Source organism: Schistocerca americana, chromosome 2 (assembly GCF_021461395.2).
Source record: "Schistocerca americana isolate TAMUIC-IGC-003095 chromosome 2, iqSchAmer2.1, whole genome shotgun sequence".
Lineage (NCBI taxonomy): Eukaryota > Metazoa > Arthropoda > Insecta > Orthoptera > Acrididae > Schistocerca > Schistocerca americana.
The window spans coordinates 765048177-766201609 of NC_060120.1; the positions used below are offsets into that span (position 1 = coordinate 765048177).

Below are 1153433 nucleotides of genomic sequence, written 5' to 3' on the forward strand. Positions count from 1 at the left end.
AGGGCGTGATCTGCTCGCTCTCCAGGTTTTAATTCCATGGAGCATGTACGGGATGCACTAAGGTTGCATCTCCTCAGTATCCACCAACCATTCTCCAATATTTGCGATGGGCTGTGCAAGAAGAATGGGTGTTTTTGCCTCAACATGAAATTGATGACATCGTTCACAACATGCTCAGTCGCAGTGATGCCTGATTGTTGCCAGAAGTGGTCACACGCCATATTGAGCACAATAACCAACGGAATGTGTGCTCAAATCCTCTAAGTCGGAAAAAACGAAGAACACTTTTATCTACGGTTACGCATGTTACTATTGCTTACGGCCTGTATTCTTTACACTCTTTCTACTTTGCTATTACTTTTTTATACTGCTTTGTGGCAAAATAAAGGCAACCTTGCAAAATTTCCGTTCGTTGTTTTAATTTTGGACACCCGTGTAACTGAGGATATAGGTTTCAAGTGCTACTCTGAGCTGAAAAGGTTGGCACAGGAGCGAAATTCATCGCTGGACGCCTCAGACCAGTGAGAAGAGTGATGTCTCAAAAAGAAAAAAAACTGAATTAATATCTCATCGTGAACAAGGGACATGAATTTATAAGTATCTAACACAATTTAACAAGAATGCTAATTATTCTTCAGATTATGATACGTACAGGTCAAGGGCTAGAGAGCAGACAGATAGCTGAAGAAAAATTTCTTACTATATATAAAAAGAAAAAAGCTACGTGCACTTACGAGACAAAGTGTTTAATGTTATTAACATAAACGTTGACTGCAACTCCGCAGTACTGAGTCTTTGTCACACAGTGGGTTATTGTTACTAGGCTTTATCTTCATACACAGCTTTACACATATTTGTCTTCGAGGGACGTAAACACAAAAGGAAAATATGTAACGCAACAGCATTTTTTCAGTTAGAAACTGGAGAAATTACGCTTCCTATAAACCGCAAATACACACATCAAAAAAACTTTTGCATCACCCCGGTTCCCAGGACACCTGAGGATAGAAGTTGACTGTTGATACTGTATCACAGACACAGTCCCTTTAACTGACACTAAAACCGCCCAAAGATGTAAACAAGCATTCATTAACAGCGCCTGTTAGACAGAGGGGGTCCGACAGCAGATCAGTTCCAGTCATTCCACCAGGAAGGAGGTAGACGGCTCGTGATGTCTGTAGTTCAAGCATGCGTAGACGGTCAATACCGTGGTTCGGTCGCGTCCGCATTGTTACTTTGTGCCAGGAAGGGCTCTCAACAACGGAAGTGCCCGGGAATCTTGGACTGAACCAAAGCAATGTTGTTCGGACATGGAGGAGATACACAGAGACAGGAACTGTCGATGACATGCCTCGCTCAGGCCGCCCAAGGGATACTACTGCAATGGATGACCGCTACCTACGGATTATGGCTCGGAGGAACCCTGAAGCAACACCACCATGTAGAATAATGATTTTCGTGCAGCCACAGGACGTCGTGTGATGGCTAAAACTGTGCGCAATAGGCTGCATGATGCACAACTTCACTCCCGACGTCAATGGCAAGGACCATCTTTGCAACACCGACACCATGCAGCACGGTTCAGATGGGTCCAACAACATGCCGAATGGACCGCTCAGGGTTGGCATCCCGTTCTCTTCACCGATGAGTGTCTCATATGCCTTCAACCAACCGCCGGAAATGTATTTGGAGGCAACCCGGTCAGGCTGAACGCCTTAGATGCACTGTCCAGCGAGTGCAGAGAGGTGGAGGTTCCCTGTTGTTTTGGGGTGGCATTATGTGGGGCCGACGTACGCCGCTGGTGGTAATGAAAGGCGCCGTAACGGCTGTACGATAGGTGATTGACATCCTCCGACCGATAGTGCAACCGTATAGGCAGCATATTGGCGAAGCATTCGTCTTCATGAACGACAATTCGCGCACCCATCGTGCACATCTTGTGAAAGACTTCCTTCAGGATAACGACATCGCTCGACTAGAGTGGCCAGCATGTTCTCCAGACATAACCGCATCGAACATGTCTGAGGTAGGTTGAAAAGGGCTGTTTATGCACGACGTGACCCACCAACCACTCTGAGGGATCTATGCCGAATCGCGCTTGAGGAGTGGGACAATCTGCAGCAACAGTGCCTTGGTGAACTTGTGGATGGTATGCCACGACGAATACAGGCGTGCATCAATGCACAAAAATGTTTAAATGTGTGTGAAATCTTATGGGACTCAACTGCTAAGGTCGTCAATCCCTAAGCTTACACGCTACTTAACCTAAATTATCCTAAGGACAAACACACACATCCATGCTCGAGGCAGGATTCGAACCTCCGCCGGGATCAGCCGCACAGTCCATGACTGCAGCGCCCCAGACCGCTCGGCTAATCGCGCGTGGCATCAAAGTAAGAGGACAGGCTACTGGGTATTAGAGGTAACGGTGTGTACATAAATCTGGACCACCACCTCTGAACGTCTCACTGTTTGGCGGTACAACGTGCAATGTGTGGTTTTCAAGAGCAATAAAAAGGGTGGAATTATCTGTACAGGTTCCGGAACTTTCGGAACCGAGGTGATGGAAATTTTTTTTTTTATGTGTGTGCTCAAAAAATAAGACGAAGAAGTCAAAACTATTCTTCCAAAAGCGTACAATGTAAAAGTAATCGTGGCCCAAGTCGCACTACTCCTTTATCGATGGGGTTACCGGTTACCAACAATAGATCTCTTCTAACTACTCTACTAGTTTAATGCAGCCACTCAAGTTCATAAATACCGCTGGAAATATATGACGTATACCTATATTCGTCGACATCCATATATCCGTGTATCACATTACGAAGTGGGGTACTTCTGGTAACCCTATCTTGTTGCCCTCGTTCCTTGTTCCATTCAGGAATGAAGCACCAAAGAGCCGTAAGTTAAGTGCGGTGCTCGCATAGTGTTTGATGCTACATGCTACACTTTGTACATTCGAGGGCGTGCTGAAAAGTAAAGGACCCGAATTTTTCATGTAAATCTTTTAAAGACATTTAAATAAAGCAAATTAACATTCTTCATATTTATTCTTCTCGTCTACATATTTATTCCTCAAAATAGTCAACCCGGCGACGAACACATTTCTCCCAACGAGGACCACTTTATTGATCCTGCCGCTGTAAAATGTTGGGCTTTGTTGACGGAACTACAACCTCCTCTCTCCTTGCACTACTTCATCGCTATCAAAGTGAAGTCCTCGAAGTCTTCTTTAAGTTTAGGAAACAGATGAAGATCGAATGGGGTCAAGTTGGGACTGAGTGGAGAATAACAGATGACAGTAAACCCAAAGCGTCAGGGTGTTGTGAACGGCGCAGCGCTGAAGGAGAGGGTGCTCCGTGTGTTGGATTAGAGTAAACGTGATATCATTTTGACATCACACATTGTTTCGATTACGTAAAGAGCTGTCTGTCGATTTCCGTGAGCGTGCGGTTGACAACACGTGAGAAGGACGTGACGTCCGAAACAATGATATTCGCCTCAGCTGGAAAGAAGTGGGCCTTACGCGTTTCCTTTACTGCAGGGAAGCTGATCTCGAAGATAATTTGTTTATAAATATGTAAAGTTCTGCATTCATATGGATTCGGGTGTGGATAAGTGAGACATTAAAGTATTGCAAGAATTAATTCCAAAAATTATTTAAAAAGCTGTACTAACTATTTTCTTCATTAACCCCGAATATGAAACGAGTTGTTAATTTACGAGCAATAAACAAGTTAAAACCAGTCAACACTGAATCCATTTAGCGTATACAGGGTGGTCCATTGATGGTGACCGGTCCAAATATCTCACGAAATAAGCGTCAAACGAAAAAACTACAAACAACGAAACTTGTCTAGCTTGAAGGGGGAAACCAGATGGCGCTATGGTTAGCCCGCTAGATGGCGCTACCATAGGTCAAACGGATATAAACTGCGTTTTTTTTAAATAGGAACCCCCATTTTTTATTACATATTCGTGTAGTACGTAAATAAATATGAATGTTTTAGTTGGACCACTTTTTTCGCTCTGTGATAGATGGCGCTGTAAATGTCACAAACATATGGTTCACAATTTTAGACGAACAGTTAGTAACAGATAGGTTTTTTAAATTAAAATACGGAACGTAGGTACGTTTGAAGATTTTATTTCGGTTGTTCCAATGTGATACATGTACCTTTGTGAACTTATCATTTCTGAGAACGCATGCTGTTAAAGCGTGATTACCTGTAAATACCACGTTAATGCAATAAATGCTCAAAATGATGTCCGTCAACCTCAATGCATTTGGCAATATGTGTAACGACATTCGTCTCAACAGCGAGTAGTTCGCCTTCCGTAATGTTCGCACATGCATTGCCAATGCGTTGACGCATGTTGTCAGGCGTTGTCGGTGGATCATGATAGCAAATAGTCTTCAACTTTTCCCACAGAAAGAATCCAGGGACGTCAGATCCGGTGAACGCGCTTCGTCGACCAATCCACCCGTCATGAAATATGCTATTCAATAGCGCTTCAACCGCACGCGAGCTATGTGCCGGACATCCATCATGTTGAAAGTACATCGCTATTCTGTCAGGCAGTGAAACATCTTGTAATAACATCGGTAGAACATTGCGTAGGAAATCAGCATACATTGCACCGTTTAGATTGCCATCGATAAAATGGGGGCCAATTATCCTTCCTCCCATAATGCCGCACCATACATTAACCCGCCAAAGTCGCTGATGTTCCACTTGCCTCAGCCATCATGGATTTTCCGTTGCCCAATAGTGCATATTATGCCGGTTTACGTTACCGCCGTTGGTGAATGACGCTTCGTCCCTAAATAGAACGCGTGCAAAAAATCTGTCATCGTGCCGTAATTTCTCTTTTGCCCAGTGGCAGGACTGTACACGACGTTCAAAGTCGTCACCATGCAATTCCTGGTGCATAGAAATATGGTACGGGTGCAATCGATGTTGATGTAGCACTCTCAACACCGACGTTTTTGAGATTCCCAATTCTTGCGCAGTTTCACTTGTTGCAGGTTGGAAGACGTTTCACATGTGGCTGAACACTTCCTGTTTCCTTAAATAACGTAACTATCCGGCGAACGGTCCGGACACTTGGATGAGGTCGTCCAGGATACAGAGCAGCATACATAGCACATGCCCGTTGGGCTTTTCTACAACAATAGTCATACATCAACACGATATCGACCTTTTCCGCAATTGGTAAATGGTCCTTTTTAACACGGGTAATGTATCACGAAGCAAATACCGTCCGCACTGACGGAATGTTACGTGATACCACGTACTTACACGTTTGTGACTAGTACAGCGCCATCTATCACAAAGCGAAAAAAGTGGTCCAACTAACACATTCATATTTCTTTATGTACTACACGAATATGTAATAAAAAATGGGGGTTCCTATTTAAAAAAACACAGTTGATATCCGTTTGACCTATGTCAGCGCCATCTAGCGGGGCAACCATACCGCCATCTGGCTTCCTCCTTCAAGCTAGACGAGTTTCGTTGTTTGTACTTTTTTCGTTTGATGCTTATTTCGTGAGATATTTTGCCCGGTCACTATAAATGGACCACTCTGTATATTCAACACAGCCCATTAAGGTGCCTCAACATTGTAAGTTTACTTTTTAGGAACTCATGGATAGCCTCTAATTAAAAACGGTGGTAAGCCATTCCAGAAGACTAATTTAAGCTGCAGCTCATTTAATTTGTCTTCTATGAAAAAATGCTGTACAGAAAACTAACACATGGAGGATTTCTCGGATACGCGTCAGTATTGGTACAATTTGTTACAATAAAATGATGAAAACCGTAACATTCGTGATTACGTCTACATCTCTACTCCGCGAGTCACATTACGCAGTATGACGGAGGGTACTTAGCGTAGCCCTATCTTTCCACAACTCCCCCCCCCCTCCCCCCACCCCACGTTTCCTTTTCCCGTTAGCGAATAAAAGGGAAAGGCGTCATAGATAATGGACGGCGCTCGCATAGCTTCTGAAGCCACATCTTACCCTGGCCGCAAGAATGCCACTGGCATTTCTCTTACAAGAGTATTCTTCTTAACGTTGATGACAACTGTATGACACGAACTTCGCAAAGAAATGCGAACATTACTCCCTGAACTTTGAAGCTCCATCTATATACCAGTAATTTTTTCAGTTGATTAATATCGAAATATTTTTGCGCCGCGGCGTGACACCATTTACGTAGAAAGTCATAATGCCAACTGTTAGAAATATTCAATCGAAATATTTAATCCTATATGAAGTGCCCAGAAGAATGGATCAGTATTCAGAGATATGACGAGAACGTTCAACTGAAGCAAACAACTTCATATGGAAATGTGCCCTATTCCAAATGGTTTCTGAGATGTTACACATTTTATATTCATTTGTTTCTGGGCTAGAGGCGCTCACGTTACTTTCGAAGAGCGAATACCGGGATGGAATTACTTGTACTTTCTGGAGAAGTCGTTCTTTCAACACCGTGACGTCGTTCCTTTGACCAGGCAGACTGCAACATACTTCCAGCACGACGGACCATCTTCACACTTCACCACATGTAAGAGGGAACGTTTCAGCAGCACTTACCCCAATCGCGTGATTAATCGTGGGAATACCATTAACGGCGCACGAAGATCGGCATTAGATTGTTGTTTATAGTGTTTGATGACCTCTGAGATATACAAACGACAGGTGAATAAGCGAGATGAACTATTTGGTCGCATTATGGAAGGTGCTGCCCGCGTTAGGGAACGTGCAGAGGCACTCAGACAAGCAACACAACATGTTATACCAAAACTGCACGAAGACAATACAATTAACCGTGGGATATTGAACATACGTTGTCAACTGTCCAACAGCTGTAATGTGACGTATACAACAGTGCTTGGGGTTTAAATCTAGTATCTTTCAAATGATACTTTGTAAAATGTATATTATAATGTTTGCTAACTGTTGCACATGTGTAAACGTGACAATGTACTGAATAATACAGAAAGTAAATAACAGCAGATATTAAATGTGTTCTGTCTCGGAAACCATTCTGAATAGGACATATGCTCCTTTGAAGATTTTTTTCTTCAGACGATCGTTCCTGCCATTTCCCTCAGTATCGACCGCTGATATGAGGCATGTTGGAACGAAATCAGTTGAGATATTGGGTCAGGACAGGAGGTGTGCTTGGACATAGTACTAGGTGACTGCTCGCGAAAGGCGCCAAATTTAGGTTCGACACCTGGACTTGGCATAAATCGTCGGTCGTCACTGCAAAAGCGCAGAGAAATTCAACGACATCTTATTGGCTGTGTTACCGGCTATAGTTGGGACTGTGCAATAAGGCCCTTGAAGATATTGATAACGACGTTGTGCAAAGCAAAACTAATTGCAGGTGGAAGGTGCCTCTTCATGGATGAAATACATTTATTTAAGATTATCCGAGTGAATTTCTACCTGGAATCTGCTTTCCCTGCAGTTATATTTATATAGTCATTTCACTTTAGGTCACACCAAATGATTGGTCCGAGGTATCTTTCAGTGGCTACTGTTTCCAATGATTTGTTGCCATTAGTGGAACCAAACTGTAGTTAATCTCTTCTCCTATGTATGCGCTGTACGCTACATCCAACAATATTATAATGAAATAGAAACTACAACGCTATTCTAGTACGTGACCAAGCTATTCTGGCGGCAACTCTGTAACTCGAGTGCGACGCTGCCACTTAAACCATGTAATCGATAGGTTTCTGTTTGATGATTATTGTTTCAGTACAGTATACTTGGACGGTGGCCTTAGTCAATTGGTCACTATTATAAATGAGTATTTTTAAAGTATCAGGCCAAAGAAAAGATTTATCTCTGGCAGAAATTCAAGAAGATAACTTTAGGGTTGAAGTGCGGTCCTCTCCCTCAAAAACGCTGCGTTAGCTGTTCCGTTTGCTCTAATCATTCTGTTAATGGACAAGTTTTATTGTATTCAAATAAGCAAGACAGATTTGAAAATGAAGAGGATTCATCACAAAGCAGTGGAAGGGACAGACGAAGCGAAACATCTTAAATATAAGTTATTTGGATTTTGTCTTAACATAAAGAAACGACAATGGTGACGATAGACCACAGTGTATATTACGTCTGAGAGTTTTATGAGGGAGGTGTATACTTCCAAGTAAATTTAAATGCTAGTGATAAGTGAAGCATTCAAATTTGTTGGTAAATCTCTCAGCAACTTTATTAGAAAGCCAGCTGAATTAATATGACAAAAGGCATATTTTCTGAGCATCTGTAAACAACACATAGAACTAGGATTGCGTCTTACAGGGTTTCAACATGTAAAAAGCCTCATGTCATCGATAAACAGCTAAACCTACAGGCTGCTGTAGATGTGTATGTTATGATCGGCTAGTCAGCAGGTAAACTGCTTTCAAGTGCGGATTGTCTAACAGTACCATCAGTCGCAGAATTCGGGAAATGGTACAGGATCTCGATAAATAATTAGTTTTATACAACAATATTCTGCACGTAATGCGGAACCAAAAATCGCAAATTGCTTGTTCATTCTTCATCAAATGCAGATATTGACGGTCAACGCAGTGTCTCACGCGCTGTACTGTAGTATTTCATGCCGTAACAATACGGTGACGAGAGAAAACAGAGTCTCACCCTGTGCAGGAATCACGGTAACACAGTGCGAGCGCAAGGGACGGTAGAAACCAGGCAGTTCCGCTTGGGTGGCGACAGCGATCGGACGTGTGTACTCCTTAGCTCCTCTGCAGTGCTTGGAGCGTAGCAGTTAGCTCTTGCTGTGGCGTGCGTTAGTTTGTGAGCTTACTTGAGTCAAAGAGTCGTCCTTGCCTATCCTTTTGTGAATTTTTGTTTGTTGGCAGATTTTTCCCCTTATTTCGCTTCCATGGCGTCCACGATGATTCCGCGTAAAGGTACAGTCAGTTTTGAGGTTTGATAAGTCTACCCTTGAAATTCATGATTGGTTAGTGGAAACTTTTGGTATTATAGGTTCACACTGCATGTTTTGACACTGAGATTCATGATTGGTTAGTGGAAATGTTTGGTATTACAGGTTCGTACCACATGTTTTGACACTGAACTTACGTGATACGTCTTCTTTATAAAATTCACGAACCCACTATGAGTGGACAGGTTTTTTAGGCAATTGGTATGGGTCAGTTAGTGTTGTCCTTCTTGCCAAAGTTGATGTTGAACATACCATTGTGTGGGATTTCAGCTTAGTTCCGGAAATAGATGATCATTATCTTAAGGATGTCTTGCCTAAATTTTGTTGTGTTAAGGACATTCGCTGGGAATTCTAGTCGAGTCAATACCGCCTTCAGTGTTGTAGTGGAATATGTTCTGCCAAGATTTACAATAAATAGAACATCCCTTCAGTCTGCAGATTTGTGGTTATTGGTCCACGTTACTTCCAATGTTCAGATGGGGACGTGCGTTTTACGTAATGAGAGCGATCTCCAACGTCTCAGTTGTCCGAAGCGAATTTTCCTCTCAGAAATTCTCTTGAACAGCGACACAAAATGTACAGTAGCAGATCCCGTTGCACCTGGTGCTAATACTAGTGGCACTCGACAGCCTGATTTGAGTTTGTCCGTCTACAGCTTTCTCTCTTACAACCGAAGACGGATTCCGTGCCTATGCTGAAGGGCTGCAACGTTAACGACGTCGTACCCAGGATGCAGATGCTTTGGGTGCTGAATCCATCTTGTTACCCTCTCGTAGGTCAAGTACCTGTACTGGTAATAAAAAATTTTTGCAGTGGCCTCGCGTTTTCGTTCGGCCTTTGGCGCGGATATTATGGAATCGCGTCAGAGATCGGGTGTGTCTGATCCGTCCCCTTCACCGCTCCCACAGATACACAGTCTGACGATTAACGACCCTTCCCTGTCTTCATACCGGGCGCCATCAACGGCGCTTCGTTACTTGACCTTCGGAGATTCCGCCGTTGCCTCTTGTACTGCAAAGAGCCGCCTCATGTTGTTTCAGTCTTGTCTCCTGTTGGGCCTGTTGTTCTGTCCTTGTCAGTCATGCTGGATGATCCCCCATGCAGAACAGGTTACTTTTCCTGATCCAGTGCAGGCAGATTCAGATATTGGGCTGATCACCCTACTCCTCAGGCTTCCGAGACGACTTTGCCTTGCGGCTGGCGTAAAAAGCGTGTCCAGTCGGATCTGTCGCCAGAGGGTTTTGCAGGACGTGGGACTCGTACCCCTCAATGGGACTCGTCTGTGGAATCGGCAACGGATTAATGGTTGGAATGTCGCATTGATGGGATTTACTTTTGTCCCACTTTGAGGGATGGCCCACACAAACACCGTTGGTATTTTGAATCTGAGTTACGTCTCGATGCTCTCTGGCAGTTAATTTATGATTCTAGTACAGATATTATATTCATGCCGGAAGTATTGTCTACCACCTATTCTCTCAGCGGGTTTTATATCTTTTCTAACGTAGCGTCTGAAAATTTGCCGGGTACTGCTCTATTTTATCGTGGAGGTATTCCCCTCACTGACACTAAATTTCTCGATTCTAGTCGCAGGAGTGGTTGTTGTCTCTTTGACCTTACCCTGGTTGCGCTTTACGCACTGTCTGATAAGTTTAAAACGATGGCGCACGCGAAATTTTACAGAGAGGAAGCTTTTTCGTAAGAATGCTCGAAACCTTCTGCTGCGTGGTGACTTCAACTGCTTGTTGCGTCCCGTTGACCAATCCCGTCATTTTAATTTTAGTCGTGATCTCCATTAATTGGTTCGTACGAAGCATTTGAGGAATATTTGGGAACATAAATTTCGCGACTTCGGTCGCGTTTTTTCACGTTTTTTACTGCGACATTATAAGCGGGCTTGACATGTTTTATTTGACCGATGTCTTATGTCATCAGATAGTAGCAGTCGACGTAATTTCTGCGCCTTTCACTGATCACTGTGCTGCTACAGCGACTATCAACGTCGCCAGATAACCTACGAAATACTGTCGTGTTCCGTGGATACTCAACGTTTACCATCTTGCTGATGGGTCGTTTGATGATTGGTGCTGAGTGCAAGTTATGCCTCCACTTGCTCGAGCGTTACCAATCCCTTCTGTCATGGCGGTCTGAGTATGCAAAGCCGTTAATACGTAAAACGCTGATATGTTATTGTGCTGCAAGGGTGACAGTCTTACGGAACACATGTGAGATTTATTACACCTTTCTTCATGAAGTATATGTGCGAGCAGGTGTTGCCCATCCGAGGATCGCTGACATTTGGCAGATCAAGACTGAGTTGCTGCTGATTAAGAAGTAGCATACGAAAGGGTTGAGAGTGAAGTCCAAGTCACGATTTCTCGTTACAAAGAACTGACATCCATGTACCATCTGCTTCGCCATTGCACTCGTCGTCGTCGCTCTCTTCCTTCCTCCTACATCGCATACGATGGCAGTCTGTTGACTACTCATCGTGAGGTGCTGAAGCTTCACTTCAGTACCATGCACAGTTATTTGCAACGGATGGTATCCAAGGCCTCCCTTCCGGTGCCACACTATTGGCCATTAAAATTGCTACACCAAGAAGCAGATGATAAACAGGTATTCATTGGACAAATATATTATACTAGAACTGACATGTGACTACATTTTCACGCGATTTGGGTGCATAGATCCTGAGAAATCAGTACCCGGAACAACCACCTCTGGCCGTAATAGCGGCCTTGATACGCCTGGGCATTGAGTCAAACAGAGCTTGGATGGCGTGTACAGGTACAGCTGCCCATGCAGCTTCAACGTATTGTGACAAGCCAGTTACTCGGCCATCACTGACCAGACGTTTTCAATTGGTGAGAGATCTGGAGAATGTACTGGCCAGGGCAGCAGTCGAACATTTTCTGTATCCAGAAAGGGCCGTACAGAACCTGCAACATGTTGTCGTGCATTATCCTCCTGAAATGTAGGATTTCGCAGGGATCGTATGAAGGGTAGAGCCACGGATCGTAACACACCTGAAATGTAACGTCCACCGTTCAAAGTGCCGTCAATGCGGACAAGATGTTACCAAGACGTGAAACCAATGGCACCCCATACCATCACGCTGGGTGGTACGCCAGTATGGCGATGACGAATACACGCTTCCTATGTGCGTTCACCTCGATGTCGCCAAAACACGGATGCGACCATCATGATGCTGTAAACAGAACCTGGAACCCAGGTTCGTCGTTCAGTACACCATCGCAGGCGCTCCTGTCTGTGATGCAGCGTCAAGGGTAACCGCAGCCATGGACTCCGAGCTGATAGTCCATGCTGCTGCAAACGTCGTCGAACTGTTCGTGCAGATGGTAGTTTCTTGGAAACGTCCACATCTGTTGACTCAGGGATGGAGACGTGGCTGCACGATGCGTTACAGCCATGCGGATAAAATGCCTGTCATCTCGACTGCTAGTGATATGAGGCCGTTGGGATCCAGCACGGCGTTCCGTATTACCCTCCTGAACCCACCGATTCCTTATTCTGCTAACAGTCATTGGATCTCGACCAACGCGAGCAGCAATGTCGCGATACGATAAACGGCAATCGCGATAGGCTACAATCCGAGCTTTATCGAAGTCGGAAACGTGATGGTACGCATTTCTCCTCCTTACACGAGGCATCACAACAACGTTTCACCAGGCAACGCCGGTCAACTGCTGTTTGTGAATGAGAAATCGGTTGGAAACTTTCCCCATGTCAGCACGTTGAAGGTGTCGCCACCGGCGCCAACCTTGTGTGAATGCTCTGAAGAGCTTATCATTTGCATATCACAGCATCTTCTTCGTGTCGGTTAAATTTCGCTTCTGTAGCACGTCATCTTCTTGGCGTAGCAATTTTAATGGCCAGTAGTGTAGTTTTACGGCCGTCGATGAGATGACTGCGCGTGATCAGAATGTCGTGTTTCTAGCGAATTTTCAGGAGGATGTAGTGCTTGATTTTATTGTTGATTCTCCCTCCCATAAATCGACTGGTCCGGACGGCCTTCGATTAAATTTTATTTACATTTTTGGCTTCGCTTCGGTTACACTTTATTTTCCATTTTGATCGAAATTTTACAGGGGAGAACTGTACCTGCGCGCTCGAAGGTGGTGAAAATTTGTTCTCATTCCGAAGCATCAAGGACGTTTAACAGTCGCTGATTTTTGTCGCCCGGCTCAACTCTGTTCTGACTACAGAACTGTTGCACATACTTTGAACGGCTTGATTGTGTGATTGGTGAACATCGGTGTTGCCTTCCTATCCGTGTAATTCTGACTCCGGTAGCAGAATAGAGGGAAGTGGTATCGTGGCGGCTGTTATACCTATTCATTGTGCTTTTGTCTTCTTAGATTTTTCTAAGGCATTTGATCGAGTTCGTCATGTGTATCTCGATCGCCTGTTGGAGATTGTTGGCTTTACTGCCCCTATATGTGTCGTTCTTTCTAACTTGTGCAGAAGCGTCGCAGTGTAAATGGCGGCCAATGGAGAGGTGCCTCAGGGCAGTTCCCTCTTTGTTTGTGCTGTACCTTGAGCCGCTGTTGCAGCAAGTTACTGATTGGCAATCAGGTTTAAAAATCTCATGGAGGAACCTCACAGTTAGGGCGTATGCCGATGACGTGGTGATTCTCCTTCGTCGAGCTGAGAATTGACAGTTTTTATCTTAATTCAAAAGCGTTTAAACGAAGACAAATGCAAATTCTTCAACCTCTATGACCTCGAGGACGCTGTCCTCTTATGGGCACATTTTGTGGATCAGCAAATACGGTTATTGGGTACCTGTAATTTTTTTAAGGCATATTATATCGCGCAGATCTCTCCCCATCCCAAAATGGCAGCGCAAAAATTGCAGCAATAGTTTGGCCGATTTGTATGGAAAGGCCATAAGGCCTTGTATTTAAACTACAGTACGAGATTATAACAAAACCACGTGCGGAAGGAGGCTTCTCTCAGATAGCACACCCAAGGCCTCTCTGCATTGTATGTCCAACGCATGATACTGGTTGTTACTCGTGTACTGCATACTACGACGTCACGACTGTTCCCTTACATACAGGCAGTGGGCATTGCTTCCGGAACCGGCCGGTGTGGCCGAGTGGTTCTAGCGCTTCAGTCTGGAACCGCGCGAGCGCTACGGACGCAGGTTCGAATCCTGCCTCGGGGATGGATGTGTGTGATGTCCTTAGTTAGGTTTACGTAGTTCTAAGTTCTAGGGGACTGATGACCTCAGAAGTTAAGTCCAATAGTGCTCAGAGCCGTTTTTGAACCATTGCTTCCGCTGATGACTTAAGTCGCACTCATTTCAGACTGTGTCACCTTCGTGAATTTTATACGCGGTGAGCTGTTTGGAGGACGACATCTTGAGGCGGCAAGTGGTCACGACATAGTTCCTGCTTGTTCGCGGAAACGTCGTGGTCTGCTCCAATCCCGTTGAACTGTTATCGCTACGTGTTTGTTGGAAGGTTGTATAGACCAACGTGAGTCTCCCAGTTCACACGATGGAAGTAGCTTCCTTTTGGTACAGAATCATTGAAACTTATTATCTACTAATGAACGGCTATAGCGAACTGGATTTAATGACACGGCTCCATGTTGTCGATGTGGTTCTTTGGACACATTTCCAGATAGATTTACCTGCCTTATACATATGGCGAACTGGGTCTGGCGCTTGCTCATTTTGTTCAATTTGTTCTTCCTCGTGTGTGTGTGTGTGTGTGTGTGTGTTTGTGTGTGTGTGTGTGTGTGTGTGTGTGTGTGTGTGTGTGTGTGTGACAGAGAGTGGGGTGGGGTGGGGGAATGGCTTTTTGACGTTTCAGCAATGCATGATTACTGCATACAGAGACGCTTCTAAGTTGCCCCGTTATCAGGACAGTTTTGCTAATACGTTAACCCAATGTTTACCTCCTTGACCCAGTCTGTGGGTCAAGGCGGCCACTGCGTGTATCCCTCATTTCACTGAGATGTAGAGGAACCCAATCAGGGTATATGCCCCTTACCATTTCTCGTTTCTTTTCAAACTGTTTCTCTGATTGCGTCCTCTTACATATAAGGAGGAATAAGTGCCTAAGGCAACTGATCGTGACAAGCGGAAAATCCGAGTTCGAGTCATAGTCCGACACAAATTTTCATTTGTTCCGAAATATTCTAGAGCTGACGCGGAACGATAATCGCAAATCGCGAATTCACTCAAAACAAGTAGAAACATTAAAAAGAATCTTATTTGTGCTGTAGCTATATGATGCCACAGACACTAGCGATTCGCCTTTTACTTGATACACATGATTCTTAGGCGTTAATTCCACTGGGGAGGACATTCTCTTTGGTAGAAGTATCACTGCAAGTGTGTAGATTCACAACTTGTTCAAGATTTTGTACACATTTATGTCTGGAAATAATTTGAGGAGAACCAATTGTGCTGATGTACGTGATAGTCGCAGTCGCTCAATGTCCGGCTGTTATGGAAGTTTGCAGGGCCTCACTATAAATTAAAGCTTTGAATTTAGAGCCGGTTCATCGCATCGTTCAGTGTGGGCTCGTTGCAATTGTATCAAAGTACTGCAGTACTCCGCTGAATCCATACCTAGATAGACGTCTGGTGAAAATATAAACTATATAAAAATTTCGCAAGTGAAGCCAAAGTTATTTTTAAAAAAATTTATGAATATATATTTGAACCAAATAAACGTTTTGGCTGAAGTACAGCCACTCACATTTGCTTCCTTGTGGCAATGTATGGTCTCGTGCAGCAATAATGGTTACAATTTCTTGAAGAAGTAAACTTAAGACGCCAAAAACTTTGTAGTACGAGATTCTTGCGTTAAGAAGCATGTCGTTGTAAAGTTAAATGTATTGAATCTATACTAGCAAGAACACAACAGGCACATTATAAAATTAAAAAAGAAAAGAAAAATTACGTACAGGAAAAAAAGGTTTGCATCATCTCGGTTCCGAGAGTGCCGAAACCTGAACTTTTAGAGCAACATAAACATCATTTTCGCCCTTTTTGTTAATGATGAAAACCACACATTGCATGTTGTACCACCATGCAGCGAGACCTTCAGAGATGGTGGTCCAGATTGCTGCACACATCGGTACCTCTAATACCCGGTAGCACGTCCTCTTCCATTGATGCATGCCTGTATTCATCGTGGCATACTATCCACAAGTTCATCAAAGCACTGTTGGTCCAGATTGTCTCTCTCCTCAACGGCGATTCAGCGTAGATCCCTCAGAGTGGTTGGTGGGTCACGTCGTCCATAAACAGCCCTTTTCAATCTATCCCAGGCATGTGCGATAGGGTTCATGTCTGGAGAACATGCTGGCCACTCTAGTCGAGCGATGTCGTTATCCTGAAGGAAGTCTTTCACAAGATGTGCACGATGGGGGCGCTAATTGTCGTCCATGAAGACGAATGCCTCGTCAATATGCTGCCGATATGGCTGCACTATCGGTCGGAAGATGTCATTCACGTATCGTACAGCCATTACAGTGTCTTCCATGACCACCAGCGACCTACATCGGCCCCATATAATTCCACCCCAAAACAGCAGGGAACGTCTACATGGTGCACACACAGGGCAGTGTGTCTAAGGCGTTCAGCCTGACCGGGTTGCTTCCGTACACGTCTCCGACGATCGTCTCGTTGAAGGCATATGCGACACTCATCGGTGAAGAGAACTAGATGCCAATCCTGAGCGGTCCATTAGTCATGCTGTTGGGCTCATCTGTACCGCACTGCTTGGTATCGTGGTTGCAAAGATGGACCTCGCCATTGACGTCGGGAGTGAAGATGCGCATCATGCAGCCTACTGCGCACAGTTTGAGTCGTAACACGACGTCCTGTGGCTGCACTAAAAGCATTATTCAACATGGTGGCGTTTCTGTTAGGGTTCCTCCGAGCCATAATCTGTAGGTAGTGGTCATCCATTGCAGTAGTATCCCTTGGGCGGAGTGAGTGAGGCATGCCATCGATAGTCCCTGTCTCTGTGTATCTCCTCCATGTCCGAACAACATCGCTTTGGTTCAGTCCGAGATGCCTGGTCACTTCCCTTGTTGAGAGCCCTTCCTGGCACAGAGTAACAATGCGGATGCGTTTGAACTGCGGTATTGTCCGTCTAGGTATGGCTGAACTACAGGCAACACGAGCCGTGTACCTCCTTTCTGTTGTAATGACTGGAACTGATCGGCGGTCGGACCCCCTCTGTCTAACAGACGCTGCTCATGTGTGGTTGTTTACATCTTTCTGGTTTAGTGACATCTCTGAACAGTTAAAGGGTCTGTGTTTGTGGTACAACATCCACAGTCAACGTCTGTCTTCAGGAGTTCTGGGAACCGGGGTGATGCAAAACTTTTTTTGATGTGTGTATAGCTATGGAAAATAAAGTAAATAAAGTTAATATTGGTGATGATTGGCAAAGAATTCCAGATTAGTGCCATATTCGGATCTCCGGAAGGACATTGCCTACGGGGACGTGATCGTCAGTAAAAGACGGTATAAGCACAGAACAGTTAACATTCTGTGAGCTTAAGCATGGAATGTCGGAAGTCTGAACGTAGTAGGGAAGCTATAATATCTGAAAAAGGGAGATAGAAAGGCTCAATCTGGATGTAGTGAAGGTAGTAAAACGAAATGGAAGGAAGGCAAAGGTTTCTGGTCAGACGAATATAGGGTAATACGAACAGCAGCAGAAAATGGCATAACGGTTTTCGTTATGGAGAGGAATGTGGGACAGAGAGTGAGTTACTGCGAACATTGAACAGTCGTTCTCCATAGATTCCACAGCAAACCAACGCCGGAAACGATTGTTGAGGTATACATGTTGACGTCATTAGAAGATGATAAGTGGGTAGAAAAGGTATATAAGAATAATGAACAGATGATTCAGTATGTAAAAGGAGATGAAAATTTAATAATCATGGGGAATTTGAAGGCAGTTGTAGTAAGAGGAATATAAAAAATGGTTATAGGAAATATGGGATAGACAATAAGAATGAGAAAATAGGAAGACTAATTGAGTTCTGTAATAAATTTCAGATGGTAAGAATATCCATGAATCACAAGAGGAGGAGGTATACTTGGAAAAGACCCGGAGACAAGGCAAGATTTCAAGTGGATAACATCATTATCAGACAGAGATTCCTAAATCAGATATTGGATTGTAAGGCTTACCCAGATGCAGATATAGTCTCATATCACAATTTAGTACTGATGAAGAGTAAATTGAAGTTTAAAAGAATCTTACGGATGATTCACTGTGGTAGGAAGTGGGACAAAGAAGTACTGAAGGACGATGAGACGTGTTTGAAATTCATTAAGGAAATGGATGCTGCCCGAAGGAAACCAGAGTAGGATGTTCAGTGGAAAAGAACGGCCATTCTAAAAAGACCAGTCACATACATTCGGCAGTCAGACATAGGTTCAATGAAGGTAATTCCGAAGCAACCTTGGTAACAGATGAAGTACTTCAGCTGATTTACGAAAGATAGAAGCATAAAAACATTCAGGGAAAGACAGGAATGCAGCAATATCAATCCCTTAGGAAAGAAACAAATAGCAAAATGCAGGGAAACCGAGGCAACGGTAACATTAACAGTGCAATGAAAATTCCACCGTTAAGGGCAGAGAAGATTACAGATAGGACGAAAGAGTACATTACAGGCCTCTACAACTTGTCTTGACAGGACTTGTCTGACGACTTAATAGAAAAAGAAATACGAGTCTATACAGAAGATCCAGTGTTAGAGTAAGAATTTGAAAGAGGTCTGGAAGAGTTGAAATCAAGTACAGCAAAATGGAGAGCTAACATTCCATCAGAATCTCTAAAATCATTGGATGAAATAGCAACCCAAACGATTATTCGAGGTGATGTGAAGAATCTAAGAGACTGGTGACGTACCATCAGCCTTTCAGAGAAATATCATCCGCACGAATCTGAAGATAAGAAGGATAGATATGTGCAAAAACAGTCGCAAAATCTGCGTAACATCTCATGCATCCAAGCTTCTAACAATTATAATACGTGACAGTAGAAAAGAAAATTCAGGATCTGTTAGATGATGATTAGTTTAGTTTTAGGGAAGGTAAAGGCATCAGAGAGACAGTTCGGACCTTGCACCTGAAGGAAGCAATACTGAGAAAAAAAAAAATCGAGATACCCTCATAACATATGTCTCCCCGCAAAAAGTATTCGACGTGTGAAGTGGTTCAAGTTCCTCGAAATTCTGAGAAAAACTGGAGTAATTATAACGAATGTGGCGAGATATACAATATGTACAAGAACCAAGAGGGAACAAAAAGACCAGAAGACCAAGAACCAAGTGCTCAGACTAGAAAGCACGTTAGACAGGAATGCGTTCTCTCACCTCTGATGTTCACTCTTTGCATCGAAGTGGCAATGACGGAAATAAAACAAAGTTTAAAGGGTGGGACTATAATTCAGGGTGAAAGGATATTAATGATAAGATTCACTGATGAATTAGTACCCTCAGTGAAAGTGATGAATGGAATGAACAGTCGAAGGAATACAGAATACGGATTGAGAATAAAGATAAAAGTAATGAGAAATAGCTGACATGAGAACAGGGAGTATCTTAACATAAAAATTAATGGCCACGATGTAGAAAAAGTTTAAGGTATTCTGTTACCTTGGAAGCAAAATAACCTATGACGGACGGAGCTGGGAGGACACGGAAAGCAGGCTTGCGCTGGCGAAGAGGGTACTTCTGGCCAAGAGAAGTCTACTGGTGTCAAACGTACGCCTTAGTTTGGGGAAGAAATTTATGAGACTAGTCGTTTGGAGTGCAAAATTGCACGGTAGTGAATAATGGGCGGTGTGAAACCCGGAGCAGAAGAGAAACGGAGTATTTGGGATGTGGTGCTGCAGAAGAGTGTTGAAAATTAGGTGGACTGATTAGATGAGGATTGAGGTGATTCTCCGTAGAATTTGCGAGGAAAGGAATGTATGGAAAACGCCGACAAGAAGAAGGGGCAAGATGAGAGGACGGGTGTTAAGACATCAAGAAATAACTTCTTTGGTACTGGGAGGAGCTGTAGAGGGTAAAAGCTGTAGGGGAAACAGAGATCGGAATACACCCAGCAGGTGCAGTTCAGATAAAACTAAACTAAACGCCTGCCGCACAGGCCATGAAGGCCCAACGGTACCGACAGGCCGCCGTGTCATCCTCAGCCCACAGGCGTCACTGGATGCGGATATGTAGGCGCATTTGGTCAGCTCACCGCTCTCCCGGCCGTATTTCAGTTTCCGAGACCGAAGCCACTACTTCTCAATCGAGTAGCTCCTCCGTTTGCCTCACAAGGGTTGAGTGCTTCCCGCTTGCCAACAGCGCTCGGCAGACCGGATGGGCACCTATCCGAGTGCTAGCCCAGTCCGATAGCGCTTAACTTCGGTGATCTAACGGGAACCGGTGTTACCACTGCGGCAAGGCCGATGACATAGGGTTCAGATGCTACTCTGAAATGAAGAGGTTGGTACAGTAGATGAATTCGTGTGAAGCCAGTCAGAAGACTGACCACTCAAAAAATAGTATGTACTTTGCCATGAAAATTATTTGCTTTGGACTATAAAATTTGGTTTTGGAATTCACATATCACATCTATCAAGCGATTCGAATAACACTTTCAATCAGATAATTGTCAGTGATCTCTAAAGTATTTGCAACCCTTAAAAAAATGTTCAAATGTGTGTGAAATCTTACGGGACTTAACTGCTAAGGTCATCAGTCCCTAAGCTTACACACTACTTAACCTAAATTATCCTAAGGGCAAACACACACACCCATGCCCGAGGGAGGACTCGAACCTCCGCCAGGATCAGCCGCCCCTTTTAAAACCTAAACTCCATATAAATTATTTGGTTGGAAGAAGAAAACTTGACTGTCTTGCCACGGTACATTGAAAGGGAAAAATGTATGGCAGCATGTAGCTTTATAGGATACCAGCAAAAGATGTATATTCGTTGTTCAGTGGTTAGCAAAGATCCTGTCTGTTTGAGGATGGGTAAATAGCAATCGCTATAATAAAGAGAAAATATCGTACGTAAATTAACGTCGAGCAGCAATTCAGTGTAGTTGTTTCTGTTATTTTATAACCTGAGTAGTGATTTTAAATTTAGCTAACTACGTGAACTGTGCACTTTAACTGACGAAATACGTTAATGTTTTGACTTACGTCCCCAAGGAAAATTTCAGGTATGTTACAGTCGACGAAAAAAAAGTCTTGTTATCTGATGAGCAGAGCTGGTTATTTCTTATTGAAATCGCATCTGACTGTGCTTTAAAGTAATTTATTTCTGTCACAAGTGCGCCAGTGTATCGTTACTCTAAACACTGCGGGTAGCGCTGGATATATTCGAAGTTACGCCTTTTGGTTAGCGAATTACATTTAATTATCAAGTGCTTCTTTTGTTACTGTTACAGGCAGGCAGTAGCTGTTACCTAATAATAATGTGAACGGCAAACTTTTAACCGTTATTACTTAATATTGCCACTAGTCCACTGACAACTTCAGATTTTTTTGGTCGCTTGAAGTTGCACATTTTCATGTAATATATGCCATATGCAATATGGCACTGGGGAGGGTGGTTGCCTCTCCCCTAGGAGAAAAAAAAACAAGCTTTGTCCGCATTAGATCCGACTAAAAATAGAGATATAGCAACTCAGTACGTAATTGAATGATGCCAAAATTTGTAATGGGAAGTGTCTTCAGAGCCATTATGAGTGAAATCTAAAAATTACTGTGTCATTAAAAGGTAATCTGAAACGGGATGGCCTCCTCCCCCGGCCTGTAACTCATAACCTGGGAACAAACTCATCAGTACGTGTAGTCGAATTGCGGCGTGTAGTTCAACAAAACTTATTATTGAAGTCTGGTAAGTTTCACGTGTCCGTGGAGTGAAAAAAAATTGCTTTAAAATAAATGATTTTATGTAATGATTGTGGTGCACTCATTCGGTAAGACTATCACTCTCCACCCTCCCACCCCCCCCCCCCCCCCCTCCCATAACCCTCCCTCAGGGTTGATGCAACTATGTGACACGGTGCTTCCAGGCAGCTCTGCGGTAGTTGCTAGCCAAAGGTCCCGTTCATCATCGAGAACATAAGGAAACTTCCTGGCAGATTAAAACTGTGTGCCCGACCGAGACTCGAACTCGGGACCTTTGCCTTTCTGGAAACACCCCCCAGGCTTTGGCTAAGCCATGTCTCCGCAATATCCTTTCTTTCAGGAGTGCTAGTTCTGCAAGGTTCGCAGGAGAGCTTCTGTAAAGTTTGGAAGGTAGGAGATGAGGTACTGGCAGAAGTAAAGCTGTGAGTACCGGGTGTGAGTCGTGCTTCGGTAGCTCAGATGGTAGAGTACTTGCCCGCGAAAGTCAAAGGTTCCGAGTTCGAGTGTCGGTCGGGCACCCAGTTTTAATCTGCCAGGAAGTTTCATATCAGCGCACACTCCGCTGCAGAGTGAAAATCTCATTCTAAGAACATACGGGCTATCATGGAGCGGCATCTCAAGTGGTCTGTGTTACTGGCATCTACATATGACCAGTTATTTCAATAGTCAAGGTGCTATAGGAGACCTCTACGACTATCTCATACATAAATGAGAAACTGCGTTATAGATGAGGTTATAGAAGACATTAAAATAAAATCCAAGGTAATGTGCTTGTAGTTGTGTGACACATTCAGCAAGCTACGTAAATAGCAATTTGGTCATGTAGAACCACTTTTTCAGTGTGTTCGCTCCTTATTTTCCAGAAGTAAACATACCATTTCCATTTGCAGATTCATCTGCTGTTTCTTACTTTTCTTCCCTACAAGAGCTCTTGCCACGGTCTGCACCAACAATCATATCATACTACTACGTTAAACTACTGTTTAGACCAAAAACTAAATACAAAAATTGGCTCATCCCTCATATGTTATTTTGCCGTAGGTACTTCGTCGTAAGTTTTTTCTTGTGGAATTAATTTTTCGAGTATCATACCAAGTTACAGTGAACATATGACGCAGTAATTAATTATTATTGGCTGGCAATGGAATGAAGACGAGAAATTTCCTATCAGCAAATAATTATTAACATAAAACGCGATATTAGGTTTGGTGCTGGAGAAGAGACTTCAGTGTACCCACCCTATCGAACGTAATCTCCTTACAAAGGCAAGTTAATTAACTACGACCAAAACATGCAACTTTGCTATATTATTTGTTCATCCTAGGGACTTTATTTTTGTCCATCGTCTTTTGGTTGGTTCGATGCAGCCCAACAGGATTTCCTCTCCTGGGCAAAGCTCTTCTTCCGTTAGTAACACAAATCTCCCAACGTCCTTGACTATTTGTGATGTATATTCCAGTATTTATCTTTCGCTACAATATTTGCCCTCTATCGATTCCTCTAGTACCATGACAGCTATTTCTTGGTGTGTTAACACGTGTGCTATAGTTCTTTATCATCTTGGACTTAGTATTTATCGCATATTCCTTTCCTAGAAAATTTGGCAGAGAACCTCATTTCTCACGTTACCAGTTCATTTAATTGTTAGCATCCCGCTGTAGCATTACATCTCTAACAGCTCTATTTCTCCCCATTTTCTCAGTTCATGACATTCTTTCAAACAGTGCTGTTCTCCAGACGTTGTTGTTGTTGTTGTGGTATTCAGTCCAGAGAATGGATTGATGCAACTCTCCATGCTACTCTATCCTGTGCAAGCTTCTTCATCTTCCAGTACCTACTGCAACCTACATTCTTCCGAATCTGCTTAGTGCATTCATCTCTTGGTCTCCCTCTACCATTTTTACCCTCCACGCTGCCCTCCAGTACTAAATTGGTGATCCCTTGATGTCTCAGAACATGTCCTACCAACCGATACCTTCTTCTAGTCAAGTTGTGCCACAAATTTCTCTTCTCCCCAATTCTGTTCAATACCTCCTCATTAGTTATGTGAGGTATCCATCTAATCTTCAGCATTCTTCTGCAGCACCACATTTCGAAAGCTTCTATTCTCTTCTTGTCCAAACTATTTATCGTCCAGGTTTCAATTCCAGACATGGCTAAATTTCACACAAATACTTTCAGAAACGACTTCCTGGATTATTAAACTGATAGTTCGGTAATTTTCACATCTGTCAACATCTGCTTTCTTTGGGATTGGAATTATTATATTCTTCATGAAGTCTGGGGATATTTCGCCTGTCTCATATATCTTGCTCACCAGATGGTAGAGTTTTGTTAGGGTTGGCTCTCCCAAGGCTGTCAGTAGTTCTAATGGAATGTTGTCTACTCCCGGGGCCTTGCTTCGACCTAGGACTTTCAGTACTCTGTCAAACTCTTCACGCAGTATCTTATCTCCCATTTCATCTTCGTCTACATCCTCTACCATTTCCATAATATTGTCCTCAAGTACATCTCCAGACGTACATTCTAAGTAATCTCTTTCTCAATTTAAGGTATGTGTTTGATGCCAATAATTGTCTTTCCATGAGGAATGCTATCTTTGCCTCTGCTGGTCGTTTTATGTTCTGATCGATAGCTTTCCAAGAAAAGAGAATACCCTCAAAGCATTGTTTCAGTTCACAATTTAAGTATCTAAATTATTTTTGTTTTGTTTCGCATAAATTAAAACTTGAAAACCGATAAACAGGATAAACAGTTTACATAGTGCTTCGAAACGACCGCCAATGAGCAGTTGATGCAGGCAGTTGATACGGGAAGCATCTAAGTAATCAGCAGAACAAATAATGGAGTAATTCTGTTAATTTTCTCTAAGTGATCCTCTCACTATTGTATAGTCTTCCTAAGTCTCAGAAAACATCAGAAACCACCGCCTGTATTTAAATTTAAGTCGCTATCATTGATGCTGTTTTTACAATCTCCCTTGCAGTGTTAGCAACACTATAAATGCACTTAAGAGAGCCGTATTTGCACACTGAATCTCATGCCGTTCCGTCAGACTATTTTCTACTGCAGATTTCGAAAAATTTCTGAGCTTATTCATCTGCAAGTTGTACTTTATTATTCATAATATTATTTGTTTTGGAGGAGGTCGAAACACTCGCATATTACAGTGCCCGGCAAGAAGGCAAATCCCCTTGTTAGGTGTTGTATTCCGTATAGTCAGAGACACTCATCCTCAGCAGTTGTTCTGGCCTGTGGCAGGTCCAGGCATGGTACTCAGCCCCTCTCCTTGCGTTGCGCTTTCCTCTTCAGTTCCACGCACTTATTGCTCCCCTTCCTGACACGCCTCTCCTTCCGTTAGTTAGTACAAACTTCATCTTCTCCCACACTTTCCCTTTACCATCCCCCCAGTTAGTTGCTGGAGTAACTAATGACATCTCAGAATAACGCCTCGTCATTTTTTTTTCTGTTCCTAAAGATGTCTAAAACGTTTCTGTTCTCTCTGGCTCATGTCAACACCTACGCGTTGCTTCCGACACAAACATATCCGTGCACTTTGGTAGATGTTAATCAGCGTAAATTGAAGGAAGCATCGTTGTCTGACGTTCTTCCAACTGCTATTCCATTCATTAATTTTCCACCAACTTCTACTTTGGTTTTCTGTTTAATCTGTTACGTTTCTTTCTTTTTCTTTTGAAAGCGTAACAAGGCAAATTCGAAGGAGTCGCTAATCTACTGTATCTTCGAGGATTTTCCTGCAGATTCGCAATAGCATTCACTTTCATTTTCTGTTTATAGTTCTTAGTATTTCTGTTGCAGTTACCAATCCCTGTAGGCTTTCCATGTTTCATCTCTGTATGAGCTGCCTAGAATTAACTCTTTAGAATTTTGAAGCCACCAACTTTTTCATACAGTATACTTCCTATGGCCTGTTCATGTTATTCTGTCTCCCCACTCCTTCCTCCTAGATGTAAACACTCAACCTCTCCTTTAGCCCGCATCTCGTGATCGTGCGGTAGCGTTCTCGCTTCCCACGCCGGGTTCCCGGGTTCGATTCCCGGCGGGGTCAGGGATTTTCTGTGCCTCGTGATGGCTGGGTGTTGTGTGATGTCCTTAGGTTAGTTAGGTTTAAGTAGTTCTAAGTTCTAGGGGACTGATGACCATAGATGTTAAGTCCCATAGTGCTCAGAGCCATTTGAACCTCTCCTTTATTTTGTGCAGATCATTTGCCTTCCTTTCGTCCTCTGTCTGTCACCATGACGACACTCTTTCGTCCTCCCTCCCTCTCACACATCAACGCCATCGCTTCTTTATACATGAAATTATGCCTGCCATCTCTTTGCCAAAGGCCTACTTGTGTTTAAGCTGAGGTACAATCTATTTCCCTTTCCTGTGTTTAAATTTTTGCACTTCCAACGGTTCTCCATTTTATTTATCACCTCATCCACTGTATAGTCACTTTCCTTATTCTCTGTGTAGACGTTGTCTCTAGCACTTATTTCGCTGTCTCTTTAAAATTATGCACAAAGTTTTTCCACCTTTCACTGATGTTAGCTGGGCGGAATTTGTTACAAAACATTATTGAACTTCCTTAGTATTCCCTCTTAAATTTTTCTACAGTATTTCCCTTTTCGTTCCATTGCAGACCTTCTTTAGCGTAATACACGGCTCTCGAATAAACTGAGCGGATATATCCTCCTGGGTAAAGTTTAACATTTCTCAAGAAATGGTTATTCTCAGCTTGGAGAAAGCCGCTCTCACTTCACGATCAACATATAGCCGTTTAAAGTGATATAGTGATTAAAACCGGAATGTTTGTACACAGATTGAATTCTGCCTCTCTTCTTTTTTCTCTTAACTGGTATTTTATGCGCATTTGTTACCGGCAACTGTTGTGACATCCCCCACGGAATGTTCCGAACTTAAAGAGCGCGGCCACTTGGTGTTTTAATCTTCTATTCACACAGCAGGATATAGATTAGGAACGGCGCAGCACGTAACGCCGACCAGTCTCGCCGCTCGGGAAGCCCGTGTGGTCCGCGTTAACCGCCAGAATGTGGCCGTTTCCCAGCCAGCACCGGCTCGCTGCCGCGGCGTTCGGCGGCGCGCCGAGAAAAATATTCCCACTTTTGAATTACGAGATCATGATTAATCACGCGCTTTCCCGGCTAATAAAAACACGCATTTAGTATGACAAACCACGTCGCCTACAATCTGTTATTCCACATTAAAAAATTATAAAGGCGGGTCGCCACGGCACGCCACGCGTGTGTTAAACGGGCGCTCCGCGGAAGGAGCAAACACGGTGCCATCGCAGCGCCACCGGGAGTTAAACCCGGATTTATTGCGGCCGCGGGGGAGGCCGGCGGCGCGGGGCTCGTGACAGGGGGCAGAATACCCGCCGTGATGGATGCCGCCGGATAAAGGCGCCCATTAGGAGGCGGCCGGCCGTCTCCAGGGGCGCGCATTCCTCGCCGCCGTCGTCTGCTCCCGCAGGCGCCGCGGCCGCAGCACCTGCCGTGGGCCGCCACGCTGACCGTCGCGCCTGCCAACTACCTGCTCCTGCCCTGGAAATGCGGCGCGCGACCGACGTCCGCAGTTGCACTCGAAGGCAAAAAAACGACAAACCGCGAAGGAATTATCCGAATGGAACAGAAATCAGTAGATGTGATACACTTGTCTGGGGAGTAAAAATAAAAATAAATGTTTTGCTTAAGGCGGACCCTCCCCAAAAACAAAGTTTCCTTTTCTCTTCTCCCACGCGATCCGTCAGTACTGTATAAAGCTTTGGTATTCTGGTTAAAGTAACAGTACTTCGTTTGATCACCCTTCCCAAACGGTACTGAATAGTTAATGTGCTTGCGGTTTCGTTTTCTGATGTGACATCCAGGAGATAAATTTTAGGTACAGCGCGACGAGAGGAAATCATGTCTCTAACAGTTATAAACGTTATCTATCCGACATATGGAAAAACAGTGAAAAAAAGATGATAAATATTAATTATTTATATAATTAGGTTGTTCGCAGATGATGCTGTAATTTACCGTCTAGTAAGGTCATCCGAAGACCAGTATCAGTTGCAAAGCGATTTATAAAAGATTGCTGTATGGTGTGGCAGGTGGCAGTTGACGCTAAATAACTAAGAGTGTGAGGTGATCCACAAGAGTTCCAAAAGAAATCCGTTGGAATTCGATTACTCGATAAATAGTACAATTCTCAAGGCTGTCAATTCAAATAAGTACCTGGGTGTTAAAATTACGAACAACTTCAGTTGGAAAGATCACATAGATAATATTGTGAGGGAGGCGAGCCCCGCAAGACCGCTACGGTCGCAGGTTCGAATCCTGCCTCGGGCATGGATGTTTGTGATGTCCTTAGGTTAGTTAGGTTTAACTAGTTCTAAGTTCTAGGGGACTAATGACCTCAGCAGTTGAGTCCCATAGTGCTCAGAGCCATTTGAACCATTCTTTTGGAGGCGAGCCAAAGGTTGCGTTTCATTGGCAGGACACTTAGAAGATGCAACAAGTCCACTGAAGAGACAGCTTACACTACACTCGTTCGTCCTCTGTTAGAATATTGCTGCGCGGTGTGGGATCCTTACCAGGTGAGATTGATGGAGGACATCGAAAGGGTGCAAAAAAGGGCAGCTCGTTTTGTATTATCACGTAACAGGGGAGAGAGTGTGGCAGATACGATACGCGAGTTGGGATGGAAATCATTAAAGCAAAGACGTTTTTTCGTCGAGGCGAGATCTATTTACGAAATTTCAGTCACCAACTTTCTCTTCCGAATGCGAAAATATTTTGTTGAGCCCAACCTATATAGGTAGGAATGATCATCAAAATAAAATAAGACAAATCAGAGCTCGAACAGAAAGGTTTAGGTGTTCGTTTTTCCCGCGCGCTGTTCGCGAGTGGAATGGTAGAGAGATAGTATGATTGTGGTTCGGTGAATCCTCTGCCAAGCACTTAAATGTGAATTGCAGAGTAATCATGTAGATGTAGATGTAGATGTAGATGTAGATGGACATATCGATGTGTATCATACAAAGACAATGATAATTGTAAATTCCTTTTATGATCTACGTTTGTCTTCCTTTGTTTTTACCTTTTGTTGGTTGGCTTTTGTAGGTTGCGGACGCAAGACGTATATCAGACTGAGGTCTGTTAAGAAATTGTAATTCTTTGTTAATTATTACTTGAGAATAGAGTACATTATTATTATAAATATGAGTGAATAATTATTTGTAACTTTAATTCCTCTCTCAATACTGCGCGACCGCTACGGTCGCAGGTTCGAATCCTGCCTCGGGTATGGATGTGTGTGATGTCCTTAGGTTAGTTAGGTTTAATTAGTACTAAGTTCTAGACGAATGATGACCTCAGAACTTAAGTCGCATAGTGGTCAGAGCCATTTTTTTCCCCTCTCTCAATAAGCATTATCTGTGTTAATTATTTCTTTCCGCTGCAAGGGGCGCAGCCATTGATGATAGCGATTTGTATCGCGTTTTTATCTGTGTTTCTTACGAAAGTGTCAAAGGTGTGCTTGATGAAAATTAGTCTAAGTAGTGCACAATATAAAAGCAAAATTTAACAAGCATTTCAAATATTTATCCTGTTAAAAGGAAATTTGCTCTAACAATAGAAAGTCTCTATCAATTGTCTGCCGCCATCTTAACAATTATCTCAGCGGCAAATTCAAATTACGCAACTCTGCAGACATAAATGCCGAAGGTAATAAAAATGTGTAAAAATAAATGTGCACCGGTGGTCCCGAACTCATTTTAATTAAAATAATTCGAATCAGATTGGTTCTTTAAAAAAAAAGTGCTCATAGCACGATCCTTATAACAAACTTTTCTTGCTGATGTATGGAGCCGAAATTAATTACTCGCGAGTTGCGAAGAATATTGTTTCAGGTAACATACGTCAGTGTTGTGCGCGGCTGATATTCGGTGGTTTTAATGATCATTTTGCTGAAGATAACTGTTTCCATCATAATCAATAGTTGTATGGAATCTGTTGTATGAACTGTGATTTAGTGACACATACACAATTTACAGACAACACTTTAACACAACATTAATTTGGAGTTCTTTAGCAACTTGACCAAATCTTTAGCCGGGAGAAAAATTATTTAGTAATTCAGATGCTCAGATGTGTGAGAAATCTTGTGGGACTTAACTGCTAATGTCATCAGTCCCTAAGCTTACACACTACTTAGCCTAAATTACCCTAAGGACAAACACACACACACCCATGCCCGAGGGAGGACTGGAACCTCCGCCGGGACTAGCCGCATAGTCCATGATTGCAGCGCCCTAGACCGCTCGGCTAATATTTAGTAATTACTCACTGTAATAAAATAAGATTATCATTTTCATTTAAAAATTAGTTAAATACCAAACCACTGAATAACGCAGCGAACGCCACACTGGGAAAACAAAAGTGCGTAACATATGTTAGTTTTGCGCTCCTACCGACGCAGAGCATCATGTCCTGCTCGCGCGGCGCCAAATTCCTGCTCCTAGGAAGATCCGGCCTTAGCCTCATGTATGTGGAGAATGTAGTTCAACATGGAGGTGACTCCCTGATTAGTTTTAGAGGTGAGATCGTACCGTGACTAAGGCACACTCGTTCAGGTTGCCATGAACGTGAGCCAGGATGTTTATTTCGACATTCCCGACTGTCTTCTACATCTTCACTATAATTGTGCTGCGGACACTCCCGTCTTCCAAGACGACCACAACTATCTTTACAGGACTGCACACGTATGCTCCTGCTGTGACGAACAGTGAGGCACTCTATCGTACTTTGACTGGCCTGTAAAATACTTAATGTTAACCTGAAAAAAAAGGCACGGACTATTTCAAAGAGAGACGTAGCAAAGAGCACTGCCGTAACTTGACAGCTCTTCGGGATCTGATCATAAATCAGTGACTTTAGTCCTGATTATCGGCCACTTAAACTTTTCCATTTCTTACAACGCCGGTCATTTTTATGCGTTTCCAAAATTTTTCATAAAGAAGACTAGCAAAAAATTGCTTGTTGACTTCTGTCTCGTGTTCTTCGACCAACGTTTCTTTGGTAATTTTTCTGACCTTTCGGCTGTGCGAGTGGTTGGCATTGTTGAAGCTTCCATTGTTGATGGACTGGAGCTGGGCTCACGGCCGCATATTACATATACCTGACGTACCAACATCCAAATGCTTTTCCGTGGTCATTACCACTGCTGCTTTTCTTTTCTTTTTGCTATCTGTAACGGTCGTTCGCTGCAGCACGGGAATCTAGGTTCCTTTCAACTTTTCTGAAAAAGCGGATGTCATAGCAAGATCTTCCGTGTCGGCGAATTTTACTGTGTTGCCTGTATCAAACAGCGCGTGCTCTGCCACGGCTGATTTATCCACCTGCCCCAATTTGCAGTGCCACTTATGTTTGTTGATCCTACTGTTGACTGATCGTACAGTCATTCCTACATAGACTATAAGCATGTACATGGTATGCGATACATTTCCGACAGTGCAAGTGGGTCCTTTTTCTCCATATCTGAGACGCTCTTTGATTTTCTTTGTCGATTAATAAATAATCTTTACGCTGTGTTTGCAAAGTATACGGCCTAATCTGTCCGTCACTCTTGAAGTCTTGCCTCTTCTCTGCCTCGGGTGGTGATTTGGCAGTTTGTGCAAGTATCGATCTGCTTACGATACACACTGTGTTCTAGGCTTCCCATGTCCCATGTGACCAGCGCATCTAGAAAGAGTACTTGTTGGTTCTTTTCAACCTCCATGGTAAATTTTATGTTGGCATAGTGACTGTTCAGCTGTCTTGTGAAGTTACTGAGCTATTCCTCACCATGGCTCCACACAACGAAGTTATTGTCGACGTTTCTGTACCACCTTAGGTTTACAAGGTGCCAATCCAGCGCCTGCGCTGCGAAACGTTCCATGAAGAAGTTGACCACAACTGGACTAAACGGACTACCCACGGCGATGCCTTCTAGTTGATCATAGAAGTTGCCAAGCCACGTGAAATAGTTCGTGGTGAGACATGCATGAAAGACCATGGTGATATCTTGCGGGAAACTGGAACCAGTATACTCCAGAGAATCACTGAGTGGCGCTTCGATAAACAAAGAAACAACCTCAAAGCAGATAAGGATGTTGTTTGGACGAAGTTTTAGTTTCTTCAGCTTCTCAGTGAAATGTCCTAAGCCCTTTATGTATGTGTCAGTTTTTCCCATGTGCGGCTGGACTAGAGAGGCCAAGTGTTTCGCCAGTTTATACCATGGAGGTAAAAATAATAGGACAAAGCGCTACAGACAGGCAATATGTCGTTTTGAAACCGGCACCGTCGTGTCAGACGTCCCGAAACATTAGCAGACCGGTATTTATACGGAGATGATTTTTTTTCATAATTTCTGTCGTGTGGACGCGAGAGTTGCTTTAAATAAGAAATATTACGCCAATTATTCCAGTGTCAGGAAGGTACTTAAAAGGTTTTTCTGCTCTCACATTCGTAACAAACACCTTAAAACGATGCATTTATCTTCGCAAATGCCCCTTTATTTCCTTTTTTTTTTTTTTTTTTTTTTTTGTGCGCTTCGGATATCTAAGAAGAGAAGAATGTGATGGGAAAAGGGTGCTTTCGTAATCTGTTGAAATCCTCTTTTACTGTATTCGCGTCGATAGCTTATGAATCTAGAACTCCGAAGAGAATGTTTGTTTGCTTACTGGTATTAATTCTTATTCATTAGATTTTCAACTTTCAAATCCCATGCACAACGTGTTTTACGTTCACGTTTGCAAAGAACTTAACTACTTTTTCTTTGCTAGCCCATAAGTATCAAAGGAACAGAATTGCACAGAGTTCTATGTGAGTTGATTTATTAAAGTGTCAGTGCGTCAGTGTCATTGCAGCTTACATATCTTCTAGTTTAGAAATCTTATCTACGAAGTGTCATTCAAGTGTGGCCAGTAATAGTACAAAACGATGAAATCTGTTTCGAAAGCACGTTCCAGAATATTTTCAATTCAAAAAATGGCACCAGTAGGCAATTCGGATGGTATTAACGAGTACTTCGCTTTATAAATAAAAGAATAGCCTTGACCTTATAAAATGGATATTTTGCTTCAATATGTATGTAACTCATTTTTAATAATGACACCCCAACTTCCGCAACATGAACGTGTTACTAAAACAGGTGTTTCAAATTGATTTTAACAAAGATTCAATTAATAGCATAACAGTTTCCGACTTTGTTTTCCTACTAATTTATTGTATCTTTTCGGCAATGGCCTAACTTATGTATTTCCCAGAATACTTTTTGCCATGAAATCCGTCTCAGTTTTTCAGGAATAAACCTACTTGATTTTATTGTTGAATTTCATTTTGAGGTTTTAAGTGCACGTAAGTAAGCCTACGTCAAACTCCGTGAGAAACCAGAAAATAGTGCTAGAGTTCCATGCATTTATTCATTCATCCATCATGCACGAAATCAAATTTGGTACGGTTTACTTGTGAGATATAATCATGAACGAAATGTGCATAATAAGAAACTTAATATCTATATGACAGGTATACGGAAATAATGATCAAGGTCCACCAATCCACCAAACTTTAAATGTAGTTTATAATGACATCTTATAGAGGAATGGAAATAATATAATGTGTTTTGGAAAAAACAATCAACATACTCAATAATCCGTGCTAAAGATTTGACGTACTTAAGAAAGACTGAAACGTCCCCTTAGAAAAATTAATGAATGACTGTGCTGATGAACCTCTACGTTATTTGATTTTCAAACAGCTGAGCAAAACTGAACGTACTCAGACATTCACTAAACTGACAGACAATATTTTTAGCGCAATGCCATCTATAATAATGTATTACTGTCTGGAATCAGTTCCTCTATGCATTTCGGCAGTGCATTTGCACCGGCAACGTTCACAGTTTGACAAGCAGAAAATGTGTCTTGACTTATTTGAGAAAACGGTGAGGACCCAAAACCTGAATCTACAGTATTTGCAAGATTGTGTCCTGTCATTTCGGATTCCTGAGGCGAGCTGTTGCCGACCGATCGATCGATAATACTTCCCTGTTCACTAATTGTTTCAGTGTCTACACCATTATTTGCCGCCCGCTCCATTTCCCTATGCACAATTGCCAAATTACTACGTTGAATGTCTGTTAATTCATTACACGGTTGTGCTGAAAACTACAATAGTCGTCACTATCATTTCTCAATTTACTTTGGAGCCTAGTGTTAGGTTTTTCACACGCCATAATTATCACGTATTTCACACGATAACAAGAAAAACACAATTTGAAGAGCAAAAACAAGAAAACACATTAGCATAGCACTGAAAATAGTATCTCGTTCATTGCGAGCGCAGCTGCGAAATACTTGGTGCAAATCTACATGCATGCCACAACTGTTTTACTGTACAACAATGAAAAACTACAACTACAATGGAAATTCTCTCTATAATTACGCGCTAGCAATAAACAATAGCTACAATAATTACACAAACTACAAGAAAAAAATCAGAAGATTCCAGTGAGGTATCCTCGGCTAAGGGTCGCCATATGAAACGTCCCCTTAGAAAAATTTATAATTGACTGTGCTGGAAAACATCTACGTTATTTGGTTTTCAAACACTGAGCAAAACTGAACGTACTCAGACATTCGCTAAACTGACAGACAATGTTTTTAGCGCAATGCAATCTGACTTTCAATAATCCCTACAAAAGAATGGCCCGGACTAACAATAACCTATACCTTTCATGAATCACTTACCTCACAAAAATCTTCGTTACTCGAACTACTGCAATACAGCGAGCGCCAATACTGCCAGCTAAATAAAAGATTCTAACTACCGAAGGCAGTAACTGCATAGACATACTTAGCAAATGAAAGATTTTGATAGAGACCAAACAATGTATTTACCTTAATAGTGTTCTGTTCATGACATCCAGTCTTACAAATTTACTCTTTCTGATGGATACACGTCCAGATCATCCGCTCTCAAAACTCCGCCGTCCCTCTCCCCAGATCCAACACTGCTGGCGGCTCACCTCCAACTGCGCAACGCTATGCGCTGTTCACATCCAACTGCCCAACTCTACAACAGCGAATATTTCAACAATGACAACCAGCCACAGACTGCACACAGCACAGTCAGTGATTTTCATACAGATCGCTGCGTGGTGTTACCAACATAAAAACCTAAACAGCTTACTTACAAGATGACAAAACTCCACTCAGTGCTGAGGAAGAACAATCAATATCCATTTTTTACTTTCAGTTTCTTTCTTCTCCTCTAAGGTATCTTATATTGTTACTTGCTGTGCACCTATATTTGTCAGCCAATCAAACGTTGTAAACGAAGTTCGAACTGTTACATTGTTTAGTTATGAGGCAATGAACAATACAAAATTGTCCCAGATTGTGCTTCCGAAGCAGGCTGAAAAAGGAGCTTTTCTCGGTAAATTGACCAAAAACACTCATGGGTTCCTGCTACCGAGATTGTATATAACGTTATTTTGTAGGTGAAATGAAGCCAGCAGAAATGTCGGAGAATGAAGCTGAACTTTCCAGGAAAAGCGAAGTGTCTCGGCTTACTTATTATTCTTCACAAAGATTATGGGCGTCAGTGACACTCCGATATGTCTGTTGGTCAACTTCAGAAGTACACCCATATATACCCTAGCCAGAGAAATACATATGCTTACTGAAACATTTTGTCACAAACAACAGCAGTACTCAGAACACTGAAAAGGTGATACAAAAAATCAAAGACATCAACATACCCACAACAGCCGTGCTCACATCGTTCGATGTGACATCCATGAACACGAATAAGCCCACCATTGAAACAATCAATAATTAGAGCAACTCAACGTCATTCTCAAATCGCACATGAAAGAAATAGCTTGCATTCTAAAACTAATCAAAGAGCAAAATTATTTCTCATTTGACAACCAGTCCTACTCACAACAGGATAGGGTCATCAGTCAGTGGACTCCTAGGCAATATCTTCCTCAGTCACATTGAAAACAAAATGTTTGAAACAATAGTAAGACCCAAACAATACAGGATACTCTGTTGGTACTGCCATGTAGATGATATCATACGTCTTCTAGATGAAAGACCCAGTCTCATCAAACAACTCCACAATGATACAAAAACAGTTTATCCCAAATAAAATTCACCACAGAAACAGAAAATGACAAAATTTTAAATTTTTTTGATCTCAAAGTACACAGAGACAACAACCAACAACAATGAAACTTCCTGGCAGATTAAAACTGTGTGCCGGACCGAGACTCGAACTCGGGACCTTTGCTTTTCGTGGGCAAGTGCTCTACCAACTGAGCTACCCAAGCACGATTCACGCCCCGTCCTCACAGCTTTAATTTCGCCAGTACCTCGTCTCCTACCTTCCAAAGTTCACAGAAGCTCTCCTGCGAACCTTGCAGAACTAGCATTCCTGGAAGAAAGGATATTGCGGAGACATGGCTTAGCCACAGCCTGGGGGTGTTTCATTCTAACCAACAACAATTCTTCATGCTGATGAAAAGTCACCACCACCACCAGCACAGCCATACACAAATTTTCTAATCATCTGATGGCGCACAAACTAGCCAGTTTCCAGTATATGCTGCACAGACTGAACAAAACTCCATTCAGTGAAGACAGCTACAAGAATGACTTACAGACAACAAACATTATAGAGAAACAGGATCACGAAATAAAAATAAAAATAAAGGGGACGTCTAGCACACTAAAACAAACGATTTGTCACGAACTTACAAACACAGACACACAGATCGTAAACATACGTAACACAAACACTTAAAACACACACATAAGAACACATGAGCAAGAGACACCCATAACAACAAGCAAATGGTACACCCCCAACACATAAAAACCCCAAACCCTCCTTCCAAACACACACGCACACACACACAAAATAAATAAAAAAATTAATAATTAAATAAGTAAAACTCTCTCTTTCTCACTCTCTCTCTCTCTCTCTCTCTCTCTCACACACACACACACACACACACACACACAAATACATTGTTGTATACGAATATGCCATAGCATTCACTGACTGCACGAGCGACTATTTTTCGCTTGAAATGGTAAAGTGCGGTTTGCACACACTTCTTGCATGAAAGCTGCCTGATTAGCTCTAATAGCATTAGTGATTAATGACATCTTCTGCACACGTTTACTTAAGGTAAACTTTGTAACTTTGCGACATGGTTTTTGTATATTCCTAAACCTGTTTAACCAGGTCAAATAAGGCAGAAAATCAGTCATGTTCATATCTCTTGGAATTCAGGGCGTCCAGTCTCTTAGATCTCCCTCGGTAACAGCGCACAGACTCTCACGAGCAGTTGTAAATCTTTTGAACAGATTTTCTCTCACACTTTTGCAAGTTTCATTTTGTCACATTTTTGTATGTTGTGTAAATCTTTCTTCCATGTATGCAATTCACGTTCAGATTTTACGAAACAAAACCTGCTTTAAGTTTAAGTGTTTTTTCACCTTTCACATAACCAAAACATTTTCAGCTTTTTCTTTCTCACTGAAAGTTAAAAATGCCCGTAGTTTTCTTGCATAACAGTTCACAGAATAGGCTGACCTATTTTCTGTTCCTTCTAGTACTCATATTTCCACAATTTCTAACGAAATGTCGTCGACATTCTAATGAATGTCCAAGAAATTAACTAGTAAATAACACATATAAGTCTTCAGGAGAAGAGTGTGATTTCGACTGCACACCACATTCTTCATACTTCATCCCCATGGGTTGAAAAAAACTTCTTGGATTCCACACTGCAGTGAAACTTTGGGTCCTGTACAAAGACGGGTGCTGTTAGGAACCACTTCTAATTACTATGGATATTAAATGTGTTGGAAATGCGAGCGAATAGCTACTGTCATTAATTGTGACAGGCAAACTATAAATAAAAATTGAAATTCGCTTAACAAATTATGTGCAGTCAACCAAGGGTATGCGCCCACAATGTCGCACATGCATTGCCTGCCAGCAGTAGCAAGGATCTACGCCACCTGGCGAGCTACAAATGTAGCAATTTTTAACATTAAAAAATAAAACACTTTTAGTGCCTCTTAGCAGCCAAAATTTGTATATTGAGTTTCTTTCAGTATATTCTTCCTTGGCCGGCCGGTATGGCCGAGCAGTTCTAAGCCCTTCAGTCTGGTACCACGCGACCGCTGCCGTCGCAGGCTCGAATCCTGCCTCAGGCATGGATGTGTGTGATGTCCTTGGGTTATTTAGGTTTAAGTAGTTCTAAGTTTTGAGGGACTGATGACCTCAGATGTTAAGTCCCATAGTGCTCAGAGCTATTTCAACCATTTGTATTCTTCCTGCCCAAAATTTTTGGATAGGTTTCGACATATTGGATTAGACTGTTCCATTGTGAGAAACTGGTGAGAGAGGGAAATTTTTGGTGAACATCTGTTGCAAGCTCATATGACCATGTCGAACCTTCCGGCAACTGTAAATCACAGTATGGAAGGAAATAGACATTTCATCTTGTCATTCTCAGTGTACGTCTTGAAAAGCCATACAAATCTTCCGAATGTGTCTACAGGTGGTTTTCTCCTTTATTATCACATACATAAAGTAATGATAGCCTTTGTCATCACACAACACTTATCCAAGTGCAGCTTTCTGTTTTTAACATGTGGAAATAGTATCAGCTTGCCTTATTGATCTGCTTTACAAGGCAGTCTACGTGTCAGGGACAAATAACAGTTTTCCAGTTACCCACATTTAGCCTGTCCTGCACAGCAATCATGTTGAGTTAGAGTGGTACTGAGCTGCCTTATGGAGATGTTTTGCGGGACAGTCTACATGTCAGCAGCAAATAACGGTTCTGAATCGACTTACATGGAGGCTGCCTGCACAACAGACGTTTCATGGGAGTAATGTTGGAATGATTCGTCAGTCTGTCTTCTGCATAACATAACAGAATGTCTCCAACTAAAGAAAATATTTTCACTAGTACCAACAACAGACAATAAAGGAAAATTGTCTGTTTCTTGATCAAATATTGTTTGCCAATCCACAATGAATCTAAAACTTAATACACAACATTGGACAACTCTCATTTATTCCCTCTAGTTAGAGGCATTAGCATAGTCTTTCACTGCATGCCTAATCTAAAATGGATTTAGAATGTGGACTATTCATATTATAATACTAGCTGATTAACAATATTAAACAATGTGGAATCCTACATCTCATAGCATACACAACTCATTTTCTAAAAAAAGTGTCCTACACTCTTCAACTGTCCTATTTCCTACCATTACCAACACGTCGAGTTAGTAAAATTGAAGTACTCTAGCTTCAGAAGTTGACTCTACAATGAACAAGATCGACAGCTGTTCATCTACATCAGTATCTACCTCTACATGACTCCTCTGCAATTCACACTTAAATGCATGGCGCAGAGTTCTTCGAACCACCTTCACACTGTTTCTCTACCGTTCTACTTCATAACTGTGCATATAAGAAATGAACACTTAAAAATTTCTGTACAAACTCTCCGTTATTTTATTACGATGACCATTGGAGACAATAAAATATTTTCACACTCAGAGGAGAAAGATTGTGGTTGAAGTTCCACGAAAAGACCTATCCTCAACGAAAAACGCCTTTCTTTTTAATGATTACTATCCCGAATCGATTATCATATCCATGACACTCTATCCCCTATTACGCGATAATACAAAACGAGTTGCCCTCATTGGACTTTTTCGTTGGCCTCTGTTAATCCTATCTGGTAAGCACACCATACAACAAAGCAGTACTATAGGAGAGGATGAGCAATCGTAGTGGAGGCAGTCTCTTTAGTAGACCTGTTGCATCTTCTAAGTGTTCTGTCATTAAAATGCAGTTTGCATTCACCATAATGTTATCTATGTTACTGTTGCTGTTTAAGTTGTTCGTCATTGTAATTTCTAGGTATCTGGTCGAACTGACAGTCTTTATATTTGTCTGATTTATTCTGCAAACGAAATTTAAAGGACTTTTTTTCCGTACTCGTGTGGATGACCTCACGCTTTTCCTTATCCAAAGATAATTGCCACGGTTTGCACCACACAGATGTCGTATCTACGACATTTTGCAATTGGTTTTGATCTTCTGATGAGTTTACCAGACGGTAAATGACAGTATCATCTGGAATCAATCTAAGAGGGCTGCTCAGATCGTCCTAAAATCGCTTATGTAGATTGGGAGCAGCAGGGGGTCTACAACACTTCCTTGGGGAACACTGGATATCACTTTTGTTTTACCCGATGATTTTCCGTCGATTACTACTTACTGTGGCCTTTCTGAGAGGAAATCAAGAAGCAAATTGCACAACTGAAGCGATACCTCATAGGTATGGAATTTGACAAGAACTCTCTTGCGAGGAACTCAATTATATCTGCTGCCAGAGAGGATCACAGAGTCCAAGTACGACGTTCATGCTGTACAGGTGCTGATACAGATGAAGTGTCTTGGTGAGGCTTAGGCTCACTAGCTAGTGTGCTGTTGGTCGCCGGTTCAAACTCAACCTACAATCATTTATTATCCCGTATTTATCATTTCACAAAGGTTCTGGAAATGTATGTGTAATGTTAGTATATATGGAATATTCGATGGTTGATAAGTACTGCCATTCTGGAATCTTCGATGTATGTATAAATAACTGCACTCACCAACCAGAAGATCACTTACGTTCAGGCTGTACATTGGTGTCAGTAATACTCTGAGGTGCCAAAAGTCTTGGGGCAGCGGTATGTACATATACAGATGGCGGTAGGGAATTCAGTAGGACAGTGTGGCGAAATATGGTGTTAATAGTCTATGGCAGAAGACGCCAGACGTGAGTGCCTTGTTAACAGCACGGCATCGCCTACAACGGCTCTCCTGAGCTAGTGAACGTATCGATTGCACAATTGACGACTGGAAAACCGTTGACGGGCGGATGAGTCCAGATTCCAGTTTGTAAGAGCTGATGGTAGGGTTCGAGTGCGGCACAGACCTCACGAAGCCATGGATCCAAGTTGTCAACAAGGCACTGTGCAAACTGGTGGTGGCTCCGTAAAGTTGTGGGATGTGTTTACATGTAATCAGTTAGGTCCTCTGGTTCAATTCTCTGGTGCAACTGAATCGATAATTCACCGGAATTGCTTATGTTCGGCTACTTGGAGACGATTTCCAGCCATTTGTGGACTTAATGTTCCCAAACAACGAAGTCATATCACCGTGCAACAGCTGTTCGCTACTGGTTTGAAGAATATTCTGGTGAATTCCAACAAATGATTTGGTCACTCAGATTGCCCGACATGAATACTATCAAACATTTATAGGATGTAATCGAGAGGTCAGCTCGTGCACAACATCCTGTATCGGCAACTATGTCGCAGCTACGGAAGGCTATAGAGGCGGCAAGGCGCAGTATTTCTGCCGGGGACTTTCAGCGCCTTTTTGAGTCCATCCACGTCCACTTGCTGCACCACGCGGGGTAGAAGAGAGTCCGACACGATATTTGAAAGTAGCCTATGACTTTTTGTCACTGCAATGTAAACTTCCTTCTAGTTCCTTTATACTTCATTAACGACCCTGCTTTCGGATTTGGACTTGATTTTGGTTTCGACGTGACGATATGTCGATAATTATACTCAGGCTGTGAATAGACGCTGGCAAACACAAAGGTTTCAAGACAACTACATACATTCTGTTATGTTGGAATACCGATAATATCCTTTATAACTGAGCAGGAAATAATAACATAAATGAAATCATGTGAGCTTAGTTTGATGATAACTTAAATTTTACTATCGAGATTAACAATTTTCGAAGCAGATTTTATTTCCTAATAATCAGGCATGAAACAATTTCATGATTTTTTTACTGATATCTGCATATACAGAAGTAAGCACCGTACGAAAATTTCTGACGAATTGGAACAGCACAAAAACTGAAGAATAACCTCATCAAAGCAGGCCAGAACGCTTTACGCCATCATCTAAAACGTAGGTCAAATAATTGCCAACATAGACAATAGCCATTCAACATATACACTATGTGATCAAAAGCACCTGGACACCTGGCTGGAAATAACTTACAAATTCGTGGCGCCCTCCATCAGTAATGCTGGAACTCAGTGTGGTGTTGACCCACCCCTAGCCTTGATGACAGCTACTACTCTCGCTGGCATACGTTCAGTCAGGTGCTTGAAGGTTTTTTGTGGAACGGCAGCCCATTCTTCATGGAGTGCTGCACTGAGAGAGGTGTCGATCTCGGTCGATGAGGCCTGGCATGGAATCGGCGTTCCAAAACATCCCAAAGGTGCTCTGTAGGATTCAGGTCGGGACTCTGGGTGGGCAGGCCAATCCATTACAGGGATGTTACTGTCGTGTAACCACTCCGCCACAGGCAGTGCATTATGAAAAGGTGCTCGATCATTTTGAAAGATGCAATTCTCATCCCCGAACTGCTCTTCAACAGTGGGAAGCGAGAAGGTGCTTAAAACATCAATGTGGGTCTGTGCTGTGTTAGTGCCATGCCAAACAACAAGGGGTGCAAGCCTCCTCCTTGAAAAACACGACCACACCACAACACCATCGCCTCCGAATTTTACTGTTGGCACTACACACGCTGGCAGATGACGTTCATCAGGCATTCGCTGTTCCCACACCCTGCCATCGGATCACCACATTGTGTACCGTGATACGTCACTCCACACGACGTTATTCCACTGTTCAGTCGTCCAATGTTTACGCTCCCTACACCGAGTGAGGCGTCGTTTGGCATTTACCGGCGCGATGTGTGGCTTACGAGCAGACGTTCTACCATGCAATGCAAGTTTTCTCACCTCCCGCCTGTCATAGTACTTGCAGTGGATCCTGATGCTGTTTGGAATTCCCGTGTGATGGTCTGGATAGATGTCTGCCTGTTGCACATTATGACCCTCTTCAACTGTCAGAGGCGTCCGTCAGTCAACAAACGAGGTCGGCCTGTACGCTTTTGTGTTGTACGTGTCCCTTCACGTTTCCACTTCACTATAACATCGTTAACAGTGGACCTAGGGATGTTTACGAGTGTGGAAATCTCGCTTACAGACGTATGACACAAGTGACACCCAATCACCGGACCATGTTCGAAGTCCGTGAGCTCCGCGGAGCGCCCCATTCTGCTTTCTCACGATGCCTAGTGACTACTGAGGTCGCTGATATGGAGCACATGGCAGTAGGTGGTAACACAACGCACCTAATATGGGAAACATGTATTTTCTAGGTGTACGGATACTTTTGGTAACATAGTGTATTTTTATAGCCTTGCAAAAAATTTTATCATCATTAATATTGCGTCACTTAGAAATGGCACAATAACAGGAACTCGATTCATACTCAGAAGTAGTAGGAAACATAAACTGTCCCCTTACATGGTTCGTGACGACGGGGAGGACGTATGCTTAGGAGTGTAAAATTGTTCCGTTCTTATTGGTTGCCATGGTACAACTAGTGGAGACTCAAGAACTGGTGCGGCACTTACAGTAAATTCAAAGACAGTCACTTCTTGGGTTCTTCTCTGTTATTTCTTACTTTAATGTCTTGTTCAAAGAAGTCAAGTTAACACTATTGTATTTTGCAGCACGTTTAGATGGATTGGAGTAAGTGTCTAGATTTTGCATGAACTTACATGCCATCATATAAAATCTGAGGTAGGTGTTCGTCTAATATGGAATTTTTTACCTGTGGACATCAGCCTGTAAATAACGCCAGCTTAATTAAGACTATGGAACAACGCTGCTGTGGCCAACCCAGTAACCAAGATAGATTTCTTTCAGATATGTGCAAAGCTTCAGTTATATTTCATGTGCATGTAGTTTCTCATTGCCAAAATAACAATCTTTAAATACTGCGGCACAGACTCTGCAGAGCTTACTGTCTTTAAAAGTCGGACGATTTTCTTCTGTTTACAAATCATGTTAACATTAGAGTGACCGACACAGCAAACGCCGTTAGTTAAGAATAGATGCGTATGGAAAACTTTTGAGAACATAATTAATGTTTATGTGTGTTATCCGTCAATACAGTCAAATCTTATTTGTGTCTGTTCCTTGCTGAAAAACCCAGCAGCTGCAGAAAAATTATGTTTCCGAGTCACATCAACTCTCTCGACCAGTTCGCGCCCAGAAATACCGTTTGTCCCTCAAGTAACAGTATACGACAGCTTGAAAGGAGTGTCTGCGAAGAGAGTTCCGACAGTTAACTTAGCAGCCAGCGTCGGCACGTTCTGAGGCGCGCGCCCGCCCCCGTCGTTTCACTTGTGAAAGAGACAGTAACAGGTGGAATGCGAGGAAAGTCAAGTGGCCGCCTTTCTTCAGCTGACAACTCGTCCGGCCGGGCTGACGCGGGACTTGTCATTTCTGCGAGTGGTTTCCTGCCGACATTTCCCCGGGGAGACGCGGCCGCCCTGCTGTCGCTTCAACAGCGGGGGCGTCTCGTGTCACGTGCAGGCGAGCCCGTTGTTCGAGGGAAGGCGTTCCGTTCCTCGCAGCAGGGGGTGGGCCCCAAAGCTCGTCATTAGCTAACGGACCTATCCACAGCGTCGAAAGATACTCAGCTTTGTCCGCTATTGTTGCATACTAGCAGCAACGAATGGTAAATGTTCACAGCGGAGGATGTTGTAGTTGTTACACATGCTCTGTACAAGCCCACGTCTGTAGCATTTGAAGATGTGGAAAAAATGATCGACAACGTTGCATACACATTCTGGTAAGCTGAAAGTTATCAGGGATCAGGTGGAGACAAGCAACAGATTGCACAGAAACCGCACAGAGATTAAAAAACTCGAAAGATGTGAAAAGGAGACAGTACTTGAGGAGGCGAGACAGATCTGTAGTCAATTCCCTTGTTATTCTGCCTGTACACTGAGAAAGCTGTAAATGAAACCGAGGAGAAATTTGGCAAGTGCCAAGGGTGGCACTATGGTCGGTTACCTACCAAGGTTGCCACCACTTTAGGTCTCACTGGCCAGAGGCAATGCATGCTCCCTCCGGGGACAGGATGCTATATCGTGGACTCGACCACTGTAGAAGAGGTTCCCTTCGAGCCGAGTTTGGGGTTCTTACTGTGGGGAGCGCAAAGCGATGGACATCAGCAGTGGTAGCAGTCCGTTGACCTATCGGACAGAATACTCGGCTTTTTGTAACGTGTGGCTCGCTGGTGTGAAGAGTAAGCTAGGGTTGTGATTTATGAAATTTTGGAAACGTTGCTTTATGGCATGGCCCTCAAGTAAATATGATTGGCTCGTGCACAGAAAAATCGGGCTTCGTTCGGATACTGCAAGCAGATTTTTACTAATTCTGCCCTCAGTTAGCCTCTGTTATTGTACTCCTTCAGTTCGCTGGAAACTTTTGCAACCTGTTTGTGAGATGAACTGGTCGATATCAATCAGATTACATTCCGCAGTGTATGAAGTTTTCCTTACTTACTAATGGGTACAACTTTCCAGAAGCAGTTTCTGTTTCACTTCATTTAAGCTGAAGATATTGTTAACATTTTGTTGTTTCTTATTGCTAATACTCAACTATTTCAGGTGAACATTTGAGTAGTGGTTAATTATGACGTAAGCTACATGTGCAGATCAGGATTGATGGTTTACCCACAATTGTGGTGTAGCGAGTCCTTGTGTAGAGAAGAGATGTTAACAGCATGGAAGTTTGAGCAAGACTGTATAAAATTCAAAGCACGAACCATCAAAATTCATTCTGAAAACGAAGCTTTCTTTCTTAAATATTTGATTTACAGGGCTATGTTATACATTTGTCAGATCCCTTTATCATTTTGAAGCTATGTTTCCATATTAGCTTTACTACCATTAAGCCGTATTTTTAGAAATGCTCTGGCTGTTAAACACGGTGTTTCAACAATCATTGTTTCTAAATTCTTGAGAGACTGAATTATATGGCTTGTGAGCCTTGCTTTTGGACGTGTTGGTGCATTTGGGCTTGTCTCTGTTTAAGTTGTTATTTACTTGAACTCAAATTATATTTCACGACTCTCACTGTACTTTGTTATGTTGCAGAATTTCTCATTTAAATAAATGTACTAACTGTTGCAATTTATAACTCAACTCGCAAGGGAACGTTCCCAAAGGTCAATAAACGATTTTGACTAAACCTGACGGGTGTGTAGAGGGGGCAAAATAGTGCAATGGGGCAAAAGAGATGAATGTGTATTTTTTTATATGTGTCTAGTTTCACTTTGAAGGGGTAAAACACACCCCAAAAGCTAATTTGACATTTTAGGTTTAGACGGAATATCTTCGAACCGATGATATATAAAAAATGTTTTCATTATTATAGTTGATTTGTAACTAACGTTCTTGAAAACTGTAATACCAACTTTTGTAATAATTTGAAATTTTGCAAATTACCCCACCATCGGCTGATTTTGAAAACTGAAAACTTTTGTTACAACATAAATTAAAGAATCTTTCAAGCCACATACATCCCTGTGTGATAAGGCTCGTTTCTGAAATACCATCTTTGGAAAATAAGCCGTCGGCGTTTTCTCAGCATACTTAATTAAAATTTTAAAATATACATATCTATTTTAATTATTTATTCCACTTATATTTGTTTAATTTCTTAAATTGTTGTTTCATGTTTTACATTCGTGTTTGTTTTCTGCCTTTTTGATTACCGTTTCACATACATGTATTTTGTTACTTGTAAATAAAAAGTAGCCCATTATTATGATAAAAGGTAATTACGATGATGATAATCTGTAAGGAAATGCTTAAAACGCAACTTTTTTTTCTTTTTTACACCATGCACGTAAAATGAAGGAAATTTCTTCCTGTAATATACACAACTGAGAAGCCAAAATAGCATAAAATTTAGTAGGATTTCAGATAATCACGGGTGATCCACTTAACATACCGATTTGTATCAGGCGTACTTCAGTGCGTTGGTAAGCCTTGGTGAAGAGAGTTGATCATGTTCTAGTGACTGCAGCTTGATGGCATCGTATCTCAAGTGGAGATTGACGTCATAATCATGCAGCAGAATTAGACCCGCAAATCTTCTCTTATTAGTCAGTCGATCCCTGACTTCCTTCCTATTATCCACACCGCCACACAATAATGATAATAAACGAAAGAAAATAACTTCTGAGAATGACTTTTTAATTCTGTGAGAGACGACAATGAAGTTGGAAGATATGTCGAACGGAATGTGCAGTGTCTTTTAAGGAGATTATAAGATGAAAATGAGCGAAATTAAATCTAGAATACTGAAATGTAATGGAACTAAATCAGGCGATGTTGAGAGAATTAGTTTACGAAATGAAGCACTAAACGTATTACTGGGAAACAGATTTTGCTATTTCAGTAGCAAAATAAACGACGTTGGACAAGGGAAAAAGAAATAAAATGCCAACCGACAACAGTAAGAAAAGCTGAAAAAGAAAAAAAAGTTTTTAACATCGAATATACATGAAATTGTAAGGAAGTCTTTTATTAAAAAAATATTTGCTTGCCGTGCGGAGCTACATCCAAAAGAAAGGTGATTGGTAAACTGTACGAAACAGAAGGGAATAGGCACTTTTGAAATGTTGTGTTACAGAAGAAATCTGAACATTGTATGGGTGTAACTGATAACAACTGAAAAGAGAATGAAGTGGTCAGGAGAGAAAATAAATTTATTGAGCGGATTTAATAAAATATATTATTACAAAATGTTTTTTTTTAAATAATGCTGCCTTCACTACACAGCAGGCTGCCGAAATCCTTTTCAAACCAAATACGTAGCCAGACCTTCTAACACACACTCCACACTGCTACTCTCTGACTTACTCTAATATCTTTTTTCTCAAAACAGAGACTAGCAAAGAAATAATTATACCAACACTACAGACGTTGAGTACATTTATCAGATTCGCAATTTCGTTCACAATTATGGCCAAAACTCCTTGAAAATCGACATGTTAAATAGGAAACATCCCTTTCAAATTGAAATACCAGACTGATCAACTGATTTCCACCATTAGGTGCCTTTTAAAAGAAATCTTACGCTATCGTCATTGGAGCGTACTTTCTCGTCATCATCTTTAAGTTACGTGAAGCTTCGTATTCTTCACAATGCTATATAATGTCGCTTATCGAGAAAATTTCATTGGAACATCTCAATACACGAGAAAGAGGAAGTTACAGCACATGTTGCGCAATAAAGTGTCAATTTAATCGGCAAAATAGTTTAGTTTGTGTACCAGATAGTCATTTTGTGACTTTTTTCATTCGAATGAATAACATTGGATTAGCGTACCATCACGCAGTTATGTCTTTGGCAGCTTACCAACGGAAATGCAGACAATTGGCGGCCGTTTGTTAGAGCCAGCCCTCGCATTTTCAACAGCGAAGACACGAGTGGTGGATTTTAGAGCACAACACTTCTCTTGAAGCTGATCCAAGTCAAACACGTATCAGAATTTACTGAGGGAAAAACTGTCTCTGCTGTGGAATTGTTTTGACACGAACAACAGTCACGAATGGAGTGAAAGTTGCAGATGGGATATCCTTTCGGCCACCAGACTCACAAGCAGAGGCAATAATTTCAGAGAAACCACCATTCCATAGTGCGTATGTTTGCAATACATGTAAAAACAGCTGCAGATTGTACTCATCACGAAACTGGTTACAAAAATTACCGCTACGTTAGTGACAGGTAACAGAAAAGTTTCTGTGGAACATTAAAACTTGGAAAATTACGTAGAAAATACGGTTCGGCACCCCTCCCATGATGAAAATATACACTATGTGATCAAAAGTATCCGGACACCTGGCTGAAAATGACTTACAAGTTCGTGGCGTTCTCCATCGGTGATTCTGGAATTCAATATGGTGTTGCCCCACCCTTAGCCTTGATGACAGCTTCCACTCTCGCAGGCTTACGTTCAATCAGGTGCTGGAAGATTTCCTGGGGAATGGCAGCCCATTCTTCACGTAGTGCTGCACTGAGGAGAGATATCTATGTCGGTCGGTGAGGCCTGGCATGAAGTCGGCGTTCCAAAACATCCCAAAGGTGTTCTATAGGATTCCGTTAAGGACTCTGTGCAGGCCAGTCCATTACAGGTATGTTATTGTCGTATAACCACTCCGCCATAGGCCGTACTTTATTAAAAGGTGCTCGACCGGGTTGAAAGATGCAATCGCCTTTTCCGAATTGCTCTTCAACAGTGGGAAGCCAGAAGGTGCTTAAAACATCAATGTAGGCCTGTGCTGTGACAGCGCCAAGCAAAACAGAAAGGAGTGCAAGTCTCCCCCATGAAAAACACGACCACACCATAAAAACACCGCCACAGAATTTTACTGTTGGCACTACATACGTTGGCAGATGTTCATCGGGCATTCGAAATTCCCATACCCTGCCACCGGATCGTCACGTTGTGTACCGTAATTCGTCACTACACTCAACGTTTTTCCACTCTTCGATCGTCCAATGTTTATTCTCCTTACACCAAGCGAGGCGTCGTTTAGCATTTACCGCCGTGATGTGTGGCTTATGAGCAGCGCTCTACCATGAAATCCAAGTTTTCTCACCTCCCGTGTAACTGTCATAGTACTTGCAGTGGATCCTGATGCGGTCTGGAATTCCTGTGTGATGGTCTGGATAGATGTCTTCCTATTGCACATTCAACTGTCAGCGGTCTTCGTCAGTCAACAGACGAGGTCGGTCTTTACGCTTTTGTGCTGTACATGTCCCTTCACGTTTCCACTTCACTATCACATTGTAAACAGTGGACCTAGGGATGTTTAGGAGCGTGGAAGTCTCGCGTACAGATGTACGAGACAAGTGACACCCAATCACCCGACCACGTTCGAAGTCCGTAAGTTCCGCGGAGCGCCCCATTCTGTTATCTCATGATGTCTAATGTCTACTGAGGTAACTGATATGGAATACCTGGCAGTAGGTGTCAGAACAATGCACTTAATATGAAAAACGTATGTTTTTGGGGGTGTCCGGATACTTTTGATCACGTAGTGTAGTTATTGGTATTTTTGTCGACAGGGAGACTCGACGACTCGAAGTACGTCCACATAAAAATTGGGATCAGAGGTCTCATGAGCACCCAGGTTCAAAGGGCTCGAAAAGTAAACGGAAATGTCTACACATTCAATAAAGTTGATAAGGAGGATGTTACAACATTTCTCACACAGATCTAGAATCACCATATCAGGTAGTGAACATGGAAAGGAACTTTCGTTCAAATTAAAATGTACAGTCAACCAAACCAAAGTGTGTACCTAACAGTGTAATTACAGATGGCAGGCAGCTTCGTTGTTATAGAGACACCACTGGGAAACATCTCAAGAAACAGCACCAGTGTACAATAGATTCAAAACAAAGGCTAAATCTGCAGATAGTGAACTTTTAATTGAAACGAGCTTGAGTACCAGAAAGGAACAATGCAAGGGGCCCTATATAAACACCATAGCACAAATATCTCAAAGGACTTGTCTCAAAACACAATTAAATTTTGGTCTCGCATTTCGGCTATCAGTTACACAGAAATCGTCCTCCAGACGACTTACTGTCTTCGTAATACGTTGCTTTATAAAGGAACATGAAGTACCGTCACTTAATGAGCACGCCACTATTAATGCGAATGCTGTGGAAAACCGTTGCTAAAACTCCCACATACGGATGGAGACCGTTTCAGGCTCTTCACAGAACTTTTGAGGGCGGCATCCCCTTCGTGGTCACTATTTGCAGCAGAGTTCTTGAGCAGAATTACGTACCTCTTGATTGTAGAAGAGCACCACAGGTCAAACCTACTTTCAAAAAAGAAGTAGAAGTGGTCCATAGAACTGTGTTCTATATTACTCACTGCTGTTTGTAGGAGAACAGCAGAACATATTTGGGTTCAAACACTATGATCTACATTGAACAATGTAACCTCATACAAGGAAATAATCATGGGTTCTGCAAACATCTTTCATGCAAAACTCTCTTCACACATCATGCTGTCGTCGTTACTATGAAAAAACAATATATTTGACAAAAACTGCAGTTGACGGAACTTCATAATGCCTAAAATTCGACATCGGCTTCATAGTACCATCTTTTAATCATGTATCCAGACATATACTGTTCCTCAAGTGGCACACTGTAAGTATCGTTGTGTCATACGAACAATTTTTGAAACTTGCAGGCCTACAAACGATTGCTTGTAAAATACGTCTTAAAATGTTTCACGTGGCGTAACGACACTTGCTGTGCCGCTAAGGCTAGGCAAATGCCACGATATGGGATTACTATAATAAAATTTTGAGAATAAATCATATGCAGCCGATGTCGTCTTTTAGTCATCAATAGACGCATGAGATTCGTGTAAGCTGAGTGGTACCGTGTGTCTTAGACAACATCCAGTTAGATGTCGACACAATATTGTGCTGGTGTAACTGACAACTGGCTCTTAATGCAGAGAAATTAATTTTGTGCATTTCAAAACACTTTAAAACGAGGTATGCTTTGACCACAGGATTAATGAGTCACAACTACAGCCAACTATGAAATGCAAATATTTGGAAATAACAATGTACAGAGATGTGTTGTGGATCGACCACGTAATGTCAGTTACAGGTGAAGCAAATCCTTATCTACGATTCACTGATAGGATACTGGGAAACTGCTGTAGGTGTACAAAGAACACGGAATACAAAACGTTTGCGTATCCCATACTTCAAAACTGCTTAAATATATGCGACCCATTCAGGTCGTTGTCAACAGGGGACGTCGAGTGCGCACGAAGAAGGATGGAGCGGATGGTAGCACGCTTATTTAAATGGCGACGGACTTTGAAAGAAATGTTGGTAATTCTTGACTTTCTCAGTCCTGGTCTCAGATCATATGAATGAGAAGTATGTATTAGTGATTAATGCTTTGTTCTGGAGCAAAATAAGATTCTAACAATACATTTAAAAAAATGATGTGATTCACTAAAACATTAGACCATGCAGCACTTACATGCAACATCAGGACCCAAACTTTGTTTTTTAAAATCACAATATTAAAATATTTTCAGGGATTAGTTTTATTGACTTCATTTATCACCTGACAACTGCAACACAAAAATATTTTAATGTGAGTATTGTATGTGAAAATACAATCAGAAACAGAGAAAAATTTTGGATCCTCTGCACTGCACAAACGTGAAACTCTTACGTCCTGGTTATCTACATCTGACAGGTCTTGCTTTTTGTTGTTATTACTTATCCAAAGTAGATGAATGATACAGAACTGCTTTGCTCTTTGTGATGGCACAAGCTTTGGTGTACTGGGGTGTTCTCTCGTTGGAATTGTGTCATCTTCGTCATTATAATCCTCCTCCTCTTCTTCGTCACTGTCTTCTCCCTCTTGCATTCCCTCTGTGAAAGTACGAGAGGTTGCTGACGAATGTAAACCGAGTGCTACATGGAAAGAAATCTTTCATCGTATCATTATGATGAAATAAACAATTGTTCATTCGCTTGAGTAAGGTATATTAAAATGTTCAGAGTATTGCAAACACATATAAAATTAATGAAAATAAACACAAATTACTTTATTTTGCGAACTCATGCTGACGCTGGAAGCTGATACTGAACCTACAGGAAGCTTGCACGAGCCGAAAAATGTGACGCACAGAAAGCACACGTTGTAAAGTATGTCCTACAGTCAGACACAGCACCTTTATTTAATTTTATAAGCTAGAAAAAAGTAAAAGTTAGATGTAGGGTACTTCTACATCAGGTCTGAACAACGTAACTGGCAGACAGTCACAGACAGTCGATATACATTTCGCGGGAGCCTGCTTCGAAAATGTTAACAGCCGTTGCTCACAGGAGAAACTAACATTATTCATCCGCTAGCTGCGGAAGTAAACCAGACAAAAATTCAGCCAACCTCCAAAAAAATCACAGCGTTCCTAATCACCAGTTCATCGAGAAAGGAAGTCCACAAGTTCATTCAGGTATATTATTTCTAGCTGGAACCACTCATTGGCAATTAGGTCTCCTAGAGCTTTGGAGGACTTAAGATCAAAAACGGCAGAAGAGATAAACAATACTGCTTCGGAATTTCTAATATACCTGTGGAAAATGGCAACAAAACGACAATTCACGTTGTTGTGTAGAATGTATGGGACTGGTCATATAAATTTTTGGAAATCATCCACACGATTCCGAAGTTTGCATGGATCGCAGCTTAAAAACTCAGTAATACTGAGAGGCATCCACATGCCTTGCTCATACTGTGGCATCAAGCAGTCAGGCCTGCAAGATGAGTGCTTTGCCAAGCGAGTGGATTCATTCTTATTTGTCGAGTAACATGAACTCTAGTACTCGCAATTAAGTTACAAATTCTATAACCTGCAACAATAATACACGAGAAATTCCGCCCAGTGGGCATGGCTTTACATTGGTGATTCTCTATCTTATGGTCTCGTAATTATTTAACGCTACACTGATCTTTCTGGATAGGATGGTGGATCTTTTATTATATCTCACACTTCGACTCTCACAACCATCATCACGAAACTTTCCTCCAGACCGAGCGGTACAGAAGGAACAAGCATAACCCACTACCTCTGAAACTACCTTGCTACTCTCCCATGCAAACCATACATACTTAAATTACATGACATACACCACACTGCAACATGGAATACAACACAAGGAATAGTCACAACATTATAATCACATCACTTTGAGCTTTCCCACTTCAACTAGTATTCATCCCAGTTTCACACGACACTGCCCCACTTCGTAACTTTTCTATCCTACTACGAACTCTGGACGATATATGGACGTCTTCCTGTGCAATGCAAGAGAAGGGGCGTTGCTGGATAGACGGCTGACTCACCTTGCTTCTCTCTCAGAGTATTATAGTTTGAATCAAGCGTCACACGGAAACATAACACGCAAAGTAATATTAAGAACATATTCATCACACACGCGAGTCCTCAACTGATACCATGGACGAGTACTTCTCTTTATCCTTTGTCACATACACAGATTGAGACTCACACAGTACTCACCACGTGGAAGTACTCGTTTCTAATTTCAAGTCCTGCACACGCCATTTCTTTAATATTTCCAACTTATACTACACACACTAGTAATTCAGCTTAACTTAAGCACTCGGTAGTATTTCAACTTATTGCTACACGTGGTTTCATTGTGGCCGTTGGTTACTTCCGAAGATTACTACGATCCCCTTAATATTACCTGCCTGACATTTAATTCTCCCCGCAAAAGTTCCTGAAATAGAGAAATTATTATTCTAAACTACTCTTCAGTATTTCACATGCATACCATGTCTCCACTCTTTTGTCATTACGGAGCACGCCTAAGACAGGTCTTACCAACACTAGATCCAGCGGTAGAGTGCTGAAACATGGCCGTTCTTCAGGTTCTCTCGCACCTCTGCCGAAGTGGGGGAGTACATTGCTACCGTATTGGTCAGCCACATTTCAGGACCTCAAAGCTCAGGTAAATTTCATCTCTTTGGTCCCACAAAAGGTGACCCAAGTACCGTTCAAAGAGGATTATATATTCACATTCACTATCTGCAGTTAGCAGATGACCATACATTCATTCATTTCACAGATCTCACCAAACTGGATGTAGGGATTTATTTTGTGGGAGTGCACATGTGATCAATTAAATAAATAAATTGTCATTCTTTCCCACACTGGTATCCGGCTTCGCTGTATTAATTGAAATTGAGTTATTATTAGAAAAAATATGTTGTTCTGACAAGAATAACGAAGAATGTTGTACCTATTTTCAATGTCAGGCGGTACTGTACCCTTTCAATACAATATGCTGAGAAGAATGATATACAGAAGAACGGTAAGGAAAACTGACGATATGCCACAGGACGATCATTCTGGCTTTAGGAAAGGTTAACACATTTTGATAGGCAGTTCTGAAGTTGCGGTTGATAATCGAAGCAAGACCGAAGGTAACTCAAGATATCCTTACAGGATTTGTCGATCTGAGAAAAGTGTTAGACGGTGTGAAAAGGGCAAGATGTTCAAAATTCTGAGAAGAATAGGAGTAAGCTTTAGAGAAAGATGAGTGATGTACAATAGGTTCAAGGACCAAGAGGGCACAATAACAGGGGAAGGCGAAGAACAACGTACTCGAATTAAAAAGGATATCAGAGAAGAATGCAGTCTTTCGCCCTTACTGTTCAAGCTATACACTGAAGACGCAATGATGGAGATAAAAGAAAGGTTCAAGAGCGGGAGTAAAATTCAAAGTGAAAGCATATCAGTGTTAAGATTCGCTGATGACATTGCTATCCTCAGTGAAAGTGAATAAGAATTACAGGATCCGTTGAATGGAATGTTATAAGGAGCATAGATGTAGATTAAAAGTAAATCGAAAAACATGAAAGTAATGAGAAGTAGCAGAGAACACTGAGAAACTTAACATCAGAATTGGTGGTCACGAAGTAGGTGCAGTAAAGGAATTCTTCTACCTAGACTGCAAAATAACTCTGACGGTCGGAGTAAGGAGTGCATTAAAAGCAGACTAACACTGACAAGAAAGGGATTCCTGGGCAAGCGAAGTCTACTTGTATCAAACATAGGCCTTAATTTGAGGAAAAAATTTCTGAGAATGTTGTTCAGTTGGATCACAGTACTGTATGGTAGTGAGACATGGTGTGTGGGAAAACCGGAACAGAAGAAAATGGAAGCATTTAAGATGTGGTACTACAGAAGAATGTTGAAAATTCGATGGACTGATAAGGTAAGGAACGAGAGGGTTCTTTGCAGAATCGGCAAGGAAAGGAATTTATGAAAAACACTGGTAAGTTACAGTATGGCAGGATATCTGTTAAGACATCAGGGTACTAGAGGAAGCTGTAGAGGGTAAAAACTGTTGAGCAGGGTTCCCCACATTGTGTTCCTTGGAGCAATGGTGTTCCGTGACAAGTGAACAAGTGCTCCGTGAAAAGCTATTGATGACATGCAGATTCTTTTTTCTCGACATTTTGGCGATACAAATCCATTTTTAAAAAATTATTTTGGTTTACGTGTTATTACTTATAATTTAAAGGAATGTAATCAGTGAACAAACCAGCTTTTCTCACTTTTTAAAAAAATTTAACCATTCTTCTAAATAAACAAGGTGTTCCATCAAAGTACCGGGATTCTCAAGTTTTCCATCAGTGGAAGACCTTCCTGTAGGGGAAGACAGAAGTTCGAATACATCCATTAAGAGAAATTCGTGATGGGGCGCATCAGACCAGTCAGAAGGAAATGGTTCAAATGGCTCTGAGTGGTACGGAACTTAACATCTGAGGACATCAGTACCCTAGAACTTAGAACTACATAAACCTAACTATCCTAAGGACATCACACACATCCATGCCCGAGGCAGGATTCGAACCTGCGACCGTAGCGCCTAGAACCGCTCTGCCCTGGTCAGAAGGCTGATGACTAGAAAAAGGGGGAGGGGGGGGCTACCAAACTGCCGCGATGTTCACTGCCACCTTTTGTTCCAAATAGCTCCACAAATTTTCAATGGGCTTAACCTCGGGACAGTCAGCGGACCACACATGGTGCGATAGGGTGCCTGAGCATTTGTCAAACCAGGAACATATGCATGCAGGCTCATGAACACGGCTGTCGTCCACTTGGCAGACGGGATTGTCCACGGTATACTCATCATGAAGCTGTACAAGAAAAGGGGTTGGGAAAATTAAAGTAATTATCCTGAATCACGTTCACTTTAACCTGAATCAGTGCGTCCAGGTCATGGTAGGAAAAATTCATAAAACAACACAGAATTATCTCCGACCTGAGTCACATCCTTTATACACGGCGGTCGGCTTGCATCTGTTGAAAAGAGCAACATCGTGACACGTCGGACCAACTTTTATTTTTGTCACTGTCAACAGTGGCCTCTTGTGTGGGACTCGACTCCAAATATCCACGGCGTGTGGTTCCCTTCGCAATGTTCACGCAGGTGATTACTGAGATGGATCTACGTTCACCGACAGCAGCAGATTTTGTCGGTGTTGACATCGTTTGAATTGAGAAGGCGTGACACACGACTTCGACCGTTGTCAGTTGGGACCTTACCCTGTTCTTACACCATGTTACAAGGCTGCGAGAGATACACCATTCCTTGTTGACCTATTGGACACTACCAGCTGACACACCAACAAATCGGACAACATCATCCTCACTGTGGTCATGCCTGAGCCAGTCCGCTTTCGATATTCAAAGACACCGAGCACGTGTCTCTTGACAACGCCTTCCGCGGCATCCCGCTAGGTTGCAAAAGGGTCGATCGATGAGGCTTTGAAGCGCTGCATGTGGATCCGCTCATGGTGTCACCTACAGTGAATGGAAAAGCTAGTGGATCTTGTGGTACAATGAGGGAGCTGTTCGCATTAGGTGTTGCTGCAGGTTTGGCACAGTGCTACCTCGGACAGAAGTTTGGTGGAAGCATTTAAGCAGATGTTCACAGGATAACACTAGAAGGACCGCACCCGTCATTTTGACGGGTATTCTACTTCTGTAGACTTATTTCTCCTAAACGGATTCATCTACTGACCCCATTTTCTATGACTTATCATAAATATTTGTTAGGTAGATGTCTGTAAAGAATTTACCCAGTAGGACCATTCTGAAAAATGTCCCAAACAACTCCTACTACAAGGACCGAAATCCGTCATTTTGACGGGTACCGAAATGTGAACAATAGCTTTCGGACATGTCCAAAGCTATTGTTGTTTACCACACTAACTTGATTAGTCTTCTGCAGACCCATTGTCGATGAGCAACGAAGCTTTGCTGCTCAAGTGGCACAGTTTGCGTTGTCCACATTTCAGTTGTTTCTGAATGGCAGTTCAAAGAAGCGGTTTGTCTGATGAATGAATTTTAAAATATTTGATGTCAATGTCAGATGGTGAATCCGAAGGAGAAGATCCTCGTGATGTTTGTGAATCTGATGAATTACGAGAAGATGACGCTGCAGGCGCTATTTATGATGAAGAATAAATCCCATCAATGAAATCAATGACTTTTCAGACAGCGATTTCGCAACTACTGGACAAGAGAAGGCCGAGAAGTTGCAGACCAATCTTGCTTCGCCTATAGCAGATATGTTTCTATAGCCATTGTATTACTATTTTCTACTTTATCGCAACTGGTATTTCAGCAAGCATTATAAACGTTTTCCATTTTGCTGTATTATAATTTGAAATTCATAGTTTTTGCTGTATCTGAACAGTGTGCGTGTACCTCCAGCTAACAGCACTAGAGGCATTCGTGCCAGAGGGAAAGGAAAAATTCAGATGGAAGGAAACCCACAGGCTATGCGAAGAAGTTTCCATGAAAGTTATATATTCTAGTGCATGGAGATTGCTAATTGATGACAGCATGCTACAAAATATAAAGAAGTGAACAGAAAATAGAGCACGCCAAGTGCTACATGATGATGATTGGACCATTAGCGTCGATGCAATACAAGCCGCAATATCACTTATGCATTTACGAGGCGTATATGTAGCAAAAAACTTTCCGTTGAGGCTGTTATGGTCGAATACAAAGCGAGCAGAAATAAATTCACTGAAATTTCGCTAATTTTGCGATTTGTCGAAAAGAGCGCACGTTCACATAGAGTAAAGACAAATCGTTTTGCACCTGCTACTACAGTGGAAACCTTTCATTGCCAATTCCTTGCTGTGTTATATTCCAGGTAAAAATATCACTGTGGATGAGCAACTGTTACCATGCAAGGCTAGATGCTCTTTCATTCAATACATGAGCAATAAACCAGACAAATATGGAAGAAAATATTAGCTTGCAGTTGATACTGTTGAGTGGTACTTAAGATAGGTAAATAAATTAGTGAAATCAATGTGAAGTGAAGTAGAAATTAGAAAATAAATGAAAAATTTAGTTTAGTTTAGAAGAATTACACACTGGCAAACAGCAGGCAGAGCAGCAGTGACAACCGCCGGTGCTTGGAAGTCAACACGTTCAGGAGAAGCCATCGCCCTTGAAAGGGTACAGTACCGCCCGACATTGAAAATAGGTACAACGTACTTCATTATTTTTGTCAGAACAACACATTTTTTTTTTTGTAAAATAACTCAATTTCAATTAATACAGCGAAGCCGGATACCAGTGTGGGAAAGAATGACAATTTATTTATTTAATTGATCACATGTGCACTCCCACAAAGTAAATCCCTACATCCAGTTTGGTGAGATCTGTGAAATGAATGAATGTATGGTCGTCTGCTAACCGCAGATAGTGAATGTGAATACATGATCATCTTTGGTAGGACCAAAGAGATGAATTTTACCTGAGCTTTGAGCGCCTGAAATGTGGTTGACCAATACGGTAGCAAGGTGCTCCCCCACTTCGACAAAGGTGCGAGAGGACCTGGAGAACGGCCATGTTTCAGCACTCTGCCGCTGGATCTTGTGCTGTTAAGACCTGTTGTAGTTGTGCTCCGTAATGACGAAAGAGTGGAGACATGCATGTGGAATATTTAAGAGTAGTTTGAAATAATAATTTCTCTATTTCAGGAACTTTTGTGGGGAGAATTAAGTGTCAGGCAGGTAACATTAAGGGGATCGTAGTAATCTTCGGAAGTAACCAACGGTCACAATGAAACCACGTGTAGCAATAAGTTGAAATACTTCCGTGTGCTTAAGTTAAGCTGAATTACTAGCGTGTGTACAATAAGTTGAAATATTTAAGGAATGGCGTGTGCAGGACTTGAAATTAGAGACGAGTACTTCCACTTGTTGAGTACTGTGTGAGTCTCAATCTGTGTATGAGGCAAAGGATAAAGAGAAGTACTCGTCCATGGTATCAGTTGAGGACTCGCGTGTGTGATGAATACGTTCTTAATATTACTTTGCGTGATATGATTCCGCGTGACGCTAGATTCAAACTCTGAGAGAGAAACAAGGTGAGTAAGCCGTCTATCCAGCAACGCCACTTGGCTTCCATTGCACAGGAAGACGTGCATATATCTCCAGAGTTCATAGTAGGAAAGTAGAACTACGAAGTGGGCAGTGTCGCGTGAAACTGGGATAAATATTAATTGAAGTGGGAAAGCTGAAAGTGATAGTGTTGTGACTATTTAGTGTTTTGTATTTCATATTGTAGTGTGATGTATGTCATGTAATTTTGGGTATGTGTGGTTTGCATGGGAGAGTAGCAAGGTAGTTTCAAAAGATTAGTGGGTTATGTCTGTTCCTTCTGTACCGCTCGGTCTGGAGGATAGTTTCGTGATGATGATTGTGAGAGTCGAAGTGTGAGGTATAATAAAAGATCCACCATCCTATCCAGAAAGTGCACTGTAGCGTTAAAATAATTACGAGACCATAATATAGAGATTCACCATTGTAAAGCCATGCCCACTGGGCGGAATTTCTCATGTGTTATTGTTGTAGGTTGTAGAATTTGTGTGTTTAGGTTATAGAATTTATCGGAATAAATAAGATAGTGAAAAGAAAAAGATTGGTGGACTTTTCCTTCGAATTGTATGTTGTCATAATGTCCCGAATTTATAATGTGTGCGCCATTCATATTCAGTGCGGTGGCCACGTGTTGACAAAAACCGTTAAATAAAAGTCAAAAAGAAAATGTGGTATTGCCAGTGCGTAGTGTACAGTCAGAGTTCTGTAAATTACTGATAGTCAGATGCGTGTTTCCGTTGCATATTAATCATATAGGAGGATAACTTGTAACTTAAGTGTGAGTACTAGAGTTCATGTTACTCGATAAATAAGAATGAACCCACTCGCTTGGCAGACCACTCATCTTGCAGGCCTGACTGCTTGATGCCACAGTATGAGCAAGGCATGTGGGTGCCTCTCACCCTTTTCACATAAGCGGAAGCTGTCGATTCAGCCGTCAGGGCATCGCCCGACCAGCTCACGTGTTTCTCAATTGTCACATGTGATCCTTAGGCCCTCGCCTACATTCGAAGAGCCAATGACCGACGTTAAGAAGATTCTTCGAGAAGCTTTTCAACGTGACAGAAGAGGCAATGACTGTGAAGTCGTTCACCTCCAGTGAACTGAAGTAAACAAATACGCGAGACACAGTGGGCCCGACAGTAGTTTTCAGTTCAGTTCCGGAGCTGAAGATCGTCATGCAGGAAGAGACTACATCCTACACAGAAGCATCAAGTCCGCCGCTGTAATGAAATAGCAAGCAGCAGCCTCGCCACCAGAAGACAGAAGTTAGAAGGTATTTGAAGACTGATTTTTACGTACCCGGGTGACTCGTGAGGACAGGAAGGAGACGGCCTCACATCAGCAGTCACCTGTGAGCTGGGATGAAGATCTGTCAGCCGAAGACTGGCAAGCTGGAGTCCGTTGTTCGAGTCTGGGACACTGGCCTTCCCCCGCCGCGCCGCTCCGCTGGCCAACGCACAACACACGCGGCTACATAGAGAAGAGAAACACTGTGACGCCACATCCAAGGTATCACCATCCGATTCACGACTTCGTTCTCAATAATTAAACAGGCCACAGCACGATGCGCGTCTCCAGTCAACTGGGCGAAACAGCGACACGAGATACACACCGCCAGGCGTAATCAGATGCTGCCACTCACGCAGCAGAGGCTTCGCAAACGGCACAACTGCCGCTCTCCCAGCCAGAACAATCCAGTAAGGAAACCATTGTACAAATCTTTCAATAAAAGCTGTCTTATGTAAGAATGCTGTTTCATTCTACCTCATACCCGAGCCAAGGAAGAACCCACCCTGCCCACATGATGTTGTTAAGAGAGAAATAGTAATTTATTTAGTGTTTTTCATCGTGTCATAATGCTTTAGAAACAAATGCCCTTTGCAGTAATGCTCGTGCTGACAATTGACTAGCATCAAAAGAGGTTACCCAGTTACAATACGAATTCTAAGTATCTGGTGAATGGGTTTCTTTACCTGAGCAAAGATGAGCAGTGTCCCACAGGTGCTCCCCTTACAGAGCATGTTGCAAAGTGTCTTATGCATAACCTGCGACAGTTTTTTTTTCACAACGAAATGCCTTGCAGAAAATTTGAAACGTAAGAGTGTAAGCATTGCAGGCACAGTGAAAAAATCTAGAAGGGAAATACCTGGATCAGGAAAATCTGCTGTAGCACCTTTGCACACAACTAGTCTTTATGTCAGGTATCGTGACTCTGCCATGCTATTAGGGGAAAAACAACAAAAATGTGCTTATTTTGAGTTCAGTGCATGACACAGTAACTATCGATGAACGACATCCTAAAAAGCTACTAGAGTCAGTGCCCCACTACAATATCACAAAGTATGGCGTTGACGTAATCGATCAAATAGTTCGGCTTTACACTGTAAAGTATGGATGCCGCAGATGGCCCATGCACGTTTTTTTCAACGTCTTGGACTTAGCAGCTTAAATGCTTGAGTACTTTATAAGGAAGTAACAGGAGAAAAATTAAGCAGGTATCTGTTTATATACATATTGGCAGAAGAGTTCGCTTCTGCATATAAGGCCACAAGGGTCACGGTATTCTTCCTAATACAGTATCACAACATTGCAACATTGGAAACACTTGTCAAACTAGAGAGTGTAGAGGAAAGAATAGAAGAAAGCATTTACGTATAAATTGTGGCAAGTATGTTTGCGGACCATGTTTAGGCAATCTCAATACAACTGTGTGAGGTGTCACGATGCAGCAGGTGGTTTTGAATAAGTAAAAGCAGGATTACTAATGTTTTTTCTGGAATGTATAGTGCTTTTCAGATATTTATGTTAAAACACGTGGTTTTCTTTTCTACGGAAAGTTATCCATTCCACATTTAGTTACATGATGTTTTGATTCATTTTTAGGTATGAAATGTTCATTGTACCATGTAATTCTCCCGAAAATAACAAAACTGTATCCTAGTAAACTTGTCTGAAATAAATTGATGTATGTTAGAATGTGTTTACTTTTTTAAAAACAACAAATGAAACTGTGCCCGTCAAAATGACGGGTTCTAGGCAGATCGAAATCCCCGGTCCTTCTAGTGATAACCTGCAAGTGAAATGGGAATTGCAGTAATGTTTCCAGTTTACACTGAGCATTGGCATGAAGGTCAGCAGGCGCAACAAATAAGCTTGTGTCATTTGGTAATTTGGCTGTATTTGTCTGTACTGCTTGCGGATCTTCATGGTAGAAAAAGAAGAAATAATGTAAACGAATAGACGGTGAGCTTACACTGTGATATACAAACACAGTCAGCTTTCAGTGTTAATGTACGCCATGAATTGATCTTGTTTAATGGACTGATGGCGTTTGAGAGCAATTTGTTCAAGTCTTTATTGTGAGTCGTACACGGTGCGGCCAGATGGTTTCCGGATCTTTCACTATTTTGTTTTGATCTCAGTGACGTTAACTTTTGTATTATCATGTTGAGGCTAATTGGTGCATTTTTAAAAATTATGTAAGAGCTGTGTAATGGAGGCCTATCCCGCAAAGATAATTAATGGATAAAGTGAAACTGTTGATGTTAATTGTTCGAGAGGTAGGTCATACCACAACGACGACCGTAGGAGTATAATAATGACGTATTACCATAGATTTCTTGTCTTAATGTTAAAACTGAAATCCAAATTACCTGATATTCTAGAAAAAGTTAGGCACAGAAGTTATCGCTGGAGAGAGGAAAGCTTGGTGAAATATTAAAGTGAAAGGCAAGAGATGATTTGCATGACACTAGCTGTGATAATAATCGGACTTTGCAAAAAGAAAATTGGACTGCAAGATCGACTCCGATGGCGCGATATTATCACGTAACCAAACCATCCCTTTCCTACCGTTTACTTAGCTGCAACAGATAAATGCTTCATTTTTTAGTAGAGCAGAATCATAGTGACAGTGTCGTGCTGAGGGGAGAAAAAATGGTTCAAATGGCTCTGAGCACTATGGGACTTAACTTCTGAGGTCATCAGTCCCCTAGAACTTAAAACTACTTAAACCTAACTAACCTAAGGACATCACACACACATCCATGCCCGAGGCAGGATTCGAACCTGCGACCGTAGCGGCCGCGCAGTTCCAGACTGAAGTGCCTAGAACCACTCGGCCACTCCGGTCGGCTGAGGGGAGACCCTAATAAAGGAAATTTCAAAAGGCTACCCTTAAGCGGCTTCTGGATCTAGTACTCGACGTGGTGTAACGAAAGGTAAAGGATAATAAAGAGGTCGAAGGAGTAGTGGCATATATCGATGACCCGATGATCGTTGCGAAGGGAAACTCCAGATGCAACCTGTGAGATGAATGTAACATAGTACTTCAACAATTACACCGGTGGCGCCAAGGAATCAAATTGACTGTTGCGCCTAAAGAGACCACATACATGTTGATAAAAGTGAATCTTTTAAGAGACTCTATCATGAAATTAAGCGACAGGTTCATAAAGGATGAGTCCATCACCAGATACATGGGCCTTTTCTTAGACGAACGGCAAAATTATGGTACGCACATTGCAGAAATGAACAAGAGAGCCAGGAACACGACGAACTAAATTAATAGCCTCGCCATTTACGATTATAAGCTACCAACGCAAACAATAAGAACGTGTCATAACGCTATCTTAACTGCGATCATGGGATCCTGTGCAGGGGCTTAGACCCACAGACTATTGCTCTTAACACCAGGATGGATAGTTAACAGGTTGCAACGTCGAATACTCCTTTGGTTGACGGGAGCTTTTGACACTGTTCCAGTTGAGATGGTGCAAGTAATACTTTGAATGTGCCCAGTCGATCTCCAGATACAGAAAAAAGCAGCATCGTACTGGCTGGAGAGAGAACAGTATGATGTAGTGCTGAATTTAATAGGAATACGGGCCACAAGTAAATAGAAAATTCAAAATCAGATCCTCCAACTAAGGCAGAAACGATAGTATGATGCCCAAATGCAGACCTACGGTTTTTTGAAAATATAAAACAAAACTGGGAATGAAGCACCTAAATCCATCAAAAAGCCTGAAACACTTCCTGAATGGTTATTTCTTTGAATACAAATGTGACTGACGCCCGAACTACAGGGACATACATGCATCAAGAATGGAAAATAGTGCACTGAGAATGGCTAGCTATCCGAAATCTGGATTTGCGTAATAAAATCTAAAAAAGGACGACTGATTGCTGCACTCTATAATTTATAAGCTTTATATTTTGTCCAAGTATTGGTAACACTTTGTTTATTCACGTCATAATCAAGAATAGAATTTCATTCAGTGGGGCTCCTGATTTAATATTTATTTTAGCGCAGTTATTAATATTTAGTGTTGCGCAGTTACTTGATTTTCAGATCACATTTACCAAGAAAGGTTTCCTCGTTTTTCAGAGTGTACACTACGTAGTCGCTTATTTCATTTTAAGGCATTTGTTATAACTGCTTCTTAGGGGTGTTTTAGATCACTGAAAAGTGTGACGTCCTCTTTATCACAATTAAACTGTTTCAGAAGGAAACGATTTGGAAGGTCGGACCCAGTGGTTATTTTTGAAGCTGTTGTGTGATGTTACTCCACAAAGGAATTGTGTCTATACGACCCAGTCACATTAATGTGACCTCCTACCAAAAGCCTGAATAATCACCTTCTGCAAAGCGAGCGTGCAGGAAGAGGGTCACTAAGTCTCTGGAACATACCGACAAGGATGTGGAGCCAATCGGACACCAGCGCCGTGGCCAGCTGCATTAGGTTTCTCGGTTGAGGGTCCGTGGCACGACCAACCCGATCGAGATGGTACCGTAGCTTCTCGATTGGGTTTAAATTCAGAGAACTTGGTGGCCAGGAGAGCGCGGTAAACTCATCTTGGTGCTCTTCGACCCACGTATGTACACTATGTTACATTGTCCTGGTGGTAGATGCTATCGTGCAGAACAAATTACAAGTAGGGTGAACATTGTCCCAAAGGATAGATGCGTAGTCATGATGATAAACCGTGCCTTCCAGAATGACGAGATCACCCAGGGAATGCAAGGAAAACATTCCGCCGACCTCAGGGCCGTACACGTCAGTGGCGTCCTGTCCGATGGACCATAAAACGTGATTCATCTGAAAAGGTCACCTGCAGCTGCAACATTGGCGTGGAACTTCCAGCATTTGTCACCGATGAAGAGCAGGCGACGTGGGTGCATGAACCAGGCTCCCGCTACAGAGACCCATACACAGCAACGTTCGGTGAACGATCGTTTGAGGAGTCACTGTTTGTATCTCCTTGGTTGATCCGGGCGGTTAGTTGCTCAAGAGTTGCATGTCTAATCGCCCGCAAACATCTCCGTAGCCATGGTTTATCCCTAATATCTATAGCTCTTGGTGCAGCATTGTTGTCTCGGGGCCGGTTTTGGGTAGCACCATTTTTCCAGGCACGTTGTAATTTAACCACGACGGTACGCGTACTGTTTACAAATTTGGCCGTTTCGGAAATTCCTCCTCCCTTGGCCCAAAAGCCAGTGATAACGACCCTTTTGACGTCAGAAATCGCTCCATTTCCCCATTACGAAAATGACTGCCCTTTTTTCCACGTCTCCCGGCACGCATTGTATACGCTCCACTGCTAGTGCTCTCACGTGCCGTCTGTGAGTGTTTATTGGACGTTGACGTCGAACATAGGTGGTGGTCACGCAAATGTGATTGGACCATGCACTAATGATTTACTCTTCTGATATAGTATTCATGTCTTACGCTAATTATTTACACTAAAACAATTAGGATACAAATCGTTGCTGCATAGGGAAAAGTAGTGTCAATGGTTCCAGGTAACAGATTCACAAATTATCAAGGGCGTCCATACCTGGGGGCGAGTGGGGACGTGCACCCCTGTCCTAGCTTCCAGAAAAGGGAAAAAAAATAGTGTAATCAGGTGTTCTTCGTTTAAAAAAAAATTATTTAAATGTCGCTATTATGCAGGTTTATAACAGGGTCAAAACTGGAACTTTTTCATAGGTATTTAAAATCTCCATTTGCCTTCGAAAATATATAAAATCCGCCATGCCCCCAGGTCTTGCCCCTCCCCCATATCTTGCCCCTCCCTCCCCTCCCCCAGTGGTATGGTTGTATTGGGACTCTGTGACTCTTGCATCAAACCTTCACTGTTGCTCTCCGCTATAATAAAACCTATCCACCAGCTCACGAGTGACGATGACGAGGTCTTACACTTTTACAGTCTGGGACGAAATGTATTTTGCGGGTGGTATCATCTCCAGACTGGCTCACACAACGGGCGTTTGTGCCAGCCAGTCACGGACCGACACCTCCCTCCATGATGATCTAGCTTTTAATGTCATTTTATAGCAACTGCGGCTCTGATCAAGTAATTAATCTTCCAGATTACTTGTTGGGAGAAGGCTCCTTTGCCTATACGTCTTGAATTTAAGAATTACTTTTTACAATATACAGGATATACACAATTTTAATGGAGGGCTCTTATTCGCTAAGCCTATTCTTTTGCGGGTTTCAGTATTTTCGGGCCTGCAAGGCTGGGTGGGTCGTTGACACCCCCTCCCCCCCCCCCGCCCCCCCCCCGCCCCCCCCCCCCCTCCCCAGCAGTAAACAGTTTAACCTGGCGCCGTCCCTTCGGCGAAATCCGACATGTAATCGTATCCCACCTTCCCATTCACAAGGAGCTGTTGTTGTTCTCCAAACCCCGGACAAACGAGGCTTGGTGCTCTCCACTCCGGCGTCCGCCCTCAAGCCATTTTTCAGCATAACCGCTGCACTTCACACTAAACTGGCTGTCTCTTGTTTTATGTTCCATTACATGGAACACACTTCCCCACATGACGTACACTTTTAAATTTACTGTCGAAAAAAAAGAATCTCAACTCCAATAAATAATCAATATAGAGTAATGAAATTTCGGGAATACGTTTGTCTAGATAGCATATTTACGTGATTAAAGTTGCAAGATCACACGTTAATGTAAGCGCGAGATGAATCATTGCAAATGTTAATTGCTGGTCATTATAAAGCTGTGTGACCACCACAATGTTGAATGCAAGCATGCAAAAGAGCATGCATTCATTCGTCTAGGTGTCGGAAGTCGGTCTGTGGGGTGGTGTTCCATAGCGGTTGCACTTAGTCGGTCAATACATCGATAGTTAATGCTGGTTGTTGATGACGCTGCAGTTGTCGTGCGATGATGTCCCATACCTGCTCGATTGGAGACAGATCTGGTGGTCGAGCAAAACAATGCAACAAGTTGATACTCCGTAGAGCACCTTGGGTTACAACAGAGGTATGTGGGCGAGCGTTATCCCGTTGGAAGACGCCCCATGGTATGCTGTTCATGATTGGCAGCACAACAGGTCGAATCACAGACTGACGCACAGATTTATAGTCAGAGTGCATGGGATAGCCATGTGGCGTTTAACAGACTAAATAAAGATAAATTTTGGAAGATTAATAGAAACGTTATGAAGAAGAAATGCGGAATAATGACTATTGTTTAATGTCTACATCTACAAACATACGCTAGGAGCCACGATACGGTGCGTGATTTGTTGCGTTTGTACCATGTTGGTCATTCCCGTTCCACCCGTGAATGAGGCGACGGAAAAACGACTGTCTATATGTTTCCGTATCACCCCTGATGCCTCTTATCTTGTTTTTGCTCCCCTAACTGGAGATCTATTGGTGGTAGAGGTTCGCTCTATAGAAGATCGTAAATATATCGGTTCTCTAAGCTATCTCAATAACGTTTCACGAAAAGAACGTCTTCTTTCTTCCACAGTTTCCTGTTAATATGACGGGGCATATCCATAACACTCTCGTGTAAAAAATCTAACAGCACTCCTCCAAATTGCTTGGAACTCTTTGTTTAATCCGACATGGTGGGCATCCCAGGCACTTGAGCAGTACCCAAGAGAGGGGGGCACAAGTGTTCCGTACGCTGTTTCCTTTACGGATGAGCTACACTTGCCTACAGTTCTCTTATTAAATCGATGTCAACCACCTTACGTGCTCGTTCCATTTGATGTTGCATTGCGCTGTTACGGCTATATATCAAACTGACATGACCATGTCAAGTAACACACCACTAATACCATAAGTCGGTCATTACGGGATGATTTTCCCCACTCATCTTAATTAACATACATTTTCTCACATTTAGAGCAAGCTGCCATTCATCACCCCAAGCATAAATTCTATCCATATCACGCTGTATTTGCCGGCACGGTAGCTCAGCGTTTTCGGTCAGAGGGCTGCGTGCTCTCTGTAATAAAAAAAACTGAATCAAGGAATCAACTATCATCTTGAACGGATGTCTTGTGACGTCCGCCCAGAGCAAACGCAACGAAATCTACCGAACAAAACTGAAAAAAAGAAAGTGGTCAGCGCTACAGAATGTTAATCCTAAGGGCCCGGGTTCGATTCCCAGCTGGGTCGGAGATTTTCTTCGGTGAGGGATTGGTGTTGTGTTGTCCTAATCATCATCATTTCATCCCCATTGACGAGCAAGCAGCCGGCGAACGGTCTACCCGACGGGAGGCCCTAGTCAAACGTCATTTACATTTTTTTCCTACCAGGTGGCGGCGAGTACTGTTGAGCGAGTCGCTCCTTTCATGATGACGTTTTGTGGGTGGATGATAAAATTAAAGAAATGTCCCGCAACTAGATGTTTTGAGTCATAAATTGTAATTGTTCAATTTGCTTTGTTAGCGCCAACTGTTAATATACAAATACAGCGCCAACGCAATTAAGTGTTTAATCTTTTTTATATATTTATCTTCTACAGGTAACAGTCTCGTGTTATTTCCATCCCGTCAGACATTTTGTTGGGCATTGACATCACTTCTGTACTTACTTCACTATTTTGTTTATTATACTTGCGTCTTTCTTACACTCTCGCCATTCTATTCCAAATGTTAATTTTATCATTACTTTGCACGCAGTCTCACGTCATACGTCGTCCCCTTCACTGCCACTGTCGTCTCGTACTGACTTAGCGGCCCATTCCGCCTCGTGCGACTACTTACGTCACATGTTGTAATCAAGTGAGCAGCACGCAGTGACTGACAGCGACAGAACGTCCGCTTTTCAAGAAATCGTCAGAGAAGTGCAGTACTTTTCAGCATAGTCCACTTTCTTCACGATGCTTTTACAATCAAAGAGGTACATCAAAGGGTCACTGAGGTCAGGTGCCAATTTACGTTTCCACTTGTAAATAAGAATTTGAATCATCTGTGCATTAACAAAAATGTGAGGCGACATCTGAGTTCTGCGAGGATATGGTCACCTTACAACTCTCCTGTGCGGTGCTGCATCGTCAGCATACACTTTGCAGATTACTGCTCAGTCTATCCTTCAGATACTCAGATTGCTTATGTGTAGGGTAACCAAAAGTCCGTTAACACTTGAAAATGCACAAATTCGCAGGATAATGTAGGCAGGGAGGTAGAAATTGACACACGTGCCTGAAATGACATGGAGCTTTGTTGAAAACGAAAAGAACTGCGAACTCGCCAACAGATGACGTTGGACAGGAACATGCTGAGCTGACACATGAGAACTGTGTATAACTGTAGTGATAGTGGGAGTCATGTAGTCTCTAACTTGAATGATAAGCATCTGTTGGAAGGTTAGACTTTTATGCAGGATGGCGCTCCATCCTTTATTGGTAGCCTGCGGAAGATCTCTTGCACACATCGTCCGGCAAGGATCGCGTGCCGGCCGCTGTGGCCCTGCGGTTCTAGGCGCTTCAAAAAATGGCTCAAATGGCTATGAGCACTATGGGACTTAACAGCTACGCTCATCAGTCCCCTAGAACTTACAACTACTTAAACCTAACTAACCTAAGGACATCACACAACACCCAGTCATCACGAGGCAGAGAAAATCCCAGACCCTGCCGGGAATCGAACCCGGGAACCCGGGCGCGGGAAGCGAGAACGCTACCGCACGACCACGGGCTGCGGACTTAGGCGCTTCAGCCCGGAATCGCGCTCCTGCTGCGGTCGCAGGTTTGAATCCTGCCTCGGGCATAGCTGTGTGTGATGTCCTTAGGTTAGTTGGCTATAAGTAGTTCTAAGTCTAGGGGACTGATGACCCCAGATGTTAAGTCCCATTAAGTCCCATAGTGCTTGGAGCCAAAAAAAAAAAAAAAAGGTCGCATGCAGTGTGATTGTTGGTTGTGAGGTTACGTGAAGTCCACCGTGATTGCCCGAATTCATTAGGAATGCTAAAAGAAAACATCCGATGGCAATTTCATACCACGCCGACTGATGTGCTGTTCATAACATCGTCTCTCGATTACAACTATTGTTCATGAATGGTGGCTGAAATTTCAGCATTGGTCATACAGAACATCGTCTTTGCTAAAAATCAATTGTTACGCTATTATTTCTTTTGTATTATATATAGCGTCTGCTAGTAGTCACTTTGAGCACCTTTTTTGTGTATCAATGAAACCCCACGTCATTCAAAGCACATGTTAATTTTTATATCTATACTTACATTATTTCCTGAAGTACTGAATTTTCAAATGCTAACGGATTTTTGGTCCACTCTATACGTAGAGAACAAGAGTGATCGTATCACACTTCCCTGGGACACTCCTGACGATACCTTTGTCTCTCAAGGACACTCGCCGTTTGGTGTTATGAGCTCTCAAACAGCAGAGTCATAACTCATACGAGTAAAATAGAACAAGCAAATATGTACTGTGTCTGTGAGTGTAAGATTATCCATCACAGAATACAAGAGGCTATCAAAAAGTTTCCGTTGGAAGGCCATATAGTCTAGAATCAGCATAACAATCCAGTAAATCCGCCGTGAGCATTGAGGTAATGATCCCACCGACGCACCAAAAAACACTGGGACCTACTATATGAAGGAGTCCGTAACTGCCAACTGCACAGGGCCCTCCGACAGGAATCGTCAACGCTGTAAGGACTTTTAGAAGGGACCGAAGGTATTATAACCGGATGGGTGCTCGAGTGTCTCCCGCATGAGTTGGCGTAATTTCAGCGTTACGAGATTTGCGATATGGAGACGTGCGTTATCATGTAGCAGCAGCACCCCTTGTCGTACAGAACTTGGCGCACTCTTTCACAAAGGCGGTTTTCGACAGACACGCTGCCCCATACACACTCTTGATTCCCAGATGAATGTCTATCCGCGTTTGTCCTCCTGTTTGGGAGAATTTGGTAATAACATCGCCATGGTTTCCGTATTTGCTGCATTCTGTCTGAAGGATACGATTGCTTCACTAATCCTTTGCCTACATGTGGTTATAAAGGGTGAACATTAATAAAACTGACAAACTGCAGGGACGGATTCCTGAGTGGAAATGGAGGAAAAAAGGTCCTGTGAACATGTATCCGGAAATGAATCGCTGCCACGGTAGATGGCGCTGACGAACCAAAGTTCCTCCGCCCACGTGCCGTGTATTCCTCGATTGCACGCTATGTTATTGATGCAGCTTACCCTAAGCAGCAGAATGATCCCCTATTCATGTCGGGAACAAGTCGAGATGGTATTTGTGTAAGGCCAAACATTTGAAAACAGTCGAGAGGCAGCAAGGCTATACCAAAACAAGTACCCTCACAGACACCAACCACAGCACACACGCCGGCCGGAGTGGCCTAGCGGTTCTAGGCGCTACAGTTGTAAGTAGACTGTTTAGGTCTCTATGTTGGTAATGCCACGTAGCGCTCCGTATGAAAATCACTGACTGTGCTGTGTGCAGTCTGTGGCTGGTTGGCTTTGTTGGAATATTCTCTATTGTAGTGTTGGGCAGTTGGACGTGAACAGCGCGTAGCGTTGCGCAGTTGGAGGTGAACCGCCAGCAGTGGTGGATGTGGGGAGACAGATGGCAGAGTTTTGAGAGCGGACGATGTAGACGTGTGTCCGTCAGAAAAACGAAATTTGTAAAACCGGATGTCATGAACTGATATACATCTATGATGACTTTTGAACACTATTAAGATAAATACATTGTTTGTTCTCTATCAAAATCTTTCATTTGCTAGCTATGCTTATCAGTAGTTAGTGCCTTCAGTAGTTAGAATCTTTCATTTAGCTGGAAGTATTGGCGCACGCTGTATTGCAGTAGTTTGAGTAAGGAAGATTTTTGTGAAGTAAGTGATTCATCAAAGGTATAGGTTACTGCTGGTCAGGGCCATTCTTTTGTAGGGATTATTGAAGGTCAGACTTCGTTGCGCTAAAAATATTGTGTGTCAGTTTAGTGTTAATCAGAATAAGTAAAGAGAGAAATGTCTGAGTACGTTCAGCTTTGCTCAGCTGTTTGAAAATCAACTAACGTAGAGGTTTTCCAGCACAGTCATTTATAAAAAATTTTCTGAGGGGATGTTTCACAGTCTGGAACCACGCGACCGCTACGGTCGCAGGTTCGAATCCAGCCTCGGGCATGGATGTGTGTGATGCCCTTAGGTTAGGTAGGCTTAAGTAGTTCTAAGTTGTAGGAGACTGATGGCCTCAGAAGTTAACTCCCATGGTGCTCAGAGCCATTTGAACCATTCGAACAGTACACAACTTTTTAGCCCTTTTTGAGCGTTTGTGTCATCATGGACCGTTTCAGACAGATCAACGTGCAGGAGGTGGCAGACTGTGCGCACATCAGATTTGTAGGTCTGGTTCTACAGGATATTGAGATGGACCCTAGTGCAAGCTCCAAGCCAGTGGCCCGCCAACATGCTGTAAGACTAAGTACGATTATGTATATCCTGCGTGACACCCGTTACTATCCCTATCACATGCAGCGAGTGCAACGATTATCAGCAGTGGGTTTTCCTCTGTGGGAAGGATTTTGTCTGGTTTTCGCACCAGACCATCACAATAATGAGATTTCTGTCATGTCGACATAGCACCCTTTACCAGCACTGGCATCACCAATCTGCATAATCGTCTACTGTGGGCAACAGACACGATACGTGGTCAGAGGAACTTCCATTCGTCGGCGCCATCTGCTGTGGCAACGATGCGTTTCCAGACACTTATTCGTAGGACCTTTTTCCCTCCATTTCCAGTCAGGAATTCGTCCCTGGAGTTTGTCGGTCTTATTAATGTTCATCCTGTATAGCTGCATTCGAGTCGGACTACGTTTCACATGTACTGTAGAAACGCCTTCAAACGGAAACTTTTTGATCGCTCCTTATGATATGCGTCTTGGTAACCTTATAGATTTCATCTTAAAATCGCATATCAATTAGCAAATCTAGTGTTGAATATTGGATTTCTTTCAGGCTTAGGAAACTGACTAATACAATGAAGTCTATAAGTGGAATTTAATTTGATTTTTATCGCTTTTACTCCGAGAATCGTCTAGTGTAAGTCTTTCGTTTTACTTTTGTTGTTATAGCTTACAGTTCTCACAGCCCTGATATTATCTCATCGGTAAAGACCAAGTGACCATTTGTTCTGTATGTTGCCGTTCTCACAACTGTCACTGTGCGAGGCCTGTCAGAAACGACAACCGACAACAGCAAACGTTTTTCGTTTTACTTTTGTTGTTATAACTTACAGTTCTCACAGCCCTGATATTATCTCATCGGTAAAGACCAAGTGACCACTTGTTCTGTTTGTTGCCGTTTTCACAATTGTCACTGTGCGAGGCCTGTCAGAAACGACAACAACAAACGAGGATGTTCCCATGAACAACGAAACGCCCGTTAGAGGGCGGCCTCCACACGACGCCAGCAGGCCGCACTTTCGGTGCGACGGTCAGACGCTGGTAGCCGTCGTCCGTCGTGGCAGTGCGGCGAGCGCATTTTCCGACGCCGAGGTATCGCAGGGGTGGTCGCGGCCGCTATTGGCCCGCCAGGCCGGGTGCGCGCGCCGTGCGCCCACAATGGCCGTGGGACGCGCCTTTCACCGGCCCGGCGACGCGATTAATCACGCTCTAATAAATGGGACCCTAATGTAAACAAGTCTTTATCACGTCATCGTCACCGGACGTGAAATATAGTGTTATGTGTGTGCGGTAGGTAGGCGAGTAGGTGGGCATCTGCTGAGCCGCGGGTCTTAACCGGGGATCGGGTACAGTCGCCGCCCGCGTCCGGGCTCAGATGCGACCGCAGAGGCGCCCTGGACTCCCAGAATGGTCACGAAGGAACCTGCGATGCTGCTTTCCACTAGACTTTCTCACTACTGAAAATCATTTCACTTTCTTTCGCCTATAGCTTCTTTTCAAACACACCGACACCCAGTAAGGCAATAAGAACTTTCCACGTTAATGCCTTCTAAATGTACTACCAAGCTGGCATGACACATTTCGGTAGCGCGCTAGCTTCCTCTGCTGTCTACATGAAGAACTTGCTACCGCAGCCGTTTTATTTTAGTAGCCATTAAACTTAGCCATTCTCCTGTATGACTGGTTTGGTGCTACGAATAGAACTCCCGTGCCAACCACCTCGACTCAGAGGAACACCTAAGACCAACGTCCTGTATTACTTCTTGAGCTTACTGTGATCTCTGTCGTCCTCTACGGTTTATACGCTGTACAATGCCCTAAAGTACTAGGCGTGTTATTCCTTGATATATAAGCACATGTCCTACCATCCTGTTCCTCCCTCTTGTGAATGTTTCCCACATGCACCCATTCTCTCCGATTCTCCAGAGAATCTCCATGTTTATCATCTTGTAAGTACACTTAGTTTTCGGCATCGTTCTATGGCATCACATCTCAGACGCCTAGATTCTCTTCTTTACTGTTTTTTCTAAAGTTCTTGTTTCAGTTCCATACAATCATAGATGATAGATAACATAGACTGCGCATGACGTCATTTTACTGAAACCAACATCTAAGCCACGTGACTCGGGGTACAAAGTCGAGTACGTCATTATGCATTTATAGTGCACAATTTATGAAACTTTTTTTACAGATCCAATGTTATGCTGTTGTGCTTTTTACTAGATGCAGAAGTAAAGAAGTTGGCATATGCTCAGATAAGTCGTTTTCTGTATCCTACAGATTAGGTAAAGTGACAAAAATCTCAGTTGTGTGAGTAAATTTCCATAAGTTGAAAGTTAGGATGGTTGTTGGTCCTTGGATGTAAGACTTGGTCATTGAATAAGCTTTTGAACCGACGTATCATTAATATCTAGCTCACTACACCAGTATAATCACTGTTTTGTAATATATTACGCTTCCTATCTTGATATCGTTTCGGTATCTGTACTGGATTAAGCAAAAGTCAGAAAATATATGAGCTTATTTTATGTAAATGCCTAATATTATGCACGTAAATGAATTTCCTTTCTTACAAAACATACTAAAACATTTCCACATATTCTTGTGGAATCGTTTGAAAATTAAAGCTGTTTGCGAAATTGTTATTTTGTATTCCACACCTGTGGAAGCGGTGAACTATGAGAATTCACAAAAAAACAAAAAAAGTAAGTATTCGCTAAGGAACAGTGAATCTGTCCTTGTTGAAAAGAACTGTCAACACACTTCAATTCGACCATATGTATAAACTATAACCACTGCTTTATTATCAGGAATTTTGGAGAAACTGCGACTACTACATGTGTAAGAGTTGTACTACAGTTCGCTGAATTGTTAGAATCAATACTTGATTTCAGATATAAATGAGACAAACTGTAACCATCCACTCCACTTCAAAAAACGGATAATGACAGCTCAGCTTTCTGTCCAGAGTCACGTGACTTAGATCTTGGTTTCAAGCGTTTCACGGCAGAGATAGGGACATGCGCTGTCTATGTTATTATGGTCTATGGATACAATGCTGTGTTCTGAGCGTACATTCTCAGAAATTTCTTTCTCAGCTTACCGACTATGTTTGATACTACGTACGGCGAGAGGAAAGCTTTAGTAGCTGTCAGCGCAGTTGCCAGTATTCGACAGGGAAATGCCGTGACAGATCTTAGTCCTTGCAACAGTCTTGTTCTGGTACCGCGCGCCGCGGAATTTGAATCCCCGCCAGACGTCATGGACGTCGAAGACCCCTAGAGGTCTCTGCACCATCGCGCCGTTTGCTGTGGCGGCGCGCGCCTTCTGGCCCGCATTTAGAGTGAGGGCGCCACAGTGGAACATGTGGTTGCAGCGGCCAATAGCGGCCTGCCTCTTGCTCAGCCAGCCCGGTGTGCCCTAAGGCTCCGTCCTCTCTCCTCTTCTGCACTTTTTGCATACGGCGGAAATGCCGCCGCCTTCACCCCCCATCCACCTTCTCCAGTACGCCGATGACACCGCCTTCCTTGCCGTCGCCACCACCCTGCAGCGCTCCCAATGCCTTCTCCAATCCTATCTTGACCGGTTCACCACTTGGTGCAACCAGTGGTTGCTCAAGGTCAATCCTTCCAAGACCCAGGCGATCATTGTAGGCAAAACCACCCCTTCCTTCCGTCTCCCCGACTTCTATGTCACCATCTATGGCCGCCCTATCGCCCTCACCCCCACCCTTAAGTACCTTGGCGTTACCCTTGACTGTCGCCTCTCCTAGGCCTCCCATCTCCAGACAATCCAAGCCAAGGCACACTCCCGACTCTGTCTCCTCAAACTCCTTTCTGGCTGCACATGGCATCTGGACTCCTCCACCATCCTCCACACCTATAAATCCCTCATCCGCCCTATCCTCTGCTACGCCCACCCTGCCTGGATCTCCGCCTCTCCTACCTTTTACAAATCCCTTCAAATCCTCGAACGCCATGCTCTCCGCCTCACCTATCGCATCCGCGTCCCCTCCCCCATGCGGATCCTGTACGACCTTCTTTCGTTCCCCCGCCTCCTCCTTTGCCTCGAATGGATACAGATCCTCTACACCTCCTGTAAACTTGATCCCCCTCACCCGCTTGTCTCTCCCATCCTCTCCCACCCCCGTCCACTGCCGCACCTGTCTTACCATGTCCCACCAGTCTCCATCTCTCCACTCTCCTTACCCTCTCCCAAGGTGGGTTCCACCAGCTCCCCCTCCCTGATGATGCCCGCCTCCCCTCCATCTACCCCTCCTATCAACTTTGATACTCCTCTTCCACGTCCTGTGTTTTTTCCTCAGGGCACCCTCCCTTCCAGGGCACCCTCCCTCCCTTCTCTCACTCCTCCCTTCCCCCCCCCTCCCCGGGCTACCACTACCCCCCAATACCTTCTTTCCTCCCCCCATCTCCTCTGCCCCTGGCAGCTAAACTCTCCCTTCTCCCTTTTCCCCCACCCTCTTCTCCTCTTTTGGCAGGTCCCCGTACTCACACACGCCTCGTGAACATTAGCGCGCCGGAGATCGTCGCCATCAGTTTTGAGTGTGTGCCGCCGTGTTTGTGCTTTAGTGTTTTTCGCCGCCCACGCTCCATCGTTCACGTAATCGTCACCATCATCAGTGTTCGTGCACAGTGCAGACAGTCTTTCGTTTTCTTCGCGTGTGAACGGCTTCGTGTTTTCTTTTTCTTTTTTTTTTTTTAATTTCTGTGTCTACTGTTATTTTGACCAACATTATGTTCTGTTACTGATGTGTCTTCTTTGTTTATCTCTATTTGTACTGACTGCGGCTGAAGAGTGGTGTAAAATTGCCGCTGCCAGCCCACCTTGTATAAGGTGCCAAATTACAATAAAGTAAAAAAAAAAAACCCTCAGCCAGCCAGTCTAACCTTGCGTACGTCTCATGACATATCGCCTCGACTTAGACAGCGTATTTACTTTCGTGTTTTGTTTACGAGTGGACGTGGTTGTCTAGTTAGGTTTTCTTGACTCTGCTGTTTCGTCCTTGTTGTTGTCGTAAGGTCCTTCGTTGGTCGTGTCCGTCCTCTCCCGTTGTGTTGTTGTTCGCGGGCCGCTCCGCTAGTCCCACCGCGTTTTTCGTCAGTTCAACCCTGCGACTGTTCCGGTCGCGGTTACAACACTTGTTGACAGCATTGTACTGACCAATGTGTTCCCTGATCAAATGCTTTTTCACATCGCTAGCAGTGTTTGTCTCCTTACACGAACACACAAAGCCGGCCGAAGTGGCCGTGCGGTTAAAGGCGCTGCAGTCTGGAACCGCAAGACCGCTACGGTCGCAGGTTCGAATCCTGCCTCGGGCATGGATGTTTGTGATGTTCTTAGGTTAGTTAGGTTTAACTAGTTCTAAGTTCTAGGGGACTAATGACCTCAGCAGTTGAGTCCCATAGTGCTCAGGGCCACGAACACACAAACAAATAATGTTACGACCACACAGGTTTCGGTACCTTCGCTGCTACTGACATCATCCTCTGTTTAATAAATTACAATATTTTGTATGGATTCTATTCTTACGCCTCCTTGTACGTTCGACGTTGTAATCTCTTTCCACATGTGGTTCTCGACGTTGTTCCAATTTTCTGGCGTTGTTCGTGTGACAGCTCCTTTTACCGGTCTGCCTGTGTCTCGCAACGTAGAAGTTTTGTTTCGCTCCTCGACATCTGCTTTTACTTGAGCGGAGACAAGTTCGATGGCGTTGTAATGGCAGTGGTGAGATGGATGATGTGTATCTTTTGTGGTCTTGGTTCTCTGCTAACGTATAAATTACATACTGCGTCTTCCGTGGCTTTTAACGTTTCACTAATTCCAGAATTTCCCATTTTCGCATGTTCTGTTGAAAGTAAATTATATTATCTTTCAACCAGCAGACCATTTCATCTCTCCTTGCTGTACCCGTTGGTGCCTTATTTAATTACACGAATGGTACGGCATGTCGTCCATTACAAAATCATACCAGAACTGATATTTGATACCAAACGAGTGACGAACAAGCTTTAAATGTATCAGCATTCATTTCCTCGTTGTGACTGAAAGTCATTTCTTTTTTAAGTACTTAAATGCTGAAAATATTGAAACTTGATCGTAGCACCGGGAACAAACCCGTTCACAGAATAAATTTCATTTACTTCACGTCTATGGTCACAAATTTTTTTGTCATCAGACTACCGGTTTCGGTCTATAATGACCATCTTAAGATCACTGTAGACCGAAACCGGTAGTCTGATGACAAAAAAAAAATTTTGACCATATACGTGAAGTAAAGGAAAATTATTCTGTATTCTAGTCACTGTCCAATTCGCGACCATGTCGCAGCCTGTGAAGCCGTTCACAGAGCCAGCATGAAAAATAATTAGTCGCCCTCCCTTACCAGTTGGCACCTCATAGTTCCGTGGCAGGTATCGTCTATCCACGCGACGCATCTTGGATGAGGCACGTTGACCCATGTTTTCGGTTTCGACAATCCATATTATATTCTCAGGATTCACTGCAAGTAACTCACACAGGAAACATCTCCATGCTACAATATCTCCAAGTTCCACCAGTACCTTTTCTACTGAAAACTTGTTCTACCGGAAGGCATTTTTTTTAAAACAATGGAAAGACTTGTCCTTCTGCTCGACAGTGATGCCATCAACTTTTTAACTGTCGGGTACTCCTTCCTGCTGTAGTACGCTTATATATGTCGGCTGACAGCACTTTCGTCAAAGTTGTCTACTTCAGTCATACAACGCACTCTCCTCCTTGACTTCCCAGGCGTCACAATAAAAGCGCTACCAGATGAACTGGCAGCCTCTTTTATCATTTGTGACTCTCTTCACTGTCGCTGCAGACATGTTCGATGCTGTCAGACATTTTACTCAGTGGTATCAAAGACCCACCAATGTCCCTTTCCCTTTCAAACCAAACTCGCAATCTGTATATAAATTCGCGTGCTTGAGATTTCAGCGGAGCTGCATTTCCAAAAGTCCTATTATCTGCGCTACAGGACACCATATTCAACACATACGCAAGAAACTTATTGGACTTCACATACACACACAAACTTCCATTTGGAGGTTGGAGGGGGAATACGGAAAGCCTACTAGCTGGGTCGCCATGAGAATATCTTCCTGGATAATAGTCTTCGCCTAAAGAGTGTAAACGGTGCATATATTGTGGGGCATTTCTGGGAAGCCGGGAGGCAGGCTTACCTAAGTAAAAACGCCTGAGGAATGTCAAACACAACAAAGTTAACTACACTACTGGCCATTAAAATTGCTACACCACGAATATGACGTGCTACAGACGCGAAATTTAACCGACAGGAAGAAGATGCTGTGATATGCAAATGATTAGCTTTTCAGAGCATTCACACAAGGTTGGCGCCGGTGGCGACACCTACTACGTGCTGACATGAGGAAAGTTTCCAACCGATTTCTCATACACAAGCAGCAGTTGACCTGTGTTGCCTGGTGAAACGTTGTTGTGATGCCTCGTGTAAGGAGGAGAAATGCGTACCATCACGTTTCCGACTTTGATAAATGTCGGATTGTACCGTATCGCGATTGCGGTTTATCGTATCGCGACATTGATGCTCGCGTTGGTCGAGATCCAATGACTGTTAGCAGAATACGGAATCCGTGGGTTCAGGAGGGTAATATGGAACGCCGTGCTGGATCCCAACAGCCTCGTATCACTAGCAATCGAAATGACAGGCATCTTATCCGCATGGTTGCAACGGATCGTGCAGCCACATCTCGATCCCTGAGTCAAGAGATGGGGACTTTTGCAAGACAACAACCATCTGCACGAACAGTTCGACGACGTTTGCAGCAGCATGGACTATCAGCTCGGAGACCATGGCTGTGGTTACCCTTGACGCTGCATCACAGACAGGAGCGCCTGCGATGGTGTACTCAACGACCAACCTGGGTGCACGAATGGCAAAACGTCATTTTTTCGGATGAATCCAGTTTCTGTTTACAGCATCATGATGGTTGCATCCGTGTTTGGCGACATCGCGGTGAACGCACATTGGAAGAGTGTATTCGTCATCTCCATACTGGCATATCACCGGGCGTGATGGTATGGGGTACCATTGGTTACACCTCTCGGTCACCTCTTGTTAGCATTGACGGCACTTTGAACAGTGGACGTTACATTTCAGATGTGTTACGACCCGTGGCTCTACCCTTCATTCGATCCCTGCGAACCCCTACATTTCAGCAGGATAGTGCACGACCGCATGTTGCAGATCCTGTACGGGCTTTTATGGATATAGAAAATGTTCGACTGCTGACCTGGCCTGCACATTCTCCAGACCTTTCACCAGTTGAAAACGTCTGGTCGATGGTGGCCGAGCAACTGGCTCGTCACAATACGCCAGTCACTACTCTTGATGAACTGTGGTATCGTGTTGAAGCTTCATGGGCAGCTGTACCTGTACACATCATCCAAGCTCTTTTTGACTCAATGCCCAGGTATATCAAGGCTGTTATTATGGCTAGAAGTGGTTTTTCTGGGTACTGATTTCTCAGGATCTACGCACCCAAATAGCGTGAAAATGTAATCTCCTGTCAGTTCTAGTATAATATATTTGTCCAATGAATACCCCTTTATCATCTGCATGACTTCATGGTGTAGAAATTTTAATGGCCAGTAGTGTAGTTCACGGAGATGTTTGCTGTAAAGCCTATGCGACGCCTGGAGTCGTTATGGAACCGCAGCCTCTCTGGGACCACCGAGGCCACTTGCAAACATCGAACGGATGTGAACCAACAGCTGCAAAGTGTTCTTAAAGGTAATATTTGTAATTTCTAAGCGAGAGCCAAACCAGGTAACTGTCCTGAAAGGAACAAGAAAGGCAACTAGATAAAAGTGAGGCAAGTGACCAATGTTAGCATGTCTCTGTGGACGTTTATGAGACAACCAATCAAAAGAGTGAAGAGGCCAAGAGTATGTATCAGGGAATGGGAACTGGAAGGGAGAGGAGTCAATGGGTAGTCAACCACTGTCGTCCTCCAAAGGTTGGGTCTCGAGTGCGCTGTGCGGCGATAGATATTAACACAGCAGTGGGCAGGCTGCACGAAGGAAGAACCTGACAATTCTGCTTGCAATGGCGGAAACAAAGTGTACAGAGCTGAATAGAATTTGTTGTAGTTAGTCTATGGCTGGCCAACGGCCTTGCCGTAGAGGTAACACCGACTCCTGTCAAATCACCGAAGTCAAGTGCTGTCCAGCTGGCTAGCACTTGGATAGGTGACCACCTGCTGTCGAGCGCTGTTGGCAAGCGGGGTGCACTCAGTCCTTGTGAGGCAAACTGAGGAGCTACTTGATTGAGAAGTAGCGGCTCCGGTTGTAATGTTCATGCTTTAATTTGTTCTGAAAGCGGTGGTGATATTCAAGGCAATAAAACGGGTTAAAAGCTGTGAGCTATCTTGGGAAGTTAACCTTCCATTATTGGACAACTGTTTCACCAAGTATCCAGTCTAGCTTACCAAATTCCCAACCAGACTAACATTAATTATAATCCTTTAATAGTCATCTTACGACAACTGGTGATTATATATATATATATATATATATATATATATATATATATATATATATATATATATATAAAGAGAATTTAAATAGAAATAACTAAATCAGTTTATATTTGGACATTTATTTTAACATTGATCATTGTTCCGCTAAAAGTTCAGCATATTAAACCTGATTCATAACTAAACTGGTGCCTTATTTAGGATTGTGAAAATGTGAGTTTGTAGTCTTACGGAACACACCAAATATGGAGCCACGATTGGGAGACTGCATACAACACTGCATTCATAAAATAACACACAAAGAACGTTGAAACATATGCAAGAGGAAATCAACCACACCCAACCGATTCAATTTTCACCCACAGAAGTTATGGTCGTAGCGCAATGATGTCTGTCATGAAATTACCACACACTGGTATACTAAATTCATACTAACTCTCTGTGAAATCTTCCCGAAAAGAATAGCTGAGGGCTACTTTGGTGATTACACTACATGCTTCACGTGGTCAACTTGGTTTGCACAAAGAGTGTAACTCCACAATAAGTTTGATAATTAAAATAAATTACATAGAAAAGCAATTAACAAAAGAAAAACCTTGAACTGGTTACTATCGTCTTACTATTAACCTGATGGGTCAAACAATGGTATAAGCCCGTAGTACTGGTCTCACAAAGTACACCCCAAGTGGGTTAAACATAAAGAAAAGTTGCTATATTGAAAAATATTGTCAAGACGAGACGTTATAATCTCATGCACATTCGCATTTAAGATTGATGATCTTAGTTAGAGTTGTGGATCTTCAACACGTGGTTCCACTTTACTCACAAAGTAGTGACAAAGCGAATACTGGAAGATATTCTGAACTTCACACTCGGCTTACATTGCGTTGCAATTTAAGATAACATATTTTAGATCTAAACCTGAAATAAAGGTGATTAAATTTTCAGTTAGGCTGAACTTAAGAAATCCATTGTCCTACGGACTTAGCAGAGACGCGCTTAGCCAGAGATCTTACCACTTCAGACGCTCGCCGCAGACAAACTGGCCTTGGCCCCTACCGAGGGTGCTTCACAGATACAAACGGAAGTGACCAGAGAGGCAGCTTCCTATACCAACATGACAAGGGACAGACAGGACCATACTAAGAATAGAAACCTCTTTGCCTTTAGAAAGCGTAGCTACCTGTTCCGACGTTGGTCCTACTGTTCTCTAGCAGACAGGCTTGTTTGCTACCATCAAGCATGCAACTAGAAATAAATTTGCTCATTCATCCTTTCACACAAAAGGGAAGAGGGATGACAGTATCTTATCATATACAGTACATAAAAGAGAGCGGATGTAGGTTCCGTATGAGACTGTGTGACATGAATTACATATAAACTGTGTTTTAAAGTGTAGCAGTGTGACAGATCGTTCTTGATTATGTGTAAAAGTAACACGTTCCACTGCTCAGTCTCCTCCCAGATAGTCAGAAACACCACAGTAAACTTAGAAGTGGAATGTATGCCGTAAATGACAACAGATTTAAGAAACTAACATGAAAGGAATCCAACAGAGACCTTTCACTGTCTAATAAACTGACATACGGCCGGGAGAGCGATGTGCTGACCACGTGCCCCTACATATCCCTGTGACGCTTGTGAGCTGAGGATGACACGGCGGCCGAACGGTGCCGTTGGGCCTTCCAAAGCCTGTTCGGAGGAGAGTTTTAAGTTTACATTACGACCGGGAGGAAGGAACTCTTTTCGGTACAGGACTGGAAGACCGTAGTTCTCTGACGAGTTTCCCGGAGAAACTTTCGCTTACTAAGCGCGATACTTAGAATTGGAAAATTTGTAGCAACTACTTTTGGGCATAGTGTAACTCTCAGTTTAAACATAATGAAAGATATTAATATTTATATTGATGTATCCTTATTAATATACTGAAGCGCCAAAGAAACTGGTATAAGCATGCGTATTCAAATACAGAGATGTGTAAATAGGCAGAATACGGCGCTGCAGCCGGCAATGCCTATTTAAGACAACAAGTGTCTGATGCAGTTGTTAGATCGGTTACTGCTGCTACAATGGCAGGTTAATCACAATTTAAGTGAGTTTGAACGTGGTGTTATAGTCGGCGCACGAGCGATGGGACATAGCATCTCCGAGGTAGCGACGAAGTGGGGAAGTTCCCGTACGACCATTCCACAAGTGAACCGTGAATATCAGGAATCCTGTAAAATATCAATTCTCCGACATTGCTGCGGCCGGGAAAAGATCCTACAAGAACGGGGCCAACGAGGACTGAAGAGAATCGTTCAATGTGACGGAAGTGCAACCCTTCATGAAATTGCTGCAAATTTCAGTGCTGAGGCATCAACAAGTGACAGCGTGCGAACCATTCAACGAAACGTCATCGATATGGGCTTTCGGAGATGAATGCCAACTCGTGTACTTTTGATGACCGCACGACACAAAGCTTTACGCCTCACCTGGAGCCGTCAACATCAACACTGGACTGTTGATGATTGGAAACAAGTTGCCTGGTCGGACGAGTCTTGTTTCAGATTTTATCAAGTGCATGGACTTGTACGGGTATGGAGACAACCTCACGAATCCATGGACCCTGCAGGTCGGCAGGGGACTGTTTAGTTGGTGAAGGCTCTGTAATGGTGTGGGGAGTGTGTAGTTGGAGTGATACGGGACCCCTGATATGTCTGCATACGACTCTGACAGGTGACACGTGCGTGAGCATCCTGTCTGGTCACCTGCATCCGCTCATGCCGATTGTACATTACGACGGACTTGGACAATTGCAGCAGCAATTCCCAAACGTCGAGATTTGGTACAGAGTGGCTCCAGGAACACATTACTGAGTTGAAACACTTCCGTTGGCCACGAAACTCCCCAGATATGAACATTATTGAGCATACCTGGGATTCCTTGCAACGTGCTGTTCAGAATAGATCTCTATCCCCTCGTACACTTACGGATTTAAGGACAGCCCAGCAGGATCATGATGTTAGTTCATCTAGCACCACTTCAGACATTAGTCGAGTCCATGCCACGTCGTGTTGCGGCATTTCTGCGTACTCGCGAAGGCCCTACACGACAATAGGCAGGTGTACCAGTTTCTTTGGCTCTTCAGTGAAGTTATTTTTTCCTTTCTTAGGAGCCTGCAGGTATTTTGTGTTGTTTCTGCATTCCAGTGTATTCTACTATACACACATAAAAAAAAATAGCTTTGCATCACCACGGTTCCCAGAACTATTGAAGACCGACATTGCTGTGGATATTGTATTACAGACATAGTCCCTTTGACTGTTCAGAGTTGTCACTAAACCCGCCCAAAGATGCAAACAACCATGCATGAACAGCGCCTATTAGACCGAGGGGGTCCGACAGACGATCAGTTCAATTCATTCCACAAGGAAGGAAGTAAGCGACTCTTGTTCTCTGTAGTTAAACCATGTCTAGACGGTCAATACCGCAGTTCGGTCGCGTCCGCATTGTTACTTTGTGTCAGGAAGGGCTCTCTACAATGTAAGTGTCCAGGCACCTCACAGTGAACCAAACCGATGTTGTTTGGACACGGAGGAGATACAGAGAGACAGTTACTGTCGATGACATGCCTCGCTCAGGCCACCCAGGGGTTACTAATGCAGTGGATGACTGCTGCCTACGGATTATGGCTCGGAGGAACTCTGACAGCAACGCCACCATGTTGAATAATGCTTTTCGTGCTACCACAAGATGTCGTGTTAACGACTCAAACTGTGCACAATAGTCTGCATGATGCGCAGATTCACTCCTGACGTCCATGGTGAGGTCCATCTTTCCAACGACGACACCATGCAGCGCGGTACAGAAGGGCCCAAAAACATTCCGAATGGACCGCTCAGGATTGGCATCATGCTCTCTTCAACGCTGAGTGTCGCACATGCCTTCAACCACACAATCGTCGGAGACTTGTTGGAAGGCAACCCGGTCAGGCTAAACGCCTTAGCTACATCGTCCAGCGAGTGCAGCAAAGTGGAGGTTCCCTGCTGTTTTGGGGGTGGCATTATGTGGGGCCAACATATGCCATTGGTGGTCGTGGAAGGCGCCATAACGGCTGCACGACACATCCTCCGACCAATAGAGCAGCCATATCGGCAGCATATTGACGAGGCATTTGTGTTCATGCATGACAATTCGCGCTCCCATCCAGGGATGAATCCTGTTGATTATGCCTGGGATTGATTGAAAAGGGCTGTTTATGGACAGGGTGACCCACCAACCACTCTGATGGATCGCCGCTGAATCGCCGTTAAGGAATGGGAAAATCTGGATCAACAGTGCCTTGATGAACTTGTGGATAGTATGCCACAACAAATGCAAGCATGTATCAGGAGGACATGCTACTGGGTATTAGAGGTACAGGTGTGTACAGCAATCTCGCTGTATGTCGGTACAACATGCAATTTGTGGTTTTCATGAGCAATAAAAAGAGCGGAAATGATGTTTACGTTGATCTCTATTAAAATTTTCTGTACAGATTCCGGAACTCTCGGAACTGAAGTGATGCAAAACTTTTTTTTGATGTGTGTACTTGTGTGTGGGAAATGTAAGTCAATGAAACGTTGCTCACGTAATTCGATTTATTTTGAATTTTGTGACATTGATTTTCTATTGTTCACTGATCCTTTGTATAGATACAGGATTTTCTGGTAATAAAGTGTCTGAAGGGCCTCATGAGTCACAGTTAATGAATTGCATTTGGGTCATTGGTTCAACATTTTATAGTGAGACGTGCGATCAAACTATCGACAGTTTTCGGTTTTGGGAGAGATAGTCTCAAAGGCAGCTGAAAGCAATCAACTTTGCTTAGGTAACTAAGTAAAGCGGTAATATTTCACATATAAAGAATTGCTGTTAGTTGAACACATCGTTCCCGGAAAGACCAAGTTCTAGAGATACACACTATCACTATTGAAATGCAATGTAATTTGAACACAAACATGAAGCTGTAGTGAACCCCACCATCACAAAGAGTTTGTGCAGTATGAGTGAAATACCCTTTCGCAAAGAAACCAATGTGTAGCTTAAGTGGTACGTAACCATAGTTGGAAAATGGCCACCAGAGAGGGTGAACTTGTAACTGCTTTATAATACTGACTATAGAATGTTGGTGTGGAACATTTAAAAAGACCGCCATACACGTAAGGTAGGTTCCTCATTTGTATGGCCACACTGTCTGTAATTGCAGTACTATTATTGCATGCATTTTCATTCCTTCATTGGAACTGTAAGAAAATTCTTGTTTTTGTCACCAAACGCATTTCGTTTTATTGAAGTAGAACTTAGCAAAGTATACTTTCAAAATGACAAAACAGTGAATTACAAAAGATGTTGAATTTACTTAACTATATTTTATGCCTGGTTTTCTCTTTCATCAAGAAATGTCTTTCAAATGGGTATAAGCACTATGGGACTTACCATCTGAGGTCACCAGTCGCCTAGACTTAGAACTACTTTAACCTAACTAACCTAAGGACATCAGACACATCCATGGCCGAGGCAGTATTCGAACCTGCGACCATAGCAGCAGCGCGGTTCCGGACTGAAGCGCCCAGAACCACTCGGAGACAGCGGCCGTCTGAAATGTCGTCTGCTTGCGCATTTAGAGTAATTTCTTCATATGGCACCACCGATTCTGGTGCAAGCCCACATTGCTTTGCAGAACAGTGGATTTCTTGACGTGAAACACACCGCAAATATAACACCGCTACCGTTTCTGTTTATCTTTCTGGCTACACATGTCACATATGCTTTGTGCAGTGTTAATAATTACATCATTAGCTTTTTCTTTGATTTAAATTTTTTTCTGATTCGTGATGTTTGTGTTATGTTGTTTAATTATGTTAGTATGTACTTATTTAATTTGTAAGAGAAACGAAGGTTTATTGGTGCACTTGAATATTTACATTTCAGTGGATGGGGGGTGGGGATGACATTGAGTGGTTGGGAGGGGGGGGGGGGGGAGCAGATGAGTGAACAGTGAATGCAAAGGTGTGAAGTGGTGACTGCGCTAGCGGAAAAGTGTGGAGGAGCCAGACATAGAATGAAAGGGTGTGATGTAGAATGAAAGAAACTGAGAGATGTGAAAGCAAAGGTTTTCCTTGTTTTTCCCTTCCTTATAAGATTTCTTCAGTTGTTTTATGTAGTGTCTAGTTTCCAATATTGATCTGCTTACTGAGTAACTCTTTACTTTGCGTCAATACTCTGTGTATATGATAATCTGCTTGAATAGGGAGGAGGTGTCTGTCTTTTATTTTTCTTGTGTTGTAATGTTCTTTTAAAAAACTACTTCTATATAATTCTTTTAGACTAAATCGAATGAATGTCTGAATTGTAGAATGGATACACAACTCAAGTAATCGTCTAGCGTGTTGTAACAGCAAGTAGTGTGCTTACTCTGTGTTGTTGTTAGCAAAACTTTATACGAACTGATTGGGCAATGCAATTCCCAGTACCTAAAAAGAAATACAGTCACTGCAAAATCCATTCATCCCCTTAGGCACTGAATCCTCCAGCTGTCTTCAAAACTGATAACTTTTCTCCTTGTTCACATAACAATAAATTAAATTGTCTTACCCTTAAAGCAGCAGCATAAGAAAAAATATGAATGCTATCTAGAGGCTTAGCAGAGTGCGATGCTGGCCATAATACATGAAATATACATGAAATTCTTTTGGCTGATAACCTTGAACATTTAAGAAAATCCAACGGCTTTGAAAAATATATTACCTGGAAGGGGAGGAGGTACTGATTGTGGTGAATTACTAACACCGATTTTTTTTGTGAAATTATACTGCAAGTTAAATTTGGCTTTTCAAAAACATTTGACAACTGAAGTTGAATTGACCCACAAACAATGAGATTTTCACAGCAAATGTTATCTAACCTCACTAATACAGCATAAAAGCAAATCATCAAATTACATATAGCTCTGTTAACAAATCTTAGAAGCATTATAAAAGTGAAATATCTAACTAGCCTTTTTATCAATCGGTTTACATACATTCTGGGGCTACTCAACAATTACAAATTATCAGCTAACACATCTACACTGATGCGCTGGCAAAACGAAAATCATAATTATTTAACATCATTACCTTGCTTGCATGAAGGTTTCTGCTTACATTTTCTCGTAATTCATACATTAATCTAGCATTTAGTAGCTTCAAAAACTGCCTATGCCACCTTCTTTCACTCACAGATAGCTACCTACATCTGTGCCCAGCGTTACCTTACTCCAACACTAAGTTTCAGACCAGAAGCAATATCTTTGGCTCTGCAGTCGTGCACAGAAAGCGATCCGCCTTGTAAAACCTGTCAGAGACATATACAGTTTATAAAATCATAGTTCCATTTTGGTTGACATTAATATTATTATCATACTCGGGTGCCACACGCAAGTGTGTCCCAGTAGAGTCCTTTCAATGTTCATATGTTTTTCAGATGTGCTTGGCCTATAATATTCTTGTTTGCGGTGGACTGCAGATGTTAAGAGACTTGTAGTGATTCCGTGCCCAGATGTGCTCTTTATGTCTTGTGTAAAATGTCCTGCATGTCATCCCAAAGTAGATTTTTTCAGAATCCCTGCAATTGAAGTGGTAAATACCAGAATGTTTGTATCTTCCTGGTTTTGGTTTTAGTTTAGGCGTGTGTTTCTTTATTGAGTTATTTGTTTAGTGGACATTGTTGTCCTAATTTTGAATATATCAACTATTTTGTACAAGAATTTATTGTGACAGTTTATTGTATACCATTTTACTGTGTTGTGGTGCTTGTATTATTTAACGTAATTTGATTTATTTCAATATTTGGGTCTTGATGTTTTGTGTTAAGTTTTTCTGCAAATATTTCTTTGTTGCCATTTTTAATGCTGTCTGTGCTCTAGTGGATTGTTCCTTTATGCAATTGTAAATGTTGAGGAATCTTATTGAGTTTGTTTAGCATGCTATCTGATTCGAATCTGTTTATGATTCTGTGGGTGATTTGGTGCTGCCTCTATTGTTGTGTGTTTACTATGTATATTTCAAAGGTGATTGTCGGTTCTTATGGTAAGGTGAAGACTGCTGAGCGTGGTTTTTTTCCTTGTCGATTGTCGAAGTTATGTTATTGCGCAAAGTATTTATGTCTATGTGTATCACTGCATTTTGTTCTATGGTTCACCTGCCATACATGTTATGTCATCCATATACCTGTAGCAGCAGATGACATCGTAGATTCACTTTGTTGTTACATCTCCAAATATTATTTTATCTGTATGGTTTACGAAAACGTTGGCTAGTGTTCCTGAAAGAGTGAACCCATTGGTTTACATTGTTCCTGTATGTCGTATTCCTGGCTGAATTTAAAATATTTTTTGTTGAGTTATTAACTGTAAAAAATGTTATTGTTTCATTTGTATGTACATGGAGTAACTGGTTTTGTGTGGTTTTAGGTTTACTTCAATTAATTTAATGGTTTCATCAACAGGGATGCAAAACATGTACGCCTTGTGCATCAGTGGAGAACAGTGTTACTGCATATTCGATTTTTATGGATTAAAATATAGTTAAAATCAGTCACAACAAATAGAATCAAACATATGGGAAAACTCAATCAGAAACAATGTGTGTGTGTGTGATTGGAGTTCAAGTTCATGGCTGCTCAACGGTACACTCGGAAACATATACCATACATTTTCAGACAGGAAGAAATGGAGATATGTACAAAAAAAAAAAGAAAAAATGGAAGGGAAAAGTCAGACACCCAACATCAGATGCCAGGCAAAAAGCTCTAAGACAGCCGTTCCTCTCTGTCTGATAGTAAATTTCAGAGCAGCTCCCATATAGCTACTAGCTAAAACAATGCAGCCACAGCTCATGCAGTCTTATAAACTCGGAAATGATAGGTCAATAAACAGTAGCACTTAGCTAACAGAACACGGGACAGACATGAAAATCGGTTATGCAGCAGCGCTGCTCTCAACTGACATAGAAAACTTGTGCTCTTTGCATTCCTGTTAATAAAACCATTACAGAAAAACTAAAAACACACATCCAGCTGCTCCATGAATGTACAAATGAAACAATAACATATTTTAAAGTTAGTAACACAGCAGAAATATTTTGAATTAAATCACACAAGAAGAATGTTTATCCATGGGTTTACCTCTTTCAGGAACACTAGCCAAAGTTTTCATAAACCATACAGATAAAATAATATCCCCTCTTTTCCTCTAGCACAGTTACCATTCACTGTTCAGTCATCTCCCTGCCCCCCTTTTCCCCCACCCAACGTCTCTCTCTCTCACCTCCAACCCCTCATTAACCATGTAAATCTTCAAGTTCATCAAGAAATCTTCATTTCTCTTACACATTAAATAAATATATAATCACATAATTAAACAACATAACACACAAATGATGGTGTTATGTTGTTTTATTGCTAAATCAAAGAGAAAGACAACATTTTTAAATCAAAGGAAAATCTAATGATACAATTGGTAACATTACACAAAACATACAAGACATTTGTAGCCAGAAAAATACACAGAAACAGTAGTTGTGCTATACTGTGATGTACTTCACGTCAAGAAATCCATAGTTCTGAAAAGCAATGTGGGATTACGCCAGACTCAGGAGTGCCAAATGAAAGAACAACTCTAAATGTTTAAGCAGACAACATTTCATAGTGAGAGAGAAAATCAGGCATAAAATATCGTTAAGTAAATTCAATATCTTTTGTAATTCTCCGTTTTTCGATTCGGAAAGCAAGCCGGTTTATAAATATCTTTCATTACAGGTTATTGATGTTTTATTCGAATAAAACTAAATGTATTTGGCGACAAAAACACGCATTTCTTGTAGTTTCAAAGATGGAATTTAAATATCTTCATTAAACATAGAATAGAACTTAACCTACATCATTGCCAGGATAACAGGAGGTGAAGGTCAACAACAGCAGGTTATAATTGTAGAATATCGGCTTATTGATTTTTAGTTGCCTTTTGCACATGATGTTCCTAAAGCGTAAGTGTGTGGCATACTTAAGACCTCTTGTGATGTAATTAGTATAGAGATAATAAGCTTCTTTTTCTAATTTCGTGGTTATTGTATAAAAATGTTCTGGCGAAGACGCATATTACCTTACTATATTATTGAATAAATAGCCATCGAAAATTACAGCCATACTTACACTTTTATACCTTAATATGCAGTTTCAAATTTTTAAAAATAGGGTAGCACGAAAGAATTATTAGAAACTCAGTCACTCTCGAGTCATAATGGTTGTTAAAGTGAATAGAGTGATTCTTTTGTTATATAAAAATGTTATTACAAATGTGCACTGGAAATTAGGCGAATTTTCTCCTTAAGAAGAGGTAGTACTTCTGTTTGCATGATACAACAAAAAAATTTGAGAACATTGACGAGATCGTTGCTGAAAAAACATCGTATATGCTTCCAAATGACCGAAAAACTATACAGCATATACGTGTGCACTCTTGAAGATAAAATCGTCTAGGTTGTTAAGTCGCGCCATGATCCTCTTCAGATTTCTTCTCCACAAAACGACGTTTCGACCTCTCCGATGGAATCAAGCTCTTCGGATATCCCCGGTTAGCTGAAAACTGTCGAAGAACATTGTCGGGTTCAGTTAACAAAGGGAGCATTTGAGATCTCTACCAATGAATTTCATTTCAGTAGGGATGACGCTTATAGGTTTCCAGCTTCGTAGCTTCCTGCCATCAGAAAAGTAAACACCCAACTACGGTGCGCGAGGCTTAGAAACAGCTACCAAGAATACGTCTGTACTGCACGAGAATAATATTTTGCTAAACATACCCTTTCTCTCTCTTTCTATGCATACTTTGCTATCCATCCAATAACGATGGCCTGTCAAGAAAAGCCTGAAAAGCTATATCCAACAACTTCGCTTCTTCAGAACAAGCGCAGGAAAAGCTCCACCTTATCAGTGAACACGACATTAGTCTGCGACAGCCTTCACTAAACTGTGTGCAACAGAAGATCCTGAAGAGCACGTAGCAGAGAGGTAGAAACATCGTTTTGTGAAGGAGAAACGTGAAGATGAACATGAAGTGGTCTAACAATCTGGTCTATTTTACCTTCAGAATATAAATGATGATTTCCTACAAATCATCTTTGAAAACGATGGTAGCTAAATAATGAAGACATCGCAGCTGCGTTAACAGTGATTTGTGGTGTGAATGACAAAAAAATGGATAAATAATTGTGTTTCACGACGATGGATATCCCCTAATGTATTTCGTCACATGTTCAAATGCTTCTTCCGTAGTAGAAAAACAAATAAATTTTGTATAAGACGCGTAAATAACGTAAACGAAACTGAAACTGAATGACCGATTGAACAACGCAGTGCTTTACAGGTTGCGAATATGTTGGATTCTGCCTTGCTGCGGCCTGATACCCAGGTTACGAAATTTCTTTCCGTGAGATGTACGACTGCACAACCTCAGTGTACCTGACAATAAGATTATACAAAGCACTGCCACTCAATAACGTCGCTTTAACTCTAAATAAATGTCGGTCCTGAACAAAACAGGTGAGACTAGGGAGATTTGGAACGCCATTTAATATTCAGCAAACACGCAACATGTTTTTGTATGCGTTCAGAAGAGCGTTGGTGCCAAATTCTCCTTGTAGCAGGGAGCTCAACATTGCCGTTAGTTCGTTTACCATCGCCGCTAAGACAGCAACTTTTAAAAAGTAATGAGAAGTTATCACATAATGAAATGTTAAATTCCACTGAAAATTATTGTGCATTTCAATCCCACGTACAAAATATATCTCAAGCGGAGAGCATATTAATGAACTGTAAGGCTTCTTCTGAGTTTGCTTTGCGGATATTTTCTTAGCAATAACATGTTCCTTGAATAAATGTGTTGTACAATACACAAACTTCCCTGTAAATTAATAAGCGTTTTTAAATCAAACCGATGTTTATTGTATTCGACAGTTAGCTCATCTCACAAAATGTTCTTTCGTTAAAGACACTAACATGTTTTAAATGTACATGAAAGATAGTTAGTCTGTTTCTGATTCTCCTTAGTTGTAATAGAAGTATTAATTTAATTTATGGGAACTTAGACCGTATGTATATTGGCTACTTATGTTTATACAGGGTGTTATAAAAAGTACTCCGTATTCTGTGAGGTAATAGCATGGACCAAAAAAGAAAAAAAGGTCCATTGAACATGGGCTCTAAAATACGTACCTTAAGAGCTATGAGCACTTGTTTATCTTCACTACTGTGAAACTCATCTCTTCTATTGCCAGCACTTTGCTATTACCAACGACTTAAAGAATGCAGTAAATAAATGAGTACATAAGTGAAAACACGTTAATCCTTTTTGTGTGAAACAACTCAGCTTGTAATGTCATCTGCTTGTTATTACATGCGACTTGCACTTACACTTGTGAGCAGTTCAATGTGGAGTCCACTCATAGTAGGGCACGCGTTTGTCTGACGTCTTAGGGCCATACACACACCCCGAAAACCTTCACATTGGTCACGGTTACGTTGTCAGCCATTGACGAAGCGTTCCTGTGGAGTTTGTACATACATCAAGGATTTCAGGTATCACCACAAGCAAAAATTCGAGGGATTAAGATCACGGAGAACGAAATGGTACCAAAGTACTGGACCTCCCCAGCAACACATCGCCCATGAAATGTTTGCGTGAGCTGTTCTCTGACATTTCGGAGAAAATGATCTGGTGCTCCATCACGCAAGAGCCACATCTTCAGCCGTTGTTGGAATGGTACCTCCACTAGCAGGACAGACAAGTAATTTCATAGGAATTGACCGTATCTTGCACCAACCGACCTGTTTGCCTCGGCTGTAGTCCTAAGTGAGTTTTCGCCACATCTTTGAAACATCCATTGCCGTAACTAGATTTTGGCAAACGGACCTTGTGGCCGAAGGGCTTGGACACACTATGTATGCAAGATCGCCTAGTTTAGAGGATGGCTAACCCCGATAGATGATAAACGTCTATGTACACCAGTTCAAGGACACTCTTCCATTGGAATGCTCACTCCTCCACAACAGGAGTATAATGGTACTGGGTCTGCCACTATCTGCCGTTGTTGAAGCTACGAATACAGAATCTGCTAGTCATCAAAAAAGCCAGTGATACAGTTGCGTAGATGTTACATTGTGTTCTGTATATTTTTTGGCATCTAGAACACAGCCTCGATGATTTGCCAGTCAATTACAGAAGATTATGCCTGCCATACTTGACTGAAATAATAGGCTTTCATTATGCTGGTAAGTGGAAAGATAAAGTAAAGCAAGCAAAGTAAAGCAAACACTTACCAAGAAAAGTGAATTTTGTGTATAGTAAAAAGACTAACAGATGTTCAGTGCATGGAAAATAGCAGAGAAATGTATCCTCATTTGTTACTACATTCTGTAGGTTGTTCCTAATAGCAGAGCATGCAGTAAATGAGATACGTTTCGCCGTAGCGGAGATAAGAGTGTCTTAGCTCTTAAGGTACACATTTTAGAGCCCATGTTTGCTGAACATTTGTATCTTGTTTTGATCCACACTACCACCTCTCAAAACATGGAAGTTTTTTAAGAAATGGCTCTGAGCACTATGTGACTTAACATCTTAGGTCATCAGTCCCCTAGAACTCAGAACTACTTAAACCTAACTAACCTAAGGACATCACACACATCCATGCCCGAGGCAGGTTTCGAACCTGCGACCGTAGCAGTCCCGCGGTTCCGGGCTGCAGCGCCTAGAACCGCACGGCCACCGCGGCCGGCTGGAAGTTTTTAACATCTGTATATCACAGAACATACTGGAAGGTCTCCAGTGTGCTCCAGCAATTAATTCAGTTTCATTTGAACGATTTTTATCATACCTCCATAAAAATAATTCTACACGGAACTATCTCTTCTGCCTCTAAGAGTACTAAAATATACTTGAGACATATAACTCATGCCCAGATCAGTGAATGCATCTTCTGACCAAAATATGTCTTTAATTTTATGTTCGTAAGTCAAAATGCGCCCGTACGACAACACTCGAAATATGAAACTCACATGTGCTGTTATCTTTTTGTTGTCAGGGCATAAAAGTGTAGTATGTACATTCGGGAAGTTAAACGCAAAATGTTAAGGTCACTGCAAACGGCCTCAAAGAAGGAATAACTTAGCTTTCATATGCGCAGAACATAATTTTTGACGCTTGCATTCATTGCCTCGAAGTTCACGTGAATATGGTACCACATAATTTTTGTGTATAAAACCTCAGCAGATTTTTAACTTCTTGCATTATTAGTAAAGACAAACTTATTTAAGAACTTGTACACGTATTTCTTGGGTATCGTAATAATCTGCTTTCTATATCTGGAAAGAATTTATCTTAATGCTCTGAAGAGACAAATATAGGGGTATTTCTGGCAAAGCTCAGAAGTCGCTAATTTCTATGTTATGGGGAGCGAAGCGATAGACAACGCTGCTTTTATATCTTATGCTGCAGTTAATCAGATTGGTGAGATACTGTTTTCTTAAATTATGCTCTGGCGGCATTTCGAATGGCCTTCCTAGTACGCCAAAATTAAAGTCTCCCGAAAATGAAAAAATATGGACCTACGTCATACTACAAATTAGTGATTTATCATACTATTAAATATTTTTAGGAACAAAATTCTCTCGTCTTTACTTTTTTAAGGCAATGACTTAGACGGTAGTAATAACTCTTCTAGGCAGACAAAAACTACTCGACATTTGTATCAGTTCAGCCGATTGACTGGCAACAGACTTTCAAGCTACCGAATTTATATAGCACTTGTTTCGTACAGATGTGGCCGTAGAGTCTCATAAGTTAGCCTTGAAGTGTTAACTCTTTATTAAACAGTGTCTAAATAATTTGTAAGTAAATAGAGCTACTCTTACCCTAATGATAATTATAATTTGGCCATTGAGGTAATATACCTATCAAAAGTAAATTTTCCTCCTAAGACGTATTTCGATTTGCAGTAGTAGCAGCGGTGTTATTGCTAATAAATAAATGTGTACAACAGGGCAAATAAACGTAATATTAAAGTTCTGGTCTTAGCGTAAATATAAAAAAAATGCCTTGCACTGAAGTAACGTGACAATTTCGGTTTGATGTTGGCGTCATGCGCAGTACGCTGTACTCACTCCATAGATACTGCTACTCCATGGAATCTCCACACTGAGCAAAACAGAGACGCTACGCACCCATAAAACAATATCGATTCGACAGCATTCAGTTGTTCGGATTAGTTAGCGCATTATCGATATAAGTTCCTGTAATCAAACGAAAAACAGTCTGTTGCAGTAGTTTTCGAAGTCGACAAGGGGAAAAAGAGAAGGTAATCTTCTTCAAAAGATTAATTGTAGTAAACAGTCAGTGGATACGTTCTGGTATGCATAAACTAGTGATGCTGCTACCATATTCTGTTACGTAATGAGAAAAGCACCATTTCGAAGCAGAGCCTGCAAGGTAATCGCTTGAGAAATTTCTCGGCACCAGAACGGTTTATTTTCTTCTTTTAAATATTCGTAGTCATTGTAGTCAGTGATGGTGACGACAGTCAAGTAGATAGAAGATAATTTGTTGAGTGCAATGTCACCTCACGTCTGACGGAACTAATATTTCTCTTGCCCAGCCTTCCCCGAAATCTGACGCCAGCGAGCGCGCGACCAACCTGTACAAAGTGAAATGACTGTTCGGAATGTGAGAAACGATTTTTGCAAGCTGCGTCCGGCATTTACTCAGCGCGAAACGTCAGTCGACGAAGCAGTGAGCCACATGCTTCTTCGGCAATGATACATCGAACTTCCTCACAGAACAAGTAAGTGAACAAAATTTTCTTAGTTATTTTAAGAATTACAATAAAAAATAGCAATAACAGCTAAATTGGTGGCGTCCCAGAACGTTAAGATCAATCCGCAGATATCTGTTGCATATAATAGAGTCTTCATTCATAGGAAAATGGTTGTGTTCACATAAGTTGCTCACTTTACCGAAAGGGGTATAGGTAATGTGCTCAATTTTTTTTAATATCACGCTGAGTAATAAATCGACTTTGAAGCAAATAGAAGTGTAAGAGCAGACAAATCATTTTTTTTCTAGTTAACGCTATTGTGGAGGCGTGTCAGCTGGGAAGGGAGAGAGGTGCATACATTAAAATTAACCAATTAACTTTCACTACAATATAAGATTTTAAGCAGATTTAACACTAAATACTATATGAAAAACTAATTTTTAAGGAAAGCAGACGTATACGACAACACTGTGACTTGTTCTAGTTGTCCTTTACTTGTACTTTTATTAATAATATTATAAATTTATTTATTTTGGAATTACTTGATTTATATTTACAGTAGTTTGTAGAGGTACTACCGAAGGATAAATATACGGAAGGGTTTCTTTTGAATGAATATGGCATCGATGTAAATTGAATAAGCTAACAATTATTTTCTTGTTTGTAAAAGTGATACGAAGGGATACATACACGTTTGTTTTCCATTACAGAGACATGGGTTCGGGGAAGACTGAAAAATCTTAAAAAGCTGTATGACTGACATTTGACAGGTGGCACCCACGTAAAACTAAATTGAAGGGTGATTTACGCTACTACAAAGCTATTTTTATACAGTTTCTGTAACACAAACAGTAGATCTAGTCCCTTAATTTTTACCACAGTTCATATTTTGTATAGACCGAAACGACTTAAATCGATATTCTTTCTTCAGGACTGAAGTAAATGCATCTAGATCGAAAATGCTCTTGCAAATAAACCTGGCTTTATTACGCATTAAAAAGTGTGAGAATATTCAGTAAATATGTCACAAATATCTAGCAGTGACTAAACAACTGCCAGTAGCCTATTGAACATAATATAACCATTTATTTGTGTCTATGGCCGATGCACACTGAACACATTTTGCGTATCGTTTGCGAAAAAGTTGTAATCCTGTCTAAATATCTGCACTCGAGAAAAATTGCCGTTTTTGAATAAGCGATATTGTCGTTTACTCGATGTGAAATAGTACTTAATTATTAACGTATTACCTACGATATAAAGAGTTTACAAAAAGGCGTTAAGAGCCCGTTTATGAATAAATCGTTACTTCTGAGTTTAAGAAAATATTCATCGCTTCCATATATTTACCCCACGCATATTGTAAGCAGATATATGCGTTAACGGTGTCTCCAAAATGATGTGGCTGGTAACTTTCAACGTGAATAACAGTTAGGTCATCTTTGTGGGTGCATTTTTCACATTTCGTATTTTCTTTGAGTTTTCCCATTCTCTGCTAGTCCTAACGACTTCTGCGTATTTTCTTTGAGTTTTCCCATTCTCTGCTAGTCCTAACGACCTCTGCAATAGCATCGGACAGCCCTTTGAATATTATTCAGTGTCAAATTTACGTATGGATGGAAATGAAGAATACGTACATTGAACTTTTCATGCGTCTGAACATTTATATAAGAAAAAAGTGGGCAGGAGAGATAGAGACTTTCATAAACATTAGCAATGGCTACGGCGTTTTCCTCTCCCTAATATTATTTCAAAACTCACTACCGCTTAATGTGACATTCCACTGCAACATAGCTAACAACTCAAAATAAAGTACGTTATGTGGTGGATTAAATAAGTGAATTATATATTTGATGCTGTTTCCACTTCTATTCAGCGAATCTCACAGAAGTGGACAACTAATAGGTTGCCAGACTTAGTTGTTGAAATCTGTTAGCTTATGTACGTATTCAGTTTCACAAGGATACTTCAAGCTGAGTCTAAGTGACTGTGTGGCAGTTAAGACGTCCCAGATGGTCGTAGAATTTCTCACTCATTCCATTCCCCAAGTTCAAAACCTATCATTTTGTTGTTGGTATTCCACCATACGCTGAGCTGAGAGCTTCGACAGGTGTTACGTGAATCTCGATTCTTTCACTTTCTTCCACTCGGCCACTGTTTTCAGTTTATTTATAATAACCTGCAAACGGTAACAAGACATCGGTTTTAGTCCGCTTCTGATTCGCGGCATTGAAACAGAGGATGACCGCGCAAAGCTGAAATACTAAACACCTGTTTTCCAAAGCTGTTTCACAGAGGAAGACCGCACTGCAGTTCCTTCTCTAAATCCTCGCACAAACGAAAAAATGGCTGACATCGAAATAAGTGTCCAAAGAATAGAAAAGCAACTGGAATCACTCAACAAAGGAAAGTCCACTGGACCTGACGGGATACCAATTCGATTCTACACAGAGTACGCGAAAGAACTTGCCTCCCTTCTAACAGCCGTGTACCGCAAGTCTCTAGAGGAACGGAAGGTTCCAAATGATTGGAAAAGAGCACAGGTAGTCCCAGTCTTCAAGAAGGGTCGTCGAGCAGATGCGCAAAACTATAGACCTATATCTCTGACGTCGATCTGTTGTAGAATTTTAGAACATGTTTTTTGCTCGAGTATCATGTCGTTTTTGGAAACCCAGAATCTACTCTGTAGAAATCAACATGGATTCCGGAAACAGCGATCGTGTGAGACCCAACTCGCTTTATTTGTTCATGAGACCCAGAAAAAATTAGATACAGGCTCCCAGGTAGATGCTACTTTTCTTGACTTCCGGAAGGCGTTCGATACAGTTCCGCACTGTCGCCTGATAAACAAAGTAAGAACCTACGGAATATCAGACCAGCTGAGTGGCTGGATTGAAGAATTTTTAGCAAACAGAACACAGCATGTTGTTCTCAATGGAGAGACGTCTACAGACGTTAAAGTAACTTCTGGCGTGCCACAGGGGAGTGTTATGGGACCATTGCTTTTCACAATATATATAAATGACCTAGTAGATAGTGTCGGAAGTTCCATGCGGCTTGTCCGCAGCTCGTGGTCGTGCGGTAGCGTTCTCGCTTCCCACGCCCGGGTTCCCGGGTTCGATTCCCGGCGGGGTCAGGGATTTTCTCTGCCTCGTGATGACTAGGTGTTGTGTGATGTCCTTAGGTTAGTTAGGTTTAAGTAGTTCTAAGTTCTAGGGGACTGATGACCATAGATGTTAAGTCCCATAGTGCTCAGAGCCATTTGAACCATGCGGCTTTTCGCGGATGATGCTGTAGTATACAGAGAAGTTGCAGCATTAGAAAATTGTAGCGAAATGCAGGAAGATCTGCAGCGGATAGGCACTTGGTGTAGGGAGTGGCAACTGACCCTTAACATAGACAAATGTAATGTATTGCGAATACATAGAAAAAAGGATCTTTTATTGTATGATTATACGATAGCAGAACAACCACTGGTAGCAGTTACTTCTGTAAAATATCTGGGAGTATGCGTGCGCAACGATTTGAAGTGGAATGATCATATAAAATTAATTGTTGGTAAGGCGGGTACCAGGTTTAGATTCATTGGGAGAGTCCTTAGAACATGTAGTCCATCAACAAAGGAGGTGGCTTACAAAACACTCGTTCGACCTATACTTGAGTATTGCTCATCAGTGTGGGATCCGTACCAGATCGGGTTGACGGAGGAGATAGAGAAGATCCAAAGCAGAGCGGCGCGTTTCGTCACAGGGTTATTTGGTAACCGCGATAGCGTTACGGAGATGTTTAACAAACTCAAGTGGCAGACTCTGCAAGAGATGTGCTCTGCATCGCGGTGTAGCTTGCTCTCCAGGTTTCGAGAGGGTGCGTTTCTGGATGAGGTATCGAATATATTGCTTCCCCCTACTTATACCTCCCGAGGAGATCACGAATGTAAAATTAGAGAGATTAGAGCGCTCACGGAGGCTTTCAGACAGTCGTTCTTCCCGCGAACCATACGCGACTGGAACAGGAAAGGGAGGTAATGACAGTGGCACGTAAAGTGCCCTCCGCCACACACCGTTGGGTGGCTTGCGGAGTATAAATGTAGATGTAGATGTAGATGTAGGAGTGTAATCCTGCATTTGTACTTTCGGATCCCCGATAAAATAGCTTCATTAAATCTTTGTTTCGAATAGGTAACATATCGGCTCCGGGGATTCCAAGACTTTCGAGAATGTTAAGTTTTAAGTTTAAAGTTTTTATATAATTTCTCATTTGATACCGCAAATTTTCATTTACTTCATAAATTCTGAAGTTATATTAACTTGCTGTGCAAATTAACTACACAAATTATATAAACTTTTTTTTTTAAATTCCTTACTGAGTAATGTTTGGGTAAGCTTAATCGAAACTTAAAGATCAGTGATCATAATATTTTGCGGCCCTATGCACTCAGGCATCATTTAAGTTTCTAAATTACAATAAATTATGTAATGTAATTATGATAGTAATTAAGTAATAGATGGTCATGTTTGATACTTCACATCAAATGACTGGGAACTTAAATTTAGCCCAGGGACTTAAATTCCCGGCGAAACTAAAAGTATATGTTTCACTAACAAATATTTCCCAAAATGACAGTCCCCGAAACGTATAACTATAACTCTGAAGTCTTGAAGGCGAAAGTAATTAGGTATTAGCAAACCCGGGGCGTTATCCTCACTCACGAGCAGATGAGATTGCAGTAAAATGCGGGTTTAGTAGTTCGTATGAAAATCATAAACTGATGTAAAATAATCAATTAAGTATTAAATTTGAAACAAATTTTTAAATAATGACTGAGAAAGGAATGAATAATACCGCATTGTATACCAAACTTGGAAAAAAATGTTGTGATGATTGTGTTTACTCTTGTAGTGCCTTGGTTACATGTCTTTGGACGAGAAATATCGCTAAATTCCATTTTAAAGTCTATGTTGACTTCTACAACAATATTCAAAAGAGAAATATAATCGTTGCATTTGTTACCGTATACCGCGTTGTCTTTGCATTCTATAGCAACATTGGTTAGACATTGTGGTGACCTATAAAGAGCAATCAACTGGGCCTAGAACATTTCAAAATGTACAATCTCACAATAGCTGTTGGCGGCGCTCAGGCTAGTGAAGCAATGCCTTTTATACGAGCCATGAGACTCAGCTCCTCTTAGATGGTGATGTGCATCGCAGCAGATCCCCAACCGTGATTTGCATTAGCTACTGCCGGACCGTCTATTCTGCTTAACTCATCAAAACCATTAAGTTAAAAGTGTCGATACGACATTCTCAGAATTCAACAAACAGGGAAGAACAAACATGGGAAGAAAGAATTATAGCATCTGTGATGACGGCCGGTAAAGTGACCGTTGAACTTTGTATATGACACAAATTTCAACTTGATATGTCTACCCGTCCCGGTGAAAAAAAGGTCTTAACAGAGGGACAGGCAGACAGCTCTATAACAAATGACAAAAAAATATTATTTCGTGTGATATAAACGTAAAATTAACAATTTTCGGAATTTTTCCTTACCTGTAGAGTGAAAACTTGCTTCTTGCTAAATTTCATGATTCTAGTACCCTATAGTTTTGATGAGTAAGTTTGCGAGTATCAAAATACGTTACATAAATGGCTGTATCTTTTGGTTGCATTAACTTAGAAGCTTAAATTTCTTACACCGCCAAGGGACATTAGAACTTATTATGTGACTTAAATTTCAACTTGATGCGTCCAACCGTTCTTGAGAAAAAGAAGTCTTAACAGACGGAGAGACAGACAAGCGGAAAACAAAATGATCGTGTAAGGGTTCCGTTTTCACCAACTGCGCTACGGAACCCTAAAAAGAATTATGCGCTAAGCCACTATGCTTTCATGCATAAATGGAATCCAGACCAATATGTCGATTTTTAATTCTTTCTGTTACTTTTTGATCACACAGTACTTACAAATGCATTCTTTTCGACGATTATGGCCTATAAAATACGTAAGTATGTCAGATATGACTCATCTTCCGTGAACGTAGCGAGTGTTAAAATAAGCATATTTTAGCCAACCTAAATCAGCAGCGTCACAAAGAAATATGTCAGTATCTCCATCAGTTAGAAATACTAGACACTCTATGAGAGGTACCGATAACTGTGCTGCAGCCGATAAGATTCGTCAAACGAACGAAAGACTTCCGTTTTTATATTGTCAGGATTACAATTAAAATATTAAGTGCCGTTATTTCTTTATGTAGAAGAAGCACTTGGACTGATCCTTCTGGGGTATATAATTCCTAGTCCAAATGAGCTCTGCAATCAAATTGTGAGAGTGAAGTTCGTATAAGCTGGACCACTTTGTAATGAGATTGCATCTATATTTTAAATGGCTAGCCCGGTGTACGATACATGGTGTACACTTTCAGTTATAGTTTGCCTATCTAATGGTTTCCAGGGGCAACAAAAATTTTACTATCAACATTTAATGTAGTTACTGACCGAAATGAAAAATTTTAAAAACTGTCATAATCTACTCATTACGAGATATGATCTGATATTGAAGATTTACCACAGTAAGGTAAGTATTACAGTTCAAAACTGTGTATATGTCCTGAGGGACCGTAACTCATGGAGCGCCAGTTACTCAGATTATATTCATCTGTTATTTGAGAATAAGAGCGCTTAGCTGTATGGACGGGTTGTCAGAATCACTTGGATAACTCAGCTGGTAGGGCAGTTGACGAGAAAGTCCCGAGTTAGAAGCGTGGTCCGGTACATAGTATTAATCTGCTAGTAAGTTCCAAACATTACACGACAATTCAAACCTGTTTAACACTTTTTCTCGCCAACAACCCCACAAAATAATGAAAAGAAAAACATTTAACCGCTTACTGTAGTTTCGTTTTTCAGGGAGTAAAATTTCAGCATCTGGCATCAAATTTTAATTTGTTAACTCTTTACTATCGACTCTTCTTGCAAACATATTTTGCAGACATTATGCACACATATCACTGTATGTACCTGCAAAATTATGTTATTGTATGACACATAGCTCATGATATATGACGCCAGAAAGTTTGAGAAGCGTGAAAATCAAGATTTTCTTAAAACTGAGTTGTTAAAACAGTTTTACACATGGGAGTGCGATTCAATAAGGAATCTGGAGTGGGGGAGGGTAACAGGTATTTTCTGATGAGTGAGAGTTTTTCACTTTACTAAAGTTAATTTACATGAGATTGATGCATAAGTTCGTAGCGGTTTTGTTTTGCATGTTGATAATCTGGATGCTATGGGTTCCTTTATCTATTGTCATTTTTATTTGTATTTCATTGTTGCTATTTGAGTTTACATACCCTCACTTTGTCATTAGGAGATAATGAGTGGAGCTGTGGACGGCAAACAATGGAGTGCCAAGTGACTATTCCGACGTAGTCTTCTGTTGACGTTTAACAGAGGGGTGACTTCCTAGGAGGCAGTCGAAACATTTTCTGTGTGTATGGGGATGGTACCATTGGACGCAGCTCTGGAGAAACTGGTTTTCTCGTTTTAAGGAGGATCGTTTTGACATTAGTGACTATCCACGTTTAGGAAGACCTTGGGGGTTTGATGAAGATCGTTTAGGTGCATTAATCAAAATTGAACCATTCCAGTGTACTCGAGAACTGTCAGATGAGGTTACCGATTATCATTCCTCTATGGTGCGACATTTGCATACCATGACAAAGATTCAAAAGCCGGATGTACGGGTACTGCATGCTTTAAGCCAAAATCACGAAAAATAGCGGGTGGCCATATGTGAATCACTGCTTCCTCATCATCAGTTGTCTCGTGAACAACACCGACCATTCCTATCCTGTATCGTTACTGGCGACGAGAAATTGTGTCTTTTCACTAACATAAGGAAAAGAAAGGAGTGGTCGATACCAAACAAAGTAGCAATTCCCCGTGCAAAGAACTGCACTCGTACACAAAAGATAATCAGTTGCAACCTGTGGCTGTACAGGCACGAGCAGCGCATAGTGGCTCGTTTCACGCTTTCCTTTTTTATATATTTCGTGACTAAAGCCCTTCTGACCTGTTAATTATTCTGTATGTGACATGTATGTTTTTTATTGGTAGTAAGTACTTACACTTTTTACATAAAAAATGTCTCTCAATATAAATTTGTAACTGTGTTATAGGCCATTTTAATTGTTTAATTCTGATGTAGGCACTCTTAGAAGTGTTGTAACCTTGTCAATAAGGCTTAAATAATTGTGACCCAGTGCTCATTTTTTTAAATTCTAATCTACAAACGGTCACTGAACCAAGCAGCCATGTTTAAAACTCTGTTATGCATCTGGTGGAACAAAGGCGATGTGATGTAGGTCTACTACGAATTGCTCCCTTGAGGTGCAACCATCACTGCTGACATATTTTATTGTTAACAACTGAGACGTCTTGCAGACACAGTCCAAGAACAACGACCAGGAAGACTGCGTGAATTGATGCTACACCACGGTAACGCCCGCCCGCAATCTGCTTGACTGACAAACAAAACTATACAGGAGTTGGGTAGGAAATTCGTTCCACAACCACTTTATTCAGCTGCTCTTGCGCCCTCAGATTTTCACCTCCTCTGCTCGTCATCGAACAGCCTTCAAGGAACTTCCTTTCCGGGTGAAAATGCACTCCGAACATGGCTCGACGAGTTATTCACCTCATAGCCATGTGATTTCCACAGCTGCGGAATCTTAAAGTTACCCTAGCGTTGACAAACTGTTGTAATTTGTGAAGAAGAATATATTATTAATTACTAATGTCTTTGTTATACGTATCTGCCGCACGTGAGAGTTCATGTTCTTAAGGAATCCGCGGTAGGCGGTTAGTGGTATTTATGCGAGGGTGACACACATTGGATTAAACTTGAAGTAGAAGATTTCTCGGATCAGAGAAGAATGCCTATGTGCATACCGACAGACGAATCCGGTTACCTTTGCCAGCTGCAGCACCGGCCGCCCCACCGCTTACTGCAGAGCGAGGCCCCTCGCAGCAGAGGCGGACTGTACCGCTTCAGCTACAGGCCAATATTTCCCGCAGTGACAACAAAGGGCGCGGGCTGGCCAGCCAGTTGCATGGTCGCGCAACAATCGCGGCTAATTAGCGCCTCTGTGCCCGGCGCGTCAAGAGTAACTCGAGCCGAGTTGCCGAGCCTGTGAGGGCCGGGGTGCTGCGCTGCGCGGTGGTCCGTGCTGAGGGATCGCTGTCAGTGGCCGACCGCCACGTGAGCGGGCCGTTTCTCACCGTGTAGCTCCGTGCTTTGACAGGGCGCTGGTCACTGTGGTAGAGCGACCTTCCGACGCCACAGTGTGACCACCAGCTAATTGAAAGAATGAGTGTACGCCATAAATCTCTTAAATTCGTTAACTATCTCGTATACACGTTCATGCTGAACTACGAGGGGCGTTTAGCAAGTACTGCAACATTTTTTTCTGAAAGTGGAATGATTTTATCCAGAATCCTAACGCAACGTATTATTCCTTGCACTTTTGACTGCAAAAGATAACTTTACAACATAATCTCCGTTCGATGCTACGGCCGTACGCCACCTTACTGGGAGGCCCCGTATGCCTCACATCTTTGGATGTCCTACTGGTGAACAAGTGTGTCAGCACTACCAACAGAGGCGTCCAGTTGTGCAGCGAGATGTTTGATTGTGATCAGTCGATCACCTCGAATGAGTGTCTCCTCGCGCCCAACGACTCACCGTGCTTTTGTTCACTGCCAGATCTCCGTAGACATTGTGCAAACGCCTAAAAATATCTCCGATGCTCTTGTTTTCGGCCAAAAAAGCTCAATATCAGCTCTCTGCTTGCAACTAACCTGCTCTTTTGAAGGCTACGTATAGCACCACTACGTATCGAAAATTCATGAAACTATAGGGGTTGAAGCGGGAATATGCCACGACGTCCCACAACAAATTCAGCAGAAATCGGCTGAGAATAATATATGTCGAATTACCTATTAAACGCCCCTCTTATTTCTACACTTTATTTCTAAGTCGATCATTAAAAAATGAAACAAAAAGTAAAACAAAAGATAGGTTAACAGTGTAACGATTTTAAGAAATAAGAAAACGCCTAGCAAGAAATAATATCAAAGAATCCAAAATGAAACATTTTAAGAATAAAACACTAATATCAGGACGCTTTCAAAATACAAAAAAATAAGAAACTAGGAACAACGCGCGCAGAAGAAAGGAAAATGTGAAACACTACTGGCAAAATAGCAAAAATTACAGAAAGAAAACGGACTATAACCATTGTGTGACCCCAGTTGATCAGTACAAGGTAAGGGAATACCACTATTAGTGTAAATCGTATGGAGGAACAAAGTAAATAATATGTCTATGCAGGTGAGAGTACAGATGCGCTAAACAAACATTTTGAGTTGCCAGTTATAACAGACTGCTGTTTTTCGATATCAATTATCTTTGGCAGTTATGTGTAGCCGTCAGTGATGTGATTAGCTTACAGCAAACAGCTCTCGCAAACGACATATATGTTTTCATATTTCTGAATGTAATTTGCCGTATTTGTTGGTTTTTGTGTCATAATTTGAGTGTGACAGTACAGTACTTTTTCTAATTACCGACGAATAGATATATAGACAAAATGTCGCGTAAAGACTACGACAAGAGAAATTAATTACAGACGCTGGAACGAGAATAAATTTTACAGCACGAATATTTTAACGAGTTCCTATTAGATACAGAAGATGAAAGTAGGCAGTCACGCCAATTAAAAAATTAAGACATCGTTTCGCCCCACGCCTTACATTTGAAGAACTCTACTCAGATAGCGAAAAGGTCAGGAGATGGACAGTATTCAAGTTCTTAATTTTGGCAGCAACTGCGTAATCAATCTAAATTAGAACTGATTAATTTTCTAACTAGTAGACCTAAAAGTCCAACCATCAGAAAAAGTATCCAGTGTTTTCGTCTTTATAGAAATAGTGGTTACCTCCATACACATTATATTTAACCATCAACCGTACTTTCTATTGCTGTTACCTCCATGTACAGAAGTACGTGGAATAGTACCTTGGTAATATCGACAGATGCAGTCCACAAATAAAAGAGCTCCGTCCGTATAAGCCTTGAAGACCGAACCGTTCCTGCCGATCGTGGTGTCACCCTCGGCTCATAGGCGTCACTCGATGCGAATATGGAGTGGTATGCGGTCGGCACACCGTTATCAAGGCCACTTTTAGTTTAAGAGACCGGAGCCGCTATCTCCAAACCAAGTAGCTGCTCAGTTTGCCTCACAAGAGCTCAGTGCACTCCGTTCGCGAACAGTGTTCGGCAGATCCGGACGGTCACGTACTAAACAAGCCTGAAAGTGCTTAAATTCTGCGATCTGACGGAGACCAGTGTTACCACTGTGGCAAGGCCGTTTCTGATCCAGCTTCATGATACATGAAATATAACGTCACGATCCTCCTTCGTTACAATTGTTTTGGTCACATCTTAATCTTTTGTGTCCTGTCGTCTTCAGTTTCGTAATACCGGTATTACGGCATGTTGATACTTTTTCCTTTTAGACCGTCTATTTGAAACCGAATTAAACACAATTTCTGTGTCATTCGCTTTTCGCCTTTGGTCTATGCAGAACATCTTCAGTTTCAGGTTTTGTGGGTGTTGTTCTACAAGTTGTGTTTTTGTTCCATTTTCTGTGATATTCTTGTTCTTATAACTATTGTTTAAAATTTTATTTATCAGACTTTACAACACTAGGAATTGCGGTTCACAAATGGAACAAAAACACTACGTGTAGAAAAACAACCACGAAACTCTTTACTGAAGATACCTTGCAAAGAATAAAGACGAAATGCGTAAGGCACAAAAACTAGATTCAGTTGTTATTAAATGGTCCAAAAGTAAAAACGATCAACATATCGTAAAAGTTACTTGATGTTCGTTGGCAATGGATTGACACAAAACGTGATGAATTTGGCTGAAATCTCACAACTGTGTTTTTGTAGACATATGAACAAATTCAGTTTCAGGGCGGCGTGGCTTAGATCAACAATTTCCTTTTATAAAATACGTCATTCAGAATGGGGATTCGTGGGGCCAAGCCAGTTTTGGCCGTATACGTCCACCGTGTCTCATCTGAAAATCTTGCAGCCATACATTTGGCACAACGGAGTTCTTCTCCCGTCGTGCAACTAATAAGAATAAATTTCCCTGGACTCCAACCCTTCTGCTCCTCATAGCTCGCTAGCAGCTTTTCCGTGCTATTCCCCTTTTCACCACCTCGTCGTACGCCTCCTTTATATTTTACCTAGTGCTAAGTTAAATATTAAGTATGCCACTCGATGGCTAGGCTGTTTCCAAATGAGAAGTCAATATATATACCACACAGATAATTCTTAACCTATAGCTGCATCGAAATACGAGAGTTTTTCGATCGCGCTAGGGTCCTTTACACTGTAACGTGGGAAAAGTGAACAATTTTGTTCCGGTTTTGGTGAAGCCAGCAGAAGCATTAAGCCTTTGTTAGTAGTTGTTCGGCAATACGGTAGCTTGCAGTTCGACACGACTACAGAAGATTCACTGTTTTGACGCTGCAAGCCTTAAAACCCAGTCCACGTTTTCTATAGCCACATCAGGTACACGGATTAGAGAAGAAGGACGAACCGCTTTTGTGAAAGGCGGCGACCACAATTGTCCGCAGATGTTCTATCCCCACCACGTCGAACAGTTGACCAACCGTGTATCTTCGGCACAGTGAGCGCAATCTCGGTGAGTGGCGCGACTATAGCAGCGCACGCGCGCCGCTATTCACTCGTTGACGCTCACGTCGCTCGCACACAGCGGCCACCACCCACGCCTGCCCGCATGCGACGGCTGTCTTATAACCGCAGCCTTAGGATCACCTCTGCTTCTACGGCTGCCACCGCGTCGCGGGCGCAACGCCTAATTCTGCGGGCCCAACCTGGCTCACGCGCCCCCAGTGCGGCCGCATTGTATTTAAATGCGTGGCTGTTTGTCCTCGGAGGGCAGGCCCACTAAGAGCCGTGTATATGCTAATAAATCTCTCTCAGAGTAAACATTCTTGCAGCCACGCAAGAGACTCTGTGTGTGTGTGTGTGTGTGTGTGTGTGTGTGTGTGTGTGTGTGTGTACGAGAAGGGGAGAACAGAGAGAGGGGAGAGAGAGAGAGAGAGAGAGAGAGAGAGAGAGAGAGAGAAAATAACCGAAACAGTTTAAGTTACAATTTATACGTCTCCTCGCCTTCCCTCGCCGTGAGCCATTCTTCAAGAACGGGGCCGGGAGGGTCCCGCCTGCCGCCATTGTGCGAGGGGCGGGCGCTGTTTGGAGTGTTTTGTATTACACGGTGGCGTTCCGCGACAAAAGTGCTCGCCCGGCAGGGGAAGGGCTACGCGGGCCCGCCCAGGTGGCTGCGGACCCAGCGGCCCGCATTTCACACGCTATTCACGGCGTCCGCGCCGCATCAAACATTCATTACGCACGCCCGCTGACGACTCGTGGCCACGAATTACTCGCACCTCACCGCCACTCTGCCGACACTCCGTGAACGGCTCGAGCTGACGCGGGACTGTTCTCGGTAAATGGCGTCCGAACTGCTGGAGAATCCACACCGGGTTCTACTATACACTGAAGTGACAGAAGTCATTGGATAGCGATATGCACATATACAGATGGCGATAGTATCGCCTACATAAAATATTTAAGGGCGGGCAGTGCATTGGCAGAGCTGTCATTTGTACCCAAGTTGATCACGTGGAAAGCTCTGCGACGTGACCATGGCAGTAGGACGAGATTTAACAGACTTTGAACATTGAACGCATATGACATTCCATTTCGGAAATCGTTTGGGAATTCAAGAGAGTGCCGAGATATCACATTTTAGGCATTTCTTCTCACCACAGACAACGCAGCAGCCGGCAGCCTTCACTTAACGACCGAGGGCAGCGGTGTTTACGTAGTGCGTTCAGTGCTAACAGATAAACAACACTGCGTGATGTTGTTGTTGTTGTTGTCTTCAGTCCTGAGACTGGTTTGATGCAGCTCTCCATGCTACTCTATCCTGTGCAAGCTTCTTCATCTCCCAGTACTTACTGCAACCTACATCCTTCTGAATCTGCTTAGTGTATTCATCTCTTGGTCTCCCTCTACGATTTTTACCCTCCACGCTGCCCTCCAATGCTAAATTTGTGGTCCTTGATGCCTCAGAACATGTCCTACCAACCGGTCCATTCTTCTTGTCAAGTTGTGGCACAAACTCCTCTTCTCCCCAATTCTGTTTAATACCTCCTTATTAGTTATGTGATCTACCCATCTAATCTTCAGCATTCTTCTGTAGCACCACATTTCGAAAGCTTCTATTCTCTTCTTGTCCAGACTATTCATCGTCCATGTTTCACTTCCATACATGGCTACACTCCATACAAATACTTTCAGAAACGACTTCCTGAACTTAAATCCGTACTCGATGTTAACAAATTTTTCTTCTTCAGAAACGCTTTCCTTGGCATTGCCAGTCTACATTTTATATCCTCTCTACTTCGAGCATCATCAGTTATTTTGCTCCCCAAATAGCAAAACTCCTTTACTACTTTAAGTGTCTCATTTCCTAATCTAATTCGCTCGGCATCACCCGACTTAATTCGACTACATTCCATTATCCTCGTTTTGCTTTTGTTGATGTTCATCTTATATCCTCCTTTCAAGACTCTGTCCATTCCGTTCAACTGCTCTTCCAAGTCCTTTGCTATCTCTGACAGAATTACAATGTCATCGGCGAACCTCAACGTTTTTATTTCTTTTCTATGGACTTTAATACCTACACCGAATTTTCTTTTGTTTCCTTTACTGCTTGCTGAATATACAGATTAAATAACATCGGGGACAGGCTACAACCCTGTCTGACTCCCTTCCCAACCGCTGCTTCCCTTTCATACCCCTCGACTCTTATAACTGCCATCTGATTTCTGTACAAATTGTAAATAACCTTTCGCTCCCGGTATTTTACCCCTGCCACATTTAGAATTTGAAAGAGAGTATTCCAGGCAACATTGTCAAAAGTTTTCTCTAAGTTTACAAATGCTAGAAATGTAGGTTTACCTTTCCTTAATCTATTTTCTAAAAAAAATGATTCAAATGGCTCTGAGCACTACGCGACTTAACTTCTGAGGTCATCAGCCGCCTAGAACTTAGAACTAATTAAACCGAACTAACCTAAGGACATCACACACATCCATGCCCGAGGCAGGATTCGAACCTGCGACCGTAGCGGTCGCTCGGTTCCAGACTGTAGCGCCTAGAACCCCACGGCCACACCGGCTGGCTCTATTTTCTAAGATAAGTCGTAGGCTCAGTATTGCCTCACGTGTTCCAACATTTCTGCGGAATCCAAACTGATCTTCGCCGAGGTCGGCTTCTACCAGTTTTTCCATTCGTCTGTAAAGAATTCGCGTTAGTATTTTGCAGCCGTGACTTATTAAACTGATAGTTCGGTAATTTTCACACCTGTCAACCCTTGATTTCTTTGGGATCGGAATTATTATATTCTTCTTGAAGTCTGAGGGTATTTCGCCTGTTTCATACATCTTGCTCACCAGATGGTAGAGTTTTGTTAGGACTGTCTCTCCCAAGGCCGTCAGTAGTTCCAATGGAATGTTGTCTACTCCCGGGGCCTTGTTTCGACTCAGGTCTTTCAGCGCTCTGTCAAACTCTTCACGCAGTATCGTATCTCCCATTTCATCTTCATCTACATCCTCTTCCATTTCCATAATATTTTCCTCAAGTACATCGCCCTTGTATAGACCCTCTATATACTCCTTCCACCTTTCTGCTTTCCCTTCTTTGCTTAGAACTGGGTTTCCATCTAAGCTCTTGATATTCATACAAGTGGCTCTCTTTTCTCCAAAGGTCTCTTTAATTTTCCTGTAGGCCGTATCTACCTTACCCCTAGTGAGATAAGCCTCTACATCCTTACATTTGTCCTCTAGCCATCCCTGCCTAGCCATTTTGCACTTCCTGTCGATCTCATTTTTGAGACGTTTGTATTCCTTTTTGCCTGCTTCATTTACTGCGTATTTATATTTTCTCCATTCATCAATTAAATTCAATATTTCTTCTGTTACCCATGGATTTCTACTAGCCCTCGTCTTTTTACCTACTTGATCCTCTGCTGCCTTCACTACTTCATCCATCAGAGCTACCCATTCTTCTTCTACTGTATTTCTTTCCCCCATTCCTGTCAATTGTTTTCTTATGCTCTCCCTGAAACTCTGTACAACCTCTGGTTTAGTCAGTTTATCCAGGTCCCATCTCCTTAAATTCCCACCTTTTTGCGGTTTCTTCAGTTTTAATCTACAGGTCATAACCAATAGATTGTGGGCAGAGTCCACATCTGCCCCTGGAAATGTCTTACAATTTAAAACCTGGTTCCTAAAGCTCTGTCTTACCATTATATAATCTATCTGATACCTTTTAATATCTCCAGGATTCTTCCATGTATACAACCTTCTTTTATGATTCTTGAACCAAGTGTTAGCTATGATTAAGTTATCCTCTGAACAAAATTCTACCAGACGGCTTCCTCTTTCATTTCTCTCCCCCAATCCGTATTCACCCACTATGTTTCTTTCTCTCCCTTTTCCTACTCTCGAATTCCAGTCACCCATGACTATTAAATTTTCGTCTCCCTTCACTACCTGAATAATTTCTTTTATCTCTTCATACATTTCATCAATTTCTTCATCATCTGCAGAGCTAGTTGGCATATAAACTTGTACTACTGTAGTAGGCATGGGCTTCGTGTCTATCTTGGCCACAATAATGCGTTCACTATGCTGTTGGTAGTAGCTTACCCGCACTCCTACTTTTTTATTCATTATTAAACCTACTCCTGCATTTCCCCTATTTGATTTTGTATTTATAACCTCGTATTCACCTGACCAAAAGTCTTGTTCCTCCTGCCACCGAACTTCACTAATTCCCACTATATCTAACTTCAACCTATCCATTTCCCTTTTTAAATTTTCTAACCTACCCAAGAGAACGCCATCATAATTTAACCATACAGTAAAGCTGCATGCCCTCGGGAAAAATTACGGCTGTAGTTTCCCCTTGCTTTCAGCCGTTCGCAGTACCAGCACAGCAAGGCCGTTTTGGTTAGTGTTGCAAGGCCAGATCAGTCAATCATCCAGACTGTTGCCCCTGCAACTACTGAAAAGGCTGCCGCCCCTCTTCAGGAACCACACGTTTGTCTGGCCTCTCAACAGATACCCCTCCGTTGTGGTTGCACCTACGGTTCGGCCATCTGTATCGCTGAGGTACGGAAGCCTCCCCACCACCGGCAAGGTCCATGGTTCACGGGGGTAGGACTGCGTGATATAACCACAGAAATCCATGTGAGGCGTACGACGAATGTATCCCTTAGGATAGCGCGGCGAAATTTGGCTTTAACTGACTATTGCAGCCAACGACCGACGCTAGTGCCTCTGCCAACAGTACAACATCGCCTGCAGCGCTTCTCCTGGGCTCACGACCATATCGGTTGGACCCTAGACGACTGGAAAACCTTGGCCTGGTCGGATGAGTCCCGATTTCACTTGGTAAGAGATGATGGTATGGTTCGAGCGTGGCGCAGACCTTACGAAGCCATGGACCCAAGTTATCAACAAGGCAGTGTGCAAGCTGGTGATGTCTCCGTAATGGTGTGGGGTGTGTTTACACGGAATGGACTGGATCCTATTGACGTTCAACTACTTGGAGGTCAGTTGCACCCATCCGTGGACGTCGTATTCCCAAATAACGATGGAATTTTTATGGATGACAATCAGCCATGTCATCGGGCCACAGTTGTTCGCTGAGTTCAAATGACTCTGAGGACTATGGGACTTAACATCTGAGATCATCAGTCCCCTAGGACTTAGAACTGCTTAAACCTAACTAACCTAAGAACATCACACGCATCCAAGCCCGAGGCAGGATTCGAACCTGCAACCGTAGCGGTCGCGCATTTCCAGGCTGAAGCGCCTAGAACCGCTCGGCCACAGTGGCCGGCACAGTTGTTCGCTATTTGCTTGGAAAACGTTCTGGACAATTCGAGTCAACTGGTTGACCACCCAGATCTCCCAACATGAAGCCCATCGAACATTTATGGGACATAATCGAGAGGCCACTTTGTGCACAAAATCCAACACCGGGAGCACTTTCGCAATTATGGACGTCAATAGAGGCAGCATAGCTCAATATTTCTGCAGGAGACTTCCATCGACTTGTAGAGACCATGTCACATCGAGTTGCTGCACTATGCCGAGCAAAAGAAGGTCCGATATGATATTAGGAGGTATCCCACGACCTTTGTCACCTCAGTCAAATGCTCACGGTTCTCTCGACGGGATATCCATAACTGCTGATATTCATCACCAATGATAATATGCTATACATTTGCACAACTAATTTGTTTCTAAAAGGAAAGCACTACTCACGGTGCAGATTAGTGAACGTTTGAATTAACTTTAGTAAAAAATGCGCCTGAAAATGGGATACAAGTCCTGATACATGGTTGTGCTTTCCCTTTTAGAAATGATATTTCTTACAGCTATAAAGAATTTTATCATTGATGTTGAAGATCAACATTTGTGGATGTTCCATCAAGAGAAACGTGTGTCAAATGACACCTAGAAAGGACGTGGGGGCATCGTTACTGATTATTGAACCATCCTGCTGGTATTAATTTTGATAAAAGTGCATCTGAAGGTGGGATAAAGGTCCTGATACCTGGTTGTGCTTTCCCATTTAGAATTAAATATTTTTTTACAACTGCACTTGCTTTTATCACTTTTTAAAATTTTATTTTTGTGGGGTCCACAGCCTCTACGTATTTTGAGAATGAAAACATGGTTCAAGTAGGTTGTATTCTGTTTATCACTCATGCAGTTGGCCAATTGGGGTCATTTTCAAGCATATATTTTAAGCGCAGTGAAGTGTGATGCTTAAAATATGTGCCTAAAATAGACCCACGGATGAGTTGGCCAACTGCACGGATAATAAACAGAATACAGCCTACCTAGAGCATGTTTTCATTCTCAAAAGATTTTATCATTGGTACACTATTGTAATGACTGGTTCAGAACATGCTGATGGAGAATATTATATCCTGGCTAAATTTCGTGGAGGAAGGAGGAATTCCATACAGCTACAGACGCGTCTGCACCGTACTAAAACTACCGGAAAAAAGCCTATAAGTTATGGCTTGACTAGAACAAAATAAGTTTCAAATTACATGGAAAATACGTTTCTCTTATAAATGAGAGTGATGTGGCAGGAAAATTGTCAGTTCCTCATATTGCTACTCGAGTGGAAAATATCAAACGAGGACTCTCTCTCTCTCTCTCTCTCTCCTGCTCACGCTCATAAAAAAGTTAAGAGAGTGGTACCATTTCGTATATCTCTTATTTTTGTATTAGTGTCAATTAATAAATATAGCTGTAAACAATTCCTACCCATTTCTGGCGGGCCTTACGGTCTTAAAACAGCAAAAACAAATAAAGAAATTTTTGCAGCTGATTCTTACTGACATTTCATGACACAAAAGTCCTAGAAATGTCTCTCGCAGAAAAATCCCATTTACACATACGTATCGTTTCGAGTGTTATCCATTTCATTTTTCAGACCTCAGCCTTCTATCTTCAGTGTACATAAACGTATCACATGTGTATTATATCATATTTTGGGCTAACCGTATCGTATTTAGGAACTTAAGTCCAAGAAATTGTACACTGTTTTTATTGTTTCTAGTCTACATTTGTAACTTTGAAGGATGACATACAGTGCCATTCTAAAGAACCTTACACTCTCTACCGTTTCCATTTTTTTCCTAACAGTTACTTTTTCTTTCAAAAACAAGGACAAATTTTGTGGTTTTGTATCATATTTAGATCATCTTACCCTATTTGTGATAACCTTTTCGAGGTTACGATAAATGAACATTCTTTCTCCTACTTTGTTTTTGACTGCAGTTTCTTTGAGTCCATACTTCTGTCATTCTTTGATAATTTTGTTCAATCTCTTCCTGAGCCCACTTTCTCCAGTTTCTTGATTTTTTCCTGTCCTGAAAGCCTGAATTTCCTATTGCGTCTTCAGAAAATGTTCTATTTCTTTTTATGTCCATGAGCACTCCCACACTTTCGATATCTCCTCCTACTTCTCTCAGCCTTCTGATTTTGGGCTGTAATTATTTAGCAAGTCAAAGATTTGTTCAGTTGTTGTGTCACTATTAATCCTGCATGTGTGTTCATAGGATTCTTTATCTCCTTTGTCTCATTATAACTATTAACTTCTCAATTTTCAGACACCGTTCTGTATTAGGTCTTAATCTGTATTCTGCTGATGTTGGGTCCAAGTATTTTTCATACGTTTCTTATTTCAGTTTGTTTCGAATTTTTCGTGCTCCCCCTATGTAGTCAGATTCAGAGTTTCCACTGCATTGAGGAGTTCTCGTCTGAACACTGCAACTTAGTGTTTCGGTTTTGTGTTCTAGAACAAATACTTTTGGTGTATATTTCCTGTCATTTGAAAGGCCATCTCCATTATGCAGGGTGAACATAAATAAAACCGACAAACAGATTCCGGTCCTCCGCCTCCCTGCACGTTCGTTTGTCTGAAAGGATCCACGATCACACTAACGTCCGAAAAGGGTTTGAAATTTTGTGCGACGTAGTTGGTGTCTGTGAAGGTAATTGTTTTGGTATAACCGTGCTACCTCTCTACCGTTTCCATCTGCATTTTCGTACGCAAACACCATCTCGGCTTGTTCCCGATGTGAACACCGGACCACTCTGCTGCTTACAGTACCCTGCGTCCATCACACAGCATGCAACACACATGAAACACACGGCTTGTTGTCAGAGGAACAGTCATTAGTCAGCGCCATCTACCGTGCCAACGATGCATTTCCGAATAAATGTTCGTAGGACGTTTTTCCTTCATTTCCAGTCAGGCGTCTGTCCCTGTAGTCTGTCCCTTTTGTGAACTTTCACCCAGTATGTATTCTAGCCTCTGGTGCTGTCTTTTCCGTCATGTTGTTTGACATTCATTTTCCCAGACATTTAAAGCGGTCTACGTTAGATAATGTGTTGTTATTTATATTAAGCTTTAGAAGTGCGTAACTGATGTTTGTCATGAACTGTGTTTTTTTTTTTCAGATGAGATTCGTAATCCTATTTTTGCTGCTTGATTCGGTAATTCTGTGATATGTTTGTGTGCGTTTTCAAGTGAGTCTGTAATAAGTACCACGTCTTCTGTAAATGCTACGCAGTCTGTAGGTACCTTGTTTGCCTTCTTCCTAGTTGTATACCCTTAGTATTTATGACCTTCCTTCATTTTCTAATCACATTCTCCAAGGCACAGTCTCCTTCTCTTACTGCTCATTTTATTTAAAAAATTTCTGACAGCTGTATCACAAATTTTGCTTTTAATATTGCGTTGGCTAAAATCGCTTTAATTATTTCTGTTGTTTTGTTAACTAGCCCAAACTCTTTTAAAATGTTGAGTAATGTTTTTCCATCAATAGAATCGCATGCCTTTTTAAAATCTACAATGTTACTACGTATTTCAAGCTTCTGATTTTCCTAAATTACAATATACGCTTCAAATGTATGACTTGTTCTACACATGATCGCGTCTTCCTAAACCCTCCCTGATGCTCTCCTGACTGTTGATCAACCAATAGTTCAGCTCAGCTTATCAGAGATTTTATAAGTAAGTGGAGAGAGAGAGACCCCTCTGTAATATTTTGAGGATCTGCTTTCTCTCCATTTTTATGCACGGCGTAGGAAGACTAGGTTTAGCGTCCAGTAGACATCGAGGTCATTAGAGACGGAGCAAAACCGAGGATTGTGTCAAGGATGGGGAAAGAAGACGGCCGTGCCCTTTCAAAGGAACCATCCAGCATTAGTCTGATGCGATTTAGGGAAATCATGGGAAACCTAAATCTGGATGGCCGGACTCAGTTTGAACCGTCGTCCTCCAGAATGCGAGTTCCAGTGTGCTAATCACTGCGCCAACTCCCTCGGTTTATGCATGGGGTACATTAATGCAGATGCCCACCAACTGACAGGGTGTTTGTTTCCCAGATTTGGTGAAATATTTTTATAAGGCATACTGTCATATTGCCACTAGAGTGGTTGCATTGGTTCTGCAAACACATTGTCTTCCCCATATACTTTGTTAGTATTGTTTCATAATTTCCTTAATTCTTCGAATGTTGGTGGCTTCAATATTGGTTCACAGTTATTGTTATTAACGTTACACAATAATACATTAGAAAAATTGTTTCTTTCTTTTATAATTGCTTGTACTGCTCCAAAAAGTTGCGACTCAACACACTGAATAGTTGAAAAGAAGAAAATGATGTCGACGGGAAGGTAAACCCTGGAAAAGAAGAAACAGAATAAATGAAAGGAAACTGATGTGTAAAGGACGAAAGATGAGTAAAGTTATGATACTGCAAATAACATGTTACTGGAAATTGGAAATTTGTGGTAAGTTCTTATGGGACCAAACTGCTGAGGTCATCGGTCCATAGGCTTACACACTACTTAATCTAACTTAAGCTAAGGACCACACACACACACCCATGCCCGAGGGAGGACTTGAACCTCCGACGAGGGGAGCCGCGCGAATTGTGTCAAGGCGCCTGAGACCGCGGGGCTACCCCGCGCGGCTAACAAGTTACTCTCTAACTACAAACAAGCGTTAACAATAATGAAAAATGAAAAGCAGTAATGGTAAGAAAAACATAAGGAAGTTAGTAATATTGCTCATAATGTTCACAATGCTGTTATTGTTTCATCGGCACTTATTGAAGAGCAATCCACCGATCGATTTCGTGTCTCTGTATCCGGACTACTGCAGCATCCCAAGCATTTGACGTCGGACTTGAAAACCATTGTCTCCTTCATTCTGGCTAATGTGCTCACTGGTATTCTGGCTCCTGACGCGTGGAATGTCATCTGTTGGATGCGACTGGAATCCATTCTTGTGTCCGGCACTGCAGACATTATTGACGAGAGGTGCCGTCTACCATTCCTCTGCTGGGGTTTTGCATCAAGCTGGAACCACTGGCACTCGTCAGGAACACAGGAGCCGATATTCCTCGCACATTGTGTAACGTCATGCGCTCCGTGCCAAATGCTGAAGTCAGCCATCTGTACCACCCCCTCTGTCGCTGGGCCTATAGTGAAGCAATGCTGTTATAATTTACCAAGTTCCATGTGCTCTTCCTCTTTAAGATCAAGATACTGTGCTGGGGTAATGTCAGTTCAGAACAGGAGATACTTCTTTGTCATACAAACTACGACCTCTTAAACTGTCTGCCTCTGCTTCACCTGACGACCTTTAACCGAGGCACTCTATCGTCATATGTTCAGATCTCGCCATTTCTGCACAATCGCATCTTTGTTTGCGTCTTACATAAAATCAATGGAGATAATTAGGATAAGACCCGCGTCCGTAGGTGTCTGTTGAAATTCATCCAGAGGGTTTAGCGATAGACTCTAAAATGATCGTTTTTGACATAAATGAGTTTTTTAAGCTTCGAGACGTCTCATATCACGGAAAAAAACTTATTATATTACGGAGAATTGATGGCCGTACATTCACTTCCACTAGTGTATGAGAATTCTCGATGGAAAGAGGGGGGAGGCACAAGTTTCTCCTCTTGCCCATCCAGCTTCCCCCCCCCCCCCCCCCCACCTCACCCCACCTCTTGCCGAAAATCTGCTTACGTGTCCCGACAACAACTGGATCGAAGGAATTAAGTGACTCATTTTCGCAAGTTCCCTAACGCCTGGTAGAATTCTCTCGGGCACTAGTCGCGTCGGGCCGTTGAGATCCTGCAGGACGTCGAATATGGTCCTTCTAAACTCATCTGTTTCATATTAAAATGATTGTACTGTATTCAAGACTTCCTTGCAGACAGAACTCAACATGTAACCCTTAACGGAACAAAATCTACACATGTAAAGGTAATATCCGGAGGGCCCAAAGAGGTGTAATAAGACCGTTACTGTTTACAATGTATGTAAATGATATACTAGAAAGCGTCAGAAGCTCGTTAACACTTCTCGCAGATGACGCTGTTGACTGTAGGAAAGTTCAAAAATGGTTCAAATGGCTCTGAGCACTATGGGGCTTAACATCTACGGTCATCAGTCCCCTAGAACTTAGAACTACTTAAACCTTACTAACCTAAGGACAGCACACAACACCCAGTCATCACGAGGCAGAGAAAATCCCTAACCCCGCCGGGAATCGAACCCGGGAACCCGGGCACGGGAAGCGAGAACGCTACCGCACGACCACGAGCTGCGGACTGTAGGAAAGTGGCAACGCCGGAAGATAGCATCAATTAACTGAATAATCTACAGAGGACTGATGAATGGTAGAGGTTGGTTGGTTGGTTGTTTTTGGGGAAGACCAGACAGCGAGGTCATCGGTCTCATCGGATTAGGGAAGGACAGGTACGGAATTCAGCCGTGCCCTTTGAAAGGAACCATCCCGGCATTTGCCTGGAGCGACTTAGGGAAATCACGGAAAACCTAAATCAGGATGGCCGGACGTGGGATTGAACCGTCGTCCTCCCGAATGCGAGTCCAGTGTCGAACCACTGCGCCACCTCGCTCGGTAATGGCAGAGGTTCTGGCAGTTGACCCTGAACGGAAATAAATGTAACATATTGCGCATACAAAGGAAAACAGATAAACTGCTGTACAACTACACTAATTATGACAAGTTGGTGAAACAGAATCTACCATAAAATATTCAGTAGTAACCATCCTGAGCGACTTTAAGTGAAATGCCGGCCGGGGTGGCCGAGCGGTTCTAAGCGCTACAGTCTGGAACCGCGCGACCGTTATGGTCGCAGGCTCGAATCCTGCTCGGGCATGGCTGTGTGTGATGTCCTTAGGTTAGATAGGTTTAAGTAGTTCTAAGTTCTAGGGGACTGATGGCCTCAGAAGTTAAGTCCCATTGTGCTCAGAGCCGTTTGAACCATTTTAAGTGAAATACCTCATAAAATAAGAAGTAGGTAAAACATATGGCATGCTAAGATTAATAGGAAGAATCCTAACGAAATGTAACTGATCCCCTTAAGAAGTGGCGTAAAAGGTGCCTGTTCGACCGATTTCTGAGTGCTGTTTAACAATCTGGGAATCTTACGAGGTAGGACTGATAGAACAGGTAGAGAAGATCCAACGAAGAGCAGCACATTTCGTCAAGAGATCGTTTAGCGGGCGTGAGGGCGTTATATATACCCAGTGAAAAACTATGGAAGAGAGGCGTTTTGCGCACGGAGGGTTCTAGTATTGAAATATAGGGAGTGTATTTTTGAGGGAGAGTCGGACGTATTACTTCCTTCCACATATACTTCGCGAAATGAGCACGTCTAGAAAATTCAAGTAATTAGAGCTGGAAATTAGAGCTGACACAGAGAGGCTTAGCGACAGTCAATCTTCCCACGCGCCATTCACGAGTGGAACAGGTGAAAGGGTCTTCAGTTAATGGTACCCATCAAACCAACCATTAACAAATGCGATTTCTAAATGAGAAAACCACTGTGTAATGTTTCCTATATGGAAAATTTGGAGGGCTTTACTCTCACGTAATTTGGACATTTTTTTTCAGATGTTCGTTATTTGCATACCCAAGTATGTATCACACTTCACTCAGTTTGTTGTGTGCTGTCTTCTTTATTTTGGGTTCGCTTATACATTTTTGCATTACTCTTGATTTAATTTCTATTTTTTTTTTTTTTAGATTTTTTTATGAGAGTCATAGTGTTCTTCTATTTTATGACTACTATTTTTAAATTAAATTTACTGGTAGGGACATTTTATTTAATTGTGTCTCTTTGACAACAAGTTGCGCATATCATCACAAACCACAAGAAAAACGCAATCACATTTACTGCTTTTCGAGTACGACTTTAATAGTCGATGATAGCTTACTTATTTCGGTAGGGAGTGCAAATGTTATACTTTTATAGCTTCCCGCCCCTGCGGCACTCCTCGGCAAGTGGAGGACAGCAGTTCCGGATCAACAGAAAGTGGTAATAGTGGAAAAGACGGATGCTTTCATAGGGCGAGTGCTCTTTTCAGGAAATTCGCGAGCGGCCGCCCCTTCGTATTAGGTAGAGTGTGGCTGTGGCTGCGGCAGGTAGGCGGCGCTAATCAATGTCGCGGCTGATATCGTAAAGTGCGAGCGCGGGCGCCGAAGGCGGTCGGCATCGGTGACGTCATTGTGGGGGAGATTTACGGCCGGGCCGGCGCGGCGCGGCGCTTTAGTACCGTACTGCCATCCCATCAGCCAGGGGCGCGCCCGTATCCGAGCGACACCGGCCTCCGGATGCGACGCAGGGCACTTAGCGGCGATCAGGCCTCACTTGGCCTGCCACAGTGGTCTGCGTCCACGCTGCCCTGTGCAGCTTCAGTTCCAGATACTCTGCTCCACTTGGAACGGTAACATCAAGAACGAATTAGCACAAAAGTATTATTTTAAAACCGTTTTATGTGCACTGATAGAAACGGACAGTGTTACACCACGAGCACCTAACTTGGGCAGTATGCAGCCAGACTAATGCTGAAGTATTTCCATGCCTTTGAGCTATGTTGATTAAACTTTCATCCTTATTCTAGCTTGTTTTCAGTAATGAAAGAAAAAGTTCTGCTGAATAACGGTGGTGAGAGTATATGATGGGTACTGGTTGCATTAAGATGGAACTTTTCGGATGGAGATCTCGACACAGCAGGTCCAGGTGAGGTGCACGGGCAGCTGATCACCATACTACGGCCTTTGAGAACTGTACAACAAATGACATGTAGGACATGGGAGCAGCATACCGGCATATCGCACAGACCGTTAGCTGTTGCGTGATGACGCAGAGCTCCAGGACTACACCGCGAGAAGACCGTAGAATTGTTCTACTGGCTATGACGAATAGAAAGACGACAACGGTTGAGAATCCAGTAATGGGTTGCAGGAAGAGTGCCACCACGAACCGTCGGAAATAGATCATTGGGGCTGGGCTTAGACCTCATGTTGCCATGTATCGTTTATCACTGACACCACAACACAGGCAACAGACTCTGTGGCGTAGAGTCAGAGTCAGCTTCGACGTGGAGGGGTGTCCGGCAATGAGCCTAGTTTTTGATGATAAAATATTTCTAGTGGTTAGGCTACATCATATTCCTCTTCAGACTTCTCCAATGCTCGACATGTTGACCCTTGCGCAGGCATCTTTTGGGGGTGACACTGTTGTCCACGTATGGCTGAAAACTAAACACCATAACGGTCCCAAAAGCCTGCAGGCTTATGAGTTACAGTCTAGCTTCTCTCTGTGGTGTTCAGATCGACACCAATGTGTCTGTAGACTAGCAGTTTTTCTGTATCAGTCCTGGAATATACTGCACTGTTACCAATGCCCTACGCACAAAATACTAGAAATTCAAAACTTGGCGGAAAATTCATAAAATAGCGGGAAATTGAAAAATAGCCCAATTGTTGTAGTGGGTTTGTCACCAGCTCCCATGACATCACTGAGGAAGTGGGGCTGTCATTCGAGCATAAATTGGCAGGAAGTCCAAACTGATGCTTCGTCATGGTGGAGTGAAATTCAAATATTCAAGGTGCCAATCCAAGGTGGCGACCTTTACGAATGGGTAAAGGCTCTATGCGCCTAGAACCGCTCGGCCACCCCGGCCGGCTACGGTAACGACAGTAATGCTGTTAAAATGATATGCAGTTAACAACACCAAAAATTAATTATCGAATACACTATATTATGAAGCAGTTGAGGTCCTCTCCTGCAAAAATAAGACTACCATCATGCCTTGGGTGAAGGCACACTAAGGAATAAGGGGAAACGAAGAGGTAGACAGACTGCTCACCAAGGAAGCTGTGCACACTGTTTCGGTGAAATATGATAGAGTGCCACGGACTCCTACAGACCATAAGGACTAGAATCAGGCCCCGAGGACGAAAAACCTTCTACAGTCTTATGAAATTAAATGGAGACACTGCGCCACAGTGATCCTAATCTCCTATCACGTCCTTGGTATCAAAATTCCAGATATTCCAAAAAAAACTGTAGTGACAATGCCACGACATCGATTCAATCACGGAAGATTCAGGGAACATGTCAGTTTCTTGAACACGATCACATTTTCTTCATGTGAACACGGTAGTGAGAAAGATGTTAACTGCTTTTGCTTCGGCTATGACAAGACATTATCAAGAAACCACGAAAGTTAAAAGGCGTCTAACATCCACTGGCAGCTATTTACCGACAAACAATCAAACTCTTCTAGCGACAGAAGACATTAAAATGTATCAACTCCTACACGATTTTAGAGCAGGAAGACAAATAAGAATATTATTGAAAAACCGATTTTGAAACTTTTTAAAATTATAGTACAGAAAATGAATGTGTATGATAAGTTCTATCATCCCTAATTCCAGATTAATGAATGTATTTTAATGTTCTTAGCTTACCAACTTAATTTCAAGTTAAATATGTGTAACGTATAAGAGTTACTTTCAGACTGTTACACATTTAAATGTTAAAAAATCATTCTGATCTGAATGAATGATTACTGCATGGGTGATGTCCAAAGACGATTGTTGTTGTTGTGGTCTTCAGTCCTGAGACTGGTTTGATGCAGCTCTTCATGCTACTCTATCCTGTGCAAGCTTCTTCATCTCCCAGTACCTACTGCAGCCTACATCCTTCTGAATCTGTTTAGTGTATTCATCTCTTGGTCTCCCTCTACGATTTTTACCCTCCACGCTGCCCTCCAATACTAAATTGGTGATCCCTCGATGTCTCAGAACATGTACTACCAACCGATCCCATCATCTAGTCAAGTTGTGCCACAAGCTCCTCTTCCCCCCAATTCTATTCAATACCTCCTCATTAGTTATGTGATCTACCCATCTAATCTTCAGCATTCTTCTGTAGCACCACATTTCCAAAGCTTCTATTCTCTTCTTGTCCAAACTATTCATCGTCCATGTTTCACTTCCATACATGGCTACACTCCATACAAATACTTTCAGAAACGACTTCCTGACACTTAAATCCATACTCGATGTTAACAAATTTCTCTTCTTCAGAAACGCTTTCCTTGCCATTGCTAGTCTACATTTTATATCCTCTCTACTTCGACCATCATCAGTTATTTTGCTCCCCAAATAGCAAAACTCCTTTACTACTTTAAGTGTCTCATTTCCTAATCTAATTCCCTCAGCATCACCCGACTTAATTCGACTACATTCCATTATCCTCGTTTTGCTTCTGTTGATGTTCATCTTACATCCTCCTTTCAAGACTCTGTCCATTCCGTTCAACTGCTCTTCCAAGTCCTTTGCTGTCTCTGACAGAATTACAATGTCATCGGCGAACCTCAACGTTTTTATTTCTTTTCCATGGACTTTAATACCTACACCGAATTTTTCTTTTGTTTCCTTTACTGCTTGCTCAATATACAGATTAAATAACATCGGGGACAGGCTACAACCCTGTCTGACTCCCTTCCCAACCGCTGCTTCCCTTTCATGCCCCTCGACTCTTATAACTGCCATCTGATTTCTGTACAAATTGTAAATAGCATTTCGCTCCCGGTATTTTACCCCTGCCACCTTTAGAATTTGAAAGAGAGTATTCCAATCAACATTGTCAAAAGCTTTCTCTAAGTCTACAAATGCTAGAAACGTAGGTTTGCGTTTCCTTAATCTTTCTTCTAAGATAAGTCGTAGGGTCAGTATTGCCTCACGTGTCCCATATTTCTACGGAATCCAAATTGATCTTCGCGGCAACGGGCTTGCCACAGTGGATACACCGGTTCCCGTGATATCACCGAAGTTAAGCGCTGTCGGGCGTGGCCGGCACTTGGATGGGTGACCATCCAGCTGCCATGCGCTGTTGCCGTTTTTCGGGGTGCACTCAGCCTCGTGATGCAAATTGAGGAGCTACTCGACCGAATAGTAGCGGCTCCAGTCAAAGAAAACCATCCTAACGACCGGGAGAGCGGTGTGCTGACCACACGCCCCTCCTATCCGCATCCTCAACTTGAGGATGACACGGCGGTCGGATGGTCCCGATGGGCCACCTGTGGCCTGAAGACGGAGTGAAAATTGATCTTCCCTGAGGTCGGCTTCTATCAGTTTTTCCATTCGTCTGTAAAGAATCTGCGATTAATAAATTTTAAAAAATGTCTCGCGACGCCGTCTTCCCTCTTGATGCCCTAGGCTCCGGCTTACTTGGCTCATGCGTAAATCCATCCTGACTGGAGCACAGTCCTGTCATCAGGAACTAGTGTCTACATTCCTTCCATTTCTTGTATCGACTTAAGACTAGCGATAAAAATTTTAACTGTCATCAATATTCGAACTAATCACTATCGGAAAGGAAATGAAAGGAAGATCAGGTTTTAACGTTCTTTCGACATCGAGGTCATTAGATGCGGAAGGGAATGGGGATGAAAATCAGTCATTCCCTTTCCAAGGAACCCTTCCGGCATTTTCCAGGAGCGATTTAGGGGAATCACGGAAAACCTAAATATTTAAGACCGAACGTGTATTTGAAACATCTTCCTTCTAATGACAGTCGTGTGTGCCAACCACTGCTCACCCCCAACGGTGTTTACTTTCGGTTTGCGTTAGGAGAGTCATCGTTATTATACCACGGTTTGGAGGTCAGATTAATGGAAGATGATATGCGCACAAGGAGTTAACATTAAGTGAAGAGGTAAGTTAATCTGATACTTCAGCTTTTCAAGTTAACGGTTGCAGATAGCGTAGTAATAATCCTCGTGTTGAGAAGTGCTAGAAGTTGAGCAGGGAACGAGGAAAGCAGATAGGTCCCGGTGCCTGCCTGCCTTCCTGTGGTGGAGCACCGAATAACTAGATAATTGTGTGTTACCGAGAGTTCCGCGGCTCTCTTAAGTCAAGTTTATCGGCGGCGGGAACAGAAGCGCTGGGCACGGAGGGTGCGGGGCCGGGCGTGTCCCCAGATAGGCGGTCGTTAAATCAACATTAACGTCGAGAGGCTTAATGCGCGGCGCGAGAGGGACCACCGCGAGGCTGAGCCCCCACCCACGCGCAGCCGCCTGGCGAGCTGGTCCCGGTCAAGTGCGCGCCTGTCACTGCTACGTCTACATCCACTGCACCAGCCCTCCCACAGCCAAACACTGCTTCTCAACAACCAGCGTTCTCAGAAGGGCGGCATTTGTTACAGGACAATATGTGTCTTATTCAAGGATAAAATCACTGTAATGGCATAAAAAAAGGATTTTCGTGACAGTTTTATTTTGGGAGGAAGGAAAGGTGTCAGAGAACTAATACTTCGGGTTGTTATTGAAAGCATATTTACGTACATTCTAAAAAAAATTTCTTGAAAAATATCACAAAATGGCAACACTGCAGAAATTATTCCGATGCATGTTGAATTTGAGGCAATCTGTGGCACTGTAACTGATGTCAATTTGAATCTGGAAAAAAGAAAAAACATGTTTGTAATCTACGTGAGTGTAGCTAGTGAATCATGCAAGGAACTATAAACTGAAGAAACAGAGAAACTGATACACCTGCCACGCAGAAGTACCGCAACACGATGTGGCGTGGGCTCGACTGATGTCTGAAATAGTGCTGGAGGTAACTGACACCATGAATCCTGTAGGGCTGTCCATAAATTCGAAAGACTACGATGGGGTTGAGATCTCTTCTGTACAGCACCTTGCAAGACATCCCAGATATGCTCAATATTTTCATGTCTAGGGAGATTGGCGGCCAGCTGAAGTGTTTAAACTCAGAAGAGTGTTCGCGGAGCCGCACTGTAGCAATTCTCGACTGTGGGGTGCCGCATTGACCTGCTGGAATTGTCCAAGTCCGTCGGAATGCTCAATGGATATGACTGGATGCAGGAGATCAGACAGGATGCTTAAGTACGTGTCACCCGTTAGGGTTGTAGAGTATCTAGACATATCAGGGGTCCACGATTACTCCAACTGCACACTATTACAAAGTCCCCACCAGCTTGAAAAGTCCCCTGCTGACATGCAGGTCCGTGGACTCATTAGCTTGTCTCCACACCCGCACACGCCCATCCGCTCGACACAATTTGAAACGAGACTAGTCCGACCAGGCAGCATGTTTCGAGTCGTCAACAGTCCAATGTCGGGCCCACGCGAGGCGTAAACCTTTGTATCGTACAGTCATCAAGGGTACACGATTGGGCCTTCGGTTCCGAAAACCCACATCGGTGATGTTTCGTTGAATGGCTCGCACGCTGACACTTGATGGCCCAGCATTGAAATCTGCAGCAATTTTCGGAAGGATTGCACTTCTGTCACGCTGAACGATTCTCTTCGGTTGTCGTTGATCCTGTTCTTGCAGGATCTTTTTCCGGCCACAACGATATCCGAGATTTGATATTTTACCGGATTCCTGATATTCACGGCACACTCGTGAAATGGTCGTACGGGAAAATCGCGAATTCACTGCAGTCTCCGAGATACTTTGTCCCATCGCTCGTGCGCTGACTACAACACCATTTTCAAACTCACTTAAATCTTGGTAACACGCCAACAGCAGTAACAGATCTAACAACTGCACCAGACACGTATTCTGCCTGTTTACATACCTCTTTATTTGAAGACGCATGCCTATACTAGTTTGTTTAGCGCTTCATTGTAGAAATATTGATTTTTGTGTAATTGGCGAATCTTCATTTTGGTATGTTATTTCAAAGACGTAATAAAATTTCCAAATAAAAAGCTTTAACAGTTTTGAAGTTATGCTGCAAGCCGCTTCGAAAAATCATATTCCCCGAAAAACGCGTTTGAAGTTTTAAAATGTGTGACAAAATGGAAAATGCTACATGTAGGAAAATCTTATCATTAATCTGCTATCCCAGGTCTGGTCTGCGATCGAGATGGTATCCACTAGTTTAGCACAGAACAATTGAGATATCGGTCGCGGCAGTTCCATGTAGGTACAAAGTTTTACAATTTCTTTTAGCCGTACTCCAAGCAGGCACATAGCTAGAATGATTTCATATGCGTTTCGTATAAATTTTCTGGGCAGTTTGGAAAAGCTGTATTTATTATGAAGACTACTCGACGGCTTCGTTCTTGCTAAGTGATGTGGCATTGCGCGTTTTACGTGTCACATGTTGATAAATAACAGAGTAAACTGCAATTTCACATCAAGATTCTGGTCATTGTCTTTCCATTTCGTAGAGGAGGCTCTGACTCCTTCCGAACTACTCTTAGCCTGGTATCTATTATTTGGACGCTTTGAAGACATTGGACGCCGTGTTGCATAGGATATTTTCGTATCGTTTCTGTATGAGTACCGTTTCTTACCACTCATTCTTGGTTGAGAGACAATCCTGTATGGCATAATATCACAGATACGCTATTAAAAGTCAATACCGCACACAAAAATCACTGCTTGAATGTCTGATTGGGGCACACAGCTCGAGATTAGTCAGCCAGTTTTTACTAAGTTTTTACCTTCCTTTCTTTTGGTTTTTTCATTGTTTTGTCAAACAATGACGGATAAAACTCCCAAGACTGACATGGGGTTGAAACAGACAGCTCTGTATCCATAGATCCATAGCCCGCCACTATAGTTTTTTAAGGGCTTCCATTGTCCCCAACACCCCTTTCTTACCTTCTTACGCTCACCTGTTTTGCAATAATATTTCTTCGAGCTATTACAGATGTTACAGGGAAGATACAATGAGGAACAGAGACATAAACAGAGAACAGGCACAATTTAATATATACCTTGAGCACAGACTGTTATTCTTACACGAACGTCGTTGAGAAACCCGAGAATACGAAGGGAAAAGTGGACACAGAACCGGCTACTTTGCTTAACCCTTGGTTTAAGAAGAGTGCAAGAGAATGTCAGAATGATTCCACAACTTAACGCCGGGAAGAACGAACTAGTATGCCTCATGGAATATATCGGGTCATGCACACCTTCAAAGCACTAGAAATGAATTGAAATCGTACAATACCGTAGTAGTCCTGTAGTTGATTAAGTTTGCTACTCATAATTATACTTTTCGTCCCATGTCTAATAAACTACATCACCAATGTCCCAGGAGGATACCCCAGGCATTTCCGACCGACAGCTGGTTCATTTTCTGCCGAAGGCGTCGTTGGCCGGCGGTACACTGGACAGAACAGTGCACTCCAGTCTGTTGTTGTCGGCCTTCGAAACCAGAAACTTAATTATCCTCTCCGTATCTCCTCAGGTGTCCTCACAAGGACAAATGAATGACGTCCCAGTTTTCTTGTCACGACAGAATATGGCAGTAGTGGACTTAGAAACAGTGTCTTCCGTAAGGTAATCAGGCACACTGAGTGCTCAGTAAAGCTTCGTAAATTTTTTTCTTTTCAACTTGTCGTTACCGGAAAAGATTGGTATTCACACAGGACTAGTTAGGTGGCTGTATAGATACGGCTCATTATTTCTCAAGTGCAGTCAAAAGTAATTTTCGTATTTACTTCCTTAGATTTTGCAAGTTCGTAATACATGATTTTGACGTAAGTACTGACACTGCGCGTAAAATACGTAAAGCTGTCCGTAACACGAATGTAGGTTTGAGCGCCGCAATGGTTTATTAGGCATGGCCCTGTTGGAGGTAGTATGCAATGATTTTTCTTCCCACCTTACAAAACAGCTAATCAGTGGTTACTGGATGAGATACAGTTTCACGTGGACAAGTTTCAGGTTAGTAAATCATTGCCAGATGTGACAGAACTGACAAATGACAGAAAAAATCTCTGAACCGACTGGTAACCGCTATTAAACGAAGAACATAGACAAATGTCGAAAAGAAAAAAAAAAGAAGTAGCAATTCTCATAAAAACGTTTACACTCTTATACGCCCTGTTTACAAAACGTTTTAAAAATGATCTAGATACCAAAATGCCACTCAACGTGTTCACTATACAAGGTGTTCCACAGTTCCTACAACTGACCTCTCGGGGTTGTAGAGGGAATTTAGTAGATAAAGTTTTAACAAGGAACCCTTGTCCGGATGTGTACAGTCTGGCTATAAAATAAGTTTGAAGATCGGATCGTTTTCAAATATACCGTTCCAAGGTACGGTATATAGTGATAGAGCTGCAATATGCATGTCCCGAGAACATTTTCCGGATAGTCTCGGGCCATCACATACTGTTTTCGTCCGATCAAATGGGAAGTTCGCAACTAGGAGGGTTGACTGTAGTGCTCCGCGAACGTGCATCGGCATTTTTAGACAGTGTGTACGAAAGCATGCGTCTGATGTAGACCTAGTGGAGTAACTCATGTAGAGCACACATTACAGAACTCTTTTTGTGTCCGCTATGTGCGTACCGTAAAGCGGGAGACTGAAAGTGATCCGATGTTGAAAATAATTTTACATCCAAACGGTGCATCTCCGGAGATGGGTTCCCGATCAGTACTTCATCTGCATAGTCTCGTGTGCAAATCCTAGCAGCCTGAAATACCTTACATTAGAAAAAAAAAATTACGATACGCTCGAAATTTGTAGACGTCATATTGGCGGTGAAAGAGTAAGTACGTGTTTATGAACAGAGACAAGGAGCTACAAAGCGGCCATGTGCCCGGTATATGAAGTGCTACGTTGTCAGGAGTTCAACTTCGTATGCCGCTAACGCGGTATCCAGAAACCATTATTAGCGGGAGGCATTCGGTCCATACAGGTCTGCGAGTGTAGGAGAATTTCTATCCGTATTTACAAGCCCATTATTCATATCTTGCAACTCGTTTAGCCGCATGTTCTCTGAATTATTATGGGTGGAGGTTACACTCAACAACCGAGCTAGGTTAATAATTGGCTCCTTTTACCGTCCTCCCGATTCAGCAATATTAGTGGCAGAGCAACTGAGAGAAAATTTGGAATACATTTCACATAAATTTTCTCAGCATGTTATAGTCTTAGGTGGAGATTTCAATTTACCAGATATAGACTGGGACACTCAGATGTTTAGGACGGGTGGTAGGGACAGAGCATCGAGTGACATTATACTGAGTGCACTATCCGAAAATTACCTCAAGCAATTAAACAGAGAACAGACTCGGGGAGATAGCATCTTGGACCTACTGATAACAAACAGACCCGAACTTTTCGACTCTGTAAGTGCAGAACAGGGAATCAGCGATCATAAGGCCGTTGCAGCATCCCTGAATATGGAAGTTAATATGAATATAAAAAAAGGGAGGAAGGTTTATCTGTTTAGCAAGAGTAATAGAAGGCAGATTTCAGACTACCTAACAGATCAAAACGAAAATTTCTGTTCCGACACTCACAATGTTGAGTGTTTATGGAAAAAGTTCAAGGCAATCGTAAAATGCGTTTTAGACAGCTACGTGCCGAGTAAAACTGTGAGGGACGGGAAAAACCCACCGTGGTTCAACAACAAAGTTAGGAAACTACTGCGAAAGCAAAGAGAGCTTCACTCCAAGTTTAAACGCAGCCAAAACCTCTCAGACAAACAGAAGCTAAACGATTTCAAAGTTAGCGTAAGGAGGGCCATGCGTGAAGCGTTCAGTGAATTCGAAAGTAAAATTCTATGTACCGACTTGACAGAAAATCCTAGGAAGTTCTGGTCTTACGTTAAATCAGTAAGTGGCTCGAAACAGCATATCCAGACACTCCGGTATGATGATGGCATTGAAACAGAGGATGACACGCGCAAAGCTGAAATACTAAACACCTATTTTCCAAAGCTGTTTCACAGAGGAAGACCGCACTGCAGTTCCTTCTCTAAATCCTCGCACAAACGAAAAAATGGCTGACATCGAAATAAGTGTCCAAGGAATAGAAAAGCAACGGGAATCACTCAACAGAGGAAAGTCCACTAGACCGGACGGGATACCAACTCGATTCTACACAGAGTACGCGAAAGAACTTGCCCCCCCCTTCTAACAGCCGTGTCCCGCAAGTCTCTAGAGGAACGGAAGGTCCCAAATGATTGGAAAAGGGCACAGGTAGTCCCAGTCTTCAAGAAGGGTCTTCGAGCAGAAGCGCAAAACTATAGACCTATATATCTGACGTCGATCTGTTGTAGAATTTTAGAACATGTTTTTTGCTCGAGTATCATGTCGTTTTTGGAAACCCAGAATCTACTCTGTAGGAATCAACATGGATTCCGGAAACAGCGATCGTGTGAGACACAACTCGCTTTATTTGTTCATGAGACCCAGAAAATATTAGATACAGGCTCCCAGGTAGATGCTATTTTCCTTGACTTCCGGGAGGCGTTCGATACAGTTCCGCACTGTCGCCTGATAGACAAAGTAAGAGCTTACGGAATATCAGACCAGCTGTGTGGCTGGATTGAAGAGTTTTTAGCAAACAGAACACAGCATGTTGTTATCAATGGAGAGACGTCTACAGACGTTAAAGTAACCTCTGGCGTGCCACAGGGGAGTGTTATGGGACCATTGCTTTTCACAATATATATAAATGACCTAGTAGATAGTGTCGGAAGTTCCATGCGGCTTTTCGCGGATGATGCTGTAGTATATAGAGAAGTTGCAGCATTAGAAAATTGTAGCGAAACGCAGGAAGATCTGCAGCGGATAGGCACTTGGTGCAGGGAGTGGCAACTGACCCTTAACATAGACAAATGTAATGTATTGCGAATACATAGAAAGAAGGATCCTTTATTGTATGATTATATGATAGCGGAACAAACACTGGTAGCAGTTACTTCTGTAAAATATCTGGGAGTATGCGTGCGGAACGATTTGAAGTGGAACAATCATATAAAATTAATTGTTGGTAAGGCGGGTACCAGGTTGAGATTCATTGGGAGAGTCCTTAGAAAATGTAGTCCATCAACAAAGGAGGTGGCTTACAAAACACTCGTTCGACCTATACTTGAGTATTGCTCATCAGTGTGGGATCCGTACCATATCGGGTTGACGGAGGTGATAGAGAAGATCCAAAGAAGAGCGGCGCGTTTCGTCACAGGGTTATTTGGTAACCGTGATAGCGTTACGGAGATGTTTAGCAAACTCAAGTGGCAGACTCTGCAAGAGAGGCGCTCTGTATCGCGGTGCAGCTTGCTCGCCAGGTTTCGAGAGGGTGCGTTTCTGGATGAGATATCGAATACAATACTTCCCCCTACTTATACCTCCCGAGGAGATCACGAATGTAAAATTAGAGAGATTAGAGCGCGCACGGAGGCTTTCAGACAGTCGTTCTTCCCGCGAACCATACGCGACTGGAACAGAAAAGGGAGGTAATGACAGTGGCACGTAAAGTGCCCTCCGCCACAGACTGTTGGGTGGCTTGCGGAGTATAAATGTAGATGTAGATGTTCATTCTTGGATAATTAAATTTTGCAGATCGCAGCAAAATATGGTGAACTACTTCCATCCAACGTATACGCCGGTGCTTTGTCGAGGGGCTGGCCTTAGCACGAATATTTTTATACTGAAGCCTGACCCCGTAATCTACTTTTCATTGACTAAGAATGTAGATGCACATCAGGACCACATTTTAATTCAGCGCAGCCTGTTATGTTCTCGAAACGTTCTGTAAGTTACAACTTGTAAGTAGGCTGTTTAGGTTTTTTTTATTGGTAACGCCACGTAGCGCTATATATGAAAATCACTCACTGTGCTGTGTGCAGTCTGAGGCTGATCGGCATTGTTGCAATAATCGCTATTGTCGTGTTGGGCAGTTGGCTGTTAACAGCGCGTAGCATTGCGCAGTGGGAGGTGAGCCGCCAGCAGTGGTGGATGTGGGGAGTGAGATTGCGGAGTTTTGAGAGCGGATGATCTGGACAGAGACAGTAAATTTGTAAGACTGGATGTCATGAACTGATATATATAATATGACGTTTGAACAATATTAAGGTAAATACATTGTTTTTTCTCTGTCAAAATCTTTCATTTGCTAACTATGCCTATCAGTAGTTAGTGCCTTCAGTAGTTTGAATCTTTTATTTAGCTGGCAATAGTGGCGCTCGCTGTATTGCAGTAGCTTGAGTAACGAAGATTTTTGTGAGGTAAGTGATTTGTGAAACGTATAGCTTAATGTTAGTCAGGGCCATTCTTTTGTAGGGATTACTGAAAGTCAGATTGCGTTGCGCTAAAAATATTGTGTGTCATTTTAGTGTTGATCAGAATAGGTAAAGAGCGAAATGCGAAATGTCTGAGTACGTTCAGTTCTGCTCAGCTGTTTGAAAATCAAATAACGTAGGGGCTTACCAGCACAGTAATTCATTATTTTTTCTGTTGTAATTACTGAAACGGGATTTGTAAGATGTACTGTGGATCATTTCCGCCGCATTAAGAGGTAAAATGAAGTTGTCTTACAAGATGTCACCAACCGCATCTCTTTCAATGTTAGTCACATAGTTCATTATTCAACCGTACGTTAATCTGTCAAGTTGTCACAATATGTTAACGTGCTACACTTCTCAGTGTAATAAGCGTTCCGTTGTGTAGTTGTAAATATATTTGATTTTACACTCAATATTATTTATGTGTATGTGACATGAAAATACAGTGACGAAAAAAAATCGCAAGACTAAAAAATAATTAATATAGATCCAAGATGCTACTCCAGGCGGGTGTAAAATGAATGTGCTCAACGGAAAATAATAAACGTCCAAATGAAGACTTGGCCCTTTCTGACTACCCCCTGAAGCAGATCTTAGGATCTCTTAATTCTATAAATTACAATCTAAACGTAAATGAATGATGAAGGCACTAATCCTACTAAACGATAAACGTTGTTCCTGCTTATATGTTTATTGTAGATTTTACAAAAAAACCTTTGTATTACAAAGTTTACATTTCCTAAGTAAATTACTGATCAATTGCCCAACTCGCCCACGTTGTTCCTGCTTATATATTTACTGTAGATTAAAAAACAAACCCTTTATATTACAACGTTTACTAATAAATTGCCCAACTCCGCCCCTTATTAAGAGTGCGCAGACTAATATCAGTAACGCGAAATGACTGACATCAACTACGTACCAAACGCTAGAAGACACTACTTTCAAAGACGATCTACGATGGTGTGGAGCCTCAGTAGAAATAAACTAACGTGATCACAGCTTTGTAGCCCTAATAAGCCGAAGCAATTTGCGATATCACCGTATGTACTGCGTCCGGTGGATCGAAGTGATGGTTCTCGTACTCGTCTTCGACGATGGAAGAATTGCAGCCACAAATAAACTCTTTCAAACACTGCGACAACAGAAGGCGGTCCTCTGACTAATATACTGTAGTACTGTCTTCTCCTCTCTGTGCTCTACAGACGAGAAACGCGAATTCCCAGCCACAAGGACGGAGTTCAGATAACGTCTCAACGTAAGTATAGGCAGAGGAAGAGCTCTCAATTACTGAACGCTGCGTACTCATCGACGACTTCCAACCCGGAGGTGAAGCCCAGAATCGTATAGGTTCGCAACAGTACAGTGCCTAACTGTTCTAACAATAAACTCTCCTAAGAGCAAAGACAGTAAGTCCGTTTGTACCGACAAAGCTGATACCGAGCGACCGTCACACACGGGCGCTCACAACGCAAGACCTCGTCTCTCCACCGCTGGCTTCCTGTCAAGGCTCGGCTCCCCACCATCGTAATTCCGAAAACGAATCATATTCCCGAAACTACGGAATATTTTCCCTCTCTACAGATTCTTCCGAACGCCAGCAAACCATATTTTAGTCTATTGTCGTCCAGTGCGGAAAGTTTGCGAGGAAAAACATATACTCGTACAGTGGTACGCTTCTGAGTAAAAATCCTTGGAAATAACCCAGCCTGCGTGGTTTCCAAGGTGCCGCTTCTTCGTTCCTCTCACCTGCGTCCAAGATTTTCAGCGTTCGGAAGTATTATCCGGTTCTCCTTCCGGCCACTACTACAACAGCGGCCACCCGTCACCCTACTGTGCACCAGACCTCAGGTGTCACGACGTCCGTCAAGCTATTACCCGTGTTTAAGCAGGACCAACACCTGTGCGGGCCTTCCACCCGCAGCTTGAGTTGTGTCTGCCGTTTCATCTCCACTGGCGTTCCAACCTCTACTAGTGTAGGCAATCATTCACTACGCGATTTTTATAATAGAAACACTCCGTCACCTTTCATGCAATAAGCGTTAACAGTTATTTTCAAGACATACGTGACAGTGTCAGTCTCCTTTATATATTCATATATACGATGTACAACCTATCACATGATACCTAACTGTGTTTGTAGATCACAGCAAAGTATGTGGATGAGTTCTTGTAAGGTGCGAAATTACAGCCAACTTACGTATAGTAACGATATTTCGGGAACACATTTGTCTGTGATGTTTCATAGGTTAATAAGCGAAATATAAGACATTGCAAATGGGAAATGCTGGTGTAACCGCCAAAACATCGAACTCAAGCATGCAAACGTGCATGTGTTGCGTAGTACAGGTGCCGAATAGTTTGTGGTATGGCGTTCCAAGTCTGTTGCATGTGGTCGGTCAATACAGGAAGGGTTAATGTTGTTTGTGGATTAAGCTGAAGTTGTCCTCAGATGATGTCCCACATGTGCACGACTGGAGAAAGATCTGGTGATCGAGCAGGCCAAGGCAACATGTCGACATTCTGTAGGTGACGTTGAGTAGCAACAGCGGTGTGTGAGGGAGCGTTATGTTGGAAAACATCCCCTGGAATGCTGTTCATCAGTGGCAGATTAACGTACAGATTTGCAACCAGGGCGAATGGGATAAAAACGAGAGCGCTCCTGCTGTCATACAAAATCGCACACCAGACCACAACTCCAGTTGTAGATGCAGGGTGCGTAGCAAGCAATAGGGTTGTTATAGGCCCTCAACTGGCATTCTGCTAACCAACACACAGTAATCACTGGTGCCGAGGCAGAGCCAGTTTTCACCATAATACACAACAGTCCTCCAGCCTGCCTTCCAATGAGCTTTCGCTCGACACTACTGAAGTCGCAAATGACATAGTTTGTGGTTAGTGGAATGCATGCTACAGGGGGTCTGGTTCGGAGCGGTCGTTGAAGTAATCGATTTGTAACAGATCGTTGTGTCGCTGTCGTGCCAGTTGCTACTCAGAAGGCTGCTGTAGGTGCAGCACAATGCGCCAGAGCCACACGCCGAACACGAAGGTCTTCTCTCTCGGTGTCACGTGGTCGTCCGGAGCCCACTCGTCTTACGACCATACATTTCCGTGACTACCGCGACCAGCACTTATGTACAGTGACTACACTCCTGCCAAGCTTTTCTGTAGTATCGCAGAAGGAACATACAGCTTCTCGTAGCCGTATTACACGATATCGTTCAAACTCAGTGAGGTGATGAGTCACTTTTAAGTCTCACCGGCAACTAACGCTCACGACCGTTAAAGCGCGAATTTAAGGCAAACCTGATTTGCATCCTCATAGTGGCGCTACTAACGCCACCCTTATGTGACTGGCGTGAAATTTGAATAGACATCATCTTTAAGGCGAGAAACATTCCTACCAACGTTCGTTTGTGTCGCACAACCCCTTCTTTGTGCTGCGATTTTTTTTCCGTCAGTATAATAGCCAGATCGTGGAGGATTACAATGAATGGAGTGCCCTAAAACAATCTGCATGGAATTTGGGCAGTTTCCTGCAATTCAGTAAGCGACTGTTATTACGAATGAAACAGCGTTGTCTCAGACATAAGTCAGCCGCGGATGTTACGGATAAAGCGCATGTCGCCATATTTAGCGCAGACAGGTGTGAAGAACGCATCTACCCTCTGCAGAACACTATGCATTCAAGACAATATGGGCACACTCCGACCTGAATGGATAACAATAGTTATTTAAAACAATGATATTACTTAATATTATCGATCACATGTAAAACAAACTGACGGATATCGTAATACCGGCACTATCTTTTAACTTGTAAACACAAAGCATTCATTACTATGGATATCGGTGATTATGCCCATGAGCCTGAGCTTTCAGCCACAGATTACAGCGGAACCCCGTTTATAGCTCCTAGACGTACCCTTAGGTTATCCTGATTATAAAAAATCGGATAATCCAAAAATTCAGAAAAAAATTAGAATGGCTTAGGCTATGCACCATCAAAATTTACGTTACATTTACTTTCACATAAACGTATAAATTATAATATTAACAGGGAAACGCATTCTAATGTTCTGTGAAAGCACATTTATTCCGTGACGAACCGGTTTTGGGCGTCATAGGTCGTCTTCCGCTGAAACACGGATACAATGACGTGATACTTACACAGTTATTATTTACACAGAAGATACAAAAGATACAGGAAAGATGACCTGTAGGTTCTTTACATAGTTTCAATTTTTTATTTGAAACTAAAACTTAGTTTAAAAGAGGGGAAAAAGGAAACTGAGTTTGATCATTTAAAACTAAGCATTCTGTGTCCTATGTTTGTTGATTTCCAGTATTTCGAGCAGGATTTACTTTTCTTTATAGAATGTAATACTTCACACTCTATACCACACGAGTGGTTTTCTGTAATTAGATGATCGGTGAAGGCTGACTTTTTCTTTCTTGATCTCCAGCTCCTCCCTTGTTCAGATAACCTAAATGCCACAGTTCTGCCTGGCTGACCAATAATAGTCTTTTTTCCCACAGTGCTTGTAGGTAATTTTATGTACCCCACCCTTTGCGAAGAGTGTCACTTTGTTTTTACTGTTTAATAAGAATTTTGGTATTCTGTTGGTATTATAAAATGTACAACTGTAGTTCCGAGACTTCATCTTTTTACCGAGGCTATCTGAAATTTTGCTATTATATGGTTTGATGCACCACTTTTTGTAAACTACCGACTGTTCCTGTTGGCCAGTACACAGGACTACCGTAATTTAACGCATTTCGTTTTTTGTAGTATATTGTCTATCAGGGCAGAGCTGTAGCCATGATAGCGAGACAGATATGAGGCGATGCATCATTGAATGGAAAAACGCATGTTTGTGACTGCGTGAATTCTGGGAGTTTTCTGGGATTATTGCACGTGTAGCTATGGTTTTTCTGTATGTGTTAAATAAATGCGTCTTTGTACAAATATCTGTATTGAGATTCGAGAAATTGATAGAAGAGCCTCCCAGCTCCATTGCGAACTGAATTTTCTTACATTGTTAGTGTAACTGATGTAATTTCTGTAACTGCTTATTGGTACCAGTCCATGAACACAGCATATCATCAAAATATCTCAACCAATACTTAATTTTCCAGTTCAGTGGCTCTTTCAGTAGAAAATTTTGATCGAAATTGTCAATGAAAATTTTTATATAATGTAGATCTGAGAGGGCAACCTGTTGCTAGGCTATCGGGCTGACTTATTTATTTACTTATTTACTGGTGCGGCATTTAAAAAGGTACTCATCACATGATGTTTGAACTAAAATATTGTGATCACTCTGTACTGATTTAAAATATTTTTTACATCTGTTTTGAAAATCATGTACAATATTACAAATAATCTTGGGCCACTCTATGGCTGTGTCAGCGAGCCCGTGTATGACCTTCAGTTCAGCCTCATAGCATGCAATTCACAGTCAAATGGTCCACTGACTGGATTTCCTCGCATTCACGTTCAGGACTGTCCGATGGGCTCTGTGTTTGCAAGGACGGGAAGCCAGGCAGATGGAGTGACCCAGAGTGTTCCAGAGACTGTCCACATTTTCTCCTTCAGCCGAACGTCCACTTCAGGTACGTGTGCACTTCTCAATCAGACTGACGAAGAGTATTCAGCCACGCTGCAGAGAAGAGCTAGTGTTGAAGTCCTCGGTGTGCTTCCATCACAACTCCACGTCTTTGCACATAGTTTGGCAGCACAGCATTACGGGATTTTAGCTTCTATTTTGTATCTTCCAGATGTGAGCTATACGTTAGAGTGCGATCTGATTTCATTCCGAAGTATTCAGGCTTCTCCTTACGCCTGATGCGCTGTTCATTCCTAGAGAGTAATGGATTATTTTAAGATCCGTTTCTGGAGTAGTAAGTGTTTAGTACATCCAGGTTCGCATTCAATATTTTGTCGAGGTCGTTAAAATTGAGAGGCACCCACATGCCTTGCTCATAGTGTGGAATCAAGCAGTCAGGCCTGCAACATGAGTGCTCTGCCAAGCGAGTTGATTCATTTTTTATTTATCAAGTAACATGAGCTCTAGTACTCACAATTAAGTTACAAATTATTCTCCTGTTTGAATATTAACCAACGGAAACGGATAACGCACATCTGACTATTAAAAATTTACAAAACTCTGATTGTTCACTACGCACTGGCAATATCACATTTTCTTTCTTATTCAACGGCTATGATCAACACGTGGCCATCGCACTGAATATGAATGGCGCACACATTGTAAATTCTGGGTATCATGACAACATACTATTCGAAGGAAAAGGCCACCAATCTTTTCCTTTTCACTATCTTATTTATTCCGATAAATTCTATAACCTAAACACACAAATTCTATAACCTACGACAATAGCAACATGAGAAATTCCGCCCAGTGGGCATGGCTTTGCATTGGTGATTCTCCATCTTATGTTCTCGTAATTACGTAACGCTACAGAGCACTTTCTGGATAGGATGGTGGATCTTTTGCTATATCTCACACTTCGACTCTCACACCCATCATCACGAAAATAACCCACTGCCTCTGAAACTATCTTATTACTCTCCAATGTCAACCACACATACTTAAATTTCATGAAATACATCACACTGGCAACATACAATACAAAGAATAGCCACAACGTTATAATCACATCACTTTCAACTTTCCCACATCAATTAGTATTTATCCCAGTTTCACACGACACTGCCCCACTTCGTAACTTTTCTTCCCTACTACGAACTCTGGAGGATATATGCACGTCTTCCTGTGCAATGCAAGCCAAGTGGCGTTGCTGGGTAGACGTCTGACTCACCTTGCTTCTCTCTCGGAGTATTATAGTTTGAACCAAGCGTCACACGGAAACATAACACGCAAAGTAATATTAAGAACATATTCATCACACACGCGAGTCCTCAACTGATACCATGGACGAGTACTTCTCTTTATCCTTTGTCTCATACACAGATTGAGACTCACACAGTACTCACCACGTGGAAGTACTCGTCTCTAATTTCAAGTCCTGCACACGCCATTTCTTAAATAGTTCCGACTTATAGTACACACACTAGTAATTCAGCTTAACTTAAGCACTCGGAAGTATTTCAACTTATTGCTACACGTGGTTTCATTGTGACCGTTGGTCACTTCCGAAGATTACTGTCATCCCCTTAATATTACCTGCCTGACATTTAATTCTCCCCACAAAAGTTCCTGAAATAGAGAAATTATTATTCCAAACTACTCTTAAGTATTTCACATGCATACCATGTCTCCACTCTTTTGTCTTTACGGAGCACACTTAAGACAGGTCTTACCAAAACTAGGTCCAGCGGCAGAGTGCTGAAAACATGTCCGTTCTTCAGGTCAGCTCGAACCTCCGTCGAGGTGGGGGCGCACCTTGTTACCGTATTGGTCAGCCACATTTCAGGCGCTCAAAGCTCAGATAAGTTTCATCTCTTTGGTTCCACCAAAAGTGACCAAAACATCGTCTCAAAGATGATCATACATTGCACATTCTCTATCTGCGGTTAGCAGACGACCATATATTCATTCATTTCACAGATCTTACCAAAGTGGATGTAGGGATTTATTTTGTGGGAGTGCACATGTGATCAATTAAATAAATAAATTGTCATTCTTTCCCACACTGGTATCCCGCTTCGCTGTATTAATTGAAATTGAGTTATTATTAGAAAAAATATGTTGTACTGACAAGAATAACGAAGAATTTTGTACGTATTTTCAACGTCGGGCGGTACTGTACCCTTTCAAAATTTTTACTTTGGCACGCGGTGGTCAGATTGTCTGCGTACGTGAATTTATGTAATTTTGTGTCTGGCATGTCCGCAATACATAGATTAAAAAAATGGATGCTAGTGCCGAACCCTGCGGCAGACCATTATTCAGAACCATGTCTTGCAGTGAAACAGTGATTTTTCCTGTCTGTTAAAATATTTTTGAGTAAGGTGCAAGTCCGTTTGAATTTGATGATTCTAGTTAAAGATGCAGACTGACTGTCGTATGAGTTCTGAAACTGGAAGTAACTTTGTCTTACACACATGTTAGTAGTATAGATTATGTTATGCAAATCTCCATGACTGAAATTTAGTGTAACAGACTGAGAGGACTGGGCCAGCTGTCAAAAAGGCTTACACAGGAAATCCATGTGGCAAAAGGAGCAAAGGGAGACCCCGGAAAGGATGGCTGGAGGATGTGGAAAATGATTTGAGAAAGATTGGAGTCAGGAGAGGAAGGGAACGAGCAGAAAATCGTCGAGATTGGGCTGTGATCATCAGAGAGGCCAAGGCCCTACATGGGCTATAGCACCAAGAAGTAAGTAACCAATTCTCCAGGATTTACTTTGAGTGACATCAAAAGATGTCACTACCTCGTTAAAAAGTTGAAGGTGCCACTACCTCGTTAAAAAATTTTCGCAACTACAAGAATGCATTTTATAAAATCAACAGAATATCTAGCATTTTATTCAGCAGTAAACGAAAACTGAGACTGTAGACACAGGGTGCGGTATATAAAAGCACATACAAGTACTGTGCGAAAATGGACTATATATTTGTCATTCAGGCAGAGCTGTGAAAGTTAGCTTATCTGACTAGAACAGAAACGGTAGATTAAGAGAGAAAGAGTCAACCTTCGTCGATCGTCTGATAACAGATAACCACTCATATGATATAGAATGTGAAGTATTACGCTCTGTAAAAAAAATCAAAAGATGATCCTGGTGGAAATACTGGAAGCCAACAAAAATGTGACACAGACTGTTAGCTTAGTAGCTGATCAAATAGTAGCTGATCATTAGTTGTTAAACATGTTTCCATACGAAAAACTTATTTTTTCAGTGAATGAAATTATTTCAATGTGAAAAAATGTAACACTTTCCTATGTAAACACCCTATATGACATAATTTTTGTATATTCTCTGTATATAATGTAAGGGTAAGTTGCACATCATTTTATCTGTGTTTGCGACATTTGGTTGTTATCTGAAAATGGGCTATGCTCGTTAGTGACCGAATAAACGCAATTTCGCAGAGCATTAAGAAGTGCTTCCTTTTTAGTATTGAAATCATGTTCTGACAAGTGCGGAAACAAAACTCAGTTAATTACACAAATTGTACACTATTTTTACTTAAAGTTTAACCAGTTGTTTAAAAAAAGACAGTGTGTTCTGTAACCCGAAATAATCAGTGAGTTTCTTTTGAGCCTGATTCGTGAGTCGATTATGTGCAGCACTATCACGCAGGAATTACATCTGTATTCATTCAAGGTTGGTTCCTGTTTTGTCTAGCTGCGTTGCGTCCTCTGTTTGTGTCACAAGGCCTTAAGAGTGAGCCATAACTTGGTTACCTAGTATATCATCGCTATCGTCGGTGTATCAAAACTAATAAACGAAAAAATAATCGTTTCTCCCTCTATGACTGATTGTGAAGTTAGGATCACCATCAGAAAACTTCTCGTTTAAACTTATCGTTTTTCCATATAATATGGGTCCTGAAATTGGGAAACTGGCCTTTGCAGTAAACTCGATGAAAAGTGCGTCATCTACAGATTTATTCTTTGGTTCTTTGACTCTCTGCCTACTCTCTAAACTGTTTTTGTCATCATTTTGGAACAAAATTCTTCCATTTCTTCTCGTTTATTCTTCCGATTTGACACCGCTGAACTTCCAACACAAAATTATGGGAAAATGATAGCCCAACACTCTCTTTTATGTATCCTAACTTTTTTTTGGAGAAAATTTAATAGCCAAGATTGCATTCAGTACTATTTATTCCTGGTTACCGGTTTCAACAGTTAAGACGGTCATCTTCTAATCTTTAAAAAAAATTGTTGTTATGTGTCCCGTTCCATTACGACTGTATACACCTACCATGCTGACATTCTAGTGGGTACGGCGAAGCACATACCACACAGGTTTGTTAAAAATAAAAATTAAAAAACCCTTTTGATTCATGTAAAAACAATGCAGTTAAATGGAGTTGAACTGCGACCTTCAAGGAATGGGGATCCATGCTGTATTAGCACTGAGGTGACAAAAGTTATGGGGTAACGATTGCACAAATACAGATGGCGGCAGTATTGCGCACGTAAGTTATAAAAGGTCGGTACATTGGCGGAGCTGTCATTTATACTCAGGAAATTTGTATGAAAAGATTTCCGCCGTGATTATGGCCGCACGACGGAAATTAACAGACTTTGAACTCGGGACGGTAGTTGTATGTAGACTCATGGAACATTCCACTTCGGAAATCGTTAGCGAATTCAATGGTCTGTGCGATACATGGTGTCAAGAGCGTGCAGAGAATACCGAATTTCAGGCGTTACCTCTCACCACGGACAACGAAGTGGCCGACGGCCTTCACTCTACGACCGAGAGCAGCGGCGTTTGCCCAGAGTTATCAGTGCTAACAGACATGCAACAATGCGTGAAATAAGCGCAGAAATCCATGTGCGACGTGCGGCAAAATAGAGCGTTAATGGGCTACGGCAGCAGACGACCGACGCGTGAGCATTTACTAACAGTACGACATCACCTTCAGCGCCTCTCCTGGGCGCGTGACCAAATCAGTTAGGCCCTAGACGATTGGAAAACCGTGGCCTGGCCAGCTGAGTACGGATTTCAATTGGTAAGAACAGATGGTAAGGTTCGAATGTGTGTCAGACCCCTCGAAGCGATGGACCGAAGCTATCAACAAGTCAATTGCAAGCTGGTTGTTCTTCATAATGGTGTAAACTCTGTTTGAATGGAATGAACTGAACCGGTCCTTCACTGTAAATGATTATGTTCGGCTACTTAGGTGTCATTTGCATCCAAACAAAGATGGACTTTTTGTGTATGACAATGCGCCATGTCACCGGATCACAACTGTTCGCAGTTGGTTTGAAGAATATTCTGGACAACTTGAACGAATGATTTGGTCACCCGTATCACCCCAAATGAATCCGATCGAACATTTATGGGACCTAACCAAGAGGTCAATTCGTGCACAAAACCCAGAACCGGCAACACTTTCGCAACAACAATACCAATGTATTATTTCACTCCAGGAAACAGACCAGAGACACATAAACACAAACTCTCTGCTAAGCCTGATAAAAGAAATGAAATATTAAAAAACGGTACTCATATATACACTTAACTACACTGAGACGTATACTAATTTACACACAAAGAACACAGTAGCACAAACACTCACACGCATACCATAGATGTGACAAACGCATATATGACAGGTGGTCGTAATATTCAGTATGTGATAACAACATTCAAAATGTAGCGTGAAGAAAAAGCGTGTTTTTTTTAATGCTGCGCTAATGGAAATTCGAATGACAGAAAGCAGAGAGCAGCTTTAAAATAAGAACAAAAACACTTGTGGAGCAGTATCTATAAATGTACGCAGATATTGCCAGTTACAGAGACCCAGGAAGCGCCAGAACTGTTTCTAGCCTCAGTATACAATATTTAATGTGTAAAACAAAAGATGTACACATAAATATGCATATATTTCAGGCCACTCATGAAATATTTCAGGGAACAAAGGCGAAATACATATGGCATGAGAAAAGTCTTTTTGTTCAGTTGTATGTAGTGTGGTCAGAAACAATCCGAAAAACTTACAGTTGTGTTGCAAAGTAGATTAGGTTGAGAAATAAATTCAAAGAAAATATTCGATACGTTGCACCAACTTCGAGTTAATTAGCTTTGAAGTTAGCCAGTCACGGCGTTGCGTGCGCAAATTCAAGCGGCCCACCAGAAACAGTGGCGCGAAACGTATTGTTCGTTTGCTTTCCTAACATTGAACAAGAGAGCGAAACAAAAATTGGACGTGGGCCGATGGTAGACAAGGGAGTGAACAACCTCGTGCGCTATCATCTACTCTGTGAGAACAACTGAACTAACTGTATCTGTCGGACAGCTTGAATATCCGCACGCAAGGGCCTGATTGGCTAACTCCAATGTTAATTAATTCAGAAGCACGGCATCGTATCGAATTTTTTTCTTAACAATTATTTCTAAGCACAACCAAACTTACAACATCATTATAGGCTTTTCAGTAGCTTTCTGATCGTCCTGTGTAGGAAAACCTAACATGAAAATTATCAACATAATATCGCCTTTAGTAGTTTCATTGTATCCATTGCAGCTGTCCTTGACGGCACCGAGATAGTCAAATAAAAGGTAAACTGACTCGCACACCGACTCTGCTACACTTTTCTTTTGTGTACGTGTACTTTTCGAAAAGTTGTAGTTTCAACACTAGGATTTCAATTTTTATGAAAGGCCATCCACTGCAACGTCAACACGCCATAAACACTTATCTGAGAAGTTTGTTTGTTTGTTTTTATATGACATCACAGTAGGGCAATCCAACATTTAACCATGCTTTGAAGGAGATGACCAGCATGTGACCATGGTTCTATTGGAGGTTTAAGGAATATTTAGTCATAACTGAACAACTACGTCGAATTTTCGTGGAATAACCGATAGTGAAGACACAAATATATAAACAAAAAACTGGTATATTTTGCTTACTTTTGCTCTTTTATGTCGTGTGGTAACATATTTTGAAGTATCTCCACAAACAAAGAGAGAGGTTTTGCAAAAGTCTGTAAATTCAGAAATACCGAGCGAGGTGGTGCAGTGGTTAGCACGCTGGACTCGCATTCGGGAGGACGACGGTTCAAACCAGAGTCCGACCATTCTGATTTAGGTTTTCCATGATTTCCCTAAATCTCTTCAGGCAAATGCCGGGATGGTTCCTTTGAAACGGCACGGCCGTCTTTCTTCCCCATCCTTCTCTCTAGTCCAGTAGGACCGATGACCTCGCTGTTTGGTCCCCTCCCTCGAATCAACCAACCAACCAATTCAGTAATGCATGTTACACTGGAATGTTTGTTTTGTTTCCTTACACGTTTCACAGCTACGAGTACTTCCTCAATTTTCGGTCTATATAATGAAAGACGAATCTAAGTAATCTAAACGAAACAATTTATTTCTCCAACACACGTAATACGCAAATACAATCACATAAAATTTAACAAATTTGCACATGTATATTATGTGTGCCTTGGGACAATTACTTGTTTACAGAAACTACAGAACTCTGCAATCTTTTGTCTTGCTGTGCAAATTTAATACATTCTTTGCAGTTATAGTCGACATTTATTTCTATCATAAGTTCTATTTTAATGATTGTACTGCTGTTTCTCTGAACAGTTCACTTATTGTATGTAAGAGAAAGAACTCTTTCGAAGCGTAGTGAAATGTTCTTGCAGAGCGTGAGTAATTGAGAAATAAAAAACGTAATGAGCTTATTGCAACATGAACATCTTTATAATCCTCTTTTACGATTCTGTTACTTCCGTGAGTTATTTGTATCACAGCTGATGATCGGTACGACACGAGGGCATCCATGCGTTGCCAGCGCAGTACCGATCGAGTAACAAGTGAACGTGCCCCCTTTCATGAACTCTCTAGACGCGTAGGGTATGTCATTCTTTCTCCGCTCCTCGTATTCCCTTGGACGATACCGTCTTATTTTTCTAGAAGCATGAACCGAAAATAAATATATATCATCAATAGCATCGATTATTATACGAAAACTTCTCGAGATCTGTCCGTCAGGTGTCTCGAACCACCGATAGTACTTCGCGAGAAACATATTTAAAACAGTGATCACTGACGAAATATACGAGAGAAACAGTCGGTCAATAAGTAAACCGGGAGGACTAAGAAAATATTGCCATAATACAAGAGATCCCGGGAAATACGGGACATTTGGTCACCCTACATCACAATGAAGTCTCTCACAGTTGTTGATAAAATTGTGTAAGCAACATGTAGAAGAGATTTTATTGTGATGTCATAACAAAAGAAATCAACAAAATTCGCAGATACGCTTTTCTGGCTTTTTTCATCTCAGAGATCCTTATATAAGAACTAAAGCCCTGATGATGACACTATGACAAAAAAAAAAAAAGTGGTTCAAATGGCTCTGAGCACTAAGGGACTTAACATCTGAGGTCATCAGTCCCCTAGAACTTAGAACTACTTAAAGCTAACCAACGTAAGAACATCACACACATCCACGCCCGAGGCAGGGATCGAACCTGCGACCGTAGCGGTCGCGCGGTTCCACACTGTAGCGGCTAGAACCGCTGGGCCACCTGGCCGGCGATATAGAGAAAACTCTGTAATTAAGTCAGTAGGCGGGTTTAGTATTAAATGCTCCTTTCGACTTGAATAACTGTAGATTTTGTTATCTGATCTGGACAGACAACGCCTATCCTTAAGGAAGTACTCCTGACAACATGATCTGAAATTTATGGTCCTGGGGAGCGTCAGTCTAAATAACGTCCAACCTGGTCTCCCAGGGAGCTCCGGATAGCTGCTCCGCTGGGGGCGTCGCATGGCCTGAGTACAGCTGGGCCCGGGAAAAGTCCCACAGCTGTAGCCACGTATTTAATCGCTGCGGCGACAGAGAGCCACAGACTGGGGGGCAGCCCAGCACTTATCGATGGCGTGCGGCCGGCGCCGGCGCGACCCCATTAATTGAGACGGCCAGAGCCCTAATGGAAACGCGCGCCACTGCTCGCTGTCCGCTGCCGGGGAAGCCAGTGCGTCTCGTCGTCCGGAGCAACTGAACAGGGTATGGCAAACTGGGACTCTTCCTAGCTTGCGCCTTGCTTGAATGAACCGCCTGTAAATACACGTAAATGTAAACATGTGGGGCCAAAATTACATAACAAGCGGAGACAACGGTAACATTTAAAAGAAATCAAGACACTTCTATAGGATTTGCCAACCCACAAACTATTCCACCGTGAAAAATAGTCCAAGACGTTTGAAATTCTCAGATAAATGCAGCGATGAGTCGAAACATAATGACCACTACCAATCGTGAGACTGAATGCCGCCTTGTGGCGTCTCGGGCACTCTACGCGGTAAGGAAAGTACACTGACGGAGAGAAAAAAAAAATCGCGACCCCAAGAAGAAGTTGTGCCACATAAACGAAAGTTGGGAGGCGTGATTATACATCTTAGCCCATATTTCACGCCAGTCACATTAGAGTGGCGCTAGTACCGCCACTATTAGATGCAGATCAAGTCTTCTTTTAATACACGCTACAACGGTCATGAGCCTCAGTTACCTTTGAGATTGGACGTGGTGTGCTGTTATTGGGCAAGATTGCCTTTAAGGCGACAAGGACGCCATTGTCAGCACTTCACTGAGTTTGAAGGAGACCGTACAATAGAGCTACGAGAAGCTGGATGTTCCTTCTGTAAGTCTGCAGAAAGACTTGGCAGGAATGAAGCCACTGTACATTACTGCTGGTAACGGTGATCTCGAGAACGCACGGTCGCAATACAAACAGGCTCCGGACGGTCACGTGGCATTACTGAGAGGGAAGACCATCGTACTCGGCACACCGTATTGCGACTGCAGCAACAATCTGAGCAGCACTTGGCACCAAAGCGACACGAAGAACCGGTACATATCGGTTACTTCAATGACAGCTCCGTGCCAGACGCACTGTCGCGTACATTCCACTGAGCACAAACCACCACCATTTGCGGCTTCAGCGGTGCCAAGCGGGAGCTCATTGGAGGACAGGATTGGGGTCTGTTGTGTTTCCTGATGAAAGCTGGTTCTGCCTTGGTGCCCGTGATGCTGTGTGTTGGTTAGATGGAGGCTACTTGAGGACCTGCCACCAACCTGTCTGCGTGCCAGACACACTGGACCTACACATGGAGTTGTGGTCTGGGATGCGATTTCGTGTGACAGCAGGAGCACTCTCGTGGTAAATTTGTGCGTCAAACTGGTGATACTACCTGCTATCCTGCCATTCATGAACATCATTCCAGTCGGTGGTTTCCAACAGATAACGCTCGCCTGCATACCGCTGTTGTAAGCCAAGACGGTCAACAGAGTTTAGACACGTTGCCTTGCCTTGCCCTGCTCGCTCACCAGATATTTCTCCAATCGAACACATATGGGACATCATCGGACACAACTCCAGTATCATCCACAAACAACATTGACCGTCCCTTTATAGACCGACGAAGGGCAAGTGGCATGGAACTCCACCCCAAAAACTGGTACTCGGCACATGTACAACACAATGCATACACGTCTGCTTGCTTAGAATCAACAATCTTGCGATTAAACTGGTTATTAAAGTACCAGGATTTCACATTAGCAATGGCGTACCTTAACGTTACATTAACCTATGATCTTGCAGTCTGAAACATGTTATCTAGACAAATGTGTTCCCGAATTTTCATTATTCTACATTAATTAGTATTTGGTGTGGCGATTTTTTCCGTCAGCGTATATATTTAAATCCTATAATTAATCGTTTAACATCCTCAGCAATAAAATAAAATGAATACAAAGGCTATGGTAACTGTCGGAATTGAATCCGAGCCAACGAGTCGCCAGTCGGTGCGCTTGACCACTTCTCTTTATTAACTTTGTATATATAAACGGAGCTGTTTAAATATATTTAAATTATATAATTAATCGTTTAATATAGGAGCAGCTCATTTCGAACCTGAGCCGGCCGGCAAACGTACCAGACAGCGTGCAAGACCAATTTTTTTCGTTATTACATCTTTTTTTTACAGTAATATAAAGAAATTTTGCACTTAGAGAACATCGATCTGACGATTTTCGCATTAAAAATCCAGCACTCTAAATATCTATATTGAACAAATCAGCCATCAAAGTGACTGAAATAAATATTAAAAAATAATACGCCTGACAGAAGTGGAACGCACGACCATCTGCTCTTAAAGGCCCTATCCTAACCGTTGTTTTTGTCAAATTTACTACAAGCAAGATAAAAGGAATGAAACATTCAACGGAACAGGGAATTCTACACATCATCTAATCACTGCCTATTAATTGCGAGATACAGTATATTCACAAAACACGCACGATGGCATGGCATCCTTTGCCATGTCCAATGGTCCGTAACCATACACTGGTAAAAGGTATAAGGGTCTGGGTCGTACACGCTCCCCACGACGTAATGAACAAAATGCCGACAAGTCGCATAGTTGTATTGTTCTTCCTTCCGGATAAGAAGGTTGAATCGGACGCAGAAGAATCGTTTCGGAGATTTCTGCTCCCGTCCTCTTGGCAAGAAAGGCCAGCTGTCGGTGGAGCCAACTCCAATGTCTGTGGCCGCAGGAGACCAACCGATGACGTAAGGTATTCGTGTCGTGGCAACGACGGCATCGGTCTGTCTCACTAAAACCAATGCAAAAAAGTCGAACGTTGTTCGGAATAAGATTATGAACGCTTTGGTTCTTTGAAGATGTCACTTCCATTGGAGAAACAGGTAGGCTGGGCTGACTTTGGACAGAGCGACCTTCCAGTCTGTCTCTGGCGACAGGAAATCTGACAGCAATAAAACATTCCTGAATATGCCTTCATTTATTATTTATCGTACCAACATCTGCTGGTGGGGTTAAGGTCGATTTTCGAAGACAGGCCAAAAGGATAGCTGTAAGAGATTGGAGGACGCGAAGACATGTTAAATAGTGTGTCGAAGAAATAAAGTCGAAGTCTTGGCCCGAAAATCGGGGAGGCTCAAACCTCCCTTCAGCCGGTGATTCGCCATAACCTCATAGCGCACCCGAAAAATAAGAGTTTCACCACATAAACTTACTCGATAATCGCTGAAACTTCCGGGACATCATCACAGGAAGGGGAAAAATTTGTGCAACGAAAGAGGCCTTAGTCAACACGTAATTTTCCAAGGTCCGAACCGTATCAGATAACGAGAGGGAACCACAATCGTGTTCAAGGATCGATCGATGACTCCTATCCGTGGCGGACTTCCAGTTTAATGTAGCAATCTTCATCGGGCAACGATCAATAATAATACCAAACGGTCGATGATGGTCGACTGCCACAGCCCATGGAATCTCATCCTGAGCATCGGTATGTCGCCCTGAGTACGAAGAAGTACCGTAACGTCATCAACATACGTGAAGACGATAAATACTTCTCCCAATAACGACCAGCCGCCCGATCGATCCGCTATGGACCGCAATGAGGGTTCCAGAAAAAGCACGAATAATGATATAGATAGGGGAATCCCTTGAAGGACACCTCCACACATCCTATGGGGGGAGGGGGGGAGGGTAAGATGACCATTCACGTCAATAGACTATTGAATACCAGTAATTAGACAGATGAACAGTTGTCGCGTAGTGTCATTAAAATAACACCCGTCAACACTTGCAACAGAAAATCAAACGCATGATTTAAATCAATAAAAATTAAGGCTTTCTACACAGGAACAGTGGAAGCAATCGCTATGAGATCACGACATTCAGCAACGGGAATTAGGACAGTACGACCCGTGAGACAACTTTGATGACGCGCGAAAATGTCAGCAAGCAAAACCGAGAAACGTCTGTTTATCACCCACGCTTCGATTTTATAATCAGAACTGAGTCGGACCTGATCCACTTTCAGAGACCCCTCTTTTTGGGAATTAAAATAATTTTTCTAAGCTTAAAGGAGGGAGGGATATGCCCCCTTGGACCACTGGACCACTTCACTCGCAATAGATGTCATCGTATCCCCCATCAGACGTCAAGACGGACCACAAAATTCCTTGGAAAGACCATCCAAACCCGGCGATTTGCGGGACGGGGAGCGAACTACTTCAAATGCCTCATCACTGTGAAAAGCTGCAAAAACTCCTCTTAGAGAGCTGGTATAACAACACTAACAAGGAGGAAAGTAAAATCAGCAGATGGTGTACCGTCTGATTGCACTCCACTGTAAAGATCGGAAAAATACCGAGAAAGTTCAGTCATTAATTAGGTTGTGATGACTATTCACGTCCATCTATGGAACCAATGGTAGTGAGGCACGTCCTATGGCGTTCGAAGCCGAATTAGATGATATAGAGCCGGCAACTTACACTGGAGAATCAGACATGGCTGGAAACGCAAACCATCCAGTTGCAGTATTTTGAGTTGCGGAAGTTCCGCTTTGACGTTGTGAACATCCATAAATCTCTCAGGGACGTCTCAAGTACTATCGTACAGAACACGAAGGACAGCTTAATAAAATTCCCTAGTCCTACTCATTTCAACCGCTTTACCAGTGGTAAAACGGAAGAGTGCAGTGCGAAGACGAGGTTTGGTAATGGCATCTCACCATTCCATAAATGAGGGATGATTCACTTTGGAGCTGCTTGCCCACCACCAAATGGCAGCGATGATAACATCCAGAGAGGGGTCCGTCCGGTGTAAAATATCTAGATTCCAAGTAGGGCGAGAAAGATGTACCCGTGATTAAGAGCCATTGAAACTGCTCGCTTATCAGTGAAGCTATCAGTAATAACATCAATTGACAAAATCTGGATACATAGTGCATGGGAGCGTATGGTATCTTTGTCCAGGAGGCCCATACGGTGAAGTTCGGTCACCAAGTGCTAGTCTTATTTCAGTCGACGCCACATTGGGCGACTTGCGCGCCGGTGATGAGGATGAGGACAACGTAACACCCTGTCCCCGAGCGGAGAAAATCTTCAACCCAGCCGGGAATCGAACCCGGGTCCGCTTGCATGGGAGGCGAGCACGTTACCGCCCAGTTAAGCATGCGGACAGCTGGATACATAGGGAAGCAGACATCACTGAGCCATGACACCGTTACATCACCTGATCCTTAAGAATCCCTCACATTCTATGCTTGCACAGTATGTTAAGCGTGCTTTGAAAGAAAAATACTGGTCCGGTGCTGTGAACAACGTAGCACTCATAGTGCCACAAGGGATGACGTCACATCAGAGCATGCGCACTAGAAACCAGGCAGCTGCGTTCCTTCTCTGAGATGATAGTAGCGCGGCTGACCGTCGTTTCAGCACTCGACAATGGTTTCTAGTTATAGTCTAGCGCTGCAAAAAATGTTTTTGTCAGTTTTATTTGCATACCAGTATGTATTTGAAGAGAAGTGGCGTAAATTAATTGCAATTTCTGGCTTACATTCGAAGAGAAAAGGCGTGATTTCAGTGTGATATTTACAGTGTGCTGTAGCATATTAGCACATGATAACCGGTCGCCACTGATACAAGGGGAGAAGAGACAAATGGGGAATAATCTTAGCGATAGTACAGGCCGAAAATGGGGAAATTCACGGACATAAACGATTTTGAGAAAGGGCTGGTAGTTGTAGCTCTGCGTTTGGGAACGAGCATGTCGGAAACTTGCTTCAGTCGTAAGCATCCATGAAAAAGTGGTTGAAGAACGTGAAACCACGAGTGGGCGGCAAGATGTTGGACATCCACGTCTCATCACTGAACGCTAAAGTCGGTGACTTGCCTGGTGTGTAAAGCCAGATAGGCGGCACTCGGTGGCAGATCTGATGACAGAATACAGTGCTGGTGCAGACGCAAGGGTTTCGTAACACAACGTTCAGCGCACATTGTTGAACAAGTGGTAACATGTCACCTGTGCAAAACTCCGCGTGTGTTCCAAATGGTTATCCAGACCGAGAACATTAATTAAGAGCCTGGCATACTTTTAAGACCCAAGATGAATTACTGTGCACAGAGTTGTTTACACCTGCAAAGAACTTATGGACCTAGCTGTGAATGCTAAAGTGGAGAATCGCATGATTTTATAAATGAGGTTAATTGAAGGTGTTAAGAGAAACAAGTTTTAAATGCATACATTAATTTATTCAGTTAAACTGTAAACATGAATCTCATCAGACTATCTAACAACCTCGGTTAACACAACAAAGTTGCACTGCATGGATTACTCCAAGTGAACCCTGTGGTTCTCAAAGTTGCTTGCAAGTCTTGAGAACATGCCCTTTAGATGCAACTTATGTTCTAAAAACGAACCGCGTGTTTCCAACTAAACGAACATAGTGACTGTTGACATGGCCATTGGACTGAGAAATGCATGCTGGGCAGATATCTGCAAAGATCTGACTAAATTCCGACCAAGAGTTGTCATAAGGTGTTGGTGCTGCTATTAATTATCACCAAAAATTATCAGCATGAGGCGTACAGGGTGAGTCCGTCATGATTGTCTCTCTGAAGTACAGGCCAATCGTAGTGCTTGTGTCGGTATAAACTCTGGACCCCCTGTCAGCTTCTCCATTGGAGATGGCAGCTCACAGGCATCTATTACACGTCAAGGACCCCATAAAACTCCTAGATGCACTCTGTTTTCCATCCAAACACAAACTCCTCCATGTCCACTGGTCTCCATCCCTGAACGAAGCCTAAACTTTCCAACTGAGTCGTACAAGCTGTTCTTTCCTTCATGGTAAACAAGACATCACTACCAATCGCTGAACAAGAACGCTCAGCCCTTCACTGGAGTGACTGCTTCTTTTACAAAAATCTCGCTATGAAAACGCATGTTCTTAAGTTTCCGATGACTTTACAATCCGATACTCTTTTCCATAAAACTTTTCCCTGTCATCTGCCTTCTGACGTCGCAAGCTTTCTTACCAATTGCAGGTTTTCATGTCCAGTGCCTAACCTCATGTCAGAGGTCCTCAGAAAGTAAAAACCTGCACTTGAGGCTAGGCTCTTACTCTATGGTATGCCGTGTTTATTCAGGAAAGCGCTAGACTCTTATCTCCAAAAGGCACTCTTCAGCACACAACAGAGCGCCGGCCTACTACTGATAAAAGTTTCTCCCCTCAACAATGACTGGCCGCAAGGCTAGAGACGAATCATATGCAAACAATAACAATGCTCCCCTGGGGCTTGCCCGGCGATGTAACTTTCACAGAGACAACACCTACCTGCTCTGTGTGAAAACCAGAGTCCCTGCTGGCTACTCAGGTTCCCTTTTTCATTACGTCGTATACTGCCCTGCCTGACCCATATCCAACATGCGCCTTCTTCCGAAGTACTTTCAGTGTTGTGTCTAGACAAGACAGCCTAGACACAATGAGAGGAAGCCGAAAGGCACGCGCTAAGCTAAAGCAGGATGGCGTGAGGTCTGAAACAGGATACGTAATGAATGCTATAAAGAAAAGTACGTAGCTGCTGGAATACTTAACTTTAATCCATCCTTGTGGTACATCTGGAGATTGTGGCGATACAAGTGAGACTCTTTAGATACATGCAATGTTACTAATGGCGCCTTGCTAGGTCGTAGCCATGGACTTAGCTGAAGGCTATTCTAACTATCTGCTCGGCAAAGGAGCGAGGCTTCGTCAGTGTGCATCGCTAGCTACGTCGTCCGTACAACTGGGGCGAGTGCTAGTCCGTATCTCGAGACCTGCCTGTGGTGGCGCTCGGTCTGCGATCACACAGCGGCGACACGCGGGTACGACATATACTAATGGACCGCGGCCGATTTAAAACTACCACCTAGCAAGTGTGGTGTCTGGCGGTGACACCACACTCAGAAATCAAAGAAAAACAAGACTTCCACAATGTAGATATAATTAAGATGTGACATTAGTTAAGAGGTCAGTATATACAGTCACTGCAGTCCAGTTTGCATTTATAAGCCATTATCGAAATATTCCGCCCCCTCATTATCCTCTTAGTCGAGTGTAATTCTCGTAGTAAATGAAAAGGGACATGCCATTTGGCCTACCACTTTCCACCTGCTTGTGTGAATCCTTTCTTGTTACACCAGATTGATGGTTGCATTGGGATATGCCATCATCCAGGCGAACGACTGGTTGAAATGTACTCCGTGTCATAATCACAGGTCAGCCGGGCCGTTTTATATTATAGGAGACATTCATCTGCGCTTTCATGGGGCCATTGGTGGTAACTGTAGGCAAAATGACATCTATGGACTATGTGAACACTATTGCGCACTATCTGCATCCTTTCATGCTTGATGTGTTCCCCAACGACCATAGCATATTCCAGCGGGATAGACGTCCATGACGCAAGGCCAGAACTACAAGTGGTTCGATGAGAATAATAGTGAACACACATTTAGGTCTTGGACAACAAATTTGCCTGGTCTGAAACCAACGGAAAACATTGGGTTGCTTTCGGATGCCAACTCTGTGCCCAAAAACTTCTGGCCACTAATGTATGAGAACTGCATGATCTGTGCATAGACATGAGGTGCGCCATATCTCCACAGACCTACCAAGGATTTTCCGAATTGATGCCACGCAAATTAGATACTTTGTTGAGTTCCAAACGGGGACCAACATGCTTTAATCAAGGGATTATAATGTTTTGGCTCATCACTGTGAATATAAGCGATAGGAATTGAAAGGGTACAGTACCGCCCGACATTGAAAATACGTACAACATTCTTCGTTATTCTTGTCAGAACAACATATTTTTTGTAATAATAACTCAATTTCACTTAATACACCGAAGCCTGATACCAGTGTAGGAAGGAATGACAATTTATCTATTTAATTGATCACATGTGCACTCCCACAAAATAAATCCCTACATCCAATTTGGTAAGATCTGCGAAATGAATGAATGTATGGTCGTCTGCTAACCACAGATAGTGAATGTGCAATACATGATCATCTTTGAGACAGTCCTTTGGTCACCTTTGGTGGAACCAAAGAGATGAAACTTATCTGAGCTTTGAACGCCTGAAATGTGGCTGACCAATACGGTAACATGGTGCGCCCCCTCCTCGACAGAGGTGTGAGATGACCTGAAGAACGGCCATCTTTTCAGCACTCTGAAGCTGGACCTAGTGTTGGTAAGACCTGTCTTAAGTGTGCTCCGTAAAGACAAAAGAGTGGACACATGGTATGCATGTGAAATACTTAAGAGTAGTTTGGAATAATAATTTCTCTATTTCAGGAACTTTTGTGGAGAGAATTCAATGTCAGGCAGGTAATATTAACGGGATCGTAGTAATCTTCGGAAGTGACCAACGGTCACAGTGAAACCACGTGTAGCAATAAGTTGAAATACTTCCGAGTGCTTAAGTTAAGCTGAATTACTAGCGTGTGTACTATAAGTTGGAAATATTTAAGAAATGGCATGTGCAGGACTTGAAATTAGAGACGAGTACTTCCACGTGGTGAGTACTGTGTGAGTCTCAATCTGCGTATGAGACAAAGGATAAAGAGAAGTACTCGTTCATGGTATCAATTGAGGACTCACGTGTGTGATGAATATGTTCTTAATATTACTTTGCTTGTTATGTTTCCGTGTGACGCTTGATTCAAACTATAATAATCTGAGAGAGAAGCAAGGTGAGTCAGCCGTCTATCCAGCAACGCCACTTGGCTTGCATTGCACAGGAAGACGTGCATATATCCTCCAGAGTTCGTAGTAGGAAAGAAAAGTTACGAAGTGGGGCAGTGTCGTGTGAAACTGGGATAAATACTAATTGAAGTGAAAAAGCTGAAAGTGATGTGATTATAACGTTGTGACTATTCTTTGTATTGTATGTTGCCAGTGTGATGTATTTCATGAAATTTAAGTATGTGTGGTTGACATTGGAGAGTAATAAGATAGTTTCAGAGGCAGTGGGTTATGCATGTTCCTTTTTGTACCACTCGGTCTGGAGGAAATTTTCGTGGTGATGGGTGTGAGAGTCGAAGTGTGAGATACAGCAAAAGATCCACCATCCTATCCAGAAAGTGCACTGTAGCGTTAAATAATTACGAGACCATAAGATAGAGAATCACCCATGTAAAGCCATGCCCACTGGGCGGAATTTCTCATGAACTATTGTCGTAGGTTATAGAATTTGTGTGTTTAGGTTATAGAATTTATCGGAATAAATAAGATAGTGAAAAGGAAAAGATTGGTGGCCTTTTCCTTCGAATAGTATGTTGTCATGATACCCAGAATTTATAATGTGTGCGCCATTCATATTCAGTGCGATGGCCACGTGTTGATCAAAGCCGTTAAATAAGAAAAAAAATGTGGTATTGGCAGTGCGTAGTTGTGTAAATTACTAATAGTCAGAAGGCGTTTCCGTTTCCGTTGCGTAATATTCAAACAGGAGAATAATTTATAACTTAATTGTGAGTACTAGAGCTCATGTTACTTGATAAATAAGAATGAATCCACTCGCTTGGCAGACCACTCATCTTGGAGGCCTGACTGCTTGATGCCACAGTATGAGCAAGGCATGTGGGTGCCTCTCAGAATAAATGCGTAATATACAGCGTGGTCAGGAACAGCATGAGAAGCTTGTAAGGATTTTGCATTATGTTGTACTGAGAAATAACTTTTAGTAAAAAAATTCGATACGCTGCTCCGTTTTAGAGTTGACTGGCATTGAATTAATCAACCAGAACGCTGTGCACGCAGATTCAAACAGCCCGCCAGAGATGGTGTTACCAAACATGTTCTTCATTTCGCTTCCTAAATCCGAACAAGAGGGCAATACAGAAATTGGGCATGGGGCGGCAGTAAGTATCGAACCCGAGCCAAAATCCGAAAAGTCTCGTGCGCTATCATCTACCCCCATACGAACAACTGACCCTAATTATGTGTGTGTTGGGGTGGGGGGGCGCTTACATTTCCGCTCACAAGAGCCTGATTGGCTAACTTTAGGGCTACTTAATCCGGAAACGACGAAACGTATGGCATTTTTTCTTAACAATTATTTCTCAGCAGATCTTACCCTGCAACAGCCTTACAAGCTTATTAGACTCTTTATGATCGCTCCCTATATTATGGACAAGAAAAAGAAAGGAACTGCAAGAATGGCAGACGAAGAGAGAAGTGATCGGATGAAAGGCGGCAATCATTTTCTCCTGCTATTGAATCTGTATTCGGAAATAAGATAACCAAAATGAAGGAAAGGAATTCAGTTTCAGAGTGAAAAGATATGAAAGATGATATCTGCTAAGGACATTGCTTTCCTCGGTGAATGTGATGAAGATTTACGTGATATGATGAATAGAATGAACAGTCTAATGGGCACATAATATGGATGGAAGGTACATAAAAGAAAAATAAAGGAACAGTACCAGAAATGACATTAGTGATAAACCGGACATCTAAGTTGAGAACGTTATAATAGATGGAATGACGAAATTGTGCTACCTTAGAAATAAAATAACACATGACAGAGTAAGCAAGGAGTATATAACAAGATGGCTAACATAGGCAAAAAGGACATTCATAACTGAATGAAATCTACTAGCATCAAACTTTGGCCAAAGAGATTGGGAGAGAAAATGAGCTGACTCCTCGGTTTTAACACAGGTAGCATAGGACAGGCGGTGTACCCGCGAACGTCCAGCAGCACTGTCGCTTGAGACTCAACCTTGACAGAGTTTGATTTACCGGACGGTGCTTGCACCCTTTTTTTTGTCATCTATCAACTGACTGGTTTTATGCGGCCCGCCACGAATTCCTCTCCTGTGCCAACTACTTCATCTCAAAGTGTCACTCACAACCTACGTCCTCAACTATTTGCTGGATGTATTCCAATCTCTGTCTTCCTCTACAGTTTCTGCCCTCTACAGCTCCCTCTAACACCATGGGAATCCTTCACTGATGTCTTAACAGATGTCATGCCATCCTGGTCCTTCTCCTTGTCAGTGTTTTCCACATTTCCTTTCCTCTCTGTTTCTGCGCAGAACCTCCTCATTCCTTACCTTATCTTCCGCCTAACTTTCACCATTCGTCTGTAGCACCGCATCTCACATGCTTCCATTCTCTTCTATTCCGGTTTTCCCACAGTCCATGTTTTACTACCATGCAATGCCTAACTTATATTCTCAGAAAATTCTTCCTCAGATTAAGGTGTATGATTTATACTAGCATATTTCTCTCGGTCAGGTATACTCCTTTTGCCAGTGCTAGACCACTTTTTATGCTCTCCATGCTCCGTCCATCATGTGTTATTTTGCTGCATAGGTAGCAGAATTCCTTAACTTCATCTACTTCGTGACCATCAGTCCTGGTGTTAAATTACTCGCGGTTCTCATTTCTGCTACATCTCTTTACTTTCGTCCTTCTTCGATTTACTCTCAGTCCATATTCTGTACTCATTAGACAGTTCATTCCATTCAGCAGATCATGTAATTCTTCTTCACTTTCACCCAGGATAGCAACGTCATCAGCGAATCGTATCATTGTTATCATTTCACCTTGAATTTTAATTCCTCTCCTGAACCTTTCTTTTATTTCCATCATTGCTTCTTCGATGTAAAGATTGAACAGTAAGTGCGAAAGACTGCATCCCTGTCTTCACCCTTTTTAATCCGAGCACTTCGTTCTTGGTCGTCCACTCTTATGATTCCCACTAGGCTGTTGCACATATTGTATATCACCCGCATCTCCCTATAGTTTACCCCTATTTTTCTCAGAATTTCGAACGTCTTGCACCATTTTACAATGTCGAACGCTTTCTCCAGGTCGACAAATCCTATGAAAGTGTCTTGATTTTTCTTTAGCCTTGCTTCCATTATTAATCGTAACGCCCAAGTAGCCTCTCTGATGCCTTTACCTTTCCTAAAGCCAGACTGATCGTCATCTAACACATCTCAATTTTTTTTTTCCATTCTTCTGTATATTATTCTTGTCAACAACTTGCATGCATGAGCTCTTAAGCTGATTGTGCCATAATTCCCGCACTTGCCAGCTGTTGCAGTCTTCGGAACTGTGTAGATGAAATTTTTCCGGAAGTCAAATGGTACGTCGCTAAACTCATCCATTCTACATGCCAATGTCAATAGTCATTTGTTGGTACTTCCACCAGTGATTTTAAAAATTCTGATGGAATGTTATCCATTCTTCCTGCTTTATTTGATCTTACGTCTTCCAAAGCTCTTTTAAATTCTGATTCTAATACTGGATCCCCTACCTCTTCACTATCGACTCCTCTTTGTTCTCTATCACATTAGACAACTCCCTCATAGAGGTCTTGAGCATACAGTTTCCACCTCTCCGCTGTCTTCTCTACATTTAACAGTGGAATTCGTTTTTTTTTTTTTTATCATCAGTCTACTGACTGGTTTGATGTGGCACGCCACGAATTCCTTTCCTGTGCTAACCTCTTCATCTCAGAGTAGCACTTGCAACCTACGTCCTCAATTATTTGCTTGACGTATTCCAATCTCTGTCTTCCTCTACAGTTTTTGCCCTCTACAGCTCCCTCCAGTACCATGGAAGTCATTCCCTCATGTCTTAGCAGATGTCCTATCATCCTGTCCCTTCTCCTTATCAGTGTTTTCCACATATTCCTTTCCTCTCCGATTCTGCGTAGAACCTCCTCATTCCTTACCTTATCAGTCCACCTAATTTTCAACATTCGTCTATAGACCACATCTCAAATGCTTCGATTCTCTTCTGTTCCGGTTTTCCCACAGTCCATGTTTCACTACCATACAATGCTGTACTCCAGACGTACATCCTCAGAAATTTCTTCCTCAAATTAAGGCCGGTATTTGATATTAGTAGACTTCTTTTGGCCAGAAATGCCTTTTTTGCCATAGTGAGTCTGCTTTTGATGTCCTCCTTGCTCCGTCCGTCATTGGTTATTTTACTGCCTAGGTAGCAGAATTCCTTAACTTCATTGGCTTCGTGACCATCAATCCTGATGTTAAGTTTCTCGCTGTTCTCATTTCTACTACTTCTCATTACCTTCGTCTTTACTCTCAAACCATACTGTGTACTCATTAGACTGTTCATTCCGTTCAGCAGATCATTTAATTCTTCTTCACTTTCACTCAGGATAGCAATGTCACCAGCGAATCGTATCATTGATATCCTTTCACCTTGTATTTTAATTCCAATCCTGAACCTTTCTTTTATTTCCATCATTGCTTCCTCGATGTTCAGATTGAAGAGTAGGGGCGAAAGGTTACAGCCTTGTCTTGCACCCTTCTTAATACGAGCACTTCGTTCTTGATCGTCCACTCTTATTATTCCCTCTTGGTTATTGTACGAGGGGCGTTCAGAAAGTAAGCTCCGATCGGTCGCGAAATGGAAACGACTATGAAAATCCGATAAAGCTTTGCACAGATGTGTTGGGTAGTGTCTCTAGTATAACCCCAGTTAGCATCACGTCGCTCTTCTCATTTCTGAGCTCGCAGTGAGTGCGTAAAGATGTCTAGAAAATAGTGTCTGCCGCCAAGTACGAGGGCCTGGTGAGAAATTTCGCCTGAAGCTATGCAGCTAACATTACATAACTGTCATGCTGTTTCTTCTTCGAGACAATTCTCAGCCGCATTCTGCAGGGGCAATGAAGATGCTCCTGCATCGTTTTCAAATGGAAATGTGAGATTACCCACAATACAGTCCGCAATTGTCTCCCCCTGAGTTTCATCTCTGGTCACATGAACCGCTGTCTTTGAAGACAACATTTTGACACAGACAACGAGGTGTAGGCCAGCGTGGAGAATTGGCGGAAAGCACTGGCGGCTGCCTTCTATGATGAGGCTATTGAAAAGTTGGTACAACGCTATGACAAAAGTCTAAGTCAGAACGGCGACTACGTAGAGAAGTAGCTGAAAGGTGTAGCTAATTGTTACAAGTAAAACATTTCTGATGTTCACTGTGGTTTCAATTTGGCAATCAATCGGAGCTTACTTTCTGAACAGGCCTCGTACATATTGTATATGACCCGTCTCTCCCTATAGCTTACCCCTACTTTTTTCAGAATCTCGAACAGCTTGCACCATTTTATATTGTCGAACGCTTTTTCCAGGTCGACAAATCCTATGAAAATGTCTTGATTTTTCTTTAGCCTTGCTTCCATTATTAGCCGTAACGTCAGAATTGCCTCTCTCGTCCCTTTACTTTTCCTAAAGCCAAACTGATCGTCACCTAGCGCATTCTCAGTTTTCTTTTCCATTCTTCTGTATATTATTCTTGTAAGCAGCTTCGATGCATGAGCTGTTAAGCTGATTGTGCGATAATTCTCGCACTTGTCAGCTCTTGCCGTCTTCGAAATTGTGTGGATGATGCTTTTCCGAAAGTCAGATGGTATGTCGCCAGACTCATATATTCTACACACCAACGTGAATAGTCGTTTTGTTGCCACTTCCCCCAATGATTTTAGAAATTCTGATGGAATGTTATCTATCTCTTCTGCCTTATTTGATCGTAAGTCCTCCAAAGCTCTTTTAAATTCCGATTCTAATACTGGATCCCCTATCTCTTCTAAATCGACTCCTGTTTCTTCTTCTATCACATCAGACAAATCTTCACCCTCATAGAGGCTTTCAATGTATTCTTTCCACCTACCTGCTCTCTCCTCTGCATTTAACAGTGGAATTTCCGTTGCACTCTTAATGTTACCACCGTTGCTTTTAATGTCCCCAAAGGTTGTTTTGACTGTCCTTTATGCTGAGTCTGTCCTTCCGACAATCATATCTTTTTCGATGTCTTCACATTTTTCTTGCAGCCATTTCGTCTTAGCTTCCCTGCACTTCCTATTTATTTCATTCCTCAGCGACTTGTATTTCTGTATTCCTGATTTTCCCGGATCATGTTTGTACTTCCTCCTTTCATCAATCAACCGAAGTATTTCTTCTGTTACCCATGGTTTCTTCGCAGCTACCTTCCTTGTACCTATATTTTCCTTCCCAACTTCTGTGATGGCTCTTTTTAGAGATGTCCATTCCTCTTCAACTGTACTGCCTACTGCGCTATTCCTTATTGCTGTATCTATAGCGTTAGAGAACTTCAAACGTATCTCGCCATTCCTTAGTACTTCCGTATCCCAGTTCTTCTCATTGCACTTTTAATGTTACCACCCTTGCGTTTAATTTCACCGAAGGTTGCTTTGACTTTCCTATGTGATGAGTCAGTCCTCCCTACTATCAGTTCTTTTTCGATTTCTTCACATCCTTCATGCAGCCATTTCTTCTTAGCTTCCCTGCACCTCCTATTTATTTCATTCCTCAGCGACTTGTATTTCTGAATTCCTGAATTTTTCTGAACATTTTTATACTTCCTTGTTTCATCGATCTCCTGAAGTAATTCTTCTATTACCCATGAGTTCTTCGTAGTTACCTTCTTTGTACCTATTTTTTCTTTCCATCTTCTTGATTGCCCTTTTCAGAGATGGCCATTCATCTTCCTCATACTGCCTACTGAGTCATTCCTCATTGCTGTATCTACAGCCTTAGAGAACTACAACCGTATGTCTTCACTCCTTGGTACTTCCGTATCCCACTTCTTTGCATATTGATTCTTTATGACTAATGTCTTAAACTTCAGCCTACTCTTCATCACTACTATATTGTGATCCGAGTCTATATCTGCTCCTGGGTACGCCTTACAATGCAGTATCTGATTTCGGAACCTCTGTCTGACCATGATGTAATGTAACTGAAATCTTCCCGTTATCACCCGGCCTTTTCCAAGTATACCTTCTCCTGTTGTGATTCTTAAACAGTATATTCGCTATTACGAGCTAGAATTTTCAACAGAAGTCAGTCTTTATCCTCTCTCGTTTTTTGTCCCAAGTCTATGTCCTCCTGCAAGGTTTTCTTCTACTCCTTCCCGTACAACTCCGTTCCAGTCTCCCATGACTATTAGATTTTCATCTCCGTTTAAGTAATGTACTACCCTTTCAGTTTCCTCATAAACTTTCTGTGTCTCTTCATCTTCAACTTGTAACGTCGGCATGTATACCTGAACTATCGTTGTCGATGTTGGTTTGCTGTCGATTCTGATAAGAACAACCCTATCACTGAATGTTCACAGTAACATACTCTCTGCTCTATCTTCTTATCCCGTTATACCATTTTCTGCTGCTGTTGATATTACCGTACACTCATCTGACTAGAAATCCATGTCTTCTCTCCATTTCATTTTACTGGCCCTACTGTACCTGGATTGAGCCTTTGGATTTCCCTTTTCGGATTTTCTACCTTCGCTACCACGTTAAAACTTCTGACATTCCACGCCTCGCCTTGTAGAGCGTTATCCTTTCGTTTACGATTCAGTGTTTTATTCGTAGTCACCTCGCCCTTAGCAATCCCCTCGCGGAGATCCGGAAGGGGGGACTACTCCGGAATCTTTTGCCAATGGTGAGATCATCATTACACTTTTTCTGTTTGTTACAGGCTACACGTACTGTGGATGCACATTATTTATCTGCAGCGCAGTGGTTTCCATTGCCTTTTGTATCCTCATGCGGTTGATTACTGCTGATCTTTCCGCCTTTTGGGACAGTTTCCCACCGCAATGGAAAGAGAGTTAACCTGAACCTCTGTCCGCTCCTCCGTCCTCTTGGCAGATTGACTGTGACTTCTTATGCCGGAAGCCTTCAATTATCAAATATGATGATTTTTATTCGAAATTTAAGCGTTGCCGGACCTGAACCCTGGACCGAGGACGTGGCAACTTCTAATCAAAGACGCTACTCCGAAACCACAGGCGCCTTAATACTGACTACATACAGTATAAAAACCGTTATGTAAGATTACGCCTGGTTTAGAAACCTTTTGTTTACCACTAGCGTATTTAAATATTATTTTGGATTGAATTACTCTGACGGCCAGCTATATTTTTGGACACCACAGCAAGGAGAGTTAGCACCAGCAAATACCCAGAAACTCACTACAAAGCAGTACAACAGTGGAAGGGATTGATGTTGATATTCAGATACTTAATAGTTTCATAAGATCTTTATTGTACTGTGAAACTGGCATGCTGAAGCAGTCCAGGCGAGTAGGGCCACTTCTGTGCAGGGCTGGGTCGTGGTGGTGTGTCGAGGTCACGGGAGGGCAGCTTAGTTAAACATCACCAAAAGGCAAAACATTTTATTGCCATTCATTTGACTACAATGGCAGCGTCGCAGTGAAGGCAGGAGCTAAGCCCCCTCGGAGAACATAGTGAGGGCTGCGCGTGGCGGCGACGAGCTGACGGCAGCTGTGTCGTGACGTTAGCACTCAGCACTGCTGACTCCAGTAGCTTACGCTTAGCGGCCGAACGCAGCCGAAGCTAGCGGCGCTATAGACTGTCACGTTATTTGCAGGGGAAGTCAGTCTCTAGTGGTGGAACTGCCGCAGCGGGTGACGGAGCGTGATACCCTCACCAGAACGGGTGGGTGTTTGTACCACTCAAGTCTCAAACCATTGCCCCCAGAACAGAGGTTTGGCAGCGGTTATAGTGAGCCAGGAGGCAGTCCGCCGGCAGATTTGTGAAAAGTCTATTGAGGAGGACTTGGTACTACCAGAAGGTGTAACTGTGAGACCGGTACTCGTAGCAGCTGCGCGCTGTTCCACGTAGCTCGATCGTCCGGCTTGGCCCTCTCGTCCCAGTACTGGCAGGTGGACTGTTGATCCCGTGCTCAGATGAACTTGTATTTATACCCATTCGTAGCCCACTTGTGCTGATGGGATGTTTCCAGCCACTTGTGATACAACAAAATGGTTCAAATGCTCTGAGCACTATGGGACTTAACTTCTGAGGTCATCAGTCCCCTAGAACTTAGAACTACTTAAACCTAACTAACCTAAGGACATCACACACATCCATGCCCGAGGCAGGATTCGAACCTGCGACCGTAGCGGTCGCGCGGTTCCAGACTGTAGCGCCTAGAACCGCTCGGCGCGGTACAACAAATCTGTGGGTTTGGAGACTGGTAATGGCTTGCCTCACCCAGCACGAGCTCCATTTCCCCGCTTTGTTGCAGCATTGTGTTGCTTAGTCTCGCCCGTCTTGCGTTGTATCAACAGCCCCAGTGCTGCAATTGGCGTGCCTGCATGTTAGCTTCCGTTGGCAGCCTTCTACTGCTATGTAGTTTATGAGGTAACGCCCTGAAAATCATGGCGGCATTACAATACCTATCACTTAGAGATAAGACTGATTTGTAGTAGTACTGTACTATTAATATACGAGGGCATCATGAAAAGTATTGCCTCAGATTTTTTTGTTTGAAAACTCTTAAAGGCTTTCAAATTAAACATGCGCAGTGAACATTGCACATCCTTATTCTTCATGCCCACATATTTGCATCCCTCTGCCGCTACAAGGCTCCGGTTTGTAGCATGGTGATGAAGCGGTGCAAGCAGAGGTGGGGTTGTGGTGCCGTCAACCATGTCAAACATTCAACGGTGATATTGTCAACCAACTGGTCTCTCATTCGGAGAAATGTGTTCGTCGCCAGGGTGCTTATGTTGAGAAATAAATATGTAGAAATGAAGAATAAAGATGTAGAATGGTAATAACGTTTTTTTTGTTTAAAAATCCTTAAGAGTACTCACATAAGAAATTCGCAGAAGCTACCTTTCAGCACGCCCTCGTGCATACAATAAATATTGCGTGACATCATATCAGACGTACTGAAATTCTCTCGGGTAAATTACTATAAAGGATGTACGGAAATACGCACGTGACTTTCCATTTCGGGCGGTAACGGAACATTTATGGATAACAAAAAGAACCAAATAAATTAATTACTCCTCCCACGAATTATAAAGTAATCAGTTCCCCACCATCTGACTGCGAGTATTAAAATATCCTTTAACGTCTGCAGTGCTCCTGTACGCATCAGACAACTTACCTCGTCCTGTCGCTGCAACTGCGCGATCAGCAATATGATAAAGTATTTCAAAAAGCAATACTGTGATCCATGCAGAGTACAATGCGTGGACAAATTGCAACAATTACTGCCACACTTTTGTACATAGAAATTGAATGATCAGGAGGGGTTTGGTCAACTAGCCTTAAACGATGTAGAGAAAAATTAGAGAAACCTATAAAAATTTTTAATTGACTATACTCAGAAAATAAGTCACGGCTGCAAAATACTAACGCGAATTCTTTACAGACGAATGGAAAAACTAGTAGAAGCCGACCTCGGGGAAGATCAGTTTGGATTCCGCAGAAATATTGGAACACGTGAGGCAATACTGACCCTACGACTTATCTTAGAAGCTAGATTAAGGAAAGACAAACCTACGTTTCTAGCATTTGTAGACTTAGAGAAAGCTTCTGACAATGTCGACTGGAATACTCTCTTTCAAATTCTGAAGGTGGCAGGGGTAAAATACAGGGAGCCAAAGGCTATTTACAATTTGTACAGAAACCAGATGGCAGTTATAAGAGTCGAGGGACACGAAAGGGAAGCAGTGGTTGGGAAGGGAGTGAGACAGGGTTGTAGCCTCTCCCTGATGTTGTTCAATCTGTATATTGAGCAAGCAGTGAAGAAAACAAAAGAAAAATTCGGAGTAAATGTTAAAATCCATGGAGAAGAAATAAAAACTTTGAGGTTTGCCGACGGCCGTGGTGGCCGAGCGGTTCTAGGCGCTACAGTCTGGAACCGAGCGACCGCTACGGTCGCAGGTTCGAATCCTGCCTCGGATATGGATGTGTGTGATGTCCTTAGGTTAGCTAGGTTTAAGTAGTTCTAAGTTGATTTAAATGCTGACAAACGTTACACAGACTTTTAATTAATGCACAGTGTCAGTACTCAATAAACATGTTTCTGGTCAAAGCAAAGATACGAGTATTACTCTGAGTGTGTGCATACATAAATCTGACAAAATCCCTCCAGTGCGCAAGCGACCAACAACTACGTGTAGCGAAAAGGCAAATTACCAAAATATCCTCAGTTAATATCAGACTCTCCTCCGGCGCTACTATCACGATCACGACCGGCTGCGATCTCTCATGTCGCGCGGCTTCTCTCCACCGCACTCTGCGAACGACCACTTCCGACCCGCTACTACCCGCGATAATAATATCTCAGACTCAGAGTTTGTGTATGCACACAGCAGAATCATAACGTCCAACTTTCAGTATTGTTTTATTGAGTTCGCCTATGAGCTTTACATTCTGTAAGATAGTTGCCAACGGGATAACTGCTCATAGAACGTGATCTTACTTTTCAAAAAATAAATAAATAAATAAAATAAAAAAAGTCTCTGAGCACTATGGGACTTAATATCTGTGGTCATCAGTCCCCTAGAACTTAGAACTACTTAAACCTAACTGATCTAAGGACAGCACACACATCCATGCCTGAGGCAGGATTCGAACCTGCGACCGTAGCGGTCACGCGGTTCCAGACTGGAGCGCCTACAACCGCACGACCACACCGGCCGGCCCCTTACTTTTCAGTAAAGACGCTATAAACTTGATAAACGCATAAATTCCACCGTTTTCTATAGCCCTGGTTTGAAATGTGCCTTGAGTTGATTACGATCTGACTGCGCTTTTGATAAATAATTGATCACTGTAAGTTCCAGTGAGCAATGACCAAAGGTGGGAGGTCGTCACTGTAAATGCTTGCTAGCGGGTTTCCTTGTTTAATGCTGTAAGACTAAGCAATGTCCTTTAGTGGCGTGATGTATCGGAAATCATCACCACAACCAGGATTCTCATATTTACAACAATGAGTCATGCCTTAGAATTTTACATTAGCATAAATTCGACACGCAAGTCGCCGAAGCGTCAACTCGGAAGACTTGCCCCAGGCGAGCGGTGTACCCGACGGGAGGCCTAGCCACACGGTATTTCCATACAATACTAGAATTCATAACTCTACAGCAAAACCCAGAAAAAGTGAGAAGCAAATGGCTTTTAGGGTAAATCTGCTAACAACCAAGTACATTACCCTCTCATTAACGACACATAAAACAGCATCCCTGAAAACAAACTAACTTCATTCTCGAAGCTGATAACCAATATCATCGCTTATTGTGGCTACGTTTACTTTTATTATTCGCTTCTCCGTTGTCCAGAGACTGTGAGGCATACTGTTCATTCGCTCTTCGGCTGCTAGATGGCCTTGCTGTTACTCAGTGCCTACAGGCTCCTACTCCAAAGGACTGTTAGAGGACCAAGGCTAACTTTTTTAACAGAAACATGAAACAGTTTAAAAGGGGAGTTTAATTTTTAAATTCATTGTAGATAACCTACAACAATTGTTGTTGTTGTTGTGGTCTTCAGTCCTGAGACTGGTTTGATGCAGCTCTCCATGCTACTCTATCCTGTGCAAGCTTCTTCATCTCCCAGTACCTACTGCAACCTACATCCTTCTGAATCTGCTTAGTGTATTGATCTCTTGGTCTCCCTCTACGATTTTTACCCTCCACGCTGCCCTCCAATGCTAAATTTGGGATCCCTTGATACCTCAGAACATGTCCTACCAACTGATCCCTTCCTCTAGTCAAGTTGTGCCACAAATTTCTCTTCTCCCCAATCCTATTCAATACCTCCTCATTAGTTACGTGATCTACCCACCTTATCTTCAGCATTCTTCTGTAGCACCACATTTCGAAAGCTTCTATTCTCTTCTTGTCCAAACTGGTTATCGTCCATGTTTCACTTCCATACATGGCTACACTCCATACAAATACTTTCAGAAACGACTTCCTGACACTTAAATCTATACTCGATGTTAACAAATTTCTCTTATTCAGAAACGATTTCCTTGCCATTGCCAGTCTACATTTTATATCCTCTCTACTTCGACCATCATCAGTTATTTTACTCCCTAAATAGCAAAACTCCTTTACTACTTTAAGTGTCTCATTTCCTAATCTAATCCCCTCAGCATCACCCGATTTAATTTGACTACATTCCATTATCCTCGTTTTGCTTTTGTTGATGTTCATCTTTTATCCTCCTTTCAAGACACTGTCCATTCCGTTCAACTGCTCTTCCAAGTCCTTTGCTGTCTCTGACAGAATTACAATGTCATCGGCGATCCTCAAAGTTTTTACTTCTTCTCCATGAATTTTAATACCTACTCCGAATTTTTCCTTTGTTTCCTTTACTGCTTGCACAATATACAGATTGAATAACATCGGGGAGAGGCTACAACCCTGTCTCACTCCTTTCCCAACCACTGCTTCCCTTTCATGCCCCTCGACTTTTATAACTGCCATCTGGTTTCTGTGCAAATTGTAAATAGCCTTTCGCTCCCTGTATTTTACCCCTGCCACCTTCAGAATTTGAAAGAGAGTATTCCAGTTAACGTTGTCAAAAGCTTTCTCTAAGTCTACAAATGCTAGAAACGTAGTTTTGCCTTTTCTTAATCTTTCTTCTAAGATAAGTCGTAAGGTTAGTGTTGCCTCACGTGTTCCAACATTTCTACGGAATCCAAACTGATCTTCCCCGAGGTCGGCTTCTACCAGTTTTTCCATTCGTCTGTAAAGAATTCGCGTTAGTATTTTGCAGCTGTGACTTATTAAACTGATAGTTCGGTAATTTTCACATCTGTCAACACCTGCTTTCTTTGGAATTGGAATTATTATATTCTTCTTGAAGTCTGAGGGTATTTCGCCTGTCTCATACATCTTGCTCACCAGATGGTAGAGTTTTGTCATGACTGGCTCTCCCAAGGCCATCAGTAGTTCTGATGGAATTTTGTCTACTCCCGGGGCCTTGTTTCGACTCAGGTCTTTCAGTGCTTTGTCAAACTCTTCACGCAGTATCTTATCTCCCATTTCATCTTCATCTACATCCTCTTCCATTTCCATAATATTGTCCTCAAGGACATCGCCCTTGTATAAACCCTCTATATACTCCTTCCACCTTTCTGCCTTCCCTTCTTTGCTTAGAACTGGGTTGCCATCTGAGCTCTTGATATTCATACAAGTGGTTCTCTTGTCTCCAAAGGTCTCTTTAATTTTCCTGTAGGCAGTATCTGTCTTACCCCTAGTGAGATAAGCCTCTACATCCTTACATTTGTCCTCTAGCCATCCCTGCCTAGCCATTTTGCACTTCCTGTCGATCTCATTTTTGAGTTGTTTGTATTCCTTTTTGCCTGCTTCATTTACTGCATTTATATATTTTCTCCTTTCATCAATTAAATTCAATATTTCTTCTGTTACCCAAGGATTTCTATTAGCCCTCGTCTTTTTACCTACTTGATCCTCTGCTGCCTTCACTACTTCATCCCTCAAAGCTACCCATTCTTCTTCTACTGTATTTCTTTCCCCCATTCCTGTCAATTGTTCCCTTATGCTCTCCCTGAAACTCTGTACAACCTCTGGTTCTTTCAGTTTATCCAGGTCCCATCTCCTTAAATTCCCGCCTTTTTGCAGTTTCTTCAGTTTCAATCTGCAGTTCATAACCAATAGATTGTGGTCAGAATCCACATCTGCGCCTGGAAATGTCTTACAATTTAAAACCTGGTTCCTAAATCTCTGTCTTACCATTATGTAATCTATCTGATACCTTTTAGTATCTCTAGAATTCTTCCAAGTATACAACCTTCTTTCATGATTCTTGAACCAAGTGTTAGCTATGATTAAGTTATGCTCTGTGCAAAATTCTACAAGGCGGCTTCCTCTTTCATTTCTTCACCCCAATCCATATTCACCTACTATGTTTCCTTCTTTCCCTTTTCCTACTGACGAATTCCAGTCACCCATGACTATTAAATTTTCGTCTCCCTTCACTATCTGAATAATTTCTTTTATCTCGTCATACATTTCATCAATTTCTTCATCATCTGCAGAGCTAGTTGGCATATAAACTTGTACTACTGTAGTAGACATGGGCTTTGTGTCTATCTTGGCCACAATAATGTGTTCACTATGCTGTCTGTAGTAGCTAACCCGCACTCCTATTTTTTTATTCATTATTAAACCTGCTCCTGCATTACCCCTATTTGATTTTGTATTTATAACCCTGTAATCACCTGACCAAAAGTCTTGTTCCTCCTGCCACCGAACTTCACTAATTCCCACTATATCTAACTTTAACCTATCCATTTCCCTTTTTAAATTTTCTAATCTACCTGCCCGATTAAGGGATCTGACATTCCACGCTCCGATCCGTAGAATGCCAGTTTTCTTTCTCCTGTTAACGACGTCCTCTTGAGTAGTCCCCGCCCGGAGATCCGAATGGGGGACTATTTTACCTCCGGAATATTTTACCCGAGAGGACGTCATCATCATTTAATCATACAGTAAAGCTGCATTTTATGTATAAGAAATTATAATAGTACACTTACTGTTCGACGGTTCTGTGAATGGAGCACATGCATGATTTTGACTAGGAGAAAAGGGTTCTGACATTATACTTTCAGTCACAATTGCGCTGTTGCTGAAGCGTAGCAAATTTAGAAACACGTGTACCCATCTTGTAGCTCTAATTTCAATCACTGTTCGCTAATACTTCGGTTCTTCTACTCTTGTTATTATAACTTTATGGTGTTTGTTTTATCAATTTCAAACGTACTTAAAATTACACTCTAAATAAAAAAATAAAAAAATAAGAAAACCTAAAATGAAAAAAAGACAAGCATCTCGAAAGAATTATCCGGATGGGGCGAAATAGGTACAAGTGCCGTAGGTTACATGCACAAAGAAATGATAACAATTTCCGAAAAATTGGTTGATTTATTCAGGAGAAAGAGCTTCACCAACAGCAAGTCAATACAGCGTTGTTGCACCTCTGTCCCTTACGCACACAGTTACTCGGCTTCATTTATTCACAGAATTGTTGGATGTCCACTTGAAGTAAGTCCTACCAAATACTGCCCAATTGGCGCGGTAGGTCGTCAAAATTGCGAGTTGCTTGGAGGGACCTGACCTTAATACTCCAAACGTTCTCAGATAGGGAGAGATCCGGTGACTTTGCTGGCCAAGGCAGGGTTTGGTAAGCACGAAGATGAGCAGCAGAAACTCTCGTCTGTGCGGAAGGGCAATATTTTACAGAAATGCACATCGAGGATGGTGTGCCATAAAGGGCAGCGAAACAGGGCATAAAATATCGGTGACGTGCAGCTGTGCTTTAAGGGTGCCATGGATGACGACCAAAGCGGTCCTGCTATGAAATAAAGCAGCACCCCACACCATCACAGTCGGACAGTATACAGGTGACAGTCAGACCTGTCTGGGGCGTCTCCAGACAGGTCTTTGCTAGTCATAGATGCTCAGTTCGAAGCGGGACAATTCTACTCCAGTCAATGAGATTTCATACCACGATGACCTGCGAAGACGTGTCTGCAGACGCCCTGGACTCTGGACTGTGGTGGGATACCAGTCTGACTGTCACCCGCCAAATGGCCCGACAACTAGGAATAATTTTCTGGGGTGCCATTTTGATTCGCAGCAGGATTCCTTTGGTTGTCATCCGTGCACCCATACAGCACAGTGGTACGTCGACGATGCTCTACACCCTTTGTTGCCCTTCATAGCAAGCCATCTCTGGCTTACATTTCAGCAAGATAATCTCCGTCCGCACACGACGAGAGTTTCAACTCCTTGTCTTCGTTGTTGCCAAACTCTACCTTGACCAGCAAGGTCGCTGAATCACTCCCCAATTGAGAATGTTGGATTATTATGGGCAGAACCCTTCAAGCAGCTAGGGATTTAGGCGATCTAAAGCGCCAGTTTTACAGAATTTTTCACGATATTCTTTAGGAGGATATTCAACAAATGTACCAGTCAATACCAAGCCGAATAACTGCTTGCTAATGCCAAATATGAGAAGGTACGTGTCACCATTGTGGATTTACTGATTAGTTTAAGATATGCATTTATGACTTGCGCGTGTGAATGCGCGATGAGTATTGTAAAGGTTACGAAACACCACTGATGCTATGGCAAAGGTCTGCTCAGAAATTTCTCTCCATGTAACTTATGTACGATATTTACATTTTCTTCAGTCTCTGACGCAACTAACTGAATCGAACATTTCACACCAGTGAAGGATGTTAAAAACTATGTATGGTAATTGTCAGTAAGCCATTTGTCGTGTCAGTTACTTTTGAGAAAGTGCTTCTCGGAAAATTAAACAGGAATTTTTTTGAAACACGCGCTTTAGTTTTCCAAGACTGCTAATGCTGCCGCTGATATAAATTATCTGTTATATAAACCGCTGTAGCCACAACACAAGGACGGTATTTATTTACCATAACCGGATGATAAACGACTTCATATCTGCAGTCTTGCATTCAACGTAATTAACGTTAATGACCCTTGTGTATTGTTTGAAATGTGAGGCGGAGCTGCAGAAACATGCACCGTTTTAGTTAAATAATGCCCAGCGACGAAGCTAAAAGGTTTCGTTAAGCTCAGATATTGTGGTACGTACACAGGTGCAGCACATTGCAGTGATGGTATACTCGTAAATAACTTTCACAGCTTACGAAATTAAGCACCAAACTTCTGTAAAGCATAAACAGAGGCTGAAGATTATTGTTAGAGATTCTGTACATCAACAAACGATGCACGTTCACGTTTGGCGTAACCACTTTGGTAACAATGTTAACTGCATGTAAGTGGCACAATAAAAGGTGTCCGATGGGTCGGTCGTTCAGTTTCCTCACATATCGGATTTGTCTGGAACACTTCATGTCGACTTCCTCGTTTTTTTTTTTTTTTAATTTTATTCCTGCAAACACCAGTGACCTCACAGTTGTAGTGTCAAAATTGCGTCATGATGTTGAATACTGCAGTGTCTGCTGGTAGCACCGAGCGCTGATTGCGTGAGGACTTCCCCTTCTCCACCCTTCGCAAAGAACAATCCCGTCATTTAGATTTTTTTATCATTTTCAGCAGCTGTTTCAGAATAATGTGAGAAATAGCACACTGGTTGCGTATTTTTTTTTTACGCAAGTGGTGTGCAGTTTCTTCACATTTCTTTTTATTCCATTCACCCCCCCCCCCACCCCCCCACTGCACAGTGCAGTCGGACTTCTTCTTTATGCCACTTGTACTTGCTTCACAGACTGGACGTGACGAAAGCTCAAAAAGTAGTCGTACTCCTGCACACGGTGAAAATATAATTATGGTCTCCTACAAATTTAAAAGAACAATTTCAAATACTCACCGAAAATTGAGAAGAAAATAAAAATAAAAATAAACTCACTCGATATTACCATTTCGATATCGATATATCGACATACCTGTGAAGATATGCCACCGGTGTACATCAATATCTCTTGGGAGAGACGTCCATATATCGATCTTTTATCAACAGCTTTAGTTGAGGCAGTCGAATTAGGCAGTAAGACACTAAAAATAAAAATAGCTTAAAAAATAACAGAAATTTAAGTGCTAAGTTGAGGACTCTTCTGAAATTATTTGTGTTGAGTGTAATCTCTTGTGGCAGTGAAACGCTGACGATAAACATTGCAGACCAAAAGAGAAGGAGGGAAGGGAGGAATTAAAGAAAGAAGAGTGAGTTTAACGTCCCATCGACATCGACATCATTAGAGACGGAGCACAAGCCTGGATTGTGCCAATGGGAAAGGAGGACGTCTGTGCCCTTTCAAGACAACCATCCCGTCATTTGGCTTGAACGATTTAGGGAAACCACGGAAAACCTAAATCTGGATGGCCATACTCAGGCTTGAACCGTCGTCCTCCCGAGTCCGAGAGCCAGAAGAGAGTTAAAGCTTTTGATATGTGGTGCTACAGGTGAATGCTGGAAATTATATGCTGTTAAGTGACAATGAAGAGGTACTGTATCGAATCGGGGAGAAGAAAAAAACTTGACGAAAAGAGAGAATCGGTTGATAGAACACATCCTGAGAAATTAAGCAGTAGTAGTTATTTAGGTACTGGGAGGAGGTGTGTGGGGTAAAAGTCGTTAAGGAAGACATAGATCTGAAAACAGTAAGCACTTTCCAGTGTATATAGGTTGAGAGAGACGTTGAGCTGAAGAGACTTGCTCAGGATAGACTAGTGAGCAGAGCAGCATGAAACCAGTCTTCCTTATGGTATCAGACACAGACCGTGTTGCCGCATCATAGTTGGCAATGCGAATCGATACCACAGACATTAGCGAGGGAAGGCCCTTCTGAAGACCGCCCTCCTCCCCTAACCCACTCCTTTCAGCATAGCAGCGCCCTCACGCTGAGGTCAATATAGTGTCGAACTATCAAGGACTTTGCCCCTGTTCGAAACCTCAGCAACAGCAGTCAACACCATCGTCTAGGACCAACGAGTAGTTAAAGATTCTGATGAAATGCACTTCGTAATTCTGACCATTGTACTGCAAAATCAGCGCATCAAGAAATGCTTTTCTAGTTCATGACAGTTGTAAATTATCCAGTACTCATATGGCAAATAATTGTGACAAAGTTAAATATATTTTTTCTTCATTAATGTAATAAAGTGCTCTAATATTTCATGTCGTCTAGTTTAATGTGCCACCTCACTAAACAATCGAAGAAACCACAGTTGTGGCCGGATGATTCTGGTTTCGAATGGTCACAACTTTCCCAACTATAACAACAACTATCCTTCCCCTGAACTCTGAAGCAACAACTCTCAGTGGAGTAACTTCGGCCACCTGAATGAACTGCTTTACCGAACGACACACGTGCGGCACAGGTTTTAGATTTGCATTCTACAACGTAACCCGTCAGCTGTCCTATTAAGGCAGTACCTCCTTCCACACCTGCAACATATCTTCACACCATGGCCTACAGTTGTTCTGCAGTGTGTCCCACACTGCGGCATAAATCTAGTATTTCCGTAGGCCCATACGTAGATGAAGTATCTGATAGACGGTAGGTTGCAAGTGTGAAAGTAATTTTCCATGTACCCGATACATGTAATACATTTCACTTGGTAGATAACTTGAACCAAATATGGAAGCTTTGAACGGCGCATGCCTCTTAGTGAACTGCTTCTTCAACTTCTCTGAGGGTGGATTACAACTTAGTAATTCTAGTCAACATTTTCTACGTAACATTTCACAGAATGTCTCAGCCATCGCGCGGTAGGTGTGTCGGCGGAGGCAGCTGCGCCGCCCGCATGGAACGGGTTTACTTCCTCGTGTTAATGAGCATGTGAAATAAAAGCCGCTCACCTCTTGAGACTTTGTCGTAAGCGTGCGATAGCGTGCCATTATTTACGGCGGTGTCAGAGCCCCGTTACGGTCGGATACTGTCTGGTGATGTCAGCGACCCAGCCATCTCATCATTGCACCTGTGGCGCGGCACGTATGACTGCGAAACGAATATTAGTTGCACTCTCTCACCTACTTGGACGCTGGTCTCTTTGTCTCGTAACCGCATACTAAAAGCTTGATATGCACGCTTTACATTAGAGTCCGATAGCACTAAACTCTTCATTAACAGGGTGTTTGACAATCCCTATTACAGGCTTATAGAGTTTGTAGAGGGGTCAAAGTGACTAAGGAATCCATATCCGGAAATCTACCATTTGAATGTAAAACAAGTTTGAACACACACAAAGGCACATGCTGATACAAATGAAATTATTCTCTTACGTCATAAAAAACGGCTCTGAGCGCTATGGGACTCAACTGCTGAGGTCATTAGTCCCCTAGAACTTAGAACTAGTTAAACCTAACTAACCTAAGGACATCACAAACATCCATGCCCGAGGCAGGATTCGAACCTGCGACCGTAGTGGTCTTGCGGTTCCAGACTGCAGCGCCTTTAACCGCACGGCCACTTCGGCCGGCCTTACGTCATAATTGAAACATGCAGATGTTCTTTTATTAGAATCTAAATTTGAAAACTGACTAATTACTGGGTTGGAAGTCTGATTTAGTATCAAAGATTGTTACGATTGTGAACTTTTTGTTTTTTAGACTCTAGTTTACCATAATCCGTACTTGCGCAACTGGATTGTATTATTTGTGACGCATAAGTTTAAAAAATATTTTAAATCGCATTAGTCTCTCACTCAGTGAATATTTGTATCAGAGCTACCTTAATTTAATTTCGTATTATTTGCTACAAATAAGTAAACATGTGAACATGGACGACTCTGAAAAAAATCTGCTTCCACGAAATCATTTTATTCCTGTGTAACATTTCTACCACACACAGTAGTTGATTGGCACGACTCAAAAGCCAAATGTGTGTTGAACACTGAATATATTTTCAACTGCCAAGATTCCTAAAATCATTTATTGATGTAGATTATCGGTTTCGAAAATTCTATGTTGCCTTCATCGGATTTGTGTTCAAAGACCCTTTGTCGAAGATGATATATAGCCGTAACTTACTTATCTCCTTAACAAGGACTGAAAGTCCACAACCACCTGGCTAGGCAAATCCATATACATCGCCAGCGTGGGGCGATCTCTAGTATTATGAACAATGAGTGTTTAAAAATAGATCGGAAGATGGCAACGGATAATCGCCGAAATCGGTAATTTATATGAATAAATAAATTTGGCGACCTTGGTAACTGAAGATTTATGCTGAGTTCGTAACGCTACAGTTCACCCCCAAGCTGACGATGTCATAAGTGTATAGGCGTGTGTATGTTGTCAGCGCGACGTGTCTTAAGTTTTGCCCCCATACCGTTCCGCACACCTGCACCGGACATCGCTCAACCTTCCACACACGTCGTCTCCCCCCACACAGGGTTCGTTAAAAAGTGAACAAGCTATAGTGGTACGCCAAGATTACTAACAATGTGAAGTCAGACAAAAAGTCTGGGAATCCCTGCCTTAGACCATGACACACAATTTTCGTTCACGTGAAACAACCGGTACATTCGCAACAAGGAGGGTTAACTTATTTATGGAAGCACGCGCCGCAAGTACACCATGTGCAACGAATAATAGGACCGCCGCCGTGGAGCAGCTGCTGTAAAGCATAGAGGTGGAAGCTCATTCTCCGTTGCGAGCGTAGCGGGAAGCGGGAGATTTGAAAGTGATCCCATCTTCAGACTTATTTTACATCCAAACGGCAAATTTCTGGCCATGGTTTCCTTATCGGTAGTTTAGCTACTGAGTCCCTTCTGCAATTCAAAGAGCCCTGTAATAAGAATTGCGAATGTACTGTATGTTGCTTAGTTATTACTTGTCGTGGCAACACGTACTTGGAGCAACAATAATCTATAGTATGTTAATATAATTCCGTGTACAATAACAAACGAAAAGCAAACTTTAAAGTCTGATGACGAACTTCCAGTACGAAAACTGGTTAACGCAATAAATAAATTATGTAGAACCTGAGCAATACAGCACTTTTAATTTATTATAACGTTGTTCTAGCAAGAACCGACGGAAGAATCAGTTAGCATGCCAAGTACAATACAATTTTTTTTCCAGTAATGCTGACGTTTGTAGGGGAGAGTTGCTTAAAACCGGATGTGTGGTCAAACCAGATACCTCCAGACCTTTCTGACTAGTGCTGATACTGTTCTGATAACGATCGGGACTACTAGCAGCCGCTCTTTCAGTGGGTTTTAGACAATCGCCAGTAGCGGGTGCATGTTCCTTTTGCTTCCAAACTTTTTTTTAATGTTTCTGCTGAAATTTTCTCTGATGTTGGTGTTTCTTGGAGGAATGTTTCGAAGAGAAGCATTACATGATAAGAAACAGGTCAGTAATTAATTTGATTAAAAAGCAGGGAAGAGAAATAACAAATGAAAAACTCAAAACGAGAAAATTGTGTGGGGAAGAACCGAAAGGATCTAGTCTTAAGGAAGGCGAAAAAGCAGAAAAAGACAGTTGCCAAAACTAGACCAGCTCAAAAAAATTTGAAAAAAAAAACAATGTTCTCTGACCCATCCGGCGAAGAACACCGAGACGAAGCATGCATATTTTCTAATAGGCTATGTTCAAACTCATTATTGAAGGAGGGGTATACGTTATCCATCTTGTCATGGTTGGACTAATGAACAATGTTCCGATGCTGAGTAAGAAGACAAATAAGTACTTTATGTCAAATAAAAACAACTTTCAGCCGTCTAAACTTACCTGTAGTTATTTTATTGATGTCCGCCCCGGTAGCTGAGTGGTCAGCGTGACAGACTGTCAATCCTAAGGGCCCGGGTTCGATTCCCGGATGGGTCGGAGATTTTCTCCGCTCAGGGACTGGGTGTTGTGTTGTCCTAACCATCATCATTTCATCCCCTTCGACGCGCAGGTCGCCGAAGTGGCGTCAAATCGAAAGACCTGCACCAGGCGAACGGTCTACCCGACGGGAGACCCTAGCCACACGACATTTCCATTTTTATTTTATTGATATATTACGCCATCTTCAGACCCCCTGACCGACGAGTAGAAAGATTCTCACCTATGGTCCAGTCAAAATAGGGGCCAGCATTTTTGAGATGACTGAAATGATCGCCGTCTCAAAAATCTATGAATACTAGTCGTTGAATGCTGGCCCGATTTTTGACTGGATCAGAGGTGGGAATCTTCCTGCACGTTGGTCATGGCTCTTGAAGATGGCGTAACATATCGCCGAAACTGGTTGCTCAATAAATTTGGAATTTAAGCAGAGTGAAAAGGTTTTTTTTGTCATTCTGTACTGAACAGTCAAGGTACCGAACCACCTATATAAAGATGGACATACAGAAATACGCACTTCGTCTCCGATTTCTGTTCCTAGTAACGAGGTTTCTTTTTTTTGTTTTCCATTAGGGCCAATTACTGAGAACTTTGCCTCAACTGTAATATGTCGGAAAAAATGAAGTTCTGTGTCAAAAATCAGTTACAGTGCTTAAAACAGACTTATGATTTCCCTTGCTACTATTTTTAAGAATTTTTATACGTTTTCATATATTTTAGCAGAAGAATAAAACTTCTTTCTTGTTTTCAAGATTTTTACTTACATTTGAGTGAGTACATGTGTGGCAAGACCAGATATTTTGCACCTATCGAGGTTACTACTTTTTTATGTTGAGATGTTTTATTTTAAACTGATACAGGATTAGTATCATGTTGTTGAATATATAAGAAATCTCAACAACCTTCATTTGGAAACTTATTAATCACTGCAAGTAATTTACATGTATGAATTAAAAGTTAAGGTACGCGGTTTTGTTCTACTGTCCCCTATATCTCTTTATTCTGTAGTACATCAGTCAGGTTTATTTAGAATCAGGATAGGATGTTTTTCAGAAATTAATTGATATAGTGTAGGATATTTTTGGACATAGCAGTTGTAACCATATAAAAGTGCTATAAATTTAGAGCTATCATTAACGCAAAGGTTATTTTGAACAACAAAGTGCTTTACTAGGCATGGTCCTGTTTGAGGTGGCATGTCCGAGTCTTCTTTCGATCTGCGAACTTCCTTGCCCATCGGTACTTAACAGTTTAATGTGGACTGCGAATCACACTACAAATGGGCATTTTCATATTAACAAACATTGCCAGGTGTGAGGGAAGTGGTAAGTGACAGATAAAAATCCTAGACTGACCGGAGACAAAACCATAGACTTTGGATCGGTAGTGTGGCCGGAGCCACCAAGACACGTTAGTACATTAACGACAATTGATTAGCCAATGATGATCTGCTACAGATAGAGTGTGATACTGGTTCCCTTTGAAATATAGGTTGTAGTGTCTGATCTACTATAGCGTTGCCCGATGTCTGGTTTGGTCGAAAGGTGGTAATTTTGTTGAGAATTGTTGGATCCAACCAATGTGAGTGCCAGATAAAGATTTTGGTAGGAAAGAACATAGCCTAATGTTTACAGTCACGCCATACCTACGAGAAACAATATGCCATATTTAACGCACTTTTCGTCATGAAAACTAAAACTGCAGGATAAATTCATAAAATCTGTTTGAGATAACTGGCAAGGCTCTGTCAAGCATTTTGACGCATATTGTGTACATACATAGTACATAAACTGCGAAAATAGCGAGAGTGGTCCACAACGTAACTTCTACCTCTGCTGCGATTAAAACTACTTTCATCAATAAAGTAATTCATCGTATGAAGTAAGTAATTTAAGTGTCTTAGTTACACTTGTGAGCAAAGCAAAAACTGAAACGCATTATTTGGGCAGTGTACAACAATTTACTTAAGAAGAAATATGGCAGCAAATGAAAGAAGTTAATATGAAATTTCTGGTAGAATACCTACAAAAAGTAAAACTAGCTTTCAAAAAAAAAAAATTTTTTTCTTTGTTATACAGACTATTAAGACAGACATATTAATGAATTCCTCCGCTGCATAAAGATGTATGGAGTAGAAACATGGTCAACAGAACCAGTAGATAAACCAAATTCAGATTTTTCGGGATATGCCTTTATCCAATAATGTTGCCAATACTGCAGGTGGACAGAATTAACAGAATTACAAACAAGTACTAATGAAAGTGAAACCTAACCTATGGTATAGCTAGACTATTAGGAGACACGTATTGATTGGACACGTAGTAAGATGCGGACTTTTGTTGAAGACGTGTTTAGAGGAGACATCGCAACGAAAGAGCATTAGAGGATGACTTCGACTGGGGTACATAGACCAGCTGTTAGTGAAAAATACTGCAGCCTTTATACTCCACTCAGGCCAGAGTACATGACGGAATGACTATTGCAATCCACCGGCTGGCTTATTACAAAAAGAAAACCAGTTCATCCCTTAATATATCCATCGAGGCCTGAGACCAGTATTAACACTGAAAACGAGCGAGAACTGCTGCATTAATCTTTTGAAATTACGCGTCAGTATACACCACTTAGCAATCAAAATCCATTTGCTTATTTTCACTCATTTTGGAAATAACGGACGTTACATACTGTTCAGTAAAGGTAGCTGTCAAGAAATTCCCGAAAAATGTTCTTATTTGATACAGCTGTATTTTAAAATCTTATCAACAGATTTTTGCATGTCAGCCAAAATGTGTAGACTCAGCAATTCATGGACCTCACGTAACGGAGCAACATATGTTAATTAATTCTCAGGTAAAATATGCTTTCTTTAGCTATCCAAAACAGCCTGTGTAACCAATTTTCATCAGATATGAGGCACGTGTTTCACACTATAGTGACAAACTGGTCTGTTTATTCCACTTATTCCAGGGGCACGTATCCACTTAAGTTGACCGCTTTTCTCTAGTTATGAGTCGATTTGCCTCAAATTCCCAAAGTGCCTATGAACAGTTACTCTACTACCGAATACAGTTAAGCATTTCATTTATTCACGAGCCACTGTCAAGTCTGCTTAAGCTTCACTGTTTTAGAATATCAACAATAAATAAATAAATAAATCTGGATGGATGCAATAGCACTACACTTCAAGTTACGAGTATTCATCGGATCAGATTGTCGATGTCCCCGACAACTTCACTCTGACGCTTATAACTAATATCTATGTACTGAGCACAGGTTTGCTAGTTATGTAAGTAGAAATGAATGCCTCATCACAGCAAAGTATAGACAACAGGTATGTGCCCGAGACGAATTAGGGCTTTGAGAGAAGAAAAAAGTTAAAATTTAAAAAAATAAAAAATATTGATTTTGCGGTTGCAGCCGACGTGCCCACGGTAACGATGGCGAAGGCTTCATCAGTGCTACATTTTAGGAACATCGAATGTTTTCAGTCAATAAAAATACAAGACTTATCAGTGTAAATGCCAGGGGACAGTGAAATCACAATAGCTAAACAGATAGAAGTCCTCGAAGAATACTTGAAAAAACTAGCCTGGAAATCACCTTTGAAAAATGCGCTAAATTTAACGTTCAGAAATTAAACACGACATACGGACAAATCAAAGGGTTCAGACACTTCAAGGACCTCGATGAGATCATAGAAGCAACGGGGCTAGAAAAGTGCAATTTCAGGAACTCAAGAGAGCGTACGGGTGGACGCATGACTTCTGTATACAAATAAAAAAAACTCGTGCCCACCTGTGCATAGCTTAGACAATACATTAAAATCCTAAAAATAAGGCTTTCACACAAGATTACGACATTATGACACACAGGCCGACAGGAAAATTAAAGAGTCCGCCTCGGAATCAACAAGTTAGAAAGGACATAAATGCAGAAAACTGCAACCAGCAACTTTTTTGATGTATTTGTTTATTCCATAAACCGGTTTTCGAACTTCTCCAGGCTCTTCTTGAGATGGTGCACAGGAGGTTACACGACTATTTCATAGCGTAATGCTGGGCGCTGGCTTGCGATAGTATGGGCGGCTTTGTTATAAGCACCCAGCTGTCAGTTTCCATTGTGATTGTCAGTAACACATCAATCACTCTTCACGTGGTGTGTATGTACATACCGTTAGTCACGAAAAAATAAGTTTCAGTGAAATTTGAGGAATATGTGACTCATTATTTGTATAAAAATACTGCAGGTGTAAGAAACTCTTACATCCCCTATGGGTGGGGTGACACATAAAAATATTGGAAAGTGATCTGTGGGTTTTTCACGAACACAACGACTTATTTGGTTTTGAGTACGGTATTCTTTGTAAGATGAAAAAATATTTTGCTTTATAAACCCTTCCGCTTTTCATTTAAGCTCAGATTCATGCGATAAACAAAATAAAAACAGAAACAAATGATTAGAGTGAATGTGAATAAGTGAAACTAAGTGCTTACTTAACGTAAAAATTGTTTTTTTTCTTTTTCACGTCTGATAAATTCAACTATTGTCCACAGTGTTTTGCTTAACTCCTCTCCTGGCAGACTTACAAGTTTCCTCAGGATTCAGATGGAACTTCAGGGCAAAAATCGTTACAGAAACCAATTAAATGTGTGTGAAATATGTAAAATATATATGAAAGATACAAACGTGCGAAAGATACATACGAAGCTGCTGGGGAAAAGGTAGTTCTTATATAAATGTATCGCTGAAGTTTCAACATCTTGTCAAAATTCCTTAAAATTTGCTTTTTTCCGTGAATCGCCATCAGCATCAGTGTAATAACCACAGGTAATCTATTGTCGTTTGTCTTTTGTAATTTAGTTTCTTATCACAGTCACAGACAGTAAATAAAAACAAATAATTCGTAGACTAAACGACATTATAAATAACAGACACCCAAATATTTTATAAGTGATTCGAGATGTCGAAACGAAATTGGTGGACAGCATATTACACGAATGAGAATAAAATTTTCAGTTGTTCATAGCGTATAAAATTGTGGCAGTGTAGAGGAAAAACTATTTCTGACTGATCTATTCACTTATTTATGAGGTACTTAAAAGAGAGGTATACCGCCACAACGCTTTTAAAGTATAGACGGCGGCAGTTGTGAAGGCCAAAGTGCGTTTCCCTTATACGATGTCCACGCGGCAACAGATGTGAGACTGCACTATGTCGGCGGTGTTGACTTTCATGTTTAGTATTTCCCAGGCCAGTCCCTGCGGCAATCCTCGTTGTGAGGCTATTCAGCATCATAACACTATAATCCAACAGCTTCCTTTTAAGTAATGCGACGTTGCTCTAGTGAGTGGATAGATAAAACAGTTACAGACATAAAACGTAGCGCAGATTCTTCCAGCTTTCACGCACTATCACTTGCCGAAAACTTTATCATAATACACTGAACTTTAAAAACTTGTAGCCTATGAAATGCGAGGAACAAAGCTAAAGACATTCAGAATTCAAAAAATGTCAAAGAGATGCGATATAACTCGGAGCTCACGGACGAAGACGGTCTCAAAAGCAATGCTGTAATTTAGCACAAACTTTTCACGGTCAATTGAAAAACCAGTTAAAATTCGTGTGTGGCAATTTGGAAACTTCAGCTACGACATCGGTCTGCTGTGTCGCTGTGACCTTTATTACCCAATGAACAGATTTATCTTCGAAATTCGGACATTCATTGTGACGTAAGTGTGATGAAAAAGTGAAACGTTATTGTGAACTTCGAATTAAGAAAGTCCAAAATGACGTTCTCTATCTAAAATTGTCCTCCGCAAATAGACATTGACATAGGAGTTAATATCATTCTTTAGTCAGCTGAAGCCTTGAAAATGAAGCAATGCTTCGAAATGTAGTCTCCACTGGTTATTAAAATCAGGTGTCGTAAGACGGGAGACAAATTTTATCATTTAATTTGTCTTTCATTTCACTGTCTCCTGATGCCTACTAAAGCGACTACCCTTACCAAAGGCAAAAGAATGGTACCAACTTTGTTACTCATTAATGAACGATATCTGAAAGGTGTTTTTTCATTGTTTGTCTTTCTTTTTATAAAAAAAACAATACATATATGCAACAGAGATTCGTTGTTTTTGCTGCCAGGACATGTTTTGCTTGGTGATGCCGGATTATACACGAAATCGATTCTTACCTAATCAGAAAAAATGGCTGACCAAGCCTGAAAGAAACATGATCTGGTTATGAAAACTACTATTTTAGTGGTAAAAGATGGTTAATTATTTTTTATTCCAGGTCCGTATAATGGGTAGAATCACACATCGCAACTGAGGGAATTGTGACTGGAGAAACTGATCTCGGAATTCCGTCTTATCCAGAAATTACTAATAATTTCTCTCCCAACCATAATTTTTTCAGCAAGGTATATGCTACCTTCAGTGGTTCGCGGACGTCCACATGTTCCTGAAAATTTGCTCGATGGAAATCAGATTAGCTGCAATATCTAAAAGACGAATAAGGGAAGAAATCCGAGAGATTGTGAAAACTTTTGTGCATAAAAGTAATGATTCCGTTAGGTACATGTAATCTCACTGTTCTGCGTACAAGTAGCTTTACGAAAATATCTATAAAATATATTCTTAACAACACTGGACGTTAGGGAAACGTTAACATGCTGCTCCGTTTCCGTATACTATTAAACATCTAGCATCACCCAACAATTTCGAAACCTACAATCACTGTTCTTAAAAAGCTATAATCTTCGCTTTTACGCTACCCAAGACTATATATGTATTCACTACTGATTTAGTTAAATATCTTTAATTTATCTAGTAAGAGACCTCTGGACTTTGGTACTTCCAAAATTATTATCAAAAATTATGGGACTACGTGTATGGACACTTAGGTGCATGTAGGTTATGAAACCCTTTTTGGGCTACCTACAACGGTCTGCTTCTGCTTGACGTTAATTTGTTCTGCATAGGCTACATATAGCAAATTCAACGAAGAGTGCAAGTTAACGATCCCACAACCCCCAATTATACAAGCAGAACGATTGTTAATTGAGGTATCGAAACTGAAAATGTGGCAGTTAGGATCATGGGCCACATAACCAATTCATCCTCTGACATGGATACTCAGATACATGAATCTAATGTTAATACCACGACGATTCGGGATTGACGTGCACAAAATGCTGAATATTTCATAGCCATATTTATTTTTATGTATCTGGGTTCAAAAAGATGTATTGTATTGCTTTTTGTAGATACCCGTTCTGTATGTTATTATACAAAATTAATTCTATTTGGGCTTGTTATTTGTAAATGTGTAGACTTCTTCAGACAAAATTATTTAACTATATTTTTCTGCGAGTGTGCTCTGATACGAGAGTATAATATTATTTCACGGTAGTATTTTAATAGTACTTCATAATGCAAAAAACTGCCCTACGTATAACTTGGTCAGATTCTGATTCATGTGAAAACGTATTTGAAAGAAAAAATGGAGGAAACCTATATATAAATATTACGTGAAATCTATCTATAAAATTAATTCCCTTTCGTCTTGATATTTATGAATTTGTAGAATTCTCCAGATAAATTATTTTACTATATTTGGCTACGACGAGCGTGCTCTGATGCAAGTGTTTAATACCGTTTCACAACAATATTTTAATAGAATTTCATAATGCAAAACAGTCTTACGAGTAACTTGGCCAGATTCTGCTTCGTATTAAAACATATTTGAAAAGAAAAAAAAAAAACGAAAAAGAAAGAAACCGCTAGACAAATATTACGTGAAACATGGCGTCGTGCATTTACTGTCATAGTTGTCTAAACAAGATGGTAATATTATTCGAATTACTTGAAAAATTAAAACTCACTAGCTCCAGTTGAAAAAAAGTCAACGTTTTGTAAAGAGGAGAAAAGAGTAATTATTGATTTTTGTAGGATGAAATTAGTTTTCATGCATCTCAGATATTTCAGTCAACGCGCAATTTGCGTTTCAGTGTATAGGATGCAGAAACGCCAGTGACGCTCTGTTAGAGATATTTGGCGCACGAATACAGTTTTCGACGACGATGCGTGACATCCTGTTCGGCCAACCACACATAGTACGTACAGTAAATGGCACTTTTGGGCGTTGACAGCGCTATACGACAGCAGTTGATTCGTTTGACAGAACATGGGACGTTGTTTCAAACGTCCCTCCCCTCGTAGCAGTCAGGCCGGACGACGTCACGCCCGCTAGCAACCAATCCCGTCGCGGGACACGCCTCTTACCGACAGAACGTCTCCACGTAAATTAGATCCCCTTCTGGTTGCGGAGCTCGCTCTCCCCCCACCCCGGAAGCAGGCGCTCTCCCCCACCACGTCGCGCCGAGCTGTCGACGGCGCCGGCGCGCGCCCGCAGGCCACGCCCCTCCACCGGCGCGCCGGTGCTGCCACCTGGCGGCCGAGGCCCGCAGCTGCGCCCGCCCGGCGGCCCGTCAGTCGGTCAGCGCAGCGGACGGCGCCGGACGTTCTGGAGTCGGCGGACCGCTGGACGATGGTGTCGACGGGCGCGGCAGGCAGCTGGCCCTCCTGCTAGTGATCCACCGACTGTTTACGAGCGCGCGATGTTACTGGGCACGGTGCACGAGGACGGCCCGGTGCTAGCCAAGACGCGAGCCACGGACTTCAGCATCGCAGCCATCATGGCGCCCCGGCGCCTGCCGCCGCCGCTGCCCGCGGCCGCCACGACGCTGCCCGACGTCGGAGCGTCGTCGCCACCGCGTCTCCCGGCCGTGGCTGCAGCGGCGTCGCTGGCCGCTCCGACGCGCCACGCCGCGTCGCCGGCGCCTACACCCGCCGCTATGGGTGAGTCACGCCACGGTTCCGTCACTACGCAGGAAACCACTGCCTCCCCCCAAACGTCAGCCAGCGACCATCACTACCAACGTCAGCGGAGGATACGGTGGTTCACGAAAACAGCCCTGTTATTTTCTATCTATGCGATACCAGCTATATTCTTGGCCATTCAAGGTCTAACAACATGGTTAGGAATAGATTCATTGACGATACTTCGTCTCCAGTCTCAGTATATTCGCTTTTCTATTTTTGTTGCTTCACCATCTTCATTTGGCCGCGATTTGTTCGTCTTCTGGTCTACAGAGGGGAAAAACTTCCACATCTTCTCTTACACTTCAAGTTGTTTATTCACTTATCGTATGGTTTTTAAGCACAGAATTAAGTATAATACAACAGTGACACATGTAATTTACAAACCGACATCTAAATTTTTAATATAATCAATTGCGACGTTCGTTGCCTCAGGAACTTGTCGAAAATTCCACGACCAGTCCTGTTGGGACATTCTGTAACTACATGAAGAACAGCTTCCCTGGCTGCTGCACAATAACATTTTAGTGTTGGAGCCTTACCCCACCTATGATGACCGTCCATGCTTCTGTCATGATTGCTGTGTATGTTGTTAAAAGTTGCCAATGTTCTGCGAGACTGGTCAAAGGCATCGGGTTTCTTTCTTATGCAGGGCAAGCTCTGAGGATGAGGAGGGCAAATCTCTGTCCAGTCTCGTCCCATGAGTCTTTGAACTTGAACTGAAACATGCGCAGTTCCATGGCTGTTGTCATGGACGGTTTTCTGGATCGAGCCTCATTTTTTTCTAGGATTCCATGGCTGTTGTCATGGACGGTTTTCTTGATCGAGCCTCATTTTTTTCTAGGATTACTGCGTCTTGATGCGGGTTGCCTCGTATGCGTTAAAAGTCATGGAGGAGAGCTACTTTTCGTCGGAGTTCAAGGATGAGAATTGTGCCCAATAGAGACAGCCACTCGACGGGACTTGATCTTAAGTGTACCACCGATAATTCTCGTTGTGCTGTTCAGCTGTGCGTAGAGAGGTTATGAGTGTGCAGTGTTGAGCCACAGATTATGCTGTCCGACCATAAGCATGTCAGCCTGCATTGTTTGGAGTCAGAATGGAAATATGAACGTTTTTCATCGATATAAAAGACGAACTCATCGTGGTTGAATAGTGGTAAATTGAAGCAAATTTAACGCCCGAATAATATGTAACTGCGAAACGAGTCGGACTAAGGTAGGACAATAAAATATTGTGTCTGAATACGATTTATTATAAACGAAAATATTGCTAACCTGTGAGTAACAGCCTCTAACGAAATTAAAAATACAATGACATGATTGGCGGCCAGATAGTAGCAACGTGCTGAGTTGGCAGTCGCAGGAAATTCAACGCACCGTTGAATTAAACTCTGGAAATAATATTGTCTGCACAGTACTTCACGTCGTTTTATATTGTGTTACTAGGAAACAGGCTATTACTACGAGAGAGGGCTTTGGAATTCATCTGAATCAATCAGCGATTGCTGTCGTTGTGTACTGTCAGTGTAGTACTATTAACTTGGAAAGCCCTCTACCGAATTGCTGATGGGGATATATAAATTAACCCAGGAAACCGTATAATAAAATTTCGAAATACGTTGACGTAAACAGTAAATTTTCCAAGCTTCATAGGCGCGGGCTACAACCTATAGCCTACTCAGATGAAAATGAATATCAAATTCCGCTAAATTCCTGGCACCGACGTTTGTACTTGTCTGTCATGACTTGTTCGAGAGACATCCCTCCGTCTCTTGATGAGTTTTGGCTCTTTAGCGTAACTCAAACGATCCCAATGCTGCCAGTAAACTTTTAACCGCCTTGTATCGATTCTAGCGTGCTCTTTAACTGAACTATTCGCTGTTTCAAACTTATTTCTCTTTTACTTTAAAATCCTAGGATAGAGCCGTCATTAATACTGTTTGTGCAGTATGAAAATGTAGGTAATGAGAAGATAATTGCATACATGGTGAGTCTTTTACGGAAGAAACCCGGAGAATGTGTTAGCCAGTCCAAATGCTTCTGTACTGACCGTAAAGGAGGCCTACATTTTCATCGTCTGGCTGCACCTGGGTGTCACTAATTTCCATCAGTGCTGCTTTGTGTTTCGATTGTTCTGAAGAGAGCACTGTAGACCTGTTCGATTGCCCTGTCGTCCCACCCGCCCACTTGCTCGACACCCAAACAGCACTTTTTCCTGCGTCCCCCTGTTTGTATTCTTTAGAATGTTTTACATGGCGCCAGTTGTAGGGAGAGTGGTTAGGGGTGAGCAAGGGTGCCGAAAGAAAGCGGTAACGGTAAAACTTCACATTACAAGCAAAGTTCCGAGACCCTTCTCTACCAATCCACACATTATTTTCTGAATGTGATTTCTCATTATTTTGGTTTTGAAAATGGTAATACTACCAACTGACAACTGAGAAAATGTAAGGTAATGAGACGTTGTCTGAACTCGAAAAAGTCTTTACTGAACAAAATTTTCAAAGTTATTAAATACCTGAAATATATTGACGTCACTAGTACAGATTACATAGGTACTCCCTATACAGAACTTTCTGTTGAGTTCTCTTCGACAATGTATGTTGGTAGATGCGCAAAAAGGACCAACAAAACAGTTTTTGTGACACTTAAATTAACCGTTTTTGTTTCAACTCTTTTACTCGTACTCTGTGTTGGATTAATCACATGCGTGATTCAACCAAATACTCTGCAACGTAAGCTAATGCCTGAGGGAGAGAGACGAAACTCTTACTAATTTGAATATAATACTATTCCGACCGGAAAATACCTAAATTGCTTCGTTTTCCATTAAAATGAGGTGACTCATGATGCAGTGCCCCCTCAATCATAATTAATGACTATATTGACACCTCATTTGCGCGATTATCTGGTTTCCTTAACTCTCGTTCGTGTACGCACCTTTCTTACCATTTAAATGGCTTTGCGATATCTCCCGTGACGTCTGTTTTAGGCCTACTCGGTGTTAATCGTTGCGTTGCCAGCCAAATTATGCGAATACTAAGGTACTGAGAATTTACCTCTACAGAATGACAAACGATAATTATTTTTAAACTTGAATCACTTCCACACTGTTACGAGTAATTTATTGTGACACTTAGGGCCTATTCTGTTTTCTAGCAAGGTGCTCGGTAATGACACATCGAGTTTTGCTTAATAACACGGTGAACGCTGTTATGTTCATTTCCCTCGCTTTCGATTACAACTGTTAAAATCTAGACGATGGGGCACTAATATTCCGCGTAGTTTCACGATGTGTCGTTTTAAAATAATGCACCGCAAGGAATCGCCAGATATCTCCGGCTTCTTTTCCGTCAACTGTTCATGTTAGACAAAATGTTGCTGTGTGCTCATTACCTGCCTTGTCGTTGAAACTAGTGAATTGTTTAGTTCCAAATTCAAATTTATTGTCTTCTTGTTTCCACTTCGCTATAATTAGATCATCACCGACGTAAATGTAACTTCTACTCACAAATTTAGAAGCGCTTCGCTAGGTTATACATGCTTTTCATGAATTGTGATCCTTCTTTTGTCGACAGTTCGAGGTTTTCAAGAGTGATAGTCATCTAAATATCCGAAAAGGAAGGAGCTGATCTGTAGATCAGATGTCCCCGATGTAAACTTAATGAAACTTGTCTGAGTTTTCCTCCGTTATAACTGAGTGTTCTCCTGGAAAGAATTCTGTTTAAAAATGCCTATTATTGTTTTCTTTACTATTAGATTTCACGTGTAGGGGAAGCTTCAACTCTGGTTGAATGATGATAATCTTGTGTGGAATGTTAGAATGTTGAGAATATCAGTGTTGGGAAAAATTTTCTACAACATTGTATAGGAACTAGACATGTTTGTTCAAAATAGCATTACGAGAACGTCTAGTGCTGGCGATACGTAATTGTGGTTTGTTATGCTAAACAGTTCATAAATGTTTGTCTGTTGGAATGAATTATGTAAACAATTTTTACACCCAAGAAACACTGTAAATAGTCAACTGTTGATGTTTCAGCCTCTTAACAACGACTTTCTGTTCATAGCCACCATGCTCACAATATATAAAGTACTCACCTAAAATTCCCGTATTTTTAATTTTTTGTGTGTAAGTTTGGGGCGTGGGAGGTAGGAAACGGAGGGAGGGGGCCGGGGGAGAGGCAGAAATCGTAAGTCTAACTGCCACAGTGAAGAAATGAAGCAGATAACTTTTTACTGCTGGATTTGTACCAGACTGCTTTGAAATCGAGCACTACATACGAAGTCGTTCCGCGTGTCACGAAAATGACAATCAATCTACGAAACGTACCGAGTTAGAATATTGATTTGGTGAATATACTTTTCGCCTATAAAGCACAATTACAACCGTTGATCCGTTGGAAATAGGCAAGTTACTTGTGAGAGCTCTTAGCGGACAAGCTGCTCTCAGGGTTAGCTGAATGAAGGGCCAGAAAAACATTTCTGACGACGTAATTACAGGTCGGCGCCGAGTTCACGAAAGCAATATGCGGGCGGGTGGTAAGCAACCAGCAGAGCAAGTTCGTTTGCACTTGCGGCATCGGTCATTCACTCATACGTCGTAGAAGGTTAATCTGCGCCTGTGTCTTTAACAGTAATAATAATAACAATAATAATAGTATAACAGTGTATAGACCGTGCGCAGCTGACGATTCTTAGAAATAACGATTTCTGCCCCCGCATAAATGTGTAACTTAACATACAGTGACAGAATTTTCATTTAATAATTTTAATTTAATTATTCCACAATGACATGCTGCACTAACTAAAGACATGCATATGGGACAGAAGAGTCAAATCGCTCTTGCAATAAAATTGTGTAGAGTGATGCCTTCCACCGCGCTACTTTCTCATTACATCGCGATTTTTGTCACATTTTTAAGAGCATTTCTTTACATTCTCATTATATGACTGAAGCCACAGACGTCACGGTGTCAATTAAATCTCTATTCACACTTGTGACTAGCTGTTGCAACTGTAAAGAAAGTTTTACTGTCACGGACTGTTAACTGATGTTTGCGTTGTTTAAATTCTACTCAGTTTTCGCAATTACACGATAACGTGTGTTAATGCTGTAAAATAACTCATTCCTGCAACACTGAAATATAATGAAAAAAGGATTTAAATTCGTGTTTTTTTTTCCTCGTTTCAGTGCACATTCTCGACAAAGCTTTTCCTTGATTACAAGTAACAGAGGTAATGTTTGGTGAAAAGTAGCAGCGGCATTCCAGACGAGATTACTTACTTTATCCCTCTTCACAACTTCAGTCTGAACACTAGTTCCATGCTGTTTTTCGCTTAGTCCATCCCGTCCAAGCCTCTTCATCTCTGGATTAACAACTGCATCACACTCATTTGAACCTATTTACTCACAGAGGTCCAATGTGAACTGTAATTATCGTATGGCAGCGAAACTTAGTACATATGCTGATGCGTTAATGCAGAACCGATTTACGTTACAAAACATTAGTTCCATTTTTGGCCACCAGGTGCACATCTGGCGCTGTACAGCATCTCGCCGACGTCTCCGGTGGTCATAGTGAACAAACTTGTGTAAGCGGCGGTTAAAAGTAACATCGATATTATACATTTCACACTCGTTAAACCTTTTCTCCACTCTTCAGTTAATAATCCATCACAATGGAAACATTTCTATACGTCATTGCCGGCCGGAGTGGTCGAGCGGTTCTAGGCGCTACAGTCTTGAACCGCGCGACCGCTACGGTCGCAGGTTCGAATCCTGCCTCCGGCATGGATGTGTGTGATGTCCTTAAGTTAGTTAGGTTTAAGTAGTTCTAAGTTCTAGGGGACTGATAACCTCAGTAGTTAAGTCCCATAGTGCTCAGAGCCATTTTTATACGTCATTGTTACATTCACAGCACCAGATTTGCACCTGGTGGTCAAAATTGGAAGTAATTTTTTTGCAGTGTAAATCAGTTCCGCATTAACGCATTAGAATGTCTACCAAGTTTCGCTGTCATACGATAATTACAACCCACACTGGAACTAATTTAAATAAATTTCACTCTGTCACTTTTATTAATGTTCATCTTATGATTTATTTTCAAGAGTACACATTCCGTTCAAAAGATCCTTCAAGTGCTTTGCTGCCTCTGCCAGAGCTACAAAATCATCAGCAAAACTCAAAGGTTTTATTTCTTCTCGACTACAAATCCTTTTCGAAATTTCTGGTTAGTTTGTTTTACCGCTGGCTCGATACACAGATTGAATAACATCGAGGATAGGCTACAACTATGCAGCATTCCGGTTTCAACTAAAGCTTCCCTTTCATGCCATTCGACTGTAGTAACTGCTGCCTTGTTTCTGTACAATTTGTAGATAACATTTCACTTAAGCAGTAAAAAGAAAAAAAAAAGAAAAAAAAGATTGTGCTCAGATTTACTGTAGACTAATCGGTATGAGACTGCATGTAATTCTGTTGTCGAACTACACGCAATCTCCCGGATGTTTTCTTTAAGTGTCCACTGCAGTTTCTTGTGAAAATCTAATTTTGTAACATTTTAAGCTGCATGTGTACGGTTTCACTGTAGTGTCTCATCAGCACCATCCTGTCTTCTGCTATCCATGCGGCTGCTGTAATTTCTCTGCTCACCTTCTTTCACATAATCTTCTCGGCGTTTTCTTATCTCTTGAAATCCAAGAAAGAATGTCCCCAGTCCATCCTCCATCTGCCCCACATGCTCTTCCCATCCCTTTACATCTTCATTACAGTCATAATTATAATAATTACGTCTTCCACTCCAGTCTCAGAATTCGTCTCCATATACCGCTAAGCTGCTCTCGGGTTCTTTTATTTTATGGTATTTCTTGGGGTTCTATTTATGCTCCGTATCAAGCTTTCGAATTAGTTAATTGTACGTCTTAATTAGAATTAAACAACATAGAATAACAAAGAAGCGGGAAAGCAGCAAAATCATAAAGATATGCCACACCGGAAGTTTCAGCCGAATAACTGACTTAGAAAAAAAAGCACAACTGACGCTTTACGGAATATATTCTTACGTTCTTCATGTAAGTTTTATATTGTATGGTAGAAGCTGTGATAAAAAAGTAAAAAACAGTTCCTATTCGCGTAATAGGACCAATACACGGACGGCGTTCCCAATAAACGTTCGTGCTTCTTGGTGTGTTTTATGGCGCAATTATTTACTGCAACATTTGCTGCCTGGAATACCTCTAATTGACCACGTGTAGGCAAACGATGCGAAGTTCTTTGAAAAGGAAACTGTAACTTACTGCTTTTAAGAGAGCAACTTTCTATTAATATATTCTGGTGCTACGTTGTAAGCTTTAGATGCAAAGGATAAGCACAACAAAATTAGCACTCTTTCCTGAATATTATTCGCAGAAGACTTCACACTCAAAGCTACTCTCAGCGCTTTCGCACGCGAGAATGTGATCTGCACAGTACCAAAGAAATTCATGAGAAAATAAAAGCAATAGTGTTTTATTGGGAGGATTTTTTTGCTAGCCCATATAACTAAGGACAGCGGTAAAGTAGCGAATGGTTCGCGGAGTGGTTTTGCACGTTGTTCGCGTTTTGCACTGGACTCCGAAAACGCAGGCAGCAGACAAAATGCAAGTCAGGCATCCGTAGCTGCCTTCAGAACTAACATGAGACATTCTGCCAATGGCCAACAGTGCGTGTTCTGCTCCACCTAGACCTGCTGTCGCTACACACTGCCCACATGAACAACTGTACGATGGGACAATTTCTTTTCGTAAGTCTTTAGTAAGGCTGCTAGATTTTAACGCTTGTTAATCTGTCGGATAATTTACGAGAGCTAAGTTGTACAAAGTTCGCTATAACTTCAGGAAGAGTAAGGAAACAAGAGAACAAGCTCTGAAAACGCGTTTAGTGATGCAAGAGAAAACCCGATGTTGAAGAAGACTTTCTTAACACATTTTATACAGAAGACAAGACACTTCGTGTATTATTTCTATACTATTTAAAATTGGTTTAATCCTTTTAAGATGCTGGAATACGAGAGACTGAAGTGCAGAGATAGCAAAGCTACTTAGGGTAAAATATTGGTAATTTTTATTGAATATTGGTCCGTCCACCGCTACCAGCTGCCATTATGGTGCTTACGGCCTGAAGACGATCTAAATTACAGACCGAAACCGGTTGACAACTAAAATAAATATCTGCTGCGATCGAGATTGTTCTACTGAATTTTAACATTTTATACCGATCGTTGTTTACGCTCCATTGATAGAATGCTTTCAAAAATTTTAAGTAAAAATGTTAGACGGGGATGCTCAACAGTATCTGAAAAGAGTACATACAGTAAGTCTTACACTATTTTTTACACTGTGCTAAAGCAAAAGATTATCTACAATTTGTACAGAAAGTGGACAGCATTTACTAGAGCTGAATGACATGAAAGGGAAGCAGTAACTGAAAACGGAATGCTACACAGTTGTAGCCTATCCTAGATGCGATTTTAATCAATCCATGAATTGAGCCAGCAGTAAAACAAATAACGAGAAATTTGGAAAGGGATTTGAAGTTCATCGAGAAGAAATGAAACCTTTGAGTTTTTCTGATGATCTTGTAACTGTGGCCTGTAACAGGCCTTGTAAAGCTCTCGGGTTACCAGTTGTGTGAGTACTTTAAAAAGTACGATTTGTTAGTGACACTAATACTCATCATCTTTTACTAAAGTTTCTGGGTAGGATCTGCCTCGTTCTGTAGTAGGTCGACACTTCATCGAAATACGACAGTGGTGAATTTGATGTCGTAATTGTAAACCCGAGAGCTTTCTATTAACATAACACCGATATACACCGATATATGCTCCGCGGATACTCTGCTATAAGTAAGGGAAACATGGAAAGATCTCAAAACGGGCATTGTATAAGGCGCAATGTTGTGGAAGGTTGTTAAAAATCCAGCGGGCATATCTTCTGGCAGGCAGGAATAAGCAATTCCGTAACAGCAGAAACAATGCATTACGTTAAGGAAGAAGAATACTATTACGTACTGTGTAGGTTGCAACGAATATTGGAGTACAGCGTGCTCAGAGAAGAAAGGCGTAGAGTCGAAGCGAAAGAAGTAACCGATCAGACAAAGCACTTATGGCTTGGCAACAAATGCTACTGAGTTCTATATTCGTTCTCGCGCACTAGCCCGTTTCGTGTATAATAAAGGATAGAACTAATTCTCCTTTTTTGTCAGCCTTTCATGCTGGAACCATTTAACTCGACGTGAAACAGAAGAACAGCAATTAATTATTAATGGACAATCGGTGTCATGTTGCTTCTTTTAGATTCAGAACGCGTTCCGCTGTTAGTGGCCAAGTTTTTATCGAATTAAGTCATTTTAGTATTGCCTGCTTCAATTTTTGACTTAATATTTAGTGGGTGTAGGTAGAAAACTGACTGCTCAGCAAGAAAGTAAGTTAGGAGAAAAAACATGAACTCACTTGAAAAGTTCGCTGCAAGGAATCTGCAAACTTACGTAACTCTTATTAATAGGATTAGGTAACCTTTCCTTTATTCGTAATAAAATAACATATTACTGTCCTTGGAAGCTGACAGAATGTAGTTGCCAAAACTGATACAAACAAACAAGACTGCGCTGCTAACTTCTGTAAACAGAGAAGACTCCAGTACGCGTTATTCATAAAACGGCAATCCGTCGGTAAGTGGTTGCATTGCAGTTGTCTGCCAGTAACTACTGGTTATGTGTACGCAGGTCAACAATTTAAAGAAAAAGGTTTCTACAGAACAACTGCCTCAGACGAGAAACCTCAGCTGAATCATTTCTGAATGTACATTTAGATGAATTATCAGTGGGGGAGTTACATCAGAGCTGAATAGCCGCGTGTTAAAGCGTCAAAAAAATTGTTCTCGGAGCAGTGGTCGACAAGGGTCAATAATGCATGAACCGGCTGGTAATAAGGCGCAACCCGTCCCTCAGTCACGCTAAACTTGGTGATGGACGTTACAGCCATACATTTCTAATGGCGCACTTCCGTCTCCCTTTCCGTGATGTCTGCAAAGTAATATTTTTCCTCTGAAGCCGCATGTCTCTGTTCGTGTCAGCTGTTACCTCTTTTCTGTATCTATTAAAAATAAGCTAATCTCGAAACAATGATAAGCCACCGGTAATGGAACAAAGCATCAGAAAGGAAGAACGTTTTATCAAAACATCGGGAGAGATATACAAAGCGTTTAGAGTTGTAAATGTTTCGTATTAAAAACATTATGAACAAATTTTGTCACTTGATTGACTTGCAATGCCCTGCTCATGCCATTCTCCGATAGAAATGGCGTGCCACTTTGTCTTTTCACCCGTGTACCTTACCAGTCCCGAAACTATATTCTGGATAGGACTTACCACGGTGTTAATTGCGAGGTAAATTACAAGTGAGAAAGGGTGCCATTCGTCTGTGTACTACAGCATCCATAAAAGAGTTGGTTTTGTAACCTCGAAAAATATTACCTTGGAGGAAAGATGTGTGCCTATTTTTACCACCGTCTTCAATTAAATTTTCTTTGCTTTGAATTATTCCTTAAACTCACTCAGACGTGACACGTGAGGATGTAGGATTCACAATTTAAAAAATCCTATCATTTGATTTTCAGGTTCCTATTTTCATCAAATGCCCAGCGTTTCATTTTTACGTTAGGGGATTTTTGTAGCTGTCTCAGTACTAAAATACTTTCGGTTTAGTTCCATAATAGCCCCTGCTCTACGTACTGGCGCCTTAAAACGGCTGCATCATCTGTAAGCCTGTGGAGCTTTAATGATAACACTAAAGAAGAGTGGTAGTGTGACCTGTCAGTTAGCACGCAGCAGGTTCTGACACTGACATTCAATGGGAAAGCTATTTTACCAAGAAAACTGTCAAAATCAAGTAGATTACATGTACGAGTCCCAGATCATTCCCTTTATTTCACCCAGCCGCCTCACGTGCACCATTAAGTTTATGTAGGAATTTCAGGTTGGCTTTATACACACGGCAGTAGGAGGGAGTGAAAGGTGAACCACATAATGACCGCTATTATTTGGACATGTTACTGCAGACTGTTCAGTGTATGTGTATTGTGTATGTCTAGGTGGATGAATTTGTGTTCAGGTTAGGAAAGAACGTCATAAATTTGTTTGTCCCAGCCTGCGACATTAGAATATGGTATTAAAAAGATCCTAGTTTATTGAACTGTAAAACGCAAATGCGCCACAGATATACATTCACCAGTATCTTAGGAAAATTCGCTCTGAATAAATTCCACCGTCCATTTGGCACGCACTGCACGTGTTGGTGTCTGAATTTCATCTCTCGATGATTATTTCGATAGTAAAAAAAATGGCTCTGAGCACTATGGGACTTAACTACTGTGGTCATCAGTCCCCTAGAACTTAGAACTACTTAAACATAACTAACCTAAGGACATCACACACATTCAAGCCCGAGGCAGGATTCGAACCTGCGACCGTAGCAGTCGCGCGGTTCCGGACTGCGCGCCTAGAACCGCTAGACCACCGCGGCCGGCTATTTCGATAGTAAACTCTTCATAATAGACCACTTGCGGTTTATATTGATAAACTGCAGCAAGGCAATAACAATAGGGATAGTAAACAGCAATCGAATATTAAATTGAATAATACCTACGTATTAGAAATCTAAACGGCAAAAACATGCCTAAATAGACCCCACCCTTCACCGTCAAATAATGTTTGAAAATGTTGTTATTGTTAATGCACCTGCAACATTCGATAGTTGGAAAACGGAAACTGAGATCAGTTATGAATATAGTCAATCTACAACAAAATAAAACACAGAACAGATGAGTCTACGAATTTATGAATAAAATAACTAAATAAGAGGCTTAAGTTGAAAATACCCGCTTCAATTGTGTGTTTATTTAATTATTCGCAAAACGGGCTCCCAGAAAATTACATTCCCATCTTCAGGCGTACAAATTTGATAGTCAGCTGCGACATGGTCGCATGCCGTGAACTACAGACTGCACTTCATAATAGACGGGCGTGACGGTGTAGTGAAGATGGGAATACAATTTTCCCGAAACCAGCCGTGTGAATAATAAAATAAACTTAGGACTGAAGAGGGTATTTTCAATCTGACCATGCAGCTCAGTTGCGCGTGTTCGGTAAACAAAATCCAACATTAATAAGACAGAAATTTAAGAAAAAAAATGTTCAAGTGTGTGTGAGATCTTACGGGACTTAACTGCTAAGGTCATCAGTCCCTAAGCTTACGCACTACTTAAGCTAAATTATCCTACGGGCAAACACACACACACCTATGCCCGAGGGAGGACTCGAACCTCCGCCGGGACCAGCCGCACAGTCCATGACTGCAGCGCCCTAGACCGGTCGGCTAATCCCGCGCGGCAAAATTTACGACTGTTCGCAGTTATTGTCAGGTTGAATGAAACAACGGAAAGGGCCAACAAGAGTGACAAGAGATTACATCGAAAATTGTAGAAGAGACACAACTTTGGTGGCAAGCATTGCAGTACAAACCAAATGAACGAAAACTCAGGGCAGACTTTGAAGTACAAACCGATTATGGGAGTAAATTGTTTCAACATTGATAACGACTGTAGAAAGTAAGAAAGACAGTGAGCAGGAAATGACACTAGCAGATAATAGCAGCAAAAGCAAGTCGAGAGAAACAAGAAATGTGTCCAAGATGAAGGAAAAGATGAGATGATGGAAGATGAGAAGATGCAAGGTGAGAAGATGGAATTTGCAATCAGAAGCGAAAGGAGCAAAGGAAACTGAGTGAGAGGATTACGGGGAAAAGGTGACTGAGATTGATGTTTGCAGACAAATATTGATGAATTTCTGATTCGGGTTGAGGAAGGCACAAGAGCTTTGGTAACTAAAGAAACGCCGTGAAGTGTCTTTGAGAATGTATGAAAATTCAAAATCGACATGAAGATGTGTCCAATATGTTAGGTTTGGCAGTTCATGCTATAACTGTACCTTCCAGTCTGAATGGGTGGGAATAGAGTGAAGACTTAAATATTTTTATCGGATGAGGTGGAAGTGGGGCTATATCATTAGCGTCCTGATGTTCCGTCACTTAATCGTAGGAGTACTTAGTGGGAGAACAAGCGCCCTTCCTGGCCACGGCTAACAGTGGTGCAGCGGAATATAAGTAATAACTCTCTCATTAATTCGCAGCGGTAGCAAGATTTCACGAGCTTCCAACCTCGTCCATCTTCTGGCACTTATCTGCGCTCAGATATAATTAACCTGGATTTCAATTATCGTTCCACCTAACCAAATAAAGCATCATTATGTTTAGATTAAAACTTTAAAAAATAGAGAGTTGAAAGCATTATGCTGAGGCAACAGCTGATTGAAGTAGTCAATAACTAACTTGAGGGTAGTCGCACCTGAAGTGCTGCCTCCAATTCGAGTTGATGATGAGATCAATGAAGTACGATTTTTTCGATTTTGTGTAATATTTGATTGGTCCTTGAAATTTTAAAACAGAAAATGTAAGTGCAGTGTTGCACTTCTGTGAAATCCATCTTTCTTTGTTAAACGCAAGCAAGCACATGTACGTCATATACTGAGTTACGTTAGCATTGCGTGATCTATATTATATTCCAGTACTACGGGCTACTGACACACACACACACACACACACACACACACACACACACACACACACACACACAAAAACACATAGTTACGCCGGTTTTAATTTTTTCGCAGTTTGTTGGTGAATTCCAGTTTCCAGTGAAAGTATCTATGTTTTCGACACGATAATTTATTTTTACATGTTCCTATTTGAGAGTGAAATAATTAACTTTGAATGTTATGTCACTATTTTCTTGACTGACGAAACGAGCATCTACTTACAGAGCTTGCCTAAGGTAGTAAAAGACTACGTTAGAGAGCTCGGGCGGTGCAGAGGACAACATGTGAATCACAATGGGTAACAGTGAGTGGAAGGAAATCAAACCAGAAGATCAACGGTCTACACATGAACGCAATATTAACTACACTTCTGAGTCGTACGATGGAGAAACTTAACAAATCTACCGGAATTATTACGAAATTTGTACTATGAAATTGTACGGGCGGAACAGCTTTAATCTGTGTGAAGAAGGAGGGGAACAAATTATCATAATGGGGAAGAATCCATGTTGGGGAACATCAGGGACGTTGCCTTTCAACATTCTTGTTATTATTTATATCAATAAAATCAAAATCATCCAAGAGTGGATATAAGCCCCATACTGTTCCATTCAAATCAACAGAAAAACAAAGCTATATGTTTAAATTTTTGCAGATGTTTAGATCTTGTAGCTTCTTCGGAGGATGGTCTGCAGCGTTCTGTACACAATTTACAGATCACATACGAGGAATACAGCATGGACATCAGTACCGAAAAAGCAAAGACTGTGGCCTTGTGCAGAAAATACCCAGTACAAAGTGAGAACTGTTTTCAGATTGAAATTCTGGAAGAAGTGAACACATTCACATATTTAGGCTATAAAAAACCGTGGAGAAAAACAGTTCTAGCTAAAAAGCCATCAGGTACATCGAAACAATTGAAGGAATTAATAATGCAACGAAACCTTCCCTAGTACATAATACCAAGATAAGTCTACAAGATCTTGGCAAGGCTTCTGATGAGCTAAGCCAGTGAAGCCTGGGCAATAAAGGCAAAATACGCGAAAAGACTAACAGCCTGTAAGACGAAATTCTTGAGACGAACACCTGGTTACGAAAAACTGGGATCGCAAGAGAAATGAAGATGTGTTAAAGGAACTTACAATGAAACCCATCACACGCTATATACAGAACCATCAAAACAACTGGAGAAAATATCTACAACGAATGAACTTCTAGAGGATCCCAAAATCCATGCTATACTACCGCGCCCGTGGTGAAATTCGCTAGGTCGACCGATGAGAAGGCAGAACTTCTCGACAAGAACGTAACAGGTCAAGATGCCTAATAATTGGAAGGAAGAAGAAAGAGAAATTGTAAGTATCAAAAAGTATCAAAGAAAAAATTAAAAACGTAGCTGTATGAATACAAATTTTTTTTAATTAATAACCAACACAGTTCAGCAGATCCTCCATCTTCTAGCATTTTTTTACTACTTTTCCAACAACAGTATTTATCTCCGGGACGCATAATTTCTTTACAGCTTTCAGCATGCTAGCATCTGCTAGCAGCAATGGCCACATGAGGTGCCTCTCATGCTAGCAGACTCGTTCATTATCATTCCATTCATAGTCTTTCCCTACACGCTTGCTCCACATGTATTTACCATTCGGCGATGACAATGACCCTCATTTCTCTTGCTTCTTCACGGTACTGCATTACAGCTCTCCGTGGATCACTGCGAGAGCATGTCAAATTCCATGAGAGACAACCCATCTGGAGCTCTGAAATGATATGTGATATGCACATCAGTATCTACAGTGCAGCGAACCTATAACACTAACTGTCTGTAGCTTTTAGTTGATTTTAGAGTCAAAGCACTGTGATTAGGTTAGTAAAGACTGGTCTCTACGAAAATAATTTTTAATAACTTGGCTGATCAGAAAGGAAACGGATCAACAATCAATTTACGTGGATAAGAGAGGACAGATGAAGCAATAAACATTTTCTTTCCGTATGTAGCAGTGTGAAAATTCCTGTAATAAGACAATCTGATGTGAGATACACGTGAAAAAATTTCTGTCAGAAAGAATGATTGTTTGATACATATCTCACATGAATCATGTTCGAGGATGTAGATGTTAATATGTAGTGATTGAGCTATCTCCTGCTTCTCTTATTTCTCTCGGATAAACAGTCTCTGGATAACATTATTCGATTTTTTCATTGTATACTGGTTGATACTTTCCACCTTGGGATATTCTGCTACTCTTCCAAGTTAATTACTTGTAAATGGTCGTCATTTTTACAAAATTACTATTTCTTGATCAGCTGTCTCATAGAATCCCTGGAAGGTTGGTAATGGCTTCCTTTAACTGAGAGAACTACATATTCAGTATTATAGAGATTAGACAGCTCCCGGTGGGAATTGAGCTATTATTTTCTACAGCTACGTCTACATAATTACTCTGCAATTCACAATTAAGTGGCTGGAATTCCAGTCACGAACAGGGTGCGGGTAAAACGAGTACTTACACCTTTCCGTGGATCGCTGGTCTCTCTAATTTTATTATGATGATCATTTTTCTCTATGTAAGTAGGCGGTAACAAAATATTTTCACACTCTGAGAGAAAGTTGGCGACCAAACTTCCTTATAAAGGTCCTTTGTTTTAATAGCTTCCACGCCACTTTGTGTATCATATCCGTGGCACACCCTCCCTTCTTTCGCAAATGACATATTGTGCCATTTTCCCGCTAAAATTAAATGTAAAGTGTGGTAAGATTTCAGAAAGTACTTCGTTACTACGTATTTCGAGTATCCCTTTTCAAACTTCTACAAATCAAGGAAAGCTTCCGGGTTGATTCCGAAAGTGTCCAATAGAGGCAAGCACGGTTACCACTGAAAATTATAAAACAGTGCCTATAGGATTCAATATACGCTCAACAAGAGATAACTATGAACTTCAGTGCCTGACGGTGTCGGTTGGTCATTTCGTTGTGATTCGCATTTTTACGGCGACCGGTCTAGTATCTTTAAAAGCGAGTTTTGTAAATAAAAAAAAAATCGTTGCATTGATAAATGTCCCAAAAGATATAGCTGTTTCTTGTAGCAAGTAATGTGGAAATTTTTTTTGTCCAAAGGTTCTCATTATTCCACTACAGACCACCCGAGGAAACTTGTCCATTATCTTCGGAGCAAGTCATTCCAGTCTACTGCGGAAAATGAGTGCTGTTTGCGTTTTTTTGGACTTTTGTCTGGCTTAGACTTATTAGATAGGTTTTTTTTTTACACATCGTAGCTTGAAGGTTGACTTACGAGTAATACATGCGATAAGTTAATAGATGAAACGCATAAATGCAGAAGAAAATTTTTACGATTCCTGCTTTAGATTTAACTGTCGATGCTGCAACGAAGGAATTAGTATGCCTTTTTTGCACATCGTTCTTGAAGGTTTACTAACGCGTTACACATACGACACGTAAATTATACACAGGATATGTAAACAGATGAAACAAAGAAACGCAGAAGAAAAATTTTGCGACTCCTACTTTAGATTTAAATGTCGATGCTGTAACGAGGGAAGCACTCATCTACAAAAATGTGATATCGGTAGCTGGAAAGTGTTCCTCACTTTCGGATCTTGAGGATATCCGAACAGCTGGAGGTAGTCGAAAGAAATAACATCAACAGAATCTGCCGTCGTGCGTTGAACTTGGCATATCCATTGCATGTGTGTGTGTGTGTGTGTGTGTGTGTGTGTGTGTGTGTGTGTGTGTGTGCGCGCGCGCTTTGATGTAACAATACCGGCCATGCGCATGACACCGTTGTTTAACATCTTGGCATGTCCTTTTCCATTCCCTATAGTTTGGGCTCTCAGTTATAGTCCCTTTCAATCAACACTCTAATTTTCTCTTTCATTTTCTAAATAGTGTTTCTACTTGAACAGATGTTTTTCTGAACAAGAAACACAACACATACCGTATACATTTGCTGATATGGACAGATATTTACAGTGCAATACAGATACAAAGATAACAATGGGTAAGAAATATTACTAAATTCATTTACCGAGTAACGACGCATCGGTCTGTTAGAGCAAATACTCAGACAATATGCCTGGACAGCGTCCGATATTTTTTCGGTGGGTTCAGGATCACCATTTAAACGCCATAACTAGTACAGACGACTAGAAAATAAACTGGAGGAGAACCTATTGTAAAAGCAGACTAAATGAGGAAATGATTTATAGAGTTTGTTTTTAACCTACACTTCTTCTAAAGTACGCACTCCTAGCATGTCGATACACTTCCGAGCAGGACAACTGTATCAAACGACGAAAGGGAAAAAGAAAACCTTTATCTGTGTTTTACAAAGAGGTGACAAGAGTCATGGGATACCACCTCGTATCGTGTTGGATCTGTTTTTACCTGGCGTAGTGCAGCAACTCGACGTGACATGGACTCAAGAAGTCGCTGGAAATCAGCTACAGAAAGATACTGCCTCTATCGCCGTCCATCACTGTGTTGTCGGTGCAGGATTTTGTGCACGAACTGACCTCTCGATTACGTCCCATAAATGTTCGGTGGGATTCATTTCGAGCTATCTGGGTGGCAAAATCATTCACTCGAACTCTCCAGAATTTTCTACAAATCAATCGGGCAAAACTGTGGCCTGCTGACACGGTGCATTGCCATCCATAAAAATTCCATCGTCGTTTGGGAACATGAAGTACATGAATGGCTGCAAATGGTCTCCAAGATGCCAGAGATAACAAATTCCTGTTAATGATCGCTTCAGGAGGATCGGAGGACCCAGTCCATTCCACGTAAACACAATTCACATAATTACGGAACCACCACTAGCTTGCACAGTGCCTCGTTGACAACTTGGGTGTAAGGCTTCGTGCGGGTCTGCGCTGCACTCCAATGAAACCGTTACCAACAGAAATCGGGACCCATCTGACCAGGCTACGGTTTTCCAGTCGTGTGGGATCCAATCTATATGGTCACGAGACCAACAGAGGCGCTGCAGACGATGTAGTGCTGTTAACATTGCCTCTCGCTTCGGTTGACTGCTGCTATAGCCCATTAACGCCCAAAAAAAAAAAAAAAAATAAATAAATAAAATAAAATAAAATAAAAAAGTTGAAAATGGCTCTGAGCACTATGGGACTTAACATCTGAGGTCATCAGTCCCCTAGAACTTAGAACTACTTAAACCTAACTAACCTAAGGACATCACACACATCCATGCTCGAGGCAGGATTCGAACCTGCGACCGTAGCGGTCGCGCGGTTCCAGACTGTAGCGCCTAGAACCGATCGGCCACTCTGGCCGGCTTAACACCACATTTCGCCGCCATATCCTAAGGGATACGTTCGTCGTACTTACCACTTTGGTTTCGGTCGTTATTTCACAAAGTGTTGCTTGTCTGTTAGCACTAACAATTCTACGCAAACGTCGCTGCTCTCGGTCGTTAAGTGAAGGACGTAGGCCACTGCGTTGTCTGTGGTGAGAGGTAATGCCTGAAATTCGGTACTCTCGGCAGTCTCTTGACACTGTGGACCTCAGAATAATGAATTCCCTAACGATTTCCGAAACTGAATGTCCCTTGTGTCTAGCTAGCTCCAACTACCATTCCGTATCTTGCAGCGATAATCATGTCGGAAACCTTTTTCGCATGAATCACCTGAATACAAATGACAGCTCCGCCAGTGCACTGCCCTTTTATACTTTGTGTACGCAATACTACCGCTGACTGTGTAAGTGCATATCGCTATTCCATGACTTTTTTCAACTCAGTGTACGTCAACAGCTGTTGCCGTTTCTAGTAGAACAGCTGGGATGGGAGCTGTGTTCAGCGCGACACGCTACTCGCGTAGTGTGAGGACCTATTTCATAAACCCATAAACAACACTGCAATAGGGCTGAGAGACGTTCCGCGCCTGGCCGGCAAGGCTGTGGTGAGGCTCCCCAAATTTGCGGTCTGGCGTTTACTTTGCGGCGGGCGCTCCTCCACGCCCCATCCCGTGCTGCGCCGTGGAGGGGCCACACAGACGACTCCCGAGCCCGCGGCGCCATCACACCGCTCTACGGACGCCGCCTCGCTTAATCTCTTCGCGCACGCGCTCGAAATCGTTTTGTTTCGCTTCCAATCTCACCACGTCTGCTACTTGAGCGTTGTCGAACTGGAATTCGCCGAAAGCGTGGCATATCTACAGATTTCATCCGCAGCTGGAACCCCTTAAACAGAAACGGACAACTTCGTCATGATCAGAGCTGTTCCTCTTTTCTAGACGTTTCTAGACGTTTTTAGACGAACTGCCTCTTGTGTAACGTAACCGTCGCATCCTAGCGTCTTTCGTGTCCAGTACTTTTGGAAGTAGACAGGAAGTGTGATAAAAAAGCTATATTTAAAGAATGGCATCTTTAAGCCACCAAAAACTGTTGTTTATTACTGGCAATTCACAAGTAGCCCCTTACTAGTTGCGGTCAAACGACCATCTTCAAGTGATGGGTTAGCACTACATAAATTTTAAGGAAGGTTTTAGGTTCTGTGGCGTCCATTTTTTAACTGTTTTAAGTTGTAACATCTTTCACGTACAGGTACATCTATTAACAAATACAGTTTTCACCAGTCACCAAGAGCAAATGTCGACCGTCAGTTGCCTTGTTCAGCATATTGTAAGCCCAAAGACGTACCATTTTCTCTGAAATAGTGCGGCACTGTATAAAGAAGAAACCGGAAGTGGCTAAGAATATTTTACAAAATTATCGTTTTTGACAACATTACACTTGACTCCATGAGGTTTTCATCATTTCATCAGTGTTGCAAGTATCGCTCTATTCTGAATTTTTTTAAATAAATATATTCTTACGAAAGAAATAACTTCCTCGGTTCACGCAAACTTCTTCCCGTCAAGCCAGTTCTCAAAGCTGCAAAATATGAAGAAATCCCTTAAAGTAAAATGAGAAAAATAAATTCGATGAACTGATTCAAATTCCAGGGGATACACTTTCTACGTTATGACTAGTACTATGATGAGTGCTTTCCTTTTGAAAAAGCACGTTCTCGAGTGCCGACCTTAATAGTCTTTCAGTTGACTCTTAATTCAAACGATTCATTAATGAAGAACATTAGGCAGTTACAACTTGTTCGAATAATTTACTTGAATCACAGCCTATGAATCCATAAATTGTCCATGACAAAACCTTCTTGATACCTATTAGCAGGCCGGCCGTTGTGACCAAGCGCTTCTAGGCGCTTCAGTACGGAACTGCGCTGCTGCTACGGTCGCAGGTTCGAATCCGGCCTCGGGCATGGATTTGTGTGCTGTCCTTATGTTCGTTAGGTTTAAGTAGGGACTGACGACCTCATATGTTAAGTGCCACAGTGCTCAGAGCCATTTGCACCTATTAGCAGACTATCATGAACGTTTCTACGAAATAATGATTGCTCCGTAGACTCAGTAATCTGATGATTGATTCAGACCGTTCCCCATGGCCACTGGATTTACTTGAAAAGTTTTGTAGCTTAAGCCTACGTGTTCCCAGCTGTTTGTTTACATGCTCTTTCGCGAAATCAAAAGCCACCGCGCCGACGTGCAACTCCCAGCGCACCGGTGACTCCTACATGTCCACTTTTTTGTGAGAATTCCCACTGGTTTGGATACTGTCACGTGAAAATTCATTTTGCTGTCATCCTTTGCTATACTATGCGTTTTTCCAATGTTTACTCTATAATTGTGATGGAGACATTTCAACAGCTTTTTGTTTCCAAAACTAACGTATATGACGTGGCCCGCCCGGTTGGCCGTGCGGTCTGACGCTCGGCTTTCCGGGCGGGAAGGAGCGCCTGGTCCCCGGCACGAATCCGCCCGGCGGATTTGTGTCGAGGTCCGGTGAACCGCCCAGTTTGTGGATGGTTTTTAGGCGGTTTTCCATGTTCCTCGGCGAATGCGGGCTGGTTCCCCTTATTCCGCCTCAGTTACACTATGTCGGCTATTGCTGCGCAAACAAGTTCTCCACGTACGCGTACACCACCATTACTCCACGACGTAAACATAGGGGTTCCACTCGTCTGGTGTGAGACGTTCCCTGGGGGGTCCACCGGGGGCTGAACCGCACCATAACCCTGGGTTCGGTGTGGGACGGCGGAGGGGTGAAGTGGACTGCGGTAGTCGTCGTGGGGTTGTGAACCACTGCGGCTGCGGCGAGGACGGAGCCTCTCCGTCGTTTCTAGGTCCCCAGTTAACATACAATACAATACATACAATATATACGATGTCCTTCTTGAGAGACGTCGGGCATCTTTTTGCTGTTATTTATGAAGGTCGTTCCACTCACCGTCCACGATGCATAAGAGCTGCAATGCAGTAGCCTATAAAATGCTAATGCAAATTCAAATTTGTCTGGTAAGATATTCAGTTAAACTATTTCACTGTCTGGGGCATGAGAACACCAAGTGGTCAGTATCTCCGGCAGGACTGTGTTGGTTGGGGAGGGAACCAAACAGAGAGGTCATTGGTTCCATCGGCTTACGGTAGGATGGGGAAGGAAAGCGGCCGTGCCCTTTCAAAGATACCATCCCGGCATTTACCTGAAGCGATTTAGGGAAATCATGGAAAACTTAAATCAGGATGGCTGGACGCGAGTTTGAACCGTCGTCCTTCCGAACGCGAGTCCAATGCACTGACCGCTGCACCACTTCACTCGGTCCGGCAGGACTAATTAAGGCTGTAGTGGTGCGCCTTGCGGCCTTCATTGTCGCTACACTTCGCGGTAGGAGGAGACTGTGAAGGTAATCTTAATTAGTCTGTGCGGAAAACTCGGATTGATCTTCCTACTTAGCTGCCACAGACATTGTTTAGTGTTTTCGTTTGACAATGTTTGAAATAAAGGAGGGTGTGTTTTTGTTCGGGCTGACATCACCAACGAACAACAAAAACAACTTTGGTAATAAACTGCAAAACCACTGGATAAATATTACCAGTAGGCACTTAGCAGAGATACATAATATATTTTTGCAAATCATGTACTTTGTTTGGTTCCGGGTTAGTGGTACGTCATAGTACAGAGAATGTATGACAGAGCAAATTAAGTGCATCAGGAAGGAAATCATAACAATATACGGTGATTTAATTACACCTACATCTGCAAATACATTGATATTCCACAAGCCAATTTATGGCGCGTGGCGAAGGGTATTTTGTGTGCCCTTACCATAATCTCTTCTTTTCATTTTCAGATGCGAATGGAGCGAGGTGGGAATGATTGTTGGTAGGCCTCCGACAGAGCTTGCTTTCATCTTCGTCGTAGTTTCGTGGGATATCCATTGGAAGAAGAAATACACTGGTTCTGTTTTCTACGAACGTTCGGTGTCGGTATTCGCACAGTAACCCACACCGCCTCTCACGTGGCATCTGCCACTGCAGTTGATGTACATCTCCGTGACGTTTTCGGCCTGTGTGAACGAACATGTGTCGAAATGCATTGGCCTTGTTAGGATCTTCTCTTTTTCCTCCATCAATTATATGTGCTAAGGGTCCCAGAAGTACTCAAGTAATGGTCGAACGAGCGCTTTGTAAGTTACACAGGCGGGTTAAGCTATGCGTCCTGAAAAATCGTCCAGTGAATCTCAGCCTGGCATGAGTCATTACTTTGGTTATATGTTGTCATTCCACTTAAAACTGTTCCGTTCTCATAGTCGCAGAAACACTGTTAGCCCAAAAATTTCCGAGTCTGATTTTATTCGTAACGTAGAAGCGATATCAGCGCAGTAACTACTGTGGTGGCTTGAACTGACAATTATAAACCACAGATATGCATTCGACCAGTCATTTGTGGGCCGACAGTGCTAGGTAGTGGATGTGCGGCCGCAATGTGTAAACGTTCCTGTGTGACAAATCGCATTAAAGCAACATCTCTAAATCAAGTGCTCAAGACATTCTTGAAAATTAGTTGAGGAAGAGAAAGGTGTGTACAAAGTTTGTCGCGCACACCTTGACTCCCGAACAGAACTGACGATGCATGGATGTCTGCCGCGACTCGACTGAAACGCGAAACGTGGACAGTTCTATTCTGGAAAATGTCATTAAGTGTGACGAGATCTGGTGTTATAAATACGCACCTACTACAAAGTGACAAAAGCACATGGAACGTCAACGCTCTGATGACATAACCGACATTCAAACACAATGTGATCCGCGAGTGTTAAATAACATCCCAAAGAAGGTCTCTTAAGTTTCACGTGGTTGTATGAACGTTGTGTGCATTTTGTTCAAGTGAGGGTAGACTATGTAAGACGCCTAAAGTATTAAAACCACCTTCTTAACTTATCGTAATTTTTTATTATTCGAGTCTCGAAACTTTTTGCTTGACGGTTATTTAATAGATGTGACTACTCGAGTGCTTGTTCGGAAGTCATGATCATAAGGGGACGTGCAGAGAAGTAATGCCTCCGTTCTTTTATGTAAAAACTCTCAAAGCTTTTAAAATAAAAGAAACTTTATTAACATTCTACATATTTGCCTCTCGTACCTACATATTTATTTCTCGTGATAGCCAGTCAGATGACGAACGCATTTCACCTAACGTGTGACAAATTCATTAATACCGTCACTGTAGAATGTTTGACTTTGTTGACGGAGTTCACCTCTGCTTGCACCTCTTCATTTCTGCCAAAGTGAAGTCCCCGAAGATGTTCTTCAGTTTTTGGAAAGAAATGAAGATCACATTGGGCCAAGTCGGAACTATGAACGATCATCGATAACAGAGAACCCAAGGCTTCGGATTGTTACAGACGTCGTAGCATCCGTGTGCTGATCTGGCACGGTCATGCTGGAGAGAAAGGTGTTCCATATGTAGACGTTCCAGACTCGAAATTCGAATACAGCATGCTGTTTGTCACGCACCGAAATAGTTAAGTTACACGCCGCCATGTTGCTCGCATCAGTTCGTGGTCGTCAGACGGCAAAGGGCTCAAATACATAGGCATGAAGAGTAAAGATGTACAAATTCGGTAACGTTTGTTTCTATTAAAGAGAGTCTTTACATTAACAATTTGGAGGCTTTAGTTTTCTTCACGCTCTGATACAATAACGAGTATCTCCTCCTTCTTATGCGTAATACGTTACATTTCTTTGTATTCAGGGGCAGCAGCCAATCCCTCCACCAAATATCGATCCTCTGTGGATTTCCAGAATTTCTCTGTAATTTTCTAGTATTGCAGAATCATCTGCGAAGACGGCTAGGATTTAAATGGGAATATTGAAAACCTCCACATGTCCATTTTTCACGTCATTCAGATGCCTATAACTTTGTACTTTTAACATATAGGCCGATAATGGCATAGAGAAACCTCATATATCTGATATTTTCTGAGTTGTTAAGCAGCCATTGTGTCACCTAAACCGAAGAGAGACCCCCAAATGTACAAAAGATATGGATTTTTTCTTGCTTTTTTTTTTAGAATTTTTTGTTGTCAGCACCGTTGTAAACAGAGAGAATAATTGATATGTGGCTACAAATGACAGCAAAATGCATGACCAGCGATTTCTACCATTCCTTCGAAAAGAAGTAATCATCCGGAACTTCTACACTGACATTTACATGTGGGCAACATGTCTTAAAGGATGAACCACGTTTATGAAAATTAGGCATAATTTGTTTGATTTTTGTCCATATTAGCAACAAAATATGAGTTAAGTAATGATTTAAGCTTATTTGTAAAAAAATATTGAGGAAGCTTATTTGTTCACTAAATAATTTTAACCTAATGTCGAGAAACATTTCTCGGTTTTCTCAGTCCATACGTTTCTATTCTGCACATTCATTTTAACGAAAAATGAAAAGAAAACCGAAATTTCGGCATGATTTTAACACCTGGAATGTTATAAGAACGTAGGCTTCCGCGGTCGGAGTCACAGTGGTTGAAATTCTTCTGGGTATTATGCCGCGTCATTGCTAAAAACTAACAACAATAATAAACTAAAACAGACGAAATGTCTGTTTTAGATTATTATTGTTGTTAGTTTTTAGCAATGACGCGGCATAATACCCAGAAGAATTTCAGTCACCTGGAATGTTTTTTGTGTCTCCTGAAAAGTTTAATTTTTTGGACATGGAGTGTTTTTAAATATTCCCATTTATTTAGTCTGTAACGTATGGCGAACAGCAGTCGTCCTATTACACTCCGCTGGGGTGTGATGACTGCACGGTAGAACCGCCGATCGGAATTTGCAAGACGCTGGTCAGCGAGTTCACTGACTGAAATTGCGCGCTAAAACAATTTCATCTCGCGCCATGGACACAGAAATGTTTTTCATCGCGTACATTCGAGGCACAAAAACCTGCCGCGGCCCCGCGCAGTGCAGCAGTGATTCGGTGACGTGAGTGGAGGCGTGCGCAGGCCGAGTGGCGGGCGTAACTCGGCGGTGCTTTGCGAGGGCCGCCGCCGCTGCTGCTGCGATTCCAAATGGCGAGCGGCGCGACGCGGCGCGGACGCACAAATAAACAGCGCGGGGCGCGGACAGAGCGCGGCTTTACGGCGCCAAATAAACCCGCCCCCACTCCGCCCCACCCCGGCTCACCACTGCTACCGCATCTGCCGCCGCCGCCGCCGCCACCATCGCCGCTGCCGCTGCCCCACATTCCCATTGCCGAAATCCAGCACCCAAGTGTGCCTCAGAGCCATCCGATGTAATGTGCCAGAATATCACTTTCACCTTTCTTCTGCGGAAAACGTATATGTTTAGAAACGATCCTGGCAACTGCAGGTTTTCAACAAAATTCAGGCAGAGCGCAAAAGAATCTAACACTTTCAAAACTTCATACAAACGATACGATTCAATCAATTCGCTTCAAACCTTATCCCGTCGATAGGGTATCTCTGGAATTTTTTATTGAGTTTAGGGAGTCATTTGTGCTCCTCGAGTGACACTGCTAACGTCGAAACGACATTCATACCCTTCCCAACACCCTGCGACATGCCGATGGTGATGGACTCTGTCGCATCTGCGGGTTCGCTGCCGTAGCTACTACAAGGATTGTGACGAGGGTGGGACAATATGTTTTTCACAGGAACCCACAAAAGAGCTGCGAGGGGTTATTTGTGGTGGCAGTGGTATCCGTCTGCACCACACCTCATCATCAGTATTTTAAAATTTTATTTCTGCGGGGGTCAAAAGCTTGAACTGTTTTGAGAATGAAAATTGGTGCATGTAGGCTGCATTCTTTTTATTGTCCGTCAAAGTGAGCAATTTTAACCGTGGATCGTTTTCAGGCACACATCTTAAGCTCCCAGTTTAATTTCACGTTTTAATACAGTTTTAATACGCTGCTAGTAGTGTGCCGCAGAGGTATACATCGTATTTCCGCGCCTATGTCGCACAAAAAAAAAATAAATAAATAAAATACAATAGTATATATGATTACGTCCATTCAATAGAGGTAATCATGTGTACTTCTGTATTGTTTTTGTGCCACATATGCACAGAAATACAATCTATACCTGTCCACATATACTAGCAATGCATTAGAATTTGAAAGCCGGCCGGTGTGGTCGAGCGGCTCTAGGCGCTACAGTCTGGAACCGCGCGACCGTTACGGTCGCAGGTTCGAATCCTGCCTCGGGCATGGATGTGTGTGATGTCCTTAGGTTAGTTAGGTAAGTATTTCTATGTTCTAGGGAACTGATGACCTCAGATGTTAAGCTCCGTAGTGCTCAGAGCCATTTGAACCATTAGAATTTGAAATTAAGCTGAAAGTTCAAAATAAGGAAGGTTAAAACATGTGCTTGAGAATGACCCACGGTTGAAATTGACCTACTTCAAGGACAATAAAAAGAATACCGCATACCTGGACCATGTTTTCATTCTCATCATCAGGAGTAGCAAGGGCGAACCATCGTCCAGGCTGCGTTCCCGCACAGTCATGTGGAAGTATGGAGGTGCACACCATGTTGTTGCGAGATGAACTTGTTGGACTCTTCTTGCACTTGAGACAGAAGCCTCGAAGAAAGCAAATTAACTGTGCCGGTTTTCTACACGAAACATTAGGGGCTGTAAATCTTCTCCCTCGACACTGTGCAGAACACATTGACATTTGGCAAATCTCTTTCATGTTCGATGGGGATGTATGTGTTTTTCGTTCCCCAGAAACGAACATTGTGCCGATTAACTTTACCATTCGTGTGCAACGTTGCTTCGTCACTAAAAAATTAACCTCTCTGACGTGATCGTTATCATTATCCATCCTTGTCAACATCTCGGAATAGAAGTCACATCCTGCAGCATAGAGCTAATTTCCTGGGCTGAGTACCTAGACCAACTGTAATTTGTGCGGTTCCAAGCGCAATCGTGCACGCAGGATTTCGCTACCGGCTCTATGTGCTCCACGTGTTGGTCTCTGTCGGCTTCGCTGAAATGCTGCTCGAACGCGATCAATATTTTGCTCCGACAGAGGAGACCGACGAGGACGATTGCCTTTGCAGATACAACCCTTCTTTTCACACTGTTTGCATCTGGCATATATAGAAGCTCTGGTGCCTAGCTCCTCCTGAAATTATATGCAAAATGCTCGCTGAATAGGACTTACCGACTCCATTTTTGCCAACTGAAGGACACACCAGCTCTCCTGTTGTGGCGTAGTTGCCATTTTCTGCATTAACAGTACCTGGTGGCGACGTGATACAAGAAAAAAATAGCGGCCGTACGGGAGAAAATTTCTAGAGATACTCTATTAACAGTTTATCGTCTGATGCGAATAGGTTGCACCATTTCGTTTTTATGGATTTTTGAGCGTAAAGTTCTTCTGTGCTCACCCTGTACCTCATTCTGCAGACCTTCCTGTAACACACCGATGTTGTATGTTTTCTCTTGTACTATTATTGTTTTGGTCTTCAGTCCGAAGACTGGTTTTCTGCAGTCCTCCACGCTAGTCTAACCCTTCATCTCTGCATGACTATTCCAACCTACATCCATCACCTACATCCCCACACTTTCCTCTTGTACCACCCTGACTACTCCTTGCTGCCTTAGGACGTGTACTACCAACCAATTCCATCTCTTAGTCAAGTTGTGCCATACATTTTTCTCCTCATTTCGATCCAGTACTTCATTATTACTCACCTGATCTACTCCATCTAATACTCAACATTTTCCTATGGCACCAAATTTCGAAAGCTCCTATTTTCTTCTTCTCTGTACTGTTTATCGTCCACGTTTTAACGTTGCAGTCAACAAAAAGTACACTAAATTCGTATGGCATGATTGGCTGGGAATCCCTCAAGAGGGATGTTCAGCCACGAGTTTGCAAGTTCTTTCAACTGTATGCCACTTCAGCGACTTTCACACCCTTAGTTTGCTACGGTAACTATACCGGGAAAAGCCGATTTACTATAAAGATTTATTGTAAACGTGAAATCCGAAACCTATGTGGTTTCGGACACCTCTTCACGTTAGTGAGAGGTTAAAGTTAGTGCAAAGGCAGATTGAAAAATTCCAGTCTCTGACCGAGATTCTACCGCACGATCTTTCGCTTTCCAGGCTTCCACTTTACCACTTTTTTTTTCATTCGATTTGTTTTTCCGTCAGGGTAACTATGCGAATGTAGCATGACGTCGATGAGAATTTTTGAAAGGCAGTTAAGTTCTATGATAAGAAATGAAACACTTTTAACATTTACCGATCCGATTACACTGTAATTCTCAGGGAGTGGGTGGGGGGAGGGGGGGGGGGGGGGCAGTCCCCGGACTGAATACGCTGATCTACTGTACCATACCGCCGAAGTCATTTCCGACAACTAGACGACCAAGCCCTGATTAACACTTCATAACATTTAAACCTTTATCCAATACTACCAAATTTCTTTTCTTCAGAAATGATTTTCTCACTGTTGGCAGTTTGTTTTTTATATCCTCCCTCTTCGGCTATCACCGCATACTTTCTTAAATAACAAAATGCATATAGGAGTCCTACTTTTAGAGCATAATTACTTGATATAATTGTCTCAGCATCACCTGATTTAATTCACTACATTCCATTGCTATTGCTTTACTTTTTTGAACAGTCATCGGATAGTCTCTTTTCAAGACACCATCCCTCCCGTTCAGTTGCTCGTCTGTGCCGTTGACCGTCTCTAACAGAATTACAGTGTCATCGGCAAATGTTAAAAGTATTTTATTTCCTCTCGTTGTATTTAATTGTCTTTCCAAAATTTCTGCTTTGTTTGCTTCACAGCTTGCTTGTGAAATAAACGTCTCTGGAACGTATGCTATTCTGCTCTCCAGTAAGCCGCAATACATACATGACTAGCTGCCACATTCTTGTCGCGCAGATTCTTTTCTGTGGCTGTCAGTACTTCGCTGCTGGTTGTCGTTTAATGATCTAACGTCTTGTCGGACCTTAGAGGTTTGCAGAGATGTCAAACTGTCATTGCCTTTTTAGTTGTTCGCTCATAACAACAGCTGTAAATCTATTATAGCTGTGCAGAATTAATTCTTCTTCTACTAAGGGAGCAAAGCTCAATCTCATAAATACAATAGATGGAGAAAAACTGAAGTTCCTGTTAGAGGCAGTAGTGCATTAAGAACAGTCGTTACCTCTAAGGAGAAAACAAGGTCACAACTGTAATTTATGGTGACTCTTACTGTTTATGTGTGTATCGAGAATGCAGTCTGAACGATACTAATGAAATATTAACGGTTGATATGTTATTGTGAAATTGTTATTTCAAATTTGAGGCTGTTTGGAACGAACAGCACACGACCTGCAATTCGTCCAGCTGGAAGATGTAATTTGAGCCGACACATACATTTTTTACGTGTAGAATGTATCTGGAAGAGTGTGCATTGCGATCTGTTCTTATTAGATTCAAAGTTTTCTATGAGCGGAGGAGTAACTGGTAACTTATATGAAAGTATTTTACGTGACGATCTCTATATGACCTATCTGGTTAAACGGCTAAGTGTCACCGCACAAGTCTAAAGGCTTTCAGTCTCCAGTCGGAGTTAGAATTATTTATGTATACTGTCGCGTCTTCCACAATTGGCAATCATTTGCGTGTTTTTGAAAATGTTATTAGCTTAATTGTAAGTACAAGTGACTGGAGGCTCAGAGACATTCGGAAAGAACGCCGACCCGTTCAAAAAGAAATAAATAAATAAAATAAAATAAATCTACAAAGGCAGTTAAGAAACTCGAATTTTCAACATATCAATGTGCTGCCGTCTTTCATGGCTCCTACCTGAGAGGCCTTACGAATATCAGGTTCTGTTAACCCAGAAATAGTGAAAATCAATATGAGTTTTGGGTAGCAATTCCATCAAAAATGGAATATAAAGGTACCTCCAGGAGGGTAGTGATTACGCAGGAAACAATAATTCATCTAGCAGACATGATTGATCGACATAATGTACCAATGGAATGAAAAATACATAACTCAAAGCGGATGTATTCCGTCATGGATTCCAGCAAATTATATGGACCAATTCTGCCTTCTGAAGCAAACAAGTCAACAGAACTCACAAATGATTAGTTTATATCTCCTACTACAGTGTGAATACTTTATATTTTTGTAAGTAATTTAAATATTTTTCACAACAACATTTTTAAAAAATGTTCTTTACTGTAGAAACAGTCTATAAATTGCCAGGAAATGAGTCAGTGTTCTTAACGGATACTTTCCAAAAATTTGCAATATGATTCTACCTTTTTAAAAACGCTTCTATCAACTGGGCACCGACGCTAAACAAAATACTTTCATACAGGACGCTGGTCTACAGATTGATTCTGGAAAATCGCAGCAAGTTAATCACGAAACGGTGAATTCCCTGTTCAGAAATTATTGCTCCAATGTGTGTGAATTCCTAAGGGACCAAACTGTTGAGGTCATCGGTCCCTAGACTTACACACTATTTAAACTACCTTAAACTAACTTATGCTAAGAACAACACACACACACTCCCATGCCCGAGGGAGGACTCGAACCTCCGGCGGGAGGGACCGTTCAGACTTAAGGGAGGAATGTGGTGTCTGCGAGCTTTCTGGGGCACACTGAGGACAGAGAATATTACCGTACATCGTGATGTAGAGGTAGCGGGATTGAGTCTTGCATCGGATATGATTCTTGTGTTTAAATGGCCGTAGATGTGTGTGTTACGTATAGACTAATAATTAAACCACAGAAAAGTATATACATGGGCAGTGGGCGCATGCTAATGAAATACATACATATTCCACAAATACTGTAGAATCTAGACTTTGAAATGCGTTAGAACACTACCATATGATCTTTACTATGGCTAAATTAAAAATAACTTCCAAAAATCACTCATTGCGCAGCGTGTTCTGAAACGAAACACCTTGAGATCGCCGCACGGAGTGGCCGCGCGGTTTGAGGCGCCATGTCACGTATTGCGCGGCCCCTCCCGCCGGAGGTTCAGGTCCTCCCTCGGGCATGGGTTGTGTATTGTTCTTAGCATAAGTTAGTTGAAGCATAAAAAACAGTTTGGCCGTTTTGCGCACGCTAATGGTACAAAACTACGTTTGCTGACATTAAAATGTTAAAATTGTACTTCCTAAATTTGTCGGTAAGTTTTTCAGGAAGTTTCATATCAGCGTACACTCCGCTGCAGAGTGAAAATCTCATTCTGGAAGTTTTTCAGTATTTGTCCTCATATTTTCCGTCACTTGACTCGCGAACTTCGAAACCTAACATCTAATCTTCTCACAATGGGAACGTACATTTCACGTCACTTTACTCAAGAACAGATGTGAATAATGCCGTACAACAATTTGCACGAGATAGTTGACCCACACGATCAAAGATCCATCGTGTGATTCAATAAAACACAAAAAATATGGCTGAAGGAGCTACTATTCGTGCTTCCTCTGTAAGATTACGTATATTTTTGTCCGTAAGTTTCATGGCTCCGATTCATTGTTTAATGTGAAGTTGTTAGCAGAAATTTACAGAGAACATTAATAAGAACGGTTTACGTTTTACGACGCTTAATAGCTTCTTTCCTGTTTCTCTATTATGTAACACACTTGATCGCAGGATAAAGTCATTTGTAACTGTCATGAATTCCCGCAGGAAGGGAAAATGTGAAACGTTCGAACAGCGGAAGCTGCGGAAGAAATGTTTATCGCATTCCACGCAGAGAACCCCTTCAGCCGTTTTCCCTGGAGCAATCCGCGGCGAAAAGGGACCACAAACTCGGTTGTTGTGAAAGACATGATTAATAGAGAGTTGCCGCAGTAGCAACGCCGCTAGAATGGGCAGGCGTGCGAGCTAAATGAGCCTTTACGGCACACAATTGGGCGGCGTTAAGGATTCGGGGAAGGAAGGCTGGCGTCGGCGGCGCACGCAGGGATACCTCCCCAAGGGGGAGCGCGCCTTCAAGGGAAACTAAACACTACGCTCCGATGCTGACAGCTAAGCAGTGCTGTTCGGCTCGGCATTAACTAGACCACAGTCCAGTCCAACTAAACAGTGAGTTTCACTTCGCAATTTAACACTCGACTTTTTATTTATTTCTTTATTTATTTATTTGGTGGGGGTGTGTGAGAGTGTGGGAATCATCAGACTTTAGGCTTGTTTCACGCAGGGCTCACCGTGACTTCCTCTCCTGCGTCAATCTTTTCATCTCATCTTGTCAGAGAAGCACTTGAACGCAACGTGGAAATATTCCACTATTTCGACCTCTGTCTACTCCTACAGTTTTGTCAAAGCTCTCTCTAATCCCATGGCAGTTATTCTTTAATGTGTTAACACGTTTCCTGTCATCATGTCCCTTCTTCCACTCACCAGGAAATTGTCCAATCCGACATGTTAAAAAATTCCCTCACTTTTTCACACAGGAAGAATACACTGAAAGAAATGCACTGGCAAACTTTTAGCTGCTAAGGTGCACTGCAAGTATTTAAAAAATTTTTAAAGTCACTCAGTTTTACTACACGAACAAGAGCTTGTAAATAGCAGTCCATAGCCCTACCTGCCTAGCGCTCAGTCCGGTGAATAAGCAGACACAACTGTGACAAGACAACTTGTAACTCAACGCGAAGTCCAAAAAAAGTGAACACACCCGGAGTTTCAGCACTAAAACCATACCAGAAACGTCTCAAATCATTAATTTTTTCAATGAGTTGCAGTTCATATTGACCACTAAATTGTTGTTACACAAGTGGCTAGCAGAGGGAAGAAAATCGAGGCAGTGTATGACGTTACATTACAAACGACTTCCATCAATTTGGACTTTACTTTGTTGACATTAAATACTTTATGAGAATTCCTGTGTCACAGTTCTTATGATAATTTTTTAATATTGTATATTTTTCTAATAATGAAACAGTTGAAACTTCCTGGCAGATTAAAACTGTGGGTGGGACCGAGACTCGAACTCGGAACCTTTGCCTTTCGCGGGCAAGTGCTCTATCATCTGAGCTTCCTCGTCTTCCACTGGCGGAAGTAAAGCTGTGAGGAGGAGCCGTGAGTCGTGCTTGGGTAGCTCAGATGGTAGAACACTTGCCCGCGAAAAGCAAAGGTCCCGAGCTCGAGTCTCGGTAGGCACACAGTTTTAATCTGTCAGGAAGTTTCATATCAGCGTACACTCCGCTGCAGACTGAAAATCTCATTCTGGAATGAAACAATTCCTTGTTCATTCCTTGTAATCATCGCAAAAATGCGAAGTGTACATCAGATGACAAAAGTAAACATTTTCCTTACACGAGGCACATCTGACGAACACTTAATGCGTTCAGGTACTTCGTAGTAATTACTGGTTTTATTTATACACAACTGGAGTGGAATAAGGAATGGCGGTGGCCATTGTTCTGCATATTATGCTGCGTAACAGGCATACTTGATCAAATTCATAAAATGTGATGGTGCACACTGAAAACGAAGAAATGCCTGAAGTTCTACGATACTGTTCCACTGATAAATCTGAAATAACTAGGAGCTATAGGAAATTATACTGTCCGACAATTTTCTGGAAAATGCCTTACATGATCAACGAAGTATATGTGCCCGTTGTGTTGACACGCGCTGTTTTCTACACCTGTAGCCTCCTGGCGAGCTACGAATTTGGAAATGTTCAACACTTTAAAAGAAAAGTACTTGTAGTGTGTCTTAGCAGCTAAACTTAGTGTTTCTTTCAGTGCATTCCTCCTGTTTAAAAAGTATCGGGGCAGGTTGCGACATGTCGGATTGGGCCGTTCCCTTCTCAGTTTTCAGTAAATCCTTTCTTCGCCGATTCTGCGGAGAATCTCATTTCTTATCCTGTCAGTCCACCAAATTTTCAACATCCTTCTGTAGCTCCTCTTCTCAAACGCTTCGAAGAGGTTGAAAAAAACCAGCCAGCCTGTTACTAAAAAAGGATTATTAGTCCTTTGTTTTGCAACTGGTTAGCTGATTTTTTTCAACCTCTTCAGATTTATACAGTTGCTGATTCACAGCTATGTTTAAGATTTTCAAAATCTTCGATTGTCTTCTTTTCCAAATTCCCACTTCGTAGTTCGCTAGTGTATAGTGCCAAGCTGCATACGCAAATTCTCAGAAAGTTCATTGTTTCACACTATCGACACTGAACACAAATGAGATGTCTGTATCGGACGCGGATCCAAGGACGGGGAAGGGGGCGGACGGGGTCATGATGTCCTCCCCCCCTACTACCGAAGAACATTTTAGTTATAATGTTTACATTATTGTACATTATTGTATTTGACACATCCCAGATTACTCAGCTAACATTCGGAGATTAAGTTCTGTGTCGTTCTGGCCGCAGACGGGCCCATCAGGCTGACCGACAGCCGTCTCATACTGAGTCAGTGGTGTCATACGGAGGGGCATATGTTGTCGGCTTTGCAGACCTTTGAACCGCTGATTCCTGTCCAAGAACAGGCGTTGGGTGAAAATATGGAAACACCGCGAGAAAAGCACTGTTGTACATAAAGTAGATGGTAGCCAAGCCTGCAGGTTGCACTGTTGTATTTGACTACGGACGACGCGCGTGGGATATCCTCACTGTGTTGCAAGTGTCATCATAGTCAGAAAAGTGTTCTGTGTAGTTTGAGTGCATTACGCCAGATCTAAGCCAATGCGAAAGTGCGCAAAGTGTTGGTGCTCATACGGTGGGTGCATCTGTAACCAGGGTACCATAAAGATTCGCTGTTTCAGGAGCCACCGTATCGAAAATTTGTGCGGCGTACAGCGACAGCGTTGAGTGATCGTGACAGACGGAGGAAGAGGAGGAGTTTAGTGTTTAACGTCCCGTCGACAACGAGGTCATTAGAGACGGTGCACAAGCTCGGGTTAGGGGAGGATGGGGAAGAAAATCGATCGTGCCCTTTCAAAGGAACCATCCCGGCATTGCCTGACGTGATCTAGGGAAAGATAGCCGGATGCGGGACTGTACCGTCGTCCTCCCGAATGCGAGTCCAGTGTGCTAACCACTGCGCCACCTCACTCGGTCGTGTCAGACCGTCATCGAAAATGAGAACACCTGCAAAAGTCACTGCAGCACTAAATGTCGCTCTTGCGAACCCTGTCACCGCCGAAATAACACGAAGAAAGCTCAAAACGCAGGGCGAGCTGGAATTCCAAAACCACACATCAGTGATGAAAATGCCCGTAGTAGGAAAACGTGGTGCCGAATGTCTCCAACTTCTGACCGAGATAAGGACCGAAGAGTGAAACATGGCGGTGGTTCGAAAATGATTTGGGCAGACGTATCGTGGGATTCGCTCGAAGCGTCCAGGACTGTTTTTGTGTGAGCCGCGCGGGGTAGCCGTGGAGTCAGAGGCGCATTGTCACATTTCGCGCGGCTTCCCCCCGTCGGAGGTCGAGTCCTCCCTTAGGCATGGGTGTGTGTGTTGCCTTTAGCGTAAGTTAGTTTAAGTTAGATTAAGTAGGGACCGATGAACTCAGCAGTTTGGTACCATAGAACTTATCACAGATTTCCAATTTGTTTTTGTGATGGTTCAAATGGTTCAAATGGCTCTGAGCACTATGCGACTTAACTTCTGAGGTCATCAGTCGCCTAGAACTTAGAACTAATTAAACCTACCTAACCTAAGGACATCACACATATCCATGCCCGAGGCAGGATTCGAACCTGCGACCGTAGCGGTCACGAGGTTCCAGACTGAAGCGCCTAGAACCGCACGGCCACACCGGCCGGCCTGTTTTTGTGAGCACGAGGAAGAATTTTCGCATCTTCGCTGACTACCGTAGTCACCAAATTTCGACACCTTTAAGCCTTTATGGTCCACTTAGGCGAGAACGGAGGATAATGACTATCCACTACTACCATCGTTATCTGAACTTTATTTTGCAATAATGGTGGTATTAGATTCCCCTGAAAATCATACAGGACCTGCATTTATCAATTACGAGACGACTGGATGCTGTTTTTAAGCCCAACGGGTTTCCTCCGTCATGTTAGGTATAGTGATGTATTTTTGGTTCTTCCAAATTTTTGTCACGCCCTACAACTCCTCTGTTGCCATCAGGAGCCTAAGTGGACCCTCGTTCCAAACTTTTCACCGAGGAGAAATCCCTGACAGCACCGGCAGTTGAGTCAGACGCTCTCACCGCAGCGGAGGCGGACTTCCGAAAATCAATATGACAATTCAGAAACTCAAAAATGGCAATAATTCTAGAAAATTACAAGTTACGTTTGACACAGGATTTCCCTTGCCTGAGGCGTTTCCTAAGTGTGTAGACGGACTCTCGCCATAGCCTACGTAGGCCTCGGCCTGGCACAACGCAGAAAACATTCCAGCCAGATGATTGCGTCCAGTCACAGGCAGACAGTATGTGCAGACAACAACAAATTCGACACGGTTAGTGAGTCCACAAACAGAGCCTACAAACCACAGGAAGTTGGGGATGGCAAGACAGAAACGGAAAGACCGTCCACTAGGAAAAAAATAACAGGAAATCTAACTGTCCCGAATAAATACGGAAACGACCGAAAGAAACAGCGCTCCCACCGTCTTCAACCTCACAGAGAGATAGCCAGCAGTCACGTGTTCAAAGATGTAGTGCTATACACAAATGGGGATCGCATCCTTGGAGTTTCATCATGTCAGTTACGAGGTTGTCAAAGTAGTTTGAGGCCGGCCGAAATGGTCGCGAAGTTCTGGCGCTGCCGTCTGGAACCGCGAGACCGCTACGGTCGCAGGTTCGAATCCTGCCTCGGGCATGGATGTGTGTGATGTCCTTAGGTTAGTTAGGTTCAACTAGTTCTAAGTTCTAGGGGACTAATGACCTCAGCAGTTGAGTCCCATAGTGCTCAGAGCCATTTGAACCATTTGAAAGTAGTTTGACTTTGTTCCCACTATGCTACATCAATTGAAAGACACATGTCAGTCTCAGATTTTCGGACAAATGCTTTTCAGTTAAGTGTATTTATCTTAATTTAATTTCTGGGAAGGTGTGTTGAGTGTTAATTTAAACAAATTATTGTTATGATATTGAAACATATGTGTTATAGGGGGAGGGTGGGGGTTGGGGGGAGGGGGAGATTACGATGAAGGGAGTGGCTTACATCGTCCAAGGAGTTCCAGTTACACTGCTTTATACTCAGTACCCTAGGATCGACTTTCTGTGACGCAAATAATATTTTCATCACAAGTATATATATTGTACCAAGGACAAGAAGCTCGATGCTGGCGGCAAGCAGTCCGTGTTTTCGTACGCTTACGGAAAACTTTACCCGTTAAAGTAGCTTCAAATGATTCAAATGGCTCTGAGCACTATGCTACTTAACTTCTGAGGTCATCAGTCGCCTAGAACTTAGAACTACTTAAACCTAACTAACCTAAGGACATCACACACACCCATGCCCGAGGCAGGATTCGAACCTGCGACCGTCTCGGTCGCTCGGCTCCAGACTGTAGCGCCTAGAACCGCACGGCCACTGCGGCCGGCGTTAAAGTAGCATTCTCGGTACAACAATAGCAGTAAAGTTTGAACCTAGATGTCTAAGTGTAGTATCTCATGCTGTTTAATACAGGGACAGCTCCTACTTACATTCTGTCGCTCTGGAGATGGCTTGTCAACAGGCTCTCGCGCAAATTTTACGCTACATTAACGGATATTCCACTTGCTTGTTTTTACTGTAGCTGTTGAAAGCCTCAGCTGTTGGCAATAACGAAAAAAAGTCGCCACTCTGAGGACAGTGCAAAAGAGAAAATACACAGCCACTCATAAGACATAACAAAAACCGGTAATGTTCACTCTGCACACAGCGCTGGCTCCTTAATAACTGTTCCAGTGCTGTATCATGTTCCACGAGCCGCAGTTCGTGACAGGAAAAAATATCATTCACTTTTTTCTTCGGGGTTCTAGTTCGAGAAACGATGCTTTTCCTTTCAGTGGCCCTGACACGATTACTTGCATCTGCGATGCGTCTAAGCTTTTTTTCTTATGAAGCAACAATGCGTGCACACACACACACACACACACACACACACACACACACACACAAAATGCTCAAGTGAGCATTTTACGTATGCACTCGACCGCACTTTTACGGCCACTCAGTCGAGGTTCTCGTGTATTACTGGATGGTTTCCATCAAACAGCCACTTCTTACACATCCTTAAGTATTTTCCAGAAACTAAAATGTTCTAATATTTTTTTAAATTTTTTACTTTCCAGTTGGTGATGCGATATAAATTAAAGAACCACTAACTTCTGCTGAAAATTCATAATGTGTAACAAGTGTCCAAACGATGTACTTTGCGTGCACTTTGTCAGTGAGTTCGTAAATATTTAAAGGAAGACATTTTTGTGGAACACTTTGAGCTACTGATAAGACTTTATTTGTTACCAGTTTCAGTCTCTCTCGTCGTCATCAGGCAACAAAAATGTTACTGTTATAGCCTATATGGCACCATTACTGATGTGGCGTAAATAATAGAAATAAAATTATAAGAAGACTAAATGAAATGAAGGAAGACTTCAAAAGAAATAACATGAAAAATTTATACAGAATATTCAGGGAAAAGATAAAGATGTAGCAGGCATAAAATATCTGCTTCCAAAGAGTAGGCGGTTGGTTGGGTTGGGGAAGGAGACCAGACAGCGTGGTCATCGGTCTCATCGGATTAGGGAAGGATGGGGAAGGAAGTCGGCCGTGCCCTTTCAGAGGAACCATCCCGGCATTTGCCTAAAGAGTAGGCGGATCTATAGAAACTGATACTACAGAAAAGTGCAGAAATCTTTTGAAAAAGTTTCATAAACTCTTCTACAGCGAGTAGACTAAAGATAAATTGAACTTCACGGGAACGATGCCAAATCCGCATTTGAAATCGCCCACAATCACTGAAGTAAATGAGATTATGAAACAACTAAGACGGACAAACAAGCTATTAAGCAGGTGGGCATGATGTTTTGGCTCATGACTGTGCGGGGTCTTACAAAGAGCTGTGCTCTCACCGCTTTTATTCAACATGATCGTATACAAAATTATCAAACAATGGGAAGAAAACGTGAAAAGGATTCAGTTCGGAAGTAAACGTGCAAACAAAACAGTCATAAAATGCCTGGCATTTTCAGATGATCTGGCAGTACTCGGCCACAATAGACAAGAAGCACAAGAAACACTGGAACGCTTACTTGAGTTCTTTGCAGTACAGATTTATTGATATGAGAAAACGTGATACATGAAAAGAAAGAATAACAACACACAAGATATGCACACAAGTTAGGTAAAGGTTGAAAGAGAGGAGCAACACTTACAGAAATGTAGAGAGTTGGTGAGATAAACCAGAGAATTATGCGACCACGCACACCGAATCACAGACACGATGAGAAATGACACACGACCTAAAACAAGCAACAATCAATAGGGAAATGGTAAATGAGAGAGAAAAATCCTGAACCAAAATTATGAACACGAAGTTTGATGTGAAGGAAATTAAGAAAAGAGGGAAAGTATGGAAAGAGCAAAGACAACGTGAGCACATCAAAGAAAGACGAGATTTTGGGACGAGAAAAAGAAGAAAGAAACGCGAAAAAATTGAATAATTATGTATTATTCAAGTTCAGGCATTGAAGTATACCTAAGGGTAAAATGTAATAATAATATTAATAATAATAATAATAACACATTGTGAGTCACCGTCCTCTCTCTACAGAACGCCAGCGAGTATGAATCAGGACATCGTAGTAAGAGTATACAAGACTATGAATGCATTTCAGTCTTATTGACTCCACAGCAGTAATGATGCGATGTAAGCTAAAATAGCAATTTCATGTGTCTGATGATCAACTAAACTGAAGCTTGCAGCAGATAAAAAGTTTTCACTTTAAGGTTAAAACTCACTTTCTGTGTCCGTTTTTGCTTTCAAATGAATATATTAAGGGAAAGTATTCTACGTTGAGAAAATTTGTTCTTGTTCATCCATATCTATTTCGATGAAGTTCCGCCATCAAATTCAATTCACTTTATTTTTCTTAATGCCACTTACTGTGGTGGCTCGTGTAGTTGTCTCTCGTCTGTAGTACAGCTCAAATTTTGGTACAATTCGCCATGCGCAGCTGTGGTTTCCACGTTATGATGACTCTCTGAAATTGTTGAATATTTCGTAGTGGCACTGTGTTTACAGTCTCGTAGAGTCGTGACAAAGTGGAAACCACAAAATTTTGCAGATGGGAAACTAAATTAGCAGCTATACTGCAGACGATAGTTTTTCAATTGAACAACAATATTTGCATTTGATAAAATAAAATAAACTCATTGAGGGTGGTGAAACATTAACAGAAACAGTTACGGGTTACAAAGGAGAAAAAAAAAACCTTGTTTTCTCAAGTCAGCATTATTTTCCAAAATATATTTCAATAAAGGTTTGTGTCTTAATAGCTCATTTTGCCGTCTAAAAAAGGCTTTCTTTCAAAATATGGGTCTCTTCGCTGTTTTAATATGCATTATGAGAACAAATACATTTATCCTTTGATTTGATTCTGGAACAGAAACGTAAAAATTTTGTGATTAAGTGCCGTCTTTATGCTTTCATTTGTCTGCGAACACTAACTAAAGTTTTCAACGTCCTTCTGCAATTTCAAACAAGCACGTAGTCATAAGCATGAAAAATGTATGCTGTGACTTACTAATAATTCATCCGTTAATAGCGGATGATGTCCGCGGACGAGTCGAGTACCTGAGCTTCTGGGTGAAATATGGCGGGATCCATTGCAGACATTAATTTCCTCCACGACGCGGTTGGTGCGCCAGGTACCTTAAGTCTGAGGCCGGTTCGTTCTTTTTCACCTCCCATGTTGAGCTACAATACTGTTCTACAGGAAGCACAACGTAGATTTATTTGTGTATCGGCGGGTCATTCACTGTCATTCTGTTATTACGACTAAAGTGATGATTTTCCTATCCTTCTGAAAACTACCGACTCACGAGTAGCACAATTTGATGGCCCATGCAGCCTTCCAAAACAGATAAGTTTCTGATTTATGATACTTAGAGCGTAAGGTTTTCCAGATGAGATTAGTAAAATGGCGTGAAATATTTCAAATAGTAATTTCTGCACTGCGGCATTTCCGCCGCCGACTGTGATTATTGTGTATTTCTCTCTACTGGCCAAATTCGACTGTTATGCTGGTTCAGAGCGGTAGTTGACATGGGTAAGAACAAGCCGCTAATCAGTCAAGCCACCAGAATACAACTTGCAACTTGCGACGTGTAGTTATGCGTACAATTGGTAGTGTTTTCGTTTCTACTTCTACTTTTAACTGTTTTTGTACCAACTGTACACATAAACGGTCTCCGCATGCTGGTGGTTTGAGATATTTTGTGGCTTCTTCTTTGGCATGTCAAATATTGCTTCAAAGTGACCTACTAGTCGAAACTGGCCGAGATTGGAAAATAAACAATAATTACTGTGGGTTGTGGAAATGTTGTTGTTACAGAAATGCTGTATCACTGTGGTACCTGCAAGGAGGAAAGCTACCAGTCTACTAAAAGGACGTTATTGAAGCATATTATACGAGAGAACGTTAAAATAGATAAATAGAACGAGTTTGTAAGTTTAAATATCTTGGAGAAGCCATACAGCACAAAGGAATAGAAAAATTTGATTAGACGTAAGAGTTAATTAAATGGAAATTTGCTGCTGTGTTCCTTGACTTTCTGAAAGCTTTTGATACAGTTCCGCACTGCAGCTTTGTAAACGAAATTAGAGTATTCGGAATATCAGATCAGCTTCGTGAATATGTCGAACAGATCCTAGCGAATAGAACACAACATGAATTTCTTAAGGAGAGAAATACTGGAAATCTTCAGACTTAGAAGTAACTTCGGGTACGCCCAAAGAGGATATTAGAGGATTCTGACGCGTCCACATTATGTGCGTGAATAACTTTCGGAAGTTCCATGAGGCTCTTCGCCGATGATGCTGTTGTAACTTATATGGACAAGTCACAACGCTAGATAACTGTAGCGAAATCCAGGAACACCTGAAGAGGATGGACGTTTGGTGTAGGGATTTATAACTGACTCCCAACAGAAAAAAATGTAGCCCGTTATTTTGCTATTACACAATTGCACAACCGTCGCCTGAAGCGATCACATCTACTAAATATCTGGGAGTATCCGTATGGACCCATTTAAGATGGCACAATCACATGAAACAAACCGTAGGAAAGACACATGTTAGACACACTGATTGGAAGAATATGTACAAGGTGGCAGCCAGTCAAGGAGTATTTTAGGGAACTTGTTTAAAAAAATTGTTTCAAAGGCCCCAGTCAGGTCTTTACAAACTTTCTCCTAGAGCGGCTGTTCCTACATGACACAAGCCGCCTGCCTTTCCAAATCGAGGCAGTTCTGTCCGGTTAAGCTACGAACAAGAGACGCCTTCAGCCCTCTGCTGAAGCTGCTAGCGAATGCACGCCATCGGCACGTCACCTGTGTGTGCACTGGAGGGTTCTGGAGAGCAGAACACAGCCAGTTCTGTCTCTCAGGCCTTAACTAGGACAGAAGTCTCTCCTCGAAGGCTGAGCTTTGGTTCTGCACCCCGTGACCGGCCACCAACATATCTTAACATGAACCGCCTTCCCCCACGTTTCCCATTTTATTCAGTTTGCACGGCCTTCTACACTGGTCTACACCTGGTATCTTCCTACATCAGGCACACCCTCCCTATCCAGTACAATGAAGTATGTTTTCATTATTTGACCTAATTTCCTACTCCGCCATTAAGTTTCAGCCCTGGAAGCTCACTAACACGTCCTAACCGTTAAACTACCCGTAAAAAACGTCGAACAGTGCAGTGCGCCCACGATGGGAGTGACTTACAGAACACTAGTTAGACCGATACTTTAGTATTACACTGAAGAGTCAAAGAAACTAGTACAGCTGCCTAATATCGTGTAGGGCCCCCGCGAGCACGCAGAAGTGCCGCAACACGACGTACATGGACTCGACTAATGTCAGAAGTAGTGCTGGAGGGAAATGACACTATGAATCCCGCACAGCTGTAAGAGTCCGACGGGTGGAGATCTCTTCTGAACAGCACGTTGCAAGGCTCCCCAGACATGCTCATTAATGTTCATGCCTGCGGAGTTTTTAAACTCAGAACAGCGTTCGTGGAGCCACTCTGTAGCAATTCTGGACGTGTGGCGTGTCGCATTGTCCTGCTGGAATTGCCCAAGTCCATCAGAATGCATAATGGACTTGAATGGACGCAGGTGAGCAGACAGGATGCTTACATACGTGTCACCTGTCAGAGTCGTATTTACACGTATCAGTGGTCCCATATCACTCGAACTGCACACTCCCCACACCATTACGGAGCCTCCACCAGCTTGAAGATTCCCCTGCTGACATGCAGGTCCATGGATTCATGAGGTTGTCTCCGTACCCGTACACGTACATCCGCTCGGTACAATTTGAAACGAGACTCGTCCGACCAGTCATGTTTCCAGTCATCAACAGTCAAATGTCGGTGTTGACGGGCCTAAGGGAGGTGTAAACTTTCATGTCGTGCAGTCATCAAGGGTACACGAGTGGTCCTTCTGTTCCGAAAGCCCATATTGAATATGTTTCGTTGAATGTTTCGCACGCTGACACTTGTTGATGGCCCAGCATTTAAATCTGCTGCAGTTTGCGGAAGGGTTGCATTTCCGTCACGCTGAACGATTCTCTTCAGTCGTCTTTGGTCCCGTTCTTGCGGGATTTTTTTCCGGCCGCAGTGTTTTCGTAGATTTGATGTTTTACCGGATTCCTCATATTCGCAGTACACTCGTGAAATGGTAGCACGGGAAAATCCCCACTTCATCGCTACCTCGGAGAAGCTGTGTCCTAACGCTCGTGCGCAATCTACTACACCACGTTCAAACTCACTTAAGTCTTGATAACCTGCCATTGTGCCAGAAGTAACCGATCTAACAACTGCGCCAGACACGTGTCGTCTTATATAGGCGTTCTCGGTCTCAGCGCCGTATTCTGCCTGTATTTTAATACGCATACTTGTACCAGTTTCTTTGGCCCTTCACCGTACTTGTCAGTGTGGATCACTTATGGTACTAAATAGGAATGACAGAGGAAATAGAGAAGATGGAAGGAAGGGAAGAGCGATCCGTCACAGGTTCGCGGGGCTTTATCACTGACATGGGCATTCAACACCAGTGGCAGATACTACAAAAGAGGAGCTGTGGATCACGGTGTGGTTTACATCTATAATTACAAGAGTATGCGTTCCTAGAACAGTCAACGAAAATATTATTTCCTTCCAAACGTAACTCGCGAAAAAAACATCAAGGTAAAGTCAGATAAATTTGACCTCATACCAAGACCCCCTAGCAGTCGTTCTTCTCTCGTGCCATTTGTACTGAAACAAGAAGGAAGGAAGTGTCAGTGGTGCACCAAGAACCGTCTGCTAGGCTCCATAATGTGGTGTGGATACGTGGAAACAGTAGATTTGTATGTTCTACCATACGATAAACTAGACTTGCAGGTGACGTGTAACAAGCCGATCTGTTGTTACGCAGCGGCGCCACAGAACTGTGTGTTTGCTGGCGACAGTTGCAGAGGTAGGTCCCTGTGTGGCTGCCTGCGGGCCACCGGCTGCTGCAGCTATCTACCTGCCCCACCCGCTGTTACGGGCCATTACGGCGCTGCCGCGGCGGGGAGTCGCGGAACCAGACTCGTACTCCCGCTAGACGCCGAGCCACTCCTTCCAACCGCAACGAGCGCTCGCCGCCTCCTCTGCCGCAGGAAAGCGACACTCACCACTCCACAACACAGTGACTGCACGTAGTACCGAGTCGAAGTCCTCACCACGTCCTCCAACACTTCACGGTTTCAATAAAGGGTGTACACACTGATGAGCCCAAAACACTCCCACCACTGACCACCACGAGACTGAACGCTGCCTCATGGCGTTGCCGGCACTGGACGCGGTAGCGAAAGTACTGTGTCTACACCGAAAGCCCTATTTTCTTCCAACACAAAATTACGTGAAATAAATTTATTCCAATCTCAAAAATAGGTTGTACGTCAAATTAAGTTTTGAAAAAACATCGAATCAAAAGACTTCCAAGTGAGCCACCGCGGTGACGCGAATAATGTCTAGTCTTTATTTAGTTTCCATCCAGGTACACCACAACAAGTCCGGAGGGGGGTTACCGATGAGTTCCACAATCCCAGTACGGAGGTCTTGAAGGTCCTGCACTGCAATGGCCAACACTCTGTCTTTCACGTAGCCTCAGAGAAAAACAGTCCAATGGCTTGATGTCATAGAGCCGTAGAGGCCAATACACGGGTTCATCGCGTCCAATCTGCGTCCTGGAAATGTTCAATTCAGACTTGTCCGAACATCCGACGACCAGTGATGTCTTGTTGAAACCACAGGTTTCGTTGTAAGTCTTCAGTCTGGTTCAAATGGCTCTGAGCACTATGGGACTTAACTTCTGAGGTCATCGGTCCCCTAGAACTTAGAACTACTTAAACCTAACTAACCTAAGGACATCACACACATCCATGCCCGAGGCAGGATTCGAACCTGCGACCGGAGCGGTCGCGTGGTTCCAGACTGTAGCGCCTAGAACCGCTCGGTCACTTTGGCCGGCTCTTCAGCCTGGGAAAAAGTAAATATCTCCAACATGTATAGGAACCTCTGCTCAGCGTATAGAGGCGGTCCAGATACCTTGCCGCACGTAAGGCAACACCAAACGTTAACTCTGGGGCTCGCACCTTATTTCTGACGCTGTGTGGATTCTGTGATCCCCAAAAGCGAAGTTCTGCTTATTAACAGATCCAGAGACATGCAATGTGGCCTCACATGAAAACATTAGCCTTGAGAAAAGAGCAGGAATTCGATTGGTTAAGCATTTCAAATGCAAATCCATATCGCCGTTGCTTTTCGTCAGACTTTACGGCCTGGAGTATCTGCACTTGCTCTGACTGCTGACGCAACCGCATTATGGATTAGTTGCACGTGCCATCTGAAGTTCCTGTGAAGCCTCACGAAATGATTTGCGTGGACTTCGGTGGAACGCTTGGGGCACGTTTTCGACTTGAACTTCAGAGATACGCCGATCCACTGCACGCTGCTTCAGAATGCTGGCACTGTCCAGAAACTGCCTGAGCCATGATTTTATTCCCTTGGCTTCTGATGCTGCTGTCTCCTAAAGAGACCGAAGTTGCTAACGAACCATAACAATGGATTTAAACTCTGCGTACCAAAGCACGGTTTAGTCCTTCTTCTCAAATGACGCCTTTTTCGCTTGGACGCACAACAGCGAAATAGTGAAAATGCGCCAAACGTCGACATAAATTCGGCAGCAACTTTTGCTCCTTCTGCACCCAACGGACAAGTCTGAGCTGAAACGGAGTAAGAAGTACAGTAATATTCTTACATCACGTCAAAGAAAGCATATTTTGCTGTAGACGCCCTGTGTATAATACATTGTTGTATATGGGGCTCTGCAGCAGACGACTGCTACGTATTTCCATACTGACTCAATGACATAGTCAGTTACGATATCAGTGAGCACGAAATCATTGAAAGTGGACCGTGGATTATTTTAATCATGTCACCTGCTCATATTTATTATGTTTCTTGTTCCATCCAGGAGAATCATCTGCTCGAAACATATGCCGCGACAAGGACGCAGGCCGGTGAGGATAGTATTATGCTGTTGGGGGACAGGCACATGTGCTCCCGTGGGACCTGCGGTAATAATCGAAGGCACATGACAGATGTGGACGACGTGAACATTTTTGCGAAACATCTGCATCCCTTCATATTTGATGACATCCCTGAAGGCGACGGCATCTTCCAACAGGATAACTGTCCGTGTCACAAAACCAGGAACGTGCTGCAATAGTTCGAGAAGAGTAACAGCGAATACACTTCTATGTCTTGGCAATCAAATTCAAAAAATGGAAATGAATGGAAAAGATGTGGAACTCTATCCAGTGGAAGTTCCATATAGACAAACCACCGGCCCATACTGTCCTTTACGGGAACTGAATGACCCGTGGTTAGATATCTGCGGCCATGTACTTCCTGAATCTACCAAGAATTGCCAGATCCATGCAACGCAGAAACGCTGCCGTTTGTTGCAATGCTGTACCAACATCCTATTAAGCAGCTGGTGATAATATTTTGGCTCTCATCAGTATAAACTGAGAGTTGCAGAAGTTTCTGTAGCTAGTGCAATATATTTTGCCTATTTTCAATTCTGAAGTATGTGAGTTATGGTATTTTCTTTATGGTTGCCCTGCCGTCCAGCGAGAATGAGACGTGCCTGCGTTTGTGCGATGAGATGTAATTTCCACGGCCACTACTTGCTCAAACGGTGACACAAGCAAAAGTGTTATGGTAAGAATATATAATGGGCAGAGAAAAATCATTACTACAGGAAATAAATATTGACGGTTTGGCATAGGATCAACAGATCGTGACCGTTTATGATGAGTCACCCGGCCGATGTTCGGGACACTTCATGTGTTGACGGAGTACTATTACATATGTTGTGTTCGCGTTATTACTAGTGTCACGCACGCCCATATTAGTGTCTCCGGCTCTAGATTTGAGGCGTTTTCGCACTCCTATTGCTCTTGACGGAACTCTGCATTTTATAGTGCCCAGAACGACACTAAAGTGTTCTCACAGTCCACTGCACTACAGTATAAAATTTAAGCATAAACAGTAAATCCGTATTACCTGAAGAGGATATCAAAAACATTACAGAATAAGGTAATACTTGAGAACAAGACGATTGACCTAAAAAAAGGGTCTACAAAAAATGTAATACGAAGTTCTGCAACCGAAAGAGTCAACAGGATCTGAGAACTCGCTGCAACATGAGTTCTTGGTAGCAGCTAACGAGGTACCTCTCCCCAGTACACTCGAGTTTGCAGGAGCAAGATTTTGATAATTCACTGACCACTTGTGATAAATTACTTCACCAGGAAAGGTCGATTCGGATGTGCACTTACGAAGAGGACGCGTAGACGAACTTCTCTTTTGAGATATGTCGCATGTGGTAATCATCTCTGTACTCTTGGGGACTGGCGTTATTCCTCCGACAAGCAACGAAACTTTGAAGCTCTGTACGAGTACGTATATCAAACTATCAAATGCGATACCTCTCCATGCCAGGACCACACCAAACTTCTCTAAAAGTGTGGTGGCTTTCATCTGCGAGAGAAGGTCTTATACCGTCGTGGCTCAATACGATGTAGCTGACCCCGAAAGAAACGGCTCCATCTCCTCTTGCTCTGAGTGGGACTCAAATTTCATTTGCCTGATATACAGAGCAAGTCCTCTGAGCGTACGGTGCACCGTCTGTCAGCGAACTGTGCCACGTTAGAGAATTCGAATCTAGATATCGTATAGCGTCTACACGTGGGCACTACACGTTCTGTTCACTGCTGTGGACTCAGTTTCCAACAGAACTGTGTTGAGATGTCCGTCCAGCCAACATGAAAAAGTCCTTCGCGGTTTTCATAACTAACTTAAGGCAGGTGCCAGGTTATTTTTATTTGTGGAGACCACGCCCGAATCGCTTCCATATCTTGTGCCGCTGCGCGAATATACAGTAGAATACGTGTTAACAATGCTACTAAGAACGACAATATATATATATATGAGACAACGACATAATGTAAGGTGGAAAGAAGATATTAGATGACCTGTGTGTGTGTGTGTGTGTGTGTGTGTGTGTGTGTGTGTGTGTGCAGCTTCATGCCGCAATACATGCAAAAATGTAGAGGTGACACAGTCGCTGAAGAGCTGTTAATATAATGATGAGATCCCAATTCGTTTGTCTAATGGATGAAGAGATGATCCTCGTTTTTCTACGGCACAGGAACAAACAGCTTTGATAATGTATCTGGAATCTTGAACAGAAAACGGTACGAACTGTTGGAATGCTCCAAATTTTACGTGTCTTTGAAGCTTATGGGTTTACAGATGTACGCACGGTTTTTCGTTTAAACGAAAAGCGAGACTCGCTTAAACCTGCCTTGTTTGCGTACTGTATAATTTCTGTGTTTAGCTCCGTAGCGTACCTTACTCAGATTTATATGCAAAGCTGGAAAGCGATAAAGAAGACAGCATACGGAAATGGCGAGAATCAGTCTCCTGAGTCTTCACAGAGTGTGGGCGCCTAGGGCAGAACGAGATGGGGTGGTTACAAGAATAGAAAGGAGATGGGTGAGCACTGAGAAGCGGAAGACAGAGGCGGAAAATTGCCGAGTGGTCGCGCCGCAAGTTCTGCTGATGAGGGCGGCGCTCCAACAGCGGACGGCCTCTGCGCGAATTGCGTGCAGTGTACAAATAGACGCCGCGCCAGGAAATCGCCTGCCTCACTGTCGCACTCAGTCGCCGTAATCCGAGCCGCGCGACGAGAAAAGCGGCGTTTCCAAACACTGGAATACCGTCCAAAGGCGTCTTCCAAATGTGTGACGTTAGAGCTACTCCCGCGCATTATACGTAGCGCTCTACCTCTCCCGTCGTCGTGTGCATCTGGTTATAGTACAGGCCTGTAAGTGAGAGAACGTGTAGCCCTAAACAAAAGTCATGAGATGCTAATTAGTTGTCCTTTTCTTTATCATATAAAGGGTGTAATGGGCATAAGTTCAGAAATTTCTATGGTGACCCGAATGTTGTGCTGAACAACATCAAGTCAGAATTTGAGTCATTTGCGAACTAATTACTGCAGTTATTACAAGTGGTATGTTTTTATATTGGGTAGTACCTTCAAATGGCCCAAGGAAGCCATTAATGTCCATTTTCCCCACGGCAGCAGGTTCGATATTGAAGTTGTACGCGTGGATGCAAAACGGGTAATCTATGCTGTGAGGCGTCGTTCCCTTCGCACACCAGATGCGGCCATGTAGAAAATATCGGCTCTTAAATGTTGTGTTGTGTTTGTGGAAAGATTTCCGACACGAGAAAAAACAGCCAACTCGCTGATGTACGTACATATTAAGGTAACATATACAAAAATACCTGCACTTATAGCCGTTGCTCCCTGTGTAACGAAATAAGAAGAAGATATCATAAAAATAATGAAGAGAGGATAGGCACCAGGAATAGATGGTATACTTCCAGTGACGCTAAAAGAGGTATTGTACAAGAGAAAGTAACCAACTAATGTATTTAATTTGTAGGAGTGAAAGGATACTAGCAGAATAGCAGCAGTCTGGCATCTGCATGATACTTAAGAAAGGAGACCCAATGACATGAACAATGAGATGGTCTTTTTGTTGCTGAAGCGGCTAAGCGACACGTCGACGAAATACTTGGATTCCAATAAGCAGTATCTAGAAAGGGAAAACCAACTACAGACTAATTACATGTGAATAGGCAAGTGCTACGAATGAACTGGGAATTTCACAGAGATGTTCATTATCTCTCTATGGGTTTCCAAAAAGCGTACGACAGCGTGAATAGAAAAGCGATCTGGCAAGAACTTTGAAAGTGTGCAGGTTCCCAGAAAACTATTAAAACTAACACAAGCACATATACAAGTGACAACACGCTTGGTGAAAGTGAATGGAAAGATGTCAGAGAAGTTCAAGGTGAGGATTGGAGTGCCTGCCTGTCCCGCCTTCTATTTACTCTGGTTCTAGAAAGAGCGTGAGGAAGGTGACAACCCTAGAGATAGGAATTCGGCTAGGTAGAAGCATCAACACCCTTGCGTATGTCGATGACGTAGTTTTAAGAGTACAAAATGAGCAAGATCTGGTTCGGATGGCAAGAATTTTAATGGAAAAGGTAATGAGAAGAGGCGTGAAGATGGATACCGATAAGGCCTCGTAGCTGGCACACACAACGATGACAGACCTTTAGATGTGGGTGGTAAAATCTTTGAAGGAATAAAACAGTTCCAATATATTGGGGCGGTGCTCAGTGAAAGGAATAAGTTACACCAGGAAATAATGACAAGAATTCAAGCAGAAGACAGATCAAGGTGTGCACTTGAAAAGCTGCCCCAATTCAGTTTTCTATCGAAATCCACAAAAATTAGCATCTACAGGACTATAATATAACCTGTAGTCCTGTGTGGAGCAGAGAACAAGACTCTGATCCAAAGTTCTGAAAGAAAGCTCCAGACATTTGAGAATGCTATTCTAAGATATGTTTTTGGACCAGTGAGGGATGGAGGCGACTGGAGAAAAAAGAAAAAGCGAAACTGCAGAAGTTGTCCAACATGCTGGACGTTGTGGCGTCGAGAAGGCGAGATCGTCAGGCAGGTGGAGGAAGAAATCAGAAGTGATAGATCAGGGGAAAGACGACGGCTGCGATGGAATGATAGGATCAGATGCAATATGAGAATGGTGAAACGAAGGAGATGGAGGGGGCTGACTGGCGAGGCCAAGGACAGACTGCGGCTTGTGTGTTCAACCTAGTAAATGAGTAAGTAATCATAAGGGCCTTAAGCTGTAGAAATTTTCATTTGTCAGATGAATATTCATCAGAACGGTCGTCGGGTCATAACTATGCGCAACATTTTTCGTTGCTACATTGTCTTTAACGTCGAGACCCCCAACATTTTATAAACGGATCCAAACGTCGAGACAAAGTTTTAAAATAGTGATAGAATACAAACGGTCAGTTAAATACTTTGCAATATCGCCCTTGTTCGTAGCTTTTTATCTGCCGGGATACTGAAATAATTACCTTGAGTTACGCCACCTATTCCGCATCACATGTCGAGCAAGATTTTGAGTTTATTCTGTTATACTCACTACAGATACGCATACACCGTCAGTCGAAAAAGTACCTAAACTGAATTAATAAAAACAGGGAAACGTTAAGATGGCGATTTTAATGTTTCAGGTGTTCCTCATAGCCTCCAACCACTTTTAGCGTAAGGAGGGCTATGCGTGAAGCGTTCAGTGAATTCGAAAGTAAAATTCTATGTACCGACTTGACAGAAAATCCTAGGAAGTTCTGGTCTTACGTTAAATCAGTAAGTGGCTCGAAACAGCATATCCAGACACTACGGGATGATGATGGCATTGAAACAGAGGATGACACGCGTAAAGCTGAAATACTAAACACCTTTTTCCAAAGCTGTTTCACAGAGGAAGACCGCACTGCAGTTCCTTCTCTAAATCCTCGCACAAACGAAAAAATGGCTGACATCGAAATAAGTGTCCAAGGAATAGAAAAGCAACTGGAATCACTCAATAGAGGAAAGTCCACTGGACCCGACGGGATACCAATTCGATTCTACACAGAGTACGCGAAAGAACTTGCCCCCCTTCTAACAGCCGTGTACCGCAAGTCTCTAGAGGAACGGAGGGTTCCAAATGATTGGAAAAGAGCACAGAGAGTCCCAGTCTTCAAGAAGGGTCGTCGAGCAGATGCGCAAAACTATAGACCTATATCTCTGACGTCGATCTGTTGTAGAATTTTAGAACATGTTTTTTGCTCTAGTATCATGTCGTTTTTGTAAAACCCAGAATCTACTATGTAGGAATCAAAATGGATTCCGGAAACAGCGATCGTGTGAGACCCAAATCGCTTTATTTGTTCATGAGACCCAGAAAATATTAGATACAGGCTCCCAGGTAGATGCTATTTTTCTTGACTTCCGGAAGGCGTTCGATACAGTTCCGCACTGTCGCCTGATAAACAAAGTAAGAGCCTACGGAATATCAGACCAACTGTGTGGCTGGATTGAAGAGTTTCTAGCAAACAGAACACAGCATGTTGTTATCAATGGAGAGACGTCTACAGACGTTAAAGTAACAAAAAAAAATGCTCAAATGTGTGTGAAATCTTATGGGACTTAACTGCTAAGGTCATCAGTCCCTAAGCTTACACACTACTTAACCTAAATTATCCTAAGAACAAACACACACACCCATGCCCGAGGGAGGATTCGAACCTCCGCCGGGACGAGCCGCACTGTCTACAACTGCAGCGCCTAGACCGCTCGGCTAATCCCATGCGGCGTTAAAGTAACCTCTGGCGTGCCACAGGGGAGTGTTATGGGACCATTGCTTTTCACAATATATATAAATGACCTAGTAGATAGTGTCGGAAGTTCCATGCGGCTTTTCGCGGATGATGCTATAGTATACAGAGAAGTTGCAACATTAGAAAATTGTAGCGAAATGCAGGAAGATCTGCAGCAGATAGGCACTTGGTGCAGGGAATGGCAACTGACCCTTAACATAGACAAATGTAATGTATTGCGAATACATAGAAAGAAGGATCCTTTATTGTATGAGTATATGATAGCGGAACAAACACTGGTAGCAGTTGCTTCTGTAAAATATCTGGGAGTATGCGTGCGGAACGATTTGAAGTGGAATGATCATATAAAATTAATTGTTGGTAAGGCGGGTACCAGGTTGAGATTCATTGGGAGAGTGCTTAGAAAATGTAGTCCATCAACAAAGGAGGTGGCTTACAAAACACTCGTTCGACCTATACTTGAGTATTGCTCATCAGTGTGGGATCCGTACCAGATCGGTTTGACGGAGGAGATAGAGAAGATCCAAAGAAGAGCGGCGCGTTTCGTCACAGGGTTATTTGGTAACCGTGATAGCGTTATGGAGATGTTTAACAAACTCAAGTGGCAGACTCTGCAAGAGAGGTGCTCTGCATCGCGGTGTAGCTTGCTGTCCAGGTTTCGAGAGGGTGCGTTTCTGGATGAGGTATCGAATATATTGCTTCCCCCTACTTATACCTCCCGAGGAGATCACGAATGTAAAATTAGAGAGATTAGAGCGCCCACGGAGGCTTTCAGACAGTCGTTCTTCCCGCGAACCATACGCGACTGGAACAGGAAAGGGAGGTAATGACAGTGGCACGTAAAGTGCCCTCCGCCACACACCGTTGGGTGGCTTGCGGAGTATAAATGTAGATGTAGATGTAGAATACAACGCACAGAACGTCCATAAAACCACGTGAAACTGTCAGAAAAGTCATTCTCTGAGATTTAGTCAACCTGCACGTCACAATGGCTTGAATGTTGGTTATGTCGTCAAACCGTTGACCCTTCATGTGAATCTGTGATTAAAGGACCACGTGGGTTGATAGGACATCTGTTAGGACATCACCAGGCTGGCAGGACATCTGTTAACATATCAAAAAATGATTTCCGTGGTACTGTAAAATACATTCAAAAAGAAACGAGCGGGGGCTGTAAAATGAGTACCGGTGAAGGGATCGTACTGCCCTTGACTACGGAAGGAGATGTAGTCGGCACAAGAATGTTAACACCCCAAAGTAGACGCTATAGGGAGATGGGTGCCCATCCACGTGACGGCAGACCGAGCACGTGCACGCGTCTACAGTCCACTGCACTCAGTTTTGTTGCAAACAGATAGATGGAGGCTTCAAAAGAAGAGCAAAGATGTTGGTGCCCTTCCTTACTGCGGAAAGCGTACCGGAAAGGGAATATCATCAGAGTTCATGGAGAGCTCAACTTGTCCGTTGCAGTTCCGACACTCAATCCGACCTGTAGGGCAACGACAGCCACCGTAACTGAGGGACGTCCAATAACGATGGCATCCACCTGCTGGACAAAGTTATCGGCAATGCGTTGTGACGCTCCAGATCGTGCATCATCGATCAATTACATTCGTACTTCCTCGAATCGTTTGTAGCACGCCTTGACCCTTGCAACGGGTACGCAGTGCTCCTCTCACACGTGTATCATACTTCAACGAATTTCCTTCCCCGCACTCCTTCCTCTGTAAGGGAACATTACTCCATTTACCTTCATTTGTCTGGTTTCCGGACTTCATAGTGATAGTGCGGGCACGTGTTCGCTCTTTTGTCTCTTGGATGTGAGCCGGCGCCCGTGAGAAATAAAGGCGCTGCAACCAACTTGTGACATCACACTAGTTGGCTGTCCGTCATACTTCGCGAACGTTCGGCTCCGTGGAGGGTATGCAGGAAATAAATGTGTAATTGAAAAGATGCCGACTAAGGCTCTTAACTTTGTCGTGTGCTATTGAGTGATTTCATGCATTTAAACACGCAGTCAAGAATTATTAAACTCGTCTCAAATAGCTACTCGCTCCCCCAACGGAGACAGCTGTTGGCATTTGTAAGACCTGTAGTATCATATGCTGTGACGTACGTGCAACGGCGTGTCTGGCGTGTCTTCCTTGCGGGTCTCGGTGTGCACTCATGTCTCTCTTGTGGTCTAGGAGATCCCTTAGGGATCCCACTCTCTTCTGTAAACAAAGGCATTGCGTTCCCTTCAACGGTTTTCATTTCACAAAATCCGGCTCGTTTCTTTTTGAACGTACCTGATAAAGAGAGCTGTAAACGATACAAAGTGCAGTGCAAGACACAGAATGGAATATATCTAGAGCACATATGAAGGCATCGGAGATGAATAAATGGTACAGGACAGGAAGTCGTAGCGGCTGACATCAGATTAACCAAAGGCGACAGAAAAGGTCACATTTTCCAAATATTTCTAAGTAAGTTAATGTGAATACCGAATGCACTAATCTGTATAATTAATTTATTCCTAGGAAGTAAAGGCAAACTATAGGCTTTTGACACCGTATACCACAAGCGACTTCTATTCAAATTGTTTGCGTGTGGACTATTGTCTCAGTTGTGGGACTAGATTCGTGCTTTCCTGTCACACAGTTCGTAGTAACTAATTGAAAGTCACCGGGTAAAACAGAAGTAATATCTGGTGTTCCCGAAGGATGTGTTATAGGCCGTTTGCTGTTCCTGATGCACATAAACGATTTAGGAGAGAATCTGAGTATCAATCTTAGATTGCTTGCAAATGATACTGTCATTCAATGTCTGTATGGTGCGAAAAGTGGCAATTGACTCTAAATAACGAGAAGTGTGAAGTCATCCACATGAAACTACAGCTCGTGGTCTAGTGGCTAGCGTTGCTGCCTCTGGATCACGGGGCTCCGGGTTCGATTCCCGGTCGAGTTGGAGATTTTCTCTGACCGGGGACTGGGTGTTTGTGTTGTCCTCATCATTTCGTTATCATCATCATGACTCGTGACAGTGGTTCGATTGAACTATGGAAAAAAACTGAACTGTGTAAAAATTGGGAATTTGTACGGGCATGATGGCCACGCAGTTGAGCACCCCACAAACCAAACATGATCACCATCCACATGAGTAAAAAAAAAACCGCTAAATTTCGGTTACATGTTAAGTCACATAAATCTAAAGGCTTAAACTCAAATAAATACTTAGAGACTACAATTACGAATAACTTAAGTTGGAGCGATCACATAGATAACGTTGTGGATAAAGCAAACCAAAGACTACGGTTTATTGGCAGAACACTGAGAAACGCAATCGGTCTACCGAAGAGATTGCCTACACTACGGTTGTACGTCCTCTTCTGGAGTATTTCTGTGTGGTGTGGGATCCGCATCAGATAAGGTCGAAGGAGGACACCAAAAACGTTCACAGAAGAGCGGCCCGTTTTATACTCTCGCAAAATAGGGAAGAGAACGCCACTGACATGATACGTGAATTGGGGCAGCTTTTATTTATAGCAGGACCTTCTCACGACATTTCAATCACTAATTTTCTCATATGAGAGCGATTTTTTTTTTCACTCACCTACATAGGGAGGAATGATCATCGTAACAAAATAAGAGAAATCAGAGCTCGCACAGGAAGATTTATATATTCGTTTTTCCCGCGCGCTGCTCTGGAGTGGGCGGTAGAGAAATAGCTCGAATGTAGTTCGATGAACTCTCTGCCAAGCACTTAATTGTGAATGGCAGGGTAATCATGTAGAATGCAGAAGTGGATGTGCGTGTACATAGCTCTTAAATGCGTTTGAAACTAGATTGAAGAGATTGTAATGTGGATTTGCTGATTAGTGGGTGTTTGTTGTCTGTGCGGACTGACCAGCTGGTCCCTCGTCCCACTACGGCTGCAATGGCTGAGACGCCTGGCGCCTGCGCACGCGTGCAGCGGCCTTCTCAAACCAGAGGACACGCCCCGCCCTGAGCTGCGGGCACGCCTTGCCGCCGCAATATGGCCCACGGCGCTCACCCGTCACACACAATCTCGACGCGGCTGATTTATTTTCCTATGTGGTATGCCACTTTGACGATTATTTTCTGAGTAAACCTAAGGGTACGATCAGTAGGAAGGTGGAAAGAATATCACTCTTATAATTGTTCGAACTTGTCTCCCTGCATTCCACTTTCCAGTCTTGAATCTGTAAACTCGAACGTGCACTGTACGAAATGGCTAAGAATCACTTTTCTCTCCTTCAGCACTGTGCAGCGCGCAGTAATTTACGGAGATTTTGCCCATGTACGCTTGTGGTAACTTCTATGGGTCAAATTGCTAAGCTCATCAGTCCCTAGGTTTGCACACTACTTAATATAACTTAAACTAACTTACACTAAGAACAACACACACACCCATGCCCAAGGGACAACTCGTACCTCGGACCGGAGAAGCCGCGCGAACCGTGGCAAGGCGCCCTAGACAGCACCGCTAGCGCGCGTGGCATATACACATCCTCCATTAGTTATGGACCTGAACACAGGATCGGAGCTGATTTTGTGTGTGTGTGTGTGTGTGTGTGTGTGTGTGTGTGTGTGTGTGTGTTTATTTTATGGGCTCTTAACTGTAATGTTATTAGCGCCCCTTACGAAATCTGGTAGAAACGAATGTTTACGAAACATCTAAAATGTTATAAAACAAGTAAGACCCAATCTTTCGTAAAATTGCACTCGCTCTCTCTCTTTCTGTCTCACGCATGGTCACCCGCACAGTCAGACTATCTGAGCTTGAACACAGGATAGTCGGCCGCGGTGGCCGAGCGGTTCTAGGCGCTTCAGTCCGGAACCGCGCGACTGCTACGGTCGCAGGTTCGAATTCTGAATCGGGCATGGATGTGTGTGACATCCTTAGGTTGGTTAGGTTTAAGTAGTTCTAGGTTCTAGGGGACTGATGACCTCCGATGTTAAGTCCCATAGTGCTCTAGCGATATGAACCATTTTTTGAACACAGGGTAAACGTGGTCAAATGTTCTAAGAGCGTCAACTAAAACACAAGTAACAGTGCAGGAAAGGAGATGTGGTTAGCTGATCACTTACAAAAAACAAGTATGAGCGAGCAACACTGACAATATATTTAAAACTTCTCCTTAAAATTTTAAGCAACAAGTTGGATGTTGCTCAAACCTTTAAATTGATCTAGATTTGTGTCATTATTGGCTAAAATGGAAGGTAAAATATGTTAGCTACTGCTCTCTTGTCTGAATACAAAACACAGCCGGCTAAAATGTGGCCCTCTGTAATCTGTACTTCACAAGCACCGCACCCTGGAGGGTTCTTTTGCTACAGCAAGAAGCCGTACGACATAGTGCTCTGTCATATGCGAAGGTGAGTGAGAATTCATCTCGTCTGCTTGGCTGCAGGGAGGTATGCCATGCTCGAGTCGTTGACTTTACAGTCACTTGTAGATAAACAGTATTTGGTTCATACAATTTTTTATTTTGTTTCTGGACAAAAAAATATTTGCGGTAGTCAACATGAAGGGGACGCCCTATATATCGGTATGGATTCCGTTCCTGGGTAACTTAAAAACTAGTAGCCTGTAAAAATAAAATACAAAAGTGTAGTTTCATGAGTAGAACTAAAAGTAACAATGTGTTCATTAGTATTAACATTTCTCACGTATACATATCCTGTAAACCGACTCGTTCCACGTCATTTTGATAAAAGAATCGTTCAAATGATCTATGGAACATGTAACTACCTAACTGACTAGAAGGTATTGAAATCATGACCAGAAAGACAGGACAGGGCATATAGATAACTGGGACTATCAATGTGTGTAATGGTACTGCAGCGTGAATTGCTGATGAGAGAGAAAGATCTTGAGAGGTTGGTTGGTTGATTTGGTGGAGGGGACAAAACAGTCATGTCATCGGTCCCCATATTGAGTGATGAGAACGAATTGTGCAGTAAAGGAAGTGTGGTCTAAGGTGTTGGAGGAGAGGAAGAGCGCTAGGAAGTTGCGTTGGTATGAGATGTTGCTTGGTAATGCCGGATGTTTGCGAAAAAAAAACATGCCATTCTGTGGCTGGCTTATTGAAATTTGGGAGTAGCGATGGTACATGCGGACTGACTGGAGTCCACGCACTGAATATGCATAACAACACATTTAGTGGTGTATAAAGAGAATGACGGGGTAGACCGTCGTTCTATTGTGCAAAGAAATGAAATGCGCAACTAGGCTGAGAATACAATTAATCAGCCACACCGAGAAAACCTGCGGGATCACAAAAGAGTATCTCACTTTTCCAAGATCATCAACTGCAGTACGGAACCAGTTTCTGAATTCCATCACATCTCTTACTCCAGAAATGATTGGTCCGTTAGAAAAAGGAAAAATATTTGGCCAGATGCGAGTAGGTATCGCGCTCTGAGGATTTCTTACAAACTTAATTGCGAGGGTCGTTTCAAAAGTTAAGCACACTGTAAGAATTGAAAAAAGTTAATTTAATTTACAAAATACATTTACAGGCCTTGCAATACAGTCTCCATTCTTGCTTATGACATCTTCCCAACGTTTTCACAGCTTCTGTGTTCCGGATATGGCACCTTCGTTTTTGAAATGTCTGATTACGCTGGTTACCTTACTGGAAACTTCATCAGTTCTATCAAAACGTTTTCCGCGGAGTTGTTCCTTCAATTTGGGAAACAAACCAAGCCTGGTGGACTTATATCAGGACTGTATGGTGGACGAGGAAGTATTTCCCATCTGTATTTTCGAGCATTTTTCTCAGTGGTAGGGCAGTTGGCAGGCTTGTATTATCTTGCAGAATTAGGACACCACCTCCAAGCATGTCAGGCCTTCTTTGACGAATTTTCGTGCGCAAAATATTTTGCAGAAATAGCTTGTCCTACGCGCCTGTTGCTGACGACCCCTAGGGAAGTCTGTTTGTAACTATGACCCATTCATGTCATACGCAAGGATGATTATCAATTTCACCTTTGATTGTTGTCGGTGGAACTTTGTCGGGATTGGAGAGTCGAAACTTTTCCATTATGACGACTTAGACTCTAGTTCTCGTTCAAAATCTCGAATCCTTGTTTCATCAAGTGCAACAGTACTTTTAACCTTTCGATAGCGTTGAAGCAATTCTTGTGCATTCTTTTGTGACCTGCTTTCTGCTTTTCTTTCAGATCATGCTAAACCCATATGGCAGCAACATCTCTTATCTTTAACTTTTCAGTTATGATTCTGTAAACAGAATGCTGGCCTCAGTGCAGTTTCCTCGCATGTTTTTCGTCGATCTTCTCTCATCATACCGCTAACAATAACCTGAGAGATGTAGTCCGCTGCAGTTGATGGCATTCCATTACTTGGGATGTCCGTAGTGCTTCCCCGACCTTACCAAACCTTCGCGATACTGTGCTACGATCCACTATCTATTCCTACCCTCCTCACTCAAAGCGCTGTAAATTTCTGTTGGGTTCTTTCCACGTACTAATTCGATTTTGGTGTAGGAACGCTGGTCACTATGTGTAATCCGACCTAAACCGGTTTCAACTTCCACTTTAGAACTGAATTACTCACAGCACAGCCACGTGAACCAACAAACACACATACTAACGTCACGCCTAAAGTGTCTCTCACAAATGAGACGAATTTCAGCTTGATCACGCCATCGCAACCGTCGCGCATGCGCAATGTGCAGAACTTTAGAAATGATCCTCGTATGTGTATAGACAGATCATCCAATCCGGGAATCAAGAATCACGAAAGGTTTCTGTCTCTCATCGACATCGATACTGGCAAGATATCGGTCCTGGGAATTCCAAGACCTTCAAGAATATTTTAGTTCTAAGTTTGAAGATAGATAACAAATGTGCAAAACAAATATTTTGTGTGATATAATTAAAATTAATAATTTTATGATTTTCCTTGTTTGTAAAACATTGATTCTTGCCATGTTTAATGATTTTAGGGCAATGGGAAGTACCCTATGGGTTTTAATGAACGCATTTGCGATTATCAAAATGTGTGACATAAATGGCAGTATCTTTTGATTGCACAGACTTAGAAGCTTTCATTTAGCACACCGATAAGGGACTATAGTCTTTAGTATGTGACATAAATTTTCAACTCGATACGCCAAACGGTTCCTGAGGAAAAGAGGTTTCAACATACTGATGGACTGACAAACAGTCGGAAAACAAATGACCAAAAAATTATTTCCGTGTGATATAACTGCAAACTAACAAATTTAGGATAGTTTCTTTACTTTTATTGCGAAACATCGCTTCTTGCCAAATTTCATGGTTTCAGGTCAACGGGAATAACTTTATGGGTTTTGATGAGTAAGTCTGCGAGTATCAAAATATATGATAGATTGCATTGACTTAGAAGCTTACATTTATTACACTGCCAAGAGACCTTTGACCAGGAGTGTCCAACGCGTTTAAGTAAAGAAGTTGTGATAAAGCGAATGTTGTCAATATGAAACTCACCCCACACGATGCTATTCTCTCGTTGGAGCATCTCGGTCCTTTTTTTCCCTAGTTTTGAGTATATTATGTGAACCCAAAAATACTCGTCTTCTTCTAGTGTGACCCAGAATGGCAAATGTGTGGACACCCCTATCTTTGTCGTTAGCATGTGGCGTACGAGGGTTGCCCAGAAAGTAATGCACCACTTTTTTTCTTTAGCAATTCTTTATTGAACATAATGAGAATTACATACACGAAAGAATGGTGTTTTATCCACACACCCTATTTTTCCTAGTAATCTCCCTCCCATTCTATGGCCTTCCTCCAGCGCGAAACAACGGCGTGTAAGCCCTTTCGTTATACACAGTTTTGAATATCCAACAGTGCGGATAATTGCATCCACACATCCTTTGCTGATTGACAGATGCAGTACCAAATGCCGAGTCGTAATGTGTCTGTCCTCACGAATGACAACATCAGCTTGCTGCAACATGGCAGTTGTGGACAGCCGTGGATGGTCTCCCCGACCGCTGCAAATCGCGCCGCCTCCTAATGATCTCACCCTCCGTGATCAGTGACGAGCTGTACTTCTGTCGACACCAGATGCTCCATAGACTTTGCACAAGCGTTTGTGAATATTCCCCACAATCTCTTTCTCTGCAGTGAGAAATTCAGTGACGGCACTTAGCTTGTAACGTACATCACCTATACACGCCATTTTGAAACTGTCCTGCAGCTACGCTACCTGTCGTAAGTCACAGAAGGTAGGCGCGCTCACTCAGGAGACTTCACGTAATAACACGTACGTAACGTTTCGCAATCGTAGCCTTGTTTTCGGCTGAGAAAAAGAAATCCGTGCGTTACTTTCTGAGCAAATCTCGTACATCTCAATTTGATACGTCTGCCCGTTCCTGTGAAAGAGGGTTTTTAACAGTCGGACAGACAGACAGACGAACAGCAAAGTGATACTGTAACGGATCCGTTTTTATCGACTGAGGTACGGAGCCCAAACCCCCCCATCTGCCCTTGGCTAGGGAGTGTCATCATTGTGCCGACATTTTCGTGCCGTGTTTACAGTGAGTGTTCAGTGTTGTGTGTTTTCTCGGAAGTGTTGCGAACGGACATCATACTGCCGCTGGGTGTGATTGTTTATCTCTTGCGAACAGAAACCAGACTGTCGCCATGTTTTTTAATTGTGTGTCTACTATGTTACTTGTCTGATTCCTGTGTATTTTATTAGCATTGCCAACCCTTTGCTTTATGTTTTAACTTTCTCCAATTTTCCGTCGTTTTACAATTTAAGTCACCGTTTTGTCGCCTGCTTTTATTGTTTCTTCTCTTCTTCTTACGTTTTCAAAAGTCTGTAGGCTGTAGAGCAGCTTACTAAGCTGCTGCCAGCCCGCCCCCTTCTGGGGGAATCGAAATTCAATAAAGGAAAAAAAGAGCCTTAAAAAGTGTAACTTGTTTTGCTGGCAAATGCTTCCCACAGCTTTACCTCCTCTTGTTACAGTACAGTAACTTGGTTTGGAACAATTTTGATGAACACAGTGTGGCAATGGTAGACGTTCGCCAGCGCCTTGCCCAGTTCTGGGGTGAGTCAGGCCTCTCAGCGGCCAGGTGACCGCAGACAGCGAGCCGAGGCCCGGCCAAGCCGCGTCCTCCTCCCCCGCACTGGCGTCTGGGCGGACCACAACGGTGTCATGACAGACACCATGCGTGATTTACGAGCCGCGCTCGCTATAATTTTGGCAATTTGATTTATTGTGAAGGCACTTCGCACATGCCGTTGCCGACGGTTATCCGTAAGCAGATATTTACCCCGTCGCTAATAGACGCGCCATAATTGATACCGCGCAGCGCGGGAAACGCCGATCCGGCAGACACCGACGCGCGCCGGCCACACTTAAGCGCCCCGGCCTGCTCTGCCGGAACAAAAAGCACTGGCCGCCCTCTCCGTGGCTCTCTCTCCTCCGCTGGCAGCTTTCGCCGTTTCGTTGCTCTTACACCTCGGCCCGTAATTCAATTATCCCGGTGGTGATTTATTCGAGCTTCATTCCGGCCGCTGAAGCCGTATAACGAGATTATGTTTTCCCTTTGCTTCTCGCCCCCTGATGCATTTTCAACGCGTACTGCTTTAATGCCGGTTTGTATTAAACCGCAGATGAGATTAAGAATTGCATTGTGGTTTTGTCTGGGACAGTTTCGTCGCGTCTTCTCACAGGCCGGATAAGGACTCCTTTTGCTGCTTTTAATCTCTCCGATAACGGAAGCGCCGTTTCTCGTAAATCGGATTTTATTCCCATTGATAAAGTGGTGAATGGCACATCAAAATTCGCCGGGGCGACAGCGATGCTTAAAGCAAGCTGCGATGAAACTTCCATTATCACTAACCAATATGTCGTTAAAGATGTTTGAATGCTGTGACCTATTCTGGAACGCGTCAGAAGTACAACTCGACTGCATACAATTTTTGGAGGCAACGCAGCAGTGTTGGGTAACACGTTCCGTTGGCTACAATGGATATTTAAAAAAATCAGAAACATTAAGCTGAGCATAATGAACATTTCCAGATCGAATGGTTTCCAGAACATAAAAAGAGGCTTAAGAGTCTCTCCCTAGGCGTCTACATTTGTTGCATGCTGTGTCAAAGCAGTAAGTTTCATTAGGCGTTACATCATGAAGATGTCTGACATGTAATAGAGGACACACGATATCGTGAACAGGAGCTGTAGCCGTCTTTCTCACCTTGCATATAATTTTATCAGCAGATACCAGATGGGTAGATCACGTAACTAATGAGGAGGTATTGAATAGAATTGGGGAGAAGAGGAGTTTGTGGCACAACTTGACAAGAAGAAGGGACCGGTTGGTAGGACATGTTCTGAGGCATCAGGGGATCACAAATTTAGCATTGGAGGGCAGCATGGAGGGTAAAAATCGTAGAGGAATGTAACACTGCGCTAATGCGGACGATACTCTTTAAAGCCTGTACTATGGTAAGTTGACGGGCTTCACCTTAAGAGAAAGGATTTTTGTATAGATTTTGACCGCGTGTACCTGAATGGAGGCGAATCAGACGTACACCCACTCAGTAATAACAATGATACGTCAAGCAGTTCCGGAGTGCAACCACACGTTAGGACGGACAAGAAACAACACAGCAGATGCTACCAAATTGTTAATAATACGGTCGCCAGCCTAATTAGGCATTAACGGAGTTTCTTCCCTGTACAAGTTGATGTACGTTCATACAAAACAACACGTAATAACACTGCATAATATGGTAAATTTTAGAACCAGAAAATCTACTGAACTAATAATTTCACTTTCTGTACTAATATGGACAAGCCATAAATACACAACAATACACTATAATGTTTACTGCAAACTTCGTACTGTCTATTGATCTCATTAAAATCGGGCATAGGTTACCCTAGAAATAGCACTTTCGAAACACACATACAATGTCAATTTTGAAAAGGGTAAAACACTGATAAATTTTGGTTTTATATTGACTTTAACTTTGCTGATCAAATAAGTTCAGTACACTTCAGAATTCAAATGAATAGAAAAGAAAAGGGGGGGGGACCCTGAAACTGTTATGATCACTGTATTGAAAATTTTGATTATTGAAATCATTAAGCACTCAAGATTTCCAATATATGAATTACTACTCTTTTTAGCTTATTTCCTGCTCATTTAATTACCATTATTTCTGCCTCAAAATAATTAAACTTCATTACTAAACCAATTTCAACATTATCTTCCAACTTTGTCAGACCTTTCATATTTACTTATATATTCATTAACAACAAAGTTCTTTAAACATCATTCTAACATAGATAGGTCTGCAGGTAATTATTATTAATATAAACTTTAAATCTTCATTTCGGGACACTCGGATTGCACAACATGTGGAAAGGACCCTGTCTAGGTTAGTTGTGAGGATAATTAACACATAGGACAGTTCTGGTAAAATTTAAGTTGTTATTGAACAGTATGGAACAAAAATAACACTGGTCCACACGAATACAGTACTAAAAGTTTCAACCTGTTCGTATCGAAGCGGCGGTCGGCAGGCGGCGAGATGGCGAGGCACAGAGCACACATACAATCACAGCAATGGCTTTTGATGTATCGGCACTTTGCTTCTTCTTAGCGTCGCAACACTTTTCCGTTTAGTGCCTATGGAATATTGCCATGCTGTATAGGCGTCGGAAACGGCACATCCGAGGCTCAACGAAATCACGTTTTCCAGGAGAGCCTCCTCGGTCCAGAACGTGTTTCTCAGACCAATGCCCAACTCCGACTACTACTACTGCTGAGCCCGCTATGCCGTGCAGCGCCCTTGTGCATTTTCCCGCGCTCGCCTGCCATCCACATTTTACCGCTCCCCTACAGACAGGGTATTCACCAGAGGTTTTGCATTCTGCATATCCTAATACATTGCCTACGTGTGGACCAGACGCACAATTACAACTTCGATATCTTACAATAGTTTCAACGTTTCTTACATTTCAGTTCTGTTATAACATTGCTTGAAATTTGACATAAATATTAATATTCACATCGAAATTTGTTTACAGTTTTATTAACACAATGACACGAAAAAAAAAGAAATGAAATCAGAACATCGATTACACTAATTTATCGAAAATCAGAAGAAAAAATTATTATATGTACAATAGTATAGCGTTGTTGTTGTTACAGGGAGACCAAGAGATGAATACACTAAGCAGATTCACAAGGATGTAGGTTGCAGTAAGTACTGGGAGATGAAGAAGCTTGCACAGGATAGAGTAGCATGGAGTGCTGCATCAAACCAATCTCAGGACTGAAGACCACAACAACAACAACCACATTCTCATAAAAAGCGCTTTTCAGTTTCCTCGAAGGTTTGACAATACATTCTTTCTGGAATGTGGGCGCCTATAACGTTGCGCTCTACCAGTTACTGAAGCGTTAGTGAAATGAACATGGTGTTCAAGACATTCCGCACATTATTTATCTGCTTCACGTACTCGTGTAGCAGAGATATTAATCACAAGATGGTCGGGAAAGTACTTTCACTAGCTGCGCTGTTTGAGTCGCCTTGTCACTGTTCGCGCCGCTCCCCCCGTTGGAGTTTCGAGTCCTCCCTCGGGAGGATAAAGTTAGATTAAGTAGTGTGAAAGCCTAGGGGCCGATGACCTCAGCAGTTGCGTCCCATAGGGACTTACTACAAATTTCCATCCGGAACCGCACGACTGTTACGGTCGCAGGTTCGAATCCTGCCTCGGGCATGGATGTGTGTGATGTCATTAAGTTAGTTAGGTTTAAGTAGTTTTAAGTTCTAGGTGACTGATGACCTCAAATGTTAAGTCCCATAGTGCTCAGAGCCATTTGAACCATTTTTGAACAAATATCCAATAATTACTTTCACATGTTAATCGAAAATAAATAACTACGTAAGTAAGTTCCAGTTTCGTTCACTTGCGTCTAATGAGAAAATTCTCAAATAAATTTTAGTGTTCAGTAGTTTATGATATCACAACAAACAGAACAGAAACACTTCCCAGATGCACACATTAGGAGTCGAACCTAGGCCTCTACGTGTCCCATGTGACGTTCTCTCCATTGAGCCAGTCCACAAATGGTCTAAAAATTCAACCAATAACTGGCGTCTTCCGTTCCTTCCTTCCTAAAAGGTTAATCTGTTGTTGAGTGAGATTCCTGTCAGTACTGATACAAATAGTTCGGATCACTCCGTGACACGTCTTCATGTTGCTTTATCGTAGGAATGTTGGCAAAGAAGTTTTATATCTCCGGTTTCAAATATTGCTGTGGTAAACAATTTAAACTTGACACACACAATCAACGCCAAGCGAATTTTGCCATTCGAAATATTTCGAGGACACGCTGAAAAGTAATGTCTCCGAATTTCTTATGTGAAAACTCTTAAAGCTCTTTTAAATAACAAAACTTATTAACATTCTACATCTTTATTCTTCGTGTCAACGTATTTGCTACTCCGAATTGTAGCGTGTAACATGGTGGTGTGTAACGTAACTATGTCAGTGCGCGAGAAACAGCTAACCGTAATCGAGTTTCGAATTCGAAGAGTTCGTCCACCCATGGAGTACTCTCTACTTCAGCATGAAAATTTGGTTCAAATGGCTCTGAGCACTATGGGACTTTACTTCTGAGGTCATCAGTCCCCTAGAACTTAGAACTACTTAAACCTAACTAACCTAAGGACGTCACACACATCCATGCCCGAGGCAGGATTCGAACCTGCGACCGTAGCGGTCGCGCGGTTCCAGACTGTAGCGCCTAGAACCGCTCGGTCACTACGGCCGGCAGCATGACAATGCCAGACCGTTCATGATCGCTACTAAATCTGCAACAGAGTGACGCCTTGGATTCACGGTCGTCGGTCATCCTCCATACATTTCTGACTTGGCCCCTTCCGATTTTCATTTCTTTCCAAAACTTAGAGAACGCCTTCGGAGATTTCCCTTTCATAGTGATGAAGCGGTTGTGGCTCCGTCAACGAAGTCAAACATTGCACAATGACGATGTTAACAAACTGGTCTCTCATTGGGAGAAATGTGTTCATCACCAAGATGACAGTGCTGAGAAATAAATAAATAAATATTAAGAATAAGCATGTAGAATATTAAATAATGTTAGATTTATTGTAAAAACTTTTACTTTTCACATACAAAATTCGGAGGAATTACTTTTCAGCACGCCCTCATGTTTCATCCTTTTGTCTATAAACATTGTTGATTAATTGTTGCAATGACTTCCAGACTTCTGAAAGGTTAATACAGTACTAAAAGTCTATAAATAAGCGATTAAAAATTTAAAAAAGTCGTAGAACATTGCATGCAGTGGAGCTGCGTGAGTACAAACCGGCTTAACGCAGGTTTGTGGTATGTGCTGTCCGGTATATAGACTGATATAAAACCTGGGTCGATACATAACGAGGTTTATGCCTTCGTTGGTACCTCGTTGGCACGTAAGCCACTTAGCCCGAAGCCTTCGAGGGAAACACCTTCTTACTCACGGATGGCTTATTCTGTCACTAATCACTAACCACAGAGTCGTATCTACCACCAGCTTACTCTTTCATTTTCCAGCATCTCTGACAGTCGCAACAAAAATGATTTATGTTCACAACTATAGTACTTATATTCTGAAAGAGAAAACGTTTAGTTGAGGGTGATCTAAACGCTACATAGTTCGCTATGTCATAAGAAAAGAATTAGCTGCTGGTATGCGTTATCTCCTTATACTTTACTTGAGTTGGAGATTGTCGCATTCGACATCGTATCACATGAGGGTGCTGATAGGACAGGGCTAGCAAAACAGAAGTTTGGGTCCCATTACAGAAGAAAAGACATTACCGATTGCGCCATAAATGTGGCATGTCACATGTGATTATAATATCCTCGACAATGCCTTATCACAAAGACGTCCGTTACACGTAATACCCGCATAGAATTATTGAAATCGGTTGCCCAACGAAGAAAGATGTAGAGAAAATTTTTCGGAAGGGGTGGTGCGAAGGTTAGAGTTTAACGTCCCATCGGCAACGAGATCACTAGAGAGGGAGCACAAGCCCTAAGCAGGAAAGGAAGAGGAAGGACACCAGCCGTGTCCTTTTCAAACAAACCATACTGGCTTTTAGCGCTTAAGGAAAATCACGAAAAACCTAAATCCGGACGCTCGGAGGGGGATCTGAAACGTCGCCCTCCCGAATGTGAGTTCGTTGTGCTAACCGATGCATCACCTGGGTCGGAAACTTCTTTGGCTCTTAAGCTGCAGTTTTGGACGATCTTGGAGACCGTTAACAGTAAAAGATCAATCTGGAGACTCTATGCGAAAGACATGAAGTCATATTGCCTTTCCATTTCGAAAAAATGTTGCCATGGATGTTCAAATTCTCTGTCGCATTTCTCGTATCCAGAGAAAATAATGTGGTGAGAACACAATCTATAACAGTATCCTGTGGTTCCAAATGCAGTGCGTGGATCAGAAGTAAGGATTGAGGAACATTTGGAAGTTAGGTCTACACTGTTAAGATGATTCCATGATGATCTCTTCTGTGTACAATGCAGAGAATTTCGTATGAACTCGAAATGAATGTAGATGGTTAAACTATACTGAGGTCGTCATACTCAGAGCACAAGCTCAGATGGACAAGTATGATGATGCAAACCGCACTTGGTCGTTTAATGCAAACGCAATGAGATGAAACACCGAGACATCTAACTATTTGAAGGTCTTTCACAGGTCTGAACACTGCTAGCTCCGAATAAGAGTACAGTGCCGTAAGTAATACGCAGCCACCCTCGATCTGTAGAAGCGTCCTGATTTTGCCACAGTGTACATCGTAGAAATGTCCCGCCCGTTGTAAGCATCCTAGTTGAACGTCGAAACAAGGAATAGCACGGACATGTTTCTGGAATTAAACTGTAAAAAGTATCAGAGTGTTACTCAACAGTAAGAGTGCGTAAGAACTCCTCTTCAGCTTCTGACGCTGAGTAATGATTTGCTGGATGGATGAGACTTCGTTTTAGATCGGACAAGCTGAAAATATTTATTATTATATTTTAATTTATTTTAACACTAAGACAACGCTGTTAAAATGTTTTTCTATAAGTAAAGAAGAAGATTACTAAAGAATCAGTTTAAATATTTTTGTTACTCTAAGAGAAAGTGGTTGCGGCGTTTCTGTCTCGCTCGCTTTTATCAGTATAATGAAGATGTCGTCATAGTTAATGAAACTTGCATTGGAACGGCAGAGAAACGGTATTTATTTTTTCGAACTGAGTATTGTTAACATCGCTGCTCTAGAGATATAGGCGCCCTTCGGAAATAATCGTCCGGTATCGTAATAGGAAAAGACTGTGCAGCTGGACAGTAATCACGTTATTGCAGCCATGACTGCCTTCATCGCTTGACTTGTACCTACACAGGACAATAAATTGCATACGTAACAACTTTTCGCAAGCAGAGTGGAGAGGTTGGGAGCGGCTATCTGCGAGCAAGTGCCTTTCAGAGATCGTATCTGAATGACTCGTGAACACTAGCGTGTTTAAGGTGTGTACGTGCAGAGTAATCTGCAGTGCGATCCGCTTTTATAAGATAATATATTGGAAAAATGCGGAAGAAACGTCTATAAGTAAGGTTATTAAAATAAAATATGTTGAGCCCTTCGCCAGGGCTGACACTTTTCATCTAGCGTGCTCTTTCTGCAGGACAGAACTAATATTCTTAATTCTCAGTATTGTTTTGTTTGCGTGACGAAACGTTTCAGCAATAACGGAATCGCCACGCTTTGAATGGCCGATACGTCGCAGTATCGCCGCACTTAACTCACGACCTTACTTGGCTGACGTCAATGTAAATTCTGGTAACTCAACTGGTTGTTTAAAACATGCGTAAATTATAGCTTCCCTGCAACTAAATAACTGACTTTAGAAGAATTAGGACTTTTATCGTCAGATGGGACAAGACAGGTTAATTTAAATTATCTTTGCAAGTCCAAGGACGAAATTAACTTCTTCATGGTGTTTCGCTGTCACGTAACATAGCTCGATGGATCTTGGACCATACATATAAAGAACTGCGACAGTATAGCACGGAAAGTAACTGAAACATTTTCATGCATAAGAATAAAGTAAGGGGTAAATGCACCCCTGAAAAGACGCGCATGCTGGAGGAGTGTAGAGTCACTATTACATTGACCGTTGAGAGTGCCTCGTTTAAGGATCTGAAGGGTAGTACGCCTATGCAACATTATGCTGCCCCACACTACGAAACCTGGCCCGTCAAAGCGATCACGTTCGACAGTTCTGGACGCACCCTCACAAGGCGAGAGACGTGAACACTTAATGTGCCCGGGAACATTGTCGAACATGATATTTTAGGTGTTCCAGGCGTTATGGTATGAGGAAACATGTTGCATGGGCGTATTGCCCACCAAATTGTTGAATATGGAACACTCACCGGTCACCGTAACTGTGACACGGTACTCCTACCCATGTGCGTCTTTTCGGGGCTGCATTCAGCCCGACTTCGTTTTTGTGGATGAGAAAGCACGACTGCCTCGAACAGCGCAGGTAGAGAAGCTGTTGGAACGGGAGTGTACTTTGTGAATGGACTGGCCTGCCCGTTTATGTGGCTTAAATTCCATATAGCATGTGTAAGAGGCATTGGGAAGATGAACTGCAGTATGTCCACGTGCAGTAACGACCATCGAGCAATTACCAAACGCGCAGATGGAGGAATAGGGCGCCCAACCACAAGAACTCCTTACAAATCTTTCGGTCAGCATGGAGCATATTGCAGAACACCCCGTTAAGAACCATGTCCCGCCCTCTGTAATGACCAGGGGACTGTTATGAATCGCAGTGACCTAAGTGCAATTATTATCTCTGACTGAAAGTATGTAGCAGTTCTTTCTGCGTATGGTCCCAGTTGCATCGAGCTATGTTGTTTCGCAGTGACGCTCCACGAGTAAGTTACTTTCGTACTTACATTTTGCACGCCAGTGTATATTTTCTGAAGTTTAACCGGCGGTCGTTCCGTCATCATTCGCATTATATTGCTTCATTATCTAGTTTTCCACTGTACATCAGACGATGTTTAACTTGATGATTGTGTATTAAACCGGGGACCTGGAGAGGCTTCGTCGCGCCGTAGCCCTCGGTGGTTCAGTGGTTCATAACTCCACAACAGGCCAAGCAGTCCTCCCACCCCACCGCCGCCCCACAGCGAACCCAGGGTTATTGTATGGTTCGGCCCAAGTGCCCCCCCCCCCCCCTCCCCCGGGAACGTCTCATACCAGACGAGTGTAACCCCAAAACCCCAATGTTTGCATAATAGAGTAATCATGGTGTATGCGTACGTGGAGAGTGTTTGCACAGCTATCGCCGACATAGTGTAACTGAGGCGGAATAAGGGGAACCAGCCCGCATTCGCCGAGGTAGATGGAACCGCCTTAAAAACCATCCGCAGGGTGGCCGGCACACCGGACCTCGGCACTAATCCGCCGGGCGGATTCGTGCCGGGGAACAGCACGCCTTCCCGCTCGGGAAGCAGCGTGTTAGACCGCGCGGCTAGCCGAGCGGGCAATTTGGTGATACAGAAATATCGTTTCTCAAAGTTTTCTCCACGCTACACATGTTTAATACTCAACTGTTTATGGAGTTAAGATCATGTGACCATACTGAAGGCATTTCCCTTACGCGATCGTCCTGAGGCGACCAGTGAAGCGTGCCTGCGTCATTGTAACAAGCTGTTTTATGAACTATAAACATTAAAAATTAACTTTTTTAGATTGCAGAAATATGTATTACGTCACACAGTACCTTTTCCAAGCATTAAAGATATCCACTAACAAAAGGCGATCATCAAACGTATTGATATTGGACTTCGTTTGATTTGTACTGTAGCCAGACTGTGAAGTTTACTGTACGTAGAAAGGCATGTTCGTCACGTCGAGATCATTAAATGGGAAACGAATTTCAAGGCTACGTTCAGGAAGCAGCCATAGCGTTTTTTAAAGGAGCACCGCTGTTATCGCCTCTTATGATTTGTAGAGAAACCTTGGGAAACCGATATCAAATGATGACTCTGAGTGCATGGCCTCGTTACGCGCCAGCTCTCAAGATAAGTCGCTAATCTGTTACGCGAACCAGAGAATATAGTGCATTATATTAGTATCCATTGAATATACCTTTATCGTTCTCGTTTTTGTGAATATTTGCCATTATAGCTGGACACAGCGTTCGCTGCAATCGATTCGGCATCGCTTCGGAAACAAGGGGTAGAAGACAACTTCATATGAGTCCACAGTTCTTTGGGGGGATTTGTGGCACTACTTGGTCGACTGCTGTGTTCACCTGCTTTACAAGCACTTTCCTCACGTCTGAAAGCACTTTCCACACGTGTACAGTGAGCCCATACAGCCCAACGTGCCGGCCGTTGATGGCCGAGCGGTTCTAGGCGCTTCAGTCTGGAACCGCGTGACCGCTACGGTCGCAGGTTCGAATCCTGCCTTTGGCATGGATGTGTGTGATGTCCTCAGGTTAGTTAGGTTTAAGTAGTTCTAAGTTCTAGGGGACTGATGACCTGAGATGTTAAGTCCCATAGTGCTCAGAGCCATTTGAGCCAGCCAAACGAAGGAATGATGCTAGTGTTGCCGGAGGAGCTCTTAGATGTCTTCGGTGAATTATTAAACGGCGTCAAATCCACACATGCCTATCGGGCTGCATTGCTTTGTGGTTCCTAAGGGTGACCCCTGCATCTCTACGACGTTACAAAATGTATCTCTCCACATATAGTCCCGTGTTCTGTTAGGATTGTGCTGCTCCCTAAGCTCGTACGTTTTTACATGTTTGCTGCGATTCATAAATAGAAAGGTATTTCTATTTCGCTCGATTATGACACTTTTATTGTGCAAGTTAAGCGTCTCTTGTATTTTGTAGGCTCATAGACTAATTTATACTCTTGCTTCTTCCGTTTGTTATTTTCTTCCTTCAAACCTTTTTCTTCTTAATGCGCTCGGCAGAAACTTCTTTTGATAGACCTTAAGAAACCAGTCACGGTTACTAAGTTTCCTGCAATAAACAGCGTATAATATACATATAATTATTATCTTCAAGATAATGAAGAACGATGAAATAAATGGACGCCTGCTACTTATAGTGGACATTATTTCACAGTCTTTGTATCTGTTCACAGCTGTGCACAGAGGGTAAACACAGGTTGTACCTTCCGCAAACATAAATTTAAAGAAATTTTTACGCCGTAATGAATGAGAAACTTTGCAAAAAACTTGCACGAACTCGAAATGCTTCTTGGCTCTTGCTTTTTATTTCCTTGCTCATTTCCGCAAGTCCTTACTTACGAGAAAACTACTGATTTCAATATTTTTTATGTCTCCTGCGTTTAATTGTAGACTTCGGTGCCTACCCTACCCACCCTCATCCCCTACGCACCTTTTATCTTGTGTCACTTGCCTCACTACGTATGGCAGAGTCGATGAGGTACTTATCGAGGGCTTGTTTACACTTGCGTCACAAGGTAACGATTCTGTCACACAGATTTGCTTTGGCCGGTACATGCGTCATTTGCTTTGCGATTGCTGTCACTTATGTGGAAGGTGACCTTCGTGGTCAGTATCACCTCATGTCTCGCAGTCCAAAGTTGTTTCCACATTCGGACCTGTTCAAAAATACTCTCGTTCTGAATGCAGTCCTTTCCAATACCTTAAAAGTGGCCAAATGTTGACAAGACGACACATAATGTGTCATTTATCAATTTAGATCAAGCGTACTGGGTAAGTAAAATGAGAGTCGCCTTTCATTTCTCACTCTCTCTCTCTCTCTCTCTCTCTCTCTCTCTCTCTCTCTCTCTCTCTCTCTCTCTCCTCCCTCTCCTCCGCTCCCCCCCATCTCGTTTTATTACAAGTCACACTCTTCACACTGTTACACGTGGAACAGTGTTCTTTCCAGCTATGACTAGAAAAACTTCCTGAGTTGATACGAGCCTATCAAACAAACTATCACTTTCACACAGTAGAACGAACAAGCAAGAAAAGTGCAGAAATATGCTTTTGAAGTCCTGCTGCTAAGATTACGTAGAGCTGCACGTTTATTCATTTTATACACAAATATCGTAATGTTTTAGGATCTATTTGGATCACAGAGACGCAACCGCCTTTCAGTGCCCCGAAGATACCTCCTTTGAAAACATCTGACATGCCCGGTATCTAGACTAATTGTTTAGAGTTTCTAACCTGCACGTGCTGAACAGTAATGTCTCCGAATATTTTGGGTGGAAACTCTTGAACATTTATAGATAAAACAAAGACTGTTCATATTCTACATTTTATGCTTCATGTCTGCATATTTACCTCGCAACATTACCATCCAGGCGACGAACACATTTCTCCCAACGAGAGATCAGTTTGTTGAAGCTATCACTGTAGGATGACTGACTTTGTTGAGCGAGCCTCAACGTACCTATGCTCACACCGCTTCATCAGCATCGGAAGTCCTAGACGCTGCATTTTAAGTTCCGAAAACAAACGAAAAACAGATAGAGACAAGTCGGAACCGTATGGAGGATGACCGATGGCAGTGAACCAAAGGCGTCGGATTGTCGCGGATGTCAGCGCTCATGATCGGTCTGGCATTGTCATGCTGAAGTAGAAGGTGTTTCATGTGTGAACGAAGTCTTCAAATCCGAAACTCGATTACAACACTATGTTTCTTAGGCACTGACATTACACACCGCCTTGTTACACGCTTCAGTTTTCTTCAAATGTGTAGACATGGAGAACAAAGATGTAGAATGTTAATAACAATTGTTTTATTTTAAAATCCTTCAGATTTTCCACGCAAGAAAATCGGAGACATTACTTTTTATCACTCCCTCGTATTTCATTTGGCCGCAATTGGCATCGTTCAGTCTTTAGTAGTCACAATAACTTATTTTTCTGCATAGCATGTTAATATAAAAATAATCGCTTGCAGTACTTTTGTTTCGAATAACTTGCAGAAGAAGAATGTACTTGTGTTTCATTCAATGCAGGAACACTCTTCCACAAATCGAAGTTTGTGTAAGTCGATTCCAAGCACAATGTATACGGAAGAAAGGTATAGTTGCGGCTGTGAGACCAAGATATGATTTGCAATCCCAAATACGGACATCTTTACTGCGAGATAGTTAAAGTGTTTGAAGCACTAGCTGTGGCGACTATCTGTATGCAGAGACTGAAGCGTAATCCGCTGAGTCTTCGAATTAGCTCCTCTGAGAATGTACGTTTACGTCTGAGCAGCTAGTGCAGTTATTCACGAAGCAGAGACATAATTTTGCCGCAAATATCTAACCACGTTTAACTCTAATGCTTGAACAGAACAGACAAAGGCCTCTAGCATAGTGAGTCGTATTTCAGTTGTTATGGCCAGGTTTCTGCGGCCGGGTATGAAAGACTACATAAGCGCCGTTTCTTCTCATGCTAATGGTTATTAAATGTCAGACGGAGACGCAGTGCGGCTATATAAATTCCGTAATTTAAACGCGTAGTTTCAAGTGTTTATAATTTCAGAAATGACCTGCGATTACTATCGTTTGGGCTACACCGTTGCAGCTAGCGAATACTGGCTGGCAGAGCGAACCTTACTAATCACGTTCCAGTGTCACGTGTCGTCTAGACGCAACCATTAAAAACAAGAGACTCGTTTCCTATCGCGACGCTAGTTGGATAACTACACGCTTTTGCTGTTCTGATGTCAGAAGTCGAACCAGTAACTTTTCTTTATCTACGAGACAAGAGTTGTCCACACCGCCCGCAGGTGGTCGTGGCATTGTACGCGAAACACGCACCGTATCCTGTTCTGATATGTCATGTACGATCTAGACGTGCATTAATATTTCCGACCAGATGAGCACATTTTAGCAAACCACCGGTTGTACTTTACTTTGCTTGCCTGGTGAACTGCTTTTAATGTAGATGATAAAGTCGCAGAGTTATTGCTAGCCGCCGTACTGTCATGCGATAAGAAGATTGGAATTTGGCATTTCTTCATTTTCTTAAGTACCTCTATACGTTTCGCTCTAATTAAGTAGGTGAAATTGATAGCGCCGGTACCACTTGTTGGCTGATTTCCGCAGTAAAGCTTTAAAGTCGATTACCATATTCTGTGAAGACTCCTATCAACGCCTTGTTTTTCTAGCATGAAGACAACTGAAGAGAGGAAACAAGGTTCCAGTTTAATGCCTCGTCAATGTCGAGTTTTTTAAAGACGGCCAGGAACTCCGGTAATACAATAGGTATGTAGGAAATCATCAGTGGCGTGCTTTAAGGCGTTTGCTTCAAATGATTCAGTGAAACTACGAAAAAATCTTAACCAGTACAGTCGAACTGAGTTATCAGCCCCTGTCCTGCAGAATACGACTCCAATATCTTGACATTCTCATTATCAAAAATTGAAGAGGTGCATGCACTTTTGTTGTTGTGATCTTCAGTCCGAAGAATGGTTTGACACAGCTCTCCCACTACGTAAGACTGCAGGTTCTCACGACGGTAAGACTGAATAAAAAGTTCTCAGGTTTCCAGCCGCGGTAAACTGATTAAAGTTACACGAGCTTTTGCAGCCAAACACTCCTTGGTCATTATCAAGTGGTATGACATTGACAATAGCCAAAGAGTGCTTGGCCGAAAGCTAATGTGTTTAGAACGGTGTTTAGTAAGGATAGATTGCATGCAACCGGTGGTGGCGTGATTGTCGCTGCCAGTAGTAGTTTATCCTGCAGTGAAATAGAAGTGGTTAGTTCCTGTGAATTATTATGGGTGGAGGTTACACTCAACAACCGAGCTAGGTTAATAATTGGCTCCTTTTACCGACCTCCCGACTCAGCAGCATTAGTGGCAGAACAACTGAGAGAAAATCTGGAATAAATTTCACATCAATTTCCTCAGCATGTTATAGTCTTAGGTGGAGATTTCAATTTACCAGATATAGACTGGTACACTCAGATGTTTAGGACGGGTGGTAGGGACAGAGCATCGAGTGACATTATACTGAGTGCACTATCCGAAAATTACCTCGATCAATTAAACAGAGAACAGACTCGTGGAGATAACATCTTGGACCTACTGATAACAAACAGACCCGAACTTTTCGACTCTGTAAGAGCAGAACAGGGAATCAGTGATCATAAGGCCGTTGCAGCATCCCTGAATATGGAAGTAAATAGGAATATAAAAAAAGGGAGGAAGATTTATCTGTTTAGCAAGAGTAATAGAAGGCAGATTTCAGACTACCTAACAGATCAAAACGAAAATTTCTGTTCCGACACTGACAATGTTGAGTGTTTATGGAAAAAGTTCAAGGCAATCGTAAAATGGGTTTTAGACAGATACGTGCCGAATGAAACTGTGAGGGACGGGAAAAACCCACCGTGGTTCAACAACAAAGTTAGGAAACTACCACGAAAGCAAAGAGAGCATCACTGCAAGTTTAAACGCAGCCAAAACCTCTCAGACAAACAGAAGCTAAACGATGTCAAAGTTAGCGTAAGGAGGGCCATGCGTGAAGCGTTCAGTGAATTCGAAAGTAAAATTCTATGTACCGACTTGACAGAAAATCCTAGGAAGTTCCGGTCTTACGTTAAATCAGTATGTGGATCGAAACAGCATATCCAGACACTCCGGGATGATGATGGCATTGAAACAGAGGATGACAAGCGCAAAACTGAAATACTAAGCACCTTCTTCCAAAGCTGTTTCGCAGAGGAAGAACGCACTGCAGTTCCTTCTCTAAATCCTCGCACAAACGAAAAAATGGCTGACATCGAAATAAGTGTCCAAGGAATAGAAAATCAACTGGAATCACTCAACAGAGGAAAGTCCACTAGACCGGACGGGATACCAATTCGATTCTACACAGAGTACGCGAAAGAACTTGCCCCCCTTCTAACAGCCGTGTCCCGCAAGTCTCTAGAGGAACGGAAGGTCCCAAATGATTGGAAAAGAGCACAGGTAGTCCCAGTCTTCAAGAAGGGTCGTCGAGCAGAAGCGCAAAACTATAGACCTGTATCTCTGACGTCGATCTGTTGTAGAATTTTAGAGCATGGTTTTTGCTCTCGTATCATGTCGTTTCTGGAAACCCAGAATCTACTCTGTAGGAATCAACATGGATTCCGGAAACACCGATCGTGTGAGACCCAACTCGCTTTATTTGTTCATGAGACCCAGAAAATATTAGATACAGGCTCCCAGGTAGATGCTATTTTCCTTGACTTCCGGAAGGCGTTCGATACAGTTCCGCACTGTCGCCTGATAAACAAAGTAAGAGCCTACGGAATATCAGACCAGCTGTGTGGCTGGATAGAAGAGTTTCTAGCAAACAGAACACAGCATGTTGTTCTCAATGGAGAGACGTCTACAGACGTTAAGGTAACCTCTGGCGTGCCACAGGGGAGTGTTATGGGACCATTGCTTTTCACAATAAATATAAATGACCTAGTAGATAGTGTCGGAAGTTCCACGCGGCTTTTCGCGGATGATGCTGTAGTATACAGAGAAGTTGCAGCATTACAAAACTACAGCGAAATGTAGGAAGATCTGCAGCTAATAGGCACTTGCTGCATGGAGTGGCAACTGACCCTTAACATAGACAAATGTAATGTATTGCGAATGCATAGAAAGAAGGATCCTTTATTGTATGATAATATGATAGCGGGACAAACACTGGTAGCAGTTGCTTCTGTAAAATATCTGGGAGTATGCGTCTGGAACGATTTGATGTGGAATGATCATATAAAATTAATTGTTGGTAAGGCGGGTAACAGGTTGAGATTCATTGGGAGAGTCCTTAGAAAATGTTGTCCATCAACAAAGTAGGTGGCCCACAAAACACTTGTTCGACCTATACTTGAGTATTGCTCATCATTGTGGGATCCGTACCAGGTCGGGTTGACGGAGGAGATAGAGAAGATCCAAAGAAGAGCGGCGCGTTTCGTCACAGGGTTATTTGGCAAGCGTGGTAGCGTTACGGAAATGTTTAGCAAATTCGAGTGGCAGACTCTACAAGAAAGGCGCTCTGCATCGCGGTATAGTTTGCTGTCCAGGTTTCGACAGGGTGCGTTTCTGGATGAGGTATCGAATATATTGCTTCCCCTACTTATACCTCGCGAGGAGATCACAAATGTAAAATTAGAGATATTCAAGCGCGCACGGAGGCTTTCCGGCAGTCGTTCTTCACGCGAACCATACGTGACTGGATTAGAAAAGGGAGGTAATGACAGTGGCAAGTAAAGTGCCCTCCGCCACACACCGTTGGGTGGCTTGCGGAGTATAAATGTAGATGTAGATGTAATGTAATGTTAATCACTGGGAGTGGCTATAAGCCCAGCTCTCTCGCTACTCCATCTAGTGCAAGCCTCTACATTTCTGCTTAACTACTGCAGCCTACATCCATTTGAACCTGCTTACTGTATTCAAGCTTTGTCTAGTTTTTACTCGTCTCCGCCCACCCCCCCCATCGACACCCCCCTCCCCTCCCCCTCCCCCCTACCACCAAACTTCATTACCAAATGGACGATTCCTTGATGCCTCAGGATACCCACTATGAAAGTGTTGATTGTGGTCCGTCGATCACCTCCAATGGGAGTGTCGGCATATTTCAACATTGCTGGAGTCAAACTATGTGCGACCGACCGGCACGCTGGAGATCGGACAGGATTGAGCGACCGTGTTGTGATAGTGATAATAGACTCCTCGCCCAACGACTCATCGTGCCTTTGTTCATTGCCTGGTCTCCGTAGACACTCTACAAGCGCCTGTGAATATCTGCATGCTCGTTTCTTACCAAAAGAAACTCAATGATAGCTCGCTGCTTGAAACGCCCCACCGTTACAGACGAATTTGGAAGGCTACGCCGGCCGCGGTGGCCGAGCAGTTCTAGGCACTTCAGTCCGGAACCGCGCGACTGCTACGGTCGCAGGTTCGAATCCTGCCTCGGGCATCGATGTGTGTGATGTCCTTAGGTTAGTTAGGTTTAAGTAGTTCTAAGTTCTAGGGGACTGATGACCTCAGCTGTTAAGTCCCATAGTGCTCAGAGCCATTTTTGTTAAGGGTACTTACAGAGCTGCCACCTTTGGAACTTCATCAAACTCTAGGGGCTGAAGCGGAATATCCCAGGAATATCCCAGAACAAATCCCGCATCTTTTCAATAGAAATTGGCGGAGAAATAAATGTGTTGCGTCACTTATTAAACGCCCCTCGTTCATTTGGATATTTCTTACCCTATTCGTCTCTTGTTAATATAGTCGTCCAGATGTGTCACTTCCTACAAGCGTGTCAGTATGTGACTGCTGTGGTCGTACCTTAGAACTCCGTTGAAGTAATATTTACGCGTATGAGTTCCTCAGATCCAGCGGCATTATTACGGAAACGAATGAGTGGCCGACAGCTGCATCAACAACAGCGGTTGTGTTAACAGGAGCACGGCGACTGTCGGACTACAAATGCGGGCCTCGCGTGCGGCTATCGCCTCTCGCTGCGCCGGAAGTCTTTAGCGGCTGTGATTGCAGAAAAACGCTTCTATTGGCCGGGTGCCGATCTGAGCTGCTACTTGTCGGCTCGCTGATAGGCGGCTCCCCGTCGATTTATGAAGCGGTCGAGGGAGCGACGTCGTCGCCGCAGCCGGAACAAAGGCCCGCGCCGAGCGGACGTGGATGCATGGCCGCGATAGCGCCGGCTCGCCGCCACACGACAGGACACGGCACGCACTCATGGCAGCGCTACCCAGCCGCGTCCCACATACTCGCCGTCGCGTTACCGTGGCGACACCGGAACAGCGCCGGCGTCTCTTACAGACACCACCGTTACTTCACAAAGCAATTGCATTTCGCATACACTGAGGTGACAAGAATCTTGGGATACCTCTTAATACCGTGTCGGACCTCGATTTGCCCAGCGTAGTGCAGCAATTTGGCATGGCATGGACTACACAAGTCTTTTGAAGTCCCCGGCAGAAATACTGAGTCATACTCCCTCTACAGCTGTCCACAATTGCGAAAGTGTTGCCGGTGTATGATTTTGTGCAAGAACTAACCTCTCGATTATGTCCCTTCTCAGGCGATCCGGGTGGCAAAATTTTCCGCTCGAGCTATCCTAACCGATCCCCAACAATTTTGGGCCAGTAACATGGCGCGTAGTCTTCCATAAAAATTCCGTTGTTGTTTGGGAACATGAAGTCCATGAATGGTGGCAAATGGTCTCCAAGTAGTCGAACATAACCGTTTTCAGTCAATGATAGGTTCAGTTGGACCATATAAAAACAGCCCACGCCGCTACGGATCCACCACCAGCTTGCACAGAGCCTTGTTGACAACCTGGGTCCATGACTTCATAAGGTCTGCACCACATTCAAACCCTACCATCAGCTCTTACCAACTGAGATCGCGACTGATCTTACCAGGCCACTGTTTTCCAGTCTTTTATGGTCCAACGATATGGTCACGAGCCCAGATGAGACGCGCGAAGTCGTTAGTAAAGACACTCGCGTCGGTCGTCTGCTATCATTGACCGTTAATGACAAACTTCCCCGCATTGTCCTAAAGGATACTTTCATTGTACGTCCGATATGGGGGGGGGGGGGGGGGAGGACTGATGGCCGCCATCTCATCAGAGACGGAGATCAAGCTGTGTCGTTTTCAAGGGAACCATCCCGACATCTGTGCTGCGAGATTTAGCGGAAAAGCAAAGAACTGTACACCCTCTGCTCTATTAAGACAGTTGAGCTGCAAGTTTTCGGAAATGAGATGGAGGGGAGTGTTGACATTTAGCTCTTTATCTTCACGCTTTTCGCCATGTCTCAAGTCACTCCAAACTCCAAATTTCTGTGCAATGTCTCCGGAGGTATGGTCGAGGAAACACTTCCATTACTTACAAATGAACACGTTCGATGAACCTGGTGATCTCTCACAAAGGTACGTCTGAATGATGCGCAGGTGTGTGATGGTGTTTGGAAAACCGATGGTGCGTCTCCTTCTATCTTCGTTCCAGCTGCGGGTCAAAACTGTGTGTCATATAAATGTGTGGCAGGTTATGGCGTATTCGTGGTGATGATAGGTGAGCACGTATCGGTAAGACTGACCGTATACTGTTTGCCATTAACCTCGACAGCTCATCTCAGGTTCTCGTAATTGCCCGTTATTATATACCGTCGTGTGTCTCAGTCGTATCTTACGCGTGCTGTCTGTCTAGGAATATTAAACTGTGGTTAACTAGCGCGTTACATATTTCACAGAGAGGAAAAAAATTACCTTCATATTCACGTAACAAATAATTTAATCCATACTAAATGTAAACTATAAATCAGATGAAGCTGTTCCACTGGATCAAATAAGCTTTACGACTAATTTCGTCGTCTGCTTGTCCTAAATTTAGACTCCTCATTCTCATTGCCTGTAAGTAGGCAATTCAGTTGTTTAATATACGCTGTACGTTAACAGTATCGTTAGCGTAAAATAAAATATTTATGTATTGGTCACGGTTCTAGAATATGTCGTTAATAGATATGTTCCAAACAATACATTATATTGGATAACACTGCAGGTTGTTAAAATATCATCGTCTTTAGGTTTTCTTGCATATTATTTGATTTTTATATAATTTTTTAATAACTTTTACAAAATACCACACAGCCAAAATGAATCGCGTTAAAGGACGCGTGTAGATGACAAAACCGAGGCCCCTGAGGGTACTCACAGGACTTAAAATAAAATTATAAGAGATTAAGGGTGGAATTCGTATGAGCATTTTTAAAATTAGTTAATAGACAGTTTTGATATGATGAAGTGTCAATAGCCTCATCGTACGTGGACCCATTCCTCGAAATGTCAAACATTTGAAATAATACAAATAAATCATATGCAGAAAATTTTTAAACGTTGGCAACGTGAAGCGTTTCTCTTTTTGTCCGTCTCTTCCTTTTATGTCAAAATGAAAAAAAAAGAGAATTATGGGAGCCAACAATTATTCACATAGCATGTGAGGTCTCCCAAATTATGCTTCATGCAGTTTGTTCAGTATTCACTTTTATTCTGTAAAGGATTGTTTAGAGTCTGGGGGGTGACTTTCTCGAACAGCGTCATTCCTGTTGATTGTCGGCGTGGAGGTCTCGCCTCTCTATCTGTCTCTCTCTGTCTCTCTAGACTCTAGAGACTGAGGGTTGACTTTCTCGAATAACGTAGTTCCTGTTGATTGCCAGCGTGGAGGTCTCGCCTCTCTCTCTCTCTCTCTCTCTCTCTCTCTCTCTCTCTCCTCCCTCTCTCCCTCCCTGCTTCCTTCCCCTCCTCTTCCTCTCTCTCTAGCACACGCACGCACACACATACACACACACACACAGAGAGAGAGAGAGAGAGAGACAGAGGTTTTGACAAACAGCCGGGTTGCGTTGGACGCATCCATCACCGCCCGCAAGGATGCGTACTTAATTCAATTTCTCGGACTGCTCTCCGCCCCCTGCTAGCTGCTTGGCTGCGGTGGATGGATGGGGAGGTGGGATGCGGGAGGAGCAAGCGGCTTCCTTCATTAGGAACGGGCTCTCGCAACAGCTGCCACCCCCACCATTGCCGCTCCTTCATTTGCTATGCAGCGTGAGTAGTGCCGGTAGCGGCCGCACCGAGCGCCACTGTCGCCGACTCGATAGCAAATTTGCTGGCACGTCTTTGGCATTCTCCTCAGCTCGTAGTCTGACAAGGAGAGTCGCTGAAGTACACCTCACGCCAGTGTTTCAGTGGAGAGATACCGCTGATAATCCAGTGCCAAACAAGTGATCCCATGCCATAAAACCTAGAACAGTGAATATGCCCCCCCTCCCCCTCCCCCCCAATAGCAATCAGAGAAAGGAAAAAATATAGTATACTTGGGTGTCTTTCTATCAAGGAAATGATTTAAAAGTCGGTGTTACGCTGTTTTTTTTCCAGGGTCGGACTGAAACTTTTTTATGGCCATTTACGGGTCGCTATTCGTCTTCCAAAATTCTAAAAATACTTCATAACCCAAAGTCTGCTCCCCTCCCCCCACCCAAAAAATTATCGTGAGGGCGCCCTTGCTGTGAAATTATCAATCACTGAAGCGCTGAAAGCATCTTGTGTCGAGCGGTTCTAGGCGCTACAGTCTGGAACCGCGCGACCGCTATGGTCGCAGGTTCGAATCCTGCCTCGGGCATGGATGTGTGTGATGTCCTTAGGTTACTTAGGTTTAAGTAGTTCTAAGTTCTAGGGGACTGCTGACCTTAGAAGGATTTCTGTAGTCTTTGCAATGTGCGAGTCGTATTATGAGCCTTTCTGAGCAACGAGACCCTGCAGTTTTTAAAAGTTTCTCAGATAATATATTCAGCATATAGCTGCTATCTGACGTTAACGAAAAAGCTGTTGCACTGGAGACTGCACATTTTCTTTAGTTACATATCGCATTATCTCACCACGTTTCCGCATTATATCTTAATTGTGCGTTGGTACCTTGTGTCATAGTATCTTTGTTTAGTACAAGGAAAATGTTATCAGGAACGATGACTTCTTAATGATACAGAGTAAGGCACTCGCTCGCTCTGTACAAGGCCACTAGCGATTCCTTCCATTGTCCTTATACAGACCGAGCAAGTCATGTGGCAGCTTTTCCGTCGACTTGACACGAAGTGACAAGAAATACAGCTCTCTAAAGGAGTGACGTTGTTCTGCGGAGTGGATGAGAATTACAAGCCTTGTTTGATTTCCGTTCCTGGTCTACTACTTACAATCTACGGAGAATGTATATTCAGTGCCCTGTTGGACTTGTAGCTCCATTAATACAGTTTCTCAAAAATGTAGAAATCTGTAGACATCAGTATTAAATAAGAGCTACAGGGATGGTTTAAAGAAATAATAAACAAATAAATAAAAACAGTTTACTTACAGTCACGTTGCCGAGCCGAATTGGAGTAACTTTCCTTTATGTTATTTGTTACACTATAATTACTGTCGATTCACGGTATTTACATCAGAATTGTTCACAGCGTGGGTGGACTAGAAATTTTATTTAAACTTGCAATTCAAAATCCTCGATCACCTTCAGTGTTTCGCGGTGTAAACGAACGATGCAGTTGCAATGAGCTGTACAGTGTACAAGTGACTCAGAAAAGGTTTCACATTTAGATGATACATTCCTAATTCGTCGACTGGAACAAAAAGGGGAAAATTGTAAAAAGCACTGGAATAAGTTCGTGAGTCATTTCACGTCGTATACGATGTCGCTATAGTGTCAGACGTGAAATACTCGAGACCTGAAAAGCTGTCATCGAAACAAGTGAATTAAACCAAGATTACTTTACATAGTCACTTCGCATGGCAAATGAAGGAACGATATAATTAATCTTTCGGAAGGGTTATGCACTGAGGAGCAGATCGACTACAAATTAAAAGATGTTAATGCTGCTGCGTCTTCCACGAATATCATATCGATTAGCTGCATTGCCCGGCGTTGCTCGGGTATTTAATATCTGTCACATAAAGTGACATAAAGTGACTCATAGCGAATGCAAGCTGTATGGGAAACTGCAATCGCTTTAAATCGAAGGGCATATATGCAGTAAATCGAACGTATCTAAAGTACTTGACCGATTTACTAATTATTCATCTAAGTGTTCATTAGGGATCTCGTAGAAATTTGAAATTTAAATTGGCCTAGAACTTTTAGAGATTTTTGTAACAAACCTTCACTTCATGTGTGCAGATAGATTAGTAGGATGTTGCTATAGTCATAGACACAAGTCAATTAAACCTAGTATACTTTACACGGGTGCTTCGCATGGCAAATGATAGAATTATGTATGATTCTTTCGGAGGGGTTATGTACTAAGAAGTATAGCAGCTACATATTAAAAGATGTTGCTGCTACTACGTGTCCCACTGATTTAGTTCTGTTAATGGGATGTTACGATAGTTGTCGAGAAATGGATAAAAAATAATCTCCGTACTCACTATCTCGTTCCTAATAAAAGCAGATAAATTCTGAGATAAATCAGCATTGGAATTTCTAAACATTACTACTTATAAAAACGTAAAAAAGGAAAGAATTAAAGCTATTACATCCTTGGTGGTTTTTGTTACATTTGCACAAGGCGTTGGTCTAAGCAATTTTTTTTTTTTTCCCAGCGTTCCGTCTTCTAATGTTGGAGACATCATCAGAGGCTGTAAAGATGTTGTTAGTCGATTTTAGTTTACAAAGTTCAGCAAACATAAATGTTTGTACGGAACTTCTCAACGGTCGTATCACGACCTTATTCAAATGCTGTGAAAGAGCGCAGAGTCGCAACGGTGTTTATGAGCTTGTAATGCAGAGGTGGTGTTTGATTTATTCATCATTAAGACCCAAAACTTATTGATTTCATTCCTCCTCCTTTTCTGTTAATGTTGTTTTTGAATTTCTGTGACCTCTATGACACGGCTTTGGCAATTGAATCTGGTGGTTGGCTAGTCCCAGTGCATTATCTACTGATGCCGTCGCCGATTTATCCGCGTTTCCTAGACGACAACTGTTTTTGTGTTCTTTAACACGTTGATTGCCACGAGGCTGCCGGTGAACATGCGGTAGTCAGCATATTGAGCTTGTTTTAGCAGTTCTTTGTATACCTGCAGGCATACATAAGGAATTTTGTATGCTCCATCGTAGCAACAGGTGGACATATGTCCTTGACAGTATTTAAATATTCACTGACCTCTCTTGTCGAATTAAATACTGTGTCAACATGCATGCTCATACGCTCTGTGGCTGTTTTTTTAGAATGGGATGAAGACTTTCATTAACGCTGGTTCTCTTTCGGCGTAAGCTATAGACCATTTAGGACACAGTGCCCTGTTCATCTCCTTGTCAAAATATCGAGTTCTTCTGAAAGTAAACCTTAAATAAACGAGTACTTTTCCGAGTCCTTTCTCTTAGCCCGGTCCACCAATGTCTTAATTACCTCTCTTTTCTGCCTAGGATGGCGGCTGGAATTTTTGTGAAGAGACCTTTAGTGTGTGTAGGCGTTCTGTAGACTTTGTGTCCCAAAGTTCCGTCAGTTTTTAAACTACTTGTACAATCAAAAATTAAATTTGACCTTTTATCTCTTCTTCCATTATGAAATTTATACTGTTATTCCTGACATTTTTAGCCCGGGGCTGTGTACAAAATATAGGTTGACTCTTGCATAGAAGATAACAACAGTCACATTTTACAGTGTTATTTATTTATTTAAATATCACCGTTACCGGTTTCTAATCGGCAGGTTCATCTTCAGCCGGCTAGTTCACGTTTCACATTAACTTTCGCCTTTTGTTTTCACAACTGCTGAAAATTCCTAGGGATGGTGGCACCACCACCCTAAGGACGTGTCAGCGCTCGTGAAAACAAAAGGCGAGAGGTAATGCAAACGTGAAGTAGCCGTCTGAAGATGAACCTTCCGGTTCTAAATCGGTAACGGCATTGTAAATAAATAAATAGCATTGTAAAATGTGGCTGGTTGCTGTTATCTTCCATGTAAGAGTCAGCCTATAATTTATACTGTATTAGAACCGATATGATTCAGAAAATTTAAGAATTCTGAGAGTTCATTTTCTCGATGAGGTTATACAGCAAGTGTTTTCAATGTTCAGAAATCAACCACTGGATTTCTTCTTGACTGTCAGAAGGGTTGCTTCGTTAAGATTTTCCACATAGAAACCATATGATTAAAAGCAACAACCGTTTTATCTTCTCTAGGGGACTCCGAAAAAATTCCAGAGGGAAAATTCAAGTAAGACATTGATCTCCCCGCCCGTTGTTCTCGTGTCCTGAGGCGGTTAACATCTAAGTAACCGAGAACAGCGGTGATAAAAGTGTAGTGAGTTTTGTACAGAACGGCGCGCACCACGCTATTCTGCAATAGGGCGACATGAGAGTTCCCCTCGTGGGCGGCTGACCGCTTATCAAACAGCGACCGCAGGGTCCCAGTCGGCACCGTGGATTATCCTCGCCAGAGCCCCTTATCCAGACTTCATCGTCCTCACGTTACGTCACCACCGTACATACTGTGCGTGCAGTTTTGTGCACTGCCTAGGAATCACATTCTCCCGCTTCGGGCAGATGCCGGGATGGTCCCTTTGAAAGGTCACGGCCGACTTCCTTCCTGATCCTTCCCTAACCCGATGGGACCGATGACTTCGTCCTCCCCCAAATGAACGAATCACCCAACAAACCGATCACGGTTTCGCCGATTAATTGAGATCGAAACGTGTGGACTTATTTTTGGGAAGATTTTGGAATTCCGTACCGATAATAGGTGAGCGATCCTCACACATGACGTGTTTCCGATCGTGAAGCCCGCCAAGCGTTCTTCTAAACGTGGTTGGTACATACTCAGTAGCGAGGTGGTATGTCACACCGAACGTGATCATTACCGTTATTCCTAACCGCAGCATTCTGGGCTCACGTGTGGAGCGCAGACTACAAAGTTTATTTTTAAAAAAATGAGTGCGTGTGAAGTAGGCACTTTGACTGCGTTACCAACAGTTGAAGATATGCTGATTGCGAGCATGCCGATGGATTTGACAAAGAACACGTACATCCATCTTGAAGAAATAACTCGAGCTCAATGTAAAATGTAATATAAACAGACACAACAGCAATAAACTTTTTTTAAATTTTCTTTATACATAAGGTTACCGGCTTCGGTCTGTTTTAGATCATCTTCAGACACACGCTATGGTGTCTGTGAACTGGCAGGCGCTGCACCTCCACGAACGCTAACTGCTCAATACAGCATCACAGCCACCATCTATATCATGGTGTGGATCTAAAGATGGTCTAAAACTGATTGAAACCGGTAATCCTATACATAAAAAATAAAAAAAGAAAACAAAAGCTGAATGCGGTTGTGACTACTGATATTCAATTTTAAGTAATACATAAACCGTTGTACTCCAGAGAGACATGTTCTCAAAAATCACTCCAGCATAATGCATTACAGTTTCTCAAATGCTCAGGAAAACGCCTTAGCTAGGCATGTTTAGTGTGATTTTTGTTACTTTCAACACCTTCCACTTTTACTGCGTCAAGTAAATCGCACGCTTGCCCCCTTGCCCACATACCGTCCTGTCTGTAGTACACGTTATACTGAATTCTGAGGGATCAGCCAGTAAGGTAGACAGCGTTGTTGCAGTTCATTGGCCCATATTCCACGACACCTGCACAAAATCGAGCACAGTCACACCTGAACGGAGAGCGCTCTTATTCATAAGAGTGGACTTCTAAAATTAAGTTGCACGTTATTGTGGCAGGCTGAATGACTGTCACTGAATGTTCCACTGCACTTAAATGCGACGCAGATACATGTGACACTATGTTTCAAAGATGTCTCTAAGTCTTTGTGAAGAATGGTCGGATCGTTCTACAAACGGCTTAGTGCTCCGACAGTAGAAATCCTCTCCTTGGTCACAGACACATTCGAGAACGGCCGCGTGGACATTCTCATCGTCGGGAAATCTTTGATTGCTGTGAATCGCTTCCTCGAGTGCCCGGTTATAGCCGTATGTGGCGAATGTCGACAGGCTTCCTTCCCGATGAGCATCACCCACTTCCATGCGGCCTTGGTCAAATAGTTGGTACCATTCTACTATGATTGGACGCTACATTGCATTTGGGGACTGATGACCATAGATGTTAAGTCCCATAGTGCTCAGAGCCATTTGAGCTACATTGCATTTGGTCCACATACAGCCAGAATTTCACGGTGAATCTGTGTGTAATTTAGACATTTTGCGCACAAGAGCAGTACTGTCCGGCGTACTTCATCTTCCAGTTTCCGTTTGCCATATTATCTCATCATACATTGTGACGCACCTGTTGGTATCCGTACCGCGGCAGAACTATCCCTCCCGAAAACCCAAAACTTGTAGCCTACTCTCTTGCGACAAAGTGCCATCCTTGTTGTACAGTGGTCTTAGCGTGAAACGACATGTATAATGCAGTTTTTAAAGTCCTTTTGTATATAGCATGGAATACTCCAGAATATAAAAAACTAAACTAAATTCCGCCCGAACAGGCTATGAAGACCCAACGGTACTGACAGGCCGCCGTGTCGTGCTCAGCCCAAAGGTGTACCTCGATGTGGATATGGAGGGGCATATGGTGAGCACACCGTTCTCCGGGCCGTATGGCAGTTCTTGAGACCGACTCCAGAATATGCATTTATTAAATTAATGAGAAAATCCCAGAATCTCCAGAAAACAGAAGAATAAACGAAAACAGTATTCGTAGGAAGCAAGACTCGCCCCAGCAACCTTTCAGTTCACAGTTCGTGCCTCTGTCCGTTACATCACACTAACCGATTTTGTTGATATCTGTGTTTTCGACATTACGATGTCTTGAGGGCTTTAACTGATATCTGATTATAACAAATCGTACCAATAGCTTTCAAGAGATCCTCAGTGTGGCGATGCTTTGAAACAACACATTACCTACTAATAGCACGTAAGGTACAACATAAAGACCACCAAATACGTTCTTTAACTGAAAACGACATATTCCAATATGGTGTCTCCTAAGCTCTGCTTATGACGTAGAAAGTGATTTCATATCTGAATGACATTGTTCCTCTCCATGAAGCAAAGATCTGATGTGTCTGATTCTTCGTTCACTCTTGGGAATGCTCGCACGTTAAACGTCTTTCTGGCCTCAGGAAACTCGTCCAGCTCCACGTCCAGGTTCGCTTTCACGTACCGTGTGAGGTCGGTTTTACGACTCCGTAACCGGCCTGTGTATCAAGTAGTGTACTGCTAGCAGGTGCTCTGTAAGACTGTTTACCATTAACGTGTGGCAGTAAAAACCCCGAATCTTCCCTGTAATCAACTCGTGAACATTGTACCGTGTTCCAGTACCTGATCAATTATGTTGTTACACGGTGATTAACCTTCTCGCCAAAAGCGATGGAGACGCACTAGGCAGGAGAAATGTTTATATTGGTCAGTGACTGAAACGCTGCATCTTCCAGCATGTACTGCTTTCTTTCTCTGGTCTTGATGTCTCCGCCATCCTTTTTGCGTTTCTGCTTTTCCTTGTGTGCCTGTTTTTTAAGGGGTTCCATTTGATCGCCTTAGAAACGTTTTCAATGTGCAATTTCACGTCCTTTTACCTCCCCCTATTTTTTATCTCATAAACTTGAGTTGTTCACATTAAAATTTTTGAATTATTCAGAAAAAGGTATTGGGTCTTTAAAACGATACGAAGCTAGAGGGTCAATTGTACACAGTTCTCTGAGATGTCTTATGGTTACTCGTATCTTATCTATCTTTTCTGTATCGTCTGTATCTGTATTCCGCAAGCCACAGTGAAGTTCATGGAATATGGTCCTTACCATTGTATCATTTATTATAGCTTCTTCACATTCCATTCGCTTACTGAGAGCGGGAAGAATGTTTCCTTAAACTCCTCGGTAGGCGCTGTATTTAGTGTTTTCTTCTCAGTTCCAATGGGAGCGATACGCAGGGGTTATATTCCTAGCTTTCTCACTTAGACCTGCTTCCTGAAACTTTGCACGTTGGCTTCCGCAGAATTGTTTGCGTCTGTCTTCAAGCGGCTGACAGTTCAAGGTTTTAAGCATATCTTCGTGGTGCTCTGTCATGGTTGACACAAACCTGTGAACATTTGTGCTGCACTTATTTGTAGAAAATTAGTGACCCCTTTTAGTCCTGTTTCGTACTGGTCCCACACACTTCAGAAATATTCTAGAAGTGATTACACGACTATTCTTCAAGTTATGTTCTTTGTAGACTGTCTGCATTTTTCCAGGGTGCTACGAGTGAACCGAAACCTACTACCTGTTTTATGTTCACGTACTTGTACTAGGTCGGCAGAGACTACGTTTTCTCATTTTGTGATGTGAGCAATTTCGCATTTCTAAAATTTAAAGCAAGTTGTTAATCCGTACATCATTTTGAAATCTTATCAAGATCTCAATGTATATCTGTCAACTTTTTCAGATAGTATTACATTATAGATAAATGCATCATTTGCTAAAAGCCTGAGGTTACGATTAACGTTGTCTGCCATGTCATTAAGATACAATATGAACAGTAAAGGTCCCAACGCATTTCCCTGAGGGCACATCTGTAGTTACTTCTACGAATGACTCTTCATTCGAGATAACATCCTGCGGTCCTCCTAATCCCCACCACGAAATCCTCGAACTAATCACAAATTTCGCTTAATACCCCTCTCTAAGGATGTTGAATAAGGTGTTGGTGTTAAGCTGATGTTTAGCAGCATCCCTGGTGAACGTAAGTGCGTCAACTGTACACCGTGGGCAGCTAGTTCGCACAACCTATTTTCGTCTCAGTAGATAAATACTGGTTAAAACCCATGAGCCGCTACCGCAAGTAACTGCGGTGACACCATTAATTTGTAGACTCTCACATAAGTTGAAACACAAGTACAGAAAGTGATAGGTGAAATGCAAATATCCCCGTCACTGGTTAAGATCTAGGATCATTCCCATTTAACCAGAGTACGCTGTTTAATTAACTTTCTCTATTTTTCTAATGTCACCACTATCACTTCGTCTTCAGTGCTGATATTTTAAGTCAAATTCAGCCAGTTCCTCATTTTCTTGGTTTAGCTTGCCTCCTAAGGTTAAATTTATTTGAACCGTTAAACGTTTTCTTCATATCATACCAAGTAAACTGCGAATATTCTGTGTAAAAAAATTTCCTGTTTTTAACGAAACAACATATTATTTTGTGGTTCTAAAATCTGCTGTATTCGCTACGACTCCAAGGGTGAAGAAGAGCAAATAAGAAGTACAAAACGTACTACTCTGCTGTTTCCATGTTATTGAAAGCCAGTTGGATAAATACGCAGGTGGCTGCAATTACGGTGACGTGCATCTCATGGTGGTTGTCAAGAAGAAACGAAAAATGTGCGGGTAGCTCAAATGTGTCAACTTTATTAATCGATCTCCGAATCAGTCTTAAATGAACCCTGTCAGAAACTTGTTCGTGTGGCAACCTTCAGCACGCAAATACCCAAGGAACGGTATACTTTTTAACACGTTTTATAATTTTTGTCGCGTGACCGTTCGGCATATAAATCATACGCCGCACACTCTGGTACGAAATTCGTGGCGTAGCATTAAGGCAGAGCAGTCGGACGGAGGGCGCTGTTTTTGGATTGGCTCCGGCAGTTGGCAGCCTGCAAAAATTCTCCAGTAACTGTTATGACATAAGTACAGCGAACTGTATTAATGATGTCGAAATGCTCTGAAATGGCTATCGCCGGTCGTTATCTGTTCTGTGTATAATATGGCGGTCACTAGAATTTAATTATGACTACTTAACAATTTACTTACTTGCTTATTCATTTAAGTGCTTGTCATGTCATATTGGTTTACTAAAATTTGAATAATATAATGAACAACCTAATGGTGTTAAATACTTTATGTTAGCTATTATACACTGACTGTGTGAAAGTGTTCAAAACATCGTAAAACGGAGTACGAGATAGATACACTCTCGTTAGAGTGGTTATGATAATCAATCTTCTTTCGCATTCTCGGTGATTCAGCTGCCCCTACTGCTGGTTTTTATGCAGCCCGAAAGGCCTCGAAAGACCACGCGCAGGACTTTCGTAGTCTCTCGTTCAGTACGTGCAAAGTGTTATTGCTAAGAAATGAGCAGGACCTTTCTGTAGGAAACTAAAAGTACTTAAATTTTGTACTAGGATACGTTTTTGATAGAGGCCACGGTATACGAGTTATTCAAGGAAAACGCATTTGAAGGTCACTTTTGTGCGTTTTTTTCTTAAATAATTCGAAAACTACTGGCACTAGCGAAAACCCATGATAGTACAAAGTTTAACAACATCACATTTTCTAAAAAAAGATCCTGTTCAGCTTTTTCTGTACGACTAATAATTTGCTCATATCGAGAGAGAGAATATGAAAATCTTGCACGTGTTATTTGAAGGCTTTGCGGATTGCATAAAATCCAGAGGTAGGGGTAATTGAATAACGCTGGATATTGGTCCACAAAGGCTGTGAAATTCTTCAGGGCGGGTATTTTCCTGGATAGGGTGCTTACTCTAAAATAAACACATTACTCATGATTTAGAGATTAACTAATTTCGTCACTTTGGGCGTTGTCAAGCTACATTAGAATAAAAAACTGTAATTAATAAAAATATAGTACGACATATTACCCACATTTGTGCAGAGGAAAAAATGAAATTTCTATATGGCATTATTGGCCGGGAGACGCCGTGTGATGTAGTTCGCCCGACTGGAACAACTCTGCCTCTTTGAAGCCACTTTGGTGACTCGCACGACGATGAAGACAAAATAAAATTATGAGAACAACGCAGTCCCTAGCGAAAAAAATCTCCACCCCGTCCGGTAATCGAACCTGGGTCTTTCAGGTTCTAGAGGCGCGACACTAACAACTTTTTTCCTTGCTTTCTATCTTTTCCTTCCTCAGTTTTCTTCATGAGTTCTGTGCGGGATGTTGCATTACATCTTCTTACGTTCTACTGATGTAAACTTGACTCAGTTTTACTATTACGGAGGGCGTCTAGTCCCCTGACCGAAGTGAATACGCTGAACCACAGTGCTGAACATACGCTCAAAGCACTCCACTGGATCTGCACTGTACTGTAGCACCAACTGTTGGCATAACGCCACAAGCTTCTGTTTCTGCGCAGTGGGGGACCCATTGCGCACACACCTTCTTCATCTTTAAATTCTCATTGATGACGGTGTAGATAGTTTTCCGTTATACACCTGTTGTCTTCTCTAGTTCATCGAACATGAACTACCTGTGCTCCATTATCAAGTCATTTACACGCTGGGCATTGTTTCGTTTGCGTGCAGTGACTGGAAGCCCAGCGCTTTTGCGTTTTTCAGCACAGTCCCTGCCGACTCTGAACTTTGATATCCAACGAAAACGGGTCTCCGACTTGATGCTGTTTCCCCACATATGGGTACTAACTTCTCGTGGATGTCTCAAGCTGTCACTTCTTCCCTCCAGAGAAATCACGCTGTTCACCGTGGCCCAAGCTTGTCTGTTTCCATGTTGTCTTTTAGATATCCATCAGCGTACTCGCAAGTCGGAACAAGTGATACTGCATTGCGCCACGTGTCGGAAGCAGCAACAACATATGGGGGTGGGAGGCAGTACTGCAGTCTGTCTTCATGCATACATCGAAACACATCCCAGACTGCTACTTTGTAGGATGTATAGGGAGGCGTGCCAATCAGTATTGAAGGAACTAAATATCATGTCATTATTCATGTTAGGACCCCACTAGACAACAGGATCCTTTCATAGTTTTGTTTTAGCTTTTCCTTGACCACACATAACTTTCTTTTTCTCCGAATTCACACTTTTCCGCTCGCAGAGCTAGTTGTTGCGGTGTTTTTGGGTTTTTCTGTGGGGAGCAATTGTACAGCTGTGAATTTTCTGCCTAAGATTTTTTCAGTCTGATATATCAGATTGTATTATCTGTGCTTCCTTAACGTCTTCTTACACTGCACCGACATGGAAAGGAGAGAGACTACAGTTTGAAATTTTTTGAAGGATGATTACGTATTTCATCATAGACAGTTGAAGGTCTTTTGTTAGACTAAAACTCCATTGAAAACGTACGGATAACTTTTCTAGACCTGTCCTCCAGAGGCCGGTACTTGTGAGCTGCAGAGACGGGAGATAGTTAAAGAGAGGCGGAATTATTTGAACGGAGATAAAGGCAAACTGGCAAAGAGAAATGGATAGAGATAGAGCGACAAGTCATTAGAATTCTTCCACACAGTGTGTTCGTAGTTGCTACAATATGGCAACGACGTTCTTCAGAAGCAACGCTTGTGCAGCGGGGGAAAAACAGTCCTGCACATTATTTAGCCGACTGCGATTTTTTTCCGAGTATTTGAGGACACGCAGTGCGATGGCACCATTGACATGACTGTGTAAACGAGGTTTTGGTCGAGACCTATGTTTTTCTTTTTTTTTAATAATTTGAATCCCTGAAACATAGGTATATTACGCCTCAGAAGGATTTTCCGATTACGAAAGTATTTTATAAGTTACAGCTTGTTGAATGGAGCTGTGTACCGGCCGAAATAGCCTATAGGCACTCAATAACTTATTTCAAGCAGCGGTTCAACCAGTATACGAAGTTCTGTCGAATGAAGATTTGCTTAAAAAATGCACCTGTGTCAATACACAAAACGACAATGAGAGCTTCAACACGTGGTTTTGGAAACTAGTACCAAAACATCTTCATTGTGGGGCAAAAACTTTGAAATAGGAGCATTTATAGCTGAAGGTACATTCAACAAAGTCTGCTTATCTATTCCGAAGACCATGAGCGTGTTACGGAATCGTCGTAGGGACGAACTGGAGAAACTTCGCTGAGTTATCTGGAAGGAAACGAGTGGCCACTCGAAGCAAGGAATGTATCTCTTTGTTGGTAGAGCCCATAATAAAAAGAATACAGCAGTCAGTTCAGATCCGGAGGAAGAAAAAATATGCCTCTATAGTCCTGGGATCTCGTATTAACAGTAAGTTTTGAAACAAAGCTGTTTTTATTACTCCAGACTTTAGACGCATTTTTCTTTAAGCAGTATTTTTCAGAAGCATTGATTTTTTGAGTTATTTTTCAAACCCACATCGTGAGGGCTCCCCATATTCATAATAATTTAATAACTTTTTTTTTATTGGTTTCAAAGGAGCCTCCAGTCTGTGCAAAGCTTTGCGCAAACCAGCGCATGTCGCAAGGTGCATATTCTGACAAGAGCTGCAGCCGTCAATTTTAATTTGCCATGCGATAATTTGTTTTTCATACTCGAATGTGTGTGTAATGAAGTGGTAAAGCCCTCATATGAATAAAAACAATTCTTGTATGAAAAAGAGATTGTGAACTTCACATATTTTTCATGCCTATTGATCGGAACCGCTCTTTAAGATCCGGTCCCTTATCTCATAATTGCCAGCGCAGTGACAGAAATAAGGAAATGAATGCTGTCTGAACATCGTGGACGCAGGCACTCTCGATTGCCATCGCAGATACCGTGCTTCTGACGCCACTGGGACACAATCGAAATTTCACTCGCGGCGCCGTTAAAACTTCATACGCTGTAAACGACGCCCCGCTAGGTGTACGATACGCCCGCGGATGCGGGAGGAGTTACTGTACGCCTGCTGGTGCATACAGCCGGCGGAATAGCGCAGCGGTGAGCGCTCATCGCGTATTCATAAGGCAACGCAGATAAATACTTGGCCAGCGCGCGCGGCTGACGCCAATGTGGTCGCGAATGGACTGCGTCGCGCGCTGCGCTGCTAATTGTGACGGGCATATTATTTCCACGCGCCAAATGAGACCGCCTGGCTTGGCTTCACCAGCTGAACTCGGTCGCGTGCCACTGCTTGCGTTCCTCTTGCTAACTGGACACTACAAGCTTATGCACGTAGAAGCTTAAACAGCGTGCGTTTTAACGTTAGCTTTTGCCCAACATTGGCATTTAAATTAAAGCAGTTAGGCCACATCGTGCATTGATGATCCAAAACATTACGAAGACTGCCCGCCGCGAGACTGAATGCCACCTGATATCGCTGCGGGTCCCTGACGTGACAAGGAAGGTATACACAGTCATGACAAAGTCGTGGGATTGCGATACGCACATATAGAGATAGCTTTAGTATCGCGCTACACGAGGTATAAAAGGGTCGTGCGTTGACCAAGCGTCGTTTGTAATCCGATGATTCATCTGAAAAGGTTTCCGACTTGATTACGGCCGCACGACAGGTACTAACAGACTTTGAGCGCGTAGTGGTAGTTGGAGCTAGACGTATGGGACGTTTCATTTTAAAACTGTTAGGGAATTCGATATTCGGAGATCCACAGTGTCAAGAGTGTGCCGAAGTACGAAATTTACAGACATTATCCCTAACCATGGACAACTCCATGGCCGACGGCCTTCACTTATCGACCAAGAGCAGCCGCGATTGCGTAGAGTTGCCAGTGCTAACGCACAAGCAGCACTGCGTGAAATAACTACAGAAATCAATATGAGTCGTACGACTGATTTATCCGTTAGCACAATGGGGCGAAATTTGGCGTTAATGTGCTATGGCAGCAGACGGCCGGCGCGAGTGCCTTTGCTAATAGCACATCACCTGCTACGCCTCTCCTGGCTCGTGGCGATGTCGGTTGAGCGCTAGACGACTGGAAAACAGTGGCCTGGCCAGATGAGCCTCTCTTTCAGTTCGGAAGAGCTAATGGTAGAGTTAGAATGTGGCGCAGGCCCTACGAAGCGGCGGTTCCATGTTGTCAACAAGGCGCTGTACAAGCTGGTGGTGGTTCTTTAATGGTGTGGTCTGTTTTTACATGGAACGTGCTGGGTTCTCTGGTCCAGCTGAACCGACCATTGACTAGAAACATTTATGTTCGGTTACATGGAGACTATTTGCAGCCATTCGTGGACTTCATACTCCTAAACAACTATGGGATTTTTATGAGTGTCATGCGCTATATCACCGGTCCATAGTTGTTCACGACTGGTTTGAAGAACATTCTGGACAGTTGTTGCGAATGGTTTGGCCATCCAGGTCGCAAGACATGAGTCCCGTCGAATATTTATGGGACATAATCGGGAGGTCAGTTCGTGCACAAAATCTTGAACGCAAAGCTTCTCAGTTATGGACGGCTATAGAGGTAGCGTGGCCCAACATTTCTGCTGCGGACTTCCAACAACTTTTTGAGTCCATGTCACGTGGAATTGCTGCACTACTCCGCGCAAAAGGAGATCCGACACGATATTAGGAGGTATCCCTTAGCCCTTATCTCCTCCCTTTACAAAGCCGACCCAAGGGCCGCACGCTGGGTAATTTACTGTCGTAAGGAACTTTGACAAAGGGTGGATTGTTACGGTTGTGCCTGCGAATGAGCACGTCGGGAGCGGCGAATCAGGTCAGCTGATAGCGTACTACTGTCGCGAACATATAAGGCAAGTCATTGAGGGACGTCGAAACCACAGGAGTTGGACGAGGCGTTGGGCCTGCATGTCTCATCACATAACTTAAAGGTCGGAGGCTCGCCTGCTCTGTAGAGCAAGATAGGCAGTCCTCCTTCAAACGATACGACAAATTCCTGGCCGTGCTCTCTCGAATGGCAGCATCCCCGTATACAAGGCGTAAATATTTCTGTCTCCCTCCGCTGCTGTCGTCGATCTATTGAACTCAAACGGAGCAATATGTCAGAAATATACTGCTTTCTCCACTCGGCACTCCATTTTCTACCGTCCACAGCTCTACATACTAACTCCAAATGACAACATGCAAATTGAATTAATAACAGTGATCTGCAAATAAAACATGATGATCGATCAATAAACCCATAGCAACGGGAAAGCAACATGCAAAACAAAAACGCCACGAACTTATGCTCCAACCTAATAACTGGCGTCAAACTGAAAAACGTCAGAATTTTTGATGAAATGGCTCTAAGCACTATGGGACTTGATATCTGAGGTCATCAGTCCCCTAGACTTAGAACTACGTAAACCTAACTAACCTAAGGACATCACACACATCCATGCCCCAGGCAGGATTCGAACCGGCGACCGTAGCAGTCGCGCGGTTCCGGACTGATGCGCCTAGAACCGTTCAGCCACCGAGGCCGGCTCAGAATTTTTGAGGGAAAGTTTGTCGAATATGCACTGCTTCATGCTGTGTAGTGACCTCAGTATCGACGGCGGCCTCTGTGGTTTATGCCGCAGGTGGCGACAGCGAGGAAGACGAGGACGTGGAGGTGGACGTGGAGCAATGCTCGGACAGCGAGGCCGGCTGCGGGGGCGGTGGCGACGCGGCGGCCTGCCGGCCCCCGGGGGCGCCGGCGGCTGGCGGCGGGCGGCGGTCGCCCAGCTCTGCCGTGGGGTCGCGCTCCGGCTCCGAGGAGCGCGAGACGCCGCCCCCGCCCGCCCCCTCCAGGGTGAAGGTGCGCTGCAACTGCGACGAGCTGCTGGCCGCCGAGTGCCACCTCGAGACCAAGGAGCTGTGGGACAAGTTCCACGACCTGGGCACCGAGATGATCATCACCAAGACCGGCAGGTATGTCTGCCGCGCTGCGCTGCACACTCCGTGTCTTCTCTTGACTGGTCCGTATATGCAGAAGAAATGTTGGATGTGTAGGTCCATGCTCACGAAAAACAATTTATATCTGTTACTCAGACTAAACCCTACGTAGTAGCTCCGTCATGTGTGTACTGTATGTAGTGCACACAGAAAATACAGAAAGGTGTAGATATCGATTTACAGCGAATTCACTTTCGTAGGTTAAGTACGGGAGAGTTAGATCAATCGTTTTTCTTTTTCTTTCTTTTTTTTTCTTTCTTCCTTTTTTTCTTTTTTTGCTGCTATTAGCATTTTCGTACAGAGTGTCATTCAAAGATAAGTAAAAAGCATTGTTGACATTATTGCGGTATTGCCACTAGAAGTACAAGAGATATCATAAACTGTAAACATACGTGAGTGGTCCATCTCACCCATACACCTATGGGTGAGATGGACCAGTGTACTGGGTGAGACGAACCATATAAAAATGACTACACGTGAAGAATAGAGTCAATTACAATTACATATTTCTATATGGAATATGTTGTAATGAGTACAAAATTGCACTATTAAATGTTTCAGCCTAAAACCGTTTTATCACTTTATTATAACGCTTGACCGAACATTCACTTTTCTAATGAATCGTTAGTTTTGCTCAAGCATTAGCGTGTCTCTCTCTTACCATAGCACTCACGTTTATTACTAAAGGTTGAACAACGGTAATGAACTACCGTCAACAAGAAACACACTGTATCCAATCGCCTTTTTTATTAGTTTCGTAATAGGTTTTGCCAAACCCAGTATATTCATTTTTCACCCTATTCTTCAAAACTGCTTTCGTAATCTTCTACAATGTCCGCAGTATTCTGCGTATGATGGTCACTGTGGGTTATTAGCAGTATTTTCGTTTTTTAGTTTCTTCGGTCTCGCTTTTTCTTCACCCATAATTTACTTTGGTGATCGTTTTCCTTTCTGATTTCTGTTTTCCTTCTTTTCTCATCCCTCTTCTTTTTTGCAGTTCAAGAGTTTAGCACTTTGGATACTGTTGTTGCTCTCATCCTAAAACCTGTGATTATATCAATAGAAGGAACACGTGATATTTCTTCCAAACGTTTTGACTGTGTTGCCGTATGTGTAGTCAGTTTTGAGGCATTAATATTGGATCTTAAGTTTAGTAGGAGTTGACTTCGAAGTTGTCTCAGTGTGAAAGAATTTGACTTGTGCAGATAACTGCGCTCTTTTGACGTGGTTGGAATCATCAGTCCTTTTGATGAGCTTTGAAGGGGGTTGTTGGCCTGTGTGTGAGATTCAGCTTTTTCCATTTCTTGGCACATAAGCGTCTTCCGACAAATAAGCATGGTTAGGACTGCGACCATATTCAGTGGTGTTAGTCCACTTGTCTTGAAGCCAAGTGTACCATTTTCACCGTCGGACGATGTAGCCCACGCTGAGTTGACCAGTTTTCAAATTGAAGACGGCTAATTTTCCTGCTTGGATTACTCATCGTGAAAGTGCTGCAGAAGTTGTAAAGACAGCTTTTCAATTTGAAAAATGGGCGGTCCAGGGGCTGCAAACGCTGCGATGTATGTCGAGGTTGTCTCACTAAAATAATCCCTTCTTCCCCTGCAAGCTCTATGTTTCCTAACAGCTTGTGTGAGACCTGCGTCCATCAAGTACAAGCGATACTTTGCCAGCTGGTTTCCTGAGCTTCAAATAGATTTTTAACTAATACAAATACCAAGTATGAAAAACCACATGTTATTCAATCCTTTTTCAAAATATAAATTAATCTTCTATTATCACCTGAGCTAAATTGAATTGTGGTCCACCTCTCCCAATTGTCCAGTAGAGATGGACCATCCTGACTCTGACTGCATATAGCGAACTCGGTAGTCGTTTTACGTTAGTTTCATGCCTATATATTTATCAAGCTCGCAGTAAAAAAACTGCATAGATGTTCTGCGAACTAACCGTTAAAATAAAAATTGCATAACTAGGCAATGAAACATTTCGGGTTACAAGAAGAAAGAATGCGATTTGTCTACAGAACTAACACGAAAATAACAGCAGCACTTTTACACCACGTTCGTTCACACAAGAGCTTCCTCACAATTACAGGGAGCCAATCAGTAGCGGTGCATTTGTGAAATGCGCCACTGGTCCGTCTCACCTAGTGGTCCAACTCTCCCGGAATTGTCCTATTGTTTGGTACAAATTGTGTTCTGAAGTATTCCAGTAACTTTCTTATACCTCGCCAGAACCTAAGACGACGTGTCTGGTAATACAGTACGAGATGTCTTACATAAGTAATTATTGTGAAAGAAGTCCGATATATCGATATACAGGTGGCCAATAAAGAGCCAGATGCTTACAAAAAAGATTACATATTAATAAGTTTATTTGCTCTACGTGCACTTAATAAGTGAAATACACGAAATTTTGCAGTGCTATGAGGTCCTTTTGTTGTGATTATTTATATAGCGGGTGATTAAAATCAAACTTTCGCTACTTGAGAGAACCACCATGGAAAACGAGTGGCATAGGACAATGAAAGTTTGTGGAAACATTTGTAAGAACACGCCGAAGAGAAATAATGAGGAAACCATTGGAATAAACACATTTTAATTTCCACGTGAGATGGTAACATTTATTTACTGAGTATAGTGTTTACGTTCCAAGTTAAAAAAATTTGTTCAATGTGACTACCATTTCCATCCACGACAACCTGATACCGCAGTAGGATTGTTCACAGCACTTTTCAAACGGTGGACCATGGACTGTTCAGCTGTCGTGACACAGCTCGTGCACAGTAACTCCTTCAACAGTTTGTGGTGCAATTGGCCGTCGGCCACTTCGAGGAGCAATTCCCAAATCACCAGTTAATTCGAACTTATGAATCATGTTTTTCAACCCCTGTGCGCAAAGAGGACGTTACTAAATAGCTTTATTGTGTCGATACTCGGGAAGAGCAGCAGCACTATTCCTACGAATAAAGCCCTGTTCACTTTGTCCAGGTCTGTACAGAGCAAAAAATTAATAAAACAGACAAAGAGCAGCGATGGATTCCTGACTGGAAATGGAGGCAAAATGTCCAATGAACACGTGTCCTAAAATGCATCGTTGCCACAGTAGATGGCCTTGACGAACGAAAGGTCCTCTGACCACGTGTTGTGTTCTCCTAGGGTGTTTCAGGTTTTATAATTGACGCAACATACTGTAAGGTGAAGGATGTTCTGGAAATTAATCGAGAACAAGCCGAAGTGGTGTCTGTAAACTGCAAAGCAGAAGGAAACGGTTGAGAGGCAGAACCTGGTGTTCCGAATATGGTATACGCACGCTCCTCCGCCTCCCTTCATTTTCGTCTGTCTGACAGCACCCACGATCACACAAACGCTCAAAAAGGGTTTGAAATGTTGTGTGATGTGGTAGATGTCTGTGAAGGCACTGGTTTTGGTATAGCCGTGTTGCCTCTCGACCGTTTCCATCCGCTTGACCGTCCACAAACACCGAGTGTCTCATTTCTAATTTCCTGTTCAACTAATGCCTCGAGGACTCAGTACCGATGCCAAGATTCTGTTCTGGTGCTACCTACTTCCCAAATGAGACGTAAGACATGAGTTGCTTTAACTTCTCATGAATTTTTGTGTACGTGAGTTTGATCATTTCTACAGTTTGAACTCCTAGTGCAGTGTCTGGATGCACCTGTACTGTGAAGCCCAAAGTATCCACCGAAGGACTTTATTTTGTAATACCTGCATATGCAATATTTGGATCTTCTTATCGAGGCCCCTTGATATCCTCCGATAAAGGATTTTTGATTGTAAAGTTGCGTTGTAGAGTCTAACTTTCGTTGAGCTGTTGAGCTCCCTACTGCGGAATGGTGGCAACAGTTCGCTCGCCATGCCGGAGGCTTTAAGCTTTAGATCTTGCACGTGTCTATGAAAAAGAAAGTCGATCCAATGTGACTCCCAGATGCTTCAAATGGTTCAAATGGCTCTGAGCACTATGGGACTCAACTGCTGAGGTCATTAGTCCCCTAGAACTTAGAACTAGTTAAACCTAACTAACCTAAGGACATCACACACATCCATGCCCGAGGCAGAATTCGAACCTGCGACCGTACCGGTCTCGCGGTTCCAGACTGCAGCGCCAAAACCGCGCGGCCACTTCGGCCGGCCCCAGATGCTTGGGTAGTAATGTTTCTGTCTACCTGCGTATGGTTTTCGCTGAAGTATACTGCATTTGTTTTCGCCTACTTAATTTTAATCTTGGTCTTCACCACACTGTGGTAAAGTTCAGCTTTTTCTGTAGTCTCCTGATGCTGGCGTTACATTGGTGTCCACTCGTAAAGTACGCCGTGTCATCAGCGAAATGTACCAGTTGAACATTTGCAATCATCGGCATGTCGTTGATGTAGATTGTGACGGCGTTGGCCGGAGATCCAAATGTGCCGTCTACCGCATAGCTGTGAGCGTTGAGCCGGTTGTGGTCGACCCCTTGGAATTCCTGAAATTGGCATATCAAAAAAGGTTAGGATCACCTAAAGCTATTAATAAAAAATTTTGAACTATAAATTTGCAGATCTCTGTTATTGGCTATGCCAATAACGCGCGGGATAGCCGCACAGTCTAGGGCGCCTTGTCACGGTCTAAGGCAACTTGTCACGGTCCGCGCGGCTCCCCCCGTCGGAGGTTCGAGTCCCCCCTCGGAGGTGTGTGTGTGTGTGTGTTTCTTGTCCTTAGCGTAAGTTAGTTTAAGTTAGGTTAAGTAGTGTTTACGCTTAGGGTCCGATGACCTCAACAGTTTGGCCCCATAAGGCCTTACCACGAATTTCCAAATTTCTGTGCCAATCAGAGTTGATCCCATCGGCACCTCATACCGCCACACCAAGTACTGGACAATTATGAAAATGACGTAGGCAATCTGGTATCGTTCTTTCTCATCGGAGCCTCCACACACGGAAACATACAAAGTGATACCGCACGAAACACCTTATTTTTTAGAGTTATCAGTCTTCTGACTGGCTTATAGGGGCTCGCCACGAATTCCTCTGCCGTGCCCACCTTTTCATCTGACAGTCGCACTTGCATCCACTTATGTCCTCAGTTATTTGTTGGACGTATTGCAGTTCTGTCGTCCTCCACAGTTTTTACCTGCTACAGCTCGCTAAAGTACCATGGAAGTTTTCCTTTGATGTCTTAACAGATGCCCTATCACCCTTTCCCTTTTTGTTAACAGTGTTTTCCATATATTCCTTTCCTCGCAGATTCTACGGAGAACCTCCTCATTGTTTACCTTATCAGTACATTCAATTTTCAACAATTTACGTCACAAATTCTTCTATTCTCTTCTGTACTGATCTTCTCACAGACCATGTTCTACTACTGCGCTCCCAACTTACATTTTCGGAAACTTCTTCCTCGAATTAAGGTCTGTGCTTGATACTGGTAGACTTCTCTTGGCCAGAAATATACTTTTCACCAATGCTAGTCTGCTTTTCATGTTCTCCTTGCTCAGTCCATCATGGGTTTTTCTGCTGGCTAGGTAGCAGAATTCCTTAACTTCGACTGCTTCATCATTCAGAATTCTGATATTAACGTTTCTCGCTGTTCTCTTTCTGCTACCGAGCGAGGTGGCGCAGTGGCTAGCACACTGGACTCGCATTCGGGAGGACGACGGTTCAATCCCGCGTCCGACCGTGATTTCCCTAAATCGCTCCAGGCAAATGCCGTGATGGTTCCTTTGAAAGGGCACGGCCGAGTTCCTTCCCCGTCATTCCCTAATCCGTTGAGACCGATGACCTCGCTGTCTGGTCTCCTCCCCCAAACAATCCAATCCAAATCTTTCTGCTACTCCTCATTACTTTCGTCTTTTGTTGATTTACTCTCACTCCATATTATGTACTCGGTGGATTGTTCATTACATTCGCCAGATCCTGCAAATCTTCTACATTTTCACTCAGGATAACAATATCATCAGCGAATCTCATCATTGATATCCTTTCACCTTGAATTTTAATCCTACTCTTGAACCTTTCTTTTATTTCCCTCACTTCTTAGATATATACATGGAAAAATAGGGGCGTAAGACTACATCCCTATCTTACATCCGTTTTAATCCAAGCACTTCGTTCTTGGTCTTGCAGTCTTCTTGTTCTCTCTTGGTTCTTGTACTTATTGTATATTACCCGTCTTTTCCTATAGTTTACCCATATTTTTCTCAGAATTTCGAACATCTTGCACCATTTCACACTGTCGAACGCTTTTTCCAGGTCGGCAAACCATATGAAAATGTCTTGACTTTTATTCACTCTTGATTCCATTAGTAAACGCGACGTCATAATTGCCTCTCTGGTGCCTTTACCTTTTCTAAAGCCAAACTGTGCGTCATCTAACAGATTCTCAGTTTTCTTCTCTATTCTTCGGTACATCATTTTGGTCAGAAACTTGGATGCACGATCCGTTAATCTGATTATGTACGCATCACAAAGCCGACATGGTGCCACTGCTTACGTCCAGCATTGTCGCTGGGAGCGCCACTGTTGTGCCTTTCAATCTGAATTTGAACGTGAAATAATTATCGACAGAAGACGCATGGGCCGTGAAGTAGATAATACAAGAATTCGTGTTTCGGAAATCACACTGTGTAGCGTGCATCTTCAGTGTCGGAATTCAGCAGTGGCAGGAACGTGGCCAGTCGAGACTGCGATATTGCTGTTCGCGTTGGTTGGGATCCCACGACAGCCACGCGAGTACTGCGTTAATGGGCGCAGGAGGGCACACTCAACGCTGTGTGTCACGTCAGCGGCGCCCTTGACTAGCGCCCGAGGAAACAGACGTATTGGCTCTGCCGTGCAGGATGTAAGCCATGCCACGTACCTTGAGTCAGGAAAGGGGTTTGCATGCAGCATGATAAGTGTCCACACGGGCAGTGCAAACACTTTCCGTTTTTAAAGAACTCATAATTTTTCTGCTTCCTTTACATTGTTTTTATCTTAAACAGATATTGATTAAAATGGTTTTCCACTTGAACATTGACTCGCTCAAACAGAGGCAGGTCCGCGATATTCAGTGCTAAGATAGAAACAGAAAACTCATTGAAAGGTTGTCATTTTCTCCGTCGCGTTTCCTTATTTGACATCGCGTGCTTTTTCTACTCTCTACGTATATTTAACAGCCCTGTAGCATGTTCCACGTCGGAAGTCTGTTCTCGATACCAACTCTTTTTAAATACTGAAATACAGGGAACCGTGTCGCTGCCATCTGCTCGTGTAACACTTCGCGTGTTTCCTTTCTGTCACCAATAATGAACAGTATGATAAAAAAAAATAGTTTGCATCAAACGTGCAGCAAAATGAAAATCGTCGATAAATTTTTAACGCACCCTTCTAAAAGCACGGCAAAGACCGAAGCGGCAGAATAACATACCTGACTGATAGCCTGCGTGGTAAATTTTCCTTCTTAGCGACTTCTTCCCTGCTATCGTACGTACTCAGTACAGTAGTTGATGTCTTTTTGGTGTATTAACTCATTTTACACAGATGGATATTGCCGTTTGTGAACTTAATGACAAGTTTGACTCCCGATTTGTGCTAGCCTTCACATGTTGACTAGTAGTATCATACCCGCGCTCCAGACCTTGTGGCTTTATTATGATTCTGCCCTAGGTGTTCCTCATCACCTCCTATCTAAGTATCTATGGAGAATTTTTTCAGATGTATCTTTAATGACTCATTCTGCGCTGTGACTATGTTACTTAGTATGCACTACTGTTGTTGTTGTGGTCTTCAGTCCTGAGACTGGTTTGATGCAGCTCTCCATGTTACTCTATCTTGTGTAAGCTTCTTCATCTCCCAGTACTTACTGCAATCTGCTTAGTGTATTCATCTCTTGGTCTCCCTCTACGATTTTTGCCCTCCACGCTGCCCTCCAATTGCCCTCCAATGCTAAATTTGTGATCCCCTGATGCCTCAGAACATGTTCTACCAACCGGTCCCTTCTTCTCGTCAAGTTGTGCCACAAACTCCTCTTCTCCCCAATTCTATTCAGCACCTCCTCATTAGTTATGTGATCTACCCATCTAATCTTCAGCATTCTTCTGTAGCACCACATTTCGAAAGCGTCTATTCTCTTCTTGTCTAAACTATTTATCGTCCATGTTTCACTTCCATACGTGGCTACACACCATACAAATACTTTCAGAAACGACTTCCTGACACTTAAATCTATACTCGATGTTAACAAATTTCTCTTCTTCAGAAACGCTTTCCTTGCCATTGCGCCGGCCGAAGTGGCCGTGCGGTTAAAGGCGCTGCAGTCTGGAACCGCAAGACCGCTACGGTCGCAGGTTCGAATCCTGCCTCGGGCATGGATGTTTGTGATGTCCTTAGGTTAGTTAGGTTTAACTAGTTCTAAGTTCTAGGGGACTAATGACCTCAGCAGTTGAGTCCCATAGTGCTCAAAGCCATTTGAGCCATTTTGCCATTGCCAGTCTACATTTTATATCCTCTCTACTTCGACCATCATCAGTTATTTTGCTCCCGAAATAGCAAAACTCATTTACTGCTTTAAGTGTCTCATTTCCTAATCTAATTCCCTCAGCATCACCCGACTTAATTCGACTACATTCCATTATCCTCGTTTTACTTTTGTTGATGTTCATCTTATTAGTCAATGTATATTACATCCATGTAATGTCCAGAAAAGAAATGCCTTGTTATGAACTTGGTTGTTGTATCATAAACAGCACTACAACGGTCTGCAGAACTTTCCATTAACACTTATTAGTTTGGTTTCCGGCTATAGTATAGTTATTTGCTGATTATGATCTGGACGTCATTATAACGGGCAAACTGAGACTAGATACGCATACCAATGAATGTAATAGTATACTGACATGAGCAACCCTGGTGTACAATGTCTGTCCTGTAGTAGACTGTTGTGTATGTTCACAAGTTAAAGTACTAAAGTCGATCAGCCCTAGACAAATGGAGTTGCACACCTGTTGGAAGTTGCAGACGTGACTTTCTTTTAAGGGCAAACAAATGGAAGCAGCAAAGAAGCGGGAATGTTCTTCAAGTCCAAATGTTCGCGTAAAACATATCCGAATCACACAGTGTACCCAAGACTGTTCCAACGATTTAGTGAAACAGGACAATTGGTACCACAGTACAACGATCGAGGAGGGACCTACTTGGGTTGGTTCAAATGGCTCTGAGCACTATGGGACTCAACTGCTGAGGTCATTAGTCCCCTAGAACTTAGAACTACTTAAACCTAACTAACCTAAGGACATCACAAACATCCATGCCCGAGGCAGGATTCGAACCTGCGACCGTAGCAGTCTTGTGGTTCCAGATTGCAGCGCCTTTGACCGGGACCTACTTGGGATCTTTGCTTGGAAGATGAGAGGCTTGCTAGAGTGGATAAGGCCCATGAAAGTAGCACTCGGTTAGTACTACGTGAAATGACCAAATCACATAGTAGGCCTACTATGTGGCGAGTATAAGTGGAAATGTAGCTACACCGTTAGTATTTGCAGAAGGTACATACTTTGACTCCTGCTGACATCGAATTTCGTGTCGTCTTCGGCTAATGGTTCTTGCAGCGCACTCTCCAGCGTATGTACTTTTTACGGATGAAACTTGTTTCACCAGAGACGCATGGCTAAACAACCTCAGTACTCATGCTTGAGCCTATCGGAGCCTCCACGTGTAGGTTGTGAAGGGCCATCAACGCAAATTACCAGTCAACATGTGGGCAAGCATAGTCAATGATTAGCTACTAGGCCAGTTCCTCCTTCCTCCCTCCTTTAAAGCACCAGTACACCCAGTCTTCATGAAAGACACACTATCCAGATGCCTCGAACATATCTCACTTGTTATTCGCCAACGGATGTAGTTCCAACGTGGTGGTGCCGGACCTCACATTGGACTGAGGATTCGTGAACACCTGTATCAGGCATTCCCTGAAAAGTGGATCGGCAGTCGAGATTCTGTTTCGTGGCTAGCATGTTCATCTGATCTCACACCACTTTATTTCTTCTTGCGGACCCATGTGTCAGCTGACTAGTCTGAAGACGTTCTCTTGGTAACAGTTCTCGCTGCCTGCTATATTGCTAAAACGATATCAAAAACGGCACGACAGAACTTTGTGCGAGGACGCTATGCGTGCGTCGTTACTGGCAGACGCCGTTTTGAGCAACTGTTGTATATGTAGCAGCTTGAGAACTTGGGCAGGCATATGGAATGCGTTATTAGAGTACCGTAGACTTAGGATTTCCGTTCTGTCAAAAATGGTTCAATGGCTCTGAGCACTATGGGACTTAACAACTGAGGTCATCAGTTCCTAGAACTTAGAACTACTTAAGCCTGACTAACCTAAGGACATCACACACATCCACGCCCGAGGCAGGATTCGAACCTGCGACTATAGCGGTCGCGCGGTTCCATACTGAAGCGCCTACAACCGCTCGGCCACACCGGCCGGCTTCCGGTCTCTCTGACATCAAGTTGTGTACACCCTTACCTCAAAAGGATACATTTACTCTTCTCCAGCAACCTTGAAAGCTTGTCACGTTATTGCGGAATCACGCTGTATATATATTTTTTGCGAGGAACATCGGTGTTATAAAGCAAAACTTCCTTTGCCCATGCAGTCTGTTGTCTAATGTAATGGCACATGTGTTTAGATACGTAAACGAACGTTTCTGATGTCAAAGGCCTTCTCATGGACTGTGCAAATGTACAACTTCGTTTCTTCATTACGAAAACCCATACGAACGGTCAAAGGTGAAACACGTTAAGGCTGTACATCAGGCGTGTCCAACCCGAGGCTCGCGGGCCACATACGGCCCAAAGCAAGTGTCACTACGGCCCAAAAACCGAGCGTCTATAACATGATCACTTAAGAAAATTAAATAAAAAATAAAAAAATCCATAAATTTCTGTGTATGTAAAGGTTTGATAAATGTAATATTTCAGTTTGAAACCCCTGCCACACAATACTGTTCTCTCATTGGTCCATCCCGTTCATAACTACGTCGCCCGTGCTATACTTGAAGCCCTAGTGTCTCGCTCCGATAACCGGCAAATCATCAGATGCGCTGGTCTGTTATCTAACGGCTACTTCAATTACAACCGCGAAACTAAAGATTTAGAGACATAAACTCAGATACAGAATGAAATATCTACATTTGCATCATCTACACCAGACTCCGCACGCCACCTAACGGTGTGTGGTGGCGGGTACTTTCGGTGCCCCTATCTGATCCCCCCAACCCTGTTCCACTCGCGAATAGTACGTGGGAAGAATGATTGTCGCTGTTGGCTATAATTTCTCGAATTTTCTCCTCGAGGCCAATATGCGAGATGTATGTGTGGGGAAGTAATACGTTGTCTGAATCCTTCTGAAAAGTGCTCTCCCGAAATTTCAATAGTAAATCTCTCCGTGAAGAACAACGCCTCTCTTGTAACGTCTGCCAGTGGAGTTTGATTAGCATCTCCGTAACGCTCTCTCGCCAGCTAAACGATCCCGTGACGAAACGCGCCGCTCTTCGATGGATCTTCTCTGTCTCCTCTATCAGTCCTACCTGACGGGGACCCCAGACAGATGAACAATACCCACGAATCTGGTGAACAAGCGCCTTATAAGCCACTTCTTTCGTGGATGAGTTACATTTCCTTAAGATTCTTCCGGTGAATCTGAGTCTGGTGTCTGCTTTTCCCACTATTTGTTTTATTTGGTCATTCCACTTACGGTCGCTCTGGGCATTTACGCTTAGATTTTTTTTCGGCAGAAAAGTAGTGTCGTTGTAGAGTAGTGGATTTCTTTTCCTATGTATGTGCAATATGTTACAATACGCAGCCACATTTTTCGATTTGATGCAAAATTTGAAAATCTATTTCAGGATTTTCGAAAAAATTAATCAAAATCTTAGCATCTATACGACGGCTGTTGTAAACAACCAATACAGATATGTTTCCAGAAGATTTTCAGACGAAGTGCATAGAGTTTCAGTCTGACGTTCGACTAAAACAAAATATTATTCAAGTATCTTATACTCGTCTTCTTCCGATGCTGCCCAGATAAGCCACAAGGTTGGACACCCCTGCTTTACGCTACCCACATCGTAAAAATATGCAGAATATTGAGTGGTTCTAAAGTAGATTTTCTTCTCGTTCTGTGTCGCGCTTGAAATGTGATAAATATAGGTATTCAGTGATTAGCTGCTGAGATTACTTCGGCGAAAAGTTTTACGTAGGAGGCTGACGCTGATAATACGCTGAGTGCACAGAAGTCATGGGAAAACTCTGAAGGATGTGACGGCAGTCCCCGCAAGCCTTTGCCTATGCCGTACCGTACCGTTCGTAGTGGTCCCCGCATTCAGATCGGTGGCCATCTCACTCACAGTAGCTCGTCGATCGCTCTTAGGTTTTGTGGTGACAACGTGTCGTCATTTCATCACTTGTGGTTGCCCTGTGCGGTAGTTTACGCATGTGGAAACCTTGTATCTGCGAGATTGAAGATTGACTGTCGACAGTGTTGACCTTAAGGTGCGTTTACATGGGCCATATTTTACGGTAATATATGGCCGCGGTAGTGTTACCGTCAAGATTGCTGCAATAGAAAGCAGTTTTTCTGTATGGCTCGGCGACATTGCTGATGTTGCAGGTAGTTGCCGCATAATGCTGAGGGATTGTCCGTATTGTCCAGGGCTTAATTTCGGCCGGAATTCACCCAAGCGGTGTTCCGGCACTTCCTAGGGAACAAGTGGACACTGGAAATTTAAAATAGTACACGTGTATTAAATCGCAACCTAACCATAATTTGCCGGCACCAGTGAACGTGTCGACGGAACACCAACGAGACGCAGTGGGCAGGGGGGTGGGGGTGGGGGATGTAAGTGTGTGTATGTGTGCACAGTATACCGAAGATAAGTTGAACTTCATTGTAAAGTTGTGATCGGCACACAGTAACCGTTCGAACGTTGTGGTTGGCAGCGGATGAGAACATGGTGCCACAGTGATGAAGACTACCGACTTGTGCCGATGGCCGGCCGTTGTGGCCGAGTGGTTCTAGGCGCTTCAGTCCGGAACCGCGCTGCTGCTACGGTCGCAGGTTCGAATCCTGCCTCGGGAATGGATGTGTGTGATGTCCCTAGCTTAGTTAGGTTTAAGTAGTTCTAAGTCTAGGGGATTGATAACCTCAGATGTTAAGTCCCATAGTGCTCAGAGGCATTTGAACCATTTTTTTGTGCCGATGCATTTGGAGCAGAACACGGGGGCTCGGGGGCAGACTGACACTGCTACGAGGACAGACTCTGGCTCCTGCCGAGCGAGGTAGCGCAGTGATTACCACACTGGACTCGCATTTGGGAGGACGACGGTTGAAACCCTCGTCTGGCCATCAAAATAAAGGTTTTCCATGATTTTCTGAAACAACTGCAGGCAAATACTGGGATGGTTCCTTTGAAAGAGCTCGGCGTTTTCCATCCTTGACTCAATCCGAGCTCGTGCTCCGTCTCTAATGACCTCGATATCGACGGGACGTTAAACCTAAACTTCCTTCCTTCCGACTGTAACACCTTTTGTGTGTATTAAATCTTGTGATTTTACTGTTTTGATGGAATTATGTTTTAAAAGCCTCAGTTTCAGTATAATACCTTGTAAAAAATAAGTTTTAGCGCAGTTTTTTCAAAACTGAAACTTGATTTTTTATGGGGTGGGGCGGGGTTAGGGAGTGGATGGGAGGGGAGGGGGAGAGAGGAATAGCTTGATTTAAGAGGTGCGTTCCGGCACCTAAAATTTTAGAAATGAAGCAATAGTATTTTTTACCAAGGCTGGAGAGTATTTGGTATTACAAAGAAGTATGTATCTCTTTCCTTGTCTTCAAAGTCTTCCCTCTCACTCTCGCCTTTATTTCTTGCTTCTCTCATGGACAGTGCTGCAGTCACGTGTCTGAGCGAGAACAAAGTCGTTTTGCTTTTGTTCGAAACTTGGAGAACGTACATTTAGTCACATGTTCTGTGGTTGTCTGTTATCGTGAATTTAGAGTGTGCAGCACTTGAGAAGTGAACATACAAGAAAATTCTGAATTTTAGAAAAGCGATTCCTCTACGACCATTATTGTAGAATGTCAAAATTAATGTCTACATAGGCCGCAGTCTGAAAAAACAGGTGCCAAGATGTTACCGATGAACTCGAAACCACACTTGATGAAGCGCACAACAATACGGATGTTTTTCCTTTACTTTTATTCTGTAAACATGCTTCTTGCAAATTTCACGTTTCTAGGTCAATGGAAAGTAGCCAGTAGGTTTTAATGAGTTTGAGAGTGTCAAATAATGTGACGCAAGTGGCCGTATCATTTTATTGCTTTGGCTTAGAAGCTTAAGTTTTTCACATCCTGAAATGAACCAATAACTTTCAACAGGATACATCAACCAGTTCCTGAGAAAAAGACGTCTTAACAGACGGACAGGCAGTCGTATAAAAATGGCAAAAATAATTTTTTGGGTGATATACATATTAATAATTTCCGAATTTTTTCCTTTACTTGTACTGTGAAACCTTGCTTCTTGCCTAATTTCTTGATTCTAGGTCAATGGAAAGTGCTCTGTAGTTTTCGATGAGTGAATTTGTTGGAATCAAAATATATGAGACATAAATTACGGTACCTTTTGATTCCATTACCTTAGAACCTTACATTTACTACACTGTCGAGGAAATATAGACCTTAGTATGTGACATAAATTTCAGTTTGACATATCTACCTGTTCCTGACGGTTTTTAGCAGTCGGACGGACGGACAACAAAGTGATCCCAGAAGGGTTCGGTTTCTACTGATTGAGGTACGAAAACCTAAAAAGAAGGCATCCAAGGAGCCCACTTTTCTTCTTCTTACTAAGCTAATATCTTGTGTAACATAAAGGTAGTAGAATCTCACGGATTTCTACTAGGCAGCGTTCGTCCATTTTGTGGGAATAGCGTGGCCCCTTGTAAACACTTCTGGCTCTGAAATTTAGTGCCGCGAACATTGCCGGGCAACAGTGGCCGGCAGTGTTGTAGTGCATAGGGCTACAATGTGTGTGTGACCGCAGTGTTGCCGGACAACATTTTCAGGGTATATTGTCGGCGATATGAACATTTTTATGGCCCTTGTAAACGTAGTTTTAGAAAGCAGACAAGCTATGACCCGTGTGTCTTGTGCAGATTATCCTCCCACGTAAAAAGTCGTTTACCTAGCGACTTGTTGCCATGTTCTTTACATAAGTATGTGTAGCGGACTGCTCAGATACAGCGTCCACAATCGCGCCACATACGCGTTCAGTCTCGACAGTCAGGCTTGATAAACGAACTTCTTCGATCACGATAGCCCTTCCCTTCAGTATATGAATGTTAATGTTTCAAGAAATATCTGCTGCTGTTCGGGAGAGGAACATCGATCGTAATCGGGGGTAGGGGCAGGCGGCAGGTGCGGCCACCAGAGAGGAAAGTTTGCACTGTGTTGCGGAGGAGGCGAACCGCGCAACGCGGGCCGTGTCTACCTGATTTACGCCGGCTGCGGCGATGAATGTCGACATCAATCAAGGCGCTGCCTGCCGGCTCCCGCCGGGCCTGCCCAATCTCGTGTGCGTGTGTGTGTGTGTGTGTGTGTGTGTGTGTGTATGTGTGTGCAGCATCCGACAAACCACCTCATGTGCCCACGCCATGGAGTTTCACATTAACTCAGCGTTGTGTATTGTTCCCTCACGTCTTTTTCTACTTTGGTGGTACTTGTTGTTTCGCGTAACGACAGTCATTGACCTAAACTTCACGGTGCAGTATCCGGGTCAAGTCTAAATTAAAACTGTTGTTTTCCAGTGGTAATTTTTTTTTCAGTTTTCATCTACTCCGACAAGGTGAGCTCTTCAAAAGACTTGATACACAGTGGCTTATATTCGAGGAACTGCGCAACAGATTTCTGTTCCTTCAGTTTTTAGCGCGGAACAATTACTGTCGTACTATCACACCATTCTTGCAGTATCCTGAAGGAAATGCGAGGGATCACGTTCCAGTGTTAAAAAATATTTGTAGGCATATGGAAGGCCGCCTTGAACATTCGCCCTGAAGGATGAAAAGACTTTCGGTGATTTTTCTCTCTGCTTTATCATCATCATCATCATCAACAACAACAACAACAACAACAATAGCAGCAGCAATCATTTCACACTCCTTTCAGCATAAAGGCTCCATTTAGACTTTTCTAAGCGTTACAGCTTTCGAGTGTACACTGCCAGCCCAAAAAGTCTCGGGACTTGATTAATGAAAATTAGAGAAACGTTCAGGTGGATCTTTTAATGTTTCACGTGTTCAACATAGTGTTCCTCGACGTGAGTACAGGGCACAGAACGTCCGTACCCTGTTAAACTCTCAAAAAAACGTCCTTCCCATGCATGTTGTTCAATTAGGGCATAAAATTGGCTTGAATATTGGTTACGTAGTCAAACCATCGACCCTGAATGGAAATTTCTGCATTTTGTCATTTTGTGATAGCTTCGCACTGATAACACCAAGTTTAGTCACGCGTGATGATTTTTTCCAAAAATGAACTGTCCGCGTTTTGCATTTAAGTCTACTCGTGGCAGGCGTCCATGCTTGGTTGTTTTTGTTCGGGAGTCAAAGTGATCGGGATTAACCTTGCACACTCTTTTCTCTTCTTCAAAACATTATGGAGAATGTCTTGAACATTTGATTTAGAGATATCGCTCCATTGCAACTTACGACGTGACAATGTTGACACACTACGGCCGGGCGTCATCTGCTTAACACTACCTTCTCAGAACTTACTAGTCGAATGCACGTCTGTTGTTTACAGTTGTCAGTTCAAGCTAAAATCATATCTCGCAACTTTTTGGATGGGTGATATAAACATCTATGTTGCTCTTGATTGTTTTCTAATGTGATCTGTCAATAGCTTTGAGTTTTGTATTGTGAGAAGCTGTTTTTCCTTTTTATTATGATCGGACGAAACTACTTTCGTCTGGTCATAGCTGTGGGTTATTTGATTCCTCTGGAACAATGCTCACACACATGAATATTAGTTCACTTTATTACATAACTGAATAAAAGATTTACGTCACTTTGACACACTCCTGTGTCCCAGGAGCACTGGGTAATTTACAGCTGTCATTGATAAGCAAAGCATCACGTGATGCTCTTATTAACAAACATTCCTCTTGAAGTACAATGTTCAGCATTTACTGAGGAACAATCTGATGACAAACTGTAACAACTCGTTTGTCCTACATTATAATGTTGACTCCTTCAGGTGAAGTTACACACTGGGCTAAGGTCATACATTCTCGACACTGTTGACCTCAGTGTGAGGGTGCTGCTATGCTGAAAAGGAGACGTGGTCTTCTGTAGTGTCTGCCATTAGTTTTCTCAGATTGCAGTGAGCCCTCGTAAATGTCTCTGGTATCGATTCGCGTTGCCGACTTTGATGAGGCATCTGGACGATACTGCAGTTTCATCTGCCCCCCCTTCCCACCCCTCCATCCCCCACCGCCACCCCTTCTGCCCTCTTAGCGCATACCCTGGCTATACTCGCGATTCGCGCTTTTTGCTGGTGCTAGATGCCCTGCGATAAACTGAACCTCTTGTTAGCACATATACTTGAGCAGTCGGTGCTCATGAAACTGTGCCTGCAATTCTCTTTACATACAATAGCCTCTGAGATCCTTCTACGTGATATTCCCCACGCACTGTGACTCCACTTGTGCCATATTAATCTCGCAGTCAGAGGCTATACTGGTGTGTACGTAAGAAGGCGGGTAGTCGTGCGATGCGCAGTGGAAAGGGGAAGTCTACCTCGTGACTACTAAGGTGACTGCCTGCACTATGTTCGTGCGTCCTCTTATAGAATACTTCTGCGAGGTGTGGAATCTTTACCTGATAGGACGCCGGCCGGAGTGGCCGTGCGGTTCTAGGCGCTACAGTCTGGAACCGGGCGACCGCTACGGTCGTAGGTTCGAATCCTACCTCAGGCAAGGATGTGTGTGATGTCCTTAGGTTAGTTAGGTTTAAGTAGTTCTAGGCGACTGATGACCTCAGAAGTTGTCGCATAGTGCTCAGAGCCATTTGAACCAGATAGGACTGACAGAGTGCATCGAAAAAGTTCAAAGAAGGGCAGCACGTTTTTATTATCGCGAATAGGCCAGAGAGTGTAACTGAAATGATACAGGATTTGGGCTGAACATCATTAAAACGAAGGCGTTTTTCGTTGCGGGGGAATCTATTCACGAAATTCTAATCACCAACTTTCTCCACCGAATGAGAAAATATTTTGTTGGCGCCGACCTACGTAGGGCGAAACGATCACCATTATAAAGTAAGGGAAATCAGAGCTCGTACTGAAAGATATAGGTATTCGTTCTTTCCGCGTGCTATACGAGATTGGAATAATAGAGAATTTTGAAGGTGGTTCGATGAACCCTCTGCCAGGCACTTAAACGTGATTTGCAGAGTATCCATGTAGATGTAGGTGTAGAAGCTCCAGACAGTATCGCCATTTTGCGACGTCTGTCTGTTCGAAGTGTGCACAGAACATTTAGCGTGTAGTTTTATGTTAGGTTAGGTCGAGTATAGTGAAGGTACTTAACCACACTAATGTTCATTACGAGTGGTATAAAACAAAACGACAAGTGCACTTCAAGGCACAATAAACGACTTACCACGGAAGATTTATGCAAACTGGACACAAATCGATATTCAACAGGTATAGACGGAAAATGCAAAATTGTAAAGTTTGGTGGCCGGTCGATGAGTGAGTGACGCTGCAGCGCTGTTTCACGGTGCAACTAGGAAAAATAGTAAATGGGTAACATGTCGATACCACGGTATAAAGCCTTTCCCAATTTCATTCATTGTACTCAGTTGGACAGTAACAATGCCTCGCAAGCAGGCGCTTAAACAATGTATACAGATATCAGTATTTGAAAGAGTACGTGCACTTGGGCTCAAAGAAGCCGGTTGCAGTAATAAGGGAATAGCTCGACGTTCGATAGAAGCGATGTTGGCAGGAATAGGAGAACCGTGGCCGTGGCGTCAGGAAGGAAGAGGTCGACCTCGAGGGACGACAGAACATAAGGACTCAGTAATCGTCAGAGAGGCATTCAGAGCCCCGGATTCATAACTGACATCGATCTGATGTGCAACTGATGCTTCAGAGGCCATGAGCACCATTATTAGGCGTCTCGCAGAAAGGTACCTTGACCTATGTACACCAACAAGCCCATTTACAGCCTGAAATCTCTTTGACTGCATTACAACTTCAGTGACGAGTCCCTCTTCGAACAGAGCCCCATGACCAACGAAGGTATGTCTGGAGACGCCCCACACATTGGTTAGATAGCAACCTGACTGTCGCCCGCCATACGGCTCGCCAACCAGAAATAATGGTCTTGGGTGCCATATCATTTCACAGCAAAACCCGTTTGGTTGTCATCGGCGGTGCTCTTACAGCACATCGGTGCGTCGACGACATCTTACGCCCCGTTTTGTTGCCCTTCATGGCAAGCTATTCTGGGCTTACATTTCAGCAAGATAACGCCCGCCCGCACGCAGCGAGAGTGTCTACTGCTTTGCCAAATCCTGTCTTGGCGATCAAGGTCGCAGGATCTCTGCCCAACTGAGAAAGGTTGGAGCACTATGGGCAGGGCTCTCAAACCAACTCGAGATTTTGAGGAAATAAAGCGCACGCTATCGCCCAGGAAGACACTGAACAACTCAATCAATCAATGCCAGGCCGAATAACTGCTTACATAAGGGCGAGAAGTGGCCCAAGGCGTTATTGACTTGCTTAGTTTGTGAAGCTGCTTGTCGTCAATAAATCATCCAATTTTTCATTTGTTTTTCTGTATATGTACATCACATCTACCGATTTCCGTCTCATCGGATGATTCCTTTGTGGTGCGACATTCTTTTTGTCTTTTTTTTCTTAGAGTGTCTTATGTTAAGAAGCGTCAGCGATAGTGTTCCGAGCAAATGTATGTTTTTTTAGGGAGATTCAGAAGCAGAAACAGTGCCCTGTGTAGTGCTTACTCCAGCAATGACTGTTGTGAAATTAGGCAACAGCTGGGGTGTATGGCTTGGGGAACAGGCAGACACAGTCATCACACGGCCGACGCCACTAAGTATTTTCCTTCTCTGTCTCCGCAGAACCGATCACGCACCCAACTTCTTTTGCACATTGCACTTTGACAGACAGCGTCATTTATCCTGTGGGACATGTTGGAGACACTATTTTTTCCGCATTTTCTGAGCGGCTCCTTGTACTGTTTGATTCTTAAGTTCCATGTACTTCTCTGAACACGGGCTGCCGGTGTTCACGGACCTGCTATGCCAACTGTGCGGCCGCCTCGGACGCAGTTTTAGTGCCGCGTCACGCCAAGGACAGACATGGCCACTTGCGCACCAATGGCAGTGCGTGCGCGACTGGCGGCTGCGTAAAACCCGCTTTCTTTTGCCGGTGGCCATGTTGCGGGGACACGGCCAGCAGCCATGCGCGCGTAGCTGCGAGGCAGCCCGCGCCCCGTCTTGCGCCGGACACCAGAGTGTGCGCCCGACGCTTGCAGGGACGTGCCCAACACCAGTGGCGAAGCTACTACCTTGATATAGTGAACAGCTTAAGAAATGTTGCAAGTGTCAAATTACGACTAAAACAGTGAGTAGTGGGTCCAGTGTTGATCTCTGAAACTAATCAAGAAGACTGGAGGCGAGCACTGTGCGCTCAGTAGCTTGAACGTCATTTATCTTTTTTCTACCCTGTCAACGATAACGTCACTTTATAAGAACAAGATAAAAAGTCTCTCGTCTGGCCTATAAACGTCATTGATAGAATGAAAATTGGGGTTTTGTTGTGGCCATGCAACTTGCGCATTACTATAGATCAAGTTAACTTGATGTGATAAACGCTTTTGGGTTTTAAGAACATTGGGTGTATTACATTGAAAATTGGTGGAAAAAATCCTTTCTTGTGGTTATTTTATCGCAACGGGACATTGATGCACGGATGGGGAAGACTGAGCCTGTCATTTCATTTCCAAAGTTTAAGAAATAGATAGCATCATTCAAATGAGGTCGTAATCCTCCCGAAGAGAACATACGTTATACAGCCGCCACCCAAAAAGAAAGTCGGAATTCCTAGGTCGTTAATCCTTTGCACCAGTTTTAGCATCCTCTAACTTCCACCAGTTCAGAGTGGTAAAGAAATTTGTAGTTGCAAACTGTTTTGAGTTCAGTGGAGACGTTACAGACCTTTGTATGCTTCTCAGACTTCCCAGATTCGCACCTTAGTTAAATGACATACTCACTGGAAAAATTACAAATACCAAGAAGAGGTCTACGTGAAAAAATGTAAATTTTAACAGCAAAACAAAAAGAAACACGAAGTAAGTTTCTCATTATAACAAGAAGGTTTCATTAGGAGCTGCAAAAAGTGTAAATGAAAGTATTCATAATTTTGGAGACAGTTGGGTGGAAGCTGAAAAGCTGGGCGCTATGTGAGCGTCGGAACTTTATTCTACATAAAATCTGAAGGTAAATTCTGGGACTGCTTCTTCTTCTACTGTCAACTTTCTCATTTCATAATTTTTAAGTCAGAGTTTCTGATCCGATTCTAATGCCCCATTGATGACGAGACGATAAACGCTAATCTTCTACCCCATTTTAAAAAAATCATTGTTGTCCCACACAAACATTTTCAAGATGAATTGTAAATTGTACTGTTTCGCATGTATTACACTGGTGTCCACAATTAAAGCAACAAACGGCTATTTCCCCGTCCTGTAACTATTTCACGATATAATCATATAACCATACAAACTGTCAACCAGATGCTGCCCGTACGACCGTGCACTGCACGGAAGGTGACAATCTGGTCATGCTAACAATGACGTCAGGGCAGCTATGAAACGAGGCAATGTTTACCGCGTAGCCCCCCCCCCCCCCCCCCCCCACACACACACACACACATCCACGATCGCTGTGTACACAGTCACAGGCGGTGCAATATGGCACTGAGAAGATGCTAACCAGACTCCATGCGGTGGAGTGCCATGGGAAGAAAGTAAGCTGGACAATCGCAAACTGATGTGGTACGATGCCTTAATTTGAATCGTTCTGCTGTTTCTCGGACGTGGCGACAGTTTATGGAGACCGAAACTGTATCCCGAAGACCAGTGCGGTGCCACCACGTGTGACTTCAAAAGGGCATACCATTATTTGGCTGTAAGGACACGACGGCACTGCCTTATTACTGCACGGCAACTGGCATCCGACCTCGTAACATCCAATGGATGTGTTGTATCGAGGCAAACGGTGTGCAGAAAGCTTCGGCGGAGTGGCCTCTATTGTCGCAGACCTGCGTATGTTTACCTCTGATACGTCTTCAGGGAAGGGAACGTGTAGACTGGAGTCATCAACATGTCGCCTGAACGCTCGAACAGTGGGCCAATGATATTTTCACAGATGATTCCCGATTTAGTCTGGAGAGTGTCTCGATGTACTCGCATCTGGAGGGATCGTGGAAAACAATTTCGGGAATTGTGAAAAGAGACCGATATCGAGAAGGTTCCGTAATGGTGTGGGCAGGGATTATGTTTATCACTCGAACCACTCTTAATGAAATTGTATGTGTGAATTGGCAAGGTTCAACTGCTGTCAGGTATCGTGACGAGATTTTGGGACCTCAAAAATGTTCAAATGTGTGTGAAATCTTATGGGACTTAACTGCTAAGGTCATCAGTTCCTAAGCGTACACACTACTTAACCAAAATTATCCCAAGGACAAACACACACACCCATACTCGAGAGAGGACTCAAATCTCCGCCGGGACCAGCCGCACAGTCGATGACTGCAGCGTCTGAGACCGCTCGGCTAATCCCGCGCGGCTTGGGACCTCATTTCCGATTGTTGCGAGGTGTTGCGGGCTCAGACTTCGTATTGATGGACGATAATGCTCGACCTCATAGAGCACGAGTGGCTTACGTTTTCTTAGAAACAGAAGGTATCGCACGCAAGGGGGCCTGCTCGCTCTCCCGGTTTCAGTCCCAATGAGCATGTCTGGAATCCACTAGGGAGACGGCTTGCATCGCTCTGCAGGAAGAATGGGCGTTATTGCCTCAACATGAGACTGATGGCATCATTCACAGCACGCCCCGTCGTTGTCACCCCTGTATTGATGCCAGAGGTGGTCGCACCCCGTACTCAGTGCATTAACCAGTTGCTGGAATGTGTGTGCGAATCCGTTAGGCTGGAAAAAACGAAGAAAATTTTTGTATACCGTTATGGATGTTGCGGTTGTTTACGTTCCGTATCCTATACACTGTGTCTGCTTTACTATTATCTGTTTATACTGCTTTGTGGCAAAATAAACGCAACCTTGCTAAATTTCAGTTTGTTACTTTAATTTTGGACACCAGTGTATATGACAGTGTTTTTTTTAAATGCAAGCTGCTGGCGAATGCTGCAAAAAGACAAGACACATTTTGTACATAATATACTGAAATGCGGACAGTTGCAGCCAGATATCCACATTTTTATATAAAGGCAACAAACACCTCTGTGGCTTTAAAAACTTTATTAAAATCGCGACCGGTTTCACGCCAATTTAGGTGCATCCTCAGGTGATGTAACTGTGTCTAAAACATTATTTAACGCTTTTCTTGAAGCGTTTGCCCGTCCTCCACGTCATTGTTCAACGCTTTCTAGATGCCTCTCCCCGTTCTTCACGCCACTGATAAAATTAAAACCCTCACTTTTTCCTGTATTAGATAAAGGACCAAAACTTGCTCGTACCTCATTACATTAACGGGTTAACGGAGACAGTATCAAACATTCCTACTCCAAGTAGAATAGAATTTTTTAAATTATTTTATTATACACGTTACTTTCACATTAGCAAATTCTGAGTATATTGATATTCACATAGATTCCTAGATGAATGGATAATAATGACAATTGACACCGGTCCAAATTCTATTCGAAATAAATTCCCTGACTGCGAATGTCTGTGTTAGGTATAGATACACTATCTACACTGACGAAAAAAATCGCAGCACTCAAAAAGATAGAGTAATGAAATTTCGGGAATACGTTTGTCTAGGTGGCATATTTTATTGATTAATATTACAAGATCACAGTTTAACGTAAGCGCGGGATAATCCATTGCAAATGTGAACTGCTGGTACATCAATAACCGGTGTAACCACCAGAATGTTGAATGCAAGCATGGAAACCTGCATGCATTGAATTGTACTCTTGCCGGCGGAAGTCAGTTTGTGTGAAGGACTTCCTTGTCTGTTGCACATGGTACTTCAGTATAGGGTCGTAACGTTGTTTGTGGATGAAGTGGACTTGTTGTCCAGTGATGTCTCGTATGTGTTCGATGGAAGGCAGATCTGGTGATCGAGCACACCTAGACAATATGTTGACTCTCTGTAGATCATTTTGAGTTACAACAGCGGTATCTGGATGGACGTTATTCTGCTGGGAAACAGCCCCTGGAATGCTGTTCATGAATGCCACCACAACAGATTGACGTAGAAATTCGCAGTCCTTACGTGTGGGAGAATGCTCCAGCTGTCATATCAAATCACACCCCAGACCATAACTCCAGCTGCAGGTCGAGTGTGTCTAGCGCGCAGACAGGTTTGTTCTAGGTACTCAACTGGCCTCCTCTAAGCAACACACGGTCATCATTGGCAACAAGGCAGAACCAGCTTTCATCAGAAAATACAACAGACCTCCACCGTGCCCTACAACGAGCTTTCGCTTGATACCACTAAAGTAGCAAATGACGATGGTGTGGGGTCAGTGAAATGCACGCTAAAGTACGACTGGCTCGGAGCTGTCCTTGAAGTAAGCGATTTGTAACAGTCCCCTGCAATTTTTACCTTCTACAAATACACCTAGTACCACGTAAGTTATTCCCTGTTGTCTTAACACACTTTCTATCATCCTGTACCTTTTTCTGATCAGTATTTCCCACACTCCGATTTTGGAGCCTCTTCATTTCCTACCTTATCTATCCATCTAACTTTCAACATCTTTCTATAGCACCCCATCTCAAATGCTTCTGTACTCTTTCTTGACGGTTTTCCCACAGTTCGTGATTCACTACCATACAGTGCGGTGTTCCGTACATACACTCCTGGAAATGGAAAAAAGAACACATTGACACCGGTGTGTCAGACCCACCATACTTGCTCCGGACACTGCGAGAGGGCTGTACAAGCAATGATCACACGCACGGCACAGCGGACACACCAGGAACCGCGGTGTTGGCCGTCGAATGGCGCTAGCTGCGCAGCATTTGTGCACCGCCGCCGTCAGTGTCAGCCAGTTTGCCGTGGCATACGGAGCTCCATCGCAGTCTTTAACACTGGTAGCATGCCGCGACAGCGTGGACGTGAACCGTATGTGCAGTTGACGGACTTTGAGCGAGGGCGTATAGTGGGCATGCGGGAGGCCGGGTGGACGTACCGCCGAATTGCTCAACACGTGGGGCGTGAGGTCTCCACAGTACATCGATGTTGTCGCCAGTGGTCGGCGGAAGGTGCACGTGCCCGTCGACCTGGGACCGGACCGCAGCGACGCACGGATGCACGCCAAGACCGTAGGATCCTACGCAGTGCCGTAGGGGACCGCACCGCCACTTCCCAGCAAATTAGGGACACTGTTGCTCCTGGGGTATCGGCGAGGACCATTCGCAACCGTCTCCATGAAGCTGGGCTACGGTCCCGCACACCGTTAGGCCGTCTTCCGCTCACGCCCCAACATCGTGCAGCCCGCCTCCAGTGGTGTCGCGACAGGCGTGAATGGAGGGACGAATGGAGACGTGTCGTCTTCAGCGATGAGAGTCGCTTCTGCCTTGGTGCCAATGATGGTCGTATGCGTGTTTGGCGCCGTGCAGGTGAGCGCCACAATCAGGACTGCATACGACCGAGGCACACAGGGCCAACACCCGGCATCATGGTGTGGGGAGCGATCTCCTACACTGGCCGTACACCACTGGTGATCGTCGAGGGGACACTGAATAGTGCACGGTACATCCAAACCGTCATCGAACCCATCGTTCTACCATTCCTAGACCGGCAAGGGAACTTGCTGTTCCAACAGGACAATGCACGTCCGCATGTATCCCGTGCCACCCAACGTGCTCTAGAAGGTGTAAGTCAACTACCCTGGCCAGCAAGATCTCTGGATCTGTCCCCCATTGAGCATGTTTGGGACTGGATGAAGCGTCGTCTCACGCGGTCTGCACGTCCAGCACGAACGCTGGTCCAACTGAGGCGCCAGGTGGAAATGGCATGGCAAGCCGTTCCACAGACTACATCCAGCATCTCTACGATCGTCTCCATGGGAGAATAGCAGCCTGCATTGCTGCGAAAGGTGGATATACACTGTACTAGTGCCGACATTGTGCATGCTCTGTTGCCTGTGTCTATGTGCCTGTGGTTCTGTCAGTGTGATCATGTGATGTATCTGACCCCAGGAATGTGTCAATAAAGTTTCCCCTTCCTGGGACAATGAATTCACGGTGTTCTTATTTCAATTTCCAGGAGTGTATATTCTCAGAAGCAGATATTTTTTGTCCAGGAATTCGCTGTTTGATTCCGCTAGACAACTTTTCATGTCCTCCTTGTTTCTTTCATAATATGTTATTTTACTTCCAATGCAGCAGAATTCTTTCACTTCGTCTTCTGCGAATTGGGTGTTTAATTTACAGCTAGTCTCATTTCTGATACTGCTCATCAGTTATGTCTTTCTTTCATTTGCTTTCTATGGACTGACAATATTTTTTATACCTTTTTTTTGTCATCAGTCTACTGACTGGTTTGATGCGGCCCGCCACGAATTCCTTTCCTGTGCTAACCTCTTCATCTCAGAGTGGCACTTGCAACCTACGTCCTCAATTATTTGCTTGACGTATTCCAATTTCTGTCTTCCTCTACAGTTTTTGCCTTCTGCAGCTCCCTCTAGGACCATGGAAGTCATTCCCTCATGTCTTAGCAGATGTCCTATCATCCTGTCCCTTCTCCTTATCAGTGTTTTCCACATATTCCTTTCCTCTCCGATTCTGCGCAGAACCTCCTCATTCCTTACCTTATCAGTCCACCTAATTTTCAACATTCGTCTATAGCACCACATCTCAAATGCTTCGATTCTCTTCTGTTCCGGTTTTCCCACAGTCCATGTTTCACTACCATACAATGCTGTACTCCAGACGTACATCCTCAGAAATTTCTTCCTCAAATTAAGGCCGGTATTTGATATTAGTAGACTTCTCTTGGCCAGAAATGCCTTTTTTGCCATAGCGAGTCTGCTTTTGATGTCCTCCTCGCTCCGTCCGCCATTGGTTATTTTACTGCCTAGATAGCAGAATTCCTTAACTTCATTGACTTTGTGACCATCAAGTTAAGTTTCTCGCTGTTCTCATTTCTACTACTTCTCATTACCTTCGTCTTTCTCCGATTTACTCTCAAACCATACTGTGTACTCATTAGACTGTTCATTCCGTTCAGCGGATCATTTAATTCTTCTTCACTTTCACTCAGGATAGCAATGTCATCAGCGAATCGTATCATTGATATCCTTTCACCTTGTATTTTAATTCCACTCCTGAACCTTCTTTTATTTCCATCATTGCTTCCTCGATGTACAGAGTGAAGAGTAGGGGCGAAAGGCTACAGCCTTGTCTTACACCCTTCTTAATACGAGCAATTTGTCTTGATCGTCCACTCTTATTATTCCCTCTTGGTTGTTGTACATATTGTATATGACCCGTCTCTCCCTGTAGCTTACCCCTACTTTTTTCAGAATCTCGAACAGCTTGCACCATTTTATATTGTCGAACGCTTTTTCCAGGTCGACAAATCCTATGAAAATGTCTTGATTTTTCTTTAGCCTTGCTTCCATTATTAGTCGTAACGTCAGAATTGCCTCTCTCGTCCCTTTACTTTTCCTAAAGCCAAACTGATCGTCACCTAGCGCATTCTCAAATTTCTTTTCCATTCTTCTGTATATTATTCTTGTAAGCAGCTTCGATGCATGAGCTGTTAAGCTGATTGCGCGATAATTCTCGCACTTGTCAGGTCTTGCCGTCTTCGGAATTGTGTGGATGATGCTTTTCCGAAAGTCAGATGGTATATCGCCAGACTCATATATTCTACACACCAACGTGAATAGTCGTTTTGTTGCCACTTCCCCCAATGATTTTAGAAATTCTGATGGAATGTTATCTATCCCTTCTGCCTTATTTGACCGTAAGCCCTCCAAAGCTCTTTTAAATTCCGATTCTAATACTGGATCCCCTATCTCTTCTAAATCGACTCATGTTTCTTCTTCTATCACATCAGCCAAATCTTCACCCTCATAGAGGCTTTCAATGTATTCTTTCCACCTATCTGCTCTCTCCTCTGCATTTAACAGTGGAATTCCCGTTGCACTCTTAATGTTACCACCATTGCTTTTAATGTCACCAAAGGTTGTTTTGGCTTTCCTGTATGATGAGTCTGTCCTTCCGACAATCATATCTTTTTCGATGTCTTCACATTTTTCCTGCAGCCATTTCGTCTTAGCTTCCCTGCACTTCCTATTTATTTCATTACTCAGCGACTTGTATTTCTGTATTCCTGATTTTCCCGGAACATGTTTGTACTTCCTCCTTTCATCAATCAACTGAAGAATTTCTTCTGTTACCCATGGTTTCTTCGCAGCTACCTTCTTTGTACCTATGTTTTCCTTCCCAACTTCTGTGATGGCCCTTTTTAGAGATGTCCATTCCTCTTCAACTGTACTGCCTACTGCGCTATTCCCTATTGCTGTATCTATAGCGTTAGAGAACTTCAAACGTATCTCGTCATTCCTTAGTACTTCCGTATCCCACTTCTTTGCATATTGATTCTTCCTGACTAATGTCTTGAACTTCAGCCTACTGTTCATCACTACTATATTGTGATCTGAGTCTATATCTGCTCCTGGGTACGTCTTACAACCCAGTATCTGATTTCGGAATCTCTGTCTGACCATGATGTAATCTAATTGAAATCTTCCCGTATCTCCAGGCCTTTTCCAAGTATACCTCCTCCTCTTGTGATTCTTGAACAGGGTATTCGCTATTACTAGCTGAAACTTGTTGCAGAACTCGAGAATATGAGAATTCTTCTACCCCTTCCCCTACAACTGCATTCCAGTCGCCCATGACTATTAGATTTTCGTCCCCCTTTACATACTGCTTTACCCTTTCAATATCCTCATACACTTTCTCTATCTGTTCATCTTCAGCTTGAGACGTCGGCATGTATACCTGAACTATCGTTGTCGGTGTTGGTCTGCTGTCGATTCTGATTGAAACAACTCGGTCACAGAACTGTTCACAGTAACACACCTTCTACCCTACCTTCCTATTCATAACGAATCCTACACCTGTTATACCATTTTCTGCTGCTGTTGATGTTACCCGATACTCATCTGACCAGAAATCCTTGTCTTCCTTCCAATTCACTTCACTGAGCCCTACTATATCTAGATTGAGCCTTTGCATTTCCCTTTTCAGATTTTCTAGTTTCCCTACCACGTTCAAGCTTCTGACATTCCACGCCCCGACTCGTAGAACGTTATCCTTTCGCTGATTATTCAATCTTTTTCTCATGGTAACCTCCCCCTTGGCAGTCCCCTCCCGGAGATCCGAATGGGGGACTATTTTAGACCAGGGATCTCAAACTTTTCTCTGATGGAACGCTTTGAGAATACTGGTACTTTGATCGAACCCCGTGTTTATTATTTTTTTAATGAGAAAACTGTTTTTATCCATTGATTGCTTCAATTTTAAGTCATAATAAAACTTTTAAAATTTTTATAGTCAAAGTGCAAAAAAAAAAAAAACGGCGTGTTATTGATATTTCAATTCACGCAGAACACCGTTTGGGAAACTCTGCATTAGACTGTTCATCCTGCTCAACAGGCTCTGTAGTTTTTCTTCCCGTTCACAACTTCATCTGCAAATTTTATCACTGATATTCTTTCAACCTGAGTTTTAATCCCACTCTTGAACTTTAGTTTTATTTTTGCTTTTGTTTCTTCGATGCATAGATTGAACAGTAGTGACGAAGGACCGCATTCCTGTCTCACACCCTTTTTAATCTGAGAACTTCCTTCTCGCAACTTACACATATTGTGTGTTTACCACTTTTACCTGTAACTCACACCTATTTGCTGCAGTATGTATGAAAATGCTGTGAGATGTCGCGGCCATTTGGATGCACTTTTAATAACTTTCCTTACATCTTGACCACACTTTTATTTTTCAGAAACCTTACGAGTTTCGACTTTCCGTCATTTTCAAAGGCAGAGCTATGTTAGTCATATAAAATCATTAGATATGTTGTATCACGTCAGCATTCTCGATACGAGACAGTATCTAATGATTTTATATGACTGACATGACAATGATGAAAATGACGGGAAGTCGAAACGCGTAAGGTCGTTGTGGTAAAGACATAAGGAAAGTTATTAAAATTACCCCTATTATCCTCAGAATTTCAAAAATCTTACGCCATTTTACATTGTCGAACGCTTTTACATTTGGTAGTGAGATAATTATTATTTTAATTATTTCAGTGTCAGTTTATTAAAATACCGAGTTTGGGGAAAAGTTTCTGAGCGTCATGAAGTCTTATATAATGTGTCAATGAATTAACAGTACACCGTTATATATTAAAAATACTTTTTAGTATGTGAGGATTTGATGTTATTTCATTGACATATTTAATAAGACTTCATGACATACAGATTGCTCAACTGGAATTGCTATATATTTTTACCAAGCTGTTAGCGGATTAATCACATCTGAAGATGGCAGTAGAGTTCCAAAACCGGTTGTATGAACATCGAAATTTTGGGGTTATTGTATCTAAGTACCAAATTGTATGTCCATTTCTCTTTAACTGAACTGCCTACAGTGGTATTCATTTTCGCAGTATCTAAAGATTTAGAGAATTTTAACCGCATCTCATCATTCCTCAGTATTTCGGTATTCCACTTCTTTCCACATTTATTCTTCCGGATGATTCTCTTCAACTTCAACCTACTCTTCATTGTTACTTAATTGCCTTCCGAGTCTACATATGCTACTGGGTACATCTTACAACCCAGTGCCTGAGTTTTTGGATCCCTCTCCTACCGTGATGTTATCCAGCTACAATCTTCCCGTGTCTCTGGACCTTTTCCAAGTATACCTCCTTCTGTTGCGATTTTTATACAGTGTGTTCGTAAGATGACATTTATTGCAGAACTCAGTCTTTCTACTGTGTCATTCCTACTACCAAGCCCATATTGTCCCGTATCTCTGGCTTTTTTTCCCTTCCCTTGCTGCTACTTTCTAATAATGCAGTCCCCCCATGATATTAGATTTGCACCTCCGTTTACATGCAGAATTACCCGCACAACGTCCTCTGTACTTTATTCAAATCTTCATTTTCTTTCTGTGACTTCGGCATGTTTGCCTGCTGGTGATCGTTTGCTCTCGATTCTAAAGAGAATAATCTTATCACTGAACTTTTTACCGTCACTCACTATTTGTTCTACCTTCCCGTTCACAACAGATTATACTCTCATTATACCATTTTCTTCTGCTGTTGATATTACCCTATATTATTTTGTCCAAAAATCCTTTCCCTCTTTGCATTTCACTTCACTAACCATCAAAATCTAGACTGAGCCTTTTAGTTCCCTTTTCAGATTTTCTAGTTTTCCTACTAAATTCAAACTTCTGACATTTCATGCTCCGACTGGTGGAATGTTGTCCTGCCGTTGGTTCTTTCATCTTTCCCTCAGGTCTCTCCAGTTGGCAGTTCCCTCCCGGACATCCCAATGAGGGACTAATCCGGAAACAAAATCATGACAGTTTTTCGACTAAAGGCCATACGGCCTGTGGATACACCTTCTGTGCCCTTAATGCAGTGGTTTCCATTCCCTTCTTCACCCTCAAGCCTTTGTCATTGGTGATTCTTCAGCCTGTTAGGGACAAGAGGTTGCCCTGAAACTGTGTCCGCTACTTCGCCATTTTTGAGAAGTTATTCGGCAATACGACAGTGACTCCTTATAACGGAAGTCTTTGTCCGCCGTCGCTGGTGATTTTTATTCAAATACTAGAAGGAATAAATAAAAGAAAAATTACAGTTGCAACACTGATAAAAGGTAAGTGGAAAATGACAAAACGCGAGAAGTTTTATCAGTATGTAATGAGAAGTAGCAGAAATGAGAATACCGAGAAACTTAGCTTAATGGCAGAATTTGGGACCACGGGGTAGATGATGTTAAGTAATCCTGCTACCTAGGCAGTAAAATAGCCCATGATGGACGAAACAAGGTCATAAAATGCAGACTAGCACGGCGGAAAACGGCGTTTATAGCCAAGAGAAGTCTACGAGTATCAAACATAGGTCTTAACTTGAGGAAGCAGTGAGATACGGACTGTGGGAAAACAGCAACATAGGAGAATAGAAGCATCTGAGATGTGCTGCTACAGACTAATATTGAAAATCAGGTTGACTGATGAGGTATGGAATGAGGAAGTTCTCCACAGAATCGACGAGAAAAGAAATATATGGAAAACGCTGACAACGAGAAGGGACAGGATGATAGGGCACCTGTTAAGACGTGAGGGATTAAATTCCATAGAACTAGAGGGAGCTGCAGAGGGTAAAAAGTGTGAAGGAAGACAGAGAGATTGGGATACATGAAGCAATTAATTGAGGCTGTAGTTTGCAAGTACTACTTTGAGATGAAGACGTAGCACGCGAGAGGAATTCTGGGAAAACTAGATATGGGGTAATACCAAGGCGAATAGTAATCTTTATACAACAAGTGATTGTGTATGAACTAAAAAGATATTTCATTGCTCTTTGTAAAAGAAATCTACAGCAGCATGGAACTTGGAAAAAAGGTCTGCAAAGAAACGATATTCAAAAATCGTAAATAACGGAGAGAAAAATATGTCAGCCAGCTGCGAGGCTCACGCAGTCTCGAAGTCCAACCAGACAAGTGGAGAAGTAAATGGTAGCACGTCACGTGTAATTAGTCTCCCACGTTCGTTTCTTTCCTCTAAACGGCGTCGCGAAGTCGCCGTGTGCGTCTGAACGCTCCGGTATCGGAAAGAGGCGGAGACTGTCAGTAGATACGTCAGAAGCGAGGAGCTAACGAGATGTCTTAATAGCGGCGGCCGGTATCTGCACGCCTGTAACGCCGCCTTCGCGTGCCGCCCCGCCACTGTCCGGCGCGGTTACGTAACGTGATATTACGGCGAGCACCATCGCCTGCGTTGGCGCGGTCTCCGGCACCGCGGCAGGTGGGTTTTTTGTGGCTCGGAGGCCCACGCGCTCCTGCCGTGTCGATCCCCTGCAGCCGTGTTCCACAGCCCGGCCCTCCCCTGCGTCATCAGCCGCTGTTTGTGTGCTTGTCGTCGGCACGACGGGACGATGGCGGCCGATGACGACTCCGACACACGGGCCCTTTGTTCTGCTGTGTGCGAGTGTTTCCCAAGATGTTACAGTGCTTGTTAACGCTGTCTAAGGGGTGGCTGAGGGCAGGGAGCGGATAAAGAATGCGAGGCGCAGCTGCCACCAGAAACGAAATTTGTGACTGGATTGAAGATTTTTTGGTAGGGAGGGCGCAACGTGTTATCTTCGATGGAGCGTCGTAGACAGATGTGGAAGTAGCTTCAGGTGTGCCCTAGTGAAATCCTCTGGGACCCTCGTTCTTCACACTGTATGTTAATAATTTTGCAGACAGAATAAATAGTAATCGCAGACATTTCACAAATGGTGCACTTACCTGTAATGAACTCTCTGGAAAAAGCTGCACGAATATTCGGTCGGATCTCGGTAATATTTCATAGCGGCGCAAAGTCTGGCAACTTGATTTAAACGTTCATAAATGAAAATCTGTTCACAAAACGAAAAACATAGTACGAGGCGTGTATCTAGGGTTCCATACCTGAACAGACAAAAACGGATCTCTTACACGATCACTCTGTTGTCCGTCCGTCGGCCTTTCTGTCTGGCTTCTGAAAACCCCTTTCCTTATAAATGGGCTGACGCGTCGAGTTAAAATTTATATCACATACTGAGGTTGACAGTCCCTTGGTGGTGTGAAAATCCTAAGCTTCTAAGCCAATGCAGTCGCAAGATATGGCCATTTCGTAAGGTCTATAACGAAAAGTTACGATCCTAACAGAGCGTGTCTCTCTCCAGAGACGTCAACTGACAAGTAACTTCCCAGCAAGTACATCTCAACAAATAGTTCTTAATGGGATGAAGTTATCTGGTGTAAAAGTAACTCCGGAAGTACCCTAAAGGAGTGTTTCAGGCTCGCAACTTTTCACGATGTCTACAGGGTGCCTCAAAGTCTTTGCATCAAGCATCCAAGTGTGATTTAGGACATCATGCTGAGCAACTTTTGCTAGAGACAACATTGGTGATTTCCGGCGACGCTAATTTCCTTTTAGTACTCGCCATCCCAAAGACGAAAAAATTTCACTGATCTAACACGGTATACTACCCAAGTGTGCTGCGTACTACTTACACCAAGTACACTGATTGACGTTCGCCTAGAAGAAACCATAAGAACTGGTGTCACAAAGCGGAGAAAGATATTTTAGAAGAGAATCAGGAACTTCAATTTCGTTGGACCCTTTCGTACGGAGCAGACGATCAGCTTCACGTCACAGGTGCCCAAGGATACAAAGGACGCCTAGCGTCACCAAACATCTTGTCTCTAACAAAAGTGTTTCCCATGATGACATCTGTCACACTTGGACGTTTGATGTGAAGACTTCGAAACATCTTCTATACATCATGAATAGTTACTGTCCCATAACATTCCTTCAGCGTATTTCCAAAACTGTCTTGTACCTGACGGTTTAATCCCGTTACAAACGACGTGTTGAGTTGTATTTGCTGAGAAGTCGTGGCTCCAATTGCAATGATAGTCTCACATTTGGGTACAAGCTCCCATTTTGTTCGCTGGATGACAGTGTGGGGCTGAGTCATATGCCTTCAGAAAGCCAATGAACACCGCAACATCTGAGTACTGTCATCTACTGTCGTTTGGATCTCAGTTACCTGATTTCAGAAGACATCTGTTTGTGGGTTCCTTGTTGATTCCAAGCGGAGATTTTAGCTCTCCTTTCTGCGAACAGTGTGAAGTACATTGTCAAGTCACATTAATGTGGCCAACTCTTAAAAGCCTCAATAAGCGTCTTTTGTTGTGCGGACGGCTGCGAGACGTGCAGGGAGAGTCGATGAGGTTCTGGAAGACACCGACAGAGATACGAACTCCAGCACCGTGGCCAGCAACACTAGATTTCTCGGTTGAGAATCCATGGCTCCAACACCCCGGTGGGGTTTAAATGCGGGGAGTTAGTTCGTCAGGGGACTACGGTAAACTCATTCTGGTTCTTTTCAAACTTTGCTAATACTGTTTGATACGTTGCATTATCCTGCTGATAGATGCAGTCATGCCGAGGAAAAAGCAAACCGCATGGAGGCATGGACATGGTCTCCAAAGATAGAGGCGCACCTTTTTTGATCCACTGTGACTTCCAGAATGGCGAGATCACCCAGGGAATGCCTCGAAAACATTTCGCAGGCCATAACGTTGTTGCAGAGTGTTTGCTGTCAGAAGTTTCACGCCGTACATGCCAATGGCCATCCGTCCGATGCAGCATAAACGTGGTTGATCTGATAACGCCACCTGTCACCGCTCAGTGGACGTCAAGTTGAGATATTGGCGTCCAGATTCCAGTCTTCGTTGCCGATGAACAACACTCAGTGTGGCGGGGTAGCCGCGTGGTCTGAGGCACCTTCTTGTCATGGTTCTCGCGGCTCCCCCCGTCGGAGATTCGAGTCCTCGCTTCCGCATGGGTGTGTGTGTTATCCTTGGCGTAAGTTATTTTATGTTAGATTAAGTAGTGTGCAAGTCCCGTAGGAGCTTACCACAAATTTACTAATTTCCAGTCAACGTGACTGCATGAACCAGGCTTCTGCTGTAGAGTCCCACAAGCAGCGACGTTCGCTGAACGGTACGTTCGCTGAACCGTCTTTGAGGAGACGTTGTAGGTTGCCCCTTGGCTCATCTGGGCTGTCAGTTGCTCAAAAGTTGCACGTCTATTCGCCCGTACACATGTCCGCACCCGTCTTTCACCGTTGTCAACCATGGCCAGTGGTGCGCCGCAGTTGCCTCGGCGCCGGTTTTGGTTTGCGTCATTTTACCATGCACACTATACTCTAACTACGGTGGGGAGCGAATAGTTTACAAATATAACTGGTTGGCAATGCTTCCACCCTTGGCCCGAACCCCAATTATCATTCCCTTTTGGACGTCAAACAAATCACTCCGTTGCGGCATTACTTTTTAGACAGCACTGTTTTCCGCTTCCCCCCTCCGCCGACACGCTTTATATACCCTCTACTGCTAGTGCTGCCATCTGCCGTCTGTGTGTGATTATTGCAAGCTGATGTCCATCACAGGCGGTGATCACATCAGTGTGTCTGCATCGTGTATAAGCAACTGAAATGGGACGTAGTGAAAAAACAATGTGTCCATTGGAACACTAGCGTTCTCGTACGTCTCCTGCGACGGCCGCGGCGAAATGATTTCGAGGCGGGAGAGAATTATCTGCGCGGGACATAAATCAGCTGAGTAAACAAGGCGCAACGAGTGCTCAGATTAGCAGAGTGATGTAATGATAAGGTGCACGTCTATACAATTTGAAGGGCGGAAGACCTACATCTTAATGCTCGTTGGCGACGGAAGCCTGTGGGCTAAGTGGCTGCCGTGCTGACCCGCATTAAGGCAGGCCAGGCGCAACAGATCGCGGCCCGGTTGGCAGGCAGCTGCTGTGCCGACAGTCAACGACCGCTATTAGTGGCTGACTCCACACAATGTCTTGTTGTGTCGGGGCGCGCCGCGATGGACCGGGGTACGCTGTCGGGGAAGCCGCAGGAGCAGGCGGCAGCGGCGGCGGCAGCGGCAGCGGCCAGATTGACAGATACGCAGGTAGACGGCCGGCAGAGCCGTTCGTCAGGCGGACATTCCTCGGTTGGGCCGACAAGGACCAGATGACGCAGATAAGCTAATGCCCCGGCTGTGACCCGGCCTGAGTAAGCTTTTAGGTAACTTTATAGGCCGCACCTGGACGCACAATGCGCGCCTACGTGGGGAGCCGCCGGCGACAGCGCCAGCCGCGTCTCGCCCGGTTTCGCTTTCGTCACTGCCTACCTGCGTACCCGTACACCACTCCGTAGGCTCAGCCGATCTAGTAAGAGTTGTCACCAGTAAATAAACTTTATTACACTACTGATCATTAAAATTGCTACACCTCGAAGATGACGTGCTACAGACGCGAAATTTAACTGACAGGAAGAAGATGCTGTGATATGCAAATGATTAGCTTTTCATAGCATACACACAAGGTTGGCGCCGGTGGCGACACCTACAACTCGCTGACACGAGGAAAGTTTCCAACCGATTTCTCATACACAAACAGCAGTTGACCGGCGTTGCCTGGTTCAAAAATGGTTCAAATGGCTCTGAGCACTATGGGACTTAACTTCTAAGGTCATCAATCCCCTAGAACTTAGAACTACTTAAACCTAACCAACTTAAGGACATCACACACATCCATGCCCGAGGCAGGATTCGAACCTGCGACCGTAGCGGTCACGCGGTTCCAGGCTGTAGCGCCTTTAACCGCTTGGCCACACCGACCGGCCGTTGCCTGGTGAAACGGTGTTGTGATGACTCGTGTAAGGAGCAGAAATGCGTACCATCACGTTACCGACTTTGATAAAGGTCGGATTGTAGCCTATCGCGATTGCGGTTTATCGGATCGCGACATTGCTGCTCGCGTTGGTCGAGATCCATTGACTGTTAGCAGAACATGGAATCGGTGGGATCAGGAGGGTAATACGGAACGCCGTGCTGGATCCCATCGGCCTCGTAGTCTAACACTAGCAGTCGAGATGACAGGCGTCTTATCCACATGGCTGTAACGGATCGTGCAGCCACGTCTCGATCCCTGAGTCAACAGATGGGGACGTTTACAAGACAACAACCATTTGCACGAAGAGTTAGACGAACGTTTGCGGCAGCGTGGACTATCAGCTCGGGGACCATGGCTACGGTTACCCTTGACGCTGCATCACAGACAGGAGCGCCTGCGATGGTGTACTCAACGACGAACCTCGATGCATGAAAGGCAAAACGTCATTTTTTCGGATGAATCCACGTTCTGTTTACAGCATCATGATGGCGGCACCGTGTTTGGCGACATCGCTGTGAACGCACACTGGAAGCGTGTATTCGTCATCGTCATACTGGCGTATCACCCGGCGTGATGGTATGGGGTGCCATTGGTTACACGTCTCGGTCACCCCTTGTTCGCGTTGACGGTACTTTGAACAGAGGACGTTACATTTCAGATGTGTTACGAAAAACCTTACATTTCAACAGGATAATGCACGACCGCATGTTGCAGGTCCTGTACGGGCCTTTCTGGATACAGAAAATGTTCGACTGCTGCCCTGGCCAGCACATTCTTCAGATCTCTCACCAACTGAAAACGTCTGGTCAATGGTGGCCGAGCAACTGGCTCGTCGCAATACGCCAGTCACTACTCTTGATGAACTGTGGTATCGTGTTGAAGCTGCATGGGCAGCAGTACATGTACACGCCATCCAATCTCTGTTTGACTCAATGCCCAGGCGTATCAAGGCCGTTATTACGGCCAGAGTTGGTTGTTCTGGGTACTGATTTCTGAGGATCTATGCACCCAAATTGCGTGAAAATGTTATCAGATGTCAGTTCAAGTATAATATATTTGTCCAATGAATACCCGTTTATCATCTACATTTCTTCTCCGTGTAGCAATTTTAATGGCCAGTAGTGTATTATCATCCATGTTTGAGCCCTACTGCACCACGCGATCTGCAACAACAGGCTGTTTCACAGTTTTGTTTCAGCTTTTCTTTGTGCCCCGTCCCCCTTTTTTCGGGCCAGTTGTCGAGTCGTGAGTTCACTGCTTACAAATTTTTCTTCTTTCTCTCTCTGGAGTACGAGTTGTGTTGTGTTATTCATGTTACCTACCTGCAGCTCTTCTTTTACATCATCGATAAAAGTTTTATTCTTCAAATTTTTGCTTTACTACGAGCTTGGTAGAATTCCACAACCTGTCTCGTTAATCTACTTTGGCTCAATTCTTTTAACACGCTCACTGAAGTTTAGCCTGCATTTTTTCGTAATTCAGGGATTTTTAAGCCGTTCGCGCGACCCCAGATGGCGTCGCAATGGTTTCATGAAAATAGTAATTTGCTTTATTCGCTTTCTGAGTAAAGGAGCAACATGCGCGCCAATAGTGATATCTAGTTCGCCGGCAAGTAAGTGTTGCTGCGGCTGCGTGGTAGGGGGCAGTAGAGCTGGACTACGTGACTCAATGTACTTCTTCAGTAACAGTCACTTTGACGTTTATTTTTGTCGAATGCTGCATTCTTAATTGTTGTTTGCATCTGCGATTTGTGCTCCTCTGTCATCACGGGCAAATTTTTAAATGTAAGCACTGAACGTGATGTGTCAGTTGTATCATGTAAATCTAAAGACATGAATAAACGAAAATGCAGCAAGTATGAAGAGAGTTACTTGAATTTCTGTTTTGTCTTAATAAATCAAGAAAACTAATGTTATGACATAACTATATAACTCCCTTGCTTTTAAAGAGAAAGTTTACGAACAGAAATAAGGTTTGGGCACTGGCAGTAGTGTACCAAGATTCGTGGCAGATACACACTATGTGAGCCGGGCATTGTGGCCGAGCGGTTCTATGCGCTTCAGTCCGGAACCGCGCTGCTGCTACGGTCGCAGGATCGAATCCTGCCTCGGGCATGGATGTGTGTGATGTCCTTGGGTAAGTTAGGTTTAAGTAGTTCTAAGTCTAGGGGACTGATGACCTCAGATGTTAAGTCCCATAGTGCTCAGAGCCATATGAACCATACACACTACGTGATCAAAAGTATCCGGACACCTAGCTGAAAATGATTTACAAGTTCGTGGCACCCTCCATCGGTAATACTGGAATTCAGCATGGTCTTGGCCCACCGTTAGTGTTGATGACAGCTTCCACTCTCGCAGGCATACTTTCAATCACGTGCTGGGAGGTTTCTTTGGGAATGGCAGCCCATTTCGAGTGCTGTACTGATGAGACGTATCCATGTCGGTCGGTGAGGCCTGGCACGAAGTCGGCGGTCTAAAACATCCCAAAGGTGTTCTATAGGATTCAGGTCAGGACTCTGTGTAGGCCAGTCCATTACAGGGATGTTACTGTCGTGTAACTTCTCCGCCACAGGCCGTGCATTATGAACAGGTGCTCGATCCTGTTGAAAGATGCAATCGCCATCCCCGAATTCCTCTTCAACAGTGAGAAGTAAGAAGGTGCTTAAAACATCAATGTAGGCCTGTGCTGTGATAGTGTCACGCAAAACAACAACGGGTGCAAGCCCATTCCATGAAAAACACGACCACATCACAACACCATCGCCTCTGAATTTTACTGTTGGCAGTAAACACGCTGACAGATCTGACAGATGACGTTCATCGGGCATTCGCCATCTCCACACCCTGCCATCGGATCGCCACATAGTGTGCCGTGATTCGTAACTCCGCGCAACGTTTATCCACTGTTGAATCGTCCAATGTTTACGCTCCTTATACCAAGCGAGGCGTTTTTTGGCATTTACCGGCGTGATGTGTGGCTTACGAGCAGTCGCTCTACCATGAAATCTAAGTTTTCTCACCTCCTGCCTAACTGTCATAGTACTTGCAGTGCATCCTGATGCAGTTTGGAATTCCTGTGTGATGGTCTGGATAGACGTCTGCCTATTACACATTACGACCCTCTTCAACTGTCGGCTGTCTCACCAGTCAACAGACAAGGTCGGCCTGTACGCTTTTGTGCTGTAGGTATGCCTTCACGTTTCCATTTCACTATCACATCGGAATCAGTGGACTTAGGGATGTTTAGGAGTGTAGAAACCTCGCGTACAGACGTATGACACAAGTGACACCCGGTCACCTGACCGTGTTCGAAGTCCGTGAGTTCCGCGGAGCGCCCCATTCTACTCTCTCATGACGTCTAATGACAATCGAGGTCGCTGATATGGAGAACCTGGCAGTAGGTGACAGCACAATGCACATAATATGAAAAACGTTTGTTTTTGGGGGATGTCCAGATAATTTTGATCATATAGTGTATTTCTCAGTAGTTTGGAAAATAATTTCTTTAAAGAAAACAATAGGCTCGAACGCAAAGTAGTATACTGCTGGAGGTATGTTGCTGAAACATTGCTACAAAAAAAGGACAACAAAAGCATAAATTACCTGGGTTTTAGAATCACCAACTTCAAACAAAAACACTAGTACAGTATAGGTAGGAAACACACATACACAGCCATAACAACAGACATCTCACCTTGACGTTTTACCATAAACAAACAAGCTGCATTTAGGCTTATAATAGACAGAGCACACTCGCTTCAGTTAGAATAAAACAGCCTCAAGACGGAATTGCACAAACAGTGACTACACAACCAAAACAACTGATAATTTAGATACACAAACACACAAATATAAGACACAAAATCGTTACACTAAGAAGAAAGATACAGTATTTTGTAGCATCACACTCCTAGGCACCATCTGACAAAAAGTTGCTAACCTATTAAAAGAATAATGTAAAAATGGCGATCCCCACCAATACTCTCAAGTTAGGACTCTTACTAGTCCACAACACAGAAGCAGATACACAAAAATTCAACAGCAGTATAGTGTAAAAAGTATAATACCTCATTTGTCCTGTATAATACGCAGGGAAATAGGCAGAAAATTCAAAACCCATTTCCAAGAATCCGTAAATGATTTCAGACTCAACCACTTTGAAAAATCAGTAGTTCAAAGAATCGGCAGGAAACGAAAGGCATTATCAACACGACAGAAAACAGTTTGGCAGTACTACACTGTGAAGCCAATGGTGAGCTTAAATCTCTTAGAACAACTGAAATATGCTTCCATAAAATAAAAAAATCTGAATCTATGTTTAATTAGCAGACAGATTTCGTCTGCCGTAGTTATTTTAGATATTTTAAAAGCTTATTTTTAATTATTCCTTGCATATGTTAATTTAGTTCAAGACACAGATCTCTGACACTACGTGGTAAACCCATTCTTTGATCATATCACATTAAGCTATATTTGCGAAGTGTTTTTAAAATGTATAAACAAATGTGCATCTTGAGTGACGAAATGAACAATGACAGAAAGTATAAACCTTCGATGCTGGCGATGAAAGGCTCAAAATGTTCTTCCTTTTTTGTTCAGTAAGCTTTTCTCTGTTTTTCCCACTGTTTCTCAACATATTTTCAGCAGTTGATTCATGAAATACAAAACCTAACATGTAACCTTCACATAACGGGAACACACACTTCATCTCATTCAAAGGCAGAAGTAAATTATGTAATAAAATGATATGCATCTGACGATGAACTCACAGGGTTCGAAATGCATTCAGTAAAACACGAAAAAATTTTGACTAGAAGTGTTTTTACTTACATTTTCTGCGTATGAGTACAGGCACGGTCATAGCCGCAGAATATGAATAAAATGAATCTTAAAGACATGACTGAAGTGAAATAAAGAGGAAGATAGTCCCGGAGAAGAAAGAACGTTTACATCAGAACAGTAAAGTGTTACTGTCAGAAACTGTATAAAGCAGATCTCTACACTGAACAAGAGAATCTTTATTACCAACCATATCACCGAGACAAAAATGACACATCAAGAAGGTGTGCAGTGATTTACAAAAGACAGTGTTGCACTTGCTTGTCAGCAACATGTCTGTGGTTACCGCTAACTCCTCATATATTTTTATGCAGTACAGGAGCGGATGACACGCTGCTGACGAATCTAATACTGTAGTAAAACAAGTATATTCACTCGGAAATGGGCGTGATAGCTCGAAACCAGTCATGGCAGTAAAATAAAACTTTGCAAAAGTAACTATGTCTGGTTGTGTTCGCCCTCAAGAGGCCCGATATAAATAATCTGACTAGCGATAACTCATATTTATCATCTAAAGATGGAACCAGGGGCAGGAAAATCGGTGGAAATAAAAAACATTGACGAACCAATCAAATTAGAAAGAACCGACATTAGGATAGGCTGTTGAGCTCTTACGGCTGACCTGGCGATTCTATGTTAGGCTGTTCGAACTGCACGAAAAAAAGCAGATGATTCGCAAACACAGACGTCAGTTCTTCACTCAACTGGAAGTCATGGTCTTTTAAATTTGCGCGAAGAGCAAATGAAATTTTTTTTCACGATCGCTATTTGTTCCTGAAGACTGAAATATTGTTTGACAGACACAGGACGTCGATTTCGATACCTTGAAGAGATACATTCAATGAACTGAGTTTTTCAGTGATGTGACAACGATACGTCATCTTGAAAACACAAAGGCACTGTCTAAGATCTGCTCGGAACTCATGTTTCTGTTGAACAAAATAAGAGTAAAGCTCTTTCTTGAATTTGTACATACTCTTCAGAACATTCAGACGTCAAAGCCAGCTTAGAGTTATTGCAATAAAATAGGGAAATGTGCTCAGCTCCCATATCAAGGCATATTTGTTGCAAACATGTCGAGCTAAGTGGCCTACTGTTAATGAAGCTTACCACTTCGTCCAGTGATTAAAGAACCTCTAGAAAGGACAGGGCATATGCTTTTTGATACCAATGATTTTCATTGAATAAAAGTGTGCAGAAATATTATGAGGAGCATTTTATGGATCAGAGCTTGCAATCTGCCTTAACTGCTAACCCTACTAAGACCTCGAACTGTACGTAGCCCTACACCGTTTTCAAAATTAACGTAGTTTTCTTCTATAAAAGAATGTAGTATTTTAGAGGAGTTTGTTGCTTTTATTCCAGAAGTTCTTTTACTTCAGAAAAGAAGATCAACATGAAATTTGTTACACCATTGTGCTAATGTATAGCTTCATCCAGTCAAACAGCGATATCACCTTTGCCTTTGGGTTTTTCTACAAATGTTCACTAATGTCGTCTGCCATAACGAATATACAGCGACCAATAGCTTTGTTTGAGGAAGGTCTCCGCTATGACGTGAGATTTCTTACTCTTTGCTACACAATAGTCGACTCCGTAAGATTAAACACTAGCCTTTGTAGGGATCGTAAGTTGTTTAGAAAAAAATTTCTTTTGTTCTGTAATTTCTTTTAACTTGTGGGAAACATATTCTCGTGGTTTGTTTACCAAACTACAGTGCTTTGAGTCCAAGCATCGTCTCATATTACTAGGAAGCATACTTTCAGGAGCTAGGACTCTAAAACACTACGACCCGTTTCGCGAAATAAATAGTTGTCAAGTTCATTTATATTACATTACAACGTCTTAAATGCAGACTTTGTGTGAGCGTCTGAATTTTTTCATAGTCACTGGAGTTTTCAGTTTCCAGTTGTACCAAAGCTCATACATATTCAACACAGCCTGTCGAGTTTCTTTCTTTCGCACTTGAACTCTGTGAACCCAAAAGCAGACGCTAAGAAGTAGAAAATATTTCATTTAACAGTCTGTAATCTAAAAAAAATAATCTAATTATGAGCATTATTTTTTACAATGTGTCACTGATAGATTAAATGAAATAAACAAAGTCATATATTTTATGACAAAGAAACCATAATTGTTAGTTAAAGTCACTTTTTTTCAAGTAGGATAACATAAAAATGTATAAATATGTTTACCTTCGTTTTGAAGGTAACCTATAGAGCAATACCTAGTACTGTTGTCGTTGATCAAGTCTTCCTACACTATTTTATTTATCTTTCCGTGAATAAATTTCTTCCATACGTTTTTGCGAGAGCTAAGCTCTTTCTCCTGAATGTAAGCAAAGATTGATGCGCAATATACAGTTGATTTAGAAGATTAGCTATCTGCATTTAATATATATATATATATATATATATATATATATATATATATATATATATATATATATATTCAAATTTCTAAAATATGCTTCATTGTTGGAAGAGAATCAAAATTCCTGATGAGCAAACTTAATTCTGAATCGAATCGTTAGGGAAATCTATACATATATAGGCGGTAGATTAATGGGGCATTCAGCTGACTTCAGTACACGGCCAATTGTCTTGTCTGTTTCTGTTGACACCTGAAGGATGAGGTTACTGTATTACGGCACATAAGCTACATATTATTTCCACCAAGTAAAACAAGCAATATTACAACTGTAACTTGGAAACAGCTGGCGCGGGGAGTATCTCTCGACACGGTCCGTGCATCAGAATTCCAGTTGCTGAGATGTGAAAAAAAGGAAAGAGGCAAACGTATGTTTAGGTGTAACAACCATGAATCCTGTACTCAGCGCCTCATAAAAAAGGATAAAAAAACAGAGAAAAAGGTTTCTTTAAGTGCGCTTGTTGAATGAGGAAGCTGCTCGTTACCAGCCTCTCGTCACAACTGCAACAAATTCTAGGATGCGTCAGCGTGCTGGTTGTATACGTTGACACGAGGTGACAGCAATGGAAGTCGCATTAACAGCAGCACACATTACCGGGACTCGTTCCGGTAGCAATGAAGATAATTCTGTGATGTAAGAAAGGAAAAACGATGCTTTAGTGGTGGATGTGTTTTTCTGCCTCACCAGGAATTTCAGACACAAAACAATAGGAATAGCTGAATGAATATGATTAACATTCCATTGAGACACCTCTATTGTGTGGTGTAGCCATGTCGCATTGTGTGCATACCATTCTCCGTTAGTTTTCAAAGGAATTTCGCACTCTTCGCTGCACAGCACTACTTGGCTCATTTTTAAGACAATCCTGTTCGAAGTTCAGCAGTTCTTATCAATAACAGAGAACATTTTATCTTCGCACTTTTAGAAGTACGAGTAGTCAATGCTGAGGTTACATTCGTCTTTCAGCAGTCTACCTTTAGACAGAAATAAGATTTACTGTCATAATGTTTGAAAAATTAAGATAATTTTATTTTAATAATTCGACACACTAATGTTTCCTGTTTGGTAGTTAACCAGGCAATTCAGTTGATAATGTATAAAAACGATGTGATTTATGCGGGTCATGCGAAGATCAGAAAGAGCCAGTTTCGTGGTGTGTGAAAAGCATTTAGGTGTAAGATGCAGAGGTCGTATTATTTCCGGCACCTTACAGTAGCGGCATTAGAAATTAGAATGAAAACGATGTTGGAATTTATACCCAAGCGCTGGAATGTGTAGTATGTTTTGAGATGTGTTGTGTTGGGGCAGTTAAGTATTTTTGGCTCATGATGGTACACAGATACTGCCAACAAAACAGAATACATGGTACTCACTAATTTGAAGGAAGTGATAGAACGCCGGAGTGCGTCACAATATCGGCACAATACATTGTTACGGAACACTGGTGTTTCCTCGGCTTTAATAAATATCTGCATCTGGCTCATTCAGCATATTGAATGTTGGGCAGTGACGCCTTATAACGATAACACGAAATTTTAGATCAACGCTATATCATAATGTAAGGCACAATAGATCGGCAGCTAATGAACTGCACTTGTAGAACAGGAAATACAGTTATGTATACTCATCGTTCCTTGATTCTAAATAAGCTAATAAGTTAATGTTGCTTTGTTAGATGGCAAAAGGAATTCGACAGTGCGTAGGGGAGTCTTATCTTCATCAAGTCATTGTTTTGTCACCCTGAAGATACCCACTCAAAATTGGTTGAATCATCAGATCCTACTTTTTTTTAAATGTATACCTCAAAGATTTTTAATCTAGATGCACCCGGCTACGGAAATTTCTTTTATTTAAATAGTCGTCATCGCTTATTATTTCAACTCTGCTACATTACCATCCACTGGTTTCATTGAGAAGCCTGAAGAGCATCCACTAAATTACACAGACCAGCAATGTGACCGGAGCTTATAAGAATGTAGACTTTGTCTGCGAATTTAATCTCAAATCACCAGCTGACTAATAACGTCTACTTGAAGCTACATTTCGACAAGTTCCCCATTCTTCATCTTCAGGCAAAATCTTTTTAACAGTAATCCCTGCCACCCGTTCTTCTTGGAAGGTTTAATGATTTGAGTTGTATCTTCAGACGTTCTTGATGTTCTAGCGTCATTTCCTATCGTTGCGTGTCCGGTGTCGATCTGGAACATACACTGAAAAACAACTGGAACTGCATACTGGTAGGAACAGTTTAATCTGCTGGCAGGTGTGATCACCTAGTGTTGCTACAGAAGTGCAACTTGGTGACAGGGTGCCACATCTGTTGATTCTGTGGCATTCTAGGTTTCTCATACAAATAACTGTTCGATCACCTGAACCTTTCCCAGGTGAAACGTGTTCCGGCTTCCGGCTGTTAGATTTTTGTAGAAAGTAATGTTTCACAGATTTCGGACCGCACTCCAAGTTTCCCGAAAGAACATTGGGAAGGGTGTGTCCTGGCCGCTGATTGAAGATGGGTACCGTCCGGGCGTTGAATCTTGATGCAGGGAGTAGTCTCGTAAGTTGCAAGCGATTCGAAAGAAGTTCTCATTATCTTACATTTGACGCTCATGACTATGTTCGTTATCCTATCGCTAAGACTTAACTCCTCAGTAATAGGCAATGAAGGCCTAACGGTTCCGACCGGCCGCCGTGTCACCCACAGCCCATAGGCGTCACTGGATGCGGATATGGAGGGGCATGTGGTCAGCACACCGCTCTCCCGGCCATATGTCAGTTTCCGAGACCGGAGCCGCTACTTCTCAGTCAAGTAGCTTCTCAGTTGGCCTCACAAGGGCTGAGCGCACCCCGCATGCCAACTGCGTTCGGCAGACCGGATGGTCACCCATCCAAGTGTGAGCCTAGCCCGACAGCGCTTAACTTAGATGATCTGACGGGAACCGGCGCTACCACTGCGGCTAGGCCGTTAGCATCCTATTACTGAAGTGCAACATATTAACTGCAACAAAACGAATATTTTTCACAGTGCTCTGTGAGGATTTAGCCCTAAAACGCATTTCCTTAGGAAAGAACACGTGCGTTGTATAACATTCAAGGATGCAAATTAGCTGCACAACTCGGGGCTGACTCTGTCACAGAGTAAGTACACATGGGTCAAAGGTGAACGACTAATAGCTGTGAAGCGTGAAGCCGTCTCAGTCGAATGTAGCATCTCTGGTATCCGTAGACAAATCGGTATGGCCGTGTCCTTCGTTTGTGTAAGAGCTGTTATTTTGTAAACGTAGGATTCCGCGGCCGTTGTCACAGTCAATAAAATTCTTCTGGGTTTGAGGCCGCAATGTCAATTATAAAATTCCGACGTTTAGTTAGCAATACACTCTGAGGAAGCCGTCTTGCAATAGTCGCCGAAACGTTGGAATTTTATAATTGACAATGTGGCCTCAAACCCAGAAGAATTTTATTGAGCTGTTATTTTGTTTCGCTGGAAACAACAGAGCAGCGAGTTGTCATGAAGTTTCACATGCAACTTGGAAAAACTGTTACAGGAACCTATTTTTCAATAAAAGAAGTGTATGGCAAAGACGGTTTATCACGCACACGAGTTTTTGAGTGGTCGAAGCTTATCCAACATGGCCGAGAAGACGCTGAAGATGCCTCACACTCGATACGCCTTCCAACACCAAAAAGGGATGAAATATCGAAAAGGTAGATAATCTGATTCGATCTACCGGCCGTTGAGTCTTCGAACGATTCCTGAAACAATAGGAATCGAGAAAGAATACCTAAGGCAAATTTTACATAACCAGTTTAATATGAGGAATGCGTGCTCGGAACTTGTGCCAAAAATTCTAAAGATCGAACAAAAAGAAGCATGTGAAAATATTTGTACTGACATATTGAATACCACTGGAAATGATCCTCATTCCTGGGAAAGAGTAATAACATGTGACGAAACTTGGTTTTTCACATATTATCCAGAAAGTAAGCACCAATCCATGCATTCCCACCTTTACCGACAGCGAATAAATTTCGCATGAGCAAAACAAGTTTCAAAGCGATGGTGATAGTTCTTTTCTCGATATTCATGGAACTGTGTCTTATCTGGGTTCCTGAAGTTCAAACTATTAATTAACATTACTACCTTGAGGTTCTTGTTCAACTCCGTGAGAATACGAGAAAGAAATGACCCAACTCTGGCCGGCCGAGTGGCCGAGCGGTTCTAGGCGCTACAGTCTGGAGCCGCGCGACCGCTACGGTCGCAGATTCGAATCCTGCCTCGGGCAGGTTAGTTAGGTTTAAATGGTTCTAAGTTCTAGGGGACTAATGACCTCAGAAGTTAAGTCCCATAGTGCTCAGAGCCAACCCAACTGTGGAAGAACAACGAAGACAACGAACAAGCTCATACCGTATTGTCTGTTAAGAGATTTGTAGCGAAGTTCTGCATCCCAGTGGTAGACCGCCTACCTTAGTCGCATGTGAATTTTATCTATTCCTCAAGGTCATATGTACGTTAAAAGGAACGAGATTCCAGTCCGCTGAAGCAGTGAAAAGAAAAAAACCGGTAGCGTCATCAAGGAATTCACGGAGGGACACTTCCAGCATTGTTTCCATCAATGGAAACTTCGCATGGAAAATTGTACGGATAGAGGAGGGGTATATATTGAGGGTGAAAATAACTAAATATGTTGGTTCATGAAATAAATGTTTAATGGCTATAGTCCTGTTATTTTATAGCCACACTTCATATGACATCTGTACGTTATGACAATTACGGAACTCACGATATTCGATTAAATATGATAAGAAGTAATGGGCCACTGTTAGAAATGTTGTATGAAGTACTACGGGCCCGTAAAATACATGTGGATTGCTTCCTGGTGAATTTAAACCATCAGTCATTCTGTTTACAAATAAATGCCTCAGAATTTTGAGACTACAGTTGTTGTGCTTAAGAAGGTTGGTTGCGTCAGCTCACTTGAGTCGATACAGCCGCGATTGTGGTGCTAAAACGTTTTGAGAGGCAGACGGTTTTCAGAGATGTGCATCTGACAAAAAGAAGCATATAAACGTGACAGCGCGACAAGAATTCAGAGGGAAGGAACTCGTGGGGTGTGCAGCCGGGTAGGTGCCAGCGGCGGAACAGATTTAAGCAGCAGTTATTTACGCCGGTGCGTTTATGGCAGGGGGGAGGGTGCGCCCGCCGGGGAGGACTTAATCTGGCTGTTCACCAGCGGCCGATTCGACTCGCCAGCCGACGCGAGGGGTTCTGGAGACACAACCCTCCTAATTGGACGTTTCGCGGCAAAGCGGCAGTGACGAAGCGGCGTGTGGGAGAGCGGTTCTTGACAGGGGGTGGCGAGGGGCAATCCTCTTACAACTGATTCCGCTGGGGAGGTCACTGTATTAAAAGGAAAGCGCTCATTCGTTGCTTCCGGGGGATGGAATGAGCCTCTACTCTCGAATTGAGGGTATCTAGTGTCAGTAGTTTCTAGCCACGTGTCTGATGGAACTCTGGAACAGGTTTAACTCATTTCGATGAAAAGTACAAGTCTGGATCGTCTAGAACTTCTACTGTACGTTTTAAATATCGTTGCAATGTTGAATGGTAAGACTGTGAGGGAGCTAAAACCAGCAATTCAGTGTTCCCACAGACAAAGTTCATTATCCCGATGATATGAGAATTTTTTTTCATTTGCAATCCAGAGAACTAACTCCCCCGTATTTTTTCACTCTTTTGGTCCGAAAGACTGATTTGCTATTCAGCAGTTACTACTGTTATATCCTTTGGAAGATAACCAGTAAGAGAAATCCCTCTTGTACCCCACAAACCACTGGCAGATGAAATCACTTTGCCTTCTTGGTAAAGAGTCAGCAACTTCCAGCGTCTGCTTAGTTAGCTGTTCGGTTTCTGGTGTGAAGTGGCGAATCTGCATCTCAACCGCATTAGCACATCTAGTCACAAAATCAATAGGTTTCATTTTTTGAAAACTTGCTACTCGTAAAGGATGCCAAGACGGATTACCTCGTTATGACTCTTCGACAAGGTCAAGATACTGGACAACCACAGTCACAGTAGGTGAAAGACCGGTCCTGCAAGAGAGGCCAAGAATTCAAGTACCTGGACGCGCGAAGTAGAATAAACGCCAGGAAACAGGGTACGTAAAACCCTGATCCAATCCGTGCTGCTATATGGCTTTGAGACGCGAAGTATACGAAAGAACGACTTTAATAAACTTCTTGTATTTCAAAGAAAATATAAGTGGGAGTTCTTTGGTCCGATTTTCGACCAAAATACAGGTGAAATCAGTTTGATGACCTCCACCGAGATTCCAATAGCAATCGATTACAGGGGGTTGGACATGGGGCTCGGATGGAAGACGACATTCGCCTCGGAAGATCCTGGATTTTATATCCACCGGGAGGAAACACCCGGGAAGACCAAGGAAGAGTTGGAAGGATGACCTCCATGGAGACCTGCAACAGACAGCGACAGATGGATGTACAGAAGACGATGGAGAAGAAAGCTTGTATCAGCGCGCATTCCGTTAGACCTGATCGCTTAAAAATAAAAATAAAGTAAGCTAAGTAATGCTGAGAAAATAAATTTCGCATTAAGTAACGGTTTCCATCAACAAATATGCGACAGGCATATGAAGAAATTCCTCTCATCGTTAATTCTTTAACTGTCTATGTACGAATGCTGTTAGTGAATCCATACACCACTGTCCGATACTACATTAAACACTTCTTAGATGTTTTCATATATAACAGTCTAGATCACGATGTTTAACTGTCATGATCGGGTTCGAGTAAATTAGTCCACCTTCACATTTGAAACTAGCGCCGGCCGGTGTGGCCGATCGGTTCTAGGCGCTTCAGTCTGGAACCGCGCGACCGCTACGGTCGCAGGTTCGAATCCTGCCTCGGGCATGGATGTGTATGATGTCCTTATGTTAGTTAGGTTTAAGTAGTTCTACGTTCTAGGGGACTGATGACCTCAGCTGTTAAGTCCCATAGTGCTCAGAGCCATTTGTAACTAGGGTACAGAACTATTGCTACCGCCCATGTCAGGTAGTATGTGTCGTTAAGACTAATGTTTCTATTTCGGAACATACTTCAAATAGATCATCTTCAGATGAAGTACTATGATGTTCGATCCAAAGCACCTGTTTTTTAACAGCTGAATACGTAAAGACACATTTCGGTAATTTACCGTTGTATAACAAATTGATACTTGACGTACGATACCTGTACCAACATATAAAAAATGTCATTGACATTAACGTCATCGTTGTGCCACGTCACCTAATTTGTTTTACCAATGTTATACGAAATAACTAATGTTCGGGTAGGGCCATCTACTTCCCTCAAAGAAAAGTGAATTCATACCATAACATTAAGGACTATTAACTTGAAGTTAGTTTGCACTTTCTTGCATCTGCATTTCATTCATATTAACGTTGTCTGTGTTCCAGGACCACTAATTTATTTTACCAGTATCATCCAAAATAACTAATGTTCGAGTATGAGTATCGATTCGCTCAAAGAAAAGTTAATTCATACCAAAACCTTTAGAAATTCTATTTGTCGCTACATTGTAATGTAACAACCGAAGAGAGTACAGGATATCGACTTTACGACAAACATACATACAACCAAGGAATCTTCTTCGCTACTTGCACAGTATTGGTTTCTCACTTTTGGCTCGGGAAACAAGGCTTGCGAAATCGGTAAATGCCACAATAAAAATGCTAGATCTGTCTGCTATGCGTTATCCACTCGATACACAAAGAAATTCAAACGCACAGCGCGGCAAAATCCACTTTGCAGCAATCTCGACGAATCTCAGTTGCAAGAGAGATTAATTAAGAAGGCACTGACGACCATCTAGATATAGCCAATTTGCGGACTGGTAATTACAGAAAACAGCACTTGGGAATGGGACGAAGTGAGTGAGTACAACAAAGGTGCTGTCCTTAATTGTGTGGAGGCTCTCCGCTTTGTGATTCTGTCTGCAAATCTGTCTTGCTAAGAGGCGCACGAGAACGCTTTGTTAGGCATTTGCAAAGTGTCCTGTTGTATAGCTCCGTCACGTTTGCCATATATTTTGTATTTACTTCATACGGACAACGGTAACGCTACAACGTCCGGGTCCTTCCGCCTGCCGCTATCCAGTCGTCATTGTCCTGTAGGCAAAATGGTTGTTTCTATATGTGTACCTACATCTACATAGATACTCTGCAACCCACCGTACGGTGCGTAGCGGAAGGTACCATGTACCAGTGCTAGTCATAGAACGAGGGAAAAACGACTGTCTGTGTGCCTCCGTATGACCCCTAATTTCTCGTATCTTCTCTTCGTGGTCCTTACGCCCTGTGTATGTTGCTACCACAGAATCATTCAACAGTCAACTTCGGATGACGGCTGTCTAAATTTTCTCATAGTGTTCTTTGAAAAGAACTTCATCTTCCCTCCAGAGTTTCAAATTTCAGTCCACGAAGCATCTTCATATTACTTGTGTTTTACTCGAAGCTACCGGTAACAAATCTAGTAACTCGCCTCTGGATTCCTTCGATCTCCTTCTTCAATCCGACCTGGTACGAATCCCAAACACCTGAGCAGTATTCAAGAATAGGTCGTGCCAGCCTCCTAATTACGGTTTCCTTTACAGATGAACCACACTTTCCTAAAATTATCCCAATAAACCGAAGTCGACCATTCGCCTTCCCTACCACATTCCTCACATACTCGATCCATTTCACAACATTACGCCCAGATATTTAAACGACGTGACTGTGTCAAGCAGTACACTACTAATGCTGTATCCCAACATTACAGGTTTGCTCTTCCTATTCATCCGCATCATCTTACATTTTCCACATTTGGAGCTAGCTACCATTCATCACACCAACTGGAAAGTTTGTCCAAGTCATCTTGTATCTTACCACAGTGACTTAACTTCGACACCTTACCGTACACCACAGCATCATCAGCAAACAGTCGGAGATTGCTGTCCACCCCGTTCGCCAAATCATTTATATATAAAGAGAATAAAAGCGGTCCTATAACACTTCCCTGGGTCACACCTGACGATACCCATGTCTCTGATGAACGCTCGAATTCGAGGATAACATATTGGGTTCTATTAGTTAAGAAGTCTTCGAGCCATTCACACATCTGTGAAGTTATTCCATATGCTAGTATGCTCGTACAGCCTCCAATGGAATATCGTGTCAAATGCTCACCGGAAATCTAGAATATTGGCTCTTCCTGTTACCCTTCATCCATAGTTCGCAGTATGTCATCTGAGAAAAGTACAAGCATGCTTTTTAAAACCATGCTGGTTCGTGGACATAAGCTTCTCAGTTTCAAGAAATTTTATTATATTCGAACTGAGAATATATTCAAGGATTCTGTAGCCAACCGAAATTAGTGATATTGGTCTGTAATTTTGCAGGTCCCTTCTATTACCCTTTTTATACCAGACGGCAAATATTATTGTTACTTCCTCATAGAGTAATATTTTTTTACAGTATGAATGCTTAAACAACGATTTTTTACCCTACAAACGTAGTTCCTTATTGTTTCTTTTGGACTGATAGTTTCATCTTTGAACCACTAAACCCGATGTGGTGTCCGATCGGAGAAAGTGGTCAGTGTGCTTACACCAACAAGAGTTACTTCCTTGTATCATGCATATGCATCTACATCTACATCTACATCTACATGATTGCTCTGCAATTCACATTTAAGAGCTTGGCAGAGAGTTCATCGAACCACAATCATACTATCTCTCTACCATTCCACTCCCGAACAGCGCGCGGGAAAAACGAACATCTAAACCTTTCTGTTCGAGCTCTGATTTGTCTTATTTTATTTTGATGATCATTCCTACCTATGTAGGTTGGGCTCAACAAAATACTTTCACATTCAGAAGAGAAAGTTGGTGACTGAAATTTCGTAAATAGATTTCGCCGCGACGAAAAACGTCTTTGCTTTAATGATGGTTCAAAATGGTTCAAATGGCTCTGAGCACTATGGGACTTAACATCTATGGTCATCAGTCCCCTAGAACTTAGAACTACTTAAACCTAACTAACCTAAGGACATCACACAACACCCAGTCATCACGAGGCAGAGATAATCCCTGACCCCGCCGGGAATCGGACCCGGGAACCCGGGCGCGGGAAGCGAGAACGCTACCGCACGACCACGAGCTGCGGACTGCTTTAATGAATTCCATCCCAACTCGCGTGTCATATCTGCCACACTCTCTCACCTATTACGTGATAATACAACACGAGCTGCCCTTTTTTGCACCCTTTCGATGTCCTCCGTCAATCCCTCCTGGTAAGGATCCCACACCGCGCAGCAATATTCTAACAGAGGACGAACGAGTGTAGTGTAAGCTGTTTCTTTAGTGGACTTGTTGCATCTTCTAAGTGTCCTGCCAATGCCGGCCATGGTGGCCGAGTGGTTCTAGGCGCTTCAGTCCGGAACCGAGCGACTGCTACGGTCGCAGGTTCGAATCCTGCCTCGGGCATGGATATGTGTGATGTCCTTAGGTTAGTTAGGTGTTCCAGGGAACAGATGACCTCAGATGTTGAGTCCCATAGTGCTCAGAGCCATTTTTTTTTGTCCTGCTAATGAAGCGCAACCTTCGGCTCGCCTTCCCCACAATATTATCTATGTGGTTTTTCCAACTGAAGTTGTTCGTAATTTTAACACCCAGGTACTTAGTTGAATTGACAGCCTTGAGAATTGTACTATTTATCGAGTAATCGAATTCCAACGGATTTTTTTTTTGAACTCATGTGGATCACCTCACACTTTTCGTTATTTAGCGTCAACTGCCACCTGCCACACCATACAGCAATCTTTTCTAAATCGCTTTGCAACTCTCACTGGTCTTCGGATGACCTTACTAGACGGTAAATTACAGCATCATCTGCGAACAACCTAAGAGAACTGCTCAGATGCTGTGCAAATCAGACGGACTTCTAAAACAATATATATATATATATATATATATATATATATATATATATATATATATATGTGTGTGTGTGTCTGTGTGTGTGTGTGTGTGTGTGTGTGTGTGTGTGTGTGTAATCATCCATCATTACATTAACTGATTTATAATACCTAAAACCGTATTTTTTGTATTTGGCATAATACAAAAATCCGATTCGAAACGGTCTGCTGCAGCCCTTTGATTTGTTTCAAATAAAAGGGCATCAAGAGGCCCAGAAAGTATTTCCGGAAATCAGAACAAAGAACATGGGATCCTGTTGCTGTAGCACTAGCCATATTACCTTCTTAGGTTGGGAATAGTCGTCACTATGTATGCCTTCAGAAAAATATATATGGGTCCTACATATTACTTTCTTTTTCGTTTTCAAATAATCAGTGTGATATAATATATGGATTTAAAATGTGTAAAAGATAAGCTATCATGGTTTGGTAAAAATTCAATTTCCCTTAGAGTGCCCACGTTTCCCACATTCCAACACATGAAATCGGAAGAATTTTCATTATAAAAAATCGAGTTAGCAACAATGAAATCGTTAAAGAATAGTTACTGTATCTCAGGGATCAAAAACTTAGGAAAGAGGATATGCAAAGCTCATTTTCATGGGCAAATTTGAGTAGGACAATTAAGCTAGAATTTAAACCCTTGTTATCGCAGTAATGAATAGTAAATTTTGTAGTCTTTAAGAATTGCTTATAATGATTAAAGCACAAAAAGCATAGGAAGACAGGTAGGTGCAATACTTAGTACGGCAGTTCTTAAAAAATGGGTTTACATCAGAATAAATGACAGTATAACGATGATGCCACAGACCGTTACCACTACCAGGGGTAATGTTTCTGACGTGGAGTTGTTCCCATATAGTACTTGATTCTCAATTGTCAAAGAACTGGACGAATTTTTATATACATCTTAATGGCTCTTTTAGTTTCGTACCCGCTTTTAACGAGCCTGGTGATGCTATGGTTAAGACACGATTTGATTTCGGAAAGACTGCAGTTCCAGTCCCCTTTCGGCCATTCGCATGTAGGTTTCCCGTGATTTCCTAAACGCTAACGACCTTGGTTTCTTTCAAACAGCCGATTTCCTTCCCTACCTTTCCCAGTTCGGCCATAACTCCAACGATCTGATCGCCGACTGGACTTTAGAACAAGATCTTCGTTCCTTTCCCTATTCCAGTGGCAGTCTTAACGAGCTGTGCTAGTTCTGCGACCTTTACCTGGAAAGCCCGCTTACTTCAGACACCTCCGCCTACTTCCGCTGCGCTGTTGTTAGTCGACTACCGTCGACTCGATCGCGAGAATGCTTATTTTTGAGTACATGTACCAGATGTTCCAACTTAGCGACAGTACATCCAAAGACGATAACTAGCGAGACCTTTATTCTATAACGTGATGTGATACGGTACATATTATTGACACTTGCAAGTTAAGGACTGAACGAACTATGCTAAAATTTATTTTTGCGAGGTGCATCATTTCTGAGAGCGTCAGCAAGCATAAACTGTCGTCGGTTTAGCATTTATTGGTTTAACAACGTAAGAGTCAAGGCATATCCAACGAAATGGATATGTTCAAATGGAAATTTCGATTCGACAATTAGGAAACGACCAGGTCAGTTTTTTACTTGCAAAATAAAAAATATAAACGTTTGTTATGTAGATCTGTTTAGAATATCACGGCAGAACCGGTATTAAGATAACCCCGACGAAGGTTTTACCAATTTCGACCACTGTATTATTTTGAGGCAACCTTCTGACTAGAATATTTCCTAGTAAATAATACACTGTGTACATGTTACATAATACACTATAGTCATATCCGTCACTGAACTAACATGATTCCCACTCCACAGTTTACTTAGATGTCTTTGTATTCTTGACTGGTGTTTACTCAATAATGCGCTGACCTGACAATAAGGGATTGAAGTAGGAGGTGTACCACTAAACCATTCGTTTTAGAATGCTTACTTGACTACATACAACAAAATTTGTACAGAAAAGAATCATGGAAAACATTCAGTCGCGTTCTTTCTATCGTAAAGCTTTCTCTGGTGTGAAACTGAGGCATCATGTTAATTCTTTCTTGCGCCCGGCTAGAAGTGTTGTTGCCTGCGGACCTTAGGTTTGGTATCAGTTCTCCTGTCACTTTTATAACGTTTTCGAAACTTTATTTTAATTTTATCATTGCTTGTTCACCGTACAAGTTAAACAACGACAGTGACTATCTGCAATCTTGCTTTATACTCTTCATAACATGAACTGGTTGTTCTTGACATTTCACTTTCAGTACTTCAACTTGGGTTTTCTAGATGTTGTGAATTATTCGCTTGCCCCTGTACTTGAGCCCTAATCTTCAAGGATTGTAGATGTTCTAGTCAACCTTAAATTTCTGAAGGCTTTCTCTAGACCTACCAATGTCAGGAAGGTATCCTGATAGGCATAAAATGGAATTGTTGACCATGTACCTATTCCCTTTCTGGAATAAAAATTATCTTCATCCAAATTATGCATTCTAGCAGTACCTATTTCTTCTTCCTTTCGTTTTAGTCATACGAGAATCACGCTAATTTGTATCAACTTTTTTTCGTTTGATCTATACCCATCTCCAGTACTTTTTCATTCTCACACTTTCCAACCTTCTTCGTTCTGTTTTGTTCTCGGTCTAATTGTGTCCGGGAAACTTACGACAGTGGAATTTTCGATTTCAAAGTCGCCCATCTACAAATCCGTTTTCTGAATTCTTGCCGAATACCTTTGCATCTTTTTGGAACGCGCATATTGTGGTACTACATTATCTGGCCGGCCGAAGTGGCCGAGCGGTTCTAGGCGCTACAGTCTGGAACAGCGCGACCGCTACGGTCGCAGGTTCGAATCCTGCCTCGGGCATGGATGTGTGTGATGTCCTTAGGTTCGTTAGGTTTAAGTAGTTCTAAGTTCTAGGGGACTGATGACCCCAGAAGTTAAGTCCCATAGTGCTCAGAGCCATTTGAACCATTTTTTTACATTATCTGATGCATCCTCTAGTTCATTCTAAGGATATACCCACAGAATACAGGATCTTCTTTTCCTTAAAGTATCTGTATGTTCGTATGCAGCTCTTAGCTCGCAAATGTTCTATATTGACTGTCTCCTGTTTTTCGTTTCGTACGTTGTAGCCTCCTAAGTAAACCCGTTCTTACAAAGTTCTGAGTTTCTGCTGTGCATAAGGCTTAATGGCAGATCACTCTCTCGTAATGCCTCAACTCTGTAATGACCGTAAAATTGTTCTTATTGCAGATGTTTATAGGGAATTTTATGCAAAATTCATTTTCTCCGTTCTTACGTCAGACTAGTGTGTAAGAAGAATTTAAATTATCCGCCGCAAACATATTTATTTCTAACTAAATAACCAATTTCGGGCTGCACGAGCCATGCTCAAATCATAAAATGCAAGCTATAGTTCTGCCTCACCACTGTGCAAACCAGATCGTCGCTCGTACCTATTTCTGTCCCTTCTCCTAGGTATAAGTTATACATGTTGCTGAGAGCGACTGATATTTGGTAAATAATATATTTGTAAGCCAAGATCGTGTGTTGTAATACATCTGTTTTTATTTTATTGCTCCAGTAACCGGTTTCGAAAAAGTCTAACTGTCATCTTCGCATCTTCCGCAAAGAATATTACTGATATTACTGTGCAAGAATCACACAAACATAACGCGAGAACATCCCACTTCTAAAACAAAAGTGCCACATTGGCTTGTCATTTACGTAAAACATAGTAAATAAAAATTCCATAGCACTAACAGTGTTTCCCGGAGTGGAGGCGAGTTCGTCAGTGGAACCGGCTACCACTCATAAGCAATAAGCCTCTCCTGCCTTTCCTGTCTCTCTTGGGCACGCTGTTAGTGATGTGGACTTTCTATTTACTCTGTTTATTATATTTGGTCGGCCAATGTGGCCGAGCGGTTCTAGGGGCTTCAGTCCGGAATCGCGCTGCTGCTACGGTCGCAGGTTCGAATCCTGCCTCGGGCATGGCTGTTTGTGATGTCCTTACATTAGTTAGGTTTAAGTAGTTCTAAGTCTAGGGGACTGATGATCTCAGATGTTAAGTCCTATAGTGGTTAGAGCAATTTGAACCATTTTTTGTATTTGACAAACAAAGTGGCGCCTTTGTCTTGTAAGTCGAGAGTGCTCTCGTTATTTTTGTGCGATTCATGTGCTGTAACATAATTTCCACAAAAAAGAAAGGTTCAAATGGCTCTGAGCACTAGGGGTCTTAACTTCCGAGGTCATCAGTCCCCTAGAACTTAGAACTATATAAACCTAACTAACCTAAGGACATCACACACACCCATGCCCGAGGCAGGTTCCAGACTGTAGCGCCTAGAACCGCTCGGCCACCCCGGCCGGCTAATTTTCACAAGATCCAAAGATGGCAGTTAGACTCTGTCCAAACCGGTCATTGGAAAAACAAACTAAAAATAAAAATATTACAACACTCGATCTTGGCTGCATGATAGACTTGTTTACCTTCTCCTAGCTATATAAATCTCTGCCTTCTGACATCCATAAGGAGCTGTCTTGGTGTTCGTCATATACTGTTTCTTCTCGATAGAGATCGGTAAACCTGCTGTACCCACTTGTCTCTGGAGCTGGATGGCTTGATTAATCGCATCCTCTAAAGATCCTGAAAATACTGCAGCATCGTCTGTGAGCTGCAGTCCATATATATTCCTTTTTTTCTTGCAGCGCAGTAATATTCCAGAAACTACTTACCTCTCCCGACAACATTCCGTAATCACCTCATCAGACAGACATGTAATTACTGTTCTGGCAGAAAAATTACAAATGCTCGAAGCACTGATTATTTGATTCTCAGCTATAAAATGTCACATGGTGTGAACTGTGTGCACTGTTTAAAAATAAAAATAGACAGGGTATATATTTGATTGAAGTTGAGGGGTATTTACAGACAAGCGTTCCCAAGTGATCTATTCATGAAGCTGTGCTCCTCGATGGAGACTTTAATAGCTCCTAGCTGGCGACCACTCAGCAGCCTGCTTGGTCGCGGGTGTCGCGCCAGCTAAGTGCGCCTCCCCGGAGAGCAGCAGGTTGGCCCAGCTGGCAGTGAGCGCGCCATGTGTGCAGGCACTGGACCGTGTCCGGACTCCCTCGCCCGCCCTGACTGCGCGCCGCCCCCAGGTCGACAATCGCTCGTCAGCACGCGCGCCCCCGGCGCTCAACAACAGCTGCAGCCAGCCAAGTCCTCCCTGCGCTGGCGCCGCTGGAGATGTTATCCCTGCAGCAGCGGGCCTCTTCGGGATCGCAGAGCCTGCCACGAAGGACGCTAAAGCCGTCATCACGTCTGCTAACGTTGACGTGGAGCTGTACGAGTTTTGTGACGCCACTTACTGTTATTTCATGTCGAGGAGCCATTGCCTCGCTATATTTCGGTAAGGTGCTATAAAAATTTGAACTTATAAGAGGCAAGAACGCTCCCTACATCACAAGCAGAACGTACGAGACGCCGTATTGAATTTATCGTTTTCAATAGAAACCCATATTTGGTTAGCTTTCAATTATAACTTACACCCTATGAATATATGCGAAAAAAAGTTCGCTGACCGAGAATAACTGTGTTAAATTGAATAATGTTTCACAACATGCAGATGCCTCAAACAGGATTATTAAGAAAAGCAAGCTAATGGGGATTTATAACTGGTAATATTCTTTCCGTAAGTACCAATCTTAGACATTTAAAGGATATGGTCATAACACTATGAGATTAAATCTCGTTCGGTTCATGCGAACCGGCAACGCTTCACGCTATTTCTGTTTCTTGATAAACTTCGAAATAAAATGTCAGTGTTATGGAGTAATAATAATTGCAAATTCGGGAACTGCATACCCTGAATCAGTTTTGTTAGCTACTTTATTAATGAGAAAGTAATTAGAAGTAGCAGAAATGAGAACAACGAGAAACTTAAAAACAGAATTAGCGATGACGAAGTAGGCGAAGTTAAGGAATTCTGCAACCTAGACAGCAAAATAATCCATGACGGATGGAGCGAGGAGGATATAACAAGCAGATTACGACTAGGAGAAAAGGCGTTCCTGGGCAAGTGAAGCATCAAATACTGACCTTAATTTGAAGAACAAATGTCTGAGAATGTATGTCTGGAGGTCAGCATTTTATAGTAGCGAAACACGTGCTGTGTGAAAACCAGATCCGAAGCGAGTCAAAGCATTTCAGGTATGGTGCTGCAGAAGACTGTTGAAAATGAAATGGATGGATATGGTAAGGAATGAGGAAGTTCTCCACAGAATCAGCAAGAAAAGGAATATGTGGAAAATACTGACAAGAAGAAGGGATGTGATGATAGGACTCCGGTTAAGACATGTGGGGTTATAACTTCAATAGTAATAAGGAGCTGTAGAGGGTAAATACCCTAGAGGAAGAGAGAGATGGGAATACGTCCAGTAAGCAAATAATTGTGGACGTAGGTTACAATTGCTACTCTGAGGTGAAAATGTTGCCACAGGAGAGGAATTCATGGGGGACGACATCAAACCAGACACAAGAGTGACTACTCGAAAAACACTTATTTATCGTCACGATCGCTACTTTTGCTTCGTTAAACGATTCAAAGTTGCGCCTCTATTGTCAATTCCAATACCTCTGTGAATAAAGTCTTTGCTGGCGTAGTAGACTTTAAGTCTGAAGAAGTGAAGAAGCAAAACTAGAGCTTAGTGTTCCGTCGATGACGAGGTCATTAGAGATGAAGACCATTCTTGGATAGGACAAGAATGGAGTAGAAAATCGGCCGGGCCTTTATCAGAGTCATCTGGACCCGACATATTCGTTAAGTGATCTGCGGAAACAACAGAGACCCTTAATGTAGATGAAGGGACGGGGATTACAGCCCTCTTCATCCCAGAAGCTCGTTCCGTCAATCTGGAGACCATTGCTGTGACTACCACTTGAGGTAATCAGAACACCCCACATCGCAGCAGCCTGAGCGCCAGCACGCTACAGATGTTCCTTAAACCTACAGCTGGTGTTTCGGGAAGAGTGGTCGGAGCAAACAGCTAGCGGCTGTATCACGTCGATCGTATTTCATTTGTTCCAGGAACATCTCAAAGAGCGGGAAGGCCTTAATTTCCGGTCTACGTCTCTAGTACGTGACACGGGGAACCGGTCGGCGGGGCGAGTACTCATCGCGGTAATAACGCGATAAAACGATTAACACGCGCTCCCACGTGTAATGGGCGGCGGGCGGCCGCGGCCGGTGGCCGGTGCGATGCTATCTGCCGAGCCGGCCAGCCCGACCGGTCGGACTCATACGGGGACGCCGGCGACTCCTACTGCCCAAAAGCTTCTGGCAGCTGCTGCCGCGCCACGACCTTCCACCCTTGTCTTCAATCACCCGACAAACGACCGTCATATCTGCCGTCCACTCCATTTCCTCTTCGACTTGCTCTCAGCTCGCACTTCATCGTAATACACTCACGTGACAGAAGTCTAAAGATTGCGATAACCACATATGCAGATGGCGGTAGCATCGCGTACGCAATGTATAAAAAGCATTGCATTGACGGAGCTGTCATTTTTACTCAGGTAATTCACATGAAAAGGCTTCCGACGAAATTATGGTCGCACGACGAGAATTAACAGACTTTGAATTCGAAATGGTAGTTAGAGCTAGACGCATGGGACATTCCATCCCAGAAATCGTTGGGGAATTCAATATTTCGGTATCCACAGTGTCAAGAGTGTGACGAGAATACCAGATTGCAGGCTTTACCTCTCACCAAGAAGCAGGCGGTGGCCGACGGCCCTCACTTAACGACCGAGGGCAGCGGCGTTTGTGTAGAGTTATCAGTGCTAATCGACTAGCAGCACTGGGTGAATAACGCCAGGATTCAATATGGACGTAAGACTAACCTATCCGTGACGACACTGCGGCGAAATTTGGCGTTAACGGGCTATGAAGCAGACGACCTACGTGAATGCCTTTGCTAACAGCACTGCGTCCGCTGCAGCGCATCTCATAGGATCATGTCTATATCCGTTGTACCTCAGACGACTGGAAAGCGTGGCCTGGCCAGAAGAGTTCCGATTTCAGTTAGTAAGAGCTGATGGTGGGGTTCAAGTGTGGCGCATACCCCATGAAACCATGGAGAAAATTGACATCAAGGCGCTGTACAAGTTGATTGTGGATCCATGATGGTATGGGCTTGTTTACATGGTATGGTCTGTGTCTTCTGTACCGCAGAACCCATAATTGACTGGGAATGTACATGTACGTCTACTTGGTGACCACTTGCAGCCATTTCATGCAACCAAAGAACATTGAAATTTTTATGGCTGGCACTGCATCCCATGACCAGGCCACAGTTGTCGGCAATTGGTATGAAGAACCTGGACAGTTAGAGTCAATAATTTGACCACCCAAGATGTACAAAATTTGTGGGACATAATCGAGAGGTCACTTTGTGCACAAAATTTCTGCAGCAGTAACGCCATCGCAGTTAGGACGGCTATGGAGGCAGCATGATTCATTATTTCTACAGGGACTCCCAACAACTATTTGAGTCCATCCCAAACCGAGTTTCTGTTCTGATCCGGGGAATAGGACGTCAGACACGATATTAGGAGGTATCCCATGATTTTTGTCACCTCAGTGTAGATTCGGCAATACGAGTAGCACCACAGTCTTGCTTCTCTTGTGTTGGGGTTAGTTTTCTACGAATTCACAAAAATATTATGCTTAGTAGAAAACATTGCCCCTGCGGGCTCTCAAAATAATTAATGGTGGCCCTCAACTACGTACCCTCAGACTCAGAGTTAAACTATCAAAAATTTTGGCTGGCTTCGTTGTCTAGGGGCTGGGATACGCAGTTCCGCATTACAAGCCAAATACTGCTGAGTCTATAGTATGCAATATGAATATACACATGAATCGAATGGTCGAAGGTTCCTATTACTCGGTTATTGCGAATTTTGAATGTAACATAGAAATTCGTAAATGAAAGATTGTAATTAAATAAAGTCTGCAGGAACTATTTTTAACGACTTTAAATGATGAGTACGATAGCAGAAGTACCTTTAAGAATGCCGTTTATTGCTGCAAAACACTTATTGGTGTCGATGGTCCAGCAATTAAATAAAAGTTGAATAACAGGGAAACAATAGATTCCTACTTCATGTAATTAGTTATGATTAACAACATAGATCGCGAGATATTAACTTTAAACGAATACTACGTCTTCGCTGCAAAAGCCACGGAAATCTCACAAGTGCACTAGTCGGCACTACGAAATATTTCTATCTCCCGCGGCCACACGCAAACTGCCCAACATTCTGCAAGTATTTTCCTGTGACCGTCCATCGCGTCTCCCCATCCAGCACTCCCCCGTGTCCTGTGCGTCCCGATGCTCCTCCCCCGCTTCCATACCGTCTCTCCATTGACTTTGGTAGTCGCCTACTGTGGTAACGAGCGCTGTGATTGGCTAGAGCGCTCCCGCCATGTCTCCAAGCCAACGCACTCACAGACACATTTTTAACACATATGAAATACTGGACTTACATTTAAATAACTTGAAATTAAATAAATATTCCTACGGCTGGACCATAAACACGTTCTAACACACATTATTAAATGCATAAGCAAATCAAATAAACATACATCAAAGGTATAGAAACAAAAGTAGGCCAGTAGCCTAATGTCTCTGTGCTTTCTAAAAGACAGTAAATATTTGACCAATTTCATCATGAATAGTATACATCGGATATAAACAAAGACATAGACGAATAAATATATTTATAAGCATGTTGCTACCGTTTTTTCGTGTAACTGTGGATTACTTATGGCCTGACGCGATCAACAGTAATTGGCCACTTTGACCTCGAATAACTCAAGTACTATTCAAGTTACATGCCTGTAATTCATACCAATTTAGGTTCACACTAATAGCTTTCTAAAACATTGGTCGACAAAATCGGATGAACCGTTTAGATTTTGGAAATTCGTTGCTGGGTGTTACTTGCGTACTTTACAATCAGATACTAAACTTTAAACAAATAAAGATATTGCAAATCTGATCACACCATCAGAATCGTCGTGTTTTAAGGTATATGATTCCTCTGGCTATCATCAATTTCTACATGAACTGTGAAATATGTGCCATTATGGTTTCACAAAGTCCGCCATCTTTGGCACTCCCAGCATACAAATCTCCTTCATCGACACAAAGCACAGTCCTCGATACAGCGTCAACATGGAATTCCCAGCCACGCGGTTGGCCTGGACCATGCGCTGGGGCTAACCCTCTTGCTCCTGCTAATGTTCGGCACCACGCGGTTGCTGACGAGCCTCGGCTTGCCGAGGGGCCGGTGCGGTCACGCCAACTACGAACTTAGAGTATTTTCAGGGCACCACAACTCACCCGTTACCTCAAAACCCTATGATCTATCATAGAAGACAGCTTAACGAAAAAAAAGCTGTGTTTATAGCATTTGTAGTCATAGAGACAGCTTTTGACGATATTGACTGGCATGCACTCTTTAAAATTATGAAGGTAGCAGGGGTAAAATATAGGGAGCAAAAGAGTAGTTACAACTTGTACAGGAACCAAACGGCAGTTCTAAGAGTCAAGGAGCATGAAAGGGAAGCAGTGACCGAGAAATGAGTGAGACGGGGTTGTAGCCTATATCTGATGTTACTCAATCTGTGTTGTGAGCAAGCAGTAAAGGAAACATGAGAAAAATTTGGAGTGGGAATTGAAGTTCAGTATGAAGAAACAAAAACTTTGCAGATTATATTGTAATTCTGTCAGAGACAGCAAAGTACTTGGAAGAACAGTTGAATGGAATGGGCAATATTTGAAAGGAGGATATAAGATGAGCGTCAACAAAAGCAAAATAAAGATAATGGAATGTAGTCAGATTTAATCACGTGATGCTGAGAAAATCCGATTAGAACCCTAACACTTGAAGTAGTAGATGATTGTTGTTATTTGGGCGGAAAAATGACTGACGATGGCCGAATAGAGAGGATAAAAAAGTAGACTGGCAACTGCAAGAAAGGTGTCCCTGATGAAGAGAAATTTGTTAACTCGTTTATAAATTTAAATTTAAGGAAATCTTTTCTGGCGTATTTGTGCTGAGTGTAGCCATTTATGGAAGTGAAACGTGGATGATTAAACAGTTTAGACAAGAACAAAATTGAAACTTTTAAAATGTGCTGTTACAGAAGGAAGCTGAAGATTAGGTGGATAGATCAAGTAACTGATGAGGAGTTCCTGAATAGAAATGGGGAGACAAGAAATTTATTGCACAAGCTGGCTGCTAAGGAAGTCTTTTAGACTGGAGTAATATGCAAGGGTGATTTGATAAGTCTGGTAAGGAGACAGGAAAAAATCTATTTGGTTCGTAAACAACTCACCTTACTTTTCGACAAAGTCTCCTTTGAGGGTACGCATTTAGTCCAGTGATCTTCCAACTGTTTCATCACATCGGAAAAATAGGTTATGTCAAACTCGATGACTGCAGCTGCTAGTTCCTCACTGGATGAAAATTGCTTCCTAGTAAGTCAAATTCTAATGTTAGGGAATACGAAAAAGTCAATTAGAGCTAAGTCTGATGATTAGAGTGGATGAAATATAAATTTAAAGTCCACTTCATGCACTCTCGCCGTTGTTGTCTCTGATGTGTGGGACGGTGCATAACCCTGGTGAAAGAGCACTTTTTGCTTGTCAGCCTTGGTCTTTTTTCTCAGCCAAAGCACGGCAAAGCAAGTTTCAAAAGATCCAACAAAGCATAAATGGCTCCATTTACGGTTCTGCTTTATTCCAAGTATTCTATGAGCGCTATTCCTCGCGAATCCCAAAAACCAGTGACCATCACCTTACCAGCTTACGAAATGGTCTTCGCTCTCATCGGTGCCCTTCCAACAGCCTTTACCCTTTGTCTTGATTGGCGTTTTGACTCTGGTATTTAATGACGGATCTATGTCTGGTCAACAGTCACTAATCGGCGCAAAATGTCTTGCGGATTGCGATAAACATCGCCAGACATTGTGTTGGCATAATGTGCCGGGTATACTTTTGGTCGACTGCGAGCAATTGTGGCATCCGCTTCTTCGTAGCCAATTCCACGTGCAGGATATTATACACCTACCCAGCTGAGACGCCCACAATCTCAGAAAGCTCACTTTTTTTTCTTATCCATCCTGTTTACCAGACTCAGTTAATTCTTTCTGTTCGCTTCCATGCAACTTTCACTTTTTCACTTTCTGTGACGAAATTTTCATCAACTGAGAAAGTGATAGTTGCAGTCAACGAGTGTTTTTCAAAGTTTTACAGAACATATTTTTCCAATGGGATGAAAAACCTGGAGGATCACTGGTCCAAGTGTGTACCCCCTCAAAGGAGACGTTCTCGGGGAGTAAAGTGAGTTGTTTACGAAACAAAATTTTTTTCTTGCTTCTTTACCTGACTTCTGAAACCATCCTCGTATCCATACTAATATTATAATCGTGAAACTAACTCTGTCTGTTATGCTTTCACGACTAAACCGCCTAACCGATTGTCATGATATCTGGTATGGAAGTAGCTTGAACGTCGAAGAAGGACGTAGGCTACTTCAGGAAGTGTGTAGGGCAAGATATTTATTGATCTGAAGAATATAACGCGAAATATGGAATAATATCTAGTCCTTGAAAAATCTCTTTACTCTTTCACTTTTGAACTTAATCATATTTGTGAATATGTTTTTATTGTTTGATTAGTTCTATGTCATATGATTCAATGTAATGAATACAGTACTTATAAAATTCTCAGCATGTTGAATCCATACTCCCTTCAGTCACAACCACGTCTCATTTTAGCCTCTGAGCGTCAAGAGCCTCTTACAGGTTCTGAGGCGCTTGAAGACTCTGAACGACGCCGACATTTAAACGCTGTGCGACAAACAGAGACGTTGTTCCTTTACATGTAGATCGTGGTAGGCCTTTATTGAGGCTGCATTTGATAATTATATGCAAGCGCAGGTGCGGGTAATAGGCACGTGCGAATGTTATAAAATTTGCACTGCACCCAGCTACAAATTATTTACTTTCTTTCTTCGTCAATTTAAAGCTATGTCGTAATTTTAGGAAGCCCACATTTTATTTTAGAATCATCACAGGCATTCATCGTAACAAAACTAGTGATACGCATCAATAGTTCGTCATCTTTTGGTTAGCGTGCTGACCTGACCCTTGATCACTGGGTCTCTGTTCGATGCCCAGGCGGTTCGGTTCGGATTTATTCCGCTCGGGACTGTGTGCGTGTGTTGTCCTTATCATCATCAACGCACAAAATTGTCATCAAATCAGTACCTGCAACAAGCGGCCGAAAATCCCGAACGCTATCTCCTGACCAATAAAGCCATACGCACATTTCATTTAATTTTACTGATCTGTGAGAGCAACTGCGGGTAAGAGTTAGTTTTATAAATAGCGACAAATGAGCTGAGCCCAGTGCATTCAGTTAGCAGCGTGCGCTTTGGTAGCATCGTGCAGGCAGGGGACGGCAGCCGGCGGGTGTTCGTCTCTGGCCGTGATAAGCGGGCGATGCTATCTGCGCAGTATCTCCCAGCCCGCAGTCCACACTCTCTTCCCCGCTGGGCCGTTGTCCCTACGTCGGCTGCGGCCCTCAGACACCCGTGAATCATGCCAACGAGCCTCCGGACTGGCCGGGCTATATGACATTCCTTGTTAATTATGTACATGTGGTTATAACGCTGGCGGAGATGGAGAGTTCACAGCTTCCTACTGCGATACTGACTGCTTTCATAGGACTTGGATCGTTGTTAGCAGTCGACGACGGCTCTATCTGCAAACTGCCTTATACTTCAAGTTAATAACAATGAAAAAGAAAATAAAAACAGGTTTGTGTAGCCCACCAGTGTCGCAAGACACATTTCAAGAAAATTTCTCTTTTAGTTTAGGGAATTCCAGGAGGTCCGCACTCCCATCCCCTTCCCATGAATATTAAATAAAGTTAATGGCTAAATATTTCTTCATTTAGATCTCAGCACTTCATAGCGTAGCTGCGATATTTCCTACAAGAAAGGAAAGAAAGATTTCTCTCCCCCTCCTTCCCCGTCATCAATAACTGTTCATGGTTAACGAACTCTGTAGCAAGCTCGACGTAAAACTCTGATTTTCCTTTTTTTTTTTTTTTTATTGCTTGTTTCGCAAATAGTAGTGACAACATACAGTCGCCATGAAGTTACTTCATTGCAATTGCTAAAGTAGCTCATACTCCCGTGTGAACAATTAGTGGCATATACTCTGAAGAGCCAAAGAAACTGGTACACCTGCCTAATATCGTGTTGGGCCCCCGCGAGCACGCAGAAGTGCCACAGCAAGACATGGCATGGACTCGACTGATGTCTGAAATACTGCTGGAGGGAACTGACTCCTTGAATCCTGTAGGAATGTCCATAAATCCGTAAGAGTAAGAGGGAGTGGAGGTCTCTTCTGAACAGCACGTTGCAAGGCACCCCAGATATGCTCAATGATGTTCATGTCTAGAGAGTTTGGTAGGCAGCGGAAGTGTTTACACCGAGAAAAGTGTTCCTGGAGCCACTCTGTAGCAATTCTGGACGTGTGTAATTCTGCATTGTCCTGCTGGAACTGCCCAGGTCCGTTGGAATGCACAGTGGACGTGAATGGAAGCAGGTGATCAGACAGGAGGCTTACGTACGTGTCACCTCTCAGAGTCGTATCTAGACGTATCTGAGGTCCCATATCACTTGAACTGCACACGCCTCACACCATTGCAGACCCTCCACCAGCTTGAACAATCCCCTGCTGACATGCAGGGTCCATGGATTCATGAGTTTGTCCCCACACCCGTACACGTCCATCCGCTCCATACAATTTGAAACGGGAGTTGTCCGACCAGGCAACATGTTTCCAGTCATCAACAGCTCAATGTCGGTGTTGAGGGGCCCAGGCGAGGCGTAAAGCTTTGTGTCGTGCAATCATCAAGGGTATATGAGTGGGTCATCGGTAATGAAAACCTCTACCGGTGATGTTCCGTTGAATGGTTCGCACACTGACACTTGCTGATGGATCAGCATTGAAATCTGCAGCAATTTGGGGAAGGTTTGCACTTCTGTCACGATGAATGATTCTCTTCAGTCGTCGTCGGTCCCTTTCTTGCAGTTCTTTTTCCGGCCGCAGCGATATCGGAGATTTGAAGTTTTACCGGTTTCCTGATATTCACGGTACCCTCGTGAAATGGTCTTATGGAAAAATCCCCTCTTCATCGCTACCTCGGAGGTGCTGTCTATCATCGGTCGTGCGCCGACTACAACACCACGTTCAAACTCACTTAAATCTAGATAACCTGCCATTGTAGCAGCAGTAACCGATCAGACAACTGCGCCAATTTATATATCTCTGTATTTGAATACGCATGCCTATACCAGTTTCTTTGGCGCTTCAGTGTATTTTCTAAAGCAGGGTTTCCGTACGTGTGAACCGGGTCAGATCTGTCAACATTGTCATACAGAACAGGTGCGCAAAACTGTGATGAAAGTGATTCTTCATTCAGAATGTCATGTTAAAATCTGTAAAATTAAAAGGTTGTATACACTGCACTCTACTTTCACTCTTTTTACCTTAGTGTATCGTCATATTAGCTACCCAAGAATTGCTGATTACTTCACAGGCAGACACTGCAGCTATCTGTTACGAGCAAATGCACTTAAAATACAGTCTTTGAATACAAGATGTTGGGAAATGCCAGTCGGTCAATGACCTATACTTCCTATCGGAAGTCACGCAGGAACTTTCTTTGATGACTGACAAGTCCAATGCGAGAGCTCACGTGGCGCCCAGAGGTGGAGCAAATGTATATCGTAGAAAAAGAGTGGTTCGACGTAGGCGCTTGTCTAACCGCTCGTTGTGCGGGTATGTTATTAAGCCAGGGGCCGTCGTGGAACTCACTGCCATCCTTGATGAGTTTGCTCCCTCTACTGCAGTCTTCAGCGAGCTCCTCCTGCTGCCTCATGTTAAATGGGTTCTCGTGGCGCTTATGGATAGGATGACAAGAAATATGTTAGATACACACAGAATAATTTCCATGGTACTAGGAGGAGCTGTAGGGGATAAAATTTGTAATGGAAGACAGAGAATGCACCTAGAAAATGATTGAGGACACAGGTTGCAAGTGATACTCTGAGATGGAAAGTTTGGCAAAAGAGAGAAATTCGTGGCGGGTCGCATCAAACCATTAAAGCGTAAAGAAGGTCTTCCAGGGGATCTCTAGTCACGTGCTGTCTTACTAAGTAGTGCGTCGGGGAAGACGTGAGTGGTCTGTACGATATAAGTGTCCTAGCCACCGCAGGCGACTCTCTTGAGAGTGGCGGTGATACTCGGTAGATTCGCAGTATTCAGGACCATCTCATCTATCACATGATCTCTCCATGCTATGCCCAGAATGTTTCTTAAGCACCACAGATGAAAAGTGTTGATCTTACGCTCTTGTTTGGAGCACGATGTCGAGATGTCAGCACTATATAAGAGGATGCTCGGCATGTATGCTTGATAGACGAGCAGTTTTGTGGTCACTATAAGATGCTTGTTGTCCCATACGACTGTGCGGAACTTCCCAACTGTATTCACCGCTTTGACAATTTTTGCGTTTATTTCGTCGTCTAGTGTAAGATCTTCTGACACTAGCGAAATGCGGGAACACAATTCATCGACTATGCACGGGAACAGAAAAATTTCTAGTTCAGCAGCTGAAATATTCGTTGACATATTAGTTACTAGTAGCTCGCGAATTTTGTCTTGCACTTTAAATGTTCTAGAGAAAAATGTGAAACGCGTGTCGGCGACAAAGGTGGTAGGTATCGGACTACAAATCCTAAGGTCTTCGTTTTAAGCCTCCGTTGGTGGAGGATTCTAGGATTCCTTCTGTCAATTATCGCTTCTTTCACCTGCAGCGGTGATCTGTTAATGATGTGTGAACTGTACCGTGGTTTGAGTCCGTCGTAGACGTGGATCTCCCCATAAATTGCTGCATATGACAGTACAGAGGGAGGGGGAAGGCGACGTCATATCACCTGTAACAGGACAACGCCTAGAAAAGCAATGTGCTACCCAAATCAACCTTCAGGCTGAGGACAACTTTACCTTTTAGGCAGTAAAAATGTGTCAGGGCCTATGTGAACTTACCGGCTGTAACGCTTAGTAGCCTCACTACGATTTCCTGGTCTCCCAATCCATTTAAATGCAAACTGGGAAGATCCTCATTCCACACCTGAAATCTCGTGAAACAGTTAGTAACGATTTTCATGTTAGTTCAAGTGTGGTGACAGATTCCTCACTATTGTCTTTTCTTCTTCTTCTTCTTTCTTTTCTTCTTCAGCACTTGTGCCTTTTCTGTCTTTATTGTTCACTGCCAGTTCATTTTGGCTCTTCAGACCCTAATTTCTTTTATGATCTTTCCTCACTTTTCTTATTTTTTACTTGTGTCAGACATCTGTTTCCTTTCCTATCCGCCTCTCGTAACCAGCTCTTGATTTCTCGCCCCCGACTGTATTTGATTGCGAGCCTGCGGCAGTCATTCATTATCATTTTGTAGTCAAGAGGAAGTCAACGGCTGAGATGTCTGAAGAGAATGTTACGGGGGTTGTCTAGAAAGTATGTTCCGACCGGTCGCGAAATGGAAATCACAGTGAAAATGGAAATATTTTATTTGCGACAGTTAGCTACACCATCCAGCTACTTCTATACACAGACGCCGCTCCGACTTAGCCATTTGGCTCAGCGTTGTACTAACTTTCCAATACCCTCGGCATAGAGGCCAGCATCCTGTGCTTTCGCCAGTTCTCTACACTGGTATGCAGCTCGTTGTCTGAGCCAAAATCTTGTCTTCACAGCCAGCAGTTCATGTGAGCAGAGATGAAAATCAGAGGGAGCCACATCCGGGCTGTATAATAGGTGATCAAACACTTCTCATCGAAAACACTGCAGGAGAGTCTTCATTTCCCCTGCAGTGAGAATAAGTATGAAGAGGGTAATGATGACAGTTACGTTATGTGCGGTTGCATGAAATCAGACACCCGTACTTGGTGGGAGACACTATTTTCTAGGCATCTTTAGCGCTCACTGTGCGCTGAGAACTGCAAAGAGCGACATGACGGGGTCGACAGGCATATTAGAGATACTGCTCAACACATCTGTGCAGAGATTCTTCGGATTTTCGCCGAGGTTTCTATTTCGTGACCGATGGGAATTTGCTTTCTGGACAGTCCTCGTATATATCAACCAGTGGTAGAAGAGGCGGAAGAGATCTCATCAAGGCAGTTAGAGCTCGAAGTCTGGTAATGGTGGTCTGCCAGGAATGGTAATCCGAAATATTACTCATCTGTAATGGAAGGTGTGAGATGCTAAACCTACCACCAGATTTAACCAGTGCAGTGCTTGTGACACGGCCAGAGCATTTTATACATACTGGCTATCGCCACAGTACACAGTCTCCTTATTATTTTACTGATTATGGGTAAAAAATTAAATCCGCTGGAGCGACAGTAGTCCATATAAATAATTCTTTACAAGGGAGAATGGAGAATCAGCAAAATAAAGTGGGGTTCCGTGTAAAAAGGTGGGAGGTGGGAGGGGTGTCGTAAGGGTGCCTTGTGTGTCCGTTTGCTATAGCAAACAGCTTACGAATGTGGTGAATTAGCGAAAAATAGAGGAACAAGGCGAACTATCAAATGAAACTTTATGGTTGTAGAGACCTTTTCAAGTCTGCAGCACCTGTGACACACACAAACACACACGCACGCGCACACACGAAGCAATGAATGGAAATTTGTAACAAGGCCGGTATTTGAATCCAGGTCTCCTGCTCACTAGGCAGGTGCGCTAACCACTACACCACCCTGGGACAGTGGCTTTGATAACTGAGGTGTGAATAGCAATTTGGACTGAGGAGGGAGGCATGCCACGGTAGTCTGTGCAGTTGTGCAGAGCCACTGTGGCGTGGTGGTCAACGCATCTGCCTAGCGAGCCGGAGACCAGAATCCCGACCTTGATACAAATTTTCATTATTCGCTGCAGTCTGCATATATACATCACAGGGAAGTACTGACGTTCTCTCTCTCCATCCCTCCCTCCCTCCCTCCCTCCCTCCCTCCCCTCCCCTCCCCTCCCCTCCCCTCCCTCTAACTCTCTCAGATATTTTGTTTTCTAGAGTTTAACTATTCACGTGGTAAATAAATCCACATCTCTGGCAAGTTCACCACGAGATGAAAAGCCATGAGGCATCAGGAAACACTTCGTGTGAGTACAAGTGAACGACTTTATAGTTTCTTAAGCAAATAAGCAGTGGCGATAATTTACCGACTAGCCAGTGTGCTTCTAAGGAAGTAGAAAAACAGTCTGAAGCAACATTTCGGTACTAATCACTGGACTTACACATACAAAGTAGAGGAGCTGTCTCGTTCCACAGTAAACGAAGCGACAGAGCAGCCGTTTCGGCTACAGAAAGCTAGTTTATGACCTCTGTAGAACATGCGTAACATTATCTCATAAAGGAGCGCCGGCCTCGGCTACAGGAACGCAGTCAGTATACAACACTTTTACAATCGGGCACCGGCGATGTGTCCGTCGAGCTGAGAGTAATTTTACGACCGCCCCCGCCGCAGAGCAGCCTTCATAGAGCCGGGAGGTCATCCGGATCGGTGCCAGTCTAGACGCCGCCAGCCACGCTTCGTATGTGCCGTGACGGGCCGGGCTACCGGGCGGCAAGCAGCAAGCGGGACGGCTCTTTGTTTCGCCGCCGGCGTGGGCCACGTCACGCGCTTTAGTGCCGGATCCTTACAGGGAGGGCGCACCGTAACTCGCCAGGAACCAACAGCGCCGCCTGGTCACCCACCTCTACTCTCACCCAACGCCCTTGTCCGAAGCGCGACCCCGTGAGAAGGTACACAGATTCCACATCGTCCGTCTCCTGACATCAAACTCTTACGCTCCAGGCAAATGCCGGGATGGTTCCTCTGAAAGGGCACGGCCGACTTCCTTCCCCATCCTTCCCTAAGCCGATGAGACCGATGACCACGCTGTCTGATCTCCTTCCCGAAACCAACCAACCAACCAAACTCTTACGGTCCAGGAGCGCTTGGGAGTTCCGCATAATGAGTGGGAATACTTGGTTATAACTTAGTTATTACGTGATGATATTTTTATGATTAGGAGTCAGAGAAATGAAAATTGTGTAAACCGTAACGCAAGGATCCATTTCTAAATTTTTTTAAACCTTATTCTTCAAAAGCAGGTGTTCTGCTGTCAATGTACAGGGTGGCACAAAAGAATGGCAAATTTTGGAATGTAGATTAATAGACGAGCGTAGCTACTTTATTCATATTTACTTATGTCAGAGTATGATACATAGTATGCTATTACTATATGTTACAAGTATTTTTATTTCTCGGATATCAGATCCGATAGAAGAGCTCGCCCTCGGCATACACATTTCTGCAGCCTGATAGGTTCGACCTAATGATTCAATAGGAATCCTGTCTATTTCGTGCCTTTGCTTCCGTGGTACAAGGTCTAGTACGGTAAACCGCGATCTTAAGGTGGCCGCACAAGGAAAAAATCACACATCGTCAGGTCAGACGATCTTGAGGGCTTCGCAGTATCACCGTGCCATTTCAAAAATGACATGCTTACCAAACAATCGTAGCACTGCTCCTGTCGATACCCGTGTTGTACGTGTCGTTGCTCCTTCATGTCGAAACCACTGTTGGCAGGAAAATGGGGCAGTTCTTGCGTAACAAAACTTTTCATCATCGCATCATGCCCAGCAGAATCTACAGTGGTTGCACACCTATCATCGTATTCAAAAAACTAAGGTCCAGTAATGCCACTCGATGACAAGGTGCACCATACAGTAACTTTTCTCCTGTGCAATGGACGCTCGTGCAGCTGATGTGGATTTTGCTGAGACCAGCAGCGAAAGTTCTGTCTATTGACAAAGCCCTTGAGGTGGAAGTGAGTTTCGTCCGACATCCACGTGTTTTTAATGAAATTCTCATTTTCGTGCACTTTTGTTAACGTGCGTTCAGCATATTGTCTGTGCATTACCATATCGTTAGGCTGAAGTTGATGAACGATGTGAAGCTTGTTCGAATGGATCTTTCAATCCTCTTTTAGTATTGTTGAACAATCGGACGATACAGCCGTAGAGACTCGGCGTGACGTCGAAAAGAGCGCGGTGGGCTTCTTGCGAAAGTAGTTCGTACAGACTTTATATTGTTTCCTGTACGAGCGGTGTGAGGGAGGGGGGGGGGGGGGGAGAGTCTCCCTACAGATTGCTTCTTCCATGCAGTACCCGTTGCTTCAAAATTGGTAGACCCAAGTGTTGATCGCTTACGCTCAGAGAACAAGACCACGCCGTCCGATGTTGAAATGACGCCGCTGTTCTCAACGCACGCCCTTCACGCTTCCATTCTTCTAATAGGCTTTTGGCGCAAGGTACACTGCACATCGTTCCATTGCTCCATGTTTACTAAACGGCAACACAGTGCGAGTAGCATTTTATATTTCATTCTACGCCACCTACCCCGCAGCGTTACCACAACACGTCCCACAATTTCACAATTTCCCATTCTTTTCAGTCATCCTGCATAAAGCTGATTCTGAAATTTGAAACTTATTTTCAGTTTGCTCAGCCGCGTCATGATTTTTTCCAAAACACACTGAGAGAAAAATATTGCAACACCAAGCAGACGCTGTGCGACATTAACTGAAGTTGGTAGTCATTTTTCTATGTCTGGAAGACGATAACTACTCAGATTTCATGCTAGTCGAATAAGAGAGGCGCAAGTAGCGCCACTATGAGGATGCAAATTAGGTTTGCTTGAAATACAGTCTGCAACGGTCGTGAGCAATGGTTACCTTTGAGACTGGACGTGGTGAGTTGATGTTAGCCAAGAATGCATCGAAGGTGAGAAAATTGCCATTATCATCACCCCATTGAGTTTGAACGAGGTCGTGTAATAGGGCTGCGAGAAGCTAGATGTTACTTCTGCGATATAGGAGAAAGACTTGGCATGAATGTATCCTTTGTAGATCACTGCTGGCACTGGTGGTCACCAAAATGTACGGTCACAAGAAGACCGGGATCCTGGTAGCCACTTGGCCCGAGAAGGAAATCCATCGCCTACGGCTTATGGCTGTGGTGCATCGTACTGCATCTGTAGCAGCAATCTGAGCACCAGCTGGAACCACATTGACACAAGAAACTGTTACAAGTTGCTTACTTCAAGGATAGCTCTGAGACAGAAGCCCTTAACGTGTCATTTCAGTGACTCCAAACCATCGCCGTTTGCGACTTCAGTGGTGTTACGCGAGAGCTCATTAGATGGCAGGGTGGAGGTCTGTTTCCTTTTTTTATTATTATTATTATTTTTTTTATCAAAGATAGTTCTTCCTCGGTGTCAGTGGAGGGCTTGAGTTGGTTAGCAGGAGACCAGTTGAGGACCTGCAACTAATCAGTCTGCGTGCTAGACACACTGCACCTACACTTGGAGTTATGGTCTAGGAAGCGATTTCGAATGACAGCAACAGCTCTCTCTTGGTTATCCCACACAACATGACTGAAAAACTGTACGTCAATCTCGTGATTCTGGTGATTCGACCTGTTGTACTGCCATTCATGAGCATCATTCCAGGAGGTGTTTCCCAATAGGATAACGCTCGCCCACATACTGCTCCTGTAACCCAACATGCTCTTCACAGTGTCGACATGTTGCTTAGCCTGCTCAATCACCAGCCTTGTCAGACTTGTCTCCAATTGAGAACATATGGGACACTATCGGACGAAAACTCCATTATTATTCATAAACATCATTAACCATCCCTGTATTAACCGACGAAGTGCAACAGGCATGGAATTCCATCCCACAAACTGACACCGATACAGCACAATGCACGCCGACTACATACTTGCATTTAACATTCTGGCGGTTACACCGATAATTAATGTACCAGGATTTGCATTGACTTATCTCGCGCTTACATTAACCGTGATCTTGTAATGTCAATCACTTGAATATATTACCCAGACAAATGCATCCCCAAAATGTCATTAGCCTACATTAACTACTTTTTGGAGTTGCGATTTTTTCCGTCGTTGTAATATCTCATATTTTGAAGATTTAAGCAACTGAAGCACAAACATTCAATTAAAATTTCAACAAAGGACAAAAAATTTTGCAGTCAAACCCTGAAGACCGCGGGATATCAACAGGCCGCCGTGTCATCCTCTACTGTGTGACGTCACGAGCATGCGGTATGAGGGGCATGGGGTCAGCACATCGCTCTCCCGGTCGTTGTTGAATTCAGAGACGATGGAATCGCTACTCCACATTCACGTAATTCGAGTGTACCCTCACCCGGCATCACCAGCCTTAGTGCAGCCCGTTCCAGTCCTCTGATTGCGGAAAAATCCCTGGCAGTACCGGGAACTGGGCCGACATCCACTGCATGGGATTCAGACACACTGACCACTCGGCTACGGAGGCAGACTACCAAGCTCCATAGTGTTGTAATCATTGTTTTATTTTTTCTAGGCGGATACTAAAAATACTACAGACATCTTAGCAACGTTATGAGTACTCTGTTACATTTTCGAATTTTCTCATTTTTTATTTTCTCGCAGAACGATTCGTCTTTACTGTCTCCCTCCACTATACAACAATAGCCAGCCACCGTACTTTGATTCTGTCTTCCCTCCGTAGTCTCCTCTCATCAGAAATGGCTTTCACCTAGTCTTTATTTCGTTTAAATTTCTTTTTTGATTACCGTTATTGGATTTCTGAGATATCAGAGGCGATGTCTCGCAGTTATTCAGTACCAAATTACGTTGTAACGTCCATGGTAATAAAAAATATCTGTTCGAAATTATACACTTGCGAATCGAGAGCATAAATATTAATTTGCCAACGGGACGTATAGAAACCGCCGAAGCGAACTGTGTGCCTGGTAGAACAGTCGTGTATTTTTGAAATATTTGAGCGCAGTATCCCCAGAATGTTCATCTTTTTTCGTGACCTCTCACTGTAGAGGAGAGTAAAACAATTGTAACAGACTATATATAAAGAAATTTTTGCTGAGGATATCATTAATAGTTCCGTATGTATCCCTCTGAAGCACACTTCGAATCAGGCACTCACTTTCGTTCTTCAGTTTGTAGCTTCTAGCGCTGCATTTCAAGTTTACACTTTCTCCATTACACAGAAAATAACAACAAAGATACATCAGCAGACCTCCTAGACTTTCAGAAGTATCCATCTGCACCGTAGGTAACTTTGGAGAAAACACTGTTAGTGCTATCAAGTCATACATAAGTGTGCAAGTTACAGTTCCTAAAACAGGTGCAACGTCTAGCGATACTGAAATCAGAGCTACGAGCATATAACGAACGACGCGACACAGTGATCTGTGAATCAGGGTACCCAAAAAGGCGTATACACAATTTGACACAATATATAATTTTGCCGTAACTGTGACAGATGTTTGTATATAATAATACGTACGAAAATTCTTGACTGTAAGCCCCGAATCTGATCTTGAGACTTCTCACTAAAGACCGTGTCCCTACTCCCCCCTGCTGCGGTGCACGGTTGCGCCCTTCGCGGTAGCTCAGTAACAGACCTTACAATCGTGAACTTGTCGTAAGTTGAAATCCTGGTCGTCACTCGAAATGTCCGGATACGTGGTCTGAAAATTTCTCCGCTCTGTTACTGGTGATAGAGTCTCGTGATATTAGAGTACACATTACAGTTTGTACGGTTTTATGCGTATCTCTTGTTCGATGAACACTATAAACGTTACGCTACAACCATATAGTGAAACTTGCAGCAGAAAATAAATTAAAAAGAAAACCTTTTTCCTCTTGTTCTTTCATCGTTTCCTACAACCAGAGACCACATGAACTCAACTCTCCCTTTCTTCGATGTCGTTATTTTCTCTCTTGGATCCATGTCTTCCCTATCTTCAGGTGGGAACCTATGTATGTCCGTAGTTCTTCCTTATGCGGATGACGCTCCTAGGTATTTCAGGAGAAATTTTTAGTTCTCTTAGATCTTTTTGAGCTTCTGTGCACTAGGCCCCTTTGTGTTTCTTACCTTGAAAGCAGGTTGATGTTATTTTAGATATTCACCCTGGGCTCATTTGTGCCATGTCTGCATAAAAGGCAATGCCAAAAGTATCACTTGCTTTCTCCAGGTGCCAACAAAGTTGATGGTTTTGACGCCTTCTGTATACCGTGTTTTCTTCGACGGAATCCGGGGTTTTGTGCAAAATGCTTCTTTGGCCTCAGGTTTCTCCAGTACACATTACTTTTCATTGGAAGAATCTCTGCCGCATATAGAACCTCCGAGCGACTAGCAGTGCAGTGGAAAACTATTGTTATTTTCAACACATTGTCAGAAATTGTAGGTATTTAAAATACAGCAAATAAAAATGTTTTCATTTAACATTAGACTTTTCGTACATACAACATAGCGTTTCTTTTTTCGTGTATGAGCTATTCTCTAAATTGTCCAGTGGTTATTTGTGCTGATATCGCCCAATTAGACAGTGAAAGTAACCTAATACAGTAATGACGTTGCTAGCAGGGAAAGGCCGTAGTTGATTGCACTGATACTGTAAGCGGACGTAAAGACTGCGGCATGAAGGTCCATGTAATTGACTAGCCTCCCCAGCAGCCACAAAAGCGGCGGCAGTCGACTTCTCGGCCGGCCTGTTGCTCGTGAGAACACATAAGTTTCTCGTCGGGACGGAACGACTGTGCCCCTTTATTCCAGCTCCTTCCGTTGTTCCTAATGCTCTCTCATTAAGTACAATTTCACACCTCACAGTGGAAGCACCGCAAGGCTGAGACGGTAAAAAGAGGCTATAAAAATGACAGAATCCGACTCGGGAGGAAATGAAAAATGATGGCGCATCGCAGCTGACCGCTTACCGTCGCAAGCTGGTGACCGCGGCGCGGAAGACAAAAGAAGGCGAGTGTTCTTAGGGAATGGGGAGGGAACAAGCGGTTCGGCTCGCGGGTGGAGGGAATATTCGTGGCGCCGGACGCGAAGACACTGTGGCCTAGCCGAGGAAAGCCGGCGGAGATGTGAGGGACGCGAAGGCAGAGGTTAGCTGTCCGCGAGGCGGAAGCGGCGAGCACGCGATCCCTCCATCAGCTCCGGCCCAGCTCAGCGCCTGCTACCTGCGTCTGCTGCCTGTTCGCCGGCTGTTGCCTCGGGCTGCCACACCAGCCTGGGTTCCTTTCACCACACAGCTCCGTATTAGAGACACAGACGTACATACAGTGGGTTGGGAAGTTTGCGTTACAAACTTCTTCAACTTGTAGAGGGGAGTGAGTACATAAAAATCTAAAACAGAGACCTATGTCCAGGTAGGTTTGTAGTCATGGTAAGGGTGCTTACGTCGGATTGGCTGATGTCATTTGACATTTGTCCTATCACTCTCACCTGGTTCGAGCCTCATTCGTGTACCTGTGAGTGCTAGAGCAACATGGTTGAGTACATATTTGCAGAATGCACCGACGTAATCCCTCTGTATGGTGAAGCTCACGGTAACCGTAGAACTACCCGTCGCCTTTGTCAAGTTCCTTGTCCACAATGGCTGACCCCATAGCATATCCGTTTCGTTACAATCGTACAACGGCTTCGAGAAAGGGTAACTTCACCATCAGCAGGCGTGACTGTGGTGCTCCGAGACACCGCACACCCGAATTGGAAGATAACTCGTCACCCCTCAACGAGTAGACGAGCAATTGCGCCTGTAGTGGATATTGGTTCCAGCACCGTCTGGTCTGTTGTGGATGACCAACAACTACATCCATATCACCTCCATTACTCCATACGACCTCTGACATTCACAGACACTTGAATGAGGCTCGAACCAGGTGAGAGAAGTATGATGGACGTCAAATGACATCAGCCAATCCGACATAAACACCCCCACCATAACTACCCTGTTGCAAATTTACCTAACACACATGTTTTCAAACGGCTTTGTACGTTTCCGGACATGGGTTCCTATTTAAAATATTATACTACCCTCTCCAAGTCTGAAAAGTTTGTACAGGTAAATTCGGAACATCCTGTATAGACCGATTTATTGTGATCGTTCTTTGAACTGAGTTAGTCTATAACTAAAACGTGTGCGTAGATAATACTACAAGATAGACTCCCCTGTTTTTACAGAAACATCTCTCTCATGCTATTTCCCAGACTTTTTTGCGGAGTAAGACATATTTTTATTGTCTCTAGACGACTGTTATTTGCTAAAATAGTTAACCTGTTTTTTTTCTCTTTTTACTTTTATTTTTCGATACAGTCACAATTACCTGCACAGATGAAATGAAATAAAATGTGCGTGTGGCTGGATCCTCCCATTGGGTATGCCGGTCGCATGGTGCAAGTCTTTTTACGAGTAATTGACGCCACTTCGCCGGGTTGCGTGTGGATGAGCATGATATGATGATGAAGACAACGTAAGACGCTCCGCAGAAACTCTGCGACTCGGCTGGGAATCAAACCCGGGTCCTTCACATGGCATTCTGCCGCGCTCACCACTCAGCTATAGAAGCAGATATCTTTACATCGGTTTCGATCTTCAAATCCAATCAGTACACAGGAGGGCTATGCCGTGCCACTCAAATGTTTGAGACTGTCGAAAACGATTTCTGTCAAGATAATTGTGATTGCGTCAGAATCCTTGTTTGTTTTGCCCTATGCGTGTTATCATCTACGTATAGGTACAGAGTATTTTTTGGGCTATTGAACTCTTATTCAGATCACAAACGACAAGTCAGAAAGAGATTAACTAATCACGCGTAAAATAATCACATAACAAAGATTCCATGGTGCTATTTCATCCTAACGAAGCACGTTGATCGCAAAATGCACGAAAATTTTCAGTCGTGAAGCAAGTGAAAGGTCTTAGCACCTCTGGAAACACGGAACTCCCTGTAGGCAACGTTATTTGGCGAATGACGTCGAGCGAATGGGACATTCCGACGTCGTATTTGTATGTGAGCTTCGCGCGTTCCCTCTTTAGTCTTCTGAGCGAGGCCCCTAGGTCGCGCGGTTCCAGACTCTAGCACCTAGAACCGCTCGGCCACTCCGGCCGGCGATGATGCTGTAATTTACCGTCTCGAAAAGGCAGGAGATGACCAAAACTAATTACAAAATTATTTATTTAAGACATCTGTATAGTGTGAGAAGTGGCAATTGACCCTGAATAAAGAAAAGTGTGAAGTTATTCACATGAGTACTAAAACATATACGCTAAATTTCGATTACACGATAAGTCGCACAAATCTGAAGGCTGCAAATACAACTAAATACTCAGGGATTACAATTACAAATAACCTAAATTGGAACGACCACATAGGTAATGTTGTGGGTAGATCAAACCAAAGACTGCGATTCATTGGCAGAAAACTTAGAAGGTGCAGCAGGTCTGCTAGAGAGACTGCTTACACTACATTTGTCCGCCGTATTCTAGAGTATTGCTGTGCGGTGTGGGATCCGCATCAGGTGGGACTGACGGATGACATCGAAAAAGTTCAAAGATGGGCAGCTCGTTTTGTATTATCGCGAAATAGGGGAGACAGTGCCACAGACAAGATACGTGAATTGGAGTGGCTATCACTCCAGTTTTCTCCCCGATTGCGAAAACATTCTGTTGGTATCCACCTACATAGGGAGAAACGATAATCACGATAAAATAAGAGAAATTAGGGCTCGCGCAGAAAAATTTAAGTGCTCGTTTTCCCGCGCTCCGTTCGAGATTCGAGAGTGGAACTGTAGAGAAACAGCTTGAAGGTGGTTCATTAAACCCTCAGCCAAGCACTAAATTGTGAATAGCAGAGTAATCACGTAGACGTAGACGTAGACGTAGATCGCGCAGCTCCAATAAAACTTTTGTAGGGTGACGCAGGGGATTCCCCGTTCGAATCCCGGTCCGGCACACACTTCCACTCGTGACCGCTGAGTCCGGATAAAATCTCGATGCAGCTAACATCATGAATTCCTTCCCTTTCCTTTCAGTTGCTGCCTTCCCCACCTCCCCGTCATTCCACCTTCCGTTTACACAGTATATAGTATTTGCACATGCGAAGTCCCACAAGGTACATTTTAGCTGTGTGTATTTTTACTTGTGATAAGTTTTTTTACAAACTTGTGTGGGATGTGAAATATACCCTCCATTAAACTCTTGGTATGGAGTAATGAACGTACAATAGAACGTGACCTACAAGCAAAAAAAAGTTTTTGAAGATCTGGAGATGACAGTTGTACCTGTCGAAACGGGTCAATAAAAACGGTTTCGAAAGCGATCTTGTGTATAAAAAAAATTATTTAAAATACCTCTATAATGCCTCTCTCGCAGTGCCATCGGACATCAGTTGTATGGGAAACAACGTAAAAATCTTTCCCGATTACAAAGACTTGGACAAAAAAGATGTACTGAATATTAACAATAATGAATGATATAGCTTTCACTAAAATTAAGTAAACGAAGGATTAGTTTTTGCCTTAGATACAGGCCCTTTTCCATATCTTGGATAGCTGTGGAAAATATGTAACAAAAGATCATGTAGTCGGCAGTCCAACTGTATATAAATAACACATTAATGTATTCGATTACGTGAGCAGCCGAAATTGTCACCAGCGATTTAACATCACCTTTTATAAGAATTACATTTTTTTCCAACAGAGATCAATTAATGAAGCTAAAATTTTACACATTTAGTTCGAAATAGTGATGGCTACTACGTGTGGCGGTCATGTTTTATTCAGTTGCTTCAACTAACATCGACTATGTCATGAGCAATTAATTGACCTCGATCAGAGATCGATAGAGCGATACTACCACATTCTGCCTTACGCGAGATGTAAGTTGGAACACTCCTGTCAGATGAGTGATTCTGTTACTGCTGATGATGCGGGACGGTCCGTACTCTCAACGTGTGTCGATATTCGCCTGTATTTGCTCATCGCTAATAAATCTAGGCATCTTGAGGAGCGCAATTACCCAACTCCAAATAGTTTCTTCGGGGAGCCGGATGCCGGCGATAAGCCGGGGAAGCGAGCAAGCGGTGCTCACCTGCGCTCTCGATGGCCGCCGCGATACGCCGCAGCGGGAGCCTCGCGGCGCCTGGAGCCCGCTCAGGCCCCACCTGCTGCCGCGGCCGCCGCCGCCGCCGCCAACGGCCCGCATGCGGTGACGTCGGCGCGCCGGCTCCATGGGGGCTGCCCAGCTCTTAATAGCCGCTTCGTTTCTGCGAGGACGGGTTCTCCGCCGCGACTCGTCACCGCCCGGCGACGCGGACCGCAATTACCGGCGTAATGTATTCAGCACCCGCATGACGGAAGCCTGCGCCGCTATTTGCTCGCCTCCGTGTAATAACACGCTCGGTTATCGGACGCCGCCGTCCGCCATTTCGCGGCCCACCTGTTTCGGCGAGGCGATTGTGAGTGCTGTCTGTCGTGTCTCGGCCCGGGTGCTTCTTGTAAGACAGCGGCGCTAAGTGCAGCTCTCTCCTAATCTGCAACGGCCCGTTCTCGATCGCGCTCTTGGTGCAATGGAGCCGCTAGTTATTAAGCCACATTGCGTCTGTTAATGCATCATTACACAATTTCTTTCCTGGCCAGTAACTGTATTTCTGGCGTTCGGGTATCTATCCTGCGATGAAGTGGTTATTGTTTGGGCCAACCGATAGAGTTGGAAATGCCGCTCGACGAATTCATTAATGTATTGTTAATCGTGAACTCCTGACAGCCTGGGAGAGCCAGGCCAGGCCTAACAAAACTCTGGAATCTAGTGAGCAAGATGTATGAGACAGGCGAAATACCCTCAGACTCCAAGAAGAACATAATAATTCCAATCCCAAAGAAAGCAGGTGTTGACAGGTGTGAAAATTATCGAACTGCAAAATACTAACACGAATTCTTTACAGACGAATCGAAAAACTGGCAGAAGCCGACCTCGGGGAAGATCAGTTTGGATTCCGTAGAAATACTGGAGCACGTGAGGCAATACTGACCCCACGACTTATATTAGAAAATAGATTAATGAAAGGCAAACCTACGTTTATAGCATTTGTGGACTTAAAAATGGTTCAAATGGCTCTGAGCACTATGGGACTTAACTTCTGAGGTAATCAGTCCCCTAGAACTTAGAACTACTTAAACCTAACTAACCTAAGCACATCACACACATCCATGCCCAAGGCAGGATTCAAACCTGCGACGTAGCGGTCGCGTGGTTCCAGACTGTAGCGCCTATAACCGCTCGGCCACCCCGGCCGGCTTGTAGACTTAGAGAAAAGCTTTTGACAACGTTGACTGGAATACTCTCTTTCAAATTCTGAAGGTGGCAGGGATAAAATGCAGGGAGCGAAAGACTATTAACAATTTGTACAGGAGCCAGATGGCGGTTATAAGAGTCGAGGGGCATGAAAGGGAAGCAGTGATTGGGAAGGGAGTGAGACAGGGTTGCAGCCAATCCCCGACGTTATTCAATCTGTATATTGAGCAAGCAGTAAAGGAAACAAAAGAAGAATTCGGAGTAGGAATTAAAATCCATGGAGAAGAAATAAAAACTTTGAGGTTTGCCGATGACAATGTAATACTGTCAGAGACAGCAAAGGATTGGAAGAGCAGATGAACGGAATGGACAGTGTCTTGAAAGGAGGATAAAAGATAAACATCAACAAAAGCAAAACGAGGATAATGGAATGTAGTCGATTTAATCGGCTGATGCTGCGGGAATTAGATTAGGAAATGAGACGCTTAAAGTAGTAAATGAGGTTTGCTATTTGCGGAGCAAAATAACTGATGATGGTCGAATTAGAGAGGATAAAAAGTGTAGACAGGCTATGGCAAGGAAAGCGTTTCTGAAGAAGAGAAATTTGTTAACATCGAGCATAGATTTAAGTGTCAGGAAGTCGTTTCTGAAAGTATTTGTATGGAGATAGCCATGTATGGAAGTGAAACGTGGACGATAAATAGTTTGGACAAGAAGAGGATAAAAGCTTTCGAAATGTGGTGCTACAGAAGAATGCTGAAGATTAGATGGGTAGATCACATAACTAATGAGGAGGTATTGAATAGAATTGGAGATAAAAGAAATTTGTGGTACAACTTGACTAGAAGAAGGGATCGGTTGGTAGGGCATATTTTGAGGCATCAATGGATGACCAATTTAGTACTGGAGGGCAGCGCGGAGGGTAAAACTCGTAGAGGGAGACCAAGAGATGAATACACTAAACAGAATCAGAAGGATGTAGGTTGCAGTAGGTACTGGGAGATGAAGAAGCTTGCACAGGATAGAATAGCATGGAGAGCTGCATCAAACCAGTCTCTGGACTGAAGACAACAACGAACATTGTTAATCGTGCCCGGAACGTCTCCAAAGAAACAATTTTAATATATGATGACTACGTCGCTAGGATTTAGCGACGTCAGTGCCGTTTGTAATATACGCGTACTTTGCAGTACCTGTGTTGTCCTCGTGTACGATGCAGAGTTCCTTGGGACAGGCACTGAAGGAACTTTGCATCTCACTTCGGAACAACAGAGGCACTGCATATCGTATTTATTTGCCGACTTCGGGGAAGTGACTTTCAATTAAAATTCGCCCTTATACCAGAATGTGCGTAATGGACGTGCAAGTACTGGCTGTAGATACGTGGGTGGCGACAAGTGGAAGTTTTAGTCTGTCTGTGAGTTGTGCAGTCGTGCTCTGAGAGCCTATTGTAAGGCGCTCGCTCGCGATAAGAGTACATTCCGTACATGTGTATTTTACCATCTCAATAGCAAAGTATTGATCTTAGTGTAAGATCGGTTTGAAAGCCTTTTGCACCGTCATCAGCTATTGCAAACATTTTGGAGTGGTGAATTCGCTTTCTTGATGACGCCCAGGTTTCTTGAAGATGATAAAGACATCTTGCATTCGAGATGAAGTAAAAAGTAATAAATAATGACAAGCTAAGCCATTAGAAAAATGGTTCAGATGGCTCTGAGCACTATGGGACTTAACTTCTGAGGTCATCAGTCTCCTAGAAAATAGACGTACTTAAACCTACCTAACCTAATGACATCAAACACATCCATGCCCGAGGCAGGATTCGAACCTGCGACCGTAGCGGTAGCGTGGCTCCAGACTTTAGCGCCTAGAACCGCTCGGCCACTCCGGCCGGCTAAAGCCATTAGACAATTTTGAATTAAAATGGTCCACGTCCACACACATGAGATGCATACTGGTGGTTAGATGTAAGACCTGACTTCCTCTGGTGAAAAGGACACGGCGATCTGTATTTGATTGCAATGAAATATAAGAGTTGATCGAAAAGTTTCTATTCGAAGATTGTACAGTCGAGAACCAGTAGTCCAAACAATCAAAATCGCCGTGAACAATGAGGCAATCATCCCACCGACGCACCAAGTTGAAGATACCTGTTTGGTAGAACACTGTGTCCTGCAGGATGCAAAAGTTCGTAGCTCCTGCTGCTGCACACCCTCGTCCGACAGGATTCGTTGATCCTTCTAGGCCGTTTCTTAGAGACCGAAAGCGCGACAGTCACACGGTTACTGTTCCCCAGTGATGGAAAAAACACCAGGTTCCTTGAAATCTATAGGCAATGGGCCTCGGTAATCAAAGAACAGCACGAGCATCACCTTTCCAGCAAATCGCTGGCTCTTGAACTTCTTGGTACGAGGCGACGATGGTTGATGCTACTGCCCCATCCACATTATTCATTCTCCGATGGATGTCTACCGGTGTTTGTCCTCCGGCAACCAAGAAAATAATAACAACACGTTGATCCTCTTTGGGCGCATTTGTTAACAACGTCGCAGTATTCCACGCCGGAAAGACACGACTGCCACACTGAGCCCTTGCCTACATGTCGGTGCTTACATACCGGTATGGGAGTGGCGCTTACATCGCATATACGCTGTAGCAAAACCCTCAAACGGAAACTTTTTTACTGGCCCTTATATAATAGCAACTTGGTGATTGCCGGTTTTGCCTGACAAGGCGTCACCCTCAGATCAACTTACTAAAGAACTATGTTGTTCACAACAGGGAAAATCACTCATTTATAAATACTGTCGACGAGTACAATGCATAGGTAGGCTATTTTAAATTTTGGATTTTCCTATAACCACAAACACACGAAATTTTATCAGTCCAGAGTTGTCCCATTTCAAACCGATTCACTATGGAATTTATGTTTTTCATCGTCGACCCCGTAAGCTTAATGTTTCCAATACTATATATTACTGCCATGACCTGCTCACTAGCACACTGAAGAAAGGAAAATTAGGGCTTAGTGTTTCTTGAAGTAGCACAAACTCTGCTTGGAGACGGATGGGGCAGTAAACTGACCGTCGTCTTATTTAAGGTATCATACCGCAATTTACCTCAACTGACTGAAATTGTAAACCAAGAACGCTGGATACGAATTTAGATTCCCGTTCCTTCTGGGTACCACAGAGTGTCTTACCAATTACGTTAATGTCGCTCGGCATTTCTGTGATGGGGTTAAGTAACAAATAACTCATGCCAGCTTTGTTAGAATACTGCCTGGTGTCTTTTCTCCATCTTCATTATCAGCCTGTTGTCATTTGTCCAAACTATGCATTGTATTAACTATCTAGTAACACACGTAATTTACTTTTATGTCTTTTCATTTAAAGCTACAGTTGCAATACCTGTTTGTTTCAGGTTTTTTTTCTCGTTATTTTCTTTGTTGCTGTTCATTTGTTATAATTCTTTACTACGAGGGTAATCCCAAAAGTAAGGTCTCCTATTTTTTATAAGTACATAGACCTATTTATTTCTACAATGGTTTACATCAGTTAACAACTTGAATGTTTAGCTATTTTTCGACATTGTCACCATTTCTGTCGATGCATTTTTGTAGACGCTGTGGCAGTTTTTGTATGCCCATGTCATACCAGCTCGCCCCCATGCTGTTCAGAAAGTTATGAACCTCTTCTTTCACCCCGTCATCTGAGCTGAATCACTTTCCGGCCAAATGTTCTTTTAACCTAGGGAACAGGTGATAGTCACTGGGCGCCAAGTCAGGACTGTAAGGGGGTGGGGGGAGGAGGGGTGATTGTGATCCATTGAAACTGTTGCAGGAGAGCAAAGGTTTGCCGAGCGATGTGTGGGCGAACGTTGTCATGGAGAATGTGTACGCCCTTGCTCAACATTGCTCTTCTCCGGTTCTGAATCGCCCGTTTGAGTTTTTTCAGAGTCTCACAGTACCTGTCAGTGGTAATTGTGGTCCCAGAGATTCAGCTCCGACGACGAGGTGAAAGAAGAGGTTCATAACTTTCTGAACAGCATGGCGGCGAGCTGGTATGACATGGGCATACAGAAACTGCCACAGCGTCTACAAAAATGCATCGACATAAATGGGTATTATGTCGAAAAATAGCTAAATGTTCAAGCTGTAAACTGATGTAAACCATTATAGAAATAAACAGGTCTATGTACTTATAAAAAAATGAGAGACCTTACTTTTGGAATTACCCTCGTATATTCCAGAATGTTATCGGAATGACATCTTCACTTTTGGAGCAATACAAGAACTTAGCCAAGTGCTGTGAGTGAAAGAAAGAAGGATGTAATGCGTTTGCTGAACGTGACTTTATGGTCACTCATGGCTCGCACCTTTAATGCATGAATTTCGATACTTCTCAGCTTCGAGAAATGAAAGGTTCTGTGATGGCTTTTCCGTGTCGGTGTTTCGCGCCCGAGCGATGTGATGGCGTCGGCTGTCACCGCTCTTCCTGCAGATTCTGTCGAGGTCCGGACAAGACGCTGTGCAGGCCCTCGCGGCCAGCGGCGTTGGGTTTCCTATGCTGATAGAGGAGGTCCCGCACTGGCGCCGATCGCAGACGCTGCGATACTCAGTTTACCAGACAACTGCATCACTTGGTTGCTGGAATTGGAAACACGATTTTGTCAGTTCAGTACAACAAATTCAACAATTTATTAATCATAAAGTGTTGTCCAGGCTAAAACTGTGTGTTGTACGCCATTTCGGGGTCAATGCTCCTATTGACAAAGCTGAAACGAAATGGTCGTATGGCGTTATTGGCCGGATGACCCCATCTCGGGTTGTTCGATCACACTTTAGCGACTTGCACGACGATGATGATGACGAGGTTGGGGACAGTCCCCGAGCGGATAAAATCGGTGAACCGGCGTGGAATCGAACCTGGACCCCCCGGGGAATCGAAACAACAGAAATTTCACAGATGATCTGCAGTATATTTAGTCATACCGCTGTCATACGCTAATGGTACTAATAAACAGTGGATGGCATGGCTGGTTGATAGCAAAACTGATCCATAAGCTATCCACCCAAAAACACAAAAAATCCTTAGTTCAGTTAAATTGGTCAGGAGTCATGACGCCACACAAAACGTCAACAATTTTCTTGTTATTGTCCTGTCGTCGCCCAAAATTAAGGGTAAGTCCCTGGGTAGACCAAAAGCTTCGCTCCCGTCAGCATACAAAATACAGAGTAATGTAGTCTTCCAAGCGGGATATATGAGGGTGATCCGATATTCTAACTTATTTTACAGCCAAGCGGTACGTTTTTAAACATAAGTTCCGAGTCAAAACCTTATTTACAAAGTTTCCTCTGCAGCCCCTGGAAGCCTGGAGTACACACACATACGGCGTTGGAGTGTCCTTGAAAATAAGCGTATAGCTTTAAGACGCCTGTTGAAGTTCGTAATGAACTTTGTTTCTTTGTTTCCAAAAATAGGCGATGAATACCATGATATACTTTCGAACTACAATTCAGTAGACAAAGTGTAAGTCCCATTCTGTTGCCCTAAGTTTAATTGACAACGCAGCGGCAACAGCGTATATTCGCAGTCTTGGACGTGAAATTCGGGCAATACATGCGAAGTTTCGCGGGCCGGTGTGGCCGAGCGGTTCTAGGCGCTTCAGTCTGGAACCGCGCAACCGCTACAGTCGCAGGTTCGAATCCTGCCTCGGGCATGGATGTGTGTGATGTCCTTAGGTTAGTTAGGTTTAAGTAGTTCTAAGTTCTAGGGGACTGATGACCTCAGATGTTGAGTCCCATAGTGCTCAGAGCCATTTGAGCCATGCGAAGTTTCCTACGACCGAGCGAGGCAGTGAAGAGGTCAAAACAATAGACTTAGGTGGAGTGTGCTTTAAAACCGCAAATTATCTTCCCGCCCTCCAGATATAGGGTGTCTGCAGTTTTCCTAAACCACTTTTCGAATGTTTGTTTGGAAAGGACACGGTCGATTCCATTCCCTGTTCCATTAGAGATTCAACTCTGGCTTCCCTTCATTTCTTACTGTGAAATTTTCCACCTGAAAGAAAAAAAATCGCCGTGTCCTTATATTCCTGTTTTCAAAGTCCTTTGAATGCTGTTAAAAAGTACATGTTTGCGTTTAGAAAATGTAGGTATTTCAGTGCCGCAGAAGATAAAAAAGTTGCGAGCATTGCCCACACAGCAAAGCACTTGCCCCGCTGCTTAGTACCACTTGTCGAAAAGCCTGTTTTGTTATCTTCAAGAGTTCCAGGAAAATTGGTGTAAACAGAACTAGCGGCTCACAATGTTGGTTGCAAACGGCCACTTAACAGCTGTTCAGCAGTCGAAATATTATTCTGGTGAACACAACTGAAATGACGTGACTGCTCTACAGTCGCAACGAGGTTTTGATAAGCCTCTCTCATTGCGGTTCCATAAGTGCAAGTAACTGCAAGTAGTGATGACAAGAGAACACTGCGGCTCTTAAACAGTACAAACTGAGTGCTCGGCGTTGGTCGCTATGTATTTATTCTAGTCATCTATTAGTCCATCTCTTCGTTACCTCTCTATCTGTGACCATCTACTCCAGCCCTCTGCCTAGTCATCTCGTCCTTCTTCCCTGCTCTATTCATGTCCTGCCCTGCCCTCTTTCTGTTCATCTCCTCCTCTTTCCATTCTCTGTCCTCTTCTTTCCTGTCTCTCCCCCCTATCTGTGCTCATCTCCTCCCTTCTCCTCGTTGTCTGTCCATCTCTTCCTCCCCCCTTCTTTCTCCAAGTTATCACGCTCACCGCAATTGGAGGCTGGTGGTTCTTATCCCCACAGTATTTGTTTGCCGATTGTAGCTGATATATGTAACAAATTGATTGAAATCGTTCCAGTAGTTTAGGACGAGCTTTCTGCCAGTGGCTTTTCCCGTGCACGCAAATTCCAAATACTTTTCACATGGGCCGGGCGTGGTGGCCGAGCGGTTCTAGGCGCTACAGTCCGGAACCGTGCGACTGCTACGGTCGCAGGTTCGAATCCTGCCTCGGGCATGGATGTGTGTGATGTCCTGAGGTTAGTTAGGTTTAAGTAGTTCTAAGTTCTAGGGGACTGATGACCTCAGATGTTAAGTCCCATAGTGCTCAGAGCCACTTTTCACGTGTATTCAACATGAAATGAAATGAAATGATCGTATCGCATTGTTGGCCGGGAGGAAGTTCGGCCGCCGTATTGCAAGTTCTTTTTAGGTGACGCCACATCAGCGACTTGCGTGCGTCAATGATGATGAAGAACACACAACAGCCAGTCATCACGAGGAAGAGAAAATCCCCGACCCCGCCCGGAATCGAACCCGGGACCCCGTGCACGGGAAGCGAGAACACTACCGCGAGACCACGAGCAGCGGACTTACGTAACATGTTTCACACGTATATGTGCGCATACTTCTCCCGTATCCCTAGCAAATTTCGCCCAGCAGCTTCATTTTTGTAAATCCTGAACTATATGCTGTACTGTAGTATAACTTTGCAGGTATATCCAGTTATATATGTGGCTACTGTCTGCGAAATGTGTTGTGAATAGCGTTAGAAGTAAAGAAGTAGTAAATTAAACTGTTATGAATCATGAGATAGTCTTTCAGGTATCTCAGTGTTTATCTCGTCATATCTCCTGAACCGTGTGTCGTACAGTGATATTTTTGTGGTACATTCAGTGGTATATGTGAGTACGGTCTGCAAAATTACCTGCGAACAGAGTTAGTGGTAAAGACGTAATAAATTAAAACGCCATGCTTCAAGCACCAGTATTATTGCATGAACAGCGAAAATCAAGTAAGCTATAAACTTTTTTCCTTCATCATTTAGTGGAGGTTTGTCAGCGAGAAAAAGTTTCGAAAATGTTTGAAATTATGTGTGAAGTTTGTTGCAAGTTCTCAAATACTGGATGACTAAAGTATGGGTATTCGCATCGTGGGCTACACTGCTTTTCTCACACTCAGATCCACCCCATCCCTTCGATGGGTGGGTGGTTCTTATCCCCACGGTGATGATTACCAGACAATAAACGATTTGTGTACCAAGTTTGGTTGAAATCGGTCCAGTGGTTTAGGAAGCGGTATGGAACAAACATACATATATACATACATATGTACGTACAATAATTTTTATGATATGTATGGATAATGGTCTGTGCGATGTGAATTTCATGTTTTTAACGACCGTTGCCATTTGCAAAGGAGTGGTTGAAAAACACAATGTATCTAGAATCTGCAGTGGAGTGTGAGCTGACATGAAACTTCCTGACAGATTGAAACTGTGTGCCGGACCGAGACTAACTCGGAACCTTTGCCTTTTGCGGGCAAGTGCTCTACCAACTGAGCTACCCAAGCACGACTCACGATCCGTCCTCACAGCCCGCGAAGTGCAAATGTCTCGAGTTCGAGTCTCGGTCCGGTACACAGTTTTAATCTGTCAGGAAGTTACAATGTATCTATATCTACCTCTACTTCGTAGTTAGCGCAATCGGTCCCAGCCGCCGTTAGCATGTGCGAGATCTGCCGCATCGGCCTGTGTGGCGGCGGGCTCTCCTTTGAAACAGTAGACACAGCTGGGTTAGCTGGATCGTTGGCGGTGGGCCGTGAAGGGCTTCACGCTAGGGCAGTCCGGGTGATGAAAGGCGGCATCTCTTGCCCCTTTACACCAGTGCGAAAGCAGCGGCGGCATCCTTTTGTTTCGAATAGTCGTACACTCTTGGCGGAAACGTCTAGTGTTATCTGGTCTGTAGCGAAGCGGTAACTTCACTCATCACCTCCACAAGGGACTTGTCAACGGGACACGGAAGGACGGAATAAGACACCGACCGAGCTGAATCACGCTTAAGGCCATGGACTAATATTCGGGACAAGCAGGAATGCGCGACGTGCAGTCATGTATTTTTATTACAATTATTTTCAGTCAGTTTTCGCATATGTACTTGACTCGTGGGTGTAGTAAAACTGCCACCTCTAACACGGGCTGTCTGTATGCCGTTATGTCCCACTTTGAAAGAAAGTGTCTTTCCCCTATTTCCTCGGATGAAGAAACCACTGTCTGGCAGGCTTTCCACAATGATGACGACGAGATTTTCGAGGTTTCCTGAACAAATGCACTCTTCTACAAGGTCACCACTAAGTCGTCCATCGATGGGAAAAAGGTATCGCATTGAATGGTGAATTATAGAGGGGGCCTGACAGAGGATTACGGTTCCAGCTTGATTTTCTTTCGAGACGATCATTAAAAGATTATGCCCAGTCCATGCTACTATACAGCGATGGCGCTGCTGGCAAGTTGAGCGACATATCATACTCGAAACAGCAAGGCTGTTACCGCGTGATCTACAGGGGTCAAGAAACTTGATGAAAGCAGCCACTGCTTTGTATCTTGAGTTGTTAAGAAAGCAGTTCATTTCAGTACTTAAGCTCATACGTATTCGTATTTGGAAAGGTGGACAACGAGGAGCAGGGAGTGGAAACTGCCAGTGAAAACACATTTCAAACCACTTTGCGGTTGAGGCATCCACAGCAGAAGTAATATATATTTTGTAACAGGAACGCTTAAAATGGCTATATTTTGAACCATTTTTAAACGTGGGTGGTGTACTAGCCTGTTGGCGAGTCCTTGTTACGCGGGAATGGATGTTTACTGTCGCCCTGCGTTTTATATTTTGAATATCCGCCCCACGGACATCATGATTATAGCTATAAAGGATGGGTCCTCTGAAGTCTCCATCATATTGTTTAATATGCTTTAATGTTTATAAGCACCTGATGCTGTGGCTACAAGTCACAAAACCGGTAGTGCCTTAATAAAATTGACACAACTGCAATTTGTGTGCCGGCCGAAGTGGCCGTGCGGTTAAAGGCGCTGCAGTCTGGAACCGCCAGACCGCTACGGTCGCAGGTTCGAATCCTGCCTCGGGCATGGATGTTTGTGGTGTCCTTAGGTTAGTTAGGTTTAACTAGTTCTAAGTTCTAGGGGACTAATGACCTCAGCAGTTGAGTCCCAGAGTGCTCAGAGCCATTTGAACCATTTTTTGCAATTTGTGTCAAATATGAATGATCGCATACCTCTACTATGGGACAATTCGTGGATCAAGTAATTTTAATAAAACTCGTTCAAAATACAGTTGTTTGCGGAATTCTTGCTACAAATGAAAATCCATTTACCCAAAAAACGCAGCTATTTTATTTGACCCAACGTCAGAGCTGCTGTTTATAGAAAACAATAAAATTTATGCTATTTTATTGCCGTCAGCCTCAATACACTTGCATAGGAATTCGAATCACATGTTCCGCAGGCACAGAAAGAATTTATAAAACGTTCATTATTGCACGTTAAAATGTGCACACCCCCTGCTTAGATGACGCATTTTACAATTTTTCCGTGGCAGCAAGCTGTTCAAGCGTGACATCGAAAACATTCGTAAAATACGGAAAAAGAAAACGAAAGAAAAAAATATTAAAACAGACTGTTGCAGACTGACACATAGAGCATGCTTAATAGAACTTAAACGTAAGGAAAAAAACCAAATAAATAAATAAAAATAAACTTTCAAAATTCTGAAAAGAAATTTGTAAATCCATAAAAGCCGATAATATTAAATGAAAGAACTATTAACATTATAAAAAAAAATGGTTCAAATGGCTCTGAGCACTATGGGACTTAACTGCTGTGGTCATCAGTCCCCTAGAACTTAGAACTAGTTAAACCTAACTAACGTAAGGACATCACAAACATCCATGCCCGAGGCAGGATTCGAACCTGCGACCGTAGCGGTCTTGCGGTTCCAGACTGCAGCGCCTTTAACCGCACGGCCACTTCGGCCGGCTATTAACATTATAGAAAACTGTAGTCATCGAAGGGACTACCTTTAGATTCAGTACAGTAAAGTCGCAAGTCACTAATTGTAGTAAATTCCAAGAAGGGGGGCGGTGAGCTCTAACGCCACGTTCAATCACAACCCAGATGTGTTGGTTCGGGTTCAGATCTGGCGAGTTGGGGGCCAGCACATTAACTAGAACTCGCCACTGTGTCCCTCGAACCACTCCATCACACTCCTGGCCTTGTGACACGGCTCACTATCTTATTGAAAAATTCCACTGCTCTCAGAAAATATGATCATCATGAAGGGGTGTACGTGGTCTGCAACCGGTGTACCATACTCCTTGGCCGTCATGTTGCCTTGCTCCAATTGACCCATGGATGCCTATGTGAATGTTTCCCAGGGCATAATGAACGCACTACCGGCTTGTCTCCATCCCGCAGTACAGGTGTCAGGGAGTCGTTCCTCTGGAAGACGAGGGATTCTCGCGCTCCCATCGGCACGATGAGATAAATATCGGGATTCATCAGATCATGCACCGCTCTGCCTCCGCACCAACATCCAGTGCCGACAGTCAAGTGCTCATTTTAGTCGTAGATGCTGATGTCAACATTGGCACATGCGTTGGTCATCGCCTGCGGAGGCGCGTAGTTAGGAGTGTGTCGGTGGACAGTGTGCTAAGACACACTTGTACGCTGCCCAACACTGAAGACTGATGTTAGTAACGGCACAGTTCGCCGCCTCTCCTGTTTAAACAGTTTGCCCAGCATACGACGACCGATAGGGGTAATGAGGGGTGGCCGCCCAAGCCCACGACGTGTAGACGCAGTTTCACCTCGGTTTCGCCGAGTGTTGAAGACACTCACCACCGCATTCCTCGAACACTCGACAAGTGGTGCAGGTCTCTAAATGCTCGTGCCGAACCTCCGGGCCGTTACAGTCTTCCCTCGGTCAAACTCAGATAGATCGCGCGCCTTCCCTAGTCTACACGTGAGCAGCAGGCTCACTGATGCTACATGCACATTGTGTGTGTCTGACTAGAAGTAATTCCTCTCCAGGTGACGCTACTAGCGCCTGGACGGGTTTATATCGACAGTAGGTCGGTGGTCATAATGTTCTGGTTGATCAGTGTATGTGGGCCTACATCCTTACACATGTTGACCCGAGAGGAATGGTCAGTATTCGGAGAAATAACAGGAACGATCATTCGAAGGCATTTATGGTAGTCAGCCTGCTTAGCTGTGTGGTAACATGCTCGCCTCCCATGCAAGCGGGCCCGTGTTCAATTTCCGGCCGGGTTGGAGATTTTCTCCGCTCGGTGACTGGGTGTTGTGTTGTCGTCATCATAATTTCAGCCTCATCACCGGCGCGCAAGTCGCCCAGTGTGGCGTCGACTGAAATTAGACTTGCACTTGGCAGCCGAACTTCCCCGGATGGAGCCTCCCGGCCAACGATGCCATACGCCCATTTCATTTATGGTGTCACAAGTAGGGCACTGGTACTTAAGAAAAATAATATACGAGGTGCATTCAAGTTCTAAGGCCTCCGATTTTTTTTTTCTACTTAACTACTCACCCGAAATCGATGAAACTGGCGTTACTTCTCGACGTAATCGCCCTGCAGACGTACACATTTTTCACAACGCTGACGTCATGATTTCATGGCAGCGGCGAAGGTTTCTTTAGGAGTCTGTTTTGACCACTGGAAAATCGCTGAGGCAATAGCAGCACGGCTGGTGAATGTGCGGCCACGGAGAGTGTCTTTCATTGTTGGAAAAAGCCAAAAGTCACTAGGAGCCAGGTCAGGTGAGTAGGGAGCATGAGGAATCACTTCAAAGTTGTTATCACGAAGAAACTGTTGCGTAACGTTAGTTCGATGTGCGGGTGCGTTGCCTTGGTGAAACAGCACACACGCAGCCTTTCCCGGACGTTTTTGTTGCAGTGCAGGAAGGAATTTGTTCTTCAAAACATTTTCGTAGGATGCACCTGTTACCGTAGTGCCCTTTGGAACGCAATGGGTAAGGATTACGCCCTCGCTGTCCCAGAACATGGACACCATCATTTTTTCAGCACTGGCGGTTACCCGAAATTTTTTTGGTGGCGGTGAATCTATGTGCTTCCACTGAGCTGACTGGCGTCTTGTTTCTGGATTGAAAAATGGCATCCACGTCTCATCCATTGTCACAACCGACGAAAAGAAAGTCCCATTCATGCTGTCGTTGTGCGTCAACATTGCTTGGCAACATGCCACACGGGCAGCCATGTGGTCGTCCGTCAGCATTCGTGGCACCCACCTGGATGACACTTTTCGCATTTTCAGGTCGTCATGCAGGATTGTGTGCACAGGACATACAGAAATGCCAACTCTGGAGGCGATCTGTTCAACAGTCATTCGGAGATCCCCCAAAACAATTCTCTCCACTTTCTCGATCATGTCATCAGAGTGGCTTGTGCGAGCCCGAGGTTGTTTCGGTTTGTTGTCACACGATGTTCTGCCTTCATTAAACTGTCGCACACATGAACGCACTTTCGACACATCCATAACTCCATCACCACATGTCTCCTTCAACTGTTGATGAATTTCAATTGGTTTCACACCATGCAAATTCAGAAAACGAATGATTGCACGCTGTTCAAGTAAGAAAAACGTCGCCATTTTAAGTATTTAAAACAGTTCTCATTCTTGCCGCTGGCGGTAAAATTCCATCTACCGTACAGTGCTGCCATCTCTGGGACGTATTGACAATGAACGCGGCCTCATTTTAAAACAATGCGCTTGTTTCTATCTCTTTCCAGTCCGAAGAAAAAAAATCGGAGGCCTTAGAACTTGAATGCACCTCGTAAAATGGTGGTTTGATGCAGAAACCACTGGGACTCAAAGGGTTAAAGCCGTTAAACGAGAAATACGCACTGAGAACGAGACTGGCCACGCAATGCTCCTAAATCGGACAGCCGAGGCGATAGCTCTCGTTGCTGCGTTACAACGATGTGCGATACGCTGGTGCGAAGACTTTTATTGATAGGAGGTTCAGGAGTCCAATAAACGCTTGTTTTCGAAATTACAATGTCTAGTACAGTGTTCGCAAAGTGTTCTCGACGGTCAGCGATAGCCTTATTCAGCGATCGATCAATTCGAGCAATTTGCAACAAGGTGTTCGACTCTTTTTTGCGAGGTTTCTTCCGCATGCGGGTGTACGGATGCAGTTAATCGACACTTCGGATCAGAGGCACTTGAGAGCACTGTTAATGGGCTGTCATGCCGCGCGGCTCGTGCACATGGTGAAAGTGAGCTATCGACGGGCCGAGGTGCTGTCAGTCAGACGCGCGAGGCAAACACCTTGCCCGCAGCAGCCGCGCGCGTTTTTGTTGACAAGTAGCGGCCCGGCGGCCCGGCAGGTGCTACCGTCGCGGCAACAGGCTGTGAGCAAGCAAAAAGCGGCGGGAATTAGGCGTTTTCACCGCGGCGTACATCGCTGTTACGGCCGCTCGAGCAAGCCTTTATTATTTACGATCGCCGGTACACGCGGGCCTGCGGGAAGGGAAGGGGTAGCAGACGGCTCCACCGGTCGGTAAAAACGAGATATCCCAGTTTTACCACAAACTTGGCCGGGAAGCACCTGCTCGTCAGTCCGGGAGCTCGTAAAAGGTCAGCTTTCGGCTTGTTTGTTTACGACGGCGCTGCGCTACTGATAGGAACTGGCCACGTGGAGCACGACTTGCAAAGTCAGTGTCTTTGACGTCACGTCTAGCGCTGGCTGATTTAGAGAATGAACCGAGTCCTGAAACGATAACTCACGAAAGAAATGGACTGCATTGGAAACTTAACAAAATACCCGTAGACAAAGATCATTTTATCAATAAACGCTGTATGAAACAGAGAGTATGGGGAGGAAGGAGGTGGGTCGAACCGTCGCCTTGCCCCAACGCTTCGGCCACCTCCTTCCGTTGGCATAACAAAGCTAGGAAATTTAAGAGATCTAATACGTGAATAAGCACCAAAAACCGATTTTTTAAGTTTTTGTTTAAAAAATTCTCTGTAGTTTTCTGAACAAGAAAAAGTTTACTTCGAGACACTGCAACGAAGGAAGCCCCAAAATTAGAAGAATTTAAATGTATCTACACTCATCACGACGTCCCCATGTTCCGCAGACGCCTCTGTTAAAAACAGAATCTTGTTCTCACTTGTCATTGTGACTTTTTAGTCTCCAATGTCTTAGTGACACAATATTATTAGAGAAGTAACTACGTAGTAGGACTGAAAACTAAATGAAAGTTTTGACAACTGCAGATGAGAACGGATACCAAAAGCTGTTCTGGTAGGACTTATATTTTGAAAATAGCTGCGCTGGACAGTTTGCTGTGTTTCAGTGATGGTGCAGTGTCAAAGTTTAAGGTTATGCAATTGATGGGAGTATCTGGTGAACTCAGTATGCAAAGAACTTTAACTGCCATTGACTTCAATTGCAACTGTTGTAGGAGACTCTTCATAGCTGAGAAATCAGTGTTGAAGACATCTAAGATGCAAGAACAAGAATAAGAAGTCTGAAAAAGAAAAGGGAGGGAGAACAACAACAGAATCAAGATGAATATGGACTTGGGATACACTGGTGTTATTAAGGGTAGGTAGAGAAATAAGATTTAACTTAAATTTCCCGGAAGTTTACTTTTCGAGGTTCTGGTAGGCACTGGTTAAAAACTCTTAAAGATAGAGGGCTGCAATTTTGAATACTGTCTTAAATCATAATTTACTAAAAAGTAGATTATTCTCATGACTTAAATACGAAAACTAAAACTTTTTAAAGAAAAACTATGACATAATTACTGAAGGTTTGATAGTAATTATTAAAATATTGTCCAATAGTTTATGATAGCATCAACATTTTAAAAGTTTACTTCAAAAATAGTAGCATAAGGGATGTCTAGAAAAAAATCAAGGGTCTACTTTGTTTTTATTTCATGATTTGTGTACCTATGCTGTATACAAATAATTAACCAACTGTATTTCACTTGCAATACAAAATAAAGTTCAGAAAAATGTGTGAGACCAAAAATTGTAGTTCCTGCATCAAATTGTTCCCAAAAGGGCCTGTTAGAAAAAGATTACATGGCCTTGCAACTCTTATTCGTTGAGCTTCACTATTTAGAAAACCGACAAATTTTTCAAGATTTCTCCTTGCATTCACGAACCATTTCTGTAAACAAACCTGATTCATGTAGACCTCAGTACTATTGCGCTTCACCCACGCACCCGGTAGAGCTTCACAAGTTCGGCGAAGTATTTCACCGTTGAGGGGGGCATAATCTCCAATTGGTACTTCTTCAAACCCACTGCAAGAGCAGCTTAGTCATGGAGAAAATTTCTTCAGACCTTTTTTACATCTCTAATTTGATACTGTAATTGGAGTTTCCGCATCACCAAATAAAAATGAGAGAAAATTATATTTAGTTTCAAATATAGTTTTTATGCATCATCTAAACTTAACTGAACCTCGGACGGGTGGTCGTGGAGGTTAAATTTTCAGAGCGAAAAAATAGATAACGTAGAAGCACTGCTATTGGAGAGAAAACGAAATGGTTCAACTTAGCAATGAGCTGTGCCTTCCTGTTTTGGGTGCTCTAGTTGCATCCTGCCATTTTGTGGTGCAGGGATGGTAGTGCGTACAAGGACTCTACAAGCAAACACAACATTAACTATTTACCTTCAATTCTTCGAGGTTATAGTTGAAACTATATTACTACCCTTTTGTAACCTAATCTCAATGACAATTTTTACTTTCAGCAGCATTATTTGTTGTTTTCATCTATTACCTGGATAAGTATTTCGAATAGAACAGAAATTTGAGTTTTTACTGTAAACCGCACGTTGTAAAATGTAGTACTTGCCAAATCATTACCAAATATCGAGCAGTATATCTATTTTTTGCTATTGGGTCCAGCAATATCTTGTTGCCTACACACTTCATGCCGACAGAACAGAAGGCATCAGTTACTTTTTATAGAGAGCCACTGATATTTCTGCCACTGATATTTCTCGTTATTTCCTGGTACTTCTGTGCTCCATCCAGTTATTTTATTACGAAAACTGCACTAAAAATGTGTTGTTTGTAAACAAATATAGAGTGTAACAAAAATGTACGGCACGAATTGCAGGACACATTCCTCACAAGTAGACGAAGAAATCATGTTATATTAAGATGTCCATGGAAACGCTCTGTACATTTTTGTTACACCCTGTATTTATGTAGCTGCGGTGTGTCATGGTCACATTAATAAACTTACTAAAAATCTATACTTCATACTAAGAGGGTTTTAATTTAATTTAAGAAGACTGAATTAAACTTGTGAAAGTGTGGACTTGGAATCCGTTATTTCATTCTGAATTCCATTCTTCCATTTAATGCTTTGAGTTCCAATAATACAAAAAAATTAAGTTTTTCACAAAATTGATCATCATCATCGTCATAGTAAGCAAAGAATTTAAGAAGAAGAAAATGGCGGAAAGTTAACAATCAGTTGTTTTAAGGAGGTGGTTTCGCTTTGAAACATAATTTTAAATTCTTTGTTTTGCCAAATTAAGCGTTATTAACATAGTAAGCAACGTGAACAAGAAGAAATTGGCAAAAAAGTATACAATTAATTGTTTTAAGGAGGTGGCTTCTCTTCGCGACCACTTGCACATACAGTTTTCACCACTCGTCATTTCACAAGATTTATTTAAAAGCAGTTTCGCATCTTCCTAGACAAGATATCACATCTCGAAATTTCCGTTAATTCATGATGCCTAAAATATATAGTAGTCCTAAATAACAATCAAAAATGGACATACAATTCTATAAATTTATATCAAAATTACGTACTGCGTCAGTGCTTTCATTTCGAAATTACTCATGAAAGCAGTAGTTGTTTGTTGTTGTGGTCTTCAGTCCTGAGACTGGTTTGATGCAGCTCTCCATGCTACTCTATCCTGTGCAAGCTTCTTCATCTCCCAGTACCCACTGCGACCTACATCCTTCTGAATCTGCTTAGTGTATTCATCTCTTGGTCTCCCTCTACGATTTTTACCCTCCACGGTGCCCTCCAATGCTAAATTTGTGATCCCTTGATGCCTCAAAACATGTCCTACCAACCGATCCCTTCTTCTAGTCAAGTTGTGCCACAAACTTCTCTTCTCCCCAATCCTATTCAATACCTCCTCATTAGTTATGTGATCTACCCACCTTATTTTCAGCATTCTTCTGTAGCACCACATTTCGAAAGCTTCTATTCTCTTCTTGTCCAAACTAGTTATCGTCCATGTTTCACTTCCATACATGGCTACACTCCATACAAAAACTTTCAGAAACGACTTCCTGACACTTAAATCTATACTAGATGTTAACAAATTTCTCTTCTTGAGAAACGCTTTCCTTGCCATTGCCAGTCTACATTTTCTATCCTCTCTACTTCGACCATCATCAGTTATTTTACTCCCTAAATAGCAAAACTCCTTTACTACTTTAAGTGTCTCAGCCGGCCGAAGTGGCCGTGCGGTTAAAGGCGCTGCAGTCTGGAACCGCAAGACCGCTACGGTCGCAGGTTCGAATCCTGCCTCGGGCTTGGATGTTTGTGATGTCCTTAGGTTAGTTAGGTTTAACTAGTTCTAAGTTCTAGGGGACTAATGACCTCAGCAGTTGAGTCCCATAGTGCTCAGAGCCATTTGAACCATTTTTTTTTAAGTGTCTCATTTCCTAATCTAATTCCCTCAGCATCACCCGACTTAATTTGACTACATTCCATTATCCTCGTTTTGCTTTTGTTGATGTTCATCTTATATCCTCCTTTCAAGACACTGTCCATTCCATTCAACTGCTCTTCCAAGTCCTTTGCTGTCTCTGACAGAATTACAATGTCATCGGCGAACCTCAAAGTTTTTACTTCTTCTCCATGAATTTTAATACCTACTCCGAAGTTTTCTCTTGTTTCCTTTACTGCTTGCTCAATATACAGATTGAATAACATCGGGGAGAGGCTACAACCCTGTCTCACTCCTTTCCCAACCACTGCTTCCCTTTCATGCCCCTCGACTCTTATAACTGCCATCTGGTTTCGTTACAAATTGTAAATAGCCTTTCGCTCCCTGTATTTTAGCCCTGCCACCTTCAGAATTTGAAAGAGAGTATTCCAGTTAACATTGTCAAAAGCTTTCTCTAAGTCTACAAATGCTAGAAACGTAGGTTTGCCTTTTCTTAATCTTTCATCTAAGATAAGTCGTAAGGTTAGTATTGCCTCACGTGTTCCAACATTTCTACGGAATCCAAACTGATCTTCCCCGAGGTCCGTTTCTACCAGTTTTTCCATTCGTCTGTAAAGAATTCGCGTTAGTATTTTGCAGCTGTGACTTATTAAACTGATAGTTCGGTAATTTTCACATCTGTCAACACCTGCTTTCTTTGGGATTGGAATTATTATATTCTTCTTGATGTCTGAGGGTATTTCGGCTGTCTCATACATCTCGCTCACCAGATGGTAGAGTTTTGTCATGACTGGCTCTCCCAATGCCATCAGTAGTTCTAATGGAATGTTGTCTACTTCCGGGGCCTTGTTTCGACTCAGGTCTTTCAGTGCTCTGTCAAACTCTTCACGCAGTATCTTATCACCCATTTCGTCTTCATCTACATCCTCTTCCATTTCCATAATATTGTCCTCAAGTACATCGCCCTAGTATAAACCCTCTATATACTCCTTCCACCTTTCTGCCTTCCCTTCTTTGCTTAGAACTGGGTTGCCATCTGAGCGCTTGATATTCATACAAGTGGTTCTCTTCTCTCCAAAGGTCTCTTTAATTTTCCTGTAGGCAGTATCTATCTTACCCCTAGTGAGACAAGCCTCTACATCCTTACATTTGTCCTCTACCCATCCCTGCTTAGCCATTTTGCACTTCCTGTCGATATCATTTTTGAGACGTTTGTATTCCTTTTTGCCTGCTTCGTTTACTGCATTTTTATATTAAATCGGTTGTGGATATACATCATTTCAAATTTCTTTAAGATGTCGGTGGATATACATCATTTCAAATTTCTTTAAGATATCCACTTCCTGCTCTCTTCTAAAATGTTTGGGTGCTCGTATGTAGTCTTTTGTTGTGATACTGTGAACTCTTTCGCGGCTATGTTTGTCCGCGGCTGATGAATTGAGAGCCTAGAATACAGTTATTAACGTAAAAAAGTCGTAGTCCAAAAACAATCAAACATTTGCAGGATACTTTGAGTCCTGTCCGATGACACAGCTGCCGACTGCGCATCGTGTTTATCAGTGAAGTTGCGGGTGGAAATTTGAAAACTGAGCGCATCAGCGACAATGGAAACAGGTTGCGTGGAGAGGCGAGAAAGCTATCAACGGTGAGCCCAGGGGTGCCGTAGCAGCGACCACGCCCAGCTGCGTCTAGAGCGCGCCCCCGGTCGGCAGTTCGGAGGCAACGTGCGGCTCGTTACACGCGTATTGTGTCCGCATTATGCAGCTGTCAGCGGAGGTCTGCTGCCGGCGGCCATCTGGCAAGCATTCTTCACCAGTCGCAGGTGTCGCGGAGCGCACATGTTGCAGTGATCCCGACGATCACTCCGACGCAAAGACGTGTGATTGGACCGTTACGGTTTACAATGTTTATAAATGATGCAGCGGGTAACGTCGGAAGCTCTATACAAGAAGAATTGCAGAAAACCTGCGGATGATCGATGTTTGGTGCAGTTACTGGCGCTTGACTGTGGACGTAAATGAATTTAATCGATTGCATATAAATGCGCGAAGGAATTCACTAGTGTGGTATCACAGATCGATACCACCTTCACCAGGATATCACAGTTAGCACTAGAAACGCACGTTTCCGACAGATGCCGACAGCGGTCGCGCGGAGACCTGGCGGATCCAGCGATGCGCTACCACTGAGCCACACCTTCAGCGCCTCGGGCTACGAGCGCCCTGCCTCCACGATATGGGATGACCGGCGGCAGCTACACGCCCAGCCTCAGTGGCACCCTTCGACAGCCTTCAGTCTTAGTGAGCCTTCAACAGTTAGCTCGTGCATTACCAGATGGAGCCTCACATTGCACAAGGATCTTCATTTTGTAATAGCTGGACTTTATTGCTGTTTGTTCTTTTGCAAAGTTTCTTCGCAACGCTTGGAGGAAGCTATGAGTTAATTAAAACTTCTGTTTACTATATTTGCTTGTTCGCTAATCATTCCTGCTCTTGTCTTGCTTCCCCTACGACGTCAGCTGCTGCACCGCTCTGCAGGCCATCTCCTTACCATTGTGTACGAAGTGTACCCCATACAACTGATGTTGGATTACATTATTGCCGATAAATTACTGGAAACGTGAACTACCTTAACATACCTAGGAACCAGAAGTGGAATGATCACATAAATCAAATGGTAGGAAAAGCAGTTGCGAGGCTGAGATTTATTGGAAGGATATTAAGAAAAGGTAATTAATCCACAAAAGAAATGGCTTACAAAACACTTGTATGATTAGTTCTTGAATATTGCTCATCAGTGTGGGACTCTTAGCAGGTCTGATTAATGGATGAGATACAGAAATTCCAAAGAAGAAAAGTGACAACGAGGAGAACATCAGTGAGATAGAGTTAATACAGAGGTTTACTGATAACCATTCACTTCAATTTTCTTTGGCGAATGGAAGAGGGAAGGGAAGGAAGGACGGAGGGAGAGAGAGAGAGAGAGAGAGAGAGAGAGAGAGAGAGAGTGATACCATAAGTACACTCCACCACACACCATAAGATGGCTTGCGGAGTGTACAGGTTGTAACGATAAGTGTCTACAGCGTACCACAGTGGCGTAGCGGAGGTAGATGCGAACAGTTTGACAAAGGACACTTGCGGTCTACCAAGCCGGGAAAACAACCTCACATTGGGCTACAAAAAAGACATAAGCAAGAACGCAATTTCCAGTATCTTCTCTCGCTTTTACGCCACCGACGTAGTCGGTTTTTTCGCTGACATCATTAATTTCAACTTTCCCGTGAGGGTAATGAAAGAAAAAAGACTTCTGAAAAGTTATGAAGAAAAAAACTATGTTTACAGTTCGGTTTATATTTAACACTTACAAGTACAGAAGTTTTGTAGTACGAAGGCTAGACAAACAAAATGATTTTACTGTTAATTTTATACCGTAAAATTCATAATGTTTTGAGGTAAAATTTACACGACAGTCAATTTTACGTTTTGTAAGTACAGAGTGGGGTAAATGAAAGTGGGCCAGAGAACAGAGTTCGAGGACACAAAGAAACACAGCACAGGAAATCCATTACTAACCCGACTAAGGCAGAGCTTCAAAGTGACCACTATTCATCTCTTGGCACTTCTGGGCGCTGGTCAGCAAGTAGCTGAAGGCGGATTGAAGCTGGACTGCTGTAATTGCTGCAATCGCATCCGAAATCCTCAGCTACAGTTCTTGAAGAACTATGAGCGTTCTTGCGATACACCTTAGACAAGAGGGCCCCCCATACAAAGTTATCGCACACAGACAGATCAGGTGACCTGAATGGTCAGCAAGGGCCTTGCTAACAACTCTGTCAGGCGTGATGATTCCATAAATGTGCTCCAAGCCTATCACGTTGAGGATGACTGCTGGCCGGTGTGGCCGAGCGGTTCTAGGCGCTGCAGTCGGGAACCGCGGGACCGCTACGGTCGCAGGTTCGAATCCCGCCTGGGGCATGGATGTGCGTGATGTCCTTAGGTTAGTTAGGTTTAAGTAGTTCTAAGTTCTAGGGGACTGATGACCTCAGATGTTAAGTCCTGTAGTGCTCAGAGCCATTTGAACCATTTTTTTTTTTTTTTTTTTTGAGGATGACTATTCTGATTTCCAGGCAGCCGTAGACTTGAAGTCGGTGATTACCAGGCTCAGATTAGCAAGTTTGCGTTCGTATTACAGACCCTTGTTGAATGATAACGTATATGAAAAGCGGCCGATTCTTTACCGTCTTCTAGGGTGATGTGGAATCATGTTGTTTAGCACGGGGAGACACTGGACAGGCGAAGACAGAGCGTACCAGATATACTGCGTGCGGTCTGTCGAAGCTGAACATCACAAGATGGTGTGAGGGACTGTAATAAGCCATTCAGTTAAACTGATGAACAAAGGCAGTACTTATGTTCTCTGATTCTTTGTGTCGGCTTACTAAAAAATTGTAAAGTATCCAGTATGTATCCAAAGTTTAGATTTCGGTCATCGTTCGGTCCTGTGATACGAGGCAAGGGCAAACCACCTCCATTAGCGCTATTCCTAGTAGAGCTCTGTGGCGTTCAGACCAGTATTCGGGTTGATGACGGTTTTACGCACATACTGGATTCCTCACTGAGTTTAAAGCCTGTTAATACATATGCCGTAGTTAGGATACTAGTAAAGTATGAAGAATGGCTAGCTGGATGTAACAGAAAGCCTTACGGCCTTAAGCTGGGCGAGATAAATAAATCTTCCATTAAATACATTACACTACTGAGAAACCAATTATACAGACGGATCAAGAGAACTCAAAATGGGTTCGTTGACAAAGGTTAAGCTCCGCATCGGTTGTAGCTAGATCCGTCCTCATCTCCATTACACATTGCACAGAACGTCCGCCTCCCTTGGCTGAGGGATCAACGCGTGTCACTGACCTGTAGCGTGCCCGGGTTCGATTCCCGGCCGTGTCAGAGATTTTCTCCACTGGGTGTAGCGGGTCCGCAGCTCGTGGTCTCGCGGTAGCGTTCTCGCTTCCCGAGCATGGGGTCCCAGGTTCGATTCCCGACGGAGTCAGGGATTTTCACCTGCCCCGAGATGACTGGGTGTTGTTGTGTCGTCTTCATCATCATCATTCATCCCTATTACGGTCGGAGGAAGGCAACGGCAAACAACCTCCATTAGGACCTTGCCTAGTATGGAGATGCGGGTCTCCCACATCGTTCCCCTACGCTCTGTCAAGAATCATGGGACTTTATTCCCATTTCAGGTGTAGCGGGCCCGGGTTTGATGCCCGGCCAGGTCGGAGATTTTCTCAACTCGGGGACTTGATCTCATGTTGTCCTTATCATCATTTTGTTATTATCGACACGCAAGTCGCCCAATGTGGCGTCAACTGATGGGGTTTCCTCTTAATCAGTTTAATCAGGTTATTTCACTGCAAAGACCACAAACATTTTATATAAATATTTGCACTGGGACTCATTATGTTTGATTACATAATTTATGCGTATTGCAGTTTTTCTTCATTCACTACGTAGCTGTAACATATTCGACACGTAACAGAACTGATGAGAACTCGGATTGACATTTCCTGCCTGATGACATGCCCAAAGAGTCTCTTTTGGCTATATCTGCAGTTTTCAAGGATTGGTTTCTTGCAGACTATCATCTTTTATTGACACTAGGAAAGACGTACCCAGCGTGGGGCAAGAGAGAGCAGACCCTCCCTACCACGCTGTCTTCACAAGCTGAACTCATGCCCTTTGCTGCCACATATACGAAAAAATCAGTAAAGTACCAGTATGAAGAAAATGACGACGTGTAGTACGTATTGACTGATAGAAAATGTATGTAGGAGCATTTGTGGTGAAATCTCAAAACTATTTCGTTGTTCGTTGCTATTCTCCTTATAACTGAAAAGATTGGAAAATTTTCAATACAATCTACTCCTCTACCTTTCGTATAAAAAATATTTACTATCTGAAAATAGGCATAATTCGTAATGTTATTTTTCAAACACTTGCGACAGTAAGTACTTCTTTTATAACAAACGCTGTCGCCCTATTGCCACAGAGCAAGGTAGATTTAAGCTATTCAGTGCTTTTCTGATTTATGGCACATGCAAGTAAAATATACTCTAGAGTGGTGTGAATTAACAAAAGAGAAATGAAAAGCGTAAATATAAGGAAGATAATCTCTAGTTAGTTGAACACAATGAGATAACCGTTGAAGAAAGCTCGAAAGTTGCTAGTATGAGAAAAGTGTGTGTGTGTCGTTAAATGTTTAGTTTATTGTGTAACCTCAATTAACAGCATACTTTATTCCCTAATGCTGTCACGAAATGTAATAGTGGGAGGGCCGGCTGCGGATGGAGCGTGAAATTTAAGTGAGTGAGAAATACAGCGGTGTCATTAAATGAAAAGCGCCTGGACACTTTAAATCCGGATGCGAGTAACTGGAAGACAGAGATGTTTTTGGCGCAACAGGTATAGGAACCAGTTCTATAGACAGCTTCATAAACGAGACTTAAACGTTCAAATAACTGTCTGAGCAATTATACAGAAATACGTTCCAAAGAGAACTTAATGTACTCTGCTTGATAGAAGTGACACAAACTGCTTTCGCGCGCGCGCTTGTGTGTGTGTGTGTGTGTGTGTGTGTGTGTGTGTGTGTGTTTGTGTTTGTGTTTGTGTGTGTGTGTGTGTGTGTGTGTGTGTGTGCGTGTGTATGTGTTTGCGCTTGCATATTATAACATCATATGAAATCATATTACAAAAGCTCCGTCTTTGGCTAGATAAAGACTCCACCTCTGTGTAAATACAATGAAAACTAGGGTATCAACTTTTCCTGTAGTCTAGAGAAGTATTTTGGATATATATTATTATGAGTAATTTGTTGTTCATACTAACACCCAAGATTTCCTATATTTATGTAAGGCCGAGCGGTTCTAGGCGCCACAGTCTAGAACCGCGCGACCGCTACGGTCGCAGTTTTGAATCCTGCCTCGGGCATGGTTGTGTGTGATGTCCTTAGGTTAGTTAGGTTTAAGTAGTTCTAAGTTCTAGGGGACTGATGAACTCAGAAGTTAAGTCCCATAGTGCTCAGAGCCATTTATGTAAGAGATTTGTCTCTCCAAACATTAAGTTACTTTTTCTGAATCCTAACACATCTGATTTCGGTTGATGGTCCTCAAAGAGAACGAAGTGCAGAATGTGAGTGTAGACATACTGGGAACGGCGAGTGTCGGTGTCAAGCAATGCGTACATCATACTTAATAGAGTCACACCAGGGATTTACCTCACTCCTTATATAAGATCATTGTTATGGGTATTGTACGGCCTGTAGGCACCATTTCTGGAGGGAACCTGCCCGTGTAAAGCAGGTTTGTGCTGTCGAGCTCGACTTTGAATGAACGTGTTCGAGTTCTGATCACTAGACTTTGTGGCGAAGCCCTGCGTCGAATCCCAAATTTCTCCGGTGAGTTATCAGCTTAACAAACTTAATACCAACCTCCAGACACACACACCAACACTCATGCACACACACACACACACACACACACACAGAAACACATACCATAGCCCACATTGGACCAATATACTTACAACACAGCATTCACACTTAGCGCTTGTGCAGAAGAAAGAAAGACTTTTCGAAGTTGTCGGTTGAGTACCCCCTCTGAGGCTCCGCAGTCAACAATGGCAAACTTCAGAGGCAGAAAGGAGACTCGCCGGACTTTATGACATGTTTCCATTCTTCTTATGTCTAGCATCACATAAGTGCCTACTTACACACTATTCCATAAGCTCAGAGTGCATTCTGAAATCACTACATGGAGTCCTCAATAATTAGCAGCACTTTCTATAGAAATATAACGCAAGTGCTGATAAGCACAAACTGAACTTCGGTGATGCCTGTCCTTAGGACATTTCGACCTCAGTATCTACGCTGATTTGTTGTGGAATACGTCTGCCCCAAATTTGGATAGAGGTCTCTCATAAAACTGCACAATACATCAGTGAATTCAGCAAGATCAGTATATTTTCAAATGTCTTTTGAACTCCTTGTTTTGGCAGACCCTGGATTTTTTTTCTCGGGATGTGTTATTGGGAAAGTCTTCGAATGACCAATACATTCCTCTGTAAACCGAAGAGCAAGCAACGCTTGCGATGGAAGAAGTGGCCTCTCCCTGAAGAACGCTGCAATTGCCCTGTACTGTGACTACGAATGTACTTGAAGAGATTGAAAAAAAATCAGCCAATCAGTTGCAAACCAAACGTTTATTTAGCCCTTGAGCAAGGTTTCGATATTTATGAAAATATATATGGACATCAGTTTTAAAATTTTTAAAAAGGGCTCACTCCTCCTGAAGAAGATGTTTTTATAAATATCGAAACCTAGGTCCAGAGCTAAATAAACCTTTGGTTTGCAACTGGTGGGCTGATTTTTTCAACCTCTTCAAATTTATTCAGTTGCTGAATCGCAGTCATGTTTAAGACATTAAGTATCTACAGTATTTACCGTCGAGCTCTGCAGTGCACGGTGCGGTTATATATATTTCATAAATTTTGTTCGTTTGTGTCCCTACGTTAGTTCTGTTAGTTACTATTTCCTTTATTCCGTGCAGTGTTGACCCATTTTGTGGAAAATACCTTTTTCCGGACATGTCGATCCTCTCAGTAGCAGTGGATTAGAAGGTGCGCTACGATACGTCAGATACAATGTTGTGAAATAACCTGTTGTTGCTTCTAATGACGTGGTTTCGTAGAGTGGGGAGATCTTCGGGTTACAGGCAGGCTATATAGTTGTAAATAGGGAAAATATTAAACTTAAATTCGCTTAAGTTTGACAGTGCGTCACAGGGTGCTGCCAGTCTCCGGAAAAGTGCCTTATCAAGAAGACCGAAAGGTCTGATCAGAAGAATCTGGCAAGAATGAGGTAGTAGTAAAACTCCAGAACCGTTAACGTCCATAATTTTGTATCTCTTTTGGCACTACGTTTACAAGGATCAGTCGAAAAATATATATATATTTTTTTTTTCAAAAGCGCAACTTCTTTTCTGTATCTTTACTGTTCACAGAGGTCATAGAAACATTCTTCCCGCTTGTATTCAAATATAATACGACCTAGTTTCCTCAAGTTACGCAGTCGTAGAACTCCATCAAGATGGCTGCTGTACTTGATGTTCGTTTGAAGTAAGGTGCTGTCAAAGAATTCCTGTGTTGTGAGAACAAGACAGTAACAAACATTAACAAGTGATTGAAGAAGACGTGTGGGTTCAAAAATGGCTTTGAGCACTATGAGACTTAACATCTGAGGTCATCAGTCCCCTAGAACTTAGAACTACTTAAACCTAACTAACCTAAGGACATCACACTCTTCCATGACCGAGGCAGGATTCGAAACTGCGACCGTAGCAGTCGCGCGGTTCCAGACTGTGGCGCCTAGAACCGCTCGGCCACCGCGGCCGGCAAGACGTGTGAGGATAACGCTGTTGATTACAATACAGCCTGTCGCTGTGCAAGCAGTTTATCTCGTCAGTTAGAAAACCCATACTCGGGACCTCCCTTGCAGCGACACACCGAGCACTCCTGACAAGGTACAACGTATTCACGAACTGCGAGTAATTTTGGCTGACAAACGCAAAACAGAGAACGAATTATCAATCCGAGGGGGAACTGGGGAAACGAGAGAAAGCGGAATATTATGATGCCCACAAAGAAACACTGAAGACAGTGTGCAGAGAACTTTTGGAACAGTTCTAGAATTCTGGAGACGAGAATTGTGGTGGAAGATGTAACCTGGTTCCTCCATTTTGAATCGGAGATCAAAAGACAAGTCGAATTAAGTCGGGTGATGCTGAGGGTATCAGATTAGGAAATGAGACACTTAAAGTAGTAAAGGAGTTTTGCTATTTCGGGAGCAAAATAACTGATGATGGTCGAAGTAGAGTGAATATAAAATGTAGACTGGCAATGGCAAGGAAAGCGTTTCTCAAGAAGAGAAATTTATTAACATCGAGTACAGATTTAAGTGTCAGGAAGTCGTTTCTGAAAGTATGTGTATGGAGTGTAGCCATGTACGGAAGTGAGACATGGACGATAAATACTTTAGACAAGAAGAGAATAGAGGCTTTCGAAATGTGGTGCTACAGAAGAATGCTGAAGATTAGATGGGTAGATCACATAACTAATGTGGATGTATTGAATAGGATTGAGGAGAAGAGCAGTTCGTGGCACAACGTGACTAGAAGAAGGGATCGATTGGTAGGACATGTTCTGAGGCATCAAGGGATCACCAATTTAGTATTGGAGGGCAGCGTGGAGGGTAAAAATCGTAGAGGGAGACCAAGAGATGAATACACCAAGCAGGTTCAGAAGGATGTAGGTTGCAGTAGGTACTGGGAGATGAAGAAGCTTGCACAGGATCGAGTAGCATGGAGAGGTGCATCAAACCAGTCTCAGGACTGAAGACCACAACAACAACAACAACAACAACAACAAAAGACAATTGATGGAATGACATCATTCAAACTCACCGAAGAAGAAAAATTCAAATCAGCGCCTTCAGCAGGAAAAGTGGCAGCTACTGTTTTTTTTTTCCTTTTTCTTTTTAATGTGAAAAATTATTGCTTGTGGACAACGTTGTCAAATGGAACCACCATCAGTTCTGAAGCGCGTTTGGCAACTATATGCAAAGAAAGCTGTTATTATTGCTTGATAATGCCCGACTAAATGTCAGTGAGAAAATCAGCAGAAAGTTTCGGTGGACAACACTGAAACACCCACCATATAGCCTGATCTGGCACCTGTGATAACAATCTTTTCAGTAAGCTGAAGCATTTCATTCGCGCAATAAAATTTGAAGATGATGACTCCCTTCTGAAGCAAACTGTGGCTTCCACACAAGCTCCTTCTGGCTGCTACCGCGGCCATCTGCGTGCCTTAGTTCTGAGGTGCCGTACCAGCAGTTGAGAAGGGTCGAGATTATGTGGAGAAAAGACATTTTGTTTATCAAGAATATATAAACATTATGTAAAAATATTACAGAAATGGATAATAAATTGGATTTTTTATAGATAACATTGTGCACTTCTTTTGGAGTGATCCTCGTATTATTGGACTGGGAGTTAGCTGCATGGCCCAACGAAATTCCTCAACGTCCATCCATCACGATGGTGAGAGCGCGGAAAGAGAAGCGTTGGCTGTAGTGTCCAGAATGGGTGCTCACTGACAGAGCGTCACAGGTGGTGGTCGCCCCAGCGGGCGGGCGCGGCGGTTCCCACGGGATGGCTGCTGGAGGCCCGGCCCACTTCGTCACCCACCGCGGCAGTGCGCCGGTGCATTCCTGCTCTGGACTCCCGCTGGTCGCGGCCGCGTAACACCGTCTCGCCCGTCACTTCTCACTCCTCTTGTAAATCAGCTGCGAGCACGGCGCTGACGCCTCCATACCTATTCGTCTGTCTCCCTGTTATCTAAATGCTTCAGATGACTCTAAGCACTATGGGACTTAACATCTGAGGTCATCAGTCCCCTAGACTTAGAATTACACTACTGGCCATTAAAACTGCTACACCAAGAAGAAATACAGATGATAAACAGATATTCATTGGACAAATATATTATACTAGAACTGACATGTGATTACATTTTCACGCAATTTGGGTGCATAGATCCTGAGAAATCAGTACCCAGAACAACCACCTCTCGCCGTAATACCGGCCTCGATACGCCTGGACATTGTGTCAAACAGAGCTTGGATGTTGTGTACAGGTACAGCTGCCCATGCAGCTTCAACACGATACCACAGTTCAAGAAGAGTAGCGACTGGCGTATTGTGACGAGCCGGTTGCTCGGCCACCATTGACCAGACTTTTCAGTTGGTGAGAGATCTGGAGAATGTGCTAGCCAGGGCAGCAGTCGAACGTTTTCTATATCCAGAAATGCTCGTACAGGACCTGCAACATGCGGTCGTGCATTATCCTGCTGAAACGTAGGATTTCGCAGGGATCGAAGGAGGGTACAGCCACGGGTCGTACAACATCTGAAATGTTCCGTCCACTGTTCAAAGTGCCGTCAATGCGGACAAGAGTGACCGAGACGTATAACCAATGGCATCCCATTCAATCACGCCGGGTGATACGCCAGTACGGCGATGACGAGTACACGCTTCCAATGTGCGTTCACCGTGATGTCACCAAACACGGATGCGACCATCATGCTGATGTAAACAGAACCTGGATTCATCCGAAAAAATGACGTTTTGCCATTCGTGCACCCAGGTTCGTCGTTGAGTACACCATCGCAGGCGCTCCTGTCTGTGATGCAGCGTCAAGGGTAACCGCAGCCATGGTCTCCGAGCTGATAGTCAATGCTGCTGCAAACGCCGTCGAACTGTTCATGCAGATGGTTGTTGTCTTGCAAACGTCCCCATCTGCTGACTCAGGGATCGAGACGTTGCTCCACGATCCGTTACAGCCATGCTGATAAGATGCCTGTCATGTCGACTGCTAGTGATAGGAGGCCGTTGGGATCCAGCACGGCGTTCCGTATTACCCTCCTGAACTCACCGATTCCATATTCTGCTAACAGTCATTGGATGTCGACCAACGCGAGCAGCAATGTCGCGATACGATAAACTGCAATCGCGATAGGGTAGAATTCGCCCTTTATCAAAGTCGGAAACGTGATGGTACGCATTTCTGCTCCTTACACGAGGCATCACAACAACGTTTCACCAGGCAACGCCGGTCAACAGCTGTTTGTGTATGAGAAATCGGTTGGAAACTTTCCTCACGTCAGCACGTTGTAGGTGTCGCCACCGGCGCCAACCTTGTGTGAATGCTCTGAAAAGCTAATCATTTGCATATCACAGCATCTTCTTCCTGTCGGTTAAATTTCGCGTCTGTAGCACGTCATCTTCTTGGTGTAGCAATTTTAATGGCCAGTACTGCAAGTAAACCTAACTAACTTAAGGATGTCACACATCCATGCCCTACGCAGGATTCGAACCTGCGACCGTAGCAGCCACGTGGTTCCGGACTGAGGCGCCTAGAACCACTTGGCCAACTCTATTATCTGCAGCTCGCGCATTTCACTGCTTGCACTGTTAATTCAACCACTGTCTGCAGTCCTAAAATCTGTTTGGTTAAAAAATTGTATGTTGTAGACTAACGGCTGAAGTGAACTGATTTTCAGTACAGTAACCTAAGAAGAGAAAGTGCAAAGTCAGTTAAAGATTCATGCTCATTGCTGCAGTGGTTTCTGAACTACAGGGATGCCAACTAGTAAAATTTAACGTTGTCGATATAGAGCATTCCGACTCCCCTTATAGAACCGTGAGCTGTCTCCCGAGCAGCTAGTCTCCCTTTACGCACGAGGGTTGCTGTGCTCGCTTCACACGGTAGCGTCGGCGGCGAGGGAGCCGGTAGCCAATACGACGCTCGGGTTTCGGCGCGCCGACCCGCCTAAGAGGATTACACGCACCGCCGCCGCGCCTCTGCTGTTGCTGCCAACATTCGATACCAATTTCATCGAACAGTCTGTCTCCTAAACTGGTTATAAGCCCCCCAGATCGACTTCCCCTCGCGCTACACGGGGTTATCCTGGCGTAGCCGTCACACCAGCAACCAATTAGCCTCCTCAGCTTCTAGCTCCGGCGCTCGCCAGCGGTTCACGCAGCTAGTGCGTCATCGACCACCACGTTCATTAGGCACAAACACAAATATCTTGTTCACTGAAACCATTTAGTTGTTCCCCTTGCCTTCAACTATTGTCGAATAACCATTTCGGAGCAGATAATCTGTAGGGGAGAGTGATGGAGCTTGAATATAGTGTACCTAGGAATAGATAATTTTCCTGCGAGGTGTTTCGATATACTGACTGACATTAGAATCATGTGAAGGAATACGTCCTAGAGACCGCCTTAATCAGTTTCCGAATTTTCTACTTCTTTTCTGAGACATGACGAAACGTGATGAAATCCGCGTGAGTTTTAAAACAAACCCGCTAAATTCGGTTACATGTTAAATCACACGTATCTAAAAACTATAAATTCATCTAGATACTTACAGATCACAGTGACGAATAATATGAATTACGACGGTCACATAGAGAATGTTGTGAGTAAAGCAAACCAAAGACAGAGTCATTGGCAGGATACTTAAAGATCGCAACAATTTTAGTAAAGAGACTGAACACAGTACGCTTGTCCGCCCTCTTCTGGAATATTGTCATGCAGTGTGCACTCAGCATCAGATGGGACTGACGGAAGGCGTCCATCTCGCTTTGTATTATCACAAAATAGGATAGAAAATGCCATGGACATAATACGTGAACGGGGGTGGCATACAACAATGGCGTTTTGCGTTACGGCAGGACCTTCTCTTGGAATTTCATGCACCAACTTTCTCCTCTGATTGCGAAAATATTCTGCTGGAACCCGCCTACGTAGGGAGAAATGATCGTCATGATACAATAAGAGAAATCGGCGCTCGCACAGAAACATTTATATGCTCGTTACTCCCTCGCGTTCGATTGTGGAATCGTAGAGAAATAGCTTGAAGGTGGTTCGAAGAATCTTCTGTCAGGCACTAATTGTGATTTGCATAGTAATCATGTAGATTGTGTTTTGAGCAGAATTTGTAAATATTTTGAGTTATAACTATTTAAGTATTGTATAATATATTAAATCTGTTTGTAAGATATTGTTAATTCTTGAGTTGCAGAATTTTATAACACGTAAAATTTTATATATTTGTAAATCTTTTTGAAACTAGTTACATAACATTGGACGGTTAGGCCATACTCCGTCGGTCGTGCACCATCTTGTACCTTGAAACAGAAGAAGTTCTTTACTATGTAACACATATTATTTGCAAATGAACTGAGTTTCTTTAAAGTCTTAACAATTTTACCCGTCTTCAAAGTGAAAATTTGTGTCAATTTCCAACTGCTTTTATTTCAAAATGTTGGCAACTTGTAACTGGTTTATTATAATACTTCTGCTTAATTTGAGTTTGCTTACTGATTATTGGTGTTTATCAGAGTAATAATGTAACAGATAATTAAATACACAATTGACTGCATTTTCTCGATTGCAAAGCTTCTAACTTTCAGTACAATATTTGTTCCTAGGTACAGGACAACCTTGTATCTTGCGACATTTTTTTCACATTTGGAAACCTTTTCTTTTCCGCAATAATTTCTGTAACTTAAGAAAAAGACTGCAGCATAGAAAAAGCGTATGGCATCATTTAAAACGGAATAAGAACATTTATTACTTCTATTGCATGGCTAGCTAGAAGCGAAAGTTTAAAGAGTGTTCCGGGATACAGCACTCTCCCTTATTATAACAACGCATGTCTACATATCCTGTTACAAACTCACTGTGTGGTCTATTCTCAGATATGCTCATACTGAACGTTACACATCGATTAAGCTGGTGTTCTCAGTAGTTCCAGTGGTAACAGTCGGGATTATAATCAGATACAGTAGGTATAAAACTGAAACCTTACCTTACGCCTCTTTTAGCTTTCTATTCTTATTGTTCTCTCTTCTTATATAGTTATACATATTGTTTATTATCCGTCTTTTCTTATATCGCATACAAATTTAGCTGATAACGTGTGTTTATAACTAAACTGACAGTGTCATGAGTGCTACAAGCGAGCTGTATCCGTCCCAGGACGCTGAAACATCGCAGGTATTCGTATATTCATTAACAGGTGCAATCGCGAAGTACCTGCAAAAAATAGAATCTCCCACTTTCTGCCACCAGTTGCAAATGCGGCGCTCTGATCAGTCAAAATGTGGTGTGGGCATAGGAAAAGGGGAGGGACGATCAAACACATGCTAACAGTGTTCTAGCACTTCCCTTAGGAATATAGTCACAAGTATGTGTTCAGTATTGTCTCCCCACTCAGAAATATACTGTATCCATAACAAGGCATGGTTGACAGTTGCTTGCAGCATGTCTGGCGTAATCAGAGCGGCATGTCTTTGTATGCTGTCCTTCAGATGAGGAATAGTTCGGATACATCCCTAGTAGACACTACCTTTCAGATATCCCCACAACTAAACGTCACACAGATTTAAGTCCGAAAGACCATCCATCTTGAAATCGCCTAGTTATGATGCAGTCGTTATTGATGGATTCTCGAAGCAGATTGGTCACCTGACAAGCAACATGTGATGTGGACACAGTTGTTTTGTTGCAAAGCTGAAACCACGTGTTGCACAAGGAGGTCCTTATAACGTGCAGATGTCACCTTACACCTAACCGGCCCGCGAGGTCTCACCTCCTTCGAGAAAGACGGACCGAGAATGAAGCAGCTTGTGAAACCACACCACAGGGTCAGAAAAGCTTTGCAGTGGATATTCCTGCACAACATGTGGCGGAGTAGAAACCCGTATGCGACAGTTCTCTGCGTTCACCACCCCATGCAGAATAAAATTTGCTCGTCCGTCCAAAGAATATTCCCCAGCCACATGTCTTCTATTTCCACGCCTGCCAGGAAACGAAGAGCAAAGTCCCGGCGTCCTAACCTATCGTGAGGGATTCTGAATCTTGGTGATATATCAGTATAAAATTCGTCACGAAATTTTTTGAACTGTTTCCAGGGTAGAGACAATTCCCGTGACACAGCACGAGCACTGGCTGCAGCATTTGAGGCACGTGCAGCACAGTCAGCTGTAGATACAGCAACTTCATCAACAACTGCCATGGGAATGGGCTGCCTCCCTCACTCTGCTTCACCACCTCATTCACCTGTTTCTGCTAATTTATTGATCGTATTCTTTAGCTCGTTTATTGACTTGTGGTCTCCTTGCAGCTGTTTCTGTCGCGATATTCTTGCAATACATCGCTGCTATTGCTGCCGTTCTGATTAAACATTACCGGCTGTGTACGACCCTTATTCTGAATATCTGTTACGTTTTAACGGAAAACTTCAAGCTTCTTAACCCTTTACACCAACAGTCACTTCACAAAGGAAATCAACATGATTCGGCAAGCTTCAAACAGCACCCCGATGTCAAAAAGGGAAGTTTTCACATTCAGACTGCTTAGAAGGCCATATTTTCACCTGATAGCAGAAAAGGGAATTATTATTTTTTTCAGCATTCTCCACGAGCTCCCTGATTAGTGAACATACCTATGAAGTTTCAGCGTGCTGCAATTTATACAGCTTGAACTACAGCACTCAGAACACTATCAGTTTAATTCTAACCATACAGTACTTTCAAAAATCGTGCACAATTTCATAGCAGATGTAACGTTTATAGCTCTTAAACCATAAGACCACTTTCAGATGGAACTAAGTTGACGCTGAACCAGTGGGAACGCGCCAAACTGAAGATCCAAGGGACTTAGGTTTGATTCCCGGTCATTTCTAGGATTTTATCAGTAGCTTTTCACATCTGACAATGTTTGTTAATGCAAAATATACCAAGTTCAAGCGTTCTTTGGAATCACCACAGTGCTATACGTCCGTCTATAACTGGTTGTGTAAATCAGTTCAAATGCCGGTGCAGGCTAACAGTGTACCACCCCAAATAATACTCTGGCTTGTAAAGCGTTGTAGAGTTCAAACAAACCTTCAAGTTGATGACAGTTTTACCTTAAAGTTCGTTTACCATGGTCATTGCAAAGACAGTAATTAATTCACTTACGTTACATTAACTATTATGTGTAGCAAATAAAATAAAAATTAATCAAAACTATATTAATTTAATTCCTGGATAAGATGCTGCATAACTATCGAATTATCTAATATCAAGAGGAGCACTTTTAGATATGATTCATGGTACGAGCGATGCTAAAACAGGCTATACCAGCGTTGGAATTGGATTACTGCTGCGGGTCGCCGCAGTGCAGCCGTTAGAGCGCGAGCAAGTTGTAGTAGGGCAGGTTGCCGTCTCTTAATGCTGCTTCGTACTTCCTTCCGGCTTTAGACCTCCCGCTTGCCGAATTGACATTTACGAGCGCGTTCTCTTAAATTAGGCAAGGAAATAAAAATTATGGGGGTACACGGTAATCAGATGACGTTTATAGCCGCACTATTAATTATTTCGTCTCTCCGAAGAAGAGTGCCCGGTCTGCCATAATGAAGCCGTCCATCACGGACCCAACGGGAGGCAACCGCGTGACGGGGCGTGTTTGCGCCGCTCGTCTCCCTGGCAGTTCCCGAAAAATCACCTTGTGTACATACGGTACATGTTTCAGTGGTGCCTTGTTCTTTGCGAGTTCCCGCTTCATTCCGTGACGGACGTCTGGGACTGTTTGTTGAAGGCGCAGTATGGCAGAAGGAGGACGCAGAGGACAGAATTTTTGATTGATCTGATGAATAGGAGGTCTCTCTAAATGTAGAAAAACTGTGCTGATCCAGGTGAGTAGGAAAACCAATCCTGGCATGTTCGAATACAGCATTAGCGATGTGCTGCCCGACTCGGTCACGTCGATCAAATGTCTAGGAGTAACGCTGCAATGCGAATGGTCCACTTCCATTTTCTGCAAGAGCTCTTTATCAAATTAATATAGTTTTGATTAATCTTTAATTTTATTTGCTACACATGACAGTTAATGTAACGTAAGTGAATTAATTGCTGTCTTCGCAATGACCATGATAAACGAACCTTAAGGTAAAGCTGTCATCAACTCGACGGTTTGTTTGAACTCTACAGCACCTTTCTAGACAGGGTATCATTTGGAGTGGTACACTGTTGGCTTACCTCGGCGTTTGACCTGATTTACACAATCAGTTATAGAGGGACATGTAGCGTAGTGTGGATTCCAAAGAAGTTTGAACTTGGTATATTTTGGATTAACAAATATTTCCAGATATGAAAAGTTACTGACATAGTCCTAGGAATGACCAGGGATCAAATCTAAGACCCTCGTATCTTTAGTTTGGCATGTTCCCACTAATTCAACGTCAACTTGGTTCCATCTGATAGTTGTCTTATGGTTTAAGAGTTATAAACGTTACATTTGCTATGAAATGGTGCACTATGTTTGGAAGTACTGGATGGTTATAATTAAGCTGATAGTGTTCCGAGTGCTGTAGTGCAAGCTGTATACATCACAGGACGCTGAAACATCGTAGGTATGTTCACTAATCGGGGAGCTCGTGGAGAGTGCTGAAAAAAATAATAATTCCCTTTTCTACCATCAGGTGAGAATATGGTCTTGTAAGAAGTCTGAATGTGAAAACGTCCCGTTTTGACGTCGGTGTGCTGTTTGAGGCTTGGCGAAGCGTGTTGATTTCCTTTGTGAAGTGACTGTTGGTATAACGCATTAAGAAGCTTGAATTTTTTAGCGTAAAAGACGCAATGTAGCTCATCAGTAAAGGAGACTGCGTATATAAAACTAGTGTATTCCATTCTTGAATCTCTTTGGCTATTCGGGAGCTCAACCAGATCGGATTAAAGGAAGACACCGAAGCAATTCAGTGCCGAGCTGCTAGTTTTGTTACCGGTAGGTTCGACCAACACACGAATATTGTGGAGATACCTCGTGAACTCAAATGGGAATACCTGGATGGGAGAAAAGGTTTTTTTGCGAAACACTATTGAGAAAATTTTGAGAATCAGCAGTTGCGGCTGACTGCAGAACGATTCTACATCCAGCGTAAGGACCATAAAGAGAAGTTGAGAGACATTAGGGCCATTACGGAGGCATTTAGACTGTTTTGTCCCTCGTCCCATCTGTAGGTGGAAGAGGAAATGGAATGACAAGTAGTGGTACAAAGTACCCTCAGTTATGAACCGTATGGTGGCTTGGGCAATTGTATCTAGAGGTAGAGTTCCCTTAACCATAATCTGCTGCATTTTCCCTTTTTTCCTACTCCATTTGCGTTAAGAAGATGGTCAGCCACAATTATCGAAATCTGAGCTTACTGTTCTCTTCTGTAAAACGGAAAGAGAAATCGTGCATTTTTCAGTCTTAAACGAACTGCAAACTTTTTTTTCACCATGAGCATTTATATTTACTCGCAAAGATTCCTCAGTGCTGATACTGTGAACGTTTTAAGAAACATTAATTTTTGTTTATTAGTTATTTTGGGGAAGGAGACCAGACAGCGAGGTCATCGGTCTCATCGGATTAGGGAAGGACGGGGAAGGAAGTCGGCCGTGCCCTTTCAAAGGAACCATCCCGGCATTTGCCTGGAGTGATTTAGGGAAATCACGGAAAACCTAAATCAGGATGGCCGGACGCGGGATTGAACCGTCGTCCTCCCGTTAATTTTTGTATAATTAAGTTACTGTAAAATTAACAAATTGGCCAAATGTTCAAATGTCTGTGAAATCTTATGGGACTTTACTGCTAAGGTCATCAGTCCCTAAGCTTACACACTACTTAACCTAAATTAACCTAAGGACAAACACACACACACACACCCATGCCCGAGGGAGGACTCGAACCTCCGTCAGGACCAGCCGCACAGTCCATGACTACAGCGCCTGAGACCGCTCGGCTAATCCCGCGCGGCTGTAAAATTAACAATAGTTTTATTTCGAACTGCAGTTATTATGCCCTTAGCGACTGTATACTTTTTAAAGGTAGTTGTTTTTCTGTGTAGACTGTTATTTTGAAGCAAATACTTTTTTCCTTATTCAGAAATTAATTAATTTCTCTCCCCAGAGCATTAGCTTGCTACACCACAATAAAAATTGTTACATTTACAGCCTGCTGTGTTTCACACTCTAGTGTGGGGAAAAGCGACTTCATCACACGTTACTGTTCCAAAATTTATGTGTGCATGCTGTAAGCATATCAATTTTTATTATGATTTAGTTTGACAATGCCCAAGGAGCAAAATTAGCTAATGGCTAAACTGTAAAACAAAATGTCTATTTCAAAATGAAAGAGCAGCATACGCATGGTTTAAGTCTTTAAAAGTTACTTACAGAGATTATTGCTTCTTTTAACATCTTATAATTTCCGTTTAAAAATGAGATTGACAGAAAGTGCATGGCTAAGCAGGAGTGGCTAGAGGGCAAATGCAAGGATTTAGAAAGAGAAGGAGCTGTATGAATATCAAGAGCCCAGATGGAAAACCAGTCCTAAGTAAAGAAGGGAAAGCTTAAAGGTGGAAATAGTGTATAGAGGGTCTGTACAAATGAGATGAGCTTGAAGCCAAGATTACAGAAATGGAAGAGGCCGTAAATGAAGATGGGATGGGAGATATGATACTACGAGAAGAATTTGACAATGTACAGAAAGCCCTAAGTCGAAACAAGGCTCCGAGAGTAGATGACATTCCGAAAGAACTACTGATAGCCTTTGGAGAGCCAGTCAGACAAATTTCTTCCATCTGGTGTGCAAGATGTGTGAGACGGGAGAAATACCCTCAAACTACAAGAGGAGTATAATAATTTGAATCAATTCCAAAGAAAACAGGTACCAACAGGTGTGAATATTACCGAAATATTAGTTTAATAAATCATGATTGCAAAATATTAAAACGAATTCCTTACAAAGGAATGGAAAAGCTGTTCGAAGCTGACCATGGGTAAGATCAGTCTCAGCTCCGGAGAAATTTAGGTAACAAGCGAGGCAATACTGACCCTACGGCTTACCTTAGAAGATACGTTAAGGAAAGGCAAAACCACTTTTGTAGCATTTGTAGACCTAGAGACAGTTTTTAACAATGTTGACTGCAGCAGTCTCTTTGGAGTTCTGAAGGTAGCAGGGGTAAAATAAAGGGAGCGAAAGGCTGTTCACGACTTCTACAGAAACCAGATGGCAGTTACAAGAGTCGAGGGACGTGAAAGGGAAACAGTAGTTGAGAAGGGGTAGTAGCTTATCCCTGATGTTATTCAGTACATTGAGCAAGCAGTAAGGGAAACCAAAGAAAAATTTGGAGCAGGAATTATAATTCAGGAAGAAGAAACAAAAACTTTGAGCTTTGCCGACGACATTGTAATTCTGTGAGAGATAGCAAAAGACTTGGAAGAGCACTTGAAAGAATGGACAGTGTCTTGAAAGGAGGATATAAGATGAACATCAACAAAAACAAAACAATTATAATGGAATGTAGTTGAATTAAATCAGGTGATACTGAAGAAATTAGATAAGGAAATGAGACCATTAAAGTAGTAGAAGTATTTTGCTATTTGAGCACCAAAATAGCTGATAATAGTCGAAGTAGAGAGGATATAAAATGTAGACTGTCAATGGCGAGAAATGTGTTTCTGGAAAAGAGAAATTTCTGGCAATGGCAAGAAAAGCGTTTCTGAAGAAGAGAAATTTGTTATCATCGAATATAGACTTAAGTACTAGGAAGTCTTTTCTGTAGGTATCCTTCTGGAGTGTAACCATGTGTGGAAATGGGTTTCGACCAGCTACACTGACACACAGACCACAAAAGTAGCGTCGGATCGAAAGAATGAGCCACCGCAACATTTACTCTCTTCGTTCCATCTTTTGGTTTGACACACTTCTTTCCATGTTTGGCGTTGGTAACGCCATTTCGTTTCGTAATTTTCTTGTCCAGCACATTTGTTACATCCTTGTGTAACACTATATGCCCAACGTTCCCAGTTCATTCTACTTCGCTTTTCTCATACTCCATATTTAACTTCCAAACGACACTTAGTCCAGACGTTCAGTTTCAAAAGCGTATTTCTCGAATTTTTTTTAGAAATATCCTTTACCAGTAGAACCCTTTTGTTGCAGAAGAGTTTTCCTCTTTGCCGTAACTCCATATTCATTGAATTTCTGCAAGCGAATATCGTATGTAACTTCAGATTCAAGTTAACAGTATTATTTTAATCTTCCTCCTGTTTCAGTCTCGCGTTTAGGAGGATATGAGATCAAATCGCTGTTCGGGCATCCTTATTTAGGTTTCCTTCTGATTTCTAGAAATTCTTATTCCGAATTCTGTGACGGTTCTATTGAGGAAAAAAAGGCAAAGAAACCAGCTTTCCTTCTCCATACCTGTCCAATACAGGCTTGCCCTACTAGGTCACAGTACATTTCATACATCATGACTTTTATTCCATGTTTAATGTGAATTTACGTAAAGTATCGTGTAAGATACTACACCGAAGGTACGAACACGGAAACCACCGGTAAGACAAATTCTTTACTACTTTTTTTAGTTACTGCTATATATTCAGTCCATAATTTATGAGATCGTCGCCAAGGTTTTCTCTTTTTGTTTAATAGTTGAATGAAGTCCCTTCTAGGAACTGTGTGGAACTAGAGGGCTCTTTTAATTTCTCAGAAGCGGCTCTGAAACACCGAACATAAAGAGGGAATGTGAATTTTAGCTGCCTCGGAAACCTAAACGCAAAACTTTTTAGGGAACACGAAAAAATCTTAAAAAGAAGTCCTTTTCCGACGTATCCCTTGGCACATTCAACGGAACCTTGATAGTCGAAATTTTATTCATTGTCCACAACGCTGGTGAATGACGACAGACCGTCACGCTCTAATTTGGCTTTCTTATGTATGATTTCCTCTTGTATGCAGTAGGACCCTGCTACGAGCTGATTAAGTATGCATTCAGATGCTTATCTTATTAGGGTAAGTTTGTTAAGGAGAAGTGTCGTCAACGGATTGCATTCCATATGGAGCATATTTTTCAAATGCGGAAGAAATTAGTCCTCTGTCTGCATTACTAAAATGGACACGCGCCGAAGTCCTGTGTTTAATTATATTTACAGCTATTATGCGGAATATTTTATGCAAACTGATAGAGTAAGCGTACCCCAATTTTCCAGAGGCACGATAGCTGGGCCGAGTTCTTGTTTAACATCACCTGCTAGTATACTTCAGACACAGCAGTTCTGAGCGCATAATACTACTTTCGTCGAGACGTTTGTCAGCGTTTCGACATTTCAGTACCACTTGATGCAAACGGCATAGTTTACAAAAAAAACCTACTCATCGGTCCCACCATGCAAATAACAATAACGAAACAATTGCATGAAAATATTGCTTCTTAGTACGTGAGCATCTGTTTCCATTATTATTCTGTGTTGAAAGATAACCGACTTGGCTGACAGTCAATTCTGTATGACGTTGGCTAGTTACACAATACTTTCTTTGTTACATTCATTCGTTTTTAAAGACTTATACTCTTTATTATCCTCCTGGCTCCTTTAAAGTGCATTAAAACACACTAAAAGTACTTTCTTTACAAAAACTTGTAAACGATTCGAAGGCAGTCACTGGCTTTTAATTCAGGTATAGAATGCGCAGACGTTTTTCTCTTATACGTTTTGCTATAACGTTACAAACTGCAACAAAAAGAAATGACATACGATTCATTTTTGCCTTTCGTTTTGTTCCGATGGATGCAACACTGTCGCATTAGAACACTGCATACAAGTAGTGTTGAACATGTTGCGGAATCGCACAGCGACTTTTGGTTTTAGTAATGAGTGCTGTAATTTGATGGACGATACCGGCCCGGAACAGTAACGGTATCAAATTATATGAAGTAAGATAACAGTAAAGTGCTTGTGTCGGCATGTTCAAGTAATGTTTTACGTTTAATTTTAATTCTTTTGACGATGACGGACGAATATTCTTCTCTTCGTCTTATTTATTTTCATCGTCCATTGTTAAAACCTGAAAGTATATAATCTCATTGCGTTGCTACTGTTTTGTGATGCACATTACCGTATAAAATTATCTTAGTGTATAGTTTTATAAACGCGGAACTGAGTGTATTCGATATTATTCGATGCACCGCTCGTCTACAACGCTTCTGTGATGTTGGTTTGACAGTAGTGCTAGTACCTTAAAATAAATTAGCTGTCACTTAGCATACGGAATATACTAATTTATAAGCAGACAATGTTAAGATTATTTATTTCATTTTTGTGGATTTGCCACTTTTTTTGTTTTCTATCTACATTGGCATCTTAACTAGATAACAAGAACTGCAATTTCTCATGATATTTTCAGAGTTCAAATCACTTTTGTTGCAACTGTGCCCAATTAAGTTCGTCTTGAAGCTAAAAGTGAGGTTAACGACACTTAATTTTCAAAAGTGTGGTAGTGTAGCAAGCTGATGCTAGACGGCCTATAAAATGTTTCCTTCGTAGATAGTCATACAATAACGTCGCGCAGCAAAGTGGCATGTTAGAATTACCCCAGTAAACCCACAGTACCTTAAAGAATATAGTTCCTCCGTATGAAACGAATTCAAATGTCTGATTACATTACAAATGAATTAGTGGATTACGCATGTATTTAACGCTAAGCATGTAAGTGAAAAGAAGTTCGGTAAAGGTTTGTAATTATACTTAAAGTTTGCTGGAAGTCGCTCAGTGCTCTCGTTATAGACACTAGATGATAGAGTGTGGATTGCGTTCCGTTTTCAGCAAAAGCTAGTTTTTCATGTAGCTTAATGTTCATGACGTCATAGCTCCCGAATTATATGTCCTACAGTGGTATAATTTTGCGGGTACATTCGGTCGTATGTGTGGATACTGTATGCAAGGTATGTTGCGAGTAGAGCAAGTAATTAAGATGTCATAAATTAAAACGTCATGCCTTATGCTAACAGCGAAAATGTAGTAACCAATTTCCTTTTTTGCTTGCGTTATCTGGTGGGAGTTGTCAGCGCGAAAAAGTTTCATAAATGTCTGAAGTTTATCGAGACGTCGCTAACTGCTCTCACTCTCAAATGGTGGGCCACTATAGTCGGGGTAATTCGTGTATAGTGAGCTTACGCTGTATCTAGACGTGTACACAGTTTCTAATGCTGTAATACATCGCTCGCTGTGTAAAATCTTTAACATAACATTGTACCTCTTAACAGGTAGATTATGACAGCTTTTTAAATTTTTAATTTCGCTCAGTAATTGTATGAAATACTGAACATCAAAATTTTCTTGGCGGTTGAAACGGTTAGATAGGCAAGCTAAGGCTAGGATACAGAACCATGAACCATAAAACGGATTAGTCGGTTTGTAATATTGATTAATGAAAGGTGGGGATGCATTACAAAGTAAGGATAATCATTATAAATTAGAATTTTATCAGACAGGCTGTGGTCAAATACAAAAAGAACGGTCGAAAAGTTCAGGTATATAGAATAGGTAATTCAAGAAACTCTTCTTGCTGTGCATATATCGTGTCTTCACACAGTCGACATGTCAATCTGGATCTGGCAATGTTAATGGTAGAGGGTGGCCACAAACCCGCCCTCTACTCACGCCTCATCCCCCCCCCCTTAACGGAATTTGTATACGCCATCCACCTGCACCTGGTACGGAATTTGTTTACACCATTTGCTTGTATCTTGTGTTCAACCATGAGAAAATGTGAGAACGACTTCGAAATGTTTGCGAATTTTATAACTGAGGTGGGGCTTGATTACCAGCCAGGTATTCAGCTAGTCGGATGTGAGAAACCGCTTAAAAACCACATTCACGCTGGCTGGCACACCGGCCATCGTCGTTAACGATCCGGGGCCGGCGCCTCTCCCCGAATCCCTGAAGCGGCGCGCTAACGCGCGCGGGTATCCGGGTGAATCAGATAAATTAAGAAAATAAAAGTCTATCCTAAGTAGAGGGAAACACTAAATATAATGGCAAATGGAGTAACAAAAAAAATATTTACTTGTGAAGAGTACATATAAAAAAAGCAAAAAGAATGCATTGAAAAACGTTAGCGAAGCCAGAACACCTCTCCGCATCTGAATGGGTGACTCATTAGTTAGACAAAGCAGAGAGGAGAATCACGAGGAAAACTTTATGGCCAAATAAGACGCACAGAAGCCTCGAAATTAATAAGTAAATTATGAAGTACATAGAAAACAATAACAAAAAGTAATAAAAAGAAGACAACCGTTTTGGAGATTTAGACGTGATGAACGGCAATAGGCCGACAAGATAGATCAGATATCTCAGGGAAAATAAATTAATAACAAATTGGATCAGCGAAGAGAGAAATAGAATGCGTAACTTAAAAGCACAAGAAGCAGCAGAACGCAATATTTTAAGAAGGAAAATCTTATTTTTAGAAAGAGGCCAGGTGTGAAGAGATTTGAAGAAAGAAGAAAAGGAGAGTGTTGTGAAAACTGGAGGAAAGAAAACAACAGATGAGAAATAACTGAAATTTTCGCGTTCTCCCTAGTAGGCCAAAACGGAAAGGGAAAAATGGTTCAAATGGCTCTGAGCACTATGGGACTTAACTTCTGAGGTCATCAGTCCCCTAGAACTTAGAACTACTTAAACGTAACTAACCTAAGGACGTCACACACAGCCATGTCCGAGGCAGGATTCGAACCTGCGACCGTAGCGGCCACGTGGTTCTAGATTGTGGCGCCTAGAAGCGCTCGACCACTTCGGCCGGCAAAACGGAAAGGGAAAAAACCAGAAATTTTTCTTTGTGGATCGTTGTAGTACAGCTATCACGACGCGTAGATGACATTACGTTCTTGCTTTTAGCCGACCTTTGAAATAGCTTACCGAAAAAGGATGCTATGCCCTACAGTGTAGCGTAGTTTTCTTTTTGATATTCTTCAGCCACACGACAGTTAGGCAGAGATGGAAGTAATGTTAATTCGAAGAGTAAAACAACGTACGACGCACAGCCATTCGAATTAGGTCGTATTGATGCAGCGTGAATAAACAGAAACAGTAATTCTGTGTGTGTCAGGGGGCGTTTGACTGCACGAAACGCCCGTGTGCGAACTAGGCGCGTTCGTTTTAGCGTGTCAGACGGCGCCACCTGTACGAGGCGGATGTGTTTGAAGACTCGGCTTGGTCCTAAGCCTTTAGCACATACACGAGCACACGCGAGGCGTGCACAGCCCCTGTGATTATCGCCAATTACGTGGCGAGCGGGCCGCGTACACGCACGTAGACAGGTAGGCGCCCGCACGCACCACGCAGCCAGTGCGTGGCAGTGCGCGCCCGCTACTGCATAAAACATGGCCCCGCACGGAATGCGTTGTATCATGCGCCACGCAGCGACGGGTCGCCGGGTAATCGATGCGCCTAATGGGTGTAAACGTCTCACCCCGTGAATATAAACACGCGCCCGATCCGTTCGCCGCCGGTTCACACCGTCCGTCACTTCTGTCACACGCCCATATGTACCGTTCACTTCCCTCCACGGTAAAACGCCGTCTCCAAGTCGTGGTATAGTGGTTATAACAGGCTTATGGCTGCCTGAAACATGAACATTTAATTACCTAAAAGTTATACCTGACCTAAACGCGACAGTGGTTGGGGGAAAATTTCAAATTCGTGACAAGTATGATACGGGAAATAAAACGAATGACAAACAGATAAGTGAACGCGAAATGGTTCTAATCGCTCTCAGCCCTTTGGGACTTAACATCTGAGGTCATTAGTCCCCTAGACTTAGAACTACCTAAACCTAACTAACCTAAGGACATCATACACATCCATGCCCGAGGCAGGATTCGAACCTGCGACCGCAGCAGCAGGTCGGTTCCGGAATGAAGCGCCTAGAACCATTCGGCCACAACGAGCGGCTAAGTGAACGCGAAACGCAAGCTGATAATTTCAATGGACGCTTGAGAGGAATGTAATGGAACGAGTACGTTCCCCAGAATCTTGGAGAAATAGGTCAGTGATGATGTCTTCAGTATAAAAAGCGAAACGCGTATGGGACGTAAATAAATATTAAATTGCAGCAACAGTGAGGTGTCTGAGTTTATGAAAAGAATTTCTGTCCCGTTGGAATGTTTCTTTTCATACGATCTACCTTTCAGAGTGCTCACCCATTTTCTAGTATAATAACATTACAAAAATACGGGTAAATAACATGAAACCAACAACTTACTAAATTACTGTTTATGTGGAAGTCAAACTAGACAAAAGTAGTTCTGGACTTGAATGTTCGAATTTGACAAGCAAATTCCTGTCCAGTCAACGAGATTCGATATACGGTGCATTTGGTGATTTCCGAGCGTGATACTCTGTACAAGACTGAGCTTAAACCAGTCTTGCCTTCAATTTGGGGTTTCCTACACCAATCAGTAATAACGGAACCCTTAAACGCTCGCTTTGTTGTCTGTCCTACTCTTAAGAACCCTTTCTCGCAGGAACGGGGAGATGTATCGAGATGAAATTTATCACATACTAAGGTCCGCCTTACTTCGGCGCTATGATAGATTAAAGTTCGAAGTCAGAGCAATCAAAAGGTACGGCCATGTACGTCATATATTTGTATACTCGCAAACTCACTCATCAAAACCTACAGGGTACTTTCGATCCACCTAGAATCGTAACATTTGGCAACACAACGCTTCCCCGTACGAGTAAAGGCAAAATATTGTTAAATTGTAATTTCATAACGTAAAAAGTATTTCTTTCCGTCAGAAATTACATTGCATTCGTCATCCGTCAAACGCATAACAAAAAAGTACACACATCAGAACAAGTTTTGCATCACCCCGCTTCCCAGAACCCGTGAAGATAATCGTTGGCAGTGGATATTGTATCACAAACACAGTCCCTTTGACTGTTCAGAGATGTCACTAAACCGCCCAAAGATGTAAACAACCGTGCATGAACAGCGCCTATTAGACGGAGGGGGTCTGACAGCCGGTCAGTTCCAGTCATTCCACCAGGAAAAGGGTACACGCCTCGTGTTGTCTGTAGTACAACCATGCCTACACGGTCAATACTTTGTGCCAGGAAGGGCTCTCAACAAGGGAAGCGTCCAGGCGTTTCGAAGTGAACCAAACCGATGTTGTTCGGACATGGAGGAGATACAGGGACACAGGAACTGTCGATGACATGCCTCGCTCAGGCCGTGCAGCTACAGGGCGTCGTGTTACGACTCAAACTGTGCTCAGTAGGCTGCATGATGCGCAACTTCACTCCCGACGTCCATCGCGAGATCCATCTTTGCAACCACGACACCATGCAGCGCGGTACAGATGGGTCCAACAACATGCCTAATGGACCGCTCAGGTTTGGCATCACGTTCTCTTCACCGATGAGTGTCGCATATGCCATCAACCACACACTCGTGGGAGACGTGTCTGGAGGCAAACCGGTGATGCTGAACGCCTTAGACATACTGTCCAGCGTGTGGAGCAAGGTGGAGGTACCCTGAAGTTTTGGGGTGGCACTATGTGGGGCGGACGTACGCCGCTGGTGGTCATGGAAGGCGGCGTAACGGCTATACGATACGAGCATGTCACCCTCCGACCGATAGTGCAACCATATCGGCAGCATACTGGCGAGGCATCCGTCTTCATGGACGACAATTTGCGCCCCCATCGTGCACATCTTGCGAATGACTTCCTTCAGGATAACGGCATTGCCAGCATGTTCTCCAGACATGAACCCTATCGAATATGCCTGGGATGGATTGAAAATGGCTGTTTATGCATGACATGACCCACCAACCGCTCTGAGGGAGATATGCCGAGATGCCGTCGAGGAGTGGGACAATCTGGACCAACAGTGCCTTGATGAACTTGTGGATAGTATGCCACGGTAAATACAGGTATGCATCAATGCCAGAGGACGTGATACTGGGTATCACAGGAACCGGTGTGTACAGGAATCTGGACGACCACCTCTGGAGGTCTCGCTGTATGGAGGTACAAAATGCAATGTGTGGTTTTCATGAGCAATAAAAATGCGGAAGTTATGTTTATGTTGATCTCTATTCCAATTTTCTGTACAGGTTCCAGAGCTCTCGGAACAGAGGTGATGCCTTTTATGTCTCTATATGCAAACATAACATGTAAGCCCTAGTCATGTTTTAGTAAGCAAACAGAAAATATTTTATTACATCTTCTCTATATACGTAGTGAAACTGAAGTCCGTTGCTCGCTTATTTTTTATGTCCAATCTAATCTCGGAAACTATTGCAGAAACTTTTATACGGTCTTTGAATTCCCTGGACAGATATACTGCCATATCGACATCGATAGCAGGCATTCAGCTTTGTTTTCTTCTAATATATTGGCTTCGCCAACTCACACCCATATTGTCACATTCAGCCTATCCTACACCTCGTCTAAAGATGGAAAAACTAGCATGAAGCGTTAAAGACAAAATAAAAAGTGACTGATCCTGTTTTTTTAACCTTTAAACTTATATTGGAACTAATCCCTAGTAACACGTATCGTAGTCTATAATACGCTGTGGTACGGTGCTAGATTGCAAACAAATTCTTACAAGGGAAGTATGCTAGCTAGAACGGCTAAAACCGAGTACAAATGTGTTTGCAATACGAAGCTGTGCTTGCACTACCACCCATGAGGTTTATTTATCTGTAAAACTCCACAGTTGTGTACAATCGATGTTTGAAGGAGAACGAATGTATATACTAGAGAAGCACAGGTCCCTGATGAAATAATATCATGTAATATATAGCTGCGACCAGCAGATCCACAAAAGACATAAATGACGTATTATCCGGCAAAAAGTTGCACAACTTTTGCTGTAAACAGTATTATATTTTAACAGATGCAGTACGTACCTGACCGAATTTTCAAAACTAATAGATACTGTGTTGTGGAATGTTCTTCCTTTAGTCGTCATCAAAGTGCAAACGTGGAGCTTCACTGAAGTAATTAAAACACAACGGAATGGAACAGTATGGGCACCTGACAAGGGCAACATGTGGGCATGCTACATTTTCTTCAGTGTATCCGCACCGCAATAGTCCAGTATGAAAAACCACACTATCAAATGATGTGACAGGAACAACAATATCGTATCCTGATTTTTGCCACACATATGTTAGAGTAGGTCTATACCGCGGCGCGAGAAGTTGGTTGCAAAAAGCAGAGTGAACGTGGATGATGAAGTTTCAATCATATAGTGTACCTGTGGTTTGTCAGTCTGCAAGGGTACAAAATCAACAAGATGTCTGCAATAGAGTTTTTACTGTCTAAAGACATATACATGCAAAGATTAGGAGTATTTTGAAGTTTTTGGGGGTAGTACCAGTAACAATTATTTGTCGAGAAGTCGGTGCTGATTAAAAACAGCTGAATGATGAGAATGTTGAAGCTGAGTCACCGCTCTACCACCAACAGTCTCACCCTCCGCTGAAATCAAGAACAAGTTGCTTAGAGACATCGAAACCTTTGTAAGCACCTCCAAGCAACGCAAGACATCTAGCGTGGAAAGTACCAAGACAGGACGGAGCAGTCTGAATGTCTTCCGGATTGCTACAACAGGGACTGGTTTGTCAAGAAGTTTCTTAATCAAATAACGACTGGTGTCGGCAGGGCTGAGTCACCACCTAAGATAACAGCCAAATTCCTTATGTCCTCTCTGTCCATTTCTGTGCTCACAATAAGATTTATTGCTTGCTCATGACAGATCCCTAGGCGTGACTCAGTTTTGGAGAAATGTTTTATGAACGTAGGTTTGGTCACTTCCTTTGTCTTGTCCACTTATTTGTATTTTGTAATTTATGCGTATCCTGGGTGGCTACAAACAGACTGCAAATATTGTAAGCGTGTTGCACGGTAGGTTACACTGAGAAAATAATTATGAAGAAAAAAAAATCGACACGTTGGGCTGTATTCGAATTAACTAATATTTAAGTTAGCCAATCACTTCGTTTCGCGCACAAATACAAGCAGCCTGCTAAAAGCGGAGTCTCCAAACGAGGTCTTCTTCGTTTGATCAGCTGAAACAGAGGGGGAAAAAAACCATGGGAAACCATTGGACCGTTTGATTCTTGCTACCGTCCCGTGTCCAGTTTTTGTATCCCTATCTTATTCAGGTTGAAGAAACCAAATGAATAACACGTTTGGTAACACTGACTCCAGTAGACAGTGCACAAGGACCTGATTTGCTAACTTTAACATGAGATTACAGCTCTTAATGAGTAAATTACGACAGCCTTTGAAATTTTTAAATATGGTCAGTAAGTGAATGAAGTATTTAAAATCAAAGTTTTGTTGCCGCGGAAGGCACTGGATGGGCTACCTGAACTGGGACTTTACCCTAGGCTAGCTGTTTAGAAATACAGATTAAACATATTGTACTTATCATTCTAGTCATTTGTGTTACGATTGAAAAAGTAAGTGACAGAAAGTTGTACAGTGTGTAATGGGCACAAGTACAGATATTTTTATAAGTGGTACCATAATATGTACGGAAAATCAGTGTGTTGGTTGAAATTTCCTGGTAGATTAAAACTGTGTGCCGGACCGAGACTCGAACTCGGGACCTTTGCTTTTCGCTGGCAAGTGCTCTAATGTCTGAGCTAGGCAAGCACGACTCACGACCCGTCCTCACATCTTCAGTTCCACCAGTACCTCGTCACCTCCGTTCCAAACTTCACAGAAGCTCTCCTGCAGTCCTTGCAGGAATAGCACTCGTAGAAGAAGAGACATGGCTTAGGCACAACCTGGAAGATTTTTCCAGAATGAAATTTTCACTCTGCAGCGGAGTGAAAATTTCATTCCTGTGTGTTGGATGTTTTCTCTCTTCGTCGAACAGTCTTCTCACAAACACGTCACAAACTTTACATCCTGATGTCTTTTGCATGGCCGTAATGCACCATTAACTGGACCTCGTCTGTCAGTAAAGACCACCCGTTTTGCGTCCAGGCATCCACACTGCAACACCTGACCTGCTGCCAAGGCAAAATGGGCATTAATGGCTTGTTCTTGCCACATGTACTTGTAAACGCGTGCGACTTGTAATTGCTATAAATCTGTCTAGGAATGAAATAAATACTGACGTGTCGTTGACTATACCGTCGTCAGTCACCGACAGAAATATACCTGTTTCACTCTGTATTTTGTAAAGAGAAGAGTGACACGAAACGTGCTGTGCTGTGCGATCCTCCCCCGCCGCGCGGGATAGCCGAGCGGCCTCAGACGCTGCAGTCATGGACTGTGCGGCTGGTCCCGGCGGAGGTTCGAGTGCTCCCTCGGGCATGGGTGTGTGTGTTTGTCCTTAGGATAATTTAGGTTAAGTAGTGTGTAAACTTAGTGACTGATGACCTTAGCATGTAAGTCCCATAAGATTTCACACACATTTGACCATTTTTTTTATCCTCCCCCCCCCCCCCCCACCCCCCACCCCAGTGCAGCCTTTGCTCCCTCCAGAGAACCGAACATACCATCCAAACTTGCTGTTGCCGAGGGTGCAGGTTAAAAATTCCCGGTTTTTCTGAACTAACATAAATACCGCCTCGCTGCTGTTCCTTGTTAACTGAGCTACGTGTAGAGCTTCAAGCTGATGGCGCGTTTAAGCCGTGGAGAAGAGCGCGACGGGCTGGAAGCGGACAGTTACTAATAAGCCGGTGGCGGTGCGTGCCGCGTCCGTCATCCACCGACGAGAGGCGTTTCAGCGTGGCGCCTGCACGCGCTCGTGATGGCTTGTCACTGAATGATTCACGCCGGTAATTCGACAAACAAAGTCTCGACTGGCAGGGGAGAGGCGGTGCGTGCATTCTTCATGACGAGCGGCAGGCCGAGCGGGCTGACAGCCGCGGTGTGGCGCGGCCGGAGCCGACCCGCCCCCGCGCGTATTAATATTCTGGAACGCAGGTGGCGGCCGACTCGTGGAGTGGAGCGCGGCCGCCACCCCCGCACCTGGGGGCGGCGCGCCTCGCCTCGCCGCGGGGGACTCCTGCTGGATACATCACTCCTTGTTAGCACGGCCTCTGCCTCCCCTCCCCGTCGCTGCTGTCACGGCGGAGTACCACGGCCGGGCCCGTGTCCGTCTCCCGACACATTTAGCGAGTTTAGCCCGAGGTGTTGGGCTGTGAATTCCGATCATTTCCCCGGAACGGGCTCCTCGACGTTTTCTTTAAGAACCCGGTGTCACCGTGCACTGTGGCAGCAGTGACAATCAGATTAGCTGCAGGGGGCTCACAAGTCTGAAAGCAGCTTGATACGCTGACGTGGCACAAGTAAAAACACCCAACAATGAAAGCTGTATTAAGACCAGGAAGTGGTATTAGTTATGCAGAAAACAGTCGTAACAACTTTGCACCACACGGTATTTTTCTTTATTTCTTTATACTCCTTGTAAAAAAGCAAACCTTTTTTTCTTATCCTCCTTAGGGACGCCGCCGCTGCAGATCCGTCTGGCACATAGTGCCATCAGGACAAGCAAGTTATTTTATTCCACTCGAGGGTGTCACTTGATGGCGGGAACAGACTACTTTATTTAACCAAACTGTATATTGCTTTTTGAAAGAGTTTAGTGTTTCTCTTTGTCCATTGAAGCTATATTTAGAGCGCCCCGCTTGGGTTAGGACTGTGGCTATGAAGTATAAAAGTCGTCGATTATGTTCATAAAATCACTTTCTTTATTCGAAATAGACTCCTCATGAATTAAAACACAGCTAAAATCGTTTTAGAAGTGTTTTGAAAAAGTCACTGTATTTTTTGGAGTTGTGTTTAATACTGCAGTGCAGTTTTCTTGCATCATAACATGTCCTTTCATTGCCAACTTCAATCTGGAAATTTTTTTTGGAAATCTGTGGTAAGGTCTTATGGGACCAAACTGCTGAGTTCATCGGTCCCTAAGCTTACGCACTACTTAATCTAACTTAAACTAACTTAAGCTAAGGACAACAGACACACCCATGGCCGAGGGAGGACTCGAACCACCGGTGAGGGCAGCCGCGCGGTCCGTGACAAGGCGCCCCAGACCGCTCTGCTACCCCGCGTGGCTCTCAATTTGGGGAAACTAGAAGTCGTCTGGAGGGTGAGCCAGACCAATTATCCATTTGCTGACCGCCGGCCTGAATGGCCGAACGGTTCTAGGCGCTACAGTCTGGAACCACACGACCGCTACGGTCGCAGGTTCGAATCCTGCCTTGCGCATGGATATGTGTGATGTCCTTAGGTTAGTTAGGTTTAAGTAGTTCTAAGTTCTAGGGGACTGATGACCTCAGAAGTTAAGTCCCATAGTGCTCAGATCCACTTGGGCCATTTGCTGACCAAAAACTCGTGCACAGTATTAATTTAGTTTGGATGTTGGCTGTGTTCATGAAACAGGAACCAGGAACGTGCCTGTCGGTATTCGGGTCGAATTCGACGAATTCTCGACCCCGATTCCTGAAGGACGCAAAAAAAGTCAGCTTTATGTTGTCTCGCTGCTCCACTCTCACTTTCTGTCAGACACCTTCTTACGTTCGCGCCCAGTATACCTGTTACACCAGTGCTAGTTCTTTCACTTTCTGCACAGTGTTTTTGAAACTTCAAGGATCGTAATACCGCAACTCTCCACGAGAAGATAGGTTTGCAGTTTGGAATCTCATACAAGCAGTCCTACCGGAACTGGGACATACTGTGTACACATCCTATCTTTGAGAGGCATCAGTGTTTTGTATGACAAATAACCTCACCAGACAAAGCATTAGTTACCCACTTAAAAGAGCACTCTAGTCGCTTTGGAGCGCTGTAGATGGCGGTTATGTGACCCTCCACATCCGACCTAACTGACAACGGTGAATTGATGTGTATGTATTAGTCGGTTATATGGAATCAGCGCAATAGCATGAGTCTACGCTGGGACGTGACCGAATTTCACAAGGAGCTTTAGTGTTTCGATGTGCCTGTGTCGACACTATGACTCAAGTTACCGATTTATTTGGTGTATCAACGCGCACTGTCCAACACATCTGCACGCAGTGGTGTATCACCGGCAGCCAGGTAACATGCGAAAGACCAATGGTAGTTAAAAGATCCTAAACGAAGCACATCAGAGACTAATGCCACGCCCTGTCTTCTTTTCGTTGGCCCTGTCCCTTGTCTTGTTATCCTGGGTTTGCTGCAACTACATACACACTCCGCAAGCCACCCTACGGTGCGTGGCGAACGGTAACCTTTAGTCATTTTCTTTCCAGTGCAACTCGATAATAGAACGAACTAAAAGACTGTCTATATTCCTCCGTACGAGCCGCAATCTCTCTTATCTTTCTGATAGTTACGCGAAGTGCGTTCGCGCCAGTAGTATCGTTCTGCAGTCAGCTTCAAATGCCCTTTCTCTAAATCTTCTCAATAGTGGTCCTGGGAAAGAAAGTCGCCTTTCCTCTAGGATTTCCTATTTGAGTTCCTGAAGCATCTCCGTAATGTCTGCGTGTTATTTGTACCTATCGGTAACAAGTGTAACAGCCCGTCTCTGAATTGCTTCGAGTGCAGTGGTTATTGCGCAGACACCGTCTGGATGCGTTTCCTACACACCTATTTCACTTCTGGAAGAGTTAGATAACATGAAAAACTCCTAGTTGCACTTCGGTTGGGAGGTCATGTTATACTTCAGGTCCCCCAAACATTGGAAGCGTGAAAGGCTGGAGGAAGGAAGAGCACATCACCACCAACAGGAGCTTGCCGGGTAAAGTGTTGGCGACAGCTTCACCTTTTTACAGTAGTAAAAGACGAAATTATACATTTTTTCTGGAAATAGGAGTGCCACAGAAGCTACACTTTATTTTTTTAATTTTATGTATGCACGTTTTTATCTTAGCGACTCGGTTCGTGATGACAGATCCTTTCCCAAGTGCTCGTTCTTGTAAGCAGCCTAGATCTCAACTGGACCCTTGAATCATCACTGCTCACAGTTAGGCTGAAATTTGTTCTATGTGACATTCCTTTCTAATTTTAGTCTAAGTGTAGCTAGTGATTATGATGCGGATAGGTGGCGCTCGATGGAAGAGTGGATCGGCCGTGAGGTCAGCCGAGATATTCCGTGCAGTTGCGATAAAACTGTGTCCCGGATGGCGGTGTGGTTACTCCACCTGCCTAGTATGCAAGGAGATCCCGGGTTCAAATCCCGGACCGGTACACATTTCCACTCGTTGTCACCGATTCTGCGTGATGTCCCAATGCAGCTGACAGCACTGATCCCTCCCTTTGTTTTCGTTTCTTCCCCTCTCGACCTTCAGCTTACAGATTATGATGACGTTACAGCGAAGTCTAGGTTGACTTCAAGAATTGACGCTTGAGATTTGAGCCAGATTCCGAACCCGCCAAGATAGCCGAGCGCACTAACGCGCTGCTTCCTGGACTCGGGTAGCCGCGCTGGCCCCGGATCGAATCCGCCCGGCGGATTACCGACGAGGGCGAGTGTGTTGGCCAGCCTGGATGTGGTTTTTAGGCGGTTTTCCACATCCCGCTATGTGAATACCGGGCTGGTCCCCACGTTCGTTCTCAGTTACACGCGTCGCAGACATTTGCAACACGTCCGCACTATTTCACGATTTACACTAGTCGCAGACAGTTGGGGTACACTGATTCCGTACTGGGGGGTACGGGGTGGCGGCAGGAGGGGCATCCGGCCATCCCTAACCACTAACACTGCCAAATCCGTTGTAATCACGCCAACCCTGCGTTCGTTGCGGGACTAAAGCGCAAGAGAAAGAAAGAAAGAAAGAATTTGAGCCGGTTTCCGAAACTGGTCGCAGAGTTAGAAATGTAAACAATTATAAAAATAAGAACGAAGTGCAGAAGCGCCACTGCTATTTTCAGAAAAACTATCAGCTGCTGACCTACACAGAAAATTGCTCATCTAAAATGACAGAGAAAATCGTGACTGGTACATAAGGTGTTTCAAAGTATTTGCATCAAAAGTGTGTGGGTGGTAGTTCACGTCATAGGAGACAAAACGTTGACTGACGCTTCCTGGTGATGCTAGAAGTCGTTTAGTATTCACCGGCACTAGGACGACGAGATATCACCAAACTAACAAGGCTTCCTAGTACCTAGCTCACTAAATTGATAGAGGGACTTTCAACAGGCAACCGTAAGAATGAGTATCTGTATGTGGTGGAGATTATTTAAGAAACAAATCGGGAACTGCGCTGACCCCCTTATATAGATAGCAGTGTTTGCAACACACAAAGCCTACGCATGCCTCAGAAAGCCTACGCACTGCCGTCTCTCGGAGGCATAACCAATTCAAAAGGATGCCTTGCGTTGCCGGGAGGCATCAGCGAATATCTTTTCTCGAACAAAAGTTGTTCCCCATGACGTGACCTATCATCCCTACACGTTAGATGGAAAGATTTTCAAACACCCTGTGCAACTGGTGACGATTACCAGAGCTATGACGCAAACCTCTTGTGTTTGGTAGCATAAGTGCTTTTGGCTTTTGTGTTATTGTTTGATCGACTGTCGAAGATAATTTATACACTTTTGACTTTTCCTTCAAATTTCGCGTGTATCTTGTCCTAAAATAGTTCTCAATAGTTAACAGTGTTAAGTTTTGGTTATCCTAGTATGATCTCGGAACAGGAAAACCTCGTGCTAGAATGATAGACATCGTGAAAAGATAACAGTGTTTGCATTTCCTGATGAGACTGAGACCCACGGACTGCAGCAGTGCCGTGTAGCGCCACGTGGAGTTTAGCAGCAGCAGCGGCAGCCGCCCAGTCGGTGACGCGCAGACGCTGAATTATCCGCGCCGTCTCCTCCCCCGCGAGCGCTCCATTAGCCGTCGATTCCTGTAGGGTCACCAATCGGGGACCGCTGTGCGAAGAAATGGCGTGCCGTGAACCCGCTCACTCTTCTTGAGGCCTCAGATGGATTGCGGCCATGTGGGTCGTACCTCCGCAAATAGCGGTGCAACTAGCCTCCGGCAACCCCTTACCCCCACCTTCTTTCCCGCAAATTCCTACCCTTTTACCAACATCGCCCTATTTTTATGTTTCACTGCCATGGCTGCTTAGGTTGTTTATTCGCTTACTGATGTTACCTGTACTTTACAATATGTTTGCTGGTCTGATTAGAATTCAAAACATGGAAAACACAATGTCCAACGTCGCATTGCTTGCACCACTGACGCCGTTCTTTTTTCATTGTTCCATTGCCGATCAATGAAAAACCGTAAAAAAATGAAGCCCCTTTTACACAGCGATCCAGGAGAGTATTTTTATATATTCCAGTTACCGATCACAAAGCTTTTACGATATAAAACTGGTATAGTCAAAGCGTATGTGGAGGGTGTACAAAAAATGGTGCCGAATACTTTGAGAGGTGTTGGTACTCATCGAAACAAGAAAAATAAGTACAGTAATAATGAGTCCGCCGGCCGCTGTGGCCGAGCGGTTCTAGGCGCTTCAGTCTGGAACCGCGCTGCTGCTACGGTCGCAGGTTCGAATCCTGCCTCGGGCATGGATGTGTGTGATGTCCTTAGGTTATTTAGGTTTCAGTCGTTCTAAGTCTAGGGGACTGATGACCTCAGATGTTAAGTCCCATAGTGCTCAGAGCCATTTGAACCATTTTGAACCTGAATAGAAACCCGTAATATTATACACGTCAAGCCGTTGTAAGTGGTGTTGCAGTCAGAATCACTAACCATTACGACTTCGTTAAAGAAATAAAATTGTGATTGCAAAGTGCGCCATTGAACCGTAGATACTACACATGAAGAGAGACACAGTTATACTGCCGCGCAGAGGTAAGAAACGTGCCTTTATCCAAGCCTGCTACATATCACCGCTGCTCATCAGTTTACGTGATTTTCAGAACCTGCGTTCCGTATACACAGTTACACAAAAACTTACTTCACATTTCATAAAAGGAAATGTGGAAGATAAAACGTAAATGGTTTTGGTTACATATCATATAATAAAATTTAATGGGAAAGAATGTCTTATTGAAACAAACACCTCTGTTAAAAGATTACATAGTCTATTTATACAATGAAAACATTATCATTTATGGCCAATGCTCTCAGGTAGCAAGCTCGTTAGACGGTAGCTCGCAATAAACTACAGCCACAACAGTAAAATAGAGTAAAAGTATCATTGGCCGTCACAGCTCAGTTCTTACCACAATTTTGTTTGTTTGACGAAGCCAAAATGGCTAATGATTTTGACTGCACCATCACATGTAATGGCGTGGTATGTACAATGCAACACATTTCTACTCGGGTATGGATATGTAGTAGAGTTGTTTGTAGAATTTTCTACTTTACATACCTATAGATAGAAGTGCATTTCTAAATTAGGCTACCTCTACGTGTTTATATTTTTCTAGGTCCGAAGCTGTCATTACCAACTGCAATTGATTACGTGATTACTAATAGACATTGCGATCCGAGACTGGAATAAAGCAAATATTTGCCTGGATCACTGAAAACTTTTTTATGACTCGTTATGTATTTTAGAGTTGTAGCAAATAAAAAAGAGATACTACCTGGGTTGTGTTTTTTTCTACTTGTTGCAGAACATGACTTCCGTCCGGAAACGCGAGATGCTATCCGAAAGACAGATTTTAGGGACCGATATTCTCGAGGCCGCGTATAGCAGGCTCTCGGTCCGTGTACTTCCGCTTGTTTGCGTTACGGCTGTTTAAAAAAATCGCCATGCAGCATACTTATTTCAATGAAAGTATGACTTCCGTCGCTGCGCGTAAGGTAAACACAACCTCTTGGCCTTGTAGGCCCATTATCAAACGGTCTTTAATTACCTGCAGACGTGCTTGTGCAGCGGTATGTCGTAACGGCAGGTGACGGGCCGCGAAAAGAAACCGAGGAGGAAACAAAAAGAAAGATACACTGCGAATAAAGGCGTCGGTGTGTACCGGGTACTGCGGCGGGCATTGCAGGCGCCCATGCGATAGCGGCGATAGCTCGTTCACGCCGGGCGGACGGCTCGCGTCGGCGGCGGAAGCGGCGGCGGGCCGCATGCTAAGCAGCATCGCAGCTGGCGCCGGCCGGCCAGGGAAAGTTTGTGAAGCGGCGAATTTCCAGCGAGCCAACCTGTTCCTTCGGCACAGGCGCGGTAATTAAACCGTTTTCCCCCTCCACTGCTAATCTTAACGTACCCAGCCTAACACCTCGTTCTTGATAAATTCGTCCGCACGAACGTGTGTGTGTGTGTGTGTGTGTGCGTGTGTGTGCGGTGGCGGCGGCGAAGGCCGGGCGGATAAGTGGTTTCCCGAATAAACCCGCTTCTTTATGTGAGCCCGCCCGTCCGGTTTCTTTGTACGCGAGTTCGTCGCGGATCGGAATTCGAGCAGGCGAGGAAGCGGCCGGTTGATAGCCGCCGCCAGCTGTTCGCACTTGGCGACACTAACAAATGTACCAGTTTCTGCAGCCGAGGCTGGCCACTTTGTCTCGCAAAACTGCGCTCGATTAATTTGACTTCCTCTGCGCTGCACTTAGCTCTCTGTCCGATTAATGACTGACGAACGCCATTAAGCGATATGTATCGAGGCAAGAAGCTAGGCATTCCCTTCAGCCATCAATTATAACTTGCTTTGCTATCATATTAGTCATCTGCTCTGGCCGTAGTGGCTAAATGGCTGTTATCTGATGGTTGCCCTAACCTTGTGGCAGCCAGTACGATTCCCGACAGAGGTAGTTACCACAAAAAGGGAAATACGCTCGTGTTGAGCAGTTCCTAATTTTCGTAGTGCTATGGTTCAAATGGCTCTGAGCACTATGGGACTTAACATCTGTGGTCAGCAGTCCCCTAGAACTTAGAACTACTTAAACCTAACTAACCTAAGGACATCACACACATCTATGCCCGAGGCAGGATTCGAACCTGCGACCGTAGCAGTCCCGCGGTTCCGGACTGAGTGCCTAGAACCGCTAGACCACCGCGGCCGGCCAGTGCTATGGTATAATAGTCACGATGGCCAGCTCTTCGGGTTTCAATTTCTGATCTGGCTTACAACAGCTCTCTTCCTTTGGCAGCTATCTGAAGCCACTCTTTTCAGCTGATTGTAACTCCTGCGGCATTTATCAGTCATAGGTCTTCCTCTATTCTTACGCTGTACTAAACATTTCAGTACGATTTCCACCATAAAGACTGTCGGAAAAAGATCGCAACACTAAGGAGGAGTTGTGCGTAGTTGGTAACCGTGTTTCTGCATTTGAAAGGTGTCGTCTATTTGCCAGTCGCATAAGAGTGGCGCTAGTAGTGCCACAATGAGGATGCAAATCAGGTTTGCTTCAGATACATACTGGAACGTTCGTGAGCGTCAGTCAGGTCGACTACGCGTTGGCCTGACCTGCTGCGAGACTAAACACCTCCAGTAGCACACAGAGGATGACACATACGCCAATCATACCAGAGGGAAATCCATGCAGAGAGACACGCCATCGCCATCAAAGAGAAGTACTGCAGGAATAGCGCATCAAGCGTTCCACCCGCGCCTGAGTCAAGCCCAGGAAAGGCTTCTTATGTATGCGACTACAACTGCATAAGTGTTAGTTACCTTTGAGATTGTAAGTGGTAGCCTGATGTTAATGAAGAATGCCTTTATCAGTACCTCACTGAGTCTGAGCGAGCTCGTGTAACACCGCTACGAGAACCTGGATGTTCCTTTCGCATTACTCCAGAAAGTCATGACAGGAATGTATCTGCTGCACATGATTGCTGTGATCCGTTATCACGAGAATGTGCAGTCGCAAGAAAACCGGGTTCTGGATGGGCGTATGGCTCTACGAGAAGGAAGACCGGCGTTTTGTTCTGTCGGGTCGTAGCTGCATCAGCAGCAGCAATTTGAGCATCAGTTGGCACCACAGTGACAGAACGAAGTGTTACAATTGGTTACTTCAAGGATAACTCAGAGACAGACGCCCTGTAGCGAGCGTTCCACTGACTCCAAACCACCGCCGATTGCGATTTCAGCGGCGTTAAGCGAGAGTTCATTGGAGGGCAGAGTGGAAGTCTATTGCCCTTTCTGGTGAACGTTGGTTCTGCCCCGGTACCAGTGATAACCGTGTGTTGGTTAAGAGGAGGCCAGTTGAGGAATTGCAACCAATCTGCCTGCGTGCTAGACACACTGGACATGGAGTTATGTTTGGGGACGATTTCGTATGACAGCAGGAGCACTCTCTCATATATGCGGACCGCGAAAGTCTGCGTTAATGTGGTTATTTGATTTGTTGTGCTGGAATTCATGAACAGCATTCCAAGGGGTGTTCCCAACGGGATAATTCTCACCAAAATACTGCGCTCTAGAGAGTGTCGACATATTGCCTTGATCTTTTCGATCACTAGATATGTCTCTAATGGAGCACATATGGGACATCATCGGACAACTCCAGCATCATCCCAAATTAGCAAAAAAAAAAAAAAAAAAAAAAAAAAAAATGGCTCTGAGCACTATGGGACTCAACATCTGAGGCCATCAGTCCCCTGGAACTACTTAAACCTAACTAACCTAAGGACATCATACACATCCATGCTCGAGGCAGGATTCGAACCTGCGACCGTAGCGGTCGCGCGGTTCCGGACTGAAGCGCCTAGAACCGCTCGGTCACACCAGCCGGCCCCCAATTAGCATTAACTGTCTCTGTATTGACTGACCAAGTGCAACAGGCATGGAACTCCATCCCACAAACTGACATCCGACACCTGTACAACGCAATGCAAGCATGCTCATTTGCGAACTTGCACTCGACATTCTGGCGGTTACACCTGTTATTAATGTAGCAGCATTTCACATCTGCTGTAGCTTATCTTGCACATACATTAACATATGATCCTGCTTTGTTAACTAAATATGTTATCCATACACACCCATTCTCGAAATTTCACTACTCTAATTATTTTTTGGTGTTGCAATTTTTTTCCCGTACATTAGTTTTGTGTCTTAAAACGTGACACATCCAGGTCTGCCGCCTCCTTATTACTTTACAAAATGTAGACCCCTTCCCATTATTGTCAGCATTTCTTAATTTGTTTAGCCTTTGTCTCAAGTTATCGTTGACACTCGGCTGCACCGCTACGCCCCGAAGAGTTCAGCTCTTCCCTAGCACTCACGTGCTCCCACTGCTCAGATCATATTCCTATATAAAGTGAGTCCGAAATTCAGCCACAAAATGTTGAAGGCTGTTCACAGTTATTTTGGTATAAATGAGGTGAGAACGCCGTGGATCCCTACAGAGTAAACATGTAATTGTGATTTCATCGGTTTGTTACCTCAGTTAGCTTTGTTTCTGTGAAAATACTTTCACAACAGTGGTAGATCTAGTAATATGCATACAACGAAACGTGGAACACAGAAGACAGAGTAATGCAACAATATCCCAGTGTATTCCTGTGTAGGTTTTACCACTGTACAACTAACATGATCTTGTTGAAGGTAGTACGCCCTTGCCTTTCTCCGGCCTTCGAGGTGACTTACACAGCTAATTACAAGGGGACCAGCAGTTAGAGGTGAATTCCGAACCATAGTGTAGTTGTGCATTTTTCATATAAAGAAATCATTGCCAGAGATGAAAAAAGCGATAAATAATCCCTGACCTTTGAATTTTCAGTCTGACACCCTCTGAGCTACCGAATAACAGTTATATGTGAGTGGAGGATGTAATGGCCTTGGTGGTTTGTGAGCATACAAAACGGGTTGATGAATCTGAGAGCCTTGTGATTATTGGTATTGGTTTTGATCTCTCATTATTAAAAACATACGGTGCTTAACTTATCAGAAGATAATTAAGCTACCTCTACCTGTAAATTAGAGCCGCACTTATGTGACAAAGGACTTGCGTAGAACACATTTCACAAAAGCTTTAATCCAAAAGGGGCACGAAGAATTATTGAAACCCTTTACAAGCGGATGACCTATTTGCAATCATGCAACAAATCAGGGGCTATAAAACTTCGATAATCGCCCCTGCAGTTAATGAGCCCTGCCGCACTAGCTCGGTAGACGGTTTGAAAGACTACTGAAGAACGCATAAACAAAGGTTAAACATGTATAAACTTGCTCCTGCGCTGACATTATTCCCTGAACGTTTGTCGCTACAGATAAGGAGAGCAAAGCGCCGCACCGGATCCAGACAGGGATGCCAGTCTTCGAAGAACTCGCGGGAAACTCAATTTGCTCGCCTTTGTTACTTTTATTTCTTTTTTATTGTATCGGCAACTGGACAATTCCTCCATTAGTACGACCAGCGGTCATTACGATATCGGCAGCGGATCAGGCGCTGAAATTAAAGGACATCAAGAGCTGGTAGTCGTGCACAGTGGGGAATACATTAGTTTTTTCCCGCGACACGAGAGCTGGCCGCGCGGCAGCTAAGGACCTCTCGGCGAGGCGGTGCAACAATAAGCGACGTGCCCTGGGCCGGCTGCTGACTTACGGGGACGTTTACTGCCCCGCGGCTGCTCACGCTTCCTCCAATTAACGCTCGGGGCAGCCGCCGCGTCCAACCGGCAGCGGCAACCTGTCGTGATCATCACCAAGGGGGACGGCCTCTTCTCAGAAGGCGCGTTTTGCGTGCATCTGCCTGTTCCTCACAAAAAAGTACACAAACCTCCGTAAAAATTGCAACACCACGAAGTGTACATTTGCCTGAAATGAAACTTGTATCGCAGACTGGACTAGACACAACTTCTTAAGATTACGCAACTGTACCTGTTTTCTGACTCAGAGTGTGAAGTCCACACATGCTGCAGTCTCCAAACGTTATGCCACGTGCGGCGGCACGGTTCTTTCCGTCCCTTTACGACGAACCTGCACCTACCTGTCTCAGCAGATCATCAGTAGGAAGGCCGAGTGAAACCTACTGTACTTCGACGTGAACCAGGCTGCAATTAAAGTCACTAATCTACGTTTCGGGAGAAACACGAAATGAAAGGTTGGAAATTTTGTCCTCAATTAATATATTCTGAAACTTAGATGAACAAGTATCACTGCCAAGCCCGTGCAAGTCTTAACACAGTCACTCATAGTACCTTTCACTCACGTTAGCAAGTTTATGGTCTTGCATTTCCCGAAAACGTAATAGCTACAAAAACACTGATTGTTTTTGATTGAGAATGCTCGCCAAATATTAAGTCTGTCGGTACCAAATGCAGTCACAGTTTTTAGACACCGACCTGCCCAATACGCCACACTGAATTTATGTCTTTTCTTCTCACAAAATTCACTTAAAAATTCCGAAATTTCTACACACACAACGGTATAATTATGCCGTCACTTTCCAACACTTTTGATGTATGAAACACTGCTAGATCCGGCAACTTATCATTTCCATCGGATATACTACTGCACACGTCCGATCTCTTTCATGGCTAGGCTTCAACTCATTTCTAGAATACTCTATAAGTCTTCTCTACCAGCAGAGAAAGGCGCGCGAAGAATATTGCTTTACCATTGGTCAGTTTACTCAACAGCCAATAGTAAAACAACACTCTCCCACGTCAGTCTGCGCTTTTCATCCATAACCAATCGCAAAATAGTAAACCTTACGACTGCACTTTTTACCAGCGTAATTATCTAATATGCTGCAGTTTTGCTTATGCATAAAGTTATTTACTATTTTTGTTTATACCTGAATTAACTTTCCCTTTACCATAAACTTACTTTACAAATCTATTCCACAAAAATCCCCTTTGTCCGTATCCATACTTCTTCGAAATGTTCCCACACTAAATCCTACTACATCACTCGTTAAACGATTATCTTCATATCAACATTAACCCACAATGACGCATCGTTCATACTGCTAGAACACATTTATAACATTTTACATACATAAAAAGAAATAATAACACTTTATGAAAATACTAGAACAGTTTATGAAAAACATTCTACTACTTTAGTGCACTCTAGTGGGCACAATCGAAACTAAAATCACAGTCCCCCTATCCAATATTGTCCTCTATCGGCTGATACATAAACTACGTGCGCATCCAGTCTCGCGTCACCATCTGTCACTATCCAGCTCTGAGACACATCTCCCACTTAACCGCCTCCAAGGCAGGATCGGTAAACGGCGCTACGCCTCACACGGAAGAAAAAGAACCTGAAGATGTTCGTCACTTGACATGTTTTACATTCAAAATCCACAAAGCATCAACAGTGATTGCTGGAGGACCGTCACGGAAAACTTGCTGGGAAACAGATGTGTTCCCTGTAGGTCAAGAATCGGTGGTATACACGAATCGTCTATACACGAATCGACCTTAGACGAAATCTTCCACATCACATGTGGCCAGACTTTGCCTCACTGCTGTATCTGCATAAATAATGAGGTATCAGAACACTATGACCACCAGCGTGTTGGTTCACCTTTGAAGCGCAGTGAAGCAGTAGTTCTGGGTAGCACGAATTAGGCAAGTCCTTTATCTGTTTCCGGATCTGACATCTGCAGCGGAGTGCGCGCTAATATGAAACTTCTTGGTTGCCGGACCTAGATTCAAACTCGGGACCTTTGCGTTTCGCAGGTAAGTGCTCTACTGACTGACCTACCAAAGGACGACTCACGAACCATTCTCACAGCCTTAAAGCTGCAGAGTATAGGGCTGTGAGGACGGGTCGTGAGTCGTCCTTTGGTAGGTCAGTCAGTAGAGCACTTACACGCAAAAGCAAAGGTGCCGAATTCGAGCCTCGGTCCGGAAGACTCAGAAAGTTTCAGTTATAATGTTTTGGTTGATATGTGCACACACTGCCAGCTACCACATAATGCAAGGCAAATGGTACTTGATACCAATATAAGCGACTTTCTGTCAGATTAGACTGCATTCACTGTGGCACCGACAACGGTTGTCAGACGCCGTCGTCAGGGGTCGCCTGACAACATCGGCCGACAGCTTGGCCACAGTTCATCCTGTCTCCTTCGTCAGATTCTCACGGGGTCAAAGAGGTTAAGTTAGGTCAGATTCTGTTCTATGTATGACCCTCCTAGGGTGGTATGGATACTAAGACGTCTCTTTGCTTGGAGGTGGACGCTACATTTCAGCTTTTGCTAATAAAAAGATGGCAAAAGCACTTGAGTGAGATACTGTATTTCTATCTCGAAAAGAACATGGCGAGTATTGTACACGCTATCCTCAGTTAGAAATTACCGACAAGTTTTACGAAAATACGAGATGAAGGGGGAGGCGTTCTCTTACATATTCGGTATGATTCGTGGGGACTCTGAAAATCAAGATTACAAACACTCTGTTTTACTGAATTTATTTTAAGTTGTGCGGCCATACCCTAATTAACTTTCAATGTATTTCATTCCACACATGTCTGAAAGACAAACCTAAGGTTTAGAATAATGCTGAACGTATGAAGCACAGGAAAGTGGAAACACATACAGCAAGTTTCCAAACCACTTCATGTATCATAATCAGCACCCTACAGACATAAAACCCACTGGTAAGCCGGCCGGGGTGGCCGAGCGGTTCTAGGCGCTACAGTCTGGAACCGCGCGACCACTACGATCGCAGGTTCGAGTCCTGCCTCGGGCATGGATGTGTGTGATGTCCTTAGGTTAGTTAGGTTTAAGTAGTTCTAAGTCCTAGGGGACTGATGACCTCAGAAGTTAAGTCCCATAGTGCTCAGAGCCATTTGAACCATTTTGAACCCACTGGTAAGCAGTAATAACACGAGTAATTCATGCATAGCTAATGACCGCCTACCACATCCCAAAAAGATTCACTACATTAACTTTAAGCATAAGATACACAACCTTTCCGGTAGTAAAAATTACTTTTTGAGGTTGTAATTTACGCCTAAAACTTGCGACTCGTTGTTTCCAATAAAGCTGTGATTTGAATTCACTGATTCCGAACTGTAATCCAGTTGAGATGCCAAAAAGTTCTTGTTTGTGTATACTTATCATTTCCTGACACTCCGTATTTCGTATTGCGCCGACCGAAGAAAGCAAATTCATTTGAATTACACGAATTGTCGTCCAAAGCCTGTACGTCCGTGACTTAGGAGTGAAATAAATAGGAAATACAGGGAAGCTAAGGCGAAATGGCTGCTTAAAAATGTGAAGAAATCGAAAAAGAAGTGATTGTCGAAAGGACTGACTTACTGAGTAGAAAAGTCAAAACAACTTTCTTTGAAATTAAAAGCAAGGACGATAACACTAAAATTGTAATTGGAATTCCCCTATTACATGCAGAGGAGGGAGCGAATAGGTGGAAAAGAACACATTGAAGGCCTTCATGACATGGAGGACTTGTCTAATGTCATTACAAAAGAAGAAGAAATCGGTAGGGAAGGGGTATGGAATCCAGTATTAGAAATTTAAAATTTGGAATAGTTCAGATGTAATAAGGGAGGAGGAATAGACAATATTCCATCGGAATTTCCAATGGCAACAAATCAACTATTCACGTTGGTGTGTAGGAAGTATGAGACTGGCAATATATCATCAACTTTCGGAGAAACATTATCCACACAATTCCTAAGATAGCAAGAGGCGGCAAGTTCGACAATCATCGCAAAATCAGCTTACCAGTCCAAGCGTCCAAGCTGCTGACCAGAATAATATACAGAAGAATGGAAAATAAAATTGATGATCTGTTAGATGACAATGAGATTGGGTCTACAAAAAGTGAAGGCACCAGAGAGGCAGCTCTGACCTTGCTGTCGATGATGAAAGCAAAACTGAAGAAAAATCAAGAAACGTTCATAGGACTTGAGGACCTGGAAAAAGCGTTCGGCAATGTCAAATGGTGAAAGATGTTCGAAATTCTGAGAAAAATAGGGCTAGGCTTTAGGGAACGACGGGTAAAATACAATTTTTCGGCTATACTGTTCAATCTCCACACTGAAGAAGCAATGACGAAGATAAAAGAAGGTTCAAAAGTGAGAGTAAAACTCAAGGTGAAGTTACTAATGGTAAGATTCGCTGATGACATTGTTGTGGTCTGTGAAAGTGACGAAGAATCACAGGATCTATTGAGCGGAATGAACAGCCCAAAGAGTATAGAACATGGATTGAGAGTAAACCGAAGAAAGGCGGAAATAGTGACAAGAAGAAGAAATGAGAACAGCGAGTAACTTAACATCAGGACTGGTGATAGAGAAGTAGAGAAGTTAAGGCATTCTGCTACGTAAAAAGCAAAATAATCCATGATGGACAGAGCAAAGAGGACATCAAAAACAGACTAGCATTGGAAAAAAGGGCATTCATGGTTAAGAGGAATCTATTATTATCAAACATAGCCTTTAATTTGAGGAATAAATTTCTGAGAATGTACGTTTAGAGCGCAGAATTGTGTGGTATGAAGCATAATCTGCGGGAAAACCGGAACAGAAGAGAATCTAAGCATTTGAGATGTGGTGCTACGGAAGATTGTTGAAAATTAGGTAGACTGATAAGGTAAGGAATGAGGAGATTCGGAGAATCGCCGAGAAAAGGAATGTGTGAAAACACTGTGAAGAAGAAAGAACAGGATGAGATGGTTCAAATGGCTCTGTGTACTATGGGACTTAACCTCTATGGTCATCAGTTCCCTAGAACTACCTAAACCTAACTAACCTAAGGACATCACACAACACCCAGTCATCACGAGGCAAAGAAAATCCCTGACCCCGCCGGGAATCGAACCCGGGAACCCGAGCGCGGGAAGCGAGAACGCTACCGCACGACCACGAGCTGCGGGCTAAGACCATGGTACTAGAGGGAGCTGTAGAGGGCAAAAACTATTGCGGAAGACATAGACTGGAATACATCCAGCAAGTAATTGAGGTCGTAAACTGCCAGAGCTCCTCTGAGATGATGCCCTCTGGGCACCTCTGACTGCTCGACTTTTATTCTTATCCCGATTCCAAACAATCGGACAATAGAACTAGTGGCTCTGGCGTATTGAACGAAAAGTATCGTAGAACCCTTCCAAAAAATGTTCAATTCGCCTTCCCCAACACTGATTTTACATGCTCGTCGCATTTCATATCGGTTTTTAGCATTATCTCTAAATGCTTAAGGGGGGTAGGACGTCAAACTGGCCGACTTGGAGCAGGAGAGGCACCACAGGACATCTTAATTTCCACTGTCTATACTTTTGCAATTAAATTCATAAAACTTTGTCAGCATGACCAGGACGGGGTCAGGATTCAAGCTCATAGCAGTGGAAGTTCAAAAATGTAACAAAATATATATTTTTTTACATGTGAAATGTCATCATTTTTTCACTTACTATTGGCTGCGTTCGTTGCAATAGCTACACTTTTCTTCATAAGTAAGGGAAATTGTTCGATGAATGTTGCACAGTATACAAACCATACTTACAGGTGTATGAAACTCTAGAATTTTCCAGATCTATTAAAAATTGTGCTAAAAATTGAGATAATTAACCATAAAATTTGAGTTTTTTCTAAACATGAAGTTTTAAATGTAACAGCTCATTCATTTTCTCATTATTTAAATAAATTCTAGAGTTTCATACACCTGTAAGTATGGTTTGTATGCTGTGCAAAATTCATCGAAGGACCTCTCTTACTTGTGAAGAACAATGTACTTATAGCAACAAATGCAGCCAGTAGTAAGTGAAAAAATGATGAAATTTCACACGTAAAAAAAAATTATTTTGTTATACTTTTGAACTTACATTGCTATGAGTTTGAATCTTGAATTCTTCCTGGTCGTGTTGACAATGTTTTATGAATTTATTTGTGAAAGTATAGACAGTGGAAATTAAAATGTCGTGTGGTGGTGCCTCTCCTGCTCCAAGTCGGCCCGTTTGACGTCCTACCCCCCTTAAACAATCTGACGCGTGAAAATGTTAGTGAACTTGACGCATTCGATCATGATCCGAAAATGGTAGGAAGACAAGCTTTACATGCCGTGGAACAGTTTTGCCCGGCTGGTACGCAAGATTAAATGTGTAAGAATAACATTTCGCTGTGAGTGTAATGTGCCGCGACGGACATGGAGAGTTGTTCCTGTTGTGTACGGTTGTGGCTCGGGGTGTCGGGGCCACATCGATCGGCAACGCCCGCCTGCTTCCCCTCAGCGCGCCGGCGCCGAACTGCCGCCTCCCCCAAGACTTCTCTCCCGTGGCACAGACTCCGCCGGCATCCTGCCCTCTGACACACGACCAATCGCGGAGCGCCACAGCTCTGCGCAGGAAAGTGAGGCGTGTGGCTGTTTCTTCGAGCTACGTGTATGTTCTCCGTTTTCTGACGATTAGGACTTACCAAGGTGATGGGTTGTAACAATAACGGACTTCCGTTTTTTGCACAACTTGAGTGTGTGTAAGCTCTCCAGTGCTAGCTTAAGGTGGGCATGTAAAGATACGTACAGTACGAATTCCAGAACAGCAGGGTCGTGGTAGCTTATATCCAAATCTCGTATAAGAACTTCCCAAAGAAGTCCAGGTCCGTGTAGCGTAAGGTTCTTTTGTAGCTTCTGAGGGTACAAACATAATAAATATGTGTTACGTTAAATATTCCAGAATGAGATTTTCACTCTGCAGCGGAGTGTGCGCTGATATGTAACTTCCTGGGAGATTAAAACTGTGTGCCGGACCGAAACTCGAACTCAGGAACTTTGCTTTTCACGGGCAAGTGCTCTCCCATCTGAGTTACCCAAGCACGACTCAAGCCTCGTCCTCACAGCTTTACTTCCGCCAGTACCTCGTCTCCTACTTTCCAAACTTCACAGAAGCTCTCCTGCGAATCTTGCAGAACTAGCACTCCTGGAAGAAAGGATACCGCGGAGACATGCCTTAGCCACAGCCTGGGGGATGTTTCCAGAATGAGATTTTCACTCTGCAGCGGAGTGTGCGCTGTTATGAAACTTCCTGGCAGATTAAAACTGTGCGCCGGACCGAGACTCGAACTTGGGATCTTTGCCTTTCGCGGGCAAGTGCTCTACCAATTTGCCCGCGAAAGGCAAAGGTCCCGAGTTCGAGTCTCAGTCCGGCACACAGTTTTAATCTGCCAGGAAGTTACATTAAATATTATTTATGTATTAAAATGCACTGGTTTTTGTTTAATATCCACCTTAATTTGTGGTGTGTCTTGCAAGTGCAAGTCTGTTAGTATAATGAAGAAGTATAACATCCTGTAATCATTCTACGTATACTCCGATAACAGTGTTTGTGTTCAGGTTGGGAACAAGTACTGCAGTTTCACCAAGTCTCTTAGCAAAGCACTAATAAAGGTGAAACAATTTTAGCTGCTAGAGAAGAGGTAGCTGATATCCTCTTCAACTCTTCTCATATATAGGAAAGAATTAGGTAGGCAAATACACTACTGGCCATTAAAATTGATACACCACGAAGATCACGTGCCACAGACGCGAAATTTAACCGACAGGAAGAAGATGCTATGATATGCAAATGATTAGCTTATCAGAGCATTCACACAAGGTTGGCGCCGGTGGCGACACCTACAACGTGCTTACACGAGGAAAGTTTCCAACCGATTTCAAATTCAAATGGTTCAAATGGCTCTGAGCACTATGCGACTCAACTTCTGCGGTCATCAGTCGCCTAGAACTTAGAACTAATTAAACCTAACTAACCTAAGGACATCACACACATCCATGCCCGAGGCAGGATTCGAACCTGCGACCGGAACGGTCGCTCGGTTCCAGACTGTAGCGCCTAGAACCGCACGGCCACTGCGGCCGGCCAACCGATTTCTCAAACACAAACAGCAGTTGACCGGCGTTGCCTCATGAAACATTGTTGTGATGCCTCGTGTAAGGAGGAGAAATGCGTATCATCACGTTTCCGACATCGATAAAGGTCGGATTGTAGCCTATCGCGATTACGGTTTATCGTATCGCGACATAGCTGCTCGCGTTGTTCGAGATCCAATGACTGTTAGCAGAATATGGAATCGGTGGGTTCAGCAGTGTAATATGGACCGCCGTGCTGGATCCCAACGGCCTCGTATCACTAGCAGTCGAGATGACAGGCATCTTATCCGCATGACTGTAACGGATCGTGCAGCCACGTCTCGAACCCTGAGCCAACACATGGAGACGCTTGCAAGACAACATCTATCTTCACGAACAGATCGACGACGTTTGCAGCAGCATGGACTATCAGCTCGGAGACCATGGCTGCGATTACCCTTGACGCTGCATCACAGACAGGAGCGCCTGTGATGGTGCACTCATCGACGAACCTGGGTGCGCGAATGCCACAACGTCATTTTTTCGAATGAATCCAGGTTCTGTTTACAACATCATGATGGTCGCATCCGTGTTTGGGGACATCGCGGTGAACGCACATTTGAAGCGTGTATTCATCATTGCCATACTGGTGTGTCACCCGGCGTGATGATATGGGGTGCCATTGGTTACACTTCTCGGTCACCTCTTGTTCGCATTGATGGCACTTTGAACGGTGGACGTTACATTTCAGATGTGTTCCGACCTGTGGCTCTACCCTTCATTCGATCTCTGCGAAACCCTACATTTCAGCAGTGTAATGCAGGACCGCATGTTGCAGGTCCTGTACGGGCCTTTCTAGATGCAGAAAATGTTCGACTGCTGCCCTGGCCAGCACATTATCCAGATCTCTCGCCAACTGAAAAGTCTGGTCAATGGTGGCCGAGCAACTGGGTCGTCACAATACGCCAGTCACTACTCTTGATGAACTGTGGTATCATGTTGAAGCTGCATTGGCAACTGTACCTGTACACGCCATCCAAGCTCTGTTTGACTCAATGGCCAGGCGTATCAAGGACGTTATTACGGCTACAGGTGGTTGTTCTGGGTACTGATTTCTCGGGAGCTATGCACCCAAATTGCGTAAAAATGTAATGACATGTCAGTTCTAGTATAATATATTTGTCCAATGAATACCCGTTTATCATCTGCATTTCTTCTTGATGTAGCAATTTTAATGGCCAGTAGTGTACAAATGAAATGCTACTGTAAGTGAAACATATTTGTGATGGTCATCCCAAAATATTGTGATCATTGTTTGTCGTCATACCGACGTCGAGGTTGCGACCGTGCCGTATGTTGTTGCGTAACCTTAGGTGTCCGCAAGTCTCCGCCTTACGGCGACTTGCAGAATTTTGCGACGGTGGCGCTCTCAGCTGGGAGTCGGTCGCTACCATCTCCTCCCTCTTGCGGCCCGGCAAGAATATTAAATGCACGACTTAGATCATAGATGCGCAAGCTACTAATAACTATAGACAAGAAAATGTCTTCCGAAGAAAGTGTATACAATCACTAAGGGTCGTAAGTTCTACGCTATAGACGAGGTCGTCTTGTCCTAACAGAAACGTATTTTCAGCTGAAAGCTTGACGACGGTTTTGAACGGAACTACAGATGACCGGAACAAAGACTAACGCTGCGATCTACTGACAGCGGGAGAAGTAAAAAGGGTATTGGGGATCGACATTCTGATCCCCAGTCGCATATAGGTCTGCGGGTTTACCATGATTCGCGGTAATGGCAACGATTTTCCTTGATGGAAAGACGAAAACAATGAACTTTCCTAACCTCTGGGAAGGGGGTGGGGGGACTAAAGGGGTGGGGAGCAGTTGATCGAGAAAGAGAGTCTCCAGCTCGAGAATGTAAACAATGAAGGCTGGTAAGCTGTCCTCTAACGATATGCCCCTACCCACTGATTGCCAAACATGGCCACAGTACAGGAAATTTCAGGAGTTAGTCGGCATAGCTTTGTCCACGAGGTCTCATAACGAAGTTATCAGTATTATTAAATGTAATTAGAAAGCTTATTTTAAAGTACTGCACCGATTAGAAACTCATGCGGCTCGGTATTCTGTCTGATTACAGATACCATCTTCATGTAGTTAAGGCTAACCGGCCATTGACCATCTTCTTCTGTGCTGGATGCACAAGCATAGTCTGAACTCTTACGGGGCTCGGTAAGATTGTCTGCCGCGAGTAATGAGTGTAATGGGCAGGGGCACTACGAATGCAGTGTGTGGATATTAATTTGGGAATGTGGGTCTCTCGGAGAGCGTACAGTGGATAAATCCATGCAGTCGCACTATCCTCTGTGCCCTCGGTGGGTCCGATAGATAGACCATCTGCCCTGTAAGCAGGAGATCACGTGTTCCAGTCCCGATCGGGGCACACATTTTCAACTGTCACAGTCGATTTATATTAACGCCTGTCGACAGCTTAGGGTCTTGATTTAATTATCATTTCATTCTAAGAGAGCTGCGTCGACATGTCAGAAAGAACAGATACCATCTTCATATAACAAAGAAAATAGCTCAGGCACTCCGATATATAAACAATAAATACCCTCCTCTGTCAGCATGTGGCGTACAAAAATTTCCGTGTAAGTATGTAAAGCCTATATAGTGGAACAAACAGGAGAAGAGGATAAAGTAACACGAAAGTTCTTGTCGAATAGGGAAAACAGCCAAATCGGCTGTAGCAGAACGTACCTTTTTGGCAGGAAGTCACGAAGTGAGGTTTTCTGAAACAAAAATGCTACCTACGACGAAGAACTATTATCAACGGCAATGGAAAGAAGCCACTGAAAGATATAAACATAGGGATGATTTTAATAGGAAGGAAGAGACCATAAATCTTATCGACATACGGACAGTAGCTCTGCAGAACCGGTAAACAGTCTTTTATGTTTGACGAGACGACAATTTATAATTTTACCTTTGGTAAGTATCACCTCTGCTTATCACGTGTAACTCCGGCCACGCCCCTTTCCTACAATACATATGTTGCTCTGAAACGTCCGACCCGTCAGTCGGCAAGTCTCAATGGAGGAGCAATGCGCCTGATGATATCCAGCGCAGTTCTGCGCGAACGTTAGAAACTGAAAATTTTCTTGGTCTACGATCTTATACCCCGAAAGGCTTACCAGGAGTAAAATTGGAATTAATTTTTTTCCAAAGCAAATCGGTTTCGCATTAACGAATTAGAGTACCAAGTTTCGCAGCCATACGAAAATTACACCCCACACTGTACCTCTTTGAGTAGCTGCACTTTAATTATAACCACCCGGTGGCAATGCCCTTCGGTTACGGTACCTACTTTCGATCATATAGCATATCTTCAGTTGTCATTTTGAAACGAAGTATTCCTGCAATGTTCCTGCAGTGTCCCTGCCCTAAGCCGTGTCGCCATATTTGCGTCAACGAAAAGAAATGTGTTCACTGAGTAGTTGGCAGATGGTTTACAGTCCGTGAAGGTTTGATTGTCAAAGGAGAGATGTAGCAAGCTGGAGTGTGCATGCGGGGCGTTTCGCGTTAGTAGCTGAAGCGTGCTCGAGGGACGCAGGCAGCGGGCGATCAGGACGAGCCATTACGGAGAGCGGCCACCAGGTGCGCGCGGAACGAGCGGAATCAATCTCCATCGGGAATAATGCAGGCTTATCACCGCCCCGTGATTTATCCGCGTTCCTTTTGTGGGTTTTACGGCCGGGCTTTTACGATATCGTCGCCGTGATTCATGAGTGACGCGCGCCCGCCCGCGGGGAGCCGCTTGCCCATTGTTCGGCGACCGGAAACAATGCCCGCAGCGCCGTAACAGGTGTCCGCCGCCTATCAGCCTCCTAGTGTCTCCGCCCGCGGCGAGAAATCAAAACCGGCCCGCGATTGACGTCGCACTCCATCTCCTCCTGGCAGGTTTATCACCTTTCCGCAGGAAAGGCTCGACTTCGACGTTCCACAAAAAGAAAACTTCCACATTACTGTCGTCGGAAGTGCATAAGAGTGATGCAGTAATGGTTGCGTGAGTGGGTTTGAAAGTTGTGCCTCATGCGTGAGAAACAACTTACCCGTTATATTAAAATCTGTACACATCTGCAATTAAACGCCGCAAGCTACGTTGCCTGCCTCATCCTTTCATGTATTGAGAGAAGGAAAAAACTACACGGTGTATCAAAAAGAATCATAACTATTATGTTATTTGAGATATGTGCGTGAACAACGGTCTGTTAGAAAGGGCAAATTCTCGAGTTTTATATAGTTTCCGCTATGTAGCAACAGTGTACACCCACTTCAGTTCTAGTAAAAATGGTGTCGGGACAATAGAAATCGTTATGTGGTCTACGTTTTGCGCATTGCGGAACAGTAATAACTGCTCAGCGTGACTTTCGTAGTAGGTATGGCGTGGATCCTCCTATAACACACAGCATTAGACGATGGCACGAACAATCCTGAGAAACAGGTTATTCCTGGAAAGGCAAATCGCCGGGCCATACCCGAGTGTCTGACACAGACGTCGAAGGCATCCGCCATAGTTTTTCAAGGAGTCCGCAGAAATCCGTTCGCAGGGCATTTCGACAGCTCGACATGTCCCCGATGTCCGTCTGGTGCGTGTTGCGTCGACGCTTACACATGAAACCATATAAAATTCAGCTACTGGAAGCTCTTCGCGAAGGCGACAAACAACAACGTGTGGAGTTCTGTAATTTCATTCTTGGCAAGATAGAGGATGACAGTTTTCTTCCACGCTTGGTTTTTAATGACGAGTCAACATTACATTTAAGTGGAAAGGTGAACCGTCATAATGTGGTTCAAATGGTTCAAATAGCTCTGAGCATTCTGGGACTTTACATCTGAGGTCATCAGTCCCGTAGAACTTAGAACTACTTAAACCTAACTAACCTAAGGACATCACACACATCCATGCCCGAGGCAGGATTCGAACCTGCATGGAGTCGTACAACATGAGAGGGACTCTCCAAAATTTAATGTGTTTTGTGCAGATTCACGGGAAAAGGTGTATGGTTAATTTTACTTTGCCGAGATCACTGTTATAGTAAGCTCATATCTCGATATGCTTGAGAACTTTCTTTTCCCACAGTTGGAGACTGATTCGAACAACTTCATTTACCAACAGGGTGGGGTACCGCTACATTGGCGTCTGGAAGGACCGGAATTTTTAAATCAAAGGATTACTGAACGATGGATCGGTCGCACTGGACCAAATGAGTTAGCCTTACATTACTGGCCTCCAAGGTCACCAGACCTGACTGCATGTTATTATTTCTTGTGGGGCCTTATAACATATTCTATTTATGTGCCTCCTCTACCAACAACAATGAATGAACTGGGACATCGCATAACAGCAGCTGTGGAAGCTGTAACTCAAGAAATGTTCACTGCAGTACGGGAACAATTTGAATACAGCATTGGCCGTGCATCTCAAGGGGGGCATATTGAACACCTATGAAAAAGTTATAGAAAAAAAACCTTTGGGTTTCCCGTTGATCAAAAAACAAAATTCGTTGTATATGTTTATTGGTTTCAGAAATATAGACGTGCCAAATCGGATGCTTCTTTTTGACACACCCTGTACTTCATACTTCGGTACGCGACATTATCTATATCATCTTACGCTGGCGACCTTCATATAAGAAATACTGTGGAGATTGCAAAATTCATGCACAGTCTTCTACGAAAACCGATTCTCTAAATTTGGTTATTACAGCCAATCTTACAAAGATTTCCATTTTACTTTCCTGAGAATCTCCCTTATACATGCGTAGACCTATATAGATCTGCTGCGATTATTGGTAGTTCTTTTCTGCTTCCTCGGGACACTATCTATCTTAATTTAGTTTCCTTTTGAACCTTCGACGTCCAGTATAACGAGTTAGGATTGGTTCGTCAAATGAGTTACAGGTCTACACGTTTGTGATGTGCTCCTCGGAAGCTAGGCAGGAATACCTTTATTCGCAATGTTGAAATGTGACCTGTCAATCTGTCGTGCACGACATTGAGAGTATTTACTGATGACAGAGACGTATACAGGAAAATTAAACCCTTCGAGAACAATAGAGTATTGCAGGAGGATTAAAGCAAAGTAGCTTGTAGATGCAATGATCAACAACTTACCTTAAATGAGGATAAATGCAAGATGCTGCGTTTGGGTAGGAGGAAAACTACTGACTTTTGAGTACATTAACGTACTCAGTCGCATCGATTAAATAGTTGGGCAACATTACAAGAGACATAAAGGAGAACGATTAAGTTGAAGGAACGACAAACAGATTTAACAGGAACAGTCTAGGACATAGTAAGGCAACCAAGAAGGTGTATAACTCCTCTGTAACCCGCTTCTGAATATAACTAGGATTCCCACCAGTGATCGTTAAAGGAGTTCGAAGTAATTTAAAGGTTGGCCGTTTGATATGTATCCCAGTAGTTCAGTCCGAACAAGTGCCTTACAGAATTCTTAGGGACCTTACAACAATCTTTCGAGGAAAGACAAGATCTAATGTACTAGATAAACTATACATTTTTTGACTCCATCCTACATGTCACGACAATACCACAAGATAAAAGAAATTGACCCTTAGAAAAACTCATACAGTTATGCAATAGCTTGAATAGCTTGCGCAATTATTAAGTAGCTGTAGACAGACAACAAATGCCAAAAATACGGACGTGAATTCTCGATTGAGTTCCAGTTACGCAGTTCAGCACCGCACCGAGGAAATGAACTGACTACACTTCCCACTCCAGGTTTAAGTCACGCTTCCAGAAAACGCTGTGCTCTCGCGATAATTCTTTGGCTTACTACCGCTAAAACGATCCCAGCTACATGAATTCCTAGCGTTATTTCTGCCTTCAAAGGATCCCGCGTCTTGAGCAGCGTAGTTTGGGCATTTAGTGTTGTGGTGGGAACGCCATTTGTTATCTTAATGAAACTCGAACGGCGCCAGTGGACTGCCAACTGCATAATCTCTCGTCTGCATTCCAGTGTGCTTCCGCAGTTTAACTTTTTCTGTATGTGCGTGTGAGACATAAGTGTCAAATTTGTCCAAACCAGTAAAGAAATCAGTGTATGTGCCACAACAAGGCTGCCGGGTGCAGCAAATTAGCAGTCATTCTGCGCGCTATTTGTACGCTGTTCTGCTTCATTTTAAGTCTTATCACAATTTTTTATAATCCTGCTCTGCTGGTTATAGTGAAACTTTTGGTTTTAAGATATTTGTCGACGTTTTAATGAAAAGATGTAGGACACATCCTGACAAATTTCAGCGACTACTCAAATTTTACGTTATTCTGCGCCGTCATTTCCTAACTACACTCTCTGCAAATCTTCTTCGCACTGTGGTTTGTCTGTACCACAGTCCGGATTATGATCCATATGAAATGACTGGGACAGTGACAAAAGCTATACCAGCGAGGAAGATTATGGATAGCTCTACTACAGTTATGGAAAGTGCTGGTAAATAAGTTAATATTATAGTGTGGAATGGACCAATTCATGAATGCAGTATTGCGGCATGGCGGGAAGCACTACTTTCGTAATGAGAAATTGTTCTCGATTAATAAAACTCAGGAACTCGCTCAGCATGTACTCGCTTCACCACTCAGGTAATCACTGCTCAGTGACTAATTTTACAATTGGACTGTGTGTTTATGAAACACTTTAGTTCTGTATGACTTGCCAGGTTCCACCACAGGTAGACGATCATATAGACCATAAAAATTTTTGCAGGTAAAAAATTGAAGTGTTTTTATAGCATAGTCTGCCTCTGTAGCTGAAAAGTCAGTGTGGAAGGTAGCCATGTGGGATACCCGGGTTCGATTCCAATGACTGCAAGGGTTTTTCCTTCGTGGGAGACCAGGTATAGGGGGCACTCAGCCTCGTTATATCAATTGAGGAGCTACCTGAATAATAAATAGCGGCTCCACAGTCTGGAATGTCCGCGTAACGGCGCCTCCATATCGCATGATGCCTCAAGGCAGAGGATGACAAGGCAGTCGGTCGACGTTCCTTGGACTTTCAAGGTCTCGGCGTGGAGCTCGTACAGCAAAACGCATAGAGCGCTAGTTTTTTTAACAGGCAGCTCTGGTATGGTACAAAATCACGAAGACGACAGAAGTAAAATCTCTGCTAATCCACGATGGCAGATTACACTTGCGTTCTGGAGTCGAAACTGGTAGCATGTTTTCAATAAATGACGTTGGACTGCGTTCCAGTTGTTGGTTTCACTTATTACTAGAGGAGTAAAATGTCCAAAGCCTTATGCTTTCAGATTTGGTAGCCAACCAGTGTGTTCGGTAACCGGGGACACCAGAATATTCTGAAGATGATCCCATCAGAGGGCTCGAAACATCGATTGTCAAGAAGAAATTTGACGAGAAACATGATGTTGTCTAACAACCTAGAAGATTTTATCTCCAGTGATAACGACGACGGAAGCATACAAACCAGATGTTTCATTACTTTCTTCAGCTTCCAGCAGAGTGCGCTGTATCCCGTTTCCTCAAGAACATATGGGTCTATAGCTCCTGTGCAGGCTCTGTCGCCATAGTTAGTTTGCTCCCTGCTGGAGACATCTAGTAACAATCGTACTAGCATCTGAAGGTGTCTTGCTGATGCTCGCTCGAAATACTGCGGTTTCAGTAACACCTTGAGACGCGGCGCTTTAAATAATCTAGGACGTCGGGTAAAGCCTGCAACAGCGAACGTAGCCAGCAGCGGTCCTGTGCTGTCTTGAGTCCAAGACTGAAAGAGGTGTAACCATAACAATGGTTGTCGGGCTCTTTCTAGCGACGGTCATTTACGGGGTGTAACTGAAGGGAGACTGCGGCGGGCTCGTGATGATCTCGGTGAAAGATGGACGGTCGAAGCGCCTGCGGGTCCAGGTCATTATCCGGATCTGCGCGCTTTTGTCACGTGGGCAAACACGGCAGGGCGCGGGCGCGTGCGTACCACCCACGCCGGCGGCCGCGGCCTCCTGCTGTCAGATTTATGACCGCCAGCGCTTTGTCGCAGCGCGACGCCTCTGGTGTGCAGGTGCTGCGCTGCCCGCGGACCACCCGGCTGTGAACCGCGGAAGTACTGTCTGTACCTGCAATGCCCTAGATCTGGTGTTCGTGGTAAATACTCTAGCAGGAAGATCGTCTAGTTTCCTCTTCAATAAGCTCACCAGAAAAAAGTATAATAAACAGAAAACACGTCGGCGTCATTCCGTGCACTCAGCTGCACAGTAACTATGCCTCGCAGACAGGCGCGTGAAAAATATATGCAAATATCACCACTTGGCAGAGGACGCGTAGTTGGGCTAAAGAAGCCGGTTGGAGTAATCGGCGTATCTCTCGACATTTGAATAAGAGCGATATCGCTATGTTGGCAGGAATGGATGAGCCACGGCCATGGCAATCCATCCTGGGCTTGCGTTTCAGCAAGATAACATCCGGCCGCACACTGTATGTCTTCGTGCATGCCAGATCCAAGCAGGGAACGGTCGACCTAGAGAGACGATAGAACGTGAGAATCGAGCAATCGTCGCAGAGGCACTCAGAGCCACGAATTCATCTTTATCTTCGATACGACATGCAACTGGTGCTTCAGTTACCGCAAGGGCCATTAATAGGCGGTTGGCAGAAAGGGGACTGAGCTCAAGGCACCCCTTTAAACGACTACCGTTGACATCTGTACACAGATAAGTCCGTTTGCAGTGGTGTCGGGCACATTTCACATTGACTAGAGGAGAATTGACTTCAGTGATGTCTCCCGTTTCGAACTGAGCCCCAATGACCAGGAAAGACGCCCCGGGGCAGCGGTGGGATACTAAACTAATCGTCGCCCACCATATGGCACGACAACTGGAGTGATGGTTTGGGATGCCATTTCATTTCACAGCAGGATCTCTCCCATTGTCATCCACGGCATCCTTACAGCGCAGCGGTCGGTACGTCGACGATATTTTACGCCCCATTCTGTTGTCCTTCATGGCAATCCAACCTGGGCTTGTGTTTCAGTAAGATAATGTCCGTCTGCACACTGTATGTCTTCATGCATGCTAGATCCTACCTTGGCAATCAAGTTCGCCGGATCTACTCAGTTTAGAATGTTTGAAGCTTTACGGGCAGGGCCATCCTACCAGCTAGGGGTTTTGAGGATTTAACGCGTCAATTGGACAGAATTTGACTTGATTTTCCTCAGGAGAATATCTTACAAATTTATCAAGCAATGCCAAGCGGAATAACTGCTTGAAAAGGGCCAGAGGTGGACAAATTTGTGAAGCTCTTTCTCTTGAATAAATCATCCAACTTTTATGAATTTTTAATTATCTGTTTGTCTGTACATGTACATCTACCGATTTCCGTCTTGTTTCGATAATTTCATCGTGGTGCTCCGTTTTTTGTCTTAGAGTGTATTATTAGGCACTCTCTTAGAAGGCACAATGGTGGCTTTGGCCCGCTATATATGGTGTGCAACTGGTCCCATGCAGTCGTATGATCTCTACACCTCTGACATGGTAGTGAAGTAACGTGTATGTGCCAATTGATTGTAGGCAATCACCAAATCAAGATGGCTTGACATGGAGACAGAACGTCAGAAAAGAGCTTCCGTGGTTGGAGGTGCCTGTGACCACACCGTAAATGAAGTTGGTCGATTTCTTGATGGATCAACACGGACTGTCCGCCGTGTCTGCAAGAAATGGTGTACAACTCGCAAACGTGTAACACGACGTAAGGGCAGTGGCTGCAAAAGGGTCCCAACCAGGAGGACTGGAGACGAGTACCGTGTTTTTTTGTTGTTGTGAAAATCGGTTTCAAACCGAAGAGATAGTGTTGATGTTGGTGAATGCAAGTACATTGTTGCCAGTCTCCGAGGAGACAATGCGAAGGGAGTTTCGTGCTGTGACATCCGGAGACGGGTACTTCAAAAAAGATCATTACGTACAGCGGCATATAAAGCTACACATCTTAAACGATATAAAGCTACACGTCTTGAATGAGCCAAATAAGACAGAAAATGGACAGTAGCTGACGGGGCGTGTAGCGTAGTCCGACGAGTCGCGATTTTGCCTCTTTTCGTAGCATGCAAGCCGTCGAACGTAGCGACAGGCCAACGAGGCATGTGACCCCCAGTTCATGTCAGAGCTAGTTCTCTATAGTCCTTGCGATGATGTGAGCTCACTCATTCAGTTTACCGTGAACATGTACCTCGATGTTTCTTTCCGTATTGGGTATTGTTTGTGCCCAATTGCTGCCATTTCTTCTACGTCTTCATGATGAGAGTGCTGTAGACACTCGCATCTTCCAGGGTGACCACAGCCGCGTTCACAGCGCAGCACGCATTGCGTTTCTGATATGACTATCCGTCAGGTACCCTGTCGCACCTCGAGTGGTTCGCTACATCACCGGATCTTAATTCCACAAAAAAATGTCAGAGGCTATTTGGAACAGCAGTTAAACGTAGCTGTCAACATCCCCGCAATTTGATAGCTGTACGCCGTCAAATTATCATTGTGAGGGCTCATCTGGATACGGCATACATGAAGAAGCTTGTGGACACTCTTTATCGTCAAATGGAGTCCATTATCGGTGCTAAACGCGGTGTTACACGCCGTTAGCGTTATGTCTTGTGTTGAGTTTTTTTGTCGGGGGTGTATATATGCTTGTCCAGTACATCCAGTACACACCGCGAGCCATTGAAGCAAGAAGTGTCGAGCTGTATAGTTTGGATTTTCTCTGCTGAATATACTATAGAGGACAGTGCTGCTGACAAGATGACTCTTGCATATTCTGTTATGTGACGATGCTGTTGCTGAATTTGTGTTTAACATTTGACGATGCAACTATGGCTGCATTACATTAGGACATGCTTTTGTAAAACAGATCTGAAGATGCCCGATATAGACCGAAACCGGTAGTCTGATGACGAAAATTTGTGACCATAGATGTAAAGTAAACGAAATAGTTGAGCATATTACGGCGCTTCGTGAAAGGTTGCACCTCAATTGCAGTTCTTGTCATATGTAGCACCACCATGACATGTTTTCTAGTAAACAATTAAAGGACAGGTTGTTTGCAAGCAAATCTCCGTGCCCACACCCCAGCCCCTAGGACCCTCCTAGTAATTCACGGCATCTTCAATGCGTGAAGCTTAGGATGTGTAAGAAAACGTTAGGGGGATTTCACTCACATACGCACCAAATACTGAACATAATTTATTCAGCAGTATATGTAAGGCGTAGCCGCTTATTGTGCTAGGCCGTTAAAGGGGAATGGAGAGTTTCTGCGCCCAAACCGTCAACAGGAAGCTCATCAGTGAAAGGACTGTTCTTAATAGGTGACCATCCTTTTATCAAATCGACCTTATACTGTGCATATAACAGCCTATTTGTCCTTCTGGCGAATAGCGCAATACCCTAGTGCAATAAATAAAGATAACAAACCGATAAATATAAAAACGTCTGACCACTACCGTAAGCATTTTCATATTGCCTTCCTACGCATTACAAGAGGAAGTAAATCAACACTGTTAACTAATGAAAGTAGCAGTTTAGTCCGTAATAATGGATCTTTTCATACAGTGAGACAGCGGAGAAGCTTAGGTGCTATTCATCTGTGCTAGGGATTGGCGTGCGGACAGCGACAGTGACCATATACTGTCCTCGCATTGCTGTATATTTATGGTTGATTCGAACCTGATACCTACGGGTTTAGTGTCACCAAATTAGTCTGCCTCTCGAAGCGCATCTGTATAACAACTAAAAACTAACGAGGAATAGGTTTCTCTGTAAACTGCAAGTTACATATTAGAAAATAGGATTTTATCAGGTGACAAAGGCATGTTCTAAGGACGCAGTAACGTATCTGTGTTAATTCGCGCCTGGACTAGAACTTCCTTCTCACTAATTTAATGCGGATAAGTCACGACTTCCTTCCCTGTTCTACCCTCTTCATCACAGAGTTGCAAATACCACATTCTAAATTGTTTTTTTGGATACGTTTTAATTTTTGTCATTTCCTAAAGATCCTTCTAGGACGAAAGTTATTCCTTCCTTCGCTGATGCTATGCAGCAACTTCTTGTTTCTTATCATATTAACGCACCAAAATTTCAGTATCATTCTACAGCATCACAGAGCAACCGCTTCGATTCTCCTGTTGTCTGGTTTTTCCCACGGTCCATGATTTACATTCATACAACGCTGTGATCAAACCGCGTATTCTCAAACGACCCTCCTCAATAAATGTCCAATGTCAATTACTAGCAGACTTATCGTAGTCAGGAATACCCTCTATGTCTGTGTTAGTCTGCCTTATATATCTTCCTTTCGTCGTCTGTCGTATGCTATTTTGCTTTCAAGGTAGCAGAATTTTTTCATTTCGCCTACTTTTTGGGTCCCGCATTTGATTTTATGTTTGTTACTAGTCTCGTACCTGCTCTTTCGTCTTTCATTAATCTGCTACGAACCCATATTCTGAGCCCATTAGAGTGTTCATCCCATTCAACAGGTCCTATCATTTCTCCTCATTTTCACTAAGGATAGAATGTCGTCGGCGAATCTTATCAGTGTCTGTCACTATGAATGTTAACACCACTCCTGAAACTGTGTGTCCATCCACGATTTATAACGTCCATAAGCAAGTAGATGAAGAGTGCCGGAACCTTCTGGGAGTCGTCTTCAGTCCCTAGGTAACGGGTTGCAGACCCTCCTGCTGCCCCCGCCCGCCGCCGTCGTCCCCCCCCCCCCCCCCTCAGCAGGTCATCCATCACTTGGATGCTCCTTGGCTGTCAGCTGGTGCGCGGCCGCCGGCATTACGGTAATTGAAACCCGGCCGGCCTCTGAGCGGGGCCAGGCCAGCCGCCTAATGTCCAACAGCACCAACCCTCCTTCCTCATAGCTGTGGGCTCCAAGCCGGGCCGCGCTGCGACCAGCTGGTGTGTGGCAGCTGGCGCTGCCTGATGTGCATGTGGGTACTTAGGCACGTCGGACCACGTGGGACACGAGCGTCTCTGGGCACAACATGCTGCCATTATGTGACAGTGGCAACGTACATCTGCTCGAAACATGAGCACTGCTCCACTATCCTTCTTTTCCTTTACAACTAAGCACACTATTGCACCGGCTCAGTCGCATTAGGCAACTTTTACCTGCTCAACTCGTGACCTCCACAACTTTTACCTGCTCAGTCCACGAGCTCCCTAATTTACCCCAGCCGTCATTACCACCAGTGCACGAACTCCAAACCTAGTAGCAAACTTAAGATTTTCTCTTGACCAGTTTCCACAACATATCATTGAGCTATACACGGTGACTCAGGAGAACCTATGGGTTTTATGAACCCACAACACTTTCAAAACCACAAATGAGTTTTTTATATCCTTTCGCTCGCTATGTGCAAAGTATTAGTCCTATAGAAAAAAATGAGCAGTAACTTGCTAAAGTAAATCTAATGTAGTTACATTTTGCGCTAGTATACATTTTCGTTGGAGGCCACAGTTTTCGAGTTATTCAACAAAAACGCTTTTGAAGGTCACTTCTGTAAGTTTTTCATGAATAATAAATCGTGACTTCTAGCGAAAACGTATCCCAGTATAAAACTTAACAACATTTAATTTCCTACAAAAACGTCCTATTTATTCTTTGTATAGGACTAATAGTGGGTGCAGAGTGAGGGAGAGAAAATGAATATCTTGATGGTGTTGAGACAGCAACCAGCCACAAATTTATTTTAAGTTCCGTCATTCAAAGGGTACCATTACCGGTCTCGAATCATTACAGTTCATCGTCAGACTTCTTCCATGGTTTCATGAGAACATGTGATACATTTTTTATTGATTAGTTGTCCTAAAATATAAATAATACATAATTATATGCGCGCCACACAGATAGTTGCGTTACAGATTTGCATTGGGATGTGACTTATGTGAAATATCGGGCTGGAGTATTTGTTTTCATAGTTTTTGTCCAACAAATAATATTCCGTCCGCCGCTCGTGGTCTCGCGGTAGCGTTCTCACTTCCCTAGCACGGGGTCTCTGGTTCGATTCCCGGGGGGGTCAGTGATTTTAACCTCCCCCGAGACTACTGGGTGTTGTTGTTGTCGTCTTCATCATCATCATTCATCCCCATTACGGTCGGAGGAAGGCAACGTCAAACCACCACCGTTAGGACCTTGCCTAGAACGGCGGTGCGGGTCTCCTGCATCGTTACCCTATGCTTTGTCAAGAAGCATGGGAATTTATTTCAATTTTCCAAATGGCACTCCAGACCGACATTTCACGTAAGTCACATCCCAGTGCAAATCTGTAACGCAACCATCTGTGTAGCGCGCTTGTAATTAGTATTATTTCTATTTTAGGACGACTAATCAATAAAAAGCGCACCACATGTTCTAATGAAAGCATGAAAGCCGTATGACGATGAATTGTAATGATTCGAAACCGGTAATGGTACCTTTCGAATAAAGGAACTTATAACTTAAATTTGTGGCTGGTTGCTGTCTCAACACCATCAACATTTGTTTTCAAATATTAGCCATGGTCTCCAACCATGTCGTCATATCACAAAATTGCATGAATGAATATCTTGCTCGTGGTATTAGAAGGTATTGGAAGTTGCAAGAAACCCACAGGTGAGAACTGCAGAATAACTCTGTACAGTAAAAGTGCAGCAATGTGAATTTCTCTGATGTACCCTAACTGAAAGATGAAAGTGAAAAAGAGTTTACAGGAAAGTACTTAAATAATAACGACCTTCCACTGAAAGTACTATTATTCAGCAGACATTTTCACGTTAACACTTTTCAGTTACAAGCCATATGTCCTGTGGATACACATTATGTGTCTTCAGTGCAGTGGTTTACATTGCCTTCTGCATCTCCATGCCGTTGATCACTGCTGATTCTTCCACCTTTACAGGCAGTTTCCCACCCCAAGGACAAGAGAGTATCCTGAACTCTGTCCGTTCCTCCACCCTCTTTGACAAGGCCGTTGGCAGAATGAGGGCGATTTCTTCTAACGAAGCCTTCGACCGCCAATGTTGATCATTTTTATTTAAAATCTAAACGCTAGTGGGGTTCGAACCGGGATTAAGTGCGTTTTGGTTACTAATCAAAGACACTACTGCTAGACCATGCAGATGGACAGGAAGATACATTTTTTCCCTCAGTATAGTTTTGTGTGAGAGAAAGTGAACTACTACTTCATATTTGAAGTGAGTTAGAGATGAACAGTAATGAAACCACTTCTCTTTTTCGTAGTTAGTTTTCTTTCTATTTTTATTGCGTTTGATGCCACTTCTCACTGTAAAAATTTTGGCGTTATAATACTTCTTGTTCTAACATCTACAACCCAGTTGGTCAGTAGATTTCACTTTCCTTCAATGTCTGTATGTAATTTACTTATAAAGTAGGGACCTTGTTTGTGCGTTACTTTGACACTATTCTCCATCTCCCATACATGTCTAGTAGCATTCTGCAGTAACTTACTTCGTCGGCATTAGATTCAACACTATTATACTTCTCTCAGGAAATCGCTTCAGGCAAATGCCGGGATGGTTCATCTGAATGGCACAAGTAGCTTCCTTCCTTATCCTTCCCTATTCCGATGGGACAGGTGACCTCGCTGTTTGTTCTACTCCCCTCAAAATCAATCAACCAGCCTTCTCTCCACCACAAACTGCAAGCTGCCTGGCTGCAACGTTATGTTGCCTGACGCAGCTGTTAGGCACTTTCCTGAGGGGCATGTCGCGGAATTCGGAAAGTGGGATTAGTGGATCCGTCCTGTGGGTTGCACAAGCAGAAGTCGTATGAGAGTCGTAATAGTCAAAGCTAGTCAATTTACTGTTTCTTTAACGATGATTTGTGAACAGAAATGATCTGAGAATTTGTGGCATCATTCACCGTCACAGTGCTTGTAGGAGCCCACATCAGCGCATAGCGAGCGTCAGTATTGTGGCTTCATATTCATGCTAGTTGCTTACTTTGCCCGCCAGTGATAGGATGTTTACTTACTCTCTTATTATCATTTCGGGGAAAGTTTGATTATCTTTCTTCATAGCGCCATCACCACTATCGTCATCATCTGTCATTTGACAGCCTCTTTACAGTAGAAGCATTCTCTGAGCTACTATGCCTAAAAGTCTTCAGCTATATGCATCCTGTTGTCCCTGCCTGGTTTCTAGTGGCATCTACGCACCCCCCGTTTGATAGTTGGTTCGATTTTTCTCCTTTCTCTTATTTTTTTATGACAATTGTCAAGGGCACTGGCTGAGCAGACAAGGTAGCAGAGCGCGTTGACGTGTCGCTTCCTGGATGCAGGGACAATAGCCTGAGTCGGATCGAAACCGCCTCGCTGATTAACCATGAGGACTGGTGTGCTGGCCAGCATGGATGTGATATTTAGGCGGTTTTCCACAGCTGACTAGATGAACAGCGGCCTGTTACCCACGTTCTACCTCAGATACATACTACTCAAACATTCAGAACAGGTCTGTACGCTTGAACACAAGAGAACGAAGAGAACGTCTGGAGGAATTAGGGGGGGGGGGGGGGGGCGGCACGAGACGATGGAGAGGAGAAGCTTCAGGAAGGACATCCGACACAAACTGCCACAAACGTTGCAGACTGCATAGAGAATCGGGAAAAGGCAAAGAACTAGAAGTCTGTCGCACTGATTGCTATAATTTCGATTAATATATCGTTTTATTATGTCTTTTTTTCTACCAAACAGGTTTGGGTCCGTAGCCATTTTCGAGTGTCTGGTATGAACCGTCAAACGGACGTGGTTGGGTTCCATAGAAATCTTATCCTGGTCATACATTGTTAAATTGCAGTGAGGTGGCCAAACTTTAATGCATTCTAAGACAAATCGATCATCGGGGTTCAGTTGTAGGCAGAACTCACAACTGAACTGTACTCCAGTCAATGAGTTTCCAGTCCGAGGACGTGTATGCAATTGCCCTGGGCAACTGTGGGATACCAACGTGACTGTTGCCCACCATAGGGCCGGAAAATTATGAGTAGTAGTCTGGAGTGTCATTTATTTTTATAGTAGGAGACCTTTGGTTGTCATCTGTGGCATCCTTACAGGAAGGCGATACGTCCTGATATTCTACGGCCGTTTTATTGGCCTTCACGGCAGGCCAACCTCCGCTTACATTTCAGCAAGATAATGCCAGCCAGCACGCGGCGAGAGTTCCTGCCGCTTGCCTTCGTGCTTGCCAAAAGGCCAACAAGGCCGCTGGATATCTCTATAGATGAGAACGTTTGGAGCATTATGGGCAGGGCCTTCCAACCGTCTCGGGATTTTGGCGACCTAACGCGCCAGTTGGACAGAATTTCACATGATATCCCTCAGGAAGACATACAACAATGTTAATCAATGCCAAGCCGAATAACTGCTTGCATAAGAGCCGGAAATGGACCAACATGTTATTGACTTTGCTCAATTTGTGAAGTTCTTTCTCTTGAATAAATCATCCATTTTTTTGAAATTGTAATCATTTATTTGTCTGTATACGTACATCACATCAGTCGATTTCCGTCCTGCTGGGATAATTCCTTCAAGGTGAATCTTTTCGTTTTTAGAGTGTATAAACAATATGACACTGTGACTTAGGTACTACTTGCAAGCATATCAGTATACTAGCATTGACAGGAATTTAAAGTTTACCTAGTTCTAACTGTTCAGTTCAAATAATTATTTTCAACCAATGTAATTAGTAACTACGGTCGTTTCTTACTTCTCGACATGTAGCAAAGATTCTCCTTGTGTTAAATATTCGTGGTCCACATGTCGCATTAATTCTCTGAAAGAATCGCAGTTTACGGAAATGTCCACCATAGTTAAGTCTGAGCACAACTGAGGTGGAAAGTCATATTTCGGGAGCCTAAGAAAACCAGACATGTTGTGTGCTGTGAGGATCGTAGTGGTCTCAGAGTCGTGTTTACACTACAGGGTTGTGAAAAAAATAATCTAATAATGAGATAAGAGCAGGGTAGGGACGAGATAATCGGAAATGGGAAATGCGCCGCTGTAGAGCCACAGCCCTAAAAGGACAGCCAGTAAGTGTCAGGCACTCACAATTTTGGGCCTATGCAAACGACTTTAGGTGTGTCTTAAAGCACAGTTTTATCCAACTAAGCAACTGCTATGGTTATTACTCGTGCCTTGCCAAATAAATAGCGTTACATTACTTTTAGAGTAGTTGATTTAGTAGTCAAGCTTTACCCATTAAGATCGCAGAAATTTCTCGTTGTAACATAAACAGCCATTGAAAGGAACTACGAGTATTCCTAGCTTTGATCATTCTTCTAAAATAATTATCATTAGCTACTTCAATTAGTAATGACGCTATTTAGAATAACAAATACTTCCTGGGGCCAATTATTTGGCCAGTTGGTTTAATCACACCCTTCTGTGTGCTCTTCGCTCATTGACTGTAGTTTTATGGCGATACTTCCCCCTACGGTGCTTTCCACTCTGTGATTATCTGGTAAATTTTTCTCGACACTATGCCCTCTGCTCTGCTGTCCTCTGAGCTATTGTCAGATTGTTTTCTTGTATTGGCCGTTGTTGCTACCTATTGAATGAAAAAGAGACGACAGTGTTTTTCTGCAAAATTAGTTTCCAGACTGTTCCGCCATCGAGCCTTGACATTCATGACTTTCATCGAGAAAACTGAGGATATTTACGACGATCTTGTGTGTACGCTTAGTATCAAAGAAAATAGCATTTAAATCATAATTTTTTTGTCTAACAAGACCAATTTACGAGAAAATGACGACCGCAGGAATGTGTGATTTCATAAGCAAATGCAGCGGATAATTTTCCAGACAAGTTTCATTCTATGACCTGGTGGAGAGTATGTGACATTGAGCAAGAATGACATACGTACGACGTAAGGGACCATTACTCGTTTTCTGCCTCGCAATTACTTACTAATGACAGTCTGGTCGTAAATATATCACAGAGACAATATATGATATTCTAGATGCTTGCAGAATAAGTTCGCAAAGTATCGGATAGAAGTAGCGGCAGTAGTGTACTGTAGATCTCTGGAGGCTGGAAGCATTCCTAATGATTGCAAAGAAGCACACGCCATTCACGTTGTCGAAAAGGGTCGTCAATCAGACGTACGGAACTGTAGCCTTACGTCTCTAAAGTCGGTCTGTTGTAGAATTTTGGAACATGTTTTATGCACGTATATTACAACTTTTCTGGAGATTGAAAATCTCCTCTATAGGAATCAACATGCTTCCGAAAACAATGAACGTGTGGGTAGCAGATCGTTCTGTTCGTCTGCGAGGAACACAGAACAGTATATGCAGGCGCACAGCTAGATGCCGTGTTCCTAGGCTTCCGGAAGGCTTTATATATATTTTGCACTACCGCCTAATGAACAAAATGCGAACGTATTGTGTGACTGGACTGAAGAGTCCCCAGCAAACAGAGCACATCATGTCATTCTGAAAGGAGAGAAGTCTTCAGAAGTTAAAGTAGCTTCGGGTGTTCCTCAAGGGAGTTTTATAGGACCATTACTTTCCACAGTATACATAAATAAAGTAGTGGATAACTTCGGAAGTTTCATGAAATTTTTCGCGAACGATGTTGTTGGTGCAGAGAAATTGCCGCGAAATGCAGGAAGACTGGCAGAGGATCGAAGCTTGGTTCAGGGAGTGATGATTGTTGTCAACATAAATGTATCATACTGCGTGTACAAAAACAGAAATACCCCTGATGATTACACAATTGCTGAACAATCACTGGAAACAGTTAGTTCCATAAAATACCTAGGCGTATGCGTAGTTGAGTACGGAGAAATTTGAAGTGGAACGACCACATAAGGCCGACCGCTGTGGACGAGCGGTTCTAGGCGCTTCAGTCTGGAACCGCGCGTCCGCTACGCTACGGTCGCAGGTTCGAATCCTGCCTCGGGCAGGGATGTGTGTGATGTCCTTAGGTTAGTTAGGTTTAAGTAGTTCTAAGTCTAGGGGACTGATGGCCTCAAATGTTAAGTCCCATTGTGCTTAGAGCCATATCGACCACATAAAATTGATTTCGGGTATGGTATGTACCAGCTGAGATTCATTGGAAGAATCCTCAGGAAATGTAGTCCATCAACAAAGGAGGTCGTTTACAAAACAGTCTTTCGACATGTTGTTGAATATTGCTCGTCAGTGTGGGATCCTTAGCAGGTAAGACTGACAGAGGAAATAGAAAGATCCAAAGAAGAGCAGCACGTTTCCTAACAAGTTCATTTAGTGAGCGCGAAAGCGTCACAGACATCCCTAACCGCGTCCAGTGGCAGATGCTGCAAGAGGGACGTTCCGCATCATTGTGTGGTTTACCATTAAAATTACGAGGGCAGACATTCCTCGAAGAGTCAATCGACATATTGTTTCCTCCTAAATGTATCTCGCGAAAAGGGCACGGATATAAAATCGGAGAGATCCAAGCCCACGCAGGGGCTTAACAGCAATCGTTCATTCCGCGAATCACTCGCGACCGGAACAGGAAAAGGGAGAAATCACACTGATTCACAAATTACCCTCTGCCATACACTGCGAAGCGCTTGCGCAATATGTAGGTGGATGTAGATATAAATATTACCCTCTGCAGCGGTAACTTATAAAGCATTTCCACGCATTGTAAATTCAGATCACACCGAGCATCTGGACTCGCATTCGAGAGAAGGACGGTTCAAACCCTCGTCCGTCCATCTCTATATTTAGGTTTTCCGTGATCATGGATGTCACGGCCGATTTGTTTCCCATCCTTGAAACAATCTGAGCTTTTGCTCCGTCGCTAACGACCGAGGTGCAAGTCCTAATCTTCCACCCTTCCTTCTAAATGCAGATCGCGCCTGCAGCATTGTTATAGGGGACCTTTCCTCTGCCGTCAATCACCTGCAAAACGTGCGGAGAGGAGCAACTCAAGATCGGATTCCCGTCGTGAGAGGAACCGCGCTTCGTGACTTTCGCACGTCCTGGGTGGCCAGGTAGCGGCTGTTCCGCATAGCCCCATTGTGCGGACCTCAAACTCCCACTTGTCGGAGTGGTCTAACGGCTGCTGACAGTTGGGATAAAGGAAAATCCTTTGAGCCGCACACTTCCGTTCACAGTTCTCTGTTTCATACTTCCTGGGGATTTTCTGCGCAGCCGTTACAGGTATACCTAATTGACTACGCATCAGACATCTCGCTCCAGACGACAGTTCGAGCACACATAGTCGACGCAGCATAATATGTCCAGTAATTAAAACTAACGATGCATGTGTTACGACCGAATTGCCTAAACAAACACCATCAAACAACATTCTGCTCAAATAAATCTTCTTACACACAATTACTTTGCCTGGAGAGCCTTTTTACACGTACGAAAGATCATATATGGATGTGAATCAGATTTAATGGTAGTTGTATTGCATCCCAGGTGTAGTTTGATGTCGTTTCCAGGTAGAAAGAAAACAAGAACACACCGCTTTTTTATGGGATCATGTGTAGCAGAGCTCAGTAACATACCGCGGCAATACTTCAGTTGATGTCGGTTTTACGTACATCGCACAGTAATTCACTCCCAATCGAACTGTGTCCTACAGAAAACCAGATCATAATGTAGCATCAGCCAGCTTATGTTATCTACACAAGAATTCGGGCCGTTTGGCCCTGATATATTTTGCCGAAACCAAAAAACATGCCCACATTCCTTGAAATGAAAAGATAACTTTCTGTCGAAAGCTGCTTCTTGCCAATAAACGGTAGTCAGGTTCCAATCCTGTTTATCGAATCCATAAATTTTCAATGCAAGCTCGCTAAGATGAGAACGGACGCCACCCATCTTCTTTGCAGGACAGCGTTTGGCGAATAGTTCTGAGAGACACAACTTGATGTTTTCTTTACCAGAAGCTTAACATTTCAGATGATGATTGTTTAGGCTCAGCTTGTTTTATGTTTCGAAGATCGATGTAGAGACTCAAAGAAACAGGAAAATTTACAGCACGAGCACTCAAAAGGAAACGGGCTTACCGTTAACCTCTACGAAGCATAATTTTCACCGTCTGGCATAAACACCAAAACTCGTTTCTGCAAACACTTTCGTTAAGACTAAGCCGAAACGACCTTCTCGAGGAAATTGCACTGTCCGACTCCGTTGAGTAGACGCACAAAGTACATGGAAAGGTAGGAAATGTCAGAGTCGAGCTTTTCGTCGACGACGAGATATGAGTGACAGAACACCAATTTGGATTGACGTATTGATCCGATAGAACTCCAAAAAAATTATCTAGACGTTCACCAGTGAATATTCCACGGGAACCGTTAAACTGTTTCAGGATGACTGGATGGCGATTGGAGCTGCACTTTTTCAGAGCACGACAGCAATGTCTTAAGCAGTGCATCTCGTCACTAAGCAGTACCTGTGGAGTTTGCGCCTTTAGTGATTAGTAGCAGAGGGTTCAGGCAGCATACACTACATTTAGGTCCCAGAATGTGCAGCTTGGTACAGAAGCGAGGAATCTCAGGGCCAGGGAAAATCTTAGAATTTATGTATGTTGGCAGGTGGGGATATTTAGCCGCCAAATAATTATTTAAATTCGTGGTGAAACTTTCAGCTGTCATTTATTTTGCGCATTTCGCCACTAGTTTCGGTCAGTGACCATACCAAGCTTAGCTGACGTTTATGCCAGCTAAGCTTGATAATGGGCATTGACAGAAACTAGTAGCGAATTGTGGAAAATTAATGATAGCTGAAGATTTCACCGTGAATGTTAACAAATAAAATCCATAGAAGACGGGATAGTTCTCTTTCACCAAAGCCGTGCAGCAATGCGCATTGTCTTGCTTAAAGAATCCATATTCCTCAGTGAAGGCAAACATCCTGTAGGAACGACTACGATCTGAAAAAATGACGTCGTAACTAAGAAATGCATTTCCAGTGTATAAACTGTCCTACAGAAAACCAGATCAAAATGTAGCATCAGCCAGTTTATATAATCTACACAAGAATTCGGGCCGTTTGGCCCTGACATATTTTGCTGAAACGAAAAAACATGCCCACATTCCTTGAAATGAAAAGATAACTTTCTGTCGAAAGCTGCTTCTTGCCAATAAACGGTAGTCAGGTTCCAATCCTGTTTATCGAATCCATAAATTTTCAATGCAAGCTCGCTAAGATGAGCACAGACACCACCCATCTTCTTTGCAGGACAGCGTTTGGTGAATAGTTCTGAGAGACACAACTTGATGCCCCTAAGCTTAGTTGGTCATTAAGGTGGACCTTGAGCCACTACAGCTCACCACTTAACTTTCACGCGTCTCTGTAATCGAAATTCACTCCACCTAATAATGCCCGCCCCCTTCCTTGCCCCCCCCCCCCCCCCCTTCGTCTTGAGGTGCTCAAATAGCTCAGAAATTTTCCGCTGCAGAAATTGATATTGTTGGTTGAGGAAACTGTTTAATTGTTTGAGCCGTGTAGTTAGAAATGTTTTCTGTCCACGCAAAGTGCGAGTTTTTCTCCTAGGTGCCTCTGCGTAGTTTAGTTGACTGTAGTCAGTGAGTGTGGTGCTTAAGTGCTGTTGGGAACAGCTGCAAGGGTGTTACGGTGCTTAACGTCCTGATAACGACGGGCTGATCACCATATACAATGCCACAAGTCTTCACTCTGCGAGACGCTACGGAACAGTCTGTGGACAAGGAAATATATGCCATCACCCCGTTTCCGAGCAAATAATGGTGATGGAAATTTCTTACCATCACCAAGATTCGAAGCGGCAATCTCCCATTCTGCCAGTCGGTAGACATCACACAAGTGTGCATTAATGACTACCGCTAAGACGGCAGATATAAGGAGCAGTGATAGATCGCGTAAATTCTCTTATGTACCGACTTTGCCAGTATCTATCACACCGAGTGAGGTGGCCCAGTGGTTAGAACACTATAATCGCATTCGGGAGGACGACTGTACAAACCCGCGTCCGGCCGTCCTCATTTTGGTTTCCCATGACTGCCCTAAGTCGCTTGAGGCAAATGCCGGGACGGTTTCTTTGAAAGGGCACAGCCGATTTCCTTCCCCATGTCTGACACCATCCGAAGTTGTGCTCCGTCTCTAACGACCTCGTTGTCGACGGGACGTTCAGCGCAAAGAATTAACCCGGGTGCACCAATAAATGTTCCCAATTAAGTCGTGGAGCAGTACTTCGCATAATTTGCCTCGCGCGTTGGACATCGCCGAGATTGCTTGTATTCTATTCACGACAACGAGTGTGACTTTGCGTGACGCCACGGAATCTCCGAGGAGTGGTGGAAAGCAACGTTTTCGGACATATGGGGCCGTGAAGCCTATAGCTGTGGCAAATGCAGGGACGACGTTACAGCTACTCGACCAGAAACTCGGCGTTGGCTCCACCACTCTTCACTGCGGCGACCAGATACGGCGTTCGATGAGACACGGTCGGGCCAGCCCCCTTATTCGGAGCCGCTTCTGCTTTTGCCCGCTTTTTACGCTACTATTAATGCGCTAATAATTGTCTCGCGTGCCGCCACCTGTTCTCTGCTCATTTCCCTGCGGTCGCTTTTTCCGGAAAACGCGACGGCGCGCCGTCTGTGCGGAATCGATGCGACCCAGCGCCGTGGCTCGCGGCGGCTCCTGTGAGTCAACACAACACGGTGTACAGTGAACAGTACACGGTTGGAGTCTTTTTGCGTGGCCCATGGGGAATGGCCGCCGGTGGTGGCGTCCCCTAATTACTGTCGCAGCCCACCCGCGATAATAACGAAAACAGTCGCCCCGCTTCCTGTCCAACAAATGTAGGCGCAGTCGCGTGAAACCTGCTAAGCAATAGGAACAATTTACACGGGAAGAGTGGCTTCCCAGTAAATGCTCTTCGCTCATGACATGTAGATGGAGACCACTAATTATCACTAGCTTATGTTCTTTCGAGGCTGTTCTTAACTTACTTTTTGTATTAGGCTGAGCTGACAAAAAGTTATGCGACAGTGACATGCACGTGTACAGATGGCGGTAGTATCGCGTACACACGATATAAAAGGGCATCGCACTGGCGGAGCTGCCATTTGTACTCACGTGATTAATGTAAAATGGTGTCCGACGTGAATATGGCCACACGACGGGGATTACCAGACATTCCATTTCGAAAATCGTTAGGGAATTCAATATTCTGAGATCCACAGTGTCAAGAGTGTGCTGGCGAGAGTACCAAATTTCAGGCATTACCTGTTACCACGGAGAACACCGTGGCCGACGACCTTCACTTAACGACCGGGAGCAGCGGCGTTTTCGTAGAGTTGTCAGTGCTAACAAACAAGCAATACTGCATAAAATAACAGCAGATATCAATGAGGGACGTACGATGAACGTATCCGTTGGGACAGTGCGGTGAAATTTAGCATTAATGGGCTATACCGGCAGATGACCGACGCGGGTACCTTCCTAACAAGCCGGCCGGTGTGGCCGTGCGGTTCTAGGCGCTTCAGTCTGGAACCGTGTGACCGCTACGGTCGCAGGTTCGAATCCTGCCTCGGGCATGGATGTGTGTGATGTCCTTAGGTTAGTTAGGTTTAAGTAGTTCTAAGTTCTAGGGGACTGATGACCACAGATGTTAGGTCCCGTAGTGCTCAGAGCCATTTGAATTTGAACCTTCCTAACAGCACGACGTTGGCTGCAGAGCTTCTCCTGGGCTCGCGACCGTAAGAGTTGGACCGCAGACGAGTGGAAAACCGTGCTCTGCTCCTTTGCTCATCTGCCATCACAAGCGATACACATAGATGATCAAGATGACGTACTGATACTTGGACAGAAATGCTACAAAGACAGAGAATTAATTTTGAAATAAACTTTTACGTATGGTATTAGCAAATGTTGCATGTCCCAGAAGGTGCAAGGAAGTAACGATGATGTATTTGTTGGCAGTGACCATAATCTTTCACAACACGAGAAGACACTAGAATCCTAGAGAGATTTCAAGAAAGTGGACAGCAGTTGTGAAAGGCTGTGCTCGAATGACCGTGCAGCACCACTGCTACAAATGGTGAAGAAATTGTGATCATTCGGTACACAATAATGGGACCCACTGACTGTTCTTTGTTAGTGCAAGAGTTACTACAGAACGGAAGGCTTTTACCTTGAAATCTGCTTTACGCAATGTAGTACTGAAAGAGATATCAGTAATGTCTAGAGGCTACTGTTTGTCATCCTCATCCTTATGATCTTCATCGTAATCATCACCATATTATTGCACGGAGCTATTCGTATCTTTTCTGTCATTACCATCCGTTTCCTAAAATCCAGTTTTCATCTTCTTTTCCGTACGTATTAATGTACAGTTTTTACTAGCATGTTTCAAAATTGTAAATATCCTCAAACACAACAGGCGGACGCTTAGAACTAATTTTATGATATTTTTTTCCGTTATTCCACATCTGATATGTGACTGTATACCACGGTGCGTGATACGCTAATAGACGATGCTGATCCAGAGAAGTGGTTACAGGTGCAGAATACTGTTGTTACCAGCAGTTTAGGCAAGGTAGTAGTGTAGTGAAACTGGCGGCCGGCCTGTGTGGCCGAGCGGTTCTAGGCGCTACAGTCTGGAACCGCGCGACCGCTACGGTCGCAGGTTCGAATCCTGCATCGGACATGGATGTATGTGATGTCCTTAGGTTAGTTAGGTTTTAGGTAGTTCTAAGTTCTAGGGGACTGATGACCTCAGAAGTTAAGTCCCATAGTGCTCAGAGCCATGTGTTCTGAAACTGGCGTTATTCCATTGCTATTTTCGTGTATTTCTTTAAAAATCGTACACCAAGTGCCTAATGAGAAATTTACAGTTTGGGCAACTAGTCAGCGACTGACCTATCTAACTGAAGTTGTAAATTCGATTAGCTTCTGCCACGAGCCGGGCTCGACCACTCTGAAAGCGTTCCGCGACCGGGCGACCCACTGAGAGCCCGTTATCCGAGCCTCCAAAAATCTCCGCCCACTCCGGACAACGCGTAGCGGTTTCTTTGAACAGACCCTTCCAGACACAAAGAAAGCTACGATTTCTCCAAAAGCCGTCTTGCAGCCCCCTCTCCACTCGGTCCTCTGTCAGCTTTCTGCCCACAGGCTAAAGCGGAAACGTCGAGTGGCACGCGCCTAGAATTCTCGTAAACAACGGCCGGCAAGCAGCTGTCTGCGGTTCGTGCCATCTCTCTTCTCTTAGGAGCAACTTCGTTTTCTACAAGGTTTTTACACTGTTTATTTGGCACTTTTTGCGAGTTTCTTTTCTTGCAATAAATTAAATCGGCTCAGTGTCTCAAGGAACTTATGAAGCTGATGAGACAAGCTCTGATTCGAAATCCAGCGACAAACAATACATTCAAAAATCTCTTGATGCCATCTACTTAAGTAACAGTGAGGACTTAACTCGTGACAATCTGAAAACACAGACAGGGAACCGTGTTATTCTGTCTTTTATACGTAATTTGCTCAGTGGAACGATTAACTAGAAACTTCCAGATTATGAGAACGCTGATGACAGTGTGTAAAATTAGAAATAAAATAATACGTGAATACTGAGAAGAAGTAAATCATTTAAAATATGCTAGTGATTCTCGATTTCATATACAGGTAGCCTGTGGCTACCCTGTCGACTGCTAAGATGATGACGCTTAAAAAAATAAAAATTAAAAATCTTCCGAAAGGGTTCTTCACAATCAGAGATGAGTGAATGGTTTCTGGGACACGATATAAATGTGCAGATTATGCAAATATCAGCTAAAAAGCGTATTCTGAAACTGTGTCCCTCATAATAACAGACACAAGCAGTCGCTAATTAACACTGTTCACACTCACAACAGCATCACCTGGATAAGCTCCTTGTCTTTTCGACAACAGAGCAGTCAGCAGCGACGGTTCCACAAATGAGTGTTGCCGAACGAAATAGTATTTTTCTATTTGATTCCTAAACCGCGGGACTGCTACGGTCGCAGGTTCGAATCCTGCCTCGGGCATGATTGTGTGTGATGTCCTTAGGTTAGTTAGGTTTAAGTAGTTCTAAGTTCTAGGGGACTGATGACCACAGATGTTAAGTCCCATAGTGCTCAGAGCCATTTGAACCATTTGATTCCTAGAGGCTCGTGACTCCGCAAAATTGTTCCTGACAAATTTGAGTGAACATTATAACAGATAGAAAAGCATACACCTTGATTTAAACAAGTGAACCCAGCAAAAGATGTCTAGACCTGTCCATCTTTTATGTTACTATACCTTCTTTCGAATAATCAGTTTGTCATTTGGCACGACTTTACTTGCCATTTCTTTCTATACTGTGCAAATTAATTCACGTAATCATCGCTCTGCATACTTATAACAGGTCGGCCGCTCTTTATTATTTACAGATCGTCTGGGTGCTCCCTTTTTTACACCTTTGCCCAAAGTCCAGGTGGCAGCTTCAATAAAGTCCTGACCGATTTCTTCGCCATACTTACCCTCTAAAGTCAGTGTTCCTTGTTGTGGACAGAACGCTGAACTATTTGCTAAGCAGATGATGTGGAATTAGGTGATATGAACTCCACATTCTGCTTTGACAGAAGAACCCATGTAAACGCTGCTGAACTTATTTACATTCAAAACATCGAACCGACCGCATTTGATATGATTGTTAGTCAATTCATCTCCGTTAGCGAGGTGTAGGACATTTAGGAACGCGCTACAATGATTTGTTGGTTTTCAGTACAATAAGATTTCTAAGGGACACGGGCATTTTTATTTCACCTCATCTTGTGCGGTAGTAGTCTATCTTTTTTCCTACCGTCCACTCTTCCGTCTCTGTTAGTACGAAATTTTTCTGACTACCACCGGTTCCGAAGAAATGGTGATTTATGAAGTAGGGAAGTTACTACACCTTATAAAATTTATGAAGTCCAGCTACAGCAAGTTAAAGCATATTATAACAATTACTTACCAAATACTTTATATCAAAATTTTATGGAAAACTAACGAAAATATTTTTAAAATAACTATCTCCTACAACCTAGCATAAGAGCTGGAACGCCCACTAGTGGGCTGTAGGGAGCAAGTTGGTGACCGCTGATCTAGTGCAAACAGAACGTAACATCAAGTGTCACGACTTCAAGAGGTACAGAGCTCTGTCTTCGTTACCGACGGCAAATTGAATTCTGAGATGATAAACTAGCACAATAATGAAGTGTCTATTCTAAACACAATCGGTGTCCGCCTTCTTCTTCTTCTATTTTTATTTCAGAATACTTTTTTGTGTGGCATCTGGTCGAAAATACTACACGTAAGTCAGAGTGAAATGATTTACACAGATTCATCCATCTACAGTCAGCATGTATCTTACTAAATTGTGATTTAAGCTCCTCCTGTTAAAATAAAGACAAACACAAACTACTCATGTATGGTTGAAAAAACAGTCTCTGATAAGACGTACAGTAGGCAAGCGATTTTCACGTAGTAAATCGTTTGCCTACAAAATATTACCTGGAGCTGTCAATCCCAATAGTCCTACTGAACTAAGAAGATCGCATGTGACTTATATACCATCCCATGTCTTGTCATATATATGTGGGTCTGTGGGTATGGGTGTGGGTGTGTCTGTGGCGCAAGAAGAATTGATTGCTATATGGAAAACGCATTGTTGATCGAAGGTTGGTAAGATTTCCAGACAGAGATGATTGTGGAATTGATGCCTTCATTTAAATGAGGAGAGTGAGGTAGGTTACAGTTTATCAAATGGTTCAAAATGGCTCTGAGCACTATGGGACTTAACATCTGAAGTCATCAGTCCCCTAGACTTAGTACTACTTAAACCCAACTAACCTATGGACATCACACACATCCATGCCCGAGGCAGGATTCGAAACTGCGGCCGTAGCAGCAGCGCCGTTCCGGACTGAAGCGCCTAGAACTGCTCGGTCACAGTGGCCGGCTACAGTTTATCAACTGAGCAAATAGTCTGAAAGGGTGAGTCGATTCTAAGTACCATGGGAAAGGTTGCAGATATAGGGTAGGTTACTATACGTCGGGGGGATGCAGTTTTGCAGTATAGCGTTCGGTCTCAAATTCACTGGCCATACAGGACGGGTCTAGCTAATCTAGTTACCTGCGCGATGGTATCTTTTCGAGCTGGCGCATTAAACGTGGGGCAATCGGATACTCCGTTTTGAAAGGACTGGTAAAATTTGGGAGTATTAGAGATCTATGCTACTTTATCATAGATCAGGAAAGGTCCACTGATTGTCTTTGTGCAGATAGTGGGATTTAATCCCCATATTCGGACGGGTACTCCTTTCAGCAGTTTTAATTTATTTGCGTTTTTCTGTCTTTATGGTTAGTAGATTCCGGATCAACTTTTGGTCAGTTTTACTCTTATAGATTTTAGTGTTTTAAATACAGTAGAGCGTCGATTATCCGAACGACCGCTTAACCGAACTGTGTACTCGCTCGCATGTACTCGCTCGCACCTGTTACTCTCCCACCCTACCGTCTATCACCCCCCTCACTCCCAAACCAAGTTTCCCGCCGTAGTCGCCGCACTGGGCCACCGCTGGTGGAACATTGCTTCTAATGGGGCCTTCACGAGGCGCTGCTGACCGGCCCAGCCGCCAGTCGCTGTGTTTCAACAATCAGCACACTTCTCTCGGGTTGACACTGGCAGTAGAAGTAGCGGCAGTATCAAAGCTGTTCACAGCAACAGCTGCGCCAGCTTAAAGTTGAGGCGTGCCGCTCCGCGTAGTTTGAAGGATTGTAAACGTCGTCACTGATAAAAATGACGCCGCCAGCATCTCATCAATCAGTGCTCCAGAAAGTGAAGATGAAAGTATACCAACGGCTTCTGAGGCGTTCACTTGTTTAGATACTGCCTTGCGATGGTTTGAAGCCCAAGATGAAAGTGACCAGTTTCAGATATCTGTAATGAAAAAAGTACGTGACTTAGCTGCTCGTAAGCGTGTAGGCTTGCTTAGACAGACCAAAATAAAGGATATTTTTAAACGTTAATTTTGTATACTGTGTGTATTGTTCATGCAAAAAGCGTATGTAATATGTATATATTTTTGTTTAATAAACTGTGCCACATTCTATACATTCCTACTGAAGTTGGCTTTGTATGTTACTTTGTAGTACTAAAAGAGATGCCTGTTTTTATGAATAAATTTACTGTACAGTACTTCTTTTTGGCAAATAAACCTGTACAGTTCGATTATCCGAACAATCCAGTTGTCCGAACACCCATGCCCCCCAATTACTTCGGATAATCGACGCTCTACTGTAGTTTAATTGGATTGTCTAGTGTGAAATTCAGATACCGTGCGCGCAAATAGCTCAAGTAGTTTTCCCTATTTTTGTTGTCTGAGTATTTTACAGAACTGTCGGAGAAGTACCACTGCTTACTCTAATACGTCTTTCACAAAGTACAGATGCGAAGAGCTGTACCCAATTCTTACTACAAGAAATTCGTGATCGCGTCAGGTGGTTTTCTGTCCCCCAACACGAGAGGGGCTGGCCGCGACTGATGTAGATTTTCCAGTGGTTTGGCCGGCCGAGGATAAGCCGGTCCGAGGAAGGCGGTGGCGCTGATTAATGCCGGGCTTGCGTGCAGGTTATTGGCACCTGACGATCGCGCCAGCTGCCGCGGGCACGCGAGCAACAGCTGGCGCTGCCCGCCGGCCCGGCCGCGCAAGTAGCGCCGGCACCAGCCCAGCTCAGCACCAACCCCTGTAATCACACCCCTCCACTCCCTCTGCTGCCTCTCGCACCAATTTAGCAGTCAACCCGCGCTTCCTGCTCTCCGACAAAGGCGCGCCACTGGCCGTAATTAATCGACGTCTCTTCCTAATCGACCGGAGAAGCGGCCATCGCGACCGAGTGGTCTCGCGTCAGAAGCGCCGGAGGGGTCGATCGCATCTACAGCTCGATGGGATCGGTAGTAATAATATAATCGGATGCACCTCCTCGTCCGGGAAGCGGCCTTTAAGGGTGCACGCTACTGCTCAGGGTAATACGCAGTTGTGAGCTGGCGCCCCCTCTCAGTCGATAAGCCCGCTTCCGGCTCCCGTGTATTATTGTGCAGCGTTTATCCCTCTTGTAGCAGCGGCTAATTTGGTGCCGGGGACGGTGATTACGACTGCCGACAAGTGCAGTACCACCTGAAAACGTCCTCGAAGTGTCGCCTTGTAATTTGTAGCTCTGCCGACAGTGGCGCATACCTATTATTTCTGTATCTCATTTGTCGTGTCAATCGCGGCGCGTGCTTCTTCTTAATTCTTTTGGAAGTGGCGCAGTGGGTAATGCGTTGGACTCACGTTCAAAACGAGCACGGTTCAAATCCCCACATCTCCATCGAAATTATCTTCCACAGTGTCCTCACACTGAGGTGACAAAGAGTCATGGGTTAGCGATTTGCTCGTATATAGATGACAGTAGTATCGCGTACACAAGACATAAAAGAACAGTGTATTGGTGGAGCTGCCATTTGTCCTCAGGTAATTCATTTGAATAGGTTTCCAACATGATTATGGCTGCACGACGTGAATTAACAGACTTTGAATGCGGATTGGCAGTTGCAATTGGAAGCATAGGGCATTCAATTTCGAAAATCGTTAGGGAAGTCAATTTCCGAGATCCACAGTGTCAAGAGTGTGCCGAGAATACCACATTTCAGGTGTTACCTCTCACCACGGACAACACAGAAGCCGACGGCCAACACTTACCGACCAAGAACAGCAACGTTTTCGTAGACTTGTTAGTGTTAACATTCCCATCCAACAACTGTTGGCATAATCGAAAGGTCATTTCATGAAGAAAACCCTGCACCGCCAACACTTTCGCAGTTGTGGACGGCTATAGAATAAGTACAGCTCAATATTATGCACGGGACTTCCAACAACTTGGCGAATCCATGCCACGTTGGGTTACTGAACTACGCCGGGCGAAAGGAGATCCGACAGGATTTTAGGAGATGTCCCATGTCTTTTGTCCCCCTAGTGTGACGCTTTTAAGGCATCTGCCGAAACTGTTCGGTAGGAAGAGGCCGCAGACAATTTCGTGCTCATTTATCACTCCAAATCTTCATCATCTATTTGGGAATTTAGGGTTGAGTAGTGCGTCAGTGAACGAGTTTTAGAATGAAATTAAGGAGCTTGGGATTCGGTCAACACACGATCGTTGGCTGTATTCTTTAATTAACACTTTCTCCTCTTTCACTACTTTACAAAAATTTATTCTCAGAGAGAAATGATAACACCCAAATATCAACTATTTTCAAAGGAAAGTCTGGCTCTTAGATCACAGTGCCTACAATTGAAACATACGTCGTCCAAAGATCGCGTGCTGGCTACTGGAAGTACTATAACATTGTCCGAACAAATGGTTATGCTTAAAAATCCTGGGATATAATCGGCTTGAGCGAGAGGCACGTCTTCTATCTTTAATTCAACGCATTTTTTTCGGTACTATTGTACCCTCATCAACAAGTTATTTTTTCAGTTCCACGTTTTGCTGTGAATGTTGTAGTTTAACTACTCTGCGACTGACACAGGAATTCTGCTGTTTGTCATCTGCAGACCTTTTTCTTTCAAAATGGATCCAAAATTACCTTGTTATTTTTTTTCAGACTTAAGCACCTACGTCTAAGGTGTTGCTGTTCAAAATCACTTACGTGGTTGATCTTTTGGCCGACGTGTATGTTGCGTTGTAGTAACAAGCCATTAAATTGTTTTCATTAGTAAATCATCGTCATTCGCCAGTTAGTACAATTGGAGGCAATTTACACCATCAATCCTGCAGGGCTGTCTATAAATCCGTAAGAGTACAACGGGGTGGATATGTCTTCTGAACAGCACGTTTCAAGGCATCCCAGATATACTCAATAATGTTCATGTCGGGGGAGCTTGGTGGCCAAAGGAGGTGTTTAAACTCAGAAGAGTGTTCCTGCAGCCACTGGTAGCAATTATGGAAGTTTGGGATGTCTCATTGTCCTGCAGGAATTTCTCAAGTCCGTCGGAATGCACAATGGACATGAATAGATGCAGGTGATCAGACAGGATGCTTACGTACGTGTCACCTGTCAGAGTCGTATCTAGACGTATCAGGGGTCTCATATCACTCCAACTGCATACGCTCCACACCATTACAGAGCCTTCACCAGCTTGAACAGTCCCCTGCTGACATGCAGGGTCGATGGATTCATGAGGTTGTCTCCATACCCGTACACGTCCCACTGCTCGATACAATTTGGAACGAGTCGACATAGAAATTGCAGCAATTTACGGAAGGGTTGCACTTCTGTCAGGTTGAACGATTTTATTCAGTCGTCTTTGGTCCCTTTCTAGCAAGATCTTTCTCCAGCCGCAGCGATGTCGGAGATTTGATGCTTTGCCGGATTCCTGATGTTCACGATACTCTCATGAAATGGTCGTAGGGGAAAATCCCCAGTTCATCTCTACCTCTGAGATGCTATGTCCCATTGCTCGTGCGCTGACATAGCACCACGTTCAAACTCACTTAAATCTTGATAACCTGCCACTGTAGCAGCAGTAACCGATCTAACAACTGCGACATACACTTGTTGTCTTGTATAGACGTAGCCGACCGCAGCGCCGTATTCTGCCTGTTTAGATACCTCTGTATTTGAATACACATGCCTATACCAGTTTCTTTGGCGCTTCAGTCTATGTAGATGAAGATGAAAATATTCACAGTAGTTCACAAGAGCCAGCATTAGGCTCTGCCTAAAACGTTCATCTTCAAAGCTATGCCCTCCCATGTCTTCGTCACGCACAACAAAGCGGAGAACGGCGCGTCGTTGAGCACGCGTCGCGGAGACAGGGGTGATACAGGCGCCAACGAAACAATTAATTACTCGGCTGAAGGGGTTGCGCGGCGCGGCGCGGCGTGGCGCGGGGTGGTGTCACGGCAGCGTGGCGGCCGCCTTGCCTCCAGGGGCGGGTCAGCACGAGACCATTAACACGCCGTAATCTCGTGATGGATTACGAGGCGCGCTCGGCCGCACGCTGCTGCCGCTGCCAGCCGCCCGATGTTCGCCGCCTGACCGCCGCGTCGCCATCTCGTATGGGCTAACGGAACGCCACCTGAGGCGTCCATATAGCAGGATACGGGTTCGGTAGCGGTGACTGATATCGTTAGGAGAAACGTTTCGCCCAGAGAGATTGCGTAAGAGAGTAGCAGCTGTGGTTGCTACAGCAGTCTGTAGCGTATCGCGTACAGTAAGAGCCCTAGTCCAATTGCAGTGATGAGCCAAAACAATCTGACCGCTTCCCACCGCGAGGCTGAATGCCAGTCTGGTGGAGATTCTGACACGTGACGCGATAAGGCAAATATACACCGAAGGAAAAAAATCGCAACACCAAGAGGAAGTTGTGCGACATAAACGAAAGATGATAGACATTTTTCAGCATCCGAAAGATGATGCCTCATCACACTTCGCTGCAGTCACATTTTTCGGGCGGTAGTAGCGCCGCTATGAGGAGGCAAATCAGGTTTGCTTTCAATACGAGCTCTAACGGTCGTGAGCGTTAGTTACCTTTCAGATTGGATGTGGTGAGTTAATTTTAGTCAAGAATTCCTTTAAGGCGACAAAGACACCATTATCAGCACTGAGTTTGAACGAGGTCGTGGTCCTGGTTAGATATTGGCCGAAGTGTAGCCACTGCACATTACTGCTAATAGCGATGGTCATGAGAATGTACGGTCGCAAGGAGAACGAGCTCCAGACAACAACGTGGCACTGCCGAGAGGGAAGACCACTGTGTACATCATTGTATGGGCCTGACGTATCCTACTGCATCTACAAGAGCACCCCTACCACTTTGTGCTCATTGCCCTCAACCTTTGACGGTTCGCCATTTCTTGACGGAATGCCTTTTTTTTTAACCACTTACCAATTAATGTTTACCGTCAGAGTTATCGGCAGTTTTAGCGAACGACGCGAGGGTTGTCGATCGCGTTTTACTTTTCATCCATCATAGTAATATGGCGAAGGACAGTTAATCTTTAGTTCAGGACCTCTGTTTCTCTAAGGCGCCTTTTATGGACCTTTCTCCAAGTACCTGGCTTAAGCTGTTTTTCCTTCCGTCGACTGGGCTTAGCGTGTAGTCGCTTTTAATTCCTTTTTTGCGTTCTTTTTTTTTCGTGTTCTCCGGTTCTCTCATGGGCGCGTATAACCCTCATTGTTTCACCACAGTGAGAGGACCAACTCTTACAAATTTGTTACTTCAAGAATAGCTCCAGGACAAGCATCCTGCATAGTGTATTCCACTGACCCCAAACGACCGCCATTTGCGACTTCAGTGGTGTCAAGCGAAAGCTCATTGGAGGTTAGAGTGGTCTGTTGTGTTTTATGATGAAAGCTGGTTCTTCCTTGCTGCCAGTAATAGCCCTCTGTTGATTAGAAGAAGGCAGGTTGAGGGTCTAAATCAACCATCTAGGTACTGGACATACTGACCTACACCTAGTATTATGGCCTGGGGTGCGATTTCGTAGGACAGCAGGAGCACTCTCGTGGTTATTCCGCGCACCCTGACTGCAAAACTGTACGTCACTCTGGTGATTAGACTTGTTACGCTGTAATTCATGAACAGCTTTGCAGGGGTTACTTCCAATAGGATAACGCCCGCCCATATACCGATATTGTAACCCAACATGTTTTGCACAATGTCGATATATTATCTTCATGTGATCGATCGGCAGATCTAATTGAGTACTGTGAGACATCATCGGACGGCAATTCCCGCATCATCCGCAAACAGCGTTAACCTCCCCTGTGCTGACCGACCTAGTGCAATGGCCATAGAACTCTGTTTCGTAAACTGGGATCCGGCACCTGTACAACACAATAAATCCACGTTTGCATGCCTGCATTTAACATTCTGGCGGCTACATCGGTTATTAATGTACGAGTATTTCACATTTGAAATGGCTTATCTCGCGCGTACATTAACCTCTGGTCTTACAAAATTAATCATTTAAAAATTTTACCTAAATAAACGTGTTCCCGAAATTTCATTACTCTACATTAACTATTTCTTGATGATGTGATTTTTTCCGTCCGTGTACAAGCGGATCAGAGACGAATGGGGATCATACCACGAGTGACGCGAGAAACCTACGCTGATGACAGTCGCTGGTGGCCGGAAGCGTTACGCCGAAGACTTAAAAACTCCTGTCAAGCGCTAGAAGCCGGACATCACAATGGCGCACTGACTTTAGCAACACCAAGAGTCAGGTCGTTGTCATCATGACACGTCACAGAGCAGCCATCCCAGAAGTCCTACGTCTGCGAGAAATGTTCCATTGGCTGACACAGTGAAATGTCTTTGAGTAGCCGTAGAGAGACAATTTGCGTGGCAGTAACAGTACAATAATTTAGAAACAGGGCATCCCATCAGCTTACCCTTGATGCGAAGTCTGAGCTTTCTATCAGCTGCGTACTCGCTGTATATACAGGACGTTCCTTCTGTCCGTTATGGACTACGCCAGCGTTGTTAGGGGCAACGCCGGTATGACCCACATACAGAGGTTCCTGACGCAACAAATTAAGGCGCAGCGTGCCAGCCAGTTTACCAATACGCTACTTATACAAAGTCACCAAAATGCTGGAAGTATAGAAAGAGTGAAGCGGACAACTGAAAAACTCTACAAGGAGGCGAGCGACAACAAACACAGTTGCTCGGCATATAGGAAGGCTGGTTAACAATAAGGAGAGCTATAAGCGGTCAGTGGCAGATAGCAGAGCCAAGGTTAAAACAAAATACCAGATAATAGTTCCCGTTAATAACGTACAATCATCACTTAACACTTCCGGGCTATTAGGCCGTGGTCGATTTATAAAACTATGCATCGCCGACGGCCTAATAGGCTTCAGTAGCAGCCGTGAAAGCTTACATTGTATGATCAAACCCACTTTCAGATAAAGAGATGTTTCCGAAATGTGTACCCAGCCTACCCTTGCAGTGACTTTACTCCTTTTAACGAAGAAAGACAATGAGCGTAGGAATCATTGTAGTGACGATGCGGGCTGCGAAACGGGAAAATCCGCTGGCATAAACGAATATGATTAAAGGCAGATTTTTAAGCCCGAGGCCTGATAACGACAGCGGAGCTGGTCGGCTATTCACATGCTGTTGTCTTCAGTACATAGGAAAAGTAGGTGAAAAGCAGTGAAACTACGAGTGGGCGACAAGGTGTTGGACGTCCAAGCCTCATTACACAACATGGAGCCCGGAGGCTTACCTACTCTGTAATGCGGAATAGGCGGTGATCTGTGGCAGATCGAGAGACAGAGTACAGTGCTAACGCAGGCACATGTGATTCGGAGGACACCGTCCAGCGCGTGTTATTTAACATGGGGTTCCTCAGAAGACGGCTGTTACATGTTTCCATGTTGACCCAAGGACATCACCATTTACGATTGCAGTGTGCACTAGGTCATCGAGACTGGACAGTGGATCAAAGGAACCGAGTGTCGCGTGATCAGATGACCAGCGTTTCTTGTTACACCAGACTGATGGTCATGCTTGAATAGGCCGTCATCCAGGCAATTGCCTGCTCGAAACAATCACAGCAACACTGACGATGCAGGAACCACGTGAACATTTCTGCGGACCATCTGCATCCCTTCAAGCTTGAGATCTCCCCTGACGCCAATGGCATCTTCCACCAGTATAACTGTACTGTAGAAAGGCCAGAACTATGCTGCAGTCGTTTGAGGTTCAAATGGTTCAAATGGCTCTGAGCACTATGGGACTTAACATCTGTGGTCATTAGTCCCCTAGAACTTAGAACTACTTAAACCTAACTAACCTAAGGACATCACACACATCCATGCCCGAGGCAGGATTCGAACCTGCGACCGTAGCAGTCGCGCGGTTCCGGACTGAGCGCCTAGAACCCCTAGACCACCGCGGCCGGCAGTCGTTTGAGAAGCATGGTGGTGAATTCATGTTAATATCTTTGCTACCAAATTCACCAGATGTCTTTTCAATAAACACATCTGAGGTGCTATTGGGCTCTAGCAATACATCCATAAACCACAGACGCGTAACTTGGCGGAAATGAGTGCGCCATGTGTAGACATCTGATGTGACATACATTCAGAAACTCACCAGATTTGTCGAATCAGTGAACTATGACCTGCTCGTAATGCCCAACGGGCAGCCCGCTATATTACGAGCTTGGAATATGCGCCAGACCACGGTGGATTGATGACCGTGTACTGGCCATCCTGGGTGAGATTTTCAGGTGATTTTCCAAGAGTGTTGTGCTAAATGCTGCGCTGGTCCACTTTCTTTCCGTCTCAGACAATGCGATGCACAAACACCTCAGAGCAAAATGTTCACAATTCACAGACAGGTGGTGAACACGACTTTCCACAGTTGGAGACAGATGGCGATAAGACCCATAAAACAGTGTTTAAGCTCTGTGGTAAATCTTTCATAAAAGCTAGGACCAAAATTAAATTTTACAAAAGCTATTTTACAAATTGTCAAAGATGTTATAGAACGTCAGTTACAAAAGATATTTGACAAAGAATTGTTTCAGTGTATTACGGGTCTCTGGCTGGTATTACTATCAATTTTTTTTGACAAAGATCTTTTACTCGCCGCAGAAACGGGTGTTAGATTAACATCAAATATTTCGTCCTAGTTTCTTCAGAATAGGGGGGCATATAGTAAAAGAAGAACAACATGGTATCAACTGAGAAACTGCTGTTTTTGTTACTGTCAGTTCCATATCTGGAAAATACTGAAAATAAGTAGAGACAGGATGGTAGGACCTCTTTTGAGACATCGGGGAATAACTTACATGGTACAGAGGGAGCTGCAGAGGGTAAAACTGTAGAGGAATACAGAAACTGCGCCATAATCCAGCAAATAATTCAGGATGTCGGTTGCATGTGTCACTGTGAGATAAAAAGGACGGCACAGGGGAGGAATTCGTGGCGGGCCGCATCAAACAAGAGTGAAGACTGATGACTCAAAACAGGTTTCATAGTTCCCAGCCACTAAACATGGTATCGATTTTTCCAAGATGAATACGAAATGTATTTAATCTAGTATCCTTCCTCTTGTTAATCTTACATAATAATTGAATCTGAGTGCATTGTAGTGCATACAGTTCACGGCAGCCGAGTCATAGTCGTATCATCTAACGTGAGAAATGAATTGTGACCTGATTTTTTGAAGTTCTAAAAGAACAGATTATGAGTATTTCGTGTGCTTGCCATGTACTTTCTGATGCCTTACGCCGATTGTAGTTCGTTTCGTGAATTTCTTTATGGATTTCAGACACTGTAATAGGCTAAAAATTAGGCACGATTTTTATATTCTTTGACATTAGCTGCTGTTTGTTCCTATACAATGCTCCTTGCCCTTGGCCTTGCTTCTGTGCCCTGCTTGTACGTATATAATTTCTCTTTCGTAGTTGCAACATTTAGTTCCTTAGGATGTCCGCCTACGACTTTTTCTTCTTTATGTACATACTTTAACGTACAGCCAACACATGTGCCGTTGTACTTAGCACCAAACTTAATTTTCATTTACTCTCAGCTACTACTGCTGCAACATCAATGAACTGAGTTTATCTAATTTTCTGTCCTTGACAAACAACAACATTTTTTTTAATTACCTTTTCAGTTACCAAATAAACATACGTGGCGACCATGAAGTTGGCTTCCATCTTTCCTGGATTTGACTTCTTATACAAATCTCTCAGTGTAGAGTAATCTAATGTGCTTTGAAGAATTAGATTGGATTTGTAGCATAAAAAAGTAAAAACATTTTCTTCAGATTGGATTTGTAGCATAAAAAAGTAAAAACATTTTTTTTCATCCCAGATTATAAAACGACTTTCCATATTTTTAGCGCCACAATAAGCTCCGTATTACGACCTTTGCGTTTTGAATATCCTTCTCCACTCCATATATACAATACACAATGGTTTCAGATTATGTTTAAACACTCCAGCCTCTTGTCAGTAAACAGAGGACGCTCTTCATCTTTCATCAAATCTAAGTCGATGCGCTAAACCTGATCATATAAATTTGACGAAAGGCAACATTTGATAAAAGTTCGCTGGGTCAAATACGAGAGCTGTTCAATAAAGAATGATCATAATTTCTTTTTTTTTTTTTTTTTTTTTTGACCACATGCCTTTTCTCATCCTCATAATTTTGATGGTCCTTCTCAAAGTAGTTTCCCATTAATGCGATGCACTTGTCCAAGAGTTTCTGCCAGTCTTCAAATACATGCTGGAAATCATTTCTTGATAGGTCCTTCAAAATCGCCTCCGCAGCCTTCACCACTGCTTCTGATGATTGATAATGCCTACCACGAAGGCGTTTCTTCATGTTAGGTAATTTAAAAAAGTCACGTGGGACCAAATTCGGACTATAGGGAGGTTGAGGGATGCACTTCATGTTGATTTTTGCAAGATATCCAGCAACAACATTGACAATATGAGGCCGTGCATTATCGTGGTGCAGCATCCAGCCTGCTTCACGGAAATGTGGTCTTTTGCACCTGATATGGACTTGCAATGATTTCAGGACACCGCTGTAGTATTGTCCAGTTATTGATGTTTGTGCAGGTACAACATGCTGATAAACCATTCCATGAATATCAAAGAATAAGATGACCATAACTTTCCCAGCAGAAGTAACCACTTTTTGGGGGGGTGGGGGGTTGATGATGAAGCAGATTTCCACACTGAGCTTTACTGTTTGCTCTTAGGATCAAAATGATGTAACCTAGTTTCACCAGCAGAGATTACGTTTGAAAGAAACTCCGGATCTTCCTCTAACATCATTTTAATGTCCTTTTGTTTGGGAATCAACAGTCTTGGAACCCATCGCTCACAAACACATGTCATGTGTAATTTTTCTGTCACCAACGTGTGACTGGCACCCAATGAAATGTTCAGTATTTCAGAAAGTGATCTTAAGGTAACTTGTCGATCCTCTCTCACAATGACGGCAGCAGTGCTGATGTTTTCTTCCGTAAGAGCAATAACTGGTGCACCGGGTTCAACATCCTTTGAAATTGATTGTCTACCCTCTTTAAACATTTTAAACCACCTTCGAGCTGTATTGTAGGGAAGAACAGACTCTCCATAGGGCTCCTGTAACATTGTATAGGCCTCAGATGAAGATATGTTGAGACGAAAGCAAAATTTCAAAGCCGCATATTGTTCCTCGCCTGTTACCTCCATTGCAGCCCTAGGCGATACTGAACATGTCTGACTTTGCCTGCCCCTCACAGGCGGGAACCAGCACTTCCAACAATGAAACTACTACGGCGTGTTTGTTGCATATTAAGCTAAAAGAATGTCATAAGATTCAATTTTAGCTCTAGAAATTATGACAATAAAGTAATTATGACCATTCTTTATTGAACAGTCTTCGTATATTCGAGAAAGTGACTTCGTCAAAGATATTTGATTGTGTAATAGCTATGTAAGCCAGAGCGCTGGTCAGGCTGCGAAGTGCCATTAGTATGTGTGGCTCGGACGTCAGTCACACGGCTCTCGCCCTCAGGAAGAGAGTCTGTTTAATCACATTGCCCCTGGGACCAGACCCCACCGGCTGCCGCTGCTTCTTTTGCCGGCCGCCGCTATCTGCCGGCCGCCATCTCCCCGATGCAGACTTGGGAAGAGCTGCTTCATCCCTCCGCCATTCACCTCAAGGTGCTGCAAGTAGGAAACCCACCGAACTGGTCAGTGGTTTCCTTTTAACAACCAAAGGTGACCAGGGAATCGCCGCTGCTTTTGTGACTGTCCCGTGTGACCACTGTAGTATTACCGCGAAAGAGGTCCGTTGAATTCCCCGGAAAGCGGGAAGTGCCAGTCTGAAACTGCCGACACTGTGTCATTTTGTATCGCTTTATAACATCCGGTCATAAAGGAGTGCAATTACAGCAACTGCCAGAACGTAAGTATAAACACCCATAGCGCTTCAACTACGATTCACTTTAGACGTCAACGGAACGAGAGGCGACGTCACCGTCAAACAGTGGTGTGTTAACACTAGATGGAACGTTAAAACTACGTCATTTCCTTTGCCCAGTACCGAACGGTGGGAATGAGGTCATGAGATATCACCCGTGACACTAAAGTTCCGAACTTTATATCAGAATTAAGAAACTAGGACTGGCAAAGTTTTCTGTTGGTCAAAGCCAATTTCATATTGTATGATCTTGATTAAATTTCTTCGACAAACTAATGAGACGTGAAGCAACATATACAGGGTGATGCAGCTAAGATACCACGATACCACGAACACAGAGCACAAGACTCAGGTGAACCACATCAGGAACGAATACGCGTGGTGGATTAACGAACATGGCTGGTTCACCATCCAGCCTGAGTGTGGTTTATAGGCGCTTTCCCACGATCATTTAGGTTGGGCTGGTCCCAGTTTCTAACACAGAAAATACCACATACAAACAGTTAAAACAAGAGAACGTAGGCTTCCGCGGCCGGTGCCATAGTCATTAAAATTCTTCTGGATATTATGCCGCGTCATGATAAAAACTAACAACAATAATAAACTAAAACCGACGTATCGGCCGAATTGCAACGGCCTTCCTCAGGGCACGACTCGCCGCGGCATAATACCCAGAAGAATTTTAATCACTAGTTAAAATATGATCACACACAGAACAAATTTACACAGATGTAAGCCCGTTTGCTTCCAAGGCTAGTGTCACTTTGAATAAAATAATATTGGGCTCTAGGCCTTGTCATTATAAAACACTAAAGAAACTAAATTGTCGACGTTCCGACCGACCTGCTGCGGTCTTCTTCAGGGCGGTCAACTGCTAACTTAAATAAAATAAATTTGTCAAAATTTGTATACAGCGGAGCCCATCCTAAACGGAGTAAACGCTAACGAAAAGAAGTGTATGTGAACTGTATTTCCGTCTTTCGCTTACCATCCTCTGCTCGAAATGTGCGTGAACTTGGTAACTTCCCTTCCCTTCTCGTCTCTCCCATACTCAACACTTTCGGACTATGTACGCTTCCCGCATAATTGACACAAGCGATCCTGTCGTTTCATACCTTGTCATTATCCACAGTTTTCTACTGTGCTTTCGCCAACATATCCTGCAGATCATACGTACTCTCCATGTCCTGCCCCACTGAAAATTTAACCATTTTCATATGCATCATTTACTATTTCTCGAACGATGTCGTTGTTAATCACTAGTTACTGACGTTACGGACAGAATCATGTTTTGCACAACGTAGGTTAGCACAGGACTAACCATCAAACGTCACTGCCAAAATAAATATGCATGATTGAAGAATAGAGAGACAGATGTTCCTGTTGTACATCAAGACATTTTTTCGGTGAGTCCAACTGCTTCAGAGAAATTTCTTGTTGCGATTGTAGATTAGTTAATTACTGGTCTGGTGTAGGCTTCTATTGTGTCGGAAATTAGAGGTCTGCCATTATAAACTCATCATCCAGTTCATCTTTAACAAGGGATGCTAGGATTCACACACATTTTCGTTACACAAACAGTGACTTGTCTCATACGATGAAATTCCTCCTCAATTTGGTCATTTCCTCTAGGAAGGTTATCTACTGAGAAATCAGCACTTAATTCTGCTTCAAGGAAAGATGAGAACTCGTTTCAAACGAAAAGTTACTTCATTACTTCTTTGTAATTATTTTCAACAAAAATTAAGTTCCAAATAAGGATAGAAGTTGCACTTGCAAAAGGGTTCGTTCAGTGTTGGGCAGTTGCGTTGGATAGACAATAAAAATCATCACCATTCACCATCAATCGGCTGAATGTACAGCATTCATTTTCTCAACCAGAGAATACCAAAAACTGCCAATAACAGACTGATGGAAAGAAACGTACTGTAAAAATTGTTTCTACAAGTAAAAGTTTGAAAGAGGATAATCCTTAATTTTCAATAAAATCAAACCGGGAGTTCCAAAATTGTCTCAGAACTCAGGCCTCCACCATATAGGTTGTAACGAAGGGCCGAGAATCCCGCAGGCAATTGTGAACTGTGCAATGCGTTTTTTCTTAATCCGTCAAATCTATTTTTCAGTCAATTTCTGCCCACACACTGTGTGATCATTGACTGGTGACCAGCGCTTCCATCTGATACACTATAGACCAAGTACCTTACCGCCTGTTGTGGACAGCACGTTACATATCTATGAGAAAGGTCGGATCCTTGAATGTGAAGAACAAGTGCGTCCGTGTCACTATAGCTGCTGAGCTGGTTAGGACATCGAGATCGTAACAAGCCACAAGTACTTATTAATGTTTCATTTTGATGCCATAACCGGTTTGGAGCTACGATGTCCATCTTCAGTAAGCCAATATTTTTAGTTATATAGGTTTTTTAACCAACAGCATGTCGTTTGCTTCCACAATAACTTCCAATATATGGCGATGTGTTTTGCTGTAGTCCATTTGATGATCCAGGCCGATGTTGTTGAATTCCACATTGTACACATGTTATAAATAAATAACTGTGGCACCCTTCATAATATTAGCCGGCCGCGGTGGTCTAGCGGTTCTAGGCGCTCAGTCCGGAACCGCGCGACTGCTACGGTCGCAGGTTCGAATCCTGCTTCGGGCATGGATGTGTGTGATGTCCTTAGGTTAGTTAGGTTTAAGTAGTTCTAAGTTCTAGGGGACTGATGACCACAGATGTTAAGTCCCATAGTGCTCAGAGCCATTTGAACCTTCATAATATTCTTAATGTTAGTGTTGAGCATCATACGTGTGATATACACTTAATGTATGATAGCGGCGTTTCTCTGTACGATCTCTGGACTGTTTGTGATGTGCGGGTTTTTGTGGCATCTAAGGATGAAAATGTATGCTTACGACGAACCTCGGTGTTCTTTCTGCTGGAATGTACACTGAGGTGACAAATGTGGGATAAATGGTTCAAATGGCTCTGAGCACTATGGGACTTAACTTCTGATGTCCTCAGTCCCCTAGAACTTAGAACTACTTAAACCTAACTGACCTAAGGACATCACACGCATCCACGCCCGATGCAGGATTCGAACCTGCGGCCGTAGCGGTCGCGCGGTTCCACACTGTAGCGCCTAGAACCGCTAGGCCACTCCGGCCGCTAAATGTGAGATAACGGTGTGCACATATACAAATGGTGGTTGTATCACGTCCACAAGGTACAAAAGGACGGTTTATTGGTCGAGCTGTCATCTGCACTCAGCTGATGCATGCGAAATGGTGTACGACGTGATTACGGCTTCACGACGGGAAATAACAGACATTGAAGGCGGAATACTAGCTGGAGCTAGACACATGGGATATTCGATTTCGAAAATCGTTACTGAGTTCTATATTCCGAGGTCTACAGTGACATGAGTGTGCAAAGAATACCAAAATTTAGGCATACCTCTCACCACGGACGACGCAGTTGCTGACGGCCTTTAATTAACGACCGACAGAAGACGCTTTGCGTAGAGTTGTCAGTGCTAGCAGACAAGCAGCAAAACGGCTGAATTCAAAGTGGGACGTACGCCTAACTTATCCCTTAGGACATTGCGACGAAATCCAGCGTTAAAGGGCTATGGCAGCAGACGACCGACGTGAATGCCTCTCCTAACAGCACGCCATCGCCTGCAGCTCGTCTCCTGGGCTCGTGACCACATCGTTTGGAACCCAGACTACTGGAAACCGTTGCCTGGTCAGATGAGTCCCAATTTGAGTTGGTAAGAGTTGATGGTAGGTTTCGAGTGCGGTGGAGACCCCACGAAGCCATTGACTCAAGCTGTCAACACGGCGCTGGACAAGCTGGTGGCAGCTCCAGGATGGTGTGGGCTTTATATACATGGAATGGACTATTTCGTCTGGATGTTCGGTTGCTTGGACACCATTGGCAGCCATTCGTGGACGTAATGGTCCCAAACAATCATGGAATTTTTATGGATAACAATGGCCATGTCACTGGGCCACAGCTGTTCTCTATTGGTTTCAAGAACAATTTGGACAATTCGAATGAACGATTTGGCCACCCATTGTACATAATCGAGAGGTCAGTTTGTGCCGGCAACACTTTCGCAATGAAGTGGATCTCTACAGACAACATGGCACAGTATTTGTTCAGGTGACCTCCAACGACTTGTTCAGTCCACGCCACGTTGAACTGGTGCACTACGCAGGGCAAAAGAAGGTTCACCACGATTTTAGGAGGTATCCCATGCCTTTTGTCACCTCCGTGTGTAAAGTTAGACAGTTAGTCCCCACCAATGTTCCGCTGTCCATACTGCCGTTTCTTTGACAGACTCTCCTCGCAGAGTAACACTGTAAACAGCGCAGTCTGTTGGTGCCCACGACCACGGCATACAGCTGCAGGGGGCGGCGGGCCGGCAGGTGAGGCCCGGCTCAGCGCCGTGGCGACGCCGCGCAGCTCGGCTAATTACGCGCTATTAGCGAGCGGGCCCGGTAAGAAGCGTCCCGCCCAGCGGATGGAGCAGAAAAACTCGCCCACCGCCTCCAGCGATGGCAATCGCCACAGTTGTGTCAGCCGACAGATGCTGCCCGCACAGCAAACAAGCGGGCGCAACGGAAGACCACTTGCCTAGTCACAGAAACACTGGTGGTTCTGCGTCCGGTAGCCGTCATCCCACTGTGGCAGGCAACAGTCTCACTGACTATTTCGAACGAGAGACAATAACTACAGCTACGCTCCACGTGGAACCAAGAAACAGATCTAGTGGACCAACTGCGTTATTTCATTGTTCACATACAAAACGATCACCAATAGAACTACGGCTTCTATCCGGATATCATTAGTTTCCTGGTCTAATTATTGCAGTGTTAAAAAACAACTGGACCACCTTATTTCTAGACATCACTTAGAAACTGCGCGGAATGTTAAGTATTTCTCCATGTTCTCCAGGAACATAAACGCAATGGCATGAGCTATATGCTCAACAGATAATGACGAGTAGCATTATATTCGAATGCAACGGTTGCAGACTATACTACCTCCGACCAACTGTTGTATTCCCACCTTTCGCCTGACGTCTGTACTTAAAAACACTCTGCAAGGTACTTTAAAGTGCTTAGCGGAGGAACATGTAACATTAATCTTCCGACAACAAGTGTATCACTCGTGGCTATATGGACCCCCGACTTGAATCCGTTAGATTTTTATTTTGTGGAGACATTTGAAATCGTAGTTGATAATGTCGATGAATCCCAAGAACGAATTTTGGATGGTTGTCAATACATTCGAAACACGCCTGGGCGTTTTGAACGTGTAGGGGCACTGAAGAAGAGACGGTCGCTATGTGGAACATTCGTCGTAACATGTTTATCTTCAAGTGCATACCTGCAGTTCTGGATCCTCTAGGACTCTGTTTTGAGGTGTTTATGTACTCAGTCGTACCCCGTCATAACGGGGAAATCTTTGATCTCCGGATCTATATTTATTGGGATTATTTTCTTGTTTCACTGTCCTCTAGGTGCTCCTTTCGTTTACACCTATGCGGGGAAACTAATAGACATAGTACTTTCTAAAAACAGGAATCGGTATACAGAAGGTCTAGCAGTGTTGATTGAACCAGGGGAAGGGCTACAATTTACGCTAGAGGCGGGAGTAAAAGCGGAGAAGAAAGGATCGAATGAGGACGAATGTAGGCAAGTTCACAGTGATGAAACACAACAAACACGAACATGCCATCGAAATATCATTGGAAAGAAAGACAATGGAACAATTACAATATTTTAGGATATAATAAGAACGAGAAAACTGTTGGCTGGGTCAGATACTGGGAAGATTTTGCCCGCAAACAACAGTTATTCACGGAAAGAATGCAGGAAAGTGGGACAAAGAGGAAGAAGAAGAAGAACTGGAATGCTGGATGGCATTAACAGTTGATGAAGTTTAAGAAAGACACAGGACAGAGGAGAGCAGGGAGCGTCGAATCGTTGTCTGTCATGAGACAATGACTCAAGTATCGAAGAAAGAAGGGTAACTTACAAGAAACTATAAATACGACGGCGGGTTGTTGGTTGTCTCTCGATAGCTCAGTAGTAAAAACACTGCACGCAGTGCACGCTTCCGCTTTCGAATCGCGGTCCAACAAGTAGTTTCAACCCTCCTAATACCGAATATTTTTTGTTACACTGTGTGCCACTTGGGTCTCTATTTTTTGTTACACTGAGCTCCACTGGGGTCTCTATTGATCTCACAAGAATTTATTCTTTATTAAGGAAAATTTTAATAGCTGTGGAATATAATCACATTCGTTACATTCTCTTCGCGTTCTAAAACTTGGCAGTAGTTGAATGAACATTAATAAAAATGCAAAATTATTTCCAACCATTTATTTCACTAAAAGATACAAAAGATTCTGATGAAACTGCAAAAATTTTTGATCAGTTTCTGAAGTGACAATTATGAGGCATTGGATTTAAGGCAAGAAATTGCCGATTAGTTTTTACACGTAGAACATCCACATTTTGAACACTTATCGGTGTGTTTTCTGTCCACAGATCCTTCACAAAATGGACACTGTCCTCGTTTTTCGTCTATGGTGTTCTAAAAAGTACAGGAGAACTAACATTTGTCTGGTTTTCAGCCAGTGCGTTGCTTTCTTAGTTCTATGAGGAATGGCCTGCCAGACGCATGATGCAGCCGTATTACAAATGCATTCAGTGCACTAATATCAATCATGTTATAAAATAATATCATTGGCCACCTTCTGCTCATCCTCTTTGTTGTGTACGTTCTGACCAATTTCTCCATTGTATCTACTCCTGACTTGTTTTACTATAAAACAGAACCATTTTTAACTTGGATTCTTCACGACTCTTCCTTCCTTGAATGCATTGTATCACGCAAAATTACAACTTCACCCTTTTTGGGACAATATGAAGCAGTTGTTACATGCTCATGGATGAATATTTGAATGAATATGTGACCCGACCTTTGGTCGATATTTCTCTGATGGGAGCCAGCTTCTCACATACACAACTGCGGCGTCTCGTACCTGCTCCGTGAGATCGGTTGCATCTGGAATATTTGGTAAAACGACTTCCTTCACTAAATAGGTCTATCATCCGCTTTATTCCGCAGATGCGTAATTGCTTTACTATCGGTCTTGGAAGCACCTGCTAGGATCAAGACACCGATGAAGCACTTCAGTTCAGCGGCATCTGTTGGTGTCCATCTACTGCCGTAAACAAGTCATCCCTCTTTGTTGGTCCACCTCAGTATTTCGTGAACTAGGTTATTCCTACAAAACAATTGAAAAGCTGATTCTATGGTATCCGCATGTGTTACTGTGAATTTTGCTGGGTTTGGCTTCACTTGTATTGTGTTGTCTTTCCTCTCTTCCACAAGTTCTTCTCAACTTGTGTTTCAGCTACACTTCTTTTGTTGATCTAGAGCAAAGAGATAAAAAGTACGACATATATCTTGGCGCTAGATGCTACCGCACATATATAGTTTCTTAAAATACTATAGGTACTCAAATATAAATGTCCGAAGTACGCATCAGTTTCTGTACTGGCTGGACTTTTGCACTACCCAACTCTTCTTCCGATCTTCCGTCTGATTTAAGAATATTTAATTCTGTCTATTTCTCCATCACTACATGATACATCAGAATCTGTATGACTGGTATCACTGTTTGATGCTCCTGAGAGAGGATCATGTTGCAGTAATATTTCGAGCTCTTCCTTTCCGGAAAGGTGACGAGCCATTTTCAACTAAATGCAACAGACATAGAACTAGTCTCCAAAAGCTTGCAACAAATAACAGAGGATGTATGAAGTCACGTCAGCAATTGCACTTTCCAGCATTATCTTCAAGAATGTAACAAAGCAAATAAAGCAACAATTATAGATTATATAACAACACTGATGTATCATAAAACCCCAAGAGAGAAGTGCGGTCAAGTATGACACCAGTGGTGTTCAGTGGTTCTCTCATCATTTTCTGCAAAACTAAATACGTTTATAAAGGTTTATTAATGCATTATGAAAGTATTATTTATTTCATGAAAATTTTGAGGAATATAGAACGGGGTTTATTTTAAGAGAAAATTACACTCTGGGGTCACTGCAGACCCCACGGTGTTAGGTGAATTAATCTACCAGCACGTTCCAAAACAGCGTACACTCTGCTGCAGAGTGACATACTCATTTTGATGACAACTTTATGCTGCAGGAGTAAACGGGTCTCAGAACACGTGGCAGTTATATATAGCGGTCCAGCACTCTGGTATGCGCCCAACTCCCGAGCTAGCGTTCCTTTCGTCCTACGACGAACCGCGCATATATTATCTTCTACGGCAGTGGCGATGAGTAGTTCGTACTGTGTTCTTTGCACCTGCGTGTGGGTTATTCAGATTCAGTTATTTACTTTAGAAGTACGTACGTCACCCCGCAGGCCAGACTTTCAGCACCAATGAACGAGGTGTTCGATTAGTTAACAAGTTTTCATTCACGTTGGTCAGCGGCGAGAGAATTTGCATACGGAAATGCGTCGAGCGGACAAGAGAGCAATAAGCCGTGACTGGCCGGCATTAACGGCACGGCGCCAGGGAACGTGATATAAATTCATGGAGCGGCCGACAGATAGCATCTGCACACTTTTAGCCTAATGAGACTCGGACAGGTGGCGCGGCTGCCCCGTGAAGCTGCGACGCCAATTAATGAGCTCTTAATTATTGTACGCCTTCGCGTATTTCTCTTAGCCAGTTATTACCTGCCTATAACGTCCGGCGCCATCCGGTCTCGAATCCCCCCCACCACAAACTGGCGTCCAGCTTTTCCCGTCTTTCCGGCTAAAAATGAAAAATTGACTAATGACCGGCGTCAGGCGTTTCCCTCCCGACGCTACGACACATTGCGGATTTACAGAAAAATGGAGCGAAAAAATACACATTAAATTAACTGCCGAAGATATTGCCTGTCAATTTATGAGTCGGATACAATTAGCGTCCGCTGTTAATAGGGAAACAATGTCGTGGAGCTTTATAATGTAATAGAAGATGCTATCGCCTCTAACAGGTCGTAACTGTATACACAGGCGCAAACTGGTCGCACAGCGGTGTCCCTAGAAGATTAATTACGATATAGTTGAGATACTTGGAGCGGCTCTGAGCCGCAGTGCCTACAGTATATCGAATACGTTTGCCGGCCGCTGGTGGCCGAGCGGTTCTGGCGCTACAGTCTGGAACCGCGCGACCGCTACGGTCGCAGGTTCGAATCCTGCCTGGGGCATGGATGTGTGTGTTGTCCTTAAGTTAGCTAGGTTTACGTAGTTCTAAGTTCTAGGGGACTTATGACCTCAGCAGTTGAGTCCCATAGTGCTCAGAGCCATTTGAACCATTTGAATACGTTTGACGGGCTCCTATACGGACTGTAGCCCTTACTATGAAGGGCGTTCTAAGTAACGCAATACATATTTTTCTGAAAGCAGATTAGTTTTGTTCAGGATTCCAGTACACCACATTATTCCTCACTCTTTCGGCTACAAACCCCTGTTTTTCAATACGACGGCCTCACGACACCCTTCTGCTGGGGCCTGCCTGCTCACACGGCACTAGTATATTGTTCGACATCGGACTGTGTAGACGCTCATTTCTCATGTAATGCTTCAAATACAATGAAGAGCCAAAGAAATTGGAACATATGCCTAATATCGTGTACGGCCACCGAAAGCACGCAGAAGTGCCGCGAAACGACGTGGCTTGGACTCGACTATGCCTGAACTAGTGCTGGAGGGAAGTGACACCATGAATCATGCAAGGCCGTCCATAAATCAGTAAGAATACGAGGGGATGGAGATCTCTTTTGAACAGCACGTTCCAAGGCACCCTAGATATGCTCAATAATGTTCATGTCTGGAAAGTTCGGTGGCGAGCGGAAGTGTTTAAACTCAGAAGGGTGTTCTTTGAGCCACTGTGTAGCAATTCTAGACGTGTGGGTGTCGCATTTTCCTGCTGGAATTGCCCAAGTCCATCGGAATGCACAATAGACATGAATGAATGCAGGTGATCAGACAGGATGCTAACGTATGTGTCCCCTGTCAGAGTCGTATCTGGACGTATCAGGGGTCCCACATCACTCCAACTGCAAATGCTCCACACCATTACAGAACCTCCACCAGCTTGAACAGTATGCAGGGTCCATGAATTCATGAGGTTGTCTCCATACCCATATACGACCATCCGCTAGACACAATTTGAAATCTGCAGTAATCAGGACGATCTGAACAATTCTCTTCAGTCGTCGTTGGTCGCTTTCTTGCAGGATCTTATTCCGGCCTCAGCACCCGGCGGATTAGTGTCAAGGTTCGGTGAGCCGGCCAACCTGTGGGTGGTTTTTAAGGCGATTTTCCATCTGGCTCGGCAAATGCGGCCTGGTTCCCCCTATTCCGCCACAGTTACACTGTGTCGGCGATTGCTGCGGAAACACCGTTTCCACGTACGCCTACACCATAGTTATTCTACCACGCAAACAATTGGGGTTACACTCGTCTGGTATGAGACGTTCCTGGCGGAGTGCGCCGGAGGCCGAACAGTACAATAACCCTGGGTTCAGTGTGGGGCGGCGTTAGAGTAGGTGGACTGCTGTCGCCAGTTATGGGGTTGTGAACCACTGAGGCCAACGGGGGGACGAAGCCTCTCCGTCGTTTCTAGGTCCCTAATTTTATACATGTAATACATATATACGCTGTATTTGTTTGTTTACAACTATGCAACTGCGTTTTCATCCTTACTTCGCATAAAGGAATTTCGAGAAAATGCATGTGTACAGGAAATTCAAACGATACGAAAAGGCTCAGTCTTGGAACCCCATACATCAGATCCATCAGTAGCATATGAAAATCATCCCAAATTGCTTATCACCATTCCTTAAATCTCAAACATCAGTTTAACTACTATCAAAACTGCAATCATGTAAAAACCAGTGCAAATGGTACAACTGCAGTTGTGCTACCTAGAATAACTTCTTTTACTTGTGTTACATTTCACTGTTTTCCTCCAGTAGTCAAATAACACTCTTACAGAAACAAGTATAACTGTATAACTAACCATAGCTGTAATTTACGCATGACAGTTAAAGAAATTAATAAAAATTATAGATATTAGTAAAGGATGGGAGGGGAATAGATTTAAAAACGGCACACAAAATAACTTACATAATGTCTTCGTGGTTGAAAATGTTTTAAAATCCGATGCCGCAATTGAAGGAAAGGGGTGGGGGGGTGCCTACGAAGGGATAAACAAGACTAATCTTGACGAACTGAAAAATCCGTTAAAACTGCTTGTAAACCTATAACTACAAATGTTTTATGAAAGGACAGCTTTAAATACAATAATCCGAATGCTTTGTGGAAGGGCTATAATAGAACTGTCGTAGAGAGTATTCCATTTGTGCCATGCAGAGTCAAGCGTTGGCTGAATAGCAGCTTATAAATACTCTATCGGCCTATGACCAATACCAGCGCATGATGCTATATGTGTAGTGAATAATTACACTTTTACCCATCTTGTGTAAAAAGCAATACAAATCAGTTCTTTCGAATAGCTCTAAGGAGTTCACCCGAGAATGGTTGCACTCGACTGACAGACAATCTCTAGAAGTGTCACATGCCCACATTACTTAAGAAACGCTGGAAACATTGTGTTGCTCTTATCTCGTTGGAGCACAATCTTCACAAAATTTTCTGATAGTTTTTTTGCCAACAGTATTTTCCAGACGATTAACAACCGCTCTCGCAGGTGTTCAGTCGCTTGATAGTCGCAGACAACAGCAGTAATTTCGAAACGTGATGGCCAGAAGAGGATAGAAACACACAGTATTATTATAAAGTTAGATTCAAATGGCTTTTCAGCTTAACACACTGAACTACACGTTTCAAGACTCAACTGGTTGCGTTCATTGTTGTGAGATTTGTCAGTTATGATTATCCAGAGCGCCTTTGTTAAGAAATGTGTCTTACTTAATACTCCGGGCAACTGCAAGAACGCTGCGATATGTAACGACAGTGAAAGGGTTGTTGCAGAGGTTGCGATCTTAGCTGCTACATTGGCGCGCAGGCCGTTGAACCATGAACTGTTCGTTTAGACGTCTGCGTCCCAGATTAAATATTGCTGACGAGAATTTTTCTTTCACAAAGATTTGAAGCAGCTACTTCTAGGACGAGCATTATTAGGAACTGAATTCCTCGCATCCTCAGAGACTTACGTAACTGATACGGGCTATTAGAGTATTGGAATGTCGTTATAGACTAATGGGAAATAGGACAATGTACCACTGGCATCCAGGGACAATCACAAGCGTCCAAAGATGATTACGGTGGAATTGATGAAAGTAGTGGAGTTAATCTGTTTTTGAGTAAGAAACTTGATTATGGAGCAGTTAACGTAATGAACTACTCAGTGCCAACCGGCATGAATTCCAAAAATATCGGCATTGTGAAATACAACTTGCGCTTTCCTCGCATGACTTCTTTATCCTGGATAAAGGAAATAACTGGATGTAGTATTTCTTTGCTTCAAAGATGCATTTGGCTTACTACCACAGTAATGATTGACGAAACTCTTATTATATGGAATATAAAAAAACTATGAAACGGACATAATTGTTTCGAAGTGTAGCCGCAACATGTTATTTAAGTACAGCGTGTCATCAACAGATGCACCATCAGGCGTGCCCCAGGGCAGTGTATAATGACCATTGCTATTCATATATGTTAGTAAAGTGCATACAAATACGTAGTAACCTCAGATTTGCAGGTGAGTCAGTTATGTGTAAAAAGTACCATATAAAGAAAGCTGCACGAATATACAAACATATTTTGATAAGATTTGAAAGTGGTTTCAAGATTGGGAAGTTACTTTAAATGTTTAGAAATGTAAAAGACTCCACTTCATAACACGCATAAAAGTGATACCGTATGACTACAATACAGTGAATCACAACTGGCATGAGCGAACTCATACAAATACTTGGATATAACAATGTATGGCGATATGAAATAATCAAATAGGCCCAGTAGTAGGCAAATCAAACTGAAGAGCCAATTAAATGGTAGGGTACTGGGAAATGTAATCAGCCTACAAACACGAATGCTTACACAATAGATCCGTGCGTCCCATGCTAGAATACTGCTGAGGTGTGTGGGGCCCATACTACGTATAACTAACAGGAGGTTATTAGAGGTGCAAGGTATGTTCAGAAAATAACAGAATTTTATTTTCTTAGTTACATTATTAATTTTATGAATTGTAGGCCTTTATTTCCTTCATAGTGCTCCTCCCTCTTATTCACACACCTTTCCCCGTAGTGTTCCCACTTCGCGAAGCAGACCTGGACAGCTCCAGTTGAGATGGGCTTCAAGATCTGTGATGAATTTGCTTTGATTTCATCAGTACCCTTATAGGGTGTCCTTTCAGCATTGATTTCAGATTCGGAAACAAGAAGAAATGGCAAGGAGCCAGTACTGGCGAGTAAGGAGGTTGCGGGATAACATTCATCTGATTTTTGGCACAAAACTGACGTATTGACAAAACTGAGTACGTGGGGGCGTTGTCTTGGTGCAAGAAACACTACCCTGGTTAGTTTTTGCGGATATTTTCACGTAAACATTACAAAATGCCTTGATATACACGCGGTTCGCTGTATGCGCAGTCTGCAGTGACCTATTCAGCATTTTGCAAACTGCACATAGTTTTCAACATGGTCGCACACCTCCTACATGACTTCATGTCACAACTATGTTATGATTTACTGTTTCAACTTAAGATAAGAATTCAAAATGCACAATTCCATTAAAGTCGAAAAAACTGCCAGCATCACTCTAACGTTAGACTGAGACTGGGGCGTGGGGATCCTTTGCCAATCCATTGTGATGACTGAACTTTTGTCTCAATGTCATATCCGTAAATCCAGCTTTCGTCTCCGATTATAATCCTTTACATGAAAGTTTCATCGTCATTTTCTTGTTAAGGAGTTCACAGCGAACTAGCACTCAATTTTCTTTCTGTTATTCTGTCATAAATGAGGAACAAATTTTGTTGCAACTCCACAAGTGTTCAATTTTACCGTCACAATTTCGTGGATTGAGATGCTAACCTCTTTTGCCCTTTTTCTGACAGACAGTCGCGATTTGCACCCACCAGGTCGTTAGTTTTCTGAACGTGTAAAGTCACCAGTTGAGGTGGAGCGCCTTCCTAGTCGAGGAGCATCTTCAATTGACTGACAACCACTTTCGAATCACAAAATATTTGCGAAATCCAGAGGTTCATAGGCCGGTCGGAGTGGCCGAGCGGTTCTAGGGGCTTCAGTCTGGAAGCGCGCGACCGCTACGGTCGCAGGTTCGAATCCTGCCTCGGGTATGGATGTGTGTGATGTCCTTAGGTTAGTTAGGTTTAAGTTGTTCTAAGTTCTAGGGGACTGATGACCTCAGATGTTAAGTCCCATAGTGCTCAGAGCCATTTGAACCATTTTTGATCCAGAGGCTCATATCCGCAAGCGTGTTCCAAAAATTGAAACGTTTCTGGCAAAGGTTTTCTTCGTTTCACGCAAAATTTTACGTTACATCGTTGCTCCAGAAAATCACAGATTTCAAAAATAGCCACTAACACTTAATCACCTGCACTCAAATAACAATATCACGAAAACTGAACGAGATATCAACACACCAAAAGCCCATGTTTACAAATGAGGTAATGCGCAAGGCAGTGGTACCAGCCGAGTATCACAAAACACACGGCCCAGACGCATCAAAGTGAGAGTCGCGTATGTTCGACGTCAACATGCAATAAGCACATACAGACGGCAGTTGACAGCATTAGCAGCGGAGGGTATATAGAGCGTGTCGGGGGAACACGGACAACAGTGCATTCATGGCCGTAATGCGGAAACGGAGCTATTTATCTGACGACCAAAATGGTATAATCACTGGTTTTCGGGACAAATCTGGAAGCATTTCTGAAACGATTAAATTTGTATGTTCGCATTTCGTGGTTAAAGTATACCGTGCGTGGCAAAATGGCGCCATACAAAACAGGCGCCGAGGCAACTGTCGTGTACCACGGCCCATAGACGAGAGGGATGAACAATAGCTGCAGGTATGTGTACGGGCGAGTAGGTGTGCAACTGTTGAGCAATCGCATGTCCAGATGAGCGAAGGGCTACCAACAGCGTCTCCATAAGCACCGTTCCGCGAACGTTGCTGCATATGGGCCTCCACATATCGATCTGGCTGTTCCACCATGGATCGTCAACCGAGAAACTTTTAGTGCAGCTGGCCACAGGATTGGAATCAGCATGGTTCCACATGCCTGTCGGTATCTTTCAGAACACCAGCGACTGTCATCTGCAGGTTCTGGTTAGTCAGACTTTAGACAGGTGATCACATTAATGTGACTGACTGTGTATTTCCACTGGCGCGTAATACAAAATGTTCTTTAAAATTTTCTGAACAGATCTCGCATGCAAATAAAGGCATCACGAATACTCAAGGTTTGCATCACTCACGGGAGAGCATCGTAGAAAGTCTGAAAGTCTGTACTGGTAGGCTGCTAAAAATAGACGCCAAATATTCCGCAAAAGACTGCTTACGAAGTTCCAAGAAATCTGTTAAGTGAGTACTTTATGAACACGGCAGAGCCCTCTGCGTCTCGCTCACTTAGGGACCGGTAAGGTAATGTTAGACGAACAGCTTCAACAAGAAAGAGGAAAGCCTTAAGGTAAACGGATCCTGGCTTCCCGTGCTGCATCGAACGACCGTCGCAGGTATCAAGACGAGAACCGCACCGGAAATGACCGCGGAGAAGCCCTCGGACGTTGGCGCGCCAGGTACATACAGTCTGCAGCCGCGAGCTCGGCTCCAGTTCACCACCGGCAGTGGAGGGTGAAGCTTGACAATGCCAGCCACTCGTGCTGGCGAAACGTCAGTAAAATTATTAGATGAACGCCGGCCGAAGAACCCGAGACAGAAGCCAATAGCCAGTTTGTCAGCAAGTGGCCACGAAAGCCTTAACAATTTTGTAATGTTAGACTGCTTATAACGGACTCAGTTTACGTAACTGTTATTCCCCCCCAACCCACGCTCCACACACGAATAGAACTGGAAGAATCCCTAATGTGTGATACACCAGGAAATACCCTTTGCCATGCATTCGACAGTGGTTTGAGAATACGGATTTAGATGTAAATTAGTTAATTTGGCCATCGCAGTGACATTGGTTGCAGAGGTGAGAGGGATGATCTTTGAGAAAAGTGGAAAGGGTTTTGTACGCAGCGACCATTCACCGCCGGCGTTTCAGATACGGCAGGACGAGAAGGCCTCGAAAGCAGAGAAGCGGCACGCCTGCCCTAGGCTCGTGATAAGGCGACGGCGATAGAATCCGCCGGCCAGCTTTGGGCCACTTGAGAAAACAGCGGCGCGCCCCGTCGAGAGCGTGCGTGGGGTGATTCCCACGCGGACCGCTTCGGCAGGTCTGGAGCCGTGACAGAGTGCAGGCGCTACTGAGAGCGGCGGGTCGCGCCGGCGCGGCGCCTCTGGGCTCTGGCTGGCGCCACCAGGGGGGTCTGCGCTCCTCCACTCTGGGGGCGGCGCGGCGCACCACAGTGGGCGCGTCTGGACCACCGCAGCTGGAAAACGTCAAACACAGCGCGGCTGCAGCCCGCAGGTCGAACTGCACCAACGTGGGTTGTGAAGAAGGTGGCGAGAACTGTGAGAACCTTGCTGAGACTGGTGGTCCTAGCGCTGTCTCAGTTTGATTTTGTGGTCAATAACCACAAACCAATTAGCGTTCTAGTACTCAACTTCTGTGTACATCAAAGTCGCAAGGGCACCTGTGATACATTATCTGGTCCAAAGTATCAGAGCCGGCCGAGGTGGCCATGCGGTTCTAGGCGCTACACTCTGGAACCGCGCGACCGCTGCGGTCACAGGTTCGAATCCTGCCTAGGGCATTGATGTGTGTGATGTCCTTAGGTTAGTTAGGTTTAAGTAGTTCTAAGTTCTAGGGAACTGATGCCCTCGGAAGATTAGTCCCATAGTGCTCAGAGCCATTTGAACCATTTTGAACCAAAGCATCAGGACGCCTAATAATGAGTTTTAATAAGCGGTATGTCCCTCGTTCATCTTTACGGCTTCATCTCTCCTGGGGACACTTTCAGTGAGTTGCATGAATGTCTGTGGAGGCGTGGTAGCCCATTGTTCCTCAAAAGCCGAAACCAGAGAAGTTAGTGATGTTGAGGTCCAGCGAGACTCTGGGAAGGCGAGTTCGTTTCAGAAATGCCGTTACACCGCCTCCTCCGTACTTCACTGTTGGTATCACACATATGGCAGATTCACCAAAACCGAACCCTTTCATCGGATTGTCACGGGGCAGAGCTAATTCATCACTACATATCAGTCGTTTCCAGTCGCCCACTGTCGAGTGACGTCACTATTTACACCACGCCATGCATCGATTACGATTGACTACAGAAAGCCGGCTGTTGTGGCCGACCGGTTCTAGGTACTTCAGTCCGGAATAGGGCTGCTGCTACGGTCGCAGATTCGAATCCTGCCTCGGACATGGCTGTGTGTGATGTCCTTAGGTTTAAGTAGTTCTAAGTCTATGGGACTGATGACCTCAGAAGTTAAGTCCCATAATGCTCAGAGCCATTTGAACCAGTTTTTGACTACAGACATATTTTGTGGCATAGAGGACAAACTCGACCATTGTACACTATTCTTTTTAACTCAAACTAATAATCGTGCTGTCTGGACTGCTGACGCTTGATTTCTTCCGGTTTTTTTTCTTTTTTTACAACGACCTTCAACAGTGCTTGACGATCTCTGCCCCTCGGTATATGATGCCTACCCAGCGTTCATTTAGCTGTGCTTGTTCCTTCTGGTTTTCACTGGTTTCCACTTGACACATTACATTTGGACAACTTTAAAATGGTTGAAATGTCTCTGATGTATCTGTTACTCACTTGACATCCAGTGACTAGTACGCATTTGAAGTCACTGAGTGTTCCTGACCTACCCTTTCTCGCGTTACTGCTCGTCTACTGACATGCACATACTCACAGCCTCCTTCATACTGCTGACATCCATAAGCCAATTACGCATTATATAGGGATGGTCGGAAACTTTGCTGCTGTACCTGACTCCACGCAGCCAACGTTCGATGCATGCACTTTCGCTGTACTCTGCATTTACAACATTAGCTGTCAAAACAACATTCTAATGGCGGATCTGTATCAGCATACATGTTGATGTTGTTTTTGAGGGCTTCAGTGCGAAAACTAGTTAGATGCAGCTCTCCACGACAGGTGATCCTGTGCAGTCCTCTTCATCTCTGCATAAATATTGCAACGTACGACCTACTTACTGATTTCGGGCTTAGGTTTCCCTCTACAATTTTAACCTCCCACGCTTCCCTCCATCACCAAATTGACCAACGCTTCATGCCTCAGGGTTTGTCATATCAGCTGATCGGTATGTTTTCGTTAGTAGCTAGGTCTAACAATTTAATCTTCAGAATTCTTCTGTAGCACCACATTTGAAAAGCCTTTATTCTCTTCTTGTCGGAACTATATAGCGTCCTCTTGTCATTTCCGTACAAGGTACTCCAGACAAATATCTTCTTAAAAGACGTCCTAAGGATTAAATTTTTTTCGATATTAATGAATTTCTTTTGTTCAGACAAGTTTTTCGTGCTGATGCTATTCGCCAATTTTATCCTCTCTCTTTTACCACCTACGAGTTATTTTGCTGCCCAAACAACACAACTCCTCTCCTACCTTTAGTATCTCATTTCCTAATTTAAGTCCCTAAGCATCACCTGAATCGACTACATTCCATCACCATCGTTTTAGTTTTACTGATGTTCTTCTTACAGCCTCTTTTCAGTACGCTATCTATTCCAGCCAATTGCTCTTCCCATTCTGACAATATTACAATGTCATCAGAAATGATCCAAGTTTTTATTTCTTATCCGTGAATTTTAATTCTGTTTTTGCAAAATTCTCCTTGTTTTTCTTTTTTTTATTTTTTTAATATTTTTTTATGCCTTTCTCAGACTGTAGACTGAATAGCGTCACGGATAGTCTAAGCGTCTAAGTCGCTTCTCAGTTACTGCTTCCCTTTCATGTCCTTCGACCCTTAAAACTGCAGTCTGGTTTCTCTCCAAGTTGAGAATAAAGTTGCAAATATCCTTTCACTACCTTCGGAATTGCCGGCCGGTGTGGCCGTGCGGTTCTAGACGCTTCAGTCTGGAACCGCGTGATCGCTACGTTCGCAGGTTCGAATCCTGCCTCGGGCATGGATGTATGTGATGTCCTTAGGTTAGTTAGGTTTAATTAGTTCTAAGTTCTAGGTGACTGATGACCTCAGAAGTTAAGTCGCATAGTGCTCAGAACCATTTGAACTATTTGAACCTTCGGAATGCAAAGAGTGTAGCCCAGTCAACACTGTAAAAATTTTTCCTTAAATCTGGCAACATTCGTATACTCCTGTAATTACGATATATTTTTAATTATTATCCCTAAAAAATGGTTCAAATGGCTCTGAGCACTATGGGACTTAACTTCTGAGGTCATCAGTCCCCTAGAACTTAGAACTACTTAAACCTAACTAACCTAAGGACATCACACACATCCATGCCCGAGGCAGGATTCGAACCTGCGATCGCAGCGGTCGCGCGGTTCCAGACTGTAGCGCCTAGAACCGCTCGGCCACTCCGGCCGGCTATTATTCCTATACTACTTCAAAGTGTAGAGTGACTTGTTTGAGATCCGGTCAATTACAGGGGCTAATTGGCAGGTGAGCTGGTATTAGGGCTCAAGCATTTCCGATTGCGTGAAAATATCCAGTTCCGGCATCTGCCTTAAAACCAACCTCCCGGAGAAGTCAGTCGGCAATCGGAATTAGAACAATTTTTAATTTATTTCTGAACAGTGTTGTCGGAACTCCCAAACAAAAATAAAAATGGTTCGTAAAGCCATTTACCAAATAGTTTTGATAAAGATTACATTTCTCGTTTTGACCTGTGAGACAAATTAATCACTACTCCTATACTACTGATATACCATCTGGTAACACTGTGAAGAGCTCCAGAACCTATCTGTGGCCAGGAGCCGGCCGGTGCGGCCGTGCGGTTAAAGGCGCTTCTGTCTGGAACCGCGTGACCGCTACGGTCGCAGGTTCGAATCCTGCCTCGGGCGTGGATGTGTGTAATGTCCTTAGGTTAGTTAGGTTTAAGTAGTTCTAAGTTCTAGGGGACTGATGACCACAGAAGTTAAGTCCCATAGTGCTCAGAGCCATTTGAACCATTTTTTTGTGGCCAGGACATCCGTGACCGATAGTGAGGATGTATGTATGTGACGCCATATTTTGTATGGAGGCCATTGTATCTAGATTTCTGGAGATTGGCTGTGGCCGAAACGGGTCAATATAAACATGTGACCAGTTTGTTTGAAGCGACCCATGTGGCACTGACATCAGAAGTGCTCTCACTAAGTGATCTTAGTTACTAAAGAAACGGGAGTGACTAGACGTGAGGTAGTTGCTATTAGGACGGATACAGGACGTACCTGTAGGTGTCCGGGAAACCAGGAAGAAATGCATGTCACCATCTTTAGCCCCTGCAGATGCAAAAATGGTTCAAATGGTTCAAATGGCTCTGAACACTATGTGACTTAACATCTGTGGTCATCAGTCCCCTAGAACTTAGAACTACTTAAACTAACCTAAGGACATCACACACAGCCATGCCCGAGGCGGGATTCGAACCTGCGACCATAGTGGTAGCTCGCTTCAAGACTGAAGTGCATAGAATCGATCGGCCACACCGGCCGGCAAATGCAAAAAAGGCAGGACATAAGAGAGAAGCCGAAGCCAAAATAGTGACACTCCGTCCCAAATGGGTAATGACAGTGACTTACAACAATAATAATTATTGATATCTGTCGCATTTAACTACGAACTAATTATTAATAAGGGGCGAAATACGTATAGATATCGGCATCGGCGTATGGTTTTATCTGCAAAGTAGTTATGACTACGCCGCACATGTACGGTTCTCTATCAGTACATCCACATGTACATCTGCATCTCCGCAAGCCCCTTTAAGTGGTTCCTGTTCCAGTCACGAACGATCCATGGAAAAATAGAGGACGAATGAAAGTTGGTAGACCTCCACGCGTCTCGAGTTTTACATAGGAGAATGTATTGGTTAACTGTTTTAGGAACGTACGCTCTCGTAATTTTAACAGTAAACCACAACGTTTAGTACAAAGCTGCTCTTGTAACCTTTGACACCAGAGGTGGCTGAGCATCTCCTGGACGCTTTCGCGCTTGCTAAGTGGATGTGTAGGGCACCGTGTTGTTCTTCTTTGCATCTTCTCTATCTTCTCTTATAAGTTCTGTCTGGTAAGGAGCACGGACTGATCAATAATATTTAAGTTCGTCATCGCACCTGACGATGGTGCTATGTCTGATCGCCGGAATATTGTGCACATTGGGCTCTATGAATCGACAGTACACCGGAGGACTGTTCGAGCAACAAATACGCCGGGATCAACTGAAGAATCGCAAAATCCACGTGTTTGTCGAACATTCCGTTTCGAAACGTTCGTGAATTACTCCTGAAAACGTTCGTATCGAATAATGAAGGGCAATACCTAATTGATCCCTCTGCTTAAAGATACTGGGACAGGCCTACCAGCGGCACGCGAGACGGAGGCGCCGCGCTCGCCAGCCACCAATAAAGTCGGCTGAAGGGTGCTTGGACGCGGCCGGTCCCCCCTCGCACGTCACGAGCCTGCGCAGAGGCGGCGTCGCTTCTTCCCGGAAGACAATGGCGGCCGCTACAGCGGCATGCGCACATCAGGCCGCACAAGCCGACTACCCTCGCCAATCGCAGATCCGCCTCTCACTGCAGCCATCGTCGTCCACAGCAGCTGGCCGCTACTCGATATGTACTGTCGCCTGTCGTCTGTCCAACACGGCGACATAGGCCCTTATTTGACGGAAACTGCTTGACCATTTGCTACTAATTACACTGGAAACCTAGCGAGTAATTGCAAATCCATGACTCGCAGAATTGCCACTGTACTGCATTCCAAAAGTGGACGAGCACTATTAACCAGGCGGTTACAACGTTTTAGCTAATCACTGTAAACGATCACTCTACTATCTCTCGTTCCTTAAACGTCTACATACATACTTTATAATTCACTGTACAGCACGTGGTCCTGGAATTTTGTACTACGCTCTTCATTCCATTTCCTATTTCATTTCACAATGGAGCGAGGGAAAATGATCGCCTTTACGAGAGTTATTCTATCCGTGGCGTCTTTAAGCGTCAAACTGGAGGCAGTAGAATCGTTCAGTAATCTAAGTCCTTGGCTTCTAACCTCTAGTGTTTCACGAAAAGATTGTCTTCTTCATTGAGAAGCGACGAAGCCGTAATGTGTGGTACAGCAGAGTAGATGTTCTTCCTCCACACTATTTACTACGAGCGCATCGAGCAGATGGGGTAGGCAGAGAGACCGCTGTGTTGTGATAGAACGTAATATTTTGGTGCGTTTTTGTTTTGCATGCCGGTATTCCGGTCGCAGTGGGTTTATTTATGGATTGTCATTTTTTTTTAATTTGTAGTTCACTGTTGCTATTTTAGTTTACTTATACTCATTTGGAGATAGTGACTGGAACTGAGGATTGGTACAAAGTGGAGTGCCATGTAGAGAAATCAGAACATTTCCGACATATGCTTCCGTTTAAGTTTAATAAAGGGATGACAGCAGTGGAGGCAGCCAGAAATATTTGCGTCATGAATGAGGATAATGCTGCTGGACAGAGCACGGCAATAAAATGGTTTTCTCATTTTAAGGATGACGGTTGTGATATTAGAGTCGCACCATGTTGAGCAAAACCTTCGATTTGATGAACGCCACATTTGCAAGAAGTGTGGATTGGCTCGTGAACAACATCGACCAGTTCTATGCTGAATCGTTACTGCTGACGAGAAGTAGTGTCTTTGTGCCAACATAACGAAAAGAAAGAAATGGTTGAGTCCAAACAAAGCAGCAACATACCGTACAAAGACCTGCGCTCATTCACGAAAGACAGTGTTTTGTATCTAGTGAAACAATGACGGTGTGTTGTACTATGAATTGCTTCCCCGATGTGTAATGATCACTGCTGACATTTATTGTCAACAAATCAGACGTCACGCAATCGAAGAACAACAACCAGGAAGTCTGCGTGACGCGATACTATTCCGCGATAATGCCCGCCCACATTCTGCTAGACTGAAAAAAAAAGAAAAAAAAAACTATGAAGGAGTTGGGTTGGGAAGTGATTACGCACCGACTAATTCACCTGATCTTGCACCATCAAATTTTCATCTTTTCCTTTATCTATCGAAAAACCTTCAAAGAACTTCTTTTACGGATGAAAATGGTCTCCGAACATGGCTCGACAAGTTCTTCGCCTCAAAACCATGTGATTTGTACAGTCGCGGAATCGGAAAGTTGACCCAGCGTGGCAGATTGTTGTGAATAGAGAAGGAGAATATACTATTAATGACAGAAGTCTCTGTTATGTTTATTAAACTTACAAAGAAGAAAAAAAACGCTACAAACTTATGCACTAACCCAACAGTAGCGTTTACTTCCACGCTGTCCTTTGAACTGGGCAGCCGCTGGCCTGAGCAGAGGTAATCAAGCCTGGGCTGCAGCGGCGCGCGTGCGATGGCGGCGGCGGCGGCTGTCGTGGTGGGCGATGAGTAACGGCCGGTATCGCGGACCGCCGGCCCAGCCTCAACACGCGCCTAATTAGATACACGGCGCGCTATCGGCAGCCACGCATCGCACGCCGCCGATTTATGTCTTCATTCCGCTGCCCACTCTGCGGGCACGGCGGCAGTCACACGCTCCGACCCTGCTGTACAAAGGGGTGAGCGAGAAATAACGAAAATGTTACAAATCAGCTACTGAGAATTCACAGTTATCGGAATAGCAAGATACCAGTATATGGCGCGCCGTGTTTTACTGCATTCGCGCTACCTCGGAAGTCACATGTTATTTCGACAGTTATTTCGACTGTCCTCAAGAACAGTACAACAGAGCTAAAGGGCTAAAAGTATCGTTATAATGTCTACAGATCCAGTATACCGAGAGAGAGAGAGAGAGGGGGGAGGGGTGGTAGGTGGGTGGGAGGGAGGGAGCAGATGACTGGAGTGTGTCCTCGGGTCTTTTTCAATCTGTATGTTCTCAGTGGTTTCCGATGTTGAAATATTGCTCTCAGGACTTGTCAGTACGATTACAGTGTTATTTTCGGAGTTCTTAAGCTCTATGTATGTGACTGATGTTTGGTCAGATAGACGGTTGCATAGATTTTACGCCTGTGAGTGTAAATATCAGCCTTTATCGGACAATGGGACCTTACCGACTGGCCATCTACGATTTTCTTCGTACTTATGAAATTTGAACGCAAACACCCGGACAACAACGACTCAATTCTCAGAGTAAATCGAAAAAATGTCGCTCTCGACAATCGATAATTTTTGAGCAATTTTTAGTAAAAGACACAACGCACTTCTTGAAGTAATCGTCGGCAGCTGAGTGGCTAGTGCCGTACTTTGATGTCTGTCAAGTGTCCAGTTCAAATGTCGTTAGGAACAACTATTTTTTCAATTTTATTTAAATTCTATATTATCAAATATAAATGTTAATAAATTTATATTGCATCGTAATTAGCTAATTAAAAATATTTTTATATTTAATTACTGGTCTTATGAAGATAAATTAAAATTTAATATAGATCTATGATATGGCTCATTGTTAAATGAAATTTAATGGCTCTGAGCACTATGGGACTTAACTTCTGAGGTCATCAGTCCCCTAGAACTTAGAACTACTTAAACCTAACTAACCTAAGGACATCACACACATCCATGCCCGAGGCAGGATTCGAACCTGCGACCGTAGCGGTCGCGCGGTTCCAGATTGTAACTCCTAGAACCGCTCGGCCACACCGGCCGGCAATAATTTACAAAGACCAATACATAGATTGAGCCAAAGCGCAACATAATACAATTTAACTATATCTGCAAGTAAGACAATGTTAACAGCTGTCAACGGGAAGAATGTAGTCAGATCGAAAAGAATAATAAATGAGAAAATCTTAGAAGAAGTATCCCATTTCATTTGTTTAGGTTGTAATATTTGTTTTAACTATGACAAAGACAGTGATAAGAAGGTTAAAAAATTCAAGCTGTCAACGAAACAATTGGAAAAGCTTTGAGAAGAAAAACCACAAAGGAAACACAAATGAAATTCTATAAAGTTACGTCTGTACGTGCTCTTGTATATGGTTCTGAATTGCGAACAACAACAACAGAAAAAGAAAAATGAAGTACACAGGTAGTGTATAAGACTTTCATGAGGTACGTAAGGGGCAATAACAAGACTGATGAAGTAAGGAATGAAACAACAGTATTAGAATCAAAACTATTGTCAGTTAGTAACAAGATAAAAGAGAACTGAGTGAAATGAAAGGCTCGTATTGACAGAAAGAACATAATAAATTCTCGGCCGACTGCAAATAGCGAACTAGGTGGACCTCGTAAGAGGCCGACGGATGACAGGGGCCGGAATAGGTGATTGTAACATCTAACCCTTGGAACGAGATGATGATGATATCCGAAATGCTTGATTGTTAAATGAAATAAATTATATTCATAAATAATACTGTTCAATCTGTAGAAATAAGAAGGTATTTCATGCTCGTACTTTGACGAAAAGAGGAAAGAAGAAATCAGTTCAAAAATGGTTCAAATGGCTCTGAGCACTATGGGACTCAACTGCTGAGGTCATTAGTCCCCTAGAACTTAGAACTAGTTAAACCTAACTAACCTAAGGACATCACAAACATCCGTGCCCGAGGCAGGGTTCGAACCTGCGACCGTAGCGGTCTTGCGGTTCCAGACTGCAGCGCCTTTAACCGCACGGCCACTTCGGCCGGCGAAGAAATCAGTGGGTTCACAGTAAACAGAAAAGATATAAAACACACAGGAAGAAAATGCATTTGGAATTAGATAAGTGATCTTCCTGTAGGTATTGTGCCGTCTTTTGAATCTTTTTTGCACAAAAAGTCTGTATTAAGTGACTCTTGTGAAGGATACCAGTCACGGCAGTTGTTTCTTTTATTATTTCAAAATTTCAGGTGTTTTAGTTTGTTCGTGTAAACATCAATCGCAGCACCAAGTATTGCTAAATATTGATTTTTTGAACCACTATATCACTTTAAAATTTCGCACATACTACCATCAGGCTTCATGAAGTCTGCCTCCGCCAGTTCTTATTGGCAATGTAAGGCTTTAATCGTAGTTTTAGTACGATTCAGAAGATCAGGCTCTGTTTCGGTTTCGGTATTTCTGCTGGCTGTTGGAGCGAACAAATCGTTAATTCATTTTTTTCGCTTTTGTAGTCAGTTGCTGTAGCACTGTTCATAACAATTATATTTGTACTAACTACAATTATACTTCATTATTACATACGAATTAGATTTTCAGCATTGTAAACAATCGTCCACTTGACTTTCTTTTGCTGAACGAATCACCTTGTCAATATTCTATAGCGTCATGGCATTCCAAATCTGCGGATTTATTATCTAAATTAAGATAGTGACATTTATTGTGAAGTTATTTTTTGTTATTTTTGTTCATTTCGTTATTGCCGTCCAGTTTAACATTGTGGGGCATCAGAATACTTGTAATTCGCAAAGTTAGCCATGAAATGCATTCCATCCTAAATCGTGAATAATTCTGTAAAAATATCATGTGATTACTTTTGTTACACCTTCAAACACATGTTGACCGCCAGAAACGGAAGACTGGTTACGATTTTATCTTATCTGGCACAATGTGTTTCATTTTCTTTTTCACATTTTACATGGAAAGCAGATCTTATAACACCTGGTCTGGAGTATTATGAATGCACAGATTTGTCTCCGGGAAAGCTTCAAAGCAGAAGTATCAAAGTGCATAAATAATTTTTAATTTTAGCTCTACGTAATGTATTACATACTACTAGGAAGATTTATTATCAGTCTAGTAACGACTCAATAGCTCGAAAAACATTTACTACTGCAATTTATTCCTGTGAATCTGCGGTTGTTTTCCTCTCCGGTTGTCAGTCATTGTTGCTGCCGACGACCGAGTTGTGGAATTATTTCGCGAGTATTGACAAAGAATACGCGAAATGCACTTTGTGCAGAAGAAATTGTCGCACATATAAAGTCTGACTTTTCACTTGAGATTAAATTTCACCTTTTTCTGTAGACTTACTGACACAAGTGTTCAGATAATGCTAAACTTTTAGAACTCTCGAATGTATGAAAATTAATGCGCAGATCACAGCCACAAGTTACTACGTAATTTGATATACCGGGTGATAAAAAAGTCAGTATAAATTTGAAAACTGAATAAATCACGGAATAATGTAGATAGAGAGGTTCAAATTGACTCACACGCTTGGAATGACATGGGGTTTTATAAGAATCAAAAAAATACAAACGTTCAACAACTTTCCGACAGATGGCGCTTCATCTGATCAGAATAGCAATAATTAGCATAACAAAGTAAGACAAAGCAAAAGTGATGTTCTTTATGTGGAAATACTCAATATGTCCACCATCACTCCTCAACAATAGCTGTAGTCGAGGAATAATGTTGTGAACAGCACTGTAAAGCATGTCTGGAGTTATGGTGAGACATTGGCGTCGGATGTTGTCTTTCAGCATCCCTAGAGATGTCGGTCGAACACGGTACACTTGCGACTTCAGGTGACCCCAAAGCCAATAATCGCACGGACTGCGGTTTGGGGACCTGGGAGACCAAGCACGACGAAAGTGGCGGCTGAGCACACGATTATCACCAAACGACGCGCGCGAGAGATCTTTCACGCGTGAAGCAATATGGTTTTTTTTTTGTTCTAATAAAACGCCATGTCATTCGAAGCATGTGTGTCAATTTTTACCTCTCTATCTACATTATTCCGTGGTTTATTAACTTTTGAAATTTATAAAAAAATGGTTCAAATGGCTCTGAGCACTATGGGACTCAACTGCTGAGGTCATTAGTCCCCTAGAACTTAGAACTACTTAAACCTAACTAACCTAAGGACAGCACACAACACCCAGCCATCACGAGGCAGAGAAAATCCCTGATCCTGCCTGGAATCGAACCCGGGAACCCGGGCGTGGGAAGCGAGAACGCTACCGCACGACCACGAGATGCGGGCTTGAAATTTATACTGACTTTTTGATCACCCGGTATTTTGTGAGACAGGCGCGAGCAATGTTAGATATGCATTATCCCTGAGGCAACGAGCCTTATGCTAAAAGCACTGCTCGGATCGATCATCAGCACAAAGAGCTGAAAGGTAAGAAGTAAGTGTGACGTCCAGCATCTTCCCGCTCTTCCCGTCTTACGTGCGCCTCCTCCAGCAGAAGCAGAGCCGCGACGGCTGTTGAGCCGGCAGAAGGCGGAAGCGGTGGCGGCGGCGGCGTCGCTGTATCGATCGTGCGTCGCTGGCAGGCAGGCAGGCGCCGCGGCGGCGCTGCACTGCACGACGCCGGCAGGCGGCGAAAAGCCGCTCACTGAGCACAGCGTCCCCTCCAGGAGGACCTGGCTGTCTGCTTGCTTCATAACGGCGTCGGCGATGGGGCTTTTCAGCCTGTTACACAAATCGCTAAATGTACTAAATTCACTAAAGATAGTGTGAGAAGCTAAACCGAGTCTTCAATAACTTTCAGATGAAATGGAAGGAAGATTAGGGTTTAACTTCCTGTTGAAGTTGAAGTCATCAGAGGTGAAACGCAAGTTCGGTTCCATATAGGAAATCGGCAGTTTCCTTTGCAGACGAATATTGGAGACCTCAAAGTACAGTACCTGTTCTTATCACACCAGTAGTATGTGACTGTCTCGCGTACCGTGTCGTGCCAAACAAGTAATCACAACCGGCCGGAGTGGCCGAGCGGTTCTAGGCGCTTCAGTCCGGAACCGCGCGACCGCTACGGTACTTCTAAGTTTTAGGGGACTAATGACCTCAGATGTTAAGTCCCATAGTGCTCACAGCCAAGTAATAACATGTCTAGCAAGAGCACTGCGTGCAGCTTGTTCCACAGTGTTAACAGCAGACTTCCGGTAGATGGTTAGTTGGTCTTCGGAAGGCCACTCGCATACCTCAGAAAATTCAGTCAGGACGTTGTGAACAAATTATATACAGTAGGAATGGACTAAAGTGTTTCTTTCTGATAACAGTTATCGTAGTCAACTTAACTTTTTGATAACTGGTATTTCTGGCTGTTATTTATAATAGTCTCAAACCACACTTAACGAAATCAAAAACTCCATCCCATTTACCTGTCATAACCGATGTTGTAACTTTTCCTACTATCATTTATCACCGCGGCCGGCCGGAGTGGCCGAACGGTTCTAGGCGCTACAGTCTGGAACCACCCGACCACTACTGTCGCAGGTTCGAATCCTGCCGCGGCCATGGATGTGTGTGATGTTCTTAGGTTGGTTAGATTTAAGTAGTTCTAAGTTCTAGGTGCTGATGGCCTCAGGAGTTAAGTGCCACAGTGCTCAGAGCCATTTGAACCATTTATCACCGCAGTTGTTACACCGTGTTTAGTAACATGAGATGTTAGTCAAATCTTATATCTTGAGTATTAATAACCACTTCAGCTGTTTATAGTCATTTATTACTGGATCACTACCGGTTTCGGCACTAAAAGCTACATCTTCAGGTGAATGAACAATGTCAGCTGTCACTATTATACTGATATTCTACAGATCATTTTTCGAAAAATGTTTTTATACTTTTTATCCCCATATTCCTTGCTCTCATTCGCCATTCGTGTAATCCCAAAAAGACCACCAATCATTCGGTCAAGGCCGCCCATCATCAACGCAAGCGCGAGGGTTCCACAGGTAAACTTTATTTTCTTGCCGTCAGTTTGACAGAGCATGCGGCTGCGTCCCCTGCACGCTGTTCCGTATAGGTCGGAGAAGCGGTAACTGCGCGTTTCAGATTCTGCTTTTCCTCCAACAGCTGTTTACCTGACGATTTTGTCTAGGTAGAGCATCCCTCCATTGTGTGGCAACCACTTCTTGGTTTTTCATTCTGGCCCAAAGTTAGGTCGTAATAGCTTTAATTTCTTTTCTCCTTACCAATAGTTCACTGTGGTATGATTTGTTTTGCACCCATCCACTGTATTGAAATCTGGCAGTTTTTAATGTTTGACATACCGTGTTTTAGAGGTGTTTTGTTTTGACAGACAGCGAAGGTTGTGTAAAAAGATTCCGAGCTTTTCCACTCTAACGTTGTAATTATGTGGGTAATAACGTTTGGATATTCTCATGTAAAAGTTTTTAATATTTTCTTTTTTTTTTTTTAAAATCTTAAGGTAATTTACCATACCAGTGTATGTCTCAGTATTGTTGTTCCTTCTCGATTTATTGTTGTACAGATTTTCAGCTGAATATGTGGCTCTTAGTGTCACGAAACCGGTAGTGATTCACTAATGAAGAACTAAATACAGCTGAAGCGGTTATTAATACCCAAGGTGAATACTCGTAGCCGAGGTTGGTCCACCTACAAGGTTGTTTGCTTATACGTATAGATGAAATTAGAGACTGAGATACTCACTGCAATTGAAAAGTTAAAATCTCACAAGCGTGCGTGCTAGCTGCAAGAGCTCACTTACCAATACGAATAACTAAAGAAGAGTTACCCCTAGTCTGTCATCCGATGCGAACGTTTGCACGTTGCTAGCGGCGCGCCGAGCGGACAGGTCGGACTCCCGTTGGCTAACATGCAGAGTTGCCGACATGGGACCGACGAGAACAATTCCAGTGCCACGGGCAGCCGGAATCTTTCGTTCACTTTATCTCGGTGGGGAGTGTTGCACTTCAAACCGCAGGTGCGACACAGACAAAATAAATAAAAACCGCGCAGCCATTCCGCGAGGCGAGGAAGGCAGAAATAGCCACCCAAAAATGCGAATATTTCGACCTATCATCCACGAAATTCGACAAAGGTGTTGGTATCATCAGATAATTCATTATGTGAAAGTACCTGGCAGATTAAAACTGTATGGCGTACCAAGAGTCGAACTCGAGACCGTTGCCTCTCACGCACGAATGCGCTACCCACTGAGCTACCCAAGCACGACTCAAAACATGTCCTCACAGCTTTATTTCCGACAGTACCTCATCTGCCTCCTAGACATCACAGAAGTTCTCCTGCGGAACGTGTGAGACTCAGCAGCCCGCAAAAGGCAAGGATCCCTAGTTCGACTCTCAATCTGTCGCATAGTTTTAGTCTGCAGAGTGCTTATTCATTCTGGACACATCCTCCTGGCTGTAGCTAAACCACGTCTCAGAAAAATCCTGTCTTCCACTAGTGCTAGTCCCGCAAGTTTTTGAGAACTTCTGTGAATTTTAAAAGGTAGGAGGTAAGGCACTGGCGGACGTAAAGGTGTGAGGACGGGCCGTGAATCGTGCTTGGGTAGCTCAGATGGTACAGCACTTGCCCATTATAAGTCTCGGACCGGGGCATAGTTTTACTCTGTCAGGAAGCTTTATATCGGCTCACATTCCACTGGGGAGTGAAAAACCATTCTGGAAGAGCCTGATGATCTGTCTGAAAGTATAGTGTGCATTAAACTGCGCGTTGTATTTGTACGTCTGTATGGAAGAGACTAGTAGTCTCAAGCGTCACCAGCAGACGACATGAAATACCGTTGCAGAAATAGCGATGGTAACAAATGCCTTTACCTAGACAAACAGGTTTGCAGGAAAGCTTTTGAAAAAGGTGAAAAAGGTGTTTGTCCTGTCATTCCCTGTGCCGCTGTGCGTTTTGTGCGCGCAGTCAGCGGCAAACAAATAATCTGAAAAAAAAGTTGCCTGCGCATTGCCACTGTGCTGGAAATACCGAGTCCGCGAGCGGCGCAACAACAGTGTGCGGCTGGTGGAGGATGTCGCGGCGCTTGTGTCGGCCAGTCCGTCACGGCGCGTGTTAACAAAGCGACCGCAGCGGGCAGAGCCACGCCACGCTATTCCCAAATCTGTTGTGCTGCGCGCGCCGGCCGCTGATTTGTGGCTGCCAGCCGGCCGACAGCGCCGAGCCCGCGATAATGACGTCAGCTGACCCGCGGGATTACGCCTCGCCCCGCCCGGCTGCATACGTGCGCAGGGGCGAGCCGAGCCGTGCCGAGGCGCGATGCCAGCGCCACACTGCGGCGGCCGCCGCAACCACGCGCCCCTGCCGTGTCGGCCGCAGGTGCTGGCTCGCTAAACTCCAAGCCCGCGGAAAATACTTGTTTCACTTTTCCTGTTTCATAAAACCAAGCACGTGACGTTTTTGTAACTAGTTTCATGTTAGAGTTGTTTCAAACTCACAGCTTTTGTTCATGTATACTTAACAACAGTGTACGGAACACAAAAACTTTTATTTGCCGTCAATTTAAGAGTGCGATAACATCGGCCGGCAGTCTGGTCACTGCGGGCCCCATCTTTCTCGTCAGTTTTAGGTGGAGGTTAGGAGCTATTCCTTTAAGGAGTAGGGATGGCGGTTATTGCTGAAACAACTGGTTTTTGGTTATATCGTTTGTGTTTCTCCACACCAGTTTAACCTGAGTGGTAAACCACTCAAAATAATCGGCTTCTGAAATAAACAACTTTCGGTTTTTATGTTCTATAATTTCGTGTAATAAACGTAGAAATCGAATAAAGATTGAGAAATGCTTACTCTCTTAGTTTGAAGATACATAGAATAAAAATATTAAATTAATAAAAGAAAATTTCGTCTGTGCTATTCTCTAAAAGCGGTAAGTGATTGAATACTAGAGAGAAATATCCAGTAGTGATTCTAATTTTTTGGAAATCTCCTCAAAAATCATGTGGTACCCAGGGATTAAATCAGATTGGGGCATTACGAGTGTTAAGTGTTATAAGGTGAAAACTTAGATTGAAGAAGTCCATTTGTCATTATAATTGACTGTTTTCAGGGGTTATAAGCAGCTAAGGGCATATTATGAAGACATCGGTAACAGATCAGCCACGTTCTGTTTTTATTGGGCATTATGAATCAGTAGTTAAGTTTTTAATTTATTACTGCTACTGTTATCTCCTTCCTCTCTTATTATTTCATAGAAATGGTAGATAAATCTTTAACATTTTAAAGAAAATGAAACATTGTACTTCACTGTTACGTCACTTCGTAAAAATATTTCCAAATTAGAGTTGGGGCCATTGTGCAATACAACGGATGTCCGACGATGACGGCGTGAAACTGCAGTGTAGACCAGGTGTAGGCAAGTCTTGCACTACGTACCTACACGAGCACCTTAAGCCACGACGCACGGCAACGGGAACATTATCATCTCAGCAGTGATTTACCAATTCTTATGCCACGTGATTGTCGCTCGTTTCTATTGGCATTTTTATTAAAACAGCACTGATCGCTCTTCTCATTTTCTGTAATACCATAATATTTCTAAATAACGCAAATTTTATGTACAAAAACTGCTCATTTTTAAGTACAGTTTATTTAAAAACGAAAATTTTTAGCACTTTTTCTATGGGTAATGGATATTTTGGATGTTTTACTCGGTTTTTAATAAAAAATAAGAAACACCTGTTATAACTGAGACCAAGCAAATACTGAAAAATACCGATTATTTGGAAGTAAAGTACCGATATCGGTTTTAATCTATCGGTTTTTCGCTTCCCTATTCAGGAGGTATGAATCTGTTTCTACTTGTATCTATCTCGAAAAGATCATGGCGAGTACATTCTTATCTCCGTTAATGGAATAACCAAATAAGAACATATGAGATGCACAGAGAAACATTTTATAACATACTTGATATAATTTGTGATGATAGTGATCAGCATAATCAGAAACATTCTGCACAGCTTTAAACAAATTCAGCAAACAGACATATGTCAACTAACCTTCAATGACCATCGTTCAGCCTGTGTGTGAAAGAGTAATAAGTTTTCGAGTAAGATAGTACCTAAACACTGAATAGTGGAAACACACGCACCACATATGGAAACCACCTCATCTAACAGAAAGTATACTAAAGAAACAGTAAGAATAATTTGCAGACCACTAATGTCCACCTATCACACAGACACACGCTCCCTAAAATAAAAAAAATAAAATAAAGAAAACATTACGCTAACATTAAGCTTCAAAATTGATATGCGTATCCCTCTTACTGGAACACACAATCTAGGCGTAAACTTTCCAATTCAGATTTTTTCCTGTGTTGCACATGACAAGCCGCCTAAAGTATAGACATGAGGCTGAAATGCCTAGACAGTCACGTAACATTCAAAATGTGATACAACGTAACGTTGCATAAATTATTATCAAATTTTTAAGTTGTTCGAAACTTGTGGTTTCCAATAAAGTAGTGATTTCGGACAGTAGGTTCCGAGACCATACCCAGTTAATATATTTCTCATCCTTAGTAGACCACAAATTCATCAAAATTTCTCGCAATCTATGTTTTGCTTATAGGAACGTCACCCGATTGGAATTCTGACGACAGTCATCCGAAGTCTGTAGATTCAGGTGTTGAGATCGGTTGCAAATTGGCTCTGAGCACTATGCGACTTAACTTCTGAGGTCATCAGTCGCTTAGAACTTAGAACTAATTAAACCTAACTAACCTAAGGACATTACACAAATCCATGCCCTAGGCAGGATTCGAACCTGTGACCGTAGCGGTCACTCAGTTCCAGACTGTAGCGCCTAGAACCGCACGGCCACACCGGCCGGCAGATCGGTTGCACCGAGACCGTGCACGAACTAACGTATTGGTTTGAACCGACTGGCCGATGTTGGTCGTTCCTCGATGTCGGTGACATGGCAGTTTGTGGTGGTGGTGGCGGCGATGGCGGCGGGCTGATGTGGTAAGGGGGGAGAGAGATGTGAGCTATAGTTCCATAAGATACGGCTAGAGGTCGGCTCTGAACTTCCACTTCTACAACAATTGCAACGCAAGCAAGCAACTGCGTGGTAGCCGTAACCAAATGCTCTGTATTCTCCGCTTTTCTTTGTGTTGTGCGTAATTCGTAGTTTTCTTTTCGTGTTTTTAAATGAGCGAATATACTAAATACTGGTGCATCATCTGAGTCTGCACTATACAATGAACAGTGTGTATCAAAAATTGCACCGAGCGAGGTGGCGCAGTGGTTGGCACACACTACTCGCATTCGGGAGGACGGCCGTCCTGATTTAGGTTTTCCGTGATTTCCCTAAATCGGTTGAGGCAAATGCTGGGATGGTTCCTTTAAAGGGGCACGGACGGCTTCCTTCCCCATCCTTCCCTAATCCGATGGGACCAATGACCTCGCTGTTTGGCCCCCTCCCCCAAAGCAACCAACCAACCAAGAAATGCAAAAATTATTCATTGCAACTTGGCACCGAAACCAGAATTCCTCTGCACAAGTGGCTGTCTTGCACTGTATTATAAATTAGACAAACTAGAACTATTGGAGAGAAGAAGCATGAGGAAAGTTTTACGACCAGTAAGAAGGACAAAAGGCTGGAAAGTAACAACCAATGTCGAAACATATTAAAATATACAAAAACGACAGAAACGATATGGAGAAGCATACCACATATTTTTGGATGTTAATGCAGGATGAATAACAGTAGGCTCACAAAACATAATTTCAGATATCTTTGGGGAAAACAGTTAACAAGAAAGTGGTTCCGTGAAGTTAAAAAAGATATAGAAATACACAACGTAACAGTAGAAGAAAATTTTTTCTGAAAGGAACGAGTTTAATTTTAAAGGATTCTAAGGCAAAAGCGGTAAGAATATGTGTCAAGTGGTCTGAACAAAGAAGGAAAGAAAGAAAGAAAGAATTGGTGAAAAGATGAAATAATGTTGGAAGAAAAGAAAAGAAATGAAACTGCCATGTGTTCATACCCCAAAATGGAAATAAAAAATGTGTATTGAAGACTATACCTGGAGGGAAGCTCAATTGCTTTCTTGTGTTATATTTCATACTTTGACTTAGATATGTTTGCTACTTTTGCACCGTTATCGGGAGAGATATTTTGTTTTATTTTTTGATTCCAAATTTTGTTTGCCCATCTTTGTTACTACAAACGTACTTTTCCCACAGCTTGCAGTTGTCTTAAGCCTAACGCCTATTAAAGTTATGGCTTTTAAGTCGTGCATCTTGCCCCACTTCTCCCAATCCCCTGCGAGACTTATTTTAAATTGCTGCTTGTGAAGGTTGCTGCGACGAAGAGTTTCACTCCATACACTGCTATATACTCAATAGGTTGCTACGTTGATGTATCTTTTAGCAGGCGCAGAGCTGTGTAAAATTATCCAACTCTTCGAAACTGTAGCACTTGGTATTACCTACCTCAGTTTCCAACTGGCTATAATTCGCAACTAAACAATAGATAAATATAAAAAATTCTGTTTCGGGAATTTTTAAATATATTAAAAATCAGATGAGAGTCATAAAATATATTCATATATAAGCTTGCATTATGATCAGCACCCGAGACAAGTGTTACAAGTAAAATAATGAAACAGATACAGAAGTTATTTCAGTGCCTGAAAAAGTGTGTAACGTGGGAAATCAGTACTATTCTGTACGGTAACAGTTAATGCCGAAAAGCAAAATGAAGAATAAAAATTTACAACTCAAAAGTACGACTAACTGAGGGCTTACTTTAATCACAAAAATTACTGCAACGGAAATTTACGGTGACGCCATGAAAACAGCAAAACATTGAACAACGGTTCGCTACCATGACACATTGTCCGGAGGCCATCCCTTCAAACACAGAACACGTACCAAGACACTAACATAAAGATTATAGGATTCGGTGCTCAAGAACAAGCATTGCTTGTCACAGAGTCTTTCACTTACACTTCTTGGCCGACCGCTGTGGCCAAGAGGTTCTAGGCGCTTCAGTCCGGAACCGCGCTGCTGCTACGGTCGCAGGTTCGAACCCTGCGTCGGGCACGGATGTGTGTGATCTGCTTACGCTAGTTAGGTTTAAGTAGCTATAAATCTAGGGAACTGATGACCTCAGATGTTAAGTCCCATAGTGCTTAGAGCCATTTGAACCATTTTGAAGACTTCTTTTTGCAGTCTGATAGGATCAGCGAAAAATAAAGCCGTTCAACAAATAAAAACTAAAAGTGACCTTTGTAACGTTATAAACATTAACAGGCACTTCTTAACGTAGTCAGTTAACATTAAAAAATGGTTCAAATGGCTCTGAGCACTATGGGACTCAACTGCTGTGGTCATAAGTCCCCTGGAACTTAGAACTACTTAAACCTAACTAACCTAAGGACATCACACACATCCATGCCCGAGGCAAGATTCGAACCTGCGACCGTAGCGGTCGTGCGGTTCCAGACTGTAGCGCCTTTAACCGCTCGGCCACCCCGGCCGGCCTAACATTAAAAGTAACGTAATTAATTACACTCTAAGACTAGCAGAAACACACACATCATGAAGGAATTACTCCAATGGTATGGAAATCGTTAGATATGACGTACATGTTCAGAGAAACAAATTATTACAACGTCAAAAAAATTGGATTATTTATTCAAGAGAAGAACTGCACAAACTGAGAAAGTCAGTAAAGCGTTGTCCACGTCTCACCCTTACGCGAGCAGTTATTTGACTTGGCACTGATTGACAGAGTTGTTAGAAGTCGTCCTGGGGCATATAGTGCCAAATTCTGTTCAATTTTTTAGTTGTATCATCAAAATTCAGAACTAGTTGGAGGGCCCTACCCATAATTCTCCAAACATTATCAATTTGGGGGGGGGGGGGGGGGGGAGATCGGGTGACCTTGCTTGCCAAAGTACGTTTTGCCAACCTTGAAGACAGGCAGTAGAAACTCTTGTTGTGTTCGTATGTGCACTATCTTACTGACATTTAAGCCCAGGATGGCATGCCGTGAAGGACAACACAATGACGCGTAGTATATCGTCAACGAACCGCTGTGCTGTAGGGGTATTTCGGATGACAACCAAAGGGACCTTGCTATGAAAAGAAATGGCGCCCCAGAGCATCACTCCTGGATGTCGGGCCGTATGGCGGGGACAGTGAGGTTGGTATCCCACCACCGCCTAGGGCGTCACCAGACATGTCTTCTGCCTGGAATTTCACTGACTGGAGTAGAATTGCCATCACTGTCGAGCCCCGATGACCAGCAAAGACTACCGGTTTCGTTCTATAATGACCATCTTCAGATCTGTTTTATGAAACAGATCTGAAGATTGTCACTATAGACCGAAACCGGTTGTCTGATGAAAAAAAAGTGACCATAGAGGCAAAGTAAAGGAAATTTGTTCCATATTCGGGTCACTGTTTTATGGCGACCACGTCGCAGCTTGTGAAAAAACCTGTTAATACGATCGTCTACAGACCCGGTAGCTATAGCATCCGAGTTATGCAAGATACGCATTTGTGCATAAGCTGCAGCTATCGAAGTGAATACCCCCTACCATGCAGTGGCCATCCACAAGGGACCCCTTCCACTACCGTTGTTCTCCTCTCCCCCTTCCTCTCTGCGCAGCTACGGACCAGGTTATTTTGTGCGTACTCTGTCGCAGTCAGGCCTCTAGTGCTAATGACGGCGCCAAGTCGCTAGGTCCTGCACTTTGAACCACAGAAGAATAACAAGGAAACGTTATTATACTTGCCATAGTTAATGCGTGTCTCCTTTGCATTAGCTGAACACTGTCCGCCTGCAGTATGTCTTCGTTGCAGGACAGCCAGCAGTGACCAGGCCTCCGCGCACGCGCCCTCGTCGCCCACTCGCGCTCGGTGCGCCAGTAACGAAGGCCGCCGCCGTACGTCCGAGCTGTCGCCGTCCGCCACAAGTCGTTACCGGCTGTCCCCGGGAACGCACCCTCTAATCAAGCGGCCGTTCTTTCTCGTCCGGCTCCATTCCTTTCCGCTTCGCGACACCTCTTTTGTTGAACGCGTATTTCATCCAAACGCCGACGCGCCATTATGTCCGCCACTAACCGGCTAAGGAGCACTCACCTCGGTGTGAATTCGTGAGGAAAGATCAAAGGACTCCGAAATATTCTGGCCGGTGTAAGTGGCCGTGCGGTTAAAGGCGCTGCAGTCTGGAACCGCAAGACTACTACGGTCGCAGGTTCGAATCCTGCCTCGGGCATGGATGTTTGTGATGTCCTTAGGTTAGTTAGGTTTAACTAGTTCTAAGTTCTAGGGGACTAATGACCTCAGCAGTTGAGTCCCATAGTGCTCAGAGCCATTTGAAATATTCTGCCCTAGACTTCTCCTGTCGCTTTTAGTCATACTGAAGGTTGCTGTCGCTTCGACACGACCTGGCTGCATCAAATCAAGACTCGAAACTTCAACAGATCATTTAAGTGAGAAAATAATTATTAGTGAAATTCGCCAACAGTCATGTAATTGAGATGTTATTTTATTTTATTTTGACTAACAGTTTCAGCAAATCACGACGTCCAGAAATATATGGCACTGTATGACAATACCGTTTATTTTTGAGAGATGAATATGGGGCCTGAAGATGGCGTGGTGGAATGTCGAAATTCGTGGTCAAAGCAAAATAAAATAACATCTTGTCAAGAAAATAGTTTCTGGAGATTTACTATGGCCGTGAATTTGTAATCAGAAAATGTTTAAAGAAAAGCAATACGAAGTAAATTAATATTACATAAATCCCAAGAACCGATTTTACTTCCGGCAACTTCAAAAGCAAGCCTCTATATGAGAAGTTTCCCAAATATGTTAAAATTCTGATAATGAAATTCTTTGATAGTGAAAATAGTAAAATACTCTGAAGTTAATTTGATAAACAAGGACACAGTGTACTGTAATTTTACTTACCAGTAACAGTTAAACGCAGATAAATTTCCACCTAAATTTGAATGAGTGGAAATATGACGTTATGTGACATGTAAACAAAGATCACTTACTTTGACAGCTGTTAGATTCAAAGTTCCCTATAATACGCTGACTTGAACCATTGGCGAGTAAGCTACTCCTTTGTAATTGGTCGGTGTAAATCACTTTAATGGCGGATGCCTCATCTTACACGTCTGACCACATTTCACAGTAAAACACATAAATTCTCCTGCCTAAATGATTGTACGAGTATAGACGTCGACGCATGTAATGCAGTTCAATTCTAAACCGGCGACAATACTGTCTCTTCATGAGTCTATTGTCACTGCCACAAGCATCATTTTGCAAAAACCAATAGCTTCGCGTAATACAGCGTCCGTTTAGAAAGTCTATCATGAAGTCACATTTCAGACCGTGTCTGACACACGTAAGTCCTATACTATTATTAAACGCGCACCGTTACTACACACAATACTTGCTTTCGTACCGCCACGCTTACGCGCCATCCGCGACTGTCTGCCACACACTGTTCGACCTGAAAACTATCGATATCTTCTCTCTCGCTCCACAGTTCTTACAATACTTCTGCATACTGCATTCCGTTTCATACAATACATATAATAAAACTATTTGAAAGATTATCAGAAAAAAAATCTATGTGTTTCCGTAAGCAACTCGTATAGAAAACACAAAGTAAACATAGTCACAATCCATGTTCTACACTATATAACCAAACGAAAAAATATTCTACGTCATAAGAAATATATTTATGAAGTACAATATAGTAAAAGAAAAAAAATTATATCTCGTTATTAGTCACAGCATCACAATCTCAATTAAACAGCTGTTGGCGAATTTAATTGACAATTACTTGACCAACCAATGTACCATGTCCTTGATGGATCAACGATGACTACAGTGAGAAAATTGTCAGAAGTACTGTTGGGAAACAATATCATGTAGAAAATGAGAACTCTCTCCTGGTGCCGAGATTATAACAGTGTTAAGACTCTGAACTGAGAAGTGATTTAAACAAGAGAATATTCAAAGCTATCTGATTAATTATAAGTTGGGAAACAATTACCGTACGGCAGCAACTTATACAACTGTAGAGAAAAGTACCTTCAGCTTGTCATCAAATGATAAATTGACTTTATAGATACCTAAGTAGGTAATGAGCGATGTGCATGCGGATGAGACATTAAATTAATTAGAGAAATTATGACGTCGTTATAATGTGAGGTAATGCGGTTCAGTTTGTTGCGCAGCACCAGATTATAATCTGCACTTCGTCTCGGTAATGTAATACTGGTCACACTAGATGATGATAATAATCTATCTAAACATCTCGTTTAATAAAGTAAAGTCATTTTGCAACTTCCCAACAGTGCCGTCTTGCTTTATCCAATAATTAGAAGCTATGAAACCCCATCTGCACAGAATATATTAAAAGAGAATAATTTTAGCGCACAACTTCAACACTGCTTCACTGATGAACTAAACCCTTATTAAAACAAAGATTGGACACTCAACGTGTAGCTTTCTTTTGTTGAACTGATCGTGCTAATGTATGTAACATAGACCAAAAACTTTGAGCCCGAATCTGAACCGCAGTGCAATGAATGGAGTGGACCAGCTTCCTCGAGACCATACAACTTTGTCGATGTCATCCAAAAGCTAAAAGAACGATCTCCGCCTGTGATTGTCAGGGTTTCACACGGAACAGGTATCACAACAGTGTATTACCCTCATGAAATGCAAAAGCTGCTTAGTAAGATCAACAAATCATACGTCAATAGCTTGAGGTCGAGCCACTCATTCTTCTTGACAGAGATCGACAGGAAATCGGACATATAATCCGAAACGCACTGCGAACACCAATGCAAGACCATTAGGCTTCGACAAAGTTCCAAAAGTGAAGTAACCTATACCAGATCGTCGTTTTTATGTTGCAGAATAGCTTCCTACCATCTTCATTAGTGTCATTCCATAAATTAATGTGTATGGCGTCTTGAAAGGAACAGTGAAGCTTCCCAGGCATTAATACTCGGTTATTAACAAACAGGCAAACTGCATTAAGGAACTGTAAAGATAGACTGTAAAACATAAGTTTACAGGAAAAGTTCAAATGTTCAAATTTATGTGAATTCCTAAGCGACCAAGCTGCTGAGGACATCGGTCCCTAGACTTTCACACTACTTAAACTAACCTAAATTAACTTACACTAAGGACAACACACACACCCATGCGCGAGTGAGAACTTGAACCTCCTGCGGGAAGGGCCGAGCGAACCGGATCATGGCGCCTCAAATCTCGCGGTCACTACGCGCTGCGGTTCATAGACAAACGAAAATTTGTTTGATTTATTCGTGATGCACTTTTCGAAACACATTTCACGACACAGCGAGAGCAAGATACTAACGTGCACGACGGAAGGAAACATTACGCCCCGACAAGATCTAAAGATATTCCATTCATCGATATGAAACTTTCTCGATTTCCTTCGAAATAAATTCGCTGAATGTGAATGATATAGCTTCAGGTGTTTTAGGTGTCGATGTACTACGTATTAGTGACATATGAAAATTTGTGCCAGACGGGGACTCGAAGCAGAATTTCCTGCTTATTGCGAGTGTTCGCCTTAACATTAGCGTACCCGTGCACACCTTCCGAACCGACCCAAACTTCCATCGTAGCGCTGTCTACATCCCTATACCATAGTCTCCTATATCCATCACTAGATACTCGTAGCTGCGTGGGGTAACCGTGCGGTCTCAGGCGTCTTGTCACGATTCGCGCGGCTCCCCCCGTCGGAGGTTCGAGTCCTCCCTCGGGCATGGATGTGTGTGTTGTCCGTAGCGTAAGTTAGTTTAAGTTAGATTAAGTAGTGCGTAAGCCTAGGGACCGATGACCTCAGCAGTTTGGTCCCATAGTCCTTACTGCAAAGTTTTAAATACATTCTCGCAGCTATACTCAGTATTCCCGCACCAGTGAGAAAGCAACTATGAGGAAACGAGACACGTAATTTTATCGACTATGGCCCGCCTCGGCGTGTAATATTTACTTGCATGACTGGATGAACAGACAATTCTTGACGAAAAATAGCCTATCGAAATTATTTCGAAATAACTTCTCTGAATGCGAATAATCTGGCTTCAGCTGTATTGAGTATCTGTATACTCCTGTTGGTAACATCCGAAAATTCGTGCCGGATCGGGACGCGAATCTGGATCTCTAGCTTATCGCGAGGAGTCGCCGTACCATTAGGGCATCCGTGCACTCCACCAACAAGCAGTACATCGATACATAACAGAGATGAAACCAGATTACTGGCAGTCATCGGATTTATTTGGAAATAATTTCGATCTGCTGTCTTTCGTCAACAATGCCCCTTCATTCAGACATGGACGTAAATCTCTAGATTTGGTTTATGTGGTTGGTTTTATTAGATTTACTATTAAAGTACTGGCTGTTGTTTTTACGTACAAGAAATGTGAGAAAAGTAATGAGACTGATTTCTTATCTCCCATATTTTTATTTTTATCAAACAACAATATTGTGCCCTTCAAAGTAGTTCCCTTCGGCAGCTACACACTGGCAGAGCCGTTGTCTCCATTCTTGGTAACAGCGCTGAATGCTTCAGCTGGTAAGGCCTTTAACATGTCGATGATATTCTTCTGTATGTTCTCCAGAGCCCCAAAATGATTTCCTTTTAAGACATTTTTCTGTTTAAGGAAAAGTAAAAAGTCAGAAGGGCTCATATCACTTGAATATGGGGACTTTGGAACAACAGGAATGCCTTTTGAGGTCAAAAATTCCGTGACAGAAGTGGCTATGTGACATGGGGGGGGGGGGGGGAGGAAGGGGGTGGTTGTCATGATACAGTATCCACTTGTCTGCAACGTCCAGTGTCACTCGATTCGCCCTTTTCTTGTGTCTTTCAAGGACATGTTTGTAAACCACTTGCTTGACAATTTGTCCTGAAGGAACAAATTGTTTATGTACGATATCCCTAAAAAAAAATCAGCATCGCTTTGTTCTTTGATTGGCTCATTCGAGGTTTTTATTGGCTCATTCGAGGTTTTTCGTTCGAGGAGATGTCTGTGTACCAGTCTTCACTTTGCTGCTTTGTCTCAGAACCGTAGTTAAAAAATCCACGATTCGTCAATTGTGATCATACCACTGGTCAGTGGTATGATCACAGTTGACGAATTCGTGGTCATTATCAATCCTCTTAAGAAGATAACTAGACACGTTTTTTCGATTGTATTTCTGCTCAGTTGTGATGTTTTTCGGCATCATTCTGCCATAAACCTTGCTCATGTACACAAGTTCGGTCAAAATTTGATTTACGGTGAAAGTATTTAACAGGTCTACCATTATACTTATTGTATAACGTCGGTCCGATCTCAAAAGAGCTCGCACACATTCGACGTTTTCGTCGGCTTTTTAAGCTGAATGTCTCCCTGAGCGAGATTCATCTTCAACGTGTTCTTGGGCTTCCAAAAACGATTTGTGCTAGCGAAACACCTGTGCTCTGATAAAAAATTTTCTCCGTAGGCCTGTTTCAACTTTTAAAAGGGCACAGCCGTAGATTCCCCAAGTTTAACACAAAACTTAATGGCATAACGTTGCTAAGAATCCCCCTGTTCCATTTTCGTAACGCCGGCCGCGGTGGTCTAGCGGTTCAGGCGCTCAGTCCGGCCCCGCACGACTGCTACGGTCGCAGGTTCGAATCCTGCCTCGGGCATGGATGTGTGTGATGTCCTTAGGTTAGTTAGGTTTAAGTAGTTCTAAGTTCTAGGGGACTGATGACCGCAGATGTTAAGTCCCATAGTGCTCAGAGCCATTTTCGTAACAAACAACAAAAACAAACTTCACTGAAGGAGCTCTCAAAAATCACGTGATGGCTGTACGAAGCTGAAACTCGGACTGAGCATCTGGAAGGAATGAAAAAACCGGTCTACACAAGTAGAACAACACAGCTTTGCCAGATCGCTCGCAGTGTTGTCAGTCTCATTACTTTCCACACAGCTCGCATGATGGGCGGCTCCGTGGCTGAGTGGTTGAGTGCGAGACTAAAGACCGTAAGGCCTAAGGTATGATCCCTGATCATTCTTTGGATTTTTTCTGTCACTTATCACTTCTTTCACTTTAGTCAAGTTCGTTGTTAAAAATACGGAATCATCGTGCTTCGGAGTACGTGCTAAACTGTAAGTCTCCCAGCAACTGGCTGGGTAAGGCAGTTTGAATGTCAGAGGAAGGCAAAGCACCAGTAATAGACCGTGCGTGATATTAGCAGTAGTAGTCTTAAGCATCTCTGAAGCACTTTGACAGTGGTACTGAAGAAGTCATGGTATAACAGTTTAAGAAGAATAGGGGTGAATGACCACTACTGTTGCGGGATACAACGAAGCGGTGAGTGGATGACTGATAGATAGTCGATGCGTTCCATAAAACGAACATTGTTAAAATGTTCATTTATCGTTAATCAACTACAACAATCGTGATGTTATTTGGAGAAGTTAGTGCCACCGGGATGTAAGCTTTGTAAGGCCTGCGGGGAAACGTGGCCTTAAAAAATGGTTCAAATGGCTCTGAGCACTATGGGACTCAACTGCTGAGGTCATTAGTCCCCTAGAACTTAGAACTAGTTAAACCTAACTAACCTAAGGACATCACAAACATCCATGCCCGAGGCAGGATTCGAACCTGCGACCGTAGCGGTCTTGCGGTTCCAGACTGCAGCGCCTTTAACCGCACGGCCACTTCGGCCGGCAAACGTGGCCTTAGGCGGGCGGTCTTACAGCTTGGTTCAAATGGCTCTGAGCACTATGGGACTCAACTGCTGAGGTCATTAGTCCCCTAGAACTTAGAACTAGTTAAACCTAACTAACCTAAGGACAACACAAACATCCATGCCCGAGGCAGGATTCGAACCTGCGACCGTAGCGGTCTTGCGGTTCCAGACTGCAGCGCCTTTAACCGCACGGCCACTTCGGCCGGCAAACGTGGCCTTAGGCGGGCGGTCTTACAGCTTGCACTGTTGGGCAGCCTGTAGTGATGGCGGCAGCAATCGACCGCAGCAGAACGTGGCGGTTCGTAGGCAGACTAGGGACTGCCGGAAGCCCGGGGTGTACCATGCAGAGGGATACAGAATCACATAGTTGACCCATGGTGAATGAGATGGCTCACAGCAGTGGTGACGATCTGCACGAGAGGCAGGAAGCTAGGAGTTTACCTGCACAGGTGATGGTAGTTGAACGACTACATGGCCCTGTGCTTGAATTGCAGATCCTCAGAATAGGAGGCTGTCAGAAAGTGAAGTAGGACCCCAGGTAGCCTGCAAGTTGGAGGGCACTAAGACCATAACATTGGAATTAGCGCCAGCTGGAGGCCCGCAGCTGTCACCTCCAGAGTCCGGAGGTGGAAGATGGTTGATCCACGTAGACTCGCAGACATACAGACAGTCGCAAGTACCCCCTGAGGACTGGTGACTGAGAGACTGCGCTATCTTTGACAATGACGAGTATGTATACAGGCTTGTCCATCCTTGTTTTGCTACATCAGTTTCTATCACATAGGTCACAACAAACCATGGCTTGGAAGTGAAACAAGCAAGGTGCTAACATTATAGTGACCCTGCCTTTCTGCTGCGTCGCTGATATTCCAACTCTGGTTCATGGCTGCCCTCTATAGTGGTAATTGCCTGGCAATGTAACATCAGTTCTTGTTGTATCAGCAGTGCGTGATGTAACAGGATCCCATCGGCAATCCACCAGACTTAGTCCGTAGATCTGCATTGGGAAGTCTGTAGGAATCCCGGCACCTGGTGTCAGACATTTTTTTGTCGTCATCTCGTTTCATATGGTCTGCCACGAATTCCTCTCCTGTGACAATGTCTCAGAGTAGCCCCCGCAACCTACGTCCTCAATCATTTGGTGGATGTATCCCAATCTCTGCCTTCCTCTACTGTTTTTGCACTCTAAAGCTCCCTCTAATACCATGGAAGTTATTCCCTGATGTCTTAACAGATGTCCTGTCATCATATCCGTTCTTCTTGCTAGTTTCTTCCACATATTCAATTCCTCGACGATTCTGTGGAGAAGCTCCTCATTCCTTACCTTATCTGTCCACGTCACTCTCAATATTTCTCTGTAGCACCACGTCTCAAATGCTCCGATTCGTATCTGCACAGGTTTTCACACAGTCCGCGTCTCCCAGAAACACAATGCCATGCTACAAACACATATTTTCGGAAATTTCTTCCTCAAATTAAGACCTGCGCTTGATACTTTTTTCTGGACAGAAATGCCCTTTTTGCCAGTGCTAGTCTGCTTTTTCTGTCATCCCTGCTCCTTCCATCATGGGTTATTTCGCTGCTTAAGGAGCAGAATTCCTTAAATTCATCTGGTTTGTGATCAAAAAATTTTGGTCTAAGTTTCTCATTGTTCCATTTCTGCTGCTTCTCGTTTTTTGTCTGTCCTGGATTCACTCTCAGTCCATATTCTTACTCATTAGACTGTCCATTCCATTAAACATTACTTCCTGTAATTCTTCTGTACTTCCACTGAGGATAGTAACGTCAGTAGCGAACACTAATATCCTTTCACTCTGAATTTTAATCCTACTCTTGAAACTTACTGTTATTTCCATCACTGCTTCTTCGACGTATAGATTGGGCTGCAGTCTAGCGTTGTGACAGACGTTCACACTGGCTTCCATGTTTTTGGGCTGTACGATGTAATCCACTTGATGCAACTAAGGTCCACTCCAATTCCCGGCACTTACACCCTTCTGAGGTGCTGTGTCTCCCCTCGCTTTGCTTCCCTCCTACTCCGGTTTTGGTAAGTCCACGAAACTGGAATCGCTCGTACTCACGAGAAACCCAAGAGTAGAAGCTCCCACGATAGGAACATCGTGAGCTCCATGCCAAGTGCCAGCATCAGGCGTCATTTCCTTGTACCGCCTCGTCTGATGGCGGGCCTGCAGTGACGCAGAGCCGTTAGCGATTGCCGAGCTCGTGGTTCAGATTAATGACCCCCGTTGAGGCAGGGAGTACCAGCGGAGGCCGCAGCCGCACGGTGTGGTGTGGCGCGGCCGCCGGCTGACAAATTTGGGCAGTGGTCCGGCGGTGGCGCGGTGCCTGCTGGGAGGCGGGCCATCAGCGTCGGTTTTTTGGCGGCCGGCGGGCAGCGGGCAGCGCCTGCCCCGGCAGCCAGCGGGGGCCCCGGCTGTGTGGTCCACGCTGCCGCTGCTGCTGCTTCCCAGAAGCCGCCGCCACATGCCGCCCACATCGCGGGTCAGGAACGCGGCCGCTCATAATCGCGGCATTCCACTTGTTTGCTCTCCTTCTGAAATAAAAGGCGCCGAAAAAGCGCAAGCCTGCCGGGAGGACACTGTCATCTGCGGCGGAGAGAGAGATGGATCAGCCGTGATATGTGGCGGACATGACACAGACGCGTCCACTTACACGTGTACAATGGCTACGTGCAGGCAGCAGGTGAATGGAATTACCCGTCACGAGGCTCCTCTCGGATGGATACAAAGCGCGGAGATAGATGGGGAATTCACAACGCGCCAAGTGCGGCTCCGTAATATCGCTGACTGGACCGAAATTCACAGGATGCCCCAAAGCTCTAGCAAAGGGTGTACCCACTCCTCCCTCCCTTCCTCTCTTCTACGGAAAAGAAAATCTTTGCCAACGGAAGTCGTATTTTGGCCCACAGACACAAGCATCAATGCTATCAGCTCAGAGCATGTACTGGACATCGACTATAGTTTAACGATAAACGAGCAGGCGACTCCCCTGTCTCTCTCCCCAGCTACTTCACAAGGAACACCTACAGTCTGTTTCCCAATGTTATTCCGGTTCTTCCGCCGCGAGTCTTTTTAATGAGTGCCAACTATATCCAGACACGACTATGAGTATTAACAATCACGGAATAGAAAAATTAATAACTGATACTACTAACTCAAGGAAGTCCGCCCGGTTGGCCGTGCGGTCTAACCCACGGCGGGCAGGAGCGCCGGTCCCCAACACGAATCTGCCCGGCGGATTTGTGTCGAGGTCCGGTGAGCCGGCCACTCTGTGGATGGCTTTTAGGCGGTTTTCCATCTGCCTCGGCAACTGCGGGCTGGTTCCCTTTATTCCGCCTCAGCTTCACTATGTCGGCGATTACTGCGCAAACAAGTTCTCCACGTACGCGTACACCACCATTACTCTACCTCGCAAACATTGGGGTTACACTCGTCTTGTGTGAGACGTTCCCTGGGGGTCCACCGGGGATCGAACCGCACAATAACCCTGGGTTCGGTGTGGGGCGGCGGAGGGGTGAAGTGGACTGCGGTAGTCACCGTGGGGTTGCGGACGACTGCGGCTGCGGCGGGGACGGAGCCTCTCCGTCGTTTCTAGGTCCCCGGTTAACATAACATAACATAACTCAAGGAACTTAATTGCTAGATGAGAAGCTGATTCTTAGTCATTCTCTACAGCAGGTAAGGCGATCTTCTAGGGAAGGTAATGTCCTCCACCACAAGCGCTGCTCGATCTTCAGTTAATGAGAGACTAAAGTAGCTGATGTACCCAGAGTTAGTTGCGAAACTATACCTGGACAGGAATCACAATGACAACTAGTTGCCGGCCGCGGTGGCCGAGCGGTTCTAGGCGCTTCAGTCGGGAAGCACGCGACTGCTACGGACGCAGGTTGAATCCTGCCTCGGGCATGGATGTGTGTGATGTCCTTAGGTTAGTTAGATTTAAGTAGCTCCAAGTTCTAGGGGACTGATGACCTCAGATGTTAAGTCCCATAGTGCTCAGAGCCATTTTTTTGCTCAGAGCCATTTGAACCATTTTTGACAACTAGTTGTTTACACGACAGCTACCATAGCAGCATCGTATCAGAACGCAAGTTCAGTTACACCACCTGTCATGTGGACTGTTGTCATACCGCTCTGCTACCCCAGCTGTCACCAGTCAGCTGCGGACGATAGTCGCGGTCTGTAACATAAATGCTTTGCTCTCATATGCTTTTTTCGAAGTGGGATGTAATTGTTTCAACGACCTTACCAAGTTTCCTGACAGTGTGTTGCTCAACAACTTTGCTGCGAAAGGAGTGTGTACACAAGCGCTTAGGACGAATCCGTCTTTGCTAGACCTGTTGGGGCCTAGCGGGCTATCGCATTGGACTCCTGAGTCACCAACTACCCACAATGCTACTTGAATCCCCCCTGACAATGAATCGGTCACTGAGGTTTCATTTATAGAATTTCTGAAACTGTGATGACCGGCCGCGGTGGCCGTGCGGTTAGGGCGCTTCAGTCCGGAACCGCGTGACTGCTACGGTCGCAGGTTCGAATCCTGCCTCGGGCATGGATGTGTGTGATGTCCTTAGGTTAGTTAGGTTTAAGTAGTTCTAAGTTCTAGGGGACTGATGACCTCAGATGTTAAGTCCCATAGTGCTCAGAGCCATTTGAACCATTTTTTGAAACTGTGATGTTGCTTAGGAAACTTATGAGACTATTACGATCCTGCAAAACGAACTCAGTACCGCACGTCGAAGGGAAACGTGTGAGCATTGCCAGTACCGAACCAGACAGCTGCTACTACAGGAGACGTACTGCGCTTGCGCCTAAATGCAAACCGACGACATCCCTACTTTCATGCTCAACCAGCCACTTTGTTAGTCTGTTACAAGTACCGGGTGATCAAAAAGTCAGTATAAATTTGAAAACAGAGTAAATCACGGAATAATGTAGATAGAGAGGTACAAATTGACACACATGCTTGGAATGACTTGGGGTTTTATTAGAATCCAAAAAAAATATTAAGTTCAAAAAATATCCGACAGATGGCGCTGCATCTGATCAGAATAGCAATAATTAGCGTAACAAAGTAAGACTAAGCAAAGATGATGTCGTTTACAGTAAATGCACAATATTTCCACCATCATTCCTCAACAATAGCTGTAGTCGAGGAATAATGTTGTGAACAGCACTGTAAATCACGTCCGGAGTTACGGTGAGGCATTAGCGTCGGATGTTCTCTTTCAGCATCCCTGGAGATGTCGGTCGATCACGATACACTTGCGACTTCAGGTAACCCCAAAGCCAATAATCGCACGGACTGAATCCGGGGACCTGGGAGGCCAAGCATGACGAAAGTGGCGGCTGAGCACACGATCATCACCAAACGACGCGCGGAAGAGATCTTTCACGCGTCTAGCAATACTTTTTTTTGGTTCTAATAAAACCCCATGTCATTCGAAGCATGTGCGTCAATTTTTATCTCTCTATCTACATTATTTCGTGGTTTATTAAGTTTTCAAATTTATACTGACGTTTTGGTCACCCGGTATATACGGTACGACAAATGGGGCGCGTGGTGAAACGAGTTCATATGGTTCAAGTGGCTCTGAGCACTATGGGACTTAACACCCGAGGCCATCAGTCCCCTGTAACTTAGAACTACTTAAACCTAACTAACCTAAGAACATCACATACATCCATGCCCGAGGCAGGATTCGAACCTGCGACCGTAGCGGTCGCGCGGTTCCAGACTGAAGCGCCTAGAACCGCTCGGCCACACGAGTTCATTGAGAAGTACTCTCAGCAGTGCATTCCATACTTGTTTGCGAAATATAAATGTAGATGCTAATGGGCACTATTTCCACAGAGGCGCAGTTTAGGGGTAGGCAAAAAGAAAAAAAAAAAAAAAATGAGGAAAGAGGAAAGAAAAGGCGAACGGTGAGAGAGCAGTGGGAAGTAAAGAACATAGTGTAAGAAGAAGAAAAATAAGGGTAAAGATTCTAGGGCATTAAAATGTGAAGGGAAAGAAAATATCGAGATTCGGATAAGAAATATTACTAACGGTTGCTAACATACGGCAGTATGCTGTCGTGAAGACGCCAGAGTGATATGTATGTTCTAATTATCCGAATAACATAGGCTATATCACAGTTCTAATATTTCCTTGTTTTCCATGACCAGTTTTAGTCAATATTCGCTAAAAACGTCACAGAAATTGCTGTGAGTTGGCGGCGCGCAACAGATAATACGAAGTATTGTTAGATCCAGATAAGACTTATACTGACCGAAATGTGACCTCTAATACATAACAACTGTGATCTAGATTGTGTTATTCAGACGGTTACTAACAGTGAAGGAATACGAATCGCTACAAGCCACAAAACCGCAACTCGAACGAAATACTGCTTTTGCTGAATAGTATCGTAATATGAAAGCATAATTTTGCAAACGTACGAGAAGAACCACTAGACATTCGAAAGTCTGATACTTAAGACTAATGGAAGAAAAGTTTTTAATCTCGGAAGATGCGCCACAAGTGTTACGAGCGTGCTCCGGACCCGGGTATACGAGCTTCGAGACGTGTGACTGGGAAGACGGTTTAGTTAGGTTCAGTCGCAACACAGAAGGAAGGTTCCCTTCCTGAGCCCTATACGATGGTAACCATCCTAGGCAACACTCTCGCCTACCTAATTAGTATTCTGTTCTTAGAGAACCTTTGCATCTCAAGCTACGGGAGGCAAGCTAGTACAGGAGGGGGTACACAAAATACTACTGTGCCGCAGTGTTCGAAAATTCTCAGACATTCGCGAAGCCAGTCGACGCGTCAGAGTGGCTTTCCCCTACATAAAAACATGTGGGATGGCAAAGATAAACATGTTATTGTCAAAATGCAGCAACACGTTCTGCACTTCGGGCATACCCACTGAGCAGCCTCTCAGGATTCATAAATATATCACTGATGATGCGTTGAGAACAGTTCTCTAACGGATTTTCTGGTACTGTATTCAACCACTCTCATTATGCCAAGTGAGCCAATGTAACAAAAGCGAAAGTAGTATTATTTTTAGTTTGTTGAAGTTTTGCGCTAATCGCCAGTGAAACAATGGACCAGGAGTGAAGCTATTTTTGCAAGAAAAGCGACTTTGGATTGTGTGTTGTTACATATTTTGAATTCAATAATACGAGAAAGAGTAATGAACTGTGCGCCTTCCACTTTATTGTAATGTCATGCTGATCTCAATAAAGAGGCTACACACCAATGAAGATAAATCTCAATAAACGGGCTGAACAGCCAACTAGATTAAACTAAAAATGGTGAGACGTCGGACTGCAGGTGTGGGTGGGAGGGGGCCAGGTGGCGGGAAGGGGAGCGGGCATGCAAAGTCGCAGTTTGTCATCCCCCCAGCTGGCCAGAGTGGCCGAGCGGTTCTAGGCGCTTCAGTCTGGAACCGCGCGACCGCTACGGTCGCAGGTTCTAATCCTGCCTCGGGCATGGATGTGTGTGATGTCCTTAGGTTTAAGTAGGTCTAAGTTCTATGGGACTGATGACCTTAGATGTTAAGTCCCATAGTGCTCATAGCCATTTGAACTATTTGTCATCCCCCCATTCCCAGCTCACTTGCTAGCCCAAACCATGGATGCGCTGCGCTGTTGGCTTTAGAGCCGTTTTGCAGTACAGATGTCTAAATTGAGTATTGGAACTGATGGTCAGCTATGAATATTGCAGGTAGCTTGATGTCTTTAATGAGCAATACCTGTAAGCCATTGTGTTACGTTTCATAAGAAAAAGCTGCCTGCAGTAGAAGAGAAAAACCGTAGAAGCAGACTACTATTAGAATGTATAAGACCGGCTACCGAGGCTTTTGGTATAGTAGTACACAAAGATGAAAATATTTAGAACAAGCATTTTGTAGCAATTGAGTTAGTAACCAGTACGATATCGATTGCAGTATATTCACATAGTTTGAGGTAATTCTGAAGGCCTGGGTGATCTGTCCTTCCTCAACTATGTGTGGCTACTTCGATCAAGTTGTTGTAAATCATCCAAATGGTGAAGACCTGTAGTAGTAACATGCCCAAGCAAACACAGTTTTTCTTATGCCTTAATCACTTCTGTGGAAGGTAGTCTGACGTAACGTTGTCCTAGTGCGAGGAAATAAATAACGTGCGAAGAGGACTGTGGGTATTTTACAAGCGCGCGGTGAGCGGGAAAATAAAGAGTCGAGGGAACAGGGCCGTCTCTCCGGGAGACAAGTGATTTGTGGAAAGGAGAACGCACTCACATGTGCTGACACGTCAAGGAGGAGAAGTTTATGGCCGCATCATCGAGCCGTCGCAGGGTCGTAAACAAAGGGAAAAGAAAAGAGCGTAACGGCCGGAGGAGAAAAGGATCGCGCCCTCTGAATGAGAATGGAGCGGTCATAAATTAATGATCACTTTGCGTCAAAGGGGGACTCACAGTTGGCGCCGAGGCTTTACGAGCGCATTTCGTGCATTTTTCAGGCAGCAACGCGCGCAGTTTAATGCTAGCCGGCCGTAACGCGGCTGGTGGTGATAGCAGCTGCAGGGGGTCGAGTGCTAGCCAGACCAGCCCACCCGCGAACGCCCGGCTTACGTCCGGGCATCACTTTGCCAGCTGTGGCGTCGAGTCTGACATAGACCAGCGCCCAGCGTGACGTATTCTTTTTCTTCCTCTTCGACGTTTCCAGTTCTTCACCTCGTCCCTTCCATTTTCACCTCCACCATATTCACATCCTCCATCTTCACTTCTTTCGTGTTCACTATTTCGATCTTCTCTTAAATTATCTTCACCTTCATCTCCGACTCTTTCATCTCCACTTCTTTCACCTCCTCTTCTTTCATATTTACCTCTATCATCTTCACCTCCTCCTCCTCCACCACCATCTGCCCCTCCACCTCCTCCTTCATCTCCACCATCATCTCCTCCGTCTCCTGCTCATCATCGTCATCATCCTCCTATCTTCCTCAGTCATCATTACAACTCCAACAATTTGTTTCATATAGTTCGATTGCTTCTTCAATCATATCTTCTTTCGTCTCTGTCTCTATCAATGGGAATTGTCTCTGTAGCACTATTGCTATCCGAATTTTTCATTTCTTCTCGTCACCTTCGCTTCCCATTACTCAGTGTGGTCAATCGGTATATTGGCTACTACACTTTAATCACCATTGTGGTTGACACACTTGCTTTTCTCGTCCCCCTCATCCTTTTCCTCTTCCCCTATTCCTTCTTCCCTTTTGAATTTCTCTGCTACTCCTCACTGTTCTATTAAAGTAACTCCTACTGTGATTTTTTTTTCGAGCCTACTGAGTGATTTGGAATGGTCTCCCACGAATTACTCCCTTCTGCAAAATTCTTCATCTCAGAATAGCATTTGCCACCTTTTTACTCAATTAACTGTTGGATGCATTCCTATCTCTGTCTTCCACTGTAGTTTTTACACTCTACAGCTTCCCCCTCAATACTGTGGAAGTTGTCCTCTGATGCTTACCATATGTCCTATCATCCAGTGCCTTCTTACTGTCGGTGGCCGCTGTGGCTGAACGGTTCTAGGCGCTACAGTCTGCAACCGCGCGACCGCTACGGTCGCAGGTTCGAATCCTGCCACGGGCATGGATATGTGTGATGTCCTTAGGTTAGTTAGGTTTAAGTAGTTCTAAGTTCTAGGGGACTGATGACCTCAGATGTTAAGTCCAATAATGCTCAGAGCCATTTGAACCATTCTTACTGTCAGAGTTTTGCGCATTATCCTTTCTTCACTGGTTCTGCAGAGAACCTCCTCACTCTTTACATCAGTCCACTTAATTTTTACCATCCTTCTGTACTTTCACATCTCAAACTCTTCATTTCTCTTCTTTTTCAGTTTTCGCACAGTCTACCATGCAATAGGGTGTTCCAACGTACATTTACGGTAACTTCTTCCTCAAATTAAGGACAATATTTCATAGCAGTAGACTTCTCTTGTTCACGAATGCCCTGTTTGCTTGAGGTAGTCTGCTTCTAATGTCCTCCTTGCTTCGTGTGTCCAGGATTATTTTGCTTCGAAGGTAGTAGAATTCCTTCAGTGTTGCTCTTCCTAATGCTAACGTCAGTCAGCTGGTACTCTTCCTACATGGCCAGCTTACGTTTTCTCTCTTTCTACTCTCATCCATCTACATCTGCCGATAAAGTACTTCACTCGCAAACTGTTTGAGCAGCACGACACCTTCAATGACAAAGTTACGAAATATTCTACTTGCTCTGCCCAGTAGAGTCTGTTTCCTTCCAAAAATATTTCCTATTTCATTGGGAGGCTACTCTTTGATGGGGTCTACGTCATCGACTAATGTAGAATTAGTTATCATGGTTGATAACAACCCACACATGACCATTTTCTTGTAAACTGAATACATTATTCATAGTACATAAAACTGTACCAAAGTATTTGCAAAGTGCACTCTGTGTTTCAAAAGCGTAAAATTGAGAAAAAGGGTAAAAGAATTTCAACAAAATCAAATCGTGTTTTTACTCTCGTGTTACAAAAGCGAAGTTTGAACTCCTTCTCTTCTGAATTCGTTGGCAAAAGGATGTGGAGCTTTACGTTCCTTTCTTCCTCCCTTACATCTTTCTTCCTTCTTTTCTTTCGATTGCTAACGAGTGCAAACAGAAGTCAAGCCATTCTGCATTTACTTCAATCCTCACGTGTAGCTTACGCGGGGCAGGTCATATCGCTCCGAGGCCGAGAACGCAAGTGAAACAAGTTACTCCCAGAAGCACTCTCACCAGCAATAAGTTAGTAAGCAACAGTACCGGCGCGGCTGCAGGGAAGGAAGACGATGCTGGTGGTTCCTCTGGAAGCAGACGCGAAGCCCACCCCTGCAGTCTGCGCGCGGTCTGTGGTGACAAATAAGAAGTCGCGGCTGCCTACCTCGTTCCGTGGAAATCAAAAGCGGGCGGAGGAATGGTGGCACAAAAACACCCGACTGCGCCAGTGGCGACAAATTGACTGACTCTCTGCAGTCGCTGCCGTAAGTGGTGAAGAGCGAACCTCGAAACCAGGAGAATCTCTTGCTGCTGCTGTGACGGATTCAGGGAACACTAATAGGTAGTCGTGCCGCTGTAGCTTGTTCAACAGGCGAACATTGAACGAACAGGTCTCTAGTTCCTCCCAGTCTCCTCGTGATGTTGCTTCTTCACATATATCTGATGGTAACAATCGATGTATTGTCGTGATAGATTTCGTTGCTATTTGTTGGAGGAATTTCAAAATTATGAACGTCTAAAAAGCAAAAAAAGTAGAAGCAGTGAATATTCTGCATTATCACTTAATCTTGTTTATCTGGTTTTGGCTTCCAAGGCAGGCTATTGCTGACTATTGCCTAGTTTTAATCCAGTTTGACCAAAATAATGCATCTTCCTCCAACCTCTTTACATTTACTGATTACCTAGCTTCAACTTTTTCTGTTATACCTCCGTTTGCATTTATTCGCAATTTAGATTTCACTTTTACTGATACGTCGAAGATGATTTTTATACTGCTGCGTACCTTTCGGCCATTACGTTTTCCATAGTTATTTACCAATGTGTAATCGTTTCTGACAGCGATAATTTTTTTGTGACGCTGGCCTTATAAGCCTAAAGCATGAACAACATTCATAGATACTACCTAACATTCTTCGTCATCTTGATTTCAGTGCCTCGTTTGTACTACATCATCAATGTTCCAAATATTAGATGCTATCGAAAAATCACAGATTTCATCAAAAAGAGGATGACCTAAATATTGAACCTGTCGATAACAAATCTAGTCCTTTGTGCAGACAATACAATGCATCGCTGGAGCGTTTTTATTTAATGTGTGACATCTGTATAATTTTGGAATTTTTTTGCTGCGGAGAGTTTCTTTGTCATGGCAAGCAAGTAGAAGATGAATAGGAATTCACTCACTGAGTTCATAGGAAAAATGACTAATGAGAAACCAACTAACAAGGTTACTGCATCTCCCCAACTTTGTTCAGCATGTACATACTTGAAACACTTGCATGTATAGGAAACAGAATTTCAGAAATATGTATTCCTAGACGGAGAACTGTTTTAAATAACTTACTTTATGCTGACGATGCAGTGATCCTTATAGACAAAGAAAAGGATCTCCAGAAAGAAATTTAATGGTTCAAATGGCTCTGTGCACTGTGGGACTTAACTTCTGAGGTCATCAGTGCCCTAGAACTCAGAATTACTTAAACCTAACTAACCTAAGGACATCACACACTTCCATGCCCGAGGCAGGATTCGAACCTGCGACCGTAGCGGTCGCGCGGTTCCAGACTGTAGCGCCTAGAACCGCTTGGCCACTGCGGCTGGCAAAGAAATTTGCTTAGTGAAACAAATAAGTGCGATATTTGACTTGGAGATCTTAACAGAGAAAACTAAGACAGATGCTTCTAAGGGGAAATAAGTCATTAGAACCAAAATAGTCGCAGAACGAGTAAATTTTGTGATGTAATATATGGCTACAGCATACATTCACAAATTAAGCTTAGTAAATTCAGCCGGGTGTACGGAACAATTAACAGAAACCTTAGAAAACGAAACATGGAAAGATATTCAAATCAAATTCTAGAAAACCTCTGTGGAAGTAAGACCGGGTGATCATCAAAAAACCAAGAAAAGTTAAAAATTGCACAATAAAAGGCTGACTAAGCAGTTATCTTGTCAAAAGGCATCAGAGAATAACCTCCTTGGTAACAGAGGGAGCTACATGTCGCTCGCCCAGTGGAAGATATGCTTAATGCAACATTCTATGGACGTATTATTTCCGGTTTTCCAGATACACAGCCTGAAAATCACCTAATCTGAATCCATGCGACTTTTGGCTCTGCGGAAATCCAAAAGAACGCTATTATCAGGGATACGTCCGGTCTCTATGTGATCTGAAGACCAGTAGACAGTTAAACGTTTCTCAGATTGCACCGGAAATGATGTGAGCAAATGTTGATCTCATCGTTTCAGGGATGCAGCATTTCGTCGATGTCTCCGTTACTCATATTGAACAAATCGTGTAAGCAATGGTTGATAATAAAACCAGCATTAGGCTTTTTTCACTTGTTTTGCCTCTCCTGCCCACGTCTCGTTCCTAATCTGTTACATATGGAAACATTCCTATACGTCTTCTTTCCATCCATAGCGCCAGATTTGCACCTGGTGGCCAGAACTGGAACTGAATGACATTTTCACTCTGCAGCGCAGTGTGCGCTGTTATGAAACTTCCTGGCAGATAAAAGCTGTATGCCGGACTGAGACAACTCGAGACATTTGCCTTTCTCGAGCAAGTGCACAACCATGTCAGCTACCCAAGTACGACTCACGACCAGTTCTCATAGCTTTTAATATTCCAGGAATTTTCATATCAGCGCACACTCCGCTGCAGAATGAAAGTTTCATTCTGCAAACATCCTCCAGGCTGTGGGAAAGCCATGTCCCCACGATGCCTTTTCTTCTAGTTCTGCAAGGTTCGCAGGAGAGTTTGTGTGACGTTTGGAAGGTAGTAGACGAGGTTCTTGGCAGAATTAAACCTGTGAGAACGGGTTGTGAGTCGTGCTTGGGTAGTTCAGATGGTAGAGCACTTGCCTGTGAAAGGCAAAGGTCCCGCGTCTCGGTCGGACACACATTTTTAATCTGCCAGGAATGTCCGCCCCCAGTAACTGAGTGGTCAGCGCGACATACTGTCAATCCTAAGGACCCGGGTTCGATTTCCGTCTTGGTCGGAGATTTTCTCCGCTCAGGGACTGGGTGTTGTGTTGTCCTAATCATCATCATTTCATCCCCACCAACGCGCAAGTTGGTCTACCCGACGGGAGGCCCTAGTCACACGACATTTACGTTTTATCTGCCAGGAAGTTTCAAAATTGGAACTATTCCTCCCCCCCCCCCCCCCCAGTGTAAATCGGTTGCGCATGAACGCATTAGAGTATCTACCACGCTTAGCTACCATACGATAATTACAGACCGCACTTGACATCTGTAAGTGTCTGTATTTTAGTTATAACCACCCACTATTTTGTATAATTTCTGCAGAACCGAACGCTAACGACGCCGGCGTGAGAGGTGCAGCGGTAGCACAGCCCAATATCTGCGGCGGCTAACAATAGGCGACGAATTAATCCCCTGTCGAACCGCGGATCGATGATTAACGATTGGCTCGGCGGGACTTCCCCGGGTGCCGCCCACCGTTTACGGGGCCTAACGTGCCGAACGACCGTGTCATTACGTCGTTATTAAAACATACTTCCGCTTTGTCCACGCTGCGCTGCTGAGCGGCGCGAGTGCGGGTAGCTAATTAATAGAGACGGAGGACGGCCAGCGGGCGGTCGGCACGAGCCGTCCCGGGAGAAGAGGAGCAGACGAACGGACAGCCAGCAGGGACGAGAAACGGGTAGGCCAACTGCCGCAGCCGCAGCCGCTGCTGCCCGGCGAGATCGTTATCGGCCGAGGCCCTCTCTCCTCGCCAGCGTGGCACTTCGTACGCGTCCGCGCAGACAGATGCGGCACGTCGTTTTTATTCGGGCGCGTTTTTATATCTGTTGTCTATAAAATATAAAGCGGCGCGCGGGCAGTAAAGCAGGTGCTTCAGCGCCGCGGAGGCCGGAGCCGGCGCCGCGGGGCGCCGTTTTCGTAGCCGTGCGAACTCGCACGTCGGCGGCCCGCGTAATGCCGTGTTTTATCGCGGCCGGCCTCTCAATCCCGGCGGTAATTGTCCCTCTGATGCCCCGGCTATCGATAGCTGCAGCGGTGCTTTCGATTGGTTCGCACTTGAGGCCAGCAAATGGATGGAAGGCACTTTCCGCTGAAAAAAGCTTCGTAAGGAAGTGCTAAGCTGGAGGAGAAGCGGAACTAAAACCTTTAACTCGTCTTTTCTCTTGAAAAATCGAGACAGTGGTGAACGCACACGGTGCCTCGAAACGCGGGGTAGCAGCGGCTCCCTCCGTCGGAGTTACGAGTCCTCCCTCGGCTATGGGTGTGTGTGTGTGTTGTCCTTAGCGTAATTTAGTTTAAGATAGATTAAGTAGTGCGTAACCTTACGGACCGATGTCCTCAGCAGTTTGGTCCCATAAGACTTTACCACAAATTTCCAAATCTCTAGGGTGCGTCCGCAGCTCGTGGTCGTGCGGTAGCGTTCTCGCTTCGCACGCCTGGGTTCCCGGGTTCAATTCCCGGCGGGGTCAGGGATTTTCTCTGCCTCGTGATGACTGAGTGTTGTGTGATGTCCTTAGGTTAGTTAGGTTTAAGAAGTTCTAAGTTCTAGGGGACTGATGACCATAGATGTTAAGTTCCATAGTGCTCAGAGCCATTTGAACCATTTGAACTCCAGGGTGCCTCAGAAGGACTGGCCAATAGTCAGGAGTATGAGAAGAGCGACGCTCGAAGTAAAAAGCCTACTAAGCATAGGCTCTAAAGTGCGTAGCTTAAAAGCTATGTGCTGCTGTTCAGTAGAAGAGATCTGTTTCACAGTTGAGAAGATGAACAAATGCTGATAGCTCTTGCACGTCAGAGCCCACGTTTACTGGGGTGTTTTTCTTTGTTTTGGTCCATAACATCTGACATCTGAAAATACGGAAAGCAAAAAGAGCTTGCAGTAGACGAGATTTTTTCACTGTACCGAAAATGAAGAAGCGATCGTAGCTCTTAAGGTTCGCATTTTAGAACTCACGTTTACTGGACTTTTTTGCTTCGAATGATCTTTCCTGTCGTATCCGTGAGTATTGGCCACTCCTCCTAAAAAATGTAAATATCGTGTGACTAAGGTCTCCCGTCGGGCAGACCGTTCGCCAGGTGCAAGTCTTTCGATTTGACGCCACTTCGGCGAGTTGCGCGTCGATGGGGATGAAATGATGATGATTAGGACAACACAACACCCAGTCCTTGAGTGGAGAAAATCTCCGAATCAGCCGGGAATGGAATCCGGTCCCTTAGGATTGACGTTTTGTCGCGCTGACCACTCAGATACTGGAGGGCGGACACCATTCCTCCTGGGACGCCCTGCATATAGTGCAAACCACACTAAAGAACCGGTGTGCAAAACTTGAGGACGAAAGTAACTTTCGCATGATGTGCCACTGCCAAGTAACGTAACTCTGTGGAACTTGGACAGTACATAGATAGAACTGCTAAAGATTGTACAGGAGGTTGTTGTTGTTGTGGTCTTCAGTCGAAAGACTGGTTTAGTACAGGTCTCCATGCTACTCTATTCTGTGCAAGCCTCTTCATCTCCGAGTAACTGCTGCACCCTACATCCTTCTGAATCTCTTATCTGTTAGTGTATTCATCCCTTGGTCTCTGTCTACGATTTTTACCCTCCACGCTTGCCTCCAGTACTAAATTGGTGATGCCTTCATGCCACAGAATGTGCCCTACCAACCGATCCCTTCTTCTAGTCAAGTTGTGCCACAAATTCCACTTCTCCCCAGTTCTATTCAGTACCTTCTCATTAGTTACGTGATCTACCCATCTAATCTTCAGCATTCTTCTGTAGCATCACGTTTAAAAAGCTTATAATCTCTTCTTTTCTAAACTGTTTATCGTCCATGTTTCATACTCACCTGAAAAAAAATTACGTAATGAGACGAACACAAATAACACTTTTATTCAAAAACAATAATTACGATGTACAGGACATAAAATCGCATCTGAGGCCTACGATCATTTTTATGTTAATAATTGGCAAACAATACTGTACAATCGCAATAAAGTCATGAGATGCTCAATTGACTCTTTTATTAGAACATGTTAGGGGTTTCGGGATTACACCCATCTTCAGACATCTCTTACAAAAAAGTACAAAACATAAGTGAACAGTACATTTAACACGTCTCAGCGTTACAGAAAATGAGATCGGGTCATATGAGTTACATACCACGAACTTCAACTTCTTCATAACCAACCAGGCGTGCAGCCTTGACAACTTAACGAAAGTGTCCAGTGACATATGACTATAGCTGCGACTCAAGCAGTCTTGAAGCAGAGCATACACTGACGCTAAACAAGTCAACTAGCAGCGAGGCGCCCTCGGTAGGGTGCGCTGCATGGTCATGTGCTCCATGCGTTCACATGTAATTCAATAATAATATACTCAGCATATAATATACTCAGCATGTAACATCTAACACCCTGCATGTAATATACTCAGCATGTAACATCTAACACCCTGTTAGATGTTACATGCTCAGTACATTATTATTGAATTACATGTGAACTTATGGAGCACATGACCATGCAGCGCCCCCTATCGAGGGCGCTTCGCTGTTAGTTGACTTGTGTAGCGTCAGTATACGCTCTGCTTCAAGACTGCTTGTGTCGCAGTTACAGTCATATGTTATTGGATACATTCTTTGAGTTGTCAAGGCTGCACGCCTGGTTGGTTATGAAGGAGTTGAAGTTTGTGGTATGTAACTCATATGACCCGATCTCATTTTCTGTAACGTTGAGACGTGTTAAATGTGCTGTTCACTTATGTTTTGTACTTTTTTGTAACAGATGTCTTAAGACGGGTGTAATCCCGAAACGCCCAACATGTTCTAATAAAAGAGTCAATTGAACATCTCATGACTTTATTGCGATTGTACAGCACTGGTTGCCAATTATTTACAACAATTACATCGAGGTCACCACGATTTATGATTGACTCTGGACATTAGGGCAAGCGGGACGTGCTTCTTGAAAGGCTGTCTGGATACCACACACGGCAATGCATGCTTTGCAGTGTACTGCAACGCTAGGCACGAACTTGGTAAGGAACTGTTGTGGTAGGGCGTTTCATTCCTCCGCCAGCGCGGATGACAACTGCTGAATGGTCACTGGAGCATATGGACATGCTGCAGTGCGCCTCCTCTACGCGTTCCACATATGCTCGATGGGACCTACGTCACAGGAATGGGGAGGCCAGTCCATTCACCGAATATCCTCTCGTCCCTAGTGCTCCTTCACGTGCCGTGTTCGATGTTATCATAGATAAAAATGAACTCCGACCCGCAAAAGGACGACAAGGTGCACGTAGAAAACGAGTACACTGTGACAATAAAGGTGCATTCACAACTGTGCGCCCTGGGCTAGTCGCTGTGCGGCTGTAGCTTTGCCCACACGGTAGTACATGCGCCCAGTGTGAATACATGTGTGAATGGAATGACTCCCACGGACAGTTGCTTCTGGGGAAAGCACAGTCACGCCTTAACTTTGACCGGTGAGTGCACCATTTCAAAGATTTGGAGGTCAGCATGCCCATGCAACACTGTTTCTCCCACACCGTAACATCTGGACCACGAAAACTACCCTGTTAGGCAGTGGTGCTGGGCGCATTACGTGTTCCCACCAGTCGCCAAATGAGGGTTCGTGCTGTATTTATTAAAGCTTATTTTTGCTTCAAGCAGACAATAGCAATTCAGAAGTTCTAGAATGTGTGAATTTAGTTTGTGAGAAATTCTATCCTTGCATATTATGAAGCACACACACACAAACACACACACACACACACACACACACACACACATGAAAACACATATCCATTCAAATGCACATACCTATGTTCACATCTACACGCACTTGTGTTTGAACAGGCAAGAGTAACATAATTTTCGCTAAAATGGGCACTGAATCAAAATACATCCTGTCCCGTCAACGTACAGGATTCAAAGTATACTTATAGCAGTAGCCCAGGAAATATGCATATTTCTTTCGAAATAGCCGTTTTCGATATTCCTCGTATAGTTAGATACCCAGCATTTATTCTTCTAGTCTCACGTGTTACTACCAGGAAACCAAATTGTGAGGATAAAAATCTTTTTTACATATTTCTATTAAGAATACAAAATTTCTGGCTTTTCATTACTATTAAGTCATCAATTAAATTGATTCAAACCTTAACTGCATACAGTGTGCCCACTTCGGCTCTATTTTAGAAACAGTCTTTGTGATCTAATGCCGCCTAATTTAGTCTCGTGAAGAGTGGAGCTTTTCGTCGCATTCTCATGGAATTATGGCTACAAAGGCACTTGCGCTTCTCGAGGAGGGCACACCTGCCGGGCAAAAAAGCTCGCCTGGGAAACAGTAACTTAAGGTTGCTGACAAATGATAATTGGCAATAGAAAGTTTCTCGTATCGTAACAGGTTGTAACAAGTCTTATCTGCAGAAATTACTGTGGACGGCCCCTAGACCTGTTCTGTTCTCCAGCAATTATTACTATTGAAGATAGAGTACCAGTGCGACACAAAAATAAAAATAAGCAGTCTTTCAGTTTGCACATAGTCACTGTCAACAGGAGACGTCTCTTCTACCATAGCCAGTGTAAAGGAAAAGAGTTGAAAACCTTAACATAGGGAAAGGTGGCAGGGGTAAAATACAGGGAGCGAAAGGCTATTTACCAATTTGTACAGAAAGCAGATAGCAGTTATACGAGTCGAGGGACATGAAAGGTTCAAAATGGTTCAAATGGCTCTGAGTACTATGGGACTTAACATCTGTGGTCATCAGTCCTCTAGAACTTAGAACTACTTAAACCTAACTAACCTAAGGACATCACACACATCCATGCCCGAGGCAGGATTCGAACCTGCGACCGTAGCAGTCGCGCGGCACCGAACTAGGCGCTTAGAACCGCGAGACTACCGCGGCCAGCAGACATGAAAGGAAAGCAGTGGTTGGGAAGGGAGTGAGACGGGGTTGTAGCCTCTCCCCGATGCTATTCAATCTGTATATTGAGCAAGCAGTAAAGGAAACAAAAGAAAAGTTCAGAGTAGGTATTAAAATCCATGGAGAAGAAATAAAAACTTTGAGGTTCGCCGATGACATTGTAGTTTAGTCAGAGACAGCAAAGGACTTGGAAGAGCAGTTGAACGGAATGGACAGTGTCTTGAAAGGAGGGTATAACATGAACATCAACAAAAGCAAAACAAGGATAATGGAATGCAGTCGAATTAAGTCGGGTAATGCTGAGGGAATTAGATTAGGAAATGAGACACTTAAAATAGTAAAGCAGTTTTGCTATTTGGGGGAGCAAAATAACTGATGATGTTCGAAGTAGAGAGAGTATAAAATATAGACTGGCAATGGCAAGGAAAGCGTTTCTGAAGAAGAGAAATTTGTTAACATCGAGTATAGATTTAAGTGTCAGGAAGTCGTTTCTGAAAGTATTTGTATGGAGTGTGGCCGCGTATGGAAGTGAAACATGGACGATAAATAGTTTAGACAAGAAGAGAATAGAAGCTTTCGAAATGTGGTGCTACAGAAGAATGCTGAAGATTAGATGGGTAGATCACATAACTAATGAGGAGGTATTGAATAGAATTGGGAAGAAGAGAAGTCTGTGGCACAACTTGACCAGAAGAAGGGATCGGTTGGTAGGACATGTACTGAGGCATCAAGAGATCACCAATTTAGTATTGGAGGGAAGCGTGGAGGGTAAAAATCGTAGACGGAGACCAAGAGATGAATACACTAAGCAGATTCAGAAGGATGTAGGCTGCAGTAGGTACTGAGAGATGAAGAAGCTTGCACAGGATAGAGTAGCATAGAGAGCTACATCAAACCAGTCTTAGGACTGAAGACCGCAACAACAACGGGGAAGTCGATTAAACAAAGTCAAATGAATTGAGGGAAATTGGCCAGTAAGAAGAATAGTTATTGTGGAACAAGTAAATTATGTTAAATATTTAAGGTTTCACGTTCCACATGATGATGACATAGCGTGAAATATATGTGGTTCTATTCAGAAAAATACTAAACAATACGATATGCATACATGAAATATTTCACCATAGTTGTTGGTCCAGTTTTTATAACCGAATGTAGAGTGTAAGAGAAAAAGCCAAATTCCGTATTCAGGAGCCGAAAAATAAATTTTAAGAGCTATGCTTGAATATAGTTTGTAAAACAGAAAGAAGAACATAATGTAAAGTGGAACCACCCATGAATAAGATAGAAACAAATTAATAGAAAATGGCATGATTTTTCACAGGATGGCTAGTTACATTTTACCCACATCAGCCTTTAACTAGGTCCCACAAGGAAAAGTGGCAAAGAAAGACCAAAGATAGATTGGGTCCCGAAACACACTTTGTCCTAATGTACACCTTGAATAGATGAAGAAGATGACGAAAAGAAGAAGCAGAAGGGGTATAAAGGAATGAAGTACTTATGTAGACGAAGTATTACTGTATACAACACAACCGTACCACCATAATAGCGCTACTCATGAACAAAAGCTTGCTCTGTAGTAATTTATACAGTTTTGTTTCAGCAACGACAGCCTGCTGATTGACATTCATCGTTGCTAGTTTAGGCTTATAATGGGACCATCAGTATTAAAGAAGTCAGTAGACAAGAAAAATACAAGAAAACAATCGTTTATCAAAAAGTAAAATACAGTGAGGTAGCATGAATACCGTATACTAAGGGGGCAAAGAGAAAAGAAATGAAAAAGGAGAGAACGTTACTGAAAAGAGAAGTCTTGGCTCGTTATTAGACTATGACGACAGCCCGGTTTTATTTATTATTATGACGAAAGCGCTTCGACGACAGAGGAAAGCGTTTTCTTCTTTATTGTTAAAATGTTGCAATGGAACAGTCAGTTTGACGTCTTCGCAGATTTGGATCATCTCAAACGCGGCAGCAATGGAACTAGTAACGCATAAGACATCCTGTGAGCAAAATTTAGGTTAAATATGAGTAGGTTGATGCATTACTTCCCTCAATAATCACCGTTACCACAAACAACTGCGGTAAGGAGCATTCACCTGGCATCTACTAATAACAGACACGCTTCGTCACAGGAGCACAAGACACTAAAAGATTGAGTACTAGCTAACTAAGCAGGTTTTTAGATTGTTACAAAGCAATATGATTTTATAATTCAGCAAACATGTCAGCATTCATCTATCATTTCCGATCTGATAAAGATAAAATGTGCTTCTCATCCGTTAGATAATGGAAATGGATAACTTCCTCTGCTAGGCAGTCGTGAGATGGAAGGGATTGTTCACCGCACCCTGCCACCCAAAAAATGTTCAAATGTGTGTGAAATCTTATGGGACTTAACTGCTAAGGTCATCAGTCCCTAAGCTTACACACTACTTAACCTAAATTATCCTTAGGACGAACACACACACACACACACACACACACACACCCATGCCCGAGGGAGGACTCGAACCTCCGCCGGGACCAGCAGCACAGTCCGTGACTGCAGCGCCTTAAACCGCTCGGCTAATCCCGCGCCCCTGCCACCCGCCCTGGTCATAAAATTATGACCACGTCCTTAATAGCCAGATGGTCCACCTCTGGATTACAGCAGAGCAACGATGATTCCGATTTTCATGGATTCGGCAGATCTTTGGTAGGTTTCCGGAGGCATTGGCATTGGATTTCCACGCACAGTTCACTCATATTATGAACACAAGACTCGTTGCGGAGCTGGCGTCCGATAGTGTCTCAAATATTCCGCATCAGCTTAAAATCATGCGGATTCGGTGGCCAAGACATCAAAGTGAGTTCACTATCAAGATCGTCAAACCACCGTAGCACGATTCAGTCACAGCGATACGGATAGTTATCGTCCTGGAGGAAGCTATCGTCAACGGCAGGACTCCAAGCATGAAAGGACGAGGGTAGCCCGTGATAACGCTCACGGAATCCATGGATGTCATGCTGCCTTCGATTACTAACGAAGATACCGTGGAAGCCTAGTGGAAGTCCCCAATGCCTTGTATCCGTGGCACAGTGCATGTTTCCAGCAACCGTTCGCCTGGATGATAGTGTATCTCGAACCGACCAGTCAGCCTAGTGTAACAGAAGCGTGATTTGTCCGACCACACGATACGTTTCCAATGGTCCTCGGTCCAATCTCGATGATACCATATCCACTGCGATTGAAAACTATCGATGTCATTGGATCAACGAGGGAAAACGTAGAGGTTGTCTGCTGCAGATACCTAAGTTCAACAGTGTGCGCTGAATGGTGTGCTCCGAAACACTTGTGCCTGCATGAGCACTGTGCTTTGTCCTCAGATCTGTCGCAGATCGTGGCCTACCAATCTTTACAGAGCGTGCATGCCTCCGATGTTCTCTGGTGAGATTTGAACTTCCAACGCCTCGTCGCCTACTCCTAGTTACACTGTCCTCTGACCACCTTAAACAGATGCTTACGACAGTATGACGTGAACAGATGCCTATCTTCGCTATCACGTTATCGCTCGTTCCCAGGCGCTGCGCTATCACAATCTGCCCTTTGTCCACGTCGCTAACGTCAATGGACTTCCTTATTTGGGGCTCATATCGTCGCTGCAATGCTTCTTCATTAATCTCAGCTCCACTTATATAGGATGATGCAGCCGTACCTTCTTATGGGTTTTTTACAACCTTCAACGCCTTCAGATGCCACGTGGAAGTTTTTCATACTGTCTCGGTAGCTGCGTGAAACTATTGGTCCTACAGAAAAATGAACAGGACATTTATGCAGGAAATTTAATGTAGTTAAATTTTGTACCGGGATATGTTTTCGTTAGAGGGCATAATTTTCTAATTATTCAAGAGAAATATAGAAATGTGACCTTGAACCAGGTTTTTCTTCAGTAGCTCGAAGACCGTGGACCCAGCGAGAACGTACCCCAGTACAAAATTTATCTACATTAAATTTTCTACAAAAAAAATCCTGTTCATTTTTTCTGTATGACTAATAGTTTGGATATAGAGAGCGAGAGAAAGTTAAAATCTCACACATGGTTTCTGAAGGTGTTTTCGATTGCATAAAACCCAAAATAGGGGCCGCTGAATCACCATATATACCAGATCGTTATAATTAAAGTGAAGCTACTCACAGAAGTCCATTGTGGGCTGTAATTAGGAACGGGACGTGGGCAGAAAACGTCAAAGAAGTGAGAAAGACATAATGTTGATTTTATCATTAATTGCCACTTACACAGATTGTTCTATATGAACACCGGAGACGTGGAATTGATGCTGTACAGCAACAGATTTGTACCTGGTGGCCAAATGCGGAACTAATTTATTTCCGGCGTAAATCGATACCGCATTAATTCATTAGCGTATCTGACAGTTTCGCTGCCGTACGACAATAATAGCCCACACCGAACCTCCGTAAGTGGCTGCATTTAGTTGTAACCTTCCGGTCCGTTGCCGCGTTACTTGCCCGCAACGTCACGAACCACCGATCAGTTTCGCGTCGGGCAGTGGTAATAAATAATGTTCTGATTCGTCATTGTACGACTGTTGTGTGTCCCGCGCTGAAAACATATAGACGGCAATGCTGAGACGCGCTGTGCGGGTTTGCCCTGTTGCAGGCGCATGTTCCCGACGTGCCGCGTGTCGTTCACGGGCGTGCGCGCCGAGCAGCGGTACGCGGTGCTGATGGACATCGTGCCGGTGGACAACAAGCGCTACCGCTACGCCTACCACCGCTCGTCGTGGCTGGTGGCCGGCAAGGCGGACCCGCCCGCGCCCTGCCGCCTCTACATGCACCCAGACTCGCCCTTCACCGGCGAGCAGCTGCGCAAGCAGGTCGTCTCCTTCGAGAAGGTCAAGCTCACCAACAACGAGATGGACAAGAACGGACAGGTAGGTCGCGTGTCGACACATTTTCATACTACCACTCGGGCCCTGTGGCTCGCTGCCATTGAGTGGCATGAAAGATATTACAGAATTATTATAGACTGGAGCAACACAATGTTCTCGTTCTGCTCGGGAACCGATTCTCATTTTTACTATATTCCCCCTTCCTGTTACCTTTTCTGCAACGAAGGTCACAACTACGATATGGCAGATACATATTGAATCCAAGAGTACCCTGAAGAGGCAGGGTGGCAGATATACTGATTTCTATAAATTAATACACCAGCAGCTATTTCAGTTGCTATGTCAAGAAGGGGAGCAAGGCACAGTGGTAAGGAGAGGTGGGCTACGGGGTGGTGTAGCAACTGTCATTGTAAGAAACCTGGGCAGGAGCAGAATAGCGAACAAAATTGTACACTACTGGCCATTAAAATTGCTACACCAAGAAAAAATGCAGATGATAAACGGGTATTCATTGGACAAATATATTATACTAGAACTGACACGTGATTACAGTTTCACGCAATTTGGGTGCATAGATCCTGAGAAATCAGTACCCAGAATAACCACCTCTGGCCATAATAACGGCCATGATACGCCTGGGCATTGAGTCAAACAGAGATTAGATGTCGTGTACAGGTACAGCTGCCCATGCAGCTTCAACTCGATACCACAGTTCATTAAGTGTAGTGACTGGCGCATTGTGACGAGCCAGTTGCTCAGCCACCATTGACCAGACGTTTTCAGTTGGTGAGAGATCTGGAGAATGTGCTGGCCAGGGCAGCAGTCGAATATTTTCTTTATCCAGAAAGGCCCGTACAGGACCTGCAAACGCGGTCGTGCGTTATCCTGCTGAAATGTAGGGTTTCCCAGGGATCGAATGAAGGGTAGAGCCACGGGTCGTAACACATCTGAAATGTAACGTCCACTGTTCAAAGTGCCGTCAATGCGAACAAGAGGTGACCGAGATGTGTAACCAATGACACCCGATACTATCACGCCGGGTGATACGGCAGTATGGCGATGACGAATACACGCTTCCAATGTGCGTTCGTCGCGATGTCGCCAAACACGGATGCGACCATCATGATGCTGTAAACCGAACCTGGATTCATCCGAAAAAATGACGTTTTGCCATTCGTGCACTCAGGTTCGTCGTTGAGTACACCATCGCAGGCGCTCCTGTCTGTGATGCAGCGTCAAGGGTAACCGCAGCCATGGTCTCCGAGCTGATAGTCAATGCTGCTGCAAACGTCGTCGAACTGTTCATGCAGATGGTTGCTGTCTTGCAAACGTCCCCATCTGTTGACTCTGGGATCGAGACGTGACTGCACGATCCGTTACAGCCATGCAGATAAGATGCCTGTCATCTCAACTGCTAGCGATACGAGGCCGTTGGGATCCAGCACTGCAGTTCCGTATTACCCTTCTGAACCCACCAATTCCATATTCTGCTAAAAGTCATTGGATCTCGACCAACGCTAGCAGCAATGTCGCGATTTGATAAACAGAAATCGCGATAGGCTACAATTCGAGCTTTAAGAAAGTCGGAAACGCGATGGTACGCATTTCTCCTCCTTACACGAGGCATCACAACAACGTTTCACCAGGCATCGCCGGTCAACTGCTGTTTGTGTATGAGAAATCTAATGGAAAATTTCCTCATGTCAGCACGTTGTAGGTGTCGCCACCGGTGCCAACCTTGTGTGAATGCTCTGGCAAGCTAATAATTTGCATATCACAGCATCTTCTTCCTGTCGGTTAAATTTCGTTACTGTAGCACGCTATCTTCCTGGTGTAGAAATTTTAATGGCCAGTAGTGTCTTTCTCCAAGCATACGAAGACTCTTTACAAATAATGTAGCGAGAAATAAAGTCCAGCTATCAATGTTAACAAGGAAAAGGCTCTCTGAGTTGAAGCACGATCAATAGTGATGGAGCAGCAACTAGGCGGCGTCAGCGCAGCGTCCCGTAGCGAAGAGACTCCGAGTGCAAGTGAGATCTATGGCTGCCACCAGCCCTTCTACTTGCAGCGGTAGAGGGCACTAGTAATCCAAAGCCGCTCGAGGCGTGACTCAGCGGGCGTGCCCCATTGGGTCCGCCGCATCCTGCCCGACCGCTGTCTGCGTCTGGAGGAAATTGGCAGTTCCGTTCCCAGCTTAAAGACGCTGGTAATTTGTCATCAATACGTGATACCATATTAATGTCCCAGAGTGCTTTATTCTGTTCCTAATATAGGTTGAGGTATCACAAATCATGCATATTACTCGGTGACGGAAGTTGGAACCCTCTCCCACTACAGGGGTCCGTATTACAGCGTGTAACATGGCGGTGTCTAACGTAAGTACGAGGCGTGTTTTTTAAGTAAGTACCGTTTCGAAATTAAAAAGAAGACGTGCTAACATATCTCAATAATTTTATTTCTACACGAAGGCCTGTACCTTAATCTACTTTTCTACATAATTTCCGTCAATACTGAGGCACTAGTCATAACGTTGTACCCTCCTAACAGAAGTCTGCCACCTTACTTGTTAACCAGTGCATCACCACTGTTTTAACTTCGTCATCGTCTTGAAGACACTGACCGCCGAGGTGTTTCTTCAAGTGCAGGAACAGATGGTAGTCACTGGGCGCAAAATCGAGGCTGTACGGAGGAGGATCTAGAGTTTCCCACCGTGAAGATGTGATGAGATCTTTGGTCTGATTCGCCATATGCGGACGGGCATTGTCTTGCAGCAAAACGGTGCCCTTGCTCAACTTCCACGGACTGTTGCTTTAATTCTGGGCCGCGCGGGATTAGCCGAGCGGTCTAGCCGCTGCAGTCATGGACTGTGCGGCTTGTCCCGGCGGAGGTTCGAGTCCTCCATCGGGCATGGGTGTGTGTGTTTGTCATTAGGATAATTTAGGTTAAGTAGTGAGTAAGCTTAGGGACTGATGACCTTAGCAGTTAAGTCCCATAAGATTTCACACTCACTCATTTAATTCTGGTGTGACGTAGGCCACCCATGTTTCATCGCCCGTAACAATTTGGCTTCAGAAATCATCACCGTCGTTGTGGTACCGCTCAAGGGAAGTCAATGCACTGCCTAAACGTTTGGTTTTGTGCACATCCGTCAACATTTTCGGTACGCAACCTGCGCGCAATTTTCGGTAATTCAAGTGCTCGGTCACAATGCCATACAAAACACTATGGAAAACATTAGGAAAGTCATCCCGCAAGGAGGAAATCGTAAAGTAGTGCTCGGTCACAATGCCATACAAAACACTACGGAAAACATTAGGAAAGTCATCCAGCAAGGAGGAAATCGTTAAGTGTCTGTTTTCTCTCACCTTATTGTCCACTTCCCGCACCAAACTTTCATTAACAACCAAAGGACGCCCACTCCGTTGTTCATCGTGCACATTTGTGCGGCCATCTTTAAATGCTCTCACCCACTTTCTTTCCATTCCATCACTCATAATGTTTTCTCCGTAAACTGCACAGGTCTCACGATGAATATCGATCGCTTTTAGGCCTATAGCACTAAGAAATATTATAAAAGCCCGTACTTCACAGTCGGCAGGACTCACGATTATCGGAGGCATCTTAAACACTCAGTACACAACGTAAACAAGGAAGAATGAGATTGTAGTGGCGTCAGTGCGTAGGTTAAGGTACAGGCTTTCATGTAAAAATAAAATTATTGAGATATCTTAGCACGTCTATTTTTAATTTCAAAACGGTGCGTGAGAAACAGCTTGCTATAATCCAGTTTAACCATTTCGACGAGTTCATGCGCACATGGACCCCCCTCCTCGAACACACACTAGTACTGCGATATCTTCAATGATCTGGTGCATTGGTTTCACTGTCATCTGTTATACTCCATTCAGTCCCGATTTTTCCCCTCCTATTTTCCGTTGTTTCCAGAACATAAAAAACACCCTTACTTTGATAGTGATGAAGCGGTGCAAGCAGACGCAAAGTTTTGGCTCTGTCACCAATGTCAAATACTCTACAATGAAGATATCAACAAACCGGTCTCTCATTGACAGAAATTCATTTCTTTCCAGAGTGTTGGGAAATAAATGTGTAGACATAAACAATAAATATCCAGAATGTCAATAACGATTATTTCATTTAAAAGGTTTTAAGAGTTTTCACAAAAAATTTGTGGGTAATACTTTTTAACGGACCCTCCTCTTTTGTGCCGTTGCATCGAAATACACGTCCGAACGAGTAGTATACATTGATCTTTATGACCACCGACCTACTATCGATATAAAGCCGTCCAGGCAAAGCAGCGTCAGCTGGCGAGGAATGACTGCTAGTCAGACACACGAAGGGTGGATGTGATATCATTGTACGTGCTGTCTCTGTGTAGAATGGGGAAGACACGCCATCTGTCTGAGTCTGAACGAAGGCAGATTGTGATGAGCCGGAGGCTCGGAACGAGCATTTCGGAAACTGCACGACTTGTCGGGTGTTCTAGGGGTAGTGGCGAGTATCTTCAATACGTGGCATATATATATTGGCCACAATCACCTTGGTAGATGATTGTTGCAGTGTCTGTGTGTTTATGGGTTGCACTTTTTCATATGACTTGTCAAGCCAATGGCAGCACGGCATCTCTTGCCGCAATTGTCACAAGTGTATCTGGCTGCTGAGGCAGGAGCAGTGGTAGCATTGAGAAGCTTTCTCTGCCTTAATCTGTCTAACAAGCCTTCATCATGCTTCGACATTCCAGATGATATATCATCATGCCACTCTGGTCTCATGCTAGCCCGTGCCTCCCATCTGTTTGTGTCGATTCCAAAGCTCTCCATATCTTGTTTGCAGGAGTCCTTGAACCTCAATACAGGACGTCCTACAGGTCTTTTGGCTATAGAGATCACTCCAAGCATCACCTCACGTGGTAATCTGTCAGGATCCATACGTGGTAAAACCAAGGTGAAACCACATCCTGACGTCGTGTGATTCAGCGGCCATCCCTCATCACAGATGTCGGGTGTCGTAGACTAAGCAGACTGGTAAAACAGGAAAGGCGCCGAACTGTGTCGCAACCAACATCAGAGTTTAATGCAGGGCAAAGAACAAGTGTGTCTGAACACTCCTAACGACGGGGCCCCGGCAGCCGACGAAATATGCACGTGCCAACGTTAACATCACGACGTCGGCAACTATGACTAAAATGGGCTGGTGGCGGTTCCATTATGCCTTGGTGGACATTCACGTGGACATCCATGGGTCTAGTTGAGTTTGTGCAGAACACCACGACGGCCAAGGAGTATCGTTCACTGGTTGCAGACCACATACATTGCTGACCACGTACACTCCTTCACGACGATATGTTTCCCGATGGCAGAGGTATTTTTCATGACGATAATACGCCATGTCACAAGGCTAGGAGTGTGATGGAATGGCGAGTTACAATTGGCGTGATGCCTCCCCCCCCCCAGTTCGCCCCTCGAACGAACACATCTTGGATGTGACTGAACGTGGCGTCAGAGTTCATCGCCCCACTCCCCGGTATTTACGGAAATTAGGTGACTTGTCTGTGCAGATGTGGTGCTAAATCCCTCCAGCGACCTACCAACCGAGCGAGGTGGCGCGATGGTTAGCACACTGCACGCGCGTTCGGGATGACGACAGTAGGTTTGTGTTCTGGCTGTTCAGTGCACTTCATTGCTAATCTGACGTTTGATCCATGCTCCCATTGTGTTATTACAGTTCTAATGGCCACCAGCGTAATGCAGCACGAAACGCTTTTATCCGTATCAATGCGGAACCCAGACTGCACAGGTAATCGAAAAACGCAGATAATTGAAGATACATGTCTTTTTACAGGATACTGGTATTTACAGCATTTACAAAACCTGCTACATCTCACATTTGAAAGCTCAGTGCATTAGTTTTACGTTACTTGCTGGGAGCAATCGACGTTTAGTCCCAGGGAAATGACTAGGAAAACATACAGATAGGATATCGGCCGCATATATGGGTAGAGTCTCAGCAATTTATCTGGATATAACATGTGAAACAATGGAAAAATATTTCAGATTTATGCGACGGCGGGATTGGGGCCTTATTGCCTTCCAGTAGCCGAGCCACATGCGTGATAGCGTATTCCAAACGAAAATATTCGTTTTATCTGTAACATAATACTTCAGCCTTAGTTATTTTTTAAAAATTGCCGAACTACGCTCATATGATCTATAATGCAGATAATACTGATTCGAATAATTTTGAGCTTCCTGTATAATTCTTTCAAAAAAATGGTTCAAATGGTTCTGAGCACTATGGAACTTAACATCTGTGGTCATCAGTCCCCTAGAACTTAGAACTACTTAAACCTACCTAACCTAAGGACATCACACACATCCATGCCCGAGGCAGGATTCGAACCTGCGACTGTAGCAGTCGCGCGGTTCCGGACTGCGCGCCTAGAACCGCTAGACCACCGCGGTCGGCTATAATTCTTTCAATTTTCAGTAAGAGGGGTTACGGGAATGCAGCCGGCAAACGTCTTCGACAATCACCCTTATTTCCACATGCGAACACCCCGTCATTTTAAAGGCACCAATGCAACGAATTACTGTTGTGCAAGGAGATTTAAACCCTCGATAGACTGGGCTACAGCGACGAAGAATCGTAATACGGCATGTACAGAAAAGACAAACGCATACAATTAGTGCACCACACAACCTGTGATGAGCAACGCCAGAAGTTATTGACAGAAAATATTAATTACAGTGTATGAGCAAGTAGCTGTCTCCCACTGCTGTTTGACGACGGAGAGAGCAGGATTCAAATCAGAATTTAATTTGATTGTTATCCGCGGCGCCTTTATAGCGCAGTGGTACGTCGACGATATTCTACGTCCCGTTTTGCTCCTCTTCATGGCAAGCCATCTAAGGCTTACATTTCAGCAAGATAATACCCGCCCGCACACGGCGAGAATTTCTGTCGCTTGTGTCTGTGCTTGCCATACCCTAACTCGGCTTGCAACGTCGTCGGATGTATCCCCAGTTGAGAGCGTTTGGAGCTTTATGGGCAGGGCCCTCCAATTATCTCCCATTTTGATGATCTAAGGCGCCAGTTGGACACAATTAGGCACGACATCCCTCAGGAGGACATCCAGTAACGTGAAGAGCTCGTGGGCTAGTGGCTAGAATTGCTGCTTCTGGATCACGGGGTCCCCGGTTCGATTCCCGGCCGGGTTAGGGATTTCCTCTGTCCGGGGAGAGGGCTTTTGTGTTGTGCCCATCATTTCATCATCACCATCATGATTCGTGGCAGTGGCTACATTGGATTGCGAAAAAAATGGACTGTAAAAAAATTGGGACTTTGTACGGGCGCTGATGACCGCGCACTTGAGCGCCCCACAAACCAAACATCATCATGACATTCTGGAACTCTATGAATCGATGCCAAGGCGAATAACTGCTTGCACTAGGGCCAGAGGCGGAGCATCGCGTACTGACTTACTCGATTTTGTGAATTTCTTTCTCCTGAACTAATCACCCATTTTTTCTGAAATTGTAATCATATGTTTTTGTACATGTAAAGCACATCTACCAATTTCATTCCCACTCGAATAATTCCTTTCTTTGTCCTAGAAAGTATTTTATACGCTGGCGGACTTTTTTTTGCAGGCACAAAATTCTTGAATCTTTATGTGTATTTAGAGTGAACCATGGTAGTACTGATTATATTCGAGGTACTGCAGTTACACGGATGACTCCGCAACTCACCTGTAAATGTGTAACAGCTTCCCCAACGGGTACAGCTGAGGCCAGTATCGGCTCTCACGACGCACGGCTTCGCATCACTCCACGTAATCGCCATACTCCGCATAGACCCGGTATAGGAGCAGCCGGCGACGGCAGTGCAATCCGCGACGGGCGACGTGTGCCTCTCGCATCTGCCTCGCTGGCGCCGCCAATTACTGTGACAAATAGCCGCACTCGATACCGCCGGGTCGGGCCTGGCCGGCTGGACGCGGCGGTTTGGCTGAGTATTCTTTATTGCCGTTCAGATTACATCTGGCGCCGGGCGGCCAGGCAGCTGCGACTCCCGTGTCAAACAAATTACCACTTCCGTTCCGCGTTAAGACGCGCCGGGCCCGTCCCCACGTGCGACGCCTTTGGATATTCACCGCCAGGGCGACTGGCGGCGCTCTCTGCCGTTCTAATGAGACACTATTGCGCGCTCTAACTCTATCGAGGAGTGCTGTGACGATAGTGTTTTTGCTGTCGTCCGACAGCGCTGTGACGCACTTCTACTTGACGCCAATAAAAACTTATTACATTTATTCAGTCCACAACGTTTAACTACTTCCTCTATAAGCTAAAACACATTCGTTCGTGCGTAGGGAGGAAATGTGAAACTTTCTCCTCAACGTACAAGTGCTACATTATCGTATGTTGTTCTTATTATCTTTTAATAAGACGACAGAATGAAAATTAAATTGTGTTTACATCCTGCGTAGTGTTTATATTGACACGACGCATAGATGCAAAGTACAACATGAATGATAAGAACATAACGGAATAACCTCGCACTTCATGAATATCTTTAATTTACTTCATTTTGCAAGTGCTCTTGTGGATTCTTAACTGGCAAGACATTCATAGTTACGAACAGGTAATACGATTCATGAAATCGTTTTCTAAGAAACGGCTAATTAGCTTACAAGTGGGACTAATTGATTCATTGTTTCACAGATACGTAACTGCCTCACTTACATTGTCTTTCAATAGCTGACGTATGACCTTCCCAGATGTTTCTCCTTTTCTATCTCTTGACACACATTCTCTACTCCCTTCTTCATTATATCTGTGCTTTTATCTAATTTCTACCCTTACTACCTGTTTTGTTTGGTGCACCGAAACCAAGTTATAACATTACTGAACTGAACATGCCAAAACTGCTTTTACTAAACCCAAGTTGCGAGAGCTGGAAGTCAGCTACGTTCTAAACACAAATCTCTCTCTCTCTCTCTCTCTCTCTCTCTCTCACGTACACACACACACACACACACACACACACACATACACACACACACGCACAAACCACACACAGTGTTGAGAGAAATGTCTTTGACAGATATAATGACAAAAATATACATTGAATAACTGACTGACAAGAATATACTAATAAGGACAAGGACGACAAGGGATTTACAAAGAATCAGTCAGTACGGTTTGTTTTACAAAAGAAAATTAACTATATTTCACAGGATGATCCATAATTTGCGGCATCCATGTTGCCTGCACATGCCAGCCAAACTAAATGGGGAAAAAATAAATACGTCAAAGATTCGCCTCAGTTGCGAAAAGTTACTGGTCTTTACCCAGGTTTCAGCTAGAGTAATCTAGCTTTCTTCAGAAGCATAAAATAAACTAATACATGCCAGAATATGGCACGGTCAAACATAAAAAGGCTTATTCTGGCATGTATTAGTTTATTTTATGCTTCTGAAGAAGGCTAGATTGCTCTAGCTGAAACCTGGGTAAAGACCAGTAACTTTTCGCAACTGAGGCGGATCTTTGACGTATTAATTGATCACAGTTGCTGACAGCATGCTAAAAATTCTTGGATTGAAAAATATATTAGAGAATGGTAAAATCACTTTTTACTAACAAATTTAGAATGCTAATTTATTTAAATTGAGTTAATGAGCAATGTTTCATGGGCAGTTACACGCAGAAGCCTCTGTGTTTATGGGCTACTCATTCAGAGGAACTGCACCAAGTAATGTTGTATCATGTTACAAAGCGAGATACACATTCGAGTGGAAATAAATCCGAGACCAAATCGACCCTTCTTTCCCGTATGCTACAAGCACATAAGTAATATGCTGGTTCTTTCATGCTGCCAATTCACTACGCAGTCGTCACCCAACAAACCCAGCTGTCATGAAGAACGCATCAACAACGACTTCTCAAATGATGGCTCTGAGCACTATGCGACTTAACTTCTGAGGTCATCAGTCGCCTAGAACTTAGAACTAATTAAACCTAACTAACCTAAGGACATCACACACATCCATTCCCGAGGCAGGATTCGAACCTGCGACCGTAGCGGTCGCTCGGCTCCAGACTGTAGCGCCCAGAACCGCACGGCCACTCCGGCCGGCAACGACTTCTCAATCGCAATGATAGTGTGGAAACGTTATTACATTACTACCATCTCAATAATTAATGAGTGAGTACTTTTCAGCTTGAAGAAACGTTGTGTGATAACATACACTGCCACATACAACTACAATAATCAATATTCAAGTATTTATGCTCAAGGCAATCTACAGTTATCTATAATTCTTTGATACTGATGAGGGAACAATAAGTAAAACAAAGCCGTCACTAAGATAATGAATGTGTTCTTAATTAGAGCGTACTACGCTAACATCCTAACATGGAATCATATGGAGCGCTTAAATGTTAGGTATTGTGTTAATTAATTTAATGGTATTTGTAAGTAATGTGTGCATGGTGGCGGTTTATGGGCGCTCAACGACGGGATTATCAGTGCCGTCATAAAAAAATCATGCTCGAACTAATTTCGGTGTGAATGTGTAACCACAGAAAATTCCTGTGAGAGGAGAATTAACAGGAAATGCTAGGAAATTCTTAGTTGCCTCTAATAAACGAAGTGTCGCAATAATAAATTACTTCCATCGTTTTTGCGAGCATCCAGATCCAGAGTCCTTTACGGCTAACCCAATCGTAATTTAGGGTTTTTCTGCTTTCCACTCGCCTCAATATGCGAGTAGCGTCTTCAAACACCTACAGCCGCTTCCTTTTGTAGCTGAACTATGGTTTCGTCTTTAGTGAACTCGATATCATCCAAGAAAATAATAGCTTTCGTTGTATACAGTTACTTACGCCCATTTCATCTCTGTCTGTTCACAAATTTGAAGTGTTTGTTAACTATCCGACGACCATGGGTGAATCAATAGGTAATTAATTTCAAATATCCAATGTTTAACACTTCGTTAATGTGATGACTGATATAAAAGGCGGAAGGGGCCGTCACGTGGATAACACATAAAACTGTGTAATTGCGAAATGATTCACATAGAATTAAACAGCAGGCAATGATAATGGAGCAGAGTAAAAAGATGTATGAAACCACTGCAAGTTACACAGACGTTACTGCAGTAGTTTGAAATGGAGTTGAACATCACTAAATACTCTATAGTGAAATAACAAGGCTATATATGTATGTATTCAAGAGGATGGAAAGACAGTTAGTTGCTGGTGTTAAATATGATAAGATACTCGTCACCTTGTCGGAAACATAGCATGCAACTTTATTTGCTGTACAGGCAGCATTATTTTCCTCATATACCATCAGAAAACGCATGGGGAGGTAGATCTCATCAGCTGCCATAGTCCACATTAAATGAAATATCCTGGCGTGTGCGGTGCTGAATCAGATCTCGTTTGAGGTGAAAACGGCTGTGCATGTGAACAGAAACAGTTGTAAAGACAGAAGTGTCGTGCATCACGAACCAATGAACATTGCCAACGTGTGTTTCGTGAAATGTGTATGTCACTATCTACTAATTTCTCTCATTTGGAGTAGAGGTTAGATAACGCGGACGAACCTGGTGTAGAGGGAGAGATACACCTGAGCGTCGAGTACGACCATTCGGCACTAGAAAAGCATTTTCATCGAATTACGAGCAATGACCAGCTATCCGTTGTTTTTTTTTTCAGTTAGATAAGTTTGCAGGCTTTGCGTAGTCTTAGACGTCGCTCAGACTTGACTCCGCTCTACCCTGTAGCGCTATTTCAATCCACTAGCCAGATGGATTGCGTTAGCCAGCTGCAGGGAGAGGCGTGTGATATAAGATGGACTGGAACAGTACCTGGTCTCTTCACCCATTTACTCTTACTACATTTGCTAATGTGCACAGTGAAATCGGCCACAATCTGTGTAGGTTTTACAAGGGCATGATGAAAAATAATGCTATCGAATTTTTTATGTGAAAAATCTTAGTTTTTCTTGCAAAAAGCAGACGCTACTAACATTTTTTTGAACGGAAGTGGGTCTGGCTGTGAGTCATGTACGGGTAGCCAAATGATAAGGCGATCGCTTGCGATAAGCGGGAAATCCGGGCTCGAGTCCCGGTCCAGCACAAACTTTCACTGTCGTCATTCCATTCTACAGCTGATGGTAGTCCTTATTCGCAATTCCGAATACATTCAAAGTATTTCATAACGGCTGTAGTCGCCGGAGTGCCTGTTCCTTTGGACAAGCATGCAAGTCCAAAAGTACTTTGCATCGTAATTAGAATAATAAAGGCACTGCAATATCGCATTATTAACATATCTCTTCTTCATGCATGTTTGCACCCCTCTGCCGTCTGCCGATAGAGGGCTCCGAATTGTACAGTGCGGTACGGTGGTGTGTAATGGTACTATGTCAGTGCTTGGAACATGCTGTAATCGAGTTTCGAATTCGAAGAAGTGATCCACACGTGGAGCACCTTCTTCACCCACAGTACAAACGGGCGCGCTGACGATTGCAGCAATCCGACGCCTTGGGTTCACTGTGATCAATCATCCTCCATACTGTCCCATCCGATTTTCTTCTGTACCCAAAGCTTAAAGAAAGCCTTCGAAGATTTCGCTTTGACAGTGATGAAGTAGTTCAAGCAGAGCGTCAACAAAGTCAAACATACTACACTGACGATACCAACAAATTGGGAGAAATGTCTTCATCGCCAAGGTGACTGACTGCGTTGAGAAATAAATATGTAGATATGAAGAATAAAGATGTTACCGTAGATTGCTGATAGCGTTTGTTTCATTTAAAAAACTGTCACATAAAAAATTCAGAGGCATTACTTTTCAGCAGGCTCTCGTAGATATAGCAGTTCTGCAAACACGGAGAAACAGATTTGTCCCAGGAGACTTGTAATATGCAGAGAGACGACTCAGTGCTGCGTGAAGGCGTCGCGCCGACTGGCAGACGCGACTGAGTGGAAGACAGGGCCCCTGCCCTCGCCATCTTGCACGCCGCGTGCCTGCTGGTTCAGCAGTCCGTCACGGGCGCAGGCTGCAGAAACAACCGGCTTGTTTGTCGGGGCCGGGTCGTTATGCAGATGTCACCCAGCCGGCACGCCCCAGGAGGCGTCGCCTCGCAATTCCGGCGCCGCGCGTCCTCTGCCAGCCGGGCAGGCGGCTCTAACGGCGGGGGCGCCGAGCTCATACATATGGAGGTGAGATGCGGGGGCGGACAGAGGGTGGCCGGGGGTGGCAGTGGGGGCCCACACGTGACGCGCTATTGGAGCGCGGCCGCCCCTGGCCGACCCCATGTAAATAACGGCGCGCCACCGCTGCCGCCGCCGCCGCCGTGTTGACGAAGCACCACCGCAGCTGGCCCGTACACCGTCACGTCTGCTCCGCGGTCTCTTGTTATTGGCCGTCCACATCCATTGATGCGAGCCCAACTTCACGTATTGTGATCTTCAGTCTCTTCCGACTGCGTTGTGTATCTCTCTCATTGTTAAAAGCGTCGCCGGAAACTGGTCGACAGGGACATCACAGCAACCGCCCCACCCTTACGACAAGGAAAGACGACTGTATGTGGGCCGTTCCATAAGTAATGCAATACTTTTTTTTTTTTTTTTTGAATGCACGTTGATTTTAATCAGGATTCCAAACAATATTATTCCCCACTCTTTTTTCTACAAATCCCTACTTTTCAACACCATCTCCGTTCAGTGCGATGGCCTTACACCACCTTTCTGGGAGGGCCTGTATGCCCGCATAGTACAACTGTACTGGTCGACGACGGAGACAACGTCTTGATCCATCAGTAACCTCCCCATCGTCCATGTACTACGTCCAGCGCAGTGCATCCTTCATTGGGCCAAACAGATGGAAGTCGGGAAGTACGAGATCCGGGCTGTAACGTGGATGAGGATGAACAGTATAATAAACTTTTGTGAGTTCCTCCTGGGTACATCTACGTCATACTCCGCAAGCCACCTAATGGTGAGTGGCGGAGGGTACTTTCGGTACCAATTTCTTATCGCTCCAAGACTGTTCCATTCGTGAATAGGGCGTGGGTAGAATGATTGTCGCTATTGTCTACAATTTCTCTTATTTTCTCCTTGTGGTCAAGACGCGAGATGTATGTGGGGGAAGTAATATGTGTCCGACTCTTCCTGAAAAGCGCTGTCCCGAAATATCAATAGTAAATCTCTCCGTGATGCACAACGCCTCTGTTGTAAACTGTGCCAGTGGAGTTTGTTTAGCATCTCCGTAACGCTCTCTCGCCAGCTAAACGATCCCACCGGCGGCCGGTGTGGCCGAGCGGTTCTAGGCGCTTCAGTCTGGAACCGCTACGGTCGTAGGTTCGAATCCTGCCACGGGCGTAAATGTGTGTGTTGTCCTTACGTTAATTAGGTTTGAGTGGTTCTAAGTTCTAGGGGACTGATGACCTCAGAAGTTAAGTCCCATAGTGCTCAGAGCCATTTGAACCATTTTCGATCCCACTGCTCTTCTTTGGATCTTCTCTATCTCCTCTACCAGTCCTACCTGACAGGGATCCCACACAGGTGAACGATACTCAAGAGTCGGGCGAACAAACGCCTAATAAGCCACTTCTTTCTTGGATGAGTTACATTTCCTTAATATTCTTGCGATCAATCTGAATTTGGTGCCTTCTTTTCCCACTATTTGTTTTATATGGTCATTCCGCTAAAGGTCGCTCTGGATAGTTACGCCTAGATATTTTACGGCGGCCGCTGTCTGCAGCTGTTTGTCATCAATACTGTAGCTGTACATGCTGGGCCTTGCGTTGTCGTGACCGCCGGGTGGCCGAGCGGTTCTAGGCGCTACAGTCTGGATCCGTGCGACCGCTACGGTCGCAGGTTCGAATCCTGCCTCGGGTATGGATGTGTGTGATGTCCTTAGGTTAGTTAGGTTTAAGTAGTTCTAAGTTCTAGGGGACTGATGACCTCAGAAGTTAAGTCCTATAGTGCTCAGAGCCATTTGAACCATTTTTTTTTTTTTTGCGTTGTCGTGGAGAAGAAGAAGTTCGTTTGCATTTTTGGGGCGGTGAACACGCTAAAATAGTGTCTTTAGTTTCCTGAGGGAAGCACAATACAGTTTAGGTATCATTGTTGCACCATGAGGGACGATATCAAAAACAATAACCCCTTCAGAGTCCCAGAAGACCTTGCATGCGGTTGCGAACTTTTACTTCGGAGGAGAGGTAGTGTTGGTTAGTAGTGACGAACCAATGTTTCATCGCCTGAGACAATGTTCGACGAAAAACTGACACGATCAGCCTCTTAACGCGCAAGCAATTCAGCATAGATGGTCCTTCGTTGCCCTGTACGGTCTTCAGTTAGGTGGTACGGAGTTCAGTGGCCACACACCTTTCACTAACTGGTGGCGACTGTGTCACCAACAGAGAAGACCAGTTGAGTAGCGAGTTGTTTGTTCGTGATCCGTCTGTCACCTCCAGTGTGAGTGTCCGCACGTTTCAACAGTGCATGGGCCACTGCTGTGTGCGGCAGACCGGTACACGAGAGATTGAACAGGTTTGCGCGACGTTATTGCCATAACGGCAGACGCCTCGTCCAAAGACTGGCCGTGCCTTTGTTCGCTGCCAGGTCTCCGTAGACATTCTGCAAGCGCCTATGAATATCTGCGATGCTCAGGTTATCCGCAAAAAGAACCTCAATGACAGCTCCCAGCTTGCAAGGTATCTGCGTTGCAGATGCCATTTTGAAGGCTACATGTAGCGCCACCATCTATCGGAACTTTATGATAGTAAAGGGGCTGAAACAGGAATATTCCACGATGTCCCACAACAAATTCCACGTGTTTCAACCAGACTAGCCGAGAAAAAAAAGTGTTGCATTACTTATTGAACGCTCCTTGTACATTCAAGTTTTTCCGACATGCTGGCGAAACAAGTAAACTTGTTAATTCCGCCGGCAGATGAAAATTATTCTAGCAGCCTGGATAGTAAACCCTCGAAAGCAGAAATAACTGGAGCTCAGACGGCGTGGTCGTTTTCTGAAAAAAAATTTAAATGTCGAGTGGAAAACATTATACCTGTCTGTCAGACAGCCAGTCTTCACCGACGCTTCTGACAATGAAATAGATGTAGTGCAGTCGGAGGCTACTGTTATTTATATCCTCTTGAACCTGACTGCTGTACTCACACCTTGGATCTTCCTCTATAATTCCTCCCTCCCCCGCCCCCCCCCCCCCCCCAACTCACTCAAACACACACACTTTCCTGTACTAACTTCTTCTTTCTTCTTTTTGCTTCCCTTATCCCCTGTCTTCGTGGAGTAGACATGTTTTTCTGGATCTGGCAGTATTAGTGCGTTACCTGTCCCTGTTATTCCTCTCCCATCAAGTCGGAATTTGTATACTCTAAGTGTCTGCATGTAGTGTCACGTTTTTGAAATGTTTGTGAATCGTTTAACTGAGGCTGGGTACCTGCCTGATGTGAACCTAGTGAGATGTGGGGAACCGCCTGAAAATGACGTCCACACTGCTCTGAACACCGGCCCTCGTCGTTAATCCTCCGGGAGGATTCGATATGGGAGACAGAATTACAGAAGCGGCGTGCGAGCGCGCACCACTATGCAGGTTTGTCCCAACTTCCCTCCATTATCATATCCTGTATTCCATAATGTCTCAGGATTTGCTCTGTCAATCTGTCCCTTCTTTCAGTCAAGGTCTACCATTACGCAATTTTCTGCCCAATTCGATTCGATACGTCTTCACAGTTATCCGATCTGTTTAACTTACAGTTGCGCTTCCCCAAAACTACCGTTTGGTATCTTGATACAGGAAGTAAATGGCGTAGTAAATGGTAGGATTACAGGCAGTAGAGATAGCATTAGTACGGAAAGAAACATAAATGAATGTGTGAGAGAAACTGTTGTTTTTCGTTTATTTGTTTGATTTGCTGGTAATTAGAAGCGAACATCGATCAGCGACAGTCCACTGCGTATTTTACATCGTTTCAAAATACGAGCTACATTTTATATATAAAAAAAAAAACCGCTGCTCGACTAACCAAGTCAATTACTTTTGGCGGAACAACAGTTCACATGGATAAACAAAAAAGTAAATAATTATTGTTGTTATTTTGTAGTCAATAGAGCTTTATCCTGTAAAAGGCAAGTGTTTCCTCTTATAAGTGATAAGAGCGAAATTTGTTTTATATAAGGCGTGATGTTTGATATATTTTTGTTTTGATTTTTTTATTTTCCTTTTTTTAAGGTAATTGTGTTTTTCATATGGTAAACCTGTATTTTTTTCATTTTGACTACAACATCCCTCTATAATATTAAAAATAAATAATTTTCGAATAAAACCTGAGTTCAACGATGACAATTTCAATTTTACTGTAAACGCTGTATATTTTTAAGTAAAAGTCAAGAGGATAACTATTTAGAACAAATACGTTATGTAGCTTACATGGCTATTTATATATTCACACTCAGTTTCTAGACAGTTCACCGCTTCTAATTTCTTGAGCAACCTAGTAAGACACTAATGACGTATCCAAATAAAGCATTCGACATGAGATAACGTCCGACAGGTACGAAAATGGTTCAAATGGCTCTGAGCAGTATGGGACTTAACATCTGAGGTCATCAGACCCCTAGAACTTAGAACTACTTAAACCTAACTAACCTAAGGACAACACACACATCCACGTCCGAGGCAGGATTCGAACCTGCGACCGTAGCGGTCGCGCAGTTCCAGACTGTAGCGCCTAGAACCGCTCGGCCACACCGGCCGGCCCGACAGGTACGCAACGTACCAAACATACAGGTAACGCGGTTATGATCTTAACTGATCAAAGCTTCTAGGGAAACTACCGTTGTGTATGCCTACTTATGGTACTCTACAGTAGTCTACTGTAATTTTACAACTACAGTATAGGCAATCTTCAGTAATACCGCTTTTCAGAATCTGTTCTTTACTGCCTGTTTATCGTCCTCACTTCACTAAGGTGTAAAACAAATAGTGACAGAATACTGTTGCTGTTCAATTTATATTCTATGTTATCACGTTTCTTATTTTCGTAAAAGCTTTCCTGGTTATTTCCAGTCTACATTTTATACCGTTTCCGTTTCTCCCATTGACAGTTATTTTACTAGCCAAGTAACAAAGCCCATTTTAAGCCTAGAGTTTAATTTTGCTACGTAACTGTCTGCCCATTACCTAATTAACTCGAGTACATTCCACCGCCCTTATTCAACTTTTTTATATTTTCAGTTCGGTACCTCTCCTTTCAACTCATCTTTCAGGGCCTTTGCTGTCTCAGTCAGAATTACAATGTCATAGGCTATATATTCAACGCGCACCCTGAAGTGCTCGCTGTAGTCAGACGAGGGAGCCTGGACCGTCAGGTGGTACATTGCCCCTTGCCACTGCGCATTTGTCCACTGGCCACCTTCTTACGTGCATACCACCGTATTACTGTCGGAATCTGGTAGTTTTATTTGGTCCAGCCTTACGACTGTGAGTCACAAACCAGTTATCGAATAAGGCAGTGGGCGAAATGCGGCCATCTGTCTCCCGCGAGCGCCTAACGACGAGAGCAGTCAGCGCCCAGCGCACTGCCGTCGTTGCCGGTGGACAGTGAGTAACGAACCGTGGAATCCGTTCCCGGCGTGCGGCGATTTTCGCCGGCACGGCGTCGCGACGCGGACTCGGCGCCACGAGGTACTTACCCGCTGGCCGAGCCCTCGCTTAATACAATGCGCTCTAAGCCACGAGCGCCATCCATTACGGCTGGCGGACGCGATGATGTTGAAATATCTCCCGCCTCGCCCAGAGCTTCGCAGGACAACGAGTCGCGCGTTTGTCACGACCGCGTTGCGGTATTTTTTCTCCTCCGCTGCGGGCACGGTGTGCACTTACGGCCGGCGAAGAACGCCCTGTGTGGTCTGCCACGTTACGCATCTATTTACGCCGGTAGGAGAAGGAGGTGAGAATAAAGGTGAGGAGGGTAAACCGGATGTCGAGCGGAGCAGCACAAATTGCCGAGGCGCGCACTCGCGACGCCGCTGAGAACTCTGGCTCACAGACATCCGAAGCGCGGTGAGCACCTTCCCAGCTCTCGCGTACACCTGATCCCTTTCGCGCCGACGCCTCGCATCGTCCGCTTCCTTGGGTTTTCTCCCCGGTCGTGTTCTCCTCGGCCACCGGCAGGGGTAATTTACACGTTCATTGCCGCCCCGGCCGGAGAGCTTCCCCCGCGGCGGCCGCCGAGGAGCGCAGGTGAATAATTCGGAGAGCGGCTGCAGTTTGTCAGCATAGCGCAGGCTGGCGGCCGCGGCCTACGTTGACAAATTCGTTGTCACTGCTGAGTTATAGGGCGGGGTGGACGACCGAGCGCGATGCGGCGTCGCGATAAGTGCGGCTTCGGCGGCGGCGGTGGCAGCAGGAGCGCCCGGCCCGCGGGCGGCAAGTAGGCGGCTGCCACCGCCGAGGCGCATGCGCTGCCACTGGGTCTCAGGCAGTCCGCTCACCGCTCGAGGAACCAAGGCAGCAAGTAGCACGACAAATACAGTTTCACTTACACCGTCCGATTATTATTAAAGTTCCGCTACTCAAACACATACAGTGTGGTCTGTAATTATCGTAACTTGCTAGGTATTCTAATGCGTTAATGTGGAATCGATTTGCGCTGGAAAACAATTAGTTCCAATTTTCGCCACCAGATGCAATTCTGGTGCTGTACAGCATTTCATCGGCGTCTCCGGTGCAATACTGAACAAATTGTGTAAGTGGCTATTAATAATTTCAACATTATGCCTACTCACTTGGTTGATCTTTCACGCCCAAATCCTATTCCTAAACCAGTACGTATACAAACATTTTTAAACGTCTTTCTTGGATTCACAGCGCCAGTTTTTCACCTGGTGGCTAACATTTGAACTAATTTTTTTCAGGGTATATTAGTTCTGCATGAACACATTATAATATCATATAAGTTTCGCTGCCATATGATGATTACAGCCCACACTGAATCTCTGTGTGTGTTGCACTTTAATAACAACCCGGTATTCTCTCTTTCTCGGGGCCTTTGTCGCGCTCCAAGCGGGGGATCGGCTTTGTTATTACGAATTTGGCAATGTTAATTGCAGAGGGTAGCTGGATGCCCTTCCTGACACCACCCCGAACCTCCCGGGACGGAAGTAGTGTGCCCCAGCTATCTGCGTCGAGTGTAAGTGGGAACGTTTTCAAATGTCTGTGAGTCGTGTAACTGAGGCGGAACTTGGGGACTAGCCCGGTATTCACCTAGCGGGATGTGGAAAACCGCCTAAAAACCACATTCAGGCTGGCCGGCATACCAGCCTCGTCGTTAATCCGCCGGGCGGATTCGATCCGGGGCCGGTGCGCCTACCCGAGTCCAGGAAGCAGCGCATTAGTGCTCTCGGCTACCATGGCGGGTAATAACAACCCGGTATGTACTGGTCCAAAGCCAGTGATTCTCTTAAAGGAGGTGGTTTTCCTCTATCGTCAGTTCTTTTTCCTTGTTGTTGTGTACGAAGTAAGGGGTTCACAGTAAATACCATGAGAGGTCTCCCCCATATGGGCAACACCACTCGCCTGGCTTCTCTTCATGTGTATGAAACAGCCTCCAAATGGCGCTCACAAACCTGTAACTCTTCCTGCTTCTGCGCCACTTGTTCCAGCACGTCGTGGACGTTGACCGTCACCATGGGGGGTCGTATCAACCGCCGGACCACTTTGCCTGTGCCTTGTACTGGCGGACATGCAAAATCCTTCCACCGACGGCCACCAAAACATGATATTTTGTTGATACTCACACAGGCATGCACCGGGACTTCTGCAGTTCAGTTCAGCGTTTGTGGCTCACTCAGTACAGTACTCTGAGGGCTGCCTTCCAACTAAACTGTTGCTATCTGTGGACAACTAGACAAGTAACGCAGTGTTTGCAAACACGACCATCAGTTATACATACAATATCATAGACTTGCAAGAGGCAGCAAAGTTATTTGCATATCACTGCACCCCACACCAAAAAGTAATGCCTCCGACTTTTTTCATTGTGCTCTCAATATCGATTAGGCATTACGTGTCGACTTTCCTGTTTCTTTGACGCAAGCTGCAATCTTCTGCCATTAGAGGGTTCCGAAATGTAGCCACACATCATACTATACCAAAGTTTATTACCGTTTTGTGACGTACACTTAATAAATGTTATTTATTTATTTTTTTACTGCGTTCGCGCCTTTCCACCACAGTGTGCACTGTCAAAGAAGTGAATAATGAACAAGCACGCCGTATCTGCCTTTAAGGAATTAAACCAGGGAAGAATTTTCCTGCCATCAAAGGTGTTTGGGCTGAGTTTGCAGTACCGTTCAAGTACTACATTGGCAACATTTCTGAGGTACATGGGCATGCTGAAAAGTAGACTCCGAATTTTTTATGTGAAAACTCTTAAGGCTTTTTAAATAAAACAAACGTTATTAACATTCTACATCTTTTTTCTTCATGTCTATATATTTATTTCTCAACATAGTCATCTAAGCGACGAACAAATTTCTCCTTAAGAGAGACCAGTTTGTTGATACCGTCACTGTAGAATGTATGACTTTGTTCACAGAGCCACAACTTCACCCCTGCTTTCACCGCTTCATCACTATAATAGTGAAGTCGCCACAGACATTTTTTAAGTTTAGGAAACAGATCAAAACAAGATGGGGCCAAGTCGGGACTGTATGGAGGGTGAACGATGGCAGTGAAGCCAAGGTGTCGGATCGTTGCAGATATAGCAACACTCATGTATGGTCTGGCATTGTCATGCTGAAGAAGTGGGCGCTCCATGTATGAACCGACTCTTTGAATGCGTGCTTTTCGTTATCTAAGAGTCCCTTACACACCGTTACATTACACCTCACACGCTACACACAGAGTTACGTCACACACGCCACCTTACACGCTACATTTCGGAGCCCTCTAATGGCAGAGGATTGCAGCTTGCGTCAAAGAAACAGGAAAGTCGACACGTAATGCCTCATCGATATTGAGAGCACAATAAAAAAAAATCGGAGGCATTACTTTTAAGCCCTCGTAGATGATGGTACTGGAAACACCTTTCCAAATATTGTCATCTGGGACTTTCAATGACATCTCTTGTGGTGAGCAACGTATTCATAGGATATGTACATGCCGCGCGGGATTAGCCGAGCGGTCTGGGCGCTGCAGTCATGGACTGTGCGGCTGGTCCCGGCGGAGATTCGAGTCCTCCCTCGGGCATGGGTGTGTGTGTTTGTCATTAGGATAATTTAGGTTAAGTAGCGTGTAAGCTTAGGGACTGATGACCTTAGCAGTTAAGTCCCATAAGATTTCACACACATTTTCGAACATTTTTGATATGTACATCAGGTTCAACATAAAATTACAACAGAAGTATAGTAAAAGCTGACTTCCTCTTGTAACAAAAATGCATGTAAATCGCGATATATTTTCACGCATTGCAACCACAGTGACACTGTCAGCAAACAGCAGCTGATGGTGACCAGACTTAGTGGTAGAAGAGCTGTAGCGTCTTATCTGTTGAGGCAACCAAAAAAGATGTGCTTTAAATCCTCTGCTTTGCTGCTGTAGAACAAAGGGGTACGGCTAGACAATTACGAGACAGATGCTTTCTGTGGCAGCCGTCGTTGAAGGTGAAGCGTCTTAGAATGTACTTCAGTCTTCTGGAGCGTCGGCGTTTGTCATTCATAAGTTAGCAATCGGCAATGGGTTCACTTTAACATAGTTTTTGATCTTTTATTTAGAATTATCTTTCCATTTTGTATTCCACTTTTATCAGATTATTAATTTGATAAGGTACAAAATGTCCGTAACTGGTACCCCATATGTCCAATTTCTCCTTTGTGTGCGGTTGTTTTGGTTAGCTTATGTACTGTTCCACTACGAGGAATGTCACTGTGTGCTTTTACCCAGCGCGTGGTAACCTCCCGATTCTTAGTTGTGGCAGATTTTTGGAGGCAAAGCTCCTACAATGGGAATTTGACAGCCCACCAATTGAACATGAAATCCCAGATAGAGAAAGTTATCGACTTTATTCTGTTATACACTCTCTTCCCGAATATTGACAGTTGGGTACCACTCGTCCTCACTCCAACCTTGCTACTATTTGATTGAAAACAGCTAAGTCTACAATAGGCCAGATTTCAGTCAGTTCACTCCGCCCTTGGAGGCACAGAATAATATCCACAGAAACAAAAGCCATCACACAACTGTTATTCAAGCAATATTGAGGATATTCAACCCAGTTGTCAGTGTGTGATTATTCCCACAATGTGTTTCGGAACATTGCTACCTCGGAGATGCTGTGTCCCATCACTCGTGTGCCGACTATAACACCACGTTCAAACTGACTTAAATCTTGATAACCTGCCATTGTAGCAGCAGTAACCGATCTAACAACTGCACCAGGCACTTGTTGTCTTATATAGGCGTTGCCGACCGCAGCGCCGTATTCTGGCTGTTTATATACCTCCGTATTTGAATACGCTCGCCAATACCAGTTCTTTTGCCGCTCCATTGCATTATGTCTAGGAATTTCACACATGCAGCATTATAGAATGCGCTTCCATTTATCTCTACTTCAAGGATCAGTAAATCCTTTTCTGTTCGTTTCGAAATGTGTAATTTGAGTCTTCATAAAAATCAGTTACTTGCTACGAACCATTTATGGGTCCCATCCACTATTCCCCTGGCTCTGCTTGGAACACATAAAGCATCGATTAACATGAGTCAGTATTTCTTTATTTCTGGGATCAGTAAATCATTTTTATTTGTTTGAAAATGTGTAATATCAGTCTTTGTATAATATCAGTGTGTTTGCTGTGAACCATTTCTGGTCCTGGTGCACTATTCCCCTGCCTGTGCTTGGCACAAACGTGTTTCGTACCTTTGTAAGCACACTTCTGCGGTCAGAAAACATCACAGTTTTTTAATATCATCCAGTGTCTTTGGTAAATCATTTATGTAGGGCAAGAACAGATATGGACCAAGTATCGAACCTTGCGGAACACAATGTTTTTAATGTTTTGCCGCTGCTATTAAAAAAAAAAAAAAACATTTTTGCCACTAGGCCACGTCACAACATAAAAACAAGCTGCACGCTTACATTGCCAATTCAAGCCGTAATGGATAATCCGTCAAAAGCCGGTGCACCCACCGTTCCTGAGGTACAGTTGCAAACTGGGGCTGCGGCTTTCAGTTTGCAACTGTAACTGGGGATCGGTGAATACTCCGGCTTGGGACGTTTTATATTGTACGGTTTGAGTTAACAATGGACTTGCGCAGCTTGTTTTGAAGTTGTGAGCCTAAAAGTTTTTAAGCACTTGAAAATGGGCAATAATCGCATGACTCACAGCCTGGCTGAATGTACTCCAAAGTACCTACGTGTAGGCTGAATGCCCCTACTTGCAGACCTCTAAAGCTGACATACCACTTTGAAAGCGAGGGCTCCAAGTCGCAGAAGGATTTTAGGAACGTCGATCGGTCCGCTGCAGGCCGTATAGTCGGACCAACGGTCCGTTAGGTATGGTGTGCAACGTACCGGAGTCCATTCTCGGCCGGCACATTCGCCGCTGGGTGAAGGTCAGCGCTTGTAGCGCGCCAGGGAATGAAGATGGATGCCTTTTGTAAGCGGGCATGATGAGCGCGGATAAAAGGCGCGAGGCGGCGATCTCCCCCTGCCCCGCTGCCCTCGCAGGTCCTGTATGGTGCGACAGCGCCGCGACCGCCAGCAGCAGCAAGAGGAGAGGAGAGAGATTCTCCGCGGCCCGCCGCTGCGACACGCATCGCCCATTAGCGGTCGCTGCTGTTAGGACAGCCACTGGAGGCGAGCCCAAGGCACCAACAAACGGCGCCGCCACTCAGCCAGCGCGCAAGGCCGACAGAACTACTCACACCTCCAAGAGGGGACTATCCACACTGACGCTGGAGGAAGGCCGAGAAGAATTTCTCGGGGCCTACAGCCTGCGACTATACTGTCATACGTGTGCTTGTTAGCAAGAATCAGATTCCACAAGCACAAGAGGAAACACTACAATAAACATAAATAGTACCGGCCAAACATGAAAAACATTGTGTTCCACAAGGTTCGATACTTGGTCCATATCTGTTCTTGCCCTACATAAATGATTTTCAAAGACACTGGATGACTATTCAAAAACTGTAATGTTTTCTGACGGCAAAAGTGCGCTTATAAAGGTTGGAACACGTCTGTTCCTAGTAGAGGCAGGGGAACAGTGGACCAGGACCAGAATGGTTCACAGCAAATAGACTGATATTATACAAAGACTGATATTATACATTTTCAAACAAATAAAAATGATTTGCTGATCCCAGAAATAAAGAAATATGGACTCAATAGATGCTTCATGTGTTCCAAGCAGAGCCAGGGGAGTAGTGGGTGGGACCCACAAATGGTTCACAGCAAGTAACTGATTGAAGACTCACATTACACATTCCGAAACGAACAGAAAAGAATTTACTGATCCCGGAAGTAGATAAATGGAAGTGCATTCAATAATGCTGCATGTGTGAAATTACTAGACATAATGCAATGGAGCGGCAAAAGAACTGGTATAGGCAAGCGTGTTCAAATACGAAGGTGTATAAACAGCCAAAAAACGGCGCTGCGGTCGGCAGCGCCTATGTAAGTCAACAAGTGTTTGGCGCAGTTGTTAGATAGGCTACTGCTGCTACAATGGCAGGTTATCAAGATTAAAATGAGTTTGAACATGGTGTTACAGTCGGCACACGAGTGATGGGACACAGCATTTCCGAGGTAGCGATGAATTGGGGATTTTCCCGTACGACCACCTCACGAGTGTACCGTGGACATTTGCGAAAGGGTTGCACTTCTGCCACGTTGAACGATTCCCTTCAGTCGTCGTTGGTCCCTTTCTTGCAGGATCTTATTCCGGCAGCAGCGCCGTCGGAGATTTGATGTTTTGCCGGATTCCTGATATATATTACGACGGACTTCTCCAACTGCAGTAGGATACTGCGGCACCCCACACGTCCATAATTGCTACAGAGTGGTTCCAGGAACACTCTTTTGAGTTTAAATATTTCCGCTGGCCACCAAACTCCCCAGACATGAACATCGTTGAGCATATCTGGGATGCCTTGCAATTTGCTGTTGAGAAGAGATCTCCACCCTGTCCTCCTCTCACGGATTTATGGACAGTCCTGCTGGATTCATGGTGTCAATTCCCTCCTGCACTATTTCAGACATTAGTCGAGTCCATGCCACGTCGCGTTGCGATACTTCTGCGTGCTCGCTGGAGCCCTACACTTTATTAGGAGGGGCTAACAATTTCTTTAGGTCTTCGGTGTAGATAATAGATAGAGGTGGCACGAGACCAAGAATTAGTCAAAGAGCTCAGTTTAGCCTGATTACATCACTGAAATCTCTTTAATTGTGTTGACCTACAGATCATATTGCTGACATGCTGTGTGTAATTCACTCAGTGCTGTCCTTTGCTGTAATCATCTCGAGAAATGCTGCTAAGATAAAAAATTATAAAGGGCGTTCAAAAAGACTCCGATGAAAGGCCATACAGTCGAGAATCGGTTTGCCAGTCAGGCAATCATCCCATCGACGCTCCATATTGAAGATACCTGTTTGGTAAAACTGCTCCGTGAAGAATTCCGTAACTGCCTGCTGCACATCGTCGTCTCACAGAAATCGTCCACCCCTCACGGCTTTTCTTAATTAAACGAAGACGTGATAACTGCACCCCTTGTCGCAGGTGTCTTTGACAGACATGTGCCCCGAACACTTTCTCCATTCTCCGATGGATGCCTACGGGTGTTGGTCCTTCGGCAGCCAATAAAAGAATGACAGCATGTTGGTCATGTTCAGACGCATTTGGTAATTACGTGACCATAGTTCACGTTTCCGCATTTACTGCACTCACCTCGGAAAGACATGAATCCCACCATAATCCCTTGCCTACATATCGGTGCTTATGTACCCGCACCGGTGTCACGCAACTTTGCAGATACGCTCCAGCAACGCCCTCAGACGGGATCTTTTTGATCGCCCCTTATGTTGTATTTTGCGTAAGCGGCCAGTAACGGTATCTTGCAGACTCCTCTTCATTTGCCTAGGAATTCTTACACGTGCGTACCAACGCATTTACTTCCCAACGATATTTGTGGCTAACAACAAGAGTGAATTTAATACGAACTCTGCAATTTACAACCATAATATTTGTACTAGAAAGAATTTCCACGTACGCTATCCGTTCTTGTGTATAGTTCAGAATAGAGCTTTCTATTCTGAGGCAGAACTCATTAACCGGTTGCCGGCATACGTCAGACAGGAAGTCGTAAAACCTTAATCATTCAAGACAAAGTAAAACAGAGCCTTATTAGTAACTTCATCTACTAATTTATTATAATTCATGGCAGCAGGTTTCTAAGCTTTTCAGCAGATAGATAGCTGACAGCTTTACTTTAGACAACTTATAATGTAGTTGTCCACTACTAGAAGGTCCAAGGGAGATCGACCGGCCGCCGTGTCATCCCCTGCCATTCGGTGTCATGAGTAGCACCTCCGCAATAGCCATCACGTGGCTGAGTGCCCCCCTACCAGTCCTCAGAGCGAGCAAAAATCCTGGTTAGTAACGGGAATCGAATCTGATCCTTTCAATGGAGCCACCTACGCTTACTGCTCAGTTGAGGAGGCGGACATAAGACATCAGCGAAATTAGGTTAATGCTTAGTGCGAAGTGAGATATAAAACAGCAGCATTTTAAGAAGAAGAGCAGTGGCAAGTTCTATAGTAGCTGTTTTTATCCCAACATAATCTAGATAAAATTATCATATCAGTCATTGTGGGTAGATTAGTATCAGTCGTAATTTGTTATTGCCTACAGTGGCTGTTAGTGTATAACTTGACAAGATCCACATCGGTGAAGACTGATATTCATGACAATATTTACAGAACATTATGTGTAAATAAGTTCACTAATGTGAAACATGATGCTTGGAAAGTTTTAGAGGTGTTGTAAAGGTCGATGTGGTAGCACAATGATAAAACAACGAAGAACATTACCAACGACACCAGAAAAAGAACGGAAACGAAAATGTTGGCTGGAACACAACTGCACAACTTATAAGTAAGAATTACTGTAACATTTTATCACTCAACTGTAAGGAATTTAATTTCTTCAAAGTTACTTTTGTGCGCGGAACTTATTCTAGTTAAAAAACGTGGCAATTCAGTACTCACGTATAACGCTTCAAATACAATGACAAATTTACACAGAACATTATTTCGTTACGAAAGATTACATTTTTTTCTTTACGAGCACCTGACGCATTTATCCGTAATATTTAAAAAAGAAAAACCGTATTTATTTTACTAGAAAAACAGTAGGAATAAATGGATATGAACTGTCCCTATAAAGACCTACTCAGAAGTGTTAATAAGTGCAAAGAACTTGAAAATAAGGTGCAGAGAGACTATTCAATTGTTAGAACCCCTGCGTTTGCCGAACAACTGGTGTCTTCTTTAGTGAATCGTACTTTTCTTCTTTGGTGAATCGTACTTTATTCGGCGTTCCTGGAACTGGAATGACCAGCGACAATATAGATGAAGTTAATAGTTTGGCAGTAGATAATTTTTCGTATTTGCCTCTCAAGTGATCAACTGTCTCTCTCTTGGACGCCACCATAGTGACTATCAACACAGCTAACATGTGGGTTGTGCATACAGTCCTATTTTCAACCAAGTACTAGCCTCATTTTTGATTATTTCAGGGTCTCCGAGATGGAAATTGGCGTCTCCAAACTCAATCGCATTTGAATATTTGACCGTCAAGATAACAGTTATTAAAAGGAAATAAATTTTGTGGACTAAGAGAAGTGAATAATTCTACAGCAAAGCAGTGGCATTCCATCTTTCAATGGAGACCTCCATCCTTAAGTACTGTTTCTAGCATATAGGCCACCCTCTCAAGCAGAAGTGCCACCAATACTACTGATCCTGGTCGAAAACCGTTTTCATAACCATATCAAATGTGTGTGTTATTTTTAAGCTTGAGTACTTCAGTTAATTCCCAGTGCCATTACCGAGGTGTTCATATTGCTAGTCATGACAGTGCAATGCTCTGTCACATACTATACGAGCAATGCTGACAGTTTTCTACCTACTAGCCAAACTGAAACGCAAAATATTAGTAAATTTTTCCAATTGTGATGCTCTGTCATTATACCTTTTGTGATGTAGTTTAATAATAGGATGTAAAAAATAAATCTGTTTGCATTGTCAGTTAAACAATATTTGTGTGCAGAATTGCAGTTCCTATTTCTAACTGAAAACACCATTGCACTCTCCCATTTGCAGAATTGCTCACGACTTACAAAGTCAAGTTCTATACAGAATTAGGAATTAACGTATTTTCCTCTATTGACCGAAATATGTAATAGATCTCTCGAAGAAAACAACTGTACCTAGAAGTTGGAAGAAAACAACCTCACAGCCGTCTACAAGAAGAATAGCAGAAGTGACACTTCCTGCTTTGCAGTATCATTGACCGTCATCTGTTGTAGAATGATAGAAAATATTGCTGATAATGTGTCCTGAATGGAATGACCTGCTACATGCCAAACAGCACGGAGTCTGAAAACATTGGTGATGTGAAACCATTCTCGCACTTTTCTCACATGCCATGAATCAAGGCAACCTGGTGGAAGCAATATCTCTTGACTTCCGGAAACCATTTGGATCATCACCACACCAACATGCTACTAATGAATGATCATGTGCATTCCATCAAACGAAATATGTGGCTGGTTTGAAGGTTTGTTGGTAGGGAGGATGCAGCATGTTAACTTGAATGGAGAGTCGTCGACAGATGTAGACCTAACTTAGAGCATTCCCCATGTTAATGGGTTGGGTCACTTGCTGTTAAGGTTGTTCATTAATAACCTGAGAGACCATATTAATAGTAACTTGAGACTTTCCGCAAATGATGCGGTTAGCTTCAGTGAAATGCCAGTTGAAAAAAAAAAACTGCGCAAATGCTCAGTAAAATCTTAATGAGGTTTGGAAATGGTACAATGGACGGTAAGATGCCTTAGAGGTACGCAGTCGTAAAACTGGCGACTTTGAAATACCGAAAAAATAGTATCATACGACAACAATGTCTATGATTTATGTTTTGAATCAGCATATATACTTGGATGCCCCAATTTGTGAAGTTATTAAATGGAAAAGCCGCATAGACCCAATCATAGGTAAAGAAGGTGGCAGAATTCGGTAGAGTGGTATTAAATGTCATCATTCTACAATGGAAATTGCATACAAAACTCTCTCGTAGATTAAGTGTGTAACTAATAGAACTAACAACAGATACCGAATGTATACAAAGAGGTGCAGTAGGAATGGTCACAGATTTGTTAGATCCATGGAGAAGCGGCAGAGAAATATTCGAAAACGTGAATTGCCTGAAGCTGCAAAATAGACGTAAGCCACCACGCGAAACCCTACATCCTAATTTTCAGGAACCAGTATTAAGTGAAGCATCCACGAATATGCTGCTGGTCTTTGCTCATAGGAACCACAAAGACAAAATTACATTATTCAATAGTTTTCTTTCTAGTGGACCAATAGCCTGTTTGAAGTCGAAGAAAGACATATTTTATTTTAAGTGCACGTTTTTTGTTCCACTACTTATATATTGACTCGTAGTGATACAAGTTAAACGACGAACTCGTTTGGCCGTTTTGCCATTATCAAGTGTACCTGAGAAGATGGTATAGTAGGTATAATACTGTTCCTTAATTCAATGTTTGTCCATGTCTAGAAGCGGCACCTTATGGCTACATCTTAGGTAGTATGGCGTGGTCCATATGACATATGGAATCGTGTGGAAATTTGGATATTATTCTTGAAATTACCGTCATTTTCCTTCTAATAATAATTGCGTTGTATTAGAGAAGTGAAGTGTTTTGTGCATCTCACTTGGTCCGTAAATGCTAAAAGACGTGTGATGTTGAAAAATTGTGGTTGATTCACTTCTGGATCATTGTGCAGTTCCGTCAAGAGTGGGTTGGTATAAGCTCATCCCCAGTTTGAGGCTTCATTTAGCTCAGTAGTGATACTAGCTATGCTCTAAGCATAAGGTGCCGTATAGACACATACATTAACACAGACCTAAGGAACAATATTATACCTATCATATCATCGTCACAAGTACACTTGATAACGGCAAAACTCTGAAACGAGCGAGGTGGCACAGTGGTTAGCACACTGGACGACTGTTGAAACTCGCGTCCGGCAATCCTGATTTAGGTTTTCCGTGATTTCCGTAAGTCGCTTCAGATAAATCCCGGGTGGTTCCTTTGAAAGGACACAGCCGTCTCCTTCCCAGTCCTTCCCTAACCCGATGGGACTGAATACCTCGCTGTTCGGACCCCTCCCCCGAGTCAACCAACTAACCGACCAACCAAAAGCTGAAACGACCTCGTCGTGTAACTTTATCCCTGCTAGTAAATAAATAAATATTGCAGCCAAAAACTTGTACTTGAAATATAATTAGACCAATTACAGAGCACATAGAGGCGATTAAGATCCACCTCCGTAGCTCAGTGGCCAACGTGTGTGGCTGCTATGCGGAGGACTCGTGTTCGATTCCCAGCGCCACCAGAGAACTTTTCCTTGGTGGGAGGACTGGAGAGGGTTGCGCTCAGCCGCGTGATGCCACTTGAGGAGCTACATGAGTGAGAAATAACAGGATTCAAGGGGAAGAAAGCCGAAAACGGCCGGGAGAGCGGTGTGTTGACCCCATGCTCCTCCATACCTTGTCCAATTACGCCATTGGCAGAGGATGACGCAGCGGTCGATCGGTCCCGACTGACCCAAAAGGGCCAGAAAGCGGTGATCTGCATAGAGACATTGAAGCAGTCATTCTTCTCGCGCTCCGTACTTGAAAGGAACAGGAAGAAACTTTGTACAATGGGTAGCACTTTCTGCCACTTACCTCACATTGGTTTGCAGAGTATGATGATCGATATACGTCAACGGCAGCAGTCTGTAGTACTGCCATTAAGACTGAAACACAGCCTCTTTTCTATAATGGTTATGTGACTGTGTTTCCCATCCATGCGACGTCTACAAGGCGTACGCGGAGCTCAGAGGCGAGGTGTCGCATTCCACCCTCATACCAGTTCGTGCGTTCCCTGTAGGAGCGGAGAGCGCGCGCGTCCACATTACCAGCCTCTGTCCCGCCACTTGGCGCCGTTATTTACTGCGGCAGAGCGGCTTCTCAGCCAGTCAGCTCCCTCCCCAACCCTCCCCCTTCCCTTTATGGTGCCAGCCACCAGACTGATAAACAAAAATCCTCACCTTTCTTTATAAGATTCAATAGACTTTAGGCGCGCAGTGTGTTAAGGTGCGTTTCCTCAGAAATTTACAGCGTCCCGAGACCCGCATGAGAGAGGAGGGGGAGGACCAAAAAGGAGGAAAGAGGGAATGATGTGGTCCCTGCGATACACACACACACACACACACACACACACACGCACACACACACACACGCAAGCACAACGTCACGCTTTCTGTAAGGCGACGCTGGAGGGGCGGACGCAGCGTAGGTGAGAAATTTGTTGTCATTTTCGGCCCCCGCTGAGCGTTGGTTTTTGTGTACGAGGACAGCGGGGAGCGCGCGCCGGAATGCTCGCCCGGGGACGGCGACACGACGAGTGAGCGAGCCAGCTAGCAGGGTTCGGCCCATTCACGGCCGCCTGCCGCCTGCGATTCATAAGTCCTGCTACTTTATCTGCCGTCCCCTATCCGGCGCCCAATTAAGATTTCCGTGTAGTACGAGCGCTGAAACAAAGTGGACGGCCGCCCCCCGCGGCGGCCGCCTCAGCGCGGGTATTTAATTCTATCAATATCTGTGGCCAGCTGGCCGGCGCGCCCCAGCGCCTCCTACCGTACAACGCACATAACCCGGACTTGTACCCGTGGTCGCTGGTGCAAGCTGTTGCTGCGGAACTGCCCGACCAGAAGGTACGGGGTTGTAATGTTGGTAGCAGGAGAAATTGTTGTCAACAGAGTCGCAGGGCAAAGGGAACAAAAACAGCGGCGAACAATTCATCACAGCACACCACACGAATGTCCCATAATATTCAGATGCCGGTACCAGTTTGCATAAAATACTATCGGACACTAAGCAAGGTGATCTTGAAACGAGAACCACTATTAAAACGGACGTTTTGACCAACATCGCGGCGGTCCTCTTCATGGATTTTTGCAACGTTTTTTTATTTGAAAACTATTGGTTAGTCGTCCTGAGGTAGACCTCTGTGAAGCCAACCGGAACTCTGTTTTTAACAGCGTTATTTTCTTTTCTCTTTTTTTCAAAATGACGCTGCTTAACGTCCTGAAAGATATTCAGAATATACACACTTTGTCTTGATCGTAAAGTATGATTATGTTACCGATATCGATTGCTAAACTATTATCTGCAGATGTCAAAAGAAGAAACTGAAGTGCCAGCCCTACCCGTAAACTGTCATAAGTACATAGAGTATAAAATCATTATACGCCAACATGCTGTAGAAAAAGTAATTACAACTACTGTCATATCTCTACACTACATTTAAAAGGAAGCAACTCTCCATCCGCTAAGAGGCAGAAAGGACAGGGCAGCAGAAGATAATAAAGCTATGTCTTTGGTACGATGCACATTTCAACTTAAACTAATTGTTTTCTGTAGCCTTCTTACTGAGTTACTCCTTTAACTGTGAGACTGTGAGTCTTTTTGTGTATCTAGCACATGCATAGCTTGCCTCTTTAGATGATCTTGCAGCCTGTCTACTTCCATTATTTTTCAGTTGCATAGAAATTCGTTCCTTTCATCTCCTTTACATAGTTTTTTTTTACATTTCTGTTCGTTCCTTTCATCACTTTTATTGAGTCTTTTTCCATACTATTCTTTTGCCACACGAATAATTGCACAGGAAGGTCAGTCTGAAAAGCTTGCAAGAGTATTGCAGGATTGGTTGTACTGAGAAATAACTGTCAAGAAAAAAATTCCATACGTTGCACCGCTTGAGATTGAATTAGCATTCAAGTTACTCAATCAGGTGCTCGCGCGCAAAAATTCAAACAGCCTGCTATGGACAGTGTTACCAACCGTGTTCTTCGTTTGGGGTCCTCAAATCGAATACACGTAGATTTTGCTCACCTGGTTTAAATTTAACACCTTCTTAAAAGGCACATTATAACTGGTAACGTGTATTTAAACAAATAGTAGCCTAGGGGTCCACAGACGTCGGCGCACTGCCTCATTTTAGCGCGTGTAAGTGCTTGAATTTTCGTACCCCGCGACCCGATCGGCTAACGGTAATGCTAATTAACTCGGAAACGGCGCAACGCATCAAATTTTTTCATCAACCGTTATTTCTCAGCACATCTTATCCTGTAACACATCCATGAGCTTTTCAGGCAGTTTCTGACCACCCTGTATAAATATCATTATAATATACAAATTTGCTGGCACTTTGCGCCCTGCGTGCTCCCTTTAAATGTAGCCTAGATGCGTGCACATATGTCGCCATAGTTCTCGAGCATTGAAATCGGTAATACGAATATGTTTTCCGTTCAAGCGAAATGGCCCTTGTATTGAACTTTCAGCTCCCGTGCTCCACAACTTCGTAATGTTAAGCATTATAAAATGAAAGTACTACGTTACATTCCAAACTTACGTACAACGTGTGGGAACGTAAACAACCGAAGCATATACTCCGTCGGGTGGCATGATTAAACCACTGATTTAGGCTTCAATGTTGCATATAGACCTACGCTCGCATTTGTAAATTCTTAGGTACTCGTCTTTTTAATTTTATTCGTATCAATTGTTCAATAATTGAATTATAGTTCATAAAGTAGATTGTTTTAGTATAGTTAATTAAGATCGATACGTTGGCTGAATTTAGAACAAGAGCTCGCTAGTCCACTTCGAGGTCTCCATCTCAAGTTGGCACTGGAGGCTGGAGTATGCTTACTACATCATCTTTTTTTCCTCTTCTTGTATTTCATTTCCATTTTTCTACCTATTCAACATTTTCATTAAATTACAAAATATAAGAGTGCTACGCAATGGATTAAGACAAAAACCGCTAGACTAGCGAGCGAATGAGGCTGCTAAGAGGCCAAGCATGGTACTTCCGACCGCTCAGACACTGGGTTCAAAAGAAATAGCAACAGTGCGAAACGAAATTCGGAGCGTTGCATAGAGTGAATAATAAGGAGTCGTCATTTCGATGTCCAGTCAAAATGTTTTTGGAGCTAAGATAGGTGGCGATGTATATGATAAGATAATGATGATTTGATGTGCATTCAGTCTGTTATGAAAATGGTATGATAGGGCTCCTGGCAGCTGTAGCTAGGTATTGGGGTTCCTGAAGTAGTGGGGATGACAGTATATGAAAAAATGATGCGGAATGCCTCCGTGAGAATGAACTTATAGGAGGGATGCAGATGTTAGGATATGAAGGGGATGCCAGCTGGGCGAGGTAAGGGTGGACTGGGGTGTGCAGTTGGTTTGGGTAGGATATGCTAGGCCTATGACTGGAAGGAAGTGTAGTTTGATGGAATGAGATCGTCGTATGCGAGGGGAAGACGACTGAAATTACGTTGGGAAACGATACGAAGAACTGAGAGAGGGAAGTTCGGAGGGAAAGTAGGGCGTGTGGCTAGAGGTGCGGCAGCAATTCTTTAACGCTTGACAACACTTCACTCACTCGTAGGGCGCGGGATACAGTCGAGAGCACGAGTTGGGCTGCCCAAGGGTGGAGTGCTGATGTCCCGCGCCGAGGAAGTCGCTGCAGCTTACAGGCGTGTCAGCTGTCGTCGATGTTACCACCTGAAACACTAACATTGCCCATCTACCGCATTTCTAAGACCAAAAAGGCCGTGTGTTTACAGGAATTCGTTCGTCAAACGAAACGAGGTACTTTCCGCAGTAAGTATTTTAAAACCGGTCTTCAGGACACCGGTTAAGAAACCTGTGCAGCGCGGTCTCGATCGTCATGTCACGGCTTGCGTGGCCTCACCCGCCTGGAGGTTCGAGTCCTCCCTCGGGCATGTGTGTGTGTGTGTGTGTGTGTGTGTGTGTGTGTGTGTGTGGGTGTGTGTGTGTGTGTGTGTTCTTCTTAGCTTAGGTTAGTGTAAGTAGTGTGTAAGTCCAGGGACCGATGACGTCAGAAGTTTGGTTCCTTAGGAATTCACACACATTTGAACATTTTGAAAAAACCTGTATCCGAAAGTAAATAAACTAAGCTTGCTGTTAGTAATGTAATAAGGAGTGGAGTTAAGATCTGTGTTTCACGAAAAAGACTCTCTTGCTTTTAAAATTACTGTGGTGGCTTTATAATGTAATAAGTCGAGTCTGCAAATTACAGAAAAAATATGTATCCACATTTTTGAATAATGTTGTAGTATCTCCTGCGTTATACGCTGGGAGGCCGAACAGCTACATACATATAGAAGAGCGCACGGATGTCTAAAGGAAATCATCGACCTCTCTCTCTCTCTCTCTTTTGTAATCTTACAAGAGAAACCAGATACCAACTGCCACAATATAAGTTACTCCCGTGAAATGATTTTATTTGATTTTTTGTATTTTCATTTTCTTGAGTATAAGACGTCGAGCTACGCATGTGTCTGAAAAAAAAACGTCGCAATAAGCCTCAACGCTTATGCGTTGTTTGGTATTTTTGATAAATTAGTCACATACATCAACAGCATACTCCAGGAATTATTACACTTCACATCTATAGGTAATTGTATGATCTTAAAAAAGGGTAGCAGGCTACAATTTAGATAATGGAAACATAGATATGTTTCTGCTAACTTAAACTGTATTGACATCTAGAACAAAATACAATTCTCGTCTACAAATGTCTTTCTACAACTTCCAACAATTTTTCCTGCATTCCAGCAAACTTTAATATCTTTTTATTATTATTTCCAGAAGAAGCCAGAATATTTTGTTCTCGAACAAAATAATTTTAATGTCTGTTTATAAATAACTCTCTATTGTTATTATTACTCAAAGAGGTTACTGGCATCGATTGTTAATGGTTTTCTGATCAAGCTCTTGTGAGCCCCATCAAATGGCACACACCTCGACAATAGTTGAACTTTTCCCTCTCCAGCGTATTGCTGACATTGTACGGGGCGATTACAACGAAAAAAACAAGATAAACCCATTCTTCCTCTTTTCCTGCAGAGTGTATAAAACATTTTACTTAAATTATCTGTCATCTGAATGGTGAGAAAAACTGTGTGATTTTGCCGGCCGCTGGTGGCCGAGCGGTTCTGGCGCTACAGTCTGGAACCGCGCGACTGTTACGGTCGCAGGTTCGAATCCTACCTCGGGCATGGATGTGTGTGTTGTCCTTAGGTTGATTAGGTTTAAGTAGTTCCCATAGTGCTCAGAGCCATTTGAACCATTTTTTTGTGTGATTTTTTCTGGTTTCATAGGATCACAGTTGTTCGTATATCTGTCCTTATGTTAAGACCAGTTTTTCTCAGGAGTGGGTAGAGAAATCAAGTTGAAATTTATGTCAAATACTAAGGTCTATGGCCCATTGGCCATGTACAAAATTTGAGCTTCTAAGTTAATGTGATCGAAAGATACGACCAGGTATATTACATGCTCGTATTTCGATAATCGCAGACTTACTTACCGAAACCTCTAGATCAACTGTTTATATTGATAATCAAACGTTCCTGTTACGTTAATGTGATCATCGGCAACGTTAGACATCAACGAACAGAGCACTAGCTGTGGAGGGTACATAAAGCGTGTCAGAGGGGGGAAGGGGGGGGGGTGCCAAAAATTAGTGTTAGTTTTCGTTACGTAGGTATAGAGCAATTTATATGACATCCAAAAAGGTTTGATTTTTAGTACATGGATGGAAGCATTTCCAAAACAGTTAAGTTTGTAAAGTGTTCGCGTGTCGCCATGTTTACAATGTACTGTGCACACCAAAATGGCGGTATCTAAAATCGGCACTAGGCAACTGTGGTGCACCAAAGGCCATAAATGAGACGGGTGTACGACGGCTGCTCATGTGTGTATGGACTAAATGATGTTCTGCTCTTGAGCAATCGACGACCCAGTTGAACCTAGGTGCTACTAACAGTGTCTCTTCATGGTCAGTTCAGCGAGCGTTGCTGCTTGTGGGCATCCGCTTGACCGCTGGAATTTGCAAGCCAATACCCCTTCTAGACGTCCACTGACTGGCGACAGGTAGCTTTTTCGGATGAATCGCGTTTTGTGCTGCATCGGACAAATGGACTTTGGCGTGTACGCCTTGACACGTCCGAAAGCAAGCAAGGAAGGAGCGTTACAACCTGAAGAATGCTTTCGTGGCATTCCCTGGGTGATGTAATCATTCCGGAAGACTCAGTGGATCGACGCAAGTATTCATTTATTCTTGGGGATCATGCCGACTCCGACATGCAGTTTGGTTTTCTTCGCAACGATGGAATCTTTCAGCAGGGGAACGCGACGTGTCATCCAGCTCGGAGTGTACGCGCGTGGTTGGAAGACCAACAGGACATCGCCGTACCCCGCTGACCACGAGACACTCCAGTTTCAAACCATGTCGAGAATCCGTGAGATAACCTCGAACCGGCTTTTGGCACCATGGGTCTTCAACCGAGAGACCTAGCGCAACTGGCCACGGCGCTGGAGTCGCCATGGGTCCACTTTCTTCGACGTTGTTGACTCTCTTCCTGCATGTCTCGCCGGCCGCTGTGACCAAGCAGTTCTAGGCGCTTCAGTCTGGAACCGCGCTGTTGTTATGGTCGCAGGTTCGAATCCTGCATCGGGCATGGATGTGTGTGATATCCTTAGCTTTAAGAAGTTCTAAGTGTAGGGGACAGTTGACTTCGATGTTAAGTCCCATAGTGTCTAGAGCCATATGAAACTGTACGTCTCGCAGCAGTCCGCGCTGCAGAAGGTGGTTTTTCAGGCTTTTGAGTGGTGGTAAAATTAACGTGGCTAGACATTTAAGTAAGAACGGAATCCTCAGAGCCTAAGTCCTACTCGAACTTGTCTGGTTTTTTGGATGACAAAAAACATGCTGCTCTCGAAAATGTACACAAGACTAACAACGAGACGGCAGTTATTTTCCTCTAGGACGTGGCTACTCGTGCTGCGCAAGCGCACAGGCAGACGGCTCTTTCCTCTCGGCGCGCGCCTCGCCCCTGTGAGAGCAGCCAGCTCGCGGTGCGTGGAGGAGCGCAAGAGCGAGCGGCCGGCCCCCGCTGGCTGTCAGCGGCCTAATGGCGTCCTAGCGGCCACCGGGAGTCCCGGCCGCGGCGCGGGCGCAGTAAATTGTGTGCGCCGGCCGGCGGGGGGCGCCGAATGCCTCACAGCTCTGCCTCGCATGCCTTCCTCCCCGCTGTTATTTATACTCCCTCCTCCACCTACTCCTCCTCATCCCACATTCTTATTGCGCTAACTGATCTCTACTTGTTCTTGTTGTCGACGTTTATTTTCCGGGGGGACTCTTTTCATTTATTTTTATCCTCTTTTACACTCTTTCAATTCTTCCCGGAGAGCGCCTGGGCGTATATAAACGCTGCCCGAGAGCGCGATAATTTGCATTCCCGGCGACTGTTCCCTTTCAGCCTCGCGCTGTATAATAACTGGCAGCCTGCGGTCCGCCAGCTCGTGTGGTGGCTGGCTGGCTGGCAAGCTGTCCCCTGGTCCTCTCCCACGCGAGCCCGCCTCACGCTGTCCGACCCGTCTGCCACGCTATGTACCACTCTGGACGGAGGTCGCCGTCCCCTAAATAAACTCTCTCTCTTTCTCTCGCAGGTCTAAAAGAAGAACACGCCACCCTGATTACCTGAAATATTGAACAAGTGGAACATTTGGCTCAACTGAGCTTTTCAGTACCAGATACAGATTCGTCCCATAACGTAATGATATTGAGTCGTGTGACGTGGCATACACAGGGTGTTACAAAAAGGTACGGCCAAACTTTCAGGAAACATTCCTCACGCACAAATAAAGAAAAGATGTTATGTGGACATGTGTCCGGAAACGCTTAATTTCATTGTTAGAGCTCATTTTAGTTTCGTCAGTATGTACTGTACTTCCTCGATTCACCGCCAGTTGGCCCAATTGAAGGAAGATAATGTTGACTTCGGTGCTTGTGTTGACATGCGACTCATTGCTCTACAGTACTAGCATCAAGCAGATCAGTACGTAGCATCAACAGGTTAGTGTTCATCAAGAACGTGGTTTCGCAGTCAGTGCAATGTTTACAAATGAGGAGTTGGCAGATGCCCATTTGATGTATAGATTAGCACGGGGCAATAGCCGTGGCGCGGTACCTTTGTATCGAGACAGATTTCCAGAACGAAGGTGTCCCGACAGGAAGACGTACGAAGCAATTGATCGGCGTCTTAGGGAGCACGGAACATTCCAGCCTATGACTCGCGACTGGGGAAGACCTAGAACGACGAGGACACCTGCAATGGACGAGGCAATTCTTCGTGCAGTTGACGATAACCCTAATGTCGGCGTCAGAGAAGTTGCTGCTGTACAAGGTAACGTTGACCACGTCACTGTATGGAGAGTGCTACGGGAGAACCATTTGTTTCCGTACAATGTACAGCGTGTGCAGGCATTATCAGCAGCTGATTGGCCTCCACGGGTACACTTCTGCGAATGGTTCATCCAACAATGTGTCAATCCTCATTTCAGTGCAAATGTTCTCTTTACGGATGAGGCTTCATTCCAACGTGATCAAATTGTAAACTTCCACAATCAACATGTGTGGGCTGACGAGAATCCGCACGCAATTGTCCAATCACTTCATCAACACAGATTTTCTGTGAACGTTTGGGCAGGCATTGTTGGTGATGTCTTGATTGGGCCCCATGTTCTTCCACCTACGCTCAATGGAGCACGTTATCATGATTTCATACGGGATACTCTACCTGTGCTGGTAGAACATGTGCCTTTACAAGTACGACACGACATGTGGTTCATGCACGATGGAGCTCCTACACATTTCAGTCGAAGTGTTCGTACGCTTCTCAACAACAGATTCGGTGACCGATGGATTGGTAGAGGCGGACCAATTCCATGGCCTCCACGCTCTCCTGACCTCAACCCTCTTGACTTTCATTTATGGGGGCATTTGAAAGCTCTTCTCTACGCAACCCCGGTACCAAATATAGAGACTCTTCGTGCTCGTATTGTGGACAGCTGTGATACAATACGCCATTCTCCAGGGCTGCATCAGCGCATCAGGGATTCCATGCGACGGAGGGTGGATGCATGTATCCTCGCTAACGGAGGACATTTTGAACATTTCCTGTAACAAAGTGTTTGAAGTCACGCTGGTACGTTCTGTTGCTGTGTGTTTCCATTCCATGATTAATGTGATTTGAAGAGAAGTAATAAAATGAGCTCTAACATGGAAAGTAACCGTTTGCGGACACATGTCCACAGAACATATTTTCTTTCTTTGAGTGTGAGGAATGTTTCCTGAAAGTTTGGCCGTACGTTTTTGTAACACCCTGTATACGTGGCACACACTGTGACAGAAGTCATGGAATCGTGAGGTGCACATACACAGATGGCTGTAGATCGCGTACACAAGAGATGAAAATCCAGTGCTTTGGCGGAGCTGTCATTTGTTCTCCGGTGATCCATGAGAAAGGATTCCCGACGTGATCAAGGCCACACGATGGGAATTAACAGACTCTGAACGCGGAATGGTAGTTGGAGCTAGACGCATGGGGTATTCCACCACTTCAGTAATCGTTAAGGAATGCAGTATTCAGAGATCCACAGTGTGAACAGTGTGCAGAGAATAACAAATTTCAGGCATTACCTCTCACCACGGACAAAGCAGTAGCCAACGGCCTTCGCTTAACGACCGAGTGTACCAACGTTTGCAGAGAGTTGTCAGTGTTAACAGACAAGCAACACTGCTTGAAATAACCGCAGAAACCAATGTGCGACATACGAATATCGTATCCGTTAGGATAGTGCTGCGAAATCGGGCGTCAATTGGTTGAGGCAGCAGACAACTGACGGGATCGCCTCTGCTAATAGCACGACATCGGCTGCAGTGCCTCTCCTGGGATAGTGACCACATCGGTCGGATCGTAGGTGGATGTAAAACCGTCACTGGTCAGATGAGTCCCGATTTTAGTTGGTAAGAGCTAATGGTAGAGTTCGAGAGTGGCGCAGACCCATGGAAGTCATGGATCCAGGTTGTCAACAAGGCACTGTGCAAACTGGTGGTGGGTCCATAATGGTGATGGTTGCGTTTTCATGGAATGGAATAGGTCCTCTGGTCCTACTGAAGGGATTATTGGAGGAAATGGTTATTTTCGGGTACTTGGAGACTATTTGCAGCCATTCACCGTCACCGATGATTGGTTTGAACAATATTTTGGAAATGTCTACCGACCGATTTGGCCACTAAGGTCACCCGACATGAATCCCATCGACTATTTATGGGACATAATCGAGAGGTCAGTTCGTGTACAAAATTCTGAACCGGCTATACTTTCGCAGTTATGGGAGACTACAGAGGTAGCATGGCTCAATATCTCTGCAGGGGACTTCCAGTGACTTACGGAGTCCATGTCACCTCGAGTTACTGTGCTATACAGGGCTAAAGGAGGTCCCACGCTATACTGTGAGACATCTCATGACTTTTCTAACCGCAGTGTATAACAGAAAGAGAACACAACATTGATGATATTTGCTTTACGTCTACGCTAAATTTTGCAAAGTAGATTGTGCTGGCAGACTGATCTTTAGCGTAAACCACCGTCTTGGTTAGGATGAAAGCTAACAGTTTGGTTATGAGTTGGCGAATTTGTATTCAAGGCTCAGTTAATCTGAACGCTTTTCATCTTGTTAATATGAAGAAAAACCTACCTTAGCGAGTAATAAATGGTAGGTTAAAACTCACCACCATGTCTTGTTACTGCACTCGTTGGCCTTCGTAACTGCAAATGACAATGCAGGAATTAGGTAAATTGATTTCAGCAATCAGTCCCACATGTTTCCTAGAAAATCGGTCCCTAACTGACCCTCATCGTGCAGTTATTCACTGCTGATGAGATTTAAACTTACAAGAGTAGTTGGGTCCCTGATAAAGGTGGACTCACGCGAGACAATATTGACTGTGAGAAGTACTTTGGAAGATATATTCATGAAAGACAAACATATATTTACAACGCTTGTAGAACAAAAGCGAAACTGTATGTTCAGTTGTGAAAGAGTTACGGGACAGGCTGTGGCTGCTCAACATACTACACCTCTCTCCCAGCAGAATTATACTGTTAGTGATCCCACACAGATACGCAAAATACTCAATAATCACGTCTTATCAACAGTCGGCAAATTAAATTTAAATCTTATAAGTACAGGTAATACGTATCAGTCTTGAAAGCTGGTGTTTCGGGACAGCTAAATAACATGCAACCACAGGAAACTAACGAAGATGAAATTGAATTAGTTATCACGCCATTAAAGAGTAAGGTCTCCCATGGTTGTGATGAAATTTGGAAAGAATTGCGAAGGCCGCTGCTCCGTACCCACTCACCTGTGCAGTGTGTCTTTCAGGTGCAGTAATTTTCTTGACCAATTAACACACGCATTAATGAAACCCCTTTTTAAAAATTTTGAATGAGATCATGGTTCAAAATGGTTCAAATGGCTCTGAGCACTATGGGACTTAACTTCTCAGGTCATCAGTCCGCTATAACTTAGAACTAATTAAACCTAACTAACCTAAGGACATCACACACATCCATGCCCGAAGCAGGATTCGAACCTGCAACCGTAGCGGTCGCGCGTTTCCAGACTGTAGCGCCTAGAACCGCTCGGTCACACCGGCCGGCAAAGAGATCATGTAGACCATTACTGGCCAATTTATTTGCTACCAGTGTTTAAAAAAAATGAGGAAAATATGTGTACAAGCATAATGGCACATCTCAGTAGACATATGTGATGTTAGACTCTAAGTTTGTATTTCGGAACGGAGTATGCTCTGAAGATGCTATTTATTCTTTCGTGTGTGAGGCACTAGCAGGACTAGACCATAGGTTGTGGTCAGTAGATATTTTCTTCGATTTGACAAAAGCATCTGATTTTATGGACCATAAGATCCTTTTGCATAAAGCGGAAAATCGTAATATTATGGAAAAAAGTTTTCTGTAACTTGAACACAAACCAAACTGTAACTGCAAGAGTCAGCCAAAATATTCAGTGGAGGCAGTAGCGGAGAAGTGGAATGAGACAAGGTCGCAGCCTATCCCCGATGTTACTCAATTCGTTGAACAGCCTATGAAGGAAACTAAGGAGACATTTGAAGAAGGAATTAAAGTTCAGGTCCGCCGATGACACTGTAATTCCGTCAGAGACGGCAGAGGACTTGGAAGAGCAGTTAAAGAGAGCTTATAAGATGAGCATACGCAAAAATAATAAAATGATAATCAAATATAGCAGATTTAAATTAGGCAATGCTGAGGGAAAAAGGTCAGCTAATTAGATTGAAATAATGGGTTTTGCTATTTGAGTAGCAAAGTCACTGATGGCCGTACTAGAGAAGGCGTAATCTGGAGATTGTCCATAGCAAGAAAAGCGTTTTTGCAAAAGAAAAGAGGAATTTGTTAACATCGAATACAATTTTAAGTTCAAATGGCTCTGAGCACTATGGGACTTAACATCTTAGGTCATCAGTCCCCTAGAACTTAGAACTACTTAAACCTAACTAACCTAAGAACATCACACACATCCATTCCCGAGGCAGGATTCGAACTTGCGACCGTAGCAGTCCCGCGGTTCCGGACTGCAGCGCCTAGAACCGCACGGCCACCGCGGTCGGCACAATGTTAAGTATTAGAAAGTAATTTCTGAAGGTATTTGTCTAGAGTGTAGCCTTGTACGTGGGTGAAGCCAGGACGGTAAAGGGTTCACACAAAAATATAATAGAATCTTTTTTACGTTTGGTACTACAGAGGAAAGCCAAAAATAGGATTATTAGATCAAATATTTAAGGAAGTGATCTGTACATGATTGGGAGCAATGACATTTATGGCACAACTTGGTTAAATAAGAGAGAAGCGCATCAAGCCATTGTGAAATTGATGATGGACGATTGTATGTGTGGGGGTGGAAAGTAAAAATGTTAGAGGGACACCAAAGGTTGTACAGTATACATGTTCATCTGTGTGTAAGTTGCAGTAGTTATGTATGTATGAAGAGACTTGCATACAACTGACAGTCTTGGAAAGTTAGAGCAAACGAGTCTTCGGACAAAAGGCTACAACAAGAAGGAGAAAATCTTAGTGTTCATTTCAGTCATAAACACAGTAAAACATTTTCAAGGACCACAGAAGTGACATTTTAAAACCTAACACAATCCCAACCAAAAAATCACTGCATTAGTTTGGTTACAAACGTAGCAAAACCTTAAAGAAGCACCTAAAAAAAGAGACAAACTAATACATGTACATTATGACACGAATTAATAGGTGAGTTAGGGGTATACGAGCACGTAGCTTGAGGAATAATGGCAAACGTGCAATCGTGAAATGGAAAACTTCGTGAAAATAAAAAAAAACGTTTTATTTGCAACATTTAGCTACAGATACTTCTCCACATTATCGCCGCTCAGACTCAGTCATCTGTCGTAGCGTGGTACCAGTTTTACAGAACCCTCGTCATAGAAGGCAGCCGTCTATAGTTTCCACCAATTCCCTTGGCTGGTCTTCAGCTCTTTGTCTGTGCCCGAAATGCTGTCGTCATAGCCAGAGGTTCATGGAAGCGAAGAGATGAAAATCAGGGGCTGTATGATAGGTGATCAAATAGTTCCTATCGGAAACGCTAAAGGAGCGTCTTTGTGGCCCCTGCAGTATGTAGCCGATAAGGAACATGAAAAACGAAACGTATGATGGTCACGCTATGTAAGCTGTATTAAATCAGGCGTAAGCCGTCAACAGGACTTCACACCTGGCGGGAGACACGATTTTCTTGGCATCCTTGCGTGCTCACTGCGCGCTCGGAAGTCAAAGTGCTGCGTAACGCGATAGGCGAGCATACTAGAGACGTTGCGCAATGCATCTGCGCAGAGTGTTGCCGAATTTTCACTGCGGTTTTAATTTCACGACCGATCGGAAGTTAAAAAAAGCCGTTGCATTTATTTGCTGTTTAGTTCTTACACACTTCTCTCTGATTGCAGACTCTTTCAACGATCCGTACATACATGTAAGTAATCTTCCAATAATATGACTCGTTGTTGCCGCCAAAATGAATATTTATGCGCTTACTCTATTAGCTTGAAGACTACTTCTAGGCTGCACTTGTTTGCAGTTGTATTGTACCGCGTCCTTGACAATTTGTGTCCGAGAACGAAGCATGAAAATTCTTTTATGTGCCCGTTTTCGTTTCCATTTTACTTTTTTAAGGAGCGAAGCAAATTAAATGAAACGTGGAAGCTATTATACGAACCATAGGCAACATCATCAATTCTGCAGATAATTTCCGCACAAATTTCACAATATCCGTGTTATTATGAGATACACGGCCAAATGCCGCACAACCGTTTTGTCAGTAATTACCAGCAGTTGTCCGAATTTACGAAATTTTCATCGGAATACCGCGCAGAAATATATTTATCAGCCGAGCAACAAATCCAGCCGAGCGCTTACCGGATCACAATTAGCAAGCGGTGACTGATCGAAATGAAATCGTCGGCACGAGAGCGGGCGGTGCGAGTAATCCGTCAGGTTTACCACTTCATAACAAATCGGCGCGCCGGATCTGAAACGGCCCCGCGAACCGCTGATCCGCCGGTGTTCGGCATGCAAATCGCGCGACCGCAGCGCCACATGCAAATACTGGCGCGCGATCATCGCGAATACGCGGACCGCATAAAAATTGCGCCGCGCGCGCCCGATAAGACGGCGAGCACCGGGACGGACGCAGCGTCCGCACTCTCTCACCTAGCGGCCAGTGTTTAGCGGACTCGCTCGTCTCCACATCACAGCCTGTTCACGAATTCCACTGTTTGTGCCGGCGTTGAGGACGGAAAATATTCACATTATACACGGGGACGGCATCAGAAACTTTTACTCCCTTTTTAGTCTGTGTTTTAACGTACCAGCGCTGGATGTCTATCAGCGGAAGACACTTAGGTGAATGTAATAACGGACATTTATGAATTGTGCCCCCTGCATTTTCTGTAGGTACAGAAAATTTCTGATCGGTTGAAGCGTTCACTATCTTTACCCTATAAGCCACAGAAACATTTAGTCACCCAAGAAGACTCGTGATTAATATCGTAACGACCCGCCATATTCCGGGCCGCTACAAGTCGAGTTGGGTGGGAGAAATGATGAGGGAGAACTAATCTACTATTTTTAAGCTGCTGGGGACTTGGATACAGGGTAGGGGTTACTAGGTTGAAGGATTAGTGGAAATGTGGATGTTGGTCAGGAAATGGTATTGTAAGTAGGCTGTTTATGTTTTTTCTATGTAAGTAGGCTGTTTAGGTTTTTTTATGGTAACGCCACCTCTGTATGAAAATCACTGGCTGTGCTGTGTGCAGTCTGTGGCTGCTTTGCATTGTTGTAATACTCGCCATTGTAGTGTTAGGCAGCTGGCTGTGAACAGCGCGTAGCGTTGCGCAGTTGGAGGTGAGCCGCCAGCAGTGGTGGATGTGGGGAGAGAGATGGCGGAGTTTTGAAATTTGTCATGAACTGCTATATTTATATATGATGATATCAAGGTAAATACATTGTTTGTTCTCTATTAATATCTTTCATTTGATAACTATCCCTATCAGTAGTTAGTGCCTTCAGTAGTTTGAATCTTTTATTTAGCTGGCAGTAGTGGCGCTCGCTGTATTGCAGTAGCTTGAGCAGCGAAGATTTTTGTGAGGTAAGTGATTTGTGAAAGGTATAGTTTAATGTTAGTCAGGGCCATTCTTTTGTAGGGAATTTTGAAAGTCAGATTGCGTTGCGCTAACAAAATATTGTGTGTCAGTTTAAGCACAGTCGTGTATAAATTGTTCAAAGGGGAAGTTTCAGTATGACTGTCCTCATCTAGCCAGCAGGGGTTGATGGACTTGGAATGTTCTTCGAGCCGTCCATTCCCTACCCGCTACGTTTCATTATGGTATTACCGAACCTGAACGTGTTCCATTCTCACGTTGGTATGAAAGGCGGAGTATAGTCCAGGATGTCTATGATTGTCTTGTTATGGTGTTCATTGAGCGACGTATTCTTGCTGTTCTCTGATTCTGTGTTTGCATTCGCGTCTGTGTCATTTTCCATGTTAGAGCTGGTAGTTTTCCATAGTTCCGCATCCCGAGGGTCTTGTGTCAGTTGTTGCTACGTGTGACACGGACTTGTTTGATTAGTTATTTATTTATTTCATTAATAGTACAGAGTAACCCTCCACCTTGAAACGTAAAGTGGGTCGGTTGATGCTCAATCTGAATCTAATAGCAAATACTTCTCATTGTTACAGTCTTATTGGTATAGAGTTGTTAATGCGTTTTTTAAAATAAGATGAAGAACATAATATATACAGATTTCTCTGAGGTTACAGTGAATTGAATGCTTAACAATTGTTAAAATGGTTCCATACAACTTTAAGCACCACTGCAGTAACACCTACACAGCTACACCTACACACGCTGGGGCAGACATAAATGCGCCAATCAGGGCTAAAACACATGGGATGAAATAAACTGAGAGGCAAATGAAGTATCCCAGCACAAAGTCTACACTCAAACAAGTTGATGAAAATATAACTTGTCAACTTGTTTGATTGTAGACTTTGTGCTGGGATACTTCATTTGCCTCTCAGTTTATTTCATCCCATGTGTTTTCAGCCCTTATCGGCGCATTTATGTCTGCCAGCGTGTGTAGGTGTTACACCAGTGGTACTTAAAGGACAGCGAAATACACTGTGTTCGAGGCTCTATGTTCCCCACATGTGCAAGTGTCATATTGGCTGAGTCCCACTCGATGTAATTACGCAGGGTATTGGCCATTGCCCGTCAGGATATGAACCATGCCCCAACTGGGCTGATATGGTTCATCTTCAGACGTTCCCTGATGTCGGAAAAATTGGTAGACCCTACGACCCTCGTCGTCCATCATCCATTCCCTCTGCCATGTGTCCAGCCTCCATTCGACGAGTTGTCATCTGTCACTGAGATTCTGTCCTGTAATCTCTATCACCTTGTCATGTCTCCTGCCTTTAACCAGCACATGGCTGCCCTTAGTCTGATGGTGAGGTCAATCGGAGGACTACACAAAGCGTCTCCATTGAGGTAGAGGACTGATTCACGCCAAGGCGCAGAGTGAAACAGTGATAGCGTTGAGAGGGGTTTATTTCCAGGAGCCTTGTACAGAACGAAGGTCGTTCCCGATGCCGCCCGGCGTAGGTGCAAACTCTGCTGGTTGTGGAATGTCCTGACGCCCCGATGGCGCCTATGACGTCCGTTTCTCTGGATCGTGGCCAGCTATCATATTATACCGCGGTGTCGAGTGGGGCGCCAGCGCGCGAATAACGAGCGCGGCCCGCCCAGGTTTTTCGGATTTTTGCTGGTTATACAACACCACGCTCATTCGTGTTCCCATGTCGTGCGCCTGGTCGTGATAGTCGACGCCAGATGTTCGATGCCGAGCAGCAACGTCCCACCACAGGTCGAACAGGACTATAACCAATGTACAAGGGTTGCCCAGAAAGTAATGTACCGCATTTTTTTTATTCAACAGTTCTTTATTGAACATAATGAGAATTACAGACACAGACACACCCTATTGTTCCACGTAACCTCCATCCCGTTCTATGGCCTTCCTCCAGCGCTAAACAAAGAGGTGTATGCCCTGTCTGTACCAATCCTTGTCCTGGTGGCACAGCCAGTGTTTCACTGTGTGAACTCCCTTTGCTGATTGACAGATGCAGCGCCTACTGCCGAGCCGTAATGCGTCTGTCCTCACGAATGACAACATCAGCTCGCTGCAACATCTCAGGTGTGACAGCCGCGGATGGTCTCCCCGATCGCTCCAAATCATGCAGCTCCGCCGAACCGCCTTCTGATGACCTCACCCTTCGTGCCCAGCTAGTAGCTGTACTTCTGTCGACAGCAGATGCTCCATAGACTTTGCACAAGCGTTTGCTAGTATTACCCACGGTTTCTCTCTCTGCAGTGATAAATTCAATGACGATACGTCGCTTGTAGAGTACATCACCTACAGACGCCGCTTTGAAGCTGTCCTGCAGCTATGCTATCTGTCGGAAGTGACGGAAACTTGGCGCGCTCACTCAGGAGACCTCAGGTAATACATACGTAACGTTTCGAATTCGTAGAATTGTTTTTGGGTGAGAAAAAAATGCAGTGCATTACTTTCTGGGAACCCTCTTATATGTGGGTAGGAGGTCGCGTGACCGCGCCTCTCACAGCAGGATCGTAGACCCGGTCAGGCTGAACGCCTTAGACACACCGTCCAGCGAGTGCAGCAAGGTGGATGTTCCCTGATGTTTTGGAGTGGCATTATGTGGGGCCGACGTATGCCATTGATGGTCATGGAAGGCGGCGTAACGGCTGTACGGTACGTGAATTCAATCCTCCGACCGATAGTGCAACCGTATCGGCAGCATATTGGCGAGGCATTCGTCTTCATGGACAACAATTCGCGCCCCCATCGTGCACATCTTGTGACTTCCTTCAGGATAACGACATCGCTCGACTAGAGAGGGCAGCATGTTCTCCAGACATGAACCCTATCGGACATGCCTGGGATAGATTGAGAAGGGCTGTTTATGGACAACGTGACGCACCAACCACTCCGAGGGATTACGCCGAATCTCAATTGAGGAGTGGGGCAATCTGGACCAACAGTGCCTTGATGAACTTGTTGGTAGTATGCCATGATGAATACAGGCATGCATCAATGCAAGAGGACGTGCTACTAGGTATTAGAGGTACCGGTGTGTACAGCAATCTGGACCACCAACTCTGAAGGTCTCGCTGCATGCAATTTGTGGTTTTCACAAGCAATAAAAAGGGCGGAAATGATGTTTATGTTGATCTCTATTCCAATTTTCTGTACAGGTTTCGGAACTCTCGGAACCGAGGTGATGCAAAACTTTTTTGATGTGTGTAGTTAAGGATAGGTGGCTTCATACCTGCAGAGCTCGTGTTTCTCTTGTATCAATGAAAATGAAAATATACTCACATTTGTAAGGAGCACCTAGAATAGAAGAAACTCAAACTAGTACAAGACGAGTTGGTCAGTCGCCGAAGTATTGTCCATAATTCTGCAAGACCATACAAACTACGCTTCTTGATTTACTTTCGCTACACAGTTAGTATATGTTATTCATATGTTTAAAAGATCCTAGAGTCCGCTTTTAAAATCTTACTACTTTCCAGATAGGTGCCCTACGTCCTCTGAAGTATTTTTATCAGTCATGTCTTACTTGACACCTAACGACTTCTTTCGCAGCTGCAGTTAGTCGTTTATGGAAAACATGCGTCTCACCTTCTTTCGATGGTCGGCATGCAGTAACCCTTTGATCCCCAGTCGTTTATGCTGCTAACCACCACTTTTACTCATTTTATTTGAAATACCAGTGCCTTTAGTTTGAAACCACGGATTCTACGAAGACCCTGAATCAGTGGTTTGATGCTAAATGTACTGGTACTTCTAAACATAATGAATAAAAGATGTGGTTTGCAACAGAAGCCACTGGGCTCGAAGAGTTAGGATGCCGTCCCCATATATTACTCAGGTGTGTTCTCTCAGATACTGGCGTCAAGTTTTTGCCACCTACTACTACACACTACATTACATGGTCTCATTAAGCTGCACAACGCTAGTATCGAGTACGTCAACAGAAAACCATGCTTGTATGCATTTGAGAGTGTTGTATAAGATAATTACATTTTAACCACCTATGTTGCTTTGAAATAAAGAGAAACTTTTTTCCGAAAGTTTCGTTCCAGTAACAAAATTAGCCATATGGTGGTGCGGCTACTTGTTAGCAGAGTGGATCGAGTAAAAACATACTTACTCGTGAGGTAACAGCCTGGTGCAAGCTTTGCACCAACACAGAATATTGTATTACTTGTTCATTACAGCCGACGGCTTACGTTTCTAATCCACATAATGCGAATGAACGTATCAGTTTGCATGTGACGATGTACATCCCGGCAGTGGAAACGACATTAACGGAAGTAATTTGTCACTGTCTATTACGCGAACAGGGAAACAGCTCACAAAATTGAGGGCAAAAAATGGTATTTACGCTGCGTCACGTGTGGGGTTGGCGGCTATGGCGGGCGCGGACGCGGGTGCGGGCGAGTGTGGGCGTGTTCGGCCGGCGTCATTGTAGCGTGTCATCGCGCGCCCACGCCCCGGGCTGCGGGCCCCGCCCCTAATGTGTCAACTGGCGTTGCTCGGCAACGGCGTTCATAATTCTCGGCTGGCGATTAGCGCGCACCGACAATGGCGGCCGGTCGATGGCGCCGACAGGTGAGGATCGCGGCGCCCGGGCAGCCGCAGCGCTTAACACGCGGTAGGTCGGCCGACTGCAAAGTGGCAGCGACCGTGTTCCGGAGGAACAGGGTAAAAATTATTAAACTATATGAAATAAAATCGTCATAACTAATGAACGGTTTCCATTAGGACGTTCAAACTGCACTGTTGGCCGCCGCGCATGATGGGAATTTGGATGGTTTCGCCAGTGCACAAAATTGACGCATTTGGGGGATTTAAAATCCGCTTTTCGCGATCGAGTAGTCTCTTCAGCCTCAACGATTGACTGTGTGGTGTACAATGTCCAGTCACAGAATAATCGGTGCGATATTCCTTGATGGCACGGTGGCTACCGAACGGTACGTGAAAGTTGGAAGATAACTTCATCCCCATTATCTAAAGTGACCCTGATTTGAACAAGTCGTGGTTCATGCAGGACGGAACTCGACCCCTTCGAAGCAGAACCGTGTTTGGTGAACTGGAGCAGCTCTTTGGCGACCGCATTCTGGCTCTGGGGTACCCAGAGGTCAATGGCATGGCCCTCGATTGGCCGCCGTGCTCCTCGGATCTGAACATATGCGACTCCTTTTTGTGGGGCTATATTTAAAGACAAGGTGTACAGCAATAACCCCAAAATCACTGCTAAGCTGAAAACAGCTATTCAGAAGGACATCGACAGCATCGATATTCTGAAACTTTATCGGGCCATGCAGAATATCGCTATTCGTCTGCGCCACAGCGTCATCGCCAATGACGGCAAGTAAATCGAACATGCCAGAACCTAAAACCGAATATATGTAGTGACGTTTACATATTGAATTAAGTGTGTGCACGTCGCAGTTTGTAACTTCATCGTCGTTGAACGGCTAGCTAATTTTATGCACGGCAAAAGGAAACTTTTGACTTCGTTTGTGGCTCTGAGCACTATGGGACTTAACATCTGAGGTCATCAGTCCCTTAGAACTTGCAACTACTTAAACCTAACTAACCTGAGGACATCACACACACCCATGCCCCAGGCAGGATTCGAACCTGCGACCGTAGTGGTCGCGCGGTTCCAGACTGAAGCGCCTAGAGCCGCTCGGCCACGCCGGCCGACACTTCGTTTATGATGCAAGACATTTCGTCATCTTGCTGTTTTTTTTGTGTATGTGTGCAGAATTTGCTGCAAGCCGCCCAACGAACTAGCGGATGACATAATGTATGCCGAGGAGAACGGCAACAGAAAAAGCACTGAAAATATGACGCAAACAATTCTTAAAGGCATGTTGTAACGTACGATGAATAAGATTTAAAGAACCTACTGATGACGGCGACATTTGTCGCTGAAATTAGTCGTGGGAATAAATAAGAAAATATGTAACAAAATGTGCTTTACATTAGTGCTGACTCACAATTGCCATATTGTGGTTTTTTTATGCAAGTACGCACCAGATGGAAGAGTTCCAAGATAAAGGAATCAAGTATTGACCGAACGAAGGATTTTTGAGCTACATCATTTTTGGGTGAACTGCGTTTCCTGTGGATTCTTCCAGTGAATATGTGTGGAATCTGCTTTACCTGCAATTAGTCTTATGTGGACGTTCGACTTAAAATCACTTCGTACCTCTTATTTAACACATGTGACTTCTTCCGGTGCCTGTTCTACAATCGCGTAATCATACAATAATGGACCTTTCTGCCTATTTATGTGCAATAGGTTACATTTGTTTTTGTTGAGGGTCAGTTGCCAATCCCTGCTCTGAGCATCGATCCTCTGCAGGCGTTCCTACATTTCGTAGCGTCGCCATTCCTGTGTATACGACAGCGTTATCCGCCTTGTGGAACTTCAGAAGTTAACTACTGGTTGATTTATACCTGTTGTGAAAAGTAATGGACCGACATCACTCTCTTGGAGTACGCTTGAATTTACTTTTGCGTCTGAAGATGTTTTTCTGGTGAGAAAGGCGCGCTGTGCTCTGTTGCCTAGGAACTCTTCTGATCAGTCACGCAGTTGGTCTGATATTCGGAGCGCAAGTCTTTTGTTCATTAGGCGGCAATGCGGAGTTTTGTCGAACGCCTTCTAGAAGTCAGGGAACACGGACTCATACTGGGATGGACTGGACTGGAGGTGACGGAGGAAACTCGTACGAGCGGTAGGAGGAGGGGGTGTGGGGGCTGGGTGCGCTCCACGCGCGTGGAACGTAACACGGCGGCCCGCGACAAGAGAGGTTCCGGCGCCCTGACAAGGAACATATGTGCGAGGCCCCGTAATGGGATTCCTGGCGTCTCGTCGCCAGGGTGCGAGCTTTACGATGGTATCGCTCGCACCGCGGCCAGCCGCATCCGCAGCCGGAGCCGGCCGCCGCATTCCGGCGTACGCTGGGCCCAGCCGCTCTCGCATTCCACGAGTCGTCGCCGCTGATGTGTGGACGGCCGCGTCCGCGGGCACACACCGTGCCTCATAGGACCTACTCGTCTTGTCAGATAACTTCCCGTTTAAGGCATCTCTGCCGTGCTCTTGCCCAAATGTATTCCGACAAAATACACCTCCACGCTCCTCCCAGCAAACACACACACATACACACACACACACACACACACACACACACACACACACAAACACACACACACACACACGCAGTAAGCGCTGTCGTGTCCTAACACAGGACCGAGGGAAGACAGGGGCTTGCAGGTCAGTCTGCAATTTCCGACCGGTTAGGAGCAAATCATTAGGGGAAGTGGTAACAAAACGTTGGTGGGTAAAATATATGAGTCTGTCGACGTACCGTCTGACTTTCGGAAAAATACCGTCCACACAATTTCGAAGACTACAAGAGCTGAAAAGTGCGAGAATTCACAATCAGCTTAACAGCTCAAGCATCAAAGTTACTTACAAAAGTAATATCAAGAAGAATGGAAAAGAAAATTGAGAATTTGTTAGATGACGACCAGTTTGGCCTTAGGAAAGGTAAGAGCACCAGAGAGGGAATTCTGACGTTGCGACTGATAATGGAAGGAAGACTAAAGAAAAACCAAGACAGGTTCATATTATTTGTCGACCTGGATAAAGCGCTCGACAATGTAAAATGGTACAAGATGTTCGAAATTCTGAGAAAAATAGGGGTAGGCTATAGGGAGAGGCGGGTTATATTGAAGGGTACAGGTTATTGTTAGTCAGGGCTATTTTTTTGTAAGGATTATTGAAAGCCAGATTGCGTTGCGCTAAAATATTGTGCGTCAGTTTAGTAATGATCAGAATAAGTAAAGAGAAAACTGTTTCAGTAGGTTCAGTTTCACTCTGGAGTTTGAAAATCAAGTAACGTAGATGTTTTACCAGCACATTCTTTTCTTTTCATTCGGAGGGGAAGTTTCAATATGTGCAAGAGGGAATAATAAGAGTGGACGACCAAGAACGGAGTGCTCGTATTAGAAAGGGGGTAAGACACGGATGTAGTCTTTCGACCCAACTATTCAGTCTGTACATCGAAGAAGCAATGATGGAAATAAAAGAAAGGCTCAGAAGTGGAATTAAAATTCGAGGTAAAAGGAGTCAGTGATATGATTCGCTCACGACATTGCTATCTTAAGTGAAAGTGATGAAGAATTACGTGATTTCCTGAATAGAATGAACGGTCTAATGAGTAATGGATTGAATGTGAATCGAAGAAAGACGAAAGTAATGAGAAGTAGCAGAAATTAGAACAGCGAGAAACTTAACATCACTATTGATGGTCACGGAGTGGATGAACTTAAGGAATTCTGCTACCTAGGCGAAGCAAGGAGGAGATCAGAAACAGACTAGCACTGGCAAAAAGGACATTCCTGACCAAGAGAACTCTACTAGTATCGAACATAGGCCTTGATTTGAGACAGAAATTTCGGAGAATGTAGGTTTGGAGCACAGTTTTGTATGGCAGTGACTATGGGAAAACCTGAACAGAATAGAATCGAAGCATTTGAGAAGTGGTGCTATAGACGAATGTTGAAAATTAGGTGGACTGATAAGGTAAGGAATGAGGAGGCTCTGCGCAGAATCGGAAGGGAAGGGAATATGTGGAAAACGCTGTCTGTTAAGACATCAGGGAATGATTTCCATGGTACTAGAGGGAGCTGTGGAGGGCAAAAACTGTAGAGGAAGATAGAGATTGCAATACATCCAGCAAATAATTGAGGACGTAGGTTGCAAGTGCTACTCTGAGGTAAAGAGGTTGGCGCAGGAAAAGAATTCGTGGCGGGCCGCATGAAAGCAGTGAGAAGACTGATACCTCAACCTTCCAGTGAAGGCAGTTTGACTGTTTGCCGTAGCGCAAGCACTGTCACACCTACGAGAGGAGCGGATTTTAAACCTGGATAGCATGTTCGCAGCAGAAGCATTGATATTCGGGGTTCCGATTAATACTATTTATTTGCAATCAAACTAATTTACTGAAGGCTGGTTCGAAACATTTGAGAGAGCAAAGGGTGCAACGGGTCGCACAACAGAAGTCAGTATCTGAGATTGTGAAATGAGCCGTGACAGAAGCAGCGAACAATAGGTACATTTTAAGTACAAACTTTGAGAGCAGCACTCCAAGGGAGAGTAACAGACATGTCGGACTTTACCGAGGCTGGCAGCGAGCGGCATGGAGTTGGCGTCCCAATTACCTGACTGAGCTCTCTCTCTGAATACAGAAACATAGGTTATTAAAGGATTTTGGCGGCGCACTAATTCTTCTATCTAGAGTCTGCCCACTAATCCACCAACACTTCACGAGCTTCAGCGTGTCTGACTGGTGGCTTTTCACCTCCACGGTGCCTCTGGCCGACCACATTCAGATTCCTCTCATTCTCCTACTCAGTGGTAGGGTTGTATCAGCTCTCTAACCAGTGTAAACCAACTGATGTTGCGGTTCTCAGGGGCAAATACCAACACTTCTGCTTTTTGTTACTATCTTCCACTGTGACGCGTTACGACAGTCTCTAGGCGGTGGATGGAGTTACCAGTTAATTCTCTGAAGTGAAACTTCTCACATGGGACAGCTACCTAGAGCGTCTGCAATTCAGAAGGCACTAGCGTTCCTGTTCACCTCCGGTAATCTAAAAGCTACCACTTTTCCGTGTTCTTTGCTGCGTGCCTCTGATCTCCTATCTTGGAGAGCCCTTACTGGCTTCCGGTAACCTTTAGCTTAACAATGTATAAGTCATTACATCGCCAATATATGACAGCGCACCGTATCAGCTGAAGTAAGGGATTGTAGGTTTTACAGTGTGGTTGTTTCGTTAGAGTGCTCGCATCGTTGTACGTGAGAGGAGTTGTGTGACGGTCAGCGTGGAAAAATAATTTATATGGGTAGTGGAAGTAATATGCAGGGCGAATCACAACTCAGGTGATAAACTGTCAGAGGTGGTGATATGGACCAAAGCAAGGAAGGAATTTCTACTAAACATGTGCTGCAAAATGCATACCTTCAGAGCTATGAGCACTTAATCGTCTTCGATACTATGAACACATCTCTTCTATTACAAACTATTTGCTTTCCATATTTAGGGTGAAGATGGTACGGATCAAAACAAGAAAAACAGTGTAAAGATGGACTCTAAAACGGATTTCTTTAGAGCTGTGACTTCTTGTTCACTTTTACAGTAGCAAAGAAGAACAAGTGCTTGTTCATTGCTTTAAAGGTATGTATTTTAGAGTCCATGTTTATTCGACTTTTATTTGGAGGGGAGAGGCGGCTTTTGGAGGCACACTATCACCTCTGAAAGTCTGTCGCTAGAGTTCTGATTCACTCTGTACATACGTGAGGAACGGCACCATGCAATTCATTTATTTCTCAAGTAAAGGCCTGCTACCTGTTATTATATAGCAGGTTGAGTTTCACTACTAGGACATTTTTTGTTGTTGTTGAAAATTTGACAAAACAATAAATTTAAAAAAAAAAATATTTATGTGTAAAAAGTACAAATGCTCCATGCACCATTCAACATGCAATGCACTCTTGCACTTATTTTAATTTTGATAATTGATTTTAGTCACAATCTCATCCTCCCTAAGCAATAGAAGATATGCAGAACTGTGACGTACACAGTTGCAATAATTAATGAAAATCTTGGAATGCTCCATCGTGGTGCAGCTTGTGATATGAATATTTATTATGTACCTCTGTCTTCCAGTGTGAACAACCTCACTGACTTGGGGAAGACAGAAGTACGCGATTAGATGCGTCACAAGCTACATTAAAATGGAGCATGCACGACTGTCAAGTCTGGAAGATGTCAAATGGCTTACGACGACGACGGCAGCGGCTGCGAAGATTATGATGATTCAAAAATGGTTCAAATGGCTCTGAGCACTATGAGACCTAACTTCTGAGGTCATCAGTCTCCTAGAACTTAGAACTACCTAAACCTAACTAACCTAAGGAAATCACACACAACCATGCCCGAGGCAGGATTCGAACCTACGACCGTAGCGGTCGCGCGGTTCCAGACTGTAGCGCCTAGAACCGCTCTGCCACTCCGGTCGGCGATTATGATGATGATGATGATGATGATGACGACGTTGGTGGTGGTTGTGGTGGTGGTGATGATGATGAAAATATAATCTCATTTCTTCATGTTACTTACGCCTTGTACTCAAATGCAGCTAATAAACATTTCATGGTATTAATAATGAAAGCTGGAATCAAGTAAAGTCTCACTAAGAATGAACTCATGTATTAAAAGTAAGATGTTAATCAAGTACAGTGCATGTTATGCCAATGGTCGTCGTAGCACTCTAGGTGGATCACTTACGTTCCTGAGTTCTTCGTACGTTCACTATGTGACGTCGCATATGGAAAGCACAGAGGCTGTGTTCACTAGCATTTCTACTACTTGAAATATATCCTTGACTAAGTTGGTGCCATATTATCAGTGAATAAATGAAGATTGTGACAGGTACTGTCGCATCATTTCAGTTCAGGTGCTATTTATTAACGCTATGCCACAGATAAACGACGGAGACAAACGTCATTTCACGCTATAAGTGTATCGCGCTCGACCGAATGTCGTCGTCTTGTTGTGGTTTCCGCTCGACAAGGAGGGAGTTGGATCAGCAGGGAGAGTGGAGAGCGCTGGGCCGTTACAGATGATATGTGTGTGTGTGTGTGTGTGTGTGTGTTTATGTGTGTGTGTAGCTGGGCGGCCGCGGTCTGCGCCGTGGGAGTTCCGGGAGCCGCTGCCGGCTTGGTGGGAGGTGGGTGGCCCGGGATAAGCCTCTGAGGAATGGCCAGCGCCCCGCGGGGCGTCGCGCGCTGCTCCAGCCACACTCCAGACTCCAGCAGCAGCGCCGACGCTAGCGGCTTGCAGGCGCTCCTTCCGTCACTACCGCGGCCAGCGTCTCTATGTGACCCACATTAAGCAGTATTGCTGGAGATAATCGGCCTTAGAAATTACAAAATTTCCTCCAGTATATATACAGGTATTTCCATAGCCAAATGACCTGGGTTCGATTCTCGATCTCAGATTTTTCTGCGGTGGGGACGGGTGTGTAGGCTCCACCTGCCCTCATGAGGTCAAATGCGGAGCTGCTTGAATAGAGGGACTGACGACATGCTGTTCACATACATGAAAGGTATGCGCAGTTGGGAATATGGATAGCCACCAGCTTTATAATGGAATGCCGACAAAGAAAATTTCTGCTGGACCACGATTCGACGCCGGATTTTCCACTTATCGCGAGCGGTTGCCTTACCATTAGCCTATCCGAGTACGACTACCGGGTAGACCAAAATTTTCATACATCGTCAACCATATGCCTACAACCAGCGCTCGTACAGGAAATGTATTTCAGTTCAAAGTCGCTTGCGCGGTGTCGACGGATAAATGCAATATTCCAGCGCCTGTGTTGTTCAGAAGTACCTCTGAACAACACAGGGACTGCAGTATCATTTAGTATAGTGTTGTTTACATGTCCCGCGATCATAGATCGCTGCATGTACTGCCATTCAGGCTGCAGTGGGAGAGTCGGAACTAGCATAAGACCTAATCTGTGAGTGGTGTTAACGTAAATGTGTATATAGAACAAGTTAGCGGCAAATCTCATGATGTCACACTCTGCAAATTATCGCCTGAAAAGTATCGATATAATCGATTCATTGTATTTTTGATGGGCCAGAATGGAGTCATTCTTGTCTTTCAAAAAAAATGTTAAGTTCGAAACAGTATACTCATTATGTAAATTTGTTTCATAACAGTTTTTAATTATTGATTTGTAGACGGACTGTATCAAGAAGTTTTTAAAATTTTTGGGAAAAAATCGATATATTTTCATCGGTTTTAAATTAAGTTTCTAGAGGCGTTTAATTACACTAAATACGTCACAGAACTTGCCTAAAAGAGGTGATACGTCGGATCCTGAGACTTAATTTGATAATGGAGATAAGTTTGGGGACAAAGTTTGTAGAGGGAAACTAAAGCTTGAATACAATTAGCAAGATCAGACGCATATAGGCTGCAGAAGTTATCTAAAGATGGAAAGAGTTGTAAGAGAGAGACTAGCGTGGAGATCTGCATCAAACCAGTACTCAGGATTAAGATAACAACGATGACGACGACGACGACGACAAGAGCATTTGACAGGATGTGTGAATAACTGTGATTACTTACATCAACAGCTAGTAAAAGCATTTGGAAAGTAGAATTACGAAAGCCCGATATGTCGGGGAAATGTATCGGTACTGTCGATGTATCGACCATATAATACCAATTTATCTACATAGAAATTGTTTCAGCAAAGTGTTTATATTTCCGGTATACGTATATATTGTTATCGTCTCTAAACGGATTGGAAACAGTTTGTTTACTATGCCGACTTCACACTAGCGTAGTGTCAACCAAGGTAGTGGCTGACGTAATGAACCCACTTGCAGGTTGGCCGGAATGTTTACTTGGAACGACCCGTACCTACGCTATGTAGGCAGCCCAGCATGCGAAGTTTTCCGGAACTGGCATCAGCACGACGAAACTATGAAATTTAAACGGAATGTGAAGTACTGGCGCAATCAGTATTTGTAGAGCCTCTGTATCTGATTATGTGAGATAATTATTTAAATTTTATAGTGTTTGTTACTGTACTACGGTTTGAATTGTGATTGCAACCCACAGAAAAATGTCGTTAATAGGAAATTACTGTCTCGAAAGAGGTAATAACTAATGCTTACATGTTAATGAGGCCTAGCTGAAACCACATACGTGCACGAAGAGTAAGTGGAATAGCTACCGTCACTTGATAAAGTTTTCTGTCCCAACTTCTCACGATATATGCCTACATGTTTGTCATACTAGCATGCCCTGTGTTTGATGATATGTGCATAATTTACTGGTTTATTACGTCGTACAAAGAACGATTTGTAGGTTGTCACATTCCTCCGGCAGAATTAGCCCACAGTACATCGCGTCGTAGCTTTCGGCTTAATAATTTCCGGGCCAAAGATTCGTTGTCTCAAGGTAATATACTTGCCTTTATTCATCATCCTAAAAGTGTTTATCATCATCATGGAAACATTCTATAAGCTGTACTGATGAATTTTTTGGAAAGTACAAACATAGCTGTAATTTGTCACAATGGCAGTAACGTATGAAAGTGCTTAGACTTGCTTTATGATAAAGACTCGGTTCTATGTAATGAATTAATCAGACATGTCTAATACCTTTCTGGATATTTATTGTACAATATTATATCTTGAGCATAACGGGTAAAAGCTTGCAAATCCTCTCTATATCCGTGGATGCACAATTCCTGATGAATGACCACCAATGAATAAGTTAGTAGCATCATTTGTTCTCAACTGTTTGTAATAGTTTTTGCACATGCCACGATTTTTGATGATTCATCAGTTTGGTATTTCATGTCAGAGCAAGTAGCACGTAAGTTAATAATTTCTCAAGTTGAGGGTAACGTCTGTGGAGAAAAAAGCCGTTCCTGACTCAATCCTTCGAACTCCTTCATTATAAAATAAATTTGTATGGACGAATCACATCATAATAGTCGCTTAAACTGCCCATTTAAAATTCAAATGCCTGATCCATCCGACTTACAATTTTCTTCCGGTAGATTGTTGCATGCACACGTATCTAATGCACGTTCACTATAGGAAAAGGTTAGCGTTGTTGTCTCGGAGCGATGAAGTAGGAACAGGGCAGGAGACACTGGAAAAGCCACCAGCCCTATGGAAGCGCCGTGGTGGGTATCACACTGAACGCATCTCGCCGGCCGGAGTGACCGAGCGGTTTTAGGCGCTACGGTGTGGAACCGCGCGACCGCTGCGGTCACAGGTTCGAATCCAGCCTCGGGCATGGATGTGTGTGATGACCTTAGGTTAGTTAGGTTTAAGTAGTTCTAAGTTCTAGGGGACTGATGACCACAGCAGTTAAGTCCCGTAGTGGTCAGAGACATTTGAACCATTTTTTTTAACGCATCTCTCTCTCTCTCTCTCGCTGTGTGTGTGTATTTTTTCGGGTAGTAAGACTTCAGAGTCCCCAACGCTGCTGGTCTATCCACAGTAATCTCTGTAATCTGCTATACATCAATAGTTTCTAGCCAGTACTCTTGCTTAACATTTTCGACTATCGATGTCAGCTTCCAGATATCATTTCTTCTCTCTCCAACATTCTTCGAGTTACACACTCTAGACTTACCTGCTGCTTTCTTATTCATTCATCATCCGTGCTGTCATTTAATTTGAACACGTCTTGACAAGTTGTAAATTATGTAAACTTTTACCTTGTACATTACTCTCTTATTGCTGACGTGCTTTCAGCTCTGCATTGCCACAGTAGTTCTTCCTGCCATCATATGAACATTATATAGGGGAATGAAATATGCCGTGAAGTAACAGTTATATTATGATTCTATTGATACGTCATTTTACACTTACATACATTAGTAATTCAACCGACTGCAGAGTGCTGCGTCAAGTTTTCAGATAAAATACAGTTGTCATACGCGATTCTCGCACTATCATGATCCTATAAACTCAAATAAACTCGTCATTTCCACATAGCATTTGCGCAGATGTTCACGTTCAGCGTGTTGTTAAATTATATGATAATAGAAAATATCTCTCCTGAAGGTCCGTATGCCATTGTTCTTCTGTGTTTCCGGACGTTTTCAGTTTTGTTTGCGGAATATGTGGGTGGAGTGACCTAATAAAGAGAGTGTATCATGCGACTACCAGCGCCAACGGACAACATTACTTGGTTCTCATTACAAGAGAAATATTCCTGAAGCTCAAATTTTATGTGACTAATCGATAGAGCAGCCGTAAATTAGTCTGGCGAGTACATTTCGTTAATGGATATGTACTGACAAAATAACTCCTGAAGAATAATCAATAATTAGATGTGTTCCGCGCAGTACTGCTATCAGAAAGCAGTAGATAGAGATAATTCTTACATGCGTGCAGTATTGCCGCAGCAGGTTTCAGCCAGTGTAAAAGCTATAACAGAATGATTCATGGTATCAAACTCGGGTTAAATGTTTGGCAATATGAGTTTGTAGTTCAACACCACTGATTAGCAGTCCGCAGCACTGGCGTAAGAAACAGTCGCTTTTTTCAAATTTTAGTAATGGTGAGTTATCAGTACTTTTGTCAGGTTGCTATCATTTGCTTTCGTAGAACCCAAAGACATTATATATCTCGATTACGGTTAAAGATTTTTGCACGCTTTAGCCGTAATTTTAAAGAGTGTAATCATTTTTTACACTAGCTCTTATAACCTCACGTGTTCAGTTTGAGATTCACCTATTGGTGCTTAATACCAATTTTACAACTGACAACAACCCATAATGGATCAACATTTTCGCTTTGCTACTGAAGTGTTGGACATAACAGCTTCCCGACTGCTTGAGGGTTAATCAAGTGAGTAATGCTATTAAAATTTTTTTCACCATTTTTCGGTTAATGCACGTCTGAAAAATACTTTTAAGAATTTTTATAAAAAAATTTTTCCTCTTTCATAAAGTCCTATTCTAAAAATATTACGTTTTGCTTAAGAGTGCAACACCTGAGGATGCACCTGTAACGGTGCGAAACCGGCAGTGTTCCCAATAAAGGACTACATAACAGCTAAAGCGGCTTTAACAGCCTTCACCCACTGTGAATACCGTGAATTCATTATAACTTTTTTAGTAAAAAACAGTTTGAAGTTTCTTCGATATTAATCATCTAACAGAATCATACATCAGTGTTTTCATAGATCAGGTGCACTCGAACGAAGGAGAAAACCCGCGTTCCTGAAGATATTTTATTCTTCATTTTTAATATTTTCACTTAACAAGCTCTGACTGAAACTCTGTCACAGTTTACTAATGGAACGTACTAATGGAACACAGTTGTTGTTTGTAACCTTTGTGTAATTCACCTTCATTACTTGTTTCCTGAGAGAAATTGAAGACGTAAAAGCTCACTGTATAGGATTAGCAAATGAAGTTATCGCACACGTTGAAATGAAGATATACACAGTATAGAAACTCCTAGCAATTAACAAATGAGACTTGTTGTAGTCATACCAGTAGCAGGCAGACAGCTGACGGGCTCTGCGGCTTGTGTTTCAGATCGTGCTGAACTCGATGCACCGCTACCAGCCGCGCATCCACCTGGTCAAGTGGCGAGAGCACGGCGGGCCCATCACCGACCTGGAGAGCGAGCAGTACCGCACCTACATCTTCCCCGAGTCCGTGTTCACCGCCGTCACCGCCTACCAGAACCAGCTGGTAAGTGGCACCAGTTCGTCTTCGTAACTTCGACACTTTTTGTCTACGACATCGCAGTCCCTGTGTTGCTCTGAATTACGATCGAATATCCCTTTGGATATGCATGCATCTCCGAGAGCAACTCACACACGGCAATACCGTGTTTATCCGCCGACATCGGAAAAGTGACTTTCAAGTAAAATGTCTCCCCTGTAGGGGACTATGCCAACGGCCTTGCCACAGTGGTAACACCGATTCTCTTTGGATTACCCAAGTTAAGCGCTGTCGGGCTGGGCTAGCAATGGGATGGATGACCATCAGGTGTGCTGAGTGCTGTTAGCAATCAGGGTGCACTCAGCCCTTGTGAGGCAAACTGAGCAGCTACTTGGTTGAGAAGTAGCGGCTCCAGTCTCCTAACCTGACATACGTCCGGGAGAGTGATATGCTGATCTCATGACCCTCCATATCCGCATACAGTGACATCCGTGGTTCTGAGGATGACACGGCGGCCGGTCGGTGCCCTCGGGCCTAAATGATGTGTTCTGGCGTAGTTTAATTTCGATTTACGGGATTAAACAAATGGACGTACGAGTACACGCTGTAGACACGTGGTTGACGAAATATGGGAGCCTGTGTCTGGCCGCGAGACGTGCTCGGAGAGGCTGATCCTACAGCGACCGGGTTCGAGTCCCGGTACAGCACAAATCTTCATTGTCGTTACTTCATTGCGCAGCCGATGGTTGTTCATATTCACAATTGCAAATACATTTCATTTACTTTTTTTAATTGTTTGCCACGTTAAACCAATTTAAAACAGTTCTAGAACTCGTAACGTTTCACAAGGTTTGTGGCTATATAACACAGGGCTCTCAGAGCATCACGTCACCTGAAAAGTGTTTTGTGGATTTGTTTTGTAGCAACAGCAACAGATACCAGGAAAAGCTGCAGGAAAACTGAAGTTTCCAAAAAACTTGTACTACATTTCTTTTATTGTATAGTTATGTAAAAAGTAGTGATAATCATTTCCAGCCTGCAGACTGAAGTGATTTGAGTAACAACAAGTTTGCTTTATCTGTACTGCAATTTTACTAAGTATATATACTATTTTACACAACGTGGATCCCCAACACATATATTTTTTTCACTGTCACCGATACAGAGCAGCACTCCAGACACCAGCGCAGTACTCACTTTTTCAGGATAGCAAATGCTAATTTGTGGTACAGAAAATGGCCCAGAGATCACCAGTGTGTTTGTGTGTGTATGTATGTATGTATGTATGTATGTGTGTGTGTGTGTGTGTGTGTGTGTGTGTGTGTGTATGTTTGTGTGTGTATGTGTAGAGAGTGAAGTGTTATGAAACAATGTTTGTGTAGAGTGTGCACCATTTCGTGCACCATCACAGACAGCAGCACCGAAATACACACCCACTCAAACAGCGAACACTTTCACCAGCACGTACCACAGATAACCTTACACAATATCTAAAATAATTTAGCGGTATCAGAATAAACAGAGTAATTCAGTCAACCCAACCTGCTCTAGCTTAGGCACCAACAGCAGGCATATCAATCCCACGGTCATTACACATTTGCAACTCAACTCTAAGTATATAAGCAACGTAACAAGTTAAATTTAAGACACATAATATAGGAACTTAACGTTAATTAATAACCCCAAGAAATAACATACTTTACACTCGCACATCACTGCGCTTTCCACAATGTACATAACAGTTTTAGTGTTTCTGTAAATAGTGTTTAGAAATATAAATCCGTAAATTAAACTGTAGCGAACCGGCAGTGCAATGCTCGAAGTAGCTCCGGGACACTCAGACCAGGCTAGCTCAAATAGAGTAACATTTATCTCTCTCTCTCTCCCTCTCTCTCTCTCTCTCTCTCTTACTTGCTATCCAAGTTCCAAGTTTGTCACAGCATCTATCGACATACCTTTTCAATATTTGAATATTTTTGTGTTTTTTCTACCAATTTCTGAGGTATTTTTAGTTTATTATTACTTCCATTGTAATTGCTGAAAACAATAATTGCTGTTTGTAGTATGGAATATATTTTGTAATCTACTTGAAAAGCTGTAAAATGAACGACTTGTTACAAAATGTAAGGAAACAGGTCTCTAAATGGGCAATACATCAAACCAATCAAATCAAGCCAATTCCATAACAGAAATTGAGTTTATTTCACGTCGTTCATATTATGGTTCATCTAAAAGTTTTCATAACATGATTAATTTAATTCTGGACGAGTCTGAGACTACCATCAAGCGTAATAACTCATAAACATTAACATTTTTGCTTTTCTTTTTTTTATTTTCGTTCATCTAGAATAATCCTTGCACCAAACAGTTTTTAACTTGAAAGTTCCTGGCAGCTTAAAACCATGTGCCGGGCTAAGACTCGAAGTCGGGACCTCCATCTTTCGCGGGCTACTGTTCTTGTAGAGCACTTCCCGACGAAAGGCAGAGGTTCGGAGTTCAAGTCTCGGTCCAGCATACAGTTATAATCCGGCGGGAAGTCTCATATCAGCGCTCACTCCGCTGCAAAGTGAAAATTTCATTCTGGAGTTTTCAGCTTGTTTACATCTTCGAACACGAGCAGAAAATACTTTTTTACTATTACTTAAATACACTACACACATAAAAAAAAAACCTTTTGCATCGCCTCGGCTCCGAGAGTTCCGGAACATGTACAGAAAATTGGAATAGAGATCAATATAAACATCATTTTCGCCCTTTTTATTGCTCATGAAAACCACACATTACATATTCTACTACCATACAGCGAGAGCCTCAGGGGTGGTGGTCCAGATTGCTGTGCACAGCGGTAACTCTAGTACTCTGTAGCACGTCCTCTAGCATTGATGCATGCCTGTAGTCGTCGTGGCATACTATCCACAAGTTCATGTTAGTCCAGATTCTCCCACTCCTCAATGACGATTCGGCGAAGATCCCTCAGAGTGGTTGGTTGTTCACGTCGTCCATAAACAGCCCTTTTCAGTCTATCCCAGGCATATTCGATAGGGTTCATGTCTGGGGAACATGCTGGCCACTCTTGTCGAGCGATGTCGTTATCCTGAAGGAAGTCATTTACAAGATGTGCACGATGGGGGAGCGAATTGTCGTCCATGAAGGCGAATGCCTCGCCAATATGCTGCCGATATGGTTGCACTAGCGGTCGGAGGACGGCATTCACGTATCGTACAGCCGTTGTGGCGCCTTCCATGACTTCCAGCGACGTACGTCGGCCCCCTCATAGTGCCACGCCAAAACATCAGTGAACTTCCATCTTGCTGCATTCGCTGGACAGTGTGTCTAAGGTGTTCAGCCTGACCGGGCTGCCTCCAAATACGTCTCCGACGAGTGTGGTTGATGGCATAAGCGACACTCATGGGTGAAGAGGACGTGATGCAAATCCTGAGTCGTCCATTCGGCATGTTGTTGGGCTCGTCTGTACTGCTCTGTGTGGTGTCGTGGTTGCAAAAACAGGCCTCGCCATGGGCGTCGGGAGTGAAGTTATGCATCATGCAACCTATTGCGCACAGTTTTGTCACAGTTTTCTGACACCTCTGAACAGTCAAAGGGACTGTGTCTGTGATACAATATCCACTGTCAACGTCTATCTTCAGGAGTTCTGGGAACCGGGGTGATGCAAAACTTTTTTTGAAGTGTGTATTATTCCACACCTCGCCTGACAGTAACAGAAAAGTAGTTGAATCACCCAACAGTGATACAAAATGAAAATTTAATCAATTTGAGATAAAATAAAACTTCAGTTACTAACCAAACAGCTTCCATTAATTTTAAGTAAACTGTTGTGCTTCAACCTACATTAACCTGTGCTTCATATTGTTATTCTTTCTTTTCAGATAACGAAGCTGAAAATAGACAGCAATCCTTTTGCTAAGGGTTTCAGGGATTCATCAAGGTTAACAGATTTTGATAGGTAAGTGGAACGATTAATATACAAAGAACGTATATTAAGGCATAATATCTTTTCCTCACTGCAGAAATGATTCATATATAGTTAAACAGAAACTGGCAGGTTACAGCTTGCGTAGTTTAAATTAAACCCGATTAACTTTTTGGGAGACAACGCGGTTTTCTGTTATATCTTAATTTCTCCCCTACATACCTTTGTTATGTATGCGGTGAACTTCCTAAGCTATATTTCTCCCGTTCGGGAAAAACTGCACGGTGTGTGTAGGGTGACTGGGTTGTCGGGTATTGGCAGGCTTTACAGTGCACCCACATGAAACCAGTCAGAAGACTGATGACAAACAATAAATAAAATAAGATAAAATAAAAGCGTTATGGTGGTGTGCTTCTTGCAGATTTGAAAAGTATGAATAAGATCATTGATATCTACGGTTAGACCTAAATATTTTTAGGTGTTACCCCCAAAGTCCTCTGTGAATATAGCAATGTTGTACTTAGATTTTAAATGTTTCAGGAATGTTTGTCTTTGCATCAGATGACGACGTAACAGCAGATAACTGCTTTGTAAAATTATAAAGTTCTGGAATATTACAGCAGGATCTTTCACAGCTAAAGTATTTCCAGGATATCAGACATTAATACTACTTAAATCGCGAGATCCTTGTATCTGGAAAAAAATATTATGGTCCTCTATAAAATAAACGAAGTTAAAGGAACCGACGTTTGAAATTCCAAAAGTTGAGGGTTTCTAAAAAATGGTTCAAATGGCTCTGAGCACTTTGACACTTAACATTTGAGGTCATCAGTCCCCTAGAACTTAGAACTACTTAAACCTAACTATCCTAAGGACATCACACACATCCATGCCCGAGGCAGGAATCGAACCTGCTACCGCAACGGTCGCACAGTTCCAGACTGAAGCGCCTAGAACCGCTCGGCCTAGTGTAGCTAGTAATGATCTCCATGGACGAAGAGAACTGACCCTAGCCCGCTTTGTGGCCTGTTTTCCTAGTTCCCCAGTCGGTCAACTTCCGCGACCTGCAGTCACACTGTGTAGTTACCACTGGCTGTGGTGGCCCCACTTAACCTACGATATCAAATGGTTCAAATGGCTCTGAGCACTATGGGACTCAACTGCTGAGGTCATTAGTCCCCTAGAACTTAGAACTAGTTAAACCTAACTAACCTAAGGACATCACAAACATCCATGCCCGAGGCAGGATTCGAACCTGCGACTGTAGCGGTCTTGCGGTTCCAGACTGCTAACCTACGATATCAATGGTCTCTGCTGTCGATATGTTTTCGTCTATCGTTGGCAAAGATACACCACACTATGATGCACAACGCTGTCTTATAGTCTCTGCAGTTACTTTCCACGTGGAAACGGACGCTCATATATATATATATATATATATATATATATATATATATATATATATTTTACACGATAGACCTGTTTGCGCTTATTGCCACTATCAAGTGACCTGCGAAAATGGCATTGGGAAGGGTATCTACGTATGCTTATCTACACGTAATACTTTTTGTAGCTACGAAACGTAAATATGTTTTTGACAAAAATATTTTGACGGTTAAGTGTTTTGAGAGTTCTTTACTACGAAGCTATATATTTACAAGTATATACATGTCTTCAGAGATGATGTTACGTACAGTTCTTCTATTTTCCTTCAAATTTTATCTGTTGGCTGTGTATTCTTTTTTTTTTTTTTTTTACCATTTAACTATCCCGTTTCGTATTCCACTGTGTCAATGAAGTTTTCGAGATAGTATTTTTCTTTTAAAATTTGTGTGTTAATTTAGAAATTCGTGTGGATATGTTCTTGTATGAATATATAATTCCATTTCTTCGAGAATGTTCATAGTAAGTCCGTCGCAGTAAAGAACCAAAAATATTTAACAAAATATCTGTCAAAAACATAATTACGTTTCGTAAGTGCAAAAAATTTTATACTTACCAAGACTTAAAGAAAAAACCTTACTGTCGGTGCAATATGGTCATCACTTACAACTAGACGTATGTACCAATGCAAATGTGAACATAAAACAGCATTTACGTATATACGATATTACCAATGTTATTTTCGCAGGTTACCTGATAGTGGCAATAAGCCGAAAGAGGGTTGTCGTGTAAAATATTAAAAAAAAATGTGTGTATTACCTTAATGCAGCTAGTTTCGGTGAGTTCGTTTTCATTTTGTCTTGTAGTGATGTGTAGTATGCTGCGAGCCCAATGGAACGTAAAACTATTCAGTTTGTTCACGGGGGGACTGGTAGAACAAAAAATGGGTTCAAATGGCTCTGAGCACTATGGGACTTAACATCTGAGGTCATCAGTCCCCTAGAACTACTTAAACCTAACTAACCTAAGGACATCACACACATCCATGCCCGAGGCAGGATTCGAACCTGCGACCGTAGCGGTCGCGCGGTTCCAGACTGAAGCGCCTAGAACCGCTCGGCCACTAGCTGCCGGCTAGAACAAAAGGAAACCGATTCACCAGGTGCTGTACTGAGGCCGAGACGGACCGTGTGGCCTTTACAGATTGCTGAAAGAAGAATCAAACCAGAGATAGCGTTTTCTGAAGTGTGTAGTCCTGAGAGACACAGTAGAGGAGAGCGGGGTATTTATCACGGCGGATCTCGGGAGGGTCGGCGGCCGGCCGCTGGCAGCGTCCGCCGTGTAATTATGTCGTATCTGGGCTGACATCGGCAGCGACGTGGCCACCGCGTCGCCTAATAAGAACGGAATTAGTGCGTCAACAATGGCGCGCTGCGTATGTACACACCGCTGTTATTCAATTAAGCTGCGGCCGGTGGTCCGCGCCAGAGAGCGCCCGGCCCGACGTAGACGGATGACCGCTAATGACTGGCTGCCCGTCCTGCCTTCACCTGTTCCCCGCCACAAAGATGTCCGCCTTCGGCATGCAGCAAGAAACGCGCCGGTCGCCCTGAGTGCCGACTCAGCTGACGTTGGCGCCACCGGCAGAGGGCACGCTGGAGATCGAGATGGATGACCGCACGCAGCACCAGCATCTGGAAGGCGTGAGAACGAAAGACGGCACCGAGTCGACGAAGTAGCCATTTGCTACATGTGTGCACCGCAGGCTACCTCATGGTGTGTAGTGGAAGGCACTTCCTGTGTCACTGATTTTTTCCTACGAATGGTTCGTGAGAAGAACGACTGGAAGAGTTCGAATCTCTCCGTCTCGAATCTCTCTCTTTTTCGGTTTTGGTCTTTCCGCCACTCGTAACTAGCAGGAAGCAATACGTTGTTAAGACTGACAGCAACATACGGAAAAAACGGAAACCCCACGATCAGGTCCTGAAGACCACGAGATAGTCGACCGACCGCCATGTCATCCTTAGTAATTCATCATCGGATGCAGCACGGATGGCAATGGGGTCAGTGCACCGTGCTGCCGACAGTTGGCGACGTTCCGACCTTGGAGCCGCTACCTGTGAATGAGGTAGCTCTCCATGTAAGTAGTCGGCGCACGGGTCACGTTACATAACGTTGACGTAGCACTCTAAGAGTTTTGTGACGCCACTTCCTGCTGTTTAAACCTGAGGAGCCATTTCATCACTTGAAACAAAAATGAGTTCTGCTGTATTTCGGAAACGTGCCCCGTAAAGTAGAACTACTAGCAAGAATAAAGTCTTCCTTCGTCAGGAAGCAAATGACGATAAACAGCATAATCATATTTAATTCATAATTATTTCCGCATTTGGCTCGCTTGTTATGAGAATAAAAGGCATTTTAATGCAACGATCCATTGAAGATTCATGAACACGTGTCATTCTTATTAAGATTTGCTTTGTCAAATAACTACATTTCTGGGATTAAAGCCTTCAGAAGACCGTAATATAAAACGAGACTTACCAGAGTTCTAGCATAGCGTAATTGGTTGAGGCGGCACGATACGGAACCGAGACTGGATCTCTAGGGGTTCCCGTCCAACTTTGCTCCTCCTCCAGAATATTGTAGGATTTTTCTGTGAAATTAACAGAAATAATTTTTGTGATATTTGATGTTAAATAAATATAAGTGCACTCTCTGTCAGGAGTGAGGTTGTTCGACTTCATCACCTTTAATATTCTGATGTCTTAACTGAGTGAACATTTATCCTCCATTTTTGCCTTACTACACATTCACAGATATTGAAGTTTTTATTTAAATATATTAGCCGAGCGGTCTCATGCGCTGCAGTCATGGACTGTGCGGCTGGTCCCGGCGGAGGTTCGAGTCCTTCCTCGGGCATGGGTGTGTGTGTTTGTCCTTAGGATAATTTACATTGAGTAGCGTGTAAGCTTAGGGAATGATGACCTTAGCAGTTAAGTCCCATAAGATTTCACACACATTTGAACATTTTTTAAATTTAAATATACTACAGACAGAACAAGATGACCAGTATACTCTAAACAGAGCAAATACGCGATTTAGTAGAGGAATTCTACTTACGCCCATTTTCGTGAACAAACTGTATGATTTGGGAGCCAAATAAAGCCAACAACTGCCGCTAGAGAACGCTAGAGCGCACAGTCACGTTAACCAGCTCGTACCATACGCCAACAGTGCTGTCTCCTGTGACACTTGATATCCCATCTACATATAAGTCGAAGTTAGCTTCTTCGTCCCTTGTTCCGGCGTCTTTAGTGCAACCCGGTCCAGTCCTCACACCAAGGAAAAAGCCCTGACAGTACCGGGAACCGAACCCGGGTCCCCACGCACAGGGGCTGACGGGAGTGTGCGCGCCTCGGAATTTTAACAATAATCCGCACCGAGATGCATAATGCCTGTCTCGTAGCGTAAGCCATTAGAGTTGGATAAACATCTCCAGCTCTTACTAAACGAACATGTGGCAAAACAGGCTGCTCTTCTTTGTAGCCTCTGTATTTCTACTGTCAGTCCCATCTTACCCCAGGCTAAAGACCAATACTCATGTTCTAGTCCAACGATGGTTTTGTGACTCCTCCGTGGATCGGTGATTCTTCCGATGAATCTATCTACCTCACTTCAGAATACGTCTTTATGCACGAGAAAATACGGAATTTATGACTTACAAATACCTTCCATGAACTCAACTACGAAAAATAGTGCTTTATTTCAGTATTATTGCAACCAGTATTTCTTTAACTTAACGCCATCTTTGATGCGTTGGCGTGTATGACAACTGAGGTATGAATTAGAAAAAGGCTTTTATTAATCTAAGAAAGAGTATAAAATCTCGTGAAGCGCCTTTTGGGCTCATGATTTCGTCTTGTTCGAGTTGCGGACTGTAGTCCCAGCACTCCAGTCATAGACGCGCAGCAGCCAACAGTATTGCAGGTGTAATGTCCCAGTAGCATGCGGTCGGAAGATTGTTTCGCCGCAGCTGTGTTCTTGCAACAGTGCAAGATGTTATCATATCTGCATTCCCTATATTTTACGTGTTAACCCTTAGAGCGCTGTAACGCCATCTGACATCCATCTATAATAACTCAATTTCCGGTTGCGGACGGCACTTTTTTTGCGGCCGAGTAGGAAATTATAAGGACGGTCTGGCAGCGGCGGCGTGTGGGGTGACGCGAGGTTTCTCGCCACAGCAGGATGATTGCTGGCCATTACCGTCCCGGACCAGACATCCACCCACAGCACCGACCCGAAAACGTCATCCCTTGCAGTTACTAAATCTAAGCGAGTCTGGAAACGGTAATGGTATAGCATGATAGATCGCACACATATGTGTGGAGGAAGCAATATCTTTTGGCATCCGTAATAACGGTTTCGTTCAGTCATTGTAGATTAGGGCACAATTATCTTGCCGTGCGGTCTGTTTGTAAAATAATAAAGGCGATATCTTTGTGCACGTTTTCTCACTAAATTATAAAACAAACCGTTTATTTCAAAATGAAACAATAACCTAGGAAGGAAAGCTACCTCCATAGAGATATTACTCAATCTTAATACATCACAGTGCATATAAATTATCCATCAAGCAGAAAGTCGGGTCACGTCAAGTGGTAGAAAAGTCCTATAACGACTGAGAGTTGCACCCAAGATTTTTTAGCTTCGTTATCTGAGTCACACAGGCATCGATCCATTTTGCGACGTATGAGTACTCCTAACGTTTTCCATCGCGATATGATCTAATGATTCAATCACACTAGCATAAGTAGTGTGTATGGCAAGTGGCCTCGGGAGGCGCTTATTATAACGGTGTCGTTTAGGCAGAACAATAGAACGTGCGGACTACGGTGCTTTTGTTTCCTGGGTGGAAAGCGGAAAGCAGTTGATCCATTTTTCATAGTCTCTGGTTTGGCTACACGTTTGACATGCAGATTCTTCCAGCAGATCGCGACTAGCAAGCAGAAAGGAAGTAGATATGTACTAGTGTTTCACAATTCACAGGCGTTCTGCTATACACACATGGAGATCAGCCCGAGTTACTTAGCAGACTAGTGGCATGTGCTGAAAAACACCTATCATCCTCGCTTTCTTGAAGCTCTTTAATAATACTGCAGCTGCCGTGTAACCGATTCAGGCGTCTTTACCGAGACAGTATTAAAATATATGAACTGATAATAATTTGCCAACTGGTCGTCATTTGGTTGTTTTGACGTTTGAACCTACGTTTTCATTCCACTTGCTACGCCCATAGTATGCTACAGGTATCAGCACCCAAATAAACAGTTCAACTAGCAGCATCAAATACTGTCACTAACCGATAATAGTTTCATACTAACAGTACAGACTATTTGGGTTATTCTTTGTTGAAACTGTCGAAATGCAATGCCGGAGGTTGCTTTTGCAATCCTCGAATGCAGTGCAAGTAATAAAGTTAAATGGAACTGCAGTTAGGTGGTTTAAGACGAATTAAGCCGCACGGGTAGCCGATCGGTCTGAGGCGTCTTGTCACGGTCCGCGCAGCTCCCCCCTTCGGAGGTTCGAGTCCTCCCTCGGGCATGGGTGTATGTGTATCGTCTTTAGCGTAAGTTAGTTTAAGTAGTGCGTAAGCGTAGGTACCGATGACCTCAGCAATTCGGTCCCATAGGACCTTACCACAAATTTCCAATTTAAGACGAATTTATTAAGAATTTTACACACCGCTAAGGTAGACAAAACAACAAATGCGATATTGGTTAATGAAACAAAATAGTAGGTATCATCTAAGCTTACAACGATGTTGACCGGGCATAGAAAATTAATGACTTATTACCGTCGATTCAGGCTGCTTGTACGAGCAGAGAGGATGATCAAATAATAGATTACCTATTATGGGTAACTTAATACAGAGATAGATGCCCTAAGGAAAAGAATTACAGAAAAGGGAGGCAGCTGGCCCGTCGATAAACTGGTTTTAGTAAAGCTGTACATGAACGGTTTTCAAAAATTTTGCAGTTAAATAAAGTTTCCCAGCTTATGAATAGCTGTGTTACTGAAAGTTAAAATTTAAAAAAACGTTATTCCTGAAAATCTTATATCGATTATACAGAAGTTAACTTCTATGGGTGTAATTATCAAAATACTTTTCATCATGTTCTACCTGAAAACCTTAAATCGATCAGACATGAGTTCTCTATTGTGAATACTTTTCATCCATACTATTGTATTTCGTTATAATTAGACTTGTGTTTTGTGTATCTTGGTATCTGAACATGTATTACAAATATTGCAATGCGGCATGTTGCAAATAAATGAAAAGAAATGAAAAAAGTAGGTATACTTCACGTGTACCCGCGTTCTTTGTAAATGCTCACGCGATGTACTGAACTTAATTGTTCACATGCAGGAATATAAACATCTCAGTTTTCTGGTTCATTGCAGCTACATGGCAACTTCTTGTAATTTTCAACTAAGGCACATATACGTATGTGACGAGCGCACTGGTATTAGTTGTTTGAGTAAGTCATTAACTTCCGAGCTGAGTAATATAAATAACAATTGTTCAGAAAAAGATAACAAAATGAAGGAACTACTAAAAAATATTCAGGAGCTCAAAAATGTATCCAAGACTACAGACGTCCGGTATGGATAGAGGTGGTTCAGTCCAAAAACAAAGTACCATTTCCCAAAACTACCTGGAAAAATGAGTAGATGAACGAAAATTCAGCTACGAATGAATTAACAGCGATGGCTGAACTTTCACTTTCGATCACAGCTACTGAAACCGCTCACCAAGGTCTGAGGTAGGTGGCTCAGTAGGTAGCACGCTGCCTTGGGAAGGACGACGGTTCAAACTCCCGTGCGACCATCCTGATATCCTGATTTAGGTTTTCCGTAATTGCCCTAAATCACTGTAAGCAAATGTCAGGATGATTCCTTTGAAAAGGGCATGGCCATTTTCCTTCCACATCCTTTCATAATCCGAGCTTATGCTCTGTTTCTAATCAACGCTATGTCGACGGTCGTAGTGATCGAAAATAAAAGTTCAACTATTGCTGTTATTTTATCTCACGTAATTATTACAGTTCCAGACACTGAACCTTAATGTTCCACGTGCTGCAAAATAAATTGAAAATTTAGCTAAGGCTTGAAACGTTGTCAGTCGTCATGTAGGATACAAATTAAGTCCACAGCCAGTTTATTATTTTATTTGTAGCCGAAACAACTGGGTGCGCTCAGTATTTGGTTCACAGACAGTTGCGCGCCACAGACATTAGTCACTGGTGGGCTCTCTCACCTGTGAAGAATACATTTGCCGGAGGGCAGCGTCAAATCGAGAGACGGGTTAACAGCATCTTGCGTAGTACCCGCTGAAGGATCTTCACTACAGTCTCATATAGGGAGTGTCTCTGGTTCCAAAGTGTTGTCGCTCATCTCCAGTCACTAATCCTCCGACCCCCGAATGAACACACTATATCAAGGACACTGGATAAAGATGGACAGACCTTTCACCCGTAGTAAATGTGCAGCTTCCTTCCCGATGCGCCCGTTAATTCACGTCTCGTGATGCCCACATTCCATGTTACACAGGAAAATATAACCTCCTTTCGCACGTTGCACAGCAGTAGGACGGATAAGACGCGTTTGCAGAATAAATTGGTCTCCACTACTTTATGCAATGCTCAAATTTCTTTTCCCCTCATGTTACTTCCTTTTACCCAGAAACGTACCATAATATTTTTGGCGTCATCAGTTGGTTCTTATTTTATTGAAATTTGAAAGTACAGGTTTTTTCAATGAAATTTGCGAGAAAGGATTAAACCGAAATCGTTTTCTATATGTTCCAAAATGACTGCTCCTTGGTTAAGCTTTGTAGGACCTTGTTAACTTGTCAGATACCTTGTCACCTTCAACAAAATGACTTTTTAATGGAGTTAGTCCACTTTTCGTTTTCACCGTAGTTTCATTGTACGATAATATTTCGCAACTATAGTTTGTGAACACTTGCTGGCCTCTTATCATGTTACTCCTGTGGTAATGGATCGCATGATTCATGGAAGGAAGCTCTGGATCGTATGGTCTTACTGTTGGAGAAATGCACTGGATGGCTTCAGTTCCACAGCGTCGAAACATTCCTAACTCGAACACGTCTCAGTTCCTTCAGTGACATTAGACAGATAGCATGGACATTAGCAGACTAGAGCAGGTTATTACTGTCAGAAAAACCATCGTGCAGCCTACATTGTGGCAATAGTTACATCCATCAGTCGAGAGAGGCACACAGTTACTGAATTGGCTTAAAATGTTATAAAATCGCCATGAAAAAAAAATCTTAGTTCCGGTTTTTTTATGCAGGATCTTGTTCACGAACTGAGCTCTCTTTATGTCCTATATGTTGGATGGGAATCATATCGAACGAGCTAGGTGGCCAGACCATTAGCACAAATTCTCCAGAATGTTCTTCAAACCAGTCGCGACATAAAAACTCCATCTTTGTTTGGAAACTTGAAATACATGAATGGCTGCAAATGGTCTCCGAGTACCAGAACACAACCATTTACAGTCAATGAAAGGTTCATTTGGACCAGAGGACGCAGTCCTTCCACATAAACACAGCCCACACCATTGTGGAGCCACCAGAAGCTTGCACAGTGACTTGTTGTCAACTTGGGCCCATGGCTTCGTGGCGTTTGCACCTCACCCGAACACTGGTATCAGCTCTCACCATCTGACCAGGTCACTGCTTTAAAGCCGTGTAGGGTCCAACAGATAAGGTTTCCAGCCCAGAAGAGGCGCTGCAGGCGTCGTCGTGCTACGATCAAAGGGACTCGCGTCGATCGCCTGCTGCCAGTGCACATTAACACCGAATTTCGCCGCACTGTCATAACGGGTGCGTTCGTCGTACGTCCCACATTGATTTCTGCGCTTATTTCATGCAGTATTGCTTGTTTGTTAATGCTGACAACTCCACGCAATCGCCACTGCTCTCGGTCGTGAAGTAAAAGCCGTTGGAAACTGTGTTGTCCGTCGTGAGAGGTAATGTCTGCAATTTGTTATTCTCGTCACACTCTTGACACTGTGGATCTCGGAATATCGAATTCCCAAACGATTTTCGAAATAGAACATCCCATGCGTCTAACTACAACTACCATCCTGTGTTCAAAGTCTCTTAATTCCAGCCGTGCGGCCATAATCACGTCGGAAATTTTTCACTTGAATCACTCGAGTACAAATGACAGCTCCGCCAATGCACTGGCCTTTTTATACCTTGTATACGCTATACTAACCGCCATCTGTATATGTGCATATCGCTATTCCATGACTTTTCACCTCATTATATGACGATAAAAACCTAAAGACAACACAACAGCCAGTCCCCAACAGGACAAAACCTCCGACCTGACCGGGAACCGAACCCGGACCCCTTCGTTTAGCAATCCGCCGCGCTGATCACGCAACTGTCCAGGCAGTTCTCATCCTTCCTGTAAACGTAGATGTTTGTTGGTCACATAACTAAACTCAACCCTAGGTGTTAGCAGCCTTTTATGTCTTCGAGTACAGCACTAGCGCAAAAACAGAGCAGTTTCCACTGTTGGGTGTTCGGCCGGTGGTCAGTTTGGAGTGGTGGGCTGACTAGGTCCAGTGAGTCCGCACAGTAGCTCGCAGCTCGCCCCCTCCCGCAGGTGCGGAATAAAGTAGGCGATTTACTGCGCCCCGGTCGCCGATGACGGCGCCGGCCCCACGCGCAACCGTGTCGTTTATTCAACTTTTTCCTTTTCCCGTCGTAAATTTTGGCTACGAGAATTTATTTCAGCGTTTCCCGGCCCGGATACCTCAAGGTGTCAGCTCCGACGCTAACTGCACCATTGTTTTTATGACGCGAATTTCGTACCGGCCTAAAAAGTTTTAACTTTAACCCTTTTCGGGTACATTTATTTTAGGGTATGTGCGGCTATGCTAATGGGGTAACAGGTCTGACAAATTGGCATTCGTGGTCTCCCGCTGCTACTCATCTTCCTTACGGCGGTCTGTCTGTGTAAAGGAGCGTCCGCAGGGTGATCCCAGGTGTAGTCCCAGCATCTTCCCTTGTTTGCAGGAGTGGAACGTCACACATTCAGTTTCGTGAAGGTAACTGAATAGTAGACTCCGGTTCAGACATCACCGGCAGCGATTCCACCTTCGTTGACGAAGTCGCTGAGGCACACTTATACACTTCACCTGATTCACGTAACCGGTTTTAATTCTGGTTGTGGAATGAATTTGGTCGCTGAACTAATGTATGTTCCAGAGTCGTGGGTTGAATTCCAAGCCTCACCTATGTTACTTATTGAGTGAGTGAAGGTGTGTGAACCTGATAATGGCGACCCACTCGTTAAATGGTGGCGAAAATCTCTTCCGCAGAGTAGGCTGTGTGTTGCACTGTGTTCATCCTCGTCTCTTCTTTCTTTCTTTCTTCCAAAACAGACCGAACACAGCATTACACTGGACGTCGCAACCTTCACCACGCTACATATACATACTTGACATTTCTTGACAGTTTGGACTACCTACACAAAGAAGTTTCCCAGGACAGCAAAATAGAATTCTACCATCAGCCAGGATACAGTGACACAATTTTAAGTAGAGCAAAGTTTGACCTGTGCTAAGGGATAAATCCGTTTAGTTTGAAGCCAACAGTATACGTGCGAGAAGAAAAGTCCTTACATGTGTCATTTTCAAATTTGGGATATGCAAATTCCTGATAATACAAAAAATTAAAACCTGAAACAAATTAGTTCTCAGAATCTATAATACGTCGACGATAAAGAAGCATATGAAACCGATTGAAAGCGTAAAAATATTTAAAAAAGTAGTGTCAATGGGCGACATCGCATTCGTAAATTGCTTTACGCACACGTCAAGCATATCAGACGCACATGAACTGGAAATCCATGTGAATGAAATAGCTGTAAGCCCAGTTCCTACAGATTAAACAGGTAATTCGTCCGTCACTCAAGCCAGTTGTGAATATCTATAAATTATTAACCAACAAGTGTGAGCAGAACTTGACTTGTACACACATAATAATCCGTGTAAGAGTTTACAGTACAAGGATAAAAGAATGAACAAATTTGTGACTTGCCTTAATGTTGCGTTGCAATATAATACTTCTAGGTATGCCGAAACTTGTCGTGATATCGTTACTTTAGTTTATTTGAATGGAACTTTGTTGTTTTTAGAGATTTTATTTTTTATAACGGATCTTCCATGAGTTTGAACATTTTGGTCAACCTTCTACGTTTGAAAAACTATTTTCTGCGAGAGTTAAAAACTTCTAGAAAGTGTTTTAGGAAGTGATAAACACATGAATAAAAAGAACAGAAAAAGTAGCAATAACTCTTTAAAACCATAACATTCAACTAATTAAATATTATTGGAATGTATTACACGTACGTACCGAGTACAGAAACTTGCGTAACACAAAGGAAGGGTGTGTGAACTGTAAAATCATAGATGGTCACGATAGCTTTAACTTGATGTTGGAACACAGTTAACATTGCGCTTTCCAACCACATCATTCTCATTTTTTTAAAATTCAAAACAATAAATTGTGAGAATAACGTACCCTCCTCGCGAATCTAGAAGCGGTGATGACTGCCGATTGAGATGACAGTTTCCTGCTTTCAGAAATGCGGTTCTGATGTTAATATAATGATGTATTGCGTCTCTATTTGCGAAAGAAAAAAAGAAGCATCTTATGTAGTGTTACAAATAAGCAAACGTTCATTTTTGTAGGTGTGTTAAAGAGACGAGAAATAACTATTGTCTTACCAGCTACTTCATATACGCGTAGACGTCTATGTAAGAACTTAAGTGTATTTGCATTATGAATTGAATTGTACCTCGTCAGTCCAATAAGTTTCGAGGCTGGATTAATAAAAGATAATGAAAAGTGAAGATGGTGGTTTTAATGGCCCGGGTGTTGTACATAGTCTCTCCCCACTTGATGACAACGCACAGGACGTTCATACCACTTAGTAAAACTAAGCGCTTTGGATGTTGTTCTACTTGCGCGACACATCCAGACCACCGTCGGTTTTGGAGAACGATGAGCGGTCCCTGCTGCAATTCATTTTGCGGTAGGTTCGTGTTGATGTAACCAAGTCTCGTCTCTCGTGATTTTTTTTTTTTTTTTTAAGAAGAAAAGAATGGTCCGCGTTCTGCATTTCAACCAACTCACGGCACGCTTGCACGCGTCATTGGTTTTTTTCGGGAGTCAAGGTGTTCGTGACAGACTACGCACAAACTTTTATTACCATAAAATTCTGAAGAATTTCTTCGCCATTGATTGCATTCGTTGCTTCACTGCGACTGGCGACATGACAACGCAGACACGCTGCAGCCACACGTCCACTACTTAACGCGTCCTGCGAGTAAATGGCTGGTCGTAGGCACAACTGTTGTTGCTTCAAGTTACCACCGTAGTTACTGCGCTAATATAGCTTATGCGTCAGAAGTAAAATCACACTCGAAACTGCCGGACAGAGTGGCCGAGCGGTTCTAGGCGCTTCAGTCTGGAACCGCGCGACCGCTACGGTCGCAGGTTCGAATCCTGCCTCGGGCATGGATGTGTGTGATGTCCTTAGGTTAGCTAGGTTTAAGTAGTTCTAAGTTCTAGGGGACTGATGACCTCAGATGTTAAGTCCCGTAGTGCTCAGAGCCATTTCGAACACTCGGGAACTTTTTGGATTGACGGTGTAACTTTTCTCTTTCCACTATCCTGCTTCCCTCTGTCGTCTCCGTCAGTGTTTTTAATCGGTGATTGCAAAGTAATTTCATTTGTCCCCAAATGCTCAATAACAAAAAAAAATGGCTCTGAGTACTATGGGACTTAATATCTGAGGTCATCAGTCCCCTAGAACTTAGAACTACTTAAACCTAACTAACCTAAGGACATCACACACATCCATGCCCGAGGCAGGATTCGAACCTGCGACCTTAGCGGTCGCGCGGTTCCAGACTGTAGCGCCTAGAACCGCGCGGGCACTCAGCCGGTGCTCAATAACAATTTTGCAAATAACGCGAAAAAGTAAGCTAATAATAGGATTTTAGCTCGAAAAAATAAATAATTACTGAAGCAGTAGCAAGAGCAGTGTGATTTTCCCCCATAATCATGCTTCCGCAAGCACCCATAACAGTCAACAGAAATTACCACGTCGAAGACAACAGAAACTGCATGAGTAACCCCTGTTGACGAGAGAAGTCATTATTTATTAAAAATAACTCTCTATAACATTTGCATGTTCCCTAATTAACGCACCGATCCCTCAGGGTGGCAGGTACGTACAAAAAAAAAAAAAAAAAAAAAAAAAAAAAAAAAAACGCTGTGAAAATTATAGGCGTCTGTGGTGAGAAGGAACACGGGGTTTCCGTTAGCGTGTTGCGGCGAGTGGAGTTTTCAGCGGGGTCCTTATAACCGAAAACACGCAACACCACAACATCCGACGCACCCCACAGACGAAAGACGGCGTCACTAAATGGCCGGGAAGGCGCCCCTGCTGATGAAGCCTAATTTAGGGGTTGCGTTTCTCCGCGGCGAGAAAAGAGGGTCCGGCCGGCCTTCGCCGGAGATGTATAGCTCGAGGTGCCAACACGAAAAATATGGGCCCCCGAAACTGCTGCGGGCGCCGACCCGCCCTCTCGGCCGTTCGCTGACGAACGGCTCTGAGCGGCCGTCCCGTCCCGTCCCGCTCGCGGCAACGGTGATCGCTGAAAACCGAGGCAGCGGCTTGCCGCCATTAGTTAATTCATTAAGGCTGCGGCGCGTCGGGATTGTAATTTTGCATGTGATTTCGACCACCTGACGCCATCCCCGTCGGTAGTTAATGTTCGATCGATCGGAGAGTGGCGAGCAGAGTGCTAACGGAGAGTAATAATTAAGTTAAATTAAGCGCCGGAGAGGGGCGTGCCGCCAGCGACAGGTATCGGAGGCGCCTAATGACAGGCCGGTTGCCGGCAGCGAGAATTGGCTGCTGGCTGCCTCTGCCGATGCCGCCAACTACAGGTAGTGGCAGTCTGCTCGGTGCTCTGGCACCTCAAACAGCGTAACACTGCCTCATGCAACTGTTGCTGTGACAAACGTGGAACATGGCATAAATACAGGGTGTTACAAAAAGGTACGGCCAGACTTTCAGGAAACATTCCTCACACACAAATAAAGAAAAGATGTTATGTCGACATGTGTCCGGAAACGCTTAATTTCAATGTTAGAGCTCATTTTAGTTTCGTCATTATGTGCTGTACTTCCTCGATTCACCGCCAGTTGGCCCAATTGAAGGAAGGTAATGTTGACTTCGGTGCTTGTGTTGACATGCGACTCATTGCTCTACAGTACTAGCATCAAGCACACCAGTACGTAGCACCAACAGGTTAGTGTTCATCACGAACGTGGTTTTGCAGTCAGTGCAATGTTTACAAATGCGGAGTTGGCAGATGCCCATTTGATGTACGGATTAGCACGGGGCAATAGATGTGGCGTGGTACGTTTGTATCGAGACAGATTTACAGAACGAAGGTGTCCCGACAGGAAGACAGGAAGAAGCAATTGATCGGCGTCATAGGGAGCACGGAACATTTCAGCCCTTGTCTCGCGACTGGGGAAGACCTAGAAAGACGAGGACACCTGCAATGGATGAGGCAATTCTTCGTGCAGTTGACGATAACCCTAAAGTCAACGTCAGAGAAGTTGCTGCTGTACAAGGTAACGTTGACCACGTCACTGTATGGAGAGTGCTACGGGAGAACCAGTTGATTCCGTACCATGTACAGCGTGTGCAGGCACTATCAGCAGCTAATTGGCCTCCACGGGTACACTTCTGCGAATGGTTCATCCAACAATGTGTCAATCCTCATTTCAGTGCAAATGTTCTCTTTTCGGATGAGGCTTCATTCCAACGTGATCAAATTGTAAATTTTCACAATCAACGTGTGTGGGCTGACGAGAATCCGCACGCAATTGTGCAATCACTTCATCAACACAGATTTCCTGTGAACGTTTGGGCAGGCATTGTTGGTGATGTCTTGATTGGGCCCTATGTTCTTCCACCTACGCTCAATAGAGCACGTTATCATGATTTCATACGGGATACTCTACCTGTGCTGCTAGAACATGTGCCTCTACAACTACGACACAACATGTGGTCCATGCACGATGGAGCTCCTGCACATTTCAGTCGAAGTGTTCGTACGCTTGTCAACAACAGATTCGGTGACCGATGGATTGGTAGAGACGGACCAATTCCATGGCCTCCACGCTCACCTGACCTCAACCCTCTGGACTTTCATTTATGGGGGCATTTGAAAGCTCTTCTCTACGCAACCCCGGTACCAAATGTATAGACTCTTCGTGCTCGTATTGTGGACGACTGTGATACAATACGCCGTTCTCCAGGGCTGCATCAGCGCATCAGGGATTCCATGCGACGGAGAGTGGATGCATGTATCCTCGCTAACGGAGGACATTTTGAACATTTCCTGTAACAAAGTGTTTGAAGTCACGCTGGTACGTTCTGTTGCTGTGTGTTTCCGTTCCATGATTAATGTCATTTGAAGAGAAGTAATAAAATGAGCTCTAACATGGAAATTAAGCGTTTCCGGACACATGTCCACATAACATATTTTCTTTCTTTGTGTGTGAGGAACGTTTCCTGAAAGTTTCGCCGTACCTTTTTGTAACACCCTGTATGTAGCTAAGAAGATTGTGAATACTGGTAAAAAGCGTTACCGGTATCTTCGTTCTGAATACCGGTATTTATCGGCATATGCTTGGGCTCACTTATAATGTTTTTTTAAATTTCTTCACTAATAACCGGATAAAGTCCCTTGAAAGGAAAATAGAAGATGAACATCAGTAAGTGTAAAACGAGGATAATGGAATGTAATCGAATTAATTCAGGTGATGCTGAGAGATGAGTTTTTCTATTTTCGGAGCAAAATAATTTATGCTGGTCGAAGTAGAGAGGAAACCGTTTGTGGAGAAGAGAAATTTGTTAATATCGGGTATAGATTTAAGTGTCAGGAAGTTCTTTCTGAAAGTATTCGTACGGAGTGTAGCGATGTATGGAAGTGAAACATCGACGATAATTAGTTTAGACAAGAAGAAAATAGAATCTTTAAATCTTCCGAAATGTGGACTTACAGAAGAATGCTGAAGATTAGATGGGTAGATCACGTAATTAACGAGGATGTACTGAATAGAACTGGGGAGAAGAGGAATTTGTGCTACAACTTGATTAGAAGAAGGGATCGGTTGGTAGGACACATTCTGAGGCATCAAGGGATCACCAGCTTAGTACTGGAGGGAAGCGTGGAGGGTAAAAATCGTAGAGGGTGACCAAGATATCAATACACTAAGCCGTTTCAGAAGGATGTAGGTTGCAGTAGTTATTCGGAGATGAAGAAGATTGCACAGAATAGAGTAGCGTGCAGAGCTGTATCCAACCAGTCTCTGAACTGAAGGAAAAAAAAAAAAAAAAAAAAAAAAAAAAAAAAAAAAAAAAAAAGACCCACAACCGGGTAAAAAGTCGATATGTCAAATTGTCAGAGTAGTGACAATAAAAAGTTTGGTTTTTAAATAAAAGTTTCTTTTAAGGAAACGCTTAACCTTTATTAGTAAAATTTCCATTGCTTTGAAATGCTGGGTTATTACAGTAATGGGAAAAGCGATTAGAGTGCTTTCAGTAACAGCACCAGCAATTAGAAACGAGTAACAAACTGATGGCATAAAAATCTTGACTGTGCAGAAGAATGATTCTTTCGTTTTTTGAGAACAGTGTGGATGGTGAGTGCTTTGCTTGTCATTTGTCGTCCAAAAATATTTATCGTTGGTAGGAAGTTTTGTGGCTTCCGAAAGAGTGGTATCATCCTTAAATGATATAGTTCCTTACGAAAGTATTCGACTTACAGATCAGCACAATATAGGAGTGTTTCTGATCAGATTTGACATAAGTGTTGTCCGATGGATTGGCTTCAAATGGCTCTGAGCAGTTTGGGACTTAACTTCCAAGGTCATCAGTCCCATAGAACTTAGAACTACATAAACCTAACTAACCTAAGGACATCATATACATCCGTGCCCGAGGCAGGATTCGAACCTGCGACCGTAGTGGTCACGCGGATCCAGACTGAAGTGCCTAGAACCGCTCGGCCACCCCGGCCGGCGCCGATGGATTAATTAATTACTGAAACTATAATGTTTTTCAAGTTATTGTTCCTGATAATTTGTTCTATTTTACCTACTGTCTAAACTGTCCATTTGAGTTTTTTTGCAAGAGTAATTTATGGGTTTTTAATTCGAAACAATTGAAGGAGAAGAAAGCTACAAATTTTACATAAAAGCTTCTTGTTTGCCATTTCTATGAAGTAATAAAAGAGAAAGGAAATTAAGGCAACATTTCTAACCTCCACCATAGACTATTCGTAATGCCGAAATACTCTTGTGATTCTCGCTTGTGTGGTCCGCGATTACAACATGCCTCATTACTTTTCCAGCAAAGCAGTGAACGGTATACTGACAAAATTTTCATTTATTTGTCTATTTTATTCAATATTTTGATTCTAGGTACTTTGAAACGTATAATCCAGAAGCCTGACGGAGCCTTAGAAATTTTCAGTGTTTGATTTCTACGTTTTCTACTGGAAGTAATACCAATAAAAAGACAAAAAAATTGATTATTTCAGAAATCTGCTATTTTGAGAGGATTTTCTATGACTTTAACTGAAGATGAAAAGAACTACTATAACTACCATTTCTAATTGTAACATCAACACTCGGCATTCAGAGAACAGATTAAAAATTAACGGCAATAAAACGTGGTGCATACAGCTTCTAACAGGGGCCGGCCGGTGTGGCCGTGCGGTTAAAGGCGCTTCAGTCTGGAACCGCGTGACCGCTCCGGTCGCAGGTTCGAATCCTGCCTCGGGCATGGATGTGTGTGATGTCCTTAGGTTAGTTAGGTTTAAGTAGTTCTAAGTTCTAGGGGACTGATGACCACAGATGTTAAGTCCCATAGTGCTCAGAGCCATTTGAACCATTTTTTTTCTAACAGGGAACTCCTGCAAAAGCGAAACTTTATTGTCCTAGGGTGCGTAAACAGTCAGTGAGGTAATCCATTTTAAGTTCTTAGCCCTGAGCGTAGATGAAAGGGTTTCTTGAAGGCATCATGTAGTAACCAGTAGTGTCCAATTTCTCCTTAAGCCTCGTTTGGAGGGCACAATATTGCTTGCGCTTACCTTTTGGGAACTACAAGAATATTCTCTTGCAGCCTTGGTATCCTGCGTTCGGACACTTGGTATTTGTGAATCTGAGCAGCAAACACGCTATAGACGCGCCTGCCACAGCGACCACCGCCACCACTCCGCCTGCTCGACGCTGTTTGGTATTCGGCGCGCGGCGCGACCGCTCCTCAGCATTTGGTGTGCACGGCCTAGCTGCCGCCACGGCGCCGGCTAATCCCTGGACAGCCAGTTTTTGGCTCCCCCCTTCCTTACTGTCGGCCTAATCCTCCCGCCGGGTCCGCACTTTTGTCCTGCTGGCGTATGCAAGGCGCGACTCTCCGCCGGTCTTCTGCGCTAAAACCACGGAGGAGCGCTGCCCCCTTCGTTCTTTGATTACCGCGGGATTAGTGGTGCGTAGCGCGGCGTACGCAAAGCGCGCAAGTGTCCCAAGCCGGCACGTCGGTTGCCATGCCACGGCTCGGCTTTACGAGATTTTCGTCTGCCGTTTTAGTACAATGTTAGGCATGCCAGGTGTTTCCGGCTACAGTAGAAAGAAAACCGTATTATGCAATTTAATTTAAAATAATGGTAAACATGACGAGGAACACGAAGACAAAAACGTGACCTCACGTGTAGCTAAATATGTAATTGGCATGTGCACAAAGGTGTACCACAGGGTACATTCCTTTTTAATTTGCACGTACTGAATATTTCTATACCCTCATACACTACATCTTTACTCCGCAAGCCACGTTCCGGTGTGTAAGAGAAGGTAGCTCTGGTACAGCTATAACTTTCACTCTTCTCTGTGCCATTTGCGGAGTGTTTGTGTGAAGAACGACTATAAACATCCATATGAGATTTAATTTTTCGGGTATTCTGGTCGTGGTTAGGACGCGGACATACGCGAGAGGAACCCACTCTTTCGGTATTTCAGCAGTATCCCTCTGTGTGATACACAACGCATCTCTTGTAGCAACTGTCATTGGGGCCGACTAAATGAGTCTGTGACGAAACGTGTCACTCATCGTTGAATGTTTTCTGTCACTGATGCGGCTCGCAGATTTATGAACAGTACCGAAGAATCGGTAGGACAAGTGTTGACTTACATTTCCTTAAGATTCTTCGAATGAATATCAGCCAGGCATCTGCTTTTGGCACAGCTATTTTTATGTGATCGTCCCACTTTAGTTCCCTTCCGGTGGCTACTCCTAGGTACTTTACGGTTTTTACTTTATCCATTGAGTTTTGACCAATAGCGTAATCGAAAAGTAATAGATCTACCTGCCTATTTAATATGTTACATCTATTTACTTTCAGAGCCAACTGCCAGGCCCTGCACTAGTCACCGATCTTCTGCAGAGCATATTTTCTACTTTCCATCTGGACTGCACTCTACTTTTACAAAATGACCGGTTTCGGCTCCACATGAACCATCCGCAGTTTTGATACTATTCGTTACAAGACTGATCCGTCAGATTATTAGCAAAATTTACATGCTACGTCGCAGGATGTCAAGACGGACTATAAAAAAATCGTTTTACACAATCAGTGATTGCTGATTTTTTCCAAGGACATTATTTCAGTTTTGGCAAATTCTCTGTAGCTCTTCCAGCATTTCGCTGTAGACCTCTGGCTTTGCCACCTTCCTACACATTGCCTCAAGACGCTTCTTCGTTATCCACAAGATCTTTTATGTGTATTGCAAACAGTGGTGGCTCCATAACACTCCCCTAAGTGCCCCAGACGTCTGTCTATTCCGTCCTCTTAAGAATATTTATAGAGTTAAACCCCTTAGAAAGTCCTGAATCCAGTATCGAATATTTTGTTCACTAGATGACAGCACAGATGTGTATCGAATATTTTCCGGAAGTGAAAGAACTTCTCATCAACTTCGGTGCCTTTGTCTATGGCACTCTGGATTTCAAAGAAGAACAGAATGAGCTTTTTTTCGTAAGATCTCTGTTTACAGGATCCATGTTCGGCTTTATAGAGGAGATTTTTGTTCTACAGAAACGTTATAATGCTTGCGCACAGAACATGTTCCGCAGTCCTACAACAGATTGAAGTCAGTGGTATAGAACTATAATTACGAGTATCATTTCGACGACTCTTCTTGAAAACGGGAATAATTTATGACGCTGGACCTTTATAAAGTTTCCACAAAAACGAGCGAGTGTGCACTTCTCAAGCTGTGGCAGAAAGGATTAGTAACTCATCCGATGCCACGCAGTCGCTACACTTTCTTACTGATGGGCCGTAGACGTCGAAGCCACAAACAAGAGAGTTAGGAACGACCGCAGAAATAAAGTTGGTGTCGCATCCTGCTAATGCTCGAGGGACGTCGAAGGAGACTAGGTTGAAGTCGGGTTGGTGATTGCATTTAACGCAATGTTTGTGGCCACTGATTCCCGCCGTGCGGAGTGGCCGCGTGGTTTGAGGCGCCATGTCACGGATTGCGCGGCCCGTTCGAGTACTCCCTCGGGCATGGGTGCGTGTGTTGTTCTTAGCGTTAGTTTAAGTAATGTGTAAGTCTAGGGACCGATGACCTCAGCGGTTTGGTCCCTTAGGAATTCACACACACACACACACACACACACACACACACACACACACACACACTGATTCCGAAGGTCTCTTCATACGGACATGAGCTGCAACACAGTTTATCAGTCGATCAAGAATGTGAGCAGCCTTTGGCGAAGCACGAAGTCGTTAAAGTTCGTATCCACAGGTGAGACGATAACGCACCTTGGATGATCGCTACTGCAATATGCTGACAGTTATGTGAATCTTTCTGAAGGAAATCTATTCATTCCACTGGAGCTGAGGACCATAAGGCTAATAATTGTCATGTAATCTCTACGTTAATAATTGTTTAATAAGCAGCCATGAAGTCGTCGACAGGATGGAATGCCCAGTCACGTATGATTTGAAACCAACGTCATCAATCTCCGTAGCTGTAATATTATAAAAGACATCTTCCGAATACTCCCACAAAAGGATAACTACGATGTACTTGTCTTCACTTATCATTTTTTTGGCTTCACTTCTTCAAGTTTATGGTAATCAGTTCATCTCACTGTGTTCTTCATAATCAACCTAATTCGTAATCTAGTGTTCTAGTGTCTGTTCTAGTGTTTGCGTGTCACTACACATTTCCCCTTTTACTTTCAGCATCAGGTAAACTATTTTATGATGCCGTTGCAAAAGTTTAATTAGCTTGTTCCTTCTTCTACTACTGATTTCCTATTAATTCACTCGATGTTGTTTTTACACATAAAATGTGGACGTAGTTTTCAACATACTTCTGTAGAATTCGATTGGTTCTTTATTTCTTCTTGAGATCATCGCAGCAAATCTCTGTTACTCGTGAGCTGATAACAGTATAGAAAAATGAATAAGCACAAAACTGAGGTACCGAGTTCGAGTCCCCGTCTACCACAAGTTTTTAATAATATGATAATACTGAACCCACTAAATGTTGGACACAGAACATACATTCAGTTTCAGCACAATAAAGTGGATCGTTTTGCTGACATACGAGAAGGCCTCTCATTTTGTTATGCAGCTGTGTTTCTTAAATTAAAAATAAGTATATAATCAAATAAAAGTCGACTTGCAGACTACATAAGCATAAGCGCGTGTTCACTTACAGACATTATATCTTCAGCTGATAGAAGTTAGATTTATTCTCCTCTTAGAGGAAACACCATACTTACCCCAAAAAATAGAAATTCATGTCTTAATAGCAATTGAGTTATATTTTTTTCGGGTAAGGAGTTTGTGATGTAGCAGGCCTGGATTCTACTTCGGTTAGAGAATCGTAATTCTACCTCATTTTGTTTTCGCTTTCAGTGGGTATTCCAGAAAAAAATGCTTTTTAATAGATTTTACAATTATGAAAAGGTAATAATTTTTAGAATCAAATATTGTCTTAGTTTCATGAAGTATCGACATTTGTCGATATCTCTTCCTTAATTCGAACCTGAACATTATGATCGATTTTCATGAGTGTATGCGGCAAACCGAGCAACTATTGTAGCTCCTCTTTTTTCCTCCGAAGTAATGACCCCCGTCGTTGACGCGTCGTCCCTCATTTCCTTCCTCTCTTATTAGCCGAAAAAGTAAAGTGCGTACCAGTGAAATGTGGAAATTGTGATTTTTTGGAGAGTTTCCATCCCTATTATTAGGGATAAATAAAGAAACGAAAAGAAACGGGAAAGAAAGTAGTACATAACCAGCTCCTGTGTTAGTAACAACGGGACCTCCAATCAGTATCAAGCGTCTCACACACTCTTACTTCTTGTGATGCTATTTATTTATTTGTACTCCCATTTATTATTAGTCCAGATGCAGATTTTCCGTGATTTCCCTAAATAGCTCCAGGCAAATGCCGGGATGATTCTTTTGAAAGGGCTTGTGCTTCGTCCCTAATGGCCTCATTGTCGACGGGACGTTAAACTCGGTTTACCGTCCTGTTGCTTTTATCAACACCTCATTGAGGTTGAACGGGGTCATGCAATAGGGCTACGAGAAGCTGGATGTTCCTTCAGCGATACTGCAGAAAGACTTGGCAGGAATGAAGACAGTACATGACTGCTGGCAGTGGTGGTCAGGGGAACGTAGAGCAGCAAGAAGACCGGGCTCGAGTCGGCCACGTGGCGCTACCAACAGCGAAAACCATTCCGTCCGGCGTACGGCCCTGACGCATCGGAACTGCATCTGCAGCAGCAGTTTCAGGAGTAGTTGTCACCACAGTGAAACAAGGAACTGTTACAAATCAATTACTTCAATGATAGCTCCGAGCCAGACGCCCCGTAAGGTGCGTTCCACTGACCGCAAATCACCATCATTTGCAGCTTCAGTGGTACCGGGCGAGAGCTCATTGGAGGGCAGGGTGGGCGTCTCTTTTGTTTTTTGATGAAAACTGGTTCTGTCTCGGCGCCTATGAGGGCCGTTTGTTGGTTAGAAGGAGGCCAGCTGCGTTCTTGACACACTGGACCTGCATCTGAAGCTGTGGTCTAGGATGCGATTCCGTATCACAGCAGGTGGTTATCCCACGCACTCTGATTGTAAATCTGTACTTCATTCTGGTGATTCGACCTGTTGTGCTGCTATTCATGAACAACATTTCAGTAGAGGGTTTTCAACTGGATAAAGGTAGCCCACATTCCGCTGTTGTAACCCAACATGCTCTGCAGAGTGTCAATATGTTGCCTTGGTCTGCTCGATCTCCAGATCTGTCTCCTATCAACCACAAATGGGACATCATCGGAAGACAACTCGAGCGTCATACACAAACAGCATGGACCGTCCCTGAATTGTCCGACCAACTTCAAGAAGCATTGAACCCCATCCCACAACTTGACATCCGGTGTCCGTACAACACAATGCATGAACTTTAGCATGTTTACATTTAGCATCCTGGTGCTTACACCTGTTGTTAATGTACCAGTATTTCACATTTGCAATAGGTTACAGCACGCTTGCATTAACCTGTGATATTTTATCACTTAAATATGTTACCTAGACAAATGTATTCCCGAAATTACTTAGTCTACATTAATGATTTTCTGTTGTTGCGATCTTTTCCGTCAATATAAGTTTGTTTATGAATTCAAATTAGCTACTTATGTTCATTAATGGTGTTATTATCCTCATCTTACTGCAACGACTATTGCTGTACTACTCAATGTGTAACCTTTTTGTGATACCAATTTACATTTTTCCATTCACAATCGGTTACATTTTCTGATATGTAAGAAACTCCACTCATTTACAAGTTAGTCCTAAAATATTACAGTACTTCGTTAACCTTATTCCATTCAATTAACTTTTATCATCTTCTATCGCTTCACTTCAATTTATTGTGTACATCGGCGTAAGAAGAATTTTTAAATTCAACAATTCAGCAGTGGACTTCGGCATGCTAAAAGATAAGGCCATTACACCGATTTCCACCGGATGGAGGAGGAAGACTATTGTGACTCATTCTTTAGTGAGTTAGGGAAATCACGGAAACCCAAAAGCAGAAGATCTGATGGGGATCTGAACTAGCTCCTCCAGAATGTGCATTCACTAGGATATTTAGAAATAGCTATATTAGTACAGAGCATCGCAGGATCGTTCCGAAGACCATTGCATTTTTTTAAAAAGAAACTTAACTAAACTCTGCCAACAGGAACAGAGACGAATAGTCCCTACTAAATGACATTTGTGCCATTCTCTGTCTGTGATGAGGCTTACGGTTAATATACCAATCTCCTGGCCGTTAAGATTAGCTTTTCCTTACCGGAGCCACTCCATTAGGAAGTTCAAGTTACGCCATAGTTGGCCTTGAGAGAGCCTGAGTTCAGCCTCTTCCAATCGTTCCGGCACGGAAAAGTACTTGACACAACCGGGAACATAACCCGAGACTCTTGTTGTGGCGAGAAGTGCTGCGCCTCTGCTTAAGCAGACTTCTGTTACTTAGCAAGCACATTATTTGGTTTAAATAACGTCTTGCGGCTCTAGGAAATGCCTTTTTTTCCCCGCTTCAAGCACCATTTCGATTAATATTATCTCAGATGATACGAGACGATAATCTGTAAGTAATGCCGCCTGCACTCTTGCCTGTAGCCGACGTACACGGGATCAACGGTTTTCTCTTCACAGCGGCGCCGCGCAAAGAATCCATTAGTGGCTGTTTACGATCAAAAACAGCGTCCGTTCGGTGGCAAGACTCAGCACCTTATAACACGATGGAAGGCGTCGTGTAATTTCTTACTTATTGTGCACTCCACTCGACGTGCCACGACAGCAGCAACTGTATTACTCTGCCTATGTCATTACTGTCTAAGTGGTCGGTGCTGTGACTGCGCTTGTTATATGCAGCAAGTCATTGCTCTGCTACGCACACACACAAACACACACGCACACACACACGACAGAGTACACGTGCGCGCATTCGCCGTAGAAGTGGTACACAAAAATGTTGGGTTTCCTTCAGATTCGTCTCGCTACGCTCTGTTTGTGTTATGTTATACGCAGGGCGTTATCGCAGCATCTTGACAAATTGGTCGCCGGAACACCCGCAGGTGACGATCGTCTTCCTAAAATACGGTACTCATTAATTCCGAATGAGAAGTGTTCGCGTTTTTTGCGTTGTAGCCGGCTGCTCTGGTCCATGTACTGGAGTCTTAAAAAAAAAAAAGTAGCAGAACACGAGGCTGACGGAAGGCACGGTTAATAAATTTATACAACTGTACTAATCATTCTGTGTACTCTGCTTAAAAAAAAAATGAATAAATGGACAACGTCTCGGAGAGTATTCTGAGAGTTGAGAAATATCTGCAAAGAGAAGGAGCGAGACCTACAAAAACGCTGAAAAACGTATGTTACTGGCGGAACAACTACAACTCAATGTGAATGAGTTCTTTCAGAACGCCACATGTTTCAAAAGTAGTATCGAGGTTTTACTTTGTTTAGTATACCTGCAACAAACTGTGTGCAGTAATGATTTAATGGTATAACGAATATGGTCGCCGGCCGTTGTGGCCGAGCGGTTCTATGCGCTTCTGTCCGGAACCGCGCGACTGCTACGGTCGCAGGTTCGAATCCTGCCTCGGGCATGGATGTGTGTGATGTCTTTAGGTTAGTTAGGTTTAAGTAGTTCTAAGTTCTAGGGGACTGATGACGTCAGGTGTCAAGTCCCATAGTGCTCAGAGCCATTTGATTTGAAGATGTTCGTTAACTCTTACTCGTCAGGTGACAGGGCTAATAGCAAACAAGACACCTCCAGAAGACGAAACATATCTTGTCGTATTGTTTTCAAAACAGTGAATCTGTTACTATACAGCAACATTCTGTCTATATTAATTTCGTTTGTGTTTCCTTTTGTAAACATTTATATTCTTATTTTTAATTTAATTTTGTTTTAATTAATTAATTAACTTTTTTTGAGTCATCAATTTTCTGACTGGTTTCATGCTGCCCGTCACGAATTCATTTCCTGTGCCAACCCCTTCTTCTCAGAGTAGCACTTGCAACCTATGTCTTCAACTATTTACTGGATGTATTCCAGTCTCTGTCTTCCTCTTCAGTTTTCACCCTCCACAGGTTCCTCTAGTACCTCCGTGGTGTCTTAACAGACGTTGTACCATCCTGTCCCCTCTTCTTGTCAGTGTTCTCCATATATTCCTCACCGATTCTCCGGAGAACCTCCTCATTCCTTACCATATCAGTCCACCTAATTTTCAACATTCTTCTGCAGCACCACATCTCAGTTGCTTCGATTCTCTTCTTTTCCAGTTTTCCCACAGTCTGTGTTCCACAACCATACAATGTGCTGCACACGAATGTTCGTATAATTTTCTTCCTCAAATTAGGGCCTATGTTTGAAACTAGCAGACTTCTCTTGGCCAGAAATGCCCTTTTTGCAAATGTTAGTCTCCTTTTGATATTCTCCTTGCTGCGTCCGTCATTGGTTAATTTGCTGCCTTGCTAGTACAATTTCTTAACTTAATCTACTTCGTGATCACCAATCCTGCTGTCAACTTTCTCGCTGTTTCCATGTCTGCTACTAATCATTACCTTCGTCTTTCTTCGATTTACTCTCTGCATATATTCTGCACTCATTAAACTTTTCATTCCATTCAGCAGATCCCGTATTTCTTCTTTAATTTAACTCAGTGTAGCAATGTCATCAGCGAATCGTATCATTGATATCGTTTCACCATGTATTTTAATTCCACTTTTGAACCTTTCTTTTAGTTTCGTCATTGATCGATGTATCGATTGAACAGTAGGGGCGAAAGACTACGTCCCTGTCTTACACCCTTTTTAATACGAGCACTTCGTTCTTGGTCTTCCACTCTTATTATTCACTCTCGGATCTTGCATATTTCGCGTTTTACTCATCTTTCCCTATATCTTATCTCTATTTTTCTCAGAATTTCAAACATCTTCCATCATTTTACACTGTCCAAAGTTTTTTCGTGATCGACAAATTCTATGGACGTGTCTTGATTTTCCTTTTGTCTTGCTTCCATTACAAATCGCAACGTCAGTACTGCCTCTCTGGTGGCTTAACCTTTCCCAAAGCCAAACTGATCGTCATCTAATACATTCTCAGTTTTCTTTTCCATTCTTCTGTCTGTTGTTCTTGCCAACAATTTAGATGCGTGAGATGTTAAGCTGATTGTGCGATAATTCTTGCACTTGTAGGCTCTTTCAAACTTCGGAAATGCGTGGATAATGTTTTTTAGAAAGTCAGATGGTATATCACCAGACACATACTTTCTACACGCGAAAGTAAACAGTCGTTTTGTTGACACTTCCTCCAAAGGTTTCAGAAATTCTTAGTGAATGTCATGTATCTATCCCTTCTGCTTATTCGATCTTAATTCTTCCATAACTTTTTTTAAAATTCCAATTCTATTACTGGATAACCTTCCTCTTCTACATCGATTCCTGTTTCCTTCTCTATCACGATATCCTACAAGTCTCCCCCCTCCCATCGCCCTCTCACATACACACACACACACACACACACACACACACACACACACACACACACACACACATACATACTGAGGTCTTGAATATACTCTTCCCAACCACACCCTCTCTCCTCTGCATTTAACAGTGGAATTCCCAGTGCAGTCTTAACATTACCACCCTTGCTTTTAATTTCAGCGAAGTTTATTTTGACTTTTCTGTTTGCTGAGTGAGTTCTTCTGACAGTCATTTCTCTTTCAATTTCTTCGCATTTTTATGCAGCTATTTCATCTTAGCTTTCCTACACTTCCTGTTCATTTCATTCTTAAGTGACTAGTATTTCTGTACTCCTAAATTTCCCTGAATATGTTTATACTTCCTTCTTTCACCGATCAGCTGAAGTTTTTCTTCTGTTACCCATGGTTTCTTCGCAGTTACCTGCTTTGTACCTATGTTTTTCTTTCAAACTTCTGTGACTGCGATTTTTAGAGATTTCCATTCGTCTTCTACTGAACTGCGTACTGGCTATTCCTTATCGCAGCATCTATAGCCTCAGAGAACATCAAGCATCCCTTTATTCCTAACTACTTCCGTGTCCCAGTTCTTTCCGGCCTTTCCCAAGTATACCTCCTCCTCTTGTGATTCTTGAACATTAAATTTTATTGCAGAACCCAATTAATCTTTCTCATTCCTAGTACGAATCCGATATTCTACCATAATCCTTTCTTCTACTCCTTCCCCTGCAATCGCTTTCCGAATCACCATTACTGTTAGATTTTCATCTCGCTTTACACACTGAATTATGATCTGAATATCCTCATATACTTTCTCTGTCTCTTCAGCTTTCGGTATCCGCTTGTAGATCTGAACTGTCGTTGTCGATGTTGGTTTGCTGTCTGTTCTGATGAGGACAACTCTATTACTGAATTGTTGACAGTAACTCATTCTCTACGCTGCCTTCCTATTCATAACGAATCCTACTTCCATTATACCATTTTCTGCTGCTGTTGATATTATCCTATACTCGTGTGACCAGAAATCCTTGTCTTCTTTCCGCGCCTATGTTGAGCCTCAGCATTTTCTTTCCATATATTCTAGCTTACCTCCCACGTTCACACTTCTGACATTCCATGCCCCGACTCGTAGAGTGTTATCCTTTCGTTTGTTGTTCAGTCTTTTTCTCATGGTCACTTGGCCCTTGACAGTCACCTCTCGGAAATCTGAATGGGGGACTAGCCAGGTATCTCTGCCAGTTTAGAGATTACCATTGTACACGGAGCGAAACGAACACTTGATATCATTGATTTGTAAGCTCTGGCTATCTTTGCGAAGTGAACAATATGGGACGAACAAGAATGTCTGAACCGCACTATAAGCGTTTGACAGACTCTTTCACATGTAGACCTCATAAATGTGTTAGGTGGATTTGCTTCAATTAGCGACTCCTATAAAGTCCGTGGTGAGCGTTTTAAGAACACACCTATCTTGGCACTAGTACTGTTCACAGCCGCTACGATCGCTGAGACCTGCAAAATGTGGCTTTCGTCTACCGATTTTACTTGGTCGTTTCCTCTTCAGTGATCAATCGATATATCTTCTTGAGGGAACAGATTATGATGTCCATACCTGATGGTCATGAACTACCTGAAAGATATTGCAGTGTTAACAAGAATCCTAAGAACTGACCTTTTGAACTACATTCCGTGGTCGTTGAACGTGGAGCGATTACGAATGGAATTGCTTGAGAAGCTAAAACTATTCCTCTTTTCTCAAATGCGATATGATAGAAATCTTTAACTAGTAACAGGACGTGCGCCTCGTCACTTGCGTGCCTGTGCATGGAATCGATCAAATTGGGTCTCACACTGTTGGATTGATTCCAATGGGTAGTTTACCGAATATAAGGCCACGGTACTTCTTATTCGACGATTCTTTAAAAAGTAATGCGTTTGGACCCCCACAGTCAGCTGACGTTGACTTATTCTTATTAAGAAGCAAGACGCAGCTGCTGGTCAGGGTATGGATCGAGGTCAGCTACGCACTTGATTCTGCCGTTTTCCAGATTACTACTTCCAACGTCCTTGATACGCACAAGCAGATTTCACTGTGTGATTGGTATAGGTTTTAGTTAATGAGTGCATAATTAATGAGACCATTTTCTGGGCCAGACACAAATTTATAACGCACATAGCACGTTTCGGCGGTTACGCTATCATAGGCGTATGCGAAAATTTTGAGCACGTCTCGTACAGTTACTACATGCGGTCTCCTAGCAGAAGCAACAATACCCTCAGAATCTTTACACACACAATACGAAACCGAACTTTACTCTTGGTATCAAACATCACTCGTGCTTAGCACCAATCAAAACAGAAACATGACTGACATAATATTCTACCTTCATTAATCGTCGAAACGGATTGCGGACGTAATGGAATTATGACTTACGTAGTTTTATCGTATCGTTTGTTAGTTTTTGTACCCACAGAGCAGTATATATGGATCAAAAAATATATAATTTTTTTTTTCAATTTAATTCTACTTCAGGTCAGAGTAGTAGTCACTCCCTACTCAAGCAATGAGCGCTGGGAACAATACGGGAACCTGGAATTCCTGTCATGTGAGAGTCCTAGTGGACGTGGTTTGTCATTACACATTCAAATTCCTTATTACTGGACACTAAAGACACTTTGATAATATGAGAAAGGAAAAGTTGATTTTAAATAATTTTCTTGCAGGACGAAGAACACAGACATGGAGATTCTCAATTCATGTGTTTACCATCTATTGTTTACATCCTTCTTGAGCCGCTCTTCTTTGTCTACCTGGTTGAATTCATGTTAAAATAATATACACTTCTTTAATCAGATCGAAATTTTCGTACAGTTTATAAAGCACGTAGCAAATCAAAATCGTTTTGTAGTACCCGAGTGGGAGAACTGGAGAGCCCCTACATTATTAGGCGAAAGTATAAAGTGTTTTTGTTTCAGACGAGATGATAGGATGGGCGGACTCTACTTGGTAATAACATTGTAGTAAAAACATCTAGGTCTTTCCGATGGTAATTAACTAGTTTCTCAAGTTACGTGTGACTGTCTAGAACGAAGATCTTTGGTTACTGAATGAAACAAGACGTACGTAATTCAGACAACACTAATTTAATAGGATAATACGAAAATCAGAGATTTGCTATTCTATATAAGAAACACCGAAAACCTCTAAATTGATACGATGAACTCTTGTACGGAACAAAAGTAATGTGCTACATGGAAGCCTTTCTGATCGGATTTGAAATTATGAAGTCTATCAAACAGATATTTCAGACCTGCTGAAACCTCATTGAAAGGAAATCTGTCGAATAATAATGTTTATTCTATCTGTCTAGTGTTCAGTGATTGCATTTTTCCTTTCCTTCACCACACAAATTCCAAGAGGATGAATACCTGCAGGTATGGCTTCAATAATTTGAAGTCGCTTCAATTATGCCCACAAGATGTTCATGAGCTGATAGAGCAGATCAATATGATTTTCGTAAATGTCCATAGTTTTCCTAAACTGTGAACACGGGTAAAAGTAAGAAAGCTCTCGAGTTTGTTGGGCTTAGTGGCAATTTTTTACAATGACTACGGCGGCACTCAGATTGCTCAGAAAACCCGGAGTATGATGTTTCCAGGAAATCAACTGCAAGAGTTTAAAATGTTGGACTTGACTGATTATCTCGTAGTCTTGTGGTGACAATATGTTATTTTTACGTGGATTCTATGTCTGATGTCTTGTTCCAGCTGAGAGACAACTTGTCCTCTGTAAAGCACAAACTGACAGTGCCCATTAGCCTATTTGCAAAAATCGTTTATGTTTTTCCTTACAGTACGGTTGGTGGTTATCGTTGAAACAACCAGCTATCCGTTATACCGCTTTTTTCCGACGCCAGATCAACCTGAGTGTTAAAATAGCTTAACCGTTTTCTCAAATAAACGATTTTCGGTTTGTTATTCCTGTTATTTCCTGCAATAAACGCAGTACTCGAACAAAGATTGAAAAATTTTGTCTTCCTGAAGATACGTAGAAACAAAATATTCAAGTAAATAGGCAAATAAAGAAAACTTAGTCCGTCTACACTTCGCTGCTTTTTTCGAAAAGTGGTACATGGTTGCATACTCAAAAAATTTACCAGTATTCACCTTTTGATTCAAATTTATGAAACTCTGTCAGAAATTGTGATGTAATCGAGGGTCATTCCACTATTTTGGCATCTCTAGTAGCCAGTAATGAAAGGTGAAAACTTCGATTGAAGAACTCATTTTAATTTGTCTGTTTTTAAGGGCTACAAATAGACATAGGAGCTGATCAACTGCTTTCTGTCTTTATTGCAAAATATAAATAAACTATTAAGTTCTCTCCTTATATAAAGTGACAAGTTTGTTGTGGCTCCTTTCGTTTGAAATCTTTTAAGGCAACTGGAGCGTTGTGCATAAAAGATGATAGACTTCCTAATATAATTCCAGACGAGGTATGTTGCCCGTCTGTAATACAACTGGTGTTCGACAACGATAGCAAGAAACTACCATATAGATCAGATGGGGCAAGTGTTTCATACTGCATGTATACGCACACTATCTGATACGCTAAGCGATATGGTAACAGACACGTTATTGTCTCGGTAATGCTGTACCAACTCTTTTCCCTGTGTTTGCTGCTCGGTTACGTCAGCATTGTTATTAAAATCGCTTTTCCCGTTTTCGATTACAATGTACTATTTCAAAGCAATAGAAATTTTATGAATAAAAATTAGTCTTTTCTTTAAAAAGGCTTCCTTAAAAACTGAAAATTTTAGCACTGCGACTAAGGCTGATTGATGTTTCGGGTTTTACTCGATTATTACGAGAAAAAAAAACCTGTTATAACCGAGGCCAACAAATACCGATAACTACAGATTATTCAGAACTGAAATACCGCTAGCGGTTTTAACCGGTCGGTTTTTGCCATCCCTACTATACAGCACAGGCTGGATGTAGAAAGCCGTCTTGGTAAGGCCGCAGAGTGGCCACTGCGGCGGCCAGGTGTAGGCTGTTACTCCCGCGTTTGTCGATGAGATGGCAGCACACGGCGGCCGATTCTCAGGCAAGCGACACGCTGCGCTGCCCCTGATATGTGGGGGTTTCTGGAATGAGTTTCAGCAACGGCAGCTTCCCTTCTCATCTGTGTCGCTTGCAATATTAGTAATGTCATATTCGCTTTTCTGAAATTCCAGCACATAGACAACGGTTCTTCGCGATAGTGAGAAAGCTTTTAGTATCATACCCTACAAGTGCGGTTATCATATTCAGAAACCACAAAACGAAGACACCTACAGTGGGATTGATCAGCGTGCCGTTAGGACGGTTCTAGTCTGAACTTCGATAAGGGGGTTAAATAAGGTCAAAACTGTTTTTTTAAGTTTTTCCTTTATTGAATTTCGATTCCACCTGAAGGGGGCGGTCTCGCAGCAGCTTAGTGCGCTGCTTCTCAGCCTACAGAATTTTTAAAACATAAGAAGAAGATAAGAAACAATAAAAGTAGGCGATAAAACGGTGACTTAAGTTGTAATAAGGTGGAAAATTGTGGAAAGATAAAACAAAGGGTTGGCGATGCGAATAAAATACACAGGAAGCAGACAGGTAAAATAGTAGACAGACAATTAAAAAACACGGCGAAGGTCTGGTTTCTGTTCGCAAGAGATATAAAAATCACACCCAGCGACAGTATGATTTCCGTTCGCAACACTTCGGAAAAGACGCACAACACTGTACACTCACTGGAAACGCTGCACTAAAAAGTCGGCACAAAGATGACATAATGACATACCACACGCAACGGAAGATGGGGGGGGGGGGGGGGGGGGGGACCTTGACAGATGAGGGAAAAAAGGGGGGGTAGGAGAGGTAGGGGTGTCAAAACTGCTGATGTTATATCATATATAGCAATGTTAGAATGTTTTTTGTATCAAAGAAAGAAGTATGATCGCCTTATTTATTATTTACAGTGTAGCTCAGATAATTGAACTGGATCACGATGTTTTTAGTTTTAAATGGCAAAGTACAGGTGCCACAAAAGTGTGACTGTCATGTTCCGATGGAGATCAGAATTAATCTGTTTAGGACTGCCGAATGTGATATTACTGGTTATATTTCACGCCGTCAGATGGCAGTGTTATATATGATACAAAAAAAATTACATACATCATACATATTTGCATTATTTTAGAGCTCTTGTTCGTTGTGTGTTTTTCACTGGTCTGAATTTCCTTTAAATGTTCCTTTTATTCACGCAAGTATTTAAAAAAGCTTTAGTATTTCAAATGACTAAAATTAAATTTTACCATTGCAATCTCTTTTACAGAGACAACGGTCAATCCGTTTCTCATTTTTGTCCAGCGTACCTGTATTAAGAATCATTTACTGGGCAATGATATGTAATTTAGAGGAGATGCAGCTGAATGAGTACACTTGTTCGCTTGGAATACATATACCGCACAAAAATAAAGTGTTAAGTGAGAACCGGAGGGAGGGTAAACTATCGCAGCCAAGGAACATAGACATCACAGCTACCTATAGGCTAAATACCTCGAAACATCGATTGTAAGCGATATAAATCGATATTTTGGTTTTGACAAGCAGAACAGAAGGATTGCAAACAGATAACAGATGACGTTTTTCAATAACCGTAGTGAAATCTTTGAACATCGTTGACGATACGAGATGAAAAAAAAGGTAAAAATATCTTAAATCCCAAAAGTAAAGAATGAGAACATTAGTAAAAATCATAAAAATTTATAAGGACGCTGTATTAAACGTAGAAAATAGGACGTGTTCTAACCATACATATGAGCAATAGTGGTCATTTACTACAGAATGAAAAGCAATTCTTACATGTCTGATTTTAAAATCTGACCACAGGCCTATAGAGAAGGTGCAGTCACCACTTTTAGTAGTTAATTAACAAAGTTGGATCTCAAACAGCAGTGACCCGTTTTTAAACATTTTTGTAAAGAAAAATTTAATCGTCGATTATTCAGTACTATATATTTAGAAATTAAGAAGTTCATTTATTTTTACTAATAGTGAACAGAGACTGAAAGTTATTTTTAGATAATACGTACATTTTTGCAAATATCGATGAAAATAGTGTGATTGTTGAAAGCTTAACAGTGTAACTGTTGACGGCTGAACTGTGTCCACAAACTGAAGGCCATGTAAATAAAAAAAAACTCAGAGCCGGCTTCCGCAATGTGCTGGCTGCTTTCACCTGAAGGTAAGGAGAAGAATGCACCCTTGCGGGTTGACACACACTAAGTCACTAAACTTTCTCCAAGTGCTGTTTTCTGACCAAGGAAATTTTTGTCCGTAAAAAAAGTATAACTATAGAATTTATCCAGACAGTGAATAAAAATTCATCAACCGAAACAGTGAAATAAAGATTCCATCCGTATCGTGCACCAACATTACTGCATGTGAAGCTGTAGGGCAAGTCTGCTAAATTTGTAAGAAGTGGTGGGTAAATTTTGTTTGGGGGCATGGCTACTCCTGAGCGTAGATCTTTTAACGGTGCGCTCATGCTTTCAAATAACCACTGCCACAAGTTCCGTAGAAATATGGAAGGATCAGAATCGTACAGTACTGTTTGACGTTCCGGTAATCAGCCCAAAGATTGGTGCAGCTGTCCCGTCCATTTCTGCACAACAGCTTCATCCCGCATCATCGAAGATCTGGCTTCTTCGTACAGGATTAGCAGAACAAAAGGTGATCACAACAAAAACGGTCCGGAAAAAAATTCATGCACCTTGAAGATAGGCACCCGAGTTAAACCATCCCCCCAGGGTGCAAAGTATGTAATTTGGATTGCCTATCTTTAGGTGCATGAAATGTTTTCCGGGATTTTAGTTAGTCCAACCTGTATTCTTTTGTATCTAGGCTTATGCCTGTGCTTATTTCTATGCACTGTCCATTCAACTAAAGTTTTCAGCAACGACTCGCATCTTAACATATGCCCAACCTTCTAGAGTATATTCTCTGTTTCCAGTAACACCACATTTCGTTCTTATAGTTTCATTCTCTCTTTGTTCAAATGGTTCAAATGGCTCTGAGCACTATGGGACTTAACATCAGTGGTCATCAGTCCCCTAGAACTTAGAACTACTTAAACCTAACTAACCTAAGGACATCACACACATCCATGCCCGAGGCAGGATTCGAACCTGCGACCGTAGCGGTCACGCGGTTCCAGACTGAAGCGCCTTTAACCGCACGGCCACACCGGCCGGCCTCTCTCTTTGTCATTGTCCCTGTTTCACATACATCTACATTTACATCAGTACTAAGCAAGCCATCTGTTAATGCGTGGCGGAGGGTACTTCCGGAACAACTAACTGATCCTCTCCCCCTTCCCTGTTCCACTCGCGAATGGCATGTGGGAGTATTGATTGTCGGTAAGGAATGCTGTGCTCCAAAATAATTTTAATTAATCTTTTTTGAGTCTCAGGTTTTGCAGTTTAACAGCTTCTCCTTCTTTACAGAGAGCCTTTTTACCTTGTGTGATTCTAGCTGATACGTCCTTGCACTTATCTTCGTTGTCGGGTTTACTTCAGAGATAGCAAAATTCCTTTACATCTTCAACAGCCTCTTATCGACGTTTAATGTTTCCGTATCCAACATAACCACCATCTAGCTCATGTTTAATTTTATTAATTACTCGCTAAAGTCTCTATTCCGTTCAGTGACTATCCTGCTACCTTGCTACCCTCGAGGTCTCCTCAACACACCTATTATTTTAGCCAAGTGATTGTCCTGTTTCTTGAGGTCATGTAAATTGCCTGAAACGAGTTAATCTACCGAGGTAACAAAATAACGGGAAACCGAAGTTCCACTGTTGAGGAGCTAGCCTCAACCTTTCATAAGCCAGTAACTTAAAACTCACTGAACTAAAGGAAGTGGCTGAAAGAATAGGACAACAAATTTTCTTCGAAATAACGAAATTTTGACAAATATGGATGAGCACTGACTGTGAAAGAACCGGCTGGGTGATCTAAAACAGTAAACAATGAATGTTGGGATGCTAAAATAAGGCTGGGCTAATCAGTCGAAAAACATTTACAACAAAGGGGGATTCCCCGTTGGAGGCAAAACACAACTCTATTATACGATTAGCAGATCAGAAGAGCTTGGTATTCGGATACTTGTTAAGAGCACAGAGGTTCCAGTCAGTCAGGCATTAAAAAGAGAATACTAGATATTGGTAGAAAAACTTGGGCAGTAGACAAGTTGATGGAAGGTTAGGAGCAATAACGTCATCAATCAGAAAGAGAAAACTGATATTTTATGATGGATAATTACCAACAGAAGCCTTATGGATCTGCAAGAAGTTGGTGTCCTAGGAAGAAATCTTACGGTACAGAATTAAATTCAGACATGCTGCGTAACTGCCAGGGGATAACAACTGAACAAGAATCTAAAACAAAAAGAAGGACTCTGTCGAAGGGGGAAAAAGACCTTTGATCTGGTAAATCAAGAAGTACACGTAGGAAGTCAAATGCGCCAGGAGAAGTAACCTAAACGTAGCAGTTGACTTTGTTTGTTAACATGCACATTGAGGAAAAACAGAAGATTGAAGTTGCTAGAACAGTGAAATGATTTCAATGGCAGTTATGTTGACGTTGAAAGTATTGTTGTTCGCAAAAGTGTTATTCATTTCATTGTGTTTCTATGTAAGAAACTTACCACCGTGTATCAAAAGATACAGAAAATTGTTTCCCTTTCGCTGCAACATTTATGAGAAACTGAAGGTTATCGATAGAAATTAAAAATGAAGCCGGCTGGGGTGGCCGAGCGGTTCTAGGCGCTTCAGTCTGGAGCCGCGCGACCGCTGCGGTCGCAAGTTCGACTCCTGCCTCGGGCACGGAAGTATGTGGTGTCCTTAGGTTAGTTAGGTTTAAGTAGTTCTTAGTTCTAGGGGACTGATGACCTCAGCTGTTAAGTCCCATAGTGCTCAGAGCCATTTGAACCATTTTGAAAAATGAAATGAGCGTATGACATTGTTGGCCGGGAGGCTCCATTCGGGGGAGTTCGGTCGCCGTAGTGCAGTCCCTTGCCGGGAATCGAACCCGGGCCCCCTGCGTGCTGGGCGGTAACGCTACCGTTACGCTACGGAGGCGGACATCGATAAAAATTAAACCACCTGATATCACAAGGAGCGAAATCGAATCTCAGCCCATCCACATTAACTCTTTGTTTTGCAGTGCTGTTTATAATAATTTTAGGATTGTGACGTTAGTAACAGAAGTGTTTTTCAGAGAGAAAGGACCCTGAACAGTTTTTTCGCGGTTACTGGTCATTCGGTCCTTGGAATCGCTGTATTTTGTGGTACAACGTACTGCGCCCAACACGCCAATATGTTCGCGATGTGAAATGAAGTGGAAAGTTCCCGTAGCCAACTGAATACATAAAAACGGTGACGGCCGCCGCGAAACAGTTGTTTGCCATGATACTCGTGCCACCGCCGATTCGCTTCGCAGGCACTGTCCAAATGAAGTTATTTTCTACCGTCTGCGACCTCTATTTTGTCGAGTCATAATGATTTTCTATGCAGGGTGACTTTTGTGTACAAAAGAATCAAACGACGTACGGATAATGCTGAATGGGATCGAAAAGTTATGTACCATTTTCACAAAAATCAGAATTTACGAAGCTATTCGTTAATTTTCTGTAACTTACAAGCGACAAGGGAGATTAACATAAAACCAATTTTGTAAATAAAAGCATCATATTGTAGAGACCTCATGGAGCTCCTTTGTCGAAACGAACCACACTGGCCGAAAAACGCAAGAAATGTTTAAGTGGTCAACCAAGCCTTTTCTGTATTCTATGTTTAACCTGAAATATTCTAACTGCGTGATGTGCGTGAAGTGTGTAACCACAGGAAGTTTTTTGGGCTTGTTTTAAATAACTTCAGTGATTGAATGCTCTCAGATTCGCAGAGTCCAAGAAGTGCACCCTACTCTTGATAGCTTATGATTGATTAGCACGTTGACAGGTCCTGCGAAGTGGTATTGCAGAACATGGGGATCACTCGGATCTTTTGGGAGACTATCTACGATAATTTTTAGGAATGTATGAAAAGATTTTTTTACAACCACTCATTCACTTATTTTATTTCTATATACAGTCGAGAGACTAATGGTAATCAAGTTTCGCAGTATAATGAATACGACGAGATATGTAAAACCTGACATATCTGAGGAGAAAAGCAATCCGTAAGAGTTCACTATCAATTTATTTTCCTTGACTGTAATAGAATGAAGCAGTTCCACAAAACCTGTAATCAGGTACCATACGCTTGTTTATATTTAGATCGAGACAAGTGAACTTATGCCGGAAAGTGTGGTGTAACTTCCCATTTTTAATTGTGTAACACTTTTGAATGTTTTCGATTTCTCGGTGTTAACAACTGAAATTTTCGTTGTGCGTAGGGTAAACTTGGCACTGAAAAGACGCAAACTGTATACTCAGTAGGTCACACTAATCGCAAGTATGAAGCTCTGCCTGCGACTATTGTAACCTACCATTGTTTTGCTGGATTTCTATAAATAACACTATTTAACTTTGTTCTGTCCTCAGCGTTGTGTGGATTGAGACACGCTGGGAGCATGTAACATAATTTTTATATGATGGCGCTTGATAATTTCCATGTGAGCCAAATTATCAAATCGTAGTAGGTATGAAGCGTAATTTCATATAAAACAGGAAAAGCGTTCCTAAAGTGTAATTTCGTATAAAACAGAAAATAACATTCCTAATGCTGCATAGCTATTATTTATTTGACCACTAATCGGTTTCCGACCTCTTAGGTAATCGGCAGTAGACAAATGACTGCCTCAATCGCAGACAAAATGATATGCGAGTTAACGCAGATATTAGCGGAAGAGATAGTGAGTGTTTACAAATGTGTCATTTTTCTATGTAAAATGAAGTCGCTACACTAGAAATGAAAAATAAAATTGGTTTTACTGAAAGTTTGGAAGGTAGGAGAAGAGGTACTGGCAGAAGTAAGGCTGTGAGTACCGGGCGTGAGTCGTGCTTCGGTAGTTCAGATGGTAGAGCACTTGCCAGCGAAAGGCAAAGGTCCCGAGTTCGAGTCTCGGTCGGGCACACAGTTTTAATCTGCCAGGAAGTTTCAATTGGTTTTACTGTTTTAATCTAACATTTACACAACTGAAAATTAATTTCGCAAATGGGGAAAATGAATGCTGTGTTTGATCATTTAAAACTAAGCTGATATTGTGTGTAGTTGATTTCAAGTATTCACAGTCATCTCTGTGCTGTTCTTAAATGAGGAATCACGGTTTTCTTTTCCCTCGACATCTACATCTATATTCAGCAAGCCGCCTTATAGCGTTTGTCGCAGGATGCATTGCTTGACTTTGCATTTTCCTTCTTTTCTGATTCAGCATCGAATAGTCTTCGAGAAGAACGAATATCCGTAAGCCTTTGTCTGAGCTCGAACCTCACTGATTTGACCTTCAAGATGTTTTAGCGAGATACACATGTGAGGAAGCAATAGACTGGTAGACTGTTGAGCCGCGCGGGATTAGCCGAGCGGTCTTGGGCGCTGCAGTCCTGGACTGTGCGGCTGGTCCTGGCGGAGGTTCGAGTCCTCCCTCGGGCATGTGTGTTTGTGTTTATCATTAGGATAATTTAGGTTAAATAGTGTGTAAGTTTAGGGACTGATGACCTTAGCAGTTAAGTCCCATAATATTTCACACACGTTCACGCGGTAGGCTGATCTAGGAGGATAGGGATAGGGGTGGGGATTGAACAGCAGTGTAGCCCACGACGCACGAATACCTATACTTTATTCATCCAGTATTTGAGAACGAGAGTAATAATTGTGTTGTAAAAAATTTTGCACATGATTTCCAACCTTTACGAAACTATTTCTCGCTGGAAACTCCCACAATATGATTGAAAAAAAAAAAAAGGTTTATCGCTTACTACATTTTCGCTGCTCATGCAGTAAAGCTGCTTCGTTAAGCATCATGTTTTACATTATTACTTCTTAACTATTAACTGCACTCGCGACATATTTTGCAGACACTGAATGTACAGTCAAAATTATAAAGTTGAACGACATATAGTTCTGGATATACGACGCCATAAACATAGAGCTGGTTGAAAATGAAAATACAGTTCGGAATTCACTAGAGTATAGATGAAATATGCCTACAAATACATGTGAAATATGTTAAATATATTTGAAAAGTGCGTATGCGGGTAAAACCACAGATGAAAGCTCATCCCAAACCCCTGGAAAGATTGAAACCAAATCTAGTGGACATATTAGTTACGATCTGTAAATAAATACAGTGGAAGTAAGAACCATAGCTCCTATTTCTGTGGGGGTACTAATGTGGAAAGAGAAAGTGCGGAGAGTAGGAGATGTGCAGAGAGAGAGAGAGAGAGAGAGGGGGGGGGGGGGGGAGAGGGAGAAGGAGAAGAACAGAGAGAGAGCGGTGAATAAATGGACAAAGATACAGGGAGGGCCGGCCGGAGTGGCCGTGCGGTTCTAGGCGTTACAGTCTGGAACCGAGCAACCGCTACGGTCGCAGGTTCAAATCCTGCCTCGGGCATGGATGTGTGTGATGTCCTTAGGTTAGTTAGGTTAAATTAGTTCTAAGTTCTAGGCGACTGATGACCACACAAGTTAAGTCGCATAGTGCTCAGAGTCATTTGAACCATACAGGGAGGAAGAATGTCATTAGAGGGAGCTAGTGAAAATTGGACACAGAAAGGGGCGGGAGCAGAGGGATAGGTAGAGGGATTGGAGAAGATCAAGAGAGAGAGGGGAAGGAGGATTTGGGCAGTGAATGGGGTGGAGAAGGTTGGCGCAGAGAGGAGGTAGAGGAAATGGACAGAGAGGGGGAGAACGAGATGGATAGGGAAATGGGTAAGGAGGAGACGAATTAATAAAGAATTGTAATACATATACACCTGGGCAACTCCGGGTTCTCAGGTAGTTTAAAATAAAGCGCAGATCCAAACAGAAAAATTACTTTTATCAAGAAATTTAATCTGTTTGTGGGTCCAAGCATAAAAAAAGACTGAGAACGTTTCACCATGAAGTGTAAAGTTGTTGAGCCTTCCGTGACTACCTAAGTATGGGCGCAAGTATAAAAAGAAAGACTGTGAATTTTTTACCATAAAGCGCAAAGCTGTGGAGGCTTCCGTTGCCTCTTGTTGGTATATTGACCGTTGGATTTCGTCTCTGGATCATCGGCAGTCATTTCTTTAACCATTACTCTGGCGAGGCGCAGGAACTGCCAAAGACGCATCGGACGATCCTAAGTGAGAACCACGGCGATAATGACTAGGTAAAAGTCTAAGACTATTGCTCAGTGGCTACCTATGTCCGGCCGCGGGCTCGGCTCCATTGGCCCAGCAGCAATGGAGGGTGAATCTTCGATAATGCCAGCCACTCGCGCAGCGAACGTCGGGAAAATCAGTAAACAAACTCCGACCGAATACCCTGTGACGAAATCTCATCACCAATATGGTAGTTTTAAAATTGGATGAATAAAGTTACCTATTCTTCTGTTTGTTCATATGCAGATAAACGTATACAATCTCGGTACAAATTGAAACACCAACGCCACAGTGCATATAGAACGCCTTTAGAAGAGCCAAAACAAAATGGCAGGGCTTATTGATAAAGTGAAGTATCGTGCACTAATTTGTTTTGTAATTTTGCGTTTGCAGTAATTGTTCGTGCAGTAATTGTAGCTAGGCAAGGTCAGTCTAGATGTCTTGTTTAGCCGTTTGTGTTGGCCTGACACAGTTTCAGCATTCCTGCTGCAGCTGAAAACGAATAAACGCCACAATTCTTCACTGCACCAGTGAGCGTCACCATTTGTGTTAGTTCCACTAACGGCGAACTGCGATACTGTGTCGCGACTATTTCAGTGTGTAGCAGATCTGCAGGCATTTATCTGCGTACCCCTCCTTTCCTATGTCCAGGTTATAATGAAAACTATGACCACCCGCTTGTACACTTTTTGCCTGATGTAAGTAGCCTGTTGTTTTTACTTGACTTTCTGATCCTTACAAAACAGGCTTACTTTCTGTGTGTCTATCGTTATTTTTATTTCAAAATTACCAGTTGCGGGTAGTGAGCGGTGACGCGCCCCGTTTTCTACACCACCCTGTCCTAGTCTGCAATATTTTATTATTTACTTGCATCACATGTTCATATTGTTAAACAGAAAAACCGGATGAAAGCTTTTAATAACTTCATTTAAAAGAGGTGCCGGAACACAAAAATGATGCTTGTTTGGTGTTCAGTGACAGTAACAGTGGAAGAATAGCTATCCTTGTGAGCCTAGGATTTTATGCAGGTTGCTTCACTGAGAACTTGACTGATGGCGTTAGTATTGCTAGTTCTGAAAGTCAGTGAAGGATTTTGCCAAAAGGGGACGCCAGAAGAATCAGACTCGAAGGAAAGAGCAACATGAAGGCCACAAAGGCCAAATGTATGTTAACGGCCCTCGTTAAGGTATTTATTTCTGGTATAAATGCTGATGAAATCTTTTCTGTGCATTTCCCGGAACTTTCAATTTTAATTGTCTAAGGAACATTTTCTGCTGAATCACTGCAAACAGAAATGTGAAATTTACTACAGAGTTTGTACGTACCATAACGCAAGTTCCTGTGATACAAAATTGTTCAGAGTGCGGTACTGTCAAATCTATTTAAATTTTTGTGAAATATAGATCAGCCGGCCGAAGTGGCCGTGCGGTTAAAGGCGCTGCAGTCTGGAACCGCAAGACCGCTACGGTCGCAGGTTCGAATCCTGCCTCGGGCATGGATGTTTGTGATGTCCTTAGGTTAGTTAGGTTTAACTAGTTCTAAGTTCTAGGGGACTAATGACCTCAGCAGTTGAGTCCCATAGTGCTCAGAGCCATTTGCACCATTTTTTTGAAATATAGATCACTGTGTATAATACATAAATTTAAAAAATTGTTGCTAGAGTTATAAGACTGACATTAAAAAACTGGCTCACAGATTTGTTTTATTTGATTGCTAAGAATAATCTACCACATTTTGGAAGTGATAAGTAAAGTAACAGTTGAGAAAATGTTCCTCATGTGATAGTGTGCGTTCTAAAAGTATCAGACAACATTCTGATCAAGTTATTTGCAAAAAACTGAAATAATGTTCCAAATTATAGCGAATACCATAACGACAACATATGCAGATTTGGTTCAATTATCTGTCAAAAAATAAAAGTTACATTAGCTTGTACGTACCTGTTTATTTTCTCATACACGGCGACAATTATTGAACTATAAGAAAAAAATACAAGTTAATTACAAACTGTGGCTTGTTCACACTTTATTCAACATGTAAACGTCACTACAGATATTTGAATTTAGATTATGACATATTCAATATGCCTGTCTTCATTGGCGATGATGCGACGCAAACGAATAGCGAAATTCTGCATGACCCGCTTAAGTGTCGGAACAGCGTTGATGTCGATGACCTGAATGATGAGGGTTCTGAGGTTATTGCTGTACACCTTGTCTTTAATACAGCCAATCAAAAAGGAGTCGTATGTGTTCAGGTCCGGAGAACATGGCGGCCAGTCGAGGCCCATGCCAGTGATCTCTGGGTACCCCAGAGCCAGAATGCGGTCCCCGGAGTGCTCCTCCTACTAGACATCAAACACTCTCCTTCTTCGGTGAGGTCGAGCTCTGTCTTGCACATCTTGTCGAAATCAGGGTCGATTTGGTTAATGGGGATGAAATCATCACCCAAAACCTTCACGTACCGTTCGATAGTCACTGTGCCATCGAGGTATATCGTGTCGATTATTCCGTGACTGGACTTTGCACAGTATACAGTAACCCACTGAAGGTGAAGAGACTTCTGGATAGCGAAATGAGGATTTTCAGTGCCCCAGATGCGCCAATGGTGCTTATTGGCCAAGCCATTCAGATGAAAGTGGGCTTCGTCGCCTTACCAAACCTTACTAATTCCCATCATGCCCCGCGACCAACCGTGCAGTTTGAACGTCCTAAAGCAAACCGTTAAGAAGTTCTGACGATTAAATTTCATATAGTTCAATAATTGTGGCCCTGCATGTCACCCCTTAATTTAAATATCAGTTTACCGTCGCATACTCACTTGAGTATGTGACTCAAATGATAGTTCCGTTAACACAGCTTACTCTATAAGTTAGAGAAATGACCCGAAGACGGCGCGAAATCCGTCGTTTTGAAGTAAAAGCTCCAGTCGACAGACAGAAAATAAGCGGGTGTTGTTAAGGGGAGTAGGACGTCAAACGGGCCAACTTGGAGCAGGAGAGGCACCACAGGACATTTTAATTTCCACTGTCTATACTTTTACAAATAAATCCATAAAACTTTGTCAGCATGACCAGGAAGGATTCAAAAATGGTTCAAATGGTTCTGAGCACAATGGGACTTAACTACGGAGGTCATCAGTCCCCTAGAACTCAGAACTACTTAAACCTAACTAACCTAAGGACATCACACACATCCATGCCCGAGGCAGGATTCGAACCTGCGACCGTAGCGGTCACGCGGTTCCAAACTGACGCGCTTAGAACCGCACGGCCACACCGGCCGGCAGGAAGGATTCAGCATACACACTCATAGCAGTGTAAGTTCGAAAACATAACGAAGAAATTTTTTTTTACAAGTTAAATTTCATCGTTTTTTCACTTACTACTGGCTGCATTTGTTGTTATAGGTACATTTTTCTTCATAAATAAGAGAGATGGTTCGATTAATTTTGCACAGCATACAAACCATACTGAAAGGTGTATGAAACTCTAGAATTTTCCAAATCTATTAAAAACTGTGGTAAAACTTGAGGTAATTAACTACAAAACATGAAGTTTAAAATACAACAGTTTCGTACACCTGTAAGTATGGTATGTATGCTGTGCAAAATTCATGGAAGAATCTCTCTACCTTATGGAGAAAAGTGTACCTATAGCAACAAATGCAGCCATTAGTAAGTGAAAAAATGATGAAATTTCGCACGTAAAAAAAAGTATTTTGTTATGTTTTCGAACTTCCACTGCAATGAGTGTGAATCCCGAATCCTTCCTGGTGATGCTGAGAAAGTTTTATGAATTTATTTGTAAAAGTATAGACACTGGAAACTAAAATGTCCTGTGATGCCCCTCCTGCTCCAAGTCGGCCCGTTTGACGTCCTACCCCGCCCTTAAATAAGGATCGCGCCTCACTCTCTGTGACAAATATATTTGTAACCAGTGTTAACTTCCGATTCTTGATAATTTAGGTCAGTACATTGACACTAAATTCGGTTGTCTTTGATGCACCCAGGGATCCGATGGACGCGATGTTCGTGGACCAACACTTCCTGCGCTCCCCCGCACTGCGGCTGTACTCGGAGATGGACGCCGAGAACAACAACGCGGCGGCGGCGGCGGCTGCAGCGGCGGCGGCGGGAGGCAGCGCGGGCTTCTTTTCGGCCGCAATGATGGAGAAGGCGCGCGCGCACCTGTCACTGTGGGGGCGGCCCTACTCGCCCGCAGAGCTGCACGCGCTGCTGGGGGCGGCGGCGGTGCAGTCGCCCCCGCTGTGGGCCGCCGCCTCCGGCGCGGGGCCCGGCGCGCCGCGCATGCCGCCGCTGCCGCTGGCCGGTCACCTCTGGGCCGGGGGCGGCGCCCCGGCGCCAATCCCGCCGCCCGCGGCGGCCGCGCCGGCCCCGGCGCCGCAGTCGTGGTCGGTGCTGTCGCCGCCGCCGACGTCTTCGTCGAGCTCGTCGGGGTCGCCGTCGCCGTCTTCGGCCGGGGCGGCGGAGCTGCGGCTGCCGCGGCCCGTCTTCCCGCAGCGCTTCAGCCCCTACCCGCTGGTGGCGGCGCCGGTGCCCGTGCCGGCGGCCAAGCAGCTGTCGCCGCCCGCCGCGCCGCCCACCGGCCCACAAGACCACCGCGCCAACTGAACCGGAAGCCCGCGCCTTCCTCACTGGCCCTACACCGAAACGGGACGAATTTGGCGAGTTCCTTACACACTGCTGCCAACCTGAACGTGTTTTACCACAAGAAGAAACCGAAAGTGTTACACACTGGTGTATCTGAGTTATACTGGGTGTACATTTTTAATACCGTTCGTTTCCTATCCCTATAGGTATCGTGGACTATTCTAAGAATCAACAGCAAACACTGACACGTGTGAAAGTGCACAATTATAGAAGCAAAAATTTCCAGTAAACATGTTCCACACACAAATTCTTTTCGAGATAACTGATAATGTTCGGTTGCTAGTCGTGCTGTGGTTGCCAGAAACCACACATGTATTTATACATGTGGCGTCTGTTCTTTTGGACGCCACATGTATAATTGAGGCGATGACAGCCAATGATGGCTTCAGTGCAGATGCACGTCAAACTTGAAATGTTACGAGACTCAGCGAGATACCGCGAGTAATGAGGCTAGCGGACAGTGCACTACATCAATATTGTGTGGTATAAGTTAAGAATTTGGGTCTGACGGGAGACGTGCTAGGGTAGCCCATGCAGACATGACTACTGTGCTCGAATAGTATAGTGGTCAGATGTGGTGACCGCGTTGTCTGGATCTCTGTATGTCCATCTTTTCTGAGGTGGTACCTGGACCGACTCGGCAGATGATGGTTAAAGTTATCGCTATAGCAAACATAAATACAGTAATTCCGGTATTCGAATGCTGGCCTCTGTTTTGACCAGAACCGGGGTGGAATCTTCCTACAGGGGCCTGAAGATGGGGCAGTTAATCGCCGAAGCTGGTAGCCAAATAAAATAAGTTTGGAAACTAGACGGCTGAAAATTGTTTTGTTTGACATACTGTGCCTGTATGGTTAGTGGTCAGCACAACTGCCTAGTAAGCAGGAGACTCGGGTTCGAATCGCGATCTGGCAAAAATTTTCGACTTTACCTGTTGATATAAATCAATGGCCACTGGCATGTAATGTCTGTAAATCCTTTTTGCCCACGTTATATTTTTCCTGTACCTCTCAAACACACATATATGCAAGTACTGTTTACGAGAAATCTCACAGGGCAAGTTTCTGTATAAAACGTACGCTAGCCCTCATCAACAGCATGGGAATAAAGGCAATTTGCAGTCAGCTTACAGAGAAAATATCAGACAGGAACATTTTATAGGAGACTAATACTTTCCAAATACATGTCCGTAGGCAGGCGTAGGTCCATGTTGTGAGTAGTGGACGGCTGACGTTCAAGCAAGCTGCCGGTAACATATAGCTGAAGTAAACAGATGTACTACTGTGCATTTTATTGTATACTGTGATTTTTATGACGTAACAATCATCTATGAACGCTATATGTACGGACATGGCCACGTGTACAACGTGACTTTTGATTGTAAATGTTTTATTTCTGACAAATCTTTGTATAATGTACTACATTTTACCAAATAACATGACGACTTGGCATGAGGTTCCAGCTGACCGCGAACACTTCTTGTAACAAAATTTTGAAGACCTGAAGATGACAGCAAAGTCTGTCGATTAAGCTTTCTGACAAAGCGCTCCCCGAATGCTTCTGCAACGAATTGAAGCAGCAGGAGTCCGGAGTTGGATAGGGGGGGGGGGGGGGCGGGTTAGCAGCATATGGGCAGGGAGGAAAGGAGTGAACACTGTCTGGTGCAGCAAGCAGGGACTAGATCGTGACAGGACAAGGCTGCCAAGCACAGTCGGCTCATAACCACGTATTCGCAAGTATCTCGCGAGTGGCTCATTCGAATATACATGTTTACTGGAACATTCTTGGTTGGGTTGTCGTATACTTTCGCCCGTCTCATTTTTTCTTATTGATTATGGTGCATTGTTGAGAGCTTATGGTAGTGCACACCTGTATTACTCCAAACTTTATTACACAAGCTATTTCAGTCTTTAACAGACTGCCATCTGGTGACTGCATATGGTAGAAAACGAGAATAAGCAGAATGAGTCATCACTAAAATAGTCTTAAATACAGTGTGGTCAGAAACAGTCTGAAAATATTTTAAGGATGTTGCACGTTACTTTGTGCTGAGAGGTAATTGTTACTGAGAAGTTCGATATGCTGCGCCATTTCTGAGTTAATGAACACTGAAGTTGGCCAATCAGGGCAATGTGCGCGCAAATTCAAGCGTCCTGAGTGAGATGGTGTCGCCAAACGTATTCTTTGTTTGGTTTCCTAAAACTGAACAAGAGAGCGAAACAAAAACTGGGCGTGAGGCAGTACAAAGGATCGATCCCAAGGCGAAGGCTGAGCAGTCTCGTGCTCTGTCATCTACGCAATGAGAACAACCGACAGTAATCGTACGTTGAAGACCACTTGAATTTACGCGCTCAATGGCCTGATTGATTAATTTCAATGCTAATTAGCTTACAAACGGAAACATATCGACTTCTTTTTAGCAATTATTTCTCAGCACAACCAAGCCTGCAACGCATTTTAAACGTTTTCATACTGATTCTGACCAGTAGTTAATGTACATAACCTACTGAGAACTTACACTGTGAAATTGCCGTCAGATGTGATAGAACACGCAAGTATAACAAATCACCATGGAACAGAGGTTATATCCAAAGTAATTTGTGTCTACATATTTTTACTTACTCTTCTGCATTTTATCATTGAATCAATAATTGGAAATGTATGAGACCAAACTGATGAGCTCATCGGTCCTTAAGCTTAGACGCTACTTAAACTAACTTATGCTAAGGACAAGACACACAGCCATGTCCAAGGGAGGACTGGAACTTCTGACGGGGCGAGCCGCGCGAACCGTGACAAAGCGCCTGAGACCGTGAGCTACCCCGCGCGGCAAGTCGATAATGTTAAGGTACCATAGTGAAGAATTACCTTTTGTTTGATAATATATGCTATTTCGTGTGGTGTAGCATCACTTCAAGCCTGTCTAACATCTTTGACGATTTCTTTACTCAGAACCGCACGTTAATTCAGTTTGGCTAGTGCTTCGTCACTGAATTTCAAGACGCTACATGTGCTTTGCCTTTTGAGCTAAGCGGGGAGGCTGGCTCGTGCCATAATGACGTATCATGGTTATGATTTACATCATATATGATTGGAAGTGTAAGTTCTCAGTTGTTTGTATATGTTGACGACTATGCATTTGTGATGACTCAGTGTACTTTATTTCGCTTTTTAACTGTATGTGGACACTAGAAGATGGTCTGTTAACGGCTGAAACAGGTTGTATAATAAATTTTGGAGTGATACAGCTGCGTGCAGTCATGAGTTGTCAAATTTATGAAAAGCTGTGAATCATCGCCTTCTCAAAATGATTATGATACACCCTATATAACACAGGATCCCCAACAGTGAAGACTATTAACATAAAGACAAATGACGCCTATACTTTCGGACATACGTTTTGTTCTGTTTCTAGCAAAAAGTGGAAATAACAGAAAACCGTGTGCAGTTACGCTCTTGGTCAAATCTGAAAGTGGCTCAAAGCTATATATTACAGATAAAATTATCTTCTATCTTTGTGCTGACGTGTGATGGCTTCTGAGAATATCTCTTCTTGCCTCGCTAAAGTGTTCACTATTTTAGTGTATTCATTTAATTGCATACTCGTTCTGCAGGATTTTCTGGTTGGATCTGTGTGCCACTGAGATGCTATTAGTCGAACTTGTGAGAAGAAAGCCTCAGAACGTTATTAGCTCCACGATGTATTTGCCCTACAAACTGAAGTAGTCTTGTTGGTTCACGTGACACACGTCTTATTACTATCGGTTGTTATTCGTTTTTATTGTTTGACGAAAAGTAAAGTATTTATTGTTTTTTATGCAGATAATTTTATCTTTCGAAAACTAGCCTGAGGAAGCTGCTATCTTGACGCATTCAGTGTGTGTTTAGTCGAATACCGTAGTTGCCAGTGGTGAAATAAATGCTTCAGTACCACCGAAGGAACTCCGGCAGGGACTATAAGAGTTTATGTGCTATAAGAACAACAACGAACTGACGGACGTCAAGTAAACACAGTGGAAGAAGAAAACAAAAATCTTGATTAATTTCGGACTCTGCCGCTATCAGGCATTACCTGAGCATTTTGATCAGAAAACTATTTTCTTTACTCATTGTACAGTAAAAATGAGGAAATTGTCAGTAGCCATTCACAGGTGACAAATAATTATTTGCTGATTCTTCCGACATTTTTACTTTTCTAGTCGTCTAGAAGCTACAAACAGCAAATGAAATTTTTATGCGATGAAGTCCTTTTGTACTTAAGTACTTTGAATCATTGAGTCCTTTCAAATTTATTTTCGCTGAAATTTCTCATTTTTGGAATGATTTTATTGAATATTAGACGGATAAATATTTCTATCTATATGTAATGCCTTTACTTAATGGAAAAGCTTACTAAATTCAAAAGAGGATTTGATACTTTTATTACAATTTTACAGTTAAATACAAATTACATTGAGAAACAGGTATGGTACTGATATATAGTGTTCTGCAGAATAAGGATGAATGTTAGCAATGTTATTAAACTGTGGCAGCCAACGAGTTTTGACTTTAAAAATGTTCGTGCGATCAAGCAGCAGTTTACGTGAGACGGCAAGAGGTTGAGGAGAGAGTATAAACAACATTGAAGCCAAAGAATTCTCGAACGTTATATATAGTGTTCGTGCGTGATTTCGCGTGTATATAAGCGTAGGAAGTAACCCGCTGGAGTAATCTGTATTTAAAAAGTCCTCTCGAGTGCAACTACTATGAAGAAGGTTCAGTAAATGTTGATGTAACGATGGCCTTCGCTTCATCTGCTGAGAGCAATTTGCTGCGTCGAAACAGGAGGAGAGAAGTGTTATCGCGTTGAGAATTGCAAAATCCTCCAAATACTGAGGTGTGAGGAATTCATTGTTAGTATTCCGAAAACAGTCAATGGAAATAACTGAAATTGGCTCCAGTATTATTAGAAAGGAACAAAATAGTTTGTAATAAAAGCCTGTTGGGTCGAATCACGGACTGTGACTCAGGAAACTGGGCACCAGCTCACCACGACCTAGGTCTCAACACCGCCACCGTCTCCTGGTCTCTCGGTCTCTCCTCTCCTGTATCAGACAGCAAAGTGCTCTGACAGACGAAGCTACCAGCTCGGGGGTCGCAGTAGCTATTGGTAAATGTATTGTATAATCGTCGTGTCTGTGTTGGTAATTAACTTATTACGGTAATGTCACTGGTGACAATATTTGAGTGTCTGGTATCCAGTATTACATTATTAGATTTTTGTTTTTGTATATAATACGAGTGTATCTGTACATACTCAATGTGTTTCATTGTATTATATTAGCGAAATACAAGACTAAGAAAGTAATGTGTGTCTCGCAACTATTCATTTGTACCTAATCTACAAATCCTCTTTCCAATAAACCTTGTCCCCCTCGTCAAGATTACATAAGCACTTTTCACTCTCTTTGTCCTTTTCCTCACATTTATTACTTCGGACTGCCCCGTATGTTGTGCTGTGAAACTCCATTGCTCTGTAAGATTACACGGGTGCTCAAAGTGTTTTTAATTTCATTGGTAGTAATCGTTCATATTTACTGCAACGGAATAACTCTTAGCATTGTCTCTCTATACTTTACCTCACTTTATGTAGCTCAGAACATTAAAGTAGAACACTGGCACTCCGCTGTCAGAGAATACTCACAGGTTGATTGTTGTCGACTAGATAAAGCTTCTGAATTTTAGAAAACTATTTACATATGCAGTACTTCAGAGCACTATATGTTGTCGAAATCACAACATGTTTCTCACTAATTTTTAAGATGCCCGTTTCGGATACAGAGTGGAGATTATTTATACAATATTTCTTTTTAGCCAAAGAAAGTAATATTTGCCAAGATTCTGTGATGATATGAACAATTCTGTTTGATTTGCTTTGTGTTTTAGACCGCTACTAACCTGCTAATAATTTATTTCATGTTCTTATAAAGTTAATTTTATGTGTGTTTCTTTCTGCAAATACTTTTTAAGGAAATCATTTTCTGGTGAACAGAGATCTTCGCTAGCTGCAAACACAATATGAAGTTTGTGTTTTAGGTTCGTGTTCACGTTTATGTCAGGAAGACAAAACGAAATTGAAATAAAAGAACATATTATATCTATCACACACACCAAGATAAGTGATGTTATTTAGGAGGTGATGCTGGAGTAAATGTCCTCTTAATAGGCTTAAACTTTTTGGGACCTTGTTACTGTTATTGATATCACTTGTTCTTCTAGGGTAACACATACATATATCCTATACTAAAATAGATTCGTGCATTTATTGTTCCTTGGCTCCGTTCAGGCAATTATAAATCTGGCTCGCCCATATGACTCAGATAAACTACAGAAAATATCAAAAGTCACAGTGTGAACAAGCACAGAATGAAGTTCATATAAATCGCTGACAGGTTCAAGAATTACCTACCTTTACATTTAGGTGAGGTTATGATCACAAGAAGGTTTGCCACAGAAATAGCTGATAAATTCTTGGCGACATCAGATTCATTAAGTGAAGTGGGACAACGAAAAATAAAAAGCCAGCTTTACTGATCTGTACACGTTCTGGGCTTGGCAAAGTGATCATGTGAAAAGAGGAAATGAAGTTTCCGTTCAACAAGATGTGAACTCTTTTATAAATATTGCGAAACAAAGAGACACACAAATCTTTCCTACTAGAGAAAACTGTGAAACACAGAAAAAAATTTAAGAATGTAAAACAGAACTGTGTGTCGTATACTGAGGTGACAAAAATCATGGGATGCCTCCTTTTATCGTGTCGGACTTCCTTTTGCCCGACGTAGGACAGATTCTCTACGTAGCATGGGCTCAACAGGTTGATTCTCCTGCTGAAATATTAGGCCATGCTGCCTCCATAGCCATCCACAATAGCGAAAGATTTGCCGGTACAGGATTTTGCGCACGCATTGACCTTCCGATTATGTCCCACAGATGTTCGATGGGATTCATGTCGGGAGATCTGGGTGGCCAAAGCATTCGTTCGAACTGTCCAGAACGTTCTTCAAATCAATTGCGAGCAATTGTGGTCCAGTGAGATGGCGCAACGTCGCACATAGAAATCCCATTGTCACATGATGTCCAAGAATGGCTGCAAATGGTCTACAAGTAGCCGACCATACCTACTTCCAGTCAATGATAGGTTCAGTTGGACCAATCCACACGGTTATGGAGCCAAGACCAGCTTACACAGTGACTTGTTGACAGCTTAGGTCCATGGCTTGGTGGAGTCTGCGCCACTCCCAAACCTTATTGTCAGCTCTTACCAACTGAAATCGGGAATCATCTGACCAGACCACTGTTTCCCAGTCTAGGGTCCAACCATTATGGTCACGAGATGCTGCTACTAACGAAGGCACTCGTGTCGGTCGTCTGCTGCCATAGGCCATTAACGCTAAATTTCTCCGCACTGTCCTAACGGATACATTCCACATCGATTTCTGCTGTTATTTCACGCAGCTTGCCTGTTAGCACTGACAACTCTTCTCAAACGCCGCTACTCTTGATCGTTAAGGGAAGTCTGTTGGCCATTGAGTTGTCGGCGGTGAGAGGTAGTGCCTGAAATGTGTTAGTCTCTTGACATTGTAGCTCTCAGAATATTGAATTTCCTAACGGTTTTGGAACTGAAATGCCATTGCGTCTAGTTCCAACTGCCATTCCGCGTCCACAGTCTTTTAATTTACTTTTTGCGGCCATAATCACGCCGGAAATCATTTCACATGCATAACCTGGGTACAGATGACAGCTCCGCCAGTACATTGCCATCTGTTTGTGTACGTATCGCTATCCCATAACTTGTCACCTCATTGCATGTTTACAGCCAACCATATCCTACAATCCACTCAGTCATAATGTCAGCTATCAGAATAGACAAGTTGGCTGTTTATTTATCAGCAGGGGTCGTTGAAGATTTCCGGTAATCAGGAAGGCTACATTGTTTGAAAGAATATTTATAGAAGATGTGTCTAGAATTGCTGATGGGAGAAGTGTAGCAAAAAATGCTCATCAAAAAGATAACGAACGAGAGTATTCTCGATTACTGAATAAGCCTCGTGGTAGGTGAAAAATAATCCCGAATATGGTGTGGATAATTACAAGATCGGTGTATTCATATCATTGTCATTCCGTCTGTGTTGTAGGTCTCCATTCTGCTGAATGAGCAAAAGTGTAAATACTATCTCCTGACCTAACTAAAACATGAATTAAGAAAGAGCAAGATTGATTAACATTATTACACAATTGTAACGGCACTTGACACCTTTCAGAAGAAGACGACTTCACGACATCAATTAGCAAGTCTGATAGGATTGTGAAGGAGATCAGAAGCCAAAATTATGAATTTATGTAGTTCACATTCTGGTCAGCCTGTGTTGCTTTGCGGAAATGTGTGCTAGGTAAAAAGTTTTGTTAAATCATTTTACAGATCCTTACCGAACTTGATAGTTCATTAATTTACAAGAAATTCTAGCCAGTGCTTAAACTTTGAAGAAAAATCGTCAGCAATGTCAGCCGAAGACCTCTGGTAAAAGAAGTCTCTGTTATTCTACCAACTTCCTAGTCAGAGATTGCAGAGGAGCGGACAGAGCTACGGGGCACACACTTGCTCTCGAGTGGGAAGGAATCAGCAGCGTTGAAGAATCAGCAATGTTCAGCTTCATGAGGATGCATAAGGCAATCACAGAATAAACACACGTGCGTCCGCTGAATATGTGGCTTGTAATTGAAAAAGTGTCATGATGATATCTTATCGCCAAAGGTTCCAGATTAGTCCCGCATTCAGATCCCTGGGATGGGGATACCATATGAAAGGTGAGCATGAGGAAACGACAGAATAATCAATGAAAGGGTAACATTTCAGGAGTCAGAGCGTGGAATGTCAGAAATTTGAACACAGTGGGGAAGCTAGAAATTCTGGAAAGGGAAATACAAAGGCTCACTCTAGATATAGTGAGTGTCAGTGAAGTGAAATGGAAAGGTGGGATTTCTGATCACACGAATATACGTTCATATCAACAGAAACATAAAGTGGTGTAACGGGCTTAGGATTCCTCGTAAAGATGCAGGTAGGACCGAGAATGACTTAATGTGAACAGTTCAGTGATAGAGTTGTTGTCATCTGATTCTACAGGAGACTAATAACAATAGTTGTAATACATACAGACGTCACAAGCAGAAAAAGAAGAGATAGAGGAAGTATATCAGGATATTAAAAGGGTAATTCAGTTTGTAAAGGGGGATGAAACCCAACAGTCATGCGGGATTGGGATGCGGTAGAAGGGAGGGGAGTAGGATAAAGGGTTATGGGAGAATACGGGATTGGAAGTATGAATGACAGAAGAGAAAGACTAATTGAGTTTTGCAATGAGTATCAACTAGTAATGGCAAACAGACTGCACAAAAAACGAAAGTGTAGGATGTACACTTGGAAAAGTTCGAAAGATGCGGAGATATTGTAGCTAGATTTCACCGCGCTGAGAGAGAGAATCTGAAATCATACAGGGGATTATAAGACCCAGCAGCATAGATTCAGATCACAATGAACGCTGAAGTTTCAGAGAGTTGTCTGAAAGAATCAATGTGGAAAGAAGAGAGGTACCGAGTGATAATGAGATGCGTTTGCAGTTTTCCAAGACTGTAGGCACTTCGATAATGAATATCACAGTAGACAGTGCATTTGAAAAGTAAGCGCTTCACAAAAAGGGCCTATCACAGAAGTTAAACAGACAAATATAAGTCCAAAGAAATTAATTGCACAGAAGGTAAAGGCAAAAAATAGGTAACAGATCAAATGTTTCAGTGGATCGAAGAAAGGAGTAAGTATAAATATGTTGAGGGAAAGATAAGAATATAGCAACATAAGATATAGCAATGTAAGATACAGCAATTCACGTCATTTACAAATGATGATAATAGAAAGTGATGGGAAGTCAAAGCGAAATGGCTGCAGGAAAAATGTGAAGAGACAGAAAAAAATGGTCGTCGAAAGGACTGATTCAGCATACAGAAAAGTCAAAACAGCCTTCGCTGAAAGTAGGGCACGATTAAGAAATCCACAAAAAGGGCCTATCACAGAAGTTAAACAGACAAATATAAGTCCAAAGAAATTAATTGCACAGAAGGTAAAGGCAAAAAATAGGTAACAGATCAAATGTTTCAGTGGATCGAAGAAAGGAGTAAGTATAAATATGTTGAGGGAAAGATAAGAATATAGCAACATAAGATATAGCAATGTAAGATACAGCAATTCATGTCATTTACAAATGATGATAATAGAAAGTGATGGGAAGTCAAAGCGAAATGGCTGCAGGAAAAATGTGAAGAGACAGAAAAAAATGGTCGTCGAAAGGACTGATTCAGCATACAGAAAAGTCAAAACAGCCTTCGCTGAAAGTAGGGCACGATTAAGAAATCAATGGTAATTCCACTGTTAAACCAGAGGAGAGAGAGAGAACAGATAAGTGGAAAGAGTACACAGAAGGTCTCTACGAGGGGAAGGAACTGTCTAGTCACGCGATAAAAGAAAAACAAATGGAAGTCGCTGCAAAGACATAGGGGATCCAGTATTAAACTTTGGGTTCAATGGAGCTATGGAAGGCATAGAAAACATTCCTTTGGTATTTATAAAACCATTTTTAAAATTGGCGACCGAACGACTATTCAATGTGTTGTGTAGATTCTATCCACCCATACTGAGAGCAGATAATAGCACAATCAGCTTAAATGCGCATTCTTCCAAGTTGCAAACAAGAATATTATACAGAAGAATGTAAATAAAAATTGAGGATCTGGTACATGACGATCAGTTCGGATTTCGGTTAGACAAAGATACCACAGAGACAGTTTTAATGTTGCGATTAATAATGGAACCAAGGTTTAATATAAATGAAGACCCATTCATAGGACTTGTCGAGCTATAAAATGCGTTCGTCAATGTAAAATGCAAAATGTTCGAAGTTCGGAGAAAAATACGAGTAACCTATAGGGAAGGATGGATGAAATACGATATGTATAAGAATCGATAGGGAGTAATGCAATGGAAGACCAAGAACGACATACTCGGGTTAAAAGTGTGTAAAGCAGGGATGCAGTGTTTCACCCCTGCTGCTCAGTCCATATATCGAAGAAACTATGGCGGAAATGAAAGAAAGGTTCAAGAATGAGTCTAAAATTCAGGGTGATAGGATATCACTAACAAGATTCGTTATTGAGATTTCTATTCTTCGTGGAAGCGAATAATGATTTCAAGACCTGTTGAATGGAACGAACAACCTAATGAGTACAAAATATGGACTGACAGAAAACCGAAGGAAGGTGAAAGTAATGAGAAGCTGCAAGAACGATATTAGTGAAAGAGTTAACATCAAAATTGGTGATCACGAGGTAGACGAAGTTAAGGAATTCTGCTACCTTGGAAGCAAAATAGTACGTGATGGGCGAAGGTAAAAAGCTTAGGATTTAACGTCCGATGAAAGGAATCACCAAAAGGGAGATTAGCACAGGCAAACAGTGCAATCATGCCCAAAACCCATCTGCTATTATCACATATAGGACATAATTGGAGAAAGAGATTTCTGAGGCTGTTCGTTTGTACGAGAGCGAATCATGAACAATGGGAGACACGGAGAAGAAGATGGTAGAATCGTTTGAGATGTAATACTATAGAAGAATGTTGAAAATTAGGTTGGTTGAAGGTAAGAAATAAGGAAGTTCTTTGCAAAATCGGCGAAGAAAGGGACTCACGGAAAACACTGACAAGAAAGGGTAGGACGACTGGAGATGTTTTAAGACGGTAGGGCCTTCTGTGGTCCTGGGTAAGTCAGAGACTGAAATATAAACAATATGTAATTGAGGACGTAGATTGCAAACGCTGCTTTGAGATTAAGAAGTCGTCACCAGAGAGAAGACTTCATGACAAGCTGCAGGAATAAAGTCAGAAAATGAAAAAAAAAAATTGTTGTTGTGATCGTAGACTTTCAGGTTGTATACTTAATAACCACCCTTTGCAGCTCCTTACCAACGTAACAAATAATATCTTTCAAGTGACAGCTCTTTATTTCCACAAGTGTAATAGTGACTTCGCTGGGAACCCGTGACCTTTCCATCATCAGTACTGTACGAGAGACATAATCGTATCTTCAATAAAATATTCGTTCAAAGGAACAGATGGGATCTAGGTTTTGTTACATAGCGGATAGCTTAATGTAACGGGGAATCGTCGACTAAACCGTTTCCTTAACAATAACTGGGCATACAATGCGCTGGTCCACCGAGAGGACAGACGCCAAAAGGCGCCAGGCAGGTAGTACTGCTGCTCCAATGGGAGCGATGGACCAGAAAAATGTTGTGCTTCCAGGATATACTAGTTTCAGATGCGATACAAGGCGCGCATGAGGCCAGCAACCATTATGTGGGTACCGAGCAACTGTTTCTCCTCCACTTTATTTGATCATTAATAACAACAGATGGAACACTTATAAAAAAGTCTTTGTTTAAGCGTTCCGCGCACAGTTCGAGCATCAATACTGTGATTGAAATCATGTGTAGGAACTGCCCCGTGCTCCGCTGGAGATCCCTACCAATTTGGATGCAGTTGAAGAACCTGTGCAATGTCGTTATAGGGGCAATGAAGCAATATTCGAATGCATTATTTTTATTGCTGAAAATACAAGTTGTTGCTGCTTCTTTTGACTGGTGACAACGTAATCCAGAGAAGCATTCTCTGAATCCAATAGCAGACCCACTACTGCCAAGGACGCTGCGTCAGCTTGAACTGGAAGCCGGATGACTGCTTGATGCGGTGGTTTCGATGCCCATTGGCTAGGACGGCACGCGCCAACAGTAGCTCTGCTTCTGGAGATGGCAGTGACCAAGACATGTCTGTTTTTATTCAAACGCCGTTTTGGGGAGTTCTCGATCCCTCCCAGGTCACTGGCTTTATTGTCCCCTCCAGTGTACTCCAAAGTTGGATGTTGTATAATCATGCTGAATGCTGAACCTTGTCAGCCAGAACGGCAGGTCATCGGACCCGTGGGACGCTGGTGTTTAGGACGGTTTCCACCCTGGACCAGAATGGTGTTGGTATACCCTCAGTCTTCCCACCAACGTCTGCTGGGCTGAAATCAGTTCTGGATGCTGTACTCCATCCGTCGTGGCTATAGTTCGCTGATCATCTCGAAGAACCATAAGTGCAAAATCAACACATCAAGATTCTTACACACAAGATGTTATCGTACCATAACCAGAGAATCGAATGCGAACGACGTGAAAGCCATCGATTCTGCTGGTCGTATGCCCATAGCTAGTACGGGTGGGGTAATCAAGTCGACGAGGAGATGCTCTGCTCTACGAGGTCATTCGTAATGGCCGAATTAGTTCGGCTCTCGCCGAGTCGTCAGCGGTCTTCAGTTCCGCTACATTTGCTTAACGAATTTGTTACAGGATCTTTACTGCTTGGTCAAACTATCGCTACTCGTTGTTGTGACCTACCTAGTACCTCTTGCATAACGGTAGGGAAGTAACAAAAGAGAATCGAATGCGAACGACTTGAAAGCCGTCACTGTTCTATTATTTTTCTGCTGAACTGGTCGTAACCTTTCAAGAGTGGCGAAGTGGCTGTTTAGCCTGACCCAGTAATGTCTTGAAATGTGTATGCTTCTCAGCTAGTGGCTACCGACACTTCCGCGTCGTTGAAGAATGCCGGCTGTTTTGAACTTCAAACTTTTATTACTCTCGGCTTCTTTCCTCATTTTTGCTGCGTAATGATCCCCTCCACTTTAATAAAATTAGTCCCACATTTTACCTCTTTTTATCTGTTTCGTTAATTATCTTACATATTTACATTTGCTTCAAACCTTTTGTTGCATTGATTACAAAGACCCTATCCTAGCTTAACATTATTTTCCTAGTTTTCTTCTATTCAGATTTTACTCTAGAAATTCCTGACTTACTAGTACGAATTCACTCCAAAGGAATTTTCACGATTTATTCTCTTTCTGGGGCAAAAGTAGACTGCACAGATAAAAGGTAGTATCACCATAACACTAGTGGTTGACACACTGGTTGTCACCATATTTTGCTTGTGCTTCTCTTGATATCTCCAAAAGTGGTGCAACATGCCCCAGGTAAGTAACTTAGACGACCTTTGGTCTAGTATAGCGTCTTAGACTAGTAATCAAAATGTCCTCGGTCCGGGTTCGAACTTCAGCATTGCTTAAAATTTGAAAAGAAAGATCACCTGCAATGGCTGCAGGTGGAAGTATGTTAGTATTAAACACAGGTCTTAATTTGAGGAAGAAGTATCTGAGAATGTATGTTTGAAATACTGCGTTGTGTAATAGTGAGACATGGACTGTGGGAAAACTGGAACAGAAGAGAATCGAAGTCTGTGTGATTTGGTGCAACAGAATAATTTTGAAAAAAAGGTGGACTGATGATAGGGTAAGGAATGAGGAGCTTCTCTGCAGAAGTGGTGAAGAAAGGAACGTGTGGAAAACACTAAAAAGGGACAGGATGATAGGACGCCTCTTAAGACGCTAGAGAAAATTTACATGGTACTAGAGGGAGCTGTAAAGCGTAAAAACTTTAGAGGAAGAAAAAAAATGTTCAAATGTGTGTGAAATCTTATGGTACTTAACTGCTAAGGTCATCAGTCCCTAAGCTTACACACTACTTAACCCAAATTATCCTAAAGACAAACACACGCACCCATGCCCGAAAGAGGACTCGAACCTCCGCCGGGAGCAGCCGCACAGTCCATGACTGCACCGCCCTAGGCCGCTCGGCTAGTCCCGCGCGGCTTTAGAGGAAGGCAGAGACTAGAATACACCCAGCAAATAATTGAGGATGTATGTTGCAATTGCTACTCTGGGATGAAAAGGTTGGCACAGAAGAGTCACCCATGGTGGGCCGTGTCAGCCCATTCAGAAGACTGATGAGTCAAAACAATGGAAAAGAATAGGAACTTGTGGCTAGGGAACATAACATTTCTCACTGTTTAATTTGAGACGAGCTGTTTTCTATCTATCAAATACTTCACTTAGGCGCTCTTTCTTTTATCTATGTATTTTGAAAAGGATGTTGTCATCCAAATAGATGATCCATTTTTTCTGTCTTAAACCTCGAAGGAGACATCTGACACCACTTAGATCGACAGATCGATAGTCAAATCGAAACCAGTTGTATTTTGACCGCCATCTTGTCCTCTGCACTACAGATTTGTTTTTGTGATCGCGTTTCAAAGTTACTGGTACGCCTGTGAAAATTTGTGAACAGTGGTCAAGAAAGCGAAGAGAGCCACAGAAATGGAAACACCTCAGCTCACCACAATGAGACTGCCACGCGGTAAGAACAAAGTGAGTGACAGTTGCAAAACATTTTCATGCAAACATCAGTCCAGCTTACAACGTGACATCGCTTCTTACTAGGTTTTCTCTTCTTCCATAGGATAACCACATCGTTTATGAAACAACTGTTTGATAACTGTATGATCCTATTGTGAAGTTGTTTCAAATTTTTTGACTGGTAGCGGTAGTTACAAACATTTATATATTTTTTGAGATATTCTTGGTCGAAAAATAGTCAAAATCGCAGTAACTAAATGTCGATGTAGACTTTGATAGTGAAACATAGACCAACGGACTTGTGTAGGGTTAACTAATGTTGAGAAGTGGATCAAGGAAGTCTTCAGGCTGAAGACCACAGCAACAATATACGAACATCTGCATTTACATACATGCGCTGCAAGCTGCCATACGGCGAGTGGTGGAGGGTACCTACTACCGCTGCTAGCCATTCCCTTTCCTGTTCCAGTCGCCGACAGAGCTGGGGAAATGCGAAGGGCTGTGGTAACTCGGTATGGACGCTAATTTCTTTTTTCTTGTACTCGCTGTCGTTACATGAAATGGGACTTGGCGCGACCAGAATCGTTCTTAATACCGGTTCTCTAAATTTTATGAATAGCATTTTGCAAAAAGAACATCTTCTTCCATTCAGGTATCCCCATTCGAGTCACGAAGCATGTCAGTTATACCCATGTGTTGATTGAATCTAGCTGTAACAAATCTGGCAGTACGCCTGTGAATTGCTTTTAGGTCATCCTTCAATACGAGTTGATGCGAATCCCAAACGCTGGAATAGTACTAAAGAGTGAGTCGCAAAGGTATTCTGTACGCTGTCTCCTTCATTGCTGACGTAAAATCCCAAAGAATTCTCCCAATAAACTGAAGGCAACCATTACATTCCCTGCTACTGACCGTACATACTTGTTCCATTTCATATTATTCTGCAGCGCTACGCCTAGATACTTAATGAACATGATTGTCTCAAGCAGCACGCCACAAATATTGCATTCGAACAATACAGGATTGTTTTTCCTACTTATCAGCATTAACTTCCATTTCTCTTCATTTAGAGCAAGCTGTCATTCGCCACACGAAACAGAAATTCTACCTAAGATGTTGTGTGTCCTCCTAGTTACCTAACGGCGATACTTACGTGTCCAATATAGCGTCATCAAACAGTCGCAGATTGCTGCTCACCCCTCCGTCAATCATTTACTGGGGCTACAACTTTTCTTCCGCCGTTTTCTCTCAGAGTTGGAGGCTTTATTGTGAGCATCTTAAAAGAATTACGTTTCAAAGTATTGGCCATCGCTGGCCACTACTTTCTCCCATCTTTCGGGCAGCATACAAATCCCGTGGCGGAAGAACTGGGTGTCTTTCGAGAAGATCCATGCATCGATCCAATTTTGCAATTGTTCGTATGACAGTAAGCTGTGGGCAGCCAGGTCGTGTGCCATTGAACTAAAAAGTTGGCAGTCAAAGGGAATAATGTCTGGAGAATACGGCGGGTGTTGTAGGACTTCCCATTTCAACGTTCCCAGGTATGTTTTGGCGGGTTTTGCGACATGAGGTCGAGCACTGTCATGCTGCAAAATCACCTTTTCATGTCTATCGCTGTATTGTGGCCGTTTGTCTTTCAGTGATCGTCTCAGACACAGCAGTTGCTTTTGATAACGATTTCCTGTGGTTGTTCCTGTCGGTTGCAACAGCATCAAAAGCTTTCTCTCTTTCACAACCATACCGGTCTTCACCGTCAAAGTCACCCATCATGAAGCATGGAAACCATTTTCTGTGAAGTTCTGTCAGTAACACTCGTCTCATCATACGTCTTACCCAGCTTTTTATGAGCCTCAGCCGTATATTTCTTCATATCAAAGCAGCAAATTAAAACCTCCCGCAGATGACGGGAATTGGGCTCATAAGTTGACATATAACTTTAAGATGCAATCAAAAATCGACTAATATTTTGATAGCTTTATGTTCTCAAATGCCTAAGCTTACTGTATGACACTTACGACCTACGACTTGCGCCACTACTTTCCGCTAATGCCGTCTACTGCAAAACGGCGGAAGCAAAGTTGTAGAATATACACATAGAGCACAAGAGCGGTCCTATCACACTTCCTTCGGGAGCTCCTGACGAGGCTGTCTCGGCTGGACACTCGCAACACAGTGCAAATTCATTTCGTTAAAATCACGCATGCTGACGAGGTGAACAGAAGGTACTAAGCGTTCGGCGACAGTATGGAGAGTCGACTCCTGCGCAGCGAGGGGGGCCTCCGCTGCAGCAGATACCTCTGGAGCCGGCACGCGGTGAACGGTCGCGGTTCGCACATAGCAGCAGCGGCTGGTCCGCCGCTGTTGCGCGTTCTGGCAGGGCCGTGCCGCCTCCTTTCATTTCTTAATAACTCGCCGGTTTTACGGCGGCGCGGCGCGGTCCTCGGCCGCTGATTTACTGATCCTCGGCGGCCGCAAGCATTCAATTCGGCGCGACCCGGCAGTTGCCATGGGAACCAATTTGCCGGCCCGCGCTCGTTCTCACGCGCAGGAGTCGCTCCGTGTCAGCCTGTGAACGGTGCAATTGACTCTGAGTCATGGATTTCACCGCTATCTTCCCCTGCGCCGCTCCACCTGGTGTCAAGGAAGTTAATTACCGTAATATGACATAGTCCTATCTAGATTCAATAAGTTTTCGCCTTTCGTCTCTCTACAGGCGACTTTTAAACTATTAAAATATGCAGACGATATATTGTACTGGGTGTTCAAAAAGTCTCTCCGCAGTACCATATGATTGTTAGCCGCGCGTGCCGTATGCCGCAGTGAATATACCGAAACGAAACTCATTGAAATACAAGTTATTAATTTACTGAATATTCATTTTTACTTACAAATTTTCAAATTAAGTGTTAAAAGTGTCCCCCCCCCCCCCCCACCCCTTGTTCTGGAATACACAATTCAATTCATCTAATCATGTTTCCAAACACAAGCTGTAACATTTCTTCTGTAACAGAAGCAGTGAAAGTGGATATTGCAGTTTCCAATTCATCGATAGATTTTGGACGGTTTTTGTAGACAGTTGCTTTCGCTGCACCCCAGAAGAAAAAGTCAGGTGGTGTTAGGTCAGGCGATCGTGGAGACCAAAGTCCATGTGGAATTATGCGATCACCAAAAACATCAGCAAGCAGTGACACTGAAACGCGAGCTGTATGCGCGGTTGCACCATCTTGTTGAAAATAACCGTTCAGTATTTCACTTAACACAAGTTCTCGTATGAATGGGTACAGAATATCACTGCAGTATCGTTTTACATTTATTTTTTCGTTGAAAAATATCGGACCCACAATCCGACGTCTACAAATTGCAATCCAAATTCCTATTTTCACAGAATTAAGTGGTTCCTCATGAATACACAATGGATTGGCAGTACTCCACGTATAACAGTTTTGCGAGTTCATGTACCTGGATAAATGAAACCACGCCTAATCAGTGAAAAACGTTTCATTAACAATTCCCCTTCCATTTTGTTAATAGAAATTTTTTAACCCTTGAGAATAATGCAGTCTGTTGCCATGATCAGTGTTTTTCAGTTCTTGCACGACTGTCACTTTGTATGGAAAAAGTTCTAATTTTTTCCTTAGAGCTGTGTGGGCCGTTCCGACACCAACATCGATTTCCTGGGCGAGTTTTCTTACTGACTTGTTCGGACTCACGGACATTTAATCGGAAATATCGAATAGTTTATCCTCAGGCAAAACGCTAGGACGACCACGTCTCGGTGCATCTGTCACTGAACCCCTACTTCCAGATTTGTTATTCCAATCCCGCACAGTATCGCGATGTGGCAGTATCGTCTCCGAGAAAACTGAATCAAATGTTTGACGAACCGAAACTGTGTATTTACCGCCAGCTTTGAACACTTGTTCGACTAAAAACACACGTTCTTCGATGGTTAGCATTTTAACAGTGACAAAAACGAAACAAACGAACAAAGGAACTAAACATAAAAGTTCACGCCAACACGTAACGACACACACAAAAGATACTACTGACGCTGGCTGAGATAAACGAAACAGTGGACTGTTGCGAGAGTCCACTTGAGTAACACAGGCAGGTGAACAGTAATACGGCACGCGAGGTGCGTCGGATTAGCCGAGCGGTCTGGGCGCTGCAGTCATGGACTGTGCGGCTGGTCCCGGCGGAGGTTCGAGTCCTCCCTCGGGCATGGGTGTGTGTGTTTGTCCTTAGGATAATTTAGGTTAAGTATTGTGTAAGCTTAGGGACTGATGACCTTAGCAGTTAAGACCCATAAGATTTCACACACATTCCTTGGCACGCGCGGGTAACAATCGTACGGCACTGAGGAGAGACTTTTTGAACACCCAGTATGTCCCTGATCTGCTCGTAAGCCGCGCAGTCTAACAGTTTGCGAGACAGCCGGGCGACCCACATCAGAATCCAATCTGAGCAGCAGGGTAATTACCAGACGTCTGATATGCCGGCCAGATTGGCTGTTAATTTTGGCGGTTTTCCCAGTTCATTTAGGCAAACGCTGGGGTAGTCCCCCAGAGGCCTCTCAGAAAGCACGATACTCAAGCAGCCGAAATACGATAACATAGAGAACATTGTTCACACAGTTCACAGACAGATGGCGGCCCGACTTGCCTCCCTTCGGTTACCTGACAACTGTGGCCATATGAAGGGCACCCTACCAGCCGCCCCGCCCCCGCATGAAATCACAAAATTTGGTTTTTGAAAACTTGTGGTAGAACTTACAATGCGAAATAGTTTTCTTGCAAATTATCTTCTGAAATTCAGATTTTTAAAATATAATTTCTTATGATTGAAACTATAGACACTATAATACTTGTTACAGACAACAGATTTTTTTCTCAGTAGTTCTGCTCGGTACGTATCGGAAGAAGTCGGAATTCTTTGTGACTATGACGTCCTTTTCAAATGCTACCAGCCGCAGTGTTCGAAGCTTTCAAACAGTTGCATCGTACGAACTGCTAGGTGAATGTGTGTCCATTTTGAATAATAAAGCCTTTAGCGATGAACAATTATGAAAATATTCCTGGACGATCAGGGTCATGTACAATTCCGACTTCCCAAAGAGTTACGAAAAACAAAACACGATGTGACAATGAACACAGGGTTAGGTGCTTAGTAAATGATTTAAATATCATCTGTCTTCCACTCACTGAGTTGCATTACAACCAGATTGATTTAAATTAACAGTCTTCACTACAAATGAGCAACACATTTGGATGATGATGATTGGTTTGCGGGGCGCTCAAATGCGCGGTTATCAGCACCCATACAAACTCCCATCTTTGCTCAGTCCAAACTCGCCACTTTTATGAATGATGATGAAATGATAAGGACAACACAAACAACGAGTCATCTTGAGGCAGGTGAAAATCCCTGACCCCGCCGGGAATCGAACCCGGGACCCCGTGCTGGGGAAGCGAGAACGCGGCCTCGAGACCACGAGCTGCGGACCAACACGTTTGGACTCATCTTGGCTATAATGTCGATCTCTCAAATTGCTCGCAGTCGTAAACAAAAGGCAGTCGACACAAAGGTTGCCGATAAGTGCCCATCACAACTTCAGAACGAAACTCAACTTATTTGGGTGTACTGCACATACACACGACCACACACACACACACACACACACACACACACACACACACACACACACACAGAATAACGCACATCAAACCACTGCCCATTGCATCACGTTGGTTACCCGTTTTCATGTTCACTGGTGACGGTGGAGTCGCCAGCTATGGATATGTTGCGATTAATAAATCCCTGGGTTGTGCTGGAACACTATTGAGGACGAAACTAAGCTCTGTGCTAAATCAAACGATAAAGATCTTCAACCATTAGCTCATTGCCGACCGCGGTGGCCACGTGGTTCTAGGCGCTGCAGTCCGGAACCGCGCGACTGCTACGGTCGCAGGTTCGAATCCTGCCTCGGGCATGGATGTGTGTGATGTCCTTAGGTTAGTTAGGTTTAAGTAGTTCTAAGTTCTGGGGAACTGATGACCTCAGATGTTAAGTCCCATAGTGCTCAGAGCCATTTGAACCATTTGAACCATTAGCTCATTCTCGGTAGAAAAAATGGCTCTGAGCACTATGCGACTTAACTTCTGAGGTCATCAGTCGCCTAGAACTTAGAACTAATTAAACCTAACTAACCTAAGGACATCACACACATCCATGCCCGAGGCAGGATTCGAACCTGCGACCGTAGTGGTCGCTCGGCTCCAGACTGTAGCGCCCAGAACCGCACGGCCACTCCGGCCAGCCATTCTCGGTAGAGTCCATGCTCCGCTACAATGATGAATTTGTAGTGATTGATGATGCGACCTCAGCTGAATTGCAAAGGAATCTTATATTACAGCGGCATCAACTTCAGCCTGGATAACCTAGACTAATTACAGTACGGTAATATTAGAATCTGTATCACTGCTATGCATCGAGGACCGACCAATGGTAACAGCGGAGATGCCACTTCATATTCCGCAGCTGCTCCTGGCGCTGGCGCACAAATTTACATTGACGAGAAAAGAAATTACAACACCAAGAAGGAATCGTGCGAGGTAAACGAAAGTTCGTTGTAGTGTTTCTACGTCTGATAGATGATATCTAATAAGATTTCACGCCAGTCGCATAAGAATGGCGCTAGTAGTGCGACCATGAGGATGAAAATCAGGTACGCATGAGCTTTACATACCTCTGAGATTGGGCGGGATGAACTGATGCTAATCAAGAATGCCTTTAAGACGGAAAAGACGCCATTATCAACGCCCCACTGAGTCTGAACGAGGTCGTTTAATATGGCTACGAGAAGATCCTTTGCTGTCTCTGACAGAATTACAAGAGACAGCATTGCAATGTCATCGGCAGACCTCAAAGTTTTTATTTCTTCTCCGTGGATTTTAATTCCTATTCTAAATTTTTCTTTTGTTTCCTTTACTGCTTTGGCAATATACAGATTGAATAACATCGGGGATAGTCTACAACCTTGACTCACTCGAGTCTCAACCACCGCTTCCCTTTTGTGCCCTCGACTTTTATAACTGCCATCTGGTTTCTGTACAAATTGTAAATAGCCTTTCGCTCCCTGTAGTTGACCCCTGTATTTGACCCCAGAATTTGAAAGAGAGTATTCCAATCAACATTGTCAAAAGCTCTCTTTAAGTCTACAAGTGCTAGAAACGTAGGTTTGTCTTTCCTTAATCTATTTTCTAATGTAAGTCGTAGGATCAGTATTGCCTCACATGTTCCAAAATTTCTACGGAATCCAAACCGATCTTCCCTGAGGTCGGCGTCTACCAGATTTTCCATTCTTCCGTGAAGAATGCCGGCCGCGGTGGTCGAGCGGTTCTCGGCGCACAGTTCGGAACCGCGCGACTGCTACGGTCGCAGGTTCGAATCCTGCCTTGGGCACGGATGTGTGTGATGTCCTTAGGTTAATTAGGTTTAAGTAGTTCTAAGTTCTAGGGGACTGATGACCACAGATGTTAAGTCCCATAGTGCTTAGAGCCATTTTTTGAACCGTGAAGAATTCGTGTTAGTATTTTGCAGACGTGACTTATTAAACTTCTAGTTCTGTAATTTTCACACCTGTCAACACCTGCTTTCTTTGGAATCGAAATTATTATATTCCTCTTGATGTCTGAGGATATTTGAATGTCTCATACATCTTGTTCACCAGATGGTGGAGTTTTGTCGGGCTGGCTCTCCCAAGACTATCAGTATTTCTAATGGAATGTTGTCTACTCCCGGGTCCTAGCTTCGACTTAGGTCTTTCAGTGCTTTATCAAACTCTTCACGCAGTATCGTATCTCCCATTTCGTCTTCATCTACGTCCTCATCCATTTCCATAATATTGCTCTCAAGTGCATCGCCCTGTATAGACCCTCTATATATTCTTTCCACCTTTCCGCTTTCCCTTCTTTGCTTAGAACTAGTTTTCCATCTGTCCTCTTGATATTCATCTAAGTGGTTCTCTTTTCTCCAAAGGTCTCTATAGTTTTCCTGTAGGCAGTATCTACCTTACCTCTAGTGATATATCCCTCTACATCCTTACTTCTGTCCTCTAGCCATCCCTGCTTAGCCATTTTGCACTTCCTGTCGATCTCATTGCTGAGACGCTTGTATTCCTTTTTACCTGCTTCATGTGCTGCATTGTTACATTTTCCCCTTTCATCAATTAAATTCAATATCTCTTCCGCTACCCATGGATTTCTACTAGCCCTCGTCTTTTTACCTACTTGATCCTCTGCTGCCTTCGCTATTTCATCTTTCAAAGCTACCCATTCTTCTTCTACTATATTTCTTTCTCCCGTTCTTGTCAATCGTTCCCTAATGCTCTGCCTGAAGCTCTCTACAACCTCTGGTAATTTCATTTTATCTAGGTTCTAGGTCCAATCTCCTTAAATTCCCAACTTTTTGCAGTTACTTAGGTTTTAATCCACAGTTCATAACCAATAGATTGTGGTGAGAATCCACATATGCCCCTGGAAAGTCTTACAATTTAAAAGCTGGTTCCTAAATCTCTGTCTTGCCATTATATAATCTATCTGATTCCTTCTAGTATCTCCAGGCTCCTTCCATGTATACAACATTCTTTCATGATTCTTGAACCAAGAGTTAGCTATGATCAAGTTATGATCTGTGCGAAATTCTACCTGGCGGCTTCCTCTTTCATTTCTTACCACGATTCCATATTCACCTGCCGGCCGGTGTGGGCGTGCGGTTCTAGGCGCTTCAGTCTAGAACCTCGCGACCGCAACGGTCGCAGTTTCGAATCCTGCCTCAGGCATGGATGTATGTGATGTCCTTAGGTTAGTTAGGTTTAAGTAGTTTTATGTTCTAGGGGACTGATGACCTCAACTGTAAAGTCCCATAGTTCTCAGAGCTATTTGAACCATATTCACCTACTACGTTTCCTTCTCTTCCTTTTCCTACCATCGAATTCCAGTCACCCATGACTATTAAATTTTCGTCTCCCTTCACTATCTGAATAATTTCTCTTATCTCATCATACATTTTTCCAATCTCTTCGTCATCTGCGGAGCTATTTGGCATGTAAACTTGTACAACTATGGCAGACGTGGGCTTCGTGTCTATCTTGACTTCAACAATGCATTCAGTATGATGTTCGTAGTAGCTTACCCACTCTCCTTTTTTTTTATTCATTATTAAACCTACTTCTGCATTACCGCTATTTAATTTTGTACTTATAACCCTGTATTAACCTGACCAGGAGCCTTGTTCCTCCTGCCTCCGAACTTCAGTAATTCCCGCTGCGTCTAACTTTAAGCTATCCATTTCCCCTTTTTTAATTTTCTAACCTACTTGCCAGATTAAGGTATCTGACATTCCAAGCTCCGATCTATAGAACACTAGTTTTGTTTCTCCTGGTAACAACGTCTTCCTGAGTAGTCCCCGCCTGGAGATCCGAATGGAGGACTATTTTACCTCTGGAATATTTTACCCAAGAGGACGCCATCATCTTTTAACCACACAGTAGAGCTGCACGCCTTCGACAAAAATAACGACTGTAGTTTCCCCTTCCTTTTCACCCGTTCGCAGTACCAGCACAGCAAGGCCGTTTTGGTTAATGTCACAAGGCCAGATCAGTCAATCATCCAGATTGTTGCCCCTGCAACTACTGAAAAGGCTGCTGTCCCTCTTCAGGAACCACACTTTTGTCTGGCCTCTCAACAGATACCCCTCCGTTGTGGTTGCACCTACGGTGCGGCTGCTTGTATCGCTGTATCGCTGAGGAACGCAAGCCTCCCCACCAACAGCGAGGTCCATGGTTCATGGAGGGAGAACTTGAACTAAAGGAAACCAAATCACTAACAAGGTCTTAAACCCTACTAACAAACCTTCAAGTGTAACTGAGTCTCTTCTTGTAGAAAAGATGCGTGTGAGGAAGATGTAACTGCACTTTGTATAGTCTGATACCTAACAAAACGTAGAATTAATCAGTAAAATGCATAAAATTGACATATTCATGGCTGTTACACATTTCTTGAAGTTGTCTGCAGCTCCAAGATAGCTTGTCAGGCTGAAAAATTGCATGTAAAGAAGAAAAATTGTCTGATGAAGGCAGCTCATACAGCTATTAATAATGCTGAAGGCTGAGCATTTGCAATAGCTACTCTCGCGTATGCTACTAACGTGAACAATGGCTAAATAAGCATTGGTGTAACTGAGTGCAAAAGATCGTAAGACTGAGAAATAGCAGCAGGTGGAAAACATTCAAGAGAGGTTCGAAGTTAACCATTACTGAGGCATTTTCCAAAAGAGAGGATCATAAGACAAAATGATCATTTGAGATAGGACAGTTTAAATAGCCACTTTTGATATACTTGAATAACAACCTGATGCTTAATACACAGAATGAAAAAGGTTGTGCTAAATAACTTAAACAATGTCGGTGGGGTAGAATATTTTAGTGACTGGGGAGAAATTACAAAGGCAATCCCACAGGATTCAATTTCGGGTCCGCTCCTATTCCTTATACACTTTAATGACCTTCCACATAACATTCAATCAGTACATTTTGCAGATGACACTAGCGTTATAATAAATCCCATCAGAGGGAAAGCAACAGAAGGGATGGTAAATATTTTAGAAAGAATCATAAAGTGGTTCCAAAAAAATGGAATCTCTCTAAATTTCGAAAAAAACGCTCTATATTGATTTCTGTTCAACGAATAGTCATTCCAACAATTAATTTAGCACATGAAAATGATCAGTAAACAGGGTAGATTGCTCCAAATTTTTGGCTGCTCATAGTGATGAAAACTAGAACTATACTCATGCTCATAAATTAAGGATAATTGCAGAATGTGGTGCCACACAATGTGGCACTATACGAAACTGGCGCTAATAGCATAGACACATAGAGAACACACAAGACATAGATCTGTAAGTCCACGGTATTGGTGATAAGTTGAGAAAACCGTCCTGAAACACATGTGTTACAAAACGCCATTATTTCCTGCGCATGTACCCCGACGTCAATATGGGATATGATCACCATGCACACGTACACAGGCCGCACAACGGGTTGGCATACTCTGTAGCAGATGGTCCAGCAGCTGCTGGAGTACAGCCTCCCATTCTTGCACCAGTGACTGTCGGAGCTCCTGACGTGTCCTAGGAGTCTGAAGACGTGCAGCGATAAGTCGACCGAGAGCATCCCAGACGTGCTCGATGGGGTTTAGGTCTGGAGAACAGGCAGGCCACTCCATTCGCCTGATATCTTCTGTTTCAAGGTACTCCTCCATGATGGCAGCTCTGTGGGGCCGTGCGTTATCATCCATCAGGAGTCATGTGGGACCAACTGCACCACTGAAAAGGCGGACATACTGGTGTAAAATGACGTCCCAATACACCTGACCTGTTAAAGTTCTGGAACCGCTACGGTCGCAGGTTCGAATCCTGCCTCGGTCATGGATGTTCTAAGTTCTAGGGGACTGATCACCTCAGATGTTAAGTCACATAGTGCTCAGAGACATTTTTTTTTTTTTTGTTACAGTTCTCTGTCAAAGACATGCAGGTGTGTACGTGCACCAATCCCAATCGCACCCCACACCATGACATCCATACAGGCCCCTTTCAAGGATATTAAGGGGTTGGTATCTGCTTCCTGGTTCACGCCAGATGAAAATCCGACGAGAATCAATGTTCAGACTACACCTGGACTCGTCGTTTCAACCACATTTGACCGAGGGAGAAATCAGAAATATCGCTCAGTGTAAGGTCGGCATGCAATGTTCAGTCACTTCCTTCATCCACAAAGCAAGCTACCGAGCCGCGACCACGAAGTACCATCCAGTTTGCCCTGAATAGTAGGCAAAGTAGGCAACGCCAGTGTTCGGACTGCGAATATGGCTGAATAGTAAAAATTTTACTGCCGATCGTTCCGCTGAACTTCGTCTGAGTCTCATTTGTTTCGATATTTCAATAACGATAAATCATGCGGCAGAAGTATGGCCGAGCGAAACAGTTAATGAGCATGAAATGAGGCCCCGGAACTTGGCGGCCGGAGAGGTCTCACAGTGCACGCCGCTCGCTTCTTTCCCACTGGCCAGATTTTAAATTAGCGTGCCTCGCACCACTGAGCACTTTTCGCAGACAGAAGTGAACGTCGCCAAAGAATCAGGCGAAAAACTTCTCAAAAGAGCAGCTGTTATGAAGCCTTTTCTAGACAGGAACATTTTCACCCGTCGTGTTAGATGTCGTGTTGCTTCTATTATTATTAGTAAGTGGCGAAAATGGGGTCGGGGATAGTATCCAGCAGTGCTTCCGCACGAGCACTCTGATTAGCTCCTGGCATTATTTTCAAGATGGCGTCAACTGAAATGTAAATGATGCCCAGTATACTATTAAAATTTGTATTGATATGAAGATAGTCCACGAGACTCAGAGGGCCATAGACACAGGTTCCCAGTTAGATGTCGTGTTTCTTGACTTCCGCAAGGGGTTTGATACAGTTCCCCACAGTCGTTTAATCAACAAAGTAAGAGCATATGGACTATCAGATCAATTGTGTGATTGGATTGAAGAGTTCCTAGATAACAGAACGCAGAATGTCATTTTCAATGGAAAGAAGTCAGTGTCGTAGGACCGTTGCTATTCACAATATATATAAATGACCTTGTGGATAACATCGGAAGTTCATTCAGGCTTTTTGCGGATGATGCTGTAGTATATCGAGAGGTTGTAACAATGGAAAATTCTACTGAAATGCAGGATGATCTGCAACGAATTGCGCATGGTGCAGGGAATGGCAATTGAATCTCAAAGTAGACAAGTGTAATGTGCTGCGAATACATAGAAAGAAAGATCCTTTATCATTTAGCTACAATATAGCAGGTCAGCAACTGGAAGACGTTATTTCCATAAATTATCTGGGAGTAGGAATTAGGAGTGATTTAAAATGGAATGATCATATAAAATTAATCGTCGGTAAAGCAGATGACAGGCTGAGATCCATTGGAAGGATCCTAAGAAAATGCAGTCCTAAAACAAAGGAAGGAAGTTACAGTACACTTGTTCGCTCACTGCTTGACTACTGCCCACCGGTGTGGGATCCGTACCAGATAGGGTTGACAGAAGAGATAGAGAAGGTCCAACAGAGAGCAGAGCGCTTCGTTACAGGATCATTTAGTAATCGCGAAAGCGTTATGGAAGACTCTGCAAGATAGACGCTCAGTAGCTCAGTACGGGCTTTTGTTGAAGTTTCGAGAACATACTTTCACCGTGGAGTCAAGCAGTATATTGCTTCCTCCTACGTATATCTCGTGAAGAGACCATGAGGATAAAATCAAAGAGATTAGAGCCCACACAGAGGCATACCGACAATCTTTGTTTCCATGAACAATAGGAGACTGCAATAGAAGGGAGAACCGATAGAGGTACTCAAGGTACACTCCGCCACACACCGTCCGGTGGCTTGCGGAGTACGGATGTAGATGTAGATGTAGAAAGATTCTCAGTGAACTGAAACTAGTTATGAAACAAGGGAGTTTTAGCGATCTCGACCTTTTAATTTTGTATCCACATATTTTGGCGTCACATGTCGCCTACCTTACGATTTGATAATGGTGAATAACAACGTAAATATGTCAAGTTAGGCTAAGGGAGACTGCAGAAAGCTACTAAAGGCAAGACAGAAAATTCATACATGACCATAAGAGCGATTCAGCTGGACTACACTGAGGTGACGTAAGTCATGGGATACCCCCTAACATCATGGCCGAGGGCCTTTTCATGTGAATTAACTGAGTACAGATGACATCTCCGCCAATGCAGTACCCTTTTATACCTTGTGTATGCACCGCTGTCGCTGTTTGTATGTGTGTATATCGGTATTCTATGACTTTCGTCACCACAGTGTATGACGATATCTAATGCCTGTTGACTGATATACACGGAATGAAGTAATAAAATTTTTATTGAAATTAAGATGGCTTGTCAGTGAGCAGTAGTTTTAGTGATCTTGGCCTAGGATTTTTATCCACATATTGCAATTGTGTAGATTTTAGCTTGAGAGTCGACAGGGAAGTTAACGAAAATAATACGGTCCCATGAATATCCGGTAAGAAAATGGATTTCTCATGGAAATTATTCGAAGGCATAAAATGTTGTTGATAGAGGATTAACTGTCGCTCGAAAAAAATGAATGAGTAAAACAATTTTGAAATCAATTTCAGTTACACGTCTTGTTCCACACAGAAATCAGATATTCGCCTGCGAGTGGTCATGGGAACTCACCCCAATTTGCATGGAACACTGAGGTACCTGGCGCCTAGACCTGTCCGCTATCACTTTAGTATGCTTACTGCAGCCCTAAAAGTACAGCTTCTAAACTTGCTTCTACGAGGGTCACTCCAAAAGAAATGGACACTATTTTTCTAAAAATACAGTTTTCATTCCTCGTGTGTGAAAGTTTTACAGCGTGTAGATACATCCTTCCCGCTTGTTTTCAAACTTAGTTCAACCTGTTCCCGTGGGTGGCGGCGTCACAGCATGTCTTCAAGATGGCTGCTACACTTGACGTTCGTCAGAAGCATAGACTTGCGGTCAGAAGCAACGTGCTGTCATAGAATTCCTGTGCTGTGAAAACGAGACAGTGGAAAACATCCATAAGAGGTTGAAAAAGGTGTATGGAGATGCTGCTGTCGATCGCAGTACAGTTAGTCGGTGGGCAAGCAGGTTACGTGATGAAAGCGGGCACGGCAATACTGAGGATTGTCCTCGCTGCGGCAGGCCTCGTACTGCACACACTCCAGACAATGTGCACAGAGTTAAAGAATTGGTGACTGCCGACAGACGCATCACAGTGAACGAATTGTCACGCTACGTTGGGATAGGGGAAGGAAGTGTTTGCAGAATACTGGAAGTGTTGGCGTTAAAAAAGGTTTGTGCCAGGTGGGTTCCCAGGATGTTAACAGTGGCTCGCAATGAAACAAGAAAGACGTTATGCAGCGAACTTTTGGAACAGTACGAGAATGGTGGAGATGAATTTCTTGGAAGAATTGTTACAGGTGATCAAACATGGCTCCATCATTTTTCACCAGAGACGAAGAGGCAATCAATGGAGTGGCATCATGCAAATTCACCCAAGAAAAAAAAAAAAATTCAAAACCACACCTTCTGCTGGAAAAGTTATGGCTACGTTTTTTTTCGATTCCGAAGGACTCTTGCTTGTGGACATCATGCCAAGTGGAACCACCATAAATTCTGATGGATATGTGATGACGCTGAAGAACCTTCAAGCTCGACTGAGTCGTGTTCGACCACATCGGCAAAAGCAGGATGTTTTGCTGTTGCACGACAATGCACGGCCACATGTCAGTCAAAAAACCATGGAAGCGGTCACAAAACTCGGATGGACAACACTGGAACACCCGCTTCACAGTTCTGACCTGGCACCATGTGACTATCATCTCTTTGGGAAACTGAAAGACTCTCTTCGTGGAACAAGGTTTGAAGATGAAACTTCCTGGCAGATTAAAACTGTGTGCCCGACCGAGACTCGAACTCGGGACCTTTGCCTTTCGCGGGCAAGTGCTCTACCATCTGAGCTACCGAAGCACGACTCACGCCCGGTACTCACAGCTTTACTTCTGCCAGTATCTCGTCTCCTACCTTCCAAACTTTACAGAAGCTCTCCTGCGAACCTTGCAGAACTAGCACTCCTGAAAGAAAGGATATAGCGGAGACATGGCTTAGCCACAGCCTGGGAACATCCCCCAGGCTGTGGCTAAGCCATGTCTCCGCTATATCCTTTATTTCGGGAGTGCTAGTTCTGCAAGGTTCGCAGGAGAGCTTCTGTAAAGTTTGGAAGGTAGGAGACGAGATACTGGCAGAAGTAAAGCTGTGAGTACCGGGCGTGAGTCGTGCTTCGGTAGCTCAGATGGTAGAGCACTTGCCCGCGAAAGGCAAAGGTCCCGAGGTCGATTCTCGGTCGGGCACACCGTTTTAATCTGCCAGGAAGTTTCATATCAGCGCACACTCCGCTGCAGAGTGAAAATCTCATTCAAGGTTTGAAGATGATGACTCCCTTGTTCACGCTGCCAAACAGTGGCTCCAACAGATTGACCCAGAATTTTACCGTGCGGGTATACAGGCGCTGGTTCCAAGATGGCGTAAGGCAGTTGAGAGGGATGGAAATTATGTGGAGAAATGAAAATATTGTTCCTAAAGGATGTATCTACACACTATAAAACATTCAAATATGTAGAATAAAAGATGGATTTTAAGAAAAAATAGTGTGCATTTCTTTTGGAGTGACCTTCATTCTAACAATGCCCTGGAGCTAGGTACATCGGATATTATGACTTTTGTCTCAACAGTTCAGCTTTGTTTTTATTTTTAGATTTGGTAATGTTGCTTATAGGTAATGGAAAACTTTATATTGTTGTTTTGAACCACTCTTCAGTCAGTGATTGCGTCATCACAGAGTTGCGAATTTTATTTTGCATTATTACCAAGATTCATTTACACTACCCGCAGGAAGAATACCAGCCGATGTGTGCCTTGAGCAGCCTCGGAAGTGACTACAAATTGTGTCTCAAAAACGCGGCTACCGAGGGTCAGAACACCAAAAGTACGTGCCACTGAGTTTTATTCTCATTTCTGTAACTAGGTTTAGAGACTGGAACGTTGTTACTAATAATAGTCAGATGCCCCGGCTACAAACTAAATACAACGAATCAATAACTTTAACAATTATTTTTGTTTCTCTGTCTTAAGCGTACTTAAAGCTGAAAATCTCATTCACAGAATGGGATTCATATTTTTGGAACGTTTCAGTTGTTATACCAAAAACATTATGAGTAGGGAACACGTCTTTTGATTCCCAAGTTGTAGGCCTCAAAATTTACCTTCAAACGAGCACTCATCAGCCCTGCCAATATTACGATCTCCATCCAAAACATTCTCTGCAAGCAATACATGTGTACATTTTGGTCTATCTGGAGCAACTCGGAAAAGAAAACTTTGTATGACGTACGCATCCTGCGAGTAAGAAGATATAGGCTCGAAACTATGACACAGCGAGCAATGCAAATCGACTCCAGGTCTGTGAAGGCGAACCATAGAGAGAGAGCAATGGCCAATAGTGATTCTGAGAGACAGGATCAAGAACGAAGAGACTGCGTCAGTTTAGTGGTCCATTTGAGTTGTTTCCGGACATGTCTCGCGTCCAACCACACTTCACTCTCGTTGTCTGCTCGACAACATCATAGATCCCTGATCTTACTTTTATCTCGTCGTTCTTCATTCCAAGTATTTCTCTCTCTTTTGCCCTTTGACAGACCATGAGACGACTGCGCTGCTTGTTATAAGTGTCATAGTTTAGAGCACAGGATCAGAATAAAAAATGCGTGTGGGATGACTTCCAAAACTACTTCTTGAACAGTTTTGTTTGGGAAACCAGTAAAGTCCGTTATCGTTTAGTAGCAACACGTGATGCAGATCTGCCAGTCGTTTTTCTTACGCTGCGCCCGACAGGGGTGTCAGTTGTTGGCAACAAATACCAGTTGTGGTGGACACATCCCTTGAGAGGAATTCATAGTGCAGAATCCTGTCTGAGCCACAAGGTGCAAAAGACCACTGCTCGAGTATCTCTCTTTTATTAGTGATCAGCTGATAATTTATTTTTAAGAGGTTAACACAAAGGCATTGTAACTCATCACCATATAGCATAGAAATGTTCAGTGAGCAGACTGATGACGATCAAGCAAAGATGGAGTATTAGTCACGACTTTCACTTTTGTTGCCTTCAATAAGAGGACGCATTACTCCGACACCCGACTTCTGAACCTAGCCTATTGAATGAAAATGTCACGAAATGGTCGCAAGTCATCCGATATGTCAGCTATACATACATCCTTAATGTGGAAATCATTCATTCCAGTACGATCTTTCTTCAAACAGGTAAATCCTTTTCTGATGTGATTAACACAAGAGCACACACCACGCTCACAATACAGGGGTTTCGAGATTCCTCCGCTGTCTAAACCCCTCTATTGAATCCAATAGGGACCATATGTGACACACGTTAGGCCTTCTTCCAGTTGTGACTATTTCACAGCAGTCAAACAAGATTAATAAGATTCAACCATGCAAACTCCCAATGCAACTGTAAGTTGAATTGTTGAACTTCTGATAAAACAATGACAGCTGATATAAACTCATAGAGTCACTCCGCTGTCACCTGGATGAATGGCACCTTATGTTAGGTTGCGTGGGACGTGTGACCAGCAGCATACAGGCGGAGGCCGCTGTATGACGAGGAAACTCTTGAGCATGAACTGTTCCAATCTTGACGCTGTCACGAACGGTTTTGCGGGATTGTTTCTGTAACTTTTTGCTGCTATTGGCCGGTTGGAAAATAAAGTGAACTATCTTTAAAGTTCCACCACACTGATAATCTTAGCAGTCAGTCTTACTGAAATTTAAAAAACAGAGAAACAACAGTAATCAAACTCAAGACTTTGTGTCTACATTGTGCGACGCTTATCACTACATCATAAGCTGACACAGAACTCGACGGGAAGACAATAGTTCCTCCAGATCCTTCCGCATCCCACACTCTTGCTAAATCGTGCATATGGCCGGACATGGAGTTCTGAGGGGCAGACGTAGAATTTTTCTGTGACCGGCTAACGGCCAGGTTTTGTGTCTGAGAATCTACATTAACTATGTCTCGATCAGTTTCATTCCATTGACATCATCTGGTAACTCGTTCAACGGTCTTCGTAACAAAATTCTCACAGAATAGTTAAGTCTGTCTTATGTAACGTTAAAGACGAGAACATATTTCTTGTTTTGTGATATCGGCACATGTCACTCAGACAGATAGTCATGCGTGTTAAAGCACCACTTACGGGCTGGCGAGGGCGGTCCGGGGTGGAATCCGCCACGTGGATTAACGAGGATCGGTGTACCGGCCAGCGTGAATGTGACCTTCAGGTGGTTTACAATGTCCGACTACGTTATACCAGGGTGGTCCCCAAGTCCCACTTCAGTTATACGATTCACATACATTTAGAAAAGTGCCTCACACTTCTCACGCGAATAACGTTCCATGCAGACAGTTGGGATGCATATTTCTGGTGACAGCAACAGCATCTAAACTACGAAACCCTTAAGTTAATCATGCCAAATCCGTTAATAATCATGTTACTCCGCACAGACACGGGAAAGAGTCACAAGAAGTAGAACGAGAAGGTGATATCAGTACAATTCTGTGAGGCTTTGTTATGGAAGTAATTTTCAGCGTCACCTTATGATGTTCATTGAAAGAAACGGGTGTGAATTATTAATATTAACATTACGTTGAAACAGCTTTGGTGATGGTTATTAGTATTAATACAAACCACTTCGCCGGCCGGTGTGGCCGAGCGGTTCAAGGCGCTTCAGTCTGGAACCGCGCGACCGCTACGGTCGCAAGTTCGAATCCTGCCTCGGGCATGGATGTGTGTGATGTCCTTAGGTTAGTTAGGTTTAAGTAGTTCTAAGTTCTAGGGGACTGATGACCTCAGATATTAAGTTCCATAGTGCTCAGAGCCATTTGAACCATAAACCACTTCAATCTTGGTAAGGCACTTCTTACTCGTTTACGAGTAAGAAGATATGTAATAAAAGCGTAAGTACCACACTGTTGTAGTATGGTGGTAGTAAGTGTCTACTGAGGAACAGCTGTTGGCTTTTGTTCTCTGCAGCCATTTGTTTGTTGCAACATTTGCAGCTGAACGTTGAACGAAGATGGATCACAAGCGTTTACTTCCTTTGCATTCTTTATCGATGACACAGCGTCAAGGAATTCTTAGTGCGCATCCGATTATATACAAAAGAGAATAGTTTAATGCTTTCCAGCTCCTGTTTTAAGAACTTAGGAGCAATAAAGAGAATATTATGTTTTACAAGTGTACGTCGTATTTCTGTTTCGACGAGATAAATTGTAACTGAAAAATCATCTATAAACTTTATAACGGTAAGCACCATGTACCTATCAGATTTTGAAGGAAACAGAAGAATTTTGTTCTTCCTGAAGACACGCAGAAGTTGAATATGAAGAGAATACAGCAGAGCTTTTATGTGGTACACCGATACTAATGAGTAGAATGTTATGTCTTTTTAATTATGTTTGTTTCCTGTGAGTAGGGCTTCAAATTATTCCTTAGAGCTGTACAATACACTATCTGATCAGAAGTATCCAGATCCCCTAAGTATTTCTCGAGCAATATAAGTCAGGAAAGGCAGATAGAACCATAGTAATAGATAAAATTAAAAATTAAATGTAGACTGTAGCGTCAAAAATATTAATTTCATTATTCTCCTGTATATGTACTGACTCTTGATGTCCTGGTTCCACGAACTGCAGTTAGTTTTTGGCCTTCTCAAGTAGTCTCCTCTGCAGTGTTATGTCCTTTGTTCCGAGTATCTGAAGGTCTCACCAACTTATTTTCGATCTACCTAAAGGTCTTTGTCCTTCAGGTTTCTTCTCAGACTCTTCTCTCAGTCTTGATCCCTTCTCTCGTTCGTAGATGTGCCCTGCCTGTCTCAGCCTCCTTGTCTTGGCTTCTGCAATATTATCTGGTTTATCGTACAATCTCCCTGTTGCTTCTGCTTCACCATTCTTCTCCCTTCCAAATTGCTCCCAATATCTTCTGCATCCTTTTATTCTCAAGAACTTCTATCCTTCTCTCTGTATACTTAACTAATCACCGTTTTTCTTCCACGCCTACTATAAGGGTCTATTTATAGTTTTATAAACTCTTATTTTGGTTCCTCTTGATAAAATGTTGCATAACAGCTGTTTGTTGAGTGAATATTATGCTCTGGATGGCGCTTCTATTTCTTGTTTCTCATCATTTATGTTATTTACTGCAACCTCCAGATATTTAAGCTCTTCTTCTTCTTCAAACACATGGTCCTCAATCTGTGTGTTTCTCACTTTTTGTCTTGCAATTTCTTCCTACACTCATGAATTTGGTCTTTTCCTCATTTGCCTCTAATCCAACTTTCTTTCTTATTTGTGATAGCCTTCTTGCCAGTATTTTCAGGTATATATACAAACATATTAACAAATGCTAATTCTTCTTCCTGCATTGCAGATAAACAGCCATATTTATCTTTTGTACATGTTAAATCCTCTGAGTATGTGATCACACTCACATGCAGTCATCCAGTTCAGTTCAACACTTACATGAACTTTTTGTTTCATTATGTACTCCTCCACGTTACAATATGTTTTCAGTTAATTCCCTCTGCTTAGAAAAATACACAGCATCACATACACTTCATAAAACACTTCACTTCTTTAAAAATATCTTTTACATGTAGTCTCACAATGTATGAGTTTAAGCACATGTCCAAGTTAGGTAGTGACAGGGTCGCTGCTGCAACTGGTGTTGACATCTCTCCTGTAGAACGCTTAGATATCCACCTCATGTGAGTTGTGCTTTTGTTGGAGTCAGCATTATAATTTACACCACCACACAAGGTTCATTTAACACATTTAGATAGGCACCCAGAGGATCAAACATACATATAATTAAAAATCGTAGCTTCTATACATATTTTGCACACACAGACACACACACACACACACACACACACACACACACACACACACACACACGGAAAAAGCGCATTGTAGGATACTGAATTACGTTTAACTCTGAAATATTTCAGATTAATTTCAGACATTGAGTAATTTATATGAAGTAGCAGACTTCACCCCATACAATCAGCGGCGAAAAAATTTCATCAAAATGCTTCCTAAGTGACCCAAAATGTCCCACAAAAACCCCAAAACTGTATAAAATGCTTCCCAAAATACACCTTTCACCACCATCACCATCAGACATTGAGTAGTTGATATGAAGCAGCAAACTTCACCACAGACAATAAGTGGCAAAAACATTTCATCAAAATGCTTCCTAAGTGACCCAAAATGTCCCACAAAAACCCCAAAACTGTATAAAATGCATTCTAAAATACACCTTTCACCACCCTCATCATCACTGACATCATCTATATCATCATCACCACTCTCAGCACCACGTAAGTGTTTCATACTTTACAATGCTGCTTAGCAGTCTGTGAGTTCCATCAATAAAACTGCATCTTATATCATAATAATGAAGTTTGTGCTTCTCAGCATGGAATATGGGATGGGGGTGAGCAAGATGACGCCAGTCAGTCCAGTGCAGGCAGGATTGGTGGGCTATTGTTTTGGATTTCCTGTCACAGGGAAATAAGTGGGATGTAGGCTGGATGTAGAATTATACGTGGGTGAGGAACTGGCCAAACTCTGAGTTGTCAATCAAAAACAGTTTTTGTTCTGCTAAATGTTCCCACAAATATTGTTATTTCATAGATAAAATTTCATAAATAAAATCTCTATACAAAGGATAGATTCTTAACCTTATCAGCACAAAGGCCTAAGGCTCTTGTATTTGTTGGAAATGCTAATAACATAACCCTGTCTCATAAATTTACTAATTTTGAGGCCCGCCCATGAATTTAATTTGAGGACTGGTGTTTGAATATGTACTACAACACAGTGCCTCAATTGCTTCCTCTACGGAATTCCATTTGGCAGAAGCTACTAATTATGTTTGGTGAACTTAATGACCAGTCTACTTCAAATGTTTTGAGGTTCAAGATGTTGAATAGATGGGTCTGTAGATGCTGTCCCAACGATTGCATCTTGTGTGATATCATGTGAAGTAATCCCACACATACTACTAACCTGTTATGCGAAAAAGATTTAGTTTAACTATTTTTACATACCAGATTGTAAAGTAACAAACTAATCTGCAATTCACATCCATGTGTTTGGCAGGTGGGTTCACAAACCGTACATGACCAAAGCTCATTGCAGGATACTGAAGTTTGTTCAACTGTGAAATATTTTCTTTTGGAACAGGAAATGGGTCTTATCAGTGGCGACAATATACATATTATAGTATAAAACACTGTAGTAATATGATCCATTAACCATGCCAAAATGTCTAACGAAATACCCCCAAACTGTAACAAAATTCCACCCTAACTACAGTTACCACCACATGAGCATTTCACACCTTACAGCCCTAGTTGACAGGCTGTGAGTTCCATCAATGCAACTGCATCTTATATCAAGCTGGTCAAGCTGTGGCCTTTCAGTCAAGAGAGATTGGATGGGCGATGAGCAGTCGGTCCTGGGTAGCTGAGTTAGATGGGATGGACAGCTGTTATTACAAATTCGCTGAATTTAATTTTAGTTTAGGTGTTTGAACATACACCAGAATAGACTGCCATAGATAAAGGTAGTTTCTGTACAGAATTGTGTCAGAATTGTGCCATTACACATTTTGTTGTTTACCGAGAGGTTTAACACTGGCAAAAGTAATATGACCTGAATGTCTACTGGTGTGTATAAATAAGAGATTTGTGGCGGAAATTATTTTACTATGTATCAACAATTGTACATTGGGCGCTGTAAGACGTTTTACACTATTTTCGAAATAGTTGTTTCGTACATGTCCTCAATTCGACGTCTATGGCCTTCAAACCTTTAGCGGTGACAATACTCTGTATTCCATTTGTAAAATGGATTTAATACTGACGTGTGAAACAGGTACAGTCACAGGTAATGAGCGAATACATGAATTTAAACTGTTATAAGTCATTCAAATGTATGCTATACCGAAGCAGACCCCATTACTGCAAACAAATTTAACATGTGGCTGCCATCAACTCAGTCGAACATTGATTATAATCCACTATCAGTCATCTAAGTTCATACCACTTGAATGGCACAGGTAAAGGGTTGAGCCTGATGAGCCAACCCTGAATGCTGCGCTCCCATACATTTCTACGTTGGTGGCCTTAGCGCTCAGTAGGATGATGTCTGGAAGAGGATGAGCTGGGTCATAGTCTGTTGTCAGATGAGAATTGATGTATAGCATTGTACAACGTGGCTCATCCCTTTCAGCCTGCATAATCAGCACTTCTGCTCCATTTCGATTTCTGTTGTTGTCTCACATTCCACGCCTACAAGTATTCCCACATTTGCAAGTATCGATCAACTGTCAGTGAAATTATATGTTGCGCCAATATTATGCACTCGGCTGTGGCTCAATGAACAGTTATATGTTTTCATCCAACATATCTGGTGTTGATTCCTGCTTGATGAGCTGTGGTGATGCAGACAGCAGACACTCAAAACATTATGTGTTCGAGTCCAAATATCAAGTAGTGCTGCTTCTGAGGAAAAAGAAAAAAAAAAGTAAGTATTTGAGAATACACATAGAATGGGAGAGAAGAATGAGCTAATGCATTATGTATAGTCTTTTGTACTACTTTGAAAATAATGAGGTGTGGGTTAATATTTACATACAATTTCTCTCTTAATCTGTTTGGAGGTGGCGATTGATCTCTGCTGGTCTGCAAACGCCAGAGGAGAGGTTGATACGATGTGTCTGTTAGCCTGTCTGTGCACTGCTATGATTTGGCAGGTGATAGTGCTTATGTTGGAAGCCTGAGCAGCTGCGATTCCTGCTTCAACAAGGTGTGGGTTAATCATCTTGAGGTTGATGCTCTTTTGTCTGTGTTTGCATTAACAATACATGTGCTTTTGGATGGGGTCCACCTTTAGCAAAACACAATTTCGTTTTTTATCTGAAACATGTTTCATTGCAATTGCAGCATCATCAGTGTTTTTTTATAACTCTTTAACACATGGCATGATTTTCCTGCTGTGTTATGTTTTTACAGTCTCTGTTTTCTTTTACAGTTGGTCGTGTTTCACTAGGTAAACAGTGAAACAGTGACAGTGACAGATCAATACACAGAACTCCACAGCCAAGAAGATGAGGAAAAAACAACACATGACAAACGGTAAAAGAAAACAGACCCTGTAAAAACACAATACAGCCGGAAAACCACGCCATGTGGTAAAAATCCATAAAATAAAAAACCCACAGTTGACGCTGCAACTACAATGAAACATGTTTGGGATAAAAACAAAATTATGTTTTGCTAAAGGCAGACCCGACCCAAAAAAAAAAAACCATATGTAAGGTGTGGCCTAGTAATGAGGAGTGGTTTAATACATGCATTTGAATATGGCAGTACTGTATTGTGTCGGGGGGTGGAGGGGGGAGTTAGGTGGCACCTGATCTCTGCTGATGCTTCATAGTCCTTACACTATGGCGAACGGAACACAAGTGACTGATGATGAATGTTCCTGGGTGTGTAGCGACTCCAGCACCGCCAACGAGCTGATGTCATAATTTACCATTTTTTTTCTGCCACATTCCGCCATCCTTTGATCTTTACCTTGATCTTGGAGGTCAGGGGGATTGGTTAACCTTTCAGTCTTTGCCATACTACTAATAGCGTCTGTGAGGGAATGGTTTGTGGATAATAACATTCCTCAAATGGTCTGCCCTGCTCTGAGTCCTGACCTCCTGACCTGAACCCAACGTAACGCCTCTGGGATGAGTTAGAAAGTTGACTTCGTTCCAGAACCCAGCGTCCGACATCAGTACCTTCTGTGGTTCCGGCTCTTGAGGAAAATGGGCTACCATTCTTCCGTAGACACTCAGAAATGTCACTGAAAAGCGTCCCCAACAAAGCTCAAGCCATAGTAAAGGCTAAAATTGGAACCATCTCATATTAATATCCAGTAATAGGTGTTCAAAAATGGTTCAAATGGCTCTGAGCACTATGGGACTTAACTGCTGTGGTCATCACGCCCCTAGAACTTAGAACTACTTAAACCTAACTAACCTACGGACATCACACACATCCATGGCCGAGGCAGGATTCGAACCTGCGACCGTAGCGGTCGCGCGGTTCCAGACTGTAGCGCCTTTAACCGCTCGGCCACTCTGGCCGGCAGTAATAGGTGTCCGCATGGTTTTGGTGCGTACTATTGCAGAGCGTTCAATACCTCTTTGTCAATTTAAACATCAGTTTTTACACATAAGGAACGTGAGTAGCTCAGTCCACCGAACGCCGTCTTACCTGTACTATGTCAAAGCACGCCGTTATCTGATCAGTGGAAGGCAGCTGCTATGTCCAGGCCACTTGCTACAGCGAGTGAAAACCCGCACTTAACGCTTCGGACTATCGATAGCTGGTGATTTTCCCGCCCAGCTGACACCGTAGAGTGCGAAACAATACGAAGTGTCTCTACAGAAATATGTGCCACGATAACCGTCCATGGCTGCACAGCCCATAGGTTATCGTTGTCTCTCACCTCGTGATATTTTAAATACAGAGGCCGCTAGTACGAGTATATGAGCACAAAACCTGCCGTGACAAGAAGAGCATGAACATTGAACGAGTTCGTGTGTGATAATTAAGCCACAATCTAGTTCATATCCACTGAAATATTTTTCAGACGTGAGCTCATATACACCCAGCTACACTTTCAGATTTTTTTCAATGGCGCAATATATTCATTATACCTGAGCCCAAGATTAATTTTTCGTAGAAGCGTGAATTTTGGAAATTTGGAAATTTTGTGGTAAGTTCCTATGGAACCAAACTGCTGAGCTCATCGATCTTTCGGATTAAACACTACTTCATCTAACTTAAACTAACTTACGCTAAGGACAATGCACACACCAATGCCCGAGGGAGGATTCGAACCTCGGACGGGGGAAGCTGCGCGAACGGTGGCAAGCGCCTGAGACCGCGCCGGTACCCCGCGTGGCCCGTGATTTTTGATGCGATGGTTTGCAGGTGCCACAAAATTGTTTGATGTAATTTGTAATGAAACTTTGACCATCGGAGGTACTGCCTACTGTACTTTACAATATCACAAGTTATAATGACACTGTCGATACCTAAAGCACGTTGATTGTAAACCAGTACAACGCACATTAGCAAACGTGACTGATTACGAAACACGAACTTCCTCAGCGTACGGGATTTCGCTACGAATGACATATTTCTTAAATGATAGAACCACTTATTTAACTTCGAGTTGTTATAGTTTCAGGCCATGGCTGTATGACAAGATTCAATTAAGTGATAGTATAATCCAGAATGAAATTTTCACTCTGCAGCGGAGTGTGCGCTTATTTTGACACTTCCTGGTAGATTAAAACTGTGGGTATCTCAGTTGGCAGAGCACTTGCCCGTGAAAGACAAAGGTCCCGAGTTCGAATCTCACAGTATTGATATTCCAGGAGTCGTGCTTGCGTAGCTCAGTTGACCAGAGTCTGCTTTAAGGCGGTGGCGCGGCACGGACCTGCTGTCCCGGCCGCGGGCGCGCGTGGACGAGGAAGTGTTTACACCGCCGGTACTCGCCGAGTTGTTGTCTGACTCGATCGGCATGGCACACAATTATCGAAAGACTACGCTCCAATTTATGTTCGACAACGAATTTGCCAGACCCAAAGCTTTCGAAATAGAGCGTTTTTTGAGGGAAGAAGTTCGTTTACCTGCTGCAGACATAATTGGAATACACCTGTCCATTGTAAGCAGTACAATGTACGTAAAGATGACCGATGAAGCTGAGTGTGAAAGAACTCTCTCCGCTGCTCAAAGAGGATTTAATTTCGACACTCTGATGGCCATATCAGCGATGTAACAGTAGCTCCTTCAGGATTGGGTGTGAGGGTCATTCGGATCTTTGAATTGCTATTTGAGGTGCCAGAATCGATGGTTACTGAATCGCTGCGACCATATGGAACGGTACTTAGTCATACGCCTGAACGCTGGGCAAGTTTTAGTACCTATCCTGTGCTAAACAGGGTGCAGCAGGTGCGGATCGTCCTTACTAAACATATCCCGTCTTATTTATACATTGGCGGATGTCGAGCTATTGTGATCTACGATGGCCAGCCACGCACCTGTTCTGGCTGTGGTGGAGAAGGACATATCCGCTCGGAGTGCATACAACGCCGCGTCGTGCAACTTCCACATGGAGAAGCGTCACAGCGAGAAGTTCCCACGCAACTGCCGATGACGTACGTGTCGGTGGCCCGCCGGGAGGTGTGACAAGGACGTGTTTATGCAAGAGCAGACCGAGTTACGGGACCATGGAGGTGACTCGGAGAATGTCCCTACACCCGCGTCCCGTCAGTTGAGGGAGGAACATTCCGAAAACTAACATGTAACATGTAGCACGCGAGACAGTGGCGCCGGCAACGGACCAACGAACGATCGACGAACACAGTGAGGCAGCAGATGGCAGGGCACGCAAACAGCGATCGCCGAAGCGTCGCAAAAAGCGTCGCCATAGTTCGGGTGACACGTCCCCCCCTGGGCCTAGGGGACACAGAAGGTCTCCTAGCCGAAGAACTGTCTGACACTGAACACGTGCCTTTAGAGGACGCTGACAGGATTCCGTCAGATGGTGACCGGATGTCCTGCCTTTCAGATGGTCCCTCTTCATTGACACCGACTGACCCAGCGCTGCCGACGAAGGAGTCAGGAACACCAATGTCCCGGCAGCCACGTCGAAATACATCAGAAGACGTTTCTCGGATGGATGACCACTGCGACTGGGCGGAACCAGTCGAAGACATACAGGAATTGCCACCCCCAAATGATGACCACTCACCTACAGGATGCACACCACGGAACGACAACAAAAGAGGGCAGCCCGTTGGCGGGCACCCCTCTGAGCACGAATAGTGGTCTACAGCCCTTGGAGTTCTCAATGACATGACACGAGCATGACAACGACAACGAACCAAGCATATAAGGTGGGCACAGTGAACATTAACACCGCACGTTCGCTTGCAAAGATGCAACTTCTCCGGGACATGATTTACGCCACAGACGTTGATATTCTGCTGATGCAGGAAACCTGCAATGCTGCTTTTCCCGACGTGCATGGATACAACACTTACCTAGCGCCGACTCCAGATGGAGGACGTGGCACAGCGATACTAGTCCGGGAAGGGATTCCGATGTGTGACCTCGATTACCTTCCTTCGGCTCGGGGTTTGGCTATGACCGTGAACGGCATTCGTATCGTCAACATCTATGCACCCTCCGGATCTGACAATCGACAGGCGCGTGCACGATTCTACTCGGAGGAGATTGCCCCCCTATTCCATGGGAGGTATGACCACATCTTGGTAGGGGGAGATTTTAACTGTGTACTCACACCGAAGGATCAAACTCCTAATTTCAGCTCCTGCCACGCATTGAACACGATCTGCCGGGACATGGCCCTTATGGACACGTGGGAAAAGGTCCATGGGCAGCGAGAGGGCTACACGTATTTTACTAGCCACTCGGCGAGAAGGCTGGATCGGATTTATGTTTCTGACGGATTAAGAGATCACGTGTTGGCTGCCGAACGTTGGCCCACAGCTTTTACGGATCACCTTGCATATTTATGCACGTTAACCCTCCCACGGCAATGGGTCTGGCGGAGTCGTAGTTCCTGGAAACTTAATTCATCCTTGTTGGTGGATCTCGAGTGTCGCCAGCGGATGGAAGATACATGGCAGACTTGCACTCACCGTCTGCCGCTGCACCGTACGGTTCTTTCGTGGTGGATGCAGTGTGCCAAACCGGCGATACGAAGAGCTCTCATAACGTATGGCAAGGAAAAAGCGAAATTGCTCCGAGATACACTTGATTATTACTACATGGCGCTCCGCGACCTTTCCTCCAGGGCCCCATCGCCCGAGCGGCAAGCGGAAGTCCATCGCATTCAGGCCTGCATTTTATCGATCACGAGACGTCGACTGGAGGGACTTTCGATCCGTGCTCGGTGCTTGGACAACGTCAATGGAGAACGTATTGGCATGCATCATGTGTCCAAGGGACATGAGCGTAATCGCCGATACCTAATCACATTGCTCCATGATGACGATGGTCGGCCCTTGACGTCACAACAGGACATTGCTGCTGAGTTTCTGGAGCATTACCGCCTCCTTTTCACTGGGACGCCGACGGACAATCGGACAGGAGAAGAAATTTTGCGACAGATGCAAACGGAGGTGGGCGGTCCGGATGCGGAGGCGCTATTGGAACCCCTAACGGAAGACGACATCCGGGGCGCACTCGCGAAGGGTGCGGTGCATAAACCCCTGGGCCAGATGGGTTGACACTCGAATTTTATCGCGCATTTGCGGATTTAATGATGTCCCAGTTGGTATTGATGTATAATGAGTTGTTGAGCCCTGACACGGACGTTCCGTCGCAGTTAAAGGCGGGACTGCTCATACCAATACCGAAATCGACAATGAGTGTCAGCGCCCATCATTTTTAACCGCTCACGATGCTCAATACTGACTATAAGATCTTTGCGCGAATGTTGGCGGCAAGGCTCAAGACTGTAATATCCAAGACAATACCACCAGACCAGGCTTGTCTAGGGGTTCGGAGCAACATACATTCTATCCTCGGCGAATACCGTGACGTAATTTCCCTGACGGAAACTTGTCGCATGCGAGCGGCGTTCGTATCGGTGGATTTTGATTGTGCCTTTGACAGGATCAACCATGATTTCCTTGACTCGACCATGCGACGCATGGCGATACCACAGGATTTTATTACCGTCCTCATGCGCCTCCTTCGCGGCGCTTCTTCGATGGTGAGAGTCAATGGCAGGGAGGTAGGAACGATTCCTGTTTGCAGCTCAGTTAGGCAAGGATGTCCCTTGTCGATGGTACTGTTTACAATAGCGCTCGAACCATTGATGCAGACTCTTAGACGGACTCTGACAGGCGTCCGACTCCGTGCAAGCTCCTTCACGTGTCGTGCATATGCCGACGACTTGATGATACTCGTCCGGTCGGAGAACGAAGTAAGTCAGGTGTTTACCCTTCTTACTACGTACGGAGTAGCTGCGGGAAGCAGGGTCAACATGAATCATGCACATCGGTCGCGGGCTGGACGCTCTGCACAGTCAGTTTACGACGGTGGACATCTTGCGATGCTTAGGTGTATTGTTCACCCGATCGCTACGGCAATCAGCGGCGGCGAGCTATCGACGTCTCCTCCAGAACGTCCGACTGCACATACACAACAATTCACTCCCAACGCACGACCTGCTCCAAAGGGTGGACTACACTAATGTTCATCTGGCCTCGCGACTGCCGCACCTGGCACAGGTACTGCCAATGCCACATGGTATTGCTGACAGATTAATGGCGGCCTTTGGATACTATGTCAGCCAAGGAATGTTGTTTAAGATCAAATACGAGACTTTAACTCTCCCACACCATTCTGGAGGACTTAACCTCACGGATGTGCGGAACAAGGCTCTAGCTCTATACCTGCGAACGACGCTGCGCACTTGGAGCCAACGGCAACATGCCATCACGTCGGCCATCCTGGATGTGCTTGTTCCCACGTCCTTTGAACCACCGGTGGCGGTAGGCACAATCTCGCCCTGTTTTTCTCACGTCGCGCGATTTTTTGTTGATTTTAGTTATGTTCAGTTACAGATACCATCTACAAGAATCCCCACTACCCGTGAGATACATCGATACTTGCGGCGTCATCATGGCAGCAATGTTGTCGAACTTAAATACCCAACATGAAACTGGCGACAGATTTGGCGAGCTGTCCATACACCTCTCCTCACCATAGCAGCGCGATCGTCATGGTATACACTAATCAACCGCAAGACAGTCAACCGCCAACGATTGTACGACATTCACATGTTAGATTCCCCGCTCTGCCTTATATGTGGCATGCAGGACACCGACGAACATTCTCTGCAGTGTGGTGGGGCAAAGGATGTTTGGCGGCTGACGCAACGCATCATGGCTCTCCTCCGACGCATCGACGAATCAACGATCACGACGGACGCTTTATTTTTCCCTGACGCTGTCTTTTTCCCCTCACAAAAAACTTCGGCAATCCGATGGACTGGAGGACACGCATCGCACTACGTGCTCTCGCGGACCTTGATATCGGGCATGGACTATTGGCATTATCTACTAGAACAACACGAAATCATCCGACGCCACTCTAAATATAAAACGCATTTTGCGAACTTTCTAGGCAGCATGTTTCATAACCCCCCGAAGCGGTGGGGAGTCCCAGGTTTACGTTGTTTCGAGGGATAGGATGTACTCCCAGCGAAGTGACGAGAATGTCACTTCAGCCCTATATTTCTTTCCCTTCTTTTTTATATATGATTTTTCTTTTGGGACATTAAAATTAAATGAATAAATAAAATATTATTGTCACTAACACAGAATGTAAAATGTTTCCTTCCTGTTGCTTCTCCCTTATTTATCCTATCAGGAGACGGGGACACCGTGGCCAGGCCTCCAAGTACGACCCCTGCCCACTCTGCCCCCTGACTGTCATTCTGTCATTACCTTAAAAAAAAAAGTTGGTAGAGCACTTGCCTGCGAAAGGCAAAGGTCCAGAGTTCGGGTCTCGGTCCGGCACACATTTTAATATGCCAGGAAGCTTCAAATGATCTAATGACACGAATAGGACGTTTGTGGGATTGAGTAGGAAACACAATGTAATACATGAAACCAGTCTGGCAGCAGTAACGTGGCAGTCTCCAAAGAAACATAATACTCCACTGAAAAATATGATTCAGTAATAATTTTCTGCAAAGTTCTTATGAATTTCTTTTTAAAGCGTGATCTTGGACAAATTCAAATAAATGGAAGAAAATTATCAGAATCATTAATATCTGAAACTGTTTCAGTATTCATTTCAAGTTTGAAAGCATGGCGTTTGGTCGACCTTCTCTCAAAATAATTTCACAACCTCAAAATTCAGCCAATACTAAAACACACTGAAAATTTTCACATAACACGTGTTACAAAGAAAACTGCATAAGTAGCCAACGCAACTGAGACAAGTAACCCCATCAAACAAAACAACCAATGGATAACCATCACATACAGACACAAATGACTCTGGGTGACTGCATAAAAGATTGTACAAATAAAAAGTAAACATAACGTCCCACGAGACCTCCACTAAAACAAGTCACTTACATTACTCTTGAGTACCAAATTAAATAATATAAACGCTACCTAAATAACGAAAAATTATAGACCGGGCTCAGACCCACTAAACAAGAATGACTGTGAAGCTATAGCAATGTAGGTTAGCCACTGGTGAACAATCATCTTGACTCAACGCAAAATAATCGCTGCAATATAGCGAATTGCTCCAAATGTCCGTAGCGTCTAAACACAACGGAGCTCACCAAGCAAGTGCAACGAGCACGAACGGCTATGATTCAATAATTCCACTTTGCCCGTGCATTCTGTGGCCATAAATAGCAGAGTAAGTTCCAGGGCCGTTTTCCACCACATCTGAGCGACATGCTTCTCAGGTGCATTAATCGCTCGAAATAATACTCAGTTCTAGAAATTTTTCATAGTGCCACAATCCACATGACCGCAAGCAGATTACCCTTGGATGGACGTCCTCCAGCTACCGGTGGTAAACTACAGAGCGCAAGCTGATCAGGGCCGCCGTTCAACCAACAGGGCAGAGCGCGGGTGGCCCCGAGCGAGACTCGAAGCAGGCCGTTGCTTAGCAACAGGCAAAGAGGTTATACAGCGCTTTTGTTTACATATCAAAACGGGTCAATATGTACGAACAGTCAACAGTCAAGTGAGATAATAAGCCTAAAACTGCATAAAAGTGAATACACCACTGTAATCAAAGACACAAATATTTACTATAAAATGTAATGCGTATGTCACATATATTCATTAAATTTTAAAGTTCACTTTCACAAATATGAAAGAAATGGTAAAACATTTGGCAACGGACTTATTTACAGAGTAATTCTTAAAACTCTGTATGGTTTAAATGTTCTCGACTGATTCTATTCATAACTATTTTAATACACTGCTCAGCCATTACGGCCACCTGCTTAACAGCACGTTGGTCCAGCTATAGATGGCAACATAGCAGTGATTCTGCCTGGCGCAGGTTGACAAGCCCTTGGTATCTCTCCGAAAATACATTGAAGCGCTAAATAAACTGGTATAGGCATCCGTATTCAGAGATGTGTAAACAGTCAGAATACGGCACTGTGGTCGGCAACGCCTATATAAGAAAAGAAGTGTCTTGCGCAGTTGTTAGATCGGTTACTGCTGCTACAATTGAAGGTTAGCAAGGTTTAAGTGAGTTTGAACGTGGTGTTATAGTCGGCGCACAGGCTGTGGGACACAGCATCTCCGAGGTAGCGATGAAGTCGGGATTTCTCCGTACGGTGTAATATTAGTAATTTTCGCCTCACAAACATTAATATACGCTCAATAGTAAACGCCTGATGGCCTAAAGTTATCGAACAATTGTAAAGTAAAAGAAATGAATCATCGCATAGCAGCGACAGAATCTATTATTCTTTATCTTTGCCGTTCTTGCGCGGCGCCAGTAAATCTCTATGTACATGTATCGATTAATGGTATAAAAAAGAATTCTGTTGTTTCAAGACAAAAGAGGCTTTTGGCGCCTCACCTTTTACTGTTTGTATTCCATGAGAGGCGGACGCAGACTTGCTGCGTTCCACAACTGTATTTTATATTTGATGTGAAAATATTGAGTGAATATGCTAATTGTTATTTTTTCCAATCAGAAAAGGTGTGGTTTCTTGTAACTGATATCGAACAGACAGCATCAAGAGGACATTTTGACTGTTATGTATAAAGTATTTAACCACAATGGCCATCTATTGTAATTTAATATGAAAAGCTACGTAGCATTAAAAAAACGTGTGTTAAAGATAAGTGTGCTTATTTTCGTAAATTAACCTTGATGAGTCCATCTCCTTATTTACTTAACTGTTAATTATTTTGTGTTACTTCTTCATCAGATATTACGATCACGCTGATGGGCCGAACGCAGCATGAGGCAGAAGGAACATTATCGTTTTCCTATTATTTCTGAACCAACTTTTTTTTTAAATTGTGTAGTGTTGCATTTCTTTTAAAGTCTATAAATCTTCTGGTCCCTTAGTGTTGATCCGGGTATGATTACATCGCGACTATAAAAAATGCACAGAAATGATAATGTTTCTTCCGAGCGATCTCAAATATATATATATATATATATATATATATATATATATATATATATATATATATCAATATGCTGCTCTTATTAAGGTATTTAATGGTCAACGTATGTTATTATAATAGCGTAATAAATCCCTGATTCTGTTGCCAAGTGGCCCACCAAAAATATTCACCTTTTCGACGTTAAATAAAAGTAACAATTCTTTTTATTTTTGTCCCCCAAGAGCAACGCTACACTTGGCGCCCGAACAGGGACTTGATCAAAAATCATTTCATGAATGTGTTTATTAATTTTTCAGTGCTTGTTCTAGTAATTGTTTCATTTTTTCATGTGGATGCAGTTCAACCGAGAAAGAGAAGTGGGAAAACCTTTTAATTAATTCAGAAGAACGATTGATGAAATTACCAAAAAACGCGAGTATCCAGCTGTATCATTATCAAGACAGCCATAGTAAGTCAAATTTTTATACGCAGTAGCCAAGCTTTCGTAGTGACGTAGCATCTTTCGAGTTGATCAGAACGTAAACCTGTCTTTCCTTGCCTTGAAACAGCTTTATTTCAATTTGTCCATAGTCCATTCTTATGTAGTTAAATTCAGTGAAAGTGTACCATAGTTGTCAGTGCATTAAAAAAAAATTACGATATGGCGGATAACTACGATCAAAACTGGTAAAACGCGTGTTATTTCATTTGTTTGTAATTAGTAGGAACCATCTTGTCTTCTTGGCGTAAATGAACGTCAGTTGTTACCCAGAGTTAAAATTTTATCTTAGGTCCCAGTAAGCCATAGCACTACGTCACAGACAAACGACTTACGGCAGTGACAAACAATATCTGTAGCATTTTGACGTTTGACGAATAATTCATGAACATGGCTGACGGTAAACAGAGGACACAAATCCAGACGACAGCGGTGATGCGAATGGACCTCACTATCCATTACGATCACGCGCGATAGGTACACGAGCGGAGGCAGAAGCAATTTCGACCGAAGTTTTAGAAGCTGGTCCTAGTGTGCAAACTATTCCCGCTTTTGAAAAAAATGACTTGGCTGCAATGATCGAAGCAATAATGGAACGCAAGTTCGAAAGTCAAAGACAGAGAGAGGCGCAAAGACAGGAACGTGAAAAGCAGGAAAAATTAGATGAAAAGGCCCGCGAAGAAAAAGAGAAGGCCGAAAGACGGCATAATAAAAATCAGGTCCTTACAAATCTGTGCAACTCAGTAAAAGCAGACATAAATTCAGTAAAAACAGATCTGCAAACGGAGATAAATGACCTAAATATACGGTTAAATTCGGTAAAGGCCGAACTAAAGGCAGACATAACAGCTGATTTAAATACCCTGTTCGGTAATGACCAAAGCCAAATCAGTAGTCAGATCACGATCATGAGGCTAGAAATTGACACACAAGTAGAGTCAAAAGTTGAGGATATTTCAAAACGGTTAGATGAAAAAATCGAAGCAACCAAGGGAGAGATAAACTCGAAAGTGATGGAATATCAAAAACAAGCTGCGACCTTAAAAGAAGATTATACTGCAATCTCTGATGAGGTCAAAGGAGTTAAAACCGCAGTAGACACGATCGAGAATTTTGTTGATGATCTTTCCAAGCAGATTGAGACTCTTAATGTAGAGGATCAAATAAAGAATACTGTTAAGGCACATGCTGAAGCATTGTCCGACCACTACCAAGAGTGGATTAAAAACAAAAACGGATTCATAGAAAACAAGGTCAAGAACGAACTCAGGGAAACGGTCAAAAACGTGGCCTTTGAAATATTGGCAGCCCCTGGAAAAGCAGGAGACACGGTGATGTCAGAATTAGGCCAGATAAGACGAACGTTAGCTCAAGATTTACCTGAATGGCGTCAACAGATAGTTGATGAAGTTCGTACACTAAAATGTCAAGTTGAAAATTCCCCACCTCCCGTGTCAGGAGACTGGAATAATTCACCACGAAGTAATGAACAACAGAGGGTACATTACCGTTCACCATTTGATAACGCTCAAACTCATAGTTCTATAGAAGCACAAGTTAACCAGCGTACCAGCCCACCCACTTTTGTCAGTTTGATGCAGGAGGAAAGCGTGATCAAACATCGTATTTTTCCGACCTTTCACCCACAGAAAAGAGAAATTCATCCTATAGTGTTCCTCCGAAATTTTTCAGGAATTTTCCCGAATAGCTGGAGTGACCGCCCGCGAATTCAATTCGTTAGTGGATTTATCGTAGGCGATACTGCCTTATGGGGAACCGAAATGGTCGACTCTTGTAAAAGTTACAAAGAGTTTGAACAGATGTTTTTAGCTAAATTCTGGAGTTCTGGTGTGCAGCAGCGCCTGAGAAAAGAGGTTTACAACGCCGAAGTGTTTAACAGTAAGCGCGGTAGTTTGAGAAAATATTTTGAAAAGTATTTAGCGAAAATCAAGTTCTGGGATTCGCCGATCACCGCCAAAGACGTTATTATGATTCTAAAAACTAAGCTACCGATTGCGATCAGAGAAAAGTTAGTAAACGTGTCTGAGGACGATACGGACACTTTCCTATCTGTGTTAGACTCGTTAGATCTGATTTACGAGGACGCTAGAGTTGATGTTGGCAACGCCCACTTCAGTGCAGGCGGCCAGCACAATACAGAATACGCAGGCAACAATGGTGGCCGAGCGAAAGCGCGTCACAGCGACGGCCAGTACCAACCCCACAACGGTTTCAAAAATAAACAAACTACGTACTCCAACAGCAAATACAAAAATAAGTACAATAACGGCCAGAGATACAATCCAATATATAATTCGTCACCACCTCAGTACGAAAATGCACATTATAACACACAGCCCCAGCAATATGGAAACACGCAACCGATCAACGGTAATCATCAAAACGATCAGTCTTACGATTCAAATCGTCAGTGGAAAAGAAATAAATGGCATAATCAAGGTGGAGACCAATGTACACCTTCCAGTAACGGTTACAATCAACACAAGCCACAGCAAAATACCTTTCAGCCACAAAATATACACTTCACGCAACAAGCGAACGGACCTTCGGGAACTCTGAAGCCTAAACGCCCGCATAATACGCAAATTTATTATGCGCAAGCGAATACGCCAGGACAACAAGATCCGTTTCCAACCGAGTTCGTACCACAAAACCAACACCAGTTCCAGACGGAAGAAACATTAAGAAATACACTCCTGGAAATGGAAAAAAGAACACATTGACACCGGTGTGTCAGACCCACCATACCTGCTCCGGACACTGCGAGAGGGCTGTACAAGCAATGATCACACGCACGGCACAGCTGACACACCAGGAACCGCGGTGTTGGCCGTCGAATGTCGCTAGCTGCGCAGCATTTGTGCACCGCCGCCGTCAGTGTCAGCCAGTTTGCCGTGGCATACGGAGCTCCATCGCAGTCTGTAACACTGGTAGCATGCCGCGACAGTGTGGACGTGAACCGTATGTGCAGTTGACGGACTTTGAGCGAGGGCGTATAGTGGGCATGCGGGAGGCCGGGTGGACGTACCGCCGAATTGCTCAACACGTGGGGCGTGAGGTCTCCACAGTACATCGATGTTGTCGCCAGTGGTCGGCGGAAGGTGCTGTGCCCGTCGACCTGGGACCGGACCGCAGCGTACCACGGATGCACGCCAAGACCGTAGGATCCTACGCAGTGCCGTAGGGGACCGCACCGCCACTTCCCAGCAAATTAGGGACACTGTTGCTCCTGGGGTATCGGCGAGGACCATTCGCAACCGTCTCCATGAAGCTGGGCTACGGTCCCGCACACCGTTAGGCCGTCTTCCGCTCACGCCCCAACATCGTGCAGCCCGCCTCCAGTGGTGTCGCGACAGGCGTGAATGGAGGGACGAATGGAGACGTGTCGTCTTCAGCGATGAGAGTCGCTTCTGCCTTGGTGCTAATGATGGTCGTATGCGTGTTTGGCGCCGTGCAGGTGAGCGCCACAATCAGGACTGCATACGACCGAGGCACACAGGGCCAACACCCGGCATCATGGTGTGCGTAGCGATCTCCTACACTGGCCGTACACCACTGGTGATCGTCGAGGGGACACTGAATAGTGCACGGTACATCCAAACCGTCATCGAACCCGTCGTTCTACCATTCCTAGACCGGCGAGGGAACTTGCTGTTCCAACAGGACAATGCACGTCTGCATGTATCCCGTGCCACCCAACGTGCTCTAGAAGGTGTAAGTCAACTACCCTGGCCAGCAAGATCTCCGGATCTGTCCCCCATTGAGCATGTTTGGGACTGGATGAAGCGTCGTCTCACGCGGTCTGCACGTCCAGCACGAACGCTGGTCCAACTGAGGCGCCAGGTGGAAATGGCATGGCAAGCCGTTCCACAGGACTACATCCAGCATCTCTACGATCGTCTCCATGGGAGAATAGCAGCCTGCATTGCTGCGAAAGGTGGATATACACTGTACTAGTGCCGACATTGTGCATGCTCTGTTGCCTGTGTCTATGTGCCTGTGGTTCTGTCAGTGTGATCATGTGATGTATCTGACCCCAGGAATGTGTCAATAAAGTTTCCCCTTCCTGGGACAATGAATTCACGGTGTTCTTATTTCAATTTCCAGGAGTGTATAAATCAGCAGGAAAGTAAGCGTCGAGCGGAAAATTAAAAGCAGCACCTTTGAGCCTCCTAGAGGATGCTGCCAGTTTGAATGGGGGCACCCTGTCCCTTAGTCCACACGAAATTAAAGCAATTAGGTATGACAAAGAGACAAACTTACGGGATGATCTAGTAGCAGACACTGAGACGAAAGACAATGATGACGTATGGGACGAACAAGTTCAAGCTTCCATAAGAGTATCAATTGCCAACATACCAGTAACAGCCATTGTAGATACAGGAGCTAATATAAAAGTCTTATCTTTATGTTTATTTAAGCAAATATCCTCTGTATGCAAAGTTTTATCACTTCCAATTCAAGGTTGCACCGTATCGGGAGCAATTGGTCCACTAACACAACGTGTAAATCTTCAGACTCAGCTTCAAATCCAGATAGAGTCTATTTCAGTAACGTGCATTTTTCTTATTGTTAAAAACCTATCAGTGCCATGTATCCTGAGTATGGAATTCTTGAGGCAGACGAAAGCTAAAATTGACATCGAGTGTGGAATCTGTACTCTAGTAGCGAGCCAGCAACAAGTAACTGTAAATTTGTTAAGAAGTAAGGTGAAGACAAACTTTGGGGTCCTTCAAATAGCAGTACGGCCATGGACTAAAAGACAACAGTACAGTCAGACAGAAGACATGACAGATCTTGAAAGTGTTAATGACGATGAGTATAAAGACCTAATTCCCGGTCAGAATGAATTATACGGTAAAGCTAGTGAGTCCATTGAATTATCCAAACAACAGAAGAATGAGCTTTACAATTTGTTAACAGATTACGTTCAAGTATTTTCTAAGAAACCTGGACTAATAAAAGGCTTTGAATATCGAATGGATGTCCTGACCCATTCAACCTACTGTAGAACAAGCTATTCCATTCCATATGCGAGACGCGAAGCTGTCAAGTGCGAGATCAAGAAAATGTTACGCTGGAATGTGATAGAAGTATCTCATTCACCTTATTCGAGTCCTTTATTGTCTGTGCTAAAATCAGATGGTAGCGTAAGGCTAGTCCTAGATGCAAGATTAATCAATAAAATTATAGTACCCATAAGAACGAGACCAGAGGCTCTTGAAGAGCATCTGCAGAAGTTTCATGGAGTTAAGTATTTGAGTACCCTTGATTTGAAAAGCAGTTACTGGCAAGTAAAACTTGCGCAGGAGTCAAGGAAGTACACTGCGTTTATATTTGCAGGTAGATCTTACCATTTCAAAGTTGTACCGTTTGGACTAAATGTGAGTTCCGGAATTTTTATTTCTGCCCTTGACTATGTACTAGGTCCTGAACTTTTAGATGAGGTAACAGTCTATGTGGATGACGTTCTTGTAGCATCGAAAAATTGGGAAGATCATGTGGCCCTTCTGCAAAAGATATTTCAACGATTCAGAGAGTATGGTGTTACAGCAAATCTTAAGAAATCCAAGTTTGGAAAAAGTGAAATTAAATTTTTAGGACACATCATCACCCCTGAAGGAATTAAACCCGACCCGGAAAAATTGTCTGCTATAAAAAACTTTCCAACCCCTGTTACAAAAAGGCAACTGAGAGGATTTATCGGTCTTACGTCATTTTTCAGACGTTTTGTTCCCAATCAGGTATTGAACAATCCCGCTCTTCACAACCTTTTAAAAAAGAATTCACATTGGAATTGGACGCCGGAATCCCAAGACGGATTTAAGAAAATTAAAGACAGTCTGGTTAACAGTAACATTCTCCATCATCCTCAGATGGATAAGGAATTTTGTATTACTGCAGACGCTTCCTTTGTGGGTATCGGCGCTTGTCTTTTCCAGATTCAATTAGTAAATGGACACGAGCAAATCCAAGTGATTAGCTTTGCGAGTCGAGTGTTATCAGAGTGTGAGAAGTCTTATTCGGTTATGGAGTTGGAGGCACTTGCCGTAATATGGGCTTTTAGGCGATTTAACTATTATATCTATGGAAGAAAAATTAAAGTCTATTCAGACCATCAAGCCTTATCATTCCTCCTTACATGCAAGTTGCAACACCCTCGTCTTACTCGATGGTGCTTATTCCTGCAAGAATATGACTTTGACATTGTATATATAAAAGGTAAAGATAATGTTATAGCAGACGCACTTTCTCGCTCACCTGAGGGCTTACTAGAAACCAGCGAACTGGTGGAACAAATGTCTAATTATAAAGTCTTGTTAATGAAAGATCCAATTCACAGAAAGTATTTTCTTCAGTTATGTAGGCAGATTCAGATTCTTCAAAATACAGATCCAAAATGGAAAAAGGTTAGACAAATTCTTCACGAAAATCCAGCCCACAAGTTGTCCAAGTTTTATAAAGTTCATAACCAAGTGCTATTTCATAAGACGTCTGAGTCATCTGAGAGGTGGTGTGTTTGCATCCCTCGAAATTTCATTGAACATCTTCTGTGGTACACTCACATTTCATGGGGTCACTACGGACCAGAAAAATGTAAAAGGAAAATCTCGACTTACTGTTATGTTCCGAATCTACACCAGAGAATTCATAAATTATTGAGAAACTGTGTCATCTGTCAAAAGGCAAAATCCTTACATTTCCACTTCAGTTCCACTAAATCCAATAGTTGCTGAAAGGCCAAACCAGCTTCTTAGTATTGATTTAGCAGATCCACTACCCACCGGTAGGGGAGGCGCTAAATACTTAGTAGCAATCCTGGACAATTTTTCTAAGCACATAAGACTGTACGCAGTAAAATCTTCTTGTGCAAATCCAATAATTCGTCGCATTGAAAATGATTATTTCCCACGATTCGGGGTTCCAGAATTAATCTTGTCTGATAATGCTTCAAATTTCACATCACGCCCGTGGCGTGCATTTCTTGTTCGCCATGGAATCAAACAAATTTTGATATCCCTGTTTCGACCGCAATCGAATCCGACAGAAAGAATCTTCAAAGAATTTAACAGATTTATAAGGACGTACATTCCGAATAAGCAATCTAAGTGGGTAGACTTCGTAACACCATTCGAACAGATTGTAAACCACCTTCCTCATCTGTCGACCGGATTCACGCCACATGAGTTAATGTCAAGATCAAAAGAGAGGAATGAATGGATAGACCCCCTTCCAAAGTTGCAAGACAACGAATTGGACCTAGACGCAAAAATCAGGCAAGCTCTCATATCATTGACAACGTATGCTAACCTCCGAAAAAAGGCATTTGATAAGAAGGTAAAGAGAGTTATAGATTTCAAAGAAGGAGAAAAGGTATTAGTCAGTACTCACTTTAAACCATCCCTGTTGTTAAAGAAGAATCGTAAGTGGCAACACATTTATGAAGGTCCCTTTGTGATAATGAGGAAACCACACATTGGTTGCTATTTGTTATCTGACCCTGCCACGAATAAAATCAAAGGATTGTTCCACCATCAAGATTTAAGAAAATTTTATAACGCCAGGAATTAAGTTAATTTAAGCTGTAAGAAAGTTCTAAGGTATTGGAGATCAGGATTAACCAATGAGTAACAAGAACGGAACTGAACTGACTACGGACGATAACCGGTGCTGAAAGGAAACCTTATGTATTAAAACAACGCGTCTGGAAAATAAAATACAGAATAAGTTGTAGACAAGTATTTACATGAATAATCTTTACGCAAACAGGAGGACATGTCCTAGAGGCGATTTTCAATTTTAGTTATAAGTTAGTATGTAAAAAAAAATGGTGTACTCGAGAGGTATTAATTAGCCCCGAGGTACTAAAATGAGGAAAGAGGAAGGAGCGAATAACGCACTTCTCTCGCTAGATAGTAATTTGAGAATGAGCAGGAAGGAGCGAATAATGCACTTCTCTCACTAAATAGTAATATGAAAATGATGATTATATGTGCTTAGTATTAGTAAGTGAAATTTAATCGAGGACAAATTAATGACCTGTTTTAAAAGGAAATACTTAAACGTCCAGACAAAAGAAGATTCGATTCCATCAGGTTATTCCCTATTTTCAAATGTGAAGTAAATAAGGCACCACCTGTTAGCGCAAAACAGTCGGTAGATTTAACTTGTAAATTCCAGCACAGTGCTGTGCCAGCGATAAAATAACATCTCTTTGAAATGAACAGATACCTAGGATTAAGCATGAACAGATTGATAACGCAGTGCAATCGTTCTAAAAAGGCCTGACGTTAACCTTAAGTAGAAAAAAATGGTTCAAATGGCTCTGAGCACTATGGGACTCAACTGCTGAGGTCATTAGTCCCCTAGAACTTAGAACTAGTTAAACCTCACTAACCTAAGGACATCACAAACATCCATGCCCAAGGCAGGATTCGAACCTGCGACCGTAGCGGTCTTGCGGTTCCAGACTGCAGCGCCTTTAACCGCACGGCCACTTCGGCCGGCCCTTAAGTAGAAGCGGGACGGAATAAAAAGGAAGTTTATTATATAACGCAAAGTAAGATGAGTCCAGACTATAAACAAGCTGAGTAAAAGAAGATATGAGTAACATGGTTTATTATGGCAACTTCACGGTACTATTGAGCATTAGCGATACTGCAAATTCACAAGCTAGCAGCACATAGAATAAGGATCTCGCCCAAGCTTCACAGGTAGCGACAGCAGCAAACAACAACACTCGAGTGAGAGGCTTATATATACAAATGATAATTAATACCCAAATGCGTAATGCATAAACTTGACTTAGTCTAAGAAATGAGCAAAGAGTAGTAAGCAAGCTGCAGCAAGATACATATTAGATATACATGCTTGAAGTGATAGATTTTATTTTAAGTGTGCACTGCAATATTTATTGTTTTCTCTGTGATTATGTGATTATTGAATCTCTTTCCTAAGTGCAAATCCTTTAAGATCCTTGATCCTATCCACTCCTCAGGATCAACTTGTAAAGATGCACGTGTGCTTAGGAAGTGAGGCACTACATATAAAAATGAGTAGGTTCGCGACGCGCATATTGCTTTTGTAATGCGCAAGGTAAATTAAATTTTCGACCTGGTTGAGGAGTAATTTATATTCTGTCGACGATCAGCGAGTAGGCCCGCTTTTCCCACCTTTCTTTTTTCGACTGTTTGTATTTCTACACGAAACTCAGAGGCGGAATTGCTATTTTCAAATCTGTCCTCGAACTTTCTTTAAAGACAAGCACATACGAGAAAAACTTTTGACATAAATGAAGCTCCCCTCACAAGTCACTAAATAAGACGAGCACTAAACAAAAATGTATTGGTCCTACAAAACGAATAAGCAAGCGTGATAAAGTTTACTATGAATGAAATTAATTTGTAAAGGAGATTGGAATGGATTTGGTCAAAGAAAAAGGACTTATAATAGCCTACCTGTGACCGTAGGCTTAAATAAAAAAAAAGACTAATTAAGAAACAATTGTTTTGATTCAAAGTGGTCAATTAGATTATTTCTCGATTTAAATGAACTCTTGTAAATATTAGTATGTAAATCAACTTGTAAACACCGTGTGATGTTATGACGCGAGAATTTCTGTTAATACACCGTTCACGCAGACGCTCACCACAGTGCAAGTGAAGTTTTAAAGTTCGACGATTTTCAGTGGCAGTATTCTACTGCACCATATGTGTGAAAATTTCGTTGATGTGAGCAGTGTGTAACAATCAGTGTCATTCTACACATGCAGTTGCAGCGGTAGCTACCACTTACCTGTGAATCCGTAACTGGATAGTGGACAGGAAGTGATGTGAGGCAGTTTCGGTGGCAGAAGCTCCCTCCAGCAATCTAAAAAGCACAAAGCCACGATCCGCCGAACAAAAGCGACGCACGGCACCTCAAGCGCGAAATCAACGCTCTGCAAGAAAGCTCCGGTCACGTGCGCGCGCACAGACTGAATTTCAAGATTGCTCGCAACAGTGGAGGCGGACAGCCACCACGTGACGAAATAATGTAAACGTTCAACCGCCAACTCAGTTGCTGTGCGCTACATTCTGTAGCATAAACATTCACACCCAGTACTGAAAACATTTTGTATGTATCATAAACCTTCCGAGAGACTCTAAGATAGAGAAGTTAACGTAATTATTATAATGACTGATTGTACACAGAGACAAGTCACAAGGTCACCTCTGAACACTGTTGAAATGTAAACTTTGACGAGAGGTCACGATACGAATGAAAATAAGCACACGAAAATACGTCAAAGGATCCGATCCTTCCTATATCCCATCCCACATGTATATAAAATTAGTTTTGTAAGCTATTCTAATATAAGATATTTTATCTGTTTCATATGTGAAATAATTCGGAGAGCCACACTCGAGCCCTGCAAGTGAAAGATACGGACTTCCTTGTCGAAGCCATCACCAGTGGCCGCTCTACAATCCAAGTCTATCATAAATAGTGTATGTGCGAGAAAATAATTGTATAATTAAGTGCGACGACGGACAAGGCAATCAATCGACAAGACGATGACAATATAATGAATACTGTCAAAACAGAAAGTTGTGTACCAGTTGTGATAGTCAAATTACTTTTGCAACGATGAAAAATGAAGTGTGACTCTATTTCCTTATAAATTTTGTAAATATGTGTACTTATAGCCTTAATTTTAAGAATCATCAAGATAGACTGAATCCATACAAACACTTATAGAAACACAGAACAAATTCACAATGATCCACCGTCAGTAATTACAAATTGAAACGTTAATTCTTTTATTATGGAATGAATATGAAATGAAACTTTTAATAACCTGTATGTTACATCCGAAAATTACAAATATTCCAATGGGCATGAGGATGAAAGTAATACCTTCGGTATTCCTTCCCTCCTCATGGGAGGCAGTGTAATATTAGTAATTTTCGCCTCACAAACATTAATATACGCTCAATAGTAAACGCCTGATGGCCTAATGTTATCGAACAATTGTAAAGTAAAAGAAATGAATCATCGCATAGCAGCGACAGAATCTATTATTCTTTATCTTTGCCGTTCTTGCGCGGCGCCAGTAAATCTCTATGTACATGTATCGATTAATGGTATAAAAAAGAATTCTGTTGTTTCAAGACAAAAGAGGCTTTTGGCGCCTCACCTTTTACTGTTTGTATTCCATGAGAGGCGGACGCGGACTTGCTGCGATCCACAACTGTATTTCATATTTGATGTGAAAATATTGAGTGAATATGCTAATTGTTATTTTTTCCAATCAGAAAAGGTGTGGTTTCTTGTAACTGATATCGAACAGACAGCATCAAGAGGACGTTTTGACTGTTATGTGTAAAGTATTTAACCACAATGGTCATCTATTGTAATTTAATATGAAAAGGTACGTAGCATTAAAAAAAAAGTGTGTTAAAGATAAGTGTGCTTATTTTCGTAAATTAACCTTGATGAGTCCATCTCCTTATTTACTTAACTGTTGATTATTTTGTGTTACTTCATCATCAGAAATTACAATCACGCTGATGGGCCGAACGCAGCATGAGGCAGAAGGAACATTATCGTTTTCCTATTATTTCTGAACCAACTTTTTTTTTAATTGTGGAGTGATGCATTTCTTTTAAAGTCTATAAATCTTCTGGTCCCTTAGTGTTGATCCGGGTATGATTACATAGCGACTATAAAAAATGCACAGAAATGATAATGTTTCTTCCAAGCGATCTCAAATATATATATATATCAATATGCTGCTCTTATTAAGGTATTTAATGGTCAACGAATGTTATTATAATAGCGTAATAAATCCCTGATTCTGTTGCCAAGTGGCCCACCAAAAATATTCACCTTTTCGACGTTAAATAAAAGTAACAATTCTTTTTATTTTTGTCCCCCAAGAGCAACGCTACAACGGCCACTTCACGAGTGTGCCGTGAATATCAGGAATCAAGTAAACCATCAAATATCCGACATCGATGCGGCCGGAAAAAGATCCTGCAAGAAAGGGACCAACGACGACTGAAGAGAATCGCTCAGCGTGACAGAAGTGCAACCCTTTTCCAGATTGCTACAGATTTCACTGCTGGACCATCAACAAGTGTCAGCGTGCGAACCTTTCAACTAAACGTCATCGATAGTAGCTTTCGGAGCTGAAGACCCACTCTTGTACTCTTGATGACTGCACGGCACAAAGCTTTGCACCTCTCCTGGGCCCGCTAACACCGACATTGGACTGTTGATGACTGGAAACATGTTGCCTGCCCAGACGAGTCTCGTTACAAATTGTATCGAGCGGATGGACGTGTACTGGTATGGAGACAACGCCATGCAATCATGGACCCAGTATGTTAGCAGGGGACTGTTAAAGCTGGTGGTGGCTCTGTAACGCTGTGGGGCGTGTGCAGCAGAAGTGACATGGGACCCCTGATATGCGTAGATACGACACTGACAGGGGACACATACGTAAGCATTAGTTAGGTTTAAGTAGTTCTAAGTTCTAGGGGACTGATGATCATAGATGTTAAGTCCCATAGTGCTCAGAGCCATTTGAACCATTTGAACCATTCATGTCCATGGTACATTTCGACGTATTTGGGTAATTCCAACAGGACGATGCGACACCCCACACGCGTAGAATTGCTACTGAGTGGCTCCAGGAACGCTCTTATGAGTTTAAACACGTCCGCTGGCGCCAAATTCCGCAGAGATGAACATTATCGAACATATCTGGGATGCCTTGCAACGTGCTGTTTAGAAGAGATCTCCACCCCCTCGTACTCTTACGGATTTATGGACAGCCCTGCAGGAATCACGGTGTCAGTTTCCTACAGCACTACTTCAGACATTAGTAAAGTCCATGCCACGTCGTGTTGTGGCACTTCTGCGTGCTGGCGGAGTCCCTACACGATATTACACAGATGTACCAGTTTCTTGGCTCTTCATTGTACAAGATGCCTATCCACAGATCACGCAGTTCCTGTGAATTACGATACAGTTGTGTTTGGCTGCGAATCAGGTGGCCCATAGTGTCTCAGATGTGTTCCACCTGTTTCATATCGGGTGAATTCGTTGGTCAAGACATAAATGTGTGTTCACTATCAAGATTCTCAAAGTACTGTAGAAGCGTTGTAGCCCTGTGATAAGGACATTTATAAACCATGAAGGAATGAAGGTGGTCCATAATAATGTCATCTGACCCACAGCTGTCAGATACTGCCTTCCATTACTGCTATAGGACCCATGGAAGTCAAAATGAACTCCCACAAAGTATAATACAGGCTGTATTAAAAGTAATCATCCGACTTTAAAAAAATCATAGCTATTATGTTACTTGAGATACGTGCGTGAACAATGTACTGTTGGAAAGAGCAAACTCTCGAGTTTACGTGGTTCCCGCTAGGTAGCAGCAGTATGCGCCCACTTCAGTTCTAGTAAAAATGGTGTCGGAACGACAGAAAGAGTTTTATATTCTACTTTTTGCGCAGTGCGGGTCAGTAATAACTGTTCAGCGTGACTTTCGTACTAGGTATGATGTGGATCCTCCAACAGCACGATGGCATGAACAATTCCGGGAAGAGGTTGTTAGTGTAAAGGCAAATAGCCGAGCCGTCGCCGAGTGTCTGACACAGACATCGAACCCATCCGCTATAATTTCACAAGGAGTCCGCAGAAATCTGTTCACCTTGCAGCTTGACATCTTAGCATGGACCCGATGCCCTTCTGGCACGCATTGCGTCGATGTTTACACATGAAATACAAAATTCAGCTACTGCAAGCACTTGGTGAAGCTGATAAACGACAACGTCTGGAGTTCCGTAGTTTCGTTTTTGGCAAGATGGTGAATGACAGTTTTCTTCCACGCTTAGAGTATGGTGACGAGGCAACATTTCAGTCAAATGGAAGGATGAACCCTCATAATGTGAGAATATATGAAGTTGCACGAAAAAACTCTCCAAAATGTAGTGTGTTTTGAGCAGTTTCATGGGAAAAGGATTATGGTCTATTTTTATTTGGGGAGAGACTGTTGCAGGAAGCACATATCTCGATATGCTTGAGATCTTCCTGTTTCCACAGTTGGAGATTGATTCGATCGACTTCATTTAACAACAGGATGGGGCACCGCCACGCTGGCATCTGGAAGTACGGGAATTTTTAAATCAAAGGATTACTGAACGATGGATTGGTCGCTCTGGATCAAATGATTCAACCTTACTGGCCTCCCCAAGGTCATATGTCAATTCATCAACAGTCCAATGTCGGTGTTGACGGGCCCAGGAGGGCGTAAAGCTTTGTGTCGTGCAGTCATCAACGGTACACGAGTGGGCCTTCGACTCCGAAAGCCCATATCGACGATGTTTCGTTGAATGGTTCGCACGATGACACTTGTTGACGGGCCAGCATTGAAATATACAGCAATTTGCGAAAGGGTTGCACTTCTGTCAGGATAAACAATTTTCTTCAGTCGTCGTTGGTCCCGTTCTTGCAGGATCTTTTCACGGCCGCAGCGATGTCGGAGATTTAACGTTTTACCTGACATTCACGGTGCACTCGTGAAATGGGCGTATGGGAAAATCTCCACTTCGTCGCTACCTCGGAGATGTTGTGTCCCATCCCTCGTGCGACGACTGTAACACCACACTCAAACCCAGTTAAATCTTGATAATCGGCCACTGTAGCAGCAGTAACCGGTTTAACAACTGCGCCAGACACTTGTTATCTTATATAGGCGTTGCCGATCGTAGCATCGTATTCTGCCTGTTTACATATCTCTGTATTTGAACACCCATGCCTATACCAGGCTTTTTTTTTTTTTTTGCTCTTCAGTGTAGAAGCCGTAAGTGAACTGCAATAGTCACTGGTCCACTGTTCCAATGAAAGCATAGACAAGAGAAGATGCACTCTGAACGACAGCTTGTACCAGCAAGAGATAGACCGATACAGTTGACGCGAAGACATAACAATATGTGAATAAATGCCAGACATAGCAGGTAAGAAAGCTGATGCGGTTGTAATAGTTGGAGGCGCCACATATCACTTGGACAGTCACTTGATAATCGATCTTCCTGAATGGAGGATACTGCAAACCAACATGGGAGACGAGGCATACGATAGAAGAAAGCTTACAAATAATCGCAGAGGAAGTCGGTCTAACAGGAAAAGAAACGAGTCGCGCTACCGCACTCTGCGCGGTTATTTCCTTTTTGGTCAAATGGTCAGTGGTCGACGGGATGTCGATTCTGTGACTGCTTCCAGCGATAAATACACGCGATAAAGTACTGTAGTTAAAGTGCCAATAGCCGATTAGTTGGTAATCATGCCTCATCGGATATTTAATCGGTACCTCTGGGTTCCCGATAGCTGCCAATTAGCCACCGACGTCACCGACCAAGGCCGCAGCAATGTCGAACGGACGGCTCCAGGCTAGCGTCCTCAAGAAGAAGGCAACAAGTTGCATCCGTGACAAAGCAACCTCCGTCTGCTGTTTAGATTTTCGTGATCTTATTTTCTTGCTAGTTTTGAGAGAATAAAATCGACAGGTATTATTTAGAATCACGTTGTCTTACATAAAGTTCAGAAAAAACTTCCATAATCATCCAGCGTTACAATGGTAATATAGGTGCACCCAAAAGCAGGTTATAAGAGACCAGGGATATAAAGCTGTTCGTCGCTCAGCTACTGTCGTATAAGTGTGCTTGTAAAGCGTTTTTGTTGCTGCAATTATCAGAAATCGTTGGAATTGGGTGATATTGTGTGAGGCAGATCTGAAATCCGTATGCCAAAATAGCGACGCTGGACAAGTAAACTCATATAAGTGAAGCAAAAAATGGAACTGTTACGATTCTCTGAATTCTTCTGCCTTAAAGGCCACATCAACTTTATAACATCTAACTCTGATGATTGCGTAAAAAACCATCTAAATCCAAAATCTCGTAAGTATTTCTTTATTTACAACAAGCTGTTTCGACATTCTTTGGTATTATCTTCCGGTCTTCAAAATTTTTTGTTGTAAAACGTGTTCATCTTGAGTTGGAACATCCGCCAAGTTGTCATGTTGGTGGATAAAATGTAGCATATTACACAAAAATTCGTCGAAACCGGTATTGTGAATAAAGAAATATCTATGCGATATTGGATTTAGAAAGTTTCTACCAAGTAAAACAGACCGCTCCTTCTGATTTCTCAACATGAGAAACTTCAATCTGATGACTGCGTGCCCCAGGACATTATGTCTAATTTCGTCCTCATTCCTTACAAGTAAATCTTGGACATATTCAATCGTGTGACTAAGTTCCTTTAATATTGCTATTGTCATCTTGTGATTAGCAGTTCATACTGAGCACGACACTTGACACACTAAAATGCCATGATCTCCTAAAAGGCTTCATACTTCTTACTAATTTCCTTTTGGTATAACTATAGGAAAGAAACTTCACAAAAGCTTCCCGATAGCTGCCAATTAGCCACCGGCTAATTAAAGAAACTTCTCAAAAGCTCCCATTTCGAAGAACACCTTTTGAACTGTTCGCAATTATTGCCGTTCTGCTTCCGCAAACGTATTCACTGACAGTGAACATTATACACAGGGATTCTTCGTACAGTATTATTTTTTCACTATCCGTTAGTCCAAGTATTGTGTTCCTTGCACCAACAATTTGCAATAGCAGCTCTGCAAGAATTTGTTGTTTGCAATCCCTGTAATGACATGTTTGTTTACTCTGTGTTACTTTTTGGAAACTACCTTCTGCATTCACTTTTTCCAAAGTGACCTATGTAACTAGATCTTTTTTTTTACTTTATTGTTAGTTTAAAACCTGTACAACAGGCAGGCTGTCAGCAGTACTATGTAATTAGAGGCACCAATGTTTCTTTAACGCTTTCTTTTTGCTATCCGGAAGAAGAGAATAACTTCCATTGCAAATGGCACACGAAGTTTTTCTAAGAACTCTGCGTGTTATCATAATACTATACACCGTGTTTCTACGAGGAGTATCCAATAACTAGTGGAACGCGTTTATTTTCTTGGCCAATTTCAGTTGAAAATGATTGGAACTTGTTGTAGGACATCACGAAATATTCCCGCTTCAGTTCTGTAATTTCATCGACTTCCGGTAGGTGGCGCCGCTCTACATAGGTTTTAGCCCTTCAAAACGATGTCTATAACGGAGGTCCGTTACAAGTGGAGCTGTCACTGAGTTTCTTTTGGCGGGAAACCAGAGAGTCGCAGATATTCATAGGCACTTGCAAAATTTCTACGGAGAAGTGGCAGTGAACAAAACTCGTTGAGTCGCTGGGCGAGGCCTCTTTCATTATCTCAACAAGGTCGCGCCAACCTGTCAGATCTTCGTCATCGAATCTATAGCCGGGGTCTTGCAACTTCCGACTTCCCACTGTTTAGCCAAACGAAGGATGCACTCCGCGGGAAGCAGTACGTGGGTGATGTTGAGGGTATTGCTGCAGCAACACGTTGGCTCCGACGTCGTCCAGGTGGCATGGTACCATGCGGGTACAAAGGCCCTCCCAGTAAGATTGAACGGATATGATGTTGAAAAATAGGGTTTTCTAGCCCAAAGAGTGGAGAATAGTGTGATGTATTGGAATCCTGAATAAAACCAAACTGCTTTCAAGAGAAAGTGTATTACTTATTTACTGAAACCCCTCGGACATAGAAGCCGTAGTTCTACATACGCCATGAGTTACGCTGCTGTTGGAGCAGTTATGTGAACAAGACTATTTTGTCTCGTTCGAAGACTGCTAAGGTACATCATGACGATATATCACTACACTATAGCAAACATTAACTAGTAGCTTAAAACCATTCCGTAGATATTATAATGGAAGAAATAGTATCAAAGCCTCCAGTCTGTAGCGATAGCCCTTGAATATAGGGTTAGCCCTTGTTCGAACCTAAGAAGCAGTTATTAATTTTTAACGCACGTTAGTGGTTGTATGACCTTCCTACCGTTGTTTGTGTCTGTATCCGCACCTTTTGATGTTTCCATATAGATGTAGCAATAAATTCGTATTAGTGCAGCTACGAAACCATCGACAGAGAGACTTTCCGTAAGCCCCGTCTCCAAGGCACGGCATACACGATGCTGGTCATCAAAATTGCAAAACTACACCAAGCCAAGTGACTTGGTACAAATTTGAAATCTGTAAGAGCTCATAACTATCATGTGAATATGGAATCGACGGCCCCATGAAACTCCCGCACCCGAAAGGGAGGCATATTCCGTCATTCCAAAAAGTTTGGAGACTAGATTATAAAATAGAAAGGGAAGCTAAGATGGTGGTTTTAACGCCTCAGGTGTTCTAAAAAGTCTCCTTCACTTGAGTACAAAGCATAGAACGTTCATACAAACATGTGAAACCGTCAGAAAATACTTCTTTGGGATGTTGTTCAACTGGTGCGTCCATCAGCTTGAATGACGGTTACATCGTCAAAGGGTTGACCCAACATAAAAGTTTCTTCACTTTGTGGTTCTGCAAGAGGTTCGTATCGATAACACGAAGTCTCTTCACTCGTAATGATTTTTTCCAGAAAGTAATTGTCTGCGTTTTGAATTCCAATTAAGTCGTGGCAAGCATCCATGCATCATTGTTTTTGTTCGGGAGTCAAAGTGCATAGAGCAAAATTTGTACACACTTTTCTCTTCTTAAAAACATTCTGGAGAATGTGTTGGACATTTCATTTAGAGATGTCGCTCCACTGCGATTTGACTAGTGATTAATTCAAGGGATGTCCCGGGGAAGGGGATGGGGCGGGAGGGACGTTCCCCTTCCGACAAATTCATATCTATTCATATATAACATTAAAAGTCAAAACAGAAGCCGAATTTAAATTATCGTCTTTGTCAGTGTAATACAATAACTAATAACCTTGCATTGCTTTGACAGACTTCAGTTGTCCCGGCAACCGCTATTTACAAAGTTTTGAATCAACCATGAACCTTGAAAACTCTTCATATACTGACACTTAAAAAAAGAGCCTTTGTAAGCGCAAAGGCTGTCGCCTGCTATACACTACGACAAGAACAATCCTTCATTATTGTAACAAATTTCAAATTCTTTTATGCAGTTAATTTAACGGTTAGTTAGTCGATAGTTTACTACGGAAGAGTGATGTGATTGTGAACCTGCATGCGTTCTTTGTCAGTTAGTCGTATAAAAAGAAGGGTTAGTGCTGAAATACAATGTCGAAAGAACAAACTTTATTTGCTTTATTTTCTAATAAAAGACAGTGTATTGAGGAAGTCAAAGAGGCGAGTCTATTGAAAGAAATGCTAGCGCACGTGAAGGTGAATTGCTTATCGAATCTTCAGTTACTCATCATCACTTTTCAAACAACAAATGTACCCACACTTAAGTCGTCATCCTAAAAAGGTGTAGACCCGATATAAAGTAATAGCAAAAATGGGAGTGAAGGTACAAGTTATTGCCCTTTGACCGCGGTCTGGATGGGGCTTTTTGCAAATTGTGTGAAATGCATTTAAAAAATAGTATCGAATCGCTACAAAATCTAGGGGTGAGTGTTAATTTTTGTGGCTTTCTCTAAATTTAGAAAAGCTACTGAAGGCACAAGAAAAGTAAAAAAATTCACGCAACATCCGCTGCACTTAAAAACTGTGAATCATAGGGATTAAACGCTTCAGTTCAGGCGTACAAAGTAAATAGAAATAAATCGACACGCAGTGTTTTCTTTGTCTAGAAGTGTGTATTTCCTTGGTAAAGAAGAAATCCCCCAAACAATGAAATATGAACCTCTATTTGGTAAGATAGTACTAAAAAGCAACAGAAGTCTTGAAAAGTGGGTTAAATTTCAGAGTGAAGGATCCAGAGGTATTAAATTGCATTGGTGAGGTTCTAGATTATCAGGATGAAACAATTCTCCACAAAAAATACTTTTTCTTAATAGAAAACGAATCTACAAGTGTTTCTAAACGAAGTGACCTGTCTTTGCTACCTCGTTATATTGCGCCGTCAACCTCTGACCTCTGTTGACCTGAAGGAAAGGTTTTTATGTCTGGTTGAACTGAAGAGTACTGCAGATGAATCTATATTTACAGCCACTGATAATGAAGTAAAGACATGGAAAGTTCCTTACGGCAAATTAGTGAAACATTCTTACGATGATAGAATGATATTGGATGATGTTTTCGGGCGCCGAAGAGAGAGGTCATCAGCGACCTTGCTCTTGCGATGGTGCTGCTAATTTTAGTGGCTATGCTACTGCGGTCGTACGCCGTTAGCAGAGAAAAGGGGCAAAAATTGCCATACATCCACTGCTGCCACCAATTGTAAAAATAATCACCTATAACAAAACGCACATTGCATACTGTTAAAGACATTTATAAACTTTTTCATGGTTCTCCTGAACGAGAAAATACACTCCTGGAAATGGAAAAAAGAACACATTGACACCGGTGTGTCAGACCCACCATACTTGCTCCGGACACTGCGAGAGGGCTGTACAAGCAATGATCACACGCACGGCACAGCGGACACACCAGGAACCGCGGTGTTGGCCGTCGAATGGCGCTAGCTGCGCAGCATTTGTGCACCGCCGCCGTCAGTGTCAGCCAGTTTGCCGTGGCATACGGAGCTCCATCGCAGTCTTTAACACTGGTAGCATGCCGCGACAGCGTGGACGTGAACCGTATGTGCAGTTGACGGACTTTGAGCGAGGGCGTATAGTGGGCATGCGGGAGGCCGGGTGGACGTACCGCCGAATTGCTCAACACGTGGGGCGTGTGGTCTCCACAGTACATCGATGTTGTCGCCAGTGGTCGGCGGAAGGTGCACGTGCCCGTCGACCTGGGACCGGACCGCAGCGACGCACGGATGCACGCCAATACCGTAGGATCCTACGCAGTGCCGTAGGGGACCGCACCGCCACTTCCCAGCAAATTAGGGACACTGTTGCTCCTGGGGTATCGGCGAGGACCATTCGCAACCGTCTCCATGAAGCTGGGCTACGGTCCCGCACACCGTTAGGCCGTCTTCCGCTCACGCCCCAACATCGTGCAGCCCGCCTCCAGTGGTGTCGCGACAGGCGTGAATGGAGGGACGAATGGAGACATGTCGTCTTCAGCGATGAGAGTCGCTTCTGCCTTGGTGCCAATGATGGTCGTATGCGTGTTTGGCGCCGTGCAGGTGAGCGCCACAATCAGGACTGCATACGACCGAGGCACACAGGGCCAACACCCGGCATCATGGTGTGGGGAGCGATCTCCTACACTGGCCGTACACCACTGGTGATCGTCGAGGGGACACTGAATAGTGCACGGTACATCCAAACCGCCATCGAACCCATCGTTCTACCATTCCTAGACCGGCGAGGGAACTTGCTGTTCCAACAGGACAATGCACGTCCGCATGTATCCCGTGCCACCCAACGTGCTCTAGAAGGTGTAAGTCAACTGCCCTGGCCAGCAAGATCTCCGGATCTGTCCCCCATTTAGCATGTTTGGGACTGGATGAAGCGTCGTCTCACGGGGTCTGCACGTCCAGCACGAACGCTGGTCCAACTGAGGCGCCAGGTGGAAATGGCATGGCAAGCCGTTCCACAGGACTACATCCAGCATCTCTATGATCGTCTCCATGGGAGAATAGCAGCCTGCATTTCTGCGAAAGGTGGATATACACTGTACTAGTGCCGACATTGTGCATGCTCTGTTGCCTGTGTCTATGTGCCTGTGGTTCTGTCAGTTTGATCATGTGATGTATCTGACCCCAGGAATGTGTCAATAAAGTTTCCCCTTCCTGGGACAATGAATTCACGGTGTTCTTATTTCAATTTCCAGGAGTGTATATTGCATGAATTTCAATGTCCTTTAGAACATACTGTTCCAAAAATTCTCTAAGCTGTTGTCATCCGCTGGTTGAGTACCTACCACACAGCTCGTGCTACATTTCTATGCTACAAGTCCAGTATGATGGCATGTGAACATATACACGTCGACGGTGTGGATTTAGTAAGTTTGGCAGTAATAATCTTGTTAGAAATGATGACTTACATTTTCATTGTAGGTTTTGTGATTTTGGGCGATATATTGAATGCGATCTCAAACTTAAGCAAAGTTTTGCAAAAGCAATAACTCAAATTTTCACAACTCTGTGTACATATTTCTGGAACTCTGGAACATCTAAGACATATAGATCGTCTTTGCGATTGCGATGAACATATGAGGAAAATGAAATACTAAATAAAGTTTAAAAACTGCAACTGGGTGCAACAGAATTTAAAAGTATGTATAGGAAAAGACAGAAACTACGAAAAGCTTAAGGAAATTTGAGAAAAATGTGATTAATGAAATTGAGCAACGGTTCAATGACAAGGCTGTGAAAATGGTAGAACTAAGCACATATTTTGAAAGTTTTCAGAAATTTCAAGAATGTAGTGATAATGATATTGTCTTTGACGTTAGGGCTTAAAAATGTTGACGCTGTTACTGCTGACTGCGTTCTCCTGAGTACGTTGCTCTTAATAAATCAGAAGATTCGTCTTCTGGTGTTGCTTCTTTTATATTAAGGTCAACATCGACTACGAATCTCTGACACTCGCTAAAGGCGTGCTGTGGGTTTCCGTTTCCACTTCCAGTGTAGAAAGCTCATGCAGCATAATGTATAGGGAACGACAAAATTAAGAATTAGGGTGGGTCAGAATACGCTTCAGGCTTGTGTGAAGGTGTCAACAGAAGGGGACGAGGAACCCACAGAAACTTCAATTGATGATGTCATCAGCAGATATACTATGAAGAAAGCTTCGAGGCATTAGTTTGCTGTAAAATTTTGCCAGATTTCATTCATAGCCATATGCGCTCAGCACCTGGCGTGATGGTGTGGACTGCCATTGAGTTACGTCACACAATCACTTCAGGTTCGTACATTGCGTAATTTAGACAGCAGCTGTTATATTTCTGAGTGTTAATGCTGGTGGCTGTGTACTATCTTCGAGGTATCCATGAGGTCATCTTTCAACAAGATAAAGCAAGACCGCATGTTGAGACCGATTTTGGTGGATGCTCGATTGTTGCCTGACTGGCATGTTCTCCACATCTCTCACCAAATAAAAATATATGGTCAATCTCGAGCCACTACCATACATGAACTCTGGCACCGAGATGAAGCAGCGTGGAATGACGTAATCGTACATGTAATCCACGCTCAGTTCATGTAGACACCCTGCTCGGTTGGGGCCACTGTTGCTGCCAGGGTGGTAACTCTTTGTACGAAATTTTGCACTACGTACACACCCAAGTCACGTATAAATTTAATCATCTATTCTTCTATTGTACTGCACACAGAGAGAGACATTTAATAAGCCGGCCGCTTTGGCCAAGCGGTTCTAGGCGTTTCAGTCCGGAACCGCGCTACTGTTATGGTAGCAGTTTCGAATCCTGCCTCGAGCATGGATGTGTGTGATGTCTTTAGGCTAGTTAGGTTTAAGTAGTTCTAACTCTAGTGGACTTATGACCTCAGATGTTAAGTCCCATAGTGCTCAGAGCCATTTGAACCTTTTTTTTTTTTTTTGAGCATTCAAAAAAAGAAAGTACAACCACAGTATGGATTATTTAAATGTAATTGGGAATAATTAGTGTTTAAACTATTAAGTTTTGCGAGTACCTGTTGGAAGTAAAGGAAGATACTAGAAGAGTGGGCCGTGGAATGTATGGAAATTATCGAGGCATAGGCGTTATGAACTCTGGATACAATGTATAGGTTGTAACCGATGTAAGTACACCTATTTTTATGTGTGGCGCCTTAAAGTGTTCAGACATCAATGTGTTGATAGCTTTTTCTCTGGGTCGAACAGTCTTCCAGCGATTACGACCTGATGTTTTCTGCACGGTCATATTGCACAACTACTAAGGGAACATTCCCAAGTGTCTAAAATCGATCTTGATGAAATTTCGCGGGTGTGTATAGGGGGTAAAATAATGCAGTACGTATCTTATTGTTGGTCCTAATTTCACTTTTAAACGGTAAAACGCACCCCGAAAGTTAATTTGGAACATTAGGTTTGGAGAGAATATCTTCGAAACGATGATATAAAAAATTCATACAAAAGATAGATCGAGCAGGCCAAGGCAACATGTCGGCACTCTGTAGAGCTTGTTGTCTTACAACAGCGGTATGTGGGTGATAGTTATCCTGTTAGAAATACTCCGGGAATGCTGTTCATGGATAGCAGCCAAACAGATCGAAACAGCAGACCGACGTACAAATTTACAGTGAGGAGGCTTGGGATAACCATGAGAGTGCCCCTGCTGTAACACGAAATCGCACCCCAGACCATTATTCCGGGTGTAGGACGAGTGAGTGTGTCTAGCACACAGACAGGTTTCTTGCAGCTCCTGCACAACATACAATCATCAACGACACCGAGGCAGAACCAGCTGTCATCAGAAAACACAACAGACCTCTAGCCCTCCCTCCAGTAAGCCCTCGCTTAACATCAATGACGTCGCAAGTGGCGGTGGTTTGGGGTCAGTAGAATTCGAGCTGCAGGGGTTCAGGCACGGAAGTATACTTGAAGTAACAGATTCGTAACAGTTTGTTGTAACCAGAATGAGATTTTCACTCTGCAGCGGAGTGTGCGCTGATATGAAACTTCCTGGAAGATTAAAACTGTGTGCCCGACCGAGACTCGAATCTCGGTCGGGCACACAGTTTTAATCTTCCAGGAAGTTTCAGTTTGTTGTAACATTGTGGTGCCAATTGCTGTTCAAATTGCTACTGCAGATGCGGTACGATGCGTCAGAGCCATAACGACGAACACGACGGGCTTACCATTTGGCAAACCCCCGTGGCCTTTCGGAGCCCGGACTTCTTGCGACCGTACACTCTCGTGACCACCGCTGTCAGCAGTCATGTATTGTGGCTACAATCCTGCCAAGTCTTTCTGTAGTATCACAGAAGGAACATCCAGCTACTTGTAGCCCAGTTACACGAAATCGTTCAAAAATCAGTTAAGTGTTGATAATGTTGTCTTTGGTACCGTAATGGCATTTTTGACTAATGTACTCTTCATAGTATTATTGTTTTATTATTCCTTTACAGATGACTCTGGAGCTACGTTTTGAAAACAATATTTAGTTTACCACACTCTTTTCAGAACATTTCCAATCTTCTGTTTATTTTCTTTCCCATCCACCCTGCTGTTGTCTTCAACTATCCTAAATATGAAAATTTGTCATCTGGTTCTATGACCTCAGTGTTTATTTTTAGTCTTCCCTTCTATGCTTCATTGTAGATTATTTTTGTCTTTTTATAGATGATTTTCAGATCTAATTTCAAACTTCCCCTATAAACTTATTCAAGGTTGAAGTTTAAATATGCATGAACATATGAATGAATGAATCAATTACTGAATAAATCAGTCAACTCACCACGTACAATGTCAAAGGTAAGTAACGTTCACGACATGCTGTATTTAATGCAAATCTAACTTGCATCCTCATAGTGCCGCCACTAGCGTCACTGTTGTGCGACTAGCGAGAAATTTGATTCGACATAGATGTAGAAACACGCCTACCAACTTTCGTTTACGTCGCACAGTGAAAGGTGGCTACACTGAGCCACAGCGCCAGAGATTGCGCCAAAGAGCATTATTCAGCCGCTTCCACTGGCAGTTCTTGTCGAGGAGTCGCAGTAGGCAGTGTTGGTTGAGATGTGGTAGTGGAGAGTTCTTGTCGAGAAGTCGTGGTGGAAAGTGCTTATTGAGAAGTAGCAGTAGGCTGTTCTTGTCGAGAAGTCGTGGTGGAGAGTGCTATTGAGATGTTGCAGTAGCGAGTCGTAGTTGAGAAGTTGCGGTAGTGAGTGCTTGTTCAGAATTTGTAGTATTGTTTTGATGGGCTAGACACCAGATGTTATTGGATTGTGGATGCTGTAATGATCAGAGTGTGCTTTTCGTCAATATATATGAAGGTAAAAAATTCCAGGTTTTTTTCATTATTTCAATGTCTTAAACAATAATGCCTCTTGGTCACAGGTTCAGTCAACAAAGCATCTGGCTCGTGTTCTTGTATTAGACTGAATCTCCGGTTTCTATGTGCAATTATAGTATTTCTGATTTTTTTTAGTTACTTCAGTATAAATGGTGTTTAAAAAATCTGGTCTTATTGAGGAAGAACCGTGCCAGATGTGTACGTTGAATCACACTTCCACACACAGAGCAGCTACACTTGTGTTTTGTTGTTTCCTAGGTTTTATAGTTGCTGGGGACTTAATTAATTAATTGTGTTAACGGAAGTTTTCTTTCATTCTTTGTTGCTATTCTATGCAGTCAGATTGCGTACTAATACCAGTCAGGGCCAACCGTGTACGAGACTGCGTAACTGGATAGTCAGCTACTAAAATTAAAAATTATTTGCATTCATTATATAATTAAGCCCCCATGCACGTGGCGACCCTGCTAGGATCGTCCCTTGGAATTCTTCTGATTTTATAAATAGCAGACAGTAGTATTGTTGTAGTAATTCGTAGTTTAGTAATTGTAGTCTATATTGCATGTGTAGATTTGGTAATTGTCATTCTTCTAATGGTATTTTTTGCAGAATTTAATTTTTGTTGTCTTGTATACGGGTTTGACAATTTTGTGCAATTATGAAGATTTCAATTGTTCGTTAATCGTGTTTGAGGGAAGCATTTCGTGTGAATGACATTGTTGGTGATAAAGTGTCATTGTGTGTAAATTTCATACAGTGACGAGTTTTGTATGTTTTGTAAATGATTACGCGATCGATGAAAAAGGCAAAAATGATGGATAGTCAGAATGACGAAGTTGTTGACATGGCGAACTCGCCAACACAGGAGAACAGTACGATGAATGATGAAGTTGAAAACAATTTAATAAGTCGGGAAAATAGTCCGGAACCAGTTCAAAACTTTTCACAATTAAAGAATTTTCAGAATACGAGATTAATGACAGAAGATACTGGAATAGTATCGAACACAGATAGCTTCACAGCTATGACGAAGGAAGTTAGTTTTATGGGAAATGTTAGGGGCAAAAAGAATTTTGGACCCGTTAATATGGAGCAGTTGATAGGTGCTGTATTAAATTTGGGATCACGGATGGGAACAATGGAAACACAGTTTAGATCTGAATTAAAAACACAGATGGGAACAATGGAAATACGGTTAGACTCACTGGGATCACAGTTACAATCTGAAATTAAAACAGATATGGGAACAATGGAAACACGGTTAGGATCTGAATTAAAAACAGTGGCAACACGTTTAGAAACAGAGATGGAAACAATGGAAACACGGTTAGATTCGTGAATAGGGACATGTTTCAAAAACATGAAAGATGAATTAAAAAAAGAAATTAGAGAAGAAGTACAACCGATTTTGAATGCTCACAATAAAAGATTAATTTCAATAGAAATCAGACAAAAGGAACAGGATAGAGAACAGGAAGAAAGAGATCGCGCAATAGTACAAAAATTTTCAGAGTTAAATTTACAACGTGCACACGATAAGGAAGAAATACTTGAAAGAATCGAGGAATTCGTACCAAATGACAGAGTAAATAACCTAACACAACAGTATGAACAGTTAACTGCTAAATGTGTCAATGCTGAAACCCGAGTCGCGACACTTACGGAAGTCGTAAATAAACAGAAAGAACAAATAGGTGACTTATCGGAAAGAGTTGAGGAGATTGAAGATAAATTGACAAGTCTTAGTTCAAATGGGGACAGAGATTCGGATGATACAGCTCCATTACCATTTGCAGAAACCGAAGAGTACCAGAGCATTAATAAACATGTTGAAAATCAGGGGAAATTTAATGAACGCATTAAAAGGGAATTTGAAGCGTTACGGAAGCAAGTTAAACAAATAGAAGGCGAAATCGTAGGAAAAGACAGCAGAAGAAATTTAGAATCACAGATAACAGAGGGGTTTGAAGAAAGTAATTTGTTTCATTTACGAGATGCAATAAGAGAGCGCCAGGCGCGCGAACTTGACAATAATCGACATTGGGACTGGGACAGACGCGGTAGGTCTTTGTCGCCACGGGGAGAAAACTTTTACTGTAAACACTTCTTAACTGTTCGGAAATTTAAGATCTTTCGCAATTCTAAGAACGATATACATCCATGTTCATGGTTAGATCAATTTATGTACGCACTTCCACCAAATTGGCCACTAAGTCACAAACTCGAATTTATGTGCGGCTATTAATGTCCTCAGGGGATTCACTACACTAAGTGAATATGTGCCGTAGCGTGCACAGGGCCCCGAGCTGTAGTAGTGCTATTTCCCTTTTAGTTTTCTGCACTGCTGCCTACTCTTTTACTATTCTTTGCATCTATCAAAACAACTCTTCGACTATCAATCTATCTAGAGAGTCGGTAAAAAATAACCGGATATGACTATTTTACACAAAAGTGATTTCGGAAATTACCGTTTGGTCTTACTGTATCTTCCGCAGCATTCATTCGTAGTTTAAACGAAATTCTACCTGTTTATCTTCGTGACAATATTACTTCATATGTTGACGATATTCTTATTGCTAAACGTTCTTGGAATGAGCATAACAAAATTTTGGATTCATTATTACGTATTTTTGCAAGAGTTGGGATTAGAGTGAACTTGGAAAAATCTGAATTTGGTCGTTCTCAGGTGAAATTTCTTGGTCATATTATTTCTCCTGATCCAGAGAAACTATATGCTATTCGTAATGATGCTGTTCCTACTACAAAACGTGATGTTCGTAGTTTCCTTGGTGTCTGTAATTTTCTTAGACGCTTTGTTAAATTGGACGATTTGGCCACACCCCGTTTTTGCGAACCATCTGGAAAGTTCTTTTTAAACGAAAATCGGTTGACAACTCTTTTTGGTTAGTTTGCATTCCTGATGAGTGGGTTAATAAATTGATTTGGTATGCACATTTCAGTTATGCACACTTTGGTCCCAAAAAATGCTTTCATAAATTACGAGAAAATTGCTACTTCAGTAATATGGAAAAACGTATTCGATCTGTTCTTGCCAAATGCAAATTATGTCAAAAGGCTAAGCCGCCAACTATTTTTCACAGAGCACCGTTTCTTCCGATCATTCCAGCGAAATTAAAGGAGATGGCTGCAGTCGATTTGTTCGGTCCAGTGGTTCGTTCTACCAATGGTTTTGCATACATTTTGGTAGCAGTGGAATTGACATCGAAATATGTGTGTTTTACACCTTTACGCAAAGCAACAGCTCGTTCAGTATCTAATGCTTTCATCAAACATTTTCTTAAAGAAGTGGGTCATGTTGATAAGGTTATATCAGATAATGGATCACAGTTTCGTTCTAAAATTTGGCTTCGTACTCTACGGCGTCGTAAGATTAAACCAATTTTCATCTCACTTTTTCATCCTCAATCTAACGCTTCAGAGAGATGGATGAAGGAAATCAATAAATTGTGTCGACTTTATTGTCATCAGAATCACAGAACTTGGGATCAGTATCTTCACATTTTTCAAAACATTCTGAATGAACTCTCTAATGATGCAACTTCTTTACCGCCTCTATTGATACTAAAAAATAAAGCACCGACAAATCGCATTTCTGAAATCGTTCCTTTTCCGCCTACACGGAAACTGCGGCATTCTGAAGTTGTGAACCTGGCTCTGCAAAATATTGCATCTGCTGCTGCTAGAAGAGAGAAATCAGCTAAACGTCCTGGTCGTTTAAAAATCTTGTCAGTTGGTCAAAAGGTGTTAATTAAGTCTCATCGTTTGTCTCACAAAGGAAAAGGCTTGTGTCGCAAATTTTTTCTGCTTTATAACGGTCCATATAGAGTTCGCAAAATTATTCATGATAACACTATCGAAGTAGAAACTCTTAAATCTTGGCGCTCTAAGGGAATACATCATATATCGAACGTCAAAATTTTTGTGGAATGACATACTTTTGAGACATCAACAGTTATACGTAAACAGGCGGAGAGTACAAGGATACCGCGCCGTGTTCTGGCGGCGGCACAGACTCAAAGCAACAGTCAAGTCTGCGCGCCGCACAAGGCAGTCGTTGACCGCAAACAATTACTTCCTACGTCACGCGTACCTGCAGCGGATCGAGCGCTCAGTGCGAATGCACTGACAGCCGTAAACAAATACACAGTCTAATTTCTCCGAATAAATTCAGTATAAAGCTATAGTAACTTGATAAATTATGTTATTAACGTTCAGTATTTTTCAGGATACGGTTGTATAAAATATTTAACAACTTCAGGTAAATTCTGTGCGTGTCCGACGTTAAGAGGACTTGCTATCGAGAAATTTTCAGGAAGAATGTAATTTCGAAGAAGAAACTATAAACTAAAAAGGTAACTATTAATTGAGTTTATTTTTCAGGTAACATATTTCCACTTAGGTACGTACTTCAGACGTAATTTGCTGCTCGCGATTACGTGATTTATACTTTGTGCTAAATTTCATGTTCTATGAATTTACTTGTGAAGCGACGTGCTTGCGTACGTTAACTGATTTTGACAATGTTTTATTAATGAACAGGGTTGTTACTTGTGTATATTATGCATCGCTTGGCTGCACTGCTTTTTCACTGATGTCATATTTTTTTATTATGTGCCTGCTGTGCATATTTATTTAAATTATAATTGTCACCTGATTAGTTGTGCTGATATGGTTATGTATGTAGGTTATACTTTGAGATGTATCTGCTTCCGCCTTCATGTTTACTTATCAAGATTACATTTGAACATTTATTTGCTTATGCTGATATGATGCTAATGATCGGTGTATTAAATAGGATATATATTTGCTGCTTTGCGTATGGATTGCATATTTACGCATTTCTGTTTTGTTGTCATAACTACTCCTTAATTTGGTATATAGAAATGCTCACGTACTGTGTACGAATATAGAGTTTAGGTTACTCTATGGTATTAATTATAGATTGTTTGCTTGGCAGAGCCGCGTTGTAGGAATTGTGCTGCATCCACTTGTTGACATTCTGTTCTCTACTGGTATATTTACTCGCTATTGCATGTTTTGCTTACGCTCAGTGCCTTATATTTTTAAGATAAGAAAATGAACTGCTATAATTCGACGAACGACATTAGTTCAAGAAACTTCATAGAAGTCACATGAGCTGGGGGTTTTATGGAAGCTGTATAAATTTATGCTAATAGGAAGGAAGCTAACGACATGACATACCAATACTAGGTTTAGACCATTGACAGTTATTACACTGCATTCTTCGTGAGCAATTGAAATAGCAAGTGACACTTGACACAAGAAATACTCCACATGTTTGCTTCTGTTTTGCCATGATTCTTAAAGTGGTGTACACACTGCGAATTATTACTATCGTTCACACTCTGTACTCGTACTTACTTACTGAAAGTTATTCGAAGTAAAGGCTGTTAGAGATCATGTATGCATTTCTTTTATTTAATGATGGACAAGGTAACGAAAATGTATTTTATATTTCATAATGAGTAGAAGATTTGGGTCAGATGGATTACACAGAGGTTGTGTGTGGACATCGTGTCTTGGGATTGTATGGGATTATGTATTGAAGTTTGCACTAGAAGTTTATCTGTACTTGTTCGAGGAGACTGACTAGAGGAAGGAGTTGTTATAGAAGTGAAATGATATTGGCGATAGGGTTTATATGTATCGACGTGTTGAAGAGGTATTATTGAGGTATTGAGATTGTGTGAAGTTGATGATTATTGGAGTTTTGGTGGATAAGAGGTAAGGTAAATGATATTGATGATGTTTATATGTATCGATGTAAGAGGTATTATTGAAGTATTATGATTATGTGATGCTGATGATTATTTGAGTTTTAGTGGATAAGAGATAAAGTAAGTGAGGAGCATATTTTTTTGTTGGTTTGTATGGAACAAGGAGGATGAAGATAGCAGACTAGAACACTCAAGAGGAAGGAAGATTGTCTACACACACACTTTGTTAAATCAATAAGCAGTATATACTCTTTTCTGGAGAGAGGAAGTAATCGCATATCTTGGCACACTGACGGTTGTTCAGAAACCGTACATTTTGATTTGGCTTGGCAAACATTGGTTTTGATGTGATGACTATGACGTTGACTAACTATTATTGACTGTTATACATTGCTACCACTACTACTTGATACACATGTCGAACATCAAATCTTTGACAGAATTGCATTTACACAGTTAACACTATTCAATTACACAGTAGTACTTAATGTGGATAAATGGTGAGTGAGTGTGTTTTGCTTGTTTTCCTTTCCTAATCCCAAATAATTGGTACCGACCTATCTCCTAAATATTATTTTACTTGTTTGTTGTGGCTTGCACCGACACCCATAAATATTATAGGTTTACTGATATTTGTGAATTTGTAATAGTTAATATGACAATTATCTGATATCATTTGTGTGTTTACTATTATTTGTATGTTTAGTGTAAGAGCATTGATAATTATTTTGTAAAAACAATTGTGTGTGCCTTCAAACTGTTGTTCGTACTTGCACCTGTTCCACAATGCTGGGTGCCACTGATGGAACTGCTTCTACTGAAATGTCACTTGTTGGTGTCTGCACCTGTTCAACATTGCTGGGTGCCACTGATGGACTGCTTCTGCTGAAATGATGTCATTTGTTGGTGTCTGCACCTGTTCAACATTACTGGGTGCCACTGATGGACTGCTTCTACTGAAATGATGTCACTTGTTGGTGTTTGCACCTGTTCAACATTGCTGGGTGCCACTGATGGACTGCTTCTACTGAAATGATGTCACTTGTTGCTGTCTGCACCTGCTCAACATTGCTGGGTGCCACTGTTGGAACTGTTCAACCAGTGATGAGATGTCACTTGTTGCTGTCTGCACCTGTCAACATTACTGGGTGTCACTAATAGAACTGCTTCTACTGAAATGATGTCACTTGTTGGTGTCTGCACCTGCTCAACATTACTGGGTGCCACTGATGGACTGCTTCTGCTGAAATGATGTCATTTGTTGGTGTCTGCACCTGATCAACATTACTGGGTGCCACTGATGGACTGCTTCTACTGAAATGATGTCACTTGTTGGTGTCTGCACCTGTTCAACATTGCTGGGTGCCACTGATGGACTGCTTCTACTGAAATGATGTCACTTGTTGCTGTCTACACCTGCTCAACATTGCTGGGTGCAACTGTTGGAACTGTTCAACCAGTGATGAGATGTCACTTGTTGCTGTCTGCACCTGTCAACATTACTGGGTGTCACTGCTTGAACTGCCTCTACTGAAATGATGTCACTTGTTGGTGTCTGCACCTGCTTAACATTGCTGGGTGCCACTGATGGATTGCTTCTACTGAAATGATGTCACTTGTTGGTATCTGCACCTGTTTAACATTGCTGGGTGCCACTGATGGACTGCTTCTACTGAAATGATGTCACTTGTTGGTGTCTGCACCTGTTCAACATTACTGGGTGCTACTGATGGACTGCTTCTACTGAGATAATGTTACTTGTTGGTGTCTGCACCTGTTCAACAATGCTGGGTGCCACTGATGGACTGCATCTATTGAAATAATGTCACTTGTTGGTGTCTGCACCTGCTCAACATTACTGGGTGCCACTGATGGAACTGTTTCTACTGACATAATGTCACTTGTTGGTGTTTGCACCTGTTCAACATTACTGGGTGCCACTGTTAGAACTGTTTCTACTGAAATGATGTTACTTCTTGCTGTCTGCACCTGTTTAACATTGCTGGGTGCGACTGATGGAACTGTTTCTACTGAAATAATCTCACTCGTTGGTGTCTGCACGTGTTGACCATTGCTGGGTGCTACTGCTGGAACTGTCAACTACTTGTTTATTGAACTATGGAAACCATTTTATATGAATATTTGTATAAACTGATTTTTTTGTGTATTTACTGTTTGTGAAATGTTATGAGACTCTTACCTACACCTATCTGACATTGCTGGTGCCATTGATTGAATGGTACTTGTGTAAACTATTATGTAAAATCACATGTATGAAAGCATTTGTATTACTTACTGTATTTTATATATTAGGTAATGGAACGGTCAGTGCAAAGCCAAAATTTATTTAGTTATGTCTTATTTGCTTATTAATATTATCTTTTATTTTTGTCTGTATTTTTTGGACGAATTTGGTGGTATTTTCACCACCAATGCTGGCAAAAATACCATCAAATTCTGGCCCGTGGAGGAGGGGCATATGAAAGGTGGCTACACTGAGCCACAGCGCCAGAGATTGCGCCAAAGAGTATTATTCAGCCGCCTCCACTGGCAGTTCTTGTCGAGAAGTCGCAGTTGGCAGTGTTGGTTGAGATGTGGTAGTGGAGAGTTCTTGTCGAGAAGTCGTGGTGGAGAGTGCTATTGAGATGTTGCAGTAGCGAGTCGTAGTTGAGAAGTTGCGGTAGTAAGTGCTTGTTCAGAATTTGTAGTATTGTTTTGATGGGCTAGACACCAGATGTTATTGGATTGTGGATGCTGTAATGATCAGAGTGTGCTTTTCGTCAATATATATGAAGGTAAAAAATTCCGGTTTTTTTCATTATTTCAATGTCTTAAACAATAATGCTTCTTGGTCACAGGTTCAGTCAACAAAGCATCTGGCTCGTGTTCTTGTATTAGACTGCATCTCTGGTTTCTATGTGCAATTATAGTATTTCTGGTTTTTTTTAGTTACTTCAGTATAAATGGTGTTTAAAATATCTGGTCTTATTGAGGGTGAAACGTGCCAGATGTGTACGTTGAATCACACTTCCACACACAGAACAGCTACACTTGTGTTTTGTTGTTTCCTGGGTTTTATAGTTGCTGGGGACTTAATTAATTAATTGTGTTAACGGAAGTTTTCTTTCATTCTTTGTTGTTATTCTATGCAGTCAGATTGCGTACTAATACCAGTCAGGGCCAACCGTTTACGAGACTGCGTAACCGGATAGTCAGCTACTAAAATTAAAAATTATTTGCATTCATTATATAATTAAGCCCCCATGCAACAGCTCCTCCTTGGTGTTACGATCTTTGTCCAGTCAGTGTATACGTTTTCTCCAAAGTATCAAATCAAGGGATTGTATAGACTGCCTAGCCAATATGTAGAATGCCTAGAACTTTTTGGCAAGGTGTTTTATTAAATTTTAATTTAATATTTTCCTATATAATGTATAAAATACCTAGCTGATATATAAATTGCCAATGGGCACATGCAAAGTATAAAATTACAATTGTCTCTGTTGGCAGGATTTACAGATTTTTATGAAAATCTCTGTACAATGAGTAGTAGTAGCAATAGATATAGCAGGCAACTCGTTATCATCCAGAGTCGCCCACCATGGGCAATAGAAGAATGGATATCATAAAGTGTGTCAAACAGCAAACCATGTCGTATGTAAAATTTGATTTAGCGATTGTGTTTGTTTCTATGTTTGCTGGACATTCGTTACGCCGTGTTTCTTTTCGACAGTCTTAGGCATATTCACATCCCTTAATTTAGTATTTCCTTCCAGCGATCATCTATTAGAAAAACACTGTCGAAGAGTTACACCTCATTATATGAAACTCTCTATAAAATCTTTGTTTCATTACATTTACCCGATCATAAATCACAACGTTTTCAATCATCACGTGCCGCCTCCATTTTAACGAAAGTGACACTCCGCCGCAACTGAACGCTAACCGAATTGAAATTATTACAACACTTACGCGTGATGATCTTGTAACTGTCAAAGTATTTAAAATATCTTTCTTTCACACTTTGTCGTAAATGTAAACTGGTAATCTACTAAATACCTAGACATAGAAGTAAATGAGGTGCATTTCATAGCATACCCAATAATTTTTGATATTGTATATAGAATGCTGACAAATAGTCTAAAGAGCTTGCAATATAGGTAGCGCTGGCAAATAATTAATAAGAAAAAGATTCGATAGCTTGCGCTGTCTCCGAATTAGCTAGCCTTGTAGTTAATCGATATGACCGCTGTGCATGCAAATTCAAGCGTCCCGGTAGTTACAATTATTGTCAGTTTTCTCGTAGCGTAGGTGGCAGCGCAAGAGACTGTTCAGTCTTTGTCTTGGCTCGGGTTCGATACTTACTACCGTCTCACGTCCAGTTCTTCTATCGCTCTCACGATGTATTTTAGGAAATCAAACAAAGCATAACTGGTGACGCTGTCTCTGGCGAGCCACTTGAACTTCCACGCGTAATGGCCTAATTGCCTTCGTTCAGTGCTAATTAAATCGGGAGCAGCGCAACGCATCGAATTTATTTCTTAACATTATTTCTTAGTGCAATATACCAAGCAACACCGTAACAAGGTTTTCCACTGTTTCTGACATACTTGTAAGTAACCTACGCGCTCCAGGAAATACCGGGTTTCACAGTTTACGGGTAACATATACATCTCAAGCGAAAAGAAATGTTGCGAGTCTCGGGAAGAGATGGAAAAATCACTTGCAGTCTGCTTGAAGCTCGAACAGGCAATGATGCCTAAACCGAAACTGGGCATGATGACCACGACACAAAAAATTGTTGTCTGCTGTTCTTCCTGGTGTCTAGGGCTTAAAAGCGGTCATATCGCGGCGGAACGGTGTCCGCACACCGTCCAAGGATTGTTTTTTAACTTTATGGAAAAAGTCGGCACCGAAGATTTAAAAAACGTACACGTGTAACTATGATTTCCGCTGCGCCAGCGGGCCTCGCGGGGTACCCGCGAGTTCTAGGAGTCTTGTCACGGTCCACGTGGCTCCCCTCGTCGGAGGTTCGAGTCTTCCCTCGGGCATGGGTGTGTGTGTGTGTGTGTGTGTGTGTGTGTGTGTGTGTGTTTTGTCCTTAGCATAAGTTAGTTCAAGTTAGATTAACTAGTGTGTAAGCTTAGGAACCAATGACCTCAGCAGTTTGGTCCCATAAGACCTTACCACAAATTTCCAAATTTCCAGTTGCTGCGCCAGCACCAGTGAAGGGCGTTAAAGCATTTACTAAACCTAGACCTCCGTGTGTCATGTCACATAATGTCTTGCATTTTCTAATTCTTCAGGAAGTCCTTCATCATCATTCGTCTCTAAATGGTTTCTTATTACTGGACACACATTCACCGATTGACTACATTGTAACTGTTTAAATGTTGCGGCTCGCAGCATTTGACGCTATAGTTACAAAGGTTACCGATGCAGGACGACATGTACCGAACATACCTAGAGAGTAATGTACACTGCAACTGTAAGTAGACTGTTTAGGTTTTTATGTCGGTAACGCCACGTAGTGCTCTGTATGAAAATCACTGACTGTGCTGTGTGCAGTCTGTGGGTGATTTGCATTGTTGGAATATTTGATATTATAGCGTTGAGCAGTTGGAGGTGAGCCGCCAGCAGTGGTGGATGTGGGGAGAGAGATGGCAGAATTTTGAGAGTGCACGATCTGGACGTGTGTCCATCAGAAAGAGTTAATTTGTGATACTGAATATCGTGAACTGATATATATATGATGACTTTTGAACATTATTAAGGTAAATACATTGTTTGTTCTCTATCAAAATCTTCCATTTGCTAACTATGCCTATCAGTAGTTAGTGTCTTCTCCAGTTAGAATCTTCTATTTAGCTGGCAGTATTGGCGCTCACTGTATTGCAGTAGTTCGAGTAACGAAGATTTTTGTGAGGTAAGTGATTCATGAAAGGTATAGCTTATTGTCAGTCAGAGCCATTCTTTTGTAAGGATTATTGAAAGTCAGATTGCGTTGCACTAAAAGAAAAACATAATGTGTGTCAGTTTACTGTTGATCAGAATAAGTAAAGAGAGTAATGTCTGAGTACATTCAGTTTTGCTCAGCTGTTTTTGGGACATATACTGTTAGTGAGATTAAAATCAAATATTTTGGTTTACTTGAAAAGACATTTTTTATTCAAAGTACTTTCTGTGAGATTACTGATGACTTAGTATTTGGTTTGTTTGACAGCTACACGATTATATTACGACGCTACTAATGTGTGACACAATTTACATTGTTGCTTTTGTGAGGTAAGTGATTCATATCTGCGAAAGTAAAATATGTCTTAGTAGTAACTTTGTGGTATAGCTACAAGGAGACAGCCTTTTCTGTAGCACAACAATACGTTACAGTACAGTACTTTCTTGATCACGGCAATAAGCGTAATAACTACGATATCTATACGCAAAGCAATTCACTTTTGTATATGAGGAGGTAAGCACATTGACTTCTGCAGAACTTTGATTATGGGGGACTATAACTACGACACTTCGACAGAATTATCTTACAGCAAAACGCACAGTTTAGCGGCACAGGACACGCATTTGAGTGATTAATTTTTGAACCTAAAACATTTATTTTTAAAGATTTTTGAATTACAAAGATACAAAGAAAGTTTTCCGTGATACATTTCATTCCAATGCTGTGATCTGCAACACCTGAGGGTGTAATTTCATTTATCCTCAGGGAGTTACCCACTTACTTTGTGTACCATGTGTGTGGCACGCACAAGGAGTCCTAGCTAACATGGTATTTGCTTATACAACTTTACACATCGGTACCATATTTCTCTGACACATACACAGCTATCTGATCATTTAATACAGAGAGAGACAAACATTTTTTTTACTACGTCAGTGACACATGTTTACGCAATTACATAGGTGGATAACTTCACACTTATGAAATTGTATTTTGTCTGTACTTTGTGAACTCTTCATATTTTTTCTGAAGCATTGTGATACTATGAGAGCTTTGTCTGATGTATTTGATATGGGATCATGATTTTTAAAGTACGTTTGAGGTAGATGACACTATTGAAATGAGCAGAGAATTTTTTTAGGTTTTGAAATTATTGCAGAAAGCTTGACGTTTCTGAGATTTGGCTGAGGTTTTATGATGTTACTATTATGATGACGATGTGTATTATGCTGCTGAGGTATGTTTATGATCAATAAGCTGATGCTACCATATATGAGGAATGTGATTACGTGTTTATATGTATGTGAATAATGAATAGAAGTTAGGGACTCTTGTTTGTGAAAAAGGATGCTGGAAACCAAGAATCGTACTTCAAGAGTTATGACTTGTGTGTACATGTATGAACGTATCACAACACTGCTATTCATGACATTTCATTTCTACACATTTCTACTCTAATTTCTCGACCTGTGAGATTTTATTGGTATCAAATGGTCACTGTAGCCGATATTGCTGCCGTAAATGTTTCAGTGAGGAAGGTAAGTGACCTTGATGCAATGCATTGTGGACGCCCAGCTGAGCGACAGTCTCCTGGGAAAAAAAAAGAAAAAAGCCATTGGGTGGAGAGAAAAAAGAGGCCAATATCCTCGCTATTGACATTTCTTTGTAGAAAGCATCGCAAATACGACACGCTCATACTTGAAAACATATGATTACGCTTTGGAGCTCGTAATTTATGATATTTACTGAAATGCTTAATGAAATGATGAGAAACATTTTTACGTCTATCGTCTTGCTAGTTGAGAGACTTTTTACTGCCTTATGAAATGCCATACGGCTAGTGAATGACGTTTCATGCCTTGCTTTATGCATATATTTGCCTATTTTGTTCAATATCTAGTTTCTAGTTGCACTGCAGCATTGGTTAAAATAAAATTTAATAGATGTACTAATAGAAAAGTTTTCTGTTTACAGACCCAGTAAACAATGATTTTATTATCTACTTTCTTAGAAAAGGGAGCAATTCCTTCACAGGAATACATAACTTTTTCAACGATTTGCTAACATTTTTGTCAGGGTAAGTTTTTGTGATGCATCACTCTAGCGTTAAGATCTGAAATAGGTATTAGACATTTCATATCTTTACTGTAACATTTTTTCTGCTTGAGGTTTTTCATGTTTAGGTATAAGTTATTGCATTTGTCACTTTGTATTAATCTGCTAAGCCAGTTTTACTACTGATTTATTTTTCTTTTTACTGCACATTGGCTCATATTAGTTGTAATGTTGTATTTGCTTTGCTAATTTAGATATACTGCTGCTTGCTTTGCCAATTTGCATGTCAATGCTGTTTGTTTTGTGCTGCTGCATCGCTTCATCCTTTAGTATATATATCTGAGCTCAGTAGATTTAAGTTAGCTTAAGAGGGGGTAGACTATATAAGAGAATGAGTTGTGATGAAATGGAAGAAATGCATTGACAAGTTACATGAAAAAGAATTGGGCCAAAATGAGTATTGTACAATGAGAAATAATTATTTTGAAAAAGGATATGAACAAAACAGTTTAGGGACAACAGGTATAGTAGGACTTGTTGGGAATAATGATGAACTGTGGGAGATCTCCAGGAAGTAAAGAAAGTTTTGTTTGCAAATCAAATATGATAAATACTGCAGTAAAACAAACCCTGTCCTTTCCTTTTGTGTTATCCCGCTATGTGTTCATGTACCCTTTGGTATTTGCGTTCTTTCTATTATTATATGTTTATCTGACGTTAGTTACATTGTAGAATGTTTCTAACACTATGTTATACACTTTGTAAAGATGTTTGAACATTATTTATTCTGTTTTGTTTTAATGCTCATGTGTGAAATTGATGTTTCGAAAGTTCTTCTCATTTTCTTATGTATGTACTTATGTCATAATTCCTGTAACACTGATGTATATGTTTATTTCTTATGCTTATCCATTACGGATATTTTAGTACTGTGACTGTATATTAATGTAAATAAATTATACACAACTGCAACCAGTCACTTTTTTCTTGTAATTGTATTCTTATGTTGTAAATTTATAATTGTATAGACATCAGTTCTTCAAATTAAGTTTCATTTCACTGCATACGTTCCTGTTGGTCATAGTGTATGCATAATATGTGAGAAGTTAAAAAAAGGAGACTGTTAGCGTTTGCGAGTGTGTTGATAATTCGGCAAGGGACTGGTTAACAGCACTGCTGGTTCTAAGGACATTCCAAAAAGTTTGTGAGTGCACAAGTGGTGGTTTATAGACTTGCTATATTGTCCACAAGACTCTTCGTTTGTGATTGTGAACCTGCACACTCGCAACAGATGGCTGCTGGCCATCTCTACAAAGACTACAGTGGATCTGCACCTTTGATGGCCCACTAATACTATAATCTCTACCAGGACTACAGTAGGTCTGCTCTGTGATGACCTACCTACCAATATTCTTCAAAACTTCAACTGACTCTGCTGTGGGTGTGCTCTGTTGTGGCATGTGTCTGCATGTGAAGAGTCAGCATTGTCTTTCCATTGGAAGGACAACACTACTTCTTTAAGACTGCATGGAAATCCACTACTTCCTTGTGCATTTTCTTTTACTGCTCAGACTTTGAGAAAAAAAAAAAAACTGCAATTATTACTGTGATGAATGATCAGGACTGTCTTTATGGACTGTGAGAAAATTTTTGCTTGTGACCAACATTATATCGATAAGTGTGTGCATTTGATATATTTATTAGCGTTAATATAAATTTTTTTAACAAATATGTATTGGCCAATGTCTAAAACAATTTGTAAAATTTTTGTGGGGAGCATGGGGGCTATGTAAGTGGGGTGTTTAGGTTTTTATGTTGGTAATGCCACGTAGTGCACTGTATGAAAATCACTGACTGTGCTATGTGCAGTCTGTGGGTGATTTGCATTGTTGGAATATTTGATATTGTACCGTTGAGCAGTTGGAGGTGCGCCGCCAGCAGTGGTGGATGTGGGGAGAGAGGTGGCAGAATTTTGAGAGTGGATGATCTGGACGTGTGTCCATCAGAAAGAGTAAATTTGTAATATTGGATATCAAGGACTGATATATATATATATATATATATATATATATATATATATATATATATATATATATATATAAAATGACTTTTGAACATTATTAAGGTAAATACATTGTTTGTTCTCTATCAAAATCTTTCATTTGCTAACTATGCCTATCAGTAGTTAGTGCCTTCAGTAGTTATAATCTTTAGTTTAGCTGGCAGTATTGGCGCTCGCTGTTTGCGGTAGTTCGAGTAACGAAGATTTTTGTGAGGTAAGTGATTCATGAAAGATATAGGATATTGTAAGTCAGGGCCATTCTTTTGGAGGGATTATTGAAAGTCAGATTGCAGTGGACTAAAAAAATATATATTGTGTGTCAGTTTACTGTTGATCAGAATAAGTAAAGAAAGAAATGTCTGAGTACATTCAGTTTTGCTCAGTTGTTTGAAAATCAAATACCGTAAGAGGTTTACCAGCACAGTAATTTATAACTTTCAAAAGGGGACGCTTCACAACGATGACAGACTGCAGCAGTTGTTTGTATTAAATCTTGTCGATTTACTCTTTTGATTACTGGTGTAAATTTAAAAAAAACGTATATTTGAGTACGGTGTTATGAAAATGATAGTTGCTAGTGACTGTATAGCGGAGATGCTAGGTCGCAGACACACACAACAAAAAAGACTGTAGGGAAGTCAGATTTCGGCCAACAAGGCCTTTTTCGAAGTTAGACACACACACTCGCGCAAACACAACTCACTCACACATGACCACAGTCACTGGCAGCTGCAGCCTATCTGCGACTCAGAATCTCCGGTATACGGAGAGTAGCAACTCCCCTTTTCGTAGTAATGTTACATTACATCAGAAAGACTCATCCGATTTGGAACGTTAATATTTTTGAAACTAATAAAGATATACAATGAATTTTGGTTTTTGGTGAACGGGTGACTCAAAGTTTTTTTTACGTCTTTTCATAGATGTTCAGTATTCCCCCCTTGAGATGCACAGCTTATGTCAGTGCGGTATTCAAATTATTCCCACACTACAGCGAGCATGTCTTGAGTTACAGCTGCTGTTACGCGATGTCTCAGTTCATTCACTGTTGTCGGTAACGGAGGCACATAAACAACACCCACAAGAAATAATGACATACAGTCAGGACAGATGACATTACGGCTGAATCATTTGGTCCATTACGATCGTTCAGTAATCCTTTGATTTAAAAATCCCGCACTTTCAGACGCCAGTGTGTCGGTGTCCCACGATTTTGGTAAATAAAGTCGTTAGAATCAGTCTCCAACTGTGGGAAAATAAAGTCCTAAAGCATATCGAGATATATGTTTCATGTAACAGTGTTCTCGGCAAAGAAAAATGGACCACACACCTTTTCGCGTGAAACTGCACAAAACATTAAATTTCGGAGAGTCCCTCTCATGTTGTACAACCTCATGTGGTTGTTCCGTATCCCACATTATCCCATTACGACGGTTCTTCTTTCGTTTTAAATAGAATGTTCCTCGTCACTAAACACTAGGCGTGGAAGAAACCTGTCGTCCTTCGTCTTGCCAACAACGAAATTACAGAACTCGACACGCTGTTGTTTGTCACTTTCACGAAGAGCTTGCATTAGCTGAATTTTGTAAGGTTTCGCAACGTCGACGCAACGCACGCCAGGCGGACATCAGGGGCATGTTGAACTGTCGAGCTGCATGGCGAACGGATTTTTGCGGACTCCTTGTGAAACGATGGCGATGCGTTCGGCGTCTTTCTCAGACACTCGGGGACGCCCCAACTATTTACACAAACAACCTGTTTCTGGGAATTGTTCATGCCATCGTTCAAGTGGTTCAAATGGCTCTTAGCACAATGAGAACATCTGAGGTCATCATTCCCCTAGAAGTTAGAACTACTTAAACCTAACTAACCTAAGGACATCACACACCTCCGTGCCCGAGGCAGGATTCAAACTTTCGACCCTAGCGGTCGCGCGGTTGCGGACTGAAGCGCCTAATCATCCATGCCGCAGGAGGATCCACACCCTACCTAGTACGAAAGTCACACCGACAGGTTATTACCGACCCGCACTGCGGGAAATGTAGAACACAAAACATTATGTGTTGTCATGACACTATTTTTAATAGAGCTGAAGTGGGAGCACACTGCTGCTACCTAGCGGGATCCATGTAAAACTAGAGAGCTTGCTCTTTCCAACTGTACGTTGTTCATGCAGCGCACCTCAAATAATGTAATATATACAGAATGAGATTTTCACTCTGCAGCGCAGTGTGCGCTGATATGAAACTTCCTGGCAGATTAAAACTGTGTGCCGGACCGAGACTCGAACTCGGGACCTTTGCCTTTCACGGGCAAGTGCTCTACCAACTGAGGTCCCGAGTTCAAGTCTCGGTCCGGCACACAGTTTTAATCTGCCAGGAAGTTTCATATCAGCGCCCACTCCGCTGCAGAGTGAAAATCTCATTCTGGAAACATCCCGCAGGCTGTGGCTAAGCCATGTCTCTGCTGTATCCTTTCTTTCAGGAGTGCTAGTTCTGCAAGGTTCGCAGGAGAGCTTCTGTAAAGTTTGGAAGATAGGAGGCGAGGTACTGGCGGAAGTAAAGCTCTGAGGACGGGGCGTGAGTCGTGTTTGGGTAGCTGAGTTGGTAGAGCACTTGCCCGCGAAAGGCAAAGGTCCCGAGTTCGAGTCTCGGTCCCGCACACAGTTTTAATCTGCCAGAAAGTTTCAACGTAATATGTACATTTTCTTAACATCGGATTATTCTTTTGATGCACCATGTAGTTCAAAACTGTATTTCGTGAAGAAGTCAATTCTCATTGAAAGTTTTGTCACAAGTTCTCTAAATATCTAAACTTTTGATTTTGTACGGCTCCGTGGGGGCGGGGGGCGGGGGGGGGGGTGGAGGGGGAGGAGAGTTTTATAGTTGAACTTTTTCGAGCCGCAACGTGCTGCTGTCGCAAATTTAATGGCCAGCAGTGTCTGCAGTGTGGTGTAACGTCCACAGAATCCTCCATGAGTACACATTAAAGCCACTTTCGTCGTTTTGCAGGTTCCCTTAACTTTCTGCACTTCAGTAAGTCTAGTCCAGCCCTCGTACACAGGGCAGCGTGCCTCTCCACTCGAACTGTTTGCCCCGAACCGATTGGTCGCGGCCCCGTTGCAGTGGTCGCTCTTGCAGCAAGACGTGGGCGGGGCGTCGCTGGCCGCGTCGCCGGGGGCGGCGTAATTACAAAGCGGGATCGGGGCACAGTAGCGGCGCAGGTACCCGCCGCCAACGGTCCGGCGCCGGCCGCGCGCCGAGCTCCGGCCACGGGCGTGTAATGAGCTAATGGGCGTGTAAGAGCACCGCCGCCCGGCTGCCCTGTAAACTGTGTAATTTGGCGGCGCGCCTTTTTGTGCTCGCTTCCTTTTGCTCCAGTCGCGAAGGCCCCCGTTTAAAACACGGCGCCTCCCCTCCCATCACGTCCCGACCGCCTTCAAACACAGGCCATTCGTGTAGCTTTTCTCACTTCTGCCCGTAATAGCAGGATATTAGTTTTTACTGTATTCGCCGGGAGGAAATAGTTACGGTGTGAATGCTTTATTGATAATTACCCCCACGCTGGCGCCGCTGGAGAACGTTTTCTTGTGCCGGACACGTAATTGTGGAGGGAGGAGATATATCTAAAATGCGAAACTATTAACGCTTCGGTTGAGCGCCATTCACTCTTCTTTCTTCTATTTTATTTGCCAGCGACGGAACAGCGCCTGGCCGGTGTTCCTTTCTCGTACAGAATTTTCTCTGCCGAAAGCGTTACGGTGGCTCATAAAAACAGTTTCCGGTAGTCGATCAGAAACGATTAATGCAGATTCATGAAGATATCGTTATGGCGTATCTCCTTATAACGCCACCGTGTATGTTCCGCTGGCCGGATAACTCGATTCGGGCAGCTGTTGCCCTACACATTTAGGTTTCGCTAGTAAATATTCGTGTATAAACACAGCACCTGTTTCGTCTCGCAGCACTGATGTTTATTTTCTTAGACGCTCTTCGACTTATACGTGAAATGCATCTTTAGTGGTTTCTTTTTGGATTACTACTTACTTTTGTCGTTACGTATTTCTCATAGACTTAAAATAGCCCACATCCAAAGTTTCCCCACAAATAAAAAGGTAGCTACAATTATATTTTGAAGGATTTGACGATTTCTTTGTTTTCAGATACCTAGATACAGGTTAATAAACCCACTTTTGATCATGAGTCTGTGACCAGGTTCCAGATCGATAATCTGGCTGAGACTGAAGAATGGAGCTGTGATCGAAGAACTAATAGCAGAGAAATGAAATAAAAATAAACAAAATAAATCCATAACTGTAGCTATAGGACCACTATTCCCAAAATAATTAACTTAATAAGCATACTTTTAAGTTTTTTTAAAAGCACACTCAAACTTTCAAGCTTATAACACATAGATCATTCTGAAATTATTTCTTTCAGGAATTTCTTATATGAACGACACTGTAAAGAAATCTGCATGGAACGGTACAATATTCAACAAAACAGCAACCGAAAAGTGTAACTATAATCTTTGTGACATCGTTGTATATTATTCGTCAAAGATGCGATGTCCTTATAAGAAATTGCAAAACATTATTTGTAGAACATACACTATCCAGACACTCCAAAAACATACGTTTTTCATATTATATGCATTGTGCTACCACCTAGTGGCACGTACTCCATATCAGCGACATCAGTAGTCATTAGACATCGTGAGAGAGCAGATGGGGCGCTCCGTGGAACGCACGGACTTCGAACGTGGTCAAATGATTGGGTGTCACTTGTGTCATACGTCTTGTACGCGACATTTCCAGACTCCTAGGTCCACTGTTTCCGATGTGATAGTGAAGTGGAAACGTGAAGGGACACGTACAGCACAAAAGCGTACAGGCCGACCTCGTCTGTTAACTAACAGAGACCGCCGATAGTGGAAGAGGGTCGTAATGTGTAATAGGCAGACATCTATCCAGACCATCACACAGGAATTCCAAACTGTGTCAGGATCCACTGCAAGTACCATGAAAGTTTGGCGGGAGGTAAGAAAACTTGGATTTCATTATCGAGCGACTGCTCATAAGCCACATCAGGCCGGCAAATGCTAAACGACGCCTTTATTGGTGTAAGGAGCTTAAACACTGGACGGCTGAAAAGTGGAAAAACGTTGTGTGGAGGGACGAATCACGGTACACCATGTGGCAATCCGATGCCAGAGTGTGGGTATGGCGAATGCCCGGTGAACGTCATCTACCAGTGTGCGTAATGCCAACTCTAAAACTCGGAGGCGGTGGTGTTATGGTGTGCTCGTGTTTTTCATGGAGGTGGCTTGCACCCCTTGTTGTTTTGCGTGGCACTATCACAGCACAGGCTTACGTTGATGTTTTAAGCACCTTCTTGCTTCCCACTGTTGAAGAGCAATTTGGGGATGGCGATTGCATCTTTCAACAGGATCGAGCACCTGTTCATAGTGCACAGCCTGAAGCGGAGTGGATGCACGACAATAACATCCCTGTTATGGACCGGCCTGCACAGAGTCCTGAACTGAATCCTATAGAACTCCTTTGGGATGTTTTATAACGCCGACTTCTTACCAGGCTTCACCGTTCGACATCGATACCTCTCCTCAGTGCAACACTCCGTGAAGAATGGGCTTCCATTCCCCAAGAAACCTTCCAGCACCTGATTAAACGTATGCTGGCGAGAGTGGAGCCTGTCATCAAAGCTAAGGGTGGGCCAACACCATATTGAATTCCAGCATTACCGACGGAGGGCGCCACGAACTTGTAAGTCATTTTGAACCAGGTATCCGGATACTTTTGATCACATAGTGTAGCGCAAGTAGATTATCTCCGCTGTCACTATCAGGTTTGGTCTATGCAGATACACCTGAAGCGCCAAAGAAACTAGTGTAAGCATGCGTATTCATATAGAGAGATATGTAAACGGGTAACACACGGCACTGCGCTCGGCAGCGCCTATATATGACAATAAATGTCTGGCGCACTTGTTAGATTGGCTACTGCTGCTACAATGGCAGGCTATCAAGATTTAAGTGAGTTTGAACCTATTGTTATAGTCGACGCACGAGCAATGAGACACAGCATCTCCGATGTAGCGATGAAATGAGGATTTTGCCTTACTACCATTTCACGAGCGTACCGTGAATATTAGGAATACGATAAAACATCAAATCTTCGACATCGCTGCGACCTGAAAAATATCCTGCAAGAACGGGGCCAATTACGACTGAAGAGAATCGTTCAACGTGATAGAAGTGCAACCCTTCCGCAAATAACTGCTGATTTTAATGCTGGGCCATCAAGAAGTGTCAACGTGCGAACCATTCTACGAAACTTTATCGGTATGGGCTTTCGGAGCTGAAAGCCCACCGTGTACCCTTGATGAATGACCAACACGAAGCTTTTCGCCTCCCCTCGGCCCATCAACACCGACATTGGACTGTTGATGACCGGAAACATGTTGCCTAGTCGAACGATCTCGTTTCAATTTGTATCGAGTGGATGGACGTGTACGGGTATGGAGACGACCTCATGAATCCATGGACCCTGCATGTCAGCAGGGGACTGTTCAAGTTGGTGGAGGCTCTGTAGCGGTGTGGGGCGTGTGCAGTTAGAGTGATATGGGACGCTGACACGTCTAGATACGACTCTGAAAGGTGACACGCACGTAAGCATCCTGCATCCATTCATGTCCATTGTACATTCCGACGGACTTGGACAGTTCCAGCAGGACAACGCGATAACCCACACGTGCAGAATCACTACAGAGTGGCTCCAGGAATACTCTTCTGAGTTTAAACACTTCCGCTGACCGCCAAACTCCCCAGATATGAACATTATTGATCATGTCTGGGATGCCTTGCAACGTGCTGTTCGGAAGAGTTCTCCGCCTCTTCGTACTCTTACGGAGTTATGCACAGCCCTGCAGTATTAATGGTGCCAGTTCCCTCCAGCGCTACTTCAGACATTAGTAGAATCCATGCCACGCCGTGTTGCGGCACTCCTGATATTTGCCAAGTGTCCCAGTTTCTTTGGCTCTTCAGTGTAGCTTCAATGTCACTCAAATCCTGCGGAGAGTAATACCGCAGAATAACATATAGAATCACAATGCTTACAGTTATGGAAGTTACTACCGTCTCACAGTAGAAGACACATTAGCGTTCCTTGCACCAAGAAAGCTATTCATCACTTAACGCCTAATGTTTAGGTTAAAATCATCAATCGAGATCACAATAAGATTTGTTTGTTGACCGGTTTCGGGTTATGTTAAAACCATCCTCAGAATTTTTGGGCCCTATGGCTGGTAATTGCGGCTCCTCTGTTTTTCATGTGATACCACGATCATGGTACACCATTAGATCGCTGCGCTCCACGAACAAAGTTATTTAAATATATTTACATCATTTGTCCCGTAATATTAATGTTCGTTTTCTGTTCTTTTTCTGTTCCTTTTGCGTAATATGTACTTTTTTTCATTCCAAGCGTTAGTAAAATGTCAATAAATCTGAATGATCATAAAATAAACGCAAACAGAACCAAAACTCACGATTTTTTTAACATGCACTTTGATGTCGTCATGAGGAAATTCTCTCAAATTTGTATATATCTGTAACTTGTACCACTGAAGGCAAGAAAATATAAACACTGTGTTTCATCCATGTTGTTGTATTGATATTCAGTCCGGAAGTAGATTTGAAGCATCTCTCCATTCTATTCTGTGCAATCCTCATCGTCTTCAAATAATAATTGCAACCTACATCCTTCTGAATCTGCCTGCTGTATTCATCTCTGTCTCCCTCTACGATTTTTACCCCCACACTTCACTCCAGTACAAAACCGGTGATCCCCTAATGTCTCAGAATGTGCCACAACTTTCTAGTCCCCACGTCCACTCAGTACCACCTCATTAGTTACGTGATCTACGAATCTAGTCTCCAACACCCTTCTGTAGCAAAACATTTAGAAATCTATTCTCTTTCGTCTGAACTGCTTATAATCCATGTTTCAATTCCATACACTCCACAGAAACACTTTCAGAAAGGACTTCCTTACACTTAAATGTATACTCGATGTTAACAAATTTCTTTCTTCAGCAACGCTTTTCTTGCCATTGTCAGTCTACATTTTATATCTTCTTTACTTCTGCCATCATCAGTTATTTTGCTGCGCAAATAGCAAAACTCATCTACTTCTTTAAGTGTCTCGTTTCCTAATCTTATTCGCTTAGCATCACCTAATATATTTCGACTACATTCCGTTATCCTTGTTTTGCTTTTGTTGATGTTCATCTTACATCCTCCTTTCTGTTCAACTGGCCTTCCAACTCCTTTGCTGTCTCTGACAGAATTATAATATCATCGGCAAACTTCAACTTCTTCTCCAACATTTTCTTTGGTTTGCTTTAGTGCTTGTTAAATGCACAGATTGAATAACATCGAGGATAGGCTACAATCCTGCCTCATGCCCTTCTCAACCATTTTTTCACTTTCATGCCCCTCACGTCTTACATCTCCTTTCTCGTTTCTGTACAAGTTGTAAATAGGCTTTTGCTCCCTGTATTTTACCCCTGCTGCCTAGAAGGTTTCAAAGGGAGTATTCCAGTCACCATTGTCAAAGGCTTTCCCTACACTATAAATGTTATAAATGAAAGTTTGCCTTTCTTTAACCTTTCTTCTGAGATAAGAAGCAGGGTCAGTATTGCCTCGCGCCTTCCTACACTTCTCCGGAATCCAGACTGATCTTCCCCGAGGTCGGCTTGTAGCAGTTTTTCCATTCCTCTGTTAAGAATACGTGTTACGATCTTGCAACCATGATTTATTAATCTGATCGTTCGGTAATTATCAAACCATCCAGCAACTACTTTCTTTGGAATTTAAATTATTACGTCCTTCTTGAAGTCTGGCGGTATTTCGGCTGTCTCACACATCTTGCTCATCGTATGGAACAGTTTTGTTATGGATGGATCTCTCAACGCCAACAGTAATTCTGACAAAATATCGTCCTGGGGCCGTGTTTCGACTTAGATCTTCCAGAGCTCTGCCAAATTCTTTTCGCAGTATCACATCTGACATTTCGTCTTCATCTGCATCCGTTTCCCATTTTATAATATTGCCTTCAAGTTCACCTCCCTTGTATACTCCTTCCATCTTTCAGCTTTCCCTTCTTTGCTTAGGACTGGTTTCCCATCTGAAATCTTGATAATCATACAACTGTGTCTCTTTTTACCGAAAGCCTATTTAATTTTCTTATAGGAGGTATCTACCTTTCCTTTAATTAAATATGCTTCTACAATATCTTTAGTGTTACGCAAGGGTTTCTATTAGGCCTTGTCTTTTTACCTATATGATCCTCTGCTGCCGTCACTATTTCATCTCTTAAAGCTACCGATTCGTATTATACTGTATTCCTTTCCCTTGTTCTAGTCAACTGTTGCCTATTGCTCCCTCTTAAACTCTCAGCATCCTCTGGTTCTATTAACTAATTCAGGTCCCATTTCCTTAATTTCCCATCTTTTCCAATTTCTTCATTTTTAATCTACAATTCATTACTAAGGAATTGTGGTCAAAGTCCATATGTGCCCCTGGGAATGTTTTACAATTTGAAATCTGGTTCCTGAACTTCTGTCTTCGCGTTATATAATCAATCTGAAACGTTCCGATGTCTTCAGGCCTCTTCCACGTATACATGTATTATTCTTAAACCAACTGTTAGCGATGATTAATTATGCTCTGTACAAAACTCTAATAGGCGTTTTCCTCTTTCCTTCCTTTCCCCCAGTCCATAATCACCTGCTATTTTCCCTTCTCTTTCTCTTCTTACTATCGAATTCCAGTCCCCCATCACTACTGAATATTCGTCTCCCTGAACTGCCCGAATGATTTCGTTTATCTCGGCATCCGTAACGAGAAATATGTCTGTTGTTGACTATTTTTATGATTGTCACTTTCTTTGCCACAGAACAATTTTGTATGAAGTTTAAAGATTTGTTGCGTTTCAATCAACTTTCCAACTTATAAAAATTTGTTTAATGTATTTCTTTTTCAATAGACAGCTGTATTGAAAAATTCTGATGCTTGTGGCTCTGTTGTAGCAACAACTGCGGAATGCAGACTGTTTTGTTATGGTTGTGGTTGCATCTCTGCTACGGTAATTAGTGTAGCAACTACGTTCCATACTAGTTCCCTATTTTACTCTTTTATAAACTAATACTTTCGAAGTCTAATGACTAAAACTTCACATTATTGTGTAGATATATGGCGTCTTTTTGCAATTCGTCATGGTTTCTGCTGTTTAGTACTTCCTGTTCTTAAAAATAATCATTACACTTCGATACATTTATGTAGGTTAGCACACCGTAACTAAATAATTCTGTAATGTGCTGTTTCATACCTAATTTGGTTCTTAAGAAACCTGTAGAATGACAAATTTCTCTTTTTACTTTTATTACTGTTACAATTTCTTGCGCTTTGTACGCTCGCTTTGGTGTGAAACAAGTTACAAATCAACATAAACGATAGTGTTCTAATTAATCGAATTTCGTAGCTTATCATCCGTTTGGTGCGCTGCTGTCGCAGTATATAACAAAGATTATAAACAAAATGAAGCAACAGAAAGTTCAGGATGGAATAACGATAGTATTATGAAAAGGATAGACTGCTGCTCACCATATAGAAAAGATGTTGACGGGAAGACAGTAACGACAAAAAGACTGCTACAAATTTAACTTTCCGGTCAAAAGGCCTTCTTCCAAAGTAGAAAACATTCACATATTGAAGCAAGCACAACTCTCACACACACATGTGCCTGTCTGCCACTCATCGTCTCCTCTAAATGACAAGTGGCAATCCATTCTTTTCATAATACTGTCAAAAATGGGAATCAGTGTCGCAACAGTGTGTGTATTAGATTGTGGAAATACACAGCCTATTTCAACAAGACACTTGCTGTTAAACGTATCATAAAATTTTCTGGTGGAGCCTCAGTTAACAAACCGCAAGGACAGCAGAAATATTCAAACATTAAATATAATTTTGTACTTGAATGTCTAGTGGGACCTACGAAACGTACACAAACCAGTGAACTGAGATTACTGAAAATTGATATTTTGTAGTCAAAGACCAATGAATCATACCACTAGAAAAGAAGGTACTGATGAGTAATGAAGTTACTAAAACACAAAGGTCATTATTATATCATCTCCATGTGACTATTGGCTAGCTGGATAAACCTTAAGAATATTTTTAACATATCACAATCCGCTTAACGGAAAATCGTGCAAGGCAGTTGTGGTTATGTTAAAAGTTAATCCTGGAAGATTTAAGTCCATTTTAAGGCTGGTATTCGTACTTTTTATGTGAAGGGACTTGAAGACAATGTGAAGCCCAGTTTCTACGTATTCCTTGCGGATTTTTTGATAATTACTGAGCGCTTTTTTCACCAAATTACACAAGGAAAATCAACTGTCACGTGACCTGTTTTTACGACACAGGATGACAGTGCATCTTGAGGCTTAAACTGCTAATCATAAAGTTGTGTATCACTTGAGACGTTAAGAAATGAATAAATTTACTAGGGCTGACTGAATAATTGATAATTCAGTGACTCTGTGGAAGTTATTGCACAAACCTGTTGCGCCATTAAATACTATTCCGGGTGGACGTAGAAAATTCTCCTCCATGGTGCAGGCACCAAAGCTGAAGTTAAGACTGGTTTGGAATGACAAGAAGGAAGAATAGCTGATTTTGCATGTAGCATGGGCACACCACCGATTTTAACTTCCACGCACCATCTGAGCAGGAGGACCAAAGCGTCGATGCAGCAAAGTGAACTCGCGGGGGCCATGTACAGTGAAGTAAGTCGTATGCAAGAGTGGATTTACAGCACACAGACGTTGCAGAAATAACCAGCATGATATCTTAAAGAGAAGAACAAGGACACCGTTACGTGGTACAGAGTACTAACGGATACTAAGGAAGACACCACATTTTCTCGCACTACCTAGACGATGATGTTATTGGCATAGACCGACTGGTGCAAATACCTGACTACCAAAGCCCAGTTTTCAGTTTACAGCTAACGAGTCCTGACATAGGACCTGTGACGCTCCATCCGCAGTCTGCCTAAACGACTTTGATGCTACAACCAGCCCAGCCTGAAAGACTTGGCTGTCATGGGCTGCTACTGCCTCATATTCACTGATAAGGAGACTTCGGCACCTCCCAATACCAGAACCCCTGCATGGTGAGCTGCCACACTACGTCATCCTTGCAGAGTGCGTTATCTGCAACCCCTGACCTGTTTCTACGAGGAGACAGCAAAGTCGTTGGCTGTTCTCTCGCTGAAACTTCTTGACGTAAGTTTTCATGACTATGGCCATCTCGTGCTGAGCTGGTTGATGCCTTTCTCGGTCGCCATGTACGACTTCAATGAGAGCGCCCTGCCAACCTGCTAGTTGTATTGCTGGAGGCGTCAATACATATCGGCCTTGCTTGAGCTTCACCTTCTTGCCTAGCTGCTAGCCTTCGCAAAGAAGACTACAGTGTATCCATGAGCAATGAATGTGTATCCTGTTAAAAATGGCTTACTAGCACCTTTTGGCTTGGACAGATCGTCGCTCCCCGAATTCCGCACTATGCTATCGCGGCAATCATAGAGGTCATGGCTCTTGCCCTCTATAAAACCATAATAACTGTACATTCTCTACCAACAATAGCATATAGTGATCACAGCAATTAAAGCAGCAAGTGGCTCATTCTAGATCTGCTTCGAGAGAGATGAGAACAATGTGTGGTTCAGAAGTTCCATCACCTGTGCCCCAAAGAAAACCGGCCCATTCAAATATTTGCTGTCTAATACGTAATTGTCCTCGAGCCCCAAAGAGCCCCATGAGGCGTTGCCGTCATACGGTCGCCACGTGTCACCGGTAGATTCGAACAACACACAAGCGTCACGGAGATGTTTCGGAAACTCAAATAGAAATCCCTAGAGGGAAGGCGACGTTCTTTTCGAGGAACATTAATGAGAAAATTTAGAGAACCGGCGTTTAAAACTGACTTCAGGACGATCCTACTGCCGCAAACATACATTTCACATAGACAAGAAATTAGGGCTCGTACGGAAGCGTGTAGACTCGTTTTTACCTATCACGGAGCATCTTTGGAAATTTTTTCGGGTACAACACTTTAACTAAGTAATGAAACATTTTGAAATAGCAGCCGCATCTTAACCACCATCCAATTTGATTGTTATTCATTTACGTTCGATGGAGATGTGAAAACCTGCCTACCTTTGCCATTTTTACTGCTGCATAATGTTGAATTCATGTCGATAATTACTGGTAGAACAACTGCACCCTCGGAGATGTTATGTATCGAATCTCTAGAGGCAAATGAAATATAGTTATGTACCTAATATTGACGAATTACGTCCGAGGTGTACACCTAGAAACGGTTAAGCATACAGCTTGTGATACAACTAATGGTATTATGATAAGGATAATATATTGAGTTCATAAGTTATCTGAGATCCGCATTTTAAGAATCTGACTAGATTATCTTAAACATAACTTCTAAATATCATACTCAATATCTACAAGAAGTGGACAAAAACATGAAAACAGCACAAACACTATAAATAACTATGCCTAATACGGTGTAAAAATCAGTTGGCATTCAAAACTACTTCCAGTTGTCTCGGAATGGATAAATTCAGGTTCTGTGTGGCTTTCAAGAGAACCTTAAACCACACATTCTGCAAAGTGCTGGCAAGTTCAGGTAACAATGACTGAGGTGGACAATAATCACGCACCCTTCTCTCCGAAGTAGAGCACAAAAACTCAGTTGAGGTCTGGTGATTATGATTGTCAGGGGAGATGCGACAATTTATCCTCGTGCTCACCAAAGCAGTCTGGACGATACGGGCTGTGTGAACAGAGGCCCTGTTGTCTCGGAACACAGCATCACCTTAGGAGAACAAACACTGTACCATGGGATCGAAATGATCAGCCTAAATGGTCACATAATCGTAGGCCGTAAGGCTCCTTGCAACGTAGACATGGGGCCACGGCTGCCCAGACCACCTCCGAAGCCCCGTCATGTTTCACTCTTGGGAAGTAAACACGCCGGCTGGAGTGGCCGCGCGGTTCTAGGCGCTACAGTCTGGAACCGAGCGACCGCTACGATCATAGGTTCCTCGGGCATGGATGTGTGTGATGTCCTTAGGTTAGTTAGGTTTAATTAGTTCTAAGTTCTAGGCGACTGATGACCTTAGAAATTAAGTCGCATAGTGCTCAGAGTCATTTGAACCATTTTGAACCATTTGAAGTAAACACAGCCAGAAATTGGATAGAGTGCAACAAGATTCACCTGACCAAATGATTCTCTTTCATAGTCTAGGTTTTATGGTTTCGGCACTACGGCTTCCTGCTACAGGCATTTTGGAATTCCCACACGATCAGCAATCTCCCGCTTATGGGGCACGCTTCGTATTGTTTTGGTGCAAACAGGATTCGTGAGTGCGTCATTTAGTCCTCCAGTGACTTATGAACCAGTCGTCACAATCCTATTCAATATCCATCTGTCATGATCACTTAAAAGACACTTTAGTCCGCGTTGTGACTAACTGTTTGACATTTATCGGCTTTCCCTGTATGTGAAATATGTCTTCGATATGTCGCCTCTTGAAACCACAAACACTTCGGCACTTTGCTTTCGGAAACATCCATACAAGCGGCAACAATTTGCCTCTTCGAATTACTCTATCGGACGTAACACACTCACAGTGACACAGAAAACTGTACTGACAACGAATGACTCCTGCAATGTATTGAGAACATTGCACTGGTGCCGTTCGTGCTCAAATACAACAGTGACACCTCCTGGCTTGGCTAGCATATACACCCATGGTTATGTCCAACCCCTGTACAGTGATACTTTTCTACTTCAAGCGTGCAATAAGAGATTTTGTGCCTAACAGTTGTCCCCAACAAAACAAACACATGTGTAACATCTCTGGAGGCAAAGTATTTTCTTCTGAACCACATAAACGGAAAGTTAGGTTCCTGTTGCTTGTAAACTAGACTAACGGAAAAATATCGCCACACTAGAAAATAATTAACGTGAGAAAAGAAATTTCGGGGATATATTTGTCTAGGTGACATATTAACGTGATTAAAACTGAAAGATAAGAGGTTAATCTAAGGCCGAGGTGAGCCGCTACAAATATCAAATACTGGTAGATTAACCACCACAATGTTGAACGCAAGTTTCTAAACGTGAATTCATTCTGTTGTACAGGTGCCGGCTGTCACTTTCTGGGACGGAGTTGCATGGTTGGTCCACTTGATCGCTCAGTCGAGGGAGTTTTAATACTGATTGTTGATGACGCTAGAGTTGTAGCCGAATGATGTCCGATATGTGCTGGACTAGAGACAGATCGGGTGAACGAGCAGGCCAGGGCAACACGTCGACACTCTGTAGAGTATGTTGGGGTACAACAGCGATGTGTGGAGGAGCGTTATGCTGTTGGAAAATACCACTGGATTGCTGTTCACAACTGCTAGCACATCAGATCCAATCGCCAAATTGGCGTATAAATTCGGGTCAGGGTGCGTTGGATAACCACGACAGCGCTTCTGCTGTTATACGAATTCGTACCCCAAATAATAACACTAGTTGTAGGTCAGTGTGTCTAGCACACAGACAAGTTGTTTGCAGACCTCAACTGGCCTCCTTCTAATAAACATACGGTCATCACTGGTGCGGAGTCAAAACCAGCTTTCAGAAATCGCAACAGACCTTCACCTTGACTCCAGTGAGCTCTCGCTTCACACCACTGAAGTCGCAAATGGCAGCGGTTTGGTGTTAGTGGAATGCATGCTACATGGCATCTGTGCTGCAGATGCAGTACGACGCTCCAGAGCCATACGACGAACACGATGATCCTCCCCTCTGTAGTCCCGCGTGGCCGTCTGGACCCCCGTTTGTTGCGGCCGTACATTCTCGTGATCATCGCTACCATCAGTCATGTACATTGGCTACATTTCTGCCAAATCATTCAGCAATATCGCAGCTCTATTACATAGCTTAGTTCAAATTCAGTGAGATCTTTATAATAGCATCATTGTCGACTTAAAGGCATTCTCGACTAACATCAACTTGAAACGTCCCCTTAGAAAAAGTATGAATTACTGTGCTTGTAAACCTCTTACGTTATTTGATTTTCAAACAGCTGAGCAAAACTCAACGTACTCAAACAGTTTCCTCTTTACTTATTCTGATCATCACTAATCTGACACACAGCCGGCCGGTGTGGCCGTGCGGTTCTAAGCGCGTCAGTTTGGAACCGCGTGACCGCTACGGTCGCAGGTTCGAATCCTGCCTCGGGCATGGATGTGTGTGATGTCCTTAGGTTAGTTAGGTTTAAGTAGTTCTAAGTTCTAGGGGGCTGATGACCTCAGTAGTTCAGTCCCATAGTGCTCAGAGCCATTTGAACCATTTGAACTGACACACAATATTTTAGCGCAACGCAATCTGACTTTCAATAATCCCTGCTAAAGAATGGCCCTGACTAACAATAACCTTTATCTTTCATGAATCACTTACCTCACAAGAATCTTTTGTCATCAGTCTACTGATTGGTTTGATCCGGCCCACCACGAATTCCTTTCCTGTGCTAACCTCTTCATCTCAGAGTAGCACTTGCAACCTACGTCCTCAATTATTTGCTTGACGTATTCCAATCTCAGTCTTCCTCTACAGTTTTTGCCCTCTACAGCTCCCTCTAGTACCATGGAAGTCATTCCTTCATGTCTTAGCAGATGTCCTATCATCCTGTCCCTTCTCCTTATCAGTGTTTTCCACATATTCCTTTCCTCTCCGATTCTGCGTAGAACCTTCTCATTCCTTACCTTATCAGTCCACCTAATTTTCAACATTCGTCTATAGCACCACATCTCAAATGCTTCGATTCTCTTCTGTTCCGGTTTTCCCGCAGTCCATGTTTCACTACCATACAATGCTGTACTCCAGACGTACATCCTCAGAAACTTCCTCCTCAAATTAAGGCCGGTATTTGATATTAGTAGACTTCTCTTGGCCAGAAATGCCTTTTTTGCCATAGCGAGTCTGCTTTTGATGTCCTCCTTGCTCCGTCCGTCATTGGTTATTTTACTGCCTAGGTAGCAGAATTCCTTAACTTCATTGACTTCGTGACCATCAATCCTGATGTTAAGTTTCTCGCTGTTCTCATTTCTACTACTTCTCATTACCTTCGTCTTTCTCCGATTTACTCTCAAACCATACTGTGTACTCATTAGACTGTTCATTCCATTCAGCAGATCATTTAATTCTTCTTCACTTTCACTCAGGATAGCAATGTCATCGTATCATTGATATCCTTTCACCTTGTATATTAATTCCACTCCTGAACCTTTCTTTTATTTCCATCATTGCTTCCTCGATGTACAAAATGGTTGAAATGGCTCTGAGCACTATGGGACTCAACTGCTGAGGTCATTAGTCCCCTAGAACTTAGAACTAGTTAAACCTAACTAACCTAAGGACATCACACACATCCATGCCCGAGGCAGGATTCGAACCTGCGACCGTAGCGGTCTTGCGGTTCCAGACTGCAGCGCCTTTAACCGCACGGCCACTTCGGCCGGCCCTCGATGTACAGATTGAAGAGTAGGGACGTAAGGCTACAGCCTTGTCTTGCACCCTTCTTAATACGAGCACTTCGTTCTTGATCGTCCACTCTTATTATTCCCTCTTGGTTGTTGTACATATTGTATATGACCCGTCTCTCCCTATAGCTTACCGCTACTTTATCAGAATCTCGAACAGCTTGCATCATTTTATATTGTCGAACGCTTTTTCCAGGTCGACAAATCCTATGAAAGTGTCTTAATTTTTCTTTAGCCTTCCTTCCTTTATTAGCCGTAACGTCACAATTGTCTCCCTCGACCCGTTACATTTCCTAAAGCCAAACTGATCGTCACCTAGCGCATTCTCAATTTTCTTTTCCATTCTTCTGTATATTATTCTTGTAAGCAGCTTCGATGCATGAGCTGTTAAGCTGATTGTGCGATAATTCTCGCACTTGTCAGCTCTTGCCGTCTTCGGAATTGTGTGGATGATGCTTTTACGAAAGTCAGATGGTATATCGCCGGACTCATATATTCTACACACCAACGTGAATAGTCGTTCAATGATTTTAGAAATTCTGATGGAATGTTATCTATCCCTTCTGCCTCATTTGACCGTAAGTCCTCCAAAGCTCTTTTAAATTCCGATTCTAATACTGGATCCCCTATCTCTTCTAAATCAACTCCTGTTTCTTCTTCTATCACATCAGACAAATCTTCACCCTCATAGAGGCTTTCAATGTATTCTTTCCACCTATCTGCTCTCTCCTCTGCATTTAACAGTGGAATTCCCGTTGCACTCTTAATGTTACCACCGTTGCTTTTGAGTCACCAAAGGTTGTTTTGACTTTCCTGTATGCTGAGTCTGTCCTTCCGACAATCATTTCTCGATGTCTTCACATTTTTCCTGCAGCCATTTCGTCTTAGCTTCCCTGCACTTCCTATTTATTTCATTCCTCAGCGACTTGTATTTCTGCATTCCTGATTTTTCCGGAACGTGTTTGTACTTCCTCCTTTCATAAATCAACTGAAGTATTTCTTCTGTTACCCATGGTTTCTTCGCAGCTACCTTCTTTGTACCTATGTTTTCCTTCCCAACTTCTGTGATGGCCCATTTTAGAGATGTCCATTCCTCTTCAACTGTACTGCCTACTGCGCTATTCATTATTGCTGTATCTATAGCGTTAGAGAACTTCAAACGTATCTCGTCATTCCTTAGTACTTCCGTATCCCACTTCTTTGCGTATTGATTCTTCCTGACTAATGTCTTGAACTTCAGCCTACTTTTCATCACTACTATATTGTGATCTGAGTCTATATCTGCTCCTGGGTACGCCTTACAATCCAGTATCTGATTTCGGAATCTCTGTCTGACCATGATGTAATCTAATTGAAATCTTCCCGTATCTCCCGGCATTTTCCAAGTATACCTCCTCCTCTTGTGATTCTTGAAAAGGGTATTCGCTATTACTAGCTGAAACTTGTTATAGAACTCAATTAGTCTTTCTCCTCTCTCATTCCTTGTCCCAAGCCCATATTCTCCTGTAACCTTTTCTTCTACTCCTTCCCCTACAACTGCATTCCAGTCGCCCATGACTATTAGATTTTCGTCCCCCTTTACATACTACATTACCCTTTCAATATCCTCATACACTTTCTCTATCTGTTCATCTTCAGCTTGCGACGTAGGCATGTATACCTGAACTATCGTTGTCGGTGTTGGTCTGCTGTCGATTCTGATTAGAACAAACCGGTCACTGAACTGTTCACAGTAACACACCCTCTGGCCTACCTTCCTTCCTATTCATAACGAATCCTACACCTGTTATACCATTTTCTGCTGCTGTTGATATTACCCGATACTCATCTGAACAGAAATCCTTGTCTTCCTTCCACTTCACTTCACTGACCCCTACTATATCTAGATTGAGCCTTTGCATTTGCCTTTTCAGATTTTCTAGTTTCCCTACCAGGTTCAAGCTTCTGACATTCCACGCCTCGACTCGAAGAACGTTATCCTTTCGTTGATTATTCAATCTTTTTCTCATGGTAACCTCCCCCTTGGCAGTTCCCTCCCAGAGATCTGAATGGGGGACTATTCCGGAATCTTTTGCCAATGGAGAGATCATCATGACACTTCTTCAATTACAGGCCACATGTCCTGTGGATACACATTACGTGTCTTTAATGCAGTGGTTTCCTTTGCCTTCTGCATCCTCATGTCGTTGATCATAGCTGATTCTTCCGCCTTTAGGGACAATTTCCCACCCCTAGGACAAGAGAGTGCCCTGAACCTCTATCCGCTCCTCCGCCCTCTTTGACAAGGCCGTTGGCAGAATGAGGCTGACTTCTTATGCCGGAAGTCTTCGGCCGCCAATGCTAATTATTTATCAAAGTTTAGGCAGTGGCGGGGATCGAACCCGGGACCGCAGACGTTTTTGATTATGAATCAAAGACGCTACCCCTAGCCCACGGATAATACTGGGGTGTCAATACTGCCAGCTACATAAAAGATTCTAACTACTGATAGGCATAGCAAATGAAAGATGTTGATAGTGAACAAACAATGTATTTACCTTAATAGTGTTCATAAGTCATAATATATACAGGGTGCGTCAAAACAATGTATACACACTTTGAAGCGTCATAGAAAATTTATTTCCTGTTCTACAATGTTAACTTTTTGGAAATGGAAAGCTTAAAGTCCAATTGGAAAAATAAATGTTCTTTGCAAATGTGATTAATGTTCAAACTGGTGGCCTTCAGCATCAAAACATTTCTGAGTACGAGTCACCACTGATTCCGTACATCGTACCAAAATGTCCAATGAGATTTCTGCGCATACCGCCTGAATCTCATTCCAAAGTGTGTCCAGGTTACGTGGTTTACGTTTGTACACCCCATCTTTTACTGTGCCTCATAGGAAGAAATCCAGGAGCGTGACGTCTGGAGAGTGTGAAGGAAACTCGATTGGTCCCCTGCGTCCTATCCACTGGCCTGGCACATTGTGATCCAGGTATACTCGTACGTCCCTATGATAGTGCGGCGGGGCGCCATCTTTTTGGAAATAAAACTCATCATTACCGTATAATGCACGAATGGCAGGGAATACGGAGTCAGCAAGCATTGTTAGGTACGTTTCTCCAGTAACAGTACCTTCAAAGTGGAAAGGCCCAATGAGTCCCCTTGCAGACAAACCACACCACACATTTACACCAGGCAAATTCACAGCCTTTTCAACTGTAATGTGAGGATTGTCTTCAGTCCAGTACACACAATTGTGCCTATTGACAGTTCCATTGAGTTTTAATTGGGCTTCATCTGACCAAATTATGCTACCCATAAATCCCAGTTCACGTCTCACCATCTCCTGAACCCATTCACAAAATTCTAACCTTCGACCTGGATCGTCGTCACTTAGTTGTTGCACCAGCCTCGGAATGTACACACGAAACTTGCCTTTCTTCAGAATGCATGGCACACTGCTAGCACTTACATTTCTCACACGTGCCGCTTGCCTTGAAGATTTTTGAGGCGAACGCTGAAACAGTTCCAAGTCCGCAGCTGTGGAATCATCACTTGTAGCTGTACGATGTCGCCCTGATCGACCTTTATGCACAGCACACACTGTTCCATGAATTTCGAATTTGTCTCGTAGACGTGTAATTGTTACCTTGAAGGTGGTTCTGTACCATACTCACTTCTCCACTGTCCTCGTACCGCAGCTACATTCTCAAACTTCCAGTACCACTTAATTATCTGCTTCCGCGCTTCAGAGCTCAAACGCACGTCCGCTATGTTGCAGGTACTTCCTTGCCACTGCTGCCACCTGTTGAAGAAACATAACATTACTTTCTTACAGCTATTTTACCTTGTAGAACGGGAAATAAGTTGTCTATGACAGTTCAAAGTGTGTATACATTTTTTTGACGCACCCTGTATATCAGTTCATGACATCCAGTCTTACAAATTTCCTTTTTCTGACGGACACACATCCAGATCGTCCGCTCTCAAAACTCTGGCCTCTCACTCCCCACATCCACCACTGCTGGCGCCTCACCTCCAACTGCTCAACGTTACGCGCTGGTCACATCCAACAGCCCAAAATTTGTATAGATACCATCTTTCAGATGTAGCAACACGCCTACCAACTTTCATTTAGTCTCCCAACTGCTCCTTGGTGTTGCGATGTTTTTTACAGTCTGTGTATGTCGTATGGTAGCATTACTACTCTTATTTTTACAGTCGTAAATTTTCAAGTCAGATTGGCCATCGGTATTACTAGTTTCCGTACTTTTAATTCCACCTTTCATGCTTTCCTGTGGTCTCTGTTGAATTAGCTCTTGAGAGATACATATGAAAGATCTCATGCTATTTACGAGTTTACCGAGATGAACGTACTGACGTGGCAGTTAGAAGTCTAAACTCGGTTTTTTTTTCAATACCAAACCCGTATCCACTGATTCCAGTTACCTCCAGTTTCCTAAAATAAAATGATCATGCGAATCCAGAATCGTACAATGTTCAAAAAAAGGAGACGCTACATCTCTGAAGACCCTTCTGTCAACGGAATGTTATTGTTGTCAAAGGATAAGTGTCTTACAAGCTTGCCTACAGCCTCTGAGAAAGTATTTGGGCAGCAAACGTTGGCAGCAATAGTGTTTACCATCATCTAATCCAGTGGATCACTAGTTATGGTTTTGTACGAGAGAGATCTCATTCTGATCATAATCAGCCTCCGGAACGATTACCCCGCCGGCTACGGGCGCTGATGAAGTGCCCACAATAACAGCAGAAATTACGGCCCAAATGAGTTTCTCGGCCGATGGTGTGGGCTCGGGTCGCGGCGTGACTAGCTGCTGGCCACAGCCACTGGCCGTCCTCAGCCTGCTCCCTCTGCTCCGGCCTGCTGCTGTAGATCAGCTAAAGATCCAGGGCCAGAACGTAAGCGCCGCTGTATTCGCGATTCAGAAACCAGCCTGAATTGAATCGGTCAGGTGAACGTCCTGAGTGCAGACTAAGGATCTAGGGGAAAAGGAGAGACGTTTCATTGTAAGCCCATCAGCATACCAGATAAGACAACTCCTTTAGAGGGCCTACAGTCTGGAGATAAGGTTAAGCTCGAGACTAATCAAAAGGAGTGGACTGGAAGCTCGCTGTTTTGGCTGCGAGGAGAGTGGCTGGGTGGATGGCGGTCTCGGTGACGAGATGCCTGCAAACACTGGACACAAAGAATATGTTACGTTCTCGGAAATAATTGACATGATGCTTTCGACCCCTGGAGTCGCTCTGGAACCACGACGGCTCTGCGAACTCCGAGGTTGTTTTCGCAAACCCGGAATGGAGGTGTGTTGTCGGTTTCCCTGTGGCTCAAATGGCTCTGAGCACTATGGGACTCAACATCTTAGGTCATAAGTCCCCTAGAACTTAGAACTACTTAAACCTAACTGACCTAAGGACATCACACACACCCATGCCCGAGGCAGGATTCGAACCTGCGACCGTAGCAGTCCCGCGGTTCCGGACTGCAGCGCCAGAACCGCACGGCCACCGCGACCGGCGTTTCCCTGTGTTGCTTTCAGGTGCACATAGCTGTGATTCCCAAGGCACCTTTTACCGGCAAATTCGTCTGGAAGGAGCAGAAGGGGCAGTGGGGGTAGCAGAGAATGGAGTGACCAATGACAGTTCGTCGCTGATGTTGGTTCAAATGGTTCAAATGGCTCTGAGCACTATGAGACTAAACATCTGTGGTCATCAGTCCCCTAGAACGTAGAACTACTTAAACCTAACTAACCTAAGGACATCACACAACACAAAGTCATCACGAGGCAGAGAAAATTCCTGACCCCGTCGGGAATCGAACCCGGGAACGCGGGCGTGGGAAGCGAGAACGCTACCGCACGACCACAAGCTGCGGACGCTGGTGTTGTTTATAGCCAATCATAAGAGGGCACAGACCCAAAGTGGTGTAGAGTGAAAAGAATAGCGAGACTTAGTCCGGAGTCGGAAATGGGGCGTGAGGAGTTGGAAGCAGCTCAGAGGAGAAAATAGTTCAGCAAGGTCTGGTGGAGAACCTAGACACACAGAGTTCACCGTCAAAGAAAAAGCTCCTTAATAAATGTCTACTGTTTCAAACTTTCTGGCAGATTAAAAGTGTGTCCCGGACCGAGACTAGAACTCGGGACCTTTGCCTTTCGCGGGCAAGTGCTCTACCATCTGAGCTGCGCAAGCACGACTCACACCCCGTCCTCACAGCTTCAGTTCTGCGAAGTAGAAGAGCTTCTGTGAAGGTCGGAAAGTAGGAGACGAGGTACTGACAGAACTGAAGCTATAGGCACGGGCCGTGAGTCGTGCTTGTGTAGCTCAGATGGTAGAGCACTTGCCCGCGAATGGCAAAGGTCCCGAGTTCCAGTTTCGGTCGGACACACAATTTTAATCTGCCAGAAAGTTTCATATCAGCGCACACTCCGCTTCAGAGTGAAAATCCCATTCTGGTTCTGGCAGGAGTGGCCGAGCGGTTCTAGGCGCTACAGTCTGGAACCGCGCGACCGCTACGGTCACAGGTTCGAATCCTACCTCGGGCATGGGTGTGTGTGATGTCCTTAGGTTAGTTAGGTTTAAGTAGTTCTAAGTTCTAGGGACTGATGACCTCAGAAGTTAAGTCCCATAGTGCTCATAGCCATTTGAACCATTTGAGCCCATTCTGGTTCTATGGTTTCATTTATGGGTGCGAGCAAATAATTCTGATCGGTCGGATACTGGAGGACTGGTAGTTTGAGGATTTTACTAACTGTCAGCAAGGACTGAAAGTGTCCAAAAGTGTAACAGAGGCTGGTTTAAACCTTGTCATAGTGTAAAGAAGGACCGTTTATTAGATCATACAGATACAGAGACTAGAGAAGACCTTACTTGTCTAAGTGCAAAAAGCTGGAAGCGGATATTACAGGATTTCAATAGAAACCATTTTCACTTTTAATTTATATTGCCCTTCAACAATTAGTGTCTCCATCTGTAAGTGTTAAATGACCTATGTACAGTCATTCCTTTTTTCAATGTCCACCGTAATCTTGGTGAGATGATAGACTAGGCTTGTGTGTAGGTTTAGCTACGGTTCGACGATCCTTACGAACTGAAGCTGGATCTTCACGACTGTCAGATGGGCTACTGATTTCTGTTCAGAATAATTCCCCTTGTGTCATGGGGTGAACTTTTCATAGAGAGGCGGTGACACAAAATAGTTAGAGGTATCGGCGATGGGAGAGTTGGTATTGATTAAGTGATACACCTAAGGGGCGACCATTGCAACTTTTTTTTTTTTTTTTTTTTTTTTTTTTCAAGCTTAGGCTATACAATGCGGTAATGTAGTTCTTGTGTACTGGAAATATAAGAAGGAATAAAGATCAAGATTTAACATCCTGACTGTCGACGAAACGGTCAATGGAGATGGGACACATCCTCAGATTGGGAAAGCATAGGAGAAGAACTCAGTTACTTTCTCTCTGATGCAATGTTGTAACTAAATGTCCTATCAGTTCACCCTATCCATCACAGTAGTATGTTATTTCGAACTACAATTCGATAAAAGGTGGTAGTACGCACGCTTGACAGTTTGACACTGCGACACAAATGTGGTAACACACTAAGAAATAATCAATAACATTTATTATGAGTTATAAATCAAAACCCCTTTACTTCACATTGGAAACAGTTTGATGCGTGGGACTTCATGTCCTATAGTAATACAGTGAAATCTAAATAACTTGAGAGGGGATAAGTTGCTCTACCTGTTTTTTGTATATGGAAAATTATTAGAGGCTTTGTTACAACCTGATGCACCTTGAGCGAGACTCTAGTAGGTTAACGGCCTGAGAAGATGTTCATGGAGCCTGGTAGTGCGCTAAACTAGGGTAACCTTTCAAACTTTGCTGTCTCTTGGCGGTCTATGACACTGTCACTATGACTGATAGTAGTAGCGACTTCTAAGTCGGAACGGTAGTCTTCAGAAAGGAACTCACAGAACTATGCTCCGCTGCGTAATTACAGAAAATGATGGCACTTTAGGAATTAGGCGAATTCTGGAACTAATTGAATACGTGCGACGCGTCTTCTTTTGGGCCTGTTGGCGCATGGATCTCTATCCATACCAGTGCTAGATGGAAGGGAAGCCGTCCATTGTTGACAGAGCTGTCTCTGGCGGCTGGCAATACACTCTGCAGAGGAATACGACGCGCTGCTGGACGTGGCGGTGGAAGCAGAGTATGGGAGTGTAGTGCCTATTAAGGAGCGCCGTCTGGAGACAACTACTTGGAACTGAGGAAGCGACTGACGATGTTTGTCTGTGTTGTGGCGGCCTCTTGTGATACTGATGCGTACCTCTTGATCCACGTGCAAAGCACTCTTCAAAGATAACTGACTGGCATTTTTCTTAAGTATCTAGAAAAATCGTAGGGAACCTTGTTTTTACCGCTGCATCACCTCCCTCAGTTCTGGAGACGTGGGAAGAGCGAACGTGTTCCAGCTGTGAGAACATGTGGAATCCTGGAGTTATTACACATGGACAAGGATTACAGGACGCACATGGACGAAGGAAGTCTCAGTTTCGGATAAGAAAATTTCCATGCAACATTTCTGTAGGATGAGAGCCTTGTATTTGTGGATAATGACATTGGATTTAGTTCACATCTTCGACCAGAGAGGACTTTAGACTACTGTGGACTTTCTTTTTGTTGGTTTGTGCGAGGGCGTCCTGGAAGGTAATGCCTTTGATTTTTTTTAATGCGAAAACCCTTAAAGACTTTTAAATAAAACAAAAGCTATTATCTTTCTACGTCTTTAGATTAGATTAGATTAGATTAGATTAGTACTTGTTCCATAGATCATGAATACACTCCGTAATGATGTGGAACGAGTCAGGTTAATAAAAGGTGTCTATACAGGATATTACATTACACAAAATATTATATAACACTTAATATTTTTAATTTTTTTGTGGGGCTTGGGGAAATTACCCACTTATTATATCCAAAAATTCATCTAATGATTAGAAGGAGCCGCCATTATGAAATTTTTTTAAATTTCCTTTTAAATGCTATATGGCTATCTGTCAGACTTTTGATGCTATTAGGTAAGTGACCAAAGACTTTCGTGGCAGCATAATTTACCCCCTTCTAAGCCAAAGTTACATTTAACCTTGAGTAGTGAAGGTCATCCTTTCTCCTAGTGTTGTAGCCATGTACGCTTCTATTACTTTTGAATTCGTTCGGATTGTTAATAACAAATTTCAGAAGTGAATACATACGTTGTGAGGCTACAGTTAAAATCTCTAGCTCTTTAAATGGGTGTCTGCAAGATGATCTTGGATGAGCTCCAGCAATTATTGTGATTACACGCTTTTGTGCAATGAACACTCTTTTACTCAATGAGGAGTTACCCCAGAATATGATGCCATAGGAAAGCACAGGATGAAAATAGGCGTGGTAAGCTAATTTACTCAGATGTATATCGCCAAAACTTGCAGTGACTCTAGTAGCATAAGTAACTGAACTCAAACGTTTCAGCAGATCCTTAGTGTGTTTTTTCCAGTTCAACCCCTCATCAATGCATACACCTAGAAATTTTCAATATTCTACCTTAGCTACCGATTTCTGATCGAAGTCTATATTTACCAATGGTGTCATTCCATTTACTGTGTGGAACTGTATATGCTGTGTTTTGTTAAAGTTTAATGAGAGCCCATTTGCAGAGAACCACTTAATGATTTTCTGAAAAACATCGTTTACAATTTCACCAGTTAATTCTTGTCTGTTGGGTGTGATAGCTATACTTGTATCACCAGCAAAAAGTACCAGCTTTGCATCTTCGTGAATATAGAATGGCAAATCATTAATATATATTAAGAACAGCAGAGGATCCAAGACCGAACCTTGCGGCACCCCATTCTTGATTGTTCCCCAGTTTGAGAAATCTCCAGTTTTTTGCGTATTATATGAACTGCTTATTTCAACTTTCTGCACTCTTCCAGTTAGGTATGATTTAAACCATTGGAGCACTGTCCCATTCATACCACAGTACTTGAGCTTATCTAGAAGTATTCCATGATTTACACAATCAAAAGCCTTTGATAGATCACAAAAAATCCCAATGGGTGACTTCCGGTTACTCAGAGCATTTAATATTTCATTAGTGAAAGTATATATAGCATTTTCCGTTGAAAACCACTTTTGGAAACCAAACTGACATTTTGTTAAAACTTTATTTTCACAAAGGTGTGAAGCTACTCTACAATACATTACTTTTTCAAAATTTTTGGATAAGGCAGTCAGAAGAGAGTTTGGGCGGTAGTTGTTGACATCAGACGTATCCCCTTTTTTATGCAGTGGTTTAACAATGGCATACTCCAGTCTATCCGGGAACAGAGAGCTATTATATATGTGGCCAAGAATCCCACTTATTTCTTGAGAACAAGCTTTTATTATCCTGTTGAAAATGCCATCAATTCCATGTGAGCTTTTATTCTTGACAGAGTTTATTATCTTCCTAATTTCAGATGGAGAGGTGGGTGGAATTTCAATTGTATCAAATGGTGTGGGTAAGGCCTCTTCCACTAACTGCCTTGATTCTTCTAATGAACATTTAGATCCTATTTTCTCTTCAACATTTAAAAAATGATTATTCAAAATGTTTTCGACTTCCGGCTTGTTGTTCATCAAATTTCCATTCGCTTTGATGGTGATACCATCATCCTGTACTCTTGGTTGCCCTATCTCCCTTGTAGTAATATTCCAAATTGTTTTGATTTTGTTATCAGAGGTATTAATCTCAGACATGATGCACATGCTTCTGGCCTTTTTGATAACCTTTCTTAATGTAGCATAGTAGTTTTTATAATATTTGGCTGTTTCTTGGTCATTACTCTTTCTTGTTGTTAGATACAGTTCCCTTTTGTGGTTGCAAGATATTTTTATTCCTTTAGTAAGCCAAGGTTTTTTGCAAGGTTTCTTATGATTTGGTTTAACTACTTTCTTGGGGAAACAGTTTTAAAATTCTCTTACAAGTGTATCATGAAATAAGTTATATTTTAAATTAGCATCGGGTTCCTTGTACACCTCATCTCAGTCTAACTGCTGAAGATTTTCTCTGAAATTTCAAATTGTTGAGTCATTAATTGAACGCACAACTTTGGAGGGTAGTTTTGAATTACTGAATGGAGCTATGTCATATACTGTAACTAGCTAAGCATCATGATCAGAAAGTCCATTTACAACAGGACAAGAATTTATGTTTTTAAACCTGTCTTCATTTCCACGTACTTGCTGCACTCTGCCGCTAGAGCGCTCCGAATTACAGCGTGTAACATGGCGGTGTGTAAAGTAACTATGTCGGTGAGTGAGAAATAGCTCGCTTTAATTGAGTTTTGAATTCGAAGAGTTCGCTCACACGTGGAGCACCCTCTCTGTCACCATGACAATGCTGGGCCACACACGGTCGCTGCGACATCTGCCACAATCCGACGTCTTGGGTTCACTGTCATCGACCATCGTCCACACAGTCCAGACTTGGCCCCATCGGCTTTACATATGTTTTCAGAACTTAAAGAACCCTTCGAGGACTTCGCTTTGATTGCGATAAAGCGGTGCCAGCAGAGGTGAGGTTGAGGTTCCATCAGAAACGTCAAATATTTTACAGTGAAGGTAACTTCGAAAACCAAATATGGAAGAAAACCTTTTAAGGAAAAATCCACCGCTATGCATTGTCAACGAAGACTGCACTCATGGCAGATACTGTGGGCAGTCACTTTAAAGATAACTTAAATTATTCAGAGTATATGGAAACACCAAAGACTGGCAGAAGATCAAAATTTAGACTCAAGACAAGACACGTAAACTACATAGCAACAAACAACATGAATTCCATCATACAGTCAGATAAACGCAAAGTTTGGCATACGAAATGGGTCGCAAAGTGATTCTAATAACTAGACTTCAAGAAATGAGAAACACTGATCGGGAACCAATAGAATCACAAGGACATAAAATTTACAAAGAAGTACCAGGAAAAAGAGTTATGTCCACAATTTGGAACAGGATTTGTGGTGAGCCCGAAAATAACTGAATCCATACTAGAATTTAAATCAGTATTTTCTGATTATCGCCACTAACTATAAAAGCTGCAAATAAAAATACACAGTACTAAATGCCTATGCCACAACTACTGATAAAAATAATAAGAAAGAAGACAGAGAATACGTGGATCGATTTTGGGAGCTCTTAAATCAGTGGACAACAACCGTAAATAAAAAATCATACCACAATTTTAATGGAATATTTCAATGCCCAGTTAGGAAGGAAAAAGAGATATACAGACGTAAAAGGGAAATGGTCACTACAAGAAAGAAGAGATAGGAATGGCATGAGACTGGTGGAATTCTGCAGCAACCATGACATGATATCTACAATGTGAAAGTTATGGGAGGGACAGATACTGGATCAGATCAGTGTTGATTTGAAAAACGGTTATGATTCTGTCCACAGATCTTCTGTGATGAAGATACTAAGAAATTTTGGTCTCCATACTAAATTGAAAAAGTGATAGACAGAACACTAACAAACACCAAATCTAAAATAAATCTCACAGGAGAAATATCAGACCAATTTACTGTTAAGATAGGTTTAAGACAGGGAGATGGTATGTCGGCATTACTTTTCAACGTTGCTCTGGAGTGTATGATGAGGGAATGGTTCAAGGAAAATATTAAAAACATGACAATAAAGATCAAGTAAACTTAAATTCCTTGGTATTCGCAGATGGCTTAGCATTACTACCTAATAACGTTAAAGAACCCAGAAATAAAATAACAAGCCTACAAAATTCCGTACAAAAAGTACAACTCCATATATCATTCGAAAAGACTGAGATAATGGTAACAGATCCATTAATAATCAACCACATAACAGAAAGCAACAGGAAAGTAAAAAGGGTGAAACTATTTAAAAACCTGGGAGAAGCTATACCATACAACTTGGACGGAAAACCTGCTAGGAAAGAAAGAATTAACAAACTGATAAAAGGTAAAAAATTAACATGGTCTACATACTATGAAAAGTGTCGATCAGTCAAAACTAAATTAAAACACTGCAAGATTGTGGTTCAAACAAAGGTGACTCACAGAAGTGAAAATCTTTTCAAAGTCATTCAGAAAAACAGAATAGACAAAACCCTAAAAGTGAAGAACATGCATAAATAAGAAATACCAAAAAGATGAACAATGGCGGATAGTGTCAAAGGAAGTGTGTACAGTTAAACAATACTCATTACAGATACCATACAGAAAAATTATCTCTTTTTTGGTCACATTATGACAACAGAAACCAGATTACCAAGAAAAATTATAGATAACCTTAGGGGCATGAAGTAATAAGTAGAACGGATAAAGGAAATCAGGAGGGTATGAAAGACATAGAATTAGCTCTAGACGATTTTCAAAACAAAACAGAAAATTTATAGAAACTAAAAAGCATAAAAATTAGATTTAAACCAAAAATAGAGAAACGTCACGAAATAAAAAGGGTATTTACAGACGAGGGAAGACAGAAAAGATCAGAACGAATGAAAAGATACTGAGCAATTAGGAAAGAAAATCTGCTGAAGAAATTGCCCAGAAAATAATTGATTCAAGTGGTCTAATGAAGCCGTAAAAGCCAAAGAAGAAGAAGATACTAACAAACTGGTCTCTCGTTGGGAAAAACGTGTTCGTCGCTAGGGTGACTATGTTGAGAAATAACTATCTAGAGATGAAAAATAAAGACGTAGAATGTTTTAATAACATTTGCTTTATTGAAAAATCTGTAAGAGTTTTCACATAAAAAATTCGAAAGCCTTATTTCTCAGCACGCCCTCGTAAATGATGATTCCAAGTTATTTTTTCATCAGATGTTAGTCCTAGGTATTTTAGTGAATCGAAATACAGAGGATTTATGGAAGAGTATATAAAAAATTAAAAAATAGATTAAAATAGAAGTAAGGAAATTTTGGAACGATGGCGTATACAGAAGTGCTACAGTGCTCTCTCTTGTGGAACCCCACAGATATTGTTAGTGTTGCAATTGAATCTTCAACTTTTGCAGTCCTGTCTTCCTCAGTTGCGTGTAATATTACGGTATATTGATAATTTTTATTTATGGACAGTCTGACAGCAACTGAATAAAACACAATTTTAGTGCCATACGCGTTTCGCCTTTATTTTCTGCAAGGCATCATCAGTGACAGGTTGCGTAGACAGTTTCTTACATATTACGCTCCTGTTGCATTTTTGGTGTTGTTCTTCTTCCTATGAGCGCCAGTTTGCTGTTTTTTTTCCACGTTCCACAGCACTATGCACTGAACGCTTGTTTTAATGCGTTCAGTGCATAGTGCTGTGGAATGGGGAATGTGGAATGTGGAAAAAACAGCAAATTGGCGTTCATAGGAAGAAGAACAACACCAAAAATGCAACAGGAGCGTAATATGTAAGAAACTGTCTACGCAACCTGCCACTGATGATGCCTTGCAGAAAATAAAGGCGAAACGCGTATGGCACTAAAATTGTGTTTTATTCAGTTGCTGTCAGACGATCCATAAATAAAAATTATCAATATACCGTAATATTGCAATTGAATGTTTAACTATCGGACAATCAGTACTTCATCTATGAATCTTGTCACTCTGCTGGCTATAACTGCCTGTTACACGGTATTGCTTCTTTAGTAATTTAAATCTGTTAATCTACTAACATCGATTGTACACAAGTACAGGATGTTACAGAGAAATGCCCTTGATGGGAGGGAGAACAAACACATTTCAGAATTTTAAAATTATTTTCATTCAGTTTCGGCAGTTAAGGCTGGGGTACTTCGTTTGTACTGTGATAGTACTCTGTAGTTTACGTAGTTGTATTTGAACTTCTAAAACTGAAAGTCGAACCACACTTCTGCCACCCTGCTTCACGTTTCCATAAATAATTTGAATGGTTTGTACGCACACCACGATACACAATATTAGTACCGTTTTCTACAGCGATCGATCTCTATCGAAGTTGGGTACGACTTCCGTCTCGAATGAACAAGCTGTTGCCATCACTTTAGCACTTAAGTTGCTGCGAATGATGTCGCGAGTTGTTAACCAATCAACTGAAGTAGTAATAATTCTCTCGCTAGTGTTGTAGAACGTTTGATATTACCGTTGTCGACATCGCTGTCTCCCCGGGGAACGCCACTAAACGCGCCGTTGAAACGAGCAGGTGTCCGTCACATTATGCAGCGCCATTAACACCTGGAAACGGAGATAATTCGACACCGTATCGAGTATCGATCTGCTCACGGACGGGCCAGCGCCGCTGTTCGAAGTGGTTCGCCGTTGCGACGGGAGTGGGCGAAACGGCGCCAGTCAGATGTCCGGATTGTGGCGGAGAAGCGTGAGGGGCATGCATAAAACTCAGCTGCCCGCAGGCTCTCCAATTACTTCATAACACAACTGAAAATAAATCCCTGGAACTCCGCAGTCGCAAGGCTTTTAGGCCCATTAAACTGACGTAATGCGGAGATAATTAGAGACGATTAAATAACACTTCCTGAGTAATTCAGTACTTTGCATAACAATCTTAGGGGCAGTAATATAAAGGACTTCCTGCTCAAAGAGAACACCGCCCTCTTCCGTCTATGTATTCGACAAGCAGGAGCAAGTTAAAAGACTAATGGCGCGGTACAACAAAGGTCTTTGCTAGTATTACAGCAAGATGTAATTCACGAATCTGGTTCATGAATTCATTACTTTATGTATATGACGAACACCCATCGGCTAGGTTATTGGGACATACCGCACGCTTATTAATGAAGTCTACCGAGCATGCCTTTTCAACTGTTTTTAGGCCGCAAATAACAACAGTCCACTATTTGTTAAAACATTTTTATTATTCACGCGTTTTGGGCTTAGCTCATTAACAGAATATCTCCAAAAACATCAGTTGTCTTGAAAGCACAAGACAGCATATGGGTACGATATTTGCGATAAACCTACTCAAGTTCAATGACAAAAGGAGCTATTATTTTTGTAATGGCAGTAAGCGGTCAGCTAAGCACCAATGTTGTGATACATATCATTAGACACCTCACTGTGTATTACGATTTTTTATATAGCATGTACACTGCCTGTGAATTTCAATATGTTTGATCTTAATACACCGAAGAGCCAAAGAAACTGGTAGACCTGCCTAATATAGTGTAGGGCCCCCATGAGCACGCAGAAGTGCCCCAACACGAGGTGGCATGGACTCGACTAATGTCTGAAATAGTGGCTGAGGGAACTCACTCTATGAATCCTGCAGGGCTGTCCATAAATCCTTTAGAGTGCGAGGGGGTGTAGTTCTCTTCCGAACAGCATATTGCAAGGCATCCCAGATATGCTCAAAAATGTTCATGTCTGGGGAGTTTGATGGCCAGTGGAAGTGTTTAAACTCAGAAGAGTGTTCCTGGAGCCACTCTCTAGCAATTCTGGACATGTGGGGTGTCGCATTGTCGAGCGGGAATTGTCCAAGTCCGTCGGAATGCACAATGGGCATGAATGGATACAGGTGATCAGACAGGACGCTTACGCACGTGTCACCTGTCAGAGTCGTATATGGACATATTAGGGATCCCATATCACTCCAGCTGCACATGCCTAAACCATTACAGAGCCTCCACCATCTTCAACAGTCCTCTACTGACGTGCAGAGTTCATGGATTCGTGAGACTGTTTCCATACCCGTACACGTCCATCCTCTCGATACAATTTGAAACGAGACTCGTCCGACCAGGCAACATGCTTCCAGTTATCAACAGTCCAATGTCGGTGTTGACGAGCCAACACCAGGCATAAAGCTTTGTATGGTGCAGTGATCAAGGGCACACAAGTGGGCCTTCGGCTCCGAAGCCCATATCGATGATGCTTCATTGAACGGTTCGCACGTTGACATTTGTTGATGGTCCAGCTTTAAAATCTGCAGCAATTTGCAGAAGGGTTGCTCTTCTGTCACATTGAACATTTCTCTTTAGTCGTCCTTGGTCCCGTTCTTGCAGGATCTTTTTCCGGCTGCACCGAAGTCGGGGATTTGATGTTTTACCGGATTCCTGATATTCACGGTACACTCGTGAAGTGGTTGTACGGGGAAATCCCCACTTCATCGCTACGTCGGAGATGCTGTGTCCCACCGTTCGTGCGCCGACTATAAGACCACGTTCAAACTCACTTAAATCTTGATAACCTGCCATTGTAGCAACAGTAAGCGTTCTAACAACTGCGACAGACACATGTTTTTTGTATAGGCGTTGCCGACCGCAACGCCGTATTCTGCATGTTTACATATCTCTGTATTTCAATACGCATGCCTGGACCAGTTTATTTGGCGTTTCAGTTTATGTTTTCTGTAAGTTGTAATTGTACACACACCACAACTATGGTGTTTTTAGCGTACATTCCGATGATGACCTTTGCACACGTCGCATACATGACTGCAGAGTTTTAGTAAGTGGACTGTAGTTATCACAGTCCTACAAGCGATGATGCAGAGAAACTTTATACTCATACAGATGGAAGGCGGTTAATATGGGCCGGTGTACAGTGGCCAACGCGCTTCAAATCCTGGACGGAATGGAATAAACAGAGGCGGGAGTTGCGAGTTTAATCCCGTGAAATCTTGTGTAAATCGCATTGGTGCATACTTGCATAATTCTGAGGTGTCATTCCAGTCTCAGGTGGATATGATATGTTTCATGACAGATCTCGGTTAACAGTGAATACGAGAACGACAAATTTTTCTGATATCGTTTGTAAGGCCTGTATAATACATGATAACGATCCTGCTTAGCTGTCAGGATAAAATAAGAGGGGTAGCACTCCAGACTGCATGTTTCTGACGTCTTTAACCGGTGTAATGGCCTATTTCGTCTTAAAATGGAACTAGTACCTTTGGTATCCGAAATCGTTGGCCACAAAAGTTCCTTCGCGTTGCTCCCCTTTTGTAATTGGATCTCCTACCACGTTAACAGTATAGTCAAGTCAAGGAGTTCAGAGTTATTTATTTGCGTACACATATTTGCAAGATTTTAAGTGAACTGTCATTTTTCTATCCTGCGGCAGTGCCACACGGTAGAAATGACTCCCTCGTTATTGAAATTATGTCATACATTATTATAACTTCTTCTTTTAGAAAAATGGGAATTTTTTTTATCTTACAAGATTAAAATTTCGCTTATCGTTATTCTCGCGACAAGCTGAAAAATGTTCAAATTTTCTGCAAAGACTCTAGAACAGAAGCATCTCTATCAGGGATTCTGAGAAAAGTATATATATAAAGTCGGGTGCAGAATTCACCGGAGTCACAATATCCTGCAGCAGTGCCGGATGCCGAGATGAGTACAAATAGTTTTGACACACGATTATGCCATAATCGAAGGTGCTCCGCTATCGATTGGTCGGCTATCTGAAGATGCGTAGGAACTCGGAATAACGATACCGTGTATTGCCGAGAAGATTTTATAGTCAAATGTTGTCGTGAGGCTGAGATGCAAGTCGAATTCCATCGGCTTCTGTCATCTTCGGACCCATCCATCTCGAGAGCCCATAAAATGACAATGGAAGAAGATAAGCGAATGCCGCCGAAGATAAAAGAGCTGTAATCCGTATCAACTCCCAGTGGAAAACCGAACAGCGACCCTTCTGAGAGCAATAATGACACAAGCGACGAATATGACCACGATTTTCGATTGAAACTGTGAAATATCAAATAAAACATTTCAATATTGCATGGTTTACTTCTAACTCGTTATCAGCGACCTCACAATACTTTTTATCCGAAATCTTGCTCGAATCCGCTAAATATATAGTTTTTGATCTGCCAAATTGGATCTGCCATTTTTAATTTTGCAATTATGTTATCGGGATCCTAATCAGCGACCGAATAGTCCAAAAAATCGTATTTGTTTTTCTATCGTGCCCAGGTTTTGAGGGTAATTGGCCCACTGTGCAGTTGGAAGTATGGAAGACTTGGAATTTGTGTTGTTTGCTGTGTGATAGCGAACGCATGCAGGGCTTCGAATAAAACACCACGCCACCATTTTCCATAACTTGGGTTATGTAGCTGTTGAGATTGCGTCACAAACAAATTTTATTTGTTTTGGAGTATAGAGGCCAGTTAACTGTGCTATTTTCAGTATCAGTTTATACTGCTGGAGGTAGGACGTAATATCATGATACTAGTACTAATATTTAATTATTCTCATATAGATGGTATTGTAGTAATGAAATCTCGCACGGTCAAACCGATACTTGATGCCGCCATGTTTTAATGTGCAATGTCAATCGAGTAGTATGAACCACGCCGAAGTAGAATGGTCTGGGCCAGGTAAGAATATTTTTGTTTTGTTTTTGAGGCACGAGACCAAGGTTCAAGGAGAAGATTGCCCGTGAGCGTCGATGGGAGTGGTATGAGACACCAAAGAAGAAGGCGCTTTCGAGCGTCATTTTAGTATTCCTAGAACTACACCTCAAACTAGATTAAAATCAATTGCAAGTAATCAACAGACAGATATGGCACCAACATAGCTTGTGGGGAATTTTTCGGAGAAAACTGGACCCACTGTGGTAGATGTGATGGCTGGGTACATGAAATTTCTGCAGACATTGACGATTCATTGCATTGCAACAGAAAGTTTTTTTTTCTTTCAAATTTGAAACTTAGACAACTATTGTTTAGGAAACTTGGATCGTGTGGAAGAATCAAAATATTTTTTCGTAGGAAAATTTACTTTTCTCTTGTAAGTTTTCGTTTTAATTTTTCTGTTTTATTATACTTTTGATAAATAAACATATCAGATTTGTTTGTGACCCACTGAAACACCGCTTGTATTTAAGAATCTGTACTTCGTTTTATGGCCTATACTACACGACACTTTTAATAACATCTGGAACTGTAAAGCGTTAGAAAGATTTTCTCGATCTTATTTTCACCATTTACACAAAAACAGACGTTCACGTAAGGGTTTTATGCAATTATACCTTATTTCGAAACAACAAGAAAAGCTTTATATCAAGTTTTGCAGAAGTGTTAGCCGCCATCTCCCTAATGGCCGAAAGCAACCTACACAGTGATGTATCTACTTCATTTCAAGCGTTGCACGCGTCACTGTCTCACAGCAAACTCGAGAAACCGCACAGTAGGCCAACTTGCTTCAGGACCAGGACGTAATAGAAAAAGTACAATACACCAAACAATAAGCTCTCGAGATTGTATTTAGTAGAACCAGTTTACGTGGCATTCTTATAATGAAGCAGCTTTTAGTGTGTGTGGTCTAAAAGAAAATAGAATGTTTCGTCGTCACAGACTACATCATGCTTCAACCTTGTTAGCCGTCTTGCTATTGCTCTCTATTTAATCTGAAGTTTGTCCAAAGATCGTTTGACTTAAGAAACTTGGAATTCCTCATTGTTATCCTCATTTGGCACCATTCGATTTCTACCGTGACTGTATCTTTCCCTAGTACTGAAATTATTGACAGAGCTTCGTTAAGCTTCAGTCAATTGACAGAGTGTCTATAGAAAATGTGAAAGTCAAAGGTGACTAGTATTAATTTCAAATGGTTCAAATGGCTCTAAGCACTATGGGACTTAACATCTGAAGTCATCACTCCCCTAGACTTAGAACTACTGAAGCCTAACTAAGCTAAGGAGATCACACACACCCATGCCCGAGGCAGGATTCGAACCTGCGACCGAAACAGGAACGCGGTTCCGAACTCAAGCGCTTAGAACCGCTCGTCCACAATGGCCGGCAACGAGTATTAATATCCTTAGTTTTAGCCAGTTCTTTGGTGCACCTATACGTAAGAACTTCGTTGGGTAAAATGTTACAATCAAATGAGCTCTAAGAAACGATACGATTTCGACTGCTTCGTTCTGTTTTGTTGTTGTTGTTGTCAGTCAGAACACTGGTTTGATGCAGTTCTTGATATCCTGTCTGTCTCCTCACCTTTACTTAACACAAGCAGTCTACATTCACCTCCTTACTGGAACCTTCACGCCATCTTCCCATCCACGTGCGTCGCACCGTTACTAAATTACCTATTCCATGATGTCTTTTAGTCAAGTTGTGCAATGAAGTTTATTTTTCCCCACTTATACTCCATAGTTTATACAATGGTTCTTCACTCTTCGAATCTAATTTTCTGCACTCTTCTGCAACATCACATTTCCAAAGCTTCTTGTCCATATTGTTTATCGTGACGTTACTCTTAGATAATACGTTACACTCACGTTTAATGCTTTCAGAAAGGACTTCCCAACACTTAAATTTATATTAGATGTTAACACACCGCTTTTTCTCTGGAAAGTTTTTCTTGCATTTTCTGCTGGCACTTATACCCACTTTATTTCTGACATCGTCAAGTATTGAACTGCCCGAAAAGCAGAATTCGTCTACTACCTTTTGCGTCTCAATTCCCCGTCTAATTCCCTCAGTACCACCTGGTTCATTTCGGCTACACACTAGTACCCTTGGTTTACTTTCATTGATGTTCATCCTATAAATCCTTTTCAAGACACTGTCCATTCTATTCAACTGATCCTCCAATTATTTTGCTGTCTCTGTCAGAATTTCAGTTTAATTGGCATTTATAACCTTACGAGCTCTACACTGTGCTTTTCTAAGTAGATTACTATTTCTAAGGCGTGGCACTGTTATGTAATGTGCATTACGTTCTAAAAAACCTAGATGATTTCACCAGAGTTTCAAGTCAGTATTTACCGAAATCTCTCCTATAACTTTTCTTATAAATGGGTTTAATCACTGCATATTGTAATATGCCTCAAAGATCTCTTTTTCACAGATTTCGGACTTTTTGTTGTACGTTTCTATAGAGCACAGTAGCGCTATTCACTGATGTGGCACCTAATCTATAGCACGTTTACTTCCGTCCGTTGCAGTATGACTTCCACTAAATTTCCAGGAAGCTGTTCGCAAAATGGTTCAAATGGCTCTGAGCACTATGGGACTTAACACCTATGGTCATCAGTCCCCTAGAACTTAGAACTATTTAAACCTAACTAACCTAAGGACATCACACAACACCCAAGCCGTTCGCAAATTTGTTTCTGTAGTACAGTTTCAGTTTTATGATTAGATATAAATGTTCATTGTTCCATTCATTTCTAGTATTCCGAGTGACAAAATAAATCTATTTTCTATACTAGAGAGCCCCCACATGAACACAGTTCCACAATAAGTTATTGTAATTATTTGTTAATTACTTCTATTGATTCTGTGAGGCTGTCGCCTTTCCCTGCTCCTGCACTTGAATGTGCGTGCCGTGTCTGAAGGAGGGCAAGGAAAGGCAACACTCTGTGTGGAGCCGTTGTCGCCGCTGTCCTGCTGCAGTCGTCATGGCGACCGACGCGTGGGTTTTACGAGGTTCTTAAATACTGCCGTTTGCTGCCCGCTAATGAGTGCAGACGTTTAAGAGGCGTCCACCATGGACGTGGGCGGAGAGTGCCCAGTTTCTGTTCATTTCGGAGCGGTTTATTGCTCACGTTGTGTCGCCGTATGTCACTTTCCGCCTCGCCAAATAATGCCGCCCCTCTTTGAAGGTAATCTCCGGCTGAGTCCTCACTTCTGTCCCGTTTCCACTGTTTACGTCGTGGCCGCGAAGGCCCAGCGTCACTGCACCAAGGGCACCCAAACTAATTTATACTGGGAAAAGGAGTAGCCGTACTCAATGAGTCTGGCAACGGAGTAGGAACGCCCACATTACGCCATTGGTAGGTACGCTCGTGTTGCTTCTTCACACTATTCCCTGACAATCTCTCACAACAATGAAGGCGCACGCTCTTTAGCCTGTGTGTTTTATGTCAGTTCGCGTAAGTTAAGTCGCCATTATATTGGTTTTATTGTGATTTGTGTCCCACACAGCCAGCGAACGAAGCCCTTACCTTTCGGTTTACCGCAGAAAAATATAGACAGGTTTACATTCTTACCAAGATCGCGATAAGCCCTCACCGTACAGTTGCAACAGTGCTGAAACTTTCTGTAGGTGGCATACTGGGCTTATCTAACACTGACGAAGGTTTTCGGACTGTCGCAGAGGAATCATAAGAACCTAAAAACAACATTGTGCAACGCGGAAATAAAGATTTCAGGACAATTATACAAGAGCAAGAATAGCCTGAATCACAGCTGACAGCACATTTTATTATAGGTGAAAGTGTGTACGGAAAACGTTGCCAACAGGTGCTACGTTATGATTAACGAGAAATTTGTCGGAGGAAGTCCAGTGACGCAGAAAGGATTTGTTCTAGAACAAATGGACAAGATTGCTAGATTCCATTAAAGAACTTGTACGGAGGTTATCTACCGAGACGTTGAGAGGTAGCACGTTTCATGTATCACATGTAACTTTACTTTTGAATTAACTCTGTATGTTGTTGGTTAAGACCGGGCATATTCAGTGAAGTTAGTGACAAAGATGTGAATGCAGCTATCATTCAGTACTGAAACAACAGTATGAACACAGTAAAGCTATAGCGAAATTTATCATGTGTCGATTACAGCGCCAAATTAAGCGAATGTGGTCAATTTGCGCATAACAATCATTTACGCTGTATACGCTGAAGCGCCAAAGAAACTGTTATAGGCATGCGTATTCAAATACAGAGATATGTACACAGGCAAAATACGGCGCTGCGTTCGGCAACCTACATAAGAATACAAGTGTCTGGCGCAGTTGCTAGATCGGTTACTGCTGTTACAATGGCAGGTTATAAAGATTTAAGTGAGTTTGAGCGTGGTGTTACAATCAGCTTACGGTCAATGGGACACAGCATCTTCCAGGTACTGATGAAGTGGGGATTTCCCGTAAGATCATTTCACGAGTGTACCGTGAATATCAGGTATCCGGTAACACATCAAATCTCCGACATCGCTGCGGCCGGGGAAAGATCATTCAAGAACGGGACCAAAGACGACGGAAGAAGATCGTTCAAGGATCAATCTTTCGCAAATTGCTGCAGATTTCAATGTTGGGCCATCAACAAGGGTCAGTGTGCAAACCGTTCAATGAAACATCGTCGAGATGGACTTTCGGAGCCGAAGGCCCACTCCTGCACCCTTGATGAGTGCACGACACGAAGCTTTAGGCCTCGCCTGGGCCCATCAACACCGACATTGGACTGCTGACGACTGGAGACATGTTGCCTGGTCGAACGAGTCTCGTTTCAAATTTTATAGTGCGGATGGACGTGTTCGGGTATGGAGACAACCTCATGAATCCATAGAACCTGCATGTCAGCAGGAGACTATTCAAACTGGTAGAGGCTCTGGAATGGGGTGGGACGTGTGCAGTTGGAATGATTTGTTACCCCTGACAAGTCTAGATACGACTCTGACAGGTGACACGCACGTAAGCACCATATCTTATCACCTGTATTCCATTCATGTCCATTGTGCGTTCCGACGGACTTGGACAATTCCAGCAGCACAATACGACACTCCAGACGTCCAGAATTGCTACAGAGTACCTCCAGGAACACTTCTGAGTTTAAACATTTCCACTGGCCGCCAAACTCCTCAGACATGAACATTGTTGAGCATATCTGGGATACCTTCGAACGTGCTGTTCAGAAGAAATGTCCACTCCCTCGTACTCTTACACATTTATGGACAGCCCTGTAGGGTTCATGGTGTCAGTTCCCTCCAGCACTAGTTCAGATATTAGTCGAGTCTGTGCCACGTCGCGATGCGGCAATTCCTCGAGTTCGTGGGGACCCTGCACGATATGAGGCAGCTCTACGAATTTCTTTGGCTTTCCAGTGTAACATTCATAATAGACGTGTCGTTAACATCTGCGTGATCCGAATCAGCATTCAGATTGTACGCCTACAATCTTGCAAAGGTACTTTCTTGCTGAAAAAAAAAAAAAAAAATCTTGTACTTCAGCGAGCATCCACAAAAAAAAAAAAAAAAAATCTTGTACTTCAGGGAGCATCCACAATACTGGACTTCCGTTCCGAAACTCACGGTCTTGTTGAGTGCTAACGGTAATTAATTGTGCACTGTAGCGGTTGTTTGTTATTTCAGTTAAGGAAGCTAGGAATACACCGACAGTGGGAGAAGCTTGAGAGAAGGTGAACTTCTTAGCCAAGATCTCTTGTAAACAATCTTTATTGTCCATTACATGCTTCGGTGAGCATACTTACCATCTTTAGATCTGACAATGCGTTCATACAATGTGAAATTATACAAAGATAAAATTAAGTATACAATAGCAGGTGCATTTTAATAGCAAAATAGTGTTACAACATACAACGATAAAAGGTTATTGCATGTATCTTGTGCCAGCTGTACAAGTACTCATTCTGAAACATTGTATGTGAGGGACGAGGTGAACGATGCATCGGCAAGTCAAGGTTGAAACCTCAATACAAAGAGAAATTTGCCAGATGCTACTGTATGCAGAGTAGTTCGCCAAATTCTTGAGTCTCGTACGACACACTAGGACGTACTTCATTGCAGCCAGTGCACCGCTACACTGGCCGGTGGTGACGAAAAATTGACAGTTGGCACCCGCAGGTGTCACTCTTGTATTCAACCACTCCTAGATAAGAACCATTTACGTATTTTGATTACAGCATGAGTCCAGTCACATACCGATAAAAGATTCCTAAACACCTTTTCTAAAAACAGTTGTAAAATAGTTACTGATACACAAATTAAAAAATATTCTTACTACGTTCACTGGCACAAGTGGGCCTTTGTAGAAGCTGCTTGGTGCAATTTCCACAAACTAATGTACATAAATGGCAATTTGCAAATTCTGAAAACATAATTGTAAAATTATTTAAATTATAAAAACTTTATAAATATGCGTAAGTAAACTTATAACGTGGGCTCCTGCTATGCCATGTGGATAGCAATCTACGCTGCGGAAGACAACCAAAGTAATTATCACGTACGCAAATAATAATTACAGTGATGGTGGATAACACACTTTATACACGTAGTAACAACAGTTATGCGATGTGACCACCCATATTAGAGTCGCGATCTGTGGCGCTATTGTGTTCCAGGTATCTACTGTTTAAAAAATATAGACTCATTATGATGATATTGATGGATAGGTCGAAGTCAAAGAGTTAACGCCAGGTTAAACGAATATGAATGACAAAAGACTGTAGGTAGTGAGAAAATTAAATAAAGGCGAATGACGCATGACACCTCCCACGGCCGGCCGGAGTGGCCGAGTGGCTCTAGGCGCTACAGTCTGGAACCGCGCGACCCCTACGGTCGCAGGTTCGAATCCTGCCTCGGGCATGGATGTGTGTGATGTCCTTAGGTTAGTTAGGTTTAAGTAGTTCTACGTTCTAGGGGACTGATGACCTCAGAAGTTAAGTCCAATAGTGCTCAGAGCCATTTTTGAACACCTCCCACAAATACTCCTTTACTATACGATGTTAAGGAATTCTACCAGTGAGCTGGTTTTATCTTCATTGACCGCAGTTCCTATTTCCGGTTTTTGGTACAGAAGGAAACGTAGTGTTCGAAAATGTTGAATGTGGAAGTAGTCATCCGATGTATGTAACCGTACCACCACACTTTATTAAGACACGTTATCCTCACAGGCCAACAAATGACCAGAAATCAGTAGCAGTGGGAACATGAAACTAAACTGTAAATGTTGCAGCCTGTACATATCAACTTGAATGTAACTATCATTGTGAGTTTAACAATTCCCGGCACAAAATTTTACGTCGTGCTTATGTAGTTAACAAGTACAAAAGATATCTCTTGTGTTAATATCCTGAGCAAGCCGCGAATACGAGACTGTAGAGTACATGCTGTGTGACGTATACAGTGAGATAAGTAATTCAACAGTTGACAAAACGTAACATCACTTACTACAATGTAGGTGGACTACCATTTCAATAAACGCGCAGTATGCCAATGGATCTGACAATTACACGTAACTCATTTCAGAGATATCTGTCATATACAGTAGGAGATACTTACTGTCAAAATATCTATGGAATGGAGTAGCAATAACGTATCTTGAAGTCTACGTATGGTGACAGCAGACGATCGCTACAATACTGTAAATGCATATGTACACCTATAAGTTTGAAATGCAACTGTGGTAGGTAAACCTACTGAAACTCGCCATTATACGACGTCACATTCTATTTTCACAAGCTGTTTTTATCCGTGAATTCTCGGGAGATCTATATGACAGGATATAATGGGATACATTATAAATTTCTTTGTCTGCGAGTATTGTTTGGTTGTAAAACATTTTATTAATGTGTGTCGTTTAGTATAAGATTTCCAATCAGTGAGCTCCTTGATTCATTTGCACTGGAACCATCATAAAAAAGAATGCGCCTCCCTGAACATTCTGCGTGGTTGATGACGTGTAGGCATAGGTCTAAGGATCTTGAATGCTGCCTCCCAACTTCTAGAATCGAGCTATATTAACAGGTCAGTTAATCATATGAGATCCCTAGTACAAACTTCCAGTGAACTAACCAGTGGAACAAGATACAAGTGGACAAAAGGCTGTTAAGCAAGTGCGGTTGATACAACGGCCTTAAACTGCTTATTTCGAAATATGACATGTTATGAGCAATAAAGTGTGTTGGAAATACGACGCGATACGAAGCTCAAGTGAGATATAGATTCTTCATGAACTTTAAAATATAATCAGCTTAGAAGCCGTATGATGCACTGAGTTCCCTGTCGGGTTGTATTTCCGGCATATTGTATAATTCGTAATATGCCGTATTTAACACACGTTGAGTGCTTCCTCCAAGATTATGTGCAAAGGCTGCGACCATCGTAGTTTAGTGATGTACCCCCAAACTACTATGGATTTCAGATCATTTGTTGGCCTATGAAGACAAGGTGCCCTAATAAAGTACGGTCGTACCCTTACATGCGTAGACACCGGGCGACACGTCCTCCCTCCCTCAACATTACCAAACATTGCGTTTACTTCTGTACAACAAATAATGATAGAAATTGCGGGCAACGAAGATAAATACAGGTCACGGGAGAAACCCTTAACACAACTTAGTAAACGAGCATTTGTGGGGGTGTCATGCGTCTTACGCGTATATTTAGTTTTCTCACTATCTACTGTTTTTTATGTTATTCATATTTTTTTAACATGTTGTTAACTCATTGACTTTAGCTTATCTATTAATATCATCGTAGCGAGTCTACATAAAGTATTAGGTCCCTGGAACACAATGTAGCCATAGGTCGTGTCTGTGATATGGGCGGTCACACCATCTAACGGTTGGTGCTACGTTAATTAAGTATGTTATCCGCCATCTCTGTAATTATTTTAGTATTTGCATACGTGGCAAATACTTAAGTTGTCATCTGCAGCGTAGATTGTTATATAGCTGACACAGCAGAAGCCCACCTTGTAGCCTTACTTCTGCATATTTTTATATTTTTAATAATCTTACAGTTATTTTTTGCAAAATGTTGTCTTACAGCAATTTACTGTATTTCATGTAGTGTACAGCAATTTCTAAAAAGGCGCACTTGTGAAAGTGAATGTAGTAAGAATAATTTCAGCTTCTGTTTTAATAGCTGTTTTACAATAATTGTAAGTAAGAAATATATGTGAATACACTAGCGACAGCTGTAGGGGTCAGTTGCCAATTTACCGGCCAGTAGCGGCCAACAGCTGCCAGGCCAGCGGTGCCCTGGCTGCAGTGAAGTACACAGTAGTGCGTGGTATGGGACACTAGTATTTGGCGAATTATTCTGTATATTGTGGTTTTAACACTGACCTGCCGATACATCGTTCGCCTCGTCCCCCACATACCTGGCGGTGTGTTAGGAACACTATTTTCTTCAGCTGGTATAGGAGATAAGCAACGACCTTTTATCGATGTGTGCTGTAACACGAATTTGCTCTTAAAATGCGCCTGCTACTGTTTTCAAAAAATGGTTCATCAGTCCCCTAGACTTAGAACTACTTAAACCTAACTAACCTAAGGACATCACACACATCCATGCCGAGTCAGGATTCGAACCTGCGACCGTAGCAGCAGCGCGGTTCCGGACTGAAGTGCCTAGAACTCTCGGCCACAGCGGCCAGCTGTTAGTGTGTACTTAATTTTATCTGAAGATGGTAACCATGCATATCGGAAGAGGTAATCGACATTAAAGGTTGTTTAAAAAGTGATATAGGCTAAGAAGATCACTTTCTCTCAATTAATTATTACCGATCGTCCATTATCACTCAAGATGAGTGAACTAATAGTTATGGATTCATTTGTGAGAGCATTTTGATGTGCAGTGAGGGCAAGTGGAAAGTGACTGCAGTTATCTGTGTAACTAGTATTCTAGGATAATGCGTGTAAGATACTGTCCAGAAGTTGCTCTGAGTCTTACAAAACAGTCATTTATACGAATTGACCTAAACTGTGCAACACAATTAAGGGGCTACTTTTTAGAAAGCCCTTAATTGTCTCCCATTGCGAAGCAGAAGTTCGGCATTTGGCTCAGAGGTACAAATAACTTCTCTCTGTAATGGTGCAAGAAGCTGCGCACTGCGATACCACCCTCTAGATCGCGACGCTTCAAATAAGATGTAGACACATGTGAAAAGTAGGCCAGAGCCCAGAAGTTCAGTTGAGATCACATTGACACTCACTTTCTCCACAATTCCGCCCAGCGCCACCGTGAATGTGTCACACGAGTGGAAAGTCTTCACATTTCCCGTTATCGGTGTCTCACCAGTTTGTCTCACCAGTTCTCAAGAAGCTTCTGCAGTGGAGGTTAGAACCGCTCCGCCCAGAGTTGAAATCATGTGGTTTTGATGTGGGGAGCTGGCGGAGACATTATAATCACATCACCGCTCAGAATCGGCATGAAACTGGCTCAGGAGGTGGCATAAGGCACATAAATGAAACCACCTCTTCTCTTGGGGACTTCATTTACACACATTTCATGGTCGAGAATGACAGTTTGCAGTGTGATGTGCAACAGAGGGACGTTCTGGAAAATATTTGACGCTGCTGACATTTCCCAGACGACGAAACCAGTCTCTAAAGACACCGTGGGGCTGCAGCGCCAATGAACGTGATTTGACGCTTTTCAAATATGGCGCGGCCACAATTTTTGCTGTTGTATACAGACTGGAACCACTAGGTACATTTCAAAACCATTCGACGAAAATATGAACGTAAGTCATTGCAGCAAAGTTTGTTTATACTTTTTCAGCACTCCTGTTTCGCGCCGACCCCTGACGTAATCGCAGGTGCGTACGACATTCACACGAGTGAATAAAATGGCATACGGTCCCTGTAAGGCCCCTCAGTTTGGCAAACCCCCCCCCCTCCCCCCCCCCCCCCCCCCCTCAGTGCCGCCCGCATATTTGTTGGGCACTTTTGAAATCTCCCTGTGCGGATTCTTAAGTGGTGATATGACAGGCTGACAGGCAATCATTTCAAAACACCTCATCTGAGCGGCGTTGCGCCGCTGAACTAAAGCTTGCTGGCTGCCTGCAAAATGTAAGGGGTGTCGAAAGGGATGCTTGTTACGGTGGCAACTAGGAATCATTGAAAGGATGCCTCTGTACAGGATTATTTTCAAAGAGCTCAACAAAGGTGGGTCGAGGGTGTTACCACGTTGGGATGGCTTTAGAGGGACCTTGTGCCATTCTATTCACTCTGTGAGTGTCGTAATAAATGACCAAATCACAGGTTTTGAACTTTGCTAAACAGGGGTTGCTTAGACACAGTGTAGCAAAATGTAAAACCTGTGATTTGGTCATCTATTATATTCCACAACCATATCAAGTGGAAAAGCCGTTTTAAGTATCAGTAAATTAGCCTATTATACAAATATTCTGGCATTTGCGTTTGACAAAATTGGTTTATACAACCGAAGATACTTGTTTTGACAGTGAGTGGTGGTGTATTCAAGTCTAATGATTTTTAATTCTTGTAACACTTGATAAAGGCCTAAGGTCGAAATCTAGATTGTGGAATAAAATCTGTTGTCGAGTCAAATGTGGGTTATATATTTCAAAAAGACTTTTTTACTAGGTCCGGCTATCACGATAAAAAAGGGCCTTCTGTCTTAAGCTTTTCCCATGTAATGCCAAGTAAGATAACAGAAATGTGAGGGACACAGCAAGGACATTTCTACTTGTATAAAGACGTAGTAGGGGCTGTCAGTGTATGAAAAAGAAAACTAATGGCTGTCTTTACAGCTACCCGATATAGTTAATTTTACATAAAGCATTATGATGTCTTGTACACTCGTTATCATCAGAGAGCGTTATCATGTAATGGCAAAATTAACAGTAATTTTGCTTTTTTTGTTTTTATGATTAAAAACCTTGACGAGGAATTTTAAGGTAGAGTATAAGATTAGGTAAAATGCATAGGTTGCTAATGGTACAAGACTGCCGATGGTCCCGTCGGAGCTTCGAGTCCTCCGTCGGGAATGGTGGGTGTGTTGTCCTTAGCGTAAATTTGTTTAAGTTAGGTTAAATAGTGTGTAAGCCTACAGACCGATGACCTCAGCAGTTTGGTCCCATAGGAACTTACCACAAATATCCAAAATTTTTACTGCCGAGTAATGAAACATGCTTTCTATGGGACCAAAAAAGACAGAAAATTCGTGTTTAGCAATTAGTTGTTGTAATGTCTGCACTGAAAGGAAATTTAACATTTTACACACACTTTTATTATCGGCACAGTCTTTTATAGTTAAGTGATGAACAGTATTGTAATACTATGGTAGTTAAGAAATAAAAGTTACAGTCAAAACGAACAATTATTTCTTTCGACGTCTTTATTTTACACGAAGCACATTTCGCTTTATTGCAAATTAGGGAAACTAAATTGTGGTTGGCACTCAAGCAATCATTGACACCTTGGTTATATTCTGCTATATAACAAGGATTTGATGATCATCAGATGTCTTTGAACCATATGTCGAATGACCACTCTGTGTTTCGTCTTGTTGTTCTGGAGTTACACGCTATGACCTCTCCATTGCTATCACGGTTGCTTGGTACTGCATAACAGAACATCTTACAGATGAACAAGGCTGTGTCTGAAGGTAAGGCTTAAGGTGCTTTGTTTAAAGCTTTTCCTCTCTCTTGTGTTATCTGTAACACTTTGGTATGTAAGCTGTAAAACTGGAAACTTCAAAAGCACCACCGTCCAGTAATAGTGATGGCAATTAATGATCAACTATCCTTGTTTAGGGCGATGTACCTGAGGACAATATTATGGAAATGGAAGAGGATGTGGATGGAGACGAAATGGGAGATAAGATACAGCGTGAAGAGTTTGGCAGAGCACTGAAAGACCTGAGTCGAAACAAGGCCCCGGGAGTAGACAACATTCCATTAGAACTACTGATGGCCTCGGGAGAGCCAGTCATGACAAAACTCTACCATCTGGTGAGCACGATGTATGAGACAGGCGAAATTCCCTCAGACTTCAAGAAGAATATAATAATTCCAATCCCAAAGAAAGCAGGTGTTGACAGATGTGAAAATTACCGAACTATCAGTTTAATAAGTCACAGCTGCAAAATACTAACGCGAATTATTTACAGACGAATGGAAAAACTGGTAGAAGCCGACCTCGGGGAAAATCAGTTTGGATTCCGTAGAAATGTTGGAACACGTGAGGCAACACTGACCTTACTACTTACCTTAGAAGAAAGATTAAGAAAAGGCAAACATACGTTTCTAGCATTTGTAGACTTAGAGAAAGCTTTTGACAATGTTAACTGGAATACTCTCTTTCAAATTCTGAAGGTGGCAGGGGTAAAATACAGGGAGCGAAAGGCTATTTACAATTTGTACAGAAACCAGATGGCAGTTATAAGAGTCGAGGGGCATGAAAGGGAAGCAGTGGTTGGGAAAGGAGTGAGACAGGCTTGTAGCCAGTCCCCGATGTTATTCAATCTGTATATTGAGCAAGCAGTAAAGGAAACAAAAGAAAAATTCGGAGTAGGTATTCAAATTCATGGAGGAGAAGTAAAAACTTTGAGGTTCGCCGATGACATTGTAATTCTGTCAGAGACAGCAAAGGACATGGAAGAGCAGTTTAACGGAAAGGACAGTGTCTTGAAAGGAGGATATAAGATTAACATCAACAAAAGCAAAACGAGGATAATGGAATGTAGTCAGATTAAGTCGGGTGATGCTGAGGGAATTAGATTAGGAAATGAGACACTTCAAGTAGCGAAGGAGTTTTGCTATTTAGGGAGTAAAATAACTGATGATGGTCGAAGTAGAGAGGATATAAAATGTAGACTGGCAAGGGCAAGGAAAGCGTTTCTGAAGAAGAGAAATTTGTTAACATCGAGTATAGATTTAAGTGTCAGGAAGTCGTTTCTGAAAGTGTTTGTATGGAGTGTAACCATGTATGGAAGTGAAACATGGCCGGTAACTAGTTTGGACAAGAAGAGAATAGAAGCTTTCGAAATGTGGTGCTAAAGAAGAATGCTGAAGACACGGTGGGTAGATCACGTAACTAATGAGGAGGTATTGAATAGGATTGGGGAGAAGAGAAGTTTGTGGCACAACTTGACTAGGAGAAGGGCTCGGTTGGTTTTGAGGCATCAAGGGAGCACAAATTTAGCATTGGAGGGCACCGTGGAGGGTAAAAATCGTAGAGGGAGACCAAGAGATGAATACACTAAGCAGATTCAGAAGGATGTAGGTTGCGGTAGGTACTGGGAGATGAAGGAGCTTGCACAGGATGGAGTAGCATGGAGAGCTTCATGAAACCAGTCTCAGGACTGAAGACCACAAAAACAACATATCCTTGTTTGGAAAGCTTAGTATCACATTTAACAATTACTTGTACGGGGGTGCAAAACACCTAAACTTAGTGCAAATCATAGCCGGATGCTGACCCATTTACTGCCACTGTCATGGCACGTGGACGAATCATGACGAATCTGGAAGGATTGAGAGATGGAAAGGCAGAACAAATTTGCATAAAGAGCTTTATAATTAGATGTTGCCTTATCGGAAGTTCGAGTAGCTTTATCGAAGAAGACTGCGTGAATGCTCTGTGAGAATTCTGCTGTCTAGGCGTTAGCGACAATTCTCACGTAAGCACCGACTATCTTATCGTCTATCTTCCACTGATTACATCACAATATAAGTGAAACAGTTATAGGTGGACACAGCTACCAAATGACAAATACGAACGCAAATTTCTAGGTTAAAAATAGTCATTTATTCGAAACTTCAAATCTGATTTGTTTCAAACTGTTAGTTGTCGGAAAATCGGTGACAGTACTGAAAACTTGTGCAGACATTATACGATAACTACGCTCCTATCTGCATATACCAGTTTAAATTCCACCTACCGCTAAGACTTACACACGCGCTGTGGTGATGCAATATTTTAATTCCCACAATCCATCGAAGTGCTCGCCTTGTCTCGACTTCGTAGACAGCGTTTAATGATTCTTGCTTTATTAATTCAGCGATGTTTCCGCAGATAATACCACGACATCGCTTTATGCATGTAACACTCCCTTAATTCTGTTGACAGGTTTTAAACACCGTCCTTATTTTCAATTATCAGCGTAAGTAAAATAAAACCGTTCACTCAGACTTGCGTCTTATAAAAACCATAGAATTTACTTTGCGGTTTAAGGTAATTTTCAGTTTCTAAAAGTCATAGATGATACTGACTATACCGATAAGTTGAAATATAGTCGTATATTTCTGTATTGTTTCACTATAATAAACTTTCAGAACTATTTAGCTGGTCTGGTCAAGTTCTTTTTGAGCATTTAATTAGAGGAGAGCCGCGTGGGATTAGCCGAGCGGTCTGAGGCCCTGCAGTCATGGACTGTGCGGCTGGTCCCGGCAGAGGTTCGAGTCCTCCCTCGGGCATGGGTGTGTGTGTTTGACCTTAGGATAATTTAGTATAAGTAGTGTGTAAGCTTAGGGACTGATGAGCTTAGTAATTAAGTCCCATAAGACTTCACACACATTTGAACATTTTGAATTAGAGGAGAAACCTTGATTTTTGGTATACCAACAATGCAATACTCTAATAAGTTGTCGGCGCAGTGAAATCAGTCGAATCTATCAATATCCATGCTGTAAATATTTTCACGTAATAAAATATTTTCTGAATACAATGAAATACACCTTTCGTACTAAATTACTTCCGTTCACAGAAGTAAGGCGGGTACCAGGTTGAGATTCATTGGGAGAGTGCTTAGAAAATGTAGTCCATCAACAAAGGAGGTGGCTTACAAAACACTCGTTCGACCTATACTTGAGTATTGCTCATCAGTGTGGGATCCGTACCAGGTCGGGTTGACGGAGGAGATAGAAAAGATCCAAAGAAGAGCGGCGCGTTTCGTCACCGGGTTATTTGGTAACTGTGATAGCGTTACGGAGATGTTTAATAAACTCAAGTGGCAGACTCTGCAAGAGAGGCGCTCTGCATCGCGGTGTAGCTTGCTGTCCAGGTTTCGAGAGGGTGCGTTTCTGGATGAGGTATCGAATATATTGCTTCCCCCTACTTATACCTCCCGAGGAGATCACGAATGTAAAATTAGAGAGATTAGAGCGCGCACGGAGGCTTTCAGACAGTCGTTCTTCCCGCGAACCATACGCGACTGGAACAGGAAAGGGAGGTAATGACAGTGGCACGTAAAGTGCCCTCCGCCACACACCGTTGGGTGGCTTGCGGAGTATCAATGTAGATGTAGATGTAGATGTAGATGTAGACATAAAAAATGCTTTCTGCTCAGGTCAGCTTCTTTTAGTAAACAAAAAGTTTACATTATGATACATCAGTATTACAATAACATAATTATTTGAACGGTCATCTTCCGCAACAGCTGTTAAAATCGATTATTACCGGTTTCTCCATCTTAAGCTTACTCCATTTAATTAAAAAGAATTTTTCACCAGAAGAATTTCGCTTTCATTTACAAAGCATCTTCTGTGATCATTCTGGATGTTGGATACATTTGTTCCCAGTGGTTTGTGGCCACGGAGCTGGCGTCCAAAAGCGTCCCACATGCATTCCATCGGATTCAGATAAAGCAAGTTTGGTAGTCAAGAGATCAACTTGAGGTCAGTATCACGCTCCTCAAACTACTTTGGCACTATTCTGACTTTGAGACACGGACATTTATCGTGCCGGAGGATGCCATCCTCGACGGGGAAGACATTGGTGATGGCTTATCCACACACAACCATCGACTGGTGTAACAAGAAACTAGATTCGATCGACTAGGTGATACGTTTCCCTTCATTCACGCTCCAGCCTGTATGATCCTGAACTCACTGCAGTTGTACCTAACTGACAATGCCGTTCGGTCAATGTGGGAACACATGCGGTTCGTTTGCTGCGGAGCCACGTATTAAACAACGTTCAACATACACTCATGGAAATTGAAATAAGAACACCGTGAATTCATTGTCCCAGGAAGGGGAAACTTTATTGACACATTCCTGCGGTCAGATACATCACATGATCACACTGACAGAACTACAGGCACATAGACACAGGCAACAGAGCATACACAATGTCGGCACTAGTACAGTGTATATCCACCTTTCGCAGCAATGCAGGCTGCTATTCTCCCTTGGAGACGATCGTAGAGATGCTGGATGTAGTCCTGTGGAACGGCTTGCCATGCCATTTCCACCTGGCGCCTCAGTTGGACCAGCGTTCGTGCTGGACGTGCAGACCGCGTGAGACGACGCTTCATCCAGTCCCAAACATGCTCAATGGGGGACAGATCCGGAGATCTTGCTGGCCAGGGTAGTTGACTTACACCTTCTAGAGCACGTTGGGTGGCACGGAATACATGCGGACGTGCATTGTCCTGTTGGAACAGCAAGTTCCCTTGCCGGTCTAGGAATGGTAGAACGATGGGTTCGATGACGGTTTGGATGTACCGTGCACTATTCAGTGTCCCCTCGACGATCACCAGTGGTGTACGGCCAGTGTAGGAGATCGCTCCCCACACCATGATGCCGGGTGTTGGCCCTGTGTGCCTCGGTCGTATGCAGTCCTGATTGTGGCGCTCACCTGCACGGCGCCAAACACGCATACGACCATCAATGGCACCAAGGCAGAAGCGACTCTCATCGCTGAAGACGACACGTCTCCATTCGTCCCTCAATTCGCGCCTGTCGCGACACCACTGGAGGCGGGCTGCACGATGTTGGGGCGTGAGCGGAAGACGGCCTAACGGTGTGCGGGACCGTAGCCCAGCTTCATGGAGACGGTTGCGAATGGTCCTCGCCGATACCCCAGGAGCAACAGTGTCCCTAATTTGCTGGGAAGTGGCGGTGCGGTCCCCTACGGCACTGCGTAGGATCCTACGGTCTTGGCGTGCATCCGTGCGTCGCTGCGATCCGGTCCCAGGTCGACGGGCACGTGCACCTTCCGCCGACCACTGGCGACAACATCGATGTACTGTGGAGACCTCACGCCCCACGTGTTGAGCAATTCGGCGGTACGTCCACCCGGCCTCCCGCATGCCCACTATACGCCCTCGCTCAAAGTCCGTCAACTACACATACGGTTCACGTCCACGCTGTCGCGGCATGCTACCAGTGTTAAAGACTGCGATGGAGCTCCGTATGCCACGGCAAACTGGCTGACACTGACGGCGGCGGTGCACAAATGCTGCGCAGCTAGCGCCATTCGACGGCCAACACCGCGGTTCCTGGTGTGTCCGCTGTGCCGTGCGTGTGATCATTGCTTGTACAGCCCTCTCGCAGTGTCCGGAGCAAGTATGGTGGGTCTGACACACCGGTGTCAATGTGTTCTTTTTTCCATTTCCAGGAGTGTAGTTTGTTCCGGAACACTTTTGCTTGTACCAGCGCGGGATTCTGTCGTCAGATACACCACAGATCGCCATCTATTCTGCTATCATGGCCTGCACCTGAATAAGAAGGGGAAGGAAAGATTATCTGAACACCTTGCAGAAAGTGTAAGGGGGCCCACAAGCATACTCTCTCTGTCACTTGACTCTAACCAAAAAATGTACTCTTTTGATTCCAGTAGTCCGAGGATTTGGAGCAGTACAAGACCACGATGCATGTAACAGGTATCCAGAAAAATAAAATTACTTTGTTTCGTCAAAACATTAGAGGATTGGAAAATAAGATAAATGAGGTTATTGCATGCCTAGAAGATGTGGAAAATTCTGAAGTGACAAGTTATGTGCCTCTCTGAACGCCATGTACCTAAAGAGATGGAGAAGTTAAATGTCAGGGATTATAGACTTGCATCAGTTTCATGCAGAGTTAACACGGATAAAAGAAGAGTTGCAACACGTGTAAGAATATGACACAATGACGAAACTATTGAAACAATTAATTTTGGTGTTGATAAGAAGCTATAAGCATCTGCTTGTTAGTTACTGAAGAATACTTCTCTGTTAGTTGTAACAGTAAATAGATCCCCTTTAGGAAGGTTTCAACTACTTATGAGAAATCTAGATACATTACTGAGCTAACTGTCAGAAAGGAAGTAAAAGTTGGTAGTTTGTGGAAATATAAACACAGATTTCTTTGTAAAATACAGACATGAAAACATGAACTATTTATTTGGGCATTTCAATCTAGTTTCAGCAGTCAATTTTCCAATTCGTGTGCAGCTGAACAGTGGAACATTGATTGATAACATTCTTATAGACAGTGCTCATATGGTGCCAGTTAAATTGTACCCAGTTGCTAACGGAGTATCTGATCATGATGCACGATTAATGGGAGTAAACAATATGACGCCTTACAATCCTGAGGCAGTTTCATAAGAAGCAATGAGGCTTATTAGTGAAAACAAGATACAATGCTTGAAGAGGAAGCTAAAAACGGGTGGTATGGAATAAAGTATACGTAGAAAGAGGCTCTAACGTCAAATTCAATATATTTCGTTGTACATTTGCGTCAATATTTGAAAGTTGCTTTGCTAAAAAATTATCCTGAAGATCATTAAAAAACATATAAGCCATGGATAACTAAGGGAATTAAAATCTCATGTAAAAGGAGGAGGGAAATTTATGTAAAGGCCAGAGTAAGCCAAGATACCATAATTCTTATAGACTCCTAAAAATACTGTCGTGTTTTAAGGAAAATGATTAAAATGTCTAGAAGTGTGCATGTCGTGACAGAAATAAATGATGCCGATACTAAGATTAAGACTATGCGGGACATTGTCGAACTGGAGACAGGAAAGCCAGTCAGTGTACAAGATTCCTTAACAATTAACCTAAGTGACAGTGTCAAGATTAATAATTCACAAGTTGCAATAACTTTTAACAATCACTTTCTAATTGTAGCACCAAATGTAGGATGAAATTGTCCTGCTGGAGAAGAAAGAGAATGTAGTGAAGATTCCACAAAACTTCAAGCAACTAGAAGTAGCACCAACATTCTTCACTGAAATAAATGCAGCTAAAAAATTCTAGAGAGACAAAAGCCAATGTGATGTTGATGGAATTCCAAACAGAATTCGGAAAAATTATTCAAACTTAATGAGTAACGCCCTTAGCTATATATATATGCAATTCATTACTGGCACAGGAAACTTATCCAGACAGGTTAAAATACGGTCTTATTAAACGACTTAATGAGAAAGATAAGAAAGTCTTGAACAGTAGTCGTCCTTTTTCCTTACTGCAGAAAGGTAACCTACTCAAGAGCAGTCGCACACTTAAGTGGAAACAATTTACTTAGCATATCACAGTTTGTATTTCAGAAAGTTCACTCAGCTGAGAATGTTGTTCAAACATTCACTCATCAAATAGTACAGTCCCTAAATAATAGTAAATCGCAAGTTAGTATTTTTCATTATCTTTCCAAGGCGGTTGATTGTGTGGACCATGACACACTCTTAGAAAAACCAACGTTTTGTGGAACATATGACTTTACACACAGCTGGTTTGAATCACACTAAAAAAGCAAAATGCAAAAAGTTGTGCTGAGTAATTCAGACAATGTCGGAAAAGTAGAAAGTTGTAGTGACTGGGGGAAAAAAATCAAAAAGAGAGTCCCACAGGATTCAATCTTGGTCCACTTTTATTCTTTATATATGTGAACAACGCTCCACTTAACATTCAACAAACAAAACTGCAACTTTTTACTGATGATACGAGAGATTTTAATAAATCTCATCAGAGAGAAAGTGACAGAAGCGTTGGTGAATGATATTTTCCGAAGAATTGGTAAGTCGTTCTCTGAAAACAGTCTCACATTGAATTTTGAAAAAAAAAACTACTTTCAGTTCTGTACAACAGAGAGGCATAATAACAACTGATGTAGCACATAAGCAGGGGTCAGTAAATAGTGTAGAATGCTACAAATTTTTGGTTGTACGTACTGAAGTGGAAGAAGCATATTACTGAAATTCTCGAACAATGAAGTTAAGCTACCTTTCCTTTTCGGACAGTTGCTAATCTTGGAAACAAACGTATCAGCCTCGTTACATGTTCTACATATTTCCGTACTAAAACATAAGAAATAATTTTCTGGGTTAATTCATGACTTAGAAAGAAAGTATTGACTGCGCAAAAGTGACCAGGAAGTCTTCACCCACGGACGTCATGTAGATATCTCTTCAAGAAGCTAAGTATTTTAAATGCGCCGTCACAATACTTATATTCAGTAATGAAATTCGTCGTACCTAACCCGGCGCAATTTGAGGAGAACCGTGATGTACATAACTACGACACTAGAGGGGAAAATGACCTTTATTATCCATTGTTCAAGCTGTCAGTGGATCAGGAAAAAGTTCAAAATGCAACAATAAAATTTTTTGATCATTTCCCCAATAATACAAAATATCTGACTGGTAGCGTCGCCCAGTAGTGGTTTAACCCTCCCTAACCACTACGCATAGATGTTCGCGACAGTAGTATGCCAACAGCCGACAAGTTTTGGCGATTTTGCGATGCTCGTTCCCAGGGATCGGACCATAATGATTCGCACTCTGTTAAAGTCGCTGATGTCAGTGGTTTTTCCATTTGCGACGAGTATTATCGCTAGAGTGATTCCATGTTGGTCTCTGATCACCATGTATACTTCCCTTACTGAGTTAGGTGTCCGCAACGCAACCATGCGCAATCTCGCGGTGGGCAGAGATCGCGATTTTTTGCCTCTTAAGTCCATGTTTACTGACATGGATTGAAATCTGCTTGTTAACGTTTTATTTCTTTTTGTATAACTATCGCTTTTGCACGTCCTACAATTATAATCGAACATTGTATAGAGGGGTCATCGATCTCACACATGCATGAACCTTACTTTCGACTGCCATAGCTTGAGCAAAACAACATCTCTTTTAATATTTTTGTTCTCGTGTGACATGCTGTCCGCTGCTCTATGACGAAATCACGGTCTCCGTTAATGATCGCTCAGCTTAGTGGCGCCATCTTATTAGTGTTAGGTCAAAGGTGCTGGCTTTGTCTTCTTACTACGCCGAGCCAAATCATATTTTGCTCCATAATACTCTGTCCAGTCATGTTAATGTGATCACCTGTCGAAAGTTTGAATAACTTCTTTAAGCAGCGTGGATCGCTGCGAGTCGTGTAAGAAGACAGTCAGTGGGGTTCTGGAAGGAACCGATAGGGAAGTGGAGCCACACAGAGCCTTGTGACGCGGCCAGCTGGTCTAAGTAGGTCGACTGAGGATCCACGGCGCGAACAGCTCGATTGAGGTGGTACCGCAGGTTCTGGATTGAGTTTAAATCCTTAGAATTTGTTGGCCACGGGAGTACAGCAAACCCATATTGGTGCTCTTTGAACCATGCATGTACATTGCGAGCTATGTGAGACGACGCATTGTCCTACCGGAAGATGCCATCGAACCGAGAAAAGAAACATACGGGGGTAGACATAATTCCCAAGGGCAGACGCGTATTTGTGTTGATCTATTGTGCCTTCCGCAATGATGAGATCACCCACGAAAACATTCCACAGACCACAACGCTCCCTCCTCCCACCTGGACATTTACGATTGGTACAGACTGTTTCCTTTCAGATGTTTCACGCTGTACACGCGAACGGCCATCTGTCTGATGTAGCATAAAACATGATTTATCAGAAAAGGTCATCTGTTGTCACACAGTGGACATCAAGTTGCGATATTGGCGTACAAATTCCATCCTTCATCGCCAATGAACAGCAGACAGCATGGGTGCATCAATAAGGCGCCTGCAGCTGCTGTGGCACGTACTTCGCAACCATAACGTGTAGGCTTTCAGGGCCGGCGTCTCATTAGTTAGAACTTCCGAGCAGAGAGGTCATGGTCGATCAGTAAAACTTGTTCTTCCTGACGTTTCGTTGACTCACCTACGAAGATGCTTCCCCCAGTTGGCATCAAAACGTCAGGAAGAAGTAATTTTACTAATTGACCGCCGGCCGGTGTGGCCGAGCAGTTCTAGGCGCTTCATCTGGCACCGCGCGACCGCTACGGTAACAGGTTCGAATCCTGCCTACGGCATGGATGTGTGTGATGTCTTTAGGTTAGTTAGGTTTAAGTAGTTCTAAGTTATAGGGGACTGATGACCTCAGATGTTAAGTCCCATATTGCTCAGAGCCTTTTGAACCATTTTGAACTAATTGACCACGGTCTCCCAGCCCGGAAGTTTTAACTAATGCATACTTTGCAACATTCGCTGAACCGCCATTGAGGCAGAAACTGTAGCTAATTGGTTCATTTGAGCGGTCATTTGCGCAACAGCTGCATGTCTGTTCGCCCTTACACATCTCCGCAGCCAATGTAAACCACCGACATCTATGGCCCATGGTGTACCACTACTGTCTCGGCGCCGATATTGGATAACGGCATTTCGCCGTACGCTGTATGCGTTAATTATGGCAGCACGCAAACAGTTTACAAACTTAGCCGTTTGTAAACTACTTCTACCCTTGGCTCGAAAGCCAACTATCACGACCTTTTGAACCTCAGATAAATCGCTCCGTTTCTGCATCCCGACATCGACTGCACTGTTTGATCGTGTCTCCCCAGTACGATTTACATTTCTTTACTGGCAGTGCTGCCACTTGCCATCTATGATTGGACTGTGTATCTCTCTCTCTCGAGTTTCATATTTCGACATCTTTAGCAGCCAACACCACGTCCAGGTGACAGGCATCGTCTGCAGCTACTACTGCTGCAAATGCTATTGGCGACCACGAATCCAAAGAGAAATCTGTTCCTTGACATAGATAACAACGATCAGAAAACTAGGCTCGATGACGGAGACCAGTAACACAATCGTCAAAAAGAGAGACCAAAGGAATAACGCTGATCTTACCACCTAACAGCTGTTTAACTGGAAAAAAAAGACCAAGGGTCGACAAGCAATTTTAGATGTGGTTAGGATATTTTTGAAAATTTTTGTCGAGTTATAGAAGAGAAACGTCATATTCTTTAGTGATTTTTAATTGTCGCTTTCTGACTAATATGAAATGCAATAGACAGGCTTATTTGTATTAAAAAATTTAGAAAACAGCTTATAGTCTTCACTACGTTTTAATTTTATTTTTACTCACAAGAAGTATGAAATACAATAGATAAGAATATTAGTTTCCAATAACCCAGAAAGAACTTATATTCAGTACTATTGAAACGTCCCCTTAGAAAAATTATTGAATTCCTGTGCTGATAAATCATTACTTGATTTTCAAACAGCTGTGCAAAACTGAACGTACTCAGACATTTCGATCTTTACCTATTCTGATCAACGCTAAAGTGACACACAATATTTTTTAGCGCAACGCAATCTGACTTTCAAAAATCCCTACAAAAGAATGGCCCTGACTAACATTAACCTATACGTTTCACAAATCACTTACCTCACAAAAATCTTAGTTACTCGAACTACTGCAATACAGCGAGCGCCACTACTGCCAGCTAAATAAAAGATTCAAACTACTGAAGGCACTAACTACTGATAGGCACAGTTAGAAAAAGAAAGATTTTGATAGAGAACAAACAATGTATTTACCTTAATAGTGGTCATAAGTCATAATATATGTATATCAGTTCATGATATCCAGTCTTACAAATGTACTGTCTCTGATGGACACACGTCCAGATCATCCGCTCTCAAAAATCCGCCATCTCACTTCCCCACATCCACCACTGCTGGCGGCTCACCTCCAACTGCGCAACGCTACGCGCTGTTAACGTCCAGCTGCCCAACACTACAATGGCCAACAACAATGCAAACCAGCCACAGACTGCACACAGTACAGCCAGTGATTTTCATACAGAGCGCTACATGGCGTTACCAATATAAAAACCTAAACAGCCTACTTACATAGCCCCCATGGACCCTACAAAAAAATTTTACAAATTGTTTTGGACAGTGGCCAATACAGATTTGAAAAAAATTTTCATAATTACAATAACAAAGAAATCAAATGCACACACTTATTGATACAATGTTGGTCAAAGCTAAAATTTTCTCACAGTCCATAAAGACAGTCCTGATCATCCATCACAGTAATATTGCAGTATTTTTTTTTTCAAAGTCTGAGCAGTAAAAGAAAATGCACACAGAAGTAGTGGATTTCCATGCAGTCTTGAACAAGTAGTGTTGTCCTTCCTACGGAAAGACAGTGCTGACTCTTGACATGCAGACAGGTAATGGGCCACAACAGAGCAAACCCACAGCAGACTCAGTCCAAGTTCAAGATTATTGGTAGGTAGGTCATCACAGAGCAGACCCACTGTAGTCCTGGTAGAGAGTATGGTATTGGTGGGCCACCAGAGGTGCAGACCCACGGCAGTCCTTGTAGAAATAATGGTATTGGTGGGCCATCAAAGATGCAGACCCACTATAGTCCTTGCAGAGATGGCCAGCAGCCATCTGTTGCGACTGTGCAGGTGCACAATCACCATCGAAGAGTCTTGCAGAGAATATAGCCAGTCCATATACCACCACTTGTTCACGCAAGAAAGTTTTTGGAATTGTCCTTAGAACCAGCAATGCTGTTAATCAGTCCCTTGCTTAATTATTAACACACATGCAAACACTGTCAGTCCTTATTTCTCACATATTGTCCATATACTATGACCAACAGAAACGTGTGCAGTGAAATGTAACTTACAAGTTACTTAATTTGATGAACTGGTGTCAATTACAATTTAATAAAATAAGCATACAATAGCAAAGGTACAAAATACATCATTTAAGAACATAACAATACAGATAACGTTTGTAGTAATAGGGGCTTTACAAAAGAATAGAAATAAACATATACATCAGTGTTACAAGAATTATGACATAAGCACATGCATAAAAGGTCAGAATAACTTTTGAAACATCAACTTCACACATGAGCATTAAAACAAAACGGAATAAATAATGTCTAAATATCTTTACAAAGTAAATACCATATTATCAGAAAAATTCTACAACGTAACCCTCATCAGATAAACACATAAAGACAGGAAGAACACAAATACCCAAGGGTACACAAACACATAGGGGATAACACAAGGAAAGGACAGGGTTTGTTTCACTGCAGTATTTTGCAAACAAAACTTTCTTTACAGCTCGGAGATCTCCCTTTGTTCTTCATTATTTCCAAAAAGTCCTGTCTATACCTGCTTTCTGTACTTTTTTCGTATAACTTCTCATGCATTTCTTCCAATTCATCGCAACTCATTCTCTTATATAGTCTACCCCCTCTGAAGCTAACTTAAATCTACTGAGCTCAGATATATATACCAAGGGACAAGGCAATGCAGCAGCACATAACAAATTAACACAAACAGCAATGAGAAAAAAATGCAAATTGGCAAAGCAAGCAGCTGTATATACAAATTAGGAAAGCAATTGCAATATTACAATTAAAATAAGGCAATGTGGAGCAACAAGAAAATTAAATCAGTAGTAAAACTGGCTTAACAGCGTAATACAATGTGAAATTCAGTAGCACTGTGCCTGGCAAACAGCAGCAGCAAATGCAATAACTTATATGTATACATGACAAAGCTCAAGTAGAAAAAATATTACTGTAAAAATGGCCATGTTTAATACCTATGTCACATCTTAACACTAGAGTGGTGCATCGTGAGAACTTACTCTAGCAGACAAGTTACCAAGTCACTGACAAATATTATGTATGCAATTCCTGTGAAGTGGAAATGTCTTTTTGTGCTCTCTCGATTTTTTTGGAAGTAATCATAAAATTATTATTTACTGGATCTGTAGGCATAAAATATCTATATTAGTACATCTATAAAATTTTATTTTAACCAATAATGCAGTGCAGCTAGAAACTAGATATTAAACAAATTGAGCAATCTCTCAACTAGAAAGACAATAGACGTAAAAATGTTTCTCATCATTTCATTAGGCATTTTAGTAAGTATCATAAATTAAGAGCTCCACAGTGTAATCATATGTTTTCAAGTTTGAGCGTGTCGTATTTGCGATGCTTTTTACAAAGAGATGTCAATGGCGAGGATAATGGCCTCTTTTTTTTTCTCCACCTGTGCCTCTGAAAGGCACACACTAACGGCTTTTCTCCAGGCGACTGTCGTGCAGCTGGGTGCCCACGACGCATTACGTGAAGGTGGTCACTTAACTTTCTTACCAAAATATTTATGACACCAGTATGCACTACAGTGACAGTCTCATATAAAAATTTCACAGGTCGAGAATTTGCGTTGCAAATGTGTAGAAACAAAATCCTATGAATATAACAGTGCGCAAAAAATTTTCACCTGCATTGTGATACATTCACGCATTTACACACATTTCATAACTCTTAAAGTACGATTCTCAGCTTATTGATCATAAACATACCTCAACAGCATAATACACATCATCGTTGTAATAATATCATAACATCTCAGTCAATTCTCAAAATCGTCATAGCTTCCTCCAATAATTTCAAAACCTAAAAAAATATTCTCTTCTCATTTCAATAGTGTCAACTACCTCAAACATACTTTAAAAATCATGATCCCATACCAAATACATCATTCAAAGCTCTCATAGCATCACAATGGTTCCGAAAACATATGAACAGTTCACAAAGTACAGACAAAATACAATTTCGTAAGTGTGAAGTTATCCAACGGTGTAATTACGTAAACATCTGTCACTGATGTAGTAAAATAAATGTTTGTCTCTTTCAGTTAAATGATCAGATAGCTGTGTAATTTATGTGTTAGAGAAACATGGTACTGATGCGTAAAGTTGTATAAGCAAATACCATATTAGCTAGGGCTCCTTGTGCTTGCCAAACACATGGTACACAAAGTAACCGTGTACCCCCCTGAGGATTAATGTAATTATACCCTCAGGTGTTACAGATTACAGCAATGGAATGAAATGTATCACGGAAAACTTTCTTTGTAATTCAAACATCTTTAAAAATGAATGTTTTAAGTACAAAATTAATCACTCAAATACGTGTACTGCGGCGCTAAATTGTGCGTCTTGCTATAAGATATCTCTGTCATTACTTGAGGGTAAAAAATGTGCCAAGTGTCGTAATTATCGTCGTCCGTAAGCAAAGTTCTGTAGAAGTCAATGTACTTACCTCGTAATAAACAAAAGCGAAATGCTATGCGTGTAGATATCGTAGTTGTTACGCTTATTGCCGTGACGAAGTAAGTACTGTAACGCATTGTTATGCCACGGAAAAGGCTGTCTCATTGTAGCTATACCTCATAAGTTACTACTAAAACATGTTTTCCTTTCCAGAAGAATTCAGAAAAACTGTGCAGATATAAAACAGATACAGCGCAAAAGCAATAATATAAATTGTGTCACTCATTAGTAGCGTCGTGATGTAATTGTGTAGCTGTCAAATAAACTAACCACTGTGTCATCTCACATTTCTCTGAAAGTACTTTAAATCCAGAATGTATTTTCAAGGAAACCAAAATGTTGCATTAAAATCTCATTAGCAGTATATGTTCTAAGTATGTAAGCCTGATAGTCGTTACGTAATCGTGCAACTAACAAGCACTGTGTCGTCTGTTCACTATAACAATGCATTCGTAATTTCTGTTTAAATAAGTTCTCTTGGTTCTCTGTTATTATACTGGATATTTAACTTCAAACATTGTTGCATGGTAACAGTTTCTAAGTCTGACAAAGCATACTAGAAATGTGAAGTGAAAACTTTTATGACAAAGACAAAGTTAAAAAACAGATTATCTTTCAGTAAACGGTTTTAGATGTGAAATGTGGTGTAAACCTTTGCTCTTCCTAGTACGCAGAGTTTCAACTTCAACGCAATTATCATGTGGTATACGTCTGATTCTGTAAGGTCCATTGTAAACTAGAAAGAATTTGTGACTCAAGTGTTTCTTCTTATGTGACAATGAATGAGCTTTAATGAGAGCTTTCTGACCAATATATAATTTCTTTGCATTTGCTTTACCATGTAGTTTTCTCCTTTTGTCTGCTGCAGATTTTATATTCTTAATAGCCAAATCAATTATGTCTTTGTGTCGAAGTTTACGTGCATTCGGGAAAGGTACAAGCTCTCTGATTCTGTGCGGTGCTTCTTCATTCTTCAGTACAAGAGTAGGTGGTAAAGCAGTGGAATCATGAGGCATTTCATTCAGCACATTTTGAAATAAGTGTAAATATCTGTCCCAGTGCTGATGCTTTCTGTGACAATAAAGTCTGCAAAGCTTATTGATTTCTTTCATAATCCGTTCAGACAGGTTACAATATGGTGAGTACAATGAAATAAAAACAGGTTTGATTTTATGGTTCCAAAGCATGCGTAAACAAACAGCAGATCTGAATTGCGGACCGTTATCTGAAATGACTTTACTAACGTGTCCAACTTCACGTAAGAAATTTTAAACAAATGCGTTGGATACCGACCGTCCAGTGGCTTTACATAACGGAGTGAAAGAAAAATTTTGAAGTAAGTTCAACAGAAACTAGAACGTACGAAAATCCATTCGATGTTCCGACAAGGGGTCCCAAGAGATCAACAGCAGCAAATTCTTTTAATTTAGAGGGAATGGTAGGAAACAACGGAGCACGATGTGAGATAGTAGATGGTTCCGCCTTTTGACAAAGTTTACAAATAGACAAGACTCTTCGAATTCTCTTTTCCATATTGTTAAAATAACAAGTCGTTCGAAGAATATGATAACATTTTCGTGGACCAAAATGTGCGTAGCTGATATGAATGTACCAAATGAGCTCATTAACAAAATCATCTGGAATGCAAAGTACCCATAGCTTGTCATCAACAGTGCAGCGTTTGAAGAGTATGTTGTTTCTAACCAGATAATAATGTCGAATCTGAGTGTGTGTCTTTTCACGCCATTTACTTCTGATGTCTTTCGAAATCGGATCTTTATCTTGTTCATGAGCAATGTCCTTTAAAGATGTGGTGATGAAGTTTTCAAAGGCGACTTTCTGAATGTAAAGAATACTGAAATTTTTCTCGAGGTTGCCTTCTGTGTTACTTTTCTCAAGCCCTACCAGTGCGCGTGACAGTGCGTTCGCAACAATGTTCTCCTTGCCGGGAATGTAGACTATTATGAAGTGGAATACTTGCAGAAACAATGCCCAACGTTTTAACCTGTCATGATTTAATTTTGAAGACATAAGAAATTGTAATGCACGATGATCACTGTATACTTTTACGTGCTTACCAGAAAGAAAGAAATGGAATTTTTTAAATGCCCAAACGATAGCTAAAGCTTCTAATTCAGTAACGGAATAATTTTTTTCAGATTTTGTTAGCACTCGGCTAGCAAAAGCAATGGTTTTCTGAACAGTAGTGTCATTTTCTGTGGCTTCTTGAAGTAAATGGGCACCAAGACCGACTTTAGAAGAATCCGTGCTAAATCAGAAATCTTGTGACAGATCTGGATGAGCTAGTAATGGCGCGTTAAGTAGCGATTCTTTCAAAGAATTGCATTCCAACTGTGCTTGTTCGTCCCAGTTCCAAATAGTATTTTTTCCAGTGAGAGAACAACGTTCTGGTGTAACTAGAATTTGCATATTCAGAAAACGACGGTAAAAATTTACGAGACCTAGAAAACTGCGGACTTGTTTTTTTGTGGATGGAACTGGAATGGCTCTGATTGCTTCTAACTTTTCAGGATCCGGCTGAATGCCTTCAGAAGAAATAATATGTCCCAACAACTTCACCTTTGTCCTACCGAATTCAGACTTTTCCAAGTTAACTGTAATTCCAGATTCTGCAAAAATATGTAACACGCTGTTGAGGATGCGATTTTGTTGTTCCCATGAGGCTTCTGCTATCAGAATATCGTCCACATATAAGGTGATGTGACGTTTTAAGAACTCAGGTAATATGGAATTTAGCCCGCGAATGAATGCTGCCGAAGAAATGTTCAAACCAAAAGGAAGTTTCCGAAACTGATAACAAACACCGAAACAAAGGAAAGCTTTGTATTTTCTACATTCTAGATGAAGTTCGATCTGATAAAAGCTGGATTTGAGATCAATAGAAGACAACACTTTTACACCATTAAAATTTTGAAGAAGTTCTTCCAACGTTTACGGCCTGTCTCTTTCAGGAATGATGATAGTATTGATTTGTCTCGAATCTAAGACAAGCCTGATCGATCCATTTTTCTTCTCAACAACGTGTAATAGATTGTTGTATGAGCTAACAGCAGGCTCAATAATGCCCTCATCAACCATAGATTGTATTTCTGTTCTAATGCGGCCCCTATAACGTGCCGGAATTACGTATGGCCTAACACAAAATTTAGTATGCTCACGAACACGAAATTGGTATTGAAATCCCTTGATTGTTCCTGTTTTGCGAGTAAAAACTGTGGAATGTGCTTGTAAAATCTCAAAAAGGTCTTGCCTATCAGTGTCATTACAGTTCTCAATTGTTTGAATTTTAGTCTGAATTAATTCATTAGTATCAAATGCGCCGTCGATATCATCCCTGTCAGTACTTGCAGAGTGATTGTTAGTGTCAAGTTCCGTAGCAAATTCCGAATTGTTGACTAACAGGAGGTAAAGCCGATTAATTTCTTCATCATGGTTTGAGAGCCAATCTTCAAATTTCAAAGCTATTGACTTACCTTCTTTCTCTAAACTTATTTCAGTATCATGAAAGTTTAAGATTGTTTTGTATTCATTAAAAAAGTCTACTCCCAATGTAATTTCCGTCGACAATAATGGAACAATAAGAAAGTTCATAGAGAAGCTGTGGCTTTGACAAAAGAATTCTAAGTTGGTTTGTTGGCGTACATCTACACTTTTACCAAAGATTGCACATTGTAATTTAATCTTACTTAACGGAAGTGTGGGGCAATCGTTCGATTTGTTGCATTTGCTAAAGGCTGTTTCACTAATTACCGAAATGGAACTGCCAGAGCCAAGTACTGCGGTAAATTTTACGTCATTTACTGTAATGTGAATCACAGGATATGCAATGTTGTTATGTTTTACGGTATGGCAGCTGCGTCATCAGTTTCATAAGTACGTTTTGTGGCTGCCAGCGGTATGAGTCATTGCCTGCCTATTGTCTCTTTGATGGCGCGTGTCGTTATTGGGATTTGGAGACCTAGCTTCTACAAATTCACCTTGTCGAGAGGGCCCTGCCCTGTTTGAATCCCGCCAGTTCTGATGCAATTCAGGTCTGTCATGTCGGTAGATCTCATAGTTTATTTCTTGTCGGTCACGTGGTGGAGAATTTCTCCCTGAATCGTAACTGCGCGGTGGACCGTTGCGTCTAAAGTTATTCTGTCTCCCATGATAATAATTATTTTCGTTCCCATATTGTCTGTTTCTCTGATTGTCTCTGTGATACTCATTACTGCGGAAAGGTGATCTTTCCCTGTAATTATTGCTACTCCGCCAACGGTTGTCATATGGGTGTTGTCTGTTTTGGTCACGATTTGTGTTGTGAGAATAGCCTTGTCGTGTCCAGTTATCATTTCTTTCATCGCGGAATTGCGACGGATGTGACCTGTAATTGTTGTGTTCATGTTTTCGCGTTCCGCGACTGTCAGTGTCAATTTCTAATTCTTGTAAGAGTCCCTGAAAAGCTTAAATGTCATCTTTGCAAGGTCCTGCCAAAATAATATGTCGCAAATGTTCAGGTAATTTGATTAAGCAAATGCGGATGACTTCTGAGGGGCTGTATGGGCTTGACAGGTACTGATTCTTGTGCAACATGTCTTCAAAATATTTCACAAGACTGGAAAATTCAGATTGTTCGAAATGTTCCATCATTATGATGCTATGTTTTACTCGGTCTTGTGTAGCTCGAGACCAATATGCTGAGAGGAAAGCATATTAAATTCTCCTTCACTGTGGCAATCGTGAATGACCGATCGCATTCTTACAGCTGGTTCATTCTCCAAATAGCCACACATAAATTCTAATCTGTGCTCTAATGACAAGGTGGGAGGAAAACAATTAGAGAATTGATGAAGCCACACTTGTGGATGAATGTCGTTGCCGGAATTCTTAAATGTTTTGAATTTACATGTAGTAATAAACAGCTTATAGTCAAAATCATCATGTCGGCGAGTCGCACATCGGTCATTGTTACTTCGTTTCGGCTGTTCCATCTCAAAATTCGATGTACCTTGCCAATTTCTTTCATAATTTCCGAAGTACCCCGTGTTATTATTTTGTGGCTGTTCGGTATTTCTATGTCCCTCTTCCCGTATTGGAGCGCGAGTATCCTCTGAAATACGTAATTCTTGTATTACCTGTGTCAGCTGATCTTGTACTTCCCGGATTTCTCTTTGGTGTTACGTATTAATTTGATTCTGATTTTGTTTGAATTTCCTAATTTGTTCGCACTCTTCTGTTTCATTAAAGACTACCGGTTTTGTGTCATTCAGATTATCATCTACCTTCGTAGATAAATTATTTAGCTGATCCGAAAGTTCAACTACTTTCTCTGATAATGAACTAATTTCCTCCATGCGTCTTTCTGAACCAATTTTCAGAGTATCTACTGTGTCCATTAAGTTTTCCTGAGTTTTTGCAAGTTGCGTAACCGAATCGGTAGATGCAACTGAGTCAGTTTTAGCTTGCAAGGTCTCATGATTTTCATGAACAATTGTTTGCAGTTCTTTTATGGCTGCTTCGTGATTCTGTAACGCATTTTCATGCCGCGAAAAAATAGGTTGGAAATGCTCACAAATTTGTGTTTTTACGTCATTACAGACTTTTTGACATTTCGATTCGATTGTATGTAACTCAGTAGTTAAATCTTCAGGTGTTTGTTCAGGTGTGGTGTCTAATTTTTGAAGATTTTGTTCCATTGCGTCTAACTGTTGCTGTGTTTGTCTCTGGTGTTGTTCCATTGTGTCTAACTTTTGAAGATTTTGTTCCATTGTGTCTAACTTTTGAAGCTTTTGCTGTGTTTGTCTCTGATTTTGTTCCATTTGTTGCATTAATTGCAATAATGTATTAGTGGAATCTGTTTCTCTATGCTTTTTGGCAGTGCATTTTCACCGGCAACATTCACATTTAGACAAGCAGAAAATGTGTCTTGACTCATTTGAGAAAACGGTGAGGACCCAAAACCTGAGTCTACAGTATTTGCAATATTGTGTTCTGTCATTTCAGATTCCTGAGGCGAGCTGTTGCCGACCGATCGATCGATAATGCTGCCCTGTTCACTATTTGTTTCACTGTCTACACCATTATTTGCCACCCGCTCCATTTCCCTATGCACAGTTACCAAATTACTACTTCGAATGTCTGTTAATTAATTACACAGTGGTGCTGATAAGCTACGCTCGTCATCACTATTATTTCTCAGTTTACTTTGGAGCCTAGTGTTACGTTTTTCACACGCCATTATTGTCACAATATTTCACACGATAACACAGAAAAGCACAATTTGAAGAGCAAAAATAAGAGAACACTTTAACATAGCACTGAAAATAATATCTAGTTAATTGCAAGCGCAGCTGCGAAATACTTGGTGCAAATCTACATGCATGCCACAACTGTTTTACTGTACAACAATGAAAGACTGCAACTACAAAGGAGATTCTCTCTACAATTACGCGCTAGCAATAAACAAAAGCTACACTAATTACACAAAACTACAAGAAAAAAAACAGAAGATTCCAGTGAGGTATCCTCGGCTAAGGGTCGCCATATGAAACGTCTCCTTAGAAAAATTTTTGAATTCCTGTGCTGATAAATCTCTTACGTTAGTTGATTTTCAAACAGCTGAGCAAAACTGAATGTACTCAGACATTTCGCTCTTTACCTATTCTGATCAACACTAAACTGACACACAGTATTTTTTAGCGCAACGCAATCTGACTTTCAAAAATCCCTACAAAAGAATGGCCCTGACTAACATTAACCTATACGTTTCATAAATAACTTACCTCACAAAAATCTTCGTTACTCGAACTACTACAATACAGCGAGCGCCACTACTGCCAGCTAAATAAAAGTTTCAAACTACTGAAGGCACTAACTACTGATAGGCATAGTTAGCAAATGAAAGATTTTGATAGAGAACAAACAATGGATTTACCTTAATAGTGTTCAAAAGTCATAATATGTATAGCAGTTCATGACATCCGGTCTTACAAATGTACTGTCTCTGATGGACACACGTCCAGATCATCCGCTCTCAAAAATCCGCCATCTCACTTCCCCACATCCACCACTGCTGGCGGCTCACCTCCAACTGCGCAACGCTACGCGCTGTTAACGTCCAGCTGCCCAACACTACAATGGCCAACAACAATGCAAACCAGCCACAGACTGCACACAGCACAGCCAGTGATTTTCATACAGAGCGCTACGTGGCGTTACCAATAAAAAAAGCCAAACAGCCTACATACACTGTTACTTATTTTAATTTTCATTCACAAAATATGAAATACAATAGACAGAGCAATTTGTATTAAAAAGCAATGGGAAAAATTGCATTTGTGGTCTTAAGCCAGTTTCTTAAAGTTTGATTCACGTGGGGAACAGGTTATGCGAATAATGTCTTCAAGGTGGGCGGCAGTTAATATTGAGCAATACTTGTTCTCCAAGAAAATCAATTTATAAAATGAAATTCCACAAATACTTGTGGAGCCAAACATAGTAGCCAGCTAATTTTTTGCAGCTTTCATATTTTTATGTGCCATGTTAACTAAAATTCTTCAGCGGATGTAGCGTTATACTCTTGCAAGGAAGTTTTCCTGCAAGTCTATTATCTCCATTTGGAGTATAGGCTTTGAAAGGCAGGACAACTTCGCAGCCACATCCGTCCATGTTTTATGTTCAAATATTGCTGGAAAGTGACTTGTTATGTATTTTTCAAAGACATCCAGCTTGCGATGAAACTAAGACACACCTTGTAACAAATGCATATTAGTTTCGCATTTCTATTCCCTTGTAGCCCGGTACTGAGCGCATTTAAATGTTTCAGAATGCCTTTCAAGAAAGCCACAGCTGGCGTACTGCGTTGGTTTGCTAGGAACTCCAAATGGTTTCTTGCTTCTTGTGAACCAAGTTTTCTCGGAAGGATGATACTTCTTCTTTTATTTTTTAGAAACGTTGAATCACTTGAAATTTGCTTAGCCAATAAACACTGTTGTGCTGCAGTAAGTCAGAATGCGCCGAATCACCCTCAGAAAAAAAACTCTTTGAACTGTCTTTGCGGAAGAGTAGAACGAGACCTCGTAAAGTTAGTAAACTTGATCAACCTATCCATTACTTCTTTCAGAGTCAGTTTTACACAAAGAGCTGCTTGGTGAATTATGCACTGATAAGATATTAGCTCAGAATTCTTATATTTGATTCTCTTTACTAGTCGTTTTTCTTTGCCGATCATCGCTGGGGCCCGTCAGTCGAAAGAGACACAATTTTATCGTAACTAATGTTTGATTTTGTCATGAAGTCGACAAAAGTCTTAAAGACATCTTCTGTACTTTCAACGGCAATACTGTTAGTAATTCTTTCTTGCAGTCTCCACTTTCAGTATCAAAAAATCGCAGGAAAATGGACCTTTCTTCTTCCTCAACAACGTCGTATGATTCATCTAGTGCTATGCCACAGCAAGGCGCTTTCTTCAGAAGTTCGAACAAACTACTTTTATTGGTAGCTGCAAATATTTCAGTTCTTCTTGTATTACTTCCTGCCGATAATGGAATACCCTGAATTGCGGCAACAACGTCCTTTTACTCTTCAAAAAGTGCCACGGCCACTTCCAGCATACATTTGTTTACTATCTCAGAGTGTGAAAATGTTTGTTAAGCGTCCAACATACACGCAACGCTGCTTCTGCAGATTTTTCTTACTTGCTCACAGAGCGCACTAGGTATCCCGTGCTTTTTTTGTAAGAAGCAGGGTATGCCTGGAGTTTTTCCACACTTCACTACCTAGAGCAAACATTTTTGTGGAACTGGTGATGAGTCGCTTTGTAGTGTCGCTTTAAATTGGCACTTTTAGCAAGAGCGACAGTTCTGTTGCGCATGAGGTAAACTGGAAGAGCTCCACGCCTATCAGCCAGCGTAAGACAGTATTGCTCAGTACACTCGGTCAAAAACTTCAAAAAATTTTCAATGTCAACCTTGCTCTCTCCTCATGTAGATTCGTTGTTTATAAAATTTCCAGCGCCCACCACACAAGTTGTACAGACACACCACGAAGTAGCTACTTTACTTGTCGAGGTGTATGCTGCCGCTCCGCAAATGAGGCGCTTCGTTGTCAAAGACTGCCGCCACCGAGTGAACTTGCCCTCCAGAGTCTTATAAAGTAGCTTTAAGCTATCATTCGAGCTCAAAAATGGCGTTCAAATGAATGTTCCTTCTCCGATTTAATAGAAGTTTCTGCGGTTGCCAGAGTCTGAAGTCGACTTCTAAAATTTCCTTGTTCATTAAATAAAATTCTCGTGTTGCATACGTATGTTCAGAGCTTTTACGCGGATCGACACAACACGCTGCGCTGGCCGGCCAGCTTGCTGCCCCCCAACCCCGCTTTTCGGCTCACACCACTGTGCTGCACAGAGTACCAACTATGTATTCAATCTACCTATAACTAACCATTAAGAATTCTCATTATTCAGCAGTTAATTTTACACTACTAGAAAAATTATAAAGGTGGCGCTCAAACGAATTGTTATCTACAGAGAAATATTTTTTTAAACAATCTGAATACGTAATTTACACTTTCAAAATATTTTTGGCCGTCCTGCTTTTGACTTACCGCGATCCGGACCTCGACCATTTTCCGCTAGTTACCGACCACTGCACGAGACTGAAGGGCAATGTTAAAAGAACGGTGAAGGACATGACCCACGTACGAAGAGAAAAGAGGGAACACCTTATCCCTGAAAAATAACAACAAATTATTCACAAATGCTGTCAGTCAGCGACCATACCATGTAAGTAAAACGATAGGAAGCCTGGACATGGGATGTGTAATAAATCAAATTTATTAATGGAAGCAATGAGAAAAATTAGACTTTTAGACATAGTTGCAATAAGTGAATTACACATGTGCCACAGCTTGAAGTTGGAAATTCTATGGGGCTGCTAAGGTCATCGGTCCCTAAGCTTACACACTACTTAATCTAAATTAAAGTAATTTACGCTCAAAACGAAACTCACGCCCATGCCCGAGGGGGGACTGGAACCTCCGACGGGCAGAGCCGCGAGAACCGTGACAAGGCGCCGTAGACCACGCGGCTACCCCACACGGCGCCGCAGATGGTTCAAATGGCTCTGAGCACTATGGCACTTAACCTGTGAAGTCATCAGTCCCCTAGAACTTAGAACTACTTAAACCTAACTAACCTAAGGACATCACACACATCCATGCCCGAGGCAGGATTCAAACCTGCGACCGTAGAGGTGGCGCGGTTCCAGACTAAAGCGCCTAGAACCACTCGGCCACAGCGGCCGGCCGCGGCGTCACAGCTCAATAATAAAATATGCAGAGACAACTTAATTATAAAATAAATTGGTTTTCATCTTCAAAATACCAAAGACAATAGCAGATTGATTTTGATCTTCAAAACATTAAAGAAAATATCTTTCAATTCTTTTTACAACTAAGCTTCAAAGTCAACTCCCAAGCACATAATTACAGTCATACATGATTACATTTCACAAATGACGGTACACCGAAATAGCCTTGTGGTAGTCATGACGCCAACGGCTCACCAAACGTTTCAAAACGAGTCAATGAAATAAATACACACACGAAAAATATTTTGCATCACCTCGGTTCCGAGAGTTCCGGAACCTGTACAGAAAATTGGAATACAGATCATCATAAACATAATTTCCGTCCTATTTATTGTTCATGAAAGTCACACATTGCATGTTCTGTCACCAAACAGCGAGACCTTCAGAGGTGGTATTCCAGATTGCTGTACACACCGGTACCTCCAGTACCCAGTAGCACGTCCTCTTGCATTGATGTATGACGGTATTCGTCGTGGCATACTATCCGCAAGTTCATCAAGGAACTGGTGGTCCAAATAGTCCCACTCCTCAACGCCGATTCGGCGTAGATCCTTCAGAGTGGTTGGTAGGTCACTTCATCCATAAACAGCCCTTTTCAATCTATCCCAGGCATATTCGATAGGGTTCATGTCTGGAGAATATGCTTGCCACTCTAGTCGAGCGATGTCGTTATCCTGAAGCAAGGCATTCACATAATGTGCACGATGGGTGAACGAATTTTCTTCCATGAAGACGAATGTCCTTACAACATGCTGCCGACATGGTTGCTCTGGCAGTCGTGGATGGCATTCACATATCGTACAGCCGTTACGGCGCCTTCCATGACCACCAGCGGCGTACGTCGTCCACACATAACGCCACCCCAAAATAGCAGGGAACCTCCACCTGGGTGCACTCGCTATACAATGTGTCTAAGGTGTCCAACCTGACCGGGTTGCCTCCAAACACGTCTCCGACGGTTGTCTGGTTGAAGGCATATGCGACACTCATCGGTGAAGAGAACGTGATGCCAATCCTGAGCGGTCCATTCGGCATGTTGTTGGGCGCATCTGTACCGCGCTGCATGGTGTCGTGGTTGCAAAGATAGACCTCACCATGGACGTCGGTAGCGAAGTTGCGCATTATGCAGCCTATTGCGCACAGTTTGAGCCGTAACACGACGTCCTGTGGCTGCACGGAAAGCATTATTCAACATGGTGGCGTTGAAATCAGGGTTCCTCCGAGCCATAATCCGTAGGTAGCGGTCATCCACTGGGCGGCCTGTGCGAGGCATGGCATCGACAGTTCCCGTATCTCTGTATCTCCTCCGTGTCCGAACATCATCGCTGTGGTTCACTCCGAGGCGCCTGGACACTTCTCTTGCAGAAAACCCTTCCTGGCACAAAGTAACAATGCGGACGTGATTGAACCACAGTATTAACTGTCTAGGCATTGTTGAACCACAGACAACACGGGCCGTGTATCTCCTTTCTGGTGGGATGACCGGAAATGATCAGCTGTCTGACTCCCTCCGTCTAATAGGCACTGCTCATGCATGGTTGTATACATCTTTGGGAGGGTTTAGTGACATCCCTGAACAGCGAATGGGACTGTGTCTGTGATACAACGCTCACAGTCTATCTTCTATCTTCGGGAGTTCTGGGAACCGGGTAGATGCACACCTTTTTTGGATCTCTATAAAATAGTATGCATATTGGCGGCAATAATACTCCGAACATTTACAAATCACTTTAGATAAAGAATGCCTCTTTTAATATATTACAGTCTAAAAGACACACAGTTGCCTCACAATTAATGAATACCAAAACACTAAACTTGTACTGATTCATCAGTAAAGTGTGGAAACATTTTCCTTAAAGCCAGAGCTTTCATCAGCTTATACTAAACTCGAAACTAAACTAACTGTGCAGTTTAAAATGAATATTATCTCAATCTAGGAGGCAACCAAACCAACAGATCCAGTGCCACAACTAAGAAAACAACGCGGTTTGGAAGCCAGAAGGTTCGATAATAATGTCGTTGGAACACCATTCAGGCACTGAATCACGTTACAGCCACTCTGGTACGCTCTTAGAGCAGTAATAACACACTTGATATTCTTTTACAAGTAACAGATACACCACTGAGATCTGGCAAAGAGCAAACAGATTTACTCGTCCACTTCTTGCGGGCCAATTCCACTGGCGAACACAGCTGACAAATACTGTAGCATGTCACCACCGCTCCCACACATACCTGCATATCCGGCACCACCACATCACCCGCCATTCAAAGCTGGAGATGAATGCCTTCCACTAACTGCTCCAGCCGCTTGCTCACAGCGCTCTGGGGCCGGACCTCCAACGTTCTCTTCCAGCGGCAGCTGACGTCTCGTCCACTTCCTTATTGACCAAAGAGAGTCCTCAGCCACAATATTGCAGCTACACATCCATGGAATCGTTCCACAGGTTCGCTCCTCTAATGGCTCACTAAGGAGAAGAAGAAGAAGAAGAAGAAGAAGAAGAAGACAGTGAAGATGATGAAGAAGACCAGATTTAAGGAGACATTCACCCATTCTCATAGAAGGTATAAATGATGCTGAAAAGGGGTCGGGTCGAGTGATACTGATATATCTACATGGCAGATTGTCATTCGCTTTCTGATGAGATCAAATTTCTCCCACTTTAAAATTCTGGTCTTTGTGAATATTGTAACACCCCACCCGTCACTTATCTGGTTTTGGTGTGTGTTCACCCCAGGTAATTGACTAACAGATCTACAGAGAGTGCAAAACTGCCACAGTGTCGGATAATGCAAAGAAAGTAATAAGGCCCTGTGACTCCTGATTGAACTGCAGTGGCAGTGTTGACATTAATTGGCTCAGAATTGATCCCTTTTAGTTAAAAAGGGGTTAACATTTATGTTATATTCAGCTATCGAACACCAGATGCAAAAGTGACTTGGGATTTCAACTACTTGATTGAAAACAGATGCAGTCGATTAGCGCAGATTTATTTTAACTCACGACCTTCGATCATCACATTACATGACTCTTCTAACAGGCAGTGGTAATAAATTGCGTTTGCGTGGAGTAAAGCGTGATAAATCAAAAGTAATTCTTATCGACTGACCCAGGTGTAATGCGAAGTGCGAGAAGTATTCTGCAATACACGGCCCATGAAACCCTTGTGGAAACTTTGCTGATGTGATCCAACAAATTAATCAGTGGCCAGAGCGGGCGCAATATCACCGAATTCAGCATGGCGGAGCGGTGTCATGGTGCGGACGTCAGCCGACCTCGTGGTGATGCAAGGCTGCGCTCGTCTATTCACTCATAGCTATCTTGCTCAGTACATAGCTGAACCAAAACTTCCTATCTCCAAGCTCAATCGTTCCATTTGCTAAGTCCTAAACTGCAGAGATGCTCACTCTTTCTCAGGTAAGCTGAGTAAAGGATGCCAGGTCCGCACTCTAGACAAGCTGGGAATGGAAGACCCCTACAGAGACTTCTCACAGTCCGCTCTTCACCTCGGTTTCCCCTCCAGCAAAATCACTTACGTCAATTGCAGTGCAAGTCGCATTAATTATGCATCGCTTCCCAGCATCAACCAATGCCTGCTCTGGTAAGTGAACAAATTCCCACAAAATTTCCCTTCCTCTCAACTTCTGCTATTTAGCTCCTCCCAGGCTGCCCATCAAGGTTAGCATCTGCACAAACACCAAGTTTTCCGGAATTCTGACTCCCAGGAGGGTACTTCAAATTCCTTGGCCCTACATTCCCATTGGAGGCTGGCGTATTTCATTCTGTTGCTCTTCACCTGATTTACTTAAGACTCTGCGGACCGTGAATTCAGTGTGAAGTTGCTATAGTCACGAACACGCATATTTTGACCTCTGTTGACCTCTCCACTGTAGCTTTGCGCGGCTTTCTCGCATGTTTCACTGAAAACGGGACGACGGACATTTATCAACAGGCGTACAAGTTTTCCGACTGCTTCCCGGTACACCAGCCTGTGGTCAACCACCCACTCACTGTCACTCATCTTAAGGCAGCTGGAGGCCGCGCCCCGTTACCGCTTCCTCAAGAGTTTGAGCTGCCCTAAGCTGCCTATTGTTGCTTCCCTTCGCCGCTCCCCAGCCGCACGCTGTGGTCAACTCGAATACTTCCCTGGGGTAAACTAGCCTCCAGTAAATCAACGCGTTTCTGCAAAGTTTTCATGTCGTTTGAATTACTTTATAATCATCACCCGACATTAATTATCCCAATACGTCCATACTATACCCTCTACAAGATGCATTGTGCCTTGTCAGTCATTTTTGTTCAGCCCAACTGTTCGCTCAACGTGAGTTAGGTGATCTTTAATGACTTCGTGTAAGAGGCATAGTTCTTGCCATCTTACAATATATACTTAAAGGGAAATAAGCCACAATACGTAATATGTTCTTAGAAACCCTCGTAACTTTAGAAGTTACGCCTTTTGATCAGTGCACTTTTTTGTGCAACCCTGTAACTCTCTAAGGTTGCCTAACAGATCCGTCACGGCAGCTTCGACAGCTTATAAAATTGTGGCTTAATTTTAACGTTGCCAAAATAATTTTAGGTAGCATTGCTTCTAAGTGTAAACCACTTGATATGCAATGTACATAGACTAAATTCAAGAAAGGAAGCTTCACACGTATTATTAATTATTTATTTAACTTGCAGATGGAGTCAGGGTCCTTGGTGGCGATAATTGCGTATTCTTAATGCAGCTCATTATCTCCTGGGTTGTGGAAATGATATGGCTGAAGCATAACAATTAGTATCCAGATTTTGAAGTTTCATTCCCAACCAATTTTTAATTACCACACAGTCACAAACACTGTCACGTCCCACAGGGAATCACAAACTAGTACAGAACAAATTTTTACTAAGCGAGGTGGCGCAGTGGTTGCACACTGCACTCGTTTTATGGAGGATAACAGTTCAAATCCGCTTCCAGCCATCCGTGATTTCCTTTAATCGCTCCAGACAAATGCCGATATTGTTTCTTTGTAAGGGCACTGTCGACCGGTCGACTTCCTTCGCCATCCTTCCCTAATCCCATTGGACTGATGACGTCGCTGTTTGGTCCTATACGCCGTCCCACCTCCCCCCCCCCCCCCCCCCCCGCCCCTCACACCCGCCCACCTCACCCCAGAAATCAAACAAATAACGAAATCACACATTGTCTAAATAGCTACAGCTAGCCAGTCAAAGACTTCCACGAACTATTCGTCGTCTGAGTCGCAGCAGGAGTGACGGATTTGGTGAAAAAAAGGATAAAACGTATTTTGTGTACAGTTCTAGGAGCATCCAGAAAGTTCTATAAATCAAATTAATGTCTAGGTGACTTCCGTTTGAGTTTTCACCATAGTTTCAATTTAATGGATGTATTTTGCATGTGTAAATTCTTTAAGAGATTTATGACAATTACAGGTAATGACGGAATTCTAAAGATAATGTAAATGTTTCTGATGTTATTGCCTTTATGTTAAACCTTAATCAGATATTGGTTGTAAAGCAATAAAAATTTGTCTTGAATAATTTTAAAATTACTTTGTACGCTAGGAATAAGTGAAATATTCAGTATTATACGCTTTTACTACCATTTGTTGGGAAACTAATATTTCATGCTATAGTATCGTAGCATATGTAACTATTGATACATATACATCATTACACGTCAAAGGGAAGCACCATATATGTTATAATGGGTGATTTGAGAGTATATACATATAAGCGGAAAAATATATATATGCGGCACTAGTTTCGTCCGAGTGTTATAAAATTTTATAAATGCCCAAAATCAAGAATTAAGTACTTTACATATGAAAATAAGTTCAAACAAAAACCAGGTGGTGAAGGTTTTTGTAACTGAGAGAAATTCCGTGAGGACTTGATTTATTATAAGCTAGTATCTGATTGAAGCATTAGTGTCTTGGAAGTCTGCTTCTTGATAGTCTATATCTGGTCAGAGATCTTCCAGTGTGCCGCATTACAGCGTTTATCTGTCGCATTGCAGGATCCAAGTATCATTTCTTCTTACTTTGATTTCATTTCACTAATGGTTCCACGTCAAGTGAATCTGATAATAAGTTGTTTTACTTGCTCTCCTGATGCATCTTCAGCAGTCTTCAACAGGGCTACAGACATTTTTTGATGTGCATGTGTTTTATTTCATATCGGTACACTTTAAGCTAAAAGTCGATTCACACTTGCCGAAAAATAAGAGAATGCCAAAACATTCTACAACGCTTTTGAAATGGCAATGTTTATACAGCCCGCAAACGAAATAAAACATTGTGGGATGGGACTGGTTGGGAAGGAAGAAAGTTTGATGTCGTGGTGGGGTTGCTGCTGATGGGAGAGGTGGCGTGACTTGCTAACATAAAAAGTTAACCTCTTACCACAGTGCTAATTTCGTGCATTAGTGCTTTCTTAGACTTTATTTTATCATTTTCATTGTTTTCGTGAAAAACTGAACATTTTCCGTGATTACTAGGATTTTTTTTTTTATATATTGGTGTCCTTCCGCAAAACAAATCGCATAACTGGAAGCAGAAAATAATTTTAGATTTGTCAGTATCCGGAAAATTAAGAAATACATGTGTAGAAATATGAACTTAATTCGAGGAAATAATTATTATTAAATAACTTTTTTGCTGCGGAAAAGTCAGTCCTGTTAGAGGAGAAAACTGACGAGCAGAACTCACGTATTTAGGGTTCCGTGAAGACTTAATTATGTATGCAGGCAGTTCATCCCTTCCGGAGATCGAGGATTTCTACGATTTTTGCCTGTTATCGACACTGATACGGGTAAGATACAGGTCGCATTGATTACAAGACTTTGGAAATTGTTTTAATTTCATTAATTCATAACGAATGACAAAACAAAAACCTTGTTGGTGTGACTTAATTATACATTAACAATTTTCTGATTTTTTCCCTTAATTTGTACCGTGAAAGCTTTCTTCTTATCACATTTCATGATTTTACGTCAAAGGGAAGTATCCTGTAGGTTTTAATGAGTAATTTTGCGAGTATCAAAATATGTGACGTAAATGACCGTATCTTTTGATTGCATTGACATAGAAGTCAAAAATGCTTACACCACTAAAGCACTATAGATTTCAGTACGTGATATAAATTTCTACTTGAGACATCTACCCGTTCCTGAGAGAAATGGATTTGAATAGCCGGATAGACAGACAGTTGGGCGACAACAAAGTGATTGTATAAGGGGAACCCTAAAAAAATCAGTTTTTTTACGTCACTTGGTAATTAGGTAGGAAACAAAACACAATGAGTAAAGTTAAAATACACCCAGTATTGCATTGTGAATACTGTTCAGTATGTTGGTATGTGTCCGCAGCTCGTGGCCTAGCGGTAGGGTTCTCGCTTCCGGAGCACGGTTCGATTCCCTGTGGGGTGAGAGATTTTCACCTGCCCGAGATAACTGGGTGTTGTGTCGTCTTCATCATCATCATTCATCCCCATTACGGTCGGAGAAAGGCAACGCCAAACCACCTCCATTAGGAGCTTGCCTAGTACGGCGGTGCTTGTCTCCCGCATCATTCCCCTACGCTCTGTCATGAATGTACACATTTCCTCTAACAACTAAATGGTAGTTTAAAATGCTAGAACGACACTTCTCTTAGTGTTTCAGTTCTTAGTTGTCTACCATTCAAAATTTGTCGAGTACAGTCGTTAGGAATTTCGCTTTAACTTTCAATAAATTTCATAATTTCCGACTTTCGCGTAAGTGACGGTCGCGTAATCTCACTCCAGTATCCGGTTAAACGAAGTGCCGTTGTGACGATGATAGTGAACACGCCACGAATTGATAGTGACGTCGCCTTCATTTACGTTCCGCTGACTTACAGGGTGAATCGGACTTAACCACTGTTTCCATTTTTATTGATCGCTTTCGGACATCATTCATACAGCCAGTCTTTGAATGATTATCGTATTTAATAGCATAACAGTCTGATAGACTGAAATGAAACACGTGATACTAGTTCCTTGAAAACAAAAATTAACAATTACTTTCATTGTACGTGGAATTATGTCCATGACGTAAGCTACTTTTAATTTTCGTTAGTAAGAAAAACATCGATGAAAAATATGTTTCTATAACTGACATCTGATACAAGATCATAAACTATCAGATGATGGCCACATATGCAACACTATGGAAACATAGCAAGAAAAGTGTATCTGAAGAAGAGAAATTTGCTAGCTTCGAATATAGGTTTAAGTGCAAGAATGTGTTCTCTGAAAACTTTTGTATGGAGTGTAGCCACGTATGGAAGTGATACATGGATGGTACACAGTTTTGACAAGAAAAAAACACAAGCTTTTGAAATACGGTGCTACTTTGTTAGGACTCATTCTGAGACAACAAGGGATTACCAGTTTAGTACTGAAGGGAAGTGTGAGGCCAAAAATCGTAGAGAGAGGCGAAGAGATAAGCACAGAAGCAGATTCAGAAGGACGTATGTTGCTGTAGTTATTCAAAATAGAAGAGCTTTGCTGGTGATAGAGAGGCCTGGGGTGCTGCATCAGACCAGTCTTCCGACCGACGACCACAACAACAGCAACAACAACAACAACAACAGTAACAAGAGCAGAACAGCAAACATAATGCCAGACAGCTACCAGTAGCTGTCCCTCCAAGCCAGCGGCGCGCTGCAGTTACTGCGGCACACGGATTTCTAGCGCTCCAATACTACAGTCATGTACCTACGACCAAACGAAAGCTTATTACATAACTTTTTTTTTTCGAGTTGATAAACTTCATCACTACCACTCAGGGCTACGATGTACAAAATTTCTGAAAATTTTTGAATTCATAGCTATATTGGCAATGATGAAAAGTCGGCTGAAGTTTAACAGGCTAGTCAGGAAGAATCAGTGAGCAAAGTAGTCGGTTATAGAGGTACTAAAGAATGAAGAGATACGCTTGACGTTCTCTGAGGTTATAGATGTTGCGATAGTGAATAACTTCAGTTGAAGATGAATGAACGTTTCTAAAAAGGACAGTCACAGAAACTGGATCAGAAACATCGGCACAAGGAAAGTAATTACAAAGGAACCATGGGTAGCAGAAGAAGTATCCCATCTTATTAACGAAAGAAGGAAGCACAAAAATGCTCAGTGAAGTTCAGGAATATACAAATACAAGTCATTTAGGAATGAAATAAATAGGAAGGAAAAGAAATGAATGTCGGAAGGACTGACTCAGGTTGCAGAAATGTCAAAACAACCCTCTATGAAATTAAAAGCAAGGGCTGCAACATTAAGAGTGTAATGGGAATCCCACTGTTAAACGCAGAAGAGAGATCGGGTAGGTGGAAAGAGCACATTGAAGGTCTCTATGAGGGGAAGGACAAGTTTGATGACGTAGTAGGAAAAAGGAAAGAAACATAGGACCCAGTACTAGAGTCAAGATTTATGAGCTTTGGACGACTTAAGATCATATAATGTAGATTGTGTAGATAACGATCCATCGGAATTTCTATAATCATTGGAGGACGGGAGTGGCAATGCAGTGACTATTCATGGTGGTGTGTAGATGGTACGTGACTGGTGATATACCATCAAACTTTATAAGAAACATATCCACACAGTTACGAAGATTTGCAAGAGCCGACAAGCGCGAGAATTATCGCACAAACCGCTGAACAGCTAATGCGACTAAATTGCTGACAACAGTAACATACAGAAGAACGGAAAAGAAAACCATGGATCTATCACACGACGGTCAGTTTGCCTTTAGGAAAGATAAAGGCATCGGAGATGCAGTTCTGACGTTGCCGTTGATAATAGAAGCAAGTCTGAAGAATAAGCAAGACATTCATACGATTTGTCGATCTGGAAAAAGCGTTCGACAACGTCAAGTGCTGTAAGATGTTCAAAATTGTGGAAAAAGAGGGGTAAGCTACAGGGAAACAACGGGTAATATACAACAGAGTGAACGGAAATTCGCGCTACAGACTTCTACGATTTGTGGAGGGGAGTGAATACATGATATCTTGAATAGGAACACAAATCCGGAAAATTTTACGGCAGTTTCAGTTCAGGTATGTAACGTGGTCACATTTACTGAGTCTGCCCCTGGTAGCTAAGTGGTCAGCGCGACGGAATGTCATACCTAACGGCCCGGATTCGATTCCCGGCTGGGTCGGACAATTTCCCCACTCAGGGACTGGGTGCTGTGTTGTCCTTATCATCATCATTTCATCCCCATGGACACGTAAGTCGCCGAAGTGGCGTCAGTCGAAAGACTTGCACAAGGCGAACGGTCTACCCGACGGGAGGCCCTAGGCACAAGACATTTCCATCTGCTGAGGGAAGGAGAAAAGTCTCAGAGTTGCTTGTCTTGGTATGCGACAGAGTAGACAGAATGAAGTGTAGTACTCGAATGCCCATCTGACAGCACTTAATGCGTACGAGACTCCTGTACAGAGGACGATCTGCTGGTATGAGTTGTGGCCCCTGTCCTAGAAACTAAAGAGACACCAGGTGGTATGTAGAGTGTGTACTACAGCATGCTTCGTAGGTACAATGTCTGCAACAACGTTGGTGGTCGCCACATCGAGCTGTTGTTGTCCTGCATTACCACTGTTCTGTACGTAGTGTACACTGGCCTTTTTTGTTTTGGAATGTTTAGTATTAGTATAAACAACGTCACGCCTAATCCAGCGCCTCAAGCGAAGTGAATGACTTAAACATCCGAGCTGAAACCGTCGTAGAACGGCAACGGTACGTTTGCGGACTTGGGTTCCTATTTAGAATATTATATACTAGCCGCCCCCCCTCCCCACTACAAGTCCTAAAAATATATAACGGGAATTTGCGAACTCCCAGTACATAGGAGAACCAAGAGGGAAGAATATGATTGGAAGACCAACAACGAAGTAAGCGAATTAAGAAGGTTGTAAGACAAGACAGGGATGTATTCTTTTACCCCAACTGTTCAATCTGTGCATCAAAGAAGCAATGACGGAAATAAAAGAAAGGTTTAAGAGTGGAATTAAAAGTCAAAGTGAAACGGTGTTGGCGGTGAGATTCGCTGATGAGATTGCTATCCTCAAAAACGAGGAAAAATTGCAGGATCTGTTGAACGGAAAGCTGGTCGCGGTGGCCGAGCGGTTCTAGGCCCTTCAGTCCGGAACCGCGTGACTGCTGCGGTCGCAGGTTCAAATCCTGCCTCGGGCATGGATGTGTGTGATGTCCTTGGGTTAGTTAGGCTTAAGTAGTTCTAAGTTCTAGAGGACTGATGACCTCAGATGTTAAGTCCCATAGTTCTCAGAGCCATTTGAACCATTTTTTTGTTGTTGAACGGAATGAATAGCCTAATGAGGACAGGATACGGGTTAAGAATAAATCGAAGAAAGACGAAGTAATGAGCAATAGCAGAAATGAGAACGGAGAGAAACTAAACATGACAATGAGTGATGACGAGGTAGACAAAGCAAAGGAATTCTGCTACCTAGGCAGCAAAATCGACAAGGAACGGAATGTATGGAAAATACTGCCAAGAAGAAGGCACAGGATGAAAGCACACCTGTAAAGATATCAGGGAATAACTTCCAAGCTACAAGAGGTAGCCGTAGAGGCTAAAAACTATAGAGGGAGACAGAGATCGGAACACATCCAGGAAATAACTAAGGACATAGTATGGAAGAGCTACTCTGAAATGAAAAGGATGACACAGAATACGAATCATGGCGTTCCGCATCAAAACAATCTGATGATTGATGACAAAAAGAAAAAAAAGTTGTATTAGATTGAATATTTCTTTATGATATTTTTCTACAGCCTTTTTCCTGTAATCGACGAACATAATTATTACTATCTATGAAGTCTATATTTTTTAACAACGTCTTGATATCCTATCCTAGATCTATATAGTCAATTTTGTAGAGATAAAGGAGAAAGAGTTTGTGATGGAGCAGGCACTCTTCGTGCAATGCAAATGGATGTTCAGACGAATTCCAGCCCTGCCCTACATCCACAGGCTCTTCATGCGGTTAGGCCAGAGATGGTAGCGGCAGCGTCCGCCTCAGAAGCGACTCGTTGTATTCTGTGTAACACGCGAACGAGCGTGTGTGGCGGCGCGCCGCCGGCGGTCCGCAGATGAAAAGGAGCCGCAGACACCTCCTTAACACTTTTAGCTCCTTTTCCTCGTTATTGCCTACCGGTGCGCGGTGGTCGCTGCTGCCGTGCGTGCTCGCCGCACGTAAATCATCGCCTCAGCAATAACGCATCCGCCGCCAGCGAGCGTGAACCACGGGGCGACCCCGGGAGACTTGAACGCCTGCATGAGAGAGGAACCTGTCTGCGGTCCCACCAAACACTGCTGACAGCTTAGATTAATTATCTTCGTCGGTGGGCTCCACGTACGCTTCTACATGCGTGTGTCTGAATTCCAACAGCGAGCTATTACTGGTGCAACAAGCGACTAAACAAAACGGTTGCTTAGTCAGCTATTTCAGCAGCATATTAAGTCACTCGCACACGAAAACAATTGTACTTGGAAGCAGTCCATAAGTTAATTTCATAAGAAAAATAATCTAAAAATACTTTATGTGCACAATAAGGCAAATGGATACTGGTAATATTTCTTGTGTCTTTACTTTTTTTATTTTTCCAGTGACTCGAACAATTCTGTAGTTGGCATGCACCGAATTTGTAACATATCTTATTATATCGTGTCATGAGGATTAAACAGACTCCTCTCCTGCTAATGCTTGTTTATGTGGTCGCTTGATATGTGGTTGTTGGTTTATAAATATATCGCCCATATACTCCTTTAAATTTTAAATGTCTACGGTGTGTTTCGTGTAATGAGGCCGTCTAACTCGTTTCATGGTGATCCAACAATCGGCCAGTGTTATTCGATCACGTAATTTCAGTTACGTTCTTCTGTCATCATCACCACCATCATTATCATTACCACTATCATAATCATCACCAGTATCATTATCACCAACATCGTCATAATTAGCAACTCAGGACGATATTATACTATACCTGTTCTAGGAGTGAGTCATCATCCTTATCATCATCATTTAAGACTGATTATGCCTTTCAGCGTTCAGTCTGGAGCATAGTCCCCCTTATAAAATTCCTCCATGATCCCCTATGCAGTGCTAACATTGGTGCCTCTTCTGATGTTAAGCCTATTACTTCAAAATCATTCTTAACCGAATCCAGGTACCTTCTCCTTGGTCTACCCCGACTCCTCCTACCCTCTACTGCTGAACCCATGAGTCTCTTGCGTAACCTTGCTTTTCCCATGCGTGTAACGTGACCCCACCATCTAAGCCTGTTCGCCCTGACTGTTACATCTATAGAGTTCATTCTCAGTTTTTCTTTGATTTCCTCATTGTGGACACCCTCCTGCCATTGTTCCCATCTACTAGTACCTGCAATCATCCTAGCTACTTTCATATCCGTAACCTCAACCTTATTGATAAGGTAACCTGAATCCATCCAGCTTTCGCTCCCATACAACAAAGTTGGTCGAAAAATTGCACGGTGCACAGATAACTTAGTCTTGGTACTGACTTCCTTCTTGCAGAAGAGAGTAGATCGTAGCTGAGCGCTCACTGGATTAGCCTTGCTACACTTCGCTTCCAGTTCTTTCACTATGTTGCCATCCTGTGAGAATATGCATCCTAAGTACTTGAAACCGCCCACCTGTTCTAGCTTTGTTCCTCCTATTTGGCACTCAATCCGTTTATATCTCTTTCCCACTTACATTACTTTCGATTTGGAGATGCTAATCTTCATACCATAGGCCTTACATTTCTAATCTAGGTCTGAAATATTACTTTGCAAACTTTCAATCTAATCTCCCATCACAACTAAGTCATCCGCATATGCGTGACTGCTTATTTTGTGTTCACATATCTTAATCTCACCCAGCTAGTCTATTGTTTTCAACATATGATCCGTAAATAATATGGAGACATGTTGCAGCCTTGTCTTACCCCTGAAACAACTCTGAACCATGGACTCAATTTACCGTCAACTCTAACTGTTGCCTGACTATCTATGTAAAGACCTTTAATTGCTTGCAAAAGTTTGCCTCCTATTCCATAATCTCGTAGAACAGACAATAACTTCCTCCTAGGAACCGAGTCATATGCCTTTTCTAGATCTATAAAGCATAGATACAATTCCCTGTTCCATTCGTAACACTTCTCCATTATTTGAGGTAAGCAAAAGATCTGGTCCTGACAAGAGTGAGTACTGAAAAGTAATGCCTCCGAATTTTTATGAGAAAACTCTTACAAGCTTTTCAATAAAAGAGACGTTCTTAACATTTTATATATTTATTATTTCCGTCTACATATTTATTTCTCAACATAATGACGCTGGCAACGAACACATTCTTCCCAGCGAGAGATCTGTTGTTGATAACGTCACAGTAGAATATTTAACTTCCTTTACAAAATCACAACCTGACTTTTGCTCGCACCGCTTCAAGTAACGCTGAAGTCCTTGAAGGTGTTCTTTAAGATTGGGAAACTAAAATCGGATGGGTCCATGTCGGGATTGTATGGAGGATGTTCGACAACAGTTGAACCCAAGAGCCCAAGACGTCGAATTATTGCATATGTCACGTCGCTCGTGTGTGGACGAACTTTTCGGATTCTAATCTCGATTACCGCAAGCTCTTTCTCACGCACCGACATAGTTACGTTACACATCGCCATTTTGCACGATACTATTCGAAGCCCTCTAGTGGCAGAGACATGAAGAATAATGGTTCAAATGGCTCTGAGCACTATGGGACTCAACTGCTGAGGTCATTAGTCCCCTAGAACTTAGAACTAGTTAAACCTAACTAACCTAAGGACACCACAAACATCCATGCCCGAGGCAGGATTCGAACCTGCGACCGTAGCGGTCTTGCGGTTCCAGACTGCAGCGCCTTTAACCGCACGGCCACTTCGACCGGCATGAAGAATAAAGATGAAGATTGTTAATAACGTATCTTTTATTTAGAAAGCTTAAGAGGTTTCGTATAAAAAATTCGGAAGCCTTACTTTTCAGCATGACAGCGTGGTTACGGTAACGTACCCCGTCTACCTGGGTAAATATGAAATTAAGAGCTAAATATGTACTCACCCGCATAATGTTAGCAGTTTGCTTGTTATACGTTATCTAATAAATGAAAAGGCTTCAGAAGGACTAACTGTGGCCGGCCGCGGTGGTCTAGTGGTTCTAGGCGCGCAGTCCGGAACCGCGCGACTGCTAGGGTCGCAGGTTCGAATCCTGCCTCGGGGATTGATGTGTGTGGTGCCCTTAGGTTAGTTAGGTTTAAGTAGTTCTAAGTTCTAGGGGACTGATGACATCAGACGTTAAGTCCCATAGTGCTCAGAGCCATTTGAACCATTTTTGACTAACTGTAGACAAGCACGACTCATCATAATAATTATGCACAGACAAACACAATAACGTGACACACGATTTCAGTTAACTTATGTCAAGTATGCGTTGCAGGACTAAAAACAGAAATTATTTATTCAGAAGAACTGTAAATGAACGAAGTATTTCTTAGGCCTACCTTACAATAGCGGCTTAAAATTTCTGGGTATTTTAATACAAAGAATTACGCAATATGTGATCGATTGGTAATGAAGAACGTTAGTTTTACTTTATTCCTTATATTTTATTCTTTATCCTGCTAGCAACGTTCTAGTCACAACATTCTGGTTCACAGTTGAGCGGCTACAGTTGATACGAACAGAGCCACCCCAAAGAATCAACCACAAATAGCACATCTATTACAACAGGTGCGCTTAAAGCAGTTTTACGAAGTCAATGAACCGATCAAAGTCATCTAGACTGTCGCTCCACAGAAAGGAGTTTTAAGGTTTCTAGCTTGTTTATGGTGTTCAATAAAAGTAATGTAAGCTCTATTTTCATTCGATGTGTCACGTTTCACATGTGTATACTGGATGTTTTTCAAACAGTGGTTTTCAATAGTCGATATGTTGCGCCACAGAGATTCTGAGTACGAGCACTGTGATCCTTGATTGCTGGTAGCATTATCGTTGCAGTAATCATTCTAAGAGCAGTTAGTGAGTCTGGTGTTGGCTATGCTAGTGATCGGATGGAAATGGATTGCACAGCATAGAGATAAATATACAAAGAAGGATGAATTGTGAATTATGATTTTGTAAAATTTAATTGGTCATTTGAAGATTTTTTGACGTAAAGTGATGCTGCAATGCTTGCTTGCGCTTAATTATGAGATGTGTGGATAGCGGATAGTTTTAGTGTAACCTCTCTTTATTGGTTTGAATTAGTTGTTTTATTTGTTTAGACGAGAGATAGTAAAGTTTTCTATTCACTTGGCTTGAACTCAGAAGTCATACATTTTACCGCTCCTTTATCATTTTCAGTAATTAAACTTGGCAGTGTAAAATTTGTTAGGACAGATTAATTTTTGTAATGACGCTTGTAATAGACAATGAGTTTCAGTTTCTGCAATACGGATTTTAAAGGTCAATTTTCCTTTGGTAATTTAGCACCACTCCTCACTAAACAATATTATTTTCTGATTATGTGAGTCGCTGCACTGCACGGACCAGAACAAAGCTGCACAAAGTAAAAGCAAAGTATGATCTGTTTATAATAGTTGCAGTTCCTTGCATTGCATTTTCGCAATGCTTTCTTCTACCTGCGTGGCTTGTTCGTTGCTGCTGCTTATTTTATGTTCATCACTTCGAGCAGTAGTAAGTTACAGTTGTCACTAGTACTTGTGTAACTTGACGAAACGGTGTAAACGTACTGCTTAGTTTAAATTTAGAATACGGGTCTAAGTAAAGAACATGCCCAGATTTGGAAAAACTATGCACAAAGTTTTCACCAGTGCATCAAATTTAAGAACGCAGTCTGACTACAGATAGGATTAGAGAAAGTTACCTGAGCAGTTCACAATTACTTTATAGTGCAACGGTTACTAGCAGGCATAGGAAGAAAGAAAGTTAAGGGACTACGAGAAATTCTATCTAGTGCCTCAGCAGACTTGAAGAGTCCACAGAATGGACCACTGTCACTCTGCCATCTGTGTCCCAAAACTATCTTTTTGGTTGAAAATCACGCGGATAATTCGATGGATAATATTCATAGTGATTCGTGCTACTTTTGATGTAAAATGTAGTAATGTTGTACGTTACCATCAATTGCTGAAGACAAACATTACAACTGGCATCGTGTATTGACTCCAGATTACAAGTTGTTCTAAAGAATGTGAATAATAAATAAATGAGCTGGGTTATTGAAGTGGAGAGTATTTATATATAACTGAATAGAATTAAATTCAAAAGGCTAGTAAATCATAGCAGCCCATGTACTACCAGTGCACCACAACCCGTGGCATACAAAGTACAGCCACGTGGTTTGAGGCGCCATGTGACCGATTTCGCGGCCTCTCGTGTCCTCCCTCGGGCATGGGTGTGTGTGTTGTTGTTAGCATGAGTTAGTTTAAGTAGTGTGTAAATCTAGGGACCGATGACCTCAGCTAGTTTGATCCCTTAGGAATTCACACACACTTGAAGATTTTGAACAAAGTTCCGATGTGTGGTAACTGCATATAAACAGAATTCAGTATCCGTCGTAGAGAATTTAGAAAACCTCATAGATATAAAAAGTGACCAAACTGACTGTACTACCATCTAGAGTAATGGATTTCAAATGGATTCTGTGTCACGTCTCGTAACGAACTACCCACACAAAGAAACATTGACAAAGTAATCTCTCGTGGAATAGAAGTCCAACACGCGTAAGTCAGAAATTTCGCAGCCTGCATCGAGGGTGCTGAACCGTAAAATACATGGACGTCGTGAATGTTTAAGGAAATCCTACTCCATATACGTATTTCCTACAACTAGCCCAACTACAGGGTCGTGCTGAAAAGAAATGCTGAACGCTTCCGAATCTTTTCTTCCGTTCGCAATATCGGTTAATGTGATACATACCCTATGTGATCAAAAGTATCCGGACTCCCCGAAAAACATACGTTTTTTCGTACTTGGTGCATTGTGCTGCTACCTACTGCCAGGTACTTCATATCAGCGACCACAGTAGCCATTAGACATTGTGAGAGAGCAGAATGGGGCGCTCCGCGGAACTCACGGACTTCGAACGTGGTCAGGTGATTGAGTGTCACCTCTGTCATACGTATGTACGCCAGATTTAAACACTCATAAACATTCCTAAGACCACTGTTTCCGATGTGATGATAAAGTGGAAACGGGAAGGGACACGTACAACACAAAACCGTACGGGCCGTCTCGTCTGTTGACTTACAGAGACCGCCGACAGTTGAAGAGCGTCGTAATGGGTAATAGGCAGACATCTATCCAGACCATCACACAGGAATTCCAGACTGCATCAGGATCCACTGCAAGTAGTGCGACAGTTAGGCGAGAGTTGAGAAAACTTGAATTTCATGGTCGAGTGGGTGCTCATGAGCCATACATCACACAAGTAAATGCCAAACGACGCCTCGCTTGGTGTAAGGAGCGTAAACATTGGACGAAAGTACAGTGGAAAAATGTTGTGTGGAGTGATGAATCACGGTACACAATGTGTCGGGGTGTGGGTATGGCGAATGCCAGGTGAACGTCATCTGCCAGCGTGTGTAGTGCCAACAGTAAAATTCCGAGGCGGTGGTGTTATGCTGTGGTCGTGTTTTTCATGGAGGGGGTTTGCACCCCTTGTTGTTTTGCGTGGCACTATCACAGCACAGGCCTATATTGATGTTTTAAGCACCTTCTTGCTTCCCACTGTTGAAGAGAAATGCGGGGATGGCGATTACATCTTTCAACACAATTTGTTCACAATGCACGGCCTGTGGCGGGGTGGTTACATGACAATAACATCCCTATAATGGACTGGCCTACCCAGAGTCCTGACGTGAATCCTATAGAGCACCTTTGGGATGTTTTGGAAAGCCGAATTCGTGCCATGCCTCACCTACCGACATCGATACCTCTCCTCAGTGCAGCACTCCGTGAAGAATGGGCTGCCATTCCCCAAGAAACCTTCCAGCAACTGATTGAACGTATGCCTGCGAGAGTGGAAGCAGTCATCAAGGCTAAGGGTGAGCCATCACCATATTGAATTGTATTACCGATGGAGGGCGCCACGAACTTGTAAGTCATTTTTAGCCAGGTGTCTTGATACTTTCGATCACATAGTGTATCGTGCATATTACTCTGTTGACGTTACCGCTTTGCTGACGCAAGGTGCAACCCTCTGACGCTAGAATCCTCCGAATTATAGCGTGTAACAGGGCGATGTGCAACGTAGCTATGTCGGCGCGTGCGAAGCAGCTTGCCGTAATCGAGCTTCTACTCGCAGAAAAGGTGCCTCCAATTGAAATCCATAGCAGAATGAAAGATGTGTACGGTGACGACTTTATCGACATGTAAAGTGCAACGTCGTCCTGTTCATTCACATTACAAAGGAAATGGTAGTGCTAATCTCACCGTGTGTGACAGAGGATCACCAACGCCAATTTCAAGACCATGACGTCAGCAGGCAAAGTCAAGCTCACAGTGTTCTGAGATGTTCAAGCTGTGGTGCATTTGAAATTCGTGCCTAAAGGCACAGTTAAACTCTGCAGTGTACTCCAAGACTCTCAGAAAACAGAAAGAAAGAATTCGAAGAATTCGTCAAACATGAAGCAGCCTCTCCTTCAGGATGACAATGCCAGACGACACTCGAGCGCTGCGACATCTGTAGCAATCCGATGTCTTTGGTTCACTGTCATCGATCGTCCTCCGTTCTCCATAAAGTCCCCACCTGGTCCAGTCCAATTTTCACCTGTTTCCAAAACTTAAAGAACACCTTCCAGGAGTTCACTTTGATACTGATGTAGCGGTGCAAGCAGAGATGACGTTGTGGGTTCGCTAACAAAATCAAACATTCTACAGCGACGATATCGATAAACTGGTCTCTCGGTGTGACAAGTATGTTCATCCACAGGGTGAATATGTTGAGAAATAAATATGTAGGTACGATGAATAAAGATGTATAATGTCGATAAAGATGGTTTTATTTATAAAGCTTTAAGAGTTTTCATATAAAAAATTCTATATATTACATTTCAGCACGCATCTTATTTCATACCAGCTTAACATACAGTAGACTGAGTTACCTGCAGGGGCATTCAAGCCAACCACATTTTCTCCACACCATGCAGCACGCAAATGAACCTACTACATCACTCAAAATCAAGTCTCAGCCTACCTTGTCAGTAGGCAAAGTTCTCCAGAAAGTGCAAAGCATGCTTCCTGCAGACCTTACGGGCTAACCACCAAAGATAACGAGCGGTTTGCAGTCGATACTTCGTACAGTATCGCATCTCTGCTATAATCAGTACGCGAAAATGACTGAATTGTATAATATCAAACCTAAATTCTGGAAGTTGCAATTTAGTAGCGAACATTCAACAGCAACAAGGCACCCAGGTAATATCTCTACAAACCATAGGGTCACACAAAAAATTGCAATAATCTGAAAGACTGAAGAACAGGATATGGTCAAGTGACGCAAGATCATTTACGGATGAAGCATCCCTTACAAGACATGGGAAAATGAATCTTCGCAATGTGCACCATTGGTCAGTTGAAAGTCTAGCCTGGAAGAAAACATGCGGTGCGGGAAATTCAAGACTTATTAATGCTTCTGTAATTAGCCTGTAGTATCTATAGTTACTTACAAACATGTGCCACAGTTATTGGAAGATATCCACCTGTGTATAAGGCAACCACGAGTTACCAACAAGAAGGACGTAGCGCCCATTCTTCAAGGATAATTAGAAACGTTAACAGAACTTTTGGAGGTCTCTGGATCGGACTTTCTGGTGAGGAAAATTTGCCTACAAGCTCATCAGAATTATATACCTCTGGTCTTTTATCTGCGAGGAAAATGAAGAAAAAAACATACAAGATGTAAGTATTTTCTTAGATTTGGTACACTATGGTACACTTATTCTAAAGACGGGACAGTAGTCTGCGCTACTGTTATACTTACTTTACTGAGTAGGCGATTCGAGATATCAGCAGTTACTTTTTGTCAGATGCCACAAACTTCTGTTCTGCCAGTCTTCTTACGACAGATCTTTCATTTCGATGGCTTTGCATAGTGTTCCTCTACAAGTTGCCTTCGGCCTCCCCTGACTCCTACTCTCTCGTGGAGACCAGATGAACAAACATGGCGGCCACTGTTGTTCTTCCATCTTTCGTACGTGTCCACACCATCTCAGTGCTCGAGCGTCTATCATATCTCTGACAGGTTCCACCGTATCCATCACCATTCCTACATACTCATTTCTCAGTCGATCCAGTTGCATCGCCCTCATGCTCCGCCGTAACTCGTCCGTTTGGACAATCTCAATTTTCCCATGGTGTCTCCCGTTCAGTTTCCAACATCCTCTGAGCCATACGTCAGAATGCTTTCAACCACAACACGTAGCACTGCTTTCTTTGTTCGTCTGGATGTATGCCGACTCCAAATAAACCATTTAATGACCTAATATCTGCCCTCGCTTGACTCTTCCTGTGGAATATGTCTACTTCTCACTCACCAGTCGTGTCGATTAGTGAATCCAAATATTTGAAAATTTCATTTCTTACGTGGACAAACTCAAAACCCAAATCCTCACCTTGCTCATTCCAAAGGTATTCTTTTTTATCCATATTGTGTGTTAGTCCTCATTGTTTATAAGCATCCATTAACTTTCTCATTTTATACCTGGAATCGTCCTTGTTCAGAGCCATGAGTACTTGATCGTCGGTAAACAATAATGAATGCATACATTGATGCTATACTGTCATACCCAAGCTTCTAGTCTAGTAACGAAGAACAACCTCTAAACGCAGCTTATATAAGGTTGGTAACATAGATCATCATTGTTTTAATTCTTTTAAAACTTTCCTATGTCTAACCGCCAAACTTCATCACGGCCTCCAATTGGTGGTATCCTTTTCCATTATTTCACAAACTCTATTAATGCACCATACTCTTCAACATTTTCCAGTGCTACGCATAGTAACTTCCTTGGCACTTCATCGAAGACCTTTTCTACATCAAAAAACACCAAAAGCTGATTTAGATTTTTTGCGGTCATTTTCTGACGCATCCGGCATACACAAAAGGTATTATCAACACAGGTTATCCCAGTAGTGAAACTTGACTAATCCTGAGATACAACGAATGAGGAACCTTTCCCAATTTGAACTGCAAAAACAATATTTCAACAACCATTAGTTTTGTAGCTTTTTTATCTAGGCTACCATTTTCAACTCCTCAGTAGAGTCATCCTGATGCCCTGTAACATGGACAACAAAAAGCATTCAGTCGGTCTTGGGTACAACGGGGAACTAATATTTGTTGTGCCTGATTTCCATAGAGGCCTACATGAGCAACGTGTGCCCTTCATAAATGTAAGAACAATATTGGTTCCCTCTTATATAGATGTAAAACTGCATACTATTTGTAGTTCATTCTACAGGGGCTGAAAATTGCTCTATTAAGGACTCGAAACTGGTAGCCTAGATAAAAAGTTATAAAAATAGCAGCTGTTAATCTCTTTTCAATTTTGCGATCTGTTGTTTAATATACTACTGAATAACCTACTCGCGAATCCATTACACTTATTGCCCTGTAATCAGTCGGATCTCTCTTACTCCCTTTCTTAAATATGACGGTACTGTATGACATCTTCCATTCTTAGGGTACTTCATCTCCTTGAACCACTTTACTAAAAATAGTTACTAGTGCCACGACTATTTTAAGTCTTCCGTGCTTCAGTAATTCCATTACTGTACCATCCGCGCAGAATCGGACAGGAAAGAAATATGTGGAAAACACTGACAAGGAGAAGAACAGGTTGGTAGGACATCTGTTGGTTGGTTGGGTTGGGTTGTTTGAGGGAGGAGACCAGACAGCGAGGTCATAGGTCTCATCGAATTAGGGAAGGATGGGGAAGGACGTCGTCCGTGCCCTTTCAAAGGAACCATCCCGGTATTTGCCTGGAGTGATTTAGGGATATCACAGGAAACCTAAATCAGGATGGCCGGACGCGGGATTGAACCGTCGTCCTCCCGAATGCGAGTCCAGTGTGCTAACCACTGCGCCACCTCGCTCGGTGACATCTGTTGATACATCGGGGAATGACTTCTATGGTACTAGAGGGAGCTTTAGAGGGCTAAGACGGTAGAGGAAGACTGAGATTTGAATACATCTAGCGAATGATTGAGGACTTAAGTTGCAAGTGCCACTCTGAGCTGAAGAGCTTGGCACAGGAGAGGAATTCGTGGCGGGTCGCACCAAACCAGTCAGAAAACTAATGACTTCAAAAAAATGAGAGAGAAAGAGAGAGAGAAAGAGAGAGAGAGAGAGAGAGAGACCTCCAGGATCTATCCATTTTTTTATTTTTGAATGTCCTCATGAAACTTCATTGTCAGCCATCTCTTCTACAGGATAAATCTCCACTTCATTTCACTATTCCCGAAATTATTCCCTACCTTCTGTAAGAAGATCTTTAAAACGAGTCTTCCATTCAGAAATGGCAATCGTTCCGGTTCCTAATTTTAGCACAAGCTCTCACCTGATGCATAAATCGCCGATATTCTGATGCCCTGTTGTATCCATCTACATCTACATCTACAGGGTGTTACAAAAAGGTACGGCCAAACTTTCAGGAAACATTCCTCACACACCAAGAAAGAAAATACTTTTTTGTGGACATGTGTCCAGAAACGCTTACTTTCCATGTTAGAGCTCATTTTATTACTTCTCTTCAAATCACATTAATCATGGAATGGAAACACACAGCAACAGAAAACGTACCAGCGTGACTTCAAACACTTTGTTACAGGAAATGTTCAAAATGTCCTCCGTTAGCGAGGAAAAATCTGTGTTGATGACGTGATTGCACAATTGAGTGCGGAATCTCATCAGCCCACACATGTTGATTGTGAAAATTTACAATTTGATCACGTCGGAATGAGGCCTCATCCGTAAAGAGAACATTTGCACTGAAATGAGGATTGACACATTATTGGATGAACCATTCGCAGAAGTGTACCCGTGGAGGCCAATCAGTTGCTGACAGTGCCTGCACACGCTGTACATGGTACGGAAACAACTGGTTCTCCCGTAGAACTCTCCATACAGTGATGTGGTCAGCGTTACCTTGTACAGCAGCAACTTCTCTGACGCTGACATTGGGGTTATCGTCAACTGCACGAAGAATTGCCTCGTCCATTGCAGGTATCCTCGTCGTTCTAGGTCTTCCCCAGTCGCGAGTCATAGGCTGGAATTTTCCGTGCTCCCTAAGACGCCGATCAATTGCGTCGAACGTCTTCCTGTCGGGACACCTTCGTTCTGGAAATCTGTCTCGATACAAATGTAGCGCGCCACGGCAATTCCCCCGTGCTAATCCATACATCAAATGGGCATCTGCCAACCCCGCATTTGTAAACATTGCACTGACTGCAAAACCACGTTCGTGAAGAACACTAACCTGTTGATGCTACGTACTGATGTGCTTGATGCTAGTACTGTAGAGCAATGAGTCGCATGTCAACACAAGCACCAAAGTCAACTTTACCTTCCTTCAATTGGGCCAACTGGCGGTGAATCGAGGAAGTACAGTACATACTGACGAAACTAAAATGAGCTCTAACATGGAAAGTAAGCATTTCCGGACTCCTGTCCACATAACATCTTTTCTTTATTTGTGTGTGAGCAATGTTTCATGAAAGTTTGGCTGACCTTTTTGTAACACCCTGCATATCTGCCTGATTACTCTGCTATTCACAATAAAGTTCCTGGCAGAGGGTTCAATGAATCACCTTCAAGCTGTCTCTCTATCGTTCCACTCTCGAACGGCAAGCGTGAAAAACGAGCTCTTAAATTTTTCTGTGCGAGCCCTGATTTCTCTTATTTTATCGTTATGATCGTTTCTCCCTATGTAGGTGGGTGCCAACACAATGTTTTCGCAATCGGAGGAGAAAACTGGCGAGTGAAATTTCATGATAAGATCCCGTCGCAACGTGAAACGCCTTTGTTTTGATAATTGCCACTCAAATTCACGTATCACATCTGTGACACTATCTCCCCTACTTCGCGATAATAGGAAACGAGCTGCCCTCCTTTGTACTTTTTCGATGTCATCCTTCAGTCCCACACCGCACAGCAGTCTTCCAGAATAGGGCGGACAAGAGTGGTGTGAGCAGTCTCTTTAGCAGACCTGTTGCACCTTCTAAGTGTTCTGCCAATGAATCGCAGTCTTTGGTTTGCTCTACCCACGATATTATCTATGTGATCGTTCCAATTTAGCTTTCAGATTTGTGTGAATTATCGCGTAATCGAAATTTAGCTGATTTCTTTTAGTAATCATTGAATAACTTCACACTTTTCCTTATTCAGGGTCAATTGCCACTTTTCGCACCATACAGATATCTTATCTAAATCATTTTGCAAGTCGTTTTGATCATCTGATGACTTTACAAGACGGTAAATGACAGTATCATCTGCAAACAATCTAAGACGGCTCTTAAGATTGTCTCCTATGTCGTTAATATAGATGAGGAACAATAGAGGGCCTGTAACACTTCCTTGGGGAACGCTGGATATTACTTCTCTTTTACTCGATGACCTTCCGTCTATTACTACGAACTGTGACCTTTCCGACAGGAAATCACGAATCCAGTCGCACAACTGAGGCGATACTCTGTAGGCACGCAACTACATTTTCAACATTGGCACATTTCTTCTGTGCGATACTGTTAACTTCTCACTATTTCCAAAATTAACTTTCGCTCTGCAGCAAATTTGAAACTTCCTTTCAGATTATAACTGTGTGCTGAATCAGGATTCGAACCTGCGATCTCTGCATTTCGCGAGAGTTACATTTCAAGTTTGCACATAACACATAACTTTACCCATTAAAAAAATTAAAAGAAACATTATCACAGGTATAATTCGGTAACTATAAACGTTAAAAATCAGTTGCGTACGTCAGAAAATTTGCCATATATCTTTTACACCTTAGAGAAATTCTCGCCACACTGTATTTCCTTATTATGGGTATATTTCCAGTGGCGTTTCTTAGCTGCCTCCCCTTTTATATATACAGGGCTTGGACAAAAATATGGAAAAACCAAAAAACGCAACACATTACTGTGCCTAACACGGATTAGGGAGACAGTTGACGTACAAAACAGTTTCCACTTGTCTTGGAATGGATCAAGACAGGTCCTGTACGGTTTTCAAGAGAATATTCTACAACTCTTCCATCTAAATAGTGGCAAATTCAGGTAATGATGACGAAGGTGGATCGTGATCACGTAACCGTCTCCCCAAAGCAGACCACAAGGCTCAATAATATTTATATCCGTTTACTGTGGTGGCAAGGGGAGATGCAATTCATCCTCGTACTCATATAACTATTGATGGACGATGCAAGCTGTACGAACAGGAACCCTGTCCTCTTGGAACGCAGTATCACCATTTGGAAACCAATACTGTGCCATGGCATGGACCTCATCAGCCAAAATGATCACATAATCTTTGGCAGTAATGCGCCCTTGCAAGAGGCCGATGGAATACGACGATCTGGCTGCCTAGATCATCACTAAACCACCACAATGTTTCACTTGTAAATTCGGTCAAAAGAAGGGAACAGTATGAAACAAGTCTCATTTGACCAAATTAATTTCGTCTATTGCTCCAAAGTACAGATTTTATGGCTCCGGCACCAGGTTTTCCTGATACAGACATTTACGTCACAAATGTGTGGTTCACAGTTCCAGCTCGCCCTGCAGTTCCCAGTTTAGGCAGTCCCCTTCGTGTTGTTTTGGTGCTGACAGGGTTCACGAGTACGACATTCAGTTCTTCAGTCACATTTGCACCTCTCGTTCTCTTATTATTCGTCACAATCCTTTTCTGTGAGCACCTGTCCCGACCACTCAACACACAATTCCGTTTAATTTTGCTATATGTATTACTTTATCTATTATAGCAGGATTGTAACCATTGCTGGAGGCAACTGATTTAAAAATTTCTGTTTTTTTTTTAACTTGTGTCCATTCGGATTTCAGGCATGCGATTAACCATTGTTCTGAAGAATCTTTTTTATATTGGTCTGGATAGTAAGAAGCTGCTATAATGGTTAAACTAATCCATTTAAGAAAGTTAAACCAACCAATCCTTTAACAGCCACCCACAAACAACAAGATCACATTTGTAAGCCTGCCTTTCTTACGGAAGATTTCTACGAAACTGTCAACCTCTTCAAGATATACAATATAAAAGTAAGCTCCTTTGCCAACAATAAATACGGAATAAAATCATACACAGTACCAAAACCACTGTATAACAGTAACAGAAGTCAGGTTATACAAACTCACTTGCAACTCCTGTCCAAGCTTCTACACTGAACAAACATGAAGAATTTCCACACCAAGATTTAAAGAGCACATAGATGCACTCTATCTCAACAACGTGAACAAATACAGCTTTGTCAAACATGTTGCCCAGTACAGTCATACTGCAAACGACATAGAACCAATAATTGACCTTGCCAACCAAGGCATCATAGCTAATCTTCTTGAAGAAATCGAAATCTTCGTCAACACAAATACATCACCTGTTTACCCACTCAATGGCCAGAGTGAAATGAGAAACTAATTTTTACTTCAGAATTTCACCAATGATCCCCCTCTATCCTTCTCTTTACATCCTAGCTACATTGATGTCAATGTAAATAGCCTACCACGGAATACATACTACACTATACTACTATTAAAGTAAATCAATTCTTTTATACATATTACCATTAGCTGAAATGTACGAATCTACGCCGGCCGCGGTGGCCGTGCGGTTCTAGGCGCTGCAGTCCGGAACCGCGAGACTGCTACGGTCGCAGGTTCGAATCGGGCATGGGTGTGTGTGATGTCCTTAGGTTAGTTAAGTTTAAGTAGTTCTAAGTTCTAGGGGCTGATGACCTAAGATGTTAAGTCCCATAGTGCTCAGAGCCATTTGAACCATTTTTGAAACGAATCTACCTTTACTAATATTCCACATCGTCTATGTAAGAACAGAAATAAGTCAGCAGGTCATTTGAAGTTTTGTGTTCTTTTTTAAAGTATGAAGTTCATAGGGCACTGAAAGACCTAAGTCGAAACAAGGCCCCGGGAGTGGACAACATTCCATTAGAACTACTGGTAGCCTTGGGAGAGCCAACCCTGACAAAATTCTACCATCTGGTGAGCAAGATGTACGAGACAGGCGAAATACCCTCAGACTTCAAGAAGAATATAATAATTCCAATCCCAAAGAAATCAGGTGTTGACAGATGTGAAAATTACCGAACTATCAGTTTAATAAGTAACGGCTGCAACATACAAACAGGAATTCTTTACAGACGAATAGAAAAACTGGTAGAAGCCGACCTCGGGGAACATCAGTTCGGAATCCGTAGAAATTTTGGAACACTTGAGGCAATAGTGATTCTATGACTTATCTCAGAAGATAGATTAAGGAAAGGCAAACCTACATTTCTAGCATTTTTAGACTTAGAGAAAGCTTTTGACAATGTTGACTGGAATACTCTCTTTCAAGTTCGGAAGGCGGCAAGGGTAAAATACAAGGAGCGAAAGGCTATTTACAATTTGTACAGAAACAAGTTGGCAGTTATAAGAGTCAAGGGGCATGAAAGGGAAGCAGTGGTTAGTAAGAGAGTGAGACAGGGTTGTAGTCTATCCCCGATATTATTCAACCTGTATACTGCCCAAGTAGCAAAGGAAACAAAAGAAAAATTCGGCGTAGGAATTAAAATCCGTGGAGAAGAAATAAAAACTTTGAGGTTCGCCGATGACAGTGTCTTGAAAGGAGGATATACGATGAATATCAACAAAAGTAAAACGAAGATAATGGAATGTAGTCGAATTAAATCGAGTGATGCTGAGGGAATTAGATTAGAAAATGAGACACTTAAAGTAGTAAATGAGTTTTGCTATTTGTGGTGAAAAATAACTGATGATGTTCGAAGTAGAGAGGATATAAAATGCAGACTGGCAATGGAAAGGAAAAATTTTTTGAGGAAGAGAAATTTGTTAACATCATATATAGATTTAAGTGTCAGGAAGTCGTTTCTGAAAGTATCTGTATGGACTGTAGCCATGTGTGGAAGGGAAACGTGGACGATAAATAGTTTGGACAAAAAGAGAATAGAAGCTTTCGAAATGTGGTGCTACAGAAGAATGCTGGAGATTAGTGGGTATATCACATAACTAATGGTGAGGTATTGAATAGAATTGGGTAGAAGAGAAATTTGTGGCACAACTTGACTAGAAGAAGGGATCGGTTGGTAGGACATGTTCTGAGGCATCAAGAGATCAGTACTGGAGGGCAGCGTGGAGGGCAAAACTCATAGAGGGAGACCAAGAGATAAATTCACTAAGCAGATTCAGAAGAATGTAGGTTGCAGTAGGTACTGGGAGATGAAGAAGCTTGCACAGGATAGAGTAGTATGGAGAACTGCATCAGACCAGTCTCTAGACTGAAGACCACAAAAAACAACAACAAAGTTCACAGTGATACAAACAACTGAAGTTCGTTGCAAATATTATAAATCCATATTAATATTTCATTCGTGAGCATTCATGTTACTGCTAGACTTGATTAAAGTATGTGTCCGCAAATTGACTGTATTACATGTTAATATAACAGTAGAAACAAGTCACCAGATCATTTGAAATTTGTTGTTGTAGTACTTTATTTATTTAATCTAGGTCATTTATGTTAATGCCAGTTTTGATTAAAGTATTTGCCAATACATCGACTTCAATACATGCAAACAAAAACAAGCAATATCTCTGAGCAAAGTAACCCTATATCATATCTGCCTGTGAAGATCTTTGTAACAAGCAGCAGTTGTAGAGCACATGCTAGATGCTGGCAAAATTTTATTATTACAGTGAATATGTAAACTTATTCTGTAAAAGCGAGTGATGTACTACCAACGGAAGCAGACAGATGGATATTAACAACAAAAGCGATTCACACTATCACAGCAAGTACAAAATTAAATTTTGGATCCAAATCGGCATGTACACAGAACTCACAGTGATGCACTAAAGCATCTCCCATCTTTTTGTCACAGAGCCAGTACCAGCATTACCCTTCGAAATAGTTGTGCAACCTCCGGAAAAGGTTCGAAAACCGATTATGAATTAAATAACTATTTCAAGAATGTGACTAGTTGCAGATTTGTTTATATTGAATAAACGGGGGCATTGTCCATAATGGATAAGTTTAACCTGTTGCTATGATGCCATATAATTAGAACATTGCACGAATTTCGGAAATGTAAACTTAAACTAACGAAAACCATTCCTGCATTAGGATTTAACAAAAAGTGACTCAGAAAATTTGACCCAAAAAATATCAGAATAAAAATAACGAGTTAAAGCAAACCAGTCAAGACAGCAAAAGCACAATGTGAAATTATTTGGTTAAAAACTGAAATGAAATCTGTTTACAAAACTCACAGCTGTGCCATATGCACCTAGTGCTAAACCATAACGTTATTGCTTATTCATTCACGCTTTTTCTAGACTATGTCAATTTTCATATCAACAAAGAACATACTATCACCTGACTTACGCATGAGAAAAAGTAAGTGCCCTGGTCTCAAAGGATGCCATGACGTCCCCAGTATTTCTTCTCAAATAGAAAGTAAGTTTTTTGATCAAGTTATAAATACTAGAGAGATATGCTTCAACTGGAACGAATTAAATATGTTAAACAAATGCCTTAAGCACAATATTTTCCCCACACTAAATAAAACTGACATTAAGGATCTAACAGTGAGCATAAAAATTGCAAGCGCAGCTGTTAAACTAAAACACAACGACGAAAATTCTATTCCTCATAAGGCAAACGAAATTACTAGGAGAAATGTAGACCAAAACAAAAAGTGCAATAGGATGAATAATGAAAATAGGACATTGTGTGACATAAACAAGAAACTAACAACTGAAAGTGCTCTCATTGTCAGAGTGAACAAAGACAACACAGCGGTTGTCATCAGATTATGTTAACAAAACTCATTACTTCTTCAGAAATAATAACATAAAAGAAACGGCATATGACCCTATTCTCAAATCCCAAGAAAAAATTAAAACACCAATAGAAGCAAAGAACTGTGTAGTGATGAACCCACCAGCATCAAAAAAGACTCATAAACCAGAATATCCAATATGCCATATTGGGAACTCCATCAACAGTCCAAGCTGTAACATCACCAGGAAACGTAATGACATTATTTGCAAGCCATATGTATTCGAAAATAACGTCTCTGTTAAAAACAGTTATGAGTTTATAAGTAGTGTAAAAGATATCCCCATCCAAGCCACAGTTAGATCTGCAACTCTTGATATTGTCATCTTACATGCAAACATACTTGTCAAAGAAACAATCAGTATAATAAGAAATAACATACTCAGATAAGAAATAATGAGTAAAGCTGAAATCTACGAATGCATAGAGATTCTGGTGCATATATTATCATATACTTCCTGTTTTACAACGAGGTTTACATTCATGAAGATAGATAGGCAATGTGTAGTAGTTCTGCAGGCTTGCAAGCAGACATTTATTACATTAACGATCTTATAAATGCCTTTTTTAGATCCCAAACCTAATTGAAAGACAAGCTACTTTATTATAAACATTGGTGATGACACTTTCATTCTGTTAGATGGAACAATGAAAGAAACAGAAAATCTAGCCAAAGAAATTAATAAATTACACAACAAAATTCAGTTAACTGTAGAATATGGAACACCAGAAGGCATCAACTATCTTGATTTAAAAATCTCAAATAAAAATCAAAAGCATAACTTTCAAAGGAGAAAAGAAAAAAGAAGTTATTAAATAAATTTCCTCCAACAGTGCGTAAAATCCTGCTATAATGGATGAACCAATCCACAGAAGAAAATTAAACCAACCAATTGCTGAACAATCACCCCTAAACGAGAAGACCATATTTGTAAGCCTGCTTTTCCTAGCGAAGGTTTCTCCCAAAACTGGCAACCCGTTCAAGACATACAACATAAGACAATGCTTCTTCACCAACATAAAAATACTACTCTGTATTTTATTCTAAATCATACACAGTACAAAAACCGTTACACAACAGTATTAAAACTCGGCTGTATACAAACTAATACGCAAAAATAATTGAATTACAAAAGACAAAATTAAATACTGAAAGTTGGAATGTGACATAAATATATGTGGCACATTGACATAAGTAGGGACAATAATACATTATTGTTTCATTAGGCTATTGCAGACATGCAGTGTAAAGGGTAACGTAGAGTACCTATTAAAAGGTGAACATGTATATTGTGGACTGTACGTTTATTTACGGATAGTTTCAGAATGAGTGGAAATTTTACGTTACGAGAGCGAAGGAGTTGATTGTGACATCTGTAGAATAGTCGACTTCCGGCAGTGACAGTAATATCTCTGAACTTGTTTATCCTTGGTTCAGTGGTAAAGCGGAGTGTAGTGGAGTGGTGGACGTGGAGTAAGGTAACATAATGGATTTTGCAAAAACAGACATAATGTCTTATGGGCGAACAGCAATCAGTGATTTTATAAAGTTACTTCAAATCCGTCTTGATTGCAATTTTTTTTAAATATTCATATGACCGGTTTCGGTTCATTCAGAACCATCTTCACATCTATAAAAATAATGATACTAATTTACTATTTCACGGAAGCAAATCTTTTTCATCCTATCTAATCAACAGCAAATGTACCAAAACGTACCTGATATTTCAGTTACAGGAGTAACCCGTCCAAATCCAGCAACTTTCACATGCTACGTCACATAAAATTGGTGATTGAAAGGTTGTAATAGCATAGAAATTAATACATTACTTCGCTGTCTTTTTAGTCATCTTACGGTGATTTCGGCCGCGTGGTCTAAGGCGTCTTTGAGTTAGATTAAGTAGTGTGTAAGCTTACGGACCGATGACCTAAGCAGTGTGGTCCCATAAGATCTTACCACAAATGTACAATTTATTTTATGGTGATTTCACAATACCCTGAGTCTAAATAGACGAAGGCCACTTACAGAAGAAGAAGTTATAGAGCTCCTTAATTCATCTGAAACTGACGATCTATCCAATGATCCTGGCGATAATTTTGGACAAGAAGATAATGATGGAAGTAATGTTAGATGCTTTATACCATACGATATACTGTATGGCGTGGCTTCATCAATTTACCTATGCATTACCACCAAATTGGTTCCTTGAACACAAGCTTTAATTAGTGTGAGGATACCTAGAAAATGAACCAAGAGTCAGAATGAGGTCAATTATAAGAGACTATCAATCAGAAGAGGACTTTTACCAGGAATTTTTAACTGAATACCGGTATAAATCAAAGCAAGTTAGTAACAAACACAGTACAATCATGCTGAACAATTTTGAATAGTGAGAATTCTCACCTCCAATACAGTATTTCGCTCAAGTGAGTTAATTAGAATTTGCCTCACGAAATTACCTACACATTTACGTCAAATTATCCTGGTAAGCAGGTGTATGGACGATTTAGAAGAATTTTGGAGCCTTTTGCAAGAGTTGGAATTAGACAGTGATATTACTCTAGCAGGAAAATCTACTGATCACAAGTCTGATAATTACGATTGCTCTTACTCACGACATGACAGTAGGGACAACGGTAGACCATATAATAAATTTGATGGTAAAAACAATCACAGACGCGAACATAGACACCATCCCTGCAACGCGCAAGTCTGGCACCAAAACAACTACAAAGACAGGCGCAGTTTCAGAATCCGTGATTAGAATTCTTATTCCGGAAACAAATATCGTTTTGGAAAAAATATAAATATAATAACAACCATAATACTAATCATGGTCATTCATGCAATATGCAGTGTAATCAGTTGGGTCAAAACAACATATGGCATAACCATGGAATATGAAGATTGTATCTGTTCCCGAAAGAACATATACAATTGATGACTGTGCAGCTTCTCTAGAATGAAATGATAATTAAATCGCAACCCTTAGCTGCCGACAGGTGTTGTTGATATATATCAAAGGGGACAGCTGAAAATATGTGCCCCAACCAGGACTCGAACTCGAGATCTCCTGCTTACAGGGCAGACGCTGTAAGCAGATGGATAATCTTCTTCTTGTTGATCGTTGGGTTTGGTCGTTGCGGACGTCACGTGACATCCATTAAAGTTCGTTTGTTGATCGTTCCACTCAGTTTTTTATTACAGAGGCCAACCAGCTTTTTGACCGAACACACTGAGTTACCGTGGCGGCTGTTCATCTGAGCCACCGAGGGCACAGAGGATAGTGTGACTGCAGGGGTTTATCCCTTGCACGCTTCCCGTGAGACCCACATTCCCAACTGTCCACAACCTACTTTCGTAGCGTCCCTAATATCTATTAGGCTCGGCGGCTCAGATGGATAGAGCGTCTGTCATGTAAGCAGTAGATCCCAGATTCGAGTCCCGGCCGGGGCACGCATTTTCAGCTTTCCCCATTGATGTATATCAACAACACCTGTCGGCAGCTAAGATTTTCGGTTTAATTATCATAACCATGGAAATTCAGACAACTACAAATATCAGAATAAGCCATCAAAACAAATCTATTTGGCGGAACTGTGGTAGATTGTCACCACAGCGGCAGGTAGAGATAATCGAAGTAATATCACTGACACTTAATAACAGCTACTGACAGGGTAAAAAGAATAAACAATAACTTCAGGTCCCTGCTGAAGGGGGAAAGACAGCGAACAGATGAGTCTGCTGGTGCTGATACTAACTTTATGCAATTCAAAGATATTAGGGACATTCTGCTCCAGGAGAATGAAGTTGCCCCGAAATAAATTGTACATCCTGTAATCAACATTTTCATTGCTAATAATAATTTTGCTGCAGTTTTGGACTCAGCTAGCGCAATATCAGTTATCAGCGAGCCAGCATAGAATCAATGGACAAAAACAATACTTTGCCTGACGCTACCTCTTAGGAAAACTAAAATACAAGGTGACATTGTGGGAAATATTGTTGATGATAGACGTGAGACTTTATTGGAATTTACTTGTCAGGGACATAGTTTTGCTATGAACTTTCTCACTGTGCCATTGCTTTCTATTCAAATAATTTCAGGTGTCAATTTCTTTAATCAATACAAAGTAATAATAAGCTTTAATTATGCAGAAGTTAATCTAACAATTTTGGATCAACATATCACTTTAAAATTTGAAGACTGGTTAAATTCAAGAGATGAAGAGATTAACTGCCTATTTCTCATGTACAATGATTGTTTTCATTGCTCACCCGATTCTGTTGGCAGCACTACAGCTTATCATTCTACAGACAACGTTAGTTGCGTTCAAGTAATGAATTTAAGTACACTGATCCAGCAAAAGATCGAGGAAGCGGAGAACATCGATGCACATGACAGGAAAGAAATTAGCAAAGTTTTACAAGATCGTGCGGTAGTGTTTACTCATAGACGCAGCACCATGAAACGATATCAATACCAGTTTCAGGTTAGACAGCGCAACAAATTCTGTGTAAGACCTTATGTAACGCTGGTTCATTGCCGAGAAAATGTGAAGGCTGACATACAGTCGCCTTTAGAAAACTGTGTTATTGAGCCAGCTATCAGCTCCTACAACAGTCCATTGCACGTCGTTGTAAAAACGTTGATTCAATTAGGTTGGTCTTGTACTCGCGCCATTTTTCCGGAAACAGACAGACCCGACATCTCACGAACTGCGCAAACTGAGCTACATCCTGTGTGCAGGAAGTACACAGCCTTTTTGTGCTATCTTCAGGACTAAACGCTATTCTTCCACACCACCTAAGGAGACACATCATCATCTTTCCGACAATACTTTGATAGCAGAACCAACGTGGTCAGCATTTAACAAAATATTAGAAAATTTGTTGGACATTTTTAAAGATTCAAGTTCCTTAGTAAACTTAGAAAATCACACCTTGGTAAGACGAGTGAAAATTATTAATTCATATCATTTCACCAGGAGGTATTGCAGCTGCCCCTGAGAAATTAGAAGCAATCAGAGCAATCCCACCACGTACTACTAAACAACAAGTAAGAAGCTTTTTAGGAGTGGTTGTAACTCCACAGTAAATGTAGGTTTCTGGCACTGAAAATGTAGGCTACACCAACAATATGTTCTCTGACAGGCAAAAACGTCATTTGGCGCTGAAATGATCAAGAATCATTAGAGTTTGATGCGCTAGAAGAGGCACTGTTCACCGCACCTATTTTACCTCATCCTGATCTCTCAAAAGAATTCTGCTTATCTACAGATTCTTCCAAAATAGGACTTGGAGCTCGTCTTTTCCAAGAATACATTGAGAATTGAATCATTGTCCAAACGAGTATTGCATTTGATGATAGAGTGTAAAGTAAATTAAAAAAATTTGAGGCCTTAGCCATTGCCTGGGCGTTTACGAAATTTAAGTACTATTTACCTGGCAAGCCAACAAACGTTTATTGAGATTACAAATCCTTACAGCTTTTTATAACCACCAAGATAAACCATGAAAGATTACGTAGTTTGGCACTGACCTTGCAGGAATATAATTTCACTATTAGTTTCATTCCAGCATCATTGCTGATACTTTAACTCTTACCCCAAACGGTTTAGCTGATAAGAAAACAGATACTTTACAGGACACAAGTTTTAATTTCCCTTATCTACAAAAAATAGCTTTCGAATACTTTGTCAAATCCATTATTCGACCCAGCAGAAGAAGAAAATAAAGATCCCATTTGGAATTATGTTAAAGAAAGTTGGAAAGACATGAGAAATACAACTATCAGACAGTTTTATCCTTATCTCACGTTTCCATTGCGCAAATTCTAAGCAGTTTGTTTGTAATTGAGATTTTTAATGGGCCAATCAATAGTACGTTTTACATAGTGTTGTTGCTTAATTTCAGTAATAAAACTTTTTTGGGCAGTGAACAGTTTGATTTTGGTTGTGGTTTTTGAGTAACAGTTTTGATTTAATTTCCTCCATAGTGAACACCAGTTCGTTTTGTCTTTATGGAAACGCGTGCACTGAGACACGTTGTTCTCAATAGTAATTTCAGTTCAACCTCTTTATAACAGAGGACAGTACATTCAGTTCTGAATAAAAAGCAGAAAAAGATTTGAATTCTTATGAAGGCACGAACTGTCGAGTCAGAGCAAGTAACTTTCACTTCTAGTATTTTCCAGGGTTACCCTAAGTATCAAACTAGCCGTAAAAAGCAAGTCATATTCATAGGAAGGATCGTGAATGAGTGTAAGACACACAAATTAAAGTTAGCGTACAAAAGCTTTGTTCGACTCATTTTACGGTATTGATACCTTCTCTAGGTTCCCCTACCAGAAGTAATACTGAAGGTAGAGGGAAGAGAAGGGCATTTTTTCACGAGTTCGTGTAAGTGCCGCGGCGACAAGATGTTTCTACAGCTCCGGTGCACGCGCTCCAAGGGAGGCGTTGTGCACTATGGAAAGATTTACTGGTGATGTTTCGATGGATAGATCCAATAACAGTCGAGAGACATATTATTTCATTCCAAATATATATGGCAATATGATCTCGACGGGAAAATTAGGTTGACACTGTCAAAGATGTCATTTACAGTACGTTTGGGCTTCATTGTAGAGGTGTAACTTACTTTTCAATGTCGTTTACAACATTGCAACTTTTTTGGCGACAACAGTCAGCAAATGTCTGTTGAGGGGCTTGTAAGGACAAAACCGGCCAATGTAATAAATTGATACTGTAGAACAAAAGCAAACTAGCTCTTTTCATTTATTACACTGTGTTGTACGTAGAACCGACGGAAGATTCAGTTAACGTAACTTTAAAATAAATATTAATAATAGGTTTAAAACAAGATACACTGCCTGACAAAAAAAAAGCGAAGCACCCAGAGTACCTGCTTCGATGTGACTGTAATTTCGTACATATGCTTAGCATCGGTGGAGATGTAAATGATTTGCAGTTCTCTGCGACAGGCACGAAGCGTCTCTGAAAAGTAATGCCTCCGATTTTTTAAATTCTGTACTCAGTATCATTTAAGGTATTAAATGTCATGCATAATACTCGGTCAGCTTCCCCGCTTCGCTGGGGCGTTAATTGCAACCCTCAGCCACCAGAGGGCTTCGAACTATAGTGTGTGACATGGCCGTGTGCAAAGTACGTAAGTAAGTCCGTGGGTGAGAATAAGCTTGCTGTAAATTTGGAAATTTGTGGTAAGGTTTTATGGGACCAAACTGCTGAGGTCATCGGTCCCTAAGCCTACGCACTACAAGAGCTAACTTAAACTAACTTACGCTATGAACAACACACACACCCATGCCCGTGGGAGGACTCGAACCTCCGACGAGGGGAGCCGCACGGACCGTGACAAGGCCCCCGAGACCGTGCGGCTACCCCGCGCGGCCAGCTTGCTGTAATCGAGTTTCACGAATCCAAAGAGCTCGTCAACACATGGAGCACCATCTGCTTCAGCATAACAGTCCTAGACAACATACGAGCGATACGATATATGCAGCAATCCTACGCCCTGGATTCACTGCCATCGGTCATACTCCGTACATTCCCGACTTGGCCCCATCCGATTTTCCCTTCCACTGACGAAGTAGTGCAAGTGGAGATGAGGTTGTGGGTTCGTCGACGAAGTCGAACATTCTACAGTGGTGGTATCAACAAACTGATCTCTCATTGCGAGATATGTGTTGGTCGCCAAGGAGACTACCTCGATAAATAAATATCTACATTAGAAGAATAAACATGTATAACGTTAATTAAGCTTGTCTTATTTAGGAAACCTTAAGAGTTTTCACATAAAATCTTCGGAGGCACTTCCTCGTAGAAAGGCCACCAGAGTGCATTAGAGCTGTTGGTGTTCAGTGTTGTTACCAAGCATGATACTGTATATAGGGGTAGAGAACAGTAGCACTTGTTGTCACAGAGGAGGACACGGAAATGCCGTATACTTGTGTGAGACAGCTTTGTCTGCGTGTGACAAATTTGGCTGGTTGGTCGAACTGTGCAATATTGTAACGGCTCCATGTAAGCCGCTACATGGCTCGACCCCACAACTAAAGACACCTGAGTGCCCTTCCGATACTCAGGGAAGAGTCTGATGATAATTAGTAAGACAGGGTTATTTAAATATAGACGATCATTTTAATATTAGATATGGTAATTGTCTGCAAGGTGTGAATGCGAACGTATGATGAGGTATGCGTGAGATGTCGGCTGTGGGTGTGCTATAGGCATAGTGGAAGTGTAGCCAACCTCGAATCTAGTAGAGCGCGACTGCACTGGACCAGAGAGGCATAAGCTCCACGCGCGTCATTAGCGCTCGTTAGGTTGGCAAATAACCGTGTGCGGTATCTCTGAGTCCCTGCGGCCACGATGTGTGGACCCGGACGAGGGGGACCGTATCGGGGTTGTTGCTGGGAAGACCTGGGTCAGTAAGCACGCTCTGCTCTATCGCTCCGATAGTTAGCGAAGATTTAGAATTCCATGTTCACTTTGAACTTGGAAGCAGCTTCCCTGCTGAGGAAAGCCACTATGGTATTTCCTAGAATCATCTCGGTTAGGAGAGATAGGGAGATGATTTCTTTTGCCAAGTAATTTCATGGGAATTGTGTTCACTGAACTTGGGAGTGAACAGGCGCTCATTGCCGAGTAATACTCAGAATTGCTCAATTTGCATTTCAGTGTGAGTGTGAAGTATATATGCAAAGTGTATTTTATTTAAATGTGTTTATTGACTCCTGATTGTGGAGAGATTGGTAACACGTGGTCCGCAGACCCCGTGCATTTCTTGGTGAGAAGCTTCAGCTCGACGTAATCACATTTCGTGATCGAGCTGGATCTTCTACGTAAATTCACGCGTGTGATTTAATTGTTCCTTCATAATATCCAGTAAAACTCGCGGAGTTAGTTAAACGTGAAGACGGGGCTTGCCCGAATTAAAGTTACAGTTGGAACCATGTGCTCTCTCCCAATGTTGTCCCACTTGATGTATGGGAACCTTCCTCTTTTTATCTGTTAGATAAAATGAATAGAGTGAATGTTAATGTGTGTGTGTGTGGCTAAATGATGATAGAAACGTGCAGGCGGTAGTCATTGTCGATTCACGGCACATGTTAGCCGGATGTTTAACTAAGTTTACTTGGATATGATACTATTTGTATCACGCCAGCATTCCGTGATAAGTGAGAGGGAATATTTGAGATGGTAATGTTTATTGAATAAATGTGATTGTGTTATTATATAAATATGTTACAGTGACTTCTCCCAGCCACACCATATTCCCTTATCTTTTCACAGAATATTTGGTATGCGTATTTCAGTTAATCACCTGTCTATGTCCCACTCATGGGCATATTTCATTTAATAAACTCTGTAAGGTGGTATTAAAACTTCATTATAATAATATTCTAATTCTAACTTGATCAAAACCAGCGAATAAAACTTTAGTTTGAGTATTGATGCTTGTTGCTGCAAATGGCCGCCGGCGTCTTCTATAGTACAGATGCCATTTATAAAATTGAGGAGGCCTGCTGAGGGTGCGGAAAGCAAGTATCATGCAATATCAATATTTATGGGACATTTGGGTGTGACATTTGCCCGATGTTGGACTGCTTGGGAACGTGAGGGTTCAGGTACTCATCAACGTTCCAGTCGGCCACATCTGATCACCGCAAGGGAGGATCGCCATATTTTGCACCAAAGAAGTCGTTGACCCTTCACATCTGCTTCTACCATCCGACAACATCCTGTGTCAATCAGCACCATTAATCGGGGACAGCGGCAGCCTGACTAGGGAATTACTAGTTCTGCTGTTAACACCACAACATAAACGGGTGCATTCGGAATGGTGCCGTGACCGGAAAGCATGGAATACTGATGAACGGCGTCACGTTGTGTTCAGCGATTACTTCCGATGAGCATCGTCGGCGAGTATGGCGGCGACCTTTGAAGACATCCCATTCGTCTGATGTTTTGGAGAGACTCAACAGTGTTAATTTTGGCGTCATAGTGTGGGGAGCCATCAAGTATGACTTCAGGTTATGGCTGGTAGTGATTCAGGGAAGTCTGCTGACGCAACGATACTTTACAGACATCCTACGTCCTGACGTGTTGCCTGTTATGCAACTGTGTCGTGGTGCTGGTTTTATTAACAGTACAATTCTCGTCCACATGCGGCACGTCTCTCAATGAATTGCATGTGTAATTTTGAGATACTCCCTGGGCCAGCAAGATCCAGAGATCTATTCACGATAGAAAATGTGTGGGACCAGCTCGGACGTCGAATACATCCTAGTGCCTATTCGGGTACAAAAAAAAATGGCTCTGAGCACTATGGGACTCAACTGCTGTGGTCATAAGTCCCCTAGAACTTAGAACTACTTAAACCTAACTAACCTAAGGACATCACACACATCCATGCCCGGGGCAGGATTCGAACCTGCGACCGTAGCGGTCGTGCGGTTCCAGACTGTAGCGCCTTTAACCGCTTATTCGGGTACAGTTATTAGCTAGTTTACCTCAGGAGTGCAGCTAACGACTTTGTGACACCCATCTTAATCCAAGCTGTTAATGCATTCAGGCCAGACGGGGTGCAACGTCATACTGATGTGAGAGTTGATGCTTCCAAGTTCTCATATTGCAAAGTTCTTTGTAAATTTGACTACGTTCTTTTAATCACTGTAATATATCATGTACCTCCTCAACCGTTGAAGTTTCATTTCGTCCTCTGCCCGTTTTGGGTGCTTCACTTTGTTTATCTGGCAGTGTAATTATGTCACCATCAGTGAAAAGGAAATGGCGAAAGGTGCTAAAACTTTTTCGATACCAGCAGACTGTAACTGTTCAGCTATGTTAACTTCAACCGATATTCACTTTCTGGCCGCATACTGACGAGTCGTTGAGTATCGGCTAACAAATCAATCGCTCGTCATATGTGTTGTATCCTGCTTAGTTGCCAAAGATGGGGTTTCTAGGAAACCTGCTTCTCGGATCGCTAGACAACACTTCGAGAAAATCGTATTAAAGTGTTTTATTACGAAATGAATCAATTGCAGTAATTAGCTTTGAGAAACACATAGATGTGTCGCAAGCAAACGGCGACATGCAGTATAATCAATGCCCTTCAGTATAATGTATCCAATACAGTGGATGCTTCCATCCAGGTCGTTGGTCTTGACGCTTCTGTAGAACTCGGGCCACGAACAGTCGGCGCGGCGCTTACGTCCTCTTCGCTTCGAGGCTACTGCTGTCTTCTTCTCACCCTAAAGAGTGGTCGGTCAGCGCGCAGTTGACTGACGTCTTCTTCACACCCCTCCCTGCGCTATCGTTTCCGGCGCTTCACTTTACGCCGGAACAATACGTGCGGCTTAATTAATGTGTTTTACTTAGAGGTGCTCTTTCTACCTCAATGAATTTGCAAAACTTGTAAAGCAGTCGTTAACCTTTACGTATTATCATTAAATCGAACCCCTCTTTTATGTACAGTTATGAACTCCAATTCGGGTTTGCACTTACAACCACTTGTAGACATATAAGTTTCTTATTTGGCCAACCGCAGCTTAATCTGTGCATACTCAAAAGATCTTTTTAAAAAATCTTGTGGTGAAATCTTCAAAAATAAAAAATAAAAATTGGTGTCCACTTGTAGCTGCTAACCCTCATTTATTGTGAGATCAAGGTAAAGCCGTTTCCGCGATAACGAATCACATTTCAGGTTAATCTACAATAGCATACATACAAATTAGATGGCGTTAAATTCCAAAGCCGATAGTACCTACTATGAAGAAGGTAGAAGAACACCCACTTGGCTGGATAACATTAAGCTGTTAAACAAATACGATTTACCAACGCTCCGTAAGAAACATATCCTGGCGACATCAGATGCACTGGATGTTGAAAGGACCAACAATAATCTTAGATAATTACGGGTCATTATTGAGGGATGTACTAATCTGGACAGAACCGAGCGAGGTGGCGCAGTGGTTAGCACACTGGACTCGCATTCGGGAGGACGACGGTTTAATCCCGTCTCCGGCCATCTTGATTTAGGTTTTCCGTGATTTCCCTAAATCGTTTCAGGCAAATGCCGGGATGGTTCCTTTGAATGGGCACGGCCGATTTCCATCCCAATCCTTCCCTAACCCGAGCTTGCGCTCCGTCTCTAATGACCTCGTTGTCGACGGGACGTTAAACGCTAACCACCACCACCACCACCACCACCACTAATCTGGACTTGAATAGTAGGGCAGATAAGCGGAAGAACACGAAACTGTGCTATCAGAATCCCGTAAATTAGTAAGGTAGCAACTTATCTGTTTTGCATTCGTGATGGTATTTAGGAAAGCAGCTGTTTCGGCTGTGATGAGGAAATAATGACAATGCGTGCAGATCCAGCCACTAACAGGTCATAGCGGAAACCAGTGTGGGCAATGGCCCGACCTGTAGCGCGAGTAGTAGCAGATGCCGGTAGAGGGCATAAGGGTTGTCTAAGACCTTGGCACCTTATTTTTCGTTTCGCTTTTCAAATGAGTTGACAACTGAAGATAAATTATACAAAACAACGGGTGTTGCTTGTCGTTGGTAACGTTACTAGCACTTTCAACACAGTCGAAAAATTCTGGGTAGTGTGCTCTGTATTTTAGCTTTTGTATAAATCCCACTAGTTAAAACTGATTAAAATATGAGCTGTTAAAATGGGCTTTCGATCACAAGAACACCTGGTTCAAACTGGATTAATGCCCACGATTGCCAAGTAAATTAGGAAAATAGCTAAAACTGACAAGTGAATCACGCTGCACAACAGTGTATAGTAAACATTCGCTGAATGAAGTAAAAATTCAGTGAATACGAGGTACTGCAGTTGTTATTGTGAAGGGGCTACTCGTAGAAGCGTTTGGTTTGGGTGTAGCCTTAGGTAGTGCATGGTATGCATTTCTTCGAGAATATTGACAGTATTGCCCTTGCTTCCGTTACATAAGATCTGTAAGTTGGCTGCCGGATCGGTAATCGTAAGTCCAGTGCCATGCAATGATTGTACACAACATTTTATTGGACAAACGGGACGAAGTTTTCGTATCCGTTTCAAAGAGCTTATGACCGCGACTGTCTCAAATGTTGCAATTTTCAATCATTTACGTTGTTACCAATGATAAGCAATACCCGCTGTTTTTGTATAATTCATCTTTATTTGTCAGTTCAGTTGAAAATTAACTCCCGACTTTCGCAAGACAGGTGTAGTTGTTCGGAAGATAGGTGACCTTTTATTGATTGCTTTCATATTTCGAAAAAATCCTGATATCATGTGAGCGTCAGAGGTTATTCGGTTTACTACAAGATTCAACAAATATTTTCATAATACACACATAAAAAAATTTGCATCACCCCGGTTTCCACAACTCCTGAAGATAGACGTTGACTGACGATATTGTATCACAGACACAGTCCCTTTGACTGTTCAGAGGTTGCACTAAACCCGCCGAAGGATGTGAACAACTAAGCATCAGCAGCAGCTTTTAGAGGGACGGGGTCCGACAGCCCATCAGTTCCAGTCATTCCACGGTTCGTGTCACCTGCAGTTCAACCACGCCTCGACGGTCAATACCGCGATTCGATTGCGTCCGTTTTGTTACATTGTGCCAGGAAGGGCACTGAAAAGGGAAGTGTCCAGGCGTCTCGGAGTGAACCAAGGCGATGACTTTCGGACATGGAGGAGATACAGAGAGACAGGAACTGTCGATGAGATGCCTCGCTCAGGCCGCCCAGTGGCTACTACTGCAGTGGATGACCGCTACCTACGGATTATGGCTCAGATGAACCCTGAAAGCAACGCCAACATGTTGAATAATGCTTTTCGTGCAGCCACAGGACGTCGTGTTACGATACAAACTGAGCGCAATAGGCTGCATGATGCGCAACTTCACTCCCGAAGTCCTGGCTGAGGTCCATCTTTACAGCCACGACACCATGCAGCAAGGTGGAGGTTCCCTGCTGTTTGGGGTGGCATTATGAGGGGACGACGTACGCCGCTGGTAGTCGTGGAAGACGCCGTAACGGCTGTACGATACGTGAATGCCATCTTCCGACCGATAGTGCGACCATATCAGCAGCATATTGGCGAGGCATTCATCTTCATGGACGACAATTTGCGCCCCCATCGTGCACATCTTGTGAATGACTTCCTTCAGGATAAAGACATCGCTCGACTAGAGTGGCCAGCATGTTCTCCAGACATGAACCCTATCGAACATGCCTGGGACAGATTGAAAAGGGCTGTTTATGGACGACGTGACCCACCAACCACTCTGACGGTTCTACCCCGGATAGCCGTTGAGGAGTGGGATAATCTGGACCAACAGTGCCTTGATGAACTTGTGGATAGTATGTCACTACGAATACAGGCATGCATCATGCAAGAGGACGTGCTACTGTGTATTAGAGGTACCGGTGTGTAGTGCAGTCTGGACCCCACCTCTGAAGGTCTCGCTATATGGTGGTACAACAGGCAGTGAGTGGTTCTCATGAGCAATAAAAAGAGCGGAAACGATTCTTATGTTGATCTCTATTCTAATTTTGTGTACAGGTTCCGGAACCCTCGGAACGAGGTGATGCAAAACTTTTTTTTATGTGTGTAAATTTCGGTATTTACTTCTCAGTTAAATTTTCGTCTGTTGCCTTGAGCAATTATTAAGTTGTTAATATCTGGAAAGATTGTTATGTTTTTCGCAAAAACTTCTTAAAATATTGATCAGATGCGGTGAATGTTTTTTCCAGTTAATAGCATCAAAAAATTTTTCGACCGCAATAAACGTTAATCTGTGAAACTCTCTGTGAGCTTCAGCTACCTTATTACCATAAAGCAGCATCCATTGGCGATGTGTGTTTTCTCAATGTCATCCACACGACAAAACTTATGTCCATTTATGTTCTCTATTAACTCATCAACAAGACAACAGTAAGAACCACGAGCACTGTGCACATCCTGCAGTGTCTACTTCCTGACAACCTGTCGCATACTGTCCTGGACCTCACGAACCACGGTTCATCGTGGAATCTCACTCATTTCAGTAAATTATTTGCGGATGGTTGCTGTTCCAACATAGAAAAAGCTAAGATCTTGAAGAGGCAGGAGAGAGCATAAATGCTCTGGAGAACCGAACAATGCTATGTTTATGAGGCTACACAGTAGGGGCGTGATTCAACGGCAGCTTCGGACAATTTCTGGGACCCATCGAATGTGACCTCGTCGGCAGAGAACGATAAGTTAAGAGACACCTGACCGTGTACGGATGAACAGCTCATCGCCCGAGAGACAATAAAAACTCTGTTCTATTCCCGCTGCTGAGATATTTTACTGCTGGGCTGGTCGTGCATTTATATTTACGTGTAGGCAGTAAATTGTCACGTTCACGCTGTAAATGGTTGTTAACTAATAAAAACGCTCGAATTACACGTTTACGTTTCTAATGTGTTGGCGTTTATGAATGTGATGAGCAATTCTTACAGACGGGAGACTAGCACTCAGACGGGACCAGAGGTAGGTGTGTGCAGCTGGGACCTGTCCTCATACTCTCCGATTTACGGCGCTCCGGCACTTCAGTTAGGAGCGTGGAGAATTGCCTGCAGTGCTATCTTTCCTTTATTACTGAGAACGGGTTCTGTGCGACAGTCGTACTGACCGCGAGACGATTCTCGAATAACAGCTCTGAGTTACAGGTATGAGACCTCTTGTCTTCGGTAACGCGAACTACAGAATGCCTTGTCCAAGGTAGTCAGTGACGATAGAGGGAAAATACTGCTTTACCTTTGCCCTAGAATAATGTAAGATGCTTACCACGGGACCATGTGTGTGGCTGAACTTGTAACTGTATTCGTTAACAGGAGAAAATTTGGTTGTCCATAAATACGTATACTACTGTCCATTTTTAGCACTTCACTGTTCTAAAGATGCTACTTTCCACGTTTCATAAATTCATGTGTAGTGCGAAGTCCTTCAGTCTGCTATTGCAGGTTTGTCTTCATATGTTTTCAGATTAAGAAACTACAGGGACAGAATAATTGCTCGCAATTTTCACTGAAAACATTTCTGTTGTGCACATGCACTGATCAGTCAAACTTGATGATATTCTACTTCATAATGTATTGATCCGTCTTTCGAACGCAACACAGAAGCGATTCTCCACGACATGGTTTCGGCAAGCCTTGTTAGTTCTCAGGAGCCATGTGGTACCAGACGTCTCCGCGCAGGTCACGAAATTTACGAGCCGCAGGTATGTGGGCGCATATTTGTCGCACGATAGAGTCTAGGATTTATTTAGTCGGGTAGCCAGACGAATTTGGCAGCCGAGACGTGAAACTAAGTTCAGTACCACGCTTCTCAAACCACTGTAGCAATATTCTGGTCCTACAACTATGACATTTACCCTGCTGGAAGTAGTCATAGCAGTCAGGGGCAGTCATCAAGTTCGAAGGAATGCAGGTGGTCCCGAGTAATGTTCGAGTTGTCTACCGCTTTCTTGGGCTCTACAGTTGTTACCAAAGGTAACTGTCCCCCGTAACATGAGTCATGTGACAGGCGACACGTTTCCACTGATCCATTTACAGTATTATACTTATATGGATATGGTGTCATAAGTATGTAGTTCTGGCAATACCGGCCGTGACCTTCCTCTTTTGTGTAGATGCACACATATACACATATTACCCGAACTCTTAGGGGACTTGGTAAGAATGTCTTCCACGAGTAATGAGTGTGTTGGGTAGGGACACTACGAATGTATTGTGTGGACGTATAAGGTGAGAATGTGGGTCTCGTGGGAGCCGCGCGCGAGATAGTCTCTGCAGTCGCACTCTCCTCTGTGCCCTCGGTGGCTCAGATGAATAGAGGGTCTGCCATGTAAGCAGGAGAGTCCGGGTTCGAATCCCGGTCAGGCCACACATTTTCACCTGTCCCCGTTGATATATATTAATGCCCGTCAGCAGCTGAAGGTATTAATATATAATTCTAATTTACAGTATTGGATATGACACTGTCACCTGCAGACAGTCTAAGAGGGTTGCTCAGATTGTCCCCTAAATAGTTAATATAGATCACGAACGGCACACAGCTTGTAACACTTCATTGGGGGACGCTAGATATAACTTCTGTTTTCATCGATGACTTTCGTTAACTGCTACGAACTCTTTTGACAGGAAGTGGCAGACCTGAGACGATAGAAATCTGATTAGAAGTCACTTGGGAGGATCGGCGTTGAAAAGTCTCATGGAAATCCAGAAATATGGAATCGATTTTATATCCCCTGCCGAAAGCACTCGTTACTTCGAGAGAATAAAGAGCTAGTTATGTTTTACAAGAATGATATTCTACGAATTCGTATTGACTATTTGTCAGGAAATCGTTTCCTTCAAAGTAATTCAGAACATTAGAACACAGTACACGTTCCAAAATTCTGTTGCAAATCGTCGTTAGTGATATGGGTCTGTTCAAATGGTTCAAATGGCTCTGAGCACTATGGGACTCAACTGCTGTGGTCATAAGTCCCCTAGAACTTAGAACTACTTAAACCTAACTAACCTAAGGACATCACACACATCCATGCCCGAGGCAGGATTGGAACCTGCGACCGTAGCAGTCGTGCGGTTCCAGACTGTAGCGCCTTTAACCGCTCGGCCACTCCGGCCGGCGATATGGGTCTGTAATTCAGCAGATTACTCCTATTTCCTTCCTTGAGCACTGGTGGGACCTGTGCAACTTTCCAGTCTTCTGGTGCGGATCTTGTCGACTAGTGAGCGAATGTACGTGATTCCTAAGTATGGAGCTACTGCATCAACAAACTCTGAAAGGAACCTAACTGGTTTGCAGTCTGTGCTGGAAGACTTGACGTTATTAAGTGACTCAAGCTGTTCCACTACACCAACGCTATCTGTGCCCAAGTTACTCATGTCGACAGTTGATCTTGATTCGAATTCTGTAATATTTACTCCTCCTGTTTTGGTGATGATTAATTCAACATATCTGTATGGTGAGAAAAGTGGTAACTGACTCTACATTAATGAAAAGTGTGAAGTCATCCACTTGAGTACTAAACAGAACGCGATAAATTTCGGTTACACGATAAATCACACAAATCTAGAGGCTTTGGATTCGACTAAGTACTTACGGGTTAGAAGTACGAATAACGTAAATTGGAACTATCACATAGATAATGTTGCGTGGAAATGCGAACCAAAGACTGTGATATATTGGTAGAACACTTAGGACATGCAACAGGTCTACTAAAGAGACTGCTTACACTGCACCTGTCTATCCTCTTCTGGAGTAGCGCTGCGCGGTGTGGGGTTCTCATCTCATAGGGTTAAAGGGGGACATCGAAAAAGTTCAAAGAAAGGCAGCTCGTTTTATATTATAGCGAAATGGGGCGCCACGGATATAATATTCAAATTGGGGTGACAGTAATTAAAACAAAGACGTCATCAACAATCTCCTCCAAATGCGGAAATGTTTTGTTTGCACCCACTTACATAGGGAGAAACGACCATTATAATAAAATAACAGGAATCATCAATCGCACAGAAATATTTAAGTGTTTGTTTTCCCACGCGCTGTTCGAGAGTGGAACAGTAGACAAATAGCTTCAAGGTGGTTCGATGAATCCTCTGCCAAGGAGTTAACTGTGAACTGCAGAGTAATCGTGCAGGCGTAGATATGATTCACGGTCCAATCAATAAGGCCCTGCGCTCAGCCGCATTCATAATCATCGATGCAGTTTGATCCACGTAGGTCTTGTGCGGCGGATCCTCATACAAAACAATTACTGCTGAGCGGTGTGCTCACAGCACCACGCCAGCAGCCGATGAAGCTCGCCGTTTCTGTAATGTTCGTTCCCAGACGTCGGGCGGTGACGATCTTCCCTTGTCAAAATCGTTTATGTCAGTGGGTTTCCCCGTTCACTGCGCATACCGTCGCTAGAATCGATTCCCCATTCATTTCTGCTGCGGTTATACGCTTCCCGTACCACGGCACAAGCGTGCGACATTACAAGGCGTCATTCAGTCCCTCGGTGCACGTCGGTGCTCTTAGTACAGTTGATTGTTGTGAACACATGTAGAGGATGCTCTCACGCCTATGTGTTCACTGAAAACACATACACACACACACACACACAGACACACACACACGCACACAGACAGAGAGAGAGAGAGAGAGAGAGAGACAGACAGCGAGGGTGAGAGAGAGAGAGAGAGAGAGAGAGAGAGATGGTGAAAGTCAACAGGCAGTGATGGCGCAGTGGATACATCTACTAGATAGTTGAAGAAGGGCGGGCGAATTACGACGAGTCCTCACTGCAAGATAAATCGTGGAGAACACTTACCGGTTTCATTTTTAGAAATAAATAATTTTTATAACTGTAGTGGATTTTATCATTGATGATGAATAACAATTGTGGATATCCGTCAAGAGAAATCGTGGAGAGTTTTAGTATTTAATGCTGCGCACTAGCGCTTGTTTTGAAGATCAAGAACGTCGCGTTACCAAGTACCTCCGCTTGGCAGCAAAAAATTGGGGATAAACATTTCTGTCACAGCTCACAGGTGCAAGAAAACAATCTCGTATATGGACACTGGCATTAACGATAGACGAAAATATCCTTGTACAAAATAGGTATTTGTTCACCCTGTTCCATTTCGAAGACTTTATTCAGCTGTCAACAGGTGTAAGTACTGGCTTTTTTTAAAAAAATAAATGATGCCTTAATATGTACACACATTAGTATGTTGATCGTTTTAACCCTACGTTGAACAAATACTTCAGAACTTTACGGCCTGATGTTTCCTACATAGTTGTAACTGCACCACTAAGGGGACTAAGCTATTCTGTATAGATTACCCGTTTTTCGTCCGCGTGTCCATATTTCAACACCTGACCTACACCCCAGGCGCTGCGGTCGCAGGTTCGAATCCTGCCTCGGGCATGGATGTGTGATGTCCTTAGGTTAGTTAGGTTTAAGTAGTTCTAAGTTCTAGGGGACTGATGACCTCAGAAGTTAAGTCCCATTGTTATCAGAGCCATTTGAACCATTTTAGCCTACACCCCAGGGGAAAAAAAGCATTAGTGACTCGCTCTTGACTCATCTACATAGAGGTATTACCCAACATAATAATATACTACTCCTAATAGCTATAATAATTAGTCTGCAAACGACGTAAATACATATGTAATGTTATTCAGTACACCGTCCTCAGTCACCAATAGAAATATTGGACATCACACAACACCCAGTCATCACGAGGCAGAGAAAATCCCTGACCACGCCGGGAATCGAACCCGGGCGCCGGAAGCGAGAACGCTACCGCACGACCACGAGCTGCGGACAGAAATATATGTACAATACTTGTTACGTACTATATACTGGGTGGTTATAATTAAAATTTCCCTCTTTAACGCGTTACAACACAGAAACCAATTACTGTACGACTACCAAACTTGGTAGCATTAATGTCCAGAGTACGAGGTGAATGATTTCCAAGCATCACAGCGCCACCGTCTAGTTGCAAACACGGGCACCAGGTGACGTGATCAGTCATCGTGATTCATAGCCCCACACACCTGAGCAGTCGCACTTATTGACGTGTCAACACGAGCTTGGACAAAAGGAGCAGGGCATTATTGGTGAAGTTCTATTATCAAAACAACAGTAATGCTGCAGCTGCACTTAGAGAATATCGCCGGCTGAAAGGATTACGGAAGGGTCCTCTTTCTCCACCTGCTGTGAAGTTCGAATCAACTGGAGAACTGGACGGCGCTCCGGGCTGAGGCCGACGACCAGTTGCACCACAGGTGGTTGATGAAATCGCTGTTGCTGTGGCAGACAACACTGCCCGCAATTCCCGATCGTCAGGCAGCGTGCGTGCTTTGTCACGATAGTCGAACATCACGTGGTCCACTGTACGGAAGATGCTTCGAACCATTCTCAAATGGTATCCGTAGAAGATACAGCAGCTTGCACCACAGGACGCACAACAACGTGTTGACTTCGCTCTCCATATTCTCGCAATGATTGATGTTGACGAGGGCTGGCCCTGGAGCATCCTATCGCCAGCTCATGTTTCTCTGACGCCCGTTGTGGCCGAGCGGTTCTAGGCGCTTCAGTCTGGAACCGCGCGACCGCTACGGTCGCAGTTTCGAATCCTGCCTTGGGCATGGATGTGTGTGATGTCCTTAGGTTATTTAGGTTTAAGTAGTTCTAAGTTCTAGGGGACTGATGACCTCAGATGTTAAGTCCCATAGTGCTCAGAGCCATTTGAACCATTTTTGAACCATGTTTCTCTGAAGGATGAGGTGAGCACACAGAACTGCCGAGTATGGGGATCTTCACCTCCAGACACTGTGCATGAAGTTGCTCTGTATGGTGAACGTGTCACCGTACGTCCTTCGTTGGCCCATTCGTTTTTGAATAGGTTGGTGCTCAAGGACAGAAAACGTGCAGTGTGACTGGCCAGCGCTACAACAATGTGCTTCGCCAGCTTGTCACACCCGCCCTACAATAGAGAGACGCATTGAACTCAAGAGTTTTCATGCAAGATGGGGCCCAACCGCAAATCACTCGTGAAGTTCACCTGCTTCTCCGAAACACATTTCTAACGATCGAATTATCAGCCGATTCTTTCCAAACGCTTGGCCGGCGCTATCACCTGATCTCACTCCCTGTCATTTCTTGTTGTGGGGCTACCTGAAGGACAGGGTATACCACGGAAACATTTGCACATATGCTTATGTGAAGCGCAGCATATCAAGAGAGGTAGCCAGCATACCTACGGACATGTTTCGTTCTGCTGTACAGAATGCAGTCCTGCACTTTCAGACTCTTCTGGACACTGATGGGCGCCATAATGACCTCCTTTTGTAGCAGTAATGGTACAAGTATGTTATGGTATGATGTGCCGTAGCAGCACATTAAAAGTGTTTCAATTGAACTGATTCTGCATTATTTGTCTTCCCCATGTACTTGACATGTCTATGATACCAAGTTTGGTTTTCGTGCAGCTATTGGTTTCCGTGTTATAACGTGTTAAATAGGAAAGGTTTGATTGTAGTCACCCGGTATATAGTGTGGGAAATTTTTTGCAACACCAAGAAGGAGTTGTGCGACATACATAAAAGCTGGTGAGCATGTTTCTCCATCTGAAAGATGTCTACTAAAATTACCAGTCGCGTAAGAGGCACTAGTAGCATCACTATGAGGCTGCAAATCAGGTTTGCTTTGAATACACGCTGTAACGGTTGTGTGCATTAGCTATCTTTGAGATTGTACGTGGTGACTTGATGTTGTCAAGAATGCCTTTAAGGCGACAAAGGCGCCGTTATCAACGTTTCACTGAGTTTGAGCGAGGTCGTCTAATACGGCTACGAGAAGCGATGTTCCTTCTGCGATACTGCGGAAAGACATGGCAAGAATGTAGCCGCTGTACATGACTGCTGGTAGTGGTGGTCACGAGAATGTACGGTCTGCAAGGAGAACGGGATTCAGACGGTATTATGGGAGTACCTGGAGGGTAGACCAATGTTTATGGCGTTGAGTAGCAGTTGGCACCACAGTGACACAACGAACTGTTACATATCGGTTACTTCAAGGAGATTCAGAGCCAGGCGGCCTGCAGCGTGCATTCCATTGGCCCCAAATCATCGCCATTTGCGGCTGCAGTAGTGTCAAACGAGAGTTCATTGCTGGGCAGGGTGGACGTCTGTTGTGTTTTCTGGTTCTACATAGCTGCTAGGAATCGCCGGGTGTTAATTAGGAGGAGGCCAGCTGAGGACCTGCAACCGACTTGTCTGCTTGCTGGACACACTGGACCTACGTGCATTCTCGTGGTCATCCCACGCATTCCGACTGCAAATTTGTTCATCAGTCTGGTGATTCGACCATTCATGAACTGCATTCCAGGAGTGTTTTCCAACAGGATAACGATCTCCCACATACCGCTGTCATAACCCAACACGCTGTACAGAGTGTCGACATGTTGTCTTGGCCTGCTCGATCACCAGATGTGTCTCTAATCGACCACATATGGAATTTCACCGGACGACAACTCCGGCGTCATCCACGAACAGCGTTAACCGTCCCTCTCTCGACCGACGAAGTGCAGCAGGCACGGAACTGCATCCCACAAATTGACATGCGGCACCTGTTCAATGCAACGCATGATCATCTGCATGCTTGCATTCAGCGCTCTAGCGGTTACACCGGTTATTAATGTATCAGCACTTCACATTTGCAATCGCTTACCTCGTACGTTCATAACCTGTCATCTTGCAACGTTAATCAGTTAAATATGTTATCTAGACAAATGTATTTCAGAAACTTTATTATACATTAATTATAGTTTGATGCTGCGATTTGAGAAAATTCCATAGTGAAAATAGTTTTGATACTGTAGCAGACGCTGTAGGATTTTATATGCATTCTTTACCATGACAGACAAAACTATTGGATGTCGACTACAGTTACTTCAGATCTTGGCGTGTTATATGTAACGAGATGGCAGCGTTTGGTAGTGTAGACCACGTTGGAGGGTGGGGGAGAAAGTGTAGGCTTGTCCGGGTGGCCATTCCGACGCCGTGTGTGTGGCATCTCTAATGAGGAGCAAGGGTAAATACAGCAGTTCAGAACCTGTATCCATTTATTAGTAATGTTTATGATGTATCGCTGCTCTAGGTCCTACGTCCAGCGTGAAAGATCGGCGTTGAACCCCCTGTTCTTGGCGGCGGTGCGCTGTCAGGATGACGACATGAGCTGTTAAGTTGGTAGTGAGGTAGTTTTGTACTTATAGGCTCTTGCTGTCTTTGGGATTGTGTGGACGATGATGTGTCTCCAGGTTCATAGATTCTACTCACTGTAGCATTTGGAGTCATTTTTGTAATCGTGGGCCCAGAGGGGAGTGTTCTTCGTGGGCAGGCACTCGATGGCACCTGACGGCGAGTCAGTGTTGGTCATCATGCAAGAGAGTGGGTTAGAACTGTGATAAAACGCTATACATTCTCAGAAATTTTTTTCATAAATTAAGACCTCTGTTTGATTCTAGTAGACTTATTTGGGAGAAGAATGCCGTCTTTGCCTGTTTTATTCTTTTTTACTTCACCCGTCATTTGGTTTTTGGTTTCAAAACAGCACATTTCGTTGCCTGCTTCCTAGTCACTAATTTTGTTGTTAAGTTTATCGCTAAAGTCATTTGATACTCCACATTAATTTCATTCTACCTCGGTCTATTCTTAGGTGATATTCTGTACTCATTAGACTCTCGTTCAATCCAACAAGTACTGTAATTCTTTTCCACCTTCACTGACGATACCAATGTCATCAGTGAATCTTATCATTGATTTCCTTTCGTCCAGCATTTTAATCTTACTTCTGAACCCTTCTTATATTTCTGTCATTGCTTCTTTGATGTATAGACTGAACAGTTCGGGCGAATCACTGCATTTCCGTCTTACAGCCTTTATAACACGGACAATTCGTTCTCGCTCTTCCATTCTTATCGTTCCCTCTTGGTTCTTACACACACAGAATATTACCCGTCTTTCTTTTTTAGTGTAGACGCATTTTTCTCAGAATTTCTACGACTTTGTACCATTTTACAGTAACAACTCTCTTTTACAGGTCGGCAAACCCAAGAACGTGTCTTGATTTTTCGTTAGCCTTCCTTCCACTACCAAGCGCAGTTTAACTGGTTCCTCTCTTGTGCGTTTATCATTCCGAAAGCCGAATTGGTCGTTATGTGAGACCTCCACAATTTACTTTTCCATTATTCTGTACATTATTGCCATAAGCAACTTGGATTCATGAACTGTTAAGTCGATATTGAGACAGTTTTGTACTTACAGGCCCTTGCTGTCTTTGGGATCGGTGGTGCCCAACGTAGGCTTCGAAGCTGATGGTCCTATAGGCACTGCGGTATCACCACTTTAGCCTGCAAAGTTTTTTACCGGCCGCAAACAAATATTTCAATAAATAAAATTCAGCTCAACCTCTTCAGTTCGTAAAGTCTAGCCCTCCGTCAGCAGCCTCTAAAACATTGCACTTTATTTTACAGGACCCTCATGATCACACAAAATTTTTACACTATTACCGCTTTCGGCTACTGCCATCCTCAGATCTGTTGCAAACAAAAGAAATGTTTAACTAACTAAGTTCAGTTTGACGCAAAACCTATAAAAGGCCTGTTGCTACATAAGAAAGATAAAAAGTGTTGACGTGATTAACAAATGGTTCAAATGGCTCTGAGCACTATGGGACTTAACTTCTGAGGTCATCAGTCCCCTAGAACTTATAACTACTTAAACCTAACTAACCTAAGGACATCACACACACCCATGCCCGACGCAGGATTCGAACCTGCGACCGTAGCGGTCGCGTGGTTCCAGACTTCAGTGCCTAGAACCGCTCGCCCACCTCAGCCGGCCATGATGAACAGCCATGTATACCAGCCATACATTCCATACAATAATCTATTGTAGTATCAAAGTAAAACTAAACATGTAGGTACAGACGTGCTCAAAAGTATCCGAACGACCTAAATTGCATTTCGTCTGATTCGCATGCAACCGGCATAACGCGGCTGTCTAGCAGGTCCTCTAATCGCTCCTTGGTACAGTCGTTTGACTATTGAAAATGGTTCCAAAAAGTCACCACTAGAAAACACAGTTCTGTATCGCAGTAACTCAAGATGTAAAGTAATACCACGATGTTACAAATATCAGGGAACACAATATCACAGATAAGAGTGTCCTTAAGGCTTGTAAGCTCACATTTATTACAATAAATGACACACTTGAAATGTTACCACTCTCATTATTACGTCAGATAGGTAATGCACGTAGTAAGTTCGCCATATTCATGATTTCCTCTTCATAGTAACATACAGTACTTATTATTTAACACAAAATGACATTAAAAATTTAAGTTATCCACGAGCAGCTAGTTGAGAATAAGTATGAACTTCAAATGACACGACGAACCGCCTCGTTCTGCATATGGATTCAACCCCAGGTCAGGGAGACTAAGCAAAAATTTCATGACTGATGCAGACTAACTGTCATTCATGATTAGGCATACAGAGAGTGATATACCTCGATTTTAGACAGTATCAGTTAGCAAATATCAACTTTCAATTGCATAACACAAACATTTTTAACGGACGTGAATTCCTACCCAGCATCTCTTGTCCCTGTTAACGAATTACGAGAGATGTTAAATATTGCTTCTTCACAAGTAACTTACTTGAAATTCCGTGAGGTAAAGCCTTGTGTTGGACAGGGATTCAAACCCAGAACCTAATCAGACTGATATCGAAGCATAACCAACTGTGACATATCGGATTTTCTCGGCAGTAGCTAGATGTTTTAACTGAAATGACGAGACGAAAAATTAATATTTTCCTTCCCAGGACTCCAACTCGGCAACTATCGCTGTTATATTCTAGAGAAAACGAAATTAAATATGGGTTTGTTGCACCAGCAGTGACATGTAAGCATAGTTTGAACTAGAAATAATATGACGAAGAGTTCAGTGCTCACAGGGAATAGAGCCCCACACATATCGTTGTCGACTACACACAAAGAGACGTCAGATACCGAATTTTTCTCCACCAACAGCTCGGAATAACATCTTGAACTCATAAACTCGCAGATCGCTCTGTGTTCCACTGGGAGTCAAAAACGTCAGATATCGTTAGTGTTGACAACGAATGAAAATACATTAAAAATCAAAATTATTATCCACCAGCAGAGAGGTGTTCTCAAGCTACAGCTTGATAATACATAATCAAATCTTTAGTGCCGGGCCAGGATTCGAACCCATTCACGCGTCATATGTGGAGATGTTGAGGAATCTGCAGTTTTGAACAAACAAAAAATTGTAGCCGAGCTGTATTGTCACGAAGGGATCAAATTCCGTGTTAAGGGCGGTCTGAGTTGCATTCTCAGTTCAGAACCAATTTTATCGACATACAGAAGCTCAGATAAAAGTTGGAATAAGTGTCATGTGACACTACATAGCGCTTGTTTCGTCACTAGAAGTAAATACTTAGTATAAGAAAGGTTACTGGTGATAGAGTTTCTACATGTCGCCACTCCAGACTTTATTGTGGTTCAACCTAACGTCTACTTGGCAGCGAAGGAATATCATCTTTAATGTGAATTTCAGACCACATTGCCATTATATCTTCTTCACTCTGTGCAGCCAGAAGAGAATGGAGTCTTTCTCTCCCTATCTAAAATCATTGATAGAAGTGGGGATCGAACCCTGACCATAGGTATAACAACCTATCATCAGTCCAACAGACCACCAAATCCTCATTTCTCTGACTCAATTTTCTATCATAACACCGTTGCGCCACACTGGATGAAAATTCTGACACACAGGCTCCCTGTAGTAAATTGCGGCATGTTCAGTAAATTCATTTACTTGGTTGACCGAATCACCATGAACTAGCTGCCTCGGCTACCCAGTGCATACATTCGACTCTATTTTGTAATCACCGAAATAAAATCACGTGACTGCCACCTACACAGAACTGCTAACAGTGTAGGATGCAGAAATGTAAATAGGAAGTGTTCCTTTCCACTTGAGCTATTCTAGTGCGCTATCTGTTTGTAGAAAACGTCGTGCAGCGCCAAAGAAAAGCTGTAGCTGTTTCTCGCAGAAGTCTAGGCCCGGCCATTTGCATTATAGCGCAGCGCTGTGGTATGGAGAAGTTCTGGAGGAATTGTTCTTCAGCTCTGGAGGTCTTGTAGCTACATGTCAGCTAGTAGAGTAATAGTAAGTGTTGTGCACTGTAGATAAGCTGTCGCGAGTTCTATAGCATTTGCTGCTAAATTTGTTTGAAACGCAATTCTGCTGTCTGTTGAAGTTACCAATCTAATGGAACTTTGAAAATAATTCCCTTCACTTCTCAACCCAAAATAGTCGCATGTGAAAAAGGGCTAACTTCTGTGACATTTTGCTCTTTTCAGGTTTAATACACAGCCAGGCAGCAGATGCATCTCGAAGCTTTTGTATTATGTATGGGGAGAGCGCATCGTGCCCAAATACGTCAGAAAAGTATTTTCTACATTATCTGTCGTGTGGTAGTAGCATTTTATTCTTCTTCAGACATCATTTGACAGCTTTAACTCAGAACAAGTTTTATACATGGAAGTAATCAATAAACTGCATGTGCATTCTCGGACTGTTGTAGATAACATCAGAGAATTCGCATATATCGTTGATGATTAATTTCGCTCTCATTTTACTATTGTTTAAACAACACTAAAGGAAACCTTACGAAAATTGTGCACTGTATTATAAGAAATGAAATAAAACTACCCACGATAACCTTACGACAAAAGTCTTTTTTTTATAAAACTGAGTATCTGTACACAAGCGTGCCTCTAACGACACGAATTAGTAAAACACTACTCACTTAGATTTTGATTGGGTCTGTGTTTAATTGGTATGATGTGTCATACTCAAGAGGTATGCAAATGTGACATGTCATAAATATAGTTATGTATTTCTAGAAACCCAAAATTTGCTTGTCAGCAGCGGAAAGAGGCGTTACCTGTTGTGCAGCATTGTAAGTTTTTCACAATTGCACTATGAGCCGAAAGTATTTTCTTGCCATTTCCTTACTAATGTTTGATCTGACTGCATGTAGCTCTTTCACAGAAGCGATAAAAACATTGCAGTAAGTGCGACTGGAACTGCGAACCATATCAGTAGCTTTTTCACACTCCAGCACGTTACCACAGAGATGGAGAAGAGGTATGTCACTTACCTACCTCTTACGAGGCTAATAGGGACTAGAACTCATAAACCGCTATTTAAAGGACGAGATTAGTTGCGATTTCCACCTGCAACGATTTTCCTGGGCTGAAGGCCGTAAGTTTACAATCTCTTGTTACCCCTCATGCGATAATAACTCAGATTATTCAATGGAAATGACAGGTAAAATCAAGTGAACTTTGAGGCTTAATTCCGTGCACACCAGGAAGTAACTCGTCGATCACAGAGTTGCCAAACATACGTTGCCTTGTTGCCAAATCTCAGTTACAGTACCAGCAGGAAGAAGACGAACTGATGTGATCCTACAGCTGGCTGGAAAGTGACCATAGCTGGTGTCTCCAAGTCGCAACTGCTACGGCCTGGAATACGTAATGCGTCTGATTCGCATTTCTGTAACTAGGTTTAGGGACTGGAGTGTAGTTACTATTAACACTCAGAATTGACTGCAAACTAAGCATCATAAATCAGTACCTCTCATAGTTGTTTTTATATTCCTTAAGTTATTGTACACAAAACTAAGAAACTCATTCACAGGCGTTTTCGTGCCTCGCCGATAGTCAAGCACAACAAACAAATAAAAAAAAAGTGTTTATGTGTGTGTGTGTGTGTGCGTGTGAGTGACAGAGACAGAGAGTGAGGGAGAGAGAGAGAGAGAGAGAGAGAGAGAGAGAGAGAGAGAGAGAGGGTGAGAGAGAGAGAGAAATAAAAAAGAATGAGAGAGAGAGAGTGAGAGTAGAAAATTGTTGTAAAGAAATTGAATCATGGTATGTAAATAAGTCTTTCTTTTAAAATGACACAAATTATACATGATTACAAAATGTCGTATTCATGGTCTATGGAACAAGAATTAATCTAATCTAATCTAATCACATCATATTGATGACTAGCCATAAAGAGTCATGAATTACCGAAACTTTTGCCAATACCAGTAACCAAATCTAAATTTGAAAATAAAAGACGACGATTTTTGTAATAAACCGGGACTCCTAACAAAACCCTTTCGTCCCTGTTAGCTAACCACGAAAGATGTCTGATATACCTCCATTCTGAAGTTACAAAGTGTGCATGCATTTAAAGATGAAGTGCATGATGTGAGGTTCTGTGACGGAGATACGAACCCAACACGTTATCTGATTGCTAACTAAGAAAAATCAAATGTTACGTATCAGTTTATCTTACGTGCTGCTTGGTGTTTGAATCTAAAATAAGGATTCAAACATTTGTGCCTAAGCGACAATCGAACTGCACACCTACCGTGCATCCACGAATATAGCTTAAGTATCAGTTGCTTACTCACTAACAGTAAGATGTGTGCGTGTTTGACCAGAAATAACGACACCTATTGCGATTGTTGGCCACACATGAACAGACATTAAAAATGCACGTTAATTTTTACTAGCAAGTGGGTGTGCATTTGATATGGTTTGAAATGAAATTATAAATATTTTTGTACTGGATCCTTTGGAGGAGACCTAGAGAAGATTGCAGTCTTGGAAAAAGGAACGAAGTGATTGAACTATACTGTTCCGAGAGATTCAGATCCTCGAAAGAGGAGATACGAATTCGAATCACAGTCCAGCACCAAATTTTTCAAGGTCTCTAGTTCAATCAAGTACAAGTAAAATAAGAGCCCTGTTCCTTTAAATGGCTATCGGTTCATCAAATAATAATAAATTTTCTAATGTAAGTAAGTTTACTGGCGACTGTATTTCTGTTTGCCATGATTTCCGCTGTGTCATTTCCCAATGTAAACCCGCTCTGCCCAGTTGGTAATGAAGGAACATGATGTTTAATGCGGATTATGGATTATAACGTCTTTCTCTAGAGGTTAGCAGAGGTAAAATAAATCTGTTTCTGCCTCTTAAAAGTAAATGCCTCAACCCACGCATTGCACCTGTGATAATTCGTTCCACCAGACCAATGTGGCAGCATTTCCCAGGTCAAGAGTGTGCTAAAACGGATGATGTGCTTAGCTTACAAAATTAGTCACGGTGGAAAAAATGCTAGTCTATTAAATGGTTAAGAAGAAGCAAGCTACTGACGCAGAGATTATGCTATTTTCATGTCAGCAGGATGTAAAGACTCTTCTAGGCACCATAGGCTCGAAGTAAAGACATTTTTCAATTTTCACAAATTGAGCAAATCTCTTAGGTCGAGAAAAGCCACGTTGAAGTGTGAAGTTACCGCATAATTCGATTATTACCGTCATTATTACTATCATTTTATTCATACTGCTGCTGGAACACATATGCTTGAAGATCATTTAATGCCATTTGGTCACTATAGAAGTAGTTTCCCAAGAACAGGTTCTTTCCCTGTCTACGGAATCCTTTTCATGTTAATATCAAAAATCAGCAATTACTCGTAGATTACGTTAAAACTAAAGTAATTGATGAAGATGTTCTTTAATAACAAAAACGCGCTGCCTTTCTTCTGTCTGTCTCTGTCACTCACACACACACACACACACACACACACACACACATACACATTTTTTTATTTTTATTTGTTTGTTGTGCCTGACTGTCGGCGAGGCACGAAAACGCCTGTGAATGAGTTTCTTAGTTTTGTGTACAATAACTTAAGGAATATAAAAACAACTATGAGAGGTACTGATTTATGATGCTTAGTTTGCAGTCAATTCTGAGTGTTAATAGTAACTACGCTCCAGTCCCTAAACCTAGTTACAGAAATGAGAATCAGACGCATTACGTATTCCAGGCCGTAGCAGTTGCGACTTGGAGACACCAGCTATGGTCACTTTCCAGCCCGCTGTAGGATCACATCAGTTCGTCTTCTTCCTGCTGGTACTGTAACTGAGATTTGGCAACAAGGCAACGTATGTTTGGCAACTCTGTGATCGACGAGTTACTTCCTGGTGTGCACGGAATTAAGCCTCAAAGTTCACTTGATTTTACCTGTCATTTCCATTGAATAATCTGAGCTATTATCGCATAGGTGTAACAAGAGATTGTAAACTTACGGCCTTCAGCCCAGGAAAATCGTTGCAGGTGGATATCGCAACTAACCTCGTCCTTTAAATAGCGGTTTGTGATTCTAGTCCCTATTAGCCTCGTAAGAGGTAGGTAAGTGACATACCTCTTCTCCATCTCTGTGGTAACGTGCTGGAGTGTGAAAAAGCTACTGATATGGTTCGCAGTTCCAGTCGCACTTACTGCAATGTTTTTATCGCTTCTGTGAAAGAGCTACATGCAGTCAGATCAAACATTAGTAAGGAAATGGCAAGAAAATACTTTCGGCTCATAGTGCAATTGTGAAAAACTTACAATGCTGCACAACAGGTAACGCCTCTTTCCGCTGCTGACAAGCAAATTTTGGGTTTCTAGAAATACATAACTATATTTATGACATGTCACATTTGCATACCTCTTGAGTATGACACATCATACCAATTAAACACAGACCCAATCAAAATCTAAGTGAGTAGTGTTTTACTAATTCGTGTCGTTAGAGGCACGCTTGTGTACAGATACTCAGTTTTATAAAAAAAAGACTTTTGTCGTAAGGTTATCGTGGGTAGTTTTATTTCATTTCTTATAATACAGTGCACAATTTTCGTAAGGTTTCCTTTAGTGTTGTTTAAACAATAGTAAAATGAGAGCGAAATTAATCATCAACGATATATGCGAATTCTCTGATGTTATCTACAACAGTCTGAGAATGCACATGCAGTTTATTGATTACTTCCATGTATAAAACTTGTTCTGAGTTAAAGCTGTCAAATGATGTCTGAAGAAGAATAAAATGCTACTACCACACGACAGATAATGTAGAAAATACTTTTCTGACGTATTTGGGCACGATGCGCTCTCCCCATACATAATACAAAAGCTTCGAGATGCATCTGCTGCCTGGCTGTGTATTAAACCTGAAAAGAACAAAATGTCACAGAAGTTAGCCCTTTTTCACATGCGACTATTTTGGGTTGAGAAGTGAAGGGAATTATTTTCAAAGTTCCATTAGATTGGTAACTTCAACAGACAGCAGAATTGCGTTTCAAACAAATTTAGCAGCAAATGCTATAGAACTCGCGACAGCTTATCTACAGTGCACAACACTTACTATTACGCTACTAGCTGACATGTAGCTACAAGGCCTCCAGAGCTGAAGAACAATTCCTCCAGAACTTCTCCATACCACAGCGCTGCGCTATAATGCAAATGGCCGGGCCTAGACTTCTGAGAGAAACAGCTACAGCTTTTCTTTGGCGCTGCACGACGTTTTCTACAAACAGATAGCGCACTAGAATAGCTCAAGTGGAAAGGAACACTTCCTATTTACATTTCTGCATCCTACACTGTTAGCAGTTCTGTGTAGGTGGCAGTCACGTGATTTTATTTCGGTGATTACAAAATAGAGTCGAATGTATGCACTGGGTAGCCGAGGCAGCTAGTTCATGGTGATTCGGTCAACCAAGTAAATGAATTTACTGAACATGCCGCAATTTACTACAGGGAGCCTGTGTGTCAGAATTTTCATCCAGTGTGGCGCAACGGTGTTATGATAGAAAATTGAGTCAGAGAAATGAGGATTTGGTGGTCTGTTGGACTGATGATAGGTTGTTATACCTATGGTCAGGGTTCGATCCCCACTTCTATCAATGATTTTAGATAGGGAGAGAAAGACTCCATTCTCTTCTGGCTGCACAGAGTGAAGAAGATATAATGGCAATGTGGTCTGAAATTCACATTAAAGATGATATTCCTTCGCTGCCAAGTAGACGTTAGGTTGAACCACAATAAAGTCTGGAGTGGCGACATGTAGAAACTCTATCACCAGTAACCTTTCTTATACTAAGTATTTACTTCTAGTGACGAAACAAGCGCTATGTAGTGTCACATGACACTTATTCCAACTTTTATCTGAGCTTCTGTATGTCGATAAAATTGGTTCTGAACTGAGAATGCAACTCAGACCGCCCTTAACACGGAATTTGATCCCTTCGTGACAATACAGCTCGGCTACAATTTTTTGTTTGTTCAAAACTGCAGATTCCTCAACATCTCCACATATTACGTGTGAATGGGTTCGAATCCTGGCCCGGCACTAAAGATTTCATTATGTATTATCAAGCTCTAGCATGAGAACGCCTATCTGCTGGTGGATAATAATTTTGATTTTTGATGTATTTTTATTCGTTGTCAACACTAACGATATCTGACGTTTTTGACTCCCAGTGGAACACAGAGCTATTTGCGAGTTAATGAGTTCAAGATGTTATTCCGAGCTGTTGGTGGAGAAAAATTCGGTATCTGACGTCTCTTTGTGTGTACTCAACAACGATATGTGTGGGGCTCTATTCCCTGTGAGCCCTGAACTCTTCGTCATATTATTTCTAGTTCAAACTATGCTCACATGTCTCTGCTGGTGCAACAAATGCATATTTAACGTTCGTTTTCTCTAGAATATAACAGCGATAGTTTCCGTGTTGGAGTCCTGGGAAGGAAAATATTAATTTTTCGTCTCGTCATTTCAGTTAAAACATCTAGCTACTGGCGAGAAAATCCGATATGTCACAGATGGTTATGCTTCGATATCAGTCCGATTAGGTTCTGGGTTCGAATCCCTGTCCAACACAAGGCTTTACCTCACGGAATTTCAAGTAAGTTACTTGTGAAGAAGCAATATTTAACATCTCTCGTAATTCGTTAACAGGGACAAGAGATGCTGGGTAGGAATTCGCGTCCGTTAAAAATGTTTGTGTTATGTAATTTAAAGTTGATATTTGCTAACTGATACTCTCTAAAATCGAGGTATATCACTCTCTGTATGCCTAATCAGTAATGACTGTTAGTTTGCGTTAGTCATGAAATCTTTGCTTAGTCTGCCTGACCTGGGGTTGAATCCATATGCAGAACGAGGCGGTTCGTCGTGTCATTTGAAGTTCATACTTATTCTCAACTAGCTGCTCGTGGATAACTTAAATTTTTAATGTCATTTTGTGTTAAATAATAAGTACTGTATGTTACTATGAAGAGGAAATCATGAATATGGCGAACTTACTATGTGCATTACCTATCTGACGCAATAATGAGAGTGGTAACATTTCAGGTGTGTCATTTATTGTAATAAATGTGAGCTTACAAGCCTTAAGGACACTCTTATCTGTGATAAAGTGTTCCCTGATATTTGTAACATCGTGGTATTACTTTACGTCTTGAGTTACTGCGATACAGAACTGTGTTTTCTAGTGGTGACTTTTTGGAACCATTTTCAATAGTCAAACGACTGTACCAAGGAGCGATTAGAGGACCTGCTAGACAGCCGCGTTATGCCGGTTGCATGCGAATCAGGCGAAATGCAATTCAGGTCGTTCGGATACTTTTGAGCACGACTGTTCATAGTAAGTGCTGGTGACGACTAGAATGCGTATGGTATATATACAAAGAAACTAAGGCCAGCAGAGGGCACTGCAGGTAGGGTCCATGGTTGACCAGTATCGCAAAGGTAATGGTTAAAATACGATTGCGTAGTCATTAATGAAGATTACTTCACATGGCAAAACGAGGGTCTGAGAATAAAAACATGTACTGACATAATATACGTGGAATTAGATCCATACCTAAAATACACATAAAATGTGCAAATACTAATAATGTGAAGCTCCTAGTTTGCAAAGCAAAACTTAAAATTGTGTAAAAGCTAGCACAAAAAGTATAAGATTAAAATCACATTTATAAAATGAAACCTTCCAACATAACTATCAATTACCGTAAACGTAATTGTAGAGTAATTAACGAAACAGTGACTACTAATTAAAAATTAAAAAATGTATAGTCGGTAACACATTTGGAGGGGGATCTCAATGGCGGAGCGACTTCTCTGCATGACTTCTTGTTTTCCTGAGGCGGAACTTGCGGAGGAAGGCCCTGTCTCCTCGTCGCCGGCGACCCCCCTCTCACGAATTATATTACAATATAATGATCTTATTTCGCAAATCAAGAATACATGGCGCCATATTTTCACGCATTAGAGGTTCACTGCCAGGCTACTAGGTGCGCTACTATCGTTCTCTATATCCACAACGTAATAGGGATCTTTCACTCTTTGGTGCTCTGTGGGACAGATATCGAATCATCTCCTCCCTCACCTCTCGGAGATACAATTTCCCGCATGATGTTCCTCCCTACCCATAGCTGGTGTCAGTTTACTGCTGCAAATTTCACTGTGCAACCTACGTCATAGATTGTGAATGCAGGTCGTCCCAGGGATCGTCATTCCTGCCGTTGCAGGCCGACGTACACCGTTTTGAGCAGCTTCCACGGCGGCTGTGAGTGGAGAAGGTAGCAGAAGCGCAGCGAATGAGGAGGTGGTGTGTGAAGTGAGAGAAGGAAGCGCCTGCACCGCGCAGCACGCAGACGCGCGTGACGGAGTGGCGTGCGGGTAATTAGATGATTGATTACTCGTCGGCAGGGCGAGGCGGAGGTAGTGGTGGTGGTGTAACGAGCGGAGGGCCGGCTCATCAGCGGCGCAGGGCAGCCTCTGGACAGGGGATCGGAGGAGTGGAGGGGAGGAAGGGAGCAGGGAGAGAGCCGCCAACACTAAAACAAAGAGCGGCCGCGTGCGTGTGGGAGAGCGCAGCTCGGGCAGGGTCAGCCGAGGTGTCCGTAAAATTTATTATCTAATTGCTGGTGGTGAAAGCTATTACCGGCGCGCCCGCGGGCCCCCGCCGCGGCCGCGACCGCGTCCTGGGTGGGCCGCGCGGCCGCGCTCTATGCTAATGGACACCATAAAGAGCGCCGCGCACGCCGCGGAGGCTCCTTCCCAATGGCGGGCCCTAAATCACGCGCCGAGGCTCTGCCGTGTCTGCCGAGCCCAGCCGTGCTGTACCGTTTCGTACCGCAGTCCAGCGCCAGTTCGCAGCAGAGTCCGTTCGCGGACTGCGGGCAGGGAGAAACTCCGCCAACGCAACCACCCCTCTTAATGCCCCTGTTGATCTCTTCACCTCAGTGAGCTGGCGGATTTCTTTGAGACTGGACCAGTCCTTAGGTGAGGATGTAGGATTTGGCTCTGGTGAAATCACAGACAGCTCCTCATTTCCGCCGGCCGGCGTGGCCGAGCGGTTTTAGGCGCTACATTCAGGCACCGCGTGACCGCTACGGTCGCAGATTCGAATCCTGCGTCGGGCATGGATGTGTGTGACGTCCTTAGGTTAGTTAGGTTTAAGTAGTTCTAGGTTCTAGGGGTCTGATGTCCTCAGAAGTTAAGTCCCATACTGCTCAGAGCCATTTGAACCATTTTTTTCCTCTCCTCCTCCTCCCATCCCTCTCTGGTCAAAAGTAACCAGACGCACAACACTGTACATCGGGTGTGTCTGCTTTCAAGTTTATAGCGCCATGGACTCTGGTGTGGAGACTTTCAGGGAGATTTCTCAATATCTGTGGGGTAATGACAGCCCACTCTTTCTCAAGAGACGAAAGCAGAGGAAAGGCGCTGGAGTCTGGAGCGAAGACGACATTCCAATTCATCCCAAAGCCATTGAGTTCAGGTTGGGACTCTGGACCGGACAGTTCACAAGTAGGCAGTTTGCGGACTGTGGGCAGGCCCAACACAACCATCCTTACTGACCCTGTTGGTCTCATTACCTCAGTGAGCTGATGGATTACTTGAAACTCGACCCTTTGCCAGGAGAGGATCCAAGATTTTTCACTGGGTAGATCACAGACAGCTCCTTACTTCCCCCTTCCACCACTGTCTGGTCGTGTGACTACGGCCTCCCCTCGGGTAGACCGTTCGCCGGGTGCAAGTCTTTCGATCTGACGCCACTTCGGCGGCTTGCGCGTCGATGTGGATGAAATGATGATGATTAGAACAACATACCACCCAGTCCCTGAGAGGAGAATATCTCCTACCAAGCCGGGAATCGAACCTGGGCCCTCAGGATTGACATTCTGTCGCGCTTAACATTCAGCTATCGGGGGCGGACACTACCTGGTCAAAAGTATCCAGACACACATTACTGTACATTAATACTGGATGTGTCTACGTAAGCGTTTATGACACTATGAACTCTACTGGGGTCATTTTCAATTAGGTGTGTGGTGTCACCGCCAGACACCACACTTGCTAGGTGGTAGCCTTTAAATCGGCCGCGGTCCATTAGTATACGTCGGACCCGCGTGTCGCCACGGCAGTTCTAGAGAGACTTACTAGCACTCGCCCCAGTTGTACAGCCGACGTTCATAGCAATGGTTCACTGACAAATACGCTCTCATTTGCCGAGACGATAGCATAGACTTCAACTACATTTGCTACGACCTAGCAAGGCGCCGTATTCAATTGATATTTATTATGTGAAGCATGTATCATCAAGAGAGATGTTCTGCAATTGTGGTTTAAAGTTGAGTATTATATCAACTACTTACTTTATTTGCAATTCTCAAGATATTGCCCTGTTCCAGACCTCACGCCAGTCCGCGTGTAATTAAACGCGTGCGTTTCGGCCTCCTCTAGAAAGAGCCAGCACGGCTCTTCTGCCAACACTACAAGGTGTCTCAATGTCTGTCGAGTAATGGCAGCCGGCCGATGTGGCCGAGCGGTTCTAGGCGCTTCAGTCTGGAACCGCGCTGCTCTTACGGTTGCAGGTTCGAATCCTGCCTCGGGCATGGATATGCGTGATGTTCTTAGGTTAGTTAGGTTTAAGTATTTCTAAGTTCTAGGGGACTCTCATGACCTCAGATGTTAAGTCCCATAGTGCTCAGAGCCATTAGAACCATTTGAGTAATGCAGCCCATTGTTTCTTGTGGGACAAGCCAGAGAAGGGGTACTGTGGTCTGAAGCGACGTTCGAACTGATCCCAAAGCCTTTAGTTTGGGACTCTAGATAGGACAGTCAATATCATGAGTTATTGTTCACAAACAGTCCGCTCTCAGCCTGCGAATAGTGCCAACGTGACCGTCCTTACTGACCCTGGCGATCTCTTTGGGTCAGTGAGCTGAGGGATTTGTTGAGACTGGACCTGTTGTCAGGTGAGGACCAAGGATTTTGTTACGGGGACATCACAGATGGCTTCTTACCTCCTCCTCCCATCACTACCTGGTCAAAAGTATCCAGAAACATACTGCTGTTCGTTAACATCGGGTACATCCGCCTTTCGCGTTTATCGCGCCGTGAACACAACTGTGGACACATTCAGTGAGATTTCCCAATATTTGTGGAGTAATAGAAGCCCATTCCTCCTCAAGCGGCTCGGGGATCTGGAGTGAAGTAGACCTCCAGCTCATTCGTAAATCATTGAGTTCACGTTGAGACTCTGAACAGGGCACTCGATTTCAGGATTGTTATTGTCCATAAAACACTGTCTCACACATGCTCCTTTATAACAGGATGCGTTGTCACGCTAATACGAACAGTCATCGCCTCCGAACTGTTCATCTACTGTACACAGTACACGGTACTGTAAATCTGTTCAAATTCTTCCGCTTTTCGTAACCCTCAAGCAGGCTGCGGTATAGAGCACCCCACGTTTATTTTTTTTTTTTTCTAGAGGCAACACTAATGTTCGTCAGAGATTACTGACGTGCTAGCTATTCCTCTTCTGTTTTCCTCTCGTCTGCCGACTGTTGTAATTTCATTGTGTCGCTTTCTGTGTGCCTGTATGTCCGGAAACATCTTGGTAGAACGCTGCTGTTGTGTAACGTACCACGTGCGCTTAGTCCTGTAAGTACGAGGAGCGTTCAGCAACTCCTATATATTACCATCACTATGGCGTCTGTAACGGAAATGCGTTCCAAGCAGAGAGCTCCCGTTCAGTTTCTTTTACTGGAAAACCAGATCTCGCAGTGAACCTCAGTAAGGTGAGATTCTGGGAGAGGCTTTGTTATCATCGCAACAAGGTCGCGCGGACGTGTCCGATCTTCCTCCTGCCGGTCGATCCCAAACTGTTGCGACTCTTGATTAAGTTGGCACATGCGAACACTCTCATTCGAGGTGATAGGAGGATCACTGCCAAACACTTCGTCGCTAAAGTTGGCCTCTCTGATGGTAGTGCTGACACACTCGCCCACCAGTTTGGGTACTCAAAGCTTTGTGCCCGATGGGCGCCTCACAACAGTTTGGACATCTGCGAGGAGCTCACAAAACGTCGTTCGACAGTTCTTCCTCATCCATCCTACTGCCCGGATCTCGCACCTTCCGACTGAGATCTGTTTGGCCCAATGGAGCACACATTCCGCGGGAAGTAGTATTTGGATGATGGAGAGTTTGTTACTGCATCAAGACTTTGGCTCCAACATCGACCTGTAGGGTGGTACCATGAGGGCATCAGACCCTGCCAGTGAGGTTGCATCAGGCCGTCGCATGAAATGGAGATGATGTTGGAAAATAGGGTCTTGTAGCCAGAGGACTGGGGAATAATATGGTGTACTGGAATCCTGAATAAAACAAACTAGCTTTCAGAAAAAGAAGTTGGGTTACATATTGAACGCCCCTCGTAAACACATATTTCAAATGGTTCAAATGGCTCTGAGCACTATGGGACTTAACATCTGAGGTCATCAGTCCCCTAGAACTTAGAACTACTTAAACGTAACTAACCTAAGGACATCACACACATCCATGACCGAGGCAGGATTCGAACCTGCGACCGTAGCAGTCGCGCGGTTCCAAACTGAAGCGCCTAGAACCGCTAGGCCAAAAGACATATTTGACATGTAGAAGCAAACGTTCAGATCCATAATCTGGAAAAATTGATTAGTTTGCTGCTTATTCAGGGAAATGACAGCGGAAGAAATAGCCAAAATTCGGCAGGAGTCGGATGGTTCAGATCATGAACCGTGCAGCAGTGGCAGTGGCGAATCGGACGAGAAAGTCGAAGTAATCCAAAAAAGTCAGCATGGCACTGATTCTGAACAGGACGTCCCGTCATTTGATGAAGGTGACGGTTGTAATTCGATTGAAAATTAAAAAGGGGAACATTTTTACTGGCGGCAATAGCGTTACAATGTGGAACCTGAATGCTTCAGCCAGAGTAATGTTAGAAATACGAATGTACTGAAAGTGTTATCTGGTCCTAGAAGCAGTGCAGATGAGCTTAGTAACGAAATTTCTGTTTTTTATAAAATAAGAGACAACAGTGTGGTAGATAATATTGTCTCATACAAATCTGTAAGTACAGGAGAAAAGTGAATCATGACATTACTCTCGCGATAGAGGTGCTAAAGGAGGCCTCACGAACAGAAATTTTGCTTTACTGGGATGTTTATACCTGTTTGGAATAAAGACAGGACACTACGCTAAAGCAGTCGAGATATGGAACTCGGACGGGAGTACAAGTTCTAGGAGCATGTATAAGTTAAAAAAGATTTTGTTTCTACTCCCATGTGTGTTATTTGATGACAAGGGCACAAGAGCTGAAAGAAGAGAAACATACACACTAACTGCTATTCGTCCTTTCTCGTAGTCTTTCGTTCTCAGTTGCAGGAACTCATACAACCCGCGGACCTATGGCATTATTGACACGAAACTGGATGCTTTCCAAGGTCGCTGCAGTTTCATAGAATATATTCGCAAGAAGCCTGCAAAATGTAGGTCGTGATCTTTGCCATGTGCGACACAAAAATATTTTTTACGATTAACCTGGGAGTACACTGTGGAAAACCAGTGGATGGCCCACAACACACCTCAAACAAGCCAAGCGACTTAGTGATACGCCTGATTCCTGAGACTGAAAGTAGCAATAGAAACATCACATTTGATAATAGGCACACCAGCGACCCTTTGGCGATATCTCTCCTATAGAAACAACTGACTTGTATCGGCACACTGAAGAAGGTGAAAAGAGAAATACTTGTTGAAGTTCAGGCAAGAAAAAGTCGAAAATTGGGTCTACAGGTTTTGGATTTAAAAAAGAATTCACTCTCTCATCATACGTACCATAGAGAAACAAGTCCGTGGTATTGCTACCTGAACCACCAACCCTTGACGGTAAAACAAACACACGTGAAACAATAATGGACTATAAGCATGACAAAAGGGGGTGTTTACACATTGGATCAATTAAGTAAAGCGTACAATGTCTCAGGCATAATGCGGTGATATTCAACGGGTGTCTTTTACTCTTTCAAAACAGTATAGCAGGAATCAGTGCTCATATTTTGTATTCCACAAATCCAAACAACCCACATTATGCAAGAAGAAATTTTTTTATTTTATTTTGAGGACTTAAGCAGTGGCACTGATGAAACCCCATGTAATGGAAATATCCAAAATAGTGTGTCTGCTTTGTGACATTTCGACATTCTTGACTAAGTATCAAGAACCCTTGGAAAAGGAAGACGTACGTCCGTCTACTTCTCGAGGATCAGCAGACAAGAAATGTGGCAGATGCGTGTAAGTTCAAACAAGCAATCGGGTTCACAAAAAAATACAGAATTAAAGTTATCAATAATAATATTCACAAAATAATGCTATTTTCCAAAATTTGAGATTGTGTTACGTAAATTAAGATCTGGGGTATAAGAACCCAGCGCGCCTGCTCTTCTATTGGAAATGTGGCGTTCCTACTCGAGGGTTAAGTGCAATAAGCAGACTTCATCTTAATCACGAAAACCACCCGTGTAACAATACACCATCTCCTACGTACTTCAGTGTTGGACCGTCTCTAATGACCTCGTTGTCGACAGAACGTTAAACACTGATCTCCTCCTTCTCCTCTTCATTACTGACACTACACATGTTGGCAGGTAGCGTTCTCCAGACATTTGCAAAGCCTAAACCCTTCCAACTGATTGCGGAATAATATAGAGTGATTCGCCACTCCAGATCACTCGTTTCCAGTGATCCACTTTCCTCTGCCCCACCGAGCGATAAGGCGCAGCGGTTAGCGCATTGGACTCACATTCTGGAGGACGACGGTTCAAACTGACGTCAGGCTATCCTGATTTAGGTTTAGCGTGATCTCCCTAAATCGTTTCAGGCAGATGCCGCAATGGTTTCTTTGACAGGGCACGAGCGACTTCCTTCCATATCCTTCCCTAATCCGATGGGATCGAGGACATCGCCGTTTGGTCCCCTTCCCCAAACCAACCAGCCAACCAGTCCTGTCCAGTCACTCTTTACACAACTTCAAGCGTCACTTACCGTTGACTAGATATATATGGCTTATGAGGAGTTGCTTGACCATTGTACCTCATTCTTTTTAACTCCCTACGCATAGTCAGTCATTATGCAATCTGGATTGCTCTGGTAGCACTTCGGAATTCATGAGTGATTCCTTCCGCTGATTTCATGCGACGTTTTACAACCACCCAATGCTGAAGGGTCCTTGTTCGGTAGTACACGTGGTCTTCCTCCTCCTGGTTTCGCTGTGGTGTTCGCCCTCATTTCCACTCTACAATCACGTCACTAACAATCAACTTGAGCTGCTTTAGAATGGCTGAAATGTCCCAGATGGATTTGTTACTCACATGACATCCAATGACCAGTTCAAGATCAAAGTCACTGAGCTCTTCTGATCAACCAGTTCTGTTGTTTTTGCTTCTCTACTGACAACACAATATTCCCCGACTTTTATAGTGGTGGGTCCGCCTGTCGTGACATATAGCGATCAATTCCGCATTACGCAAGGGTATCTAGAGATATCTGATTAGGTAGTGTATAATGTGACAGCACTTACCATTTCCAATGTACCGCAGGACCCAGAACTTTATTAGTTTAAAAATGAAATTTTTAAATTTATTTAATATAATGATAGCAACTTCTTTACATTAGTGTCTGTCACATAGATTGCGTTGTGCGTTCTACACTCCTGGAAATTGAAATAAGAACACCGTGAATTCATTGTCCCAGGAAGGGGAAACTTTATTGACACATTCCTGGGGTCAGATACATCACATGATTACACTGACAGAACCACAGGCACATAGACACAGGCAACAGAGCATGCACAATGTCGGCACTAGTACAGTGTATATCCACCTTTCGCAGCAATGCAGGCTGCTATTCTCCCATGGAGACGATGGTAGAGATGCTGGATGTAGTCCTGTGGAACGGCTTGCCATGCCATTTCCACCTGGCGCCTCAGTTGGACCAGCGTTCGTGCTGGACGTGCAGACCGCATGAGACGACGCTTCATCCAGTCCCAAACATGCTCAATGGGGGACAGATTCGGAGATCTTGCTTGCCAGGGTAGTTGACTTACACCTTCTAGAGCACGTTGGGTGGCACGGGATACATGCGGACGTGCATTGTCCTGTTGGAACAGCAAGTTCCCTTGCCGGTCTAGGAATGGTAGAACGATGGGTTCGATGACGGTTTAGATGTACCGTGCACTATTCAGTGTCCCCTCGACGATCACCAGTAGTGTACGGCCAGTGTAGGAGATCGCCCCCCACACCATGATGCCGGGTGTTGGCCCTGTGTGCCTCGGTCGTATGCAGTCCTGATTGTGGCGCTCACCTGCACGGCGCCAAACACGCATACGACCATCATTGGCACCAAGGCAGAAGCGACTCTCATCGCTGAAGACGACATGTCTCCATTCGTCCCTCCATTCACGCCTGTCGCGACACCACTGGAGGTGGGCTGCACGATGTTGGGGCGTGAGCGGAAGATGGCCTAATGGTGTGCGGGACCGTAGCCCAGCTTCATGGAGACTGTTGCGAATGGTCCTCGCCGATACCCCAGGAGCAACAGTGTCCCTAATTTGCTGGGAAGTGGCGGTGCGGTCCCCTACGGCACTGCGTAGGATCCTACGGTCTTGGCGTGCATCCGTGCGTCGCTGCGGTCCGGTCCCAGGTCGACGGGCACGTGCACCTTCCGCCGACCACTGGTGACAACATCGATGTACTGTGGAGACCTCACGCCCCACGTGTTGAGCAATTCGGCGGTACGTCCACCCGGCCTCCCGCATGCCCACTATACGCCCTCGCTCAAAGTCCGTCAACTGCACATACGGTTCACGTCCACGCTGTCGCGGCATGCTACCAGTGTTAAAGACTGCGATGGAGCTCCGTATGCCACGGCAAACTGGCTGACACTGACGGCGGCGGTGCACAAATGCTGCGCAGCTAGCGCCGTTCGACGGCCAACACCGCGGTTCCTGGTGTGTCCGCTGTGCCGTGCGTGTGATAATTGCTTGTACAGCCCTCTCGCAGTGTCCGGAGCAAGTATGGTGGGTCTGACACACCGGTGTCAATGTGTTCTTTTTTCCATTTCCAGGAGTGTAGTTTAACTGATCAGTGGCGGATGAACTCATTGAACTATCACAATTCCGTTTTAAGGGAACTTCTGGTAAATTTCCTTATTCAGTGGGGACCACTTGTTTCTGGAACCACTGGGGTCTTCCAGGTTGCTGGTGTTTTTATCAATTCCCGGCAGTTCATGATCTGTTCTTTCCTATGGTTGTGTTTCCTCATTAATTGTATACATTTCGTGAATTTCCTTTATTTCTGTTTGGTTAAATGTGTGAATTAGTCCACCACGTGGTCAACTCGTTTCAATGTACGTTGTGTGTGCGAATTCTTGCTTCGTGTATTTATGTTCACAAGATGTTTCAATCGGTATAAATTTCTCTGCGGTTAGTGCATGCACGCAATGGTGGTGGTTTGCTCCTTTGAACTTTGTCTTTTTTCTCCGTGTGGATCTAGATTGGACGAATAAACTCGTGTGTTTTCTGTTTCTTTTCCTCCCTTTCACGTTACGTACGCTTAGTTAAACTGTGCAAGATAATTTCATTTTATCAAAAGCAGATTAATTTATTTAATGTTCAGGCACCAGTTAAGTATGTTGATGGGATATCTACCCACGGTTCGTTGTGGCTATCTGCGAATAAATGTATTTAGTAAAAGCTCATATCGGGTGTCCTGGTACCTTCTTCAAAGCTCACCAAATAACTACATAATTTGCTAGTTAGTACTGTTAGTGCGTTTATTCTTTAAAATATTAGCCAAGTTTTTCATGCTGCACAAATACAAGCTCTTAATTAATTTTTGAGTTTGTTTAACAATATTCCGTGCTCCGACTTTTTTATCTAGTTCGCTACAGCTGAAATTATATTACCCTTTCTTTCCAACAGGCAGCCTAATAATTTTGAGTTCAGTCTTGGGCTGGAGGTGACCATGTGATTTAATTGAGCATTTATCCCTTGTAGGTGATTTAACCACTGTCTGCGTATAAATGTTAAGCGTACATGCAAGCTGATACTAAACATAAATTAGTTTAGTGAAGTACCAGCAGAAGGATATAGACTTTCTGTAAACTGCGAGAAGTCGTAACTACACGTTCCGGAGAAGTGCTGCTGGTAGGAGAAATGACCAATGAGGTCGCCTGCGTTTCAGTCAACAGCCAACCACTACACCCTAGGTCTGACTGGAAGGTATAAATCAAACAGCGTCGGTAGCTGCTGGGAGTTCGCTAAATCTAGCCATCTGACAGCCCACGGGGTGTAGGAAGTAAGTCTTGAGCTATTTTTGTTAAGGTAGTATTTGGTAGTGTTACTGGTTTCTGTAGTTATTCACAATAATTTACAAATTTCTTCCAATAAGAAAATCTCACAAGAATTCTCAAGTGTGTTATCGAGTTCGGTGAGAAGCTCCGATAAGTTTTTCTCTTTTCTACACACGAGAACTACTGAACAGGGAGTGCTCAATTGATTGGCCAGCAGAGGTTTCGTGTTAGATCACTACTTAAAGGACACTAATATAACGTGTTCTGGAGTCCCATAAATTTCTATTCTCGCATCTGTCTGATTGTCTTTTGCCGATTTTTTTGCATATGAAGAAAATGCAGTCCTTGTCCGTTTATGAAATGGGTCCTGTTTACACTGGGATCCATATATTGCTGCTCCTTTCTTTCGTACTTGTATGGGAGCAATACGTAAACAAGACGATCAGTAACTCTTTCCCTCGCCCTCTGCTAAACACCCTTTCTGCAGGACAGTATATACACTGTATTCGTGATTCAGTTCAAAGTGACCTACCTCACCCGCTCAGTGTCAAGTTTATGCAAGCAGTGACATGCTGCTCTACGCCTCACAGTCAGATCAGAAAGATACGTACCTGCAGTTACTGACAACACCTCTGCTGGCGTGGTTCCAAATGCTCTTGTTAGCCTTAGTAGTACGTCTTAGGCGTGCCCCTTGCACCTTCGTGACGCAACTACAGGTTCCACACGCTTGCTGTGAATCCAACAGCAGCAGTAAAGAAGAAAATGTTTTCCCACTCGAACTAACATGTGCATGCTTTTGCAAACTGTCTCAGTGACTTTGCTGAGGTGAGGCTAAATGCAAAGCTAAATATCTATACACTTACTTCCTTCTAAAGGAAACTCTTCTTCATTGAAGGTAGGATTTCCATTTAGGGCCAGCAACTGGAATGCCCCTGGACAACTAAAGTTTTTCCAGCTTTACTATAGAGTTCTGTGAATACACACCCATGACGTTAGCGGCACATGACCGTAGAGAGAACGTTATTGGGAGCTTCTGGTAATGAACTTGATTACTTTTAGCTTGTTTTCGTCTGCGAGACAGTCATTTAGACACTCATCCAACATACTACAGTAGGCTACAAAGATTATGAGATTTCGTGGCCCTTTGAATGGCCGAAAGTGGGCGACAGAAATTGTCAAGGGTCTTATGACGTCCTTTATTACCTGGGCGTATCGTTCATGACGTATATGGCCTTATGTACAAAATCAACAACAATTTCTTAGTATGTGAAATCAAAATGAGTCTGATGCGAAACCACGAGGACAGCTTCGCGCGTTAACACGCCGCTTCCGGGTTTCGAGGAGGCGCGCTGACTCCGCATCGTATCCGACCGGCGGTTTAACGACGAGGGCCGGTGTCTGGCCAGGCTGGATGTGGTTTTTAGGCGGTTACCCACATACGACTAGCTGAACACCGGGCCAGTACTCACGTCCCACCTCAGTCACTCGATTCACAAACATTTCGGAAGAAAATATGTTCACACTTTCTCATAGGGTAACACTGTACATATACAGACGGGTTACATAAATTCTGTCGTAGCAAGAGGCGGAGAACGGAAGAAGTGGTGACAGCAAGGGCATCCGGCCACCCTCTGCGACTAATATTGCGAAAAGAAGAATAACATGTCTATCCCGTGAAGACACGGAAGAAGGTCAGAAAAAAAAAGAAGTAACTGTCTGATGCAGTCAGCAAAGTTCTCTGTATACTTGCGGATGGTCTCCCAGGAGCCTGTCCTGGACTTCAGTGCAGGTAGTCATAGCATATACCGGCTGTTTCTTCTAAGAATAGTCAGCCGCATTTTCTCTGGTATTTCTGGAGGTATTTTCAATTTCGCTTTCGAATGAGTAGCTATGGTAAGGCCCCTCCCCTCCCGCCTCCCCGAAAAAAGACACTACTAATTACGCCTTTCATGCGACGCCCTGTGTCGACGGCATTCGTTGGTCTGTTTCCAGTTGCAGGCAAAGTGACTTTCAATCGGAATTTTGCTTGTCTATTCGAAAGAGTGGTCCCTAATTAGTCTAGTGTGATATTCGTTTTATTGATATGCATGGACAGGGACAGTAATACAAGAATAACCAGTACAGCACCATCCTGGCCTGCGCCGACGGCCACCGCCATGCAGTAGAGCTACTAAGTCGCTGCTGGGGTACTGTTTATTCTCCGTGTTTACTGTCCCTGTTCATACATACTGATAAAACGAATATCGCTCTAGAATAATTTGGGATCGCTCTGTCGAATAGACACGTAAAATTCCGCTTTAAAATTTGTTTTGTTAATACTTAGTGTTTTTAGTTTGGGATGAAACACACTGCAAACACGGAATTGCAGATATCTACCGAAACGCCAAAGAAAATGCGTCTGACGACTCTTACGAGAGACACCCTGTATAGCTACATAGCTCTAGGTACCTGAAGCATCTGCTTTTTATGGTTGCGGCTCTTTCTGTTTTTCAGATCGTCAGAATGCACCCCAATGTGAATCGAAGGAAGGAAGTTCGGGACGATGTCATTGGATTATGAGAGGTGGATCGCAGAGTCGGATGGGGGAAGGAGACCGGCCGTGCCCTTCCAATATTCGCCTTAACTGAATGAGTGAAATCACGGAGAAGTTAAATCTACATGGCCAGGTCGGAAGTTAAAACCGACACATTTCTGAGTACAGCTCGATTTTCTTACTATTGCACTACCTCTCTCGGATACTGTGGGTGAGTCATTAAGAACAATGATACCGGATTAGATGTATGCTTGCAAGAAGAATACCCAAAAACATTGAGTTATAGGCATTTACTTTTGAAGTTAGCGGCGAGAAATCTTATTGTTTAGTAGCGCAGTTAGAAGGCGACTGGCCACAAATATTTGAAGACGTTATTTAACTTCCCTTTATTGGTCCCATAAAGCAGGAAGGCCGTACAATTTTGATAAGGTGATCAATTAAAAGTCATACAAAGCAGGCTGCATTGCCACGCTAGGCTTCGCAGTAGTACAGGTAGGAATGCGGGGTCAGTACTAACCAAAGTGCAACGACCGAACGTCTGTCGGCCCTAACAGAAGCCATAAAGATGCCGCTAGCCTAACAGGCGGAAAGGTGGTAAGACTATAAACGGGAAACATCAGCTGTGTATCTGTCAAGTCGTCACACACAGCTACATCAGGCTACAAGGAGATGTTCTCTTCAAGCTTGTGCTAACAAAAGGACTTCGTAGCTGAGGAAGTTAGAACTTTTGTATAGTGATAGGTGATACGGAAGATACATACTTATTATTTTACGGTGAAGCTCCAGTCAAAGTAAGAGGCTCGTCACTCCGGGAGGCCTTAAAATAACTGCGCCTACAATATGGAAAATTATTTCTTATTTGGTCTGAATACTTTTATGATAAGTAATATGAGAAAGAAATTTCTAATTAAATGCTCAAACTAGAGGGCGAGGAGTGTAACGAACAAAGAAGAAGAAAATATATAATCTTACGCTGAGTAAAGAAGAAGAAAATAAATAATCGTATGCTGAACAAATCGCATGTGATTTAACGGTCCTGAACCACAGGAGAGGTTCAAATGGCCGTAGACACATTAGATGGAAAGCAGAATTACAAAAGAGCTACAAAAAATCGTGGTAATCATGATAACAGTTATCAGGCAGGAAGTGGAAAATGCAAATTATTGTAATTCAGTTAGGAGTACGAATGTGTTATAAATTAAAGTAAGCAACAAGTTAAACATCGAAAAGAAGAGGCATTTATTTACCAAGAGTGCTTTTGTAAGGACAGAAATATCCTGTAACTATGAAAGAAATATGTCAAATGGAATGAGGCAGCTATTAAAGAGAATGCGAGAGATTAAAATAAGCTGTAATAGGAACATACTAGAATATACTGAATTGAACAAAACAGTTCGGAAATGAACCATCTTTCATTCGATCAGGAACCGTCGTGTACAGCGACTATAAACTCTAATGAAGGAGAGACACACAACACACAGTTCAGAAATCCCTTTGAGGGGATGTGAGAGGATACATCAAAAGGAGATACAACGAAAATGTGATAAAAAGAAACAGCTTGGAACAGTATGGGTGTGATGAAAGAACCAGAATCTTAAGTGGGCAGACATCCCATTCCATAAGATACGATGGCAGACGGTGCAGTAACTAAAAACAGAAAGAAAATAACGCAACCACACCAAAGTTTCTGATAGTGTCGGTATAGTTCAAAGAGGTAAACAGGTGAAATAATGTTTCGGAAGAAATACCAGATGGGTATGAAGCAATTCGAGCTATGAAGAAAAAAAAGGTTTATGGAGAAGATGGTGTAGAGGGTGTGCCGAGGATGGCACGAAGTCTGTTTTGGTAACGAGGTTGCCATCACTCTGGTTCACTGAATCGCTGACCAGAGATTACGTTTGCTCCCTCTGGCGGAAACGAAGGTACCTTGTGGCTTTGGGTGGTGGCACGGGGACTTGCTGACTGCGGACCGGGAGCGGCAACGGTCGTTAGAAGTGGAGGCTCCACCTGTCTTTTCGTTCTGATTACACGCTTGGCATTGTGGAAAGTCTGGCTCGCTGGTGTTGTACGGACAAATGTGGCTGAGAACTCTGTTATGTTGGAGAAGAAAACCTACTGCGAAACATGTCAGTAAATGTGTTCCACATGCGCCTAGAGAGGAGTGCTTCGATCAGGTTATACTGTGAATTGGATTCGCGTTTTGCTAATCCGGACTGACGTCAGCTGTTCGTGGCACCTAAAGAATTTGCACCGGACACGGAACTGAACCCGGATTTCCCGCTTATTGCGAGCTGTTGTTCGTTATTGCTCGTTGCATTTGGTCCTGGCGGACACCCGTTGAAATTCATCGTGAAGCCCTTCACTCAGTTTTTGATTACAGAGGGCAGCCAGCTCTTCTGATTACAATGTGCTTCAGACACTGTATAAACGCAGGCAGTGTAATTTTTTAAAGAATTTCTGATGGAGAATATCAGCGGTCTTAATAATATATTTTAAAATTAGATTAAAAACAGTCTCGATCTCAACAAAATATTTATTGGCAATGGTTACTGGTTTCGGTCAAAATGTGACCGCCTTCAGACAGTATCACACCTTGATGGCAGGTGATGGAGGTGAACGGCGAAGGGATCGTGGATCCACAAACGTCATCCGCAGTCAGAGCTGTATTTATTTCAGTTTTAAAACAGACATTGTAACTACTGAAGATCGATCAGCTTACATGCTGCAGATTACCTTCCAGGTTAATGGATGCGAGTTTTCAGAATAGATTATAATCTAAACCTCCTTCAGTTGAATTTGTGTCTTGTAGTTAATTCTGAGGTGTTTCGGGTAGTGGTTAATTGTGATGTAATCTGTTCATGCTGATGAGGAGTGATTGTTTACCATTCCGCGTGTGTACTGGATCCAGGTGGATGTGTCATAACCTGGAATGAACCAAATTCACTATAAAAGGGAAATTTTTAAATGTTTGCTTTTTAAAGTTGTGACCATCTGTAAATTTTGATTTTAGTGAAATTAATCTGTATTTTTAAAAATGTTCTGTTAATCACGGTGTTTAGCCGGTTTTTAATCTCCTAAAAATCTTAAGAGAAGCAGTCGTTTTTCTTTTGTGCTTTGTTTTTACAGTTGCTCCTCCTGCTAACTTTTACTTGCACTCGAATGAAAGGGGTTTGTGCGACGATCTATGGAGCGATCTAAACTGATTTGTTATGAATTTTGTTACGATTTAATAAATTTCGTATTGGTCGATCAGCTCAACCAGTCGACCCCATCCTTCTACACAATGCCCACTATAGTCACAACGGTTAAGCCTGGAGGCAAAAAGCTGATATTGGGATTTGGTAAAGTTATTTAGAGAATGTGTATGAATAAATACGATTCCCTCAAGACACTGTAATTATTATACTTCAGTAGGGTCGAGCGACACACGACACAGAAATAGCACGGGTACTGGCTTACTAATCTGCAATGTACTCGTATAGGACAGTCACTAAAATTACCACTAAACTCATGGCCAGGACGTCGGACTAAACTCACGACAAATAAAGCACAGTGGAGCATTTTCAAGTCACGAACTAAATTGTAGAGCGAAGCAGCGAGTAAGAATTAATACTTTGTCTGGGATTTAGAGCAAACATTTGGCTCGGGTCCATTGAAATCCTTTCTTGCATGCAAATAGAAACAAGACCTTACCATTCTGAAGAATACACTCATAATTGTCAAAGTTACAGCTCCCTTTTGACTTCATCTGGTTAGAAATTTAGAACTGAAAGGAAAGGAGACTCCATGTCACCAGAAATAATGACTGACGTCCTGAAGCAAGTTTCAGGTCCCTGAACTGGGAAATCAGACTTGCCTACATTTCATTCGATTTTCTCAAGACACGGTGGGGTTTACCCGTGGTGGAGATAAACTTCAATAAGTGAACTAACTTTATAGACCAAGTCTGAATCAAATTCAAAGATTAAAATATATGTACCAACACATTTAAAAGACATTAGTGCTTATTAATAATGAGGTCAAAGAAAAAGCAGAACAGTTTTTCTTTTAGGGGCTTGGAGGACATCAGAGAGGCAGTCAGTAAAACAAACGAACAGAGTATCATCATAGCTAGCTTGAGAATGAAGTCTCGTTTCCTTCGGGCGTTCTGGTTCTGAGTGCCATTCGTCAGTCCAAGTCTGAGCTCCGTCTCTAAGGCCCTCGTTCACAACTGGACTTTCAATCCTAATTTTTCTTTCCATTCTCTACGTTTTGCCAATAAGAAATATTCATAGCTGCAGTAATTTTTTTTTTTTTGAGTCATCAGTCTTCTGACTGGTTTGATGCGGCCAGCCACGAATTCCTCTCCTGTGCCAACCTCTTCATCTCAGAGTAGCACTTACAACCTACGTCCTCAATTATTTGCTGGATGTCTTCCTCTACAGTTTTTGCCCTCTAATATCATGGATGTCTTTCTCTGATGTCTTGTAATATTGCTACATGAATTTGCTATGCTGAAATCGGGTGCTAATAGTAGAATAAAAGCGGGTTAAAAGCTGTGAGCTGTCTGGGGAGGTTAATCTTGTATTACTAAGCAACTGTTCATCAGGTATCTAGTCTAAGTTTACCAAATTCCCAAACAGACTAACATTAATGCTAATCTTTTAATAGTCATAACACAACCGGTAATATATATATATAAAGGAGAATTTAAATAACAAGAGAGAAATCAGTTTATATTTGGAAATTTATTTTTAAGATTGGTCACTGAAATTTCAGCATATTAAATTCTACTCCTAACAAGCTGGTGCCTTGTTTAGGATTGTGAAAATCTTACGGAACACATCAAATATGGAGCCAAGATTGGGAGACTGCGTACAACACTGCATTCACAAAACAACACCCAAAGAACGTTGAAACATAAGCAAGGAGAAATTAACCACAACCAACAGATTCAGTTTTCACCCAAAGAAATTACGTTCGTAACACAATCCTGTCCGTCATGTAATTACCACACACTGGTATACTAAATTCATATTAACTCTTTGTAAAATCTTCCCAAAAAGAATAGCTGAAGGCTACTTTGATGATTACACCACATGCTCCACGTGGTCAACTTGGTTTACAGAAAGCGTATAACTCCACAGTAATTTTGATAATTAAAATAAATTCGATCGAAAGGCAATTGACAAAAGAAAAACCTTGAACTGGTTACTAACGTCTTACTATTAACCTGATGGGTCAAACAGTTATATAAGCACGTGGTACTGGTCTCGCAAAGTACACTCCACGTGGGTTGAACATAAAGAAAAGCATAAAGAAAAGTTGCTATATTGTAAAATATTGTCAAGACGAGACGTTATAATCACACAAGCATTCACATTTAAGATTGATGAACTCAGTTAGAGTTACTGATCAACACGTGGTTCCACTTTACTCACAAAGTAATAACAAAGCAACAACCGGAAAATAATATGAACTTCACACGAGAATTACACTACGCTGCAATTTAAGATAGCATTAGGTATTTTAGAGCTAAATCTGAAATCAAGGTATTAAGTTTTCAGTTAGGCTGAACTTAAGAAATCCATTGTCCTACGGACTTAGCAGACACGCGCTTACCCGGAGATCTTACCACTTCAGACGCTCGCCACGGTCCCACAGCAACTGCCCTACTGCCGAGCGTGCTTCCTGAGGGTGGCTCACAAAGACAAACGGAAGTGGCCAGAGGGGCAGCTTCCTATACCAACATGACAACGGACGGACAGAACCATACTAAGGATAGAAACCTCTTTGCTTTTAGGAAGCGTAGCTACCTGTTCCGACGTTGGTCCTACTGTTCTCTAGCAGACAGGCTTGTCTGCTACCCTCAAGCATGCAACTACAAACACATTTGATCATTCATCCTCTCACACAGAAGGGAAGGGGGATGACAGTATCTTATCACATACAGTATATAACAGAAAGCGGATGCAGGTTCCGTATGAGACTGTGTGACATGAATTACATATAAACTGTGTTTTAAAGTGTAGTAGTGTGACAGATCGTTCTTGTTTACGTGTAAAAGTAACACGTTCCACTACTCAGTCTCCTCCCAGATAGTCAGAAACGCCACAGTAATTTTAGAAGAGGAATTTATTCCATAAATGACAACAGATTTAAGAAATCAAACATGAAAGGAATCCAACAGAGACCTTTCAGTCTTAACTGGTGTCCTATCATCCTGTTCCTTCTCCTTGTCAGTGTTTTCCTTTCCTTACAGATCCTACGGAAAACTAATGAATACTTACCATATCAGTCTAACTAATTTCAACATTCGTCTGTAGCACCACATCTCAAATGCTTCGATTCTCTTCTGTTCCGTTTTCCCACACTGCATGTTTCATAATTATGGCGTGAAATCGACAGCTTTACTTATGTTTTGGTCTGTATTTATGATCTCTAGATCACTATGCGGAACCTATCCTACGGACCCTACCAAGAGAAATTTGATGACAATGTTAATCAAAAAAAATGGCGTTATAGAGCAATTTTCTAATTGGAATCCTATAAAACAGCATTTGAGGATTATTATTCTATTTTTAAGAAAATAAAAACACCAACAGAAAGACCGTCACGACACATTTCAATAATTTCGCCCTATTAAATGCATTAAAATGCAACACGCACGAAAAACTACGTATACCAATTTGTAAAGTTATTAGAGGAGATAAAAGAAAGACGTTTGTTGTAAGATACAAATATCAAGGTTGCACCGTTTGTAACATCAGCAGCTGAGAATGGACAGGAATTTTCTTCAGACCCTGGACCGTGAAGGTGCCGGGCTTCGTCTCTTTACAAGTGTTTCATCACTTAATTTGTAGTTTAACTAAAGCAAAATGGACAGTGGGAAAGTTACCTAACCTTGAATATAACGCAGGAGACGACACAGATTTTTAGTTCTATCGCATTGTTTTACAGTGTGCTGTCGCAACTCGAAGGGACTTGCCTACTAGCCACCTCGCTGTGGGGCAAGGAATTAGTATTCATTAGTTCTCTGTTGCGAATACAGAGGCAGGGGCCAGACAACGAATCGTACCACATTACAATCAGTGGAGCAATAGTGCTGGATAATCGTGTTGCAGTCAGGATGATTGCACTGCAGCTATCAACGTAGTTGCTCCACGCTTCCTATCGCGAATTATGTTCATCAAACCTGATGGTAGTTTTACGAGACTGCTCCCAAGGTGATGGAACACAAATCTCCCGTACAGAAATGGCTAATGCCTGCGAAATGAAGGCGAAAAGGATCAGCAACCGAATCGGGCTGGAGAGCGACTATCCATACTGTTCGTAATCTCGGACGTCACACCATACTGTGCGTCCTCAGTTTGCAGACAGGGTCCCGTAGCCAACATGACATGAGGTGGAGGCGACGTCGTTGCTGTAGGTTTGTCCTGGCGAAGCAGGGTGGCCTTTTGGCTCTCAAGTTGGGACACGTGTTTGGGCGTCAGTTCTCAGAAGCGGAGTGCCTCCGCCACGCCGTAACTTCAACTTTAGTTTTAAAAGTAGCTGCCCCGAACTTTACAGAATGTCGCCATCTTGTGTATTTTCTAAATTATTTACGTGGTGAATGTAGATATTACTCCCCCCCCCCCCCCTTCTCCAATCGATGATTCTCGGAGTAGACGAACCATTGATGTTATCTGTTGGTTTGAGGAAAGTTCATCGAACTATATAAATGGATGGAGTTAGCTCCATTAATTTCTAATTGATCCGGCGGATCAGAGATTACTGTCAATGGGTTTGGAATTTCGCAAGCAGATCGAATCTGTGATTGAAATCACTAAATTAATTTTACTCGGCCCTCTTTCTTTGTGACAGGGACTAGTTTGGATAGCTGTTGTAGCTGCGCCACGTTCGTTGTATGCCTTCAAAACGGCTCCATGTTACAGTTTCACTTATAGGAGTCCTTGAAGTATTTAACGCTGGGATTGTCTTATGCCATCTTTCATAGTTTAACAGCCACAATACTCATGTCTGGTATTTGGAAAAGCCTAAGACAATTTGTGTGTTTCACCATCAAGAGAGATTTACAATAAATATGGGGAGTGGCACTCTTCACGAACATTTTCCGCTTACGACGCTAGGTGATGCAAATTACGGTATGTTTCTCCGTTAAGTACTACCGGAAACGCTGGAGAATGCTACTCTAGCATTATGGTTCCAGAATGACAGGGCGCCGCCACACTTTGTCGTTGCTGTCACACAACACAATTGAGAGGATGGGCCTGTACCGTGGCCACTACGTTCTTTCGACTCCACATCTACGGATATCTTTTTTGGGGGGGATACTAGGCTTTTTGTGGACGAGACACTGATAGGCACTCCAGAAGAGTCGGTCGCCCTAACTACTGAAACTGCAACCATTATTCGTGAAACACCTGGTTATTTGCTCAGCAATATTAGCACGAAGAAGTCAGTTGTCCATTCATGTAAATGGACGACACTCTCAGCAACATCTCCAACCAGTTGTCGATATCAATGAAATTCGCCAAGAGCCGTGAAACTGAGACGTTATTTTGTTTTATTTTCACTACCAGTTTCGGCATTCCACTATGCCGTCTTCAGGCTCCATATGCGTGTCTCAAAATAAAAGATCTGCCAGGAAATTTCATATCAGCGCACACTCCGCTGCAGAGTGAAAATCTCATTCTGGAAACATCCCCCAGGCTGTGGCTAAGCCATGTCTCCGCAATATCCTTTCTTTCAGGAGTGCTAGTTCTGCAAGGTTCGCAGGAGAGCTTCTGTAAAGTTTGGAAGGTAGGAGGCGAGGTACTGGCAGAAGTGAAGCTGTGAGGTCGGGGCGTGAGTCGTACTTGGATAGCTCAGTTGGTAGAGCACTTGCCCGCGAAAGGCAAAGGTCCCGAGTTCGAGTCTCGGTCCGGCACACAGTTTTAATCTGCCAGGAAGTTTCATAAAAGATATTGTCATACAGTGCCGTGTAGTCTCCGAGGTCGTGAATTCAAACCATTTCACAAGTGCTTCATACGAAAACTTGCTATACGAGAATATGTGGCACTGTAAGATAATATAGTTTATTTTGCAAGATTCATATGAGTCCTGAAGAAGGCGTAGCGGAATGCCGAAACAGGTAGTCGAAATAAAATAAAATAAAATAAAATAGCATCTCAGTTACACGGCTGTTGGCGAATTTCACTGATATCGACAATTACCTGACCAGCTGATGTCCCCTATTCGTGATGGATCAACAGAGATCTCCAAATAGTATTCATCACCCGGCGCTCTGAACACCGACTGTGGACATCATTAGCGTCGAAACCTTCACGAATCCCCAGCGAAATAATGGTGCACGTGTGACATTTTTGCCCCATAAGAAGTGAATATTTTTATTGCTCTAAACATAGTTTGTGACAAGGGCCTCTTGGACGATCCGTTTTCCTATCAACCAAAGAAGTAAAGGAGATGCTGCGCCCAATGAAGGACAATCTTCGTCTCAGGGTCGCTGAAACTTTTAAGATTCCTTATGAATGCGGAAGAATCTAAACAGTCAGTTTATCTGTACCATTACCGACTGCTGCGCAGACCACCAATGGAACACTAGAAATCGAAAGCTTGAGAAGTAGGCAGTTGCTGAACACAGTTTTACAAATGAACGGATCTCTCGATACTGAGAAGACACAGAGAGGTGAGCTGAACTATTTACGTTCCTGACACCACTAACGCAGATATAGACACAGTCTCTGGCAGCATGACGTTATAATGACGTACAGCCACCAATCACAAGCCGACTACGGGCTGTAAATGGTCACCACACTGCAGTCACGACAATATTGTCCCTGACGAGGCTGAGGATTGCGTCGAAAGCTCGAAATTTCACCCAGATTTGAAGCTATAGTTAAACTGAGACTGTTGTTGTGAGGGGTAAAATAAAGGAAGGTAAAAGTTATCTACGACTTCTAAATAAAACCAGCTGCAAAGAGTCGTGGGATATGACAGGGAGACCAGGTGAACAACAAAATAAGTAAACCAAGTGTAATAGAGTAGTCGAATTAAATGAGGATGTACTGATGAGATTAGATTCGGAAATGAATCACAAATGTGCTACATGATTTTTGGCCTTTGGGCACAAAGAATTACTGATTATGTACGAAGTAGAGATGATATAAAATGAACGAAGACTGCGACGAAAAGTTTTTCTGAGAAAGAGAAATATTATTAAACGAAATATAAATTTGTGTATTAAGCAGACATATCTGTCAGCCTTGTACGAACGATGGATATAGACAGGAAGATAACAGGAAGTTTTGAACTGTAATGCTGCAGAAGAATGCTAAATGTTAGATAGGCACAATCACATTGCGGAGGAAAGAAATTAGCAAATTGGCTAACGGTTGATCGGATGTAACCAGTGGTATTAAGGAATAGATAAATTGGTAAAGGAGGGAAGTGTGTTGGGTAAAAATGGCAGACTTAGATCAAGGCTTCAAGTGAATGTACGTTGTAATATTTATGCGTAGGTGACGAGGCTTGCACAGGTGGCCTGGAGAGGAGAGCAGAGACAAAGCAGTATTTGCACTCAAGACTATCACAACAACGAGGCTGATGATCCATTTGGGGAGACTGCCTGTGCTTCTGCTCATCGGAAGAATACCGCTGAAGATTTCTTCGCCAGACTGATCACCAAGAACATCAGGTAAATACAAAAGGCAAGTTATCTCAAGATGGCATGATATTAGAAAATTATAACAGATTTTACAGTTACTGACGTTTGTGAAAGCAAATACAGGAAGTTAGTCGTAGCGGATAGTGACATGTGTCCATGATCGAGACTGTGTCCGTACGTCGAAGGTTGATTTCGGTAAATAATTAGCGCTTCTTCAGAGCACTTCTCTCGACCTCAAATCCTCCTTTAATCACCCAAATGGGCTTACAGTGAAGGGCCAAACATTTTGACTTCTGCACATCACGAGAGCGAATGCTAACTGGTGGCGTTGAGGGTGCCTTGTAACACTATTATCGATATTACCTTTAATGGTCTTATGTAACATCTTTGTCTGTTTTTACCTAATGTGATTTCTGTATACCCAATATCTTTGATGTAACTTCCATGAAAACGTTTTTTCATTATTTATGATAATTTACGTAATTGTAAATAACATATTAATGTAATTTCAAAAGTAATTTGCTGTGAAAGACTGTAGAAATTAAAACTTTAATTGTAATGCTGGTTCATACATAGGGAAGAAGGTTTTTTTCTCATGTAAAAGTTGGAGGGAAGACCCTACGCAACGCAACCAGCTAGGCGGGAACAGAAAGGTGGATCTGGCTTTCGAACTGCAAAGCTCCTTTGTGGCATGAGTCAGTCGGTGGCTAGCTGGCAAACTGAAAGAGAGGCGGGAAGTTCTGCAATATTATATCATATAGCCTCGGATGCGGAAGTAATTCTGTTAATTATTCATGGCATACATTAGTTAGGTCTGTTCTATAAAAATTTGGCGCTAAGTAGAGAATTTTCAGAGTTTATTACACGGGAAGAAAATGGTTCAAATGGCTCTGAGCACTATGGGTCTTAACATCTGAGGTCATCAGTCCCCTAGAACTCAGAACAACTTAAACCTAACTAACCTAAGGACATCACATACATCCATGCCCGAGGCAGGATTCGAACCTGCGACCGTAGCGGTCGCGCGGTTCCAGACTGAAGCGCCTAGAACCGCTCGCCCACAGCGGTCGGCCGTGTTTACAATTTCATGTGTTATGTAGTTAACAGTGTTTCTCGTATTGTGCCAGATTTAAATGTCATTTACAATAATAGAAATCAAGAATAAGAAACGTTGCAATTGTTCAAACTATACCAAATCCAGGTATCACATGATCCATTTGAGCTAAATAGTAGAAGGAAATGAATATTCCTTGGGAAAGTAATAAGTACAAAAGATATAATTACTTCATAACTATTTCAATTGTAGTAGTTTCCTATAATTAAACTAACAAAAGAACCTCTTTTCATAGCGTGTAGGCTTTCACGGCCGGCGTCTTCAGTAATTAAAACTTCCGGGCTAAGAGGCCGTGGTCGAATAGTAGAAATACTTCTCCCTGACGTTTCGTTGTCAGCTGCGGGCAACATCATCTGAGGTGAGTCTACGACTGGCTGCTGGGCCGTGGAGGTCCTGTTTATATAGAGCGCGTAGAGGGCGCCACCACTCGTCACGTGTTGTCAACAGTAAAACTATCTCTGGCTGGCGTCATTACTCTCGATCGAAGGTAATCGATTGTCACATCTTTGGTACAGAGTCGATCGCCATATCTTATCTAGCTTCAAGCCTTCTTCTTTCCTGTTAAAATTATTGTGGTGTTTAAAAATCTCTACAGCCTCTCTATACATACGTGCATAATAATGCGATGTCTTAGCTAGCACGCTCGTTCAGAGTTGATACAATCTTCAGACCCACCAAGAAAATTAGAGAATGCTTAAGATCGGCGAAAGATGCACGACACCCTTTAGCTACTCCTGGTGTCTATAAGATTCCCTGTAGTTGTGGGAAGGTTTACGTTGGAACCACGAAAAGAAGTATCAATACTCGCCTAACTGAACATAAAAGGAACTGTCGACTGGGACACACGGACAAATCGGCTGTAGCGGAACATGTTTTTGAAACGGGTGACCATGAAATTAAATTTAGTGAGACGAGCGTGCTAGCTAAGACATCGCATTATTATGCACGTATGTATAGAGAGGCTGTAGAGATTTTTAAACACCACAATAATTTTAACAGGAAAGAAGAAGGCTTGAAGCTAGATAAGATATGGCGATCGACTCTGTACCAAAGATGTGACAATCGATTACCTTCGATCGAGAGTAATGACGCCAGCCAGAGATAGTTTTACTGTTGACAACACGTGACGAGTGGTGGCGCCCTCTACGCGCTCTATATAAACAGGACCTCCACGGCCTAGCAGCCAGTCGTAGACTCACCTCAGATGATGTTGCCCGCAGCTGGCAACGAAACGTCAGGGAGAAGTATTCCTACTATTGGACCACGGCCTCTTAGCCCGGAAGTTTTAATTACAAAAGAACCTCTTGTTCAAGTCAGTAGTGCTCCCCCATTAGTAGTCATTTACCTATAATTAGCATTAAGTTCCTAGTGTGATGCACAGGTAGTAATATCATTGAGAGCCAATTATTGCCTAAACGTATTAATACTCCTCCTGCGTAGATCAAGTCAAATCACTGGTACATTACTTGATAAATTGTACTATCAGCTAAACTGAGGTTCAGTATCAAGTAAACTGAATCAAAATTGCTAACTTTCCTTATTAATCATGCTAGTACTGCGTGTAACTTTACCTACTTACGCTGGAGGCGGTTTACTAAATTACTAATAGAATCTTGGTTCGGTCCCAGTTTGTCTTGCTACCACTTCCCTTCAATAGAAATCATCAGAGAAAGAAAATTAATCCATTGCCTTCCCATTACGAACGATCACAGTCAAAGTAATATCATTTCATAGGAATAACATTGTCAACATATGACTAATCTAATCCGCAGAAGAGCCAAAAAAACTGACACACTTGCCTAATATCTTGTAGGGCCCCAGCGAGCTCGCAGAAGTGGCTGTGCCCTTTCAAAGGAACCATCCCGGCATTTGCCTGGAGCGATTTAGGGAAATCACGGAAAACCTAAATCAGGATAGCTGGAGACGGGATTGAACCGTCGTCCTCCCGAATGCGAGTCCAGTGTGCTAACCACTGCGCAACCTCGCCCGGTAAACAGGCAGTCATAGGGTTTAGGATAATCAGTGTACGTGGCGCAACACCAGTGTTGGGTTTTGTGCCTAATCCTTCGTTACCAGCCGGCAAACACCTCTAGCAAGAAAACAATGGGTATGGGTCGGTATCCGTTCTCTGATGACCTCGTTGTCGACGGGACGTTAAACACTAACTTACGCTTTCTCCCTGGGTCCGTATCAAGTACCAGATTTCAAACTTGCTCGTCTTGCTGTGCGTGCCGTAAAAGGTACTACGTCGGTATAATGATAGATATTGATAATTTGTGTTGATGTATCCATTTAAAGTGAATACGCATAAAAAAGGGTTTCCTCCTTCTTTTAATGATAAATTCCTAATGCGCGTGAGATGTTTGAAACTAAGACCACACACGATGTTCCTAGCGGTTTCAGGCTGTTGAAATGCACACAAGACACAAAAGCTGACTGGAACAACAGCACTCGTGACTTTTCGCCTTTGGGGAGCTCTCCCTGACAATGGCCGCCCACGCGTGCCGCCTTGAGGCCTGCGAGTCCCCACGGACAGACGCCCCCGTGGCGTGTCAAAGGCGTCCCCTCTGTCCCACCACAATAGAGAGCGTGACCAATCCGTTTGCGGCTCCGCGGTGAGGCGGCCGCGCCGCAAAGGACGGAGCTGTCGAAGTGTCCCTCCTAAACGGCGTAACGGTGTTTGGAAAGCTCGCGGACTAAGCCGCTTCAGGGGGCAGCTTGTGTTGCTTCACGCCGCGTTTCTTCTCCTTAGTGTCAGTCATATTGTGGAGACTAGCGGTACAGCTGGTAATAACTTCGGCGGCGAGCGTCAGCATGTGTACAGGGGTGTTAACGTATGACCCACATTTAGCAGCACTCAGCGCGCCGAAATGGGGATTACCGTCCTATAAAATCATCGGATCATCAAAACCAATTGCAAAATGATTTAGACGAGATTTCTGTATGTCGCGAAAAGTGGCAATTGGCTCTAAACAATTGAAAGTGTAAAGCCATCCATATGAGTGCTAGAAAGAATCCGCTAAATTTCGGTTACGCGATAAATAACACAAATCTAAAAGCTGTAGATTCAACTAAATACTTAGAGCCTACACAAACCGAAGGCTGCAGTTTATCGTCAGTACACTCAGAAAATGCTAAGGGTGCAGTAAAGAATTTGCCTACACTAAGCTTGTCCGTAGTCTTTTGCTGTGTTGTTGCGCGGTATGGGATCGGCACCAGACAGAATTGACGGAGGACATCGAAACAGTTCAGACAAGGACAGATCACTCTGTCTACATCTACATCTACATCTACATTTATACTCCGCAAGCCACCCAACGGTGTGTGGCGGAGAGCACTTTACGTGCCACTGTCATTACCTCCCTATCCTGTTCCAGTCGCGTATGGTTCGCGGGAAGATCGACTGCCGGAAAACCTCCGTGTGCGCTCGAATCTCTCTAATTTTACATTCGTGATCTCCTCTGGAGGTATAAGTTGGCAATCACTAAAACAAAGGCGTTATTCATTGCGGCAGGATCTTCTCATGAAATTTCAATCACCAACTTCCTCCTCCGAGTACGAAAATAGTTTGTTGGCGCCCACCTACACAAGGAGAAATTACCAGTACAATAACACAAGAGAAATTAAAGCACTCACGGAAAAAATTAAATGTTCGTTTTTCCCGCACGCTGTTCGCGAGTGGAACTGTACAGAAATATCTTGAAGGTGGTTCGATGATCCCTCTGCCAGGCATATAATTGTGAACTGCAATCGCGTAGATTCATATATAGACTTAGATGTATTCTACCTGAACATCATATCATTTAGAAGACGGTAAAACTCGCGGTTGATTGACTGGATGAGTGTAAAAGCTGTTGAATATTAGCGCAGCATTTCTTTAAGGCATGCGAAGGGTTAGTTTCTGGGACTGGGCGTGGAGGCGGGGTCACATCTTGTTACTGTCTGCCGTTCCCCAAAATCATTTTTGCCTCTGCAATTTTTAACGTGTCAGATATGCCTAGGATTCTAATAACAACAATAAAATAGATAAAATGTTTACCTACGACACTAATAATAGTGATAATAATTTGTTAACAGCGGTGTTTATTTCATAGATTTATCATAACTACCAAGAAATCTATAATTCGGTAAGCATTAGTTCGAAAATATCAGGGGTAGGGAAGGGCTGCCTACACTGAACCGTACCCCAATTTAAACCACAGCTACAGAATTCGTACCTAAACGACATTCAGCTTGGAGCCGTATTGTCAGCTATGAACGCCGCGTGTTGAGGAATATACCATCTGATGACAGCTTTGATTTTGTAGTAATTTCCTGTAACTTCTTGTGTACTTTGCGAAGCGAATTAGTCTTACAAAATAAATGGCAATATAAAGTTTCATTATACCTCTGAGAGACTATGTATGGTATGATCTTAGTTTTCAGACACTCATGAATCTATATTCGTTGTGTTTCGTTTATAGGATATTGACAAGGAGAAAATGGCGACGTTGCCTATAACATACCGCTATACGTTTCCTATATTGTACCGGTAAAATTTGAGAAACTTGTTCGTATAGTGAGATTTAAAAAATGCGATTACCACTATTAGTGCAACATAATGTTTAGACATTATTTAGTAAATTTTTTAAAGTGTTCTTTATCCTAAGTTTTAATCAAGTAAAAAAGCAGAAATACATCATGGATATTGGCGCGCAGACGAATTGCGTTTAGCTGTCACGGTATAAATTAGGTTCAAATGCTTCAAATGGTTCTGAGCACTATGGGACATAACTTCGGAGGTCATCAGTCCCCTAGAACTTAGAACTACTTAAACCTAACTAACCTAAGGACATCACACACATCCATGCCCGAGGCAGGATTCGAACCTGCGACCGCAGCGGTCGCCCGGTTCCAGACTGTAGCGCCTAGAAACGCTTGGCCACTCCGGCCGACTATACATTAGGATCATGGATTAAGTGACTGTGCACACGTATAAAATGTGCCGTAACCAACAATTAAGAAACATGCTGAAAATAAAAATGAAAATGAAAGCTGAGAAGTAAAAAATTTGACTGCAGTAAAGTGTTTTCCGACACAGCTGAAAGCGAACTGGAAGAGCATATTCTTTCATTTGAAAGAGATGACGTTCGGTTTAAGTACGTTGGACGCAATAAAACGTACGTTTGTGACTGGCCTCATAATTGCAATGTGGAAGGAGTCATGGCAGGCAGAATGTGGGATGGAGGTTTCCTTCCAAAAAACGTCACCGAATCCGAGGGAAATTATGAAAGCTCCAAACTAAACTTTCGAAGACTAAAAAAGAAGTGGTACTTTGGAGGCTCTACGTGAATTCCACAACGGAGAAATGATGTAGCGAGTAGTGCAAGGAAGATCGAATGGAACAAATGGTCAGTTGAAGGAAATGGAAAACGTTCAATCAATGGTAAGGAAAGAAGGGAAAAGGCTATATGGCAATGGATGCAGTTACTGATGTGAGAGTCAAAATACGGAACATTCCCTTGAACTTAGATTAGCTCGGGGAAATAGTTCATAAAGGTGGGACAATTTATGCATCCACAGGTACTGGGAAACCAGGTTCCTAATTCGTACAGTTTAGAAAATTAAATTAAGTGTATATATATTTTTTTTGTTCTGTACGAAACATAAAACACATCATAACACGACATTTTAATATGTAAAGGTTTTTTATGTAAAGGTTTCTTTTAAATTACCTTTACATATTTCTTGAGACAGTCACGTTCGAAAAATAGTCAAAACGACATTTTAAGCTGAATCTTCCAACTTAGCTGCTAATAGTTTTATTACATTTCTTATAATAGGTCTGCTTCGGCAGTACTGTCATTGTCATTCATTTCATTTGCTTTTGCGATATTTCTATGTGAACAAGTTCGTTTGCGTGGCCAAAACAAAACGAAACAAACATTTGTATATGAACTTAATTGTGCAATTATATTTGCGTCTAGCCTAGCGAGGCATATATATCGCATCAGTGATGAATCCTTTTGCCTATTACCCATCATAAAAACAGAGGCAGTTGACAAAAGGATTCATCAGTGATGCAATATGTACGTCTCATCCGGCAAGGCGTAAACACTCATATACTTGTAGGCTATAATTAACTCCATACACAGATACCACAAAAGTAAATGAAATTTTCCAACTGTAATATTCGGATATATACCTGACAATGGCAGTACTACCGAAATAAGAGTATTGTACAAAATATAATAAAAGTACTAGAAGCTAATTTGAAACATTCAGTTTAAGTGTAGCGTGTCTGTTTTCCTCAGAATTTCCAGTCAAAAATCAGATACCAAGTCCAACACCCTGTAGTAGAGAATGGCGTCGTTTAAAAATTTTTTTTAATTTCCTGATTAGGCTGTAACAAACAAAATTTCAAATGTGGAACAATTAAGGCAACTCTCCCCTAGATGTGTCTTAAATTGAGTCAAGAGCTATAACAGAAGAAAAACTCTCACGACCTGGCGAACGTCGCAATTTACTCGACGTAAAATCAAAGATGGTTCTCCCCATCCACTGTCCGTCAACATCGATCTTCAAACAACGTTCGGAAATGTTAATTCATGCGTTATTTTTTCTGAGGACGTCTTTCCTTGCTCAATTCCTGTTCTTTGCAAGTTACAACCGTGGACTCGCGAACTGTGATAAGACTGTTGTTGGCGGAATGTACGGTCAGCCTTTGAATCTGCTTTGAATCTGCGCGATTTCATACGTGGAATGTTTTCTGAGTCCAATCAGGGAAATCGTCAGACAAACAAATGAAAATATATCCTGTGTTACAGCTTCTGTTTACTAGATCTTCCTGTCACTATCTAGACTCTCAATTTTCATGCTACTTCATATTGTCTTAAGTTAATTTAGAACTCTCAAAACTGATACTCGTAAATATATACTTTTAGTGAAATGTTCTTCGGAGCATGATCCCACGACGACCATCGTCTCGAATTGGCGTCTTAAGTCTCAATGTATTTAACAATAACAAACCATCTGCAGTCGCTACATGATTCTTACTTTTTAGATTTGTGAAGCCTTTAGTATATTTTTTTATTTCTAAGAATTTTATTAGACCTCGGTCAGCCAGCCCCTATGCCACGAACGATATACATACGGCACGACGTAATTAGGATTTTACAAGTAATTTAAAACTGACCTCTTAGAAAATTTACCAATTACAATACACATATGTCACGGTCACAATTTAAAATTCCCAGTAAAAATATGTGCCAGCAGAACACCACACATAACTGAACCCAGATTGGAAAAACAACTACTTTCGCTTACTACTGGATAGAAATCTGGATCAGAGGACTGCGAAAAAAAAAGCGCAGGTCATTCCGAGTTTCAAGAAGGGTCGTAGGACAGGAGCACATAACCCTAGATCTATACGGCTGAAGTAAACCTGTTGTAGAGTTATGGAACATGTTCAAGAAGTATGACGTTTTTGGAGAAAGAAAATTTCCTCTATAAAAATCGACATGGTTTCCGCAAGCAGAGACCTGGCGAATCTCAGCTCACTCTGTCCCTCAAGAAGCCATTTGACACTGTCCGGCACTGCCTCTTAGTGAAAATAATTACTAGCTTACCGAGTATCGGACCAGATTTGCGATTGGGAGAAAGATCTTCTTGCAGATAGAACTTAACACGTTGCTCCCAACGGTACAAAATCGGCAGATCTAAACGTAATTTCGGGGGTACTCCAAGGAAGTGTGATGGAACCGTTAGTGTTTACAATGCATGTAAATGATCTAGTGGAATTGTTGGAAGCTCTTTAAGGGTGTCCGTAGATGATACGGCTGAGCAATGCCAAATGGCAGTAAAGATTTGCGGAACAATCTGTAGAGGATTGGTGAATGATTCACGGACTGGCAGTTGACCATAAACGTAAACAAATATAACATAGCGCCCATAAGTAGGAAAAGAAATCCTCTACTATACAACTACACCAACTACACTATTGGTGACAATTGTTGTAAACAGTTACCACCGTAAAATATTAGGGAGTATCTATCTGAAACGACCTTAGGTGTAATGACCACATGAAAGAAAAAGTAGCAGAAGCAAATGTGGGACTGAGTTTCATAGAAAGAACCTTAAAGAAATATAATTATCCACAAAAGAAGTGGCTTACAAGGAACTTGTTCGACCTATTCTTGAGAACTGGTCATCAGTCTGGGACCCTTACCATGTAGGACTGATAGAAAACCTAGAGAGAATCCAACGAAGGGCGGCGCGTTCCGTCACAGAATAGGTTAGTCGCCGGCCGAAGTGGCCGTGCGGTTACAGGCGCTGCAATCTGGAACCGCAAGACCGCTACGGTCGCAGGTTCGAATCCTGCCTCGGGCATGTATGTTTGTGATGTCCTTAGGTTAGTTAGGTTTAACTAGTTCTAAGTTCTAGGGGACTAATGACCTCAGCAGTTGACTCCCATAGTGCTCAGAGCCATTTGAACCATTTGAACCAATAGTTTAGTCCGAGCGGGAGCGTTTAAGAGATGCAGAAGAAATTCCATTAGCAAAGGCTACAAGAGTGGGGTAAGTCCATCGCGAAGAAGTTTACTGCTGAGATTTCGAGAGAGTACTTCCATGGAAGAGTCGGACAACATATTACTTCCTCCAACATACGTCTCGCTAAGTGACCACAACGAGAAAATTCCAAAAATTAGACCTGATATAGAGGCTTACCGACAGTCATTCTTGCCGGGCGCCATTCGCGACGGTCGCAGGTTCGAATCCTGCCTCGGGCATGGATGTGTGTAATGTCCTTAGGTTAGTTAGGTTTAAGTTGTACTACGTTCTAGGAGACTGATGACCACAGCAGTTAAGTCCCATAGTACTCAGAGCCATTTGAACAATTTAAACCATTCGCGAATGGAAAATAGAAGGGGAGATCAGACAGTAGTACCAGAAGTACTGTCTGCCATTCCTGAGGAGTACTGATGTACATTAGATGGCTGTTGCTAGCAGGAGAAATTCGATGGAAGTTAGTTGAGGTACAATCTTTATCAGTCTTATGTATAAATCTTTCTTTGTATCCACTTACTTCTTGCGAGTGAAAATAGCATGGTTAACATCTACCGGCGAATTCTGTGAGTATGGGTTAACTTTCACGGTTGAATACCGCCCTGATATTATAATTGGATCATGGCTGCTGTTGTTGTTGTTGTGGTCTTCAGTCCTGAGACTGGTTTGATGCAGCTCTCCATGCTACTCTATCCTGTGCAAGCATCTTCATCTCCCAGTATCTACTGCAACCTACATCCTTCTGAATCTGCTTAGTGTATTGATCTCTTGGTCTCCCTCTACGATTTTTACCCTCCACGCTGCCCTCCAATGCTAAATTTGTGATCCCTTGATGCCTCAAAACATGTCCTACCAACCGATCCCTTCTTCTAGTCAAGTTGTGAAACAAACTTCTCTTCTCCCCAATCCTATTCAATACCTCCTCATTAGTTACGTGATCTACCCACCTTATCTTCAGCATTCTTCTGTAGCACCACATTTCGAAAGCTTCTATTCTCTTCTTGTCCAAACTGGTTATCGTCCATGTTTCACTTCCATACATGGCTACACTCCATACAAATACTTTCAGAAACGACTTACTGACACTTAAATCTATACTCGATGTTAACAAATTTCTCTTCTTCAGAAACGATTTCCTTGCCATTGCCAGTCTACATTTTATATCCTCTCTACTTCGACCATCATCAGTTATTTTACTCCCGAAATAGCAAAACTCCTTTACTACTTGAAGTGTCTCATTTCCTAATCTAATCCCCTCAGCATCACCCGATTTCATTTGACTACATTCCATTATCCTCGTTTTGCTTTTGTTGATGTTCATCTTATATCCTCCTTTCAAGACAGTGTCCATTCCATTCAACTGCTCTTCCAAGTCCTTTGCTGCCTCTGACAGAATTACAATGTCATCGGCGAACCTCAAAGTTCTTATTTCTTCTCCATGGATTTCAATACCTACTCCGAATTTTTCTTTTGTTTCCTTTACTGCTTGCTCAATATACAGATTGAATAACATCGGGGAGAGGCTACAACCCTGTCTCACTCCTTTCCCAACCACTGCTTCCCTTTCATGCCCCTCGACTCTTATAACTGCCATCTGGTTTCTGTACAAATTGTAAATAGCCTTTCGCTCCCTGTATTTTACCCCTGCCACCTTCAGAATTTGAAAGAGAGTATTCCAGTTAGCGTTGTCAAAAGCTTTCTCTAAGTCTACAAATGCTAGAAACGTAGGTTTGCCTTTTCTTAAACTTTCTTCTAAGATAAGTCGTAAGGTTAGTATTGCCTCACGTGTTCTAACATTTCTACGGAATCCAAACTGATCTTCCCCGAGGTCGGCTTCTACCAGTTTTTCCATTCGTCTGTAAAGAATTCGCTTTAGTATTTTGCAGCTGTGACTTATTAAACTGATAGTTCGGTAATTTTCACATCTGTCAACATCTGCTTTCTTTGGGATTGGAATTATTATATTCTTCTTGAAGTCTGAGGGTATTTTGCCTGTCTCATACATCTTGCTCACCAGATGGTAGAGTTTTGTCATGACTGGCTCTCCCAAGGCCATCAGTAGTTCTAATGGAATGTTGTCTACTCCCGGGGCCTTGTTTCGACTCAGGTCTTTCAGTGCTCTGTCAAACTCTTCACGCAGTATCTTATCTCCCATTTCATCTTCATCTACATCCTCTTCCATTTCCATAATATTGTCCTCAAGTACATCGCCCTTGTATAAACCCTCTATATACTCCTTCCACCTTTCTTCCTTCCCTTCTTTGCTTAGAACTGGGTTGCCATCTGAGCTCTTGATTTTCATACAAGTGGTTCTCTTCTCTCCAAAGGTCTCTTTAATTTTCCTGTAGGCAGTATCTATCTTACCCCTAATGAGACTAGCCTCTACATCCTTACATTTGTCCTCTAGCCATCCCTGCTTAGCCATTTTGCACTTCATGTCGATCTCATTTTTGAGACGATTGTATTCCTTTTTGCCTGCTTCATTTACTGCATTTTTATATTTTCTCCTTTCATCAATAAAATTCAATATTTCTTCTGTTACCCAAGGATTTCTATTAGCCCTAATCTTTTTACCTACTTGATCCTCTGCTGCCTTCACTACTTCATCCCTCAGAGCTACCCATTCTTCTTCTACTGTATTTCTTTCCCCCATTCCTGTCAATTGTTCCCTTATGCTCTCCCTGAAACTCTGTACCACCTCTGGTTCTTTCAGTTTATCCAGGTCCCATCTCCTTAAATTCCCGCTTTTTTGCAGTTTCTTCAGTTTCAATCTGCAGTTCATAACCAATAGATTGTGGTCAGAATCCACATCTGCCCCTGGAAATGTCTTACAATTTAAAACCTGGTTCCTAAATCTCTGTCTTACCATTATGTAATCTATCTGATACCTTTTAGTATCTCCAGGATTCTTCCAGGTATACAACCTTCTTTCATGATTCTTGAACCAAGTGTTAGCTGTGATTAAGTTATGCTCTGTGCAAAATTCTACAAGGCGGCTTCCTCTTTCATTTCTTCCCCCCAATCCATATTCACCTACTATGTTTCCTTCTCTCCCTTTTCCTACTGACGAATTCCAGTCATCCATGACTATTAAATTTTCGTCTCCCTTCACTACCTGAATAATTTCTTTTATCTCGTCATACATTTCATCAATTTCTTCATCATCTGCAGAGCTAGTTGGCATATAAACTTGTACTACTGTAGTAGGCATGGGCTTTGTGTCTATCTTGGCCACAATAATGCGTTCACTATGCTGTTTGTAGTAGCTAACCCGCACTCCCATTTTTTTATTCATTATTAAACCTACTCCTGCATTACCCCTATTTGATTTTGTATTTATAACCCTGTAATCACCTGACCAAAAGTCTTGCTCCTCCTGCCACCGAACTTCACTAATTCCCACTATATCTAACTTTAACCTATCCATTTCCCTTTTTAAATTTTCTAACCTACCTGCCCGATTAAGAGATCTGACATTCCACGCTCCGATCCGTAGAATGCCAGTTTTCTTTCTCCTGATGGCTGCTATGGAAGTGAATTCTGGATGCCTGCGTAAAGCTTTACCTTCAATAAATATGTATGGTGACGTACTTCATGCCATTGAGAGACCGCTCCAACACTGGTACACGGTAAAATTCTGTAAACGGGAGTCCATTATTGAGTAATAATCCTTTGCGAGTGTCTTCCCTAGCGAGTTTTAAGGAGTTAAATCACATTTCTCATGTAGTCAGCTCTGTTTTTAGTGATGCCTGTGCTTCAACGAAAGAAAGCGTTAAAAGTAAGGAAGAAATCGCATACGACATTCTTGACGAACCATCCTAACGTGTATGATAACCTTAATCATTTCACTCGGTACATTTATTTTTGGTATACAGCTTACGTTAGCCGAAATTTGGGGAGAATAACGAGGAAGTCGACATTTACATCAAAACAGAATTTTGAATAAGAACTTGAACAATTCCTTTGTTGCATCCTTTGCGTGAGTGATATAGACGAAGGAGTTTTGTCTGTAAGGGCTCTGCGTGGATCATTGAAGCATACGATCAGGAGATTAATTTTTTGAATCATCAGGCATCTCATTAATCTGATGTATACAATCACGATTTCCTCTCCTGCGCCAACTTCTTCATCTCATATTATCACTTACACCCAATATCGTCTATTGTGCATTTGATGTATGGCAATCTCTGTCTTCAGCGGCAGCTTTTACAGTCAACATCCCCCCTTACAAATATGGATGCTATATCCTAATGTCTTAACGCATGTCCTGTCTTGCTATACGGAGGAGGAGGAGATTAGTATTTAAGGTCCCGTCGACAACTAAGTCATTAGAGACGGTCCTGTCATCCTGTCCTTTGTGTTCTTGTTTAGCATATTATCCCTTTGTCAGTTTTTGTTCTTATCAGTCCACGTAATTTTTAACATCCATCTGTAGCACCACACCTCAAACGCTTATATTTTCTTCTTTTCTGTTTCCCCACAGTCCAAGATTCACTGACATACAGTAGATGGAGTCGCAAGTTCCATGCGGCTTTTCACGGATGATCCTCTAGTATACAGAGAAGTCGCAGCGTTAGAAAACTGCAGCGAAATGCAGGAAGGTCTGCAGCGGACAGGCACTTGGTGCAGGGAGTGGCCACTGACCCTGAACATAGACAAATGTAATGAACTGCGAATACATAGAACGAAGGATCCTTTTTTTGTGTGATTATATGATAGCGGAACAACACTGGCAGCAGTTACTTCTGTAAAATATCTGGGAGTATGTGTACGGAACGATATGAAGTGGAATGATTATATAAAATTAATTGTTGGTAAGGCGGGTGCCAGGCTGAGATTCATTGGGAGAGTCCTTAGAAAATGTAGTCCATCAACAAATGAGGTGGCTTACAAAACACTCGTTCGACCTATACTTGAGCATTGCTCATCATTGTGGGATCCGTACCAGGTCGGGTTGACAGAGGAGATAGAGAAGATCCAAAGAAGAGCGGCGCGTTTCGTCACAGGGTTATCTGGTAAGCGTGTTCGCGTTACGGAGATGTTAAGCAAACTCAAGTGGCAGACTCTGCATGAGAGGCGCTCTGCATTGCGGTGTAGCTTGCTGTCCGGGTTTCGAGAGGGTGCGTTTCTGGATGAAGTATCGAATATATTGCTTCCCCCTACTTATACCTCCCGAGGAGATCACGAATGTAAAATTAGAGAGATTCGAGCGCGCATGGAAGCTTTCTGGTAGTCGTTCTTTCCGCGAACCATACGCGACTGGAACAGGAAAGGGAGGTAATGACAGTGGCACGTAAAGTGGCCTCCGCCACACACCGTTGGGTGGCTTGCGGAGTATAAATTTAGATGTAGATGTAGACTGTATTCCAAACTCTCATTCTCAGAAATTTCTTCGTCAAAGGCCACAGAGGTCTACGTTTGATACTACTACTTCTTTTGGCTAAGAGTGCCCTCTTTGCCTGAGCACTCAAATCACATCAATGTTCCAATCGCCTTTGTTCGACGTCAACGTGCATTAACACCTCACAGACGGCATGTCGCAGCACTAGCAGTGGAGCTTATAAAAAGCGTGTCAGGGGCATGCGGAAAACAGAGCGGTCATTCTCGTAATGCACAAGTGGCGCGATTTAACTGACGTCCAACCGGGCATGATTCTTGACTTTCGAGCTAAGGGTGGAAGCGTTTCCGAATGAGCTAAGTTTGTAAACTGTTTGTATGCCGCCGTGATTAAGTATACCTTGCATGGCAAAACGGTTTTATTCAAAACCAGCATCGAGACAACTGTGGTGCACCACGACCCATAGATGACATGCGTGAACGACGGCTGCGGAGATGTGTACAGGCGAACAGACGTGCAAATGTTGAGCAGCTGACGGCACAGATGAACCAGGGGGCTACCCACGGTGTCCACTCAACGCACGTTCAGCAGAAGTTTCTGCGTATGGTCCTACGCAGCTGGCGCCTGGTTCGTGCTCGATGTTCGCTACTGTTCAGTGGCAACGAACGTAATTGGATGTCCACTGAGTGGGTACAGGTGGCCTGATTCGATGAACACGTCTTACGCTCCATCGGACAGATGGCAGTTGGCGTGTCCGGTGTGAAATGTCTGTAAGCAATCGTCGGTTTGTTCCGGGCCCGATGGGGAGTTATTGTCTGGGGAATGTTTTCGTGGCATTTCCTGGATAGTCTCCTCTTTCTGATTCAAAAAAATGGCTCTGAGCACTATGGGACTTCTGAGGTCATCAGTCCCCTAGAACTTAGAACTACTTAAAACTAACTAACCTATGGACATCACACACATCCATGCCCGAGGCAGGATTCGAACCTGCGACCGTAGCGGTCACGCAGTTCCAGACTGTAGCGCCTAAAACCTCTCGGCCACTCCGGCCGGCGTCTTTCTGGAAGGTACGATGGATCAACATCTGTATGCATATATCAATGGGAAACATGTCTATCCCTACATGCAGTTCGTTTTTCGTCGGCACTTTGCGTCGGCACGATGGCATCTACCAACAGGACAATGCAACGTGTCACACAGCTCTCAGTGTACGTGCATGGCTTGAAGAGCATCAGGATGACATTACTGTACTCTTCTGGCCACCAAACACTCCGGATTTAAACCAGTGGAGAATCAGTGGGACTAACTCGATCAGGCTGTTCCAACCGTGGCTCCTCATACGAGAAAACTAGAGCAGGATGCCACGGCACTGGACTGGACATGTCTCCACATCCCTGACGGTACCTTCCAGATCCTCGTTGACTCTTTTTTCTGAAAGTTCAGATGGTTCAAATGGCTCTGAGCACTATGGGACTTAACTGCTGAGGTCATCAGTCCCCTAGAACTTAGAACTACTTAAACCTAACTAACCTAAGGACATCACAAACATCCATGCCCGAGGCAGGATTCGAACCTGCGACCGTAGCGGTCGCGCGGTTACAGACTGTAACGTCTAGAACCGTTCAGCCACCCCGGCCGGCTCCTGAAAGTCTCGAAGCGGTCTGTGCTGCAAATGATGGTTATTCAGACTTCTGGCGGCTGGTCACATTAATGTGACTTGACTGTGTGTGTCCTAATTGTTTCGTCTGTCACGGCTCACTTTGTTTCCCAGGTGGCAGAATTCCTTAACTTCGTCTACTTCGTGGTCACCATAGCTTTTCGCTGTTCTCATTTCGTCTACTCCTCGTTAGTTTCTTCTTTCTTCAGTACGCATCAGACTGTAATTCCATTCAACAGGTCCCGTTATTCTTCAGTTCCAGTGAAGATACTAGTGTCGTAAACAAATCATATCATTGATATCCTTTCACACTGAACTTTCATCCCACTCTCGAATTTTCCTTTCGGCGATGTACTGATTTAACAATAATGGCTAAAGACTATATCCCTGTCACACGTCTTTTTAATGGGAAGACTAGTACATATTGTACCCATCTATCCTTTAGTTTATACCAGTTTTTCTAAGAATTTCGAAGCTCTTACACCATTTTACATTGTTGAACGGTTTTCCTATGTCGTCAAATCCTGTGAGTTTTCTTAATTCCTTCTTCCATTATCCACCACAACGTCAAGTCAGACTGTCTGGTACCTTTCAAGATGCCGAAACGAATACTGATCGTCGTCTAACAGAACTTCAGTTTCCCTTTCTATTCTTTTGTATGTTATTCTTGTCACGTACTTTGACGCCTAAGTCGTTATGCAAAACTGTAAATGTCGTGTGACTAGAGCATCCCGTCGGGTAGACCGTTCGCCGGGGGCAAGTCTTTCGATTTGGCGCCACCTCGGGGACTTGCGTGTCGGTGGGGATGAAATGATGATGATTAGGTCAACACAACGCACAGTCCCTGAGTGGAGAAAATCTCCGACCCAGCCGGGAATCGAACCTGGGCACTTAGGAGTGTGATTCTATCGCGCTGACCACTCAGCTACCGGGGGCGGACAGCCTTTATGCTGATTGTGCAATAGTTATCGCACTTATCTGTCTTTGCGATATCCCGTATTATGTGAATGATATTATTCCGCAACTCAGGATGGTGCGTCGCTAAAGGCCTTGCCGCAGTGGTAACACCGGTTCCCGGCAGATCATCGAAGTTAAGCGCTGTCAGGCTGGGCTAGCACTTGGATGGGTGACCATCCGTTCTGCCGAGGGCTGTTGGCAAGCCGGGTGCACTCAGCCCTTGTGCGGCAAACTGAGGAGCTTCTTGATTGAGAAGTATCGGCTCCGGCATCGTAAACTGACATACGGCCGGGAGGGCGGCGTGACCACACCATCCTCCAATATCCGCATCCAGTGATACTTTTGTGGTCTGATGATGACACGGTGGCCGGTCGGTACCGTTGGGCCTTCCAAGGTCTGTTCGGACGGAGGATGGTACGTCGCTGTCTCTTGGACTCTACACTTTAATGTGAATGGTTACTTGTTTGTCACTTCTCCTCGATGATTTCATGAATTGTCTATCACCTCTGCTTTGATTTCAAGTCATGCAAAATTCTGTTAAATTCTCACTCTATTAGTGGTTCTTACTACATTCTTAATGTTGACTCTGTAACTTTTAGTTTCACTGAAGATTGTTTCACTTTTCTATATGCTAACGTAGTCTTTCGGACAGTTTTCCTTCACCGATTTTGTATTGGTTTCCCTGCATGTCCTAATTATTTCATTCCTAAGTGAATTATATTACTTTGTTCCAGTCTCTCCATTAATTTTTTTTACTTCCTTCTTTCGTTTCTCAGTGGCATTTCATCTGTTATCCGGTTTTCGTTGGCTTTTCTTGTGCCCATGTTTGCCTGCTCAATTTCTGCAACTTCCGTATTCAAAAATGGTTCAAATTGCTCTGAGCACTATGGGACTTAACTTCCGAGGTCATCAGTCCCCCAGAACTTAGAACTACTCCGGCCGGCTCCGTATTTAGAGATGTCCATTCCTCTTCAGGTGAACTGCATATTGTATTATGTACTATGGCAGTAAGTACAGGCTTGAGAACTTTAAATGCGTTTCATCGTAGTTTAGTTCTTCAGCGTCCTACTTCTTTCCCCACTGTTTCTTCTACTTCCGTTAAACTTCAGTCTAGTGTTCATGATTACTAAATAGTGATCTGAGTCCATATTTGCTCGTGAGTAAGCCTTGAAATTCAATATTAAATGATTTGGAAATATCTGTCTGATCACGATGTAATCCACCTGGAAAATTCCCGTGTATCCGGGCGTTTTCCAAACACAGGGTGATTAAAAAGTCAGTATAAGTTTGAAAACTTAATAAACCACGGAATAATGTAGACTGAGAGGTAAAAAGTGACGCACAAGTTAGGAATGACATAGGGTTTTATTAGAACAAAAAAAAAAAACAAAGTTCACAAAATGTCCAACAGATGGCACAGGACAGCAAAACGTCAGTGACTGCGCATGACAATCGTGTATAAAAGGAGCTGTAGTGAGAGAGAGAGAGAATCAGATGCCCTAGCAGTCGCAGCATGTTCGCGTTACCTAAAAAGGCGCTTTTAGTGAAGCTGTATTATCAGAATGGGGAATGTGCTAGTTCAGCATTACGAACCTATCGCCACAGGAAGGGGATTCGAACGGGCAAAGGTCCGTTAACGAATGCAGCTGTGGAGAGAATCATTTGGAAGTTCGAAGCCACGGGTTGTTTAGACGATAGACTCCGTAGCGGCCGACCGAGCACAAGGCGTAACGCTGCTGAGACAGTTCAGGAAGAAATAGAGACTGTAGTGGGTTCGTCTATGCCCGGGTTAGTCAGCGCTCGTGCAGTCGCACGTCGCACCAGCATTCCATACACTACTGTTTAGTTGGCACTTAGGCGTACCCTCCGATGCTAGCCGTACAAAATCCATCGACATCATGAACTGTTCCCTGGCGATTTAGTGAAGCGGAGGGCATTTGAGGTGTGGGCGTTTCAAAATATGGCGCAAGATGACGATTGGTTGGGTAACGTGTTGTGGACCGACGAAGCTCATTTCACGCTCCGAGGGTCGGTCAAGGCCCACAACTGCAGAATTTGGGCTACCGAAAATCCTAGAACTGTCGTGGAAACTCCATTGCACGACGAGAAAGTCACGGTATGAGTTGGATTTACCACATCTACCGTTATCGGGCCTTTTTTCTTCGAGGAAATGTGTGATTCTGGTTTTGTAACTTCTACCGTGACGCAGTCCGTGCGATTATTGGCTTTGGGGTTACCTGAAGTCGCAAGTGTATCGTGATCGACCGACATCTCTAGGGATGCTGAAAGACAACATCCGATGCCAATGCCACACCATAATTCCGGACATGCTTTACAGTGCTGTTCACAACGTTATTCCTCGACTACAGCTGTTGTTGAGGATTGGTGGTGGACATATTGAGTATTTCCTATAAAGGTCATCATCTTTGCTTTGTCTTACTTTGTTACGCTAATTATTGCTATTCTGATCAGATGAAGCGCCATCTGTCGGACATTTTTTGAACTTTTGTATTTTTTTGGTTCTAATAAAACTCAATGACATTCCAAGCATGTGTGTCAATTTGTACCTCTCTATCTACATTATTCCGTGATTTATTCAGTTTTCAAATTTATACTAACTTTTTGATCACCCGGTATACTCTCCTCTTGTAACTCTTGACCAGTGTATTTGATGTTACTAGTTGAAATTCGTTGGAGAACTCAATTAGTTTTGACCTCTGACACAGCAAATTTATTCTTACTGCCAAGCCCATTTTTTCCTGGTAACTCTTTCATTTACTCTTTCCCTACTACCACGTTCAAACTCACCCCCATCCCGTCCAATTTTCGTTATAGTTTCGTCTTCCTTTAGAAACTGAATTACCCCTTCAATATTCTCGTATACGTCGTCTAGCTCTTCATCGTCTGCTTGCGACGTCGTCATGTATACTCGTCGGCGATGGTTTGTTGTCGATTATAATGTGCACAGCCCTGTTACTGGACCGTTAATAATAATTAGTTCTCCGAGATGCCTACTATTTATAACAAGATCCTACTCCCGTTGTATAATTTTCTCCTTCTGTTGATGTGAACCCGCATCCATCTAACCGGAAGTGCTTCTCATCTTTCCATTTCACTTTGCTTAACTCTTCCCCCCCCCCCCCCCCCTTCCCCCCGCTCCCACCCTTCACAAATCTCCCGCCCCCTCTAGACGACTGGAGAGATCATCATGACACTTTTTCAGTTACTGGCCACATGTCCTGTGGATACACATTATATGTCTTTAATGCTGTGGTTTCCATTGCCTTTAGCATTCTAATGCCGCTGTCCTCTGTCCGCTCCTCCGCTCTCTTCAACTAGGTGGCTGGTAGAACAAGATAACTCCTTATATCGTAACTCCTTATAGAGATAGCCATAACCATACATGTATATCATCACAAAATGGATACCACTGTTCCGTCTCATAATACATATCTGAAGGATGCATAGCCAGAGCTCTCGGCATTATGAACTCTGACTTTCATTAAGGGAACTTCATACATACTAAAGAGATATTAAAATAAGCCGCCACCATCCCCAAACCACCTACCACATGTTAGCTGTGATGATGTGGTAAGATGGCAGCTGTGCATTGGCTCTGCGTTAATTCAGGGGCCAGTGTCCAGTAAAGATTAAGCAAAGTCACATAATTCCAAATATGTTATCAAGCAATGATATACCGTGTCAAATACCTGCACCACTTGGCCTTTGGCGAAATCATTGAACGGTATCTCACGGGGTCCCCCCTGTAGCAGTAGCAAATGCAGTGGCTCTGAACGTATGTATATTTCACCACAACATGGATACCAGTATTTCATCTCGTAATGTATCCCTAAGGGAGGCATAGCCAGAGTTATGATGGATTTTGATGTCATGAGCTCTTGATTTTATTAAGAGGACTTCATATGTACCTGGAAAAAAACCTTTTTTATTCAAAATTTGGGGTAGTGCCTGGATACGAATCCATCACGTAGTACGTTTCGACGATATCCACAGAATCATATGGTTCGCTAATGTGTGTAACATGACTGGTGTTTTTTCAATGAGAGACAAGTAGCTAATGGTCGACTCTGCTCAAATAGGACGCTGATTCACGAAATGACGCAATATGAATCGACCCAGAAGAAATCTTACACAAAAGTATGGAAGAAAAAGATGGATATATGACAAGTGGGAAGCAGAATAGATCGGGAAAGCAATATGCGGAGAGACAGTTACAGCATAAAGCAGGGTCCCACGTCTCCGCCAGGACACGCAGATTCCAGTTTTCTATAACTTTTCCTTAATCCTTAGGGTGAATACCGGCATTGTAGTAAAGGCGATGACTCATTCCATCCTTGTCCAGTCGATTTTTTGCTAAGCTTCTAATTACCTCGTCCTCGATGGAAGTTAAACAGTAAGTATGCTCCATTTGTCAATTACAACGAAAATATCCATTGGGAAGCAACTGGTCGGAGTCATAAAAGACGTCCTGGAGAAGGGGGTACTGATGTGTGTCTGTGTGGAAGATCGGAAGTAACAACTTCTAGAAGAAACGTTCGTGAGGCTATACGATAGTGACCACTCACATCAGCAGGGAAACATACGACGTCTTTTCTGGTATGAAGATGCAGCAAGTGTGATCTCAAAGGCCAAATAGTCATAAACCGCGGCGAGTTAAGTATTACGAGAACGCAGTAGAAAGAGAGAGAAAAGTTTTGTCGCACGTACAGGTTCACAACTCTACGCCCGAGCTATACCGGTACCACAAGCGTGGCCACACTTTATTCCTCAGCATCATTCCCCGCTGCCTCCCTCTGCTGTCGGTCAAGGAGACAAACTCGCCATTATCTCTCCCTTGCAATGGCCAGTATGCGGTGATTCGCCACAGGAAACGTTAGCTTACTAAGGTATGTATTCACTTACGTGTGTACGGCGTTACTGCGAAGTATATAGCCAATAGATTTCAAGAAAAGGGAAATCGCACACGCTGGACCTCACACCACGAACGCACTCAGCATCTTTTGTCTTGTGCACACTGGGCAAGTACTTAACTGTGTCGCTGAGGTCTGCAACGTTCTCTGTTTACTGTCTGGTAAAAATCTGCTGACGGTGAACATTAATGGAAATGCAAGTTCGTTTTACTACCTTATTTCTGTTACTTTTACGTTGAGGAAGCACATTCTTCCGTAAGTACCCTCGAGAATTAATTTGCTGCCTTCTTACCACTATATATATTTTTAAATTCTTCTTGTCTTCAGGGAGAGCCCGCATTTCGTGGTCGTGCGGTAGCGTTCTCGCTTCCCACGCCCGGGTTCCCGAGTTCGATTCTCGGCGGGGTCAGGGATTTTCTCTGCCTCGTGATGGCTGGGTGTTGTGTGATGTCCTTAGGTTAGTTAGGTTTAAGTAGTTCTAAGTTCTAGGGGACTGATGACCATAGATGTTAAGTCCCATAGTGCTCAGAGCCATTTGAACCATTCAGGGAGAATTGAGGAGTAAATAGCTTACAAATAGAATTTATTTTGAAACTACTATTGTGAACGTATAATAATATACGTGGTACCAAAAATCTGAAAGCATGAAAATGGAGATAAGACAAGTCTGCAATCAGCGTGTTGGACATTATTTCTTATGGTACTTCATTTGAGCCTTACATGCGCGTAACAACACCATCTGAAACAAATTAGTAGGAACCGATGACCTCAGCAGTTTGGTATCTTAGAAATTCACAAATTTGAAACAAAGGAAATCAACCATAAATCCGAGGGCTGATTTGAACGGTATAGTGCTTTACTTTACGTTATAACAATAATAACGATAATAATAAAGCAATGGTTAAGGAGGCACACAATTCATCTCAAGAGATCCGAACCAAGATGCAACATATACTGAAATTTTCACGTTAGCCTAGCACATAAAATCTTACCATGTTCGCCGGCCGGTGTGGCCGAGCGGTTCTAGGCGCCTCAGTCTGGTACCACGCGATCGCTACGGTCGCAGGTTCGAATCCTGCCTCGGGCATGGGGGTGTGTGATGTCCTTAGGTTAGTTAGGTTTAAATAGTTCTAAGTTCTAGGGGACTGATGACCTCTGATGTTAAGTCCCATAGTGCTCAGAGCCATTTGAACCATTTTTCTTGCCATGTTCCTACATGTGTAATTTGATGTTGATAACTACATCAGAATATTCTACGATCCGAAGACGGCTGTAGCCGAAACCGGTAAAAGTGAAGCGTACAAGTTTTTGTGATCAAGACGAACCTGTAAAATAAAGCACCCCAATAAGATCACGGACCCATTTTCAGACTTTATATCTTCAATTGACGTTAAATCTTAATACCAGACGAACAGTGAAGCTAAATCTTTCTAGAGTGTTGTCTGACGCAAGTTATGTCCCAGACCAAAGAGTAAAGAAATATTAAGTTGTAAGGTATGTGTCATATATCGCTCAGTAACGTGATCAGTATCGAATTCCTTGAATTTTATCTATGTATATGTAGCTTGCGAAGATCGTCTCTGTTAGTGTAGCTGATGGCTTGTTTCGGGAATCATATTGTATGCAATCACGTGAAATGAACAAATCAAGAGGGTTCCCAGAAAAATAAAAGAAACCGTCTAAGTACAAACACTAGCAAGAAGCCTTGTAACTTAGATGGAGACATACAGCGTCAGTCACTTTCGCCAGTTGAATAACTGTCATACGCTTTAAGAAACCACTGATATTACAGTCACTGATTGCGAATTCGACGCAAAATGCGACGGTGTCACGCACTATCGGTATGCAAACAGGTCCAAACGCAGTACACAGAAGCCATCAGTCGACTACCGGAGCAGAGATCTAACCTACAGCAAAGTACGACAGAAGTGAGCATCGACCCATCGCCTCAGATCACACCCAGTCGACGGCCGGAGCTACACGAGTGGGAATTATACGTAATTAAGTCAGTCCTTCAAAAAGACTTGTAAAATTTCCTGTATACACATTGGACTATGGTCAAAGGCTTCCTCTGTACGTCTGCATCTGTCTGTGGCTGTCACTTCCAGAGTGACGTGTAAATGAACCTAAGCGTTCAAATGGTTCTGAGCACTATGCGACTTAACTTCTGAGGTCATCAGTCGCCTAGAACTTAGAACTAATTAAACCTGACTAACCTAAGGACATCACACACATCCATTCCCGTGGCAGGATTCGAAGCTGCGACCGTAGCGGTCGCTCGGTTACAGACAGTGGCGCCTAGAACCGCACGGCCACTCCGGCCGGCCCTAAGGGTTCGATTAGAACAATAGTAACTAGTTACTTTCATGATTCGTGGTCTGAAATACTAAACGTAACTATGTTTACTCTGTGCCTAACAGAATGTCAGGCTGGTGTCGTCATTTGTTCTGGTAACTGGTTAATAATGAAATGTTGATGCATTAAGTTGTTCTGAAAGCGGTGCTGGTATTCAATACAATAAAAGCGGGTTAAAAGCCGTGAGCTATCTGGGAAAGTTAACCTTGCGTTACTGAGCAACTGTATCAGCAGGTATCCAGTCTAGCTTACCAAATTCCCAACCAGACTAACATCAATTATAATCTTTTAATAGTCATCTTACGACACCCGGTGATATATATGGTGTTACAAAAAGGTACGGCCAAACTTTCAGGAAACATTCCTGGCACACAAAGAAAGAAAATATGTTAAGTGGACATGTGTCCAGAAACGCTTACTTTCCGTGTTAGAGCTCATTTTATTACTTCTCTTCAAATCACATTAATCATGGAATGGAAACACAGCAACAGAACGTACCAGCGTGACTTCAAACACTTTGTTACAGGAAATGTTCAAAATGTTCTCCGTTAGCGAGGATACATGCATCCATCCTCCGTCGCATGGAATCCCTGATGCGCTGATGCAGCCCTGGAGAATGGCGTATTGTATCACAGCCGTCCACAATACGAGCACGAAGAGTCTCTACATTTGGTACCGGGGTTGCGTACACAAGAGCTTTCAAATGCCCCCATAAATGAAAGTCAAGAGGGTTGAGGTCAGGAGAGCGTGGATTCCATGGAATTGGTCCGCCTCTACCAATCCATCGCTCACCGAATCTGTTGTTGAGAAGCGTACGAACACTTCGACTGAAATGTGCAGGACCTCCATCGTGCATGAACCACATGTTGTGTCGTACTTGTAAAGGCACATGTACTAGCAGGTTCAAAATGGTTCAAATGGCTCTGAGCACTATGAGACTCAACTGCTGAGGTCATAAGTCCCCTAGAACTTAGAACTACTTAAACCTAACTAACCTAAGGACATCACACACATCCATGCCCGAGGCAGGATTCGAACCTGCGACGTAGCGGTCGCGCGGTTCCAGACTGTAGCGCCTAGAACCGCTCGGCCACACCGGCCGGCTGTTCTAGCAGCACAGGTAGAGTATCCCGTATGAAATCATGATAACTTGCTCCACTGAGCGTAGAAGGAAGAACATGGGGCCAGATCAAGACATCACCAACAATGCCTGCCCAAACGTTCACAGAAAATCTGTAGAGCAATGAGTCACATGTCAACACAAGCACCGAAGTCAACATTACCTTCCTTCAATTGGGCCAACTGACGAAACTAAAATGAGCTCTGACATGGAAATTAAGCGTTTCTGGACACATGTCCACATGACATCTTTTCTTTATTTGTGTGTGAGGAATGTTTCCTGAAAGTTTGGCCGTACCTTTTTGTAACACCCTGTATATATACACTCCTGGAAATGGAAAAAAGAACACATTGACACCGGTGTGTCAGACTCACCATACTTGCTCCGGACACTGCGAGAGGGCTGTACAAGCAAGGATCACACGCACGGCACAGCGGACACACCAGGAACCGCGGTGTTGGCCGTCGAATGGCGCTAGCTGCGCAGCATTTGTGCACCGCCGCCGTCAGTGTCAGCCAGTTTGCCGTGGCATACGGAGCTCCATCGCAGTCTTTAACACTGGTAGCATGCCGCGACAGCGTGGACGTGAACCGTATGTGCAGTTGACGGACTTTGAGCGAGGGCGTATAGTGGGCATGCGGGAGGCCGGGTGGACGTACCGCCGAATTGCTCAACACGTGGGGCGTGAGGTCTCCACAGTACATCGATGTTGTCGCCAGTGGTCGGCGGAAGGTGCACGTGCCCGTCGACCTGGGACCGGACCGCAGCGACGCACGGTTGCACGGCAAGACCGAAGGATCCTACGCAGTGCCGTAGGGGACCGCACCGCCACTTCCCAGCAAATTAGGGACACTGTTGCTCCTGGGGTATCGGCGAGGACCATTCGCAACCGTCTCCATGAAGCTGGGCTACGGTCCCGCACACCGTTAGGCCGTCTTCCGCTCACGCCCCAACATCGTGCAGCCCGCCTCCAGTGGTGTCGCGACAGGCGTGAATGGAGGGACGAGTGGAGACGTGTCGTCTTCAGCGATGAGAGTCGCTTCTGCCTTGGTGCCAATGATGGTCGTATGCGTGTTTGGCGCCGTGCAGGTGAGCGCCACAATCAGGACTGCATACGACAGAGGCACACAGGGCCAACACCCGGCATCATGGTGTGGGGAGCGATCTCCTACACTGGCCGTACACCACTGGTGATCGTCGAGGGGACACTAAATAGTGCACGGTACATCCAAACCGTCATCGAACCCATCGTTCTACCATTCCTAGACCGGCAAGGGAACTTGCTGTTCCAACAGGACAATGCACGTCCGCATGTATCCCGTGCCACCCAACGTGCTCTAGAAGGTGTAAGTCAACTACCCTGGCCAGCAAGATCTCCGGATCTGTCCCCCATTGAGCATGTTTGGGACTAGATGAAGCGTCGTCTCACGCGGTCTGCACGTCCAGCACGAACGCTGGTCCAACTGAGGCGCCAGGTGGAAATGGCATGGCAAGCCGCTCCACAGGACTACATCCAGCATCTCTACGATCGTCTCCATGGGAGAATAGCAGCCTGCATTGCTGCGAAAGGTGGATATACACTGTACTAGTGCCGACATTGTGCATGCTCTGTTGCCTGTGTCTATGTGCCTGTGGTTCTGTCAGTGTGATCATGTGATGTATCTGACCCCAGGACTGTGTCAATAAAGTTTCCCCTTCCTGCGACAATGAATTCACGGTGTTCTTATTTCAATTTCCAGGAGTGTATAAAGAGAATTTAAATAAAAAGAAATAAATCAGTCTATATTTGGACATTTATTTTAACATTGATCATTATTCCGTTAAAATGTCAGCATATTACACTTGATTCATAACTAAACTGGTGCCTTATTTAGGATTGTGTAAATGTGAGTTTGTAATCTTACGGAACACATCAAATAGGGAGTCAAGATTGGGAGACTACATACAACACTGCATTCATAAAATAACACACGAAGAACGTTGAAACATATGCAAGAGGAAATTAAACACAACCAACCGATTCAATTTTCACCCAAAGAAGTTACGTTCGTGGTGCAATCCTGTCCGTCATGAAATTACCGCACACTGGTATACTAAATTCATACTAACTCACTGTGAAATCTTCCCGAAAAGAATAGTTGAGGTCTACTTTGATGATTACACCACATGCTTCACATGGTCAACTTGGTTTACACAAAGAGTGTAACCCCACAATAATTTTGATAATTAAAATAATTTGCATCGAAACGCAATTTGCAAAAGAAAAGCCTCGAACTGGTTACTATCATCTTACTATTAACCTGATGGGTCAAACAATTGTATAAGCACGTGGTACTGGTCTCACAAAGTACACCCCACGTCAGTTGAACATAAAGAAAAGTTGCTATATTGAAAAGTATTGTCAAGACGAGACATTATAATCTCACGCACATTCGCATTTAAGATTGATGATCTTAGTTAGAGTTACGGATCATCAACACATGGTTCCACTTTACTCACAAGATAGTGAAAAAGCAACTACTGGAAGATATTCTGAACTTCACACTCAAATTACTCTGCGTTGGAATTTAAGATAACATCAGATATTTTAGATCCAAACCTGAAATAAAGGTGATTAAATTTTCAGTTAGGCTGAACTTAAGAAATCCATTGTCCTACGGACTTGGCAGAGACACACTTAGCCGGAGATCTTACCACTTCAGACGCTCGCGCCGACAGACTGGCCTGAGCCCCTACCAAGGGTGCTTCGCAGATACAAACGGAAATGACCAGAGAGGCAGCTTCCTATACTCCTATACCAACATGACAAGGGACAGACAGGACCATACTAAGAATAGAAACCTCTTTGCTTTTAGAAAGTGTAGCTACCTGTTCCGACGTTGGTCCTACTGTTCTCTAGCAGACAGGCTTGTCTGCTACCATCAAGCATGCAACTAGAATTACATTTGCTCATTCATCCTTTCACACGGAAGGGAAGGGGGATGACAGTATCTTATCGTATACTGTATATAAGGGAAAGCTGATGTAGGTTCCGTATGAGACTGTGTGACATGAATTACATATAAACTGTGTTTTAAAGTGTGGTAGTGTGACAGATCGTTCTTGTTTATGTGTAAAAGTAACACGTTACACTGCTGTCTCCTCCCAGATAGAAAAGAGGAATTTATGCCGTAAATGACAACAGATTTAAGAAATTAACATGAAATGAATCCAACAGAGACCTTTCAATAATAGAGTCTGTGTTTTGCACGTACCTTAAGAGAGTTTGATTCAAGTCAATAACCAGTTCCTCTGATGTTCAGCATGTTTATGAAATTACATAAAGACACAATAATACAGACCAAACATCAACCTGGAGTCTCATTTCTTTATTGGCACCATATCTACACCTTTATCCTGACATCCGACCCGTTTCCTACCGTCTCCAACCACAGAGATCTGAAAATTTTCACTGTCTCAAACATGCTCGTAGCCCCTCAGGTGCCCGAGATGAATTGAGTGGCACCCACATGCCTTGCTCATACTGTGGCATCAAGCAGTCAGGCCTGCAAGATGAGTGGTCTGCCAAGCGAGTGGATTCATTCTTATTTATCGAGTAGCATGAACTCTCGCACTCACAATTAAGTTACAAATTATCCTCCTATATGAATAATACGCATCGGAAACGCACATCTGACTATCAGTAATTTACAGAGCTCTGACTGTTCACTACGCACTGGCAATGCCACATTTTCTTTTTTTATTTAACGGCTTTTATCAACACCTGGCCATCGCACTGAATATGGGTGGTGCACACATTATAAATTCTGGATATCATGACAACATACAATTCGAAGGAAAAGGCCACCAATCTTTTTCTTTCACTATCTTATTTATTCCGATAAATTCTATAACCTAAACACACAGATACTATAACCTACAACAATAACACATGAGAAATTCCGCCCAGTGGGCATGGCTTTACATTGGTAATTCTCTACCTTATGGTCTCGTAATTATTTAACGCTACAGTGCACTTTCTGGAGAGGATGGTGGATTTTTTGCTATATCTCACACTTCGACTCTCACAACCATCATCACGAAACTTTGCTCCAGACCGGGCGGTACAAAAGGAACACGCATAACCTACTACCTCTGAAACTACCTTGCTACTCTCCCATGTAAACCACACATACTCAAATTACTTGACATACACCTCACTACAACATGAAATACAACACAGGGAATGGTCACAACATTATCAGTTTCAGCTTTCCCACTTCAATTAATATTTATCCCAGTTTCACACGACACTGCCCCACTTCGCAATTCTACTTTCCTACTATGAACTCTGGAGATACATGCACGTCTTCCTGTGCAATGCAAGCCAAGTGGCGTTGCTGGATAGACGGCTGAATCACCTTGCTTCTCTCTCAGAGTATTATAGTTTGAATCCAGCGTCACACGGAAACATATCACGCAAAGTAATATTAAGAACATATTCCTCACACACACGAGTCCTCAACTGATACCATGGACGAGTACTTCTCTTTATCCTTTGTCTCATACACAGATTGAGACTCACACAGTACTCACCACGTGGAAGTACCCGCCTCTAATTTCAAGTCCTGCACACGCTATTTCTTAAATATTTCAACTTATAGTACACACGCTAGTAATTCAGCTTAACTTAAGCACACGGAAGTATTTCAACTTATTGCTACACGTGGTTTCATTGTGACCATTGGTCACTTTCGAAGATTACTACGATCCCATTAATATTACCTGCCTGACATTTAATTCTCCCCACAAAAGTTCCTGAAATAGAGAAATTATTATTTCAAACTACTCTTAAGTATTCCACATGCATACCATGTCTCCACTCTTTTGTCTTTACGGAGCACACCTAAGACAGGTCTTAACAGCACAAGGTCCAGCGGCAGAGTGCTGAAACATGGCCGTTCTTCAGGTCCTCTCGCACCTCTGCTGAAGTGGGGGAGCACCTTGTCACCGTATTGGTCAGCCACATTTCAGGCGCTCAAAGCTCAGGTAAATTTCATCTCTTTAGTTCAACCAAAGCTGGCCAAAGGATCGTCTCAAAGATGATCATATATTCACATTCACTATCTGGGGTTAGCAGACGACCATACTTTCATTCATTTCACAGATCTTACCAAACTGGATGTAGGGATTTATTTTGTGGGAGTGCACATGTGATCAATTAAATAAATAAATTGTCATTCTTTCCCACACTGGTATCCGGCTTCGCTGTATTAATTGAAATTGAGTTATTTTACAAAAAAAATGTGTTGTTCTGACAAAAATAATGAAGTATGTTGTACCTATTTTCAATGTCGGGCGGTACTGTACCCTTTCTGAATGACCTCAAACTCCACGTCACCGTGAAACTAGCTAACCTCCAATCTGATTGTGAGATTCAAAGAAAGTATGTCACGAGACGTGTCGTGTTATGACACTCACATAATCTCTTAACTGTAATTAGTGAGAATATAAGACAGCACAACACTGATGTAACTGTGCTTTCCGAAACGAAAAGGAAAGATACTGGTTCTAACTATCTGCTGGAGCTGGCGCATTATTTTAGCGAAGTGGACAAAAACAATAGGGCGACAGCACGAGTATCCATCATTTTAAGCAAACCATGGTCAAAGTATGTAACCTCGAGAGAAGCGGTTAATGGAAGGTTGAAAAAGCACAGTTGAGAGTAAGAGTATTGAATATAGTGAAAGTGGGAGCGTGTGCCCATACTGAAGACTCGACGTTGAAGGTAAAATAACATTTTGAACAGATTCTGATAGACTATAGAAGCCTTTCAAGTGGCCATGAACTGAGACTGGTAGGAGATTTTAATAACAGAGTAGGGGAAGCGAAAAACTATAAGGCTATTGGGATGTACGGGGAGCATGTTAGGAATGAGAATGGGAATATATTGTTGAATTTATTGGTGCAGTATATTACGAGTAGAAAATACATTCTTTGCTCATGCAACAGGGTTGAAATCAAATATTGATTATCTAATCTTGAGACAAATGCCAATTTAAAAATTCAGGATGTCAAAGTTCAGAGGGTTTAAAATGGCTCTAAGCACTATGGGACTTAACATCTGAGGTCATCAGTCGCCTAGACTTAGAACTACTTAAACCCAACTAACCTAAGGACATGACACACATCCAAGCCCGAGGCAGGATTCGAATCTGCGACCTTAGCAGCAGCGCGGTTCCCGACTGAAGCGCCACAGCGGCCGGCAAAGTTCAAAGGGGGTCAGACTGTGGAAATGTCCATCATGTGGTGGAATGTTCAATTTTTGTCGCCTATACTTTCAGGAGTGCCAACGGCCTTGTCGCAGTGGTAACACCGATTGCCGTCAGATCACCGAAGCTAATCGCTGTCGGGCTGCTCTAGCACCTGGATGGGTGACCGTACAGGTCTGACGAGCGTTGATGGCAAGAAGGGTGCACTCAGCCCTTGTGAAGTCAATTCAGGAGCTACTTGACTGAAAAGGAGCGGCTTAGGTCACGAGAGAGTGGTGTACTGACCACACGTCCTCCGTAACCACATCCAGTGGCGCCTTCGACTGAGGATGACACGGGAGTCGGTTGATACCGTTGGGGCTTCGGAAGCCTGTGTGGACGAAGAGTATACTTTATACATCCAGGAGTAGTGGTGAATGAACGAAGTCGCAACATGTTGGCCAGCCTGAGATTATAAGGACAATTCAAGGGAAGATAGTACCTATCCCAACAGGGACTGGCAAACAAACCGCAGAGCGTGTAAGAGAACAGTAGAAGAGGAATGTGGACATATAAAAAAGGCCATATAAGAAGCAGCGAAATAAGCACTTGGAGAATATGAAAAGAAGATGAAACCAGTTTGGTGGGATGCAGAAACAGCAGAGATGATCGAAAGGAAATAAGCTTATTTGACCTGCGTCAGTGTGAATGACAGTCTGAAGTAGAGACAGATATGGAAACTAAATAGAGAAGTAAAAAAAGAGTTAAAAAGAAGAAACCAGGCATGGGGAGGAAGACGTGAAAATCTAGAGGGGATGATTGGTGTCGCTCGTAGTACTGGGGCATGGAGAACAATCAAGTCAATGCGTCAAATATTGACAAGTTTCATCGTATAATAATATCAGTCACGATCAATGGAGAACGTATTTTAAGGATTTATTCCAGCAAAATCGGCCTGAATTTTCATGTAGATGTCAGGTGAGGATGCAACGGGAGGAGTTATGGCATTTAGATATAAAAGTTTTTCAACTGGTTGTGAGGAGCTGTAAGATGAAAAAGGGACCAGGATATGGCTCAATATATATACAGAGCTGGTGGGTTTTTTCCCACGGAAATTATTGGAGATGCTAAGGAGGCTGTCTGAAAGAGTATTAAATGAAGAAGATGTTCCATCGAAATGAAATATGTGTTACATAAGACCGGTGCAAGGAAAGGGTCACGTGAAGACCCAAACAATTATTTGGGACTGGCTGTGCTTCCTTTCGTTGGAAGACTGCACCCGAAGATACTGAAAATCTGGTATAGAAAGAAACAAGTTACAAACAGCGAGAAGAGCGAGCAAGATTCCGAGCAGGAAGATCGGTAATTGATATGATCTTCACAATAAACCAATACGTGAAAAACGCACGAAGTTTGGGATGGAGACACATGTTCCTTTGACTGACCTAGAGAAAGCGTATGACAATGTACCCACCAACAAACTGTGGAAAATGCTGAAAGAGATAGCGTTGGATCAAAGATTTCCAAATGCTCTTACGAAATTATATAAAAATAACACAGCAAGAGTAAGTATTGGGAATAGTTGGACAGAAGAATTCGACTGAATTAGGGTCTGCGGCAGAGATGTAGGCTGTTACCGACCTTCTTTAATCTGTATCTAGAAATGATACTGTTGACCTGGCGTAGAAAATACCAGGTTAAGAGAGTGACAGTAGAGGATAACAAAATATTTTGCAGATGTCCTAACTGTGCAAGTAGAAGATGATCTGAGGTATATGATAAAGAAGTTTAAAGAAGAGTAAAATAAGAGTGGTCTGAAGATGAACATAAAGTGTGAGTACTTCGGTGTTGGAACGGAAAAAGTAAACTATTTGGAAATAGATTGACAAATAACTGTAGGTGGGGAAAAGGCAAAGTACCTTGGGGTATTATTTAATAAACGGAGCAAAAGTAATGAAGAAATCACTCGTAGAATTAATAAAGGACAAGCTGTAACATGGGCAAAGACCTCTGTTCTGTAGAACAACAAGATAAGAACAACAACGATGAAAAGAATGTATAAGACTATAGTCTCGAGTGTAGTTTTGTATGGGGCAGAAGTCTAGGACGATAGCAAAAGAAATAAGAATAAACTACTTTCCAGTGAGCTGGATTACTTAAGGCGAAGTTGAGGCTGTCCTGGGATGTATAGGATAAGAAATTACATAATCCGACAGACGGATGAAAACGGATAACGATCTGTGACGACATCCAACAAAAAACAGCTGGTGTGGTTTGACTATGTGAACAGGATGAATGAAGAAGGGATGCTTAACATGGTACTACGATGGATAACATCCCAGTGAAAGAAATGGAGTCACCCAGGACGCAAGTGATAAAATGATGTGGGTGTGGAAATGGAAGCAAGGAATATGAACGTTGAGGAAAGTCAAGACAGAAGAAGATGGCGATGAAGGCGGAGGAGCGGCGCCAACCGTAGATAATGCGCACGAAGAAGAAAAAGGAAAAAATGGCACCAACTCTCCTTTAACTAACTTGTTTTATGTATGTAGTGTAACGTGTCGTTACACTGCGTCTGTGTACGGTTCTTTACTATATAATGACTATACAAAAATGCAGCACCACTAAAGTAATCTCGCTCATGCAGAAAACGTTGGATACACAATAACAAGAATTACCACGCATCCGTAATCCAGGGCGGGGCAAATAAAAGTTGCCCAGAAAACAGAGTTCCAGGGTACAAAGAAGCACAGAAGAGGAAAGGAAATACAGCAATAACATAACTGTGGTACATGTTGACAGTGATCAACATTAATCTCTTGGCCTTTTGGGCCATGGTCTTGAGCAAGTTGCTAAAAACGCATCGAAGCTGGACTGTTGGAATTGCTGCAGTCTCATCCTAAATGTTTTGCTGCAGTTCTTCAGGACTGAGGGTTGTTGCGATACACCTTAGACTTGAGGGCTCCCCACCACATAAAGTAATCCCACACTGACAGGTCAGGTGACCTAGGTGGCCATATAGAGCCGCGACTAGACTGACCTCCGCTAATAACGGTGTCGGGCGTGAAGATAGTGTAAATGTGCTCCACGGTTCGACCGGCTGTTTGAGCAGTTACTCCATCCTATTAGAAGTAACTGTAGGTCTTTTCTTCTTCCGTTAATGCTCATACAAATGGCTTCAAAATGTTGGCAGTACAGCGCACCGAAGTCAGCGTCTGATGAAAGGAGAAGAGACATATAATGCGGCACGCAGACACTGCACACCAATCCTCAACCTGCTGATCATCCAATGGTATTTCATGGAAATTATGCGGATTCTCCGCTGCCCAGAACCTTTGATTCTGTGAGCTGACATAGCTAGTCATGTGAAACCGCGCTTCCTCAGACGTAAAGAACAGATCCACGTCCAAGCCATTCATTGTTATCTCAGTGAACAGCCACTCACAAAAAGAGTATCTGCTGTTTTTAATGCACGAACAATGCAGACACTCAGTAGGGACGCATGTGCAGGTCCAGGCGGAGTATTTATCCGTTTGATCGACGTGATATGACGGTCTCTTGCAACATACAGCGGATTGATTTTGTAGGAATCTGAAGCATTTTCTGGTGAACTGTAACCATAATTTCTGGTGTATAGTCACGTTTCGCAATGGTTTTTGACTGTTTCAAAACAGATCGTGTCTGACGCCATTTGCGGACTCTTTGCTAGCACTTCTACACCATTAAACTTCTCAGCAAACAACTGACGACACCGTTTCCACGACTTCGTTGTCACGTAACTTTCAACAAAGAACACTCCCTGCTCCACAGTGAGTACCATCGTCCCCTTTGCAATGCTCCACTCACACTGACACAGCCCGCACTACGCTGTGAACCGGTCTGGATCACACTGTGGGCGTACACGTGACGTGCGCATCACGGAGTGAGGTTATATTCACACAGTCACGTCCAGTCGTATCCAATCTCCCGGGTCACTTTTATTTGTCCCACCCTGTATTTTCATTATTATAACTTCGGTTTCAAATGTAATTTAGTCAATGTAATTTAGTGTGTAGAAGCATTTGGTCTTTGTATTCTTAATCTGATGTACTGCAGCTCATGGGTGTTAATTTAATTTGGAGGAAAAAATAAAGATGGAGAGCATCATCAAACTATTAATTGTTGTTTGTGGATATATTACTACATGTTATACGAAGGAATATTGTTAGACAGTGAAGTTCTATCCAGTGCACAAGTTCTTGGACTCCACGAAGACAAAACACTCAAAATATATTTTGATTCCACGTTCGTACTGAATATTTTATTGTTACTGCAAAAACACTTAGAAATACTTATTCCAACTCGTAGGTGTGAAACAAGATTTTCGACTATAGTTTAATGAAAACATAAGCAAGGAACGTGTACAGTGGCTCATTCCCAACAGAATATAAGAGAATGTAGGTAAACGTAATCCGCACTTCTGTCTGTCTGACTCACCCAATGCCAAAGAAGAGCTTTGTTTTCCTCTATCTCTCACAGAATCTGCAAACTGCTGTTGTGTTATAAATGACCTTCCCGTTATAGCCCTGTCCCATGATTTGCACTGTATTATCGTCGACTTGCTGACGAAAGCAGAAAGAGGTCATTCCACCAACCACGGCGTCGCTTAGAGGGATGCCAGAGGTGTCATTGTCTGTCGAGACGCTTTCTTTACATCATTTCGAACTCCGCTTCTTCATATACAGCGCAGTCTGTAACACAGATATTCAATATCTACCAAAATAGCAGAAGGATGTTTGTGACAGTTTGCAGTCCGCTTAACACCCTGTTACAGGGAACTAAAACATGGATGAAACGCGGTACGGAGACGAAAAGAATAGATGCTTTTGAAATGTGGTACTATAGAACAATGCTGAAGAGTAAACGAATATTTCGGTTAACTAATTGGAAGACATTAAATTGAACTTAGGAGAAAATAAATTTATGGTACAACTGTCTCAAATAAAGAATCGGTTGATAAGCAATATCCTGAAGCTCCACGGAATACTGAAATAGATTTAGGAGGGCAGCGTGAAGAAGACCAGGGCTTGATAACAGTAAGTAGATTCAAGTGGTTCCAGGTTGCAGAGGTGAAGCGGTTCCTACAGGATACACTGACTTGCGGAGATGCATGAAACCAGTCTTTGGACAGAAGACCACAACAACGCAGTTGTGGTAGAGAATACAGTTACATGTGAGTAATTACGAACTATATGTTTTTGCTGTTATCACTGTAAATTTAAAATTGTGTTATTTAATCATGGTAGGCGATAGCTGAGGAGGTCTGTGTAAACAGGAAAATTCTGAAAAATTCTCTGTTCTTAAGTCATTATTAAAATTTGTAAAACATAGTAAAGTGCCATACCATATGTTTATTACTATTGCTGCTGCTTTCAGAATTATTTTCATTCTGAAATGTTTTATTTTCATTTTTTGTTAAGTTTTTGTTGTTTTTTTAATGAGATTTCGCAAAACTATCACGTTTTCTGTGACATAGTTTCAGCCACAGAGATGTATATTTCAATAAAAATAAAATATTCATCTTGAGGTTGAAGCCCATTCTTGTGTTCGTGCTTGTTTACAAAAAAACGTTTTCAGATTGAATCCGCCTCGGGAAAACAAAACTTTTTCTTCTTTTATACAGATATGTTTCGCGAAAGTTACAATATCATCATGCTTTCTGTTCCGTCTCTTAAGTAACAAGAAAATAGCTCTTTACTATTTGTACACAAAAAATTTGAGTTTCTAAGTAAGTGTTAACAGATATGAAAGCAGAAAAGACTTTATATATACCTCCTTCCATACGCAGTGATTTTTTTTCTATATTTTTGTATTACAGGTCCTTTTCTTCCACAGCTTGTCGTCTAGAATCATACAGAACTTAGCGTAGATAGGATTTGACATCGAAAATTTTCGGCTGGGATTGTTATGATAATCGTACTTCTTTCTATGTGGGAGACTGTGTGTGTGAATGTGTGTGTGTGTGTGTTTACGGGTTAGACTTGTCTGACTGTTCTTTGGGGACAGAGAACAGAATTCTGTTGAAGGGAGCTGTGTATGCGTTTATTATTTCTTTTCTTCATATATGACTTTCCGTAATTAATAGTTTTTCCCAGCCGTTAGCTTTTGTGGGAGGCTGTTGCTGCATTTAAGCATTTTTGGGTCAGTGTTCAAGTTTGTTGGTCTGTGGTCCCTATCTATAATTTTTCCTATGGATAAGGAATGACAGCTGTTAGGTTTTACTGCTTCTCTGTGTATTTAAATTTCTTTTTGTCTATCCGATAGAAATTGTCTTCCAGTTCTGAAACGTTAGTTGGTAAATACCAGACGTGTTGTGTTCGTCAGCGTTGATAGTGCTTCTCACTTTTCTCTGTACTGAGTTATTCTTTCTGTAGGCTATTTTAGTTCTTGTTTTTTGGGTAGGTGGTCCACAGGATAGGCAACACTAAACAGTCTTTTATTTTTATGCAGAGGATGTAAAGTTACCACGTAAAAATTCATGTGCGAGTACGTTACACAGCAAATTACACTGAAACTTTAGCTCAGTTTTCAAACAGAATAATGTAAAAGTTCATCTTAACATTTATGTGATTTAACTGCATCACTGAACTGACCTTGATAGCACAATAAGGTGAAAAACAAACGCCTCTCTTAAAACTTCACTTCCTTAGTTGAGTGTTCAGTGTGGTCGACTGCCATGTGGCAGGTCCAGGTCGATTCCGTGTTTTGTCAGGGATTTTTCCTTGGTGTAGGACGTAAAAAGGCGTGCACTCAGTCTCGTGATGCTATTTGGGGAGCTACTTGGTTCATCTACATCTACATCGATGCTCTGCAAATCACATTTATGTGCCTGGCAGAGGGCTCATCGAATCACCTTCACAATTCTCTATTATTCCAATCTCGTATTGCACGCGGAAAGAATGAACACCTATATCTTTCCGAACGACTTCTGATTTCCCTTATTTTATCGTTGTGATCTTTCCTCGCTATGTAGGTCGATGACAACAAAACATTTTCGCTTTCGAAAGAGAAAGTTGGTGATTGAAATTTCGTGAAAAGATTCCGTCGCAACGAAAAACGCCTTTCTTTGTAAGGTGTCAGGCAAATCCAACACCTTCCATGAAAACCCTGACATAAGAAAATCCAGTAGTATGTCACATAGCTCCGAATAAACAGTGACATTAAATTAACCAAAGTAATACGAGTAACAAGTGAGCAAATGGAATACCACAGACTAACACAAGAATGCCTAAATGCATGTCATACCTTCCCACCGTGAGACAGACGCAGTTCCGAGGGGAGAAACGAGAACAGAAGCCGAGAACAGAACCGTGTTAAGCTAGAAGGCCCTACGATAAGGGACGAACACCCACGTCGCCAGCTAACCGCTAGGAGCACCCCCCCAGCCCATGTTAAAAGCTAGAGCCCTCCAGAAGAACAGTGTAGATCTTACGATAACACTAAAAGGACCACACCAGCTGCAAGTTTTAGCGTGAGACTTTCTCGCGTCTCTGTTACGTTGCAAACTTTAAAAACATTGCCCCACCACGAAAAGTATAACGTTTCTCATTGGAGAGACAGAATTTTTGTAGGCGGAACTTAAGGTTAACATTGAGACGCTGATTGGTCAGATGAAAACACAGCCAGATAGTTTTTTTTTTTTAAACCAACTTTGGTAAATTGTAGTAAGGAGAAGTTGGGAGAGAGTTGCTTCCGAGACGGCGAGGTGAGCGGAGCTGTGCTGCCCGCCGCCGCCCGGACGAACACCGACAAGGTAATGAACACACGCGATGCCGCATTTGTGAGCGCATAAAGCTTCACTCAGAACTGCAGATGTCTCATCTGTTACACCCCCTTTTTGCGTAATACTAGTGTCGATCGTCAATTAAAGCTCATGGTGTTCACATTTGCCACTTGAAGCAAAAATCTGAAACGCGACGATTTTTCTGTTATATAGTTATTGAGAAGCCACATCAGCCACTGTAATTTACGACAAGTTAGATAAGTAATTAAAGATAATTGAGGGTCAGTGTAGACCATTTTGATAGTTTTCTCTTTTGTGAAACTTAATTTAAACCTAGATTATAGATGTGATATGGCATAGGTCATCCTTCGATCCATTGTAGAACTTGGAAACCCATTCAGGGAATATTCGTTCACATTTTTTGTTGAACGCAGTTGGTTTTTACCATCCTGTATTAAAACATTTCCTTTTATCAATAGTGCAATTTATAAACAATGTTTTGTGAGTAGAATAAAATTTCCAATGGTAAACTTAACTGCTTTTTCGACGTTATTTTACCAGCTAACTACAAATAGGAAAGCCTTGAACCCCTTCCACTGGCGACCTTGCCAGGATGGTAAAATACCATGATTGAAGGTCAACCACATGCCTAACTATGTCAGAAAAATAACCTGTTAAAAATTTTCGTAATAAAAAAATTTTTTTTGAAAGGCATAAATAGTTGAAAACAGTAGCTGCAGCGATAGATAGTGAGACATTCTAGCAGAGACAATAGCATAATTAAGTTATGAATTTTAAAAATTGTTAGAATTAAGTTTTCTCCTCAATGCAAGCGCACAGGTGGCGGATACATTGTTGACATGTTGGTTCTGACCCAACAAGTAAGTGAATGGATTGTCACTCTTGGGTATAATAAGTGTCAAGTCGTGTGAACAAAAAGTTTATGAAACGCTTGAGATCGTATGAGCGCATGTTGACTCGAAGTAGGGCGCGTGAATTGCTTTTAAAACAGAAAATAAGGCATTCGGGAGGACGACGGTTCAATCCCGAGTCCGGCCATCCTGATTTAGGTTTTCCGTGATTTCCCTAAATCGCTCCAGGCAAATGCTGGGAAGGTTCCTTTGAAAGGGCACGGCCGATTTCCTTCCCCATCCTTCCCTAATCCGATGAGACCGATGACCTCGCTGTTTGGTCTCTTCCCCCAAAAAACCCAACCCAGAAAATAAGGGATTCGGAAAGATTAGCAATGGCAAATCGAGACCTTGACCGAATTGAGGTAGAGACCCGGCATGAAAATGGACAGAGAATAGAGGACAGTACAACAGTCGAGGCAGTATCGCGAGAAATAGGACATATAACGCACCATAACGAGGATAATGTACGTCAAGGCATAGAAAACATAAGTCAGCATACGACAGAGGAGCAGGAAAGTAGAGAGACAGTCGATGAGGATTCTAACTTGCATCTTGAATACGTAGACCCCATAGTACAAGTAATCAGAGCTCCCTCACCACAGAGTAAACGGAATGCGAGCAGAAACGTGTCACAACACAGTTCAATGCAATCGGTTGCGAACCAACACTTGGGCGAAAACACAGAGCGTAGGACGTCGGAAGAAAACGGAATAGGACCCACCAATCTGGCAGAATTATTACAATTAATGACGGAAACAATGACGAGACAAAATAAAGAAATTGCGAACCAAATAAAAATTCAGAATGCAGAAACCACGAGACAAATGCGTGAGATTAAAGAACAAAACAAAAAATTTCAGTTACACCTAAGTCATATTGAAGACGAGTCAAAAGAATCTCGAGTAGTGATAGGAAACTTAATAACAGGTCACAATCAATTGGGAACAGACACTGACAAGGTACAAGCGGACGTACAAACATTGCGTAATGACATTCAGGACGAGATCAAAACATTACGTAACAACACCCAGGGAGAAGTCAAGAAACTAGAGAAACAGATAAATGAAATTACTAGACAAGCAGCAGGTACAGCGCGTGAAGTTGTTGAAAACAGTGTGTTACATAAACGTATCACAAAAGCAGCGCTGAAAAGATATGATAACCGCATGGTCAACATAGAAGCGCAAACGAAGCGACAATTTCAGAAATTGGGAACAGAATTGTTGCAAACCATTGAAGAGCGTAGTGAACAGGATCGAACAAGCACAGAGTCTGCAACCACATCCGTATCTGTAACAGCACCGGTAAAACATGCAATTAACGAAGATATTACGCATTTGCGACTCCAATCACAGGCGGAAAGTAACATACGTGAAATCAGACAGCCTGCACAGCAACAATCACGTTTCGAAATTCTTGATGAACAATCGTCATCACAAACACGTGCAGAACCACAAATGTATGTTTCAAGACAGTTTGGATCGTGCAATGAAGCAGCAAGGTTAGCCAGACAAGATACCGAACCAATACCTGACAATGGAAAGCCAGGTTGCGAAGAGTACAGTGCAATGCCTTCAGCTACTCGTTCACAACCGATGGAAGAAAATTATTGCGTACCACTCCAACGATACTACGCAAGGGTAGGCGAAAGTTACAGTGGACAATATTCAATGGATCTACCACAACCGGAAAGAACGACCGGAGAAATCATCAGAAACAAAAGTGGCGAAGAATCGCGAATTTCATATGGAACTATGACGAAGTACGACAACGATCATTTCCTCACAGTCAGAAAATTTCAACACTTTCGAGAAGGAAACTCATTACATCCACGAACTTTTATTGATCAATTACGAGTGGGATTACCAGAACACTGGACGCTAGCACACAAATTAGACTTTATATGTGCACACCCGTCAGGACCCCCCACCCCCCATGAACCATGGACCTTGCGTGCCTCAACGATACAGATAGCCGTACCGTAGGTGCAACCACAACGGAGGGGTATCTGTTGAGAGGCCAGACAAACGTGTGGTTCCTGAAGAGGGCAGCGGCCTCTTCAGTAGTTGCAGGGGCAACAGTCTGGATGATTGACTGATCTGGCCTTCTAACATTAACCAAAACGGCCTTGCTGTTGTGGTACTGCGAACGGCTGAAAGTAAGGGGAAACTACAGCCGTAATTTTTCCCGAGGGCATGCAACTTTACTGTATGGTTAAATGATGATGGCGTCCTCTTGGGTAAAATATTCCGGAGGTTAAGTAGTCCCCCATTCGGATCTCCGGGCGGGGACTACTCAGGAGGACGTCGCTATCAGGCGAAAGAAAACTGGCATTCTACGGATCGGAGCGTGGAATATCAGATCCCTTAATCGGGCAAGTAGGTTAGAAAATTTAAAAAGGGAAATGGATAGGTTAAAGTTACATATAGTGGGAATTAGTGAAGTTCGGTGGCAGGAGGAACAAGACTTCTGGTCAGGTGAATACAGGGTTATAAATACAAAATCAAATAGGGGTAATGCAGGAGTAGGTTTAATAATGAATAAAACAATAGTGGTACGGGTAAGCTACTACAAACAGCATAGTGAACGCATTATTGCGGCCGAGATAGACACAAAGCCCATGCCTACTACAGTAGTACAAGTTTATATGCCAACTAGCTCTGCAGATGACGAAGAAATTGAAGAAATGTAAGATGAGATAAAAGAAATTATTCAGGTAGTGAAGGGAGACGAAAAATTAATAGTCATGGGTGACTGGAATTCGACAGTAGGAAAAGGGAGAGAAGGAAACATAGTAGGTAAATATGGATTGGGGCTAAGAAATGAAAGAGAAAGCCGTCTGGTAGAATTTTGCACAGAGCATAACTTAATCATAGCTAACACTTGGTTCAAGAATAATAAAAGAAGATTGTATACATGGAAGAATCCTGGAGATACTAAAAGGTATCAGATAGATTATATAATGGCAAGACAGAGATTTAGGAACCAGGTTTTAAATTGTAAGACATTTCCGGGGGCAGATGTGGACTCTGACCACAATCTATTGGTTATGAACTGTAGATTAACACTGAAGAAACTGCAAAAAGGTGGGAATTTAAGGAGATGGGACCTGGATAAACTGAAAGAACCAGAGGTTGTACAGAGTTTCAAGAAGAGCTTAAGGGAACAATTGACAGGAATGGCGGAAAGAAATGCAGTAGAAAGGATGAAGTAGTGAAGGCGGGAGAGGATCAAGTAGGAAAAAAGACGAGGGCTAGTAGAAATCCTTGTGAAACAGAAGAAATATTGAATTTAATTGATGAAAGGAGAAAATATAAAAATGCAGTAAATGAAGCAGGCAAAAAGGAATACAAACGTCTCAAAAATGAGATCGACAGGAAGTGCAAAATGGCTAAGCAGGCAAATGTAAGGATGTAGAAGCTTATCTCACTAGGGGTAAGATAGATACAGCCTACAGGAAAATTAAAGAGACCTTTGGAGAAAAGGGAGCCACTTGTATGAATATCATGAGCTCAGATGGAAACCCAGTTCTAAGCAAAGAGGGGAAAGCAGAAAGGTGGAAGGAGTATATAGAGGGTCTATACAAGGGCGATGTACTTGAGGACAATATTATGGAAATGGAAGAGGATGTAGAAGAAGATGAAATGGGAGATACGATACTGCGTGAAGAGTTTGACAGAGCACTGAAAGACCTGAGTCGAGACAAGGCCCCGGGAGTAGACAACATTCCATTAGAACTACTGACGGCCTTGGGAGAGCCAGTCCTGACAAAATCTACCATCTGGTGAGCAAGATGTACGAGACAAATACCCTCAGACTTCAAAAAGAATATAATAATTCCAATCCCAAAGAAAGCAGGTGTAGATAGATGTGAAAATTACCGAACTATCAGTTTAATAAGTCACAGCTGCAAAATACTAACGCGAATTATTTACAGACGAATGGAAAAACTGGTAGAAGCCGACCTCGGGGAAGATCAGTTTGGTTTCCGTAGAAATGTTGGAACACGTGAGGTAATACTGACCTTACGACTTATCTTAGAAGGAAGATTAAGGAAAGGCAAACCTATGTTTCTAGCATTTGTAGACTTAGAGAAAGCTTTTGACAATGTTGACTGGAATACTCTCTTTCAAATTCTAAAGGTGGCAGGGGTAAAATACAGGAAGCGAAAGGCTATTTACAATTTGTACAGAAACCAGACGGCAGTTATAAGAGTCGAGGGGCATGAAAGGGAAGCAGTGGTTGGGAAGGGAGTGAGACAGGGTTGTAACCTCTCCCCGATGCTATTCAATCTGTATATTGAGCAAGCAGTAAAGGAAACAAAAGAAAATTCGAAGTAGGTATTAAAATCCATGGAGAACAAATAAAAATTTTGAGGTTCGCCGATGACATTGTAATTCTGTCAGAGACAGCAAAGGACTTGGAAGAGCAGTTGAACGGAATGGACAGTGTCTTGAAAGGAGGGTATAAGATGAACATCAACAAAAGCAAAACGAGGATAATGGAATGCAGTCGAATTAGATCAGGTGATGCTGAGGGAATTAGATTAGGACATGAGACACTTAAAGTAGTAAATGAGTTTTGCTATTTGGGGAGCAAAATAACTGATGATGGTTGAAGTAGAGAGGATATAAAATGTAGACTGGCAATGGCAAGGAAAGCGTTTCTGAAGAAGAGAAATTTGTTAACATCGAGTATAGATGTAAGTGTCAGGAAGTCGTTTCTGAAAGTATTTGTATGGAGTGTAGCCATGTATGGAAGCGAAACATGGACGATAAATAGTTTGGACAAGAAGAGAATAGAAGCTTTTCAGATGGGGTGCTACAGAAGAATGTTGAAGATTAGGTGGGTAGATCACGTAACTAATGAGGAGATATTGAATAGGATTGGGGAGAAGAGAAGTTTGTGGCACAGCTTGACTAAAAGAAGGGATCGGTTGGTAGGACATGTCCTGAGGCATCAAGGGATCACAAATTTAGCATTGGAGGGCAGTGTGGAGGGTAAAAATCGTAGAGGGAGACCAAGAGATGAATACACTAAGCAGATTCAGATGGAAGTAGGTTGCAGTAGGTACTGGGAGATGAAGGAGCTTGCACAGGATACATTAGCATGGAGAGCTGCATCAAACCAGTCTCAGGACTGAAGACCACAACAACAACACATGTCAGGAACAGTCGCAGAAACCATGCAGAATGTTGCAGCGACATGCCGATCATACGAAGATTTCAGAGAGTAGTTTCTCTCACGATATTGGTCCAGCGAAGCACAGAACAGAGTGAAGTACGAATTATTACAGAACCCAAATTTTGAAAATTCATGAAAGAAGAGTCCCGTGAAATTTTTCGAATTAATGGCAAAGAAAAATCAATGCTTAGATGTACCATACAGTGACGGAGAGTTGATTAAATTATGCGCGATGAAGCTACCATTGAAATACCAGCAATCATTAGTAGGTCGCGAGGCAATGACGTCGAAGCATTTACAGATATTCTAAGGGAACTAGAGTCCATATTTTCGGAAGATGACGCAAGAAAAAAACGAAGCGCACGTGAAAACGAAAGCAAAAAGCAGTGGAATCCACAAGACACAGTACGAAGAAACAATAATTACGAACCATGTGATAACTTCGCACCAAGAAACGACAATAGATTTCAACAAAGAACCGGTTATGGATTTAGAAGAGAATATGGCAATAACCATAATTCACCCAGGAACGGCAACAACTATTACAGAGGGAATAACGACAACCGGAACGGGTACTGGAGAACCAATAGACCGACAAATGATCAACAAAGAAACCACTATCAACAAGCTGAACAAGAAAAGAGAATACAGATAGAAGAGGTGGAGGTAAGACCACCAAACCCCGATAAACGTTCGAATTGACAGCAAAGCGCCCATGACAAAGAGAATGACGCACCGACCCAGGACAATTGCAGCACCTTGAACAGAGAAGTAAAAATCTTATCACGAGAAGAGATGAAGGAAGAAACAAATCCGCGGGGACCAGATGAAAACGAAGACAAGAAAATAACAATATCGTGTTGGGATTAAATTAATTGGGAGATTACTGACGACGAAGATAAATTACCAGAGGCATGCACAACGAATGTAGGAGGAAAGGACGAAGTAATGAGTATTGCAGAGCTATTTGAGATGGAAACCAGGGAAAGCGAATTCAATGAGGACAATGCGCAATCGACAGAAGTTAAAATTAAGTTACGAGTGGGCACACAACCCAACGTATATAGTGAAGGAAGTTATGAAGCGATAATTAGAGCATTTAGATGCGATTATGTGGAAGTAGCGACGAAGATGGAGAAGAAAGACGAGGATGAGGAAAAAGTAGAGGATGTAGAAGAAAGCGTAAATGAAGGAAGAAATAGAGAAGAGGAAATAAAAGAGAGAGAAGTAGCTTTCGAAGCTTATCCTACATAAAGTTCGAATTCACAAGGGAAATTCCTAAAAAGACTCATGTATGATTCAGTGGAGGATTCGTTGATGCAAGAAGAAGAAGAACAGAACCAACCCTTTCAAATTCAACCAATTGTGAAGGCCATGGTAAAGCAAATCCCAGTCAATATTGTAATTGATAGCGGAAGTGAACTGACTGCGATCTCAGAAAATTTATTCAAAAAATGGTTCAAATGGCTCTGAGCACTATGGGACTTAACTTCTAAGGTCATCAGTCCCCTAGAACTTAGAACTACTTAAACCTAACAAACCTAAGGACATCACACACATCCATGCCCGAGGCAGGATTCGAACCTGCGACCGTAGCGGCCGCGCGGTTCTAGGCTGTAGCGCCTTTAACCGCTTGGCCACCACGGCCGGCAGAAAATTTATTCATGCAGTGTAATGCCAATGAGGAATTGCCAGTTCTGAAAACACGTAAGATTAAAGTAAGAGGTCCTATTAGAAACAATGCTGCGGAAGTTACGAGACAAACAAGGTTAACTCTTTCGTGTCAAGGTCAAAAGATCGAAGCCAACATCGTGATTATACCTAAACTAACTGTAGATTTAATTATAGGTGCAGATTTTTTAAATGCGAGACGAGCGATAATAGATATGGGGAAAGGTAGCGTAACATTCGGGAATGTCACACTTCTCTTTGAGCAAAAGCTAAAATTAGAAGAAATACCAGTTATAAACAAACAATTAAGAACGACGCGAGATAAAGAGGATGAAGAATTAGAATGGTATGCACAAAAGGGGGAATCGCCTCAACTCATGTTAGAAGTCTATAGAGAAATCGACGAAAACTTGCAAGAAGTTCAAGGTATTTCGGAACACAGTAAAAGAGAATTAGAGGGTATTTTACGAGATAAAACAGAGGTATTTTTACGTAAGACTGGCAGTATTAAACACTTTCAGTACAAGTTTGAAGTAAAACAGCACAAACCATTGAGAGTGCCACCCTATACAATCCCATTAAGCTACAGGAATAAAGTATTCCAGGAGATATGTTAGATGACGATATTATTGAACCAGCTACCTCCACATATAACAGCCCGCTCCATATTGTACAAAAACGAGATGGAAGCATCAGGTTAGTGCTTGATTCCAGACAGATCAACACAATCATAATCACTGAGACAGATCGCCCAGAAAAATAAGAGGAATTGATACAAAACTTCCACGGTGCTAAGATATTTTCATCAATTGATTTACACAGTAGTTTCTGGCAAATAGAATTGGCCCCAGAATGTAGAAAATTTACAGCATTTATCGTATTCGGTAGATGGTAGCAGTTTAAACGATTCCCATTTGGTTCAAACATATCATCAGCAGCGTTTATTAAGGGATTTAATACTATACTCAGTCCTGAAATTTTACAAAAAATTACTTGTTGTGTTGATGATGTGATTATAGCAGAACCCTCTTGGGAACATCACAACGACACATTAAATCAGTTTTTACAGATCATGAAAGAGCATGGGGTCACAGTAAATATACTCCTGGAAATGGAAAAAAGAACACATTGACACCGGTGTGTCAGACCCACCATACTTGCTCCGGACACTGCGAGAGGGCTGTACAAGCAATGATCACACGCACGGCACAGCGGACACACCAGGAACCGCGGTGTTGGCCGTCGAATGGCGCTAGCTGCGCAGTATTTGTGCACCGCCGCCGTCAGTGTCAGCCAGTTTGCCGTGGCATACGGAGCTCCATCGCAGTCTTTAACACTGGTAGCATGCCGCGACAGCGTGGACGTGAACCATATGTGCAGTTGACGGACTTTGAGCGAGGGCGTATAGTGGGCATGCGGGAGACCGGGTGGACGTACCGCCGAATTGCTCAACACGTGGGGCGTGAGGTCTCCACAGTACATCGATGTTGTCGCCAGTGGTCGGCGGAAGGTGCACGTGCCCGTCGACCTGGGACCGGACCGCAGCGACGCACGGATGCACGCCAAGACCGTAGGATCCTACGCAGTGCCGTAGGGGACCGCACCGCCACTTCCCAGCAAATCAGGGACACTGTTGCTCCTGGGGTATCGGCGAGGACCATTCGCAACCGTCTCCATGAAGCTGGGCTACGGTCCCGCACACCGTTAGGCCGTCTTCCGCTCACGCCCCAACATCGTGCAGCCCGCCTCCAGTGGTGTCGCGACAGGCGTGAATGGAGGGACGAATGGAGACGTGTCGTCTTCAGCGATGAGAGTCGCTTCTGCCTTGGTGCCAATGATGGTCGTATGCGTGTTTGGCGCCGTGCAGGTGAGCGCCACAATCAGGACTGCATACGACCGAGGCACACAGGGCCAACTCCCGGCATCATGGTGTGGGGAGCGATCTCCTACACTGGCCGTACACCACTGGTGATCGTCGAGGGGACACTGGGTAGTGCACGGTACATCCAAACCGTCATCGAACCCATCGTTCTACCATTCCTAGACCGGCAAGGGAACTTGCTGTTCCAACAGGACAATGCACGTCCGCATGTATCCCGTGCCACCCAACGTGCTCTAGAAGGTGTAAGTCAACTACCCTGGCCAGCAAGATGTCTGGATCTGTCCCCCATTGAGCATGTTTGGGACTGGATGAAGCGTCGTCTCACGCGGTCTGCACGTCCAGCACGAACGCTGGTCCAACTGAGGCGCCAGGTGGAAATGGCATGGCAAGCCGTTCCACAGGACTACATCCAGCATCTCTACGATCGTCTCCATGGGAGAAAGGTGGAAAGGTGGATATACACTGTACTAGTGCCGACATTGTGCATGCTCTGTAGCCTGTGTCTATGTGCCTGTGGTTCTGTCAGTGTGATCATGTGATGTATCTGACCCCAGGAATGTGTCAATAAAGTTTCCCCTTCCTGGGGCAATGAATTCACGGTGTTCTTATTTCAATTTCCAGGAGTGTATAACAAAATCCAAATTTGGAAGGCGAGAGGTCAAATTTCTAGGACACATAATTTCCGAGAAAGGGGTAATGCCTGACCCAGAAAAACTAACGGTAATCAAGGAATTCTGTACTCCATATAATAAGAAAACTCTCAGAGGATTTCTAGGTCTCACCGGATTCTATAAAAAATTTATTTGGATCGACTCTCTCGCAACACCACGCCTATGTGCATTGACTGGAAAAAACACGCCATGGGTATGGGATCAACAAGCCAATGAAGAATTTTTAAAAGTGAAAAACGCACTAACAACAGCACCGATTTTAGCACATCCTGATCTAACACAAAATTTTTGTATGGCCACTGATAGCGCGAAAACAGGTTTAGGAGTTGTTTTATTCCAAGAATACGAACAGACGGGGTTAAGATCATATAGAACAATTGCATTTTTCAGTCGGGTACTCACAAAAAGCGAGAAAAACTATTCAGTCACGGAGCTGGAAGCATTGGCCATTGTATGGGACTTCCAACGTTTTCGATACTTCCTATTCGGAAGAAAAACAAAAGTATACACTGACCACAAAGCATTAGAATTTCTGTTATCCGCCAAACTAACTCATGGGAGGTTAGCCAGATGGATGTTAATACTACAAGAATTTGACTTCACTATTACACACATACCAGGACCAGCGAATGTATTAGCAGATGCTTTATCACGATGTCCACAGGGTGCATCCAATAACATAGGTTCGGAAGCAGGAGAAGACCAGTTTACAATGTATTATATGAAACAAGTACCTTTCGAAAACTACATTACGACAGCATTGAAAAACATAGGCAAAGAACAGGACAAGGATCCCGAAATACTAGGAATCAAACACAAGTGGAGAAGTAAGAATTTTCCAGACATTAGACAGCACTATCTCGTAAAAAACAATGTTTTATTTTTTAGACGAAATGTTGCAACGAATGAATGGTTAATTTATATCCCAGATGAGCTAATTAATAAGTACATTGTCGTTTTGGAACTTACTTCTAAATATGTTACCTTGACACCATTAAAACGGGCAACATGTCTTACTATAAGTAAAGCATTTAGACAAGATTTTCTCTGATTTAAGTAATGGCCACTTTGGGCCAAAGAAATGCTTTTTAAAAATAAAACAAACAAGCCATTTTCCTAATATGGAAAGACGAATTAGAACAGTTTTAGTCAAATGCAAAAAATGTATGAGGGCTAAACACGTCACTTTCCAAACCAAGCCACCTATGTTTCCAATAATACCTAAAAGATTAAAACAAATAGCTGCAACAGATTTGATGGGGCCCCTCCCACACACAAAAAATGGATATATTTTCATATTTGTCGTTTTGGAACTTACTTCTAAATATGTTACCTTGACACCAGTAAAACGGGCAACAGCTCTTACTATAAGTAAAGCATTTAGACAAGATTTTCTCAGACAAGTAGGTCGAGTGGAACGAATAATTTCGGATAATGGCCCACAATACAAATCAGTCCAATGGCAGAACACGTTAAAACAACACAAAATAAAACCCATCTACATATCTAAGTACAAACCTAGCGTAAATCCAGCAGAACGATCTATGAAGGGCATAGGCACTTTATCTACATCTACATCTACATCTATACTCCGCGAGCCACCTTACGGTGTGTGGCGGAGGGTACTTATTGTACCACTATCTGATCCCCCCTTCCCTGTTCCATTCACGAATTGTGCGTGGGAAGAACGACTGCTTGTAAGTCTCCGTATTTGCTCTAATTTCTCGGATCTTTTCGTTGTGATCATTACGCGAGATATATGTGGGCGGTAGTAATATGTTGCCCATCTCTTCCCGGAATGTGCTCTCTCGTAATTTCGATAACAAACCTCTCCGTATTGCGTAACGCCTTTCTTGAAGTGTCCGGCACTGGAGCTTGTTCAGCATCTCCGTAACGCTCTCGCGCTGACTAAGTGTCCCCATGACGAATCGCGCTGCTTTTCGCTGGATCATGTCTATCTCTTCTATTAATCCAACCTGGTAAGGGTCCCATACTGATGAACAATACTCAAGAATCGGACGAACAAGCGTTTTGTAAGCTACTTCTTTCGTCGATGAGTCACATTTTCTTAGAATTCTTCCTATGAATCTCAACCTGGCGCCTGCTTTTCCCACTATTTGTTTTATGTGATCATTCCACTTCAGATCGCTCCGGATAGTAACTCCTAAGTATTTTACGGTCGTTACCGCTTCCAATGATTTACCACCTATGGCATAATCGTACTGGAATGGATTTCTGCCCCTATGTATGCGCATTATATTACATTTATCTACGTTTAGGGAAAGCTGCCAGCTGTCGCACCATGCATTAATCCTCTGCAGGTCCTCCTGGAGTACGTACGAGTCTTCTGATGTTGCTACTTTCTTGTAGACAACCGTGTCATCTGCAAATAGCCTCACGGAGCTACCTATGTTGTCAACTAAGTCATTTATGTATATTGTAAACAATAAAGGTCCTATCACGCTTCCCTGCGGTACTCCCGAAATTACCTCTACATCTGCAGATTTTGAACCGTTAAGAATGACATGTTGTGTTCTTTCTTCTAGGAAATCCTGAATCCAATCACAAACCTGGTCCGATATTCCGTAAGCTCGTATTTTTTTCACTAAACGTAAGTGCGGAACCGTATCAAATGCCTTCCTGAAGTCCAGGAATACGGCATCAATCTGCTCGCCAGTGTCTAAGCAGGCAGTGTATATGCAGGCAAAAGACACAACACTTGGAATATACCTTAAAGATTTTCAAGAAGTAATAAATGAAATGCCACATAGCACTACACTACTACCTCCAGCTACTGTACTTAAAAATATTGAACTCCCAAACATAACCAGAGAAAATGTTAGATTTCCTATTGCACCATGTAGACAGCACAAACAAGTCATAGCAACAGCACTCTCCAACATCAGAAAGGCAGCCATTAAAAGAAAAGAAAGAGGAGATAGAACAGGAATTCAAAGAACATTCTCAGTAGGCCAGAAACACACCATATCTCCAGCAAACAGAAACACAAAATACGTAAGTTCTATGCTGCATACAAAAGACCTGTCATAATTAGCTGAATTGCTCATGATAATGCTGTGGAACTAATGAACCCAAAAACAGGCAAAACCTTAGGACTTCACCATGTGAGCCATATCAAAAAGTTTGAAGATTAATTTTATTACTGGTAAATAATCAGCACAATATTTCAAGATTATGTTGCAGATAAGATCGTCAGGAGAAAGAAGAATGAAGAGAGAGGAAGTTGGGAAAAGGAAGTAGTTTCAATAAAAACAAAAACAAAAATAACACCAATAGTACCATAGATTAAGGTGAAGGGATAAAGCATGAAATACTAAAATGCTATACACAACACTACACAAAAATAAAAAACGAATTTGAGGATTCTTGTTGACGTTAAGAGTTAAAATATCTTAGAATTGTAACATGGAAAGGGCGCCGAAATTTGTAAAGCTTTTAAGAAGGCATAAAACAATGTAGGTACTAGACATACGTTAGATGATTATAAGTAAAACTTTTTGTAAGAACCATTGTAAAAACTCCAGCAAGGATGAGATGCAACGACCCACAAGTTGCAACACGAGAAGTATCAAGAAAGGAAAGGACATAATTAGCAAGACACAATTCCTACAAGGCAGAAGCATCGAGAGAAGGGAAAGGACTGCGAGACCAACAGAAGGCGCTTTTAGCTGAAGTGGGCAGTAAATAAATCTACTGCCAAGCTAAACCACAGGGTGGCGGAACCCTGCTGGGACAGAACAGGGAACCACACAGTGGCGGAACCCTGCAGAGACACGACAGGACACCGAACGCCAGAAAAGTCTCCTTCGCCCCGACTCAGCGGAGCGAGCAAAAAATGGCCCGACCAGAAGACCGCTTGGGCAAGCCACCACTAGCAAAAAAAAAAAAAAAGTGTAAAAATCACACTACTGCTATTAAACAGCACACTGATGCACGAAACTGAAGAAAACTTCCACAAAGTAAAAATGACATGCCCAAACAATTTATCAACCTGTTATTAAGAGGAGAACTTCAAAGCAACTAGTTATCAACAAATATTTCCATATCCTGCCCAGAGAAGAACCAAGAAGCAAGTAAGAAGCAGAGGAAAAGCAGGAAGAACAGAAGCTGAAGATTCACAAGATTATGACCAAGAAAGAAGATGGGTGAAGAATAGACGACATACCTTCCCAAATCCCTATCCTATTGTAAACTAGTCGTCTGCGAAGTATTACAACGAAAAACGACCGCTTTCAGCGACACATAACGATGACTTTCACACATACAAAGCCAATAAACCACATGATTCTGCACTCACAGCTCCATTCCATTATGGGACCTCCACAACAGCAACACACACTTGCAAAGCCAAAAAGGAACGATGAATGAAGCTGTACATCAAATACTTGCCCACATCCATCTCGCTCAAGTCCATCACCTTCGTGTAAAAAACATTCATCAACCTCATGCTTAAACATTCATGGTGTTGTGTGAATGTGTGAAATCAAATTATGTGATGTTGGAATTGTGCAAAAGAAATGTGTGAAAAACTAAATAAGTTAAGCACACCAGACAGCTAATAAACTACAAAATAACAGTCATTGAATATGGACTTAAGTAAAAAATAGATTATCGATAAAAATACGTCTTTAGTTCTGAAATGGACAGTATATAAAGAACAAAAGTAAGGCATAATAAACACTAAAACTATATCCCAATTATTTTCTCCTCATAAAAATAAAAGATTAACTATATTTTACTTATTTTCTCCTTACAAAACCAAAGAATAAAAAATTATCTTGTTGGATGTTTTCCCTTTTTTTTAACATTTGTACCATTTGTTAGGATAATATCTCAATACTTGTGTATGTATATTTCTTTGTCAAAGCAATTCTTGGAAATAATTCTTATTTGTTAGTGTAACAATGTTGAAATGACTGTCTAGAACAAAAACATTTTACTTGTTCATGATATTTAGAAAATGTGTTAGCAATAGATTTTACTTAATTACTACATTTATAAAAACAATATTTCTAAGAAAATCGATGTGAAAGACTCCTCACTTTCGATAACAAACTTCTTAGAAAACAAACTTCACAATTAAATAAAGAAAGAAAGTAATTAAAAATAATGATTATAATAGAATAAAAATATTCTTCCCTTGTCAATATAAACATATTTTGATAATAATGTGGAAGAATATAAAAATATAAATTAGTAATTCAAACTAGCGTAGAACAGAATAACGTGGCTGAACAGTAGGCTACAAAATTTAGGGAACGGAATAATTTTTGTCTGGCTCAGACGACGATTCAATCATTACTTAACTTCAGTGCAAAAATTAAGTTCGAAGTATGTCACATAGCTCCGAATAAATAGTGACATTAAATTAACCAAAGTAATACGAGTAACAAGTGAGCAAATGGAATACCACAGACTAACACAAGAATGCCTAAATGCATGTCATACCTTCCCACCGTGAGACAGACGCAGTTCCGAGGGAAGAAACGAGAACAGAAGCCGAGAACAGAACCGTGTTAAGCTAGAAGGCCCTACGATAAGGGATGGACACCCACGTCGCCAGCTAACCGCTAGGACCACCCCCCAGCCCATGTTAAAAGCTAGAGCCCTCCAGAAGAAGAGTATAGATCTTACGATAACACTAAAAGGACCACACCAGCTGCAAGTTTTAGCGTGAGACTTTTTCGCGTCTCTGTTACGTTGCAAACTTTAAAAACATTGCCCCACCACGAAAAGTATAACGTTTCTCATTGGAGAGACAGAATTTTTGTAGGCGGAACTTAAGATTAACATTGAGACGCTGATTGTTCAGATGAAAACACAGCCAGATAGTTTTTTTTAAACCAACTTTGGTAAATTGTAGTAAGGAGAAGTTGGGAGAGAGTTGCTTCCGAGACGGCGAGGTGAGCGGAGCTGTGCTGCCCGCCGCCGCCCGGACGAACACCGACAAGGTAATGAACACACGCGATGCCGCATTTGTGAGCGCATAAAGCTTCACTCAGAACTGCAGATGTCTCATCTGTTACACCCCCTTTTTGCGTAATACTAGTGTCGATCGTCAATTAAAGCTCATGGTGTTCACATTTGCCACTTGAAGTAAAAATCTGAAACGCGATGATTTTTCTGTTATATAGTTATTGAGAAGCCACATCAGCCACTGTAATTTACGACAAGTTAGATAAGTAATTAAAGATAATTGAGGGTCAGTGTAGACCATTTTGATAGTTTTCTCTTTTGTGAAACCTAATTTAAACCTAGATTATAGATGTGATATGGCATAGGTCATCCTTCGATCCATTGTAGAACTTGGAAACCCATTCAGGGAATATTCGTTCACATTTTTTGTTGAACGCAGTTGGTTTTTACCATCCTGTATTAAAACATTTCCTTTTATCAATAGTGCAATTTATAAACAATGTTTTGTGAGTAGAATAAAATTTCCAATGGTAAATTTAACTGCTTTTTCGACGTTATTTTACCAGCTAACTAAAAATAGGAAAGCCTTGAACCCCTTCCACTAAATTTAGTTAGTATGAAGATTCTTTTACAGGGAGTGCAGTGGAGCTGACGCTGAAATCATTAAGTATTTGGTTACATCATCGCTAGTCTCACTGAACTCTTCTGAACTCCACATGTCATGTGTGGTCTGGCGTCTCCTTACCAGCAGCAGATCCCAGGTTCAAACTAGTCAATTCCCTAAAAAACACGCTCAGAGCGTCGTTGCGCGAAAGTGGTAGGGAGACACGATATAGAACAAACATACGCCACGCAGAATGTTAGATCTTTTAATGATGTCCAGCCCAAATACTGTATCATTTCTGTGACACTCTCTCCTATATTTCGCGATAATACAAAATGTGCTGTCTTTTTTGAACTTTTTCTATGTACTCCGTCAGTCCTATCTGGTAAGTGTCCCACACCGCGCAGCAAAAATGGTTCAAATGGCTCTGAGCACTATGGGACTTAACATCTGTGGACATCAGTCCCCTAGAACGTAGAACTAATTAAACGTAACTAACCTAAGGACATCACACACATCCATGCCCGAGACATGATTCGAACCTGCGACCGTAGCAGTCGGGCGGTTCCGGACTGAGCGCCTAGAACCGCTAGACCACCGCGGCCGGCCAACGCGCAGCAGTATTCTAAAAGAAGACGGACAAGCGTAGTTTAGGCAGTCTCCTTAGTAGGTCTGTTGCATTTTCTAAGTGTTCTGCCAATAAAACGCAGTCTTTGGTTAGCCTTCCCCACAACATTTTCTGTGTGTTCCTTCCAATTTAAGTTGTTCGAAATTGTAATACCTAGGTATTTAGTTGAATTTATGGCATTTAGATTAGACTGATTTATAGTGTAGCCGAAGTTTAACGAATTACTTTTAGCACTCATGTGGATGACCTCACACTTTTCGTTATTTAGGGTCAACTGCCACTTTTCGTACCATTCAGATATCTTTTTTAAATCGTTTTGCAGTTTGTTTTGATCTTCTGATGACTTTATTAGTCGATAAACGATAGCGTCTTCTGCAAACAACCGAAGACGGTGCCTCAGATTGTCTCCAAAATCGTTTATATAGATAAGGAACAGCAAAGGCCCTACTACCTTGGGAAACGCCAGAAATCACTTCTGTTTTACTCGATGACTTTCCGTCAATTACTACAAACTGTGACCTCTCTGACAGGAAATCACAAACATGACTGAGACGATATCCCATGAGCACGCTATGTCACTACGAGCCGCTTGTGTGGTACAGTGTCAGAAGGCTTTCGGAAATCCATAAATACGGAATCGATCTGAAATCCCTTGTCAATAACACTCAGCACTTCATGTGAATAAAGAGCTAGTTGTGCTTCACAGGAACGATGTTTTCTAAGCCCATGTTGACTGTGTGTCAATAGACCGTTTTCTTCAAGGTAATTCGTAATGTTCGATCACAATATATGTTCCAAAATCCTGCTGCATATCGACGTTAACGATGTGGGCCTGTCATATAGTGGATTACTCCTACTATCTTTCTTGAATATCGGTGTGACCTGTGCAACTTTCTAGTCTTTGGGTACCGATCTTTCGTCGAGCGAACGGTTGTATATAATTGTTAAGTATGGAGCTAATGCATCAGCATACTCCGAAAGGAACCTAATTGGTATACAGTCTGGACCAGAAGCCTTGCTTTTATTAAGCGATTTAAGTTGCTTCACTACTCCGAGGAGATTTACTTCTACGTTACTCATGTTTGCAGCTGTTCTCGATTCGAATTGTGGAATATTTACTTCGTCTTCTTTTGTGAAGGCATTTCGTAAGGTTGTGTTTAGTAACTCTGCTTTGGCAAAACTGTCTCGGAGAGTATCTCCATTATCTCCATTGCTATCGCGCAGAGAAGGCATTGATAGTTTCTTGCCGCTAACATACTTCACATACGACCAGAATATCTTCGGATTTTTTGCCATGTTTCGAGGCAAAGTTTCGTTGTGGAAACTGTTGTAAGCATCTCGCACTCATTTCCACGCTAAATTTCAAGTTTCTGTAAAAGATCCCAAATCTTGGGGATTTTGCGTCTGTTTAAATTTGGCATGTTTGTTTCGTTGCTTCTGCAACAGTGTTCTAACCCGTTTTGTGTACCAAGGAGGATCAGCTCCGTCATTTGTTAATTTATTTGCTATAAATCTCTCAATTGCTGCCGATACTATTCCTCTGTATCTAAGCCACATCTGGTCTACACTTATATTATTAATTTGGAATGAGTGGAGATTGTCTCTCAGGAAGGCGTAAAGTGAAATTTTATCTGCTTTTTTGAATAGGTATATTTGTCGCTTATTTTTCGAGGATTTGGGGATTACAATATTCAGTCTCGCTACGAGAACCCTGTGTCCACTAACCCCTGAATCGGTTTTGATGCTCGTTATTAACTTACGATTATTTGTTGCTAAGAGGTCAAGTGTGTTTTCACAACCGTTTACTATTCGCTTGGGCTCATGAACTAACTGCTCGAAATAATTTTCAGAGAATGCGTTTAGCACAATTTCGGATGATATTTTCTGTGTACGTCCGGAATTAGGGAAACATATATTTTCGCCAACATATCGAGGTTAAATTAAAGTCACCACCAACTATTGTCGTATGAGTCGAATATGTGTTTGAAATCAAACTCAAGTTTTCTTTGATCTTTTCAGCAACTGTATCAACTGAATTAGGAGGTCGGTAAAAGGATCCAGTTATTATTTTATTCCGGTTGCCGACAATGACCTCTGCCCATACTAACTCACAGGAAGTATCTACTTCAATTTCGAGACAAGTTAAACTACATCTGACAGCAACAAACATGCCACCGCTAACCGTGTTTATCCTATCATTTCGGAACACCGTTAGGTTCTTCGCAAAAATTTCGGCTGAGCTTATATCCGGCTTTAGCCAGCTTTCAGTGCCTTTAACGATTTGAGCATCAGTGATTTCTATTAGCGCTTGGAGCTCTGGTACTTTCCCAACACAGCTACGACAATTTCTTGCAGGGTGAGTGGTTTCCTCTGAAACAGGACAGGCGACAGCATCTGGCTCAGCGACAGTGTCAGCCACAGACAGCATCCGGAACTTGTTTGTCGGACAAACCGGGGAGGCCTTACGTGCAGACACCTGGGAAGTCTTTGGCCCTGTGCTTCGCCCTGGGGCGACCTCCCACTCGACCACAGGTGAAGGGTCAGCCTCAGTGCGAGCAGTAACTGGGCTGGCCTCGGTTGGGGACCGATCGGACTTTGACGTGCTGGACGTCCATTGGATCCCCACGGCGGGCCCACAGCAGTGCTGCCCATCCTCTGCAGCCTCAAGCTGTGTAACCGAAGCCATCACAGCCTGAAGCTGAGAGCGAAGTGTCACCGGCTTGGCTCACATCTGCACACAACAATCGCAGTCACTGTCGCTACTAAATACCGTGGAACATTAAACTATGCAGATAAACGGACTATCTGCACTTGCTGCGCGACTCCACTGTAGATCCTGACGAAAACGTACGAACTGTATCTAGTTATACGGAGGTATTCAAAAACTCGGGTGAAACTAAATAATTTTCCCCTGATTTGGAACTTGTAATAAGTCACAAAATCGGTTTACTTTCCAACGCAACCGAAAATGCGAGAACTGTGGCTATTAGATATTACATTTACAAGCAGAAGCTCTAGAAACTAAACTATTATGGCACACAGATGATATACTGAAATTCGCTCCTGGTTAGGAACTCGTCAATGTCACAAAAGCGGTTACTTCCCTGTTGCTGCCTCTGTCTCGGTCGGCTACTACTACCTGACTGGTTGACTAACCCAACATCTCGATGATAGCATTGGCTGTGACGCGGCGACCGATGGGGGCCGATTGGTCCGTCCTATGACGAGAATGACGGTCGTTCCCTCGCTTTCTTTTAAAAACGTCCGTCAGGGGTTTCCCAGAAACGTGTTGAAAACTTCACGCCAGGAGACTGGAAATCTTCTCAGAAATTGGTATCAAAAATTACTGCGTGATAGAACATAGGACATTACACCAGATAGTATATCATAGCACACGTTAGAAAGGAAAACAGCTCTGATTATGCCCCAAGAACGCAGAATAACATTTAGAACGCATGTTATATGTGTGAGTGTTCGTTAACGACGCTGTGGCTAGAGGAAATTTGGGTAATTACAAGAAAACTAGTCTTTACCCGTCCGTATGTGCGCCTGATAGAACTCCTCCTCCCCCTCATTGAATCCATCCCTTCCTTCCTGTGTAAGTATACCTGTTGCCCCCACCTCTGTCTATCTCCTCCTCCCACTCTTTCTGTCTGTCTATCTCCTCCTCTCCTTCTTTCTGTCCATTTACCACCCCTCTGACCGTATCTTCCTCGTCCCTCCCTTTGGCCATATCCTCCTCTCCCTTTCTGTTTCCATCTCTGCTTCCACATCTTCCTATTTCACCTGCCCACTAGCCCTCTACACCTTCCACCTACCTCATGCTTCTGCCCCTCCTCCCCTTCCTCTGTCCATTACTTTCTCATCCTAGCTGTATCCATTCTCTACTCTTTCTGTCTCAACCTGTCTTCAGTCATGTTCATCGATACATGTAGCCTCTGCAATAAAATTCACTACAGCAGGTCTACACTCCTGTCATGCAGGGCAGGCCATACATTAGGGGCTTGAAAATAATGCTGCACCACGAATAAGTACAGGCGAGGATTTGTGGAATTCTTGTAAATACCGCCCAGCTATGGCTGGAAGGCTGTAGTTAAGGGACCGATTGACACATCTGATGGCAGGCGCAGACGATGTTGATCTTTTGCAAACTATTCTGCGAGGCAGGTCTACGACACTGCTTGTAGGCTAGAGGGCGCGACCCGGTGGGCACTGTATAAAAATGTGAAGTAATCAGGGGACAACAGCGCTCCGACATGCTGTGAAGAACATATATGTTGCAGTTACAACAGCGCCTAATGACCTGCGTGTAGGGGCCGAAGTGAGCTGAGGAAACCTGACGTTGTAATTATCAAAGAGCACTCAACTTGTTCCCTCCAGAGGAACTACGTCAGACGTGTACGAAACAGACATATACATATACATAAGCGAGCCCGTATGCTCAAAGCAGGCAGTAATGTGCCCTTCTGCGTCTACGTCTAGAACCGGAGAGAATGACGATTGCTTAAGTTGTAGGCCATCCACGACGACCTTTTGGTGATGGTTATCGGCAGCCAACTGCCCGCTGAAGCTACCTCCAATCTCCGCTGCACGGAGCGTCATTACTGTGAGCGTTCAGCCATGTTCCGTGCCACGCACAGAGTTAACACACGCGGCGGCCACTTTGCCGTGGTCCGTGAAGGATTGCTGCGTCTGCAAGGCGTGGCAACCGGACGCCGACGCTGCAGCAGATTCCGGCGTTCGCTTTGACACCGACTCACGCACGCTGCGCGGCGCCAGCACCGAGTTCAGCGCAAGGCCAGCTGTGTACCTTCGACGTAATAAAGTCCTTTACACTGTGAGCGTGTGGGTGCTATTCTGCCATTCTGCGTAACGGATTAATCTGAGATGTATGCTTTACCCTGTGGCTCCTGCAAGATGCAGTTTCCACCCCCACACTACTACAGAAATCAGACAGACGCTCCTAACGTTCTAAAGAGAAATGAATGAAAAACTTTCAGCAATAAATATTTTCTGGAGTGGTCCGCTGTAAGGAAATGACACAAAAATTAACAAAATTTCTTACGTATCTAGTGGGATACTTGGGTACTGGAGTAGTGCTAGTTGGTGTAATAAAAACATGAAACTATCGAAAATTATTATTTATTTTGCAAAAATTCTGAGAAATCACAATGGCACTTCTAGTTATGAACTGAAAAGTTATTTCCGGGTTCTTTTCGGAATGTGAAGATACCTCTTAAGGATAGGATTCGCCAATGAAATTTCTATACAAAGTTTAAGATTATTATTGACTTGGCAGTATGGCTGACAGCCGCGCCTACTCAACTTGAATAATTATCCGTTAGAATGTTGCTAGGTACGGACGAGGTTGTTGCATATGAAATACAGTGAAGTGTACTGTTGTGGAGGAACTATGGGCCTCGCAAGAGCTGTAGCGCACAATACCGTAAGCTGCGATGACTGCTGTCTGCGCCACTTGCTGCTGACAAATAAGATAACTCTCGTTCTATGTGGATTGACCTTCGCCAATCAAACTCTCCCTATGCCTTGATTAAGTCAAGGACTCCTATTCGCCCCTAGTCTAATTATTGGCGTGGTACACCTGTCAGATAACTAGTCCACCACGATGCCACTAAAAAATTCAGTTGCAGGCGTTTAACTATAACTCTGTCCATTCACAGCGCACAATAAGTGTGGCGGCCAACACAGTGAACAACGCTTAATTGCAAGGACTCAATATAGAATCGCACTCTGATTCACTCTCGACAGAGGTGCTCTCCCAGTGAAGTACTGAGGAGAGACTTGTTCCTCGCCTTTTGAGTACATGTACGAGCGCACACGCTCTCGTTATGTGTTCTCGCTCAAGGAGCGACAACACAACGGGCCGTCTCCACACCACACGTGAAGGGGTATATCTTTCGGTCTCTTCCATTACTCCAGCTCAATGCATCAGGAATATCGTCTGCCAATCACCATTGCTCTTCTAAAACGGGAGAGTGACGTTTCGTTTAACGCGACCAATCCGGAAATCGGCGTTTGCTGTCTCCCTGTGAAAACCTATGAAACTGCGTGCTATGTTTGTAAAGAATGTGTAAGCTGGGCGCTCCCACACAATGTAGCGGAATTCGCTTTTAAGCCGAACATGGGGTCGTTCTTCCTTTCAATCGGGCAAACGTTGACTCCTCTACGCGCGGTCGCCGGCCAACGTAGATAGGTTGACTTGACTCGTCCTCTGAAGCGGCCGGCCTCCTGGCGTGCGGTCTGCCTCTCCCAAACTAAAAGCTCCTGTGACCGTCGTGTCTAGAATGTGTGTGTGTGTACGCAAGCCTCGAGTATTTCAATCTCAGTGCTCATTTACGATTTACTAGTTATTTGCATATCGTTTACATGAATTCATACAACATTGACTTTATCTTATCGACTTTGGGTTCGAATGAAGCGTCTTGATGTGCGGAATATGAATGTGAGGGTGGAATATGTAAGCAATGAAGGTCAGGAGACCACGACGTCTTACAACACTTTTGCCTGTGTTTCTTTTCACGCTTCTGTTTGAGTCATCTCTCTGTCTCCCAAACCGTTCCTCTCCGCCGTTTTGACACATTACAGTCCCTGAGCTCTGGGGGTCGTAGCAATCTGGTGTCAGGAAGTGGTCGTTTCACTTTCCAACACAATACATTGCGTCGGGATGTGTTCCTCTCCGTCCAACGCTACGTTTTTGTGAGAGAGTTCGTTTTGGTGAGTGATGGGTGAGGCAGTCGCACTTGACGTAGTTACCAGTTCAGCATAATGTGATACTGTGAGTAAGTTTTATGTATATTATCTTTTGTGTTTGCTCTCTTTGTCAGAGTTAGTTGTGTAAGCTAGGTTACAAGATGTTTAGACTTATTTCTGTGAAGCCACATAAATCCGTGGGTTTATCTCTGTTTAGGGGTGATGGTGGGCTTGATAATTTAGTGACAGTGAGGTGTCCATTTTCAGTTTCGTCTGGGCACGAGTTGCCATGTACCAGAGCTGTAGCAGCTGTTTGTTCCGTATGTAGGCGTACTGGTTATCTGTCTAATTGTACTCGGTGGAGATGGACGATGCTTCGCCGGAGGAATTAATTTGTGTTTATATTTTTTGTGTAGAGTTGAATAGGAATTTGTGTTTTGTCTTGTTTTTAAAAAAATCGCTTTAAGGTGGAAGTAGAGAACGCAAAATGGTGGAAACACGTGCTACTATCGCTGATTCAGTTGCTGCTTTAACTTGACAAGTGCAAGCGTTAACAGAGCAGTCTGAGAGCACGAAGGACAGAAATTTCGAACTTAATCGTGAGTTGGAGGCTCGTAAAGAGAGTCACAATCAGTAGCAATCGAAGTCCTGGAAAGTAAGTCTGGATTGAGAGTGCCTTCTATTCTGTATGACCCAGCAACGGATGACGTGACAATTCCCGTTAAGGGTATTAGCGACGCTGCGGCGGAAGCACCTGGGTGGTCGGATGAAGTACCCGTATATGTCGCCGATGTGTGTTTGGCGGGGAATGCCAAAGCATATGTTGTCTACGACGAGACACTGAGTAAGGCACATACGTTCCAGCAGTGGGCTGCGGGATTGTGTCAGCGGTACCAAAAGCAGAATAGTGCGCGATTTTTCCGGGAGAAATTAAATTTGTTGTCGATGCACCGCAAAGAGTTTGTGGAAGCGTTCACGGATGGAATCCGTAAGCTAAAGGCAGAGACGTGTGTACAGACCCAGAATACAGAAGCTAATGGGGTGCTGTTCCGGAAGGTGGAAAAAAGAACAGTGGATATGTTTTTGCGTGGTATACCCCCAGAAATGGCTCCGACGGTACGGATGGAGAGCACAGAGGACGTAGAGTCAGTTCTTAGGATCGCAACACTTACAGAGGAAGTGCATATGGCCACAAAGCAGGAGTGGACCATCGCGTGTTCGCTTCTGAAGTCAAGTGTTGAAGATGTGCTCGGGAAGGACATGTAAGGAAGCAGTATAAGCCACCAGTGTGCTATGGGTGTGGCATAGTGGGCCACCGTGCATTTGAGCGTAGAGGTAGGACGGATGGAAAGCATCGGCAAGACGAAAACGCAAACGGGATTGCTTCAACCGTAGTAAAGAAGTCCCGACTGATCGCAATATGGCACAAGTTAGTGCACAGACGGAATGTAGCTTGGTGGCCTTAGTGGGTGGCAGAAAAGAGAGATTTTTGGTGGACACGGGTGCTATTGTGTCGATAATCAATCTGGACCGAATGGAAAAGAGGAGACTGAGGCCACCACGGTGTAGGTAATGTGGGGTTGGCGATAACAGGGTAGAATCATGGGGTGCAGCAGTACTATAGTTTTCAGTCGGAAAACAAAGTCTACCGAACACATGGAGGTGTTGTCACGCGTAGGCTGAGGTTATTCAGTGATTCTTGGGCTACACTTTCTCGATAAGATCACGCTAAGACTTACCTTTCGCATCACACAGTGGAATTCAGTGGGGCTTTGTTTCAACTGCGGGGAACAGTTGCAACTGAGACAGTGACGCAAGGTTCGCCCATGTTGAGACCAACTAAACTGCATACGTTCTCAGTAAAGATCGATCAACAGGATAAAGTAGCAGCAGGTATGGGAAAGGTAGTGTAGGTTTCAGTGGACACCGATTTGTGAGGGAAACATTATATTTTGTTGAACCGCTCTTAAGCAACGAAAAGTTGGATAGTTCGCACTGTTTTATCAGCAGGAGTTTAGCGCACATGAGTGACATTAATAGGTAACAGATGATTCCGATTAATGTCGATAACTTTTGCGGACGGGAGGTGACTCTATCAAAGGCTGCAATGACAGCCACTCTGTAAGTCTTGGAGGGTGGGGGACTCCGATAGGTCGAGCCTAGAGGCAAGCCACAAGCAAACAGTCGATACGGAAGCAAACGGTTGGCTCTCTTGAATAAGCCGTGGCTAAATTCCTCGTCCATTCTTATCCGCTCCAAGTTCGTGCCTTGGCTCTGATGATCCCGGGAGTGTCAAGACGCTAAACTCTAACAATTCTACCTTCTTTCGCAGCAATGATTAGAGTCCTTGTCAAGTAGGACTGAAATTACTATTAGGAATTGCTACAGTCTGAACGGGTCGGGGTAATCCATATGAAAGTTTAACCGACTTGTTAAGAGAAACGCAAATCATGGGAATAAGAGCAAAAGAGTTTATTGTAAATGTTTTTTGGCAAATTTTGACAACGGATATTTGAGGTAGATTATACAACTGTCCTGCCGTCGTCAATATACGCCTCTTGTGTGGATCGTGAGAGCAAGAGAGATTCATGCCAAATAGGAACATAAAAACGTTTTTCCTCGCACTATACAGGCATGGAGCAAATCTATTCGAATTGAGCTGAACGTTATTTGACGGGACATACTGAATATTCCAAATACATAGAAAGATAAAAAAGTAATCAATAAATAAATAATAAATAAATAATTAATCTCACTATCTCACCAGATCTGTACTGTCTTCTACAATTGTAACTGCCGCACGGACTACTTCACACAGTTAATTTTTGAAGAAAAATCTATAGCGTCAGATGACATCGCAGCTAAAAGAGTGAAAATTGCAAGATTAATAACAACCAATAATACTGTAAGTAGGCTGTTTAGGTTTTCTTATTGGTAACGCCACATAGCGCTCTGTATGAAAATCACTGGGTGTGCTGTGCAGTCTGTGGCTAGTTTGCGTTGTTGTCTGCCATTGTAGTGTTGGGCAGCTGGATGTTAACAGCGCGTAGCGTTGCGCAGTTGGAGGTGAGCCGCCAGCAGTGGTGGATGTGGGGAAGTGATATGGCAGATTTTTGAGAGCGGATGATCTGGAAGTGTGTCCATCAGAGACAGTACATTCGTAAGACTGGATGTCATGAACTGAACTGATATATATATATATATATATATATATATATATATATATATATATATTATGACTTCTGAACAATATTAAGGTAAATACATTGTTTGTTCTCTATCAAAATCTCTCTTTTGCTAACTGTGCCTATCAGTAGTTAGTGCCTTCAGTAGTTTGAATCTTTTATTTAGCTGGCAGTAGTGGCGCTCGCTGTATTGCAGTAGTTCGAGTAACGAAGATTTTTGTGAGGCAAGTGATTTGTGAAACGTATAGGTTAATGTTAGTCAGGGCCATTCTTTTGTAGGGATTATTAAAAGTCAGATTGCGTTGTGCTAAAAATACTGTGTGTCAATTTAAGCACAGTCATGTATAATTGTTCAAAGGGGACGTTTCATATAACAACCAATAATACGTCAAGATGATTATTAGTCGAAGTACCTTCATTAAAATGTAATACCCTAAATGGGAGACTATTTCAGAAGCACATGCGACAATGTTATCCGATATTTATATTTTTGATAGAATAACATTCGTTAAAATGTACAAACTTTAAACAGAAAATGAGAGCTGCAATGGCTAATCCGATAAGAGAAATATCCGAGTGCACTGTTCATTAATACAAGCATCATTTGGATGTATATTACGTTGTCGCTCATTTTGCACCCGATAGTTCAGGAGCCAACGGTTGTTTTTTCAAACATGGACTGTGTGAAGCACACAGGCTGACAGGTACGCTTCTACATCGAAGTACTGTCTAATGAGGTACTAGCTCTCTATTGCTGGAAGATTTTTTTCAATTTCTTATGGTATTTGTAATCTCTATGTATTTATGAAAGCTAAGGTGAGAAAAGTTACGACATAACTCCTAATATCGTGTCGGACCTACTTTTTCCCTGGGTAATGTAAATGTAATGTGCAGTGGAGAGGACATACAGCAGGCAACAGTATGCAGACCTTTTACAACTTTCCCATCCCTCGCGATACGCAAAATAACCTACACTGCCCTTGGTACTCTTCATCAATACCAGCCACGTAAATGAACAACTCTCTGCCTGAAGATGATGGTGTGTATCACCGAAACGTGCAGTGGCAAAACGAACAAGGCTCTGATTCAGAAACTGATTTATTTGTATCACGACGTGGCATGGACTTAACAAGTCTTTGGAAGTATTGTGGCATACCGTGTATTATTGCGAAAATGTCGGTGTAGGATTTAGTGCACGAACTGAGCCCTTGATTATGTCCTATGTCAGGCGATCTGGGTGGCCAAATCATTCGCTCGAAGTGTCAGGAACCTTCTTCAGACCAAATGCTAACAATTGTGCGCGGTGACATAGCAAACTGTGATCAATAAAAATTCCATCGATAACTGGGAGCCGGCTGCTGTGGCGGTTCTAGGCGCTTCAGTCCGGAACCGCGCTGCTGCTACGGTCACAAGTTGGAATCCTGCCTCGGGCATGGATGCGTGTGATGTCCTTAGATTAGTTAGGTTTAAGTAGTTCTAAGTCTAGGGGACTGATGACCTCAGATGTTAAGTCCCATAGTGCTCAGAGCCATTTGAACTATTTCTTTTGATACCTGGAAACATGAAGTCCATGAATGGCTGCAAGTAGTCTCCACGTAACCGAACGTATTTCCAGTCAATGATCAGTTCAGTTGGACCATAGGACCCAGTCCATTCCATATAAACATAGCTCGCACCATTGTAGAGCAACCAACAGCTTCCACAGTGCCTTGTTGACAGCTTGGGTCCATGGCTTCGTGGAATCTGAGCCACACTCGAACCCTACGATGAGCTACTACTGACTGAAACCGCGACTCATATGACCAGGCCAAGGTTTTTAAATCGTCTCGGGTCCAACCGATATGGTCTAGAGCCCAGTAGAGGCACTGCAGACGATGTCGTACTGTTAGCAAAGGCACTCGCGTCGGTCTTCTGCTACCACAGCCCGTTAATGTCAACTTTCGCTGCACTACCCTAACGGTTACATTCGTTGGTCGTCCCAGACTGATTTCAGCGGCTGTTTCACTCATTGATGATTGTCTGTTAGCACTGACAACTCTACGCAAACGCCGTTGCCCACAGCCGTTAAAAGGCAGACTACAACTGTGTTGTCCATAGGGAGAGTCAATGCTCGAAATTTGATATTCTCAGCACGCTTTTGACACTGTGGATCTCAGAATACGTATTCTCTATCGATTTCAGAAATGTAATGTCCTATGCGTGTAGCTCCCACTAAAATTCCACGTTAGAAGTAGGTTAATTCCCATCATGCGGCCATAATCATGTCGGTAACTTGTGTTGGCTACTGTGGAAGTCAGCGCTAACACTAACAAGGAAAGAGAGAAGCTGCAATGGCAGGTGACATAAAACCAAAACGATTTGTACGTAACGTTTCCTAATTTATAGAACACTTTATTTCTAAAAGGGAAACTTGTCATTATGAAGTGGGCTGATGTTCTCCGTTGCCTCCTACATACAGTTACACTTACACTGTATTACTACTCGCAGAAAGCAGATTAAGTATCGTCTTCCTATTAGTCAGTACTGATGATCTCGAAGTTTGTGACCAAACTGTGCTCCCCCAACGATAACGGCTAGTTGCGTCAGCGTTGACGAGGGGTGCTGAACTGGATCTTCCTGGAGGTGTGGGGCTGCCCGCCCTTTCCATTGGCGCGCGGGTCTGCTCCTCCTTGGTGGCGCTTCGCGGCGCTGCACTAGTCGGTGTGCAGTCGTTCATTCAGGACTGCACAGAAACCCTTTCCACATGACTCGCTTGAGTACAAATAACAGCTCCGCCAACGCTTTGTCCTTTTACACCTTGTGCCCACGATAATACCGTCATTTGTACATCGCTGTCCCATGGCTTCTGTTACCTCAGTGAAGATTAGTAAGGATGAACAACGTCTAGTCCAATTCGAAAATATTTGCTTCTTACGTATCTAGTTTCTCGTTCATAGCACATACGAAATTAGTCATCGAAACGCGACATTTATGGAATTTAATAAGAAATAGGGAACTTGTGCTATGAGCGTAGAAAATTTGACAACTGTCGTAGCCTCGTACCACCGGATGGGTATCCTGGCGTCCCTAGCCAAATAAATGACTCCACGGTGCGGATGAGAATGATATCAGTTAACCAAAGAATATTGCATGCACGCTAATAAACAAATCGCATTATGTGTGACATATCTGATCACGAGACTCTGCCACTCGGAATAAGTGAGCGAAGTTTCGGGAGGGCAGGAACACCCGATAGTGGTCAGACAGCGGACAGAACGCGCAGCCGCAATAAACCCGGCGCTTTACTCCCGCCGTCACCGTCGCCAGGCAACGGCGGGCAGGCGGAAGCCGGCCGCCAGGTTTCGCCGCGGCGCATCTCTTCGCGCGGCACTAAAGCGACCGAGAGCTTAACAATGTTCCGCTCGGCGCTAAAAGTTTTTAACGACGCTGCGCGACCCTGCCGACGAGCGCGCGGATTATGCAATAAAACCGCTGTTTCACAGTGCGCGGGACCGACCGGGCGTAGAATGCGTATAAGATGGCGGGAGGCCTTAACGGCGACGGCGGGTCCGTTCCCCGCATACCTGACGACACTTTTAGACAAACATTGCGAAACGTTCGCGAAGCTTAACGTTGCCGGACCCGGTGCGACTGTCTCGGCGCGCGAACCTCCGTCGCTACGTTTTCACTTCGTACTCGTCTGGTTTCGCATTCGACCGCTCTATAACGAGGGAAAATATGCAATTTACAGCGTCTGCTTAACGATCGTTAAAGCTGACATTTTATTACTTCTGCGCCAAGAAAAGTAAATGATGTTAATCTATGGTGAGTGAATTCACAGGGAACTAGTAATTAATTTGAGAAACGTAGCTCTATAGCATAGCATTCTGCGGAAATGATTCGTGGAATGAGAAAAACCGGAAAGAAATACAGGGTGGCGCACGAAATGTGTTACCATTTTGTTTTCGAAAATAAACTTTATTGTCAATACAATCTGAAAGGAACATTTACATAGAGATTTGTTCTAACTCAGCACATGCTCAATATGTCCACCATTTCTTTTCCTAACTTCCTTCAAAAGAACACTGAAGTTAGTGATTACCCTACGGCACATGTCTTCCGTAATTTCACTGCAAGCTTGAAGAATAAGTCTTCTGAGCTCCGTTAAATCACGTGGACGTTTCGGGAAAATTTTTTCCTTTAGGTACCCCCAAAGAAAAAAGTCACGTGGATTGATGTCTGGACTATTGGAGGGGGGGGGGGGGGGGGTCAATTTTTTCCGTCGTTGAAGCGACCTGGAAACCTGAGTGAAATGATCCGCATCTCGTAATGCTCGTGTAAAAACTCCAACACAGTGTTCACAGTATGTGGCCTTGCTCCATCTTGCATGAACCACTGCGTGTTGAAGGGGCAAGGCAGTAGCAAGAAGCTGCGGAATGAAGCTATTGCGAAGCATACTCAAATAACGCTCGCTGTTCACAGTTTCTTCAAAGAAAAAGGGTCCAATAAGTCCGTGACTGGAAATTGCTGCCCACGCTGTAATTCTCGGAGCGTAATGTTGTCGTTCATGAAGCACTTGTCGGGTTTCAGTGGCCCAAAAGCGTATATTTTGTTTATTAACCACATCGTCTAAATGAAAATGCACCTCGTTTGAAAACCAAACGTTGTTGAGAGTTTCTTCCCTATCCTCCGCTCACTGAGCAAACAGTAGTCTCTGCTGCTTGTGTTCTTCAGTGAGCTTCTGTGCACAGGTCATCTTATGTGGGTACATATGGAGGTCACTTTTAAGAATGCGTTGAACGGAGCGTCTGGATATTCCCAGTTGCACTGCTGCCTTTCTACACGATTTCCCGGGACTTCTCTGTACAGCAACTCGTACTGCTTCAATATTCTCCGGCGCACAAATAGGCTTAGGCCGAGGTCGCTTCGCTTCCAATACTGTTCCTTCCGTTACAAATGTATAGTACAACCTGTGGATGGTCTTCTTGCAAGGGACCCATCGTGTGTTAAACTGTTGTCGAAAACGCCTCTGAGTCACAACAAGGCTTTCCATTTCATGAAAAAGTAACACAATTGCCGATCGTTGCTGTGTCGTCAGTCTTCCATTGTCAACCATTGCTGCTTACTAGTCTCCTAGCGGCAGTATCGTGAATTACACGTCATTTCGTAACTCATTTGTTTTTCCAAGCTCTGCTCCTACTGCTGTAGAGATCCCAGCGGGATATCTAATGTGCGTCGTAATTTGTGAAAGAAACAATTGCTAACACATTTCGCGCTCCACCCTGTAGAATCGATGCGTTTCAGATGTTGTGTTACAGAGAAGATACTGTTACGGAAAGAATACTGAAAATTAAGTAAACGAATAAGAAACGTGGAGGTTCTCCATCGGATCGATGAGGATAGTTATATGCGTATGTGGGAAAGACTAACTACACGAAAGGACAGGTGGATAGCACGCACAAGGGAATTTGTAATGTATACGACAAGTAATTGAAGACGTTGTGTGTGCTTCTCAATGATGAAGAGATTGCCGCATGACAGCAAATTGTGATGGTCACATCAAACCAGACAGCAGACTGGTGATCTGCCTTCCCGTCAACAACTGAAGGTAAATATGAAAATCCTGTACCGAATGAGGGAGGAGGGTCGTCAGTGGTAGCCAACTCTTAAACTCTGCAAGGAAGTTTGCTGGATAAAAAAAATGCAAAGCAGCGATGGAGTTTAAAAACTGGGCCTTGCATGGAGAGCACTTCTATAAAGTTATTATTAATGATTAAAGCGATTTCACAGATTTTCTGTAGCTGTATTAATTAACATTTTCTTTTATTTTTTGTTTTCTTTTTTTTTAGAAATTCTCCATATTTACTCATGTACTGATTTTGCAGAGCCGGCCGGTGTGACCGAGCGGTTCTAGGCGCTTCAGTCTGGATCCACGCGACCGCTACGGTCGCAGGTTCGAATCCTGCCTCGGGCATGGATGAGTGTGATGTCCTTAGGTTACTTAGGTTTCTAAGTTCTAGGGGACCGATGACCTCAGATGTTAAGTCCCATAGTGCTCAGAGCCATTTGAACCATTTGATTCTGCAGGTATCAAGTGGATAATCAAATTCTCTCCACCTTCGCGGCAATATGCTACTATCAGTCTGGTTAAAAGCACTGTTGATGCCATCTCTTGGTTCTGGTAGGTTTTTTGATAGAGGTGGGGTAAATACTGAATCGTTCACATAACCTTACAAAAAATTCGAATGGGGTTATGAGCGGAGAGCATGGAGCCCGTGACATAAACTGCTTGTCATCAACGCCACCGCGACCTATCAATCGGTTCCTGAGTTTCCTGTTTAAGAATTCACGCACATGTTAATGAAGTGGGGTGGAGCTCCATTGCGTTGGTAGATGAACAGCACACTGTCGGTCTCCACGTTATGGCATGAAACAATTTTTCAGTGTGTCCAGATATACGTGTTCTCTAACGGTCTTTTTGCAGAAGGAAAACGGACCGTAAACCTTAAACCGTGAGGCTGCACGACACATTAAATTTGGTGAATTTCGAATGCGCTGCACGATAGTGTGAAGATTCTCTCTCTACCACATTCACACCTTGTAATTGCTCACTGCGCCATTCGCAGAAATGTTGCTTCATCACTGAAGATGTGTTACTCACGAAACCCATCTTCTTCCGCAAGCTGTTGGAACTGAACAGAAAATTCAAAGCGTCTGACTTTGTCATCGGCAGTCAGGGCTAGCGAGCGGTAAGGATTCAGCTTCAGTCATTTCCCTAAGATCTTCCAAACTATCGGTTGTGGTATGTACAGCTGTCTGCTTGTTCTGTTCCTCAGTTTCTGTGGGCTAAATGCGAAACTTGTCCGCACGCGGTCAACCGTTTCTTCACTCACTGCAGGTCTACAATTGATTTCCCCTGCCAGAACCATCCTGAAGCTTTAAACTGTACATACAATCGACGAATGGATTTGGTAGTTGGTAGATCTTTGTTGAAGTGTGCCTGCAACAACATAAAGCTTCTAGAGTTTTTCTCTGCGAATGCAGAGTTCTATGGCAATAAATCATTTTATGTAGGTACAGTGAATTTATGAAATCGTTATAATCATTTATAATAACTGTGTGTGTGTGTTTTTTTTAATCGTCCAAACAATTTTCTCACAAGAAGTTTCTAGAAGCTCCTGGATTTGTTGAGGATATGCGCAAATACAGGAATGTGCGTATCGTCATTGGGAGACTATAGGGCTGTAGCAACTTAAACACTTCATACACCTGATATCAATTCCATTTTACACTGAGAAGAAGAATTAGTAAGTTGCGAAGACGCGACTAAAAACAGTACTAGTTATTCTTTATTGAATTTTACATCGATAAATCGAAAGAGAAAGAGCCCTCCGAAGATGTATGTGATGAAAATCTGTAACTGTTCACACGAAATAAAGAAAACTTGAAAACACTCGTTCCTGTCCGCACTCAAAGATTATCTGTCAACATCGACAGATACGCGTATCACCCAGTGATCGGTGCCCTGTGAGGAGAGGCCTTCTCGGAGATTCTTACATTCATGCACTGAATGTTAACGAAATGCAAAGGAAAAAGGTGGGTTAGTGAATCTTCTATGTGATAGATGTACAGGTCAATATTTGATATCAGAAATATTTTTATGTCTACGAAAGGTTCCTACGCCTTTGCTAATCTACTTCCGACAAAATCCTTGCTTAGTCACTTATGGTTAATGTTACTTACTACGTAAGGATATTCTATTACTTCTTTTACTGATGTGGCGTTCCCATTCATGCTGTTAACCAAGTCCATTTTTTTCTATTGAAGTTCATTTATCTTCGGCTTTGTTTTGTTTATTCTTAACGTATATTCTGGTTTAAGTTTGCTGACCATCTGTCCTTCTTCAGATCTCGGCAAGCTTGACAATGGGTATCAATATACCTTATACTCTTACTGCTGTCTCACACTCTTCTTCACTTCCCGTTTGAGACAGCATATCGCTCCTGTCTAGAGACTATGTACCGGGAGAATGGCTCATGCGTGTACAGTGACAGATAGTATGAAGCGGGTTCAGTCGAGTGCGTCGTTCTAATTTTCATCTGCTGGAAGACAGCAGTGCACAGAGACATTCAAGAAACAGGTCAAGAGAAAGTTTTCATGAATTGTTATATTTATTTCTTGAAGGCTTTCTTGTTTATTTACGTTTGTAAGTTTTTGTTTGTGCTTTTAGTAATGTGAATGATGCGTGAATGTGGTCTAAAGTAAATATGTAGATCATTGTTCTACTGATGAACGCTGTACGAATGAGTGTGAGAAAGTTTTAAGACAGTGTGAATGCAGACGATAGGGAATTTTGTATCATAATATGTTAAGTAAGTTTATCGTAAAAACGAAAGCTAATTCGAGTACTGATGAAAATAGTTAACAATATAAAGTATAAACAAAATATCATAATGTTAAATATTTAAGTTCAGTTCGGAAGTGTGTTATTTGTTGATTGGTTAGTCATGAAAAACGCGGATTAGTGCGAGAGAATAATGTTTTTCTATCGGCCTTAAAGAAAACTGACCAATCAGAACGGAGTATCCGTCACGTGTCTTTTCTCTTGGAGATATAGAACGCTTGCAGCAGTCTAAAGTGGTCGGAGCCCAGCCTTTCAATGGTACGGTCGTGTGTAATATGAGCTCCGAAGGAAGCTATGATTTGCTAGGTTTAGTAGTGCTACATGTTCCAAAAGTGTTTTAAAGTGAACGCATATTTATTCCGCTGTGTCTTTTTTAGAAAGTACGGATTTTAAAGTAATTTTGTATTTGAGAAAAGACAGTAATTCCGTGTGGCATATTGAGCTGTTGAGTGACTAAGAACTTGAGTGCATTAGACACCGATAAACTTCATAGCAAGGCAAACATTTTGTGATATTCGCTATTTTTGACTTCATTAAAACAGCAAATACGAGAAGTTAATACTTTCAGCCATAAGGCAAATACTTGTTTGTAAATAATGATTAATGTATAATGAGGCGTCGCATGGCGACGGTGGAATTTTCTAAATAATGTAATTCGTCGTCTTTGGGCGGCAATATAAACAGAAAAATACGGATAGATATGCGATCCTTCACTATTTTGTTCGCTGGAGAACAAATGAAGCCTTGAGCGCTAAAAAGACTTGTACTGTTTTTCTCAAGTAAGACGGACGCAGATTTGTGGCAGTCTGATCTAATTTTTTACTAAATGTATAAAAACGTGTTATGTCTAAGTTTGAGTGAAGTGTAAAGAACTGTTATAACTTACCGTGACGACGCACGAGCGACTCAAAGAAGACAATGGCCATATAAAAAAGCGCTCAATGGACATGATACGGACATAAAAATCTACCGTCATTGTAGTACTAAGCTTAAGGTACGATATATGTTTTAGTTTATAATAAATATTTGTTCTGGGAATACTGAATCATTTAGCAGTGCTCATTCCTATCATCTCCTCAGTATTATTTTCATTTTAATTATGCATTTTGCTAAGATTACAGACACGGAGATCAGCAGTCCAATGTGTGTGTTACATTGATAAAAAGAAAACTGTTTTATCGTCTTCTTGCATCAGCTTTAATATTGAATTTCCCTTTTGTGTGATGTTACAGTTGTTTTTGCGCCCTTAAGAACTTTCTGGTCCCTTAGGAAATTGTTTTGTCATAACAATAACTTCACAACCGGGTATGATCGTATCTACGATCATGAAGTAATTAGAAAGACGATAATGCGATTTCTTAATCCATGGCACGCTAGTTGTGACTGCCTCAAGCCACGCGAAACTGCAAGTAAAAACTAATCACATCTCATAATGCAATATTTTATGACACTGGTCAATCCATGATTCTTACGCCAATTGTGATTGATAAGACAGTAAGCTAAATCTTAATTTCCAACTTTCCATTGAATAACAACATCACTTTTATTTTGTAACATCACAATTTCCATTTAAGAACAATCTGTGCTTAGTAGTTGTTCAGATTTCGGGAAATACATTACCATAAACCTGCCAACGTGAATGAAAGGTTTTGTGCATGACTGTGTTAAGATCAGCACGGGCTTGGCAGTAAACGTATACTTTATCAAGGTTCAGAATATACCGAAGTTCTGCCAGTATTTTCGCCTTTCATTCAAAATTAAGACCTTTCCCCGATTCTTGGAACAGTTAAGTTGTATGCAGCCTGATGCGAGTTGCAGTACGATAGGTTTCTGTTCGGCTTTACAACCGGCGATCTGCTGCAGCGAGTCCACAGGTAGGTGAAGGTGAAGGACGAAAGGAACCGCGCCGCCGCACGTTCAAAATACAAGTTCAACAATAGTGGAGATAAGCGAAAGCAGACTACATATTTAACATAATTTAAGTTTGTCTTTTCTTAGATCACCAACCACATTGCACCTACCTTGCTTTTGAATACGCACTGAGGAGACATAGGTCACGCGACAGCGATATGCGCACAGAGAGATGGTGGTAGTATCTCGTACACAAGGCATAAAAGGGCGGTGCGTTGGCGGAGCTGTCATTGGCGCTGAGGTGATTCATATGAAAAGGTTTCCTACGTGAGTAGGGCCGCGCTAGGGGAACTAACAGACGTCTAACGCTGAATAGCAGTTGGGGATAGACACATGAGACATTCCATTTCGGAAACTGTGAAAGAACTCAATATTTCGAGATACACGGTGACAAGAGTGTGCCAAGGATACAAAATTTCAGGCATTATTTCTCGTCACACACAACGCAGTGGCCGACGGCCTTCGCTTAACGACGGAGTGCAGTGGTATTTGCGTAGAGTTGTCACTGCTAACAGACAAACAGCGCTGCGTGAAATAGCCACAGAAATCAATGTGGAACGGACGACGAACGTATCCGTTAGGACTGGGCAGGGAAAGTTGACATTAACGGGGTACGGCAGCAGATGACCGACGCGAGTGGCTTTGCTAACAGAATGATATCGTCTGCAGCGGCTCTCCTGGGATCGTGACCATATCGGTTGGACTCGAAACGGCTGGAAAACCGTGGCCTGGTCGTATGAGTCCCGATTTCAGTTGGTACTAGCTCATGGTAGGCTTCGAGTGTGGTGCAGACTCCACGAAGCCACGGACCCAAGTTGTCAACAAGCCACTGTGGAAGCTAGTTGTAGCTCCACAATGGTGTGGGCTGTGTTTACATGGAATGGTCTGGATGCTCTAGTCCATCCGAACCGATCATTGACTGGAAAAATGTTCGGTAACTTGGAGGCCATTTGCAGCAATTCGTGGACTTCATGTTTCCAAACAACAATGGAATTTTTGTTGATGACAATGCAGCATGACACCGGCACACAATTGTTCGCAATTGGTTTGAAGAACATTCTGGACAGTTCGAGCAAGTGATTTGGCCACTCGAATTGCCTAACATGGGATGTAATCTAGAGGTCAGTTCATTCACAAAATCCTGCACGCCAAACTAATTCGCAGTTATGGACGGCTATAGAGACAGCATGACTAAACTTTTATACAGGAGATCTTTAAACGACTTGCGGAGTCCACGTCACGTCTAGTTATTGCACTGTTCAAAATGATTCAAATGGCTCTGTGCACTATGGGACTTAACATCTGTGGTCATCAGTCACCTAGAACTTAGAACTACTTAAACATAACTAACCTAAGGACATCACACACATCCATGCCCGAGGCAGATTTGAACCTGCGACTGTAGCGGTCGCGCGGTTCCAGACTGCAGCGCCAAGAACCGCTCGGCCACACCGGCCGGCTATTGCACTGTGCTCGGCAAAAGGAGGTCCGACGAGATATTAGGAGATCTCCCATGACTTTCGTCGCCTCAGTGTACAGGGTGTTGGTTTTAACTTGAGAAAACTAAATATCCCGAAAACTTCGCATTGCACGAAAAAAATGTTCAAGGTGAAATGTTAATATTTGTAAAGTGAACAGCGGACTGTGCTACAACTGGCAACCTCCTAACCATCCCTCCTGCGTTGTTATGGTCAACATTGCATCTTCAAGCAGAAAGCCGCATTTTATTGTATATTCGGATTCTACGCCAAAAAATTCGTACGGTTTACTCAAAGCATAGTTTTCCATTCGTGGTAGATGGCTCTGTAATCGACAAACATCAAATGTCAATGTTTTTTCAGTAGATAACCGGCGTATTTGATTCTGCATTACGTTCATAATGTCAACAAAAACCTACATGTTCCAAAGGATGATATTTATGTTCGAAATTTATTTTATAGTTGCAAATGTGACAGCACAGTACAAATTATAGGGCTAGCCACTGACATTTCTGGCAAGTAAGCTACTTGTATGCTAACGTATGTTACTGTTTGCTACGAGGTTGGTTGTGGTGAGTCTCCAAATCATCAGAATGTTTGTCTTTAATGGCCGCCCTCGAACCGCGCCATCAGGGTGACTAATTTCGGCGTCTGTTTCCATACAACCGCAGTAGCTCCCACCCTAGACGCAAGGCGGCTACCTGCGGAACAGAAAACACAACCATTGTTATAAGGTAAGGCCGGCCGAGGTGGCCGAGCGGTTCTAGGCGCTACAGTCTGGAACCGCGCGACCTCTACGGTCGCAGGTTCGAATCCTGCCTCGGGCATGGATGTGTGTGATGTCCTTAGGTTAGTTCGGTTTAAGTAGTTCTAAGTCCTAGGGTAGTGATGACCTCAGCAGTTAAGTCCCCTAGTGCTCACAGCCATTTGAACCATTTTTTTGTCCTGTAAACACAAATCTGCTCGCGGCATCGCGCAGCGCCGCATCACGCAGCACGCCCGACTCTACCGCCGAAATCAAGCACCGCAGTGGTGATAGTCAAGGAGAGTAACCGATGTCAGGCATCCCAGAAAACGGTTACACGAAGGTCGTTGTTTCTAGATGACGCTGAACGTAGTTTATAACCAGAAACTGAAACACATAACCAAACTGTACTACCAATCAAATGTGCAACACTAAAGTAAATTTCGACATAAATGTCAACCGTGAGGACACAAAGGTTTACATTTGCATCGCAAATGAAATGCAGAATCAGACGGGTCGGTTCTTGATTGCAAAAGCAGGTACACTTGATTTTTATCCGTTACAGCGGCATCTATCACGAATGCAACTGCAACGGGTTGACGTGAACCTAATACTTCTTTACCGTGTCCATCAATCGAGCAGACCGTGTAATTAGTTAATAACAATACGTTTCCAGCGATATTAACTTCTCTGATGCTGTATGTTGACCGGTTCCGTGCTCTTAGCACGTTACTAGCCTTCACACTGGATAATAAGATTATCCTCCTAAGGCCATAACTTCACGAGAATTTTGATAACTGTTCCATGAATGCTGAGTGGGTCGATATCACCGTCGCCTCTTCCGAATAAACACTTTATCTCATCAGATTATTGTCTAATACGACAAGCAGGCATTAATTGTATAACTGTCATGACTAAATCTGTTAATAATCTCAAGCAATTACGTATTTTTTGCAGCTCATGATATAGCTGGAGTCGTTCGTTGTTAAGAGAACCAGGGATATTAGCACGTGCAACTAATCACTTACCAGCCCAACTATGTAGCTCATGCTTCTGAACTAAGGTTAAGCCAGTGTCAAAACTTGTGGCACCTTTTCACTTTGGGAAACTCTAGATCATAAAGAGCATGTAACAGCCATTCAGTATTAATCATGTATGCCAATACTGCCTCCAATGCCCAAAGTCACTTCGCCGAAAATCATCATTCTAGAAGGTAAGGGTTTTAATTTTCCGTTAATAACATCTTCTGCTCAGTTTTTATTCGTTTTTTATGATACAATTGTACTGTCAATCTAATAACAGAAAATCTGGTTGTTCACACGTGTGAATGTAACTTGATGCCGTCAAGACAACCAAGCAACAACTGATATACAGGGTGATTTTTTTCCACCGTGTACAAACTCTAGGAACTGGTCGATGAGAGGATACGGAACAAGCAAGTTTTAATGAACTTATCTTCTGAAATACATGGTTTCCATATTAGAGACCATTTATTCTGTCATACTTTCTTGCAGAGACTGTGTTCTAATACGCGCTATACCATGCACCCACAGTATGAGCATCCATGGTTTCCTTCTAGAGCGTGATACTGTTCCCCATATATCATGCCCTAGCGCCCTCTTCTGCCACAGTAATTGGTAATGTTGTGTCCGATTCACTTCTCTTGCAGACTCACCTCGTAGTGGATGTGATACAGCGTTGTACACAATGGTTTCATATTCGAATCGATAGTTTGCCGAAATGGTGTTTACTTACGGAAAGGCAAATAGCAACGGGCGGCGGGCTGCAAGGTTGTATCAGGAGATCTGTCCCTGCCGACAACAATTAGAGCATTCAATGTTCGCAACAGCGTCTCGCTCCTTGTCTGAGAGAGGTCTTTTCTGGAAGCAAGAAATCATGAAGGACGCACCCGAAATGTTTGGACACCAGACGGAGGAAAATGTGATTAACACTGTGGAAGGCGACCGCCGTGTCAGTACCAGGCAGTAAGGGGTAAGCCAGACGACTGTGGAACATTCTCCATGACAATTGATACTACCCTTATCACTTACAGAGCGTGCAGGGCTTACTAGCGACGGACGTTCCACATCAGGAGCAGTTTTGTCACTGGTTTCTTCACCAGACAAACACGATTCCGGATTTTGTGTCATCCGTCCTATTTAAACACGAAGCCATCTTGAGAGGTTCTATACCTTCTTTTGCGTGTCGCCTTTCATTTGCATCAAGTTTATTGTTTTATATCATTTCACCGTGAGAATTGGCCGAATAAGTTTATTCTGATGAGAGTATTTGTACAATGAGCTCAAATTATATTTCACTTGATTGCTATGCATGTTGGGAACTGCATGTGGTCTTTCTTTTAGTTATCTCTGTTACTTCAATGTGAGGCTTGCTGCGAGGCGAGCACGGGATGACGCGACACACTGTGTTTTCGTGGGGGTCTGCACTTCCGCGAACACGGAGAGGGCCATATACTATGGGCCTGAGCGCCTGGTGGGACGACTGACAAATAGCTCTAAGCACTAACATCTCAGGTCATCAGTCCCCTAGACTTAGAACAACTTAAATGTAACTAACCTAAGGACATCACACACATCCATGCCCGAGTTCCGATGCGTCTCGAACGAAGACTGTTGTGAAACCTCCTCTTAGAAAAATTTATGAATGATTGTCCTGATAAACCCCTTACGTTATTTGATTTTCAAACAGCTGAGCAGAACTGAACGTACTCAGACATATCGCTCTTTACTTATTCTGATCAACACTAAACTGACACACAATGTTTTTAGCGCAACGCAATCTGACTTTCAATAATCCCTACAAAAGAATGGCCCTGACTAACAATAACCTATACCTTTCATGAATCACTTACCTCACAGAAACCTTCGTTACTCGAACTACTGCAATACAGCGAGCGCCAATACTGGCAGCTAAATAAAAGATTCTAACTACTGAAGGCCATAATTACTGATAGGCGTACTCAGCAAATGAAAGATTTTGATAGAGAACAATATATATATATATATATATATATATATATATATATATATATATATATATATATAGATTACGACTTTTGAACACTATTAAGGTAAATACATTGTTTGTTCTCTCTCTCTCTCTCTATATATATATATCTATATATATATCAGTTCATGACATCCAGTCTTACAAATTTACTGTCTCTGATGGGCACACGTCCAGATCATCCGCGCTCAAAACTCTGCCATCTCTCTCCCCACATCCAACAATGCTGGCGGCTCACCTCCAATTGCGCAACGCTACGCGCTGTTCACATCCAACTGCCCAACACTACAATAGCGAATATTACAACAATGCCAACCAGCCTCAGACTGCACACAGCACAGGCAGTGATTTTCATACAGAGTGCTACGTGGCGTTACCAACATAAAAACCTAAACAGCCCTCTTTCATAGCCCCCATGCTCGCCACAAAAATTTTGCAAGTTATTTTGGGCAGTGACCAATAATGATTTGACAAAATTTTTCATAATTACGATAACAAAGATCTCAAATGCACACACTTATTGATACACTGTTGGTCAAAAGCAAAAATTGTTCTCATAATGACAGTCCTGATCATTTATCACAATAGTGACTCAATTGCACAAAGTCTGATCAGAAAAAGAAAATGCACACAGAAGTAGTGGATTTACATGCAGTCTTGAAGAAGTAGTGTTGTCCTTCCAACGGAAAGACAATGCTGACTCTTCACATGCATACAGGTAATACAGCAAACCCACAGCAGAGTCAGTCGAAGTTTTGAAGAATATTGGTAGGTAGGTCATCACAGAGCAGACCCACTATAGTCCTGGTAGAGAGTATGCTATTGGTGGGCCATCAAAGTTACAGACCCACTGCAGTCCTTGTGAGATGGCCATCAGCCATCTGTTGCGACTGTGCAGGTGCACAATCACCATCAAAGAGTCTTGCAGACAATATAGCAAGTCCATAAACCACTACTTGTGCACTCACAAAGTTTTTGGAAATGTCCTTAGAACCAGCAATGGTTTTAACCAGTCCCTAGGTGAATTATTAACACACATGCAAACACTAACAGTCCCAACTTCTCACATGTTGTGTATATACTATGACCAACATAAATGCGTGCAGTGAAATGAATGCTTACAAGTTACTTAATTTGATAAACTGGTGTCAATTATAATTTTATAACATGAGAATACAATAACAAAGGTACAGAAGACATCATTATAAAACATAATAATACAGATAACATTTGTAGCAATACATACTTTACAAAAGAATAGAAAAAACATGTACATCACTGTTACAGGAATTATGACATAAATAAATAAATAAAATAATGATAATAGTTTTCAAAAGATTAATTTCACACATGAGCATTGAAACAGTAGAGAATTAATAATGCCTAAACATATTTACAAAGTAAATAACATAGTATTAGAAAAATTCTACAACATAACTCTTATCAGATAAACACATAAAGACAGGAAGAACACAAATATACAAGGGTACACAAACACATAGCGGAATAACACAAAAGGAAAGGACAGGGTTTGTTTTACTGCAGTATTTTGCAAACAAAACTTTCTTTACTTCTTGGAGATCTCCCTTCATTCTTTACTTCTTGGAGATCTCCCTTAGTTCGTCATTATTCCCAAAAAGTCCTATCTGTAACTGCTTTCTGTGTTCAATTCATATCCTCTTTCAAAATAATTATTCTTCATTGTACAGTACTCATTCTGACCCAATCTTTTTCATATAACTTCTCAATGCATTTCTTCCAATTCATCGCTACTCATTCTTTTATATAACCTACCCTCTCTTAAGCTAACTTAAATCTACTCAGCTCAGATGTAAAGTAAGGGACGAGGCAATGCAACAGCACAAAACAATTAACACAAACAGCAATGACAAAATATGCAAATCGGCAAAGCAAGCAGCAGTATATCTAAATTAGCAAAGCAAATGCAACATTACAAAGAATATGAGCCAATGTGCAGCAACAAGAAAAATAAATCAGTAGTAAAACTGGCTTAACAGAGTAATACAAAGTAAATTTAGTAGCACTATGCCTAGTAAACAGCAGCATCAAATGCTATAACTTATACCTAAACATGACAAAGCTCAAGCAGAAAAAATATTACAGTAAAGATGGCCATGTCCAATACTTACGTCACATCTTAACACTAGAGTGATGCATCACGATAACTTACTCTAGCAGACAAGTTACCAGATCGCTAAAAAATTATTTATGCAATTCCTGTGAAGGGAAATGTCTATTTGTGTTCCCTTTTTTTTTGGAAAGTAGATCATAAAATTATTGTTAAATGGATATGTAGACAGAAAATATTTACATTAGTACATCTATTAAATTTTATTCTAACCAATGCTGCAGTGCAGCTAGAAACTAGATATTAAACAAAATAGTCAAGTATATATACAAAGCAAAGTATGAAACATCATTCAGCAGCCATATGGCATTTCATAAGGCAGTAAAAAAATCTCTCAACAAGAAAGACAGTAGTCATAATCAGGTGTACAGACATAAAATGTTTCTCATCATTTCATTCGGCATTCCAGTAAATATCAGAAAGCATCAGCTCAAAACTGTAATCATATGTTTCAAGTATGAGCGTGCCTTATTTGAAATGCTTTCTACAAAGAAATGTCAATAACGAGGTTAATGGCCTCTTTTTTTTCACCTAATGGCTTTTTTTCCAGGCGGCTGGCACAGCTGCGCGCCCATACTGCATTATGTCAAGGTCGCTTAGATTTCTTACCAAAATGTTTACGACAGCAGTTTGTGCTACAGTGACAGTCTCATACAAAAAATTTCACAGGTCGAGAATTTGCCTTACAAATGTGTAGAGAGCAAATACTATAAATATAAGTGTCAAAAAAAATTTTCGCCGGCATTGTGATATATTCATGCATTTACACACATTTCATAACTCTTAAAGTACGATTCTTGGTTTCCAACATCCTTTTTCACAAATCAGAGTCCCTAACCACTACTCATTATTCCTTACTTTATTACACATATACGTATTCGTCGACACTTCTTCAATATTTCATCATAATAAATACGTAGCATAATCAAATTCCTCATATAGCATCAGCTTATTGATCATAAACATACCTCAACAGCATAATACACATCGTCGTCATAATAATAACATCATAACACCTCAGTCAAATCTCAAAAACGTCGTAGCTTTCTGCTACTAATTTCAAAACCTAAAAAAATTCTCTGCTCATTGCAATAGTGTCATCATTCAAAGTTCTCATAGTATCACAATGGTTACGAAAAAAATATGAACAGTTCACAAAGTACAGACAAAATACAATTACATAAGTGTGAAGTTATTCAACTGTGTAACTGTGTAAACATCTGTCACTGATGTAATAAAAGAAATGTTTGTTTCTCTGTTAAATAATCAGATAGCTGTGTAATTCTGTGTTAGAGAAATATGGTACCGATGTGTAAAGTTATATAAGCAAATACCATATTAGCTAGGGCTCCTTGTGCTTGCCAAACACAGGGAATACAAAGTAAGTGTGTACCCCCCTGAGGATTAAAGTAATTACAGTGTTACAGATTACAGCAATGGAATGAAATGTATCACGGAAAACCTATGTATCTTTGTAATTCAAAAATCTTTAAAAATAAATGTTTTAAGTACAAAATTAATCACTCAAATGCGTGTCCTGTAGCGCTAAACGTGCGTCTTGCCGTAAGACAATTCTGTGGAAGTGTCGTAGTTATCGTCCTCTGTAAGCAAAGTTCTGCTGAAGTCAGTGTACTCTCCTCATCATACACAAAAGTGAAATACTTTTCGTATAGATATCGCAGTTATTACGCTTATTGTCATGATGAAGAAAATACTGTACTTTAACGTATTGTTGTACTAAGGAAAAGGCTGTCTCATTGTAGCTATACAACAAAAGTTACTACTAAAACACGTTTTACTGTCCGGAATAACACAGAAAAACTGTGCAGATATAAAACAGATACACCGCAAAAGCAACAATGTAAATTGTGTCACTCATTAGTAGCGTCGTGATATAATCGTGTAGCTGTCAAATAAATCAACCGCTGTGTCATCTGGTATCTCTCAGAAAGTACTTTAAATCCATAATGTATTTTCAAGTACACCAAAATGTTGCATTAAAATCTCATCAGCAGTACCGGTATTTGTTATAAGTATGTGAACCTTATAGTCGTTATGTAATTGTGCAAATAACAAGCAAGAATGTACACAAACAATAACACTATAACAATCCATTCGTAATTACTGTTTAAATAAGTTCTCTTGGTTCTTGACTAGATAATTAACTTCAAACATTGTTGCATGTTAACAGTTTCTAAGTCTGACAAAGCATTCTAGTAACGTGAAGTGAAAAATTTTATGGCAAAGACTAAGTTAAAAAGCAGATTATGTATCAATGAAAGGTTTTACATGTGAGATGTGGTGCAATCCTTTACTCTTCCTAGTACGCACAGTTTCAACTTTAACGCAATTATCATGTGGTATACGTCGGTAAGGAATGCTAAAATTTTTCTCAAGGTTAGCGTCTATGTTCTCTGAGCCAGCCGGCGCAGTGGCTGCCTGCGGTGCGAGTCATTGTCTGTCTCTTTGTTGTCGCGCGTCGTTGCTGGGATATGGAGATCTAACTTCTGCAAATTCACCTTGTCGAGAGGCCCCTGCCCTGTTTGAACCACGTCAATTTTGGGTAAATTCTAGTCTGTTGCTAAGATTATATCGTCTGTCGTCATGTCGGTAGTTTCTGTAATTTTTTTCTTGTGGGTTACGTGGTGGAGAACTTCTCCATGAGTCGTAACTGCGCGATGGACCGTTGGGTCTGAAATTGGTCTGTCTCCCTTGATAATAATTATTTTGGTTCCCATATTGTCTATTTCTCTGAATGTCTCTGTCATGGTCATTAGCACGGAGAAGTGATCTTTCCCTGTGATTATTATGACTCTGCCAGTGGTTGTCATATGGGTGGTGTCTGTTTTGGTCACGATTTGCGTTGTAGGAATAGCCTTATAGTGTCCAGTTATTGTTTCTGTCGTCAGGGAATTGTGACGGATGTGAACTGTAATGATTGTTTTCCTGTTTTCGCGTTCAGCGATTGTCAGAGTCAATTTCCAGTTCTTGTAACAGTCCCTGATAAGCTTCAATGTCGTCTTTACGACGTCGTGCGTAAATAATATGTCGAAAATGTTCAAGCAATTTGATTAAGCAAATGCGGATGAGTTCTTAGGGGCTGTATGGGTTTGACAGGTACTGATTCTTGTGTAACATGTCTTCAAAATATATCACAAGCCTGGAAAATTCAGATTGTTCGAAATGTTTCATCATTATGATGCTATGTTTTACTCGGTCTTGTGTAGCTTGAGACCAATACGCTGAGAGGAAGACATGATAAAATTCTTCTTCACTGCGACAATCGTGAATGACTGATCGCATTCTTACAGCTAGTTCATTCTCTAAGTAGCCACACATAAATTCTAATTTGGGCTCTAATGGCCAGTTGGAAGGAAAACAATGAGAGCATTGATGAAGCCACGCTTGTGGATGAATGTCGTTGCCAGAATTCTTAATGTTTTGAATTTACGTGTAGTAATGAACAGCTTATAGTCATCGTGCCGGCGAGTTGCATATCGGTCATCGTTATGTCGTGTCGGCGGTCCATCTCAAAATTCGGTGCACGTTGCTAATTTCATTCATAATTTCCGAAATGCTCTGTGTTATTATTTTGTGGCTTTTCCGTATTTCTAAGCCCCTCTTCCCGTGTTGGAGCGCGAGTATCCTCTGAAATATGTAATTCCTGTAATACTTGTCTCAACTGATCTTGTACTTCCCGGATTTCTCTTTTGTGTTGCGTATTAATTCGATTCTGATTTTGTTTGAATTTCTTAATTTGTTCATACTCTTCTGTGTCAAGGAAGGCTACAGGTCTTGTGTCATTCAGATCATCATCTACCTTTGCAGATAGGTTAGTGAACTGATCCGAAAGTTCGGCTACTTTCTCCGATAATGAACTGAATTCCTCAGTGTGTTTTTCTGAATCAAGTTTCAGAGTGTCAGTTTGTGTTGAAAACGTATCTACTGTGTCCTTTAAGTATCCTGAGTTTTTACAAGTTGCGTAACCGAATCGGTAGATGCAACTGAGTCAATTTTAGCTTGCAAGGTGTCGTGATTTTAATGAACAATAGTTTGCAGTTCCTTTATGGCTGCTTCGTGATTCTGAAATGCATTTTCATGACGCGAAAAAATAGGTTGGAAATGCTCACAAATTTGTGTTTTTACGTCATTACAGACTTTTTGACATTTCGATTCGATTTTAAGTAACTCAGCAGTTAAACCTTCACGTGTTTGTTCAAGCGTGGTGTCTAACATTTGAAGCTGTTGCTGTGTTTGTCTCTGGTGTTGTTCCATTGTGTCTAACTTTTGAAGATTTTGCTCCATTGTGTCTAACTTTCGAAGATTTTGTTCCATTGTCTCTAACTTTTGAAGATTTTGTCCCATTTGTTTCTGATTTTTTCAAGCATTGTGTCTAACGTTTGTACCCTTTGTCCCATTTGTTCCATTAACTGTAATAACAATGCACTGGTGTCAGAAACATGTTCCTCAGTGCTATTCGGCAGGTCATTTGAAACGGCTATATTCGCATTTTGAAAAGCAGAAAATGTGTCTTGACTTATTTGAGAAAACGGTGAGGATGCAAAACCTGAATCTACAGTATTTGCAAGGTTGTGTCCTATCATTTTGGAATCCTGAGGCGAGCTGTTGCCGACCAATCGATCGCTAATGCTTTCCTGTTCACTAATTGTTTCACAGTCTACACCATTATTTGCCGCCCGCTCCATTTCCATATGCACAATTACCAAATTACTACTTTGAATGTCTGTTAATTCATTACACAGTGGTGCTGATAAGCTACGTTCGTCGTCACTATCATTTCTCAATTTGCTTTGGAGCCTAGCATTACGTTTTTCACACGCCATAATTATCACATATTTCACACGATCACAAGAAAAGCAAAATTTGAAGAGCAAAAATAAGAAAACACATTAACATAGCACTGAAAATAATATCTAGTTAGTTGCATGTGGAGCTGCGAAATACTTGGTGCAGATCTACATGCATGCCACAACTGTTTTACTGTACAACAATGAAATTCTCTCTACAATTACGCTGTAGCTATAAACAATAGCTATGCTAACTACACAAACTACAAGAAAAAATCAGAAGATTCCAGTGAGGTATCCTGGCAGGGTCGCCATATGAAACCTCCCCTTCGAAAAATTTATGAATGATTGTCCTGATAAACCCCTTACGTTATTTGATTTTCAAATGGCTGAGCAGAACTGAACGTACTCAGACCTTTCGCTCTTTACTTATTCTGATCATCACTAAACTGACACACAATATTTTTAGCGAAACGTAATCTGACTTTCAATAATCTCTACAAAAGAATGGCCCTGACTAACAACAACCTATACCTTTCATGAATCACTTACCTCACAAAGACCTTTCTTACTCGGACTACTGCAATACAGCGAGTGCCAATACTGCCAGCTAAATAAAAGATTCTAACTACTGAAGGCCATAACTACTGATAGGCATACTTAGCAAATGAAAGAGTTTGATAGAGAACAAACAATGTATTTACCTTAATGGTGTTCAAAAGCCATTATATATATATATATATATATATATATATATATATATATATATATCAGTTCATGACATCCAGTCTTACAAACTTACTGTCTCTGATGGACACACGTTCAATTCATCCGTTCTCAAAACTCCGCCATCTCTCTCCCCATATCCACCCCTGCTAGCGGCTCACCTCCAACTGCACAATGCAACGCGCTGTTCACATCCAACTGCCCAACACTACAATAACGAATATTACAACAATGCCAACCAGCCACAGACTGCACACATTACAGCCAGTGATTTTCATACAGAGTGCTACGTGGCGTTACCAACATAAAAACCTAAACAGCCTGCTTACAGTTGTCGCCAACTGACTGTATTGTCTGCTTGATTCTGAGAATTCTTGTGGATGGCGCGCTGCTGGGTGCGACTGTCTGGCACCGGATGGCCGGTGGTCTAGGGATGCTGTTTTTGCAGCCGGTCAAATGGCAAGTTGAGTGCCACCAGCTAAATAGCAGAGGCATGATTGGTCAAATTTAACTGAAGCTAGTTGATGTCATAAAGCCCTGCATGAAATCGGAGGGAACGGTCGATATTGGTGTGAATGATGTTCTGAGATAGTGTGGGGGAACTTTGGAATGAGCACAGAAAGCTGATTCACGGCTTTTCGAGGGTAGTAGGGAGTTGAATAATGTTGGCTTCAATCTTGTTTCGCACAGGCGCATAGCATTCGAGAAATTATCTTCCTTGGAATGAGAGGATCTGGCGACTTAGACATACTTTTTCGGTATCGTGGTGGAGCATGACTTCGATCATACTCCAGTTTCATTCTGCGACTTAAGACCTAGATCCTTACTACGCATTTTCGCATCTGTACCGACAGGGCGAGTTTAGGCGGTTTTGCATGTCTCTTCCTGGAGATACATCCTCGCTCATCCAGGATTTCCCTGCTTTTGGCACACGAACAGAACTTAGAATTCTCGGACGGCATTCGAGGCCATGGGCTGAAACAGAGTTGCGGCACAGCAGCAGTCGGCGCCTACATCAGAACGCTGGCTACTGACAACGTGCTGCAGGTTTCAGGATTGGTAAGGTATTTTGTGGCTTTGGCATTGTAGGACCTATCATTTCTGTACTAAAGTCCTTAGCAGCACGAGCGCTCGATTTGCTACAAATCCGCCATGTTTGTTTCTCCATGTGTTTCCATTTGAGCCCTCACTACTAATCAGGACACTGCATTTTAGCCGGGGGAACGACATTTGATTCATTTGGACATCCAGTCAGTATCGTCCATCTATTGCATCACAGAGAGTAGGAGCCCCTTGTTCTCGAGCCTACTCTTGTTCTCATAATACTTCAGTATACCCTACCCTTTAGCCTACTGTTTGTATCGACAATCAAGTACCTTTGTGTTCTGACTTGTAATAAATCTCAATTGTAATATTTAATCCGCAGAATCCTGTTTCCTGTCGTTTATTATGATAAAATTTCCTTTTTTTACTGAGTAGGTTACGGTTTTTATTAAATTATTGTAATAGTGCACTCCTTATTTTACCAACTAGCAGGGCCCACCATCAATCCCGTTGTGCACATAATTTATTAGGGGTTCGATTACATGTCTAGTTCTGATGCAAAATTCGCCAGAATTAAAGAGGTACAAACTCTTCTCCACCCCGGCACCTCGCAACCTTTACGCGGAGTGGTATCTTCAGCTTTTGTAACAGTCATACACTCCTGGAAATGGAAAAAAGAACACATTGACACCGGTGTGTCAGACCCACCATACTTGCTCCGGACACTGCGAGAGGGCTGTACAAGCAATGATCACACGCACGGAACAGCGGACACAACAGGAACCGCGGTGTTGGCCGTCGAATGGCGCTAGCTGCGCAGCATTTGTGCCTCGCCGCCGTCAGTGTCAGCCAGTTTGCCGTGGCATACGGAGCTCCATCGCAGTCTTTAACACTGGTAGCATGCCGCGACAGCGTGGACGTGAACCGTATGTGCAGTTGACGGACTTTGAGCGAGGGTGTATAGTGGGCATGCGGGAGGCCGGGTGGACGTACCGCCGAACTGCTCAACACGTGGGGCGTGAGGTCTCCACAGTACATCGATGTTGTCGCCAGTGGTCGGCGGAAGGTGCACGTGCCCGTCGACCTGGGACCGGACCGCAGCGACGCACGGATGCACGCCAAGACCGTAGGATCCTACGCAGTGCCGTAGGGGACCGCACCGCCACTTCCCAGCAAATTAGGGACACTGATGCTCCTGGGGTATCGGCGAGGACCATTCGTAACCGTCTCCATGAAGCTGGGCTACGGTCCCGCACACCGTTAGGCCGTCTTCCGCTCACGCCCCAACATCGTGCAGCCCGCCTCCAGTGGTGTCGCGACAGGCGTGAATGGAGGGACGAATGGAGACGTGTCGTCTTCAGCGATGAGAGTCGCTTCTGCCTTGGTGCCAATGATGGTCGTATGCGTGTTTGGCGCCGTGCAGGTGAGCGCCACAATCAGGACTGCATACGACCGAGGCACACAGGGCCAACACCCGGCATCATGGTGTGGGGAGCGATCTCCTACACTGGCCGTACACCACTGGTGGTCGTCGAGGGGACACTGAATAGTGCACGGTACATCCAAACCGTCATCGAACCCATCGTTCTACCATTCCTAGACCGGCAAGGGAACTTGCTGTTCCAACAGGACAATGCACGTCCGCATGTATCCCGTGCCACCCAACGTGCTCTAGAAGGTGTAAGTCAACTACCCTGGCCAGCAAGATCTCCGGATCTGTCCCCCATTGAGCATGTTTGGGACTGGATGACGCGTCGTCTCACGCGGTCTGCACGTCCAGCACGAACGCTGGTCCAACTGAGGCGCCAGGTGGAAATGGCATGGCAAGCCGTTCCACAGGACTACATCCAGCATCTCTACGATCGTCTCCATGGGAGAATAGCAGCCTGCATTGCTGCGAAAGGTGGATATACACTGTACTAGTGCCGACATTGTGCATGCTCTGTTGCCTGTGTCTATGTGCCTGTGGTTCTGTCAGTGTGATCATGTGATGTATCTGACCCCAGGAATGTGTCAATAAAGTTTCCCCTTCCTGGGACAATGAATTCACGGTGTTCTTATTTCAATTTCCAGGAGTGTATGTGGGATAGTATGCAGAACTCCCATGGTATGGTAACAGTAAACCATCAGCGTCGGTACAGCCGAAATGTGTGGGCCAGGATAATTGACGACCGTATTTTGGGAGCAGTCTTCCTTCCACGTCGCCTAACAGGCCGGACAATCGACGTTTCTTGCTGGTGACTTTGCCTCCTTGCTGGAAGAAATACCATTGATGATTCCAAGGGTTATGTGGCTAATATACGATTGTGCTCCTGCCGAGTTTGCCGTTTATGTCCTGGACGCATCTCAATTGTGTCTTCCCTACTCGATGGATCAGATGAGGGGATCCAGTTGCTTGGCCTGCTCGTTCACCGGATCTCAACCCGTGCGATTTCTGAATACGGGTCCATTTCAAAAGTATCGTGTATGCAGAGCCCTTTCCAGATGTAGAAACACTGGAGCAGCGTATTCATGCATCCTTTGACACTGTATGAAACGCATATGAAACGTCCCCTATCAGCAATTATACATGACTGTGTTTAAACTGACACACAATGTTTTTTTTAGCGCAACGCAGTCTGACTTTCAGAAATCCCTACAAAAGAATGGCCCTGACTAACATTAACCTATACCTTTCACAAATCACTTACCTCACAAAAATCTTCGTTACTCGAACTACTGCAATACAGCGAGCGCCACTACTGCCAGCTAAATAAAAGATTCAAACTACGGAAGGCACTAACTACTGATAGGCATAGTCAGCAAATGAAAGATTTTAATAGAGAACAAACAATGTATTTACCTTAATATTCATAATATATATAGCAGTTCATGACATCCAGTCTTCCAAATCTCAAAACTCCGCTATCTCTCTCCCCACATCCACCACTGCTGGTGGCTCACCTCCAACTGCGCAACGCTACGCGCTGTTAACATCCAGCTGCCCAACGCTACAATGGCGAGTATTAGAGCAATGCCAACCAGCCACAGACTGCACACAGCGCAGCCAGTGATTTTCATACAGAGCGCTAAGAAAACCTAAACAGCCTACTTACAACTGTTCTGAAGCAGCTTGTCCGATGTGAGCGAGTGAGACGGAACATGCTACGGCGCATACACCCATGCATTGAGGTACATGGAAACCATTTTCAACACATACCGTAACTGTGGTTGAATGGTACAGCGCGTATTAGACATCAGTCTTTGTAATAATGTATGATTGAATAAATAGTCTCTAGCATGGAAACCATGTTCATTAGACGTTTCTTGTTCCGTATACTCTCATCGATCAGTCCCTAGAGTTTATACACGGTGGAAAAAATCACCCTGTAGAAATTAGGATCATACAAAGCGTTTTATTTTTTTCTACAATACAGTACAGTAACTTTTTTAATAGTAATTAAAGGCCGCTGTCCCAACGACGTCTTTGAGTCCGACAGAACCGTCGGCTTCGTGCGTAGCGTGGTAACCAGTTTTCAACGATGCCGTACCTTGTTGCAGCAAGTCCGCCACCCTTGCTCCAGCATCCTCGAACCTACGTAATAGAAGAAAATAACAATGCTCAGTGCTCACGGTTTCTAATATGAAACATGGTAACGAAAATAGATATTGTTCCACAACTCGGGTAAACGGCGATTCAAATCTCAATCAAATATCCAGATATAGATTTCCGTTGTTTCCCTAAATTCCTTAAGGCAAATGCTGGCATGGTTCTTTGGAAAGGACACTGCCGGTTTCCTGCCCTACCTATCCTCATTATGAGCTGGTTCTCCATCCCTGGCGACCTCGTCGTTGACGGAACGTTAAATACTAGACTCCCTTACTCGCCTTATTTTCCATGTTTGTCTGTGTCTTTAGTCAGTTATGGTGACATCATAGTTGGCAGCAGGATATTTACTATCATACAACTTAATAATAGGTTCAAAATGGTTCAAATGGTTCTGAGCACTATGGGACTTTTTTTTAAACCATTTTTGTTTTGTTTTTTTACTTTTTTATTTATTTATTTTTTATAAAGAAAGAAAATTACCTCTTCCACTTCAGGCGTTGGCCCCTATCACCCATACTACCCCCAAAAACCTATCTAGCCTAAAAACAAAAACAAAGCTAGTGCCACCGCCACTTTCATCCTAAAGCAAACTAGGACGTCCGTTCACCACCACTTCAGGTTCCACCAACGAACAAAAATTAAATATGCCTCTGAACTTTTTATAAAAAAATAAAAGGAGAAAGGAAAGGGTTCAATACTTTATTTTATTTTATTTGTTGGTCATTTTGTTCTCATTTTGTTCTTGTGTATTTATTTGGATTCGAACGCAAATCTCCTGCCCACTTTTTTAAATCTTTTTTATGTACATAGATATCAATGTGCGAACAGTCATAGTTAATCAAGCCTGGAAAACTAAAACAGAGCCGGCCGGTGTGGCCGAGCGGTCCAGGCGCTTCAGTCTGGAACCGCGTGACCGCTCCGGTCGCAGGTTCGAATCCTGTCTCGGGCATGGATGTGTGTGATTTCCTTAGGTTAGTTAGGTTTAAGTAGTTCTAAGTTCTAGGGGACTAATGACCACAGATGTTAAGTCTCATAGTGCTCAGAGCCATTTGAACCATTTTTGAACTAAAACAGAATGAAGACACCATCGAAGATATGAAACATAAATAACATGAAAAGAAAGCTACCACGTCGTAGTTAGGCTTCCCAGCGACTGCGCCCCCTGATAAAGATTGTTCAATATATGCTCGTTTGCAGTTCGTTCTGACCTCATCTGCCACTGCCTGGAACATTCCAGCAGCACGGCGGACTGTGAAAGGCACTCCATAGGTAGTTTGAGAAGAACTGTCGATATCTGGTATGCCCGGAAATAGCATGATGTATTTCTTGCAAATAGAGCCAGAAATCAAGGAAATTCTTGTGTCCGTCACGACAGAGGTAATGGACCGTATGTCCACGTATCCAGGTGACGGAGTTGGTTCGAGTCTTGGGGTAAAATGTCTCATCCGGAAACAATAACGTGCGTGCAGATTATGCTCCGGCCTAACTCGCAAGAGATAAGCCAGCATCTGCCGCACTAGGTGCCAAACTGGTTCCGCCTCTCCACAGCTGAGGTGGTGCTCGTCAGAATCTACTGTATTACAACCCACACAATTGGGAGATTCTGCCATGTGGATATTGTAGAGACGTTCTTGCGTCACCAGCTTCCCATTAACGACTACGTACCATTGGGAAACAACATCGGAATCAAGCATGGCATCGTGTACAGTCTTCCACACCACGCGCCACCGTACGTCAGGATATTTTAGTTCGACCACATTTAGGGGGCGGTGTTGCAACATGTCATGATATAGGCGTCGAGTTGTGGCCATTTGTGGTGTCGTGAGCGCTACACTGCAATAACTTTGTTCTAAATAGAAACGTCCTATATAAAAGAGGGGCGCTGGGATGTTCTGTAGTGGCACCGGCGCTCTTAGTGAAGCAGGTCGTAGCGCCGTCAGAAGCAGACTCGTGAGGCTCGTAGGAAAACGGCGCAGCAGACATAAATGTGAGCTGAGCGCAATGGCCCTATCCTGGACGTTAACTAGGCCGAGACCACCTTTTTCCTTGCGGAGGGTAAGAGATACGTATCTGATCTTCAGTAACATACCAGCGGTGACGAAGTACCCCAGCGCTACCATAATGCTACGAGCCAAGGGTTTCGGAATGGGTAGCGTTTGGGCGACATGCGGTATGCGGGACCCAAGGTATACATTGGCATAATACGCCAGCTGAACGATGTTGAGGGATCGCAAGCGCTGATTTGCAATTCCGGCCCTAATTTGGTTAAGAAGGCGTCGATAACTGAGCGTCGTCGCGCGTCGCATGTCGTTCATGAAATCTAAGCCCAAGCAGCGGACAGTATCACTGAAGCGTAAGCAGGCAATGTGTTCCTGCGGTAGCCCAATCCCGATGCTCAAGGCGATAGACTTGTCAACGTTGATTTGGCTACCAGAAGCTGTATCGTAGGTTGCAATCCAGTCCAACGCCGCGGCCATATCGTCAGCTCCTCGTATGGCGATCATCAAATCATCCGCATATGCGGTGCAGCGATAGATGGAGCCGCCGAACTGTATCGCAGTGAGCCTGCCTCGGAGACCACACATCAAGGGTTCTAAGGCCAATGCAAATAACAATGTTGATAATGGACATCTCTGTCGTACTGATCGGCGGATCGGCATGGGTGCCGTCAGTCTTCCATTAACAAGAACTCGAGAAGCAGCCCCATGCAGAAGGCGTGTCAGCACTGTGATAAAGGGGTCGGGGTATTCCATGCGCCGTAGAACGGCCGTGAGGAAAGTGTGGCCCACACGGTCAAAAGCCTGGCTAAAGTCGATAGACGCCAGGGCTGCCGGCAAACGTCTCACCCGTGCAAGGGACATGAGATCTCTGTAACGACATAACGCAGTTCGGATGTTGTTGGGTCCCCCCAAGGACATCTGATCGCTGGACAGGACGTGCAATAGTGTGCCGCGAAGACGTTCTGATAGCAGCCTCGAAAAGATCTTGAAGTCGCTGTTCAATAACGTTAAGGGGCGATAATCGCGGACATGATTCCGTCCCTTCGGCTTATGGATGGGGACAATCAGTCCTTCCAAGAACGGTGCAGTCAACGGTATACCCGGGGTCATCAATTCCTGACAAATTTCAACCCAACACGGTACCAACAGTTGTTTAAATGTTCGATAGAACTCTAATGGTAATCCATCGATTCCTCGTGATTTATGGGGAGCACCTTTACCAATGGCGTCGAGCACTTCCTCTTCTGTCACTTCTCCCAGTAAAGTCAGTACCATGTCTGGTGGAACTGTACCGTGGACATGTGCTGAAACGGTGTCTACCGTCGCCATATCAGGGAGCACTGCTGAATAAAGTTGAGCGTAATGCCCATAGAAGGCTTCTGCTATAACTGCTTGTTCTGCCACGTGTCGTCCGTCGTCCATTATCATGTCGGCTAATATACGATTGTGCTCCTGCCGACTTTGCCGTTTATGTCCTGGACGCATCTCAATTGTGTCTTCCCTACTCGATGGATCAGATGAGGGGATCCAGTTGCTTGGCCTGCTCGTTCACCGGATCTCAACCCATGCGATTTCTGAATACGGGTCCGTTTCAAAAGTATCGTGTATGCAGAGCCCTTTCCAGATGTAGAAACACTAGAGCAGCGTATTCATGCATCCTTTGACACTGTATGAAACGCATATGAAATGTCCCCTTTCAGCAATTATACATGACTGTGTTTAAACTGACACACAATGTTTTTTTTAGCGCAACGCAATCTGACTTTCAGAAATCCCTACAAAAGAATGGCCCTGACTAACATTAACCTATACCTTTCACAAATCACTTACCTCACAAAAATCTTCGTTACTCGAACTACTGCAATACAGCGAGCGCCACTACTGCCAGCTAAATAAAAGATTAAAACTACGGAAGGCACTAACTACTGATAGGCATAGTTAGCAAATGAAAAATTTTAATAGAGAACAAACAATGTATTTACCTTAATAGTCATAATATATATAGCAGTTCATGACATCCAGTCTTACAAATCTCAAAACTCCGCCATCTCTCTCCCCACATCCAACACTGCTGGCGGCTCACCTCCAACTGCGCAACGCTACGCGCTGTTAACATCCAGCTGCCCAACGCTACAATGGCGAGTATTACAACAATGCCAACCAACCACAGACTGTACACAGCGCAGCCAGTGATTTTCATACAGAGCGCTAAGAAAACCTAAACAGCCTACTTAAAACTGTTCTGAAGCAGCTTGTCCGATGTAAGCGAGTCAGACGGAACATGCTACGGCGCATACACCCATGCATTGAGGTTTCTGCGTTCTAGGAGCACGTGGTGCATAGATGACCTTTTTGATTGTATCATGTCTGGAGCACGCGACCGCATAACAGCGCCCTGTAAATGACGGCGTGCTGAGGAGACGAGCTGCGCTTTCGCGCTATTGACCATGATCTGCCTGTCAGGTGAGGGCTCCATAGCAAGACATTCCCGTAGGACGGTGTAATAAAAGTTTTCCGTGCTCCTCCTCCATGCTGCCGCTTCCCGGCCGTAAGCCATGAAGGTGCGCCTGAGAGCAGGCTTCGCGCATTCAATCCACCAACTGAGGGTCGATCGGTAACGACCACGACGCTGTAAGGACGCGTTCCACGACTCTTCGATAGCACCTTTACATACCGGCTCGTCCAGGTGGGCGACGTTCAGTTTCCAGGGGGGCCTACTGCGCCACACACGTGCAAATTGGAGGGCAATGGTGCAAATATAGGCTGTGTGGTCGGTGAATGCAGTGGGCCAGAGCTCTGCTCCTCTCGTCGCCGTCGAAAGGGTGCGTGTGACGTAAATCCTGTCTACCCGACTCGATGAATGACTTGTATAATGGGTGTAACCAGGAGCTGGGCCATGGATGTGGCGCCACGTGTCGCTCAGGTGGAGGTCACGCACTAGCATTTCCAATTCCGCACGCGGGACGTGATGTGGCTGCTGATCAGACGGAGATAATGTGCAGTTAAAATCTCCTCCGATCACCATATCGTCTACGCGGCCCATAAATAGACGCGTAATATCTTCCGAAAAAAAGCGGGCCCGATCTCTCCGTCTCCCTGATCCTGAAGGGGCATATACATTGATGAGTCGTACACCGTTGACAGTTACTGCCATGGCTCTTGCACCCGGTAAGTACAGTACGTCCGTAGCCACCAAACCGTCCCGTAGCAGAACAGCCACACCACAATCGGTAGAAGAGGCGTGGGAGATGTGGGCGGTATATCCGTAGAAGTCAGGGAAACTAGCGACACATACTTCCTGTAAGAGGGCCACGTCGATGTCCGCCGCATCAAGCATGCATTGTAGCATTGTCAGTTTGTGTGGTGCCCTTATCGCGTTGATATTGATTGTGGCAAGGCGAAAGGTGTGCTGCCTAGCCTCTTCACGTAGGGTAGACGGCATGGCAATCAAAGCTAACCGCAAGAGATGCCGGACCCACCAAACCCGTTACAAATTATGAGTCTTTCACGCTAGGAATGGCATCCCCAACGCCACCTCCTCCCCTCTCACCCGTGCCCTCTTCGGGAAGTTCCTCAACATCGTCCGACCACAGTGTGTGCAACACGATGCTGTGTAGCTGATCGGCACCTAAATCTCTCTCACCTACGTCGTCTTTGGTAGAGGTAGACGGAGCGCCATCCATCGACGCGACCTTCTGCGTCTGTGGTGCAAGAAGTAACTGGGCGCTCGTAGTATGGGCAAGTGAACCGTCTCAGCAGGCGCAGCATCCATGCCGTCTGATGAGATGTCACCTTCTTGACCGGCCGTGTGTAGGAGGCAATCGTCAGAAGGGGTCCGCCGACGTCGCTTGCGTCGTCGAGGCGAACGTTGCTTTCGAACGTGGACATCCGTATCCGAATGTGGGAGGAATTCCAGCGTCGTATCACTTTCCGCTAGGAAAGCCGCGGTCGGGACAATGTTCGTGTCCACGTCCATCGCGTTCTGAATGTTATGTTGCTTCTGGAGTCCGTGGGACTGTTGCTGCTGTTGTTGCTGTGGAGGGGGCGACATATGAGTTGGCACCGAGGCTCCTTCCTTTCCTCCCTTGGTACTGCTGACGTCGATGGATGTGTCTGATCGCCCGTTTCGTCCTCAACTATGGTGCGCATCGTCGTCTGAGCGTACGTGAGGGGCAGGATTGTCGTCCCCGTCGGGGAAACGGAGTCTCCCACTGGTATCTGCGTAATTCTATGTTGTAAGCAGCTCGATCGAACATGCCCTTCCTGCCCATATCCGGAACAGGTACGCGGTTGATCGTCGTGCATGATGATTGCACGACAGCCACCGATGTTCAAATAGGACGGCACATGTTTCTTGAGCTCAAGTTTAATTTGGCGCACACCATTGTAGACCTTATACGTCGAGAAAGTTTGCCACTTTTCTGCTACGTGGCTGATAACATTGCCATATGGCCGGAAGACGTCCTTGACAACTTCCTCAGGGACCTCGAAGGGGAGCTCAAAAACCCGTACAGTCCTTAGGCCCATGCCTGCATGATCCACCGTCACTGCTCCGATATGCCCGTCAGAATGTTTGAATCTGAGTGAGTTCGAGTATTTAGACACTACTGTCGCGCAGACCTCTGCACTGGTCATTTTAACATAAACCACGCTCGCCGTTGTAGAAAAATGTATTCCGACGACAGTCGCCGGATCTAAACGTAGATCGTCGCGTATGAACTGTTCTATTCCATAGGCTCGAGGACGCGCGTGATCTCGTTGGAAAGTAATTTTGATCGTATCGTGGCGCCATGTGTGTGCCATAGTCGCACTGAACTTAGAACAAATACGCGCCGCGAGAAGGTAAACACAAGCAATCGCTCACGGTCGCGCACGGCGAGGCGCAGCGGACATCCTCGCCCCACCGCAGCCGAAAGCAGACTGTGGTCCCCTAGAACTTAGAACTACTTAAACCTAACTAACCTAAGGACATCACACAACACCCAGTCATCACGAGGCAGAGAAAATCCCTGACCCCGCCGGGAATCGAACCCGGGAACCCGGGCGTGGGAAGCGAAAACGCTACCGCACGACCACGAGCTGCGGACTACTTAATAATAGGACTATGACAGCTGATGTGCTGTTAAGGATGAGGTACTGGTTAGAAGAAGTCAGCAAAGTCAATAGAAATACTTACTAGGAAAGGATCGGGAATAGTATATAAGGGGCGATCAAAAGGTTTCCGTTTGAGACTGTTGGTGTAGCATACACGCAACGTAACGGGACTGAAGCGGGGGGTTGTAAGTATCACCATGTAAACAAGAGATTAGTATGGCACTCTTGTCTTTCGGCGTGTGCAGTAAAAGCGGAAAAGTGAACTATGGTGACGTTATTACCAAAAGCGTCCGAACATAACCAACGCGCTATTACTCTTTTCTTAGCTGCCGATGTCAAGCACCGGTAGACACCCATCGGAACAATGAAGAATGTGTACGATGCAGCATGTCTATCGAAAACCACCGTCGCAGAATGGTGCATGAAGTTCGATGCTGGTCGTGATTCGATGCTAAACACCGGTCGATCTGGCAGGTCAGCCTTGCAGGAGTTAGGCCTACTGAAGTGGGAGACAGTTGAGCACCCGCCCTACAGTCCTGATCTCTCCCCATGTGATTACCATGCCTTCAGTCCCTTAAAAAAGACATTGCCGAGTCGTCGATTCTTGCCGGACGACGATGTGTACTAGACAGGTAGTGACTTCTTCAGGCAGCAGGACACGGTGTTCTACCAAACCGGTACGTCCAGCTTGTACGTCGGTGCAATGGTTGCCCCAGTGTTCATGGAAATTTTGCCTGGTTCCACCAGGGTGGAGCCCCGCCTCTCTTTGGACTTAGGTTCCGTAAACGCATGGATCAGACAAAGGAGTGGAAGAGGCATTATGATCCCTTCAGTTGTTCTATTTCACCCCTTAGTAAGTGTATTCCCGTTACACGCTCCGACGGTTTGTTCTGAGACCTCATTAGCGACTGTTGTGGGTTGGAACCCACGTCTAAAAAGGCACAGTTTCAGTGCTACAGCAACGAATACGCAGGACTCTCCTACACCTGCTGTGTGAAAGAACTAACCAACATGGTAACAATTTAAAGGGTTCAAATGGCCCTGAGCGCTATGGGACTTAACATCTGAGGTCATCAATCCCCTAGAACTTAGAACTACTTAAGCCTAACTAACCTAAGGACATCACACACATCCACGCCCGAGCCAGGATTCGAACTTGCGACCGTAGCAGTCGCACGGTTCCGGACTAAAGCGCCTAGAACCGCTCGGTCCCTGTGGCCGGCCAATTTAAAGGGACTCTTTTGTTTGCCATGACGATTTTCGGCTGTTTTTTACCATAAATGTAAAGGATGTTGTGATTTTGACAAATGTACTCAACCTCGCTAATATCGATATAACCATATTCTTTACAAGTCTGTTGTTGAGTCCACCGATGTTGGTTAGAGAGGTTACTTCTTCTGAAGAGAATACCAGTAGTGTGTGTTACACAGTCTGGCTATGTACTTTGGTTGGCTGGTTTGAAGAGGATAGAAGCCGGCCTGACTTTTAATGGAGGCAGCATTATTTAAAAAAAGATGTTGTAATAATACACTACTGGCCATTAAAATTGCTACACCAAGAAGAAATGCAGGTGATAAACTGGTATTCATTGGACAAATATATTATACTAGAACTGACATGTGATCACATTTTCACGAAAATTGGGTGCATAGATCCCGAGAAATCAGTACCCAGAAAAACCACCTCTGTCCGTAATAACAGCCTTGATACGCCTGGGCATTGAGTCAAGCAGAGCTTAGATAACGTGTACAGGTACAGATGCCCATGCAGCTTCAACACGATACCACAATTCATCAAGAGTAATGACTGGCGTATTGTGACGAGCCACTTGCTCGGCCACCATTGACCAGGCTTTTACAATTGGTGAGAGATCTGGAGAATGTGCTGGCCAGGGCAGCAGTCGAACATTTTCTGTATCCAGAAAGGACCGTGCAAGACCGGCAACATGCGGTCGTGCATTATCCTGCTGAAATGTAGGGTTTCGCTCGGATCGAATGAAGCGTAGAGCCACGGGTCGTAACACATCTGAAATGTAACGTCCACTGTTCAAAGTGCCGTCATTGCGGAGAAGAGGTGACCAAGACGTGTAACCAATGGCACCCCATACAATCACGCCGGGTGATACGCCAGTATGGCGATGACGAATACACTCTTCCAATGTGCGTTCACCACGATGTCGCCAAACACGGATGCCACCATCATAATGCTGTAAACAGAACCTGGATTCATCCGAAAAAATGACGTTTTGCCATTCGTGAACCCAGGTTCGTCGCTAAGTACACCATCGCAGGCGCTCCTGTCTGTGATGCAGCGCCAAGGGTAACCGCAGCCATGGTCTCCGAGCTGACAGTCCATGCTGCTGCAAACGTCGTCGAAGTGTTTGTGCAGATGGTTGTTGTCTTGCAAACGTCCCCATCTGTTGACTCAGGGATCGAGACGTGGATGCACAATCCGTTACAGCCATGCGGATAAGATGCCTGTCATCTCGACTGCTAGTGATACGAGGCCGTTGGGATCCAGCACGGCGTTCCGTATACCCTCCTGAACCCACCGATCCCATATTCTGCTAACAGTCATTGGATCGCGACCAACGCGAACACCAATGTAGCAATTCGATAAACCGCAATCGCGATAGGCTATATTCCGACCTTTATCAAAGTCGGAAACGTGATGGTACGCATTTCTCCTCCTTACACGAGGCATCACAACAACGTTTCATCAGGCAACGCCGGTCAACTGCTGTTTGTGTATGACAAATCGGTTAGAAACTTTCCTCATGTCAGCACGTTGTAGGTGTCGCCACCGGCTCCAGCCTTGTGTGAATGGTCTGAAAAGCTAATCATTTGCATATCACAGCACCTTCTTGCTGTCGGTTAAATTTCGCGTCCGTAGCATGTCATCTTCGAGGTGTAGCAATTTTAATGGCCAGTAGTGTATGTTTTGAGGAAAAACCTTGAGGAAATGAAATGATGTGAATGCAAGAACGACAAAGCCAATTTATTGAGCTAACACAGAATGAGTGTGGTTAAACTTTGGTACAGAAATTTTGTAGTAAACCACATGGATTGGTCTGATAGTTGAAACAAGTCTCAAGGAAAGCCGTTGTACACAAGAGTTACCAAGAAATAGTTTTGCAAACTTTCCTATGTGTGAGAATTTTGTGAAAATGTGTATTGTTGTTGTGGCTTAATGAAGCATGGTTACACTTGCATTCTTTGTTCTCATTTATTGGTCAGTCGTCAAGTTTATTTTCCCATTTCTCGTTCTTTACTTTCAGGGCTGTGTTTGCATACTCGGATTACACATCGCGCGTTGCTTACTGAGAATCATTTTATGAATCCTGGCAAGATACCGTCTTGCATTGACCATCACAGACATGCCAATGGAAATTTTATTCTGTACAGCTACATAATTATTCCAATAGTGGTAGGTTGCAGAGCAGACGAGCGTTCCTTGCGCACGGGTAAGCCAACAGATTTCATTACCGTCATAGCTCATGTCCGTTGTGAGGCAGAGTGATCGTCAGTGTTTTGGTGAAACTATCAGTATCGGGCTTAATATCAGTAAAAGATTTCAGTAAAGTTGTATCTTGTGAATTTTCGAGGAATTTGATCAGAAAGTAAGATGCGTTCGTTTTTAAGTCCATTTTCTTTGTAATTACAATAACAGTTCAATTACAGTGGTTATTTAGTAGACTAAAGATAAAAATCAGCAATGTTCAGGGCAAACATTTTAATCTGAATCATTTTGCTTTGCATTCAGGTGGCATACGTAAATTTCACTGAAAAATTCTCTCGTAGACGAATTGTTCGATGTACCGGCTAGTCTGGATTTCGAATGGAGTTGCGTGAGCTCCACATATTTCCGTTACACATATTTCCTTTCACATAGTCCTGTTTCCCTGCACAAAATTTTACATAAATTTCACATGAAAATAAGTTTTACACCATTCGCAGAGACCAACCAGACACTTACAAACCCGAGTTTAGAAGTTTAACATTAAACTTTCACAATGCTCAATTTTAATCGCAGTTTCTGTATTTTATGATTACTGAGCCTAGCGCTATAAGTTGAAGGAAAGCACGCCGGAGGTACTAAGTGACTGATGAGTACTGGACGATTCGTTTCCACTAGCAGGACTTGGTTTCTCACACACTTGACGACGGAGTTGATACATGCACGCCTCACCGTCCACTGCGCTGGGTAGTGCTCAAAACGGAGAAACGGAGGCTTCAGGATCAGAACAAAGAGATATAGTGCGTTTCCTTACTACAGAAGGACTGTGGGGAATGAAAATTCATCGAAGAATGGTATAAGTGCACGGAGAACACTGCATGTCAGTCTTGTTCCGTTGGCAACGACGTTACAATCCCTTCAGCCATTTTCATTTTGCAGCCTCCGACTCATCTCTGGATCAAGGAGTGGCACAAGTAATTGAAGCAGGGACGGATGTCAGTGGCTAAAGCCACACGATCTGGAACGCCACGCCACATTACCAATACTTTTCCCCAGCATATGGATGGCCTCGTTATTGAAAACCCGCGAGTTATAGTGGCAGCCATTGCCCCAGAGGTCGGATCGTGTGACAACGTCCAGACTTCGTGGTGGCGCAGCAAAGGAGACAACGCGATTGAATACCGCAGTCATTAGCTAGGGCTCGTTGCAAGCCGCAAAGACGTATGGGAGGTGCTCCAGGGGACCACACTTCGCTCTGACATCACAATGAGGTCAACACTGTGCTTAGCATGCAAGAGTTCAGCCTAGTTCGAGATCTTAGCTAAAGCGCTCAGCATCATCGTCTATGGCCGACGAGAAGTTAAAGTTTCAGGTGAGCTTGCATTGCTGTAAACGTTGAACATTTACCTCATGAGAATAGTTCGTTAATTAGTGCACCAAGTGACCACTTTGCTTGTCAACGACAGTTGTTAATTTTCCAGCACTCCTGTAGCAAATAAGTGTGTTAAGTAAATCTTTTATTTATTAATATAATAAAGTGAACTAAGTCTTGCCAGAGCAATCAAAGAGCCTACAGTTGTGGCCGGCCGAAAGTATTTTCGCCTGGTTACAATAAATTGAGTGTCGAAATTACAATGGCCATGTAATGCTCTCCATACAGTTGTGCCATTCTTCGATCAATTTCCGTGCCCCGCACTCCTCCCAGTGTAAGGAAATGCACTATACTTCTTTGTTCAGGTTTTGAAGCTTCCATTTCTCAGCACTACTAAGTGCAGTGGACGTGCACATGCTCCCTTTGTCGTTACGTCGGTGTGCGCCCATGTCCTTTTAGTAGAGTGTTTTGGTCCTCAGCGTTCTTATAGGGTCGACACTTGTTCTATAGGCAATGGTATTACGATCTCTTCAGTGGTTTTCATTTCACGGCTTCCGGCTCATTTCTGTTTGAACACCCCTTATATAAGCGGGTAGGTAGATTAGTACACATACAAAGCCCGAAGGCCAACAGCATTGCCGCAGTGGTAACACCGGTTCCCGTCAGATCTCCTGTCGGGATGGGCTAGCACTAGGATGGGTGACCATCCAGTCTGCCGAGCGCTGTTGGCAAGCGGGGTACACTCAGCGCTTGTGAGGCAAACTGAGGAGCTAGTTGATTGAGAAGTAGCGGCTCCTGTCTCGTAAACTGACATACGGTGTGCTGACCACATGCCCCTCCATATCCGCAACCAGTGACACCTGTGGGCTGAGGATGACACGGTGGCCGGTCGGCCGTCGGGCCTTCCAAGGCCTGTTCGGACGGAGTTTAGTTTAATTTTACAAATCCCAAAGTACTGTTGCTAAGGAAGTATTTTTCTGAACATCTTTTCTAGGCGATGGTCAACAGCGTGTACAAATTTTTAAAAATGCATAACACTGTGGTGTTGCTAAAACGTTATTTTATTTAGCTATCGGTTTCTGTTCTGAACCATCATCATCAACAGCAGCTATACAATATACTTTTGTATGTTGTAGAGATGCCATTGATGATGGCATTACAGACAGCACAGTGTTACGCATTTTTTAAAAGAAGTATTTGTCCTTTCATTTTCATCCATTACTCCAAACATTTCTGCAGGTTCATTTCGCTAACACTACGAAGATACTCCTGGTTTTTCTCTTCCGTCGATACAGCTGGTCTACTGCCGCAGAGTTACTCAAGCGAGGTGGAACTTGCTACAACACAGACTCAGTGCAGTAGTAGAAATGGACTGTCACTACGAATACTTTCGTAGTAACACTACTGCTATATTTTCGTCAGACATACTTCCAACAAGAAAGAGAGAACTGCCCATACCTCCACAAAACAAAATTTTTTGGAGGCCAGCATTACGGGGCGGAGGGCCACGTACTCTGTATCTATATCCATACTCTGCAGACCATCTTACTGTGTGTGGAGAATGATGATCCGTATGCCACTGTCACTCCTATCTTCCCTGTTCCAGTGGCGGACTGTACACTCTAAGAACCCCTGTTAGTAGTATGTCCACATCAGGGGAAGTCGCAACAGCTTGTAGACGTGTCACCTGGGGCAGATGCTAACGCTGCAGCCTGAGCTACCAACATTGGTCCATAGTAGCAGTAAAACGACGGATGTTTGACATTAAGACCTCACTAGTTATGTTATGCATGCGCAGAAGGCATCTTCTTCTTTTGGTATCCCTCTGTCTTGACATGTGGCGATAATAAGCCTCCATTTAAGGCCGAATATAATTTTAACCTTCATGGCCTTTTCTTGAGATGTATGTAGGAAGCTGACTTTCCTGGGAAAGAACAGTCTTGAAATTTTAATCTTGGAATTTTAGCAGTAGGACACATTGCGATGCACAATGGCTCTGTTGTAGCATCTGGCATTAGAGTCGGAGGAGTGTCTCTTGATATTCTCAAACTTTCTGAACGACTCCTTCATAAAACACGCTACTTTTCTTAGGATCTTCTCCATTTCCTATGTCAGTTATACTGGAGCAAGATCCCAAATGAGAAACAATGCTCAAGTATCGTCGAACGATGGTTTTGTAAGCTACCTTCATTCGTGGCTGGACTTCTCTTCCTTTGGACTCTTCCAGCTGAACTCAGTTTGGAATCAGTCTTTCCTTTCCTGCCAAACGTAGCTGACCATTACCTTTTAAGTGCTTACTTAGATTTTCTTTTTTTTTCTCTTTTTGTTACAAAATAACTGTCTGCTCTCAACGTTAGTCCCAAGCATGCACCTGGTCTGGAATGCGTTTCTGATTTCTTTAGCTCTTTATCCTTGTCCTTCAACTCTTTTCCACTGTTCATTTTCTACTTCCTGCACTTTCTTACTTACTTCCACCCTTTTAATCCTTCCTCACTTTCTCTCCCTCTGTTCTTCACTCCTACTCTCTCTTTCTTTCTCAACACCCTCCACCCCTTCTCTCTCTCCCTCTCTTGCTATGTCACATCGTATTTATTTCCAAACTCTCCATCCTAACTTCACTTATCCTGTAGTCTGCCCTCTTTCTCTCTCTCTCTCTAGTTCTTCTTACCTTACCTCTCTTCCTGCCAGTTTCCATCCTACCTTACTTCCATAGTCTCACTGCTTTCTTCTTCAAACTTCCCTCATTTTTGGTCCCTCTTCATCATCCCACTCACGTCCACCTCTTCCTTCGCCTCTACTCTCTTATACTCTCTCATCCTTTTCTTTAGCATGCGGCGTTTCGACCCTCGTTTGAACCCACGTCAAACTGTCCAAGAAGAGACTCGACAACATGCGCAGGGCTTCACAGGTAGCGGCGCCCGCTGAAGGCGCACTCGGTGCCGTATAAACACGGCCATTGTTGGGCACGCGCAGGTGGCAGCCGGCGGCGGCAGTCCTAAAGCAGCGCACATTATGTCGCGCAGGAGGCGCCGCTCCAGCCCGCCTGAATATTAATAAAGGCGGCGAGGCGCGCTGCGGTGCTCTGCGCTGCGCTGCGGCCGCCCGGGAATTTACGGCGCAAAGTGCGGCAAGGACGGCGCGGTCCTTCCGCAGACGCAGCCAGCCATCCATTACGGCTCAAATTACAGGCTCCTCGACCGCCTAAATCAGCCGCCGCCGCCGCCATTATCGAGTGCCGCTCCATCTTCGTCACCTCGCGGGGGCGCGCCTAAACGCCCCTTCTGGCGGTCCCGTCCTACACGGAGAGAACCTTCTGTGCCACCTTCGGCCGGAATTTCTGATGCTCTACGCGTGTTTCCAGCTCCGTCTTTAACTCTCACTCTTAAGAGAGGCGTTTCCCACAGCGGTCACAATGGGGATACACACCGCCCTAGTTCAGACATGGAAATGTTGGGTAATGATTCACCGCTGATTAATGAACACTTCTTTTTCTGTTTAGACAGATCCTCTTCTGAGTTGTCAGGTTTTCTCTCCTGCACCAGTCATTTCATCTCCGAGTACCACATAAATTCAATATCGACAGTTATTTTTTTGGATTTAATTACCTCTGTTTTCTCATAATTTTTGCCTTCTAAGGCTCCCCGTAGTATCATTTCTGTACTATGGAACGTATTTGCTGATGTCTTAACACATATCCTATCACGCTGTCCCTTTAAAAATCATGGTAGCACACAGCTAAGTTTAGCAATTTATTACACAACCAGTCTGTTATAGACAGACATCTTCAGGTGTACTGTGACATGGTAATCAGACGTGTGTCAACTCAAAACCACTATGAAGCTTTATATTACAAAACATCATTTCTATTCAACTGTAAATTAGGACCACTTATGGTTGATACTGGTTATGAGTTGTCACATATCTGATTACGATCTCACAGCACACCTGAAGGTGGCCTGTCTATGACTGAAAATTGTGGAGGAATAAACTGATTAAAAGGAAAGGTAGGAAGAACGTCCCGTCGACATCGAGGTCATCAGAGACGGAGCACAAGCTTACATTGTGTCAAGGATGGGGACGGATATAGACCGTGCCCTTTCAAAGGAATCATCCCGGCATGTGCCTTGAGCTATGTAGGGATATCACGGAAAACATAAAATTGGATGGTCGGATACGCGTTTGAACCACAGTTCTCCCGAATGCGAGTCCATCGTGCTAACCACTGCGCCACCTCGCTCGGTATTAAATTTTTTATTACAGCTGTGTAGAACCACGAGTTTTCAAGAAATTTTACAACCTGTAAATCATTGCCTCCTCGAAATAATCTGGTCCCTTCTGTTCTGCACTGTGCAGGACAATTAAAGAAACACTTGTTCGAAAGTCAGTAATTGTTTCCCAATGTGACATAGAAGTTCGAACTGTGGCTCAATGTTGCCCACAACCTCCCTGTGTAATGGTAGAAAGGCAGGATGCCCTGTGGCATCACCATCGGACTCGACAATGATTCAAAGGGTAAGGTTTTGACACATGCATAAAAAATTTCAGAGCTTAGAAATTCAGTTCTGCAATAAGGTTGATTAATGACGTCACACAGACAACAAACCTCACCGCAACTCTGCCCACCCCATTGTAGACGCGACACACGATAGCAAGCTGATGACACCCCTTTTACCCACATTTCAACCCTTCTTTTCACGCCTCTGCTATGGAGGTCAGAACCGCGATACCTATAGTTTAAGTCATGCGGTTTTCTTATGAAGGGCCGAGAAAAGCATTTAAAACACACCGAGGGCAGCATAAAGGGCGTCAATGAAACCACCCCATTCCTTGGAGGATTGATTCCCATCATTCCATGACCAAAAACGACACTTCGCAGTGCGATAACCAAAGTACGACGTTGTTGATAACCTTTTACACACCTCGAGGACGATTCACCCCTTCTCTGTCGACAATGTGGGCCAGCTTCTACAACGGATGTGGTCGCGGCCCTTTGGAGTGCAGTGCGACGGCAACTTTTACGTAAGTGTACAGTGTGGATCTGCTAGAGGCACTTCAGAACCATTCCACGAAATTTGAACGCTATCAGGGTTAGCAAAGAATTCTTATGCTTTTTCAGCCTTCCCGTTTCGCGCCATCCAGTCCCTTTATCCCGGAAAGGTGTGATGTTGACATATGAATGAATAAAACTGCAAAAAATTTCTCTACGGCCCACAATTCGACAGCATGATCGATTCCAACGACCCATGATTTATAAAACTGTAATTGCACAGAGAAGAACTTTGGCAGATTCTTAGACGCTTGCAGGCAGCCAACCACTCGACACTCCTCCGATTCCATATACCTACTAGCAGGCGCAAGAGCACCAGCTAGAACTAATTCCCTCAGCATCTAGTAATTCGACTATATTTAAGTACCCTTCTTTTGATTTTGTCGGCGTTCACCTTACAACCTCCTTTCAAGACAATGTCGATTCTGTTCAGCTGCACTTCCAGGCCGTTTGGTATCTCTGACAAAATTACAATGTCATCGGAAAACTTCTCGCTCTATGTTTTAGCTCCCCTATGTACAAAATTCCAAAGAGTATATTCCATCAACACTGTTAGAAGCTTTCACCAGGTCTACAAATGCTATAACCTTGGTTTGACCTCTTTGATCTAGCATCTGAGATAAGTCATAGGATTAGAATTGCTTCGCGTGCTCTTACCTTTATCCGGAACCCAAAGTGATACTCCCTGCGTTTGGCTTCAACCAGTTAACCAGTTATTCCAATCTTCTGTAAAGAATTCGTGTTAGCATTTTACAACCATGACTTATTAAACTGATAGTCCGGTCATATACGCACCTGTGACGACCTGCATTCCTTGGAATTGGAATTATTATATTCTTCTTGACGTCTGAAGATATTCCCCCGCCTCATATATCTTGCCCATCAGGTGGAATAGTTCTGTCATGGCTGGCTCTCCCAAGAGTATCAGTAATTTCGTCTTCTCCAAGTCCATCGTCTGGACTTAGGTCTTTCAGCGCTGTGTCAAATTCTTCCCACGGTGAAAGGTATCTACATTAGGAGAAATGGTTGTAAAAAGTACAAATCACGAGAAATAACAGTTGTTTGGAAGTTTTGACCCTACGAACATCTCGCATGCTTGTACACATGGGTGACATATTCTTTGGCTACAAGGCGTTGTATTATTGAGTAGATCTAGGGCGAGAGAAGAAATTGAAAGCAGTTGTTGGTCAGAGGGAGGGAGAGTGTTATAAGACGGCAGAGTGAGCATGGATGGCGGAGGTATTGCACAGAAAGGAAATTTAAGTGAGATGTTCCTTGATGGGACTGTAAATAGGATATGATTTGGACATGATTTTATAGACAGACAGCATTTTTGAAAGAAGATAACATGTATCTAATTTTATTAGCTGCAAGCACTAATCGCGAAATATTACAGTAGTTATCAGTCATGTATATAGTATTCTAATTAGTTTCCGCCCTCCACTGTTAATAGTATTTCATTAGGAAAGCAGAGGTAAATTTCACATAAACGCTGTGAGTAAAAGTAAATTTTATGACAAATGACAATACCGTAAAAAGGTTACCTTTCATGGTTGTTCAAGTTTCTTTTATGGCATTAACAGGATTAAACACAATTGCAGACTCCCCTCCTATTCATTTACAAATATTTCTTGAAGCTTATCCGCATTTTTAGATGTAAAGATAGATTTGACAAAATCTGGACTGTCACGTCTTGCACTATTGCATACACTGAACAATATTTTCAGAAAAGGAAGCAAAGTTGAATTTGCAAAAAAGAGGCAAAAAATTAGAGGAAAAGGCAAACTGCCGTGTAGTGATTCATTTCAGCTCGTGATTTTTGCTGTGAAGACAGAGCAGAGTCACGTTATCCGTTTCCAAGGTGAAATCCTATCGTAGCACTTAAATGAACCTTTTCGGAGAGAATTAAGATCAGCTCTCATTAGCAACATTTCATATAAATTCAATAGATGCGTTTTTACAACAGGGCAATTTTCTTTACGCGACATTTTGCCGTTATCTGTGACTGTTTCATAACAAAGCTTTTCTGAGTATTGTTGATAACCATTCTATATTTTCAGTTTCATTTATAGTAAGAGGCCTTAAAATCACACACCTAAAACGTAATTTGCATAACTATGTCCGTGTTCAAAAATGGGACGGCTACAGCGATTCTGTATCAGACATTGAAATCGGAATTTAAAAGCACATACTTTCACAACGCCAGCGAAAGGTTTTGGACGCACGCAGCTTTCAATTACTAAAAGTACAAGTGTAGCAGTTTCAACGGTATCAAATCTATCTTATCTTCGTCTGCTTCCTATTAATTGTCTATAGTATTGTCTTCAAGTTCATTTCTCTTGTATAGTCCCTCTATGTATTCTTTTCACCTAAGTGATTTCCCTTTTTTCTTCGTACTGGTTTTCCATCTGGGTTCTTCATATTCATATAGCTGCTTCTCTTTTCTGCAAAGATCTCTTTAATTTGCCTATAGGCTGTATCTATCTTTCCCCTAGTTACAGGTGCTTGAATTTGTCCTCCAGCCATTTCTGCTCAGCCATTACGCACTGCCGGTCGATCTCACTTTTTAGAAGATTTTAAGAAGTTTGCATTCCTTTTCGTCTTCTTCTTTTGTTGCATTTTTGTTTTTCCCCCTTTCATCTATTGAATGCAGTACCTCCTAAGTTATGCATGGACTTCTACCAGGTCTTGTCTTTTTACCTGCATCAGCCTCTGCCACCTGCACTACTTCATCTTTCAAAGTTACCCATTCGTCTTCTACTGCATTCCTCTCCCCTTTTTCAGTCAATTGTATCCTAATACTCTGTCTGAAACACTCAGAAACCTCCGATTCTTTCAACTTATACAGAACCATCTACTTAATTTCCCAAATTTTTGCAAATTCTTTAGTTTTAATTTAGAGTTCATAATAGACAGATTATGATCAGAGACCACATCTGCCAATAGAAAGTCTTACAGTTTAAAATCTTGTTCTGAAATCTCTGTCTTACTATTTTATAACAGGCCCTAAACCATGCAGAACCTCCAGGGCCACCTATATATGCAAAATTCTTTCATGATTCTTAAACCAGATGTTAGCAATGATTAAATTATTGTTTGATAAATTCTACCAGATGGGTTTTTCTTTCATTTCTTTCACCAGTCCATGCTTTCCCATCATTTTTTCTTCTCTTCCTCCTCCTGTTACCAAATTGCCCATCAGTATTAACTTTTCCTCTCCCTTCAAACACCGTCCGAACAGGCCTCGAAGGCTTAACGGTACGACTGGCTGCCGTGTCACCCTCAGCCCTTCTGCATGACCGGATGCGGATATGGAGGGGGATGTGGTCAGCACACCCCACTCCCACACATTGTCAGGTTTCGTGGCATGAGCCTCTACTTCTCGATCAAGTAGATCCTCAATTGGCCTCACAAAGGTTCAGTGCACCCCACTTGTCAACAACGTTAGGCAGACTGGACTGCTAGACATTACACTTTGGCACAACACGATTTTTGACTTGAGATATACTAAGTAATAGAATGAAAAAAGGAACATACAAATAATAAAGAAGTAATAAAATTTCCCAGTCTCCCGTTCCTGGATGAAATGTCACACAAATTTGGAAACTTTTTCCAGCCCCTATGGCGTAGAAATTAGGTCCAATTCAGAAAATAAACTAACAAATAAATTTTTTCCTAAGAATATACCCACTGGATGGTGGCATCAAAAGTCCTGCATACACAGGCTTATACACTACTGTTCTTGCTCATATCTACGCTGAAGAGCCAAAAAAAAAAACAAATGGTACACCCGCCTAATATCGTGTTGGGCCCCGGCGAGCATGCAGAACTGCTGCAATACGACGTGGCATTGACTCTAATAATGTCTGAAGTAGTGCTGGAGGGAATTGACACCAAGAATCCTGCAGGGCAGTCCATAAATCCTTAAGAGTAGGAGGGGGTGGAAATCTCTTCTGAACAGCACTTTGCGAGGCATCCCAGATGCTCAATAATATTCATGACTGGGGAGTTCGGTGGCCAGCGGAAGTGTTTGAACTCAGAAGAGTAGCAATTCTGGACGTGTGGGGTGTCGCATGGTCCTGCTGGAGTTGCCCAAGTCCGTCGGAATGCGCAATGGATATGAATGGATACAAGTGATCAGACTGGATGGTTATGTGAGTGTCACCTTTCAGAGTCCTATTTAGACGTATTAGGGGTCCCAAATCACTGCAACTGCACAAGCCCGACGCTGTTACAGAGCCTCCACCAGCTTGAACAGTCCCCTGCTGACATGCAGGGTTCATAGATTCATGAGGTTGTCTCCATACTCGTACACGTCCATCTGCTCGATAAAATTTGAAACGAGACTCGTCCGATAAGGCAACATGTTTCCAGTCAACAGTCCAGTGTCGATGTTGAATGGTCCAGGCGAGGCGTAAAACTTTGTGTCGTGCAGTCATCAAGGGTACACGAGTGGGCCTGCGGCTCCAAAAGCCCATATCAATGATGTTTCGTTGAATGGTTCGCAAGCTGACACTTGTTGATGGCTCAGCACTGAAATGTGCAGCAATTTTCGAAGGGTTGCACGTCTGTCACGTTGAACGAATCTGTTCAGTCGTCGTTCGTCCCATTCTTGCAGGATCTTTTTCCGGTCGCAGCGATGTAGGAGATTTGATGGTATACACAATTCCTGATATTCACGGTACACTCGTGGAGTGCTCTTACAGGAAAATCCCCACTTCATCGCTACCTATGTCCCATCGCTTGTGCGCCGACTATAACACCACGTTCAAACTCACCTAAACCTTGATAACCTGCCATTGTAGCAGCAGTAATCGATCGTACAACAGCGCCAAATACTCATTGCCGACCGCTGCGCTGTCTTCTGCCTGTTTACATATCTCTGTATTTCAATACGCATCCCTATACCAGTTTCTGGCGCTTCAGTGTAAGACAAACAGAGACAACTTAGCAACCCCCTTCAAATACGACATTGACGCCCTCTGATTCAAAACCTTCAGGAAGCCCAGTGTAGGATAGTGCAGTATCCATCATGAACACTCTGATGATGATGATATCAGTGAAAGATTTTCTGTGTTGCACACTGTTAACAAACGCTGGCAGATGGAGTTCCTTGAACTGTTAGAGACTGACATTCACCAGATAAAATCAACTCAAATTCCTTAACGCTCTGTTCTAGAATTTTCAAGAGTCCTCGTATCAAAAGAGCTTCAAAAAAGAATGTAATAAAATATGTTCATACTCCTGCAAAACTTATTGTTCTACCTACACACAATCAGTAACTCAACGTGTGTATACACCTGCAGCTTTCCAAGTGCATTTGTGTCTGCCATGAGTGCTTGAAACTATTTCACTCTTTTGTTCATGTAACAAATATTGCTCTCATTTACTTCGCCTGTCTCTCTTCTGTTCTTTCTTATTTTATATTGCCATTTTTCCACAAAAAATCTCAACTCATGTATGCAACTACAGCTCCCTGTTACTACGTCTCTCGCATACTCATGGAATTTTGTGTGGTAAATATTTGTCTTATTTGTTTATTTGTAAATTTTTCATCCATATTATATCGCGGCATAGTGGAGTGTAATACAGCAGCATACTCTTTGTACTTATATTTATTGTTTGTTTACTGTAAACTAAGTGCACCTAAATATTGTGTGTATGTGTGTGTGTGTGTGTGTGTGTGTGTGTGTGTGTGTGTGTGTGGTGTGTGTGCGCGCGAGCGAACGTGCGCGTGTGAGCGTTTGTTTAAACTGGCTAGAATGCACATTATCAGAACAAGTTTTTCGTGGGTACTAAGATGTAAAGTAAGTATTCTGAAACATAACTATCTTTCCGTTTCATAGACATTTAGTTATCCCTATATCTCCTTTATTTTCGCCAGCACTGTAACCCTCGCGTCCAGGTGCACATTGCCAAGAAAGTGAAGCACCTGTAACACAACCACTGTGGTTGAAGACTAGTTAACAGTACAATAAATCGTATCAAATTCAAAAAGTGACTTTTAAGGAATGCATTTTAGAGCACATGTTTACTGGACTTTTTTTTTCCTTGTTTCAACCCATACTACCAGCTCCCAAAATATGGAAAGCAAAGAACTTGCAGTAGAAGAGATTTGTTTTGCAGTATCGAAGATGAAAAATTGCTCGGAGCTCTTAAGGTATACATTTTCGACCCCACGTTTACTGAGACTTCTTGCTTCTAGTATCGTGTACTTTCAACGGTATGCGTTTACGCCATTAATTATGATAAACCCTGTATATGTGGAAGAGAGATGCTGCAATGCAGCGAGTGATAATTTGGAAATCTGAGTCAGTCAGGAACAGTGTCCGGATGGCCGAAGCTGTTAAGACAGCCGCTCATGAGAAGCGGTATATCCGGGTTCTTGTCCCAGTCTGGCAAGGATCATCTTTCGCCACTGCATTACCACAGTGCCCTGTGCCACGAATTCCCATCCACCCCTTCCCTTCCTTTCCCCATTTCTCTATTTCATACAAACAAAAGCATAAGGAACGGAAGAATGGTGTGTGTCAGTGCGGCACCAGACCTGGTATCTTGTTTTCTAGACGGATATTTGTTTGACACAAACTGGGGGAAGATTGTCAGGTACAAGGATTTGTACACAAATCAAGCAACATATGAACCCAAACAGCGTTTCATTTTTAAATACAGATACTAATAGATGTAAGGAAATAGTTACTGTTCGTTTCTTAGCTAGATTTCGATGGTTATGCTTGCTAAATTCTTTGCGCTAGGGTTGGACGAATACTTTTCGGAGTCGTATATTTGTTTTTAATCCGCCCGGTTTTTGGAAAGAAAGCGGTTTTGGGAATAAGTTAGTGCAACAGAGTGCGAATAATTCTTCAATTAAACCACAGATAAAACAAAAATCCAATGCATTCTTTTGTGGTGTCTAGAGCTTATCCATACATATTATAAATACGTTCTACATCCCCTACTAAACCAATGGACCTATTTCAATCAAATTTGGTAGAAATATAGCTTACTGTCAGGCAACAATCACTGTGACGGTAAGAACCATCTAACTACTATAGTTCAGGAGGTATGAGGTCATAAACAATGAGATGCATGAAAAACTGCCGCTTCATGCATGACGTTTTAATTTATTACTTCAGCACTACTTGCTCTGTTCGCAATGAATTTAGCAAACAGTATTCACATATGTCGCTAGATGCACCTACAACATTATAGCATGATACCATACATGGATCAGGAGATGTGATGTCATAAATACTGAGACGCGTGGAAAACCGAGCATTCTGCATAACGTTTAAAGTTATTACTTCTTGCTACTAACTATATTCACTAGACGTTTTGCAACCAACATCCACATATGCCGCTGAATGTGCTTACAGAATTATAGCAATGTATGACGTACGTAGAAAAGCGATATGACGTTATAAACACTGAGATGCGTGAAAAAGTACTGCATCGTGCATGAAATATTAATACATTTTTATTCTTTACTACTAAGACATTCTTACACTTGAGTCAACTAAAGGAAATCCGACACTTGGCAGCGCTTTTGATAGCTTTCAACTTTGAAGCAGAAGTGCATGTAAGCGAAAACAATAGCCGTCTACAGAGCTATGAAGAGATGTTGTAGTAGTAGTAGTAACTATATTCATCTGTAGATCTCTTTTTACAAAGATATGGGACATGTCAAAGTATTTACAAGTTTAGACCAATTTAACATAAGCTAATTCGTATACATATACATTTACGGACTTATAGTTGAAAACCATTAGATTTACTCCTGGTATACAATACCTTTTTACAAATAACTTATTAAATAATGTAATGCCACACTGTTCACTCATATCTCACTAACAGTTGAAGCGTCCCCTTAGAAAAATTATACATGACTGTGCTTAAACTGACACACAATATTTTTAGCGCAACGCAATCTGACTTTCAATAATCCCTATAAAAGAATGGCCCTGACTAACAATAACCTATACCTTTCACAAATCATTTACCTCACAAAAATCTTCATTACTCAAGCTACTGCAATACAGCGAGCGCCACTACTTAGAGAACAAACAATTTATTTACCTTTATAGTGTTCAAAAGTCATTATATATATATATATATATATATATATATATATATATATATATATATCAGTTCATGATATCCAGTCTTACGAATTTACTGTCTCTGTCCAGATCATCCGCTCTCATAACTCCGCCATCTCACTCCCCACATCCACCACTGCTGGCGGCTCACCTCCAACTGCGCAACGCTACGCGCTGTTAACAGCCAACTGCCCAACATTACAATAGCCAACAACAATGCAAACCAGCCACAGACCGCACACAGCACAGCCAATGATTTTCATACCGAGCGCTACGTGGCGTTACCAATATAAAAACCTAAACAGCCTACTTACACAGTCACTGCACACACTATACACACATTTTTTCATAACACTTCGCTCACTACACACACACACACAATGGTGATCTCTGAGCCATTTTCTGTACCGCAACTTCCCATTTGCTATACTGGAAAACTGAGTCAGCATCCCTCCATAATGAGTGAGACGTAGAGCTCAGAAAGAGGAAGAGGTGTTAGTATTGTGCTATGCATAGCTTGCGTGTAAGTTTTTCTAGAAAAGGACAGAAGGAGGAAAAAAAATGTGAAGGTGCTATGTGGAATGTTGGATATTTTATAATCATTATTTGTTTAACATTTTTCTTACCAAACTGCTACTCCGTTTTATCTAGGTAATCCTCCAATGTATAAGATTTATTGCATAACAAGTACCTTTTTGGCTGCCTTTTTAATTAAGTCTATTTTTGGAATTTCTTTAATCTCTTTTGTAATTTGTTGTTCAGTTTCATTCCTTGGTAGAAAATGCCATTTTGAGTTTTATGTTTATTTTTTCTTGTTAAATGTAAGTTGAGTCTATCTCTTGTAGCATGGTCATGGACAAAGTTGTTTGTGTAGTAATTGCCAACGCTATTTTTGATGTTTACAACTGACTGATAAATGCATTCACACGGAGCAGTTAAAATCCCCAGTGTTTTGAACAAATCTTTATAATGAGCTCGACTACTATTTTTGGTTACTTTGTTATGGCTCTTTTCTGAATTTTGAAAATTACGTTCATACTTCGTGCATTTGTTCCCCAAAAAAGAATGCCTTAGCTAAGAATTGAGTTTACATATGAATAGTATGTAACTAAAAGACACTGCATGTTACACACTGATGACAGGATTCAAAGGGCATAACATGCTGATGATGTTCTGTTTGGAAGTACCTTTGTGTGTTCACACCACTTCAACTGAGAATGAACATTCATTCTAGAAATTTTGCATTTGTTACACCGTCTATAGAGGTGCCATCTGCATTTAATTTTCCCTCTTCAAACTGAAATTCATGACATAGAGACGTTTACAAAATCGCTCTGCAGACACGTGAAGCATCTGCGCACAGCATACAGAACCTGTCTGGTATACTTTATACATTTGTACATTACGCAATTTTCTCTGTCCGGCTGATGCATAATTCACATGTATTTTCATGAATATATGAAAATGAAACTTTTTTCCGTATTACACTAGAAACAAAATTCATTTTTTGTTTTCTTTTCTAAGAGAAAACTGACAAAATGAATACCCGGGCAATTCCGGGTTTGTCAGCTAGCTAGTAAATAGACTGATGCTCTTCATTATGTAATGAAGCTTGTCATAAGCACTGAGCAGTTCCTAGTTCCCACTTAGCGACGCGTTATCGTATAGTACGTGACCTATCACGCGTGTAATGGTACACTGCGAACTGCGGTAAATCTTTGATATTTCATTTTGTGTCACACCTGAGAGTGATGGGGATACAGAGGTATTTTCGGGACGCTATAGCTTGTGGTTACCGGTACCTCTGTAGCCGACGTCCTCCACTGAGACAGTTATGTTATAAACTGCCCTGCAGTCCCTCCTCGGCGCATATCGGATTGTACCGTTTAGTGTCTAATTTAATTACGCTAGGAAGGAGACGTCACGGGCGGTAGTATTTCACGATGATGGAGGGAGAAATAAGTGCGGCGGTGTGGGGTAATTTTTCTGGCGCTGCTCAAGGCACCGACAAGCGAGCGATTAGGCGGGAAGTACAACTTACACCGCCGCTTATTAAAGGGGCCCGTAATCGAGAGGGCCCGCATGGGAACGATCGGTTTATGCATTTTTATAACGCTATCTGCGTTCCCGGCCGCTGACCATTTTCTCTCTTTTTCGCGCATTAGTCGCATTTTCTCACACTGAATAATTCAGGTCGTATCCGTGTTGTCAGTTCAAAGACGCCGTCAAAGGCGCTGCCGCCATATGCTGCCCGCATGGGCTGGGAACAGAACAGAAGAGGGCGGTTGAGTCGACCTTCCTCTGTGGAAGCGAGCAGCCAGCGTCGCTTCTGTACGCCAGTGGTCTCCGCGAAAGTCATTACGAGGCAGTCTCACTCTCGAGGAAAAACTGAACAAGTGAGTAAATTGACTCACAACGCACTAGAATAGCTCCCCCCCCCCTCCCCTCTTCACCGCTCCCCTGAGTGACTAAGCTGTGTATCTCTATCAATTTGGTATTAAACTTCAAGCATCTAAAACACAGCAAAAGGGTGATCACAAACGTAGACGAGAACGAGTTACATTCAAACTCGGCAGTGCTAGGAACGTAATCCAAAGGCAACAAAATCCTAAATTCAGAACACTTTATTAAAAGCCTTCACGCTGAGTAAACAGCTGTAACTAAAATCATCATTAATCAGTTGTCTCTTCAACCATCTGTTGCAACAGACGGGTACAACACGCTTCCACCCCATCCTCCCCCCACCCCTTTATCCTGACAGCGATCGCCTGCAGTAACATGAACAATTTGGTTAGAGGGTGGTAGACGTGACTTCAACACAAGTATTTTAAAGCCCATGCTATCAAGGATTAAAACCTGCCCCGAGCTCGGCACTCGGAATGAACCTACTCAAAGCAGTTGTTAATAAAGAATGTCTTGTGCACAACAAGCTTTACATTTCTTTAAAATAAAGTTTTACATTAAAACACATGGTATCTGCTGAGTGGTGCCGCAATAACTGTTAAGCTTTACTATAATTCTTGTCTTGGATCATAAAGTTTATTTGTAATCAGCTAATTAATTGAGATTAATTTAGATCGGTAATGACCATCTTCAGACCTACAAAAATATAGGCACATAGGGGTAGCCTAGTTTACAAACGCACTCCTAACCATACGAATATAAATCAGAAAACACTAAAAACACCTGTACATCATATATTATATTTTCTAATCAGCATTCTAACTCAAGATAACTCACTCTTCTTTTCAAACTTACGTGCAGTACCTGACTGATTACCGATTTTAATCTTTGGCGTTACACCGAACTGGCGACACTGTTTTTAAATCCAGTTTTCATTACCTCTGTGCTAATTTTCTCTTTGAGCCTACAAAGCTATTTAATTTTGTCGTATGCCTGACTTGGCACCAAGTTCACAGAGGAAATGAAAATGAAATTTAGTAAATAGTGTCTCCAGTCCAATGAGCACCTAATTACGCTAAGATTAATATCAATAATCAATCTGATACTGCACGTAAGATTAAAAGGAAGAGTGAGTTAAATTATATTAGAACGCAAGCCGGCAGAGTGGCCTAGCGGTTCTAGACGCTACAGTCTGGAACCGCGTGACTGCTTTAAGGTCGGAGGTTCGAATCCTGCCTCGGGCATGGATGCGTGTGATGTCCTTAGGTTAGTTAGGTTTAAGTAGTTCTACGTTCTAGGGGTCTGATGACCTCAGAAGTTAAGTCCCATTGTGCTCAGAGCCATTTGAACTATTTAGAACGCAAATTAGAGAATCTTAGAAGACCTGTTATACAGTTCTTCGTACATCCATAGTTGGAATGGAGGACAATGGTACATCAGCTGGTATAAATTTATAGCCGGCCGGAGTGGCCGAGCGGTTCTAGGCGCTACAGTCTGGAACCGCGCGACCGCTACGGTCGCAGGTTCGAACCCTGCCTCGGGCATGGATGTGTGTGATATCCTTAGGTTTGTTAGGTTTAAGTAGTTCTAAGTTCTAGGGAACTGATGACCACAGCAGTTAAGTCACATAGTGCTCAGAGCCATTTGAACTATTTTTATAAATTTATATTAAAAATAAAGCAATTCCTCCAGCTGTATTTAAGGTGTCGATTTTATTTTGGCAATTAGTTTCATCGTTGTAACAACGTCATCTTCAGGCCCATACACTTGTTGACGTCAACTGCGTGCGGCTGATACTAGAAGTCAGTGGTGAGATACGGACGTGCTCCGTGTGGAAGGTGGTTAGTAACCAATGGTATGGTCACTGAGAGAATGAATAGATGATTTTGACCCACTTACTGATTTTACATACCACCAAAATCTCTTAGAATTTTTACTCAGGTCGGTTGACAACATTTTACTTTCAAAATCATTGAACGCTTCTCCCATTGCTCTTCTATCGCTCATTTTCGCTTCTGTCAGCTGTTGTTTGTCAGCTAGGTTTTTACTTCTCTTGACTCTGAGATGAAGTGCTTTTCGTTTACGTAGGACTTTTCTAACAGAGCTATTAAACCTTGGTGGATCATTCCCATCCCTTAAAACCTTACTCGGAACATATTTGTCTAGGGCATATTGAACGATGCCTTTGATTTTTTACCATTTGTTCTCCACATCTTCGCCTTCATCACCGACTATTTGATGATGACTGGTGAGGTGTATCCTGTCACCCTTGCTGAGAAATTAATTGGGGCACACGCCTAATGAAGAAGCGGTTTATTAATAGCGAGAATATGCGCACAGAACATGGGGGGCCTTTTCACTCGTACGATTTCGCGCTGACGATGGCGTAGGCTCCTGGGCCTAGACCTGCGGTCAACGGGAGTCTCCAGCACTGAGTGAATATGGGAACGACACCTAAAACAGGAGTTACTCAATGATAATTTAACAGGGGAGTCACGATAGTTGTCACCATAATAAGAAGAAACAGGTGGGGCTCGCCCTCATGTCCCTTGCGCTGCTCACCAGCAAATGTAAAGGCTTCCATGGATGTTACCAAATCTTTGAGTTGAACAAAGATAGCCTGCTTCGGAGCAAAGACAAGCCGTGACTGATCCTCATAACTCATGCCCTCTAAGACGTTAGAAACACAATCCTGTTCGGTGACATTCATACTCAAAGCCGAGACAGCAGTACGGACACACTCGATGTACTGAAACAAGATTTCACCAGAAACCTGTAGCTTCTAACAATATAAGTGCTCAAGTTCTTTCCTAATATGTCAATTATACGATCCCCGCCAGTGCCTAAATTTTGATAAATAATCAGCATTGGCGGCCGAGGACTTCCGGCATAAGAAGTCAGCCTCATTCTGCCAACGGCCTTGTCAAAGAGGGCGGAGGAGCGGATAGAGGTTCAGGGCACTCTCTTGTCCTAGGGGTGGGAAATTGCCCCTAAAGGCGGAAGAATCAGCAATGATCAACGACATGAGGATGCAGAAGGCAATGGAAACCACTGCATTAAAGGCACGTAACGTGTATCCACAGGAATGGGGCCTGTAATTGAAGTGTCATGATGATCTCTCCATTGGCAAAAGATTCCGGAATAGTCCCCCATTCGGATCTCCGGGAGGGGACTGCCAAGTGGGAGGTTACCATGAGAAAAAGATTGAATGATTTACGATAGGATAACGTTCTACGAGTCGGGGCGTGGAATGTCAGAAGCTTGAATGTGGTAGGGAAACCAGAAAATCTGAAAAGGGAAATGCAAAGGCTCAATCTAGATATAGTAGGGGTCAGTGAAGTGAAGCGGAAGGAAGATAAGGATTTCTGGTCAGATGAGTATCGCGTAATATCAACAGCAGCAGAAAATGGTATAACAAGTGTAGGATTCGTTATGAATAGGAAAGTAGGGCAGAGGGTGTGTTACTGTGAACAGTTCAGTGACCGGGTTGTTCTAATCAGAATCGACAGCAAACCAACATCGACAGCGATAGTTCAGGTTGTGGTGTCACCGCCAGACACCACACTTGCTAGGTGGTAGCCTTTAAATCGGCCGCGGTCCGGTAGTATACGTCGGACCCGCGTGTCGCCACTGTCAGTGATTGCAGACCGAGCGCCGCCACACGGCAGGTCTAGAGAGACTTCCTAGCACTCGCCCCAGTTGTACAGCCGACTTTGCTAGCGATGGTTCACTGACAAATTACGCTCTCATTTGCCGAGGCGATAGTTAGCATAGCCTTCAGCTACGTCATTTGCTACGACCTAGCAAGGCGCCATTATCAATTGCTATTTATCTTGTGATGCATGTACCGTCAGACCGATGTTCACCAATTATAGATTAAAGTTAAGTATTCCAACAGATACGTACTATTTTTCCTAGTATAATTACTTTACCTGTTCCAGACCTCAAGCCAGCCTGCGTGAGCTTAAACGCGTGCCTTTCGGCTTCACCTCCTAGTGGCTTGGCTGTCTTGCCAAGTCACAACACAGGTATACATGCCGACGTCGCAAGCTGAAGAGGAACAGATAGAGAAAGTGTATGAGGATATTGAAAGGGTAATGCAGTATGTAAAGGGGGACGAAAATCTAATAATCATGGGCGACTGGAATGCAGTTGTAGGGGAAGGGGTAGAAGAATTCTCATATTCTCCAATATGGGCTTGGGACAAGGAATGAAAGAGGAGAAAGACTGAGTTCTGCAACAAGTTTAAGCTAGTAATAGTGAATACCCTGTTCAAGAATCACAAGAGGAGGAGGTACACTTGGAAAAGGCCGGGAGATATGGGAAGATTTCAATTAGATTACATCATGGTCAGACAGAGATTCCGAAATCAGATACTGGATTGTAAGGCGTACCCAGGAGCAGATATAGACTCAGATCACAATATAGTAGTGATGAAGAGTAGGCTGAAGTTCAAGACATTAGTCAGGAAGAATCAATACGCAAAGAAGTGGGATACGGAAGTACTAAGGAGTGACGAGATACGTTTGAAGTTCTCTAACGCTATAGATACAGCAATAAGGAATAGTGCAGTAGGCAGTACAGTGGAAGAGGAATGGACATCTCTAAAAAGGGCCATCACAGAAGTTGGGAAGGAAAACATAGGTACAAAGAATGTAGCTGCGAAAAAACCATGGGTAACGGAAGAAATACTTCAGTTGATTGATGAAAGGAGGAAGTACAAACATGTTCCGGGAAAATCAGAAATACAGAAATACAAGTCGCTGAGAAATGAAATAAATAGGAAGTGCAGGTAAGCTAAGACGAAATGGCTGCAGGAAAAATGCGAAGACATCGAAAAAGACATGATTGTCGGAAGGACAGACTCAGCATACAGGAAAATCAAAACAACCTTTGGTGACATTAAAAGCAACGGTGGTAACATTAAGAGTGCAACGGGAATTCCACTGTTAAATGCAGAGGAGAGAGCAGATAGGTGGAAAGAATACATTGAAAGCCTCTATGAGGGTGAAGATTTGTCTGATGTGATAGAAGAAGAAACAGGAGTCGATTTAGAAGAGATAGGGGATCCAGTATTAGAATCGGAATGTAAAAGAGCTTTGGAGGACTTACGGTCAAATAAGGCAGAAGGGCTAGATAACATTCCACCAGAATTTCTAAAATCATTGGGGGAAGTGGCAACAAAACGACTATTCACGTTGGTGTGTAGAATATATGAGTCTGGCGATATACCATCTGACTTTCGGAAAAGCATCATCCACACAATTCCGAAGACGTCAATAGCTGACAAGTGCGAGAATTATCGCACAATCAGCTTAACAAAAAATGGTTCAAATGGCTCTGAGCACTATGGGACTTAACTTCTAAGGTCATCAGTCCCCTAGAACTTAGAACTACTTAAACCTAACTAACCTAAGGACATCACACACATCCATGCCCGAGGCAGGATTCGAACCTGCGACCGCAGCAGTCGCGCGGTTCCAGACTGTAGCGCCTTTAACCGCTTGGCCACTCCGGCCGGCCAGCTTAACAGCTCATGCATCGAAGCTGCCTACAAGAATAATATACAGAAGAATGGAAAAGAAAATTGAGAATGCGCTAGGTGACGATCAGTTTGGCTTTAGGAAAAGTAAAGGGATGAGAGAGGCAATTCTGACGTTACGGCTAATAATGGAAGCAAGGCTAAAGAAAAATCAAGACACTTTCATAGGATTTGTCGACCTGGAAAAAGCGTTCGACAATATAAAATGGTGCAAGTTGTTCGAGATTCTGAAAAAAGTAGGGATAAGCTATAAGGGGAGACGGGTCATATACAATATGTACAACAACCAAGAGGGAATAATAAGGGTGGACGATCAAGAACGAAGTGCTTGTATTAAGAAGGGCGTAAGACAAGGCTGTAGCCTTTCGCCCCTACTCTTCAATCTGTACATCGAGGAAGCAATGATGGAAAGAAATGAAAGGTTCAGGAGTGGAATAAAAATACAAGGTGAAAGGATATCAATGATACGATTCGCTGATGACATTGCTATCCTGAGTGAAAGTGAAGAAGAATTAAATGATCTGCTGAACGGAATGAACAGTCTAATGAGTATACAGTATGGTTTGAGAGTAAATCGGAGAAAGACGAAGGTAATGAGAAGTAGTAGAAATGAGAACAGCGAGAAACTTAACATCAGGACTGATGGTCACGAAGTCAATGAAGTTAAGGAAATCTGCTACCTAGGCAGTAAAATAACCAATGACGGACGGAGCAAGGAGGACATCAAAAGCAGACTCGCTATGGCAAAAACGGCATTTCTGGCCAAGAGAAGTCTACTAATATCAAATACCGGCCTTAATTTGAGGAAGAAATTTCTGAGGATGTACGTCTGGAGTACAGCATTGTATGGTAGTGAAACATGGACTGTGGGAAAACCGGAACAGAAGAGAATCGAGGCATTTGAGATGTGGTGCTATAGACGAATGTTGAAAATTAGGTGGACTGATAAGGTAAGGAATGAGGAGGTTCTACGCAGAATCGGAGAGGAAAGGGATATGTGGAAAACACTGATAAGGAAAAGGGACAGGATGATAGGACATGATAGGACAGGGACAGGATGATAGGACTGCTAAGACATGAGGGAATGACTTCCATGGTACTAGAGGGAGCTGTAGACGGCAAAAACTGTAGAGGAAGACAGAGATTGGAATACGTCAAGGAAATAATTGAGGACGTAGGTTGCAAGTGAAGAGGTTAGCACAGGAAAGGAATTCGTGGCGGGCCGCATCAAACCACTCAGTAGACTGATGAAAAAAAAAGAAAGCTGACTCAGACCTCCCCACGATCTGAGGCCACCTGACAGCAACTCGCTTAACAAACTGACAGACAAAGGATGAAGAAGAGAACGAATGTCTAAATGCGACATATGCAGGGCGTTGGCATGTAATTCAAAAAGCACAATTCACCATAACACTTCACGAACTTGCTGCAGTTGGCCAACAGCTAGTTCAGTGGTACCATTTAACATACACAAAATCGGATTAGGCAATTTGGCCAACGAATCTGTGATAGATCTCCAAAAAGCTTGGGTTTCGGCCTTTCTAACTTGGAATTGATCATCTAGAAGACCTTCTTCCCTACTCGGCCCTTCACTCTCCAAACCTAACGCGTCCTTCTAGGCGCGCAGTCCGGAACTGTGCGACTGCTACGGTCGCAGGTTCGAATCCTGCCTCGGGCATGGATGTGTGTGATGTCCTTAGGTTAGCTAGGTTTAAGTAGTTCTAAGTTCTAGTGGACTGATGACCACAGCAGTTAAGTCCCATAGTGCTCAGAGCCATTTGAACCACCTAAAACATCGTGAAAACAAATATTAAACCAGAAACAGCCGGGTTTCTTGCATCAAATATCCGACATCGCTGCGGCTGGAAAAAGATTCTACAAGAAAGAGATCAACAACGAATGAAGAGAATCGTTCATGTGACAGAAGTGCAACCCTTCCGCAAATTGGTGCAGATTTCAATGCTGGGCCATCAACAAGTGCGAACCATTCAACGAAACACCATCGACATGGGCTTTCGGAGCCGAAGGCCCACTCGTGCACCCTGGATGACTGGGCCTGTCAACACCGGCAATGGATTGTTGATGACTGGAAACATGTTGCCAGGTCGGACGATTCTCGTTCCAAATTGTACCGAGCGGACGTGTACGGGTATGGAGACAACCTCATGAATCCATAGATCCTGCATGTTAGCAGGGGACTGCTCAAGCTGGCTAAGGCTCTGTAGTGGTGTGAGGTGTATGCAGTTGGAGTGATATGGAACCCTTGCTACGTCTAGATACGACTGTGACAGGTGGCACGTACGTAAGCAAACTGACAAATCACCTGCTTCCATTCACATCCATTGTGCATTCCGACGGACTTGGGCAATCCCAGTAGACGAATGCGACACTCCACACGTCCAGAATTGCCACAGAGTGGCTCCAGGAACACTCTAAACACTTCCGCTGGCCACCAAATTACCCGGACATAAACATTATTGATAATATCTGGGATGCTTGCATCGTGCTGTGCAGAAGAGATCTCCAGCTCGTCATAATGTGACAGCCCTACAGGATTCGTATGGTCAATTCCCTCCAGCACTACTTCAGACATCAGACATTAGTCGAGTGCATGCCACGTCGTGATGCGGCACTTCTGCGTGCTTGTTTGGGCGCTACACGATACTAGGCAGGAGTACCAGTTTCTTTGGTTCTTCATTGTAATAAGGCGTGCGTGACGACTCTATGATCATAAACACGATCTGCTGAAACAGCTTGAGGAGAGCGTATCTCGTGCACAGAGCTGAACAACTAGCTGTGCACAATATTACCTAACCAAAACTTCGCCTTCTGCCCAGTCATAGCGAAGAAAAGTGAACAACGACCCGGAAAAACCGTCGTGGCGGTCCACACAGTGTCCTTTGCTCCAAGCTCTGTTGTTGTCCACAGCTCCACACCGTGCGAAAACTAACCGTCAACTGTTTGCGCCACGCTGTTCGGAGGCCTCCCGGGACTGGACTCCAGCGCCCGCTTTTGAAGACTAGGCGAGGAAACAATAACAGCACAAGGGAATAGTCCGCACCCCTGGTGAGACGCCAGCTGAATGTTATTAATAGTGGGGAGGTGAAATGAGCCGCCACTGCTCACATTGGTGCTCCGCGTAATGCAGACACCTTTAATGTTTCATACTGGGAGTATGATAATTAACAGCTTAAATTGAAGTAGGCGTAAGTATGCGGCCATAGAAGCAAAAGCGTTTGTCAGTGGATGAGCCCGCAAACCGTTTACGAGGGAACTGCAAATGACTGGTTAGGAAATACCACTGATTTTACAATGAAGTATTGTCCTAGTTATTGAAAATGTATATACGGATGTGTTGAAGGTGACCCACATGTATTCCTCGCATCTGGATGCATGACTATACTCGTCTCTGCAGTGAGTTATAGTGACTAAAATGGAAGATTTCTGCAGTGAGTTATAGTGACTAAAATGGAAGATTGTTCCTGGAGTGGGATTAAAATTCATGATGATAGTGCTCTTTTCTGTGAAAATGAACTACACAACCTGTCAAATGTAATGAAGCACCAAGTGAGTACTGAGTATGAGTTAAGATGAAGAATGAGGAGTAGCAAAAATGAGATTAGTGATAAACGTAACATTCAAATTAACTGTGACAATCACGAAGTTAAGGAATTATATTACCTTGGAAGCAAAATAACGCGTCATAGCTCAAACAACGGGGACATAAAAAGCAGACTAGCACTCGTGAAGACGACATTCCCAGCCAATAGAACTCTGCCAGTATCAAACATCAGCCTAAAAAGTCGGTATTACACGATACACCTATCGCATACAAGCTATTCTGAGATGAGTTGGCGTGCTGCATCGAATCAGTCAGAAGACTGGTGGTGGTTGTTGCAGTCTTGGTGCGAAGCAGTGAAGCTGTATTGCGTTTCACGTGTCTGTCAGGCATCCTTTCAGAAATTTCAACTACATCGATTAAAAGTCTAACTGAGTTTGAACATCCAAGTAAAGTACAGTCGCAATCGATTTCCTTAACACATCAAGAACCGACGCCTCGCTTTCGCTATGCTCTCAACTACTCGGAATGAAGACGCACCAAGCCGGTACAGTTCATGGAGCTCTGCGATCTTTCTCAGTGCGCCAGAGACTCAACTGTGACCCTTGCATGGCTTGGCGGTTTCCTGTCGGCACGTGTGTAAAGTCGCCAGTGTAGCGTTCTACCTGTCATGAGGTGATTTAAGATATATTTGAAATTGGTATGCTCGCCATGGAGGTATATGAAGGGGATGTGGCGCTACAGATATGGGCTGTTCATTGCTTTGAAGCCGGCGCCGCCACTTTAGTAGCTCGATAACATCAACAAACTACTGTTTAGAATTGCTTCTAGTTCCTAATTTCTGTCATGCCCACGCAACACTTGTTCTAAATGGTATATACACTATGTGATCAAAAGAATCCGAACACCTGGGTGAAAATAACACAAAAATGTTCGTGTCGCCCTGTCCTCCATCGGTAATGCTGGAATTCAATATTGAGCCGTGCGCGGGTCGTGTTCTGCCGTTTATTGCTTGACATCTTCTTTTTGCGGTACTGCCGTCCGGTTTCTTACCCGATTTACTAGCGTCACTAGGTTGCTGGTTTGCCTGCCCGTGAGTAGCAGCAGCAGCGCTTATCGATCAGAGCACTCTCGTACTGTCTTTGCAGTGACCGCCAGTATTTCCGGGTCGTCGTGTGTCGGGAGTTGTTGGGACGGAGCAGCAGTGAGATCCGTGCACCCACGTCTCGCCCGACCGTTGTCGACACACGTGACTTCAGTGGGGACGACCGCGGTTGGTCGTTCGGTCGGTCGTCTCTTCGGACGACGTGTATTTGGCAGCCCACCGCTTCTGGGTTCTCCGTGTGTGTCGACTTGAGGTTCGTCCTTGTTGTTCCACAGTCACTGGTTTTAGTATTGTTCGGGTTGTTTGTGGAAGTGTTTCGGTGGAACCGTGTGTAGCTTGTGTGGTTTTGACTGAGCAGCTATTTGAAAGCTGTTTGCATGCTGCATGTAGTCAGTCGGTTGGGACGGAGCAGCGAGGACGTCTCCGCAACGCCAGGCCAGGACGGGACGGCTGGCAGCGTGCGCGCGCTGTCGGTTCGTGAGGCGCTAGCTGCGAGAGCGACGAAGTTCGTTGCCCACCGAACCTGGACGCTGAAGTTGAGTGATCAGTTAACCCGTTATGAAATCTCAACTATTGTGACATCTCTTCGTTCATTTGCGGGTTGTTGCTCCCTGGGCCGTTTGGGCTAGCAGCAACGTATGATTTGTTGGAGTTGTCGAAGTCTTGCAGCGGTCTTCCTATATTGTGATTATTTATTAAATAGACTGTTACTTGACAGTGAAGTGCACCATCGGTATTTTCTGCCCTGTGGCCCTTAATGCCCCAGTTACCTGCCCTGGTCGTTAGCGTAGTTTTCCGGCAGTGTGCCTTTCTTCGTCGTGTTGGTGCTGTCCAGCACGGAGTGTAGTTCGACAACCTTTTAAGTTGTTTGGTTCATATTTTGCTTAGAGTGGTTGTTGTTCCCTTGGCTGTTTTTAGACGCCAATTTCTGAAGACGTAGTGCTGTTCGTATCCCCGTCCTCGACCAATATTTTCCATCGTTGTGCCGTTGGTCGGACGGGAGGGAATTGGTTAAAGTGTTGGTCGGTCCTTGGGTTGTCCCCAGTTTCAGTTGCCATCCGATTATGTAACTTCAACTCTTGGCTGCCTGTCTCACCTCACCTTACGTTTGAGCTACCTTCTCAGGCCGACCCTTGGAACACTTCTGAGCATCACTTGTTCTGTTTGTTTTAGATTGTGATTTTCAATTTAGTTAGAAGTATTGTGCGAGGCCTTCGGCCGTGTATTAATTCATTTTTGTTTAAAATTTTACATAAAAGCTTCAGCCGTGTTAAACTAAAATTTTGAAGACTGATTTTATTTTTTTTTTAAATATTTTTTCCTTAAAATTTGTTCTATCTGAAATTGTTTGTAATCCAGGCCGTAAGCCGTTAGTTGTTCGATGTGTTATGTGTGGCCTTCAGCTGAGGATTTGCCTAAACCCCTTTCATGTAATAAGGCCTTCAGCCGTGTGTATTCTTTAAAGGAAAATTTTTCATAAGAAGGAAGGGGTTTATTTTAAATTCTTTTTCTGACTTCTTGTTCAGGCCTTCAGCCGTTCTTTCAAATTTGTTTGTGGCCGTGCAATAAGTTAATATTTATTTAATCAGGCTTTCGGCTGTTCTGTTGTAAGTTTAAAAAGAAATTTCTTGGTTAGAAAAAATTGTTTATCAATGTGATTTAATTACAGTTGTCCTTCAGACGTGCAGTGTAGGCCTTCAGCCGCTAATTGTTTTCAATTGCATGTGTTTTAAAAAAAATTACCGTCTATTTTTAATTGCTTTTGATTTCTAAGCCAGGCCTTCAGCCGTTCTTGTTTTTGGTGTGATTTTGGACCTTCAGCCCAGAAAGCATTACAAGTTTTCTTTAACTAGGCCTTCAGCCGTATTGTCTAATTGTGATGTTTTAAAGCAAGTGTAAATAAATGGTTCTTAGAAAAATAAAGTTGTGCGTTTGATTGTGCAACTCACAGTAACTGTTTACGGCCCCATCCAGAATCGTAACCTTATCCTTTGCACTCTCTGAGCACCTACCAACCAGGTATCAAATATGGTGTTGGCCCAACCTTAGCCTTGATGACATCTTCCACTCTCACAGACACACGTTCAATCAGATGCTGGAAGGTTTCTTGGAGAATAGCAGCCCATTCTTCACGGAGTACTGCACTGAAGAGAGGTTCAAGTGGTTCAAATGCCTCTGAGCACAATGCGACTTAACTTCTGAGGTCACCAGTCGCCTAGAACTTAGAACTAATTAAACCTAACTAACCTAAGGACATCACACACATCCATGTCCGAGGCAGGATTCGAACCTGCGACCGTAGCGGTCTCTCGGATCCAGACTGTAGCGCCTAGAACCGCACGGCCACTCCGGCCGTCGCTGAAGAGAGGTATCGATGTCGGTCGATGAGGCCTGGCAGGAAGTCGGCGTTCCATACACCCCTAAGGTGGAATGAGATTTTCACTCTGCAGCGGAGTGTGCGCTGATATGAAACTTCCTGGCAGATGAAAACTGTGTGCCCGACCGAGACTCGAACTCGGGACCTTTGCCTTTCGCGGGCAAGTGCTCTACCAACTGAGCTACCGAAGCACGACTCACGCCCGGTACTCACAGCTTTACTTCTGCCAGTATCTCGTCTCCTACCTTCCAAACTTTACAGAAGCTCTCCTGCGAACCTTGCAGAACTAGCACTCCTGAAAGAAAGGATATAGCGGAGACATGGCTTAGCCACAGCCTGGGGGATGTTTCCAGAATGAGATTTTCACTCTGCAGCGGAGTGTGCGCTGATATGAAACTTCCTGGCAGATTAAAACTGTGTGCCCGACCGAGACTCGAACTCGGGACCTTTGCCTTTCGCGGGCAAGTGCTCTACCAACTGAGCTACCGAAGCACGACTCACGCCCGGTACTCACAGCTTTACTTCTGCCAGTATCTCGTCTCCTACCTTCCAAACTTTACAGAAGCTCTCCTGCGAACCTTGCAGAACTAGCACTCCTGAAAGAAAGGATATAGCGGAGACATGGCTTAGCCACAGCCTGGGGGATGTTTCCAGAATGAGATTTTCACTCTGCAGCGGAGTGTGCGCTGATATGAAACTTCCTGGCAGATTAAAACTGTGTGCCCGACCGAGACTCGAACTCGGGACCTTTGCCTTTCGCGGGCAAGTGCTCTACCAACTGAGCTACCGAAGCACGACTCACGCCCGGTACTCACAGCTTTACTTCTGCCAGTATCTCGTCTCCTACCTTCCAAACTTTACAGAAGCTCTCCTGCGAACCTTGCAGAACTAGCACTCCTGAAATAAAGGATATAGCGGAGACATGGCTTAGCCACAGCCTGGGGGATGTTTCCAGAATGAGATTTTCACTCTGCAGCGGAGTGTGCGCTGATATGAAACTTCCTGGCGGATTAAAACTGTGATTGGTAGAGCACTTGCCCGCGAAAGGCAAAGGTCCCGAGTTCGAGTCTCGGTCGGGCACGCAGTTTTAATCTGCCAGGAAGATTCATATCAGCGCACACTCCGCTGCAGAGTGAAAATCTCATTCTGGAAACATCCCCCAGGCTGTGGCTAAGCCATGTCTCTGCTATATCCTTTCTTTCAGGAGTGTTAGTTCTGCAAGGTTCGCAGGAGAGCTTCTGTAAAGTTTGGAAGGTAGGAGACGAGATACTGGCAGAAGTACAGCTGTGAGTACCGGGCGTGAGTCGTGCTTCGGTAGCTCAGTTGGTAGAGCACTTGCCCGCGAAAGGCAAAGGTCCCGAGTTCGAGTCTCGGTCGGGCACACAGTTTTAATCTGCCAGGAAGTTTCATATCAGCGCACACTCCGCTGCAGAGTGAAAATCTCATTCTGGAAACATCCCCCAGGCTGTGGCTAAGCCATGTCTCCGCTATATCCTTTCTTTCAGGAGTGCTAGTTCGGCAAGGTTCGCAGGAGAGCTTCTGTAAAGTTTGGAAGGTAGGAGACGAGATACTGGCAGAAGTAAAGCTGTGAGTACCGGGCGTGAGTCGTGCTTCGGTAGCTCAGTTGGTAGAGCACTTGCCCGCGGAAGGCAAAGGTCCCGAGTTCGAGTCTCGGTCGGGCACACAGTTTTAATCTGCCAGGAAGTTTCACCCCTAAGGTGTTCTGTAGGATTCAGGTCAGGACTCTGTGCAGGCCAGTCCATTATTGTCGTGTAACCACTCCGCCACAGGCCGTGCATTACGAACAGGTGCTCGATAGTGTTGAAATTTGCAATCGCCATCCCCGAATTGCTCTTCAACAGTGGGAAGCAAGAATGTGCTTAAAACATCAATGTAGGCCTGTGCTGTGATAGTGCCACGCAAAAACATCAAGGAGTGCAAGCCCCCTGGATGAAAAACACGACCACACCATAAAACAAACGCCTCCGAATTTTACTGTCGGCACTGCACACGCTGGCAGATGACGTTCACGGAGCATCAGCCATGCCCTCACCGTTCCATCGGATCGGCACGTTGTGTACTGTGATTCGTTACTCCACACAACGGTTTTCCACTGTTCAGTCGTCCAATGTTTAGGCTCCTTACACCAAGCGAGGCGTCGCTTGGCATTTACCGGCGTGATGTGTGGCTTATGAGTAGCCACTCGGCGATGAAATCCAAGTTTTCTCACCCCCGCCTTACTGTCATAGTACTTACAGTGGATCCTGACGCAGTTTGGAATTTCTGTGTGATTGTGTGAATAGATATCTCCCTATTACACATTACGACCCTCTTCAACTCTTGGCGGTATACGTCAGTCAACAGACGAGGTCGGCCTGTACGCTTTTTGTGCTTTACGTGTCCCTCCACGTTTCCATTTCACTATCTTATCGGAAACAGTGGACCTAGGGAAGTTTAGGAGTGTGTAAATGTCGCATACAGACGTATGACATAAGTGACAATCAATCATCTGATCACGTTCGAAGTCCGTGAGTTCCGCGCATCGCCCCATTTTGCTCTCTCACTATGTCTATTGACTACTGAGGTCGCTGATATGGAATACCCGGTAGTAGGTGGCAGCACAACGCACCTAATATGAAAAACGTATGTTTTTAGAGGTATCCGGGTACCTTTACCGCATAGTGTATTACGGTGCTTTCGCGAATAACATGGTGTCAAGAAGGCATTTTCAGACGTTTTTCGGTGATTAAAGGCATACTTCATTCAGTAATACGAGGCATTTGGCCTCGTTAATGTAACTTTCATTTTGTTACGTGTTTCAGAAAACCTAGAAGATAAATATGTGATGTGAAATGGCTGATGCTGTAATCCAACATTTTCCTCAATACGAAATGTCGAATCTGAGGTTCCGTGTATATCCTCTTCCCGAAAATGCTGTCAACATTATTTGCTATGTATGGACAGTTTGCAATGTTTCCTCCTCACAGCGTTCCGCCAGAGCGCTCTTTGAGTTGTATTGATAGAAAGTCTAAACTCAAATTATACAAATAAAACTACTATAGTTAAAGTAAACAGTGAAACTAAAATCCATGTATATAAAAAATGTCGCTTGAACAAGTCCAGTTACGAATGAAATGTATTAGATTAGACTTCAGACTATAGTCAGGACGGCTAGTACACCTCTAAATGGTGCAAGCTGTCATCTTTTTATCAGGCACTTCCGGCGGAAGCTAAAGTTTGACGCTACTAACACTGCGAACATCGGCTTCAAGTTAGTGACGTCATGACAAATCCCCTTATTATACCTCGACGTTCACACACCCCCGATCCTCGACTCTCATAGAATATTAAATTCAGGTCCAGGTGAGATCACACGCAGTAGGGGTCGAATATACTAATCCCCAGAAAAGTGCAATACTCTACATGATCGATCGCCCTAAATAAGGTAATCTGGCTGCGTTGTGTTAAAGTTCTTCCCCGCACACGAAATGTAAGGTTCCTAATTTCTCAGAGTTTTTAGCTTTCCCAAAGAGTAAATGTGGTATCGATAATTCCGATGTAACAACGTAGGTTGGCATTACGAGAGCGGAAGATCTTCGCCGACCACAGCGCCCTCTAGTCGACACTGCAGCTCTACGAGCGCTGCTCCACTTTCGTCCAGTTAATGAAGAGCTGACGGCCGAGAACCATCGCTTTAGCTTAGCTTGCTATTGAGACTTTCTTATATGGACTTTGGCTGCACAACTACGTGCTCATCACCTGAAGTTATGTAATATGGTTGTATATGTTTATACTATAGTAAAACCTCTTTTACCTTACTTGCAGTACCGATGTGTTTTACCTCACCTGCTCCTACTCGCTTCCTTCATTGGTCCAATTCTTAAGATTTCAGGAGCAGACCCACGTGCCGCCTTCCAGGCGGGATACAAAAGTAAATACTCTCATTCTGTTCGTAATTATTCTTCAAAAACAGGGGAAAGAAATCTTGCACAGCAAATCAGTCTTCGTTTTCCTGGTACATAACTAACGTTCAACTTACGAATTTTGACGATGACCACCTAACGCAAATTCTTTTATACACTCCTGGAAATGGAAAAAAGAACACATTGACACCGGTGTGTCAGACCCACCATACTTGCTCCGGACACTGCGAGAGGGCTGTACAAGCAATGATCACACGCACGGCACAGCGGACACACCAGGAACCGCGGTGTTGGCCGTCGAATGGCGCTAGCTGCGCAGCATTTGTGCACCGCCGCCGTCAGTGTCAGCCAGTTTGCCGTGGCATACGGAGCTCCATCGCAGTCTTTAACACTGGTAGCATGCCGCGACACCGTGGACGTGAACCGTATGCGCAGTTGACGGACTTTGAGCGAGGGCGTATAGTGGGCATGCGGGAGGCCGGGTGGACGTACCGCCGAATTGCTCAACACGTGGGGCGTGAGGTCTCCACAGTACATCGATGTTGTCGCCAGTGGTCGGCGGAAGGTGCACGTGCCCGTCGACCTGGGACCGGACCGCAGCGACGCACGGATGCACGCCAAGACCGTAGGATCCTACGCAGTGCCGTAGGGGACCGCACCGCCACTTCCCAGCAAATCAGGGACACTGTTGCTCCTGGGGTATCGGCGAGGACCATTCGCAACCGTCTCCATGAAGCTGGGCTACGGTCCCGCACACCGTTAGGACGTCTTCCGCTCACGCCCCAACATCGTGCAGCCCGCCTCCAGTGGTGTCGCGACAGGCGTGAATGGAGGGACGAATGGAGACGTGTCGTCTTCAGCGATGAGAGTCGCTTCTGCCTTGGTGCCAATGATGGTCGTATGCGTGTTTGTCGCCGTGCAGGTGAGCGCCACAATCAGGACTGCATACGACCGAGGCACACAGGGCCAACACCCGGCATCATGGTATGGGGAGCGATCTCCTACACTGGCCGTACACCACTGGTGATCGTCGAGGGGACACTGAATAGTGCACGGTACATCCAAACCGTCATCGAACCCATCGTTCTACCATTCCTAGACCGGCGAGGGAACTTGCTGTTCCAACAGGACAATGCACGTCCGCATGTATCCCGTGCCACCCAACGTGCTCTAGAAGGTGTAAGTCAACTACCCTGGCCAGCAAGATCTCCGGATCTGTCCCCCATTGAGCATGTTTGGGACTGGATGAAGCGTCGTCTCACGCGGTCTGCACGTCCAGCACGAACGCTGGTCCAACTGAGGCGCCAGGTGGAAATGGCATGGCAAGCCGTTCCACAGGACTACATCCAGCATCTCTACGATCGTCTCCATGGGAGAATAGCAGCCTGCATTGCTGCGAAAGGTGGATATACACTGTACTAGTGCCGACATTGTGCATGCTCTGTTGCCTGTGTCTATGTGCCTGTGGTTCTGTCAGTGTGATCATGCGATGTATCTGACCCCAGGAATGTGTCAATAAAGTTTCCCCTTCCTGGGACAATGAATTCACGGTGTTCTTATTTCAATTTCCAGGAGTGTATTATTGGCTCTGATTCTACTCGTAATGAGCCATATATTCCCTTATTATCAGTGAATGTTTCAACTCAAATTAAATCCGACATCAATAGATATACCGGTAGAACCTCGGCCTGACAAAATATAAATAATATACATTGGTCAACCATGTATATAAACGGAAGCTTGATGGTACACACTTTTATTTCGTGTTTCTTGTTCAACATCAGTGGCGTCCCGACACTCTGTGGCTGCTGGACTACAGCCGCCCTGCTGTCGGTGCTCTCGCACACACGGCCAGGTGTTCTACAGGGGCCGACAAAAATATGGAAATACCATAAACACATTGCCATGCCTAATACGATGTAGGAAGACGGTTGGCGTTCGAAACAGCTTCCAGTCGTCTTGGAGCAGAGAAACAGAGGTCCTGTGTGGTTTTCAAGACAATCTCATACCATTCTTTCTACAAGACAGTGGCAAGTTGAGGTAACGATGATGGATGTGGGGATGGCGAACACACACCCTTCTCTCAAAAGTAGACCACAAGAACTCAATAGTAATGAGCTCTGGTAACTGGAATAGCCAGGAAAGATGCGAGAGTTCATTCTCCAATTTACAAAACCAGTTCTGGAAGATGGGAACTCTATGGTCACGGGCTGTGTGGCCTTGGAGCACAAAATCACCAATGGGGAAGAAACGTACCACGGGACGGAGCTCATTATCCAAAACGGTCCCATAATTCTTGGCAGAAAGACGACCATGCAAAGTAACCATTGGCCCGTGGAATACCAAGATACGGCTGCCCAGATCATCACCAAACCCAGATGTGCTCAATAATGTTCGTGTCGGAGAATTTGGTGGCGAGCGGAGGTGATTAAAACCAGAAGACAGCTTCTGGAGCCACTCTGTAGCAGTTGTGGACGTGTGGGATGTCGCATTTTCCTGCTGGAATTACCAAACTCCGTCGGAATTCACAATGGCATGAATGGATGCACGTGATCAGACAGGACGCTTACGTGCGTGTCACATGTCAGAGTCGTATCAAGATCTATCAGGGAACCCATATCAATCCAACTGCACACACTCCACACCATTATAGAGCGTCAACCAGCTTGAACAGTCCTCTGGTGACGTGCAGGGTCCATGGGTTCAAGAAGTGGTCTCCATACCCGTACAGGTCCATCCGCTCCATACAATTTGAAACGAGACTCGTCCGAGCAGGCAGCGTGTTTCCAGTCATCAACAGTCCATTGACTGTGTTGACAGGCCCAGACGACGATCAAGCTTCGTGTCGTGCAGTCACTAAGGGCACACGAGTGGGCCATCGGCTCCGAAAGCCCATGTCGATGATGTTTCGTTCAATGGTTCGCACGCTGACACTTGGTGATGGCCCAGAACTGAAAACTTCAGCAGTTTGCGGAAGTGTTGCAGTTCTGTCACGTTGTACGATTCTCTTCAGTCGTCACTGGTCCTGTTCTTGCAGGATCTTTTTCCGACCGCAGCGATGTCGGAGATTTGATGTTGTACCGGATTTTTTATATTCGCGGTACACTCGTGAAATTGTCCCTCGGGAAAAGCCCCACTTCATCAATACCTCGGAGATGCAGCTTCCCGTAACTCGTGCGCCGACTATAACAACACGTTCCAACTCACTTAAATCTTGATAACCTACTTTTGTAGCAGCAGTAACCGATCTAACAAGAGCGCCAGACACTTGTCGTCTTACGTAGGCGTTCCGGACAGCTGCGCCGTACTCTGTCTGTTTGCATATCTCCGTATTTGAATACGGAAGTCTATACTTGTCGTATGGGAGAATGGTCGTATGGGAAAATCCTCACTTCATCGCTACCTCGGAGATGCTGTGTCCCATCTCTCGTGTGCCGACTATAACACCAAACTCCATGATAACCTGCCATTGTAGCAGCAGTAACCGATCCAACAACTGCACCAAACCCTTGTTGTCTTGTATAGTCGTTGCCGACCCGCAACGCCGTCTTCTGCCTGTTTACATATATCTGTATTTGAATACACATACCTATAATAATTTGTTTGTTGCTTCAGTGCAAATTCTCTATGCGGGGCTCTTGAAATACTAAGCACTGCGACTACCTTGGTTAGGGAAGCATCCACCATACAAGAACAAACAATTTGTCCGCTTTCAAGCTCAATTAGCTCCGACAGAATGCACTCACAAGTACACGGAACACGGTTCTGATAGCGACTGTCTCTTCCAGACTGCAGGCTTGGCTAGCATCTGCATCTATGTTCAAGCAGGCATTTCTCACGGTGTTTCCATAATGTTCTCCAACCCTGTATTTCCTCCATAGTTTCGTGATACTGTGTAGCGTCGTTATATCCCTTTCTATGACATACATTTACATATTAGCACAAATACATGCTTGTAGCTTCATCTGGCCGGAAATACTCTTCAGCACATTCTCCTACTGTTGTTATTTGTATGAGGAGTATAATTGCGTTCTGAGGGTCGTCATAGACGAACCGCTACAACCGTCTGCAGTGTCAGCAGAAATGACCACTGTCTTGGACATAGTAATGACAGTTTTAGGCGGAGGATTATACACCAATAACTACAAAACTATTGTAACGTTCATCTACAGGAAAAATGTACATCAATATAGCTCAATTCAAGACGGAAAAATCGTACATGGAGAAGAATTCTAGACTGTTTGTACCTCTCATATGTCGAATATGTGCCCACACTACCTCATCACTCAAAATTAAGGGGGGGATTTCTGCAATGGGTGTCAAATGAACTGCTGCTAAATCCAATATCGGAAAGGAGAAATGGCACTCAGTGAAATGAGTGAGCATTAGAAAATCAATATATTAGTTGCAGTGGGGTCCAAAGTCGACATAATGTTTTTAATGACAATAATCTACCGCCGGGGCGTAGCTTAGATTAGAATATTCATCTGGTTTGTTTTGTGCACCGCTGTACAGATAGAATTGTGTGGCCATTTAAAACTGCGTAATATAACGAGTCAATCAGACATATTAGAGTAGAAGCACCATGAAGAAATTATTCTAATGGGACGGAAATCGGTATATGTAATGTACATCTCCAGACAAACAAACGACTACGATTTCAAAAGAATTGGATGATTTGTTCAAGAGAATAAGCTTCTCAGATTGAGCAAATCAGTAACGCGTTCGTCCACCTCTGACCCTTGCACAAGAAATTATTTGATTTGGCATTGATTGACACGGTTGTTAGACGTCCACCTGAGGGATATGGTGCCAAATTCGGCAGCCACGCACTTGCATGCAGCTTACTTTGATGTTTTCCGATCTCTGTCATCTTCCATAGTTTCTGCCCTCTACAGCTCCCTCTAGTACCATGGAAGTACTTATGTAACACCACATCTCAAATACTTCGATTTTATTCTATTCCGGTTGTCCCACAGTCCACGTTTCATGCAAACGTGTAAAGCAAGCAGGCAACCATGCCTCGTTGGTGCATTCGTGTAATGTCCCTTATTCTTGTCACTGTTTTCCATATATTCCGCCGGCCGCGGTGGCCGTGCGGTTCTAGGCACTGCAGTCCGGAACCGCGGGACTGCGACGGTCGCAGGTTCGAATCCTGCCTCGGGCATGGATGTGTGTGATGTCCTTAGGTTAGTTAGGTTTAAGTAGTTCTATGTTCTAGGGGACTGATGACCTAAGATGTTAAGTCCCATAGTGCTCAGAGCCATTTGAACCATATATTCCTTTCCTCACCGATTCTGCGGAGAACCTGCTGATCTCTTACCTTATCAGACCACCTAATTTTCAACTTTCTTCTATAGGACTACATTTCAAATACTTCGATTCTCTTCTGTTCAGGTTTTCCCACAGTCCATGTTTCACTACCATACAGAGCTGTGCTCCAAACGTACATTGTCAGAAAATTCTTCCTCAAATGCGGCCTATGTTTGATACTAGTAGACTTCTCTTAACCAAGAACGCTATTTTTTGACAGTTCTAGTCTGCTTTTTATGTCCTTAGTGCTCCGTCCGTCGTGTTATTTTTCTGCCTAGGTAGTAGAAGTCCTAAAGATCATCTACTTCCTGATAACATAAATTACGATGTTAAGTTTCTTGCTGTTCCCATTTCCGCCTATTCTCATTACTTTCGTCTTTCTTCGATTTATTTTCAGTATATATTCTGTACTCATTAGACTATTCATTCCATTCAAAGATCATGTAATTTTTCTTCACTTTCCATGTGGATAGCAGTGTCATCATCGAGTCTTATACTTGATATTCTTTCACCTTGAATTTTAATTCCACTCTTGAACCTTTCTTTTATTTCCATCTTTGCTTCTTCAGTGTGTAGATAGAACAGTAGAGGTGAAACTCGTCGTACACCGACTTTAATCCGAGCACTTCATTGTTGGTCTTCCTCTCTTAATCTTCCCTCTTGGCTCTTGTAAAAATTGCATACTACCCGTCTTTCCCTGTAGCTAACTCCTATTTCTCTCAGAATTTCAAATGTCTTGCACCATTTTACATTATCGAACTCTTTTTCCACGTTGATAAATCCTATGAACGTGTTTTATTTCTCTTCATTCTTGCCTCCATTATCAGCTGCAACGTCAGAAGTGCCTTTCTGGTGCCTTTACCTTCCCTAAAACCGAACTGATCGCCTTGTAACACATCCTCCATTTTCTTTTCCACTTCTTTGAATATTATTTTTGTTAGCAACCTATTAAGCTGATTGTATAATTCTCGCACCTGTCGACTCTTGTAATCTTTAGGTTTATTTGACTGATATTTTTCCGAAAGTCAGAAGGTATACCGTCAGACTTATACATTCTACACACCTACGTGAATTGTCGTTTTATTGCCATCTCTCCCAATGACTTTAGAAATTCCCATGGGATTGTATCTATCTTTTCTGCGTTGTTTGATCTTAAGTCTTCCAAAGATCTTTTAAATTCCGATTATAATACTAGATCTCTTATCTGTTCTATATCGACACCTGTTTCTTCCTCTACCATGTCATTAGACAAGTCTTCCCCATCATTAAGGCGTTCAATGTTCTCTTTCCACCTGGCTGCTCTCTCCTCTGTATTTAATAGGGAATTCCCATTGCATTCTTATTGCTACCACCCTGGCTTTTAATTTCACTAAACGTTGTTTTGACTTTTCTATACGCTGAGTCAGTCCTCCCGACAATCACTTTTTCTTTTTCGATTTGTTCACATTTATCGTGCAACCTTTCCGCCTTAGTTTCCCTGAACTTCCTATTTATGTCATTCCTAAGTGACGTGCATTTCTGTATTCCTGAATTTCCCTGAAATTTTTTGCACCTCCTTCTTTTATTGATCACCTGAAGTATTTCTTCTGTTGCCTATGGGTTCTTTGCAGTTACCATCTTTGTACCCATGGTTTTCTTTCCTGTTTCTGTGATTTCCCTTTTTCGAGATGTCCATACTTCTTCAACTGAACTGTCTGCTGAGCTATTCCTTATATCAGTATCTATAGCCTCAGAGAACTTCAGGTGTATCTCTTCATTTCTTAGTTCATCCGTTCCTTCTTGCGCACTGACTTTCCCCTCTTACACTTCACCCCACTCTTCATCATTACTAACTTGTGATCTGGGCCTACGTCTTCCTCTGGGCACGCATTGCTGTCCTGTAGTCCTGTATCTGAATCTCTGCCTGACCATGATGTAATCTAACTGAAATCTCTGCCTGACCATGATGTAATCTAAGTGAAATCTCTGCCTGACCATGATGTAATCTAACTGAAATCTTTCCGCATCTCCCGGCCTTTTAAAAGTACACATCCTCCTCTTGTGATTCTCGAACAGAGTACTCGTTACAACTAGCTGAAGTTTATTGCAAAACTGAACTAGTATTTCTCCACTTCCATTCCTAGTAATCTCCGGTAGCAATTTCTTCTACTCCTTCCCCTACAACCGCGTTCCATGCCTCATGCCTATTAGATTTTGTACTCCGCCGGCCGGTGTGACTGAGCGGTTCTAGGCACTTTAGTCCGGGACCGCGCTGCTGCTACGGTTGCAGGTTCGAATCCTGCCTCGGCTTGCATGTGTGTGATGTCCTTAGGTTAGACAGGTTTAAGTAGTTGTAAGACTAGGATTCTGATGACTTCAGATGTTAAGTCCCATAGTGCTTAGAGCCATTTGAAGCATTTGGTCTCCCATTACGTACTGAATTACCCGTTCAATATCGTCGTGTACTTTCCCTGTCTGTTCATTTTCTGTTTGAGACGGTGACATGTATACCTGAACTACCGTTGTCGGTGATGGTTTACTGACGATTCTCATGAGAACAATCCTCTCTCTGCCTTAACTTTCCATTCATAATCCTGCTCCCGTCCCTCTAGACCATTTCCTGCTATTGTTGATAGTACCCTATACTCATCTGACCAGAAATCCGTGTCTTATTTCCATTTCACTTCACTGACTCACTCTATATCTATATTGAGTCTCAGCTGGCTTTGACTGAGAGATCTGTTGGATGTCCTCCTGGGGGATGTAATGCTCAGTTCTGTCCAATTCGCGCGTTAGATCGTCAAAATCCCTAGATGGTTGGAGAGACCTGCCCGTAATGCTCCCAACTTTCTCGTAAGGGGAGAGATCCGTGAAGTTGCTTGCCAAGGTAGGGTCTGGCAAGGAAAATACAAACAGTAGAAATTCTCGCCGTGTGATCCCGAAAATGTGAGTCGAGGATGGCTTGCCATGAAGAGCAACAAAACGGGGTGTAGGATATCGTCGACGTACCGCTGTGCTGTAAGGCCGCCGCGGATGACAACCAAAGCAGTCCTATTTTGAAAGGAAATTTCGCTCCAGACTCTTGGTTGTTGGTCTTCCACTGCTGTCCGGGTCGTTTCCAAACTTCTTTGTTAATCATCGGAGCTCAGTTCCAAGAGGGACTCATCACTGAGGACAATTCTACACCAGTCAGTGAGTTTCCAGGCCAAAGATGTGTCTGGAGACGTCATCCTGGGCTTACATTTCAGCAAGATAATGCTCTCTGGCACACGGCAATAGTTTCTACTGCTTGCATTCGTGCTTGCCAAATCCTACCTTGGCTAGAAAGGTCGCCGGATCTTTCCCGAGATGAGAATGTAGGGAGCATTATGTGCAGGGCCCTCCAACTACATGGGATTTTGATGATTTAAATAAGAAAAAAAAGACAAAAAAGCCGGGAAAACCTACGAACACATTAAAAAAGAATGTAAAGAACAATACCGAATTTTTGTGTACAGCTCATGTAAAAACCTTGTTTTTATGCCTTACCTATTTTTGTATTTATAGGGGAGTTCACGTATACAACTGTAACAAATCCGGTTTTAAATTCACTGTTAGTTTGACTTTTTTTATCGTCTTTGCAAACATTAAGGTCACGATAATTGTGCAGTAATCTGTGGGGTGATGTGTTTAACAGTTCAGGAGCACAGCCGTTGATCGTGTCTGTAACCTAGCCTTAAATCATAAGTCAAAGGAATATTAATTTACAGGCAATTCACATGTGATATTACTGTTGCTGTTAAGCATTTTGTGTATTAAGGTAATAATTTCATTCTCATTTCAGGAATTACTGGATTTGATCTCACACACACAGTACACACCATTTTACTTCATTTGTTTTAGAAATATGTGGTCACTTCTGTTTTCGAGTTCAGAGAGTCAATGTTAAGCAGGGTTCTGTTTTTTCCTTCCTTAAAAAATAAAATATCCCTCAACAGTTATCAGATCTTACACTAGTTTCCAACGGAGTATTATGTACCTTTTAACTGGCAATAGTGAAATATTGAAAGCTTAGATATAAAATTGTATTTAGTTACCTTAAAACGAAATCAAGGCTTGGATATTACTTTAATAATTGTCCACCATTTTGAACAATAGCATATAATGAAAAAGAAAACCTATCGCAGCATCAGAAAGATTGGTCCAAATAAATTACCTTAGCCAACAATATATCTGTTTCAGCTTAACTCTTTTTAATCATCTGTCACATTCTTCCATCGTGCACGAATTAAAGCCAACTATTCAACCTCACTAAGCTTACGGCAGCTAGATCGTTTGTGCACTGAAGTTCTTTCGTGCGAGAGTGCTTCGTGGTAGTAAGGTTATCTCCGACGGTTCCTTCCGTAATGTGTGAGAATTCTTTTCTGCGGATTAAGTCTGCATAATCCTCCATGCTGAGTCGTAGAGTGCTATGCATTTGTAAGTTCAAAATGGTTCAAATGGCTCTGAGCACTATGGGACTTAACATCTGAGGTAATCAGTCCCCTAGAACTTAGAACTACTTAAACCTAACTAATCTAAGGACATCACACACATCCATGCCCGAGGCAGGATTCGAACCTGCGACCGTAGCAGTCGCGCATTTCCGGACTGAAGCGCCCAGAACTGCTCGGCCTCCGCGGCCGGCGATTGGTAAGTATATGGAAATGTTCAGAAAGCTGATATGTTTCTTTTATTGTTGCCAATTGGTCATATTGCCATCTATCCACTAGTGTTTTCTAAAATCTATTGATTTTAAAGACAACGCTTTGCACGAGAGTGATCCAAACAGAAACTTTAATTACAGTTTTTATTATTGTACAGCCGAGGTAATAGAGAGAAATTAAAGTTATATCATTTTTTGAAGTAGTCCCTTTGACGCATGCATATTACTTTTCAGCCACGTATACACCGCAATTTTCAACTCTTCGTCGCTTTTGAATGTCCACAGCGAGAACATTCAAGAAATTAGAGCTTTTGTAAAGGTTCCATGTCAATTTTCAATAATGATGGGAGGTAGCAGAAATAACAAAAAGGTAAGTGAATTAGCAAACCGCTCTTGCATTCGCACAGTCCTTCACGCCGCAGTAAATCGAAATAAACATCACATAAGCACCACCGATACAACCACTAAAGCCCAATAGCTCCTCAGCTAAGAGATTCTTTAATAGAGAGATGAGATATACTGATGAGCCAAGACGTCTGCTTAATAGCTTGTCTGTCCGCCTTTGAGACGAAATAAATCGCTGATTCTGCGTATCAGGGACTCGAAAGTATGTTGGTAGGTTTATGGAGATATGTGGCATTATACGTACACGCACAGGTCACATAATTCACATGAATAATGGGCCGCTGATCTGCGTACGCGGTGATAGCGCGCGACTGTGGCCCAGATAGGTTCCACTGGATTTACATCAGGCGAATTTGGTCGCCGGGACATCAAAGTGAGTTCACTGTAAGTTTCCTAAAATCACTGTAGTACGAGTCTGGCTCCTAGACACGGACAGTAATGCTGCTGAAAATGACACCGCCGTCGGGGAAGACTTCAAGTATGAAGGGCTACAGGTGGTTCGCAGCTGTCAACGTGTCTTCGATTACTACCAAAGGTCCCATGCAAATGCAAAAGAATGTCTCCTATAACATAGGCCACCAGCCTGCGTCGGTGGCAGGCTGCACATTTCGAGCCATCGTTCACCTCGACGACGGCGTTTGTGGAGACGGCCATCGACCTAGTCTAGCAAAAACGTGATTCGCGCCGATGAGCCTATACGTTTTCATTGATCGACGGTCGAATCCCGATGGTCCAGTGCTGCCGTCGTAATTGATGACTTCGTTGGGTTACCACGTGAACATGTACGGATGCTCTGCCGCGGAGCTCCATGTTCAACAATATACGATATACGGCGTGCTCCGAAACACTTACGCGCGCACCAGTATTGTTCTCTTTCGGCAGAGATGACACAAATCGCCATTTACCCTACTTTACAAAGCAGACAAATGTTTAAACTGTAAGCCCTATGAAGAGTTGTAGACGTCCAACTATTCAGCACCTAGTGGTAGTTTCACTGTCCAACCTCTTTCTGCAGATGCTCACGATAGTAGCACGTGGACATTCGATCAGTTTCGCCGTTTTCGTTCACAGGCTCATCATAATAATAATCTACACTTTGTCAGAATCGCTTATGTCAATGGATATCGCCATTTGCAGCCCATATCTTCGCTAGGATGCTTCCCCGTCCGTGTGTTCGTGTCTGCTCCGTTTACATAATTTCGTTACCGCGTCACGGACCCTCGACGCCACCAGGTGACATCCAAGGTCGCGATGGACAATAGTCATAATGTTTTGACTGATCAGTGTACAACCTACTCTGTACAACATGGTCTTGCAAATGCCACTACACATACAAACGAAAAAAAACCATTATATTCTACATAAAATTCACAGAAATGTAATCTCGTGCACAAATTATCCAGAAACGCTGAAGGCATATGTACATGTTGTAGAATTAATGAAATAACAAACTGAATATGGTGAGGTCCTACAAACCACGAAAATCGACTAAGTTATACAGTTCCAGAACTTCAAGAGCGATTTGGCCATTCAGCTATTCAGTCCACTGATTAACTAGAAAATGCTATCCACTTATTCACAAACACACATGGTTAAGAACATCGAAGTTCACTTTACCAAAGAAAAATTAAAAAGCAGTTTGTAACATAAACGATGGTTAGAAACAGACTGAAAAGCCCTTAAGGCTGTTGCACGATACGTTATGGTGAGAAATAATTGTTAGGGAAAAAATTCGACACGTTCCACTGTTTCCGAGTTATTGAGCTCTGAAGTTAGCCAATCAGGCCGTTGCGCGCAAAAATTCAAGTGGCCCACCAGAGACGTCTTCTTCGATTGGTTCCTAAAACCGAACAAGAGAGTGGTTCAAAAATTAGACGTGGGACTGTAATAAGGATCTAACCCTAGCCAAAGGCTGAGCAGTCTCGTGCGCTGTCACCTACACTCTGTGAACAACTAACAGTAAATGTTTTTGGAGAGCCGCTTGAATTTTATCAAAAAATGGTTCAAATGGCTCTGAGCACTATGGGACTTAACTTCTGAGGTCATCAGTCCCCTAGAACTTAGAACTACTTAAACCTAACTAACCTAAGGACATCACACACATCCATGCCCGAGGCAGGATTCGAACCTGCGACCGTAGCAGTCGCGCGGTTCCGGACTGCGCGTTGAATTTTATCGCGGATCTGCCGGATTGGCTAACTACAATGTTAACTAACTCGGAAACGATGCAACCTATCCCACCGTTTTCTTAACAATTATTTTTCAGTACAACTTACTCTGCTTCACCCTTAGAAGCTTCCCAGATTGTTTCTGAACGCTGTGCATAAGAGCGGGCAAAGACTTGCCGTCTGAGTGCGTTGCTAGAGCGCACGTGCAATCCGTTGCGCCTCCGATGCGGGTAGATGAGCAGCGACATCATGTAGGCAAGCGGTTAGTGTGGCTTTCGAAAGAAAAATTTTTGATCGCTCCTTACATTATGAGTAACTCTCATGCGCAGAATGTATATACATTTAGTGAAACTAACAACCAATAGATTCGAGCACACATAGTGTGATTGCACAAAAGCCACCGACTTTCATGTTCCGAAAAGCCGTGAATAATCTGAAATTCAGCCTCTCACTTCTCGCAATTACACTTAATAAATTTATAGTACACATTAATATCAATTCAACTGTACTATCTATCTGATAAAATAAAGTATCTTTTTTGTACGGCACTATTGGAGCCTGACTCGCCCACGGACGAAGTATTCCGTAGGAGAAACTCCAGAATAACTTTAAATCATCTTACGTAATTATTCCTACACTAACTATCAGAATCGCCAATGATTACCAAGAGAACTGAAGCAAAAACTATTAAAATTCGTACACTAAATAACTGAAGTACGTTCATCTGTGTACCGTGCTCAGACAGGTACGCAGTCACCCAATCCCGGCAGAACAGCAAATTGCTCGCGCGGGCCAATCCGCTCCCTCCAACTGCTAACCTTACGAAAGGCGTACTCACAAAACATACGTACGAGTACATTAGTTACCTGCCAAATGAACTCTGTTTACCTGCTACGTACATGCGACATCAAATGCCAAGAGCAGGTAGGGTCGGTTGCGGGGAAAGCGAACGGTTGACCTCAGTTTGCTGGGAGGTTGTAGGAATGTTTAATTCATCTATAAAGAGGATCGCGTACAAAACACAGTCTATAGGGCTGCTGGTCTATTTGTAATCCCCACAAAATCAGTTTCAAGGAGGACATCGAAGCCATTCCGAGGCGTGCTGGTAATTTGTCACCTACACGTTTAATGAAGAGAAGACAGTTCCAGAAGGGAAGAACATGTTCTTTTCCCGAAGCACTAACGAGAAAATTTAGAAAACTGGAATGTGCGACAGACTGCAGAATGATTCTATTGTCAGCAACATACGTCACGCAGAAAAAGTGCGAGGAAAAATCAGGTCTCGTATGGAAGCACATAAACGGTCGTTTTTCCCTCACTCCACTTGCGAGTGGAACTGGAAGTGGAATGATTAACGGTGGTACAAGTACACTCTGCCATGCACCGTATGGTGACTTCCAGAGTTTGTGTTAGATGTTGTAAATGAATGTCTCTGCTTGACAGGCAGATTGCAAAACCTGCCATAGGCTTTAGACACCGCGGAGAAATATGAGATTTAACCCAGAGTTCTAAAAAGTGGATTAACAGAAGATTTCTCCACACGCCCTTGAACTTTATTCAGTCACCTAGTTTCTGGAACAAGATAGCTTCTTTCAAAGCACCATAACGATCCCGTAGCTAAAGCTGGACTAAGCTGAAAAATAATGTTATTGAGCAAAAATATTATTGACAGACACAACTACTGTACACCAGTTAGCATTCTTATAGAATAACGGTTACACTCTGATATTTTGTTCAGGGAGTGCTGAAAAATAGAGCCTTCGAAAATTTTATTCTGTTCTCATTATCGGCTGATGTATTACATGTCATCCACATTACTTGGCCGACATCAGCGCTTCGTCGAAGCAAGTTGCAACCTTCTGCCGCTAGGGGGCACAGAACTGTGGCGTGTGACCTGGCGGTGTGTGACGTAACTATGTCGCTGCTTGTGAAACAGCATGCTGCAAACCCCCAGAGAACCGAAAGCACAAGTTAGAGGAGTTCGTCTTCATATGGAGCACCCTCTCTTTCAGCGTGACAATGCGAGACGACATACAAGTGCTGCAACACCTGCAACAACCCGACGCCTTAGTTTCACGATTATCGATTTTCATCTGTTTCATCATTTTAATTACGCTGTACAAGATATTTACATTCTCTCGCCCAATATTGGTCCTACAGAAAAATGTACAAGACCTTTTTGTAGGAAATTTCATGGAGTTAAATTACATACTGAGATACGTTTTCGCTAGGCGCCTGTAGTTTTCGAATTATTCAACATACATGTGCAAAAGTGATCTAAAAACGTGTTTTTCTTGACTAAATCGAAAACCAATGCCTCCAGTGAAAACCTATTCCAGTATAGAATTTAATTATATTCAGTTCCTACAAAAATGTCTTTTTCATTTTTTTCTGTAACACTAGCACTATGCACCTACCGAGCAAAAGAATGTAAAAATCTCACGTGTAGTTCTTGAAGGTGTTGCGGGTTGCATAAAGTCGATCGGTAGGGGCAGCTCAGTCATGCTGCATAGCCCTGGAGAATAAAGATGGGAAATGTTAATAAAGTTTTATATGAAAAGCTTTAAGAGTTTCCACATCAATTTTCACCACATCCTCGTAACATTGAGTACAAAGTAAAATTTTCACTATATGAGGTCACTGAGTCTGAGTTGCACACAGATAGGTTTGACCACATTCGATCACCTTCACATATGCGTCTTTGCGTATTCTGCATGACACACCAAGTTTGTTGTGCAAATACATACTTCAAAAAAAGTTTTGCATCACTTCGGTTCCAAGAGTTCCGGAAGCTGTACAGAAAATTGGAATAGAGATGAACACAAACATCATTTCCGCCCTTTTGATTGCTCATGAAAACCACACAATTCATGTTGCACCACCACACAGAGAGACCTTCAGATATGGTGGTCCAGACTGCTGTACACACCGGTAGCTCTAATACCCAGTAACACGTCCTCTTGCATTGATGCATGCCTGTATTCGTCGTGGCATACTATCCACATATTCATCAGGCACTGTTGGTCCAGATTATCCCACTCCTCAACAGCGATTCGGCGTAGATCCCTCAGAGTGGTTGGTGGGTCACGTCGTTCATAAACAGCCCTTTTCAATGCATCCCAGGCATTTTCGATAGGGTTCATGTCTGGAGAACATGCTGGTCACTCTAGTCGAGCGATGTCGTTATCCTGAGGAAGTCATTCACAACATGTGCACGATGGGGGCGCGATTTATAGTCCGTGAAAACGAATGCCTCGCTAATATCCTGCCGATATGGTTGCACTATCGGTCGGAGGATGGCATTCACGTATCGTACAACCGTTATGTCGCCTTCCATGACCACCAGCAACGTACATCGGCCCCACATAATGCCACCCCAAAACAGCTGAGAACTTCCACCTTGCTGCACTCGCTGGACAATGTGTCTAAGGCGTTCTGCCTGACCGGGTTGCCTCCAAACATGCCTCCGACGACTGTCTGGTTGAAGGCATATGCAACAGTCATTGGTGAAGAGGACGTGATGCCAATCCTGAGCGGTCCATTAGGCATGTTACTGGGCCCATCTGTACCGCGCTGCATGGTGTCGTGGTTGCAAAGATGGAGATCGCCATGGACGTCGGGAGTCAAGTTGCGCTCCATGCAACCTAATGCGCACCGTTTCAGTCGTAACACGACGTCCTGTGGCTGCACGAAAAGCATTATTGAACATGGTGGCGTTGCTGTCAGGGTTCCTCCGAGCGATAATCCGTAGGTAGCGGTCATCTACTGCAGTAGTAGGCCTTGGGCGGCCTGAAAGAGGCATGTCATCGACAGTGACTATCTCTATATCTCCTCCATGTCCGAGCTACATCGCTTTGGTTCACTCCCAGACTCCTGGACACTTCCCTTGTTGAGAGCCCTTCTTGGCGCTAGGTAACAATGCTGACGCGATCTGACCGAGCTACTGTCCGTCTAGACATGGTTCAACAACATACAACACGAGCCGTTTACTTCCTTCCTGTAGAGTGACTGGAACTGATTGGCTGTCGGACCCCTTCCGTCTAATAGGTGCTGCTGGTGCATGGTTGTTTACATCTTTGGGCAGGTTGAGTTACCTCTGAACGGTCAAAGGGAATGTGTCTGTGATACAACATCCACAGTCAACGCCTATCTTCTGAAGTTCTGGGAACTGGGGTGATGGAAAACATTTTTGGTATGTGTATATGAATCTCAAAATCATCGACTCATATTGCAAAAAAGTCTGCAACTGAAAAGTAACGGTATTTAAATTTTTAAAGTCTAGTCTGCAGTAAGCACGGTCAGTTGGTACCCGACGTCCTCGAGAGCAGCAGCTGCACGCGCTGCTCGGCCGGCTGCCGGCTTGACGGCCCGTCGGGCATAGCTGAGTGACGCGGCCACCGGCGGCGGCCGCCGTGAGCTTGTCTGCGCCGACGGCGCCGTTTGATGGACGCGGCGCTGCCGGCGTAACTCAGCCCAGGCCAGCCACCCACGAGGCGGCGAGCCGGCTGCTCCCGCCGCGCGTCCATCACGCCTCGTATGACCGCCGTCTGTCGCTGAGCTTACGTCACGTTGGCAGCACTGCAGTTCTTCTACACGGAGTCAACAGCGCCGGGCAACGAGAAGCACTGAATGAAAATAAGATTCGAGTTACAGTAAGAGGGGTCCGTCAGATCCATCTCATTATATATCTACATCTACATACATACTCAGCAACCCACCATACGTTGTGTGGCGGAGGGTACCTCGTACCACAACTAGCATCTTCGCTCCCTGTTCCACTCCCAAACAGAACGAGGGAAATATGACTGCCTATATGTCTCTGTACGAGCCCTAATCTCTCTTATCTAATCTTTGTGGTCTTTCCGCGAAATGTAAGTTGGCGGCAGTAAAATTGTACTGCAGTCAGCCTCAAATGCTGGTTCTCTCAATTTCCTCAGTAGCGATTCACGAAAACGACTCCTTTCCTCTAGAGACTCCCACCCGAGTTTCTGAAGCATTTTCGTAACACTCGCGTGATAATCAAACCTACCAGTAACAAATCTAGCACCCCGCCTCTGAATTGCTTCTATACCCTCCATCAATCCGACCTGATAAGGATCCCAAACGCTCGAGCAGTACTCAAAAATAGGTCGTATTAGTGTTTTATAAGCGGCCTCCTTTACAAATGAACCACATCTTCCCAAAATTCTACCAATGAACCGAAGACGACTATCCGCCTTCCCCACAACTGCCATTACATGCTTGTCCCACTTCATATCGCTCTGCAATGTTACGCCCAAATATTTAATCGATGTGACTGTGTCAAGCGCTACACTACCAATGGAGTATTCAAACATTACAGGATTCTTTTTCCTATTCATCTGCATTAATTTACATTTCTCTATATTTAGAGTTAGCTGCCATTCTTTACACCAATCACAAATCCTGTCCAAGTCATCTTGCATCCTCCTACAGTCACTCAACGACGACACCTTCCCGTACACCACAGCATCATCAGCAAACAGCTGCACATTGCTATCCACCCTATCCAAAATATCATTTATGTAGATAGAAAACAACAGCGGACCTACCACACTTCCCTGGGGCACACCAGATGATACCATCACCTCCGATGAACATTCACCATCGAGGACAACGTACTGTGTTCTATTACTTAAGAAGTCTTCGAGCCACTCACATTCTTGGGAACCAATCCCATATGCTCGTACCTTAGTTAGGAGTCTGCAATGGGGCACCGAGTCAAACGCTTTCCGGAAGTCAAGGAATATGGCATTCGTCTGATACCCTTCATCCATGGTTCGCAAGATATCATGTGAAAAAAGGGCGAGTTGCGTTTCGCAGGAGCGATGCTTTCTAAAGCCGTGCTGAAGCATGGACAGCAACTTCTGTGTCTCAAGGAAATTCATTATATTCGAACTGAGAATATGTTTGAGAATCCTGCAACAAACCGATGTTAAGGATATTGGTCTGTAATTTTGAGGATCCGTCCTTCTACCCCTCTTATATACAGGCGTCACCTGCGCTTTTTTCCAGTCGCTCGGAACTTTACGTTGGGCAAGAGATTCGCGATAAATGCAAGCTAAGTAAGGAGCCAATGCAGTAGAGTATTCTGTGTAAATACAAACTGTAATGCCATCAGGACCTGGCGATTTATTTATTTTCGACCCATTCAGCTGGTTCACAACCCCAGGGATGTCTATCACTATGTCCTCCATACGGGAATCTGTACGAGACTCAAACGGCGGTATGTTTGTACAATCCTCCTGCGTGAAAGATTTCTCAAGTGCTAAATTTAAAATTTCAGCTTTCGTTTTGGTGTCTTCCGTTGCCAGGCCAGACTGATCAGTGAGTGATTGGATGGTAGCCTTCGACCCGCTTACCGATTTTACGTAAGACCAGAATTTCCTTAGGTTTTCAGCAAGATCTTTTGCTAAGGTATGACGGTGGTAGTGGTTGTATGCTTCGTGCATCGCTCCTTTTACAGCAGCACGAATCTCTGCTAACTTTTGCCTGTCCTCAGTCTGCCGATCTTTCTTGTACGGCGAGTGCAACTGCCTTTGCTTCCTGAGCATTCTCCGAACTGCGCTGTTAAACCACGGTGGCTCTTTTCCGTCCGTGATCCAATTTTTCGGCACATACTTGTCCAATGCGTGATTTACAATGTGTTTAAAATTTTCCCATAATTCTTCCACGTCCATCGTACCGGAATTAAATGAAGTCGATTCATTTACTAATTGGGATGCTAACAACTGCTTATCTGCTCTTTCTAGCAAGAATACCCTCCTAGCCTTCTTGACCGACTTTTTAACTTTCGTAACCATAGTCGCAATGACAACATCATGATCACTAATCCCTGTCTCAACACTGACACCGTCGATGAGGTCTGGTCTGTTCGTGGCTACCAGATCTAAAATATTTCCAACACGCGTTGGCTGTCGATTTAGCTGCTCAAGACAGTTTTCGGATAATGTTTTCAAAAGTAATTCACACGACGGCTTGTCTGTACCACCTGTAATGAATCCATAGGCATCCCAGTCTATACTAGGTAGGTTGAAGTCGCCTCCGACTAATATAACATGATCTGGGTACTTCTGCGATACAGAATGTAGACTCCCTTTGAATGATTCTAGAACTGTCAAGGTATAACCTGGTGGCTGGTATTAACACCCCACAATTAACTTTATTTCCTCTAGCCCTGTTAAATGTGTTCAGATAACTTCACAATCACACTCTACTTCGACCTCAGTAGACACAATATTTTTGTCAACTGCAATGAAGACAGCACCTCCTACTGTGTCTAATCTGTCTTTCCGTTCCAACCCCTACTGAATATTTCAGAACTTCCCACCTCCAGGTCTCAGTCGCGAGAATAATTTGCGCGCCACACGCTTCCTGGAGGGCAGTAAATTCAGGAACTTTATTCCGAACACACTGAAAATTTACTGCTAATATCTTGATAGCTGAAGTGTCTTTACACTGAGCGCGTCCTGATTTCCCTGCCTGCACGTCGACTGGTGAGTGTTCATCAGGACACCTCGCACTACTGCCTAGCCTAAAAAACCCCCATGTGCACACCACAAGTACTCTGCTACCCGAGTAGCCGCTTCCTTTGTGTAGTGCAAATTCTGCTAATTGTCGTTTCTCTATTGTCTTCCTGCTGTACGAATTTCTTCAAAGGTAGCATGCTGCTTCTTTTCTCTATATTACACACGAAGGCAAAAGGAACGACGCACCATGAGAGAGTTCCACAAATTGGTCACACATTCATATTAGTACAGGTATCGCCGGAAAAAGCAAAATTGTAAACCTTCGCGGACAATGGACGAATGTCAATACTGCAGTGGAAATTCACAGTGCAGGTGACGAGGATACTAAACGGGGGACATCTCGATAACAGCGCACAAAGCCTTCGCGAATTTCGTCCCGTGAACTCAGTTTCACTGTAACTATACGTCGCAGGCAGGCGTCTGAACAATATACGCAGATGTCAGCATTTGAGAGAGGACGTGCAGTCGGGCCCAAAGAAGTCGGTGGGAGTAGTCGGCGAATTGCTCGACATTCGGATAGGATGTTGGCAGAAAAGGGTGAGCCATGGTCAAACACAGCGCGAAGAAGGAAGCGGTCGACCTATAGAGATGACAGAGAGATGGCAGAACGAGAGAACAGAGCAATCGTCAGAGAGGCACTCAGAGTCCTAAATTCATTGTTATCATCGATCCGACGTGCAACTTGCACTCCAGTAACCACAAGGGCAATTAATATGCGCCTCACAGAAAGAGGGCTGCGCTCACGGAGCCCCTTGTGCCGACAACTATTCACCTTTGAACACCGACGAGCCCCCTTATAGTGGTGTCGGGCACATTGACCCTTGAATCTCATTGACTGGTGGAGAAATGCGTTCAGCTGTGAGTCTTGATTTGAAGTGAACCCCAATGACCAGCGACAACATGTCAGGAGACGCCCGGAGAGCGACGGCATACCAAGCTAAATGTCGTCCGCCATACGGCCGACATCCAAGCGTGATGTTGTGTGGTACCAAATCATTTCACATCGGGACCCCTTCGGTTGTTATCCACGGCACCATGATAGTACAGCTGTACGTCGACGTTCTTCTACACCCTGTTTCATTGCCCTTTATGGCAAGCCATCAGGGCCTTAAATTTCAACAAGATAAAGCCCACACGGCGGAAGTTTCTGCTGCTTGTAAACGTAGGCTTCCGCGGCCGTTGTCACAATCAATAACATTCTTCTGGGGTTGTGATCGCATTGTCAACTATAAAATTCCGACGTTTCGGCGACTATTGGAAGACGCCTTCCTCATTGTTTATTGCTAACAGTTAGCAATACACCCTGAAGAAGGAGTCTTGCAATAGTAGCCGAAACGTCGGAATTTTATAGTTGCCAAAGCGGCGACAAACCCAGAAGAATTTTATTAACTTTCTGTTGCTGGTTTTCGTGCTTGCCGAACTCTGACTTTCCCAGGGAGGTCGCTTGAACTCCTCCCAGTTGAGAACGTCTGGAGCATTATGGGATCGGGATTGGCCGAGGACGGCGACGTTGCACAGCCATCGACGTGTCTTTGCGCAGCTATGGAGGCACCACTCCAGGTGATGGCGGAGAATACTGGTCACGTGAGTGTGGTCATAGAGTTGTTTGTCGCTTCCCAATCAGAGATAGAGCAGACTTCAAAAGTTCTTCGGTTTAGTGACCCATCTCGCTCAGCTGTACCACATGCAGGTGCAAATTACGCACTGGTTATGTAGAGTTTTGTAATTACAGAATCCCAGTTCAAACCTGATACTGATCAACTGCATAACAGACTGATACTTTTGCAAGTTAGTGAGTGCCTTAGAGTAGGAGAGAGATCAGTGAAACGCAAAATCCGGTGGTACTCGAAAACGAAACCGTTTCTCAGGAACTCAGAAATGGCGATATGAAGAACCTGTAGTCCACTTCCGCTAAACTACCTAATACCTTCTTGAAGATGTTCCGTGGCATAGAATACCTTTCTATCGGTACGCATCATGATTTGGTTAAATTCTTATGATTTACTGTTACCACAGAACAACAAGCTGACGTATTTAAAATGTCGCGAGAGACCGTTTTTCAGTTGATATTTACTTTGTGTCAAGGGTGAGGTTTCAGCAGGGATGAGCTGTTTAAGAAAATTGCACTCCCGTGTGGCAAGGCAGCTGAGACCCCCGGCTATACCCACAGGACAGGACAGATAGTTTAATTTGTGAAAGGAGCCAAAATGAGTGGCTGTCAGTTGCACTCGAACATACTACTTTATTCATTTGACAAACAATTCAAGACTAAAGAAAACATTAAAAACAGAGCAAGTCAAACATTAATTTTAGAACTTAATTCTCGGCTAAATGCGCCATTCAATCTCACGCCTCATGGGCAAAACAACTTTAATTTAAAACCGGCTGAAGGCCAATCACTTAAGACTCCTTATCCTAAAATTTCTTTAAATCTGGCTGAAGGCCCAAACAATATCACGCCATAAGGTCAAAACAACTTTGAATTAAAATGGACTAGAAGCCATGCATAAACAAACAGCAAGGACAAATAAGAAAAGGTACTACATCAAATGGCGCTCCGAAGTTTCCAAGGGTCGACCTGGAGTTCAAAGACTAACGCTCTCTTAGATGAGACAGGCAATAGGCCCAAGAAATTCTCAATCCGATGGCAACCCAACCGGCAGAGAGTCAACGGACCAAGCGACAGAATAACTTCCGCTCCACCCGACCAGCACACAACAGTGAGTTCAATGGAACAACGGAGAAGGTATCGGCGCCCACAACGAATTACACATTCAGCTGTCAAACTACACGCCATGCTGGGCAGCCACAACAAAACGAGGAAAATACACTGCCTGAATTTACGTCAACGGCCAGGGCAGATAACCGGAACGTTAACAGCCACATGGCAGAAGATTCCGCTGGTGCACTTCGATTCAAAATAATCAAGTTAGCCGGCCGCTGTGGCCGAGCGGTTCTAGGCACTTCAGTCTGCAACCGCGCGACCGCTATGATTGCAGGTTCGAATCCTGCTTCGGGCATGGATGTGTGTGATGTCCTTAGGTTAGTTAGGTTTAAGTAGTTCTAAGTTCTAGGGGACTGATGACCTCAGATGTTAAGTCCCACAGTGCTCAGAGTCATTTGAACAATTTTTAATCAACTTAAGTTAAACTCCACAGGAGGGCGGCTAGAATTTCGCCAACCTGAAAACACACGTTGTTGCTGCCAACAGCCCACAAGGAAATTCAAACGACACAATGTTAACAGTTGGTGCTGGCTGGTAGATTAAGTAAAGATTCAACTTTGGTGTCTGGGATCGGTGAGCCACGGACCTAGTAGCAATGGGAACAGCCCCTCACACTCCGACTGCGCGTGGACGCCGCCAGCGGCCTCGGCCAGACATGCGCCACGGAGACTTCCTCGCTGCTCCACGCCGACCAACCAACTGCCCGCACACGGCACAGCCGGAAACTACAAGCGCGAGGCCAAAGATAGTACACGAGTGCGAATATCGATACACGCTGCTGCTGCGACTCGTGGAGAGAGAGGATAACAGCATAATCGCGATAACCGCGGGAGACTAATCACAGAATAGCAACCAAGGTTTAATGCAAAGCATAAGACGAGCCAGCCTCGGCTCAGGAGCGCTAGTCTGCCACGGTTAAGAGCGACCTCCATTAATCATTACTTTTTTCGTGTCCAATTTGATTACGAGAACTTAGTTGTGTGTATATTCATGAAGTACGCACGGTAGCCGTGGCCTTTGATATAGAGTTGACAGGGCATGAGATTGTTGCCACCATTTTCCAAAGGATTAAACCAGAGGATCGTTCTTGTTTATCACGAGGTTGACTACCTATTCGTGACATTGCTTAGTAACTTTTGTGGAGGGAGTTAAACGAGTCGATCGAAGGCGAGTCTGTGAGAAGTCTTATGCCAAACGCACCTCAAGCATAGTTTCCGCTAGTAAGATGAGGTTCTCTCGAGGTAGGTGTTACCGCTGTGGTCGGCAGGGGCATTTTACTCGCCAGTGCATGATCAATAGAAAAGGGAGTTTCGACAGCCGATGCCATAGGCGGGGATGACGCGGCACCTTTTTCACGTTGCCGAGTGCGTGTAATAAAGTCAAAGTGATGAGCCAAAAGAACTCGTACACCTGCCTAATATCGTGTACGGCCCCCGCGAGCACGCAGAGGTGCCGCAACACGACGTGTCATGGACTCGACTTATGTCTGAAGTAGTGCTGGAGGGAATTGACATCATGAATCCGGCAGCGCTGTCCATAAATCCACAAGAGTGCGTTGCAAGGCGTCCCAGATATACTTAATAATGTTCATGTCTGGGGAGTTTTGGTGGCCAGCGGAAGTGTTTAAACTCAGAAGAGAGTTCCTGCTGCCACTCTATAGCAATTCTGGACGTGTAACATGTCGCATTGTCCTACTGGTATTGCCCAAGTCCGTCGGAATACACAATAGACATGAATGGATGCAGGTGATCAGACAGGAAGCTTACGTACTAATTACCTGTCACAGTCGTATCTAGACGTATCAGGGTTCCCATATCACTCCAACTGCACACGCCCCACACCGTTTCAGAGTCTCCAGCAGCTTGAACAGTCCCCTGCTGACGTGCAGGGTTCACGGATTCAATTTACGGATTGTTAAACTTTCACTCACTGCCTCTCAAGAGATTCTGACAACTTATCGTGACATCGTCAGCCATATGTTACATTCTCTCTTCCTGCTAGCGCTGGCGGAGACTGCCCTGAGGTGCATACAAGTGATTTATTTAACGCGACGGATGTTATAATGCAATATGATCGGAGACATCGACAGTTCCTGTCTCTATATATCTCCTCCATGTCCGAACAACATCACTTTGATTCACTTCGAGTCGCCTGGCAACTTGCCTTCTTGAGAGCCCTTCCTCTCACTAAGTAACAATGCGGACGCGATCGAGCCGCCGTATTGACCGTCCAGGCTTGGTTGAACTACAGACAACACGAAGCATGTATCTCCTTCCTGGTGGAATGACTGGAACCAATCGCCTCGGCAGGCGCTGCTCATGCGTGGTTGTTTACATCTTTGGGCGGGTTTAGTGACACCTCTGAACAGTCGAAGGGACTGTGTCTGTGACACATTATCCACAGTCAACGTCTGTCTTCAGGAGTGCTGGGAACCGGGATGATGCAAAACTTTATTTTATGTGTGTATATACCCTCAGCAAGAACTTTTTAATCTTCTTTATAATAACTTAGTATATAGCCTATGGTTTGCCTATCTGTTTCCCAGAAGTATCCTGTAGATAATTTGTTATCCAGGATGTGCAGACATGTTGCTTGTCTCCTTCAAACTGACTCTAAAGTTATACTAAGTTAAATAAATTAAACATACGTTAATTAAATGATCAGGATAAATTACTACCTAGGAAAGAAAAAACGCAATTACCTTCCTCACATGTCTTTAAGTGAGCCCGTATATAGTGAATTCACTAACAAAACTAATATTCTAAGAAATATTGTAGTTTGCAGATTTTCCCCGTCTTGATATTGGCTCTTTACTGGCTTAACGCAAGCGATCTGCTAACACAGATGGAACGATTGAAATCACCTTTGTACGAAATACCAGAAGAAATCACTATCCCAATAAGTACTGTGATCTCAGTGCAGAAAGAATAGTACTTGTAATGTCAGCATTTTGTCGTTACGTCCCTACAATGCCAGAGCGTATGTTATATCACCGTAATCGTTGAAATGCGACGATACATAGTGGTGCTTCTCAAACAAGACGGCGCCAACAGCACTGCTGGAGCTTGACTTGAGAATTGGAATATTGTTATACGAATGCTGCCATACAACTTCATTGTATAACAGATGACGTGCTCTCTATCACTATTTGGTAAACTAGGCGCGGTGCCCCATCCACGGAGCGACGTTCAGGCAACATTTAAGTACAGCAGCAATTACGGTGTCCTACAAAAGATAACAAAAGAACAAGTCCGTTCGTCAACTTCACAGAGTGTGTCCAATATGAACAAGCTCTAAGATAGAAGAAGCAGCCTGGCCTCATTTCTCTATTGCGTTTCCTGCAGCGAGTCTCAGTTTCCCCCCCCTTTAAACGTGGCTGGAAGTCACTTTCTTCCGCGGTCTGAGCAGCCTCCGGCTTGGATTTTGGTTTTTGAGTCGAAGCTTCTGGAATACCTCCCTACTTCATCGACGAAATGTATACCTACCAATCAGGCCAAGTCGGTTACACTTTCCACGGGAAAACGCCATGCCTAAGTGCTCAACAAGTTAACGGCTAGCGGCGCCGTTGGGGTGGGTCTGAAGTCGTGTGGAATCCGTTGTATTGTCTGCGGTAGCGACCGACAGGCGCCGGACACATTCGCGTCTGAAGGTTCGCGACTCTTAAACTGCTGCCCCAACTCACCGCCGACCTCTGCAAAGACGGCCGACGTGGAACGTTAGAAAAAAAAAAAAAAAAAAAATGGCTCTGAACACTATGGGACTTAACTTCTGAGGTCATCAGTCGCCTAGAACTTAGAACTATTTAAACCTAACCACACACATCCATGCGCGAGGCAAGATTCGAACCTGCGACCGTAGCGGTCGCACGATTCCAGACTGAAGCCCCTAGAACCGCTCGGCCACTCCGGCCGGCTCATAGAATCAAAATCGACGTCGTCTTTCCAATTGCAGTAATTTTTTTTGGGGGGGGGGGGAGGGAGGGCATATGCTGCGGGGGTAGGAGTGGGGTGGGGGGAGGACGTGCACAATAACCAAATATGAATACGAAAACCCACTAGCAACGGAGAGTAAGAAGCGTACGTTAATGAAGAAACATAAAAGGGCAAGAAAATAATTATAGGTGCTATTTACAGACATGGCCGTAGTTACAATAGGAAAAATAATTATCCACTAATATTTTCACAACACTGTAAGATAACGTTCGACAAAAAGATCCTGAAAGACAGTTGTGACTTGTTTCCAGCTGAGAGAGGCCACGTAAGTATTATACAGGGTGCTACAAAAAGGTACGGCCAAACTTTCAGGAAACATTCCTCACACACAAAGAAAGAAAATATGTTATGTGGACATGTGTCCGGAAACGCTTACTTTCCATGTTAGAGCTCATTTTATTACTTCTCTTCAAATCATATTAATCATGGAATGGAAACACACAGCAACAGAACGTAACAGCGTGACTTCAAACACTTTGTTACAGGAAATGTTCAAAATGTCCTCCGTTACCGAGGATACATGCATCCACCCTCCATCGCATGGAATCCCTGACGCGCTGATGCAGCCCTGGAGAATGGCGTATTGTATCACAGCCGTCCACAATACGAGCACGAAGAGTCTCTACATTTGGTACCGGAGTTGCGTAGACAAGAGCTTTCAAATGCCCCCATAAATGAGAGTCAAGAGGGTTGAGGTCAGGAGAACGTGGAGGTCATGGAATTGGTCCGCCTTTACTAATCCATCGGTCACCGAATCTGTTGTTGAGAAGCGTACGAACACTTCGACTGAAATGTGCAGGAGCTCCATCGCGCATGAACCACATGTTGTGTCGTACTTGTAAAGGCACATGTTCTAGCAGCACAGGTAGAGTATCCCGTATGAAATCATGATAACGTGCTCCATTGAGCTTAGGTGGAAGAACATGGGGCCCAATCAAGACATCACCAACAATGCCTGCCCAAACGTTCACAGAAAATCTGTGTTGATGACGTGATTGCACAATTGCGTGTGGATTCTCGTCAGCCCACACACGTTGATTGTGAAAATTTACAATTTGATCACGTTGGAATGAAGCCTCATCCGTAAAGAGAACATTTGCACTGAAATGAGGATTGACACATTGTTGGATGAACAATTCGCAGAAGTGTACCCGTGGAGGCCAATCAGCTGCTGATAGTGCCTGCACACGCTGTACGTGGTACGGAAACAACTGGTTCTCCCGTAGCACTCTCCATACAGTGACGTGGTCAACGTTACCTTGTGCAGCAGCAACTTCTCTGACGCTGACATTAGGGTTATCGTCAACTGCACGAAGAATTGCCTCGTCCATTGCAGGTGTCCTCGTCGTTCTAGGTCTTCCCCAGTCGCGAGTCATAGGCTGGAATGTTCCGTGCTCCCTAAGACGCCGATCAATTGCTTCGAACGTCTTCCTGTCGGGACACCTTCGTTCTGGAAATCTGTCTCGATAAAATCGTACCGCGCCACGGCTGTTGCCCCCTGCTAATCCACACATCAAATGGGCATCTGCCAACTCCGCATTTGTAAACATTGCACTGACTGCAAAACCACGTTCGTGATGAACACTAACCTGTTGATGCTACTTACTGATGTGCTTGATGCTAGTACTGTAGAGCAATGAGTCGCATGTCAACACAAGCACCGAAGTCAACATTGCCTTCCTTCAATTGGGCCAACTGGCGGTGAATCGAGGAAGTACAGTACATACTGACGAAACTAAAATGAGCTCTAACATGGAAATTATGCGTTTCCGGACACATGTCCACATAATATCTTTTCTTTATTTGTGTGAGAGGAATGTTTCCTGAAAGTTTGGCCGAACCTTTTTGTAACACCCTGTATAGGAACGTATTACGAGATTTGTTTGTGGATATCCTCGACCACATGGGTACAGTGCTCAAACCGTTTAGCAACTTGTCTGTAGCTTGAATTAATTTATCATGTGCGAAAGAAACATGAGATTTAGAATGAAGTTAATGTATAAAATTATAACAGCAATGTATTCTCTACGAAGAAGAGCATCGAGCGAACTCACCAACGACAGAATATAAGGTTCCGTCTGGATCTACGTTCGCTCAAGTAAGAAAATTTCTTAATGAGTGTTAAAGAAAAAACTGGTCGAGCTGTGTGTGATTTCAGGCGCAGAGAACTTCGAAAGACATTACTGTCGCTTTGTCGGCCAGTCCGACAGATATATTCCCAAAGCGTGTTTTTACCCGACACATGCACGTACCTTTGGAACTCAGCGGTAACTTACACTTGTAAGGAATGAAACGAGACGCGCCCATCGAGCCATGTTCGACCTGTGGGCAATGAAGAGAAGTTTTCGTAAGAGTTCTAAATTTTCATAGCAACATCGGGATGGATTCTCTTACCGCTCAGACAACGGTATCATGTGTGACACAGGTGAAGGCGTGATTCAAAGGTAGCCTAGACTACGTATAATGTCGAAATCCGCTACGTGATTAAAGAAGTCTAGTTTATCCTTTTTTACATGCAAAAAGGCAAATTAAAGTAAAGGAACTGGTAATTAGCTAAACGACACGATTCAGACTACAGATGTTCTATATCTTAGCGACTTTGTAATGAATCAAGACCACGTTATCAGTGAAGCTTTTCGTAAAAAAGAAAACTGTGAAGCTTTGTACTAAAATAGTAGCCAGTAAATCAATTACCTAGGCACAACTCGCAGCGGAAGCTATAAACTTCTTATTTACCGGGGAATTTCTCTGTGTAACACTTGTGGAAAATCTGGTAATTGCGTCGTAAAACTGAGAGAGACAGAGCAAAACAAGGCCGCGCAGCGTTTCCACCGTAGCGCCTTTCGAACGTAATTTCGGATGTCACTCCGGCCCTTAATTAGACGCACAAGGTGTGAAGCGTCGGCCGTAATTTTCTTTGCGTGTCGCGCGACTGTAATCCGCCCTCGGCGGTTCTAATTGACACGGCGGCAGAGTCCGCGTCCGGACGCGCCTCTGCTCGGAGTGCGCCTTTCCTCGAATTATCGCGATAACAAAGGCCACTGGCCGGGGATGACAGACCGTAATTGCTTTATATGAATAATTAATCTGGCCGCGAAGGCGCCGCTAAGCGAGTTATTATGGGGCGCGCGGGTCGGTCCGGGCAGCGACTCGCCGGCCTTTATTACGACTTGCTGCCCCGTTCGGACTGTAAATCATACGAGGAGCGCTGCGCCCGAGGCAGGTGGAGGCCCAGCTGCCCGCAAAGGGCCCCAGGGCGTGCTAAGCTGCAGGTGGACGGGTTTCAACGGTAGCCACGGGCTAATCACAGAGAAAACACTACCGTACGCCCAACACTGACGCCAGACTCTTCCCATTGGGAGAAAGATCAGGCCGGTTCTGGCGTGAGAGGGGAAAGCAGTACCCCCGGTCCGTCAAAGAGGCGCAGTCAGTTGTAGAGAGGGACGTATTTAGGAACTATACAGGGTGTTACAAACTTCTAAGACCTCTAGAGGGGAGCGAGTACATTACATGTTGAGGAGGAACCCATGTTGGAAAACGTACCGTTTCCTTTGAACGACGGTTTCGATTCAGATGTTTAACTCATCCACTTCTGCTTGAGGAATTGAATTAGGTGTGGCGCAGTACAATTATTGGCTAAAAATTCGAAACGGAAACAAATCGAAACATCCATTTATCACTTACGCACATTTGTCTGTAATAACACTTAAACAGTACTTGTTTACATTATTCCAAAACAAAAATAGGACCCAGCATACTGTACGTACAGTACTGATTCAATACAACCATTTATCACTTAAGCACATTTATCTGTATTAACACTTAGACATTACTTGTTTACATTATTCCAAAACAAAAATAGGACCCAGAACACTGTACGTACAGTACTGATTCAATACAACAGTGACTCGATGTGGCCAGCACCAAAGTTCCTACAGACATTGTTGAAGGTCGCTAGCTCTTTCTTCTTATCTCGTGTTTTCTACTGAAAATTTCGTGCTTGTACTCTTGTTAACTTTACTATTACAGAGATCGCTTAAACTTTATTATTTTTTTAAAATTGGTCCTGTGCACAACAAATAACTTACTTGGTCTTTCTGCTTCCACTCTTGATCTGCTGCATTCAATTATTGAACAAAAACATAAAAAACCTATTATTCATGCTGAGTACAATGAATGTTCTGTATGGTGGCTCCTGCTGTTGCTGCGGCTGTTGCTGCTTACTACAACTATATATAATTCAAGAGAAAGGGTTGGTCAAATCTAAACTCGATAAATGATAACCCAAACACGTAATTCCCCTTAAAAAAACTATACTCTGAAAGCGATTCTTTCTCATTCAATTAACAAAACGTTAGAAACTCTTTGAACAATCGCTTCGTATGTAAATCTGCCTCCAGTGGCATTAAAGCAATATTACAAATTAATCAAACTCTTGAGACAGACTGAAATACTTCTCAATTAAATACATAGTGAAATAATTCCCTGACAATTACAAAAGAAATCAATGCAAAAATCAATACTTAATCTATTCGCCTAACAATGGTTTCCCGTAAGAATTCAACTCCTATCATTATTATCGTCTGCTGCTACGCACATACACAAAACCATTTCTTTAAATTAATAAGCGCGCTGCAAATTACAAAAAATATCAGCTCAATACCAAATCCTGTGTCGCTGCTGGCGGACACGGCAGTACGGCAGCTCGGCGGCGACCCCTCGCCCAGCACACGTGCACACCACAGCAGGCGGGCTCCTACACTGGCTTCCAAACCGCCACTAATTAATCCAGAGCTTGTGTATGTGCGCTGCAGCCAACCTTTAAATCCTAAGAGAGTATTGCCAACTCCCATTGTATCTATGGAGCATGTTCTGGCACACATCCTCCTTTCCACCTGATGCCTCCTCAGTTACTAGTGCAGCGCCCAGAACTCATGCCAGCAGATCTTCCTCTGTCTACACAGGAGTCCCGTAAATTAAACTTTGTATACGACTCCACAAGTAGTCCGCAGGAGTTAAATCCGGCGAAAGTGGCTGCAACGTGGTTGGACATCCTCGGCCTATCCATCTTTCATCATGTCGTTTGTTGAGTGGCCACGTTACACATATAAACAGAAACAGTCGTAGAACGGAAACGGTGCGTTTCCGGACGTGGGTTTTTCTTCATAATATTATGTACTCACTCCCCTCTAGAAGTCCCAGAAGCTTGTAGCGGGAGTTTCAGAACATCCTGTAGATCCCACATTGCCGATAAGAATAAAACACAGAAAGACGGGAAAGGAAATTGAGGATCTGTCAGATGACGATTAGTTTGATATCAGGGAAGATAAAGACACCAGGGAGCCATTTGTGACGAGCGTGAAAATGGAAACAGTGCTTAAGAAAAATCAAGGACTGTTAATAGGAATCGTCGGCCTAGAAAAGATATTCGACATTGTAAATGGTGCAATATGTTCAAAATTACCAAGAAGAAAGGTGTAATCTACAAGGAAAAACTGATAATACATCATACATACGAGAATCAGTATTTAACAGTAAGATGGAAGACCAAGAGAGATATGCTATAATTAGAGGGGGTAAAAGACTATATAATGTAGGCATTCGCTCTTGCTGTTCAGTCTGTAAATCGAAGAAGCAGAGACGACAATAAAAAGAAGATTCAGGAGTGGGTTTAAACTTGAGGGTGAAAGCACTGAAATACACCCCTTGTTGTCGTGGTAGCTGATCATCGTTCCACTCGACAGCTGTGAATGAAATCTGCACACTCAGGACTTCAACATGAAAATGCTGTACGAGCAAGTGCAACGGTCGTTATACGTGAATTAAGCAAATTTAATATCAATGTTCGAAGCCTGGACAAATGTATTGCAACGGAAACATCGTCGCAATGGGACAATATTAGACTTTCCAAATAACTGACTATATTTGTTAATAAGGGTCGCCTAGTCAGGATGAGTTGTGTAAGAGAGTCGGGGGTATAACTGCAAAGCAACAGTGCACTGCAAAATATCTACGTTGATCAAAATCCTACATGAATCAATGAAAATGGCTGTTCAGCAGTTACTGTCGTGCAGACATCACTTCTCTAAACATTAACACAAAACAGTATCTCACTAGAAGCTTAATTGCGTCTGAATGTACCATTAACTCATTGGAAGATACCTCAAATGCTACTGTGAGACAGCCAGGGAAGTGCTTCAACCGTTCGTCAACTTCCCATCTTAAATGCAAAGTAACAGAGTTGCAACATTCGCCAAATAAGGCAATTAATCAAGCAACCCAAATTGCGCAAAAAATTCTGCAAATTGTCAACTGCTCAGCTAACGAATATGGCTAATTGCATAAATTCGAAACTTACTTAGGCCTACACCTCAGAGAACGTGTACCACAGTGCACAAGACAGCTCGAATGTAAACAGCAAAGATGGCGGCAGAGAAAAGCTGCCACCGACATCATGTAAGGCCCAAACGGCTTGTCCATGGTAAGTCCCAAAGCAAAATCTGCTCTCCACCTAAATCTCAACTTCTTGAATAATTCAGCCTGGAGGGGAGATCAACCAGCCGTTGCCACAGTGACGAGCGAGAATTTCGCTTTCTTTTCTAGAATACTGCGGAATCCTTCACAAATTTCCCATTCTTGACTCACTGAATGTAATTTAATATGCAGAGGGTTGGTATTGATTCTTATCCAAGCCCCACTCAATGTTCGAACCCTTTGCGCCAAAGCATGGTGTCGGACAAGTTTCACGTGATTTGATAATCAGATGTTATATGTTGGGGGAAATGAGTTTTCCCACGGTGGGCTAGCGGCGCAGTGTCGTCCTCTTGTGCGTGTGCAGGAAGGCGAATTCGTCACGCACAGTTCTTCCCTGGGGACTTTGCGGCAACTCCTTTCAAAGGAGAATACCGCACTCGTAGCCGAAATTGACGGCCAGGACCTTACTGCAAACACTTCCCGCGGAGCCAGCCTCCTTTCATCAGAGCCTTTGCTGTGGTCAAACGAGAACCACTAGGCGACCACTTCACACGCTCATTTTCCATGGCAACAAACTGAAACCTTTTTCCAGAGCTATCCAGCCAAGTGATTTCCTCAAACACAGCCATAAATTCGCGTAGTGATACGTGACTGCAGTGTCACAGCATATCAATGATAAGATTGCTCTTTTGTCTAAAACTGACATAGTGAGAACGTGGCTGTCTACAATTAATGTAGGTTCATTCTTAACAAAGAAGAAGACAGCAACCAGCTACTGTTAATTCTGCTATTAAATTTAAGTTAATAGCGCTGTAACCGGTTTCGAACTGACAAGTTCATCATCAGACGGCTGTTCACATGATTTGCAAGATACACTTTGCATAATCGTCCGTTTTCGATTTTTATTCTTCCACTGTGGCGACATATTCTTGGTGCGATGGTGCCCTACTGTAGAAAACAGTCTTTGAAGCGCCCTATGTGAACATAACTAACCTCCAAAAGATGAAATACGGAGTAAATACATATGTGAGGTTAAGTGGTTATGGTACTTAAAATCGAACATTCCGCGCGATTTTGTTGCGAAGTTGCAGGATTGTATATAATTTGCACATCACCATATTGTGCAAAGCACCACACACACACACACACACACACACACACACACACACACCAAAATGTATTTGCCACATGTGAGGTTGACACAAAGATTGTAGATTTACAAATACAACAGTGTCAGAGACGTTCTCTCTCAGAGATATTACAATATTCAGATTGCTTTGATTTCACAGTATGACTGTTTTTAAAGAATAGACATAACAAAACGAAAATTAAAGCACAAAGATAAACCTTACACTATGAGCATATAATATTACAGATGAAGTGGACAGATGCAGTAACCAGCTTGTGTGAATGTTACTTATATGGTGTTATGTAAATACTGTGCTATATACAGGGAGCAACATAGAGGTGAGATAAAATGAATAATAACGCTGGAGTTACTACCATTCATGAAAAAAGAAAAAAGTCCATCAGTCACTTACCACTTGACAGTGACGTAGGACAGCTCGGTCGAAAGGTCGTGGGATTTGAAATACCTGACGCGGCTTGAAGACCGAGAAGATTTTATTAACTCATGTCGTCGCCAGACCACGCATTCATACAGCCCTTTATTTGCTGAGTGAGTCTCCAAGGGCCACCATTTTTAGCATTCTGCTGGGCTGTTGCACTGTACACTGTTCCCTAAAGCACGAGGAAAAAGTTTGCTATGAGTGCCATAGCGATACCTGAGTCTAAGTGATATGGACTGGAAGCATGCCTGACACGCCCAGCTGGGTCAGAGCTCCTCCTACCGGTTGACGAGTTCTTCACGTGTCACGCGTGGTCCCCAGAGAGCGACACAGCACGGCGTCTCAGCTCACTTCCCTTGTTCTCTCTGAATGTAGCCTTACCAAAAACCCCACGCACACAGGCGAAAAACCTGTTATTAGGTATACAGAAACCCAGTTACAATACAGAGAAGAAAATCTAGATATAGCTTGTTCTTTGCAATTACTATAATTAAATTCGGAAAAGAAGAAATTTTATCAGTCTCAAAATGCAGTAACTATTATTAAACTCGAATGAAAAGTAATCTGACCTGGCTAAAAATGACTTTAATCGATGATCAAGTCGATATACTTATTAAAAATGAGAAGTGTCAATTCGGGAATAGCTTGACGCCCCTCTTCACATTCAACCAAGAATAAAAAAAATAGATTGTGAGAATGGTGTTACACTAACGATTATGTTTCTCTTGGTTCTATTTTTATTTTGTTTGGCAGGTTGGTACCATACCTTATTCCTCTCTCACTCATCCACTCATCCAATTGATGTTTCTGCTGATTTAGTCATTCTTTCTATTCGTCAATAACAAAACAAAATATCCTATCATACTTAATATAGGGTATAATGTTCAGCACTTACTGATCACAAACAACCATACATGAAGTCGCCATTGATTAATGATATACATTCAAGCCTAATATAAGACACGAGAACACCGATTTCATTTTAGCGGTCGTAATATGTAATGCAAGAACAAAAATTTGTATTCAAATGAAAAACTAATGACTGTAATTTACAGAACAACAAAATAAATCATAGAAACCACCATGTAATGAGGTGTCTCCTTCAGATGTGACTGAAGGTCAATTCATTACTAAAAAGAATCATGACAAATAAATGTAATAACTCAATAATAATGTCACAAAATAGGTCCTTGCACAGTGGAATTCCTGCAGATGTGATTATGGTTTTTCACTACTGTCGGTTTCTTATAGATTGGTTGTATTGATTTGTAATGAATTGAGGCCCATGCGAATTGTGCCATCTTTCATTGACACCACGATTTATTGTGACATGGAAAGTTTAATTATTCCCTCTTCAAGTATATTACTTATTTCTTGAAAAGCTAATAGGGATACTTGGGTGTCAGCGGTTTTCATAAAGTAGCATTAGAAATTTTTAATTTTCCATTACCTCGAACTTGTACAGAGGATTCTAGATTGTGCTCGGATTTGGCAAAAATACTTCCAAACTATACTGCAATACCTTTGTCTGTTCCTCTCTCTCGCGTGAGCTGACCTCACGTCACCAATTCTAACAGCTGGCTTCCAGAGACCCCTGTTCACACAGGCAAAAAATATACCATTAAATGCCTATCAACCCAATTGTAATAGATAGAAGGAGATTAAAAGGTGCCTTGATCTTTAGAATCACTGGTACCGAACTCGCAAGTCCAATAAAAGATAAGTTGATCGGTTTAAACATTACTCTGACCGATGTTTAATTGAATCTGCTTATTAAAAATTGGAAGTGTTGATTGGGGAATGATTTGACACTTCTGAAGGGTAGTTGTCTCAAAATATCACTTCTAATACTGAGAAAAGTCATACCGTTGAATATGGTTTCCAGCATGGAGGTCTGAAGCCCTTCCGATCACTTCAGAATTGAAAATGATTTTTCCATTGCTCTTTGTTGTGATGTGGCGGGTTTGCCCTTCGATCTAGACATTAAGAAAGCAATCGTTGACGTTTTTCCGGTTATGGTTTTATGAAAGGAGCTATGGAAGAAATTGGCTTTCTGCAAAACCCAGTTCACGTCACACCAGGAAAATTTCGTTGATCATTATTTGATGTTTTAGCTTCGGAAGTACCGTGTGTCTGACCGGGTGTCACGAAGTCCGACGAGAGGAAACGCTGAATTAGAGAGATGAACGTTGAGTTAATTCACAGCAGCCACCACTGACACAATCAGCCAAATAACCCATACAAAACTATTACCGCAACGTCTCTACTGTAAAGAAGCCTGCACAACCATTAAAAGAAAGTCTGTCTTGTTATAAATTTTTGTGGTCCAGGCACCTTAAGGGTGCGAGAAACTGTGGAATAGCCTTTTGGGGAGGGTGGGGGCTGGGTGAGGGGGTGGGGATTGGGAGGATTATCGTTTTTTTCGCTGCTTCGATGCGATCCACCACGATTTCCTCTCCTATCAGTTATCAATACTTTCCATACTATTAAACCGTCGTTGATTGGAATCTCTTGATAAACATAGCATTTTACTTTTGTATTCAGAGTTCATCTTAAGCGGGGCGTGGTGCTGAGTACAATGAACCGGAGCCCTACCTTCATCTTTCACCTGAAGGAACGTTAGCTTCCTCAAGAAAATCCAGCCATTAAATAACAACCAGTAAATATTCGTAGCCGTTTCACCACACAAGGTAATAAGCTCCAACTATGTCTTTTGCTATCTACTTGCATAGTTATCATTTGCTTTTTGAAGACGTTTTAAATCATTCGTCTTTCTCACTCCTTCATGTCCATTCTTAGTAGAGTTCAGAGGGTCTTACATTGTCGAAAGTCCTCTAGGTCAACGAATACTGTGACGGAATCCTGACTTCCCTTTGTTTCTCCTTCCATTACTAAAGTCGTAATATCGGTTCACCTCTCCTTACGTAGTGATAGAACGTGAGCATCCCACGGCCAAGTAGTCGAGTCGATGTGTTACACGAATATTCGAAGTAATTACGCTGCAGTCCGTAAGAGAACATTTAATAAAGGTCCAACAGTAACCTCCTGCAACGCTATATTTATAAAGTTGCTTTCATAAGGACTGTAAATCTCATTTTGATCCTCGAGACAAAGTTACTCACAGTTCCACATCCTTTGCTATTTTACTGCACTCAATAGACACACTCGATGTAGCATTTGTAGTGATCAGTATACACCAACAACAGGATCTCCCTCATACCTAATTCATTGAACATTCTCGTATCTTAGAACAGTAAAGTCTCAGGATGAGAACTGAGAAGTCCAGAAGTCCCACATAAACAAACATGACAGTGACCACTGAAACTACACAGCTTATTTCTACGCTAATAAACCGAGCTAAGTGTGACTATAAAAAAGGGAAAGTCTCGATATAAGCGATCATGGTTCTCACATACTATGAAAGAATAACTAAAGCAATTTAAATGGTAGAAAGTGTATTCTGGAAGTATTTGTCTGCAATGTAGCATAATATCAAAGTCAACGTGGTCAATATAAAGGGTGTACCCAGAATGCCGGCATGTGTGGCCGAGCGGTTTTAGGCGCTTCAGTGTGGAACCGAGCGACTGCTGCGGACGCAGGTTCGAATCCTGCCTCGGGCATGGATGTGTATGATTTCCTTAGGTTAGTTAGGTTTAAGTAGTTCTACGTTCTAGGAGACTGATGACGTCAGATGTTAAGTCCTATAGTGCTCATAGCCATTTGAACAATTTTGTAACCAGAAAAAGCGTAGATACTCCTTTTGGTGCCTGAAGACGTGTCACTCGCAGTCTAATAATTATAATTATACCAAGTCGTATGTTTCTAGGTTGCTCAGTACCTCAAAGTACACTAAAACAAACAAACACCGTCCGAAAAGGCATTTAAAGCCCAACGGTACCGACCGACCACCGTGTCATACTCAGCCCTTAGGCGTCACAAATGCAGATACAGATGGGAATGTGATTAGTACTCCGCTCTCCCGGCCCTTGATCAGGTTTCGTAACAGGTGCCGCTACTTCTCAGTTAAGTAGCTCCTCAATTGGCCTCACAAGGGCTGAGTGCACGCTGCTTGCCTACAATACTTGGCAGACTCGGACGGTGACCCATCCAAGTACTAAGCAAGCCCGACAGCGCTTAGCTTTTGTGACCTGAAGAAAACTGGTGTTACCACTGCAGCAAGGCCGTTGGGTCCTCCAAGTACACTGAGGTGGCAAAAGTCACATGACACCTCTTAATATCGTAGCGGACTTTCTTTTGTCGGGTGTGGTGCAGCAACATGGCGTAGCCTCAACAAGTCGCTGGAAGTCTACTTCACAAATATCAAGCCATGCTGCCCCTATAGCCGTACGTGACTGTGAAAGTGTTGTCGGCGCTGGATTTTGTGCACGAAATGGTCTCTACATTACAGCCCATAAATATTCAGTGGGATTAATGTCGGGCAATCTGGGTGGCCAAATCATTCGTTCCAATTGTCCACGATATTCTTGAAACTAATCGCGAGTGACTGTTGCCCGATGTCATGGCACGTTGTCATTCGTGAAAACTGAAGTCCATGAGTGGCTGCAAATGGTCTCCAAGTAGCCCAACGCAACTATTTACAGTCAATGATCGGTTCGTTTGGACAAGAGGATCCAGTCTACGCGATGTAAACTTAGCCCCCACCGTTAGGTAGCCCCCACCAGCTTGCACAGTGCCTTGTTGAGAATTTGGGTCCATGGCTTCGTGGGCTCGGCGCCACACTCGAGCCCTCCCATCAGCTCTTTCCAACCGAAATCGGGACTCTTCTGACCAGGTCACGGTTTTCGAGTCGTCTAGGGTCCAACCGGCACGACCATGAGCCCAGGAGAGGCGTTGCAGGTGATTTCGTTTTGTAGCAAAGACACTCGGGTAGGTCGTCTGCTGCCATAACCCAATAACGCCAGAAGTTAAGTCCCATAGTGCTCAGAGCCATTTGAACCATTTTGTAGACCTAGAGAAAGCTCTACACAATATACAGTAGAAAAAAATGTTCGAAGCCTTGTGACGAATGCGCGTGAAGAAGCCAGGAAGACAAGTAATCTACAACACAAACCAGGCGGTAGTCGAACAAGTCGATAGTAAAAAGTATCGTTTCAGCGTACCTATGTTATCATTTGTAGTCAGAGGATCAAATATTGAAACTTTCAAGGGTATTATTCCATAATCGAGTAATTTCTTTGAGGTACCCAACATTTCCTACCAGTCTGCAGTGAAAATACACTGCGCAAGCTGGCCAGTGTGGCCGAGCGGTTCTAGGCGCTTCAGTCCGGAACCACGCTGCTGCTACGGTCGCAGGTTCGAATCCTGTCTTGGATGTGTGTGATTTCCCTAGTTTAGTTAGGTTTAAGTAGTTCCAAGTCTAGGAGACTGATGACCTCAGATATTAAGCCCCATAGTACTTAGAGCCATTGGAACACTGCGCAACACATATATAGGATAACTTCTTCGAAGCTTCGTAACTGCCTCTTATTGCGACGCTTAAGTTTGACACGTGGCTTAAAGATGCCTTCTATCTTCCTCCGTAATGATGCAAAAGCATGATGTTCTGCAACGTCTCCCTCGGGCTCGGCGACTCTTCAAACAGCTAGTTATTGACAAATGCAAAAAAAGGCCAGAGTTCAGAAGTTTATGTCAGGTGTAAGGTGGCTAAATGATGTCACACTGGCTCCAAATTTTACTAAAATTTTGCCCGATGCCTCCACGAACGTGTGACACAACGGAAGGTCGTCGCACTGCGTCTTACCCACGTTTCACCCCATCATTTGACGCCTCCGCAACGGTGTTCAAAATCGTGAAGACTAGCGCTGAAATCATTTCAGAGACACCGCTCAGATCCTCAGAAAGGGATATAAAAGAGCGTCAATGAGACTACCCGTTTGCATGGGTTATTGATTCTCAAACTTTTGCAGTTAAAAGCCACAGTTCGCAGGGATGAGCAACAGGACGACGTTCTTGACAACGTTCGACACTACTAACAGCCCTCGGACGTGTAAACTGACCACTAAGGACATCACAGGGCTCCAGCCCATTCGAATGTGGTCTGACTCTTATGAGTGTAGTGCGATGACAATTTTTGCTCTGATATGCAGGTAGGAAACACTTGTGACAGTTAAAAATCACTCGACGAAATTCGAACTTAATCCAAGCAGCAATGTGTGTTTATGCTTTTTTAGCAATCCTATTTCCACTCTTGCACGTCTTGATATGCGGCTATGCAGCATCGACAAGTGCGTGAATAAAATGGCAAAGGCTCCTTCTAAGACCACCCCCTTTGGTGCCAATACGACCCCATTAACATTCAGGGTGCTTCTCTTCTTTTGTAACGTATGTACCATAAATACAAGTTGTACAGCCTTAGACATACGTGCCATCAATTTTATGCTCTGACGGTCACTGTGACATGGTGGATCACGTTCTTTGTCCAGTAGCATCTCGAAGAAAACTGCCACAGTACTATCAATGTGGACAGGTGTTGGGACGCGAGAGACAGTGAAACGCTAACGACGTGTTGTTTTGAGTGCTGAAGAGAGGGCGGTCGCACGAGCGCTGCGGTCCCTGGGCCCTGCAGAGTGTTTTGTCTGGCCGCTGCCCCGGTCTCGTCTGGTCCCGGCGCGGCGCGGCCCGCTGATGGATCCTGCGGCCGGCCTGCCCTAATGGCCCGCCTCGGCTCGCCTCGCCTCGCGGGCCGCCGCAAAAAATTAAACGCTGCCACCGCGGCGACCGCACGCCGCCTGCGGCACAGCCGCGGCGCGCCGCCCGAGAGCGAAAAACAAACGCCAGGGCGGCGCGGCGCCGGCCCTTTAGCGACCGGCCACCTCTGTTTACATCCGACGCTGAGGGTGCTGCTGCGTCTGTTGTTCGTCAAGCAGAGGTACCCGCCGACACTGCAAGTTGACGCTCTTCCCTAATTCGACTTCAGAAACGATGTGGACGTTCGCTCTTCGCCAAAGTTATAGGAGACAATATGCTTTTTTTGCCCTCATGCTGTACTGCGAATTTTATGTTTTACATTTTTTAAATTTTTTATATTATATATTTTTAGATTTTCCACAAAAATATAAAATTTGCATTACATCATGTGGGCAACAACACTATAAATTTCATGTAACTTAGAATCACCAACCTCCATGTTCACCATACACAGGAAACACACATACACAGACATAACAATTTACCAGATATAGACTGGGACACTCAGATGTTTAGGACGGGTGGTAGGGACAGAGCATCGAGTGACGTTATACTGAGTGCACTATCCGAAAATTACCTCGAGCAATTAAACAGAGAACCGACTCGTGGAGATAACATCTTGGACCTACTGATAACAAACAGACCCGAACTTTTCGACTCTTTAAGTGCAGAACAGGGAATCAGTGATCATAAGGCCGTTGCAGCATCCCTGAATATGGAAGTTAATAGGAATATAAAAAAAGGGAGGAAGGTTTATCTGTTTAGCAAGAGTAATAGAAGGCAGATTTCAGACTACCTAACAGATCAAAACGAAAATTTCTGTTCCGACACTGACAATGTTGAGTGTTTATGGAAAAAGTTCAAGGCAATCGTAAAATGCGTTTTAGACAGGTACGTGCCGAGTAAAACTGTGAGGGACGGGAAAAACCCACCGTGGTACAACAACAAAGTTAGGAAACTACTGCGAAAGCAAAGACAGCTTCACTCCAAGTTTAAACGCAGCCAAAACCTCTCAGACAAACAGAAGCTAAACGATGTCAAAGTTAGCGTAAGGAGGGCTAGGCGTGAAGCGTTCAGTGAATTCGAAAGTAAAATTCTATGTACCGACTTGACAGAAAATCCTAGGAAGTTCTGGTCTTACGTTAAATCAGTAAGTGGCTCGAAACAGCATATCCAGACACTCCGGGATGATGATGGCATTGAAACAGAGGATGACACGCGTAAAGCTGAAATACTAAACACCTTTTTCCAAAGCTGTTTTACAGAGGAAGACCGCACTGCAGTTCCTTCTCTAAATCCTCGAACAAACGAAAAAATGGCTGACATCGAAATAAGTGTCCAAGGAATAGAAAAGCAACTGGAATCACTCAATAGAGGAAAGTCCACTGGACCTGACGGGATACCAATTCGATTCTACACAGAGTACGCGAAAGAACTTGCCCCCCTTCTAACAGCCGTGTACCGCAAGTCTCTAGAGGAACGGAGGGTTCCAAATGATTGGAAAAGAGCACAGGTAGTCCCAGTCTTCAAGAAGGGTCGTCGAGCAGATGCGCAAAACTATAGACCTATATCTCTGACGTCGATCTGTTGTAGAATTTTAGAACATGTTTTTTGCTAGAGTATCATGTCGTTTTTGGAAACCAAGAATCTACTATGTAGGAATCAACATGGATTCCGGAAACAGCGATCGTGTGAGACCCAACTCGCTTTATTTGTTCATGAGACCCAGAAAATATTAGATACAGGCTTCCAGGTAGATTCTATTTTCCTTGACTTCCGGAAGGCGTTCGATACAGTTCCGCACTGTCGCCTGATAAACAAAGTAAGAGCCTACGGAATATTAGACCAGCTGTGTGGCTGGACTGAAGAGATTTTAGCAAACAGAGAGACGTCTGACGTTAAAGTAACCTCTGGCGTGCCACAGGGGAGTGTTATGGGACCATTGCTTTTCACAATATATATAAATGACCTAGTAGATAGTGTCGGAAGTTCCATGCGGCTTTTCGCGGATGATGCTGTAGTATACAGAGAAGTTGCAGCATTAGAAAATTGTAGCGAAATGCAGGAAGATCTGCAGCGGATAGGCACTTGGTGCAGGGAGTGGCAACTGACCCTTAACATAGACAAATGTAATGTATTGCGAATACATAGAAAGAAGGATCCTTCATTGTACGATTATATGATAGCGGAACAAACACTGCTAGCAGTTACTTCTGTAAAATATCTGGGAGTATGCGTGCGGAACGATTTGAAGTGGAATGATCATATAAAATTAATTGTTGGTAAGGCGGGTACCAGGTTGAGATTCATTGGGAGAGTGCTTAGAAAATGTAGTCCATCAACAAAGGAGGTGGCTTACAAAACACTCGTTCGATCTATACTTGAGTATTGCTCATCAGTGTGGGATCCGTACCAGATCGGTTTGACGGAGGAGATAGAGAAGATCCAAAGAAGAGCGGCGCGTTTCGTCACAGGGTTATTTGGTAACCGTGATAGCGTTACGGAGATGTTTAATAAACTCAAGTGGCAGACTCTGCAAGAGAGGCGGTCTGCATCGCGGTGTAGATTGCTCGCCAGGTTTCGAGAGGGTGCGTTTCTGGATGAGGTATCGAATATATTGCTTCCCCCTACTTATACCTCCCGAGGAGATCACGAATGTAAAATTAGAGAGATTAGAGCGCGCACGGAGGCTTTCAGACAGTCGTTCTTCCCGCGAACCATACGCGACTGGAACAGGAAAGGGAGGTAATGACAGTGGCACGTAAAGTGCCCTCCGCCACACACTGTTGGGTGGTTTGCGGAGTATAAATGTAGATGTAGATAGACAACTCATTACGCCATCCCATCATACACTAATTTGCAACTTTTAGGGTTATGCTACGCAGAGCACACTCACTTAACTCCGAAGAAGGAGAGCAGTCTTGGACAAAAGTGAAAAGTATTATTGGTAAAATAGGGGCAAGTTATAGGGAAAGACACTGGACAGCCAAAAACCATTATGACCCTTGCCCACCGCGACGCTGGATTGCGTCTGATGGCGTGGGAATAAAAGTACCTAAGAGGACCACACACGGACAGGAAATCACCCTAGTGAAGACATGTGGAAATCCATTGACCCTTGACAAAGAGCAAACTAATATTACGCAGATCCTGTGAACGAGTGTCCCGAAAACGGCGAAGATGGTCGAATGCTCACGTGCTACTGTCGTGAGCATCTACGAAAAGAGGTAGGACAGTGAAACTACCACTAGGCACTAAATAGTTGGACATCAACGACTCGTCATAGAACGTGAGGTTAGAAGGCTTGTCTCCTCTTAAAGCAGGATAGATAGAGATCTGTGGCATCTCTGCTGAAAGAGCACGATCTTGATGCACCCACAATTGTTTCGGAACGCACGGTTCATCGTCCTTTGTTGAGCATAGAGCTCCAGAGCAGGCATCCCTTACGTATTCACCTGGAAACCCAACGAAATTGTCAACAATGACGATTGCAGTGAGCACAGAACCATTAGGATTCGACCGTCAATCAGTTTTTGCTACACCAGATCATCGAGGTAGCTTGAAACGTGCAGGCGCAACGGACGTAGGCTGATGGGAGCAATATAATGCTGTGGGGGATATTCTCCTGCGCTTGCAAGGAATCTGTGTTAGTAATCGGAGACACACTAACAGTTGGGAACCACCTGCATCTCTTCATACTTTGTGTCTTCCCCGACGGCGAAGTCATCTTTCAGCAATATAATTGCCGTGTCTCCGAGCCAGAACAGTGTTGCAGTGGTTTGAGGAGTATTATAGTGAACTTACATTGATGTCTCGGTGACTGAGGCAGATTCTATGGAACTCATCTGCATCACTGTTGCGCGCCATCATCGCGTACGCAAATCAAGTGCCCGTTATTTACGCGCCTTACATGATCTGTACATAGACATTTAATGCCAGATATCTCCACAGTCAACAACGTGTCGGATCCATGACACGCAAAATCAGTGATGTATTTTGTTCCATATGCAGACATACAAGCTATTAAGTAGATCGTGATAGTGTTTTGGCTCATCAGTGTATAAAATAATTGGAAGAACCATGAGCGAACAGTAATAGTTTAAGACCAAGAACGGAGTGCTCGAATTAATAAGGGTTTAAGACAGGGAAACACGGAACAGAAGAGAGTCGAAGCATTTGAGACGTGGTGCTGCAGAGTAATGGTGAAAAACATTTAAGGGAGGAGGGGGTATTCCGCAGAATCGACGAGGAAAGGGAACACTGCCAAGAAGACGGAATAGGATGATAAGACATCTATTAAGACATCAGGGAATAGCTTGCATGGTGTACTGGAGGGAGCTGTAGACTGTAAAAACTGTAGAGGAAGACACAGAGTGGAATACATCCAGCAGATACGAGTAATTGAGGATGCAAGTTCAAAGTGCTACTCTGAGAGCAAACTGTTGGCACAGGAGAGGATTTAGTGACGTGCCGCAACAAACCAGTTAGACGACTGATGACTCAAAAATAAAAACTGCTGCAAACGATAAGCTACACTGCCAAAACAATAAATGATACAGAAACCTAAGAAATGGGAGAAAATATTTGCTAATATTTCCTACCTAGGCCGTATTTCATAAAAACATTATAGCAACTGCATTGTCCACAAATATAAGTTACGACTCCCATCAGAAACCACCAAAAAGCAGAATTCCCATAATTCAACAACGTAGTACCATGACACAGTTTCTCTAGCTACTACGCAGGGAAAACATGCAGGCGTTTCAAAACTTATTTCCAAAAACACACATATATCCTCGGACATAATCACGTTGAAAAATTAGACATTGCACAACATGTGCTGGAAACCAAACAAGTTATCAACGGGATAGAAAACACTTTGGTACAAGTACACAATGAGGCCAGTGGTAAGACCCCAGATTTGTCAGAACAACTGGAACTATACGTCCTTAAAATCGCAAAGACTGAATACATGTTGAACGAACAGACAGATTTCCTACACATAGTTAACCTCACAGGAAATAAATTAGTCTCTCCTGGAGAGATCATTGTAAGCATCATTTAACACCGTGTACTTGCGTCCATGGACTTAACAACCGCCTGAATTCGGTTACGAAGTGAGCCCATAAGGGTGTACAGGTGTGTCATATCCAGGTTAAGCCACTCGCTGGGGATTTGATCCCGTAGTTTCCCCAAATAGCGGGGATGCTTATGTCGGCGTTATACCTGCTGTTCCAACATGTCTCACATATTTTCTATGAAATTCAAGTCAGGTGATACTGCATGCCAATCGAGATGTTGTAGGCTGGGGGAGTGTTCAGAAAACCAGTCACATATTCTTCCAATACCATGAGGTCTGCTGTGTGTGTGGTTTGGGAACTTATGGGCGCCCAACGGCGAGGTTATCAGCGCCCTGACATCGATGAAAACAAGCGAATGTGGATAAGAACGAAAACTGTCGTACACGCATGCACACGAAACGACCACACAATGACTATCGCACAGGCTAATCAAGAAATTAAAACAGAGGGCAAAAAGAACACAAAGGAGCTAAAAGAGCAGCACACGGAAATGAGACTGGCTGACCACTTACGAAAAAATTGGGGTGAGCCAGCCACCCAGTTGACACATTAAAAATGTCTCCCCAAAATATTGTTAAAAATGTGGGACAATTCACAGAACTTTAAAACCCGAACCACATTCATTTGAGTATTGCATAAAATAGACTGCAGATCAGCCGGCAAATCCGCTGCAGTCGTCGTCTTGACAAATTAGTGTACAAGTAGCACACTCATCACGCAAATGTTCACTGAAAGGCAAAAATCTGATCGTTCAGAATGTTTAAATGATGTTCATGTTAATGATAAGAGAAGTGCTCCCAAAATATCACACCTGCGTCTGAACTGAACCTGACCTTACACACATTCAGTATGAAATGCTTCAATTGGCTTTTGATGCATTCGACGACGTGCCGTCATTCGCATATAGGCAAAAACGTGATTCGTCAGACTACAGTACGTTCCGCCAATCAGCCACTGTCCCCGTTAAATGATTTATAACCTGGCTCTGAACACTATGGGACTCAACATCTGTGGTCGTAAGTCCCCTAGAACTTAGAACTACTTAAACCTAACTAACCTAAGGACATCACACACATCCATGCCCGAGGCAGGATTCGAACCTGCGACCGTAGCAGTCGCGCGGTTCCTGACTGAGCGCCTAGAACCATTTATAACCTACTGAAGACGTGTAGCTTAATGTGCTTGTGTGAGCAATGGACTCTTGCTAGGAGACCGACTCCATGCACCTGCGCAATTCCTGTCAGATTTGGAAGCGTTTCTGATTCACAAACCAGTCTCCGATCCCTCTCAGTCAGGATTTTTTCCGACTACAGTTCGGAGTTCGTGTTTCGTGGCTGCGCGTGTTAGACCACTGCTTATAGACAATTTGAACAGTCCGCCGCGAAACAACAAAAAAATCCTGCAATTTCACACACCGTATGAACACGGGCACAGCCAAATACGATTACCCTTTCTTGCTGCTCTGTCACATCCTTACATGTCCCACATATTTTCTATGAAATTCAAGTCAGGTGATACTGCATGCCAATCGAGATGTTGTAAAACGTCCGATTGAAACGTAAATGTCACTCTGATTACTACTGCCTTATACACACGAAGAGACAGTGCGCAAGAAGTTGAGCACGTGACTTGATCGCTGCGCCATCTGTAAAGCTTCACAACTCATATGTAAGTGCATACTGGAGTGACTAATTTTTGGTCCGGTGAACCTAGTTTAGTAATTTTTAAGACTTACTTTAAAATTAGATCCTTACATAACGGTATGTCAGTTTATTTTAAAGTCTGATATCTTGCACTATATAAGTAAGTACAGCTTTGGCCATTTCATATCAAGCGGCATCTGTGAAGTGTCTTGAAATGTAGAAACGAGATTGAGCTTCGAGTGACGTGATGTGCTATAACTTAGAGGTTACTACCGTTATCTTTTCCGGTCGCAAGTGTCCCACCTGTTGCATCTAGCAGTCAGGCCTACCAGGTGTGTGGCCTGCCAAGCGAGTGCTTTTAATATTTGCGTATCGCAAATGTTGATACGACATATCGTAGCCACTGCTACTGTACATTGATAGAAAAGCCTTATCACCCAACTGTTTTGCTATAATTTGTTTCTGTTTATTTGGCCGGCCGGTGTGGCCGTGCGGTTCTAAGCGCTTCAGTTTGGAACCGCGTGACCGCAACGGTCGCAGGTTCGAATCCTGCCTCGGGCATGGATGTGTGTGATGTCCTTAGGTTAGTTAGGTTTAAGTAGTTCTAAGTTCTAGGGGACTGATGACCTCAGTAGTTAAGTCCCATAGTGCTCAGAGCCATTTGAACCATTCCTGTTTATTTATCTCGACGCAACGGAATTAAACGCATCTGACTAATAAATTTTAAATTTGGCACTGTCTGTAAAAATTTCCAATGGACTCACTCCACCTTCGCAAGACCACATTCCTACTCTATTGCATTCATTTTAATCAGAGCTTGGCTATTCTAGTAATAGGGAGCTTATGGCAAAAAATGTCTGAACAAAATAGCTACCCTCTACTGAGTGATCATGACTACCATTTTGTTTCATATCTCCTCTTTTGTTTTCTGACATTCTGCCACCGCAACGATTCAAAATTTCCTCCAACACATTTAAACATAAAAGAAAAGAAGGAATTCTCTGCCCAGTGGGCATGATATTACGTGCACATTTCAATATCCTGTGGCCTCTTAATATTTTTTCTTATTACTATAGTGCACTTTCTGGATCGGTACGGATTTCCGCTACTTCTCTCCTCTCTCATTCTCGTAAGCTAATTCATTAATAACCTAGAGAATTTAATAGCGGTCAGGCTATTGAAAGAAAATTCTTGCTTTTTGGTACAATACTTGTAACTAAGTCACCACATTCAAATTACACACACGTATCACACGTAACCTTTCCTACGGACCTACCACATACTCAGAAGGGTTTATGCTCATCTCCCACTGCAATGTAACCCTCATTATGTTGCTGGGCACGTGGCTAACTCACCTTTTTCTCTCTCAGAATATCAAAATTACTAACTTGCTTCACACGAGTGTAATTAGTAACTGTAATTTTGGCATCATGATTACTTAATTATCTCACACACTGACCCTCAACTGAAAGTATGCACAAGCATTTCTCTTTTCCATTGTCTCTTGGTCAGATGGAGACAAAGTCAGTACTCACCATGTGAAAGTGCTTGTTCCTAATACAAATTCTGCTCACGTAGTTCTTAAATATTCTCAGCTTAAATTTACACACGCAAGTATCTCAGCTTAAAATTACCACACGCACAATGTAACCACAGGCGTGGTTACATTGTGACCGTTGGTCACTATCAAGGAACCTTAAGTTCCCCATGAGTTTTACCTGCCCACCTTTACATGAATCTCCCACCAAAAAGTTTTGTTCTCGGCGATTTTCTGAAAAGGGAAATCATTATTTCTAGCTACTCTTAAATATTCCACACGCATACCATTCCCATATTCTTTAGTTTTACGGAGAACACTGAAAATAGGTGTTTCACCTTCAGAAACCAGCGAGAGAGCGTCGGAACATGGTCATTCCACGCTTCCTCAGAAGAGGGGGAGGATCCTGTTACCGTATTGGTCAGCCACACACCAGGCCCTCTAGTGCTCTGGAATACTTCCTTTCTTTGGTTCTGCCAAAGGTGACCAGAGGACTGTCTCAAAGATAATTACAGATCTGCATCCACTATCTGTGGTCAGCAGACAACAAACCATTCACTAGTTTCTCAAACATCACAAAACTGCATATAGGGATCTATATTTGAAGGAAGTGCACATATGAATAATTAAATATACAAACTATCCTTCTTCTCCACATCAGTATCTGGTTTCTGTGTACTGAAAAAAATTGTGTTACCATAAAACCGCTGTTCTGACAAGAACAACGAAGTATGTTGTTATAAAACGGGTATTACTGTACCCAATGAGGAAATTCTTTTCTATGCCGGGTAGTACGGTACCCTTCCATAACAGACTGCTCAAATCAATATCTGCTGGCATTAAAATTTTAAAAATGTTAGTCCTTTATTTTTTCGATAAGTTTTTCGCTGTCTCTCATGATGCCTTCTGTTATTTCATTCCCAAATTTCGGAAGTTAACATCTGAGATTCTCACAACAGGAACACACACTTTGCGCCACCTCACTCAAGAGCAGAAGTAAATGATTTACTAAAAAGATTTCCATCTAATGATGGACCCACAAATCCGAAATGCACCGTTTGATGTAACAAAACAAAAAACTAGTGTCCGAAATCGAGTTATTGATACTTCCTATATTTTTTATTGCGTCAGCGGAAGAAAGCCTTTCGAGAGTTCTGCAGCGACATACCCATGAGTGCAATTTGGTCAAATACTAAGCAAGATAACAGCACCATAAGCCACTGCCTTACTGACAAGAGAAGAGCCTCTCTTTCTGTCCCAAAGGTAAGCAGACGCATAATTCGGGAACAACGTGTGTTTATTATTAGAAGAATCATAGCAACTCTGAATACTGCTAACCTTAGGCACTGATGCACGTCATGAAGCTATCTGTATTATGCACGATGAGCATCATCTGCATTTGTCGCAGCACAGGCCCGTGTGATACAGCATTTAATGTCTGCGGGAGCCGTCTAACGTCTTGCAGAACTCTTCCTTTAAATTTACTCATAGACGAAACTCTACATGCATAAAGCCTGTTGAATGAGTAGACTATTTTTTCCCGAATGGCCTATCCAACTAAATCCAGCTGTTCTGTTAAGAAAAATGAGTGGGACTTCCATCATAATGGTACAGCATCAACTGCCTTACGTTCACTGGGGTGTCTTACATGAACTGCTCCAGTCAACTGTAGATACCTGTCATCATTTGGAGTCCCATCAACAAAACAGTTATGATATTCTTGAAAAGACCGCACAGTACTTTGACAGACCTTCTCTCAGCCAGTGTGCGTTTTTATATGACCAATATTGCGATGGTTCATTTGCCCACACATTGTAGACAGAAAAAAAAATTCATTGCCATGAAGCTGTCACTGGTCATACAGTCAATCGCCCTCAGTTCAATATTTGTATGACTGCAATGCACACCAAAGAAGAGAAGCTACACATGATACTTAACTTTGGTGAATGTAAATTATCAGAATAGTAATGACCAGTATACGTTTTCCTAGTGTTTCTGTTTATTAACTGTCAGTTCCAGCAGGTGGACGAGCTGTATTACCCCGGGTACCTGCTTTGTGTGATAGCAGAGGAGATTCAGTGGTGCGCCGCGTTGTTCATAATGTCGTGTTCACGGGAATGGTAACAGCTCTTGAGGAGGTAATCACCGAATTAAAAATACAGGGTACTATTTAAATAAGACGTACCGCTGTTCATATCTTCGTCATGAACGAAGTTACAAGAAACGCAGTCAGGCTGGTTAATGTCCACCTGATAGCTAAACAACATTTCCGTGACGTTTTCCTTTTATTTTGCTTCTGGAGAAAAACTTGTTAGGGGAGGTCAAGATAAATGTGACACCACGTATACAGCGTACCGAGTTTCGAATGACTCGCTCCATATATTCCCTTAGTTATGCTTTATGTTTCACTTCCGAACTGAGACTTGCATCACACACATGCGTCGTACTGTCGCCAGGAGTGTCACCAATCAGGCAAGCAATCATGAGTGCTGTAGATTCGACACTAATATACATCCATTTCAATTTTACTTTTCCACTCTAGCTTCACCCAGAAGTGTTACAATAGGTCACTGTTAAACCTCTTTGCAAGAAAGGTGGCAGGAGAGATGTCAATAACCACTGATCCGTTACACTACTGGCATCATTTCCATAATTTTTGGTAAGTTGATGTGATCTAGAGTAGTATCCAACCCGAGAAGCAATGATATCCTCAGTAAATTACAGCCCGGATTCCAGCCGCTCAACCAAGAATGCCATTTCCAAGTTCACTAACAAAATTTTTTAAGTATTAAATAACAAAACAGCACATGTTTGTATTTTCTGTGACTTATCAATGGCATATAACGGTATGAATCGCGACGTTCTCCTAGGTGTACTGAGGTTTTGTGAAATTCATGGTGTAACTAACAAATGGATAATAGCATATCTACCCCAAAGAAAATCGAAAGTTGTAAATAATTCAATCAGTGTAAACAAGGGAGATTCTTCTCATTGAGACGAAGCCACTTATGGGGTTCCACAAGGCTTAGTCTCAGGTCCACTATTGTTTCTCTTACTTGTAAACGACTTCCTATCTAATACGAAACCAGCAGAACTACTTCTTTTTGCAGGTAACACTAATACTGCAATCAGTGCAAACGTAAGCACAGCAACAGAAGATATGGTAAACAATATTTTTAAAAGTATTATTGAGTGGTTTTTTGCGAATGGTCTCAATTGCAATTTCAAAAGGACACAAAATATTCAGTTCTGCACATTTAGAGGTGCTAAATCAAAGATAAGCGTATCACATATGAGGAAATCTTAACTAGGGTGGAAATTTTTAGGTGTCCTCATGGATGAGAATTTAAACTGGGTAACACACATTTTGGAACTCCTAAAACAACTTAGTTCAGCAGCATTTCCATCCTGATTTATTGCATATTTTTAGAAGCAAAACAGTAAGTTAATACATTCTGCGTACTTTCATTCAGTAGTATCATAAGGAATAATCTTCTGGGGTTAATCACCTTTAGGAAAAGCCGAGACTGTATCTTCTAAAGTCAGGATAGCGTCGTGCAGAATGTCGAGCGCCTGAAGGCGCTAATGAGTAATTGTTACCAGGATACTCACTTATTAATCAGAGGTACAGAGCTGTCTTCCTTTGCGGCTACCAGCAATGCAGTGGGTGGAATGGTGCCGGGCACGTTGGTATGCACTCACACCAGTGTGTCTCGCCGTCTCGGCTTCCACACCGCTGGCGAAGGAGCAGGGAGGTGCAAGTTACAGCCAGCAATAGAGCTATAAAGCTATAGTAGGCTGAATTGTCTGCCATGTTTCCCCCTATTCCAAGGATCGGCAATTTTTGCCTTGTGGGTGGTTAACCTTTTCGTGCAATTTTTTAAAATATTTCCTATAAAATATTTGATATTGCATGTATGGAGTGCACTGAGCAGTAATCACTGTGTATAGAGATCTTTAGAACGCCTGTTTCACACTACAGAAAACCTGAAATGTAATAATACACGGCTATATAAAGCGTAGGCTCGGAACTTGCGTGCTAGTTCATGAATATAAATGTAATGAGTTAAGAATTCGGTACCAGTGGTTTCAAATTCGGATTTCTGCAGTGACAACCTGTGCCTATTTATTAGTTTTTGCCTGTACTGTAAAATTGTTTTTTGATCATTAGAAGGTACTTCAAGAAATGCGGAATTTATTGTAGAGAGGGAGGAAAAGTACAGTTTAATGTAACAGTGAAACGAACTTTTACTAGTAATTTCATCTGTCATTTAACGAGTATTCATTTGGTGTACTTCATGACAGGTTTGTTGCTTGTTGAGCTTTATTCTTTGAAGGTTATGTTACTTGTGCAGGATTCCTCACAGTGACCAATCCGCTATAAAAAAATCCTAATCATATAAGAAATGGGGTTAAGAGTTGCTCAGTTCGTGGATGTGTTTTTATAATAATGACGTAGAAATACACCAAAATTTTCCTGGCCAGTTTGCCATCTGCGAAAGTATCTCAGGAATCGAAAAATTTTGAGACAAACTGCTTCAGTACAGTTTTCGACTGGGGGAAGAAACGCGATGCATATAATTGGATTCATGTTTAGAACTGCTTTTATTAGAGTATATTTACACCACAAAATTGAGCGCAAGGTCCTGGTTTTCAGTTGTCTCTCCAGCAGTTTATGGCCCACCTTTTTTTTCGTTCCAGGTCACTTGGGCATCTAAACAAGCAAAAACCATTTGTGCACTTCACAGCTTAGCAGCCACCCACATTTGCTGTAAGATGGCAAGAACTATGCCCCTTACATGAAGTCATTAAAGGTCACCCACATTTACTGTAAGATGGCAAGAACTATGCCCCTTACATGAAGTCATTAAAGGTCACCAAACTCATGTTGAGTGAACAGTAGAGTTGAACAAAAATGACTGACAAGCCACAATGCATCTTGTAGAGGGTATAGTATGGACGTATTGGAATAATTATTGTTGATTGATGGTTTTAAAGTAATTCACATGACATGAAAACTTTGTGGAAATGTGTCGATTTACTGGAGGCTAGTTTATCCCAAGGAAGAATTCAATGTTGACTGTGGCCGAGCAGGGGAGTGCCGAAGGGAAGCGACAATAGGCAGCTTAGGACGGTTCAAACTCTGAGAAAGCGGTAACAGGGCACGGCCTCCAGCTGCCTTAAGTTGAGTGACAGTGAGGGGGGTCGTTGTCCCCATGCTGGTGTACCAGGAAGCAGACAGAGAACTTGTATGCCTCTTGATAAATGCCTGTCATCCCGTTTTCAGTGAAACATGCGAGAATGCTGCACCAAGCTACGGTGGAGCGGTCAACAGAGGCCAAAAATATACGTGTTCGTGACTATAGCAACTTCATGCTGAATTCATGGTCTGCAGAGTCTGAAGTAAATCAGGTGAAGAGCGACAGAATGAAATACACCGGCCTCCAATGGGAACATAGGACCAAGGAATTTGAAGTACTCTCCTGGGAGTCAGAATTCTGGAAAAATTGGTGTTTTGTGCCGATGCTAATCTTGATGGGTGGCCTGGAAGGAGCTAAATAGCAGAAGTTGAGAGGAAGGGAAATTTTTTGGGAATTTGTTCACCTCCCACCGCAGGCACTGGTCAGCGCTGGGAAGCGACGCATAATTAACGCGACTTGCACTGCAATTGGCGTAAGTGATTTTGCTGGAGGGGAAACCGAGGTGAAGAGCAGACTGGCAGAAGTCTCCGTAGAGGTCTTCCATTCCCAGCTTGCCTAGAGTGCGGACATGGCGTTCTTTACTCAGCTTGCCTGAGAGAGAGTGAGCATCTCTGCAGTTTAAGACTTAGCAAATGGAATGATTGAGCTTGAAGATAGAAAGTTTTCGTTCAGCTATGTACTGAGCAAGATAGCTAGGAGTGAATAGATGAGTGTAGCATTGCAGCACCATGAGGTCCGCCAACGTCCGCACAACGACGCCGCTCCACCACGCTGAATTCGGTGATATTGCGCCCGCTCCGGCTTGAGTTAGCCCACTGATTAATTTGTTGGATCATGTCAGCAAAGTTTCCACGAGGGTTTCATGGGCCGTGTATTGCAGAGTTCTTCTCGCACTTCGCATTACGCCTGGGTCAGTCGATAGGAATTACTTTTGATTTATCGCGCTTTACTCCACGCAAACGCAATTTATTACCACTGCCTGTTAGGAGAGTCATGTAATGTGATGATTGAAGGTCGTGAATTAAACTAAATTTGTGCTAATCGACTGCATCTGTTTTCAATCAAGTAGTTGAAATCCCAAGTCACTTTCTTAATTAATTTTATGTTCAACATTTGCATCTGGTGTTCAATAGATGAATATAACATCAATGTGCACCCCTTTTTAATTTAAAGGGATCAATTCTGAGTCAATTAATGTGAACACTGTCACTGCAGTTCAATCAGAAGTCACAGGGCCTTATTACTTTCTTGTCGCCTGATGTTGTTGTTAGTTCGATGTTTTCTATATTTTTGTACACTGTTGTGTGACGACGACGTCGATATCTCCTGTAAGGCATGTTATACGATATTGCGGCAGTTTTGCTTTCTCTGTTGATCTGTTAGTCAATTACCTGGGGTGAACGCACACCAAAAGCAGATAAGTGACGAATGGGGTGTTACATTACGACGAACTCTTCAAAACATTTGATTAGAAATCTCCATTCACATCATGACTCGTATGTAAACAAGTATAGCCATCCTATACATTGGGGAAAACATGGCAGAGAGTAAAGCTCAGGTTATGAGAGTGTTTAACAGTTAGTCGCAGTTAGTGCTACCCATGCTGCCTCGGCGGCTGGCAGCATCGCCAGCGAGTTACTAGGGCTCTCTCGTTTGACATCGTAAATGGCGCCCTGATAAGGGGGCCAACAGTTCTGCACGAGGTAGCCCTAGTCGTGGAACTACGTCATGCCCTATCTGCGAGGGTCCGACCCGCTACGCTAGAGTGTACTCGTAGCTGCGAGTCGGGGGTCAGCAATTACCGCACTCCCTAGACTGATGGTGGTTGATCAGATCGTCAAGGGAGTGAGGACGAGGCAGAAGCAACTCTTGGAAGCAGCGTCCATCTAATGGACGTTGGCATCGTAGATCGTAGTCATCTCAGTAGGCGGTCGATGGACTACCATAGATTCACCTCGATTCGAGTGAGCTCCAACACTAAACCACAACTGAGAACTAGGCTGTGGATGTCAGGATATATTTACTAATCAGGCTATGCAGATGACGTTATGCTTCTACAGGGGTGCCCGAACGTGCCCTAGTTTTTGGAGTTCGTCAGCGCTGTTGATAGCTTCAGGATGTCATAACTCGTTTCTGTTGTGTCAGTAACGGAATATTTATTGTTGCGTTAGATCTGGGCTTTCTTGTGGCACTTTGTGCAGTCATTATTATGACGATATCCTTTTGTCGCCATGATGTCATTTTGTTACGTTGCTGTTCGAGTGTTCAGCCCGTCCGGGTGTTACAGTAGCTTCCATGTTTGTCATTTCTCCAACAGCATTCCTCTCTCTCACTGGAATTCTGCCAGACTGTTGATCCATCCTGCTCTGAGTCTGACTTTGTCAGCGAAGAAGAACTTTAACCACTTTAAAATATCTACCCTGAATATTATTCTGGGGCGTAACAGTCTTCATTGCTCAAAAATTTGCACTACGAATAACATGTAGTACACACCCACAATCATCTTGTTGACATCTGTTTAAAGAGTTGGGCGTTGTTACTATTGCTTCACCGTATATTTATTCCTTGGTTCTAGGCGCTTAAGTCCGGAACCGACTGCTACGGTCGCAGGTTCGAATCCTGCCTCAGGCATGGATGTGTGTGATCTCCTTGGGTTGGTTAGGTTTAAGTAGTTCTAGCGGACTGATGACCTCCGCTGTTAAGTCCCATAGTGCTCACAGCATTTTTTTTATTCCATGGTGCATTTGGTTGTAAATAATCCATTGTAGTTCAAAAGAAAACTGGATGCACATAATTACAATACCAGAAGAAAAAGTGGCATTTATTACTCCACTTTAAGATTGTCTTCAGGGAAAATAGGGGAGCAGAACGCTCTCACCAAAATTTTGGAACACCTACTATATAATATAAAATATCTGGTGAACAGCAAAGTTAATTCAGAAAATAAATTGTAACAGTTTCTCCTTCGTAACGTCACGGTCTAAGTTTTAGCGAAAAATCGGTAAGAAGAAATAAACCAGACACAAGAAGAACTGCATTACCTGTCATTGCCTGGAAGCCACGTGTGTGGTGACATGTGGGACAGTGTAAACAGGCAGGCAAGCGGACTGCATAGCGAAGGTAGCCGACCTCAGCAGCAAGCAGCACGGTACTTCAGTGTCCACCACAGTGGGCGATGCGATGTCACTACACTATGGCTGGTCTCTGCTATGAACTACGTGACTAGCCGCTAGTTTTAGGGAAACAAATGTGCTAGAGAGAGGTAGTAATAGTGCTTTGTTTTGAGGCAGGGAGATTCGCCACTAACTCGTCATCCAATCGTCTTCTCGGTATCGCCACAGAGTTGTGCAGCAGCACCACAGCGCCGGGGGCCTCGCCGCGCCACGCCACGGGAGGACTTATCGTCGCCACCAGCAGCTATGGGTTCGAGTCTGGGCTCCACCTGCAGGCTTCAGCGCTATTTCTGGTGGGACTTAGCGGCCCAGCGGCGCCTGCCTGCCGCAGTCACCTTGCCGCCAGCACCGAGTTCCAAGTGGGACGCTGTGCCACAACGCCAGCCGCCATCCGTCTCACCCCCAGGGGCAGCAGGTCGAATCCGGAACAGAGCAGTCTCCACGCCCCACAGCATTGAACGCGTCCGGGCCTTAGGGGACTGCCCAAAGAGGCTCCCACCATCGCCGAGAGCAGCAGGGCGCCGCTACCGTCACAGCCTAGCCTTGTAGGCCGCCGGCTGTCCACGGGTCTTCCGTCAGCATCGTCGGGCGCCGACACACCATTCCGGGCTTATGCCGCCGCTCGTACACCGCCAGCCAGGGTCAAGAAGCGTCTTTACCTGACTGTGCCACAAGGGAATGTGCACCGTAGCTAATACAAATTAGGATTATATTAATACCTTCAGCCGCTGACGGGCGTTGATATTGTTGTTGTTGTTGTGGTCTTCAGTCCTGAGACTGGTTTGATGCAGCTCTCCATGCTACTCTATCCTGTGCAAGCTTTTTCATCTCCCAGTACCTACTGCAACCTACATCCTTCTGAATCTGCTTAGTGTATTCATCTCTTGGTCTCCCTCTACGATTTTTACCCTCCACGCTGCCCTCCAATACTAAATTGGTGATCCCTTGATGCCTCAGAACATGTCCTACCAACCGATCCCTTCTTCTGGTCAAGTTGTGCCACAAACTTCTCTTCTCCCCAATCCTATTCAATACTTCCTCATTAGTTATGTGATCTACCCATCTAATCTTCAGCATTCTTCTGTAGCACCACATTTCGAAAGCTTCTATTCTCTTCTTGTCCAAACTATTTATCGTCCATGTTTCACTTCCATACATGGCTACACTCCATACGAATACTTTCAGAAATGACTTCCTGACACTTAAATCAATACTGGATGTTAACAAATTTCTCTTCTTCAGAAACGCTTTCCTTGCCATTGCCAGCCTACATTTTATATCCTCTCTACTTCGACCATCATCAGTTATTTTGCTCCCCAAATAGCAAAACTCCTTTACTACTTTAAGTGCCTCATTTCCTAATCTAATTCCCTCAGCATCACCCGACTTAATGAGACCACATTCCATTATCCTTGTTTTGCTTTTGTTGATGTTCATCTTATATCCTCCTTTCAAGACACTGTCCATTCCATTCAACTGCTCTTCCAAGTCCTTTGCTGTCTCTGACAGAATTACAATGTCATCGGCGAACCTCAAAGTTTTTATTTCTTCTCCATGAATTTTAATACCTACTCCGAATTTTTCTTTTGTTTCCTTTACTGCTTGCTCAATATACAGATTGAACAACATCGGGGAGAGGCTACAACCCTGTCTTACTCCCTTCCCAACCACTGCTTCCCTTTCATGTCCCTCGACTCTTATAACTGCCATCTGGTTTCTGTAAAAATTGTAAATAGCCTTTCGCTCCCGATATTTTACCCCTGCCACCTTTAGAATTTGAAAGAGAGTATTCCCGTCAACATTGTCAAAAGCTTTCTCTAAGTCTACAAATGCTAGAAACGTAGGTTTGCCTTTCCTTAATCTTTCTTCTAAGATAAGTCGTAAGGTCAGTATTGCCTCACGTGTTCCAGTGTTTCTACGGAATCCAAACTGATCTTCCCCGAGGTTGGCTTCTACTAGTTTTTCCATTCGTCTGTAAAGAATTCGTGTTAGTATTTTGCAGCTGTGACTTATTAAGCTGATAGTTCGGTAATTTTCACATCTGTCAACACCTGCTTTCTTTGGGATTGGAATTATTATATTCTTCTTGAAGTCTGAGGGTATTTCGCCTGTTTCATACATCTTGCTCACCAGATGGTAGAGTTTTGTCAGGACTGGCTCTCCCACGGCCGTCAGTAGCTCCAATGGAATATTGTCTACTCCGGGGGCCTTGTGTCGACTCAGGTCTTTCAGTGCTCTGTCAAACTCTTCACGCAGTATCAAATCTCCCATTTCATCTTCATCTACATCCTCTTCCATTTCCATAATATTGTCCTCAAGTACATTGCCCTTGTATAGACCCTCTATATACTCCTTCCACCTTTCTGCTTTCCCTTCTTTGCTTAGAACTGGGTTTCCATCTAAGCTCTTGATATTCATACAAGTCGTTCTCTTATCTCCAAAGGTCTCTTTAATTTTCCTGTAGGCGGTATCTATCTTACCCGTAGTGAGATAGGCCTCTACATCCTTACATTTGTTCTCTAGCCATCCCTGCTTAGCCATTTTGCACTTCCTGTCGATCTCATTTTTGAGACGTTTGTATTCCTTTTTGCCTGTTTCACTTACTGCATTTTTATATTTTCTCCTTTCATCAATTAAATTCAATATTTCTTCTGTTACCCAAGGATTTCTACTAGCCCTCGTCTTTTTACCTACTTGATCCTCTGCTGCCTTCACTACTTCATCCCTCAAAGCTACCCATTCTTCTTCTACTGTATTTATTTCCCCCATTCCTGTCAATTGCTCCCTTATGCTCTCCCTGAATCTCTGTACAACCTCTGGTTCTTTTAGTTTATCCAGGTCCCATCTCCTTAAATTCCCACCTTTTTGCAGTTTCTTCAGTTTTAATCTACAGGTCATAACCAATAGATTGTGGTCAGAGTCCACATCTGCCCCTGGAAATGTCTTACAATTTAAAACCTGGTTCCTAAATCTCTGTCTTACCATTATATAATCTATCTGATACCTTTTAGTATCTCCAGGGTTCTTCCATGTATACAACCTTCTTTCATGATTCTTAAACCAAGTGTTAGTTATGATTATGTTGTGCTCTGTGCAAAATTCTACCAGGCGGCTTCCTCTTTCATTTCTGTCCCCCAATCCATATTCACCTACTATGTTTCCTTCTCTCCCTCTTCCTACACTCGAATTCCAGTCACCCATGACTATTAAATTTTCGTCTCCCTTCACAATCTGAATAATTTCTTTTATTTCATCATACATTTCTTCAATTTCTTCGTCATCTGCAGAGCTAGTTGGCATATAAACTTGTACTACTGTAGTAGGTGTGGGCTTCGTATCTATCTTGGCCACAATAATGCGTTCACTATGCTGTTTGTAGTAGCTTACCCGCATTCCTATTTTCCTATTCATTATTAAACCTACTCCTGCATTACCCCTATTTGATTTTGTGTTTATAACCCTGTAGTCACCTGACCAGAAGTCTTGTTCCTCCTGCCACCGAACTTCACTAATTCCCACTATATCTAACTTCAACCTATCCATTTCCCTTTTTAAATTTTCTAACCTACCTGCCCGATTAAGGGATCTGACATTCCACGCTCCGATCCGTAGAACGCCAGTTTTCTTTCTCCTGATAACGACATCCTCTTGAGTAGTCCCCGCCCGGAGATCCGAATGGGGGACTATTTTACCTCCGGAATATTTTACCCAAGAGGACGCCATCATCATGTAATCATACAGTAAAGCTGCATGCCCTCGGGAAAAATTACGGCTGTAGTTTCCCCTTGCTTTCAGCCGTTCGCAGTACCAGCACAGCAAGGCTGTTTTGGTTATTGTTACAAGGCCAGATCAGTCAATCATCCAGACTGTTGCCCTTGCAACTACTGAAAAGGCTGCTGCCCCTCTTCAGGAACCACACGTTTGTCTGGCCTCTCAACAGATACCCCTCCGTTGTGGTTGCACCTACGGTACGGCTATCTGTATCGCTGAGGCACGCAAGCCTCCCCACCAACGGCAAGGTCCATGGTTCATGGGGGGGGGCGTTGATATACACTCCTGGAAATGGAAAAAAGAACACATTGACACCGGTGTGTCAGACCCACCATACTTGCTCCGGACACTGCGAGAGGGCTGTACAAGCAATGATCACACGCACGGCACAGCGGACACACCAGGAACCGCGGTGTTGGCCGTCGAATGGCGCTAGCTGCGCAGCATTTGTGCACCGCCGCCGTCAGTGTCAGCCAGTTTGCCGTGGCATACGGAGCTCCATCGCAGTCTTTAACACTGGTAGCATGCCGCGACAGCGTGGACGTGAACCGTATGTGCAGTTGACGGACTTTGAGCGAGGGCGTATAGTGGGCATGCGGGAGGCCGGGTGGACGTACCGCCGAATTGCTCAACACGTGGGGCGTGAGGTCTCCACAGTACATCGATGTTGTCGCCAGTGGTCGGCGGAAGGTGCACGTGCCCGTCGACCTGGGACCGGACCGCAGCGACGCACGGATGCACGCCAAGACCGTAGGATCCCACGCAGTGCCGTAGGGGACCGCACCGCCACTTCCCAGCAAATTAGGGACACTGTTGCTCCTGGGGTATCGGCTAGGACCATACGCAACCGTCTCCATGAAGCTGGGCTACGGTCCCGCACATCGTTAGGCCGTCTTCCGCTCACGCCCCAACATCGTGCAGCCCGCCTCCAGTGGTGTCGCGACAGGCGTGAATGGAGGGACGAATGGAGACGTGTCGTCTTCAGCGATGAGAGTCGCTTCTGCCTTGGTGCCAATAATGGTCGTATGCGTGTTTGGCGCCGTGCAGGTGAGCGCCACAATCAGGACTGCATACGACCGAGGCACACAGGGCCAACACCCGGCATCATGGTGTGGGGAGCGATCTTCTACACTGGCCGTACACCACTGGTGATCGTCGAGGGGACACTGAATAGTGCACGGTACATCCAAACCGTCATCGAACCCATCGTTCTACCATTCCTAGACCGGCAAGGGAACTTGCTGTTTCAACAGGACAATGCACGTCCGCATGTATCCCGTGCCACCCAACGTGCTCTAGAAGGTGTAAGTCAACTACCCTGGCCAGCAAGATCTCCGGATCTGTCCCCCATTGAGCATGTTTGGGACTGGATGAAGCGTCGTCTCACGCGGTCTGCACGTCCAGCACGAACGCTGGTCCAACTGAGGCGCCAGGTGGAAATGGCATGGCACGCCGTTCCACAGGACTACATCCAGCATCTCTAAGATCGTCTCCATGGGAGAATAGCAGCCTGCATTGCTGCGAAAGGTGGATATACACTGTACTAGTGCCGACATTGTGCATGCTCTGTTGCCTGTGTCTATGTGCCTGTGGTTCTGTCAGTGTGATCATGTGATGTATCTGACCCCAGGAATGTGTCAATAAAGTTTCCCCTTCCTGGGACAATGAATTCACGCTGTTCTTATTTCAATTTCTAGGAGTGTATATCAACGGGGACAGGTGAAAATGTGTGCCCCGACCGGGACTCGAACCCGTGATCTCTTGCTTACATGGCAGACGCTCTATCCATCTGAGCCACCTAGGGCACAGAAGATAGTGCGACTGCAGGGACGATCTCGTGCATGCCTCCCGTGAGACCCACACTCTCACCTTGTATGTCCACTCATTACGTTCGTAGCGTCCCACCCCATCACAGTCATTACTCGTAGAAGACATTCTTACCAAGTCCTGTAAGAGGGGAATATGTGTGCATCCGCACAGAAGAAGAAGGTCATGGCCGGTATTGCCAGATCTATATACTTATATCGATATGGTGCCTGTTCTTTCGTACATGTCCGAAAGAACAGACTACGTTCGCAGGTTTGAATCCTGCCTCAGGCATGGATGTGTGTGATGTCCTTAGGTTAGTTAGGTTTAAGTAGTTCTAAGTTCTAGGGTACAAGTCCCATAGTGCTCAGAGCCATTTGAACCGAAAGAATAGACACCATATCGATTTAAGTACGTAGCTAATACAGGCGTTTGACTGGGTCTTCGGCTCCAACACTCACCAACGTACCCTTCGCATTGATGACATCTCTTCTGCAGAGGAATTTCTACATTGCCGAAAAAGAACGATTAGTACACCTGGAAAGACGACGTCGATTGATCCGATGACGGCATATGCCACCTGGGGATAGATGGTGTTCTGATAATGGTTTCAAAGTCGTCCACCAACAAATAGTGTAGCGGCACAGCTACCAGAGCGACATCTGTCCCAATTCTTTGATACGGAATGCTCACAGCCATTTGTCTTGGTGTTGTGCAAACGTATGAAGCAAGCAGCAACCATGCCGCAGGGGCGGACACGTGCTTTGTACTGCCATCGGTGCGAGGCTGAAAGGGGTGAAATTGTGGCGGGCTGGTCACTACGAAGAATTGCCGCACAAGTGGAACGTATTACGTCAGTTGTGCAGCGACGCTGGCATCAGTGGGCAAGTAAACATTCTCTCACCTGCAGACGAGGTTCTGAACGTCCAGAAAGCACAGATGCCCGCCAGTATCGTCATACTGTAAGGGCTGCAGTGGCAGATCGTACAGCTAGCACAGCACAAATAATAGGACGTGTGAGCCCAGACCTGTCAACACTTACTGTTGCGGGCCGGTTATCAGCAATGGGTCTGTGGAGACGCACAGCTCTAGGCTGTCTTCCACTCACGCCACAGCATCGTCGTGCACGGCTCGACTGGCGCCGTCAGAGGATCACGTGGAAGACAGAATGGCGCACCGTGGTCTTCAGCGGCAAAAGCACATTCTGCGTGAACGCAGGTGATGGTCTTTTGCGCGTACGACGTAGTCCTGGTGAGTGCTGCCTCATAGAGTGCATTCGTCCAAGACACACTGGCCGCATCCCAGACCTTATGGTCTTGGATGTGACGAGCTAAAAACGGTCGTTCACCTTTCGTGTTTCTGCAGGGGACGCGAACCAGCACCCGGTATGTGTAGAATGTTGTTAGACCCTTTATTTTATCGTTCTTGCAACAGGAAGGTAATGTGTCCTTCCAACAGCGTAATGCAAGCCCATCCGCTGCCAGCGAAATACAACATGCTCTGCAACACGTGGCCAGCGCAATCTTAGGACTTGTCTTAAATCAAGTACATGTGGGATAAGAAGTGAGTTGTGCGGCCCGTTAACCAACAACTCTTTCAAGACTACGTGAACAGATTGACAAGGCGTGGCATAACGTTTCCCAGGACAGTATTCGCCATCTGTACGATCGAATGGATGTCAGAGTCAGCGCCTTCACTGCCGCCCGCAAAGGCTACACCACGTATTAGTACGGGTGCTTCAGTAGGGTTCTATACCAGATACCTGAGAACCGCTTTTGCTATTTACCTGTAAATATAATTTCATTTACTCCATATGAACTGTTGCAGCAATAAAACTTGAGTGAACTGGAATCCTATAAAAGGCTGTTCAAAATTTTTTTTCCAGCAGTGCATTTTTGTAATGCGTAAAAGATTAGCTCTCCGTCCGATCAGGCCTTGTAAGGCCCAACGGTACGGACCGACTACCGTGTTATTCTCGGCAGATAGGCGTCACTGGGGAGGGGCATGTGGTCAGCACACCGCTCTCCCGGCCGTTGTCAGTTGTCGTGACCACAGCCGCTACTTCGCAATAAAGTAGCTTCTCAATTGGCCTCTTAAGAACGGAGTGCATGCTGTTTGCCAACAACGCTCGGCAGGCCGTG

General features: G+C 43.1%; 1 protein-coding gene and 1 non-coding gene across 2 annotated transcripts; both read left to right on the top strand.

Annotated features, from left to right (window-relative positions):
* Positions 1-194557: 194557 nt before the first annotated feature.
* LOC124594410 (T-box transcription factor TBX20-like) lies at positions 194558-689294 on the top strand. The gene is made up of 7 exons (XM_047132779.1): positions 194558-194798; positions 296765-296853; positions 296941-297095; positions 571618-571891; positions 637068-637226; positions 641087-641163; positions 688673-689294. The coding sequence occupies exons 1-7, from the start codon at positions 194558-194560 to the stop codon at positions 689292-689294; spliced, it is 1617 nt and encodes a 538-aa protein (XP_046988735.1).
* Positions 689295-1085202: 395908 nt separating this feature from the next.
* On the top strand, positions 1085203-1085277 carry Trnap-cgg. Its single transcript has one exon. It is a non-coding gene; the product is annotated as a tRNA-Pro (tRNA).
* Positions 1085278-1153433: the final 68156 nt, after the last annotated feature.

Coding starts and splice junctions, on each gene's coding strand:
- LOC124594410 (XM_047132779.1), top strand. CDS start 194,558: ATGTTACTGGGCACGGTGCACGAGGACGGCCCGGTGCTAGCCAAGACG. Junction 194,799..296,764: donor GCCTACACCCGCCGCTATGG/GTGAGTCACGCC, acceptor TTTATGCCGCAG/GTGGCGACAGCGAGGAAGAC. Junction 637,227..641,086: donor CCGCCTACCAGAACCAGCTG/GTAAGTGGCACC, acceptor CTTTCTTTTCAG/ATAACGAAGCTGAAAATAGA.